This window comes from Vanessa cardui, chromosome 25 (assembly GCF_905220365.1).
Source record: "Vanessa cardui chromosome 25, ilVanCard2.1, whole genome shotgun sequence".
Taxonomy (NCBI): Eukaryota; Metazoa; Arthropoda; class Insecta; order Lepidoptera; family Nymphalidae; genus Vanessa; species Vanessa cardui.
In genome coordinates, this window is record NC_061147.1 from 4009957 (window position 1) to 4985947 (window position 975991).

Consider the following 975991-nt stretch of genomic DNA (forward strand, 5'->3'; position numbering starts at 1 on the left):
TTACATAATATTAATAATTGATGAACCATAAAACCCCTACAAAGTATCCAATCAGTTATTTAAATAGGATTCTGGGTAGTGATCTAAATCCGTTGTATTTACTTAACAAAACCATTCGAAAAGATCGTATAGATGCAATATTATGTCAAATCTCATAAACTGTCAATTCAAAGGAGGATCAAAGAGCATCGGCCTTGTCACGCACGACAGAAAAGAATAAATCAAACATCAAACTACCAGTAAATGTCACGTCAAAATTCGCGGATAGTCAAAATAAAAACGAAAAACTAAATCATGTGAGGGAAAACTGACATGATAAGTGTCAGAGGTTTCCTCGTGGTGATGTTGAGGAGCGCATTTGTCGTTGCTTTCCTCAGCATACCGAATCCGGTGGTCGCTTTCACGGGACTCAAGAACTGGTCCAGGAAAGCGTTGTACAATAAGATCGACCTCTGCACACAGTCCTGTTACAGTCAGATCATCCCTGGACTATATTTGAGCAATGCAAGGGCTGCAGGCGACAGAAATGTGCTCGAACATCTTAAGATCACCCATGTTCTCACAGTTGAGACACGCCGGTTACCAAAATCAACTTTTATTGATACCAACATCAGTACACTCTACATTAGGGCCTACGACACTCCTACCACCAATCTCATGCCCTACTTCCCAATGGCCAACGCTTTCATCGAGGAGGGCTTGCAGAAGGGCAATGTGCTCGTCCATTGCCATTTTGGAGTTTCCAGATCTGCTACCATCGTCATTGCCTTCATCATGGCGAAGTACAAGTTGACGTTTGAGCAGGCTTACGCATTTGTACGGCAGAGGAGGAGGTTCATCAACCCTAACCCCGGTTTTGTGAATCAATTGAAGCAGTATCATAGGATGAATTATGATGTGCGAGGTTACCAAAGGTTCGAAGCGTATATGAACGTAAACGCAAGGAAACACAAATATAAGATCGCATCCTTGGCTGCAGTTGTAGTTGGACTTATAGTACCAATCGCTGTTCTTGTTTGATACAATCGAATATTATAAGGCAACTGACCTATAAAATTGTACACAACATTTTTCTGTGAAATTATAAAAAATCATTTGAATATATCTTATATATACAATTTTTATTTTTCATTGAAAATCATATATGATTATATTTATTGTATAGACTTTTATGTAATTTTAAAAGGAATCAAATGGTATTTATTAACATAATAATTTATAACATTAAATGCTTATATAAAATAAAACTAGTTATTGTACAAATCTTGACCGCGTGGCATAGTGGCAAGAATGCTAGCAGCATTTCCCCGTTGAATCGCAATTCCGATCCTCTGGGCAAATAAAGAACCAGCACTCCTGTCGCCAGTGGAGGCAATGAGGCCAGCTGTTATACTTTCGATGAAGCTTTTTGCAACACTACTCCAAGGGCCAAGCGTTTCGACAGTAAATGGAACAAAAAAGTAATTTGATATAGACTGAATGGTTTCAGCCCATTTCTTGATTTTCTTGATAAATAGCATAATTGAATTAGAATTACGAATAACAATAATAAGACCAATTTAGATAGTAATATAATTTAAAATTATGGTTTTCATTAAAGTTACGCCAAGAACAATATAAGTGAAATCGTTAATACGTATGATGTTGAAAAAGCATCCTTAACCCGAAGTAGTATCATCTGGTATCCATAAATCATACAATGAGAGTTTCGATAATAGCTTTGGCACTCTACCCAGGAGTGATGGCAAATGGAAAATAATTATAGTTTACAAATATATATTTTTTGTAAAACATATATTTTTTCATTATTTCTTATTTAGAAAAAAAAATTAAGTTTCATTTAGTATCAGCTCCGTTGAAACAATTTGATTTATTTTTTGGTTATAATTAGAAGTATTTTGTAATTTTATTTTTATATTAACATATTATAAAGAACGCACGATGAAATGAATGCTACCGGTATTGTCCTGTGTATAAAAATAAACACTAAACTTTGAGTTTTGATAATAAAGTCAAAGAAATATTTAAGTAGACTCTTAAAAAGTAGTTCTCAATCTCCATTTAAACATACACTTGATCTACAGATTTAAAGCTGCCAATTACTAGGAATTTAGATTTTATCGAAAAATAAAAAAAATCCGAAAAGTACCGACAAAAAAAAATTGTTATTCTTGAAACATGGCTATGTAGCCACTTCCTTTTTTTGTTCGACACTAAAGGATCGACGATTTTTTGCAAAGTGGTAGTTCAAAAGTAAATGATACGTAAAAGTGAATTTGTTTATTTGTTATGATTTCATACACTGCTTAAACATTCACCATGGATTTTTGTTTACACACTGTCCGTGTTACAAAAATAACATAGGGTAACTAATATCTGATACCTGCAAACCTCTTTCCCAATCACGAAGTCAGAACTGCAGATAAAAACTTTTGGTATACAAGTACAATAAATTATTTTAAAACCAGATGCACAATTTGGGTCTACACACCGATGATAAAAAGCGGTTTGATTATATAGGTATATAGCTTATGTACGGTTTTTTTTTTCATATAATATTTGTAGCCAGACTGGCAAGGGGGACATCTGATGTCACCATGGCCCATAGACTTTAGTTTCATTAAAATATTAAGGATTTCTGATGTCACCAATGTAATTACATTAACTTACTCAACCTCCCAACCGAAACTCAACTATATACTAAATATTTCTGTTTACATATTACATACCCATACAGTCTTTTACTAAAACCTACCACCGAGTAAAGCTAAATAGAGACAGTTCTCTCGCAATATGCGCTCAGATGGCCCAGTGGTAAGAACACGTGCATCTTAACCGATGACTTCGGGTTCAAACTCAGGCAAGCACCACAATATATATGTATGTGCTTAATTGTGTTTATAATTCATCTCGTGCTCAGCGGTGAAGGAAAACATCGTGAGGAAACCTGCATGTGTCTAATTTCATCAAATTCTGCCACATGTGCATTCCACCAATCCGCATTGGAACAGCGTGGTGAAATATGTTCGAAACCCTCTCCTTAATGGTAGAGAAGGCGTTAACCCAGCCGTGGGAAATTTACATGCTGTTACTTTTACATTTTACTCTCGCAATATATTTATTTGTCGTTGATGTTTGTAAGGAAATTAGATAACTTGAACCAACTATCATCTTGGATACTCCTATTAAAATCAATTCTGTATGTAGTCTACTATATGTCTGCGCAATTATAACGCGTAATTTGTTTTACTAAAGATCTCAAATCGGTCGTGAAATCATAACACCCACTAATACTGCAAATACAATAAATATCAATACAACGTGATGTTTTGAATATTTAAAAAAAAGCATTATGTAACTGGTGCTAATAGTTGAGAAAAAAAAGTAATGTTCTTTTCATGACATTAATAACCTGAGATGAAATGTATATGAAATGTAAATGTGGTCCAATGATTTGTACTAATGTTATCGAACTGAAAATGGAAATCTAGGAGCTTTGGCTTTCCTTGGGAGAGGAGTAGAATTGGTCAATTGTTGGTTGATTGTTTGAAGAAACATCAATATCAACTATATTACCAGGCCTATAGTTGGTTCTAAGCTTAATGCACAAAAGTGACCAACCTCAAACAATCTCATATTATCTATAAATATATAAAACCTCCTTCAATTTTTTTTCGATTTCTTATATTTTATTAAATAGTAAAACAAGCCCATTTTCATAGACAATTTTCCTTTTTCAAATTTAATGAAAATATAAACAAGGAAGCTTAATCGCAGAAATAATTCCAAATCATAAATCATAAATATGTTCCAATGACGGTACTATATCATTAATTTACGAGCGTAATTTATTATTAATCGTGTATATGTTATTTGGGTAATTGTAAAATTATTGCTTTTCAAGTTAATCAAGAGACTAGGTACCTGTTGCGAAGGCATATCTACTACGAAACCATTTTTTTATGGAATAGGTTTGCGGACGAGCATATGGACCACCTGATGGTAAGTGGTCACCGTCACTCATAGACAATGACGCTGTAAAAAATATTAACTATTCCTTACATCGTCAATGCGCCACCAACCTTGGGAACTAAGATGCTATATCCCTTGTGCCTGTAGTTACACTGGCTCACTCACCCTTCAAACCAGAACACAATAATACTGCGTACTGTTTTTTAGCGGTAGAGTATCTGATGAGTGGGTGGTACCTACCCAGGCGGGCTTGCACAAAGCCCTACCACCAAGTGAAGTGATTTCCCTTGGGTACAAAATTCTAGAGCACTTTTAACCCTTACCGACATCGCACGTGTAAAATAGAGATTGACGCAGAGATTTTTTTGTTTCAAATCAAAATTCTAAAGAGGATTCACTCCAAAAGTTCTTGGAGACTAAAAATTAAAACTAAGAATTTGGAAGGAACATTAAAAGAAATAGATCCATACATATATTATGAATTAAATCTTTATCTATATATTAATTAAAATGCATTTTAGGATGTCGGTAACAGTGCATTCAGAATCATCCAGGTACCCTTTATCATAAGTCTTACTTTGACAGAAATACTTTTCCGACGTTGCTCTCGGTAAGTACTTTAACTTGATAACGTGATCAAAAGTCTCATTCTCCTCCTACAATTTAGTTCACCACATGGCACGGCACATCCTCCCTGACAGTGTGTGTGAAACGTGAGGCCCTCAACGGTGTTCCCTGGTGGTGATAGTCAGCAGAGATCATTCCCTACCTAGCATGGCGTTAAAAATACAGATTCTATAGAAAGTTTCAAATCAAGAATAAATTTCCCGCTCTGGAGAAAACCGGAAAAGAGTTGTCGACGCTACGCGCGACTGCCGTAAGCGTCGCTGTCGTACTATTTTAGTACTTCTGGGGGTCTTTTTTTATTTTCTCTCCGCTTAAAAGAAGAACAGTCACAAAGACATGGCGGAATATTAAAAATATTGAATGAAGACACAGATGAATGAGATGAGATGGCCCAGTGGTTAGAACGCGTGCATCTTAACCGATGATTGCGGGTTCAAACCCAGGCAAGCACCGCTGATTCATGTGCTTAATTTGTCTTTATAATTCAGCGGTGAAGGAAAACATCGTGAGGAAACCTGTATGTGACAAATTTCGTAGAAAGTCTGCCACATGTGTATTCCACCAACCCACATTGGAACAGCGTGGTGGAATATGTTCCAAACCTTCTCCTCAAAGGGAGAGGAGGCCTTTAGCCCAGCAGTGGGAATTTACAGGCTGTTGTTTTTGTAGTTGTTGAATGAAGACGCATTGAACTAACTTTGTTATACAGAACTCTCGACCGTTTCTCATGAAGAATCAAATAGAGCCACACTTTTTATTTTAAACAATCACCGAAGAGTCGTGATGGCCGTAATAGAACGGAGAATCTCAATCGAAAGCGCGGGTAAGAAACCGAACAAGCGACTGGTAGAATATATGAAAAAATTTTAATTTTAAGAGACTTTTCTTTTTGGTTATGACCAGCAGTAGAAAATTTAGAGTTAGGATGAAAGTACCAGGTCAATTTTTACTTTCATCCTTTCATCTTAACTACTGAAAGAAAGAAAGAAGAAAGAAGAAAAAAGAACCGCTAACACCTTATTCCGTCCTCTTCAAAAATCGGGCAAAGCCAACTAATAATTTTAGCAAACTACATTCTTAACGTACAACTTTATTGCACACCATATTTTATGTCTCGGTTTTCTTATGAAAGGAATAAACATGTACTCTTTTGTGTAAAGTTATTAAGCTTACAGGACTTAAATTTTACGTCAAACCTAACAAATAGGTTGTCGCTTAAGAAAACTTTTTCACACAATAATCTCTCGTCTGTGCCAAGTACGCTCATCACACAATCTCCGCGTTAAAAGCTTTCACGCGAAAATATATTTTATTGCTTCGATTTAAATGTCGAAATTCCTTGATGGTATATATTCAATGGCAGAGTGTATAGTGCATATATTTGTTCGTCCGCTATTAATTGGGCTGGTATTTTGGTTCGGCTAAATATATAACAGAGGTTACTACTCACAGGTGCTTTAAGTATGATGAAATACAGACGTATGACGTCGTAAACAATACGATATGATATTCAACTTGAGAAAATCAAGTCTAGGTAAAGGTCTTCTCTATCTTATCCGCATTAGATGATGTTTTAATAAATAATACAAGGGAAAAAGACAAACTCATGACTAATACTTATAAAATGTAAGCAAAAAAAAAATATATTTAATAATAAGGGGAAAAATGGCCTAGATATTGGAGCCTGTTAGATTTATGTATAAAAATTCCCTTAGTTTGTGTACTAGTCAGATAGCATCCAGAAATTAAATTACTTGAATTGATAGTTACAAACCATTATAAATATAAAAGAAAGCAATTGTTTTGTACCCTTAATGTTTTGAATGTTGAATCCTATTACTAACATTAACATTTTTAATGGATATATTTGAATTACCGAAAAGTGAATGGTTCATGAGGTAGATTTCGATCCATGCAGTTCCAACCCTTAAATACTTTCTTGTAAAAGGCCACCTGATCCCACATCCTGGTTTTTATTACATCTTTAAATATACTAAGTGCGTTCGTATTTAATTGCAAATGGTTTTTAACTTGCAGAACAAACATTAAACGTTAATAGATATTTTATGACGCTGTCGGATTATTTTTACGACTCTGAAGTTTTTGTGGATTTGTGTATCTGTTTGACAATCAACTATCTAACGATGATCTTCGTATTGCAAATTCTTGTATATATACAACAACAACAACAACAGCCTGTAAATTCCCACTGCTGGGATAAAGGCCTCCTCTCCCTTGAGGAGAAGGTTTGGAACATATTCCACCACGCTGTTCCAATGCGGGTTGGTGGAATACTATAATATTGGTGAAAATGGCAGAATTTCTATGAAATTTGTCACATGCAGGTTTCCTCACGATGTTTTCCTTCACCGCAGAGTACGAGATGAATTATAAAGACAAATTAAGCACATGAATCAGCGGTGCTTGCCTGGGTTTGAACCCGCAATCATCGGTTAAGATGCACGCGTTCTAACCACTGGGCCATCTCGACTGTATATATAGATTAGGTATTATTATTGAAGGCAATAGGGGAAACACTATCACCACCTGGCACAAGGTGCAGGAGAGGCAATAAAACGCTCTCACAGCCTTTTCGATCCACGTCAAATTCTTCTGTCACCTTTAAGTTTTTAAGGAGTAAGACAAAATGACCCAAGTCTAGAATATTTTTAAAATGAATTTCCTTTTCAGTTCTTTATTAAGGTTATATAATTAATACTTCAATGTCATTAAAAATTATTACAAATGCGCATTTTTCTACCTTGTATCATTGTAAATAAATTTATAAGAATCAAATCAAAATATAAGATAATTAGGTTTTACTAAGACTTGAATCACCATTATTTTCAAGACTATGTCTTATATAAAGCTACCATCGCCTTAGAATATGCCTTATTATAGATGATGGATAGATGTAGTGCCTAAGATAAAAACTTCATTTTCTAAAAGCACAATTTTGGCGCTTCAGCTCTTTTCTCTTACCTCTGTCGATATTATGTTCTAGTGAATAGAACCATATCAACTTTGTAGAAAAATTTTCACGCAATTCAATTATTAAGCTAACTTGGTGGTAAGGCCTTGGGCATATGTCTAGATAGGCATCACCCACTCGTCAGATAGTCTACCAGTAAACAATAATAATTAATAACATTGTGTTCCAGTTTTCTTGCCAATCAAAAAAAATGCCATCTTCTTTTGCAGGTCAGCGATTATTAAAGCAACTTTTATCTTATCTTTACTTCGGCTCAGATGCTTTTTGCCATTGATATATATGTATGTACATACATGGATTTTAACATATCTGTAACGGTATCGAACTCTATTAATATAAGAGTTCAATACTGTTCGATTTTACTATAAAAATTACAATGAGAAAAGTCTACATATGATACTAAGTTCATTTTGTATTTGAATGCTTCGAAAATCCATATTTTTATCTCTCAGTTATAATATCATAATGATATAATAACTAAAAGAAATCGTTTTCAATGTAGAATTATTGATGCGTTTTTTGTTTTCGTATTTTTATTCAAAGATCATAAAAATACTTCGCGGATAAAGAGATCTATGAATTTGGCAACAACACCGCATCCGGTCAACAATATTTCTAACATTCATTTTTGTATAATAAAGCAGAAAAAAATCCGTTCGAATAAAATACTCAACGCAGAACACAATATTGATATGTCAGGATATTAGTATCCATGGGATATAGACTATAAGATGTCTAAAAAATAGCATTTTTGTAAAATAAGTGTGAACTCGAAGGAAGGACTCCTTCGAGTTCACACTTATTTTACAATAATTTCATCAAATTTGTTTCATTGATTTAGTCGTGAAAGAACGACAGACAGACAGAGTTACTTTCACATTTATAATATTAGTATAGATTTAAAGGATAGACATTTCAGAATAGCGTCTCAATGTGACACATGACAACATGACCCAACTACACAGACCATATTAGCGTCTGAGACACAGGCTCGGCCTAGTTCAGGCGCTTGTAGTCATAGAATAATTGTGCGTTCAATTTGTAATTCTGTTCACAAGGTGTGATACATGCATTTTATGTCAAATTTATATTGTATATGTGTATCAAAATAATGTATTATGAATTATGAACGATAGAATACATACTTTTTACTGACAAAAAAGAAAAAAGCCTATATCGATCTACCTGTTATTATATATAGATATTTTTTCTTTTATCAAAATCGTATAGTCTATGAAAATATTAAAATTGTTAATCCTTAATGTGAGCATGTAATTGTAAATGTCATCGATTACAAATAAATAAATAAATATTATAGGCAGAGTTGTATACGTGAACACAGGTCCACTCAGGTCAAGTCACAGGTCTTTCTTTTAACCCTTTTTTTGTATCAATTCATTTTTTTTTGTTAATTTTTTTTATGTTTTTTCGTGTAAACGTAATTTAAGTTGTTTTTTTTCTTTGGTTAACTTTTTTTATTTTCTTTCTAATTTTGAAGTAACTTATATATATTTTCATAATTTTTGTACGGTCCCAAATAAAAGTGTTCTTTCTTTCTTTCACTCTCTAATTAAATTTGAGACGACTTATACATTATATATTCATTTATATTTATATGTGTAATTGTTCATTTATTTTATTAGTATATATATTTATGTATATATGTATGTATGTTTATTTATATATGTATTATTGTATATATAAGGCACCACCTACCTTTTCGCTGCACAATTTCCCCAAACAAAGGTTGTCTGGCAGAAATCGCTACTTAGCGATAAGACCGCCTTTTTGTACATTTTAATTTTTTTTTTTTGTTCCATGTAAAGTTTATTGTTTGTGGTGTACAATAAAGTATATTCTATCTATCTATCTATCTATCTCTCACAATCCTTCACTTATCCTCATAATGGAACGGGACGGACAATCTGATACAACTGGAAGTTACAAGCTTGGCAACAATGGCTTTCACATGCTTTTGTAGACATTATAGAGCGTTTGTTGCTGATAATTTTTCGACACTCAAGCCCGGAATCTGGAGTCTGTCACATACCTAATTAAAAGACCAATGAGGCAGTTACCACCAGTATCGACGTAAGTGAACTTTGAATAGGAGTGAGATAAAGAGAAGCTCTTGCATATGGTACCATGATTTTGACTTCTTCACCACATTGTCATGTTGGTTTTTATGTAATTCAAAGAAAATGATTTTAAAAATCAATTAAAGTAATCAATAAATACAGCTTCAAAATATCTATCTACGTTCGAGTTAAAGGGCGTTCGTTGGTTATCATGTGTCAGGCAAAAAAGTAGCCTGTATGTCCTTTCTTGGAGTTCAAGATTGCTTCAAATCAAATTTCATCAAATTCGAAGTGGAGTCGAGATGGCCCAGTGGTTAGAACGCGTGCATCTTAACCGATGATTGCGGGTTCAAACCCAGGCAAACACATCTGATTCATGTGCTTGTGACAAATTTCATAGAAATTCTGTCTCATGTGTATTCCACCAACCCGCATTGGAACAGCGTGGTGGAATATGTTCCAAACCTTCTCCTCAAAGGGAGAGGAGGCCTTTAGCCCAGCAGTGGGAATTTACAGGCTGTTGTTGTTGTTGTTTTGTTGTCGAAGTGAAAGAACTACAGACAGACAGATAGATAGACGAAGTTTCTTTCACATTTATAATATTAATATAGATCTGGATACCTTTCAGTTCTAATTATACATATTAGTAATTCTAAATAAATAGAGTAGCATTTAAAAATATTGTCTAATTGATAGAAGTCGTGACGTCACCATTGAGGAACGCTGAACAAAATCTGGCATAGTATTCTGTTTTCGTTCATCAGATGTCTTAGGTATTAGTAATTTTACCATTATTTTCTTTCTACAATGAACAATTAATAATTCTATTTTCGTTTTTTTTATGCAGAATTTGTATTTATGATCACGTGATCAGAGATGAAATACATTATTGTGGGTAGCTTGTGTTTATCGAGTGAAATCTTCGAACTGTGCGCTAACCCGATCCTCATATTTTTTAATGTCAAGTAAAGTTAAATTTCCCACAGCTGAGATAAGACCTCATCTTCCACTAAGGAGAGGGTTTTAGAACATATTCCACCACGCTGTTCCAATACGGGTTGGTGGAATGCACATGTGGCAGAATTTCGATGAAATTAGACACATGCAGGTTTCCTCATGATGTTTTCCTTCACCGCCGAGCACGAGATGAATTGATGAAACACAAATTAAACACATATATATAGTGATGCTTGCCTGGTTTTGAACCCAGGGATAACCACTGGCCATCTCAGCTCATCCTTTGATACTTATTATTCGATTAATATACAGTTTCTACTACATTCGTTCATGTTTGATATAAACTCTATTTTGTAAGTGATAAAAATCTTGAAGTTGGTATGACTTGGTAGTATAGCTTTAAGGACATCCGTCGGTACCACCACATTTTCTACCGCGAGACAATAATACTTTATAAATATAAAGGAATTATATCTATGGGCACTGGTGAAAACTTGCTTGAGTTAGCCCATTTAGCAGTCCGCTCAAATATTACAATTAAAAAATAAGTATTAATCTAGGAAGTGAAGAAAAAGGATGATGGTTTTCCTCGGTAGAATGTTTTTTTCGCTGTAAAGCGCTTTACGCGTTCCCCCACTTTCGCCGAAGGCACCGGAATACCCACTAAAAAACCAGCGGTATCCACTCCATCTCTACGGGGGGCATCACGAGATCGCTTGCGCATTCTACGGTGACAGAATAACAGTATATTCCGAACTTTACTTTAGAAATTACGTTTAATATACGAAATGATCCAAAATTTAAAAGGGCTGACTATTCTAAAGCATATTTTCATTTAATATGTTCGTAATGTCTGGAAGAGATTTGTCAAAGAACCATAAAACTATTTTATTCAACACCACCGTTTAAAAGTCCTCAGGATGTACTATATTGCAACTTTATAATATCTAAGTAAATTATAAATATTAATAAAGCTGTTGGTCTTGCGCGTGATCTATCAGTTTAAATGTGTTGTATTATCGTTCGAGTTTGAGAGAGGAAACAAACAGTACATATGTGTGTGTGTGCAAACACTTATGCACTTTAATATATGCTGCACAGTTACATATGACATAGATATCATAAGGCTTAATTCATTTACATGCATTAGCTAAATATCGGTGTGAAAATTTTCGCTAATACTTACGCGAAATCAGATTTTCCTAACGTTTTATTGATAGCGTCTGCTGGCAACATATTCCAAAATAATTATCTATTTTTGTGTTGCCGACGTAACTGGATGGAATGTACACGACAACAACCGTTATTTTCGTTATATCATCGTCTTTTGAGATGAAAAATTTAAATTGAAAACGATTACTTGATTAAACATTTTGATACTGGCAAAATTTATTTAGTTTTGTGTATCGATTAATCGTTGTTGTATCGAAATTGGATTCTTGAAAAAAATCTTGATCATTTTTCTTGATCTTGCTCGGACATATATTGCGCAATATTTGTTAATCGTATAAAATAAAATTATATTTGTTATTGCCTTAAATTTTAGTTACAATATTTAAGCTTTCCTTTTTGAAATATATGACTTTCAGAAAAATAATGAAATAAACTTTTCGAACAAAAAAGTGAACTACTTAATTGACAAATTATCAAAAATATTTTATTTCTTAACGTAAGTATTTAACTATGTTGTATGATATTGTTTAGTAGTATTTAATGTTACATAAGTTGTGAATGCACGTAAACCAAATATTATATATTATAAGTAGCCTGCGAAAATATAAGAATAATCAAATTTAGTAACTGCGCCATCTGTCGGTTGTAAAACTTTTGATGTTTTTGGCAATTGATCAAGATTTATTGTAAGTCATTTTGGTCAATAAATATAGTCCGTTAATAACTTAACTACCGTAACACCTATCGACTTTCTTTCAACCATCGTCTCGAGGTCAAATATGTATTACGAGAATATAAACTCGATCAAGTTGTTCAGAGGTTACCTAATCTCCAGCAGATCAACGATTACATTATTTATATTTATATAGGTGATTAAATCTATTTATATAATGATATAATAATGTCTGGTAATATATTGTACTTGCTTCTATTTTTACTATAATTGTTTGCGAAAATTGTCACACCGATATAAGTATTATTAAAAATTATAAATGATATAATAATGTCTGGTAATATAAACAGATACGAGTCCTTTGAACAAATATTCAATTGAAATAAAAAGAAATGGAATAGACGACTGCTGAACTTGATGGAGTATCCCATCAAAAACACTGCAACGTTGGTAGTTTTCTTATAAACTGACGCTTAAACGCCGATGTCCACTGTGTACCATAAAAAATTAGAAACTTCCCTCGAAACTTTATCGTAAAATTTTATTTAATTAAGGAGGATTTTTGGAAAATCTTTTAGTGCTACGTTCTATAAAGAATTCCTGTATTGAATTTCACTTCAATAGACCCAACGGTTTTGTATGTGTCCTGTATCAACAGTAGTTGTTTCACTGATTTGAAATAGTATGCTTGACTGTTTTCAAACTTTAAAAAATTGTATTAAGTACACTATTTGTTATAAAAGTGTCCATTCTATACTAAAATATGAGCGAAGTAACATTTTTAAAATTTATGAAAACGAGGTCGATCATGGTAATGAGAAGGTCAATTGGCAGAGAATAAATATAAATCAAGATTCTTTAAGTAATCATAATTTCTTAATTTAGGAAAGTTATGTTGAGATAAAAGGCGATTTCAAAATGTTTAAGAGTTATTTTTAGATCCGGACATAGGGGGGGGGACACATAAATATATACATAGGTTAGATCTTTCGGGCGTATGCTTTTTTGATTTTCGTAAATAAGATCTTATTTAACCCTGTAAATTTAACAATATTTCAGAAACAAATCAGCAGAAAACGAACATTCGTTTTTGATATATATTAATTGTATTTATTTCGTATTGTATATTGTGGGTTGGTTGTGAAAACAAAAATAATATTTATATTATAAGAAATTTATTCAATAGCTTCATTAAAATTAATATTGAAAAATGTTTACAGAGGTTTTTTTACAAACAATAATTTATTACAAAATACAGTACTTTCCATTCTATAACACTTTATTTGTGCGTTGTTCATTATTTATTTTAAATAATAATAACAATACCTTAATCTAGTAATCTCATATAAATCATTAATCTAGGAGATTCGTCGTCTTCGAAACACTGCTTAACATATTGCAATAATATAGATGAAAATAGTTCTACAATGTAATCCTTAAAGAGAAACTTACGTAAATTTTAACATTTGTAAAAATTCTAAAAAAAACAAATCTACTTTGTACAGTTAAGTTTATTTAATAATCTCAGTGGGAACTTATATTTACCTAAGTCTACTTATAATATAATAATATAACTCCCGAAAAAGGCACCAATGAAAATACATAAATCTTATTTTAAAATATAGAGGCACTTTTTGAAAATTCATCGTTAAATGTACATTTATTTAGGCACTTTAAAAATACTTAATCTTTATTAAGTTGCTATTGTACTTACGAAAGTTGGAAGACAATTTATTTGTAACAATTTTACATTATTTACAACAATTTCTTGTGCGTGTCTTTTTAAAGCTAGCACAGCGTTTCTTAATTCTAAGATAACTGAATTTGAATTATTAAATGATACAAAAAATCCGTGATCTGTAATCTAAACTAATCCGAAATGGGTTGGACTTAAATTAAATGACGCTATTCTAGCGAACGTTACAAAAGAGTTACAATTTAGAATTTAAAATTAATCAGTCTCTAGAGAATTAAAGAAAAAATCTGTTAACATAAAATTCAGGACCCGTTGTCGTTCAAGGCTATTCTATTGTATCATTTGCAAATATTGATTTTCTTCATAAAACGAAGATAATGAAGTTTGGAGATCATTCACAACCATGTTGTCGCCGCCTTGCAAGGGATGTGTGCTGCTTGAGACCATTTCAGAACTCTTCCAATTTTCACAATTCTCCACGTACTCCAATGTTCTCTGATAAGTTTCTTGACGCATCGTGTTCTGATTCTTCTTCCTTCCATTTGTAGCCTCTATTTGAGATTGCGATATGTCCCACACTTGAACATCGGCCTGATTGTTTTGACTCCTCAGACTGTTCATACTGCAATCAGTCTGCTGTTCCCCATTTTTGACTATCTGATTGCAGTTCATCGGTATTCTCGTACCGTTAATTGGTTTCTGACTGCCAGTGGACATATTAACTGAGTTTGGTATTGACTTTTGCATGTTGTGTTTATTGAACTGGTTACCCGGATAGTCCCATTGGTTGTAGGATCTCTGATGGCTGTAATATTGGTTGTTGTTCATCATTGCTTGGTTATATTGGTGGTTGTTCTTTGGGGGCGGCGGGCCCATTACGTTGGCTGCATTGGTCACGGAGTTATATGGGGGAGGTTGAGGATATTGCATGTTTTGATTGTATTGGGCGTTTTGTACTGGTTGACAGTGAGACTGTTGTTCACAATAACTGTTTAACGCGCCGCGACTCATGTTGCCGCTGTTGTCAACGCTCATCATAGACGATCGTGACATTTGCAACGCGTGCATCTGGTTGCTTTGGTTTGAATAGTTCATCGGCTGCGCATAGTTTAACATCTGGTTATTATACACTAAATTCTGGTTCGCCATAACAGGCACTTGCGTTTGATTTTGATTGTAATGCTGCATTATTTGGTACTGCTGCATATTCTGATTCCTCATATTAACGTTCACCTGATTTTGGACAGGATATGGTGGTGCTTGATTGTAGTTTTGGTTTTGGTATTGATTAGGAACATTATTGTAGTTTTTATTAGGGACTTTGTTATTACAATTCTGACGATTGTTATATGGCGGTGCTGTCATCAGCTGAGTTGAATTCATATTCATCATCATATTTTGGTTTTGGTTTTGAACTGGTTGAACATTCATTGTCATGTTGGAAATATTTTGTACCATTGGACTTGTAATGGGACTTTGTAAGCCCGGATGCATAGGACTCGGCATGCCATGGCTCATTGGACTAGCGATATTTTGAGCCATTGGACTCGCCATGTTCATCATGGGACTAGCAATATTTTGAGAGTTAGGACTTCCGATATTGTTATGTCTAGGACTCATCATCATTTGGTTAGGCATCTGAGGACTCAGAAGACTTTGCATGCTTTGAGGGCTCATAGCGTTATGTTGTGGAGACATCACACTCATGACACTTTGTGGACTCATAACGTTATATACACTAGGAGGACTCATAACGCCATGAGGCATATGCTGCGGACTTCTAACACTTTGAGGACTCATTGAACTATGTGGTAGACTCTGAGGACTAAGCATACTATGAGCTAAATTAGGACTCATGACAGTTTGTGGGGTCATAACAATAGTCTTAGGACTTATGGCGGGTTTTTGAGTAAGTGAATTGTTCATTCTCATCCTATTAGATTGTTCAGTTTGGTTTGCAGTCATCGTTTGTAGAGACTGCAAAGGATTATTTGTAGCAGCATTCGATTTCGGAGGTTTTGAATAATCTTGTTCACACTTTTCTGTCACCACTTCGGGTATAACTTGTTCTTGGAGAGGGGGGTTTTTGTCATCTGGAGATTTAGCAACTAAAAGAGAGCCACTGTTGCCAGACATACTAACGTCTAACGACCTTAAATCGACTTGGATATCACTTATATTGAGATCACTTCCTATGGCACCTAGATTTTTAAGAAGAGAATCGTCACTCGTTGCGACATCACTGATTTTGTCACTGGAATTGTTCGTGTTTTGCATTTCACTATTTATAGTGTCTTTGGTAGTTGTGTCTTTTTCTTCGCTTGTTCCTGCAGGTTCTGGGTTGGTGGAGTCCGTTTTTGCTGGTGCTCCCGACTCGGTTCCCAATATTGATTGGTTAAGATATTGCATCATTTCGTCTGGTATCACCAGCTTATTCTCCACCATTTCTCCCTCAGCCACCTTTAGAAAATAATTGATTATAACGATTTAAATAATAATAAAATTATATTAGATCATTGATGTTTCTATTTGTTTAAGATTTTTACCTGTTCAAGGTTAACTTCTTGATTTGGGTGATGAACTTGAGCTGTGGTGATGACCACTGTAGTGGTGGAGTTCGAACGAGACTCCTTGTAGTTTACTTCATGATCATCCTCCGTTTTGAATGGAAATGGTGCATCACCCTGTAGATAAAACAAAATAAGTTTTAACTCAAATAATACTTATAACTATTTTACAGATATTTTCACTCTTTAAAATTATTAACTCACCACATCATCATTATTACACGGGTAAGGTTGGTATCCCTGGGCTTGGTCACTGAGGTTAGACTGTTCTGAGAGCCTCCTGGCCTCCTCCTTTACTTGTACATTTGGATCTAGTTCCAAAGCTAGTTCTTCTGCTCTGACTTCTGAACATGTAACCCCTCGTAGTAAGACGGCCTATGGATAACAATATCAATATTAAAATTGTTCAAAGATGAGTTTATGTAAAAAACAATTTTCATTTATTACAATTTGAAAGAATATGAGTATAAAGGAAACATATGAGTACAATGCAGTTTTATTTTAACTAACATGATACATCTCTGTGCTGATTGAGGTGTTTACCTGATTGCCTTGCGATGTTCTCACAGCTTGAACAGCTGCCAACGCTGATGAAGGTGGTGGCGCGTAACCCACACATGATACTTGACTAGACCTAAAACATATTGACATTTATAATTCCAGTAAAATAACATTATATGTTACTTAAGCTATGATCCTACTGAGGAGACTAACAATATCAATGTGCTATATAAACCAAATTATTTTTACCAAAATTTACCAAATTAAATTAGTTTCTATGGTTGCCATTGATAGTTTAGCGACTTGTTAACATTATCTAAGGTGATATTTGACTTCCATTTGTCATCAGGTAGTTAATGTTAGTTCTCACCTTCGACTGCTATCTGGAGAAAGCTGGTCATACACGGTGGAATGGTGTGATAACAAGCGCTGCGGGCCGGCGATGCCAGTCGTCGTGGCGACCGCACCCGACACTACTGAGGCCTGACTGCTCTTGCGGGAGATGTCGGAGGATCTGGAAACAGGACAACAATATTTTTACACATTCGTTTATAACATTTAATATTCATATTCTATTGATATTACAATGTTGAAGATTTATTTATTTATTTGAACACATGAATCTTAGGACCTACTATTCCGTTTTCTAAAAATTACATTAATTTCAAAGTGTATTGTATTATTATAAGTTCGAATATTGGCACGTTATGATACTCAGGTCAACAGGTGATTAAAAGTGGTGGTGGTGGTGAAATGGTGTCATTGGCAGTAAATTAAGAGAAAATATATATATATGATAATCACCTAGCACTATACAAACTGCTGCCCGAAGAAATTCCAGAATCTCGCCTCGTGTTCGGATGACCATTCTTAAGTTCGACTGTCACGTTTGTACCGCCAAGTTCTGTTCTACCTGGCATAATACCTGAAAACAATATTGAAATAAAGTCTGATGTCTGAAGTCTGACGCCAGAAGTGACCATTAACGTAAGACAACGTGCATACACGTGACTGTAACGAAAACAATATTTGCAATTAAACAAATTAAATAGTTCAAGGAATGCCGCGTGTTTCCGTCTGAGTCGAACGAATCCAAAATGTCGTTCCGTGAGTATCGCTATTTGTTTTTAAGTCCATTCTTCAATTGAGCATGTAATCATCAACCATTATTAACCGTGGTTAACCGTCGTCGTTAGAATCAAGAAAGATGATTAATGCATGAGTTTATCTTACTTTAATTGAAACAAACTCCTCACCTCCACCAATGTCAGCGCCATGGATGGGCGGCATCAGTCTGCCGACGCCCATCTTGTTTCCGAAGCGCGGCGCGTGGTGGTGCGCGCGCGGCTCACCGATGGCGACCATCGCGCGCAGCATCAGCGGCAACTGACCCACTTCACCGACCACTTCCTGCTCGACCTACGTAATGAATGAATGTGATGTTACACTCAATAAACACCAATGAATTCCGTTAGGTCGAAAATGCTATTACTGTGTTCCGATATAAAATAAATTAATAAAATATAAATAAATAAATATGAGACAACATCACATACATTACTCTGATCCCAATGTAAGTAGCTGAAGCACTTGTGTTATGGAAATCAGAAGTAACGACGGTACAAACACCCAGACCCAAGACAACATAGAAAACTAATGGTAATCTACATCGACTCAGCCAGGAATCGAACCCGGGATCTCAGAGTGGCGTGCCCATGAAAACCGGTGTACACACCACTCGACCATGGAGGTCGTCAAATATAATTTGGCAAACTAATCATGAGTCAGACAGATAACACTTTTCCTATTGATAGTTTTGTCAATTGCTTTTATTACCCTTTTACGCCTAATATCTGCATAAAAGGTACAAAATCTGGAAAACTTAATGTTTTAAAAAGTTATGTATCTGTCTGTCACAAATGAAATATATTTTAACGCTGGAGAATGGTGGCATATTAAAAAGGAATTCGTAAACAATTTAGCTTAAAAGCAATAATTACTTCGCCATCAAGTCTGAAGTAAGGTGCACCGTTCTCGTCACTAAAACCACCAAGACCCGAACCACCAAAGTCGAGATCTCCTCCGCATTGTGCTGATAGCTGCAATAAAAAAAAAATAATGAGTCATCATCAACATTATATGGTAACAAAACGGTTGATAATTCATCTATATACTGAAGTTAAACTAGTTATAACGGATTTGAATCGCGTATATTAATAATTTTTGGCATCCCGACGTTTCGAGCACTTTACAGCGTTTTTGAATCGTGGTCACGGGTAGACTAAAGTATACCCGTGACCACGATTCAAATCCTTTATAACTAGTTTTACTTCAATGTGTAATCGCGAAAATTTAAGACAACATTAATCTATATACGTTTTTGGGACAAACTTTACAGGATATTGAAGAAATAATTGCAATTTTACCTGATGTGCCGGTGTGTGAAGTCCATGGGGTAAAGGAGACGCTGGACTCTCGCTCTTGACGGAGGCGGAAGACGTGTGTCCTCTGACCCCGATGGGCACGCCACCTTCCTCTGATCTTGGAGACGAGCCCGCACCGCCACCACCGGACTCTGCTGAATCATCACCGCGACTGCAACCTGGAAATTCACGTTATTTAATGATAAAGTTTTAAGGTACTAATTGTTTTCCGCGACTGTGTTCTTATTTTAGGGTTTGGTCTTCAGGTGTTAGTCTTAAAAAGTAGTTTTTTCGTCCTTAGGGGTCGAGCTTACTTTATACTAAATGTTAACAAATACGGTTCCATTGTTTGTCCGTGAAATACCAACAACCAGTGAATAGTTTGCTTATATAGAGATAACATTTATAATACAATAAATATGTATAATTAGGGACAAAAATGCCTCTTTTCAAATAAGAAATAGAATAACATTTACCTTTATGCTTCTTACTGGCATAGAACTCCGCTCCGTGAACAGTCTTCACATGCTTTCGAAGCGATGACGGGTCGGTATATCTTTTGGTACATCCGGGTGCTTTGCAAACGTACGGTTTCTGAAAAGGTATAACCAATGTTTAATATTAATCCAAGAATTATAATATATTTATAGAATAAGCATTTTTAATGACAAGCTTACACAAAACTAAGGGGAATTATGAAACAAATAAGAAACTGTTTTATCTCTTCGATTTTTTGGCACTAATAAATTACTCCAAGTACTTCAAATGCATACGGCAGAAGTTATAACGATTAGACGAATGGGGATTGGGGGTGATATGTTTTTAACACATATTGTTCCAATTTTTTCTTTAAGTAAAAAGTAATTATAATAACTTTAGATAAAGTATTACCTCGTTGCTATGCGTCCTGTTCTGATGCTTAGCTCGGTCGCTGGCGTTGGAAAATGCTTTCGCGCAACCGGGATATTCGCAAGTGTAAGGCTTCTCCCCGGTGTGACTTCGTAAATGTGTTTTCAGATTTTCCAACCGCGAGTACGCTTTACAGCAACCTTCGAACTGGAAGAACAAAACAGAAAATGTTGGTTTAGTTTACTTTGTCTATTTATGAAATGAAAATTATATGTAAAATGTAACAGCTTGTAAGCCCATTCCTAGGCTGGGGCCTCCTCTTCTGAAAGGTAAATTTGGAACATTTTAAAATTATTACCTACAATACCCTCGTTAAGCAAATGGCTCAGTGGTCAGAACGCGTGCATATTAACCGATGATTGCGGGTTTAAACACAGGCAAGAACCACTGAATATTCGTGTACTTAATTTTGCTTTATTATTCATCTCGTACTTAGCGGTGAAGAAAAACACAGTGAGAAAACCTGCATGGGTCTAACTTCAAAAAAATTCTGCCACATGTGTATTCCACCAATGAGTGAAATATGGTTTCAAAACCGCCGCTTGACGGAGAGGAGGCCTCCACCCAGAAGTGGAAAATTTACAGGTTGTTATTACATTATTGTAATTATAATAAACTCGTAATACTCACGGTACATTTATGAGGTTTTTCGCCAGTATGTCTCCGCATATGAACAACCAGCATATATTGAGCCTTGAATGGTTTCTCGTCCCTGGAACATCCGACCCAACGGCACACGAACGCCTTTTTACTGGCGTGGATGTGATCCGTATTTATGTGCTTGACCAGATCGTCTTGGGTTGGGAATTCTAATTTACAATCGACCTGAAAAATTAGATATATTTAAATTAAAATTATTGTTGATATTTTTAAGGCATACTTATTTAATGGCAAGATTTAAATGATGGATTTGTTTGATATGTTTGTGAAAAAAGCTTACCCAATGACAATTCGTTTCGATGAAGTCTCCAGGTTCGTCTTTCGAATCCAATCCATCGTGCACAGTACTCTCTGCTGCTGCTGATAAGGGTTTGTTGCTGTGCATGCTATCCCTATGTGACGTTAGGCCTGGAGGTGACTTGCGTTGGATCATAGCTGTCGATGCACTGTGTAGAAAATAATAACTACATAGAATTATTTATTTATTACTTATTTGAAAATCTTCAACGTTTAAGGAAATTTTAAATTTGGAACAAAAGCTAAACTGTCAGAAGGCATCTATTATACTACTATGAATATTTAAGTAAGACAGACAATCATCAACAACTAAATCACAAACGTAAAAATAGTATAAACATTGTAAGAAGGAATTATTTTTTCATGAAATAATAGCAGTGTAGTAATTTAAACAATAAGTCATTTAAAATTTGCACTATGGAAACAAAACATTTTCTAAACCATCCTCACAGACGATGTTTTAAACATGACAGCCTTTCTAGTAGGTTTAACAATTACCATTATTTCCTAATAATACAAAATTTTCTGAAACTAATAAAAAGACCATCATTTGACTAAAACTTATATTACTCTAAATACCGATTGAGCCTACACTCTTAGAGATTTGATAATTATAATTCAAACTGTCAATATGCCTTACCTATCAGCTTCCATCACGCTGGTGATCTCAGGTTGTTGCTGCGGTTGTTGCATGTGCTGGGGTGGTGTTCCCAATCCAGGTCTTACATCAACTGGGCCACCTATCAACAACTGCGTCGGCGAGGATATGTGAGATCTGTGAGATAAAATAATTCAATTTTTATTTAAATCAAGTTAAAGACTTAAGACTTTTTGGAAAATTCAAATATCTTTGGATATACCAAAAATATTTAAGTATTTAATTATATAATGCTTACCTATGAATCCCAGCAACGAGATGCGCATGAGCAGCGTGGTGTGCAGCAGCCGCCGCCGCTTGTTGGTGAGCAGGATCGAGCAAGACACCACCAGGTAGCACACCACTTCCGCCACGAGCCAAGAGTTGTTGCGCAAGTGATGCATGAGAAAGGGAGAGCGCGGGAGATATAGCACCTATGGGTATAAATATAATCTGTTTTAGCTTGGAAGCAAATAAGTAAAATGTACAGAATTTGTGAATGAGTGAATAACTTTTATTATAAACTTTGCAAGCAAATGCATGAACATGAAATTGGCATAATATAGAGTATTGAATTAAAAAACTACATACATACGTTTCGTCATAATCCTTGACATGCATGGAATAAAAGCTTGATTTTAATCTAAATTGGTCGATATCATCTACTTAATTAATGAAAAAAATCCATATTTTATTAAGACTTACCAGCACTGAGATGTCCATAGCTGCCAGTCGATGCTGCTGATGGTGCTCTGACCGCTAAGCTTGCTGGTGATGCTCTGATCACAGCTGCCAGGTCTAAAGACTCAGCCGAGTATGGACTCCAGGATACAGCTCTTTTTCTGTTAGCAGAAGCACCTATAGCTCCTCCTGATAACCTAAGCCGATTTGGAGATGCTATCCTAGATCCTGAAAACATATCGAATAAATTCAATGTAAAATCCAAGATCATATTTGGGGATAATATTTTAATCCCTTTATTTACATTTAGTGTATATTACCTTCTAAGCTAAGCTGAAAATCTTGACTCGCTAGCGTACTTCCTGCGTGCAGTTCTGGGTGCAAGCTGCGAGCTGCGCTTAAATATTCTAAGCCTGTAACAAATAAAATAAATTTATGTAATTTTCGTATTAGGTTAACACAATGACACAACTAGAAAATGGATCAGAAACCTCTTTCATCCTTATTTAATCTAGAATCAATTACTAACATGTAAAACCTAAAACATCTAAAGTTGAATCTATGGAACAGATAATTAACAAAAATGAGATGTAAGTACTTGAATATTATTAATTAAAAAAATTGCCTTCCAAATTTGAAAATACCGACTAACAGAATCGTCTCAATGTGATCAGAAATAGCCTAAAAAAATCTATAACGATGCTAACACTTTCTATACAACTATAAGATATTTCTTTACAACGATTTCTTGATAATATATCTACCACAAAGACACAGACAGTATTTAAAATCCGTGAATAGATTAAACAGATAATAAAAAAAACCACCGCAAAAAACTATAACTGGTTAAAACCTCGATTGTTAAAATAGATATGTCATAGACAGTTCCTGCCGAAACCAAAGTCACGAACCGTTAATAATTTATAACCGTTTATCACTCAAATAAAGCTGTAACTCAATACACTATATTAATAAACCATAGATACAAATTCGCCGAATGCATGACAAAGTCTACTTCATTTAAATTCAGACACAAATCAAGTTACTTTAGTCATTCTAGACTCTAATATCAACAGATTGAGATGTCAACAGTGGTCGACTTTGAATATAAACTGTCCACTTAACGCTGTATGTGATTAATAAGTTACGGCTAGACGTTTACGAGCTATTTCACAAGATATCATTATATGTTTGCTAAATTAAGAGGATACCAAATGCGTCGGCTAATTTCTGACCCTTAGTTTGTTGTCCTCGACATTCTATTATGGATTTTATGATTCCTTATAAAACGGCTCGAATATTTTCTGCGATAGTGTGTATCGTTGATAAAATTTAAAGTTAATTTAATTACACTTTAGTTTTATAAAATTCTACGGAATTATTTTTATATCTGTTCATCGTCTACCTGGGATTAAAAGGTTATTAAATATTAAATCAAATATTTAACAGGTATTAAATTTTAACAACTTATTTGACGTATTTTTTGCTCGCAAGGTAAATACATTCACGTTGCAAAAAGTTATCGAGCAAAAAATTTTAGGAACAACCTCACATATTTTATGCAGCATAATTATAGCGCTAAGCAAAAACAATCTATTACTTCACCGTGATTATTTAGTTATTAATCAAACCTAATCAACTTAAAGCCTCGTCACGAACGTTATTGCTCGAGAATCCCCATTATAATTACATGCCTTATACCTTCAAAAACAAACACGTTTTTAAAGCGCAAAACGAACAAGACATCTTGATTTGTTGATCACGCTCTTTCGAGCCGAGGCGGGCGATTTGGACTGAAATAATAGGTTGATGCAAAAGGCGCGAGGGACCACCAATTTGACGGACACCCACACCAACAAGAAAACGACCGCGATTCCGAAAACCTCCCGAAATATCGCATGTCCGGGTCCGTTTGACGCGCCGCCCGACTACCAAAATTTTTATGTCTTCATCCTCTGTGAGAACCGGCAGAACATCGATATATCGGTATGATAAAAAAGCGATCATCGATCGAATCGAATAATCCAGTCCGTTCCGAATTCCACTCGCTGGCCGGTCGCGATGGTCACCCTAACGACATTCGTGTAACCGCGCGCAAAAACATTATTCGAATACTGACTTTATGTTCTTTTTTCGATCGGTTGAATATTGAACGATCGGGCGAATCGAGTTGGTCGCTTTTTGCTCGTAGGTTATCCGACTGTGGCCGAGTCGGTTTCGAACTGATGTATTAATTTTTATCGCTCTCGATTGGGCGTAAAATTAGTTGGGATGGATGACATCTAGTGTGGGTTTCGTGGTCACGTTTGGCGTTAAAATATGAATGTCAATAGCTTTGTTCGGCGGCGTCTTTATAGCCTGCGTAGCGACTTTGTAACGTCGTATACTAATGAGACTCGCTGTAAATTATGAGTTTAGTTATTTCACGAAACGCGGCGAGATGAAGGCGTTGCGATGTTAATTTCTGTTGCCTTAGACATTTTTATTTTACGTATTTAAAATATTTATTATCGTTAACAAAATACTTATAGTAAGCGTTTATATTGACTTCTTCCGTTTCCCGTTTTATTAAACAATAAATTTAGAGCAAAATACACATTTGTTTGAGACATTATGTTTACCTTTATATTTAACCATAAAATCGTTGAAACTAGTTACTATCTATTTTTACTTTGCTATCTTTGACATATAATATCGTAGAATAATTAAAAGTGTTTAATAACATCGCGAGGAAATCATGTGTTGGATAAACTTCAGGCATGTTAACAAAACTCCTTTAATGAGAAAGTTACAAACTGCTACTTCTAACGCTTTATAATGATCAACACGTTGTTAACAATCATTTCATTGGAATATTTAAAGGAACCCATTTTTTAATAGTTACACGTATTAGACCTTTATTGTACGAAGCTTAGTATTAAAAAGACGTAGAAATACTGTTTCCCAAATTTAATATATTTCCTCAGATTATAAAACAGTTCAAAAAGTTTTTGGTTTTGTATTTGCTTTTGTTGCCTCAATGTAACATCCCGAGGGCTCCTTGTTTATAATCCCAGTCTACAATAGATATAATCATTCTTAATTCAATCCGTAATTATTTAAAATAGTAATGCAACAGACTGAAAATGTCCTACTAATGGAGAGGCCATTTGAAGAATTATGGAGCTTATTCACATGCAGGTTTCCTTACGATGTATCCTTCACATTTGACAAACAAAAATTATGCACATGTATATTTTGTGACCACTGACCCCTATCAGCTGTAGTTGTTAAATCATTTTAAAGATATCAAATAAATATACAAATCGAAAGACAATCAAATCATCCTTGAAGTATCTTTGTATCCTAAAATATTCTTATTTCAAACATCACTTGTCATAAAACGATTAGCCCTGAGCCGGAGCCGCAAAAAAAGCCTTAACGAGGTTTTTATAATCAACAGTAACAGGTAGTGGTGAGATATAACGCAGGTGCTTCTTAGAATTTGATAAAAAATATTAAATTCTGAACGGGGTTGATGCCGCCGCATTAAAATTATGCTTCGTTTTTTTCGCTGCGCAGGCGCAAACTGTCAGACGCGTTAAGTTAACTTTATATACACCCGGTAAACGGTTATGCGTTTAAAATTTATATTTAATTTTTAGTTTGACAATCGCTAATGAGTTTTGTTGATATGTATATTTTTTATTATTGAGTTAACTGAAATTATCATTGGTGTTGATTTTGTTGTACATGCACTATCCTTTTCTTTTTATAGAGTTAAAATGAAATAGCGATATTTTCTGCAAAATTAGTTGAGCGATTATTAATTCTTACCTATTCAACCAAAACTAATCCTTTTAAGATATATTCGTGGCTAAGAGTAAGAAGTTAGCTTTAAGCTTATTTAATTAATACTATGTATAAAATACTGACAGATATTTTAAGTCTAGTAACACTGTACCAATAACAGTTCAACGAATAGTTGAGCTGTCTACTAGGCGTAATTCAGAAGCTATTTACTAGCTAAAAACTTGAAGTCGATATATAACGAACTAGTATTCGCCCGCAGCTTCGCTCGTTTATGATGTTGGTTGTCATGTGTCAAACAAAAAGTAGCCTATGTCCTTTCTTGGAGTTCAATTATGCTACACACCAAATTTCATCAAATTCGGTTCAGCGTTCTCATCGTGAAACAGCGACACACAGACATAGTTACTTTCACATTTATAATATGTAATATAGGAATACTGGTATTCCACTAATCTCTTTACAAAATGTGTACCAGGACTGCATAACTGTTCGAAGATATAATAATTGTGATTAACATTGACAATGCGAAAAATAAATTGTGAATTATTGTAATCAGTGTATATTATGAGTTTAAAAATGGTTATTTACTAACGAAAGTTGAAAATAATACTTAATTTATTCAAAAATGCATTTTTTCATACTTTTGTCACGTGACACAAAGTGCTCCTGATTAGCCGGGCTTATGATGAAGTCACTTTTTTGTACACTTTGCTTTTCTACTATTTGTACCACAGATTAAAATACAGGATAGTGACGTCACCGACCCCATTACAGCGCCATATTGTCCAAGAACGGTTTATGCGCGCTATTTAAATAAGGCAAATATGTACTAGAAATAAAAAACACAATTTTTACTGGGTTCCTTAACTTCTACTAAACAATATAAAATGGATTTTAAAAACCCGTCAAATAGCCTATTAAGTTAGTCAATGTTATTATATCTCTGATGCTGATAATATCTTAAGATACAAATAGCATATTTATAGTATGTAAATATCTCAATCATTCCAGAAGGTTCGAAAATAAAATCATAATATGACTTGCACCAACACGTAATTAAGTTGGACGACATAATTATAGGTCGACCCAGGTTATATACAGCCATCTCGTTCACACATAGGTAATCCTAGTATTTCTGTCTCTGTTCACCGTTCGCATGGTAATCGGCAATGATTTATTCCTAAATGATCCGTTTAAAATTCCTGGGTATTAATCCTGCTTCCAGGCTACTAGTTCTTAGGTGGTTAGGCATTAGAATTTATGGTGTTTTAAACATGTATCATGGTGTTCAAGTTAAGCTCTTTTTTAATTCGGAAAGGCTAATAGTGTACCATCTATGGTGACTTTTTACTCTAACAATTGAAGTCTAGTACTATTAACAATTCATACAGGCTTTTCTTACGCCATTGCGATCATCAAAGAAATGATGATGATATATCTTGCATCAATTACACTGACTAACTACCGAGGTAGCCAGAGAACGTCATTCTTAAACAAAGATGGCGCTTTAAAATCTCCGCAAGCAGCATTGAATTTTCATCTGCTTGATTTATATCTATTATTTTTCTTGTGCTCATCCGCATAGTAAAACATCATGAAAAATCCATAGACTCCTATACCAACGCGAATAATATATCCGTGGTGTGGTATCAGCTTATAACTGGACAAGCCAACTTTACTCAACTTAACTCCTAAATCGGAACGTAGCTATGCTAAGTATTTGTTGGTTAGTAGATTAACAATAACTACCCTACCCTACGCTTGCTCGGTCATATATATAGAGAAATATTTAGGAGTTTACTAATAAGATTTTCCTCGTAAGATCGCTAGACGAATAAAAAAATTTAACATCCAATTTTATGTCATAGAAAATTATTCTATCAAAATTGATCGAATCAGGTACACAACCCACTACTACACAACTCCAGACATGTCTGAAAAATGTAGATATTATCTATAAATATCGAGTCAATTCACGCTTTAATGGATGAATGGGTTTTTAATGAATTTTGGCATAAATATATTATGAGATAGGTCTTAAACCAGAGCATTACGTTCGCTTGAACCAAATGTAGATTGACACGCACAAGGTAAGTGCTAGATTTTAAATAGACTGCATTCACTGGCTCATAACTCGTGTATTTCAATAATAAAAGTACACACACAATCGAGGGTAATTCTACTAACTATTAGTAGTAAGCTCTCGATTTATTTTCCATATCACTTCGACTATAACTCACAAAAATAAGCTTCTCAGTCTCAGTTTAATTGAGAGGGGTGATTGTAGAATCACCCCTACTTATTTATATCCGTTTTATTATGACTATGAATTACAACTGAATCATCGTATAATTATAATAGGAAAAGGTTTAAATCGAAACGATTACGTATCGATTCGATTGCGATTGATTGACAATTTGTTAGTGGAATAACCCTGGTAGAACACTGTACTAGGACTTCTAAGTATTATCAATTGGCCGTAGAATATAGGGTGAGTGGGTACCTACTGAGAAGTACCTGCACAAAACCCTACCACCAAGTAAAGATCATATAATCCATAACATAAAAATACATTCACAGCATAAATCAAATCGATATTTTAAATTAAGAAATCAATATATTATTAAAGTATACCAAAGGAATGAACAGTTAATTATTTTTATTTGTATTGTGAAAACATTTATCTTTCTTAATTCTATCTTCAAAGGTTGTAAATCTTCACGCCGACCGTCATAGTTAACACCCTAAGGGTTCGAAAACAAACCAATACTATTCTGAAGGATAATTAAACAGACCCCTTGTGATTAGTCGCCGGAAGGACATGTGGGCGCAGCTTGTCGGTATTCGATTTCTTCCGATAATTACTATACCCGAAGTTTTAACGACTTCTAATATAACTATCTAGAAAGTTAGACGAACGTCTTCTTTACAGTTAAATGCTTACATTGCTTTTGATAATTAATCGTTTATACAGACATTTTTTCCTTGTAGTACAGGTAAATGATTAAGCGATGAAATTCTGTTGAACTTTGCAATGTAAAAAATACAAACCATCTTTAATTGCTTGCATTGCTTTGTATTGCTTTTGATAAGTAATCGTTTATATATTATTTATTTTATTTACTTTGTAATACAGGTTTTATAATTCAGCGGTTAGATGACATAGACAACAGACAACATTTACACTATCAAAATGTGACGCCGCCAAAAAAAATCCAATTCCAAAATTTCCAAATTTCTGGTTTCAAGTGCCAAGTTGAGCCGCTATAATGAACCGCTGTCCCATTTTATTTAGGGATTTATTCTCGTTTACTTTACTATCAATAACATTATTGTAACAATTTTAAGCTTTCATTAACTCCGATCAAAGTTTACTTGATTCAGGGTCACGTCAAGGCTCCAGGAAGAATTTTTGAATCATCATTTTGCAAATTTTTAAACTTCATTTCACTACGCACATTCTACGGGAAAAACCGAAAAGTAAATCATTGCAATTTCCCTCCTACTATAAGTCAATACATTGAAACATTATTTAAATTAAGAACAGTTTTATTTGAATAATTCCACGTTCAAGAAACCATAAAATAGACAGACTGTAATATCGCTAAGACGTGTTATTAACACAAATTGTCACCTAAATATATATCCATGCTATTTGTCAGTCTGTACGTCGGCTCGTCATAACATAAATCACAAGATGACATCTTATAAATCCGAGTGTATGTCAGCAAGTGGGCATTTCTGTACAATTAATGTTTGAACATATCTAATTTCTGATTTTATTGCTGTTTCTTTGGAGTTTGTTTGGAATTCTTGTTTAATAATAGTCTGAATTGAATTTGCTATGAGCAATATATGATGTTCTTTTAAAAATCGTTTTTAAGACCACTCATAAATCTACAAATATACAATACTAGTAGTTGTACGCGGCTTCACTAGCGTTTTGGGATATCAGTCGTTATGTGTTAGGCAAAAAAGTAGCCTATATCCTATCTTGGACTTCAAGTTTGCATTATGCCAAATTTCATCAAATTCGGTTCAGCGGTTTGGTCGTGAAAGAGCGACAGACGGTCAGAGTTACTTTCACATTTACACCTATTAATATAGAATGAGGCAGCATTTGTTTATATTCGTCTAACCATTTTTGTCATTGCGACTAAATACGCGCCAATTGCGTTGAAATAAAAAAATAATGGAAAAGTTCGCTTTCATAATCCAGTTAAATGAAAACCGTGCGAGGTGAGTAATCCAGCTAAAGATCAATGTTGTTATACTTTTCAAAATGATTTCAAAGGCCAGATTATTAATGAGAATAATTGTACAGAAAAACATTTTACTTTCCCGACCCTACGATTGAACTGAGGATCACAGCTCTAGACGCTAGACAGCATGAGTTAGAAGTCCGGAAACAAACAAATATAATAACTCAAATGCAATCCGAGCTGAAGACACAGGACCGTGTTTCTACTAAAATATTATTCGAAACCAAAACACATCGTCACCACATGTGAGAATTCGCATTTGCGCACAAAAACACGTGTTAACTTGATAATGAGCTTTCTCGGAACAGCGGAACGACAAAGCTCTTTACATGATTTATACTTCCCCAACACTTGAACAACAATTAAAGGATTACACCTCTAAACACAATTACAAGTTGCAATTAGATTATATTACAGATATATTTATTAGTATCTAAAGAACTTATACTGTTTGATTCGATAATATTTAAATTTAAATGTGTGTTGAATTATTGGGAACACTATAACAGAAATTATGCTTATCACTTTTTAGAGTACATCTGCTATAATATTGTTATATAAATGGAAAATAAAAGTCTAGATAGCGGATTTTCTAAAAATGCGCTCTAAAGGTGCACGACGAGCAAATATAGCTGACATTTTTTCTTCGCCAATATGTCGTCAAAATTTTAAGCTAAATCGTTTCTTATGTCTGTAGTTACACTGGCTCACTCGCCATTCCAACCAGTACGAGACAATACTGAGTTACTTTTTGGGGGTAAATATATTAAAATTAAGTTGTACATACCCTAATGGACTTGCAGAATGCCCCAAGTATAAAAGATCCTAGTACGAATCCCAGTAATTAATACAATATACGAAAATAGACCTCACATTAATATACAGAGGATTTTGCATTCGATGTAAGGGAAAACTCACCCTAATTTCATAACAATAAAAGTGATATTACAAGTACTTATAATGATTATTATGCCCCTTTAAACTGTCCGACCTCAAACACCACAGTAATATTGATTGGTGCAAAAAAATATCACAAAAAACCTTTGACGGAGCAGAATATATTATGATACATGTATATCACCATTCACAGTAAACCTACCGGGTAGATTAAACAACGTTTCATCAACAGTAGAAAATATATTCTGCCAAGAATTAAATTTAAAAAAAATTGCAGAAGGAAAAACCTATATCGTCCTTGTAGAACCTTACCAACGACATTTACTACAGATATACAAATATATATTAACTTGATTTATATGTTGTATCTTATTAAGATGTAAATGATAAGTTATATCAAAACCCGTGGCAGCAATAAGTTCATTATCAAACTAAATAAGACATTAGATCAAGAGATAAATTCTTAATGTACGTAAAAAATTTAATGTTTGTTAATGAAATATGTTACCGAATGTAATTTAAAAATAATGTCTGTTTTTATCTTCTATTCGGTAAATTTTAAGACTATATTTTTGTTGGTGGACGAACAATTTGGCCACTTGATGGTAAATGGTCACCATCGCCCACAGATAATGTATATGTTAGAAATATTAACCATTAACCATTCCTTACATCACCAATGCGCCACCAACTTTGGTAATTAAGATATTATGTCCCTTGTACCTGTAGTTACACTGGCTCACTCACCGTTCCAACCGGCATAAAACAATACTGAGTACTGTTAAAAATACATAGACATTATTGAAAATATAAATATTTTCAAATTAATGAAATCGACGTAACTTACTAAATATAGTGACCGCTTTCGAAGAATGATCCAGTCAAACGGCACTAAGACAAAAAAATATAATCTGTCGTATCTACAATTAATTTTGAATACGTCCAATCAAAAGCAAAAAAAAATACAATTAAAAATAGAGTTAACGCTCAATGACCCCAGTGATTACAAGTTATTACTTTAAATATCATCCTTAACAACATCTTAATGGACACCGTTGTAATCGATTTCCACACACAATAATCGATACTAGATATTATCATTGAATCGAATTAGGGTTGAATTCCATCAAATAAACAGAACCATGTTCAGCGAATATGTGCTAAGAATTTTCTATTTTCCACTTTGCAGGTGATTTTTTGTTGCCTTAATGGAACTTTCAAATTGTCTAATTACCAAATCAAAACACGAGTGGTCAAATAAATATTAAAGACAGAATACAATTAACAATCGTATCGCTAATTTAATAAAAAAAATGAATAATTATGACACATTTCCATAAAACATTATATTTTTTAACGAAACACGTAAACATTTAATTGCCATAAAACTTTTTATCCTCGAGTGGCGCCAAATAAGATGGAATGTCAGCTTTAAGTATTGGCGAAACGCCAATCGCATTAGGATTAACCCCTCGTACGCCTTACACATAAAGTAATTACGTTTTCTATCGAAGTGGGGCTTAAAAAACAGGAATCAATGTTTCTGGGAACAATTATGTGCGTGTGTCGTGGGCGGAACGGTGTGTTACAAGTCAAAAGAAGAAGAGGAATTACGTCATATGATATTTTCAATGACGTCACAATACTTTTAGCTGATCTATATAAATATAATAAATGTGAAAGTAATTTTGTCTGCTTTATTGTCTTTTACGACCAAACCGCTGAATCGCATTTGATGAAATTTGCTATGAAGGGAACTTTAACTCCAAGAAAGGGCATAGGCTAATTTTTTTGCCTAACACATGACAACCAACACCCTAATATGCGTGCGAAGCCGCGGGCGACTACTAGTTCTAAATATGTATTAAATTACTTACGAAACGATTTCTATAAATATTTTTGAATACGCCAAAGCGTAGGAATATGATCACAAATGTTACCAATTTAATTGCAATTTGATTCTTCGACAAAAATTAACAAACTTTATTTAGTTTGAGTTTCCGTATCTCTAATGACACTCGCATTATCTTTAATCATACATAAGCCATTGGAAATATCAATATTCCGAAGTAAATATATAATAAAAATAGTTAATATCGCATTAATATGCCGAAGTAAATATATAATAAAAATAGTTAACTTATTATCGCTGCCGCTTATGCAATGGACCGCTGTGAAGCTTACACCAATAAGATGAAACTTGTTTCAGAGATGTCTCAATCTCGATACAGACCGGATCAATCGTGCCGACGGGTTTTTTATCGGATATGATCAAACAGGTTCCTTGAAGAAATTGTTGATTATCGTTCAAAACATTTATAAGTATTATTTGTCTATCTCTTATATCAATCGAAATTTTTATACCGAATATTAAATTCCTACCATTATGACACTAATTAAGAAAAATGGTGATATCGCATTCATTATATTTTGAAAGATACGATCTTAATTAATACACGAGGATGATAAACGCCCAAAGCTATTGAGATAATATTTATAAATTAACTTATAATAAAGAAAAATAAAACAGTTACTGAGTAAGCGCAAATGTTCAACAATAAAACAGTCGATGGAGATGAAAAAGTAAATAAAAATGAAGATATGAAAGATGTTAATGCTGGCACGATAAACCACAAAGAAATTATCGCCATTAAAGTTGAGATAAAAGATATTTATTAAATTGTTTCACTTGCTACATGCGCAGCAGGTCAGCTATCCGATATGGACGTCGTCGATCACTTAGTAGGAGCCGAGTTGATAGTGGTTCTCAACACAACATTAAAAAAGAAAAACTTACTAGACCGATACTTATATCGATCATGGCCTTTCAACAAATATTTGATGAGAATTTGTAGATGTGGAATTTTAAATAGATTAAAATTAAAACACCAATATACATTTGAAATTTCATAAATCGATAAGATGAAAAGCCTCTTTGGGGTTAATGATTTCTTTGATTTTAACAAGAATACTTTTCAAATAATGCTATTCAATGAAAGTATTTCCAATGAGACAAAATCAAAGTAGGCGTCGTCATTTAATTAAAGCTACTTAAACAATACCTTGGAGAAATGTTTAAAATGTTGATTAAGCATAAGAATATAATACAAACAGTTTCTTGTACAAGAAATGACGCTCCACGGACCATTTCGGTGAATCGGAATAAAAAGTCATTCAATTAAAGGACCCGAGATCAGAATTAAGCCTTCCACGTTTAAAATGCATTAATCCGGTCACTTGTCATGCGCGGGCGCAATCTCTGCGTCTCTCTCTAAAACCCGTTCCGGTACACCTCTCGTTTCGTCTTGACAAAGATTAGGGTCCAGAAACATGCTTCTTTGACAAAGATAATTAAGTACATGGAAAGTCACCAAATACTGACACTTTTCACATTGTATTTTTTCACTCGGTGACCGTAATACCGACTAGTTTTATTAAACGTCCATTCTTACCTCAGTAATCACAATTAGCCCATTTATCTACGATTAATTTTTAGAGACATTTCTGAAACTGTCAATATCAGTATCTTGTCCATTCGTTTGACATCTGGTATCATTCTTTCTCTTTTTACAGCCACAGTGCTTAAGCCTTTTTGTTTTATTTTAATTTGGGAGTAACATGAACTCTCAATCTTTCGTTCACAGTTTTTACGCTCGGTTAACTCCGAGCTGGGCCTTAATTTATGATTATCGAAGGTCGAAGACGCATATCGACTCGGACTATACGAATAATAATATTTCGATATATTGACGTCTTTTACGATACGAACGCTTAACGATTTTATAATCTCACACTCGACGCATAAACACTTTATGACTTCGAAATGAATGCGAATCGGTACCACTCGATTGCAAATTCGAGAACTTTTTATATTAGTATCATGTTAATATTACGAGATCGTTTTCTGGATTCCGTATAATCGACGCCATTTTAATTCTTGTGCACGGAGGTTTATTAAATCGTTTCAAAAAATTATTCTCGTTGAACTGACAGGCAGATAAAGTAATTAAGGTTTGCCGAGAAAATTCTTTAGCACGTAATAAAGGGGGATCTGTGTAAACGAGTCCATTAAGGTAAATACGAAGACTTAATCAACTGAACATGACCGGATCTCCTTGAAGACCTAAAATAAAACGAAATCACAGCGCGACAACTTGCAGTGTTAGTAAACGTTAATACGGAAAATCTTTCACATGTAACACTTAAGTTTGCTCGACTTTTGCTGAAAAATCTTGTTAAGTTTTAATTTAAATATGACGATAATTCGATGCAAGTTCCCGTATTTCTCGTTGCGTTCAGAGAGTAATGTAAATGAATCAACATCTTTATTACAGTAGCTTTTAAGCCTGAGTTCCTTTGTTTTTTTTGTCTGTTTTGTCATCATTTATGCCATGAAACATTTGAGCATGTACAGTATTTTAAACTCTGTCAATACATGTTAAGGTATGATTCCCTGTGAGGTGCCGTGTCGTAGGAGTAGTTGTTTGTTTTAAAAGGACTTTATCGCTGCACGTAGGCTCGATTTGAATAAAAATACAATTTATATGTGTCGGAGAGTTCGGCAAGGCAGTGTTGGGTTACGGAGCCGGTCGGACGACTCGGCTCCCAATTTGCTGGTGCATTTCTGAGTAAGTTATTAAGTTTCGGCTTGTCACTTCGGTTGCGAAATTTCGCAGTCCACTGATGACGTTTAATATTTTACATAAAAACGCAGACCCATGCAGTTTCTGAGGTTTTCATTATAGATTTATTTGAGAATATCATCAAAGTATTCCTCAATTTTATATTCCTAATTACACACAGCCTCGTAAATCTTCGACTAAATTCGTCAAGTACAAAAAGTATTATTATTATAAATAATGATTAACAAATAAAAAAGTCTGCTTGAGTCATAAAAAGAACTCAGTTATAATATTATAAACATAAAAATAAGAAGTTTTCGAGATATTATATACGAAACTGGAAGCTTTGATATTACAATCCAAAGTGATTAATGATAAGTGTATTGAAAATACTTATATATAAATCAATTCAGCAAGTTTTTTTATGTATTAATAAATTGACTAACAGGAATCAATGACACAAATTTAATTAGATGTGATATGAATGAAAAAACAATTAATGATCAGTAGCGTAATTTACTAGTACGAAGATCTGAGAGCAAAAAATATAGCGAAGGCTAGACGAAGTAAGGTTAAAAGTTTAATACATTTATCAGCTATCGTTATAATCCATTCGACTGTAAGAAATCTGTCATTATGATTGTGAACACTCTGTATATAATTGTTTAAAATTCATGGCCGAATAATATTATATAATAATTATAAAACTTTATTACTTCCGACGTTACGTAAATGCTGTAGGTAACATTATCTAGACAATATTATTTAAGTTATTCAAAAATATGATATATATAATATGTATGCATATATATCATAGAACTGCTAAGTCGATTTAATTGTCTGTGTTAAATTTGGTTTAGAATGTCAAATGTAAATCTATATTAATAATATAAATGTGAATGTAACTGTGTGTAAGGTAACAAGTAGGTAAGGACATAGGCTAATTCATTTTTCTAACACATGACAATCAACCCCTAAAATACAAACGAAGCGAAGAATAATTTTACAAAATATTGATGTATTACGCCTAATATATTTAAAGTGGCTCGATACAATAGTTCGAAATTTAAAATACTGCGAAGACTTGGAAGTAAAATCAGTAGAAATTTTCAACCAATCAAATTACACAGATAAACGTTAAATTACATATAATAAAACCTCTTTGGTTTATTTGACAGATGTCAAAACGAAGCATTAACATTGCATCTGACCACAGATTATTATTGAGCGGTTTGATTACATGAATTATTAAAAAACCAATTAAACCCATTGTAAATTGAAAAGCTCAAAAACGAATAAAACATTTGAATATAATCGACGCAGTATTAACTAAATTGAATCGTAATAAACCCGCGTTGTTAGTTTTGCAAATTGCAATGAATATTCATAAGTCTATAATTATTTTTAATGTGGCAATCCCCATCTTCCAATATCGAAACATAAAACAAAAACGCACTGGTTTAAGGTATCAAAATTTTACCCGAATTTCGTACAAAGAAAGAAATAAACGAAAAACGAAATGCTTTAACACGAAAGTAACTTAACCCTTCACGGCCGAAGGTATTTTCTGCGTCGAATCGAATCTGTTTATGGTTAAAAGAAAAAATTGCAATCTATATCGGATTACAACGGCTGCCGAGGTCTCCTTACACGTCTTTAGATAACGGTCAATTAGGTGCGACTTTTTTCATAACGGATAGCTTTATGCGAAATATGACAGCAATATTAACGTGACGCACCAATCAAATCGTTACATGTTATTCTAAATTTAAAACTTGACAACTGTCAGGCAAAGAAAAAAATACGGTACTGGTTTTGTAATCAAAAAAATATTTAAATGACGTTCCATTTTTGAAAATAGTAAAAAGCCGAAAATTACTAACAACTAATTGTCGAAATAACTCTTATGAGTTTAAATTCTATTAGCCGAATAACTCAACTCCTTTGTCGTAATGACTTCATTGTAAATTGTTGTCATGTTTTTTGACTCATTTAAGTTATGACGGGAATCAACTTGCCCCACTGGTCCTTTTAATTGGTCCGAGTAAGTACACATTGGCATTTCAGACAAATTGTTCAAATTGATGATGTTAAAATTGCTTACATTTTTTTTTACATTTCATGACCAATTATGTAATTCCATTTACTTTAAACAATTAATGTTTTGGACGACTTATAATTTGACATTGAGTGTTTTTTTTTTTAATTTTACTTAAGCAATGGTCGTAAAAATATCTGCCAATGAATGTTTGTTTCTGGTCACTGTTCCTCTTTCTTCTCTCAATTCTGGACTCTTCTTTCAAAGATAAGGATCATCATAATCCACAATGTGGGCACATTGCACTAAGATAGTGCAGAATTGAGAGAAGAAAGAGGAACAGTGACAAGAAACAAACATTCATTGGCAGATACTTTTACTTTTACTTACTCGATACACTTATGCCAGAATGTCATCCATGAGTTGAATTTTCGTTATTTTAGGTAGCACATATAAAAAAAATGTATAAACTGTCCATTTTTAACGTTCGATAAGAGTAACTTTTGAGTATCATAACGTTTCTTCTATCTAAATTCCGAACTATTGTTAGTTTTCCTATAACACAATTCGGTGAAATGATTATTCAAAACTGCTTATAACAGTGAATATTTTGATTTATAAATAAAAATTTTTAAATGTTCGATATAAATGTCACGAGCTTTAGACTACTGCCGGATCATACTATCATAAAACTAAATAAAAACTACAGCTAAAATATAAATATATAATATAATACATAATACCGGTGTTATTAATATTATAAATATATAAAAATGTTACACCGCATACACTTAAGAATTCGTCGTAATAAACGTCTTGGCTACATCCTGCATTATAGTTAGTGTAATGAATTGTTTACCCAGTACTCAAGTGGTCGATTATTTTTAATCTGTGCCTCAGGTTTCCTGCACCGGATGGTGTATGCCCTATATACTACAGACCTACTGAACTACGCGTCTGTTACTCGTAAGGATTAAGACCTATTAGTTACGATGATATAGATTCCATTTCATTAACTTAATATATGTCATATTAAAAAAAACTGCGGCCAATTTTGACGAGGTATAACGAAATAATCATTTAAAGGATTAATTAGATTACTAATAATATATGTTAAGAAAGTTAAGATTAAATAAAGAATTTAGAAAAAAATATATAGGTAGCAGCAAATAATTCTAAATGATGATGGCCGACAACAAAACTCCTCAGAACTTAGAGATTCGTTGATTCATATTTAAAAAAGGAACACCGTATGTGTTCTTTTTTTAAAAATCTGTCCGAGTTTTAAAGCTATCACTTGATGAAAGGCTCGTGTATAAAACTATCAACAAGCAAACTTAATCGTATATTCAAACCAGCACTATTATCCACAGCGAATCGCTAATGTGTACTCGCGGCGCACAAAATGTGTACACCGTATATCTCATAAAATATTAGCTTAGGTCAGTAATAAAAGTTATAATCAAAGTTTATGAAGTACATTGAAGTACTTTTACATATGTGGCACTGTTATACTGTTTTTACATACATTTTATATGAAATTTCAAATAGGGAAATAAGGGAAAATTGGAGAACATCACATACATTACTCTGAACCCAATGTGAGTAGTTAAAGCACTTGTGCTATGGAAAATCAGACGTAACGATGGTATAAACACCAGACCTAAGACAACATAAAAAAGTAATGAGCTTTTTCTACATCGATTCGATCGGGAATCGAACCCGTTACCTTGCAGTTGCGTACATGAAAACCGGTGTACACGCTACTCGACCACGGAGGTCGTCAAATATATATTTTTTTAAAGTATTATGTGACATTATATCATAAACTGTAACTACCGTAGCATAACGTAGGGTATGTTCAATATTTTCTACATCCTTACATTGAATAAACAACGAAATATCAACAACGCATTGATTTACTTCTAAAATTTGATATTAATGATTTGATGACTCTATTTTATTTTATTACAAGAAAAACCGTTCAGACAACTAGTATGCCATACTAAAATAAACCTTTTATCCTCATTTAAATCGCCCTAAGTCAAAAAAATATTTAAAATAATTATACCGTAAATGGTAACGAGCTTAATCGTTAAAATGTCTTAATTGCAAGGTCGAAATCCCAACCCTTCGATACTAAAATGCATGCCAATTTTAACCCGTGACTTAAGTACCGTCTGTCCTTTAATAGCCTTTTTCGTATCTCAAATCGCAACGTTCATTAATTCATTTTGCGACTAAACATCAAGGAAATAAAGTTGACTTTGCATTGTACAGACTTAGGAAATAAATGGTAGCAGTCGTGAGTTCAAATCCTAATTAACACCTCCGTGTATAGATAAATTGCACCGATAGTGTACGGATGTGGCGTTTGCCAGGTTTTTGTGGTATATTTACGGTCCTTATTGAATTTTTGTGTATTTTATTGTACGATTGGTTTGTTTGACTCTGGAAATTGAAATATATTCTAAGCAATGTAGCTCTATATGGGTATGAAAACAAAACTTTTTCTGGTGCTAAAGCTTTATGCTCAACCAGGTACCATCTCATATTATCTACCACCAAGCAGCAATACTTAGTATTATTGTCCAAATTGAGGATGAGTAATAATAATAATAAATATGAGACAACATCACATACCAATGTAAGTAACTAAAGCACTTGTGTTATGGAAAATCAGAAGTAACGACGGTACCACAGACACCCAGATCCAAGACAACATAGAATACTAATTATAATCAACATCGACTCGGCCAGGAATCGAACCCGGGACCTCGGAGTGGCGTACCTATGAAAACCGGTGTACTCACCACTCGACCACGGAGGTCGTCAAAATGAGTGAGCCAGTGTAACTACAGGCACAAGGGACAACATTTTAGCTCCCAAGGTTGGTAACGTATTGTTTATGTGATTCCATTTCAATCGCTAACGTATATAGGCAGTGATAACAACTAACCATTAGATAGATTTGCCAGTTCAACACAGCATAAAGTATCAAAATCAATCAAGTCCAATAAGACAGTAAATCCAAAACAAATGCTTTAACTGAAATGTAAATATCTCCTTCTCTTTCCAATGGAGCATGAATACAAAATTCAATTGTTATCAGCGTTAAACCAGATATAGGAATAAAAGCAACACAGCGACATGAGAAATGCACAACAACAGACGCCATTATATTATGTTATCTTCATTCTGTATAATGTTACAGGCTTATCATTGTAACGTTACCATGTTGTTGGAACTGCATTTCAGTCTTGGATTCGATCGGAGTCACCTTTCATTGTTTCCTCGGGTGTGGGAGGAAAGGGCGAATGTCTGATAATGTATCAGCACGTATTATTTGTATGATTGTACTTTTTATTTGTAATCTTCCTCAGTTCTAAAAAGTAACTTTTAATTTCTTTCATGTTTATGTCTTAGAACATTCTGATATTAAGCATTGTTGTTGATACTAGTAATGCTTTGATATTTAATAATGAAATGTAATGAAATAACTTACCTCTTAAAGTATTAGCACCATATAGAGGATGGTCATAAGGCACGGGGCGGTAAGCAGGGTGGAGGGCGGCAAGGTAGCTCAATTCACTGGTAGCTCCAGCCGCCGCCGCCGCTGCTGCTGCCAATCTATGAACAAAATAAATATCATTGATTAATTTTTTGACACTCAAAATCATTTTAATATAGCAGGAGTAAGAAGACACCAAGACAACGATCATCATGTAAAAATTTCTAGAAGATCCTAATTCTCTATTAGTAATACAATAATTATTGAAGTTAATTATCCATAGAGATTTTTTCGATTGAAAATAAGATTATTGCATTTCGTATATAATATTATAGCTGAGTCCAACTCAATTATTAATCTCGCTTGCAATAAAAGCATCTCCTCCGATTTTGACGGCTCAATAAAGAAAAAATATTAAAACATTTGACAAATTTAACAAACATTTGTAATTCAATTCTTTGGCTTCTTAATTTTGGGCGTAACGACGTCTAATATATTCAACTGCCTTCATGTTTAATCATGAAAGATCGAAATCAATCGATAACCGTTGGATCTGGAATTCGATTTTGCATTTCGAAAGCAATTATACAAGCTCTGCCACCAATAGGAACAATCTGACAAGTCATAAAACTTCTACGACACAAAGGACACCAACTAAAAAAGCACCTGCCCTATTCAAAGTATTCAGACCATCGGTGCGGACCTCAAGGTCTAACAGTGGGGTTCCGAGCGAAAAAACTGGTGAAGCACGATTCGACCAACGAATGTGTTGTTCGAATATATTTCTGCGAATACAATTCTAGACCAAACTAAGAGTACAAAGGTAGAGTAATGGCTATTCTTTGTGTTTTCACTTCAAATAGAAAGTAAAGATTTTTTTACTTCGTCTAAATTTCAATAGTAATTTATGTCCTAAATAAAATTTCAAATTGCGAATTTTGTGCAGTCGTAAATTTTGAGGGAACCCTAAAAATTCGTCCGAAGGTATCTGTGATGTAAAATGTCTGGACATTTGATAGGGCAATAAGCGACGTCTGGGCGACATTTTTGGTGCAAATTAAGGGACAGATGAGGAAAAACGAAGGGAATTTTGCACATTTATTTGCACATAAGTAAATATTTTTGTTGATTGTTTCACTGACCAAAACAGACCTCTTGATAGACGAAGTATTTATATGGATTTAATTATCAAAGACTTAGATGTATCCAATTAATTGAAAGCACAGATTAAATATAAATATTTATAACGATAAGTGAAATTATAGATAGCATGTTGGCTATGAAATAGGCAAACAATATCAATACAGTACTCCATTCCCACGTTTATATAAAAAACAAATCGACCAAAGCGATTCGCTAGCGAATAAAAACACAATAGCGCACGCGCAATGCGCCCAGTAATAAAATTATTAAACAAATCAAACTCATAACATAATAATGCGGCAAGAAAATTGTCGGGTGGGCTCGGAATAAAGAAATTATCCAACTTACTGGCCAGACGATTGCGTCCCTCGAACAAAGACGTAGCATTGAGAAACGAAAGAAAAAGAAAAAAATATGGCGGCTAACAAAATAAATAAAACAAGTGCAAGAACACGCGCGCCTGCGCCCCGCGTGACGTCTTCATGTAGGCTGTCTTTATCGCACACGGGATTGCTCCTTTTAAACGCACAGGTGTGACAGGGACGGTATTAAGTAAACACTTCCTCTAAACGGGAAGAAAGTTTAAAAACAGTGCTGGATGTGAAACAAGTTTTACAGATTTCGCGCAGACGACCTCTTTTTGATTTTGATGTTTTATTTAGGGTCATTCTAAAAGTGTATGTTATTCGACATAATTGAACGTTGACAAGATGCCACAAAAAATTGTACGTTTTAAAGAATTCCGTTTAAATCCTTTTTTTGTTAAGCAAGTTTATAATTACTGCATAAATGGACATGTAATATTTTTGGGTATTTGTTGTTTTTTAAGCACTAATGCAATGTGTTTTTTACTGATTAGGAACGTCGATTATACCGAGAAGAACCAGCGAGAAACTCAGTTAACTATTGACCGAAAAATAAGTTTCATAGGTAATTAAATATAGTATTAAAATTAATTTAATTAGGTCTTTCAAATAACCATAAAATCGAATGCGATTTAAAAAATAATTATAGTTGCATCCAATTGTCGATAAATTAATAAGACGTAAATATGTACCCAGAAATATAATGAATAATTATTAAATTGTATTTAATTATCATAGAAAAGTAATTTAGTCAGATAAGTGTATCTATTGTGTATATGTTGTAGGTCAATCATTGAACTGGGCCGATCGAGATATGCCTGGTCACATTACGATATGCCGACATTTCTAGATTTGCCCAACGAGTCACATCAGATGTATGTATACATGTGTGTATAGCAGAGCTATTAGCAATTTGATTAATATGTAAATCACAGATTCTTTATCTGTACTTCTGCGATTAAAACGGACTTGGTTCCATTTAACATGAAGCAAATTAAAAAAAAGTGTTTTGCGAACCAAAAACGCAAAGTCTAATTTAATTTTATTGCAGAATCCGTCGGAACGCAAGGGTTTGTTTTACGACCAAAATTACAAGCTGTATACTTGATAATAGTCTGTCAGCGGATAATTTACTTTATTACAACACTAATAACGGCTGTAACTGCTTAAAATATAAAATAAACATTAATAGTTTATATGTGTGTCATTACGTACAAATTAAAATAGTAATGAAGGAAATTGTAGGATGAAATCTAATTCTTAGCTCTGTGCAAAACAAGATAAGGGACTATGTTCACATATATTATTATATTTTACTTGGTGGTAGGGCTTTATGCAGGCTCACCTGGATTAGTACTACCAACTTCTCACATATTCTACAGCCAAATAATAATTGTTATGTTTTGATTTGAAGAGTGACTTAACATAGTTTCAAAGGCTAAAATTGTCTTAAAAATCCTAGAATATAATCTGTTTCATTTTTTATATTGTTTAGAATAGGTAAGAAATCTGCCAAATTGGAGTATCCTTATATGGAGTGGTCTCCTGCTCATTGGTTGGACCAGACATTGGTTCTGTTAGAATATTATTGACGATAATTAGGAATGAAGCAATGATGGGCTTACCAGTTAGTTTTGTAAATTATTTAAAACACAAAAGTAGACACAAGGCCTCAATTAATGAATAAAATAAATTAAAAATAATAATTTAATATATTTATATATTACTTTTTTTATAAAAACAAAAAAATAATGATGTCCTTCAGCGTTACGAGAAACCACAGCCGATAACGAAATCAATTCTCAACAACAAATATTCCTTGTAAAAGCATCGAAAGCAAATTATAGCTTTAATATAGTTTCAAGCGGTTTTCATACCTATTTATATGGACGGACATGTCAGAGTCGCGTGTGGTCACCATATCAGATGGTAGGGTGTCATCAATAACATGATGGTAGATAGTGACAGTCGTCGCTTGTATGTTTCTTTACGGTGTATTGGTTGGATGACGAGACGACGGAAAGAGTTAATACAGATATTTATAAAATGAACTCCCTATATTCTTTTTCTACGAAGTCGTGGGAATTTATAGGGCATCAAATTTGATTAATTAGAAACAGCCTATATACATTCAGAATTGCCATTGATATAAGTCCTTTTCAAATTTATAATGTCGCGTCGAATTGTTGTTGTATAACATATAGTTATAGATATCATGTTACTATCAACCTATATAATTTTGTTATAAATACCTACTAACTACGCTACTATTAATATTTAGTCAAATCAATCCTATTTACGTCTTATATACAAATATTTATTATTTTTTAACGATATAGCACAGCCCTAAACCTGCGTTAATTACAACACATGTTTAAGACTTAAACATATTTTATTAAGCTTTATATAATTTAACTAAAATTATTTTAAAAGTCGAATGTTGTAAAAACAGCTTCACCAAATTACCAAAACCGTGCCAATATATTCCCGCGTTCGTATCATTGCTACACATTTTACACAGATTAACGAAAAATATATAAATTTTCACGTGTTAACGCAAGAAGGTTTTATGTCTCCATAACATTCACGCCTCATTTAAATACGGACAAGTATGCTCTCGTTTATAAAGATTCCCCTGACAAATAATACCGAAGCTTAATTCCCAAGTCCTTAACACGGCCAACGGTGATTTATGAAGGCTTTAAATGAAAAAATATATAAGCCTTCCATGTTGGTTGGGATTAGGCGCGGGGCACAAACAGCGTTCTAAAAATGATTCGTTTAGTAAGCTAGGGTTGCTAAAAATATAATAATTTATTTTTATCATATATTATTATTTATTTTATTTTTGATAATAGTAATGACCCTGTTGGTAGAAATGAGAACACTTTTGTATGTGTCGGATGAAAAGTCATCACATGTGCATGCATGATTAAATAAGCTCCATCTTATAAAAAAATATAAATGTGATCCTAAGATCTAATTCAGAATTAATATATTTATAATAACTTTATATGATGTAAAATGAATTGAAATTATCGATATTATTTATAAAATCGATTTTAACGATGACCGTCCAAGTACCGTCGACAAAAAAAATATTGATTCATCAACATACACATGCCTGAATACAATTATAGCTCCGAGCGTTTTAAAAACAGTTACAAAAATTCCACTATACCGGGTGATTTATTTTTGGAATTTAGTTTATGAACTAGGCGAATATTTAATTATTTTTAATTGCTTTCATTGCCAATGGCGCGTGTATAAATTATGTCTCAGATAATTTCCTTTCATCATCAAAGAGTATCTCTTGTTATACATTTAAATATTGTATAAGTTCATTTAATCTTGAAAATATTTTAAATTGTGATCAATATATAAAACTTAATTTAATGGTCGTTTTAAAAAGTTGCCGTAACAATGTTGATGTTTAATTTTCCATTATTATTTTTAATATCTAGAAAATAAACATACATAAACAGGTGAAAGAATTTTTTCGCTTATAAGTTCATAAATTTAAAATGTTATCGAAATGTTAAATCAAATATAAAAAAAAAAATTAAAATTTAAGCGCAATGCTAAATTTAAATTACCAGTATAATGACTCCATATACCAGGTACGAGACATCGACATATATTTATCGATAAATGATTTAATTATTTAAATAAATCGCTGATGACCAAATATAAGCGTGACCTCACGAGAGCATTTTACTAATGGCCAAACGTTCGATCCCCCGTAGTGTGGACACGGCCGTTTTGACGTTTTATTTTTCATTACCGCGAACCGACAGCTCAATTAAAATAAATGAAACTAAATGTGAATCATCCTGTGGTGTGAATTCTCTCTTCCGAGAAGGCGGACAGCGGGTGATCCGCTATTGTGAACGATACATAGCCTTTCTATAGTTTTACTTGATCTTTCAAGTGTTTTTAAGCAAATATCTCCCGTTGAGATTTGAAAATGACAAATTTCGAACAACGGTTTTTTTTTTTAATTCGAATATGGAACAGGCCAAAGACAAAGTTTCGAAATTCGAAATTGCATCGGCTGTTGTTACATGCACTTTAAATAAACATCTTATAGTTATTAATTAAAAAAAAAAAAAAAATTATTTATATACAAAACTGTTTATAAGGAATGGAACGCACCCAGCGTTTAATTATTGCTACGTGTCATAATTTCTTATTAAAAAATTTAATTATTTAAAAAACGTTTCAGCTATGATGAAAACAACTTACTTTTTGTTAAATTTATTTAAAGTAAGTTAAAAATAACATAATTATATCTAACTATGCGTCAGTTTTTTGAAATGACAAGCCTACGTTAATGATAATAATATATACATAATATATTTTTATGTATCTTTTACATAATTGGTGTATGTGTTTATTTCGTATGTTGGTCAGAGAGTTAAAATTTTACATAACAACAAAGTTTTTATGAATTTACATATACATATGATTTGCTAAAAAAAGCCTATTAATTAATTGCCCTTCGCTGGCCTAGTCCAATTAAATCAACAGTTTTCTGTTTTGTAGATCTATATATAGCATTAACGTAATACATGGTTTTAATTCTTCCATTTATTCCTGACTATCAACAGATTATTCATTGATTAAGGTATTTAAACAATACAATGCATCGATATTTATCACTACAATCATTGATAATACTAAGTCTTACTCAAACGGACTAACACAATGAACAAGTAAATTAACTACAAATGAGATATCCCAAGCAAATATAAGTAATTAATCTTCAATAACACATTATTTGCAATGATAAAACATTTTAATTATTCCGGACAAACAAACAGTAACTACACGACATAACTGATCGGGCAACATAAAGCAGCCAGAACAAGTTCTGTTACAACTCCATAACGTTTAAGTATAAAGCTAGACCGACGGTCTATAAGACTTTGACTTAGATAAGTAGGGTGTGTATCTATTTTAATATTCAAAGACTTTCATGTTTTTTAATAGTTAAGATAGATAATAAATAAATATTGGAAAAGATCACATATATTACCAATCCCAATGTAGCTAAAGCAATTGTGTTATGGAATATCAGAAGTAACGAAGGTACCACAAATACCAGACCCAAGACAACATGGAATGACTTTCTATATCGATTCGACCGGGAATCGAACCCGAAAAGAGTGGCGTACCCATGAAAATTGGTGAACACACTACTCAACCACGGAGGTCGTCGATGTTTTTTAAATCATGAGTATAAATTATTAGCCACAGGATCGGATTACTTACCTTTATAATACCCTTTGGACTATTGTAGTCCCCATTCATAACACAAGTGATAAGGTGATAAGAAGAAGTAAATAGAAATATTAGTTAGTACTTTGTTCATTTCGGGTTTTGCCAGTATTATTTAATATATAAGGATTGACTATATAACTTATTGGGTAGGTATGATCCATCATATGTTTTACAACCAAGCGGCAATAGTTTTGTTGTGTTCCAATTTGAAGGGTGATTAAGTGTAACTACAGGCACATGGGACATAACATCGTACCTATGTTTGGTGACGTGTTAACGTTATTAGGAATGGTTAAAATGTTTTTAAGTAGTAATTACTAATGAGAAGTCAATTCTTAAAGAATCTTACTGCAGTACTACATACTTGTTTTTATGAAAATATGGTCACACTAACCAGCCTCTCAAACAAGAGGTCGTTCGGAATCGACGGTAAACAGTCGTTTCTCTGTTGAGAAGCGAAATTGACTTGTCAGTTTGTAATATAAATAGCGATTTATTTGTTTATTTATTGTTCCGTTTTTATAGCTAACTTAACACTACTGCCATATACTAAACTCGGTTCGAGGAAAGTTATGCAGTTTATCTGTCAAGGAGTTCTTAGTAAATCTGGACGCTCTGTTTTAAATTTCGATTATACTTGCGATTATAATATGCTATCTTACCAATCGAAGTTATGTAAAAGTAAAGTAACAGCCCGTAAATTACCCACTGCTGGGCTAAATCCTTCTCTCCCATTAAGAAGAGGGTTTGGAAAATATTCCACCACGCTGTTCCAATGCGGGTTGATGCAATGCACATGTGGCAAATTTTCGACGAAATCAGACACATACAGGTTTCCTCACGATGTTAAGCACGAAATGAATTATAAACACAAATAAAGCACATATATATTGTGGTGATTGCCTGGGTTTGAACCCGAAATCATCGGTTAAGATGCACGCGTTTAAACCACTGAGCCATCTCAGCTAAGATGTTATGTATTCGAACTCCAAAAAAGCGGCATTCGCCATAATAAAAAAAAAATCCTATCCAAATTATCGAATTCCTTCGAATTATTCATGGAAACATTTTTATGCGTAATACAAACAGTGTTATATTTTTTGTTTTTTTAACCGAATTATCATTTGACCTAAATGGTTACATACAATTAAGATAAACGAGAGGTTACAGATCGTTCCTCCATTTAATAATCTATTTATTTGGTCTAAGTGTTAAATATTTCTTAATCTGCAATTAATTAATGAAACTTATTTGATAGTTATCGCATTATTAAGCTAAAATGTCCCAATAAAGTTCGTACTACTTACGTACGTAAATCTTAGGATATATCTAATTAATGGGTAATTTAGATTTGGAACTTAATTCATAGAAATTATTAGGTAATAAGCTTTACCTTGGTGGAAGGACTTTGACTTTTGAACAAGCAAGGTACCATACCAAGGTAGGTTGGAGGTCCATATCATCATATATTCTTTGCATTGTTGTATTCTGATTAGTTAGCATAATTAATAATCATATAATCTCATTTAAAAACTTAAAGTAAAGCAAAATTATATTTTGATAAACAATCGTTAAGATTTTGTTACCCTTACAATCAAGTATCACTTTATTTCTATGAACTGAAATTTTAGAAGTGTTACCATTTGTAATATAAAGCCAATGTAATATCAAAGTATTCGCTTTAATACCGAATTATATTTTATGACGAAAAAAAAATGTATGTTCAATACAGTAAATCTAGTTAAGCCATTAAAGTAAAACAAAACACATACAATTAAACAAGATAACAGGCGCCATTTTATTTACACACTCTGAACTAAACTTGTGAAGTAGTCATCAACTCAGACAATCAATCACTTGAACTAGGCGTCTCTCAGGGCACTAATTTAGGTACTCAACTTTACCTATTACATATCAAAGACTTTATTCATTTGGCAGACTCTTGTTCGACAACACTAATGGTCTGTAGAATGGGCTTAATTGGTCCATAAATTAGATAGAACACTATTTGTATGGGCACAGCTTTTGCAATAAATATGATATGATAATAATGCCTCTACTAATATAATTAGGTTGATAATGTTTAGAACTTGTTAACGTCTTCCTGGTACGTTTATAGATATTATAAATGTATTTGTAATAATCGGTATGTTTTGTATTGAATTGCACAAAGAAATATATTTAGAAAATGATTTTGATAGTGGATTTATTATACAACAAAATCCAATATATCAGGAATCGTGTCAAGTTCTGATACAGAAGTTTATATATGTTTTCGCTGAAGTTATTTGACAATTACATTAATGTACTAACTGCTTCTCGGGACTTCGTTCGGTTTGTTTGTATTGAGGTTTAATCAAGCTAATTCAGGGACCACAAAGACAATTCTCAAAATCGGTTAAACCGCCTTGGAGGATTTTATTTATATTATATACAAAAAGTCTAGAACAACAACAGCAACAACAATAGCTTGTCAATTTTTTACTGCTGGGCCAATACTTCCTCTCCCTTTAAGGAGGTTTGATACATATCCAACCACGCTGTTCCATAGAGGCTTGGTGGAACGCACATGTGGCTGAATTACTATGAAATTAGACACATTCAGGTTTCCTCACGATGTTTTCCTTCACCGCCGACAACGAGATTAATTATTAAGACAAATTAGGCACGTAAATATTGAACCCGCAATCATCAAATAAGATGCACGCGTTCTAACCACTGGGACATATCGGCTCTCGGCAAAAGGTCTACATATAAAGAAGATAAAGATAGTTATAGCGTCAGTTTCACTTCCTACCAACTTAACAACAGAAACCTACAAATGAAAATTACCCATAAAAATAACGTTGCTTGTATAAGAGAACTACTAAAAATAATAGATTTATTGCCCCGTATGGACACGTGTCGGTATTATTTTTTTTTATGTATATAGTTCGTGTTATGTTTACGACTTTGTCAGTTACGGTTAACGATTTCAAAATTTTTTTACGAGTCCAGTTTTCATCACACCTATCACTTTAATGGGATATTTGATATTTTACTAGCTGGATGAAATGGTGGCAGATGCACCAACTGTTTTTGTTAAGGATTTGTGCAATCGTTTGAGAACTTTCCACCGTTCAATACTTTGTCCTGCCATATTATGATCTTCATTTTATAAATAATTTATAAATAAATAAATATGAGACAACATCACATACATTACTCTGATCCCGATGTAAGTAGCTAAAGCACTTGTGTTATGGAAAATCATAAGTAACGACGGTACCACAAAGACCCAGACCCAAGAAGAATGAAAGAAGATTCTAATGTGATGTGCTAAAAGAACAAATTCTGCGGTATATTTAGTATCAGTGTTACACCCGTGTGAAGCCGAGGCAGATTGCTAGTCGATAAAATCCAAGATAATAATATGAAATTTTATAATCACAAATCTATGACTGAAAAAAGAACGTGTTCAAAATAAAACGTCTAATAAACGTCTCGAATGAAGTTCGGGAGCTTTTTAATCCATACGAAGATAAAATAAACAAACGCATATTGTAAACAATGGCTACACGTTCGTGATGAGCGGAGCGTGTGAAGAAACTTTATATTTTATATATTGAGTAATAAAATTCAATAATTTATGTACAATTGAGTACAAATAATAATTAAATAACCAAACAATTTTAATATAATCTATACAAATTGGTATTGTTGTCTGTCTGTCGGTGTGAAGAGTGAGCCAGTGTAACTACAGGCACAAGGGACATAGCATCTTAGTTCCCAAGGTTGGTGGCGCATTGGCGATGAAAGGAACTTTTTCTTACAGCGCCATTGTCTATGAGCGGTGGTAACCAATAACCATCAGGTGGAACATATGCTCGTCCGCTAACCAATAGCAAAAAAAAACGATGTTAATATAGATTATATTAAAATATTAAACATTCCTAACAATCATATAAACAAATATATAATGTATATTATGCCTCTGTAACACTTTCTTACTAATCATTCAAAACGGAACACAAGAATTATTGCTGTTTAACGGTAGAATATCTGAAGTGTGGTACCTACCCAGATGGTCTAGGAAAAAGCTCTGTCAGCAAGGGAACGTTTCGTCTTGCATAAATAAAAACAAATACTAAACCAATATACATAAAATTTATAGCAAAAGATCCAGCGCGTTTCGGGAGCTTCGCAGTTTATCTTACTTTAAATTGAAACTTTATTGATGAGGTGTGTGTGAATATAAAATTTGAGCCATTAATTTTATTTAGAAAAAATCTTTGAAACATTTTCCAAATTAATAAATTTTTAATCAGACTTTGAAATATTTACTAACCTTGTTTTATTAGAAGACTATAAATATAAAACATATTAGTTAAATTTTTCAATCACAAAAAAAATAATATATAAAATAATTCCATCTCCAAAAACACAATGTCCTGCGCGCACGCACATATTGCTCTCGCGCGTTGACGTGAGTCTGTTTACAAATAAATCATCTGGCATTATATGATTGCGCCTGCGCCTCGGTCCGGTGTACGCTTCCGGTGGGGTCATCGGACTCTGCACGTGAATTATGACGTTAGATGCTAAGATTCGAGCCTTTAGCTTTATACTAAAGCCTACCTGAGATGAAAATTACTATGTTTAAGTCGTAGTTTAAACGCTAGAAGGCATCTGGATTAAACCTATATAATTATATGGCTAAGTTAGATGAAAAATAAATATTATAATCGGAATTAGTTCAAGTTGTTTGAATTAAAAGTATCTGATGATTTGTGAGGAACAAATGATTTGTTATACTATACAGTACACATAACAAATATGATCTAATTTTGTTGGTCTTGATTGCAATTTACTAAACTAATTAATTTTAAAAAGCGAAAAATTTACTGGCCTGTTTGTGAGCGGTATAGGAAAAAAAGAAAAACGTAAATAAAATCAAAGTAAATTAATGACAGACTCAATTGTAACTGAACTAACTCTTTGACACTGAAAATTTCATTTAAAAAGTGTCAAAATTTTGGCGCCAAATGTGAATAGCAAGGAAGTCAAAACAAAACCTGTCATGGGTTTAGAAATTCGTCAAAAATCTTTTGAATAAACAAAAAACGTTCTAAATTTCTCAATCAAATTATGCAAAATATTTAAATCATTTTTATTCCATTTACATAATATGTAACTGAACATCCAAACAAACTCTTACACATCCAGAGCATAATTAAAAGTAAATTATAAGAGGTCTCTGTACTTCAAGTAATTATAGGTAAAGTAATCAATTTAAATGCAACAGGGTATCACGTCTGACCTCCGATATCATGTAATATTACAAATATTTTAGTGAAGAGAATTATAAAGAGTTTATTATTCATATTATAAGAAGAAATGATTCATAATATTATTAATGAAGTTATTTTAAACGTCGAATTTGAAACAGACGACGATATAATTAAAAAAAAAAACAATAATCATGCTTTCATGCTGAGTTTCTTTGGACGCTTCGTTGCCAGATAAATCTTGCTTTACGAAATGGAATTTAAAAATGTTGCCATCAATAAATAACTCTAATGATCCTATCGGTATATATATCAGACTTTATCAAATTCGGAACTATATTTTACTGTTTGTTACATAACGACTTAAGTAACGAAATCTGCAGTTACTTTGTGCCCTCGATATTGAGGATAAATTTATACTGTAAATCTGTGAAACAACCATTTGCCAAACATATATCGAGGCACATTTTAAAATGTCAGTATTCGATAATTATACTTCTTTTTATTAATATGATGAGTAAATAGTTATAGGCTTCATTATCTACATTTCTATTCCAATATTATGAATGCGATAATATATCTACAAAAACTAATTTGGTATAGCAAGCTGGTGCTCCAACGAAAGAAAAAGAAGATTTTTTTAAGCCTAGAATTGACGATAAACTCCTAAAAGGCAGAGAAGTCGCGAGCGATTGACTTATATTTCATAAACAACAAAATACCACTTACTATTATTACAACCCTTCAGCAGTAAGTAAATTTTTTAAAACATTACAATGAGTAAAAGTAAGTGAAATTTCTAAGAGTGCTTTTTTATAAATTTAAGTTTAGAACACGTTTATTTTAAACGTAACATTAAAATTAATGAAAATTTAAATTTAGAACATGATTATTCGAAAATTAAAACCACAAAACATTACAACTATGTTATTATATTAATATCATTACAATCAGCAACAGTAATTCTAATTTCTAAATCGTTTTTCAAAATTTAAATTTGGAACGTATTTGAAAATTGAAACTTCGAAACGGTAATCGTAATAGTATTCGTTAACAGGCATGACATAAGCGAATGCTGCATTACATTTGTCTTCGCTTAGATTCGATGTAAAGTGCATTCACCGCACATTAGTAATGTCCATCCATATTGATAGTTTCGCCCTTGTCCTGTCAACGTAGATATTAACCTCTCTTGTCCTCTGTACGCAAATGCTGTTTTAGATTGCGTTTACGACTCTCTGTGTAGATGTCGTCATTCTAGATATGAACTACTAAATAGTAGTTTGAACTGCACTTTCTTATTTTTAGCTCTCTTAATTGACCTTAACCCATCAAGAAAATTGATTAAATATTTCAGCTGTATTATATTTGGTACCACTCACTCATAAGTTATTTTAAACTCTTGGTGGTGGCTTTGTGCAAGCCAGTCTGGGTAGGTACCACCCACTCATTTGATATTCTACCGCCAAACAACAGTACTCAGTATTGTGTTCTGGTTTGTAGGGTGAGTAAGCCAGTGTAATTAAAGGCACAAGGGACATAACGTCTTAGTTCCGAAGGTTGGTCGCGCATTGTCTATGGGCGGTGGTGACTATTTACCATCAGATGGCTCATATGCCCGTTCACCAACATGGTACATCGGAAGGATTACATGATTGACGATGTCTATAGTCAGAGTTAGCTATTTACCCATAAAACCTCCAAGGTAACAGGACTATTTATTCAGAATTAAATCCACAGATTAACATAACATCAGTTTATGATTCAATAATACGATTTTGTTTATCAATCATAAGGAAGTGACCACATACCGGAGGCTGCGTCCGCGTCGAACGAACAATAAAACCTACCTAATTAGGTGCATGTATACAAACAAGCCAAGCTGCCCGGCCCTAAATTCCCTCAATTTTTATTTAGGTGTCAGACACGGGCACTGTTTAATAAAATATATATTTATATGTATAGACGTTATAAAACTCCAAATGAGTCGTAAAAGATCCGGTCGTTGCGCTAGGGTATTTTTTATTGAGATGCTGGGTTAACGACCGCAAGTCAGCCCTTGGCGGGGTTTTGACCTTTAATTGTAACAAATGAAGGGTAAAAACAAGTACCTTCCGAATTTCTTAAAGTTACCTTATCTTCACTACTAAATTATAAGTATTACTTAATTTACAAGTATTTGCAGTTTATGCTTGTCAAATTAATAGTCTAAATTTAAAAGCATTTAAATATCCATGGCGAAAATAATTATATGGTCATAACATATTCTTAAATTATCTCCGATTCGCGATATGCCTTCTGGTGTAAGTTTTATGTATATTGGTTTAGTACTTTTATTACTAAGGCAATACAAAGTCTTCCCGTTTTATATTATACTAGCGACCCGCCGCGGCTTCGCACGGGTTCAATACAATACTGATACTAAATATACTACAGAATTTGTTTATATACGACATCACATTAGAATTTTCTAAAATTAAAGGTTATTCTTTACAATATAGTCTATGTATTATACTCAAAAATCTTCCTCTTAAATCACTCTATCTATTAAAAAAAACCGCATCAAAATCCGTTGCGAAATTTTAAAGATCTAAGCATACATATGGACATACAGCGGTAAGCCATTTTGTTTTATACTATGTAATAATATACAAGCAATTATGTAAAACAAAAACATATGCATCCGTTTTGTTTTTATGTCATTTAAATTGTCGTTTTTATGACGATATAATATTTTTTATCATTTAAGTAATGTGCAGGTAGGTACGTTAAATCGCAATAACGTTTCAATAAATGTTTTCTTTTAAAAGTATATTCAAAAGTGCTGTAAAAGCTTACTTGTATAAAGTAGGTGCATTTTGATTTGATTTGTAACATATTATAATTAAATAGTTTAAAAGAAAATATTTATACATAGAAACGAATAATACTGTTATAGTAATGTGTGTAAAACGTTTTTGGTGCTAATGTTGTCTTTATAAACATGCAAGCAGGTGCCATGTTTCCGAACGGTCGCTTTGATAGCGTATTGTGTTACTGAGTTAGTTTTACATTTCTACAAGCTGGGATTTATTCCAATATAACAGTTATACATGTTTACTCAAAGGCAGAGGATGTTATCGAATTTAAAAAAGGAATGATATCAAAATTCATACATTTGAAAATAGAATTGTGTTGTCAAAATATCCAAGCGTTACTAAGGACTCAACCAATATCTATGGTAATAGTATTAATGCTGTTTGTTACGCTTTTACGGACAAACCGCTGATATAACCAAAACCCAATACTAAAAGTAATATAACGTATAAAATACTATGTATATTAAGCAATAAAATTTTCTCATAAGATACTTTGTTTAAATTTACTTTAAGGAGGCTTTTAGTCCATCTATGTCCACTATGATAAAGATCATAGGCATGTCATGTTGGACAAATATATTACAATCAATTTATATGAATTATGTGACGTTTATGTTATATTCAAAGTTTAATCGAATGTAATGTGATTCGAAATCTCGAACGTAGGATCGAAAACTTTTTACCTTACAAGTGACATAAGTACCTATTTGTTTGTAAAGAAGGTATATGAAGATTTAGATAAAAATTGTCCCTAATTCTTAGAAAAACAAATGAATGAACGTCAATTTTCCTAAATTTCGAATCACACGCACAAAAATAAACACGAATTCGCTGCGAAATGATTGCAGCATTAAGGTCGAATTCAATCTGAGTACAATTTCGTACCTAATAATCTCGAAAGCCGAATAAAAATCAAGAAGCGAGCAGCATCATGCAACGTTGCGTGCGCCTTGTGGACAGTAGCTAAACAATTGCGAGATGCTGGTCCATTATTCCTGTTCTCATTATAAAGGTGCGTGTTAAACTGCAGATCGATTTAATAGCTTCAGCATGCCATTTATTAGGATATTTATCAATTTCTAATAACATTAACAAACATTGGAGGTAACCCAGTTAAATGTTCGTTTAAATCTGAGGCAGTCTACTTGGAGGTAGGGCTTTGTGCCGTCTGAATAAATACCACCCACTTGTCAAATTCGCCAAACAACAGTACCTGGTATTGTGTTCTGGTTTGAAGGGTGAGTGAGCCAGTGTAACTACAGGCACAAGGGACATAACATCTTAGTTCCCAAGGTTGGTAGCGCATTGGTGATGAAAGGAATGGTTAATGTTACTTACAGTGCCATTGTCTATGGTCAGTGGTGACAACTTACCCACAGGTGGCCTATATTCGTCCGCTAACCAATAGCTTAAAAAAAATCGTGCTCAATGTTGGATGAAAGCATCGTATGTAATCTGGATATTTCGATTATTATGGTGAAGGAATATTACTCGTATAAGACACATCTACAACGTGTTGGATAGAATGCCGTTCTGATATACTTGGCGTCTCTTAAGATAACTTAGTTAGAACCCATAGTAATCCTAATGCCGTCGTTTTCTATGAAAAGACATAATAGAAATAGTACCATTTATAAGATAATATGGCTATTTTTGTTCGGTTTTTGATTTACAGACAGATAAGCGCATGAGTATGAATACCTGATGGCAATATCCACTAGAACCTACCAAGGAGTATATATTCCTAAAACTAGGCGTCCACGATCATGGTATGGCATGGCATCTAAGGTGTTATGACTTCTGGTCTGTTATCTTATATATATCCCAATAAACTGTCAAATAGGAGCACAGAATAATAAAGTATGATTTTTGGACAGTGGAATATCTTATTAATGGAACGATAATGCACAAAGCACATAAATGCCAGTCAAGAAAAAATTAAATCAACAATAAAAAGTTAATCATCATTAAAATTTGACTCTTGTTAAACTGTATGTAGTTTAGCTACTGCAATTTGAAATAATGAAAAAAGTACTTGTATTTATTTTTCATTTTAACCAATTTAATGGGATCCAGTATTGGTTCAGAACAATGACGTATAAAACGAAACAATTAATGTAGTAATGGTTGCTTGCTTTGCGCACAAACAGACGTATCATTAAGGAAACGCGTTGCTTGAGAAAAGAGGTTTTATTTATGTATTTGGTGACTTTTTTTATTCATAAAACTGCTTATTGTTTAAGTAGTTTATTAAAGGTAAATAGATGAAGAAATAATTAATCTGACAGTGAATCATCTATACACAAATTATAAAAAAAGAATAAAAAACGTCCACCGAGTTTCTTTCGCCGGGTTGTCTCAGGTCTGAGGAGTTTATTTCCGGACCAGTGGTTGAAGTGTGTGCAGACTTTTGACAGACAATTAAAATACAAAATAATTTCCAATATGTAAATGTACAAACTACTAATTATTTTCATATCTACGATTCCATGTTTTTTGTATCTATAGTTATAGTAATAATTTTTGATTGATAATAAGCAAATATAATATATGTTTTTGCTCTATATCCAATTAACCCACTCGCTTTTGTCTAGCAACTGTGTATTTTGAGGATTGGAATATGAAAAATCAAAACAGTACCGATCAAAAGTTAGATTAATCCCAAAAGTAAAGATCTACTTCTATTTCAACACCATTTTGGCTTGATAAATCATTACTAATATATAAATAGCAAGAGATCAAAAAAAGATTATCAGAATCCCTTATTAATACAAAGATTGAAAGCAAGTTTATTGAAAGAGTAACTTATGAAACAAGAAAATCCATCGCTCACATAAATTACATAATATGTCAAACAGTATTAGCGGTTCATTCTTTATCTATACGTAACGAAATGTAAGTTGTGTCTGTATATTGAATTTTGGTGTTCAGATTTATTGTTTTATACATAACTATCAAAAATATATATTAATATCTTTCAATTTTAAAGCCAAGACCACAGTATATAATGCCTAAAAAAAATATTTTATTTCGAAGATTTATTTATGTCATCAAACTCCATCTTTGATTCTAATATAAGTGAGATGGAATTGATTAGAAAACCATATGAAACACAAACTAACATACACAAAGAAAAATAGTAACAAAAATTTAAACAAATGTTGCCATTTGTTTAAATTTGAAAGTTAAACTAACTAAAATGTTAAAAATAATTGTTATTCAACGTTGTAATTGAAAACGAACGATGTCGCAAACCCAGCACTTACGAAACGTAATGTGTAACAAAAATAATATATAATCTGTGCTATATTTAGCTGAAGTGGGAGGTCAATGATGCGTAGTGATGATTTAAAGGTGATTAGCCCAAATATTATTTACGTCTTCCGACCAGTTGAGTAAAAACAAGTATTGCATATTGGATATTGAAATTACAAAATAGTTTTATTTATTTCAATTTGTATACAGCCAATAGTAAGGAACGATTTATTGATCAGTTGTTCTTGTATGTAATTCTTGATAAATTTGTCTATTTATTAATATTAAACGTTTTGATTTGATTGTTTTAAGAAGTATTATTTTTTACACACATACAGGTAGTAAGTGGCATGCAGATACGGATCTTTTTCTCTCCCTAAGATGTTAAAATTATGAAAGTAATCTTTCAATGATAAGGTACTACCTAATCGTTAGATCTGTACAATCTTTACTTGACTGTAATACATTTTTAGTGTAAGAGTGAAAATAAGCCGTTATATTCACTCTATCTTTTTTATATAAAACAGTTGCTCGAAGATAGGATACTTCGAGACCAAACACAGTTATTACTTGAAGAAAAAACAAAAAAAATTGTTCACGAAAAATAAATAATGATGTAAAGACAAAAAAAAAACATACCATACATGCCGATAACATTAAATATCCAGGATGGGATATTTCAAGCAATATAAAGACCAATAAAGTTACAATGTACCAAGCAATCTGCGCTCTAACTCATAGCTCTCCGGCGCATCTATTTATAAACGGTTATGACAATAGTCCACTGTAACAGGATGCAGCGAATGACCAATTTATGACCGGAACCAGTTTATGGGACGATTGACCGATTGGAAGTTTTTTAAGGGATGAGGGTCAGGAGCATGTTATAAACAATTCAGGAAGTGAAGCAATTCGAAGAACTATATCATTATCGTAGATTAACGTCACCAATTTTTTTCAAATCGGCTCTTTACCGATGCAAACTCTTCGGAAATTTATACATAAAGTCTGTCAATTAAGATGAACGTATTTTTTTCAGGGTTGCATTTTTGCGCAACCGGTAAGTAATTAATTTTTTGACATTTATGCTTACTTCTTTTCTCGTGACAAGCAGACGTGCCTTCAAGACAAACATATAAATCACTCAAGAGCGAACGTGCTAAGTTCAGTTCGAGAAGTTTTTGCATTTCTGAGAATAATAATTGGACAGACGACCAATGGGAACTGCAGTAAACTGAGTCTATTCATGTAACAGGAACTTTAGGAGTTTTGCGCACAACAACCAACAAAAGGGACCAACGATGGATTTTAAATAACGACTGGGTACTAAATCTTTGTGACAAAAAATGGAATTAGTTGACGTTCAATTCAACCTTTAATTGGACCTCAAAAGATTCAGAATTTCAACTAAACTTCGCTAACAGGAATCATTACTTTTTTTTTTTTGCATTATTACTAATTTTGTTTTATTTGTTTATTGTTTATTCCTAAGCTTTCTTTATTTTTATTTGTGGTGTACAATAAAATAAATTTCATTCATTAATGTCATTATTACAAAAAAAATATTTCATTACTTTGTAAATGATATCTATCTAAAATATTGTAATACCTTCAGCATGTCACATTTCTGCAAAAATGTAGATTGCCTTTTTGTTGATAATAATAATATTTAAATGTAGATCACTAAATGATGGCACAAATAATAATGGTTACCTATGAAAAAACTATACGATCCTCTTTGGATGTTTATGTAGGTAAAATGGTATTAAAAAGACTATAAAGCCACTTATGTGAACTTCCACCTAACACATGTCTCCACAAAGGTTTCCATGGCACAATGCACCATTCTCTCGCCCGCATCCCGATCTCATTGTACACGCTGTCTTCACAAATCATTTTGGAGAATATAAAATAGAACGCTAAAACAAAAGCATTATCATATTGTTCGACGTGTGTGGCAGTTTATTATTTAACATGTGTCAGAAATTAGATGCTTCATCGTTATCACAAACATCTATACTAGGAGTAATATAAATAATTTTTCGCAAACATTCAATTTCTTTTTTTTTAATTTCGATTTCGAATTTATCCTTTTTAGATACTAAATTACATAATTTATTAATCTAAAAAGGGAAATCACAAATCAATTCCCTTCAAGCAAACATCAACGTAAATAGTATATCCTCAATCAATGCGTAGAAGTTGACAAGTGAAAAAGATCATTGATGCGAAACTGAAAAGGCTCCAAGTATTAATAGGCGACAAGTTACAAGATGTCGAGAGATGTCGATCCATCAGTTCAAAGGTTTCCAGTTAATGAATTAAACGACAGCTGACTCGCAACACCTCCTTTATGGCTGGACAAAATTGACTTTGACGAAGCAAACGGAGCCAAAATAACTGATCGTGTCCAACCCATTGTGCGTGATAAAATTAGAACGCTTGGAAATAAACACGTGGTGGCAATTATCGCAGCAGCGGGTTAAATGAGGCACCGTGGAGTCGTTAATGGGTACACTCGCTCTCGCTTCCGGCGTCGGAATTCTTTCCGAACGAAAGAGACAGTGGACTTCAGAGAATACCAATTACCATTCATCATTTGTATGATCAATATACTTTGATTATATTACTTAACGTTATAATTAAAGTATAGTAAAAGTAGTTAGCTAAAAAGCGGATTTTGAATGTAATAAATTAAGTTAAGACGGATACAGTTTGACGTGATTGATTTAAAGTCCCTTTGGTTCTAGACTAGCAATTTGTTTTACGAACGAAGAGTCAATTGATTTTCGAGCTAATAATAATAAAGCATAGATTATTTGAAGGACATAGATACTTTAACGTCACATCAATCAGTTTCGCTGAAGTGCTTAGTAAATTTGAAAGTTTTATTTCTCAGAGCATTTGCAAGTTAAAGGCATCTAAAGCAGCGGGGACATTAATCATCTCAGTCGGCCGAACGAACTACGGTCTCTTCATACATCGCATATCCTTTGAGTGAAGCGAGTAACTCATTTGTTGAAAATCACCGGCCCGCTTTTATTAATGTCCGCCCTAATATTGTAAACGTCTCAATCCCTTTGATGGCTTCCTGTTCATCATTTCTTAGTGGTTCATTGATTTGTGGGTCCTTTTTTAGTTCACCATTATGTCCGGTTAGAGCCGATTAATATTGTCGATCTGATTGCGCATGTCCGTTGTTGCAATTTAAAAATATATACGAACAAACAAAAATAATAAAAGTATACAAACTTTATCGATTAACAATATTATTCTTAATTTAAATGTAAGATCAAGAAACCAATAAAGAAATATATATATTTTTTAATCATGTATCGTATCAGCTAGTTAATTGAAAAGGCAGAAAATAAATTCGAAGTTAATCGTCATTAAACACTAAGGATAAATGAATGTGCATTCAAAACGTACTCAGTGGTTGAATATAATTGGTACATGAAAAGGTAGCTGCAGTTATGCAATGAAATAAGCTCATGGCATGCAAAGGGACAAATGCTTAATGAACCACTCTATTTTATAGACTAGTCCTATAAACGAACTTGGCGTTTTGGAACGAGCCTAGTGCACGAAATGGTCGTAATACTAAAGGACACTTGACTCGCTGGCGTATATAATCAAATTATGCATATAGATGGATTCATTCGATACGAGAATACTTAGCCAATTTGATAATATTAACAGGAAATTATGACAGGAGCGGGGTACTTAAATAATTGTTAATGTATCGCTGATAATACTCATACAAATTAAAAAAGTAATGTTGACGGTAAGGAATGCTTTTATGCGGATATATTTTTTTATAACATTAAACTGTCAAAATTCAATGACAAAGTTATTATCATAAAACTTAGTACTTAAGTTAGTATTTTTATATCGGCAGGTGTTTAAGCGGCCACCTGAAAAACATATCGTTATAAGTATAAAAAAAAACTTACTGTGCGTGGTGATGATAATGCGTTGCGTGATGCATGGCTGTCGCTGGAGCACCGGGAGGCGTCGAAGCGTGGAAAGCTGCGAAAGCCGAGGGAAACTGTAGTGGTAGGAAACCACCGCTGCCAGCAGTCCCAGGACCCCCAACCGACTCCCGATCAGGCATTATTTAAAGTCCTAGAAATATGTCATCACCTAGTCCCACTACACTTAACACTTTATCAGTTTCATTATGAACATCACTAATTAGTTCAATCACGATTTCAAAAGCACCAATTAGATCTTTCGTCAAGTTAACTCGAATCTTAGTAACTCCATTTTCTTTTTGATAATCATTATATTGTTACAATCGATTTCTTTGTACATTATTGATTATATAATTTTCTTGATCTCTTCTCATTCTTCTGTTTTTATCTGAAACAAAGAGATGATTAAAAATTAATTGTTTTCCTTTTGAAATCGGTTGCGGTTTTAAAGTACATTTTAGTATCTTGTCTGTTTATTGTTAAATAAAAAGGTAAATACGAGCGATGTTTGTGTGACCCATTCTTGTTGAAATTGCTTCAATCATGTCTTTATTCATGATTGGCTATACACGAACTAGCGTCACTCTTTACTATTTTACTAGTTATACATTTAGATTGATTGATTATTTCTTTTATAGTTGACTATATTCATATCCTTTCAAGTTTCACATAATTAATTATAACACCTTGACCTCAAGTCGTTTTATTTACAAAAATTATTTAAACACACGAAAATATTCCCCGTTAATTACCAGCTCATATACGCATTCCCATTTGCGTACTCGAAACAAAATTGTTAACATCGGAATGAGTGTTAATTACTGTTAAATCTTAACAAGTCTCCGGAATGGCAAAACATCATGCTACTAATTTATCGAGTCGACTGGATCGCCATTATCACATACAGAAAGCTTGATTCGAATTTTGAACGATATATTTTTTTCACACATTTTCGGAAACAATTATGTGAATTAAAACACATCGTATATAAAACCTCCTTAGTTTAGATTAAATAAAATCAAAAACATCTAGATTCTATAGGAATGTAGTATCGTTTAGAGAAAGTAATTCATATATCATTCCTTAAAACAATTGAAAAAGTTTAATTTGTTTTAAATTTCCTTTGAATGCCTTATATGGTAGAATTATGAAATCATATCAAGATTACCAAGTAGCCCCGATCTGTAGATGGAGAACATTTAAATTCGACGGGTTTTTGTCGAGACAAGTACGTTTTTAACTCTTAACTTATACTACCATTTTAAGAAGAGCTATCACAGAAAAATTCCGGGCGTAATTAATGAAGATGTGATTGTTTCAAACTTACTTCGTACATTGTCCTCTTAATAAGGCGTAGTCTATAGACCCGTAAGAGAATCATCGGAGATGTCGATTATCGATATACTCGTAATGTCGATGAATAAGATTTACGATGTTTTCGTATGTGGAATTGGCACGATTCGAGTTTCAATTTTTATCGATCATTCTAGAACCGACTTCAATTGTTTTTTTTATAATTCTCATAAGCCGAAAGCCCAGTAAAGATTACTATATTACCGGTACAAACCCAGGCAATCACACAAACAGCAATGACTTTTTAAGGGGTTCAATTGTGTTTACAATTCATATCGTGCTTGATAGTGAAAGAAGAAGAGAAGAGAAGAAATTCTGTCACACATGAATAACCTCAAAAGAGAAGAAAACTAAGCTAATGGGTCATTTAAGACTGTAGATCTTTTTTATAATATGTTCAATCAGCTTCATCAGATATCAAGAGGTTTGTTCTCGTTACATCTTGCACAAGTTAAAGAGGAATTTCGAAAGTCACTTTTCATATAAACGATAAGGATCTTAACTCGAGAAACAAGTAAACATTGCATTTATAGCCACTTGCTTAATTTACATAAAATCCTGTATTGCATTATTCGTCTGCTTAGCGAAACATTTCTAACGTATAATTCAATACAAACAAACGATCATACTATCTATAGTAATATTATAATATGTGAAAGTAACTCTGTTTGTCTGCTCTTTCACGACCAAACCGCTGAACCGATTTTGATGAAATTTGGTATTAAGCAAACTTGAACTCGAAGTAAGGACATAGGTCTGTGTCTAACCTATGACAACCAACACTCTAAAATACAAGAGAAGGTGCAGGCGACTACTAGTTTAAAAAAAAAAAGAAAAAATAAATAAATCAAGATATCGATTATGGTATCATCACTACCCTCTAAAATGAGTTCCGTAAAGCGCTGGCGCATGCCGACTCTCTCAATACGGCCCTTAATTACGATTTAATTGTTTTTTAGTCGACGAATTGTTTTGTACCTTCTGAGAAGCCCTTTAGATCTTATGGTGTTACGAGATGATATTCAGTTATTCTAGATTTTTGGTTACCATTGATTTTTTTACAAACAAAAGTTCGATAAACTTAATAAAAATTTAACTGTACTTATAATTTTAAACATTCAATTTATTTAGGTTAAACATTTAAAAGAGTCGAGATGGTTTTTAAACGGACATCATTATTATAATTGCAAGTTGAAATTAAGCTGTTATGTAATTGCGATGGTTTGTAAAAATGGTTGATCAATCAATGGACTTGTCAGTAACTTTTTTTGGATTGATTTTACCGTAGCTGCAGATCTGGAGATTCTGGAGTTGAAAAAGTCAGGCTTGTGAATAATTATTGTATGAGGACTTTTTGGTAGTAGTCCGAAATTTTGTTGGCAGACAGACCTTTCTCTTAAAACAAGAAACGGCCTTTGCTTTAAGGCCTTGGAAAAGTCCTAAAGGACACTGGAAGGACAAATCCTTCCAGAGTCAGTCTTCCAGAGTTTTAATAATTTATAATTAACATAATTGTCTTTTATGTTGATTAAGTAACACCAGTAAATATCCTAAGCTAAGCTAAAGATCGTAAGACATTTTAGAGCGTATTCCACCACGCCGTTCCAATGCAACCGCATACATAAACACATGTGTCAGAATGTCATCTGACACGCTATCCAAAAGCGTTTTTCCTTCAACCGAGCACGAAATGAATTATTTAAATTAATTATTAAAACTTAGTGATGCTCAAACGGGTTTGAAACCGCAGTCTCCCGTTTTATGAATATAAGTTGTGCTCAGTACAATAAACTGATTAAAAATTATGCCATATAGATATAATCTTTATCTTAATCAATGTGAAAGGAGTTCTGTCTATCTGTCTATAGCTCTTTCGCGACACGAATTTGATGAAATTTGTATTAAGCAAACTTGAACTACAAGAGACATATGGTACTTTTTTGCCTGACACGTGACGATCAATTCCCATCACGCAAGTGAAGGCGCGGGGGAAAGCTAGTCGTTAAATATATTAGATCTGTCTTTATAACCACAATGTTATAAGGTAAACGACTTATATTAGGTCTCACAAAATGTCTATTGTAATGAACTCTATCAATGCTTAATAATTAGGTCTTAAATAATATTCCTCAGCTGTATAGTTTTTCTTCTGACATTTCTCAATTGCTTCTGAAATGTTCTCGAAAATGTAACACAGGAATTAAATTTTATCATTTTTATGGTTTTTGACAATAGCCTATCAAAATATAGCTGTGATCACCCGCATTGGAGCAGTGTGGTTCTGTATGCTCCAAACCTACTCCCCAAAGGAAGAAAAGCCTTAGTACTGCAGTGGGAAATTTATAGGCTGTTAATATTGTTGGCCCAGTGGTTAGAACGGGTGCATTTTAACCGATAATTGCAGGCTCAAGCCGAAGCAAGCACCGCTGATTCATGTGCTTAATTTGTCTTTATAATTCATCTCGTGCTCAGCGAAGAAGGAAAACATCGTGAGGAAACCTGCATGTGACAAATTTCATAGAAATTCTGCCACATGTGTATATCACTAACCCGCATTGGAACAGCGTGGTGGAATATGTTCCAAACCTTCTCGTCAAAGGGAGAGGAGGCCTTAGTCCATCTCCAGAAATTTACAGGCTATTAATTTTATTGATGTTATAATAATACCGTTTGTGTACAAATTAAAAAAATATACATACAATTCATTTAACAAATAATATTTAAAATTGCTACCGAAATATATTTCACAACAGCGAACTTAAAAGTGCACCATAATTGATATTCAATAACAAATCACTGTCAATTATGCGTATGACCACAGCCAAAGTTAGTTATAATCAGCCATTACTGTCTTCGATCACGGATTCATTCTCTAACACGACTTATACGTCAGGTGGACAATAGTGACACCAGGCCTCTAATTAGATATGGCCTCCACTCGAAGCTCTGTGATCTGAACACGAATTGTTTTATTATAGACGAACGTCTGACTTTTAATTTATTCGTCAGACACGTGTCGGTTTGGCGAGCGATTTTTTTTTTAATATAAATATATAAATATGAAACAACATCACATACATTATTCTGATCCCAATGTAAGTAGCGTAGCACTTGTGTTGTGGATAATCAGAAGTAACGAAGGTACCACAAACACTCTGACCCAAAACAACTTAGAAAACTAATCTACTACATCGACTCGGCCGGGAATCGAACCCGGGACCTCAGAGTGGCGTACCCACGAAAACCGGTGTATACACCACTCGACCACGGAGGTCGTCAATAATGTACAGTCCGGGTGAGAAATGTTCGTCACCTTAAGATCTATTTTCGTGTGTGATAATCTGTGTTACCGATCGAAATGACATATTGCATCACAATGATTTGATGTTTAGATTCAAAAGGTACTAAGAGTTTAAGACTTGATAAAGGAATTATAAAAACTGACGAAGGTTTTCTTACTCTGACTGTACCTACTTGAATTATTGTGATACGATTGGTGATTTGAAGTATCGTGATTGATTTATTTTTCTAATTATAATAAAGTTTAAATTTGTTTTAATGAGATGTGTTAATAATAATAATTTATTTATTTTTCAAATGTTAATAAGTAAAACTTAATAATTGTTTTTAACATTATTATTATTCACTAATTTTTTAAAGGAACATTAAAAATTTTAGGTAGTTTTGTTAAAATAATAATTTATATTCCTTATTTATACATCTTATTAATTACTAAAGTTATATAAAATCGTATCTTATTAATTGCTTAATTTGACTTAAAGATTTGTGTAATTACACATTCTTATTTAATAATGAGAAACAAATTAATTACTTAAGCATTTTCCGATAGAATACAATATAACTATATGAATGTCAACCAATGGGATATCATTGGAATGTCCCATCAGCAGAAGTGGGTTAACTGTCCTTACCATAACTAACCCAACACCTGACAAACCAATAGGCAATAACCCGGATAGTTTGAATAAATCATGTGGGGCACTTGAGACCGCGGCTAATCCTTTCAACTGGACTTAACATTGGCGGTAGTGAGCGTGTGGACATCCATAAATTACAATGAGTTTCAACGCTGCTTGCTTCGAATATGGCCCTTGATCCAAAAGAGGCGCATACGTGCGCGTCCGGCTGTTTTAACTATGTCGTGTAGTGGAAGATACGAGATAAGCTATAAAAACTTACTAAGTTATTGTAATCCGTTCCATTATTTCCATTTCCAAGATAGGATGTTTGATATACATACTAAGAAGAGTACCTAAAGCTTCTGGTCCATTATTCTCCGGAGAATCTACATTCCCATCCAGTTTCGTTCAAGAATATGTATCGATTTAAGAGTGCTTTTACGGTCTTACTTGAGTTAAGAATATTTTGATTTTAATTCGATATAATTACATTTTATAAGAAGTTGTCTCGACGCACTTACACAGAGTTCGATCTTGTGATTATTATTTGTGAATGTTATTGCTTGCTTGCTTGTGACGTATACTTTGACGTCACTACCAATGCACCTGCTTTTTGCACCGAAAATTGACAGAAAATGGACATGTAAATGGACCACTTGACAGTAAGTAGGCACCACTGGACAGAGGTAGGTCCTTCAACTGTTAGAATAGGGTATAAAATAACTCGTCTACTTTCTTATAGATTGTTATATCTTCATATGGTAAACAATCCTTAGAAATGTTTGTACGATTTGTCAGGCTGGTGAGTCTATTCACCATTTCGCGTTCCGGAGTTTTTATGTTACATCAGTTAGTTTACGCATACCGTCTCGTTAAAGAGTACATTTAGTAATATTAATAACTTATTAATTATAAATAATAATAATAATAAATTCTATAATAATTTAAGTATCGACTTGTAACCTTTTAAACGATAATCGAATCCTGATGACGTCACAACTATGATAATTTTTAACACGAACATTTTGTATTAATAAGACATAATGTTATAAATAATATACGCATAATTGGACTAAAAACATTACACGACTTAATGTAGTGAAGGTAACTTTTAGGTTAACGTTTCTAAGCTTACCTTATGCACTTATAGTTTATAATCATATAAAACTCCATAATGTTGTTTAAAATCGAAAACACCAACCCGCATTGGAGCAGGGTGGAATATGCTCCTAACCTTCTTCTCAAAGGTAGCGGAGGCCTTAGCCCAGCAGTGGTAAATAACAGGCTGTTACTGTTATATACGTACTGGTTCCAGCACCAATATTACCATCATATGACTAAGTATACAACGCCTGATTTCAAGGAATTACTAATATTTCTCATATATCCTCAAAAATGTAAGTCTCGTGGTAGTAATGTCATAAGTACCAAACAACCACATTGGGTACCATACTCATCAGAAAAAATCACTGTCGGAACATAATGAAAAGAGCTTCCAGATAATATGAGGCTTCAGTACATTACATTACAGTACATTTGGAGAGTGTTAATTAATTATAACAAAACACATATTATTTTTATTTATTCACGCCCATAATCATTAAGATTCATAGTAGTTTATCAATTTCCATTAAAACAAATAAAATTTAATATTATTTCGTGTAATAAAACACACATAAAATAGTCCTTAATAAATCAACGCGATCACATCGAATCACGTTTGGAAATAAGTAATCGTAATAAATAAATTTCAACTTAAACTTTTATTATCGAACCTTAAATTTCGGTTTGACATTTTATGGGTCACTTCCTCTAACCATGACGGGAATACTACAAATATGACAAAATAGACAAAAACGAAAAACCAAACGATATTAGACTCTATTACAAATAACATAGAGTCTATAAATACAATTAATGAAGCTAATATACATTTGTAACAAAGGCGTCAGGTTATTAAGTAGTCGACGCCGAAATGTTAATAAAAAAAAACATCAACTTGAATGGAGTTATAGTACGCATTTTTAATGGAGAGACTAAGTTTCGGCGCCGAAATAAACTTATTCAAATAACGATCAGTATTCTAAACGAAATTATAGTCTAGACTCAGGGTTGTCACCGACTAATTAACTCAGGACGCATCCTGATTTTTTCTATATGTATAGACTTTGAACCGAGATTGCCCAGTGGTTAGAACGCGTGCATCGTAACCGACGATTTCGGGTTCAAACCCTGACAAGCACCACTATATATATGCGCATAATTTGTGTTAATAAATCATCTCGTGCTCGGCGGTGAAGGAAAACATCGTGAGGAACCTGCATGTGTCTAATTTCATCGAAATTCTGCCACATGTGAATTCCACCAACCTGCTTTGGAACAGCGTGGTGGAATATGTTCCAAGCCTTCTCTTTAATGGGAGAGGAGGCCTTAACCCAGCAGTGGGATTTTTCCAGGCTGTTACTCTCATACACTTTGACATGTCAGTCCGATCACCATGAAATCGGACATGTATTCTTTCATGGGGAAAGTTTTTATGTCTTTGCATACCAACCTCTATACCGTCCAACGGATTGCAATGAAGATCAGTACACTTATACGTAGGCAGGACACCGACCGGCGGTTTAGCTAGTATTTTTATTTAAAATTAGATGCAAACTGCTTTGAATATAATAAAATATTTACTTTTCTCAATTTCTAATAACAAGGATAGATACCCTTCTCGATTTCACACGGATACATTAATATACAAATTTTGTTTTGAAGAAAGAAAGCTTCTTTTTATAGTAAAAGACATTAAATCCATTTCGTGGTTTAAAAGATCTAAGCGTACAGATAAAGGAAAGCTACTTTTCATTTAGTATATACAAGTTATCGTGTAATGCTTGTGGCTCGCTTGCGTTACAGGGATTGCTCGTCAGGCTCAAAAAAATACCTAATATCCTTTCTTTAAATTGAAGCTTGCGTCATGTACAATGTCATCAAATTCGGTTCAGTGATTTATCGTGAAAGAGCAACAAACAAACGAACAGAGATAATTAAGCATTGACACGGTAGCCATGTCTAGTCCGGACATAGCTTATTGCTTATGTATATATGTATATTAGCAATATACATACATGTTTAATATAAGCTAACATAAATAGTAGTGAATGTAATATTGTTTGGTAATTCTGTATTGAATTATTTCAACGTTTTAATGGTAAAATAATAAATACATTTAAGTACTAAAATTGTAAAGATACACACACATTAATTACTGTAACATTAATTCATTAATAATACTGGCGTTTGATTGAAATTTCTTTGATAATTTTCCTGATCTTCGTATCCTACAGCCACTCAACAATATCGGTATGTAATGTGCACCGCGTTTTATTTAAATGGATCTCAGCCAAACCGAGGTCGTAATTCAGATATATCCAAGTAATATTTATTTGTATCTTGACTTTATATTTATCGATATTGTAAATTTTTCTGCGCCTTCAATACAGAATGTTTTAGAATTGACGTTACACTATTTATGGGATGTTTTTTAGCATCTGGCAATTATTGTTTGTTCGCGATCTTTTTTAATGCAACAACAAATGTTATATGTGAATTTAGATTATTTTAAGTATATTCCATAGGTTATAGCGAAATCTGTATTGAAGTTAGATCTCTAGACACATTTTATGGCGAACGATACTTGTTTTAAGGCAACTCAATTTTTCTATCTTTAGTACTGAATAACTTTAATCAATTAATCAATGAATATAAAAAACCAATGATAATCTTTCAAAGTTTAATACTAACTTATAGAAATTGCAATTTTAAATGAAAAAGTTCAATGATCAATTCATATAATTGTCTTATAGGAAACTAGTAGACGCCTGCAGCTTCGCTCTTGTTTTGTGGTGTTGGTTGTCATGTGCTAGGAAAAGAAAGTAGTCTATGTCCTTTATTGAAGTTCAAGTTTGCTTCATACCAAATTTCATCAAATTCATTTCAGCGGTTTGGTCGTGAAAGAGCTACAGACAGACACCTACTTTCATAATCATAACATTAATCAACGGCATTCGTTATTGAGACTGCATACTACTATACAATTTTAAAAAAATAATCGTGTCATAACCTCATAAGTCATTTACAACAATGTAGTATAGTATAATTAATATTCGCATCACTACAAGCTCCCCTCCCTTGCCCACTTTCTACCAAGAACACGTTACAAATCTACCGACAACACACACGGAATAAAATGGTCCATAATCATGTAATTGTTATTAAGGCAGTGTCAGTTCGACGGTATTTAAAGAAGGAGGTGTAAATTACTCGAGCGTGAATGGAATATTAATTATTTTCCGTTTGACTGTTTGGTCTAGTGCCTATAAGGGTGATGATTTTTTTTATATGATAGCTGGCAAACGAGCATCAGGCTCACCTGATGGAAAGTGACTACCACCGCCCATGGAAATTTGCAACACCGGGAGGCTTGCAGGTGCGTTGCCGACCTTTAAGGAAAGTACGGTCTTTTCTTGAAGGTACCCAAGTAATAATGGTTCGGAAAAACCGCCGGCGCCGGTTTTACATATTGGTTGTGCAGAAAATGTTTTAAAAATCGCGCTGTTATGGATTTTTGGATTTTAAGTGGTGTGCCTAAAGTGGGTTCAAGATAAAAAGATATAGCCTGATGAATGAACGTTAATAACTTCCTAGAAATAGGATATGGGTTCACTCGAGTGCCTTGGGTCGAAAATACCGTCTCAATTTATAAGAGTGAGCAAAAATTGAGTTCGCTTCTGTTATCGAAGTCACTTGCTTTTTTAAGAATTACCTATAATATATTGATAATGAAAGCATGTGAGTTAGCAATCGTCGCGTTAAAACAAATCATTTTTAAATAGTAAAATATAGAGAGGTAATGTTTGTTTGTACGTAATTAATTTCCAGAACTAATGATCGGTATCAATATTTGTCCTCCATTATTCATGATAAAGTAAAGCATATGTCATCCTATGTATAATAAGAATGTGAGTTAAATTAAAACGTACGAAAACTAATACCTTCGAATTTTCATAAAAATAAATGATCCCACAAAAACATTCACAGCATTCCTCGTACAAAACCACGTAACACCATCAAGTTACTCGAACGCGTGCTAACATCTGCGGTTACAGTGTTGTCTACACGTTTTTTACGCCCTTTCAAAGTAACCGGTAAACTGTTGACCGCATCAATGCGGCGTACTGAAATAATCTACGCTAATACAAAAAACTTAAACGAACACTTTATATAGCCGTATTACTGAACACGTGATTTAAAAAAAACAGTGAAAGCCACTGAACGAAATCCTCTTTATAAAACAACTTGTTACTTATTCCACCACCCCAATGTTGTGGTATATATTTTATGTTTGCTTTCATGTACATTATATACAAAAATTAATTTCATGACACTACGTTCTATTTGTAATCGGCTCAACGGTTGACAAAATATTATTACCCCAAAATCTTAGACAAGAAATAATCCGATAGAATTTAAAATTTTCTAATACATAATGAAAAAATATTCTGTATCGTATTTATATCTTAGTGGTTATTCAAGCTACTCTTTAAGAGTATATATAATATATATAATAGTTTAACCTTTTTGTATAGTAATGCCAATAAAATCTAGAAGATGGTCGGCATCCATCATTTAGCACATTCGTTTAAACAACTTCTTCAAACGTCAGCTAAGAATAGTTTTAAAGATACACGACTAATAAAGCTAAATATTGGAAAACACTTAAATTACAATTCCCAAGGAATCCTTCAAAATTCATATACTCGTAGTACAGAACCCAAATAAACTTCCAAAAAATTACTATAAATAAAAAAATGGGAAAAATGTTGGTGCTAAAATTATGAATTATTGTGCTAAAATTAAATTATAATTAATGGTAAATAGTGTATACTTCAGTTTGAATTGTAATTTGTGAAATTTTACAAAACAATTTATTTTCGTTTCTACGCTATTTATTTTTTTCTTATACATCCATGGTACTGCTCTCACAGGTCAGTAACTTCGCTCTCTAAAAATAATTCTTTGCATAATTACAACAATTTATTAATATCCAATTAAGAACCCTCTATATTTCTGTACATCTATGGTTCTTCAAAATGAGAACATAACCGTTTTTCTATGTGCTAACGTCGCATAATCGCTGAGACAAAACTTGGTTTACGCTAACATATAAGAAGATTATATTATAAGTGTATCTTATTAAATAAACGATTACACGTCTTGATTGCTCTTCATAAACAATAAGTTCTTAAAACATTTATGGTACGCAATAACGGACAATTGAAAGTGATAATGGAATTAAAACTAACAATGATTATTCCAACATGCCTGCGTCTACTAACGAGTTTGGAACGGATGTCTTACAATTGCATTCAAATTTGCTATTAAGCTGAAACCATAGAGCGTTTTATTTTTCTAAGTTTTGATTTGTTTTTTTTTTTTAATGTCATATAATTTAATTGTAATATCTATTATCTATTCCAAACAAAAATAAATAAAGGTAAACAAACAACATTTAATATTGAATTAATGCAATATCATTGGATTGAATCTCTGACATAAATCATTTCATCTGATATAATCATCAGGATTTACAAAAAAATGTCGCTTTGAAACTGTAATCGGTAAAAAAATGGAACTTTCTGCTTCCTCCAGACGATCTTCTACTCCCTCTTTCTCTTTCTTTTATATACGGTTAGCATAACATATAATACTTTTTATTATTAATTTTATTTCTCATTTAAAAATTTTCTAACGTTGTCACTTTTTTCTCTCTCTCTCTCTCTAATCTCTTTATTCCATATTTAAACATGTCTATCTTATTGTTTAATATAATTATAAAAGTACCGTTAACATAAAAATGTGATTTCATAAATTAAAACGTTCGGTTAAAACACTTCTGTTTAACCCAATTAATTAAGTGCACACGACTCGCCTCAGTCATTTATACCGGTCAATAAATTTTATTGATGCGAAGCTTCTGTGGAAGTTGTACTGATAAATGCCTCTCATTAAACTTACATACCAGTCACAAGTCTTTGTAACATCAACGGATAACGATAATTACGGACTTAGGACAAGTAATACATTCATCCTAAAGGTCATACTTTTTAATGTACAATGTTTTTTTAAATAGCTGATGATAAATCAGGCACTGATTGTTTTGCTGTATTACTTAAAAGTTTGATACACGCGCAATGTAACTTTGCCGCCCTGATGTTTGATGAATTTGTAAATGATTACGATAATGCTATTTATGTTATTTTAACCAAGAAATATACTTATCTCTAGTCGATGTGACCTATCGTACCCTGGGCTTTTCTTCTTTAAAGTAAAGTATAACTGTGCAGCCACAGTAAGATTTCACTTCGTATCTCACTCGTGAAAAGTTGACAACTGACTTACAGTGAAACTCTTTTTATACGTGGATACTATATTCTCATTCTGTCATTTCACCCTCATAATCTGCGGTGAGATTCAAGGTTCTTTTTACAGAATAACCCTACAGATGGTTTTGTCTTGAATCACTATTGCACAAATACACATAGCTATCATTTTAGTCGTGTCGTTTACAACATGCAAGCTATAGTCACTTACATCCTTATTTACTTGAAAAATAATCCAATAACATACGATTCATGCCAGGAGAGCGACACATTCTACATTGTTTTCATTGTGTCCACGTAAACTGTTAAGGGGGAGTCGTAACATACTTTTATATCAATAATTATTATTTATATCGTCAACTACATTATGTAGGAAATAAAATTGAAGAAGTAATACTATTCTAACTATGATAATTCACTATAATATAAATAAATATAGGACAACATCACATCCATTACTCTGATCCTAATGCAAGTAACGACGGCACCACCAACACCTAGACCCACGACAACATAGGAAACTAACGAACTCTTTTCTAGAATGACTCGGTCGGGAATCGAGCCCGGGACCTCAGAGTGGCGTACCCATGAAAACCGGTGTACATACTACTCGATCACGATAATTGCAAATACCATCTGGTTGATGGTTAGAGGTCAACACCCCAAACATCGGCGCTGCAAGATTGGCAATGCGTCAAAAATCTTGGGAACTAACACGTCACGCCCCTTGTCCATGTTAGTGACATACTCGCCTGTCGGACCGGAAGACAGGAAACGAATATGAATTATTGGCGGTAGAATATATAATGAATAGGCGGTACCTACCCAGACGGTCTTGCTCAAAGAACTAACACTTATTATTTTTGATGTATTACTAGTTGACGTGGCATCGCTTGCGTTTATTGGTCTGGGATGTTAGGTACAAAAAAAGTAGCGAATATTCTTGCGGTCGTAGGTCTTAGGTACGAAAAAGTAACCAATGTTCTTCTTTTTTACAGCGCTAAAGACAGACAGTAACAATCGCATTTGTAATATCTGTATATATATAAGCAGCTATGTTTTTTCTAACTTATTAGGTAAATACCGATGTACCGGGTCCGATCGAAATTGATGATTCATAAATTTACTATCAATATTTTATTGAAACAAACTGTTAAGTACATATATAACAATAAATGTCGTTGCTAATAATTTAATGTCACATTGACACAGCGTCGCCTTAATCAGGTAGCGTACAAATCGGTATGCGCAGGCGCAGCGGTTTCTAAGAAATGAGATAAAAACCGCCGGCGACACTGCATTTATTGTGCTCGAGAATAATTTCCACCTTCTTTAGAGTTCTCTATGTGTTAATAGAAAGCCCTGAGTAATTTTAATAAAATTTATTCGTCATTTATAAAAAAGGTCACTTGTAATATTTTATTTGTTATTTTAAATGTACGGTGACCCTTCTGGGGGTTTGAACTTTTTTTAACAAATGAATGTGTCCGTAACTTTCTATTGTAGTTATGTATAAACAGATTTCAAATTATTTGAGAAATATGGAGATGCAATAACAAAGCCAAGCATCAGATTCGTTTCACAAAACGTTACAACTAAACTTTGCAAAAGTCAACCTTAATTTTTCAAAATAAATTTTATTTAAGAGGGCTTTTACAAGCAATTTTAAATCGTCATTTTACAATCAAGTGAAGCTACCAATGGTTCGAAAAGTAGATTCTACAGAGAAGAACCGTCAAAAAACTCAGTAGTTACTCTTTTTCATAATAAAACGAACTTTGTTTTTACTTATTCAAAATTGCAAGTTGCAAAATATGCAGAGATTCGCAATTTCGCTTAGTTGAATTCTATCAACTGATAATCCTAACAGCTACGTCATCTCGCTTCTATGCGAGCTTTAAAGCTCAGATGTTATCAGTCAGTCACGTCTCAATACAACTTACACTGAATTAACTTTAACTTGACTATGCATCGTACGGAGAAACGTCGAAAGCGAACACTTATACTTAAACTTAGCCAATGATTTACATTAATGTTACACTTGCTGTTCCGTAACTTATTATTCGAATACTTATCTAAGTAATAGAGATTTTGATTGAATCAAAAGAAAATTAATAGCCGAGATGGCTTAGTGGTTAAAACATGTACATCATGACCGATGATTGCGAGTTCAAACCCAGACAAGCACCACTGATTTTCATGTGCTTAATTAGCATTAATAATTCATCTCGTCCTTGGCGGTGAAGGAAAATATCATGGTGTAACTTGCATGTGACTAATTTCAATGAAATTCTGCCACGTGATTTCTTAACCTTCTCCTCATAGGTAAAGCCTTAGCCCAGCTATTGTAAAAGGAAATTAGTTAGCGTTTAATCATCGCTATACACAAACATTGAGTTAAATTATTTTAAATTAAGAATAAAAAGAAAGAGAAAGAAAGACATTGTATTTCATAAATTTTCCTCAACAAACACACAAAGGAGTGAAAACCATATATGTCGATATTTGCACAAACTAACAAACAATACTTACTTAAAAATGAAAAGTTCAATGACCTTGTATATAAAAATCCCGAGCATTAAAACAATAAGTGATATTAGCATAATTTTAACAAACAAAATACGAGTAACATTCGAGAGCTAACTGAAGCTGAGATTTTATTTACGAAAACGACAATAAAACCCGCAGTGCGTGACCAGTCGGTACGAATGCGCTCCTTAACATTTAACAATGTACAAATTTACACTTAACGGAGTCACAATAATTCAAAAATAAGCGAGCGAAACGCTGGATAAACAAACTTACAATGTTAACATTTACAATGCTATAATAAAATATTTACCAGCTTAATAAACTGAAATAGCAAATGCCCCCGGGGCTGTTTCTGAGATTTTTGTTCCAAGTATCGTTGATTTTACGAGACGTACTTTAAGTATATTAACTCATGTTCAAATAAAATCGTATTCGATTTATCTTTACCGGTCACCAAAGAAATTCTAAAGATCGTTGTTTAAAAAAAAGCTAGACACAATGTAAGTTGTCGAAAAAATTAACGGAGCATTCAATTTACAAGGAATTACTTAAAGTCAACATAAAACATAACACGTGTATTGGATGAGTTAAAAGTGATTACCAGCTTTATTATCTGCGCAAGCCTATTGGGTAAGTAACACATGTTCGTCAGATATTCCACCGCCCTACAGCAATACTTAGTGTGTTGAGTGAGCCAGTGTAACAACCACGAGGGACATAACACATAAACTCCATCATAGAGCATAAGTAACGTACTGAATGTTTCATATTTTTTACAATGTTTATTTAAGTTGTGACAACTTACCATCAGGGTGACCGTCCGTGCACCGTATTACACGAGATATATTTACAGATACCGTCTGTGTCCGTTATTTAATAGTTTTGCATTCTTAAAACTACAATAAAGTTGGTTTATTGTGTATTTTAGATACTTTTAATTCCTTAATATCAATATTCATAATCGAATCTCAAGACCTCTCCAGTACTATTAGATATAAACTTTGTATATGCATTAAATAATTATACGAATGATACAATTCGAAACACAAACGCAATGATACAAAAATTAAGGGTCAATGAACGTTAAATATGCACCATTTATTCCACATTTCAATTATAACACAACCTTGTCAAAACGCAATTATATACTTAAAACAAAAACGCAATTGATAACTTTTCCCTATTATTGCAAATTGCAGTGTGAAAAATAGCACCAATTAAGAATAATATATATATAAAACGCAGGGAGCAAAAACAATTATTATAAATAATCATCAAATTTTTAGAATACCGTTGGTGAATTGAAAAAACGTTTTATGGTCAGTTCCGACACCTGTCTTATTAATTAAACAATTCCATGTTAAACAATTTACCATTAAGTGTGAATGTATACAATTTTTATGACGGAAAAGATGTATTTACAAGTAATTAACGTATTTACAATTTATAGAAGCGGACATTATTTATTCTTGACAATAGCATTGATGTAAAGAACATCTTCATTTATGAATATATAAAATAATTTATTTATATATATAAAAAACGTAAAATCGGCTAGGCTTAGGTCTTATTTATTGGAGAAGCTCATTCCAGCAGTAATTGGAATGTGAATACTTTTTTATCCAACACATGAATACACATTCAGAATCGACAGTTTCACGGAATTATCGTAACAAGAAGTGATACGTCAAAAGCGTTTGTAAAATTACTTGAACGTTAACTTTTTTACGACGAACCTCACAGATTATTGTCAAAAACCAGTATCTCCAAATCGTCCGTACACGCGAGCGTAATTACAAGTACAGCTCATTTATAAATGTGAAAACAAACAATTGAATAATTAAAAAAATAAATATATATACAGAACCCTTATAAGCTGAAGTCACGTTCAACTTTAATGCTTAACTTATCTTGATTGGCAGGTGCTACCTTATAACTTTTTTTATTTATTACACTTCATTAAGCCCCGTCTTCAAGGAGAGTAATTTTTTTTAAATTAATGACGAAATTAATGTCCGCAGGACTAGCGCGTAATTGGTGATTTATACTCTATGTTAGGAATCATTTGCGCTACGATAAGAATTATGTTAATTTATGTAAGTTTGTATCACTTGAAGATAAGGGTTATTTTTTTTATTTAATGATAGTAATCGGACAAATGTCAGATACGATGACATTAGTAATTTTTCTGTTTTAATGATTTTTTTTATTTGTCCTTATGTTATAAGATCAATGCCTAAGAAAATTAAAAAAACATTGATGTCTCTAATAGTAATACTTCACAAGTATGTTATTGTTTATGTACAACAATATATTCGGATGCTTTAGAAGCGAAATAATAATAATTATTATTAAAAAGAGTATTAACTTCAACTCTTGATGTTGTATATCTAATCGTTCTTACGTCTCATTACCGACTTAACTCTTGCCGCCAAAAGTAAATTAAACTAAAACCACAGACTAAAAATCATAGTTGAGGAAATGTCAAATGTGACGTTCCATTTTTAAATTAATGTTATAAGATATTATGAAGGAATTCGATAACTGATTCTCGGATCTACATGTAAATTTCATATGTTATTAATCATGGCATCCTTTCCTCATATTAACATGTCATTTGAGCTGATTGAAAGTTGATGGAGTTGACTCAAATTATTACGTTAAAGTTGACAAAATCAAAAAAAAAGCCGAACTCACCATATTCACCGTTCACAGCTGCATCTGAAAACAAAATAATTTATTTTTAATTATCAATGAATGGCATTCATGATTTTTATATTTCGAGTTATTAAGCTACCGCGCACTTAACGACTGACCAGCTGGATTTTATTTTTTTCTAATTATTGAATTAATGTATGCAGGTAGGCTTTGTATAAGTCCATTTGAGTAAGTAGGTACCGTCCAATCATCAGATACACTACTAGACAATAATACTTATTATGGTTGTGTTCTAGATTGAAGCAGAGAGCCAGTGGAACTACAGGCGGAAGTGAAATACCATCTTGGCACACAGGTGTGATATAAAGAGTTTTTACTATTTCATACAGTGACAATGTTTATGTGTGGTGACTGGTGACCACTTACTATAAGTCCATTAGTCCATCTACCGAATATACATAAATAAATGTAGATACTCATTATAATAAATAAAAATTTTAACAAAAAGAAAAAAAAATTCAGACGAATTGATAAACTCCTCCTTTTTAAAGTCGGTTGAAAAATCGATTCGCTTACGTATTTTTTTATTAGGTATATAATAAATAGAAATATTATTAGGTATGTAATAATGAATAAGTTAAATTCTAACAAAATATAGTATTGATATAAAATCCTTAACATTTTAATGTAAAAATATGAACAATTACTATCGATATAACTCTGAACACTCTACGCTTAAGCAAAAAAGACAATACGACTTCATATATTCCGATATGTACATGGTACTTTAATTCCAAGAAGGATTTATTAATCATAGGATGTAGAATCAAGTGTCAGGACACCTACCATTCTTCTATTAAAGAGTGACAACGAATTAATTAAAAAAAGAAGCAACGGATTTAATACAATTTTTTTTATTATCTATGCAACTTCCCAAAATAAATAAATTCATATGAATCTACATAAAGTCATTTTCAAATCGCTCTATAATTCCGAAGTATCCTGTACAAAGTTCTAGAAGTAAATTTTCAATATGTAATTTTCATGTATTCTTTCACCGTTTACATATAGCGAGCCGCTATGCAATTTATTTTTTTATATAAGATTACTGTATATTAAATACGACTCGACGATTCAGATCAACGTGAGATTGAAATGAAAATTGACTTAAAAAAAAAATATTAATGACTACCGTTGATATAAAACAGTCATCAGACGCGGATTACTTGCTATGCATGTTATATATAGTTAAAATCAAAATGGCGATTACATCGATTACTCCCTGCCTTCTAGATGTTGTCATTGTAGGTATTCATGTTTTTTTTCCAACAATACCCATCATTAACGACGTTTTGACGAACTCCGTGGTCGAGTGGTATATACGCCACTCCGAGGTCCCGGGTTCGATTCCCGGCCGAGTCAATTTAGATTATCATTAGTTTTCTATGTGGTTTTGGGTCTGGGTGTTTGTGGTACCGTCGTGACGTCTGATTTTCCATAACACAAGTGCTTTAGCTACTCACATTGGGATCAGAGTAATGTATGTGATGTTGTCTCATATTTATTTATTGTATTATTATTAACAATGAATTTTATACAGGATTTAATAGTTACACTTTTAATTTCCATCAAAATCGTGCCCTAGAATCCTTAAAGACATCCTGTAAATAAAAAAAACAATAACTATGAAACTTCAGAGAGTCATTTCGAATTTGCTGCTAATTATACAAATGTAAACAAATTAATTTGCTGTTGACATTAGCAAAATTTGACATTTCAATAAACCCTCTTTTCTGCAAACGACTTTGACATCTGTCAGAATTATTTCCACAGAGAATATTTGGCGCGAAATGTAAGTTTCACGCCGGCCGGACGGAAGACAATAATTCAGTGGCATAATAAGAATCCAATTACAACAAAACACTAACGCCGAGACGGGCGACATTTTTACGAACAATCATTTGTTCCCGCTTTTTGTTTTTACTAATACGTTAACCAACAAACATTTCCATCAACCTAATTGCTTTACGAATAAGGTTCATAATTCAACACATTCTATCGCTCAAGAAAAATACATCCGATAAGTGTAGCAAACGAGAATGAACCATTTGATTTTATATATAGGGTTTAGATTCAAATGAATGTGTTATAATATAATGTAAAGGACTGTACGCATTGACCGCTGTCACGACAAAAAAGCTCTCACGCTTGCCTTCTCATCAAGTCTGGCTTTTCGATTATTCATGCGCTACGGTGTCGCGAGATGTTAGTGTATATATAGAGATGTTATTACCACCTTCGAATGAATTAAACGCATGTATGTAGAGTTGCATTATTTAATACCTAAAAGTGAGCCAGCTAACTTCATTTAAAAAAAAAATCAAATTTTCTTTATAACATCTTGAATAGACGTACATGTAATAGTATGGATCTTTATGTAAAAGAGAAGCCTAAGATTTTATTATTTTTTAAGATGGCTCCTTCTCAACTAAGATACAAGTTGTAACAGCTCTATATAAATCCTTGCTGCGTAATCGAGTGACGGCTGATAGAGTCGGTCGAGATAATGACATCTGCGGTAAAAACTCGGACAGTTCGTTATTTATCATCCTGGTCTCTTTAATTATCGACTCATGTGTGCCCGCCTTAACGCTAGTCTGGAGCCGCCTTTACTAGTAACATTGCACACCACCAACGACCATTGAGATATTTGAAATTAATTATGGAACACCTTATTTTTTGAATTTAGAATTTTATAAAACGGCGTTCGTTCCAATTTTAAACGACTCTATTAATTAAATGATCAACATTTATGAATATGGAGACGTTTTATGTAATGATTAACTTAAATTCTACTAAGTCAACATACATAAAATATAACATAGTAAATGCAACGTCTTTAGCATAAGGGTTTTCAGTATGTATGCGCTTTGGTTAGCAGTTACTTTACATACATGTACAACCTGTTAATTTCCCACTGCTGGGTAGAGGTCTTTTCTCCTTTTGAAAAGAAGATTCGAGCATATTCCACCACGCTGCTCCAATGCAGGTTGATGGATTAACACGTGACAGAATTCCATTGAAATTAAACCAATACAAGTTTCCTCACGATGTTTTCAGATGAATTATAAAAACAAATTGAGCAGATGAGTTTGAAATCCCAATCATCGGTTAAGGTGTACGCGTTCTAACCACTGGACCATCTTGGATTTAATTTAAACTATGAACGTAAATTTCATGCTCATAAAAAGTAAAGTAAAGTTTGGAACATATTCCACGACGCTGTTCCAATGCGGGTTGGTGGAATACACATGTGGCAGAATTACGATGAAATTAGACACATGCAGGATTCCTCACAATGTTTTCCTTCACCGCCGAGCACTAGATGAAATATAATATAGTAGTGCTTGCCTAGGTTTACACCCGAAATCATCGGTTAAGATGATTCATCTCTATACATAATACAATATGAAATGCTCTTAAAATATTCAATATATTTATAAAGCTAAAAAACTGTCTAAAAGAATATGATTGTGAGTAATTAACAAATAACTCTTCTAAATGCAGAAGATTCACAAGCAATAATTATGTCATAAAAATAAATATCACTTAGCATGCGCAGGCTCCATCTTATCGTACTCTATATTTATCGTATAGCATAATACCAACAGTTGTTTTTACTCAAAAGATCATTAAAATTCACTGTTAAAGTAATAAACATACGTCGTTTATAGAATTTTTAAATGTACTTCTGCGATTAGTGGAAATACCAGTTGGTATAATTTTGAAGGGAATACTAATCCAAGTTTGAGGTTCCTTGAGCTTCAATTTATTAATTATATTAATATGCGATAATTAGTGATTATATATCAAACTTAGTCAACAAAGCGATATCATGAAGTATGTATTTATTATCTGTTGGCTCTGGTTTGTAAGTAAAAAATATGTAATTTAAAATAACACCAGTTTCAGAAATACTTACTTAGACTTATAGTTGATCATATCTTTGTTGGCAACTGTTTTTGTTGCCAACACAGATGTTGATAATTTTCCTCTGCGAAGCTAGTTGATTTGAATAATGAATAAATATTTCTCTCAAAAATATTTTAAAATTAAAGACTTCTACGTCATAAAATATGTCGAATTTCAACTAATAAATGCAAAAGATTTAAAATCGATTTACTTAAAACGTAACAAACATAAATGGACATATATTTTAAAATTAAAAAAAAAGAATCGGTGTGTTACGCAAAAATCGATTAAACATCGCGAATAACGAACGTTAATCACCTATATTTCAATTAACCTCGATATGAAATCGATTTTCGAGTATCGAGTATATCAGGACAATGTGGCTGCAATAAATCTGGGAGGGTTAATTAACTGCCAGCACAATGCTTTATTAGTGTTTAAGATGGCGTATGGAATTTTCGATGGTGCAAGGATTAAGCGACAAAAAAAACTTTTAAAAAAATTTGAAGATAAAATTCACTCTATTCTGGAAAAGAAATATTCCAATCATACCAATACCAATATCAAAATTTAATATAAAGAGGAATTTAAAATTTGAGTTAAATTTATTTCAATAAAGCAGGATAGTTAGTTTTTAACTTAATGTATAAGTAGTTGTATTTCTATTTTAGTATATAGTAGTAAGTACATGATAGAACTAACAAATCTTTCTAAGATGATACAGCGTTTGATATGAAATAATAAAATATTCTCCATTTAGGCAAAGAATAATGTAGAAAAATTAATAAAATTATGAATTATGTAAGTCGAAGAACGATTTACAATTTTTACTTAATTATGTATTTCTAATTAAATTTTCGGAGATTGATAATTACTAAAAGAACTTTCATTACAGAAGAGAGTAAGAAACAGATTAATATAAAAGAAGTTCGTAGTAGGAGCATAAAATGTGGGGGTCCAGAAAAAGAAAGTTAGATATCAATGACTTTAGATTAAAAAAAACCAGGGCAATAATACCAAACAAAGGTATGAAATTATACTGCCCAAGCCGCCAAAAAGGATATAATGGACTGAAAAATTGAAAAATAAATATCATACTTGAAAATTAGTCATAAAATATCATTGAAATTAACAAAGATCGCCTGTAACTTACACCACGATCAAGAGACGCGCCAATACAACTTGCGATTAACATCTTAAACTTGATACTGTAACATTATCACCTATCTAGTAACATCGCGCCTAGGAGACAGGACTCGACTTTGAAAAAAAGTATATAAAATACTTTGGTACAATATTTGAATAGTTAACTTTGCTATCTTTGATCTGAGCACGGAGAGATTATGTTCCAATTAACATCTCGGAGTAATTTATGTAAGAGTAGATTTTTTAATTAGCACTTTTTATGTTATTCATTTCAATTAGCTCGGGTTTATTTTAGCTTAGCTTTATTAGAAAATCTTTACTAGTTAATGTGTTTAGGATTAGGTATGATACTGTTTATAAAAAATATTTTAATATGGCAATACTTTAACATTAATATGACATTCTTAATTAAGATAAACATAACTGATTGAAAGATTGAAATGTAAGAAGGATATACTGGTCCCAAGCAAGATAACACAAACCATTGATGTTTTAAGAACTGAGTTATATTGTTTGTGTAATTCATATATATTTATAAATAAATGGCCGGATTTAAACTTATCCTAGCTATGTTTTCTTTTATCAAATAAGAAAGTATAATAATAAGATTATTTCAATTTTAAAACAAAGTTCGGCACTATCATTACAATTGACAGTACTTAAAAATCAAACAATTATCATTGAAGCAAATATACATATATATAATATGTTGCATTAAAAGTAATTAAATTCTAATTTAAAGATTAACTAAAGTGATAGCAAGCTAATGGAATAATGGAACGATCATGATCATTTATAACGTGATACAGCAGATACGGATGAGTATATATGTATACATATGTATTCGAATCAAGCAAATTTAAATTGTGTTATTAAATAAAAAGCACATAATTAAGAGCTATAAACTAGTTGATGTTGCTGTAATAGCCCACTCTTTTCCAATGTCAATATACGGTGCGTTGAAAGATTGACGATCAAAATTTTCATGATGTTTTTTTCAAAGTGTTTGTGCACTTCTATAAAAATTATACACTTAGCTGGTAAATTTGTCACCGTCGAATTGTTAAGGCCATTAGTTTTCCGTAAATCTTAATAGTCTGACGATGAAATCTATCATTTATTGAATTTAAAATAATTCGTTTAAAATCTAATTAAGATATATTAATTAATTAAAAAATTTAAGTGTGTGTCTGTCTGTCGCATTTTCACGACCAAAGTGCTGAACCGATTTTGATGAAATTTAGTTTGAAGCAATCTTGAACTTCAAGATAGGACATAGGCTCCTTTTTGCCTGATTCATGACAACCAACACCCTATAACGCGAGTAACCGCGGGCGACCACTAGTTTTAAAATAAAACGATTTACATTTTGCATCTCTTAGGTTTGGTTAGAGTCTATGATTTAACTTAAATTGGATCATATTAAAAACTATTGCCGTTCATAATTTTTCGCCAATTTACAACTTGTCTAGATTTATTATAAGGTAAAGGTTTTTACACTACCACAGTGGTGAGTTATATGACCATAAGAGTATGTGACATATATGCCTATGAGCAGCGTATTGTGAACGCAGGGTTGGTACCACATCAAAAATCTTGATGACCATTTCTTAAGCTACCTACGTATCGAAACGGTGGTAATGTTTAATTATCGACGATTCAAAAATACTTAATTGTGAAGTCTACTTCATTTGATTTCATATACTATCTTCTGTTGATTAATGTTAATTATGCATACCTTAACTAAAAGCCAACCTGTACTAAGATTGCAACATTTTATTCGAAATGTTTTGCATTTAATTTTTTTAGGATGTTTTTTGTTCCAATTTCTTCATGTCTTGGAAATGCTCTATGCCTTGTCATTTAGGATGAGAACAGCGACGATAAGTAAATATTTAAATACTATGTTAAATTATACTAGAATAGTATAGTATTAGCTCTTCAAAATAATTTAGCTTCATCTCTTTCTGGTGTACTAAAGGAGAAAGAGAACGTGTATACGTTCAATCACGTTGCTCGTTTGTTTTGGTGCACATTACTAATGTTTAGAATGCCTTAAATAATAATTTAATTATCTCAAGTAATAAAATTGTATTGTAAATCAACTTAATAATCTTTAAATGTAATAAATCGTTATTTATTTACGATTCGAATGTATATTTAAATGATATAAGCGGTCTTGGATGCAGACGACAGTTATGGCATATATATTGTTGTCAGATTTATTTAATACCTAATTGGCCCGCCCGCCATTTTGTCTTGATTTTTATTTTAAAATGGCAACCCTAAAGTTTGTATTAACAAATTAGTCTACTTGGTAATTACAGTGTACTTATGGACTCACGCCCACTACCATTTTGGTTTTATTTGATATTATATACCGATGCATTAATTTTGCCAACACCGTCTGGCCGTGATTTCAAGGATCATTTTAATATAATTTCTTTGCCTATATTTTGACAGAAAACTTGACTTTTCGACGAACAATTTTAAGGTGCGTTACACACACGTAAACATATGTTAGTGTAGTAAATAAATGTGCAAGAACGTTACGGAGTTTTAAGAATATCCTTGAATAATAAAAATTGGTTTATTATAATGAGTAATTAATTAATTAATTTAATATAAGTATAACGAACATATCTTAAATAATTTCGGCTTTCGTAACCTAAAATTGGTTATTATTTAATGGCGACCACCACATAGGACAAATTAGCTTTTCTGAGCCTTCGAACTAACACAGAATTTATATCAAAAGGAAACTTAACAACTTTTTTATAGGTCCAACCAGTTTGAATTTAAGATCTCGTGCTGTGAAAAAGTAATGGAAGCACATAAATATATTTCTATATAAATATATAAAACAGACCGCCTAAATAGAACAGACCAGCTAAAAACTTCATCAGTTTTCCATTAAATATATTTTAACTATCATCCTTACATGCCTTACTTTACGCATGCGCTGAAGTGACATTGAAAAATGTATAACATATTAAAATTATTTCATAAAATAAACGTTCGCACAAAACAATGCGACTAGAAATAAAGGAAAAAAGTTATCGCACCATATCAAGAATTCCTTACCCATTGTAGATAGAAAAAAAAAATCCTGTCAATTAGCTTCGAACCGCCTTGATGTGTCGAGCGACACCCTGTTAAGGGCATGGCTAATGAACACAAGGGCTAATTACATCACCTCCAACTAGACGTACGTGTAGGCATTTTAGATATAATATTTTATCGCTGAATCTTTAATATTGGAAATACAAATTATTTTTCAACCATAGACAAAACAGTTCACTATCATTTTTTCTTTTATTTTTTTTAGTTTTGCGGTTTTTGACGAGGTTTTGGTTTCTCAAGTTAAATTCAAAATAAAAAATCAAATTAAAAATTTGGAGTTTATATGGCAGGGATTTGGATAAGAATCAGGTATTACGTACTTCTGAAATATCTTACCACCAAACAAGTGGTGAGTGAGCCAATAAAACTAAAGACGTTTCATTTTACATTTTCGACACTGGACCATTTATGGTCAATATTACGTGCAATCTATACCTATGAAGTAACAGACTGCCAAATAAAAAAAAACAAATATTCTTATTTGAAATTGGAACTACATATGTATATGAGCTGTATAAATCTCAAGATGTCAATAAAGATACGCGTTCAAGGTGGTGTTTTCATAAATAAAACTGTTCATAGGTACTTCAATTACAGAGCCGTAAATCAGGGTAGAACGCTAATAAAAACCCGACCATTAGTCCAGCTGTATACAATACTCGAAGGAGAAATTAACTTATAAATCGTGTTGTTTCGACATAATAAATATGGTCTTAAGTACGGTACACACTTGTAAAAATATGGTAAAGTTTTGTTTTTATATTGAAGTAATTCTTGCCATTATTTGAAAAGTCTGAAAAATATTCAGCAAAATCTGGCGATTTTTATGCTAACTTTATGTGTTTATGTATTTGTCAGCAGTGCCATCTAGCGCTGTAATAACTAGTATTATACAAAGCTTCTGCATGAAAAAAAGACACATATTATGCTTAATTTTTCATGTTATACGCTAATATGTGATACGTTATAATAACGATGACCATAAAAAACTTATTTTCTAAACTAGCCATATTATATCTAAAAAATAATTATTATAATTGACACTTTAAATATCGATTTTTAATACGAATAAAATATGTTCCTTGCGTATCTCTAACCTAAAAAAAGTTGCAAAAGAATAAAGTCGTATTCACACATCAAAATCGAAACATTCCAATTTTCGTAATCCACAACGATCTGATCCGAGCCTAACACGAGATAATCGCACATACGCTTTATCGATTCATCCGATCTTATAATCGCGACCACACGTAACGGCTATCGAATAAGAATCGATTGCACACACGTCTCGATTGTTTTTATACGTTGATAAATACAATGTACATTGGCAGATTAACTTATAAATCGCTTTACAAAGTAAACACAGTGTGAAGAATGGCAAGATAATAGATATGATTACGCTGCGACCACACTGGCGTGTTGTGTCTCTGATACATGTATCATATACTGGTTTTTAGCGAACTTAAACATTTTATACTGGTGTGCTTTTATAACACGAACTCTCGTGAATATTATCGTTCTTGTATAAATCGTTATGACAGATATGTATTGATTTATTTCAATCATCCCCGTGTATTTTAAGACTATGTTATGACCTTGTTATCTGTGGTATTGTTTAGTTCATTTATATAAATAGTAAATAAATAGTAAAGCATGCATATTGTTTGCTTGCTAACAAGAGTTATCTATAAAGACAAACAATTTTTTTACGAGAGTATTATGAATATTATAAACCGTCCACAAATAAAAGTTATAATATTTTCTGTTAGTAAAAGCAACCCTGCACATATGTATACAGAATACATATGTGCTTTACTATAATGTAATGCATTGATTTCCTCTTTTATCCTATAATATATTATATTTTTGTATGTGTCGGTTGAAACACGTCTGCATAACACGATTCAATTATCCGGTAACATACATTACGGCTTATAAGTTATGACCAAATAGTCTCCCTGCCCTATTAATTACAGTATATGTTACTTACAAACAGACACACACATATAGGTACAAAGACACACGCATTGTATGATTATAAGCTTAAATTTTAAATAAAGAATAGTTTTTATTTTTTATTTTAATAGCAATTCTTTCAGTGAAAAATAACATCTATCTTTAAAAGAACTTTATGAGTTTGACATCTTTTGTATCTAAACATATAATGAAATTGGAGTGTCTGTTTGTAATATTTGAATAATATGAAAATAGCCCTTTTTTATTCCATGCATATGTATGTATACACGGTAAATATACCACAATAACATTTTTTACAGTTTCTGTCTATCTGTTTGTACCGGCTAATCTCTGGAACGGCTGGACCAATTTTGACGGGACTTTCACTAACAGATAACTGATATAATAAGGAGTAATTAGGCTACAATAGTAATTTTGTGTTAAATTCAAACGCGTACAATGTCGCGGGAACAGCTGATTTTAAATATAAAAAGACATGTTATTTTAAACAATGTATCTTATGATCTAAGTTTTGCATGTGCATCAAAACTGTGGCAGGACGCGACCGGAATACGGCCGCGGTTTACATAGCATTGTATTCCTGCGAATATTATGCATTTTACTCAGAGAATGCATGTTCACGCATTTTAACATGTACTTACCTGAGTGAAATAAAAATCAAATTTAAAATACGATTGTGTTTTGTTCCGTTGTAAAAAGTAGCAACCGCTCTACAATGACTAAATGCATCTCTATGCATACTACGGACGGACTACGAAACACACTTATGCCTTTATAGCACTGATCGCGTCCCAGCTTCTCAAGGATGCAATATATTAACCAAGAAATATAATTTAAATCCTATATCATTCAGGAATAATGTAGCTTTTTATCAAGGCAATTATTTTTAGATTTGGATCATTACATACAACACAAAGAAATTTTGATCTCTTTTAATACTAAGATTAAAAATGTGAAAAGAACTTTGTCTGTCTGTCTCTAAGGAAGGATATAAGCTACTAAATTTGCCTAACACATGGCAAACAGCCCCTTAAAAACGCGACCGAAACCGCAGGCGACTACTAACATTTTAGTAGAAAGAATTAATTCGACAGTCTTAAATAAACTTACTTTCAATACATCCATTCCAAAATAAAAACATTCATTGTACAAATATAACAAGATATGTTAAAACTGTATTAGCAATAAAATATGAAACTTACAATAATAAATGTCTTCAGTAAAATTACATAAGTTAAACTACAACATTGAATAAAGTGCACACAATCACATTCCTCCTACAGAAATGATATAACCCGCCCACATAGCGTAATCACTACTTTTCAACCCTACGATTATTAAGCAGTGTATGTTTCAATTGCGCATCGTTTCACTGTATTTACAACGTATTACACGTTCAATGTTTGAATACAAACACATGTAACGACGATTAATTTTGCTTTTGTGTGCGTAAAGACGGCGGTCAATATTTCTAGGTTCTTTATGGGATAAAGATGATATCTACACTTAGAATGTAATAAAGGTTTTTAATATTGATTTAAATAATAATTGTGATTAATTATATATATTTTTTAATAATTATTGAATCGCGCTATCACGCAAAACAACTTAATTTTAATGAAACAATACAACAAAACATTCTACCTAAAGAATTCTCAAATTGAAGCTAGGAAGGAAGCTAGTATCTAATAAATATTTTAAATTATATATTATTTAAATAAATAATTCTAGTTTTCGCCCGCAGTTTCTCTCGAGTTGTAAGCGTTGATTGACATTTGTTAGTCTTTATTACTTGAAGCCAAATTTCATAAATATCTGATGAGAGATTTAGCCGTGAAAGAGTATATATATATTCGTTTAAGTAACTTTTAAACAAACAACGCCAATAATTTCGGTATAGTATATTCCGCGAAAATACGGAACACATCGGTTGTTAAGATGGTCCGTACATAATTACAAGGCAGAAAGTAAAATGGTCGCGCTTCTACCAGTTACTCAAATTAGTTTGGAGATAATTCTTCAACGAATTCGCGTGAAAACCTGTCATTATACGGGACCGTTCGCGGACCTCCGTGATTGAAAATCGGTAGTAAATTAGTGTTGTGACACGTAATTATCGATACATCTATCGAATTTTACTATTTAAAAATAAAGTTCTTGAAGTAGAACAACTCATACGAAGTTAGATAAATAAGGTTGTATATCATAATTACTATTTATTAAAAAATTGAGAAATCATCTTAAACAACAAAATTGCATCGCTAAAGTATGAGTTGTCTGAAAAATCACGACATAAATACATAATAACTCAAAAATGATTACCTTAAGCATTTTGACTGTGTTGCCATAATTTTTTTTTTAATATAAAACTTTACAGCTTTAAATTCTTTTCACATGATGAGTTTAGTGTTGCAACATTTATGAAAAAAAAAAAACATTTATATATTTTTTGATAAAATTTAATTAAAACATCTTCTAAAATTTCATAAGTAAATATTATTTGTACTAGCAACATTGAAACTTTGTTACCAATATAAAAATTTAAGCAATTTAATTTAAAGTCAAAACAGACGCCGTATGAATAAGTATCGTTTTATTTCGTAAAGGTGACCAGTTTCGCGGGCGGCCCCGAACTGCTTTCCGAGATTCCGAATGGTATAATGAAGCCATTACCCGAAGAACAAGCCCGGAGAGGGCAAGCACATCGGTATGAGAGGAAAAAAAATGCCCAAATCGCCCGAAGGAACTCTCGTTCGTCGACATGCTGTCTTGCTAACGTTGAAAAATAAAAAGATACTTCCAGTTCGTTAGGACTCGTTCCAGTTCTGACTGTTGGATTCTTTTGTTTAAAGTTATGCAGAGGTTAGACCACTATTTAAGAACTCAGGATGATATATTTATTATACTCATTATATGAATACAATAATAATCTCACTTTAAGATAGCCATACAATAATAAAACGTGTGTTTTAATACAACTCAAATATTACATTTAAATAAAAATTAATGACAATAAAATACATGATTAGGAACTCGAGAATATTATAATCCAAACATTGTCGGCCATTGAAATTATTACAAAAGCTCTCAAAATATTAATTAATTACTATCGTACAATGAAATAAGCAACTCACGTCATTAGTGCTTAAAACCCTACAGATATAGATAAAGAAATGTTACATGACGCGGCGTGTTTTGTATACGAAGCTTCTATAGATTATTATATCGTAAGTGTAATAGAATTTGTATATTCAAATGCATGCAATATATAACAAAAAAAATACATAAATACAATATAAATTGGTATTGCGTAAATAGTAAATAAAGCACTAACATTTTAAAAAGATTTATAGAAAATTATTCAAAATGTTAATTGCATTCTTCATCTTATCTATCTTTTTATAATTATGGCATGGCACACAGACTCAATAACTTAAAAATAAATTAACATTGAAACACGTGCACACAAATGATTGTATTCTAAATACAATCCAAAATTTTTCGTAGCGTCATCCACCGACACTAGCCGTCAGAACATGTTAATCCGAGATCATTAAGAACGATAAAGACATGCGGTGATTACCCTACAATGTGAGATAAAAAACCATAATCAATTCAAGAGGGCCGTAAGAAAGCGACAAACTTACGCCCACGATCCGGCTCGAAGGACCAGGAATAATAAGGTAATTTGTAAGAGAAAAAAAACCCAAGACATTTAATTAAGTCGATTGTTTTTATTTAAAATATAATTTCTATGCCCGTATGAATATAAATATATATATTAAATATTTAGTTTAGTAAATTATTAAATAAGATAAACGATCTGTAGTTCTAATGTCATGTAAAATAAAAATAGATTTTTTATTGTTTTAAAGTGTTCGTCCAATCCGATGTTATAAAAATGTATCAATGTCGTCCTCGTCTATTAATTAACGACTTAATCCTAGAAATTTAATATTTACGACGTGCTAAATGTCATTCTGTTATTTCGTTATGTTAATTTTAAACATAAAACTATGTTACCTTTATATACGAACTCATCAAACCTCATGATTATTAAGGCTTGTAAACACGAAATATCGTGCCATGAAAAAAAGTCACTCAACACTCTCCATATCAAAACCACATTAAGACATTCAAAAACCAACCGCATTAAGCCAGTACCGGCTTCGGTATCTTTCGAGGTACTTCTAATAACTCAATCCTTACTAAATTATATAGAGCCGAGAACTGGCCGTAACTATCATTAAAGCACATTCAGGGTAATGCGGTGCGCGTCTTTTCAAATCGACTTCGACACGATTCAAGTTATTAATGCTTAGGAAATGGTTTAACAAGCTCGAGAGCTATTCAAATGGGATGAAATTGTATCATCTTAACTCTATATTATAATATGAACGGCAATTTGTCAAGACCTCCATATTCAAAGATCGCTAAGAAAAATTCTTATTTAAAAACCAGCTATTTAAAATTAATCCTAGACAGCAATAATCATTGCTAAACCCGATAATCAAGTGCAGCTTTGCATAATTAAGAATAGCGTTCGAATGGGTGGATATTATAATAATAGTGTGGAGGAAATAATGAAGTATCGATGTATTTTTATGTGCAATCACTCGATCAATACCGGGAGTCGACGATATCGAATTTCGTTTACCAACACAGCTATTAATTTGCGCACACAGATCGTGCGTATTCATTGCACATATTCGTCACGTTGTAATAACAATATACCTGTTTGTGGTATGATCTTCGTTTTGTTCCAGCGCCACGCCCAGACCATTATTGTGGAAAGCGTACGACTGTTATCGAATATTGATACTCGGAGTTGATATTATTGTACTTTTGTTTCGTGTTAGCGATGTAATGAAGTGTTCTCGTTCGTGTTCAATTCATTCTTTAATATTGAATGCAATTGTATTTATTGTTTGACTAACAAAATTGTATTTTATTGTTCCACTTTTGTTAAAGAGTACATACCTTTTCTTATTATTAATAAGTTTTATTTTAACTAATGTACTGTTACACTTATTTGAAGCTTTACTTAGGTAGAGGTTTTTTTGATATTTAAGTTCATTATTTTAGCTTCAATATCTAAATATCCGATCATTCAGTTTTTGATTTATTAATACCGTGATATTCGCCTTATATCCTATAAATAGTCGGTATCAAAAATGATGTTTGGGACAAACCACAATCGAAAAAAGCGTCTAATTAAAATGTCAGACATTTAAAAACAACGATTAAAATATTCAACTATTCTAATATCAAGCTGTTGCTATATAAACGACGGCTACATAAAACACGATAATAAAATTGTAATAAAGTCAAATTATGCAGTAATAAAATATATTCAGTCTACAAATATTTTATTAGAACCATAACCAATAATATACATACATATATCATAAGCTCGTACGATTCACAATTTATTTATTTCACGGCACGCCTCTTTCTTGTCTATTTGTATTCGTTCAATATTAACTAGAACGGTGTATTTTAAACGTAGGCCATGAATATACAATTAATTTTTCGACAATAAATTTAGCATACTCATAAATATTAATCAGAGTGAATTTAATGCATGTTAAATGTGATTTAATGTTATCGATATCGATGTTTCGCTCATCACTAGCTGGGAGCGCGTTCTGCAACTTTATCACCTGAGGACTGAAACGTGCGTTCAGCGCTTACTTAAGTATTAGCTATAAGTATTTATTTCATTGCCCTTAGCCTTAGATTCTTGGACTATTCGGTAAGAAATTGTTCCGGTAAACTTCTCGGTACGCTATTATACATAAGTGAATATATGCAAATACGTTTTTAAGAAGTGGTTAATGAAATTGAGCAGAATGCAAAGATTCTTCATTGGACAAAAGCGTAATTATTGTAATAAATTTTAAACAAGCATTTATTAAACAGATTTGTTTACAGAATGAGTCGAGATGGCCCAGTGGTTAGAACGCGTGCATCTTAACCGATGATTGCGGGTTCAAATCCAGGCAAGCACCGCTGTTTCATGTGCTTAATTTGTCTTTATAATTCATCTCGTGCTCAGCGGTGAAGGAAAACGTCGTGAGGAAACCTGCATGTGACAAATATAATATAATTTCATAGAAATTCTGCCACATGTGTATTCCACCAACCGGCATTGGAACAGCGTGGTGGAATATGTTCCAAACCTTTTCCTCAAAGGGAGGGGAGGCCTTTAGCCCAGCAGTGGGAATTTACAGGCTGCTGTTGTATGCCAACTAAACCCTAAAATGCCCCAAAAGCCGCATACATCATCTAGTAAAAAATAAAAGTAATTACTCTCCCATAACGCAATGATAACTTAGAATCATGGCCGCTACTCGTAGATGACAAACAGTACGGCAAATGTTTGTGGAGGCAGTTTGCCGTGACGCCTCGCTGCAGCTTACTGCTCGCGTCAATATTTACCTGCGCGGGCGCATGTAGGGCTGACGCTTAATGTTTTATCAGGGTAGATAGCCAACTAATAAATTAAGCTTTCTAAATTTAAGGTTTTTACAAGATTTTTTTTATGTTTTAATTGTTGGTATGTATGCGGGGATGATAGATAAAATCAAAGAGTCAAACCAAAGAAATAGATAAAATAAACTCATTTCAATTGTGTTTTTACTATTAATAGTGTTACGTTAACGCTAATACAATAACTACATGAATACTTTTATTTATATAGGATGGGAAAGAGAAAAAATAAAACTTCGAAGTGACATCCCTAACCAAATTCGAATAAAGTCTGTGCTCTTATAGAGCAAACTTCGAGATATCTACTTTCCATTGCTCTTCTGAAATACGAGCACACACACATACCATACCCATCACAGATATGATAAGGAGGATAAATATGTCACTTAATAAAACAGAGATGTTCTATCTATTTGTTTAGGTGGCGAGCTATTTTTTATCTATATCTACTAATTTTTATATTGTTATCTTTAATTTTATTGTTGACTGAGAACATTAAAGTTGCATCGGTTTAAGGTTTAATTAAACTGTGCCTTTAAATTTACAAAATCTAACACAAACAGGAAATCAAGACAAATAGAATATACATGTGTTGTAGTGTGGTTAGATCAAACCTACCACCCTTGGCAATGCATTGTGATGGTATCTAACTGGTTGCTTCAAAGATTATCACAGTATCACACATATGTCAATAACATACATTAACTCTAGGTACGACTTGTTTGCTTCTAATGAAGTATCTGCTGTCTTCATTAAGACGTGTACCACAAACATCCCCCCACATTGAAACCGAACTAAATCCGTAACTTGACAGCGAAATGTTAAAAATCAATATTGACTCACGTGATCCAGAATCCATAATATCAATAAGCTACCGTTTGCCCCCCGGTCTCGCTCCGTCAATATTGATAATACTTAAAGCCTTTCCTGGTATTACATTTAGTGACCCTACGAATGAGTAAACTTTAATTTACTATTTGGAAAATGACTTTTATATTCAACACCATAAGGTTTTCAATTTGGACTTCTTGGACACTGTGATAAGTATAATGGTTCCGCAAAGGAAATTGTTCTCAATGGCTGAGAAACTAAGGTATATATTCAAGTATTAGTGAATTGATTGAACTTGATAGAGTTTTTCTTTCGATTCATGTATGTATAAAATATACTGTTAGATTCCGAAAATTCAAGAAGTTTACATTGTCAACGTAAATTTATACAGGAACTTGTATCATTGCACCAATATATTCCACGTAACTGTTAAATCTTTTTTGAATGTACACAAAAATAGTTGCATTACTAAAAGCATATTACATATCCAGATCCTGTGTTCAACAATATGATTGATTGAAAAAAATGACATTAAATCCTCAAGTTTCTGGGTACTTTAAAATCTCAGTTATAATATTCTCTAATCCCAATATGCTATTGTTAGCGTTTCATTTGTCATATTTGAGGAAAGGATCGGATAAATAGGACAGTCCACTTGTTCAAACAAATACGAGGATTTAACATAATAAAGTACTCTAACCCCTCTTCAAAACTGCAAATGAGATGAAAAGATCTATTGTTGAACACATCTAAATCAACTATTTAGTTAAGTATCTGGACAACACGTTTTAAGAAAAAAAGCTCCCTATTTATCTCTTTTGTAATTTCGGAATAAATTGTTATTTACAATTGATTTAATAAGTAGCCGTTTAGTCTCTATTTCTTCCTTTCTGTTTAAAATTTCTTGGTATTGCAACATATTCACTTAATGGTACTAATTTCTGCATCTATCTGTTAACCGTTTGAAAACAGTTATCCAAAGATCTTCTATATCTGTAATTGGTAATGAACAACCAAACAAAAATATTAACAAACCTTCAGCTTGTATTTTAAGTGGGTGTTTTAATCGCCTATGTTTTATACCTAAGGGTACCCATAAAACAATGGTTTTAATTAATGCTTCAGGCGCTTATTCGGGTTCAGTTATTATCCCATGGCTCAGATACATAATAAACTTGTACATACCTTTGTTTCTTTGTTCTTGAGAAGTAGTATTTAAACTTTATGAGTCTGGTTTTATATTTTATTCTACAATAACATTTAGTAAGTCTTTAGCTGTACTTAAAACTAATTGAAGACGAATTAGTTTATATTGCTATCCATAGTATCTTCTGTATTTAGGTTTATATTAGTTCGAATGCTTGCAAGCTTTATTACAGTTCATAAAATTGCTTGAAAAGATAATATAGTAGTAGTGATAGGGCTTTGAGCCAGCCCGTCTGGGTAGGTACCAGCTACTCGTCAGATATTTAGCCGCAAAACAATAGTACTGTTTTGTTCCGGTTTGAAGAGTGAGTGAGCCAGTGTAGCTACAGACACAAGGGACATGACATCTTAGTTCTTAAGGTTGATGGCGCATTGGCGATGTAAATAATGGTTAATATTTCTGGCAGCGCAATTGTCCATTGGTGTTAGTGATCACTTACCATTATTCGGTATAAAAAAAAAATATATTAGAAAGTATAACATCATACTGCGAAGACAATCTATATATCAGATGAGTTAAAATATGTTGATGCATTCACATAACAACTCAATTCAGGCATCATGATATCAGCTATGGTTTCAATAGAACATTTCTCTGTTGCATCACATTGGGTAGAAACATTTCTTGTACAAACAGTGGGGATCGGAACTCGCCCACTCGCATTCCAACTAAAACTGGTTCTGGTATAGAATTAACTATTAGTGCTTTGAGTTTTATAGCACGACCTAGGGTCGCACTGGGCTCAGATAATGGATCAACGTTATCAACTCTCTTTGATATTATCAATTCTTCTAAGCCATGTATTAAAGTTGTTATATATTCGTATGTATCAGAAAAGTATCACAATTATTTTAGAATGAAATTTTTTAATTACGAATTAATTGCTTCCACAGATACTTTCTAAATATCTAAAACATACCTCAGGCGTAATGATTTATGGAAACAGCTTAATAGATATCAGAACTATTATTATGAATGTAGAAGGTGAGATGTGTAGTTATAGCCTTATTTGAATAGTAGTGAGTATTAAAAGTTTGGAAATATGTAAGAAAAGTTTCCTTCCACACATAAAGCCCTAAGCACATAGAGCCAAACCAAACACATTACCCTAAGCCGAAGGTGATAATAACAGTTTGTCTTGTCACTTAGCGTGCTAGTGCGAGCTACTGAGGATCTCTTATATTTGGACATTATTATCTCCACGTTGATTTAGGCGTTTTAAGATATTTTGGAACTGAAACATTTGATCTTAGTTATACCAAATTCCACGAATGAAATATAGATAATATTACTTATATATCTTGAAAAATATTCTTTATAATATTTAATGACGTGTGTTCCGAATTTTCGTGCATAATTAAGGCCTCTGTGTAATTTTGATAAGGGTTGGGATACTGAAGGGCAGATAGTTATGAGTTATGAAAGTAATGTTACTTATCTGCAAAAAAAACATTTTATTGTAAAATTTTCTGTGAAGATTATGAAATTGTTATGGACGATTTACAGTATATTTAAAATTATTATAGTATATGTCCACTTATTTGGCTAGATATAAACAATTTCACTTCAAAAACGCTGATTACACTTATATATAGTAATAAACAAAGACCGTTTTCATACTTTAAGCTGTAAAAAGTCGAAATAAAATTCAATATAAAAAGTTCTATATAAATCAATTGATTTTTTTCATAACTCCGATAAAAAATAAACAAAATCTATCTACTTATACTGTTAGATTGATTTACCATTAAAAACCACTTCAATGAATCTTTTAACTAGAGGAACATTTTCAGTTTTTTTTATATTCTTAATACAACATTGTTTGGCGATGTTACATTTTAGCATACCAGTGTTTGCTTTATATCTTTCTCCATCAACTGGTTTAGTATGAGCTATGATTATACAGGAAATATTACAATCCGTGTCTAGTTAGGCAAAAAATAAATTATTGGACTATGGTTATGTTTTAATTAGAAAATTTTGATTATGTTATTAAAATTTTAATCAATAATTTGATATGATTTTACTAAAAAGCGTATCTTATTTGGTATTAATTTTATTAAAACGACTCGTTCATATAATGGTACAAGTCACTAATACATTCAAATTGTACACATAGTACATGACCTGTATCAGTTTCAAAACATGAAGCAATCATTCCATATAACAAGCGAGTTTGCTTCGGGATCTGTCCGTCACTCAGGAGCTAACACGGGCATCCTGTCTGTCTGTCTGTCTCAGATAAGGTTATACACTTGATTGTTTAATACCAACGCTTATATCATTTCCGGTGATATTAGAGATTGTTAACATCTTAAATCAGGAAGGGATACTTTTGAAACACGATTTCAAGTGTATTTATGGTTATGCTCCTGTATCTCGAAACAATATCTAGTTTAGTAAGCAATAGTTCTATCTAATAGACGTATAACACCAAAAAGCAATCACAAATGTGCCAAAACGTACACAATAAATCAGATAATTGGGCGTCTAATATTTGTTAGTCCAAAGATACTAAAGACACCTCTTAAGCATCTGATCTATCAGCAGTTACAATAAATTACACCCCACTTGACAGCTAAATGCGCCTTTCATATTGTTTCTCAAAACAGGTAAGTCGAAATGCCATAGATTTCGCAGAATGGCCGGCGAAATCGGCAAATTGTGACGAAAAAATCATTAAGGCGTTCCAACAAAGGAAATTGTTTTGTGTTCCCGAAACTAGTTTCACAGATATATACCGACAAAAAAGTGTATTTTGATGTCTAAATAGACTCGTCAAGTCAGGTAGAAGGGACCGTAACCGACACTTCGTCGGTGAAAGAGGAGTCATTAATTTAACCGATCGACTCAGGATCGCGATTTGTACTGAACATTTATTTAATAATTTATAAATTTCGATATCAGATCGAAGTTTTTTCGATGATCGAGATTAAAATGTGAAAAGGTTTTTATTTGAATCGATTTTTTATACCATTTAGACGGTTTAATATTCGTTTTCGATGATGATTCTCAGAAATGAAGATCACTTAAAATCGAAAGGATTAATGAGTTTTCAAAATAAGAATCGACGGTTTTATTTTTTTTCTTGATATCTGATAACTTTATTCGAAATTTGATTGGCATAACATTTGAAGTTACAAAAAATTTGTCAGTCAAATTTAAAGGCTGATTATGTCAAATCTAATTGTAGATCTTCCAAAGTTTTATCAAGAATGAAGTTGATAATTATCGTTGATTATTTTGAAATGCGCTAACAACCCACTTTTTTGTAGAGAATTGCGCTCACAGAAAGCTTGCATTCATTGAATTTATTACGTTGAAATCCTAAAGCATTACATCCTAATGGCAGTCAACAATAGGGAATTTATTCTACCTGCATGTCTGTTCTCTGGTCCATTGTTCGGCAACAAATTCGGCCACTCTTGGATTTTTTTTAAACCCTTGTTAGCAAGTCTTCGGATAGATCTCTTTTGTGTGGACAGCCTTACATATTTATAAGTGGGTACGCATGTAAAGGTAGTATCAACGCGTCCATCCTCTACAATCAAAGTATGCTCACAATTTACTGAAACAACTAAATTTATTTAAAAATCGAATATAAAAATGTAACACGAATAGAGAGTTTTGATACTTGAAAATTGTTTTTTCTGAAATCGAGTATTTTTGTTACATACATGATCGAATTGATCACAATGATGAAGCAGATATAGCCGTTCGGTTACAACACAGCGTGACTATTTATTAGAAATTTTACCAAAAGCAAATGCTCAAGCGGTCAAGTTATTTTTTGCTGTTAACTCACGTTCCCGCTTCGGTGGGTCTATCAAACAGCGTAGGAACACAACAAATAACTTTTTTAACTATAACCAACGAACACCAATTAGTTCTACCCTAGAAAGATGACTCTGTCGATGCTTTTCGGTTTTTTTTTTATATTATTTGGAGAGACCCGAATTTGACTCGCTTCTGTGTGTTTATTACTATGCTGACTGTACAAATATTTTGTGGTCGTATTTTCTGGTAATGTCACGCTCTCTGACGCAATTCCGACGAATTCTCTGTGTAATGTTTGATTTTTAAAAAGTCATTGATATTTTTGCTAAGAACAATGCGATCTGTGTTTGTTTAGTATTTTTTTATAAGTCAGTCTAAAGTCACAATAAGGTATAAGTTGAAATAAAAATCATCATAGTAATAAGTGGAAACCCATTGATAGCCTTTAAAGGCTTTAAAATGGACATACTTTTTACATATTCATAATTTTCCTTACACAATGATGATCAATTCTCCTCTCCAGAAATGAATTACATATTTTATAACGCAATCTGAGTATCAAATAATGCTAAAATTTGAACGAGCGTTTTTTATTATTATTCTAGTTTGCATAATCAAATATCTATGTAAATATTTACAGAAGATACTATATCTGTATACCTGTGTGTACTACATACTTAAAGCATTTTATATATTGTAATTCATCACTTTAATCTCTACAAATTCATCGTACGTTTTTTTTTTAAGTACAGGTATGTTTCCTTTAAGAAATCTCTTCAAAGGAACATTAGGCATGCTTTTTATCTTTAGATTACTTTTTCACATAATTGTATGCGTATACTATTTTGAATCCATGTTATCGATTGAAATTTAATCGAAGATTACGTGTTAAAATATGGGCAAGCACTATTAAGTTTTCTGTGTTGTGATTGGTCATTGAAATATGCACGTGTCATTTAGAGTTCTGCCAAATCTGTATCTACCAATCCGCATTACAAATAAAATAAGACTCCAGAATTCTCTTATTGATCTCTTATCGACTGTATACCACTATCCATATTCTCTATATTAATATGAAAATAACTCTGTCTGTCTGTTGGTCTGGCGCTCTTTCACGTCCAAACCGCTGAACCGAATTTGATGAAATTTGGTATGAAGTAATCTTGAGATTGAAGAAAGGACATAGGCTACTTTATTGCCTAATATATGACAAACAACCCCTAAAATGCGAGCGTATCCGCGGGCGACTACTAGTTAGAAAGCTAACCATAATAAAAGGATAATTATAGGCTGCGACACTACACACATAAAAAAGCAATCTATAAAAATCTCTCTAATTTAATTTAAAAAAATATCGAATGTCTTCCCACAATTACAAAATAATAAAGCCAGGTTTGATTAGCATGTGCTTTGTACAATTTTATACACAAATAGACTTTATAATAGTTACCACTGGTCTGTTAATTTGTCTATAGTGTATTAAAGGTACAAATTACGATGGCAACATTGAAGATAAAAATTAAAACTCTATTTGTAAAGTTTATTTGTTACTAGCAACTCGCCCCGGCTTCGCAAGGCAATACTGATACTAAATGTACTAAAAATTTGTTCATTTGACGCTTCTAAAATTATCAGTGTTTGTTCACTATATTGTTCATGTATTATATACAAAAATATTCCTCTCGAAATACTCTATCTATTAGAAAAAAATGTATAAATATTCGTTGCGTAATTTTAAAGATATATGCAAACGTAGAGACAGACAGCGGTAAGCAACTTTGTTTTATACTATTTAATGACAAGATAGGTCTATAAAATTTTAGGGTACTAAATTCATTAATTCTAAAGATGCGATCTGATTCTACAATTCGATATTAAGTTGAATCATTCAAATAATTTTTTAAGTTGAAGAAAATGTGATATTGTTTTTTTTTTATTTGACTTACATCTTAATTTATTCTTCGCAAATCATTCAGCCAATAGCATTTCCATTTAATACACAAGATAGAAAAGAATTACATTTTAAAAATGTTATTATTTTAAAATTTATTATTTCTCTGAATTTTGTGAAAAAAATTAAAATTGTATTTCCAAAAAAAGGATTTACTAATCCCGAGTATTCGATGTTAAAGCACCATTATCAAGTACTAATGCATCTGTACCGATGTCTTCATCTCGCCGTGACCGCGTTTGACCCTTTACGACCAGTTCCTACGCCAAATAACATAACTATACGTTAGCTTTAGGTAGAGATACAGTTCAATTAGCTATTATGTAAATATATTCACTTGAAACTTATAAAGAAACACACTTCACAATATTCCAAATATCAATTAAAAAGAAAGTATCAAAATTTTTACAAATAACAAGTTCAAGTATCAAAATCGCGCAAAATCTTCGTTACGGACGGTAAATTTAGATTATTCTCCACGAACCTAATTCGAAAAGCATTTGCTATAAAGGTTACGAAAGCATAAAGAAATATTACATTATCATCGTTCCACAGACAAAACAGATCTTTCACAAGTAGTGATGTCAAAAACCGGCACAACGATACAAAATACACAAAAATATCGAAATGAGAAACAAAATAAATATCGATATATTATTGACAAGAAAAAGCGACGTCATATGCTGTACCTTCTGATATAAGTTTTATGTATATCGATTCAGCAGCTTTTTTTAATTACGGTATACAATAAAAAACGTCTCCTTGTTGTAGATTTCAATCCCTAACATGTTTTATTTTAAAAATCGAAATAAATAGGAATAGCAATTTTGAATATAAAATTGCAACTGGCTTTATCAATAGTTACCTTTTTCTACCATAAATAAATATACGACTAATAAAGAACAAAATTCATGCATCATGTATGTACTATTGTACATTTGCTTGTTAGTACAAGCAAATAACTTATTTAAAAATATTATAATAATGTAATACAATATTTTTCAAACATAAATATTGGGTTCGTTTAATGTTTGATCCCATATCCAACTCTTTTTAAATTTTATTTTTATACAAGAAACGAAACATTTTTAACGAATCTTTAAATTACTTTTAAACTTGAATGAATTAAAGATATCCTTTTGATTTGAATGCATTTAATATAAAACGAGGAGGATAAATAAAATTAATGCTATTCAGATATTATCTACATCCGTATCCGATGGTACATCACTAGCGACGCCGGTCGGTCGTCGACATGCGCCCGCGCAGCCCGATCGCTCTATTGATGATCAATCGACTTGATTAAGCAATTACCGAAACCATACGTATCATTTAACTTTCTCATAGTTATGTTAATATATAAAAATGACTACTTACGAAGTTATTTTATAATTACACAATGATCAAATCTAGCTATATAATTTATTTTCTTTATTACAAAGAACGGTAATAAATTACATTTTGAAGATTTATTTTGTTTTTGAAATATATAAGTACACACAAGATAAAAATTTAATTTTCATGTTAAGATACTACATATATTATATATATATATATATATTAATATTACATTCAAAAATATTTTACATTGTATAATCCGTTCAAAGAATAATAAAAATCCTCTGTTTTGGTGTTATTATGGAACAAAATGAAAACACATAAAGCTTCCATTTACAATATTAATAGGTATAGATTATTGAGAACACACAAACAGTTAAACATATTAAGAATATACCATCCATAAAAGTTGTGTATAACAAAGTCATAAATAATTTAAATCTTTAACAAATTATAAAATAAACTTGATTCTTTTTTATGGAGTTAATAAGCTATTTATTTATATTAATGTTTTAAAACTTTCATAATCCTCTTTATAAGTATGAGGCAAAGATCTACTTTACCTATTTCCAAGTATCTTTAAGCTTTAAAGAAGACAAATATATAAATCTATACACTAATACAATTGCCAGAGAAAATGAGAAATGCCTAAGCGCCAAAGTTTTAGTTTTGAAAAATGAGATTTATAATAAAAATTGTAAACCTCAATTTCCGAAAGCACAATTTAGGCGCTTCAGCTCTTCTTCCGTTTACGCCGATATAATATTTTTATTATAGAACAGCCTCTCTGGACGATTTCATTCGCGTTAAATAATACTCTTCCGCCCCTGTGGATAGTATCGTGATGTTATACAATGTATTTTATGTGCCTTTTATGTATGTACCTTTCTCAATAAATGGGCTATCTAACACAAAACATTTTAATCGGACTATTAAATCTAAGATAACCGCGTTCAAATAAACAATCTTTCAGTTACAAACATATGTAAAGATTGAAATTAAAGGTTAAAATTTGAGAATGACGTTTTGTAATGAACTAGATCGAATTTAAATAGTTTAATAACTAATATAAATAAATTGTTATATCTTGAAACTATATAAAATTCAAGCTCAAATAATTATATAGCCCAAATGATGAAGAATATTTTTTTTAGTTTTAACAGAATAAAGATTAAATAAACAGTCTTTAAGATAAAAGCCCATGCATGTAACGCTTGATTACCTAGAATTCATTCATAAAATAATCATTATCTGTGCAAAGTTCAAACTTTTGTGTCACTAGATATGAATGAGATAAAATAATCTTTTCATTCAGACCAGTCTAAAACGACACAAGATTTATACAAATATTTGAATCTCAGTAATAAACGAATACAAATTTATAAAAATATTTGATACTAGTTGTTGCCCGCAACTTCGCTCGTGTTTAAGGGGTCGGTTGGCATGTGTTAGGCAAACAAAGTAACCTATATCCTTCCTTTAACTTCAACTTTGTTTCATACCAAATTTCATCAAATTCACTTCATTGCTTTGGTCGTGAAAGACAGAGTTACATTCAACAACAATAAATGTAAATTCCCACTGCTGGGCTTAAGGCCTCCTCTCCCTTTGGGGAGTAAGTTTGGAACATATTCACCACGCTGTTTCAATGCGGGTTGGTGGAATAAACATGTGGCAGAATTTTTATGAAATTTGTCACATGCAATTTTCCTCACGATGTTTTCCTTCACCGTATAACGAGATGAATTATAAAGACAAATTAAGCACATGAATCAGCGGTGCTTGCCTGGGTTTGAACCCGCAATCATCGGTTGAGATGCACGCTTTCTAACCACTGGGCCATCTCGACTCAGATTTACATTCACATTTATAATAAATATAGAAGTAAAACTTAGCTCAGTTGAGTAAGTTTTATGGTATTACTTTGTCGAACTGCTTGTATTCCGATCCTCAAAATAAATGCCGAGTCGAAAAGGCCGCGGGCATAAATAATAAATACAAATACAAGTATGTATGTCTGTGTTTTATAAAGTCTCCATTTCCGTGATCGAGAAATGTTCGTGATCACGGGTCGGAGCAGTTCGGGTCGTGATATCATATTTTCGCGATGTCGATGTTCCGGGTATAACTTACTAATAGACTACATACGTACGAACTACCGATAATATCACATAACTGTCTTAATTTCAGATATTACATATACAGGGTTATTGATAATTCGACGTACATATATCCGTTAGGAGGTGATAAGGGTGACTATTTGCAATAATTTTAACCCCTATATGCAAAAGTGAACCGTTTTTTAGCATTTTTCAAAATTTGTCAAAAATGCTACTTCAAAAATTTATTTAAAAAATAATATTGTATCAAATAAAATCATTTTTTCTTTTGTTTTATAAAAATGATTAAATACTGTTTATTTGTCAATATTTAAACTAAAAATTATTGCAAATAGTCACCCCTATCACCTCCTAACGGATGTACGTCGAATTACAAATAACCTGTATATAGTTTGTCCTACTAATATTATAAATGCGACAGTTTGTGATGTTTGTTACTCTTTCACGAAACTACTGAACAGATTTTGATGTAAATTGACAGTAATATTAGATTAGATTAGACGGTCTACAATTTATAAAGATTTTATGTAAATTTGTCTTTTTTTTAAATGTTGAAAAAGAGTAACTACTGAGTTTCTTGCCGGTTCTTCTCGGTAGAATCTACTTTCCGAACCGGTGGTAGCTTCACTTAATTGTTATATGACGATTCAAAAGTGGTTGAAAAAGCCCACTTGAATAAAGTATATTTTGATTTTGATTTTTTTTATTTTGATAATATAAAGACAAATATCGAGTCGTCCGAAGCCGTGACTGATCGTTAGTAGTCTATATCTAATAAATAAGGCTATTTGTGTTGCCTAATTGAAAGAACGACTAAACCAATATAGATAAAACTTATATTAAAAGTTGGAGCGCGTTTCAGACATTTCTGAATCGATTTAAGAAAGTACAAACTGCGTTTCATAGTTTCATCAGCTTCAACTTACAGGCTATTGACGTGTAAATAATTATAGAAAAAAAATTAAAGCTTATCAAAAAGCATTGATAATTCAGGCATATCACTAATTACAAAATAATATTTAAATGATAAAAAGCGTAATATAGTATTTTTTTATTTCTTTCAGGATATATGTGAATTAAATTGTACTTCACTGACATACTAATGAAAATAGTGGAAAAGAGTAACCACTGTGTTTCTTGTCGGTTCTTTCCGGGAGAATCTACTACGAAAATGGTGGCAGTTTTATATTTAATACAAAACGGTATTATGATTCGAAAGCGTTTTGTATAAAGGGTTACTTTTACTATGTATATAGACTGTGATCTATATTTTTAGATTAACTCGGCTATAAATTAAATTAATTGTTATATTTTTGTTACCCTTCTACTCTTAATTAACACTTTTGTATAATTTTAATATTGTATGAAGTAAAAAGCGAAGCCAGCAAATATCGACTAGATTGATTTGATCCACTGAGAATTCAGTCGATCTTCTTTTTAAAAGGGTTTGGAGATCGTTCCACCATGCAAGTTCGCCGCTGTTCACGTTTATCTATACTAAGTTACTTTATTTCCCTATCTGTTACTCATGATCAACCGATTTAATCAAATTTAATGAAATTTTCTATGAAGCTTGTTTGAAATCCCAAGAAAATATGTTAACCAAAAAACAGTATGTCATACAGTTTTATGCTTAACGTATCATAATCAACTTATAAAAGCATGAAATAGTCTGTGGTTTGAACCCGAAATCTTTGGTTCTTTGATTTATCTGAAGAATATATCCGTCTAATCAATGTCAAGAATTAAATTGTTACTTGATCCCGTGAAATTCTTTTTAATAATGAAATTGTATATAAATATTATTTATATACAGACAGACGAACAATTTATTCACCATTGTACATCACATCCCATGCCACACTTTTTTTCATTCATTTATCTTATAAATTATATTCAAATTATTATTCCAAAAAGTATTGCACATGGTAATTATGGAAAAGCATTAAGACTGTGTTACAAATAAATTTAACGAATAATACCGTAAACTTTATGTATGTTTAATAACTCTTGAATTGGGTAATGAAAATATTTGATATGTCAATTTTATATTTCAAATGGAAATAACTGTTTTTATGTATTTAACGAGGTGGAGGAAGATACCTTTTAAAAATAATTGAAATATAAATGTAAAAAATATTGAAATACCTAATTAAAAGTTATGGTTCTAAAAGTAGACCTGACAGCATCACTTAGCTGTTCCCGGGGGAGTCAGAGTACTAGGAGTCAATAAATACTAAAGAAATCGAATTATTTTATGAAAACAAAACGTAAATCATTCTTTAGTCGTGATCGAAATTTCTGAATCTGAATTCGGGTCGTGATATGTGATAAGAGTTGTATCGCTCGAATTCACTCGAAATATATGTAATATACTATACTAACTAATATCATATATAATTACTTGAATGTAAAAACTTTATGTTATATATGTAGCAATAGAATGTTCCATATGAAGCATGAAGAATGCGTTAAGAATAATTATATCATTTAAATGAAATGTATTCACACTTAAACAAACACACGGTAACACATTAATAAAAATGCAACGTCGACAAGGGGTTAGGTGATAAATAAAAAAATATTCCTGGCAATTCCCGGGAATGACTAAAAACGTGACCGAACTGCAACACCGGCCGGGCTCCCCGTCGTCGTTGGATTTCTTTGTTTTTAAAGTTACAAAAAGTATGGCCCTTCTCATTCTGGCCGAGGCAGGTACAAATGCTCTGGACCACATGTTGGAAACCTTTGCTAAAACGAAAACTTGTCACTTGAGTTAAAAGGACGAGTTTTAAGATCCGACGGGCGGAATTCCGAAAACGTTACGGTATAAATACGAATTATCGACAATTAATTAAAAATCTTTTACATATATTTTGAATATTATATTTATTTTTTAAGGCGACTTCACTTATCGAATGAAATGATCATTGAATATTTTTAAAACGAATTCAGCTATGTAACTTACTTGACTGATAAGTAAATGCCGGGTCACCTCGTGTCAAACTGTATTGTGGCGGCAGCAATCCATTCGCATAATAATAAATACAACACAAATCACATGCGCACTTGTCAAATTAATTAAATAAACTTAATTACACTAAAATTTCTCATCGAACATCCAATTATCCACTGTCACTCGAATCCCAAAAAGTCACTTTTTATTGATAAATAAAAATAAAAGCGTTTGTTTATTAAAAATATATCGAAAAGAAAAAAAGGGCAGTGACGACGTCCGTCGCCGGCGCGGCGCACACCAATATAGCAATAGGAGGACTCGGAAAGGCCGCTGCCGGCGATTTCATCTCAATCTCGCCCGTCGAAACGAGACAGTAACATGACAATAAGCGATTGTAAAACGTCAGGAGCGAAAGAGACGGCCGATTTCTCATTATGCGCGCGTCGAGACTGACATTTCAATCGCGGCGTCCCACTCGCACGCGAAGTTATTTCTGTACAAATTATATGCGGGCGTATTTGTGTTCCGTCCCTGTCTGGCGCGGATAGTGGTAACCAGATAATGTCTTAATCGCATTTTCTTAGCGCTATGCTGACTGATGCACTAACATAAACAATGATAATTCATGGATTTGCATGAACGATAAAATGTTTTTAATGAGTCAACTTCGATGGGTAAGTAAGTATATGCTTGATGGGTGGGCGGGGTAATAAATTAGTATTCATAGTTAAGATCGTTTTCATAATGGTATATTATTAACAAATCATTGACTATAGATGTGGTTTTTATGGTGCAGATCGATGCGATTTATTTTGTCATTGTGTAACGAATTATTAAAACAATTCAATGTGTTATATTATACATATCATATAAATGTCAGTGTATCAGTAGAATTTCCCTTTGAGATGTAGCAATAATAGATTTTTTCCACTATGACCCCGTGAGATGAATCCCTCAAAACGGATAAGATTTCTTTAGACAATTAACTTTGCCGAAATTCAAATCATTTGTAAAAAAAAATACATTGGTAAAGAAGGCATATTATTCAGTACAAGATTATGCAGCAGATAAAAAAGTATGGACTTAATACTTGTTGACTTCTAGGCAGGATATATTACAAACATATTTAATTGTATTTAACTAACATGATATAGTATTTTTAAATTTTGAAAAAGCGTAACTACTGTTTTTCTTGCCAGTTCTTCTCGGTGGAATCTACTATCCGAAGCGTTGGTAGCTTCACTTAATTTAATTGTTAAATGACGATTCCAAAATTCCTGTAAATAATCCTACTTGAATCAAGTATACGACTATTATATTACCATTTAATAACCAATAACTGCACAGTGGTTGAAATTCAGACACCGATCATAATTATTGAAAGTCTGACGATACTAATTAATTATGATATATCCTGCCTGAAAGTCAACAAGTATTAATTTAGGTATTATTTTTTTCTATCTAATCTTGCGTTGAATAATATGCCTCATTTATTAATGTTCCTTTTTTAGGTATATGAGACAATATTAAAAAAGGGAGTCATTATAGTGCCTTCACTGAATTTCACGTGCTTAATTTGAGTTTCTAATTGATGTTGTATTCGGCGGTGAAGAACAACAATGTAAGAAAACCTGCGGTTATCTAATTTCAATAAAATACTGCAACACTTGAATCCACAAAAATTGGAGCAGCTTGGTGGAATATGCTTCTAACCTTCTCATCAAAGGCAGCAAGGCAGCAAATTTAAAGGGTGTACATTGGTTGTACACTGTTAAGTTTTCCGTGTGGTGTGGTTTAAATAATTTGTTAACGATAAAAATACATTAAAGGATAACCAGAATATTACTGCCAAACACGCATACGTATAGTACGACACAACTTATGTGTATCATCAGCAAAATTCGTAAAACCGATCATATCCGAATTAAATACGCTGTCCCAAATTATCAATATTTATTTCTTATGTGAATATGAACTTTACACAAGCGTAATAACTTGTAATATCCTAAGACATAATAACAACCAATTTGACACGTCGATTTACATGCACTTGTTTTCGCGGGTTGAAGTGACGCGAGAGTCTGTAGCGACGAATAGCGTCGAATATCGCGATAGGGAGCTATTTGTATTGTTTGTATAAATCGACAGTAATAGGTTTTATTGAATTTGCCGATGCTACATCTAAGTTGTGTCGTGCTATACGAGTATATAGACTATATTAACTTGCAAGTGTCATGACATGCATGATGGTCATAACCTTACCTACTGATGACGACGCATTTGAAAGGAAAAGAACCACGTGGAAATATGCAAATTTCAGTTTAAATTCTGTCAGATACAGTTAAGCATTCTAGATGCGAAATGGGATAAGTTCCAATACTTCTCAAGGAGAGAGACATTTTTGCCAAATAAAAGTGTTATTTGACTTTTCACATCAACAAATCAAGTTTTCAAATATCACGTCTCATTGAAACTTTTCCAATCGCTTTACCATCCCATCATTAGCCGAATGCAGTAAGTAATTCAGGGGATGGACGCAATAATTACCTGTTTGTTAAGTGATGTGTAAATAATCGTCAGAGCTCGTGTTTGCCTCGGCGACTACAACACAAATGTTTACTCAGCGATGACATTGCTGGCTATTCAAGTATTACCAATTTTCTGGGAAGCTATACAAGAATTCCTTGTTTACACAAAACTTGAACTAGTTATGATTGGGCTTAGGTTATTTAAACTTCTTACGATTCATATCAATATTATATGAGAAAGTATTTCTGTGTGACTGTGGCGCTTTCACGGATAAACCACTGGACCGAATTTGACGAATTTTTTTGTGAAGAAAAGTTGAACCGTAAGGAATTATAACCCTCATAGCATATCTAGCACTCGATCCATTTTCCACCATAGGATACTAATTACTGTAAATAACAGCATTTTAAATCTGTTTATATGAAAAGAGCAACTATGCGAGTTTCTCTCCGTTTCTTCTCGCTGGAAGCAGCTTTCCGAAACAGTGGTAGTATTTAATTATTGACGATTCAAAAACGCTTCATTGTGAAGTTTACTTGAATAAAATTGATTTGATTTTAATGATCCCCAAGCAATCACATGGTACGTAGAACGAAGCAGCATTTGGAAACTAGTTCATAATAAAAGAAAAGACAATTAGGAAGAAACCTGTATTTGTTCTGGGAAAAACCTATTTTTAATGACAGTTTTTGGAGTTCGTCTCATAATGCTGTTTGAATTTAAGCTAGCAAATACACATGTATTTGAGTAAAGTTTTTGTAACCATTGAGATTATATACGATTGAAATGAATTTCAAATAAGTCAAACATAACAGAAATACTTATCCAGATACAAACACGCTATATCCGTTTAAGTTCCAAGCTTCATTGCATCAAACAATTATTGAGTAAAACTGATCTGATCTATACTAATTTATGGAAAATTTGTGAGCGTGCTTCTTAGTCATTACTCAGTAATTTGTATTTATTGATTTACTCCGATTATATGAGTGATAGCTTTTAGCGTCTTCCTTGATAATATATATTTTTTTCAGATCGAATTGATTACAATATTGATCAAACATTCAAAACATAATACATTCAAGATATTTAAAATACAGAGAAGAATGTTTATTGAATCTTCTATAGACCCTTTTTGGAATATTATATAGCAATTTAGTTAATAGTTAAATTTTGTATCGTTCAATATTAAGGTGAAAATATTTGTTTGTTTTTTTTCTGATTAATAAGGTGGATTTTATTTGATTTGTCCTTTTCATTAATGGGTTACCCATTTGTTGCGAAAAGTTGTTATTGTTGATTCTACACTACGCTATCTATGAGGGCGAAGTAGAATAAATACGGGATAACACTTACAAACAAATATATTATAACGTTACATTGTAGGAATACAATCTATTTGAAAATAAATCCAATATTAAATGAAACATACAACAATCCAACATCATAAAAGTATATTGACAGCGTCGAGATCTTAGAAATACAAACCCCACATGAACGCATACTGAAAATGTCAATGTGTTGCGTGAAATCACATCACTTGCTAAGGGCTTATGAATCATGCATGATCCAGCTCCGAAGACTGAGGTACAGAGCAATGTTGTGTATGTCTTAATGCACTACCAACAAAAAAAAATCACATCTCGCATCGATAGAACGTGACAATAACATCTTAACGAAAACACTCGAAGCAACCTAACTTTGTACAATCCTCATTCGCATTTTGATCTTTAACATCTTCGAATAGAGTTCACATTTCAATGGAGGAAATTGGATTTGAGTGGATTTCAAAATTGAACAGGTTTTCGTTACGAATGAAATGCTCCAAGAAAAGGGACGGGGCTACAAAAAGCAATCGCGGTAAAGCAACTAAACTCGAAAGCTCAAAGGACTTGTGCTGTATTTTGTTTTGTCTGAGCGAGATAACTTGATCATCCACTTCTAAAGGAAAACGTCATAAACGCTGAACAATAAAAATAACTTTCAACCTTATATTCAAACTCATGAGACTGAATTTAAATTTAATCATGAAGTGATATGCCGTTACAACCCGGGCGTGTCGTAAAAAGAACAATTTACAAGTTCGTCTGGTGCAAAGAAGGATGGATGATATTTTTGTATAACACAAGAAAGGGACAAAACACAGCCTCCGACCGGAGTAAAGGCTGTGTATTTTTTCTGAATTATTACGCCGGTTTTGATCTTAATTAAGACATTTTGTGCATTAATAATGAAATAACAATATAAGTCGACTTCACGGATACCAAAAATTGTGAAATATGCTCGTTAACATTTTGGTCCAGATACATTGATATGATGATAAGCTTTACATTTATATTTTAAATTTATTTTTCTCGAAGATTGAATAATTTATATTTCGTTGGATGTTATTTTTGAATTCCTTGTTTTTGGCACACCTGCGTATATTTTCAATGTTAATATATTTTAAGATATTTCTAGAAATGAATTACATAATCGTATTGTTTTCAGATAAATACAATTTACTTACAATTTACTACTCCAGAATTTCCCTGGCTTTCAATTATATGTCAAAACGTATTTTATAGATTATAGGCATGCCATATTAAAATCTGTTGCATAGTTTAAAAGATCCAAGCGTACATGTCTAAGAGAAGCGACCTTCGTTATTACTTTCGAATCTTAAGACGACAGGTCTATTTATTTGTAACAAAGTACAAATAATTAAAACAAAAAAAAACTAATTATTAATGTATTTTGGCAATTAAACTTCTTAGCAAAGTAACCGTACTGACCAGTTTACTTAGTATCCAAAATTTTTAAAAATGTCAACTAGAGATAACCATACCAAAAGAAATAATTTTATTAAAAATTAAATTATTGGTTTGGCAGAATACACTTATGCTCTTGATTCCTCAGCAGATTTCTGAAAAATGACCAACTTTTTTCAGTTCCAAGTTTAACCGATTATTTATGGCACTGAACTTTGGAGGAACCGCTTGCTGAAACCGAGGGAGCAATGGACCTTTTGAAGAGTGAGAAGTTTATACCGGTGCTGCATTTACAAACGCAACCTTCAAACAATTTAGTAATACCTTTAGTTATAGCCAATACTTGCATTTGGTAATTAATTGTGTTTTTCTTTAAACAGTGAAAAAGACCAATTCAGTTACATTAGGACATTTATTTGAAAGTTGAAGAAAAGGCGTTGTCGTGTAACTCTCTTGGTGGTGGGGCTCTGTATTATCTGGTTACGTATAACCTACGATCATAATTAAACAAATGGAAATACCTAGTATTGTTTTGTTCTGGATTTTAATGGGGAGTAAACCAGTATAACTTCAACTACAATTATGTATTGGTAAGCAAAGAAAGCACAAAATAAATGTTTATTTAAGGGATGGTTAAAAATATGCGATAATATTATTTATATACAAATAGGTATAACCCACTCATCAAACAATTCAGTCCACTCATTCTGCCGTCAAACAACATTGCTTGATGCTATTGTGTCCTACAAGCAAAAATAACATGAGTTCCTAATGCCCAGAATCGTTTGTATATGGTGATGAATAGCCATATATGTATTGCCTATTGCAATCTAAGTAGGAATAAAGATAAACAAATTATATATTTACGTATTTCATGCGATTTACTAATAACTCAGCTATATTTTGCACTACTAGGAGTTTATAATTAGTATATCTTTAATTATAACACTATTACTCTTAACTAGTTTTATCCACTTTTATTATATTCCAAATATTCCGATAATAGTTTCGACGCCGCGCCGTTCATAACGTGTTGTTTTCGCACATCCATTATGTCATAGATTAATCAATTCAATTCTTAGTTTATTGGCTTTAAGTTGTGATGCACAAAGCACAGATTATTTCGCCAAGGTCGAGGAGGATGGAGAAGACAAGAAAGAGGTTGATTGGTACGGTTGAAGAAACAAACTCAATTAAATTTTGAAGACTGGTATAGTAGTAGCAATTTCCTTGTTAGATTAATGAAGCTCTAGAATTATATCGCGTCAACTTGCTGTCAAATTATTTGGCATTATTGCTGTTACAATTACTACAATTGACGTACCATTGTCTATGGTTGGTGAGACCACTTACGATAAGGTGGCCAATTCATATTTAAAAATATAACAACAAGAACAACACCTGTAAATTTCCCACTGCCGGGTTAAGGCCTCCTCTCCCTTTGAGTAGAAGGTTTGGAATATATTCCACCACGCTGTTCCAATGCGGGTTGGTGGAATACACACGTGGCAGAATTTCTATGAAATTAGACACATCCAGATTTCCTCATCATACATCATCGAGCATAAATTGAATTACGTACACAAATTAAGCACATGACAGTCAGTGATGCATGACTGGGATTGAACCCGAAATCATCGGTTAAGTGCATGCGTTCGCACCCTTGGGCCATCTCGGCTCTTGCATCGGTGGTTCAGTGGTAGAATGCTTAAAATATAAATTAAATAAAAATGTGTGTAAGTTTAATTAGCTTAAATGTGTCCTTAAACATAATGTTTCATAAACCTTATGTATATTTCACGTAAATGAATGTAGCTAATATAAGAGCTTGAAATATTATCATTGCACGTGCAATCTTGCTGAGTGTGGCGTCGACATTGAGAATCGTGTGAATGTTTAATATAATATGCATTCACTTTACATATATTTTTAATTAGATTTAAGACCATTAAACAAACATTTAATGTTTTCAACCAAGAGTACTTCGTGTAAGCAATTTTGAATGACTTTAGAGGATTAAGCTAAGTATAACGCTACCACCGGTGAGCATTGTAGATTCTATCCAGAGTATAACGACAAGAATCTCAAATATTAGTCTTTTCAATGTATCTCTAATAGATATGTTAATTGAATATAATTTAATATACTCATATATGTTATATATCCTACATAAAATTAGAGAATATTTAATCCAATATTTTTTTATCATCTATTATATAAAAATATCTATTAAGAGAAAGCGATAATTTTTAAAGTTCTAATACCACTATTAACTTTCAAAATTTTTAATAAGGCTGACGAGTAAATTTTTTAATTAATAAAACAATAGAACTTTGCCTATTAAAACTAGAATTGTATACTACACTATAATACTCCACTTACAATGAAATCGAAAATGTTATAACTCCTGTCCTAACCTGTAACTGCACTGGTTCGATCACTATTAACATAGCAATACTAAGTATCTGTTCATATTTAACGGCAGAAGTTAGTTCATTAGCGTAGTATTCAAACTATATACTTAGACTAGCGACTCGCCACTTCGCAAGGTTGCAATGCTGTTACTAAATATACTAGAGAATTTTTCTTGCTTCAAAAGGCCAACTTGCAGATGTTATGGGTGATGATGTTCACCTGAGCTCAGCGAGCTTCTGTTTCTCCCCTCCTCCCCAAGGATACAGAAAATTAACCTAATCTGACAACTATCCTCCGTATCACGCGGCCGACAGCAGTTAGTGAAAATACATATACATGTATAGCACAAATTAAACTAATTCTTTATTAACGACACATTATTATAACGTGGAAATGAGTAGGCTTTTACACAGCTGAGGGTTTAATATTAGTCCACCGAAGCCGGATGGGCTAAGGGCGACACAACTTAAGAGGCGCCAAAATCCTTTTTGATTTAAATTAAACTTAACACATTTTCTACAATACACTTCCGTTATGATAACACATAAAATCTCAATGTCTATGGAGATGGTGACCACTGTTCCTGACCACCATCAGTGGTTCCATTTAATTATTTTAAATAGATATTGTCAGAAAAAAAATCCCTAATTCATATAAATTTAATGTATGAAAGATACTCAAAGATGGAAAGAGATTTGGTTTCCAAATAATCACTTACTATAAGTAATCCATATCTTAATCAGCATTCTAGTCTCGTCAATAATAATAAATCCATTGGATATTGGACAAATATTGTATCAAACCATCCAATAAGTTGGATCAAACAATCCGCCCGAGAATTGATACCACGCATTGACACTAATGTCGCCCAAGCCACGCTTTACTAACCTTTATTTCTTTTATTAGACAAACGGACAGGTGCCTCAACCTCTATATTAGATAGCAACCGATCTTCTGACGTTACAGTTTTTATACCCAAACTCAATTAACATAAATTCCATGGTTTTACTCGTGACGTGTCTTATCAAAATGTTTATTTTTTAAAGACATTTTACGCCGGCTCCTAATAAAATTGATCACTTACTTCGAGACCGGTTCAAGAGTTTTCGATGGTTAAAATTCAATAATATCACAACGAGGCACAGCAAACGTACGCAGGGAAAGAGAAACACAGAAAATAATCAGAGAACCACTTTTTCTTAAATAAAAATGGAAAATAATTACTATGTCGCTTAATGGTGATGATAGACGTTGGTACTATGAAATAATAAACCAGACTTCATCTGTGTTTTGTTATGCCTCTTGTGCCTGTAATTGCAGTGCCTCAAACCGAAGTTCTGGCCAAATTAGCTAAGTGATACCCAATTACAGAAACACCTTCTGTTGGTCGTCTTGATAGTGAAACGGAATTAACTACGGAACGGGTCAGTCCATATGAATTAAAAAAAGAAGAATGATAATACTAGCGATCTGCTCCGGCCTAATACGGGTTCAATTTACAAATAAATTAAATAATATGATATACATATATTTTAATCCCGATACCAATCTGGAAAAATCTAGTTTTTATTTTGAATTGGATCATTATTATCTGAAGATTACTCCCTGCATACAAACACAAAAAATAAATTTATTATTATATTACTGTAGATAAAGAATCATTCATCCCAGTCCTTAGTCACAGTCCCAAGACTGGGATGAATGATTATTAATTTAAAACTTCAAATTATTAAGATAGTATAAGAGGAAATCTATAATCTATATCGACATATAATAAATTGGAGAGTCTGTTTGTAATATTAAAATATTTGCGTTTTACGAAATGCATATGTATGTATTCTCGATACATATACCAACAATTCGAACCGCCTAGACCGATTTTAAAGGGACTTTCACTAACATATAGCTGATGCAATAAGGAGTCATTAAGGCTACAACAATAGCTTTTTTGTTAAATTCAAACTCGCGTATTACGCGTTAAATTCAAAGCTAGTTAAATAATAAATTTAATACTAATTTGTTTTGCAAAAGAATTCTCAGATGCTACATTTATAAAAAAATATCTGCGAAAGCTGCATATATAAAATTATTGTTTAGCATTACTTTTGACTAGCAATATGATATCAAGTAAGCCCATTATAGTTTTAACATGCACATGTTTAATTATTAATTGATTCTTTTAAAATACATGTCTGTCCGCTACACAAATGCAATTATTCCTGGTATTTAATTATCAAGTTCGTAACACCTGCGTGGGATCGTTTTACGTAATACTTAGTAATATCAGACGTGCTTACACAATATTTCGAAGAGTTTTATTTAACTTTGCTATTTTATTACAGTATATTTGCGTAATAGTATTTATTAATACGTTTGAACTGGTATTAAAACGTAAGTTTTAATTGTTTTTTTCCGAGTCATTGGTCTAGTTGACATCAAAGTATTCTTTGTTCAAGTAAGCTCATAAAAGCACTTTTGAATCATGTTAAATGTTAAGCTTTCACCTGGAAAAGAGATTTTTATTACAGATTATGTCAATAAAGTACAATTCAATTTATAGAACACTAAAACCAGAAATGAAAATCGAGCCGCCGTTTCGCTACCCTTTCTGGTAAACATTTTTGTTTTGGCATATGTTGGCGGACGAGCATATGGGCCACCTGATGGTAAGTGATCACCACCGACCATAGATAATGGCGCTGTAAGAAATATGACCCATTCCTTACGTCGCCAATATGCCACCAATCGTGGAAACTGAGATGCTATGTCGCTTGCACCTGTAGTTTGTCTAAGCAATACGTGATCAAGTAGTTAAGAGGCGAAACCACCTTAAATGTGGATATGAAGGATAGTCAACTTAAGTCTGTCCCGGCTAGCGCACCGGAGTTCAATGCTATGAACCAATCTTGATAGTCAAGTCGATTCTGGTTAATGGTCCAAGTACTGTCGAAGGGACTCTCGATGGAATATTCCATAATCACAGGGTCGTCTTTTAATTATAGGAGGCCCTGGGCATATTAGGACAATGGGCCAATATGACTTTGAAAGTGGTTAAATAAGGTTTTAGATTTATTCTTATTAACAATCACATGTTTATACTATACTTATTTATTTGATCTGAGGCCCTATCTGAGGCCCTATCGATCGATTGGCCCTGGGCACTTGCCCAAAGTGCCCAATCGGAAAGAGGGGTCTTCCTAACCAACCGTTTGATCAGAACCCTGATTGCAACATATAACAGATACGGAGACATAAAGTGTCTTGACGACTCATGAGATTTCCGCTACATGAGAAAACGTCTGCAGACACTATCCTCAGTTATCTTACTTATCTGCGAATTGTTTGATCCCAGCCAGCCTCCCTGGGGATGCGTGACAGCTCGCTCGAAGCCAAGATCTGTTCACAATTTTACTTCTGTAATAAATAAATTTATGTGTATATTTATTATTTTGTATTTGAGTTGTTTTTATGTAGTTTTTCTGTTGTACTTGTAGGCAAATATTTTGTTTTTTTTTTTACCTTCACAGATAGAATGGCAACATCAGCAATCTATAAGCTGGTAGCATCGAGTCTTAGGTGACACGGAATTTCATTGACAGAAATGTTTGGCGTAAAAATATAAAACATTATATAATCTGTGCCCTGCCGGCACAACTAAAAGCCATTAAACTAAGAATTGAATTGAATTGAATAAAACATTACTATTATTATTTTTAAATTTTATTCGACTTGGACCAATAGATCTTTAAGACGAACTTCAATTCGAAAAAATTTAATTTTTTTGGAGCTTCGTTTTTAAATTTTATCTTGCAATCTTTCACATCTATGAAGTACCGTGCGTCTGTTCAACGACAGACAGACAGTGGCTGACATTTTTAACTTCGTAAATTCAAATCATTTATAAAAAAATACATTGGTAAAAAAGGCATATCACTCGATACAAGATTTTGTAGATGATAAAAAAGCGTGGAATTAATACCCGTTGACTTCCACGCAGGATATATTAATTTAAATAATTGTATTAACTAACATTACTTTGTATTTTTTAAATGTTGAAAAAGAGTAACTACTGAGTTTCTTGCCGGTTCTTCTCGGTAGAATCTACTTTCCGGACCGGTGGTAGCTTCACTTAATTGTTAATTGACGATTCAAAAGTGCTTGTAAAAGCCCACTTGAATAAAGTTTATTTAGATTTTGACATAAACAAGCAATAGATGGAGGCAAGTAGTCACCACCACGCATAGATATAGACAGATAGAATGGCAGTGTCAGCAATATGAATCCCTTAAATCTCTAATGTGGGTTTATTAGTTGCGCTTAGTGGTAAAGGAAAATATCGTGAGGAAATCTGCTAGAGTCTAATTTCAATGTCCTCATAGGGAGAGAAGTCCTTAGCGATATAGACTGTTACGTATAAATTTATTGTTACTCTATGCTACAAAATTAATATACAATAATAAAAAAAAATAATTTAAACAATATATGGATAAAGAGTCTCTGTAGATTGAATGTCAGTATACAGGTTCGGTTACGATGAAGATAACATTGCATTCCAAATTTGAAAAAAACGTTTTTATTTTTAATATTATTAATCTATTCAAACACAAATTAAATTACAACAGATATACAACACAAATAAACCAACCAATAACAACCGTTCGTTATTCAAATTTATATTGCCACATCAGCTATGAAGCTTGACAAATTCAAATCCTATGCCCTTTCCTTGTAACTAAATCATATTAAAATTTAAAAAGTCCCACGACAATTCTCACAACTTAAACCCGATAGATTTGAAAAGGACAGCGCTATAAATAATGTTATGTGTGAAAGGGACAGCAGGATATAAAGTCATAAATATCGCACAGCTGGATTCTTCTTACCCGATACTTTTTTCTCCAAAAACGAAGATGCGTTTACGGGTAAAGAATGTTGGGAAGACAAGTGTTACATTTTATTTACTTTATTTTTTATGATATACATTGAAGATGATTAAATATTTCAATATAAGGTAATATATTAAACGAGATTTTACAATGAGTAATATTCTAATTATATAAACTTTATTTTTAGTATAGATTATTGTATTGTAACTACAGGCACAAGGGACATAACATCTTAGTTCCCAAGGTTGGTGGCACGTTGACGATGTAAGGAATAGTTAATATTTCTTACAGCGTCATTGTCTATTGGTGATGGTGACCACTTACCATCAGGTGGCCCATGTGCTCTTCCGCCAACCTATACCATTAAAAAAAAAGAGATAGGTAACCGATAGTGATATAATTTAGAAATAGCGCTAGAAAATGGCGCCGAAACAAATATTAATCATTCTTACGATCATCGATAATGCTCCACTAATCCTGTCTGTCAATGCGTGCAGGAACTCTGGCTCACTCACCCTTCAAACCGGAACACAATAATACTAAGTCCTGCGGCTTAGTGGTAGAATACATGATGAGTGAGAGGTACCTACAAACGCCCTACCACCAAATAATTATATATGCCTTCAGTTATGCGTATGTTAATATTTCACACATATCTCTTTGAAGATATGAGATAAGTCTAGTAAGCCGAAATCAATTGATAAAATTTTATTTATTAATGAACTAAGTACTGCGATTTGGTGGTAGAATACATGATGAGTTGATCGTCCCTACCCAGAGGTACCACCCAGTCATCATGTATTCTACCCTATTAATGACATGTAAGCGACACTCTGATTGGTTCCTTCATATAAACATCACCTATCACGGTTCGTCAAGTAAAATTACCTGAAGCAAATCCTTAATAATTGTACATCTTTGTTTAACAAATAGATAAGTCGCAGTACAAAAAAACATATCCAATTTTTTTATTTATTTAAAAAAAGAATACTTTTATTTTTTTATTTTAGACAAAAGTAGAAACCAAACGGTATCGAAAATTAAAAAAAAAATCAAAATCGTAAAAATATTCGTTGATAATTTTAACTTTTATACGCGACAGTACATAAAGAGCAAGCTAATAAATTCAAATAGGCTTTATTGGAAACCCTACAGAGGCATCCGACACCGGGCGGTATCAATATAGTGTGTTTTATTAAAACCCCTACGATTACTCACTGAGATATAGCGTCTTACACGGACCGGGCATTACTGATGAACCAGCCTCGTCTGAACATTTCAGAATTAAAATCATCCGTATAATAAAATGAGCTTAAAAAAAAGTTATGCCTTATTGAAGTACGCGCATATACGCGCACTTGAATCGTGTCGCTGTATTAAATCGAATGTAATATTATCATCGGTTCGGGATGAGATTATTATTGGAAAATACTTTTATTAAAAAGTATACCGAATAAATAAAAGCAACATTGCAAAAATGTGTTGTTATTGTATATAATTGGATATTCAAATTCGAAACTAACGGTGGTATTCTGAGAAAAACCGGCAAGAAATGCAGTACTCCCCCAAGAGATAAATAAGTATCTTATATGTATATTATTAGAGTAAGCCGATTTTGGTTCCAGTGTCTATGGTACTATAGCTGTATATATATAGAAAGATTATAGGTCTTATTTTTAAGAGCTTCAGCTTTAGAAGTGTAGAAAATTAATGAGGATTCTTGATTGCAATTTACTAAATTGTTATATACGATTAAATAACTAATTAGTTTTAGAGAGCGGAAAAAATGTATTGGCCGTGTAGAGAGCGCTATGGCTGTATTAAAGAAAAAAATATAGAAACATGCGAACAGGCCTCATCGATTAAATTAAATCGAAATAAAATCTGTCATAGGTTTCGAAATTTGTAAAAGCCTGTTAAATAAACGCGAAGAATTAAATACAATAAATATATTTACTGCATGAACATCAACTTATATTTTGTATCTATATATAAATAGTAGTTCTAAACATCGCTCGCGATTTCGTTTGAATCTCAATAGTTCATTTTCAGATATGAGATATAAAGAAAGCAAAGCTCTTAATGACTTCAAGCTTCTCTGCAAATTTCGTGAAAACTTTGTTCATTTGCTTGACCGTGAAAGCGAAACAGACAGGGTTACTTCCCCAAGGCTACTTAGCATGACATAACTTTTAAATTTGACCATGTAATTACTTGATACTGGACACGTTACAGAATACTTATATTAAAAATATACCTGTGGAACTCAGGGACCAATCAATGATGGTCAATGCTCTTATTTGATACAATAACTGGTTTCTTAATTGGTTATAAGTGAATTGGCATTGGGCAAACATATTTCAGTACTTGTAATTGGTTGTAGGGCTTGGTGCAACACCTTAGGTATCACCCTATTCTGCAGATATTATATTGAAAGGCGAGAGCGAATGTATCTACAGATACCAGGAATATAACATTTTGATTCCTGAGGTTGGCGTCGCCTTGGCGGAATGGCTAACATATCTTATAGAGAAAGATCCCAGTGCCCACAGACCTACGTCATTTTAGAAAATGCTGAAATTTTGAGGATTTCTAATCTACTATGTAGTTTAGACAGTTCGCGCTATCTGTGCAAGGGTATACGCATAATGTGTAGTAATGACGTAGGTCTGGGGGCACTGGGATCTTGGACTATTGGTGTCTAAGGGTGTTGTTGACTAGTTACTATCAGGTCCGTCCAGGTACTTATAAAAAGAAATTATAGAACGCCACAAAAATAGGTATAGCATCGGCAAAATTCGTAATACCGATCACATCCGAATTAACTACTGTATCCCAAATTATCAATATTATTTTCTTATGTGAATATGATCTTTACACAAATGTAATAACTTATAATATCCTATGACTTCATGTATTTGTCAATTTAACACGTCGATTTACACGCACTTGCTCTCTTGGGTTGAACTGACGCGGGAATCTATAGCGACGAATAGCGTCGAATGGCGCTACAGTGAGCTAATTCTATTCCTTGTATAAATCGGCAGTAATCGGTTTTATTGAATTTGTCGATGTTACATCTAAGTTGTGACGAACTATACTATGATTAAACATTAACACGTCATTTTTATTTCGATGCAGCTATACGACGTAGTACGGTAGTTTAAATTGGCACTCACTGGCTACCTTATAATGTATCTTGGGCTCTATACGGTCAGTAATTTAACATATAATTTAGATAGGTATTAAAAACTCATACTTGGTTAACCTCGCTTTCGCAAGTCAACCGCACAATATCAATCGGAGTTATAAAAATAATAATAAATAGTTTTAAAGTTATATTTAACTGTATAGCCGCCTAGCGATATAAAAAGTCGCAGGATCCAGACTCTGTGGACTATTGTCTTCATAACACAAGCGATAAGCTAAAAAGGAAAGGTAAATAAGAATAATACTTACTTCTTGTAAAGAAAAGTAAAGTAACAGCCTGTATATTTCCCACTGCTGGGCTAAGGCCTCCACCTCCATTAAGGAGAGGGTTTGGAACATATTCCACCACGCTGTTGCAACGCCGGTTGAATGCACAGGTGGCAGAATTTCGATGAAATTAGACACATGCAGGTTTCTTCACGATGTTTTCCTTCACCACTGAGAACGAGAAGAATTATAAACACAAATTAAGCACACATATGTCGCAGTGCTTGCCTGGATTTGAACCCGAAGTCATCTGTTAAGATGCACGCTTTCTAACCACTGGGCCATCTCAGCTCATGGGGAAATTGTTACTATTCTTAAAAAAATGTAGTACATATATATACGTACATTAGAAAGAGAGAGAAAGTCGCCTGGATATCCCCTTGTCATTATGAGTGACCCTCTTTGCCTCTGTTCTCTCTACTACAAGCCCCTTAAAAGAACTTCATTTCAATAATATCAATACGAAAAAAATCGTTTTGATTTGTACAATTTTAAATAATACACAAAAACAAAGTTACACATAAATACTAAGATATAAGTTATGATATTGAAAACATGAATATCATACATTTTTTAAACATGCGTGAATTGTAATTCAATTTAAAGTTGTTTGTTGTGATGTTTTCCATTATACGGTGAATAAATAATTTTGGATCCAAAGAAATATATATAACTTGGATCTCAGTCATTCTACTCATAAATACATATGAAATCAATGATATTCTAATAAAAAGATATGTCATATCTGTTTATTAGAATATCATCCCATACTAAACACCGTGACCGTTTATTTTACATTTCGTTATAAGTAAAAAGGATAGCTTGATAAAAACAATAAGTAAAAGGGACAATTAGATGTTTTAATTACGCAAAACGTATTATTACGTAATTATGATGTGTTATAACGTATTACTACGTAAAACGACTACAGGCAAACGTCCCAATTAGGACGTTTTCTAGTCTTCACTTTTTGTTCACTAGAACATCATTGTATGATTTGTATGAAATGGAAACTGTATTTTCAATATTTTTTTTAAATGTGTTTTTTTTAACTATTTATTTCCTTAACAAAATAAATAATTCTTGTTGTATTGTTGTTCTGTTATTTTGTAGAACCATTGTTCCTTCAATAAGTAAAAGTCCAAGTTACCTATTACATGTGGGTGTCTAATATCGTGTATAAGAAGTATAAGAATGCCTTAGTCCGTGACGCCGCATTGACTCCATATCCACTAATTATCACGTCTGAGCCGATAGATAGAGATATTTTCCTTTTTTCTTTTTTCTATTCATCCACTTAATAACATTCTTCACGCCGTGGAAACGAATGGAGTGGAGTCGGTAATGTAAACTAAAATTAAAACGCTGAGCTTAGACGTCACTACATTTCTTTTTTTTTTCTAAAATAATAACGCATGTGTATGATATGATAAGGAATGATACCATAGACAATTTAATAAAAACTTTCTGTCTTAAATCTTTTAAATAAAATTCGAATTTCGAACAATTAGGTACGTCACTAGTTTTAAAAAATATACTAGCTGACAACGTATTAATAGATAAAAAATGTGCTATAAATAACTTCTCAATGTCTTTCCAAGTACAATTCGCGCCTACGACCCAGCGGTCATTTCTAGCGGAAGTGAACGAAACCGTTCAGTTCTGGTTCCAGCCGTTTTTTTATCATTAACCTCCTCCCGAAAACTTTACGATCCCAAAAAGTTAAAAAAAAGTGTGATTGTAGGATAGGATTGTAGTTGTGATGGGAACTGCCCGTAGCGTTAAATAAACTTTGTTAAGGCTATAGATTTATTAGCACTTTACTCGGTCAGGTTTTCCATGTCAGTTTTAAAATAAAATAATAAATAAAAGGTATCCTTAGAGTTGAGTTACTTGGTAATATATTTTGATAATTAAAAGCAGGTAAACTACGGTAATAATTATATTCATATTAATGTTATAAATAAATATATACTATTTGATTTATAATAAAAATAACAAAAAATACCTAATCTGTAAGTTTTTATTTTAGTTTGTAACAATCTAAGTATAAAATCAATACGAAGATTATAATTAAACAAATAAGTTTATGCTAAAAGCGCCATCTCTTGAGTAGTGAGATTACTAGAAGGTATTCTTTCAAATTCATTTTAAATAAGTTCGAGTGTTGTCTAACAGATGTCATCCTATATTTGGATTTAACGAGTTCGAATTAGTTACCGTATCATCTAAAAGATGGCGCTAATATAATACGACCATAAAGAATGCTTTTATAAATGTAAGAAGTTCTAAGCATAGTAATGACATTTTTATTTAGTAGGGTAATATAAGAAATAATCTCGTAGCGCTGTAGTCAATACAGAACAAAGCGCGTGTCTATGGTCCGATTTGTTCAATTTCTGACAGTCAGTTACTGCTTCTATTGGAAGCGGTTTGTGTCGTTTGTGCGAAATACATTTCTCGTGTAGATGCTATTTGTTTTTTTAAATGTTGTGACTGACATTGATACAAAATTGTGGGTTTGTTTATCTCAAGTTTAAGTGAAGTGATTTAGGTGTTGTTAAGTTAACATTTTTGTGTTAAAAACATGCTGTAGTAGTCAAAAATCGTCTGTGTTAAGCCAAGTTTGCCGGCTGTCTTGTTATGGTGAGTACAATCGATATTTACCCCCTTTTATTCGGGATCGTGCAGCTTTTTGGTTTTTAACACGCTTCAGGACTTTTTGTTACATATTTTCGACCATATTTCATAACGACACATACCGTAAATAGCGTTTATTTCTTGTGTTATTAAGCGCATGATTACGTCCGATTTACATCGTTTACTGTCTTCAAACATTCAAGTTATTTCTTTCTATTGCATTATTAGTGGTTCTGGCCAATTAACTAACTAGTAGATTCGCAAGATCGATTGGAAGTATGCTAGAGAAGTTTTATTTTTTGTTTATCTTTACAGTTGTATTTCTTTTCTGTTGCCATAATGAATAATTAAAATAACTTTCTCATACTTAACTGTATGTCTTAATATGGTAAGATTTTATGACGTATAAACAAAGGAGATTGTTTACTTGATTATATTTTTAATTTATACTTTTGTAAGACAAGGTACCGGAAACATTTTATGACTAATTTTATTGTCAGATGAACAATTCATATAAGAATACAACTAGTTTTTAATTTCGGGATGTATAGTTTTTTTTTTGTTGCCTAATCTTTTTGAAAAAAAAAAAGTAAAACTCAAAGTGTAGTTCCATAAAATTTAAAAGTTAGTAAGCAACTAAGCAACAAGCATTTGACTACAAAATACTTTGAAGAGAAAAAGTAATACTTAACATAATTAAAACACATACATACCTATTAATTAAAATGATAAAAGTATTATAATTCTTCACATAGTTGCCACAATTAGTAAAAAAAATATATTTTATCTGTGGTAAATTATAAGTAATTAATTATAATGACATTTGTTTTATTGAATTGTCGATTGAAATGATTACCTCAAGTTAAGTTAATCATATTATTGTTTAATAACAATGTTAAACATAAGATACACTACTGACATAATTTATATTCAAAATTAGAATGTTATTAATTACTATTGATAATATTATACTGTTTATTTAAGGGTTAAAATAAATGCATTCAAAATAAGGTTGAAAAATTATCGATTTTAATCTAATTCATATTAAAGATATATGAAAAGTTCATTAACACAATAAAACTTGCAAGTAAATGCTATTAAACAAAAGTTATATTAATTAAGTGTTTTTATAAATAGAAATACATGATCAATTTAAATGATGTAACTCAATAGTAAAATAATTTAATTAATTCTCATTTAAAACTTTGCATTATAAATTGATTTATTGTTTAATATGAGTAACAATTGACTCTAAATGAGTCATAAGTGTTGAATATATTATAATAATTCACCACTTGATAGGCAAAATCACTTTTTATATTATTAAATAGACACATTTTGATTATGTTGTATCCAGTTTATGAAATAAAGTGACTGTACCGAATTCAAATAATATTATCTTTTTGTTAATTTAATGCTGTTTCTTTCTAGTGTACGGTGCTAAGAAAATTATAGGAAGTTTCTTTGGATCTGATATATTTTTTTAATTCAAATATTGTGCACAGCCAGTATTACTGTATAATGTTAATTATACAAAATAATGACACCCAAATTGTCTTTGACATAATTAAAAAAAAAAGATTGATAATGATTATAAAAAAAAAGTTATATTGTAAGTGTACTTTCATTATTGTTATATAGTATAAGGTATATCGTTTCACTTATGTTTTATGGCTACTGTGCTGTCGGCGATGTGATTACGATATACCCCTTCATGATAGGGATGCCTCATCTTTCCGATGCATGTCGACGTTCAACGATAAATAACATATGTGAAATCGATCGAACTACGTTTACGATATACTTAAACAATGAAAGTTTATTAATTAGTATTATTTTATTTAATAGTTAAATCTATCGATACTTTTTATAAAATTGCTTAACAATCAGAAATTGTAACGCGAAAGTAATATTAAGTAAATTAGACACTAAAGTTATACTTTGTTATTCGAAAAGTGTACATAGTTTATATAAAATTATTCCAATTCGTAGAAACAGACAATGTATAGAGTATTAAGTAAAATAAACTAGTGCAGTAAAAGACGGTTGACTGATTTACGATTTAGATATAGCACAGATAAAGAATCATTGTAACATGAATCCGTTGAGGCATTATAAATACGTACTTGTGCTTCTTGTTGTGAATAAAATGTTTACATAGATTATATTTATTCTATGCACAGTAAAAAAACAGACGACGATTAATGGCTGCCTTTAATATTCTCATTAAATGTATGTATATGTAAGTCACGTCCTAGAAATTAAACAGGTACTAATTTAATATTTTATTCTTTAACTAGCGACCCGCCCCGACTTCACACGGGTACAATACTGATACTAAATATACTAAAGAGTTTGTTTGTTTACATAGCATTAGAAACTTTTAAAATTATCAGTGTTTCTTTATATTGTTCAAGTATCATACATAAAAACCTTTCACACAAATCACTCTATTTATTGAAAAAAAAAAAAACATTAAAATCCGTTACGTAATTTTAAAGATACATACATAGGAACAACCAGCGGTAAGCGACTTTGTTTTATACTATGTAATGAAGATCTAAGGATGAAAAACACTCGTCAATGTTTCACAGTTAAAGATCTCGTCTCTTGTTTTAGAAAAAAGGTTTTATTACTATTGTCTTTCATATTTAATGTAACCTTCGCTATAATCAACTTCAAATTAATTTCACAGCAACTTTGTCTAGCTGTTTCACAAATAACCTTATAAAATTTTTAATCTTTCAAATATAATACAATGGATAAAATATAATCAAAGTTATATTTTCGAGCTCATTTACTGTAACTAATTACCGAGAAACTGGTGAATAAGAGAAAACAGCTCTCTAGATAAGTTTAAGAGATAATCTAAAATTAGTATTCCTTTAGCGTTCAGAGCAACGCCCTAAGCTTGTACTTTATTTTTTATCTGTCACACATGTGGCGAAACACTGTTTACATGTACACACACACATACACACACAAACACCACATATGGAATTGAACCATATCGTGACGTCACATGCCTCATTCATTCCCGTCTTTATAATAGAAGATCCAACGGCCGTAAGCTCTGTTAGGTGGTTTATCTTGATTTTTGATGTTATAACATCTTTTAGTATGTAGTAGTAGTCATGTTGAATTTTATTTTGACTAGAGTAGAGACTAATACTATTCTATTTATATAGTTAGTATGTAAAACTTATTCCATTTACTAGGTGGCGAGGCTTTGTGCAAGCCCGTCTAGGTAGATACTATACACTCATCACTACTACCTTCAAAGCTAAGCAGTACTTAGTATTGTTGTTTTCTGATTTAATGGATGAGTAAGTCAGTGTAGGCACAAGGGCCATAACATCTTGGTTTCCAAGACTCCGTAAGAATTTGTATATCGCCATTGACTACGAGCGGTTATAACAAACAACATTTGACATTAAATTATATTTTATCTATGATATTAATTATGGATTTGCGAAAAAAATTGTACACATCGACGAAGGCGATGTCGGAATTTTGGAAATAAAATTAAAGTTGAAATGTGTAGCTAAGTGTAATTAGATATGAGGATAAGATACAATATATTAATCAATAACTATAGTATAGTAGCGTACTATATAGTTGAGCTATTAGCATATTGCATGGAACACGTAAAATATAGGCCTGTTTATTTCTTTTTTATTTAATTAGGCTATAGTATTTGAGCATGTATGCATGTTGATGCAGTTATCTTAAATTTCTTAATATTGGAACGTGAACTTATCCCTCCCTTTTCATCGTTGAAATATTTTTATATTTTTAATTTCAATATACATTTAGATGTATGTATGTATGTAATGCCTAATTACTGTCTAAGTCCGCATCAAAATCCGTTACATAATTTTAATCTTAGACTTTTTTTTATACTATGTACTGATTATTAATTTCTCTGAGGAGGTCAAGTTCATAGTCAGAAAATTACAATTTAATATATTTTCAAGTGTAACGTTAACCCGGCAAAAGTGAAAATACCCTCATTTTCAAACGACGCGTCATGTTTGAATCGACTTCAGAATTGCGACAGTGTTTATTCCGAGACGTTGATCTCGAAGGAGAAAAGGACCACGATCTCGGTCATTGTCATTTACTTTAAGTGTACGTTTATAAAGCCGGTGACACACTTTATGATGTATGCACACGGTGACTTAAACTCTAAACACGCGCTTTTAAACGATATAACTTATACTTTTAATAGCGTTGCTATCTTTCTGTGACGTAACAATATCAAAGAAATATATACTTATCTAGTTATATAAATTAATATTTGATTCATCGAGTATATTTAAAATAATCCAACGTATTATTTACAATAAAAATAAATGCACAGGTTACGTCACACAACTACTAGTTTTTTATTATTAAGTATACTATTCTCTTATATATGTGTATGTGTATATAATGCTTACTAGTACTTACTATCTAAATGCCTTCGGTGCAATTATATATTGTGAGTCTAGGTTGTAAGACAAATGACGAAGTCCTACAATCGATAAATATTCTAATATTGGACTAAAGGAAGAAAGAGATGTAAGCATGTAAGTTGTTGAACTGCATCTGTAATGTCTCTTTCTCTTTCTTGACGCTTGCCAACACGTTGGCTTTGGATAGTACGGGAATAGAGGAAACACACCTATGTACACACTTGTCAATAATATTTTCCCGTGCACATGGGTAGTCCCGTTGAAACGGTCGCGTTAGTCGAATTTGGTCAGGGGTACCTCGAACCAATATGATTATCTTTTTATATTTCGACCCGCCCGTGCTTAGCACGAGTGCAATGCTGATACAAAATATGTCTGACTGTCTGACTGTAGTGTTCGAAGACTTTTACAATTATGTTATTTTGATCTATCTCGTAGGGTTTGCAATGTAAGCGCAAAAGATGTGTTTAATTACGACACCACTTTAGAAACCTGTAAAACTATCAGTGTTTCTCTACTATATTTTGTATGTATTATACATGTCAACTTTATTCTTAAATTAATCTATTAAAAAAAAAACGAATTAAAATCAGTTGTGTAATTTTAAAGATCTAAGCATACGTAGAGACGGACAGCGTTAAGCGACTTTGTTTTATTCTATTTAATAATACAGAGTATTGGGTAATTAAGTGTATTTCTTCGATTTCTATAAATTAATCAAATTAAATTCAACGCGTTATAAGCATGTGCAAATATCATACATCAATCATACCTAATTAGCTAACGGTGGTTTTCAGCAATACCTTGTTCTCTCTGTACCGTAACGGTATTGATAAAGAGTTGGCCAAAGTACGTTTTGTGAAATTGTTCGATTCGGAAATCATATTAATCATCGCAAAGGTTTTAGTAGATGAGATTTAGCATTACCGTTTTATTTGTGAGGTACTCTTTCATCAGATTCTACCGCCAAACAACACAGGCACAAGAGACATAACATCTTAGTTTCCAATGTCATTAGCGTATTGGTGCGATGTAAGGTTATTATTTCTTACATCGTCGATGTCCATGGGCGGTGGTGACCCCTTGTATAAGAAAGTACAGTTCCCAGTTCTTCTAAGATGTCCAGAGTTCTTAGATCTTTGCTTGAAAAAAAGGTTTTCCATGAATAGAGCTCATGTATCATGACCTACAATTCGGTTAAGCACCACTGGCTTTATAGTGCTTAATTTGTGTTTATAATCCATCTCTGCTCATCGGTTAAAAAACTACGTGAAAAAACTAACATGACGAATGAAAGTCGGTAACATATGTATGTATGCAACCCGAACTAGACCAGCGAGGTAGAACAGACTACAAACCTCTTTAAGCGAAGAGGTGCTTCTGATAATTCTTTATTCAATTAGGCTCATATAAGCACTTCTCAATCAATGTTAGTGTTGAATCCTAGTAATATTATAAATGCGAAAGTTTGTAAGTATGGATGTATGTAGCTTTGTTACACTTTAACGAAGGAACTACTAGTTTACATTTGAGAATAACACATAGACTACAATTTATAAAGATATTATGTAATTTGGTCATAATATCTAAAGATACATATCTAGTATCCGTGTGTGGCCGGGGCGGGTCGCTAGTTAAATATAAAGCTACCACCGGATACTACCGAACGAAGAACGGTCAAGAAACTCAGTAATTACTATTTATGCTGAGGGAAGTGAGTTAATAACTAGTATGAAAAATAACAAGTGTAGTGTATCTATAACTTTATTGTTTAACTCTTGTGTAAATGATACTTTAGTTAGACACGATCAGACCGGAACAGTTTCGATTTTGTTTGCAAATGACCTAGATATGAGCTCCTACAGTTCCTAAGTCAGCTTAGTCTGATATATAGTCTTTTAAATAAACTGTGCATTTTTTTTATTCATACGATTAGCTATTAATCATAAATTAATTTATACCAACATTAAATGAATGAAAAAGTAACTCTGTCTGTTACCTTTTCACGCTTAAACATCTAAAGCGTTTTAGATGGAATTTGCTATGGGGATAGTTTGAGTTCTGGGGAAGGAAGGCTTTTAGAAGTAGCGCGCACTGGTAACTTTTGTCTCGGTGACTGTTTCGTCACTCTTGTCAAGTCCGTGAATATGTACAGATGCAGACACAAATGTCACGTCGTAATGTGCGCGCACCTCCATACATATTCATGGACTCGACAGGAGTGACGAAACAGTCACCGTGACAAAAGTTACCAGTGCGCGCTAGTTCTTACGGAGGAGGTAAAAATAATAAATGAAAGTAAATAATGTTCGTACTAGTAAAGCATCAGGTTAATCTATTAATACATATAATTATATTTTGATAAGTAAATAAAAGCAAGATTCCATTTTTTATATTGTATATTGCGGTTTCATTGTTAGAAGTTCTCGCACAAACAATTGAGTATATTTATTTAATTTTGAACGAGCTCTAGAAAACCCTAGACGTAACAGGATAAATAGTCGCTTGTAATAAGTAAATAACCTTGACTCGTTATGAATAATAGGTATTTATTTATTAACTAGCTGTGCCCGCGACCTTGTACGTGTTTGAATTTAGTAAAATAATGATATTATTGTAGCCCAAGTTACTCCCTATTATATAAGTTATCTGACAGTGAAAATCCCGTCAAAATTGGTCCAGCTGTTCAAGAGGTTAGCCGGAACAAACAGACAGACAGATCGACAAAAATTGTAAAAAAATGTTAATTTGTAAATGTACCATGTGTAGATACGTATATATTACAAACAGACACTTCAATTTTATTACATGTATAAGTAGATATAGGTATTACCAATAAGTCACTTATAAATATATTTCGTCGTTAACCGACTTCAAAAAAGGTGCGTTCCTCATTGGCTGTTATATTATTATGCTAGTTGTAGTTGTATTGATTGGACCAGAGTTGTCTCAAGGTGTGCTGGGGCCATTAAACATCTATGAATTTGGGGCCCTTTTCGTACATACTACATGTACATATAATTTCCTGATGAGCATGTCTATAGCTTTCTAATTTTAATATCGATTATTATCGTCAGCCTACTAGTCTAATAGTGTCCTAAATAGGTGTACCGTTCAGCTTCCAAGCTGGTTTCCAAAACCACAACGCTGATTTTCAATAGTACCCTATGTATTTTGTCATCAATATATGTGTATTATACAAATGACATTCCTATATTTAATAACAGATTAAAACAAATAAGTACTGCTAACGGCTCGCCCCGGTTTCGCTCGTGTGGACATACGTTTTTTTTGACGTCGATCTGTAGATCTGTAAAAAAGTAATATTCAACCCATTGTTTTATTATATTGGGCTTGCCTATTTAGCTATTAGTGAAAACCGCATTAAAACCCGCTCAGTAATGTTGGAGTATATCGTGAACATACAGACATACATGCGGCCGGGGGACTTTGTTTTATAATATGTAGTGATTATAGATACAGATAAATAATAATTTATAAGCTTCTATTTTCAAATACCAAAAAATAAAATCCCGTTTACACGACATATCTACATTTTATAATTACATATAATTATAAATAAAGCTATTAAATTTATCCGCTGTAACATCACAGAGGTACTATTAAGGTTTATCGAGTAATATAACATATAATTTTAAAATATGGCGTATTAAAACATAATTGTATGAAGCGATCACCGCCCCCTATAAACCTAGCCTACCCGATGCACTAGCCCTGTGCGTTTGTTTTTCTTTTGCACTCTTTCGCACTATTTATAATAAATATAAAAAAGGTTTTATCATAGTTTTTGTATACGTATAATATAAGAACTAAACTGAACGTTAATAAAAAAAGATGTGGTGAAAACTAGAAACTATATATCGAATTGTAATAGTGTTATACATATACCTGTGTATATTTATATTTGTTTTATACTAGTGTGGTCTATTCTAAGATATATTGCCTGTTTTTTTTCATACTGTGTATCACCGCAGCCCCTCGTAGCTAATTTCATATCGGTCAACATATATTGCTCGTGAAGTATCTCTTTATATATAAAACGAAGTCGCTTCTCGAAGTGTGTACGCTAATATGTTTTAAACAATGTAACATATTTTAATGTGTTTTTCATCAATATTCAAGAAGTTAATAATACATGAATTAATTAGAATATAGCGAATACTTACCTAGCTGGAACAAAATATTGTTTTTTTAATGTGTGCTTTTCAATTTAAAAGTTGTTGTATTATACAGACCCCTAAAGTACCCGTGTCAAGTCGGGATTGATAGCTAGTTAATATTATAGACGCTTGAGAGCACGAACGACAGGACAGATTCTTATTAGTTTAGTATAATCGATTGAATCGTTTGTTTTGAAACATAAGTTTACGTCGACGTAGTATTTTAGATTGCATATATTTAGTTGGATTGATTAGTTACTTGACCTACAATTTTGTTCCGTTATTGAAAAGGCAACTACAGCTTAATTAGAAGTTCACCTAAGTTATTAACTACCTAAGTGGAACGATCTCTTAATATTCAGGAAGACTAGATGAAACAATTCCATCTTCAGAAGATGTAGTACGATAAGTTCAATGTCCACACTCAAACTATTATCTTAACCGAAAATATTTCTAATATGGCGCCGGTGCCTAATTCGGTAACAGCGTAAAAGGTATGGTTTTTGTTTACTACAACCATAGTTCCGTATATACGATGTGGTCATACCATTTTAGCATAGTTAAAACATAAGCTACAAAAGGAATACATTAAAAATGTTCACAACGTTAGTAAATGTTTTTGTCATTGTCAAATAATACAGAATTAAAAGGACGTTTGTAAACTTGAGTGCTAAAGACTATTAAACTTTATTCGAAATAGAAATGACATTTCGTTAATATTAGTTTTTAATAGTATTCGAATTTAATGAAACTGATCATAAGAAGGACTTGTATTCTTTGCTACCATGTACAATAAGTTATTTACATATATCGAGTTTATATATCAAATTAATGCGAAGTAATTCATGAGTCAAGAACCATCCTAACGAATATATAAAAACGGAAATAAAATACTTAACATGTTCATTTCCATTTATGTAACTGTTTTTCTCTTAATAAACATAAAAATTAACCACGTGGGTAAATTCATTATAATAGAATAGAATCGGTACGATCTTGATAATGTAACTAGTTTACAAAGCTTCTGCGAAAGAGGCCGAGCGCTGTTATGGTGCACTACGACCAAAACTACATGCACTTTGATGCTCTCTTAAGATATGACAACATCGGAATAAACATAAACGATTTTACAGCTCAAGGTAATCTGGTTCAGGTGCACAGTGCACCCAATTTGATGAGAGCCATGCGTTTCACAGAGCTAATTAAATCACGTCAGTCCTAAAGAGTTCAGCGTAGGCTGGTTTACTAAACAATGATAATACTGCAACTGTGATAATGACTGTTGCATCATTGGCTTATTCAATTGTGTGATGTTAGTTTAGTCTCTATTGTCATTGACATTCAATTATACTCTGTAATTTAACGGTTGTAACTCGATGGAAAGAAAATACTTACTTATTTATTTTATTAACTAAGTATCTAGTTATTTCGAGTAGGTTTGGATGTGTCTACTACAAATAGGATACCAATAAGGATAGTTAGGTTAGGGCTATATTTATTTATTAGTTAATCCAATAGCTTGTATCAAACTTTAAAACTGGAAAACAATAATATATCTTAATATGATATTGGGATAAGGGTCTGAGTATGACGTAGAAGGTATACCTTGTACGTCATACTCAGAATGACTCTAAATTTTCACGATAAACAGATCAATGTTTCAAAAACGCATAGAGGATAAAACTTACAAACATTAAATAAAGAAAGCATATAAAAATATACACAGGCGTATACATATGAATATGCAAACAAACATTTAACCCATTTAATCAAAAATTGAATTGAACAAGATGGAAAGATTATTGACAAATAGTCTGTTAACATTTACTAAAATGAGTCTTGCTATTTATGTTGAGGAAAAACTTCTGAGATATCTCGCACTTCTGAGTGTATCATATAAATCCACTAGCATAACATAACGCTTTAACAATTATAACTGACAGTATTGATTGATTCTTCATTAAGGGTCAATCAAAAAATTCCTAAGAAAGTCATTCAAGTATTTATCTTACCTTTTGTTATTTGGAAAGAACTATCTCGTTGATAGATTGACGTAATTGGAAAAGTTTTGATTGTTGTGGCTTTGAATACGTAGATAGAAATTGAGAGGATGTTGATTTTAGTTGTTGCTATGCTGTAAGTGATTCGATAGAATTATTTATCTATTATTTATTGCAATAAAATTGCATATGTTATGCCTAAAGAACTAGATATGAGTAAAAGAAACAAAAAACAACTATAAAAGACTACGGCATTCTTAATTCTTAATTGGCAAATGGATGTGCTAAAAAAAACTTCAATCGCGCCTAGTAGTCAAGAAAATTTGACAAGAAACTGTTTGCATGCCATAGTTTTAATGATTCGAGGCAACAAAACCATATTTACTTACTGAAATATTCACTATGAATTCTTAATCAAACCTAGCAATTTAAACTATATACACTGGAACATAGCAAAGGTCACTTTAATTCATAATGAAGAAACAGTTTTCAAAGAGTAGCAGACGTTGCAAAAGGTCGGTGACAAAACTCATCAAGACAATTTTCCAGTCCAGTAATAATTCATTAGGAGCGACGTTGTAAATCGGGGTCAGTAGTTGCCTATCTGTAAGGAGAATTGACTCGATCATCCGTGTTTATCTAAATATTTTGACGGTATCAATGGTTTCCAACACAATACCGAACATTTTGATAGTGGTCTGTTACAACGAAGCTTAAGAAATTTACCATGAAACTATAGGCTAATTATTACCCACTAAGAAAGTCTATATTACATAGTCAAACAGTAACACTCTGTTAAGCCCTATTTCAGATCGTGAGTAGCATGAAAAAAGAAGATTTCGTCTTAGATTCTATTGCTGGCAAAGACATGACGGATATAACTTGTAGCTCATACTTCCTAAAAGTGCCAGTTTATAGTTGTAGACTTATTAATATCAACAGACGAAAAGGGATAGAATAATAAGAAGAGTTGTCTAAAACCGCCAGGATTTTGTCGTAGCAGTTTGTTCTTGTATGAAAAAGTATAAATAGCAAAACATTTAAAAACAACATTGATAAATGTATGTAACCACGTAACAAGAATGTATCTAAAAGCAGAAATGATATTTAATACCCTTATGATGCTTCTACAGCCATCGCTCTTTTATATTTATTATGTGGCGACAAATTTGAAAGGAAAATTTCATTTTCTTACAACGTGGGTGTAAAAGGTTTCAAGATATGACACATTAAGTAATAAACAAGGGTACCAACCGTAGTGACGCAGTTGCGGGCGACCGACTTGTTTCACGATCCAATGGACAATTATTGCAATCTCTTTTCTTTTAATGCCTCCGTATTTTCCAACTGATGCATTTACGGCACATTATAAATAGATCGGTTTTCTCTTGAGAATTATTGTCTACGTCATCTTTATTTTATAATATTTATAAGAGTAATACTTGCTTGTGTTAGGAGTTTTATGTAAGTTTCTTTACTCACACAAATACATGCTCACACACATAGACTTATTACTCTGATTATGGTTTTTGAAGGAACCAGTGAAGCAGTGTTATTACACAGGGGACATCCTATCCTAACTTATCCAATAGTTTCTAAAGCGCTAATGTCTGTGGTCGTATGTGACCTCTCACCATTGAGCCCATTTTCTTCTTTGTCTTCATTATTAAATGATGTTAATGTACCAAAGATGTTATGAAAATGAAATTATTATATAACGAAGAAAGAAAGATAAATACGGAAAATTTAACGAAGCGTTTGATTAAAATCTTAACAAATAGTTCTCCTTAAGTCAATTTAAAATTCAAAGCGTAATGCTTTAACTTTCGCTAAAATTCAACTGTGAATTTTGTAGTTTTGAGAGAAATTTGTAATTCAACTAAAATGTTTTCGCCGCGAAAAGTTTTATTTTTGAACGTCTAGATGTTTATAAACTGTATTAATACTCGACGTATAAATAAAATATGAATTGTTGTACGTGCTTTATTATATATTTATTTGTCTCTTTTGGCCGAATATGTTCTTATGTTTTCCAAAATTTCCAAGAAGATGTACGTTTACTTCGGAGGAAGTAAATGAAAAAAAAGACGCCAATGCTGTTTTTAGTACACGAAGTAGTTGTTCCTATGGCTCAGAAGAAGGAAATAAAGCATTAGAAAAATATACTTGAAAATATCGACTTGTCTAAGGAGCACTCAGATAGTGTAATGGGCAAGGTCCAACAGTGTGAAGTGACCGCGAACACTTCACACTCCGACGCGTCATTATCACAATCGATTTACCTCGTATTTATATTTTAAATGGGACCTGGAGAAAGTATTTTAAGAAATATATTAACAGCTGCAAATTTAATATTAATTTATTAAACCGAGCAAAATATAATTTTCTGTAGAAACTGTGCGTGTAGTGTATTATAGCTAAATATTTATTGAATAGATAAATCATTCTGTGACTTAGATTTTTTTAATGTTTTTTATGCTGAACAAAACTGATGTAAAATTGACATATTCTTTGATTAAATTGTATTTCGTATCTTCGTTAAATTGTATTTCGTTTATAGGCTGTTGTTACAGACTATAAAAATAAACATAATCTCTATTTTTTAAGAATAGAAAGTATGTTATACTAAAAAGGTAGAGATTTCGAATTTACATAATTATTATGCAGGTAATGTTATCACTAACAAATAAATTCAAAAGATTCCACATCAATATAATCTTGATTCTTGGTTTATCAATTAATTACATCTAAGTTTAAATATAATTTTGTTATACGTTGTTTGTATTTAATTGACGTCAAACTCTCGTAAATATTTGTTTCTATCGAAGAAAGTATAATAGAAGTTCTTGGAAGTGAATCTTTAGGTTCTTCATCGTAGTGTTAGTCTTAGCTGAGCCCCAGTACCGAAGTAAAATAAGTAGAAACGAGGTTATTACAAAGTACGCTTTAGCTTATACAGGGTTCTGCGGACGGCGAGGATATGAGACGAGATCTCTTCATAAAGCACACTCAACAGTTCCGGACGCTGGGAACTTTTATGCAATCATCATTTAAGGGGCCAATAATTCCATGTAATACCAAGTACCGATATTATTAAATTTAACACTTGCGGTTTTTGAAATTAATTGTCATCGTTTAAAGTTGTTTGGGATGTATTTTATGCTTTGACAAGTTAGGTTACTTTCATGGTTGAATGGTAATCCTTATAAGAAATATACATTTCAGAGAAGTTTGATAAGTATATCTGCATTAGAAAACCTTTATTTTCGATTCTTAGGAAAAGTTTGTCAGTTCTGAGTTAACGGACAAAAGATTCGGTGGTTTTGTTATTGCTATTTTTAGAGTTTGCTGAATTTAAAATTCCAAATATATGTACATAGGTTGTTACAGAAGGTAACTTAAAATCTGAAATATATGGTCTGCGCCACTAAATTATACCCAGTCGGTTGTCCTGGCAACTATTGATGATAAAAATCATCTACTGAAATCTACCATCGGTAATTCTGAAAGAATATTATGGCATTATTATGTTTCAGTTCATAGAATTTTATATATAAACTATGTATTCCGTATCATAATAGAGGTTATTAAATAATAGTTAAAGTAATTGATGAGGTTAAAGTCGTCTCAACCGTTTACCGACGGGTATGGCGTGAAATTAAATTAACTCTGAAAATTTTAACTAACCGCGAATAATTGCTAAGTTGAATGGTTTCAGACAGTTAAATGCGTTTCAAGGTTTTATTTGAGGTCTTGATTTAATTTAACAGTCAATCGAAATGTAGGTATTAGTAATTAATTGAAGTCATATTGTAATATATGACTGTTCAACTGTCGAGAGAGAAATAAGATTAACTCTCATAACATGTACATAGATCTCTTTAAACGTTGTGATTTTATTTAAATTGCTTTTAACACTTAAAAAGTATAAAATACGCCAGTTTTATTAATATTATAATTTCGTCATAATTATTCTAAAATTTTAATTTATATACGATGTGATTGTATGTTTAATTAAGATTAAAAAAAACGTCTTAATTATAATTCGTGTTAAGAATCAGTTAACTTTGAAAACGAAAGGCAAAAACAATGTCTTATTGTGCGTTGTTTATTAATACAGTCTGATGGCATTGACCTCGATTTACATGATGTACTTCGCATGTATAACGATATCAATGAACTTCCTATCTTCTTCCTTAAATACTTCTCTTCCTCAGAATATTTGTTAAATTAATTATTTTAAATTATCCTTTATGATTAGATTATATATTTTTATTTTATTACCGCTATAGTTTGTCTTTTCTATTTGATCGTGTTGATAGGTCTTCTAATTTAGTAATGTAAACTAGCGATACGACCCGGCTTCGCATTGGTGCAATACTGATACTTAATACACTACTGAATTTGTTTCATTATATTTCATTAGAAACTTCTGAAATCATCAAAGTTTTTTTAAAAAAAAACGCATCAAAATCCATTGCGTAATTTTATAGAACTAAGTATACATACATACGGACAGACAGAGACAGAGATAATGATAAAAAAATGTTGTCTCTTTGTTAAGACTACAGTTATCTGTTAGTCTATTCAATAAGATTTAGGTAATAGTCTTCTAACATTGGAATATCGATAGCACCTAACGATTAGAATAAATAAATCATGAATCAGATCTGAAATTTAAATCAGGAACTAGTTATTTAGCATCGTCATCTCGCAAAATAATCAAATCCGAACTCCCCGTTGGTAAACCCATATTTAGAAGGATCGCTCCCGCTGCCGTCGAGAGCTGGGATCTTGTGAGTTTCGAATTCATCTGAAATAATATCTCGGAAAGTTTGGCAATTTAGAGGGATGTTGTTCTTGCGAATTCTAGTATTTTGATTTACTTTCGATGTTAGAGGAGAATAGTTTTATCTTATTCTAACAGATATATATCGAAAGATATAAGTTTAATTTATAAAGTTCTTGTAAGTAATTTAGATCGAAAATTGTGCCGTGACTGTGACCTCATTCTCGCAAAAAATGTCCTAATTACCAAAATTGAAGATTTGTCCAAGAGTTTACTTGTTCTATTTTCTGTTAAAAAGCCCTCTAAATATTCACAGTATAAACTATGAAACACTGGTGATTTTTTCAAAGATTTTTCAAGTGGCTTTTGGGCATTTCATTTTACGTATATCTATGTCATAATCTTTATCATAACAATCATTCAGCCACACGCTTTCCTTTGCTGCAAATGAAACACCATCAGCACCTAATCAGGTATCGATTTTTGCTTTTCATCCAATTGGTAAGATACCTTTTACATTGCTTTTACCAACACTCTAAAACTCGTTTACTTCAAACATCAATAATATGCAAATAAATACACTCTCTAATCTAAATAACAGCTACACTCTAATCCCATTATAGGTAATAAAATTTAACCGTACCGTTAAAAGATCTTAAACTTTAAATCTCAAATTGTATTCAATAACAACAGAGTATAACTTACCTCATCCAAAAATAAATCTCCACCGCCTAACATGTTATCGCGGTCTAATTCGATCGGCGCGCGCGCATCCAATGCACTTGACAGATGACTCACGGTCGCATACGGCCACTGCACCCGTATAACAGCTTTGTTATTACTGATTGATGTTATGTGATTAAAATATTATGATGTATGCCCTTTATCTGAATATGGAGCTAAGTGCGACATGAGCATGTTCTTTAATCGAGATTTGTTCTAAACCTTTGCGTCTCTTCCATTCATCTCTCTCTCTAATTATACTAGTGCACTTCTCCTGTGTACGTGTCTTCCAACATACAGTCATTAGTAAATTAGGTTTACATCTTACCATATAATTCATTTTCCGTCATACAAAACAATGTTCTTTTAGTAAACATATCGACACTGCCTTCCGGATTTAAGTGTCTTAAAGAATCCTCGGGTCAGATAATAAAAATTGGTTTAAAAGAATATCAGATAGGATTTCGTTATCAATTGGACTATGTTGTAGAAAATCGTCGGCAATAGTTTTATTTTTTAGGTTACTTTCCAAAATTATATGAAAAGTTTACTAAACATGACCCAAAATATTGTTACTCTTTTATTAACTTAAAAAAGAGGTCACAATATACTATATGTTACAGAGGAAAAAAAATTAGCTTCTTTGTAAATCCATTACAAAGAAAACTTATGTTTCCTGCTACTGTTGGATAAAGAGAAACTTACTTTGTTTCTATTCGCCACATAAAGAATTGTTGTGTAGTTCGGATTAGATGATGTCTTATATATCACATACGTATATACGTATATACTTATATATAACACTATTTCAAAGATCGTATTTATCTTTAAAATTTTAACTTCGAATGTTGTAAGAAGTAAAGATTTTTGAAGTGATACATTCAAAACAAAACTTCAAAAAAAGTATAGGAATTTTGTAGTTTTGAAATTGGAACTTCACTGGTGCATACGATATTTTGTAATAACAGAAAGTTTGTATTTAACTATATAAATACTCGATATTTTCGAATAAATTATATTTTCTGAAACTTATATGTATGTATATATTTTGTCGTTTGTAATCGCGTTAAAGGAAAAGAATTACAACAAACTCTTTATATTTATAATATCGTCTACGATATTTCAAATAAAAAATCGAACAACTAGATTTTTTGTGGACAGGATGTAGTCTATTTTATCCTATTTTTACAATTTCTCCAAATCGTTACAACGGAATACAGTACAAAGGGCTCAAATGGGATTGATTGGCATCCGTCACGCATGGACCGCAGTCAAAGATAACCGATAAATCAGTGCCAGTTAAATGCAATTATTGTCCAATGTAAAACAAAATACGTGGGGTCAAATGGACTATGGAGCGTCAAAATCGAAACATGCTTTGTACAAGTGGAATCTAACAAGTGCTTTCGAGTTATGATATGTCATTTAAAAATATATATTGAATTTAAAGCTACAATTAATTCGGTTGAAAAACCTCCATGACTTTGTTTTTACGGAACCAAAATTAAATGATGGTAGATTGTTTGTATGTCAAGTTAATCTTAGGTTAATTTAAGAATTATAAATAAATGTAAATATTGAACAACATCACATACATTTCTTGTCCCTCTGATCCCAATGTAAGTAGCTAAAGCACTTATGTTATGGAAAATCAAAAGTAACTACGGTACTACAAACACCCAGACCTAGGACCCCATAGAAAAGCAATCTCGGCGTGGCGTACCCATGAAAACCGGTGAAAAATGAAAGAATTTTAACACTTAAACATAATTAAGATTGAACACAACTAAATATATTAGCTACGATGATCAAATGGTTAAAATAATCTATATCTGTAACGGCAAAGCCCAGACTAGCACCAATTTGTATTTGTTTAGTGTGTGTTTATAATTCATTATACGTTGGTTGTAAATTAAATCATCGTGAGAGTCTGTGATACGTGTACATAAACTAGCGTGATGGAGTAAGGATCACAAGTTAGATTATATATTATCTAGATAGAGTCGCACTGCAACTAAAACAAATGAATCCAATTTATTATTTTGGTGTGCGTGACCTCTGCGCTATATACTCTGCTAAATGTTATACGACTTTATACTTTACTAGTGTGTGAGAATTTAGTCCAACAGGTGGACGCTATTTTTTTTTCGACGAAATCAAGTCCTACCGACCTAATCGAAGTCAGAGTTAGTCTGAACGCAGCCGTTGATAATTTACAGGCCGTTACATTAAATTGATTAGCAACATAAGTGTACGAGGAAAAAAGTAATAGAATACCAATAAATCTAAGTCAATAACGAAGCAACTAAGTATTTCTATGTATTATATAAATGGAAATGTGGAACAAACTAAGTGATATATCCAATAAAGGAAATTCTTGGTAACGTATCTTAAACGTGTTTAGACAATAAATTTCGTGGGTAATCTATTCGGACTATCTCTCCGATCTCGGCCAGTGTAATTTCCTTAACACAATTAATATTGTATTGGCAAGCGAAATACGTTAGTTGATTACAATTTGGTTTTCTAATTTACTCGTCTTAAAATATTCTATAACCTACGTTAATGATGGTTTTAGAATGTTCTGGTGTTTTTATTACTCATTTGTGTTGGTATATCATGTTTTTATGTGTGTGTGTTCATAATTATGTGTGTGTGTTTTTTATTGGTAGTAGCGGTAGTTAGACCGAGTAACCATTTTTTTTTCGCACGTATTAAAAAAATGTCCTGTATGTTCTGCTTTTCAGTACCTATGCTTTCCATTATTTTATTCATAACTTTACTGGTCTGTGGCATTTGACTTAAAAAAATCTTTAGATAACATCCTTATTTTATTTTTTTTAAGTTGAAAACTAGTATTCTTAGAAGCGTTGCGCATTTGTTTCTTATTTGTATATATGGAATTGATTTTGTTTCTTAATAAGACTGCTCCCTTGTAAAAAGTTTTAATGTCTCCTACACATGCAATGAAGGAATGACGTCATTCAAAAATATTGAAATCGTATGAAACAACACATGTTAGATATATTAAGTAGAGCGTGACGTGTACAAGAATGTGTACACATAGTAAAGAAAGAAGTTAAGTAAGAGTGTAATTTCGATCTGTTAGACAAGGCATCTTATCTTGCGGAGAAGGTTTGGAGCTTATTGCTGGTCCAGTGATGAGCAGCACATGTGAGGAAATTTGTTCCAACTTAGTAGGGCTTTTTGCAAGTCTATCTGGGTAAGTATTACCAATTTATCAAGTATTCTAGTTGATGGCGCATTGGGGATATATGGAATTTTTGAGATTTATTACGACGCTAATATCTACGGGTAGTGATGACTACTAACCATCAGATCGCCCCTTCTTTAGTCCGAAAAATTTGGGATTAATGGGCGATCCAACGGTCTTCGTGATATTTCCCTTTTTTCCTATCAAATTAAACATATGATAGGTCAGTGAAAATGAGCCCGAAAGTTGCACTCAAGACTCACGTCATCGAACCACTGAGCCATTGCAGCTGACATTCTAAATTAAGTGATCAATATCGCATCTGTTTCAGAATGAATTAAGTTTTAAGACGAATTAACTATGAAACTATATCCCGAATCATCTTCTACGGTTACGGATCTGCACAGAATTAAATAGGACACACCCATGTCTATGACATAACAAGAACTGGATAACATTTCGAACCGGTCCAACTTCCTTGTGTCTTTTTTGGGTTATGACTAATCAGAGAGACGAGCATGTTTGGTAAAATTTAAAACTCATGTTAATAAGATGTTTATATACATATTAAAGATCCATTCACTCAAGGCGCGCCCCTCCACGTTTAATTATTACCTGCCTGTATTAGTGTGGGTAAGTCGTAATTACAGGATGTCTCAGTGTGCGTGAGATGGCTGAAAGTACCTAAAGTATACAAATTAGATTATAGAGAAAGTTTTTGCAGTTTATTCGTCTGTACCAATGCGTGTTGGTATTTTTTTTTTGGCAACCGCTATTTGTTTTTGTTCGGTTTTTAAATGGCGTCACAGAATAACAAGTGTTTGCAATTGTCTGGCTCTAATTGGCGCATAACCCTATCGACCGCAAGCTCCTTTCTGATCTAATTGACTGTGAAACTTTTGTTTTCACTCTTAATGGCTATTAGCTCCTTTAGATAAATGTTTTCAACATAAAGTTCATTATGAAATGTTAATATTGTATAATGTTTATCGAAACTCAGGGACAAAGGTAGTAAGTAATAATTAATGAGTTAAAGAATTCCGTTGCAATATTCAATGGTTCTTTTCCATGAATGTTTGAAACGCTTTCTGGTCGTGGAAAACCACTATTGGTTTACGATAGCGTTTACGGCATTCGGTGACAGTGTATTTATTGAGTCATGCTTTATTACTTAAAAATGACAGATGTTCGTAACGTGCTTGTAATATACTTGGATATATACAAGCCATAATGTTCCTTAATGTCTATATCGAAAGTGCTATAATGATGTGCTTTTTATTCGAACTTAAGTACTAAAGAAGTCGACATTTCTACTGCGTCATACTGCTCTGCGGTGGCCGTTGCCCTCTTTTTCAGGAAATCAATACCAAGTTCATGGAAAGGTTCATAGCAAATCGAACAATGTTTATAACTTTATTAGTTAAGGCATTAACTGCCTTCGCGATAGCCGTTTAATGGATGAAAAATGTTCCAATAACGATTGCTATTATTTACGATTAATAGTGTGACTAGTAATTTTACCACTGCTGTGCTAAGGCCTGCATATTCCACCACGCTGCCCCAATGCTGGTTGGTGGAATCAAATGTGACAGAATTTCGTTGAAATTAAACACATGCAGATTTTGAATTTTAAAATTAGACGTCGTTGAACTCGAGAAATTAAATTATAAACACAAATTAGTATAGATAACATTACGCTTCGTTTAACACAGTTGATACGCGCTGTTTAATTTGTCAACTATATTTTTGTAGCGGAGAATATTTTTTTGTCCTTGTATTAATTTATTGCCATTATAATAAATAACTTAATATTTATTACTTTCTAGGATTAATATAATCATACATTTCCTCAGATAAATGTATTATTATCTCCATTATTAAAAATCGTTTGATATTATAATATAATTATATTATATTATATACGGTATAAGGTCAATGGTAGTTTAAAAATATTAATAAATCGGTTGTCCAAAATACAGTTAAATAATACGATGTCGAGTCTTGGGATTTGATGATTGAAGATAGCGAAATGCAAAATTTATGCCAAATGATACGGTTTCATGGTGATTTTAGAAGGTTTTTTTTTACCAATTTTAGTTTTTAGAATAAGACTAAGAATAAATAATCACAGTGAAAGGCAATTTAAAATAAATAGTAACTGCCGAAAATTACAATAATATATAAACAAACCCACACATTCAATCCTCAAATTAAAAGGGATAAATTATTATACATGATATAATTCCATTAAAAACCAATCATGGAAATCGGCTTATAACTATGGTGTAGGTGTGCCGTAAGCCAGTACGTACCTTCTATATTTGAAGTCATAATTACCAAACTATAATTAAAAATATGTATTTTTATTAATAATTATAGATACGCCATTATTATTATATTATAAGTCGAGACTAAACTACTAAATTTTGCGTCTAAATACACCGTACTATTGATCCAAACTGCAATTGCACTGACTCAAGTGATTTACTGTGAAGGGTCTTTTTGACCAAATTACCCTGACCCTTATTACAATGGCCATAAAGTGTATTGTGTAAATTTTAATGGGGACTGCACGGGCCCCCCGACCCACGTGTTCGCGTGTATTATTGCGTGATCTGTATGTTTTCTGTTGTAATATAACTAGTTTTAGAGGGGTTACTCCTGAGGGCTTTTTATGTGGCCCAAATTATTTGCTTATACTTACGCTGTATTAATTTTTTTTTTTTTATTATTGAATACGTCCAAGCGTTTCGATATTATTTCGAAATTCAAATTTTGTGTAAAAAGAGTTTCTATATCCTGGTTTGATGATTGAGTGATCAAATTTGCGCAAGTTCTTGATAATTTCGCGTACCAATAGTATGGTCTATCATCAATACTATTTACCATCAAGTAGTCCGTCTGATATTAAGCTAGAAAACTTTGTCCGTTTCAAAGTTAAAACAGTATATGCCTTATAAAGCTTCATCTAACATTTATAAAACTGTTTTTTTTTTCTATATTAGTTGAAGGTCCGTTGACTTCAGTGAAAAGTAAAGTAACATCTAAACAAAACCTCTTTCTTTTAATTTGATAATTAAAAATTGCAATTATATGTATAGAAATATTATACAGAAAAACAGGCAGAGGCAAGCATATTCCTAGCCTATTTCTCTCCGGAAATTTCTCTTTTTTCGTAGCGAATTTTGTTTTCGCGGAATGAACATTGTTATTTAATTACTTACAACGTAATATATTTTTTATCTATGGATATATTTTATCTTTTACATTTACTATTTCTCTAGTATTTTTATGGAAAATTAGCTTATCTTTTATATTGACTTCGATATCTAATACGTCCTATTTTATTACCGTTTTAGTAGGTATTGTAATCATAAATATTTATAATGGTAATCCTAAAAAGGTTATAAACAATTTCGACGTCGTTTCGAATTATACAGTCAGGAATCGAAACAACGTACCTTTGCAACACAATTAGTGAACTACGCTGATCTCCCTAGACAACAGCGATTGTTTAATGGAATATTTAGATATGAACCAACAAGAGTTTCAAATGTCAAATTTGTGTATCCAATTCATTTTATTCTATTCGAATATTTATGGAAGAACGGCATACATATGTATTTTATTATTCCAGAGCCTTGGTAAAAAATATATTCCATCCAGATTTAGCTAGTGTAACTACAGGCATAAGGGATATAACATTTTAGTACTTCAAGTTAGTGTCGTATTGCCACGTCACGGTAGCATGCGTAAGCGATCCCGTGGCGCCCGCCGAAAGACGGAGAGGGTACCGCTGGTTTTTTAGTGGGTAAACCCGGTGGTCCTGGGTGCACTCGGCGTCCAGGAAACTGGGGAGTCCCACACACCCCCCCCACTTCCATCACGTGGGGGAAGCGCGTAAAGCGTTTTTCCAGCGAAAAAAAAAAAAAAAAAAAAAAAAAAAAAAGTGTCGTATTGCCAGTGTCAATTGTCGGTGATGATCAGTGATGACGGACCAGGCGGATACTGACTTTCTTCTTCTTTACTTTCGCTTCATTTAATATAGTTTGTTAAATGACGATTCAAAATTGCTTGTCAAAATCTACTTGAATAAAGTATATTTGATTTTGATTTTCAGTCCATTTTACTGTGTATAAAAAATTATGATATAATAATTGTTATTATTGTAAGTATTATAAATTTATTGATAGAACCAACTACCTGTTTTTACTACATAAGAGAAGCCTTTTTTGAAGTAAAAATTGTATATACATACATCAGTTACAATGGAAATCTAGACGCGATTTCACTTCCACCACCGCCACCACTGGCACCAGTGGTACCAGATCAAAACGAACGGTCAACATAAACACGAAATATATTTTATTAAAGATTAGTTTATTTTATTGTTATATTATTATGCAGTAAGATTTTTCGATGGATCAGGTTTGAATGTATAATCAAACACTATTAAAATCCATTCAATTTCTTACGACGTGTCGACGTTAATTTTCCGAGATATTGAAACTTGGCAAATTGTGGAAATGGAAACCGACGTAAAATTGAAATCGTAGCGCATGAAAATATATCTGGGGATTTTTAAACGGTCTTTTTATTATTTGCGAAGGTTTCAATGTTACGTAACACGAAATAGAAAACTTAAGAATATCGCTCTTGTGAATTTTTGTAGGTATTTTAACGATAAAATATGCTTTTTTTATTTAATTTTTATCAGACCTATTAAGTATGACATTGAATTACGAAGTCGAATAACAAATGAAGTATCAAAAAATATCAATACGCGATGTCTCTTTATCAAGAAAGGATGTCAAGATAGTTTATCACGATTTAAATTTCGAATATTAGATAACGTGATAACAATTTCTAATCATCGTCATGCGAAACAGCAAAACGTATGAGGATGTTAAAAAGTTTTGCTAATAATGCAATTAATCTATCAAAATCAAAATAAACTTTATTCAAGTGGGCTTTTACAAGCACTTTTGAATCGTCAATTAACAATTAAGTGAAGCTACCACCGGTTCGGAAAGTAGATTCTATCGAGAAGAACCGGCAAGAAACTCAGTAGTTACTCTTTTTCAACATTTAAAAAATACAAAGTCATGTTAGTTAATACATTTATTCATATTAACATATCCTGCGTGGAAGTCAACAGGTATTTGACTTCCACGCAATAAATTTAAGTATATTTCTCTGTTGATTTATAAAGATAAGTTGTCGAGTGTAATGCAAGATTGCATTTAATTATTTAATATCATGAATGGAAATAATATTTACGTATTATTAGCTTCTCTCAGTCTATGGCCTGACTGATTCTCTTCAGCTGCGCCAAACGGGTTTAACGAAGTGCAACGGATATTTCCGAATATTTGCGAAGACTCGAGCTTCAGTATTAGCTTTGAAGTTGCTAACAAGTAGCAAATAAACCTATCAATTAAATTCTCTGATTTACACTTGTTAATTTTTTAAGTTTAGAAGAGGTTATAGTACGACACAACTTAGATGTAGCTTCGGTAAATTCAATAAAACCGATTACTGCCGATTTATGTAACCAATAGAAATAGCTCCCTATCAAGTCAACGCTATTCGTTGCTATAGATTCTCGCGTCAGTTCAGACGAGAAAAAAAGTGCATGTACCTAAATCGACGCGTCAAATTGACGAATACATTAGGTCATATGATATTACAAGTTATTAGATTTGTGTAAAGATCATATGCAAATAAATATTGATAATTTGCGTACTTAATTCGGATGTGGTCGGTTTTACGAATTTTGCCGATGCTACATCTAAGTTGTGTCGTTCTATAATTAAGTTGATGTGGCAAGAAATTCCTTCTAAGTCATCATAAACGTTGCAGGAGTCTTTATTTCAATGTGCAGCGGAAGCCCTGCTCCCATGAGTTGATGACCTGCTTAAAGAAGGTGTTGCTTTATTGCAACATATTGTGTTCCCGGTCCTTTGTAAATTTGTAAGGCGTGACTAAAAACCTATTGTTTTGCGAACGAGAGCGTCGACGTGACGTGACAAAATGTCAACTACCTGTATGACGTTCTAGTTTCTTAATTGATGTTCACTTTCTTCAGCTCGAGACATCAGATCTGGTCAATAACACATGTCAACGCTTCACATATTTTCGTTTAAAAGTATTTGTAATATTTATATATAATTAATAATGCTTGGCAAACCTTGTCCCTTTGAGGAGAAGGTTTGGAGCATATTCCACCATGCTGCTCCAAAGCGTGTTGTTGGATTCACATGTGTCAGAATTTCGTTGAAATTAGAAACATGCAGGTCTCGTCAGGATGTTTTCCTTCACCGACAAATTCGAGATGAATTATGAACATAAATTAAGCTAATGAAAATTAAGTGCTTGCTTTTGTAATATTAAATCTTCGGCACGTAATTGTTACATAATTAAATTTATATCAATTACAAATTTAGTTTTAAAATCTGTTATCCGCAAATGATTATAAAACGCATTGTGATTTCATTGTGATGTTGTTAGTGTAATTTTACTCGCTCCTGTGCTTCCCCCATGGGTGCTCGTATTAATAGAAGAAAGAAAGAAAGAAAGAACACTTTTATTTGGGACAACATGACACTTGGTACAAAATAACAAGTAAAAATAATAATAAATATACACAAAAAAAAAAGAAATAAAATGAACAATAAAAAAAAGTAACGATACAAAAACAAATATAAAGAAAAATAACAACTACAATATACGTGACGTGTCCCAAATAGGTATACCATTCAGCAATTCAAAGGTGTGGACACCTAATGCTGATTTTCAATGGTACCCTTTTTTTTTATATACCTACTGACGGGCGGTGACCCAATTAAAATACAAATACTAAAATTTAAAATAAAGACAATAGACATTACACATATAATTTATTTATAAGATAAATTGCATACATTAAATAATAATTTATTCATTCAATAAAACCACACGCAAATATATTTATATTTTGTATAAAGCAAAACCAGTTATGGAGAAATAGGATCACTAGGAATGTTATTATATTAATGATCCTATAAAAGCCATTCATCTGATTAAATGCATACAAATTTTCCATGATGATGAACCCCATGTTTGATCATTGTAAATGAGTTTGACTGACGCTTTCTTATTATAAGCGCGTATTACTATTAAGCGATATTTTTTATGTATTTTAAAACTATTTATAGATCGTTTTATAAATTTAATTCACGATTCACAAATTATCACTAAGTACAAATTATAAAACAAAGTCCGCCCGACCGCGTCTGTCTGTATGCTCGCGATATACTCCAAAACTACTGAACGGATTTTCATGCGGTTTTTACTTTTAGACAATGGGATTCATAACGAAGGTTTAGGCATATAATTTATTGAGGTTTTTGTGTAAATATATCTGTTACAATTGTTGATCATGTCGGAAAATAGCAACAAAAATAATTAAAACATATATGTCCACCCGTGCGAAACCGGGACGATAGTTCATATTAAAAGAATCTAATTTTAACCTGTAACCCATCGATACCTAAACACCTGTAGCGAATATTGACAATTTTACTTTCCGTGTCATTTCGATTATTCAAATGCTTTTTATGCATCGAGGGGACTTGAGGGTAGGTCGGGGTATTTGACAAATCGCTCGAAGGCCAGACAGGGGGTTTGAATGGGTACACGGCGTGTTGGTAATGTCGAGGGTGTGGCTACTATGTTAGTTGAATCGATAAAAAGAAGCATAAAGTTTATTCGGGGAAATGATGCGTTCGCAAATACGTTTCGAAAAAAATCAATATAGTGGTTATAAATATTACCTATAGATACAAAACATACAAAGCAAATGTGTTTGAAATGTAAGTTTATAACTTTGTAACATAGCACAACAAGCTTCAGAGTACTCTTCAATATTGTCTACCCGAATGTCACCATCGATTTATTTATGAGAAATTTAATCGTGCATGTACGGCAGTGTTTACATTATCGTTTAAGATAAAGAGTTTCTTGCTGATTCTTATCGGTATATTCTATATTTAAAGTTGTTGGTAGCCATTTTAATTTAGTCCTGTAACGTGACGATTCTAATATATGGCCCTAACTTGAAGAATAATTGGATTTTTGTTATTCTTAACTTAATATAGTACTAGTTACTATATATAATAAATTTAATATAGGTGTGGTTGAATTCGTAGAATGTGGATTCGTGGAATGAAAAATGTTTTTTATTTATTTTAGATTAAACTAAAAAAGTTAGTTCTAAAAATCTATGTGAGGTATATTTATACTATATATATTTATAAAGATAGAAAACACTTTCTGGTATTGAAAAGTTAAGCTTGGATACATCGTTTCAAGACTTATATAATATTTAAAAGCAAACAGGAAGTATTATACATAATACCAATTCAAATAGCTAATATCGACCTACATTTAAACATTTGGTTCGACGCAAATCCAGAATCTATTGAAGATTTAATGCGATTTTCTTATGATAAATTGTTTCATTCAATATTGATATTAATGGCGTTATCAGCCGATGCATATTTGCTTTCATGATATCGTATCATGATAAAAATATTGTTCCATTATGATGTTATATATTTTGTAATAGTTCCATGTAAAATCTTAGTTTTATTACTTTACAATATGATTGGTGTTGTTAAATATACTTTTCTAAAATATAAAGTTTTCATTATTATAAATGTTTTCCAAGAGTTCAGAATGTTTATATAATTTTCAGTATCTAAACAATAGCTCTTTCCAGACAGTATACAAATTTCTCTATACGGATAAACGAAGGGCGGCTTTTAAAGCTTAATACAAATATTGTTATAAAAATTCATAACTTTATATTATAATGTGAAAATTAGGTTGGTATTATGTTCCATAATTCTTTTAACGATCTTGAACATTATATACTCGTTATAACTATGTACTAGTAAATACGAATACCACATAAACGCATATTTATATATCTAAACGTAAACAAAGTCCTACCTTATGATTTTCACGTCTATTCTTGTGTCTATTCGAGTGAAATGGTCTTTCGGATCCCAAGCTCACTCCCCCATACTTAGACCCTAAGCCATTAAACCTAAACATCCATCTGATTTCTCTAACCAAACTTTGTTACCGCGTGTTAAAGTTAACTTTTCTTTACCAGCTATATTTAATCAGGAAAGCGCATCAAACAAAAGACTTTGAACTGTAATGACGTAGTTTTAGGTATAATAATTGAAATGAACAGAAAATCTCTTTAAACAGTACCTTCGGCCCCAGCTCGGGCGCCAGTTATAAGGTGTCACGGGACGATTTACGAATTTTAGCGTTTGTTAATAGTTTCTCCACGTATAAACCATACAATGTTTACTTTTAAAATGAATTATTTACTCTGTAATATGTTCAAGTATTAAAATCAGAAAATAATATTTTACACTCATATAAAAAAAATGTCGTTTACTTTGTAATAATGTTTAATTAATCTTAGATATTAATACATCAAATTAATATAATTCTTTCACATTTCATTCTGATCATAAATATGATTATACTATAGATCGGTTCAAAAAAAGGTGATATCACAGATATAGTGCGGATCTTATCAAAGAATGGTTTATATATGTGAAATACATAAGTCTTAGACTCTATCATATTTATATATTAATTTGTAAAAAAACTGACTTTATACCATTTACATATGATTTTTGTTCGATATTAGTAGAATAATTATAAAAAAATAAATGATTATAAAATGAATAATGAGCAAAAAAATTAAGCAATGAACAGTGGGAAAGCTAAATAATATGATGATATCATATAGGTAAATACACGTGTAAACAAAACCATTAGTAAATGAATATAATTGTATGCGTCCGGTGTTCAAGCAATAACTACCTCATTAATTTGTATATTTAGAACACTATTATTACATATCAAAAGTTACATACTACTGCATATATATTTCAATAGTAAATAGGTTTTAGCCTTAATCTGTTTTGTAACCTAAAGTTCGAAGGTTATTCCATCAAATTCAAGTATCGTAGACCCACATAGTCCATTTACTATGCCGTATCGGTATTTTATCTATAACTTGTCAATGCGACCAAAAATAGTAAGTATTAAATTGTATTGATTGTATAAGTTATATAATTTGCTTTTTGTCTATGACACGTTTTGAAAAAAAGTAATGAAAATCAGAAATGTTAAAATTAGTAAATCAAAGATCAAATGATAGCATCGAAATAAAAAATATTAAAGGTATTAAACATTTAGTCAGCTTAAAGCCTTAAAAATACTTAACAACTTAATGACAACGGAAGTAATTCGATTCTTTATAAAACAAAGTAAATTCCAGGTAGGTAAGTTATTTCAGATATTATTTGTCTAGTAAGAAAATGTTTTGCATTATAAAGGTTTTCGATATGAAGGTATATTTTAATTTCTGATTATTTTTATAATTTTACAGATAAGATGCCTCTTCATAGGGATTACGGTTTTATTTAATTGTATTCAAAGAACACTGAAACAGTTTGCATGAATTAAGTACCTACTTTATTAAATTGAAAATTGGCTTGCATGACTTGTCTCATCAGAGAATACTTCGTCTTCAGACAGTTCCTTTTCTGTTTTATCGATTGTAATGATGGAGATATACACCCAAACGAGTCCTTATGATCTTTCCCAGAGACAATTCAAGGACCTTGAAAATATTATCGTCCAAGTGTGCGTTAACACGCAGGACCTTTGACCCATACTCGTTTTCTGGGCCTACTAAAAAAAAGTGCCTACGGCCAAATTGCAAGGTGTGTTGTTTATGTGTGTTAAAATCATATGGAAGAAAAGTTTAGTAAATTCTTAATTCAAAACGGAAAAATAACCTTTGGAGTCAGCAGAAACTATCTCTATATCTAACGCTTAAATAATTGCCAAAAGAAAGGGTTTTTGACTCAGAGTAAAACCATCTAAGTATGAAGTCTCAATAGCTGTTTTTCTTTTGAATTAACAAATGGTCGAAATACCAAAAACATTTCACGGTTTTATAACTTTCGTGGCCACTTAAGACCACGGGTCAAACGGTTCTTTTGCTCAAATATCTTGTTTGTAAATCTCGTTTATTTTTATTATTACAGACCGTTTGAATAAAAGTAAGATACGTTATGTAATTATATGAACAATGAAAGTGGAAAGCCGTGCAGTATGAATGTATTACGATGACATTCTAATGTATGCAAAATAGACTGACGTTTTTCTCTTCGTTGAAAATAAGAAAAACCTATTATTTTTATATGACACGCTTGAAGTGGACTCGGTACTCGTCAAAGATATTTTTGCGTATTATATACGGTTGTTCCACGTCTCTACTTGCGTTAATATCCTCAAACTTAACATTATTAACAGAAGCAAAACTGTTCTATCTAAAGCTCCTTATCGTATTCGAATTTAAAAAAATCTGAAATAGGTTTCAATGAATGATTAGTAATTATTTCCTCACATCTTGGGGGAACCCCTAAAATGTATTTTTTTTATTCATTTTCAAATCTTGACGTACAGACAGACGGACAGATATAAAAGTAGAGATTGCTAATATTCATACTAACTTCAAAAAACTTATCATTTTTAAATCATAGACGGACAATTCCATTTTTATCTATATATGAAGATATACGTGTTATTGACTTTCTGTCAATATCGAAACACAATACATATGCCTGGCAAGTACGTTTTTGTATTCTTTAGTGATGCCTGTAATATTATTTTACGGGCATGACATATTTCAATATAGAAATGTTTTAAATCTCGCTTAAACTCGCTGACTCAGCTCGCTCCGAACATTAACTTTCCTTGTTTCTCGTGTTATATTTCACGAAAGTTTCAGACAGACGATGGGAAAGTAAGTTACAAACGATAAAAGTAGCCATAAAACGCTGAAGATATTTTTATTTCCACCGTATGGCGGGTTTCAATGCTGACTGCCCGATGACCTATATAAATTGTAGACATTGTGACTATGTATTGATTTTTGCCGTACACGTGTCATTTTTAATTAGCACTTGTATTATATATTCTGTTTATTATATATGAAAGATTTTTTTTTTATTTCAGCAGGTAGGCACAATCTCGAATGCTAAGTGGTGCATATTGTCGGAAAAACGTTGCAATATGTCACCAAGCTTGGTAACTAATATGTTATATCCCTTGAACCTGAAGTAACATTGGCTCACTCACCGTTTAAACCGGTACTACGTATTGTGTTCTATGGCGGCAGGAATGCAATGTTTCAAACTAACCAGACGATTTTGTACTACGTTCAACCAGTAGGCAAATTTATGAGCACGTGTTTTACTCATAAGTGTGATTGGTCTTTATTTAATAAAAATGTCGGTATTTTCTAAGACGATGTTTGCTCTTTTTAACGTAGACTTAATTAACGAAACGCAAAGCGTATAATGTTCATTTCATTTTACTACTTTCAAGGTTGACTTAAGTATTCCTTTAAAGGATTAAGTTAGTACGGTTGTTTAAACATCAAAACTGACCCTTGAAGATTTGAATCGCGTATGAACAACTACAATAATTACTCCGACTGCAGAGAACGTGTGAAGACGTCATTAGTATAGCGTACTCTAGTACACTTGCCCTCTTTATAATTTATCGCGTCATTCATTTTGCAATCTTCCTCTCGGCTCCTGAGAGATGGCTTGTGACAAGCGCATAGATGAGGCGACGGCGGACGATGAATGGATCGACTCTGAATGTGCAACATACTCAGACTTTCCTTCATGAATCACAAGTGTGGATATTAATAAGACGTCCGGGGAACCATTGTCGGCAAACTTCGGAAATAAGCAGAGCTCACGAATGTAATTAAGAGGGCTTAAGTGGTTGTCTAGTACTAAAAGTTATTTAAGATACTAAAAGTTGTTAATAGTAAAGTTTTAACAAGCAGCCAACGCGCATCTGTGTTCAAAATTATATAATATACGCGTGGAGCCGTTTATGTGCGTAATACACACTCATCATATATTCTGGCACTAAGCAATAATGCTTGAGTTGTTGTGTTTAAGTGCAATTAGACTTAAGAGACGTAACAACATACTAACTACTAAGTGCATTATAAAGGTATGGTTAATATTTCATGCAATGTTAGGAGTCAGGTAATGTGCAGAAATATTGTAGAATATTTTTTTTAATGGATCGTAATTAGCCGAAATAGTCCAGTGCCTCGAACGCGGGAAATTTGACCAAAGATTGCCAATTTAAACCAAGGCAAAATTCGTACCATGTTTTCGTGAGTTTCATTTGTGGTTTTAGTTTATATCGTGCTCGGTGATAAACGAAAACGTCATGAGAAAATTTGCATGCGTCGAATGAAAATATGCCATGTGTTTCCCTTTCCACTACCCACAAAACTGGGTAATGGAATAGTCCCCAAACTTCAACTGGAGAGAGGAATATTTACAATCTGTTACTGTAAATAAATAAAAAAAAAAACGTTCTAAAATTAAACGAGTTGATTCTCGTTGTTAATTCGATTTAACGACGAGATTACTGACATGACATAAGTTGAAAGCATAAATTCCGAATTAGTATGACCCCAAGCAATCATTCAATTAAAGAGGCACAGTTGCGTACGCATGCTACTCAATGACTCAATTCTGTTCGTGATGTTGTGATTGAATGCTCTTATTATGATCCTCGGATTCATTATTTTTTTTTCATATATCTTTATATAATAAAAATATTTTTATTTTGATTGTACCAAAGTGGAATATGTTCCAAACCTTCTCCTCAAAGGGAGAGGAGGCCTTTAGCCCAGCAGTGGGAATTTACAGGCTGTTGTTGTTGTACCAAAGTTCGTGAAGAAATAAAACATTGTCGTCTTTCGTTTTCGTATTGTTTTTTTACGGAAGTGATGTTGTGTTGTGTTTTGATTTGACTAACTACTACTACTTTAATCTAATGACATATAACTGTGGCATATTTATAGTCATACAATAGTTACGATATTTAACTTAGAACAGTTTTATATATATGCGTCTGGATAGTTTCGCGCAAATCGCTCAGGAAGTTTTATTGATAGTTTTGTTTATTTGAAAAAGGTAGATGCGCAGACTGCCTGTGCCACGTGGAGTGAAGTGACCGGGAATGTGCTTCAGGTCACTTGAATCACGATACTAAATGTTGCAGATGGTATATTAGAAGATAGGCCAGCACGAAACCCCGTTCATCAACAAACTCTGTGTATTTTATACTCCAACTTCCTATAATTTCATTCAGGTAAATTCTGCTGAAGTTCCATTATTATTGAATTATGAATAAAAACCAACTACATTACATTAAACAAAAGAATAAATTAAAAAAGATCAATACTAAAGAAAAATGTGCAAATTATAACAGCTCGAATGCTGGCAACATTTCTTGCAGGAATTTCCATTAAATTGAAATTCCGATTCTCTCTGTGGCAAAAGTGAGCCGGTCGTCTCTAGTGAATGTAATAAGGAAGTATGTTAAATCTTTTGAATAAAATAATTTATTTTCAAGGTCACTTAAAATAAATCATTGGCAATTGTTTATTTTCTGTCTTTTTAATAAACGAACTCATATAAAATGTTTTCCGAAAATAAACCTGAACGTAAAATCCATGACTACTCATAAAAGAAATGCGAAAGTAACTCTGTTACATCTTCAGTCCCATGTTTGAGTACCAGGGAAGAACATACGTTGTTTTTTATTCACCCTCTCGAGGAGGTTTAATGGGGAATGACGATTTGAGTCCTATACATAGTGAATATTTAAAAAAAATTGCGCTGGTAAAGCCCCAGCGTCAGCCAGTATATTTACATGGCGAAAAATTTATCTCTTTTGCAACTGATTAACAACTAAAGTGTAATTTAAGCTTCATATAAAATGTTTTATATGTAAATGAAAGATATAAAAACGTTAACTATTCAAAAATAATGTTTCTACGTTATAATGAATTATTTTAAAAGAAAATTGTAAGTTGTAGAGCAATGAAAGCACGTAGAGCTTGTAGAGCACTATCCGCACATTCTCGAGACGTGTCAACTTGATTGATTGGTTGATTGATTGATCTCGTCTCTACACTGTAAAAAGGTTGTGTCAACGTGTACAACACGTCAAGTGCTTAACAATGTATGTCTATATGTCATTCGATCTGTCATATTTCAAAACTTTCGTAACTGTCATGTATTGCTCGGTATGTTATAAGTTATATCGGCTTCTCAACTTGGATACTCTGAGAAACTTCTTAGAGATATAGCCATTAATCGCTGATCTATGGCTTAACAAATATATAGGTATATAACTACCGCTAGTAATGCTGAGAGAGCTTATACTTTACTTACTTCAACCAGTGAGAGAGAGGATAAAGCGAAGGGAAACTTCTTTTACGTAAAAGTAACTCTGTTACTCTGTCTTATGGGTCCACCTGACTGAATGTATGAAATTAGTTAGGCCGCTAACTTAAAATGCATAAAAGAATATAGGCTACTTATTATGCTTGTGTCAAGCATCCCCAAAAACAAGAGCTTAGCCGCGAGCGTCAATTATTTTATAAAAAAATATAAAATATCCTAAAATGATGCATGTCAATTATTTAGAAAAAATGTCTCTTGCCTATCTAAAGCACAATAAAACCTTATTTTTTATTTTTGAGCGATACTCTGTCTGATCAACTGAGTGCGTATCGCATAAAAAGCACTCGTCAAATTCAATTGAAAATCGGTGATATGATATCCCATATCCTGTTACATGTACTATATAATTGATTTAAAATAAAATTGGTGTACGTGGATTTTGTAAAACGAATGGACGCATCACGCGTAAAAAAACTGTATGAATTTACATGGTAACGTGATTTATTTTTTATGTCAAATAGCTGGTGACCACTTACCACCTGTTCACCCAGAACAGGTGGTAAGTGGTCACCATCACCTTTTCTCATAACTCCATTGCGGCTCTAACATCGTGAACTAAGATGTTACGTCCCTTGTGCCTGTAGTTACACTGCTCCACTGACCCTTCAAACTCAAAAATACGGAGTATTTCTGTTTAGCGGCTGTTTATGCGATGGGTGGGTGGTACCTAGGACACACAAGCTTTCAAATTGCTCTACCTACCTGTAAATGACAGATAACTATTAGTCGCCCGCTGCTTTGCTCGCGTTTTTGGATGTTGGTTGTCATGTGTTAGGCAAAGAAGTAGTTTATGTCCCTTCTTGGAGTCCAAGTTTGCTTCATACCAAATTTCATCAAATTTGTTTAAGCGGTTTTGTCGTGAAAGAGCGACAAACAGACAGACGGACAGAGTTACTTTCTCATTTATTATATTAATATAGATAAATCGATAAAAAGTCAAAGCACCTTTCCCGTACTCCTATACTCCTGCTCGATCAAGTGCCATATTGCATAATATGTTAATTAATCCTTTGTAGGATGATAATTTAAATATAGTAAGCGGGATTATCACGCCAATACACGAAGCGGTACTTCTGATCTTGACTACGTAATCAAAACACTGTGATCAAGCGCTCATTATAATAATGTAGTTTTTCATAAGCTAACATCAAGGTAAGCTTATGAATATTGACTGTCCTCTAGATTATATCTTTAAGCGGTGTTCGTATGTATACTTTCTCCTGTAATATGAAATTTATAAACCGGTTTAAACTGGTGAGATCAAGTCTTTAGTAATAAAAACATGATATTTTAAAATTCTTTATATGATATTATTAGTCTTTGGCAAAGTGTGAGTGTAAAAATATACGCGTGAGCGTGTGTGTGTGTGTGTGTGTGTATCACTAAATAATGTATTGAACATGCAAAATTATTTGATTACAATAAATAAGAATTTTCAATAATATTTAAGTGAAGTTAAGTTTCGTTATTTGTTAAAACTTACTACACAACCGATCATTAATTTTGCTTTCAAGGTCAGATAACAGAAAATGACATCGGGAAGCTAACACCTGCCCCCATCCTCAGCCGATGAGCAAAAACCTATCATACAAAAACGTTACTTATTTTGTTTACAAATATAAATTTCACAAACGATATTCCTTTCGTCACCTATTCCAATTGCGTTACTACACAGCCGCGTCATAGGCGCACGCGCACTTATCGGATGTGACGTCACACGATACGGGTAATCTCATTAGGGACCAGTGTTCCGCAACACGTGGACGCGGTTTACGTTCACTGAATAATAAAAACGTAGACCGAATGTTTTGTTTGTAAAACTTTCATTTAGATTTTTTGTTTCAACTTTGTTGGTGAGTCGAGATGGCCCAGTGGTTATTACGCGTGCATCTTAACCGATGATTCCGGGTTCAAACCCAGGCAAGCACCGCTGTTTCATGTGCTTAATTTGTCTTTATAAATCATCTCGTGCTCAGCGGTGAAGGAAAACATCGTGAGGAAACCTGCATGTGACAATTTTCATAGAAATTCTGCCACATGTGCATTCCACCAACCCGCATTGGAACAGCGTGGTGGAATATGTTCCAAACCTTCTCCTCAAAAGAGAGAGGAGGCCTTTAGCCCAGCAGTGGGAATTAACAGGCTGTTGTTGTGGTTTGTTGTATGTTGGTGAAGTGTCAACTGATCTGACTTTAAATTCATGATAATCTTATGGTTTTATAAAAGTTATTAATGAAGTGTTAATGAATGACTTAATTATGAAGGTGTCGTTCATTATTCGAGTCTACTATAAAACAGTTGCTTTTTAATATATAGAGTTGGAATTAACTGTAATAATAATAATCATCGTAAATAAATGAATATTTTGGGGGCGCTTAGATTAAAAATGCAGGCTGGATATATTTAAAATTTATATAGTTATAATTGATATTAAAAACATATGTTATTATTAATCGGCCAGAGTCTTGCAATCACATAATCGTGAACATCCTTGATGGAAAGATTTTTGTTATATACATACATTTATAATAATTTAAAAGAAAAAACTAATATCTATATCTTATATCCAAACGTTAGGAGTAGGGTTGGGATTCTTTGCCCAGTTGTGGGACAATTTCTGTTTCTTATTTAATTTAATTAAATATGTACTGCTAATGAAATTTAATTTCTAATATTTTTTATAACTGATTTTCTGTAAAATATATAATGAGTCAATAGTTTAGAATTATTAAATAAAGTAATTTAAGAATTATTAAAGAAGTATGAGCCTACTTGAATAAAGTAGAAATTGTAATTTGCAAGATTACGGACATGAAACGTGTCTTTTCGAAAGTATCTAAATCATCATCATTATATAGGATTTTAAATTAACATGGTTATTTTTATTATTAAAGTTATTAATTTCGGGATATTTACCATGTTTTTTTCTTTTTGTTCGGTGGTGCTCGATATTTCGACATTGGTACGGACACCTCTAACATTATCAGCATCTACCCGCACACTTCAGTCTCGTGAACAAGACATTCGTAGAAAATCCCGAAATTAATAACTTTAATCATCATCATTAGTTATTTTACACTTATAAATTGACTTTATAAATATGTTTTTTTTTTAAAGTAGGTTTTTGCGAACGGTACGAGATAATGTAAATGTTTATTTCAATGGCAGGAGAAGTAAACACAAATAAACAAATTTGACCTAGAATGATGACGTAACATAATCTATAGTATTCATTATGAATTTATGAAAAAATAGCGTTTATATTGTCGTTGGGCTTGGTATCGAAACTTCGGAAGTACAATCATTGTCTATAAGTGTATGTCTTAATAGTAAAGTGATTTATTTTAAAATACTAGTAGTCGCCCGAGGCTTCGTTAGTTTCAGAGTGTTGGTTGACATGTGTTTGGCAAAAAAGTAGCCTATGTCCTATCTTGGAGTTCAAGTTTGCTTCATAAAAAATTTCATCAAATTCGGTTCAGCGTGAAGCTGACAAACAGACAGACAGATTTACTATTACAATTACTATTATAATATTCTCTAATTATAAAATTTGGCAACTATTGTCGTCTTATTGCGTTTCTACGCAATTTCTTATTAAATTTAAAGAATATTTAAATATAAGATATGTCGATCCTCCTTCTGCCATTTGTATAGACAACGTATAAAAGCGATAGTATTTTCCTTGTATAAATGTGTTGACCTATCAAGTTTTTGTGTAGGACGGTATCGGTCACGGCTGGAAAGTAAACGCGAGCTCTTTTCGCCCACGCATTTTTTTTATATTCAATCATATTAATAAAGTTTCTCAATTCTTAAAGATGCCTGTTGTATAGCATGATGTTCCGATTCGTTTTTATTTTGAAATTGTAGTTAGTTTATTTGAAAAAATATATATCCTTCCACTCAGGTTTTCATCATAACCTATATTAATATTATAATTAATGTGAAAGTAACTTTGTCTGTCTGTCGCACTTTCACGACAAAAACGCTGAACCGAATTTGATGAAATTTGGTTTGAAGAAAACTTGAACTCCAAGAAAGGACATAGGCTACTTTTTTGTTTAATGCATGACAACCAACACCCTAATACTATATAAGCAAATACAATAAAATTACTGTTTCTTATTCAAAAATAATATATATGTCAAAAAAGTGTACATGTTAACTTATAATATGTGACAAAATTTTATATTTAAATGATGGAATTAAATAACAACCGAGTTTATCTCCCGACGACCTCCGTGTTCGAGTGTATACACCGGTTTTCACTGGTACGCCACTCCGAGGTCCTAGGTACGATTCCCGGCTGAGTCGATGTAGATTATCATTAGTTTTCTATGTTGTCTTGGGTGTTTGTGGTACCGTCGTTACTTATGATTTGCCATAACACAAGTGCTTTAGCTACTTACATTGGAATCTGAGTAATGTATGTGATGTTGTCTCATAATAATTGAATCAACGTCCTCGTGAGGGATATTATTATTATATAGGGATAGGCATATAGGGTCAGAAAAAGCGACTTTGTTTTATACTATGTAATGATTTAAAATGTTGCAAATGCAATTATATAAAGCATAGCTTACACGCAAGTTGAACTGTGACATATGAACTCCACACTTGAATTACTTAATCCATGCTCCGAGTAATACAATAAACTCAAGTCGTTATTCTGTAACGTTTCAACCTAATTGCTGTTTTTATGATTAAAATTTAAACTAGTATTAAATTGAAGGTCTGAACCATATCCAAATATTTAGTCTGTGTTAAAATATTTGAAATTAACAGTTAATTTTCTGTAATGAAAGAGTATATATCTTTACTAATATTTTAAATGTGAAAGCAACTCTGTCTCTCTTACTGTTGCTCGCAAATGAATTTGATTTGATGAAATTTGATATCAAGTTAGCTCAAACTCCAAGGGAAGACTACTTTTACGCCTAACACCTGACGATAACATTAAAACGCAAGCGAGGCCGCCGGTGACTACTAATCTGGACATTTAAAAAAATTGGAGTGTGATTTCGGGTTCAAACCCAGGCAAGCACCACTATATATATGGGCTTAATTTGTGTTTATAATTCATCTCGTGCTCGGCGGTGAAGGAAAACATCGTGAGGAAACCTGCATGTGTCTAATTTCATTGAAATTCTGCCACATGTGAATTCCACCAACCCGCATTGGAACAGCGTGGTGGAATATGATCCAAGCCCTCTCCTTAATGGGAGAGGAGGCCATTAGCCCAGTAGTAGGAAATTTATAGGCTGTTACTTTACTTTTTTTACTTTTAAATTCGAAAGCGAACGAAGTCACGGGCATAGCTAGAGTAAAGTGTAAGTTAAAATATACCTTGTATTAACTAATTGAGTTGGAATTGCACCACCTACATTGTTTGCACAGCTCGTAATAACTCTCCTATTTCTGATGTCTCCCACGCCGAAATCTCCACGGGCTACGATTTTGTTTACTCAGATTCGAACCTTTGACATTTTTGTTAAACATTTTTTTTATTAATTCAATAGAATGTTTCATTATTTGTAATTTATTGCTTTTTTATGTATTTGTATTTACCTTATTACATGTCTAATGTGTTTTTACATATTATATAGTATGTGGGTTGATGTGTGGGTTTACGTTAAAAGTTCAAATATTAATTGATAAATACGAATTTGTTATTTCGTAAATCTGTCGTGGTGGTTGAAATAAAGGCCAAAGATCCGGCTTAATGGCGTCATTTCGAAAAGGATTAAGTGTAGCAGTGGACGATCAGATTAAAGAGCTGGAAAATTTCCTTCTGGGCTATAGTCTCTTCTTGAACATAAGGTTTAAACTTATTCGAGAAACATGTGTCAATGAGCAAAATGACATTGAATTTTATTAGACCTATGGAGATTCCTACAAGGTTTTTTGCACTTCCAGGCATAAATTAAGCACAAATAAAACAGAGAAAACTCTAGTCTACATTTGTTCAGTGTGGTTTCACTTATTATTTAAAATAATGTAGGTGTTGTTAATTTTTTTTATATTCGGCTATCAAGGAACATTTCGTGACGTGGCACACATATTGACTAAACTGCAGTGGATCTTATTAACAAATAAACAGACCTTTTCAAAAACATGTTGCATTTACGTAGTGGTAACGTTAAATGAAGATACACCCACGATTGAATTACCTTGTTCTACAGAAATATAAATTGAAACATTTTTCTAAAAACAATACTCAACGACTTCGCGTCGTCTAGCAGTAATTCAATTGCAACCGCGACACAAGTGTCTATGCTCCGAGCAAATAGATTTCCACGATTCGTATCTCGGTTATAAAAACCAATTCGCTGACGGTAACGTCGTTTGAGGTTGAAATTTACTTTGTAGGAAGCGTCGTGGTGTGTACCGTCTCACCCCTGTTATGTCTCGAATGTTTCCGTAACTTTTATGGCAATTGTTTTCAATGATTAGATACATTTGAGAGTTTGTAAGGGATTGATTGAACCGAAAAATAAATTGTTTGTACTTAGCTAAATGGGTAGTCTTTTATTATAATACCAACGCGAAAAGAAATCCAAACGTACTTCATAGCGCGGCTGTAAATCAGCCTTATAACTGAATTGCGATATAATCCCAACAAACTGAAGCTTAGAAAATTTCATAAAATTATGCTATGAATACTTATACTAAATACACATATTAAAGTCATGCATGGAAATATATAGCACACACAAAAATATCTATTTTTGCATATACATATTATATGGTTGTAGTGCAAGCCCGCCTGGGTAGGTACAACTCTCATTTACTTCCAAATATAGAAAACAAATAAAATGATCAAAGAAAACACTGAATCATAATCATTTGGCCCTATAGAATGGTGAATATGTGCTTTGCATATCGTAAATATACAACACGTAAATTGTAAATAAATTATATACTTTTTTTTGAAGTATAGATCTAGTATGAATCCGGAAGAAAGATCCAGTAAGTCTACCGTATGCCAAAATAGTTATCAACTATTTGAGTACCATTTCCCCTCTCATTTACGAGTATAATTTAAACCTAACCTAAATAAAACGTGTTTGGATTATACGAGCAGATTCTTCCGAGAAAACGCCAAGATAGTAGTTGATCTTTTTTACAGATTAAAAAAGACACATTTCAAACAAAACCCCTACTCCAGAATTGGAAAGGTTCAATACGATCCAACGGTTAGTTACACTTTGCATACAAACTAAACTTTGTTAAATATATTAGTTAAACCGTGTTCGAATGTAAATTTTAAGCAATCAACTTCTTAATCGAAAGCGAATTTAAACGTCAAAATAAAATTTGAATTGAATTTGGTTCAACAAATATCTATTTGATAAAGTTTTTATGAAAGTCAGGTGCATTTTGTCGTTCAACATTGTAAATTTAATAGTCAAAATCTGTCTCATAGTATATAGCCAAGTCAATAGATATATTTCGGTTTTGGTAGTTTAAGATGATCATCAAAATCAATCATTAGTTCTAATCGAATGGTATTCTTTATCGCATGTAATGATTCAATCAAATACCGTTCACACTTGTCAACGACGTCTTAATGTTGATAAAACATTGAAGAAACTAACAGATTCACAGGTGTCTTCTGATTCATGGAATGGAAATTCCATAACCAAATAGATTAATCAACATTCACCTATTATTAACCGATTTCAGAAATATGAAGGTTCTCTGTTCTTGTATTGGCGTGATGGGTTAGAAATGACAAAAACTTTTTATGACATCTGTTATTTGGTAGTATATTTTACTTATAGATTGTTCTAGTAAATATAAAACAAGCAAAATCAGGTGTGAATGTTTTCATAATCATCATGTACAACCTGTAAATTTCTCGTTGCTGGGCTAAGTCCTCTCTCTCCTCTTCTCTTTGAGGAGAAGCTTAGGAGCATACTCTACCACGCTGCTTCATATGTGGCAGAATTTCGTGGAAATTAGATACATGCAGGTTTTCTCGTGATGTTTTCCGTTTCCGATTTAGCACATGAAAATTTTGTGATTCCGCAATCAGCGGTTAAAATGTACGCGTTGTAACCACTGGGCCATCTCTCTCTTTTTTCATAATCAGTTCAACGGTAAAAAAAGTTGATGTATCCACTACAGTGTCACCTAGCGGCAAGTTACAATAAAAATAGAAAGAATTGTATGCCCAATTTCATGGTAATCGGTCAAACGATGTCCAAGTCTATTAATCTCAATCAGATATGATTTCCGTTAAATTTTATTACCCGTCATTATATTAAATTTCAGTTCACAATTACGTACTTCATTTTAAAATGTAATATATCAATTAACAATAATCTGCCGGCTAATAATTAAATTTACAACGCTTCGATAACTCCAGGCGGATAGTGAGTTCGTCTATATCGTGTGCTGTTATGATTACATTCACAGTATCGGATATTGGATAAAATGCCTTGGTTAATTAAGTAGCCAATAGTATGTATTATTTAAAAACTAAATATATGCATTGCGTATGCAAATATTCAGCTTTAACTCAATAATTTGTCATTCATTCTTAGTCTTACCCTTTTTTTGATTTCGGAAAATTTGGAAATATTCTTTATAGATATTGGCCAGTAATTTTGTTGTAATTGTCTAGTATCCAAGTTTGTATGCAAATCTATTCATTCACACAATATTCCTTCGCTCTCATAATTTAATGATACCTTAAATTAAAATTTGACCTCCGTGGTCGAGTGGTGTGTACACCGGTTTTCATGGGTACGCCATTCCGAGGTCCTGGGTTCATTAGTTTTCTGTTGTCTTAGGTCTGGGTGTTTCTGATATCGTCGTTACTTCTGATTTTCCACAAGACGCATGTGTTGTTGTCTTATATTTATTTATTTAACTCTGATACAAACGTTCAGGCACAAATAGGAAATATAAACACACACATAGCCGTCTTCTCAAAGTCTAGGATACGATTGGAAATTTATATCTGTGTTACAGAACTATCGATAGTTGACCTCGAAAACTATCGATACTAAATACTATCGTTGGTATCGTATTGATCAATACTCGATAGTCTCGATATACTATCGATAGCTTAGTTTAAGAGTAATAGCTTTCGCAATATTATCGATAGACAATCGATATGCAACACTAGTTTACATTGACCTGACACTGATTTCTAACTCAAGAACTCTGCATCAGTATAAGCTAGCTAGATCAACCACCCATCTTATATATATATATATATATATATATATATATATATATATATATATATATATATATATATATATATATATATATATATATATAAAACAATTTACGTTCGTAGTAAAGTAATAAAAATCAATGCAATAAGTAACGTGGCAATTACGCGATTAGCTGAATGTACTTTGCCTTAAGCCGGCAATTAAGACTCAGGTGTTCGGAGACAATTTTGTATCCTACATTAGGATATCTAAGTGGTCGTAAATTTTACTCGGTAAGAGCAAATGTTTTGCTATAAATTTTACTAAACGTATGATAAAATTCGCTTAAACATTTGGTAAATATCTTACGTATCGTCGTATCTCCTGTTGTGCCGCTTTAATCGTTATTTAAATATATGTAAATTTCGATGTATGAGTATCGCATAAGTAAATCTGTAAACTTTTAAACTATAGAAGTAATGACAAAACTGTTTTTACAGTTCGTGCGTATTGAAATAATGTTTAAAACGGCGTAACAATCGAAAAATATAAAAAAACAGCGATTTTTGCAGGAGCAACGACGAATTATATAAATTGAAATTGAACAAATCTTCGATATTTATCTATTAAATGTTAGCTCAGATTTACAAATAAAAAGTAAAGTAATAAGAGATAAATATTTAAAGGGCACTTCGAACGAAATAAATTTTAATAAATTAGTAACAAGTGCTCCGAAGAGGCCATCTATATTTAACTTAAAAAGTTTCGTGCTTGTCCTATAATTATTTGAATTGTGTGTTATTTTATCTTCAACTTTGTGTTTTAGCTTGATTGAAAAACGAGACTTTAAGAACGGTTATTTTGGTATCTTGACATAATAATTAGTTTTCTTTTTAAAAAATTTACGGCCTTATAAACTTTGCTATGCGGGGGTTCTCTCAAACAAGAAGCTCTCTCTTTCTCTCTTATATTACCTAATATTCGAAAGAATAAGATAAGATTACTTAATTATTCACTCTTTAAAGTAAATAAAATATAATGTTCTATAAAATTATTACCATTTTTCTATGTTTATCAACAGGAAAAATGAAACAAATAATTGCAATTATAACTTTCTACCCGCTCCGGTTGGCGCGTCTCTTTATTAATAAGTGTTATTTTTTTGTTCTTTTTTATTATTTATTACTGTAATTATTTAACAATGTATTTTATTAATTACCCTTTTTTAGATTTAGTCCAATTAAGATACTCTTTGATATATTTCGTCTTGCAATCTTTGTGAATGATATGGTACAAAGGGACGGAAGTTTGTAACAGGAAGCCGGGAAAGCGCGCGCTATTTGATTTGACCAATGAGCGCGCGTCCTACTAGAGTTAGCCGTCAGAAGGCATCTAGGCATTTTTCATAAGGAGATTATGTTATTGTGGCTAATTATTTCAATAATATATCAGATATTATTTGCTAAAACTTATACTATATTCAAGTAAGCTTTTATAAGAACCATTGAATCGTCATTTTAAAAAACTGTATTCAACGTAAACTACTACTAGTTGGAAATGTAAGATTATATTGAATTGAAATTAACAGTTATACATAATATCATATAATAATCCGTGAATTTTGTCTTTCGTTTATATAACAATTTTATAGACTTTTTTAAAGACTGAAAAAACGACCATCCAAACAGAACACAGGCAGTTGTGGTAGCGACATGCAATAAATTACATGGAGTACATCAAATAAATTAAATGGAAATTAAAAACGTTCTCTAAAAACGCTAGACCAGCGGAAACCGGCTGACGTTGTCACGTCTGTAGATATGTATATATGTCACGGCAATCGGTTGGACTGTATAAACATGGATATGCCGCAGCGCTATCTGTCCAGTTACGACAAAGTAGGAAATATATACGTGTTAACTTTCATGGTGATCGATCGGACGATGTCCATTAATCTCAAGCAGATATCCCAATTACCACATATACGAATTTTATCATTATTATTATTACATAGTATAAAATAAAGTCGCTTACCGCTGTCTGTCCCTATGTAAACTTAGATCTTTAAAATTATTTAACGGATTTTGATGCGGTTTTTTTAATTGATAGAGTGATTGGAGAGGTAGGTTTTTGTGTGTAATAAATCTAATTTATAGTTAAAAACACTGTTAATTTAAGAAGTTTCTAATATGATATCGTAAATAAACTAATTCAGTAGTATATTTAGTATCAGTATTGCACACGTGCGAAGACGGGCGGGTCGCTAGCTAAACTATAAAATACGTATTGAGATTTATCCAGTAACAATGTAATTGTTTGCGAAACATTTTCGTGATTCTAGTGTTTTAATAATTGCTTCTTAAACTCATTGCATTATATGCTACTATATGAAACAGAGTATTTCGCTTTTAATTCACAACTGTTACCTTTAGACCATCAGTCCATCATTGATCAGCTTCCCATCCTTTGTCTGATTTCATACACATGATCACTCTGTAAAGGAAAGCTCTCTGAACATTTGTTTCCAACGTGTATTGTTGCACTTTATTTTGATTAAAACCTCATTTTGCATCAACCTACTTTATGGAAAGCATTGTACGATATCAAGTTTAGTAATTACTTTAATGAAAATGGTTTTAGAAGATAGAAAAATAGAGTATAATTTCACGTTTAATTTGCCTTTTAATTGGTACCTTTATTAATAATATATGTTAAGAAAAACATTAGTAAATTTTTAATATTAACATTCTAAAACCAAAATTCAATATTGAATTCGGACCCGAGGGTTGAATGCTCCGGATCTCTGGCCTTATATGACCCATGAGCTAGTCGAATGAATGAGTTGAAAATTTTCCACGCAGTCTGCATAAATATTCGAAAGGGTTTTTTTTTCGAACATAAACATTTTTAAGTTAGCCTGAAAGTTGAATGCGCTCAGAGTTCATACCCTGATCCAATTTCACCTGCATTCAAATGAACGATGCATGGAAAATCTCACATCAAAAGCAGGCACGGTTCAACATTTCATAGTAAGCCTTTGTATTTGTAAATCGGGTCACGATATACGATGAGACAAAAGCTATTTCATACACTGAAGCATATGACAGGTAATTCTCAAGTTGCGGTTCACTAATAGCAAAACGGTTACAACTTATAAAATAAAACAGCTAGGCTTCTAAAAATTGCCCCAACAAAACAACTTAAAATGGAATATATTGTAACAATAATGGTTTTACCTCGAGACTGAAAAGACTGTCCGTATGTTGTGTAATGTGGTTACAGAAATGAAATAGTGCCCATTATATTTGTTATTGGATTTGTGTGTAATGCAAAAGAGATGTGGTTTTCCTCAGAAGGCGATGATATTGCTTTTCATATCCATTAGATAAATTGTACTGTCTGTGTGTCTTCAACAGATTATGCATGTAGGTTTTACTTTTAACATTGAAATGATAATGTGGTTGAAGCTTTATTACAAACGACCTCCTTTGTTGTGTCGATAGTAGCATCTACTGATATAGTTTGCTTCGGTTGATACTGTCGTGAGACGTCAATTATTTATATTGGATTTTGTTTTTTAATTCATATCTCTTTCTGTTTCAGGTATGTTTGGTTACATTGTATCATCAAAATAGTAAGTTAATTATGTATAACATATATTAAAGCGAGGTTGCATTGCTGACGTGCTGTGACTACTGATAGAATATGATTAGAAAAGTCTGTGTATGATAGGAATAATAAAAGATAAAATACAGAGAAGTATCAACATCATGTCATATTACCTAAATGACATGATACTAGGAATGGTAGGAATGGTAACGTATAGCACCTGCCCTGTCCCTATCCATTAGTGTTGCCTAAATTCAGTCTTGGTCTTGCAGTCAAACTCAAACTCAAACTCAAATTCCTTTATTCAATATAAAAGCATTACACTTACTTATTGATTGTCAAATAAACACTACCACCGGTTCGGAAAAAGGAACACCCTGACCTGAGAAGAACCGGCGAAAGAAACTCAGCGGGTCTTTTTTTTCTGTTATTTTTTTTTGTCAAATTTATAAGGTACATAGTAGTATATGATTAGAAATAGCCAGGAGGCGATCGTTTCATTCCCAAGGTGTGCTATCAAACATAAACTCGCTAATTGTATAGTAACCTTTTGCACACAAGCGTTCCTTAACAATTTTTTTAAATTTGGCAACAGAAGCATTTTGGCAACGGAACGCTTTCTGGGATCCTGTTGTAGAAGCGTATACATTGCCCCACAAAAGAGTTACTGACTCTATGCAGTCGAGTAACAGGAGTAACAAGATTGTGTTTGTTCCTTGTACCAATGTTATGAGAATCACATTTTCTCATAAAAACATTAATATTTTTCCGTACATACAAAACATTACAAAATATGTATTGAGAAGCAACAGTCAATATCTTAATTTCTTTAAATCTATGCCTTAATGATTCCTTGGCTCCTAGGTTATAGATTGCGCGAATAGCCCTCTTCTGCAGCACAAATATAGTTTGGATAGCGGCTGCGTTACCCCAAAGCATAATATCGTAGGACATTATACTATGAAAGTAACTAAAATATACTAGTCGAGCCGTATCAACATCAGTAAGTAATCTAATTTTTTTGACCGCAAATGCCGCAGAACTCAGTCTACCCGCCAATCCGTTTATGTGGGGGAGCCACTGTAACTTGGCATCAAGAGTAAGGCCAAGAAATTCAGTTGTTTCAACTGGATCCATCGATTCCCCATTGATAAGTACATCGGGTTTTACATTTTGCACATTTGGTGTGCTAAATTTTACAATTTTAGTTTTTTTATTATTCAGTCTAAGATTATTTACGCTAAACCAATGTACTATATCGGACATAGCATTGTTTACATCGTCATACTGAACCTGTTTCCTATTAATTTTAAAAACCAAAGAGGTATCATCAGCAAACAATACTATATCATGTTTGTTTCCAACAAGAAAGGGCAAGTCATTTATGTATATGAAATGAGTCTTGGTCTTGTTCTTGCGTTTTTGCAAGACCAAGACCAAGAACAAGACCGCGTATTTTTTGCAAGACCAAGACCAAGACCAAGACTTACCGTGCAAGACTTGAGCAAGAACAAGACATGGCCTGCAAGACTCTTGCGTCTTGCAGCTAGGGCTTAACGCTATTTCACGGAGTAGTTAGGTGTAACAGTTCGGTGTATAGGTACGCTTAGGAATTCTATGAGACGCAAAAAACTGTATCAAAGAATATGAAAAACTGGACCTATGCTCATTACGACTAATACCATAATCATACCTACATAGCGAATATAACAATATCCATTAAAATCAAACTGAGTGCATGCATAGTTATGTTTTAATCATCGGCACTTTGATAATGCGGCATCAAAGGTTTTGTACTTACTTCTCAAAGAAATTTGCCGTTTTTCGGAAGTACATGGTTAGGATACACGTGCCGGCGGCTTCTTTTGTCATATACAACAATCGTTGCCGCCGCGCCGAAATCACAACATTTGACACTATTTTATGGCCGCCACAGGGCGTAGGTATACTCATGCAAAATAATTTCGAATTTTAAGAGTTCCTACAGGTGTTCTAAGGAATAAATAAGTTTCAGAGTGCTTAGAATGAAAATGAATACATTATAATGATCACGCAAGTAGTATTATGATTACGATAAAACGGTAAGGATAGGTAGTAGATGTCATAATAATTTATTCTAGTAAGTATATATTATAATATTGATTATATAGTTTTAAACTAATTAGTTAGGTACTATTATTGTACATTCATTTATTATATTTCTTAAGTTTTTACAAGAAAAAATAGCAAAAACGTGTTCAAATATCACCCGTTTGATATATATTGTAGCCACTTTTAAATATACCTGAAACGTGTAAAACAATACTAATAAAATAATATAAAAAGCGTAGATATTTACCTACTAATATAACATAAAGTCTGCGATAAGATTTTTGTATTGCTTACCAGCCCGAATATGTCTGAGAGAGATGATGAGAGTAAGTATTTACTAGCAGTGCCCGCGACTTTGTCCACGAGGAATAGTAACTTTGGAGGTATAGTGACGTTCAGGATTTATTTATTTAGGTCAGTTGATTTTTCAAATTTCTTATCAAATCATCAGTAATTTATTAATCTGCTTGATCTTTACTATGGCTATGTTAATTCAAGCTCACAATGTTTCAATTCTAATACGTTTTTCTAAGATTAAAAATAAACTTTAATAAATAATAATAGACTAATAGGTAATTGCAAGACTTGCAAGACTCTTGCTGCAAGACCAAGACCAAGACCAAGACTGGGAGCGCAAGACCAAGACCAAGACCAAGACTGGCTAAGTCTCGTCTTGTTCTTGCATTTGGGCAACACTACTATCCATTAATTCCCGTAAGGAATATTAACATTTCCTCATATTATCTATGCGCTACCAATTTCAGGAACTAAGATGTTATGTCCCTTGTGCCTGCGGTTACAATGGCTCACTTAAACCCGAAACACATCGATATGAAGCTGTTGTTTTATGCAAAATCTCAGACGGAATCCTTATAGTTCCGTATGGTAATGGCCTGTGAATGTCCCACAGCTGGGCAAATGTCTTCTTATTCAATCCATATGTGACAGGATGTGTCGGTACATGACATGCGACATGCATATATCATCAGGAGGTTTTCCGTCTCCTCCTATAGTGAAATTAATTATAAACACTAATTAAGCACCCGATAGTTCAATGCTCGCCCGGGTTTGAATCCTTATTCTTCGATATAGATTCCCTCGTTCTAGCCACTTAGCTCTTGCTGCCTATACATATAATAAAATTGGAGTGTCTTTTTGTAATATGAAAATAGCCCTTTTTTACTCAATGCATATATATGTATACACGGTACATATACCAAAATAACACTTTTTTAAATTTTCTCTGTCTGTCTATTTGTTCCGGCTAATCTCTGGAACGGCTGGACTCATTTTGACGGGACTTTGATTGGCAGATCTGATATAATAAAGAGTAACTTAGGCTACAATAATATATTTTTTTTGTTAAATTCAAATTTGTACAATGTTCCAAACTCAGCTAGTCTAACATATATCCTTTTTTCCGGATAGACAGACACTTATAGCCACGTCGCCATTAATATTCACTAATTAACACGACTCTTAGTCAAATTCAAAGCGAAGTTATATTTAAAAATCGCCAACGCTCGGTTGCATTAGAATTTATAAATAAACTCTGCGAAAAGGGTTCGGAAACATCAAAGCTGGAGTCCGGTGCGGGTTTTTTTCCTGTGACGTCATCGGCAGGACGCCCGGACGCTAATTACTATATCAAATATTCAAGAGGCGTTAAAAGTGAACGCTTTGGAGTCTTTGATTTTTATGGGCAAGTACTTTTTATTATAATGTTTAAAGTTAACAATGCTTCGTTACACTAGTAATTGTTCATATAGCAGTCTCAGTCTCAGTAATCAGGTCGTATCTACACTAATATTATAAAGAGGAAAACTTTGTTTGTTTGGTTGTAATGAATAGGCTCAAAAACTACTGGACCGATTTTAAAAATTCTTTCATCATTCGAAAGCTAAATTAATCCCGCATAACATAGGCTAAATTTTATTTTGAAAAAAATAGGGTTCCGTAAGAAATTTTGGGTTTTTCGGACAAAAAAGGAAAAAATCTACCAAAAAAGTTGATTTTTTGCGTATGATGCCTAAACTATAAAAGATAGAACTATAAAATGTTCTAACTCCGGTCCTTAGAGGGCATAATGGCCTCCGACCCTAAAAACCTCATCAGATTCGTGGCTGATGTTGGTCTGGCTGAGGTGTTGTGATCACGAATTTGAGGTTTATCACAATAGATCCAAGCGCCGGTTGCAGTAATTCTTCAAATGTGACCGTGCCTCAGCAGTAGGGATATTAGAAGACTGATTATGAACCGTTATCTACGCGGGCGAAGCCGCGGGCGACCGCTAGTTTGATATAAATTTAATTACGTTAGAATTTTATTTTACTGACAATGACGTGTATATTTTTTTATAAGGACTAGTACTACTTGGTGGTAGGGCTTTGTGCAAGCCCGTCTGGGTATCACCCACTCATCAAATATTCTACTACCTAACAATAGTGGTAGCGCATTGGCGATGAAAGGATTGTTTAATGTTTCTTAAAGCGCCATTGTTTATGAGCCGTGGTGATCACTTACCATTACGTCGTTCATATGCGTGTCCGAAAAAGGTTACGCTCCTTTTTTTACTACGAAAGGTGACGTCACTTTGACTACGTCACACAGTTCGTTCTACAATAATATTTAATTAAAGTACTATGCAGTCAAGTACCTCCATATATAAAAAAATGAGACCTGATTTCATTTGTTTCTTTAAATGAAGGTCATTTGAAAATGACAATTCAATTTAATTAGGTACTTAGCTTTAATTGAAACTTGCGATTGATTCAATATTGTTCTAATTATAGTAATAAATACTAAATTATGTCGTATATAGTTAGTAATTAGGAACCCATATTTCGGTAGTGCTTTGGTGACCCTGTGATTATAATACGTGAATGACTGATGATACCGACGCAATGATTGCAAAGTCCTCTGATTTTCATGTGATTTAATAGAGGAAAACATCGTGAGGAAACCTGCACGTGGCGGATGAAAATCAACCATCTCTAACCACTAATCCGCATTGGAGCAGCGTGGTAATATCCAAACTTTGGAATCAAAAAGGGGAGGAGTTCTAAGCTAAGCTGAAAATCGTTGAAAATAAATTATACAAATCACTTTATATGATGAAAGGAAAACTGCTTTTAAATGCAATTTCATAAGGTTGGAAATTATTTGTACAAACGTATTTAACGTTGCATATGATTTAATGGTCGTTATAGTAAGAATCTACTTACAGATTTATATAAATAAAGTTTAAAGTTCAATGCTAATTGGCTCACCTTTTATGCTATTGTACTTTCAAAGAACTGTAACACTACTCGATCAATCTGATTAGTTTAATCATAAAGTTATATTTTTTCACTTTAAAAAGTAGCCCCAAATTATGCTTATGGTTATATAATATTCGAGTTATCGTCAGCGCATCGAAGCGATTGTGGCTGCATCGACTGGCCCGGGCAAGGCTGAATGCATTCGCTCTCAGACTTGCGGTAGATGCAGACGCGTGCTACAACACGTATAGATTATTATAGTGGGACCTCCCGCGAATTTTGCGTTAATGTTTTTTTTTTTAAATTTCAGATCCTTTGTTTTGATTTCAATGTATGACGTAAACTGCATGTCATGGTATTTGGTGCCACAATTATAGAGAATCTTTTAAATTAAATTTTTAATATCAAATAGTATACATTAGTTCAGATAGAATTGAACGTTTTTCATTATTTTTCTTATAAAGCTGTAGCACCGCTCTCTAACCGGCCAGTGACTTTTTTCCACTCTCTAAAATTAATTCTTTGTTAAATCGTAACAATTTAGTAAATTGCAATCAGGAATCCTCTTCAATTTTCTGTATAGCTACGACTGGAGCTCTACAAAACGAGATCATATTTCGATTTTTTGTATGCAGCTACCGGGGACAAAAATCGTCTTACGATAATTATATATAAAGATATCTTATTTATTGTTTTCTAGCAAAAAAAAAACAAAGAACTGTACACAATAAGAGTTAGAATATAGATATGGTGAGAAATAATTTTATTATTATTAACAATCAGTTCATTAAGTGGCTTTTTATTTGTGAGTTTGCAGGTTCAATCATTAGTATAAATATTTCTTTTGTTTTTTTTTTTTGTGTTGGTAATGATTGTGTATCACATTGGGTATAATTGAATTGAATATTATTCTCAAATGATTGGTATCTGTTGATGACGTCATGTCCCGTATAACATGTCACTTGCAATAAGATATGGGAATCAGAGTGCCTTATCTTGTGAATTGAATTTAATCAAATGTATAATATAGAGTTTATTAAATATTTTTCAGGTTAAAGAACTTTATTACTCATAAAGAACCGTATAGTTAAATTTACAATGAGCAACTTATATATACGAAGTTTGTTTTAGTGGTAGAATCTGTGGTAGTAAACATCCAAATTGAGCCAAAAAAGATAATTAAAAAAATAAGATTTTTGATGATGATTAAATATTTTTTTGGAACTGAAGGCACTGGAAAACTAATTTCACTGTGTCTGAATGTTCGCTTCAAATTAAAAGTTGATATATTTTGGACCAATGAAATGAATACGCTGCTACGTTGCATTTATATTAAACCAAACGCAAAAGTCATATAATTGGAATGTACTAATCAATTAAGAAGCTTCACCTTTTCAAAGTTTGGAAACTAAGACAAGGTCTTTCATAACTTAGCAGCGTTATAAACGTTAAAAATATGGGGCTAAGAATAAAGTTGGAGGCTCTATTACGCTTTAAAAATGCACAAGGCAGATATATCCCACTCACCTGCTGTTTCCGTACCACTGAGCAACACTTGCGCAGTACATAGTTGTACTTTGTACCTTGCGGTTTTCATTTCTGTAGACGATTACGCATTATAATATTTCCAAAGCACGTGCAAATCCGTATTTTACATTGTAAAATTCATTTTACCTGTGGGTACGGTGTTATATTTTTCAAGTCTTTATCAGGATTAAGACTTGAAAAATATAACATATATATATGATATATATATTATATTAAATAATCACAGTTTTTTATGGTATAGTTTGGCGGACCAGCATATGGGTCACCTGATAGTAAGTGGTCAACATCACCCATAGACAATGACGCTGTAAGAAATATTAACTATTCCTTACATCGTCAATGCGCCACCAACTTTGGGAACTAAGATGTTATGTCCCTTGTGCCTGTAGTTACACTGGCTCACTCACCCTTCAAACTGGAACACAACAATACTGAGTACTGTTATTTGGCGGTAGAATAACTGATGAGTGGGTGGTACATACCCAACTTGCACAAAGCCCTACCACCAAGTAAAAAAAATTAAAATATATCTTGTGTGAAACAACAAATATTAACTCTAAGACTACTTTAACTATATTCATATAGTAAACGCGAAAGCAAGTCTGTATGTTCGTATGTGTCTGGTACGCATTCACGGCCAATCCACTTAACCGAATTTGATGACATTTAGTATGAAGCTTAAAATTCAAGGAACAACAGTTATTTGTACCTAAAACAAACATGACCCCCCCCCCTTACACAAAGCAAAATGGCGGACTCTAAGTATATAATCATATTTTTTTCTGTCCTATTTATAAATGAGCTGAGATGGCCCAGTAGTTAGAACGCGTGCATCTTAACCGATGATTGCAGGTACAAACCCAGCAAGCACCACTATATATATGTGCTTAATTTGTGTTTATAATTCATCTCGTGCTCGACGGCGAAGGAAAACATCGTGAAGAAACCTGCATGTGTCTAATTTCTTCGAAATTCTGCCAAATGTGCATTCCACCAACCCGCATTCGACCTGCGTGGTGTTCCAAACCCTCTCCTTAATGGAAGAAGAGGCCTTATCTCAGCAATGGGAAATGTACAGGCTGTTACTTTTACTTTACTTTTATAAATGTATTCTTCAATTTAACAACACCGTCAATGATCAACAGCCATGTGTGCCATCAGAACCGTCTGTTTGTCTGATCTGATGACAATGATATGTATGCTGCCTATAATCTTATATATGCTGATTTTTTGTTGTTTTTGTTAGTATTTAATATAGTCATGGCATCTGCTTCAATGGTGTGTGTGATATGTAGTACTATCAATGTATAATACATGCCGCGTATTTCTTATCTTGTAATTGCTTATAAATTACTTTAAATTGTGTGAGAAAGTAACGCATGCCTTAATTAACTCTAAAGAAATGGATTATTTGTATAAATATTTAATATGTTACCAGACAAGAATATTTTATTAGAATATTTTTTTTAAACGGTATCTTTTTATAGATTATGCAATAACTTATGTTTAAAGGGGGAATAAAATACTTCATGTAGGTACTGCAATTTATGCTCCATATCTATACATATAATAAAATTGGAGTGTCTGTTTGTAATATTAAAATTGGTCTTTTTTACTCAATGCATATGTATGTATACACGGTACATATACTAAAATAACATTTTTTACAATTTTTGTCTGTCTGTCTGTCTGTTTGCTTTGACTAATCTCTGTATCGGCTGGACCGATTTTGGCGGGACTTTCACTGGCAGATAACTGATATAAAAAGGAGTAACTTAGGCTACAATAATGTTTTTTTCTGTTAAATTCAAACGTGTATAAGGTCGCGGGCACAGCTCATAATGCTATTTATAACAAGCTGTGCCCGTGTTCCCTTTCGAATTAAGTACATATAATTATTGTATTAATTTTAATCATTTGATTTCCTTTAAAAAAGGAAGCCTTACAAGTTGAAAAAAAAAAAATAACATAAACAAGCTTATGTTAAATATTTTTAGCAGCTTTACAAACTGGTTGTAAAGAAATGTATATCTCGAAGACATAGCGCCAGGTGCGGAACCGCATCTGCCGGCTCTTAAAAGATGCACACTGGCACGTGGGCGCTGATATCGGACCAGATGTCGGTGTTTTAATCATTTGACAACAATTTATTTAAATTAATATACATTATGTGCTTTATTAGGATTTCACGGTTATTTAATTATCTACATCTGTATTTAATACGTAGAGCTAAGAGCCGAGATGGGCCAGTGGTTAGAACGCTGACGGTTAAACGGTTACTGAATTTTCATGTGCTTAATTTGTGTTTATGATTCATCTCGAGACTGTCGGTGAAGGAAAACGTAGTGAGGAAACGACGAAATCCTTTCACATGTGAATCCATCAAATCGCATTCGAGCAGCGTGGTGGAATACGCCGCTAACCTTCACCTCTATGGGAGAGAAGGCCTTGGCCCAACAGTGGGAAATTTTCAGGCTGCTGTTGTTGTTGTTCGATACGTTATTCTTTTTTGTATATATAACTAATGACTAATATAGTTAGCCAGCTTCGGTTGTGATTTAGGGTGTTGTTATTACCGTATCGTACAGATAAATCTGTATTTCTTGGAACTGATTAATTAAGAATATTTAAAAAATATACAAACCATTTCAATTGTCCGACATGATATTTCTCTCATGGCATTTAAGTCGAAATCAATAGGTGTCATTAGGTATCCTACGCCTATTTTCCAGTCTAGTGAATCGATACCATAACAAAAGAACAGGTCATCGCACTACGGATTACGATTTACGGAACTCTCGATAACAATGATGCGTTAATTGAATTACATTTCAACAGTCGTAAGACTGCAGTGCGAATTGAGTGTTCTTTATTTAAACGATAACCGAAATGAACGACGCGTTGTACTGGAAACTTTTGAAGTACCCACGTTTTGTTGATATCACATGCAAATTTACGTTTCGGTTCAAATCAAATCAAATCAAAATAAACTTTATTCAAGTAGGCTTTTACAAGCACTTTTGAATCGTCATTTTACAACCAAGTGAAGCTACCACCGGTTCGGAAAGTAGATTCTACCGAGAAGAACCGGCAAGAAACTCAGTAGTTTCTCTTTTTTAACATTTAAAAATACAAAGTCATGTAAGTATAGAAAGTCATGTTGATTCAATTTTAAGACTTATTTGTTATCTAGCTTAATAGGTGATTTTAATTTTGACTTTATATGTCCCCGTCGAAAACGAAGATTTCAAGATTTGAAATCGGTTGACAGGCTAAGAGTTATTCGCCCATATGGCGTCCAGATGCCATTGCAAATTTAAGGGTTCTCATGAATCTCCTAATCAGATCTTGAAAAAAATCATATGAGAACACCTCCAAGGCGTTTTGATGGTCCCCCCTTTAATAAGAATTTATTATACAAAGGTCAAAGAGCATTCTCTTTCAGTCACCTCTAAAAGAAAATGTGAGTATATTGTAGTTAAATAACAAAAGTAAGCAAACATATAAACTTAAATATAAAGCTGACCTTATTGAACACACAAATTAGTTATAGTAAAGAAAAATATGGAGTCGCCTCAAGGGGCAGACTAAATGAAGAAAAAATATACGAACATAGTTTTTATTATTTTGGGACGAGAAAAGATCTTTTAACGTTGTGATTAAATGACATTTTAGGATCTATAAAATCAAAGTCAATAAATACTTGAAAAGTTTTTTACAAGAATTTAAATCGTCATTTTTATTTTAATATTAATTTAAGTTACTACTGGTTCGGAATGTAGATTCTATCGAGAGGAACTGGCAAGAAACTCAGTAGCTCCACATTTATGTAATAATGTTTCACAATTAAGTCAATAATACATATTGAAAATCGTATGAATATTTTATTGGTAACGACGACGTTTCTTTATTGATTGGAATATTATACAGAGAAATTAATTAAATTAAAAAATATATCCAATTTAATCAAGTTAATTTCAGTAGTTTAAGATTACAATATAAAATTACGATGTAAAATAATTCTCTGACTTTTTACGGTGTAAATTTTTTCAAAGACTTCCAAAAATCTATTATTACTCGTGACAGTTCATTTAAAAAAAAAAGAAACTATATTTATGTAATTTTGCCAGTCTTTAAATAGTGGCAAATAAAATAGTATTCACTAAAGTTTAACAAATTATTAAACAACTAAGTACATAATAATGTCAAATAAATAGCTTAGATTATAATCATTATATGTAATAATGTGATATAATTAATTATGAAATCATATAACGTAACACCGTATTGGAAGGGCTAGGGCTATTCGCTATGACAAGCCATCTACATACAAAAACAATTAAAAAGCAATTCGACGATTATTTACATTTGTGTTTCGGTCTGTATATTCGTCCGTCCTTGAAGTATTATATTATCTTTTCTCAAATAAACATACAATCGTTGCCAAAAAATTGTAAATGGAAAGTCGATATTACATTTCTCTATTTGAATAGAATTGAAGTGTCTGTGACAATAAAATATATTTTAAAGTCAATGGCTATTTGTAAGTAAAAAAAAAATAAACATATACATTTTTTGAGTGCTTACTTCAGAAGCACAAATTACAATTGTATGTAAATTGATAGTATAACTTTTTGGAATGACAAATTCCATGTAATAAGACAAATTTAACGCGGAACTGCACACAGATAATCTCTACATATAAAATGTAAAGTAAAGTCGTGTCCTGCTTTCCGTTTTTCATTTATAAATAAGAGTCATTCAATAGGAATATTTATATGTATAATATATTCGTATTACAGCTAAGAAAAGAAAAGCATTTCAACTTTCTTAGCCGGAAGAAAATAAATACTTTTTTATTTTTAATCAATCTAAAAGTTATATGTTGACCCTTGTTGTGACCGTGTAAAGCCGGATCGGTTAGCAAGTAAGAAAAAAAGAATAAGCAATAAATCCAATAAGATAGTTTCTTCTTTGTCATATTTAAGACATATTGTCTTTTGTCAAACTTTCATACAAAATATTAGACAAATCACCACTTCGACAAACGATTTGATATATTTCTGTCATTTATCTGCCTATTGTCTACGACACTACGATTTCGACAAATGCTTTGTCGAAACCTAAAACAGAAACGATATAAGTGATAAACTATATGCTATCGTCCAAGCCTCCTGTTATACATGTTTGAATATTATGTTTCTTAACACTTTGAGTTTTTAAATTTATTTTTAATTATGTAACATTAAAATTAAAGATTTTTAAAATAGTGAGCGATGTAATATTGATCGAATTTTAATGCGACCAATCTCTACAGGGACCAGCCAAATACATAGAAAGTATATTATAACGAACAAGTCCTTGCTCAGATACAGATGCGCTATGTATTTCTGCATTCTCATATTCCAATGGGACAGCAAATGTGATACAAAATAAAGACTTGCGCGTGCATGACAAATGGCTTCTCCGTATCTTCTGAGACATCCAAATTCCATACTCCCAACTGTTACTGAAATTTGTTCGATACTCAATAACTTTTTATCAGACAAGGGTTTGAATTTTGAACTCAAAATTGGAACCTGCAGCTTTGCTGCCACTAAACTAGAAAGGTATTCAAAACAGTATAGCTTATTCCAAACAGAAGACTATAAGTCAAAAATACAAATTTGGCGTTGAATTGACGCGATGTTGGTCGTGATCTTGAAATAATTTATGGCATTCATTACGGATTCGCCAAAAAGTGCTGCTTGGAATTAAATTGTAGTATATAGTTAAATCAAAGATTGTTATATAGATCAAGAAATGATTAATGTACATAATACAGTTGAGCTATTACTAAATCGCATGGAATATTTAAAGCTAAGGTTAATCTATGTTTAATCCTTCTTCGGTTGTTTTAGTCTAGGAGTATTTTTTTTATTTTTTTGTAATGGGTTGGCAGACGAGCATATGGGCCGCCTGTTGATAAGTGATCACCATCACCCATAGACAATGGCGCTGTAAGAAATATTAACTATTTCTTACATCGTCAATGCGCCACCAACCTTGGGAACTAAGATGCTATGCCCCTTGTGCCTGTAGTTACTGTAACTAAATATTTTAAACTATATATCTCACAGTCTTTTGTTATTGTAAGTTCCAAAATGTTTTTACAGAAGCAAAAAATATTTGAAGCCAAATATGAATCAGTATATGCAGGAGATTATCAAAAATATCTGATTGCGTCATTGCTATCGAAACGAAAGAAATATCAATAAAAATGTCTGATAACGATATAGTTGTGATGCATGATAAGATAAATAAGGGAAAGCCGAAAGATGAAGATAAGTGTTACAAAAATCCAAATTATTTAAACATTAATGGTCATATTACAGGGTCAAAGATTATGCTGGTGGTTGGAGAAAATAGAATAATTTACTTGGTGATAGGACTTTGTGATAGATCGTCTGGATAGGTGGTACCTACTCATCAGATATTCTACTACCAATCAGTAATAGTCAGTATTGTTGTGTTCTTGTTTGAAGGATGTATCAGTGTAACTATTGGCACAATGGATCTTAGTTACCAAAGTTGGCACACTGGCGATGTAAGTAATGGTTAATATTTTTTACAGCGGTATTGTCTATGGGCGGTGGTGATCACTTACCCTTAAGTATATGGACGTACGTATGTATATGATACCTCATAGTATGTATATGTGGTCTTCCCTTTAGACATTACCTTCTATATTCTTCTAGCTCTAAAATATTCCTTATAACCTCAATGTGGTGAACATTGAATTATGTGCTTTACGGTCATATGTCGCCGGAGCCTGTAATTACACGATACAAAGTATTAATACTTAGTGGAAGTGTAAGTTATGAGTGGGTGGTACCTATCCGGACGCATGAACAAAGGTCTTATTACAAGCGTCAATGTGTGCGTGTTGTTTGTGTGTGTGCCTGAAAATTTATTACCAATTTAAAAGGTTAAAAGGATTAAGTATTATAACAAAGTGATCAAGCTAAGGACTGTATAAATTTCAAACTAATTTGCATATAATTTCGAAGCTTTTCCAATATTTGATCAATATTTGGAAATATTCCAAAAAGAGAAGATATAATGCTAGAGGGATTTAGCTGCGTCAAGTGAAAACGGTGGTATATTACAAGTTATCAGATTATGAGTAGGTACAAATTATTTTCCAAATTTTTAACTAAGTCGTTTTATGTATTACAAGCTAGTCTAGCTCCGGCTAAACTCGGATAGATTAAGAGCATAGAGAACGTATGTACTGAAGACAAACATACCCAAAAAAAAATGCTCATTTAGTTTCATCACAATGAATGGCTTAGTTTAGAGGAGAGACTCTTTTTTAAATTAAATATTGAAAATCATAACTAATCAATATCGAGAGTATGCTGCAGGTTGTATTTTCTTTCACTATATTACTTCCCTATTTAACGCTCGCTGCTCCACTTCAGAAGTTCGTCGTCAAGTGCTAGATAGAAAAATCATATGACCTTTAGGATTGAATATTGCTTTAAATTGTCCCAAATTTACGGAAATCCGCGGTTTGATCAGTGACAGCGTAACAAACAGAGATACTTTGCTCTTGACTCGCCTGACGTTATACTGGTAGTGGTCTAAAAACATTCATGCAAGTGTCGACATTACAATCTGTATAGTTTTAACTTCTCATATATGGTATAAGATAGCATATGACATATACAAAAAAATGAATCCTAATATAATAGAAAAAATCTCCGCATTGCTGTTCTGCCTTTATGGTGTTAGTTTGGGATAAATTATACATGGTGCCAAAGCCACGTATACCAGAGACGCGAAGGAGATTAATCGCTTTCGAGATAGTTTAATAATGATAGAAAAAATAAGGAAACTGTATCTTTCAATAATACTTATTGATTTATTTGTATCAGTTGTTGCCACACTTAAACAATAAAAATACATACATTCAAACTTAATATGCAGCGCGAAGACTCTTAAATGTATATTGTATATTAGGTACTATTTTTTTAAGAACTCCAAATATTAACTACGTCACTATGAAATTTGTAATGAACCATTAAATGGGAATTTAAACATCTAAAATAATAGAAAATTAAAATAAACGAGTGCATTGATTGCCTAAATTTTTTTTTACATAAGAATAATTAACACTAATTCTTTTATAGAAATAAGAATTTAAACTAGTTACTGTGTAAATCATGACCGCGTGGAATGGTGGCAAAGAATGTTATCAAAATTTCTCCGTCCAATCGCAAGTCTGAAAAATTTGCGATTGATGCCTCTGGGTAAAAAATGTACCATTATCTGGTTCATTTTAAACCAAAAAATTAAAAGAATACACTTAACTAAGAATTATTTAAATACTAAATATGTTGACTTTGGTTATCTAATTAGAATTGAATAGTCATTGGGCTAGAGAAGCTGTATCGATCGCGATTATCATCTCAGAGCGACCACCTGTGCGACTAATCTTGTTCGTATACTCTGTCGGTGCTATCTCACATGTGTGGCGCTTGCTTCACAAATGCGCGCGTCTCGAATGATTATTTTTATTTGTATGTTGCAACGATTTTTATTTCTATTCCTCGTATTATATTTTTGGCTTCTTTTTCACATATAGAAAGATTATTGAAAATGATTCATAATGGTCACATCTGTTTCATTTGAGTGATTGTGTTTTGCCTTAATTTTTGTATGGTATTGTCATGTGATTACGAATTATTTTCATCGTGTGTGGAGCTTGCTTTACCGCGTATCATTTTGTTTAGTTGTCTTGTATTATTGTTATATTTTTATATATGTTCGTCTCAACGCAAAGTGTGCTACAAGCTTTATTTTTTATGGTTATATTTTAATCTTCATTTGTTTATAGATTTCTTTATAGTCATAGAATGTTTATGTCCGGTATTATAACATAAAAAATATAATAATTTGTTCCTTTTTTAAATATATATTAATTCAATTTACAATAAAGCCTATTATGGCATTTAAATTGCTTCGTTACAGCTTTATAAGGCGTTATAATTTATATATTCGTATAGTTTAGGCGAGTCATCTTTCTTTAAGAGATATTTTATGAGATTTTATGATCGTTGAAAATTATAATTGTTAATGTGTTTAATATATTTTATTTTTCCTTAAGTTTTTTGTTTATTAAATAAGAGTATTATTGTTAATCATTTTTAAATCATTTACGTTATATCGTCATTAAAACTGATTAACTATAGTTTTAAAACGGTTGTTATATACTGAACCCTCCGAAACGCGCTTCATCTTCCAGTATAAGTTTTATGTGTTAAGTTTAGCAGTTTTTCAGTCTGAAATTGTAGATAAAACTTCTCACAGATTTTCGTATATACTATTATACATATTCATACTAGCTTTATCAAATTTACCAAAGAAACGCAGCTGATATTTTTTGTGTCAGAAATTTGTGTTAAATTATTTATTTTTGAATCGACCTCGAGGCGACCATTTCATTCCCAAGGCACCAACATTCATCATCTATGTCGCGTTAATAATAAAATAATAAATATAATATGAGTAGATATGGACCAGTGGTTAGAACGCGTGCATCTTAACCGATGATTACGGGTTCAACTCTGGTAATAACCGCGAAATTTTTAAATGCTTACATTTGTTTTTAAACTTAATCTAGTGCTCGGCTGTAAAAGAAATATCTTGGGGAAACCTGCGTGTGTCTTTTTGTAAAATTCTTCGATATAATTCTTGCGATGTTGAAGCGTGGTGTAGTAGGCTCCTAAGCTTCTCCTCAAAATGGAGAGGTGGTTTTAGCCTAGTAGCGGGAAACGTAAAGGCCGTTACTTTAATAAATATAATAAGGTATATTGCTTTTACTGAATGTAATGTCACTGAATGTAATGTCACAATCTAAATTAGTAATTTTATGTAATTTTAACACTTTCGTTTTTATTGGCTTTACTTATAAAAGCTATTACTGAATTGCTAAGTTATCAGTGAGGCAATATCAAGGTTGAATGGTAGGGTAACGATGAAAGTGAGTTTATATGGGATACTGACCTGCGCGCGGTTTCACCAGTGTTAATCTTCACTGATTACTGTCCTACATATTCTTTAACATTTCTCAATTAATGGGCTATTATTCTTTTTTTTCAATTTTAATAATATTTGTAGGTGGGCGAAAATTGATCTATTCCTTACGTCGCCAATGCGCCACCAAACGTGGGAGTTATGGTGTGGTCCCTTCTGCCTGTAGGTAAAATGTCTCAATCACTCTTAAAATCGGGCAACATTTTTTTTATTGTTTAATGGTTTAGTATGTAATAAATGGATGGTGAAAAGCTTACGTCCAAGTGTTAATTATATGTTCTTATAATCTTTCCTAATAAATGTTTTATGTTAAACATTACTTTTTTCAATACGTTTCGGTAGATCATGAGATACGATCGTATACTGCAGTGAGTTTCGATTTTATTCTTGTAGAATAGCTCTAAAGTGTATGTTTCATAACAAGATTAAGTGTGATAGTACCGTCAATACACAATGGAGCTATGAAGACATGAAATATGTTTTGGCACAAAGGGTTCTCGTTGCCTTATTCGGTATCTTTGATTAATCACTTATTCGCCTACTGGACACGTGCCCATCATACACAATAACACTATTATACAGCTAAATTCGAAATCACATCGTCTGTATTCATAAACATCTATTCGAACGACCAATCGATTTTTGTAGGTTTATCTATCGTTTAAATTGTAATAACAATAGAATACTTGCTAAAAGGGAATTCCTGTTCTGTTTTGGGTTCTATAATCTGTATTTATCACAGTTCTATCGAAGTGAATAAAGTCAATAAATGGTGTGAGCGAGACGGTGAATGTTAAGCCGTTTAAGTGTGAACGAGATGCATCATGGTCAACATAAATCACGGTACGTATGCCGCGAGCGTGCAGAGAGAAATTGCGCTGGAGCCGTATTAGGAATGCGAGTAAAAGTGTATCCCGATGCATCGATCGGTGATCCATATTTAATTACGTCAATAGGACAGTCCTTAAAACATAACATGTGTATTTTTTACACTACTTTGTCTCTTTCTTTAGAATAACAAATTACTGATGAAAGAGATATATGCCAGTAAGGCAGTTTGTTTAAAATAAAAGTAGGAGTAGATTAATGACACTGCTGAGTTAAGCTCTTTTATCAACTTTCTATTCATTATACTCTTTGAGACTATATTTATGCTCATTTTAAAACATATACAGAAAATATTAAATTTGTTGTAATTATACGTTGAAAAATTGTATTTAATACTCAGTAAACAATGCTAATAATTGTTTCATGGAACATTTTTATCGTAGAAGCAATAAAATTAGTTTAACATCGTTGAAACATTGTATGCCTTCATACAGTTTATGTATATGGGTGACTCACACATTCAATGTATGATACATCCTAATGTCACTACGTAAACTGACTCTTAGATTTGTTTTTCTGTATATAATAACAAACATACTTAATTTTTAAATAAATATAATCGAACCATGCATATTCTATTTATAATGAAGTTGCTGATTCTACCCCATTTGATGAATTCATTAAGGCCGTACTTATAAATATCAAAATATTTGTAATAAACACTAAAGGGTTATTACATTACTCACTTCATGGTTGTCTATGGAAAATAAGTAAACAGACAAATCTAACATTAACTTCTCGACTTTGTTCTTTACACTTAAAATATTATAAGCAGTAATTGAAAACACGGTTGTTCCATATAAATGAATAAGTACTCGACAATTCTTTATTACAAAAAGCATTTTTTATAATTTATTTTGTAGAAGACTTACGAAATTCTTAATAAACGGCGCCTTCACCTTTATACTATAACTAAAAATACAGTGTCACTTAAAAACATACAAACCATTCCTTACAGTGTAATTTACTTAATAATCATGCCATTTTTATGCCCCTTGTGTTTTTAATAAACTGGCTCGAAACTCTTTAAGCACATTTGATTTACATACACATAATATACATTTTAATATTTACCTAATATATGTTGTGTATGTACTCATGTTTAAATGGAAAATAAGGCTAAGTGATACTCATAATAGACCGTTTAGAGTTCGTGGAGGGATTAATGGTTTTATGTTTTTCAAATGATTGAAATAAAATAAAGAACTAGTTTTATTTAAAACGTTTTAGTGATTGTTAGTCACGTGTTAGGTAAAAAAGTAGCCTATGTTCATCAGAATTCAAATTTCCTTTATAACAAATTTCATCAAATTCGGTTCATCATTTTGGTAGTGAAAGAGCGATAGAAAGACAGACAGACACCTTCACATTTATAATATTAGTATAGATTGAATTAATTTTTTCGGTGTTTAGAATTAATTATACCACTGCGAATTGTGGTCACCCTACAATTAACAGTATTCACGAAGGATAACACTCGTTATTTTTGCTTTGTTTTCACTTCAGATTTGCGACACGATGGCCGTATGACGCCATCTTAAGAACGTAAACGTCGAGTTGATTTAAACCTTTAGTCGTAATGCTTACTGTTATAGTCATCGATTTACTGTTGATACGATTTTGTGTAATACCTTTATGCTTTCACATATCGTGTATTATGTTTAGAACTGAATACGAATAATGGAAAGATATTATGTGCAAAGATCGAGAGTCAAGATGGCCCAGTGATTAAAACGCGTGCATCTTAACCGATGATTGCGTGTTCAAACTCAGGCAAGCACCGCTGATTTATGTGCTTAATTTTGTCTTTATAATTCATCTCGTGCTCAGCGGTGAAGGAAACCATCGTGACGAAACCGTCAATTTTCATAGAAATGTCAGCCATGTGTGTATTCCACCAACCCGCATTAGAACAGCGTGGTGGAATATGTTCCAAACCTTCTCCTCAAAGGGAGAGGAGGCCTTTAGTCCAGCAGTGGGAATTTACAGGCTGTTGTTGTTGTTGTTACGTGCATAGGGGTTCTTTTTAATCATAGCGATCTATTACAAATAAATTTTTATGTTATGTTTGGTTTAATTAAGAAAAATCTATGGCAGCGATCGCAAACCTCAGTTTTTTATTAATTAGCCAAATGTCCCGGCTTCGCAGGGGTACTTGATATGTATTATATTATATTATGTTATGACTAAATTACACAAAATCATTATAAATTGTAGCCTATTTGTTATTCTAATTTTTTTACTATAGTAAAATTTCAGAAGTTTTTCGTGAAAGAATAACAATCATACATACATCCATCCTCATAATTTATAATATCAGTAGGATTTCTATAAGAATTATTTATATTAAGGACTTGAGTATATACGAATCGAAATTAAAAATAGCTACTGTACAAATCATGGCGTGGAATGGGGCCGAGAATCCTAGCAGCATTTCCCCGTTGCTTCGCAATTGCCATACTCTGCGAAAAATGCCCTCCATGACATAATATGTGCATTTCTCTGTTTTTTTTTTAATATAAAATTATACATACCACAACAACATGTAATAGTAATAGCCTGTAAATTTCTCACTGGGCTAAGGCCTCCTCTTCCTTTGAGAAGAATGTTAAGGGCATATTCCGCCACGCTGCTCCAATGTGGCTTGGTGGATTCACATGTGAATTTCGTTGAAATTAGACACGTTTTTTCACTTTTTTTTTCCTTCACCGCCAAGTAAAGTAAAGTAACAACCTGTAAATTTCCCACTGCTGGGATAAGGCCTCCTCTTCCATTAAGGAGAGGGTTTGGAACATATTCCACCACGCTGTTCCAAAGCGAGTTGTTGGAATGCACATGTGGCAGAATTTCGATGAAATTAGACACATGCACGTTTCCTCACGATGTTTTCCTTCAGCGCCGAGGACGAGATGATTTATAACACAAATTAAACACATACATATAGTGGTGCCTGCCTGGGTTTGAACTCGCATTCATCGGTTAAGATGCACGCTTTCTAACCACTGGACAATCCCAGCTCTTTGCTCTTCACCGCCGAACTCGACATGAATTACGAACACAAATTAGGCAAATAAAAGTTCAGTTGGGCTTACCTGGTTATTAACCCGCAATCATCGGTTGATATGTACGTCCTCTATTCACTGGGCTATCTAGGCTCTTAATAAATAAAAATTAAGGTTCTTTAAACAAACATTTATTATAATTATTAATATCACTTTTAATTATAGAGATACTAGTTAGTCCCATCTTTGCTCTACTTTCAGAAAAACCAAACTGCATCATATTATGTTCAATTATTTGGCTTTTAAAGAGCAATATAAAGCCAGTTTCACATTTAGAACAAATAAAGACATTAAATGAAAAAACAAGAGGAAATAATAATTGAAACGTATTTATTCCTTTAAAGTCAATAAAGCCTATTTCGGTATGAATAAAATACCCAGGGGAGACTTCAAAACCTCTACCCTTCCACATCCCGTATCCCACGTCCGAGGATAATAGAATAAAACGTTTGGGACATGCTTAAACAATTTATTTACTGTATAAATATAAACCGATTACATCAGAAGTACTGAATTTATTTCTTTATTAAAAATTACTAAACAAATGTGTACGTAGTACAAGTAGTATACAATATACAATAAACCATGTATCAATCAAGCTCCACGTCACGTCTATAATACATCTCGTGCTCGGCGCTGATGGAAAAAGTCGTGAGGAAACCTACATGACGGATATAATACTGCCACGTAATAAAAAAAAAATAAGATCTGAAACTTCTACTCGAAAAAAAAAAGATAACAGGTCTTAGCCTACATACCATAGTATGTATGTAGTTTATGTTCTTAAAAATAAATAAATCTTTATTCAATATATAAATATTTAACTTAATTTTAATTGTTAAATTAACCTCCCTTCTTTTTTCTACCATTAATGCCATCCTGTATAATAAGTACACAAGTAAAGCACAGAACCACATTTAGTGTTAAACTGAAATATTTATTTGACTATTTCAATGCCCCAAGGTTGTGTCCGAGATCGCTTCCTAGCGATAGGTAAGGTTGCCATTTGTGCCACATATTTTTTTTATTATTATTAACATATTTCCTGCCTGAAGAATTCTGAGGTCGTCGCAGTTTTGATAGATATAATAAGAAGTCTAAATATAGTTTATTGAAGAAGGCTCTTCCTTAAACTGAAGTTTGAAGCCTCAACTAATTATGAAACGTCATTATCAATTGAACTATAAAGTGTAGTTTAAAAGTATTCAAAGGAATTAGTGATTAGTTAAATCTTTACTAATTAACCTACTTATATTATTAATACTGTGCTTTCTTATCACCTAGTCTATATCAAAATGCTTATTCAACATGCATATTTAAATCGTCGTTACAAAAAATAAATAAATTTAAAAAATATCAACGCTTTGGTATATTATGCAGTGTCGGTAAAACTCACCATTCTTTCATCAGTCATAGTGTCGCATGAATAACTGGTCATTTACCAGCTTACATTCAAGCAAGCGCAGATGATTTTTCATGCCCTTTATAGTTAATTTCACGCATGTAATCTACCATATGTGTTTATTGAAGAAGCTTGGTGGAATACACTCCAAGTCACCTCAAATATTAGACGAGGTAGGGGTTTGTTGTGGGACTTTTACTACTGATATAACTATGTAATCATAATGTTTAAAACAAACACTCATTTAAATAGACTAACAGAATGACTTAACAAGTGGGTGGCCCTCGTTTAAAAATTTAAAGCTTAACTGACCCAATTAATTATTCCCGCTCGAACCCGCCACCATCGGCTTAGGGCTGTCGATTTTATAGGGTTTCCCATAAATCTCTCGTTAACACCACCAGACTATAAATACCATATGGTATTTACCGAATCTGACTGACCGCTAATAATGTAGATTTGAAATAAATATGTCCGTTACCGAATGTCACGCTAATGTTGATCAGCTAAATCCTCAAGTGGATGTATAAATTTGGATCAAAATAAAATAGTAACAAAACATAACAGTTTTGTTACTAAAAACAAATATTTCCTTATTAGTATATCATGTGTCAATAGCACATTGGTTTACAGGCTGCCCAGTTTTGTAAAAAAGTTGCAGGATTAAAAAGTGTATAAAGCATTTATTAGCGATAGATTATTATAACATTACGGACTGTTTTAAAGATATTTATTTATCTCTGGGACGGTTGAACCGATTTTGACACCTTCAATGGCAGAAAGCTAATGTAGGTAATATAGTAACGTACGCCACAACAATAAGATTTTTGTTAAATTTCGCGCCTAAAATCGCAAGCATATCTAGTATGAGAAATTTTGATGTTTAAGTTACAAAAACTATATTACTTACAAACTATTATTGGAAATCGCAAGTCTGATATATAATTTTTAATATAATATTCATCGTAGTAGTTGACCTTAGTACATTAATTTTAAGCCCATAAAGCTGGCCACCTAAATCATCAGTTTTGAAGCGTATTATTTGGCACGTCTCCAACGAAAGTGGAATACAAGAAAACTGGCCAATTCAGCGTAAATTATATCTTAAACGCCGTACTGGGTCACTTAATAAGCGTGCAATAATTACGCTGGTATACTATACAAGTAATGGCGTTAGATTTATATAAAGACTTTTTATATATCTTAGCTATTGATTCTAAATAGATCAAATTCAAAATATGGGTACTTTATTCAAATAGGTTTTTACAAGCACTTTTAATTCCTCATATAAACTCTATCTATCTGTTTATCTGTTGCTCTTTTACTACTAAACCAATTAACCGAATTTGATTAAATTCGTTATGAAGCAAACAAGACATAGGCTTGCCTAACACGTGACAACCGACCTCTGAAACATGAGCGAAGCTGCGAGCATAAACTAGTAAACTATAATAAGTGAAGCTACCACAGCTTCGAAATACACAGTCTACCGAGAAGAATGGCAACAAACTCAGTAATTGATCTTTTTTAACATTTAAAAGTACAAAGTCATGTTAGTTAAATACAATATATGTATATAATACATCCTACCTGGAAGTCAAAAAATAACTCCACGCTTTTTTAACATCTACATAATCTTGTATCGAATAATATGCCTTCTTTACAAAATGTTTTTTTTACAAATTATTTGAGTTTATGTTAAAACGAGAGTCTACATAATACGTTTATATGTTGTTATATAATACGTTGTTTACGCGACGCATATAAAGCTCTCAACATGTACTTCAACAATCATTGACATATTTAAAATGATTTACTAAAATGAGAAAGCTCATAGACCACCCCGTCCATTGAAAACTGCATGATAATACATTCATTAACAGCCTGTAATTTTTGCAGGGCTTAAGGGCTCTTATTGCTTTGAGAAGATTTGGAGCATATTCCACGACGCTGCTCCAATACGAGTTTGAGAATGCATAATATGTTTCCTCACGATGTTTTTCTTCACTATCCAGACAAGATTATATACACAAATTAGACACATGAAAATTGAGTGGTATTTGCCTGGGTTTGAACGCACAATCACTGGTTAAACGCGTTGTAACTACTGGACCATCTCGGCTCTTAAAACCGATTTTATCGATAATCCGTTTTGATAGTTTTTAATTTAACGCGCTTCAGGACTTTGTATTATAATTGGATTGTAGTTATTGAGAGATATAAGCAAACTAGCCGTCGACTGGCTTCGCTCGTTTTAGGGTTTGCTCGTTAGATGTTAGGCGTTAAAATGTAACCTATGTCCTAGGAGTTTGAGCTTTATTCATACGACGCACTTAGCTCCGTTGTTTTTAGAGTTGGTCGTTAGGTATCAGCCATTAAATACTAAACAATACTTTTTAGAAAAATCTTGGATTTATGGTCGGGATCCATCAAAGGACACATTATTGTAAAAATAAACAATGTAAATCTGTTTATTTGTAAATACGATGCGTTTCTTTCCGTTTCTTCTCGCTGGAGGCTGCTTTCCGAAGTGGTGGTATTATTTAAATATCGACGATTCGTGCCGATTAATTGTGAATTTTACTTAAATAACATTTATTTGTTTCGATTAAAAAGAGGAATCTTCCTGCCTATTCATACAAGATTTCACTAAAATCGCTTCAGTTGTTTTGCCAAGATCAACAGACAGACAGATCTACTTTTGCATTTATAATATCAGTACAGATATGAATCAAGCGAAGCAATCTATACGGTTATCTTATAATATAATAAATGTACGCCCCGGGTCTTATTTTCATGCGTTTATTCAAATATATTGTAATATTTGTAAAGCTTGTTCGAAAAAGTTTAAACGGCGCTTTTAATTTACGAAAAACGCTTAATAATCGTAACTGTTGTTTTTTTATGAGGATTTATTTATAATGGAAACAGATAAATTGGATTCATATAAAATATACATTAATGGTTTTAAACGATGGCTTCTTTCTCCAGATAGAGTTTAGGAATTATTATATTACTATAACGAAATAAGAACTAAATAACATACATTACTTGGTGGTAGAGCTTTGTGCAAGCCCGTCTGGGTAGGTACCACCCACTCATCAGTTATTCTACCGCCAAATAACAGTATTCAGTATTGTTGTGTTCCGGTCTGAAGGGTGAGTGAGCCAGTGTAACTACAGGCACAAGGGACATAACATCTTAGTTCCCAAGGTTGGTGGCACATTGACGATTTAAGGAATAGTTAATATTTCTTACAGCGTCATTGTCTATGGGCGATGGTGACCACTTACCATCAGGTGGCCCATATGCTCGTCCGCCAAAAAAAAAAAAAACATAAGGCATATTACTCAATACAATATTATATTATTGACTAGCTGTGCCCGCGACCTTGTACGCTTTTGAATTTAACAAAAACAAAATATTATTGTAACCTAAGTTTTTCTTTATTATATCAATGATCTGCCAGTAAAAGTCCTGTTAAAATCGACCCAGCCGTTCCAAACACCAGACAGACAAAAATAATTAATGAAAATACTTTGGTATATTTATCGTATATTGCGTACATATGCATTGAGTATAAATGACTATTTAAATAATACAAATATACACTTCAATTTTATTATATGTGTAGTTAAAAAGGCGTGGACCTAGTGTTAGCATGACTTAATTGTAAAAGCCTACTTGAATAAAGTTTATTTTGATTTTGTTCGTTGATTTCCAAGCAGGATATATATAAATTTAATTATAGGTACTTCATTAACTTTCATTAAATTAAGTTACTTACTAGTAGAATCTACTTTCCGTACCGGTTGTGATGGTTCTACATTTAATATACTATATTATACCTATATATAATAAACACTGCAATATGGCAATTCATTGCTTTTGTGAGCCAGCTTCGATAAAGAATGTTGATATATTGATTGAAAAATATATATAGCTTACGTATTTCTCAATGGAGATGAGTTATCGCATATTTGTTTATTAATACCGACAATTAAAAAATATATAGGTATGTATAATAATATTATGAATACGTAAATTTTTTTGTTAGTATGTTTGATATTTCCGACACTAATAATTGTAATAAAATTACTAGTATAAAGCTATTTTATTCCTGAAATATTTTTCCTAAGTACTATAAAGGATATTAATTATATTAAGGTCGATGATCTCATTATCTTTAACAATAAATTACACCCGTGCAAAAACAAGGCAGATTGCGCGTTATACATGAATATGTCTTGATACTTGATATAAATTAATCAAAACGTCTAACAAATTTTGATATTTATAAAAAAACGCTAAACCCTCACACGATGCCTTCTGTATACTTTCAATCTCGATAGTTCTATTTTTTTTCTATAACATAAACAATTCCCAGCGTCCTATTAATCCGTATAATTCAAAGAACCATAAAAATCTCGTTCCAGTATCCCAGATAGTTAAACATTGTTACGTATAGTGTGCTTCGGTTCGCCCTGCTTTAAATTTTTACCTATCTTACGTTCTATGAATGTTTCGATCGTTTTCACGTAAATATCGCACAAATTATCAGTTACGGTATTCAAGGAAAAAAGTAGCGGTCATTAGTTAGTTATAGTACGACACAACTTAGATATAGCATCGGAAAATGCAATGGAATGAAAATAAAACCGATTACTGCCGATTTACACAACCAATAGAAAGAGCTCCATATCGCGCCATTCGTCGCTATAGATTCCCGCGTCAGAGAAAGCAAGTGCATGTAAATCGACGCGTCAATTGACGAATATATTAGGTCATGATATTACAAGTTATTACGTTTGTGTAAAGATCATATTCCCATGAGAAATAGATATTGATAATTTGGGAGAGCGTACTCAATTCGGATGTGATCGGTTTTAAGAATTTTGCCGATGCGACATCTACGTTGTGTCGTACTATACGTTGCAGAAGTCGAGTAACGGATAGAAATATATGTATAAAGATAAGTGATACCTACATTTATTTAACAAGATTAAAACGCCAATTAGAAGACGGGTTAAACTTAATTAGTATTAACAAAAGACAATTTAGATGTGACTTACACGCGCGTCATTCATAATACTTTATCTACAGCTCAGAAATCGTCAGTCGTCACACCCCATTTCACCAATTTTACTCTCTCGAGGATTAAATCGGTAGTAGGCCTGTGTCTTTGCCGGGGAGTTAAACTATGTCTATACCAAATTTCATGGAATAGGCTAAGTGGTTTAAGCAAAAAAGAGGTAATTTTGCATTCATAATATTAGTATAGCTTCGAAATTAATACTTCATCATAATTGAATTTTTAGTTAGTATTAGTTACCTACTTAACATTTCTGTATGCCTTACATGTCCATTCCAAACTAAGTTACTAAATCAAGCGGTTCCCTCTACTATCTCTGCTTTTAGGCTTCTTCTAATAAACTCTTTTCTTGTTCCATCCAAGCATATAACTCCATAAATACGTCTCCATCATCTTTATCAGATACAATCTTTTATCGTTCTTCTCCTTCACAACCCGCCATTCAAATAATATTACGATATTACGCATGTTGATGATCCATACTTGAGATTTTATTTAAGTGGATCTTTCATATGTAACATTGCGTAATGACTCCTTATTTATGAATGTATCAAAAATCCACCAGTCAGGGTCTTAATAGTTCCCATCTAATGTTCTCGTAAGGATAAAATGAAACAAAAACTAATCAAGAAATATATCGTGAGGTAATCTGCAAATGTCGAAAGGAATTACCTATAATATCTATGATATGTTATCCGAGTGTATCGTTCTATCTCTTTCTCCTCAACACGAGAGGACTGATAAGCCGTTAAATGTTAACGGCTTTTTAATACTTTTTTCATTTACGAAATAAAAACATACTTTACTTGAATAGTCTTGATGGAATCGTCAATGCGCCCCTTACCATGGGAACTGAGATATTATGTACCTTGACTCTATAATTACACTGACTCACCCGCCATTAAAAACACATTGCAAAGGATTTCTTTTTTTACACTATTTAGTTCGGTTGTTAATATTTTATTCAATAATACCACAATATTAGTATTTCCGACTCCAGATAAGGTTCACGTTTTTTGTTGAAATAAAATTCATTGACCTCGAACTTTACGACCTCCATACAATTTACACGATAATAGTAAACTTTCCCACATTACGTCCGTAACAAAAGCCATCCGTATAAGATAGTTCCAGTGATGCCAACTTCTACTGATTGTCTCCCCTGGGATCAACATCAAGTTTCTTTAAATAATATTGTTTGTCAATTAAAACACCTCTAAAGTATTTATTCAAATGTAAGTTTGAACCATTGAAATTACATAAGAAAACTATTATGTATTTGTCTTTCTTACCTTAAATTTAGATTTTTTAACCCTTTTTGCATACATTATATATTTTAATCATATTAATTCTATTATATTGTAGCTTGTAGTTTTTTGAAGTTTTATTTTATTAATTTTTCCCCAAAAAACCTAAATCTGGAGAGAAAACCACACGTTGGTATCACTGAATAATTTTGATTCTGATAATCTAATGAGAACCTCCAGCGTGACTTTAGATACATATACAGTTCGTGTTTGAATCAATTTACCGACACATCCAATTAAAAACAATAAACAAAGTCTTTTTTATAGACTAGTAACGCCATCTATAATCATTAGGGAATAGTACATACACACGCGATTCGTGTCATAGATCGTTCACAGATGGCGCTGCCTGTTTATTTTTGTAGATCAGTGATTTTTTTGTTTATACTACATTAACATTAAATAATGTATTTATGTACCGAAATAAATATATTTTAAGTGAATTTTAATTAAAATTCAAGGACAAGGAATTAATTTGATTTTTTTTTGCTAGGTTTTAATACACATTATAAATAATAAATCGTAATGATAGGTATACTTCGTAAGGTAAGACATTTTATAATAATATATCTTATTTAATTAGGCATTGAGTTTTTACGTTCTTCAAATATATTTAAGACATTTGAAGCGGGTAAGATAAAGCAAACATCGTTAGAACTGAATCGTGGGTTACCAAAGCCTTATGAGGTTGATATCGTCGTTGACCTTGCTCGATTGGGCGTTACCGATAAATATGCGCGCATGTCCCTCATTTTCCGAGTGTTTGCTGAGAAAATTGTCAGAGGTCTGTTCAGAACAACGCATCGCCCAACATTGATTTATTATGCGAGAGATAACGTTACACATATACAGCAAAATTAAGCCAAAGGCTTCGTTAGCATAATCTTGGAATGGCAGGTTGTAGCATAGGACTTGCTAATTTATTTCTATATCTTCTAATAATTTTAAATTTAGATCCTTTTGTTCTAGGACTTTGTGCAAGCCCAAGCCCCATCCATCAAATTACATTCTCCTGTGATCATTATTGTTGTGTTCCCGTTTCAAAAAGAATGACCCAGTGTAACTATAAGCACAAGGGAAATAATGTCTTAGCTTCCATGACCGATGCGTTGGTGATGTGAGGTAAAATTTCTCACGGCGCCTATTTCCATGGGGGGTGATGACGTTTACCATCAGCTAGCGTATTTGCCCGCATTATATATAAAAACGACAGTAAATCGTGGAAAACTTTTTCGAATACGATTACCATTATTATTATAAAAAGGTTTTAATGCAAATCAAAGAAGCCTAAAGTATATCCAACTTAAAATAGAAAGAGCCCACGGAGCGTACTGAAATAGGTATATTAATGTTTTTCCATTATTTGTCTCGAAATAATAATACGATATAGATTTCCACAGGGAGCGGCTAATTGATAACCTCTCCGCGTTTTCCTGGAAATTTCATGTAACTAGAATAACGAAAGTGAATTAAAACACTCAACGTGTTTTCCTTTTGTAGCGAATTCGAATTTGCCAGTGAGAATTGGATTTACCTTACGTGCCAGGTTCTGGAACTTGTAATTAAGGAAACTTCGTCTTAAACTTACTGGATGAGTCATTCTGGTTGTTTGTGTGCAACTGTGTATCTACATATATATAGATATATACACTCATCAGATGTTCTCAGCCGTATACCCAATTTTTAACATCAAAATTAAAACTCTTCATTCAAGTAATCTCATTTACGCACTTGAATCGTCTTGTTCAGTGTTTAATTGAATGTAAAGATACCAGTTCGGAAAGTAGATTGGACCAAGAAGAATTCGTTATTCAATATACAAGCATAATACTTATTTATTGATAGTCAAATTGAAAACTACCACCGGTACACCGGAATCGGCGGAAGATCAATCAGCTGATCTTTTTTTTTGGCAAATTAACCAAACTCTTGTCAATCATTGTAGAGTATGTGATTAAAGTATAATTAATTTTATATATTTGTTTCAGACAGTATATATATCTTCCTTCAAATCAATCCATGCTGTTAACGCTTTTTTATCATAGTAATAAAATCTGTTTTGAGTAATATGCCTTATTTGTCAATGTTTATGGTATAGGTGTTGTAAGTGTGATTGAGTTGAGGTACCATAGTTAGCCGTGCATTGATTACGTAAGGTATGACTTACACGTGTATTGTGACATTATACTGACTACCAGTGCAGGTCTATCAAGTTTCATAACTGTCAGTCAGTTAGTCAATTTTATCTTGTCGGTATGGCAATCTTAACAAAATTATAACATGGTTTTCCAATATCCAACAATTTGAAAATATATGAAAGGAATGTACTGTAATATATGACCCAATGCAGTCATGATGTAGCCATGGACCGAACAGTGCAACCTTCCCCACCAACTGTCCCATTTGTCCCAAAATAATTCACTTACAACAATGTAAAAAAAGTAGAAATCTTGTAATATGTCCGAAGAAACTGTGCAAAGAAATGAAGATTTATCATTTTAATATAGATTCATAATTGGATTCTCTGAATGCGGAAAATTTTAAGATATCACTACCAATTCATCTCGAGATATGATATCTCGAGAGGAGATTCGAAGAAATTTCTAGATGACTTTCGGATAAAATATCCGACAGCAACACAAGTATCTACTCGGCGGTTAAGTTATGAAATTCTAGATTATTAACTTGAACATTTCAATTTTGAAGTTATTCAGTGATTCGAAAATATTTAGAATTTTCTCATTTTATATACGTTTACAATTTGAATTTTTATACTATTTTAATATAGTGATTGTAACCGCGGGTTCACTCGCATGGACTTCAAATCTTTCCTATTTGTAATGTTAGTAAAGAAGAATAGATAGAAGATTATAGGTATGGCTGTCTTTCTTGGCTTCGTATGGGTAGACAAGGATACCTCTCCTAATCATCCCATGAAAATGTCCAAACACATTTTCTTATACGTCTGATAGAAGTATGCTAAATTTCAAGTCCATCGGACTTAATAGTTTTGAGAAGTGGTGATGATTCAATTCTTTTTATTCAACAAAATGAAAATTTAAAGATTTAATCTCAGTTTTCAATTTCAATATTCTGCAAAAAAACATGTATTATTTTAGAAACTGGTTAGAAACCTATGTTCTTGGAGTTACATCATACCAAGAGCTGCTTTAGATTTTTTCTTTAAGTTAAGTACTGGAAACTAAAATTTGAATTAAAAAAAATTACTGGACAACATTACATACATTACTCTGATTCCATTGTAAATAGCTAAAGCATTTGTGTTATGGAAGATCAGAAGTAACGACAGTACCACCAACACCCAGACCCAAAACAAAATAGAAAAATAATGAATTTCCTCCTCCTCCACCTCACCGGTGCACACCGGTTTTCATTACGACCTTTCGACCACTTTCCACCACGGAGGTCGTCAAACTTATTGTGGACAAACGAGCAGGAAGCTCATATATATTATATATTATTATAGAAGTACAAATTTGTACGTTGTTAATACAATTAGTATCTCGCCAAGAGATCGTTTGTACCCAACCTACACAGGACGGTATATTTCACCGCAGGCCCCACGCATCTCTGTTCTCAGGCGGTCTGACAATCTTCGAAAGTACTGCTCCGTTAAACCCAATCAAATAAAGTATTTTACGTTTATTATCATAACAATAATTGAACTACTTTATGTAGGTATATATGCTTTAGCTGACTTTGAAGGAGGATTTGACATTTTATCAGTGTTGTTTGTTGGAAAGAAGAGCAGCTGAATAAATTAATGAAAGCGCTTTTAAACGAAGCATTGTTATCTTATACATGATCAAGCATATCAAAGTTTACTGACTGTGTTGTGTTGTCGGGCTCATCTCTGAAACATATGGACCGATTTTGATGGGACTTTTACTGGTAATAATGAGTAACTTGGCTACAAAAATAATGTTTTTGTTAAATACAAACGTACATAAAGACGCGGACACAGCAAGTCATTTATATAATATTACTATGAGTTATATAGGCCAGGTTAAAAATAACTGTGGAATCTTATTACACAGTTTATTTCAAAGAGATCTATATTATTCTTAATATACATATTATAATGGCTGAAAAACGGCTGAATATCTTGCCGGTTCTTCTCGGTAGAATCTACAATCCGAAACGGTGGTATCTTCACTTAATATAGTTGTTTAATTACGATTAAAACTTCTTGTAAAAGCCTACTTGAATAAATATACCTACTTCCTTAAAAGCGTTCCATAGGGTGGAGATATATAATTAATGTAAAAATGATAAATAAATACCTTGATAGTAAAATCAACCTTGTAAAATGATGATTCATAGGTTTAAAGGAGTCTACTTTTGTTAAGTACATTTTGATTATTGGAGAGAAAATATGGAAATTTCTAAGTCAATTAATAATTTCACAGTAATTGTTTAATCCAATTTTATTTATTATTACTATGATTACTACGCACATTGTAAGGATTTTTATATCAAAATCAGTTGAATTTAAAAGGCATTTATGATGGAATAAAGAAACTCACTTATACACAAACAATAAAGAACGTTTTCAGCATACCTAATATTATTAAAACACTCCTGTTTTGAGTAATCAAGTAAAAATAAAATAACTTTTCTTGAATTCTATAATGACAAAATAAAAATAATAAATTTTTGACGCATTTAAGATGCAATCTGTATAATTACTCGCCAGATATCTTCCGCTCGCTATTGTCTTTTAAAATAAGTTACGATTGCTCTGAAGATAACAAATAGTGTGACATGGAAAGGTTACTATGAAATCATAATCTGACTGACTTAATTGAAGTAACACTCCGTAAACATTATAGTTTGAAACAAACATTGTTCTGTATCTTGTAATTATAATAGTATATAATTTCGTCTTTACTTGGTGGTAGGGCTTTGTGCAAGCCCGTCTGGGTAGGTACCATCCACTCTTCAGATATTCTATCACAAAACAACAGTACTAGGTATTGTTGTGTTCCGGTTTAAAGGATGAGTGAGCCAATGTAACTACAGGCACATGAGACTTAAAATCTTAGTTCCCAAGGTTGGTGGCGTATTGGCGATGAAAGGAATGATTAATGTTTCTTATAGTGCCATTGTCTATGGGCAGAGATGACCACTTACTATCAGGTGGCCCATATGCATATGCCAACCAATAGCATAAAAATATTACTAACTATTCGACGCGGTTTCACACGAATTTAATATTATTTCTCCGCCCGTGTGGGTAAATCCTACTAATATTATAAATGTGAAAAATTGTGAGGATGGGTGTATGTATGTTTGTTACTTTTTCACGAAAAAACTACTGAACGGATTTGGATGAAATTTTACAGTAATATAAGTTATACATAAAAATGACATATAGGCTACAATTTATAATGATTTTATGGAATTTGGTCATAATATGACGATACATGTCGCTAGTATAAAGTATAGTACTTGTCTGTCTTTATCATATCAATAGTTATCGATTGAATGATACAAAAGTTCATGTGCATGTACATGTTAGTGATAGCATAGTGTTATAGTAAACACTCACCATGAAAAAAGCCAACATGGCCCAGTTGTTAGAACACGAGCATTTCAGCCGATGATTGCGGGTTCAAAGCCAGACAAGAGCCGCTGAATTTTTCATGTGCTTCATTTGTGATACCTTAATATCGTATATATATCAAATTTGTCCATATATGTCCATTTCTCCATATCATTACTTTACTTTAAGTAAATAACATTGTGCAAAAGAAAAGAAAGTTCGTGAAAAAATAAATTCCAATGGATAAAGGTCTATCGCCTCCGAATTGCCATACTCGTATTATGTAAGTTATGTGTATAACGTATTAATATCATCTTAATAAATCAGTCGCTTGATGTGACTCTATTTAGGTCAAGTAAAACAAACCATTAATATTGTAACAATGGAAGAATTTCTATGCTCCACAATGTTTGCGAGATCGTGGCCTCTCTATTTTCATAAAACGTATACAGCAAAACAATTTCAGTTATTCATGCTCTCAACATAGCTGACTCACTCACTCAATAGAGTAGTTTATGAACAGAATATTCCGAATTCTCTTACTGACTCTTTCAAACTCGCTAACCTAATGATTTATCGTTTCAGATGCCTGCAACGAAGGTAGCCGAATTGTTCGCGTAGTGCTGTGAAAAAGTGTCGATCGAACAATAGTGCGTTAAAAATTAATCGATGTTTAAAATGCGTGAACGTCATTGGTGTATTTTGAAATCGAATGAATGAGTGATGTGCTGTGTCGATAGCGGATATCGATAGCCGTTGCAATGGCGACCATGGATTTGACGAACGAGGTCGTCCGGCTGAGGGCCGAGCTCGAGAAGGTGTCGTCGGAGAGGGATGTTCTACTATGCGAGGTTTCCAACTTGAGAAGGGAGCTGGAGCTTAGTGAGCTGAAGAACATGCACGATGACAGGTTAGTAAATTTTTTTTTTTTTTGATATTTAAAATTCGAATTTGATACAAACTTTTTTGTGACAAATGGAATGTCAGACATTTAAAAGAAATATTTTTCACGTCGGTTTGTTTATTGTTTTCTTTTTTTAATCTTACATCGACGGTACTTTATTTTTTTTACTTTCAATACTGTATTCTCCGACACAAACATGTTGTTTTCCTGTTATTTCGCGAATCCTGATATCAGTCGAAGTTATGACGCCTCGTTATTTTCATTGACGCGGCAAGAATGTATTCCGGCGAACTTTGTTCGTGAGAAATCTTTTTTTGTATAATCTTGTCTTTTTATAGAAATATACTTACTTTGTGTTTAGTTTAATATACTTAATCGGCTTAAAAACTCTCGGAAGAGGACCGTTCGCGACCCCTATAATAGTTAACCGTCCCATTTCAGTAGACTTTGTTGTTTGTATAAAATATTTATACAAAAACTAGTTGTCCCAACTTTGTACGGTAATATTCATACAAAGTCACCACTCCTTTATCTATTAAATTTGAAATTTCCCGTTAATCCAGGATAAATTAGTAAGATACGTATATAATATTATGGATTCATCAAGCAGTTAGGCTGCTCTGTAACAAAAAACTTGAAAAAGATCTCAAAACACAAGCTTAAACTGTTAAAATGTAATATACGTCATATAATAAAAAAATTGAAGGATATATCGAAAAGGCGTATTACTAATAGCGCAATTAAGTTGTCAGTATATCACGAGTGAGATTCGAAGTGATTTACAGAATTACTCTACGGATTATTATATAATACAATGTATTATTTGCACACTTAACCCTTATATGTACAAATGTTCGATATTACATTAATATGTATTAATTTATCTTAAACGAAAAATATAGCTAGGAAACTAGAAAGATTTCAAGAGATAAGCCTTGTCCTTGACTAGCGATCCAGGAATATACTCCTGATATATATCACGAAAATATAATTGCGCCTAAATCATAAAAACTCCTCTCTACTTCAACTCTATATGAATTGCTACGCATATTTCATTTTCCTCTTTTCCCGTCGTAAATCTTAAACATAAGAGTTGAAATAACGCGGAAAATGTTTTCTCCTCGAGTTCCGCTGAAGGCTTGAAAAGTAGTCGAAATAAAACAATATCGTATACATGACGTGTATGTGCAGAGTAAAAACTATATCCGAACAAACAAAAGGGGTTCCTTCGTCTTGCGTCCTTTGTAAGGCTCGACTGTTCGTCAGAGCCTCTTACACCATGCTCAGTGCCATGGACAAGTAATAAGCAGCGATGGCAGATTATTACTCAGAAATGTGCACGAAAGTAAAATGAAATAGGCGATAAATTATCTATATTATATTATAAATATGAAAGTCTGGCTATCTGTCTCTCTGTCACTCTTTCACGACCAAACCGCTGAACCGAATTTGATGAAATTTGGTATTGAACAAACTTGAACTCCAAAAAAGGCCATAGGCTACTTTTTGGCCTAACACATGACAACCAATACCCTAATACACGAGTGAAGAGACTACTAGTTTTTAATAAAAACTGAATGTTCGCTTCAAATAAATTTGGAGAATGTATTATAAAATGACGTTACATATGATTTATTGATTTTAAGTCATATGAGCTGAATGTTCGAAACTTTTACTTTATCTAAAATTAATTATGGCTAATATTACTTAATTGGAATTTAAAACAATCTGTAATACATGCCCTGATGTCAAGTCTCAGTTTTCAACTATCAATAGTTTAAATAAGGTCGTTGTCGTTTATAGTAAGGTAAAATTTGGATAAAGTAATATCCGAAGCTTCAATGCATACATTCAGGGAGAATCACATCTTCCATCTATAGACGAGTTACGCTTCGATTGAGTGAATCAGTGTAACTACAGGTACAAGAGAAATAACGTCTTAGCTCCCTAGGTTCGTGACGTCCTGATTATGTAAAATTTCATACGAGGCCATGGTGGTAACTTACCATCAATCGGTCCATTTGCAGATCCGTCTAACGATGTCAATAATACTTCAAATCGTAGTAGTATATTCTAGACTATATAATATTTAATTTAAAGATATGAAGTCAAGTCAAGTCGGTAATAGTTTTTAAATGTTCATAGACATCGCGTTTTCTTGTGCCTTGTAACTGTCATACCCGCGTCCCTATTACCATTGTTCAGCGCTACTCTCCTGACGTCATTGCCGGCAGAGATCCCCTCGCAGCCTCTGACATGCCGCTAAGTGGAGTCTAACTATGAAGTTGTCAGAATTGTGGGTTTCAAAATGTTCTGACATTATTTTTTGGGTATTGTTAGTGAAGGGTTTCATTGAGACCTCTAGATGGTGTATTTCTTTGTCTCTAGTTTAGTTTGTCTGTTGGTTTAATTGCTTCGTTACACGATACACCTACATGGAATTCAAACTTGTGACTTCATTGATCTAAATTTAAAGTAGGTGCAACTGCAAAGCGTAAGTAGTTATTTAATAATATTATTATATACGCGCTGCATCTACTAATACTGATAACTAAAATATTTGACGTTAAATGGTTATCAAAGAAATAATATTTTTTTCTTACTGGTACTTCGTACTGGTTTATAAGGTTGATAAGTTTTATTTTTTGAGGAATTCTTAGCAGCAGCCCGTAGTATGGATGTCGGTAGTAGTCATTTCTTAAAGCACGTGATGCCAAGGTACTGCCCTTGAATTATTAAGGTCAAATTAGATTTTCTGTACCATTGGATTATGAGATATATAGAGTGTTTTTTTGCTTGTAAACCTGTGCAGTAAAATGTATATCCCACATAGATTGTAAGTCTATCTTGAAAATGGTCTACATGTTTGAAATTGGTCTAAAGAACATCAAACTATATTATTTTCCACAACTAGATCAAATCAAATCAATATATCCGTAATTAAAAGTCCAAGTAGGTTTTTACAATCACTTTTGAATTCATCATCGTCATTTAACAATTATTAAGTGAAGCTACCACCAGTTCCGAAAGTAGATTCTACCGAGAAGAACTATCAAGAAACTCAGTAGATGTCCGAAAATCTGCAAAAGTGCGATTTTTAAGACATTTTATGCCTTGCTCAACCACTCTGTGGAACTAGGTGGGTTATCCAAACCGATTCGACTTGCGAAACATCAAGAAAAGAGCATACTCATTTCTTAAAGGCTGGCAACGCACCTGTATGCACCCTGCTGTGGCAGATGTCTATGGGCGGTGGTAATCACTTATCATCAGGTGAGCTTAATGCTCCTGCTTTTGTTTAATTTTCCTTCTCTGTGTCTAAGTATATAGTAAAGTGTCTTTATCGTAAAATGTATTGTTTTATTACCATATTATTCATTAAACTAGCAGATTGCTTCGAATCCGGTTTACTTAAAGACCTTGATCGACAAAGTGAGCAATCAAGCCTTCTACTAATTTATTTTAATCAAGTGACATTAATCTCAATGCAATTTATAATTGAAATGTTTATCGTACTGTGTAGATTGTGATTGATAATGAATAAACTATATTTGATTTCTATTTTTTTGGTGAGTGAGCCAGTGTAAAAAAATTTGAGATCCAATATTTGTTTTTGGAAATTACATGTGACCTGGATGTTTGTCAATTGTTTATGAAAATAGTCTAGTCATTTCGTCAAACTGAAATTTGATGTCACCGTCGCAAAGTTAAAAAGTGTCTTATATTTGAGATAATGATTAGATGCTCTAATTGAATAGGATTATGCATCGAGTCATGTTAATGATAACATCAACTTTTAGACTGACAAAAAATCCAGTACATTGAATCGTTTTTTTGGATTTTTGATTAATACCTGTCTAGTAAAGTAGAATAGTCTAGTTATATTGATCTAAAAGATTTCTAATTCGACATCCTTGTTAATCGTTTAAAGGTTTTTAGTTCACTAATTGAAAAAATAATATTGGGATGTTCCTTGATAATAATAACTTACGGCTCTTAAGCCCTTTGGTAAAATATGATATCTAGAGACGATAGATTTACAGTCTGTAAATATCAAAGCTGGGTTAAGGGCAGGAATTTATCTGACAAATTGCTTAGCCCATAATTACCACAAAAATCTGCAATGCTGCTTGTCCGGGTTCGAACCCGCAATCTCCGGTTAAGACTGATCAATTTCAGAGCAGTATATGTCTATGTTTAGTATATACCTTTTAATGTTAAAACTGCTGTTTACATTTTTCGCATAAAAGATGATTAAAACAGTATTTTTATACAATATATATATTTTATCCCCCGGGACCTTTATATAGATGGAAGGTATAATATTTACTTTCAGCTTATTTCCGATGCTTTTCGTTCCGCCTTCATAACCGAAAATATATTGTTACGGCCACGAAGGTAGGTAGCTCCTGTTTACATTCTCCCGTTGCCCACTTCCCTGCTCACTGAACTTAAAGTAGGCTAATCGTAAAAGGGGTAGAAGATATGAAACGATATCCACTTTAAAAAAAGTATTTTCGTGTAATATTTTATAATATACAAACAAGGACAGCACTTAGACTTCAATATCTATATAATATAGTATATAATTAATTAGAATGCAAGGCGCGAGTTTGATTCTGAGCACTTAGCTTATACGGTTGTTACAATTAAATCATATTTTTGACTGGAGAATGGGCCTGACGAGCAAAAGACATATCGCTCACAGACATTAGAAATTTAATAATTTCTCTTAGGTGATAATGCTCTATTAACTTTGGAGCTAAGAATGTTATGTTCCTTGTTCATGTATTTACACTGGCTCACTCACTCTTCAAACGAGAACATAATGTTACTAAGTATTGATGTTTAGTGGTAGAATATATGACGAGAGGTCATTGTCTGTTGATAGGGGCTTGCACAAAACCCTACCACAAAATGGTATTAGAATACCATGGTAGAATAAACTCCGAATCTTCTTAAAAGGAAAGGAATCCCAGTAGTGGGATAAAGGCTATTTACATAAGTTATGCACTTCCTATCTGGCAATTTATTAACGCTTAATTTATGGGTGCATAATAATTAAAATAAAATTACTTATTATTTTTAAAACATGAATGTATTTAAATTTTATAATAATGACAAAGATGGAATATTATTTAAATCATTCGAACACACAACATAAATATATTCAAGGTAATTAATCATTGCATATTTTTAAGGAGCTTTTTTGTGCATTAACGGTAATCGATGTTAATATCGAGTAACATGGAAACTATATAACCAAAGAAACTTGTTGAACTACTTAAAAGAACCGGAGTCACATGTTTCAAAGCATCGACGAAAAGAGATTTTGATTAAAAAAAATTAAGGTAATAATTTTATTGAGTCCCGAACTGCGTTTGATGGATTATCTCGAATAGAATTTATAATGAAATGAGCCAAAGGATTTACGTATTTTAAAACACGTAATTAATATTACATTTTGAATATTTACAGTAACCAGTTCTAATTTCAAATTTCTGAGTAGTCATTATTGAATTAACCTGCTTACTGTACGTATAACTCTGTCGAATTAGATTAAAAACGTTGATGGCGAAAAAATTATAAGTAGCAATTTTCCTTGGGAAATTTTTGAGGAGGGTCGTATGACGCAACAGAGTTCGAATGTCATAGGTAAATATAAAACCTTATTTCCCAAGGTTGGTGGCGCATTGATAACACATATGAGGAATGGTTAACATTTCTTACAGTGCCAAGGTAGTAGCTCATCCGCAAAAAAGGGTGTTCGTTTTTTATAAACGATCATATTATTTATATTATGTCATAAAATTCTAAATTCAAAAATAAATAATCATCAGCATCCTCCTGCCCTTATCTCAATTCTACTTGGGATCAGTGCAGCATGTCTTCTCCTTCCATACCTCTCTGTTCGACGTCATCTCACAAGTAACATTCTTTCTAACGATATTTTCTTTCACACAATCCATCCATCGTTTCTTTGGTCGTCCTCTACCTCTATATCCATATAGATATATCAATAACAACAAACAACAACAGCCTGTAAATTCCCACTTCTGGGCTAAAGGCCTCGTCTCCCTTTGAGGAGAAGGTTTGGAACATATTCCACCACGCTGTTCCAATGCGGGTTGGTGGAATACACATGTGGCAGAATTTCTATGAAATTTGTCACATGCAGGTTCCCTCACTATGTTTTCCTTCACCGCTGAGCACGAAATGAATTATAAAGACAAATTAAGCACATAAATCAGCGGTGCTTGCCTGGGTTTGAACCCTTAATCATCGGTTAAGATGCATGCGTTCTAACCACTGGGCCATCTCGACTCTCGATGGGTATATGGATATATAAATAATATCAATGTATATAGGTATATGTGAGTAAGGAACCGCAAAGAAACAGTCTACACGTATAGGGTTACGCAATAATCCTTGAGCTATCGACCAAAACACGGGTTTAAGTGTAACGTTCACAGTTCAAACGCGGCTGACCATACTTGTCCTATTGTAACTCGATACCGTAACAAGTCTAGGCTCACTGACAAACGAACATGTAATAATACGCTTTGATTTCTATATGGTGTACGACTAGGTTCGGTTTTTTATTTATTAACAAACGGCTTTATCGGCAAACAGGGAAATTACTAAAGTCATATGTGGTGATAGATGTTAGTTGATAAATGAAATATTAAACACTATTTGTCGCCCGCGAAAAAAGTTCAAACTTGCTTCATACAAAATTTCATCAAAATCGATTCAGTGGTTTGAAAGACCAACAGGCAGAAAGACAGATTTACTTTCGCATTTATAATAGTAGTATATATATATTGATTACTATAGATTTTTATTTTGCGCGCCTTTGCGCCACTGGACTCGGGAACTAAGAATGTGTGTTGCATCGTTGTAATTACACTAACTAATTTTCTCTTCAAATCGAAACAGAACAATACTAAATTGAGTAAGAGGCTTAACGTATTAGTTACGTATATTGTAGTGTGCGGTGCAAATGGGCGCCAGGTCTAAGAGGGCGCCAAGCGCATTTTGCGACACATCCAAAGATGTGTTGTGTTGTGAGATGTGCCGTTGGCGGCCCGGGGTGCCCTTAAAGACACCGCGCCCGTACTACGATACCGTGCAAGCCATCACAGGCTGCGTCTTTACCTACTCAATATTACGACTTTGTCTTCATTGCTTCTCGATATCATTTATAATTGCATTATTTGCAATCGCATTTGCGTTTAAAAATAGAACTGTAAGTATTCCATTTTGACTTTGCTTCTACTATAGGGCGCCAGAGTGCTGGGTGCATACGAGCGCCACAAGAGCTAGAGCCGCTTCTAAATAGTGTCGCTTAGCGCTAAACATACAATGATACTTACCAGTTTGCACAAAGCTTGCCTTGTGTGTCAATTTTTTATCTTTTATAAAATAAACGCGTCAAAAGTTCCCGATATAATAATCGTGTGAATAGTACATTTTATCGTAAAATAATTTAATTATATTTACATACATGTGTAACAAGTTTGCGTGTCTTGGTTTATGTACTCGTGTGAGTCCCGTCATAATGAAGTTTCGAATAACTTAGTTAAACTTAGCCAGTGAGTGCAGTAGTTAGTTCGACTAGTTTTGTTATAATCCTGTTATTATCGCATTAGATAGATTTAAGAATTTAATTAAACCAATATACAGATAAATCTAGAAGGTATTATGTGGTAGTTTATATTTAATTTAATAGAATATGTATTTAAGTACATGATAGTATCGAATGTTATGCAAAAGGCATCACTAGTTACTCGTAATTTATCTTTGAAGTTACCGCTTTATGAATCCCAGGGACTTCTTAAATTTTAGACTAGTTGCAACAGATACAACATTATCAATCTCAGCTCGATTTATCTCGAAAATTCGAAATTAGAATGGAAATTGTAACAAATCTCGAAATGAAATTACGTTTTGAAGAGCAAATTCACCGCGCGTAATGAACCGTTCAATGCTTCCATTTTTATTCAAACGCAAACGCAAGGTGTAGACGATGTACGTTTTGCATATAAATTGAAAGCATATGACTGTAAATGAAACCGCGGTCTCGGGTACGTGCGTTTCATAACTAAAAAAATCTGATACACGCAGTCTTGTCGATTTCAATGGAAGAAGGTGTTGATTTGTATAAACAGATTTGACCTTGAATTGACACCGTTGAATCTATGGCGTTTTGAATATCATCGAAGTTGTTACCGGATCTTAGGAAGGTCTAGATGTGGACAGATCTGTTTAAAGTAGTCGGGGTAAGAAAAGATTCGTCACCTTAAGATCTATTTTCGTGTTCTCAGTATGAGCGATAATCTGCTTTACCGATCGAGAATGACATTTCGTCGCAACGATTTGATGTTTAGATTCAAAAGATACTAAGCGTTTAAGACTTGATAAAGGAATGAATTTGAAAACTTTTTGACGATGGTTTTCTAACTCTGACTGTACATAGTTCAGCTGAGCTATATAAAAATCGTATGCAATATATAAGTCGTAAGGTTTAGGTTTTCTTACTCCTCCTACCATTGAAATGTGCTGTATATTTGTATATATTATATATGCCCCTTTCAATTAACTCGTCATACGGCTTTTCTTATATAAAAGAGGACCACTAACGTTCAATAACCTTTGACATCTTTCATCCTGTTAGTGTAGTAGCTCACTTTACTTTAATACCTACATAATACTACCGGGTATTGATGGAGCTTTGTGGGTACCTTTTATTCACCGGCTATTCAATCGACAAATAACGGTTTCTATGGCATACTAGTAACTACATGAATAAGGGAAGTTACATTAGCGTCATAGGAGCTTAATTAATCGGTTTATATAATATTCACAATAATAGCATCAAAAGAGGCATGTGCTATCCATAAATGCTATAAATAAAGGATAATCTTATGTACGTTTATAGAGTTGGAATTGTCCAGTGAATCTTATGCGTAGATCTAGAGTAGAAGAAGGACACAGGTTAGTATCCAGGTAATCAAAAGCGTTACTAACTAAGCTCTTTGTATTTTTGGGATGTAGGTACTAGTACTATATTTGATAATTATTGTTTTACTTTTTACCGGTCATTTTTATTCATTCCTTGTTAAACTGCCTCCATATACCAATATCCATACTGATTAAACATAGTTATAAATCTCTGATCTTGTGGCCTATACACACGTAGTTATAATGATTTAAGGTTCATTTAAAATATATAATTTTAATGTTATATTATTTATTCAAGTAGGCACATATATGCACTTTTGAATTCGTCATTTTACAGTGTTGAATTTAATCTAAATCTTAAGCTACTCTTTAAGTCTTTACTCTAATCTAACTACTCTAGTCTAACTATTGAAGTCTTTACGGAAGGCGTGGTACACGTAAAAATATAATTTTTATTCCTGTAACAGTTACACATGGGACAGTAAAACAAATATATTGGCATTCAACGTCCACGCAAGCGAAATAGCGGTTGCGAACGCTGTAATATAATACCATCAGTCATCGGCGTGTCGCTACAAGCGCTGTTTTACTTTCTAAATTGCCTTTTTCGTTTTGCCTTCGCACACCGCGTCGGTAATTTGCATAGTAAAAATGTCATAATAGTGAGAGAAATTTCAACTGTTACAAAACATTCGTCACATTAGAGCTCTTGTGTTCAACTTCTCTCGATGTGAGTATGTCATTGTGACGCCTTACACCGTCAGCTGTGTTTGGTTACACATAACTAAAAGCGTTTGTCTGTCCTTACAAATAAACCTTTTTTTAACGTTAATATGTTTCTTTACCGAAACTAAAGCGGTTATCAGTAACTTAGTGATAAGGCCGTCTGGGTAGGTACCACACACTTGTCAGATATTATACCGACAAACAGCAGTATTCAGTATTGTAACTACAAACAGTAGTTATATAATTTTAGTTACCAGAGTTGGTAGCCCGATTGGCTATGTAAGGAATGGTAAATATTTCTTATAGCTTCACTGTCTCTGGGCAGTGGTGAATTACCATCATATGGCCCATCTATTCGTCCAACTATAGGATTTAAAAAAAAAAAAATATATCTTCTTGTTTATCTATATAGAATAATCTTCTGAGCATTTAAATGTTATATATAAAAATTTTACCCAGACAAACTGGAGCCGAGATACATAGCAAATAGATTAAGCATTTATTAAATATTAATGAATAGTACTGAACGTGACAATTCACAGATTACTATCTTCTAAGAAACCTTGGTCAAAAACCCAATCTCTATAAACCACGTTCACAAGAACGATTTCATTTTCATGGCTCATTTTAAATATGAATTCGAACGAAATACTCTTGCAATTTTGTTCATACATATAGCGGAATGATGGTGAAGATACGAAAGCACTCCAGTCGAAATTATAAATCAGCTGTTTCACGACAAACTTGATACGAACATACGTGTTTTTTTATTCACATATGTATGTATGAGTTGGGAAAAGTACGAAATAGTCCAATGAATAAAACGCGTTTGTCTAAACAGTCAAGCAAACCTGTGTTTTATGTGTTTGATTTGTGTTTATTTTTCATCTCGCTCTGTTCTTTGTATGTGAGCAGGAAAACATCATAAAACAACATAGATCGAATAAAAAAGGTAGGCTTTGTTTCATTTTTCGTCATTTTAGAAGATTAAGTGAATTCAGTAACGCCATTCGTTTAAACAACATAGTAAATATAAATAAATATTGGAAAACATCATATACATTACTCCAATCCCAATGTAGCTAAAGCATTTGTGTTAAGGAAAATCAGAAGTAACGACGTCACCATAAACACCCAGACCCAAGACAACATAGAAAACTGATAAATGTTTTCTACATCGACTCAGCCGGGAATCGTACCCGGGAAAACCTCGGAGTTACGTACTCGTAAAAACCGGTGTATTCGTTACTGGATCACTGAGGTTGTCAATAGCTATGCAAAACATTTTTTCAAAAAAAAAAATTCCAATAATGACGAACATACTATTCTTTTTAAAATTATCATCATCTATAGCTGCTTAATTCAAAACAAATATTAAAATATGGAATGAAAATAATATCGAGATTATTTAAAAGACCAAACGGGCCTTGTGCAAGCCCGTCCTGGTAGGACTCCCCACCCACTCATCAGTTATTCTACCGCCAAATAACAGTACTCAGTATTGTTGTGTTCCGGTTTGAAGGATGAATGAGCCAGTGTAACTACACATTGACGATGTAAGGAATAGTTAATATTTCTTACAGCGTCATTGTATATGGGTGATGTTGACCACTTACCATCAGGTGGCCCATATGCTCATCCCCCAACTTATACCATAAAAACAATAAAGATTAATGTTTTAGTATATTTTTTATGTTTGTAGGTTACTCGATATGGTTATTAGCAAAGCCGCCATTAAATGTAATCATCTAGCCGACTTCTTAAAATGTAATACCGAAAGCCCTCTTTAACCTAAATTAGGTTAATGTTTCCTTGAAAGCTCTCGACTGATCCCTCGGGTCTCTCGTTTTGATTACCGTTTGAGGTGGTGATGTTCTATCTTGTATCGCGATAGTAAGGTTCGATTTCAATTTGCTTGTGAGTGTTCATCCGTTTTGACGTTACCAATTAATACTTGTATTAAAATATATATCAATAACGAATTATTCTTAACACAAGATTATATACAAAAATGATAATACAAACGCTTGGTGGTAGAGCTTTGCGCAAGCCCGCCTAGGTAGGTACCACCCACTCATCAGATATTCTACCGCTTAACAACAGTACGCAGTGTTGTTGTGTTCTAGTTTGAAGGGTGAGTGATCTTAGTTCCCAAGGTTGGTGGCGCATTGGCTATGTAAGGAATAGTTAATATTTCTTACAGCGTCTATGGATGATGGTGACCACTTACCACCAGGTGGCCCATATGCTTGTCCGCCAACATATTCCATAAAAAAAACGATTCTAACTGCGGAATCCAAACCCAGTACAGTCGAATGGATGTCATAAAAAATAATTATCGTATATCTAGTTTACAACTTCACACGGGCAAGGTACGACCCTATTGCCACCATAAAAGTTGACTCAAGTAAATGATTTTTTTTTTCATAGAGAAGGTTTTCATATTATCCATTACGTTAAACATTTTAAGCACGTGTCCAAAACAGTTATACACAAGGCATGGTACTAAATACGAGATATAAATATATATAATAATATATTTATGATTTGGATGAGATGGATTTAGTACTTCTGGATTTCCAGGCAGGATATATGTACATGTACTTATTGACGTAATATGTAATTAACATAGTACAAAAGAGTAGAATTGTAGAATATAATTTCCGAGCCGCTGGTAGTTACATTGAACTCAATACTGTAACAAGACTGATTTTATGAGCATTTTCAAGTTAATAATATTTTGATATTGATTTTCTTTAATACTCATTATATTATATTATCTGATAGTCAAATAGATGTATGTATGCACAGAGTCTTTTCTATGCACGCTCTTCAACGTTTATCAAATTTTGCTCGTTTGCATATTACTTGAAACGTATTATAAAAGTTCGGACGAAGAAATAATGAAAATAGAGTTTCAAATATACTAGAGGTCACAGATTATTTTATAATATGGTATTATCATAACTGGTCTTTAAATTTGATGGCTATCAATAGTGTTGACGTAGATCACATAGAAACCATCGCTTACGTCATCCGTGACCTTGAAATCTGATCACTTTTGCTTTCGTCCACAAGTCGATACCTCTTTGGTGAGTTCGTTTCACTTTCCTTTGTTTACATTGTTTCGATGTTTTAGATCTGTCCTTTATTTTTGTAAAAACTAGTATATTTTATTTAAGACAGAAGCAGTGGTCCAGAGGCTAGAAATATGTTAATTTAAAACAAATGTAAGTAAAAATCTGAGTAGTCACTTCTAATGGTTTTATGTGCTTTGTGCTTATATTTCATCTAGTGCTCTGATGTAAAGAAAAATATCACGAAGAATCCATTTCGATTGATAAGTTAGTTACAAGTTATGCCACATTTCACCACCTGCTTGCTATTTGTATTGGAATGAACTCACATTCACTTAAAATAAAGAGTCCTTTGCCAAGGATAGGGCATAAATAATTGTGTTATGAAATTGTTGTTAAGTAAAGATATAATTTTCATTTAATTATTTATCAATTATTAGTTTTCAATCGTGTTTGGATTGTAACATATATATGTACATAGTGTAGATATAGCGTGAAGTTATCTTAGACTTTAATTTAGACTAATAGTTCTGTTGACGTGTTATTATAAAACAAACTCACTCTAGCTTAGTATTATTAGTATATATAGCTTCATATATGACACGCTCCGTCCGTGACATAGCGTAACCTATTTTTCTAAATGTTTACACTTTGCACACCTCAAAGGCTATACGACGTGTCAGTGCTCTATTACGGTCAGAAAATAAAAATTGTGATCTACTCAACTTGATTGCATTGTTTTTACTTTACTAATTAAAGGAAAACGAAACACTTTAAGATGTAAGTAAGTAAGTAAGTAAGTAAGTATTCTTTATTGTACACCAAAGAATAAATAAATTATACAGTAATTGCAAAACTTGATCTAAATGTACAATTGGCGGCCTTATCGCTAAGCAGCGATCTCTGCCAGGCAACCATGTTACGTAGGACATAGTACTTAATCAGTAATTAAACGTTTCAGGTGTACATATATAAGAGAAAAACATACTTATACGAAATTAAACATATACATAGTAAACGTATATATACTATATTCAATATATAATAAGCTATATGTATAATTTGTACTACACTTTAAATATGACTATAGGTAACATGAAATAATAAATTTAAAATGTAAAATATAAGCCAGATACATCGCAGAGTAGGAGTTTAGAATAAATAGAAAAATAAAAATAATAAATATTAAGGAAACAGGTAGACAAAATTTAAGGGGGATAGAAGTTTGCTTTTAATAGCCGTTTGAATGTTGCTAGGGATTGAGCACGCCTTATGGTAAGTGGTAAGGAATTCCAGAGCCGTACTGCTTCCACAGAAAAGGATTTAGAATAGAAGGTTGTATTGTGGGAGGGGATTTTTAAAATGAGGTTATCGTTAGAGCGAAGAGAGCGACAATGAGTGTCACTCAGGAATTCAAAGCGCTTTTTAAGGTATAAGGGAGAGGTAGGATTAAATAGGATATTGTATAATAGGGAAAGAATGTGAGTATTCCTGCGAAGGCGGATTGAGGGCCACTTGAGTTTTTCGCGAAATTCTGAAACATGGTCATATTTACGAAGTCCAAATATGAACCGTATACAAAGATTTTGGATGCGTTCAAGTTTATTAAGCAATTCCTCACTTAAATTGGGATAGATGTATGTACACTACACCGTCTCGTTATGTGGTAGACAGACAAATAATATTGTTCGTGATAAGTTGAGTCCACCAACTTCCTTTGGAGGAGGAATAACCCCCCATATGCTCTCAAAGGCTAAGATGTTTTCGGGACGATATTTTACTTTACTGTGTCACGGGCTGTGTACGTGGTGTAGTGGCTTCGGCAATCTTCGGCAACTATCGTTGACGCTTCGTGAAGGATTCGTTTTTTAAAACTGATAGAACGACAACTGTACAGATTTGAAATGCGGATGGTACACGGTTAGTACGGTCACCAAAACCGTTACACATGTATATGATAGCTTGATACTTTATAATGGATAATATAATAGTTCCTGTAATGCTTGTTTCCATATCTAATATTCATCATGGTCATATTATGAAACAGTGTAGTGAACAGGTTCCTTTATATTTTTGTTTCTTACAATTTAGTTGAGTAATTTTTTTGTTAACTGTACTTAAGTATTTGTTTCGAAGGTCATTTAATTATTTCTTGTTTTCATTATCTCGTCTGTTAATTCAAACACATCGGTTCGCGAATTATTAGTCAACGAGGTGTTGTAATATTTAGATATGTATAGAAGTGTGAACATTTATTCTGAGCGCACATTAAAGACTAATAATTTAAATAATTTCTTTTTTAATAAATTATTCTTGTTTACAACATGACTATTCTCTTCCTATCTTCATCATCATCATCATCATCAGCCCGTACCCGTCCACTGCTAGACATAGGCCTCTCCAAGTGCACGCCACTGTGGTCTTTCTCCGGCTACTCGCATCCAGCTCCTGCCTGCCGCCTTGCGTATATCGTCACTCCACCGTGCCTGAGGACGTCCTACACTACGTTTGCCGAGACGCGGTCTCCGGTCTATCTTCTATAACTTCCTATCTTACTTAAAGTATAATTTAGTGTTTATATTTTTAATATTTAAATATCGGTTTGGCTCATGATTTCGTCTGGTTAGTTAGGATCAATATAACGGCGATTTTGTGCTTGTATTGTATAATAACCGTGTTATTTTAGATTTTTTTTTTACTTTGATGTCAAATAAAACCAGATTTATCTTATAAATACGTTTTTAATATAAATGTTTTATTGATTTGAGTAATCATAAGTGGAGTTTTCGAACGACCGCTTTTCGAACTTGCGTCCGTCGATCGACACAATTTTACATAAACGGTTTAAATTACTTTTTTAACTATATTTTTCTAGTCTTAACTATTTTATCTCGTATAATAATTGATTTATTTTTAACGTAACATATATTGTCTATTAATATGAAGTCTACAATGTGCGTTATATGTTAACGCGCTTGACATTATGCTCGTCCGGTTACCAAATTGATGGCGAAACGGTCACATAAGGGTATTGGCCTTCACCTGATATGCAATCTTTAGACGAATTATATGTTGAATAATTAATGGTCGTATTAAGTACATTGTTCGTTAGGTATTGTGTTTTTGTAATAAGGGATAAAAAAGGGTATAATATATGATGGATGAACACTAACGAGCAATATATATATTTATCAACATAAGAATTAATAACATTTAATGCTTAAATATATACAAATATGAAATAAAACTAGTTACTATATAAATCTTGACTGCGTGGAATGGTGGTAAGAATGCTGGCAGCATTTGCCCCTTGAATCGCAATTCCGATCCTCTGGGCAAAAAACGAACCAGCCCTCCTGTCACCAGTGAAGGCAATGAGGCGAGGTGTTAACGAGCTACTAACAGAACCCTAATATCAGACGCAGATTTTAGGGAAGTTCTTTGAACCATTTTTTATAGGAAGTCAGCATTACAATATATATCCATGTAAACACATTGGCTCCGCGACTCTCTTTCTATCTTCGGAGGAATACAGTGCGTAATGCAAATAAATACATGCATCTACATGTATTTGAACCGCTTGTATAGTAGAAAACTTACGGCGCGGAGCTTAGTATCGCTAAGATGAAACAGAAGCCACAGTCATCGATTTTCGGTTAGTGATAACGAATGAGATTTTCCTATAAGATAGAAATCTCTTAAATTATGTCAACTGACAGTAAGACAGATACCGATGAAATTTATTGTCTTTATAATATGTGTAGTGCGCCACAAAATGGTAGGTGGTTACCCTCCCCTATAGATATTAGCACTGTAACAAATATGTAATTAATCATTCATGACATCGTCAGCGTGCCGATTCCGAAAGTAAGATGTTATGTCCCTTTTGCCTATATGATTACAACAATTATAGGTATTTCTGCTTCGAAAGAACTTGTGATAAGTATCCCAGAGAGAATTTCACTAAACTCTAGCACTAATTGAAAGCAGTTTATCTTAATAAAGACTAAGGACTTGTTTTTCTTCTTAACTTGACCGATACGTAAAGATAAGTCGTCCGAGCTAGAGACTCTCTTAGGGATGTTTTTAACAAAGTAGGACTCACTATTCGACATAGTATATTTACAAAAATATTATGTATATTCACAGAAACATTGATCACTTTGATAAAATCAGTGATAATCATTGTATGTGCACTAGAAGTAAGGATAAGCTTATAACGCCAAGTTTCCGACTCCGTAAAGTCAATAAATCCTTCTTGGGGTAGGGTATCCGTTTCTAAAATAAAATTCCACAGACATTTTTAACTTTGCCGTTTCGTAAATTCAAATCGTTTGTAAAAAATACTTTATATACAAAATATATACAAAAAAGCATATTATTCGATACAAGATTTTGTAGATGATAAAAAAGCGTGGAGTTAATACTTGTTGACTTCCAAGCAGGATATATTAATTGAAATAATTGTATTAACTAACATGACTTTGTATTTTTTAAATGTTAACAAAGAGTAACTACTGAGTTTCTTGCCGGTTCTTCTCGGTAGAATCTACTTTCCGAACCGGTGGTAGCTTCACTTAATTGTAAAATGACAATTCAAAAGTGCTTGTAAAAGCCTACTTGAATAAATTTTATTTTGATTTGATTTGAATATTAAAATTAAATTAAAGTGATTGCCTTTTTCCATTCCTCTATATCAATTAACGCACATAACATATAAGATATAACAATATGTGTTTGTCATAGCGACACGAACACGATGTTGATTAATTGAAGTTGAACATAATAAGGGCGAATCTCTCGAAATCATAATATAATGAAATATTTCCGTGCGTACCGACATTACGAAACAACGTTACCCAAATTCCAAGGATCTATGTTGATTTAAACTCCGCGTTAATAGTCCAGGATAGAGCCTTATATACTATATATATATACTAGCCTTATTTACATATTATATATTTCTGATGACTAAATATTAAATGTGTTAATATAGCTTTATTATTGAAATGAGTCCCTGGCGCTTTGATTTTTTCCGACATGTTTAACAATTCTCGTTCCATTTCAACTTCTTTACATAAAAACTTTAATAAATAATATACCTAAACCTTCCTCATTAATCACTCTGTCTATTAGTGAAAACCGCATGAAAATCCGTTCAGTAGTTTTGGAGTTTAAATATGTAATAAATCAATATTGGACAATACATACATTACTCTAATCCCAATGTAAGAAGCTAAAGCACTTGTGTTATGGAAAATCAGCAGTAACGACCATATAACGAACACTCACAACTAAGACAACATAGAAAACTAATGAATTTTCTAATTCGACTTGGCCGGAAATCGAACCCGGGACCTCGGAGTGGCCTACCATGTAAACCGGTGTACACACTACTCCACAATGGAGGCCGTCAAGTTAGTCGTCAGTTTATTATGAAAATACATATAGGCAGACATACGCGGCCGGTGGACTTTGTTTTATAATATGTAGTGATATGTACCAGTGATAGGTATAACGTTACGTTGGGAATCCCTCTATGTCGAAACATCCATGGTAGCCTCGCGTGATATAATGAAGTAATATAATTTTACCTTGTCAACCTGTTTTCGACTTCACCGACGTATGGGGTACGCGTGTATCTTCCCGCCTACGTTTTGCGTAGGTCTCGGCTTATTTCGCCCGTTTGAGGTCAAAGAAACAACCTCGGGGAATGTTTTTGATGAGCTTCACTCGAATCGTGATCCATAATGTTTTTATTAAATATTACGTAGAATGTATGGTGGGTTTAGATATTCTATATGTCGTTATACAAACGTTAATGTTATTTAAATATTATTATATGGACTTTTTTATACTTCTCCATATAAGGTGTGATATGTCTATACTACTTATTGTAATTTTTTTTTTTTTTTTTTCTAAATTTAAATATTCTATTGAAAGTAAAGGTGAGCCTCCTAATCCTATAATATAAATAAAAAATTAACGCCTTCTCCGTGTGAGTCGTGTTTCTTCTTACAGAATACAAATTTTATGTCCTATTAAAGAGAAGAGTTGAAGTATATTCCACTGTCACTTTAGTTTATTGGTGGATATACTCTTGCTGGTTTTGTTAAGATACTTTTCTTAACATACAAGCAATATATGAATTATAAATACCAATTAATCATGCGTTAACTGAATGACGCTTTGATTCGAACCTGTTATCTTCGTTTAGATTAGGTAGGATAGTTAGGATATGATTCATAACGCCATGATAACTTTTCTTAAATATAATAATCACTTTATTACATAAGAGGCTCTCGAGTATTATTTAATAAACACTTATAGTACACAATAAACACCTAGATAATTGTATCTAAGTGTAATACTACACTAACTGGTCGCGGCACTTCCTCTTAGAAATACATAACAAACTCAATCAAAATGCAAATAAACTTTATTCAAGTGGGCTTTTACAAGCACTTTTGAATTGTAATTTAACAATTAAGTGAAGCTATCACCGGTTCGGAAAGTAGATTCTACCGAGAAGAACCGGCAAGAAACTCAGTAGTTACTCTTTTTCAGCATATAAAAAATACAATCATGTTAGTTAAATACAATTATATATGTATGTAATGTATCCTGCAAGACAGACTGTAGGAAAACTTATAATTGGGACAGTCGCAAGCACAAGTTTACAAATAGCACAAATTAATATTGTTCTGTACAGTTTAACAGGGCTGATTGGTTTTGGAACGTACGTGCGTACGAATATAAATTTCATCTTAATTAAAAAACAAATGCAATCTTTCGTAACACACACAGCTCTGGTTATTTTTATTTCACACACGCACACATGAATCAACGCACGCGTTATCATCTGTATCCTTACATACTCTATATGGAGCTGGGAGTAAAACAAATAAACACCTGTAGTACGTACGACCTCAGAACAGATAACATTGGAAATGACGTCAAGTTGATTGATGAAAATATTGATAGTCTGTTTTAAGCCTTATGGCAATCGATGAGTGAACTCGGTGGATTTAATGTTTTTGACGTTTGATGTACCTGCTCATGTCACATATTTTTTTTTTTTATGGTATAGGTGGCAAACGAGCAGGAGGCTCACCTGATGGAAAGTGACTACCACCGCCCATGGACATCTGCAACACCAGGGGTCTTGCAGGTGCGTTGCCGGCCTTTCAAAAAGGAGTACGCTCTTTTCTTGAAGGTTCCCATGTCGTATCGGTTCGGAGAAACCGCCGGCGAAAGCTGGTTCCACAAAGTGGTTGTGCGAGGCAGAAAATGTCTGAGAAATCGCGCTGTTGTGGATTTTCGGACATCAAGATGGTGCGGGTGAAACTTAGAATTTTGACGAGATGTCCGAAGGTGAAATTCAGCAGCCGGGATTAATCCGAACAATTCCTCGGAACATTTCCCGTGAAAAATTCGGTAGAAGATGCAGAGTGATCCGACATCTCTACGCAAAGCCAAAGGATCAAGGAGATCGGAAAGGGCTTGATCGTCGATAACTCGAGCCGCTCTACGTTGGATGCGGTCAAATGGAAGGAGCTGGTATTGGGGAGCACCCGCCCAGAGGTGAGAGCAGTACTCCATGTGAGGCCGAATTTGCGCCTTGTAAAGTTTTAGGCGATGGGCCGACGTGAAATACTGTCTCGCCTTGCTGAGCACGCCCAGCTTTTTTGAAGCCAATTTGGCTTTGCCTTCCAATTGACCGCGGAACTGAACGAGGCTCGAAATATCAACGCCAAGCATTCCGATACTACCTGTAGCGGCTATCGGAATGTTCTCAAATCGTGGAGATACGACAAATGGTGTTTTTTTAGCGGTTAACGCGCAAACTTGCGTCTTTTTGGGGTTGAAATGGACTAGATTTAGCCGGCCCCAATTCGAGACTTCGTTTAATGAAGACTCGATTTCAGACACAAGTTTGTTCCGGTTCTCTTCGACGTTTTCCCGAGAAATATTAGCGAGGCCGGTGTATAAGGTGTCAACGGTACTGTCGTCTGCATAGCAATGAATGTTCCCGATTTGCAACAAATCATTGATATGCAGAAGAAACAGAGTGGGTGATAGAACGCAGCCTTGTGGAACACCAGCATTGACGAATTTTAAGTCAGAGCATGCACCGTCGACAACGACCTTGATGCTCCGATCTGCCAAAAAGCTGGTAATCCAATTGCATAATTTCCCGGGAAGCCCATAGTATTACTACTGGCAATGACGTCATTAGAAGTTATTCGAATTTTTCCCCTAAGTAATTCTAGTACTACAGTCCCTTGTCTCGAGAATTATGTACATTGTAGCTTCTGGTCCTGATTTTAAACTGGATATATTTTTGAAATGTCTACATAACACATATATTGGTCTAGTGGCTAGATATATGGCCACAGATCGGGATGTCCTGAGTTCAATCTGGAGTCGCGAGTTGCTAGTCTGTACATTCCCGAGCATCAGAAAGCACGTGCCTGACCTGTGCCTGAACTCTTTCTAGTCGTGTTGGATTTGAAATTACCTGTGGTTTCACACAAACTTTTGCACAATAATAGCGATTGCCTGCGTAGTTGGCTAGTTTTCCATGAGTTTGACATGATGCAGTCATAACAACACCATATCATTGTATATATAAATGAGAGCACAGACATAACAGCTGTGGCTGAAATTAGACATTGGATTGAATTGGGCGTATGGCGTATTGGAGGGCTATAGACTCGATACCAATGCCGATATCCGTGTCAACCACTTCTAAACTAATTCCATGTTCTGTGCTCACAGCACAGCATAGCGAACGAAATTAGAACACCTGACGTAATTATATATCTGTCAGCGCCAACAAACTTCCTTCCACTAAACTAGAACGCTTGCGAAGTATTGTAAATAATACATACTCGATATAGACTTGGATTCCGTGGGATATAAAGTTTGTATAATGGAATAAATATAAAGTGCGTGGCAGAAGTTTATCTTCGGAAGCGTTTTATTTTGAAACGATATATATTTTATAGTAACATTGCAGTCCAATAATTTAAAGGGAAATTTTAATATCATTGCGTCTAAAGAAGTTGTACTTCTCTATTAAAAAGTATTTATCTAATTAGGCAACTAAATAACCTTAATTAATAGAGATTTTTATTCTTTCTGTCCTCATGGATTATGTATTCGAAAGTGTGAGATAGAGCATTGTTTAACAAATCACTCCCAAAATAAAATTTTCAGGGAATGCCGATAGTCGATAGTCTGGACTGAAATAAATAAAGCAAGCAAACCAAAAAGGGTAAAGACAGATAACAGAATCTGCTAATATAGATGCCTAAAATAACATTATTCCATTTTTAAAAAATGGCTTCGAATTTAATCAATATTATTATATAGAATATTATATATTCATAGGTTAAATCTGAATGATGATGATTCTGAATTCAAATAAATAATATATACTTATTTGTGTAATGGACTCTGTTGATTTCCTTTTATTTACTTGCTGCGTCGTTATATAAAAGTTCGTACTCGAAGTTTTAGTTTTTAACGTAACTAATAATGTAACTCATCAGCTCTCAAAATTATCAGTATGTATAATACAAGCAAAACCTGGAATACCTACCGGCCTACCTATATTCCATCACGATCAGTTGAAAGTAAAAGTTATTAAGCTGCTACATACATCTAGTGACGAGTTTTAATAAAAACCTTATCCATGAAAAAATACATTGAAGTGCCAACTTTCATGGTGATCGGTCAAACGGTGTCGAGGTCTATTGATCTTTAGTAATATACCTATATACCTACATTATACATATGTTATTTATTTATAGGGAATAAAGCTTAGTAGAGTCGAGATGGCCCAGTGGTTAGAACGCGTGCATCTTAACCGATGATTGCGGGTTCAAACCCAGGCAAGCACAGCTGATTCATGTGCTTAATTTGTCTTTATAATTCATCTCGTGCTCAGCGATAAAGGGAAACATCGTGAGGAAACCTGCATGTGACAAATTTCATAGAAATTCTGCCACATGTGTATTCCACCAACCCTCATTGGAACAGCGTGTTGGAATATGTTCCAAACCTTCTCCTCAAAAGGAGAGGAGGCCTTTAGCCCAGCAGTGGGAATTTACAGGCTGTGTTTGTTGTTGAAAGCTTAGTTGTTTACTAAAAGCAATTTCGATTCAATACGAAAATTCAATAATGGTATTCCAAATTTGAAATATTTTCAACGTCACAATTCGGCCTTCAGCAATGAATAAATACTTAGGTCATTCGGTATGTTCTACATTGCACGCCGCGGTTCCCGCCCTTAATGCGGACAAACAGGAGTGGGATGGGTAGATATAGCTATAGTGCAACACACGTGGCCTCTCCAACGATCTCTGTATCTACCATGGCATAAACACGCCGTCGGTTTCCTTGATATGATCGCGTCCGAGTTATTTTATGAAGAAAGAGACGGCGATTTTTAAGCGATACACCCTCGTGCTCGTATTCATAGACTCGGGGACCGCAGTGGCGTCGTTGGGGCCGATATGTTTTGGCACTAAGCCTGTTTTGTGAGACGCGGTGTGCTGTGAATCGTGATCTAGCAGTGTTATAAAATGTGAGGAAGTGAGAGGATATAGTCTATATTTTTTAATAGGTTGTCATCCCGTTCTTGCCCGGATGGTAAGTGGTCACCACCCATAACCATTGCCATTGTAAGAATTAATATTGATATTAGCATCGTCAATGCGCCATCGACCTTGACCTAACTTGAAACCGGAACACAACAATGCCCATTGCCGTTTGGCGGTAGAAATTGTTATGAGTGGATGGTACCTACCTACATGGACTTTCACAAAACCCAAATCTTTTATTAAATAAGGTCCAAAACCAGTGGCTTATATAAACGTTTGCTAATGTTTTTTTTGCAGTTTCTAGAATATACCGTCTGTTTTATTTCTACATTCCGCTCTCGACAAAGGATCGTTTGTGAGGACATTGTCTTTGAGAATTCTTCAAGTGTCGGCTTTAATTAATTTTACTATCTCGTTTAATGCGACCATGAATAGTAGGTACTTGTGTTGTTCATTCTACGTGAATTAATTTTAAAATCCTGTTTTCTGAGCGATTCGACTTCAGACTTTATAACATTCTATTATTTGTTTTTTTCTTTTGTTTTAATTATTGGAAATACATTCATACTAATACGTCGAAAGTGTCTTTGTGATATATGGTTAAATAACGCCTCTTGATTTATATTAATGATGGTACATGAGTCTGTAACGAATATTTTGTTTAATATATTTGTTTTTCTGTCATTGTTTTAATGAAACACAGCTACTCGTGCTGTTTAAACATACTGGTTAAAATGTTTGAAAAATGAGTGTTTTTGTGTGTATAACGTACATGTTGTGTACATATTGTAACTAGTGATCGCCCGCGACTTCGCTTACGTTTTAGGGATGCCATGTGTTAGCCAAAAAAGTAACCTATGCCCTTCCTTGGAATTCCAGTTTGCTTCACACCAAATTTCATCGTATTCGGTTCAGTAGTTTGGTAGTGAAAGAGCGATAGATAGTAAGATTAACTTTCTCATTTATAATATTAGTATTGATAATAAATATGAAGAGTTAAATAATAAATTATTTTTACGCCAAAACTCTTTATTTTCAAACAAAGCATTGACGCGCCGTTATGACATCTGCGAAACGCCCCTTATTCCTAGTTACAAGTATCTGTTGTCGCAATTCGAAATGAAATAATCAACGCCCCTGTCCATACGTGAATTCATAAATCTGATTACACAATTGTTAAGCTCTCGCTACGATTTGTTGCATATATCACAATAATTAATATATTCGTAATACTTCCTATATCGTGTCAGCAGACGATGTCACAGAAATCATTTGAAATGGCAAAACATATGCACGTTTAAAATTTATTGAGGAAAGAGGTTGTCGACCTCTTTTAATCTCACATCTGTGATATCTGATAGCAATTCTTTAAAGATTAACTTTCTTAAATTGTACACTACAAAACTTGTAAGCCACTTACAGTTATGTCTTAAACACAACAAACGCATCAGAGCCAGCAGTGTTCTGTAAACCTCTCCATTCTCGAAAAAGGAAGTTTAATTTTTTTAAGATCTGGGCGGTTTACCTATGTCAGCAGACTAAACCATAATCTGCGAAGCAATGGATGATGAGTATGATATTGCAACTTATGAAACGTATTTGAACCAATCATTTCCGATAGTGACGGACATTTTCCGTGACTTGCATGTAATATAATAAAATTTTTTATTATATTACATGTTTTAAAGTTATTTTGACTAGCAGCAAATAAAGTATTAACTGAATAAACAAAGAGAATCCACCAGCCCTGGCACTTACCTATGTTCCTAAATTTCTCTGACTAACTGTGTAGCTCACCTCAAATATAAAAATGAAAACAGGGTCAATTTGGCGCTAAAATAAATAGCGATTAGCTGAGAAAGGTGGGGAGGCCTTGACTCTCAAACTGGACCTGCGACCAGTAAATGATAATTACAGTTTTTATTATGTGTCTAATTTATCTGGGTATGCATTTTTTGCCCTCGCAAAACTCGTTCATGATACTCGGCCTTACCTAGGTTGTATGTTAATGGTGACACTGGTTTTCGATTAGATGTGTATTCATTCTTTAGTTTTTAAATACCTATAGATATAATCATGTCAATCATGTTTTTTGTTGAAAACGCATTTGGCAAAATCGACATTGTAAATGAGCCTTAACTATCAGCGAGATAAACTCTTCGTTCATTCTCATATTGTCAGCATTCAACGATACTCTCAATTAACTTACCAGTTTGTTTAAAAACAACACTAATTGCTATTGGTTTAAATAGATTTCACTAGTAAAATATTTTATCTTCTCTGTGTAGGTATTTGTTATCTGCATAAATTGTACAAAGTAATCCGATGGTTTATTTAAAGTGGAACAATGCGTGTCTTGGCAATACAATCGGATCAATCTAGTCTTAAATACATTTGCGTCTGTGCTGAATGCGAATGTCCTTATAAGAGGTAAGTTAGCGATCATTATTTCACATTGACCTATTTCAATAAAAGGATATTGATAAGGCAAATATTTATTAAATTGATTACTAGCGACCCGCCCCAGCTTTGCACGGTCGTAATAGTAATACTAAATATACTGCAGAATTTGTTTATTTACGATATCACATTACAAACTTCTATAATTATTTCTTAATATATAATATTGTCCATGTATTATATACAAAAACCTTCCTCTCGTATTACTCTATCTAATAAAAAACCGCATCTAAATCACGTAGGAATATAGGGACAGAGAAAGCGACTTTGTTTTATACTATGTGTAAATGATATAATGATAAACAAAATCAATATCGTAAAACATTATTTTAAGTAATTTAAAAAACAATACCCATTATATCAAAACAAACTGGTATTATTAAACATAATAGGAGTGAAATTTACCGAACTGTACCGCCAAAGGCAATTTCATTTATAAATATTTGAACATGTTTGACAAGTAAAGCAGGAAATTGGCAAATGATGATATTGAGCAAATCCATAAGGTCGAAACCCGCTTCAGTGTTACTGCCAGCTGTAATGTATTCGAAATTACATAAACATCTCGTAATGTTTTCAAAAGCGATCACGCAAATCTTAGGACATTGAGAGCGACTTGAGAAATTTTGGATAAAATTACGATCTAGCGCCAGAAATGGCACCCAATGCTAATTCAAATTACATTATAAAGAAATCATAATGTTAGTCATCTCTCAAATCATAATATTACTAATTTATTATTCGTATCAGCTGCTGTGTGGGGTGTAAGGGGGCGCAAACTACACCTTAGTGCCCCAAGCCAACCTCACCTGCCCGTGGTGCATCCTGCCGACCAGCAAACGAGGCTCTGGCGACCGACTGATGGCGGTATAACCATCAACATAATAGGCGTAGCTAAATACCACAGGCCGGTGACGGGCAGCAGCGTCACCGGTGCGAGAAGCTACGCCCTGCGATCGCCAACCCGCCTGCCCAGCGTGGCGATTATGGGCACAACCTCCACATACAGCACACACGCAAGCCACGGCCCCCAGTTCCCGGCAGCCCCGCTATTCCTCGTCATGGTGGCGACGATGGTAACGGCGGGACGGGGGGTGCTAAGAATCACCGGGCTACGGGAGGCCACCACAACCGACTGACCCTTGCGACGTACAACGGACGCACGCTACGGCTTGACTCGCATCTAGCGCAACTTGAGGTAGAACTTGGGAAAATTAGGTGGCACATATTAGGGCTATGTGAAGTCCGTAGAGAGGGAGAGGACACCGTAACCCTCGAATCAGGCCACCTAATGTACTTCCGAGAGGGTGACCAACAATCCCAAGGTGGCGTTGGGTTTCTGGTAAATAAGTCCCTAGTTGACAACGTGGTGGAAATCTCCAGTGTGTCGAACAGGGTAGCGTACCTCATTATAAAGCTCACCGAGAGGTACAGCCTCAAGGTGGTGCAAGCGTACGCACCGACCTCGACACACCCGGACGATGAAGTGGAAGAATTATTCGATGACATATCGAGGGCCCTCCACTTCACCACGAAAACCCACTACAACGTTGTCATGGGGGACTTCAACGCTAAAGTGGGAGTACAGAACTGCAGCGAATCGGTAGTAGGACCCCATGGACTTGGAAGCAGGAATCATAGGGGGCAAATGCTTGTCAACTTCCTCGAACGGGAGGGGCTCTTCTTGATGAACTCCTTCTTCAAGAAGCAGCCGCAAAGGAAGTGGACGTGGCAAAGCCCCGACACTATGACGAAAAACGAGATCGACTTCATAATGACGGACAAGAGGCATATATTCAGAGACGTCTCAGTGATTAACAGGTTCAATACCGGTAGTGATCACCGACTCCTCCGAGGCTCTCTGAATATCAATTTTAAGGCCGAGCGCGCCCGTCTGATGAAGTCCACGCTCCGACCAAAGCTGCTCCAAACCATTGCGGGATCTGAAACATTCCAGTCAATCCTGGAGAACCGATTCGCTGCCGTGGAAACCACAACGGACGTAAACCAGAACCTCGAAAAATGTAGTTCGAATTCTCAGGGAAGAAGGCACGAGATATTGTGGCATGCAGCGTAAGGGCAGGAAGTCGAACCTTTCGGAAGAGACTTTGGGGCTCATGAAGAAACGACGTGAAAACCCACCTGTCACTTCGTCAGAGAAACGGCAATTAAACCAAGAGATCAGCAGGCGCGTACGACACGACCTCCGGTGCTCCAATACTCTTGCAATAAAAAGAGCTATTGAGCAGAATCGGGGGTCTAAGGTGTTCGTACAATCTCTTGGAAGGAGCCACCTGACGAAGTTGACCACAGCAAGTGGAGAAGTCGTTTCTTCTAAGCCGGCAGTACTTTCGGAAGTAGAGGACTTCTACGGCCGGTTATACGCATCGCATGCATCTCGACCTGATCCCGAAAATGAGGATCCTAGAGCTACATTAACACGCCATTTCTCCGAAGACCTGCCTGAAGTCAGTATTGGCGAAATCGAGACTGCTCTTGGACAGCTTAAAAATGGAAAAGCCCCTGGAGAGGACGGCGTTACCACAGAGCTATTAAAAGCGGGAGGTAAACCGGTACTTAGGGAACTTCAGACGCTTTTTAACTCTGTCCTCTTCGAAGGGAGAACTCCGGAGGCGTGGAGTAGGAGTGTGGTCGTCCTGTTCTTCAAAAAGGGAGACAAAACCCTGCTGAAGAACTATCGTCCCATATCCCTACTGAGCCATGTCTATAAGCTGTTTTCAAGAGTGATCACGAACCGTCTTGCGCGAAGATTCGACGAATTCCAACCCCCGGAGCAGGCCGGGTTTCGGACCGGATACGGCACCATAGACCACATCCATACAGTGCGGCAGATTATACAGAAGTCCCATGAGTATAATCGGCCCCTGTGTCTTGCATTCGTGGACTATGAGAAGGCCTTTGACTCGGTTGAAATCTGGGCTGTTCTGGAGTCCCTGCAGCGTTGCCAAGTTGATTGGCGATACATCCAAGTGATGAGATGTCTCTACGAAGCTGCCACCATGTCCGTCCGAGTACAAAATCAGCAAACAAATCCCATACCATTGCATCGAGGAGTGAGACAAGGGGACGTTATTTCCCCCAAATTGTTCACTAATGCAATGGAGGATATGTTCAAGACGCTGAACTGGAAAGGACGTGGCATTAACATCAATGGCGAATACATCTCTCACTTGAGATTCGCAGACGACATCGTCATCGTGGCAGAAACGCTGCAGGACCTACAACAAATGCTGAACGAGCTGGCTGCTTCTTCTATGCGTATCGGCCTACGGATGAACTTGGATAAAACCAAGGTCATGTTCAATGAACATGTTCTACCGGAACCGACTACGATACACGGTACCGTTCTCGAAGTTGTTCAAAAATATGTCTACCTCGGGCAGACTCTGCGATTAGGTAGAAACAACCTTGAGGACGAGGTGAATAGAAGAATTCAGCTGGGTTGGGCAGCGTTTGGGAAGTTACGTCGAATCCTAACATCGTCGATCCCACAGTGCCTTAAGACGAAAGTCTTCAATCAGTGCGTCCTACCCGTCATGACATACGGAGCCGAAACGTGGACACTCACGACAAGGCTGGTCCACCAACTTAAAGTCGCTCAGCGTGCTATGGAAAGGGCTATGCTCGGCGTTTCTTTGAGGGATCGCATCAGAAATGAGGTTATCCGTCAAAGAACCAAAGTCATCGACATAGCCCACCGGATTAGTAAGCTGAAGTGGCAGTGGGCTGGTCATATTTGTCGTAGAACCGACAACCGTTGGGGAAAACGTGTTCTAGAGTGGAGACCGCGTCTCGGCAAACGTAGTGTAGGACGTCCTCAGGCACGGTGGAGTGACGATATACGCAAGGCGGCAGGCAGGAGCTGGATGCGAGTAGCCGGAGAAAGACCACAGTGGCGTGCACTGGGAGAGGCCTATGTCCAACAGTGGACAAAAATAGGCTGTTGATGATGATGATGATCAGCTGCTATATAAAAAAGGATTAAATAACAATAATGTTTATTATTTAATAAAGTTTCCATTTGATGCAATTAACTCTGACGTTAATGGTTTGAAACAATTTTGCCTCCGAATCAATGATAATATTTGTCAACTTCGTAAGCCGATCCAGCAAATTGATATTAAATTTGTTCAGAGGAATTTATAACATACAAAGGCGACCCATTTCATTTCACTGGTTTACCAATATTACCTTCATCGTATTCTGTCAGGTAAGATGAGATAAAGATGTCCGTGTAAAATATAAATGGGACGGTTTTTGGAATAAATAACGCAAGGCTCGAGCGAAATGTCGGACTGTTTTCTGCCCTATCCTTCTAAATCTCTAAGGATTTCATAAAATCCTACAAAATAAAATATTACCTTTTTTTTTAGTAATAATTGTAATAACTCTTATTGGTTAATTCAGGAAATGAAAGTCAAGAAAATTGTACCAGTCGTCAAGTCTTACGGAATTACTTGATCATGCGCAGTTAATTACACAAATATGTCACTTGTAAATTGTAATACCTTTGATCTTATGTAAGTGTATAAAACCTGACGTTGGGTTGCAGGTTTTGCAATCTGATCGATTAATAACTTGTAATATATTGTGTCATAAAAATTAAGCCAGCCGTTACATTGTAACTATAAAGATTTTGTATGTGATTGTTCAAATTTAAACAATTTTGCATACAATGCTATCAAACTATACTTTTAAACTTTGTTGAATTTCCTTCAGGCGTTCTAAGTGGATTTAAAACTTTTAGTGGAATTTTTCTTCGTGCCAACCAATGGCATTTCAACCAGCTCACGAAGTAAATACATATGCAAGTATAAGATACGAAAATAATAATGTTGCAAGTCAACACGTGTATTGAATCGATATTCGTATCTTTCTTCGTAAATTTCGTAATGTATTTCGTTTGTAAGCCAATTTTTAACGAATATAATATACTTTCATCATGTAGACATAACACGAAACATGAGAAAACCTTGCTCCACTCGGTTTGTTATTTTTATTAAGCAAACACTGAGATTAGTCGGACCTCTCAAATGACTTGTTCGAAAATATTTATATTGGTTTTCTTTTTCTTTGCGTTCCGAGTAATTTCTATTATTATTTCGTACGTGCAACATATTTTCTGAGGAATTATAATTGACAGCAACCAGTAAGGAACCTCAACTGATGTTTGATGCATGATGACTTAATAAATACTCATTGAGAATTATCGTGCTCTCAATTTTTTGTGCAATGGAAATAACAGCTTCATTTCCAACCTGTATTGCTCCGATTTATTCAACAATAATACTGTTTCTTTCGTGTAAATCTGTATGTCGAGCACGTCCAACCGCTACTTGCTTTGCATCGATTCGTTTTATTTCCCTGATAGCGACTTCGAGTGCTTTCAAGACACAATATTTTTGTCTCCCTCTAATCATAACGATTTACATAAACGTGAAAGAGACGAATGATATTACCGTAGATAATTTTATGAAAGATATATTGATACGGAGCGCGTAACACGTTCACCTAGTTAACGCTATTACTTGTTATTGCAAATGGTCCGTTGTCCAAAACGCGTAACTGTTTTGAACAATTGTAACTAAGATTATGAATGTTGCAAAAATTACACCTCGCTGTTAGGACATGCGCAAATCTATTGACAAAACGTTAATATAAAAGCGTCCACTTAAAAAATACTTTTGAACATTGTTCTCTCTCCTTCCTAAATTATGCAGTTGATACTGATTGTTGTATTTTATCTGTTTTGTCATTTGAGTAATTTGCTTTAAGGAATCTTCATCAGTATGACATACATGTAATTAATATGCAAAGTTGTCAAACGGACAAGTTATCAGTGTAAGCGAATGGCAGTTTAAGGCTAGACGCCGGTTTCGGGTTATCGTAGCAGTGGGTCAACCGCAGACCGTTGCGACGCGGCGCCGCCGGCCTTGTGATCGCGCTTCTATTTTCAATTACATTTATTCATTCCACATTTCTTGGATAGCTTATTTTCCAATAATTTTATCTTAATAGAGATTCTCTAAGCTGATTTTATATTCGTGTCAATCTAGTTTCTGTACTTAAGTTAAGCTTATAAAATAACTAGTTACCGCTCACGACTACGTTCTCATGTCCTTGCTCGGAGTTCAAGTTTGCTTCATACAATATTTCATCGAAATTCAGTTCATTGGTTTCGTCGTGAAAGAGCGACAGACAGACAGAGTTACTTTCAAATTTATAATATTAGTTCATATTTAAAGTCATATTATTAAATGCGACAGAACTGCAGTGCGATTCTGCGATAAAAAATGACTGTGTGTCTCACTCGTGAAACGTTGACAACTGACTTAAAGTGATACGCTATTTTGATACGTGTATCTAATATACTTTATACTCAGTGTCACATTTAACATTCTGACATTCTAAAAACTCTGTTCGGCGGTGAGATTCGAATTTCTTGTTACAGAATAGTCCTACTGATAATCGTTTGTTTTGCATCAATAATGAAGACATTTTATCCATGACAACAGATAGTTACCCTGGTTTCAATCTGTCAAAATTCAATAAGAGCGGACTGCTCATATTAAATAATTTTGCAAGTTTTACTTAGCTTTATAAATCTTTTTACGCGTATGTATGTAATATTGGCAAATGTAGTATTGTTTTAAGTATTAAGACTGGGTGCTGGTTTTGTGTTTGGTCAATCGAGGACCGGTTTTAACGACCTTGCGCAGGCGCACGTTCACTTGCCGATCTAAGATGCTTTGAAATATTTGTCAATTGATTGTTTTTATTTTTAGTGTCTGTCAGCTGTGTTCTGTTGATAAGCTTTTGCAGCCTTTTGAATATTAATTACTGCGATTGATTTTTATTTAGAATCTTTGTAGTGAGAAAGTATAGTCAATACCCAAGATTTACTAACCCCAAATAAAATCTCCAAAAAATTAAAGAAACAATCTTCACGTTCTACTGCTGCTGTTTTTTGTGTGACTTTTGTCTTTATTAAAACTAAATCATTGTGGACAGCTATCATCGTTATTGTTAATATAATGGCATTGACCTTCAGCAGTATATCACCTTGAGCGAATCCTATTGTTGTCAAGCAACAGGTGTTTCACGCTATGCGCGATGTGACGCACTAAAACAAGCAGCACAACAGATGGTTTATACAACACGTAAGGTTTCACAGATTAGTGGCGATACGGGAAGAAGCATATGGGACTCGGCAGAGGATGTCAAGATTAATATCCTGCCAACAGTAAAAATTTACAAAAATTGGGTCCGTTTAATCATATATACAGATTAAATATCAACCTAGTTTTTACCTAATGATTACTACCAGGGAGTAGTACAAGTTAGGGTACCTAATATCGAAGAGAAGAAACTGACCATTATATAGAAAGCATTTCTTTTTTTTATATCTGCTAGCAAAACAGCGCTTGTTTTATTATGGCTCGAAGACTTTAATGTTATTATGCGCTAGAGCACGCTTTCCATTAAGCGACACGTCGCTGACTACGCATGCGTCAAGCCAGTCGCTCACGGCCGTTCGGTTGGGCCGCACGCGTTTCCTCTCGAATCTCTTGATCGATAAACAATTAAGATTTTATACGTCACCAAGTTTTAATTCGAACGTTGAAGTGAACAGTGCAAAAACAAATGTTCTGTGCTTAAACACTTGGACTTACCAAGGTTGAATGTGTTGAAGTGAAAAAAAAAAATTGGAGAATCGCGAATGTTTTGATACCGTCACGCTTGTTGATTGTTTTTTATCGGTACTTATGCATTATTATTTCCCCTATTAGTATATTTAAAGTGACTTCGAAATTCAAATCTTATTTTTATATTTTTGGTGTCTGGTATAATTTTGTCTCGTATGGAATAAATACTCCTTTCGAATATTATGCATAAAATGAATCATTTATATATATAAGGATACGAAAATTTGTGTGGGATTTTAGCCCACTTGACGCCTTATGTTTCCTTCAAGTATTGCAAGTAGATATCGTCGAAGGTGAAATCTTAGTTGAAAACGAATCTGAGATTCATCCGAACCGGCTATTGTGTTTTTCATCTTAGATAGAACAATAGAGAATTTGCGGTCTTTTTATAGACGAGATTTATATTTAAATTAATTCATTTTCGGAATATGAAATGCATTTTAGCTTATTAATTATTATATAATAATATTATAATTTGTCAATGTCGGTTAATGTAAACAGGAAATATCAGCGACAGAAAAATTTAAATAATGAACGCTTTATTTTTGTCACCTCCGTAATGGTCTCAATAACTTGGAAATTTCGTGAGAGTATATTTTATCAAATGATAACCCATAGCAATATATTTTCTCACGCATTCGTTATCAATCGAGATATATCGAGTGTGAAAATAAAGTTGGAGAGTTTGCGAAAAACTGTTGTAACTGTATCATTGAATTGAATAATTTTATTTATTATTCGAAGTGCATGTGAATTCAATTGAAAACTTTCGAGATCTTTTGGTCCAAATAAAATGTCGATAGTCTTCTAATTATTCTTGCTAAGTTCGTTTTTTTTTGCGATTGTTAGCATTTGACTTTTGACATCAAAAGTACAGATAAAATCATTTACAGACTTAATAAGATGTTCTTAAGTGTTAATAAGATGTTCGATGTCTAGTAAAGATCTCTTCATGTATTTGATCATTCCTTCCAAATACGCGAATAAGACAGTATTTGTAACCTTCTAAAAAAAGTCGTTATTCAAAAATAAAGATTTCGTAGAAGCCTTTGAGGCTATTTATCATTTAATTATATCATTGTTTGGAACCTTGTTTTGATAAAACAATTGGTGTATTGTTTGTCTCCTTGCAACCGAGATATCATATCTGAACAAGATAATCGTTACTTGCTCTTGGTCTCATCACCTTTACAACGAATACGGAGCAGTTTGCGACAGCTTTGTTTTCATTTATTATTACGTAGTCTAATTAAGCTCGAGTTTTATATTTATGCAAATTAATTTTCATTGCATTGTGCAACATTTCACTACGATATTTGATCTTTATATTATCTCTTTCTTATAAATTGTCTATTAAATGCAGGTTATTAGGTAATTCGGTTGCTTCATAATCTTTATTAGAAATTTAATTAGGACATAAAAGTGATTCCTCATCGTAAGATTTATCTTAATATACGTCTTTTATGAATCGTAACTTTTTTAAATGTTTTTATTCCGTATTAATGCTGGTGTCTATACAGTGGTTATAAAAAAATGAAAGCGTTAAAACAATATCTATGTTCAGAGCTGAATTAAGATCAGCTAGGCTTGTCTAGTTCCTGATTTTAGTAAAAAAATAATTACCGTTAAACTACAGCTTGAAATGTGAGTGAAACCATCAGATACAGTTGAAATAGACAATAAAAGATTAATTAGTACTTCCGCGGTGCAATAAAGTGTTAACAATGAATTACGAAAAGCTAGCTAGAGTGTTCTAGAGGAAGTTCGGGCCAAATATCTCGTTTCATAGCCGAGTCTCATTAAACATTAATTACAAAGCTATTAAACCGCGCTGATTTCTCATCGTATGTGTAAAGGTCGACCTTTTCCGGAAATATATTATGTTTAGCATCATTTCATCCATTTTCGTTCTAGATTTTATGTAATACATTTGTTTTTGCATTTCCGTCTATTGCATTCATTTGATAATTTATAGATTTCTCTTCTTGGATAATTTTTTTGATGATTATCAAACGATCTGCGGCAGTGCCACTAAAAACTGTTCAAGACGGACTTTTTTTTAATGGACTTCTTTTCCAAATAAACTATAGTAATCATTATGCTTTCTACGGTTGAAAGATTACGTCTGTACTGATATTATAAATACGAAAGTAACTCAGTATGTCTGTTGCTCTTTCATAACTGAAATGAACTGAATCTGATAAGATTTCGCATGAAGGAAGAAATCCTAGAAAGTATATAGGGTACTTTTTATACCAAATACCTGACAATAAAAATCCCCCAGAATTGGAGTGTCATCGCGGGTGACAACTAATTTCATATTTTCATATATTATATAATGTATTAAAAGTTGAGGGTCTGTTTATAAAATTAAAATAACCGCTTTATACCTAATGTATATTTATGAATGATACAATATACCAAATTAACATTGTTTACATTTTTGGCTCGGCTAATCTCTGGAACGGCTGGACCGATTTTGACGGGACCTTCAATGACTGAAAGCTGATTTAATAAGAAATAACTTTTAACTGTTGATTTAATAAAAAAATTAAATACGCACGAAGTCGCTGGCTCAAGTTTCATATAACAGGTATGATAACAAAAGTGTCACTGTACTATCATTTATCGTTTTCTTGATATAATCGTTATCAAATTACCTGCTATGTACAATGTTACTTGAATATCAATACTAATTGATAGAATTATCGCATGGCACGTCATTAAGACTTGCATTAGATATCGCTAAAGGCGTTGATGTTATAATTAATGATAATGTCAATTAAAAATGAATCATCGTAATTATTTAAGTTAATGAGAAAGTTTTTTTTGTGACTTTTTAACCCAATGGATGATAATATTTTTTTGACGTAAAAAAAATTATTTATTTATTATAGTGATGTTCTTTTAGGACAAAACCGCTGAATCGAATTTGATGAAATTTGGTATGAAGCAAATATGAACTTCAAGAATAGATATAGGCTTTTTTCCCACATGTCAACCAACACCCTAAAACACGAGCGAATCCGCAGGTGACTACTAGTATTATAATAAATATTAGATTATTGAATAAATATTAAGATATAATGATACACCAATAGTAGAGTAAGTAGTAACTGTACTGTGCAAGCCAATGGTCCATTATATCATACACGATATCAATAGTAGGAACTACAGCATTTATCATACAGATTTGAACTGCCCACCTACTCACACGAAACTCGCCCCTGAATAAATAAATTCGAGAAGGTGAACGTGTCGTTAGTTTGAATAAAAGGGCGTTGGATTTATGAGCTCACGTAGCCGTAATGCGTTCGCTTAGTCCGCATGGCAAGCAGGATCCATTTCGAGTTTCGAGACAATGTCACGTTTACTTCGCATGCAAATATTTTATAAATTTATAAATTAATCGCACAGCTTCCACGTCTGTAATGAAAACATCGCTCATAGCAGTAGAGTATTCAACCAAATCAAATCAAATCAAAATAAACTTTATTCAAGGCTTTTACAAGCACTTTTGAATCGTCATTTTACAATTAAGTGAAGCTGCTGAAGGGTTCGGAAAGTAGATTCTACCGAGAAGAACCCGCAAAAACCTCAGTAGTTACTCTTTTTTAAGTCTGTTTGAGATGTACCTGGTATATCTATCTTTTTTTTCAACTTTTTTCTGCCTGTTTGTTTGTTTGTTTCGGCTAATCTCTGGTACGACTGAACCGATTTCAACGGGACTGATTTCACTGGAAAATAGTTGATTACAAGTAGTAACATAGACTACAATATAGCTTTTTTTGTTAAATTCAAAACGCGTACAAAATCGCGGGAATAGCTTGTGTGCAAAACTAAGATGTCAGCATCAGTTAAACTGAAATAAATAATACATAATAATATTAAGTATTGTCTGGTAGTAGAATCTCTGAGACGCAGATGGTACTTACCCAAATAATTGCCTACTAAGTAAAAGTGCCAAAAAAAATGTTTTGTGTCCGTCACTTTCTTTAAAGTTATGTTATTGATAATGATATATGTATTATATTAATTTCCATTCTATTTCGTGTATGCTGCGTAATAATTTCATAAATATGAAAATCATTATATAAGGAATATAAATTCGCTTTAAAATATCAGGAAATGAGCGAAGCATCGCTTAAGACTTACGAGCTATTCATTTGAAGATGATTTATGGACGGTAATAGATATTCTTTGGTATCTTCCTGACAAGGAACTATTTTTCGTTCTTTTTGGTCATTAAATTTATCGTTTCCGAATGCATAAACACTAATAATAGTTTTACTTTACAGTTTAAATTTAAATGAACACACAATGTCGCTTAGTACATTTTTTAAATTACTCTTGTCAAGAAAATGTCTGTCATTGAAACATGATGTGCTCTTGTAGTGTGTGTGTGTGTTTGTGTGTTCAGTTACCTCTTGAACTCTTAACTTCTTCTTAAGATATGATCGTGCCGTTATTTTTGCGGTTGGATGGATTCGGTAATATTTGGGTCACAAAATTTTGGAGTGAATTTTCCCCTAGGCGTAATTGGCAGCTTATTGGAATTGTATTAACGATCACACGACGTGTTCGAATATTGAATTTCGGTTTTTTTTACCGAAGAGTCGATTTAAGTGCGTATCGAATTTAATAACGTAATTGCCATTTTGATATTCGCAATGAAACGGTTGCTGGTTGTTTTCGTGTCATACAAGTAGTCGCCTGCGGTTTCGCTCGTATTTTAGGATGTTGCTAGTCATGTAACCTATGGACTTACTTAGAGTTTAAATTTGCTTCTTACCAAATTTCATCAAATTCGGTTCAGCGGTTTTGGTCGTGAAAGAGCGACAGACAGAGTTACTTTCACATTTATAATATTAATACAGATTAATTGTAAATAACTAAGCATATTTATTCCGAACGAAATATATTTCTTGTTTATAACCGTGTTTATGAAGCAAATGAATAAACAATTGGGCTAATAATTAGCGGAATTGTTAAGTGATTACGTTCGTGTTTACTCAGCTGCTGTAGTTACGCTTGACTGAAATTGAATTGTGAACGCGACCTTTTCAAGTTTGAGGCTGATTCCCTTTTCCCATTTAAACTATTATATCGAATTCACGGTCGATATTGTTTTTCATGCGCCAAAATGACTCGACGATTAAGATGAATGTTGAAGTCGTTTTATTCATTTGTTTTTTTTTTGTGTAATGGTTGTCTTCATCTTCCTGTCTTGCTTATATTAGGAAGCAATGATAATAACAATGATAGTGAGCAGACCCAGTGGTTAGAACGCGTGCATTCTAATCGATGATAACGGATTCAAACCCAGACAAGCACTATTGAATACTCATGTGCTTAATTTGTATTTATAACTCATCTCGTTCTTGGCAGCACCGTGAGGAAATCTGCATATGCCTAATTTCATAGAAATTTTGCCATGTGTGTATTCCACCAACCCGCAGTGGAACAGCTTGGTGGAATATGTTCCAAACCTTCACTTCAAAAAGGAAAATAGGCTTTAGTCCAGCAGTGGGGAATTTACAGGCTGTTGTTGTTGGTATAGAACAAAATATTGGTACAAAATAACATTTCTCTTTACTTGTTATGATTATGTCACTTGTCAATCTGATGGATCAGATATTAGTATCACACGTCTTCCTGAACTCGTAACCAGCCTCTCGTAATTGACAATCTCTTTCCTTGATATCTTCTTACAACAGATAAATGAGGTTAAGGAAAGCATCAATGACATGATATGACGTGATTATAGATTACATCTAAGCCCTTTCACGGAATAAAACTGCCATACCGACACGAGAAAGGAGAAGTCTTAGTACGTTCCGATGTAAAGTATGAAAATTATATTTTATAAAATTTCAATTGTCATGCTACCTAGTAATAAAAATATGCAAGTTCATCAAAATAACAAAAGTCTAATTAATACACCAACGGCATGAAACACCTGTGGAGATGTGACAAGATAAACAAAAAAAAAAGATATTTCTGTCTTGCTAGTGTTAGTGAAGTTCTTTAAATCAATAAATGTATTGATATTTAAATCGAGTTTCGTAAATACCAATTTGTTGTTGTGTATGCTACGTCTCGTTTAATCCAGTTTTTATTTTGTATTTACTATCAGTTTGAAGTAGATCGTTCTTAAAAGCGTCTAAAGTGAATTGGATACATCACACTTGTATTCTTTAGCAGCATTTACCCTTTACTTGTTAAGTATTTTCGAAACGTACTCGAGATCTCTTTCTTAAGTTTCAAGATATATTTTTGCTACATTTTCAATTGAGTTCCATTTTTAAAATACGATGCTTTTATTTACTATTAAGTACCTAGAGGATAGCACTATTTTCTTATATAGAAAGAATATCCATCCATGTTATAGTTATGCTAAGATGAATTATACGGTAAAGTGTTATGCGTTTGTACGAGTATGAATATATCTTTGTATGTTTTCAAAAGGTTAACAGAGTGTGCAGAAAGCTGTACAGATTTAAGATCGTTATTTGCTTAGCGAAGCTGGTCACTGTTTCGTCTTGCCTGGGTCAACGTCCACGACTACACATCGACGCGACGATGTTAGTAGGTATTGCTCGCATCTCGAAAGGCACGGATTACGTACAAATGTAATTTATTTTCGTATACTAATAATCGCACTTATTTCAAAACGTTTCCTTGTACGTAAAACAGTGTAATTTCGAAATTTAAAATGTTTATAGAATCTATTTTATATAATATTATAAATGTGACTCGGTTAGTCTATTTGTCTGTCGCTCTTTCACGATCAAACTGCTGAAGCGATTTTAATGAAATTTGGTATTAAGCAAATTTGAACTTCAAGAAGAGACATAGGCTATTGTTTTGCCAGACACACGACGACCAACCCCCCTTAAACGTAAGGGCGGCCGCGGGTGACTTACTAGTTTAAAATAATTTTAAAAGTATGCAGATTTTTTTTGGAATAACAAATATATAATATGCCAAATTTAAGGAATGCAAAGATTCTTATGGCTTGAAGGTAAAAAAGAAAAAAAATGACATTCGAAATAAAATATGCAAATATTCATACCGGATGTTAACATATAGGTAATCAGATAAGTAAAATTTTATTACTTTGAAATTAAATAGAAAATTCAAACATGACATTCGATGTCGTTAAGTAACAAAATCGCTTGGCAAACTAGGTAACTTATGTCTATATTTAAAATGTAAACAGAACCTAGCGCTTGATTTAACCTGTACAGCTTTCTATCTGTTCTGTAAGTGGTACGTGCTTGAAGTGGTCAGACTTTTACACCATTTAAGAGCACTCGCATAAACTTGGTATGCAAATTAGAGTTGGATTTTTTTTTCAATTCTCGAATACGTTTGACAGTAATGTTCCTGTTTTCTTTGAGTTTTTATCGATAACGTTTACGTAACTACAATGAATAAAGATAGCACAGTATCTCATTTTGTAAAGTCGCCTCACACAAACAAACACATGTACTTCGTAATAATTATTAATTTTATTTATCTATCTATCTTTTTTTTCTCTTATATTTATTTGTATTTATTAAAATTTTGCTCAGTTCCTTATATAAAACATGGTGTTATGAATCAAAATGAAAATAAACTTTATTCAAGTGGGCTCATACAAGCACTTTTGAATCGTCAATTAACAATTAAGTGAAGCTACCACCAGGTCGGAAAGTAGATTCTACCGATTCTATGAAAGAGGAGATTCCCTCTGACAGAAGTATTTATTATACTCACTTGAGTATCTAACTTTAAATATGCTATGTCTAATGTGGTAAATGATAAACTTTTATCCATACTAATATTATAAATGCAAAATTAACTGTAATAATCATCTAATCTAAGTAAAACTATAATAATAATCTAGAGCCTACTAGGGTACAGGCTTTTTGGCACCTCTTTTGTATACCAATCATCAAATATTTTAAGTTAATTTGTAAATATTTATATTCATATTATATGCGAGAAATGCTGCCGGAAAAAGCTTGTATTTTATAAAATAAATTCGGTTCTCATTGCTGCAACTTTCGTCTCGTTACGTTACGTTATTTATTGTTATTTGTATCGCGTAAAATTTTCAGACGGTTCAAAGTACTTAAGTCGGAAGAATATAAAAAGCGGTACGAAACGTCGCTAGAATGTAAAACAGCTTGTCACAATTCATAATGTGCAATACTACGCGAAGTGCACTCGTTTTGAACCGATGCTGACTAAAGACTCGCTGACGGCTGTCATGACAGACAGAGCCGAAGTATCGCATTGTGTCCATTGTGTACGTTCTGAACACAGAAGTCATCTTGAACGTGTTACGAACACGTATTTTCCAGCTGATTTGTGTTAACTAAGTATAGTACCATCGGCAAAATTCGTAAAACCGATCACATCCGAATTAATATTTATTTCTTATGTGAATATGATCTTTACACAAACGTACCTAATAACTTGTAATATAACGCAAGAACTTACATGCACTTGATTTCCCGAGTTGAACTGACGCGAGAGTCTATAGCGACGAATAGCGTCGAATGGCGCGATAGGGAGCTATTTCTATTTGTTGTCTAATATAATCGGTTGTATTGAATTTGCCGATGCTACATCTAACTTGTGTCGTACTATAATTGTAGCTAGATTTTAGTCTATTCGCTTTCATTAGAATTTCTTACGATTAAATTGTTTCCAACGTTCGATTTCGTTACGTAATTATTCAATCATAGATCACAGATTGACTTTAGAGGAAAAAAACTTGATCATCTCGTCAAATTGGTCATTGACAAAAACCGCGACCAATCGTAATTTACCGACACATTTTTTGTTTAACAATGAATAACATTGAGTTATCTTGACGTCTTAAATATTTTTTGCTTGTTCACGCGACTTGCTAAGATCAGAAGGAAACTAGAATTAACAATATTAGGACTTTCTTTCCTTACATTACAACTGGCTATGTCGATATGTTTTAATGCCTACAGAACTCTATTTGATGCAAATTATCCAATACGATTTTTTACGTCTCGAAATTTGATTGAAAAATATGATCGTTTAAGCCAACGTCCTCAAACGATCCTAGAATCGAATGTAGCGTTACTAAGCCTGTGAACCAATGCGAAATGTCGAAACTTGTTGTCGCAACGTCGGACAATCGCCGATTCGCCACGTTACGTCACGGCCGATAGATGGCGCTCTCACTTTCACTGCACGTGATTATAAAGTCGAGAAAATGATATAATCGGTACTGTGCAGTACTGATTATTACTCTGTGAATTCCCACACACCCAAAATACCGTCATTTATAATATTCTTAATTCGTAGAATTATAGGTATTTATTTAATTATTACGGATTACCAAAATGACGGATGAATGGTATAGGTACTCATGAAGTGTTTAATTGCCATACTTTTATAAACCATGAGATGTAAAAGAAACACTAAGCTTTTCTTATATTGATTTACCTATATATAGACTTATCTTTTCATGAAAGCCATTCTCTTCTAGACAACCATAACGTGAATAGAACACACAAATATAATAGCGACATACATGATAGTCCATACTTACTAAAACCAGACGCAATAAAAAAAGTAAAACGGAACGAGTAAAGAAATTTTACAGTTTGTAGGTAATAAACAGAAGGTAACATCTAATTATGATTATGCCACGTCTAAAATAAAATTTTAATTTCGAAAACCATCTCGAGAATCGCAATTAATGTTAATCCCACAATTTCTCGAGAAGTTTAAATCAGAACTGTTAACCTTACATTCGAGTTGCGAAATGAATTTAAAACTTGTTCAACGCTCCTTGACATTTTCGAAGGTCAAAATTTTAGTACATTAAGTTAATTTATCGTCTTGGAGCTTTTTTTTAAATTGTAACCAATAAATTTACACGATTTAACGTTTAATAAATCTGCCCTGTTTTATTATTCCTCGCAAGGTCCATGTTTTCATAATGCGGCTCCATCCGTAAAGCTAGAACAATGTGTGTTTTATGTTTATCCACGCGAGCATGTCTTGCGAAAAGTATCCTTGAAAACATGTCGTCTTTATAAATCCAGCGTATAATAGATATATGAGATTCGTATCAACGTGTTTTAGCTCTAGTTTTTCGAATATAGAAATGTATACCACATGTATAGCTTAAATAAAAAATGGGTCCCAAAATACATTATTGACATTTTCTTCTATTTGTTGTGTTTAGTTAAGAACTTAATAAAATACAACTATAAAACAGAACACATAGTTGTTCTGTTAATCCTTCATGTCTGGATTGTTAATAGTAATATAGTGCGATTTCCCGGGCTCCGATGTCTTAAAAATTTACCAGCCTTAAAATTTTACGCTTGCTCAAGTCATAAATCGCAACTAAAATTTCAATTTCTATGCGAATATTTTATTCAGTATCTACTGTATATAATGTGGGAGTTGTTAAACGTTAATACCTCGATGTTTGTTTTTACTTTCGCTTTCACCATCGAATCGGTTTTTGCTAAAGCAATTGCCAAAATTTACTTTTATTGCATCTTTTAATTATCTTCAGTATTCTGCTTAAAATAAATCGTTTTTCTTTTATTTTATTCTAAAATTTACTTTCGCTATTAAATTAAAAAGAAATAAAATTACCATTAATGTTAAACAGTATTCTGAAATTGTAATGGTTACCTTAATCGCAAAACCTGTTTCCTCGATCAGTCATCCCGAGGTCGACACGGGTCATGCTGACAATGACCTTTTTAGGTCAGAGGAATACCAAGCGGCCTGACGGATATTGCATGCACTTCCTCACGTGTCTTATCTCTTTAATCATCCACATCACGAAGCCAGAGATGCGGAAAGGGCTTTAGCAATTTTGTATAAATGTCTTGCACAAAAATAAATTTTAATCAAGTTATTTAAAAGTAATCGACGTAAAACATTTAAGGAGTTAAATAACCCAAGGTAATGCACGTTTACTTTATTATAACCACGTCTTAAGCAACTTATCGCGGTACATTAATTGGCTTACCGAAATAAACACTTATCGTTTATCGAACTTGTAAATAGCTTTACTTCATAAGGCATTGAAATTCAAATGAGCAATTTAGAACGTGCTCAGATATCAGCGACCTCAGCGTTGTCCTTTTATGTATATCGTAAGGAACGATTTGAAGTCTGAAGGATGATTCATTCGGATTATCACAATCAAATGTGTGGGCTATTGTTTATAAGTATCTCTGGGTTGATCATGCAAAACAAAAATGCACATTTGCGAATCTAAATTCAATAGTCGAGGTGTACTAAAGATATAATTACATGACCCCTAATCAAAGTTTGCAGCTTACATGAAGTAATTAATGTTGTCTTTAAAACATTACGTAATATTCTGTTACGATTAAATACGCTACATAACAGCGCTTTTCACCAATAAGCCAAATTAAGACAAAATCCAGCTCCGGTTTTAATTATGTCAGTCATATATAAACTGTCAAATTTTTTTTAAGTATACATATGTAAACTTGTGTGAAAAAATGAAATTTCGCATATAGATAATTATGCTAATTATAACATGTACGTGTTCGCGTTGACAGACGCCGTTCAACACATTGTCTTATTTATGTGTTAATTCAACGTCTGCGCGTAAATAAGCTCGCATTATAGAGGCACGAACAGATTTAGGTTAATTAGTGACTATTTCTGTTCCGACGCCCGACTGGATACGATGTGTGATTTCTGTATGATTTGCTTCTATTGTTTCATTATTATTTGTCTTCGTTAATGATCCATTGTTAAAATTTTAAGCTGCAGGTAAATTCGCTACTGTCACATACATAGTAAGTCTTCTGTAGAAAGTAAAACTTTCGCCGGCTTGATTTTTCAAATTTTAAATTATTCGGTTCCGCGGAGACATTGTGATCTTATTGCGTTCAATTTTCATTTTTGTCGTCATCGTATATAACTTCCAGACACTTGCAATTTTTAAACTTTTATCAATATTATTGTTATATTAAATTTTGTACGGACCATTATTAAATATTAGATTTATAAATAATCTTGTACGTTTTATTATTGATTTGCTAATCTGATACGCTTCTTTACGAAGATACAGGAACTTACAGCTTTTGTCAGTGTCTAATTTATAGCGTTCCATTTTTATATTTAAAAAAAAAAACAAGTTTTTTTTTTTAATATAAAAATGCATACATAAAAAACAAGTTTTTTTTTTTTAATGTTGCCTATTTTCGTAATCCAATACAATACAATTCGTGAACTTAATGTACTGGTCAATACGCGTATTACGCGTTGACCAGAGCCTTTAGCAACTTCCCCGTTAACTGTTATGCAAAATTGACCAACTTGCATCATAACAATAGACAATTCGGTCTCTTTATGTGTAATACCTCGTTCTCAGTAACGTCAGCTTCACACGACTGTTACGTGTATTACAGTATGATGGTTTATGTGCCCCTGTATCGAGAGAAGACAATGGCGTCGTGGAAATGTATTGTGTGAAAGGGTCACTACGATAGCGATATCGACGATATCCATCAAAATTATTGTCATTTTCTCTAACCCTGTTATACTTTTAAAGGTCATTCCAAAAAGGATAACGGAGTTTAATGAAAATGTTAATTTCGTAACTTTGTCAAGTGAAAAGTTTTAAAACAACAGAATTTCGGAATTTTGATTATATTGAAAATAACAACGAAGTAACTTTTCCACTCCATCTAAACGTAAAGCTTGCGCTGGATTTGGGGTCAATAATAATTCAGAAGTTCGCATCGAAGCTGAACCGCATCTGTTAACTTTGGGTCTTCAATCTTGTACCGTTAAGCTTATGAGACATTTATCTGATCAAAAATTTATCTCACGAGCGTCTGGTTGCGTTATGTTGATGAATTTGAGACAGGGAATTGTCGGTAATTATCTAGTAAAGTAACAGCCTGTAAATTTCCCATTGCTGGGTTAAGGCCTCCTCTCCCATTGAGAAGAGGGTTTGGAACATATTCCACGCTGTTCCAGTGCGTGTTGGTGGAATGCACATGTGGTAGAATTTCGATGAAATTAGACACATGCAGGCTCACGATGTTTTCCTTCACCGCCGTGCACGAGATGAATTATAGACACAAATTAAGGACATGTATATAGTGGTGCTTGCCTGGGTTTACTTGAAATCATCGATTAAGATGCATGCTTTCTAACCACTGGGCCATTTAGGCTCTATTATCTAGACTTCTGTATAATTCGAGATCTCATACATTTCAGATTACGAAAAACCATATTGTAGCATGCTACAAAATTAGTAATTCATTGTTTAATTCAAATTACAAACGACATATTGATGTTGTATATTCATCAACTCGTGTTATGACAGTCATGGAGTTCCCCGAATCATTAATTCATTAGTAGTTCAATGTCATTCATCGTTGTACATGTTACTAATCGCTGTATTGTGTTAACTTATTAGTATGCTCATACTGTATCGGATGGCTGTGGTGCGTGTAGTTTTGGCTGAAGTTAATAGGTTTAATGCAATGAGAGGATGGGCACAGGCTTTGGTAATTAATCGGATAGGATTGGTGCCTTTGTTATTTTGGAAATATCCTCAATCTAGAATATTCCAGAATAGTTCGCTGGTTCTATAGGAATAGAATATTGAAATTGGTTCATGAATGTGTGTGCGATTTTTTTTTATGTTGCTTAGTACTATCTATGGTTAGTGCTTTCTTAAGGATAACACTGGTGAAAGTAAATAAGAAGTCAAGCAACAATTCATTACGAAATGTATGTAGTAAATGTTTGCCCTATACAGTATGCCCTTTGCTTTGAATGATTTTTAGAGATTTCAGACTTAGACGAATGAAAAGTCGCTTGACATAATTTATTATATCTTTTCGAAATTCGTCTTAATTGTATTGTTATTCGTGAATTGAAAGTAAAGTACTAAATCCGAATAAAGGCAATGATCGAATGAAACTAAATATTTTGCGAAATGTAATGCTTTGTAATTGTTCGTGTTTTATATAACGTGTTCGTTTTGAAACGAATTTGCTCCGTCATCGTTATTGAACTTAGCAAATACTGTGTTAATTTGTACCGTGTATATATCAATTATTTACTCATTTGTTTTATCGGTTGTTATGTTATTATATGTTTTTCCTATAATAATTTTTAAAACAACTGACTTAATAAAAGTTGATCCTGTAATATTTGGCCAAGGTTCAGCTAGTTTATCTGTTGATGGGAAATTTACAGGTTGTTGTTGTTAATAACCTGTAAATTTCCCACTGCTGGGCTAAGGCCTCCTCCACCTTTGAGGAGAAGGTGTGGATCGTAATCAATAACGCTGTTCTAATGCTGGTTGGTGGAAAACACATGTGGCAGAATTTCTATGTAATAAGACACATGCAGGTTTTGTGTTTGATGTTTTCCTTCACCGTCGAGCACGAGATGAATTATTATAAATACAAATTAAGCACATGAAAATTCAGTGGTGCTTACCTGGGTTTGATCCCGCAATCATCAGCTAAGATGCACGCGTTCTAACCACTGGGCCATCTCGGCTTTTCTTCGGTTTTCATCGTTAAATGTAAATTTATTGAGGCAACTACTAGATACATCCATGATGGGGAAGCAGGTGTGCCAGGCGACGGTTGACTGTTAATGTTATGAGGATCACCCTCTTGTTACTATTAACTATTATGCTATAAAAGATAAAATTATTTATGACTACGATACTAAAGCTGATTTACATGAAGCAATAAATAAGATTGATCTTTCCAAATAAAACATTCATTTGTTTGTTTGAAATAGCTTATTAAGGATCGAAATAATCAGATTTGAACTATTTGTCTTCGAGTTGGACATCCCCATATTAAAGATTTTTATAGACTACATAATGTCACATTACGAACCTCGTGAGTTTAAAACAGATAAATTATATGGAACAGCAAGAAAAGTATATAAGTTAGGTTAAGCTAGTAGTATATAGTAGATTGGCAAGAAATATATTTATCGTAAATGAATATACCAGGTGTTATAGTTCCTACTGTAATCGTATTTGCGATATTTACTTCTGTGTTATGGCATGTGTACGTGATATTAGCTAACTATTACATTGTTTCGTCCTCCACGTGTCGTAAAACGTTTAACACGTTCAATTACGGCACTTTTTTTTTCATTCGTCACTAATCTTTATTACCATGCAAATGGTCTATATTTACGCTAATATCCAGCACGTTTTCTCTGCGCGTGCGCAACACGATGCGTGTCGCGCGTAACATGCGTGGAACGATCTGCTCTGATTGTAGCTTTCTTATCCCCGGGGTAGGTGTATGGGTGACATTTAAATTAGGTCCGAACGTATATTCATAACGGGTATAGTAATTATGTTTGCTTATTTTCAATGGAAAATAAATAAATGTTTCGAAGTAATCATTCTTTGGTTGAGTGTAAAATTTCAAGGTGATTTGAGAGCAACGGGTCCTGTGTGTAACGATTATGTAACTCCTCGCGCGCAATAATATATTACTGTCAGCTATACTGAGTTATTATTCATTTCAAGTTAGTACGACACACATTAAAGGTAGGTAGTAGATTGTTTGTTTTAATTTAGTATATGAACCTAAAGGCTTAAAACAAGACAAATTTTTGATCGCAAAAGCATTTATGAAGATAAATTCCCAACATTTCTTTGTTCGTGATCGTTACGTTCTCTCCGTTCATTTATCATATATAATCAAGCTCTACATATAATTGAATTTAATTAATCCAATTGGTATCAACGTTCGCGTAATAACATAAAAAGCTGAATTCCCAACGACGCGTTCCGTATATAACAATTCGAAAGTGAACGGTACGCGTCCTATCGCCCTCATGCCGTCTGTATTCACCTGTCAGAAGCGATTGCCATCCTCTGCCTTTGTTATCACTGTACGTTTTGTAATACCTATTTCGCCTTTTCGAGACAGACCAAATGGTACTGATATGGGAAATGAAATGTGTAGAATTACTCTGTTATTATTGATTATGTGTCGTTACGCCCAAATGGTTGGAATAAGTGAAACTCAAACTCAAAATGCTTTATTCAATTTAGAAGCATTACACTTTCTTATTGATTGTCAAATTAAATACTACCACTGGTGCGGAGAAGAAAAAATGTAACAGCTTGTAAATTTCCCACTTTTGGGATCTTCTTCCATCTCCATCTCTTCTTCCATTAAGGAGAGGGCTTGGAACATATTCCACCACGCTGTTCCAATGCGAGTAGGTGGAATGCACATGTGACAGAATTTCGATGAAATTAGACACATGTAGGTTTCCTCACGATGTTTTTCTTCACCGCCGAGCACGAGATGAACTATAAACACAAATTAAGTACATATATAGTGTTGCTTGCCTGGGTTTGAACCCGCAATCATCGGTTAAGATGCACGCGTTCTAACCACTGGGCCATCTCAGAAAATACACTGAGAAAAAAACTCAGTGAGTTTTCGTGCGCCTATTTCGTGTTTATAATTCATGCTTCACAACTGTGAAGGAAAGCTTGAAGAATCCAACATGTGTCAGATGAAAATCTGCCTAAATAACTAATATTGGAGCATCGTGTAAACTCCAAATTCTCTCAGGGGAAAACGAGGCGTTTGCAAAACAGTGGAACATTTGTAATTATTTTGATTAATTTGTATTTAATTCAACTGCTAATTTACCAACGATACAATGAAAAGATTTAAGATTAATCTTAATGTGTCTAACAGGTGTTCGGCTCAGAGCGATCTCGATAGCGATAGTGTGAAACAATAGAATTATGTATGCTCGCCTCTAAGCCGCTCGAGTTCAACTGTCAGTTATCAGAATCAACACGATGTTGCCATAATAACTTGCTTGATTTAGAGATTCTCATATCTTGGTCATCAGAACATTGTCATCTTAAACGATCAATGAGCCGGTAAAATCTAGCCAGCTCACAAGACCTATAGATGATGTATCGTGCAGGAAACAAATAATTGTATGTGATTAAGGCATACATAATTACATGCCGTTTGTTCTTGAAGGACTTAGGAATTGAACAGGTGGTTTTAAAACGAATCTATCTAAAATTAGTAATGTGTTTATATTCGTAAGAGACTACTTGGGTATATTTTGATTTAGTTTTAACTTTTAATAGACAAGCTACTCTTTTCAAACAGAATTGCCATTTTTAGCATGAATATAGAGCGGAATTGGTATTTTATTTTCGAAATACATGTATTATCTACTAACGTTGCTTTGTTCGCTGTGGGGGGGGGGGTCGTGTCTATAAAGTCGTACATATATTAAGTCAGTCTATAAACTATGTCAACTCCCTTCTAATAGAGTCTAGTCGTTATTGTGTGATTTAGTAACGTTCAAACGTAAGAAGCATTCACATTTATTTAATACTAGTAGTAGACAGCGGCTTCGCTCGCTTTTTAGGATGTTGGTTGTCATATGCTAGGTAGCAAAAAATAGCTTTTTTTTTTTTTGGAGTTCAAGTTCAAAGAGTTTGCTTCATACAAAATTTCATGAAATACGGTTCAGCGCTTTGGCCGTGAAAGAGCGTCAGTCACACAGCATAGTTGCTTTAACATTTATAATATTAGTATACATTAATAGCATTCTTCAACTCAAAACATTGAGTAAATTTAATTATTATATTATTTCTGACTACTACATTTATTGAGATCATGGCCCAATGGTCCGAATCAAACGCGACCTTTGCGTGGGATCGAAAAAAAAATTGTGCATAATAATTTAAATAGGCCGATAGTGAAAAATATGTCAAGATACTAAGCAGGAAAGTCGTTATAAACATTAATTATTTATTGATGACGGTTACATTTAAGTTGATAGTGTTATCGACTTTTTTATTCTAAGTGTTATTTAATGTGGATAAACAGTCGTTTATTGCGATGTTACATTAATCAATTGTTTTGTAGTGTTCTGACTCGGAGTAGGTAATCGATGGAAATCTCTTGAGCAGTTCTATCTGTTAGCAAAACAAATTCTTTATGTCGTTGATAAAAATCACTTCGCACAGCGAAAATTTTGACTGAACGTCAAGATGGTTCGAAATTCAAAATTCGAAAATCGCGGGAAACTAAACGCCACGTCAAGAATGACATTGTTCGGTTAAATCACAGATTATGTCAATTGTTTAGTTTTTCAGTAAAGTTAATAATTTAAGAGAATTTATTTCAATGGATTTTGCTATTGTGATTTATATTCACACGAGAAACTTTAGTCCCACGTACAGCTTTGTGTTTATAAATCCTATATAATCCATATCGGGTTAGTTTATCACTTTGAGATTTAATATATATATCTCGTGTGACGTCACAAAACAAACGATACGACTTCGTTATCTTGGTGTGTGTGACAGCACCCTTTGATACTCGCCAAACGTCATACTATTGTACTAGTGTGCGTTAGTTATTGGCCAACTGCTGGCCACTATTACTTCGATGCATCCTCAGCCTGGCACTCTACCTAAACAAATAAATAATAAAAGTGAATTAGATTTTTGTAACTCTGTTATACCGCGAAACCGAGAGTCATGTTTTTTGTTTTGGAAATATGTAGGCCTTATAGTTTAGGCCTTAGTACAGGAGTTTTAAACAACAAAGTTTTTAAATTATTTTAATTTTCGAATACAAATATTGTCTCTAGAGATCGGCAATAACCTTTACGTGTAATTTTATTTATATTACGAAAATAACTTCATTAATTATTGTTTATTTTAAGTGTGTAACGTAAAATGTACTTTATTGATATTGGAATTATAAATCTTATTTCCCTGAGTGGATAAAATGAAAAGGTTATCCGTTATTCGGTTTTATGTTCTATTTATATGGTTATTAAGTTTACTTTTCCATGGCCTTGGTTAGTGTAAGGCAGCGACATCTCCGGCCAGTACTGGCGACTGGCGCGTTCGATTACGTTTGTTCCAAGATATAAACAAAACGCGTTTAACTGATAAGCTTGAATTTTTGTAAATAAAAAAGAGACTTAAAATTATTATAATATTTAACCTTTAGTATTGTGGAATAATTTTGATATTGCAGTTTATTGCTTAATTTCGTTATTACATTTCATACGGTAGTCTTTTTTAAGCACCTACATAATAATTAATGAAAATTACAATCTGAAATGAGCAATTTAACGACGATATAAATACTCAGGAATTGTAAATTTTTATGTTCGAATTGTCTTTTATTGTTTTTATTAAAATTGTGAAAACATTTAAGAGAGATATTTTTCCCTAAATGCAACTCTTATTTAAATGTTCACAATATATAGCTTATTTCAAATAAATCAATAATGGAGTTTGTATGTTTCTCTGCTTGTTACCTCATCGCGACTGAACTACTGATAACATTGAAATAGCGTGGGACCTACGGTTTACAGAATTTGCGGTCGGAATCGCAGAAAGCAGCTACTAAATTCAAAATAAACATAAAATATGAATAAAACCTACTGAAATTTTTCAAAGTAAAATCGAAAAAGCATATTTTTATCTGCTCATAACCAGTTGTATCCGGTTATAACTTAGACAGGATTTAGATAAAACCTTGGTTAATTGAGAAGGTCGTTTATAGACCTTTGGAATTGATCTTTGCTTGCAGAATACGCTTACTACGCGAATACACTTACTATTACTATAGTATTGTATATTTATAGAATCAGCGAAATTCTGTCCCCAAATTCCTCCTCTTATTAAAATCAAAATCTGTTTTTTTCAAGTAGGCTTATGCAAACATTTTTGAAACGTCATTTAACAAACTATATTAGGTAAGTAAAGTTACTCTCGGTTCGGAATGTAGTGTCCATCGAAAAGAAAGGGCAAGGAACTCAGTTGTTACTCGTTTTCATTTCATCTTGATTTTAATAGTGTTACGTAATAGGGATTTTTAGGTATATTTTTTCCTTCATTGCCGAGTACGAAATGAAACAATCTAATATTAAGCGCGGGAAAAGTCCTGTTCGAACACGCAGTAACAGGTCAAGACTCGCGTCTTCTAAGCGTCTGGACCAATAAATTGTAAAAGACATTTGAAGCATGTTCCTTTATTTTTTAACCGACTTCAAAAAAAGGAGGAGGTTCTCAATTCGTCGGGGCCTTTTTTTTTTTTTTTTGGTATTTTCGTGTTTATAGTTTATATAGGTATATTTAAACAATGTGTCAACGTGAATGAAATTTAAAAAAGGAACAATTATTTTAATGATTATGTACAGTCTTCTTCGCCTTGGTATTACATACTTCCCCCTTTTCACACATCGCAGGAACAATTAATTGTATAGTACATGAACTCTTTACTAAACGGTCGCTACTTACATAGATATTCAAAGAATTTCCATCTCTTTCTAATGAATGCTATCATTAAGGATAGCAAGTTTATATAGTCTTGTAAAATGTCAGTAGTTTGGTGTCTGCATTTGTGTATGATATTATCACCGTTAGTGTAAACCTTGCGGCCTTAAGTTGTAAATGCAAATATATGGTCAATTAACAGATCTACTGACCTATAACTTACATATCGATTGACGAATTTCGTTCGTAGAAAACTTTAAAATGTATAGAAGTGGCATATCTGTTTAAGACAAAAATTATAGACATCAGTTCGATTTGAATAAAATAGATAGTTTTTGGAACGTAGATTGTAAGAAATATTAACAATTCCTTACTAGTTTTGTCCTTTGTATCTGTAGTTACACTGACTCACTCACCCAATATACTGGAACACAATATTGTTATGTGGTGTCCACTCAGATGGAATTGGACAAAGCTATACCACCAAGTATTTTTTTCTATATGTTCATCTGTTTAATTTGCTTTATAACTGTTATATTGAAAAATATTGTGTGGAAACCTACATGTATTAGAAAAACCAGGTCTTGTGATCAGGACGTCTGTCACCAGTGACCAGAAGATCTAATTCAGCTTTGAAATATTTACAAGCATTGATATACAACATATCTTGGGATATATTCGAACTCTTTTTATCTCGATTGTATCAATTTTTGGTTGCAAGTTGTCAGTTTTATGTTTCCGTAACGACTACCGCATATCTCTTAATGTCAAGTTTCTAATTAATATTTACTTTTAAATGGTCCACAGATATTTAATACAAAGTAATCGAAACCGTCGTGTGAATGATGACATTGAAAGATTATCTCGCTGAGAAATATTACACCATTTATACTGTCCCAGAATTTTTATTAATGTCATCTGTGTCTGAAATGAATTCAGTTCTATGACGTTTCTTTTTTTTTTAACGTAGACGCTTTTGTCCGGCTTAGGTATAGTTCTTGTGAATCTGTGACACGAATGATTTTTTAATTAATTATTTTTTGTAATCTTGGAACAATCTCTGCCTTTTGTTGTTGTTGATCCAATATTGAGCCATATTTATGTTGTAAAGTAAAACGAATCAATAATAGTAAATATTATCTGCTTGAAAATATTAGTTATGCCTCCAAAATTTCAAAAAGTCCCGCCATTTTTCTGTCAAGAACTTATAGGGAAAATCTCTTTTAATGATGATAAAAGTCAATAACTTTTTGTTTTATACTATATGGATGTATGACAGCAATGACATCATTCGCTATATGCTCTAAGGTGACATAATAACGAAGTGGCTTGAACAAATATGGTGAGCGTTTATGCCTTAGAAATAAAGCTGTTCGTAAATCCATAATGGTTGGTCGTATAAGATTCGTAATCAGTGTCCCATAATAACATAAAATTTGCTACCGTTATTTATATTTGGAATAGGATGTGTTCTATAAGAATTATCTTTAAATTTTTGTGACTTGTGTTGATTGTTTACGTTGAAATAATAAATTTAATACATTTCTCCTAACTTCAATTAGCTTATGAGAGTTTTCGTTTTGAAAAATCAAAAATATATATCAACAAATTATTGTGTTATCCCAGCTTGATTTGACTTATGAAAATAATCTGTATATTTTCGTAAAAATGGATCCTTAATAAGACAAATCATCAGCATATATTATCACGTTAGTCTCGAAGCAAATGATTTGTAATCTCATTCAAATCTCGTCCCGTTTTCAGTTCAAGTATTGTTTTGCGGACTGACGTTGTCATAACAATGATCTTTGATTCCGCATATCGTTACCAAGTCGGTCAGTATATCCAACCAGTCACGGATATGTCATACAAATGATCTCGATGATTGATGGCTTCGCCTTCTTGATATCAGTATTTATATGGTAATGTAAATCTGATGTGTTCAGCTTAGCCATTGTACTTTCTTTCTCTATTATTGCTTGAATTACTTATAATAACATCGCTTTCATGTTTCATGTGATTGTTTTTCTTTGTAACTTTTGAATTATACTCTTTTCAAATATAACTTTTTAAATAGTGAACGATCTTGTTCTATTTTTTTTTTCTTATCGGACCTCTTTTGTTTCTCAACAGCGATCATCGATACTTGAAGTTTTCTTACGTCTTCTAAAGTTCAATAATGGTCTGAAATCAAATAATCGTTTGCTTTAATCTAGTTATCGGTGATTAATATAATCGCCGTGTTAACTCCCTTTGACATTACTCTATCAACAGTGTATTGGTCATTTATGTTAATTGCGTTACAGTAATATATATTATGACCTCGTCGCTAAGCATTCAGATAGATGGAAATCTGATCATTTGTATGTTTCTCAGTAAATGTGCTTTAAAATTAATTAAAACTACTTTTGGTTCTATAATTGCCGCTATTTGATTAAGAGCAAAGTCGTTTTGAATTATGCCTCAATTAATTTGCTCTTTCTAGTTCCGTAAACGCTATTGGACTTAAGTTTAATGTAATTGTGAAATGTGTACAGATAAAAAAAGTGTGCGGTTCAAATTTGAAAAATTAAGTGCCTTAAATTTACAATGATACATTACTGAATTTAAAAGAAGTGGAACAAATCGGTGGTTGAATTAATTATTAATAGTTCAAAGTGGCGAAGTCGGAGTCTCGTGTTGTGTTAGTGGGTGAAGGTGACAGCGATGGATGCTGTTGTCCTGGCATGAGGATCAGTGATATCGGTGGAGTTCTCCTTGAAGCTGCAAAGCTAACAAGGTCCTGGTTCTGTCAAAGGCCTGATTACGGGTAAGTGTGTTGATGTGATATGACATGCGCTTTGGTTTTCAATGTTGAATGTTTCCTATTTTAAATAAAGGCATATATTTATAATATAAATACATAATATATCATTTGTAAATGATTTTTTAGAATATTTAGTAATTTTTGATAAATATTCAAATTTTAATAACTAAGCAGTTTAGGTAATATTAAAAGATATAACGTAATCCAAGTAGGTTTTTTAAGAGCACTTGAGTCGTTATTTTACAAACTATATTAAGTGAAGCTATGACCAATTCGGAATATAGATTCTACCTAGAAGAAACTGAGTAGTTACAATTTGAAATACATTCATGTTAGTTAAATACACATATGTATGTATAAAATATATCCTGCGCGCAAAGTTAACAAGCATACAAGGTAACAAGTATATAAGGAAAGTTACCTACGTTTTGTGTTTCTTTTTTAACAAAAAAAAACAACGTAATAGCATTTTCATCGATTGTATTGTAACTGTTCGAACACTGAAATTGCCAACTTCGATTAAAACACACACAGTAACTCAATCTACGAAATCCGATTGAAAAAAATATACATCCAACAAAGTTGTAGGGAAGCAATTCGCTTTCATCCACTAGAATGAAATCGTTAAAAACGAAAGCCGCAACCCATTTCGAACCAGCCAATCTCACTCTCACAAACCTTGCCCATTTTAATAACCGACTATTTTTTCTACTGAAACTAGGTCGTTCCTGCACCGAGCGGGTGCATTCATCCGTATTAATCAAGTCTGTGCAACTGAATAGAGGCCCACCCCCACCATTAACAATGGAAGGGATGTCTCGCTCCATTTGACAAATAAACTGCACTCGCGATACTCAGCAAGTGCCCTAAATAGGTCGGAGTGATGAACTTTCGGAAAGTTTGTTGATCCTTACAGAATCACTAGCGAAATCTTTTTTAAAAGTACACGGTTGCATACATCGTTCCTTGTGCTATGCAGTATTCGTTACTTTAAAAAAAAAGTTGAGCAATAGCGTTTCGGTTTGTGTTTTCATTTTCGGCTGAGATCTCATTTCATTTAGAGAAATCTTTGACTATATTCCATCTAAAGGAATATTTCTCCTCATCGCTATCACCCAAATAATTTCAAGCACAAATTTCCGATAACATTAAAATGTTCTAACCATTGTGCAATCACGGGGGACTCTATAAAACTGATTTATATTTTTATTCGTGCAAGTTTTTAAGGTTTAAAATTTTAATGTTTCAGTATTTTAATGAAACATCCCCAACCTGACCTAAAATCGTTTTAATTGCGGCCGCCTCGTGGAAAAACCGAATTCAAATTTATATTTATATGCTAGGATATTCTAAGTTACAATTTACAGTTGTTAAGGCTTAACTGTTTTTGTTTCATTTGTAATTATATTTCTATATAGAATCTAAATAGTCTACAGATATAATACGATTAATTATTTATTACTTTTTTAATATGAATGAATGATTATTTTGTGTTCATCATTCTAGCAGGATTTAATTTAGCCAGACGAAAATCTAGCCCATGTGTATTACTAAAATGTTAGAAATATTCTTCTCTTAAAATGAGGATCTAAATATCACGTTTTTAAACCGTACTTAGTAACTAGAGCACTGTGTTTAACTACATTTACATTTCGTATGATCTATTATAAATGTTTTGCGCATTTTAAAGTTTTATTTACATGAGAATTATGAAAATTACGTCTTTTTTAAATATATTAAAAGATGATTAAATAATAGATAATTTATAAATCTTGACCGCGTCAAATGGTGGTAAGAATGCTAGCATCATTTTTAACTGATATAGCTTAATGTAAAATATTGTTAATGATCTATTGGATGTTAGTAAGAGTGTTAATAATATTTGGACTGTTTGGCGAAATTACTTATCCGAATTTTACAAGGCCCCTTTGAGTCCAACTCTCGTGCTAAAAATAATGCTGCAGAGCTTAACCGTAGCATCGAATTTTCAACGTTAGGCATACCGCAAGGTTCTATTTTGGCTCCTCTCCAACAAACATAAGTGTGTTACATATTAATTGGCAAGCTCTATAGCGAGGGCGAGTGAGTTGCAAAAAGTCATTGTTAACAGTGATTTTAATTTAACATTAGAGAACTAACAAGCCAATTGTGTAAAAGCGATTAGTCGAGCTCTCCGGTCGAGTACGGCGCGGTAATTAAGCATTTGATTGTAGATTAGATCTAATTGGTTAATATTTCTTACAGCGTCTTGTTTATGGACGGTGATTTCTTCAATTTTTTTGTACGTATAGTATGTTATATAGGAAAATTTGATGGGCCGCCTGACCTAAAAAAAGTGCTCTCATCTTGCCTGTAATTACACGAAGTATAATAATATTTGTGCCAATATTGGGGCTTCTTTACTTGTAAATACAGCTAGTGCATATAACGTATTGTCTAACAGTAATGCCACATCGAAAATAAATATATTTATTAATAATATAAATAACAACAATAAATCGCAAACAGTATTACATAATAAATTATACAACGAAAAATATAACACAATATGCTTCTATAATATTTATACTGTATAAATATTCTATCTTTAATAATAATTATGACGACGGAAGAGTTACTAAATATTATGCAAACAGCGAAATACACTAATAAAAGACAATTAACATAGAAACAAATGTATAATTTAAATCATATTAACGCCACATTATCATATAAAAGCTAATATATGCTGAACCGCATTCATTTGATCTTCTAAGTAAACGTAAATACCTAGTATGCAAATACAGATCGAAACGGTAAATGGGTATGAGGGAAATCTCTGTAACATTACCACGGATTATATCTGAGATTATTCGAAAGTTATACAGTTACCTCCCGTTTGATAAATAAACTCAATGCTTTCAACTCTGAGAACTGATTAAAGGAAGACTTATCGCCGTTTTAATCGAAAATCGTAAATGTTTCGAATGTCCTAGATAAACAATTCGGTTCGGTAAATATTTTTAATGATTTTATTCCAAAAATGTAATGATGTTAAATCAAAAATCTTTATTTAATATAAAACAATAACACATTATATGTCGAGATAGAAAACGAATTACCGGTTCCGAAAGACAATCCTAAGACACGAGAAGAACCGGCATATAAATACATATATAATTGTATTGAAAGGGAATAACTACTGACTTTCTTGCCGCTTCTTCTCGGTAGAATCTACTTTCTGAACTACTGGTAGCTTCACTTAATATAATTGTTTAATGACGATTGAAAAGTGGTCGTAAAAGCCTACTTGCATAAAGTTTATTTTGATTTTGGCGAAAGAAAGGATAGTCTAAATAAAAAATAAACAGCATAGTATATATAAGGCTATAGTCCCGAAGTGTTACGTTCAAACTTGGGGTCAGAACATTAAAAAGTGATTGTGTTTTTCAGTTTAGTGATTCCCAATATCAGCTCGAAGTTTCAAAGTTAGCGGTGTTTACGCTCCTACTGTTTACATCTGAATGAATATTTAATCGATCAAGCGAGTTCGTTGTAGTTTGTAAGGCTTCTTTTTTATTTATGTTTATAGAATAATTAGGTTTTACCGAAAAATATAACCATTGTTGAGTTAATGTGTATCCTACAATGGTCTATTAAAAAGACCATTAATGATGGTCCATTAAAATACCGTCTTAATCAAAACAAATATTAGAACTGCTAAACTTTGTCCATCTGTGTGTCCGTCTTTTGCTAGTTCACGAATCGAATTTGATGAAATTTAATTTAAATTTGACGAAATTGACTAAACTCTAAAAAGCGGGCGAAGCCACGGCTTACAACTAGTTTGAATAAAAATAATGCTTTCATGATGAATTGTTTGGAACATATTTTCGTTGAAACAAAGCGAAATCGGAAAACAACGAAATATTTCAACGCCATACTTTAGCAAATATTTTCATTGTAAATTCCCGCATGTATTTGATGTAAATTTTGTTGTGTCATTGAAATATAAATTTTACTTTGATTTATACATACGAATGACATGTGAATGTTGAAGATCCCAGTTTTTAATCGGACGAGTACCTCTGAATTATCATATTGTCAGTGGAAAGGAAGACAAGCTATAGCGCCAAAATGATACTTTTGGAAAATGAAATTTAAAGCTAAGTCAGTAAACATCATTTCCTTAAAGTACAATTTTGGCGCTTTAGCCTTTCTTCCTTTGTACTGTTGTGTTTATTGCGAATTTTATAATTCACCTCATGCTCGGTTAAAGAAAATATCGTAAGAAAAGTTGAAATTCTATCACATGTGTACCAAATATTATTAAAAAAGGTTCAAATATTTTCATTAAGATAGCTCTTTCACGATAACATCGCGTGAAAGAGCTATCTTAATGAAAATCTTAACTTAAATTTTGTCTAGTATATGTTGATTTTGTCCTTGACCTATATATATGTTACGTATATCATTGCTAACTGTTAAGGGGTGCCTGAAAGAGACAGTTATAATAGGTTTATGGGTTCACTTCGAACGAAAATCTTAGCGAATATTATAAAAGCGTAAGTGAATTGATTTATTTGTTTGTTTGTTACGTTTTTATGTCCAAACGACTCAACTCATAATCGTAAAACTTTTCATACATTTTTCAAAGGACTTAGTACCTTTCTTCTTTCCCTTTTTTAAAAAGCGAGTGTTATTAGTTCTACATCAGCTTTCATCGTAATTCAGTAATGCTTGATGTCTTTGAGATTTATGCCGCTAGATGTTGCCGTGCTCGTGTTTTAGGGATTGGTTTATAGGTTGGCGGACGAGCATATGGGCCACCTGATGGTAAGTGCAGTAAGTAAGTGAAATTACGCCATAAGTGAAGTAAGTAAGTGAAATTACGCCAAAGGATTTGATGCGTTTTTTTTAATAGATTGAGTGATTCGAGAGGTTTTGTATATAGTACATGGACAATAAGAGAGCGGAGATGGCCAGTGGTTCGAACACGTGCATCTTAACCGATGATTTCGGGTTCAAACTCGGGCAAGCACCACTATATATATATATGTGTGTTCTGAATTTGTGTTTATAATTCATCTCAACTCGGCGGTGAAGGAAAATATCGTGAGGAAACCTGCATGTGTCTAATTTCGCTGAAATCCTACCACATGTGCATTCCAACAACCCGCATTGGAACAGCGTGGTGTAATATGTTCCAAACACTCTCCTTAATGGGAGTGGAGGCCTTAGCCCAGCAGTGGGAAATTTTCAGGCTGTTACTTTACTACATGGACAATATAATAAAGAAGCATTGATAATTTAGACATTGTCTACTATATTTAGTATAATTAGCACCCGTGCGAAGCCGGGTCGGGTCGCTAGGTAATTAATAAGCCATTATGGATTAATTATATTTCGATTTTGTTTACGTTGTTAAACAAAGAAGAATCGAGTTCCTACAAAACATCGTAAAACTTTTCATACATTTTTCAAAGGACTTAGTACCTTTCTTCTTTCCCTTTTTTAAAAAGCGAGTGTTATTAGTTCTACATCAGCTTTCATCGTAATTCAGTAATGCTTGATGTCTTTGAGATTTATGCCGCTAGATGTTGCCGTGCTCGTGTTTTAGGGATTGGTTTATAGGTTGGCGGACGAGCATATGGGCCACCTGATGGTAAGTGGTCACCATCACACATAGGCAATGACGCTGTAAAAAAATACTAACTATTCCTTACATCGTCAATGTGCCACCAACCTTGGGAACTAAGATGTTATGTCCGTTGTGCCTGTAGTTACCCTGGCTCACTCACCCTTCAAACCAGAACACAAGAATACTGAGTACTGTTATTTGGCGGTAGAATAACTGATGAGTGGGTGGTACCTACCCAGAGGGGCTTGCACAAAGCCCTACCACTAAGTTGTCATGTGTTAGGCATAAAAAAAGCCTGATTCCTTCCTTGAAATTCGAGTTTGCTTGATAACAACATTTCACCAAATTCGGTTCATTGGTTTGGTTGCGGACAGACAGATCTATTTTCACATTTATAATATTGGTATGGAAGTATAGATTGTGTGTATGCTTCTTCTCACTATATGTCTCTATATGTACATGACATATATATATTAATGAACGTTACTGTAAATTCAATGCAATAGAATTCGCATTTAACTTGTATACCAATTCAGCTTTCCAGTTTTTGGTATGCTAGGTCGAACTTCACGTGGGCGGCCGTTGCACGTGTATTGGAAGGCCACCTACCTATATTCGGTGAACTATTTCATTATGACGGTTTGAATTCGTAACGTAACTGTAATTAACTGAACTGAAATTTCATAACGAGTTTACTGCTAATGCTCGGTCTAGACCTTTGCTGTTTTTTTAATAACATAACATTACTAAAATGGACCAGTGGTTAGAACGTGTGCATTTTAACCGATGATTGAGGGTTCAGACCCAGGCAAGCAACAATGAATAATTATGTGCTTCATTTGTGTTTATAATGCATCTCGTGCTCGGCGGTGAAGGAAAACATCGTGTGGAAAACTGCATGTGTCTAATTTCACAGAAATTCTGCCACAATATAATATGCTCTAACCCTGCTCCTCACAGGGAGAAGGCCTTATCCCAGCAGTGGGAAATTTACAGGCTGTTGATTGATTGATTGAACGTAACTAGAACATATATCTTTTTGTATCTTGAAGTGTAACTGTGGATCAGGCGTTCTAATCCGGGTGAGCACAACTGATATTACACGTGGAGATTAATCTTGTCTATCGGTTAGGGAAATCATCGCTGGGTCAGTTGATGTAATTCAGCATCAAGTCGGAGTGGATTTGCTTGGTAGATTAACCATTTCATTAACAAGGGAGGCGAATTTAACCTGACAGTGGTTTTGTGTTTCAAAAGTCACGTATGAGTCGCCACTCACACATATGTATGGTAGATATGATTTAGTATCATCATTACATAGTACAAAACAAAGTCTTTTAACTGACTTCAAAAAGGAGGAGGTTATCAATTCGTCTGTATTTTTTTTTTCCTATGTATGCTTAGATCTTTGAAATTACGCCATAGATTTTGATGCGTTTTTTTTAATAGATTGAGTGATTCGAGAGGTTTTGTATATAGTACATGGACAATAAGAGAGCGGAGATGGCCAGTGGTTTGAACCCGTGCATCTTAACCGATGATTTCGGGTTCAAACTCAGGCAAGCACCACTATATATATATATATATATATATATATGTGTTCTGAATTTGTGTTTATAATTCATCTCAACTCGGCGGTGAAGGAAAACATCGTGAGGAAACCTGCATGTGTCTAATTTCGTTAAAATCCTGCCACATGTGCTTTCCACCAACACGCATTGAAACAGCGTGGTGTAATATGTTCCAAACACTCTGCTTAATGGGAGAGGAGGCCTTAGCCCAGCAGTGGGAAATTTTCAGGCTGTTACTTTACTACATGGACAATATAGTAAAGAAGCATTGATAATTTAGACATTGTCTACTATATTTTGTATCATTAGCACCCGTGCGAAGCCGGGTCGGGTCGCTAGGTAATTAATAAGCCATTATGGATTAATTATATTTCGATTTTGTTTACGTTGTTAAACAAAGAAGAATCGAGTTCCTACTATAAATGAATTATACTTATCATTTTAAACGGTTTTTGGAATTAATTATCGATTCCTTCTTTGAAGTCTCTAGAATAAGTTGGGAGCTTATGTTCATGCAAATGAACAGGGTAATTTTTTAAATTTGAATTTCAAAGGCGTAAGAACAGTTTATTAAACCTTAATTACTTACTATACCTATACACATATAATAAAATTGGAGTGTATGTTTGTAATGTTACAATAACTGCTCTTTATTAAATGCATGGTACATTAAGAAAATAACATTTTTTGCTATTTTTGTCTTTCTGTCTGTTTGTTCGGGCTTTTGCTCTGAAACAGCTGGACCGATTTTGATCGGAATTGCACTGGCAGAAAGTTGATGTAATAAGGTTTAACAAAGGCTGCAACAATAACTTTTTTGTCAAACTGAAACGAGCACGAAGTTGCGGTCACAGCTAATTAATAATAAATAGAACATTGACCGATAACAAATTTGTTAATAATAAAAAACAGCTATGATTAACAATAATAATAAAATAGAAACTTACTAAATACCGTTAAGTAACGAGTAAAGAATTATATTTGTTTAAATTTAAACTAATCTCCGTCGGGTACAATTACTATTATAAATCTATTCCTGTCCCTATTTATTATTTTGATAGTAGATTGTCATGATACTCGGTAGTATTGTGCAAACCTGTCTGGGTAGGAACATTACATATACCATCAGCAGTAGCATTGTTGTGTTCCGGTTTTGAAGGATGAGGAAGCCACTGCAACAGCAAAAATAACCATTTCTAATTAAGCCGTGTCCATAACGGTGGTGACCATTTACCACCAGGTGGCCCATTTGTCTGAACTTAAAAATATTTCATAAAAAAATATCTCATTTATGTAATTCAGGATTTCGTTATTTTGTCTAATACGTGTAATGATGCTGGCAGTTCAATTACAATGCAAGATTGCCTGCCTAATTCTGAAGCGACGTTCCGTTCTATTTCACATCTAAACACTATTGTATCTCTTAGGAGATCAGGTATTATATTATTCAAATTGTAGTCTGCGGTGGTTTTCACGAACTTTCTATGAAGTCGTGACTATCGCTTGATAATCGCAATGCTAAATATTAGTACACGATACGACTGTGTTTTCTAGACACGTTTCGTAAATATTGCTTATGATATAGTTTCACTATTCTTCTCAAATAATCATTATCATTACGTAGTATATAACAAAACTAATTAATGATAAATTATTTTCGAGACGATTTTAAAGAATACAGCATTAATCTTTACTTACCTTAAATACATTGTGCATTTAATATCTACTAAGATCAATATGGCCCTTTGAGTTTGAAGCATGTTATTTTAATAAATATTTTCGAAGATATTACAGTTTTAAAATGCACGGATATAGTGTGTTGTCTAACGAATGAAAAAACTGTGAAAGTTGTAAAACATTCTGTAGTATATGTATTATGTAGTATCAATATTGCACCCGTGCGAAGCCGGGGCGGGTCAATAGTTTAAAATATTAGATAATAAAGAGTTTCATGTAGTTATTTAATGATTTCTAAATAAAAATCTGTGTACTTTGTAACATATACTTTTTATACAATCTTTGCAGGTTTTAATGTGCAATTAAAAAAAAAAAAAACTTGCTTCTTGTGACGCTGAGTGCAAGGTACAAACTTGTTACAGAACGTTTAGTTTAAACTTGTTGTTCGAAACTGCAAGGTGAGGTTTCAGCTAAGCTAGTAAACCCTACTTTAGAAATAGGCTTTATTAACCGTTACAGAGATTTCAGCCTTAAGGCGATTGACTTTAAGAGTATATTCGCTTGAATATTCCGTCTCCAACAATAAACCTCAAGTGATAATGCCTCTCCTTATGTTTCATTACTCCCTGGTGTCGTTATGTTAGTTGAGCCAGATAAAATATGTAAGGCTCTTTCTTATCTCACCTTATCGAGCTGCAGTGCGATTCTGTATGTATTCACTTCGTATCTCACCCGTGATAGACGATAACCCACATACGGTGATACAGAATTTTTATTATAGGCAATGTCGCTTATTACCTTTTGACATTTCGCAGTTGTGTTTTGCGGCGAGTTTCGAGTTTCTTATTACAGAATACTGTACTTCACTAGCGAGAATTTCGAAATGTGACTCACATTTCATATATCGAGATTATAGAACAGATAACCACGCATAGATCCAGATATCTCGGATTGTATTGAATTATAGAATTATAACAACAAGACCAGCCTGTAAATTTCCCACTGCTGAGTTGAGGCCTCCTTTCCCTTTGAGGAGAAGGTTTGGAACATATTCTACCACGCTGTTCTAATGCGGGTTGGTGGAATACACATGTGGCAGAATTTCTATGAAATTAGACACATGCAGTTTTCTTTACCGCCAAGCACGAGGTGAATTTTAAACACAAATTAAGCACATGAATATTCAGCTTGCCTGGGTATGAACCCGCAATCCTCGGTAAATATGCACGCGAATAAGAATTAACCGTCAAAACATGGGTAGGTGCCCAAAATGTCTAGAACCATAAAGTATTATTTCTTATTGTTGTAACTATAGGGTTACGAAGTAAACAAAAATTTCACAAGTCGGTCTGTTTGCTCCGTAACCGCTGAATAGAAACGACTTAAATTTCCTACGTCAAAACATGTTTTTCTTGACGTAACCTCAAATATTATACGTGTTTACAATGTTCCACCGTGTTCTCAAGTTAACTGTTTGTTTTATCAACAATAATAAACCATGATCATAAATGAAATACGTCGGGGTTTTCTTATGTACTATTTTTAATCATGGCAATTTATAAAAGGTTATAATCGAGTTTGTAAACTTAATTTTTACACATGGTAACATTCATATTCATCCATACCTCTTAAATTGTTCAAGAGCTAATCTGAATTAATTTTGATATGGTTTAAACGTTTAATTAATGCTGAAATATGACTATTTGCTAAATGACTGTGAAATGATTAATTTATATTATAACTTGTCGCCGCCCTCGGCTTCACTCGCGTTTAGGAGTGTTCGTTGTCATATGCTAGCCAAAAAAGAGCCTATGTCCTTTCTTGGAGTTCAAGTTTGCTTCATACCCAAATTTCATCAAATTGGGTCAGAGGTTTGGTCGTGAAGAGCTACAGACAGATAATCAGACAGACATTTACTTTCACATTCATAATATCAATATAGATTAATCTTTTAAAAGAATGTCTCATGATGATACCTTCCTGTATACGATTTTTAATAGCAAGATACAACCATTCCAAAACTGACAATTTGCTTCTGAAAGTGGTTTAAAAATGGAATAGAAACAGTCGCTGAGAACTATAATTTTCTTCCTAATACAGTTTAAACGGCTAAAAAAGGATGCTCGCTCGACCGCTCGTGGTCAGTGTCAAGGAAACGCAAAGTTCTGCGTCGGTGAACGCGAATGAATGAAATAACAATTGCATACCATATTCGGCCACAGGCAGGAGCCATTAGACTCGCGATCCGGTAGATAAATTTCATGTTGCCGGCCAGTTTGTTGGCAACCTGAGCGTTAGATTAACGGCAGACGATATATCAAGCGTGTTTTGAAAATCATTCTCTGGAGACAGTTGCGATTTCAAGCCTGATTAATCACTGTTTAATTTTCATGTGACTAATTTGTATTTTTTGATTGTGTAGTATTTTCCATGTACATGTACAGCACACACAAACAAACAACATTCATAGAGGATTAACTGATATTAAACCTTCTCCTCCTCTCACCTCTTGGACATTTAGAGGCATTAATTAAGAATTCCATAATATTTCTTGTGCACAATAAGTAAGGACGAGCTTCTAGCGCCAAGTTTCCGACTCGGTAAAGTCAATAAATCCTTCTTGGGGCAAGATATCCGTTTCTATAATAAAATTCCGCAGACATTTATAACTTTTTCGTTCCATAAATTCAAATCATTTGTAAAAAATACATTGGTGAAGAATGCATATTATTCAATACAAGATTATATGGATGATAAAAAAGCATGGAGCTAATATTGTTGACTTCCTTTCTTCTTGTTGTACTTATTTAACTAACGTGACTTTGCATTTTTCAATTTTGAAAAAGAGTTTTCTACATTCCGAACCGGTGGTAGCTTCACGATTCAAAAGCCTACTTGAATAAAGTAAGTTTTGATTTTGATTTACATAATTCAATACCCATATTTTAAAAAAAAATGATGAATATTTTAATGATAAATGATTCTGTGCAAGAAATGAAGTTTTAAATGTTATTGCATGTGATCGAGTAGAACTGTTCTTGCCTTACGGTAATTTTAGTACGCTCCGACGGACATCCTACTGACATATTATCATATGTACTGTTAGGTGATAATCGCTGGTAGCTCATTAACTTTCTTCACTATGCTATTGAATTCATTAGCTTCGTAAACAGGTTAGATATTACACATGGTAACCACACACGACTTCATTATTTAAGTTTTACGTTATTCGTACTAAGATATCTTTGGTTGTAGGCACTTGGGCCATATCTTTTTAAATTATTTTTTTTTTTTAATTTAATTGAAAGCCGCATTGGTAAATGGGTTACCTGATGGTAAAGGACCACCACCACCATCACCACCGCTCATTGACATAGGCGCCGTTTCTTACACCTACAATGCACAACCAATCCTGTCCTAGTAGTAGTTATGTATCCCTTGTGCCTGATGTATATATTAGCTTACTCAGTACTGATTAGCGGTATTATAAGTAATTAATGGTTGACACCTATACAAACATGCACATAACCTACCACTAAGATATTTCGCGTCATTGTTGACCCGTTTCGGTTGGGGCCTTGTATATATGGGTACCCACCAGCATTATTATGTCAGCAAACAGCAATAGTAAATTTACTGTGTTCCAGTTTGATTATAAAGCGGACCAGTATAATTACAGACTTGAGGAGACATAATAACATTATAGATTTCGTATAACCCGGCACATTGACGATGTAACGATATCATCACATAGACATAGACCCTATTTACGAGTAGCCTTCCGTAAATATAGGTATTTCATTCATTCGTTTCGAAACATGAGCTAGTCTAAATATTTTAGGGGATAACAAGAACATGTCGAGCAACAGATGTAAATGGGTTACCCTAAATTGATAAACCTACAGACGAGCGTTAAAGTGTCAGTGTGTCGGAGATGTAACGTCGTGTGTTACAAGCGAGATGCGTGCTACAAATTATAAGTTAAACAAAACATATAGGGATATATTTCGGTAACAAAATTATTTCGTGTAACATAAAGATGAGAATTATTGTCAGAATTTAGTATTTTTTTGTTTCATATTCTGAACAAAGTTTATTAATGCTTCTGTTAAATGGTATTTAGTGTTTAAAAATCATTTGACGACCTGCGCGGTCGAGTAGTGTGTACACCAGTTTTCATGGGTACGCCACTCCGATTACCGGCCGAGTCAATGGAGAAAAAAATCATTACTTTTCTGTTTCTTTGGTCTGGGTGTTTGTAGTGCCATATAATACTTAGTTACTTCTGATTTTCAATAACACAAGTGCTTTAAGTACTTACACTGGGATCATTCAGAGTAATGTATGTGATGTTGTCCAATATTTATTTATTTATTATAGTAGTTCGTGTACTTATTCGATGTTTAAATTATATTCGAATTTATTCATTACTTGATAGTACGAATTGTTTTTCTTAATCGTAAATTTACGTAAATACGTGTATTGTTTCATTTATTCTTGGATATAAAAAACCCGACTGTAACTGGTTTTCTGGTAGTCGTAATGAAGTTTCGTGTTTCAAATTGAAATTTTATTTTTCTTTATTCAAAATAGAAGCGTAACAACACGGAAAAGACTCCTTCAAAAAAAGCCGTTTCTTTCCGAAAATATTATAATAGTATCATAGATTAAAATGTCTTAAATTTAATTCTGAAAATTTGAATCGAAACCGTATGGTCAGAATAATAATGACTATTTTCCCATAAATGTCTTTCGTCGTAGATATCTATACAATTTACAAGGAAGGCACCCAACAATCATTACCTTAATTTGAATGTTTTCTATGCACACCGACCAAACATGGAAGTAATATTATTTTGATAATAATGTTCTAATATATGTATGTGAGGCCCCATATGCGACCTTTTCAAAGTAAACTCAAATGAAGTAATTAACGTAATACGCGTAATTTATGCCATTGTCGCAACAAACCGGTATTTCCTGCTCATATCTCCTAAAGTTACGTTTTCAAGATTATAAATTCCCGGAAATTAACTTAAAAGACAATTTACGCGACATTTATTAGACTGCTTAACTTTAAATGTTTGATAGAGGTTTTAAACTACACTGTACTTAAATAAGCCTCAGTACATACCTTTTTCAATATAGTATTTATGTACCCCAAATATTTTAGTTGAATATCTATAGGAAAATAATAGTTTGTCGTTCGGATTTGCCTTGGGTTTTTTAAACTCTGATCAAAGTCAAGGTAACTATATTTTGACGTGAATCGAAAGGTCATTGGTCGGCAACAGCAATACTCGACCAATGAGCGATCAGATTGTAGTGAATTTCATTAATCTTTGACTAACGTTTTAGAAACTGGATATTACAAAATTATATACAGATAAAGATGCATAATGATATATATAAATGAAAAGCGTATATTTTTGTATTAAAACAAATACCTTATTTAAACTATTTGTACGTTGTTGTGACTCATTTGATATGAAATCAAAATATAATCGATATAATAAAAATGACTCACCTTCAAATCTAAGATAGCATATCTAATGACATCGCGCGTTTTGACATTTCTCCGAACATTTTAAGATCTACAGATATTTTTTACAAAATATCTTACATTTTCAAAGCGATCGATTCTGTAGAGATGTATTCTGTAAGAAGAAACTCGAAACTCACCGAAGAACGAGCATACGAACGAGCGTGAAATGTCAGAAAATGACAATTGAAGATATGTGATGTCAAAATTGACTATAACAAATATAAAAATCGTATTTAAATAAAACTAATTATAACGGATGAATCGCGTATATTAATTATTTTTAAACATCCCGACGTTTCGAGCACTTTGCAGTGTTCGTGGTCACGGGTAGACTGTCTGTCTGACTGTCGTGACCACGAACATGTAATAATCGCGATAATTTAAGACAACATTATAAAAATCGTATAAATGGCGTTTCATAGTAGGTTAGGTTAGGTTAGGTGTTAGCTTCACTCAATTGTTAAATGACGATCCAAAAGTGCTTGTAAAAGCCCACATGATTAAAGTTTATTTTGATTTTGATTAATTTTAAGAGTGAAATACGTACATTTTTTACAGAATCGAATTTTGCCCTAGTATTCGATTGTATTGGATTTTCTGTACGACCTCGTTGACATAGTAGACTATAAAAGAATATTTAATATATAAATACTGCATTGTCGTCTCGCAACTGAAGTTCTATCGATTAATTTCAGATTTCATCCGCGAAAAATAAATATAACTACATCTTTATTTATACCAGCTACCTGCTTTGATTTTGCACTGGTGCTGTTTATTAAAATAATTGATACAAATATTTATAAACTAATTTCTTAGTTCTATGTTTTAGTTATTACAGAAGACTGTGTATCTTTAATTGGTATCATTTAGAACTCAGGAATAATGAAGGTTTTTACCAGTGACATTCGAACATTAGTTCCGGAGCTTATAATGTCATTTATGGATTTTTCATCTTATCTTAACACGAATAAATTATATTTTTACATAGAAAGGATTATGTTTGAAATTTAATTTTTGGGTATACAAAACTGACCTAGACTTAAACGCAAAACGTTGTATGTGAAATAGTAAAGTTGTCGCATTATGCTGAAGTCCATGTTTTGATATAAAAAGGCTCTTTTCATACAGTAATGGTATGATGTTCTTATTAAAACTGACTAACAGGCTGAAGACATCATTTAGGTCAAAGATTACGTGAGTAATCATTGCCGTGTCAGTTACGAACAAAAATACGTCAAATGGTATTCCATTTGAAAGCCAGTTGACCTAACCTACATACGAGAAACTTGACAGTTCTCGCAATCTGTACCGTCTTTTGATATGAAATTAATTAAAAAAAATATATCATGACTGACTTTTCGAACATTTGCCTGCATTTAACTTTTCGCCTTTCCGAGTTTATACAAACTTTTGCTATCGAAACTTCTCGAAAACGAACTAACGAACTCCAAATACGAAAATTCGTTGAATATTTTTTTTAAGTTCTTTGTTGATATATGTATGTATGCAGGGAAATGTCGGATTTTATTTTTTTTAATTTTTTCCTAAACTTTGTATCAAGCACATATTTAAATTTAATATTATTTATATTAGTAGCCGCACTGGAACAGCGTGGTGGAATATGTTCCAAACCTTCTCCTCGAAGGGAGAGGAGGCCTTTAGCCCAGCAGTGGGAATTTACAGGCTGTTGTTGTAGTAGTCGAAGTTTTTCAAGCTTGCTGAAATGAGAGTACCCTTAGTTACCCTTTTTCTAATAAACATGGGCGACTCATCTTCAAAATATAATCTGTGAAAAACTTAAGTAAAATTCCATTTGAGATCGGTAAAATAAACACAAAAATAAGAGGCCGAATTGGCAGACTCATATCTGTAGTCCGCTAAGAATGAGGTCGCAATTAAAATCATTATGAATATAATATTTTCTTGGCTGTCGTTCGTCGCTAAAAGCGGATTGCGGTAACGAGATCGCATACTACATTGTTAGTATTTATAGTTTTTATTTTATTTTATTTTCATTTCTGAAGTTTATTATAATTATAACTGATCTCTTTATTTTATAAAACATGTCGCTTCCCGCCGTCGAAACGCTTAGATATTTTAAACAACGCAACGGATTTTTAAGTGTCTTTCATCAATGAACAGAAGCATTAGGTGTCCACACCTATGAATTGCTGAATGGTATACCTATTTGGGACACGTCACGTATATTGTAGTTGTTCTTTTTCATTATTTTTGTTTTTGTATCGTTACTTTTTTTATTGTTCATTTTATTTCTTTTTTTGTGTAAATGATAAGTTATTAGTACTTAAGTTATTTTTTTTTATTGTTATTTTTACTTTTTATTTTGTACCAATTGTCATCTTGTCCCAAATAAAAGTGTTCTTTCGTTCTTTCTTTAAATCATGAGGAAGAATATTCAGAGGAAACAGAGGAACAGAAGGTCTTTCTTTTTATGTTTGTTCTTCTAGAAGTTGTATACGAGTTTATGTTCTTCTTACACCCAATAACTATTAAATTATGTAATAAACTTCTAGAAAAATTCATTTAAGCCGGTTCTTCTAAGAGTAACACTTCAGAAAACAATTACTTGTACTAAACGTATGGTTTTCTAGATATTACTAAAATATCTTCTCCTGCAAAATTTTTAAAAGTCATATTTCGGTATTATATTGAATCAGTATGTTTTGTTATTTTACCGTCTACTTTCTTGTATGTTGTAGATATAAAAAGTAGAATTAGAACAAAATTCATGTAGTGATTCCAAAATTTAGTCCGAACCGACCAGTGCAGGCGCGCTGGGACTTTGTTTTATAATATGTACTTGTTAGAATACATTTGAATGCAAATTCCCTTGAAAATACCAACGGAATGTTCGTGATGTAATATTTGTTTAAGGAAACCAAAACCGCATTAGCAATTCTATGAAGTATCTTGAAAACTGTCCAAATGCAAATTATCTTATGTGAGCAATGAGTTTTAATTGCGGTAAATGAGTCTGATTGTTCGATTGTGAATTGATTATACATTAAATCGTCTTACAGAGCTAATGCACTTCCTTACTTTTCCTGTCATTCGTTTATTTTATTGTCTAGACCAAGGAGTATTTTCTCTATCTGACTTATGTTGTCCTTAAAGATATTCTAAATTTAAAATTTTAGCTGAATTGCTAATGGGCTCTTTTATAATTAACACCATTAACCGGTGTGACGTGATAAATTGATGTTAATGAATTTATACTTAAATTAATTTTTCTTTTGTTTCCAGCTTCTCTCAAAAAGTCGACGAAGAGGAGGGTGGCGGCGGGGTGGCGTTACATCCACCGGACGGATTTTACTCTCACCAGCACAGCATACACAGCGGTCACCATGCTCACCAGTCGGAGCCTGACCGGGGCTACATGGAGGGCAATCGTTACGTCACCGCTGTCCACCGACCGTTACCTGGTAAGTGTCCTTCCTTTGCATATACGGTACATTCTTCTCGGAAAACATGTGTGATGTGGGTTTTGAACGCTTCTAGAATTTCTATGAAATGTCAGAATAAGCTAAAGTATTTAGTCAAGACTGGTCAAAGCCTTTTCTAGATTTAGGTTTTGAATTGTCGGAAATACATGAGATAGATAAAAATTGGGCAGAGTTTTCTTTTGTTTCTGAAGAAGTGATTTGCGATATTATTTTAAACCCATCCATATCAACGAATCGAAATGTTTTCTGTTTCATCAAATTCGGTTCAGACGTTCAACTGTGAAACAGTATACAGAGGAATTTTACATTTATAATATTAGTATAGAAATGTAGTTTATCAACAAGCCATTATGATTAATGTACATAAAAGTAAATAGTATAATAAAATTTAATGCAAAACGTCGAATTCTATATTTGGACTATCATGATTTATTATCAGATAAAACTAGTTTTATCTGGAATATTTACATAAGCCATGTAACAATTTGATATCATACTGTTTATTGTATAAATACATTAATGTTGTAGTTATGTGTGTGTTTGTTTTTTGTTACGGTTGACAAAAAAATAAAATTGTTACTCTATAATTATTAGCTATTGCATTGATTGATTATATGTATAATGATTCGAGAGATACACTGATAATTCGAGAGGTTTGTGGTGTAATAAAAAAATATATCTTTTTGCGTTTTCATTGCAAACGCTGGTTAAAACCTACCAGATAAGTCAAAATAATGTACTACAGTATTGTATATAAAAAAAAGTACTATATATTTAATATTATTATTACGGTAAAATAAATGACCTAAAAAACTCAATTCGTGCTTGATATTTTTTTTAATAAAGAATGTTATTTTATAGCTTTTCATAAATGAATATATTTCCTATAAAATGAAAATACTTTGTCATGATTAAAAATAATCAGACATACTGAGCGCTTTCTAATGCAAATAACAATTAATGTAATTTATAAACCATAGTACCGGAAAATGGCCTATTTTTTTATAAATTAAACCTAAAATTTTAACAGGTTCGTAGCTCGTATATATATTTTTATAAACGGCGAGAGCAACGGATTAATTAGGATTAAACTCGGTCGCAACTCACAGTTGTAACTCTCTAAACCTGCTTCAAAGTAAATTCCTCCCGAAATGCCACGAATATCAAAATTAATCCACGTTTAAGAGCAGGAGAATGTGATCGGGGCTTTTAGCAGTCGGGTCACTTTATAATGTTAATTGCGATATGAATATTTATCGTTAAGTCTGTTTTTTTGTTTATGTTTTAAATTACAGAGTTCTTAAGTTTGTCTCGATGTCAACGTTCAACGTTGTCTTTTTTATTCGAACGTCAAAACAATAATGATAGAAAGAGATGGCTCTATGTTTATCTAAACCAGTGGTTCCCAAACTTATTTTTCTTGTGGACCATTTTCAAAAATTTTACTGGTTTCGGTGGACTCCATGCTGCTACATTTCTACCACATTCTTCTTTTCTTTACTATACCTATGCTTACATTTTCGCTCTTTACTATCAAAAGCAGATAAATTTTAATGGGCCCCCATTAACATCTTATGGATCCCTTTTTTTTATTCACTCCTACGTTGACCCCCCATCATGTCTCCCGTAGACCTCTGGGGGTCTTCCAGGACCATTTTGGGAATCACTGATCTAAACAGTCGCTAAGCAGCGTTCATAAGGCCATTTATTTTTCGTATATATCCCGCGAGATTTCCTCGTAATTAATTGTTTATTATAATATGAAGAAGCCTTTATGTAGAATACTTTAAATATATATTTCTGTATATACACTATATTCTCAAATGTTCTGATTTCGCTTCCATTGTTCGTATCTTAACAGTCCTTGTGTTTTGGAGTGACTAAAGTCAACGTTAATAATAATCAATAGCTACGGATATTAATATTAACTTCATAAATTTTATTTATTTTACCAAAAAAAAATGTAAGGAATTACCATAGAAGAAAACGCTCGCATACAATAAAGGTATTATGTAACAGTTTAATATAAATTTTCTTTAATTGTGGTTAGGAAATTGAAATCATATTTAAAATGTTTCTATATTTAAATGGAGAATTAATGAATATGTTTCTGTTTCCAGCATTGAATCACTCCAACTCGTCATGCTCGTCGGCGTCCAACGCGTCGACGGGCGCGGGTCTGTGCGCGGGCGCAGCGGAACCAGCGCCGCCGCTTTACATCGCCGCGCCGCCAGAGGGCTTCGGGCTGGCTGTTCATACCAACAGGTAAAATGACAATACATGACATGGTGTAAACCCATATAAATGCAATACATGACAAAATATAAATCCATTGAAAATGTATATATAAATGGTTGGTTTGATTGTAAATAAAATAGTTTAAGCAGCTATTGGGTTTTCTTATGATTAATATATTGCAAAAAATGCGTGTAATCAGCAGGAATTACTCTAGACATTATTTCCCTAAAAAAGTGTAAATATCGTTTCTGCAGTAATTATGTATTTAAAAGGATTTTGTAATTTAATTTGTATATATAGTTAAATTAGTGTGTCTATTGTTAGTGATTTTTTTTTTGTATATAAATAGAAAAGTATACGTTAAATAATAACTTTTCGTATAATTCCCAAAGGTTTAGCAGACATTCATGATATAAGTCTGTGATTTATGGTAACTTATTAATTGAAAACACATGTTTGGTTCGCCAGTGAGAGAAACTCTTAACTGCGGTTAATGTTAGTAAATTGTTTTTGAACATAATTTACAATTAACGCTTGATTTACGATTCCATTAGCGTTATTTATAATTTTCTCGTTACGTGTCCACATGGCGAGGATCATAAAGGTCGTAACTGCCGAATCGGTTTGCGCAATTTTTATTTACAGGATAATATAGTCACTGACGATATTTTTCTAAATCTGCTTCCATAGACGGGGCACAGACGTTGGAATCATTGGCACAGCGGGAATAACGCAAAAAGATCCTAGTTTGCCACAAAAACGGGGCAAATTGACCCGAGGGTATGTCCCCTAACCTCAGGAATGCGTTTTCAACCTAAAATCCTTAACACACCACAAAAAAAAACTTACCCTTATCACTCGTCCGTTGACGATCACGATTATAGTCCACCTAATGATTTATTATAATTTTACAGTCCATTCGATTCTAAACCATATTTAGCATGATTATAAGGTCTACATTCGAAGTTACAACGCCCCTATTCATTTAATATTCAACTAATCCATCGGCATGTTTGATAACTGACGACTAACGCTTATTCTTTCGTACATAACATTTCAGTCTGCGTCTGGTATCAATGTAATATCAATCAGATTACTCATTAACGCAATACCTCACGGTAGTGTCTGTTAATCTTGAACGTAACCAACTTATTACTTTCGTTTTCGCATGAGCGTTATTGATATTGTCTATCGTAGTCATAATATCTTGTATAATAGATTCGTTATCACAATGAGTATTCGAATATCAATATCATCAATTTCAAGCTCTTTCATTATCTATTAGGTAAATTTATCTGTCACGAATACTACCTTCTTGATCTGGCCTCCTATTTAGTTTTTCCTACCGCCGTAGTTGATTACGTCACAAACTGCAACACTAAAAATAAATCGAATTATTATTTTTAGTTCTGTAGAAACATTTATAATTAATAGTGATTTGTTGAAAGATATATAATTGAGGATTTTATGTTTTCAGTCGCTATGAAATGTCCCAAGATCTACTGGACAAACAAGTCGAAATATTGGAAAGGCGATACGGAGGTCTCAGGGCTAGGAGAGCAGCGGTGACGATACAGAGAGCCTTCAGAAGGAGGCAACTTCTGAAGAAGTTCAGCGCTATCACAGCTATGGCGAAGGCTGCCGACTCGAACGCGAGGAGGCTTCAGGATGGCTCCGACCATCTACTCGTTAACGGTGATTACATTTTGTTAATTATATTATAGTACGACACAACTTAGATGTAGCATCGGCACCGATTACATCCGAATAAAGTACGCTATCCCAAATTAACAATATTTATTTCTTATGTGAATATGATCTTTACACAAATGTAATAATTTGTAGTATCATATGACCAAATATATTCGTCAATTTGACTAGTCGATTTACATGTACTTGCTTTCTCGGGTTGAACTGACGCGAGAATCTATAGCGACGAATGGTGTCGAATGGCGCGGTAGGGAGCTATTCCTATTGGTTGTATAAATCAGACTAAGAAACTATTTGCGTAATGTCAAATAATCCTCTCTGCGAACTTTTGTAATATTACTTAATAATAAATTGGATCAAGTTTTCTGACTGAGGAAAAGTTTATGTTTAATTTAGTTGAATAAATTACCCAATCAATTTTAGCTTCCATAATCCATTATCTATCCATAAAGCTTAGGAGTAGATAACAGTAACCGTTTCGTTATTCCATTTTCGATTTACTAACTTTTTTTTAAATGTTTTCAGGCAATGATATCTACGCGAATACGCTGATGCAGAAAAGTCCGGGCAGCGCTGAAAAAGTGCTCGCTCTATCGAGACCGATGCGTTCCATGTCCTTGCGCGAAAGGCATGATATTGACATGAGGTATTATTTAACTTTATATATGACTAGCGACCAGCCCCGGCTTCGCACGGGTGTAATACTGATACTAAATGTACTACAGAATTTCTTTACTTACGTCATCATATTAGAAACTTCTAAAATTATCAGTGTTTCTTTACTATATTGACCATATATTATATACAGAACATTCCTCTGGTTTTATCTATTACTAAAAAAAACCGCATCAAAATCCGTTGCGTAATTTTAAAGATCTAAGCATACATAGAGAAGTTCTTGCCTATTCTTCTCGATAATCTACGTTTCAATCCTTGGTACTTTATGTCTATGATTGAAGGTCACTAATCAATTCAATTGGTCTAATGGTTTGACGACCACCGTGGTCGAGTGGTGTGTACATCGCTTTTCATGGGTACGCCTCGGTTCGATTCCCGCCCGAGTCGATGTAGTAGATTAGTTTTCTATGTTGTCTTGGGTCTGGGTGTTTGTGGTACCGTCGTTACTTCTTATTTCCATAACACAAGTGCTTCAGCTACTTACATTGGGATCAGAGTAATGTATGTGATGTTGTCTCATATTTATTTATATATTTATTCAAGGTGCTGGTCAGACTTTCAAAATTGACCAAAAAGCTGTAATTACTAAACAGCTTAACTGTGATACGCAAATATACTAGTTTAATGTTATTTTTATTAGATATTAAACGAACTGTGTTAATGGAATGTTGTGTATGTTTCCAGCAATCACATGCCGCTGGATCCCCAAAGCGAGGTGGAGGCGATGGTAGCGCGCGTACAGCAGTCAGCGCACCAGATACACATGATCGCCTCCGAGATACCGCCGCACCACCGCGGTGACGCCGACAGCGGGGTAGGTTCTATTGAGATTAACAACTACCCCTTTTGAATTTAACGCTAAGTCTAAAATTATGTAACTCAATAAACACATTAAACTCTTTACTTGTTCTACTTAATTAGTTAAATTGAAGTTATATCTTTCACAAAATATCAAATCACTTTTTTATTATTTTTGTATCTAAATTAGTTAAAATTTACGCACATGAAAAATCTTTTTGTTTGTAATATTAAAATAACTATTTTTTTTTATTAAATGCATATTTATGTATACGCGATACATTTACCAAACAAACATGCTGATGTAATAAGGAGTAACTCCTTATTACATCAGCTGTTTGCTAATGAAAATTCCGTCAAGATCGGTCCAGCCGTTTTAGTGATTAGCGGGAACAAACATACAGACAGAAAATTGTAAAAATGTTTTTTTTGGTATATGTATCGTGTATACATTACATTTGCGTATTAAACGGTTGTTTTAATATTACAAGCAAAAATATTTTTATATGCAATATACTAATAAAAAAGCGATTTGATATTTTGTGAAACAAATAATCTCAATTTAACTAACTCAGCAGAACAATTAAGGAGTTTAATGTGTTTATTGAGTTACAATACGACACATGTGTGACCTTAAATTCACATTATATCTAAAATAAACTTTTTTTTGGACAAGCAAACGGACCATATGATGGTAAGTGGTCACCATCGTGCATAGACACTGTCGTCGTAAACATATAATTTATTCCTTACACCACTGAAGTCTAAGATGTTATGATTTTTGTGCCTGTGAAGTTACACTGACTCACTTACACAGCAATATTGAGTATGTAATTTGGTTGTAGAATATGTGATGGTGCCCACACGGGTACACACGAATCCATACTACCAAATGAATTCCCGTATACTAGCGCGCTCCCGGTGTTATGTACCGATGATGCCCACATTACCCCACACCCCACTTCACCTCTCACCTCTCTTCATGAGAGGATATCGTGTTTCCAGCGAGATAAAAAAGGCTTCGAGTAATAACTCAGAATCTAGTCTTCTCGCATCAACTAGCTGTTGGGCTTAGGTGTGAAATATTTTGATAATGAGTCACCTGCCAACATTAACAACCCAAATGATTAAGCTTATATTGTTTATTATCGCATTTAATTATCATTGTTGTTGCTGTTAGGCGCATTACATATATATGCGTTTTAAGTTAACGTTAAATAAATGATATAATTAGATGTATGACATATTACTTGTTTATATTATAATTACTGCAAGGATACATTTCTTCAAGACATAATCTAAATATTTGAGCATTTATTTATCGCGTACGACCGATATTCCGTACCGAGGCAATTTTAATAATACATCCACTCGAATCTAGTCTCTAATCACCTGTAATAGCAGTGATAATAGCTTGATAGTGTTTTAATTATTTTGATTATAATGATATGGACTTTGCAAACGTACGTAACAATTTTTATCAGTCATTCGCGTGACGATCACGCTAAATAACGTGCGGTGTTATATTTATTGCAAAATGGACTACAAGACGAGAAAAGTGTTAAAGAAAATATTAAGGAATAGTAATATAGTTATTATAAATAGAGTGACGAAAATACGTATGTGGAGGGGAGGCACTAAGATGAATTATGATGTGGGTATTTATTTTTCATTAAAACAAATGTTTAGAAATTAATTTTATCTGTGGTTTTAACATAATTCCTTTTTCAAATTTTAAATATTTTCACACATCACTAAAACCCTATCATTTTTAATTATTTTTTTTTATCTTTGTATGTCCTATTATGGTTAAAAAGTAACTACTTAAACACCGGTTGTGTTTATCTTGGTATATTATTATTATATATTATAAATTAATAATTATGCATTTTAGATATACTATGGAATAGGAGAAATGTTGTTTTGCTTAAATTTTAATATTGTTGTTTTTGAATATTTAATTATAATAAGTAAAACCCCGATACACTATTTGAATATATTCTTTTCTAATAAGAACTAAACTAGTATCTTCTATAGCACAATGGTTTACGGGCTATAATCGCCTAGCAATGTAGAAAATCATAGGATCGATCCTTATCCTTTGGGAAATTGTCGTCCCTACTCTGAACACAAATGATAAGCTTATATGGGAAATAAATAGGAATATTAGTAATTACTTAATTAATTTGTGCAATTGCTGCTATTCGTTATACAAAAAAATAATAAAATTATACTATTAGTACCAAGGTCCAACAAAGTGTTTCAAATGCAAACGGTACCAAGATATAATAACTCAATGTTTTGTCATAAAAATACAGTATTTATTTATTTCTTAGTGTACGATAAATGACTCATTGAACGAATTGATAAGATGTCGTTAAACAATTAGAGTCTGAATCAAATCTCCTATAGTTTTCTTAATTCTTTTCGTTGTATCCTTTTTATTTCGAAAGCAACCGCTCCAAATTCCAAGGATCTATATTTATTGAGCTGTATTTTGGACAAGACAAGTTTTATTCTCAAGGTCAGTTCTCCTTACAGTCAGGAGGATTTCCCACCAATTTCGATAGTAACTGTGAGGTAACTACATACCTTATCAGGAAGTATATTGCTTCAACTTTCTTATTACAAATGAACAAATATATGTGACCTTGAATTAATTTTATGTAGATAAATAGCAATGAATGATGACAAACACAGAATAACATTGTCTAATTTAATTTCGAATTTGCGAATGAAATAATTAAAAAACGTTATTATTTAATGTCTTATAAACATTATGATCTCTATTTAGACTTAGTAGTTCTCGAATCTTGTAGATTACGACAGAGTTTCTAAAGATTAAGTACAGATGTCGCTACTGTTGATTGTGTGAATGGTCTTTTTGAGGGATTTTTTATTAACTTTTTATCTTTTTGTATCAATATATGTAGGTTATTAGGGATTTGAAAAGATGATAATATTAAAATCATTTGCTGAATACCTATTACTATTTAATGTGCAACCTTATTTTAATGATATTTCCTTATTTACAATTTATTTAAGATAAAGTCATCTCGTTCCGGCTCTGCATTCGCGCGGCAATTGTCTTTTGATAAAATGTATTTGTTATCTAATTATGATGAGATAACATTTTGTGTATGAAGCTGGAACATCAATTTATCTTTATTCTTATTTACTTTAAAAAAATATATTTAAAAAAGACGCTGTTTTAATATGACGTCAGGGGTTTCTCGGGATTGAACTTGGATCAAGATCCAATAGCCACTTAACCAGGCCCCTCCCTACAATAAATTTATTTCTCATATATATATTTTTTTATTTAATCTGGAATTTCCACGGATATACTGTTCGTGCCTTTAGTTTATCTTTATTTTTATTTACTGTTCTAGTTTTTATTTTCGATTTCTAATTGGAATGGTATTCAGTCATTCTGTCCATGAGTATGTGTGTGTCTTTATGGATCATATTGATAATATTACTATATATGAGTACTACTGTAATATTAAAATAGCCCTTTTTACTCAATGCAATACAATACAATACATATACCAAAAAATCATTTTTTACAATATTTGTCTGTCTGTCTGTCTGTTGGGTCCGGCTAATCTCTGGACTGATTTTGACGGAACTTACACTGTCAGATAACAGATATAATGAGGTGTAACTCAGGCTACAATATTTTTTTTTGTTAAATTCAAATTATTGGAAATAAAAAAATAAATAAATTATAATTAATAGTGTTTAAGTTTGCTCATGTATTTATTTTCTATTACAGGTATGCAGCTGTTCAGTTAGCGGCTCCGTGACGAATATATCAACATCCTCATCCCACAATGAATCTCTACACAACCACCAACTGTTAAATAATTCAGGTGATTAACATTGATCGAATACATAGAAAAGATTGTTGCATATTTATAATATAATACTAGTAGTCGCTCGCGGCTTCGCTCACGTTTTTAAGTGTGTTCGTTGTCATATTAGGCAAAAAAGTAGCCCATGTCCTTCCTTGAAATTCAAGTTTGTTTCAAACCAAATTTCATCAAATTCGGTTCAGTGGTTTTTGTCGTGAAAGAGCGACAGGCCGACAGATAGAAAGAGTTACATTTTCAAATTTATAATATTAATATAGATTATACTAATTGGGCTTTAATTTTTATAAGAAAAGTTTACATATTTTTAGTAGAAATTTGTGTTAAAAAGGCAAAGACAAAGCCCTAAATAAGACAGATCTTAGTCTTACGTTATTTATTTAGGAAAATCCTGTATTTTGTAAACATGTTTTTGTTTGTTTTTTACGCAATTGAATATCTATTATTTTTATTAATGTAACTCTGTTAGTCGATGATTGCCTATAACAAATTGCATGCTGTAATTACCTGTAAGTAAAAGAACAATTGAAATGTACTACAAAAAAATGACTGCTGTACACGAATTATTGTATCTTTTGTTGGTAGTTCTAAATAAACAAATAAAATAAAAAATAAATTTAGAAATAAGGGGTTGTCCATTAATCACGTGAGGCTTGAAAGGGGGGGGAGGGGTTTGATAAAAATCACGAAAATAACACAAGGGGAAGGGGGGGGGGTTTTATGTGTAGTAAATTATCTCGTGTATTTATTTTTTCGTCTAATGCGCGATTTTTAAACAAATATGGTCCTTAATTTCAGAATAAAATATGATTATAGTTTATACCTGTATTTAAATTAAGATAATATTCAGAAAATTTTAAGATTCGTTGTAGGTACTAAAAATACACGTGATGTTGAGAAGGGGGAGGGGGTTGGTCTTAAACCTCACTACGTATCACCAATGGGGGAGGGGGGGTTAAAAAATGCTAAAAAAAGATCACGTGATTAATGGACAACCCCTAACTGTTTTAATTAATTATTATAATTTCCAGGTCCCATATACGGTAACCTGCTTTCGTCAGGCGGTAAGCCGCTGTCCTCACCCACCGCTCGTCAGCAGCAACAGCTTGCCGCAATACAAGCTGCCAACGCGAGGCGGCATCCGCCAGAAGTACCAAAGAGGACCAGCAGCATAACACTCAAGTATGTACTTTATGGTCTGAAACGTAAGGTTCAAAATAGCTCGATAGTATATCAAATATATGACCGATTTAAAATATGAGTTGCATAAAATAGACAGCAATAAATGTAAATATTAACACATTTTGATGATCTTAAGTTTATTAGGCTTCCGTACCATCAGTAAAAAACGGATTCTTAATCGGCCCCAGTCAGTCACCTATAGAAATGACACCTATTGAAAATGGAGTCAGGAATAATATACTTTATTATTATTACTTAGTATAAAACAAAGTCTCTTAACGCGGTATGTCATTACGTATGCTTCGATTTTTATAATTCCACAACGGATTTTGATGTAGTTTTTTTTAATAGATAGATTGATTCAAAAAGAAGTTTTTTAAAATGGAATGACATCCATTGGAAATGGAGTCAGGAATAATATACTTTATTATTATTACATAGTATAATACAAAGTCTCTTACCGCTGTCTGTCGTTACGTATGCTTCGATTTTTAAAATTACACAACGGATTTTGATGCAGTTTTTTTTAATAGATAGATTGATTCAAAAAGAAGTTTTTTATGCGCAATATAGCAGAGAATGACTGTAAAACTGTGAACATTGTAAGGTAGTCTACAGTATATTTAGTATGAGCCTTGCAATCGACGAGGCTTAATAGATAGATTGATTCAAAAGGGCACATGCACAATATAGTAGAGAATGACTGTAAAACTGTGAACATTGTAAGATAGTCTACAGTATATTTAGTATGAGCCTTGCAATCGTCGAGGCCGGGGCGGGTCGCTAGCGTAGGAGATAGGATGTGGTTACTGATGGTGCCGCACAATATAGTAAAGAATCACTGAAAAACTGTGAACATTGTAAGATAGTCTACAGTATATTTAGTATGAGCCTTGCAATCGAGGCCGGGGCGGGTCGCTAGCGTAGGAGATAGGATGTGGTTACTGATGGTGCCGCACAATATAGTAAAGAATCACTGAAAAACTGTGAACATTGTAAGATAGTCTACAGTATATTTAGTATGAGCCTTGCAATCGTCGAGGCCGGGGCGGGTCGCTAGCGTAGGAGATAGGATGTGGTTACTGATGGTGCCGCACAATATAGTAAAGAATCACTGAAAAACTGTGAACATTGTAAGATAGTCTACAGTATATTTAGTATGAGCCTTGCAATCGAGGCCGGGGCGGGTCGCTAGCGTAGGAGATAGGATGTGGTTACTGATGGTGCCGCACAATATAGTAAAGAATCACTGAAAAACTGTGAACATTGTAAGATAGTCTACAGTATATTTAGTATGAGCCTTGCAATCGTCGAGGCCGGGGCGGGTCGCTAGCGTAGGAGATAGGATGTGGTTACTGATGGTGCCGCACAATATAGTAAAGAATCACTGAAAAACTGTGAACATTGTAAGATAGTCTACAGTATATTTAGTATGAGCCTTGCAATCGAGGCCGGGGCGGGTCGCTAGCGTAGGAGATAGGATGTGGTTACTGATGGTGCCGCACAATATAGTAAAGAATCACTGAAAAACTGTGAACATTGTAAGATAGTCTACAGTATATTTATTATGAGCCTTGCAATCGTCGAGGCCGGGGCGGGTCGCTAGTGTGCTAGTTAGGAGTGGTGGGATGTGGTTACTGATGGTGCCGTGTGGCTTCCGCGAAGCCACGCCAGTGCGCTGTACGTGACGGCGTGTGCCCGCAGCGCGGAGAGCCCGGTGTCGCTGCGGCGCGCCGAGTGCGGAGGCGCCGTGGTGCGCGGCGGCTCCATGTCATCCGTGCAATCCTCATCTTCCTCCTCCTCGCAGGAGCACCGCCACCACTACCACCAGCCCTACCAGCCCAGGGCTCCGGTGAGTGACACTTGGAATATTTTTGCCACGTCTGATAACTTTGTGAGTGTATTGTTATATTATAAATGCAAAAGTAATTTTTGTCTGTTCGTTTGTTGGTCTATAACCGCGAAGTCATTGAACCGAATTTTCTTAAATTTGGTATGAGTAAAGTAAAGTAACAGCCTGTAAATTTCCCACTGCTGGGATAAGGCCTCCTCTGCCAATGCGGGTTGGTGGAATGCACATGTGGCAGAATTTCGATGAAATTAGACACATGCAGGTTTCCTCACGATGTTTTCCTTCACCGTCGAGCATGAGATGAATTATATACACAAATTAAGCACATATATATAGTGGTGCTTGCCTGGGTTTGAACCCGCAATCATCGGTTAAGATGCACGCGTTCAACCACTGGGCCATCTCAGCTCTCCCACTGGGCCATCTCAGCTCTCGAGCTTGAATTCCTAAAAAAAACAGTGTACTTTCTATGCCTCGTACATGACGCCGCGGGCGAAAAACTAGTAATGAACATAATATCATTAGATTAAATAATATTTCCATTTATACATTTGAATCGTATGTAAAAACAAGAAATATAAATTTTATGTTATGTTTTGATTTGATGAACTATCAGATAACAGCAAATATATTTGAGAAAAGCAATAAGTTGGTCCTTCGTTTCCAGGAGCCTCACATCCACATCCAGGAACAACAGTTCCAACAGCACGCGCGCACGGCGTCGGGCACGCTGTACGAGGGCGAGCGCTACGCGGTGTGGAAGAGGCAGGAGGCCCCGCCCTACTACGAGGCCCCTCCCCCCGCCGCCTGCTGCCGACCTCAGCACGACCACCACCCCCATACGCACCAGCAGCCTCTTAAAGTAAGCACTTCTCAATCTTGATCTATACTATACTTTTACTTGGTGGTAGTGGTTTGTGCAAGTCCGTCTGGGTAGATACCACCCACTCATCAGATATTATATCACCAAACAACAGTACGCAGTATTGTTGTGTTCCGGTTTGAAGGGTGAGTGAGCCAGTGTAATTGCGGGCACAAGGGACATAACATCTTAGTTCCCATGGTTGGTGGCGCATTGATGATGAAAGTAATGGTTAATGTTTCTTACAGCGTCATTGTTTATGGGCGGTGGTGACCACTTACCATCAGGTGGCCCATATGCTCGTCTGCCAATCCACAGCATAAAAAAACTTATCTACTAATTTTATAAATGTGAAAGTAATGTCTGGCGCTCTTTCACTATCAAATCAATTAACTGAATTTGATGAAATTTGATATGAAGCAAACTTGAACTCCAATGAAGGACATGGGCTAATTGTTTTGCCTAACAATTGACAACTACTACTACCAGACAGTTAAAAACGAGTGAAGCCGAGGGCCACAACTAGTTGAATATATATCTACGGCTGACTATCTTACTTGATCTTAGAAATGTTGCGATTTTTGTAGCATTTTATATGTGTGGTCCAATAGATTGCGATCAACAATTACTTAAACGCTGTTTTTATTAAATACTAACATGAAAAATGTAATTGTTTTCAGGTATCAGAGACTGTCCGTAAACGTCAGTATCGAGTCGGATTGAACTTGTTCAATAAGAAACCGGAGCGCGGCATAGCCTACCTGATCTCCCGCGGGTTCCTCGAGAACTCTCCCCGAGGAGTCGCCAGGTTCCTCATCACGAGGAAGGGTCTCAGCAAGCAGATGATCGGGGAGTACTTGGGAAATTTGCAGAGTCAGTTCAACATGGCTGTTTTAGAGTGAGTTGATACTGTCATCATTACATAGTATAAAACAAAGGCGCTGTCTATCCCTATGTATGCTTGGATCTTTAAAATTACGCAACGGATTTTGATGCGGATTTTTCATAGATAGAGACATTTCGTTGATTTCATAGATTCGACACAAAGATTTTTGTTTATAATACATGGAAAATGTTATAACATGAATCCGGGCGGGTCGCTAATTGGGTATAAATTAATAATAATTTTACTTGGTGGTAGGGCTTTGTGCAAGCCCGCCTGGTAAGGTACCACCCACTCATCAGATATTCTACCGCCAAACAACAGTACGCAGTATTATTGTGTTCCGGTTTGAAGGATGAGTGAGCCAGTGTAACTACAGGCACAAGGGACATAGCATCTTAGTAGAAAATTATATATTTTTTAATCATTATTATCTAGAACTTGAGTGATCGTATATATTTTGCTCGTATTCGTATACGTGTCACTGTTTATTTAGCTGATCGCGTTTTTTTTTTCAAAACAATATCAACAACAACAACAACCTGTTAATTCCCACTGCTGGGCTAAAGGCCTCTTCTCCCTTTGAGGAGAAGGTTTGGAACATATTCCACCACGCAGTTCCAATGCGGGTTGGTGGAATAGACGTGTGGCAGAATTTCTATGAAATTAGACTAATGCAGTTTTCTTCACCGCCAAGTACGAGATGAATTTTAAACACAAATTAAGCACATGAATCAGCGGTGCTTACCTGGGTTTGAACCCGCAATTATCGGTTAAGATGCACGCGTTCTTACCACTGGACCATCTCGGCTCTCGGGCCATCTCATCTCTCTATAAACAATATCAGTAATTTTCTATGGAGTTAATTGATATATATACTAATTTGTTTGTCTAGATGTTTCGTGAACGAGCTCGACTTGTCCGGCATGGCAGTCGACGTCGCTCTGCGCAGATACCAAGCGCACTTCCGCCTGCCGGGCGAGGCGCAGAAGATAGAACGACTCGTCGAGGCCTTCGCGAGGAGATACTGTGTGTGCAATACCGACTTTGTGCAGCGACTGCGCACACAGGATACGGTAATTATATTTTTGCCCACGAGAACTTATATTAGTTTTAAGGTTTACTATATGTATTGTAGAAGTTTTTTTTTTTTTTATATATACAGATATTGGACAACATCATATATATTACTCTGATCCCAATGTAAGTTCATAGCTAAAGCTTGTGTTATGGAAAATCAGAAGTAACCATGGTACCACAAACACCCAGACCCAAGACAATATAGAAAATTAATGAACTTTTTTTATAATCGGTATAGTAAATTAATGAACTTTTTCTACAATCGGTAAAGTAAATTAATGAACTTTTTCTACAATCGGTATAGTAAATTAATGAACTTTTTCTTCAATTCGGGTATCGAACCCGGGACAGATGAAGGGCATTTTTCTTACATGTTAAAGTCACTAGTCACTAAATTCAGAGTAATTTTTTCACGTGCTATAATAAAATTTCTCCCTCAGATATTCGTGCTAGCGTTCGCAATAATAATGCTCAACACGGACCTCCACACACCGAACCTCAAGCCCGAGGCGCGCATGTCTCTCGACGACTTCGTGCGGAACCTTCGCGGCATCGACGACTGCGGCGACATCGACCGCGAAATGCTGGCCGGGATATACGACCGCGTCAAGGCCAGCGAGTTCAGGCCGGGCAGCGACCATGTCACGCAGGTAATAAGGCTCAATATTAATTGGCAAAAACTAATGAACTAACTGATCGTAATCGTTTCGTGTTAACAATAATATTGAATAACCAGATAACGCTTACATTAGTACAGTGTGTGCGTATGTGTGCGTATGTGTGTGCGTATTCTTTTAGTACAGTGTGTAAGTATATACGCACGCACATCCACACACACATACACACACAAATATCTATACACAATTTTTTTAACGGTAATGGCGTACGTGATTGTATAAACGATTTCACAGGTACAGGAGTATTTCTCAATGAGAAATAAATATAAATTCGACGATTCAGTATACAGCGGTCAGATTTGCAGGTTCTCAGAACTGACAATCGTAGAAATAAATATAAATTCGACGATTCAGTATACAGCGGTCAGATTTGCAGGTTCTCAGAACTGACAATCGTAGCAGCGAGGTCGTTAAAAGCGAGTTTATATTTCATTGTGAATGTTCACTTAATTTTCTAAATCAACTTTGGAATCGAGATTAGAGATATCGAAATTCCAAAGTTGATTAACAACGTATTCGAAATAATATAAGCCAATCATTTACATATATTTGGTAAATTAGCCTTATGCCTTTAATTTATTGTTATTTATAGTATGAAATTAAATAAATGTATGCACTTTTCTAGGTGATGAAAGTACAAGCTACCATCGTTGGTAAGAAGCCTCACTTGGCTCTGCCGCATCGCCGACTAGTCTGCTACTGTCGACTCTACGAAATACCCGACATACATAAGAAGGAGCGCCCTGGAGTCCACCAGAGAGAGGTATCTATCTATATCTAATTATAGTACGACACATATTAGATGTAGCATCGGAAAATGAAATGGAATGATAATAAAACCGATCACAGCCGATTTACACAACCAATACAAATAGCTCCCTATCGCGCCATTCGACGCTATTGGTCGCTATAGATTCACGCGTCAGAGAAAGCAAGTGCATGTAAATCGACGCGTCAAATTAACGAATATATTAAGTCATATGATATTACAAGTTATTACGTTTGTGTAAAGATCATATTCGCATCAGAAATAAATTTTGATAATTTGGGATAGTGTACTTAATTCGGATGTGATCGGTATTACGAATTTTGCCGATGCGACATCTAAGTTGTGTCGTACTATACATAATAATTGAAACGTTTGTTTGGCTAAGATTTCATTAATTTTAATAAAAGTAACACACTTTGTTTATGTAATTAAAATTCATCTATACTAGTAAAGTAGAGCCATATTCCGATTGGCCAGATTTGATGTCTTAACTGGTTTTTAATTGACATTGCAAAAAAAACCCTAAAAAAATTTCTATCTATATCTAATTACATAATAATTCGTATAAAGGTAAAGAGTTTGTTAGTCTGCTTGTTTGAACGCACCAATTTCATGATCATGCAATTCTTATTATATATATACTAATATTATAAATGAGAAAGTAACTCTGTCTGTCAGTAGCTCTTCCATTGCCAAACCAATGAACAGATTTTGATGAAATTTGGTGTGAATCAATTTGAACTCTAAGGAAGGATAGGCTACTATTTGCCTCACACATAAAATTATATTCTAGTTTTTTTTTTGTGACTAAAAATTAAATAATCTACTCAATAGTTATATAAATATATATATATGCGTTAACTTATGTAACCCATTCTTTATTTGTCATCACTAAACAGTACTGTACAAAGTACTTAATACTAGTACTATAATGCATATTCTAGCCTTACTATATATTCTTGGTGGTAGGGCTTTGTGCAAGCCCGTCTGGGTAGGTACCACCCACTCATAACTTATTCTACCGCCAAATAGCAGTACTCAGTATCGTTGCGTTCCGGTTTGAAGGGTGAGTGAGCCAGTGTAACTACAGGCACAAGGGACGTAACATTTTAGTTCCCAAGGTTGGTGGCACATTGACGATGTAAGGAATATAATGTTGTCTTAAATTTTCGCGATTATTACTCATTTAAATAAAACTAGTTATTACGGATTTTAATCGCGTATATTAATTAGACAACCTACCCGTCTACCCGTGACCACGAACGCTGTAATGTGCTCGAAACGTCGGGATTTCCAAAATAATTAATATACGCGATTAAAATCCCTAATAACTAATTTTATTTAGATGTAAGGAATAGTTAATATTTCTTACAGCGTCATTGTGACCACTTACAATCAGGTGGCCCATATGCTCGTCCGCCAACCTATACCATAAAATATATATATATGTATATTAAATATATACTAATGTTTATATAATATCACAGGTGTTCCTCTTCAATGATCTACTTGTTATAACGAAGATCTTCAGCAAGAAGAAGTCATCTGTGACGTATACATTCAGGCAGTCTTTCCCGCTTTGCGGAATGCTCGTCAACCTTTTCTCTGTACCACGTGAGTACGATAACCGTATTACTGTGATTGTATATGTAATTTTATGTTATGATTATCGTGGTACGGGGGCTTTTGTATTGTCAATATACTTTGATAAGTCTCATAGTGTAAGATGTAAAAATTACGCCTGTAGATATTTTATTTGTTTTGTGTAAGAATGTCTGAGTAGGTAAACTTGGTGGCGCATTGGCGATTGCAGAAATGTTTTTTTGACTTACCTTTCATTAAATTGAATGAAAGTAACACACTTTGTTAATGTAACTAAAATTAATCTATACCATAAATGTAGAGCCATATTCCGATCAGTCACACTTACAACCTTCTAAAATTTGCAAAGATTATTTAACTATATATATAGCGACCTGCGTTGACGTTATAAAATCTGTAAATGAATTTTAGTAAAGAAATAATGTATTGTACAGATTATCCGTTCGGCATTCGCCTGTCGCGTCGCGTCGACGGGCGTCGCCTGGCGACGTTCAACGCTCGCAACGAGCACGACCGCTGCAAGTTCGCTGAGGACCTGCGCGAGAGCGTCGCCGAGATGGACGAGATGGAAGCCATGAGGATCGAGGCTGAGCTCAACCGCGGCAAGGGCAGGAACACGGGGAACGCCTCCAGGAACGGTGCGTGATCGTCATGTCATATATACATATGTATAAGTCATTTAAGACGACCTCCGTGGTCGAGTAGTGTGTACACCGGTTAAGTACGCCACTCCGACGTCCCACGTTCAATGCCCGGCCAAGGCGATGTAGAAAGAGATCATTAGTTTTTTACGTTGTCTTGGGTCTGGATGTTAGTGGTACCGTTCATAACACAAGTGCTTTAGCTACATTGGGATCAGAGTAATGTATGTGATTTTGTCCAACATAAAAAAAAGATCCAAACAAAAATGATGAAGTTTTGGGAAAATTGCTGGTAAAATAAGATGGATCTTAGCGATCATTAAATTTAAGGTGGTTATTGTGTCTTTATAATGCAATATCATTTTGGCAGATCCTATGACAAATCTCGATAAAATTTTGTCCAAATTACAGTCACTCGGGGTAACTTTAGCCCAGTCAGGACACTTTTTGTAGAAAATAATCGTTTTAATTTGTATACTGCTCTCCAAGTAATATAATATCAGTGGGATTGAACCATTGCTGTGTAAAATTTGCAACCGATTTTGATTTTAGTTAAATGCAGGCAAGGAAAATTTTGCGATTTTAGGCTGGGCCAAAGTTTTGCGGATACTTGGGTAACTTTGTACCATGTATGTCTGGATCTGGATTTCACTACGTATGTTTTAATTTCAGGATTATGGTTAACTTTAACCTCGTAATTTAGAGCTAGGAAGAAGCAAACTTACGCCATAGACAATAAAAACATAACAGAAAGGTTAGGGTTGCCATAAAATTAACTAAAAAATGTACATAAGTGTATTTTTTTACTGACCCTTGAGAAATAAGGTTTTTTAATAAAAAAAAAAAATTGTGCTTAAATCAACCTAAATCTAAAATTAGAAATACAATAACTTAGTAACAGGAGAAAACAAACACCTTAATCAACAGGAAATAACATAAGAAAGTAGTTGTGAAAGATGCTGAAACTTATAGGTTAATTTCCCCATTCCATGTATAAAAAGTCATCATGTATTTCGTAGTATCCCATTTTCACAACTATTTGCTCATGATCTAAATACTTCACAACATCTTTTTTGTTACAATTCAGAAAATCAGGTTTAGATGGCCATTTCCACCCATCTGAAGCTTTTTGCATTACGGAAATCTTTAGGTTCTGTCCCAGGCTCTTGATGACCTTACCAGGAAACAGACACTCTTCGTAACTCACAATACAAAAAGATTCATTGCCCTGTTGACCTGTTTGATTGGTTGTATCTTTGTGTGGGCCAATGTTTTACTGAAGGCCAAAGTTACCCAGACTGACATTACTCCAAAGACTTGTAATTAATGGAGATAGTTTTAAGTTTTATTTATATTATGTTTTGTCCTTTTATTGAATCCTCAACCAGGCATATTCGCGTATGCAAAAAAGTCCTTCTTTTTAGATAAAAAATGTCTTATGTATTCCGCACTAACTTAACTTTGCCATTTCGTAAATTCAAATCGTTTATAAAAAATACATTGGTAATTTTTTTACCAATGCTTATTATTCGATACAAGATTTTATAGAGGATAAAAATGCGTTGAGTTAATATCTGTTGACTTCCAAGTAGGATATATTAATTTAAATAATTGTATTTAGCTAACTTGACTCTGTATTTTTTAAATGTTGAAAAAGAGTAACTACTGAGTTTCTTGCCGGTCGAATCAACTTTCCGAACCGGTGGTAGCTTCACTTAATTGTAAAAGTGCTTGAATAAAGTTTATTTTGATTTTTATTTCTTTAATATGTTTAATTAAAAATGTTTTGCATATCCACAGTGATGGAGAATCGAGATAGCGGAGTAGCGGACGTCGAAATCGATCACCAACAGTGCATGGATCATGTGCATGTCCATGGGTAAATAATACTTATATATCCGTTGCTAAAATAAATAAAAATGTTAATAACAATTAGGTATAAATAGTAATTAAGAAGTCTATCATGGCTTTTTTATTCGATGCTATACTTTAAAATTACTTAAAGAAGTATCCACAAAGTTTTGTGTTCACTTAGAAGGAAAAAAATGAAAGACGTTAATTAAGATGTCGTTACAGCGTTGTGGTACCCCCACCACCATCTTGTCCAGCACCGTCGGCGCCATCACGACTGTCGCAGAACCCACCGCCGACGAGCATCATCAAGCGGAACGTACTTAGCAACTCGCTCGTCGACATCAATGATCCCGGTATGGCCATACATACATTATTCAAATTCTACCTCCGTGTGTTAACTACAGTAGCTGCATGTAAATATTCCATTGCTGGGCTAAGTGTTCCTCCATTTGAGGTTAACATACAGAACCCAGATAGCGAGAACGTAAAATTACGTAACGTAAATTTCTAATTTGGATAAAAATTACCCATTTGTTGCGTTTTTTCGTCTAGTTTTCGAGGATAGTTCGATTTGTTGCGTTTATTCCTCTAGTTCTCGAGAATAATAAATACATGTGCATTTTATGTATTTGCGCTATATTGTGAGTGCTCGTGCGCTATATTGAATCTCGCCCGCTTATTTATTTTCTTTTGAAAATGGCCCTCGATACCAAAAATGTCTTTGGAGATATTTAACGCTCCAATCGCCCATATAATCTGAAAAATATACATTAAGTTGTGTACTAACTCTTTACCGATGTAGCTTTCACTTTGCGCTAACTTCATACGAAACTCATACTAACCTAAGAATAAGACAAACAACAACAACAACAGCCTGTAAATTCCCACTGCTGGGCTAAAGGTCTCCTCTCCCTCAGAGGAGAAGGTTTGGAACATATTCCACCACGCTGTTCCAATGCGGGTTGGTTGTTCACATGTGGCAGAATTTCTATGAAATTTGTCACATGCAGGTTTCCTCAAGATGTTTTCCTTCACCGCCGAGCACGAGATGAATTATAAAGACAAACGCACATGAATCAGCGGTGCTCGCCTGGGTTTGAACCCGCAATCATCGGTTAAGATGCACGCGTTCTAACCACTGGGCCATCTCGACTCAATGATAAATTATGTCGTGTCCCCAGTGGCGTTGGCAGCGGAGCGTCTGCAGCGTCGCGGCTCCGTGGGGTCACTGGACAGCGGCATGTCGGTGTCGTTCCAGCAGGGCAGCCGCACGGCGCTGCACGCCACCTCGCCGCGACACCCGCCCGAGCAGCGCTCCCCCGGTCAGTACCGACAGCAGCGACACGATTATAATCCTGTAGCCTAAGTACCGACAGCAGCGACACGATTATAATCCTGTAGTCTAAGTACCGACAGCAGCGACACGATTATAATCCTGTAGCCTAAGTACCGACAGCAGCGACACGATTATAATCCTGTAGCCTAAGTACCGACAGCAGCGACACGATTATAATCCTGTAGTCTAAGTACCGACAGCAGCGACACGATTATAATCCTGTAGTCTAAGTACCGACAGCAGCGACACGATTATAATCCTGTAGTCTAAGTACCGACAGCAGCGACACGATTATAATCCTGTAGTCTAAGTACCGACAGCAGCGACACGATTATAATCCTGTAGTCTAAGTACCGACAGCAGCGACACGATTATAATCCTGTAGTCTAAGTACCGACAGCAGCGACACGATTATAATTGTAGTCTATTCCAACCGCAAGAACACAATTAATTGTATTTAACTAACATGACTTAGTATATTTAAATGTTAAAAAAGAGTAACTACTGAGTTGTTGCCAGTTCTTCTCGGTAGAATCTACTTTCCGAACCGATAAAGATTTAAAAAAAATAATTACTGCGTTTCTTGACGGTTCTTCTCTACTTTGGTTTAGTTAGAATTTACTTTCCGAACCGGTGGTAGCTTCACTTATTTGTAAAATGACGATTCAAAAGTGCCTGTAAAAGCCTTCTTGAATAAAGTTTTTTTTGGCTTGATTTGATTTGAATAAACAACATTTGACATTGAATTGATGCTCGAGAGCTTGAATAGACTGTAATGTTCATAATAGATTTAAAAAAAATGCTTTAAATCAACCAAACTGTTATTGGAGGTATGAAAATAAAATTTAATTGGAATGTTTTGTTAAGTGGTTAATTACAATCTTGATTGATTTATATGATAGTAGCGCACAATAAATATTCGAAATTGCATGGAATTTAAAAGTCTAGGGTTTGATTATATTTGTTCCTTTTTCAACTGGAATTGACTATATATACAGTGACATATGAGACGGTATTACTAGTCGTGCAAACATTTTATATGCTTAGCTTAGTTGTCTATATACAGTTATAGAATACTTAACTGTAATGGAATAATATTGACGCTAACTACGTTCGCAAAATTGTATCTTAAAAAAAAAACAAGCCATCAAAAGATTCAGTAAAATTAGAAGTAGACAGATAAAATGAAAGAATTACTTATTTTGTGTCTTTTAAATTAACATAATTTTCTTTCTTCTTTCAGGTCGATTGTTCGGAGGCATATTTCCTGGTCGTCAACGGAAATTGAGTGCATCAGGCGTCCCGGACACTAAGCAAGGACAAGTCGGAAAGAGCACAGAGGTTTAAAGATCAGGAATCGATTTAATATCGATTATTTACTAATTTCTTCTAAACCTTAAAATCCCTGAAGGATTTATTTAAAAAAAAAAAGCATACTTGCATTCAGGTTTAATTTTGGGAATATCTTTGAACTATTGTGAATTCAGAATGCTTTTTTCTAATCGATTATAATCGAGTAAGCGTTGCATATGATTGCTATCTGATTTTATATCTTGCTGTTTATATTGTAACAGGATAGACGTTTTTGATATTAGCTAGTTCAGGTTTTCTTAAGTGCCATCTTTTATGATAATTTCGAATCCCTTTGAAACGGGAGTAGATTTTATTTAAGTGCATTACATAAATCTTAATATTTGCAATTATTCGATATTATTAAGGGCGAATAATTGATGTGTAAATTATACGAAATGTGTTTCGTATAATCTAATCTCGATAATGGATTTTGGACATCTTTCGATACTCGAGGAAGGGTTATAGGAGTATTATAAGGTGGAAGTTGATAATTCAGGGTATAATATGGAGGCGGGAAACAGTTTATAAAATGTTTGAATTGTACTAGACGTGCCAATGATATATTACTATCATTCGACTTTACATTATTATAATTCATCGATGCATAATATTGACGTAATTCTCTTGAATTTTTTCATACGTAGACTCTTTCGTAATATAAGATTTATTTTTTTAAATATTGCGGAAAGAGGTTATTCGGATTTAACAACGAAATATAACGGATTATATAAGATTATGGGGCCACGTATTCGGGAAGGTTTTCTAGAAATTTAATTATTTTCTGAAAACTTTTGGACGGTAGATGTGGTTTAAGATATCGCTGAGACACAGGGTTATGTAAACGAGATTCGATACGATTGTTTTGCATTGAACTAATCACATTTTCGAGGACATAGTTTAGATAAAAGTATTTCGAAATTATATTCAGTGATTATTTAAATTTACGATCATTAAACGTATAATCCATTGCACGTTACCAGCCACGAAGTATTAAAGATTCGTTTGATGAAAAAAAAAGTTAAATATTAAATCAAAGAATTTTATCTTTTTTTAGAATAGTTGTAAATACGTTCAGAATATAGGATACCATAGATAATGTATAAACATCACATTATTCTTAATATTTCTTTCGGCACAAGGCATTTTATTATAACGCATAAATTATATTAAAATAAAAAATATATACGATTTATTGTTGAAAAGTTAGAGATATACATTCTTCAATAAAATATAAGCTTTTGGCGATTAAAGCCGTACAAATTCATTTCTATAGAGTTTTTAAAAACCTTTATTCTATCGAATCCTGATCGGGTTCTGTCCATAGAGTTATCCTACGCCAAATAAAATTTCTTGTCCATTTAGATAAAAGAAAATGTGTCCTATATTGATTATCTTTCTATTGACAATAATACACAATTCATTTATTCGAAGATTGTCTGTTTATTTGATATATAAATACATTATTTATATTAATATAAATATTCGCATAACCCAAAAAATCTCTATTCCTTGGTTCGAAATTAATTACTGTATTTATTGGAATATTAATTCCGCAATTAATTCCTCAATATTTCCTACTAAATAAATTTAAGTTGTGTTGTTACCAGACTTTCTCGTATTACCATTTTTAATTTAATAAGAATGTTTTATTTTTATTATACTATCCTTCGTTTTTCGAATATTTTTTACCAAATCCCTCTTAAAACTTTGCTTGTCTTTCTTGAGAACTACGGTTAGTTTAAATTGCTGTCCTGACGTAACCATATCTAGAACTAAGAGGATAGGAGAGAATAAAGCAAATTTGCTAACGTTTAATGTGAATTTGTCATCTATGAGATCGACTGAAAAAAATTTGTACTCCCACTTTTAAAGTTTTCTATATTAATTAGTTAATAATGTTGACTTTGTATCGATTACGTAGACTTGTTGTTTCTACTTATTGATACGTGGGTAGATAGACAAATAATTGACTTGTTGACTTGGATTTTGACTCTTATTTCGATGGTGTTAAGGTTCGGGTGATGAAGATGTTATGTGGAATGTACTTAGGATCTATGGTAAATTGTTTGAATGATAATATTGATAAAACTTAACTATTCCTAGAGACATGATTATTCGTATCGTTAAATTGATTTTCTTTTAAACTTTGTCCTATTTTCTTTCTTTTCGATTCGATTAATTAAATCTTTCACAATTAATGATTTTTGTTTAGTACCACTTTGGAATGCTACTATTTTTCTCCCATTGTGTTTATTTCTCCTCTCAGCTCGTTGTCTTTGTACAAAAGTACGATGACGTATACGTACCGTACAAATCTGAATGTTCTGTCCAATAAAATTATTGTACTGTTGAATCTCCATTATTAATCGTATATTGTAAGTCTTTTTATTTCAAATTTAATATTGTAAGAGGTTTAATTGGTCACAAGGATTTTGCAAAATATTTAAACCAATGAAATTTCTTTTAAATTTATGTTTATGCTAACAGTCTCTTGTATAAATTTGTTTTGTTGTCGTTTCGTATGGTTGACAGAAACTGATATATGTTTTTTTTTAATTTATTATAAATGATAAATTTTTGGGCCGATTGAATCTCGTATGAATAAAAAAATCCATGTTTGTGCTATTTCTAATCTTAGAGTAATGCATTAATATAAAAGGAATTGATCACTTGTTTTGTCGTTGGATTTTGAACTATATTGTAACGTAATAACTTTTAATATTGTGTGCGAGGTTTGTTTGTGATGACTTCGTGTACGTATTTCAAGCGAGATGCGTTTTATCTATTGAAGATAACTGAGTTTGTACGCCTTCTTGCGTTTTAAATACGAAACTGATTTTTTTTTCAATATGGCGTCAAAAGCGTCTATGAATCATATTACTTTTACATGGAATATCTAAATGTTTGAAAATATTTAAGACTGGTAACTTTTATTTTTTAAATGTCACGTAAATTGAAACACTTAAAAAGTTATGTCATTCGTATTTGGAACGCATCTAAAGTTTGTGTGGTATGGTCTTTGTATTGCTTTTGTAAATTTCGCTTGAAGCCAAAGATATATTTTTGATTGTGTTCACATAATATTCCAATGAACGTGTGTTTTTTTTTTTCGTTAAATTGTATATTTTTTTTCTAAAGTTGATTTGTTCGATGAATCGTAACGAGAAGTGAATTTATGTTATCTGTAATTTTATAAATTAGATCCATGTCACATTAAGCTGAACAATTATCGACTACATGGAAATTAATTATTAAAACAATACAGATTATATCAGAGAAATAGTGAATGTGACATGGGTTTAAATGATTAGTTTGAAAGTTTAATTTTCTGTAATATAAACCATACTAACTTATATAACTTGTATGTATATTTTAGAGTTTGTCTAATATATATTTTTAGTTGATAATTGTTATTATGTAGTATTAAGCAATAAACGCGTTCGGCGTCTCCCTGTACGTTTGAACGTTGTATCATAATGTTGTTGAGAGTTGCTACAACTAAGTCACTTACATTAGTTTTATTTAAAAAAAAACATGAAAATGTATTTATTTATTAAATATGAATTAACATTCATGAGGGTTTTTGTTGTTTTATTTTTATGACCTTTATTTAGTTATTGTTTAATAACTTAAGCTATGTTAGATGCTTTTAGTGAATTTGAAATTACATGTAGCCAGTGTAACTACAGACACAAGGGACATAACATCTTAGATCCCAAGGTTGGTGGCGCATTGACGATGTAAGGAATAGTTAATATTTCTTACAGCGTCATTGTCTATGGGTGATGGTGATTATTTTCCATCAGGTGGCCCATATGCTCGTCCGATAACATATACCATAAAAAAAATGCACAAATACATATATACTTTGTGGTTAAACCAACTGATGAGAGTTTGCATAAAAATAACGAATCTTTTATATCTTAAGAATACTTTTTTTTTTCATTTTAAATGCATTAATATAATGTCAATAATACCGAAAACGCTAATATTGATAAAATTAAAATCAAATAAGGTCAAATCAAATCAATATTTTTGTTTTGAATCCATAATATTGAAACTGTTTTTACTAGAAATAGAAAAATTGTAGTTTGAGACTAAGTATCGACCAATAAAGTAATAAAATTAAGAAATTTTCTTATGCATTACACTAAAATATATAAAGGCAGTGAAATTTATACATAGTGTAGCATACATACTTACTTTGCATACTTTTCTCATCACACATCACGTCACATGCTAAAACGCTAAACACTCATCCTGATCATCACACATCACGTCACATGTTAAAACGCTAAACACTCATCCTGTTCATCACACATCACGTCACATGCTAAAACGCTAAACACTCATCCTGATCATCACACATCACGTCACATGTTAAAACGCTAAACACTCATCCTGTTCATCACACATCACGTCACATGTTAAAACGCTAAACACTCATCCTGATCATCACACATCACGTCACATGTTAAAACGCTAAACACTCATCCTGTTCATCACACATCACGTCACATGCTAAAACGCTAAACACTCATCCTGATCATCACACATCACGTCACATGTTAAAACGCTAAACACTCATCCTGATCATCACACATAACGTCACATGTTAAAACGCTAAACACTCATCCTGTTCATCACACATCACGTCACATGTTAAAACGCTAAACACTCATCCTGATCATCACACATCACGTCACATGTTAAAACGCTAAACACTCATCCTGATCATCACACATCACGTCACATGTTAAAACGCTAAACACTCATCCTGTTCATCACACATCACATCATGTTATCATGTTAAAACGCTAAATTTCTTTTGTAGATTACGATTTGCGATGGACTTGATGAGATTTTTTTTATGGGCCACCTGATGGTACGTGGTCACCATCACCCATAGACAATGGCGCTGTAAAAAATATTAACTATTTCGTACATCGTCAATGTGCCACCAACCTTGGGAACTAAGATGTTATATCCCTTGTGCTTGTAGTTACACTGGCTCACTCACCATTCAAACCGGAACACAACAATACTGAGTACTGTTATTTTGGCGGAAGAATAACTGATGAGTGGGTGGTACCTACCTAGACAGGCTAGCACAAAGCCCTACCACCAAGCAATTTTAATTATTAGTTAATTAATTTTCGTCGTCGTGAGTCGAGATGGCCCAGTGGTCAGAACGCGTGCATCTTAACCGATGATTGCGGGTTCAAACCCAGGCAAGCACCGCTGATTCATGTGCTTAATTCGTCTTTATAATTCATCTCGTACTCAGCGGTGAAGGAAAACATCGTGAGGAAACCTGCATGTGACAAATTTCATAGAAATTCTGCCACATGTGAATTCCACCAACCCGCATTGGAACAGCGTGGTGGAATATGTTCCAAACCTTCTCGTCAAAGGGAGAGGAGGCCTTTAGCCCAGCAGTGGGAATTTACAGGGTGTTGTTGTTGTTGTAATTAATTTTTATTTTTTAATTTTTTTTTATTTAACAAATGAATAATTATTTGATCGGCTTTCTACTCAAAGTGATTCCTACCAAACATCGAATTGATCAAATCGACCCAAGTGGGTATACTCGCCAATACTCGCCGATCTTTCTTTGTCACGCATGTATATACTTAAACACAATATGCCTGTATAGGATCTGATTCTTTACGGTAGCGAAGCGGGCTCAAAATGCGCTCCTTCTGCTAAAACGCTATGTCGCAGATGGAGGCAGTGGAACGGAAACGGTAGGTAGATGGATACTGCTGCAGACCCGATCCGTCGAAGAAGACCGGGAAGAAGGATACGACTTTAACGTCGTATCCTCCTGCCCCGCCTCAATAGGCGCCGAAGGAGGGTTCTTTGTACCCCGGGAATCCACCCTTTGGGAATTGGAGGCCCGCATGGGCGGGCTCACCGTCAGGGCGTCACAGTAGCATACAAAAACGATCGTGTCGCGCCCACTAAAAAGACGGAGAGGGTACCGATGGTTATTTCAGTGGGTATTTAGGTGTGCGGGGTGCACTATAAAAAATATAAAAAAGGATCTGATTGTTTTACAGTATTTGCAATATTTCGGTAAGTTGGTCTAGCGCCTTTGCAGTAATGACGATATGATTAACAAATTGATGAGAAATGTACTCGTCGTTTATATTAACTCCATATGCAGTTCAGCCTTAAGGCGTTTTCCAACGCTCAACGAAATAGTATCCTCTTGTATATAGTTATAGAATCACTTTCCTCATATTCCTAGATTTGTCTACATATAGATATCTCGATAAATATTTTTCGCTTTTTTGGCATGCATATGACATTCTTTCTCATACATGGGCACTCTTTCTTTCTCATAAATATGGTTGATAATGATGTAGCTTTACCCAGCTAGTTTGATGTAATAGCTGGATTCCCCAAACTCCGTCAACCCTTGGGACCAATTTATATTCGTGGGTATATAAGTAGTATATCAGGGACGAGTTGGGTATGTAATAATTGTATAGTACCAGATCACGATTCTTCAGGTTGCTTTGGAGTTATGTTATTGGTTGATGGAATTAAGGAGGTTTAATAAAGTGCAGTTATAATTTCCAATGACTCACCAATCCTGGGAACCAAGACGCCATATCCCTTGTGCCTCTTTACTGTTTGTTAGTAGAATATCTGAAGGGTCAGTGGGACCTGGCCAGACTGGCTTGCACTAAGCCCTACTATCAAGTAAAATTGCAAGCATTGTGTTTTGTGCAACTTAATTTTTTTCGATTCTTTCATCGTCTGGAGTTTTATTGTTTGTCGGACTGGTCTAGAGCTCATTTTCTTCCAACGAAATTCATCGGGGGTACTAAATATGCCAGCGGTATGCACTTTGTCTTTCCGGGAGTCCACGAGATTGCTTGTATATTTGACCGAACCAGGCTGTTTCAGACCTGCCCTAAGTTAATTTTGGGTCTACTCTAGAAATAGTCGCTGCTAGGGACATACTGATTAACTAAACTTTTCTCTGATATATATCAGACCTGACGTGAACATATCTATTTTATTATATTCACTAAAATATATAATTTAATAGGGTGGTCTCCAATATAGAATTTGTCTACTCTAACGGACATTGGGCCTTCGATATAATAGTTTATTGTTCTGTGTCAGTATTCAATCTTTTCACGGATATCGTAATTTCTGATTTTATCCTTCAAAGATCGCAAACACAATTTTAAACCATTTAAACCATTTATTTTGCTACACACATACATTACATAGATTATACAGGAAGAAAAAAAAAATTCAATTTAAAGAACACAGTGTAGGTAGCAAGGGGTTCATCTCAGTATAAGCTGTGCTAATGCACAGCGCTGATTTTCAGATGGCCCCTGACTATTGGGTAAACATATACACATGCGCGCACACGAAAATAAATAAATGAAATTATAAGAACAAAAACTAAAAACTAAAAAGCCCTTATACTAAAAAAAAGAAACATATCACACAAAAAGAAAAACATCACAAGGAACTTAGGGATAAGATAGACAGACAGACAGACTTAGACATAAGACATTAAAATTGAATATGATTAATACTAAGTCTATGAGGTAGTATGACTAACACTATATTTGGAGTTTGTTACTCTGATTTTTGTTTATTTAAAAATAATACCGTCAAGTGTTTTTTCCAAGTCAATTCATACAATTACACAATTCATTATATAGAACTTCTATACACTGACTGGTAAGGTGCTGCAAGAGCAACCAAACCTTTATTTAATATAATCGTTGCGTGTTTCTAGGCTATAGATATACACTGAACGATAAAAACAATTTTTCAATTGTCAATCGTCGGTATAATAACACCAATAGAATCATCCCAACGTACGCTTAAAGCCGCAACACCGACAGCGATACACATCACTTGTACGGCATCACCGCCCGCCTCCCCCAGCTGAGCTTGGCTTAGCACCGAAACGTACGGTGCATATACTTATATAGGTTTCGTAATAGTAAACGTCACTGGTTTTCTAGGCAGGATAAAAAGACATGGAGCTGATTATGAGGTATTATATGTATAAATTTATTTTTAATATATCATTTAATTATAAATATTTTTAGTATATGCGAATACTTTTCTTAGCCAATACAAACCAGAAAATGGTTTAATGGCTTGTAAAATATATTAATGTGTATGTTTTATTATAAAAAGAAATAAATAAATAAATAAAAAATAAAAAAAGGTAAATATAATTTGGTTGAAATTACTTTATTAACAGCACACGATGTTCCAATCAGCATTTTCAGTTTTTACTACACATTGCGTTTATTTCTCTGCGTTTGCGCATCTTTCTTCCGATGAAGCTAAACTTTGTACGCTCGTTGTCATTTGCTCGATGACATTAAGCATAGTAGGAATCTTATTGCTTACAAAAAAAACAACCGGTGATCAATATGCGTAATTTACTTATTATTTCAGAATCATTCACAATTTCCTAACTCTCATAGTAGTATATAATCAGATGTGCAATGAGCATCAAATCAGGTGCAAAATAAATGATCCTTAGGAGTTTCAAAACGTCAAGTTTTACCTCCGAGTTGCTATTGAGAATGTGTTTCTTTATTAAATTCCATTAATTTATATAATAATAAACACTAGCTATAGTTCTAGAATCTATACCAATAATTATAATAGGATAATAGCAAATGTAAAATAAGTGTTCTGGAATTTAAACCAAAAAGAAATCAAATTAAGTTATTTCCAGTTAGGTTCGGTTTCCACCAAATGAAAATACCCTGATCCGTGTAGAACGAATGGAACTTAGCGAGTCTATTTTTTTGACTATTTATAAATAAAAAAATGTACAGATTCGGTATCAAAAATCACATTATAGTTAACATCTTGATTTCTTCAAATTTTTGATGATATTATTTCTGAAACTAAAATTGCCGCGAAGAAGGTCAAAATATCTTGGTGCTATTTCGGTCCATATTTTATATAGTATATATAGTTCTAATAAAAATAATATAATGCTAAATAGTATTATCATGAAAAAGTATTTGACTAAACCCGATTCAGTTATTTATTATTATAATTTGTTTAATATCGCTCTGGTTAATATAGTAAATTAAATGCATATACCAAAAAATGAAGTAGAATAAAATATCAATATTAATTTAAAAGTTAAATTTTGCTTAAAAAAACACTATTAAAAAATGAGAGCTGCTCCATTCATTTCTATAGTCCGATACTGTCAGTCGATCCTCTCTGTCCGCTTCAGTACAAGCGACCACGTGACAATAGTTGCTGCCTTCGACGCGATTTTTCATTTATCGAAAAGCATTTATAAAGCATGGAAACATATTTATAAGGGTGAGTTTTTAATTAAATTATATTATAAACTAATTAACAATATTTAATTATGTGTGATTAGTGTGCGCGCTTAGTTCCAAGAAAGTTTATTTTGAGCAGTTATACGATTTTGTAATTTTAGATATTTAATTGTTTTATTTTTTTATTTATTTATTGTTCGAACGATATATTTATTTGGTTATGCGCAATACTATGAAAATATGAATTATTCGTAATTATTCGTAATCCTATTGAAAATTAATTTTTATATTAAATATTATTACATATTTTTAATTACTTATATAAAAAACACATTTAAGTTAGTTTAGTAAATCACTCAAAGTTCACACATTTCGGTTTAGATAATTTGTAGTTTTACATAAAACTTATGTCTTATTGACTAATTTATCACATACATTTTTAATCACCGAAAATTATTTAATAAAATTAATAATAATTTATAACTAAAAACTTAAACATTTATACCACGACACTATATTTTTTACACCAAAATTAAAAAAAGTTTTTTAACTGTAGAACATAAAAAACCGCCATTTCGTTTATTATTGATGTCAAACAAGTGACAGATGTCAAACTTTTGGCGCGAAAAAGAGGAACGCGCGGCCGCGAACGCGCCAACAAAACTGTCTTCTAAGTTGCAAAGGGAAAACACAAATTATCCTCATTTAGTAGTAATTTAATAAACTTAACTAAATTATAGGCATTTAATTCAATTTAAGCATTGTCGGCGCGGCTCGGTTTGCATTATAACGGTCAATCACCTTCCGTGTTCATAGCTTCTAAACAAACAACATAATTGAACTTTACATTGATTTAATTATTTGTTTACAAACTTTAAAAAAAAATCTTGACTGATTTATTCTTATAGAATTAACAAAATAGTAACAATATTTTAACGATTTTTTTATATACTTGTCTAAAAGTTTTTTTACTGTTCGCCGAACGTTATTTCGAGTGTTAAATATTCGATTTTTAAATTTTCTTTTTCGAATTATTTTGAATTTCAAAATATTAGACGTAATTAATAAAATACCAATTATTTAGATATTCGAAGTTATATTTCGAAATTATTAATTGATGCATCGTTGTAAACTAAAAGAATATCTTATTTATTTCTGAACCAAGTTAAATAAAGTACAATCAATTTTAATAAGGCTTTTAATTTGATGCAAATAATTTTACAATTTTCATTGTGAGAACTATGATGGCTTCGTGGATAGCTGATGCTAATCTTAACCGATGATCGTGGGTTTAAATACGTACAATTTATTAATTTTGTATATGACTTAAACCTTTTTCCGAAAAACAATAACACACCGGTACGTCTTATAAAAATGTTACCAATAAATTATAATTAGCGTGATTAATTTACGATATGTATTGATTTGTATTTAATTTTACAATCATCCAATTACAATATTTATTATGTTTAAAGATATATGTAAGCGGGTGGTCAAACGGGTCGACTCATGGTAAATGGTCACCACTCACCACCGCCCATAGATATTGACGTAGAAATGTTAGCGATTCGCCAATGCGTTATTAAACTTGGGAACAAAGATGTTACCTCTATGTCCCTGACACTGGCTCACTCACAATTCAAACTGGAACACAACAATACTTAGTAGAGCTCTTTGGCGGTAAAATATTAAAAGATTGAGTATTACTTACACATATGGGCTTGCACAAAGGCCTACCATGATATAGTAACGCTTTAATGAGACATGGTGATGATCATTAGTCAGAAAAAATCTTTATATGTACATATGCATATTATGATAACAAATTAAAAAGCTGTTTTAATGAAAAGAAATTAAATAAAAGGCCTAACCTAACCTATCTACATTGTATGTATTATATTATAATTATAAACTAAATATAACATTACATTGGCGCATAGACTGTGTAAATAATGAAATTTATTGATAGCACGACATCATAACGCCAAACGCATAATACATCATTATTCAACGTCAGTCGGTTAAATTAATAGCTGGTGGTTATTTTAATAGAAATTTATATTTAATTTTTTATTTTGTTTATTTTATGGAATAGGTTGGCGGATGAACATATGGGCCACCTGATGGTAAGTGGTCACCATCACCCATAGACGATGACGCTGTAAGAAATATTAACTATTCCTTACATCGTCAATGCGCCACCAACGTTGGGAACTAAGATGCTATGTCCCTTGTGCCTGTAGTTAAACTGGCTCACTCACCCTTCAAACCGGAACACAACAGTACTGTTGTTTAGCGGTAAAATATCTGATGAGTGAGTGGTAGCTACCCAGGCGGGCTTGCAAAAGGCCTACCACCAAGAGAATTGTAACTATATTTCTTTTACTCATTTCTCAATTTTTTTTTCAACTAAACCAGTACTTATTGTATAATCAGAATTAAACGCCTTGTCATTTGTTTCTGTAACATACCAAATGTCGTCCAGCTTCAATCTAGCTTCATGTCGAATTTCATCAAATACGGTTTAGTGGTTTGACCGTGAAAGCGTAACGCACAGACAATCAGTACTTTTATATTTATAATATTAGGATATATGTTGGTTGTTTGTTTACGTTTTAGTATATTTCCGATTTCAAATCAAATCAATTCCAAATAAACTTTGTTCAAGTAGGCTTTTACAAGCACTTTTAAATCGTCATTTTACAATTAAGTAAAGCTACCACCGGTTCGGAAAGTAGATTCAACCGAGAAGAACCGGCAAGAAACTCAGTAGTTACTATTTTTCAACATTTAAAAAATACAAAGTCAAGTTAGTTAAATAGAATTTTTTAAATTAATATATCCTGCTTGGAAGACAACAGGTATTAATTCCACGCTTTTTTATCATCTATAAAATCTTGTATCGAATAATATGCCTTTTTTACCAATGTATTTTTTATAAGCGATTTAAATTTACGAAACGGCAAAGTTAAAAATGTCTGCGGAATTTATTATAGAAACGGCTACCTTGCTTACCTTTAAGATGACCACAGTGTTTAGAACACTTGAATGCTCTGGGTTCAAATTTGACCAAGAAAATACTTTTTGCAAGCTTAATATGTGTAAATGTGAGTAGCTTAAAATTCAGTCATATGGCATATCTATGACAAATATGACCCCACATTGAAGCAACGTGGTGGAATAACCTCCAAATCCTGTCTTCGCGAGGAGGACTTTTCCGAACATCGCACGTTGACACGTCGCCACTTTCAGTGACAAAAAGTATATATTAGATTATTTATAGAACTGTCATATATATATTTTATAATCATTCGCATAGAGTTGAAAATTGGTCAGCTGACACCTTTGACCTTTGTCCTTGAATAGTTTTTCAGTAAGTACAGTATATTTAAGAATTATTAATAATATCCATTATTATTTTCTAAATTAGATGAATTTAGTGGGTAAATACATTTAAATTTCGAAATTGTAATGCAATTTTCGTGTTGTTAATTAAAAAAATGAAAATATATTCTGTAAAAAACAATATGAAAAACTATTTTCTTTTACGAATTATTTCAAATGTTTGAGAAATATGTAGTAAGTACAGTTTTCAAAGTTCAAACCAAACGAAAAAACACTCCAAGAATAAAAGCTAGTGAAACGTTTCTTTTTTTTTCTAAATGTCGCCTGATTAATACGAAAGTTAAACTAAATACGTTCTGGCAAGCACGCGATAAGTTGTTTGAAGGAAAACATTGATTTTACAACGAATATGGCGTTTAGGTTACTTGTTTATTATGACGTCAGAACGTATTTTGGTAAAAATAATCGTTGATTTCTATATCAAGTCTCGTCCAATTCAAGTTTATTGATTAATTTTAATTTATTTATAAACCGATTCGATCACCAATTACATATTTGTTTAAGAGAAACTGCTCTATAAAATTGTATTGTAATACTACGATAGTGTAACTTAAGTCTTGTCGTAAACAAAATGAAAAGTCAAAAAAAAATTAAGTTAATATTGCTACGAAATTCAACTATTATTACAATAAAACTTTATGATTTTACAAAACACCTCACCGCTAAAGAGCGAAGTAGTTACAATAATATTATAATACTAAAATTCTGTCTATTTCTTCTTGGGATTATAACAATAGAACTTCTGAAAATATGTAAAACGCGATACATGTGCCTATAAAATTTGAGGCTTCCCATCGATTTCTCGAGGATCCCATCATGAGACCCTGATATCCGATATTCGAGGAGTATCTTCTATCTAACTAAAAAAAATAATCAAAATCGGTTCATAAATGGCGAAGTAATCGGCGAACAATCATAAAAAAAAATATACATTCGAATTGAGAACACTCCTTTTTTGAAGTCGCTTAAAAATTAGAAAGAATTAACAAAGTTACTTACAAAGTTATTCATAATATAGTACAACATAGAAAATAAGTTACTTATAAGATAATATTCAATAAAGAACATTGTACTAACAAAATATTAACTCATCTGTGAATTAAATAAACAAAAAATTAAAACACTATATTACATATCCAAAGGTTCTTAAGATTTTTAAAAATTAATCATATAGGACAACTGTCATAATTAGAAAATAACTTTCGAAAAAGAAGCGTTTGTAAGCATACCAAGGGTTTCTTTATATAGAATCTTTAGAATAAAATAAAGTTAGAAAGTACAAGAGCCGAGATGGCCTAGTGGTTAGAGCGCGTGCATCTTAACCGATGATTTCGGGTTCAAGCCCAAGCAAGCAGCACTATATATATGTATGTGCTTAATTTGTGTTTATAATTATCTCGTGCTCGGCGGTGAAGGAAAACATCGTGAGGAAACCTGCATGTTGTTAATTTCATTGAAATTCTGACACATGTGCATTCTACCAATCCGCAGTGGAACAGCCTGGTGGAATATGTCCAAGCCCTCTCCTTAATGGGACAGGAGGTCTTAGCCCAGCAGTCGGATATTTATCAGGCTGTTACTAGAAAGTACAACACGGTTTGGACTTTTTTGTGTATATATATTATGTATATGTATTATGAAGTAACAAAAATTTGTTACTTCATAATACATTTATAAACCGTTTTGGAAAATTTTATTTCAGTTTTGGAGGGAAAGCTCAGTCTTACACAATTATTTTATCCAGACTGTCTGTCAAATCCCCTGACTGTTCACGTCGAAACATCTTCAAGTATTTAAAATAATTATCTTCAAAATATGTCTCAAATGTCATTTCAGATGGAGGAGTCATTGGATCGTGAAGCGAACGCCAGCGCGTCCGGATTCGATTCGGCGGCCATTTTAAACGATGACGTATCACCCACCACTAGCTTCTGTTATAACATACCAAATCTCTTTAATGGGTAAGTTATATGACTGGTTCAAACCCGTGTACGTACCTTAGAAAGTGCTTAAGTTGTTTTAATAATCCATCTTCTATTTGGCAGGGAAGTAAAAAAACATGTTTTGACGTTTTATGTCAAAAAAATTGAAAGATTCTTTTAAATAAAGGCATACTTTTATTCCTGACATCATTAATAATAATCAATGGAACGAAAACAATTAAAAAACACTTTTGATATTATTATTGAATAAAATAAAATCCGTATATTTTTTAACTTCCAGTTTAGGTCCCGGATCAGTACTATGCGAGCGTCCTGACACAGAGGTCAATGACACGTACACTTCCAACCCAGAACCCTCAGAGGAGACTGGGGACAACCAGCAGTATGAAGAAGATGAAGAATACTCACCCAACAGTAAGAAAAAATAATGTGAAAATTAATTCAATTAACAAACAGTAAAATGAATTAAATAATTATTAATTTCAGGTTCGAAAAACGACATCCCAAAACGAAAACAACGGCGATACAGGTAAGAGACCAGACCAGAACAGATATTTAATGATATAAAACCTTTTTTTTACGGTTATTTATTTATGCTTTATTGTAAACTAGCTATTCGTTTCGCTGGGCTATCATTAAAAGGGGAAAGAGATCAATAATTACAGTACAAATAAGGCTGTCAAATTAAGAAGTCCTTGTTTTTGAATCCATCGCTTACTATTCATCAGTCTTTAAAACATAAAGAACAACATCATTTTATTTGATAACTATGGTAGAAACTTTTGTTTTAAACGTAATGTTTTTTTTCCAGGACGACATTCTCGAATGTCCAATTGGAGCAGCTGGAGGCAGCCTTCCACAAAACTCACTATCCCGATGTTTTCTTTCGAGAAGAACTCGCGATGAGAATAGATTTAACAGAAGCTAGAGTTCAAGTCAGTATGACACTTTTTTTCACTTATATTATTAAATTGCACCTTTAGAAAGACCTCTTGTTTCTTCTTGTTGCCTGGTGTATAAGCTTCTACATTCAGAATCGCAATGAAACTGGACTAGCCTATGGCGATTTTAATGGATATTGATCTGATTATATCTGATACGGGCTTTGTTAGGATATCTTCCTTAATTACCAAACACTACATGCAAATTTATAATATGGATAAAGTACGTAAAATTCAGCTGGTTCGAAATAAACTCTACGATTTCACGTTAAGATGTTCCGGATTAATTAAATCAGATTAGAATAATCATAAAAGTAATAAATAAAAAAAAATATTGTCGCCAGTAGAGAGAAGAAAAGCTCAAACAACAAACGGTTCATTTAGTATGAAATATGGTTTGAAGTGTTACCACTATTTTCAATAAAGATGGGTTATTTTTTTCGTACTATGTATGTATAATTGTAGGAAATTAATTTATGTGCTATAAAAATCAATAATAATGTTTAGATAGATTTTTTATTTGTAACTATATTTTAACCAGGTATGGTTTCAAAATCGGCGCGCAAAGTGGCGTAAGCAGCAAAAGGCTGGTTGTGAGCCGTACCCACCCCGATCTACGAGGTCTCCAGACCCCAGATCTCCATCAACCCTAGCACTAGAGATGAGAGACTTCATCACCATACCGGGTAAGAACCTCGTATAATTTTGGATATAAAAATATTATCATTCAACTTGAATTCTGTGGTAATGGTTTTCTTTTATGTTTTAGTGTCGTCATCACAAATAATAAATTTGGCTGAAACATCGAATCAAAACAGCTATATGTCAAAATCGAAGCAACAAGGACCAGCCATACACATATCAGCGCTTCCAACACGACAGAACAGCCAAGTTGACCTACCATCGTTTTCAATACCGCTTCAATACAATTTAGGATCTTTCAAGAAGTTAGAAGATGCACAGATAGATGTAGAAGCTTCAACCTCTGAACATCAATCCCAGAATCCGTGGGATACAAGGATGATGCCAAATTTTAACTTAATGAACATAAAACCGCTTTTAGAAAATCGAGAAAATTTAGAAATGACAGAGGTGAAATACGAAGTGAAAAACGAGAACGTTAGATCTTACAATGAAATATCGAATTCTATTCAAGCTTCATTAGAACCAGATGATATTCTAGGCAAAGAATCTGTGTTAGAAGGGCAGACAATATCACCAGATTTTGAAATTGAAAGATACCAAAATTATCACAATGAATCAGAGAAACGGTACAGAGACTCGAGTTTCGATGATTCCATGATAGAAGATGGTAGAAATGATTTCGTATGTGACAGTGATTTCCTTTGTAAGAACAATTATGAGAAAGTCGATGAGAAACGAAACGATTTCGAAGAATGTCATCTATTAGACACGGATAACAGCGTAGCTGTCAACATAAGTAATTTCGAAAGCAATCTATAGTTACCTAAATATTCAGTGTTAACTTGCAATAATTTTAAACACGTTATTTTTAAATATATTATTTTGTTAAGTCAATAAACTATTCTAGTCAAGATGATTCTTCTCATTTCAGTTAATATAGTATCTAAGACTTGAAGAAATCTTTGTCCCGATCCGAAGTTCTGAGATAATTACATAATTATTTTTATTTTACTTGGTGGTAGGGCTTTCTGCAAGCCCGTCTGGGTAGGTACCACCCACTCATCAGTTATTCTACCGCCAAATAACAGTACTCAGTATTGTTGTGTTCCGGTTTGAAGAGTGAGTAAGCCAGTGTAACTACAGGCACAAGGGACATAACATCTTAGTTCCCAAAGTTGGTGGCACATTGACGATGTAAGGAATATTTAATATTTCTTACAGCGTCATTGTGTATGGGTGATAGTGACCACTTTTCATCAGGTGGCCCATATGCTCGTCTGACAACATATACCATAAAAAAACATAGAATTACACAAATACATATATACTTTTTGGTTAAACCATATAAAAATAACGAATCTTGTATATCTTATGAATACATTTTATTACGTTCATTTTAAATGAATTAATATATATATATTATATATAATGTCAATGATACCGAAAACGCTACTATTGACTAATAAAATTAAAATCAAATAAGGTCAAATCAAATAAATAAAAAAATAAATAAAAAAAATATTTAATATTAATATTTAATAAAAAAAGTGATTTGCGTTTAATATTAAACATTTCAGAACATAAAAAAAAAAATTATAAAGTATTTATTTATAATGATCGAGGATCTTTGAGGAAACTCGCTTGTAACAGGAGCAATTATATATATGTACGATCTATCAGCTCGTAGGAGCGGCCTGGTGGAATAATCTTAACATGTAGTCAACGCCTCCGGGGAAAATTTACGTGATGTTATTGATATGTTGTTAGCAAAACGTAACCTTAGCATCTGTTACTACGTTATATATATAAACTAGCGGTCCGTACTGGCTTCGCACATTTCACACACCACTTTATTTTTACTTTTTATTTATATTTATCTTGTATTTATTTATTTCTTTCAATGTTTGTTGATTTTTCTGTCATGTTTAAAAATTATCGTATTATTCAAATTATTTATACAAAAAAAAAAAATTATACACCTAAACTTTCCCTATGAATGTCTTTGTCTATTAGTGAAAACCGCATGAAAATCCGTTCAGTAGTATATTGCGAACATACAAACAGACGCAGCCGGGGGACCTTCTTTTATAATATGTAGTGATGTATGGTATAGTATTATCAATAAACTTGCACTTGATCTATATATATATATATATATATATATAAATGAAAAAAGACAAATCACTTTTTTACATTTTCTTCTATTTTCTCTTCGATAGCTTCCAAAGAGTTTTACAGTTATCAATAAAGAAAAATAATCGTAACAACAACAACAACTACAACAGCCTGTAAATTCCCACTGCTAGGCTAAAGGCCTCCTTTCCCTTTTGAGGAGAAGGTTTGGAACATATTCCAACACGCTGTTCCAATGCGGGTTGGTGGAATACACATGTGGCAGAATTTCTATGAAATTTGTCACATGCTGGTTTCCTCACGATGTTTTCCTTCACCGCTGAGCATTCATCATCTCAATTCAATCAATTCATCTCGTGTCATTATAAAGACAAATTAAGCATATGAATCAGCGGTGCTTGCCTGGGTTTGAACCCGCAATCGTCGATTTAGATGATCTGACTCACCTATTGTCTAAAACTGGCAATATTGTTGGTGTACTAAGAGAATTCCGTACAAAAGTTTCTTTTTTTAAATTTTCAACTTAAAAACTATTTTCTACAAGCATTCTTAAAACTAGTGTTTTCCACACTTTAAAAGTATATTACCAAGACTGTGCAATCTTGGTCTATAAATCGACTATTAAACTTCGCGAAAGTCATTTATTTTTAATACTAACACATGTTGCCAGTCGAATAAGCTACTGGGTTGCACCTACGTTGTTACCGTAATGGTATTTTGTTGTTATCTCATTTCGTTTTAATACTGACATTATTTTTTAATAAACACTTGAACATTACTAAGATGTACTCGTGGAGAAAAAGTGTTAAAAGAAAACCTGCTTTTTTTTAATTTTGTGATTTAACACGTTTACTTGACGGTAGGGCTTTGTGCAAGCCCGTTTGGGTAGGTTAGGTTACGTATTCTACCGCCAAACAACAGTACTCAGTATTGTTGTGTTCCGGTTTGAAAGGTGAGTGAGCCAGTGTAACTACAGGCACAAGGGACATAACATCTTAGTTCCCAAGGTCGGTGGCGCATTGACAATGTAAGGAATAGTTAATATTTCTTACAGCGTTATTGTCTATGGGTGATGGTGACCACTTACCATCAGATGGCCCATATGCTCGTCCGCTAACCGACTGCTTCGTACTTGTCTCCCTTGCGATGCGGTCAAGATTTATATAGTAATATTTTAAATATATTACTAAAAAATATATTAATTTTGGTAAATGAAAAAATTTCATTAAAAGTATGATATAACACCTCTGTATATTGCCTTCACTGGTGACAGAAGTGGAGTGAAGTGGTTCGTTTTTGGCCAGAGTATCGGAATTGCGATTCAACTGGGAAATGCTGCGGGCATTCTTACCACTATTCCACGCAGTCAAAATGTATACGTATACATATAATTTATATAGTGACTATTTTTAAATTATAACTTATTGAAATATCAATGAAATATCCAATGAAAATGTTCCGAATGGCATTTTTTCGTAGCGTTAATCGAGGAATATTTCCCATTTTTCTATATTTTGAGAATGCTTACAGCGAATACTTTTTAAACTTGCCAATTTGAAGCCGATGTTTAGTTCATATTTGAATTCTCTAAAGTAACAGCCTGTAAATTTCCCACTGTTGGGCTAAGGCCTCCTCTCCCATTAAGGAGAGTGTTTGGAACATATTCCACTACGCTGTTCCAATGCGGGTTTGTGGAATAAAGATGTGGTAGAATTTCAACGAAATTAGACACATGCAGCTTTCCTCACGATGCTTTCCTTTACCGCCGAGAACGAGATGTATTATAAACACAAATTAAGCACATATATATAGTGGTGCTTGCCTGGGTTCGAACCCGAAATCATGGTTAAGATGCACGTGTTCAAACCTCTAGGCCATCTCCGCTCTTGAATTCCATAATATATATAATATTCCATATATACTTTTTGTGGCTATTATCATCATGTCTGTACTACTTAAAAATAATGCACAATAATCACCCCTTAAATCAAATGCCATTTATACAAAAATATGTTTTCAATGAAAATATTAAATTAAATTAAAAACTATTTGGCTGTTAGTATAAGTGTCTTCGCTTAATTCTAATTCATAGAAGAATTCTTCGATTTTTTAAACATTAGTTTGTTCTTTGTCGTTTTAAAAATAGAACGTCTGAAGTTTGACTTATAATAAGGCTGTTTTCTTTGTACGATCACGCTAAGTACAGGCGACTGTAAGAAATGAGCGGTTAAAGGCATTTTTAAAAGCTGATTAAAGTCGTAAAGGTTTGCTTCCACTGAGATTTTAAGCGATACGTAAAACAGTTTATATTGGTAAAAAATAGTGTCAGCTTATAAAAATGCCTCTGAGCATAAACCCCGTAAAGGAGATGTTTTGGAAAAGTTTGCTGGTTGATAAATCATCTGCTAGGTGGTGTAAACATACACCTGTCTAATTTTAACTCACTTTTGCCAGTTTGAAGTAGTGTGGTGGAATATGATCTAAACTTCTCCTCAAGTGGAGAGGAATCCTTAGCCCAGTAGTGGGGAATTGAAATGTAGATACATGACATCTCCATGGACAATAAATAAAACACGAGCTTAGAATCATAAATTACATTTAAATGTCATTTAAACAGTTTTCCCGCGTTCAGTAATTTTAATCTACTCTGTGTTTCGCACTCCTATGCACTTTTGAGAAATAAACAGTTCTAGATTATTACATGCTCTGTTGAAAGCGTTTAAGTAATATGACATTTATTTTATTTACGCTGTTTATTTCCGGTAAAGAAAATTCTTCTTTGATAGCATTGCGTTGTTTTTAGAATTAAAACTATTTGAACTGACTTAGGAGGTTGTCAGCTCGACATATATGTTGGTAACATTGTTAGAAATGAATTACATTTGCGTATATGATCCATTTAGGCTTCCAAGCATGTGTTAACTTCGTAAGTATATGTATGTTTGTTCATGAATTTCTCGAAACTTAAAAGTAGTATTGAGATGATAATTTTGAATTGGAGTTAGGTAAAGCGTGGGATTAATACCTGTTGACTTCCACGCAGGATATATTAATTTAAATAATTGTATTAACTAACATTACTTTGTATTTTTTAAATGTTGAAAAAGAGTAACTACTGAGTTTCGTGCCGGTTCTTCTCAGTAGAATCTACTTTCCGAAACGGTGGTAGCTTCACTTAATTGGTAACTGACTATTCAAAAGTGCTTGTAAAAGACTACTTGAATAAAGTTTATTTTGATTTGATTTGATTTAGGCTTCCAAGCATGTGCGCCTAATTCCGTAACTATGTTTGTATTTTTGTTTACAAATTCTTTAAACTTTAAACTTGTATTGGTATGACCTTTTTTTTAAGTAAGGTGCAGTTCAACTTAGGGAATAGTGTACGTTTCATTGAAATCGATCAAGTAGTTTCATTGACATATATATTTATTTTTCTATAGTTCACTAGCTGTTGCTACTTTTTTTTTCAATTATAAATAACAATATGTAAAATTAATTTGTGCCACAATTGTCTTTATTTACTCGTGTTGATTTCAACAATAAACCCCTTTTGGGAGTAAGGACAACGTACTCTAATAGAAAATAGATGGTAATCTTAAATTCGGGTCGAAATAGATGAATACGACCACTACACGGTTACATTCGTTATTGATTCGACATAATCCCTTTGCTTTTAATGCCTGGTAGGTTTTACGGATATATATAAAATGAAATGCTTGTTTACTGTGGTTTTACTTTATATATGTTTTCATTGAATCTCCATAGATTAAGTTGTTGCGCCTTATATTTATTTCTTAATTGCTGTTTCTTTTTGTAGCTATGTGTGTGTGCAGTGTGTGTACACTGAGATAATAAATGGTCGCTTGTTTTTGTTCTTTGTGGTACTTTTTTATGGTATACGTTGGCGGACGAGCATATGGGCCACCTGATGGTAAGTGGTCACCACCAACCATAGACAATGGCACTGTGAGAAATATTAACAATTCCTTACATCGGCAATGCGCCACCAACCTTGGTAACTAAGATGTTATGTCCTTTGTGCCTGTAGTTACACTGGCTCACTCACCCTTCAGACCGGAACACAACAATACTGAGTACTGTTATTTGGCGGTAGAATAACTGTAAATAAATTTTTCATAAATTTATATGTAAGAGCTATATAAGAGTTGAGATGGCCCAGTGAAGAGCTGAGATGGCCCAGTGGTTAGAACGCGTCCATTTTAACCGATGATTGCGGGTTCAAATCTAAAGAAGCACCACTATATATATGTGCTTAATTTGTGTTTATAATTCATCTCGTGCTCGGCGGTGAAGGAAAACATCGTGAGGAAACCTGTGAGGAATTCTGCCAGATGTGCATTCCACCAAACCGCATTGGAACAGCGTGGTGGAATATGTTGCAAACCCTCTCCTTAATGGCAGTGTGAACATTTACAGGCTGTTACTTTACTCATTTATATAAATAATTCAAACTTGTGAAATTTATGTTCAGATTTGGATTATGGAAGTGGAATTGTAAAGTTTCAAATGAAGATGATTATATTAGCGGTTATTGAACGATAAGACCCACAGAATATAAATTAAATATTGATTGCTTATTAAGTGATTCGATTTTCTAAAATTACTTTAAACGCAATCAATAATTTATATCCAGAAAGAAAATAAAATATATATGTGTGTGTGTGTATTTTTTGTGTATAGTACCTAAGCGTCATGCCGCATGTCGTGACGTCACACCTGTCAATTTTACTACCAATAGATGTTTCAGATAAAATTCGCTTGGTATTAGCAACCACTGGTCGTCGATCCTAAAGAATTTAGTTTTTTAACGCTTATTAAAGTCGTCTGTGACCGTCGGAACATTATTCGCATTGCCTTTGTCGCTGAAGAGGACTCGTTGTGAAAATTATATTAATCCTTGTACTTGTGTTTTGGATATTTCATTGTAATTGTGCAATTATTATATATTAATAATTCATGTTTAAATAACTGTGATAGATATACTTTATATATATGATTAGTCAAATTAAATAATAATATACTTTTTTATTACCTAAATAACGGGAAGACGAATACGCCTTATAAGACCCCCCCCCCCCTCTGTTGCAGATTTTCATGGAGGTGATAATCACTTTCCATTAGATGAGTCTTCCTTGAGTAGTTACTGAGTTTCTTGCCGCTTCTTCTCAGTAGAATTTACTTTCCGAACCGGTGGTAGCTTCACTTAATTGTAAAATGACGATTCAAAAGTGCTTGTTAAAGCCTACTTGAATAAAGTAAATTTTGATTACGTTTACCACGTGTGAAGGAGAGATTAGACTTTCCTCCTTGTCTCTCTATCACTGACATGTATAGAATATTTCATGATCACCTGTATAGTTAACAGGACCAAGTCTAATAAAAAAAAAACACTTTTGCATTAATGATGTTAGTATGTTTTGTCAAGCTTCTGTTTTTATTAGAATTTCAGGACTTTTTTACTTGCAGTCATAATATCTTGTCATTGAATCGGTAAAGGGTATCAGTGTGTGAGATTCGTGTTAAATTTTGTTTAAATTTAAAACCGACTGGTGAAATATATCTCGAACAGTGTCAGACATTCCCTATCGATCCGTCTGAATATAACTCAGTCTAGAAATAGTCTATACATATTATAAAACTGTCTGTCCATAAAATAATACAATTGAATTATTAATATTGATATAACAATAAGTATAGCTTCTTTGTGTAAATATCCTACACCTGGGCTAAGGTATATTCTCCCTTCGAGGAGAAGGTTTGGAGCATATTGGTTGGTGGATGAATTTCGTTGAAATTACTCCCATGCACGAGGTTTTTAATACATCATGCCAGATACCAATACATCACGCCAGATTAAGGGCAAATATTAATTATTAAGAAAGGCATTACTGAGTAATTAAATTAAAAATTCCTATATTTTTTAGTACAAAGTAAATATCGGCGAATATACATTTTTTAGTCGCTGGCAAGATTAGTAAACTATTATAATATAGTATTGTTAAAGTATTCTCGTATTATTTTTTGATCGATATACTGTAGGGTTTTCTTGGCTTACACGTGCATCAAATATAACAATAACTATAACTACGTTATATGATCGTAAATTGACTTTTAAGTAGTCTAATATTTTTCATTTCATTTTACTTAGAAGGTCTCTAAAAAATACGTTGAATACGCAATTATTTTATTACTTTTTAGTGCATATTTATTTGTTTTAAAATAGTGTTTTGTTGGAAGTCGGGTTTTTTTTTTTGTTAAAATTTTTATTTATTTACAAATGATATAAATTTATGAAACGGCAAAGTTGAAACTTTGCCGTTTCACACTATCAGATTGAATGAAAAATTTGACACCATCGGAAACAATTCAGACATGACTGCGCTCTCCGAGGCAGAAGCTAACAATAAACACTGGTTAAATATGTACAACATAGAATCAGTGCAATGAAATGTTATTACGCAAAACAAATACTGATGTCGTGTTAGATTGAAAAATCGATTCTAAAAACCCTTTCTGACCAATCGTTTGAATATATAATAAATTAAGTTGAATATTTAATCGAAGGTCATAATATAACATGTCATACATAGACAGTCGATTTTAAATTCGATTCGTATCGATTTTTAAGTTCGTTAACTTATTTCGATGTCAATAAAATAATTGTTGATCAGACGCTTCTATATTTAGCTTCTACATTTCGACGTATATTAGGAATGAAAGTTCGAATGTCTCATTGGTTTAATAGTTATAAGGCTGCAGATCTGTTGCGGGATGTGTTGGGTTCAAATCTCAAGTCGATAAAAAAATATTAAGTTATTATTTTTTGGTTTCTGCCTATGGAAGTTTGGAAGTGTTTTGCAATACGAAAGTATGTAATGCCTTTGGTTTTACACTGAAGTTCTTCCCGATTGTGAAGGATTTGCCGTTTCTGAATTATGAGAGTAACTGAATAGAGAAAGCATATGGGCATGTTATGTGGAGGAATGAGGAACATATTGTGAGGGAGATTTTGATGAACGTGGATGGATATAGAGAAAGGGGATGACCAAAGAAACTAAGGATGGATTATGTGAAAGATGATACGCGTGATGACGTTAAATAGGGAAGTATGGAAGAAAAAGAGACGCGCCGGCCCCAAGTAAATTGGAATAAGGACAGGAGGATGAGGATGATAACTTAATGGAGAGATCACTTGTGTACCATAATATCTCTTTTAGTTGACTGGTCTACCCTGTAATTAGCCACCATTTTTCAGATCGGTCAGAATGACATCAGCATCCTTATAACAAAGCGTGTCTATGTTTACGTTTCTAAATTTTAAATGTTCAAAAAGAGTAACTACTGAGTTTCTTGCCGTTCTTCTCGGTAGAATCTACATTCCGAACCGGTTGCTCCATATTTAATATAGTTTGTTAAATGAAGAAAGTGCTTGTAAAAGCTTTGTTGAATTAAGTATATTTTGATTTTGATTTTCTATTATAACCTACTCACTTCACACTTAATATAAGTATACATTATATATATTTATCGTATCATTTGTAATCAGTATTTTTAATTGTAAAGCAAAAATTTGCTGAGTACAAAACGAACGTACTCAAAAGGCTGGCCCATGCGTGTTCAACGCGGTCGCCACGTCACGAAATACTTAATTTAAATATATTTCCAACGCCGAATGCGATATTAGAACTTTATCAAGAAATACTGCAAAATTGCTTTAAAGAAAAAAGTGAACCCAAACTAACCAATACGTACGTTTTTTAAGTGTTTTTGTGTGTATTTTTTTATGACATAGGTGGCAAACGAGCAGGAGGCTCACCTGATGGAAAGTGACTACCACCGCCCATGGACATCTGCAAAACCAGGGCGATTGCAGGTGCGTTGCCGGCCTTTAAGGAAGGAAGGTGTATATGTTATAATTCTTTCAGAAACATAATGATTATTTCATTTAGGGCATATAAGGGTTTTTTTGCTTCAAGCTTAATTCTTTTGCATTGGCATATTAAAAAGATATCAGAATAGTGCAAATTATTATTACTATTTATACGTTGCAATTATGTAGTATGCAAGATTGGCATTTTTTTTAATTGAACTAGCTGTGCCTTTGATTTCGTGCGTTGAATAAAAGAAAGTTAGTATTCTAGCCTAAGTTACTTCTTACTATATCAGTTATCGGTTAGCGAAATTCCCGTCAAAATCGGTCCAGTCGTTCCAGAGACAAGCTCAAACACACAGACCAAAAAAAAGTTAAAAAAAAAAATTGATATTTAATGCATTGAGTTAAAAAGCGGTAATTTTAGTATTACAAACAGACACTCCCAATTTTATTATATGATTAACTGTTTGAATTTAGCGAATTATATCACTTTCTAAATTGTTTTTTAAAATATTAATTAACAAAATTCGAATTTATTATTAAATAGATTATTACATTAAAATTAGATAAAATGATGAAGTTTTGAGATTGATAGAACGTGGAAACTCGAAATGAAAATGTCAATATCGAATAAGACAAGGTCAGCCTCCGTATCGACTGAGGTCAAGGTTGCTCGAACAATGATAACGAGGCGAGGTCTTATATGACATATTGCATACTTGTTGTAACAACTAGGACTATTTTATTAGCTTGTACGCAGTATTTTTGTGTTCCAGTTTGAAGGGTGAGCCAGTGAAACTACAGGTACAAGGGTCATAGCATCTTAGTTCCCAAGGTTTGTGGCGCATTGACGATGTAAGGTATAGTTAATTTTTCTTACAGCGTCATTATTTATGGGTGATAGTGACCACTTACCATCAAGTGGCCCCATGTGCTCGTCCGCCAACCTATTCCATAAAAAGAAAAGCTTATAATCGGGTAAGCTGATGTTACTATGCCAGGAAATTGTAAGTGAAAAAAAAAGTAGTCTCAAAAATATTATGAGATTTATTTAAGTGCGAAAGTAATTATGTCCATCTCTTACTTGTCTGTCTGTCTGAATCTAACACCTGAAATACAATTTATTATATGTTTTTCGTAATGTCGATACAACAGCTTCTACTGGGTTTAAGCTATTGCTAATACTTCTCCAGGTGACTCCATAAGAACGAAGTATAAACATACTGTGGAATTTCGTATATAATTTTCATTATAACATTATATGCTTAAATATACACAAATATAAACTAAAAGTAGTTACTGGAAATGGTGGCAAGAATGCTAGCAGCATTTCCCCGTTGAATCGCAATTCCGATCCTCTGGGCAAAAAACGAACCAGCCCTCCTGTCCACCAGTGGAGGCAAGGAGGCGAGGTGATATACTTTTAAAGTCTTAACCGATGATTGCGGGTTCAAACCCAGGCAAGCAGTCTTTATAATTCATCTCGTGCTCAGCGGTGAAGGAAAACATCGTGAGGAAACCTGCATGTGGCAAATTGCATAGAAATTCTGCCACATGTGTATTCCACCAACCCTTCTCCTCAAAGGGATAGGAGGCCTTTAGCCCGGCAGTGGGAATTTACAGGCTGTTGTTGTTGTGGTTGTTGTTATACTTTTGATGAAGGTTTTTGCATCAGTACTCCAAGGGCCAAGCGTTTCGACAACAAATGGAACAAAATGGTAATTTGACAACTTTTATATTCATTGTACAAAAAATCAATCAACATATAGCTAATTGTTACTTTAACTCATGTATTCTATCCTATATAAACAGACGTATGGGTCGTACGCTAATCTTACCTAAACGGTATTTTAAAAATTTCTAATACTAAGAAAATTAAATTTTTCAATCTACTAAGCTACAAGGAATTATGCTGGCGTTTATAATTTCTTATTTATTTATTTCAGGGAAATCCTAATGCGACAATATAGTCTCATAATAACTCAAGACAAAGTGTTGGTTTTGCAAAATTCAGTCACAGAATAATTAACTATATTTAATATAATTTTTAAAAACCTGTCGCATCCGAATTAAGTACGCCATTCCAAGTTATCAATATTTATTTCTTATGTAAATATTATCTTTAAACCATCGTAATAACGTGCAATATCATATTACCTAGTATATTTGTCAATTTGACACGTCGATTTGCTTTCTCGATTTGAACTGAAGCGAGAATCTATAGCGACGAATAGCGTCGAATGGCGCGATATGGAGCTATTTCTATTGATTGTGTAAATCGGCAGAAATCGGTTTTACGAATTTTGCCGATGCTACATCTAAGTTGTATCGTACTATACATATATTTGTAGAAACTAGCTTTTGACGGTAGATTTGCTCGCGTGTAATGAAGAGTATATAAGCTATCTCTTTTGCGAATTTCTTCCAATTTTGTCCAGCCAATTTTGCATGATGGAGTACCAAATATATGGACACAGGAACTTATTAGCGGGATTCCATCGGCAACTAAGGGTAGGTGTGAAATTCTAGCTATTGGTATTTTGTTAAAGAAGTTAGTTTAACCCCTCGGTACTATAAATAACTGTTCACGTCTCTGAAGATATATGTCTGTGCACTTTCAAATGTATTCATTGGATATTTCAGTTTTTTTTGCAAACGTTCGACAAAAAACGAAATTATAATTTTGTGATTTATTATTTTTTTTATTATATTTTACGTCACTGGCTCGAAATAGAAGGATAAATTAAAAATGCTTGTTTATATGATACCTGATATTATTGTTACGGAGAAGTTTATCATTTCTTTCTGAGACCATATACTCATTTGAATAAATAAGAGATTATGTATATACGTATTATATATATTTTTATTTTTTTTTAACCCAAAGGCTCATAGTGGCCAGTGAATTTTTTAACTTTATGTTTTTATTTATTTCTGACGATTTTAAATTTTACTTATTGAATAAATATCAGCAAATCTTCGTCGAAATTGGTGCCGTACTTTTTAAATGACGTGGCTCACAATGACTTGACTGACTGACTTTTTTGTGTTGTAATATTTGTTATCCAAAACATGTATCATGAGGTCTTGATTTTTGTCTGTATTTTTGCATACTTATAGTTTGTTGATTGTTTAGTTGATAATTTCTTGTCCAATCAAAATTAATATATTCATAATAAGGTTTAAAAAAGCATAAATAGACTTTTCATGGAATAGGTTGGCGGACGAGCACATGGGCCACCTGATGGTAAGTGGTCACCATCACCCATAGACAATGACGCTGTAAGAAATATTAACTATTCCTTACATCGTCAATGCGCCACCAACCTTGGGAACTAAGATGTCCCTTGTGCCTGTAGTTACACTGATCACTCACCCTTCAAACCGGAACACAACAATACTGCGTACTGTTTAGCGGTAGAATATCCGATGTGTGGGTGGTACCTACCCAGGCGGGCTTGGACAAAGTCCTACCACCAAGTAAAGTAATCAAACTAAATATTTAACTATTTATTGTACAATACACTAAACACAATATTTAAATAACGAGCACTTCCAATTCTACTATCAATCCCATTAAACATATACAGTTTCACAAATATTAGAAAGAAAAAATAATTTTTAAACGATTCTTGTAATCAATACAGTGATACTAAATTGTACCTGTTTAGTTTATATATTTAAACAAAAGATTACTGGGTGAAGGTTTGATGGTCCCTACGTATAATCCTTTATTTGCAGGAAGCAAATTTAAGTTTAAATTTTGATCTTGGTTTTGGAAAGGTTCTTAGTATGTTTTTACCGTTGCCTATTAATGAAAAAAAAATCGAATCGAATTAATATTCGTATATTTTAATACAGATTATATAATAATTTAATTGTATTTATTTAATAATTATAATTATTGTTAAATTAATTTTGTATTATACTTCTTATTTCTAATTACTGCTAGTAATGTTTTTAATACATAGTGTGTTAGTGAATGTTGAAACTGTAAGTAGTAGAACTGCTGCCTAGATAATTTTTAAATGATTATTTTTTTTATTTTTATGTGATATTGTATATACTGTTGGTTGTCCTTATGAAAATTAAAATAAAACAAATTATATCTTTGTAAATTGATTTAAAAAAATGTAACATAGTTTCAGGGCGGTTCCTCTCGGAATCTAAATTACAAAATGATTATGATTACGATTCAAAAGTGTCCGTAGCTGTTGACATGACTAATTTCAAACTTTATAAACTTTTATAAATAATTGATTATACTTATAATATTTATTTATTCTTTAAAAGCTTATTTATTTAAACTCATTAAACATAACACTTTAGATTTTGATGTTGAGAAGTTTCCCAAATGTTAAAAAGATATATTAGTTGTCACGCTAATATATATATAGTGTACTGATCCTTCTATACGTAAAAGCTGACTGATTAATGCTATGACAATTTAACGCTTCATAAAATTGAAGAAAAAAAAGGTTTTACTCGACTGAAATATTTGAATAATATAATAAAAGATTCGAATACGACGAACGAATACTAAATCTTTTGTACAAATAATCTATATACGTTAAAAAAACAAAAAGAATTCTTTCGAAATTTAAAATACGACCACGCTGACACAAAAGCCGCGCCTTTTGAATTTCGAATGAAAAATGCATTCACTATTTTTAAACAATACTATACTAAATATCAGTGAACGATTCCGATACAGGTCGACCGTCTGGGTCAAAGGTATACACGCAATATTTTCAATTGCTTTTTATGGCTGTTCTTGTTATATGTATTTCTGATATTAACATCTGTCACAGAGAATGTTTTTTTTTTTTTGGCAAAGGTCGAATATAATTTGGATATAATTAAATTATTAACGATTCAAATTTTTGACTGTTAAAAATCAGTTCGTATTTTAAATGTCAGATGAGGACCGATAATTTTCCTAATTTTAATGTTCGTTTTGCTCGCATGAAACGTTTCTTCTGATTACTTGTTTTAAAATGTCGTGATAGCCATCTAATCTCGCTAACCCGATCTGACCTGCAACCTTTTTAGGTGTTCGAGTCACATATTCGATTAGAATAATATTCCCATTAACTTTAAATTAATTTTACATTAACGTTTTAGATGTTAAAATAAAATACACAAACCGCGACTTCTGCTAGTAGCGTAGTATTTGTTCTGTTTGAATATTGAACGAATGAAAATTCCAATGTATAAAAGATATCGTATGTTTTTAATCTGTTCTTATATATACATAGCAAAGTTCACCATCAGTGGTAACCTCAATCCGCAACAGGCAGGTAGGCCAGGTCCGATTTGAAGATTGAGTGAGCCAGTGTAACTATAGGCTAGGACATAATAACTTAGTTCAAAATGTCGGTGTTGCATTAGGCAAGCAAGGAATGATTCAAATATCCTAAGGCGCTTATGTTGACTATGGTGACTAATTGCCATCAGGTAGTTCATTGGCCCGGTAGCCTTCCTTTTTTATAATAATAATAATAATAAAAGCATTGGCAAAAAGCAAATTTTAAACTGCTTGAAAAAAAAATTTTTATTCCGCATTTTTTTTACTGTAGTAGCAGTGTTTGGTCGGGTTTGAACGCGTTATCTTCGGTTTCCGTATTCTAACTACCGAACCACTTCGAAATAATAAAACACATGCTAGTATTCGTATTTGGTGTACATTAAGGGGACTACAGGAGCTAATTGCCCTTGAGAATCACGCGCACACACTTACACTAACGACAAAAACGGCATGTCCCCGCGCGCACTACGCTTAGCGAGGCGGCGAGGTTACGCCTGAATATTCCAACAGATGGCGCCGAACCGCCGCGCGCCGCGCCGAGCGAAAGCGAAGCGAAGTCAATTCTATCAATCATAGATTTCATAAAAATAGACAGGACAACAGAATTATTTTAATTTTTTTGTGTCATTTAAAAAATTATGATAAAATTAAACTGAATTAATTAAACATAAATTATTATTATTTTATGTACAAAAAATAGTTAATTTAAACAATTTTTTTCTTTAATTTTTACTGTATCAATTCAATTAGTTGTAATACTAAATATTAAATCGTACCTATTTTTAAATTTTATAAGTTTGTTAAGCGATTTATTAAATAAAATTGGAACTGTTCGTAATTTGTACACTGGCAAAAAGCGTAGAGTTTGTTCATTTTACTAATATCGGTACACAAAGAAAAAAATTAAGTTAAAAAAGTCAGCATCAAAAAGTTACTATAAAAATAATATCGTCAAGTCGGTTTAGTAGAATTATTGGTTAACTCGGTCAATCACAGTGGGTTTAGTCATAAATCTCATAAAAATAGATTGGATATTAGAATTATTTGTATTGTTTTTGACTGATATTTGAAATAAAACTGATTCAATTAAATTCAAATATTTTTATTTATTTTTGGTTTAACAAAAAAACAAATAAATTTCGTTTCAATTTTTTTATTAAAATATTTTTTTTAATTATTCGTTCGTCGTCGTTCGTTATTAAAATATCTTGGATACTTGCAGTCAATATTTCACCCACTTTCACTGAAGCTACGAGCTAAAATTTCTACTATTCAATTGATACTATTTCCAATCTTTAAAAAATATTGAATTACGTATATGACACTTCTAAATATTTTAGTTCTTTGGTTCACAACAATTACATATTTCGAAATGGCCCAGTGGGTAGAACGCGCGCATCTTATTGCGGGTTCAAACCCAGGCAAGCACCACTAAATATTCATGTGATGTGCTAATTTGTATTTTTTTTTTTATTATTAAATTTCATCCATACATAACTATATTTCCTATTATAAACAAAATTGATAAAATTAAATTCTAACGTAATAGAAATAGCTTCCGTGTTATTTTTTTTCGATTTTCTTAATTCTGAAAAAATAAATGCATAGTTGTTAGCAATTAAATTTTAATAATTATAAAATATATATATATTTTTAAATATAGTCCTTTAAAAATAATAAAATTTTAGTTCAGAGTGCGGGGATCGAACCCGCACATTTTAGTTTGGTCAATACCAAATACTCCATGGTGACTGTAAGAAATATGTCGAAAAATCTGATTCTATGCGAACTAATTGCATTGTTTTTAATAAATGTTTCCAATAATCATTATTTATAAAATATATATATTTATATATATGTTTACTAATTAAATACTCATACCTTTTCATATTATCTTTCATATGTTCGGCTTTTTAATTTATATGAACGTTTTTTAGTTTTCTTCACAGATTGTACTTTATTTCCTATGTTTACAAAATTAAACTTTATAAAAAATAACTTAATAAAAAAATAAACGGCAAACTACAACTAGACTATTTTAACTTAATATATTTATTTACAAAAAAGAATAATATTCGACAATTAATTTACAATTAAAATTACACAAAAATAAAATCTACGAGATTTTATTCGCAACGATGCGGTGAAAAGAGCGACACGTCTGTATAGCAACAGGCCTCGGCCGGCAGTGTCTGTACGAGGCGCTCACGCACACATGCTTACGCATTTTGGTCGAAAATAAGAAAATCTGATTTAAAAAAAAAATCTATTGATTTTACTAAATAATTAAGATAATAAATTTTTAGTAAATTGTTTGTAGAATAATCTGACAAAAGACCAAAATTATTGAAGGTATATAAGTGTAGTTAAAAAACAAAAAAATACTTTTTTAGAGGTAACTTTGCGATTTTTTTCTATCGTACCAAATTAATTACATCATGTTTTCAACACAATTAATAACTAGCATCTATCCTGAAGATTAACATATATTTTTTTCATTTGGTTTATTGCATTGGATTATATACTTTTTGGCATTTTAAAACTTGCATTTAGCTCATGTAGTCCCCTTAAAATTACTTAATTTTTTTTATAAATAATATACACACACCCCCCATTCTATACTATATATACATACTAAACTATATTGTAGATGCACAATAAGGCGATCTTATCGCTAAGTGATCTTGTTCAGGCAATCTTAGGTTCGAGATAAAATCAAAGTCATTATTATAAGTATAATATTATACAATAATATTATTTAATTTTAACAGATATAATAATAATGAATTGTGCCATTAATAATAAACTTTATATAATTCTCTTTATGGCACTGAAAAATTTTACATGGTAATTTTACACATGAAATTTTGTTCACAATGGCGGGCTTATTTCTAAAAGAAATTTCTTCCAGCCAACCCACAGCTGTAATAGATAGTGTTATATAGCAGGTATAAATAGTGCAACATTAGATAATCTTAGTATTTTTCTGTAGTCGGTATTTTAATCTTTAGAGTTGAGTGCAAGCCCGTCTGGGTAGGTTACCACCCCTTCATCATAAAGCAATGCCAAGCAGCAATACTCGGTATTGCTTTTTCCGGTTTTTAATTACAGGTACAAGGAATGTAACATACAAGAACAACAAGAACAAGCATCAAGAACAGCCTGTAAATTCCCACTGCTGGGCTAAAGGTCTCCTCTCCCTTTGAGGAGAAGGTTTCGAACATATTCCACCACGCTGTTCCAATGCGCGTTGGTGGAATACACATGTGACAGAATTTCTATGAAATTTGGCACATGCAGGTTACCTCACGATGTTTTCCTTCACCACTGAGCACGAGATGAATTATAAAGACAAATTAAGCACATGAAACAGCGGTGCTTGCCTGGGTTTGAACCCGCAATCATCGGTTAAGATACGCGCGTTCTAACCACTGAGCCATCTCGACTCTAATGTAAACATGTAATGAATGTAACATATTAACTCCCAAAATTGGTAACACATTGGTGATCTAGGTAATGCTTAATATTTCTTACAGCGGTAATACATATATGTATAGGAGTTGCTGACTTACATCAGGAGGCCCATTATCCCGACTTTCAATCTATATGATATAAAAACGCTTATGAATCTTGGTACAACTGTTACAGGATCAAAATTGGTTAGACACCATTAAATCTCAATTAATCTCAATGTTTTGTTCTGTTATCTAACATTGTAATTATATTACCGAATAAGACTACTTATTATCAGATGAATAGTACAAACCCAATAGTAGTTCAATTGGTAGGGCTTTGTGTGAGGAGGTCTGGATAGGTATCACCCATTCAATATATTGTGTTACGGTTTCATGGACGAGTAAGCCAGTGTAACTACAGGCATAAGGCTTATAAAAGTTCCCATATTTAGTGTAACTTGTGTCATGTTTGCAAGTTTTTTTTTCCAATGTTTGATTGATGAACTTAATAAATAAATTAATATATTTATTTTTATATATTATACTTTGATGATTATTTTATTTTAAAAATTACATATATTTATTTCTAAAAGTTGCTGAACTTATTTTGTACTATCTATATTGAAAAGATTATAAAAAAATGTGGACAGATTTTTGTTTTTGAGTTTGGTAAATGATAACTTGCGCATTTTTCGAAAATATTGCATCCATTCGTCAAGAGGACTGCACATCTTACGATACTCATTTGACAAAATCTACGTCGACATTAATAAACGTCCCTCGGTGTTAAATTTCGATTTTTCTTATTATAAAACGATATTTAAAAAACGACTCTAAAACATACTTATAAAAGATCAAATTCAATTGGAATCTCATTCCGAGCTTAGTACTAGCTAATATGAACCGTGGAAAGCAAACAGTACATTCGAAAAACTGATGACCGATATACGAATATGACTCTTGTACGCATTAAGATAAGAGCTATTGTATTGCACGCTTCATAACAATTATAACGTAATCGAATTCGGACATTTGTGTTCGTTGCACACATTTGAAACCTTTTCTCAGTCATCCGACAGAAATTAATTGAAAGTAGATCATATTCCGTTAAATCAGAGATCAAAATTAAATATCAGGAACGTATAACTGAAACGGTGACTTGTGAGTCTGTCGGCGTGCATTCGCTTTTCCGGCACACATACTTACGTTTGGAAAATCAGATGAAGATCGTATTTAAAATGAGTCTTAATCGATTGGAATAGAGTTGTAATTCGTGTGCGTATGTTATATGATATAAGTTATTTTGTATATTGCCCAGTGGCCTGGGCAGAGGGCTTAAAGGGGTGTGAGGGGTGAGGGTTGGAGCGGGGGCAGCTGAAGCCTTTCCAGGTCTACTACGTTAGTAGCACCGCGTCCGTCGTGTCGCACGCACGCATGACGCGCTATGGAACGCGCGGGCGATTTTCGATTTTTTTTAAAGTAAATTACATTTTCCCTCCTTTTTTATATACTATCCTTCATGTGTAGTGGATGCATTAGCCATTGTTTGTGACTTGGACGTTGTTATCACTACTATATTGAGATTTATATTTTTAAACCGGGTTTATATGACCTAGTTATAGATGTTTAAACATAGTATATTATAACTTCTAAATATTGATAATATTGTGTATGGACTTACAGTTTGACTGTAGATCTCATCTATAGGTATGTGTTAACTTTAAGTTAGTAATGGATTCGGATTCTTATGTAACATGACGACGAAACACGTTTTAAATTTGAATTAGACAATTCCTCTTTAACATTGACAGTTATATGCACTTATTTCTACAATTAGTAATTAAATAAAAAAAACTATATACGAATATAAAATTTCTTAGCTATAAAAAATATTAAAAAAAAGTAACTGATTTATAAGTATTAAAATGTCAAACAATCACACGTAATTTTTTAATTATATAAAAGAGAATAGAGTTCGCGTGTAAAATTTTAAACATCGAATTCTAACGTGCAAAAAGCGCGGGAATGCACGGCGGGAACGATACAGACTACGTATTAAAATTTTATTAACAGCTTAAACTGGCTGTAATCTAAGGGCTCTTATATTATGAAGCGGATCGGAAATTAAAATATCAATTTATTTCATGAGATTGATTGAATTTGATTGGCACAGATAATATAATATTTTATCTTTATTTTTTTAAGATTATTGAAATTCTATAAGAGTAATTTGTTTTGATGTAATTTTTATCAATAATTAATTGACAGTTATATGTTTTTGAAATCGATCTTACAAATTATAACATGAAATAATCTCAATAAAATAACTTTACCAAATGTAAATTTTGTCGAAAGTTAAAATACTTACGTAGTTTTTTTTTCTAATAGTAAAATCAAATTGTCGAAGGTGATAAATTAAATATTTTAAATGTACATAATTTGTATTTAAAAATAAGACACAGAAATTTCTATAAGACATTTAAACTAAATATAATTTCAATGGCAATAGACAAACCGAGGAATATACCACATGGCATGTGAAGTTTTTAGGATACTTATAAAAAATACTGTTCTACTAATCCTGAAATGTCTATCCGACTGTCAGTAACATAGCTGTATTTTAAGAACCTTAATGCTGTAAACAATACAATGACAAAATATATTAAAAAGAAAAAAATAACAAGGCAAAAATTCGATTTTACATACCAGCTATACTTTTGGTCAATTTATAGTGTAATTATACAGAAAGTAATTTAAAAAAATCGTTATGCTATAAAAAAAGCTTAAATAACAATTGATAATACGATAAAACTGCTAACTTTAGACTACATTTTGTATTTTTAATACATTGCCAGTCTTAAAAATTAAAAAAAAGGTAAATGTAATGTAATATACCCATTATACATTTCTTTTTGCATTTTGTAGTTGTCGTAAATAAAAAAGTGATATATTAATAGCATAAAAGCAATCGAAAGACCGTTTTATTCGAATGATGCTGTAAAATTAACTTTCGAATATTACACAAATAATGTTAAAGGAAATCATGTTTTAATTGTTATATATATTTATATATTTATCTCATATATACCAATATTATATGACAGTTGTTTAATTATATTAAAGAACCATTGCCGGTGTAAGTAATGGTTTGTGTACTTATTGCTGCTCAAATATCTATCGGCAAAGATGACCAGTTACTATATATAGTAGTAGTATACAATATGATATGAAAATGTACAAATAATGAACGTAACTTACTAGCTAATTTAATTAACTCAGTAAATCTTAAAATAATTCTGTATTCTAAAAATGATATTATATAAGAACGGTTAAATAAAAACTTAACAATTCTTAATAGCAATAAAGTCAAGACATTTTCAACCCATTTCAAAAAAAGAATCAAAATCGTTTTAGAAACAAAATATAACGATAAACATACACGGAATTATATTAAAAACAATTTACAAACAACTCGAGAGCATTCTATTTATTTTAAGTCAGTTAGAAAACAATTATAACAAAAGCGGACCTAGAAACAATTACCTCTTTAAAAGAAAATATTCCTTATGTTTTCAACTTTAACGATTTATCAGAAAATCCTGAAAAAAGAAACCTCTGGCTTATGAAAAATGACGGTACATTGTGTGCCGCCTTTTCTTTGCAGGTTAAATTGCTCATCCAAGGTTACGGAATTTCGATATGTATACAGCATAACTTGATTTATGTGTTCGATAATTTATTCAACGTTTGTACGCGTTTATAAAGCTCAATTTATATATAAATATATAACACAAGAATCAAGCTAAGTATATTTATTTCGTATGTTTCGTAGATACTATTTTCTCTTTAAAAAAAATGTATTATTAAGTTTTTATAATGTGGATTGCATGAAAATTATCACAAAAGTCTGTGATGATACCTTAACCTGTTTTTCTTGATAGATTTAATAGTTGCCTTTTATAGGAAAATATTGCGTTTTTCGGAAAATTACATCATCAAGTTATGCATTCATACATAATACTTCTATAAAACTTGAAAGCGTTAATACCGCAATGGTTTCATGCTTGAACAGCGATGTAAAAAGTTGCAGATACGGTCTTGAGCCCTTGGGCTAGAGGCATTCCCCCACCTAGCACGAGCTTTAACCTTAATTGGAGGGGTAAATACAAATATAAGTAATTCCTAAGAATGGGGAATTGGTAATATTATTTAAAAAATGTTAAACTAGAGTTAGGTTTAGTGTACAGTCGGGGTAAGAAAAGGTTCGTCACCTTAAGATCTATTTTCGTGTGCTCAGTATGAGCGATAATCTGTATACCGATTGAAAATGACATATTGCGTCTCAATGATTTGATGCTTAGATTCAAAAGGTACTAAGTGTTTAAGACTTGATAAAGGAATTAATTTTAAAAAAATACTCTTTATGTACAAATATTTGTAAGTACATTATTCTTTTGGCTGCTCTTTAATCGAGTTGCACACTGCTTTATTGACTATCAGATGTCTTCTACTTAGCATATCCCCGGCATTGTGCCAAACTCCAACTTAATCGGCTAATCCAGATCTGAACGGTATACGGATCGATTGCCACCTGACCTCTGCAAATGTTACGGTAATAAATATCAAAATAATTAGCATAGAACCTTCACTGAGTGATGGCGACATACAGAAAAACGTCAAGCAACGTTTGTAGGTCATGTAATAATTTTGGATATGGACTGCTTAGCGTATTATTTAAATATTTTATTTATTTTTTCATAGTATGTGTGTACTAGATGGGTTCTTAGATACAGCCACATGACAAGTAACTCTTACACAAAGTTCGAGAACCTTTGTACTAAATTTTATACTCATCATTAAACAAAAAACGTCTTATCATCCATCTATAATACTAACGAAATTGACGTTATACTGATAACGTCTAACGTCACCTTGAATGAATACGTAAGTGGACTTATACATTATTAGGCTAATTATAAATATTTTCAATCATTATGTATTGAGTAAAACATATCATTTTCTATGATGATGATGTCTAGGTCTCTGAGTAGGGATATGGCGTCAATTTCTTTGAACATTTTCATAAAAAAATCGGGTATATAATTATATCGGGTAATAAAAATAGAATTTACATATTTCAAAATTTTAATGATGGAATTAATATGTTTTTCTTTTGTGAGTTAAATAACCATACATTCAAGTTTTTATTCGATTTTGCGGTGCCCTTCACACTTAATAGTTTTGTATTAAATACGATCATACATTTTGTTATTTAACAATTTCAATTTAATTAATATTAATAAGTGTAATGTATATAATAAATTATATTATTAATATGAATTTTAAATATAAATTTTGAGACATCAATAGATACGATAAAATAATGGTCATTTATTTAATTCAATATTCTTTTTTCAAATAACAAATATGAAAGTTTTTTTCACAATTTTTTACAAGGGAAAATAATGAAATATAATACAACTCCCGGTATCTTATCTTAATCTATACATTTTCCTCGTTTCTGTATCGAAGGCTTTCGGTGAATGTAATGCGGCAATAAAATTATAAGAAGCCATCTTATTTTACGTTATTACTATTCGGTACTTCAAACTATTAGCAAATTAGGTTGTACTGACTATGATAAGGTTTTACATAATAACGCCCTCTTCGAGCGATTTTTATCTGCAAAAGGTGCTTTAATATTTAGACTTTATCTTGCATGAAAGCTGTAGCAAGTCTACGAAATACCGTAGACGGCTACGACGTAGCGGATTGTATTCATTTTGTTTGTTTAAGTTAAACTAGAGCTGCTAGTGTAATAAGAATCGTTTTATTTTATCTATATGATGATGTATTTTTTTTTACAACAGTCTGACTCATTTTTTGTTTGTTTTGCAAACGATGTAACCCGCATGCAATCGAAAATAAAGCAGAAGTACTTTTAGTGGGGATTCTATTCCGTTTGTTGATGGAACAAATAAATCAGTGGGGCTAAACCTTTCTACCCACCCGTTTTTTATCAACATTTATGTTTCCAATATGTAGTAACAATCTATTCAGTATAAGACATGTTTCTACTGCAGCGTTGTTTTTATAATAATAGAAATATTTCTTTAACTTTATAGATAAAAGATATAGATAACTTTTGTAGTTATTATTTTTTTAATAATTATGTTAATCGACAGACAACTTATACATTTTACATATCCACGTATGTTTTTTTTATTTAAAATAGATAAGAAAATAGGCAAATGCTCAAGGTAAGTGGTCAACACTGCTTATAGCAGCTGAAAAAATATTAACTTTCCCTTAAATCAATGTGATATCAATCATGGAATCAGATTGTTATTTCAGTTGTGTTCTTTCTTATGGTATAGGTATGCTTAAACTGACTCACCCACCATAAATATTTATAGAACTATACCATTAGTTCTGGAGATTATTCCCTACGTACAAAGACACATATATTACCTCTTTATATTATAATATTTGTATAGTAAATCTGATACAATTAATAAACTGTAAATAAGTTACTTAATATTTGAATATAAATCGTATTAAGTAATGCATATTAAATTTGGACATAATCACATAATGATTTTATGTCAAGGCTACAAGAATATCATACGGTCTTTTAACTTTAATACCTTTTGGGAAGGCAGCCTGTCTCGCAAACTCCAGCTAAATGAAGGTAAACAGCTCATTAGCATGAAGGCATTGTTGGCCGTTTCTTTTAATGATTATAAAGGAAACTTCAAAATGTTCTGCATGTATAAGTTCTTTAAACGAATTGACATTTGTTAGAAGAATATGTCTTTGATTCGTTTATATATTCTTTTAATATATAATATATAGTATTATGTACAATCAAGTGAGAGTAAATTAAATATACTTTTTTCGGGTAGCCTTTTACAAGGAATTTTGAATCGTAATTAAACAGGACCGTACAAGTATTAAATGTAAGATTACCGATAGATAATAATGTGGTTTTTCAATAAAACCTCATAAGAAAATCAGTTAGTTAATTAATTCGATCAATTAAATACATAAAACATAACTGTATATTAAATGGTAATAATAAATGGTCCGGGTCAAAATGTATTGTATGAAAATCTCTTTAGTTTTCATCGTTTCAAATAGTTTATTAATAATTTCTTGCTTGAGAATAAAAACTCGCCTGTGTGCACTAGTAAACCGTGGTTCATTTTTCGTCCAGAGAATCGGAGTTACGATTCAACGGGGAAATACCGGTTAGCCATCCTGCCACCGTTCAAAAAATTAACTACACTATTTTTACATCAATTTTAAACAGAGAACGGTTATATAATAATTATAATCATATATAAGCTTATATTGCTTTGTTGTATATAAGATATTAGTCTGATATATGTCACTTAATTTATATATATTTCCATATTAATATTGATTAAGAAGAAATTTGCATTAACTCAATAAAAAAAAATTACCTAATGGCTTGAAAGTTAATTTCTTATTGAAGTGAGGACTAAATAAGAAAGGGGTAGTGCGTGCCTCGACCGGAAGTCGGCCATTTTTTATTTATAGTCCAGTGGCGGGAAAATAACCAGGGGCCTTTGGCGTTTATTGATTTTCTTTACAATGACTTGGAGATATTAAAACTAACCTCATTGTGATTAAGCAGTTTATACTGTTCGCTATGCTTATACAATATATTTGATATTTATAATAAATAAAGGAAGAACGCATATTACTTTTTAACAAATATAAAAGTTATGTTATATCTTGATCTTGGCGTATATTTTAACCATTCCTTACTTCACCAATGTGCCACCAACCTTGGGAACTGAACCTGTTATTTATTTTTACATATGCTATCATTGAAAGTATCATCAAATTCGGTCAAACGGTTCGACAAATTAACCGGAATAGACAGACAGAAAAAACAAAAATTATAAATAAATGTGTAAATGCATTTAGTAAAATGGTAAGACACTTCAATTATGTTATATGTATAGATAGATATCATAAATAAATCTGCGTCTGTTATTAAATATAAAAACGCTTAAGATGTAATAGAAAGAAAAGCGTAAGCACTAAGTACAGTTTATACGATCTAATTAAAAAGAAATACGCCGCTCAAATGTTTAACAGAGGTATTACGAAAAAGAATAAATGAGAAAACTCCATAATTGTATGCCTTTTAATGAAATTCTACTTAAATAGACGAAGTTTAAAAAAAAAAACAAAAGTAATACGCGTCGAGATTTCCACCAAAAAGTTAAATGGTATTACGAATTCAATTTATTTAATGCTTCGTATATTAATGTTGTATAGAGAATTAATTCATGTATTATATTAAGATGAGTTTGTCGTTAAATATAAAATTATTTGATTAAGATATGTCGAGTAGAATATGACTGATATCATTAAGAAGATTAACAGTTTTAATTGGTTAAAAATATAGCGTTTCCAATTTTCTTACAAAGCCTTAAAAGTTAAGAAAACTTTTTGAAGTATAATCTATGCTAAAATTATTAATGTGAAAGTAATTCTGTGAGATACTCTGTCTGTTGCTCTTTCACGACCAAATCGCTGAACCGAATTTGATGAAAATTGTTATGAAGCAAATTTGAACTCCAAAAAAGTCCAACACCCTGAAACACGAGAGAAGCCCCGGGCGATTACCAATATGATATGCGAAGTAATTGTGGAAAATACTTTTTAAATAATGATACATACAGAACCTTATATTAGTATCATTTTAATAACGAAATCCTTCTAAATTTAAATTTTGATTGTTAACTAAAATTTGAAACACTTTTACAATTAACGAATAATGCAATAATTTATTTTACTATTTAAATAGTCTAATTTCATTTAACGGAACTCAATATTTTACTAAAGTATTTTTATTGTGCAACGTCCAAGTCACGTATATTGTGTTTTAATTTATTTTTAATGCATATTATATAACAGTACGAGCATTATTTACAATATTAAACAATGAAATGTCATATGTTACGTTAAATTTATACATTTATTAACCAAATTATTTCATTAACTGATGCTATTTGCAATTCAAATATTTTTTCGGTTGGATAACTTCGTCATTACAATTGCAAATAATTTATATATAATTATGCTTAAAAGTATAATTAAAAGCGCAATCGATTTGATTTCATATTTCAAATGTATTTTATGTATTTCAACAATACGTAATCTAAGTTGATCGGTCCGAATTATTGTGGAATATTCCATACAAGTCATTAGAAAAGGACAGAGAACGTAACACTTACTAATCTTTTCTCGTATGATCAGTAGCGGTCTACGTACTAGTCTGTGGTACTAGTAACATTTACTTGACGGTAGGATTTTGTATGTGGTACACATGGTGGTGGGTAGCTTTCTATTGTTATGTTTCTGTTTGAAGGATGAGTGAGACTGTGTGACTGTAGATTAGGGACATACCATTGTGTTCTTGATGATGGTTACCACTTACCATCAGGTGGCGCAATAGTTCGTCCACGAATAAAAATCTTATTTTGAAGGATGAGTGAGACTGTGTAACTGTAGGTTAGGGACATACTATTGTGTTCTTGATGACGGTGACCACTTACCATCCTGTGCGCAATAGTTTGTCCACGAATGAAAATCTTATTTTGAAGGATGAATGAGACTGTGTAACCGTAGGTTAGGCACATACCATGGTGTTCTTGTTGATGGTGACCACTTACCATCAGGTGGCGCAAAAGTTCACGAATAAAAATCTTACTTTTATGTGTATACGATTAGACGATTGACGACGTTAATGGTTAATTATCTTAATTTGTGCTATACATGCAAAATTGATTCGCAGAGCCTAAGTTCCGACCGGCAAACTTAGATTGCGTGTGTTTTTATTTAAAAAATTTGTATTTCTTTACTTCTGTTTGTATGGTAGGAGAGTCATCTTGATCTTGATTAAAGGCATCTTGATAGTGTATATTGACAATAATGTATAAATTATTAAAAACACAACCAGACTAAGGAATACGGTCCACTAGATATCTGGTTTTGTTTTTGATCTCTCTCTGTGTGTGTGAGCGTTCGTGTGTGTGATCTGCTTTAGTAGAAGTAGAATTAAAAAATATGATATTAGAGCTTAGCATTATTGATCATAATTCTTTCGGAGTAGATTTAAATTGGTGATTCTCAATTAACAAATTGACAATGTGTATTGTATGAATATTTCTCATAGAATACAAAACGCGCGAGCCATGACTGATTACTTTAGGATAAAAGATTTCTCTTATAGCAATTCAAGATTCGATTTATAATTTTATCAGCAAGAATAATATTTCTACACTTTAAACTTTTAGAATTATTATCCATTTTATAAACTTTGTTCAAGCTACGGCGATAACATTTTAATAAGATCTTCTTCACCTTCTCGACAGACGAAATATCTTAACAGCGAATTGACTGACTTTTGTACAATAAACATTATGGAATTTTATCTTGCATTGTTATTAGATTGATCCATGGATGCTTGTATGATTCTAGTAATTTGATGAAGTATGCGTCAATAGCCCAATTGTTGAAAACTAGCAATGCAAAAAGTCGCAAGATTGAATAAGTATCAAGCTTAAATGGAGGTATCAATAGAAATGTTAGTAATTAAAAAAAATGAAATATTTATTATTTGTAAATCAAACGATTATATCTATTGTTTAAATACATTTATTATGATAAATAATAATTTATTATACGAGAGTACATTTTTTCTTTAATATTTAGAAAAACGTATTATTAATTTCTATCTTTATCTATATCTTGTAGTTCATAGTTTCAACATTTCGATCGTGTATATACTTACCAACAAGTTACCATATGTATATATACAATGACTAACTTTTAAACTATTCGCTTTTTAGCTGAGCATGTGAATTTTATTAAATTTTACATTCGACCTAACAGTTTTAAATGAAATCCATTGAATATACAAACCGAAGCGTTCCAAGCAATAACTAAGTCAATTATGTGCGAATATGTGTAAATAAAACTATTCATATCAAACTAGTGATAAAAATAATACAACAAAATAACACCCAAGAGTTATGTTAAACAGATGACTGTAAATAATAATAATGGATTCAAACTGTCACAAGCGGATAATTGTGTGCAGGGAGTGGGGTTGACAGGATTAAGGTTTAGAAACGTGTGGGTTATGTGTGGGCTGAGGGTCGGGTGTGTTGTGGGGGTTTTAATGTTGGGGTTTGTGGTTGTTGGAGCGAGTGAGTTCCCTGAAAGAGAATGCTGCGATCCGGTGTATCCGCCCAACACGGCGACGACGGCGGCAGCGCCGGTCACTCATCCGGTCAGCAAGGTGTCCGGACCAGGTCAGTGATATTTATTAATAATTAATTACTTATATTTATTAGTATACAGAATGTATTTTTTTGTATATAAGTTAGATTCGGACGTGGTTTATTGCTATCCATCTTTTTAAGGATTTTTTTTTCAAATATAATACATTCATTTTCAGCTGATAGTTTGTATATATTTATTTAAGTAGGAGACTTTATGAACAACTGTATAATAAAAATGTTTTAATATATGTTTGTTTATCACGTTGGAATATCTGAATGAATCTGGATGGTATTTGTGTTATACCTATATATGTATGTTATCTGGATATCGATTAGGTTGATTTTCATCTCGGAATGTGTAATCTATGAGCACCCCTTGAAAGTCGACGAAACTAGAATAGTATGACATAACTTAGATGTACCTATCATCGGCAAATTTAATAAAACCGATTACTGCCGATTTACATAACCAATAGCTCCCTATCGCACCATTCGCCACTATTCGTCGCTATAGATTCTCGCGTCAGTTCAACCCGCGAAAGCAAGTATATGTGTCGTCGTGTCAAATTGACGAATATATTAGGTCATATGATATTACAAGTTATTACGTTTGTGTAAAGATCATATACAAATAAATGTTAATAATTTGGGATACCGTACTTAATTCGAATGTGATCGGTTTTAAGAATTATGCCGATGCTACATCTAAGTTGTGTCGTACTATAATAGCTATAAATGATTACAAACGCCGTGTTACCACCGTGTCACAAGGTGTCACGTCAAATTAATGTCGTCTGACACTAATAGTTTTTACAACGATACCTTTTATTTTGCTACATTGAAACGAGTCATTTAATTTCATTAGTGGTATCTTTTATTCATATCATTTTATCCTCGGATTTACAGACACACACATAGAAACATTTAACGCAATAAAAAAACTGCAATCCTCCAAAAGTTTTGTGTGAAGAGAGGTGTCATAATTATCGATAGTAATACATGTTGGGATGGTCTAAATTTCGATAGTTTCATAATTTGAAACAACTGAAATAAATAAACATATAATGCCTTGAAGCGAAGCAGCGTAGCAGCCAGTACATATATACACTACACAATACAGTTATAATTACTAGAAGATTTAATACATAACATACTTTACATAAGAGCAGAGATGGTTCAGTTATTAGAACGCAAGCGCCTTAACCGAGCATTGCGAGTTCAAACCCAGGCAAGCACCGCTGATTCATGAGCTCAGCGTTGAAGGAACACATCGTGAGGAAACCTGCATGTGATAAATTTCATAGAAATTCTGCCACATGTGTATTCCACCAACCTGCATTAGAACAGCGTGGTGGAATATGTTCCAAACCATCTCCTCAAAGGGAGAGGAGGCCTTTAGCCCTGCAGTGGGAATTTACAGGCTGTTATTGTTGTTTGTTGTTGTTGAAAATAATACATCGCCAGGAAACTTGCATGTATCAAATTTTAGGGAAATTCTGCTACTTGTATATCTGGTTGGATTATCTCTAAATCTTCTCCCACTGCTGGACAATGATCTTGCTGTTTCTTATCGTAGATTAGTTGATCCGTCATATGTAAGTTTCTTACGGTGTTTTCTATGTTCTACATTTACAAACGTGAATAAAACACAAAGTAAATCGTGTTTGTCCAGATTAAGCTCGAAACCTCTGGTTAGAATTCACGTTTTGACGTTGGGCTATCTCAGCTTTGCTATTTTAACGTTCAATATTGAGAGGCAACATCATATCAATAATAGGCATTTGTTTGAAACACTCTATGAAATATATACTGGTATTCCCAATGGGTAAAATATAAGGTCTATACGTATCTTTAACCATTGGGAATTTCTTCACATTTCCAACTATACTATGTTTTGAGTTCCTGGGAAAAAAAACCATGGATTTCGCGGTTCCTACGGAATACCTTAGGATACATATAGGATTATACAACTTAATAAAGTAGTCGCCTTTTTTCCACAGATTAATATAAATTGTTTGTAAAGTTATGTTCCAAATTTAAAAGTTAGCCAATAAAAAAACATCTCATTTTAAGATTTTGTTTTACGATTGGCAGTACAGTTTAAATTTGTAATAATGTCGTGATTCTATCAGTATTGACATGCACTTATGTTCTTATATTTCCAAAAGTAAATGATCTTAAATTAGTTTTTTGTTTAGTAGCATGAAAAACTATAGTTAATAACAGGACATTTGTTTAATCTTGATCTCTTATCATGGTGTTTTAAATTCATTAGAATCGCCGTGTCATCAGTACGTAGCGTGACAAAGTATTCGTCTAATTAATCGTCACGGATAATAGTTCACGGCTAACACTGTTTTTCGCACGAATAAATTAACTAAAAGAACAAATTGTCATAAATGTGAAAACAATTATTTTAAATGATATTGTTATATGAAATGCTTATTACTTTTACCGTATCTATAAAATGTTTTTTGTTTATATATTTAAATAAAATAATAATAATAATTAATAATGAAAATAAGTCCTATTTCATGACTTTGAAAATAATAAATTCTATGACGTCATTAGAACTGCTGTTGAGCGTGATTGACGGAAATATATATAAATAACATACTTTAATATTAATTAAAGAAAACATTAATTTTGATATAAATGAATGAACTGACAACCTCCGTGGTCGAGTAGTGCATACATCGGTTTTCATGGGTACGCCAATCCGAGATCCCGGGTTCGATTCCCGGTTGAGTCGATGTAGATAAAGTTCATTATTATTCTATGTTGTTTTGGTCTGGGTGTTTGTAGTACCGTCGTTACTCCTAATTTACATAACACAAGTGCTTTACCTACTTACATTGGGATGAGAGTAATGTGTGTGTTGTCCATTATTTATTTATTTTACAACCTGCGGTTTCATCCGCTTGTAATTTGGGGCATATTTCATCCAGGTCCATCATCAGCTATGTTGATTTAAATTGAGTATTAAACAACAAAACAGTGAAACTTAAATATTTATAATATTAGTAGGATTTAAGAATTAAATGTTGATATTAAAAGTATGTTTTTGAAAGTGTAACTTCTTTTGCAAACCGTACCATTTGCTTCAAACATTTTTATATGAACAATGTTTTAAGTCGGTTTTACAGTCTGCATATAAATAGCTTATCATATAGACACATAGCTGATCCGACATAGTACCAATATCGTTATAAGTATCACATATTTTATCACGAATGGCAATAATACCAGCTTACGTAAACATGCATTGAAGTGACCTCATGTTGCCAAGGGTTGCCAACTTATCACTTTTTTTATTTAAAATATGTATACAATTTTAAATCATACTTTTTTATGTTAAACTTTTTTGAACACATTAAGGGTATTCCTCATATTCTAAATGATATTTATACATTCTTAAAACAATATTGAAAATATATTTTCGCCCATATTAATTAAAAGAAACTTTTTTAATTGTGATACTTTTATTTTATAACATTATAAGGCGGACTGCTTAATAGACCACCTGTTAGTTAGTGGGCTTCATATCTCATAAACATTGAAGTAATATTAACCGTTCCTTAAGTCTTTGGAACTGTGACGTCATATTATTCTGTACACTGGCTCACTGACCCTCCAAACCGAATCACAACAATATCGAGTATTGCCGTTAGTGGTAATCTAATGAGCAATGTACAGTCAGAGTAAGAAAACCTTCGTCAGTTTTCAAATTCCTTTATCAAGTCTTAAACTCTTAGTACCTTTTGAATCCAAATATCAAATCATTGCGACGCAATATGTCACACAAATGGATTTTAATGTAACGAACCTTTTCTTACCCCGACTGTACTCCTATACACAAAACACAAAATTCTGAATCTGAATCGATCGAACAGGTAGATTTTAGTATTCGAAATAATAATGAATAATAATTGCTGACTGTTTTAGTAATTGAACATCAATAAAATAATATGAATATATGACATTTTGAATAAAATTTACTTTGGCAGGAAATGGCGCTAAACAAAAAAAAAATATATACAAATATATATTTTGTAACTCCATACTTATTTAATATATATTTTTTTAATTATAAAATTGCATTGCACATGTAGTTGCCATCGGTGACGGCCATTTTTTTCTTAAAGACGAAAATAATACTTTTGTTTTTAAATAAATGGCAACCCTATCTGACTTTTGACATTTCAAAAACAGTGCGACTATAAATATAGCTTTAAAACAAAATGATATTAAAGCTATTGCTTCATTGTGTTTATTTAATGAAAGTGTTGAATGTATTTATACATATGTATATGCTTTCAAGTACTGGCTTTGTATATGAAGTTATATTTATTGAAAACATTCAAATATATATTTTAAATTAAATATTATATTAAATAAAATTGTAAAGATTTTAATGTCGATTGACTTTTTTTTTTTTAATATATTAAAAAAAAAGTCAATCGACATTAAAATCTTAATTATTATAAAGGCGAGGGTGATTTTGTCTGTTGCTCTTTCACGGTTAAACTACTGAGCCGATTTTGATGCAATTAGTACGAAGCAAGTTTGATCTCCATGACAGGATAAAGGCTACTCTCTATACATAGCACCCAACAACCAATCCCTAAAATGCAAGTGAAGTCGCGATTGACAACTTGTTCAATTAATTTTGCCAAAAACATTCCTGCCTTTAATTGAAAATTGCGTCTAACGCAATGACGCAACTGAGCCACTTTGAATTCAGAGCATCCGTTAAACTGTAACTTACTTACAAACTCTGTTTAGAAGTTGTTTCTTTAAACAATCATCTATCCCTTTCAGTCATCATTGATTTGACATTTGAAGGAAAGAGAGAAAGCATTTTTGAGAAATCAGCCTGTTAGTAAAATTTATATGTAAAGCCGTAAAAGTTTAAAATTTAATTTTTGAGTCATTGTGTCTGATTTAATGTTATTAATCCGAATATTTATATACAATTCCTGCGTTAAACGTGACTACGTGTATCGTTTAATTAATATAACGCGGTGATGATAGTTTTGATGTATTTATACTAGCTGGTGCCAGCGTCTCCGTTCGCGTGACTTCAAGACTCTAAAGTAGTTGTTAAATTTTTGGTTGCCTTGTTACATCTGTGTATCTTCTCGTCTGTCTGACATAGTCAATAGATGAACAGATTATGACTTTTTTTTGAGAGATGTCTTAGTGCATTTTGATTTGTTTGATTTTTATCAAGGTTGTCCTTGATAAAAATCAAACCATAAACAAGGAACATTTTTTTTAAATTACCATTTAACCTTTTAATATTAAAAAGTTATGATGTAATTGTCTAACTGCGTAATGTATAATAATAGAAGGAACCAAGAAGAAGAAAAGAAGAGGAAGAATATTTTTTTTTATCGCTGGAAAAACGCTTTACGCGCTTCCCCCACATGATGGAAAGTGGGGGGGACTCCCCGGTTTCCTGTCCACCGGGTTTATCCACTAAAAAACCAGCGGACCAAAAACCCTCTCCGTCTTTCGGCGGGAGCTACGGGATCACTTACGCATGCTACCGTGACTCCCTGACGGTCGGCCCGCCTATGCGGGCCTCCAACACCTAGGGGGGATTCCCGGTTTAGGAAGAAGATACCCCAAGTAATATTTTTTCTGAAATATGTTCCACGATTTCGATCAGTTACGATCCTATGTTATGATATATATATATATATATATATTGTGTATTTATATAATTATTATTGTGTATTTAAATAACTTATTTAGATCCGAATATGTTTCTTATTATTATATTGACATATATAATTATGTGACCGTGACATCTTAAGGAGTAGAAATTACGATATTTTCTCCAAGGCGCGTTAAAGACATTAAAAAATAAACAATTTAATATAGTTCATCAAATAATTTAAATGGAATGAATTCTTAAAGCATCTCATTCATCTTTCCATTTTTTGGAATAATCTAATCCATAAATCGGAATTGACACAAGCCATGACATATGTATTTAAACGGGGACCAATCGTCTTTCTTATTTCGTCATATGATTTCTGCTATTCTGAACGCATTCTAAATTTCGTATTTCGAATGTGTGCTGATTGGTCCGTGTTTGTTAATTCGATATTTGAATATTTCAGTTATGGATCATGATGTGTTAGTGCGGTTGAAGTGATACTTCGTTCATTTGATACTTATGCATGAAATTCGCGCTTATCATGTCATTAGTTAATATCTAAGGTTAGTTAAGCTGTCAAACGCTGTTATATATAACATATTGTCAGACAGTTTTTCGTATTATGAATAAAAAGCCTTTGTCTCTCCTTGAAGTTCAAGCTATTGCTATTTGGTATTGCAAATTTCATCAAATTCGGATTACTAGTTAGCGCATCAAAGAACAACAGACTAATAGTGCTACTTATTTTGAAATACGTTTTATCTTTTGTTATAAGTCAAAAAGTTTAATTAGGATTTTATTTATTTTACATGCTGGCAACACTGTATGATGTAGAAGAACACGTGACACCTGAAAAGTGTGATAGTTCAGGGAATATCGAAAAGAAACATTACGAACGTGAACGACTAAACTCATATTTCGAATATGATCATGTCAACGACTTCATTCTTGATCCCTTGATGTATCTTGCTGTCATTGTTTTTTTCAGTTAGGCGAAGATTTAATAGTTTCGTAGATTCATTAATTTGAATACAGTTATGTACAGACATAAAGGATATATCTTAATGGCATTTTTTTGGATGTTACATTTAATTATACTGATACTAGGAATGGAATATTATTATAAAAAAATATATAATTTATCATATATTTATATTTTATGTATTATATACTTATGGAAAAAAGAAAAAGTGTCAACGCAATTGAATAAATAAAAATACGTTCTAAGTTTTTATGTGATACGAACAAAGAAATATTAAAATTTTATATATATGTACTAATATTGGCGATTAAATTACTAATTACTTAAATATTTATATTGAATGCGCTTTTAGTGAAAAATGTAACCAATAGTTTGTATTCATTAATTGAATTACAAATTGGATTTGATTCGTGTCAATATTAACACTAAAATATTAAATTCGCGATCAAAATTATTTATATTTGATTAAATGTAATGTAATACTATATCCGGTTCGGAATGTAGATTCTAATGAGAATATTCAAGAAATTACACAAACTGAATTATGATGATGTTTGTTTATAGAATAAAACTATAAAAAAAGTAAAGTAACAGCCTGTAAATATCCCACTGCTGGGATAAGGCCTCCTCTTCCGTTAAGGAGAGGGTTTGGATCGTATTCCACCACGCTGTTCTAATGTGAATTGGTGGAATGCACATGTGGCAGAATTTCGATGAAATTAGACACATTCATGTTTCTTCCCAGTATTTTCCTTCACCCCGAGTACGAGATGAAATATAAGCACAAATTAAGCACATATATATAGTGGTACTTGCCTGGGTTTGAACCCGTAATCACCGGTTAAGATGCACTCGTTCTAACAACTAGGCCATCTCAGCTACGGAAAAATAATAAAACTATATAGCTTTACAAACTATGTCATTACATTGAAAAATAAAGAAATGCATTTTATCCTCTACCCCCTGTAGAGGATAAAATGGTTTTTTAGTGTGCTAGTCTATTGATTATTAAAAAAAATGATAGATATCATCTTAGTTTTTTCTTCTCTTGAAATAAGTAAAACTGAACACCAAAATAATTGAATTGTCAAGTTGTAGCTTCACTTAAAATAGTTGTTAAATGACGATTCAAAAGAACTTTGATTTGATTTGAACATTGTTTTTTTCAAAGACTAATATGCCTTATCGTTTTGTTTCATAGAAGTCAAATATTAAATTGTTAAAGATAAAAAATACCAATAACTCTATGGAGATTTCTAAGGAACTTTTATAGCCGTTTGATAAGATACAGTGACCAGACGGATATACAATTTATTATCAGTATTTTTATTACATAATATCTTCTTGAGTTTATTATTACATACAACAATACTATTTTTTATTATTTAGGAATAAACTCAAAGCTTCGATATGACTTAGTGGCTGAAATAGAACAATTTTACAGAAGAACTGAATTTTCATGTACTTTTGTGTTTATTTTCATTTCCTTGTCATTAGGACAACTAACAGTATATACAATATCAAATAAAAAAAATACGTTTCAACATTTTCTAGACAAGTGTTTGGAAAGTAGAATCTACCGAGAAGAACCGACAAGCAACTCAGTGGTTAGTAGTTAAAGTATGCTAGCAAAGACATTTACTTTCTGTATTTCTTCACTCTTATAATCAATGGGTCAGCAAATCCAACATGTCCGGAAAACTCAAAGGATTTACATGACATCCAAGGCACGGGAATGTACACACTTCAACTTATAGAGTCCGGATTGATATTAAAAAATTTTTGAAAGAAGAACACGATTATCTGCTCTTCCTATTGACTCAGGATCTGTGACCTAACACACTAGACTATAGAAGCAGTCAGTCTTGGTAGTCTTATGTTCGTAATTTATTTCGCCGTGGCTCATTATAAAAGTATGCGCACAAAGACAGCTGCATTCTCTATTTCCTCACTCTTATGATCCTTGGATCAGTAACTCCAACATGTTCGGAAAGAGCACAAAACTTTACATGACATCCAAGGCACAGGAATGTACACAGTTCAACTTCCAGAGTCTCGACTGTTACCAAGAAGAACAAATCATCTGGTCTTTTTGGTGACTCAGGATCTCGAATTCTGTGGTCTTATATTAGGACACTAGACCATCGAGGCGGTCAGTCGAGGTAGTTATATTAAGATGTGTTGTTTGCTTTAAATATCCTTCACCTACAAATAAAATTTAAACAATGAATAGATTTCTAAGAGGCGGCCGTATCGTTATGACAGCCATCCCTTTCAGGCGACCTTTAGGTTGAGAATACAAAGATAAGTACAGGTGTACATGACGTACTCGTTTAGTAAAACACTGTTATATAATAACAATAAATAAATACATTTTTATATTTAAATCTATGACGTAATATTATTTTTTCTAGTAGGCATTTTCGAGCATTTTGTATCTTAATGTTACACTGTTAAATTGAAATTGATAAGCAACCGCCGTTTTGATTTTTAAATTTAATCGACAAGCAGCTACACACTGTTTACTCTATATTAAGGTATGTTAAATAAATAAATATTAAATATTGGATAACATCACATACATTATTCTGATCCCAATGTAAGAAGCTAAAGTACTTGTGTTATGGAAAATCAGAAGTAACGACGGTACCACAAACACCCAGACCCATGACAACATAGAAAATTGATGAATTTTCTACATCGAATCGGCATCGAACCAGGGACCTCGGAGTGGCGTACCTATGTAAACCAGTCCACTCTACTCGACCACGGAAGTCGTCATATGTTGATTAAAAATAATTGAAAAATATTACTTATCCAATAAAGTCAGCTAATACAACTTTAAATAATCTCTAAATCTTTTCTTCCGAGTAACATCAGTAAGTTCGCTTTATCGTTTATTTTGAACACGTGATTTCAATTTATTGATAGGAAAATGTAAGGTTTATTTAGAAGAAGAGAAATCAATAAAAGTTATTTACAGAATTCAATTAAATAAATAGAGAATGTACGTAAATAATAAAGTTACTTTTACTATTTGGTTTTACTTAAAGTAATTTATAGAATGTACAATACTTTATTATAAATTCTACTTATAAAAACTGTTATTATATGTTGGAATGAAATGCAAGTTGTAAATGTAACTTCGACCTGAATATTTGGAGCCTCAGAGAGAACGCTGAAAAATTAGGTTATGAAAACTATGGAACGAATATATTTGTAAGAAACGAATTTGATCATTAATGTTCTACGATTTTTAAGTCAGGTTAAATAACTTGAACATGCTTAAATAATATATTTGTATAACTAAATAAATAACAATATTATTAGAAACCAGAAGAGCTTTTAATATTTTTAAAAGTACATTTTATTACCTTAACCTGAAATTTATAATTACTTAAACAATTATTTGAAATTAAATGTGACAAATTCTTTCAAAATCAAAAGAAATAAAAATTAAAAAATCTAATTGGCAATTCTAATCTAAATTTAAGTGGCTTCACTCATCCCTCTGGTATTGTAGCAGTTCCTAGGGCTATGCCCTATCTTCCATCGTCGTTGTTGGGGCCGGGTACTTCCGTAGAATTATCCTAGTGGCGTGTGCTGCAGACATATCTTGGTCCTCTATGCATTCTCAGAGCGATCAAGCGCACCGGATGAGACCCCAAATGGGTAAGTCCAGCTATGTGAATGTCTGCGCACGACAGACGTCGTAGTGCAGATGGAGGGTTCGGAGACTGAGGCGCTGATATTCAGCCGCTTATGTAGCAAGCGTCATCATAACCCCACTTTTAACTTAAGAAATCACCAACAATATGTTGTAAACACTTTTCATGACCATACCTTGTTTATTTATTCTAACCAATTAACGACTTAGTTTAATTATCATTAATATTATAAACATAACAATTATTATATAGGAATTAATAACATTAAGTGTACATACGTACATACAAATACGAATTAAAATAGTAATTGTAATAAGGAATTTAGTAGAAAAAAAAGAACATAATATCAATTAATGCTAAGCAACCCAAAATTAATGAATAATAATCTCCGCAGTAGGTAAACTAAATGACGCTACTAATATTTCTCGAAAGCGATATCATAGTTGTGTAGTATATGCAAAACCTGCTCCATAATTATTCAGCTTCGATAAATTATTTGCATATCCAATTTCGGCGAGCGAAAATTTTCTATGGAGAACATATTATACACAAGTAGTCTTTAAATTTTCTCAGTCTCAAATTATAATAGGAAGGCAAGTAAGGCTTTACGCGCTGTCCAAGTCACTGGAATGAGACCAGTGCTGACGCTGAGCTTGCGGACTATGCCTGAGAAAAATGTTCAAAAGTATTTTAGTATTTAAATACTTTTTTTCTTTTGGTTTTGAAATTATGACTTCGTGAAAACTATTATTAACTTGTCTAAATTTACTAGTTTCATCTACTGAGGATGGATTTTTCTAGCATTAAGACTATCTATTGTACCGTTATGTATTAAATACATAAGATACGAGAAAATAAACAAAATTGCTATATACATTCGTATAAGAACATCATTATCGCGTTCAAATATCCTTAAGTATGTCTTTGTCATATTCATGAATAAGAAATATTCCATCTTGTTATGAGTTACAACGGTATTTGTGTTGTATAAAAATCTTTCTGTTATTTTACTATAAAATATTTACTTTGACAAAGTTGCGTTTTTTTGATTAAATTTCAAGATAGACTTTGCAAAATATACAAGTAATTTTATATCGTTATTTTTTTTACTACTGATAGGAAAGGAAATAAAAGCATTTACTTTTCTATTCCTGAAATCGAATCATGGACTGATATGAAATTGTATCTTCTAGCCACTAATTCAGTGTGTCAAAGGATTTTCACGGGATCTACGCTTAAGATGAATAACGAACAGGAAAAGTGAAATCTATACTAATATTATAAATAAGAAGTATTTCTGTCGTTCTGTTACACATTCCCCATAAACGATAAGTAAAGCAAGTTTGAACTCCAAGGAAGACCATTGTTTTATACCGAAAATCTAAGGCCCCTCTATCAAGAGGGCGAAATCGCAGGCGGCAAATATAAATAATAAATTATGGGAAGACTTTTATTAATAATTGCAAACATATTATGTAATAATACCAATACTCTTACCATATTACAATGTTAAATAAAACGATATCTGTAAAAAGAAATCGGTTTCCGTTTTATTCACACGAGCTTATAATGTTATTGTCTGATACGCAATATTGACTGTTATGATCATAGCATTCAAGGGATACGTGCATCAAAATAGCGTATCGTAAATTGGTTTATAATATATTAATAATATACCCGAGAGCCGAGATGGCCTAGTGGTTAGAGCGCGTACATCTTAACAGATGATTACGGGTGCAAACCCAGGCAAGCACCACTGAATTTTCATGTGTTTATAAATCTCGTGCTCGGTGGTGCAGGAAAACAACTTGAGGAAACCTGTGTGTGTGTCTAATTTCAACGAAATTCTGCCGCGTGTGAATACAATAACCAGCATTGGAGCAGCCTGGTGGAGAGCTAACCTTCTCCTCAAAGGGTGCGGAGTCCTTATCCCAGTAGTAGGAAATTTACAGGCTGTTGTTGTTTTTACTATAACATTTTCTTTATTAATAAATTTGATCTGAGTAAAGCTGGGCGGTGTCAATAGTATATGATTACCGTGTTCTCGCACTAGTATCAATCAATTCATATACAACATATACATTATCTTGTATATTCTTTCAGTCTAACCCTTGTGACATTACGTGATGGATGTATGTGTGTGGAATAGGGGTGTGGTGATCCACGCGTTACTACGTATATAATGCTTTTAAGCGTGAATTGTGTGAATATACAAACATTACTTTATATCTAGTGCATTTAAAATTTAAATGATAGTCGCGTTAAGTCACACGTCGCTTTTAATTTAATTAAATAGCTCAGGATATAATTAAGTCCGCGTTATGTGCACGGAAAGATTAGGACAGTAATTCAATTCGCGTTTATGATACACATAACGACTATGTTTATAATTTTTAAACATCAATTTAGTTTCTACTATGTGTCAATAGATGTCGCTGTTCAATTTGTTCGATTTTCTGTAACACGCTATCGTTTGTCAAAAGAAAATATACAGACGAAATCAAATCAATTTCATCACCAACCGAAATCACCTCACCTACTACTTTCTAAGCCGTGGTACAATCTCATCCGATACACCCTCAGGACGAACGATAACCCCGAGCCCAGCGCTTAATTTCAGGGCTGAGTGTAGTAATCGCCCAAACGTCCGATGATGCTGTAAAGGTCAGTAGGGGCAACAGCACTACTTCACACATAAAAAAAAAACAATTTTATTCAAGTAAACTTCACAATGAAGCATTTTTGAATCGTCGATAATTAAGTACTAAGACTGGAAATTCATATTAATAAACTGCCTTTGACTTGGGAACGAGTCATAAAAGAAATAAAAGTATCATAATAAGTGTATGATATGCGCAGGCAAATTGACTCTGAAGGTCAAGTCTCGAGAGTTCTAACTAATGGGTCTATTTAAGCGCATTTGATTTTTGGTTCATATTGTAATTGACGAATAATATAGAACATTGTGCATTTGTATGCGGGGAGAAATTATTGTATAAGTGGTGGATTCAAACCACTTTTTTGTGGTACCAGCTTTCGCCGGCGGTTTTTCCAAACCGATACAACACAGGAACCTTCAAGAAAAGAGCGTACTCCTTCCTCAAATGCTGGCAACGCACCTGCTAGCCCCCTGGTGCTGCAGATGTCCATGGGCGGTGGTAGTCACTTTCCATCAGGTGAGCCTCCTACTGACACCACATAAAAAAAACAACTCTAACTACTCTCACCTGGATATTAATCTTTAGCAACCTGGGGTTAATTCTACTAATATATAACGGTTCCTGATAAAACTTCGAATGTATCTCACAAAAATAAACTCTAAAAAGTTAACTGAGGAACAATTCTATTTTTTTTTTATATTATGGAGATAAGTAAATGAACATATGGGCCATCAGATGAAAATCGACCACTGCCCATAGACGTAAGCGCTGTAAGATATATTAATCATTCCTTACATCGCTAATGTGCCGCTAACCTTAGATAAAGTTAGGTCACTTGTGTCTTTTAAATTGGCTTACTCGCCCTTCAAACACAACAATACTGAGTATTGCTATAGTAAAATATATGATGAGTGGGTGTCATCTACCCAGATGAGCTCGCACAAAGCCCCACAAGTATATTTTGTTTATATCGATATTGTTTCGAGTTACGATTATACATCGATTCAACTTCGAGCGAGTCACGATTGAATCGTGGATTACATTTTGATTTTAACACGTTGTCATATTATTTATGACAATTTGTTAGTAGAATTACGTCCTACATTTTTGAAGACAGCGGGTGTTTCTCTATGCCATTGACAAATGTTGTTTCTACGTCGGATTGCATCCTATTAAAAAACTGATTCTATCTCTTTCTGTCTCTTTCTCTGTCTCTCTTTAGTGTTTACTATAATATTATCTGCGTAGTCCGATATCATTCCGAAGACATCATAAATATTTAACATCATACAATGCAAGTCAATTATCACTGATGACTATCATTCATATGTAATTAATAGTATATTCAATTATTTTTTAATAAAAAATAGCCATCGGGCGACGCGATGGTCAGGCGATCAAAATGCAATTTTACTACACACAATGCGAAAATGCCGCGGTTATTAAAGGGTCATTTCCAGAACAAATCAGTTCATGAATAATGTGTGTGGCTCCATTGTAAGCGATTATAAAATTTTTTATATTTTTACTTTATAGTATTTCAATGTAAGATCCACCAGGAACCATAAATGAATCATAAAAAAACATGAATAATAAAAAACAATTGCTATAATAATATTTTTAGGCAAAAATCAATCAAAAATCAAAATAAACTTCATTCAAGCAGGCAGTTTTGAATGGTCATTTTACAATTAAGTGAAGCTACCGGTTCGGAAAGTAGATTCTACAGAGAAGAACCGGCAATGAACTCAGTAGTAACTCTTTTTCAACACCAAAAAAATATATATCAGTCGCTTTAAAAAATCTATGGGATTGCCGATTGCACTATATATATAATGGTACTGAAATACTTTCTAATACCAGTTTACTAATTCTCAACTGCTGCTAATATTTAATTGATAGAAAAAGACGACAACAAAAACATTATAATTATATGATTAGTTAGTGTATCATAGTAAGCGTCAATATGAAATATATATCTTACCTATTAAAATATTTAACGTATTTGTTTAGTCTTCATTACCGACACTATTAGGCAATATATTTTTTATATAACAACTAGCATTAATATAGGTATGAACAGGTATCGTTAATTCTTTACTTGTTATAATGTAACACAAGACGCCAATAAAATGTAGACTAAATAAATACCTGAGAGCAAATAAAAGAGTATCACGTTGCTAATAATGTCGTAGACCTCCTTACTGATTCGAACGTTCTCTCAATCAGAATATTATAATCTATTCAACATTATAAAAAATACACACCCTTTTTTGTAATATGAACTGCCTGATAATGCCTCAAGAGCTTTAGCTCAGTAAAGCCTCCTCTCCTCTTGAATACAAGGTTTTTGAAGTTATTTCACTATACTGCTCCCATGCGTGTTCATGGATTCACATGTGGCAGGAATAAGACACATGTAGGCTTCCTCACGATATTTTCCTTAACAACCATGAAAATTATTAGGTACTTGATCTCAATAGCTATGCCTTCTAACCCAGTTCATTTCGGCTCTGTAGCTTGAGTGTACTTACTATTAATTTAGATTTTTTAAACGGATATATTTTTACTAAATAAGAAAGTTAAGTCAAGTTAGTTAGTCAGTCAAGTTAAAATGCCGTATCATCGTAAATCAGTTTTCAATATTTAACGAGTGAGATGCAAATTAACTATCTGTGAATCGAACTATTGCGTATCATTTAAATCTTTGTGACATTTCAACGATTCCTTTTTTGAAATATTAAAAAAGTAAAATAAAAAAAAATGAATAAGAAAAGGAATACCGTACAAAGAAAACTCTTTCGACAGCAACGAAACACAATGTATCAAATGTTAGATTGTTTCCTACAGATCCACTTTATTTTCAGATCATATGGAATTGCACCGTTCTTGTATGACCTACATATCTGAGATACGAATGTCGAAATTCTTCAATATTATGTTAAGCATAATTCCGTCTGATTTTATTCTTCGACTCAACATTTCTAATAAATGTTACGTCTTTGAATTGTTAACAATTTCTCTTTTATTTCAAATATAGAATACAATTTTCATTTCATATATACATATTGTATCATTTGAGGATTTACTCGTACATCAAATAGTGTTTGAATAACAAATCGTATAAATCTTTTTGTTTCAAAATATATTTATAAATTTAATAAGACATAAAGAATTCGTGAAATATATTTTTTTTTAGTATACTTAAAGCGTTCCCGCTGTAACTGGCACTGAACCCGAATAGCTATCGGCTCAGACCATCGGCCCGTGTTTATGAATATAAATGGAACCAGCATATTAGGGTTCGTTTGCACTAGCAAGTTAAGATATTAATATTATGCAAAATATGCATTTTATATTTTAACACGATTTATATTTATCGATAACTTGGTTTATCTTACCTACCACCGCATGCTTTTTTTTATATGTAAAATTACCAAAGGTATAACAAAACTTAATTAATTTTTTTTGTAATTAATTTTGGATGTGTGTGGAATTATGCCACATATACATAACAAGCAGATTGGTGGAACATATTATTGTTTTGTATAACTAGCCTTATTTCTGTCATTTCAACGACGTATAATTGGGTAAAGTTAAAAATTTCATTATTTGAGTTGACAGTATAAAAAAATATATTTCTTGAATCATTCACTCGTATTTATTATATTATCAGATCCGAGGTCATAACCTCCATAAATCCTTAGTTTATTTAATTTACATTGATTTAAAAACCAATGAGGCTAATACTACACTGCGCTTTGTTGGTACAGCGGCCAAAGAAATACATAATTTGTGAAAAATTCAAATATCTTACTATTATGGTTCACAAGATACAGCCTGGTGACAGATGGACGGACGGAGTGTTAGTAGTAGGGTCTCGTTTTACCCTTTGCATACGGAACCCTAAATAGACTGGCATGTATCGCTAATTTTGATAAATGATTGTCAAAACTCTGTATGATTCCCAATTTAATGGGCTATTAGAATCTATATAAAGCTGACGTCGCCAAATTGTTAAACCTTTTAGTGTATGTCTGTTTTGTTTGTGATTGAATCTTTTATTTTTTTAGGCTATTAATCAAACCAAGCTGGCACAGTTGATTGAATAGATTTCAATTGAAGACCGTGACTTCAAGAAGCAGTTAGTTTGAGGTTTTGAGGCGTTTGAATTGACCTCTATCTATACATGTATACCCGAAATTTCGTATTGAAATGACATTGTGGAATGTTCTCGAAAATGATTTTACAAGAAGATACTGATTTAATGATGTCAGACATTTAGGCTAAGCTAACTTAAACCTTCTCCTCAAAGAGAGAGGAGTCTTTAGCCCAGTTGTGGGACAATTTACAGGCTGTTTTTGTTGTAGACATTTAGGCTCTGAAAGATAACTTATCGATAACTTTATTGGCTTATAAATTTGAATAAGAATATTTGTGTTTTTTGCAAATAATATTTGACATGAAAACTCAAATTTTTGGTTACAAACCTTTAAGTAATTCTTCTCGATTTCTACCAGAAAACCACGGTCTTGTAAAGATCATTTATTCGAACAATTTGTGAACTCAGAATGGAATGATAAACTTATTGAATTATGTTTCGTGTTTCAAAGAATTCGGAACACTAATTTCGCAATTGATTTTTCCTGACGTTCTAACCTTCACGTCAAAAGTCATTCCAACAAATGTTGGCATAACTAGTCTAGACTTTTGGAGTCAAAGGTCTTACGTATAGGCCTGGATAAATGCTCTATCTGTAATAAATCCCTATCAGTACTGTGTGGTAAGGCTTTGTTCAAGCCCGTCTGGATAGGTACCAAACAAGAGTACCTGGTATTGTTATGTTCCGGTTTGAAGGGTGAATGAGCCAGTATAGGCACAAGGGATGTAACATCTTAGTTCCCAGGTTGGTGGCCCATTGGCGATGAAAGGAATTGTTAATGTTTCTTACAGGGCCATTGTCTAAGGGGGGGGGGGGGTAAAAAAATACTAACCGTAACCGAGTAACGCCTTTGAAATAATTTACAATTTTGATATTGGAACGCTTTTGAGTAACGCTTTAAGAAATAACATTATCTGTTAGCAAAACTAATAGTTTTTGAATATAGAATGTTCGTTAAGACTTTTATATTCATTATATTTATTCTTCTATGTCCAGTTTCATTATATTTTTGATGTCGTCTGATCGATTTTGGTCCCGTGGTCAGTTCCGTGGAAGCCCTGCCAACGATGTAAGACGTATAGTGCACAAATGTGTGGGCAAGCATTTCACCTCTCTCCCTCTCATAATCCGATGAGACAATCCGTCACATCCGGAAAGAAGATAGGCTCATGACTAATAGTTTTGTGTTCTTTATGAGGCACGGAAAACTTCCAACTTCAAGACTTTAGGCTGTTACTGAGAAATTTTATAACATAAAACTCAACTCAACTCTATTTTGGCCCGACCTGGAGTTTAAACCCAAACCTTAGGACATGTGACCGTATATAAGTTGACTAGACCACCGAGCCAGTTATCTGTATGTTCAGATCTAGTATAGTATTACTACTACTTCTTTTGTGTGGTTTCGCTCGCTGGAATCAGCAGTGTAATGCTCATTTCTGCTCTACTTAATGCCCTACGTATTTCATTCACATACCCCTATTCGAAGTACTAATTTCGAACGAAGTGACACGACCGAGTGAAGTGAGTGCGGAAATATCAACGTAAGTGTGAGTTTTAAAACAAATATGTTCTCTTAAAAACTAAAATTCAATTCGTCTAATGCATTACATACATTAAAAAGTCCTACAAGTTTTAGTATGTTCGTGTTTTATTCATAACTCTCAAGTTCGTTGAAACATTATTTTTAACTAGAGAACGCTTTTAGTTTAATGTTTTCGTACTTATGATTGATGAATTATGTATCTCTTAAAACAAAAAGTAAAACTTGGTATTCATTTCTAACTTTTGAAAGAAAGTATTTTGATTTGTTTATAACTTGAATAAATTTATTCAGATTTATTTGAGATGATAATGTCAAAATGGCTATTAAAATGCCATTTTAAAATATATCAGCTCAATGTCAGACAATCCACAACAGCAAGATTCTTAAGGAATTTTGTGTCTCGCAGAACCAATCGCTGGGTACTTGTCGGTGTTTTACTCGATGTGATTAGACTTGTATTCTTTCTAGAAAAAAGCCTATAGTTTACCCGCAGTACAACTGCCAGCCATTCAGTATTGAAGATATCTGTGGACAGTGGAAGTAATTTTCCTCTAGAAGAGTCTCTTGGTCAGGCGGTCTTTTTGAGGCCCAAAAAGTTCGAGTAGATTTTATTTAAGCGATTTGTCAATTTTTGTGTAAATCATTTAAACCACAATAAATTACATTCGTTCGTACAATGATAGTCACAGATTCGATCTTGTTTCAAGACTTGGCTTAGCTTGGAAGAAATAAAAGAGAAATAATAATTAAATAGCAGATTAGTCAGCAATATGTTGCATAGAATTCAATAATTAATCTACGTAACAGTTAGAAAAGTAACTATTAAGTTTCTTGACGGTTCTTCTCGGTTGAGTCTACAATTCTAACGAGCTTCGAATTTAATGATGTAAAGTGATATATATGCTCGCAAGACCTACTTGTATAAACATTTGACTTTTGATTTTCAATAGCAGTTGATGGTTTAAGATTTCGGGAGTTATTATTTTCGGATTAATATGAGCTGAGATGGCCCACTGGTTAGAACAATCTTAACCGATGATTTCTGGTTCAAACCCAGGCAAGCACCACACTATATATGTGCTTAATTTGTGTTTATAATTCATCTCGTACTCGGCGGTGAAGGAAAAAATCGTGAGGAAACCTGATGTGTCTAATTTCATCGAAATTCTGCCACATGTGCATTTCACCAACTCGCATTGGAACAGCGTGGTGTTTATATTCCAAACCCTTTCCTTATTAGGAGAGGAGGCCTTAGCCCAGCAGTGGGAAATAAATCTAGAAGAGTTTTTGTAGCTTCTACTAATTGTATATTAAAACAGTATAAAGGTACTGTAATTGAGAGAGAAGCCTATTATTCAAACAATCGATAAGATTTATTATATACTATTTAAACATAATAATATAATATGTATAAAGTCGAGTGGTATGTACACCGGTTTTCATGGGTACGCTACTCTGAGGTCCCGGGTTCGATTCCCGGCCGAGTCGATGTAGATTACTATTAGTTTTCTATGTTGTCTTGGGTCTGGGTGTGTGTGGTACCGTCGTTACTTCTAATATCCATAAAACAAGTGCTTCAGCTACTTATTGATTCATTGGGATCAGAGTAATGTATGTGATGTTGTCTCATATTTATATTTATTATATTAAAAAAATAAATAAAATAAGAACACTTTGGATGGAATCAATAAATACGAATTCTAGGCTTTTATTGAATAATATACCTCTCTTAAAGTCTAATTGGCCTCTTATAGCTTAAACTTTAATTCGTAGAAGTTAAACTTTATCCTAAGGACTAATTTATTAAAAGGATCAAAATGTTTTTTAGATTTATCATACTACAAAAATAATAAATCATAACACTCAACCTTTACTCATAAAATTTGAAAGCAAAACTAAATTGTACTTAAACATTGATAGATATTTAGATAGTCATAGCAATAGCGATTGCAAGTAAATTATAATTAAAGATGCCATATCCATATTATATACATTGTTTTATTGTTTAGTTTGAATTAACCAAAAAAAAAACAAATTATTTTTTACAAGCACTTTTGAATCGCCATTTTACAATTAAGTGAAGCTACCACCGGTTCCGAAAGTAGATTCTACCGAGAAGAACCGGCAAGAACCTCAGTAGTTACCCTTTTTTAACATTTAATAAAACACAGTATCTTATCTTTAATTTGTATATTTTATAAGCTCGTCAACTTTTATTACAAGGCTGTCATCAGATATATTTATTTATTTATTTTATTTATTTAACAGTTTATTAAAATTTGCCAGATACAGTACAGATACAAATATATAAGTCTCAGGAAAGCAAAATTTAAAAGGTATGCTTATCCCTATAAGAGATTTCTTCCAGCATACCCAGAAGAGTGAGAATAGACAGAACAGTGAAAGGTAGACAGGCAAGAGTTTACAATTACAAAATAAAACTAAAACAAATACTAAACTAAAAATGAGAAATATATATATATATATATATATATATATATATAATACATTAAAGTTTACATATATAAATGCTTATAATATACATACATATCTATATTATATATTATATATATATTTTTTATCTATTTAAGGTTTTATGCAATACTTGTTATGGCCCGCGGCTTCGCTTGCGTTTTAGGGATGCCTAGTGAGCCTATGTCCTTCCTTCGAGTTCAAATTTCCTTCATACCAAATATCATCAAATTCGGTTCAGTTGTTTGGTTGTGAAAGACCGACAGACAGACAGAGGTACTTTCACATTAATAATATTAATATAGATAAATGTCTGTCAATATATCCTTTTTTGTTAAATATCATGTAAGTTTATATGGTTACGGATTTCAAACATTTTGCGTTAGAGATTTTATTTAATATTTATTAGGTACAAGCTATATAAATTCACGCTGGGACATCAAAGAGCCGATGATTAACCAATAATAAACTTCAACAAACGTGAAATATTGTAAACAAAACTGACATTTTAAAAGGCAGTTAAAACAGTGATATATCGTTAGTAATATTTAAAAGATATATAAGTTTTAGTTTCAAATAGAGACGGCAAGTGTTTGAAGAGAACTGCAACACGTGTAAACTCTTGAAATCATCTCGAGAAAGAGTGATACAAGAAAAGTTTGAATAAAATTGTTGATCTTTAAAAGAACTATACAGAAGGTTATGCAACTAATATATGGACTTTTTATTCGTACGTATAATATACTAGCGACCTGGCTTCGCACGATTGCAATGCTGATACTAAATATGCGACAGAATTTTTCTTGTTCTTTTACTATATTGTTCATTTATTATAAACAAAAACCTCTCGAATCACTCTATCTATTAAAATAACCGCATCAAAATCCGTTGCGTAATTTCAAAGATCTAAGGGTAAGCGACTTTATTTTATAATTTGTGATGATTTTGAAATCTTTTCCGAAGCGCAATTTAAGGGTAATATATATAATATAGGTTTAGAATTTACACTCTAACTGTGTATATTCGGTGTATCTCTCTGTACGTTATAGTGGTCTGTGCTCTACCTTATTTTTATTAATAATTTCCTGCAGGTCTAAAATAGACCCGATCGGAGTGTATCTAAAATTATAGATCGATAAAAATAATGAGTTTTTAATCGATAACATATATCTCCAAAATCGAGATATTTCGACATTAAATCCATGAAATTCAATGACATGACAGTTCAAACTGCCATGTTTGACGTTTACGGTTGCGTTTAGAGAATGCATTCAAAATACTAACTTTTTGTAGAAGTACGGTAGTTAGTATATTTATATATGTTTATTTATTTCACCCGATCGAAGCCGGGTTTTCACCTAGTTTATAATGGTTCGTATTATAATCGTACGACCAATATTCGAATCACAATTCTATATTTAAAAAGCTACGTTTATTCAAATGTAAAAGGTCCTAAGTTATTAATAAAAAAATTACTACATTTTATCTTATTACTATGTTGTGCTAAGAAAATCTTTACGCATGATACCTTAAAGCTTACCTTATTTATATCTATGCATTCACCTGTATCCCACCCTTCCCAGTAAGGGCTTAATTACTACACATCGGTCTATGTCAACGATTGTCCTGTGACGTCATCCTACGTGACCTAGTTCATTAAAGCTTAGGGCCTGATTATACTAAACAATGAATTGGACGACATTATTTTCGCATTATTTTTTGGGATTAAGAATATGATGTATCGCTTGCGTCTATTACACTGGTTCAATTGTTCTTCAAAAGGAAACACACCTTCTTTTTTTTCTTAATTAATGGCGAGTTGGTGGTAACTAGACAAGATATGCTTATACGAATCCCTACTACCAAGAAATCCTTATTGATTTAAGGTGTTTTTTTTATTATAATAGTTTTTTTCTTATTCAATTACTTCTAATTGAAAAGCCTATTTTATATTTCGTTTACTTTTTATAATAAATTTATAATTATATCAGGATAAAGCTTTTCAGTACTTGCACCTCAATTTAACAGATAAATTATTCAACCAACATAAACATATATTATATTATGTTGAAAAGCATACAACTCATTATTGTAAGATACAATAAACCATTAGGCAGCTAATTAGCTAACCTCCACTGCGAAGCTTTGCTTCTAATGACGATAATTGCTCCGTTAGTAGTCTGCTGTCAAGTTGAATATAATTAAGTTTCATTATGGAAACATTGATTTTGAAATATATTGATATATTATTTCGTGTTAAAACAACAGTGAAACGAGGTCCACGTGTATATTCTTGAGTCTTTGTTGAAAAACGTGACGAGGCGTGACCTTGAGATCAAACTTCTGCTATCTGGCAACAAATAAGATCGACTTAAAATAAACGATGAAAAAAAAATGCAAATAAAGAATGCTCTCGAATTATAGACTATATAATGATAAAATAACTTTTCTTATATACCTACATATACCTAGTAGTTTTATTAAAAGTAAAAATATCCGGTTAAACTTTATAGACTTCGTAGGAAATGCTTTAATCAAGCAGAACATATTACGGCTAAATTCTATTAAATGTCATCTTGTGACGTCATTACCGTTCTGAGCGAGCTTAGTTTATTAAAACTAAGGTCAACTTCACATTGAAGGTTTATATTTAAGACTTAATTTAAATAATTCTCATAATTTACTTTTTTGTTTTAATTTGATTTAACAATAATATCTACTATCAATTAAATATTAAAAAAAAAATCAATTTAATATCATTTAAGTTCCCCGTATTAGATTTGATTGTATTTTGAGTCCAATCAGCACAATAAAAGCAATATTATTATATAAAAGCAGATTAGATTCTGCTATGTATTTACATACTTAAGCCTTCTCTAAAATGCACGCATTTTTATTACATATCATAAAACATAGTCCTCTGCCGCGTATATCTGTCTGTATAATCACGATAAACTACAGAACAGATATTGATGCGGTTTTCGGTAATAGACGAATTGATTCATGAGGAAGGTTTAGGTATATAATTTATAAAGGTTTTTGTTAAAATAAGATGAAATAGAACGACAATTGTTAAACATATCGGAAGAAATCAAGTTTGGGAGTTTTCATTTCAACAATAAATTTATTTAATAAAACAATAAAAACATTAAAAAAAATCCTATGTCTACTCGTGCAAATGCGGGGCGAGCCCCTATATGATATAAGTATTATGAATATTGGCTTAGTAATTTCTCCTAATTTACTAATATAGATTTTTAAATCATGAATCATTTTTAATCAAATATAATAAACATCTGTCTGTCTGTCCGACCGTCTGTCAGACCCAAGATGAACTTAAAGCGTTGATTCATTTGCAAATGTTGTCCAGTGACGTCATCAGCGGTACGTGACCTGCTTGAGATATAGATCAAGATTGTAAGTGTATTAGTAATGTTGATTTGACTCAAGATTAAAGCCACAACTCGAATAATAAAGTAGTTGCTGATCAAATTCATTTCTATATAATATACTGTTATATATACCTATAACTATGAAATGAAAACAAACCAAATAGAAATCATATTAAAAAAGTATTTGAGAATTTTCTAAAATTAAAAAAAAATCTTTACTAACGACAAGAAAATGTTATTAATATAATATATACTGAGAAGCGGTCCACAATAATGGGCTTCCTTTCATTGAAAAAATTTAGAATTTGATCATTACTTCCGAAGATTACTCCCCACATTTTACCTGTTTATTATGAGTATAAATTAAAAAGAACTTTTTAATAGTAATTATACTGAATTTAATTGAACGTATTTGTGTTACTAGTAATATCAATTATTGAATTTATTTTACTAGTAACACATACATATACTGTACATGAGTACAATTAAATTTATGTAAATATATTTTTGTATAGTGTATTGAAGTTAATGTACCACTGCTGGGCTAAGGCTCTCCCTTTAAGGAGAAGGTTTGTAACTAAATCCACCACGCTGGTCTGATGCAGGTTGGTGGATTTATATGTGGGAAAAATTCAATGAAATTAAATGGATGCAGGTTTCCTTGCGGTGCTTTATTCACTGTGGAGCACGAGACGACTTATAAACACAAATGGAGTCTATAGATATTCAATGGTGCGTGTCTGGGTTTCAACCCACAATTATCGGTTGAAATGAACGCGTCCTAAGAACGTGGTCATCTTGGCTCTCGAAATAAGTCTATAATTTATTTTGAGATCGTTATTAATGATTTTCAACCGACTTCAAAAAGGAGGTTATCAATTCATCCGGCTCCAAATATAACAATAACTATAACTACATTATTTAATCGTAAATCGACTTTTAAGTAGTCTAATATTATTCATTTTATTTTACTTAGGGCTCTATAAAATATTATTACGCAATTATTTTTATTACTTTTTAGTGTTATTTATATTTATTTGTTTTAAAATAGTGTTTTGTTTGAAGTCGCTTTTCCTTTTTGTTAAAATTTTTATTTATAATATAATTTCTATCGACCTTTTCAAAAGTTTTTCTCGTAGGAGTGAAAACGACCCGGTCAAATGTAGGTTAACATAACATTTAAATATATTAATAGACGAAGTATAAATTATAAATATCAAAATCATATTGAGGAACGATACCTCGCCTCAGGTAGGTTGTGTTGACTTTGCGCAGTCGGAAACTTGGTGTTACAAGTTTACTTTGACTTCGTTTGTTTATACAATGATTGTCTGATTCTATCGAAATGATTTATATTATTTTAAACATACATAAATCAGTTTCCACCTGAGGCTTCGCTTGCGGCGCAAGACATGTTACATTACATGTTTGACGACCTCCATGGTCAAGTAGTGTGTACACCGGTTTTCATGGGTACGCCACTCTGAGGTCCCGGGTTCGATTCTCGGCCGAGTGGATGTAGATTACCATTAGTTTTCTATGTTGTCTTGGGTCTGGGTGTTTGTGGTACCGTCGTTACTTCTGACTTCCATAACACAAGTGCTTCAGCTACTTACTTTGGGATCAGAGTAATGTATGTGATGTTGTTTCATATTTATTTATTTATTTATCTATGTTACGTGGTTAATTTTCTCTGGGATAAAAAGGACTGTAGATGCTGTTACAGACTATAACCTATCCGAACCCAATTTCTTTATATAAGTTTAGCTGTTCTGGCGTAGTTGTATGTACATTGTACATGTATCTATCCAAAACCATGTGTAAAATTTAAATTATCACAATAATTTTGATGTGGGTAGCCTTTGAATTCAACTATGTGCTAGTAGTATGCTACTCGCTAACGATTTTCTTCTCAGTGAATTAGCTCAGCTGTACAGAAGGAATATGTTGGCAACCTTAATTTTTCTAGTTCACCTTAAGGCAACTTTTTTATTTATTTCAAATGTATATTATATCCTTTTAATAAATCTTTATCTATTTTAATTGTAGATTTTTAATGTAGTATAATATATAATTGTTGGTTGTTACAGAGATCAGTGTGTTAGAATTTCAATATTTAATTTTATGATATTATATTGTAAACATAAGAACCGAGATGACCCAGTGATTAGAAAGCGTGCATCTTAACCGATGATTGTGAATTCAAACCCAGGCAAGCACCACTTATTATTCATGTGCTTAATTTGTGTTTATAATTCATCTCGTGCTCGGTGGTGACGGAAACACCGTGAGGAAACCTGCATGTGTCTAATTTCATAGAAGTTCTGCTACATGTGTATTTCATCAAATCGCATTGGAACGTGGTGGATCATGTTTCAAACCTTCTCCTCAAAAAGAGAGGAAACCTTAGCCCAGAAGTAGGAAATTTACAGGCTGTTTTAGTTGATATTATATTTAATGTGAAATGCATGTTCATGTTATTTGTGTTGAATATATGTTAATGAGAGGGTACACATTATATCTTAATTACATTTTTTCTCGCAACCTACTTTGCTTCGTATATGTGACCTAGATTATTAAAACCTAGGTAAAGGTTATATTTGATCAATCTTTTTATGGACGAGGATGAGTAAATAAATTACACATAGTAAGAAAAATACTTATAAATACTGTTATTATCAATTATGTAATTAGTCGCTACTGATGTAGATTTAACAAAGAATTATAATATTTAAATAACTTTTTTTAAAAGTAAGTTGACGACCTCCGTGGTCGAGTGGTGTGTACACCACTTTTCATGGGTGCGCCACTCCGAGGTCTCGGGTTCGATTCCCGGCCTAGTCAATGTAGTCATTAGTTTTCTATGTTGTCTTGGGTCTGGGTGTTTGTGGTAGCATCGTTACTACTGATTTTCCCTAACACAAGTGCTTAAGCTACTTACATCGGGATCAGAGTAATGTACGTGATGTTGTCTAATATTTAAAAAAAAAAAAACGGTTTCTCAATGAAGGCTTTAAGGTGACTGTAATGCATATTTACTTAAATAATGCAATATATTTTTTAGGTCATAATATGCCTTATTTGCTAGAGGACATTATGACATATTTGTTTAATCAGTGGAAGACAAAAAAGTCGGTCAAGCTAGTATCAGTATGGACAAGACTTAGCCCTTGAGCTGAAAGCAATTTTATTAAAGAAATATATATAATCAGGCTTAGCTATGGAATATTGTGATAATACATATATTTTTTTATGTTAATAAAATAGTATTTATCTGTTTTGAATTGTTAGTGAGCCAGTGTAATGACAAGTTCATGGGATATCTGAAGTTGATAGATTGGTGGCACATTGCGGACATGGTGGTTATGTTTATGGATAATTAAACCATGCCTGGGTGATGGGTGGCCCATTTGCCAGTGTGTCTATTTAAACTAGTATAGTATATATATAAGTGATAAAGCCTCACACCAATATGCTCATTTTGCACCTTAAAACACAAACGCAACGTAAAGCTGTTACTAGCATTAGACGTAACTTTACTTTCTGTAAATAAAATTTAAATTTAAAAAATATAGTTACTTTTGTAAAGTTGAATAAAAATACTTATTTTACATATCAGAATAAAGTGTAAGACTTAACTAGTTTAATTTGAATCTGTTTAACATTTTGACCGAACAAAATAATTTTCTCATTCATATTATTAGAATAGGTCAAATTAAAATTAAAGTTTTTTCAACATGTACGATTGTACATCCCGTAAATATTCCAATGCTAGGCTATGGCTCCTCTCCATATATATCTCCTTCGCCTCTCAGAGGCGAAGGTTAAGTGCATATTCCACCACGTTACTCCAATGCGGGTTGGTTGAGAGAGACACATGTATTCTTCCACATCCATATGAAAATTCTGCGATGCTTGTCTGAGTTGAATCCGGTTGAATGGGTTGTTAAGATTTATTTATCATTTATTATTTAGTATATTTTAGGGAAACAAACAATAAGACAAACTTATGGCATATGAACATACAAAATTACATATATCAGCTAAGTTTCCACAGTTAATTAGACACGTGTTATTAAAATTAAAAAAAAAGACTAACATGTATAAAATCAAATATTATAAACGTATACTAACAAAAATCTTAAGCAATTATGAATAAAATCAAACATAAAAATAATTAAACGAAACAAAATTAAAACTGTTGTACGCATTCTAACTACTGGGACATCTCGGTTCAAGCTAGGCTCATTCATATATATTTTTTTGATTACTTAAACACTTGGTAAAAGATCAATTAAAGCCTGTTTGAATAATCATTTTGTACTGCCAAATCAATAATCGTTCAATATTAACGACCTTTGTAGTCAATGTAAAGAAATACTTTGATATTTGTAGTTCGAATGATAACTAACAATCGTAACTGAAAAGAACACACGAAATTTAATTCAACTACATTTCAATTTAACTCATAACAAATACATACATACATATATCGCTTAAGCATAGTTCTCTCGAACTGACACGCGAATTGAAAAAACCATTTACATTGATGGAGTTAGACCTATATCAAAGTTACTATCGACTGCCCCGCAAAAGTCAGGGGCAAAGAAATGGATTGCCCCAACCGGTAACTGCCTGGGGCACGCGACGCCACGCGACATTGAGCCCTCTGACAAATCACTTTGCTATTATGAAACCTGAAGGGTTATCTCAGCACTTATGGTCGATGAACGTACATTAAAATTCGCTTATAAAACAGACAATTTCGTGTTATTTTACATGTGTTAAAAAACCTGCATGTGTCTAATTTAGCGTGGTAGAACTAGTGATTAATTTTAAATTAATAACTTTAGAAGATTAGTATCTTCGTAAAAATAATCAAACATTTACTCTTTGTAACAGTATAAAAGATCTTTAATATATGCAAAGTAAAGGCGTATAATCAGGTCTAGCTTATTAATCTCATACAAATGCATTAACACCAAAACACAAAAATCATTACAAGAGAAGAAGGTGTGTAAATCAGCTTGAAATATTTGACAAATACTAACAATAAAACATTGCTATTTAAGTAAAATGTTCTAAAAAATAACCATTGTATATTATTATTTGTTAATATAACATTGATTAAACTCCATTAAGTGAACAAAACAGCTTTTTAATTTCTAAATTCTAGGCAAATATTTTCCTTCACTAAAAAGTATAAGTAAGATTCACGAATCAAGAGAACAAGATACAAGGTGACCGCCTTGAATGTGACAACGGAAAATAAAAATAAAATGTATTTATGATCAAAGTATTTTAGACGAAGATTTGTCTCGGCTGTAGTTTGCATATCTATACACAAATATATTTTTCTGAAAACATCAATTGAAATCTGAAATAGGTTAACATCAGATATTTATAGAACGAATAGGATTCCAAAAATCATGTCAAACTCCTGTCTGTGCCTTACAAAGAAAACTGTTTCTTTTAATGTAAGGTTTCCCGAAATAGAAATATATTTTAACGTACATTCGTTTATTTCAAGGTAGCTGTTTATATACACATAAGTATTGAGATCAAAATCTGTTTTCTGAAGATGATCAGTTTAAAAATGTCATCTTCCGTCAAATTTTCCGATTACAGTTGGCGTGTTAATGGCATTAATATTCATCTTTTTAAATAAAATCTGTATTTCTATATAAAATAAATTATTCGTTTATTCGAAGCCGCTTATTACGGAGACTTTTGTCACCGAGGCGTATTGATAACTGAAAAGAGCTATCCTCCTTTTACCGGAACACAGCTTCAGAATTTATTTTGCGTCATGCCATTCAAAGACAGCGCTATGAAAAATCATATTTATGAGGACGAGAATCTTTCTGACGTTTGTGATATTTACGTTCTGTTAATGATGTCGAATTATGTTTTACAGAATTTTCACTTGAGTTTCGAAAGTGCCCTTTTCAGAATCTGTTTAAAATTCGAACGAATCTTTTTAAATTTCGAACGCTGATTGGTAAGCGATTATCTCATCAGGTAGCATCGACAAATTGCCGTTCCGATTAAAGTCAAATTAGTTAATCTAACTTTGATCAGCGTTTCAAAAACTGAAGCTAAGTGCTATGAACATTTTAAATGATTTAGAATCATTTTCTTCGTTCAAAGCTGATGCATATTGTTTAAGAATCAAAATTGCTATGCAATGAGAATATTTTGCCAGCGGTCTAGTAGACATAATTTATACAGTAATTTCGAAAATTTCGCTTGCATTAAGGTAAGTGTTTTGTTAACTACACAATACGAAATTAACTTTAACAGCTTTATTGCTCTTATGTGCTTAAAAATATGATATATATTAATTTTCAAATTCTGATATAGCAGTCAAATAAAAACACCTAACCGAAACAAAAAAATGCTACGTCAGAAAAAAACAGGCCCCGACGAATTGAGAACCTCCTCCTTTTTTTGAAGTCGGTTAAAAAGTAATTTTAAATGTTAATACATAAATGTTCGTTTTATTACTTGGACTGGTCAGTTGATGGTAAGTAATCACCACAACTCATAGATATTTGAATTGTAAGAAATATTAATATTTGAATTTCGATCGTCTATGCATTCTCAATATTGTATGCCCTTGTGTTAGGAGTGACCTGGCACAGTCCCCTTTTAAACCGGAACACAAATATACGAATTGCCATTTGGCGGTGGAATATGTGTAAATCAATGGTACCTACGTAAACTTGCACGAAGTAACACTCTAAATATAATTTCAAAATCTTAAGATTATCGTGTAAAAAGATCCATTAACAAAAATTACTCCACATCACAATGTTGTAATGACAGCTCATGGTGACGTCAGCGATCTGTCAGGGAATTATTATTGTTCATTTGACAATTACTAATCGAATTGCTCACGTCCTTGGTTTGTCAAAGTGGTGATTTCAACCGAGATGGAATAGTTGTCAGCTGAGAGCACTCTGAGAGATGGTTATCGACTTCTGATTCTCGATTCTGCGTAGGTTAATTGGGACCTATTATTTGAGTTTTCATGTATGTATGTTAAGATGTATTCTTTATGTAATTATAATTGTTACGACTAAATGTAAACATTTATTATACTAAACTACGTGTAATTTGGTTTTCTTGGTGCTAATGCTTTGTCAAAGCCTGTTCGGGGTTTATATCTAATAAATTTTTAATATGTATCATAACACGCATTGGAACAGCATGGTGGAATATGCCCCTAATCTTTTTCTCAAAAGTAAATAGGCCTTAACCCAGCCATGGAATATTTACAAGCTGTTACTATTATTTGTTAATATATACATATATAGACCATAATGTTACCGTTATATTTCTAAAAACAAATTCCATTTATTTTTAAAAGGACAAAATTATTTTCCCATTTTAAGGAATTTTTAATATTTATTTTTACCTCTCCAAATGATATTAAAGCTTATTCAAGGAGTGCGGACAATTCTACGGACTCGTAACAATTGCGCTATTTACGTTTCCAATATATTAAAGACACTTTGGGGCCCATTATGAACTATTATGAAGTATTGATAACGGTTGCATTTACCTAGGGTAGAATGTCATACGATATTCCACATAACATATTCAATATCAGTATTATTAGTCCACAACTCCAAAGAGGATTTGTAAACACGAGTCAACATTTCCATTCAACGTGGAGCGCTAGATGACTTCGGAACAAAATCCAAGAACCCATGTTCTTCGTTCAAGATCCACACGTATTAACCACTGAGCTAACAGCTCCTAAGTTATAAAAGCATCCCGTGCAGTAATTGTTCAGAATACCCATAAACACTTCAAGTTATATCAAGTTCATAATACAAAGATTGTGTAAGTAAATATCTTGAAGGCATAAAATATACATTTCAGGAGCCATCTTACGAGGGCGTGCTTAACCAAGTTGCCTAACATGTTGAAACTTGAGGTTCAACAAGTTAGATTACATTACCCTTATGTATACGTGACCTAATTCTAGCATTCTAGACTTCTAGTCTACGTTATAATTTTCTTTCATATGATATTTAAGTTTTAATTAATGTTGGTTCGTTAAACTTTAATTATGTATGTATTATTGTTTACTTCTTACATCTGTATGATCCTCTATTGAAACATCATGAGTTTCAAAACTTCTGCTTAAAATGGGTGAACTTAGCCCACCAGTGGGAATCTTTTACAGGATGTTTCTTTACTTTGAAATCATTAATTTATAATTTATTATACGATTATAAAATATTCACCTATCATAAAGAGTTTTCTTCGTAGCAGGAGTTTGAGCAAATCCTTCGGGGTAGGTTACCACTTAACTGGACAATATTAAAAATGTGTTCCAGTTTGAGTGAGCCAGTGTAACTTTAGGCATAAATAATATAAAATGTTAATTCATAACGTTGAAGGGTACAGTAACTGCTTACCATCAGATGGCCTATTAGTTCGTTCGTTCTTTCACCTAAATATTAAATATTAAAAAAATATATAAACAAATTTATTAGTCTCAAAATAACGAAACGTTAAAAGAGATAATATATAAATATATTTTTTTAAATTAAGACATATTTTTCTGCAATTAGTTAAACTTTATTATGAAAACAATAATTACTGTATTAACAGTCTAATGTATTACTTCTCTTTGTAAGTATAACTCACACATTCATAAGCACTGACATCAAAAAATCTCCCAATAATTCCTTCGGAACGATGCTAAATATATAGATATGACGTGAATATTAAAACCACTTTTTAGTAAAATTTTAATAGAATACATTTTTAGATTATAACATTCTATTGAAATGATTTAACAACACATGTTATAACAATATTTCGTAGATTCAAACGAGCGAGCTTAAACCAAATTTGGTTAGGTTTAAACAGTAAAATTTTACGAATTCATATACGTGGAAGGTTAGTCTACGGCGTGTTATGTTGAAATGCGGTTAAAACCTATTCTGAATTAAATGGGATCCATGAATGATATGGGATTTCATACACCAAGTTGTTATAAGTTAAGTTACATTCAATTTAACTCTGCAAGGTTATAAAGCGTGAAGGTAACGGGATAAATTATTTATTTATTTATATTAAAATCATATTGGACACATACAATACTCTGATCCATATCTAAGTAGATAAAGCACTTGTCTTAAGGTAAATTTAGAATTAATCACGGTACTACAAATACCCAGACCCATGAAAACATCGAAAACTAATGAACTATATCTACATCGACTCGGCCGGGAATCAAAGTCGGTACCTCGGAATGGCGTACCAACGAAAACCGGCGTTACACACTACTCGACCACGGAGGTCGTCAATTTAATTAATATAATAGAAATTAGTGGGTATAAGAAACTATTGGTTTTATATAACTTTAGTACGGTAGCTTTTCTTTTAAATAAATACTGCAAATTTAAAAATTAAATACTGATTGTAAAATGCTTATGTAAATAATATGTTGATTTTTCATATATAACAAATGCGAAAGTGACTCTCCATATTGTATATGTATTATTTATGGATATAGTTTGAACACTGAAGAAGGACATAGGCTCCTTTTTTATAATACAAATAATATAAAATTATATACAATAAAATTGGGGTGACAGTTTGTGTGGTATATAGATTTTATGATTTTTACACTATATATTATCTATAAAAGTAAAGTAACTTTAATTCTTCTCTCCCTTTAAAGAGAAGGTTTGCATTTTGTTTCACCTCAAGGCTCTAATGCACACACACACACATGCAGAAATGCAGAATTCCTTTGAAAGTTTCTTAAGATAAATTATAAACTCAAACATGGATAATCAGAAGTTTTTGTCCATTTTTGGACACGAAATCGTCGCTTAAGAGCTTGCAAATCACGGACCATTCTCCTGCCGATACGACTTTTCTTTCGTACCCTGGGTACAAATTGGAACATTCCTTTGTGCCACGAGCTGGGGTATGCGTTTACGTCAGAGATGATATATGTTCTCGACGCCTCGGCAGCCTTGAAGGACAGGACCTATCGATTATCTGGCTGCGTGTAGACTGCGATGACCATCCGCGAATCTATGCGTGCCTTTATAGGTCCCATAGCGGTAATGTCGAAACCGACCGACTGGTTGAGCACGTCCAATTGGCTACAGATTCCGTGCTGCAGCAGATTCCATCCGCAGAGATCATTATTCTGGGCGACTTTAATGCCCATCACGCTGAATGGCTCGGCTCACGCACCACCGATCATGCGGGTAGATCTGTTCTGGACTTCGCTCTAGCATATGATCTGACACAACTGGTCAACTCGCCAACGCGAATACCGGATGTGGAGGATCATACACCTTCCCTGTTGGACCTTCTGCTGACTTCGCATCCGGATGGCTATCAGGTTACCGTCGATCCCCCTCTGGGCTCGTCGGACCACTGTCTCGTCCGGAGTACAGTGCCGGTTATGCGGTACTCAAGGCCTCGCTTTGTTGGGTGCCGCCGAGTATGGCACTACAAGTCAGCAGATTGGGATGGGATGCGGTCTTTTTTTGCATCTTACCCATGGGGGCAGATTTGTTTCTCGCCGGATGATCCGAACGCTGCTGCTGACGTTGTTGCCGATGTGGTGCTTCAGGGTATGGAACTATTCATTCCTTACTCTGCAGTACCCATCGGTGGCAAGTCCCAGCCTTGGTTTGGTCGCTTCTGCAAAACGGCATCACGCCGAAAGTGGGAACGCTATCAAACCTGGGCTAATGCATCTGCGTCTCGTGATGTAAATACCAGCGCATTCAAAAAGGAATATAACTCTGCCTCTAGGTCCCTCAAAAACGTGATTGCTAGGGCGAAGACGGAGTACATTGGCAGAATTGGCGAAAGACTGGTGCGCCTCCCTTCAGGAACACGTGCGTTCTGGTCTCTCGCTAAGGCTGTCTTAGGGAATTTCTGTCAGCCTTCGTTTCCATCTCTGCACAGGGACGGTGAGTCATTGGCCCATACCGCGAAAGAGAAAGCTGATCTTTTAGGCTCTCTCTTCGCGTCGAACTCGACTCTGGATGACCAAGGAAAGTCTCCACCGACAATTCCGCGGTGTGATACCACGATGCCGGAGGTTAAATTCCGGCAAAGTGCAGTTCGCAAAGCACTTCTTTCCTTGGATATTCATAAGTCGAGTGGACCTGATGGCATCCCTCCAATCGTGCTACGGACATGTGCTCCCGAGTTGGCACCGGTCTTAACGCGTCTTTTCCGGCAATCCTACACATTAGGCGTCGTCCCGAACTCATGGAAGACAGCTTTGGTGCACCCGATCCCTAAAAAAGGCAACCGCTCAGATCCGTCCAATTATAGGCCTATAGCCATCACCTCCTTGCTCTCCAAGGTAATGGAGTCCCTTATTAACTGCCAGCTCCTGCGGTACCTAGAGGAGAATCAGCTGATTAGTGACCGCCAGTACGGTTTCCGTCGGGGTCGCTCAGCCGGTGATCTTCTAGTTTACCTTACTCACAGGTGGGCTGAAGCAGTTGAGAGCAAGGGGGAGGCATTAGCAGCCAGCTTGGACATAGCGAAGGCCTTCGATCGTGTATGGCACAAAGCGCTTCTTTCGAAGCTTCCTTCCTATGGGCTTCCCGGGAAATTATGCAATTGGATTACCAGCTTTTTGGCAGATCGGAGCATCAAGGTCTGGAAGTAAATCGAATCCCAGTAACTACCGCCCCATTTCCGTACTTCCCGTTATTTCCAAAATCTTTGAAAAGGTTATCTACTCTAGATTAGAAAATCACCTAAATTCTATCGATTTCTTCTATAAACAGCAATACGGTTTTCGCAAACACTCAAACACGCTATCGGCAACCATTGATCTCATCACTAAAATTAAAAACAAAATAGATAAAAAGCAAATAGGTTTGGGTATATTCGTCGATTTAACTAAGGCATTTGATACGGTCAGTCATGAAATACTAATGAGAAAAATTTCTAATATTGGTGTGACGGGGAACGCGTTTAAAATATTAAAATCTTATTTACATAACCGTAAACAGATTGTTAAAATAGGGCAACACCAAAGTTCCACTAAATCTATTCAATATGGCGTCCCTCAAGGATCTATTCTGGGCCCATTGTTGTTCCTAATATACATAAATGATATTTCCCAAATTGGTCTTCATGGGGACATATCTCTATATGCAGATGATACAAGCCTTTTTTATTTTGGCAACTCTATTAACGCTATTTTGCCTAAAGTAAGAAATGATTTAAATACTTTAAGTGACTGGTTTCTAAACAATTTACTAACAATTAATATCTCAAAAACAAAATATGTTATATTTTCCGCGAAAAACAAAAATATTGACAGTAACTTTCAACTCATGATAAACGATGAAATTATTGAGAGAAAAACGCATGAACAATATTTGGGTCTAACTTTAGATAATCACCTGAATTGGAAACCGCACTTGCAAAAAATTAAGTCAAAATTAATCTCCCTCACAGGAGCTATCCGAAGTATAACGAAATGTTTACCGCGAAAAGTAAGATATATCATTTACAATTCCCTAATCAAGCCGCATATTGACTATTTGATAGAAATTTGGGGAACGGCAGCTAAGTCAAACTTAAATATAATACAAAAAACTCAAAATAAATTAATTAAAATATTATTTAACTATCGTTTTCGGACACCAACACAAAAGATTTACACGGGCACACAAATTATGAATATAAAACAAACATACAAATATTATACATGTATATTAGTACGAAAAATTTTAAACCGGGACATACACACTAAGATAACATTTACTAAAAAAACACAAGTGCAAAAAATTAAATTACGAAATGCTAACAATCTAATATTACGCCCATCTAGAACAAATTACGGTAAAAAGAACATTGAATATGAAGGTGCTCAGCTATATAACTCTTTACCAAAGGAAATAAAGGAGACTAAATCAATGTTAAGTTTCAAAAAACTACTCAAATTTCATATCTTAAAACAAAAAATATAACTTATTTACACTAAAATTTAATTTAATTTAAATTTAATTAATAAACATAATAAAAAAAAAAAAAAAAATAATATTAATAATTGCATGCACTTACACTATAAAACATACTAACATTTATACATATACACACATATACCGGCTTAGGTAATTTATTGCAACATTATAAACTTAACTTCCATATGAACAATATCCACCAATGCCACTTCTGGTACTTATTAATCTATGAAGTTAATAATTGAAACATGCATGTATACGGTGTTTATTTTTTAAGATCTGTCTACCCTCTTTTGTGTGATATTTTATTTTATCTTTACTTTGTTATCTCTGTACGCTTCTTTTATAATTGTTTTATTTTATATAGTTTCTCAGTAAGTGAAATATATGTATTTCTTTTGAGGAATTAATAAAGTTCTTAAACCATAAGGTCGTTGTCGACGGTGCATGCTCTGACTTAAAATTCGTCAATGCTGGTGTTCCACAAGGCTGCGTCCTATCACCCACTCTGTTTCTTCTGCATATCAATGATTTGTTGCAAATCGGGAACATTCATTGCTATGCAGACGACAGTACCGTTGACACCTTATACACCGGCCGCGCTAATATTTCTCGGGAAAACGTCGAAGAGAACCGGATCAAACTTGTATCTGAAATCGAATCTTCGTTAAACGAAGCCTCGAATTGGGGCCGACTAAATCTAGTCCATTTCAACCCCAGAAAGACGCAAGTTTGCGCGTTAACCGCTAAAAGAACACCATTTGTCGTATCTCCACAATTTGAGAACATTCCGATAGCCGCTACAGGTAGTATCGGAATACTTGGCGTTGATATTTCGAGCCTCGTTCAGTTCCGCGGTCAATTGGAAGGCAAAGCCAAATTGGCTTCAAAAAAGCTGGGTGTGCTCAGCAAGGCGAGACAGTATTTCACGTCGGCCCATCGCCTAAAACTTTACAAGGCGCAAATTCGGCCTCACATGGAGTACTGCTCTCACCTCTGGGCGGGTGCTCCCCAGTACCAGCTCCTTCCATTTGACCGCATTCAACGTAGAGCGGCCCGAGTTATCGACGATCAAGCCCTTTCCGATCTCCTTGATCCTTTGGCTTTGCGTAGAGATGTTGGATCACTCTGCATCTTCTACCGAATTTTTCACGGGGAATGTTCCGAGGAATTGTTCGGATTAATCCCGGCTGCTGAATTTCACCTTCGGACATCTCGCCAAAACTCTAAGTTTCACCCGCACCACCTTGGTGTCCGAAAATCCACAACAGCGCGATTTCTCAGACATTTTCTGCCTCGCACAACTACTTTGTGGAACCAGCTTTCGCCGGCGGTTTTTCCGAACCGATACGACATGGGAACCTTCAAGAAAAGAGCGTACTCCTTTCTTAAAGGCCGGCAACGCACCTGCAAGCCCCCTGGTGTTGCAGATGTCCATGGGCGGTGGTAGTCACTTTCCATCAGGTGAGCCTCCTGCTCGTTTGCCACCTATGCCATAAAAAAAAAAAAAAAAAAAAAAAACCATCTCGACTCTTATTGTCTTGCTTGTATCTGTGTCTTTTTGTTACGTCATAAGGGCATAACCGACAGTTTTGTACATAGACCTTAATGCAAGAATGGATACATATTAAATGCAATTTCAATTCGTTGGGTACGCTATGAACCAACCGACCCACAATTAAAATACGTCAAATTTAATATTGAAAATCACAAAATAGTGCATTAATTATATAATTAATACACATTAAATATTAAAAGCATTGTTTCATATAGAGAAGGATTAATAATGAGGAATATATCATTATATTTTTGATTGTATTGAGTAGATAGCGTGAAGAGTTTTTTAATTTCTATGAAACTAGTTTGGTCTAGTAATGGAATTAGTTATTGTTTGGTTTAAAAAAAAACGTTTGCCTACTATATATTACGTAATTCACGATTTTTTGAGGTGGTATTTTAAAATTTTATATTATTTGTTACATTGAAAAGGTTTATTATACAAATATATAATTAGAAATATATAAGATTATATCAAAATTATACCCCTTTAAAACTTTTATTATTTAGCAGTAATTAAAATTAAATTATATAAATTTTGAACTAGTAACTAGTTATTAGTATGTTTAAACATTTTTTTATATATACACTGTATATTTGAATTGTTTTCAAACTTGCCCTCTAAGGTCAAAAATAACCAGACAAATATTGTACCCAAAGGTCCGAAGACAATAATTTGATAACGATTTTTGGGCTATTTTCGAGTAAGCAAGTTGATAACTTACCTTGTGTTGATCACATTGGGGAATTGAGGAAAAACGATGCGGGAACTGCATTCTATTCTACGACTATTATTATGTTGTTTTTTTTCAACACTATATACCATCTTTGGAACATCTTCCACCACGCTGTTCCAATGCGGGTCGGTGGAATACACATGTATCAGAATTTCTATGTAATTAGACACATGCAGGTTTCCTCGCGATGTTTTCCTACACTGCTGAGCACGAGATGATTATAAACACAAATTAAGCACATGAATATTCTGTGGTGCTTGCCTGGGTTTGAACCCGAAATCATCGGTTAAGATGCACGCGTTCTACTCCTGGGCCAAAATATGGCGGGCTGGAATATGTGTCAAACCTTCTCCTCAAAAGGAGAGGAGGCCTTCGCCGTGAGTAAATTATAGCCTGTTGTTGTTGTTGTTGTATACCACCTTTGTCTATTGGTCTTGTTGATTTGCAATTTAGATTTCAACAATATCTGTGGATAAATTGGAAAGTCCTGTATTCACTTTTTTTCTGATTACGAAAACTCAAGTCCAGTTACAGATCTCAAGTGAAATGACTTTCGATTCGAAAGAGGAAAAACAAAAACTCCTCATTTACTTTTCACGATCCTTTTTAATCCTTTAGTACTTGAAATGTAAATTCTCTATTTCATTTCTATGACAAAATACTTCATTCAACTTGTTACTTGAGATTCATCTTCGTCGTTGTAGTTTTTTTTTTTCATTCATTCATTTCGTGTCAGCCTTTCAGTTTCAAGTCCTTTCAGGAACAAATTTCAGAGCTCATAGAAGATTTCATTTGATGCCTTTTGACGACCAGCATAGAATTTTTTTAAATGTATTATTGTCATTCATTACATTACAATTTGTTGGTAGGATGTGCAATTAAACCTAGCCTAACCTCACAATTTTCTTGGTGGTAGGGCTTTGTGCAAGCCTGTCTAGGTAGGTATCACCCACTCATCAGTTATTCTGCCGCCAAATAACAGTACTCAGTATTGTTGTGTTCCTGTTTGAAGGGTGAGTGAGCCAGTCTAACGACAGGCGCAAAGGACATCTTCGTTCCCAAGGTTGATGGCACATTGACGATGTAAGGAATAATTAATATTTCTTACAGCGTCATTGTCTTTGGGCGATGGCGACCACTCACTATCAGGTGGCCCATATGCTCGTCCGCCAACCTTTACCGTAAAAAAAACACAACATTCATACTTAGAAGTATTGTAAGGGTGCACGTAAAGGGTACATAAAGCCTTGGTCCCAATGTTGGCGGGGCTTTGGCGATGTAAATAATGATTAATATTCCTCATAGCAATGATGTTTGTGGGTGATTGTGTGACTGCTTATTATGGGGTGACCCATTTGCTTATAGATATGTACGTTTTTGGGTCCAATAAATAAATTACATATGCTAACTTTGCTTTAACTTTAGTAGCGCTTAGAATGTAATATCTATTTATATTCAAAAATGATTATGTGTAGTTTCCAGAAATATACCTTAAAAATACTTTATTCAAGTAGGCTTTTTCATTTTTAAAGAATAATTATAATTATAGTATTTGGCATACTTTTCATTAACTTATATATGTATAAGCATTTTAATAAAAGAGGCATTTTTTTGTATTGTAATTTTGAGAAAAGATATAAAATTATTATTCCTTGCACATATAGTAAATTTTATTAATAACTCATCCCATTTGTGTCTTAATCTCAGTCATAATTTCTTCTTTCATATTTAAATGTTCCGAACGACCAATCTTAAGGAACAATGCCCAATATTACTGTACATCTCTTAATGACAAAATAAATCAGCTGCGGGAAAGTGGCAGGCAATCGCGTCCCGCCCGGAGCCATGTCAGGTTTGTCTACAACCAATTTAGGGAGATCCCCTTGTATAACTAACATTTCTTCTAGATAATAGCTTTCGGTCAGATCATATAACTCTGGCTATTACTATATAATATTTTTTTTCGACTAAGTTGTATTTCGTTAGGTCGTATATTTATGGCGGTGGTGAAGAATTATCACCGGGTGGTCACTACATATTTTTTTAAATAGGTAGGCCAGTCTGCCTACATGTTTAAAATATACGACCTCCATGGTCGAGTGGTGTGTACACCGGTTTTCATGGGTACGCCACTCTGAGGTCCCGGGTTCGATTCCTGGCCGAGTCGATGTAGATTACCATTAGTTTTCTATGTTGTCTTGGGTCTGGGTGTTTGTGGTACCGTCGTTACTTCTGATTTCCATAACACAAGTGCTTCAGCTGCTTACATTGGGATCAGAGTAATGTACCTATGTGATGTTGTCTCATATTTATGTATATTTATATACATATAAACCTACAGTATACATTTCTAAACAAACAATACTTATTAGTTTATTAATTGGAATAGAACATTGAAAAAAATTAATACAAACGTATTGTGTATAATAGCAATGTATTTCACAAGACATATATATCGCTCTATTACCTAATAAATCGAGGGGAGCGGCAGGCTTAAGGTCGTAGGTTTTTTCCTTTCATTCTTGCGTAGCGCCGTTAAGCTTTTCCGAAGTTTCCTTACACCGCATTCCTGTGACATGTTCAGGAACATATAGATTTCTATGTAGTATTAAACTTATTTTCAACGAAAATATTGATTTATTCTCTCTCTTACTTACTTTTAAAATATAATGTAGCACGTAGTTCTACATTCTCGTAGCACTTCTACGAAAAAACGTTGGTTGAAATATTGTGTTATAAAATTATGTAATATAAATTTTTAATAAAATAGAAAATTTGATCAAAATTTATTTTCAAATTGTAACTAGACGATCACTTTGTTATTGTCATTTCTGAGACTAACCATCCACTTTGTGTCTCGGAATTTTCAATTATATGAATAAAATGGCGAAACTCAGTAATTACTATTCTAATACTCATTTCTGCAATAACAAATCAACCGAAAAATCCTATAAAATACATTTTTAATTGAAACATTCCCGAGAATTATTAAGTAAGGACGACATTACCGGGAGACTTTTCTTGCAAACTTTTAAATTACACTTTCCATCATAAAATTGAATATCTCGAACAAGACTCATTCGAACTCGATTTAAAGCAAGATTGTAAAATAAAATCGGCCATTACGCGAAACTTCGGGCGGCGATTTGTTACGTTTAAGCCGGTTAACCCTCTAACTCGAGTAATCTTAGTAAATACTAAGATAATAGAACATTATAATCTATGGAAGTAACGTAGCGTTTAAGAAACTAAAACGTGAATGTACGGTTAGCAGAAAAATCGATTTTTATTAATTTATTTTATTACAAAATTTATTACTTGGTGGTAGGGCTTTGTTCAAGCCCGCCAGGGTAGCTACCACCCAGGTATACTGCCGCTAAACAACAGTACGTAGTATTGTTGTGTTCCGGTTTGAAAGTTGAGTGAGCCAGTGTAACTACAGGCACAAGGGACATAACATCTTAGTTCCCAAGGTTGGTGGCACATTGATGTTTAATTGTAGAATATAATCGATGTAGTCGTTCCATATTTGAAAAAGTTGTATATTTTTTTATATAGGAGTCATTAATGCTTATAAATATTACTGCGGTAAGGAATAATGACTATTAATAACACCGCCAACGCGCTTCTAATTTTGGAAAGTACCTATTATACCTCGTGTAATTATACTGGCTTACTATTAAAACATTAATAAACTTACACAGTATCACAAAAGATTATTTAATTACTAGCTGTGTCTGCGACTTTGTATGCTTTCCAATTTACCAAAGAAGATATTGTTATAGCCTAAGTTACTCCTTATCACATTAGCTATCTACCAGTGAAAGAGATTAGCCAGAACAAACGATCATATAAAAAATTAAAAAAAAAAAGTTTTTTTGCTATATTTACTACGTGCATATATACAATTAGTGTAAAGCGGTTATTGTAATAATACAAACAGACATTCCAATTTTATTATATGTATAGATGAAGCATGAAATGATTAAATAGGTTTTATATGTATTTATATATCGTATTATAAGTATATTGTAATATCTGTGCGCGATACCATTTCCAGTTAGTCTGTTCTGAGCTATCCCAAGCGTCTATCAGATAAGACTTAGTGAAGGGTTAATTCAGTTTTATCGGTTATGGGTGTGATTAATATTGATTAAGACTAAAGGATTAACTCGGTAACTAGATTAAAATTTATGTAAATCACTAGGGAATCTCGTATTTGTTCTATGAACAAAATAAAATTGTACAAGAATGACAGTAATACATAATGTTCTTTATACAAACAGATCATTATAATTTTACTGACAATTTTATCACTTACATTGAAGTAACAATAAGTTCTCAGTTTGTGATTTCAATTTATTCATAATAAATGTATGATACTAAAGTAATTTGTTTATATAAAAACACTAGCGATATGCCCCGGCTTCTTATACTTCTAAAATTATCAGTGTTTCGTTACTATATTTCCCATGTATTATATTCAAAAACCTTCCTCTCGAATCACTCTATCTATTTAAAAATATTGCATCAAAATCTATTGCGTAGCTTTAGAGATTTAAACATACAAAGGGACATAGGGACAGAGAAAGCGACTATATTTTATAACTATGTAGTGATATTTACGAATTGTATTATATGTTATGCATTAATTTATGTTTTAAAAGTAAATATACTTCCAGAAAGTTAATACTGTTTGACAGAAATTATGAATGGTAACATCCCCATCTAAATAAGACACTTTTAATTTTATGAAATACGAGATTATATTGCTTTTAAAACTTTGCCAAACATTTTAACGAAATGTTCTGTTAACAGCTGTTTGATATCGAGACTAGTGATGTATAAATGTATATTTGTACATATTTAAATTTAAAATAGTTACTATCGAAGGCTTAAAAATATAACCCCGATACATGTCGATTAAGGTTAATGCTAAAAGTCATTAAAGTCAAAAATTTAAACAAACACCATGTATAACCAGCTACTAGAAGAAACTTTGTGTTATAACGGACCAGAACGGACGAACTATAATCTTCTACTTAACACTTAGCTTTACTTAACAGTGAGATAATTTCCACTCGTTCGGTATTAAGCAGTTTTCGTGTTTCTACAGAATACATAACATGAGATCAAAGTGATAATTTGGACAATTTCTGTACCAACAACAACAACAGTCTGTAAATTTTGTCCTATTGAGCTAAGGCCTCCTCTCTTTTCGAATAGAAGTTATTTTTTGTAGTCACGCTGCTCCAATGCGGGTTGGTGGTTCCACACGTGGCACACATGTTTCGTTGAAATTTATACATGCAGGTTTCCTCGCGTTGTTTTCCTTCCGCGTCGAGCTCGCGATGAATTATACACACAAATTAAGCTCACAAAAATTTGCCTGGGGCAAGCAACACTGAATTTGAACTTATACCCGCAATTATTCGGTCAAGATGTACGCGTTCTAACCACTGGGCCATCTCGGCTCTTATTTTTAAACGTCGTGAAAATTACGAAATAAAGAAAATAAAAATATACGACGTGTCGGTAGACTATATTGATTGAGCACACGGTGGCTCGTAAACTATGAAAAAGTCCGTCTAAAAAATTCTAACCAACCTTTCGAACTTTTTTAAGATCAAAAATTGGACGGAACGTAATAACTCGCAAAAAAAAACAACAATCGATGTCATTAACCTGACAACAATAGATCTCCCATCTCCCTCCCTCATACATGACACCGAACTCGTTACCAGTGAACTTAAGAGCCCTTGAATAAAAAGGTCCATTGGATCGTCTTATCCCTTTTTTTAAAACTCGCTCCGAGCATTATAACCTTTATTTGTAAAGTGCTAGAGATGGATATTGATTGCGGGCTCCTTTACATTGTTGTTTTGTAGAACTTTGCTAACAATAGCGACTTATAAAGGTCATTGGGTTATAATTTGTTCAGTTTTTGTTTTGTTGTATTAATGGTACTCATTTTTTTTGCGAATAATAGTTCTTGATCTTCTAGTAAAATCTGTATATAAAAAAAATCAGATAGATAATACATTTACTTGAACTCAAAAAACAGTGAAAACACTTTTTTTTCTTCAAAATATACTTTATTCAAATAGGCTTTTCAAGCAATTTAGAATTGTCATTTAACAACTATGTAAATATGTATATTAAGTAAAGATACCACCGGTTCGGAAAGTAGATTTCACCGAGATGAAACTTCAAGAAACTCAATACTTACTCTTTTCCACAAATATAATATAAAACATCAGCTTAAACATAATTAACCTTCAAAAATTCAGAAATACTGAAATAACTTATTTATCAATTTATCCAAAATTTTGTGAACAAAACGGATACACGCTCAGTTAAAGTTGAAATGACGATCCAAAGTGACTCTTCTCTACGACGACACCAATCAACCGCGCATGCGCGTACAAATTTTTCCTGTTTATACCTCACATAATAAAATCTATACTAATAATATAATATGGATGTTACTCCAAAGGTTCACGATTAAACCGCTGAACGATTTAGATAAAATTTGTGAGTTAGTTAGTTTGAGTTTCAGGGAAGAACATGAGTTACTATTTTATTCACCCCTTAAGGGTATGATAGGGAGTGACGGTTTGTGAGCTATAAATAATGTTTTATAGAGTTAGCGCGGGTTTAACTTGTAAAGCATATACACGCCGAGATGGCCCTGTGGTTAGAACATGTACATATTAACCGATCATTGCGGGTTCAAACCCAGGCAAGTACCAGTGAATTCTTGTGCTTAATTTGTGTTTATAATTCATCTCGTGCCCAGCGGTGAAAGAAAACATCGTTAAGAAACCTGCTTGTGTCTAATATTATAAAAAGATTGCCAGATATGTATTCTACCAGCCCGCATTGGAACATGTTCCAAACTTTCTCCTCAATGGGGAGGAGATTTTAACCCAGCAGGGAGAAATTTACAGGCTGTTGTTGTTGTTGTAACTGTCTTTGACAGGTGACACCTAAAACTAATAATTTCAACCTTCAAACTATCACGAAACAAGATAATTTGATTTGAAATAATAAATAATATTATTACATATTCACTGTTACTCACCACCTACGTTTATGTCAATGTTTTTCCTATAAATCCTGCGACTTATATACCTATTTACTTAACAACACAACAGACGCACTTACGAATCTACAATATTAGTAAAGACCTTCTATTATCATATAAAATCAAATAGCAATATTTAGTATTTTTGTATTATAGTTTATCAGGTGAGCCAGTGTAACTATTGATACAAGGAATATCTTAGTTCCTAAGGTTGACAGTTCATTGACTATATGAAGAATATCATATAATATTTCTGACAGCATCTACGTACCACTAGAATGCTCATTTGCCGTTTCGCTAACATACAAAACGTGATTATAAAGTCATGAAATCGACAACTATGTACATATATTAAGTAAAGCTACCACCGGTTTGGAAAGTAGATTCCATCAAGGAGAACCGGGTACAAACTTAGCAGTTACTCGTTTTTACAAATATAACATAAAACATTTGCTTATACATGACATACAAACGTGACTATGGAGTCATGAAAAAAGGACATGTTCTCTATAAATGAATTCTTGACTTGAATTAATTAGTCAAAACAACTTCATTACAATCTTGTAGAAACCAAAACATTAAGCGTTTATTATTTATCCTAAAATAAATAATAATAAATAAGTACGTAATTAAATACACTTTAAATGTTGAAAATATTAATAATAATTAAAAAAAAGTCATGGAATATCCCGAGTTTAACGCTTTGAATTTAACGCTAATAATTTATTTAAGCCATGTTACCTGTAAACTATAATCTTTTATAAAAAGGTTTACTGTTGTAAAAGACTTTAAGCATTCAGTTCGATTGGGGTCGCACCCTCTAACCTTTAAAAGCCTTTGCATGAATCATTAGCGGTTTTCCCATATTAATAGCTTGGTTCAAGAAAAAAATAGCCCATCTAATAATAATTATGGAGTAACTAGTGCGCTTGTAAGTTTTTTATGATCTTGAGTTGATTTTGTTGAATAAAATTGATAAGAAAATCTATAAACTATGATTTTAATAATGTTCTTAATGGTTTAGTCAGTGCCTTAATCATATAAGGTGAAGAGCGTTCCATCAAGAGAGAGGCAGGGAATGTGTATGTTATCACATAGCTTTTTTATGGTATAAGTTGGCGGACGAGCATATGGGCCACCTGGTGGAAAGTGGTCACCATCACCCATAGACAATGACGCTGTAAGAACTTGTATTCCTTACATCGTCAATGTGCCACCAACCTTGGGAACTAAGATGTTATGTCCCTTGTGCCTGTAGTTACAGTGTAACTACAGGCACAAGCGATATAACATCACTCACCCTTCAAACCGGATCACAACAATACTGAGTACTGTTATTTGGCGGTAGAATAACTGATGAGTCAGTGGTACCTAGATTTCTCTGTGTCTGAGGATGTTCATTGTAGAGTTATAGTTGGTTAAAATCTCACATATATATATTTCTTTACTTAAGGGTTCAGGTATTTATGGAAGAATATTTCTGCGTGAAAAAAATTGACAAAATACAAGGTATCATTTAGACCGTTGAAAGTTTAATTTACCAAAGATCATTTGATTAGAATTGGTGGGGCACTTGTTAGGGCAAGGTTCTTAGTTTTGCTATACTTTTTCAAAACTCGCAGTGAATATATTAAATAAGTACATTATAGTCTGTCATTTGTCTCCTGGCTAACTAAGTCCTGTCGAGATAACTTCAATAATATTTTCGTGTGTTATTGGGACATTTACAGGTTTCAAGTAACTGAAGCTAATTAAAATTATTCATGAGATTTTAGTGGTTTTATAACGAAACGCGTGTCCAGGTCAAAAGTCGAATATAATTAAATTAAATGTTTGTGTGTTATCTAAACATAAAATGCAATTGAACAAAAAGTGTTATTAAAATATTTGAGTTTCATTACATAATTATTAATATAATTTGATTAACTGAAAATAAAAAATACTGAAATAGAAAATTATCAATACGCGTGTTAGTTTATTTGAACAAATATACTAAAAATATTTTGTACTTGCAACCTTACGGCTCATTTGATTTTTTTTTAAATTCATATTTGAATAGTTTTTGAATTTATTACATTACTTTCACATCAAATTTATTAAGTATATAAAGTATAATTGTATGTGTTTTATTGAAAAAGAGTAACTACTGAGTTTCTTGCCGGTTCTTCTCTGTAGAATCTACTTTCCGAACAGGTGGTAGCTCCACTTAATTGTAAAATGACGATTCAAAAGTGCTTGTAAATGCCTACTTGAATAAAGTTTATTTTGATTAGATTTTATTTTAATTTATTATCAATATATAAATATAACGTAATATAGTGCTAGATTAAGGCCTTAATGCAACTTGGACTTCTATCACGTTGTTCCAATGTCGCTTGGTGGCTACGCAATAATATCTAAATATATACGCTTAAAATTAATTTAATATAAAACTTAATTTTAGCGTTATACATATGCAAGAAAGAATTTTATTCTATTGCATTTAATATATTTGAATATTTAATGCCTTTCTTCACCCATTTAGTTATATAGTAAACCAGTGGTGCTTACCTTTGCTATGACTACACTAATTATCTACTACTATAGATTGAAGCCTTGAACTAATTTCGTTCATTAATAAAACCAAATACAACTATCAAGCCTAAAATATCGTCTTAATTTGCGATGTCGTAAAAATCTATTGTCAATTTCATTGGAAAAAGTCCGGTCGCTAAACAAGTTATGGGGCACTATCTGTAATAAAATTTTATATCGGTTCTCTAGAAACAACGTTCTCGATATGTCTCTTCGTTGTGACGTCATTGCACAGTCATTAACTAATAAAAAAAGTTACTTTTTTAATCTTCATTAAAACCTTCTTGGACTATATTTATTGCAACAAGTGGCTATATAATTTAAATATTAGTAGTACATGCATTCTTCAAAAGCCAATCCGCTGATTCATTTGAATGATGTTTTCTTACTTAACAGTTCTACTACTGTTAAATGGTTTTGTACAATTGTTTCAGTATGATTTATGATTGAGCAAGAGCAATTACTGGCAAGACGGTACTTGAAACCAGGATTTGCAACCTTGTTAACCAGCTCGACCAACGACGCAACATTATAATAATGATAAAATCACAATTAAACGATCCGTTACGAGAGGTTAATTTGCCCGAAGTTAAATTGTTTCAAGTCATAAAAAGTTTAAACAAAAGCTCCCAGAAGATTAGATTATATGTTCATGAAAAGTAATGGGGTTATTTTCTTCCGTCCTTATTGTTTGCGGTGCAATAATGTTTAACCTAATAATTCATTTATAAAGTATTCACTTGGTGGTAGGGTATTGTGCTTTGAGCATTTGGGTTACCATCCACTGATTAGACATTGTCGCCAAGAAGTAATCCAATGAGTGAGCAGATGTAAGGTGTAACTACAATCACAAGGGACATAACAGGTTAGTTCCCAAGGTTGATAGCGCATTAGCGAAGTTAAAGATGACTAATACTTCTAACAGAACCAATGTCTGTGGGTATTGGTGACCACTTAACATCAGGTGGCACATTTGCTGGTCCACTTACATACTACGGTCTGTAAATCTCAAAGCTGGGCTAAGGACTTGATTCAAGACGAAGATTGAAAGTCTATTCCACTTCCACAAGAATTCTCTAATAAACTATTTATCGATATACATATAAGGTCATAGCTATTTTAAATAACAATAAAACCGAATAACTGTCAAATAATAAGAAATAGAATCGTTTTTGGGTGACAGGGTTTTTCAAGCCGGTATTGGTACCATTCAATTATTGCTTATTTCAATGCCAAACAGTTTGTAGAGTTATGTTCTAATCTGACTCACATATGTAGTCAGACATAGTATCTCAGTCCGCTGGTTTGATGAATTGTATTATTATTGTATTATTACTGTATGGAATGGTTAATATTTCAAATAGTGATGGTTGTCGGTGAATACTAACCATCGTGAGATCTATTTGTCTATATGTCTACCTAATAGACATAAAAAAACGATAGTGAGAAAATTTTTATTACCATTTTATTAATAAAATTTTGACCTACCCAGACGGGCTTTGTGCAATCCCGTCTGGGTAGGTACCACCCACTCATCAGTTATTCTACCGCCAAACAACAGTACTCGGTATTGTTGTGTTCCGGTTTGAAGGGTGAGTGAGCCAGTGTAACTACAGGCACAAGGGACATAATATCTTAGTCCCCAAGGTTGGTGGCGCATTGACGATTTAAGGAATACTTAATATTTCTTACAGCGTTAATGTCTATGGGTAATGGTGACCACTTACCATCAGGTGGCCCATATGCTCGTCCGTCAACCTATACCATAAAAAAAAAACCTAATATATCAATAATGTCAATATCGTCCAAGCGTAGTTGCGTGAAAAAGCAAGTTCAGTGAATATAGTCGTAATTGTCCAGACCGACCGTCGCCAGCGGCGAAGATTATCGATCATACTCGTAATTACAGGGTTGTCCTTCCAACTTAATGCTGTTTGACGGCGATGTTATAGAAATTCGTCGGTATATTTATTTATACCTACTCTATTACGACTTCCTCAGCGGTTTGTCGGGTATACAATGCTTTGAGGTTCACCGCTCATATTCCAGGGTTGGATTATTTATTTATTTTGGAAGCCAAAGTGATGTATAAAGTGTCTAATTCTACGTATAAATCTGGATAAATTCCTGATGATCCTGTAAATAATATTTGCACATCAATCGTACAGGTTAACTCATATGAGCTAAAAGAGTCTTAGTATTCCGATATTGAAAAAGTTTGTTTATGATTATTTTCGGCTCTTGCATTTTCAGAAAAATATGTTATTTATTATATTATATATCAAATCTCAAATTAATGCATGCGGTATTTATACTCTAGTTCTTCAGAAGCACTTAAATCTGTGGGTACTATACCCTAAATCTTCTTGGTCGAGTCAGATATCGGAGGGAATAGATTGTCTCTGTGTTAGCGCACTTGTGCACCTTTATATGTCACAAGCAGATAGCTAATCTCCCTTGAGAATAGATTCCGTGGGGGAAATAGGTCATGAAAACGTCGTTACAGCGATACACGCCTAGTAAAGCAATTTTCTTTTATCAACCAAAGCACTAACACTTCAATAATACTCATATTTAATGGAGATTATTTGCACTCTGGAAAACTAATAAACTATATATGTCCCACTGTTGGGATCTTTTTCCTCAAAGGATATGATTTGAAATATTGTTCCACCATATTTCACAACAGCGGATTGGTGGATTCACATGTGCACAGATTCTAAAAATAGATTATTGACTAAGATATTACACACAATAATCAAAATATTTATCTTTCATTGGAATATTTGATTTAAATTATACACTCTTTAATATTATTAGGTAGCATTATAACCTATTAATTTACACGTATTCGTCCAAGCGACTAAAAAGCAATAAACTTCGTATTGATTACTTGGATTCGAACACATGATATTGATTCAGATGCTTGAATTATTTTTATTGTAAATGTCTGTTAAGATTGTTGTTTTAAAACCTGTTTTATTCTTGAGGAATCGTTTTGGAAAATTCCATCACCCTATATAACTTACGTCCGATATACAACTTTCCTCACAATGTTTTCCTTAAACGCCGAGCACGAAAATAGTTCCAGGAACAAATTAAGCTTATAAAAAGTGTTTGAACCCAATCAGCGTTTAATAAATAAATATTGGACAACATCACATACACTCCGATCCCAATTTAAGTAGGTAAAGCAGTATGGATAATCAGAAGTAACGACGGTACCACAAACACCCACACCCAAGACAACATAGAGAACTAGTGAACTTTTTCTAGATCGACTCAGCCGGGAATCGAATCCGGGACATCGGAGCGGCTTACCCATGTAAACTGGTGTACACACTACTAGACCACGGAGGTCGTCATTAGAAATATTAACATGTTCCAATCATTGGTCAACAAACAAACACTTCTCAGTATTAATAATGATAAAACGCTATTAAACTCAAATTAAACGGCACTTTTAATTAGAATAACCAAACACTGAAATCAAAACCTTAACTTCCGTTAAAATTCTATTCAAATTCGTCTTCATTACATTCATTAAATTGAACTCCGGAACAAAGCGGGCCATTTAAAGATTTTATTATTACTATCCGACTAAAACAAATTTAACGAACGCGCTATAAACTGTAAGAACATTAAGCTCAGTTAGCGGACCAAAGGGGCAATCTGCTGGCTAATTTGATACGGACATACAAACGAGCGGATATTAGAGAGACGCGCAGAGTATAAGCGGGGGCGTTTTAACTAAACATTCGATCAGAAGCGATAGCGATTTGAAATAAGTTCACAATTTGAAATATTTTTTATTTTTACAAATTATTAAAATAACTTCTGATACCAGTGTAGAAAAAAAATCTTTGTTCTCAAAGATAGTGGCGTATTGGCGATGTAAAGAATAGTCAATATTTCTGACGATGTCTGTGGTCAGTAAAGTAATATATTAACCAAACATCCTTGACTAATATCCAGGAGATTTTAATACTAAGTACGTTTTAATTATATTTTAAATCAAGTATAATTTAAACTGTAAATCTACTAAAGTAAAGTACTTTATTTATTATTCCTTGAGGGAGAGGAGAAAAGAGTTTTATAATGATCGTTATTATAAAACGAAGGAGCAATAAGGTAGTTCGTATTAACTTAAGCATTTGATTTAGCATACTTCCTATCTATTGTTAAGATAAATGCATAAGTTTGTTTTTTTTTTTTTTTGTAAACGGGTAGGAAGGAGTCTTGAAGGAAATTGACTATTATAGGCAGCTGCAACACTAGGAGGCTTGCAGGTCTGTCCGGAATGTGTAGGGTCATTTCTTGTAGGTTTCCAAGTCATGTCGTTTCGGAAAAACTGCCGGCGATAGCTGATTCAATGGAAGTCATGCGATATAGTGTGTTCTGAACTATCGATAAGGTCTATCGAGATATCGACTGAGCAAAAGCGCCTTGAAGTCATCCAGTTGGAAAGATTTCGAGTTTATTCCACCACATTTCAACCCCGTTGGGAATATATAACTTTTTTTATTTCGATTATTTTTATACGCATAATAAAAAATTAGGGCCGGTTGCTTCTGTTTGAACCCATCATCATCATCATCTAATCAGGAAATATTGCTTCTATGATATGATATACCACATATAATACTATCCAAGTTAGCTTGAAAAGACTTATAGCAAATGAACGTTCAAAAATATACTTTTAAAAATTAAGCCCAAGGTATTATTTTCACCTTTTAATCTTAATAGTTACCGAGACGGCCCAACGATTACGAGTCGTCAAACTGAACCAAAGATTGCGAGATGAAATCTTAGTTGGAAGTTGCTTAATTTGTTTTTGTAAATTATTTGGAACTCTGTAAACAACGTGAGGAAATCACGTGTCGGTAGAAAAAACTGCTATAAATGTGCACTGCCGCGAATTCGCATTGGAGCAAGATGTTGGTATTATATGAATATAATATTCATTTAATGTACTGTGTTTACTGTTTTATGATATATTTAAGCGGACGAAAAAATCGGCTTCCTGATGGTAAGTGGTCACCACCGCCCTTAGACAATTGCGTTATAAGAAATAATACCCAATCCTTTCATACAACTACCTACCGGTTACACTGACTCACTCACCGTCTAAACCGGAACACAATAATACTGAGTACCGCTTTTTGGCGCTAGAATATGATAAGATGATTGGGTGGTACTTATCCAGATAGGCACCAAGCTTCTTTGAAACAAGTAATATATAGTAAAAAAAACTGTCTATAAATCAACATACAAGTGTATATACGTAACATTTTATGGGATTTTGTTGCTGCCCTTTCACGTAAAGTTTGGACAAGGAGATAAAGTTTGACTTCCTGTAGAACCTTTTTATTTCTCCATAAAAATACTACTATTTCTTGATTTAGAATGTAGCGAGTACTTTATAGTTTATTTTTTTATACAACACCCTTTTTAAAAATCACAACTTACATGTATATTATGAGGAATATATTTATCTATACTAATTTTATAATTCTGGAAGTAACTCTGTATATTTGTTTCTCTATAATGGTCAAATCACTGAACCGAATTTAATGAATTTTGATATGAAGCACTTGTACTTTAAGAAAGAATGAAGTAATGTTTCTTTACTTGATTCAGTTCACTCGAATTCACTCATATCCTGTTTTAGGCTAATTGTGTAACAAAAATATGTAACAACAAGCGTTTGCATTAACGCAATAATAGTAAAATCAAAAGTTAATCATTTATAAACAACATTTTAATACCACACATACACATACGAAAGATTCTTAGTTCCGTGGCTTAAGTGATTAACTGACTGATGTTTAATGTAATTTTTTGTAGTTATCTCTCTTTCTGGATACCTGATCATCTCTTTTCTAAGTAGAATCCTTGGAACTTTGGAAATTTGTTATGTTTACTCTCCTGTGAATCTGAAAATACATGAAGCAGTTACTGTGCTTGGACTATATCTATTTGTAGTGAACACATATGAAGATTATAGTATTTCTTGTGTGGTTAGTGGTCACAGAGACTAGATACCGATCATCACTCCAGTAATCATCACTAAACGCTTAAATCAAAAAAGTAAAGGCCCTCCTCAGCAGGACAATGTTTGGACCTTCTTACACTTCGATGCTCCAGTGTGAAATTTCTTTGAAATTACACCCATATGGGTCACAATATTTCATATCAAAATCATCAACTTTTCTATTCCTAACTTTACAATGACGCGTTTTTTAATCCTAAATGTTGTTGCGTTCCGGTCTGAAGGGTGAGTGAGCCAGTGTAACTACAGGCAAAAGTGACATAACATCTTAGTTCCCAAGGTTGGTGGCACATTGACGATGTAAGGAATAGTTAATATTTCTTACAGCGTCATTGTCTATGGGTGATGGTGACCACTTACCATCAGGTGGCCCATATGCTCGTCCGCCAACTTATACCATAAAAAAAATTATGATCTGCCAGTTTAGTCCACTGTGAGCCGCGTAAAAGTAGTCTTTGTTTGTTTTTTTATAGTTGATATCAAAATGATAATATACTTTTATTCCAGGCTCTTTGAATCATAATTATATATCAGTATACATTAAATGTAAAGTTACCAAAGATTTGGAATGAAAATTCTATAGAACTTTCAAGAAACTCATCAATCAATACTTCATCTGATATACATAATAATGATAAGAATCAATGAATACTATATTTGAGGTCTTTTATCATCTATATAATATTGTGCAGAAGAATATGTTTTATTTATTTATACCAATACTAAAAGTTATAGTAGTTTTTTAAAGTATTTATAATGGGACGATCTAATTAATGAGCCACGAAATGGTACGCGCACAACTGTTTATAAACATCGGCGTTGTATGAAATATGGATCATTCCCTCCGTATGGGAGTTGATTTTATGTCTCCATGCCTGTAAATACATATGCTCACACACCCTTGATACTGGAACACAAAGATATTCGGGATATCTGTTTCGTGATAGATTAGAACAGGTTAAGGATGGTACGAAGTTTCACCATCAAGTAAAAGCAATTATATAAATTAAACCATATTTTTTAAGAGTGTTGTATACCCTTTCTGTCAGTCGATATGTCTTAATCTCGAAGTATTGTTGCATATAAAATAATATAGTTATAATATATTTCTTGGATGACATACTTCATGTCTTGTGAAAAGAAAAGGTTGGATATCTAAGTATATTATGTACAAAGCCGTTGTCAAGTCGCCGAGCCTTTCTGTATTCTCTCTATATAAGGGTCGCCGCATACGAGCCACCGGCTACAACCACAAAACATTTTCATACATTTTATATGGACACTGTTGAGGCTGGTGAGTCCATAAAATGTGTGAAAACTACAGGAAAGCTGGTGACGTTTTGTGATTTGTACACGACAGTGGCTCGTGTGTCGCGACCCTTAGCGTACAGTTACTGAATTATCATGAAGTCTCAATATAAGATGAATCTTAAAAGGTACGTATTTTTCTCATAGCCTCTAAGTTTTTGCAGAAATTCGCTGAAGTTCGTCAGTAATGCGTGACCTATTTTTTCAGTTGGATATGTTATATCAGAGTTACAATAGACTTCTTTATAGTTTAAGTACATTTTTCTCTTAGTGCATATACATATAAGTAGAAAAGCATTTAAATATTAGGATACTTTCACTTTTATTTCAATATGAAAAACTCCGTGGTCGAGAGATATGTACACCGGTTTTCATGGCTCCGAGGACCCGGGTGCGATTCCCGGCCGAGTCGATAGATATTATCATTAGTTTTTTATGCTGTCTTGGTTCTGGGTTTTTGTGGTACCATCGTTATTTCTGATTTTCCGTAACACAAGTGCTTTAGCTACTTACATTTTGATCAGAGTAATGTATGTGATGTTGTCTCATATTTATTTATTTTAATATACCTAATCAAAACCATTAACGCGAATGTTCAAAATACATTTTTTTTTTGCGTTTGGCATACATGATTGATTTATTGTTAGTTTTATAAAAGTGTTATTGTTATTTAAAAGGAAGCTGTGTACAGTATGATAGAAATAAATACATTGCGTTTCTCACGCGTGTTCAAGAGAACACTGACAAGGCTGAAATTAAATATGTAACAGGAATAAAAATTATCTAACGACCATCTCAGACTCGACGAAGGCACGACATATTAGAATTTTATTTATTTGAAAGTAAATGGAAGCTAAGATGGCTCAGTGTTAACACGTGTAAATCCTCATTGCGGGTTCAAATTCAGGTAAGTACTATATGCATGTGCTTAATTTGAGGGCACACTTCATCTCGTGCTTGGCGGAGGAATTTTGAATGTGTCTAATTTCAACGAAATTCTGCCAGCGTTGGAGCAGTCTGGTGGAGTAAGCTTCCAACCTCAAACAGGAGAACTTTTAGAGGCTGTTACTAGGCTGGAAAACTATTTGTTTTTCGGAGGTGGTGTTTCTAAATATATATTTTAAAAAAACTATTTCTATGAGTCCTAAGTAAAACACGAAGAAATATCCGACGTCAAATTGTACTCCAAGAAAATAATTTATAAAAAAATCAGGCTCTTTCAAAACATGCCGTATTTCACCCTTAGGGGTGGTATTTTTATTACGAATTTATATGGGATCAAGCAGGAAGTATTTTCCTAAATCAGTTCATAAATGACGGAGTTTTGGTAACAAATGAAAGAATACAAACGAATCGTACATTTCCGTGTGTTGTCGTACGCACACTAGAATCACACACACACACACACACACACACACACACACAGCGTGGCATAATAAACTGCAAGCATTCTACAAAAACAAATAAATGGATAATTAAAAAAATTTAAATAATGGATGTTAATGATGTATGTTTCTAATATGTACGTTATGTTTTGCAAACTTCGATAAGATAAATTCGGTCATATTTATGAGGACAGTAATGTTTTGTATAAATATTTGTATATAATAATCCTATCTTACTAATATTATAAAGTCAAAAGTTTGTGAAGATTTATGTATGTATGTTTGTTACTCTTTTACGAAGAAACTACAGAACTGATTTGAATTTAATTTTGCAGTAATATGTATAGGTTATACATTAGACTATCACATTGGCTACAATTTGTAATGATTTTATGTAATTTGGTCATGTAAAAAGCCCGTGCAAAGCCAGGGCGGTTCGCTAGTCTGTTATAATTATTAATATGACTGACTACATTCTACAATTGAATTAAATGCTATCAAGTTGAAAAGTAGCAAACGATACAAGAGTACAAGACTAGAATTTTAAATGAATTTTCAATATATTGTACGTATAAAATAAAGTTCGGCGTACGTTCGTATCTTGATAATTTAAAAAACTCTTTGCTGAGTTCAAGACTTCTCGTGAACTTACTTAAATTATTGCTCGGAGCGTCTTGCGTTATCGAAAATCTTCGGGGATTCGCTATTGGATAGCCTCTACTCTGAAATGGGAGACCGATGGAAGTGGCGTTATTCGTTGATTTCCATGCGAGATAAATAATAATAATAAGTAAAGAGTAACTACTGATTGTGTGTACCGTTCTTCTCAGTAGCATTCCACATACAGGATGAAATTTGACATCTAATTCTGTATATGACATTAAGATTCAAGTTGTTTTATGAGCCTACTTAAAATATTAAAAGTTTGTCAAGCAGTCTTGGTTACCTGGTGGTAGGCTTTATCTGTCTGAGTTGGTACCACCTGATCCCATATTTTATCGCCACATGGCAATACTCGGTTTTGCTATATTCTGGTTTGAGAGTGAGTAGCATTCAAGGTTGGTGGACTCATTGGTATTGTAAAGAATGAACAATTCTTACATTGCAATTGTCAATGGGCGGGGATGATCAGTTACCATGAGGTGGCCCATAGGCTCGTCCGCCGGCATATATCATAAAAAAATCTTATTTACCACTCCAATGAGGCCTTAAGTTTAAGCTAGGAGTGGAGTAGATAATATCTCAATCACTCAGGAAGATAACAACAAATACAAACTGATACGATATGGGAACCTTCAAGAAACGAACTCCTTCCTTAAAGGCTGGCAAGGCACCTTCAAGCCCTCTCGTGTTGCAGATGTCCATGGGCGGTGATAGTCACTTTCCATCAGGTGAGCCTCCAGCTAGTTCTTCACTTATCACATAAAAAAATATGGTTAAATAAAAAAACCTTTTTGTGTTGTATTTTCATAACGACGTAACAACCACATATAAAATGAATAACAAAAAGTCCTTCTACAATTAACTTATATTGCTCGAAGTATCTCAACCGTTTGAATAATTCAAGGAAAATTCGAAAACGTCCTATGTCAATCACCAACTTAGACACGATCGTTACTAAAGTGTAACAGTCAGTGCCATTTCTATTATTCATTGCTCTAAGGCCTATCGTATTTGGCGTAAGCTCTATTTGCGGGCATGTACTTAAGTTGTAAAGTATATGTGAAGGCGGAATCGATAAATATATCACATAATGTATATTGTTATATTCTTGAAGCAGGTGTCATTTTTATCGTTGACTGGTGGTAGGTATGAGTTCTGACTATTTAGACTACCACGTTTCTGAGTAACTGCCTGTGGGAAACTTATATATAGTTATGTAACTTAGCACCATAATACCACCTTTATAAAACACTCTATTGAAATCTGACTATGCCTATAATATGTCTTATATCTGGCACATATAAAAGAAATAAAAAATATGTATATTAATTAAATTATAAGATTGTTCTAATAGTCTGTAGAAAAATCCATAGGGTTTTTTAACAAACAACAACAACCTGTAAATTTCCTACTGCTGGGCTAATGCCTCCTCTCCCTTTAAGGAGATGGTTTGGAACATATTCCACCAGGCAGTTTCAATGAGGGTTGGTGGAATACACATGTGTCAGAATTTCTATGTTTGATAAATTAGACACACGCAGATTTCCTCGCGATCGCCTTCACCGCCGAGCACGAGATGAATTATAAAAACAAATTAACGACATGAATATTCAGAAGGTTTGAACTCACAATCATCGGTTAAGATGCACGCGTTCTAACCACTGGGCCATCTCGGCTTGAGGGTTTACATTTTAATGAAATTAAAATACCTAGTCTTCGAGCAACTCAAAGACGTACTTTTGGATCGTCATATTCTGTAGTAAATTAAATGTTAAACTAACACCGTTTCGGATTATAGATTCAGCCGAGAGAAACTCGCAAGAAACTGAAAATACACTTTAACATTAATTTACATACAAATACAAATACTCTTTAATGTACTTGCGTTATAAAAAACAGTTTTAAGTAAACTTAGTGACGTTTTACAAAGACAGTACATAATTATTAATTAATCTTATATGTATACATTAACTTGTTAACTATTTACAAATAAGAATTAAAAATAATTACGATACAAATCAAGATCGCGTTGAATAGAATATTAGTAATTCTTATGTAAATAAAGCTTTGTTTTTTAATTATATATACCTTTGCAATTCCAATTTAAAAAATACAATTATGATGGCCCAGTGGTTAGAGCGCGTGCATCTTAACCGATGATTGCGGGTTCAAGTCCAGGCAAGCACCACTATATATATGTGATTAATTTGTGTTTATAACACAAGTCGACACGGTTTTTGAGTCTGAGTTTTGTGGTGCTGATTTTGTTTAATTATGTCTTACCAAACAACGAAAAAATAATTTTATCAAATAAAGTTTGCTTTTGTAGCAATTAGAACGAATTTAAAAATTTTAAGAACTTAAATTTTTTTTAATTCTTATAAATTAAGAATTAACAAATAGAACTTTAATTTATTTGTTAATAATATTTTTTAAAAGGAAAAATAAAGGTAAACCTCAAAACACATAAAAAAAATACAGAAACTATTTTAAAAATGAACATTTTTTGTTTTTCTTCAATGTAAGTAGGAATTTTCTCGTATTAAACTCCATATGTAGTCACCAATCCTTCTTGAGCAAATTTTACTCTTTAAGCCGGAAAGCTAATATTTCTGCTTTAAGTTTAGGTACAGTTCAGAAGATTCAGAAGATTATTTTTCATTAAAATCTTCTGAATTAATAAGATGTGGCTCAACAGACACTGGTTCGGGTAAGAATTCGCGGCATCCGCTACTTCTAGACATTTGTGACAGCGGCAGCTGTTCCTTTGATTTTAAACGAGAAGGCACAGGAAAATGTTATCAGTGGGGTACTGGAGCGGTTGTTGCCAGCCCTACGCTTGCGGTGATCAATTACACAAAAGTAGCAATCATTTATGTGATTAGTGGGCTCTATCCATATTCTCGGTACTGCGAATTTCATACCTTTTTTATCTCCTCAATACCATGGTGGAAAAAATAACATATATATATATATGTTGATACACACGCTGTTCAATGCATATCGTAATTTTTTTGCAATTAGTATACTTGAAAGTTGTGATTAACTCTCTTACCTTCTAATGTGGAACCCGGGAATTTGGGTGCCTATATTTTATCTTGACTTCGAATAGGAAGATTTAAATGAATTTTATATGCTTTACAAAGTCTTATATTTGACGAAAAACTATTTTTTCAGCCCTTATTTTAATGAATTCCCCAAAAATATAACAAAAAGAATTTAATGCAACACGAATGACGTCATTTCTCGGTAATGCTCATGCGCATACTGCTGAGACTACCCGCCGCTCCCCGTTACATACGCTGAAACCTCTTCTAACCCTATTACTGGTGTGTTAAATTCGTTTTTCCTTAATCATTCTGTCAAAACCTAAAAATTTATATTTTTCATTGTAAAATGTACAAAAGCAAACTTTATTTGTTATGAATTGAGCCTGTAATTACTTTTACTTGTAGACAATCAGAAAATATCAATTTAATAACAAACACAAAAAAACATTTTTTTTTTTGTCGACCTGTGTAATTCATCTCGTGCTCGATGGTAAAGGAAAACATCGTGAGGAAACCTGCATGTGTCTAATTTCATCGAAAGTCTGCCACATGTGCATTTCACCGGCCCGCATTGGAACAGCGTGGTGGAATACGTTCCAAACCCTCTCTTCAATGGAAGAGGAGTCCTTATCTCAGCATTGGGAAATGTACAGGCTGTTACTTTACTTTAAGAGCTGAGATGGCTCAGTGGTTAGAACGCGTGCGTCTTAAATATGTAAACAACATTTAAAAAAAAATCTTGGTACAATTTTGCTACTGTCATACATTTGTTAACATCAGTTTTATATTTTTCTTTTTCTAACCAATCGCTACCGTAAAACTTCCATTAAACGTTTTCGTCTATTTCGTTGGAATCAATTAAATCCCATTTTAATTATTTTTATGGAAATAGAGATATGAATAAAACATTTTATTTGAAATATCTAAATTTTTATTAAAATAAACTCAGACTATTAAAGTGTAGCATAATGATTCTACCCTGATAGAGAAATATTGCAAATTTATGTGAAATATAAAATTATATTCTTTATGTAAGTATAGAATATATCAATATGTAAAAACTAAATTTATATATTTGACCACATCAAATATATTGTTAAGTAAATAAAAATTACAACAACGTTAAAAATTTTCGGTTATATTTTGTTTTTATAAATTTAAGAACCAGACCATGTTAATTTGTTTATGAGCAATTAAGGTTTTAATGTTAATAATGCCTATGTAAATAAATATATTTTTGACAACAATTATTAAAAAACAAAACATATTCTTAATTAACGTTACAAAAATTAAAAAAAATGTAGTAATTAATAGACACACATATACCTACTGTTAAAATCATACAGTACGTTGATATATATTTATATATATCTCTAAGGACATATATATGTATATAGCCCGAAAATTTAAATAAAATCCGCATAATTTGATTATTGTAGTCGTCTCATGTAAAGTGAAAAGGCTTCTCCGGGTGGAAAGGGTGGTTGCGTACACTACCCTTCACACTTACCACCTAATTATCCTTTCGTGTGTTTAAGTGGGTATTTAATATTTTAGAGTGTAGAGCCTTTTTATTATTTTATTACTAGGTTGAAAGGTCCTATGTTACCTTACAATGGCAAATTTTATCATTAAATTTAAAAACTTAACGAGGTCGAAGCCTTCTTTTAAAAGAGTTTAATCCTTGTATTAAACGAGTACATATGTAATATTGTATATTCTACAGGTTTTATAAAATATTATTTCATTCTAAGCTGTAAGTCACTTATTTACATTTGGCGCCAAAATGATGAAACTTTTAAATGAAATTTTACTTGGTGGTAGGGCTTTGTGCAAACCCGTCTGGGTAGGTACCACCCACTCATCAGATATTCTACCGCCAAATAACAGTACTCAGTATTGTGTTCCGGTTCGAAGGGTGAGTGAGCCAGTGTAACTACAGGCACAAGGGACATAACATCTAAGTTCCCAAGGTTGGTGGCACATTGACGATGTGAGGAATAGTTAATATTTCTTACAGCTTCATTGTCTATGGGTGATAGTGACCATTTACCATCAGGTGGCCCATACGTCCACCAACCTGTACCATAAAAAATAGTAAATACATTCATTTAGAATTGGAATCTTTTTAACCAGCCAGTTACATTTTTTAAAAGAAATTTGTAGGTAATTAGTATCAATTTATTAAAACATCATCAAGAATCTTCTTTAAATTTTTGCATATGTATGGATCTATCTGGAACTTTTAAAAATGAGATATCTGAAATTAGTTTGGTTTGGGTGTGGTGTCATAAATCGTCAATCATTATCAATATCAAAGTCGCATTAGATTATTACTTGCTTGGTTCGTTGCAGTGCAACGTTTCTGGTCCAAAGGGCTTACATATACCCATTGTATAAGAAATTAGTAAGTGTAAACTCATTATTAACTATTTCAATTCTCGACTGGAAATTAGAGAATTACTTAATAGTTTTTTAGAAGCCAGGGTTGGTACCACATCATACATTCTGCCCCAAATAGCAATACTAGGTATCGTTGTGGTTCGGTTTGAAGGGTAAGTGAGCCAGTGTCACAAGCCTAACGGACAAATTCTGTTCCCAAGGTTAGTGATGCACTTTTGATGTACAGATACATTAGTGGCTTCACTTAATTTAATTTAAATGACAATTCAAAAGTGCCTGTAAAAGTCTCTTTGTGCAAAGTATATTGTAATTATAAAGCCCTACCACCAACTATGTCGTATGCATGGCTTACCTGCTCAAAATCAGCCTGTAAATTTCCCACTGCTGGCCTAAGATCTCCTCTCCCTTTGAGGAGAAGGTTTGGAACACATTCAAACACGCTGTTCCAATGCGGGTTGGTAACGGACACATGTAGCAGAATTTTTATGAAATTAGACACATGCTGATTTCCTCATTAATTATAAACGGAAATTAAGCATACGAACAGTCAGTGGGGCTTGCCTAGGTTTGAACTCGCAATGATTGGATAAGATGCACACGTTTTAACCGCTGGGCAATATCGGCTCAACTTACTCGTTTATCTTTAATGAATTAAAATTATAACAATATGAAAATTAAAAAAAAATTCTGTATCCAAAATTGTCATTTCCTGTCCCAACATAAAGACGCGTCATATCATTAAAACGTATACTTTAGGTGTCTTAGCCCACACAACGCGTATAAGTCAAAGTTTGCAAAATTTATAGCATTGTAAACTCCCCGTCCTGACCCCAGCCCGGATACAGGGTATAAAAGGCTTACTAAATTAATATTTGCATACAACTCTACTTGAGAATAACGTTTGAATTTTTTTTCGTGAAATAAACATGTTCCATTATTACTCAAAGCTTTTCTGAAACTATTATTTCTACATGACTGATAAAATTATACAGCGTGTTCTTTACTGGAAAACTTTTTATTACTGGATGTGCAATTTTCCATTGTTCGTAATCAAGGGTGTAAGCGACCGATGATATTGATTATAATAGCTAGTCCAAAATCCATCAATATAGTACGAGAAACACACTGAATGAACAAATGACGGCTTGTATGTATATATTTCGTTTCAGTATGAAACGCCATTAAGTATCCCGTATTTTAGTTACCTTTTCTAACTTAGTGTTGTACAGTCAGAGTAAGAAAACCATCGCTAGTTTTCAAATTCATTCCTTTATCAAGTCTTAAACTCTTAGTACCTTTTTAATCTAAACATCAAACGATTGCGACGAAATATGTCATTCTGGATCGGTAAAGCAGAGATTATCGCTCATACTGATCACACGAAAATAGATCTTAAGGTGACGAACCTTGTCTTATCGTGACTGTACTAAGTTTTTGTCTTTGAATAGACAATAGTGGACAAAAAATCTTCCTACTTTGTCTTTAGCTATGCTTTCTTGGGAAAAGTATTGGGAACCATCTTCTAGATTCGGCTTCATTGGCGCAATTGAATTAATACTATCGTAAGACTCGTTTGTCTAGTGGCTTCATAAAAGGTCACAGATTCAAAGGTTCTACGTTCAAATCCAAGTTCAGACCGATAACTATATAGGGGTTAGGGTCGGTCGAAAAATTCTCACCAACTGCTGTAGTCTGGAATTTGGAAAAATGTACACTTCCGTACCTGAGAAGACACCACTGGGTCTACGGACCCTGACCCATCGGGTCAAAACTAAATGACGCGGTAGCCAAGGCTACCGAAGAGGAAAAGCCCGGGTAGGGAGGGTTAACTCGAGACCCGTACCCAAGCCTAACCTAGGTCAGGCTGGAAGACCCGTCGTCGTAGTGGAAAAATGTACACTTCCGTACCTGAGAAAAAATATTAAATATATTGAATTAAGCGAATACAAACCTTAAAATGATTAAGATTAATTTTTACACTGACTTCCATAAATTTAATTTGTTTTGGTTCGAACTAAGACAGCAATGTATATCCAGTAATTGCAAAGATACCGTAATTGTAATTAAACTGGGTAAGCCGTTATAATGTAATTTTATACACAACTCAACCTACCAATTAGTATATAATATTCATTCTTATGCTTCACTGAAAATATAGATCCATTACATTAAATAAAATAAAAAATAAAATAAGGTGAATTATTATATTCATATATTAATAGGCGATTAATCTTATAACTCATTCATGCATATTGCGACTTATACCATCATCATCTTCACTATCATCACCCTATTGCTGTCCACTTCTGAACATAAACCTCCCCCAAAGCCTCTGCCTCCCCTGCCTCCCTCATCCAGCCACCGGCGATCCTGCGAATACGAATGACTTTTACTATGGAAACATACATTTTCACAAAACCAACCTAAAGTAAACTAATTCAACTAACTTTCATATAGAATATAATATCTCAATGCAAGCATAATTATCCTTCTTAAATCTTATATATATATTAGAATAAATGCTCTGGATAATGTTGCATATATATTATTCATGTACTTAAGTACAGTGTTGACGTCCCACAACTCGGCAACGGTTACTTTTACAGGAAAAGGTTTGTTTTCATCCGCCACGCACAGGCACAATAATTTCTTCCATCACAGAGAATGTGATGAATTATAAATATAAATTAAACTCATGAATTCAGTCTGAGTTTGAACTGAAAATCGTCGGTTAAAATTCACTTCGTCTAACCGCTTAGCCAACACGGTTCTTATAATTTATTATAATAGTTATTACATAATTCATTTTAGTTTCGTATTACACAGATTATTATCGTTATATTTATAAAAATAAAGAGGGTGAAAGATTTAAAATAATATCTTCTCAGAAACGCAGAGTTTAATTAAATAAGATTTTTTAATTTTTATTTTATCTTAATCAAAGATAGCAGGTACAAATACGGCAAGTGCTGCTGAATTTCATATGCTTACTGTGAATTTATGAATTATTTCGTTTTTGGAGAAAGAAATTATCACACCCCATATGTATTAAATTCTGAACCGGCACCATGAAGAAACAAGCCTCTAGCAAGAGGCTATAATACTGAAGCCTTCTAGGATGTTGATTATATTTAATAAATTAAGAATAATTAACATTATACTAATTAAGTACTACTAAACTAAACTTACTTATTAATCGATTCGATCGATCGAAATGAAAAAAACAACAAAACATATATAAATAAGAAGCAAAAAAAATCCTTATGTCCACACGTGCGAAGCTGGAACGAACCGCTAGTATTTTATAAAAATATCAGATTGGGATGTATTAGCAAACTTCAAGAGCCCTCTGCAGAACTTTATACAAAAGAGGTCGTATATTCGTCAAACATTTTGATTTTATTCACAGAATTATAATAAATTAAAAAGATAAAAGATTCCCCCTAACTAGACATCAATGCCTTTTAATTCGCCAAACGACGTTGTTATTTAAATGAGTCGAAAATATTTTTGTTTCTTTGAACTAACGACGTCGAAAAATATCTTATTTCGACTTTCGATAAATTATAACGAGACGTTAATTTGTTATTTCTTTTTTATTTAAATAAATATTATAATTTTAAATTGGTCCCTGGACTATTTTGAAAATGGGATAGATTTTTATATTGTGCAACGTATATACTGAGACATACGGGGACCCAGGATAAGTAGTTATAACGTTGACTTTAAATTCGCTTACTAATGTTGCTGTGCGTGTTATAAATAATATATTAATAAGCTGAGATGGCCCAATGGTTCGCACACGTTCATCTTAACCGATGATTGCGGGTTCAAACTCAGGCAAGCACCACTACATACATATATGTGATTAATTTATGTTTATAATTTATCTCGTGTTTGGCGGTGAAGGAAAACATCGTGAGGAAACCTGCATGTGTCTAATTTCATCAAAATTCTGCCACATGTGCACTCCACCAAACCACATTGGAACCGCGTGGTGGAATATGTTCCAAACCCTCGCCTTAATGTGAGAGGGGCCTTAACCCGGGATTTACGTCGATCATTATAATAATAACTATTTCTTTTTTATTGGTAGATTATTATTATTTTACTGTAATTAATATTTTTATTACACCAAGAATTTAACTTCTCACGCGAGTACATAGGTACACGCACCTTTTTATTACCATGACGCACCAAATTTATTAATCGTAACTGAAAGTATTATTACAAGCTTGTATGATTTTACTCCTCGATTCTGTATTAAACATCAAATAATCAACGCATATCTGAACACATCCATGTGTGTGTGTGTGTGTGTGTGTGTGTTTGTGTGTGTGTGTGTGTGTGTGTGTGTGTGTGTGTGTTGGTGGGTGGGTTTGACAGTTATTCTAAATGTTTGACGTGGTAGCCGGAGATATGATTAGTAAGTTGAAAAGATGTATAAGCCAATGTATGTGAAATATATATTAGATAACATATTGGAAAACATTACATACATTACTCTGATCCCACTGTAAGTAGCTAACGCACTTGGGTTATATAAAATCAGCAGTAACGACGGTACCAAAAACGCCCAGACCCAAGACTACATGGAAAACTTTTTCTAAATTGACTCGGCCCAGTATCGAACCCGGGACTTCGAAGTGGCGTAACCATGAAAACCGGTGTACACACTACATGATCACGGAGATCGTCGTGAACTAAAAATAACTAACGTCTATATTGTCTATTAGTAGTAAAACATCTTTTGAGTAGGTATTAACTTTTATTATTATTAAAACCTTTTTTTATAAATACCTTAATATCTAGACAGATATAGAACCTCTTTAAACAAAACCTTCGACTTTTATATAAAAAAAAAAAACAAAACAAAAATGTGCTTAAAAAATTAAAATATAACAGGAAGGCTGTCGCATATGTGTTAGTTATGCTTAGGATGTGACACGATCGCTAGAGTGCATTGTGTAACCGTGTTCCTTATAGTGTTGTAATGATATATTTATTAAGATTTTATTTGATATTTTTATTACTGTCAAATTTAACAATACTAATAATTAGTATAATCATTGTCAATGAAATTATAGTCGTTTTATATATCTAATACTTACTAAATATATTTCTATATATAGTGTATATAATATTTAAGTGCGTGTACTATAGTTAAAGTTGTTTCTTTTAAAGCTTAGAATATATGAATGAGGTCAAAAGGTCTTAAGTTTTTGCTACAAGTTTATCAAATTAAAAAAAGCGATAATACTAATAAGTATTGCAAATTTAAAGACACATGTAATTTAATACTTAAAATACGTTCGAATCCGGTCAAGCAAAATTACTTCATAATTGTTCATGTGCCGAAATCGTTTATAATTATTTATCATGGAATCAAAGTTAAAGATGAATAATAAATTCGCATAAAATTACGTGTACAGTGAATTTGAATGAGCTCTATAACCTTCCCAATAAATAGTAATAAGTCTTTTCATATAGTTGGCTGTTTATTTTTATATATTCAAGTATTTCAAACGTTTGTGATATTGTTTCTAATATTTAAAGCAAGTGGAATAAATTTGTCTCTGTTTTAAAAAGACGATGAAAATCGTATGTACGAGAAAATAAGATTAAAAGGACCACGACATGTAGGAGAATGTTTAAGTTTAGGTACGTTGGCTTCGCAAGAATGCATTGTGAGGCGACATAGTGCGGAAAATGTATCGATAAATTTCATAATATTTTTTATTATTTAATAAACTTAATATTACAAACATATTGGTGATATTTACAATAATTGAGCCACTATGTAACTATAATTTTAATCTAATTCAATATTAGCCGTTTTTAATTTCTTAAATTAATACCATAATACAGTAACGCTTTCGAGTTAAACACCATTTTTAAATTTGGTTCAATGTTACGTAAACTTACGTGATGTTAAACAATACTTTTACGTATATTTGTTTCCTATTTTTTTTTTGATTTAGAGATGATTTATTTCCCATTAAGAACAAACTTCACTTACATAGGAAACTTAATTTAGTTACATAATAATAAACATACATATAGTTAGTCACTATTTTTTACAAGTTAAAAATAACATACTATAAGAATGACATCAGTATTAAGACATTCCAAATCAGAAGTTATTTAAACGATATACTGTTTATCGAATCATTAAAGTCTTAGTATGAATTAACAACAATAACAATAAATAAATCACTTTATAAATTTCTATTAGACGTACAGGTTAATTATGTGACCAAAGAATTATGAACAAAATAAATTAAAAATTAAAAACAAATAACAAAATTAAAAATGTCCCAAGTCGACATTCTATATTTATTGATAATAGAACGTCACTAGCAGCCTAGCTTGGAGAGGCCTCAAGAGAGGTCGCGGCCTATGTACGTTTCATTTGTCTCAGCGTGCCTGAATCGTCTGAGCTCTCCTTGCTAGCCTAGAAAATATCTAGGCATTTTCCTGTACATATATATTTTTAAAGTACTTGCGTTTTGATAAGTTTTGCTTTTAAAACAATTCAGTTAGAGTTTGAAGTTCTTTATAGATTATATTAAAAGTACATTTTATTGTATTCACAATAAAAAAAAATTATAATAAAGTAAAGTACCAGCCTTTAAATTTCCTACTGTGGGGCTAATGGCCTACTCTCCCATTGAGGAGAGGGCTTGGAACATATTCCACCACGCTGTTCCAATGCGGATTGGTGGAATGCACATGTGGCAGAATTTCAGTGAAATTAGATACATGTAGGTTTCCTCACGACGTTTTCCTTCACCGCCGAGCACGAGATGAATTATAAACACAAATTAAGCACGTATATATGTATGTATAGTGGTGTATGCCTGCGTTTCAACCCGAAATCATCGGTTGAGATGTACATACGCGTTCTAACCACTGGGCCATCTCGGCTCCCATTTTATAATGCAAGAGATAAATATAGTAACAAAATATTATTTAATTGAGATTATAAACATTATTTATTTTTGAGAATTAGAAAAATTATTACAGAAAAGTTTTTGAGTTCATATGACGTTATATATTTTTCGATGTAATATTTTGCATTGCAGCTATAACCAAGTACGAAATGTTTTTAGTAATATTTATGCTATTATTTTAAGTAAAGTAAAAGTAAAGTAACAGCTTGTAAATTACCTACTGCTGGGCTAAGGCCTCTTCCATTAATTATTTTTAATAGCTATTGATTTAATATATGGTGAAAAATGGAGGCTTGTGTTGATGTCACATGAACTGGTTACATATAAAAACCAGTGATACATAACCAGAAAATATACTTAATAACCAAAAGTTTGGTAATGTCCCACTACTGAGTTATGTTTTTCTCTCATATGAACAATTGGTTCTTATTCCAACACGCATCTCCAATGCGTGTTACTTATTGCATATGTTTTACATCAATGTCGAACCAGAAATGAACTACAAACATCGATCAAACAAACAAAAATTTTAGTAATACTCGTTTATGCCAACGAATGTATGTGTGTATGTATTTACTTTAATCTTAATCTATAATTATATAGCAAATAAAAATATCACAGTGAAACTTGCCTTATTACATATATTGTTAAAGTTTGATTTCACGTGACAAATAATTACTGTTATTACTTTAAGAAATAAGATTCATATAATACGGTATAAGAGCATTAAAGATTATACGAACTCTTACAACTTTGAAAACGTTTTGCATTACAAAAAGCCTCTGTATTTCTGACTCAAAGCAGCTAACGAGGCAATTTTTTCTGACCTATCCTGACCTCTATTGACATAGCACGAATGCTAGGTCAGCGTTGCTACGTCATTACTCTTAAATCTATCTTTTTTTCACAATTAGCATTGTAGGCAAGTGACTAATTAATTTATATGTAATTAAAAATGTCGTTGCTTTTTTTACTATAACTTTGAATTTATTAACACAGATTTCTTACCTTTATTACGATGATTTATGATTGAAGGCAGTTGCTGTGGGATAATTATTGGTTTTCTGAACACGAGTTAAGTGGATCAATTTGTGGTATGTGATCTCCATCATTATAATATACGTTATCAACCTCAGATAAAAATCTTTGATGGTATGACAGTAAAGTTATGAAATCAAGACATGTAATATACTGCTGCATTTGAAAGACCAGACCTTTCTAATTCAGAGTTTTCTTTTTAATCGTTTCAATATCGCATTATAAGGAATTATTAATTTAATAATGTAAATATATTATATTCATTTGTTGGTAGTTTGTGCTAACTCATCTATGTAGGTACCGGGTAGTGGTATCATTCATCAGATCTTCTACGACCAAAAAGTACTCAGCATTGTTTTGTTGAGGTTTGAAGGTGGGGTGAGTCAGCATTACTACACGCATAAGGGACATAACATATTAGTTACCAAAAATTGGTAGCGCATCGGCGTTGTAAGAAATAGCAACGCCATTGTCTATGGCCGGTGATGACCATTTCCCATCCGGTGGCCTATATGCTCTTCCACCAACTAGACTATAAACGAAAATCTAATATAGCACTCCAATGAAAATGTGTTCTAGGAGTGGGGAAGATAATATCTTAAGGAGATCAGAATCGAATCTGCGACTGCTTACATCGGTATTTGGGCGTAAACCATTGCGCTATTGACGCTTACAGTTTCTCAGTTTGTACACCAAAAGCGTAGTGAGATTTTCTGTCAAGATAATTAGGTTTAATGGTGTAGCCGAAGTGATTGATAGGTTCCAGGTACCTAGTCATTTACGTATTTCAAATATTATTTGGATTTCCCGATAAATTATACCTGAATAAACTTCAAGAATTTATTAGTTTACTTAACAAGTTGGACGAACCTTTTCACTCAGATTTATATCAAGTACTTTGGTGTATTAAAACATTCGACGTTGAATAAATTATCACGGATCCCAAGGTCGAATTCGTCTTCATTTATTCGAAGGCCTATCAAAATTCCTGAATGGAATACATGAATAATATAAGTGTTCCGAGAATCGTAAATCAGAACGCTCTCTATAAGAGGCTGAAATACATCTAATTTCTCATGGGAGCTGTTTAAGAAGCATCGTGGTCAGTCAGGGGAGAATAGTGAAATATACCATCTTTATATTGAGACGAGCTGCGAGACACGCGAATATTCGATATATTTGTGGGTATTATTCCTTGGGGATTGTTCCGGTATATCGCCTAAACTGATACTATGTCAATTGCCATCGACGTTTCTTAAGGTTGTAGTGTCAAATTTATCTACACCACATCTACCGCCACGCTTCAATACTTAATATTGTTACCAGCTTTAGATATTTTGTTGATATAAATCACAAAACTATATTCTGCAAATATTTCCGTTTAGATAAAAATATTTATTTTAAATAATAATATGGTTTTTATTTTGACTCGAAATTGAAGTTTCATAAACAAGCCTTTCGTTTGCTACTGTGCAAGAAAGGTGTGCTGTCGAATTTGTAATATTAGATGTCTTCTCCATTTTACGTGATATTAGCGAAATAATCTGTGCCCTATCGGCGCAGCTAAAAGCCAATAGACTAAGAATTGAATCAAGAGAAGTATGTGCCATTAATTATAATTGAAATCATATCGTCGCCCCCAAAGTAAAGTGCAATAGTGAAGCACAAAGTCACTACAGTTGTGACAAAGATAATAAGAAAAGGCCGTAACAGTATGGTTGTGAGGATGAGTGACTCAGTCTAACCATAGGCAGAAGAGACATAACATATTAGTACTGAAATTTGTAGAGAAATAGTATTATTTTACCACCAAATGACCCATTTATACCAATACCAAAAACTGAAAACATGTACAAATATAATTAAGTATTCATAACTAAAATCAACGTATCTTAACTACGAGTATAAACAACAGACTCGTGTTTATGTGTAAATGTTCTAGCTTAGACATGTTTGTGCTTATTTGGGGCGGTCTCACGTGGTCTAGATCTTAATAAAGCCTTAGCTTTGCATTGATAATTGTTATATAGTATAAATTGGCTTATATTGAATCTTAGCGGTAAGTTCATTTATATTAAAATATATTTTTAGAACAGCCTGCAAATGACCCACTGTTGGACTGAGCTCTCTTACTTTAAGGAGAAAATTTGGAGCGTACTCCACCAATGCTATCACCACGATGTCTTTGAAATTAGAAACATGTAGTTTCCTTCACCACAGAGCATGTACACAACAACAACAACAGCTTGTAAATTCCCACTGCTGGGCTAAAGGCCTCCTCTCCCTTTGAGGAGATGGTTTGGAACATATTCCACCACGCTGTTTCAAGTGGGTTGGTGGAATACACATGTGGCAGAAATTCTATGAAATTTGTCACATGCAGGTTTTCTCACGATGTTTTCCTTCACCGTTGAGCACGAGATGAATTATAAAGACAAATTAAGCACATAAAGCAGCGGTGCTTGGGTATGAACCCGCAATCATCGGTTAAGATGCACGCGTTCTAAACACTGGGCCATCTTGACTCATACAGAGCATGTGATGATAAATATTCAGAAGTAATTGCCTGCTTTTGAACCCGCAATGATTGGTTAAGATTTTAAGAAGAACCATTGGGTCATCTCAGCTATGTATGAATGCGAACTAAATTTTTTTAATTAGTCTGATCTTATTCTCGTTAAATGCAATGCTATTATAATTATGAGTTATATATTTTACAAGATTTAAAATAGAGTACAGCAGTATAAGTATCGTTAAATTTTGATTTAATGTAAATTTTCGACTACTGGAAAGGAGAGTTTTCCTTTCCTCTAGAAAAGATTAAACATGTGAAAACTCAGTTGTTAAACTCACAGTACTCGGAAAAGACACATGGATTTATAAGAAATTGACATTTCACGTTTAACAATTGGAAAAATGCATGTAAAAAAATATAAGTGCCCTTTAAAATAACTTGCATTGTTTCATTTCAACTGCATCGTCGAATTGATATGAATTCAAACTGCCTGCTGTTGTTATCTTTATTTCCGATGTGACATTGAAACTTCGAACAATTTATTCAGAAACATGCTATTTATACACATGTTTATATTTACATGTGTTATTTTTATTTTACGCTTATATTTTTATATAAGTTAATCTGACTATTTTTGTTGGATACTGAATTTGGTTGGATCGAATAAAGGACTATTATAAGAGTACCAGTTCAAAGCCAGTATCAAAAGTACGATGCTTTTCTATAAACGATAATACATGTCATCAAACATATTAAATACCAAAAGTAAATTTACTTAAAATCGAAGATCTCATCTCATCTTAATCTTAACTAATAAAAGCCGACTCAATTATCCCAGCGTCGTGACGTAATCGATTCAAGCTATCCCGGGCTACGTAGTAAAACGTCCTATGTCGTAGAACGTGCTACGAATATAAGAATAAGTTAGGCTGTGACAAATTGTCCGTATTAACGTTATCCTACAAAGCTTTAGTAAATTGTTAGGGTATGTATTATGTTGGTTTAATTCGGGGAATTCTGATCTATTATATGAATTACTGGCAGAGCTGGTCCGTGGTCAACGCAGTGCGTTATGGCCATTACTCTATAGCTGTCACATAGAGTTAGTTTCATGTGATTAAATGAATACCACGACGAGTATCGTGATAGAAAATTCACATTTATCCTGACTTAACTTAGTAACATGGAAGGAAGCATGAGCGATCGCAGCTTTAGTCCCTCGGGGGGTGTTTATTAAATATGGGAGGAGGTCATATACATAGATTGTTCCTTATCTTTCACCTTGAGAATAGTTCTGAGCCGTCTTTAAGTGGGATAGTTATGGGCTGCTTTTTTATGGTATAGATTGGCGGACGAGCATAAGGGCCACTGATGGTAAGTGGTCACCATTACCTATAGACAATGACGCTGTGAGAAATATTAACTATTACATCGTCAATGCGCCACTAACCTTGGGAACCAAGATGCTATGTCCCTTGTGCCTGTAGTTACACTGGCTCACTCACCCTTCAAACCGGAACACAACAATACTGCGTACTGTTGTTTAGCGGTAGAATATCCGATGAGTGGGTGGTAGCTACCCAGGCGGGCTTGCACAAAGCCCTACCACCAAGTAAAAAGTTTTTATCTATATTTAAGTAAACGAAATATCAATTACTAATAAATCATGAAATTTCACTTGAAATTTGGATGGTAGGTTCCTTATGAGGTATAGATAAACGTTTAGAACGCAGCGTCGGTAGTTTCTATTTTATAAATTTCGCACAGGTAAAACCGCAGGTTCATATAGTATAGTATATATAGTACAGATTTGCTTGCTTCAATATATATCTTTCCATATTGGAAATGGACCATATTAGTCCATTGTTAGGGGGTTTAAACCCAGGCGATCATCACTGAATTATCGTGAGCTTAATTTGCATTTATAATTCAGCTCGTGCTCGGCGAAGGAAAACAGCTTGAGGAAACCTGCACGTGTCTAGTTTCAACGAAATTCAGCCACGCTGTTCCAATGTGAATCCTCATCCACATTGGAACAGCGTGTTGGAAAATGCTCCAAACCTTTGCCTCACAGGGAGAGGAGGCTTTAGCTAAGCATTGACAAATTTACCGTTAACGTTATAAGAACTTACGAGGAATTAATTTTGAAAGGATCTAATAAAGTGCTTTATTACTTGTACTGAAAGCTTTAATACAAGCGACAATTATGATTCGTGTACATAGCATACTGCCCCATCGCCGGACCGCAATACATACCACAACCGTGGCGCAGCCGCCTCTAATCCGCAAACTCTAATTGAATAGTAGTAGAAATCACAGTAGAACTTTAAATAGGCTGTGACTTTAACAATTATAATAGAATTATTTGAATATCTGTTGTAATATTATAAATGCGATCATACGAGAGGGCGCTCTGATTTAGTAAACATCGACTCCGCATATTATTTCGTTTTAAATTAAAATTTATTAGTTTTTAACAGTTTAAGTTGCATTACTTTTTTAATAACATCTCAAACTATGTGTGTTATCGTTATTATTCGTGACACTTCATTAATTTCGTTGTAAAAGAACATTTAAAGTGTATATAGTCGACAGTAAGATTATGTGGTAAATAAAGTTAAGTTAAACTTTAATTAAAGTGCTACGGATTTAAATGTGAACTGTGGATTTAATTATTATTACAAAGAATTATTAAAAGAACTCAGTTTTAGTGCATTACAGAAAATTAAATGTGTATCGAACTAAATTAATTAGTGAGTGAACATTTTATAAATGAGGGTGAACTTATTATTACATGGCCGGTAACTTAATAACAAAGTTATTTCGATTTCATCTATCGACAAATTGTTGAAACGTATCAGTAATTTGGAGTAAATCACTTAAGTAAAGATTGGTCTAATGGTACCTACGGCCGCCTCAAGCCATACTTAGACGACTGAACAGGGTTCTAATCCTTACCAAATCTGAACTGAATAAATTTTTATAAAATTTGTATCTTTCCTTGAATACATTAAAAGAAACTTCTTAACTTTAAAATAATGTCTTCTAAAATTAAATTTGAATGTTGTTTACGAAATCCCAATTCAGTAGAAATAGTCAAATGTCAGATATGTCTAAGGAATTATCATTATGCTTGTGTAAGTACCACTAAAACATCGTATGCTGAACTGACAGAGCATTCCAAAATCTCCTGGCTCTGTCCGACTTGCTCGAGACCAAAGAGCGATAATACAAATACGCCAGTGAGACAACATGCGAGCAATATCTCACCACAAGAATCTAATAATATTACGGTTAGGCGCAAACAAACAAGCAACGCTAGCAATGTATTAAGTGATGAGACATTAAATGAAGTACGAAGCATCTTTCGAGAAGAACTTAATTGTATAATCGATGCTTTTAAAGTAAATATTATGAATGAAATAAATGGAAAGATCAATGAGGTACTCGAAAACATGTCTAGCATAACATCGTCTATTACTTTCATGGAAAAAGAGTTTGAAGAAGTAAAGCAGGAAATGAACAGTAAAACACAAATTATTAAGTCTCTTGAGAATGAAAATAAGTTGTTACGTTCTGACATTTCAAATTTTCATTCTAGACTCGCATTACTTGAACAACAATCTAGGGCATATAATCTAGAAATACAATGCATCCCAGAATTCAGGTCAGAAAATCTTGTAACTACTGTAAAACAAATAGCTAACACCGTCAAATGTAACTTAAACGATAATGACATACAAACTTGTACGAGGATTATGAAAATCAATAAGGATAGCCCACGCCCAAGATCAGTTCTGGTGAAATTTAGTACAATAAGAACTAGAGATAGTTTTTTAGCGGCAGTCATATCATTTAATAAAAAAGCGGGCAATAATAAAGAAAAACTGAATACGAGTCACCTAGGAATTAGCGGGGACAAAAAACCTGTTTATGTATGTGAACATCTTCCTCCTGACATAAAAGCCCTGCATGCTGAAGCACGTTTAAAGTCAAAACAAATTGGATACCGCTATGTATGGGTGAAGAATGGACGAGTATATATGCGCAAAACTGAAAATACGGAATATGTTTATGTAAAAAATTTTGATATTCTTAAGAATTTATCTTAATATTAATTTTGTATGTTTTCTTAATTAAAAGAGTTGGTTATAATTTGTAAAATACGATTCGTTATTATGTTATTATCAGAATGTTAGGGGTATAAATACTACCTTGCAAGATGTAAATCGCGAAGTATTAAGTAATAATTATGATGTTATTATTTTAACCGAAACATGGCTTAACAGCAATGTCTCTGATAATGAAATATTTGATGATAGATATTTGATTTATAGGCGTGACAGAGAAACATGCAAGTACTCTCATAAGAAAACGGGTGGTGGTGTCCTTATAGCAATCTCAAAAAGCTTTCCATCGCGTCGGTGTTTTGAGCTGGAGACCGATTGTGAGGATCTCTGGGTCTCTATAGAAATCTATTCTGGGAATCATTTAACAAAAATACAATTATGTGCTGTGTATTTTCCTCCTCCCTTAAACCAAAGCTTTTTAGAAGCATTTATTGACAAGGTAAGTAATATAATAACTAATAATTATGGCAACCACAGAGCTACGGTAATTATTGGAGACTTTAATTTACCCGGATTAGCATGGAATGATCCAAATACTGTGCTGATCCCTGACACTCATTCAAATAACTCATCACTTAAAAATATATTTAAAGAATTTCTTGACTTTAACTCACTTTATCAGTTTAACAACGTAAAAAATATTAAACACAATTTGCTGGACTATGTCCTCTGTGACCGGGACATGATGAGTGTAAATGAGAGCTTATCTCCAATACGTAAAATCGATACATTCCATCCTCCTTTAGATGTAATTATAAAAATACCTTCGAAATCTCCCTCTTCAAAAAATAATTCAAAAAACAAATATCAATTCTTTAAAGCCGAGTATGACATCATATTGGCATCTCTTAACAATGTTGATTGGCTTCAAGAATTCAAGGATTGTCTCGATAATGTTAATGAAATGGTAAATAGGTTTTATATCATACTATATATAACTATTAATAAATACGTCCCGAAAAAACCTGTGTCACAAAAGTCTTATCCATCTTGGTTTACACCCACCTTAATAAAATGCCTAAAAAGAAAATATAAGCTCCATATTAAATTAAAACAGTATAGCAACCCATTGGATAAAATAGAATTTCAATACCTAAGAAAAGACTGTAACAAATTGATCAAACATTGTTATGACAATTACATAACGATGATTGAAAATGCAATCTCGAAGAATCCTCGGTATTTTTGGACGCATTTCAAAAACAAGCGTAAAAATTCTAGCGCCTACCCTTCATCGATGGTCTACGGAAATGTCGAAGCAAAGAATAAACAAGATGTTTCGAATCTTTTTGCAGCGTATTTTTCCTCCGTCTATGTAAATGACAACACATCAAACTACTGTGCACCTGATCCCAAAACTTACGTTGGTAATATATACCTATCACAAGGCGACATCGAAAAAAAATTAAAGAGGCTTGATCATAAGAAAGGCGCAGGACCAGATAACATATCTCCCTACTTCCTTTCAATGTGTGCGACTACTTTATCTTTTCCGTTGTATCTCATTTTTAATACATCTTTAAACACAGGAATATTTCCACAAGTTTGGAAGGAGGCGAGAATTGTACCTGTGTTTAAAAGCAATGATCCCGCTTCCGTCGAAAATTATCGTCCGATATCAATCTTGTCAACTGTGGCAAAGGTCTTCGAAAGTCTTGTACATTATAATTTAGCAGATTATCTTAAATCCCATATAAATAGTAATCAGCACGGATTCGTATCAGGAAGATCTACCAATACCAACCTTGTTACCTTTGTTACAGAAACAATTAGAGCTGTAGATGACGGTGAACAAATTGATGCAATTTATACAGATTTTTCGAAGGCTTTTGATACGGTTAATCACTCTATATTATTGGAGAGATTGAGATCGTTCGGTATAACTGACACCTTACTAAAGTGGTGCACCTCTTATATTAACGCACGCCCATCTACAGTAGTTATTGATGGATATCAGTCAGTTCCATACATTGCACATTCAGGAGTACCACAGGGATCAAATCTAGGTCCAATATTTTTTAATATATTTATAAACGATTTACCCCTAATATTTAAACACGTCAGAGCTTACTTTTATGCTGATGATTTAAAAATAACAAAAACTATTAAAACTCACAATGACGTGACTATAGTACAGGAAGATATTAATCGCCTTGAAAACTGGTGCAAATTACATAAAATGAAATTAAACATCAAGAAGTGCTACCATATTCGGTTTACACGAAAAAGAAATGCTATAGAAAGTGCGTACAATATATCTGGTATTACTATAAACAAGGTGCAAACTATTCGAGATTTAGGAGTTATTTTGGACTCGAAGCTTCAATTTAATACTCACGTCGAACACATTACAACATCCGCATTCAAGTCTTTGGGATTCATTCTGAGAAACTCTAAGGAGCTACATAAGTCATATACAATCATTCTGTGTTTGTTTTATATATATATATATATATATATATATATATATATATATATATATATATATATATATATATATATATATTTATATCGTGAATTTTGTTAAATACTTGTGAACAATTTTTTTACACCATTACTTTGTCACTTTGATTATTCAATGGAATTCTTATATAGTTTTATTAGCTTTTTTCCTTTTTTACATTTTTATGTTTTGCATAAATTAAAAAAAATCCTGTATTTTGTAAACATGTTTTTTTTTTTATGCAATTGAATCTATTATTTTTAGTAATGTAAGTCTGTTAGTCGATGATTACCTATAACAACTTGCATGCTGTAATTACCTGTAAGTAAAAGAACAATTGAAATGTATTACTAAAAATTACTGCTGTACACGAATTATTGTATCTTTTGTTGGTAGTTCTAAATAAATAAATAAATAAAATGCGAAAGCAAGTATGTTGTTCTTTCATGAACGAACTAAGGAACCGAATTGGATCAAATATGTTTTTTTTTTTTTTTCATTACAAGCAACAGATACAGTCACACATCGTAATAAAAGAAATACATTTCAAAATGATCATGACACAGATTTATATTACAAAGAGTCTCAGGCAATAACTACAGTTAAGAATTAAAATATATTTTTTAAATAATAAATATTAATCAATCAAACCTATAAGGTATAACATAAGATTAAAAATGAGCACAAATAGTTTCTTTTTATCTTTCAATTGAACTGGGAACGAATGTGTTTTGAAGCAAGATCATCAAAGCAAGTAAACAGCAAGTGAAAACATAGACTACTCATGCCCAACATCTGACGATAATACTCTAGAACTCGATCAAAACCGCGCGCTGCAGCAAGTAATTCTACTCTAGTATTATATATATACTATAGGACACGAAAATGAGTCTTAAGTGACCACCAACACGAATAGACATTGGACTTACATCGGCAATGCATTGTACATTGTAACACGCACTAGTACATAGCTACAATATTCTGTATGAAATTTTAAATAATATAAAAAAAATAATGAAACACACACAAACATACTTATATAAACACACACTCACACAAAGACTTTGCTATAAAACAATTAACGGTAACGCGTTGAAATTATTTGAGTTCCAATTGAGATTTACAATGATTCTTATGGATTTTCAAAATTCGAACGTAACCCAAACAGGAAGTTAGAAATACAACAGACTATTTGACAATGCGAAAAATAAATTGTAAATTATTGTAATCAGTGTATATTATGAGTTAAAAAATGGTTATTTACTAACGAAAGTTGAAAATAATACTTAATTTATTCAAAAATCCATAAATAAAAATGCATTTTTTCAAACGTTTGTCATGTCTTGACACAAAACGCTCCTGATTGGTCGGGCTTATGATAAAGTCACATTCTAGTAAACTTTACTTTTCTACTATATGTACCACAGATTAAAATACAGGAAAGTGACGTACGCACCCCATTGCAGCACCATATTGTCCAAGTAGCGTTTTTGCGCGCTATTTAAATATGGAATTTTCAATATGATATTTTTCGGCAAATTTGTACTAGAAATAGAAAACACAACTTTTACTGGGTTCCTTAACTTCTACTAAATAATATAAAATGGCTTTTAAAAAACAGTCAAATAGCCTATTAGTATGCCTGCATACATATTCATGAGATAATCAAAGTGTGTCTCTGTGTACAAATCCTTAAAACGATATCCTAGTTCTAAAAGCCCGTAATAAAAACGCAAGGATGCGGGACTCCTCTCCGACTAATTTCAAGAGGGTTATTCCCTTCTACAAAGATGTAAAATGTCACTCTAGATATGTCACGAGCACATTCTTCTATATTTTAAATTTCTAAATATAATCACAAAATAATTAGTAAAATAATTCGTTACGTGTTGCTTATGAGGGTTCCATGTGATTTTTTTTAAATAAAATGTGTCTACGTATAACGTTTCAAACAAGGGTATTTTATATAAAAATCCAAAACAAGCTTTTTTAAACATTAAGCCATTTTAGGATTTAGTAGGATAGGATTAAGTCTATTTTTTTCGAACTCATTTATAATATCTATGAATGTTCTATGTTTTCAGGAATAAAAAAGTTTTATCCCTTAAATTAGTTTAAATACTAAGATTTAATAAGCTCTAAGTTATCATTTCTGTCAATCCAAACTGTTTTTCAAATATTAAATTTTTTTTCTTTAAAATTTAAACAACACGTGTCGTATTGCATAAAATACACGTACCTAATTTTGAACATTTTTTACTTAAAGAAAACTATAATATTATTTGTAATGTAATGAACTGAATTTGAATTTTGTAAGCAGATTAAATTTTCATGTATCAAATTAAAATAATAAAAAAGAAGCATGTATCAAAATGGTATGTAGAACCAATTAAAAATAAGAAAACAAACAAGCGATAGATACAGATACCGACTTTGCATTACACTTGAAATATTCATTAAAAAAAAAACAACTACGCTCAACACAATGAAATATGAGCGCACAATTTTTTAGCATCGCGGTCTCTTCCATTGTCTTTATACAGCAGGCGTTCCTTTCATTCTTATGCCTCTCATGCCTTGTCGCCTTTTCATTCCTCTTTCCTTATTAGAGCCGTCATAATGCCTAGCTTTTATTTTTTAGTCACCAGTCACGTTTAGGTTAGAGGAAAATGGGTTTATTGAGTAGGTTTTGTAACGTTTTATGATTAGATATTATAGCCGCACGGCTTGATACATATCAATGTATTGGTATGGGCTATCAAAAACTATACTATATAATATTATAGGGGTCAAATGTGTGTGTTTGTTTGTAGTAATCTTCAATACTAATCGAATTCTAAAACAAAACCATTGTTCGAAAGCTAGATTACTATTGAGAGTTTTAGGTATTAATTACATTTATAGTCATATCATTTTATTTATTAATATAATAGCACCCGTATGAAGCCGGGGCGCATGACTAGTTTGATTAGTGTTGAACAGACAGACAGAGAATATAAGATTTTAATAAATCAATGCTTTATTCAAATTAGGATACAGTTATTTTTGTCATTAGTTTTGGAATACGTGAGGAAACTTGCATATGTCTAATTTCATCGAAATTCTGCCACATGTACATTCCACCAACCCGCATTGGAACATTTATTTCCTGAATAATTAACTCACATTAATGACCCAAAATGATCATTTACGAATGCCACTAAACAGTACTATTTAACAACAATATAATTTATTTGGGTTCATAGAGAAGATTTAGCGACGGACTCAGTTATATTATGGTTAAAAGGGCAAGCCCGTCTGCTAAATTATAATCCTTACAACAATGCGGAACCCACCATACTAAATTTCGCAATTACTAATGAGTAAATACGTTTTTTGGAGCTTTGAATTCGAAGGTGTCAAACTAGTACCTTTCTCTTTCTTCCGAATCGTGCCGTCTCATAGAGGATAAAGATATACTCTTTAGTATATCACCTGTGCACCAAGTATAAAACAAAGTCGCTTCCCGCTGTCTGTCCCTGTATGTTACGTCTTTAACACTACGCAAGGGTTTTTGACGTGTTTTTTTATATAGAGGGGAAAATAATATACAAATAATATTTATATGTATAACATAGCAGACAATATAAGATAACTTCACATACATTACTCTGATCCCAATGTAATTAGCTGAAGCGCTTGTGTTATGGAAATCAGAAGTAACGACGGTACCACAAACACCCAGACCCAAGACAACATAGAAACCAATGACAATCAACATCGACTAAGCCGGGAATCGAACCAAGGACCTCGGAGTGGTTACCCATGAAAACCGGTGTACATGTGTGTGGGTTATATCGAAAATACACACATTTTTTACTTACATTCACAAATGCTGGGCGAACTCTACAAGACACCGACAACACACACACTAAGACAGATAATACATTATGTATTATATGATCTATGTGTGTGTACCTATCAACTCAAACTCTCTTATGAGAAACAATGGCTTATTAATACAACAATTTTAAACAATACAACAATAAAATCTATCCAATTCAATGTCTTAAATACATTGTGCATTTAATATAGGTCAATATCTGTATAACATGTAATTTAAACGATTATATTCGAAGATAAAACGGATAATGCAGGAAACAGCGGTTTTTATTTTCGAATGAAAGGATGAATTATAAACACAAATGAAGCATATATATAGTGGTGTTACCTGGGTTTGAACCCGCAATCATCGGGTATGCACGCGTTCTAACCACTAGGCCATCTCAGCTCTTCGGGAAATCCGGGATGGCCATTAAAATTTATATAATTTAAAATGAAGTATTAAAACGTTATGGAAATGTTTTACTAAGTATCTTAACTAAGTTTTGACTAAACATGACTTAAAATTTCCTTAAAGGCATTAGGCGAAGATTTCGAGCGAATCCATCTTTCGAAGACATACTAACATTCTCGTGACAAGTAGTTTAATGTTTTGCAAACGTGCTAAGTATCTGAAACTTAATCGCCCCAGATACAAACTTCAGGCTGCGGCTCGTTTAGGCTGCTAACTAAATTACTAGGTTAAACACTCTTTATGCTAGTTCTAAGTTTAATACATAACCTAAATGATGTATTATGTATGTATTTATACGCTGAAAGTTATTAATGATTTAGGTCGTACGGTACTTATGTATATACTTGGGTAGTGATGGTATGAATATCAACTTTGTTAAAAGTGTAAGATACTCCTACATAGCTATACCATACTAGCCATGGGATTATAAGCTTGCAAAGGATTATAAAATGTTGTTATTTAGCGATGAATATTTGAGAATTTTTTTCTTCTATAAATAAACATAAATCTTCAAAACGAATCTTTCTTCAATCAATCATTCAGTATGTACACCGGCTTTCATAGGTACGCCATTCCGAGGTCCCGAATTCGATTCCCGGCTGAGTTGCTGTAGAAAAAGTTCATTAGATTTCTATGTTGTCTTGGGTCTAGGTGTATGTCGTACCGTCGTTACTTATGTTTTTCCATAACACAAGTGCTTTAGCTACTTACATTGAAATCAGAGTAATGTGTGCGATGTTGTACAATATTTATTGTGTATAATATTAATATATATATATAATAAATTTGATATCCGATTTGACATCTGTCGTCGTAAACTTCAATCATACCCTCCTTTAAATGTGCTAAACAAACATCTGTATAATCTAAATTCTAATAAATTCCGATTGACGGTTTGTAATTTATAAAAACGTTAATTATTAAAAATGATCTGTATTAATATTACGTTATAAATGTCAAAGTAACTCTGTCTGTCTGTCTGTCGTTCTTTCACGACCAAACCATTGAACCGAATTTGATGAAACTTGAAAGCAATTAACTACAGGCACGAGGGACATAACATCTTAGTTCCCAAGGTTGGTGGCACATTGACGATGTAAGGAATACAAGTTCTTACAGCGTCATTGTCTATGTGCGATGCTGACCACTTACCATCAGGTGGCCCATATGCTCGTCCGCCAACCTATACCATAAAAAAAGCAAACTTAAACTCCAAGAAAGGACATAGACCACTTTTTTGCCTAACACATGACAAGGAACACCATAAGACACGAGCGAAACCGCGGGTGATTACTTGTATTACCTATATATGATGATGATTAATAACAGCGTGTTAAATGAACAACTATCAAATAATCCGCAAACAACTAAATCAAAGTTAGCAAACATCTTAATTCCGTTATTTATAACTAACCAATAAAAAGATTCGAAAAGTCCGGGGTATAACGAAAAATCTTACAAGTTTTCTTCCGTAAGTCAACACCGGTTTCGAAGTTACGTTGGACAAATTTCATCCCACGGGATTACGGTCCCTGTACCATTAAACCGAGCTCAAAAGTTCGACGATTCAAATTAATTTTCCATCCATTGATGCTTTAGTGTGGAGAAATTTTCATAAACGTTATTGAAAAATGACATGTTCATGATATATTATTATGAACGTGTAAACTTTTTGCAGAGCTGGTGGAATAGTTTATTATGGTCAATATACATGGCGTTATATTCAGATTTAATTTAACTTGGGTCAAAAAGGTATTTAATGTAAATAAGAGGTTTTTTTATGGTCTCTTGGCTATATGGCACTTCATTGGAGAGCAAACTGGTTTATCTCGTGGTTGGCAAATTGACTCTAGTCGGCTCCGTATTTGACCATAATAATCATGTAAATCTATTAATAAATTAATGTATTTAATCGAATATAATTATCACTTGTGGAGCTAAAACTATTGCAATAGTAATTACAATAATTAATGCAAATTCAATAAACGTTCCATAATCACTAATTAACCTAATAATATGTTCATCGATCATTACAGTAATAAGATTAGACTAAATTACAAATTAATAAAAAATAAATTGAATAATATAGTGGAAATCAGTTACAAATAATATATAAGTATATTTAAATTTGGAACGCTAAATAAGGGTTACGATATAGATAATCTTGAAATTTGAATTCAGAACACACACAAAATATAAAAAACCAAAAATATGGTCGTCTGATTTAAAACATCAAATAATAGCATTCAAGTATTAATAATAAAAAAAATGAATGTGGTGTAAATCTATATTAATATTATAAATGTGAAATAACTATGTCTGCCTCTTTCACTGTTAAACCAATGAACCGAATTTGACGAAATTTGATATGAAGCAACCTTGAACTCCAATAAAGGACATACAACATACAAGGCTACAAATTTCGCCTCATACATGACAACCAATCCCTAAAACGAAGCGAAGCTGCGGGTGACAACTAGTAAATATATTGTTTTAAGTATACATAGGGAGTTGTAAGTATAGATAGAGTCGAGATGGCCCAGTGATTAGAACGCGTGCATCTTAACCGATGATCGCGGGTTCAAACCCAGGCAAGCACCGCTGTTTCATGTGCTTAATTTATCTTTATAATTCATCTCGTGCTCAGCGGTGAAGGAAAACATCGTGAGGAAACCTGCATGTGACAAATTTCATAGAAATTCTGCCACATGTGCATTCCACCAACCCGCATTGGAACAGCGTGGTGGAATATGTTCCAAACCTTCTCCTCAAAGGGAGAGGAGGCCTTTAGCCCAGCATTGGGAATTTACAGGCTGTTGTTGTTGTTGTATACATAGGGAATAGAGAACGACTAAGATGGGCTTAACCTCATCAATTTCTGTACACACTGATCATGATACACTCTCCCCCTTGTTACTTAAGTGTGTTATTAGGACGATACCGTTCTTGAACAAAAAAAAACATGTAAAATTAATAATCCGAATGTCCTTCAACGATCAACTTGAGGGTCCCAAATCATAATACGATATCGCAATCAACATGAGCACGCCATCGACTTTACTAGATCAAACGACTCAAATTCGTCCCCTGTAACCTAAATGTGTCAAATCGCCCCACAACATCACGCCACGAACGGTTATAATATTATTTTAATATGCTTTCGTGACCTAATAAAATTATGAAATGCTCGAAACAGCATATTACCCGTTTTCCAATTTTCTAATGCTGACTCGAAATGGGTCAGTCTTTAATTTTAAAACTGGCTTTTACGTCATAATTTTGGCTATCGCCATGCTTCGTAGACACTTTTAAAAGATTGAGGAGTTATTATTAAAATTCTGCTTCTATTACGACGTATAAACCATCATATCAGCATTTATGTATGAATATAAAACTCAATCTTATTGACATTTTTATAAGACTGATTATACTCTGCAATGTCTCTGTACTTTTTATCTATAATTATAAATGTGAATAAAATAAATAAAAAGAGAAATACTATTTCTAGATTTCACATATTAGCATCCCCTGGACTAGCTGTGCTCCTGAATAGCATAATCCTCTAACAATAACGGCCATTATCCATCAACTCATGATGATATTATAGCTAAAGTGTGCGGAAACACGTGTACTAGGTCTATTCCACTGACTCTCATAGCCCAAGGGAAAACGAAATCCACAACAGCGCGACTTTTAAGACATCTTCACTCCGCACAACCACTCTGTGGAAACAGATTTCGCCGGCGGTTTTTCCGAACCGATACGATTTGGGAACCTTAAAAAAAAGTGCATACTCCTTCGTTAAAGGCCGACAACGCACCTGCACCCGGTGTTACAGACGTCCATGGGCGGTGGTGATCACTTTCCATCAAGTGAGCCTCCTGCACTTTTGCCCCCTAAAATATAAAAAAAAATCGACACAATCGTATAAAGATCACACGTAGGTTTTACGAGGCAGGGAAGGGTAAACACTGCCGACTTACAACTTCTCGTTGCTGAGAATTAATCTACGTATATTAATACTATAAATGTGAAAGTACTTCTGTTTTTATGTCGCTCTTTCACGACGGAATATTATGAAATTTATACATAAAATATATATTAAACCCCCTTAAGGTTCAAATTCATCTGTATAACATGTAACAACATACGATAGTACTAACTACGTTAAATGGCATTTTATCTTCCATCAGTGTCCACCAGTAAAATTTCCATCAAAATAATTCCGTATTCACACCACAGTGCATTGATGTACTTCGAAGGGTTACTTGTATGAATTAAACACAAGTTCAGGACTCGTGTTAACAAAATTCCTAATGTTTTATTCAGATTTGTACCCAACTTCAGTGAAATGACAACTGGATAAGCAAATAGTACACAAGAAACACGTTTTAATTTTGATATGCAAAAGATTCCCTTTAAGTTCAAAAGCCCTTTGATTTAAGTTGCTGTTTATTTGTTTTTATTTAATTATGTTGCGATCAAAAGGTATATAATTATCCCCTTATGTCTTTAACTAAAAGATATAACTTGAAACGATTGGACGTTACTGGCTTTTGAATAATTCATGTTCAAATCAAATCAAAATATTTCTTTATTAAAGTAGGCTCATAAAAACACTTTTTTATCACCGTAACACCGGATTGGAAAGTAGATTCTACTGAGAAGAACCGACATAAAGATCAGTACTTACTCTTTGCCAACATTGAAAAGACAAAGTTCTGTTTTTTTTAAACACCATTGGCATAATCACAAATACAATGCAATCAAAAGTACACAGACCAAAGTAGTGTGATACACCACAGAAAAAAAATACGTAAGGCTTAATACAAACATAACAATTATAAACCTCTAAAAAAAGTAATCAAAATACAATTAAAACAATAGTAATGTTACTCACTTAGAGTGTATAACAATGACACCTCGACTTAGGTGGCAGTGTAAGTTTCATTAAAATCGGTCCAGTAGTTTCAGAGATATAGGTAAATTACTCGTAAGAAAGTATAGGTAGGTAGTCTAAATATAGATAGCCAGTGGTCATCGCCTATAGACACTGGCTGTTTTTTTTATTTTTAATACTGCTTAATTTTGTATAAATGATATTATTGACTGTTTTTGAATTTTGAATTGAATAATACGTCAGTAATGCAGTAACGAACGCTCACTGATTCAAACATGCTATTAGGATACTTCCCATCAACATTAAGGCATATTAAAAGTAAAACATTGTTAATGCTCTACAACTTAATTTGATTTTTAATTTTATAAATAACTATAAACTGAGAATCTATTAAAATTAAGTAGTTCATACTTTAATATTCCTTAAGTAAAATAACACTTTAGATGAAGACGAGACTGGATTTATGATCTTCTTAAGAATGTAACAAAAGTGTGTAGTTCTTGGAATTCATAATTAATTATTAATATACTGAGATATATAGCTGAGATGGCCCAGTGGTTAGAACGCGTGCATCTTAACCGATGATTGCGAGTTCAAACCCCGGCAAGCAGCACTATATATATATGTGTGTGTGCTTAAAAAGTAAAAAAAATGTGTGTGTGTGTGCTTAATTTGTGTTTATAATTCATCTCGTGCTCGGCAGTGAAGGAAAACATCGTGAGGAAACCTGCATGTGTCTAATTTCATCAAAATTCTGCCACATACGCATTCTACCAATCCAATTTTGAACAGTGTGGTGGAATATGTTCCGAACCGTCTTATTAATGGAAGAGGAGGCCTTATCCCAGCAGTGCGAAATTTACAGGCTTTGACTAAACTTTTTTTTATACTTTATCAAAATATTTAGTGAACTTAATCCATTTATTTTATATAAAATGTTAATTTGTAGTAACTACCAATAGTAAATTAACAGCCGTACTTAAGATATTTGGAATTAAATCAGGCAGAACTATGTATGGAGGTAAAATGTATACTAAATAGAAGTCGACCTGATCAGAGCTTACTATAATTAATTATTGTGATGATTAGCCGGGCAAATGCTTCCCGACCGTAAGTGGTGATCGCCCATAGAAATTTAATGATTCCTTACATATCCAATGCTTCACCAACATTTGGAACCAAGTTATTTTGACACATGTGCTTGTATTTACACTGGTTTATTCACCCTTCGAACTAAAACACAACTATACTAGAATAGGTGGTAGAATATATGATGATTAGGTGGTACCTACCTAGACGGTGCACAAAACCCTGCCACTAAGAATATTACACGGACTTACATTCTTGTCTCCTAGTCAGTGCAATTTCGACCTTTTGCCTTGTATCACATAATTGAGATTAAATAGTTTTCTTTAATGGTGCTTATTTATTTTTCATGTCAAACGTTTATTGAAAAACATTCTGACAGGAATCAGACACTTGAACTATGAACTTGAAGCAACACGCCTACAACAATTTATTCCAGTTCTAAGGATAACTATTTATAACTCCTAAAACAATCTGTTTAAATAACTTTTTATTTATTTATTATATATAACGGAGCAGCATGCCCAAGCCCGTTTTTAAAAAACATGACGTCAGTAAGCTGACGTCACGTCACTGTTAGGATTTCGATGGTTAACCATTCTCGGTGGTATGAAATTAAACTCAGGAAATAATCTTCTCTGATTTATTCCAATATGAGGCGGTCCGATCGCTCCGACGGTTCGACCAAGCCTGTCGATACCGACGGGCGCTTGATCTTTTATAACAAAAATAAGTGGGTAGACTCATTCACTCAACATAACAGCTGTTTACAAACACTAAAATATTTCAGACTAATTTAACATTTCACAATTCAATAAAAATTATTAATTTAACAATCAAACAGTTTTAAATTATTAAAATAATCATTTCTGGACACGTATTTTTCTTAAATTCGTGGTTTCGCGCCGACATATATTATATTTAGGCGAAAAATTGCCTTTTGACGGCAAGTGGTCACCACCGCAAATATTAGTGGTGTTTGAATTATCAACTATTTATTATAATAAATAGTTGATAATTCAAACACCACTAATATTCAACTTTCTCGATATATCGAGAAAGTTGAGATATCATATATTCCTTGTGCATGTATACTGGCTCGTTCACACTTCAAATCAGACCACAGTATGCCTAAGTTATTAGTAGTAAGTAAGTAGCAATACTTAGCGATAGAATATAAGAAATGGGTGGTACCTATTTAGAGGGGTTTGCACTAAACTTGACTGGGCTTAGTGCCAGCCAAGTAAATATAATCAATGCAGTATTTACCCTTTTTAAATTATATAAAAAAATATAAAGGTTTCCTTTCTCACGTCGATAGTCGAAATTGAAAGCGAGTGATACTGCAAAGCGTAACTACTTATATTACAATATCATATACTTATAACTTCTCCGAAATGCCCCGCATCTTATGGTATATTCATATCGATTCACGGGCACTTTTTAAATTTTTATTTGAGATAAATTAAATTTGAAGATTCCATCGTTTTGCACGTTGATTAGCGAAAAATGGTAATACATTGCTCGATTAAAATAACAATTTACATTCGAGTATCGTGTATACAAATCAATGAATACTAATTGTTTTATTATCTACTAGTAGTCATTCGCGCTTTCGATCACATATTAGTGGTAGTTATCAGGTGTTACGTAAACCCTATATCCTTCTTGATGTGAAGGCTTGCTTCCTACCTAAGTTCATCAAATTCGTTTGGCTGTAAAAGCGTGAAGCATATTTCACGTTTTATAATAATCGTGTAGATAATTGTAGGTCTTGTATAGTCAGAGCAAGAAAACCTTCGTCAGTTTTCAAATTAGTTCCTTTATCGAGTCTTAGTTTTTTTTTTATGGTATAGGTTGGCGGACGAGCATATGGGCCACCTGATGGTAAGTGGTTACCATCAACCATAGACAATGACGCTGTGAGAAATAGTAACTGTTCTTTACATCGTCAATGTGCCACCAACCTTGGGAACTAAGAACTAACTAAGTCCTTTGTGCCTGTAGTTACACTGGCTCACTCACCCTTCAAACCGGAACACAACAATACTGAGTACTGTTATTTGGCGGTAGAATAACTGATGAGTGGGTGGTACCTACCCAGACGGGCTAGCATGACGCCCTACCACCAAGTAAAACCTACCTTTAGAATCTAAACATAAAAGCATTGTGACGCAATGTAACGTCATTCTCGATCGGCAAAGCAGATTATCGCTCTTACTGAGTCCACGAAAATAGATCTTAAGGTGACGAACCTTTTCTTACCCCGACTGTACAATGTAATATATTTCTTCTAAATTTAATATTTTTCATTGATAATAAAAATAAATTGTTATATATCGTAAACATACATAATGTATTTGTGAATTTTTGAAACACATCAAAATCGTAAATCGCACTATAGAAAACATCTATTATACATTGTATTTAAATAAAATATTCTCAGACATTCGAAATTAATAAGAAACACGTTTCGTTTTAATTTGAATCCGAAACTTTCCCGAACTCCTTAAACATAATTATTCATGCTTTTCTGATGGAAAATTTGATACTTGGGTAGTTAATCCGGTCCCAATCTGTGCGAAAATTTGATAATGCAATTTTCTAATCCATTTAATTAGTTGCAAACAATTATATTCTTTATATACATACCATATACATATATTTATTATTACATATTTCTTTGTCGTTTAAAATAAATCTTGTTTCTAGTCTTTGATTTTTATATGGTTTCTATCAGTGACCATTTTTTATTTATAACTATTTATCTTAGTTTCCAAGATTTTATAAACAATGTCTATTTATAGGGGCCTTTGTCAACACTTATCATCAGCCAGTTAGGATAATGGGCTCCTGACTGGCTGAAAATAAACATCGATTTATGCAAACATAAAATGATATTTTTAATTTATTCTATTTTCAAATTATTCTTTTTTTTATTTGAACTTAGTCTGTTGTAATCCTTTTAAGTATGTATGCGGTACTTTAAACTAAAGCAAGGTGTGTCGAGGGAAATCTTAATATACGTATACCGCATTAAGAGCCCTTATTAAGGATAAAGGCAGGCCCAACCAACAGCGTATTCGATTAGAAAAATCGAAAAAAAAATACAACTTTAATAAATCTTCATAGATTCCAATGATATTCTAATAAACAGATATGTTATACCATACTAAACAGCAGAAAAAAGTGTGCCGCGCCGGGGACCGTTCATTTTAGTTTATTTTTACATTTCGTTAAAAGGAAAAAGGATAGCTTGATAAAAACAATAAGTAAAAGGGATAACTAGATGTTTTAATTACGCAAAACGTATTACTCGTGATTATGATGTATTATAACGTATTAAAACGTAAAACGACTAAAGGCAAACGTCTCTATTAGGACGTTTTCTAGTCTTCACTTTTTGTGCGTTAATAACATATCTGTTTAATACAACATCATTGATAGATTCATAATAAAATTCATAAATTATTTTTGGTTAAAAACTTAAATTCACTGGTAATAAGGCTGCCTGCATGCTCCCCGGTGTTGCAAATGTCCATGGGCGGTGGTAGTCACATTCCTTCAGGTGAGCGTTCCGTCGGCTATTATTTGCCCCACGCAACATAAAAAAAAAATATGTAGTATTATATTAACAAAAACACAAATTAAAAAAAAAGAAAAAAAAGACGACCAACCTCCTGTCTGAGAAGACAAATATAAATATATACAAAATATCAAAGATATATTGATGAATGAACTGATTATGAATAAATATTTTTACGCTACACCGTACATAATAATATATTTTTTCTCTATAAAAGAACGTATGTTTTTATTATAACAAAGAAGAAGTATGTACATTTTTATATAATATTAAACAAAAAAATATATTTAAGTAGATTCTTGCTAGTATTTTTAAATCGTTATTTAAGATTAAACACCAAAGCAACTTGTCTAGAATCTAGATCATATTATTAAAATTCAGAAGAAGTAGTTAGTTCAGCGGTAACTAAGAAATTATATTCCACTTTCTACTACATTATATAAAAATGTTTTAAAAAATATGTTTCATTGACAAAAGTCTTAATCTTTAATCTTCAACCGATTGTGATATTGTCAGTTATTTCATTGTGCATTCATCATATTATAATCTCAACAGACGGTAAAATCCTTTTTTCTTTATTAAGTTATACTTCTATATATTTATTTTTATACATATTTACTTAATTTTGATTAAGCAATTAGTCATATTTAATTATTTTTAAATTACCATGTTAATTTAAAAATATGATGTTCGATTGTTATAAATTCTGAATTTAATACATCTATGGTATAACTGTTATTTAAAAAAAAAAAAACAGAAATATTTAAGCAAAGTAGTCTGTTGAACGTGAGGAGCTTCGACGTTTGAAGTCAATTCTAAGTAGAATCTGGTTATAGATACCTAAAAAATTCATTTTCATCGGACCTGAACCAATAAGCAAAATATTAACTCCACGGACCTATCAAACCATTTTGCATTTGAAAGAGCTTGTAAATATAAATAAACATTAACTATTTATTAATATTCATTATAAATTTATTTATATTCATTTTACAAATACATATTTTAGTATAATTAATGTTCAGTAAATAAAACACTTTATTTCATTTTAAGCCTGTTTTTATAGTTCTGATAAATGTTTATAATTTAAGCATTAAGAATAGGAATAATGCAAACTACGTCTATTATTATTTAACTTTAGAATTTAAATATAGAATTATTTTAAATAATTCTCGATATATTCTTAAAATAAACTTTATTAATTCAAATCATTAAGAATTGTAATTGATAATACAATATTAATATAAAATCGCTTTCCGTTCGACGTACCTCATTGTAAAGTTTTCAAATATACTTCGAACGACATCTACAAGCTAATGAAGACATAAAAACTTCTTCAGAAAACTAAGTTCAGTTTAAATTTTCAAATTAATACGCGCACAATAATTTTATTCGTAATAAAATATATAAGTTTAAGTCATTATACGTACACGCCAATTAATTTTAAAAAACAAACTTTTGCCTTTTAGAATTTATGGTAGGGCTTTGTGTAAGTTCCACTGCCAACATATAAAAATAAAATAAAAGTATCTTTGAGTTGTCAAGGTCGATCAATGACATTGTAATGCTTAATAATTTTTACAGTTATCATGTCTACGAGCTCTAGTAATCACTTACCGTCAGGTCGTACGTTGGAAGTCTGCCAACTATATTCAATAAAAAATTACTAACTAATCATGCATTGCTTGTGAAATGCAATGTATCATACACGATCTCGTTTGTCATTTGTTTCACCTCTAGTGAGCAAATATTAAGCTAGTTATATATTAGCCGCACAACCGAACCCTTTCGCGCTACTTTTATTTATAATAATTGAATCAATTTTAATAGTGTATTTTTAATTTCTTTTGTTGAGTGATTTTTGACCTAATTAATAGACTAACATCTTAAATTAATTTGTTAATTACTTACCATCAAATATTGCCTTTGTCAACCACATATTTAAGAAAAATAAAATCGATCAAATTATATAAAAAAAAAATTAAAGGAATTCAAAAAAAGAATTAATAGTGCAAAATTTTTAAATTACAAAACCACAGCGCTTTTAAATTGAATTCGACTATCTTCCGCGACACATCTTTGAGACTTACTGAATATTGAATGAAACTTCCCAAAAAACCTACGCAGCCCCAACACAGATGTGACATTTATTAGACTAGAAAAAATATTGCATTGTCTTAAACCTTCACATTGGAATAATGTATGTTTAACTTAGAAGGGTTTTTATCCATTACATGGAGAATATAATGAGAATAATACAAGGGTGCTGTGTGCACTGACTCTCACTTTATATAGTTTGAGGAATAGAAAATGTAACATGACCGAATATACTTCAGTAGCAAAGTAAATGATTTAGTGTCTGGTATCTGTCAAAATGTGGGCTGTCAAATAATTTCTCGACTGAATAATACAATGATTATTAACAAGTCAATCTTATAATAAAAATCAAAGTAAACTTTATTCAAGTGGGCTTTTACAAGCGCTTTTGAATCGTCATTTAATAATTAAGTGAAGCTACCACCGTTTCGGAAAGTAGTAGATTCTACCGAGAAATTTTTAAATTAATTTTTAAATTAATATATCCTGCCTGTTGTATGTTTATCAAGTGACCTGTTATTTAAACTTTTACGTGGTGGTAGGACTTTGTGCAAGCCCGTCAGGGTAGGTACCACCCACTCATTAGTGACTCTACCGCCAAATAACAGTACTCAGTATTGTTGTGTACTGGTTTGAAGGGTGAGTGAGCCAGTGTAACTACAGGCACAAGGGACTTAACATCTTGATTCCCAAGGTTGGTGGCACATTGACGACGTAAGGAATAGTTAATATTTTTTACAGCTTCATTGTCTATGGGTGATGGTTACCACTTACCATCAGGTGGCCTTATGAGCTTACTAGACCAACACGACAGCAGAGACGTTTATAGAGTTTAATCCAGTAAACTATCATCGGCAATAAGAAAATAAACTACTTTGACATAACATTAATTTATTACGAAGATGATGTAAATAAATTATTAACTATTCAGAATATTATAGTAGTATTCGCCCAGCTCTTGTAGTGCATTGTAGCATTTTCTGTTATCCGGTGATGTACCGTCAACATGCGAACTTCATTAGAACGTTTCATTAACTAAACATCTTGTACCGTTAGCAGCGACAGCGAATAACTTGTTGTTTGTTTATTTTTTAATACTTCATTTGTTTATTGTTCCACGTTTACTCTGTTTGGTGTTTAAGGTGATGGCTCTTCGCCAAAACTAAGCGGAGCATAATAATTCAATAAATCGATTCTAACACCATGTACAGTCTATCGAAAAATTCACAATTTGACATATTTAGGTCATTGCCTTCTTTTGGATTATATTTATATAATTTGAAATTTGATAAATTAAAATCGAATACATTCGAAATTGCATTTCAAATCATCACGTTTCACATCAAACGAAAAATATACATTTAACGATATATTTCCACAGTGGTCTTAAATATATATTGTTGATGCTAATATATTAACGCTATTATATTTTATTCGTAATTAAAAATAATCTATATTTCTTTAAGTATATAATTTGAACTTACATGTTAGGACAGTCCAAAGCCTCGTAAATAGTAATGACTATGAAATGCTAGCAGCATCTAGACTCTCGTTTAAACTAGGTCAGTTAAAAGCACTAAGTGTTTACATTAAACCTGAAATTCAAATAACAGCTTTTTAAATTTGTTTTACATCGCCCACATATTTTATATTCGATTTTTAAATATTAAAAGGACTAGAAAATTGATGAAAATTATATTAATATATGGTTAATGAACATTTGATAGGTTCTTGGATAAAACTTTGTTTATTACACATGATTTTTTTTTAAGTATACATTTCGAGGACTATTGGACAATGTTGTACGCGCTATGATGAATAAACATTTTGCATAATTTCATACCAATACTTCTTGGGAACACTTTGGAAAGGTTGAACAGTTGATTAAGGGCCTTATGAAGGGATTATCTGATCGAAAGATAAAATAAATAATTTTCTAATAAATAATAATATTTTTTGAACTATTACTTTTGTTATTTTCTCTGAAAGTGATTGAAATGTAAATATTTTAAGAAAAAAAGTGTCTCTAACTGAAACATCCAAGAGTCTGTATAGTGTGCCTCTATCTTAAATGAATAAAATTATAATGTAAGCACAACAAATTAACACACTACTGAATTGAAAAGTCCGACGATAACAGCGAGGACGCACACATGACTTAACTTTTAAAAATAACATCGTTATAATGACATTTAAAAATACTAAATCATTTAAGAAGAGTCTCTTTGTTACACATATGGATGTTATTTGAAAAAAAAAAACTTTTTGTATTTAGAACACGTTGTTTGAGAGATACGTGTGCTCTCAGTCGCCTCACGCACACAAAGCCATCTTGTAAGCACGAGGGTTACCCACTAATGCACGCTGATAATAATTTAATGTGTAGGGGCGCGCGTTCGCTTGAGAATAGATCTATTCTGCAAGACATTTGAATAAAAGCGTATGAATATATTAAGTAAAATCAATATGAGTATAAGTATGGGATGATAACAAAATCTTTGTTTACATACTTATTTAATAGAGGGTAACAATCAGACTTCATATCAGATGGTTGGAATTGAAAAATATTAAAACTCCGAAATATAGTGTCAACGTGATCAAACTATACTAATATTATAAACGTGAAAGTAACTCTGTCCATCTGTCTGTCTACAACAACAACAACAACAACAACAACAACAACAGCCTGTAAATTCCCACTGCTGGACTCCTCTCCCTTTGAGGAGAAGTTTTGGAACATATTCCACCACGCTGTTCCAATGCGGGTTGGTGGAATGCACATGTGGCAGAATTTCTATAAAATTTGTCACATGCAGGTTTCCTCACGATGTTTTCCTTCACGGTTGAGTACGAGATGAATTATAAAGACAAATTAAGTAGATGAATCAGTGATTGCCTGGGTTTGAACCCGCATTCATCGGTTAAGATGCACGCGTTCTAACCGCTGGGCCATCTCGACTCCTAGATTCTGTCTGGCTGTCGGTCTTTAACTACCAAACCACTAAACCGAATTTAATGAAATTTGGTATGAAGCAAATTTGAACTCCAATGAAGAATATAAGCTTTTTTTGCTTAACATAACAAACCAAACCCCTCAAACATGAGCGAAGCCACGAGCAAAAACTAGTATCGTATAAGATCTCATATCATAATTGTTATCGATATTTGAAATTAATTAAAAGACACTCACGCCTATGCAAACCGCCTAGCATATGACCATTTGCTATTGGATAGTCTTCTGCCAATGTGGTTACATCACTAATTGGCTTTATTAGTGCTTGAACAATTCCAGGAATGCTGTACATAACATACAGTGTGAATTATGGGGACAATTAAAATGTATTGGGGTTTTTCTTTTGAGTAATTTGCAAAAGCAGTCAATAGTCCTGAATTGATAATGTTTATAGCACCATGTCTCGGAAAATACGTCAAGCCTTTAGGGCTGCGCTTGAACTTTTTCCATTCGTGATGGATTTGCCATTTCATCGCATTGTTTCTTTTATTTTCTTTTTTATGTTACCTACCCTAGTAACTGGTGGAATAAAGTCAGTGGGACTAATGAAGTTCAAGCCTTGGACCATCTGAATGACATTGTTGAAATCTATTTTTGCAGGGGATCCCCTAAGCCTTCCTTGCTATCGATTGCTTGTTGTGCTTTAAGACTTAACCTGTCGGCACGTAGGTCTTATTAATAATAATTAATTAATCATGTAATTATTATCATTAATTTAATTCGGTCTGCTTTTTATTTCCATATACCCTGCACTCTTGAAACTTAAACGAAAGTACTTTTGCTTTTTTTTATGTTACGCGAACTACTTTTTTTTCGCACTTAAAAAGGCTCACTCCTGTACATCCTAAGGACTTATAGAGAATGCTTCTAGCGTTAAGCCCGCTTATTTTTTTTTTGTTTTGCAAAAAGTTTTTATATAAAAAAACACGTATACGAAATAAATCTTTGAACATTGAAAATTATTTATTCAAAATTTGTAATAATGTAGGTCGAATAAATATTTTTTTTAGCTTTAAGATTTAATTATTGTCCATGCATGATTTTTTTGGGATAAAGAAAACTCATAAGTTACTTTCAAATGCCAGAGTATCAAGTAACAGAGCTATTACTGATATCTATTTTGGGGCTTATGCGTATTCCATTTATTTTTTTTTATTTTTCATTTATTTTAGTGTATTAGTAAACTGCATATGAGGCAGGTCTTCTTACATCTTAATAAGTAAATACAGTAAATAACTATATAGAATGTTCCAATAACTTTCTATTCAATGCGGAAACACATCCTAATTTGTGTATGTACAGGTAAGGTCAGAACATCAAACTAAAGTTCAATTTAAAAGCAAATACAACATGGACTGTCATATATTTATCTTATAACTTTTGCACATAATTGTACACGAAAACGCCGTATACAGCAATTTCATCCTTACATACATAAACAATAAATACAAATATAGCTTGCATGATTTCCTACAATGTCACCGAGTGTATAAGAATGTATGCAACATAAGCAAATATAAACTAAATTCCGTCTATTTAAGATTCAAAATACAACGTACACATGTTTGTCACGGGCATGCTATATCTACATCAAAGCTTGATACGGTGATCCACGAAAGAGGAAAATATTTTCGTTGCATTATAGTCCTTATAAGGGCGATAATAAGAACTATTGATATATAAATTTGTTTATAAAGCCCAGTATACATGTACGTATCAGGTAGCCGTCACCCGCGGATAAATATCTCAAGAGCCAGGCTGCGCGGTACGTGCCTACCTAGCTTTACTGCAGACGTAGGGGGATGTCCACAGGGACAAATTTTGAAAATAATGCGTCAAATATCGACATTTTTTTTAATTAATTTAAGCTTACACATTTTTTCTTTAATTTTTTTTTCAGACAATAATGGTACTCATATAATATACATCAAATCGTAATGCAATTTTATGGATCAGCGAAAACTATTTCAGTTAATATCTAATGAAGCAGAACTAATATCAACTCTACAAGTACATGAACTATGATAAAAAATAGGTATAAATGTCAATAGAAGATGTGACATTTGTTATAATGATGATAAAATATCACTAACTCGTCCGATAATTGTGTTAGAATCGTAAAAATATCATAAACTCAACAAAGGGTAGCCGCGGCTTAAGAATGTACGCATACGGCAGTGCTAACTGCGCATGTCCGGACCTCACTCATTCCGGACTATTTGTTTTGTCGTTACACTATCAAAAACCTTTGGATTGCTAGCAAAGTAACATCTATCCTACATAATTGCTGTGAATCCGTGTTCCAAATTATCCCTGGCTGTTGTCTTTTAAAAAAAGAACCGCGCTCGCCGCGATTGATGGGTATCAATCAACTATCTGTCAAGTGTTCGCGCCAATAGTTGACGTTTGACCGCGTGTTCGATATTTAAAAGTGTGAACGCCTATTATCTTGTGATTTATGGAAGTGTAAGGAGACTTTTATCGGGTATAGATTTACGGTTGATTTATCTGCAATACGGCAGAACGGCTGCAGATTCAGCCGCGTGGCAAATCTTCGGTATTGAGTGCTGTACTTTGACATATTTAGACTGACTGGATGTTAAAGTTGATTGAATAAGAAAACTGTGAATTGTGATTTAAATTTAGAACGTGTTCTAAATTATTAATATCGATTGCGAGTTTTCGGCGTTTAACAACATTCGACCCTACTAGGTCTTTTATAAAGTCAAGATGAATATAACTTCGACGACGGATGGTATGTATGAAAGTTTAATAGATTTCAAAAGCATCCGCAATCTGCAATGTGAAAGTACCTAATTGCTTGCATTCCATAGATTGTTGCGGATATTATCGCGCATTCAAAACTAACCTTTCAGGGTAAAACGCAAGAGTCAAATTTCGGTATCTCAAATGGTTGTTAGTTTCAACGTATTTTGAACTTAATGACACTTAATATACGGTTCATTTTCGTTTTCCTCTAACATTGTACGAACGCTTTAGTTCATAAATGAATGTAGCGTGTGCAGAATATGTCTTTTCATGTTTTTAGTTGTAAATTTCTTTAGTCAGGCAAAACTTAGTAACTTCTAAAACGTTTTGTTTTTCATTATACTTTAATTGAATTTTTGCGTGATCATATGTTGAAAAAAAAAACAAATATTATGACTGCAAAAATTATCACAGTTCAATGTTCCTTTGTCTTTAATTAATTAACAAATAAAAATAAACAATACAACTAATATCTACCCATAGTAGAGTATTCACTCATTGTGTGAATTCGTCTGAGTCATGAGTCTCTGAGTCATTATCAGCTATCAGAAAAAGATTAACTGCTGAATTTCACGCAGATTCTCAATTGAATCTAAATAATTAAGCTTAAATCGATTTTGTAAAATTATGATATGTCGATCACTTCAAACGGTATGTCATTTATATATAGGATAATGTTTACATTTGGATAATAGGAAATTTATTTTCTTTGTAATTATTTCTTGCATTAATAAATAAGGTTGCACTGTGGAATGTTTCACTTAAAATTTACTCTGTGGTAAATTTACACTCTGTGTCAGGTTAACAGCACGACCGCGTTAGGTTTACTCGAGTGACCTTTCATTAGCTCCCAGTTTAATGTCATTTATCATGAACCGTATACTACGAGCACGTTACTTGGTACACACTCGTACTCAACAAAGGGAATTACTTACGTTATGTAAATATTAGTTATTTCTACGAATGCTGGGTTCTTATTGGTGATCTAATTTTCGATAAGCTTGGAATAGAATTTTGTACCTTGATTCCATCTTAATAGGTTACAATTTACAATAAAGCTATATGCCTAAGCAAAAGAAACATATTTTTACATATATAAACAATGAAATTTTCTATAAACAAAAAAAAAAAAAGGAAAGGTAAATAGGAATATAGTAATTCTTTAAATAATTTGGCCTTGTTTTATACAAAATTTCATCAAAATCGGTTCTGTTTTTGGACGATGAAAGAACAACAGATACACAGAATTAATTTCGCAATAATGTTGTGGAACCAGCTTTCGCCAACGGTTTTTCCGAACTGATCCGACATGGGAACCTTCATGAAAAGAGCGTACTTCTTTAAAGGTCGGCAACGGACTTGCGACCGCAGCCCCCCCCCCCCCCCCCGGTGTTGCAGATGTCCATGGGCGGTGGTAGTCACTTTCCACTTTTGAATCAGTAAATATTATACAGTGAAAACTACAAACTGGTTGAAATCGCAAATAACTTGTCTGTAAGATTAAATTATTCAAATAAAGTAAGTTAAAATTTACACACGATCGTAACTCCGTATTTTTGTTACAATACGTTGGAGGTTGTGTTGTCATGTCGATATACTTACAGGACGAAAAGAAATTTACGATGTCGTTAAGCTACGCGTGCAATATCTATGTTTTATGGACTTTCCGTTGATTGTTTCAGACATGTATTATTTATAACTAGATCTAGAACTCTAGCGTTGAAAATAATGCTATGTCATGTTCTCCAGTGAAATAATTATGTAGCTGCTTAGTTTCATAGACAAACTGGAACTGTTTTGTTTTTGTAAAGGTAATGCCTAGGTATGTCTCCACTGACGTACTATTCCTACTACTGTAAGATACAATAATAGTAAGGATATTGCATTATCTTCCTTATTTCTTTAATAATATTGTTATAGAAGAGAACAGGTTCAGTGGAATTACACGAAACTAAATTGCTGTATACGCATAAAAAATACTTAGAACTGATTATTTTTGTGTCACATGGGACCCTTTTAATTCTAAACAGCAGGAGTTTCATCTGATGGAGAGTGATTACCACCGGTCATGGACATTTGCAACACCAGGGGGCTTGCAAGTACGGCCGCCTTTAAAGGAAGAAGTGCCCTCTTTTCTTGAAGGTTCCCAAATCGTATCGGTTGGGAAAAACTGCCGGCGAAAGCTGGTTCCAGAGAGTGGTTGTGCGAGGTAGATAACGTCTTCAAAATCGCGCTGTTGTGAATCATATATTACCTTCAGTTTTACCAAAAGACTATTTTAATAATGAAGTTTAACATTAAATCCGAGTTTATCAGAGCATTCATCAACGGTTTCCTCACGATGTTATGTTTATGATCAAATGACACATTTATTGATGCTATCCCGAGCTTAGACTTGCAATCATCCGTTGAGTAATGGGACTGGACTTCATGCCGTTGACATCAACTAAACAAGACACTAACTAAAATGCCTTTAACTGACATCTGATTGATTTCCAATTTCCAACTCTAGAGCGCATTTTTCGATATCTTGATTTGTTTTTGAAATAATGTTATGGTTTTATTATCGAGTAACTGTGTAACCGCGACCGAGTACGCGATTAAATTTAACAACAAAATTTTTAGCCTAAGTTACTCCCTGTTATATCAGTTATCTGCCAGTGAAGGTCCCGTCAAAATCGGTCCAGCCGTTCCAGAGATTAGCCGGATGAAACAGACAGAACAAAATTGTAAAAAATGTTATTTCGGTATATTACATATGTAATACATATGCATTGAGTAAAAAGGGCTATTTTAATATTACAAACAGACACTCCAATTTATATAATTATAAGTAAAGATGCATATCATTTTACATTTTTACCGCGTTTTTTGCTCATTGCATATAATTAAGTTTAGATATTATAACGGCATTATAGACTACTGCAGTATTATATATTTCACTATTTTCGTGTCGAATTGTCCTGAAATTGGAATTAAACTTTCCTTGGGGTTAGTTGCAGGGGCGCTGCGACAGATCCACCCACTATCCTTTAATTTGCAACCACTTTGAAGACGTTATCGTTGTCCGTATTGCGGTGTTTGAAACTTTAACAAGTAACAATCAAAGTCCTTGTCTCGTTAACTTGTCAGTCGAGTTACATGGAACTTCGTGTTAATTAAATAAAATTTTAGAGCGATAAGGTTTTAATTAAAAAGAAAACCTGTACAAACCCATTGTGTATATTTCAGTACCGTCCATTTTAGCACAATTTTTATACAATACCAAATAGTAAATTACAATTTTACTTATTAAATAAGTCAAGTTAATTGGGGACGCTTAAGTACTATGCGAATAACGTGACTTGGCGCGTTTTTACTACGTTAATAACTAATTGGAACTGTCTTAAACTTTCTACTTAAATTGATTATTGCTTTTTGTTATACCTAGTCGTGATTAAGAGGTCATAGGTTTGAATTCGTAACAGATTTCTCAGTTTGAGAAGAATAAAGAATAAAATAGCATGTCATTGAAAATCTCATGTGAATAAAATAAAAAATAAGCTTAGTATAATGTATATTGTTTTTGTAATTATTATTTTTTTAATTCTGTATGTATCTATTCTAGTCCTTATTACTTCCTGCTTCTAATTTGTATTACATGCCAGTCTTGATTGGTTTATGTATTATTTTATTGTTTTTTTCATATCACTGTTCTACCGTTTTATTATTATACCGTTTGTTTCCCGAGAATAAATGAATAGAATTAATTATATTAATATTGAACCGTCTATATTAGAAGTCAAGAGAAAAAGAGAAAGCGCATTCTCTTTCTCCTTTACTCAACTGTGGGATATTTTCATAGCTGATTGCTTTTCACGAAACTACTACCTGTTTATAACTAAATGAAGTAAAAACATTGAAAAAACATTTTTACTCGTTCACCTGTTATCAACATTGAGACTTCAATTTTGACAACAATGAATTTCAGTCAGCTGCAACTACAACAAGTCTATCGAAAAATCCGGTAAAATAAAAAAAATCACTTCTTACAACGAATAAATTTTCAACTACAGAAACATGAAATTCACGCTTGTCATTTTGTTAGTCTGAATTAAAAGCGGACGGAACTGAGAAATGCAGCCACTTAAATAATAAAATTATGTACTACCATTTAAAACACGCTGTATCTACTGGTATAAGGTTTAGTAGTTTTTAAAAATGGAATATTTATTATTATTATTCAGCCAACTGTTAATATACAAACTTGATATGACTTGGAAACCTTCAAGAAAAGAGCGTACTCTTTTCTGAAAGGTCGGCAACGCACCTGCAAGCATCCTGGTGTTGCAGATGTCCATGTGTGTTAGTCACTTTCCTTCAGATGAATCTCCTGTTTTTTTGCCACATAATATATATATATATATATATATATATATATATATACACAATTCGTAACATAATTCCAAAGTGTTTCTAAAAATTACTCGTAATGAAAATGTTTTTTTTTTTAAATTAATTATTTAAAATCTATGCACAATTATATAGTTAGTGTTAATTAAATAATAACAGATACTCAGATTAAGAGCTTACATAAACATATTTTATACATAACCCGCAACTCTAAATGGATGAAGACAGTTTGTTTATGCTGACCCATTTCCTGAACGTAAATATTTGATGGCTGATGCTCCTGTTAACTTCTTACGTCATAAGTGCGCCATAGAGGGCTAAATGATAAACCCGGCAAAGACTGAGCTTTAACACGTTACAGTTTGATAAATAAATTTTGGCTGATTTTATTCGTATTTTTGGGGTAGATCTATCACATCAAACTTTTTGATTGAATTTACAATAATTTGTCAAGATATAGTTTATAATCTAATAAAATTATAGACACTAACCCCGGATTCGTTAAATAGACTACAGAATGTCTTACAAAGTTCACAGTTTTTCAGTTTTTAGACAATACAAATCGCTATGTATTCGCTTTAAATCTGCAATATATTCGAAAATATTCATTTAAATTACATACTGTAAAGGGCAATATTGATTTTTATTGAATACTCAATGTATTTAAGGTAATTATTTGGAAAAGTATTTATGCTGCATTGCTTATGATTGCTAACTGATATTGATGATGATATAAGTTATTATCAGATCTAAGAATTATTTTGAGCATATCATTTACACAAGCGTGATCTAAAAATATTAATGACAAAATAATCATATATATTTATAATCCGCTTCCTCAATATGAGTAAATATTGTTTTTTTTTTTTTAATATTAATTTAAGTAGTGGCTTCTGCAGATCGCCATAGGTCGGGGTCTTTAAAAAGTCAACCAGTTGGAAACATTAATCAAGTTACGATATCAAATGTATGAGATCTTTATCCCTTTGTTACCCGAACAAATATGGCAGAAGTTACGCATTCGAATTTAAAAACAACCTCCCAAGGGTCCCATGAAATATTCGAGAGGTAGAAGATTGTCAAGTTCAGAAACTTCTCAATTAGGTGGGGTGTTTTAATTTCACCCTCGAAAGCACCGATACAACAATCTATAAATTATAGATAACAAGGCTCGTTCTGTTGCTTCACTCGTAAATTACAGTGATTTTATGTTTATAAGACTTTTGTTTCATTGTAAATAATTCGACTGTTATGTTTATAAATTCGGGAAATAAGTAACTTATTAATATTTTTATACCATCATCAATCTCAAAGGAGTTAATAATAATAACAAGCTGAAAAAGGAGGGGAAGCCTTAGCCCAACAGTGGGACATAAATGTATTGATCGTTCTATTTTATACCATTATTAGATGAATGAATTAAACAGAAATAGATACGGAAATCGTTCACCTTTCATGAGCCGAGATGGCCCAGTGGTTAGAACACGTGCATCTTAACCGATGATTTCCGGTTCAAACCCAAGCAAGGACCACTATATATATGTGCTTAACTTGTGTTTATAATTCACTTTATGCTCGGCCGCGAAGGGAAACATCGTGAGGAACCCTGCATGTGTCTAATTTCATTGAAATTCTGCCAAATGTACATTTCACCAACCCGCATTAGAATAGCCTGGTGGAATATGTTCCAAGCCCTCTCCTTAATGGGAGAGGAGTTCATTAGCCCAGCAGTGGGAAATTTACAGGCTTTTACTTTACTTTTTACTTTACTCACCTTTCATACAATTTTTGATATATTTTGTGATTATTAAACATCTTTATTGTGGTGAAAAGTGAAAACTAACAATAATCATTATTTACAAGTTTCTGAACGCACCCGTAAACGTCAAACATGGCGGCCCGTTGAAATGTCATGTCATTGAATTTCATGGATTTAACAACGAAATAGGCGTTACACCAAGAATGGAATTGAATTGAACATCGATTAATTGAACATCGAAATATCTCGATTATACGAATCTTGCAGATACACGTTGTCGACTTAAAATCTTTATTTTTTAACGATATTTAATTGTGGTTAGGTTTTAATCGGGCCTGTGGTAGACCTACATAAAGTTATTAATATAGGTATTAGGTATTCCATGTAGTAACAGTCTGTAAATTTCCCACTGCTGGCTAGGTATAATTATATATGAATACGATAGGGGGCCGATGGTTCGCCGTCCAATGGTTAGAGTGCGTATATCTTAACCAATGATCGCGGGTTCAACCCCAGGCAAGCTCGATTGAATTTTCATATACTCAATTCGTATTCAAATTCATCTCGTACTCAGCGTTGAAAGAAAACACTAAGGAAACCTGCATGTTTCTAATTTCAAAGCAATTCTGCCACATGTAAGTCCAGCAACGTGCATTTGATCAGCTTGGTAGAATAAGCGGCTAACCTTCTCCTCAAAGGGAGAGGACGCCTTAGCCCAGCAGTGGGAAAGGTGATGATGATGATGATGGATCTTTATATGGATAAATTTCTTATTCCGATGAGCGTGCGATCGGATCTTGTTTTTTATGTTATAGGTTGGCGGACGAGCACATGGGCCACCTGATGGTAAATGGTCACCATGGACAATGACGCTTTAAGAAATATTAACTATTCCTTACATCGTCAATGTGCCACCAACCTTGGGAACTAAGATACTATGTCCCTTGTGCCTGTAGTTACACTGGCTCACTCACCCTTCAAACTGGAACACAACAATAATGAGTACTGTTATTTGGCGGTATAATTGATGAGTGGGTGGTACCTACCCAGATGGGCTTGCACAAAGCCCTACCATCAAGTAAATATTATGAAAAAAATACCAAAAATAGTGTTCAATCTTAAATAACTTAAACGACTACATGCCAAATATGCATAAATGAAATACAATACGCCAATACCTTTAAAAATCAAATGAATATTTTATTGGAATGTTAAACAAGTGTAGGTTTAATAAAAGTTAAAATAAACACAAATGCTACAAAACAATAGTATACAATACAGTAATATTTTAAATTGTAAAAATGTGTTATTAATTAAATGTAGATAAAATATACAAAAGAGAAAAACATTTTAAATATACACGGAGGTCGTAATACGAAACTTTTTACAGTGAAAATGATTTTTAAAACAACGCATTATAAGAAAAATACTTACCAAATCACAGATTCAATAAGCGTAGGTATAAATATAAAGAAGCAAATAAGGTGACAAATTAGTACCTAGCCATTACTGGGCATTAGCACGGTAAAACACCGAGCATCGCCAATGCTCCGTCAACCTTGATTATTGAGATATGTATGTGTGTTTTTAGTTTCACTGGCTCACTGACCCTTGAAAATGCAAGACGTATCCAGAACGCATCAATATGAAGTATTAAGATTTAGTGTAGGATATAAAAACGGGTGCTTGATGTACTTAGATGGGGATTTACACAATACGTATGAAATATATAATATTAACAATTGTTAAACAAGCTACTCACAAAACATTTTACTATATTTCAATTTTTTTTATGATATAGGTTGTCGGACGAGCATATAGGCCACCTGATGGTAAGTGGTCACCATCACCCATAGATAATGACGCTGTAAGAAATATTAACTATTCCTTACATCGTCAATGTGCCACCAACCTTGGGAACTAAGTTGTTATGTCCCTTGTGCCTGTAGTTACACTGGCTCTCTCACCCTCCGAACCGGAACACAATAATACTGTGTACTGTTATTTTGCGGTAGCATAACTGATGAGTGGTTGGTACCTACCCAAGTAAATAAACATATTAATCAAATAATTTATTATATATCACTTGCTTAAAATATATTACTTTCTAAATTATTTCGCTTAAGTAATAAGATTTAAGATCGAAAACCGCAAGATAAACGTCTACGAAGTTAATCAGCTAATCTGTGATAGAAATTTGAAGTTAATTCAGTTTCGGTACCGCCATCGTAATTATTAAATCTGTAGGCGAAGTTACGAGGTTAATGTTTGCGAAGTTGTTGCTGATTAAACTATTATCTATCTTTATAAGATAATATATACATATAATAAAATTGGAGTGTCTGTTTGTAATACTAAAACAGCCCTTTTTTTCTCAATGCATATGTACGTATACACGCTACATATACCAAAATAACTTTTTTTACCATTTTTGTCAGTCTATCTATCTGTCTGTTCGTTCCAGCTAATCTCTGGAATGGCTGGATCGATTTTGACGGTACTTTCAATGGCAGATAACTGATATAATAAGGAGTAACTTAGACTACAATAATATATTTTTTTGTTAAATTCAAACGCGTACAAGGTCACGGTCACAGCTAGTATTTAATATAATAGGAATACATATGACATCTTATTATTAATGGTGCTAATTAAATATTGAACAAACTTTTTAATTAATATTTAATTATAAATATAAATATAAAGAATTCGATGATAGTTTCAGCACCAATATTTATTAAATAATTATTTGTGATGTAATGTTGTATTAATATTTGACTTAATGATTGCCGGAACAAATACTTAAAAAATCCATATTGTATGTGTGTATTTATTATAAGCAAGTTATTTTATATATTATTTATATATACTATGTTAATTCTCGTACAACTTACAACAACCAACGTTCTAGATATGAAGGTACTTCATCTCGCCACGGGTAATTAATTAAGCAATTTTGTGCCGTAATTCATACTTTCTTATATATTACTAGCTGCCTGCAATCTCACTCTTAGTTTGCAACCAGCCAACTACGAAGGGCAATGCACAAGGTTATACACAAACATAGGTGAAATCTCCATTGCCTGTTTCTATAACAAACAACAACAACAGCCTGTAAATTCCCACTGCTGGGCTAAAGGCCTCCTCTCTCTTTAAGGAGAAGGTGTGGAACATATTCCACCACGCTGTTCCAATGCGGGTTGGTAGAATACACATGTGGCAGAATTTCTATGAAATTTGTCACAAGCAGGTTTCCTCACGATGTTTTCCTTCACCGCTGAGCACGAGATGAATTATAAAGACAAATTAAGCACATGAATCAGCGGTGCTTGCCTGGGTTTGAACCCGCAATCATCGCTTAAGATGCACGCTTTCTAACCACTGGGCCATCTCGACTACAACTGGGCCATCTCGACTACAAGCTTTGACAACTACTGTGTCTATTAGCTTTAAGTTTAATTGACGAATCAGAGTGCTCATATGAGCCTATTAGGACCAATAGCACAACTGTAAGTTGTTCAGGACAGGACCAACGACTTTATAATTCTAGACACAGTAGTATATACACAGTTAAAATTTTAGGCTTTTAAACAGATTTTTCGCAGGAAAAACTCAATAAGTTTTATTCGCAAGACACGAGACAGTGGCTCCTTTGTCAGTTTATTTGAGACTAGCTGTGCCCGCGACCTTGTACGACTTTACATATAACAAAAAATATAATTATTGTAGCCTAAGTTACTCCCTATTATATTAGTTATCTACCAGTGAAAGTCCCATCAAAATTGGTCCAGCTGTTACAGTGATTAATCGGGACAAACAGACAGACCGACAAAATTGTAAAAATGTTATTGTGGTATATGTACCGCGTATAAATACATATGCATTGAGTAAAAAGGGAGTTCTATTTTAATGTTACAAACTGACACTCCAATAATTTTATTATATGTATAGATGAATAAGGAATTAGTGCGCCATTGAAATATCACTATTGAATCTCAACCTTCAAGAAAATCAATAACAAATAGTAAATTAATTATCTTCGAAGATTTTGTTATAGGAACAATTGTAATACTATTTCTGGAGGTTATATTTCCTATTTATATCCTGGTGTAATTTGCACCTTTTGTAAACCATAGTCCTTTCAAAAAAGTATCAAGATTATCTTGTCATCTTATCATATTGCTTACGAATATAAATGAAATACTAGTGATGCAGCTCTATAGATTTTATCTTATTGATCTTTGATTGTTGCTGATTTAAACACAAACGTTTTCAAAAACAACAAATAAATTATTTATTTACTTCCTGATTATGCTTTAACTTACCTATATCTTTAAATAAAAATTTACGAATCACCAGTAGCAATGAAATTGAAATAGCACTAGTACTTATTGCTACTAGGTACTTACTGGTACTCAAACTAGTTCTACTGAAGTACTATCTGAAGAATTATGAATAAATGACCTCCCATTTTTAAAACGTATTCACAAATATGAATGCACTAGACAAAAGTTTAATTTTAATTGAAGGAGTTTGCTTTATGTTTATAGGTCTCATGCATGATCCTAAACAAAGTATTTTCGAGATAAATACGTTGCAGATAGGATAGATAGTTATCTAGCCTATATTTTTGAAAGTTGTACAGACCACAGACTTTGGTACGAAACTTTCCGTTCCGGGGCGAACTGTGAACATCACTTTAGGAACTTGACATTCTTGTTACTTAAATGAGTATTTGGAATTCAAAGCTTATGTCAAGTTCTATTGTGAAACTTTCTAAAGATTATATACTTCTTCATAGATATAAGTATCTTCTAGTTGTGTTCCGTTTTGAAGAAAGAGTGAGCCAGTAGAACTACGAGCACAATGTATCTTGGTTACCAAGATTAGTGGCTCATTGGCGATATAAGGAGTGGTTAAAATTTCTTACAGTGCCACGATGTGCATAAAATCAGAAAAACCTGTCTACTAATATTAATGAATTTTCTTTAACTCTATTAATGTTTATATTTGACAATGCGAAAAATAGATTGTGAATTATTGTAATTAGTGTATATTATGAGTTTAAAAATGGTTATTTACTAACGAAAGTTGAAAATAATACCTACTTAATTTATTCAAAAATCCATAAATATAAATGCATATTTTGAATTTTTGTTACGTCACACAAAACGATTCTGATTGGCCGGGCTTATGATGAAGCCGTGATCACTTTCTTGTAAACTTTGTTTTTCTACTATATGTACCACCGATTAAAATACAGGAAAGTGACGCCAGAGACGCCATTGCAGCGCCATATTATCCAAGTAGCGTCTTTGCGCGCTATTTTTAATATGATATTTTTCGGCAAATATATACTAGAAATAAAAAACACAACTTTTACTGGGTTCCTTAACTTCTACTAAATAATATAAAATGGATTTTAAAAACCAGTCAAATAGCCTATTGAAGGGTACAGTACATTTAAGTTTATACAGTATAGTGTAGGTTACTTGAATAAATTGCATTTCGATTTGTGAGTCACAAGTTTCTTCTAAAACGGGCTACATTTTACATCGTAATGCTTTAAATTTGTCTGTCTATCTGCCATTCAGTAGAAGGATAATACCATACCATGAGACGCTATCTTTCAAAAATCAAATCAAAATTAAAACCAAAATACATGCACTTTATTCAAGTAGGCTTTTACAAGCACATTTGTATCGTCATTTAGCAAGTATATTAAGTGAAGTGAAGTGAACTTACGCTTTGATCTACTACGTCATCGACATTCCACATAATTGGAAACAGCATTTTACTTCCTTATTCCTGAAGTATCAACGCAAGGACTATCTTCCCTACGTCTTTATAACCTGAGTATTAAATCCAAAATATCCATAAGAGTGTAACCTAGACAACCACGTTCCATCTTAGACTGGTTCAGAATTTAACACTATCATATGACTAGCGCGCCGTCCCTGTTCCGCACGGGTGTATATAAGTTTTTTTTTATATTTTTTTCACCTTTTAATTATATAGTTTTTGTTTATTTTTTCCGACATTCCGGCCTAACAATTATAGTCCCATTTTAAGTTATTTACTATACTCTTATATATTACTATTTTATATATCCGAAACTTCCTTATAAATCTCTCTGTCTATTAGTAAAAACCGGACGTAAATCCGCTCTGTAGTTTTGGAATTTATTGCGAACATACAGACAGACCGAATTAAGGCTACAAATGGGATGACTGAAAGACAATTGCATGTTGCGGAGATGAGAATGCTGAGAGGAATGTGTGGTGTTACGCGAATGGATAGAGTAAGGAATGAGTACATAAGAGGAAGTTTGAAAGTGACACCGATAGCCGAAAAGTTATGTGGAAGGCGGCCATCATGGTATGGGAATTAAATAATGGAGGAAGGCCTTGAGCATTGATGTGGACGGATATAGGGGTAGAGGACGACCAAGGAAACGATGGATGGATTGTGTGAAAGAGGATATGGTTAGAAAGAATGTTACTGGTGAGATGACGTCTGACAGAGAAGTATGGAAGGAGAAGACATGCTGCGCCGACCTCAAATAATATTGGGATAAGGGCAGGAGGAGGATGATGATGATGACAGACAGACAGACGCGGGAACTTTGTTTTATAACATGTAGTGATGATTGTAAATAAATCAGTAACCGCATACTCCTAATCTCTAATTGAAAGGAATAGATATATATTTTCTTCTCAAGTTTGTAAATCGTAATGTAAGATCACACCAACTCCCTAGAGGTCGCCAGCGGTTAAACTTACTCTCGCTTCAGGTATATGAGGTTATTTTCATAAATTATTCCGATATTTTGAATTGATAAAACTGTGGTACATATTGAATATTAACAGATATATTGGTTATTAATAGTATTTAAATACTTTTATTATCCTTTATATTATTATAAATGGTTTAGTAACTCTGTCTGATACCTATTCAAGTTTAAATCGCTGTACAGTTTTTTTTCACGCACACCACACACCGTGGTGTGTGGTGTGCGTGGTGTGTGTGGTGTGTACACCGGTTTTCATGGGTACACCACTCCGAGGCCCCGGGTTCGAATCCCGACCGAGTCGATGTAGATTACCATTAGTAATCTATGTTGTCTTGGGTCTGGGTGTTTGTGCTACGTTCGTTACTTCTGATTTCCAAAACACAAGTGCTTTAGCTACTTACATTGGGATCAGAGTAATGTATGTGATGTTGTCTCATATTTATTTATTTATTATTCATTTATTTTATAACGACCTGCCCCGGCTTCGCACGGGTGAAATAATATGACATCACAGTAGAAACTTCTAAAATTATAAGTGTTTACTTTACGACTTTGTTTTATAATAACCTTCTCGAATCACTCTATCTATTAAAAAAACGCCTTAAAATCCATTGCGTAGTTTTAAAGATTTAAGCATACAACGGGATATAGGGACAGAAAAAGCGACTTTGTTTTTTTAGTGTGTAAAAATGTTAGCAATATTTTCGAATATTTTTTATTAAATATAGCTTGGATATTCTTATTTAGAGGCGTGTATTGTGTACCAAAAAATATCAATAAATATAAGTAAAAATTACAACGAAAGCCTCCACTAATTTTTACAAAATATTTCGTAATATTTTTGTATTTTTTTATTCAATTTATTAATTATAAATTCTTTTGTTTCCAGGTACGTACCGATGACTTATTTCAAATTGTGTTTTGGTAACGGTAAGTATGTAAATGCAATTTTTCGATGTTTTCTGATTCTCTGAATTCTGGGTTCATATTCAGGATTTAGAAATTTGTCCTTACTTTTTATGTCTTATACATTATATGTGGTTGTAGCGTATGTTAAACCTAACATATGTTTTTATTAATTTGAATTGTTCTGTGAACAGAACACACTCAGACTCGGAAGATAATACTCGATTATATTATATTGTTTTTTTTTTACATTTTAATAGTGCATTAATTTAATGACCTAAGTAAAACATTATTCTACACCCATTTATTTAATTATTCCCTATTTACTATTTTGTAAAAATAGAGCAATCTATGTACATATTATGCATATGATTTATATAACAATATTTTGGATTTTTTTTATTTTGTATAATTTTACAGTGCATCAACCTTTATACTTAGTTCAAAAATATATATTATAAGGTATGATTGTAAAAATAATAATAGACAAATAGTTTCATAGAAATCATAGTATGCTATATAAACATACATATAAACCTAAATATTTGTATTTCATTAATCAAAGCCGTTCTATATCATACGAAACGATTAATTATGATATATAGTAAATCGACGTTACGTAAAAATTCTGCTTCCAATTTAGATATCGAGATAAGTACGAATGATTATATTTATTATTCTTGAGAGTTATTTTTATATCTTATAATAAATATTGGACAACATCACATACATTAATTACTCTGATCCCAATACAAGTAGCTAAAGCACTTGTGTTATGGAAAATCAGAAGTAATGTCGGTACCACAAACACTCAGACCCAACAACATAGAAAATGAATGAACTTTTTCTACATCGACTCGGCCGGGAATTGAAACCGGAACCTCGGAGTGGCTTACCCATGAAAACCGGTGTACCCACTATTCGACCACGGAGGTCGTCATTAAAACTTCGTCTTATAGCCTTGGAATCAATACCTAATTTTTGACATATGTCCCTATTTACTAAAATTAGAAACTCAAATCAGGATTACACACAAAATAGTGCAAAATTCAATTTAAAAAAAAATTAAACTAGCCAACATTTTTTCTTTAACATTTATCTCTTCGCTTCTTTTGCTTAAATTCAAGACACATTACTGACGTCCAAGCAAGGTCATACATTACGTTCGCGTCGCAACCCCCTTTAATTGGCACATATGACATTTCATATACATACATACTCATATACGTACTTATATTGAAACAAGTTTATGTTAAATTAATTATTTATATATTATTTATATTAAATATTATATGATTCATTATTATCTGTGGAGTACAAACGAGTGTCTGTCACTTTGTATATTCAACTAGATATTTTTAATCTGTGAACATGACACTGACATGAAGTAACACTTCTCACATCACCAATGTGCTACCAACCTTGGCATCTAAATATTATGCCCCTTGTGCGTCTAGTTACACTGGCTCACTCACCCTTCAAAGAGGAAAACATCACTACTGAATTCGACTGTTTGGCGATAGAATCGCTGATGAGTACGTAACTAACCAAAACAAACTTGCACAATATTCTACCAAGTAAATTATAGTTATGTATGTAAAAATATTTAATTGACTTGTAATAAAAGAGTCGAGATGGCCCAGTGGTTAGAACGCGTGCATCTTAACCGATGATTGCGGGTTCAAACCCAGGCAAGCACCGCTGTTTCATGTGCTTAATTTGTCTTAATAATTCATCTCGTGCTCAGCGGTGAAGGAAAACATCGTGAGGAAACCTGCGTGTGACAAATTTAATAGAAATTCTGCCACATGTGCATTCCACCAACCCGCATTGGAACAGCGTGGTGGAATATGTTCCAAACCTTCTCCTCAAAGGGAGAGGAGGCCTTTAGCCCAGCAGTGGGAATTTACAGGCTGTTGTTGTTGTAATAAAAATAAAATGTTTTGATATTCTCTTTAAATCATTTGTATCACCTTTATATACTTTTGTAAATCCAGACTATTTTTATTTATATATCTATGTATATGTTGGGGATATTCATAAGAACTACTTGAAATCTTGTCACTTTGAACGTGAATTTTTAACAGCGTCTGAAACTATATTTCTCTATGAATTTTATAAAACCTACGACAAAGGTTAGAAATAAGTCCGAATAATTTTATATTTAATTATTATCTCATAATAAAGTGAGCTGTGATGGCCCAGTGGTTAAAACGAGTGCATCTTAACCGTTAATTGCGGGTTCAAACGCAGGCAATCACCACTGTGTATACATATGTGCTTAATTTCTGTTTATAATTCATCTCGTGGTCGGTGGTGAAGGAAAACATCATAAGGAAACCTGCATGTGTCTAATTCCATCGGAATTATGCCACATTCCACCAACCCGCATTGGAACAGTGGTGGAATATGCTCCAAGCCCTCTCCTTTATGGAAGAGGAGGCCTTATCTCAGCAGTGGGAAATGTACAGGCTGTTACTTTTTTACTTTACTTTTTTTATAATAAAGATTAAACTCGCTGCAACGAATCATTCAGTAAATTTATTTTAGAGATTTTTAAAGACGCTTTCTATGCTCGCCAAACGACGTAAGTGTATTGGAATTAGTTAATGTGAATAACATCGTCGTCATACATACATACGTCCTTTTTCTCTTATAAAGAATTTTGTATAAGTTTTTGAATTTTAAATTTATTGCGTTTATTTTTACAATTAAAAACAGATTAGCATTCAATTTGCAATCCTGTCAATCATATTTCTCAGTAGGACGTAATTACAAATGCAATCTGAAACTGCAAAAAATAGATTAACGTACACACGACTACTAGGAAAACGTATCCGTTCATAAAGGTTAAGCGTTTCTAAAAACTAATCAGCGACTCAACAGAAGTTAATTGAGTCACGGAAAACACGTACAGTCAAGTTACGATTAAGCTAAAATTGATATGGAAGAACCTAACCTTGAGCCGGCTAATGTTAATTTACTAGACGAAGATTATCTATCAGACTAGATATACCTCATAATACTGCTCGGAGCTTTTCCTGAGTGTGATCTTGATGGAGTGCTAGCAATGCTCCAAATTTATTAAGGAATCACTAATATATATAAGACAAAAAAAGTCTAAACTAACTTACGTCTAAACTGGGCTAAGGAGAGAAGAAGGCTTTCTCTTTGAGGAAAAGGTTTGGACCATATCCCAACATGTGGCTTAATGGATACACGTATTGCAGAATGTGATAGAAATTAGACACATGCAGGTTTCCTCACGATGTTTTCCTTTACCGACAACCTCTAAGAGAATTATAATTCTCCTCGAGGTTGTCACCACAAATCAAGCTCATGAAAATTCAGTGGTTCTTTTGAACCCGCATTCATCGGTTAAGATACATGCTTTCTAACCATTTTACCATCTCGGCTCTCTAATAGTTAAGCAGGCTTAATAAAATCTTTCCAAGCTCGTCACTTGTGTTAGGAGTGGGAACGATGATGATATACATCGCTGGCCGGCCCGGAAACGCTTAACGATATGTTGAATATTTAAGACGTGAAAAAGTTACGAACAAAGACATAAACAGACGTATACTCATATTTACAATACGATAAACTTTAAAAATTAAAAGGTAGTATCAACTCGTAATATTTTGTAGAAAATAGACCTTAATTTCATGGTAGGAAAGGTCATTTATTTAGAAACGTACACACGTTTCTATAGTATACTTATAGGTGCGTATATTTCATAATTGACTACCAAATATCTTTTAAATAAAACTAATTATAACGGATGAATCGCGTATATTAATTATTTTTAAAACATCCCGACGTTTCGAGCACTTTTCAGTGTTCGTGGTCACGGTTAGACTAAGATGACATTTGTCTATTTGAAGTACAAAGTAAATATTATTAACAACTACCGCCAACGATTTCTCAAATCGTGACCCGTTATAATTAGTTTTATTTAAATGTGTAATAATCGCGAAAATTTAAGACAACATTATACCAAATATCTTATTACATATCTTATGTTGTGAAACGGTTTGAAGGCTAAGTAACCCAGTGCAACTAGAAGGGCCATAAAACCTATGGTTTGTGACGCATTGACCATGTAAGGGATGATTAGTATTTCTTTCAACCCTAATGTCTATTTGGTGGTGATTACTTAATACCTTTATGCCAATCCACATTAATATTTTAATTTCTATGTGTTTAATAATAATATAATTTCAAAGCCGCATGTAACAATACAATACAAATATTCTTTATTGTGCACCAATGATCTCAAATATAAAATACAACTTCAACCTTTTGTACATATATCTTATGTGTACAAAAGGGTAATTGGTAAGACAGCGATCTCTTTTAGGCAGCCAGGTAAAAAGTAGAGAAAAATAAACAAAAGAATAAGTTGGGTTATACAGGACATAAATCACATCTATAATATACAAGTCAAAAATACAGTAGACAAAGAATAAATATATTTTTAAATTAAATAAAAACGCTAACTATATAAACAAACCGTACATATTAATCGTTATAATTCTTTTGAATTTCTTGTGAATATTAATCAATAAACACAGGTTCAAAACCAGATAAGCACCGCTATATTTTCAGATGCTTAATTTGTATTTATAATTCATATCACTAAACGAAAACATCCCAATTTCATATGTTGGATGAATCATAAATGTGCAACGTATGTAATCCACCTTGGAGATATTATCGATATGCTTGGTCTTCTAATCTACTGTCAATTATAGTACCTTGAAGAAGAAAGTTTTATGTTGCTGGTTCCGTGAAATGTGAGCGAGTAATTACATCATTACCGGTGCAAGGACATTCTACCGGGGTACTCGTTGTTAGCAGAGCATTATTACATTACATAGATGGTAACAGACTGTAAGTCTTCCTTAGCTAAGGCCTCATTCCCTCCTTTTGACGAGAAGTTTTGGAACTTATTCCACAACGCTGAACGAATACGGGTTAGACGTTGATAGTAGATTTGTTTAGTTTTTGATTATGTTGGTAATCGGACAATAAATGTGCCACCTGATGGTAAGTGGTCACCACCATCGATAGATATTGGTGTAAGAAATATCAATTACACATCGCCAGGCATCACCAATCTTGGGGACTAAGATATTATGTCCCTTGTGCTTGTATTAACATGGGCTCACTAATCCTTAAAATCTGAACTCAATAATACTCAGTACTGTTGCTTAGCAGAAGAATATTGGTTGAGGCCTGAAAGAACCAAGTAAGCTACAAATTTACTTACTTGAAAAATATTATATTATCAATGGAATATTATTCCTAAGTAACATTGTACACGCAAAATTTTGCACTCGATTTTTATTGATATTTGCTTTTTTTAAACGTAACAGTTACTCACGCGAGTCATACATAAAGGCATTATTCGTGATAACTTTGACCATCAACATTGAAAAAAACGGTGAAAACGAAACACTATCGACCTAGTTGATTTTTTATTCCTTTTCTGATCCCATGTTACATGTATTTGCAACCAGCCCACTATTACTGTACATTCTTTTTTCGGTAGAGCTTAACTGACTTAAGTTCGTTATAAAATACAAACGAAAATAAACTTTAATGATAGGTAGTATTTTAGCCTATAGCCGTTTGAACTTGATTTGTAATTATAATTGTTCTGTTAAGGTTTGAAGTATGAATGAGCTATTGTAACCTACAGGTATAAAAGGCCATAATAGTTTTGTAAAGGATGATTAATATTTTTTACAGTGACGATATCTAGGATCCGTGGTGACTATTTAACGTCCGATAGTGCATCTGTCATTCTAGAAGTATGAATACATATACATATATAGGTATGTATAGCTATTCTAGAAATATATATCACAATCCTGAAATGTCAAGACGTAATACGCATCATTGATATTAATAATTATAATATTCAGAGGATATACGAAACGAAATAGCATATCAGCCTGTGTCGAATTATGACCTTTTACGAATAAGTTACAAATGAATAACAGTTCAACTGTTTATAATATAGTAGTTATTATATACAATATCGCGTTCCACGATCGAATTCTGCGGTGACTTTCGAATTCGTTCCGACTGAATAGCAAATAAAATCATTGTAAACGAATAAATTCAAGTTTCCAAACTTAAAAACCAAATTCCATTGTTGTAATACACAAGAATCGCTCATACGCGCTTTGAATACATTACCGAATACCTTTATTTTCTCTCGTTTTTTCTTTGGCCTCAGTTTTAACTTTTTAAACGAATCGCATTCAAGCCGATTTATTACCTGTCGATAGAGCACGTGAACGATATAAAGAGATTAAGCAGCTTACACACAGCGCGATTTTCACTCTTTCGTATTTATTTTGTTACGTGAATTAAACTACTGGCCACTAAGTTACAGAGATTTGTTTTTCGTTAATGTTTATTGCTGTAAATGGTTTAACAAAATGTGTTTATAGAGATTGATGATATTCTAATCTTAAAGTGGACTTTGTACGTAATTAATCTGTTTACAATCTTAATTTATATGTAGCTTGTGGGAATTGTTTTAAATAATAATAAAATAAATAATCATGTCTGCTAGTGTACTATATGCTTTACGGGAGATTGTCAACTCCTGCGCCGTTGCTGTGTGTTGTTTATAGTCACCAATCTGGTGATCGGAGAGCGTACTGTCTATTTACTGTTTTACATAGTCCACTCAAAAAGGCAAAGGAAAATTAAATTTTAATACGTCATCGCTGTAATTATTACAAATATTTGAGTAAAACAGTCGGTTAACACCCACTGCTTTGCAAATCTCTGGGCCATCCCTTAAATATGTGGATAGTGTCATCTTTGTCCACCTCTAATTCGATACTGATAAATCGTACCTGTTCATTTTTTCAGAGACTCTTATCGGATTTAGTATACCTGCTATACCAAGGATATTTCTTCGGGTATGAATTAAAACCTTACGCTGGAATTACATTCGATTTATTGCTCTAATCTTCGTAACTTCCATGTGATCAATTCGTTAGATTTTGGACTTTTTATATTTTTACATATCACAACGATAACAGAAAAAAAACAGTAATTTTAACATCCTAGCAAAACGGATGATGTACAACACATCCAAATTATCCATAGCTCAACAAATATTGAAGCTAAAATATTATCGGTACCAGACAAACCATAGTATCAAAGAGGCCTATAAATTTCCTCAAACGTCAAATCCATTATAATGTTTTCCATGACGTCGCATAACAAACGCCCCGTCTGCAGCTGCCCTTACAGCTCATTAGCATGCTCTAGACAGCATCCCGGCACGCAGACGTTGGACATCTACTCGATATTTTGTAGATATCCTGATTTATCGTTCTAGATCTAACATTATGGTGAAAAATTAAGGATGTCATTCTAAGCTCAGTCATTCGTTTAAAGAGGATACTTAACTGTGCAACCTTATCATTTGATAATTATAAACAGACACAACATGCAATGACATATTTTAGCAAATATTATGCTACCTATTGTATTAGATCTAAAGCTACAAATTCCGAAAAAAGTCTAAAGTTCTTTATAATACGTAGACAAGTGGTTACCACCACGAATAGATGTTGGCGTTGCAAAAAAAATATTAACTGTTCCATCTCGAATGCGCCACCAAATTTTGGAAAGCAGATTTTAAATCCTTGGAGCCTATATACTGGCTGAATCACCCTTTTAACCGAAACACAATAACACTGAATATTGTTGTTTTGTAGTAGAATATGCGATGGGTAGTTCTACCCTCCCCTCTGGCCCACCAAGTTATAAGTAGAATCCTAATCAATAATCTATTTCACATCAACAGTTGTGCACTTTAAAATCTATATTATTATTAGAACATTTTCAAACATTTTATCAATGAAAATAAACTATTTAATATATTATTATTACAGAGAATAACCCGTGTCGCGAAACAGCGTTTCATTAAACATATTTATTAAACAAAATTGGTGTTTCTAAAATATGTTAAAGCGATGTAAAATCATCTATGCACATGTTCACGGGTAAAACATTCTATTCAATACGTGTCCACTGACATTTATTCAAGTAATTTAATTTCGCAACGAATTTCACATCGACCACGTCACTCACGCGGAATAAATAAAAAAAAACGGTACACATTCGTTTTGATAGTTTCATTTTTGATCACAGAAACTATCAAAATTATTTATTGGACTATATTTATTTAAATGCATCTATCAATCATAATATATGCCATACACATTTATAAGCACTTTTGAATCTAAAGTTTACAAGAAAAAAATCTCCTACATTATCTAAAACCTTGGAGCTTATTCCACAACACTCCTCGTTTGTGGGTTGGTGGAAAATTATTCCGAATAAATTTGACGAACTAGAAATTAAGTAATTATAATAAAAATTGTTATTTAACAGTTTTTAGAAGTTTTCTATAGATTGGAGCTGACAACACCTTTCAAATATATGATAGTACTATACATATGCTAACAGGCGTTGCTCTTTCATACCCACTGCTGGACTAAGGCCTCCTCTCCATTTAAGATAAAGATTTGTAGCTAATTTCACATGTGATAAAATTTTATTGAACTAAGATATGTGCAGGTTTCCTTACAATATTTTTCATCACAACCGAGCACTAAATTAGAACTAGGTTAGATCGCGTGCATCTTAACCGATGATTTGGGTTCAAACCCAGGCAAGCACCGCTGTTTCATGTGCTTAATTTGTCTTTATAATTCATCTCGTGCTCAGCGGTGAAGGAAAACATCGTGAGGAAACCTGCATGTGACAAATTTCACAGAAATTCTGCCACATGTGTATTCCACCAACCCGCATTGGAACAGCGTGGGGGAATATGTTCCAAACCTTCTCCTCAAAAAAAAAGGAGAGGAGGTCTTTAGTCCACTGCTGAGTAAGAATTTACAGGCTGTTGTTGTTGTTGTTTGTTGTATGTGCAGGTTTCCTTACAATATTTTTCATCACAACCGAGCACTAAATAAACTATAACCACCAATTAAGCACATAGGAGTTCAATGATGCTTACTTGGGTGTGAAGTAATCATTGAAAACTACGCATAATCTGAGCATATTTTATATTATATACAATAAAATCTTATATAAAACTATTTCATTCTGAAACGGACTTCTAACAAACAAATATGTATATTTTCATTCTCATAATTGTGTTGTCTAATCAGATGTTGCTATTTGTTGAATTTTTTGTCATGTTTTTATTTAGTAATTTTTTTAATTCTTTTTTTTTGTATATATATATGTTTGTGCCAATTTAATTTGTGCCATTTAAATTTGTTAAGAAATAAAGCAATGTCGCAATACACTATCGCAGGTATTAATAAATATAATAAATATTGAACAACATCACATACATTACTCTGATCCGAATGTAAGTAGCTAAAGCACTTGTGTTATGGAAAATCAGAAGTTACGAAGGTACCACAAACACCCACACCCAAGTCGACATAGAAAACTAATAAACCTTCTACATCGACGGGAATCGAACCCGGGACCTCAGAGTGACGTACCTACCCATGAAAACCGGTGTACACATGTGTATCGTTCACATCTTGTTAATGATGCAATATGATGCTTAAATATGTTATTATTATTAAATTATTAAAAAAAAAATACATATTCATTAATCTTGGTTATATTAAAACATTATAATCAAAGTAACATCATTAGCAAGTTACTAAATCTACTTTTTTAACTAATTAAAAGGATTTAAATACCAATAATAAACACAAACTATAGCGATTTAAAATGAGAACGGGTTTCCCATTTAAATGGGAATTCTGGTGTATTCAAAGATCAAATGAATAATTCGACTGTGAAATTCAAAGATAAATATAAATAAATTCAAATTAAAACTTATTAAAATATATTTTTACAAGGGTTCGACTAAAACGTTTTGTTTTAATTTTATATTTTCCAAACCTTATTATATACACTTATGAAATATTTACTTATATGAAACATAAACCAAACATCGCTCTAAAAAATAGATTAAATTAAAATGATCAAATATTTTTTTTTATTAATATATTAAACACATATTTTATAGAGCTTATCTGAGGAACTGATAAACCAATAAAATAAAACATATATAGAAGATAAAGCACGTTCAGATCAGACTATAGTACTACAATTAAAAGTGCGAAATTAACTCTTTAAGAGAGAGAAAAATGCAGACGATTTAATACCGTCTGTACGTATGAAATATAAAAAATAGTGTCTATCACTAAAATTTATTGAATTAAAGTTCGTTCACCTCACAAAACCACAGAGTAAAAAATATTGTACTTTACATAGATTAACTATTTGGTAGTCAATATTGGACGTATTTATAAAATCCTATACATCAACTTCAAGCGTACTTATGACGACAGTACTATTCCTTTAAACGTCTTTCAGATTAGATGGCATCTGCGACATATATATTGATTATATACAATTAAATTTATATATCCTAGTGGGATATCAACAAATGTTTTCCTGGGTGGTAGGGCTTTATGCTAGCCCGTCTGGGTAGGTACCACCCACTCATCAGTTATTCTACTGCCAAATTCAGTACTTAGTATTGTTGTTTGGCGTGTTTCAGTTTGAAGGATGAGTGAGCCAGTGTAACTACAGACACAAGGGACATAACATATTAGTTCCCAAGGTTGGTGGCACATTGACAATGTAAAGAATAGTTAATATTTCTTACAGCGTCATTGTCTATGGGTGGCCCATATGCTCGTCCGCCAACCTATACCATAAAAAAGTAAGATAGAGAGCATGAGTTCATCTATATATGATTCATTGTTTTCCTTTAAAGTCATGGGTTATACTTGGTAATAGACTATTTATATATGTAGAAACACTGTCAACCTCTGAGAACTTTTCCATGTACTGTATATAACCTTGTCCTCGAATCACTCTATCTATTAAAAAAACCGCATCAAAATCCGTTGCGTTGTTTTAAAGATTTAAGCATACATAAGGACATAGGGTCAAAAAAAGCGACTTTGATTTACACTATGTAATGAATACTGTGAAACGCTGAGAACTATATATAAAGTGGTCAACTAAACGCACGAACACTAATATAACATAATTAAGTTACAGTGTAAAGCGTAGCTTTTACGCACACATGGATAATAAAATTGGCCTGTTTGTTATAGATCGTTTGTGGACTGACACTCTATATATAAATAATATAAGATATAACCCATAACCCTTCTTTCAAGTAAATATATTTCATAACACGCTCGCGTTACAAAAAAGGAAATAATGAAGAAAAGATTATCCTTAGATAACGTTGGAAATCCGCCCAAGGTGAAAAATTACTTGCGTCCTCGTAAACCATTTGTTAGCTCTCTGCGAAAATTTAAATCCCCTTCAGTTTAGCGGGATCTATTCGAAATGGAAAATTTATGATTTTATGAGCGCTGGACTCGGATAAATCAAGCACTTTTCTTATATAAATATTCATGTTATGTACAAATATATTTAAAACATTTATACAGAAAAAGTTCTGCTACTAGACGAAGAGCACTGTGGAGTTGTGTAAAAAAAGTCGTAATTCGAAAAATGGTTTATATCAATGTCTTATATCAAATCAAATCAAAATACTCTTTATTGTACACTAGTAAATAAATCACATATACACGGTTAGATGAAAGATGTACAAGAGGCGGCCTTATCGCTAACACAGCGATCCCTTCCAGGCAACCTTAACGTAGAGAAAAACAGATATAGAAAAAGGTATGTGTATGTGTTATAATAGGTAGGCAGACTGTCAAACGTTCTATATGATTATGTGATACACCAACAGACATTGACATACAAATATTAATCATTCTTGACATAACTAATAAGCAACCAACCTTGAAAACTAAGATGCCCCTGTGTAACATCAACTCACCCTTTAAAACAAAACACAACAATTATATAAGTACCAGTAGCCGCCCGCGACTTCGCTCGCCTTGAAGGTTGTTGGTTGTCATGTGTCAGGCAAAAAAGTAGCCTATGTCCTTCACACCAAATTTCATCAAATTCGGTTCAGCAATTTGATCGAGAAAGAACTACATACAGACAGACAGGGTTAGTTCCACATTTATAATATTAATATAGATTAGGTTTTTTTTATGCTTACCAGCAACCAAACCAACCGAGGTAATTATTACAATATAAAGATAAGTATGTTTTAGAGAATAGCACTATTATTTCTTGAACCAAATAATTCATTTCTCAAGTTTTTATCTATATTAATATTACAAATGTAAAATTAACTCATATCTGTCCTTACCTTAATGAGATACGAAGTGAGTTTTAGAGAATTTTACTTGGTGGTAGAGCTTTGTGCAAGGCCGTCTGGGTAGGTACCAGCCACTCATCAGTTATTCTACCACCAAGTAACAGTACTCAGTATTGTTGTGTTCCAGTTTGAAGGGTGAGTGAGCCAGTGTAACTACAGGCACAAAGGACATAGCATCTTAGTTCCCAAGGTTAGTGGCACATTGACGATTTAAGGAATAGTTAATATTTCTTACAGCGTCATTGTCTATGGGTAATGGTGACCACTTACCATCAGGTGGCCCATATCCTCGTCCACCAACCTATACCATAAAAAAAGCATATCCAAGTCACTGAACCAAATTTGATAAAATGTATAATACAAAGTAATCTTGAACATTTGATAAAGGATAAAAGACCAACTTCAAAAATATTGACACATCTAATGTCAAATAACCATGTAACCTATTGCCCATTAGTAATCGAAAACAAAAAAGCCTATGTAACATATAATTTCTTATCAAAAATGAAATCAATAACCCAAGACATTATATTTATTCTTCGTATTCGATCGCGTGTACTCTCCGTAATGGTATTATGTAATTTCATAGTCTAATCTCCGCTCCCCCGCGACTTACAAATCAGATCCAGCTTTATCAAAGTAATGGCTTACATGTCTTATTGAAAGCATTAAAGGGACTACATATTATTCCTCTTAAAACAATAGGAAAACAAATAATGAATATAGCCGGAATTGGGCGTCCCGCGGACCTGAAACGTTGAACGAGTATGATTATTGAAATAAATCTGTACATGGTATAAAACAAAGTCACTTATCGCTGTTTGGTCCTGTGTATGCTTTGATCTGTAATATTACACAACGAATTTTGATGCTACTTTTTTATAGATAAAGTGATTCAAGGGGAAGATTTTTTGTACATAATACATAGTCAATACAGTAAAGAAACACTGATTATTTCAAAAGTTTCTAATGTTTTTTTTTTATGGTATAGGTTGGCGGACGAGCATATGGGCCACCTGATGGTAAGAGGTCACCATCACCCATAGACAATGACGCTGTAAGAAATATTAATTATCCCTTACATCGTTAATGTGCCACCAACCTTGGCAAATAAGATGTTATGTCCCTTGTGCCTGTAGTTACACTTGCTCACTCACCCTTCAAACCGCAACACAACAATACTGAGTACTGTTATTTGGGGATAGAATAACTGATGAGTGGGTGGTACCTACCCAGACGGGCTTGCACAAAGCCCTGCCACCAAGTAAATGTGATGTCGTATATAAATTAATTCTGTAGTATATTTAGTAGCAGCATTGCACCCGTGCGAAGCCAGGGCGGATCGCTAGTTCATATATAAACCAGTATACTGCACTACTTGTAAGTATTTCTACTATACATGAACTGACTCATACACATCGAACGTTTTTTTTTACAGCTACCCTCCGAAAAACGAATTGTTTTTGAAATTGTGATTTAATTAATAATTTAATGCAGCTAGCTTGTGATAAAGTATAAAAAAGTAATTTGAATAAATTACAGTAGACAATATGCTATGAAATTGCTTCAGACCAAAAATCAAAATGTAAAAATTGTACTCTCATTTTTAAACTTTCAACAAGAATTCTTAAACTTTAAAATTTTATTTCACATTTCGCTTTCTAAAGCCAAGCCAACCTTTAAATTAACATGGCTAGGGTTTTAAAGTGACAATAAACTTTGTTATTTTATTCAAATAAGTATTGAAATTGTACAAAAGCTTAAACAATTTTTACATAACATTTCACAGCGCAACCCCTACTATGTTTTTATAACTCACCGATAACTGAACAAATGAAACCATTTAAAATAATTTAGAATATAATTTTCAATGTTTTATTTTACATGAGATTACTAATGTAAGCAATAATTATCATAGCCGTGGTGTGTTTTAAAGATCTGTAACTCGGTGTGGTAAATGGTACTTAGATATTGGTGTTCATGGGATATTGGTTTTCCAAGAGACCGTAAGCCTTGAAAAACATTTCAATTAATACAGAATTAGAATAGAGCTACGTGATTCATACCCAAGCAAGCACCACTATTAATTTGTTAAATTTGTTTTTATAATTCATCATGTGCTCGGCGGTGAATGAAAACATCGTGAGGAAACTTGCATGTGTCAATCAAAATTCTGCCACATATGCATTCCACCAACCCGCATTGGAACAGCGTAGTGGAATATGTTCCAAACCCTCTCCTTAATGGAAGAGGAGGCCTTATCTCAGCAATGAGAAATTTACAGGCTGTTACTTACTTACTTTTTATAATGAAATTACAAAAAAAAAAACAATGTCAAAATCGCACCATTTCTACTCGTGAACTAAAAGGAAATCTTATTCAGAAGTATATAGGATAGTAATATTATTCAATCGACTCTTGTCACATATATCACTAAAACTCGAAGCAATATTTCGTAAGCAAATAGTAGGGCTTTTCTCTCACCTAGCAGGAATCGTTATTTATTGAAAGTCATGAATACAAAGCAGAGTCGATTTGTACTTTTTTTTTATTCTCTTTTGTTTTATTGTTTGTTTGTTTATGTTCTTCGCGAGGTGAAAGTTATTGAATGTATAGATGTTTCAGCTGTTTGTTTTCACTTTTAGGAATTAAAGAAATGTTTCTTTGCTCTGTGGGAAACATTTTTTGAATTTCCTCCGATACTTTAATTCTTTCAACACGTAATAAATGTAAGAAACTTGAACGTAACGGCTTTGTCTTCTTTTGTGCGATTCTCTAAGAATTCACTTGTGAAATTGTGACAATCGACTTACGCTGATTTGACACGTGTATCCTGAACAAAACATGATTATCGCAGCAACAACAACAACAACAACAGTCTGTAAACTTTAGGGCTCAGGCCTCTTCTCCTTTTAAGGAGAAGGTGATTATTATGCTGTTGCATATTTTGACAGAATTCACATTCGTGTTCGGAGGTGAGTTTCGAGTTTATTCTTACAGAAATAGATACACGTTCGTCAGTAGGGATACATCATAATCATAATTTCTCATATTTTATGAATTCAATATTGTGGTTTGTTAATTTATAAATTCAAAAGTAGATTCTATCGAGAAGAACCGGCAAGAAACTCAGTAGTTACTCTTTTTCAACATTTAAAAAATACACTCATATTAGTTAAATTCAATATATGTATGTCATATATCCTGCCTGGAAGTCAACAGGTATTAATTCCAAGCTTTTTTATCATCACAAAATCTTGTATCGAATAATATGCCTTTATACCAATGTATTTATTTATAAACGATTTGAATTCACGAAACGGCAAAGTTAAAAATGCCTGCGGAATTTTATTATAATTAAACTTTAAAATATCCATTATATAGGACACACATGTAATTTAATTGTTATGTATTGTCTGTGTAACCCACAGGGGATTACGAATCGTTACTAATCCCAAGATATCAAATCTAGGTTGGCATATGTCTTTCAAACTGGTCATTTGCATATATAAGTCATCTCAACCCATAATATACTACGAAAATCCATTTATAACCATATTAACTTGATGGTAGGGTTTGTCACTCATCAGATATTCTACCACCAAAGAGCAATTCTTAGTATTAGTGTATCAGGATGAGTAAGCCAGTGTAACTACAACTACAGGCATAAGAGACATAACATCTTGGTTCCGAAGTTGGATTTGTGATATAAGGAATGGTTACTATTTTTTAACAGCGTCAACACCATCACACATGGCCAATGGTAGTGCTGACCATTTACCACCAGGTGGTCCATTTGCACGTCCGCTGATACCATATAAAATCTATGATCCAATATCCGAAATGGAACGACTGCTTTAGATATCATCCAGGGCACTGGGGAGTCCCTTCCATCGCGTGGGTAAGCGCGTAACGCGTTGTAGTAACGAGAAAAAAAAACGGAGTAGGGGAGACAATAGGCCAATCAGAATCGATCCTGCGACGTTTACATCGCTAACCGACCTATAAACCACTGCGCTATTGACGCTTCTTATTGGCGATTATTTAATTCATACTGGCGGAATTATTAAACAATAGCAATTTTGGTCACTTATTTACGATAGCAGCGTGCGGTCAGGTTAATATACATAACGTTCATGGTTTAACATAACATATTGTGGTTGAAATATGTATTTCTGAAATTAAAAGTGATAACCTTATTTTAAGCAACATTTAATGTGTAATTAACTCTGTGGCCTAACATATTAGGAAGATCCAGACGAGCTTATTTTTAATCTCTGAACGAACCAATAAGTATCTGTCCGCTTCTTCTGATCGCTCTACCTTGTCGAATTGTCATACAGTAAAGTAAAGTAAAGTAACAGTCTGTACATTTCCCATTGCTGAGATAAGTCCTCTTCCATTAAGGAGAGGGTTTGGAACATATTCCACCACGCTGTTCCAGTGCGGGTTGGTGGAATGCACATGTGGCAGAATTTCGTCGAAATTAGACACATGCAGATTTCCTCACGATGTTTTCCTTCATCGCCGAGTACGAGATGAATTATGATCAAAAAATTAAGCATCCGTATATAGTGGTGCTTGCCAGGGTTTGAACCCGCAATCATCGGTTAGGATGCACGCGTTCTTACCACTGAGCCATCTAAGGGCCTGATACTATTTTTATTTATATTGATAATTTATTGTAACCACTTAATAACTTATTTATTACTATTAGATACAAGAAAGGCGTATAAGTACGTACGATATTACGATATAAGCGAATAAAATAACATTACTGTTAATTATTCAAAAATAATATATATGTCAAACAAGTGAGCTTAATAACTTATAATATATGACAAAATTTTGTATTTAAATGATGGAATGAAGTAACAACTGAATTTATTTTCCGTAAGCATTTTTTAAATCTACACTCCAAAATAGTAGTAGCTTTCTATTTTATTACAATTCTGTAAAAAGATTCTCAAATGAACCTTAAGAGCCTACCTGAATAATGAAATTTAGATACAAAAATCTAAATGTAAACAATGTTTTTCTGTACAAGAAATTACGGCAAATACTAAAAAAATTGTCCCGCAATATATACGTTTCATATACAATTAAAACTTACAGATCGGGAGCATTGACTCGTGTGATATAATATATTTCAATCAATAATAATGAATTTAAAAAAGTATTCAAAATATGAGTCATTCCTTGTAAGGAACGATGTGAGATGATGTATCATCAATGCACTATCCAACTTCGGAACCAAGATGTCATGTCTCTTATGCCTGTAGTTGTAGTTACACTGGCTCACTCATCCTGATACACTAATACTAAGAATTGCTCTTTGGTTAATATTAAATTGAAACATATTTAAAAAATATCGTAGTTATGTTCGGAAAACATGCTCACCAAACGAGATTCAACACAAAATACACATCCACAAAAACATTAAATATTTGTAGCTCTATTTTTATGAAGTAGATTCCATTTTCAATCGGAATAAACGAAAAAAACAACCACAAAACTATATTCTACGTCTCGGCTCCACGAAACTGTACCCACTGATTTATTTGGTATCTTTCTTATTGGTTCCAATAAACACCTCAGCGAGCGCCGTAATACCGATCCTTGTTACGATTGTAACTTCCTTATATAACATAGGATTTGCTTTCGAACGTTTTTAGTTTGAAAATCGAAGTTTGCATTCGAATTTTAAATGTATATTCGAATGTGTTCTTATTGTTCTAGAATATTTAGACGTTTGAACCTTCTAATAATAAAAGGTCTTAATTGAAAAGTGTTACATTTATGGGCTCTTTATTTTTTTTTACTTTTAAAATATAGGCAAATGTGTTATTTATTTTTTTTATTTCATAATTTGTTGGATATACTTTTTAATAGACTTCGTGCTGACTAGGTATTTGCTAGTCATCAGTATTCTACCAAGAATCAACATTGCCAGTGTAACTAAAGGCGCAAATGACATAACGTCTTAGAGTTCAAGCGCATGAGTGTTTCAACAAATGATTCATATTTGTTATACCTATGGCGCCAGTTGTCTATCAGCAATGTTGACCAGGAGATACAAAAAAGTTCCCAGCGGTGAATATAAAAGAATACCAATTTTTATTACCCTTTAATGTGTTAGAGTTCTTACAAAATCTTTGACACTCCATTTCATCCCTTCCCGATTGAATTATGAAAAATCCTTTGCCGAGAACGAGAGATAATAAATAGAATAATAATCTCGATTTTATTGGACCCCTTTATATTTAATCTGTGAAAAGTTTTCGATAAAATAATTGAACTGCACTTTTATAAGACGTTCGATTTTCAATTTTGTTTTTTCTTTTATGAGTGTCTGTTTGTAAAAATAAAATAACTGCTTTTTACTAAATGCATATGTTTGTAGGTACGGTACATATACAAACAAAATATTGCTTACAATTTCTGTCTGTCTGTTTATTTGTTCCGGCTAATCTCGGGAACGCCTGTACCGATTTTGGCGAGACTTTCTCTAGCAGATAGCTGATGTAATAAGAAGTAACTTAGGCTACAAAAATAACATTTCTGTTTGTCTTAATAGTAATATAAGACCTAGATAATGTCACTGACCCCACTGTTTGGATGATTGAGCTTGTCACGTTTGGCTTTTGTCCTTATATTTTTTATGCTTGATATTAAGCCGATTTACACATACTAACTTGCCTCGTTGGTCTTTAAGACTGTAGATCCCGAGGCTTCTTAAAAGTAGTGTCAGAACATTGTAATGACTACGACTTTCTCCCTCGCCATTTCTCAGTAGCATCCCGGAGTCGGAAAATTGGCAAACACATAAAGCCGTTTTTACAATTTATTGAACTCTTTCCAGTGATAGATTTGCTGTTTTATCGATGTGAGTGAAGAAATAGAGACTGCAGCTGTCTCGTGCAGACAAGAACACACGTGTAAGCCTATCAGGTACTACCCACACATCAGATATTCTGCCACCAAAAAGTAGTACTCAGTATTGTTATGTTTCGGTTTGAAGGTTGAGTGAGCTAGTGTAACTATAGGGCCATAACATCTTAGTTCTAGAGGTTCATGCTGCCTTGACGAAGTAAGACATCTTTAATATTTCTAAAAGTTTTAATGTCTATGGGCGGTGGTGAACACTTAACTATTTATTACATAAGAAAAATGCACCGTTCGCAAGTCTGTTTTGCAAATGGCTGCCGTAGCCTAAAACTAAACGAAGAGCTATAATTTGTGCAACAGCAAATGAATATATATCTTTACCTTTCATAAATCTATTTAATAATATTTTAATTAAAAACAGTTTCTAACTAAAACACGTTATCGTATAATTAAATTTAGGTTACTAATTGTTGAATGATACTCATAAAATCTTTAACTGATTTCTTTCTTTCGTTTTCATTTACATAACAAAAGCCCCAGGATGTTATGTTATAAAAGGCTGAGAATGAGATTTGACCTTTTAGGACTTGAAACTTATGATTTTCAACAAACAAATCGCTTTTGATCCCTTCAACAACAGCTATATTATAAAGGATTTTTGAAACCACGCTGCTGTAGTTGTGTTTTTTTAAAGGTAATTAATTACTGGTTATTATTATTGTTTTGAGCGGCAATACCACAATGGTTTAAGATCGCCTGGCGATGTAAAAAATCGCTGGATCAGATCAATCATCAGGCTATAGTCGTATTCAATGCTAACACAAGATTTTAGTTTAATTGATGGAGTATGAATATAAGTAATTCCTTGTAAGGTGGTATTTATGCCATTATTGAAGAAGAAAAAAAAAGAAAAAATATCTAATGTATCGTATAGTACCTAAATTAATACATATTAATTTTATAATTTAATAATAATGGAGGAAATTTTCGTATAGTAATGGTCGGATAATGTCGTACATATGTATGTTTCTACCAAGCTGCACATTTGAAACGTGATATTTCTTTCACTTTATTATTCATTAATTAAAACAATTGAAATGTAATTTCACTTTTTCTATATATCTCTTTTGAATAAAAAATATTATAAGTTTAAGAAAATATTATTATTTAATTTTCATTGGTAATGGAAGAAATATCACATATTGTAAATTTTATATTCAGCAGTAAAGGCTTAGTAAGGAAATTCTAAGTTATAATTAAATATGAAATGTCTACAGTTAGAAAAACAAGTAAACACTCACAATAATTGAATTAAAATGATCAGTGTAATGTTACACTCACCCCACGACAGGTAATTTCACTCAGCCTCATTAATTATAGTCTTAGTATCTCAAGCGATGTGTGGTACGTAATTACATCGTAAAACTAACGTCGTCTCGTAAACGCACTTGTTAACGTTATTGAGATTGGGAAGAAAATTCTGATACAAGACGTTCTGAGTTAAAAAACTTAATAAAAAAAAACAGTCGCTCCAGATTTGTATGGACAATTTTACAAACTCGTTTTTACATAAGATATATATATTTCACGGTAAAATTTTAAATACTGTTAGATTATAATATACTATTTACATTATAATACATTTTTAATTTAAGTTAATTTCAGTTAAATCTTAAAATTTTAACCTAACTGAAATTGTATGACTATCGAAATTGTTTATGTTCTATTGTAAGTTCAATAAACGCCCGCTATCTTTACTAAGATAGAATATAGTCGAACTAAATTTTACGATCATATACATACATATACACAAAACTACACTCAAGTTTGATTTCACGAAGTGCGCTCAATTTATATACGTAAGTTTCAGTGACACTTAATAATATATATATAATTCAAAAACCAAGTATAAGTTACATAACATATATGTAAATAATTAATAATATAATTTAATTTGGAAGCATTTGGTTATACCTTTAACAGCATTAATTTATAAGCTAAAGAAAAACATAGGCTACGTTTTATGTCTAACATATAAAGACTAATACTTAAAAAGTAAGCAAAGCAAGCCAACAAGTGCTTATATAATTTGATTATTTTTTACATATATTTACATTTCGAAATCCCTTCGTGGACATTTACCCAGACTCTAAAAAGGGGGGGTTAAAACTTCGCAGATTTGTCTTCAGCGGAGGATGAAAAGATGTCGCTAATGCGAATAGTTGCACTTGGATTCGAAGTAAAAAGTTTTTACAGCTTTTGTAAAGTAAGCTTCGAACGTCTTGTTTATTTCCTTGTTATTCTTAATTCTGATGTAAATTTGTATAATAAGGTTTTTAATTGTTCTATGAGCGCATAAAAATTCCATTTCCGATAAACTTACCGGTTTGAAGAGTGAGCGAGACGGAATGATAAAAACAGTATTCCATTTCTAAACCGTCAAGTTGTGATTTGTTTAGTTAAGACGTTGCAATGCCTTTACATTTGATAGGTAACTCGTCAGACATTCTTACGCCACATAACAGCTATGCGTAGTATATTTGTTTTACAGTTTGATGTGTGTGTGTGTGTGTGTGTGCGTGTAGCTATAGGTACAAGGTGCATTTGCAATGTAAGCATGCTTAATAATACTTACAAAATCTATGGGCGGTTGTGTGAGTAGCCCCAACTGCCCAACTTCATAAATTAATTATTTACTATGAAGCACATTCAAATCAGTGAGATGATGATGTTTTTTTTTAATTTTACCTCAGTTAATCATAACAAACTCTAATTAATTCGTATGAGATATATCGAAATTGGTTTTCTTTTTTTTTATTTTTTCTTTGGTATCGGTTGGCGGAGCATATGGGCCACCTGATGGTAAGTGGTCACCATCACCCATAGACAATGAAGCTGTAAGAAATATTAACTATTCCTTAAACCGTCAATGTGCCTCCAACCTTGGGAATTAAGATGTTATGTCCCTTGTGCCTGTAGTTACACTGGCTCACTCACCCTTCAAACCGGAACACAACAATACTGAGCACTGTTATTTGGCGGTAGAATAACTGATGAGTGAGTGGTACCTACACAGACGGGCTTGCACAAAGCCCTACCATCAAGTGGTGAGTGTGAAAAAGACAGCATGTCTCTATTAAATTTTTACCTCGGTTAAATGGTTGACTCATTAATGAATACTTAGTAGATATATGATATAATAAGTAATATACGATATTTTCTTAAATGACTATCAACGCACAAACAAAACTTGAGTCTGAAAACTGATAATACAGTTTTTACCACGTAAATAATGTAACATTATAAGCGCACGTAACGTAATAACGTAAGTAGCCATTATGAAAGCATTTTAATCATTTCGATCAAATACAAATATTTCCAGTATTTATATGAAACTAGTAGTCGCCCGTGACTTCACTGGCATTTTAGGATGTTGGTTGTCAAGTGTTAGGCAAAAAAGTACCCTGTGTCCTTTCTTAAAGTTCAAGGCATGAAGCAATTTATTTATTTATTTGAAACACCATCGGCATATTCACAATAACACTTATGTAATAAAAGTTCATGGATCAGTGCAGTGTGATACCCCACTACAGGCATTTACAGCACTGTTAAATTAAATAAAAAGTAATACACTCTTAAATAATATTAAAAACTTAAGCTAGAACAAACATAGACTAATATGGTTTAAGGCCATATAAATACAATACAGGCAATACCTAATTTGATCAAATTCCGTTAAGTGGATTGGCCGTGAAAGAACGATAAACAGACAGAGTTACTTTTACATTTATATTTTACATTATTACTAGTATAAACAATACAATACTACAATTCGTGATTAAATTATTAATATTTGAATAATAGAAAATCTATTTTTATTTTATTTTTTATTTTTATTTGATTTTATTTTAGGGAAACAAACAATAAGTTAAACTTATGGGATATGAATATACAAAATTACATATATCAGCTAAGTTTCCACTGGTAATTAGACACATATTATTAAAATTTAAAAAAGACTAACATACATAAAATGAAATATTAAAAACGTATACTGACGAAAATCTTCGGCAGTTATGACTAAAATCTAACATAAACATAATTAAACGAAACAAAATTAAAAAAGCAACAAAACACATTAAACAAAATTGAAGGCATTAATGGCTATATCGGTTAGTTAAATTACAGGCAAAATATTTATACACGTCAGAACAAACTATGAATTGATACATAAATTAATCTTATTAAATTTTTAAAACAATACATTTTGTCGAATAATATATTTCAGCTTTAATAATTTGCTTGTATTCCTTTCTAAAACGCAATAAATAAACTTACTTCCTGCACTAAGTTAAATGTATCTTCAACATATAGATACATACATCGGTTTATATATCTTTGAACTACGATCGTTCAATCTTAAAGTTTCCTGTGTAAGAATAGTCTTACGAGTACTTTGAACTTCCAGCTGCATCCGAGTTTGTTTTGTGTCCGTTTTTAAAAACTTTGAAATTAATGAAACATCTGTAATGTTTTTACACATATAACATATACGACGCTGGTGTTTGTGTAATAAAATAACTAAAGAAATGGATTTCATAAAATAAATGTACTCTGAACTTTTATGATTTTGAATGGCTAATTTTTTATTGATTTTAGGCAGTCAGACTAACAAATCAGTCATTTGGTGTATACTCATTAATGCTTTTAAATATTGGTACTGCAAGAAATATTAGCCTGCCAGTAGGTACACTATCAGGTTAGGGTACTATGATTTAAGCAAAATCTTGTATCGAATAATTATTCGATACAAGATTTTATAAATGATAAAAAAGCGTGGAGTTAATACCTGTTGACTTCCAACCAGGATATATTCATTTAAATAATTGTATTTAACTAACACGACTTTGTATTTTTTTAATGTTAAAAAAAGTAACTACTGAGTTTCTTGCCGGTTATTCTCGGTAGAATCTACTTTCCGAACCGGTGGTAGCTTCACTTGATTGTAAGATGACGATTCAAAAGTGCTTCTAAAAGCCGACTTGAATGAAGTGTATTTTGATTTGATTTGATTTGATTATGTCTTATAATCACACAAAGGCCATTCATCTATGTTCTACAATCGGCTGGTCTAACTCAGAAAATAGTTTTCCACAAAAATTAAAATTCAGAATTATTTTCAGATGAAAAAATATGTCTTACTGTAACTAAATCATAAATGAAAAATCAATGTTATCCTCATTCTTTATATATAAAATCATCAATCGTATTTCTGGAGTAAATCAGTTCCACGAAAATCCACCACCTTCAAAAGTAATCCAGCTACGTTTTACTATCTTCAAATCGCATGGAGTTTGGAATAAATCCAGATGGACAGAAACTGGGTGTGTTCATAACTCACATGCGCTTTATTGGGACATAGCCAATCGCGATAGTTACCATAAACGCTATTGGACTTTTGAAGAGTAATATTTTTCATAGAGTTTCCACTTTCAGGCACGTGATTTCACGTGACACACTCCCAACTTCCAGACTCTGAGCTGAACTTAGAATTTTTCGATAGAAAACCCCTAACAACTTTTTTACCCACTATGGGTTTGGACTATTATAACAAAACAGTGCTATTAACTAGAACTCCGTAATTATTAAGTTATTGCAAGTTTTTTATCTAACCGACTTCATATCAGTTACATAATTAAATAAACACGATGGGCTTTGAAACCATCAATATCAAGAAGTGAAAAAAGTGTACCCACCAACGCGCATTGGAGCAGCGTGGTGTAATATCCATCCTTTTCTATAACTGGAAGGAAAGTCAATTCACGCCTGAGGATAAACACTATGTTATGCAGTGCAATTTTCGTATTATCAATCATAATGGTTCAGATTTCAATCAAACTACGTAATATGTAATTTCACACATGAAATAAACTAAATTAACATTAAATTCGAACAAAGTCGTGTAATGAAGAATAAACTTTACCCAAGGCAGTTTTACAGCAAGCAGGCGTTTCATATTCAAACATTAGTACGAAGTTCATTATAAAGTTGTTATAATTGTGGAACTGTATAAATGAAATGTTTCTACAATTTTAGGCTTTAAAACGTCTTGCGTAAATACTCTATTCCTATATACATCTCAACGTGGTCTATGTTGAGCTGAATAATGAGAAAGTTTTGTGAAATAGATTTTATGTTAAACGTTTGTGAAAGAAATTTTAAAAGGTCCATTCGAATGCTGAGATAGTTTAATGTAACAATAATATCTGCAACCGAAGCAATTTATAAAGTTATTGAACTGTCGAATGGTAGTTGCAATTTAATTTGTGATTTTTTTTTTAATATGAGAATTTTTTTACAAAATAGGTTGGCGGACTAGCATATGGGCCATCTGATAGTAAGTGGTCTCCACCGCCCATAGACAATGACGCTGTAATAATTATTAACTATTCCTTACATCGTCAATGTGCCACCAACCTTGGGAACTAAGATGTTATGTCCCTTGTGCCTGTAGTTACACTGGTGCCTCACTCACCCTTCAAACCGGAACAAAAAAATACTGCTTATTTTTGTTTAGCAGTAGAATATGTAATTCGTTTAGAGATGCTTTGATATCTTGGTTATTGCATTCTATTTATAAAAATATGTTTTCATATAATTTTATCAATCGATCACTTTGATACCTTAAATGTTGCAAAGTATGATTTACGTTCGTATCTTGTACAGTTTGACACGAAATTAATTATTATATTCAGAAATATAATACGTATAAATAGTATTTCCTTTCTCTATAAAGTTTTCTAAATATAAGTGTAGGGTGGAGGCAGATGCTAGTTATTTTTTTTTTTATTATTTAAAATACAACATCCACAGGCTCGCAGATGCCCGTGCCTTTTTTTACATTTTATATTCAATTACATTTTGGCGTTTTATATTAATCCTAAACATCAGCAGATCTTCGCTGGAAATCATTTTTGTCGTCTTCTTGGGAGACGTGGCCCACACTGATTTTTTTTTTTATTTATTATTAAATAATATATACTAATGTATAATAAATAATATATAAACTATAATAAATAATATATAGCAGTATATGTGTTCGAATTACTAATACTAGTTACTCTATGTCCTATGTATTATTCCTGTAAATTAGTGTGTAAAATTTCAGCAACAACAACAGCCTGTAAATTTCCCACTGCTGGGCTAAAGCATCCTCTCCCTTCAAGGGGAAGGTTTAGATATACCACTACGCTGTTCCAATGCGGATTGTTGGAATACATATGCGGCAGATTTTCTATGAAATTAGACACAAGCAGGTTTCCTTACGATGTTTTCCTACACTACCGAGAACGGGATGAATTATAAACACAAATTAAGCACATTTATATAATGCTGCTTATCTGGGTTTGAACATGAAATCATCAGTCAGTCAATTGAATTTAACCTTAAAAAAAATATTCTTTTCTTGTACGTTAATTACAACATTATCAAAATTGCTTAAAAGCTTATTTATTTTCTAACATATTTTATTCAAATGACCCTACAATAAGACTATTAAAAAGTATTTTCACTGTGAAATAAAAATAATAATATCGATCATAACGTACCCGTCAATGACAATTCATACACCATTTATATTATCAAGTATTATTTATCTTATATAAAATATACATTATATTGTTTAAGTCTTATTCGAATAAGTCCAGCCAAGTTTCTTTTGAAATAGAAAGTTATATTCGAACAACTGATAAGTAAGTTTAAGCTGTACATAAAAGTTTTACTGTTTAAGGAAAAAAAATAATAATATCAAATTTATATACAAAATAATCGAAATCACATTACGCTATATACTTTATGAATTCAATACTATATAATATATACTATAGTTATTACTTGGAAAACTACAAAGGTAATTTCATTCGATACAAACGTCCGCTGTAGACACCTGCTACGTACACGTAGCACTGTCTACGATAAAACGTAGAACAGTTTTACGGAATAACCGTATTATTTTTACTAAATATAGTAAATATTTCCAAAATCATTAAGTTGTATGTAATAAATAGACTATTATTAAATTTAACAAATGTTATTAAATTTTAATTATAAATGGAATATTTACCTAATTACTCACATTTATTTGAATTAATATAAAACATTTATTTTATACTATGCACATTATTATTATATACATATAATAAAATTTGAGTGTCTGTTTGTAATATTAAAGTAGGCTATTTTTACTCAATGCATATGTATGTATACACGGTACATACATCAAAATAACATTTTTTACAATTTTGGTCTGTCTGTCTGTTTGTTCCTGCTAATCTCTGGAAAAGCTGGACAGATTTTGACGGGACTTTCGCTGGCAGATAACTGATATAATAAGGTAACTTAGGGTACAATAAATAAATATTCATATTGAAAAAACAGTGTATTAAACTTGGTAGCATTACTTAATTCAAGTTTTCGGATAATCAAGCGTATGTTGAACCCGATCGTAATCAGGCCAATAAATCAAATTGCGAGTAAATTACATTCGACATCATTAATATCGAAAAATGTTGAGGTGTTTAACTTTTTTTATATTTCGTTAATAGATGATATCACAAGGTATGATCTACGAAATGCCTGTATTAAGGTTGAGTGATTACTATTTGTTGTTAATGTATAGACAAACAAATAGCCCATACATATTGATTGGGATACTATTACCATACCATATATATTAAACGAAGGCTGGTTTAATTCTTTGCTATTATCTCTTAAGTTTTTGTATTGGATTTTGTGCTTGGAAGCGAAATCAGCTTGTGTCTAAGCAAATTCTGCTATATATTTTTACTAACGACACCCCCGGCTTCACACGAGTACTTGATACGGATAATTATATACCAAATTACATAAAATCTTTACAATTTGTAGCCTATATGCTATTCTAATGTATAACTTATATTACTGTAAAATGTCATCCAAATCCGTTCAGTAGTTTTTTCATGAAAGAGTAACAAACATACGAACATCCATTATCACTGTGTAATTTAAACTCAAATCATTTTCGTTCTTTAACAATATACTTGATAACTACATTTGATAACGTATAATCATATTTTAAAAAGAAGTTATTATGTTGTACTCGAGAAAGTATTTTGAAGTTACTTTATAGACATTTTATGTTTATAGAGCTCATTGTCGCCAATTGAGGTCACCAAACTAAGGGCGGCTATAAACATAGCGTTTCTTATAAGTGATAAATATATATTTTTCGTGCTTATTTTTACGTTTTATTAACGGTTCTTTTTTTTCAATGATGTGTATGAATAATAGTTTGTATATGTTTTTACTTACACCATAAACCAATACCATCACACTAAATATATAGTTTTACTATTAGTATATGCTTCTACGTTTAATATTGTTTTTAAAAATCAAAAAACTTTAAATGATAATAAAACACAAATTGTTATTCCTTTTTTAGATTTTATTTCAACGTGTGTAAAGTTCATATTTCATTAGCAATAACTTAACAAAGGTTGGCTTGGATTGGACAAATAATCCTTATCAAACGCCACGTTTATTTGCCGTTCGTTTGCAAAATGCCTTACTCCTTTACTCATATAAACAGAAATCACGCGATCGACTTAAAACATGCTTACTAGAATAACTTACGTTGATCGTTACGCCCACTTTTTCTGCGAAGGAAGTTTATAAATTACTATTATTTCTATTTTCGTTAAATTTTAACTTATGCTTATGAATAATAATACTTCCACTAATAAATTATTAAAGATGCTCTTTTTGTTATAATTACTATGCTATTATTATAACAGCAATATTTTAACGTGGTAACTACTTAGTTGTACATTGTACATGTCTCGGTAAGTATCACGTAGTTATCATATAGTCAATCACTAAGCAGCAATAGCTACTAAAAATTTTTGTGTTCCTGTTAGTTGTGTGAGCGAGCCAGTGTATCTAATTACAGAGATCATCTAAGGTACAAGAGATGTAACACCTTAATTTCCATGTTTAGTACATTGGTAATATGAGAAATTAGTCTTATTTTCTATAGAGGACAGTGATGGCTTTCAATGAAAAAAAACTTTGTCTGTCTGTCTCTCTGACAGAGTTTTTTTACGTTACGTTCACACTTATTATATTAATATAGATTGCAATTCATATCAGCTCGTATCAAAATAAATAAACGTATCATAAAATATAAAATCAACTTAAATCCGCTATGTAAATATCCTTTAAGAAATGCAAGGTACACGCCTAAGAGGTCGCTCCACACGGTACCGTGCGTGACTTAACAATTTTTCGAGGGTAAAGGTAAAGGTAAAGAGAACGTTACCTTTAAGAATGTGGCGTTAGCGCTGGTTATTGTTTACAAAAATCACTTCGACCGCAATGCGGTGTTATTACGCGTTTTGACAGCAAGCTTAATGGCTAAGGAGTTAGACCGGCTTATATCTTGATTGATATTAAAATTATATATAATTTTTCTAATAGGTCTAATACTCGTAATGCGTAGCGTTTAATGTGATTTAAACACCAGTTAAACTTATATTAATGTGTTTGGACAAGTTTGACTGATACATTATAATAACGTATATATATATTTTTTTCACATATAAACATTTTATAAATGCTTCAATTTATGTTATATTCTTTATGTTTTATTTTTTATTTTCTATTACATATATTTTGATGTTTTAACTTTTTAAATTATGTATACACAAGATTAATTGATGTATTTAATAATTACAATTTAGAAGACGTATTTTTTTGATTAATTAAAGTTGAGATTTTAAACTCGAGCCAGCAGTGCTGAAATATATTGTTCGAATTTTTTTCTATTTCATTCTTTTTTCCGTAAAATAATCCTTCATGTGTGGGATGAAAATCTGCCACAAGTTGTCTACCGACTAGTATTACGCCAACGTTATTCCTTAAAAGGAATAACCCTTAGCCCGAAGGACAATTACTTTACCGTAATTATAACCAATATAACTTGTCAATTAAATTGGTAACAACCTATAATATTGTTGTTAAGTTTATAATTATGCGTTAAACTGTGTGTAGTTAAAACTAATTCATAAATTATGGATAATTGTAGGTCAACGAACCTGTATTATTAGCATATTCATTTTCACATATACTATATTAAATGGGGCCTTTTTTAAGTTGTTATAAAGGTTTATACAACAAATATATTTTTATTATGTATTTTTCTGATGCAGTAAATTATTAATAATATTTTGTGTTAATAATTTAAAGTACTTTTGACTTCCGGATAACTTTCGATTTTATATAGCTATCGCTAGCGATCGAGAGTTCTATCGATAAAGCCTAACTTCATATGTAATGGCTCGCAAATTGGGCAACTTTTTAACCATCTCATCTCTCCAACCATTCTACCAACTACTGAAAATATACATTTTGCAGTACCGGTTATAATAATGTGAAATGGTGAGTGAATTCTGAGATATAAGACAGTTTAAATTTTATATATTCCTTATATCTGTTTATGGTAAGCTTTTTCCATCTGATAGGACAAGGAAGGACATAGACTACATTTTAATTCAACCCCTATGCTATCGAAGCCGCGGAAGAAAACTAATTCTTAATAATTTATTCATTTTATAAGTAATAACTTCGGCGCCATATCTGGCTTCTCTTTCTCTTACGCATACCGCAGCGGTCTCTTCTCACACACATCGTTTTTATATTATAACAACAACAACAGCCTGTTAATTCCCACTGCTGGGCTAAAGGCCTCCTCTCCCTTTGAGGAGAAGGTTTGGAACACATCCCACCACGTTGTTCCAATGCGGGTTGGTGGAATGCACATGTGGCAGAATTTCTATGAAAATTGTCACATGCAGGTTTCTTCACGATGTTTTCCTTCACCTCTGAGCACGAGATGAATTAAAAAGACAAATTAAGCACATGAAAAAGCGGTGCTTGTTTGGGTTTGAACCCGCAATCATCGGTTAAGATGCACGCGTTAAGACTCTATTATAAAGTATTTATTTTTATACCTTATACACACTTAATCGCCAATCAACAGTACAAGCTATTTTTATTAATTATTATTTCTCATTATTTTTCTTTGATATGAATGTTGACAAAAATGTTATTGATATTTTCGTTAAAGGTTATTGACCCTTGATCAAGTAATAACGTTTACAGTTGTAGACACATTATAGAGAGGACATTGACAAAAATATCTGCGACTAGTAGTACAATTTGTAATGTTAATCTTCTTAATTTATAAAAATCGTTATATCTATCAGTTTATTTTTAAACCACCCATAATGACCACTTTATTGAGTATTATCTGCGAAGGTAAAAGTTACTGGCACATTAAAAAATCTTATTATAATTTATAAGATAATGCCCTTAAAATAAATTTAACTTAGATCTTTAGTCTACCCGATAACTAGCTAGATAATACATTAATAAAATAGATTGACCAAATCATATCTACATATTTATACAATATGTCATTGACCCCTGGAATACTACTAACATAATGTTAACATATATAGTATAAATGTACACGAATAAATATAATGATTAAATAAAAGTAGTATTAAATTAATTAACATGCGTAATATTATTTGATTTTGATTTTTTTTTCATTAATGTGCAGTAATTCACGTATGAAATATAGCACTTAACAGAATCGTAAGAAGTATAAAATATGTATGAATTTCAATATGAAAACAAAGATATACCGTCGTGTCACTTTACATTTCTTCGAAATAAATTTCTTTTTCTTTTATATTATTTTTATTTTTTTCCTCGAATTTTTTTTAACATTTCAACGCGGAAGTTTTATATTGTATTATATTTACCCTGTGGTAGGGCTTTGTGCAAGTCCGTCTAGGTAGCTTAGATTAATTTAAGCACATCAGACGTTAATCCATACTCATATTATAAATACGGAAGTAACTGTCTATCTGTCTGTCTGTTTCACCTTCACGCCAAACCTACCGACTTAAATGAAATTTATTACACAAATAGTCAAGGGCCTGAGAAAGGATATAGGCTTTTTTAGAAACAAAGGTGTGAGACCTTTTTGAAGACCAATCATCAACGTATTTTTTTATTTAATTTGTAAATATATTCATACTAGTAGTTACACACGGCTTCACTCGCATTTTATGGTGCAAGAAACTAGCCTTATGCCCTTTCTTAGAGTTTAAATTACACATTTTTACTATATATTATTTATTGTAGATTATGTATATATTATTTTAAAATATTTAAAAAAAAGAAATTGTCAGTGTGGGCCACGTCTCCCAAGAAGACGACAATAATGAAATCCATCAAAGATCTGCTGATGTTTAGTAAAAAATGTAACATATAAAACGCCAAAATGCTTAATATAAAAAGTACAAAAAGGCACGGGTATCTGCGAGCCTGTGGATGTTGTAAATTAAATTAAAAAAAGAGCTTAAGTTTACTTCATACCAAATTTCATCAAATTCGGTTCAGCGGCTTGGTCGTGAATGTGTGTTGAAATGAATTCGAACGATCCCAATAGAAATACTATAATTACAGCCATGTGTTATGATATCTCCATAATCTGTATAGGTACATTTACAAATATATAAGATTTTAAATTAACATGGTTATTTTTATTATTACAGTTATTAATGACAGGATATTTACCATGTGTTTTATCTTTATCCGTTGGAGCTCGATATTTCGACATTATCTACAAATGTCTTGTTCACGAGACTCGTGATACAGATATGTTATTTAGATTATTATTATAATCTTTATATACATATATATTACTACCGTTGGTGACTTTGCTTGTATTTATTGGGTTGGACTTTCAGTAAAAAATAGTCAATTTTCTTCCATGAAGTACAAGTTTTAATACAAAATTACATCATTTTATTTAATGGTTTATGATAGAGCAACAAACAGGCAAAAGAACAGTGTTACTTTCGCATTTATAATATTAGTATAGGTATTACTTTCAATCCAAATGTCATTCACATGTAACAGATTTCTCATTTAAGAGATAGCTATAAACGTAGATATGGATATTTTTTGCCTTACATTTATTTATCTACATGGTAACCCTGATGTTATCCATCAAATCAAATTAAATCAAAATAAACTCTATTCAAGTACGCTTTTACAAGCACTTTTGAATCGTCATTTTACAATTAAGTGAAGCTACCACCGGTTCGGAAAGCAGATTCTACCGGCAAGAAACTGAGTCGTAACTCTTTTTTAACATTTAAAAAATATAAAGTCATGTTGGTTAAATACAATTATTTAAATTAATATTCGATGATGTGATGACATTAAAGTATTCAATAATTGTAAAAAGTTAAGAATTATTTGTAATTTAATAAACAAAATGTATAAACACCGTTTTTTTCGAAAAACGAACGCTTATTTTAATTTACTACAGCAAATAAACTGCACTAAACAAATTAGAATTGTCTCAAAGATCTGAACCACGCATACGAATAGAGTTGAACAAATGTTCGTTAAATATTAAATTTACTAGCTTTTGCCCGCGACTTCGTTCGCGTGGACTTCAGGTTCGTCCCGTCTAGTCTAGTAGTCGCTTAAAATCGCTTCGTAAATAAGCCATTTTTTCTCGTACAAAGTAAAGGATAAAAAATGGTTATTTTGGGTTATTCCTAAGAGATAAACATATACCATCACGGACTTTTTTGTAGACCTTTTTAAGTTGTACAATACTGTAGTACATTGTTTTCTTCTTGTTATTTCTGCAATATCTTGTAGGATTCAGTCAGCGTTTGCAATGTAAGCGCAAAAAATTTGTTTTTTTACGACCTCACATTAGAAACCTCAAAAATTGTAGCCTATGTGTTATTCTGATGTATAAGCTATATTGTGGTAAAGTTTCATTCAAATCCATTCAGTAGTTTTTACGTGAAAGAGTAACAAACATCCATACATCCATACATACAAACTTTCGCCTTTATAATAGTAGTAGGATTCGATGAAATAAAAAATAATCAAAGTACTAATGCAGTATTACTTTACCATTGTTAATTCTAGGAGGAAGTAAAATAATACATTGTTAATTAAACTAAAATATACTTAAGAACTGAATCAAATACGCTAGTTCTTAATCATAGAAAATGAATCAATTAATCTATACATATAATGAAGTTTGAGTGTCTGTAAGTTACACAACAATAACCGCTGTTTACTATATACTTAAATATGTTGTGCGTTTGGTATGGTACACATACGAATATAACAGTTTTTAAGTACAATTTTTGTTGATCTTTTTGTGTGTTCCGACTAATGTCTGGATTGGCTGGACCGATTTGGATGGAATTCTCATTGGCAGATAGCTGATGTAATAAGGATTAACACTAACTTTTTATTAAATTAAAACGAGCACGAAGTTGCAGGCACAGCTAGTATATTATAAATAAATATAAATATCTCCGAGGGTCAGAAAGCACGAAAAGCCTTTGGTCCTGCGACACAACTGTTTACGGCCGTATCATATTTGCTGTTCCATTGCATTATGAGAACTGGTGAATATTACGTCATGTGTGCCTCTGCCTTGAGATTAACCACTGAGGTCGAAATCTGTAAGTGCGACATCATCAATCAACGAACATTAAGCGCTAATTTAATACAGAGTGTAGTATAAAAAAAAAAACAATCTCACAATCATATGCCCATTTGTCTGTTCTTACACCGGCTCACTCACTCCTCAAAACCGGCTATACAAACGGGAAATACATACTAGGCTTTGTGCAAGCCCGTCTGGGTAGGTACAACCCACGCATCAGTTATTCTACCGCCAAATAACAGTACTCAGTATTGTTGTGTTCCGGTTTGAAGGGTGAGTGAGCCATTGTAACTACAGGCACAAGGGACATAACATCTTAGTTCCCAAGGTTGGTGGCACTGATGTTGTAAGGAATAGTTAATATTTCTTACAGCGTCATTGTGGCCCATATGACCGTCCGCCAACCTACACCATAAAAAAAATACCCAGACAGACACACAATATTTTGCAAGTACTTTCAAAAGTTCACACAAGTGCATACAGATAAATATGACGTAATCCCACGAATCCTTCAAACCAGACTAAGCAGCATACACTGTACTGAATCACAACAAGCGTAAATACACAGTCGTGTTTGACAAATTCTATCTCATATATCACAATTCCTTGCATTATATAAGATCTGCGCGAAAATGAATGAATAATGTTGAATTTAAACAACGGGATTGTCTCGTAACATCCAGAGCTTGCAACGCCCAGTAAATTGTGTCGCTTGTGACCAGTTCTAATATTATTCAGATTGAGATGTTTTAAATAACACGGTTATAAGATAAAAGAAATGGAATGTTTTGTCCGTATGGTTTAGGAGCCGTAGTGGTTGTAATCGGTTTTAATTGTGATTTAAATACTCTTATTTAGATTTCAAGAGTCAAACAGATACCAATGATGATATATTATTAAGAAGTTATATTTATAACTATTTTTTTTTAATATTTAAATCTAACGATCATTTAACTTTATTTAAATTGCTTACTTTACTATTGGTCAAATTTAATGCTTGAAATGGTAATGTATAGATATGTATACAAATTTCGATTCTTTGAACATTTAATATATACATTATACATGCTTCGACAATAACAAAAAATTTAATTAGGATTTATTTATTTTTTTATCGTACACTCTGGCAACATCAGTATGGCGTATAAGAAGACATGACAGCCGAAAAGTCATATTTGATGGAATATCGAAAAAAAGATATATTACGAACGCGAACGTCTAGACTAGATATTGCATATGTCTGATAGCGAGTTAATGCCTAACTCCTGGTTATATACATGTGATAACGTACGGATATATCTATCTCCAATTAATGGATGAGAACTGCATATAAAAATAAAAGTAAAGCAACAGACTGTAAATTTCCCACTGCTAGGCTAAGGCCTCCTCTTCCATTAAAAGGCTTTGGAACATATTCCAGCACGCTGTTCTAATGCGGGTTGGTGGAATGCACATGTGGTAGAATTTCGATGAAATTAGACACATGCAGGTTGTCTCACGATGTTTTTCTTCACCGACGAGCTCGAGATGAATTACAAACACAAATTAGGTACATATATATATATAGTGGTGCTTGCCTGGGTTTGAACCCGCTATCATCGGTTAAGATGCACGCGTTCTAACCACTGGGCCATCTCATCTCTAATGAACTGCATATGTAAGGCAAAATATATTTTTTCTTCTGCAGTTTAGCCACATGTCTTTTCACATGCACTTGTTAGAACAGTGTGATCGTATTATGTAAACTCGTAATATATGAGCTATTATGACTCATAAGGCCGTGCCCTGGCTACGTAGCAACCCAAACTGCGTCAGGCGATTTTTTTCCCGTGATTAAGGGACGACGGCTGCACATAGAAAATCGGAAATGGTCACATTTTGAAGATCTCTAGAAAGAGATGCGTCGAAAAATAAAGAGGATTCTTGATTATTAATGAATGATTTTATTGATGCGATTTGACAAATATTTAATATTAGAGAGCGAATAAATGTTTAAAAAGCGGAACTAAAAGAAAAATAAAGTGAAAAACAAAATAAAGAAAATTTATATCGAAACTCGCAATTGTAACTGAAGTAATGTTTATACTATTTGACATTTCGTTTAAAAAGGTTTTGATACTTTGATGCCAAGATGAGTGATTTGAAATTTACAATGAAATTAAACCATAACAAAACCTGTCATAGGGTTCGAAATTCTTAAAAATCTTTTGAATATATACGAAGTTTTGTGGGAGACTATTCATACTTTTTTTTAAAAACAAAAACACTGTCCCATAACGTTAATCCTACTTCAAAGCACTATAATATATTTAAACCGCAATAGCTAAATACATAAAAATAATCGTTAAAACAAATTTACAAGCAATAATCTAATTTTAATTTACATATTCAAAGACCGTGTTAAAGTTTTTATTCAGTAAAACAGAAAATGTAATCTATATACGAATGTGCCCTTAAGCTCTGCCCACAGCACCACTAATCCTTTTAATCTGAAACTGTGCAACTTGTGAGTGGTTTACACAGCGACAAAGCCTCGTCATAGTTTCGCTGCGCTGTTTCTAAGTTATCGAAGCGTATATGTTATGAAAGTTATTATAAACTTACTAAACGAGTCTGTCCACTACATGGAACATTTTGATCTCAGTTAATCGGTTCAAATTTCAATGTACAATATGTGTTTTCAGGGACTTCATTTGCGTTTGTAATAGTTGTCGATGAAGATGACCATCGTGAGGAAACCTGCATGTTTCTAATTTCATTCTTCTGCGTCTATTATTATTATTATTATATCCTTATTATATCCATACCTTCTCCTGAAAATTCAGAGGTGCTTGCCTGGGTTTGAACCTGCAATTATCAGTTAAGATGCGTTCTAACCACTGGGGTCATCTCGGCGTTCGTTTTTGAAAAATATCTTTCAATTTAAATTACACGTATTATAATCAAGTATCACGTAATCACGTAGTATTAAAGATTATAATATTAAAGAATTAATCGAATTGGTCCATACGTGTAATTTAAATTTACAGATATTTTTGATATTTAAAACATCATCATCCTACTGTTCTTAACGCAAAAAAAATATATTTGGGGTCGGCGCAGCATGTCTTCTCCTTCTAAACTTCTCTGTTTGACATCATCTTACAAGTGACATTCTCTTCTACATCTACAAATATTTTCGTCAGCTTTGTTCACGTCGAGATAAAAAATACCTTAAGTCGAACACACCAGCCTCAATTATACATACAGACCTAAGAGGACTTCCGTAATACTTCTGTTAACTAACCGCTAACTTTGTACGTTTCTTTGTTTCCTTTTCAAAACTTCACCGACCAAATAATTTAACAGTTCAGAAAGTTCCGTGAAAAACTATTCCTAATAGCGACTTTATGTAATGCAAACTTAACCCCCCACCCCTCAGCCCCTCCTCCAACAAATCAGGGAAATCTAGTGAACCCTGAAGTTCGAACAAACAACGAACAATCATCTGTCCGGGCTCGAGCAAATGTCGTTTTGCTATGTAAATGTATGTAAACTCCGTTGTTATAATATGAAATTTTAGTGTCGACGACAACGACACGATGTCGAAACGACAATTAGAAAAAAAACGATAATTTCTAGATTGTTTTAGCTTAAGCCTTTTTTTGTTTTTAATGGACTGATATGTATTCATCTGGTCTCCATCGTCCATAGACAAAGGCTCTGTAAGAAATTTTTATTCCGATGTTATCTCAATTGGGTAGTTATACTGCCTTAATTACCCTTCAAACCGGTATAACAGTGGAATATTCTACCGCTATTCTATAGTGGGATATATCATATGTGGGAACCTACCCAGCCGGGTTTGCACAAAGCCCTGAGGGTAGGTGGACGATATGAATATTAACTTTGTCGAACGACAAACTGTTTTCAGCTCTTCCAAAGTGTAGCTAAGTCTGACAATTCCAAAATAAAATCCGTGGATAAAAAATTGCCAATATCTTAGAAGTTCAAGACTGCTTGATAACAATTTCGATCAAATTCACTTCAGTATTTTGGCCGTAAAAGGTTTACAGAGTTACTTTTACAGTTATATTATTAATACAAACAAAGAAACGATTAAGATCGATCAATTTTAAAGAATTTAAAATGGGTTTTTAATGGTCAATTAAATTAAATAAAATATCTCATCATTCAAATCTGCCCATCCCTAGGTTGAGTCAATCTTTAACTGTTAAATCAACGACAACAACCTTTGAGGATAAGGTATGTAAAATATTCCACCACGCTGTTCCAATGCGAGCTGGTGGAATACACATGTGGGAGAATTTCTATGAATTTAGACACATGCAGGTTTCCTCGCGATGTTTTCTTTACCGGCGAGGTCGTGATGAATTATATACACAACTAAGCACATGAATATTCAGTGGTGCTTGCCTGGGTTTGAACACATAATCATCGTTTAAGATGCACGCATTCTAACCACTGGGCCGTCTCGGCTCTATTAACAGTCTATGTGTTATAAGGTAAAATGCAAACACAGAAAAAAAATTGTTTAAAGATTTATCGTGAATAACTGTTTTATTTATCCTAATAAAAAGTATATTAAATAAACTGAGTGGAAATGCCAAAACTCTTAATGGGTCTTCTTGAATTAGTAACAATATCAACACCAATATTTCTATACATACTGCACACTATGATAAAGCAACAAGCTTAATAGAGATAACGTCAACGATACAATTATATCAATCATATTCCAACCCGCATTGGAAAAGCGTGGTGGAATATGTTCCAAACCCTATCCTTAATGGGAGAGGAGGCCTTATCTCAGCAGTGGGAAATTTACAGACTGTTACTACTTACTTTACAACAATACAAGTTAACTGAACAGTATTTCTTCATTCTTAATATAGTCTGTAAGAAAGTTAAGCAAATAAAAGGCACCTGAAGATAAATCATTACGTATTAAATTAAGTCTTTCGAGAAAATTCTATTTAGTAGATTTTGCTTCGCGTTTGTAATGATTTAAATCTGCTAACTAGTTATCTTCATTCCAATTTTAATACAAATCCGTTCAGTAGTTTTTGGGTGAAAGAGAAACAAACATCCATCCTATCTTTTCTATTTTCATTTTTATACTTTCGCGTTTATAATCGTATATAATTAATACAGAGTAATCCGATTTTTGTCCCTGTTATTATATATTATTAGAAATAGAATTACGAAATGATATTTTTTAAATATTTCAATGGCGGCCAACAGACAATTTCATTCTATGACAGGCCAATCGCTAAATATTCTGACAGCTAAGCGAATGGACGATTATCGCCAACCAGTCGTCCTTATATATCCGTTCACAGTGTTGCTATTTGTGATTTTAATTTTCTTCTAATAATATATATAACGATAGGTGCACATAAGGAGTCGTTTACAGTCTAATTTTGAGGTCCAGCCGTAGATATGCAGAAAATAAAAAGGATTCTTGATTGCAATTTACTAAATCGTCACAATTTAACAGAGAATTAATTATAGAGAGTGGAAAAAGTTACTGGCCGGTTAGAGAACGGTACGATGGCTGTATAAGAAAAAAATGAAAATGGAAACAAAATTAATAATTCTGATTCTACTCCTAAAAATACTAATTCTAACTGAACGTAAACAATTTAATGTCATTAAAAATCATTAAAAAAAGGTTTCATTGTTTTCGCACCAAAATGAAGAGTAACTCGCAGTTTACAATAAAATGAAAACAAGATTGTCATAGTTTTCGAAATTGTTAAAAAATCTTTTGAATTGACGCGAAGCTTCGCTAGAGACCCACTAGTATGAAACAAATACCTAGCAGGATTTCAAATTTACAGACTAGTAAATTGTTTTTAAATAAAGAATCTTTGTTTTTCAAACTAAGAATGCAGATGAGAAATTTCGAGAAATTAACATTCTTTATTTAAAAATAATTTTCTAGTCAAAAATATATGTAAGTAAAATCGAACTTTATAACTGTATTTTCGCTACAAATAGCTACTATGTGAATGACAAATAGAACTAGAGTAAATTAATGCACACGACCGTACATTTGCGACTGAATTTTTAACTGTATTTGCAAAACTCTGTGAAAGTTAATTGGTATTTAAAAGCAATGTCAATTAATCTTTATTTGATATTAAATTTTACATTTTCTTTATTGATTGCCAGGATTTAGTTCTTGTAATATTAAAACAATACACTATCTATGTTTGTACTTTGAATATTTTCGTAATTTTATTTAAAGAATTTTACATTTTTTGGATTTGAATTTTATACAATTTGCAATACATATACATAGCGTTGTAACACATCATACTATAAATATGATTTATGCTTATCGTTGGGTAAGATCGACTCTTATACGATAAAAATAAGAAATATTTAAGGATATATCTAGTGAGTCACGACCAATCAGAGTCAAGGATAGCCCTTAAGCGGGGTCGAGCCGCCATCTTAACGTTTTGGCGGGAAATACGTAATGGTTATGTAATCTGTGACGGGAATTTGAGTAATGCGCAATAAACAAGATGGCGGAAAGCTGGATCGAGGTGGATCATTGTAAAAGTTATTTTTGTAACGAGAGTTTATTTTTTTTATTTAGTCTTAATAGTTATTCATTGTAAAAAGCCACAGATCTCGACGAAATATTTCCTGGAATACTAGACTCGCTTGAGATTTTTATAACTAAAATCGTTATACCTATATCTATAATAGAAACACGTATGTGTATATGTTTGTGCACTTATGTATATTATGTATATGTATATTTATGTATTATATATTATGTATAACATCGAAAGGTACTGTATTATTATTATGTATATTTATATGCATCTATTGCTATGTATATACTTTAATTTTTTCTTTAACTTCTGTGCACATCCTACTGACTACTCTCCTATACTATTCTGGGTTGGCTGGCAGAAAATGCTGTTATAGCGTTAAGTCCGCCCTTTGTACATGTTTTATTTGTGCAATAAAGAATAATAAAAAAAAAAACATACTCTGTAATTTACCCACTGCTGGGCTAAAGACCTTTGATGCTACTCCAATGCGATTTAGTGAATTCACATGGGGCAGAATTTCGTTGAAATTAGACACACAGATTTCCTCACGGTGTTTTCCTTCGTCGCCGAGCTCGAAATGATTATTATCACAAATTAAGCACATGAAAACGCAATCATCGGTTAAGATGTACGCGTTGTAACCACTAGATCATCTCAACTCTTTTTCAAACGAACTGAAATCGATGTCAGTAAGAACTAGCGCGCAATGGTAACTTTTGTCACGGTGACTGTTTCGTCACTCTTGCCGAGTCCATGAATATGTATGGAGGTGCGCGCACATTACGACGTGAAATTTGTGCCTGCATCTGTACATATTCACGGACTTGACAGGAGTGACGAAACAGTGACCGTGACAAAAGTTACCAGTGCGCGCTAGTTCTAAGATATCATCATTGTATTCTTAAATTAAATTTTCTTAATAACCTTTGTCGAGGTTTATTTATTTATTTATTTAAGATTCACCAGTGGTAAATACATCAACACGTACAAAGGTATACAATTTTAATACAACTTAAAACTAAATGCATTACCTATTAAGGTAAATACCACTTACAAAGATACAGTTGGAGATGACGAACTTACGAATAATTAATTGTTAGTAAATCAAGGTTAATTAAAAATGACAAGAATTAACAATAATAGTAAAATAATAACATACAAATATAAAAAAAATAACAATAAATTAGTTAGCCGACAATTTTGACAATATTTTTTTGTGAAACTTGTTTGATGAGTCTCCAAAAGGGTCTAAAACAGCACTGTGCTCATTCAAAATTTTACATAAGCGAGATACAGGTGAATTGCTTCCTAAAACAGTTTTGCGGAAAGGTCTTACTAATGGTGTTATTGGTTTACGTGGATATCTAATGGGAACATTCAATTTAATTTTTGATATAAATAACGAGTTATCATAGTTGTTGTTAAATGTTTTATATAGAAATTTTAAATCCAACAAATCCCTCCGATCACTTAGTGAAAGAATTTTGAAAAATTCCAATCTTTTTCGTTTCTGTATCCTCTCAAGTCTTAGGCAGTGTGTTGCATAATGTGGCCTCCAAACAACGCTTCCGTATTCCAGTATACTCCTGACTAAGCTATTAAATAAAATAATTTTAGTTCTAGGATTTCGAAATTATCTTCCATTTCTTATAACAAAAAACAACATTTTCGAGGCACGGCTAATTACACCATCAATATGAGGTATGAAAGGTTATGTATTAAATCATGTAATTCTTATATATAACATAAAGCAACGCTTCTAACGCAAATAGGTTTTGCTTTTGTTACGTGTTGAATAGAACGAGCTCAATTATTTTGCATACTTATTACTGTTAATTGCTATACTACGTCGTGGTCATAACGTTATCGTGTTTAAAAAAGTGATTAGACCTTACACTTTACTTGCAAATTATATATACTTAAGGTCGCTAATTGAAGATTAAAATGATTTCTATTCCTATAATCGCATAAGGGCCTTTAAGTACAGTCATAATTAAAATATACTTCTAATTATTGGACATTACACGTAAACTTATTTTTTAACTAGCTGTTCCCGCGACCATGTACGCTATTGGATATAACAAAAATATTGTAGCCTAAGTTACTCCCTATTATATCAGTTATCTGCCAGTGAAAGTCCCGTCAAAATCGGTCCATCCGTTCCAGAGATTAGCGGGAACAAAAAGACGGACCTTCAAAAATTGCAAAAATGTTGTTTTAGTATATAGCTATTTCAATAGTACAAACAGACACTCAAATTTTATTATTATATGTATAGATAGAAGATTGTCAAATAGGTCACCTATTGGCAAATTCCTACACAGCCCATGGACATTTGCGTTGGAAGACCAAACAACCTTGATAGCTAAGATGTTTCCTGTGGTTACACTAACCCTTCAAGCTGGAACACCACAATACTAAGTATTGCTGCTATGTAGCTGTTAAACCAAGCAAACCATATATTCCATATATTTTAGAGAAGGATCAAGAACCAAATTCAGTGCTATTTGAAGCACGTTTCTTACAACATTCTTGATCCTGCCTGGTAGAGATTTCTTTGGGTTGACATCTGAAACCGAGCCTTGTTATCTTTAGCTATATAAGCCAGATAGATCAACGTGTATTAATTTCAAGAATAAAACTCTATTAGACAATCTGTCAAATTGTCTCAAGTAAGTCTAGAAATATCTGGAAATAAGGTCGTCTAAGTATAACTCTATACAGCAACTTGGAGTCGGACGCTGTAACTTAAAATATCAAGTTAAATTCGGATATTATGCACTTAGTGCTAATAATCGGTATTAACTTTAAAATAAGTAAAAGTAAAGTAACAGCCAGTATATTTCCCACCGTTGATATAAGGCCTCCTCTTCCATTAAGGGAGGGTTCGGAATATGTTCCACCACGCTGTTCCGATGCGGGTTGGTGAAATGCACATGTGGCAGCCTTTCGATGAAATTAGACACATGCAGGTTTCTTCACGATATTTTCCTTCACCGCCGAGCTCGAGATGAATTATGAACACAAATTAAGCACATATATATAGTGGTACTTGCCTGGGTTTGAACCCGCAATCATCGGTTAAGATGCACGCGTTCTAACCACTGGGCTCAGCTCTTTTAAAATAAGTAAGTTTACGAAACTATAATTGTCTTGTTTCAATTCCTTGAAGGATATACATCCTGTATTAGTTACATAATCTATTTAAACTATTCTTATCGCTTTTTATATTTATGGCTGCTGTCAATAGGTTGACAATTCTGCTAGTGTCAGAATTGAAAAATACACGTTCGCACGTGACATTGGCGAAATAATCTGTGCCTTTTTGGAACAAATAAAAGCCACAAAAAAAGAATGGAAAACACACGTGATTACTTAAAATAGCACTTTTTCGTTCTGTAAAATAACCAATAGCACGATCTAAAACAAATAAGCAAAACTATTCTTTATTACAAACATTTCTTGTCACTCAAAACCACCATTGGAAGTAAACCTTGCCACCAGTTGTCACTTGTCAAAATTCAATGTTGCCAGTTTAGAAGCGCCTGATTTGTTTCACAGTATTTCGTGGTTTCTCTTGTATAGGCACTCCTTTATATGCGGATGATAAAAGGCAATTGACAAAACATTTTTGAGCGCATTTGTTTGTATCTAATGCATTGTATAGGGTACATTAAGTCACCAGCAGAAGCATTTCCAAAGATAAAGATTTTAAAGAAAAAGATTTCAAATATTAATGTCATTGATATAATATATTTATATTCAAGTTTGCAGTATAAAATCAGCCGCTTTTTAATAAATGATGTATGTAACTATGTATACGCGATACACATACCAAAAAAATATATCTAAACGGATTTGGTCGAGACTTTTCCTGGTAGAAAGCTAAATAAGGATGTAATAAGGAGTAACTCAGAGTACGTCAATAACTTTTTTGTCAAATTCGTGGAGTCGGAGGAGTCGCAGGCACATCTAGTCATTTCACTATAATTCATCGTGACGATCACGTTTTAGACAATTTCATCAGCCAATATATTTACAAGGAAAAGAGATAAAGAGTACAATCTCGTTATAGGTACTGAGAAAGACAGGGCTTGGACATTTATACTATACTAATTCCAAAAACAATAATTCTCTATAAATAAACTAAACTTAAAATAAAAAAGCAGGTTTTATTTTACAGTGATACTTGGCTCGTGTGTACTGTGGCTTACACGTGGGCTCGTAGTGTCTCTTCTAGAGAAAAGGATCCATCGCCCACGGCTACACGAAGGGCTATTGTCCTGTATTAATACATAAACCTTTATTTAAGGCACACACTATATTATTTATTTTATTTAATGTTTTATTTCCACGCGGTCATGATTTAACGACAGCTATTTTTACTTTATATTTAATTCAGGTCTATAAATATTTCTGTGGAAAAAAAATATCATTACAATTTTATTTTGACCCAAGATTTTATCATTCATTTTTAAATTTATTAACGAATTGAAAAATAAAATGTATTTGTAGATAAATATTGGTACATTAAAATTACATTTTTATTAAAATGCTCCGCCTATACAATGATGTCATGGTACGAGTAGTCGAGTAAAATCATAGTTACAAGAAACTAATGTTAGGAAAAATTACTAGCCAGTTAATTTATCAGGATACCTTGTTAAACATCCGGGCCTTACATGAATAGAAAAATAGTTAACATAAGAACTAGTGCGCACTGGTAACTTTTGTCACGGAGGTGCGCGCACTTTACGACGTGACAATTGGGTGACATTTGTGTCTTCATCTGTACATATTCAAGGATTTGACAAGGGTGACGAAACGGTCACCGTGACAAAAGTTGCCAGTCGCGCCAATGCTAAAACGTTTGTAACTATCATAAATCTATTATACACCTGAACCTTCCTCATAAAACATTCCGTCCACCGTTCGATTTTTCCGCCTAATTAATTAATTGAATGCTTTGAAGCACTTTGAAGTATCATAAAGCGACTATTAAATTTAATTGTCTAAAATAACACTAATTGATGTCATTACGTCGTAATAATGAACGCACGTGCATTCGACAGTGACACGAGCCAGCGGTCTGCGGTCACGGCTACATTTTAAAAGGCTTATTAAAAATCCTTTCACGAACAGAAATTAATATCGTTTTCGAGCTGACGTTTTCGAAACGTTCTAATTCATTTTGAATTGTGACGTCATTAATGTAAATATTTTATAAATAACGTTTGACCTAATTTGTGTTTATACCACGCGTTCAATTATTACACCGCCATTAATATTCTGTATTTCTATATTCCTGTTGGACATGGATATTTTAGATGCATTGATTGGCAATATTGACCATGTATGGCGTTGTTCCCTATTACAGGGTTGTTCCCTCCTTAGTACTAGTTGACCCTTGAAATTTAATTTGAAAAGGTTTTATTTGTCATTTTCCGAAAATAAAAGTCAAATAAATTGAGCGTCAAGCGACTTGAAAAACGAATGATTTGTTAAGAATATCGTAATGCTAAATGGAATGATACTCTTATGCTGTCATGCAAATTCAACGGTTTTTAATTGACTTAAAAATGCAGGAGAGTATTAATTTGTTTTTTTTTTAATGTTTTTTTTTTTGTGACCTTATATTTGCCCTTTATGAATCTATTTGTTTTGTTTTAGTTTGGAACAGTATAGTTCTCATATCTCAGTCTCATTTATATTTGGAGAAAAAATTTCATCCTTTTCAGGAGAGAAGTTTTTTCTTATAGCGAATGAAATTTTAAGCGGGGCCAAATTTTTATGTTTGTGCGTTTGCTGTTTGCCTACTTCGTTGCTTCGCCACTTCTATCGAAGTGACGAACACCACATGCGTCTTCAGCATTATATTAACAAAAACTCTTTTTTTATTTTGTTATATACTCATTGGTTATATTTCCATAAAGACAAATGTCGACGTGATGTTAGTAGCTACGTAATGGTAACATTTTATATACATATGGTTTTTCCCCCAATTCGTAAAATAGATACTAAAAAGAATAACTGTCAGGAGACCTCGTAATTAAAAATGTTGAATTATTATTTCCGTACACGTTTTCATTACAACCCTACTAATATTATAAATGCGAAAGTAAGTCTGTACCTCACGCTTAAAACATTGGACCGAATTAGATTAGATTTGGTATAGCGGTAGTTTGAGTCCCCGGCAAAGACATGGCCACTGTTTTTTATTTTAACTCTCGACTACATAAAACCCAGACAATGATTTTGTTTGGTATATGGGTATGAGTTTTATAAATTTCACTCAGTCAAATCCGCGGTTACATCTAGTGAATAATATATAACAGGCCTGTGATGGATATACGCGTATCGTGTATTTATATGCTCTAAACCTTTGTGTCGTTCATCGGAATGATTTTATGTATGTTCGTCGGTCGAATAGGTCCGTGAAATGCATTAGACTAATTAATCAGATAACAGTTGCTTTCACTCGGATTCGCGTGTACACCACCAGGGATTTCCGACATGTAAGCCTTTATTTAAACATGACATATCTCTCGAATTATACACTATACTGTAGCTGTTGATAATTTAGTTTTATATATTATATTAATACTAAAATAAAACGCTAAGTTTTTTTTCTTTGTCTCTTCTTAGTCAGGGTATTTTCTTATACGAACTCATTGTAGAGTAATTTTTAATTTGATACTGTCAAATTAAAAATTACTCTTTATTTTTTGATTTAATAATTCTAATTTATTTTAATAATTAAATTGGCAGTCTATATAAAAAGTTGTTTTTGAAGAATATGTATCATAAAATAAAAAAATAAAAACCGTTTTGAAGGGTTCACTCTCAATATCAGCAAAGTTTAGCATCACAATTTATTCGACAGTTTAAAAATTAGAACACACAAATATAATACAAACTCTCCTTTTGGAGTGATAACTTGTTATTGGGGGGTGAAACGCCTCGTTACGTAACGCGTTACGGCGCCAGTCTGTTTGACTTCCCTTTCTTTCTCGCATACGGCAGTGGTATCGCCTCTCTCACTCTAACCGTAAAGATACTTCTAATGCACACATAAATAAAATAGAAGTAATTGTCTGTCGTTTGAAATAACTGTTACAAATTTAGAAGACTATTCGAAGTATCAGAAAAACAGTTTCATTGTTTAATTTTGTACGCCTATTTCTTTGCCCAGGACAATCTTCAAAACGTTTAAAAATGACTGAACAATTAATACAAATATTCCAAGATACCGTTTAGTTTTATTTTCATAGATACCGTTAAATTTTTTAAAGCTGGTCACCCCATAGAGCACAACTAGTCCTTAATTAAAATAAATGGTTTTTAAACATAGTGTATATATACAGTATTGTCTGGATAAAATAAATATATTTTGATATGGATGTTAACCAGCAAAATCAAAATAAAAGATACAATTTGTCTTATTATGTAATGTTATTAATTTATGAGGAAAAAGTCCCCGAGAGTTATCCTAAACATGTTAAAAAATTACATAAAAGGGTTCATTCGTATAAGTAATTACATGACACGACCTCGTATGTCAGGTAAAAGAAAAAGACAGCTGCATATCAAAATATTACGTGTGTGAGAGGGATAACATACACACGTCAGATGCCGTATGAATTATTTTATTTACCTATGTTTTTAATTAAAGTAAAAAATTCCTTTAAGCAATTGGGTGAAAGAGGACTAGAAGAACTTTATTTTTATTAATAAATAATTATTTATTAGATATATTTTTAACATATAAATAAAAAACCTTTTTGCAAAACCAAGGAGGTAATAAATATCTTTTAAAAAATAAAATATAATTTTAAATATTTTGAAATAACAAAGAGAACGTTATTGAATATTCACATTTGTTTTAAGCCCATCTATCTGGTCGGTCGTGAACTCTGCGGTCGGTGTCTTGAAATCTTATATAAGTTAAAGATAATAATTGAAAAATGAGGGAAATTGTACACATACAAGCTGGACAGTGCGGCAATCAAATCGGCGCAAAGGTAATATATTGCCAGACAAATTCTAGAAAATCTAATTCAATAAAATACTAAACTTGTTACGTATAATGTAATAAAACAATTAAATATATAATAAGTAATTTAGACCCAAAAGTTACGTTCCTTTTGATACCATTTCTAAAAAAATATCAGTCCTAAACGTGGCGGAACAAATCCAAATAAAACTACACTAATACTGCTTGTATAACTATGCAGTAACATAAATCTTGCATTTCCAGTTCTGGGAGGTCATATCGGACGAGCATGGCATAGATCCAACTGGCACATACCACGGCGACTCCGACCTTCAATTGGAACGGATTAACGTGTACTACAACGAAGCGACTGGCGGTAAATATGTACCGCGAGCCATTTTGGTGGACCTCGAACCTGGAACCATGGACTCTGTCAGATCTGGACCCTTTGGACAGATATTTCGTCCAGATAATTTTGTTTTTGGTCAGTCAGGTGCAGGCAATAATTGGGCTAAGGGTCATTACACTGAAGGCGCTGAATTGGTTGATTCTGTACTTGATGTCGTGAGGAAAGAGGCGGAAGGTTGCGATTGCTTGCAAGGCTTCCAGTTGACACACTCACTAGGAGGTGGTACTGGAGCTGGCCTTGGAACACTTCTGATTTCGAAAATTCGAGAGGAATACCCTGATCGCATTATGAATACATTCAGCGTAGTCCCTTCCCCCAAGGTATCTGATACTGTTGTGGAACCTTATAACGCTACGTTGTCTGTTCATCAACTTGTAGAAAATACTGATGAATCTTATTGTATAGATAATGAGGCATTGTATGATATTTGCTTCCGAACACTGAAATTGACCACACCGACCTACGGCGACCTGAATCACCTTGTATCCGCCACAATGTCTGGAGTTACCACTTGTCTAAGATTCCCCGGTCAATTGAACGCTGATTTGAGAAAGTTGGCAGTAAATATGGTTCCCTTTCCTCGTCTTCATTTCTTTATTCCTGGCTTTGCACCCCTAACATCCCGAGGAAGTCAGCAGTACCGAGCGCTGACAGTACCAGAGTTGACTCAGCAGATGTTTGATGCGAAGAATATGATGGCTGCCTGTGATCCTCGGCATGGTCGCTACTTAACTGTGGCAGCTGTTTTCCGAGGCCGTATGTCAATGAAAGAAGTTGATGAGCAAATGATGAATATCCAGAACAAGAATTCATCATATTTTGTTGAATGGATTCCGAATAATGTCAAAACTGCCGTGTGTGATATTCCTCCGCGAGGTTTGAAGATGTCTGCTACTTTTATTGGCAATTCAACGGCCATCCAAGAGCTTTTTAAGCGGATTTCTGAGCAGTTTACAGCTATGTTCAGACGTAAGGCATTCTTGCACTGGTACACTGGTGAAGGGATGGATGAAATGGAATTCACTGAAGCTGAGAGCAACATGAATGACTTGGTGTCAGAGTACCAGCAATACCAAGATGCTACTGCTGAGGAAGAGGGTGAATTCGATGAAGAAGAGGAGGGTGGTGATGAAGGGGACTAGACTACTTCTTTAAGTTTTTTGTTATTGTATATTTTTAACTGTTTATTATATTTTAAATTTGAATTTGTTTCATTTTTATTTTATTTTTAAGTAACACAAAAGTAACCTTTACTAAACAAAATTGATACTAAAATTACTAACAATATATATAAATGTAATTTGTTTCTTGTACAGAAAAACTTATACTACATTAATTCCATGCTGACAATTTAAATTTCGTCTTCAGAAAGGTCTTGCATTAAGATTTATATTTCTCTTAAGCTTTAAGTCTCATCTTCAAATCAAACAGCTGTCTCGGATGACCATTCTTTGATGGATCAAGTTAGCTTAGAACAGTTTATTTTCAACGAGCGACCAGAAATCACTTAGCATCTTATCTGTATTAACAATTTCGTGCAAGTCTACAATAGACCCGATTGACACCTAGATTATTATATATTATCTTAAGTCGACAACATATATGCGAAAAATGAATATAATGGATATATTTCGATATTAAATCCACAAAATTCAATGACGTAAACTTCAAGGGGTGGCCATGTTTGACGTTTAAGTGTACGTTCAGTAATTTTGTTCCAAAACTTATCCACAATAAATCATTAATAAATAATAAACCGTATTTTTTACTTTCATTTATTTATTTAGTTATTTTTAATCATCATATAGTCTTCAATTTAGTTATTACAGTTATTATCTGCAAACTAATTTGTGTGGAATTAATTATGTGATTGAGATGTTAAGTAAAAGAATTGTCGTGACGTTTTGAAAGATTAAAGACAAAGTACAAGGGACAAAAATGAAAGGCCGATATTTTTTATAGGTTTTTTTTTATAAATATTGGACAACATCGCATAGATTGCTCTGATCCCAATGTAAGTAGCTAAAGCACCTGTGTTATGGAAAATCAAAAAGCAACGACGGTATCACAAATACCCACACCCAAGACAACAGAGAAAACTAATGAACTTTTTTTACATCGACTCGGCTGGGTATCGAAACCGGAACCTTGGAGTCGCGTACCCATGAAAACGGTCACAATACTCGACCACGGAGGTCGTAGTGCTAATAGTTTGTACTTTCCATACCATCAACTTTTAAATTAAAAATACAGTGTTCTATCAAATTCAGTACTGGATTTAGCCTTGAACCAATAAGACAGTGGTATTTGTAATATTAATACACATTAATAGTATCAAAACCTCGAATACAATTTAATATTTCGTACTCTGCATAAATATACAATCGTACAAAATATCTAACTAAATCCAAAACTACACTAAAAGCAAATTAATGTAGCGTACATTGGAAACCAGCTGAATAAGTATAATTGAGGCCGACGCCGTTGAAAATATCTTCGCTTTGAAAATAGCCGAGATTCGTATCGATCGTCAAATGAATGCACGGTTCGGCTTTTGAATATTCTACGAGGTTGCTATGCGCAGACTAAATTAAGACTGTCGCAACTATACAGTGTATTTTTATGATATTAATTTTACAAACTGTTTAAGAACATTTGTACCCTTTCCAATTGGACGCTATAGTTATTAGCTACTATTAGCTTGCGAATCATAATGCTTCAATTAATAAATGTACTGTAGTATATACTCCAACTGTACATATGTATATATAAATGTAAATATATGTACAGTCGGGGTAAGAAAAGGTTCGTCACCTTAAGATCTATTTTCGTGTGCTCAGTATAAGTGAGAGTCTTACGAGAATGACATATTGCGTCGATGATTTGATGTTTAAATTCAAAAGGTAACAAGAGTTTAAACCTTTATAAAGGAATAAATTTGAAAATTGACAAAGGTTTTCTTACACGGCAGACTAGTTTTCAATAATAAAAATGAATTAAACAATTTTACAATCCATAGGTTGTTTTTTTTAAAGATAATACTGAGATAAAATTAATTGCATTTACCTTAGTCTAAACCAAGGCATCAGGCAGATATTATAGAACCTTTATCGTTTCTGACAGAAGTGTATGCAAAACTTGATGATGATCGGTTAAGTAGTTAAGACGTGGAAACGTAACAAGGGAATGGAATCACTTTGAAATTTATTTTAGTTAAAACCGTCGAATGAATTTCCGACATAATAAAATGATACCAAAGGGCTTACCTAGTAACTTACATAAGCCTACATTCTCTGGAATCCATTATTACACCGCTAAACAGTAATACTTTGTATCGAACTTTTCATTTGATTGGTAAGTGACGTAATATGATTTCTGACACAAGGGATATATTATCTTAGACCTTATGGTTCGTGGAACATTGATGGATCAAATACAGATAATAGTTTTACACTATTTTAATGTCGAGAAGTTTTGGGCGGGAGTCATCATATCCTATATCATATACATTTGTTCCGGTTTCACAGGATTACAATGATAGTCTTCATAAAACTTATAAATATATAGAAGTACATAACTATACAGAACATATCCTAGGAACATATCCTAGCAACGCACAATAACATAGCTTTTGTTATGACAATCGGATTATAGAAAACATTTATTTTTTATTTTTAATTAAATATTATTAATTTAGTTTTAAATTTCCATTAAAAGACATTATTTATAAGATTATTAAAATAGTGGACTTTGGTCGGTGACGACAAAATTGTCTGACGTAAAAACTGCAGACACTTTAGTTGTAAGTGTGTAACATTGACGTTAGATTACCTTTCGGGCTGCTCATCGCAGTACGTATACAGTTTCAAATACGACCCATATAGTTAGATTTACCTAATATATAAAACTAGATGCTTGTCCCCCGAAGCATTTTCTCCTTTTGGGACAATTTTGGGCAGAAATTGCCAATCATCATACACCATTAGTTTTCCAGTAAGGAAAAAAATGTATCAAAATCCTTCCAGTGATTATTACATCGATAATGATCTCAATTAAAAGAATTAAAAACAGCAGCGATGCACTGGAATAATACAATGGTGAAGCACCTTGGGACCAATACACAGTACAGCTACTTCAATTGCTACTATTACAAGAACGGATTTCATATTCTAAATTTAAATATTTTGTTTTCCCTTGAGTTGAATTAAAACGAAATATTCAAAAGATTAGGTTTCCAGCTGTAACAAATTTACGATGTATTTTCTACAACATCTATGAAGATTCATGTATAGGTTTTGGGCGTATTGAGAATATTCGTACATCATCATCATCGCTTCAGCCGTAAGACGTCTGGCTCACAAAGACCTCCCCCAAAGATCTTCATCGTTACTTGCAGGGGACCTGCCTACACTGTGTTTTCTGTTTTCTGGCCTCAGCTCGAGAACATTTCTGTCCCAATGGCTGTCACTTCTAAGAGCTATGTGCCCCAGCATCTGCCCCTTTAGTTATGCTATTATTCGCAGTATGTCAAACTTCTGAGTCGTCTACGGAATTCGTCATTACCTTCATCAATAGGCAAAGGCTGTGAACAAATGTTACCACTTCTTAAAAAACTAATGTGATTTTAAAGAGTTATGATAAAACTAACTCGGAAGTAGATGAAAGGTTTGTTGTTCTGATGGTACATAACTCTTGTATCCTTAACAACAGTAATATCCTTTTTACTCATTGTATTTCAGTACTATTACTATGGAAGAAAATATTTCAAAAAAACGTTGATATTATATATTATTTTTAAAATTATTATAAGACACTTTGAAAATTACCAAAACTTTTTCATATAAACCCGATTGAATCGTTCTTTTCCAGATAAATTATTACATAAATATACATACAAATTAAATGTGTAATTTAATGAAGTTGTCTGTAACTCATAATGAGAAATTATTAGTCGATTATTTTTTAAAGCATCCAAAAGTACTCATAATCATATAATTTAGCGTAGACCAAATTAATTGTGAAATTGATCTGCTAATATTATCATCATTATAAAATAAAGATATAAAAATATTTTAAATACAAACTATACCTAAATGGCGTATTACGTAACGCGTTTTCAATAAGGTAATATTTTATTCCCAAGAAAAAAGAGCCATCATTAAAAAATAGCATAAAATATCCATAGTTATGGACTTATCAAATCACCGAAATAATGCTTTATTCACTTAAAAAAAAAGTAACAACCTGTAAATTTCCCACTGCTGGGCTAAGGCCTCCTCTCCCATTAATTCCAATGGGGGTTGATGGAATGCACATGTGGCAGAATTTCTATGAAATTAGACACATGCAGCTTTCCTCACGATGTTTTCCTTCACCGCCGAGCACGAGATTAATTATAAACACAAATTAAGCACATATATATATATATATATATGTATATAGTGGTGCTTGCCTGGGTTTGAACCCAAATTAATGAATAATATGCACGCGATCTAACCACTGGGCCATCTCAGGTATATTCACTAAAAAAGACACAAATAGTTTGTTTCATAATTTCAGTTACGAAGAATATTTAGACAGGACAAAATATCAAAAATATAAATATCGATTATTCGATGCCATTTCTAGAACCGCATTAATTGGCTGCTTACGATGATACAGTTACATCTGAAATTAAAAATATTATTATTAATAATCAAAACAAGACGATAGGTAAGATATTTTCGACTAACATAAAACAATTTGGTCTCTAATAAAGGCAGTAGCGTTGGAATAGCTGCGGGCGATGTATGAATAATTAAATAACTCGCTCGTTTACAGCAAAAACAATTTGATTTAAAAAAATATATAAAGAAATTCAATTATTTCAATTTAATACTTACAAAGTCAAGACGGCCTAGTGAATACGGTATGTGGATCTTAATCGAAAGATCGTGGTTCAAATTTTGGGAAGCACAGCTAAGTTCTCATTTGCGTTTATAATTCACTCGTACGATGATTCAGAGTGAAAACTGCTACGGAATCAGATTTAAAATTTTCTCTTTACGCGAGAAGTAGGCCTTTCCCTAACAGTGGTACATAATAGGTTGGGGAAAAAGTTTCTTCGTATTTTATATGAAAATTCAAAAAGTGTTTTTTATAGTTTATTTACATTTGACTAAAGTATGTAGGTGTCATTTTGTTCCATAACTTTTGACACTGCCTAAGGAATTCTGCAGAGACCGAAACAGATGAAAAGCTGAAGGTGCAAGGTCAGGACTATACGGCGGATGCATCAATACCTCCCAGCCAAACTCTCGTAATTTTTGTTGAGTGGCTAAAGATGTGTGAGGTCTAGCGTTGTCATGGTCAAAAACCACACCCCTTCTGTTGATCAATTCTGGCCGCTTTCTCTCAATTTCTTGCTTCAATCTCATCAATTGTTCGCAATACAGTTCTGAATCGACGGTCCTGCCGGGCGGTAACAGCTCATAATGAATGATGCCCTTCCAATCCCACCATACACACAGCATTACCTTGTTGCGAGTTAATCCGGGGTTTGCCACATTCTGTGAAGCTTGACCGGCCTTTGACCACGATCTTTTTCGCACGTTCTTGTCGTATGTGATCCACTTTTCATCACCAGTTATCAGCTTCTTCAAAAATGGTTCGGTTTCATTACGTCGTAATAAAGAATCACAAATGAGTACACGGTTAATGAACCGAAGAAACGAAAGAAAAAGAAACCTAATGAGGTTTCTTTCAGTGAGTTCATGAGGCACCCATATATCGAGCTTTTTTGTGTACCCAGCTTTATTCAAATGAGTCAAAACCGTTTTGTGGTCAATTGCCAGTTCTTCAGCTACATCGTAACTACTAATATGCCGATCTTGCTCCACTTTTTCAAAAATGGCATCAATTTTGTCCGTAACAGGGCGACCAGAGCGAGATGCATCTTTGCATATCAAAATTTCCGGCTTGAAAACGCTTAAACCAAACTTGCGCTACTCTCACAGATACTGCATTAGGTCCATAAACATCACAAATTTTTTTCGCGGCTTGAGTTGCATTTTTGCCTTTTTTATAGTAAAATTTTAAAATGTATCGAATTTCTTCTTTAGATTCACTCATTTTAACAACAAGAAAAACAAATGAAAATCACACAAATTCCTAATTTGAATTTGGAAGTGCCTTCTTTAAAATTAAAACTTTTTAATGATACCAAAACCAGCCATAATAAAATCTCTTTGGCTATACCATTTGTATTTTATTACAAGTTCATACATATTATACGCGAAAAGACTTTTTCCCCAACCTAATATACCGCCCTATTGTTACTTATTATATGATTTAGGATAGCAGACTAACAAATAGGCATGATGGTAAGTGGTCACCACCGTCCAACAATAGTGTTGTAAGAAAGATTAACCTTTCCTAGGCGATGTACCAATGCGCAACCAACCTTGGGAACTACCGAGTAAACCGAGTATACTGTTTGGCAGTAAAGGATCTGAAGAGTGGATGGTACCCACCCAGACAGGCTTGTACAGAGCTTTACCACCAAAAAACTTTTATTTATTGACTACCATTTATATAATATCAATATTTATTTTTTAAGTAATCCATGTAATCTTCTCTTAGCTCGTATAATGTGAAAAATTGACAATGGATTATTTTTACAGGGCCGGGGATAAAAGGCACTATGGCGATCTTGAACTGCCTGCTTGCGAGGCAACTCTGCTTCGAAGACGCTTCCTGCTCCGCCATATTAGAAATTATACCGCGCGTCTGTGGATCCGAGCTTGGTGAGTTAATCATTTATAAAGGCATCATTCTCCTGTCCTTATATAAATTTAAAGAGCAAGCATCGCAGTTCTCTTATAAATTGTAAGATTATTTGCAGATATTTATTACCTGAGCTGCCAGATCGTATAATTAGATACAAAATTTGTATATTAAATGTGTATTATATAGTGTTTTGTATATGTATGTATATTTATATAAGATACGATCGAATATAAACCTTCCTAGAACTGAAACTTATGAAGTACCTAAGACGAAGTCATCCATTATATACTATCAAAGAAACTTACATTTTTTAAATATTTTTGTATTATATGCAATGCTGCTTAACAGTTTTCAAATGTTGTATTCAAAGGTAAATCGAAATGGCCAAAAGTGGTCAAATAAATAAATGTCTATAACTGATGACAACACTGCATTTACATATGTGATTAGTCTGTATATTTTTTATGAATCAGGCCTATAAAAGAATTTGGCTTGATAGTAGCCCTTGGTAAGTAGCTATGATGTGTTTTGGTTCCTTGATAACGTATATGGTAAAGTTAGTGATCGGTACAGTAGTTTAGCCATAAAGGTTAGTAAACAACATAAACATGAAATATTTTTATACATGATTTACTCACGATTTTCTTATCAGTTCTCGATAGGATGTACTTTCCGAACCGGTGATGGATTGATATTTGATTCAATACTGTAATATGAATTTACGAGCCTATTTGAATATAGAATATTTTTATTTTGATTTTTGTTAAACGCCTTATTAAATTTGCAAATTATAGCCCAACAATGTTGCCCGTGTAATAAATCATTTTATATATAATAGGCCATTAATCGTTTACATAACGTAGAATATATCGCTATTAGAGTAGTTAGGACATCCGCCAAGACGACAGTTGTAATAGTTAATGCTATTAGGTCACCTGGAGATCAAAGGATTAGTATAAAGCTATTGATGACATATTTAGTAGTCTTTTAATTCGTTCCAAATTTGAAATGTTATTTTTTTTATTTAATTTACGTTACACAAAACATAAAAAGGTTACATATGACTACTGCCGAAAGTGTTTTCTCTTTTTATTTTACTTTTCAAATAATTTTGAATATAGTTATGTCTGTTTCTTTTATGACGCCTACTGAAAACCGAATACTATGGCGTACCTACTTTAAGACTGGGTCTCTTTAACCACTTTCAGACTGAAAAAATAAAATTTGATCGCATCACAGCATCACATGCGATCGATTTTTAGTTTCCTTAACCTTACGGGGTCTAATAAGCCCCGTACCAGTATTATGCTAGTTTTCATACGAGGTCTAAAATACCCCGTACCGCAGGAATAAAAGTAAATAAATAAATGCCGCAGCCTACGTGTTAACGAGGTATTGTCTTAATAAAATCTACGTACCTTTTATATATATCATGTCAAGCGTTTTGTGATTTAATTGACTAATACAGTAATGACGCTGCAATTAAATTAATTGATTACATTGATTAAGTAATGGTTATGTGTATGTCCTAATACACTCGACTTATTAATCTTGCCTGTAGTGTTAATGGTCGGATAATGCGTCAACTTGTTAATTCATAAAAGTCGAATTAATCATTTATGATGATTTACACTTATATTTATAAATAAGTAAAAATATTAGCTAGAAAGAAATTGTTAGTACAAATGAGCTGCTTTTTGATAAATCTGGTAGAATCTACATTTTGAACTGTTTCACCTTCAAAAATATTCAAGTGTTAGATACAGAAGAATCGTTTTAACGATTGTTTTGAATTTTACATAAATTTTACGATATGTGTGCTAAAGGATATTGCAACACTTAATGACTTTTTAGTTGATTGCACACCTTGGGAACGGAAGATCGCCTCCAGGCTGTTTCATACAACAAAAACACGTTTACTATTATTGTACATGTAAAGTGAAATAAAAATATATACCAACTGAGTTTCTTTCACCGATTCTTCTCAGGTCCAAGGTGCTAAATTCCGAAACGGTGGTAGATTTCTGACTTCGTTGGTTACCTTACATTTAATTGAGTACCTACTCACAACCATTAAATCAATTGATTAAATGCGTGGCATTAATTACAGGACCTTTTGTAAATCAGATCCGACTCACGCGGCAACTATTAAGATTTTATCTATACATACAAAAGAGAAATACCAGTTCTGATTAATCACGAAATCTCAGAAACAGAAACACGTATGAACATGAAATTTAGTAAGTAAGTTCCTAATAGGGTGTGTGTATCCGATAAGAACGGATTTTACGAAATTTTGAAGGACTTTGTAGTGTTATTCTGAATGTATCCCAAAGTGTTTACGTACTTGTCTAGCTTTTAGATCAAAATAAATTGACAAGGTAGCTGAGTCAGCCGTTACGGACGTTGATATCGTAACCAGCTTGACCTAGGCAGAATGAGGCCCCTGCTGCTGTCACACCTCAAAATGAAACACTAATAAGTAGCGCTGTTCTGCAGTACAATTATGAATGAAGGGTTCTTACCCAGACAGGCTTGCAAAGCCCTACCATCAAGTACATTGTCAATACAATTGTCGATCCGGGTGCAATACTGATTCTAAATTATTTACGATATCACAAATTAGAAACATCTGAAATTATCCGTATCTTTACTGTATTGTCCATGTATCATACACAAAAAAGATTCTTCTCGAATCATTCTATCTATTAAAATATACCGCATTATAATCCGTTACTTAATTTTAAAGATCTAAGCATACATAGGAACTAACAGCGACAAGAAACTTTGTTTCATACAATGTAATGATACTGGGCCAAATATAAGACGTAGACATGCGTTCACTCATTTCTATCTATTCAATTTTAACAAGACAAGCACATTGTAAGGATTGTAGGTTCAAGTATTCAAAACGAATGCAATTAAAAGTAGCGAGCATTGTACAAAGTTTCTCAGGCCCCGTTCGTTATGTAGGAAGCATTTCTTTTGTGAGGAAACCATTATGTATGAGATCTGGTTATAACAGTGACATTCCGGCCGGATTGACAAACTTAATCAAAATCTACAAATCTGTTTACAAATATTACAACTAAAAATGTATATATTAATTTTAATACCCCTAAAACTTTTACCCAACGGAACTACTAAAACATCCAGTTCCAATTTGATAAAAATATTTCTCATAGGATACGAGGCTATATATTCGATTTAATACTTATTTCCTTACGACCGTGTCAAGTTGGGCATTATTTAGCAAAAGAAGTCCTAGCAATTTCAAATTTCAAAACTGTAACCCTTACTCAAATATCAATAATAAAAAAAATCCCTAACATATTTCCGTAGTACAAATAAAACAAACATGCCCTTAGTAAAACCAGAAATCCCAAAGACTTAAAATCTACTCTAATTATGGACGAGAAGGTTTGGAGCTTAGCCCAAAAGTGCTTCAATCCCGAGGACTAATAAGAAAACTGCGTCATCTTTCAGCAATATTTAGGGTTTTAGTCGATTGCAAAAAAGTCACAATTTGTTAGAAGAACTGGCGCCCAGGTTGGTGGATACATAAGTGAAAGATTTTCCTTCGAAATAATATACTGGTCTTAAACAATGTTTTCCAATACACGAGAGTGATAGTTATTTCTCAAGAATATTTAAAAAAATAAGTAAATCACGTAAATGTTACTTAAATTGTTTATGGGAAAGCATCAACACATCTCAGTATAACATCAGTCATCAACAGATTCCACACTACTTCGCGCTCTTATTTTCATTTGGCTGAAAATGTCGGAAATTCATTGAATAACGTCAGAAAAATTGATTTGACGTTATCTTCTGGAAAAAATGATCAGGTACTTCTTGTTTGATTATTTTGAAATATAATTTTACATTTCTATATTAAGTCATTACTAAGCCTAATAACATCAGACAGGATGTCTTCGTTTGGAAAGACAAGCGCCCTTTGGCGGTAAAATTCCTTCCCATATTCCCTCAGCGTAATCCCTGTTTTGCGTGACTTTTATGATTTTTTGGTCCTTATGTCAAAATATCAAAGTTAAAGGACCTAAAATTGTAAAGAATGACCTAACAATGACCTGGTTTGACTAAAAAATAATCAATCAATATTATAATACCTTATTTGGTATAGCTTACCGAAATGTATGAACACACGAAATACGAATGAAAAAAAAATAAAACATCCCACAAAGACTGACCTCCATCAACATTATTTGAAATTCCAATTTTTTTATGAAATATTTGAATGAATAGGAGAACTAAACCTGGCTTCTTTAAGCAAGTTGAGTATCCACCGACCCAGTTTCAAATCCAACGTGAAAGCAATCTTGAAACTAAAACATAAAGGCTTTACGGACCGTTAATAAAAAAAAAGAACAGTCGATACCGAGACTTTTAAATTTCGAATTTAAAATCTGAAAGTTATTTTATAAAAAAACGTAACTAGTCCAGTTCCAGCTTTAGTTATAGATGGGAACTCAATCTATCCAAACGATAAATTATCATAAATTATCATATTATAGTTAGCTATTATGAGCGCATGACTTCGTGGTTAGAAGGCTTAACTGAAGATTATGAGTTCAGACCCTGACGATTAGATATTGATGTAGTGCTAGATGGTTTAGATCATCATTAGGAAGCGGAATTTGGGGGGTGAAATTTGCCACAGATGTATCCAAAACCTTATAGAATGAAATAAAGACAACATTCTCCTTAATGAGAAAGGCTGTTGCCTACCAATAAGACACATAAAAGTTAAAACAGGTAATTTAATTGTCTGGGATTTAATGATTCTTCTCCAGGCAAATTAACTTAACTTGGTAAACATTTGCTATTTGGCGGTAGAATGTATGATGACTAATAACAACCCACTATACTAATAACAACTGTTAAAAGTTTAAATCTTAATTGGATGAACGATGCATCAACACACTAAATGCTAGTGTTTGACACACTATTAAATTTAAACGGTTTAAAAAAAAGTAGTCATTTTAATTTAACTATTTTATTTACGTAATTTACAATTGCTAAATTATGATATGAATAATGTGGAAAGATCCGCTGAGTTTGTTTCAGTGATTCTGAATTTCGAAGTGTTTATTTCCGAACCGGTGGTCGATTTTTGAGAATCCATAAGAAAGATTACCGCTTCTATCGAATAAAATTTTTGACTATTATTTCTTTCTTTCTAGCGACGCGGCCCGTCTCTGCCCGTGTACAATACTGATACTAAATATACTACAGAATTTGTTTTATATGACATCACATTAGATACTTTTAAAATTACCAGTGTTTTTACTATATTGTCCATGTATTGGTATACAAAAACCTTCCTTTCGAATCATAAAAAAACCGCACCAAAATCCGTTGCGTAATTTTATAGATCTAAGCATAAATAGGGAACGACAGCGGTAAGCGACTTTGTTTTATAATAGGTAATGAAAAGAAATTCCACAAAATAAATATTAACATCGAACTGTTCAAACGTCTTTCAATGGATTAAAAAAGTAAATTGTGTATGTATGTATTAACGTATTATAGTGTGATATAGATAACAAAAGCTTTACAACAATGAGTAGCCAACCACAGGTATACAATCATTTTGAACTCTACCACCATGGTATACGGTTTAAAATATTATAATTATTTCAACAATAGAACAGAAGTAGGTCACGGGAGCAGCAAGTTTATTCACTCAAACTCCGAATCAAATATCGATTTTTAATTTATTATATGATAATGCTACAAATGTACCACTATTATGGTTTCAAAATATTATTCGAAATTCAAAATTGATAGTTTATTAAATAGAAATCATTCATTAATTCGTTCATTTTTTTTCGGTCTGTACCTCGTAAAACCAATCTTGTCATTTTTATATTCGTAAATAATATACATTCTGGCACACTTATTATATAATATAATGTCCAACGTCAAATTTTAATTAATTACGATCATTTTCATAGCTTAGTTACTTATAGTAAAATTGTAATGAAGTACAAAACAGACAGAGTTATTAACCCTTATATGTATATAATATTGTTATATTAAAAATAGCGTATGTAAAATGTTGCACAAGAAGCACCAATGAAATATCGTCACCAGTGAAACGTCGCGAGGAAATTTGTGTCCGCCATAAAGTATTGGAGTAGCTTGGTTTAATAATCTCCAAATCTCCTCAAAAGGAAAGGACGCCATAGTTCTGAGGGTGGTCATTTACCGATTGTCACTTAAAATTTACATTTTTTTAAAGCAAGTTTTCTCCAAGACCTCTAAGGGCTCCACGTCGTATTTCGCTCAATTATTTCATATATTATGATATATTATGATTTTAAAAGAAATGAAATAATAATTATTTTTAATACTTTTATGTAAGATTCTATTATTCCATTATCTGGTTCGCGAACTGAATCACCACAATCAAATCAAGTATCTGACCTTATTTTTATCCAACAATCTTTATAATACTCTAAGGGTTTCTGCGGCGAGTTTGAGGGTGCTCGACGTCGTGTCCTTACAAAAAGTACCCTTAAGCCGGATTTATCCACACAAAACGCGTGGGTCGATGTAGCCGTTTAGGCAATGGGGGAGTGATATCATTTGTATATTGGCGGCATTGCATTACCGTATAAATGGTTCGTTGTCATTAATTATATATGGATATATTATAAGGTCTTGAGTGTGAATGTGTATGGATATAGGGAAGGGGACGACCAATGAAACGATGGATGGTTTGTGTGAAAGATGATATGGCTGGAAAGAATGTTACTTGTGTGACGTCAGATAGGGAAGTATGAAAGAAGACATGCTGCGCCGACATTGACATAAGGGCAGGACAATGATGTACATAATTAATGACAACGAAGTATGAGACAAGAACAGTTGGGGTAAGAAAAGGTTCGTCACCTTAAGATCTATTTTCGTGGGCTCAGTATGAACGATAATCTGCCTTACCGAACGAGAATGACATATTTCTTCGCAATGATTTTATGTTTAGATTCAAAAAATACTAATAGTTTAAGATTTGATAAAGGAATTAATTTGAAAACTGACGAAGGTTTTCTTACCCTGACTGAACAATATGTAGTACGTGTATACTAGCTACCAGACCTGGCTTCGTAAGGTTACATTTCAAACAAAGTTCGTTTTCCAAGCAATTAGTTGCTGAGCTAGAAAACTTAAACCATTTCTAGGAATATATCTGTAATTAAGAAGATCTAAAAAAACTCCATTACCAGAGACCGACTGCTTTAATAAATTGTGAATAGTTTGCACCGTACGCTAACATTTTCCATTCGATTATGCTTAATTCGGAAAAGAAATAACTTGATCAAATTCCCTTTAAAAAGCTAACCTTTTAAAGCTAGACAACAATACTGCCAATATCCGTTATGTATACCACGTCTCGAAAATACTTGTTTCATGTTATCTATAACTGAATTAGGTATGCGATTATTCAATTTAGGAACTTCTTTAAATTTTGAATAGAAATGTATTACAATAAAGTGTTTCTTACGAATTTCAAAAATGTCTAACCCTGCTTTAGAATAAGAAAGTCCAATTTAACCTATCAACAGTATGAGTCATTTCGATCGTACGAATGTTCCTGACAAATATGACATTTTTACACACTGCTCGATGTATTGAGAAATATTCACTAAAAATTCACTTGCCTTTTAGCCCGTTGAATTCTTGAAAGAAAAAACCAATAACAGCAGGGTGATTCTGTAAGAATTTATTTCGTATCTCACTCCCGATGTGTTGTCAATCGTGTTCCATAGTATAGACTTTACATAGTCCATGTCACACATCACATTTTGACCCACCGTTCTTTAAACCAACGTTAATTGTGACTGTAGGTTCAACATAAGAATTAGTACAAAGTATTAAATTGTCTATGCCTAAATCTCATTGTCTTTAAGTAATATTTGACAGTATGCCCTAAAGACTGCTGCTAGAAGACTTAGAATAAAGATTAATGGTAGTTGAACATGGCAATAAACGAAAGTAAAACTGTGGTCAGGTGCTTTAAAAACAGATAGATCTACATGTACATAGGTATGGGTAAAGGTATAGAATGGTTTTGTAAAATAGTAATTTAATTTTCTTTATAACTTGTAGAATATTTTACTCTTTGTATGATCAAGTATGTTACTGCAAAATTTTCTATTTTCTTGATAAATGCAACAAACGAATACAAATGCAAGATATTGCTACAATTTATAAGACGAGCTAGAAGTTATGTACAAAGACTTAAAAGTCGAAGTTCATAACTTTTGTGTAAGTCGTTAGATATTTATTAAGAGTTTTGAAACATACATGCAATGCTTATATTTTTAACAATGTGCATTAAACTCTTATGTCATGTGAATAACAACAATGCATCACATTGCATTTAAACAAATTTGTATATACTTATTCAGAAATTAGAATGAGTACTTCAACGAAATGGTACATATCCGTTCTGTAAAAGCATTAAATTTCAACCTCCAATTTATTTATTTTTTTATGATATAGGTTGGCGGACGAGCATATGGGCCACCTGATGGTAAGTGGTCAAATCAGCCATAGACAATGAAGCTGTAAGAAATATTAACTATTCCTTACAACGTCAATATGACACCAACTTTGGGAACTAAGATGTTATAATATCCCCTGTGCCTGTAGTTACACTGGTTTACTCACCCTTCAAACCGGAAAACAATAATACTGAATACTGGTATTTGGCCGTAGAATAACTATCCAATAACTATCCAATGTTAATAATAAATAAATTGCAATATAATCGTTAGGTAACACTTATTAAATGACGCACAATTTGGCTACGGTCTCGACTCCCTTTGTGGAGAAGGTTTAGAACTTGTTTCACCATAGTGCTCCAATGCCGATCGGTTGATACTTATGTAGAATTTCGTTGAAATTAGACAGGTAGGTTTTCCTACGATGTTTTCCGCATTTTCTAAGTACAATCCTCGATTAAGACCCTTGAGTTTCAACCACTGGGCCATCGAAATTCTAAATATAATAGGAAAAAACGTATATGCTGTTGACCGTTGCTAAGTTTCTTCGTGTGGATCCAGTCTTGGTTATAGAATAGGTACGATCTAGTCGGTCTGAGTTTAGAAGAATCCTTGTCATAGGAAATTAATTAACCGCAAAATTCCAACTCAAAAGTAAAGAGTAAGTACTCAAAAGTAAGGTGACTTAATTAAGATTACTAAGATAATAACAAATATAGAAAGTTTTAGAAGTTTGTGACAAAATGTGTATTTTTTTACGTCAAAATAAGAATTTCCCTAACGGCTATTTAAATATTTATGTTTAACACTATAATATAATATATAACTTAAGAAATAAAATACTTTACTGTTTAATTACATCTTTGCCACAATCTTCTAAAAATGACTCAGACGTATTTAAAATATATATATATATATATATATATATATATATATATATATATATATATATATATATATATATATATATATATATATATATATATATATATATATATATATATATATATTATTTTATATTAATCATGACTTTCAATATTAACAACGAATATCTTAATTCATTTGATAAACAGAGAAATCTCATCTCATCTCTAGTAACAGTTCTGACTCGTCTTGACATTGATAAGTCGTAAAAGCGGCTAATTAAGATTAATGCTGAGACCATTGTTTCCAACACACAAAACTCAAAGAAATTTTGGGTAAAAACGACGTCGGTCGGCGGAAATTTTTGTGAGAATTAGCCGTGACAAAATGGCGTATCCTTCGTCAAGTCCCTCCTATTGTGGATGGTGACAGCGCTCACAATGCATTGGATAAGTGATCTTTAATGGTTAGGATATGATATTTAATACGGTGTTTGAAAATCGCTCTCTTTTGAGAAAAATGAATGATCTACAATAGTACACAGCTGTAGAACTTGTTTGAACATGTTAAAATCAATAGTTCCCAAACTTATTTTTCTCGTGGACCACTTACAAAATTTTACTGGTATCGGTGGACCCCTGCTGCTCAAAGTCGCCAAACAATAAAAATTGTGTCGCTTCTGAGTTCTGTCTACTATACTATACAGTAAAGTAAAAAAGGGACTATGCTTACATTTTTGGTCTTTACTATCAAAAGCAGATAAATTTTCGTGGACCCATTAACACCTTATGGTCCCCTATTTTTTATTCACTCCTACATAGACCCCCATCATGTCTCCCGTGGACCCCTGGGGGTCCACCTGGACCACTTTGGGAATCACTGATCTACAAACCGATACGAAAAAATAGTTTTGAATTAGATAACCAGTTTGAATAAGGATTTAGAGTATAAAACATCGCAATCGATCCACGATGATGATGCAGTAAAGTTTGGAATTATTAACACTTCATTTCCATAGCAAAACATAAATTTTACCACCAGTACGAAGTCTAGAGTTATTATTGAGTTACTTATCGTTGTTTCTCTGAGATGGAATTTACATATCGAACTCATAGCAATTTTAATTCCTACTGGAATTATTCCAAATCATTCCAATCCATAAGTGCTTAAAATAAAATTAAATATACTACTATTAGGATAAGTTCTTATTTATTTATATTTATTTATGAACAAGGAGCTTGGAACTGAAATAAAAATGCAAAGACAAATTAAGCCCATAAGAATTTAGGGAACCCAAGATATAACTTGCAATCATTGGTTATAAGGATTTACGTATTCAACTTGACAAAATTGCTTGGAACTGCTTAATAGAATTTATATTATGAAAAAAGATATGGGTTTTATTCATTTAATAACTTTAAAAAGCCAATTCTTTTGAAATGACAGACAGATGGCACACGTGCTCTAATTTTTTACACTCTTTTGCGTATGACAGTAGAACTCTTCAAACCGGTACACATAAATAAAAACGTTGTTACTATCCAATAGAACTATGCGGTTAATAGCAACCACAAAACGAAAAGCAATGACAGCTTGATTTGACTAAATCACGTAGTAACAACCTGTAAATTGCCCACTGCTGGGATAAGGCCTCCTCTTCCATTAAGGAGAGGGTTTGGAACATATTCTACAACGCTGTTCCAATGCGGGTTGGTAGAATGTGCATTCTACCGCACATGTGGCAGAATTTCGATGAAATTAGACACGTGCAGGTTTTCTCACGCTTTCCTTTGCCACCTAGCACGAGATGAATTATAAACACAAATTAAGCACATACATATATGTATATATAGTGGTGCTTGACTGGATTTGAACCGCAATCATCGGTTAAGATGCAGGAGTTCTAACCACTGGGTCATCTCAGCTCTTTTACCATCTTAGCTCTTTTGACTAAATGGCTTGATAGTGACAAAATTATGTGAATGGTACTAACCTGTGAAAGCCTCAAATAACCTGTATTTATAATAATGTATTTTCTGCATCGTAGACAAATAATAGAAACAATATAAAAATATGCTTTATTCAACCTAGTTTTTTCAAATATGTGATTCGTCATTTTGCAATATTATATTTAATATAAAGCAGCCACCGTTTCGTATTAAGCCAAAAAATATTAATATTGATATTAGTCATTAAAATAGTATCTTAAATTTTTATATTTATTAAATGTTTATTATTAAAGGAATTAAATATAGAGTCAAATCAAAATTATTTCGATAATAAAATAAATACATATATAGGTATTTTAAACATGTTCCAACATAGGCTGCTTAATAACGGGTCATGCCATTTGCCATCACGATTTAAGAATTGGTCTAATTCAAATAACACGTATATATATAGTACACTATAATTATATCATAAAAAGCAGACAGTGTTCCATGTTCCGCAACTTAAAAAACTAGTTACTAACGTCTATAGTTGCAAACGGCTTTTGTGTCTCGACACTCGCGCAACCCTGTACAGAAATAGTACCCTTTCAGACAGAGCACCAATACATGCACCCAATGTAAAAAAAACTCATATTTCAATCGGAAAAGGTAAATATGCTTCAATAACAAAAACAACGAGTATCCGTAACACTTACCTACGACTAAACTACGACTAGTTATTCCAGTAGTTCTGATGTAGTATGCAATGAAATACAAAAGAGCCTTTTGTATTTTTAAGATTCAAACGAGTGCAGTACAATGGAACTCTTTGTAATATTGCCCCATTGTCCCCAAGTTCAGGGACAGGGACGAATGATACGTTGGGTTTTCAGATTCTACTATTACGTCGGTGTAACAAATGATTTCATTTCAAACATATTTCGACCAATAGCTATTGTAGTTTTAAAATTGAATAGTCTGAAACGTTACAGCAATACTATTTTGTGACTCATTTATGTGTCACAATCATGAAAGGTGAAAACCGACTTAAGCTATTCTGTGCGTGTATGCGTTTAAATTTTGTTATTATTGCAGTCAAAAACCCGTATTACCTTATGACATTTGATGATCGCTTTTTGCTTCGCAGTTTGTTTTCAGATATTCTCTGGAAACAAATACTCTGCTGATATTCAAATTAAATCAATCTTTAGTTAAAATATACATATTCCATGATTTCATCCTCTGTGCGATCCCGCCCGCTCTTTTGTATACTTTCCGTCAAAATACCATGTTTTACCACCATCACCTAGATATCTACTAGCGTTATTTCACCGGCGGTTTTTTCGTACCAATACACCTTTCGAACATTAAAAAAAAGAGCGTATATATTTCTAAAAGGAAATGGCAATGGTAGTCAGTTTCATATTTTAAAAAACCTTCCAAAAATAAGAAGTATATTACGTATAAGCTTTCTCTATTCCAAGTTTCATTTAGATTTATTAACGGAGGGGTCATCCGATGGTTAAGTGGTCACCACAGTGCATACACACAAAATAAATTGAGATGTGATGTCTCCTGTGCTTGTAATTACACTGGCTCTCATTCTTCAAACCGAAATACAACTAGATTGTTGTATATACATATGTGTGCATGGTACTTGTCCAGTGCTTACATGAAGTTCTACCACCAAGCAAACAAAATTTCACATTTTTCTTTATCAATTTGATAATACATACGTCTTAATTACGTAAAATAATCAATAATAAGGAAAATAAACACAAAAGACATTTTAAGTACTAAATTCAAACGAAATTCGCCTGAATATAATTTATTTTTGTTTAATTTGTATTCGTCTGACACTAAAAATATTGTATTATTATTTTAACCAGATGGAAAAACAGCATTTCCAGTTCTCGTAATTTTGAAAGGCATCTCTGTTTCCATTAAAAATAGGTATTGATTTCTTGTAAGCAAAGAACGAGAAAGATGGATTGTTTGCTAATAGAAATTTCAGTGGAAACACAGTTCCTATAACTTCTCAATGACAAATTATTAAATACTTCCAAAAAGAAATCAATTAAAAATCTGACACTTTTGATTTTTTGATGAATTGGGAAATACGCTGCAAGCGCCGAGATTGCTATTTCAGTGAAAGCGCTCGATAGGATATTACGTTTTATGAATTGAGGTTTTTTTCATGGTCCAAACCTTGTATTGACATTTCGAGGCTTTTCGCAACTGTTATCTATAGGATTTTTCATCTTCCACGTAGTTGGTTCGCGTCAAGGACAAAATCGGAATTTAAACGCCAGTCACGTACTTTAATTTCAGGAATTGATGGAAAAAAATAATAATATTAAAAGAAATAAACAATATAATTCGAAGAATTTTCAAGAAACACCTTCAAGGTCAAGTCTGCCCTCCCTTAAATCGCTTGGACAAATATTGAAACACGGCCCACTCTTTGGAATCTACGTTGTACGATTTTTCAATGTTTACCAAAAATAAAACGAAAACGCTTCGTAGAATAAAGATACTATTATTTATTTTATTCATTAAATATCTCGTAATATAAGCCTTTAAATCTGATGAACTAAATATTTGAATAATTTTGAGGTTATGATAATAACGAGTTTGAGCCAGATAAGCCACTAGTGATAGACATCAAAGCACCTCTAATCAATGAATGTTTCTTGCCTGCATTTACACTGACTCACTCACCCTTCAAATACAATAATTGTGTTACGGTATAGCTTGAGAATAATTAGTGTATTTGTGGTAACCGTTTAGATATATCTTCACAAAGCATTGAAATAACATCTGATTGAAGATCGAATCAGCGAACAGTTTAGATAGAATTACTACTTAAGAATAAGAAAACATTTATGCAGGAAAGACAAACAATGCGAACATAAAGATAAGAAATTTCTCCAGCAAAAATCCTAAAAACAATACTCATTGCTTCAAGCCTAAAACGCGAAAAAATGTTATTAATTTGAATATTATATTATGACAGCCTCAAAAAGTCTTGGTTTGTATTGTGTAATATCTATTTCCCACTACTGGGATAAGGCCTCCTCTTCTGTTAAGGAGAGGATGCAACATATTCCGAGTGGTGGAATGGTGGTGTTCCAATGCGGGTTTGTGAAATGCACATGTGACATATGCAGGTTGCCTCACGATGTTTTCGCGAAGTATAAACACAAATTAAGCACATATATATAGTGGTGCTTGCCTGGGTTTGAACCCTCAATCTTCGGTTAAGATAGACGCGTTCTAACCACTGGGCTATCTCAGCTCATATTCTAAATTGTGTTCATTATAATACTGTCCTATATGAGAATTGTAATCTAATCTTATTGTCGACATACATCAGTGACACGATCTCCCAGTTCATTTTTCACTTAATGGAATCTGAGTTCCTTTCCGCCCTCTCTTGATTGATTTGTATACATTAAGTTCAAATGAAATCAAATCAAATATACTTTAAGCTTTTACAAGCACTTTTGAACGGTCCCTTAGTAACTTTATTAAGTAAAGCTACCGGTTTGTAAAGTAGATTTTACTGAGAAGTAAACGAAATGATAATAATAAATATGTTTTGTATTAAATCACATTAAACTAAAATAAAATTAATGCTAAATATGTTGGCATTTGCAGCAAAAAAACAAACACACACAATTAATGTTTCCTTGAAATGTAGTTGAAGTTGTGACAATGATGGTTCATTAGAAATCAAAAACTTTTGAAACTGTAGGGAAGGCGTTCATAATCCATTATATTTGAAATCCACAGTCTAGTCGTTTTTGATAATTGTTAATAATAGTCAATAACAGGATAACATTATTATACTAGTCAGAAAATCAGTTGTACTATTGTTTGATTATACAACAACAACAACAACAACAACAACAGCCTGTAAATTCCCACTGCTGGGCTAAAGGCCTCCTCTCCCTGTGAGGAGAAGGTTTGAAACATATTCCACCACGCTGTTCCATTGCGGGTTGGTGGAATACACATGTGGCAGATTTTTTATGAAATTTGTCACATGCAGGTTTCCTCACGATGTTTTCCTTCACCGCTGAGCACGAGATGAATTTTAAAGACAAATTAAGCACATGAATCAGCGGTGCTTGCCTGGGTTTGAACCCGCAATCATCGGTTAAGATGCACGCGTTCTAACCACTGGGCCATCTCTGTTTGATTATATCTTTTGAATATTCTTTTTTCAAAGAACCTCGATGGTTGTTCTCGAATCTGTTATATATTCAGAACTTATGATTTTATATTAAAATCTTCTTTCAGTCTTGTAAAAGCACGATTCAAAAGTAAGTCCACTTGAACAAAATATATGTTTAAAAAGAAGTGTACTGTATGTAGGTTAGAAGAAAGGAAATTCTTTGCGATACACTTCTTCTTGTAAGTATATTTGAATGAAAATCTTGTAAATATGACGATAAACGGATCCACCTCAAAAAGGTTCATTTTTCATATTAACAACAATAAACAAACAACAACAGCCCGTAGATTTCTCACTGCTGGGCTACGGTCTCCCTGTCTTTTTGAGGAGATGGTATGGAATATATTCCACCACTACTTCCACAGCTGTTCCAATGTGGATTTGATGGAATACACATGTGGCAGAATTTCTTATGAGATTAGACAAATGCAGGTTTAATGAATTATAAACACAAATCACATGAAAATTCAGTGGTGCTTGCCTGGGTTTGAACCCGCAATCATCGGTTAAAATGCACGCGTTCTAAACACTGGGCCATCTGTACTTGATTGGTTTATCTTTATTTATAAAACAACATTTATCTACCTAACTACTTATATCCATGTCAATCCATAGTGGATCAAATCGAAGATTGTAGTATTTAAGCTCTCGACCGATGATATAATTTCTAAGTTAAACTTTGTTTTTTATCTTCACTCCGATTGTGGTTGGAAAAGTGAAACTTCAATTTTTTGTAGCCTTTCTTTATTGCTTCAATATTTCCTAAAAATGTATAGCTTTTTATTTTCAACCGACTTCCAAAAGGAGGAGGTTATCAATTCGTCTGTATTATTTTTTATTTTTTTTATGTTTGTTACCTCATAACTTTTCACTGGGTGGACCGATTTTGAGAATTTTTTTTTTGTTTGAAAGGTAGTGCTTCCCGGGTCCAATTTTTTTTTATTTTTTTCCGATGATGGTATCCATATGAAAACGAAATAAGTCTTAAATTTGCATTATGTATATGCGCGACAAATAGGTGAATAACTGAAAATCACGTTAACCAATTTTGATAATTCTTTTTTTATTATAAAATATATACTTCAAGGGTAATTTGGTGAAAGTTTGGTAAGGTTCTGAGCACAGGATCCATGACAAAGTAACGGAACGGAAGGGAACGGAACAATTCTGAGGAGCACGTTAGCGATACTCAGTCGAATCTTTTATTTATAGGTTATTTGGATATTTGAGTCATCTTCCGTAATGTGGTTATGTTTATGTAATTATCATAGTCGAATATTATAATCAACTAGCTACCCACCCCGGCTTCGCACGGGTGCAATACTGATACTAAATATACTACAGAATTTGTTTATTTACGACATCACATCGCAAACTTCTAAAGTTATCAGTATTTCTTTACTATATTGTTCATGTATTATATACACAAACTTTCCCCTTGAATCACACTATATTTTAAAAATAACCGCATCAAAATCCGTTGCGTAGATTTAAATATATAGGGACAGAGAAAGCGACTTTGTTTTATACTATGTAGTGATGGAACTCCTATACGGCTCGCAGTTAGGGTGCGGTATGGGGCAGAATTTCTTACTATCTTTAATCAAATTTTGTGTATGTGATGTGATGTCATATGATGTACGAAATATAGTTGGTCTTTTTCAAAGTTTTTTTGCTGAGTTCGATTACAGCTCTTTCGAGGGATCTTTGTAGTTTACGCCGCGTGACGTATTAAATCCGCATTTTCGAAAGTCTATTTTTGCTTTATTCGCAAGTTTCCTTTGAAATTGTCCTCGAAGTAGTTTCTGACTCATATAAACGGAACGCTTAATCTATCCATATTAAAAAAAATTAGTTAGTCAACATCAGCTTCACTTAAAATCAAAAAATAAATAAAAATTTTAACAAAAAGAAAAACCGACTTCAAACAAAACACTATTTTAAAACAAATGAATATGCACGAAAAAGTAATAAAAATAATTGCGTATTCAACATATTTTTAGAGTCTTCCTAAGTTAAATGAAATGAAAAATATTAGACTACTTAAAAGTCGATTAACGATTATATCATGTAGTTATAATTATTGTTATATTTGGAGTCGGTGACTCATGTCGGTGAATTATATTATACAGTTTCTGTAAATTAAAGTAGTCATTAAACACAAACATCATAGTATTTTTATTTCTTGGGTATATTCAAAACATGCAGTCGGGGGAAAATAGGCAAAAGCAACCAAGTGTGCTTTATTAGAAAAGAAAGACATTTATATGGGAAATAGCGTGATTAACACCAAAGTGTAATGATATCTGACAAAATATAGGCAACATATACAATAGTTTATACTAAACACAACAATAAAGAGAAGAAATAAAATGGATTTCAAAAGCAATGACAGTAATTATGTCCACCAGCTTCCAAGTTGGATTCCAAAACCCAATATGGAAGTACAAAATGTTTCTGTTTTGATGTAAAATAAATAAATGCTAAATAGTTAATTTTAAAAACTAAAAATGTATAAAATTAATAAGATGATGCTCAATTACCTAGCAATATTATATGTTCAGCATATAATTAAAAAGCATTCACATAGTTATATATAACAAAAATAAATGTATATAAAATTTGAATGACCATTAGCCACATCACTTATAAAGCAATTTAATAAAACAATTAAAGGCAAGAAACTTAAATTATTTATTAGTTTTATTATTTTAAAATAAACTTGAGCTAAGGCTAAGTAAGACAACAAAAATATGCAGACCTTTATTAGAAATGTATTACTTAGTAATAAAAAATCTGGTTGCGTGCCAATAACAATATCTGAAAATTTTACATAACCAACTAATGTCATATTAAGCATCAATAAGGCAATGATTTATGGGCTGCATAACAATTTAAAGAGTTACAGGAACAATCCATTCTGGATTGAAATATAGTTGCCACTCTTAACACAGTAGTCAGTGATAAGCTTAAAAGGAGGGGCAAATAGGACTATTAGTAAGTAATTAATTTGAGGCATTCGTATTATTTTAAAAAAAAAAGAGTAAAAATGTCTGATTATTGCATCAATCATCAAATATATAAAGAATAAACATTATCCTTGAAAGTTATATGTTGGATACATTTGTATATTTAATTGTTAAATTAACAAATATATTCTAAAAGAATGTATCAGGTGGTGTTGGTTTTTAGTTTAGATATAAGGAAGAAATTTTAATGAAACATGGGAGATTTACTTGGTGGTAGGGCATTGTGCAAGCCTGACTGGGAAGGTACCACTCACTCCACAGTTATTCTACCGTCAAATAACATTACTCAGTATTGTTGTGTTCTGGTTTGAAGGGTGAGTGAGCCAGTGTAACTGCAGGCACAAGGGACATAACAACTTAGTTCCCAAGGTTAATGGCACATTGACGATGTAAGGAATAGTTAATAATTCTTACAGCGTCATGGTCTATGGGTGATGGTGACCACTTACCATCAGGTGGCCCATCTGCTCGTCCACCAACCTATACCATAAAAAAGAGATAGTGCACTTTGAACGCAGCCTGGAGAGGAAAGCCTGAGGAAATTCTTTCATTAGAAAAATAAAAAGCAGTGCAAAGAAGCACATAGCAGCAGCAGGTCAGTGGGCAAGCAGAACCACACAACAGCAAAGTGCAACAGTCAAACTCAACAAGAATAAGTTGTAAAAAATCAAAAAGAATGTATAAACCAATATACGAACTGTAGAGTGTATAATTTTCGTATATTGGATATACAAAATTTATTTGAATGGGTATTTACTTACTTTATGTCATCTGCTTAATTTATTATAATGTATTTAAGACGTTCGGGTACCCAAGCTAAGTAAAACAATTTGTACCCATATCGAGGCATTTTATCAGTGCTTTAAGTTTTCTTAAACACAATCTTCGTTTAATTTCTACAAATACTATTTTAAGTACCCAAGCTCCAAAATACTTAAAAAATCAATAGTATTTCATCGTTTCAATTAATATTTATTATCATACGTGACATGCATCGTAACTAAAAGTAACCAGCGCAGTGCACATGCACATTGCACTGCAGTTTGCACAATTCACAACTGTCAAGATGGCAGTTATGCATTGACAGTGATGTTGACAGAGTAAGTTACAAACTGCCACAGACAGAGTCATAAATTGCCCGCAGCAACAAAATGAACGTCAAACAACGCACTTTTAACATCTTATTTAAATAATCGATAAAAACTATGTTCCGATTAAAATTATTAAAAAAATATTATTTAATAACAATATAAGCATTATAAAAATAAAATTAACAGCTTTATAATATCAAACTAAAATATGTTTTATAATTTATTATATTATGCTCTTAAATGCACTTTTAAATTGACATTTTTGTCCCTAACTTAGAGCAATTATATTGACTCCTGTTCAATTCATTAATATCTATAAAAAATACACAGTCTATCATTATGCAACACAATCTAATCCAAAACATAGTTGGTGTAATGGATCCGGCAACGTTCTTTAATAAATTACAACTACTCTTAGATTAATACTTGAATTGAGACGATTGCTTGGCTCATTTGTCATTGGTAAAGCTACAATTCTGTTGTAGAGGTGTCCTCGAATCAGAGAGCCGATACTTATACTAATTTAGGTTTTAACAAAATTGAATACTTCATTCGCTACATAACGTTCCTCACTCAAAATAAATATTTGTTTACGTCAGTCGTGCAGCAAACCATACGTGCTAAGACAAGATCTTTGTATGAATCTGACTGATCTATTTGTTTGTGCTTTCATATACAATAAATAAACGATAACGATAATTTTATCCCTTTTTAAAAATTAATGAATAACAATTTTAAATTTTATGTACATAACAATTCCGGTAAAAGTAATTAATTTAATGTATACTGCGTGGAAATAAAATATTTTAATACCCAAGGGTGACATACTTTAACTACTGCACACATTGCCTTGTATAATTTTATTTATATATTTTTCTAGTGGTCGGCCGCTTCGCCGACATAAAAATTATATCGACATTTAATTTTAATTTAGACGAAGTACTGGTAGTAATATTAAAATAAAAAATTAAATATGTAATGTAAAATTTATTGCTTCTTTGTTTAATCTGTAGGCATACGTATACCATTTATTTGATTGAATTAAAACTTTATACAGGCTGTATGCAAATACCGTTTTAAATATATTTTTTCACTCTCATTTATTAAATTGTTAATAAATGTTTTAATTTAATTTATTAATATAGAAAAGGAAAGTAACAATCTCTTAATATCCGATAGGACTGGGCTATGGCCTAAATTTGAGGCTTCTCTTGCACATGTGAATGATTTTTGTCAGACACATACGTTATGATGTTTTCCTTCTCAGCCGAACATAAGATGAAAATTCTGTGGTACTAGTCGAAGGAACTGTAATCTTCGGTAAAGATTAACGTATTCCATAGCCTAACGTTTATTTAAGCGCGAAAAAAGTTCTAGTCAGACAAACGAAATTAATACAAATAAACGGTAAGTGCTTAAGCGTCGTATGAAAAATGACGCCATATTTTACCGGCTCCAAGCGAAAGACAAATTATTGATGTTCGGTGAATTTTAGAGCGTTTGTATTGATATCGATAAATTACCCTCGTCAAATTGACGTGATGTTTAGTGATGTCATAGTTTAACATTTGCAAGTTAAATAGTTAATTTATAAAACATGTAACGTTAATATTTTTTATTTTTTATTTGACCGTTATATGCAGTAAATAAAAAATAAAAAAAATAAATGCAGATTGTTCATTAAATACAAAATCCTGAGGATTTTGCGTGACACTAGAATTCAATCAGTAAATCAGTTCATTTCTTGAAGAGCGGTGGTCTTCCTGGAAGGTCTCTGGGTTCTAAGGCAGTCTTGAATGACGCGTTTATAAATATATTAAAATAATGTTCCACCATTCCATTTTTTTGAATTGTTGTATCCCAGGTCACTCCTGAGTCCCACAACGCATTGACGATGTAAGGAATGGTTAAAATGAGTGACAGTGCCAATGTCAATTGGCAATGGCAGCATTTACCGTCAGATGGCCTATTTGCCAGGCCGCCTACTTATGCTGTAAAATAAAGAAAAGATTCACACTAAAATAAAAAATGTGATAACTCAAAAATGGTTCATTTTTGCAACATGCATGTGGGGTTAAAATTATTGCAAATAGTCACCCCTATCACCTCCTAACGGGAATACGGCGAATTACCAATAACCCTGTATATATCTGTTAATTTAGTTTCCAATATTTCCCTTGTAATTCCTTGTTGTTACATCAACTTCAATACTGTAATTTTCAGATAGATCATAACGGTAATTGTTCTAACATCTGTAATCTTCTGTTCTGTTTAATCCACTTTTCAATGGAAACTTTTTCTCTTATTAGTTTTGTAATTTATCAGATCCTAGGTCTATCTATTCACTAATTTCTACGTATACCTATCTACTATACATAGAAATAAATTGATCAAAAGCGATGAATAATTGATCATTACTGTCCTAATTACTTTCAGTTACTCCATTCAGATAGGGAAAAAGTTAAAGTCATCTGGTTACTCTCTAATGACAAAAACTCCCCTAATGTTTCAGATAATCACATGTAGGGAGGATCGGCTAAGTCAGATTTGGCTCATTCAGAACATGCGAATAGAAATCTCGATTAATTACTGAAAGAGAGTTACCTAGAGTTAGTTAGAGTATGATTATGTTATATTAAGAAAAGGGCACAATAACAGTGACAGGTGGGGTGGGCTTTGTCCCGTCTGTGCAGTTACCAAAACATATTATTTTCTTCCGTCAAACTGCAATACTTAATATTCTTGTGTTTCAATTTGACGGCGTAGATTACTATGAGCGGTGGTGACCACTTACCATCAGCTGGTCTAAAGTCATGGTACCAAACTAAGATTTTTTTCAAGTTCCTTTTCTACTTGAAATAATTGATTTTCCAAGATTTCATAAATTTCGAGTTCAATTTTTTGAGCTTAATTTATATTTATAATTCATGTATTGCTCTTCTCTATACGAAAACGTTACAAGGAAACCTGTATCGCATGTAATTATGACACATGTGTATACGGAACAATGTGGAAAAAAAAGGCCACGCTAAATGTCCAATGGTAATTTCATATGTGTTACGTACTCTTTTAGAGAACTAATAATACCCATTCACTACACTTGATGATTCATATCGGTTAAATCTAAACATGCGAACATAACATATATAGATTCTATTTCCACCAAACCTACGTCACGCAAGCAAAGGCTAATTTTACAATGCTTATAAATAAAAGGGCATTACTTTATATGTATTAATACGATACGATATTCCACGGTTTTTGTTTTGCAGCATTATTCGTGCAAAATGTATGCCCAAAAGATTCAATTTAAAGAAATCAATGGACTCGCATCTCAAGTTATATTTGATAATGTTTTATACTTACTAATAAATATGAAGGATTTTCCAAACAAAAAGGTACAATGTTCAATCATGTTTGTTGGAAAACTATACTTACAAACCTCGCTGAGTTATTTTCGCCGGCTCTTCTCATGTCTGAGATATATATTTTCAAACCAGTGGTTGATTTATCAGTAAGCAAGTCTAATGTTTCTTTATTGAATATTGAATAATAATCATATTATAAAGAGAGCTTTGTTAGTGTTATAAAACTAAAAATAATCTCCAGAACTACTGTATAAAAAATCTTGTATTATGTGAAAGGTACATTATTCCAGATGGATATGGGTTATGTACTGTACATTACCTACATTCATGACAATTTTCGTCCACTTAGTCAAAAAAAATTGGGCGTCGTGTAAATTAAATACACTGCTTATACACGCAATTGTATATTTGTACAACTATACAGTTAAAATTACACGAAAATATTGTTTAGCTAAATCGAACCCTTATTTTATTCCTACGAAGTTGGGACGGGTATCTTATATTGCATAAAGATTTTGACTTTGAGTAAAAAAAAATATCCCGAAGTGAATATGCTTATTAAAAAAATGAGTCTATTTTAAACATCGGTTCATCCCTTAAATATAAAAAAGACTCTGGATCTGGTCATGCATACTAACCTTTGTCAATTTCTATTTGATCGTATTAACAGCGGAAGGAACTTCAGATTTTTACCTTTTGAAAAGGTCATGTGATTTAAAGTAACAAGCAAATTCGAACTTTATGTTTAAACAAATTCAGTTTACTTTTCTTTGTTAGAAAAGTTAGGAAATTTTCTTTTCTATCTCTAATACAATTTTATTATATCTTTAAGTGAAGGAAAAGTCTTTTATTACGCGACCGAGTCAAAGCGAAAGAGTGTATTGCATTTACTTAATTAGTATTTTATGTTTATGAAATAAATTTCAGCATCTGTTCGGACATCGATCCTGTTAGACCGATTATGATGAAATTTTTTTGTTGTATTCATTTTGTTGCGTCTTGCCATTTGATGTTCGGTCACTAGTCGCTATGATAATATACGTATACATCGGCTGGACAATATTTGTCGGATGTTGATTGCTTCGTAATTGTAATATATACGCTACAATAAGTATAAAATCTGTACTTCGTTGTATATTGCTAAGAAGCCAACACTAAAATGAATTTAAAGAATAAATGATTCGATAGGACCGATGAGTTACAGCCTATACTCTGACATTTTAAATGATTTGATTTTACATGGTGGATACGTCGTTCACCTTGCTTAAGTGGACGTTACCATTAAACACACGTCGCGCTGATCTCATGCTCCTGTGGTCTGTCCTCTATTTACAGAAAAAGTATTACAGGTATTTTTAACGTGACCTCTTGAGCTGTTTTAAGAGAAGAGATGGGTTAGACGCAAGTGACAAAAAATGTTCATTTTTATTTTATTTAGTAATTAAGGAATGCTGATTATGTAGTTTCATACAATCTTATCTCTTACAAAATATACCAAAGTTTCTAAAAATAATTGAAAATACAGTGATGATGCTTTTATCTAAAATTTATAATTGAATAAAATATGTTTTTGTTTCAGTGGCTTGCTCAACCGTTACGGTGACCAAGTGTCAAGCTGCTCTCCGTACCCTGCAAGCATTTCCGTTCTTCAAGCCGACCTGCCTCTGTCGGGAACCGAATGTGGATCCCGAGTGCAATTCCTTCCGCGACTTCTTGTTCGACCATCCCTGCGTGTTTGTAATGAAGAAAGGTAAGAAGGAAACTATTACTGAAATGTCATTATGTACTCCGATTTTGAGGATGAGTGAGCGAATGTAGCCACAGGCACAAGGGACGTAACATATTTGATCCCAAAGTTTACATTGTACGGAATAGTTAATGTTTCTTACAGTCCAAATATCTTTGAGCAGTTGGCATCAAATGGTCTATACCCCGCCGTAGCATACTTAATGTGTGATATTTATATTGTGTACCTACTTGGTCATCTATTAGCAACTTATTATTTACATTATCTATAACCTTTATGATATTCAAGACTTTGTATTTTAAACATCAAGTAAATATAAAAGTGTCAGCCTGTAAAGACTTTCCTTCTGAGAAAACTTGGAGTGTATTCTATCATGCTCACATACGTATTGCATTTGACATAATATTCTCATTGAACACCGATCATGAAAAAACAGTAAACACAAACTACACCCAATCACAAAACCTTATTCTATTACGATTATCTTAGTCTAATTATCTTAATCACTGAGGCAATACGGTTCTCATCTCGAACATATGTATAGTTTTATGATACATATAATCAGAAGATATGTGTGAAACTTTGTCAGGTAGAAAAAGGTAACAGCTAAAACACGAATATTTTAATAAATGAAATGGAAAATCAATACTATTCGTGATTAAAAATTCGTATGTGTATGTCAGTGTGATAAAAAGGAAATATGTGAAAAAAACAGTTGCATGAAATAAGCTAAATGGAAAGGTTAAAGGCTAACCAGTAGGCAATATACTTTTACGTAACACAGGTCTTATTTGGCATTGGTCCAGATATAAAGAACTACCTGCAAGAGGCCATGAATGTTATTATTAGAAGGTCTGTATCGATTTTTGTTACCCTACATTGGCTGAGTTATAATCGACTGCAGTTGAGCTAATGGCTAGCTTTTAAGGCCGCATATCCTAAGGTCGTCTGTTCAACTCCGACCATATAATAGTAATTGGTTTTTTCTGTCGAGAAATTCTCAATAGCAGCCCGGAATTACAAGAACTACAGTACCTCAAATGCACTTATAGCTATTGCTTATACATCTAAACTGTCTCCGGTCTTACTAGATTTACTACTTGCTATAATTAAATTGGTACTTAACTGTTACGTTTCATAAGAGAATGATGAAATAGAGAGTGCACTTGTATCTAATGAAAATCGAAGAAGAAAACATGAAACTCTATAATATGCACTGCGCCGTTGCCTAAATTCACTTGAGAATACAATGACTGTCAAATCTGTCAAGGGAACGTCATAATATAATTGTGACCAAAACAATGAAAAGATGCCCGTTAGCTAATCCCTAGTAATGTGCCACCACATTACTAGGGATTGGCCATCAGATTTGCGAATTAATCTATGTCCGGAGCCTAACGGAACAGGTATTCTGCTGGCGTTAAGTTATATTCTCAGACCCTCCTGTTTCAAAACCATGACTGTTTTCGACATCTTGCTCGATTTTTACCATAAAAAATACTCTAAAATTTAGAGTTTTTACCATAAAAAATACTCTAAAATTAGATTATGTAGTATGTGAAAGGATTTGGTGCTTCGTATAATATTAGACAAAAACCCTAAACCATTATCGATTATTTGAGACCCTTGTACCAAATTTAATGTATTTTTTTGACAGAAATTCTTACAAATTTTGCTTAATTTTCCAATATCAAATCAATGATCGATCGAACAATGATGAAGAAATCAATTCACTAAACAGTATTTATAAGCATAGCTGATGTCTATAAGGAAAACATAGGTATTACCAAAATAATCGATCGACTCAAAAACGAATGAGCTCCATTGACTATTCACGTGCTTAAATGTATTTGTAATTCTGTGGCCTTTTGATAAAAGAACCACTATCAATAACCCTTGCTTTTGGTAATCCGAACAATGAATTCATTGTTTTATACAACATATACCTACCATTTCATTGCTGGTAATAGTGATAATAAATTGTTTGGCAAATGACAGCATTGTATTTTACTCAAATGTAGGTACTTAGACTTTTTTTTAGCATCAGCACCATTCATCTCTCACTTGGTACTGATTAATCACATACGTAGCCGACGATAATTTTGAACTAGCATGATGAAATAAATATAAAACTTCCTTATGAAAATAAAAGCATGTTTACTGATCATTAATACTAACTTGAGGTCGATGATTCTAATTTTATTACGATCATATTATTTATTTACCTTGAAAATTAAGTTTATCGTTCATTTACCTACGTGGTAACGCGCGGACATTTTATTGGCTCAAAGTTCAATGACAGCGAATCGATACACTTTGAAGTAACGATAAGTTTAATTATTCAGTAACTTCACTACGATATGGCTAGAATTTAAACTGAAGTACGTGCGAGAGTAATTAAAATAGACGACAACAAGGAAGGAGTCCCTGATATGCTATATAATGATAATGCCTTTTGAGTTTGCCTTCGAGTATTCAAAATACCAAAAATTCTTAATTAGAATAGGCGTTTGAATCGAAAAGGATTTCTTATTAAATTGAAGATAAAGTTACCACCTACTGGGTATATAGCCTTTAGAAAGTAGAACCGATGAGGAAATCTGTTTAGTTTAATTCATTTCAAATTAAATTTACAACAAAATTAGTACGTTCAAAATTAAGATCGACGAACATAAAATACTCGCTTTTTACCAAATGAGGTTTTATTAGATCATAGGCTGCAAATGAATTAATAGGTAAAGTTATAAATACCGGTTCAAAGAAAGATTACCGATCTTGTGGTCCAATCTGCCTAACTGTCAACATACTTTTGACCCCACAGTCGAGGGAGATACGAATAAGAATATTCTTATACCAACCAACAAATCAAAACCAAGCATAGTCATAACATACAAATTTAATATTCAATTTATTATAAACTATAGAACGCAAAACGTATTTAATTAACCAGTAATTGTAAGAAAATATACATTCGATTCGTAATTGATTCAGAGAAATTAAAACATTATTCAGCGAATAAATTGTTATCACAAGAAATAAAACTTATATCTAAACGACGTGAGTCGTATGCCATAAGTTTTATCGGGCGTAATAGTAATTAGTCTGGGTAAAAATAATTTAATTGGTACTTGATATAATATTATTATTTCTTTTACTGAGACCACTAATTGGAAACCTAAGCCCAAGCTAATTGGGTAATATTTATGATTTGTCCAAAAATAAATGCGACTTATAACGGAATAGGCTTTAGCCATTGAGCCTTAAGACAAACTAAGAACAGTCATGTCAGCTGCCTTGTTAAATAGTTTCAGGAGTTGAGACAGGGTAATTAGTGTAACTATTTTCGTTAATTTCGGTTACACGACAGAAATGTTTAAACAGCATTAGGTTGACTACTTATGTTTTTCGTTTAAGAAAATTGGTAAAAAACAAATCAATAAGAGCCTACTTCATTTAGTGAAATATATTTTGATACGTGTTTTAATTAAATTTTTTTAATAGGAAGCGCTTTAGCTACTTGAATCTCAATCGTAATGACGAAAACATCCTCAGTTCCATATCCCTTAAAATTAATAACACCAATAATTCTTATTTAAACTATTCTTACAGAAAAAGATCCGTATCCAGTTGAGACTCTGCCGACTTGCACGTATGCCCTCAGTGTCTGCCACAATGAAAAGGCCTGCTCTGTGCTGTTTGAACGCTTTAAGAACGCCTGCAAAGCTCGTGATGGAGAATGCCGTATGGAAGACAGGTAATTCTGGGAATACTAATATCATCGCATCATTAAAAGATTCAGTGTCATATTAACCTTGAAAATTATAATTCCTATTGCCATCTATTTGCCATCAATATAAAATAATCTTCTAACATTATCCCTTAATTTAAATAGCTTTAAAATTATGTTACTGACTTGTCTATAAGAGAAGCGATGATAACGGAAATTATTATGAATTTGGTTTGAATATTAGTTGAGTAGAGCCATTGAATCACCAGCACTAAAAGCTATCTAATTGCTTTCAATCTTCGAATGTCTAGTCAATTTATTCAAAGAACAATTCATTTTGTTGCCGAACAGTAGTAATTTCAATGAAGCTATCGCTTAATTATAATATAACAAATGAGACGTCATTTCTGGTAAAGTAATGTATGGATTTATTATTATATCAAGGAAATATATAGACGTTAATGAAACAAATCGACTAGGTATACATCAGTCAGCAATAGGAATTGATTTTTCAATATTCTGGGCTCTAATCACGAAGATTTTATTGAGGTTTTTATCACTATGATAAGATTAATTATATTAAGATAATTGTTTTAAATCTGTAAGCGAATCTCAGTACCCAATTTCGAAATGACTAGCCTAGATTATACAGAGCAACGAGTTAAAATTAATTTTGTGGAGACGCGATCAATAGTCCAATTTTATCGGACACTTTTAACAAATTGGACTCCAAAACTTTAGGAAATTTGTCAGGGGGTGAACGATTCGACCTTTAGAAATTTAGTAAGCGTTGTGACTGTTCTTATTAGATAAAGATGAATTTGTAAGTTTATTATAAATTGTGACTGGGTTTGTATTTTAAAAACAAAATTTGTTGATTATTGAATTTATTCCGCAATTCCTCAAGACAATAATCAGATGATTGATGATAGATAATTCGGTTAAATATTAAAATAAATCAAACTAATTGCTACAGTCTGTTCCAATTTCGACAGGAACAAAGATGTAAATATTGATCTTGAATTGTCATGACATTATCAACTTCTAAAAAAATAGGTATCCATTGTAAATTCCTGAAAAATATTGCGGTTTGATGTCAGTGAAAGGGTTATGGAAAATATGGAAATTAAAATGAGTATAGATGTAAGTAGCTACATGGAATAGAGTCATATAATACAGAAAGGTACATTTATTAGAAACTCATTACAGTACATAATACAGCAGAACTACATGCAATACATAATTCTGAAGTTTGTGTATCTACTCCTGACATTGAAATAGGCTATACAATATATCCATATCTAAAAACACTCGACCGTAACTTTCATAATCGCTGTGTCATCTATGAATTATTGTGTACCATCAAACATGTCCCCTATCCAAAGTGGCAAATCCCTGAAGTAATTTTCTAATGGCTGTCCATTGTATGCTTTTAGGTCACCCAGTTTGAATAATTTGCAAATGCATATCTGTTATTATTTGTAGATGTTATAATTGTGGTAATATATATATGTACATTGTACATAAATGAGTAACTGATGATGTGTTCCACTGCTGAAATCTCATGGTAATAACCCAAGTCAGCTCAGGTTTCCTTACGATGTTTACTTGGTGGTAGGGCTTTGTGCAAGCCCGACTGATACCACCCACTTATCAGTTATTCTACCACCAAACAACAGTACACAGTATTGTTGTGTTCCGGTTTGAAGGGTGAGTGAGCCAGTGTAAACAAGCACAAGGGACATAACATCTTAGTTCCCAAGGTTGGTGGCACATTGACGATGTAAGAAATAGTTAACATTTCTTACAGCGTCTTCGTTCTTGCATTGTCTATGGGTGACGGTGATCACTTACCATCAGGTGGCCCATATGCTCACCCGACAAACTATTCAAAAAAAAAAAATCACAACAAAATTCATTGGTGCTTGACGGTATTTTTAACTAGCAATCTTCGTTTAAGATACACGTGTGATATTACAGGGCGATATTTAATATAAACATTAATTTTAAATTCGAATGCACAAACTTTTATTCGTGACAATAATACATTGTACAATACCAAGAAATTACCATGTAAGGTCGTTTTCAAAGGGTTTTTTTCGTAACCTATCTGACCTAGCTCACGTAAGCGTAATACTGATACACATCAATACATAGTTTACTTTTATGTAACAACAGTCCGGTTGACTTAACCATGTCGGGGCCCTAGGTAATATAGTTTATCTAGGTCTGCTGAATTGTATTCATAATTAAAATGATCTGAACTATATAAAAATATATCCTATCACTATCATATATCACTTGTATTCAATAACTTCTTGAACAATTAATTTTGTAAAACCTTGTTTCTTAGTATTTGGAACCCACAGGGTCCTAAACCAATCTGGGGCCCGTCCGTACAGCGTAATGGATAATCCAGCCCTGCCAATACTATAACAATATTTTTCATACATAATTAAAACATTATTTTCCATATATCGCTGATATCCTGAAAATGGAAATAAAATTAATATTCTTGAAGCATTTTAGAATTAAATTAAATTTTATCTGACTTGGACCTAAAACACCATTAATTTTAAAATGTTCTGATTACCATCTGACCTTTTGCACGTGAAGGACATTTGATTTGGCCGGCTTATGAGCTTTTATAGGCACGGAAGGGGGTAAATTTCAATGTCACAAGCAATTGGCATATAAAGCGATTAAAAACGTAAACATTTTCGAAAATACTGTAATATGGTTATTACGTACTATCAAGTTTTAAAGATCTGATAGAGATGGAAGGTTGGAAGTTTTTATAGCCGTTAATAATGGGCTATAAATTTAGACTATAAATAAATAACGTCATTAATAAAATAAGGACCTTATAGTTGTTATGCTTCATAAAATTTTCCTTAAAACTTAAAAGCAATACGTGTTATTATAAAAAAATACTTTTTCTTTTATATTTTGTAAGTGGATGAAATGAAAATCAAATACGATGTACAGAAACTATTATAATTAAATTGATTTAATCATGCATGCAATTAAATTAATGACTGGTCTTAACCATCTGAGTAGTTCCACACACTCAGTTATTCCAAACGTGGTTTGCGGTAAAGTTGGTCACTTACCATTCGAATGGTAAGTGATTTAGTGTAATTACAAGAGACATAACAACTTACCTATTGTTGCCCAGTATAGATAGTGCAAGGGATTATATTTACAGTCCCATTGTTTATGGAAGCTGTCAAAACTTTCCTTTGGTTTTCATTTATCTTGCTCTTACTTGGTAGTACGCTTTTTATGAGCCTATCTGGGGTCACTCGATCAACAGATATTTTACCGCCAAATCAATGGTCAATGTTGTTATATTCCGGTATAAAAGCTGAGAATTATGAGGCCCGTAGTCATGCTAGTTCAGCGTAACTACAGACACAAGGATATGTCCCTTCTTCATCATCTTAATTCCATGGTCCTTGCTAGTTACCAGATTCGTGGCGCATTAGCGTTGCAAGGATTGGTTAATATTTGAGTGCTAAAGTATGTGTTGGTTTATAACCACTCACATCTAGGCCATCTATTTGGCTTGCTGCCTAGCTATGCTATAAAAAAAATCATCATAATAATTTATTTAAATACTTTATTGACCATCATATATTAAATGGGACAAAAGGCGGACTTAATACATGAAGGCATTCTCTGCCATTAAACCTTTAGGTCAAACAGAAAACTATGAAGGCGGTAATTAGGAATTGACTTGAATTTAATTAAAACAATAAAGAAGATACAATTATAAACATATAGTAATGAAAAAAATTGTATATTCAAAATGTATTTACTTTTCTTATCTATACAGGGAAGCTTGCCGTGAAGCCTGGGCTGGTCTGCGTTTATCTCCATTGTTTGGTTGTATTTGTCCCAACACTCACATGAAGAAACGCTGCGACCGCATCTTCGCTGTAGTCAACCACAACCCGTGCGTCGGTGAGTAAGACATTCGCTAGATCTGTGTATCGATTTTGAGTGAGAAATTTCGTCAATTCATCATCGTTCAAAATTGAAATTTATAACAACGTTCTTTCATTAAAAGACTTTTTTAATACAAGGCAATAAATTCGATACAGTTTAAAAAATGGTTTCCGACATATTATTTACTTATATGAATATAGTAAAATCTTCAAGATTTTTTTTTTTTATTTGATGAAGGACTTGAAAGAGCTTCCTCAGTTTTAAAATGAATTAAACGGATACCCACTGACAATGTTCTGAAGGTGCGATCTCATAGGAGACACCCTCAGCACGAACGTCACGTCACGTTCGAAATGACGCAAAATTCAAGGCTGGGTCTAGTACTCGCCCTAACGTCCGGTAACGCTGTAAAAGCCGGCTACTGGCTCTTACATGTTTCAAAAAAAAATTAAACGGGTTCAAACACTATTATGAAATATACAAATAGAATTGTCTCTAAATTCCTTCCTCGAACTAATATAAGCCGTTCAAAAATAAACTCAAGACGTACTGCCATAATTGTCTAATTAATTAAGTTATCTGGAAATCCAATCGTATTCATAGACGCTGCAGGCAATTATCAGAATTTGAACAACATTACTATTAAGTATTATACATATGTCGTCTTAAAATATAACATTACAAAAAAAATAAGAACCAATATTTTAAAAGTACTATTTATAAAATACAATTACATAATTTCAAATGAAATATTTATAAGGAAAATTTTCTTTTACACCGATTCAACTTTTAAATTATATTAATGACATACATAATTAATATATCTTATCAAGTATCAGTCCACGTTCCTTCCAATAACCACTAAGTAACTAATATAATAGTCATAACTACGTAATATCGCATCCAATAAAGGAATATGATTCAATATACGTAGGAAAGTTTGATTCATTTCGCGTAATCCCCTCTGAGTTCTTATTGTTGAGTAGGGCTGCTCAAAAATTATATTTAAATATAGAATCGAAATTTCATAGAGATATATATATATATATACTTACACACAAGTATGTTAAACTACATACAAGACTCAAAAACAAATGTAATCATGTAATATGCATAGTATAAAACAAAGTCCCTTACTGTTGTCTGTCTCTATGTATGCTTAGATCTTTAAAATTGTGAAACGGATTTTGATGCGGTTTTTTTCAATAGATAGGGATTTCCGAGGGGAAAGTTTTGACATATAATACATGGACAATATATTAAAGTAATCAGTATTGCACCTATGCGAAGCCGAGTCGGATCGCTTATCTTTACTATAATGTTAAACGTTTAACACACACTAAAGCCCATTACACAATGAAAAAAATAAGATATTAGAGATAAGGAATAAAGAACAAGGAATAAGGAATAGCACAGCAACCAAAACACAATACACAATACAGCTGTTAGTTTTATGACACTCCGTTGAAAAAATGCCCCGCGATTGGCTGGCTATAAGAAATAAGAAACAAATTCCTATTTATTATATAATTATATTTCTTATTTATTATTCCTTATTTTTGAATTATGAATTGATTAACGGTGCTGCCATTGCTGGATTCCGCTTTTCCTTATTCCTTATCTCTTATATCTTATTTTATGTGTAGGGCTTAAGATATAAGACACGTTGATATTTTTACGTGGAGGGGCACATATTACCTTCTTCCAATGTCAAATCAATAAAGAAGATAAAAGCGTTCTTGTTTAATATAGATGCATTATATTACTTTCGAATAATAATAGTAAATGAAACATTATCATAATTAATAATAAAATATAAGATTTATACAATAATGGTTAATTTATAACACATATACTAGAATAAATGCGCTATTTTTATGATAATAAGAGTTTTAAGTTACACAGTTTTGTTAGAAATATTAAGAATAAAATAAAAATGGCTCCCAACTATAACTACATTATAAATACGTTTATATATATTTTGTGTAACTATATTTCTCTTTTACACAATATTTATCGATATATTTCGGGCGATTTGCCTTAAATAAAGCAATATGTTGTAAATGCCTGTTCCCGGAAAATAATGTATTGAAAAATATAACATATTTTGATAGTAGTGCTATCTGCATGCATTGAACAATTTTGGTATTTAACAAAACGTCGTGTGGTCAACGCATCTCCGGTTTCCGAGTGAACTTTTGACCACAAATTTAATATTTCACTCGCATGTTTCAACTTCATAGTATGTATTGGACCAATTAAAATTGTTTGCGTTAGCGTGACCGACGGGTATTTTTCTTATGTAACATGTAACTTAGCATGCTTCTATTTATTTCGTGTTAAATGCCTTAAGTGGATAAATTGCAACGTTTTAAAAGAAATGTTACATTATGAATTTTTACTAGTAATATTATATATAAGCATTTTTATATATAAAAAAAAATCTTTGTATTATTATGCTGAGATGGCCCAGTGGTTCGAACGCGTGCATCTTAACTGATGATTGCGTGTTTAAACAAAGGCAAGCACCACTATATATATGTGCTTAATTTGTGTTGATAATTCATCTCGTGCTCGGCGGTGAAGGAAAACGTGAGGAAACGTGCATGTGTCTAATTTCATCGAAATTCTGCCACTTGTGCATTCCACCAACGCATTGGAACAGCGTGGTGTAATATATTCCAAACCCTTTCCTTAATGAAAGAGGAGGCCTTATCCCAGCAGTGGGAAATTTACAAGCTGTTACTTTACTTTTTTTTTAAATGTAAGTATTTTTAAGGGTACAATTTCTAATGATGTCACTATTTGGTATCGATGAAGAAAAATATCTCGGGATAACTTTCATGTGTCATGTGAATTTCTCTGTCATGTGTACCTGTGACTTACAGAAATAATATACTATGTCATGTGTACCTGTGACTTACGGTAATAATATACTACAGTAATAATACATAAAAACTCAATAAAGTGTGTCCGGGTTGGGATTCGCAACTTTGAACTAAGATTTCTTTCTTTCTTTCTTTCTTTAAAACTAGATGTCGCCCACGGCTTAGCTTGCGTTTTAGAGGGCTGGTTATTACGTATTAAAAAAGTAGTCTATGCATGTCCTTCCTTAGAATTCTAGTTGCTTCACACCTAATTTCATCAAATTCGGTTAATTCGTTTGGTAGATACAGATAGCCAGAGTTAATTTTACATTTACAATATTAATATAGATTAATAAATAATAAATATTAAATATATTGGAAAGTGACAACCCTATAACGGTCTAATCCGCGGTCGAGATCTCCCAGCATCCTAGCTAAGACTTTAGTTCTGTAAATCAATCTTGACCTTTCTCTTTACGAGTAGCTTTGACTTTTATTAAACCCTTTAATACTTCATCTCTCTTAATTAATACCTATTGTTATACAATTTTTCACATATATGTATATATAGGTGGTGGTATGATATTGCGCCCTCTCAAGGTAATCAATTATTTTAGTAATAATTTAAACTTAGAATAATTAAAAAAAAAAGTATTTTGCCTATTTATTACATTTCATTATAATTTTATCTTATATAATTTTAAATTAAAATAAATTACTTAAATTTAATTTTTTATTTAACTGTCATCCAAACTAACGTGACATATGTCAGGGTTAGAAAAAACTTACTGAATAGTAAACCTCTTTCTTTTTATGAAGTCGTTTATAAATAACTATAAACTATTATTTTAATAAAACAATTTCATTTTAATTAAAATGATTATTGGTCCATTTTTGATACGAATTTGTCCAGCCCATTTCATTATCATGAAATAAACTTGGGATTTGTTATATGGGATTATGTTGATTATATGGGAATATAATTACGTCCAGAGTCTATATATATATCTCGTCAAATTAATTTAACATTTCGAAATTTAAATTAATTTAACGTCAAAAATATATCTGTCTCATTCTGACATCTACTATTGACTACTGACTATTTACTTGTATAATCTGTGGTTGAAATTTCAAAATACTACAAATAAAATATCCGAATTGAATACGGTTTATACGTAAACTATATATTTCCTCGAGACTTTCTTTAGTCGCGTTATAAAACGTCGCGAGTCCATTGTAGGTTAAGAGTCGTACGTTTAAGCGTTGTGTCGTGAACCTTAAAATGTGTTAACCGTACTTTGACAAGTAAAACTTTGCGTTGTGCTGAAACATACACGATAAAATACATATAAATCTTTAATAAAGTTGGTCAGTGGATATTATCGACTTTACGACGGCACATGGGGCAATTGCCCAAGGCCCCCATCCTGAGAGGGCCCCGAAGAACCAAGAGTTTCTGTCACACTTTGAATGCTATGTATATTTTTGAAATTTTCGTATTTGTACGATATAACTTAACAAAAGACTAGAGACGAATGTCAATATAAAAAGTTTTAAAAGTATAGACAGGCTCTTCATGATAGAAATAAGTATACCATAGCCATAAGATTGTACAACCAATCAGATTCCAAAGTATTTACGAAAATGACCGCACCGTTTATTTGAAACAATACTTAAGACCTCGCCTTAAGCAAATTATTGTACATGTTACTAAATATCTTCCAAAGGGCCCCAAATTCCCAGAAGAAGGGGCCCAGAATAGCTTGAGAAAGCTCTGTGAGTGGATAATTATGAGTCCATAGATCCCGAGATTGTGGTTTCAAACCGAGTAACAGACCAATAATAAGTTATTGACTTTTATGGGCTAAGTAGTCCAAAGTCAGGAAATCAGGAAGTTTGCGCTCCCGTACATCGATAAGACCGTAAGGCCGATGATCTTACGCCTGAACTTTCCAGTAGTATTTTCTATCCCATCGGATAATGAAAATGATCGGTTAATTTACATACTTACGTAATATAATATGCCTAGTTGCCTTGTCTCTCTCTCTGTTAAAAATGGCCGCGGTGAGTGTAGTCAGTGAAGAGAGGGTCGTATGTAACTAACAAACTTGTCACATGCAGGTTTCCTCACGATGTTTTCCTTCACCACTTGAGCATGAGATGAATTATAAAGACAAATTAAGCACACGAATCAGCGGTGCTTGCCTAGGTTCGAACCCGCAATCATCGGTTAAGATGCACGCGTTCTAACCACTGGGCCATCTCGACTCAACTAACAAACAAATAAATCAATTAAATTTAAATTAACATGGTTATTTTTATTATTATAGTTATTAATTTCGGGATATCTACCATGTTTTTTATTTTTGTTCGGTTTAGCTCGATATTTCGACATTATCTACGAATGTCTTGTTCACGAGACTTTCGTACATAATGTCGAAGTTTATTCTTATTTATAAACGATTGCATAAAAAGAAAGAAGTTTACCATTCGGTTTTTTCAAACTCTGACATACAACACGTAGCTTGGAATTTTGTAAATAATAAATAAAAAATGCTGCTAAATTATTCTTATTTTAAAATGTAAAGATAAGCTAAGCAAACATAGGAAAATGACTTGTTCAAAAAGCTTTCGTAGATAATGTCGAAATATAGAGCTACACCGAACAAAAATAAAAAACATGGTAAATATCCCGAAATTAATAACTTTAATAAATTAAAGAAAATCAAAGAAATAATAAACAGGCATTCATTTTTCACGAATCAGATTAACTTTACCAATTCTCGTGAAAATGTGACGTCATATGCCATATTTTATGTGATATCGTTCATTCAATAAATTAAAATAAAATAAAACGATACGCGGTAAAAATATAACGGCACTAATCTAATTTTATCACGCCAAACACGCGTATATGTTTTTTTTTTCCACCAAGGAAACCAATGTTGAGGATTCCTGTGTACAAAATATGGATCGTATTATACGCGATGGCGTTTGATACAGAACTCCGTGGTCGAGTGGACGCCATGCGAGGTCTCGGGTTCGATTCCCGGCTGATTATCTTTAGTTTTCTATGTTGCCTTGGGTCTGGGTGTTTGTGGTAGTTACTTCTGATTTTCCATAACACAAGCGCTTTAGCTACTTACATTGGGATCAGAGTAATGTATTTGATGTTGTTTCATATTTATTTGTTAACTCAGCAAGCTGGATTAACAACATTTTTACTATCTTTTTAAAATAGCAATGTAGGTTGAGTAAAGCATAATGGTTGGTTTAGAGGGAACGACAAAAGCTCAAGGTCAGAATCGTATATACCTCTTTCAATCAAAAGTGACACGTTTATCATTGAAAATGTACTACGAGATACTACTTTTTTAATTACCTGTGTAGTTTAAGTGAATAGCTTCTATCCGGTCTTATAAGTTACTAAATTCTACACATCTAACTAATTAATGTATTGTGTTATCGTATTCGAATCAAATCAAATCAAAACATTTTTGAATCGTCAATATTTAAATACCACCGTTTCAGAGCCTCCAGCGAAAAGGAACGGCAAGAAACTCGCATAGTTGCTCTTTTAAAAATAAACAATAATTAGTGTCCTGGGATGGAACCCTAGCCTAAATCTAGGCGTTCTTTCTAAAAAATAAGATGTGTTTATTTAATTAATAAACAGTCTTTAAACTGAACTTGTAATCAAGCTTATAATTCGATGAATTATGAATACTGGACCAGAATCTGCTCCTGTAGTTACAATTACATTAACGCGTCCACGTCACGAAGAACTCTTCTTTCTAACAGAACTCGTAACCCGTTGTGTGGTTTTAATCTGGTCTTAATTGTGATCATCCGCGCTTGTTTCGCGCAAAGTTTAAAGAAACAGTTGCTTTTGGTTAATCTAACGGACCTTTACAAACCAGCCTGCATCCATTTAAACGTCTTTGCATTGAAACCTCAAGCCAGTTCGTAAATATTCCAACTAAAAATGTCTGAACCGAGATGACCCAGTGGTTAAACCCGAAATCATCTTAACCGATGATTTCGGGTTCAAACCCAACCAAGCACCACTCTATATGTCCTTAATTTGTGTTTATAATTCATCTCGTGCTCGGCGGTGAAAGAAAATATATATATATAATAATAATACATCGAAATTTTGTGCATTCCACCAACCAGCATTGGAACAGCGTCGTGGAATATGTTCCAAACTCTCTCCTTAATGGGAGAGGAGGCCTTAATCTAGCAATGGGTACAGGCTGTCACTTTACTTTACTCTTACTTTTAAAAATGTCTCATCTAAATATCAAGACATAAGAAAGAAAAATAACACAAAAAAGCAAACAAAATATTTCTCGTTTAATATAAAATCCCCTAATCTTCCATAGAGGGTATGGAAGTCTTCGTAACGCCGAAGTTATTTTCATACATCTGAGGAAACATTTTATTCATATCTGTTATGTTAAATAGAAACACGAGGATTTAAAGATCAGCTTGGTTTAACAAACGTAAATTAAATCTGACTGTTGGAAATCTTTATTACATAAGAATATATAACGCACATATGAAATAAGGCTAAGTACACACTTGCTGTTTGTATGATAAAATACAGAATTGCTGTATGAGTGTTTTATAAATGAAATCGTAAGGGGAAAGAGCTTTAGGGTATAAAAATAAAATCAAAAATATGATTTATTCAAGTAGGCTTGTAAAAGCGCTTTTAAATCGTCGTGTTACACAGTATGATCGGTTTGGAAAGTAGATTCTACTAAAAAGAACCGGTAAGACACTCATCTACAAATAATCATCACAATAAAAAAAGGACTAAATAAATAACTTGATCCAAAAAGAAAAAATAACATTAACTCGTTAAAAAATCCAAAGCTGCATATATTTTGATACATTTTGATAACAATATCTTCCCTGATCTAAAAATTATAATGTTATCTGCAGAGATTTCATTTCTATTTGAATGTGCAAATGTTCAGCAAATATCAAAAGTAGTTACGTATTTTTACAGTATAATTTATTCCAAACGAAAAAATATATTCAATTTTAAAACAACCCTACTCATGTATTTGTTTCTCATAGTTTTCCTACGTATAGTGTACGAGATTGTCATCATATACAATAATGGAACATCAGAACATAGTCCAAATATCTACAAAAAATTTTGATTGTATTAATTGCTTCGAAAGTCGGGATTCAATTATTAAAGAAATTGCCAGTGTTAAAACATGACTAGAAACAAATGTATATGTTACTGTAGAAGTACGGACTACGGTAACTCCCAAGATTATCCAGTTCATCGTCACATTTACCAATTCTTAATGGTAAATGTTCAAAAGGGTTTGCGATTCCAATAACCTAACCTAACATATACTGAAATTGAATGGTAAAAGCCCGAAAAAACGTCTCATTTTCAGAAATTCTTACATTTACCAACTCATGTCGGTAAAAACCGGGACTTACTCTTGAAGCTTAAGATTAACCATGGTTCGAACTTTTACAGTAACATATATAATATAAATGTTGCATTTTATTATAATGGATCAGATCCCGTTTCTTAAGTTCGTCTGAAGTTTGAACATAAAGCGTTTTTGACAATTCTCTCGGAAATCTTGGGATGTAAATTTATAAAATATCTTCAATACCAAGAATATGATAGTAACAAAATTACACCTTTTCTTTGATATACACCCGTGCTTATAACTAAATAACACTGTATATAATTAAATAAAAAAATATCGATTCGTCCAAACTAAATGTCATATCTTCTAAACAATTATTAAAACAACTAAAAAGTCTACTAATAATAATAAGAAGAATATCTAATAGAAAATGAATATCTAGATCGTTTAACTGAAAATAAAATTTAAACGACTTTATTAAAGCACATATAAAACGTCACGTTGCATATTGAGCTACTTTTAGAGCTGTTTTTACTAGATTTGAACGCTTGAATCTAGATGTAATTCTACATATTATACACATACATATATGGACAAGGTAATCTTATTTATTATAACCATATCATATATATTTAAAAGTTAAGATGAAATATATTTCATTATCAATTTTTATTGAAGATCTCATTAAAGCGAGATTCAAGTAACGACCCTTGTGAAATTGTGACTTTCAAATTTTTGGAGCATGACGATGATATTTGACATTGAACTAAATATTATTTGTACAATTTTTTTATTCTCATCTTTTATACGTTTCGTATATTTATACAAAAGTTTGATCTATTTTGTTTTGATACAATTTAGTCATATACTTACTTGGTAATACAGCTTTGTGTAAGGCCGTCTGTGTAGGTACCACTTACTCATACCTGGTACGCCAGGTAGCAATACTTATTTTATGCTTTCGATTATAAGGCTTCTGTTATTACAGTGTAATAATAAGGCATAGGGCACATAGCATAGTACATACATTAGTTCCCATAGTTCGTGGCTTATTATCGATGTAAGGAGTGTGTAAAATGTCTGACGGCCCCAATTTCTATGGGCAGTGGTGATCAATTACATTAAGGTAAGGTTATCTTGCCTATTGCCAGTCCACCTAACTTATTCAGACTCACGTGACCCCTTGACTAATCTCTCATTAAGAGTAATTACAAATTACTTACAGACGTCTGAGAAACATATTTACTAGACTAGGCTAACTAGCGAATCTCTTGAGGGTTCCTCAAGGTAGAATTTTAATTCCACATTAGTATCTAGTATATGATTGTGGTGATATATTTGCAAATAGTTAATAAAATGGCTATTCAAATATGATTTCTATAGCCTATTTGTTTAAAGTTCATTATTACTTTGATGTAACCAGCAAAATATGAAAATATCATCATAGCAACTGTGAATGAATCGAAAGCAAAACAGTTTCCACGCGAGTAATTATCACAAGAAGTATTTAACCCTACATTAATTTACTTTCTTTCGAGCTGTCATTTGCAGAGTGAAAGCAGTCCCTTGCCTTAGGGCAGCCATTCTGCCGGTTAACCCGAATTTGACCTTGGAGGGAACGTTCAAAAAGGACCCTGGTCTCGTAGCAATAACAAAGTTTTAATGGAATGTTAATTATAATAATATAATACAATGCTGTTCGAACAATACAACAATATTGTCGACGAGTAGACATGGTCCTTTTGTATTGTAATGTAATCCGTATTAAAAAGACATCAAAGTAGAATATTATGTGGGCAATATAAAATTAATTTTTCGTATATAATTGAAATTGATCAAGATTCATTAGTCTTAGCGAGTATCTATAAAGAGATTACGACGAAAATAATCATTACTATAGATTAATACTACAAATGTGAAAATTATCTGTTTTTCTGCCTGTCTATTGTCCTTTGATGAAGACATAAGCAACCTTCAACTCCAAGGAAGGACTCGGACAAATATCTGAGGATTCACCAACACCCAAAACTCGAAAGAAGCCGCGGTTGGAAATTAGTACGATACAAAGCTTATCAATCAAATACAAATTATACTTATATTGAATATACCACACACATGTAAGTACATCTCTGAAATTGGACTTTTATAAATGGACCATTTTTTCTTATATATATGAATATATAAGAAAAAATGGTCCATCTATAAAACTTTTTTTTTTATAAACTAATTTCTGCGAAGATGCAGTATCGGGCTTTATCATTCATCATTTAATTAATAGACCTTAAAGCATACTGACAAATAGTATAAAAATTTGAGAATTATCATTGTTCTAAAATTAAAATATTGATATCCCTTATTTTTGCCTTCAACAATACTATTATACAATTTCTATTTATAAGCGTTTGTATGCTTTGACAGTCCACTCCAATTATTGTGCGATAAATATTTGGTATCTCGTCGAATTGACTATAATAATAAATTACATGTTTGGAGTATTTACATATAACATATAATGGAAACAATGTTTACTTTACTTGTGAAAATAAAGTATTATTTATCAAACTAGCAAAGTGTTCTTAAAATAATAATAATAAACTGGTTACAATGTTTATGGTTCTCTTTAATCATAATTTGAAAACATTTAGTTATTTTATTAAGGTGAATTGTTTTTGTGTGTCAATATAACAAGAAATTTAAGGTTTGATCGAAGTACTCACCAGTCAGTGTATATTGCACTTGGAACATAATATCATTGCTCTCGAGGATATATTTGCGATGTAAGAAATGGTTACAAATTTCTTACATCGCTAATGTATATGTGCCATAATAACTACTTAATATGAGATAGCTAAAACGCTTGAACTATATTTAAAAAAAGTCATTTGAAGTACTCTACTCATTTTTTAAAAAAATTCTGTATGAGCTCTCATTTTATATACGAGAGATAACTCTCTTTCTTTTTGTATGCTGAAGTGTGGAAGATAAAAAAATAGATTTTTGGACTACATTCTTTTGAATTTCCAATACCCCAAAAATATTTGATATTAATTTATTCAAAAGTCTGAAACTATCATTTGTTGATTACATCAATCACGCCATACTTCACTTAAAACCACTTAGTAATTACATGTGTTATCTATTGCTTTTAGCGCTAACAGATGATCTGATTAGAAAAATGGACCAATCACAGTCTGTTTAGCCACAGGATTAGAACTCGTATTTATGGACACTGGGCAAAATTACTTTTGACCAAACACAAATTCAATATCATTTTAATTACAGTAAGTTTATCCTATACTAGTCGTCTGTAAGTCTGCTCCATACCGAAGTTCGTCCAATGTCGATTTAAAGTCAGTGACGTATTCAGATAACACGTTTCGGTTACTTATTTTTAATAAAGAAGTCATTCTAATTTCTTGGTGGCAGGGCCTTGTGCAAGCCCGTCTCTGTAGGTACCACCCCCTCATCAGTTATTCTACCGCCAAATAACAGTACTCCGTATTGTTGTGTCCCGGTTTGAAGGGTGAGTGAGCCATTGTAACTACAGGCACAAATGACATAACATCTTAGTTCCCAAGGTTGGTGGCACATTGACGATGTAAGGAATAGTTAATATTTCTTACAGCGTCATTGTCTATGGGTGATGGTGACCACTTACCATCAGGTGGCCCATATGCTCGTCCGCCAAACTATACCATAAAAAAATAAAATTGTAATTTAAAATGTATATAATAATATACACTTGAAAATGCGTCATTTGTATTTTTTTTTTATTTTATTGTTTTAAAAAGAATATTATTTATTTACATTCTTATATTTCTGTTAATTTTAAATGTACGCTTAGAGATTGTTAATGTCTACCTATCAGCAAAATTTCTAGACGTTTTTTGTAGAATTGTTTAACATTAAAGTATAAAATATAAAAAAAACACCTTCAGCTAATCAAGTAAATGAACAAAAAAATCACAATTTCTATTCATGCCATACCAAACAAAGGTCATTCTCCCACCCCACCGAAAACATCAATCGAAGATTAATTTAGAAGTCAAGAGTCGATACAGTGGAGAAACAAAAGAAGGGAAATCCATTCAACGTTTTTTTTCCCTTTATATCGAGGGTGCTTTGTGGGTTTCTATACAAGGAAACCTTTATGAAGATTTCTTTTTTTGCCTTTGACACGGTTCTTTCGTTTACAATTTCCACGATTATATCAATGTTTTGCAACGCTATTTCGTAAATTTTTATATTATCAGCAAATTATTTCTTTGATGGTTGGTACGATTTACTGTTAGTACAATAATGAATGGTAACTTCACGTTGTTAAGGTTTTATAAGTAACTCTGTCTGTCTATGTGTCTGTCGCTCTTTTACAACCAAACCGCAAACAAAATTTGGTATGTAGCAAACTTGAACTCCAACAAAGGACAAAGGCTACTTTTTTTGTCTAACACATGACAATGAGCTGAGATGGCCCAGTGGTTAGAACGCGTGCATCTTAACCGATGATCGTGAGTTCAAATCCAGGCAAGCACCACTATATATATGTGCTTAATTTGTGTGTATAATTCATCTCGTGCTCGGCGGTGAAGAAAAACATCGTGAGGAAGCCTGCATGTGTCTAATTTCATCGCAATTCTGCCACATGTGCATTCCAAAAACCCGCATTGGAACAGCGTGGTGGAATTTGTTCCAAACCCTCTCCTTAACGGAAGAGGAGGCCTTTCTCAGCAGTGGGAAATTTACGGGCTGTTACTTTACTTTTAATTTTTTTACATGACAACCAACGCCCTAAAATGAACGAAGCCGCAGGCGAAAACCGGTAAAGAATATTTGAAATTTTATTTAGAATCCAGCTAAGGTTATATTATACATGTTATCGGATAAATGGAAGTACTGTTCGTTTGTTTGTAAATATTTGATAGTAAATTGTCGAAAAAATATAATCGTTGTATATTGTTTTCAATATAATCGCCCCATTTGTTTTGTATTGTTAACATACTAATCTAAAAGATAACTATCGATATTCCTTTATTGTAATTTGAACGCTGTCACAATTTACGATATTTAACAATCAGGCTACATTCATTAAACTAATGACCCTAAAAATTTTCGTGACTCATATATCGGATTTGAAAATTTTATTTCAACGACATATGATTTGTAAAACATCCACGCGTTGAAGATTTATACAGTAACTATTTTTTAATTTATATTTGTAAATGTTTAAGGACTTAATAAAGAATATAATAATGAAATTCATTTGTAAAAAATACATTGGTAAATAAGGCATACTATTCAATACAAGATTATACAGACGATAAAAAAGCGTGGAATGAATACTAGTCGACTTTCAGGCAGGATACATTACATACATATATAATTATATTGAGCTAATATGACTGTATTTTTAAATGTTGAAAAAGAGTAACTACTGGGCTATTGAGTAAACTCTACTTTAAGCACAGATTCACAAATGCTTGTAAAAGCCTACTGGAATAAAGTATATTTTTATTTTGATTAAATGTTAACAATTATTATGTTCGTAAAACATGTAACTGAATCATCTTACAATCTTACACATGAAAAAGAATCGCCATTTTTTTCTTTATGAATATGCCCTGTGTTTATTAATGTCAAATGAACAATAATTACATTAGTCACGATGATAAATCATAATGCTGAAATAATAACAATAAATTGTCCACTTTAATAGTTACAAATTTGAATAATGAATTCAATAATTTAAACAATACAAATAATTAAAAGTAAATTACTGACAAAAATCAAATGTGTTTGCTTTCGTTCTAATGACACTCAATAATCATTTTAATGATAAAATTATATTTTATGAACCCAAAAGTCCATTGTGCTCATTGATATACATACGAACGTATGTAGCTCACATTGACCAGTAATAGATAGTTTTGTAAGATATGGGATTTAAATAAAAACGTCATTTGTTAGAAGTAATATACTATTGTTATTTTTACTTTACTTTATTGTAACACACCACGGAGAAAATAAATAAATACACCATGGATCCAGCCTAAACGAAAGCGGTGTACTATTATGTTATATTATTCTCCTGAAGAAATACAAAAATATGAAAATAAAATTTAAAAAAAAAACACTAGGGCAAGCCAGGAGTTTGATATTTTTGGCGAAAATCATAGGATTCATTAGTAAGTATCTACGTCAGTGATACACTTAAAGATATATTATAGAAATAATTCCTACTCATATTCAGCTTTCAATCAAAAGCATACGTGGTGTTAATATTAAAGACAAATGCAATGTTGTATTCATTCGTTCACTAAACATGAAGTTATTTAATTTCCACGCCCGAAACATTAACAAAATAAATTATGTTGAAACTACAACAAGCCGTAGTAAACAGACCCGAGCGAGTCTACATTAGTTTTAACAAAGCAATAGAGAACATTGGGCACACAATGAATTTCGTTCAGGGTCGCTTTCAGTCGTGGGAAAATATACAACTGTTCAAACTTTCCTAACTTACAAGCGAAAAATATCGCATCCGTTGAAAAATACAATTTTAAACGCTACCTTTCGCTGAAAAATAACGGTTTTTCTGATGAATCGTCAATTAAAATGGAAATGAGACTCATCGCCTTTGAAAATGGAAGTAATTAACGCGAATATGTGTAAATATTTTCACGAACGTGTGAAAATCGTAAGTTTTATATTATTAAAAAAAAAAAAAAAACAATTTCTCACTCAAAATCAGATGGAAGAATGTAACGGATGTATTATTTAGCTTTAAGTGTTAACACTTAGGTACAAACGAGACATTATGTACACCAAATATTAAACAACAATGTGTATCAATCACAAATCTAAATCGTGCCTTGCGGGACACCATTTATACAAACACTTAGTCAATTAGAAATTTATTATTTATCGAACATTTAAATCAAACACTTCCTTTAAAATGAATATGACAAGGTCAGAGCTAAAAAGTTAAAAAAAAAAAAACAAAGTAACACCTCACCCTAAACCGCTTTTAAAGAGTACTAGACTCAACCAATAGTCGTCAACGTGTTCTGTTTCGTAATCTTTTATTTTTCATGTTCCTTTGTTATACGTGCCGTGCCTATTTTATTTGTACACCGATTAGATGCTAGGCCTTAGGATAACTTAGATCACTACTTAACCACACAAGGCTGTATACCTTTATGTTTCACGGACACAAAGCTTCTTTTTAGTGTACTCCTGACCTCACACACCGTACAAATGCCCGCAGTTACCTCAACTCTTGGCTTCACACCTTCGGCCTTCGGTGAATGGTCTGCGACTGCTACTGATAGATCATAGTCGGCGGCGAACAATACCTTAATTCTCACGTCTGTTTCGTCTTCAAGGGAATACTCTTAAGGGACTAGCATTTTGAACAGTACCAACAACACTTCTTGACACCAAAAGTACTTGCATTCACTCACGGTTGTTAATGGTTACTTTCAAGGTCGTCGTTTTCATATTCCAATGTGACAAGTCCGTTAAGTGTGTTCCGCAATTGCGGCTCGGCAAGGGGGCGGTTAGTGGTTTGTGGTAACGTGGTTGTGGGGCAGCGGCGGCGTGGGGCGAATGTCCGCCGGCGGTCCGAGCGCTGTTCGAGCCGCAACGGCCAGCTGCCCGGGCTCCCCCCCTCACGCGGTACGCTGCGCCCGATGGTACAATCCTGCTGCTCACCGAGAACGGGACGAGGCTGATGACACGCGCCGCAGCCGCCAGTCTTCTCCGCGCCGCCCTCCTCTCCCCGCGTCCCCCTCGGCCCCGCCATGGTGAGCCGCCGCCGCACCTCTCTCTCTCTCTCTCTATGTGTCTATCGGATTCCGTCGCCTTTCGCACTGCACGCTTCGCTATGCTTCGTAAGGTAGGAGCGTTCTCTAGACGAAAACAAACATAGTATTTAGGTGTCTATGCTAAGTATAACTTCGTTATTAGTTGAAGCAACATACACATCAAGTTTCAATAAGCGTTAGATGATTAAAATAAACATTAGGTGAAATTTAGTACCCATAATACCTTGATAATAGTGTCATGTATCGCTAAAGTACACTAGGGGATTTTCGTATGAATATTTAATACGTATCATTAAATCCATTTGTTATTTGACATTAATAGATAAGGCCATCGTTCATTTATTGTTTTCATCAACCCGAGTAATAATTCGCTCCTACTTTATGCCCGCATGCTTTAAAATCTGCTATTATCCTTTACTCCTTAATTTTGAACCATTCTAGACTTTCAACGGAGGGGAGTTCGGCGAATTAGTTCCAGTAACGCGTCCGCTTTGAAAGTCTAAAATGGATTTCCACTCTTGATTCGAGCATGACTGCATGTTTACTCTTTCTGCATCTACTATTTCTACGATCTCTATGGTTACTGCGCGGCATAGACTTGGCTTTGATGATAATTCGACGAAACCGCCATTCAGGAAGGCTTGCTAATATTATCAGAGGCCAAATTTGAAATTTTAACGCAATTTTACTTTTTGCCCGTTGTTTGTCGTAATTTTGTCGATATCGTTGTATTTTTTGTCGTTTTTTAACTTATTAGGGTTTTTATTATTATGCCGAACCGGCCCTGCGCGATCGCTCTTAAGTGAGGACCTTCGCGCTTTGGACCGGTAGTCGCTTCCCACAGCTAAGCGATACGGATGCAATTCCAGTAAAACTGATGTCCGACGGACGCATCGCGAATCGGAACGCATCGGGTGTGACGTCATGGATTGGCGGTATGTCGATAACGCAGGACGGCAACCTAATAGCGCCGGATAAAATAATGACCCACGTTCACCGTTACTCGAGCCCCCACTACAAGCCCCACGGGCACCATTACCACCGCTGGAATCACGAACCGGGGGGGAGTGAAGATCCTCTGTACGCGACCAAGACAGTCTACGGACAGGGATACATTGATGAAAACCGTACGTATACGTTTCCTAATCTCTAGACAAACATTAGCAGAAGGTAATTGTTAATAAAATTGAGAGATTAGTTGAGAAAGTGAAAGCAATACGTTTAAAGATAATACGAATAGGTACACAACCAACAGACAACCATAGATATCGTATTTGACACTCCAGCTTCAAAATTGTACATTCCTAGAGGTTCCCGTAATATATCATCGAATACACGGTGGTACCCTTTTCATAGCACTTTCCGTGAGTCCACTGTTCATTCATAACCTTCGTTTCTCTCATCAAAACCCCGTTTAAACTCTAGTAGATCTTTCACGATCGGATTTAGACAAGTAGATAATAAAATGCAGATGAAAGATATTAAAACTTGAAATAACTTAATAAAAGCTTTGCGTAGTGAAAACACTTAGAGAGGTTTAATTTAGAGCTTTAGAAATATTAAAATCTGCTTTCATCTTCCTGGTCCGAGATGAGATAGAGGAATTAGTTGAATAGAAACGATTTGTTAAAACGCTAAAACGCGTAAATCTTGGGGAAGCTTCGCAATTTAAGCTAAAAATTTAAAGATTTATCAGCCATGATTTATTGGATACCACTCTCGGATAGCGCGAGATCTTTATTGAAATCTTGCTCCACGGTAAGTCAATACAATCCTCAAGTCGTTAGTGTATACGTAAGTGAAAACATTTAAAACGATTGATATCTTAGCATGTACCTAAACTAATAACGCTTGATACTTGAATATTGAATTCATATACCATAACTCACTAGTTAATCTGAGTTTGAGGAGTTTTCGAATTTTAAATCACGTATTTCCACATTATATATACCTATACCGTTTTATATAACACAGTATTTTATATTTTTCTTCTTAAGCATGAGTATATTAAAGTATTTATCCTACACTTGTCTTGTATTTTATTTCCATCAACCAGTATTTTAGTTGTACTATTTTGTTTTTCGTTCATCTTTTTTTTTCTTACATAACATCCTTATTATGATTTGAATTATTCTTATAAAAATGTATTTAATTATTAAACGTATTTAAAAAAAAACTATATATAAACACTAAACAATATTCTATATAATTAACAGTATATCAAAAATAATTTAAAATATCGACGAACTATAAAATAGAATGTATTTATAAGTAATAAAATAATATATTAAATATATAATATATTAAAATATCTTCTAATAATTACTGTTAAACCTTATTATAATCTAACAATAAGTCACGTAACAATAAAACAAACGTGAAAACAAAAATTTATAATCTGTGTACATGTGTTATTCTCACACACACATACAAACGACCAATGGTGAAACAGAAAACAAAATTTAAACCAATGAAATAACATTCCATCATAACCACACACACATGACTAACACGAACCACCAACCAACAGAGAGGATTGCCAAAGAGAACGGTAAAGCAGGTGACGATAAAGTGGCGCTTCAGTCAACATGCCACGTGGCGCTGGACACTTGCATCAAGGACAGCGAGTGTGTGGCATCCCTAACGCCGGTGCTGCAGAAGTGCCATGCCACTGACTGCGACCGGGAAGGGTGCATGACAGCGCTGCGTGGGTTTTATAGGAAACCGGGAGTGCAGTGGAATACTGAAATCGCCTTCTGTCTTTGCAAGTTAGTAATTTTTTTTGTTTAAAAATAATAACAATATTTCAGAAATAGTCCTATATAATGATAAGAGTCCTATGCAACCTGCATACTATCGTTTGTCGCAGTGGCGTAGCTATCGTAGGGCCCGGAGGTGCAGTGCACCATGGCTTCGGAGTTCAGAGGGCCCTCTAAACTAAACTTCTGTAGCTAGAAAATCACGGCCCTGCCTACGATTTTTTCTTTGGTTACGTTACTTATAACTTTAAAGGGTAATTTTATTAGTTGGAGAGGGGTGGGAAAGAGGGGGTGAGGGCCCGATTCTTTTTCTATGCACGGGGGCACTTCCTCGTTTGGGTAAGATTTTTTATGAGTATAAGAAATCAAAAAGGTCTTCTATCGGTGAAATTTCTATTCGGTCCAAAAGCAATGGCAGTGTAATTAATTAATTAAATTATTATTTCGCCTATACACAATGACGCGTTATGCAGTAAAATCACAAGCTCAAAGAACATAACACCAGTAACTAACGGTGGCCTATTTACAGGTTCCATTTCCTATTATAATACTAGAAAAAAAATTATAAGCCGATTTTTCAATATATGAAAAATAGAAGAAAATAATTCAACAATAAATAAAACTACGAAGTCGTAATAAAGAGATATTGGAAGCATTCAAAGACATAACCAGCGGTTTAAATAGCTTAAACGTCAAAGGTACTTGCTCTCAATATAATAACGGTTACAGGAAAACTGACAATAAAGAAGATTCATGCATGAATGCTCAAGAGAGACTGCACCCGTCGTGCGCCCAGCGGCCGCCGGTCGGCTCACCCCTCCCCGCCTGCCATACCCTGGCGCACGCTTGCCGAGAAGACCCGGAGTGCAGGTAATTTATTTAAACCAAAAAGCTCCTTAAAGTATAACTTGATTCACTCTGCGCAAAGACTGAGGAAATATTTTCTATTTCTTACGATTATTGTAGAACATGTATGTATTATAACACTTTTATAACTTCAATATTGCGTTGGTTCAAATGCAAAATATCGTAAAACAAAATTTTTGGTCTGGTATTTTACTTGAAACTAGTCGTTGCCCGCAACTTCGCTTGCGCTTTAAGGGGATTAGTTTTCATGTATGAGGCAAAAAGCTAGCCTATGTCCTTAGAGTTCAAATTGGCTTTATACCAAAATTCATCAAATTCGGTTCATTGCTTTGTTAGTGAAAGAGCGACACACAGACGGACAGACAGTAACTTTCACATTTATTGTTATTATTATGATTTGATTTATCTTGAATTTTACTACACAGGATTATAATTGTTTAAGATTTTTATGCAAAATTTGATACGTCGGATTTAAATATTTTGCGAGATATGAAAGAGTGCCAAATAAAAAAATAATTGACAGTACTATAACATTTAATAATGCGAAACTTTTTCAAGCTAATTTGAGAAATCACTACATAGTATAAAACAAAGTCGCTTTCTCTGTCTCTATATCCCTATGTAAGCTTAAATCTTTAAAAGTACACAACGGATTGTGATGTGGTTTTTTTGATAGATAGAGTAATTCGAGAGTTAGTATATAATACATGGACAATATATCAAAGAAACACTGATAATGTTAGATGTTTCTAATCACAGTCATATCGATTCAAACAAATTCTAAAGTAAACTTAGTATTAGATCTGCACCGGAGCGAAGCCGGGGCGGGTCGCTAGTGTTATAAAGGGACAGAATGAATTATATATGCATTTAGCTAGAATACTGTTCAACTGCCTTAATCATCATTACATAGTATTAAACAAAGTCGCATCGTTAAAATTATGCAACGGATTTTGACGCGGTTTGTTTTAATAGATAGAGTGACTCGAGAGGAAGGTTTTTATATGTAAATAAAGAAGAAAAAAACACTGATAATTTTAGAAGTTTCTATTGTTGTAGATAACCACAATTACTTGGTGGTAAGGCTTTGTGCAAGCCCGTCTGGGTAGGTACCACCACCTCATCAGTTATTCTACCGTCAAACAACAGTACTCAGTATTGTTGTGTTCCGGTTGGAAGGGTGAGTGAGCCAGTGTAACTGTAACAGGCACAAGGGACATAATATCTTAGTTTCCAAGGTTAGTGGCGCATTGACGATTTAAGGAATACTTACTATTTCTTAAAGCGTCATTGTCTATGGGTAATGGTGACCACTTACCATCAGGTGGCCCAAACGCTCGTCCGCCAACCTATTCCATAAAAAAAAACATATTCTAGGTATATTTAGTATCAATTCCCGTGCGAAGTTGGGGCGGGTCGCTAGTTTCTTATAAAGAGAAGATACTTAGTATCATATAATTTAATTTCATTAAATCGTTATTGTACAAAGCTGAAGCAGCTACCTTTAAACTTCAACCTATATTTGTTTGTGTATTTAATCTGAATCTATTGATATTATTGTTAGAAATACTTCTTTATACTAATACATTTATATTATAATTATATATTTAATTAACTCATATTTACTTGGTGGTTGGGCTTTGTGCAAGCCCGTCTGGGTAGGTACCACACACTCATCACTTATTCTACCGCCAAATAACAGTACTCAGTATTGTTGTGTTTCGGTTTGAAGGGTGAGTGAGCCAGTGTAACTACAGTCACGAAGGACATAACATCTTAGATCCCAAGGTTGGTGGCACATAGACGATGTAAGGAATAGTTAACATTTCTTACAGCGTCATTGTCTATGGGTGATGCTGACCACTTACCATCAGGTGGCCCATATGCTCGTCCGCCTACCTATAACATAAAAAAAAATTCTTGGTGTATCCATTTTCGTAAAAATGTAATCGATTTTAGAAAGTCATTGGTATGGCTGTATAAAATAATACATGATGTTTTCCCGCACAAACGGATGAATGGAACGACATTTAAAAAAAAAACTTATTGTAAAATTCGATTTGTTAACTTCAGGGCAATAACAGTTTATAAAAATAAAACTAACAATAAATAAATACTATACATTCTACTTGCGTATTTATTATTATAAAACTAAAGAGTTTGTTTGAACGCACTAATCATATAAACTAGTAGATCAATTTATGTTGATGAAAATTTTCCGTGACAGTTATCGTTAGATAGTTTATTTAGTGAGGTTATGTGGACTATATTATTAAAACACGCACTTTCGATTGACGACTGACGATTTTTTTTTTATTTTGACCCATAACAGCATTATATCACAAATAGAAAGAAGGCGCTACTTGTCTTAAATAAATATTTTGATATATTATATATAACACTAGGGGTGTTGTAATTAACAAATATCAATATATATTCTGTAATGTTATGTATGTACGAAAAAATATTACTGATTTTATGAGAAAATGTGATATTCAAAGCATTGGTACAAGGAACAAACACAAACTTATTACTCCTGTTACTCGACTGCAGAGTCAGTAACTCCTTTGTGGGGCAATTTATACGGTTTTACATCAGGATCCCAGAAAGCGTTCAAAATGCCCCTGTTGCCAAATTAAAAAAAAAATATTAAGGAACGCTTGTGTGCAAAAGGTAATTATACAATTAATGAGTTTATGATTGATAGAACACCTTGGGAATTAAACGATAACCTCCTGGCTATTTCATTTCATTTAAATTGTTTATATAATACATGAGACAAAAAAAACCCGCTGAGTTTCTTTCGCCGGTTCTTCTCAGGTCAGTGTATTTTGTTTTCCGAACTGGTGGTACTGTTTCAATTGAGCATCAATAAGAAAGTGTAATACTTCTATATTGAATAAAGCAATTTGAGTTTGAGTTTCAAAATATTCCTAAAAAATAACTCAAGTAACAATTCATTGATTATATTTTAATTAGGAATAAGGACCTATCATTTCTAAATATTTATAATGCTTTGCTGATTATAAACCTTTGGTTAAGAGATCTATCTATAACATTATTATAACGTCAAACTATGTCGCATGCCACATGAAATACCTTGTGAAGCAATAAAAATTACATTTTAAACAAGTGATTTATAATATAGCTTATTTCTGTATGTTGATTGTGCCGTGAATTCAAAACAGTTGAAGAAAGAAGCTTTATGTTTGACCACTTGTCAAAGTATTCATTTGGTAGAAAATGCTTCAACTATTATCATGTACAATCAGAGTAAGAAAATCTTCGTCAGTTATCATATTCATTCTTTTGTCAAATCGTAAACTCTTAGCACCTTTTGAAACTAAAGCACTAATCAGCCAGCTGCTTTGTTTTTTTTTTTGTTTTTATGGAATAGATTGGCGGACGAGCATATGGGCCACCTGATGGTAAGTGGTCACCATCACCCATAGACAATGACGCTGTAAAAAAAAATATTAACTATTCCTTACATCGTCAAATTGCCACCAACCTTGGGAACTAAGAAGTTATGTCCCTTGTCCCTGTAGTTACACTGGCTCACTCACCCTTCAAACCGGAACACAACAATACTGAGTACTGTTATTTGGCGGTAGAATAACTGGTGAGTGGGTGGTACCTACCCAGACGGGTTTGCACAAAGCCCTACCACCAAGTAATATAATATAAAATTAAACTTATAGTACTCTTTGCTAGTCGTGACTGACATAATGACGTTGCGACGCAATATGTCATTCTCAATCGGTAAAGCAGAATATCGCTCGTATTGAGCACACGAAAACAGATCTTAAGCTGACGAACCTTTCATACCCTGACTGTACTTAAAGTGACACCTGGTAAATCAGAGTTTAAATGAAAACTTTATTAAAATATAAATTTAAATCTAAATAACACATATCTATATAGATACATAACACAGCAACAAAACAAATACTGTAATATAAAATATTGATCCGGTAACAACTTGATATTTAATTCAATACTGTGGCGTAATATGGTGACTCAAAGATGATTTTATAACTTCTATAAAGAATATGTTAATTTTCATTTCAACAATACATTTCCAATGAAAAATCGAAACAAATCTATTTGAGCAAACATTGATCAAAGATCAAATTAATTAGTGCTAAGTAAAGTAAGTAAATAAAAACGTCAATTGCAATCATATTTACGATCTCATAGTATTATCAGAGGAGTATTCGATGTAACAGCATCAGTAAAAAGTAACAACCTGTTAATTTCTCACAGCTGGGCTAAGGCCTCCTCTCCCATTAAGGAGAGAGTTTGGAACATATTCCGCCATGCTGTTCCAATGTGTGGGTGTCACACATGTGGCAGTAAAGTAAAGACACATGCAGATTTCCTCATGATGTTTTTCTTCACCGCCAAGCACGAGATGAATTATAAACAAAAATTAAGCATATGTACATATATAGCGGTGCTTGCTTGGGTTTGAACCCATAATCACCTAACCTAACCTAACCTAACCACTGGGCCATCTCATTCGATGTATCTACGAATGTGTTAGACATCACCCACACAAGACCTGGATACCGGTATTTTCCAGATAGATCTGGTTCAACTGGAGTGAAAATCTTGATAAAATGTTAAAATTCTACATCCAAGGTTATTATACAATTTAGATAAACATGTGAAATATTGCTCAGAGAAAATAGGAGATACATATAATATATTAACAAAAATATTCAGAATCATTTATGCAACTTATAAATAACACTAATTCATAGTCAAAGAGAAAGAAAAAGAGACCCTTACTTGAGAGATCCAAATCTTTAAATTTTAAGTATAAAGTATGTCTGTGTGACTGTAGTAGTATGTGTATTAATTTTTAACCAAATTTGCTTGGCAAGCTCCCAGACGTAACACGCTTTATACAACATATAAACTGGATAGTCTATGTACGAGATACGACAATACTTTCCCTTAGTGGTTACGATGACAAAGTTCTATATCAATCAAATTAGTACTTGCTCTGTGTCCTCTTTGATCGTAGCTAGCTTATAAAGCAGATCCGGACCAATAAAACTAATGGGATCGGTCAAAATTTTCTCAATAGCACTCCAGTGTGAAGCACGTTAAGCTGTTGAAGGCGTTTGATACTTTTTCAGTCCCATTTCATAACATCGGCGAATGCAGATTTAAAATCTGGAACTAAAAGACATCATCATCACTTAAAAAGTGAACTTGACGATATTATTGTAAAAAAAACAACAACAACAGCCTGTTAATTCCCACTGCTGAGCTAAAGGCTTCCTATCCCTTTGAGGAGAAGGTTTGGAACATATTCCACTACGCTGTTGGAACATGCGGGTTGGTAGAATACATTATATGAATTACATACATTATATTATACATATAATAATTATGAAATTTGTCACATGCAGGTTTCCTCACGATGTTTTCCTTCACCGCTGAGCACGAGATAAATTATAAAGACAAATTAAGCATGCCTGGGTTTGAACCCGCAATCATCGGCTAAGATGCGCGCGTTCTAACCACTGGGCCATCTCGACTCATTATTGTAATATAAGTGTATTATTAAATTTACTTAAAACTAGTCGCTCGTGGCTTTGCTCGTTGTCACGTGTTAGGCAAAAAAGTAGCCTATATCATTTCTTGAATTTTGAGTTTGCTTCATACCAAATTTCATCAAAATCGGTTCAGCGGTTTGATCGTGAAGAAGCGACAGTCACTTTCACATTTATAATTTTAATATAGATAGTAAAATTTAAGCTTACATCATTTTTTTAGTACTTCAAATTTAAAACTCAGTGAAACATTTCGTCAATCCTAGCCTTAAAAATACATTAAGAAAAACATTTGTAAACCAACCTTTATCTCATATTTAATTGATATTTTTAAACTGCATACACAATTAGAATTCTATAAAAAAACATTGTGGAACAAAAAAGCATGTTCATAAATTTGCACCATGCATCGACCCTTACTTACTCTTAGTCTATCGAATATTTCGAAAGCAAAATCGAGCAAGCCTAAATTGAATGGAGTCGATTGGAACGAATGACCGAATGCAGTGAGATTGTAAATATCGTTCACGAGAGTTGAAATAATAAGCCACTATAGCCAATTACTCTGTCTGGACCGTTTGTGTCATTGAAACTTTTATTTCGAGTTTCGAATGTAATAAAATAATCCGCTTTTATATATAAAACCGATAAAAGAGAATTAACTGGCTCTAGATGCGTTTTAACTTTCGGTTTTTTGTTAAAATCACGTTTCCGCTGATACTTATTGTATATTGTGAGCTGAGGTGGCCCAATGGTTAGAACACGTGCATCTTAACCGATGATTTCGGGTTCAAACCCAGGCAAGCACCACTATATATATATACGTGCTTAATTTGTGTTTATAATTCATCTCGTGCTCGGCGGTGAAGGAAAACATCGTGAGGAAACCTGCATGTGTCTAATTTCATCGAAATTCTGCCACATGTGCATTCCACCAACCCTGTCCGTAATGGAAGAAGAGGCCTTATCTCAGCAGTGGGAAATACAGTACAGGCTGTTACTTTACTTTACTTACCTTACTTTATGTATTGTTAATAAGTTTTCTTTCGTCGTTGCATTTGTAACATCTGTGTATTATGTTACATTAAATTACCGCTTTTTACTGAATGCCCATGTATGTATACCAAAATATAATATCATTGTACATGTATCAAAATAACATTTTTAAATTTTGTCTGGCCGTTATTTTGTTTCTGTATCTGTGGAACGGCTGGACCGATTTTGATGGAACTTTCACAGACAGATAGCTGATGTAATAACGATTAACATAGCAAACAATGATGACTTTTTTTGTTAAATTGGAACGCGTACGAAGTGGAAGAAACTTAAGGTGTCATGGGATACCCAATTGGAACAAAGTTTTATTTGATGTTTCCAGTCCGTACTGGTTCACATAATGTTGTCTTAGATTTTTGCGATTATTATATCGATAAAAATAATTAATATACGCGATTCAAATCCGTTAAAACTAGTTTTATTTCAAATGAACAAAGTTGTTTTCGCTATACATTATGTATTAAAAACAATTAAAATAAATGACCAATATTTGAGGATAATTAAATGATAATTACAAAGTTACAATGTAAAAAAAATGTTTGTAAAACCGTACACTAAACCAAGAAAGGGGGGTCTCCCGGGGGGGACATTGTGCACACGTGACGATTTGTGCCAGTTGACTCAACTGTAAGCTGCGTAAAAGATCTCCGTGTAAGTCTTGAGTTTTCTTTCTATTATTCTCGGGTTAGATTATTTTCCTTTCCAAACCAATGGCAGTTTGTACGATTTGTAGCTACCCCTTCCGGATTCGCGAAGCTAGAATAAAGGTACACATATATCGCCATACAATTCTCCTAGTTTAACGCACACCAATGAAGGTACTCGATATGATTTTTATGATAGGACATGACGTTTACCAATATCTAATATTGTCGTATTTCAGGCAATCATTACATAGTATAAAAAAAGTCGCTTTTTCTGCCCCTATATTCCCTATGTATGTTTTATACTACGCAACGGATTTTGATGCGGTTTTTCTAATAGATAGAGTGATTCGAGAAGAAGGTTTTTGTATATAATACATAGACCAATTCGTAAAGAAACACTGATAATTTTAGAAGTGTCTGCTGTGACGTCATATCATTGCACCCGTGCGACGCCGGGTAGTTCGCTAGTTTATACATAAATTCAATTTATTCTGCAGCTTAACATTCCTTATAAGACACTCCTATTACTTATTGCACTATGATTAAAACAAACATCAATGGTTCTGATTTTATCGGCACGGGGAACTTAATTTATATTAACATAATGTGTAGTTATTACTTGTATATTGAATGAAGGAATTTGACTATCAATAAAAATGTGTAATGCATTCTATGAATTAAGATTTAATATTTTTTTAATAAATAATAGAACTGAAATGACATTTATACTTTTTTCAAACATATTATTATAAAAAGCAAACGAGTTAAACACATTCGAATTTCAAAATTCAGGGTTCGAGATCAGATAATACGTTAAATGGCAAAGCGTAGGTAGAAGCAAATATGAAACAGCCTTGTTTTTCCTCGTCGCTACGAGACCTGTTTCCAAAAGTTCAATTAGGCAATGGCAATATTTATTTGTATCCAATAATGAACCTTGTTCGTTTGTAACAAGGTTCCAATTCGAATAAAGGGGTCACCATCAAATACATACATATGCAAAACAAATAATTAACGTAAGACCGAGTAATTTGAAATTTACAAAGCTTGCTTTAGGAGAAGGATTTTAAAAGGACTTCACATACAAAATTCCATTTGTTCACGTTTATATTTGTCAATGTGTGTGTAGGGATCTCAGTACGTCGCTTTGGGGTGCAGTGTTGTCATATCTGAAAATAAAAAAACTTGAATTATGTAAATTGGAATTGACTGAAATATAGCATGTAGGATACAAGTATTTTATTTATTTGTTTTTATCTGGTCACTCAATAGCATTTAGTTTTTTTATTGTTGATATTGTATCATTAGATTAATTAAATATCAAAATCAAAATATTCCTTTAACAAGTAGGCTCATAAAAGCACTTTTGAACTGCTATATAAGTGGTAATTTAAATGTAAAATTACTACTGATTCGAAAAATAAAACCGGCAAGAAACTCAGTAGTTACTCTTTTCTAACATTTTAATTACTAATTATGCCAAAAAATACAATTAAATCTAGCTTGCGTCTACTTTAATTATTAATATAATCTTGTTGAGTTATATGCCTTATTAATCAATGGTTTTTTGACGTGAACAAATTACCAATAAATTGAACTTTAGTAAAAACTACCAATAACACTATGAGACACATATTATATTATACAGATTGATAGGATCCATTAAATCGTCCTTTTCAATATCTTTTCTGCTATATCTACCAACTTATTTATCTATATTTTAATTATTATTAAAATGAATGAATTTTACCATGTGCAGAATAAAAAATAAATCTTATTGCTATTTCACTGCAATAATAGTTATATAATTAGATATCAAATGCCGTAATTATTAGAATTTATAATTAAACATTGAAAATTTTTAACTCTTAAATTAACATAAACATATATTATTTGAGCGCGTTCTAATCATTGGGCCATCTCAGGCCCAGTGATTAGAACGCGCTCATCTTAACCGATGATATCGGGTTCAAACCCAGGCAAGCACCACTTTATATATGTTCTTAATTTGTGTTTATAATTCATCTCGTGCTCGGCGGTGAAGGAAAAAATTGTGAGGAAACCTGCATGTGTCTTATTTCATCGAAATTCTGCCACATGTGCATTTCACACACCCGCATTGGAACAGCACAGTGGAATTTGTTCCAAACCCCCTCCTTAATTGAAGAGGAGGCCTTAGCCCAGCAGTGGGAAATTTACAGGCTGTTACTTTTCTTTTATATATTATTCCATCTCAATATTAATCAACAATAATATGATCCATTTGTTTCATAACATTGATTGTCAAAATTAATATTGAAGGATTGAATTTAATCGTTGCGAAGGCTGTTGTCGTCTGCCGAACCGTTGCAATCAACCACACTTGCATAATTGAAGGCATACTGAGGTCGTGCAGTTCAGCTTCTCGTTATCATAACTACGAGAAACTAAACCCAGGATTAAACTATTCCAGAAATAAATGCAATTGACAATTGCAGTAGATTTAAATCAGCTTAAGTTATGTATATTATTAAACTAATTTTTCGAAATACTTGTAACAAATTAGGTGTACTTTCTATTTTTTAAGCATTATTATAAATAAATAAATATTATTGCAATTCTATAACTTTTTTAAATCTTTATTTCAAAATCTATAGTTTACGCTAGCTTACTTTGTAGCTTTCACTGATATACATACTTATTTGTCACTAATAATGTTATTAATAAATAGATATCTCTATAATATTTTTACTAAGCGCACTTCTCATGTTTTTTATTATTATTCGTAAACTTTATAAATTAGAGCAAATTGCTAGTCCTAGAATAAAAGTAATAGCCTAAAATTTTTTCTTATTCACTTGCTTTTTGGAGTTTCTTAACAACACGCTCTTCTTAAACGTATGCATATGTGAAATATTTTCATGAAATATGTGTAAGTTTCCTCACAATGTGTTCACCATCGTGCTCGAACTCGAAGAATTATGAAAACATACATCAATCTTCAATAGTGGTTCACGTTTTGTAATCATTGTGTCACATCGGCTAAAAGTACGACACAACTTAGATGTCACATCGTCAAAATTCGTAAAACCGATCACATCCGAATTGAGTACGCTAGCCCAAAGTATCAATATTTATTTCTCATGCGAATATGATCTTTGCACAAACGTAATAACTTGTAATGTCATATGAACTAATATTCTGACGCGTGAATCTATAGCGACGAAAAGTGTCGAATGGCGCGATAGGGAGCTATTTCTATTGGTTGTGTAAATCGACAGTAATCGGTTTTTTTTTCATTCCATTGCATTTTCCGATGCTACATCTAATTTGTGTCGTACTATACATATGTATAACGAAATACCGTACCATTGACAGTCGATTTTTAACATTTCACGAGTGAGCTACGAAGTTAGTTAAGATTGATTACAATATCTACTTATATTATAAATGTAAAAGTAACTCTGTCTGTCTGTGTGTCCTTCGCTTTTCACGACCAAACCGTTGAACCAAATTTAATGAAATTTCATATGAAGAAAACTGGAGCTCCAAGAGAGGACAAAGGCTATTTATCTTTGCCGAACATGTAATACCCAAGTCCTAAAACCGGAGCAGCTAGCGACAACTAGTTATTAACAAGCCCTTATGCCCTTTTTGAAGTTATACTTCTTGAAAATGTTAACTTACTGAAAAATTTTGAGTTAATTTTTATGATGCGCGCGCAGGTGACATTAATAATACATGCTGAAGTTGCCCCCTTAACCGCCAATTAAGTATCAAGTCGCTCGAAATAGACAACTTCAGACCTTTTCTCATTTGACAATGATATCTTATTACTATAGTAGCGGCACGCTACGATGGCCGTTTTGACGTTTGCCCGCTAATGAAGTTTCGTATTTAATAAATAATTACAAATTGGAGCAAATTGTTGTTCTTTATTGTCAATAGTGACGTGCAGTTAGTCATAAATTTTATCGAATGTGATTTCTAAACTACAAATATTAGGGGTACCCTAATATTTGTGCGAAGTGTGCGAAGATAACTTTTTTTTTGCGTAAACGTGTACGTCACACTCTCACACTCGACCTCGTAGTTGGTGTTATATTTGCGTTGACAGTAAAAATTTTATCTATTTTATAAATTATTTATTTTATTTTTTTTTATTTATATATGTTTAATGTAGAAAATGATAATAGAAATAATATTAGTATTCAGAACAGGCAACAGAACGTACCTACATCATTACATGGGAAAGACGAAAGAGGATTTGACGAAAAAACAAAGATTTGAATATATTATATCGATAATAAATTTACATTTCACATCACTTTTTTAATGTGTCAAAACGGCCATCGTATCTTGCCGCTAGTATAAGTTGTGAAGCTTAAAAATTATGATTGAACTTTATTGTAGTGTTACGACAAAAATAAATTATTATTATCAAAATTTATATAAATTAATATTATTATGAACAAGAACATTCTTTTCCGTGGCTAATAGTAAACTTGTAGAACTGGTATTAATTGCCAAGTGAGGAAAAATGCCCTCTTCGGGAAATATCTCTATCTCTCTGCATCTTTCTATTAAATATGGTCTTTCTATTATATCATATTATAAAAAATAAAATTTTGTTAGTGTTATTATTCACATATTTTTTTTAAATAAATATTTTACATTTTTCCATTTAATTATTCCCAGACATTGAGTTATTTCATTGACTATAATTTAATGCATAATAGATTACAAACGACTCTTTCCTCTCTTTGTATTTCTTATTGTAATTGCAGGTAATTTGTATGTAGAACTCGCGTTGAAGAATATGCACCGTATTTAGTTCTTTATTTCAGTAATTTATATAAGCATGTGCACGCAATGTGCATTTACAACCACCAAAACAAATTCTCACAAAATAATACAGCAAAGATGGATTATGTAATTGAAATAGTTAAACCATACTAACATTTGCATTTATGTATGTATCTATGTATGTATGTATGTAACACCGGACCGCCGAACCGAGGGAATTTCCACTGTTAAAGCGGATTGACAGGCCGACCAATCAATTTACAGTTGACCGTAATGAGACTTGCCAGTGGTCTCTTGTTTCTAGTTTTCAATTTTCGTGTTCAATTTTTTCCTCTTTTACGTCGGAAATTTGACGGAAAATATTTACATTCAAGGTTTTTTGATCGGTTTATGATCGATAAATAGGCGATCGAATGGTAAGTACCATAGACAATGGCGATTTAAGAAATAATGACCATGTTTAGATCACCACTGCGCTACATACCATGGGAACTAAGATGTTATTTCCTTTTACTGTTACAATGGCTTTCATCCTTCAAACCGGTACACTACAATACAATACATGATTATTACTATTTGGCGGTAGAATATCTGATAAATGAGTACCTATCTAGAAGAACTTAATCCCTTCATTAAGCAATACCACCAAGTAGGACAATAATATCTGGAGCAAATCGTGTATAAAACTATGTTATATATAAAAATTCAAAGTAATATGATTATTGTATTAATTATTTCCTTCTTTTGGATGACGAAATAAAATTAAATATTTAACATTGAGGCTTTAACTATATACGAACATGAATTAAAATATTTAACGTAGTCTTAATTATTTAAAAAAATATCTATAATTATTAAAAACTCTTACAAACTCTTTTGAGTCTGTTGGTTCGGATTGTTAATTATATCGAAATGGAAGAACCATAAAGAAACTTGGTAGCTTATATTTGGATCTTTATGAATTAAATTTTCAAATATTTGCGGCTTAAGAATTTAATCTCAAAAAGACAAATCTGTTCTCATGTAAGTGTACATGAGCATAGTATAATAATTAAATTATTAATTAATAGCTGAAATAATATCTTATTATTGGAAGGAATACTTCGCAGGACATCAGACTGATGATTGACTCTCCGGAATCAAAATCTTGGTGTTATCAGTTCACCGTTACTTGTCGTGATTACATGATTATTCTAACTTATTATATCAATAATAGATGTTGCCCGTGATTAACTTTGTGTTTGAGAGGCCTGTCATAAAATATTAGGTATAAGAATTTGGTTCAGTTGTTTGGCCGTGAAAGAGTAAAAACACACAAACAACCATGGTTACTTTTGCCTTTGTATAACATTAGTACCCATAGATGATCTATATATTATAGAAGATTTTGTCACCATATACTGGTATATATAGGTATATATTTTAAATACTTATTGAACTATTTAATTGACTTGTTGACTAACATACTAAATGGAATTGTTACAGATATTTTAGCTTGATTGAGAAGAATTAAACCCAAATTTTTGACAGTCAGAAAAACAGTGGTGTCCAATAAAGAATGAAATAAAAATGACTTATTCAAATTCGCAGAATCCGTTTGGAGAACTACGAGCAATGGTGCGCCGTGGACGCCGTGACTCAAGGTTGCGCTGGATCTCCAGCTGCGTGCCGGGCCGCAGTGGTGGCTGTGCTTGGAACCCAGCTGAGGGCAGCGTGTGCTTGTAGAGGAACTGACTTCGCGCAACTTTACGATTGTCTCGGTTGGCAGAGGTTGCTGTGGCTGAATCCTTGTGTCGGTAAGAAATTCTAAATTATATAGGTAACCTATATTATATACTATATGTAATATTGATTTATAAAACTAATTTTGTGTACGTGAAGGAAAACATCGCAAGGTTACCTGTATATTCTCCTCATATGATGAGAATGCCTTAACCCAGAAGTGGGACATTTACGAAGTTACTTTTGCTTATTAATTTTCAAATATCTTCATAACGATTCTTAAAGGATTTTGGTTTTTCGTAAATGCACGACCGTGCGCGAGGTTGCTCCGAATTCTTTAATATATTATGTACAAATACCACAACGTGAGTGCTATATCAATGTATATTTTTTAATATCTCTATAAATTAATATTATTTTTTTAAGAATAATTATATTAGTGTATTATAGTATAGATAGAAGTTTTAAATGATTTTGATCGTTTAATTCGATTTAAAAGTCTACATAGCATTAACTTAATAACTTCAGAAAAACTAAGTTAATATTGCATTACGATTTTTTTTTGTGTATTAAAAAAATAGTAAAAAAAGTATTAATTAAATAATAACGTAATCTTAATCTCTTTTGCAGTTGAATCTCAAAGCGACTACCACGTTAAGACCTACGGATCCCTCCACACTACAACCCATTTCGACAATGGTATCAGATACATCACCTTACCCCCCGAGCCCCCAATCCACCATCGTACCACCACTCACCATCACCGCCATACAACCCAACATGGAACATCGCAAGTGAATGTGATGCAGGTAGGATTCCCATTTAGTGATTTTTGTTATTTGATAAATTTATATCATACATCTGAGCCCTTTGGGTTCCGGTCGCCAAATTAAAGAAAAATTATAACTTATGATAATGTCTGAAATATAAATCTATGGAATAGCTATTAAGTTAGACCTGTGCGAAATAAAATATGCACATAAGGTTGCTTTTCCAATTCTGTATAAAGTATACAGATTTAAAAAAATCCTTATTATTTTGCAATAACATAAATTCGTTACAATGATTACTTCGTCGAGATACATTATAGGGTACAAGTTTGTGCGTAAACACAGGTGAAGGAGGTCTGCAGCCTAACATCTAGTAGATCAAAGAAGCAGCTATTTAATCATAAAATAAGTGAATTAAATATGTATTATATTCTCATTATGTTTAATTTATAGGAAAATCGAGAGGAACTTAGCCCTATCACGACGATGTCAGAGCAAACGATAGGACCGAATGAGGTTGCCCAAATATCTGAACCAGTGATCGAAACTACAACGGCTACAACAACAATCGCCACAACAACCACTACCCAAACATCCACTACTACAACTTCAACTACGACAACGACAACACCGCGTCCGACAACAACCTTAGAACCGGCGAAGTATTGCATCGTGAAAAAGCCTGAGAGTGATGATCAAGCGCAGTATATTAAGATGGGGGAAACGAGACGAGTGAGTTTGTATCACTAGAAGAAAAATTATATTATTAATAGCATATTCAGTTTTTTGTAAAGCACTAGCTGTTGCCCGCAGCTTTGTTCGCGTAGAAGTTAAATGACTTAAAATAATGCGTTAATTTAAGCCCTTTTTATATATCTCTCTCACGTCACTGACATTGCTGAGTATTTCACTCCCTTAGAGGTAGGATGTCGAGAAATGCTAAAATAATAAATAAATATAAATTATACGCTCATTTTTATCAATAGCACAAAAAATTCATGTTCCTAACTTAAAAAATAATGGACTTCTATCAACCTTATTTCACCCCTTTAGGGGTATAATTTTCTAAATTCCTGTCTTAGTGAGTGTGTATAAAAAACGGTCTTATACCAAATTTCAAGGCGCGAGTATCGGATCGGATCGAGTATTGAATCAGTCAGTAAGAACATGTTATTTGATAGATGTATAGATTATAAAATGCGAAAGTTACTCTGTTTGTCTGTTGCTCTTTCGTGGTTAAAATTAGGTAGAAAACAAGCATAAGCCCCAAAAATAGTCACACTTATGCTGTTACGCTACTTTATATACCTAATCTATATAGACGACCAACATCTAAAACGCGAAATCATGGGCGATAAATAGAATAATATTAAACGAAAACTGTCTCGAGCAAAAACATTAGCCATCGTTATGGTTCTTAAAATATTTGATAAAAATATTATACTATAAAACAATGATATTCTAATAAACAGATATATCCATACTAAAGAACAGAAAAAAAAAGTAAAAAGGATTGCTTGATAAAAACAATATGTAAAAGGGATAACTAGATGTTTTAATAACGCAAAACGTATTACTACGTAATTATGATGTATTATAACGTAAAACAACTAAAGGCAAACGTCCCAATTAGGACGTTTTCTAGTCTTCACTTTCTGCGCGTAACACATCTGTTTACTACAACATCATTGCTATAAAACAACAAATCGTCGACTCTATAATTGTACTCGAAGATTATATACCTGATGGTGTGTCATCGCAGCTGTACCGCTCGGCGGAGCTGGCGGAGTGCACGGACCTGTGCGTGTGCGAGGCGTCGCTGCAGGTGTCGTGCAAGGTGGCGTGCGTGCCGCGCGCGCCCTGCTCGTCGCGCCTGGCGCACTACTCGCACGCCGCGCCCGCCTACCAGGCCTACCGCGGCCGCTGCTATTGCTACTCCGGCTCCTTCATCTGCATGCGACCCAACCCTGGTCAGTGCACGAAACACATCTCACTTCTGGTCTCACTATATTCCGATTACAATAAACATATCTAGTTACAAAGGTTTTTTTGTACCTATACGAAATAGTAAATCTGAAATAAAATAAATCGACTTCGATTTACAAAGTTAAACTGTAACAAGACTTCAAACCTACTTCAATCAGCAAACAGTTGTAGTTCATAGTGGGATTTAAGTTTTGATCGTATGGTCAAAGACCAAGAAGAAGAACACGATACTATAACGATACCATATGACCATATTAAACTTTCATTCTTTTAAGGAAGCAGTTATTTTTTTTAATTCTACAATATACAGTAACACTTTACCGTCTTCGATTTCAGGAGAATATAAGCTTCCCGAAGGAGTATATCTGTTGCTCGGGTTTAGTGCAGTAGATGAGGCGCTGCTACGACCGCACACCGGACTTGGTGCTGAGGATGCCGTTCGTCTACTTCAGCAATATCTCCACATTGTACATCACGGAGAAGTTAGTGAAATAAATTAGTTAGGTTTAGTGTAGGTTATTAAGAAGTTTTTTTCAGTACTAGTAAGACTGGCAAATTGGTAAGTGATCACCACGACTCATTAACATTGGTGCCGAAAGAAAATTCCCTAACTCAACCTATACTCCACCAACCTTGGGAACTAAAATATAATGTCCCTTATGCCTCGTACCCGTGGATATGACAATTATTTAATAAGAGACACATATCTTTCTTTATTCCTTCTATAAAAAGTGTTAATAACAGATTATTTCATTTTCAGACAAACTGCACTCTTACCCTGTTTAACATAAGCAACGAAAATGTAATAATATCTGCCAGCGTCCCGCAAAAAGAACAGGACGCGCTCCGAGAAGCTGGTGAAGGTCTTCTGGATAGAGAAAAGGTATGTTCACTTTTATACAACATTTATAAGTCATTTCATTTCACTCACGGTATTCGTTAATCTCAACCTAATGGTAAAGTAGTAAAGTAAAAAAGTAAAAGCCTGTACATTTCCCACCGCTGAGATAAGGCTTCCTCTTTCATTACGGAGAGGGTTTGGAACATATTCCACAGCGTGTTGGAATATGTTCCAAACCCTTCCAATGCGGGTTGGTGGGATGCACGTGTGGCATAATTTCGATGAAATTAGACACATGCAGGTTTCCTCACGATGTTTTCCTTCACCGCCGAGCATGAAATGAATTATAAACACTAATTAAGCGCATATATAAAGTGGTGCTTGCCTGGGTTTGACCCGCAATCCTTGGTTAAGATGCACGCATTCTAACCACTGGGCCATCTCGACTCTATCTCGCCTATCTATCTAGCCTAATGGAGTGAACGGAATAGAAAAGGCAGTTCCCAATTCGAAATGATATTTTAATTCAATTTAATTACTGAGTGACTTATTGTATGCTAAGCTCATAAATAATTGCCGATCGCAAGTAAAAAGTAGTGAAAGTGAACATCCCTAATTAAATAAATAAACCAACTCGTCCACTGATGTAGAGTTTAATCTTGTTATTAAAATATTTTAGGGATAACTAGAAATGACTGTATATTACTTTATGCAAATTACAATCTGGTAAGCTAATACGGTAAGATATTTTTTTTCTAGGAGGCATGCATCGACGTCTTAAAGATCGTCAAGTCTCACATCAACTCGCAACACGAAGACATCTCGTCTCATCTCCTCCTTTCCATTTTCAAAATCGCCGAAGTCGACGTCGTCTACCCCGCACCCCCTAGTTCTGCAATCAACTCCAACGGCCCCAACATTACCCTCTACATTATGATTACCATTCTCACCTTTATCTATAACTTACAACAATTAATCTCCTTCCTTAAAACGATCATCTTTTTCAAGAATATCGTCAATTGTTTAACGAATTTAATGAATATCAATAAGGTTAGCACGAAACGATACTCACCTTCAGATTCATTAGACGTTGTTCCTTTCTCAGAGAATTATATTATAAAAGATTTTTTATCTATTTTGGAATGTTATGAAGAATTTATAAAATACGATACAGTAGTTGTTGTAAATTGTATTGATACTTCGCACGATGCACTCGCTTTAGATAACGCACAAGTAAAACATATCACCGAAGATATCATAGTTGTAAGTGACATAGATGTAAATAAATTTAAGGAAACGAAACATATCATTAAAGCTGTGAGTATTACAATATCTACTAATTTAAATGAACTTGTTGCTAATGCAATTATACCTAAATATTTTTCTAGAGATGTGTATTATGAAATTGGATGTACTATTATAAATTCGGAGAAGCTTTTTGGTGAATTATGTTTTGAAAAAATCGCGTCCTCTTCTTATGGGATTGTAAAATCCGTTAGCTTAGGACTGACTCTAGTAGTAGTATGAAGACTGAGATGATAATTAAACATATCATAGTTAAGTGTATTTCGTTTATTTTCGACTTAGAACTGGTGCTTGTAGGTCGATCTTAAGGCTGGGTTTTGTAAATAAGTGTACTATGCCTTTTACACTGTTAGCGTTCTTTTCCATTACTTCTGTAATTCATGTTTTAGGTACTGTAGTAGCTATTGCAGCTTCTTGTTTCTCTTTTATAGTTTAATTAGTGTAATTATTACGTGTCACTTACTTTATTGATATTGATATTTTCGTGTTCAGTGTTTATTAAGGTGATATTCGATGTTTTATTGTTTAAATGTTTTTAATGTATTTAAAATTATATGCGGTGATTATGTTAATTGAAACGAAAATGTTGGATCTCTTAGATAGGAGTAGTCTGTTGTAGAAAATGCGCCTTTCTGTTAGGTAATTGTAAGTAGAGGTTATTGTCATCAATGTGAACGCACGTTTAGAACACACACGGGCAAAATGAGCAAGCGGGTTGTTGTCTATGACAGAACTGAGATCTTATGAAAAAGTTTAATGTTTGGAGTGTGTATATCAATCACACCTAATTTTGTTGAATGGAATAATTTTAAAGGATTTACCTTAATTGGTAATTAAGGTCGAATTATACACACAAAGGCTTGTCTGAAAACTATTTATTTTTTTCAAGTCGCACTTTTTACATCTAGCTTCGTATGACTTATATTTATGATAAATGTAAGAATACTTTATATTTTACTATGGTTTAAAAATCTAAATTATTTTAGACTAAAGATTCGGGATGCTAAGATTCTTACAATTTCTTGCTACAATAATCCCTTTATACTACGGTGTGACTGTTAAATATTTCGAACGAGTTTCACATGAACTATGGGGAAATTAAAATTTGGGAAAAAGACAGCAGACACAGCTAATTCTCGGATATTTAAAAACCTCATAATTCTCACAGACGAAGCCGATGATTGATTTAAATATGAAAATAAATCGTACAGATCTGAATTATTAGTTTCGAAAGGGCTAGTAGGCACAAAATGGGCTGCTTACCCTAATCTGGGCTACCTTCACATCTGACACCCTATATATCTTTTCTGCCTTTTCACTCGACGCCATTACCTGGGTAAGCCAATGTTACTTGTTGCAATTTAAGCTTAATGGTCAATAAAACTGATTGTTGCGAAGTTTTGCCCGTCGTTTAACTAAGTATATGTAGAAGACACTTAGAAAATTATATATCAGGTACATTACAAAGGGTAATGCGTTAAATTGGTAATAAGAGAAGCTTTAATTTGAGGTAGAATAGATTCTTGTGTTCGAAAGAGTTTTAAAGATATTAGATATGTTAGGACCTGTCTGAACTATTTGATGTACAAACACTTTGAGACCTTCTTGTTTTCACGTTATTTTTTTTTATAAACCGAGCCTTAGAATTTTTGTTCTTAACCAATGACTCTTGGATTCTTTTACGTAAGCATAATTATAGTTTAAACAACTAATGTACACTTAGATTATTTATATGTAACAAACGCGCCAACTTCAATATCTTTGTGTGCGTGGCCGCTACGCTTGACACAACACAAACGTCATATTACTATGCTAGTGTGCGTGTCCTTACTGAACAACTGTTAGTCACGGTTTAGGACGGGTCGATTTGATAGTCTATCTAGACATATAAATAATCAAAGAATATACAATGTATACATATATAAGTGCATTAACAGTCCTTGGTTTCAATTAAGGTCAAACATGCTATTTTATCGTATAAATAAATTGCAATTGTAATATTATCGTATATAGTTATAATATAATATAAATAATGCCTTAACTGCAATATTTATTTAATGAAGTAATATTTATTGGTTAAATAAAACGCACGTATCACACTTAGTCATTATTTATATAATATATAATATCAACGATACATATCATTGTTAAAGGCTGTATGGCATTTGCCTTAACCAAGAGAAAAGAATTTAATAATAAAAAAATATATATCAATTTATTTTTTAAAATAAGAAAATACAAATTAGTAGTACGTCCTTATATTGTAATTTATACTGTGAAAATGTCTTTGTCTAAAAAAGTTTTTAAGAAAACTGTATAATTTAGTGACAGTCTTTAAATGTCCCACTACTGGGCTAACCACTCCTCTTCCTGTAAGGAGGTTTTAAAGCTTATTCCACTACGCTGTTTCAATGCGGTGTGCTACATATATAATTCTGTCAGAATTTCACGCAAGCTGGTTTACTCATGATGGCTTCCATGAGCATATATGAATTAAAAACACCGTAACACGCCTGCGTTCTAACCACTGTCCTATATCAGGTCTTATAAACTATCATAACTTATATTATACAAATCAACGATTCATTAACAAAAGTTACTAAATGTTTCTAAAAAAAACCCTTAACTCCAATTACTGGATCAGGATAACTTCGGATTTGCAACATATTCCTATGTTAGAATTTGCAATATTGCTTAAAATAATTAATTAGTAGCAACAAACAAAAATCGTTAACTTTGAAAAATATGAATTTAAATTTAGACGACATGAAAAAATGTTTATCCTCCTGTACTCTACAATTGCTTCGCTAATTGTGAACCGATTTTGATAATTACTTTTTTCATTTACACATTTACCTCGAAAATAATAGTAGGTATAATTCGAGGTATATTATATAATTTGAAAAAAGAAATCCTTAATGAAATAAGCATAATAAGGGGATTTCAATTATATGTTGTTTTTATATTATTCGTTACGCAGATTATAAATTTATTTTAAAAAAGCTTATATTATTTAGATATGTAAATAGAGTATCTCTACAGATAAATAAAATAAACCAGTCAACTTTATTATCTCTGTGTGCGTCACAATACACATGAAACACACCAAACGTCATAGTGCTTTATAAGTGTGTGTAGTTGCCATTATTTCGACGCGTTCTCAACTTTGATAGTTTATCATGACGTATTAATAATCAAAGAATTATTTATTTTTAAATGATTCCATTTAAATTATAATAAATATACCACTCAGGTTATAAAACGGTGTGATTCATCACTTGTTTCTTTAAAGCGCTTTGGATTTGAGCGCTTTTAGAAGGCTACCAATATTTTATGTAAAAAATGTAAAAATCCTTACTAACATTGACTCCTTGCTAATTAAAAAAGAACATTTCGAAAATGCTTTTTTGGAATATTAATCATATCTAGATTTTTTTAACCAACTTAAAAATTACTATTTTTAATCTGTACTCTGATAGAATTAGTTTCAATTGAAAAACTTATACATCTATATCTTTAATTTATATATTTATTGTAATAAATTAATTATATTTAATATATATTAGTATAATTCTTTATTAATGGCTAAGTGTGGTTAGATTTAATGCTTATAATATCAACATATATACATATCAATATATATAACATTTTCGTGTATATACATGAGGGTATTTGTATCAATTTTTATGTAATTATTTTTTTAACTAATGCAACTAAAATTTTGCTGTTAACACGAACATTTCGCGAACTTGTTCTAACGAAACATATCAACAAGGCTCAATTTTATACTTATTCCTAGCGTTAGATGTTACAAGGCAAAGTGGCGTAACCTAGAAAATAGAAAAAAAACTAGATATTAATATAAAAATAGGTAAAATGTTTCTAAATTTCAACGTTTCTATATTTTCGTTCCTGTTTGTTTTCGTATATTAAATTAGACAAGTTATATTGATGTTAATAAAATTTTATATTGCAGAATCTTTTAAATATATAAATGATTTGCACGCCTCATGCCTTCCATGTAAATAATATATAAAAATGATATTTTACTGACACTTAAAAGAACTTCAAAATATTATTTAAATTTAAAAAAAAATGTTGAATTATTTACACAGAGCACTGCACAAGTAATGTTTTAAAAATTTAAGATGTTTATTGTAACAGTATTATATAAATATTTAACAAAATTGTACTAAAAATCACCGAATACTCTGTTATGTATTATTGTAAGGCATTGTCGACAAATATATTCAAAAAAAGATCATAAATTATTTATTGTACCACACTAAAATGGGGACAGGACATTTCGTTTTATTTTTAAACAAATTAATTGCTACATTTATACTTAGAAAATTCATTAAAATGTAAAATAAATTCTGAGTGGAGTTCTATTAATAAAATATCTCAAATAAATACATGTTTATGTATAGTCTTCGATTTAAAGCAACATGACATATATATTACAATTATAAATACTTCCAACATAAGCTACGATGAAACACATATATTGCACTATGTGCTCAACATGTAAAAATGTGAACAAAATTACAGAAAATTTAGTAAAAACAATTTCATCTTGATTGTGGTGTAGCCATTTGCAAAATATTTTTAATGTGTCAGTTTGTATAGCAATCAAATCCCTGATAAATATTACTTATTTAATTACAAAAATAATTTGTTTTTTTATATTATAAACTGACATAGCTTTTAAGCTGTCGTAAGATCAAAACGATTTGTATAATTTAGAGTATGTTGATGTATTATTTACAGTAATTTTTCACTAAAGCTAGATATAGTACCTCTTATAAAATTATAGGTATATTCCGACATTTTTTTTTTAATGAAATTAGTTCTCGAAAGTTTTTTTTTTTAATAAATCGATATCATTTTTGTTAATTAAAGTATAATCGATGATCTTTAACATGCATTAATTTTTTTTCTCGTACAAATATATAAATACGTTACATTTTTTTCTTAAGCTGTTTCAAAAACCTGTCATTATCAAAACTCAATGAAAAACTTAATGTGGTACAAGATACTCGTAACAAGTATGAATGTAGCAATTAATAACATATAGGTATATTATAACTTAACATAAATAAAATAAAATATCTTACATATCGCTCATACAGTACAGTACATTATAAGTTTACTAATTTTTTTACTGACATCTATGGTGTAAGAAATTATTGTAAGGTTTAATTTTATTTTTTTAATTTTTAATCTGTCGCTTTAAATTGTTGTGTGTTAGTTTCACTGATAGTTAATATTGATTTCACGATGTTTGTAACTTTACGTGGGATCTAAGAAAAAAACATAAAATTAAAAAAAAATTATCTCATTTATTTACGAAAATCGGGGAATCTATATAATTATCTATGATTAGTGCAAATTTGATGTGCAAGAACATGTAGACTCAATGTATAGCAATACGTTTTATTAATGTAGAAATGTTTAATATCGGCTTGGAAAACAATCGAAAAATTATTAAGATATTATTGACACGTAGATTTGAACTTTTATTGTATTCATTTCATTTTCTTTTACAGTATATAATTATGCCATGGCATTATTGTTATAAGTGGGTAACAATAAATTAAAAATATTGTAACGATAAAAAACTTACACATTTTATTGTATTCTAAAGTGTAACACAAATTCTTTAAAATTAATCCAATAAGGCTCTGTAACCAACAAAGCCGAGCGGCTATTTATGAGAAACAAAGAAATATGATTCTAGTCATTAAAATGTATTAAGATATCCTGTTACGAAACCTGCACGCTTTGGTGATACCAAAACCTGTCATATCTTAGCAAACAGACAAAAAATGTTCATTATTATGCAATAAAAACTCTTTCGTAATTTTTTTTTTTTATAATCAAAATGATTTATTGGTGTTATGCTACTTATGTAACTTTTATTCAGCCCTTGTGATTTTACGTAATGTATGACATGTTGTATATATTTTAAATATTTTTAATATTTATATATCCAAGGATTCAATTTTCAAGCCGATATTGATAAAAAAAAATACAGAGCACAGTAGTGATATGCGGTAACAGAGCTTCTAAAGTAAAAACTGTTTTATACACTATTACATACGTACATTGAAATCATATACTGTATTATTTATCCACTTACAAGGTTCTGTCATTTTGTTGTAGCTAATTAAAAGATTCGTATAAAATTATGAAGAGTTTTATTTAAATATACCCAAAAATTAAAATACAGTTCAGTTCATATAAAAGTATGGGAAGAAAACAGACAAATACACTTACAAAGTTAGCTAGGTATATTGTTTATTGTCACATAAACTATATTATATAGAATAAAAATGATTTGTGAATATAGTTTCAACAATTATACTGAACAATATATTAAACATTTCTTATATACCAATAAAATGAAACTACGATAAATTTTAGGTGAATTCAGATAAAACATTTCGTGAATCGTAAATATAAATATCAATCAAATTAAGAAAAACAACAGCGAATTAAACCAATTTGTAAAAAAAAATAGTGTGAAAATAAATGCAATTAAATAAAAACTAAAGTGTTTTTTTTTTAAACTAAATTACAATTATTAAATAAATGAAATATAGTGCTTTATAAAAAATAAAACCTAAGAATATACTAGATAATACTTATATTACTAATTTAAATTTAAAGCGGTGCAGGACTTGCCTCATATAATAACATATTGGAATTATGTAACAAAAAAACCTACTCCGAAAAAGTAAAAAAAAAAAAATTAAAAAAAAAAAAGGTTTTATTGAATAAATTCAATTCACATGAAAATTAAAAAACAAAAATCAGTCTTATGGCACTGCCTATCTTTGGAATACTTTCACATAACATTTCACTGAGGCTTCTCATTGGTTCCTTCGCTCTGATCCTTGATCTCCTTTCTGACTGGTCCAGTTTGTGCAATGGGAACCTTCCTCTCTCCCTTGATTGCTTCTGGAACTTTCTTGGGGGCTGTTATCGTCAACACGCCATCTGAAGACAGCCTGGATTCCACGGTCTCTGGTAATGTGCCTTCTGGGAGAGCATATCTCCTCACGAACTGCCGGGATACATAACCGTGCTGGTCCTGTTTCTCTTCATGCTTTCCTTCCACCACGATGAATCCATCAACGGTCTTTACTGAGATCTCCTCCGGTGCGAAGTGCTGGACATCCAAGTTGATCTGTATCTTGTCAGCGTCGGCTTTGATATTGGAACCGATGTCTCGTGTGGCAGCAGCCAGGTGTCGCCATGGTCGATAGTACTCCCTGGTAAGCAAGGGTCCAGCGGCAATCGTCAGCAGATCATCAGGCGTTATTCCCAAGCCGAAGTGCTGGTCCATGAGACGGCGTGGGCGAGCTACCGGGAAGTCGTCGAACAAGTACGGTAAAAGAGACATTTTTTAAATCCTTTGCAAATATGAATAAGTAGGAATGCACGTAGAAGTAGATAATGCGAGTTCTCGCTCAAAATGGCTCGAAGTTGAAACGCTTCGCGTAGTGTTCAATTCAAAACTGAAGAGCGTTAACGCGAACAGCAGTTTATATACTAACAGCGCCCTCTAGTATGGAGTAGATAATTCTAGACTTTAAATGTGTATGTGTCTGTGTGAGTAAATTGACAGGGGTGTTCAAGTAACTTGTTTATCAAAAATAGTACTTTGATTTTTATGAATATTCTATTATTTAAATTATTTTGCAAATTATATTATATTTCAATACTTTGAATGTGTATTAAGTAATCCATTAATTTCTAATATTGCGATTAATAAATAACAATTAAACACGCATATTTTATTGGTTTGATTTATTTTTTCTTAGTTTGATATATTATGATCCTTCTATATACTAATAATGTTATTTTGGTATATTTAGTATTAATTTTAAATATAATTATAAGTCTTTATTTACTTAATATTAATGTTTTTAGATTATAACTAAAATAATTCTTATATTCTAAAAACACAAAACAACAATATTAACAATTTGAACTCAAAATAAACACATCTAAAAAGAACATAACGTCACTTGATATATGTAAATATACTTCAAACAAGTAAGTTTATGCGAGCTCTTTTGGATCTTTATTTTTTGGATTATATTAAACTTAAAGCTATAACTACAGTTAAGCGACTTATATAAAACTAAAATTGAGATAATAATGTCACATTTTATTATTACAAAAAAAATCATGTCTAAAATTAATGTCAGCGGACCGCAATTGATCACCCCTGGTGCGGTGTCAGCGACCGGCTACGTCTAGAACATACGAAGCCCGAACGATGCAACGAGTAATTTCTCGAACGTTCGCGAGTTAATGCTCGTCTGCGTTGAGATAGGTCAGTATCAAGGTCATTACTATGCGTCTATTGATGATATAATAGTGTACATAATTATAAATTATAACGTACAAATATAATAATTAATATATGAAATATTATGCTCACATTAAGTTATGTAATACTTTTATACTTTTCCTCATAAATAAATTTATAAATGCCCTTTTTTTAACTATATTTTACGTACTTTTTCAGCATTCGTTGATTTTATCAAATTATTAGGTATAAGGTCGACCTTAATTTTCATTATGAGTATCTTTTGAATGAAGTAATAAATTTGACTTTAGCTATTTTATCATATACCAATTTTTATTTGGGGAAATAAATTTTTATTTCATAGTATATTAATAATTTTAATTGGATAAAAAAAATATTTCGGTAACTAGTCTTTTTGTCTAATTTTGAATTTAATTTGCTTTAAATTATAAATTAAATATCAAAATTCAAAATCATAAAAAAAAAAAAATATTTAATGCTAAATAAGTACCTTACCTAGTTGGTACCTATTTACCTTCGATTTCAACTTTAATATACATAAGTACTTTTATCGAGTTCTTAATTATTTAATTTCATTCATTAATAAGTTACATATATGATTTTTATTAAAAAAAAAATATCCTATGAGAAAAAAGTTTTTACAATTTTTGTTTTTTTTTTTTCTGGAAATTTCTTTTTTGTTTTTGTTGTTTATAGGCAACTGTATCAGTTTTGTCAGCCCAACGCGACGTAATCGATACATTACGCACGCATACATTCATAAATATTTACAAATGTAACGTACACATTCCACTCTTAGCGTTTGCTAAGCCTATTGTTTTTTTTTTTAATATCTGTAAATAATCTAGATATCTATAAACATATTTCTAGAAATCATGCTCAAAGTATAATTGATACAAGAATCGAAAATGATTTATTAAAATTATTTTATATATCAGCACATATTAATTCACTATATCTATACATATAATAAAATTGCAGTGTCTGTTTGTAATATTAAAATAGCCCTTTTTTACTCAATGCATATGTATGTATTATACTCGGACACACTGTACATATATCAAAATAATATTTTTTGAATTTTTGTTTTGTTTATCTGTCTGTTTGTTCCGGCTAATCTCTGGAACGGCTGGACCGATTTTGAAGAGACTTTCACTGGCAGATAAATGATATAATAAAGAGTAACTTAGGCTACAATGATATATTTTTTTTGGTAAATTCAAACGCGTACAAGGTCGCGGGCTTAGCTCATTTGTAAATACGACACAATTATGACTAGAAGATATTTATTGTAAGAAACATGGATGAACTTGTTTCATTTTGATATAATACTATATATATGCCCTCTCTAAATTCAATTAATTGTATATCTGTGTCTGCTGTCTGACACTCGACCCAGCAGCCACGAAATCAATACCCATGTTCCGGAACATTCTCGAATACTTTTAACGTATTTCACTCATAGATAACAATAGCTATCTTTATCTAAATTATCAATATAGAAAAGTCACTCTGGAAAAACATTTGATACAAATGAGTTATGATTTATTTTAATAAAAAAAAATTAGTAGGTATATAATATTTCTGAAGTATTGAGTTTTTGTTTTAAATTATTTCACAAATTTAATGTTATTAATTCTTAGGTTATGAAAAAAAAACAAAAATAAAATTAATGATACACTCAAAAAATGGTTGATGCAAGAAACTATGTTTACATAATTAGGATGTATTATGCAACGATTTAAATCTTTGGTATTATGCATCATTTTTACATTTTAATAGTTTATTGATTAAATACTTTTAACATTTAACAGTAATTGAGTTTAACTACATATGTACGAATTATATTTAAGTAGAAATTTTAATTTTATATATGGCTCAGGACTAAATAACAATACAAGAAATTGTATTGTCATTCATTGTTATTGAAAATAAAAATTAAAAAAAAAAAACTTTTTTTTTAATTCCAATTTTTGCTCCAGAAATATCAACTTAACCCAAATCATCAGCTGTGTCACCCGACGTAACCCAATCAATAGACGTACGAGCTCGGGAATATTCTCGAATATTTTTAACATATTCAGCTCATGGCAAAAACAAAAAGGTCTTTATCTAAATTGTCTACAATTACAGACTTATTTCTGGATAATAACTGTCAAAGAAACGTTTATACGGTAAATTATGGATCATAAAACTTGATGTATGTAGAACTTTACGTCAATATTTAGTAATGTTTTTGTGTGAAGTTATTTCATTTATTAAAAATATTTTTATAACAAAATACAATAACATAACAAAGGCATTTTGTATTTCGCGTAAATTAAATTTATTTACAAATTACGTAAGAAAGTAATGTAGATATGATATCATGACATACTAAAAGTAAATATTCTATTCAAATTTCAAACACAATGAGATTTAAAGATAAACAATTTTGCTATTTTTTACTAATATGATATATTCCTAACAGTTATTCTTATAAATTTCATAAATAAATTCGATGAAAATAAAACCGATATACTTTAATATACATATTGGTTCAGACATAGTAAATTGACAATGTCTAGGAGAGTCTGCTGTGTAGAATTTTCGGAAGAATGTGAATTTTACTGTGGGCATAGATTATATTATTTATTGAAAATTATATTATGTTGAAAATGTAATACAATATACAAATTATAGTTTGTATGTTTAATAAATGTTTGTATTTCATTATATTTTTGAAGCTAATTCAGACCACATTTATGAATGATTTTGCTTACTTATATTTCAAGGCCATCTTGTAGACAGACTGTCATGTAATAAGATATCATGTCATACAAAACACCGGTTAGTGTAAAATACGCGTCATGAAATACACGCCGTTACATGAGGAAGATTTAAACATGTGATGTCGTTTTAAGTCAATAAGAATATATTGAAGCATTTTGTTGTTATTATTAAGAGGTTAATTAAAAAGTGCATTAATTAATGCAAAGTGTCAAAAATGCTATTATATAGATGTATAATACAAACATTAAAACAATCATCAATGTATGTATGTTGTATATAAAGTCATAAAAACCATGGGTGTAATTGCAAATATATATTATATCATATATACTAATATTTTTGTCTAAATATCAAGTAATTTAATTATTTGAATACAACAGAAACTACTTCAAATATCAATAGTTTGATTTTATGTACTATAAATATAGATTATAAATATAAATTAAAATTGAAATAATACGTAAAACAAAACTGTAATGTATAAAATGCATTAACACTATAATGTATGATATAATATCAAAACACATAATTTCGTCTGGGTACAGTTCATTGAACTCGTTATAAATACAGTCAAACAAAGCTGCAAAACATTTGTGCTCAGGAAAGTCAAATTTAATTCAACAACCTTATCCTAAAACCAAAAAGAATCAAATTATAATTCATTTTTTAATCTGAGATAAACTAATAAACTCTTAACAAACGAATGTTCGAGTATTTAAAATTAGCGTCCTTTCTTTCTCGCCGATCAATAACATTTGTTGTTTACAAATTCGCCGGTCGCGCCGTTTCAAGAACATTCGTGAAACGATTATCAAAGTGGAACGAACGCCGACTGAGTCAATATTTCGAGATATTTCTATTCCCCACTAGATGGCGTGCGGAGGTATAAATAGTGAAGTGAAGCGCGCTCTGGCATAGTATTTGAATCAAGCATTCGAACCGCTAAGCATCTCAAAAAAGTCTCTGTGGATTTTATTCAAAGTGTTCAATAACTCAGAGTGTTCAATTGATTATATTTGAGTGTCATTAACAATACAAAAATGTCTCTCCTACCGTATATACTTAACAACTACTACAGACCAAATCGTCTTCTGGACCAAGATTTTGGCCTCGCGTTGACACCTGATGACATGTTGACCGTAGTCGCTGCACCCTTGATCTCCCAGGACTATTACAGGCCATGGCGTCAATTAGCACAAGCCGCTCGTGATGTCGGCTCCAGCATCAAGGCGGATAAGGATAAATTTCAAGTAAATTTGGACGTTCAACACTTTGCACCGGACGAAATTACCGTGAAAACCGCTGATGGTTTCATCATTGTGGAGGGGAAACATGAGGAGAAAAAGGATGAACATGGCTTCATTTCCCGTCAGTTTGTCAGGAAGTACGCGCTCCCCAAGGGTTGCAATCCGGACACAGTTGAATCTCGGCTCTCCTCGGACGGCGTACTTACCGTCGTAGCACCAAGACAAACCTCCGCTTCAAAGAACGAAAAGACTGTCCCTATCCAACAAACAGGCCCTGTTCGCAAGGAAATTAAAGATTCGTCTGAACAAGAAGATAAAAACTGAATTGTTTAATTTTTAAGTAAATTTAATGTAATGATTTTCCTTCCACCAGTATAATTTAGAGACTGATTTTATTTTTAATTTATTAAAATAAACTTTTTAAAATTATTCTGATTGTTTTAATTCTATCAACTGCTTGTCATAACTCTATTGAAATAAATCGTTCAGATTTTTAATGTAAATTTTGACACAGAATTACATTTTAAAGCATAATTTTAATTTCAAACTACCTATTGAAATTTTTGTAAAAAACCTCAATTTATTTTTTGTTTCTTCGTCAAAAATTCAGATATTATATACTTATCGGAAAAAAAATATAACGCTAATTATTTATGATTTCCATAGACACATAAATACAGACAGACAAATTTTATAGAGAGATTAAATTAGACGATGGATTTGCTCTTACGAGCTAATTAGGTATTATAAAAAAGTACAATTTAATATATTGTCTTAGCTAACGTTCTATTAAAGTAAACGCATTTCGTGTAACTTACATAACTTAAATAAGACAATATAGGCTGTAAACGTTATGGTAAGTCGTATTAATCTTTCAAAGAGAAGATTTCTAGATATAGAAGCTCACTTGAATAGAGAATATTTAGATTTAAAGAAATAAATATTATCTAATGTTACTCTTTGATACAATTTAAAGATTGTAGTTTTTTAAGATACTACTGAGGCAAGAATTTCCATCAACAGTATCTACATAAAACGATTTGTAACGATGAATCTATGAACTGTTAATCATATATGTTAATCATAATTATATTTTTTCTTTACCCGGTGAAATATTTACCAAAATGTAGGAAATAAGAGTTCAACAAATTGCAAGATTAACAAGAATGGAGTTAGAGAATATCAGCTGAAATAAACACTAAAACTTACCTTGGCATCAGGGCTGGCCTTAAACATCCTGGGCTATGCATGCATTCGGCACTCTTTTATATGACCAGAGTCGAGCTGGAAAGGTCAAAGACGATGGCCTTTCGAAAAAAAAACCTGGAACGACCTTTTTTTATTCTACATAGCGAACATAATTGTAGTGTACGGTGTGATCGAAGACCGACTCCAACAATAGCTATTGAGGATATAGATATAGGACGGGTGCACGAGACTCCAGGTCTCGGCGCCCCGCAAATTTGGCACCCTGCGCCGTCTCCCCATCGCACCCCTCCATAACTCCTGTACTGCTTGGCATTTACAAATTTGACTAAGACAATCGTCTTAAAATGGCGCTTATTGAAAGCAATTTTATTTTCTTGCTCTGTGAATACCAAGAGTTAGTATATTTCGAATTTTACTTTTTAGGTTCATACTCTCTGTTTGAAGATATAATCAATATATAAGTAAAGTAACAGCCTGTAAATTTCCCACTGCTGGGATAAGGCCTCCTCTTCCATTAAGGAGAGGGTTTGGAACCCATTCAACCACGCTATTCCAATGCTGGTGGTGGAATGCATATGTGGCACAATTTCGGTGAAATTAGACCCATGCAGGTTTCCTCGCGATGTTTTCCTTCACCGCCGAGCTTGAGATGAATTATAAACACAAATTAAGCATATACATAGTGCTTGCCTGGGTTTGAAACCGCGATCATCGGTTAAGATTCACGCGTTCTAACCCCTGCCATCTCAAATATATAAGTATATTTCTTTTTATCTCTACATTCGATAGAAAAATATCTCAAATGGACGGTAATCACCAACTACTCTACATTGCGATGATACATGATTGATTTCGTTAGGTGATTTTCAAATGGATAATTCCGTTTTTTTTTTCTTTTTAAGAACAATGTTCACTTTTCTAATTGCTAGCATATAAGGCTGTTCGTTAAATTCTCGTAGCAACCCAGAGTTTAGAATAGAACACTCTTGTGTTTTAGAAATACTCATTCTTTTAGAATGGTTTTCATGGGTGAATCTATTTGAACTTCATCACCTAGACAACGTAAGGGTATTAAGGAATTTAAATCTATCGTAATGGAATTCGAAATTCGAATTGTACATTCGAAAAGAGATCGTGGAATAATACGCTCATGCAAAATTTGATAAAATATAAATATGTACATATAATTATTTGTTTATCTAGGTATAACTAACTCTTATTCTATTTTCAAATTGACTGTTAGATAAGGTTGGTACAAAATATCACATAAAGTTAATTGCTGATAACTCTTGAGCCAGTTTTCAGTTTTAGTCTCTTTTAGGTTTTAGAAAGTGTAATTTTTATTTTCACGTAGGATTAACGTATGTTCATAAATGTATATTTTGTCACTCAAATCTTGAAAACAAATATTAATAACTAAAATATTACTTACGGTGGTGGTAAATCCACCATTGTAAATAATCTTAATAGGCTAAGTAGGCTGAAGCCTAGATCGGCAGATTTAGAGGGGCGGAAAATTTAGCCCAAATTTATTATCTTACAGAAATTAAAAAAATACTTATAATGATATATATACACATTACGGCCGTAATCCGTATACTCTTCACTACATAGCGGATTGGAAAAATAATCTAGTAACTGACAGAAATATCACCAATTATAATCATACTACATTACGGGAAAAAAAACCGATGTAACGAGGACGATAAGTACACCAGTCATAAATGTTGCAAAAAAACGTAGGGGCTGCAAAAATTTAAATGTTACTAGCGTCAGATTTGTAAATCCGCCTCTAATTAGATACTTGTACATAAAAATCTTGATATAAGAATATTTGTATTATCAATTACTTTTTCAAATTCGAATTTCGAATATTAGTTTATCATCGATTGAGCAACATGTTAATAATATAAAAATTTTAACTTCCAATAAAATTTGTATTATGCTTCCAATGACGTCCGAAGTCCCTTATGAGAGTACATCGATTCCTTTACCTCACCTGGTCGCTAGATGTCGCTACTTCCGCTACCTAAGTGCTCCTCCTACAGCGTCACCTACAGCGCCTCCTACCGTTTCCGCCTGCCTCTAGATCATCTTCTAACTACAAGCCGCCATCTTCGTCATTGTACTTCTCATAATGGTATATCACCAGGAAGACATTACTGGGACTTCGGACGTCATTGGAAGCATAATATAAATTTTATTGGAAGGTAAAATTTTTATATTATGCGTTCCGTTCGACGTCCAAAGTCCCTTATGAGAGAGTGTTTGTTATCTCCTGGTGGCTTGTAGTTTTTTGTTTACAATATTAAAATAAAAACGCAACAATGTGATTGAACATATAATGTAAATTTAAATGCACATTGATAAAGATACTAATTATAAATCAAATTACTTTAAGTATTATGAATCAGGTTGAAAATATTGTGATAGAGATTTTTCTGACCTAATTTCAATATTAGAATTATTGATCGGTTTCAGATAAAACTTTTTAAAAGTACATTCATTCTGCCAATTAGCCTTAGCTATGATATCATTAATATGGTAATTTTCAACCCAATTCAAAGATGATACTGCAGACCTACAGCTTCCAGCTGACGCCTGAATACCGGCATCACCTAAAAACCTCTTTATCCAACCACCAATCATAGCTGCAGTGGCTGGCCTTGTAGGATTTCTAGTTGCTAAGAATAGATTAGTAATATTTCCGCGGGTCCCTCGCGTCAAATTTACTAGGGTACGTAGCCAATATACTGCATCTATGCTTTTATCCGGTGCGGTCAAAAACGTCCAGCTGGATTGTTTATATGAGAATGAATCAGTTTTCGACCCAAAAGCTGGGTGCAAGGTAATAGAATCTGTGTTATCTACAAAATGTCGACTATCAATATGTAAAAGAGTAAGATCATGGACTCTGCGGCCCGAAGATAAAAGTAAAATGGCAGCTGTGTGTCTAGATACTTGATATAAACTATTTAAATTTATATTATAACTCTTTAAGAATCTAATCAAAATCCTTGCATCCCAAATCGGTAATCGAGAAGGAGCCGGTCTTGCCAAGGAAATAGCTTTTAGTATGTGTTTTACTATTGGATTCGCAGTAATTTTAACATCTGATATCGTTTCGCAAACTGATGCAATAACCGATTTATGCACAAGAATCGTTCTGTAAGAGAGACCATAATTCAAAAATAGATAACCGAGATACCTAGCTACATTGACTGGTTTCGGTAAACGAAAATTAAAGCTATTTTGTTGACAAAACTTCACCCATCTACTCCAAATAGGGGCATAAGTCTTTATTGTAGACTGCCTCCAACATGATGACAATAACTGTTTATCTTGTGGTGTACACTGTACTTGTATCCGTCAGGGCATCCCACCCGAAATGAGCCAGGCTTCCAGGTGTAACTTGCTGACTTGTGCTGGCGGTAGCATTGTCGCTGTGTCCACCAGCGTCTTCTCCAGATTTCTGATTTTCACGGGACGTTTCTGAGCACGATTCTTCAGGTCTGGCCTCCAAAAAGGCTTCGTCCACCTGGGTGCTACTAGAATGTACTGACCTGAGGCTAAATTTAGGTGATCCAGTACCCTGGGTATTAGGCTGGGCGGCGGGAACAGCCATGCAAGACGATAATGCTAGGATCTGCTGAAGGCGTCGTGAAAGTAAGCGTTCGAGTCTGATAAGTCTCGCGAAACATAGTTTGCTACGACCTGTGCTGTCCGTGACGCAAAGAGGTCTAGATCTGGCGTGCCCCACATGTCGAACAGTATCGATGTTTCCTCGCCTCTGAGATGCCACTCGGCCGGGGCGCGATCTCGTGAGAGGTGATCGGCTTCGGTGTTGCGCAAACCTGGTAGGTGGTGAGGCCGCAGCACAATGTTGAGGATCTACCAGTTCCATCAGCTGTTGGGTCAGATCTAGTAATGGACGTGATCTTGTTCAATCACTGTAGAATCCTGGAGCTCCATTGCTTTGGCTGATATAGCAGCTATGACAGCAAACATTTCCTTCAGATTGCAATGCCATTTTTCTTGGTGTTTCTCCCATTGACCTTTTATCGTATCGTTGTTGACCAGTGCTCCCCATTGAATGTCCGACGCGTCGGTAATGACGTGGTTCGTCGGCATTCTTTGGAGATGAATCGCTGACTTCTGACTGATTTTTTTATCCATCACCTTAGTTCTGTACGCACCTCTTCTGGATACTGAATCTGCATTCGTGGAAACTTCCTGAGTTTGTTGCTGTGTCGCTGCAGTAAACGGCAATGCAACCTTCCCCGGTGGGTGATGAAGGTTGCAAAGTTGAGATGACCTAATAGACGTTGCGCCTGTTTTAGGTTCCAACTGCCTGCTTCGAGTTGAACTCGCAAGAGATGACGAATTCGTTGTATCTTGTATGAGGGTAGGAACTTCGTATTGAATTTGGTGTCCCATGTGACTCCCAAAAAATCGATTAACCTCGTTGGTGTTGTTACCGATTTTTCCATATTGATACACCAACCCAGGCTGGTCAAAAACTGTATTGCAATTTCTATCTGTGCTGTTAGTGTATTTCTGTCTTGATGTATTATCAGGTAATCGTCTAAATAAACCACCAACCTCAGTCCTTTTTTGCGAAGTATTTCTGCGGTCCAGTTTGTTACGGTGGCGAAAATCCGTGGCGCTGCTGCTAGGCCGAACGGCAGACACGTCATCTGTAGAAGTTGACCTTGATAGCTGATTCGGAGAAACCTTCTGTGTCGATCCCATACTGGCAGGTGGCAATAAGCTTGACTTAAGTCCAGTTTCACCATCCAATCTCCGTGTTGTAGAAAATTTGGCACTTGATCATATATTGATTTAATGCCTTGAGGTTTAAAATAGTACGATTTTTTTCCGTTGGGTTTCGGAATTATGAATAGAGGCGATATAAAAGACGGTGTCAAAGGGGCAGGCTCTAACACTTTTAACTGAATCAAGTTTTGAATCTCGGTTGACATCAACCGTGAAGTTGGAGTTTGATACTTTATTAAAACATCTACTGTTGGGAGAACTAATGGCGGTATCTTGTTGAATGGTATTCTGAGACCTGTTATCAAATTCCATATTGATTTTGGTGGATTGAAAATAGTGTTTTGACAACGTCTCAGACAGCCGCCGGAAAAGCCTTTCCAGTCATTTATTTTTATATGACTATTTTCTACTCTCTGTTTTATATTTTCTCCCTCCCCCTCTCTTCTTGGCCAACGAGTTATTGTGAATGAGACGTTCGGAATTTTTGTTTTCAGCACGTTTGGGTTTATAATTGTTATTCGATTGACTTCGAAAGGACTTTGCGTTCGCAGAGGAGGTAAAGGCCTCTGGAGATTTAGCACAGGTGCGGGTAGAAGATGGGATCTGTTTTTGTAATCTATCTACTCCACCAACTTTTTGTAAATAAGTTGACAACTGACCGGGGTCAAACATGTACTCGCAAGACGGCGGAATTCTACTTAGATCCTCTCTCATATATTTATCTTTTAATTTTTTCACAATATCCCTACGGCGCAATTCTAAAACTTCAGCTCGTTTCCCGCAAATCATCTGTAGTATATCGTGAGATACAGTCTTATATTCAGAATCGTTACCAAATAACTGGCTTAACTTTTCGTAAATAGCGGACGCGTTAAGCTGAACATACTTAGAAGCCGACCATTTAACTAGGTTTTGTAAAGCAGAGTTTACGGCTTCATTTTGGGCCAAAAATGCATTGGATAATGCAGCAAAAGTACGTTCCATTTGGAACCAACGTAATGGGGCAAAAGGATCTTCCAGACGTCGCAGCTCCTCATTTACTCGTAATTCGGTAAAAGCCGGAAAAGCCGCGTACTTTTTCTGGACGTCTGTATACCGAACCGCGTTCCAATCGGATGATTCAAACCTTTGCATAAGCTTAATTTTTTCAACACGTCACTCATTTGCTTTTGGTACGGTTGGTTCTTTGACCGAAACGTCCAAGTTGACAATACTACCCGCATCTAATTTAGGTGCATTTAAAAACTGTTCATTGGAAATTGGATCTATCAGAACTGAAGTATGTGGCATGCTATTAGATAAGGGCATTTTCTCGATTGACAATGGTGCCTCCGTAGATGTAACGAACTTGGCCGTAATTATATTATTTAAATGACTCACCAATTGTTGAGACAGTATGTCAAACCTTTCTTCTAGATCCCGTGCACTGTCACGCCTTTGGCGTTTCCTTGGTGGCCCTTCTTGCTCCGATAAACAAACCGAAGAACTATCACTATCACTTGGATTAGGTCCGACAACCACTTTATCACTCATGATGTTTAAAGGTAACGGAAGACAAACTAATTAGATCAAAAACTAACTTTCTACTTAACTCTCGAAAGCTAATTATTACTATAAAATTTGCGACAAAATTATTCTATAATAAATGTAGATTTTTCGTAACGACCATGTGCTCGGTTCGAAAAACGACGCAACAATGACGAAGATGGCGGCTTGTAGTTAGAAGTTGGTCTAGAGGCGGGCGGAAACGGTAGGAGACGCTGTAGGTGACGCTGTAGGAGGAGCACTTAGGTAGCGGAAGTAGCGACATCTAGCGACCAGGTGAGGTAAAGGAATCGATGTACTCTCATAAGGGACTTCGGACGTCGAACGGAACGCATAATACGCTAATGAAGGTGAAACGAAAAATACTATTAAATATAAATATGTACATATAGTTATTTATTTATCAACGCATCATTTCTATCATGGCTTGAAAACGAATAGGTGTATAATAAATAGGTGTGTGAATAGTGGTGAATTTCAAATAATTTGAAATGAAAAAGAAACGTCACTCAAATCAATCACTCAGTTGACCCTAACTTTGAGTACCACCTAAATTTAAGTAGCAGTACTCTTAGGGTATGCGAAATTTTAATTTAACGACTTCTCAAATAGTTGAGTTGATCTTAAATAAATTTAAGTGACGTTTCAGTATTCAGCCGCAAGAGTATTAATTTTAATACAGTTATCACATTTATTTATTGAAATGTAGGATTAAATTGATATATATAACCTCTTTTGTATTTTACCGCATTACACTATATTTTTAACATTTGATTGACAACTTTGTCAATATGACAACATATTGCTAATCTTTATTAAAACGTTTAAAATCATTGAAATCAAATACTAAATAGCTCGTAAAAAGGAACGTTAAATAAGAAACATAATGATTCTATGTCCTCTGCTAAATCTAAATCTGCGTCCAAAACTATTTTCACTCATTAAACAAACAAGAAACATACGGCCGACCATAAAAATAGGCAAAGATAAGTTCCAGATATGCATAGACGTGCACCAGTTTACAAAGGACGAAATACGAGTGAAAGCGCGTTCAGAATACGTAATCATTGAAGGGAAACAGGAAAGGAAGACGAAAAAAGGTTGCATTGTCCGTCAGTTCGTCCGCAAGTTTAAACTTCCCGAAGGCTGCAATCCCCAGAAAGTCAAATCGGAATTATCTAAAGACGGTTTCTTAACAATAACAGCTCCAAGGAATCTCTGTGACATTAATTTACCATGTGAAACCGTTGTACCGATTTGTTACACGTCGGAAAATGCTGAACCGTCGAGTTTAATGGAAGACAAACCTGTTATCACCTCGCCGTCAGATAAGAAATGCCGTTAGTCATGCCATTACGAAATCATCCTATATACGTTCCAGAAAATGCTCAGTCTAAAATACATGATATTGAATCTCTGAATTAAGGTGGGCGATGCCAAAGTTTATTTTTATCTTGTTGACAAACAAACCCAAAGTAAGATAAAAATACACTTCTATTTATACCAATGATGAGTAATAAAAATATATTTCTTATTTATGGGGTGTTTCATTCGTAAACTAGTCATTTAAACAATTTATCTACAATTTCGATTGCACCTAGAATATTCCTGGGAACACGTACGCTAGTACAAGTACATATGGCGTCATTGCTTATATAAATAGATGTGCTTTGAGCAAACAGCTTCATATCGAATACGTTCGCGGTCAGTGCAACATATTGAGAAGTAGAAAAACCTAAAATGTCTTTTGCACCTTTCCTTTTCAACTACGACATGCCACGATGGCCCAGGCGTCTCCCAGATCAAAACTTCGGCCTCACATTGTCGCCAGAGGACCTCTTCACTGCGTCGACTCCGATTGTGCCTCGATACCCAGTTTGGTGGCCAAAGGACGCAGGTTCCTCGATCAAACTTGAAAAAGATAAATGGCAAATCAATGTCGACGTACAGCATTTTGCACCAAGTGAAATAACTGTGAAGACTGTCAATGGTTTTATAGTCGTGGAAGGAAAGCATGAAGAGAAACAAGATGAGCACGGATTTATTTCCAGGCAATTCGTAAGGCGTTTCAAGATTCCAGAGGATACGGATTCCGATGCGATCGAATCTAGACTGTCATCTGATGGTGTGTTGACTGTTTTGGCTTCAAGGAAGGATACCTTACAAGGTGAAAGGAATGTACCCATTACACACACTGGTCCGGTCCGGAAAGAAGCGAAAGACGATTCATTAAAAGAGCAAATTATCGAAAAGTGAAAATTTTAATGCGTCGATAGTTTTAGTGAATTTATTTATAAAATGACTGACTAATAAGACTGTGAATCAAGATTTTTAAATTATTGAAATTGTTGAAATTATTTTGTTATTATTGTTTATTTGTTCGGCCAATACTTTCATAATCCAAGTGATGTTAAATATATAATATAGTACAAGTATTATTTAAAGTATTTTTTTCTAGTTTATTTTCTATCTTATTTTTATTTGAGTTTTTAAACATTTTAGTTTTTGAGCCTGAGCGTTGTTTGATATTACTCTTCGTATTCCCATCATAATTTATGATTATTGTATATTGTATGTATTCCTAAAGTTTTAAGAGTAATATCGGCCATATTACATTAACTAGCTACGTATCCTGTTTCGCACGGGTGCTAATAATTATTAATGAATAAAACGATATGATTCAAATATAATTCAAATATTATGCAGCTTTTACCAGTTGAATTTATTTTAGATTAGTAGATACTACTATTATATACTAGATTAGAAGATTAGTTCCGGAGTTTGTCGCTCACATATAAACAAATAAATTGTACCTATTTATAATACTGTCATAGGTAACAAACGATAAAAAAAATTAAACAGTATAACAACAAACAATGAGAGATCAATCAAATTAATATATAACTGAATAGGTAGACTTTAAAAAGGGCATTAGAGAAACATTGATTCATACCTAATGAATGTTATATTCGATTAAAAATAGTGTTTGAGTTATTAATAGAAGTTTTATTTAAAGGTAGGTAAATCAGAATGTCTCTCAGCACTAGTACATTTTGTTGCATATAATTTAACTTAATGAGCGTTTATTTGTTAAATAAAACATAAATCTTAACAGATTGTATTTATTTCTTTAATCTACAATTATTATTAAACAATAGTATTATTATTTTTGTAAGCATCCTCTATATCTTGCAGCGTTCGGCCATTTGTTTCAGGTAAAAGAAAACACAATATAATAGTTGTTACAATTGTGATCCCCCCAAAACAAGCGTACATGTAAATTTCACCGTAAGTAGCTATGAAACCTGGAGACACTTTCACACAAACAAAAAGAAGTAAGAATGATATAGAAGCTGATAGTCCCGATCCTAATCCTCTTAAATTATTAGAAAACAATTCTGGTATAAACGTCCAAGCTAGAACCACAATGCTTGAACCGAAGACTGTATATAATATAATGAGTGTCACTGCTAACCACGAATATTCCGAAACGTCCATGAGAGATAGGAAAGCAACTAGACCAAATAACGAAATACAGCAACAGAAATTAACAGATAAAAATAAAATCTTACGTGGTATGAATTTGTTACAACAAAAAATCAGAATAAAAGTCAAAAGCCTGATCATATCGAACATTATCATCAATATAAATGGATCGATTTCACCATTAACAGTATTTCCAAGTATTTCCTTGGCGTAAAATGTAATTGAATTCACACCATTGAATTGTGTAACTATGGCTAATAGTATTGCTGTACAAAACGGCTTAATAAATGATACACTAAAAATATCCTTCATCAAATACTTGTCTGTTTTTTCATTCTGCCTTTGCAAAACTAATTTCAGTTCTGCCTCTTCTTCAGCACCTCTTCCTCTGAACCAAATGAATGATTTAATGCCTTTATCGATCTTTCCCTTCGATATCAACCACAAAGGAGTTTCTTTTAAGAAAAACAAAGAAATTAAACATAAAAAATTAATTGCGACATATATAAAACTGCTAGTTCTCCATGAGATAAATCCACCAATTATATGACTCAGAAGGATGCCCATTGAGAGTGAGAGTGATGGACATAATAAAGAAAAAGATCTGTATTTTGGTGACGTGATTTCACCAGTGTATACCAAAGTCACTGGTCTATTTGATCCAACGGCAAAACCAGAAACAAATCTTCCGATGAGTAAAAGAGTTATGTTGGTGGCAAATGCTATTATCAACCAACTAAATATTGATAGCGCACTGAGTATAATATGGCCAAATTTTCTTCCAAATCTGTCGATAAATGATCCCGCACAGACACAGCTGATGATCATTGATAGTGGAGTAATTGAAGCTGAAAAGAGAGATGAAGTTTAATTAGACTCTATATATATTGTATGATAAAGTCAAAGTAAGGAATCGACCTGTAAGTGTGCCACTGTGGGACAAAGGCTTCCTCTTAACTTTGCCGTTTCATAAATTTAAATGATTTGTAAAAAATACATTGGTAAATAAGGCAAATTATTCAGTTCAAGATAATGTAGACGATAAAAAAGCGTGGAATTAATACTTGTGGACTTCCAGGCAGGATAAATTACATACATATGTAATTGTAATTAACTAAAATGACTGCATTTTTAAATGTTGAAAAAGAGTTTCTTGTCGGTACTTCTCGGTAGAATCTACTTTCTGAACTGGTGGTAGCTTCACTTAAAATAGGTTTTAAATGACGATTTCAAAGTGCTAGTAAAAGGTTACTTGAATAAAGTGTATTCTGATTTGGATTTTCTTGTAGAGAGATTTCTTGGAACACGTTGGCCTGATGTAGTTTGGCCCATACTTAATAGATTACGTCCAATGCACGTAGACTCAGAATATTTTCCTTTACCGATTTCTTAATGTAAAACAGATGTCAATTCAGCTGTGCCTTCTTCGTTTGATCATGCGATTTTTATTTACACTTGATATGTTCTAAGTATTATACATGTATTAAATAGAATTTATAGTCAGGCATGTTCGTGTTTCTTACCCATCGCGGTACCACATTAGCATATCACAATTCAGCAATATTGTGTTTATGGTGTACCGGTATGTTTTTCCATTGCAAATGTAGGTTATCTCGTTATAATGCAGTTGTGTTATATTACTTATTAAAGTAATGGTTGATTTTAAAAGCTTTTCAATTTGTTAAAGTCTGTAGCTCAACAACAACAACAGTAACCTGTGCATTTCCCGCTGCAACTGTATATCGCGTTGAGCTATTCAAATCAATTAAAGTATAAAATACATAATATAATTAAATGTCATCAGATACGTCGTTGGGTGTATCATAAAAAGGAATGGGACCAATAGGGTGCGTTCTAGATTTTGTTTCAGTATAAGGAAATAAATGAATAGAAAAAGATATAAATATAGCGAAAACAAATACACAAATATAATTTAGCAGATTAATGAAAACTTAGAGAACTTTACTCACCTATCCAAGAAGCAAGATTATCATCATAAGGAAAACTTTCATCCTCCTTAAGGTCTGGGAGGAGGACTGCACTGAAGCCATAAGCGAAGCCAGCAGTTACTGAGAGCCATCCTGAAGCTGTGATGGCTGACAACTGAAATATAAACCTATTAAATTTGACCAAACTCTCGTAGTGTGGTGTCTTATATAACCTTACAATCCCACACGAATTGTAAGGTTATATAAGAGTAAATATTACTGAATGTCAATATTCAACTTTATTGGATCGGTTCACTTACAAATTAATTTATAATTTTTTTTTGCTTTTTTGTTTAGATGTTCCATTTTATGTGAAAAGAATTAGAAGTTAAATGACAAACAATTGTCAGACACAACTTAGACAACTCAGAAAAATGGTTTTAGGTTACATTTATTTAAAAAATAATTAAGGTACTCTTCTATCTTTAACGTGTGACCAAACCGTTTGGTCATCGAGGAGGGATAACGAGGCATGACATCTTAGTCACCACGGTTGGTGCCTTGGTGGCAAATCAGATTTATAAATTGAAAAAAAAAAAAAAAAAAAAAAACGTAAATTGATGACAATGTAAAACAAAAGCAAAGAAAAGTTAATACACAAGTCATTTTAAAAATTTAATGTTGCGTACATAAGTAGCAAAAAAAATTAATTAGTTTTAAATCCAAAACAAATATTCAATATTAATTACAATTATCTGTATACTCTTTCTTTGTCTTTTCATCAGCTCGTTCTTAAGAAAAAGGTTCTTAGCATATAAACAGACAGACAAACGGACAACGAAGTGATCTTATAAAAGTGTATTTTTCCTTTACAGGCTATATACTATATATACTTCCAAAGCCATCTATTACCGGTATAAAATAAATTTGTTGTTTCACTTGCGACAAAGACAATTAGAATATTTTCTCGTCCTATATTTCTCCTTTTATTGATTATTTTTATACACAATATACCGGTTTACGTTGTAATATCAATCTAGACGGAAAAAAACTTGTCAGACTCTCGGCTTTCTAAGCAAACTTTCCCACAACTATTACAAGATATATGGATAGAAATAAATGTACATAAATATATTAAGTAGTGGATAAATCTGAACTGATGAACTTAAAATAGCATAGAAAAATGTTTTTTTTTATGGTATAGGTTGGCAGACGAGCGTATGGGCCAGCTGATGGTAAGTGATCACCATCACTCATAGATAATGACGCTGTAAGAAATATTAACTATTCCTTACATCGTCAATATGCCACCAATCTTGGGTACCAAGATATTATGTCCCTTGTGCCTGTAGTTACACTGGTTCACTCACCTTTCAAACCGGAACACAACAATACTGAGAACTGTTATTTGGCGGTAGAATAACTGATGAGTGGGTGGTACATACCCAAACGGGCTTGCACAAGGTCCTGCCACCAAGTAAAATCTTTGAAAAAATCTTGTTCATATATGTAAGTTTACTGTCGAGGAATACTATTGCCTCGAACCAATTCCTGTATTGGGTCCAAAGGAAGGAATTACTCAACGATATCGAATCAGGATAAGTTTTTAATCGTTATAGTATTATCATCAGAACTGAACGAAATTATTAAGATCTAGATTTTTAGGATAATAAGAAATCCTTAAAGTTATTCATTTCAGGATATTTACCATGTTTTTTATTTTTGTTCGGTGGAGCTCGATATTTCGACATTATCTACGAATTTCTTGTTCACGAGTCTCGTGACTCGTAATAAAAAACATGGTAAATATCCCGAAATGAATAACTTTAATAATAGGAAATCATTCTAATATAGCTTGCAAGATTCAACTATCTGTAATCATTGCAAATTAAATAAAAGGTTTTACAAAAATATCGATGGGTAACTGGTCCTTACCGCCCATAGATAATTTTAATGTAAGACATATTAATCATAGCTTACGTCGCCGAAGTGCCAATTGCCCTTAGGCCAGATAACCATTATAACATTTTAATTCCTTATTCTAATTCCTTAGAATTAAAATGTTATATCCCTAGTGCATATACTGGTTATAGCATAATCAGCCAACAAAACATGGTATTATAATCTGACCAGTTTTTATCGCAAACGTCATTATTTATAAAAAACACACCAATACTTGTATTACTTTTTGACATGCTAAATAAAATAAGTAGGATTTCCCTCACAAAAATAAAATCTTATATGGAAACAGCGTAAGCTGATTTTTGCCCCAAATTATAGGTTAATAGTTGCACATTAAAAATCGGATTTGGTTATTGTAAAATAACGAATGAGTTAAAATAACATCTGCAGAAATATAAAGAGGATTCTTGATTGCAATTTCCTAACAAATTCATTTTAGAGAGCGGAAAAAAGCTACTGGCCGGCGAAAGAGCGTAACTACTGCTGTATATAAAAAATAAAAATAAAACATAAACAAAATTAAAGTAAATTACTAACGCAAAACTCCAATTACTACTGAACACATGTATATTATTTGACAATAAAAAAACATTTAAATAAAGTTTATTTTTGTTTTAAGACGAGTGACTTGCAGTTTACAATGAAATGAAACCAAAAGATTGCGAAACTATATTATTTAAGTCGGTTACAAAACAATCCAGCTTATATTACGATTGAACCGCAACTGGATAGGAAGTTGAATTGGAAAAGCTTGAACGGCAACGACACTATTTCGATTCGATTGCGATAGTATGACAAATGCTAGAAAAAGTTTTAGAGATTTCGTTTTTCGTATCGATAAATTAGTTTACAATTACTATTATTTTTTGAGAAGTAGCTTCTTAAGCCTCTTGTAGCTTTTGCCTATTAATATCATTCGTATTAAAACCGCATTAAACACCGGTATCACATAGAATACCACCTACTAACTATTTTTTCGCGGTCAGGAAGAATACACGGTTCTGTTGAAAAATCCTAAAAATATACAAGCGAAGCACATAAAGTTAGTTTTCACTAATCACTTGATAATCATTATATTTTGCATACCCCTTGTGGGGTAAACCCAACAAAGCATAGAGGACCTAATATGCGGGCATCAACTACTATTGGATAATTATAATTTCAAATATCACTACATAGTCAGCATATTTAACTTGCGAAGCCGGAACGGGTCGCTAGTAAGGTAGGTTGTATACAATACAATAAAATGTATAGAATTCTCTTTTTATTAATCCTGTTAGTGTAACATAAACTTAAAAGATGCGATATACGTCCAAAGCAAAATAAAAAATCACCTGTCTTAAGACGCAGGAATTAAAAATAGTTCTCATTTTCAAATAAAAAACACTTTGATATTTTACGAATAAAGTATACGTCGCATTTCACTGACGAATAAAGTACAACTGGTAAAATTTAAATAACTATCTTTTAAGTGAGAATTTTTAACATTTATCGCTATATAGGTTAGGTATAAATATATATATTAGGAGCGCTGAGACATTTAATGCGATTATTTTGTGTTTACATTTCAACTTCTGTTAGACTGACGGAGAAAGAATCCATCGATAATCATCAATCGGAAAAGTAACATTGTATTTTACGGAGAAGACGTGTAGTATATTTTATCCTTCGAGCTTTTTCCGCAAAATAAGAGGCGTTAGCCAGAAACGAATTAAATTACCTATTGTTATACTATTGAGCCGAGATGGCCCAGTGGTTAGAACACGTGAATCTTAACCGATGATTGCGAGTTCAAACCCACGCAAGCATCAATATAAATTAAATTATAAAATGAATTATAATTTATTTTATTTAATTCACGTGCTCGGCGGTGAAGGAAAACATCATGAGGAAACCTGCATGTGTTTAATTTCATAGAAATTCTACCACATCTGTATACCACCATCCCGCATTGGAACAGCGTGGTGGAATACGTTGCAAAACCTTCTCCTCCCACTGTTGAGTTAAGGCTAGGAGGTCTAAAATTTACCTAAAATTTACAGGCTATTGTTGTTGTTGTACCTATTATGGAAAGTAATACGACTAAAGTTTTACCGCGATTTCGGGTACAAACCAAACGGTTAAATATTAGTAATCGGATATGTCCGATGAGGTTGATCGGTATACTGTATAGATTTGCAGATTATATTGTAACATTTTGCCATGGTACGTAATATGACGTGGTCCTTACATTAATTTATTAACATAAGAATTAACAACATTAAATGCTTAAATATATACAAATATGAACTAAAACTATTTACTGTATGAATCTTGACCGCGTGGAATGGTGGCAAGAATGTAATATTATAATAATATATAATAGTCCTTACTAGTACTACTATTTCATTGTTATATTATAAATAAGATATTATAAATAGGTAGTATAAAACAAATGTTCTATTATTAAAAGTAATTGGTATTTAACCATTATTTAAATTAATTTTGTGATAAGGTTCCTACATACATAATTATTTTATTTGATAGGTAGGACTATTAGTAATTTGATGTTTTATAATCATAGGCAGGCCGTTATTCACTGCAGAGTGCACATGGAATGAACTGGATGCATCAAAAACAAAGTTCTCTTCCTTCCCATTATAATCACCCCCCCCCCCCCCCCAAACTGCACACTTATATTGCGGAATCGACTAAGGCGTTTTTCCAGCGAGAAAAAAAAGGCGAAGGAACCTGTTTTACTTTTTTACTTCTACTTTTTACTGTTTGGCTTTTGGCTCTTCGCTCCATTAAAAACGGAGATACCAAATTATTTTTCGGAGTATTTTCGTCAAACAATAGGTATTTAAAATCAAGTACTGTGTGTCCTTTACTTGATTTTAAATAATTTCACCCTAGTTGAAATGCGATTTTCATATGATTTATAGGAAATGATGGAATTTTTAATTGTTTTTCGTTAAAGTACTTTTAAATATGTAATAAGTAATACAAGGTGTCTATTTGATTCTGATATCAGTTTTTAGTATAGTAAAAAATCTAGATAGAACCACTCTTACCTATGAAGTATCAAATAGAAATAACAGCCAAGGTTATTTTTTTGAGCGACCTAAAGTTATAATCAGGTTACACAGACCTCATTTAGCGATAGAACATTGATTTATCGTAATAAACCATTTACAACAAATAGTAACAAATCGAAGCCAAAATAAGCTTTTCAACAAACTAATAACTAAAAAAGGGGTTATTGATTCGAAAGTTGGTTACCTCTGAACAAAGACATGAACCAAAATAGTTTATTTCTTTTTCCTGACTTTTAATCATTTAAATTTTAAAAATAAGATATGAAGTCTCATTATTTTAGAATTTTTTGATTATTTTTACCATCAAATATAATATGATGAAATATATTTTTATTGATTTTGTTTGAATCATTCTTTTTTTATGTCATAAGAGGCAAACGAGCAGAAGGCTCACCTCTTGGAAAGCGATGACCACCGCCCATGAACATCTGCAACGCTTCAGGTGTGTTGCCCGGCCTTAATTTTAAAAATATCGTTCAAATTTTACAAAATCTTTTTTTTTTCGAAATTTTAATGAGATGCTATGTACCTATTTTTAATTTGTATTGTTATGACGGGCCAAACAGGACTGTACAAAATTTAACTCTAGCATTTTCGGTGCCTATGTCCTTAATGACTCTTAATCACGATGTATTAAAATAAATTGAAAAATCTGACATTGTGGCAAAATGTTATGCAAAACTACATGATTATTCTGTTAAGCTTTGAAAGCAATAAATCTTTTCGAAAACAAAAATAATGAAACAATTTACACAATTCAACATTGTTAATATAAATTTTGAGCCTCGAAACTAAATTATTTGAACAAATTGAAAACACTTACCACTATGATTCATAAGAAACTGTTAGATAATAAATAAAAGCCATGAATTATACGAACACAAAACATTTTATTGAAATTAATCAGTCTTATAAGAACGTAACATGAGGAATGACTTAAAATAAAATACTGAAAAACGTAACTTTACTCGGCTTTGTCACCATTCGCCTGATCCTTTACTTCCTTCCGGACTGGACCAGTCTGCGTGATAGGTACCGAACGTTCACCCTGGATCGCTGGAGGCACCTTCCGTGGAGCCGTGATAGTTAGCACACCATCAGATGACAAACGCGATTCAACAGTCTCTGGAGTACAGCCCTCGGGAATGGCATACCGGCGTGTGAATTGGCGAGAAATAAAGCCATGCTGATCTTTCTTCTCCTCGTGTTTGCCTTCGACGACAATGTAACCATCCGCAGTCTTAACACTGATCTCTTCAGGGTTGAAATGTTGAACGTCGAGATTCACTTGAAATTTGTCTTTGTCGTTCTTAATACTGGATCCGACATCCCGTGCCGCTGCGGCGAGGTGACGCCAGGGTCTGTAATACTCACGATTGACCATAGGCCCGGCAACAACGCCCAGGAGGTCATCAGGAGTTAATCCCAACCCAAAGTGCTGGTCTATTAGGCGGCGAGGACGCTCAAGTTCGTAATCCAACAAAAATGGTAGTAGAGCCATTTCTAATAATTCAGGGTCTGCTTCAGATTAAATTGAAATATCGCGCCAAAATCGCTGTGCACAAGTCGAGAGATTCGTACGCTTGCTTGTTTACAAATGATACAGAGCAGCGCTTGAATCGCGTATTTAAACGCGCAGACGTGATTCTAGTCGTACGTAGAACGTTCGAGAGTCGAGCGTTCGAGAACGAGCTATTCAAAGTCAGGGCTTCTCAAATGGGGGCTGCATTTGATATATTTTTTATTCGGACTGAATTAACGGTGGCTTTAATTAATATTATTGTAATTATTACATTTAGTTATTATAGGCAAATAAGGTAAATTTTTAGTACAAAGTTCTTTTTTATTGAATTTTTTTAGTGGCGTTAAATATTTATTTATAAATAATACTAGGTCGATATTTATTATCCTTAAAAACAACAAATATACGTTTGATGCAATTGAAACTAAATATTTTCTTTGGTTAAATAATGATGTTTTCGTAATAATTAGTAGGTAATTGCTTTTTTATTATTATTATTCTAATAACTTTTATTTAAGTTTGTGTTCTCTTCTATTTATTGTATAATTAATTATATTCTTAGTTGCAGTTATTTGTATAGAGTATTACTAGCTATAATTAAATAAAATGTATTTTTATTTTTATGAATTTATATAATGATAATGAATATGCTACAATTCTTGAATCCAAAACAACCACTTGTGAACCGTTCGATAGTAATTTTTTTGATTATCAACATCAAATACGTCAAACGTCGCTACGTTTATAGAAATTTTGTTGTTTTGTTATAGTCTGCCCATGATCACTTCGTTGGACGCTAAATATTTTTAAGATAAGCCAATGTTTAACTAACCACCACAGTGAGAGTTATTTTTGGTGGATTTTCCGCTATTCTTTGAATATTGTCCGGTGAAAAGTTAACTCTTTGGCCGTTTTCTATATGTATGGCTAACTTCTCAACAGTAGGATGTCTATCATGTATAGGAAATTCCAATAATCTCCACACCGCTTTCAATGTACATGTCGTTTAAGTAACTTCATAATGAAAATAAATTACAAAAGTAAATAAATAAGTTATCAAATATTCACTAAGATTAACAATTTTCGGAATTGGTTTGAAGCGACCCTTTGTTAAAAATTATAAGAGACTTGGTACCTTAAACTTTCGAGATAATTCTAGAATTTCAATGCGACATCTGTTGTGCAGTAGTAAAACCATTTGGAATAATTAAATTACATTTGACTTATACTGCCATCTATCCATACAACTGTAAACTACTTTAATACATTTATTTGTAATACAATAATTTATAGTATAAAAAATAATTGAAGTATAAATTAAATATGTCTCTTAATGTTATAAATTTAATTTAATTTATTTATAATTTTATTTTACCAAATTGCCATTAGTAATAAAATATATTATTACTAATGGCAATTATCTTGTTCTATCGAAAAGCGAAGACTCAAGGTAGCCTAGGCTATCCATTGGTCGTTCATCGGCATCTACGTAGACTTGAGTTTCGTACTTTCGTAGTAAACGTATTACCGCAAGACACTGTAGACTGTGAAATTGTGATAAATTCTGTGCGTCTTTTTTTATAAATAATAAGGTGTGCTGTGATTTATATACCGTATTTTATACATACTTATTAATTTAAGACTAAAGTGATTTAACACTACTTTTATACACCTGCGGTACTTTACAGTAGATGTTGTGATTTTTGTTTTTGTGATATTAATTGTGCGACAATGGCAGACAATTCAAAATTGACCGACGAGGAGTTAGCCGACATAAGGGAACAGTTTTCACAGGTATGAATAGATTTTATTTCATGTTATTAGCCGGCATGGGCATGGCAGGCAAATGCGCAAGTTCAGTAGGGTGTTTATTCCTACTCTGAGATTATGGTACACATGCCGCCTCTTGCAATAATCGAGTTTGTTCGCCGTTTAAGGAGTCTACCAGAGAATTTTAGCTTGCTTAGGCTTGAGTCCGCGTGTGGTCGATATAAAGACGTTTTAAGGCGTGAATATAAAACACTAATATATTGAAAAAAAAAGTACCAATTTACTTTATATATGCTCTGAAATTCGAAAAGTAGTTAGTGAATACAATTATGTTTTTTTATTTAAAAGCTACATCTATTAATAACACTGAGAAAAATGTTTAATAAATAATTTTAAATAAATTTGCATTGTATAATTATGTTAATGTTTATTAAATACTAATCAGTAACGAAGATTTCGTCGTAAATTAATTTAATTATAATTGTATATATTATTGCGTTACTACATTTTAGTTATTATTTGATATAAATCCTATTTTCATTATAATGTAATGATAATAATATAACTTTTAACATACACTTATTTTTTACTTACTTAAAACAAATATTTATTAATGCTTTATCAAATTTTTCCAAATTTCGAAATAAATATTGTCTTGTTATAATATTTTAGCACAAATCTAAGTAGTGTCCTGAAATTTACTATCATATCTATATCATATTTATTATAATATAATTTTATTATATTTTTTACTGTTAGCAATTCATAATTTCAAAAAATTTAAATTACTTTTACTTTCATAAAAAAATATCAATCAAACGTCCTTCGGTAAATAATAACAGGCTATCAGTAGTTCATGACAAGATAGCAAACTAATGATAGTACTTATCTTAAATGGAGGTGTCGTTTCTAACATATTGATATAAGATTTAAAATGCCACTACATACTTATTCAAAATGCAAAAGGAATATTTGATAAAGTACTTACTTGTACAAATAATATTTATTATGATTTTTTTTTTTTATTATATCTGTAAACAGTTTTTTTTTAAACAAGACAGGTGGATTTGTTTATGTTTTAAAATTGCAGACAATCTTTTAACAAAAAAAAAGTTGCCCCGAATCCATTATTAAAATAAAAAATTCTCAATCCCATCCAATGTAATCGATCTATGAATTATCGTATGAATCGATGGATTTGTATTGATATCTATAAAGATTATAAGATAATTTGGGAACCTGTTATTTGTTAAAAGTTTAAAATGAACTCTAAAATGAATTTTATCAAATACTTTGGAACACTAAAAGCTTTATCGTCACTTTAAATGACAAGTAGGGATGCAAACACAGGTCGTGTAATGTAACAAATTCTCCACGTATGCGTCATACATTATACATTACCCATGAGGCAATTTTGCGTTACAACACTATTTAGTATTCTAAACTTGTAGACATCTTGCCTTGACACCGTATTGTCCAGTGTACAGGCAATAACCAAATTGTATCCTTATTGCATTGATTTTTTTTATGGGAATTATGCAAGAATACTTACTTGCATTGTATTGCTGAAAATATTTTTTTTCTATTTTTTGTCAATTACTATACAATGAGTATAGTTTACTGATTTATAAATTTTTTCCTGATTTGAGAAAAACATGTTAGATTTCTTTAGGAAAGACATATAAAGTGCCAAAAATATTAAAATAATGTTAAACTCAGTAATTTTATTTAATTGATTATCCTAATATTTATTAAATTGTTTATTAAAAAGATAATCAGCATTAAATATAAAATTATTATTACTTATGTAGAAAATTTAGTAAAGAAGTTTGAAAAAAAAAAAAATATTTTGGAATCATCTACACAAGGACTATGACGTCGACAATGAAAAAAATTGTATTTCTAAATTAAAAATTTTATTATGATTCAATACAAATATCAAGCTTGTGTAATCTTATTATTACGATTTTTAATTAACAGATAAAAAATGATGACAGCACTTCTTGTAAACACTTCTTTTTTTTTAAATTTTGTAATATTTTTTTCTAAATTGTTACGTGTAGAAATCTAAGTCTAGCAAGTAGAAACTAAGACTCGTCTCGCCCTAGACGTCTGTATTGTATTGATCGGCTCTATTCAGCAATACCACGTGGTTCTTATATACGAATATTAGTACGAAAAAATCTGCGAGAATGAACAGTGAAATTCAAGATGAAAAGTCATTTATGTTAATTATTATTTATATTTTTGGTTAAATAATATACAATACAATAAATTCGAAAACACCACGATAGAATTTTTAAGCTTAAGGTTAGTAGATCAACTATGTAATATGTATTGTATTGTTTTACTGCTTGTCGTAAGACTATTATATATTTATTGCATATAATAATATAATATTGTAATCTATAATTGTTTAATCTGTACGAACCAATCTATAGTGTAACAACACATGTTTTGAAACGTGAAAAAATGCCGATTTCTTTGTATAAACAAACTTTCTTGGTAACGTCAGCCATTAATGGTGTTTATGTTACCTCTTAGACTGAGGCTTTGAGTAGCTATTGCATTGTTTATATTCAATGTTTACTATCGTCGAAACGTCCAAACGCACGTTACAGATTAATAAACACCACAGACAATTGAACTTAGACTTTATATTTTCACAAAACTATAATAACTATAATACCTCTTGGGTGGATTTTAAGTCACATTTAAAAATCGAATTTGAGTTACGTTTCAAATAACATTGATCCGGTGCTCTAGTGAAAGCGTTATAATAATATACATAGCCAACAGATATTTTATACATTTTATTATATTCATATTTAATTGATCATCGCTTTAAAAAATGATAAATTCACTAAGAATGCGGTCACAATTTCGGCGTGACCCTTGTAGGCTAAAAGGTTTCCGGTATGAGTCATTACCTTGAACGGTACTGCTTATAAAGATTTTACGGAGTTAAAACAAGACCATGTAAGGAAATAACTTATTCAGAAAATATACTCGACGTTGTCATAATATATGGAAAGGTAATTTGTAAATTATAGACACTACTTTGATGTGTCGGTTTTCATATTGTACATAGCTTTTTTTTCTTTATTATGTATACGAGGTAAAATAGGTTACATGTTGGCTGTATGTATTACGTCCTTCGTGCTAGTTCATTTTGAATTTAAAAGACAATACTAAATATTGCTGTTTGTTGGTGGAATGTAGTATGTTCTGGACTTTCCAGAAAAAGCCCCACCAACATGAAACTTATGTATAATGGTAATGGTAAAGGTACCTTCATAAGTATATTTACATGATTAACTTGCTCAACCTCTTGGGTGGCTGGATAGATTATCTTGGAGAGATAATCTATGATTTCTGGTTCCATTTATATATTGTTTTATTATGTATAGATAATAAATTATTATTGTAAATGCGAAAGTTTGTGATTTTAGATGTTTGTTAATCCATATATAGATAGATATAGTCCATATTGTAAAACCTACATATTTTTAAATGCTTTTTTTTAAAAGGTTTATTAAGTACAAACTTTATTGACTTTACAATCTCTGTACGATAACTACGCAATCAAAGAGAGTATATTATATATGTATGTTAAGTGCATTCCATACATGTCGATGCAAACAATAAACTATTATTATTTATTATTGATAACTTACAAGTATGATGAAATGGATTAGATAGGCAATATTGATATTTAGACTTATTTCCCAAACGGTGACGTCATAAACCGGTCTGCCGTTTAGCTAGTGTTTATCTATGATGCGTCATAACGCCTTACCGAGTTTGACACATAATAATAATTTATGGTACATGAGTAATTAAAGACTATGACCATTAAGCAATCTTGGTTTAATTTACTGCTACCATTTTGTTGTTTAAGTTATTTAAAAAATATATATATTACCGAGAGGCTGTATTTATTTCAATACATATACTATTTACTCATATATGTTAGTAGGAAATAATATATATCTATGTCCGTTGTTTCGAGGGAGATGTTTGTATTATCTCAACAAAACATCAAGATCTCCTTTGTCTTGGTGTCCTAAATATTTGATTCTCTAAAATGATTGTGACGTAGCTTCCTGGGCAATTCTACTAACATATAAAGGTTGTAGTACGTTCCTGATTATATTCCAACTTCAACCACACCACAACTGAAGGGTTATTCTGTAAAAAGAAGCTCGAATCTCACCACAGAACACGAGTGTGAAATCTCGGAATGGATATGTGACATTGACTAAAATTAAATATATAGAGAATATACGTATCGTAACGTATCACTATAAGTCAAATGTCAACATTTCACGAGTGAGATCGTCGTATAAGTGACAATTTGATAATGGAAATTACACCCTGACTAATGATTTATCTTGAACCCAATCAAACGCCTTAGATTACTATCAAAATCCGTAAATCATCTTGTTACTTCACCATCTGCGTCAATTGCCGACTGATAACTTAACACATTGATAGGATCAATTGTACGGAGATAAAGATATTGCAGTGTCTTTGAATTTTTATTCTGTATCTACATCACGCAATGAAGATCCCGTTTAAATTTTAAGTCCTTATCTTATATATCTGTGACTCATACTAGAAGTTGCTATGTCGATTTGATAATACAGAATTGAAACAAAAGAATTTTGCGGAAATTTGAGACAATTCTCTGAATAAAGCTTAGTGTTCAAAAAGGGATCACAATAAGACCATAATCTTTCGTTTTTCTACTTTTGTTGCAATTTTTTTATATTGATAAAACATAAATCTATAAATAGTTTAAAATAATAAAAAAAAAGGTTTGATAAGCAAGACTGAAAGGTATACTGATCGTTTTGTCTTTGTCTATTTATATGAAGGTAATGAAGAAAAATAATAAGAGACAAATGCAATAATTGAATTGAAATGATTGTTATGTGTGCTTTGCTTTGTGACTTACTGTATAAAGTTTAAAAAAAAATAGTAACAAATAAAACATAAACAAATTAATATTCAAGACATTTTATTTACCATGTAGTTGTTTATAACGCCTTAAAATTTAATCTGTTTTGAAAAGCAAAATCGTCATAATCCAGCGCATTCATCACAAAGAAAAAAAAAGTTGAGAAGATTTCTATTAATCGCTTGACAGCGCTTAGCTGATCTAAAATTCACATATTTTAATTACAAGTTACAAGTTTATCCGCGGAGCGATGTGCATCGACCTTGGTTTGGAATGTGGTCACTCCAGCCTTTGTCCTACCTTATGACGCAACACAGTAGCTAGGACTTATAAAACAACCAATAAGAAATGTATTCGAACTACTTGAACATAATAATTCTTTTTCAATTATTTATACTGCGTTCTATATTGGTTCCACTTTTTTAATCTGTTGAGTCTTGAGTAATAACGTTCGATTTTCAAATTAAATGACTGGCATGGTGGTAGAGTCTGGGGTTGCAAGTTAAAATAAAAAAAAAGCTAATAATGCTAAATTAAAATAAAGTAAAGTATAATAATTGTGACAATTTCCGACGACTAATCGATTTCGGTACAGAAATTTTATTAGTCCTTCGAACGTTTTTGTTTTTTATTGATAAACTTTATGCCGAAAAGTCTTAGAAGTTTTGAGCTTGTTTTCAGCCCAGTATATTTTATCCATTACGGTTCAGAAATAAAATTATATTAAATACAATTATTAAAGGATATATTATGCTAATTTTATTTAATATTATTTTCGTTTCGTATTACATCTTAGATTAGACAGTAAAGTTGAGGTCTAAATGTAAAGCAATAGTCTTAAAATGTCCCATAATATAACTTGGATAAAGCCTTCTCAATTTTGAGCTTATCCCACCATGCCATTCCGATGCGAGTTGGTGGTTAACATATCAATATTTATCTTCACGTATGTATAATTACATATCAAGGACATCTAGAAATAATGATAGGACAAACAATCTCGTTAATAAATATATTCCTAGTATCAACTCTTATTTGTTATTCAAATTGAAAATATAGCACAATAAAACACTTGTGGTTTATTACGTAATGCAAACACAGTTTTACAAGGATTATCTTGTTGTTAGAAAAAAATATTCAAAACTACCAACTTACAAAAAACAATCAGTTATATATATAACTTTATTATATAGTATAACTTTATATTTTCATAAAACTTCTTAAAATGTAAACGTGTCACTTTGTCTTTGAAATTTTCTTCCTTAGTCATACGCAAAAGGACGGATAAGACGGAAGAAATGGAGAAGACTCTGTAGCATTAAAAACATGTTGCAATTTTATATATAGTCTAGAGAAGCGTGATCATTAACTCGATTACCTGCCGAGTGACATCGAATTCCGATCAATGTTGATTTAATCGAAGACGTATTCGCTTCTCCCCCTTTCAAATTGACAATTTATTTGGCACCAGTACAATTACTTTGTTTATACAAACAAAAAAATGCAGGCTAATGACAGATACGATATAAAACTGTCAATACAAGAAAGACATGGCTTGGTGCCACAATTTAAAGGAATATAGGATAGAACTAAACACGAGGCTGTATGGTGTAATACCTTTGCCAAGGGGAAAGAAAAGATAAACTGCCAATTACAAGTATCGTTTTTATTCTATTCTCAGAACGTTTATGTATACATCGTACAACTAAATTGAACACGTGGCCCTTGTTTAAATTTAAAAAAAAAGCACGCCAATGACAGCTGCCATGTACACGAGTCAAACTGACGAATTCTCAAGCATGTTCACAATAAGTTGTATTCGCACGTGTCATAAGTGACGTGAAGTTGCCATACACAAAAGACATAAAAAAATAAGCTATATGATTAAAGTAACGTCAGTTAATGCTCAATTACAAAACTTACTATTTGTCATATGTTTTTTTTAATGGCAACATTAAGGAAAGACAGAATTCATAAATTGTAATGAGTTAGGTTTTTTATTCTTTTACAAAAAATATTAAAATAATCATTTACTTTCTATTGAAAATAAACATATTTACTATGTAAGGTGAAGATGGTTACTATTTTTCACATACAAATTTCTGGGATGAATTCCTCATCATCCAGTCCCTAAACTATCTATTAAAAAAAAACGTCGATTGCTTGCTTCATTGAAAACACAACAGAATCAGAATCAACTAAAACACGCATTATTCTTTTAACACATGTACCGTTACGATCGATGAAATAAATCCGCGAGGCGTATCGCGTCACGAACTTTGCGAGTATACAATTTATTACTGATAAAAACACCTATATGTATACCATATATGTACTTAAAAACTTTTATGATCACTTTGTGGCTTGTGTGTGAGGAAAGTGACTTATAACACCTTGTATTTCTTTGCGTTAAATTAAATTACTTATATTAAAACCGACTTCAAAATTAACAGAGCATATGTATATTAAAATTTAAAAAAAGCTTTCATTAAACCTGCTGCTCTATAAATGTCAAAGCAGATAATATTTAGATATACTTTAGTATAATGTAATATTTTAATATTTGTACAAGATTGTATTGCACATAAAGTTACCAGTAAGAAAGAAAAAAACGCCACTATAATTAAACATACTAAGTAGTTACTCTTATCCGTCCAATAAATTAAAGAGATAATTAAAAACAATTCAATTATTATTGATCGTGCCATGTGGTGCAATGTTCCTCTATTAATTATAAAATGGCAGATGTCCATTAGCGGTGGTATTCTTTTTCCATCAGGTGAGCCTCTTGCTCGTTTGCCACCTATTTCATAAAAAAAAAGTATTAAATATCATACATTAGTTAAATAAGATGACTTCTAAAGACTTATATTTATATTAGGCGCCGATAGAACTAAAAACTTTTGTAATTATCAGTAGTACTAGCAGTGTCTCACGGCTTCGCTTTCATTTTAGGGGATGATCTTCAGGTTGCAGGCTTAAAAAATCATATGTTTTTTCGTTGGAGTTCAAGCTTCCTACGTACTTTCATTAAATCTTGTTCAGTATTTCGCCGTGTATGATACATTTATAATATTAGTAGATGTGTATTATGTTTTTTTTTAATTCATTGTACGTTAAATATATCGCAGTGTAAGGATAGCGGTGATAAGTTATTCGATATGACCTCAGTCTCGGCACAGTTTTGAATGCCAGTGACCGAAGCTGGTTTAGCGTTACAACTGTGTTGTAGATCTGATTTCTTGCGTTGACGCTTTGTATACGAAAACTTTATATAAAGCATCTTATGTTAAAGGTATTATGGTTCAATTCAAAGATACTTTGGAGCTGCGGCTTAACCCGCGCTAAATTTACCAAAAACTACCTTCATACAATTTTGAAATTTTGTGAACCATTTAGAGAAGTGAATTAAAAAAGCCTATGTCCCAGGACGAACACTATTTTCATATCAAATATCATCAACATCGATTCAGCTGTTTAAGCGTGAAGAGGTTAATGGATATAATTTTTTTATATAAGAGATATTTTCGCATTTATATTATTATAATGTATCTAATTGTAAACATTGAGGATCATTTTTTTAAAAATATTCACTCTGTATCATATTCAGTGTCTGTTTCGTTACAAGGATTTTGGATTTTGATTCAACTATGAATAACTGATACTGTTTCCATGTAATGTTGTAGTTATGAAATTAAATAGATTTCTCAAAACGGTTTTAAGAGATATTTTTATATTTTCCAATGAAAACAAATTGCCTCGGTCAATGAACTATTATTTGACTAGACTAATTTTGTTTATTTATATTCATATAAAAAAATAGATAGATGTTATGAATAGGATAACATGTGTATATGTTATATTAGTGGTTTATATTATAGTCGTCGTTGTCGTTTTTTTTTTACTAAAGATACTTCTGAGTTATGTCAACAGTAGCGTATCGGGATAGAAAGAGAGGCATATACTTCTCTCTCTCTCTAAACGTTGCGTGTTTTTATTAACCGAACAATATGAATCATCACTAGCTTTAAGATGTTCTCAGGTGGTCTCTATGTGTATGTTTAATTAAACAATACAACTTGTAAAAAAAAACAAGTGACTCAAGTTACTTGATACGGCGCGTGAGGCGTGACCTCTTGTCCGTACAGTTTGAAAGCCACTGACCGCTAGTGTTACCTTATGAATGTCACGGCATTGTTGTATTGGCGCTTTCTTGTCATGCCAGTGATGCTCGCTATATAAACATAAATATAACTGTGATAAGTAACTAAAGTTTATGTAAACTTCTGTCCTCACGAACGAAGCAAGGGTACAAAAAATAATTAACAAATTAATATAAAATCAATCGATGTTAAGTAAAGTAAAGCATACATTAGCGTACATTAATGAGAGGGTTTGGAACATATACCACCACGTTGTTCCAATGCGGGTTGGTGAAATGCACATGTGGCAGAATTTCGATGAATTTAGACACATGCAGGTTTCTTCACGATGTTTTCCTTCACCGCCGAGCACGAGATGAATTATAAACACAAATTAAGCACATTTATACAGTGGTGCTTGCCTGGGTTTGAACTCGCAATCATCGGTTAAGATGCTCGCGTTCTAGCCACTGGGCCATCTCAGCTCCTAGTCGATGTTATTTTATCTTCCAAAGATTTATTGTGTCATAAGAAACAATTGATGAAATATTATATATATTTTTAATCCATTTTCTATGTTATAACCATTTCATATATATTTACTAACCGAACACAAACACAAACTTCCAACCACAGTTTTACCCCCTTTAGGGGTAGAGTTTCGTAAAATCTTAGCTGATGTCTATCCTATTAGAAATCTACCTGCCAAATTTAAGTTTATAGATGTTATAGTTCCATATTTCACATGCTACCACCCAAATAACCCAAGTTTTTCACTTGCATATGTCTAGCACAGATATTGCACTTTTTCAAGCAGCCCGCATCAAGACGTATACATTGTTTACCAGGATTTAATCACGTTATTTCTCTATCCACTTGCATTCTCACAATAATTAATTATACACTTAATGTTTCCGCTGGTTTAATTGTGCGATACAAAGCATTAGTATTCTCTCGCTTTCTTTTATGAAATTTCATTGGTTTTGTAACCACGTTATAGGGTAAGATGAGCCAAAATGAGCCAAAGCTATGCTACGACAGTCTTGGAACTATGCGCCAAGCTCGCCTGTGACTATTGGTGACGTCACATCCGTTTACCCAGCGAGATCAATTGATTACCCGAATCATTCTCTTCGGATCAACTTTTCTTATATGGTGGTTAAAGGTTTTATTTAAAATTTTATTACGCTGTCTCGTAAACAATATCGATATTGAGTAGTTGTAAATCGATTCGTATTATCTGGCTGTTTTATTACTCGATACCGCAAACTTTCACAAGACCGACGACATTACTATTACTTTATTGTGGTTGTGAAGTAATGAATCATTCGTTTACATTTGATTTTGCTTGAAAGTTGACCGCAACCTACGTTTACATTTTACGTAATATTGTAATGGAAATTTAACATATGAGTCAGTTTATTTTAGTCATCATGGGCTATTTGCTTATAGACTAGCCTATTTCATATTGTCATCAAATGATTCTTATGCCATATTCATAGGTCTTAGTGTGATACCACGTAGGGTGTAATACGAACGGGTGTTTCTTGAAATAATTGTACTTTAATATTGGGATTGCATTAGAAATTCGCATCCCGAATTTAAGGTTGGGGAAGGGGTGGGGGGTAAGGGGGGGTGGTGTAGTACCTACACCACCACTCCCCCCGCGCGGAAATCATTAGTTTTTTTTTTTTAATTTTTAAATTTCAATACTAAAATCATCAAAATTCGTACTGTTAGTTAAATTTTGGAAGGGGAGAGATATAAAATTCCAATTATTGGTATACAATGTGATTTCTGGCGCTGCGCCGGCCGCTGCCGCGGCACGCTCGCTTCGCTCGCTCGGCTTGCGCAGCGTTTGGTCATAAAATCTAACCTAACCTAACCTATCCTTAGCTACTATAACTATCTACTATTTTTGTTGCCGGAGTGGCTTCGCCGCTCCTGTGCCCCTCACAGCTGTTAATTTTGGGTGAAAAATAGAAACAACAATAGGTATATTTTAGAAATTTATAAGAACCATTTATCTGTATATATACTTGACTAAATTTAATAATGCGATAAATGGATCTTTTTTATATTTTATGTTATATTGTATTCTATTATCATGTTCGTAAAATCTTCTGGGTGATTATTATTTTCTTTACAAAAGAATCGCTTCACTACAAAATTAAATTAAACTTTTACACGTTTTTTTTACTATAAATTAATATAGTATTTGTTAAATATAATACAGAAAAAAGCTAATAAACATAAAAATAATGATTTAAGGTTAATTATAATGTAAAAGATCGATCCGTTACACGTAACTTTAAACGCACATTAAAAAAAAACTATGGGTTTCCGCGGGTTGGGAGTGGTAAATTTCGAGAGAAGGGAACAACCCCTTTAAGAAACAACCCCTACTATCATCAAATTCAGGATGCGAATTTCTAATGCCGACCCTTAATATTTCTTGGGACAGTATCTTACATAGATATAGTGTGCTTGGTACTATTCATTAAGGTGTTAGACTTGAAAAAACATGATAATGACCTAATCAGAATAAATATTTAGATCAATGATACGATAAAAGTTATTTCATAAGAATATTCGAAGTATATTTTATTATTTTCAATTAAATTAAATTATTAGCTTCATTTAAAGATATGTTATTGGTTTAAGCAACAGGCAATAATTTAATAATTAAACATCACTTGTTCCCTCTCACAAGTTATCTCTATACAAATAATTTATAAATTAATTAAAGTAACTAATAATTTATTTTATTCCATACAAAAATAATCATAAACAGTTACATGGTTGAACTACGACAAAAGTCTCAATGTATTCTGACAGAGATCAGTAACTGTTTAGTTACATCTAAATAATATAAAATTTATAAGTGCGTATCAATGATTATATGAAATTCCAACATTGGAAGGAAATATTTAAAATTTAAAAATTATATCTGTTTGTTTCAGGTAACCACCAAATGAATCGATTTTGACGAGTCTTTCATCGATAGCTGATATATTAAGGAATAACTTAGAACACTTAAATAAAAATAGGGTTCCAACAGAAAAAATAACATATATTTGGACAGGTCAAAGTCTACCGGGCTCTGCAGTTTATTTGCCAGCAAATGGTCAACCAAAATCAAGGGCTTTTTATACATTAATCAGACTGTATATCCTGTGTATGACTATATAGCTGTGTAGTAAGCATTCCTATCAAAGGTCCTTTAAACATATAACGTATATTCGTCGCAGCTGGTGAATCAACATCGTTCTGATTTCGCTAATAATATTCAATTGGTGACGACACTGATTAGGTTCATACATATTCTTAGAACAATTGCCTGATAACATTAATAAACGCCGAGGCAAAATGTATGTTGAAGTTCTGATGGTGATCGTTTCATTTACAACATAAATACTTTTTGTGTGTTCATTGTTGGTTTTTGACATTATTTAAAAAAAAAAAAAACAATATAGATAACCAATGATCATTGTTACGTGAATAATAACATTCTTTGAGTTAAATACTAAACTATATGATCACCAATTTTCATTGTATATTTATTTTGAAGTCGCGAAAAATAATATAAAAAATATTAGCTATATTTTCCCTGTAAACAATTATTAAGTTTGTAGAGCAATTGTGAAGGACCCGGATCACACTCAAAACTTGACATACGCAGCCCGTACACCGCTATGTTTGAAATGATGATTAATAATGTACCAGCTTATTTTTATGGATTAAGTATATTAAAAAGGAAGCTAGGTTCCATTCTACCTACGTATCAAGTTTCATTCGTTCATTCAGCAGTTACGATGCGATTGAGTAATGTAAAAAAACGCAAACTCTTCCATTTTTAAAATACGTAAAATTTTACCTATTATGATTTAATAACATTCAATAACTATATTTTTATGTAACGTTATATTAGCAATCGATCGCTTTACATATATTGAAATTATATTTAATAAAAAATTCGGCTCATTTGAAAGACGTCACAGATAACATTGATAAGATTATAGCATACCTAATCAACGTTTGTCGAAACATTTTTTATGATAAGTAACAAATAATTTGAAACTAAAGCTGTAAAGTACTATTTTACCTATAAAATAGATAATATCAGATAAGATAAACTATAACAGTCATTAAAAACTTTAAACGTGCAATCGAAGTGACCATAGATAATTTTTTTTTTTTCGTAATAAAGGCAGCAATTTATACAGCCATAATGAATTAAATTTATATTAGTTCCCTTGATTATGTTTTCGTACTAAGTATACATTAATAAACTTCGTATACCTATTTACATATTCACACTACAGTCATGAGTCATAACGTAACTAGTTGTTACAACGCAATTGTTGCCAATCTGACCGGTTCCGTTGTCCATTTCAGAAAGGGTTCAAAAATCAATAGTTATTATGCATAGGGTTCGTACCCCTTTTCATTCAATATACGTGATATGACCGAAGTTTGTAGCAGTTTTTCATTATTTTTTTCAACCATTGATGATAATCGCGAATGTCCTCGGTTGAAGTATAATTTTATAAAATTGTGTGGCGTTAGTAAATAAATTTTGCCCTTATCGAATATTTTATATTATCTCTTAGGGTATGAGCGGAATTATCAACTTTATTACCTTCCTCGATCCGGGCTGAGTCAGAACTAATTATATTATTACTTTATTATTTATTACGAAACAGAGACTGAACTCAAAGAGAACTTTTTAATACACTTTTTAGCAATTTATTGAGTGTTTTACGTGAAGAGTTTTAGTGAATAATTCAATGACGGTTCGTCTAAATTAGCCGTAATGTAACGATTATTGTTGAAGTTGTCGAGAAAAATCTTGCCGACATAGAGCTTTAGTAACGTGCGCTGCGTAAATCAACATAAGATTATCAATATAGGTAAATGTATCAATATATAAACATTTATTCTTGTCAAGCAAAGCCAGGTTAGGTAATTTGTATATATAAAATAAGTAGTTATAATGTAACTTAAGTTAAACCCCTGAAGATATCTTCAATTGTAAGCTTTAGTAGTCAGGAATTTAACTCGAACCGACAAAGAAATTCCTTTACATAAGTACTCTTTTTCTCATCTAAGACACCCCATAACTAAACAGCATCTCGGTATCAAAGGATCCGTATAATTATTAAATCCTTTTAATCGCTGAGAGTTCAAAAGTACCAGGCTCGCATAACTCGATGGCGGTGTGTGCACAATCACAAAGAAGGTTTGTCCTTACGCTAACACACACAATCAAAACGTTTTATTCGCTCTGCTTAGGTCAACAGACGATGACTCACTACGTCGTATTGGCTGTAAGGTGAGCTTGAGGCTCGAATATGCTTCTCTCACATACTGTCTAAATATCTCTGCTAAAAGCAGTTATTGAAAATTTTAATGGACGAACATCGATGGTTTATCGAACATAAAAACTTACAGCAACTTTTTATTAATATGTAGTTTTCAATTTGCAAAGACGAATGGCATTTTTATGAAAGTAGTTGTTATATGTTTTGAATACTTAAAATAATAAGTATTTATTAATTAGTTCAGAAATCTAATCATAACATCACGAAACATTTTTTTTTTGTATAATATATGTTTAAGTTTATTAAAGACACAGAGACACGTGACATTCAACATTGTATAGTTAATTGAATTTTCATTGTTTGACGAAGAATTGAATTTGTGATTCATTTGGTTACAATGTTTTCAATTTCCTTACTTAGTATACATATTATAAGACCTTGATACAATCGACAATAGTATTTATAGTAATCTTACTTATTTAAATGATGTATCAAAATGTTACAAAATATTTAAAAAAATAAGAGCGTTCCACTTAGTACTGGTGAAAGAAGTCAAACTACTTTTTGGGTCAGAAACGTTACATATAAAAATATATCTTTCTTTAAGTAGCGCTAAAAGGCGCTTTTGAATCGTCATTTAATAAGAATAAAAAATGTAAACCAGACTAAGGATACAGTCTATACTAAATATATAGGTAGATATTAAATAATATATTAAACTATTTGAAAAAGACAATAATAATATATAAAAACTTCTTTCTTTGAAGTTGAACTTAAGTAAACCTTTTTTTTTTCTTTAAACATACTGGCAGTCCTTAGGAATCTCCTACTGAAACCATAATAAACTAATATATGTATATATATATTAAAGATCATGTACAAACTAACAACTGTATACGTGTAAAAATTGGTATTGACAAACTCGGGGCCTCGTCGATAGAGCACGTGAAACTTAATTGAAGGTCGAGATTTCATATTCGGCAAACACCTCTTAAGTTTTTACAATTCATCTCATGCTCGTTAAAGTATTGGACATACCTTAAACTTTTTTATAGCTTGGCTGACGAGCCACATGATGGTTCCATAGATATTGGCGCTGTGCACAGCCAATGCGTCACCAATATTGGGACCAAAGGCGTAATATGATTTTTTGGCGCTGTAAAAAATATTGCATCGCCGATGATTCACCAATATTGGGACCAAAGATGTTACTTGTCCCTTTAGCGCTGTAAGAAATATTGCATATCCAATGAATCACCAATATTGGGATCAAAGATGTTACATGTCCCTTTTACCTGTAACTACTTACTGCAAGCGTGTTGGCACACTCACACCCGGACAAATTTGTATTGATAGTTGTAAATATGTGTCACAATACTAAATAGTTATAGCTCTTACACCTTTACAACAATAATATCATGAAAAAGCGATAAAAATCTCTTTATTACTGGAACTTATTATTCTAATCTTATTTCCAAAACGCTTGTGCAAAGATTCGTTCACACAGATCGTTAAATAAATACATGATGAATATATTGTATCCACTTGGGTAATCATACCCACAAACCAGTCTCAGAGTCATGTATTATAACTTTATTCTACTATTCTCGTGTTTAATTTAGTAGTTGCTAATCACACCTCGGTACCTCCCACTAGTTTGCGTCTATACGTACAATAAAATTGGAGTGTCATATGTATGTATATTGTATACACGGTATACATGCCAAAGTATGTATATTTTCCAATTTTTTTTTCTGTCTATTTCGGTTAATTTCTGAAATGGCTGAAAGGATTTTGACTGGGCTTTTACTTTTAAAACTATATATAATAATGTCACGCTGCAAAGTCCAAATCCTGTCCAGTACAATGTCACTACCCCGCAGTCACGCATAATGCCTCCCTCCAACGACTTAATATCGCAAAAGATGCCTAATACAGAATTAATAAATTATAGCAAAATCTGGGAACTAAACAATAACGTTTTTGATAAATTAAAATAAGCACGAAGTCGCGGGAAATAGTAGTGAATAAATGTAAACTCAACGTTGAACGTGAAATATTTCGTTTGTGTTCCCATCAACGCACTTAAGCAAATTATATTGAACCGTACATCTCAATTAGGTACATAAACTAATGTGTAAAAATAAAGGACTTTTTTAATGACCTATTTTTATTATATTTTTAGCTACTTTTGGGATTTTAAAAGAGAATGAATTGTGTTCTACCATGTCGTTTAAATTACATATAGATTTAATTAAGTCAAACATTATTCAGCAGTTAAAAAGTAAAAGAAAAACCGTTACTTATTCATATTGTTATATGAGCGAATATAAATAAATAAAAGATAAATAACAATGAATAAAAAAAAAACAATTTTTCTTTTGTTTATTTGTTTAGATACATCGAGTTTATATTAATATGAAATTACTATTGACGGAATAAGATGCATACGTTCATTACACAACGTATAAGGTCGTAAGACTAAGAAAATCAAATCGAAACGATTGAAATTCTCCTCACCCTGAACGTTGCACGTGCGCAGGCTTCACTCCACAAATAGTAAGCTGGCCATACTTGTTTGTTTATTACGATTCCGTGTAACGGAACTGCTAATTGCTTTTCGAGCTAATTCTAACTTCGTTTTGGATGGTTGATGCTGGACGTTAACGATGGACTAAAGATTTATGTTTTGTAAAGATTTTTGAGATCAAACTCAGCTCAAAAATATAACAATGTCACGAAGATTTGTAACTTACTTCAAGTACAAGTAGCATCTATAAGATCACAAATCAAGTATTTCTAGTGTCTTTTGTATCCTTTTCGATCACTTTCCTTATACGTACGTGTGTTAAAAGGTTAAAATCGCATGATGGTAAGTTATAGCACATCATAGATGACACCGTGAAAAATTGTAACCATTACTAATATATTACGTGCCTGTAGTTACACTGGCTCACTCAGACGTTAAGCGGAAACTTGGCGATAGAATACATAATGGGTGGCTGGACACAGACGGGCTTGCACAAAGTCCTACCACGAGATGAAATTTGTAGTCACAAAAGAGCCAGTAAAGAGTCTTAGTGTGACAAGGTTTCAAACCTTTATTTGTTCTGTTAAAAGTTACCCCACTGTTCCAGTAAACAACGTGTATCGCCTTTCATTTTCAGGTATTCGATAGTTCGGGCTGATTTCAAAATACATCACGGTTATAACATTGAATGCAAGTTCTTAACTGAACACAATACAGTTAGGTCTTGTCGAGCTTACATTGAAATCGTGGCTTTCAATTAGGCAGCAAATCAGCTATGCATAATGACATAATTTCGCCTTAAGGCTTCAGCGCGGGAATTGTTATCATAAGTTAATGGGTTTGTAAGTCCGAAATGGGTCAAGACGAGAAAGAGTTTAGGCGCAGGATCAATGCATAGAAGTCATTATATATTTTTAAAATAAATGGAAATATAAAAGACACAAATTGAAGGTCAAATTGATGTGATGATGATGTCTCGTCAGTATCCAAAATGTGAGTACGGTATTACGTCGTAACAATCTAAACTTTGGTTAGTGACTTTGTCAAGTCCATCTGAGTAGACGCTACCCACTCATATCTACTATACATCATTCTACCGTCAAGAAGCAATATTATAATAAAAACAAAATACAAAAATAGTATTGTTTTATTGAATGTTCATGAGCTGAAATGGCCCAGCGGTTAGAACGCGTGCATATTAACCGATGATTGCGAGTTCAAACCCAGGCAAGCACACTATATATATGTGCTTAATTTGTTTTTACAATTTATCTCGTGCTCGTCGGTGAAGGAAAACATCGTGAGGAAACCTGAATGTGTCTTATTTCATCGAAATTCTGCCACATGTGCATTCCATCAACCCGCCTTGGAACATCGTGGTGGAATATGTTTCAAACCCTCTCCTTAATGGAAGAGGAGTTCTTATCCTAGCAGTGGGAAATTTACAGGCTGTTAGTTTACTTATTTATTGTTGTTATGGATGGTAAATGAGCCATTGTAACTTCAAACATAATGGATATCTCAATTCCAAATTTCGTGGCACATTGGTTATGTAAGAAATGTATATAATCAGTGGTGACACCGTAAGATGACGCACTTGTAAGTCTGCCTACCTATGTATAATGTATCTAAATCAAACAAACAAAAACATTTATCTCATATAAAAGAGACATTATACGCTCACGCACAAATAACATCAATCTATTATGATGTTAAAGATATGTCTCTTAAGATATGTTTCATAAAACGACATTAAAATAATACACGGCTGTTTTTATTCGTCTTCTAATCATATATGTCTCAAAAGTGCCACTTTCATCTGGCCACACGTACATAATTTATTAATAAGGCTCGCGTGTCTTGAACACATTAATTAAATTATGAACATAGCTATTGTCATTCGTTAAAATTAATATTCATTCAATATTGGACCTTATTTGTATGACTCTTAAGGCGAATGTAGGTTGTTTAATAGCATTTTACAAATGAAAACGAAAAGAAAACAACTCGTAAGATGTCAAAACTAAATAAAGATATAATTGTAATATAATTTGTTGGAACAGTTTTAATTGTATAATTATTATGAAAAAAGTGAAAATATTGACTGCATTTGTAGCTATGTTAATTGCAGATATAGACAATTAATTTAGACAAGGTTTTATATTCAAACCAAATTACTTATCCTAATTATTTGGCTATAGGACTTTGTGCAAGTTTCGGTACGTACCATCCACCAAACATGTGCCATAGCTAAGCAATACTTATTGTTATTATATTCCCGTTAGCAGAATGAGTGAGTTAGTATTAAAAAGGCACAAGATATCATCATATGGTACATCTTTTAAATAGTTTATATTTTCATAATAACATGTGTTGCCATTAGGATTCCGAAGAGGCTTGTAAGAGCCACATAGTCTAGATATTCTACTACAATTTTATAAAATTATTGTACTAATAATATTCTTTTAAAAGATTGACAGCGAACCATATACTGTAATTATATTGGCATATCATAATCTTCTTTTGTAGACTGACAACATGACATTTGTTGGTCTGGTCTGGTCACGTTTGCCTATATGAAACATATTTAACTATCAATGCGTAAAAGGTATGTCCTCTGAGTTTAAAATTCAATAACTCACTTTATAATCAATAGAACTCTATATGAAGGTTTTATTGCGTTAAACACAAGTTTAGTTAACTTTCAGGGTATCAGATGTTAGGAAGCTGCCCTATTGTTTTTAATGTACCCCAGTGTGTATACAAAATTTAACGATGGCAGCTTGAGTCACCACGTAACAAATAAAAAAACTTACTTTCCCTTCTATCATATTATATACTAGTTGTCCCACTCGCGTTTTAACGGTTGGTCATTAGGGGTTAGGAACAAATAGCCAAACATAGCCTATATCATTCCAAATTTCACCAAATTCGATTTAGTATATTAGAAGGATCAACAGACAGGCAGAGTTACTTTCGAATTTGCAATATCAGTATATATTAAGGTACCTTTCCCATACTGACTATGAACATCATAATTGTATTTAAGCAGATACATATAGTAATACAATAGTGCAGAAATGTGTCACGTATAGTTCTTTTAACGGATACTGATAACAATACCGAGAGTAAACGACGATGACTGGACCTCTGTTGTATTTGTTCTGTTCTAAATATAGTTTTATCGGGGGACAAACTGTGCAAACACGTATATGTTCAATTAAATACCCAATAGATGAGTAATCATAAATTGGACATTTTTTCATATATCTATTTAAACACAGTCTTTAAATGTCTCTTGATGAGATTTGTAGCTGATTCTAACATGCTGAATGGTGCTTTGAATGAGAATATACGTGTCACAAAAGTTCATTCGACATATGAAAATTTCATCAAGATAATCGCCTAGAACGAGATCAATGATAAATAGATAGTAGGCACATGAAAGTTCAATGGTTTATCAGTCGTGATTCAATTCGCCAACTTTGGTTTAGATACAATTAATTAAACTAATAGTTAAGTAAAAAAAAAACCTTTTTTTAATTTATGTCTCCCTAGTCTTCTTATCTTTGATTTGTATTTCTTTACTAACCAGTATCCAAACCGTACTTAAATATCATTAATTTAAATTTCAATGAAGTTCTGATGGTCCTATTTTCTCATAGAACAAAGCGTTCATTCACAATATGAAAATATCAAGTGGCACTAATTACCATGCTCATTCATTACAAGGGGTCGTTCAGGTCATTAGAGGCATGGTTTGACTTTAATTGCACTCTGATTCTCGTGCTTACAGTCGAATCTTCGAATAAATAGAAATGATAATATTGCTATTTAATTGCTTAATTTAAGGAGGTTAAATGTAAAGAGGTTTTATGTAATATCTGTTTTTAGGCGTTAGTTAAATCTTACTACCATTTTATCCAATTGATTCGTATACAATTTTACATATATTTTTGGTAATGTTTACTATGTAGTAGATTTTTTTTTATTATATGTAATGTATCGTTTATTGGTTCCATTCCCTTATATTTATATATTCAAACGCCACAGCAATACTCAGTGTTGATGAGATTTGGTTTGAAGTTTGAATGAACCAGTGTGACGCTTTGATGACACGAGGTATAAAAAAATATTTCTTACAGTACCAACAATATCTATGCATAATCCATAGATATTGTACTACGTACTTGCGGTAATTATTTTTAAATTGAAATTTATAGTCAGCTAGATGTTGTAATTGTCCGCTATTCATTCGATGTGATTATTTTGTTTTTTACTACTACACGATATATTCGAGTTATGCAAAAAATTCGCAGCGCAATCACTCGATCGTAATTCGATTCCATGCATACTTTCTGAATACTGCATTCGTGATTATTTCTAAAAGTGTGTACATTTTTTACACAACCATTTGTTCGGGTAATTTTAATATTTCCTGTTACGGAACAATTTATTTATAAAACGACTTGTTACGAAATATCCTACCGTATGAATTCTTAACAGACAATAATATAAAAAAAAATGGTCTTCTATTTCAAATTATGGCTTTTCCGTTTTCAGTTGAAACACTCGACTCGTTTAGTGACAAATACCTTTATTAACAATATATCACCCAGTCTTATTGCCTCTACTGGTAACAGGAGGGCTGCTACATACTTTACCGAGAGGATCGGAATTGCAATTCAACGCAGAAATGTCGCTAGCATCCTTTCCGTTATTTCAGAACGGAATGATTTGTACAGAAGCATTTTTTTCTTATTTTATGTCCATAAAATAAGGTTAAGGTTTTAATGTAAACATTTTGAATTTAAACGTAAAAATTTTAGCATATTTAATAATATTTGAAAGAACAGTAATAGGCTTCGTCAATTACTTTAGCAGTCATTTTCAAATATAATCAGTACAAATAGATGATTTAAACAGGTAAAACTCTCAAAGCGTCCAGTGATTTACATTGAAATGCAAATAGTATATTTAGTTCGAGAACATTCTCAAAACAAATCCGTGGCAACCGTCAGATTCCACATTAATTTAAATACCGTGCGAACCTTCCGTGCGCCGGCGCACTGCGCTCATACACCATACATAGGTTTACCGCTCGCTTCCCATGCTCTGTTTCTCAGCACATATTATTGAACGTTAATCATCGTGACCTGACCTTTGATGGATGTGCGCAGGCAACGTATTAAACGGAAAGAACAAAAATTAACGCAATCATTCGAATCCTGTCCTCCTAACAGATGTTTTGATCCATCACATATATGTATGCAGTGTTGGGCATTAATCAATAAATGGTCAATTATCTTATTAATTGACTAAAAAGTAATTGCAATTAAATTTTTTAGTTCTTGCAATTAAAATTAGCCCAACAATGTATGTATGTATGTATGTATGTATGTATCTATTAATATTTTTTGTAATCCCAATATTATATACTAGTTGTTAGAGGTTGTCTTATGTCATGTGTTAGAAAAGTGTAGTCTATATCCCTCCTTGGAGTTCAAGTTTGCTTCATAGCATATTTTATCAGATTCGGTCCTTTGGTTTTACAATTAAAGAGCGACAGACAGAGTTACCTTCACATCTATAATATTAGTATAAATGTATTGATAATCAATGAATCGTTTACAAACAGCTTAAAATAGTTTGAGTTCAAAGTTTAGGCAAACTTAAAAAACGACGTCCAGTAACTATTAACCTACGTTATTCTGTGGTCGTTTATTTAAAAATAAGTAAGGAGAATAATATTAAGTAGTAGAGAACATGCAACAGCTCTTTTGTCATATCAGTTTTAAGGATCAGAGCCGCTTTGTGTCACCTCGAGAGCACTTAAAGATAATTATCACCAACCTTCAGTCTCAGCCAGGCGACAATGGAGCGCGTCGTATAAATATTACTTTTGTTAATAAAACTTTTGCCGAGACTTCGCAATATATCAGATTAATATCTTGTGTTGAACATCGAATTGCTGTAAATCAATTCACGAAGAAGACTTATAAATACATTTATTTTTATTCAACTGTGGTTGTTGATTGATAAACGACGTAATCACTTCAAACGGTAGGTTTAATGTACATGGAAAAGTATTTCAAAGACTTCTTATTAAGTAAATGATCAACATTACAACATTAATCCTTCCCCTTTAAGGAGATGGTTACGAGCATATTCCACCACGCTGCTGTGGGCTTCTGGATACACATGAGGTTGAATTTCCTTGAAATTAGTCACATGCAGGTTTCCTCACGATGTTTTCCTTCGCTGCCGAGCACGTGATGAACTATAATATATGATAACTTAAACACAAACTAACCACATGAAATATCAGTGGTGCTTGCCTAGGTTTTAACGTGTAACTATCGTTTAAGATGCACGCGTTCTAACCACTGGGCCATCATGACTGTAAAATAGTAAATGATCTCTAATGACTAATACACAATATTTCAACAAATGCTATTAAGTACCTTCGGGAATATCCCTTTTTTATATTTGTAACAATGTTATCACTTTACTTCTTATAAATATGACTGAATACAATTTACACGAAACAAAACATTCCAATAACCGTTATAAAAATAGTTTTCTAAATACGAAAATATTTATGACGTCATTACTAAAAATGTCAATTGTTGTTATTTAGAGATAATTATGGGCTCATTCAGTCCCTGCGGGGCCAAGGTTCTAATGACTTTACTTATCACAAGATAACTTAAGATTCTGATGTTTAACTTCTCAGAACTCTTTAGACATACAGGCGACGAAACAGTTTCATGAATCATTTGCGATTGTACCGCGCATTTAAATGACTTAGATATTTTTTGCAATGAAACCTTTGTTCGTTTTTTTTTTTTGCTATTACGAATTGGGTGGATGGATCCGAATGAGTTTCAAATCCGATACCGTTAAATTTATCCGTCCGTACTCGCAACGGTTCGCGTTTATTGTTTTTGTAAATAACATTTTTCTGCTACGGCAATTAAGTTATACGTAAAAGCAAAAGGTGTTATTATGTACATCCAAAGTTATATAATTAAAACGTTCTGCGTTTTTTTAGTTTTATGACGACTTTATTATGCTAATAATAGATGCAAACAATGATCGAAAAGAATTAAGTTTTTCACACAACCACTCTGTGGAATCAGCCAGTGGAACCGTCAAGAAAAGAGCCTACTCATTGCTTAAAAGCCAGCAACGCACCAACAATTCCCCGGTGTTGTATTTTCCGTGGGCTTTGGTAGTCACTTTCCATCAGCCTCTTCGTTTATCATCTATAATAAATTGTTTATCAAAACAAACAATTAAATATAACTTCTCTGTATGCAGTAAAGACTCCGAAACGCGCTCAGTCTTCTGGTAAAGGTTTTTAAGTTTAACACTTTAATCACTCACTTAATGACGTATAACTCTTCGAATAAGTACTTAACTGTACTACCGCCTTACGATTCTTATAATTAAAGTTACCGTTAACCGATGACGTCATAATACATGTTAAAGGATGCTAATAATGGCCCTCGTGATCCACTTGCGAGCGTCCGGTAGCAGGTAACAAATGTCCGGCCATTTGTTCACCTATGACCTAATACCAGACATGATCTTTAAATTAGAAACTACATATATATTAATACTAGCTAGTACTCCCGGGTAGGAATTTAATACATATCTCTATCAGTTTAAACAAACCATAAAGAATTATACACGTCAATCAATCATGAATTGCTTTGCCGATTAGTGAAAACCGTACAAAAATCCGTTCCGGTTTCTGAAGTTATCGTACAGACAAAATTCAACCTCTGAAAGGTGTAGTTTCATTCAATCGATTGATAGGGAATAACTTTCTAAGATATTTTAAAATTGATAAGCATTAACGGAAGAAAGATATAAAGTACTCTTTAAATACCCGCTATCATAATATTTTAGAATACCACGATATGAAACCACGTTGAAACTATATAATACTATAACTATATATACGTAAGTAAATATAAATAACGGAGTCAATGCCGTTTTTAAAGTAAAGAAAAAAAATGGTTGACAAATCAATGAGGATCCAATCACCACAACTTCTTTAAAAATACTTTACTTAATAACATGGTCTGTATTTTTTTTAAAACAAGTCATTGACCTGTCTCTATTGGGACCATCGTATCTTTTCAATTATTCTACTCAAGTTTGTGCTATTGTGCTCCAATTTGGAGGGTGAGTGCATCAGCGTAATTAAAGGCACAAGGGATACAACATTTTTTTCCGATGTTGGTCTAATGAGTGGTTGAGCGAATCCCCAACGTACCATCCGCTGCCAAAAAAAACCACAAAATCCAATAAGACCTTTAGAATTGTTATTATACAGCATTTAATTAAATGTAATAGCTTTACACGAGGTATGATTTTAAAGATTCTGTCGAGAGTAAAATATATAAACACCAAACAATTCCGTAGAGAAACCTCCCTTTATAAAAATTAAATAATAGTCGTAAACGTGTTGTTATAGGTTTACTTTTTCTCGTGATCGTGCTATTGTCAAAAAGTATGTTATTGTAAATATAGACTTCAAAAACATTCCTCACAAATTACATAGAGTTTTATTGTTACATACTTAACAAAACACATCATACTTATTTCTATGCACTGTGCAAATTTTTTTTTTTTTTTTTACGGTATAGATTGGCGGACGAGCATATGGGCCACCTGATGGTAAGTGGTCTCCATCGCCCATAGACATTAACGCTGTAAGAATTATTAACTATTCCTTACATCGTCAATGTGCCACCAACCTTGGGAACTAAGATGTTATGTCCCTTGTGCCTGTAGTTACACTGGCTCACTCACCCTTCAGACCGGAACACAACAATACTGAGTACTGTTGTTTGGCGGTAGAATAACTGATGAGTGGGTGGTACCTACCCAGACGGGCTTGCACAAAGCCCTACCACCAAGTAAAGTAATAACGCGTTTGTTTCCTATCACCTCACTTTTACCAAAAGGATTATTTTGTTATAATTTAAAATTAGCAGGCGTAGTGAGCCACTTGTTACGTGGTCACCAGCTATAATGATAAGCACTGTTCGAAATATTTACAACCCATTGCGTCTTCAATGTGCAATCAACTTTGACATTATGTCACTTTTACACGCAATTATCCTTTAAACCGGAATATATCAGTAGGGACTACCATCAGATGAGTCATTTGACCGTCCACCTACCTATTTAAATTAAATAGATTTGGAACATTAACGTATTATTACTGTATTTCCCACTTTTTTTATTATTAATAAATAGTATCCATCAAAATCACATTACTGTAGAACGCCAATTATACAAATCGGTCGTAAGCGTAATATAAGTATTAAAACTGTGTTTGTTAAACTTAATAAAGTTTTCTAAGCGTCACAATTCGTTTTTCTTTATTAACCAGTCTATGTCCGATTTTTCGATTATACCAATCGACCCCGGGCCCAATTAATTCGTTGAACCTGCGTCGTACTAAATAATAATTATTATTATTGCGCTTCAGCGTGGAAATGCTGTTTCTTGCCACTATCCCTCACAGACACGATTTGTAATTATTTTAAATTTTTATTTATGTATAACTAAGGCTTTATAAATAAATATTTTAATACTTATTTATATAGTAACGAAGTTGATGCATAGCTTTTATTGTAAATAAACTGCAATGGTATTTCCATTAAAGCATAATATATTCAGTTTCTTGAATTAAGTATGTTCATTGCTGTACAATTTAATTGTATTATGAATGTAATTCAATAGTTCATATTTCATAACTAGACGTGACTGCGAGCGCATTTCATTATAACTCGTTAACCGCAAATGTTATTAGCTCGCACCCTATTATAAGGTTTCATAGATCCTTAGTGTCCCTATGTCGTTACGACGTAACTCACGATGACGTCATCAATTAATATTATGGAATTCATTTGAATTAGAATTTCATTTCATTACTTAGTATAGGGCGTTGTGCAAGTTCGTCTGAGTAGCTGCTCAGATATTCTACCGCCAAACATTAGATATCAGTATTGTTGTTCCGGTTTTAAGGGTGAGTGAGACAATGTTCCCAAGGTGGCTCATTGGTGATGTAATGAATGGTTAATATTTCTTACATTTGTTCGTCCGTCTATCTATATTATATAAAAAATATAAATTAGTTTAATCTTACTACCACCAACCCCTATGCGAATAATATTTGAACGTAGTAACAAGCATTAGCACCGATACAATTACTTAACTAATGCTTAATTAATTACTAATTATTCCTAGTGTTTGATCGAACAAAACTATACACGAGGCAGATGCTAGTTATTGCCATTTAGAAATATATCGAGTTTTTCTTTCAATAACGAGATGTCTTGAAAGCACATGAAAACTATGTGATCCTTGATTTATTTTTATACTAAAGGCTATATAGTTATGAGTATGACTGCCTCATTGGTATACGCTCGTGTTTGATATACGCCCACACATCTCAAGGTTCTCAGTTCAAATCCATTGCGATCTGGTAATTAAAAATGGCACATTAATACCAATTAAATACCTATAAGATACACCAAAGGCATCTCGTCTATTGAGATATAAATTCAAAAAATATAACACAAATTTCTTTAACAATACGTACCTAAAACTTTTGGTTTCATACGACGATTTCGTTATTCTAGCCTTACAACAAAACATACTGTTTACTCAGCTGTTTGGCTATAACAAGCAAAAATGAATTTTAATTCATCAGATATAAAGTTTAAAATTAAATAACGACAAATGATATTGATTCTTAGCTAAGACATTTGAAATTTCAATAGCATTTATCGGCGACCCATATCAACTATATGTAGTAGATAATTATTATTATATGATTTGGTTGCAATATTTAGTTTGAAAAGGTTATATGTACGCACTGATCAACATTCGCTGTGATAGTCGCTTATGAAAAGATTGCAATATGTAAAAAGGTTTTAATTACTTAATTCATACTGGTTATTCTTGTTTCTTTTTTTAAATTGATTAATTAATATTGATGATCACCACTATTATGTATTGTACCATGATATTAATTGAATGTAATATTTATATATAATATACATTTTATCATTTTATATAGTTCTTGAGGGTGAGGGACAGGTGTTAATTGAGTACATTTCTGTATAACTGACAATCGGAATGCAAAATTACATAATCATCGGTAAAGAATAACAAACAGACACACTTTCGCATATATAAAGATTCGAGAGAGAATGAGGTTTGGTTGGTCAAAAATAACCTTAATTCTTTTTAAATTATACTGCTAAGCTATTTTTCGATTAATATTATTTATAAACGAGCTTTAAAAAAAGTTATTCGTAATGTTGTTTTGAATTATCTTTTAGGACTTCTTGAGAATTTGAATTTGCTAAATCGCATTTTTTTTTTATTAAAGTTCGTAATGTTACTCTGTTCAAGCATTCTTATGGTCCTCATTAAATAAATATTAAAATGTATATATATAAATACTCTTTCGTTGTACAACACACACATATACGCAAAAGAAATACAAAAGTACTTATCATAATATAAACGCGTCTGTAAAAACGTGGCATTATCGTTTGATAGCGAATTCTTTATAATCGCGATTGGTACGGAGATAGCTTTATACTTTTTCATTATACCTATTTCTATTTATATATTTACTTCTCCTTAATTAATGTCATCAACTAGATACCTATTTCTCACACAGCGCGCTCTTTGGAGCAGAACGGATATTATGATCTCTGAAGCTTTCCGATTAAGGAGCATAGGTAATGGATGTTCGATCTATATGTGTTTCTACATATGAGTAAAGTTGATGATGACAATGTGCATTATGAACAAACAAAATTAAAAAAAAAACCTATTTGCCTAGATTATATAAACATTACAATGTTATTCGTTTGTTTATCGATAAAAACTTCAAAAAAATATACATAAAATCCAACACTTTATTGAGCTATAAATCTTGATATTTGTTACTGTTGAAATATTTTAAGTATCTAAACAATGGTTTCAACAAATCATTTCTGGTATTGGATAAGCATAAGTCAAAGCCATTGACGTAGTGGGTCAATGGTCTCTAATCGAATTAGCATCGGCTGGGGTCCTTGACCTGAAGCGCGATGCGACAGACAGTTAAAGGATACAAAAAAAGAATCTCGTGTATAATCTGTATTAAAATGCAATTTTCTTCTATAACAGCTTTTGGACTCCAATCTCATAAAATTGGGACCATCTCGCCTTTTAAAAGCTACAAAAATACCACAGAGATTGTCTATGGTACCTTTGTCCACTACGATTGATATACTTTTATCTGGAACGAACAAATCAACTTATTATTCTTAATAGGTCAATTTATACAAGTGACTCTAGTAATATGTGCGTCGTAATTTAAATCTTGACCCTTTGAGCTATTTATTGTCTTACCAGCTACTAGATAAATCATAAACATAGATTATACATATACTTACACGTATAATCTTTTCTGTTATATTAATAATTAATTGCTTTATGTTCGTATATGTACAATTGTACGTGTAAATATTATTCTTTTTTTAAATTTAATGAGTACAAAGTGTAATTTAAAGTAAATATATAAGTAAGTAATTAGCGCACCAGATAGTAAGATCAACCACTCATAGACATTAGCAACGCTTAAAGTTTAATCTCTCTCTAAATCTACAATGTGCAGCCAACCTAACAATATGTTATCTAATAATATGCCCCATGTTCATATGACTTATTCGTCCTTGAAAAATAAAATATGCCCTTAAAGTGTCAAACTAGTCTTGAAAAGAATACGTTTAGCTTATTTAGGATTGGCGGTAACTAGCAATAATAATTTTTATATTTATAGTAATAGGGTTGAAAATTATATAAACAATGACGAATAATATTGGTATTTCTGGTAGAGTATTTGATTAGTGGGTGGTGGTACCTACATAATCTGGCCTATATAGAAATCCTTAACAACTTTACATTGATATTAAATAATTATTAACTGTACAAAGGAGTTTGCAACACAACCTACCTTTTCGGTTTATTTAATAAAAACAATATATTTTTTTAAATAAACAGAAAAGTTCCAAATTCAAAGACGGACATAGATTATAAAGGCTCAAAATTGAATTTTTCGTTATCAAACGACAAACAAATTAATTAATGCTATTTCCATGTCGAGATTAGAAGTTCTCTTGTATTATAATAATCTCAGTGATAATATATTGTTTGTTATATCATAATCGTTATTATGCTCGTGACATTATCTACACATACATATATAACTTATCTACACACAAATAAGTATAAAATTTGAGTGTCTGTTTGCAACCTTCACTAACCGCGTTTTACTAAACGCATATGTATATACACTGTGCACATTTTTGTCTGTCTCTTTGTTCCGGCTAATCTCTAGAGCTGGACCGATTTTAACGGGACATTCACTGGCAGATAGCTGTGATGTAATTAGGAGTAACTTAGGCTACAAGAATAACTTTTTGTTAAATTCAAACGTACACAAACTCGCAGGCACAAATGGTATTTTTTATAAATATTAAATCACATCGATTTCTTAAGATGAACTATAGAAGAGATTTTTCTAGAAGGAATATTAGCTAGCAAGGGATCTTCATTCATCTTGAGGAGAATACTTGCACATAACACGCGGCTGCAATTATAGACACACTTATGGTCTCTCCCTTTGAGAAGAAAGGCAGGAGCATATTCCACCACGCTTTTGGTGATATCACATGTGCAGAATCATTTTAGGCCCATGCAGTTTTCCTTCCGAGCAATCCTGGATCTGAATCCGCAATCATCCAAACAATGAACCCACAACATTTGATTAAAATTCGAGTGTTCCAGTCACTGGGCCATCTCGGCTCACAGCTTGATATTTATTAAACTTATAAATAATTGTTCTATTATATTTTTGAAGCAAAAACTTCGAACTCACAATCTTAATTAGTGGTTCGAAATCATTCATGAATATTCCGAGCCGTATTTCACGCCTTCCGAAAACGAAACAAAAACGCTCATAACATGTTAAATACATAACACATTTATATTATGTAAACAAGATGTGTCCTCGAATGAATCACATATAAGATATGAGTCATTCGTTCTTATAATAGTGTAATTTTTATAAGACTATGAGGAATAACCGCATACTTCGTTGTAAATGGAACGGGAATTGTGTTTGTCCCTATTTGGGCTTATTTGGTTTGGTATTTCCTGTGTGTTGACAATTACTGGTCTAGTATTAGAATGTTGAATAAATTAGTAATTTATTATTTGTATTAATATACATTAAATGGTCACGTAGCTACCATACAATATGAAGATACTGCATGGTTGATTCGTTATTTGTTAGAAAGAGAACAAATGTCAAGAAGACAAGTATGAGAGAGAGATAGAAAGATTTTTAATAAGTACCTCAAAGAGAAGCCGGCAGTTGTCTTAAAAAGTTGGAATTTTCTTTTTTATTATTTAATTGAGTGCATCAAATAGAGTATTCGTTAATTACGTCTACTGTACCTGTAACGAATAAAAAGCAATTTTTTAGTCGATCTAGCTTAATGTATTTCTTGAATAATATTCAAGTTTGATAGATCGCCATCATTTTATCTAGATTTTAAAACAATGCCAACATCAAGCAACTTCGTCGAGACTTCATATGAAGCTCTTCCAGTTACTCAGCAACCTAGCACTACCTACTTTTTTGTCGTATTCCAGTTTAAACCAGTATAAGCTAGATTCATTATTTATAAGCTTAAGAAATTTTAGATCCTATTGTAGGCATTATAACATCATATTATAGTTTACACCTTTATAGCTCCAATCGAAAAGTAAATTTAATTTTGCAAAGATAGCTAAAAATCTACCAAAAATAAATAAAACTTTTAACATAACAAATTTTGGCCCGCGGCTTTGCTCATGTTTAGGGGGTCGGTGTGCTTGTCCTTGATATCCTTCTTTCAAGTATCCTTTTTTTTTCAAGCAAATTCCATCAAGTCCAGTGGCTTGGACTTGAAAAAGTAACAGTGAGACAGAAATACATATTAGTATAGATTAAGTAAACCAAGCAATGTTATAGGTAAATAATACTTATTACAGAATCAGGAAGATTACCTTATATGGTCAGAATTAAGTTACTTAAGTGTTATTAGTAATGAGTGATTTGTAAGTGCATGTTACGTTCTCGTGCCCTTATGATCTCTGTACGCAGCTGCCACTGGACTCCTGGTGCTTTGTTCGTGAGGGCTTAATCATGCGAAAATTGCGTCGTACTTAGCCTCTATTAACAAACTTCAAAGAGAAGCGTTTGCTTGTGTAAAACACGATGGCACGGTAAATACGACATGACTGGATGAGCTCAGGCGCAAAACCAACGGGTTTACTTGCTTTTCGAGCCACGAGAGTGTGAACTGCCAATATCCAAACACATGGAAGCTAATGCGAATCTCGACACCAAATTTTAGTGTTTTATAGGTCCGATCCGTATTTTCCTTAGCACCGCTAGATTTTACTTGGTGGCTGGTTGGTGGAGTTCTTGATAGACGGGCTAGCACAAAGTTCAGGAAGGTAGAACCCGTACATAAGATATTCTAAATAAAAACTACCAACACAGCTGTGTTTCTTTTTGGAGAGTTAGCGCAAGTGGTGATGCGTTGGCGTTGTAAAAAATGATTAATATTTCTTATAGTGCCTCTACTATGGTGGTGCTGCTCTCGGTGGTGCTCCTCATGGTAATCAGGACCATTTACTTATATAAAAAAAGATCTGCGTTATAAATCACTAAATTAACATTCAATCAAACCGTATCAGTAATAATTACAACAAACATTAATAAATTAGAAGTAAAATCCATAACAACACAATATAACTAAATATACATGGTAAACGAACATGTTGTCTATCTGATATTGACCTTAAAAGCTCAACGGTCTACGTCCGGCGGTTTTAATAGGTCAGCGTACTTTTAAATTACACTGATATCGGACGAAGGTTATCGTGGCTCCAATTATGGCAATGATAATGTTAATCTGTATGTTAGTTATTATCTTAGTACAGTTTAAATATAATACATTTATTAATTTACTTGGTGGTAGGGCTTTGTGCAAATCCGTCTGGGTAGGTACCACCCCCTCATCAGTTATTCTACCGCCAAATAACAATACTCAGTATTGTTGTGTCCCGGTTTGAAGGGTGAGTGAGCCAGTGTAACTACAGGTACAAAGGACATAACATCTTAGTTCCCAAGGTTGGTGGCACATTGACGATGTAAGGAATAGTTAATATTTCTTACAGCGTCATTGTCTACGGGTGATGGTGACCACTTACCATCAGGTGGCCCATATGCTCGTCCGCCAATCTAAGCCATAAATATAATACAGTATTCATTAATCATTCATTGAATGATGAACTTGGGCATGTTCATAGTTTTATTTACATTTAAGGGTAACCGAGATATACCAGTGGTTAGGATGCGTGCATCTTAACTGATGATTGTGCGTTCAACAAAGCAAGCACTACTGAATATTCTTGTACTTAATTTATTGAAAATAAATAAGTATAATCTATAAATATTGGAGTGCCTGTTTGTAATATTGAAATAACCTCTTCTTACTAAACGCTTATGTATATATACACGGTACATGTACCAAATGATATTCTTTACATAATCTGTCGCTCTGTTTGTCGGTCTGTTTGTACCGGTTATTCTCTACGCCTGAACCGTTTTTAATGGGACTATCAGGCAGATAGCTGACGTAATAAGGAGTAACGTAGTCTACATCAATAACTTTTTTGTTAAATTCAAACGCGCACGCAGGCGTAGCTATTTTATAAATATAATTACATATTTAAATATTAACATTATAATTCATTTCGTACCTACTCGATGATGAAGGGAATTATAGTAAAATTGCATGTGTGAAGCATCGTGGTGGAATAACGCCAAACTGTGTCCTCGAAGAGCCCTTAGCACAGTAGTGGTAAATATGCAGGCTGTTACTTTAAAGGAATAAATAGCATTTTAGTATTTTAATGAATGTTCTGTAACCACGCCTTGTTCATGAGTACCTGTCATGTGGTCGATGAGTTATGCGGGCACATACAATTAGACATGTGTATTTTAGTATTATCCTTGACACATTTTTTATAATTACAAATGAAAAGGTTTCATAGATATTTAAGATTATTACTTAATATTTAAATTATTTCTCTTTTTCCACTGATCTAATCGTTGCCCTAATATAAACTTTAAATATACACGTAAGTATTTGTAAAAATCGAATGTATCGATTAAATTAAATAATATTAGTTAAGTTGTCGGTCTCGTATTCGTACGGTAATATTTTATATTGATTTTTAGTAAAAAATATCTTTTAGGCGCTCTACACTCTCGCGAGAATGTCGGCAAGAATCTCCCTCGAGAACTTGTTCTGGGTACACACTCACAAGGTTCTCATTACAGCGTTCTAGGCTCCTTTGTCGCGCGCCAAAAAACCGGCAAAAATCGGAGAACAAGACGAGAACCATGCGAGAACCGCGAATCGGTTCCACATTCATGTTTCTCATGTATTTCTCACGTTCTCGCGAGATTCGCGCGAGAGTGTAGAGCGCCCATTTGATTGCAACCAATGAAATATAACCATTCCTTATATCGCCAATGCGCCACCAACCTCAGGAACTGGCGTTGAAAGATCCTCGTTGGCGGACGAGCATATGGGCCACCTGAGGGTAAGTGTTCACCATCACCCATGGACAATGACGCTGTAAGAAATATTAACTATTCCTTACATCGCCAATGCGCCACCTACCTCAGGAACTTAGATGTTATGTCCCTTGTGCCTGTAGTTACAAGAGCGCACTCATCCTACGAACTGGAACACAACAACACTGAGTTCTGTTGTTTGGCGGTAGAATATCTGTTGAGTGGGCGATAAGTACATAGACGAGCTTGCACAGAGCTCTACCACCAAGTAAACTCATAGCGATTTGGAATGAAATGAGTGAGGACTTCACTTAAATACACGTAAAAGAATAATACATATAAATATAATATTTATTTACAGGCTGTTAATGTATAACAGCCTGTAAATTTCGCATTGCTTATTCCACCACGCTGCTCCAATGCGGGTTGGTGGATACTCATGTAAAATTTCTTTAAAATTAGTAACATGCAGGTTTATCCACGATGATTTTCTTTACCGCCAAGCACGAGATGAAAATATATAAATACAATAATATCAAATAATTACATCAGTAGGGCTTGTATGAATGTATAAATATAATATATTTACCTATTAATTACTTTAAAGCAGCAAAGTTATATATAAATTAACGCCTACTTAAAGTGCTTAACGATGCTGCATTCGTTATTCAGTTATGCAACGTTATACACGTTAATGTAACAAGTGTATGTTGTGTGTCTGTTTAACTAGTTACAAATGGTCGACCTTGTTACCATATTTTGAAGCAAACGGAGCGTGGATTCTTTGGAAAAACGTTCGTCACATGCTATCGTACAATTTTTATAAAGAAATATAAACATATTCATTTATTGTATCTATTCTTAGTTATGATAATAAAATATTTCACTACAATATTCAATGTTATTTATATCCAAACTACTAGTCGCCCAAGGCTTCAAACGCGTTTTAGGATGTTGGTTGTAATGTGTTAGTCAAAAAGTAGTCTATGTCCTTTTTTGGAGTTCATGTTTGCGTCATATCAAATTTCATCAAATTCGGTTCACAGGTTTAGTCTTGAGAGAGCGATAGAAACATAGAATTACTTTCACATGTATAATATTGTTATATATTATACCTTTGTCCCATTTGAGGTTGAAACACCTGGATTTCATGGAGTGAAAGGAAGGCTGTATGTTTTTTGTTCAGATAATAGGAATTGCAATTCGACGGGGTATGCTGCTAACATTCTTGTTTTGACTAAATTAACTTATTACATATAATCTTTTTTTGCTGACTTTGATTATTCGACTCTCACATACACAAACACATCTTGAAAACACGAGAATAACCTTGTTTACTTTATTATATTATAATGTAAAGTGAATGTGTGTTTAAAAAAGTGAACAGATCTATTTGATAATAGATTAAAATTTAAATCCAATATTATCTGTCTAGCCGTTCACACAGACATATATTAATAAATGTCATCCAGAACATAATATATCTATGACATGTTGCTCCACTTTGAATAGCCATATTACAAAATATTAAATTAAATATAAGAATCAAAAATAATAATAAATAAATAAATAAATATTGGACAACATCACATACATTACTCTGATCCCAATGTAAGTAGCTAAAGCACTTGTGTTATGGAAAATCCGAAAAAACGACGGTACCACAAACACCTGAGTGTGTGGCATCCAAGATAAACTAGAAAAGTAATGAACTTTTACTCTTACTCTTACTTTTACTAAATCGACTCGGTCGGGAACCCGGGACCTCGGAGTGACGTACCCATGAAAACCAGTGTACACATTATGAGGTCTTCAAAATTTATTCGCACCTGTAGGAATCACACGTCCATAGACAATGTACGATTACTACACGTGTAACAGAGGTGAAATAACTACTATTAAATGTTATTAAGGCTATAACGAGCAAAGACTACCATCATTAGCGTAGCTTGGCTGGCCATGATACAGAGTAATAATATAGTTCTCCAGTTTTGTAAAATAACTCTTGTCTCCATACAACTATTTTTTTTGACGTATAATACGTATTGTAGTTAACATGCTCTATACTATGATGCCCAATGTTTAAATGTCGCCCTAGCTATCCATATATAGCTATAAATCATACGCAGTATCAACAAGATTTACGTGTTATCCAAGGCACGGAAGTTAAAATACTACGAATAATGATAATCTTCCAACAGCTAAACCCATTCAAATTAAATTTTATAGGTTAAACAATAACGTTTATTACTACCGTCACTTCCCTGTTTGACACACGGAGCTTCATTAGAAATAGCTTATTTAGAAAATATATTATTCATTGAGCGTATCGTATTCTAAAGCAAAAAAATGGATTCGGAGATGGCATTTGTCTGAAAATCAGACGATTATACGAGAAATTGTAATTTTTCCACCTTATAAATAATCTTCTATAAACCTCAAGAATACTAGTTAGTAAGAGTCACAAAATCATTTCTGACAAGTGTTTTTAAAATGCATTTATAAGTAAGTAACCATATCTTAATTTCAATTATACGCTGTTGGATGCACGAATTGTTTATATACCCAAATCGGTCATCAGCATCATAATCAATACTATAACTAACGTCATGATTGTATAACTCACAATTGATCGTACATTGATGATTAAATCACGTTACGCTGTTATATTATTAAATAAACATGTTATTGTTCAATTGTCACTCAGAATCAATGGATTTTTTTTATTACGTCTTCTTATATGAATGTTTGGATACACGAATGTTATAGATAAATTCTCGAATATTCTGTACATTAAAGTTTTGAGTGTTTAGGTTATGTAAGGTTTTATATTTTTGGTAATCCAGGTCGCTTAGCTTTGTGATAGCTTGTGGATAGATCCTGATCACAAGTTTAATATATAAAAGATTAAATTAGCAGTTATTATTGGTTTAGTACAATTTTTATTGCTTATAAAATGTGTAAAAAAAGGTTTTATTTAGATTAATGAAAAAAAAAAAAACTTATTATCTTGGTGTGTGTCTTGATACTCTCCAAGAATAAAACTATTTAACTAGTGTGCGTTAACTTCCTGGCAAACTGTTGGGTCATATTTTTTTCGATGTTTTCTTAGCATTGGCGATACATTGAGACATATAAATAATCCAAGATTTTAAAATGTTTTCCTCCTCAATGTGATGTTTTCCTGCAACGCCGAACACGAGATGAATTATAAACATAAGAACAAGATTAATCACGGCAATTTTAAAAACACCAATGTCAAATTTGCAATCAATATTATTAAAGAAAAAACTAGAAACGTCAGTATAGCTAACCTATCTAACCAGTGGCTCACTTGGCTCAATATAAATATATATATAGCAACTTATGACATAAGTATATGCCGTGTAATGTGGAATAGTACTAATTTTGGACGTAAATGTACCCAAAAGTAGGCGATCGCGAAATATATCGACCAATCATTGCTTATTACACGAACAAATGCGGTATTCTTGGATCTGCAGTACAGCCGTTCTATCCATATGTTGTATAAGACTCCCTTTTCAAAGGTCATTAACTTGTGTGATTTTTTTTATAATGCTAATTTTGTCAATGATCACCATTTATCCGTATTGCCTCATCAGTATTTTAAGTTAAAAAATAAAATATAATAATATGATTGTTTGCAATAAAACATTGAACACGCAACAATAGTCGTTTGCATGCAAACATAAATATAGTTTCCGAATATAGTGAAGTTTCCTTGATAAAAACGCTTAATGGCGCCAAAATAAAACTGCATCAGCGTTCTCATTACCATAAATATTAACAAGACTTGAACAAATACGGTATGACAAGGTCCGAAATGTTCCTTTCGATTTATATTCAGTCACGGCTAATATTTTTATTAATATATACCCGTTCTACAACGACTTCCGATTATATTGAAAGATAAACATACGGTTTTTTTTTTGTCTAGGAATCTCTGCAAAATTACGTCGAATTTCATTGAAATTGGTTTACCAAGGTTTCAACAATAGGATAAAGGTTTTACTTGAAATTTCAATAGTGAACTCAATATATAGTAAATTTTTAGTCGTATTACTAATATTATAAAAGTGAAATTTCTTGTATTTGAGCGTCAGAACGATTACAATCTTATTGATCCAGTGACGTATGAGACTGCAGAAGTTTCAAAGTGCTTGTGAGAATATTTCATCGAGGTACCTTTCATATAAAACTATAAGTAGTTGTCCGTGGTTTCTCTCGCGTTTTACGGTTGTTTATCGGATATTATAGCAGACATGAAAAATAGCCTATGTTCTTCCTTCGATTTCAAGTTTCATACTAAATTTTACAGATTCGCTTCAGCGGTTCTTGAAACAGAAGTTACTTTCACATCTTTTATACAACAGATTCAATTACATATTTATAATTCATTATGCTATTAATAAATCAATTATTTAAACATTATTCCTTACAATTTTATGCAATTATACGCGAATAATATCGAAGGTAAACATTTAACTGTAAATGTATTTATTTATACAACGAAAGATTTATTGACACTGCTGTCAAGTCAGCTGTTTGCTTAATTAAGTAAATGAACTGTAGTTGGTCCAATTCTATTGTAGATAATTCTAGGAATAAAAATTAATTACTTAGTTAATGTGTTATTTGCGTTGGTACGTATCAATATTTATTTTTAGATATATAAGCGCTATTGCATCGTATAATGTATTTTTTAAAAAGTGAATATCTCCTAGAATTGATCATGCTTTGCGGTTTTCCACAATAGAACAGTTTTATTATTGTTATTATGTTTATTTATTTTATTTTGGATTCGAAATAAGATTTCTACATTAATTATTTTAATCATGTTCATAATACCCAAGATTTTACCTTAGTTCATTTTTTTACCGCTTTTTGCGTCTGTGTCTAATCTTGCAGTTTAAGAACACTCACAGAAGCGATGTCAAATAAATGTAATTTACAAATGATATTGATATTTACAGTTGATATTGATATTGAAACTTATTCTCTAAATAGAAATTTAAACTATTTTTTTCTTATTCTATATGCCTACTCGTAGTCGTCCGTGGCTTCGCTCGCGTTTTAGGGTCTTGATTGTCATGTTAGGCAAAAATGTTAGGCTACATTTCATACATACATACATGTCCTTCGTCCCAAATTTCATCAAATTCGGTTCAGCGGTTTAGTCGTGAAAGAGCGACCGATAGACACATTTACTTCCACATTTATAATATTAATTTAGGTTAGAATTTTGTGCGACATTTGACAATACCGAAGTATAACGTCGCTATTAACATTAAAGGTAATATGGTATAATATTCAGTATGTTAATGTCAAAAGGTCAATGACATGGCAAAGGCTGTTCATATAATATAACGGCTATGTATATAGTTCAAATATGTTGTAGTATAAGCTCCCAAGAGATACTTCGGATGGAGGGTCCTTACATAGCAAATAGATTTTTTACGAGTTATTACACTTTTATGTATCATTGCGGTTTGTATGAAAGGTAATCCATTAAATAAATATTGGAATGTTCCCATCTCTTTCTTTTATATGAGGTTAAAAAGGATAGCACTGCATAATACTATGTGTTTCTTATATAGATATTAAAAATGACGAAGTTAACTCCGTTTTATTATTTTTATTGAATCGTTTTTTTTTTTAATAATACTTTTCGCATTTAAGGAAAGACTTACTGTATAAAGTTGATGGTTTCTTATGAACTTATAGGAATTCCACGAAATCCAATCTTCATATAACTTTATCGATTTACGAATCGCACGCTATCGAGACCCAGGGGCACGATATTATCATATTAGTGGTTTAAGTCTTCATACTTTCATAATTAATAAATATAATAGACTATATATGTAAACCTGTCGCAAAACAGTCTAACTGTTGGTGAAATTTGAATATTAATTTAATAAGAATTCCAAGAAATTAGACAAACGCACCGCCAAGCACGAGATGAATTATAAACATAAATTGAGCACATGAATATTCAGTGGTGCTTGCCTGGGTTTGAACCCGCAATCACTGGGCCATCTCAGCTCATAAATAGAATAAGCCTAGACTTCTTCAAAATAAGACCATAACATTCCATCTCACCTGATAGAAGTTTAGATGAAGACGAAGGTGGTACACGCCCATCCAAAAGAATCCTGTTCACTGTACTTTTAAAGGCTCCGGAGTTCAACTTATTAGGAAAAATAGAAGCGGGCAGGTCCAAATCTTAGCGACTCATAGCAAAAACGAGCTGACAAATCGTTTAATTCGACTTTTGGGTATGTCAAAAATGAATGGTTGAAACTCTTGTCTGCGCCTAGTAGCATAGTCTCATAATCACTAGGACAAATATTGGCTTACACTATTAATGTATAAGATTGTCTTTATAGTATTTTGATGAGCCATTACAAAGTAAAAAGAGTCATGTATTAATCATCATGTAATCCTTGAGGTTGTCTATAATAATAAAACTTACTCCTGTTACTCGACTACATAGAGTCAGTAACACCTTAGTGGGGCAATGCATACTGTTTTACAATAGGATCCCAGAAAGCGTTCAAAATGCCTCTGTTGCCAAATAAAAAAAAATATTAAGGAGCACTTGTGTGCAAAAGGTTATTATACAATTTATGAGTTTATAATCGATAGCACTCCTTGGGAATGAAACGATCGCCTCCTGGCTATTTCATTTCATATTAAATTGTTTAATATAATATATGAGACAATAAAAAAAAACGCTGAGTTTCTTTCGCCGGTTCTTCTCAGGTCAGGGTATTTTCTTTTCCGAACCGGTGGTACTGTTTCAATTCTATATTTAATAAAGTAGTTTAAGTTTAATATAGACGATAGTGCTTAATAGATTATGTGAGGTCACGTGTTAACAATTAATTTATCTCATTATAGCTCGACACAAGCGGCAACGGCAGCATCGACTTGAAGGAACTCAAAGATGCATTAGACAGCGTCGGATACAAAATACCACACTGGAAGGTGAGTCAAGATTATTTACCTATGGTTAAAAAACAAAGAACAATCGCAGTTAATGCGCTAAGTTTCATTAATATTCGAAAAATTGACAATGCAAGCATATGTACATTAGCATCAGTGATTTGAAAGTTGTGATTATGAATGTTGCTAGCTCTTTCGCACATTGGTCATGCGTTAAACCATCGCAGTAGGCGTTATTTTGCATAAATTTTGCATTTTTTTAATGAAAAAGCATAAAGAATTATAAAAACACAGGTACACTCTATATCCCCTTAACATCTTCTAAGCACGGATCCGTAACATTAGTACCTTAGTATTTAATTTTCTAGACTGAAACTCAAAAATTACAACTATTAAAATCACTAAACAATAGTAGTAGACCCATGAGGAAGAGATAATTTTTTTCAAATTTAATCGATGCCAATATTCCCAACTTTTCAACTCAGTCGTATTATAGAACTCTTTATTATTTATTTATTATTAAATAAACATATGGCTTTGTGCAAGCCTGTCTGGTTAGGTTATCCACTCATCAGTTATTCTACCGCCAAATAACAGTACTCAGTATTGTTGTGTTCCGGTTTGAAGGGTGAGTGAGCCAGTGTAACGACAGGCACAAGGGACATAACATCTTAGTTCCCAAAGTTGGTGGCACATTGACGATGTAAGGAATAGTTAATATTTCTTACAGCGTCATTGTCTATGGGTGATGGTGACCACTTACCATCAGGTGGCCCATATGCTCGTCCGCCAACCTATATCATAAAAAAAAATACATATAATAATTGCTATGTGTGCGAACTATAAATTATAAATCAATCTGTATCAATATGTCCTTTGTACACATGCCACATTTAAATGTCGTTACAATTTTGTAACTTAATATTACAATTGTTAGAATAGTTTTGTAACTTTGAAAAACTATTAAAAAGTATTTCAAAAATTGTTATGTAATAATAAGTAGATTAAATTTGAAGTGATGTCGGTTTAAATCCATATAATAATAAAATTGAAATAATTACGCATAGATAAGTAATAATCAAGACAATAAATTGATTCGATAAGAACGTATCGCCCCGAAATTCTTTCAGCGAATTGCGATAATTTTAAAAATAGATATTTTTTTTTATAAATCAAAATCGAGACGATACTTAAATGAATATCATTTATAAAAAGCCTAGATGGCCCAGTAGATAAAACGTTTAAATGTAACGCAGAATAGTATGTTCAAATTTTGAACCTGGGCAACACAAAATTTAAATGTGCTTAATTCACCTCGTTCTTATGACGGAAAACATCGTGAGGAAATCTGTCTTTGAAATATGAGAATCTTGTTTTTGTCTCCCGAAGCAAAAAATGCTTGGGCAGACAATAAAGCCTCTACATAACGAATTCCTGTATCCTACTTAGATACTCATAATGAATAATTATAATTATGTAATAATAACTCTTCTAAGCTCAGGTCCGCAATTCTTATTACAGGTTCGCTGTATGATCGAAGAGTATTACGATAATGGTGGCAAGAGTGGTCGTGGCGTCAACGGTAGCATGAACGGCGATGCGAGGAAGAATGGCATCTCTCTTACAGAATTCGAAGAACTATGTGCCAATCTCAAAGCACAGCAGGTAAAGTACCAACACACAAAAAACATACGCATACAAATGTTTTTTAGACATTAACATGTACCCATTTGCACTAATGGTTTTACCAGTCGGCTGAATAGGCTTAATCCTTGGTAAAAGAATTAAAAAACAAATTTAAAGAACAATTTAATTTTAAATTAAAATTGCGCGGGTGAGGCTATGCGAACATTAGGTACTATTGTCTTGTAGAAGGAAGACTAACGCTTTTTGACCATTTTCAAATCAATTTAATGGCCTTAACGTGGAAATAATGTAAATTCACCTTTGCTTTTACAAATTTTAATCGAAACAAAATCAGCAGAGGAAAGTATAACCGTTAATTATTTGTTTAATCTTTTTTAAGCGCGAGGTAATGCTTTTGACATTTGCTTTTTTAATACGGACATATTGAGCGACGTTTAGAAATATTTATTGCACATTAACGGCATAGTGTGACGAAATAGACTTATCCTAATAAATTATTTAGCAATATAAAGAAAAAGTACTAATAGTTTAGAGACTTCAAACATACGAACTAATCTAATTTTAAAATATTTACGATTTCTTTAAAGAGTCTTACGTTCAATTTTAATTATAATTTTTATAGAATAAGTGTTATCGTCCGTTACATCTTCAAGTATTTTTATTGTTTTTTATATATCAAAAAAGCCCGATGTTCGGGTCGGCATTAGAAATTCGCATCCCGAATTTGATGATAGTAGGGGTTGTTTCTTAAAGGGGTTGTTCCCCTCTCTCGAAATTTACCACTCCCAACCCGCGGAAACCCATAGTTTTTTTTTAATGTGCGTTTAAAGTTACGTGTAACGGATCGATATTTTACATTATAATTAACCTTAAATCATTATTTTTATGTTTATTAGCTTTTTTCTGTATTATATTTTAACAAATACTATATTAATTTATAGTAAAAAAAACGTGTAAAAGTTTAATTTAATTTTGTAGTGAAGCGATTCTTTTGTAAAGAAAATAATAATCACCCAGAAGATTTTACGAACATGATAATAGAATACAATATAACATAAAATATAAAAAAGATCCATTTATCGCATTATTAAATTTAGTCAAGTATATATACAGATAAATGGTTCTTATAAATTTCTAAAATATAGCTATTGTTGTTTCTATTTTTCACCCAAAATTAACAGCTGTGAGGGGCACAGGAGTGGCGAAGCCACACCGGCAACAAAAATAGTATATAGTTATAGTAGCTAAGGATAGGTTAGGTTAGGTTAGATTTTATGACCAAACGCTGCGCAAGCCGAGCGAGCGAAGCGAGCGAGCCGCGGTAGCGGCCGGCGCAGCGCCAGAAATCACATTGTATACCAATAATTGGAATTTTATATCTCTCCCCTTCCAAAATTTAACTGACAGTACGAATTTTGATGATTTTAGTATTGAAATTTAAAAATTGAAAAAAAAAAACTAATGATTTCCGCGCGGGGGGAGTGGTGGTGTAGGTACTACACCACCCCCCCTTAGCCCCCACCCCTTCCCCAACCTTAAATTCGGGATGCGAATTTCTAATGCAATCCCCGATGTTCTTTTAAAGATATACTTCAACGTATTAATACGTAATAAGTTTGTATTTTTATCGTAATATTTTATATAATATTACTGAAATATTATAAAAATATTTATTTATTTCGGACGTATATAAACTTACAGATGTATAAAGATAAATTAATTTTAAACTCGGTAACGGTAATAGTACGTCATAACATTCTAATATTAGATTTAACACAACCGTAAACAGACATTACAATCTTATATGTACATACCTATATAAAAAACGCGCCAGCTTAATAGGCTATTTGACAATGCGAAAAATAAATTGTGAATTAATGTAATCAGTGTATATTATGAGTTTAAAAATGGTTATTTACTAACGAATTTTGAAAATAATACTTATTTATTAAAAAATCCAAAAAAAATCATTGCATTTTTTCAAACGTTTGTCACGTGACACAAAACGCTCCTGATTGGCCAGGCTTATGATGAAGTCACTTTCTTGTTAACCTTGCTTTTCTACTATAGTGTGGTACATCCACAGATTAAAATACAGGAAAGTGTATCATATTGTCCAAGTAGCGTTTGTCACTGACCCCATTGCAGCGCCATATTGTCCAAGAAGTTATTGCGCGCTATTTAAATATGGAATTTTTAATATGATATTTTTCGGCAAATATGTACTAGAAATAAAAAAATCACCTTTTACTGGGTACCTTAACTTCTACTAAATAATATAAAATGGATTTTAAAAACCAGTCAAATAGCCTATTGTGATTGATACGTACAGACAGATAGAGAGTAATATGTTTTATTCTGTAGTAATATATTATCGTATTCAATAGTAACCGATTGAACACAATCTTAATCGTCTTAATGCGATGTGTCAATACGAAGCCGGAGAAGTCAATAGCGATAAATTGTTACAAAGGTCGCTTATGGGTTAACTAGATGTTACAACGTATTAAACGACCCTTTATTAGGGATTATTAATAAACCAATTATTTATAATATATCGAGTCGAGATGACCCAGTGGTTAGAACGCGTGCATCTTAACCGATGATTGCGGGTTCAAACCCAGGCAAGCACCGCTAATTCATGTGCTTAATTTATCTTTATAATTCATCTCGTGCTCAGCGGTGAAGGAAAACACCGTGAGAAAACCTGCATGTGACAAATATCATAGAAATTCTGCCACATGTGTATTCCACCAACCCGCATTGGAACAGCGTGGTCGAATATGTTCCAAACCTTCTCAAACGGGGAGGAGGTCTTTAGCCCAGCAGTGGGAATTTACAGGCTGTTGTCGTTGTTGTTGAAAAGAATATACATATAATAGAATAGAATTAAAGTATTAAATCCTCTTTAGTCGTAAAGAGTAATTATTTATATAATACTGTACACGTGTTGTGTAATACTTATTTATACTAATATTATAATAAGAGTATAACTCTGTCTGTGGGTCCGTCTGTCTAAGGCATTCACGATCCAATTACTGAACCGATTTAGATGAAACTTGGTATGAAATACGCTTGAGCACCAAGAAAGGTTATGGACCATTTTTGTACCAAATACTTGACTATCCAATCTAAACAACAATTGACAACTAATCTTCTATATATTATAATACCTTACATTAAAAAGCCTCATACAATCATATTTTCTTAATAATACTCGAATTATTATTATTTTCTTTTTACGTATATATAAATGTTAGGCACATAGAAATTCAACTCTATTTACAATGTGCTTAGAGTTCCATTTCTGTTGGTTTGTATCTCACTTAATACATACTAACTTTGTTTTTACAGGTCTCCAGTACATTCAAACAGGCGGTTAGTAAAAAGGAGAACCTTGAACACTTGGGGGGTATGAGTGAAGCGTCCAGCGATGGTAAGTAACACTCTACATTTTGAAAATGTCTTTTCACCTATAAATTCGTCTAATACAAAGATACCTCTAAGTTAACTCCAACTGTTGTATAGTTTACCAAAACAAAATATACAAGTCTATCTATCTTTATTTGCATAAACATCTAAGTCGCATATTTTTTAAAAATTCATTGATATTCTCCATTGCTTTGGACTATTGGGCCTGGCGCCAAAAAATGATAATAGATTATTTTATACACTAACTAATAGTCACCATTCATCGCCATTGAATTATTAAAAAAAAGCTTTGTGTCAAAGATTTTCATCACGTGCCACTTCTATTAAACACTGATCTATGTCAACATCTGTACAAAGAAGTGTCAACTCAATCGAAAGCATTCGATGCGTGACATTTAATACGTACAAAAACGAATTTGATGTGTAAATTATAAAGATTTACATTAAAGTATTTTCATGACGTGCCACTTCTACAAAACACTGGTCTATGGTTGCGACGGTGTTGATGCCCTACTAATAAGCGAGTTTATAGCATCAATAATTGATTCCGAATGAAAGCGATTAATCTTTCATGAACAGATGAATGTATTTGAACTGAAGCTAATTCATTTGGCTGAGAAGATTATTATTTAAGGCTTGTTTATTTTATAATTGTTTCCGTGGGATTCGCAAGACATAAAGTATTCTATACGTTTTCTGCGAATCTACTAACATGGATACTTAAAAAGACTTAACAATAAACTAATTAACTTTAATTTATATTTATAACGAAAATATATAATAGCGAGGTTACATAAAAAAGTTCCTACATTTTTTAAGTTGCGTGGACGATTTTTGAAATCCTGTACTAGGATTGTATGCCGCGGAAAAATAATTACTTACTACGGAATTAAGTAACTCTAGTAATACGTTATTGTTTGTGCCTTGTATGTTATTTGGTTGTAGCTTTGTGCAAACCCGATTGGGAACATACTCATCATATATTCTAACGCAAAACAGCAATATTTAATATTGTTATGTTCCTGTTCGAAGTGTGAGTGAGCCAGTGTAACTACAGGCACATATCTTATTTCCCAAGGTTGATCGCACACTGGTGATAGGAGGAATGAATATTTCTCACTAATCTATAGGCAGTGGTGACCACTTACCGTTAGGTCCATCGCCTCCATATTTAATTTAAAAAAATATATACCAACATCAATGGAGACTGGTGACCATTTCTCATTAGATGTCCATTTATCAAATATTAACTTTTAATATGATTAAAATATTACAACAACAGCCTGTAAATTCCCACTGCTGGGCTAAAGGCCTCCTCACCCTTTGAGGAGAAGGTTTGGAACATTTTCCACCACGCTGTTTCAATGCGGGTTGGTGGAATGCACATGTGGCAGAATTTCTATGAAATGTCACATGCAGATTTCCTCACAATGTTTTCCTTTACCGCTGAGCACGAGATGAATTATAAAGACAAATTAAGCACATGAATCAGCGGTGCAATCATCGGTTAAGATGCACGCGTTCTAACCACTGGGCCATATAATAGATGGCTAATTCCAAACATTTTTCAGGAACAACACACTCAGTACGTCTCGAAGAACAGATGGCGTTCTCTGGCTGGATAAACAGCAACCTGGAACACGATCCAGACTTGAAGCATTTACTGCCCATCGACCCTGAGGGCAAACAGCTCTACGAAAAGCTAAAAGATGGTCTTATTTTATGGTAAGTTCTCTTACACTTAGTGCACTGGTAACTTTTGTCACGGTGACTGTTTCGTCACTCTTGTCGAGTCCGTGAATATGTACAGATGCAGGCACAAATGTCACGTCGTAACGTGCGCGCACCCCCATAAATATTCATGGACTCGACAAGAGTGACGAAACAGTCACCGTGACAAAGTTACCAGTGCGCGCTAGCTCTTAGACTATTGTGTATGTCTTTAAATTCGCCTAATCTCATTTTCTATAATCATTTTTCTCTGTAAACTGTTTATATAAAGTATAGAAAATACTTGCAATTATATTATCTTATTAAGCATATAGTTATAACAATAATAGAATAGGTCAGGATCGAAGTCGTAAATTTGACAATTCCGATTTGATTCTGTGGTTCTGAGGTTATTTGTGTAAAGTTATAATATAGAGGCTAAGGAATAACTTATTTAGTAATAGTTATCTAAAAGACTGCTTTAAAATTTAATTTACAATATTAATTATGATATTGTTTTTATTGTTCGTTTTATTTTTCTGAAAGTTGATAAAAATTACATTATTTAAAAAAAATAAGCTTGTTTTCTATTTTTGTCTATTCCCAATAATTTACTAGAATTATGTTTTTGTTATTATAAAACTTTTAAAATTTACATTCTCAGTTTTAATGACGACCTCCGTAGTCGAGTGGTGTGTACACCGGTTTTCATGGGTCCGCCACTCCAAGGTCCCGGGTTCGATTCCCGGCCGAGTCGATGTAGATTACCATTAGTTTTCTATGTTGTCTTGGGTCTGGGTGTTTGTGGTACCTTCGTTACTTCTGATTTTCCAAAACACAAGTTCTTTAGCTACTTACATTGGGATCGGAGTAATGTATGTGATGTTGTCTCATATTTATTTATTTATTTATGTAGTTACAATATCTAGTATAATAATCTTTATATATAACCAAAGTAACATTAGTTTGGAAGATTTTAATAGAGTGTAATGTTTCCAGCAAAGTAATCAACCACTCCTGCCCCGACACAATCGACGAGAGGGCTATCAACAAGAAGAACCTTACCCTCTACACCAAGCACGAGAACCTCACTCTGGCGCTGGTCTCGTCCCAGGCTATTGGTTGCAATATTGTTAATATCGATGCCCACGACTTGGCTAAAGGTAAGGGAGGGGAAAAATTATAAAAAAAATAAAAATAAAAGATATAATTGTCTTAGCATTAAATATGTATTTCTATTCTATTATCAATGGGGCAGGAAAAAAGAGGAATAATTTGGTTAAATTAGTTCTAAAATATATTTGCCAAGCAGATGGTTATTTTGAGGATTCTTATGCAAAGTTAATTAAATATCTATGTCATTTGTGTATGTCAATAATTAAAAGCATTTTTCTGAAGAGGTGATTAAATATCCTTTTGAATGAAATGGAAAAATATTACAGCATATGTATAAAAAGCCATGTCTCTATTTACATTTTACAATTTAAACATTTTATTGTAATATTAAGTTCTATTTATAATTTGTAATTATGTTTATTATTATTTTTACAGGCAAACCTCATTTGGTGCTCGGTCTTTTATGGCAAATCATTCGTATTGGTCTCTTCAACCAGATCACACTGGAACACTGTCCTGGTCTCACAGAACTGCTCAATGACCAGGTAATAATGACTACTATAGTTAGGAGGCATCTTTTAATCGCTATCAAAACATTATATAGAGATCTTAATAATCTGTTTAAACTTATTCCATACTTAAAAAAAATTATGGTATATTTATTTATATTGGCAACACTGTGTTTCAGGAACGCATCGAAGATCTTCTCGCTCTGTCACCAGAAGCAATTCTTCTCCGCTGGGTCAACCACCAATTGCAGAGCGCTGGTGTGACGAGACGCTGTACCAACTTCCAACAGGACGTCGCTGACTCAGAGATATACTCGTACCTGCTTAAACAAATCGCACCTGATGATGCTGGAGTCACACTTGATGCTTTGCGGGTCAGTTGTAGTTTATGACATCATAATTATTAACTTAAAAAAAAAAGTTTAAGAAAGATATAGTACGATACAACTTAGATGTAGCATCGGCAAATTTAATAAAACCTTCTGCTGATTTATACAACCAATAGAAGAAGTTCTAGATCGCGCCATTCGATGCTATTTGTCGCTAGATTCTCGCGTCAGAAAAAGCAAGTGCATGTAAATCGACGCGTCAAATTGACGAATATATTAGGTCATATGATATTATAAGTTATATTGATAATTTGGGAAATTGTACTTAATTCGGACGTGATCGGTTTTACGAATTTTGCCGATGCTATCTTGCATCTAAGTTGTTTAGTACTATACATTAATCAAAAATAGTAATTTATTAACATAAGAATTAACAACATTAAATGCTTAAATATATATATATATACAAATATGAACTAAAACTAGTTACTGTATAAATCCTGACCGCATGGAATGGTGGCAAGAATGCTAGCAGCATTTCCCCGTTGAATCGCAATTCCGATCCTCTGGGCAAAAAACGAACCAAAAATCTGAACATTAATCATGGTTTATATTTAGAAAGAAAGAAAGAAAGAAAAAACATTTATTGACATACACACATATAAAGAAAAAATTGATATATAAAAAAAACATAAACAAAGAAAAAAATAAACAAAGAAAATTATATATTTCAAAATATATAATTTTTATCATCGGTTTTCCAGGAGACGGATCTTCTCCGTCGTGCGGAGGTGATGCTGCAGCAAGCTGCCAAACTGCGCTGTCGCGCTTTCGTGACAGCTGCTGATGTGGTGGGCGGAGTCTACAAGCTGAACTTGGCCTTTGTGGCCAATCTGTTCAACCAGCACCCTGGTCTGCAAAGACAGGCCGCAGACAACGACACCTACCATCAGCTCGATGAGACTAGAGAAGAAAAGAGTATGAATTACTTAATAATAATAAATATTTTAATAATACATTACTAGATAAAGGAAAAGTCGGTTACGTAAAAAAGTAACGTCGCTATTTGACAATGCGAAAAATAAATTGTAAATTATTGTAATCAGTGTAGATTATGAGTTTAAAAATGGTTATTTACTAAAGAAAGTTGAAAATAATACTTAATTTATTCAAAAATCAATAAATAAAAATGCATTTTTTCAAAAGTTTGTCACGTGACACAAAACGCTCCTGATTGGCCGGGCTTATGATGAAGTCACTTTCTTGTAAACCTTGCTTTTCTACTATATGTACCACAGATTAAAATACAGCAAAGTGACGTCACCGACCCCACTGCAGCGCCATATTGTCCAAGTAGCGTTTTCGCACGTTATTTAAATATGGAATTTTTAATATGATATTATTCGGCAAATATATACTAGATTTAAAAAAATCAACTTCTACTGGGTTCCTTAACCTCTACTAAATCATATAAAATGGATTTTAAAAACCAGTCAAATAGCCTATTATAATTAATCTTGTATTCTTAATGTTTCTTTTAATTTATAAGCTATTCTCATTGACGTGTTTTTGTTTCCAGCGTACCGTAACTGGATGAATTCGATGGGCGTGGCTCCGCACGTCAACTGGCTCTACTCCGACCTCACTGACGGTCTCGTCATCTTCCAGCTCTACGACATCATTAAACCCGGCATTGTCAATTGGAAGAAGGTTCGAAACATTCGTATATATAAACGGAACAAAACGGAAAATGGGAATAAAATACTATATTTATATTAAATAAATAAATAACAAAACATTTCTAAATGACCTTAGATTAATTTAAATTCGTATATGAAGTTTTGGTGATACAATGAATATGAATTGCAATTTCATAATTATATTTATTTGGTCTTTATTAAATTTGATTTGAAAACAAATATTTCATTGGCCATTTTAAGAATTACCATTTATTTTGATACAAATTATTTCGTAAAATATAATGCCATAGTTACCTGGAGTTAAACTGATTCATTAATTTCACATCTATCAAATTGAAACACAACGACAGTCAGTTATTTTATTTATTACAACATAATTAATTAATGTTTGTAAATACTATCCATGGTTACCCAGAAGAACTTTCTCAAGATTACGACAAAAATAACTACCATTCAATCTTAATTTGTTTATAATTAAATCATATAAATCTCCTTTCAGGTCCACCGTCAATTCTCCCTAAATCGGTGTATAATTAAATGATATAAATCTCATTTCAGGTACACCGTCAATTCTCCAAACTCCGCAAGTTCATGGAGCGACTTGAGAACTGCAACTACGCAGTGGAACTCGGCAGACAGCTTGGCTTCTCATTAGTGGGCATCGCTGGAGCTGACATCAACGAGGGGAACGCTACACTTACCCTTGGTAAATATCTATATAAATATCCTCTACACCGATACTGTAACTAGATTTAAATTATTCAAAAATTATTATCATGACTTTGTGTAATACACTACTGTGTTCTCCTATTGGAGAAGAAACTATTTAATATATTACAATTAATTACAATAGTAATTGTATTAGTTTTAAATATATTTGACGACCTCCATGGTTGAGTGGTGTGTACATCGGTTTTCATGGGTACGCCTCTGAGGTCCCGGGCGAGTCAATGTAGATTATCATTAGTTTTCTATGTTGTCTCGGGTCTGGGTGTTTGTGGTACCTTCGTTACTTCTGATTTCCATAACACAAGTGCTCTAGCTACTTACATTGGGATCAGAGTAATGTATGTGATGTTGTCTATTATATTAGATAAAATATTTATATTATTTAGATAAAAAACGTTCTTGGTGGTAGGGCTTTGTGCAAGCCCGTCTGGGTAGGTACCACCCACTCATCAGTTATTCTACCGCCAAATAACAGTACTCAGTATTGTTGTGTTCCGGTTTGAAGGGTGAGTGAGCCAGTGTAACTACAGGCACAAGGGACATGACATCTTAGTTACCAAGGTTGGTGGCACATTGACGATGTAAGGAATAGTTAATATTTCTTACAGCGTCATTGTCTATGGGTTATGGTGACTTACCATCACGTGGCCCATATGCTCGTCTGCCAACCTATACCATAAAATAAAAAAAATAAAAAATAATGTGTTGTATGATCAGCAATAATGTATATTTCCAGCGCTGATCTGGCAGCTGATGCGCGCGTACACGCTGTCAGTGCTGACGCGGCTCGCCAACACCGGCAACCCCATCATCGAGCGCGAGATCGTGCAGTGGGTCAACACCAAGCTCAGCTCCGCCGGGAAGACTTCCTCCATCAAGAGTTTCCAGGTCACCTACAATTTACCATACATCAACAACAACAGCCTGTAAATTCCCACTGCTGGGCTAAAGGCCTCCTCCCCCTTTGAGGAGAAAATTTGGAACATATTCCACGCTGTTCCAATGCGGGTTGGTGGAATACACATGTGGCAGGATTTCTATGAAATTTGTCACATGCAGGTTTCCTCACGATGTTTTCCTTCACCGCTGAGCACGAGTTGAATTATAAAGACAAATTAAGCACATGAATCAGCGGTGCTTGCCTGGGTTTGAACCCGCAATCATCGGTTAAGATGCACTTATATTTTACCATAACAATGCAAAATTAATTATTTTTTTGGTGACAGAATATTTCTTTGTGAGTTTTATTGAATAGAATTGTCATAGGCACATTTCTCAAAGTAATCTTATTATGATATGATTAAAAAATGTCTGGCAGTATATATTGGCATAGAAATGTGTTATAATCGATGGACTCGTTTGTAGAAAGATATATAATTTGACAATACCTTTAAAATATTTCAGGATGAAGTTTTAGCAGATGGCAAGGTAGTGCTGGACTTGATAGATGCCATCAAACCTGGTGCCATCAATTATGACCTGGTACTCCACGGTGGTACTGAAGAGGTAATATATTGAATATACATAGCTTGTGAATTATATTAAACTGTTGAAAGTTGACTTGAGGACTTAACCATCATAATATAGTAAATACAGCCTGTGAATTTCCCACTGTTGGGATAAGGCCTCCTCTTCCATCAAGAAGAGGGTTTGGAACATATTCCACCACGCTCCAATGTTCCAATTATATAATACATTTAAATTGAACTATATAATGTGTAGAGGTATATATGATTTGACGACCTCCGTGGTCGAGTGGTTTGTACACCGGTTTTCATGGGTACGCCACTGCCACTGGGTTCGATTCCCGGCTGAGTCGATGTAGATTATTATTAGTTTTCTATGTTGTCTTGGGTCTGGGTGTTTGTGGTACCATCGTTACTTCTGATTTTCCATAACACAAGTGCTTAAGCTTACATTGGGATCAGAGTAATGTATGTGATGTTGTCTCATATTTATTATAATTATCATATTTCAATGTATTCGTAAATGACTCAAGTAGTGCTTTTACGAGATGCGCAGTCATGTAAATTGACGTTTCATATTATTTATAAGCATCTTGTTTGAATGGGATGTACGGTCTCGATAAAGATTTCTTTTGAAGTTTATATCAAGAGGCAAAGTACTTCAGTGATATAGAGCTCCGTGTCGGATGTTTTTTTTTTTATGGTATAGGTTGGTGGACGAGCAGATGGGCCACCTGATGGTAAGTGGTCACCATCACCCATAGACAATGACACTGTAAGAAATATTAACTGTTCCTTACATCGTCAATGTGCCATCAACCTTGGGAACTAAGTTGTTATGACCCTTGTGCCTGTTACACTGGCTCACTCACTTCAAACCGGAACACAACAATACTGAGTACTGTTATTTGGCGGTAGAATAACTGATGAGTGGGTGGTACCTACCCAGGCGAGCTTGCACAAAGCCCTACCACCAAGTAAATTAATAAATGTATGTTATATTTAAACTGTACTATGATAATAACTTACATACAGATTAACATTATCATTGCAATAATTGGAGCCACGATAACCTTCGTCCGATATCAGTGTAATTGAAAAGTACGCTGACCTATTAAAACCGCCGGACGTAGACAACATGTTCGTTTACCATGTATATTTAGTTATATTGTGTTGTTATGGATTTTACATCTAATTAATTAATGTTTGTTGTAATGTTTATTACTGATACGGCTTGATTGAATGTTAATTTATATATTTGTGTTTTAAAGTCGTCACGTGTTTACAGGATAAGTTGGCGAATGCAAAGTACGCGATTTCGATGGCGCGTCGCTGTGGTGCGCGTGTGTACGCGCTGCCCGAAGACATAACGGAGCGGAAGCCCAAGATGATCATGACTGTGTTCGCCTGCCTCATGGCGCTCGACTACATCCCCGCCATGGACGCACCCGTGCTGCCGTAAGCCCGCCATGCCGCCAGCCATATATATCGAAACATCTCGTAGATACCGTCGGGTCGTGTAGTTTGGGAGTTCGGATGTCAATCATTATTTAAATATATGTCGGCTACATCCCCACCATAGACGCGCCCGTGCTGCCGTAAGCCCGCCCGCCGACAGTCATACGCATCGAAACTTCTCGTAGATACCGTCGGGTCGTGTAGTTTGGGAGTTCGGATGTCAATCATTATTTAAATATATGTCGGATCGACAGCAGAGATGGCCCAGTGGTTAGAACGCGTGCATCTTAACCGATGATTGCGGGTTCAAACCCAGGCGAGCACCGCTGATTCATGTGCTTAATTTGTCTTTATAATTCATCTCGTGCTCAGCGGTGAAGGAAAACATCGTGAGGAAACCTGCATGTGACAAATTTCATAGAAATTCTGCCACATGTGTATTCCACCAACCCGCATTGGAACAGCGTGGTGGAATATGTTCCATACCTTCTCCTCAAAGGGAGAGGAGGCCTTTAGCCCAGCAGTGGGAATTTACAGGCTGCTGTTGTTGGATCGACAGCGACATCAGTACGATCGACAGACATCATAGGGGCGTATTACTATGATCGAGCAAAGAGGAAACCGCGTATATAGGAACACGTTTATTCTACGTTTAAAGTACTTAATACACTAATTCAGTATCACACTGTATCACACTTGGCAACGAAGCGAATGACAGTTCCTAGGATGGAGGTACTGATCTTCACGAGAGCGGAATCGTAAGTGAGTCGTCTCTGAGCACCTCTACCGGGCAGGCTCCGTCGTAACACGAAGTTAGTCGCGTCGTGACGTCACGACAGTGCTGCCGCCTCGCGGGAATCGTGCCGCGCTTCGTTACGCTAAGGAATTCATGACCGTCTCCGACATATATATTGATTCATTATTGATTTTATTTCTCGTCTCCGGTACGTGAGATCGCGACTTAAGTTAATCTGAAAGCTCCCGGTCTCGTAATCGTATATCAATTTGAATAATTTACGAATAAATGACGCGACGGTATCTACGAGATTCAAACTTGGGCATGTTTAATGTGATCGTGGAAGCCATATATTATATATAATTATTCATTCCTGTGTTAAATTTATTCGAAACATGTCTGATCATTCCGTTTGAACGATAACTTCATATATTTATTTAAACATATACATTACCTATCCGTACACGCAGTACTAGAAACATATGAAACGGACAATAAACAAACGATGGTTGATCATTCATTGTTATATTATACATTTTGATTAGTCTTGTAAATAAGCATATCAGACCATTTATCAATTTTTTAAATAATTCTCTGGATAAGAAAATAAATCTTGATTTACAAGTCTTATCAAAAACGACGATGGGTATAAGCTTGGGATGTATTTAAAATGGGAAACAAATTTAAGGCCAAGAGTCATTTCGACTCGATATTTTGAACCCACCTAACACGTACAACGTAAGAATAAGCTGTGTATTCACTAACTGAAAGACATAACAAGAGATCATGACCTAAAGTAAGGTCCACTTAGAGACTGTCGTACATTCCGATGTTCCGAGTACCTTTATATACGAGTATGTATAGAATGTAAGCAGGTGACGGTCACAGTATATAAAGCAGCAGTCACCCGGAAGGCTTTACACGCTTTTAATCACAATATTTGCACATTAATCTCACCGCAGTTTTTACTCTGTGTAAACTGGCCATTTCCCTTTCGGCTGGTCTCCTGGCTTTATACTGTCGTCCGGTGATGGAATTGTTTGTGTTGTGATGTCCGATTTAATGTCGCTAGCCTGGCGGGAGGTAGTAATCTTAGACTTGGGCGTAGCTAGACAAGGGCAAGTGTTGTGTCCCTCCAGAAAATCCAGGTGACTACGAATTACTCAGGAATAAATAAGCCCTGTGACCATCCAAGAGAAAGCTAACGAGAACGCTAAGCTACGCCACTAAGTCTTAGTTAATGTTAAGATTGTAATAATTGTGTACGTAACATGCATATAATTAAGTATAACTTATTTGAGACGAACGAGTCTTGAAGATTAACAAGAATCCTAATATATTTCATATAAAAATCATGAAGGCTTATTATAGTACTTAGTATTAAAACGTGTCAATGATTTTATACATTTTTACAACGAATTCAAATTATGATGGTAAGGTTTTTAAACGACACATGCGGCTCTGACGCTGACGCGTGATGTCCATTTGACTCTCGCGTTTTAAGTAATTCAATTCCTAATATTGGTACTTAAATGTCATTAATTGGCGAAGACGCCTATCGCTATAATAGGCTGGCCTAAGAGCGCTAGTTAACTAGCTAAGTTTATACAATACGACCAAACGTATTTTAAATAAATAATGAGTCAATATTTGATAATGTCTTTTAACTTGCTATACAATTTCGTATAATAAATACGCTACAAGATTTAACCGGTAAAATAATTCGGATTAAGCGATTTTCATCTAACAATTTTAACAAATTTCAATGATACTACATTCCGACTTTTATTCCCGATTGGCATTTATTTATATAATTTTTAAAAATAATCTTTAAATTGTATATTTTTATTATACAAATAATTATATTATTTTGGAATATTTTCGTATAGATTTATTGATGTGACATTCCCACGGAATACAACGATTTATTTTATACCATATTTTGATTTTTTTAATGTAAATTTTTATTTTGTTAGACATTTTATGTTATTAAGTATTTTTTATTCGATTTTAGATAATTTTAAGTGATCGATTGATAGTGAATGCTAACTGAAGTATAATTTCGTAATAGCATAGATATATGAATCAAAATAATAGTTAAAGCTATTTTACCCTTTACTCTATACATATATAGCGATATGCTAGCTGTCATTAATGTTTAAAATAATATGTAAGCATATAAATAAATAAAATCGGAATTGAATATATTTTTTTCATTTCACCACTCCTTTAATGCCACTATTGTGCACTTTCTCTCTTCAAAACTATATATCTGAATCAATAATACTCTGTGTCGGGTTTTTGGGGCTTTGTGTTTTCTTGTTCCTTTGTTGGTGTGAGGTTGCTTTCTGCTCTTCCTGTTTAATTAAGACAAAGGTGTTAAATAATATCAATGTTGGTACTACAAGACCTCCAGTCCAGTCAACATATATTGGCACAGTATGAGTTTATTATATAATATATGTTCATTAATGAATGGTGTACTCGAGAGATTTTTTCAAGTAGAAGTAACAGGAAATCCAGTTTTGAGAATGGTCAAACCAAGTGAGAAGTGCTTTGAGGTATGTACGCGGAAAAAATGGAAAGTCGTCACTTTAGACACGAAGATAAAACTCCCAGGGAATAATCTAGTGCGTTCACTGCTAATTTATTTATTGAGATATTCTCGCCTTATGGATTCTACAAATGACCTGTAGTCTGGTAATGGTTTAAATAGAACAGAAGGATATCCCATTTATACGTGTGTGTGTACTATGCGCGCGCACACACGCCATCTCTATTTTGAAATTTATATTTCCTTAGCAAATATGTTTTGTCTCAAAATAAATGAATATATTTCTTTATTAAAGGTCCGGCGTACAAGTTGTTGAAAACAGTGAATTAGAGCAAGGAACATTTCTAGATAATAATTTGGAGCCCGTCGAAGTTGTCGACCACGCTGAAGACACTGATGACTCGGGATTGAGAGTTCAAATTGTCGAAAAGCCGACGTTACCACCGAAACCGGAAAATTTGTCGCCATTACCTCGATCCATTTCTGTTACCTCCGCCAAGGAGGAATAGAAAAACGAAATTTTATACGCAATTAACGAGAATCGAAGAATACATAGTTTATTTTTTTACGATTATTTATTGACAATATTATGAATTAGAGATATAAAGTTTATGTACATGGATGCTACTAAACTGAAGTCATCGAAATGCATTAACTGCATTTAAAAAAAGTTATTTATATGTTTTACATGAATAAAAGTTTTAATAATATTCTTTTATTTTTATTTTGACTTAGGAATGAGAAGCTTTTCTTAATATCACAGAATGCTCTTACGTTATCATTACGTCATAATTCAGTCATTCTTATAGCATTCGTTTTACTGACAGCCTTATTACCTTTTATATATAATTCTTAAGTGGTTTCTTTAATAGAAAGTTTTGTCAAAAGCATATTGTCATTTCAGGTCATTTCTTATTCTGAAAGTTATTTCTTAATTAAATACAAGTTATCCGTCATCTCGAAGTTAGTTTGTGTGTTTATTAAACTAGATATATTACTTATTAAATAAACGGTTATTTATTTTTGTAAAGCTTTATTAAACAATTCGTAAGGGTTTCGTAAAGTCGAGCCTGAAAATGACATAATTTTAAAGTAGATGTAAATAAAAGACAGTTTTGAATAAAATTGTGATGATTTAATTCAATCCGTAGCCGGCAAAGAAAATGAAATTGTTTACATATCAATACTAAATCAATATTGATAACAAAAGAAACACTTGGAATAATGAAATGGTACATTCGCAACAAAAATCTCCGTGAAAAATAAAATACACACATTTTACATATTGCTTTCTATACAAAACATTTTTACAGCATTGACAATACGATACACGAACTTGCCTATCGTTTACAGCATCGAACAGGAAATAAAAGTAGAGACGAAATGACTACAGCACAGAGTAAAAAAAACATATTTACATAATATACAGATTAACAAAATCAGAGATAGTATTTTTACATTAAGAAGGTGTAGGATAAAAACCGGGTATTAAGTCTAGTTCTAGAATAATTTAGGTTAATCCGATTAAACTATTCGATCAGTAATTAATTTGGAATGTTTACAAATATCAATATAATTAGAAAAGATTTTTCTAAATAGTAGTTTGAATATCAAAGCTAGAGTAATGATTTCATAGCGTATTTTGCTAAACTATACATTTTATTAACGTATAAAAATATTATGTACGAAAAATCTCACTATAAAACGATCAAAATTTAATTATTTATTTATTTTCGACGAAGCACAGGGGCGAATGTTGCAATAACAAAATATGTGAAATCATTAAACTCGTCACTCATTAAAATCGTTTCTCAACGCCGTAACATCACTAGAATTTTCACTGATTCTTAACATCAATAAAAGCAGTTGATACAAACACAACTTAAATCATCATATGAAAAGGAACAATACCAATTTATAATTTAACAATTTAAATTAAGTAATTCCCATTCTATAAAGGACCGAATATTCAAAATTCTAATTTACCTATTACAAATACAATTATTGAATTTTAAATTAAATAAATATTCATTTCATTACCAATTCACTCGCTTTACTAAAACTATTTTTCATTGAAAAAATATTTTTTACAATAATTATAAACAGCTACAACTCTAACGCAATGGCAACCGAGCAACAATTACATTATATAATACAAAAATTACATAATTGCAAATAAAAGAAACTCCATCACCTTATTTACTTGTCACATTTCGCTATTTTAAATCGATTCGAGTTTATTTTAACTAACATTTCGATCAGCCTTTACATAGAGGTACGTTTTTTTTTTAATAAAAAAAGCTAAACATCTATGAGTAAGAATCGTTATTAAAAATTTCGCTAATTTTAAAAGTCGGACATCTTTTAACTACTGATAGGATATGTCGCACTTTTAGAACGAAACAGACATTACACATTTTTTTATAAACGTTAGGCAGAGCGCCAACGAAATTAAAAAAGAAAAAAAGTTTGAAACATTTCAAATTCTAAATGTGCGATCATTTATTTCATCAATTTACCGAAGAACTGAAAATCCACATTAAAATAAATCACTAGTTATTTTGGGGATCCAGCCCGTCCTAAACATTGTTCATAAATTTTTAATTATTGCATTTGCAACATTGTTTAAACTAATAATAGGTACAAGGGGTACAATGATTCATAAAACTTTATATGAAAGATATTATTAGATTATTTAATAATATAACTAAGTCTAGACCGTTATTTTTCCATCCATCATAAAACATGTCTGTAAGGCAACTTCATAATTGTAAAAACTCATCTATGAAACAAGATAAATAAGAATATTTTTATGTTTTTATTATTCTAACGAAAATACTATTGTATTACAGAGACATTATAAAACATAATACATTATAATTAAAAATAAAATCACAGTCAGTATATTTATTTTCATCACATATATCTTAAATAAAATAAAAAAAAAAGTATGTTGCGTTTGTAAAGGAGTATATTTTAATAATTTCAACTCCGATATAATCACATATACGTTCAACAATACTTATTTATCTTGTCCCACGTAAAAGGTTAATATATATTTAAAACATTTAGTTCCGTAATCGATACCTTTATACTTTACTTAACGAATCAGGACAAAATTGCAATATCACCGAAACTCCGAAAAAACGCCGATACATTATCAACCACACAATGACTTGCATTCATACCTGAATTAAAAAAAGGAAAAAATTAAAATATAACATAAAAAAAAACAATTTTGAAATCACTCAGAAGTATTGTAAAATTTAGTGTCAGATATACATAGATCAAAAGTTTTAGGATAATTTTATTCAAAAACGAGATATATCTTTAGATTGAGATGTAGTAGATCAAAAAAGGATTTAGTAAATATATTTTTTTCGAGTAGGTCTTATTTACTATAATACTTTTGGTTTCTAAGAAGTTGCTCGGAAGCGAACTTTTACTCCAGTCTCCCAGCATCGCATAGAAAGCGATTAAATATTTTTCAAATGGTAATAAATTCAACATAATATGTTATTTCTCGAATCATTTTAGATTTAAGTCAAAATAGGGTGGTTTGAATGACATTAAATAGATAAATATAAATACATATACATATATGATAAAAAAGCAACTTAAAGCTAAAAACAGATTGAAAATAATGTTGCCATAACCAGAATGAATTTCGAACGTTTTAAAAAATGAATATAAATAATAAATATTGTTATTGCAATTGCGTCCGTTCACAAAATATTAACAACATAAATCGATGATGAGTTACTTTTAATTACATAATAATAATTCTCTTTACATAATAAATTACATATTCCACTTGATATGATAGCTATACATACATTGTACATTATAATTGTACATAACAAAGCGTGTTTCATATACATATACTTATTTTTATTAATTTAACGTTAAAATATAAGTTATTTATCGAACGGATGGTATTCAAAGAGTTTTTATATTCATTAAAAAAAATTGAATCTTTGTGACAAATAATTCTTTTTTTAAATAATGAAATTTAAAAATAGCAATAATGCAAAGAATACACAACTCCAACTGTATCATAAGGTTTTATTTCATTTGAGTTAATTTGAAATCTGAAACCTGCTTCGAAGTTTATAAGAAACATCAATAACTTGCTTAATGACTATTAATAAGCGTTAATAAAGACAGTTATTTTTTTATATAAACCGGACGACTAAATTTTAACTTTGAATACCATCCAACGTTTATTGCAATAATACATGTTAGTAGGTATACATACCATTTTAATAATTATATTAGGGGTGACTTGGGGTGAAATGAAACATTGAGCAGTAGTAATTATTTTAATGCAAACATTTTTTAACGCCCTAATAATATTTCTTTATAAGCATGACATAGCGAAATGAAGGCAATATCTTCATGAATAATCAATTATTTTGGTCCGAAATTTTATGGGATTAATGTAATTTTTTTTATTTATTTCTAGCAAAACTCGAATAATCATTAAATGTATATTAAAATAAAAATGGAGTCTATTTATTTAGAAGACTTGGACTATAATGTCTTAGATAATAATAATTGAATTAAGTTTAATGCTATTTTTGGGTAACCAGCAACCGTTTTTTGGTAAAGCTGGAAATTATTGGACATGAAAATCATTGATCTATTGAAGTTAGCGTAACGAAAACGGCGCCTCTACTCCCAGCAGTGGGTATATACAGAATGATGATTACTATTTTTTCTACTAATTAAATTACTTTTGTCAATATTGCATGAAAATACTGCCTTCATTTTGAGATCATTGGGTCTGCACTGGATAAGAGTATAAAGTTGCTTGCTTTTTATAGATCTCTTTTATGGATCATTTATTCCCAAATAAAAGATCAATATAAAAAAATAAAAATATAACAGATTACCAGGCAATAATAAAATACAGATACAGTACAAATATATAACAAAACACAGCTACGTAAATAATCCCAAATATTTATCTCTTAAAGAACTTTCGAATTTAGTTTGATGGCAACTTTACGTCATTTCCAGTCCAAACCCAGTCGGATTAAAAAGCAAATGTATCATTAACCATATCCACCGTAACATAGTAAAATAACCAGTGTTGCCAACACATATCATCGCCCGAACGAAACACAATAGTTGCCAGAACGCAAGGGCTAAACTAAACCTCGTACTATTACTGTCCAAACAAACAATTTCTTTCCCCTAAGCGTAACGTTAGTTATGGTGTGCATTACCTGTCGTGGTGCTTGTCTAGTAGGTACTCCTTGAGGCGTCGGACCAGGTGCTCTGATAGCTGGGTGACTTCGGGCCACTGCTTCAAGACCATAACACCGACCATTACGGCTAAACTCGTAGTAAGGACTCGCACCCTGAAATATATTAGATTATTTTTATATAACACTATTTCGATTAAAAATTCCAATCTGTCATAACATGTCAAAATTGTTTTAATTACCTAAAAGTTAATCATTGCCTAAATAAAGGAGTAAGTGAAGTAACAATCGGTAGAGGATCATACCCTTCTGTCCTTTGCTCCTTAAAGGAAGCTCGTAGCTTATTAGCTCATTATAGCCTTGGCAGTGTGGCAGAATTTTATCCAAGAGAGGTTAAAGATTTCCTCACTTGTTCAAATTTTGCTTAACTGCCAAGCACTGCACGAGATTGAAGAATCAGTGGTACTCATGTGTGATGGTTTTGAATGTATTGTGGCGCATGAGATCGAAGAATCAGTGGTACTCATGTGTGATGGTTTTGAATGTATTGTGGCGCATGAGATCGAAGAATCAGTGGTACTCATGTGTGATGGTTTTGAATGTATTGTGGCGCATGAGATTGAAGAATCAGTACTCATGTGTGATGGTTTTGAATGTATTGTGGCGCATGAGATCGAAGAATCAGTGGTACTCATGTGTGATGGTTTTGAATGTATTGTGGCGCATGAGATCGAAGAATCAGTGGTACTCATGTGTGATGGTTTTGAATGTATTGTGGCGCATGAGATCGAAGAATCAGTGGTACTCATGTGTGATGGTTTTGAATGTATTGTGGCGCATGAGATTGAAGAATCAGTACTCATGTGTGATGGTTTTGAATGTATTGTGGCGCATGAGATTGAAGAATCAGTACTCATGTGTGATGGTTTTGAATGTATTGTGGCGCATGAGATTGAAGAATCAGTGGTACTCATGTGTGATGGTTTTGAATGTATTGTGGCGCATGAGATCGAAGAATCAGTGGTACTCATGTGTGATGGTTTTGAATGTATTGTGGCGCATGAGATTGAAGAATCAGTACTCATGTGTGATGGTTTTGAATGTATTGTGGCGCATGAGATTGAAGAATCAGTACTCATGTGTGATGGTTTTGAATGTATTGTGGCGCATGAGATCGAAGAATCAGTGGTACTCATGTGTGATGGTTTTGAATGTATTGTGGCGCATGAGATCGAAGAATCAGTGGTACTCATGTGTGATGGTTTTGAATGTATTGTGGCGCATGAGATCGAAGAATCAGTGGTACTCATGTGTGATGGTTTTGAATGTATTGTGGCGCATGAGATCGAAGAATCAGTGGTACTCATGTGTGATGGTTTTGAATGTATTGTGGCGCATGAGATCGAAGAATCAGTGGTACTCATGTGTGATGGTTTTGAATGTATTGTGGCGCATGAGATCGAAGAATCAGTGGTACTCATGTGTGATGGTTTTGAATGTATTGTGGCGCATGAGATTGAAGAATCAGTACTCATGTGTGATGGTTTTGAATGTATTGTGGCGCATGAGATTGAAGAATCAGTACTCATGTGTGATGGTTTTGAATGTATTGTGGCGCATGAGATCGAAGAATCAGTGGTACTCATGTGTGATGGTTTTGAATGTATTGTGGCGCATGAGATTGAAGAATCAGTGGTACTCATGTGTGATGGTTTTGAATGTATTGTGGCGCATGAGATTGAAGAATCAGTACTCATGTGTGATGGTTTTGAATGTATTGTGGCGCATGAGATTGAAGAATCAGTACTCATGTGTGATGGTTTTGAATGTATTGTGGCGCATGAGATTGAAGAATCAGTGGTACTCATGTGTGATGGTTTTGAATGTATTGTGGCGCATGAGATTGAAGAATCAGTGGTACTCATGTGTGATGGTTTTGAATGTATTGTGGCGCATGAGATCGAAGAATCAGTGGTACTCATGTGTGATGGTTTTGAATGTATTGTGGCGCATGAGATTGAAGAATCAGTGGTACTCATGTGTGATGGTTTTGAATGTATTGTGGCGCATGAGATTGAAGAATCAGTGGTACTCATGTGTGATGGTTTTGAATGTATTGTGGCGCATGAGATTGAAGAATCAGTACTCATGTGTGATGGTTTTGAATGTATTGTGGCGCATGAGATTGAAGAATCAGTGGTACTCATGTGTGATGGTTTTGAATGTATTGTGGCGCATGAGATTGAAGAATCAGTACTCATGTGTGATGGTTTTGAATGTATTGTGGCGCATGAGATTGAAGAATCAGTGGTACTCATGTGTGATGGTTTTGAATGTATTGTGGCGCATGAGATTGAAGAATCAGTGGTACTCATGTGTGATGGTTTTGAATGTATTGTGGCGCATGAGATTGAAGAATCAGTACTCATGTGTGATGGTTTTGAATGTATTGTGGCGCATGAGATCGAAGAATCAGTGGTACTCATGTGTGATGGTTTTGAATGTATTGTGGCGCATGAGATTGAAGAATCAGTACTCATGTGTGATGGTTTTGAATGTATTGTGGCGCATGAGATCGAAGAATCAGTGGTACTCATGTGTGATGGTTTTGAATGTATTGTGGCGCATGAGATCGAAGAATAAGTGGTACTCATGTGTGATGGTTTTGAATGTATTGTGGCGCATGAGATTGAAGAATCAGTACTCATGTGTGATGGTTTTGAATGTATTGTGGCGCATGAGATTGAAGAATCAGTACTCATGTGTGATGGTTTTGAATGTATTGTGGCGCATGAGATTGAAGAATCAGTGGTACTCATGTGTGATGGTTTTGAATGTATTGTGGCGCATGAGATCGAAGAATCAGTGGTACTCATGTGTGATGGTTTTGAATGTATTGTGGCGCATGAGATTGAAGAATCAGTACTCATGTGTGATGGTTTTGAATGTATTGTGGCGCATGAGATTGAAGAATCAGTGGTACTCATGTGTGATGGTTTTGAATGTATTGTGGCGCATGAGATTGAAGAATCAGTACTCATGTGTGATGGTTTTGAATGTATTGTGGCGCATGAGATTGAAGAATCAGTGGTACTCATGTGTGATGGTTTTGAATGTATTGTGGCGCATGAGATTGAAGAATCAGTACTCATGTGTGATGGTTTTGAATGTATTGTGGCGCATGAGATTGAAGAATCAGTACTCATGTGTGATGGTTTTGAATGTATTGTGGCGCATGAGATTGAAGAATCAGTACTCATGTGTGATGGTTTTGAATGTATTGTGGCGCATGAGATTGAAGATTCAGTACTCATGTGTGATGGTTTTGAATGTATTGTGGCGCATGAGATTGAAGAATCAGTGGTACTCATGTGTGATGGTTTTGAATGTATTGTGGCGCATGAGATTGAAGAATCAGTACTCATGTGTGATGGTTTTGAATGTATTGTGGCGCATGAGATTGAAGAATCAGTGGTACTCATGTGTGATGGTTTTGAATGTATTGTGGCGCATGAGATTGAAGAATCAGTGGTACTCATGTGTGATGGTTTTGAATGTATTGTGGCGCATGAGATTGAAGAATCAGTACTCATGTGTGATGGTTTTGAATGTATTGTGGCGCATGAGATTGAAGAATCAGTACTCATGTGTGATGGTTTTGAATGTATTGTGGCGCATGAGATCGAAGAATCAGTACTCATGTGTGATGGTTTTGAATGTATTGTGGCGCATGAGATTGAAGAATCAGTACTCATGTGTGATGGTTTTGAATGTATTGTGGCGCATGAGATTGAAGAATCAGTACTCATGTGTGATGGTTTTGAATGTATTGTGGCGCATGAGATTGAAGAATCAGTACTCATGTGTGATGGTTTTGAATGTATTGTGGCGCATGAGATTGAAGAATCAGTACTCATGTGTGATGGTTTTGAATGTATTGTGGCGCATGAGATTGAAGAATCAGTGGTACTCATGTGTGATGGTTTTGAATGTATTGTGGCGCATGAGATCGAAGAATCAGTGGTACTCATGTGTGATGGTTTTGAATGTATTGTGGCGCATGAGATTGAAGAATCAGTACTCATGTGTGATGGTTTTGAATGTATTGTGGCGCATGAGATTGAAGAATCAGTACTCATGTGTGATGGTTTTGAATGTATTGTGGCGCATGAGATTGAAGAATCAGTACTCATGTGTGATGGTTTTGAATGTATTGTGGCGCATGAGATTGAAGAATCAGTGGTACTCATGTGTGATGGTTTTGAATGTATTGTGGCGCATGAGATTGAAGAATCAGTGGTACTCATGTGTGATGGTTTTGAATGTATTGTGGCGCATGAGATTGAAGAATCAGTGGTACTCATGTGTGATGGTTTTGAATGTATTGTGGCGCATGAGATCGAAGAATCAGTGGTACTCATGTGTGATGGTTTTGAATGTATTGTGGCGCATGAGATCGAAGAATCAGTGGTACTCATGTGTGATGGTTTTGAATGTATTGTGGCGCATGAGATTGAAGAATCAGTGGTACTCATGTGTGATGGTTTTGAATGTATTGTGGCGCATGAGATTGAAGAATCAGTACTCATGTGTGATGGTTTTGAATGTATTGTGGCGCATGAGATCGAAGAATCAGTGGTACTCATGTGTGATGGTTTTGAATGTATTGTGGCGCATGAGATCGAAGAATCAGTACTCATGTGTGATGGTTTTGAATGTATTGTGGCGCATGAGATTGAAGAATCAGTGGTACTCATGTGTGATGGTTTTGAATGTATTGTGGCGCATGAGATTGAAGAATCAGTGGTACTCATGTGTGATGGTTTTGAATGTATTGTGGCGCATGAGATCGAAGAATCAGTGGTACTCATGTGTGATGGTTTTGAATGTATTGTGGCGCATGAGATTGAAGAATCAGTGGTACTCATGTGTGATGGTTTTGAATGTATTGTGGCGCATGAGATCGAAGAATCAGTGGTACTCATGTGTGATGGTTTTGAATGTATTGTGGCGCATGAGATTGAAGAATCAGTACTCATGTGTGATGGTTTTGAATGTATTGTGGCGCATGAGATTGAAGAATCAGTACTCATGTGTGATGGTTTTGAATGTATTGTGGCGCATGAGATTGAAGAATCAGTGGTACTCATGTGTGATGGTTTTGAATGTATTGTGGCGCATGAGATTGAAGAATCAGTGGTACTCATGTGTGATGGTTTTGAATGTATTGTGGCGCATGAGATCGAAGAATCAGTGGTACTCATGTGTGATGGTTTTGAATGTATTGTGGCGCATGAGATCGAAGAATCAGTGGTACTCATGTGTGATGGTTTTGAATGTATTGTGGCGCATGAGATCGAAGAATCAGTGGTACTCATGTGTGATGGTTTTGAATGTATTGTGGCGCATGAGATTGAAGAATCAGTACTCATGTGTGATGGTTTTGAATGTATTGTGGCGCATGAGATTGAAGAATCAGTACTCATGTGTGATGGTTTTGAATGTATTGTGGCGCATGAGATTGAAGAATCAGTGGTACTCATGTGTGATGGTTTTGAATGTATTGTGGCGCATGAGATCGAAGAATCAGTGGTACTCATGTGTGATGGTTTTGAATGTATTGTGGCGCATGAGATCGAAGAATCAGTGGTACTCATGTGTGATGGTTTTGAATGTATTGTGGCGCATGAGATCGAAGAATCAGTGGTACTCATGTGTGATGGTTTTGAATGTATTGTGGCGCATGAGATCGAAGAATCAGTGGTACTCATGTGTGATGGTTTTGAATGTATTGTGGCGCATGAGATCGAAGAATCAGTGGTACTCATGTGTGATGGTTTTGAATGTATTGTGGCGCATGAGATTGAAGAATCAGTACTCATGTGTGATGGTTTTGAATGTATTGTGGCGCATGAGATTGAAGAATCAGTACTCATGTGTGATGGTTTTGAATGTATTGTGGCGCATGAGATCGAAGAATCAGTGGTACTCATGTGTGATGGTTTTGAATGTATTGTGGCGCATGAGATTGAAGAATCAGTACTCATGTGTGATGGTTTTGAATGTATTGTGGCGCATGAGATTGAAGAATCAGTGGTACTCATGTGTGATGGTTTTGAATGTATTGTGGCGCATGAGATTGAAGAATCAGTGGTACTCATGTGTGATGGTTTTGAATGTATTGTGGCGCATGAGATTAAAGAATCAGTACTCATGTGTGATGGTTTTGAATGTATTGTGGCGCATGAGATTGAAGAATCAGTGGTACTCATGTGTGATGGTTTTGAATGTATTGTGGCGCATGAGATTGAAGAATCAGTGGTACTCATGTGTGATGGTTTTGAATGTATTGTGGCGCATGAGATTGAAGAATCAGTGGTACTCATGTGTGATGGTTTTGAATGTATTGTGGCGCATGAGATTGAAGAATCAGTACTCATGTGTGATGGTTTTGAATGTATTGTGGCGCATGAGATTGAAGAATCAGTGGTACTCATGTGTGATGGTTTTGAATGTATTGTGGCGCATGAGATTGAAGAATCAGTGGTACTCATGTGTGATGGTTTTGAATGTATTGTGGCGCATGAGATCGAAGAATCAGTGGTACTCATGTGTGATGGTTTTGAATGTATTGTGGCGCATGAGATTGAAGAATCAGTGGTACTCATGTGTGATGGTTTTGAATGTATTGTGGCGCATGAGATTGAAGAATCAGTGGTACTCATGTGTGATGGTTTTGAATGTATTGTGGCGCATGAGATTGAAGAATCAGTACTCATGTGTGATGGTTTTGAATGTATTGTGGCGCATGAGATTGAAGAATCAGTGGTACTCATGTGTGATGGTTTTGAATGTATTGTGGCGCATGAGATTGAAGAATCAGTGGTACTCATGTGTGATGGTTTTGAATGTATTGTGGCGCATGAGATCGAAGAATCAGTGGTACTCATGTGTGATGGTTTTGAATGTATTGTGGCGCATGAGATCGAAGAATCAGTGGTACTCATGTGTGATGGTTTTGAATGTATTGTGGCGCATGAGATCGAAGAATCAGTGGTACTCATGTGTGATGGTTTTGAATGTATTGTGGCGCATGAGATCGAAGAATCAGTGGTACTCATGTGTGATGGTTTTGAATGTATTGTGGCGCATGAGATTGAAGAATCAGTGGTACTCATGTGTGATGGTTTTGAATGTATTGTGGCGCATGAGATCGAAGAATCAGTGGTACTCATGTGTGATGGTTTTGAATGTATTGTGGCGCATGAGATTGAAGAATCAGTGGTACTCATGTGTGATGGTTTTGAATGTATTGTGGCGCATGAGATTGAAGAATCAGTGGTACTCATGTGTGATGGTTTTGAATGTATTGTGGCGCATGAGATTGAAGAATCAGTACTCATGTGTGATGGTTTTGAATGTATTGTGGCGCATGAGATTGAAGAATCAGTGGTACTCATGTGTGATGGTTTTGAATGTATTGTGGCGCATGAGATTGAAGAATCAGTGGTACTCATGTGTGATGGTTTTGAATGTATTGTGGCGCATGAGATCGAAGAATCAGTGGTACTCATGTGTGATGGTTTTGAATGTATTGTGGCGCATGAGATCGAAGAATCAGTGGTACTCATGTGTGATGGTTTTGAATGTATTGTGGCGCATGAGATCGAAGAATCAGTGGTACTCATGTGTGATGGTTTTGAATGTATTGTGGCGCATGAGATTGAAGAATCAGTGGTACTCATGTGTGATGGTTTTGAATGTATTGTGGCGCATGAGATCGAAGAATCAGTGGTACTCATGTGTGATGGTTTTGAATGTATTGTGGCGCATGAGATCGAAGAATCAGTGGTACTCATGTGTGATGGTTTTGAATGTATTGTGGCGCATGAGATCGAAGAATCAGTGGTACTCATGTGTGATGGTTTTGAATGTATTGTGGCGCATGAGATTGAAGAATCAGTGGTACTCATGTGTGATGGTTTTGAATGTATTGTGGCGCATGAGATTGAAGAATCAGTGGTACTCATGTGTGATGGTTTTGAATGTATTGTGGCGCATGAGATCGAAGAATCAGTGGTACTCATGTGTGATGGTTTTGAATGTATTGTGGCGCATGAGATCGAAGAATCAGTGGTACTCATGTGTGATGGTTTTGAATGTATTGTGGCGCATGAGATTGAAGAATCAGTGGTACTCATGTGTGATGGTTTTGAATGTATTGTGGCGCATGAGATTGAAGAATCAGTACTCATGTGTGATGGTTTTGAATGTATTGTGGCGCATGAGATCGAAGAATCAGTGGTACTCATGTGTGATGGTTTTGAATGTATTGTGGCGCATGAGATTGAAGAATCAGTACTCATGTGTGATGGTTTTGAATGTATTGTGGCGCATGAGATTGAAGAATCAGTGGTACTCATGTGTGATGGTTTTGAATGTATTGTGGCGCATGAGATTGAAGAATCAGTGGTACTCATGTGTGATGGTTTTGAATGTATTGTGGCGCATGAGATCGAAGAATCAGTGGTACTCATGTGTGATGGTTTTGAATGTATTGTGGCGCATGAGATTGAAGAATCAGTGGTACTCATGTGTGATGGTTTTGAATGTATTGTGGCGCATGAGATCGAAGAATCAGTGGTACTCATGTGTGATGGTTTTGAATGTATTGTGGCGCATGAGATCGAAGAATCAGTGGTACTCATGTGTGATGGTTTTGAATGTATTGTGGCGCATGAGATTGAAGAATCAGTACTCATGTGTGATGGTTTTGAATGTATTGTGGCGCATGAGATTGAAGAATCAGTACTCATGTGTGATGGTTTTGAATGTATTGTGGCGCATGAGATCGAAGAATCAGTGGTACTCATGTGTGATGGTTTTGAATGTATTGTGGCGCATGAGATCGAAGAATCAGTGGTACTCATGTGTGATGGTTTTGAATGTATTGTGGCGCATGAGATCGAAGAATCAGTGGTACTCATGTGTGATGGTTTTGAATGTATTGTGGCGCATGAGATCGAAGAATCAGTGGTACTCATGTGTGATGGTTTTGAATGTATTGTGGCGCATGAGATTGAAGAATCAGTACTCATGTGTGATGGTTTTGAATGTATTGTGGCGCATGAGATTGAAGAATCAGTACTCATGTGTGATGGTTTTGAATGTATTGTGGCGCATGAGATTGAAGAATCAGTGGTACTCATGTGTGATGGTTTTGAATGTATTGTGGCGCATGAGATCGAAGAATCAGTGGTACTCATGTGTGATGGTTTTGAATGTATTGTGGCGCATGAGATCGAAGAATCAGTGGTACTCATGTGTGATGGTTTTGAATGTATTGTGGCGCATGAGATCGAAGAATCAGTGGTACTCATGTGTGATGGTTTTGAATGTATTGTGGCGCATGAGATCGAAGAATCAGTGGTACTCATGTGTGATGGTTTTGAATGTATTGTGGCGCATGAGATCGAAGAATCAGTGGTACTCATGTGTGATGGTTTTGAATGTATTGTGGCGCATGAGATTGAAGAATCAGTACTCATGTGTGATGGTTTTGAATGTATTGTGGCGCATGAGATTGAAGAATCAGTACTCATGTGTGATGGTTTTGAATGTATTGTGGCGCATGAGATCGAAGAATCAGTGGTACTCATGTGTGATGGTTTTGAATGTATTGTGGCGCATGAGATTGAAGAATCAGTACTCATGTGTGATGGTTTTGAATGTATTGTGGCGCATGAGATTGAAGAATCAGTGGTACTCATGTGTGATGGTTTTGAATGTATTGTGGCGCATGAGATTGAAGAATCAGTGGTACTCATGTGTGATGGTTTTGAATGTATTGTGGCGCATGAGATTAAAGAATCAGTACTCATGTGTGATGGTTTTGAATGTATTGTGGCGCATGAGATTGAAGAATCAGTGGTACTCATGTGTGATGGTTTTGAATGTATTGTGGCGCATGAGATTGAAGAATCAGTGGTACTCATGTGTGATGGTTTTGAATGTATTGTGGCGCATGAGATTGAAGAATCAGTGGTACTCATGTGTGATGGTTTTGAATGTATTGTGGCGCATGAGATTGAAGAATCAGTACTCATGTGTGATGGTTTTGAATGTATTGTGGCGCATGAGATTGAAGAATCAGTGGTACTCATGTGTGATGGTTTTGAATGTATTGTGGCGCATGAGATTGAAGAATCAGCGGTACTCATGTGTGATGGTTTTGAATGTATTGTGGCGCATGAGATCGAAGAATCAGTGGTACTCATGTGTGATGGTTTTGAATGTATTGTGGCGCATGAGATTGAAGAATCAGTGGTACTCATGTGTGATGGTTTTGAATGTATTGTGGCGCATGAGATTGAAGAATCAGTGGTACTCATGTGTGATGGTTTTGAATGTATTGTGGCGCATGAGATTGAAGAATCAGTACTCATGTGTGATGGTTTTGAATGTATTGTGGCGCATGAGATTGAAGAATCAGTGGTACTCATGTGTGATGGTTTTGAATGTATTGTGGCGCATGAGATCGAAGAATCAGTGGTACTCATGTGTGATGGTTTTGAATGTATTGTGGCGCATGAGATCGAAGAATCAGTGGTACTCATGTGTGATGGTTTTGAATGTATTGTGGCGCATGAGATCGAAGAATCAGTGGTACTCATGTGTGATGGTTTTGAATGTATTGTGGCGCATGAGATCGAAGAATCAGTGGTACTCATGTGTGATGGTTTTGAATGTATTGTGGCGCATGAGATTGAAGAATCAGTGGTACTCATGTGTGATGGTTTTGAATGTATTGTGGCGCATGAGATCGAAGAATCAGTGGTACTCATGTGTGATGGTTTTGAATGTATTGTGGCGCATGAGATTGAAGAATCAGTGGTACTCATGTGTGATGGTTTTGAATGTATTGTGGCGCATGAGATTGAAGAATCAGTGGTACTCATGTGTGATGGTTTTGAATGTATTGTGGCGCATGAGATTGAAGAATCAGTGCTCATGTGTGATGGTTTTGAATGTATTGTGGCGCATGAGATTGAAGAATCAGTGGTACTCATGTGTGATGGTTTTGAATGTATTGTGGCGCATGAGATTGAAGAATCAGTAGTACTCATGTGTGATGGTTTTGAATGTATTGTGGCGCATGAGATCGAAGAATCAGTGGTACTCATGTGTGATGGTTTTGAATGTATTGTGGCGCATGAGATCGAAGAATCAGTGGTACTCATGTGTGATGGTTTTGAATGTATTGTGGCGCATGAGATCGAAGAATCAGTGGTACTCATGTGTGATGGTTTTGAATGTATTGTGGCGCATGAGATTGAAGAATCAGTGGTACTCATGTGTGATGGTTTTGAATGTATTGTGGCGCATGAGATCGAAGAATCAGTGGTACTCATGTGTGATGGTTTTGAATGTATTGTGGCGCATGAGATCGAAGAATCAGTGGTACTCATGTGTGATGGTTTTGAATGTATTGTGGCGCATGAGATCGAAGAATCAGTGGTACTCATGTGTGATGGTTTTGAATGTATTGTGGCGCATGAGATTGAAGAATCAGTGGTACTCATGTGTGATGGTTTTGAATGTATTGTGGCGCATGAGATTGAAGAATCAGTGGTACTCATGTGTGATGGTTTTGAATGTATTGTGGCGCATGAGATCGAAGAATCAGTGGTACTCATGTGTGATGGTTTTGAATGTATTGTGGCGCATGAGATCGAAGAATCAGTGGTACTCATGTGTGATGGTTTTGAATGTATTGTGGCGCATGAGATTGAAGAATCAGTGGTACTCATGTGTGATGGTTTTGAATGTATTGTGGCGCATGAGATTGAAGAATCAGTACTCATGTGTGATGGTTTTGAATGTATTGTGGCGCATGAGATCGAAGAATCAGTGGTACTCATGTGTGATGGTTTTGAATGTATTGTGGCGCATGAGATTGAAGAATCAGTACTCATGTGTGATGGTTTTGAATGTATTGTGGCGCATGAGATTGAAGAATCAGTGGTACTCATGTGTGATGGTTTTGAATGTATTGTGGCGCATGAGATTGAAGAATCAGTGGTACTCATGTGTGATGGTTTTGAATGTATTGTGGCGCATGAGATCGAAGAATCAGTGGTACTCATGGGTGATGGTTTTGAATGTATTGTGGCGCATGAGATTGAAGAATCAGTGGTACTCATGTGTGATGGTTTTGAATGTATTGTGGCGCATGAGATCGAAGAATCAGTGGTACTCATGTGTGATGGTTTTGAATGTATTGTGGCGCATGAGATTGAAGAATCAGTACTCATGTGTGATGGTTTTGAATGTATTGTGGCGCATGAGATTGAAGAATCAGTACTCATGTGTGATGGTTTTGAATGTATTGTGGCGCATGAGATTGAAGAATCAGTGGTACTCATGTGTGATGGTTTTGAATGTATTGTGGCGCATGAGATTGAAGAATCAGTGGTACTCATGTGTGATGGTTTTGAATGTATTGTGGCGCATGAGATCGAAGAATCAGTGGTACTCATGTGTGATGGTTTTGAATGTATTGTGGCGCATGAGATCGAAGAATCAGTGGTACTCATGTGTGATGGTTTTGAATGTATTGTGGCGCATGAGATCGAAGAATCAGTGGTACTCATGTGTGATGGTTTTGAATGTATTGTGGCGCATGAGATTGAAGAATCAGTACTCATGTGTGATGGTTTTGAATGTATTGTGGCGCATGAGATTGAAGAATCAGTACTCATGTGTGATGGTTTTGAATGTATTGTGGCGCATGAGATTGAAGAATCAGTGGTACTCATGTGTGATGGTTTTGAATGTATTGTGGCGCATGAGATCGAAGAATCAGTGGTACTCATGTGTGATGGTTTTGAATGTATTGTGGCGCATGAGATCGAAGAATCAGTGGTACTCATGTGTGATGGTTTTGAATGTATTGTGGCGCATGAGATCGAAGAATCAGTGGTACTCATGTGTGATGGTTTTGAATGTATTGTGGCGCATGAGATCGAAGAATCAGTGGTACTCATGTGTGATGGTTTTGAATGTATTGTGGCGCATGAGATCGAAGAATCAGTGGTACTCATGTGTGATGGTTTTGAATGTATTGTGGCGCATGAGATTGAAGAATCAGTACTCATGTGTGATGGTTTTGAATGTATTGTGGCGCATGAGATTGAAGAATCAGTACTCATGTGTGATGGTTTTGAATGTATTGTGGCGCATGAGATCGAAGAATCAGTGGTACTCATGTGTGATGGTTTTGAATGTATTGTGGCGCATGAGATTGAAGAATCAGTACTCATGTGTGATGGTTTTGAATGTATTGTGGCGCATGAGATTGAAGAATCAGTGGTACTCATGTGTGATGGTTTTGAATGTATTGTGGCGCATGAGATTGAAGAATCAGTGGTACTCATGTGTGATGGTTTTGAATGTATTGTGGCGCATGAGATTAAAGAATCAGTACTCATGTGTGATGGTTTTGAATGTATTGTGGCGCATGAGATTGAAGAATCAGTGGTACTCATGTGTGATGGTTTTGAATGTATTGTGGCGCATGAGATTGAAGAATCAGTGGTACTCATGTGTGATGGTTTTGAATGTATTGTGGCGCATGAGATTGAAGAATCAGTGGTACTCATGTGTGATGGTTTTGAATGTATTGTGGCGCATGAGATTGAAGAATCAGTACTCATGTGTGATGGTTTTGAATGTATTGTGGCGCATGAGATTGAAGAATCAGTGGTACTCATGTGTGATGGTTTTGAATGTATTGTGGCGCATGAGATTGAAGAAGCAGTGGTACTCATGTGTGATGGTTTTGAATGTATTGTGGCGCATGAGATCGAAGAATCAGTGGTACTCATGTGTGATGGTTTTGAATGTATTGTGGCGCATGAGATTGAAGAATCAGTGGTACTCATGTGTGATGGTTTTGAATGTATTGTGGCGCATGAGATTGAAGAATCAGTGGTACTCATGTGTGATGGTTTTGAATGTATTGTGGCGCATGAGATTGAAGAATCAGTACTCATGTGTGATGGTTTTGAATGTATTGTGGCGCATGAGATTGAAGAATCAGTGGTACTCATGTGTGATGGTTTTGAATGTATTGTGGCGCATGAGATTGAAGAATCAGTGGTACTCATGTGTGATGGTTTTGAATGTATTGTGGCGCATGAGATCGAAGAATCAGTGGTACTCATGTGTGATGGTTTTGAATGTATTGTGGCGCATGAGATCGAAGAATCAGTGGTACTCATGTGTGATGGTTTTGAATGTATTGTGGCGCATGAGATCGAAGAATCAGTGGTACTCATGTGTGATGGTTTTGAATGTATTGTGGCGCATGAGATCGAAGAATCAGTGGTACTCATGTGTGATGGTTTTGAATGTATTGTGGCGCATGAGATTGAAGAATCAGTGGTACTCATGTGTGATGGTTTTGAATGTATTGTGGCGCATGAGATCGAAGAATCAGTGGTACTCATGTGTGATGGTTTTGAATGTATTGTGGCGCATGAGATTGAAGAATCAGTAGTACTCATGTGTGATGGTTTTGAATGTATTGTGGCGCATGAGATTGAAGAATCAGTGGTACTCATGTGTGATGGTTTTGAATGTATTGTGGCGCATGAGATTGAAGAATCAGTACTCATGTGTGATGGTTTTGAATGTATTGTGGCGCATGAGATTGAAGAATCAGTGGTACTCATGTGTGATGGTTTTGAATGTATTGTGGCGCATGAGATTGAAGAATCAGTGGTACTCATGTGTGATGGTTTTGAATGTATTGTGGCGCATGAGATCGAAGAATCAGTAGTACTCATGTGTGATGGTTTTGAATGTATTGTGGCGCATGAGATCGAAGAATCAGTGGTACTCATGTGTGATGGTTTTGAATGTATTGTGGCGCATGAGATCGAAGAATCAGTGGTACTCATGTGTGATGGTTTTGAATGTATTGTGGCGCATGAGATTGAAGAATCAGTGGTACTCATGTGTGATGGTTTTGAATGTATTGTGGCGCATGAGATCGAAGAATCAGTGGTACTCATGTGTGATGGTTTTGAATGTATTGTGGCGCATGAGATCGAAGAATCAGTGGTACTCATGTGTGATGGTTTTGAATGTATTGTGGCGCATGAGATCGAAGAATCAGTGGTACTCATGTGTGATGGTTTTGAATGTATTGTGGCGCATGAGATCGAAGAATCAGTGGTACTCATGTGTGATGGTTTTGAATGTATTGTGGCGCATGAGATTGAAGAATCAGTACTCATGTGTGATGGTTTTGAATGTATTGTGGCGCATGAGATTGAAGAATCAGTACTCATGTGTGATGGTTTTGAATGTATTGTGGCGCATGAGATTGAAGAATCAGTACTCATGTGTGATGGTTTTGAATGTATTGTGGCGCATGAGATCGAAGAATCAGTGGTACTCATGTGTGATGGTTTTGAATGTATTGTGGCGCATGAGATTGAAGAATCAGTGGTACTCATGTGTGATGGTTTTGAATGTATTGTGGCGCATGAGATCGAAGAATCAGTGGTACTCATGTGTGATGGTTTTGAATGTATTGTGGCGCATGAGATCGAAGAATCAGTGGTACTCATGTGTGATGGTTTTGAATGTATTGTGGCGCATGAGATTGAAGAATCAGTGGTACTCATGTGTGATGGTTTTGAATGTATTGTGGCGCATGAGATCGAAGAATCAGTGGTACTCATGTGTGATGGTTTTGAATGTATTGTGGCGCATGAGATCGAAGAATCAGTGGTACTCATGTGTGATGGTTTTGAATGTATTGTGGCGCATGAGATTGAAGAATCAGTACTCATGTGTGATGGTTTTGAATGTATTGTGGCGCATGAGATTGAAGAATCAGTACTCATGTGTGATGGTTTTGAATGTATTGTGGCGCATGAGATCGAAGAATCAGTGGTACTCATGTGTGATGGTTTTGAATGTATTGTGGCGCATGAGATTGAAGAATCAGTACTCATGTGTGATGGTTTTGAATGTATTGTGGCGCATGAGATTGAAGAATCAGTGGTACTCATGTGTGATGGTTTTGAATGTATTGTGGCGCATGAGATCGAAGAATCAGTGGTACTCATGTGTGATGGTTTTGAATGTATTGTGGCGCATGAGATCGAAGAATCAGTGGTACTCATGTGTGATGGTTTTGAAAGTATTGTGGCGCATGAGATTGAAGAATCAGTGGTACTCATGTGTGATGGTTTTGAATGTATTGTGGCGCATGAGATTGAAGAATCAATGGTAATTATATATGATGGTTTTGAATGTATGCATGATGGCTCGTACCTGGTGCGCAGGAATGGCATGGCGACGCCGGCGACGGTGGCGACGAGCAGCAGCGCGAGCTGCAGCAGCGTGATGGCGACGTTGAGCAGCTTGACGAGCAGCAGGCGCGGCGGCAGCGCGGCCGCCCCGCCCGCCTCGCCGCCCGCGCCGCCCGCGCCCCCCGCGCCGCCGCCGCCCGCCGCCCACTGCTCCAGCTTGCTGATCTGCGACACGACACACGTTAGACCAGACACCAGCGCCCAGACCCCACGAGCACAGGTCATGCCGTTCAGGGGTGTTCAAATTTAAATTTACGACAAGAGTTCATTGTATTATTATATTCTATAAATTCCCACTGCTGGGCTAAAGGCCTCCTCTCCCTTTGAGGAGAAGGTTTGGAACATATTCCACCACGCTGTTCCAATGCGGGTTGGTGGAATGCACATGTGGCAGAATTTCTATGAAATTTGTCACATGCAGGTTTCCTCACGATGTTTTCCTTCACCGCTGAGCACGAGATGAATTATAAAGACAAATTAAGCACATGAAACAGCGGTGCTTGCCTGGGTTTGAACCCGCAATCATCGGTTAAGATGCACGCGTTCCAACCACTGGGCCATCTCGACTCAATTAGTTTTAATTTAACTGAAATTTTATATATTTATAATACACATTATATTCCGGGTACTGTATACCTTCCAGTCCAAATGTACATAATTTGAACTTAATGTGATAACCCTGTCACAATGACAAAAGGCGGCGTTTTGCGAGACTTCTAAGGCAATGCCTAACTGGTAGTTAGACATTGCCTAGTTGTATAGTAATGAACCGATCGACACGATACACTATTCAAAGCTTACTTTAGTCTGGCACAGATCGAGCGCCTCGTGTATGTCTCGTATTCGTTCTTCACTCTGGTACTGTACTTTCTCCTCGACGTCCGTGAGTGCTTGTTTTAAATTTTCTACCTGAAAATAAACAATTCAAATAAAATAAAAAATGATATGATGATATTTTTATTACATAAACTTTGTAACAAGCCTAACCCGTGTATTGCGATGATATTGCTATTAATTTATTATACATTCGACCTTGGTGGTTACTGTGGTTTTGTCTATAAGAATATTACAGCTTCAGTAATAAAACATTGATTCTGTATGATAAAATTATATTCATACTTATGTTTCCATATTTTGTGAGTGCAATAATTTTTTTTATAGATAAAATAAATACTTTTTTTAAATACTTCCTTTGAGGACTTCTTTCTTACTTCCTATATACATACGGCTATATATTTTAATATGTATATCGGAAGTGACGAATTAGAATTGATTGTTAGTTATATAACACAAGTTATAGATAGATTATAATTGAAATAGTTTATATTTTTAATCTGTTGTTTATTTTTGTTTGAATATATTATTTCATCATTGACGGATAAAACTGTTTTTTTATTGTTTTGACTTTTTCTTTAATATAATCAACTGTAATTAGACAAAAAATTAAAAGGATAGTTAGTGGTTGATGTGTTCATATGTTTGTACCGTACCTCATTTTGGTGCAGTTCAGTGAGATCATTGATTTGTTCCTCCAGTCGCTCAGTCTTGAAGCGTTCCTCCTGTAACGCAGCCGACAAGAATGACACGTCCTGCGATAAATTCTGAAAACGAACATTTTTTTATTGAATAAAAAAATATTTAACATTATATATAAAGTCAAAAACCTTTATTCAAAATGGAAGTGTTTACACTTTCTTATTGAAATGGAAGTGTTTACACTTTCTTATTGATTGTCGAAAATCTACCACCGGTTCGGAATTTAATACCTCAGACCTGAGAAGAACCGGCGAAAGAAACTCAGCGGGATCTATTTTTTTTTTTTTTAATAATGTCCACTTACAATATATAATAATAAACATATTTTGTTATTTGAAAAAGTCTGGAAGCGATCATCGTCGTCAGTCGTGAAAAAGCGACAGTCAGATAGATGGTTACTTTCATATTTTTATGTATTTATGGATTGCAGGTAATTTAAAAAAAACACGAGTCGTAAAAACAAAATGTGTCGTAAACAGATTTAGGAATTAGAATTATGTGTCATAAATATACAAAGCGTCTTTCAGATTTCAATCAACTAGATTTTTAAATAAAACTAGTTACTAGCACTTTGCAAATTGCTCGAAACGTCGGGATGTCAAAAATAATTAATATACGCGATTCAAATCCGTTATAACTAGTTTTATTTAAACGTGTAATAATCGCGAAAATTTAAGACAACTAGATTTTTTATGATTAATCAGCTTTATTGTAGAGACAATTACAAATTGAAAGTAATATATGTCAACTTAATGCTTATTTATATTTACTTTTTAATTTGAATTAAAATCAATAAACAACGCACCTTTATGGAATCGATTTTTTCCGCTAACCGCTCGTAGTCCTCCCGCCGTTCCCGGAGCTCGTTCAGTATGGGCTTGATACTGAAGGTAGCCTCGGACATGTTATTCGAGCCAGGTTGCGTTGGGTACCTACAGCGATCGTTTCGTATCATTTAATCGTACTCTGTGGGATGGAGGTATCATCCACTCATCTATTTATTTATTTATTTATTCTTTATTGCACCCTATCTTAAAACTAAAAAATAACATTTTCGTTACATATCAGTTGCATGGGGTGCAACAGGCGGCCTTATCGCTAAGCAGCGATCTCTTCCAGGCAACCTTTAGGTAAAGTATCATAATGTTGATATAAATGGGAAGGGTACAGTAACTTACAGTAGCATCCACTCATCATGTATTTTTCCACCGGCAAGCAATAAATGAGTCGAGATGGCCCAGTGGCTAGAACGCGCGCATCTTACCCGATGATTGCGGGTTCAAACCCAGGCAAGCACCGCTGATTCATGTGCTTAATTTTTCTTTATAATTCATCTCGTGCTCAGCGATGAAGGAAAACATTGTGAAGAAAACCTGCATGTGACAAATTTCATAGAAATTCTGCCACATGTGTATTCTACCAACCCGCATTGGAACAGCGTGGTAGAATATGTTCCAAACCTTCTCCTCAAAGGGAGAGGAGGCTTTTAGTCCAGCAGTGGGAATTTACAGGCTGTTGTTATAAGCAATAAATACTATACTCAGTACCGCTGTGTTTCGATTTGAACGGTGAGTGAGCCAGTAGAAGTACAGGCACAAAAGAGATAATAAGTAATTTTTCAAGGTTGGATGCGCATTGGATTGGATTGGATGAGCATATCTGTCGGCGGGCGAGTATAGTATAGTCTAGTGTCGGGGGGGGGGGGGGGGGGTACCCACGGCGCGCCCTCGCTGGTGACGGACGAGGATGGCGAGGCGTCGGGCGAGTACTTGTGCGCGGGCGAGGCTGCGCTGGCCGTGGCGGCGCGCGGCAGCGTGGAGCCGCGCCCCTCCCCGCGCGCCTCGCCCGCCTCCGACGCGCGCGAGCCTTCCGACGACGCGTTCGCTGCGAGTTGCAGGACCTCAACGCGCGCATGCGCACACACGACCGCGCCTCGAGCGACGCAACTTACAGACGACGCTCGAGGCGCGGTACGGTACTTGTGAGGATACTCATGACATACTATTTAAACTGTATCCATTCAATGCAGGATTTTTGGATCACTTTGATCATTCGATACAATCTAACATATTAGTCATGACGACATACTATTTAAACTGTATCCATTCAAAGCAGGATATTTGGATCACTGATCATTCGATACAATCTAACATATTAACTTCTTTATTTTTAATTATATCAATAATACAAGAAAACTAATCGGTATCGTTTTCCATGCATGTTTAAATGTAAGCCTAACATGCGTCTAATATAGGTAACATTACAGCCATCGCTAAACATATTTACATTTTGACGTAATTCACAAAAAAATAAACATTTATTTGAGTCACATTCTATTTTTTTTTCTATTTAAGAACACCTATTTTTTTTATTTATTATATTAATATAAGTGCACACACATACGCTTGGACTACACGATACATATGAAATGTACAAGAAGCATCAAGCACTGTGAAACGATTGGAAGGAGCGAATTACGATGCATAAAATGCTAATACAGAGCGGAAATAAAAATATACTAAACGGAATTAGCCTACATAATACGTGTACAGGCAAGTCATACTTTGTATGGTGATATAATTTTATACTAAATTGAAAATTCTTAAACAAAAACTTCACTAATATAAAAAAACATTAGTAATCAAATATCTCTATTCTCAAACTCTATAGTTGAATGAGATTTCAGTCTTATACGATCGGAGTGAGATCGGAAACCGATGTGACAACTTTATTTGCTCTCCGGGGCAAAATTATTGATAATTTGATCTCCCATACCCCATCTCTCATGATTTAATGTTGTCAAACCAGTTAAACCCATGTCACAATAAAACAAATTATTTCACCACACTATGAAAAAGTTCTATAGTATAAATAGCATATAGAATAATATGTAAATAAATAAAAGAATACAATTCTTATTTACCTCTCAGTTCCGCGTGTTGTGGGGCTGGCGTGCAAGAATGAGACGAATGATAAGCACACATTTGGATGGAATTGATGATCACAGATAATTAGAGAATGTGAATGAGGATAGATTAAAAATGATATAAAATTATATATATATTTAGAATTAAAAAATAATATAGTTTAATTTAATTATTAAATAATATTTTTTTAATTATATGTTAAACTAGATAGTAATAATACTATTTTTGAATTAGTAAATATTTTAAGTAAATTAATTGAAAATCTAACGAATAAATATAAATAATTTAAAAATAGAACATTCCAATATCAAATATGTTCCAACGATTTTTTTATTAAAGTTAAATAAAAGTTTCATATTTAATTATTAAAAAATATCAAAGATAGCATATGTACTATTGGTATGAAAATAAATAATATATATTATGTTTTATTTAAGAGTTGCCGTTAATCATCATAATAGTCAATATCATTGACATAGAAAGACGGGAAAATATCAATTAAAACACAACAACAAAGTACCAACTGTATGCAATTATTAACTACTATGCGAAATGAGTCATAGAACAGAAAAAAAAAAATCCAAAAAAAAATTACATTTCCTCCGACATTTCCTGCACTTTTTAAAGAACATTTCACTCAATATCAGACTGTTACATTTTTATGTCATCATTTAAACCATTCACGCGTTTAAATGTATTACGAATAAGGACTTAATTCGCGCGCAGGCTACATGAATACGTCGTTACTAGACCGAAGGCTCCGCGGTACTGAGTCACAAGTTATAGATTTGTCTATGAACTTGGAACATCACAATTATCTTTGGTTTACATAATCTATAACATAACAGCGACCTTCGTATGTTGAGATAACGTATGAGTGTCAGTTAACAATAAAACATATTTGTATTTACATAATGTTTTGCTTAGATATATTGAGATATGTTCGTCAAATATCAATAAGTGTTTGTATGATCGATGATATATTTTTATTGAATGAAATCATTTTTATCAAATAGTATTTTATATTGTTTGGAAAGATTTTTAACTGTCGAAAGTATTAGTTTAAGTTGTCATTGGAACATATAATGTTTTGTGTTCATTACGCATAAAAAAAAAAGATTTTTTTTTGTATATAATAGTCGTAGTATATATAATATGACGGACAGGCAGACAGAGAATGTTTTTGCCAACGGTATTGCTTGTAATACATTACACTAATACTTGGTGATAGGGTTGTGCAAGCTCAACTAGGGATGTACTACGTTAGATGCTAGATATGCTACCTCGAAACAGCAAGGGTGAGTGAGCCAGTGTACATTTAGGCACGGAGGACATTACACCTTAGTTCTCAAGGTCAGTGGAGTATTGGTGATGAAAGAAATGGTTTCAAATCTGGGTTTTGGTATTTGTTAAATCTCATGCAGGATATATAAGTCTAATGGTATATCATTATTATAAATCATGATGTTATTTCAATTTTGGGAGTGGATGACTACTACTATGGGTTTCTTTCCGGTTCTATCGGAAGAATCTACATTCAGATCAAGTGCTACTAACTTTACATTAATTTTCTGTCAAATGACTATTCGAAGCTACTCGCTGTGACTACTTTAATCAAATATGTATATTTACATTTTAAATTAATAAATTATTCAATTTCATTTTACTTTTGGTATTTTAAAAGGTCTGAGTTATTCGTTTTTTAAATAGTATTTGAGTTAAAATTTATTAGTGAACATAATTTTTAACACAGATGGTTTATCTACGATGTGAACAAAAAATATTAAAAATGTAGGTGCAGAAGTTATTATATCTATGCGACATACTTACAAGGGCCCGTGTTCTCTGCGAGAGAAAATATGAACATATAAGTATCACATAGCAATATTTATGACATGGAAACTAGCTAGGTAAGGTAAATGACCATGTGTACGTACTTATTATATATCTTATAATAATATATGTATCAAATATGTTTTCTACTGTACGCTAAAGATATTATGAAAACATATGGTAACTATGATATCCTACTGAGTTCTGGCTGATTAGAAAGTTATAATTTATATTGTTATTATAAAGAGATCTAATTAAAATAATTTCAGTGCATAGAGAATATTGTAAAAAGTGTATTAATTATTATGTTAAAAGTTGAATAGTAATATTTGAAAATATAGTTTTAGCTATTAATATATATATAAAAATATTTTTAAGAAATATATTCAAAGATTTAAAGAGCATACAGGTGTTCGAATAATAATATGTTGATATCGAAAATGCATTCACATGTAGCTTTCGTGAAAGTGGTGGAATAGCTCCGGTGTACTGAACAAAGTATATCTGTGTTTTCGTGTACGAGTAAGAGAGAAAGAGACGAAAATATCTTAAAAAGCAGTGAAGCGGCGCGGTAAAGCAACAACCAATATAAGACATGGCTCATAGTGTCGGCGGCAGTGTGCGAGCGAGACGCGTATAGAGGGGGGGCGGGTGTGCGAGCGAGACGCGTATAGAGGGGGGGCGGGTGTGCGAGCGAGACGCGTATAGAGGGTGGGGCGGGTGTGCGAGCGAGACGCGTATAGAGGGGGGGCGGGTGTGCGAGCGAGAGGGCAGGCGGTACCGACCGGCGAGCTGCGCGATGTTGTCGGCCGAGCCGAAGCGGTTGGAGCGCGAGAAGAGGTGCGCGAACTCGCGCGGCGCCGACATGACGCTTCCGCCCAGCCCCGTGATGCCGTCGCGGATGTTGCCGCCCACGTTCCTGACGACACACACACCGTGCGTTAGTTATTAATGCAATAGGTAAGGTTGAGTCGAGATGGCCCAGTGGTTAGAACGCGTGCATCTTAACCGATGATTGCGGGTTCAAATCCAGGCAAGCACCGCTGATTCCTGTGCTTAATATGTCTTTATAATTCATCTCGTGCTCAGCGGTGAAGGAAAACATCGTGAGGAAACCTGCATGTGACAAATTTCATAGAAATTTAAATAAAACTATTTATAACGGATGAATCGCGTATATTAATTATTTTTAAACATCCCGACGTTTCGAGCACTTTGCAGTGTTCGTGGTCACGGGCAGACATCTGCCCGTGACCACGAACTGCATTCATCCGTTATAAATAGTTTTATTTAAATGTGTAATCATCGCGAAAATTTAAGACAACATTTCATAGAAATTCTGCCACATGTGTATTCCACCAACCCGCATTGGAACAGCGTGGTGGAATATGTTCCAAATCTTCTCCTCAAAGGGAGAGGAGGCCTTGAGCCCAGCAGTGGGAATTTACAGGCTGCTGTTGTTGTTGTTGCATAAGGTATAGTAAGACACTAATTAGATGTAGCATCATGATTACTGCCGATTTACACAACCAATAGAAACAGCTCCCTATCGCGCCATTCGACGCTATTCGTCGCTATAGATTCACGCGTCAGAGAAAGCAAGTGCATGTAAATCGACGCGTCAAATTGACGAATATATTAGGTCATATGATATTACAAGTTATTACGTTTGTGCAAAGATCATATTCGCGTGAGAAATAAATATTGATGATTTGGGATAGCGTAGTTAATTCGGATGTGATCGGTTTTACGAATTTTGCCGATGCGACATCTTAGTTGTGTCGTACTATACATTATTCAATACTGCAGGATACACAATGCAAATAATTATAGCACCCACTCAGCAGATATTTTACGACAAACAACAGTACTTAGTAGTGTTGTGTTCCGGTTTGAAGGGTGAGTGAGCCAATGTAACTACAGGCACAAGGGACATAACATCTCAGTTCCTAAGGTTAATGGCGCATTGGCGATGTAAGGAATAGTCAACTCTCAAATCATTCATCAATAATTCTTAAATCTTAGTACAGGAGTAAGATATAATCATAATATTATAACTAGTTACAACACCATATCAGAAAAACAACGACACTAACTTGAGTCCTTGTCCCATATCCCGTAAAACCTCACGAGGTTGCCTGTGTGTTTGTCCACTTGTTCCGTGTTGCTGAAATGAAGTAAAGAGAATTTTTTAATCCTAAATCACACATATCCAGATTTCAGTACACTATTGTTAAGGTGTGGTCAAGCGGTGAGTCACGTGCCATCAGGACACACTCGCTGGCGTGCCAAGCGTGGTCTCTGCCAAGCGAGCCACAGGCCGGCCCACTACTTCGTACCAACTAGCTCACATTTACTGTGTGTTTCACAAGCGTGGACACAAGCTGCACTCATGGCCGCCTTAAGGTTTGATCTGTGCCGTAATACCGACGAAACGTACCGACTTCGCCGAACCGATCTTCCGGGGCAGGCATCGTGGCTCCAGGTCGCGACAGTCAAAGTTCGCACGGCTCATAACATAGTCTTTATGCCATACCTCCCAGTTCTTGATCCTCTTGTTATAGCCGTCGAGCTTTTTCTGCAGCTGGACGATGCAAAGCGCGCTCTTCTGGTTCTTCTTCTCGAAAACCGCTTTGATGCGCTGCAGCTGCTGTTTGTCAGCGTTCGCTGCTAACTTCAGGTACTCGTTAACGTTGTCTGGAAATGATTGATGGGTTAATAATGTTAGAGACTCAATTCGACTCGATTTCATAGTTAGAATAATAGATAATACCGAGAAGAACCGGCCATTCACTTAGCAATTATTAAATTTCATCAAAGAAATCCTTTTAAGAAAATTTGGCACGCAAACTCTACTTTTTTCATATTATTTGTAATACTAACATGTTTCTTCAAATGTGTTAAGAGATAGTTTATCGCGAATACAGTACAATATAATGTTATGTTATAAAAATTTAAAATTTACGTATTCTTTATGATTTGCTAATTGTTCCTCTATTGTGCACTACAAACAGTTCTTGATTAACATATTATTATTTATAATAAAACACTATTTTACTTTACGACTTCAATTTAGCTTCAAAATGTCATTGTGTCGAAAATCTGGTGAATATCAGAGATTAATCAAGCTTTCGGCCAATGATATCGCGTCAAATCAATATCAATGTTATTTAATTGGCTTTTAGCTTGTATCTTGGTTTGGTAGACCAGGCCAGACCAGACCAGACCAGACCAGACCAGACCAGACCAGACCAGACCAGACCAGGCCAGACTAGACTAGACTAAAGATAATTAAGTTTCAAGTTAAACCAATGATTATATTCAGCATCTCACCATCTCTAATGGTCTGTTCGAGACGTATGAGGTCCTTGGTCCGTTCGATCTTACTGTTGAGGTGAGCGATCGCGGCTTGCGCCTTCGCTGACGTCACGTTCGCGCTGCCGTCCATTTCGTCGCCTGAAATAAATGTTTTTTTCTTTGTTTTATTAACAACACGAATGCATCACTACTACTGACAATCTCTATTTGTATTAACGCGTCATGCTTGCAATTCTAGTATATTGACATAGTAATACATAACTGTCAAATACAAAACTACAATTCGTTACAATACATTTGCAACTAACATTAAAGTTTCTCAGAGAGTATTTACTTTAAGAGCCCTGACAGATTATATAAAATGTAGGTACTTGTACTGACTGTATATAACTACTTAATTCAATGTATTTAAATCAAAAATACTTTATCAATAATGAACATTTAAAATATGAAAAAATGTAATTAATTTACAGGAAAAATCGTTCGTTTACACTTTAATTAATTATATTAATGAGGTACGTGTACTTGATTGAATATATTTACATGTTCAAATATTACTTTAAACAAATATATAGTTTTGTGTATTTATTCTAGTTTTATGGAAATTTCTAGAATTTATTTATTTCTAATTATGTTATAGAAATTTTGTGTACCTTGATTGATATAATCTCCATCTTGACCTGAGGACAGAAAAATAATATCTTTGTCAAAATTTACTCATTGACAAGTTTTATTAAGTAAAAAGTAACTGGCTGTTAAAGTCCCACTGATGGGCTAACGCCTCCCAACTTATTGAGTAGGGTTGGAGCTTATTCCATCACCATAATCCAATGCCGTTTGGTGGACATACATGTTGGGAAATATCGTTGAGATTAGACACATGTAGGTTTCCTTACGATGTTTTCATTCACAAAAAAGTAGGTAATTATAAATTAAAATTAAACACACGAATAATCAGAAGTGCTTGTCTGGGTTCGAACCCTCTGTCATCGGGCGAGAGGGACACATTCTAAACCAGGCAGGTTCTCTTACAGGGTGTAAGAGAGCCCTATCATCAAGTAAAACCTCATACTTGGACTCAGGTCCTCAATTGCCGGGCGATTTTTTTTTAATGACCAATTATATACGTTTTATATCTGAACCCTAGTGGTTAGAACGCGTGCATCTTAACCGATGATTGCGGGTTCAAACCCAGGCAAGCACCACTATATACATATATGTGCTTAATTTGAGTTAATAATTCATCTCATGCTCGGCGGTGAGTGAAGGAACATCATCGTGAGGGAACCTGCATGTGTCTAATTTCATCGAAATTCTGCCATATGTGCATTCCACCAATCCGCATTGGAACAGCGTGTTGGAATATGTTCCGAACCCTGTCCTTAATGGAAGAGGAGGCCTTATCTTACCAGTGGGAAATGTACAGGCAGATATCTGCAAGCAATTTCAAATAAAAAAAAAAAGACAATCTACGAATCGTCTTATCCGAAACGCGGATCATAAAATCAATAGTCATAAAACTAGACTACCATAACTTTAACTGCGAACGTTAGAGGTTATCGACAGTCGCGTTGCTCACCTCTATAGGCCGGCGAGCCGTATTCATCGGCTGACGACAACGCATACGAGACGTTCGGACTGCATACCGCATACGCGTAATCGCCGGGCGCGAGAATATTCGACATGTTCTTCTTTTGCGGCGAATCTTCTAAGCTGGAAATAAATTTAAATCGTCAAATAGGACCATCCATTTGTTACGTTAGACTATTTTCGGCAGTTTTTAACCCCCTACCCCCTACCGCCCCGGTATAATATTTATTACGTAAGAATCTAAAGGAAAAAATGAATACAAGTTTGGTTTATTATTCTTTTACAAAAATATTTTTTTGTTAATGTTGATTTGTTATACGTTCTAAAGGTAAGCATCCGAGTAAACCTTGGCAACCACACGGTTTCCCACGCTTCTTCAAATAATTTCAAATTTGCGAGTTTATTTTTTTTATCTTACGTAAGAACTGTTGAAACTCCTTCTTACCCCCTAAGAAAACCTAAGACATTGTCAAACACCCCCCCCCCATGTCTTATGTCATGAATTTATGGCCCCCTAACGCTATGGTATACGGACCACTTAACGATATAATAATTGCAAAATCTTTATACTTTATACTTAATTGGCAAAATAAATAATGATTACGCGTTGTATTGTTGATGTTCATTTATTGATTGGTGTATTATATCGTTCTTATAGTCCACTATACCAAATATATGCAGAATTTATTTATTTGAGACATCACATTAGAAACCGATTTAATAATTAAGCGCGATTCTTAATATACTTTAAATATCAATGACAATTTGTAAGCACACTCGGTCTGAGTGTTTACATGAATAAAATTAATGATCGATTTATTTTAATTAGCTAAAAAACGGTTGTAACATTAATTTCCTACGCCACACAACATTACAAAACAAATATAGTTTCATCACATTTATGTTATATATTATTATAAGAATAATAAATACTATTGTTGTTAATTTTCCTCATATATAATACTAGCGACCCACCTCGGCCTCGCTCGGGTGCAATGCTGCCACTAAATATACTACATTATGTTTATGTAAATGTTCATACAGCCTTCGCAATTTTTTAGCTTTAAGACAATACAAACCGCTATGTCTGCGTTTTAAATTAGTAATATCTTCGAAAATATTCATTTCAATTGCGTGTTGTACATGGTCATATTAATCTATAAGTATTATATGCACAATATATTTAAGGCAATTTAATTGGAAAATCATTAATGTATTGCTTAAAATCGCAGATTTTTAAAGTGTTCAATACTGTAGTACATTATTTTCATTTATCTCTTAGGTTTAACTAGCATTTGCAATGTAAGCTCAAGACATGTGTTTTATTTACGACATCACATTGGAAACCTCTAAATTTATCAGTATATCACTATTATATTAAGCATGTATTACACATAATATAAACCTCTCTTGAAATGCTTTATCTGTTAAAAGAAAAACAGCATCAAAATCCGTTTTTTTTTCAAGATCTCAGCATACAAAGGGACAGACATCGAAAAGCGACTTTCTTTTCTACTATGTAGAGATGACAATACAAAGGTGACAATACAGGCTTAAAATTGCTTAGAACATTAATCTGCTGCTGTTTAAATAATAATTCACTTACTCTCTAGAACTATTCGCCGTGGTGTTACTGGACAGCGGACTGCTACCGAGGTCTCTGGAATGGGACTTGACATGGTGCGCCCTGCTCTCCCCGTGACGCGATGACTCCTTGAATCAACACCATTGTAAATTATTGTATCACGTACTGTTAATAACAAACAAGATAAATAAATTCAAGATTAAATATAAGTATACGATAAAGGTATTAATATTCGTTGATTCATATTCATATTGGATACATATATCTATGTAATTATGTATGTGTTTAATTTAATAATGATATCGTAACAACTGAACCTGCGGCTTTATCTGAGCGGTATTGTTCTGTTGACAAATTAAAAAATATATATGTTTAAAAACGCTTATGTCCGTTAGGTTATTATAAAATTAGTGAGTTTATGGAGTCTTTTCTCAATAAAACCTTTGAATCCTATTCACTTTTCGATATTTAATATTTACAAACAATCAGAAATTAATAAAAAATCTGCATCGTTTTTTTTTTCAGTTCTTTTTAGGACAGGGTATTTGATTTTCCGGGTAGAGATGTTTAATCTGTTAATCAATAAGTACTTAAGTGTTTCTATAACCTGTATGGAATAAAGGTATTTGATTTGAATTTTTAATGAATTCAGGACTTCACTTTACTAACAGCACAAAAAGCGCCACCACAAATTTACCCCTCGATGAGTAAAATAAAACCCCTTGTCCTGTCTCCCTGGGACTCAAACTATATCCATTCCAAATCTAATCTAAATCGTTTTAGCGATTTAAGCTTGAAATTGTAACAGACAGTGTTACTATCGCATTTATAGTATTAGTTTAGATATAATTAAATCTACTGAATATCATAATCTACATTATGAATCATTGATAACTTTACGTATCATTCAATCTTATAATTGACCATTAATTGAACAAATTACTAATTGATTAAAATCACACACAAACAATCCAACTTGAATCTATACTAATATTATATATGTGAAAGTAATCTCTTCTTCTGTCTGTCCGTCCGTCGCTCTTTAGCTGCCAAAGCAATTTTTTTTATGGTATAGGTTGGCGGACGAGCATATGGGCCACCTGATGGTAAGTGATCACCATCACCCATAGAGAATGACGCTGTAAGAAATATTAACTATTCCTTACATCGTCAATATGCCAACGATCTTGGGAATTAAGATGTTATATCCCTTGTGCCTGTAGTTACACTGGCTTGATCAACCTTCAAACCGGAACACAACAATACTGAGTACTGTTAATTGGCGGTAGAATAACTGATGAGTGGGTGGTACCTACCCAGAAGGGCTTGCACAAAGCCCTACTACCAAGAAATTTGACGAAAATTGCTATGAAGCAAACTTGAAATCCAAGAAAGGACATATATAAAAGGCTAATATTTTTGCCTGATACACAACAAACACCCTAAAACGCGAGCGAAGACGCGGGCGACTACTAGTATATATGATAACTAAGATATATCTAATGTTGAAAAAGATTAACTACTGATTTTCTTGCCGGTTCTTCTCGGTAGAATCTACTTTCCGAAACGGTGATAGCTTCACTTAATTGTTAATTGACGATTCAAAAGGGCTTGTAAAAGCCGACTTGAATAAAGTTTATTTTGATTTTGCCTCATACCAGTTCACGATGAGTGAGTTAAGAATAACTAACGAATTCTTGGACCTTTGCTGGACTTTGCGTTTAGTTTATTATAAAAACATTTACAAACAGACATTACTAAATAATATAAAACAATTTGTATGTTTATGTAAATTGAACGGAATTTACTACATTATTGTAAATTGACGGCCTCGAGTATATATTATTGATATTGACTGCGTTTCCGGTAAGTATTGTGTGTTTGTTTTCCTATTTAAACAAAGAACAATGGAAGTTTTTTTATATTTACTTCTTTATTATTATTGTCAAATTCTTAATGAATTCAGCAAGTGGCTGAATTTCGACTATTACCTATATAATACTTACCATGGAAACCTTTTCTATTCTAATATGTAAATTTATAAAGTAAAGTAACAGCCTGTAAATTTCCCTGCTGGGATAAGGCCTCCTCTTCCATTAAGGAGAGGCTTTGGAACATATTCCACCACGCTGTTCCAATGCGGGTTGGTGGAATGCACATGTGGCAGAATTTCGAAGAAATTAGACACATGCAGGTTTCCTCACGAAGTTTTCCTTCACCGCCGAGTACGAGATGAATTATAAACACAAATTAAGCACATATATATATATATATATATATATATATATATATATATATATATAGTAGTCCTTGCCTGGATTTGAACTCGCAATCATCAAAAATAAATATTAAAAAAAAACAAATTAAAAGAGAAAATCTGAACTATTTTGTATTTGCTTATTAATTAAATCAATACATAAGTAAAATGAAATAACATAACGTCATTAATTATATGATTTTAAATTAGTAGTGCCGTTTGAGATTAATTATTTATCACTCACGGCAGTTGTTCCTAACTGTTTCGTCGGTCTAGTGAATAGTACATAAGTAAAATCCGAAGTCCAAAGTTTCTCAGTCGTGAAACGTCGAAAACCGGCTTACAATGATATGCCATTTTGATCCATATGTGTTTAAAATGTTATTATAATGACAGTCAATATCGCGTACCATTTACTGTCACTTATGATCTACCAATTCAACACTACAGTCATTCTTAACGCCGGGATGATAGTGATGAAACCAAAACAAAATGGGAGTAGGTAACTTAAGTTTTCTTCAAGTCTAGACCAGCGAGGCAGTTTACTTTAGACATAAACTAGTCTATAGGTTGAGTAGACGAATTGACCTAATTAGTTTAGATTAGACGTAACCCCCCCCCCCCTTCCTCCACAACCCGTACACAAACCTAAAACAGGCTTAAGCTTGGTTTATATTTAAAGCAATAGCCCCACGCGTTTTCGGCCGAGTTACATTTGGATTATACATGACTGCTTCAGTTCCTACGGCAGATTTCTTAGTCACGAATTTATTACTTAGGGTCCGAGCGTAAAATTTCGTCGCCATGATAAACTATACAACTCATAAACTATAATCAAATCAAAACAAAAAAGGACGTAACTTTTATATTTATACTTACGGCCTGTCCCGGCTTCGAACGGACTTAAGTGTATTTTATTTTTATTTTTACCCTTTATTTATATATTTCTTTTTCTATTTCAACTTATTTACACAAAATCCTTAGCAAATGAAATACCTAAACCATCCTTATGAATCCCCCTGTCTAATAATGAAAACCTCATGAAAATCCGTTCAGTAGTTTTGGAGTTTATCGCGCACATACAGACAGATAGACGTGGCCAGCTGACTTTGTTTTATAATATGCATTGATTGACGATGTAAAATTAAATAGAACATTTTTAAACGTAACCTTGAATAAACGGAAGTTTATTTCTATGATATATTATATATAATTATTGCATAAAACGTTTCAAAACTACGTTCGCCTCGTCCTTGCTGCCTGATAACGTTATCAGTTACTAAACTGAGCAAATTATTAAGATGCATGTCAAATGTTAAAGACCTCATATGTTTCTTTGAATTATTAAACATTTTAACGTATGTGATTATAGTAAGGAATTATTAATAATATATACAATAACTTTAAATATATGTATATAAATAAGACTACTCATATTCTCTCTTAATATAGCATTATAGCTGAAGATAATTTGAATAAAATTAAAAAAGAGGCTGTAACTTCTCCAATGCTGAACTAAGACCTTTTACCCTTTTCAGAAAAAGGTTAGGTACTAATTCAACCACGCTACTCCAACGTGGATTTATGGTTAAACATTTGGCACATTTATGACAGATGCAGGTTTTCTCGTGATCTTCACTGAACACGAGTTGTATTATAAACCAAAATTAAGGAAATTCAATAATGCTTGTCGGGATTTGTACACACAACCTCCGGTGAATTTTCACGTGCTTTAACCACAGGGACATCTCGACACTGTATTATAAATCATCACTTTGGTTTTAACTAATGGAAAACTGTATAAACGACTCTGAATTTTTTATATTTTCCAGACTTCTTGGTCACGACCGCGAATCTCAAGGACTATTTAACTGCATAGGACCTAACGGTGCACGAGTGTGCGCGCACAAATACACTTGCACTATTCTCTTTCAGAACTCTTATAATCCAATGAAATGGTAATCCGTCAAGATTCGAGAGTCATTAGACTTTATCTGTTCACCTTCAAATTCAATGAAATGGTAACCCGACAGGTTTCAAGAGACATCAGACGTTACTGGCTTTGCAAGACACGGAAGTGTATAATACTCTTACTACCGGTTCTGATTGTGGATTCAAGCAAAAGCCGACAAGTAACTCATTAGTTACTTTATGATTCAAAATACTTACCGTTTACATAGAACACAATATATTATTACACATATATATAATACATATATATCGTGCACAAAGTTTTTTTTTAAAACTACCAGCACTAATCCCTTCAAGAATCATTCCCAGGAAGGATTTGTCAACAGGCAGCCGACAAAGACACAATACTCTGACTCCCAAGCAACTAGATGACTATACGAACGACAATATTTTATAAACTTACATGGTGCGCTGTGGACGGCGACTGTACCCTTGAGCGGATGACGTCATCCGTCACCACCGCAGGGTCGCGTAGATCAGCCGCGGAGGGCGACTGGCTCCTACTCGAACCCTTGCTGTGCCCGTGCCCCACATGCAGCGTGTCCATCGCACCGTGCCACCGCGCCACCTTACCACCGAACGCCGCCACCGGATCACCTTACATGGACTTGTTACGAGGCGATCTGTGCCTTATTATTTTTTCATAAGTATTTTATTAATTTCGTTGACCCCATTCCTTCGAGATTTATCTGTAAAGAAAAAAAATATATAATTAAATTTAAGTTTACAATTAGAAAAATGTTATAACAATTACAGTTATGAGTTTTGTGTTTCTCATCAGAGGCCGCGATGTTACAGTGTGGTACCAATTATGAATACAATTCATTTATTATTATTTATAATAAAATTAACATAAAATTGTAGTTATTAGTTTAAGGACCGGATTATATGCTTTCGTATATTTAGTCCTTTGACAGCGATCATTATATACAACAACAACAACAGCCTGTAAATTCCCACTGCTAGGCTAAAGGCCTCCTCTCCCTTTGAGGAGAAGGTTTGGAACATATTCCACCACGCTGTTCCATTATATATTTCATCGTAATTCTAGTGATGATGCTTATTTTTTGGTACTCTATGTCGATAATTATTGTTAAAGACTATTTTTTAATTAAAAGACTATTATTGTTTTACTTTTTACGTTGTAATTATTTAAGCTATCATTGCTCATAACACACTACTAAAGGAAACTTCATTGGTGTTTATTTATTTGTATTTTCAATCTAAATATATGATTATTCCCTTATTGTTTATTTCCGTCGCAAATAAAACTAGACCGCTATTTTATTTTTTAAATATGATGGTTCCAATTTCAAAAAGAGAATCACAGGGTTTCATGTAATGAATACGTCCAATCAAACAGCTACATTTCACGTTTTAAAACGTAAGGAGCCATCCTGTACCTTCATTCGCAAAGTGCATTCAGAAACCCAATCTACGGTGAGGTAAGCAACTTTTGAATACCATCGTTTTATAATAATTGGTATAAAAATAATTGATAACACGTAACGAAAGTGTTTTCGCTATATATTATGCATATGTGTATTAAATAACATTTATGGATAAATTAACAAGGTTTGACAATACATATGTATATAAGAGAAATAAAACATTATTAAAAATCGCATATGAATTAAAACAAAAACAATAAGAAAAAGTTTAAATGTGATCAAAACTCTGTCTCTTTCTATTACATACTAATAGAAAGAGAAAAGGTTGGCTGTAGAGGCCATATCGTTTTACCCTTATGCCATGATTCCTGCCAGTTAACTCTACTGTGAGCCGCGTTAAAGAAGAGTTGCAAAAGATACATACATACAACTCTTAATATAACAATACAACAATGTTACCAGTATACATATTATTTTAATGTATAACATAATTTAATGTAGCTTTTGGCGCACATAATATAATTTATGTTTATCTATCACTATTGGCTTAGTGACAGAACTATTAATATTTGATTCAGACAAATGGTTTTTAAGGGATAGCGAGCAGTGGTACGATGAAGCGAAGCGAATAAGATATATTTAAAAAGTATATGTGCAGTCGAACGGTAGCTTTAACATGAGTCATAGTGACGAACGCGCGAGGGCGTTGAATCTTTTCCTGTCTTTATGAAGCTACTCCGGTTAAGGACTTAAACTTATGTAACTTCGCATTCACGAACGAAAATATATCGATTACGTTATATATTTAAATATAATAGTATTCGATTGCAAATAATCCAAGTTTATTTAAATATATCTTTATATAAATAATTTGGTTTCTATACCGCGAACAACAATATTTAATATTATCCATAGTTGTTCGGTTTCTTTTAAAAAAGAGCCCTAAAATAAATTAATATAATAATAATATTTCGTAAAGAAATATTAGTTGAAAACATTTTTAATTTGGAAGTATAATACCAATTTTAGCACCTACATAGTAAATTTCCCTTAAGATTGTATCTTACAAAATTGTTAACGTGAATTTAACGTATAACCGGCTGGCGGCTAATACATTGAAACTTTGCAAAAGCCTTAAGCTAATCTAATATGTACAAAGAACGGTAGGCAACCCTTATTCGACGCCATGTTGCAAACTGGTCTTCCACGTATGGCTCACAGCGTAAATCATTTGTCTGTCAATCACGATGGCGCATATTGCATACCAAAATAATATGCTAACTACATACATAGTACGTAATATACTTTCCCAATGTCAACTGCTGTAACAACTACGTAGGAAATGTGTTATAGATTAGTTCATGAAATGAAATAAAAAAAAATTTAAGGATTTTTTATGATTATGGTGATGGTAAGTGGTCACCATCATCCATAGACAATGAGGCTGTAAAAAATATTAACTATCCCTTACATCTTCAATGCGCCACCAACCTTGGGAACTAAGATGCTATGTCCCTTGTGCCTGTAGTTACACTGGCTCTCTCACCCTTCTAACCGGAATACAACAATATTGCGTACTGTTGTTTAGCGGCAGAATATCTGATGAGTGGGTGACCAGGCGGACTTGCACAAAGCCGTACCACCAAATAAGGAGAGATTTTTTATGAGAGATTTATTATAAGTAAATTCGAGCAACCTGTAAACATATTAAAACATATAACCCTTCTGGATGTGGTATTTGATTTAATTATATAAGTTTGAATAATTTAGGAATCATAATCAGATGTATTAAAAAGAGTTACATTTATAGTACATCTATCTGGATGTGACATTGGTGACGATTTTAGAAAGTTATCAAGAACATATGTAGTAATGTAGATAACATTAAAGACTACCGTTTATAGCGTATATAAGCGTCTTTAAGACTGATAATTATCTTTATCTTTCTGGTAAGAAAAATCGCTAATAGAATATACAATACCAAGATTATTTATGAATAAATTTGTACCGTATTAAGTAAATTCCTTTTTGTTCTAATTATCTTATTTTATAATAAGTATACTTTCTCCTATTTAACAATATAATTGACATACGTATGTATTGTAGACACAACTTAGATGTCGCTTCGACAAAATTAGTGAAACCGATCACATCCGAATTGATTACGCTATCCTAAATTATCAATATTTATTTCTGATGCGAATATGATCTTTGCACAAACGCAATAAGTTGTAATATCATATGACCTAATATATATGTCAATTTGACGCGTGAATTGCTAGCTTTCTCTGACACGTGAATCTATAGCGACGAATAGCGTCGAATGGCGCGATAGGGAGCTATTTCTATTGGTTATGTAAATTGGCAGTAATCGGTTTTATTTTCATTCCATTGCATTTTCCGATGCTACATCTAATTTGTGTCGTACTTATACATATGTATATATCAAACATAATTATTTTTCGTTTAAATGTTGATTTTGATTAGCACAGATCGCAACATACAAATTGTTATTACAAATAATCGACAGAATTACTACTGTCGCACCAGCTTAAGCTCTGTTCTTAGTTACCATCGTAAATAACTAAAATCAAATTATGTTTCAGTCAAGAAAAGTTCTTTAGCAGCGTCGAGTTACAAAGTGTTCAATGAAACTTCGCACGGGTGCAATGCTGGTACTGAATATACTACAAAATGTCTTTAAACCGCTTTTTCAGTCAGTTCAGGGTCATAATGACCTATATTAAAATCGTTTCGCTCAACAAGCCTTTACCACTGGTAAAGTGTAGAATAAATAATGATCATTATCTTGGGCTATCCCTAAGAGATATATAGCAACGTGGACTTTTTGTCACATTTATAAATTTTCCAATGCTGTAGTACATTATTTTAATCTATCCCTTAAGGTTTAGCCAACATTTGCAATGTAAGCGCATAATTGTTAACTTACAACATCACATTAGAAACCTCTAAGATTTCCATACTACATTCCCCAATTACAATTTCTATAAATCTTTATATAGAAACACTCTATCTATTTAAAAAAACGCATAAAAATAATTTGCGTACTTATAAAGATCTAAGCATACACAGGGGCTGACAGACAGCGGAAAGCGACTTTGTCTATGCAGTGCTTTAAACAACCATCGTGAGAAATATTCCCCAATTCCATTAAAATTTTGAGCTTCTTATAGAATAGTATTTGTTTGCATGAAATGCATGAATTTTACAGATAATGTTGACACTATTGACCTACATAATATATGGTAATTGGGATTAACTCGATACATAATCATGAAGACAATCTTGTCTTATCGACAATATATTAGTATCGCTCTTTAGGATAACGTTAACATACCTTATTTGGTTATCTATCAAGTCTATGTAAATATAAACACGTAGCTAATGAAACATGTCAACTAAATTTTATTTAATGTATAATCACTTTTATTGAATGTATAATGTATGTATATCATTTGCAACGCATTGTAAATATTAAAAAAAAAAAATGGTTCGCAGGCGAAACTTCGCATTTTTCCAACAGATTTTGAATTTCGAATCCTATGACAGCTTTGTTTTGATTTAATGTTACTGTAAACTGACGACGTCTGTTCGCGATAGTTACATTTGTTTTTTTTTTTTATTAAGCGATAGCTCTACATGGGCCAGTAACTTTATACCATTCTCTAAAATTAATTCTTTGTCAAAGCACAACAATTTAATAAATTGCAATCAATAATCCATATTATTTTTCTGCACATCTAAGGGCTCGAGCTCTTTAAATTGAGATCATAGCCGATGAACGTGCAGTTATAATTCCATTATAACTGGGACAAAAATCAGCTTACGCTCCTAATATACAAGATACTCTAAACGACAACCATAGCTACTTAATAACTAACTACTGCCTAAGATGTAATATGCTTAAAAAAAGTTTTTATATCAACGAATTATCAGTCGCAGCTTGGGGTTATGCAGTTGGCAATGTCACACGCTCATGCATCAGAAAGCACGTAAAGCTGTTGGCCCTGCGCCTGATCTCTCCCGGTCGTGACGGATTGCCATCCGATCGAACGATAATAGTTACATAGAGAGCTCCTTGGTTTGAAAACAGGCGAACACTAGCCCGGAATAGTCCTTAAGATTGAAAAACGTATCACCAATATTAGATTATAAATGATAATGCTACTCATCGATAGAGTGAATTGAGGATGAAGGCTTGTGTGCTATGAAGATTAATAAATTACGAAGGTTCGTCTCTTATAGATTGTATATACAATAATAAGAAATCCCACATATATTTGCATATAAGTAGGACTTTGTGCAACGCCGGGTAGGTTTCACTCATCACTTGTTATACCCCTATAGTTATATTCCTTAAGAGTGAGTGAGCTAGTGTAACTAAAGGCATACGAGACGTAACTTAGCACCAAAAGATAAGTCAACGTAAGAAATGATAAACATTTCCTAGCGTCAATATATTTGGGCGGTGGTCACTGACTGATTAGGTTTTCTACTAGTCAATTCACCTTACAATTATAAATAATAAAATAATATCCGAAACCACACGAAGAAGCTAATAAGAATAACAATACGTTTACTTAGCCAACAATAATATCAGTCGCTACAAATTACACGCGTAATAAACTATAGAGTAAATTTTTAAAACGCAACGAAAACTTTAAAATGGGCAATATTTTCTTCGGTATTGTTAGCTTAGCTGAGAATTGAGTTTGTTGTGATCTTGGCACTCGACCAGCATGTAGTATAAGTGACATAATTAAAACGAGCCTACTTGAATTGTGATTTACATAAACATGTTTTCGTGTATTGTAGTTGGGTTTAATGTAACTTTAACTATGGTTAAGATTTTATGTATGTTATAAAAGGATGATTGAGAACCGACGCATTACTTAAACAAAGAGACATAGAGAGGAAATTTGGAAGACTAATTACAGACGTTTTATCTGATGGAACTGCTTACTGGTTTTATTATGCTGTTGTAAACGTCATCTTTTTGGCGGAAAAATTAATCAGGTGTGTAAAAAACCTTTTTTTTATGACATGGGTGGCAAACGAGCTGGAGGCTCACCTGATGGAAAGTGACTACCACCGCCTATGGACATCTGCAACACCAGGGGACTTGCAGATGCGTTACCGGCCTTTAAGAAAGGAGTACGCTCTTTTCTTGAAGGTTCCCATGTCGTATCGGTACCTGCTATACCTGATCACTCTTTAACTCCCCAACTAAGTGCACCAGTAAGCGGGCAAAGGTGAGATGAAAATTGATATATCAAGATCGATAGGACACAGGAATTGAACCATCGCTTGACATTGACTTGGCTTATGACGTCGAGATGTAACATTGCTGACTAAATCCAAGATCCTACTGAGAAATTATTGACGGACAAGCCGAAAGAAAACTTTTTCTCCAATCCACAATTGGTACCCAGGGATTTACGATAGGTTGCTTTATATGGACAATGCTACTAAACCAATCGAGCACGTCCTTGATAGTAACGACCTTGTCAGCCGACATATTTTATATTTGCATATTGATTTTATTTATGTACGTCGAGAATAGTATTAATATGTTCTAATTCTATTGCAAAGAAGATTACATATATCGATGCATACACATTAAGTCGTACTCAAAGAGTAATTGGTTATGTATTTTAACTAGCTACCCGTCACGGCTTCGCACGGGGGCAATATAAAAAAAAGTAAATACAGCCACCGTTTGCAATGTGTGTTTTTACTTTCGACATTCCGTCTGAAACTTCTAAAATTATCAGTAAATCTTTACTATATTGTCCATGTACTATAAACAAAAACCTTCCTCTCGAATCACTCTATCTATTAAAGAAAACCGTATCAAAATCCGTTGTGTAATTTTAATAATCTAAGCATATATTGGGGCAGCCAGTGGTAAGCAACCAAAGGTTAGACTTTGTTTAATGACATGTAAAGATAATTATAATTAATGGTAATCCGTTTTACTGAAAAACAATTTGTGATATTTCTTTGCAAGAATCACGCGGAAATTACGAGAAGGATTTATATTACTCTTTATGGTGATTGCTTCAAGCGCAATAAAATGAAAATCCGAAATATCAAAAAACTACGATGTATTTCACATTGCGTGTCGTGCAATTAATAGTTGCTGTAAAGTTCGCAAGCAATCAAAAAAGTGTTATAAAAATGTAAGTAGAAAAATTATAGGTAACAACAACCTTATCCGATCCGTAGGCGCCCTAAGCACGTCTTAAGCGATACTTTCGACAGACGTACTGCTGACAATATCAATACTAAGACATCGAAAACAAAACACCCCGACCCTGACAGCGGGGTCGAGGTCCCTTATTCGTTACAAGTACACGTCACACAACCTCCCCGACATCCACTGCGCCCTAAGCCTAGGTCCGCCTAACACGAGGCACCCTTAGGTAGCGCGTACTTTGCCCTAAGCCCTAAGTGGGCTGCTAATGACTTAAGTGTTTGAACTCGCCGCCTCGCCAGTACCGATGTATAATCCATTAGGGCTAAAAGTAAAATATATTACCGAGTAAAAAAATGGGTAAGGCATTGTTCCTGAGAGCTAGTTTTCACTTATTATTATTCTTCTGATTACTTATGGTAGAGTTATGACGTTTTCAAATGTTTGATACGTCTCTTATTCAAAGTCCACACAAACAAAGCCAGGGAAAGTGTAGCGTTTATAAATATAAACGTTTATTTTCGCATTCATGACGTACACGAGACGTAACAGTGACGTATCTGTTATAAAATTCATTCAAATCTATTCTATCACTATCGAGATAATGTATGTTCTTAATTTAAAAAATCTGTTTTGATAAAAAATAGCACTATTTCGAGATCGCTCCAGTAAATAAGAATCAAATATTTCTGTAATGTCGTGAATGTGCCACTTGCAATGCTATTCACATTTATAGTTGGAACATAATCAAACTTCGAATCTGTTTTTATTTCCACTAGCTTTTAGTTTCGCTTTACACAAGACAAACTTGTATTATGTGATGACCGTCAGTCAAAGGTCAGCATGTAATCTAGGAAGCTATTAACCTACTTCTGTTTGTCGTAGCGATTGGAAACTTTGGAAATATGTGTATTCAAGTATTCGAGTGGGTCAAAGTGTATTGTCATCCGTTGACACAAGAATTTGTGACCATTTGATTTAATAACGAAGCTTCGTAGTGGACTTAGTCTTAGTTAGGGATTTCAGTCATTAGATTTATTTGGCGTATTTATTATATAACAGCCGGTAAATTTCCCCGCTGCCGGGCTAAGGTCATCTTTCTCTTTCCTCCTCCACGCTACACCAATGCGGTTTGGTTTGGACACACGTGACAGAATTTCGTTGAAATTAGACACATGCAAGTTTCCTCATGATGTTTTGTATCGCCGCCGAGCACGAAACGACATGTTTATAACGATAAATGAAAATTTAATTTGATCGAAAGTCACAGCTGGGACTTATCCCGAAGGGACGGTTTGAGGCTTATTCCAGCACACTGTTCCAATACGCATCAGCGGATATACATATGGCGTAATTCATTTAACACATACATGTTTCCCTACGATGTTTCTCGCCACCGCTCGCCGAGCCCGAGATGATTTATAAACACAAATGATTGAATGTACACTTTACAAATATCGACATTAAGACTATAAATAGCATACACATACCAATATAACATACGATATATTTGACGTTTCATGTTTTAAACGTATTTATTCTATTCAAAATATACATATACTTTTACATTGTGTGGTAACATTGAATGAACATTGAATCTTTGTAATAAGCCGATAACTTCCTAATTAACGTTATCAATGCGTCCATTAGCTTCAGTTGTTTCCGACATCGACGCAGGCGAGGTTAATGCGTCTATTATCAATACGAATCGAAGTGATTTCAACAGATTCAAACAAATTAGGAGTAATAAATCATTATAATATATATTAATATTATAAGTGTCAAAGTAACTCTGTCTGTCTGTCTGCCTGCCTGTCAATCTTTCACGACCGAACCGCTGAACCAGTAATGAAATTTGGTATGAAGCAAACATGAACTCCTAGAAATGATATAATTAAGGCTACTTTTTTGTCTAACACATGACAACCAACACCCTATAACGCGAGCGACTTCTAGTAATTAATAATTTTACATGAAAACTTCACATCTGACGAATAAATACTACGTTCAATCTGGGGTAGATTGTACTTCCGCAAACCGAGTCGAGATGGCCCAGTGGTTAGAACGTTTCACAATGATTCTTGGAGTTAGAGTGATAGAAGTAATGTCACACTGGAAAATCAATAACTATTGTTTTGATTTCTCTCAAATAATCAACTTCAAAAACACTCATTGCTCGATAAAATATAATGTTGTTATTTATACTTTCTCAATTATGGGGTATATTAAAACAGTTAATTAAAACTATGAACTCTTTTTCGTTTAATAAAAAAGCTTTATATATGTAGTATATATAATTATATTTTAGGAAAAATAAAACACAAATTATGGTAGTAATTATTAAGTATTTGTTTTCTATATATTAAACTTTATTTTCACAATGATTCTTGGACTTAAGAGTGATAGATGTAGCATCACACTGGAAAATCAATAACTATTGTTTTGATTTCTCTCATAAATAATCAACTTCAAAAACAATCATTGCTTAATAAAATAGAATATTGTTACTTATACTTCTTCAATTATGGGGTACATTAAAACAGTCAATTAAAACTATGAACTCTTTGTTGTTTAATGTAAATAAAAACCTTTATATATGTTATATACATAATTATATTTTAGGAAAAATAAAACACATATTATGGTAGTAATTATTAGGTATTTGTTTTCTATACATTAAACTTTATTTCCATAATGATTCTTGGAGTTAAGAGTGATAGATGTAGCATCACACTGGAAAATGCAGCACAGATGTATTTGTATTATCTAGGCTTGTATTTCTTCTTTGGAACTGTAATCACAAACAATATTTTTTATTGAAACATTCACAAACATATAAGATAGTCATGATCATGGAATTATTTTAATCTAAGTGAACCCTAATTGAAATATAATTAATAAGGTCCATAATACATAATGGCAATTAGACATGCATATTATTGTAATATATTGAAATAGTTTGTATTTCATTAGGATAATATCGAAATAACAAAATAATTTAAGCATAAGTTTGAATTGAGATGAAAGTCACTTCATTTTAAATTAAACTTTATAAAAAGGTAATAAAAACAATAATTTAAATATAGAATAAAAGTGTTCGCAAATTCATTTTACTTATTAATAGTTGTTCTAAATATGTATAAGTATATCGACGTAAAATTGTAAGGAGAATTCAATTAACAATATTTATAGGTTAGTTATAGCTTAACACAAATTCCTCTATATTAATAACAATATTCACTGTTTATATTTTTTTAAACGTTTAGTCTTTATTATAAACTTATGGTCCTTACAATTATTACGTATCGTTTTATTTGCTTAATGTAATAATAAATTTATGTTTACGTACCTCTTGATGTATTTTATAATATAATTAATCTTTCAAACAATGTTTCAGTGTAATTTCTTCTCTTTTCACTGCTATTAACACTTAAAAATTAAAGCATTCACAGTTTTATTTCTTATAGTAATGTAAACATTGTAAAATACGATAATATAACCTTTAAATTTTTAAAGACATTAGACAATACTTTGCGAGAAATGTCAAAATACAATAAAAATGACAAAATATTTTCTCTCACTCTTTTTAGCGCGTGTAAGTGAGATGGAAATATGAATTGTGTGGTAGTCTTTTTCGAGTAGCTCGATGGCTATCATGGTTTTAACGCAAACGAGTAATGTCAAACTTATACTATCGAATTCAAATACTTCGTAAACGTTTTCGAATAGACGATACGTTATTAACGCAAGAAGTATTGAAACTCGTACTAGGGGTACAGATAATATTGGTCACCAACGATATTGACGCCAAAGCGCCACCAACCTAGACATATTATGTCCCTTGTGCCTGTCGTTACATTGCGTCAATTACCCTCAGACCAAAATACAACAACACTAAGTATTGCTCTTTGGCGCTAAAGTACTGGATGGACTAGACAGGTTTACACAAAACAGTTACCACAGAGTAAAAGTAAGCTTCGGCCTTCAATATATCAGTTTTATGTTTGGAAGCGCCTGAACGAAATCGGATCAGTATATACATATATACTTCTTAAAATTTCAATGTGTGTTGGCAAACGTGCCCGCTCACAGCAGGTGGCCAATTCGCTCGGATTAAAAAAAAAAGTAAAGCTAAAACACACCGTGGTTATTGATCTACAGTGAACTTTAAAATGGATACTGGTTCTATAATCTAAAGTGATAAAACATCGAAACGTATTCAAATTGCCCACAGCTGTATTAAAATCAGACATTATTCGTAGCAATTACGAATTGATAAAAAATAAAATCAAAGAAACAAATTGGCTGTAATACGTTTGATATGATCAGTTTGTTCCTAATGGTTGAACTTTGACACGGTGGCTGGGTGAATGGGTGATACGAGCTATGTCAGACGTCTGGACCGTGAGTCATTGACCCCATAAGTTAATAATTTCCTGTGGATACCAATTAAATCATTCATACAAAGTCAAATATACTTTTGTCCCCTTCTTTCTTTACAAATCTGACAATTTAAAAAGAGGTAGATATTTGTGTGACGATACGGAAATATTAATAAGAAATATTTCAAAAAAGGTTTTATACAAAGTCAGAAACTGCATAAAGAACAGTGCTTTTTTATTTTTTTTTATTTTATTTATTTATTGTGACCATAAGACCAAGAAAAACGTTCTCATCCATTACGTTAGAAATAATAAACATAAATCAGTTTGTTGTAAAACAAATAAAAATGTGGGATTTGTTTTTATAAAATGTTTAAGAAAAATAAACTTAATGAGTTATAAACACACTTTAGTATATAAATAAACACAATCTTACCATCTCGTTTCATTTTTTTTTCAACCATATTTGTCATAATCTTTAAAACGGGTAAAATTTAAAAGTTTTTTTTTTTTTGTGGTACAAAATAAAGACGGACCTATACCATCTTTTATAAGTCCTTGCCCTACTAAGCGGTCCTATTTAAATACAAATAAAATGATATTGTCGGACAATTACGAACGACTTTCAGGATCATTTAGCGGCATCTTGTGCGGGTATGAGGGTAGAAATATGCGGGCTCGTAAACACCTCCCCTCGCGCTTGAGAGGTCGAGGGCTGACTAACCTTTGTCAAGTACCAATTCATGTTAGTAATCGAAAAATTCAAAGCGAATAAGCATACTAGCATACATATTTTATCACACTATATATATGGTACTATTTGCTAACCACGGTTAAATTGAGAAGTGTTATAATATGTACTAATTCATGTATATATACTAAGTGCACGCAACTTGGAGTGCGTTTGCCTTAAAATGAAATTTTATGTATGATCCTACAATAAAGTTACTTTGTATACAATAGCTATCTGCCAGTGAAAGTTCCTTCAAAATCGGTAAAGCCGTTCCAGAGGTTAGCTGGATCAAAGAGATAGTCCGTGACCACGAACGCTGTAAAGTGCTCGAAACGTCGGGATGTTAAAAAGAATTAATATACGCGATTCAAATCCGTTATAGCTAGTTTTATTTCAATGTGTAATCGCGAAAATTTAAGACAAAATTAAGAGATAGACAGACGTGCGAATTTAGTAAAAAAGGGTTATTTCAATATTACATAAAGGCAATATAATTTCATTAAATGTATAGATTTATTGTTGGATAAAAATGTGGCAATTATTTATCAATAATAAGTATGTAGGGTTGTCCAAATATTTAGTAATACTATTACAAAAGTCCGTTAAAATTCAAGTCAGTCTGAACTAAAAATAAATATATTGGCATGTCTATTCCAAGACATAATCGACTTATGTATATAAAAAACCCGCTCAGCCGTTTAAACTTGAATTTCAAGGACAAACATACATTCTCATTACCAATATAATATTAGTAAGATTATATCTCAGCTTTCAGATAACATATCCACTAATAATGGTCCACTTTTTTTACGATAACGGCAACACACATATACAAACAGTTAGCCCTATCTGTTGTTATAAGCACACACGCACATACATAATCAGAGCATAACACGTACAATATTGTTTTCTAAATGTTTGTATATTGTTTGGATGCACACATACAAAGAAAATATTTTTTCCACTTCCATTATATATACATTTAATAAAAGAGTGTCTGTTTGTAATATTACCGCTTTTAAATTAAAATTACCGCTTTTTACTAAATGCACACGTAAATATACACGGTACATACATAGATACCAAAACAACTTTGTAAAATGTCAATTTTGGTCTGTCTATCTGTTTGTTCCGTCTAATTCGTGGAACGGTTGTACAGATTTTGATGGCAATTTCACTTGCAGCTGATGTAATAAGGAGAAACTTAGGCTAGAACTGAGATGGCCCAGTGGTTAGAACGCGTGCATCTTAACCGATGATTGCGGGTTCAAACCCATGCAAGCACCGCTGATTCATGTGCTTAATTTGTCTTTATAATTCATCTCGTGCTCAGCGGTGAAGGAAAACATCGTGAGGAAACCTGCATGTGACAAATTTCATAGAAATTCTGCCACATGTGTATTCCACCAACCCGCATTGGAACAGCGTGGTGGAATATGTTCCAAACCATCTCCTTAAAGGGAGAGGAGGCCTTTAGCCCAGCAGTGGTAATTTACAGGCTGTTGTTGTTGTTGTAGGATAAGCGCCTGAAATCCTCGATCACAGCTAGTTTATAATATATTTTATGAATATTTATCAATGTTATTATATGTTTGTTATTTATAGCTCGTCGTTACAATTATTTTGTTGAAATTACAATGTATAAATTACACAATAATGTCTATTAATAAACATATGTATTGTACGTTAATCCATTGTCTCGCAAATACTGGTTTCGATGGAACATTTTCGATCTGACAAGGCATTTTTTCACAATAGGTATATATTTATAGACACGTACTTTACTCGTACAATGCTGAACACAAATAAAACAACGAAACATATTAAAACACACGGCTTAATTTTCAAACTTTGTTTAGCAGCTGTTTTACTTGACATTTGAAGGAATCAGACACAACATGATATATAGTCGCTCCCTATAGAAAACACGTAATTATACCCGAAGTACGTTTAACCTTATTTAACGAATAATCTGTTCGATGGATCATATTATGTTCAACGGGGCTCTATTCTTGTTTTCAATTACAAGCTTTCATTTAACTTGAAATGTTTGTGTTCAAATCAAATATTGCGAGCTAAATTCGAACCATTCCCTCTTATGCTATGGAGTTTAAATCTTACATGTTAGTTTAGTTTCGATGACATAACAGGGGGGACAATTCTACTAACGGTTAGGATACGTTCTCAATTTTATTCCAAATCAACTGCGATTATTTTTCACAATAAGAAACCTGTGCTGATTTTTTTATGGGAGCCAATTTTACTAATTTATAGAATACGATACGTAGCTGATTCTATTGCAATCCAACATCGACGGAAATGCAAATGGATCTTTATGCATTCTGCTAAAATCGGAAAACGGCCACACGGCACTTATTACGTTTCGATACGATGGCGATAAAGCGATTTTTTTATTAGTAGAATTGCCCTGATTGGCTCAAGACGAAGAAACTTCTCAACAATCAAGAGCATAGACAAAAAATTTAAAAGATAAAAATGTCAATTTATTTCATAGTATTGTATCAGACAGCACAGGAGGTACGTATCATTAAATCCTTAAGCCAACGACTAACACAGACAAGCAAGAAATCTGTTCAACTTAAACATATATTCCGTATTTCAATGTTAACGACTACAAAGTGCCAGAAGTGGGAAGTTTTGAGCATCGATATATATAATGTTATACGGAACGAAGTAGAAATGGCAATAAAGATTTGGCACGAGTATCCGTCATTTGACAAAATTTAATATTCATAGTCGCGCTCCGGACTCGTGAATAAAAAACACTACGCTACTATTCGAAGAAAGAATTCTCTGAAAATATATATCGTTTCATCGGTAACGAATCGTTTTATCCAGTCTTTAAATATTGCATTTATATCGATTTGGCAAACGATTATTATTTTAGTACGGACTTGAAATCGAACGAATAGGTCTAAATTATTATCCCAGTCCATCAGTCCAAAGAGTACTTAGCCTTACATTAAATCGGTATAAAATAACGATCGTTTTACCCTTAAACCTTTTAGTAACCTTGAGTGGTAATCGTCGTCTTTTTTATTTTTTTTTCAAAGTCAGATATATTATAGTTTACAGATATTATACACTAAAAATATTTTTAAGTAGGTTATGACATTCCCTATTTTTCATTAGTATATATCATTGAAGCATCACATTCGGCCTATGGACACAATTAAAATCCATTAGGGATGAAGGAAGATCTACAACGCGATTTAGACATCGTCACGTAAGGAAAACTTGTAAGATGTCCAAGCGGCCTCTTTTGGGAAAAAAAAGGATACAAAGTGATAGTTTCACGAAAAAACAAAATAATAAAAAAAATCAGTCAGTTATAATCTGTTTGTTTCACTGAATTGTGTGACAAGTTATGACATAGTAATTTAATCGGCTGTGACTAATGTCTGTATCAACTGATCACACAATGACCCACTGGTCGAATAGAATTATAAAAAAGCATTTAATTTAATCCCAATTGATTAACATTTTTATAAACATGCAGTTTCCACGATCAAAGATTACAAATTCATGAAGTCCGTCTAACAAGAATTCGTGATATATATTTTAAGAAAATACTAAAAATTAAAGGTAATATATATTTGGAATAGAAATATACAAATCTGATTACTATGAGTTCGGAGAGAAAGAGAAAAAAATGAAAAAAGAGAGAGAGAATTTAAAGTACTGAAAATCCCAAAATAGAAAAGTTTTCGTACAACGACGGTCAGAATAATTGAATTTTTTTTTATTGTTTTCGTTATGTATTATATTCTGGTCATTTTATTCATATTTCATGTCACAATACTGAAACTCCACGTAACACGTGTTATCATTAATCACACAATTACGGACAGCAAATTAAACCAGTTTGACATCGCATTAGCAATGTCAATTTGGTTTCATAAATAGGATTACAATTAGGGTTGCAAAATATAACTTATATTAACAAAATATATACTTAATATTTATATTTCCTTTATACGTCAATCAAGTGAAAACTAATGAACATTATAAGACTACTAACGGCCCGGACATAATTTTTTTTTATATTTGCACCTTTTATTTTTTTATTTTTTGGTACTCTTTCCGACTTGTTTAACAATTGTCGTTCTATTTCAACTTATTTACATAAAACCCTTAATTAATAATAAGACTAAATTATTACCTTATGAATCTCCCTCTATCTATTAGTGAAAACCGCATGAAAATCCGCTTAGTAGTTTTGGAGTTTATCGCGAACATACAGACAGACAGACGCGACCAAGGGACTTTACTTACTTTGTTTTATTATATGTAGTAATGATAATGGACGAGGAATCGTCTTAATCGTCTTTCTTTGGAATTCCTTTATTCCTTCTCTCCTCTTTTCACTTTTATTTTATTCTCTTAAAGCTTGATAACAACTAGATTTTTATAAGAGTACAATATCAAGGTCGAATTCAAATATAGAATTTCTATAATAAACTTTTGACTGAATATATTGAGATGGAAATGTTTCACTTCGATCACGTGTACAGTGTTACACGTGCTTTTTTATCTTCATACATAACATTTGCATTATACATTCGATAAACTGTAACAAGATTGCTCAGTACACGAGCATGGTGATCTTAAGGAAAGATTGTGGGTTCAATGTCGGGCAAGCATTACTCTTCTTGGGTTATTTTATATTCATGTTTTGTTATTACAGCAACTGACTGTTAATGTCGTGTTCGCGTATGGACTCCATCCATCCACTTCCAATTGGGTGGAGTAGAGTCATATCTACATATTGTATACAAAAAAAGGTTATTAAGAATAGCGGACTCGGCTGAATCTCTTTTATTTAATAGGTATCTTACTTCTACCGTTTAAGAGCTGGCAGTAGAAATATATCAGTGAAGTGTACCTACCCAGACGGGTTGGCTCGAGTCCTACCCCCAAATCCCTCTAACTTACCTAATACGCAAAATCAACAAACGACTTACATTGCAAACAAACAGTTAAAAATCAATACTATTCAATTTAATTACAAGTAAATTTACTGAACACACAATAAAAATTCAAATGATTCCACCTAATGGCTTTTAAATTTCTTTTTTATTTATACATATGTACATATTACTTGTTTTATTGCTTGTAAAATTGAAACGAAATGTTTAAAGCGAGGTTATTAGCTTTTACGATAAGCTGAATTCACGCAATTAGGTAAATAGTCGTAGTCAAATTTAATTAGATCATCGAGATAACTTGTCGCACGTCATAGTTTTGAGAGTTCTAAGTTTAAATATTATACTTAATCTATAGCCGAGATATCCCAGTGGTTAGAACGCGTGCATCTTAATCGATGATTTCGGGTTCAAACCCAGGCAAGCACCACTATAAATATGTTCTTAATTTGTGTTTATAATTCATCTCGTGCTCGGCGCTGAAGGAAAACATCGAGAGGAAACCTGCATGTGGCTAATTTCATCCAAATTCTGTCACATGTGCATTCCACGAATCCGCATTGGAACAGCGTTGTGGAATCAAAAATCAAAATAAACTTTATTCAAGTGGGCTTTTACAAGCACTTTTGAATCGTCATTTAACAATTAAGTGAAGCTACCACCGGTTCGTAAAGTAGATTCTACCGCGAAGAACCGGCAAGAAACTCAGTAGTTACTCTTTTTCAACATTTAAAAAATACAGTCATGTTAGTTAATACAATTATTTATATTAATATATCCTGCCTAGAAGTCAACAGGTATTAATTCCACGCCTTTTTATCATCTACAAAATCTTGTATCGAATAATACGCTTTTTTTACCTGGGAGAGGAGGCCTTAGCCCAGCAGTGGGTAATTTACAGGCTCTTACTTTACTTTACTACTTAATCTATCCATACATTATAAATTTGAAAGTAACTCTTGTCTGTCCATCGCTTTTTGACAAAATTTGGTATGAAGCAATTTTGAAATTCAAGAAATGACATCCGGCTACTTTCTTTGCGCCTAACACATGACAACCAAAGCAAGTAATTACAATTATCATGTTTCTTAAATATTATGAATTGTATCTTTGAAATATTACTGTTTTCTATCTATGTTGGTCATTATAAATATATAATAAACATTTTTTGTAATGTATTTTAACTAATTACATATCTAGTAACAACAAATGCAAATAAATACTATAAAATACAAACGTACTTTTGAATATTTAAATGTAAACATCACTTGTTCCTTAAATGTAAATAATTAATTATTACAGTATTACTGTATCACGTATTTACAAATGACGACGAAAAACTGATATACTCTATAAACTTCTATCAAATGCTTGAAGTTTTCCAATCGGCAATGACGTACACACAAACACTTATGCCTTACATACGTAACAATACTAAATTATTCTAAAAATATGAATGTTCTGAATAACCGACTTATTTAAAAAGTCTACGTATATATCAAATCTAGTTTCGAACAATTCTCAAAGTCTTGTAAGATCAAAGCCTTTGTCTATCGTCAGTTTATATGCGACCTCGTAACAGTAGTATTTAAAGCACTGTATGTAACGCTAGGTATCACTTAGTGCATTCAATCTAGCTAAGTCACGCAAATTAATGGTCTAACATTGCGCTATTCAACCGACCCAGGTGGCTTATACCTCTTTACTATTAACAAACAAAACTTGCGTATATATTACTATATAAACACTTTATACATAATATGATCAATAATTACATGTCGACTTTCACTAAAGATATTGAAGTTTCTAAAATGATTTATTATGTGTCATTTTTAGAACAAAGGCTGAAACAAAATTATAATAAAGTTGTTTAATTAATTTACGAAAAACAACAACATATCGTATAGGATTTCGCAAAGTCAAGCGTCTGCTATCGTACAAAGCCGTAGGTTGTATTTAACAAAACATAATACGAGGCATTAATTACAATATTAATAGTCTTGTATTGTATGTACAAGTCAACGGTCTCGTGCGTCAAGTTTGCATTGTCTATTTGGAGCTTCGTTGTTGCACTAATTGTACTTTTCCTGCGCACGACTTCCGGTCTAAAAATTATAATTTCGAAAGCGACGCGCAATTTAGATTTATCTCGTGCAGAATCAGTCAGCACATGTCCGTATTATTTTTATTGCACATCACTTTCGAACGATAGGAATTGTTTTATATTTTATCGAAACGGAATATATTGAACAAGATTCGACAAGAGGTATGTGGTGATGTTGGCAGTATATCTGGGTTAGCGGGAATCTTGATTGTAAAATTTCATTCAAACCCGACAGCCGATTTCGTCTGATTCAATAACTACCCTCCAAATTGAACATATTATTATTATTAATATAATAGTATAAAGATATATATATAGTATAAAGATATAATATTAAAAAGTTTTAAGCGTATATAAGCGAACAAAGACATTTTAAGTGAGACACAATCTCAACGTAACGGGATCTAATATTTGTGTACTCGTTATGGCTTGGACTTTGGTAAGATTATTTTGATACCTATATAAGTTTATAATAGGTTGGGGAAAAAGTTTCTTCGTATTTTATATGAAAATTCAAAAAGTTTTTTTTTATAGTTTATTTACATTTGACTAAAGTATGTAGGTGCCATTTTGTTCCATAACTTTTTGCCATCTTGTTGGTAGTGACATGATCCCATTGCTGTAAAAATTTTGGGGCTTCTGATCGAAAAACTGCGACAAGTGGTTTAGGCAGTCCTCTCGTGATCTTAACCTGACACTGCCTAAGGAATTCTGCAGAGACCGAAACAGATGAAAATCTGAAGGTGCAAGGTCAGGACTATACGGCGGATGCATTAATACCTCCCAGCCAAACTCTCGTAATTTTTGTTGAGCGGCTAAAGATGTGTGAGGTCTAGCGTTGTCATGGTGAAAAACCACACCCCTTCTGTTGATCAATTCTGGCCGCTTTCTCTCAATTTCTTGCTTCAATCTCATCAATTGTTCGCAATACAGTTCTGAATCGATGGTCCTGCCGGGCGGTAACAGCTAATAATGAATGATGCCCTTCCAATCCCACCATACACACAGCATTACCTTGTTGCGAGTTAATCCGGGTTTTGCCACAGTCTGTGAAGCTTGACCGGCCTTTGACCACGATCTTTTTCGCACGTTCTTGTCGTATGTGATCCACTTTTCATCACCAGTTATCAGCTTCTTCAAAAATGGTTCGGTTTCATTACGTCGTAATAAAGAATCACAAATGAGTACACGGTTCATTAGGTTTCTTTCAGTGAGTTCATGAGGCACCCATATATCGAGCTTTTTTGTGTACCCAGCTTTATTCAAATGAGTCAAAACCGTTTTGTGGTCAATTGCCAGTTCTTCAGCTACATCGTAACTACTAATATGCCGATCTTGCTCCACTTTTTCAAAAATGGCATCAATTTTGTCCGTAATAGGGCGACCAGAGCGAGATGCATCTTTGATATCAAAATTTCCGGATTTAAAACGCTTAAACCAAACTTGCGCTACTCTCACAGATACTGCATTAGGTCCATAAACACCCCATTTTTTTTTCGCGGCTTGAGTTGCATTTTTACCTTTTTTAGAGTAAAATTTTAAAATGTATCGAATTTCTTCTTTACATTCACTCATTTTAATAACAACAAAAACAAATGAAAATCACACAAATTCCTAATTTGAATTTGGAAGTGCCTTCTTTAAAATTAAAACTTTTTAATGATACCAAAACCAGCCAGATACAAATGGTATAGCCAAAGAGATTTTATTACAAGTTCATACATACTATATGCGAAAAGACTTTTTCCCCAACCTAATATAATATAGAGTTAACTTCAAACAATATACACTTATATTGAAAGCAATAAGCGTAAATGTCTTAAAAATATATTTCAATTTGAGCGCAATTTTTAATTAATCCCACAACATTGTCTTTCAATGGAATCTTGATTGAGTTTTGTTTCTTCAATATATTATATTTTTTGAGTATTAGTAATTAGCAACTTAATTGCCTGTAACTCAAATATGTAAGGGAATACATAAATGTGCTTATATTTTAAATGTCAATATGCAACTGGAAATCGACAATAATAATTTCCAATCAATATCATAAGGAAGATAAAGCTTATTTTTTATGATATAGGTTATACGTAGAGAAATTGGACCATCTGATGGTACCTGGTCACACCCGCCCATGAACTATTGTGCTGTAAGGAATATTGACCATTTCTTACATCGCTAATGCGTCATCGAGTTTGGGAGCTAAGATGTTATGTCTTCTGTGCCTGTAGTTACGCTGGCTCACCCACACTGCAAATAGGAACACAACAATTCTGAGTACCGCTGTTTGGCTGTAGAATACTGAAGAACGGGAACGAGAACGGTAAACAGACGGGCCAACACACAGCCCTACCACTAAGTCAGGTTTAACGGCCTAATGTGATTTAAAAACAAAAATTGCTTTCAACAGCCGATTTATTTAGAAAGATTACTGACTGTTTAATGTCAACACTGCACTAATTTACTGATCACACACTATGAATGACTTCCATTCTCTTGAAAAAACATTTTTGATCAATTTCAATATCAGTGCGATTTACAAGACTAGTAATTCCATCTATACAATTATATGAGAAATAAAACTGAAAATTGATACCAATAATACAAACTATTTTAAACATTCAAATTATTTTTTTATTCAATGTCACGTGGGTGAAATCGCACGGCGCGTCTAGTTATGATCAATTTAAGATCAACGTTTTACAGATAGAATATTAGATAAAATGAGTATGATACAATCTAATTAAATTCGAGGTCCACTTAATTGACTAGCGATCCACCCCAGGTGCAATTTATACCGTACTGTCGTATCCCATTATAGCAGGATTAATGTAGCTTTATACCAATAAAAAACATATATAATTAAATCATTAGTTGCGGATATTACACCCTACATAGAAACAAATTTGAGCTCTTTATAATAAGATATTTAAAGTGATCATTTTATATATTTATGATTAAATATCATCACTTATTTTCCTTACTTATTATATAAAAAGAGTTTTTATTGCGTAACGTAAAATTAATACAATTTTTATCGATTCGTTTCGTGATATAAGTAACGTTACGTGCTGTAACGATTAATTAATGTTAAGCGTGATAAATATAAAACACGCTCCGGAAGAAAAAGTAAAGTGGAAATATAATATCTATACAAAATTCTATCATCATTATAATTTCTATTCAGTACCAGGGAGCTATTCTGTAACAAGAAACTCGAATCTCACCGTAGAATATGCGTGCATCTAGCGTGAAGTGACAGAATGTGATATGTGACATTGAGTAAAATTATTTAATAGGTTATACGTATCAAAATGGCGTATCACTCGTAAGCAGATTGTCAACATTTCACGAGTGAGATACGAAGTGAATTCTTAAAGAATTACACTGCAGTAGACATGTATGCTCTATGGGTTCTCGTCTATAGCATTTATTTACTTTGGAAGTTTTGTGCAAGTTTCTTTGTATAAATAACCATCTCTCTCATTACATATTCTGCTGTACACCAATACTTAGTATTTATGTTTCGATTATTGATTATTCTATGTAAGGTCGATGTGCCAGTGTAAGGAACAAGAGACATCATATCTTAGTTATAACTCACCAATCTTGTTTATATAGATTGCGTCAATTATAATGGACAGGGAAAAAAATATCAATAGACAATCATCTGTACTTCTACATACATTATGTATTTCTGTGTTTTTGTTTCTCAAACAGCCAATCTGCTGAACCGACTTTGTTAAAATTTGGTATAAAGTAAGCTTGAACCCAAAGAACGACCCGACTTTATACCAAACATCTGACGTCCAAGCCTTAAAATGTGAGCGTAGCCGCGGGCGATATACAGTAGTACATATATAGTTATTATACAGAAAGCTGGTTCAGTATTTGTGGACTACCTCTTGCAATTGGATGACGATAACTTTACACAGCTGAAGCGCTTCGGATGCTGCATTAACTTTTCTAAGTGCATCTTAGAAAAATTCAATTGGTAGAATAGAGAAACTATTGAGCATCTTACCTATTATTTCCTGTAGCTGAATAATGTTCTTAAACGTAACGTACTTACACGAATCTACTTGAATTATGAATATTTCGTTTCGATTTGAATTTTGATCGCAAAAGATACAGCTTTCAAAGTGACTTAGAATTTTCAAGAATTCAGAGTCGACACAATAGACTTTCATTAACTGTTTCGATCAGCTGAATAGAAAATGAGAGCTTAAGTTACATAATATCTTTTGTTAAATGCTCGCTTATTGTGGAAAATCGATACACAAACCTACGTCACACAATTGATTTGAAGATTTTGTATTTGTTACTAGCGAACGCCTCGGCTTCGCTCAGGTTCAATATTGATGAAGAAATTCTAAACTGCTCTTAAGCGAAACAATATTTGTAAGTAAACATTGATCAAATTTTGGACGGATCGCTAGATTCAATTACTTTGATAAAGATTATTGAATAATGTGTTATAATACCAATATTTTTATTCGTATAATGATTAAAAGTAAAGTAAAGTAAAGTAACAGCCTGTAAATTTCACACTGCTGGCCTCCTCTTCCATTAAGGAGAGGGTTTGGAACATATTCCACTACGCTGTTCAGGTTCATGTGGCAGAATTTCGATAAAATTAGACACATATAGGTTTCCTCACAATGTTTTCCTTCACCACCGAGCACGAGATTAATTATAAACACAAATTAAGCACACATATATAGTGGTGCTTACCCCGTTTGAACCCGCTATCATCGGTTAAGACGCACGCGTTCTCACTGAGCCATCTCAGCTCTTGATTAAAAGTAAACACTATAAAAACAACAGTATTTACGATCGTGCTGTTTTAGAGAAGAATTGCAGAAAGATTCCTGGATAAAAATCTCCTAGTTACAAAAATATTCATACATAAGATTTGATTGTAATCACAAGTGAGTTATATTTGTAAATATTCCGTTTCGTCTCGAGTATAAATAAAGACACTTCAAATCTATCTCGACTTTAATATGATGTCAACAAACGTTACTATCATATTGATATGACACTGTAAGAATTATTAACTATTCCTTACATCGTCAATGCGCCACCAACCTTGGGAACTAAGATGCTATGCCCCTTGTGCCTGTAGTTACACTGGCTCATTCACCCTTCAAACCGAAACACAACAATACTGCGTACTGTTGTTTAGCGATAGAATATCTGATGAGTGGGTGGTACCTACCCAGGCGGACTTGCACAATGCCCTACCACCAAAACATTTCGTCATATTAGCAGACGTTTTATAATTCATAGACTAGAACTCAAAACGTGCATCACGTATTCACGTTTCATAGTCTTAACTGAGCAAATGTTATTTATACTCTCTCTTAACTATATCGGATTATACTTCAATGTAAATGGATAAAACTCAAAGTAAGTTCAATTTTATTGAATACTTATTAATGTCATGATGTATTTTTAATAGGGTTGATGTACTAATTTATGATACGTGTTCCTTGTGCCTGAATAATTGGCACTTTGAGGCATATACAATTCTTAACATCACGAATATACCGTGGAATCGGTGATGTTATATCTCTGACGACTATAATTACACTTGATTAATGATCGGTCAAACCAAAACCAAGTATTAAAGGTGCGATGTATGGTTGTTTGATTGAGATTACGGATAAAGTAACGAAATATTAAATAGTACTTAATTGAGTCGACATGGCCCAGTGGTTAGAACGCGTGCATCTTAACCGATGATTGCAGGTTCAAACCCAGGCAAGCACCGCTGATTCATGTGCTTAATTTGTCTTTATAATTCATCTCGTGCTCAGCAGTAAAAGAAAACATCGTGAAGAAACCTGCATGTGACAAATTTCATAGAAATTCTGCCACATGTGAATTCCACCAACCCGCATTGGAACAGTGTGGTGGAATATGTTCCAAACCTTCTCCTCAAAAGGAGAGAAGGCCTTTGGCCCCGCAGTGGCAATTTACAGGCCGTTGTTGTTGTCACGAAATAGTGTTACCTAACTATTGAATTCGGCTGCATTTAAATATATCATACAAGCATCCGCTCCGATCCAAATATCATGAAAATCCATCGAATTACATTATGCTTGATAGTATAAAAATAGTTGCAAGAATGATACAAACGTACAGCATTCACATTTCTAACACTAGTAGGATTTAATGAATATTATCCTACTTATATGACGTCATTCGAGATAAAATACATAAAAGGTAAGAATCAACTAACCAGCTACCTGCTGTGAGACCTAAGCCGTCCATGAACTGATCTGATTAAAGGTTGAATTTATTGAACCCTCCATATCTGTAACAGCGCGTAAACGTTTCAATTCAGGGCGAAGGTCTCATTTCCTGTTACGTAGAATGATCTAGGTATAATCCCAGTCTAAGCCATACGGATTTGAATATTATGTTCAGAAATGTGTCTAATTGATGCTTACTTTAAGATTACCTAACTATAGTATAACGTAATTTTTTACACTCAATACTGTATTAGAAAATACTGCCATACATAAGTGAATTACTTTAAAAAAGCGAGATGCAAAGATTTCGTGAAAAAAAATATACTTTTTATTTTCACGAATAGCACAGATTAAAAAACACCGAAAGCCCGAAAAGGCTGACATCGTAAATGGTTTTTGGTAACCCCAGCTACTTAAATAACAAAATTTAATTAACTAGTCTCCAATATGGCTTCCAGTATCATTATATTATTTATAAAAAAAAAAAAACATCGTCTCTTACAAACGTGTTAATCTCTTAAATTACTTCCTTCTAACGGACAAATGTTTAAATATATTATTCATAAAACATTATTTTAATTCATGACGTCAGACAAACCGTCAAGATTGAATTTGATTTGTAAACTCAAATGACGTGGGAAAAAAATATTGTAATTATGCTTTTAAAAAAAAACAATTGTTTTTTTTTTACTACAATGAACTTAATCTAAGTGTTTAATACATAATTTAACAATTGTATCAGAAACACTATTCCAAAAACTGATAAAGTCGTATCATATCTTATCAAACAATAACAATACGAACGCTATTCGAAGAATTTTTAAAGGCGGCAACCCTGTCATGAATTAATTACCGCGTCATGAAACGTCCATTAATATGAAACTGTAATTAATATCAATTGACAACTCTAGACTGGACAGATCTTACAGTCTTTTATTATGTTTGTTTTCTTGTTACCGTAACCTAGTTAACCAATATATACAAATGCATTGAGCGATCTTTATTACTTAATTTACTTTCAAAATTAAATGATTAACCTAAAAAATTGCTAAAGAGAAAATGTAAATGTCTTCAAGATATATTATCATAACAAATGGTCCGTTAAGCAGTTTTAAAGTGTAAATATAAATTATGTTCTTTAATATTATCAAATTGTGTACATATATGAAATAAAAATTGTTAGATTGGTTACTATCTATTACAGAATAATCTTCGATATTTTAAGTAACATTCCTATAAGAAAAACGAAAGCTAGGAAGAAAGATTAACAAGACAATTTACATCTCCATGTGCTCGAAGGGAAATATATATTTGGAGCGATACAATTTAAAATTCACTTTAATTTCAATAAAAACAAAACAAGTTATCAATAAAAAATATAATAATAAGCTATAAATAAATTGGTGTTATGATATATTATAATTTTGGAAAAGATACTCTAGCAATCTCGCTAAATATAACAACCCCTATCAATTATTAAAGGATCATATTAAATAGATATTCAAAAACCCTAGCTAATATTGAATTAATAATAAGGCCAACTAATGAACACATACAGTAACTTTTATGAAAATTATGTGACCACTTCAGTCAATTTTAATAGTATATTTGCACAGATATAAAGCCTTAATAAAGAAGGCATAGAATATGATAAGATCATTGTAAGTTTGCAAAGTTAAATTTGTATTAAACATAGTGGAAATATGTTGTAAACAACGATTGTAAGCCATGAAACACACAGGCCTAGGTTTTATTATAATAATGAGTTACATTCTGTTAATGTTAATTAGTGTCATTGACACTGTAATAAAATAACCTTACATTTTGTTAACATGTAATGTAGATATAATGATAATAAATATTTATGGAGTAAGTGATCTGGAAATGAATTATACCACATACTAATGTAAATATTTAAGAAATATTATGAGTTATAAGAAAAAAAAGAATTCATCTTATATAAAAAATTAAAAGCTTAAGATTTTTAAGTTCAAGAGTCTTAATTTAAATCGAGATATAAATTATATTCGAAAACCACTATTCAACTAAATTATTATGAGTTCAGAACTATAATCATGTTTATATTTTTCTCAAACAAATTCACCATTTTCGGTAAGAACAAGTAACTAAATTGCCACATAAAGAATCTTTAACATGCCCCACAACTTCATAGACATTTATATATTTCTTTGTTTATTGAAATAAGAACATAAACCATTTGTCTATAGAAATAAAAATAATCAAATCTGTAGCTGTAAGTGTGACTGTAAATTTAAAATAATATTTACTCACAGACAACTTGTTTAAACACTTGGGTGAGTGTATTATCACATTTCCAAGAGACATGGAACTTTTTTAATTTAAGTAAATATGACATCAATTAAATGTGCATTTCTTTCTAATATTATATTTAAACATTCATATAGTTATAGTGTATGGTGTCTTTATTCATAATTCAATGCTCATGCTATATTTAAAATCAAATTGTAAATACTTTCACCAAATTCACATATGACATAAATTGAACCAGTTATGTTTTTTATTAGTTTACTTTTAACATTATATGTTTACTATCTATAGTATGATTGTTTATTATGAATTCTCTATTTAAATAACCCTACATTAGAGAAAAATTTAATGATCACTCTACATTAGATACTTGTTTATATAAAGACATCTATATTATATTTTAATAATATATGATATTGTTTAATCACACAGTATTGATAGTTGTAAATGTTTGTTAAATATTTTTAGCTACTAGATCAAGATTAACTGCACAACACAACCATGTACTAAGAATAGAGTAAGGATGTTTATAATCACTCCATAATAGTTTATATACTGCTCATAAAACGTGTTTGCTTATGTAACCTTAAGTTACTCTCATGATGACTAATTTGAAGCACTTATTTTTATAGCCCTTACTGCTGAATGAGTCAGAGTTATATGGTAAACAAAAGAAGAAAGCTTTTTGTTGAATTTAAAATATAATCACAAGCAAATACCGTGTTGATTTGTATTGGTGCACTGGCTTACGTCCAAAACATTGGAATAATATATATAAATGCGCCTTTGAGTCTTATGATGACGGGAATTTATAACAGCACTGCATACCATATCAGTGCCTATAATTACCTTGAAGAGTTCACGTACTTGCATCCTGGGCTGTATCGTTCCAAGTACTAATCAATATAATTTATGATGAATCGAAATAAGTGGTTAATATATCGCGAACTATGGTCACCAAACTTTTTTTTTTATCAACCTATGTATGTTTTAATACACCAAATCTTATCGTTGAACTCACAATGGGAATTTAATTGTGTCGTCTTCGAAATATCAAGATTAAATATAGCAGACGAACATAAGCAGTTAGAATACGACAAAAAAGAAATCAGTCAAAGATTAATCATTAATAATATGAGGTACACTTACATATATTAAACAACACAACTTTAACGTCTTCTGTTTTCTAACACTGATTTGTTACACAATAGTCTCTGTACATATTTTTTCTTTACAATAAAAATAAAATTACCACATAGTTACGATTGTATAAATGACAGAAAACAACGGAGTGAAAAAAGACGTCTAGATTGGATGGAAGGTGCACTATTCTTTGGTTTAGAAGTTTCCAACAGATGGCGACACTATCGCTTAAATCATAGACAATTTTTGTCGTCTTGTAGAAAGACCTAATTTTGAAGTAACTTTTAAAAATTGTAAATAATATTAATCTTGTTTTAACCAAATTAATATATTCTTACACTCTTACCTTACCAACTTGGTAGCAATTAAAAGATAAAATCTCGAGAAAGCAGCCCAAAACAAAATTAAAAATTACTATTTTTCAAACTTTTTAAAAGAGTTGTGTTTGAAACGTACAATATATTGTATTACATTTTCTTAAAACATAAATATATTTAAGATTTTAAATTACCATGGCTATTTTTATTATTACAGATATTAAATAGGGGATATTTATCGTGTTTTTCATGTTTATTCGGTGGACCTCGATATTTCGACATTATCTACGAATGGTGGTCCGAAAAACATGGTAAATATCCCGTATCTAATAGCTTTAATAAATATATTTTACTGGATATTATGTCACTTTTGCATTTGAATAATTTTTGTTATTTTTTTCATTTAAATAAAATGAGAAGTTTTAAAAAAAAGCCGCTGCAATATTAACGTATTTTTTAAAAATGTTTTAGGAATACATGAAATAAAAGTAATAATAAAAATAAAATTATGCTAATGTCAATTTTTATACCATTCTTGACGGAAATTCTTTTTTTTTTGTTGAATAAAATCTAAACAATTCGGGATACCTGCTAAGTTTTTTGGTGTAAAATGTTTACTTATGATATGTATTAAAAACAGTTTCTGTACTATTCATGACCACGTGGAATTTTATCATTTTCCTTTATTTTTATTTGAATATAGTTAAGGCGTTAATATTAATTTATTGATGTAAATAAATGCTTTATTCATAATAAAAATAATCTGATAGCAACACTGACTGTTGTCTTCACAATTTTATTGGGTCTTTCACAATAATCCACATTTCAAATGATAAAACTTACAGCGCCCTCTAGGAACAGACAATAAAATCAGAGAAACGTATCCCTTCTCACTCGCACTCGTGTGTTCTTCGCAGTCGAACGGTTCAATGACTTTGGCGACCAGTTTCTATTTTCTCTCTGGTTCTGTCGTCGGGTCGACCCGCAAGGAAGGGGGTCTTTGTTTGCGTTTCACGTTCGCGTCGCACGGTATCATCTGTGACGGTTCTATCGCATCGTGTCCGAGACGGAATGTGTCCGCATAAGTGGAAGCGTGGTTTTCTCTCGTCGCGGTCTATGTGAAATGTCGTGCAGTGCCCCAGGGTGGCTCCATCTAACAGTGCAAGTGCAGTGAGGTGCAGTGGTGTGTACGAGCGAGCGTGGGTCGGTTCGGCCACGGCGAGCGAGGTGCGCGGAGGTGGCGGCGGCCGTTCGGCCATGACCGGCGACATGCCTCTAGGGAGCGCGCACGCGTTCGGGCGCGCGTTGCTCCGGGACGGGGCGCTGCCGCCGCTGGAGCCCGGTCCACCCGCTCCACCGGCGGCCAACGCGCAGCCGCCTGACAAGCGCCCACCGGCTGCGGCCGCCAGCCCTGAGCAGGTCATGAAGCTCTATATGAACAAACTTACCCCATATGAACATCGTGAGATATTAAACTACCCCCAAGTGTACTTCATAGGCGCGAATGCTAAGAAACGTCCCGGTCTCGTCGGGTTTCCGAACAATTGCGAGTACGACAACGAGCAGGGTTCCTACATTCACATACCACACGACCACATAGCGTACCGATACGAGGTACTTAAGGTTATAGGGAAGGGCAGTTTTGGCCAAGTGGTCAAAGCCTACGATCATAAAAAGCGCGAGAACGTCGCTCTGAAGATGGTACGGAACGAAAAGCGTTTCCACCGTCAGGCGCAGGAGGAGATTCGCATCCTCGAACACCTCCGCGAACAAGACCAGGACAACACGATGAACGTGATCCACATGTTCGATTCCTTCACGTTCAGGAATCACACATGCATCACCTTCGAACTTCTTTCTATCAACCTGTACGAGCTGATAAAGAAGAATAAGTTCCACGGGTTCTCCTTGCAGCTGGTACGCAAGTTCTCGCACAGCCTTCTCCAGTGCCTACACGCACTCAACAAGAACCGGATCATTCATTGCGACATGAAACCCGAAAATGTACTGCTGAAGCAACAGGGACGCTCTGGAATCAAGGTACGTAAATAATTTGCCGTCTAAACTCAAACATAACCTAAAATTACAAACTATGCGAAACAGATCGTCTATATTTTGTACAGTTATTAGGTTACCGAATTTCTAAACACCTGTTCACGTACGAGATGGGCCGCGGGCGGGTAAAATCGATAACAGTTGTTGTGAACAGCTGCCCCAGTGCGTGCCTTGCGATCAGCTGGCCACACCCGCCTCTCGCAACTCCAAACCTGACCTGATGAAAAATATACATTTATCATACACGAATCTTTGACACATCTGTCTGGCAGCGCTCTGCGATACACGATCTTTTATTATGTTTCTCATTGCATGAACGTTATGATAAACGTTATCTGAACGAGTTACAAAGTCGCCCAGAACCGGCCACGCATCCAGTTCTATTTTAAAGCTTCCCGATACATTTAGTAACTCGCTATGCTCTCTTGTGATTTAGACGGTTATTTACGTCAGAACGCATCCGTGAGATTTCAAAACAAGACTGAAGATTCGCAATTAAAAATATTCAAGTCAATGTCATTCGTTCCAAACAAATGATTATATTATTTATGAGCGAATAATAAACCTTCAACCATTCACTCGTCTGTGAACGAGGTATGACCTACAAGTTGATGATTTGGTGATGGCTGAGTGAAGTTCGACAACTTTATCCAATTTTATGTCGTCAACTAAACTTGAAGGCTTAAAATTAATGCTTCACGCTCGATATTCCGATTTTTTTCTACTTTCTTTGAAGGTTAATAGCATCTAGAATAAAAATAAATGTTAGACTATTATTATTCATTATATATTGAGAGCATGTTTAATAATTTATTATGAGTATGAAAACATGTGTAACTTAATTGCATGTAATACATTTCCGCGAAATTACATAAATTGAACAATTCAAATAGGGACACTAGGAATTTGTACAAGTGCAGTACTTTTTGTTTGTTCAGGTGAGTCCTACTTAGATGTTAGGCGCCAGATTATGAATGTCTACGATAAGATAATTATATAAATGTTTTGTTTATAACCCGATTGTATCATACTTTTTTTTTCTTGATTACGTTATCGTGAAAATACGGTTACAAAAATGTATTTGCTGCAAAATTTATTGACACCTCGCGTTAACAGTACTATCTATATTATCTATAATAATGGGCCAGATTGTCAGCTTATTTCAGAGATTTATCAGACGATATTGTATTTTTGCAGACGATCCTATCATCCAAAAGTAAACTGTAGTTACCAAAACTTGGGTTGAAAAGGATTATATTTGACGTACTGTTTCGATATGTAGGCTATTGAGAAGAACTGGTAAGAAAGTTCAAAAGAAAGAGAAAACAAAGTTTTTTTCTAAATAGAATAATTATTAATTTAACTAATAAAGATTTAAAATAAAAAAAAAATTTAGCAATTTTTAATGAAATCAATAGTCTTTTTGTTTACTATGTTGGTAGCCTCTCTCGTGACGACGGCACCTAGCGGTAGTTTCTGTTGCGAACCGGTTCGAAGTCAATAATTTGGAATTATTGACTTTTACAGGCTTTAATTACTATATTCTGTTATTAATTAATATTCATATTATGAAAATATAGTTTTAATAATTGGAAATGAATTAAAACGATATGTAAGAAGGATTTTTTTTTTATTTGTTTGGGCCCTTAACAAACACCTATATATTTTCAGTATATGATACAGTTTTATTACCGATGTTATCTGTCGCGGGAGTTGATCTCGAGTTCTACGTACGGCGCGGCGTACTGCATTTTTTCGACTTTTCTCCGAAATGTTTGTGAATTTTCAAAGCGACCGATCTCTTTTTTCATCCAGAATGCGAATTCAGCCAGTGTCGGTTCGCTTTATCCCAACCGAAAACTATTCCAAGCTCTTTCCTTAACGTCTACCGATGCAACGACGTCAGTCACGCAGCAATTTAAAACGGAACCAATCATCCCATTCGACCACTAAATGACAAGCTAGCGAGCGTGTCTGTCTGCAACTTTCTTTATGTCAAGTTTGTCAATTGAAAAACTTTCGCTCAGTTGGAGAAAATATAATTTACTTAACGATAATGTTAGAACTACGAATGAAGCACATTTCGTTACTTTTATTGATGAAAAAGGTTCTATTTTCAAATAGTTTTTTTTGTTTTTCGTTGAATATAATAATGTAATGCAATCGAATGCAATTGAAGGATGCTCGAAAACATTTACGCTTGCCGTCAAATATTTACCGTTCGAGTGTGCTCTCCCGCATTGCCGCAATGAAATTAAACTGCCGGGAGCAAATTATTTTGTCAATAACGAAACTTCTGTTTCCAAAAATTCACTATTAATTTCAAAAAAATTAAAATTACATACAGAAAGTGGGACCCTAAAAATTGACCTGCTAACAAAAAACGCAAGATGACTGGAGTATACACAATACCCGATACACTTGTATGAAGCCAGGTAGCTTTATATATCTAACTTGAAACAGGTTTGTCACACAAAGCAAACGGACGGCCGGGATGGGGTGTGCGAAATAGACTTTATCGTCCCGTAATAAGGAACTAAAAATAATTATAATCGCTTGGAGTTCCACAGTCAAAATAAATCAGTACAACAAGAAGGCTCGGCAAATTCTATTTATGACTGCCCTTCATAATGCGATGTAGGAAAAATATCAAGGTTACTGACCCCTATATTAAAAACTCAATGAACTCATAAAACATATATTTGGATTAATAATCGAGTTTGATTAAGAACACGCGATTTTCGATTAAAGGAAACCGTTTTATGAATTAATAAGAAATAGTTGTTTTCGATATTACCGAAATTAAAAATAAACTTTATCGCTAAATATTTTACTGATATTCTAACAGTTTCTCTACCGGGAAACATCTTTTGTGTTGCTTTTTGGCATAAAATTGAGAGGATCACTTTGAATATTCAGTTAGCTAGTGTATGTATTTATCGATAACTTGCATAATATCTTAGATTGAGAATATTTGGTTCCAAGTTGGTTGGTTGATAAGTTAATATTTCCTACGGCACTTATATCGTTGGGTCGTGACCTGACCATACATTTTCATTTGTCCAAAAAACAGTAATAAAGATTACTTTAAACGCTACTAGCTATTAAGTTTGTACCGTAAACACTCCGATGTTACCAGTTTAATACTTTATTTTATCTTGTCAACGTGAAATGTGCCGGTTGCATATTAAAAACCGGAATACTTTAAGTAAGATTATACACGCAAATAATGAATATCGTAAAACGTTTTAACATTTTATTTGTCTATATTAATTAAGCATATTTATTTTGTGTTTATTACACATAATGTGTTTAAGCTTTATTTTACATTAAGGTAAGTCATATCTTAAAGGCACGAAAGAAAAAAATTGAAAAGAAGAAATTATATAAAATATATAGTACATTCGTTAAAATAATCAAATCTAAGGTTTATCTAAGAAAATGAATTAATAATTTATAATATACATAATTCTTAAGAAGTATAGTATATATAGTAGTATAGTAACTCAACGAGAAAATTTCTTTATTGTTTGCGAAGATTACTTATTTATTAAAATACCTGTATCAATATAGATTGGCCCCAATCTTTTCAAAATGACATATAATTTTACGTCATGATAGTTTATAGTTCGTTCGTGTTTCGGATCACCTATAAATTTATAAGTAATTGAGATGTCTATTCAATTCATCAGATTAATGTCGCAGATACACACGATGACTCGCTGATCCGATTGAAAAGGAATTCGATATAACGGGAGAGAAATCATACGCAGGACGAATGACTTTATATGTTTACCAAGATGTACCTATGTAACAGTTAATTTTTGCATTACAGAATAATTATGATCTTGTGAGAAAAATTTACTTTATTTCACAAGATCGAGTCGAGATGGCCCAGTGGTTAGAACGCGTGCATCTTAACCGATGATTGCGGGTTCAAACCCAGGCAGGCACTGCTGATTCATGTGCTTAATTTATCTTTATAATTCATCTCGTGCTCAGCGGTGAAGGAAAACATCGTGAGGAAACCTGCATGTGACAAATTTCATAGAAATTCTGCCACATGTGTATTCCACCAACCCGCATTGGATCAGCGTGGTGGAATATGTTCCAAACCTTGTCCTCAAACAGAGAGGAGGCCTTTAGCCCAGCAGTGGGAATTTACAGGCTGTTGTTGTTGTTGTTGAGAAAATTTTAATCATCCCATTATGCCAATCTCAGGAGAGAAAGAGCTTAAGATCTTTCGTCAATCATTGCGGCGACTGAATTGAAAATACATTGATGTAATAGCCAAAGTTGATAGGCTGGAATTAGTATGTTATAGTCGTTTATAAAATGAGAGACTGTATCCAAGTGAAAAGTTTAAGTCGAAATACGTTGATACAGTAAAGTATAAAAAGAGCCCGTGAGTACGAAACGACAACAATACGAGACGCATATCGTATTTGATCTAATGACCCGTTGCCGAAATCCGCTTTCGAGATAGGATGACATTCGCAGTCCTTGTGAGATAAATTGGGTCATACGGTCGCGACGGCTTCTATCGATTTTACCATCTTACGCAAATCGTGACTGAAGCGATAAGTGACTGGCGTAAAGCGATTTGTTTATTGTTTAATAAAATACTATGTAAGTTTTATTTTTTAAATGATTATTATTTGTTGCGTAAATATTGGAGATAAATACATTTTTTTACTATCTTCACATCTTATATATATAGATATATTATGAAAATAATAAGTAAAATAATAGATTATAGAAATTAAGAGACAAAAAAATTATAGACAATTTTCAATCATAGTTTTTTTTTTGGTGATAATAATATAAAATACCACACCTCTTCTCTTTGTTTTATTATTCCCAGCAAAATCATGTCTTTAGTCTGTTGTGATTCCAAAACCCTTAATCAAATGCAATTTGTTTTGTTTTTTTAGACTTTGAACAGTGTAAGGGTTCAATGACACAAAATTTTATCATCAATACTGCATTACAATTGATTTATTTTATTTGATGTGTAACTACTATCAATTAATCAATCAATCAGCAGCCCATGTTCACCCACTGCTGGACATAGGTCTCTCCGATTACATGCCACTGTGATCGTTCTTCGGCTACTTGCATCCAGCTCCTGCCAGCCGTCTTGCATGAATCGTGGAATTGACGTAAAATACTTGTAAAAGCCCTCGATTTTAGACGCCGAATAGTCAAAGAACGGCGGTATTTATTGTCGTTGAAAGTAAACACGTCTTGTAAATTATTTACCCGTCAGTAGCTTATCAATTAAACCGTCGTTCATAAACAATCGGCGTGAGACATGCTTTGTGGAAACGTAGACTGCTTTCAAGGCATGACGTCTGGCACGTGCACTATTTGTAACAACCGCTTTGCCAATTATATTGAGACAAACCTAATATTATAATAATATTGAAAGTTAACAAAAGTTATAAAAATGACGGTAGTTTTAATAATTTTAATAAATAAATTATCCTTTATTACTTACGGTTAGTATTGTCTGAATTACTTAAGTAATTTTGAAATGAATTCAATGTTAAACATAATATAATAATACCCTAAACAAAATCGAAAAGGAAAAGCATTTTGTGTGTTTTACTAATTAATGTGCTCATTATATGTATTTACAATAATTTTAATTATTCATCGTCGTTAACCGCCAATTACTATCCACTGCTGGACATAGGGTTCTCTCGACATGTATCAACGCTTCCGGTTTTCCGACTTATAGTTCCCAGTCGGATCTAGGTTCAGTACCTTTAGGTCACGAATAATATTTTACCAGTAGTGAAAAATTTTGATAAAAAATCTTTTGGGTGCAATTATATGTACAAGATATTTAAGAAAATACTTATAAAATTCAAGCTTACATATACAAAGTGTAGGTATTAGTAAAAGGTTCTGATCTGAAATCGGAACGGTTCACTGCGACACGTGGGCATTTTACCGGTAATAAGGTCATAGTATAAGCTGCTATCGAGTCGCAGCAAAGTCTGACAGGCCACCTAATTATACTAACGAGCTTTGAAAATAGACCCGCTAAAAGATACCTATTGATGGATTAGATAATGCGTGTATTTTTCTAAGATTAGTTGGCTAACGATGAACAAAACAAGCTCTGATATTTACCAAATTATGAATATTTATATTCATAAATATTTAGTTTTACCTTTTTTCTAGTTTATGTTAACATTATTAAAAAGTAAGTCTCGGAATCTAAAAATAACTCAAGTGTTATTCTCTCGAGATATTTTTATACAGTAGACCCGAAGGCTTTGTTGCTATGCGCTCTCAAATGCAACGAAGAGTTTAGGTTAAAGAAGTCGCAACTAGCTCCATCTAGTTGGGAGACTTTTAAAGTGGACTTCACTGAAGTCGCCCTGGGCTTACTAGTTTTAGTCCTATGCTTTAACGCTTTGAAATCTCAATCACTTTTCTATTTTGAAAATTTCTCAGTCAGCGCGTTAAATTTTTAACATTGTTTCTCAAGATTGTAACGTTATTTAGCCATTGCATTTGTTTTTTTTTTTATTATTTTACATCATCTGTGAAATGAGCTCTTAACTTTCAGCTCATAATACATTGATGTTTTTAATTTCGATTTATTATTGTTGAAGCAACCTTGATTACAATTGGCATTACGCAATTTTACTATGTCAATAATATCTTCCATTCTCTACCAGCCTTGTTTGCTGTTCACTATTCATTACATTAGCTCATTTTATTTATATAAACAGCACAAAGAGTTAATGAAAATGTATAATTTATTGTAAATATGTTAGTCACTTAATAGAATTTCATAATGTTGCTGATAGGATAATGATCGGACAAATTGATTTTGTTACTAAGCAAATATCAAAGCAGCCATAACACCTAATAGATCTGAGCAGTAATATTTAATCAGATATTGAAATTGTAATCATTTGTAACAGCCAGCTGTTAGATGTTGTATTGACCACTTTAACTTAAAATAAGTTGTGTTTGATGGCAATGAAATGCCTCAAAGGGAAGATATTTTGTTGACAGCAATCATTTTAAATCCGGAAATGGCAACAATTCTAATGGAACGTGGAATTTTTACGAATACAATGATAATGTATTGTTTGAAGTACCGAACAATCGTACACGACTTGCCTCGAAGGTCTTTGCCTTCGACTTTTTTAATGTCAAGACAGAAGTTCTCGGCCAATGATTACATTGCCCGCGTGACGCATCGTCGAACGTGATAGTTATTCTTAAAATTCACTAAACGTCTTTGTCCTACTATCGGACAATAGTAGGCAATCATTTTTAATTTGAATCACATTGGCGCCACATCAAAATGCTTTTAAATTTCGACTGCGTACAAAAAGCCAACGATCTGATGATCGTAAATTAAAAACAAACAGCGTAGTGCAACAACCTCACGGTATCTTATTGCGTGGTTTCATCGATCCCGCTCCCATCAGGCGATGACCTACTTAACTCAGGTACGCAGAATGGTAACCTCTGTGCGCAGTCATAGAGAAATTGTTACAATTCGGGATCTTCTTAAAATCTAATCCAATAAACTATTCATAATAAAGATCACTCATTTTTTTTACGTTCTCTTTTGGGTATGTTATTGATCTGCGTAATGTAACCTCTGTTAAATTTTGTATCAGGCAATTTCGTACAATTTAATTTTAATGCATGTTAGATAGTTCACCCTTTTCAATGTAAGTGAATCACTTATTCAGGATAATCAGCAAGGTCTGAGGATTCCAACAGCTCACAAGAGCCGGCTCAAAGCTAAGTGCGTATCATTAAGTCTATTGTGCATATACCTCATAGTTATGTAGAATATTCGATAGCTAGCTACATCGTACACAGGAGCTATTAATTAACTCATCGAGAAATTCCCTGGCGTTCCCTTATGAAGTTGTGATTATGATGTAAAATTTGAAATCGAGCAAGATTATGTAAGCTTTGAGCTTATAAACTGTATATTTCAGCAAATGAGGCTGCTTTATGCAGTAATTAATTTAATTAGAAAATTTTAGCTCTTACGTATGAAAAAGATCTGAAAATAAGTACGTTTGAACGGTCATATACCTTTCTACTTTGGCATTTACTTATTAAAGGTTATTGAACTGAATTATTATATTTTCATGAGTTGATTTAGATCACCTTTAATATAGATAATATATTTATTTAACTTGTGCGCATTTCTTGTTATCATAGCAAACACACTTATCAGCGAAACTTGATAACCTATATTCGTTATGCGAAGTTCGAAATCGTCGCCTTCTTCAAATATTTGGCGTTCAGTTTACGTTTCGGTAGGGAAAGATCCAATTATTGTAAGTGGTTCTTGAAATTGATCGAAACCCCTTTTATCACCTTAAATGATTAGAGTCTATTTTACCTTAGCTAGTTTATTAATTTGTATTGGTAATTGATTTAGTTTCATCTTTATCAATTTTGTTTATTAAGTTTTATTTATTTTTACAGTTACTATATTACTATATTAGTCTTAGCCCAACAGCGGGATATTGGGCTGTTACTGGGAACATTTTTTTGCATCATCACTATTTTCGTAATCAAAAAATTCTTTCGTCAAGCTCTATAATGTCATCTGAACGCTTCATTCAAAATTATTTGAAAGAGATCAAATTGGGTAGAAGCGTTACTTTGAATGGAGATTTGATTACTCATGATTGTATGAAATTATAAAAGTGTAGCTTGCGAAATAAAATTATTCACGGTACGTTTTAATTTTTAGTATTTTTAAAAAGTAGAACATCCACGAGACGAGGTAAAAATGTACAATAAAAATTACTCACTTATTATTTGCTTTATTCATAAAAATATCGATAAGAATAGGTATTGATAAAAATGAAACAGAATAGGGGTATTTTCAACACTTTCTTATTTATTAACTTTTTTATTACTTTCAAACAACAGCTAGTAGATATTTTTTTCAAAATTAGTTAAAAACTCCATTCGAATGAGTTCAATAATGTCAAACGAAACATGCTTTTTAGTCGCCTTTACGTAATCAACTCAAATTCGTAAGGATATACGTATCGCATTGGTTGTATGTTTGCACGCGACAATAATGCGATTCGCTATTATAGACTCTACCACAATAGAATAGAGGTGAAAATATCGGTCTCTTTGAAGCGTGGTCTTTCATGACACGAAGAATGTTAGAGCTAGTTGAATTCATTAAATGTTTTAATGCCATTGATGTTGTTTTCACTGAAAATTCAGGTCGGTTAATTTTACCTACTTTGAATGTTTAGCTACCGTAAGTTCTTTTGATCTCTCTGATTGATGAATGAAAATAGTAGAAACGTTCATTATTGATGCTTTTACCGCTACACGTAATTTTATAAGTAAACATTATCTTAGTTCTCTATACGCTATCTGAGATAGTGAATTATTACTTTCAATTCTGTAATAAGGAACCGTAGTCTTTTATATTACTGTAAATTTCTTACGGCATTGATGTATTTTTCCGTTGTTTCCATAGTATACTTGATCTTCATGTTTTTAAAGCTTAGAATATTTGTAAATAGGTAATGATATCTACAGCTTTAATGGTACGTTAAATTGTCCTAAAACTGTGACTTCGTGAATCTCAATACATCAGCCATACACAGCTAAATCTGTGTCAATCTAGACAAGAATTTAGGACATCTGCACACTGCATTTCCCACCCACGCGTAAAATTACTGTTATTAGTCACCGTCAATCGCGTTTAGTTAATTCAATGCCGTACTTATAGCTATGTGAACCTGGCACCCAACTTTAGAAAATCAAATTTTTGTTAACGCATTCTTGAAGTGTTTGGTATGTAGTTGATTGTAGTGAGAAAATGTTTGTTTGTAGTTTGACCAAAAAACCAATTTGGGTCACCCAAGAATGGCCATCCCCCGGATTTCGAAAAAATCAATTTTAACGGTTGATTTGTATAGGAAATCGTTAGTAGTTGATTGTAGTGAACGAATTTTCGTTTGTAGTTATTTGTTGAATTTTTTTTTTATTTATATTTTTTTTTTACTTATATATTTTTTTTTTATTTATAATTTTTTTTTCTTTAAAGTTAATCGTTATTGAACCTTTTACCTAAATTGTGCTTCGAAGTAAAAGAATTTTCGATTGTGGTAAAACAGCAGTTGATAAGGAGCAATCAACTTGAGTCAAACTCGCTTCGAAGTGATGAAGATTGAATTACTCCGGTTGTGAACACTAGACGACTACTACAAACGTCAAAAACGATTCAAAGATACTCGTTGAGGTTTGTAGCAAAGGAATTGTTGATTGTAGTAGAACGGAAGTTCATAAAAAGCGACCAATTTGAGTCTAACTCGCTTTGGAGTGATTCCGAGTGAATTACTCCGATTGTGAAGATTAGACGACTACTACAAACGTCAAAAACGACTCAAAGATACTCGTTGAGGTTTGTAGTAAAGGAATTGTTGATTGTAGTAGAACGGAAGTTCATAAAAAGCGACCAATTTGAGTCTAACTCGCTTTGGAGTTATTCCGAGTGAATTACTCCGATTGTGAAGATTAGACGACTACTACAAACGTCAAAAACGACTCAAAGATACTCGTTGAGGTTTGTAGTAAAGGAATTGTTGATTGTAGTAGAACGGAAGTTCATAAAAAGCGACCAATTTGAGTCTAACTCGCTTTGGAGTGATTCCGAGTGAATTACTCCGATTGTGAAGATTAGACGACTACTACAAACGTCAAAAACGACTCAAAGATACTCGTTGAGGTTTGTAGTAAAGGAATTGTTGATTGTAGTAGAACGGAAGTTCATAAAAAGCGACCAATTTGAGTCTAACTCGCTTTGGAGTGATTCCGAGTGAATTACTCCGATTGTGAAGATTAGACGACTACTACAAACGTCAAAAACGACTCAAAGATACTCGTTGAGGTTTGTAGTAAAGGAATTGTTGATTGTAGTAGAACGGAAGTTCATAAAAAGCGACCAATTTGAGTCTAACTCGCTTTGGAGTGATTCCGAGTGAATTACTCCGATTGTGAAGATTAGACGACTACTACAAACGTCAAAAACGACTCAAAGATACTCGTTGAGGTTTGTAGTAAAGGAATTGTTGATTGTAGTAGAACGGAAGTTCATAAATAGCGACCAATTTGAGTCAAACTCGCTTTGTAGTGATTCCGAGTGAATTACTCCGATTGTGAAGATTAGACGACTACTACAAACGTCAAAAACGACTCAAAGATACTCGTTGAGGTTTGTAGTAAAGGCATTGTTGATTGTAGTAGAACGGAAGTTCATAAATAGCGACCAATTTGAGTCTAACTCGCTTTGGAGTGATTTCGAGTGAATTTCTCCGATTGTGAAGATTAGACGACTACTACAAACGTCAAAAACGACTCAAAGATACTCGTTGAGGTTTGTAGTAAAGGAATTGTTGATTGTAGTAGAACGGAAGTTCATAAAAAGCGACCAATTTGAGTCTAACTCGCTTTGGAGTGATTCCGAGTGAATTACTCCGATTGTGAAGATTAGACGACTACTACAAACGTCAAAAACGACTCAAAGATACTCGTTGAGGTTTGTAGTAAAGGAATTGTTGATTGTAGTAGAACGGAAGTTCATAAAAAGCGACCAATTTGAGTCTAACTCGCGCTTTGGAGTGATTCCGAGTGAATTACTCCGATTGTGAAGATTAGACGACTACTACAAACGTCAAAAACGACTCAAAGATACTCGTTGAGGTTTGTAGTAAAGGAATTGTTGATTGTAGTAGAACGGAAGTTCATAAAAAGCGACCAATTTGAGTCTAACTCGCTTTGGAGTGATTCCGAGTGAATTACTCCGATTGTGAAGATTAGACGACTACTACAAACGTCAAAAACGACTCAAAGATACTCGTTGAGGTTTGTAGTAAAGGAATTGTTGATTGTAGTAGAACGGAAGTTCATAAAAAGCGACCAATTTGAGTCTAACTCGCTTTGGAGTGATTCCGAGTGAATTACTCCGATTGTGAAGATGAGACGACTACTACAAATGTTGAAATAGATTCGAAAAGGCTCGTAGATATTTGTAGTGCAGGAATTTTTAATTGTAGTAGAACAAAAGTTAATTTAGAAGCTATCAAGATGACAGGGAACTGATTTTGGAGTGATTTCGACCGAATTGCTCCGGTTGTGAAAATTGGACGACTACTATAAATGTCAAAAATGACTCGAATATGCTCGTTGAGGTTTGTAGTGGAGAAATTTTCAATTGTAGTTGAATGGAAGTTGATGAGAAGTGATCACTTTGAGACACACTCGCTCTGGTGTGATTCCAAGTGAAGTACTCCGGTTGTGAAGACTAGATGACTACTACGAACGTCTAATATCACGCGACGATACTGGCAGAGGTTTGTAGTGGAGGATTTTTCGATTGTAGTGGAGGAAAACCTGAGTAGAAGGCATCAAGTTCAGAGAAAACTCAGTTTGGAGTAATTGCCACTGAATTATTCCGGTTATAAAGATAAGACGACTACTACAAACGTCAAAATAGACTCGAATATGCTCGTTGAGGTTTGTAGTGGAGGAATTTTTAATTGCAGTAGAAGGGAAGTGGATGAGAAGCGATCAACTCAAGTCGAACTCGTCTAAACTTCACAACTGAAGTAATTCAGTCGAAATCACTCCAAAATCAGTTTTCTGTCATCTTGATAGCTCCTAAGTTAATTTATGTTCTACTACAATTGAAAATTCGTCCACTACAAACCTTAACGAGTATCTTTGAGTCGTTTTTGACGTTTGTAGTAGTCGTCTAATCTGCACAATCGGAGTAATTCACTCGGAATCACTCCAAAGCGAGTTAGACTCAAATTGGTCGCTTTTTATGAACTTCCGTTCTACTACAATCAACAATTCCTTTACTACAAACCTCAACGAGTATCTTTGAGTCGTTTTTGACGTTTGTAGTAGTCGTCTAATCTTCACAATCGGAGTAATTCACTCGGAATCACTCCAAAGCGAGTTAGACTCAAATTGGTCGCTTTTTATGAACTTCCGTTCTACTACAATCAACAATTCCTTTACTACAAACCTCAACGAGTATCTTTGAGTCGTTTTTGACGTTTGTAGTAGTCGTCTAATCTTCACAATCGGAGTAATTCACTCGGAATCACTCCAAAGCGAGTTAGACTCAAATTGGTCGCTTTTTATGAACTTCCGTTCTACTACAATCAACAATTCCTTTACTACAAACCTCAACGAGTATCTTTGAGTCGTTTTTGACGTTTGTAGTAGTCGTCTCATCTTCACAATCGGAGAAATTCACTCGGAATCACTCCAAAGCGAGTTAGACTCAAATTGGTCGCTTTTTATGAACTTCCGTTCTACTACAATCAACAATTCCTTTACTACAAACCTCAACGAGTATCTTTGAGTCGTTTTTGACGTTTGTAGTAGTCGTCTAATCTTCACAATCGGAGTAATTCACTCGGAATCACTCCAAAGCGAGTTAGACTTAAATTGGTCGCTATTTATGAACTTCCGTTCTACTACAATCAACAATTCCTTTACTACAAACCTCAACGAGTATCTTTGAGTCGTTTTTGACGTTGTAGTAGTCGTCTAATCTTCACAATCGGAGTAATTAATTCACTCGGAATCACTCCAAAGCGAGTTAGACTCAAATTGGTCGCTTTTTATGAACTTCCGTTCTACTACAATCAACAATTCCTTTACTACAAACCTCAACGAGTATCTTTGAGTCGTTTTTGACGTTTGTAGTAGTCGTCTAATCTTCACAATCGGAGTAATTCACTCGGAATCACTCCAAAGCGAGTTAGACTCAAATTGGTCGCTTTTTATGAACTTCCGTTCTACTACAATCAACAATTCCTTTACTACAAACCTCAACGAGTATCTTTGAGTCGTTTTTGACGTTTGTAGTAGTCGTCTAGTGTTCACAACCAGAGTAATTCAATCTTGTTGATTGCTCCTTATCAACTGCTGTTTTACCACAATCGAAAATTCTTTTACTTCGAAGCACAATTTAGGCAAAAGGTTCAATAACGATTAACTTTAAAGAAAAAAAAAGTATAAATAAAAAAAAAAAAAATTATAAATAAAAAAAAAAAATTCAACAAATAACTACAAACGAAAATTCGTTCACTACAATCAACTACTAACGATTTCCTATACAAATCAACCGTTAAAATTGATTTTTTCGAAATCCGGGGGATGGCCATTCTTGGGTGACCCAAATTGGTTTTTTGGTCAAACTACAAACAAACATTTTCTCACTACAATCAACTACATACCAAACACTTCAAGAATGCATTAACAAAAATTTGATTTTCTAAAGTTGGGTGCCAGGTTCACATAGGTCGTACTTATTCTTAACCGTTGATCGTTGCGTATACGTAGTGCAAACAAACGTTGGCGTTTTTTTTTTCTAATCATATCTTTAAAATTGCCTCCCACGGGTTTTTGAAAGTGGGTTAATGTCAAACCCACACGACCTGTGCCACTCGGTTGATTGACATACGACTTGGGTCTATTTTTATTTTTTTATCCTGCTTAATGTTTTTTTTATCGAATGAGGAAGGGAAATGTTTCATAATATGTTCCGATTGGTGGAAGTTATCGGGTATATGTTAACATATATGTTGACACCCGTTTTTCCCGTAAAAGTACCAAATATTTCCTCCAATTGTTCGATAAAATATCAGATGATTGATTGGTACAAAGTAAGAGCACCACATACGATCGAAGTTGTATCATTCGTAAACCTTGAAGGTTTATTAAAGACAAAAAAGAATTTATAACAGAAAAAAATAGTTCATTCATTAAAAAAAAAATACAATTAATAATTTACTTGAATGGATTTGAAAATTGAAATGGCGATTCATCACGAATATGTTCGTTTCGTTTTTTATTAAATTAATTGAAAAAAAAAACTTGCATACCCAAAAAAGAGTTGTTGTGACCTTTTAATATTACGTAAAAGAATCTAAAAAAGCTCTTTTGGAGTTGAAAACTGTGTCACTTGTTCGTAATTGAAAAGATAAAAAATCATATATTATTGCGTACCTTAACCTTACTTAATGGTGTACATTGCATTATTTGTATCCGATACGTTCCATTTCGCTTGCTTTGTAGGTCACTTCGCGTTATCGTCACCGATGACATTATTTCAAGAAACCACTAAGATTTATAGTAGAGATAGTTGTTTTCACGTCTCCCTTTGTTTAAAGTTAAATCAAAAGGAATCGAGACTCTTGGGAAATAACAGCTATAGATCGAGGACGCATTTTTTTGTCGTAAATGTCCGAACTTCTAAAATAATGATTACAAAGAAAAAAAATTGAAGCAATAAGTGGAAATTGTGGCAATTTTGAGGTTACCAGCAGAATTATTAAAAAATAGCCTTTTATTGATGTGAAAGATTACTGGGATATAGTTTTTCAAGATATCAAATGTTGCAACCTATATTTAAAAATGACGAAGGCAAATGGCTCGAACCGATAATATTTTATAGTCAGATTTTATACTGACGAGTTGGATAAAAAAAATTAACAAAGGGTTAAAAGAAATTTTAGAAACTCGTGTATGTTTTCCTCAAATTTCGTGTACCAGACAAAATAAAATAAAACAGGTGTTTTAGTAAGTAAGCATGAAAGATACATATATGTTGGTTTTGAAAATAACTTTTTTTGAGTTACTTTTACTACACGTTGTAACAAAACTCCAGGTACAGTTTTATTAACGATAGTTTAGTACTAAGAAATAGGTGTTATAAATAAAACACAAACTTTAATATCATAAATCAATTAGTATTATTTAACCCAGTTAAGAAGGTATTATATAGCGTCTCTATTGATAATAATAACTCTAAGTTTTTTAAGCCCGTTTACTCGACCCGGTTACATCGTATTGTAGGCGTATTGTATCGATGTATCTCAATCATACAAAGCACATACGAAGGAGAATCCGTTAATTGGCCTGATCTCGTTCACAATTCGACGCGTACTAGTTTTTTTTTGGATCATACGTCGTTTTTTTTGCTTCGTATTCAACTCTTTGATTTATGTATTTTTCCTTTTAATATGCTGGTTATTCCACCAACCCGCATTGGAACAGCGTGGTGGAATATGTTCCAAACCTTCTCCTCAAAAGGGAGAGGAGGCCTTTAGCCCAGCAGTGGGAATTTACAGGCTGTTGTTGTTGTTGTTGTATGCTGGTTTTTCTTTCATCTTTGTTTTACTTATTTCATGCAGTAGTAATAGCCTATAAATGGACCATTGCTAGGCTGAGGCATCCTGCCTGGAGATAATTCCACGCTGCTCCAATACTAGATGGCGGAACACACGTGGCTGAATTTTATTGAAATTAAACGTATGCAGGATTTCTCACGTAGTTTTCCCACACTGCCGAGCACGAGATGAATTTTAAATACAAATTAAACTTGAGAATTCAGTGGTAGTTTGAACTCCCAACAATCGACTAAGATGCAAGCGTTCTAATCACTAGTTTATTTATTATATCGATGTATTGGCAATGGACATAATTTACAATTAATCATTGAACTAAAAAGTATATATTATGAAGGCTTAGTTGAGAATTGCAAACAGGAACAAGCGCCATACCACATATTAACACGATCATGAGCACTAGACATGCGAAGGCAATAATAATTACAATATGCAGCCTTGACACCGGTAAATATTGTACGAAATTATTTAACAACAATAGATGCAACATGTTGTTGTATTTAGCATTTAAAGGTTACGAAAATAATGGCTTCAACATTGTTTATGTTTCATACGACGACTATGTCAGCAGTTTTTAATCTTATATAATGTTCTGCTGTTGTTCTAAAATCTCACCTTCTCGCAATATCTTGATACATTTTAGTAACTTCTTAAATTAAGAGTTTTGTTGGTATTAATGCATTTTGATGTTGAAGAGGTCTCTGTAAATAATAATATTGTTTCATTATTCCTTAACTGCCTCGTTGATTGAATGGCTATCACATAAGAAAGCAGATCTTGAGATACATTAAAAGCTCCAATTCTAGTACCAAGCAGTATTTTTGACAAGAAGTTCTCAATAGAAGCCCAAAGTAAGGAAGTTAGCAATTTTAAGCCGAGTCTCTGCTAATGCATAAAGCCGTTGGATCTTGCTCCGATTTTCATTCGATTTTAAAGTAAGGAAAAAGTTTATTTGTGTACCAAGTAGAGGACAGTTCGCTATTCTTGTTTTAAAAATAGCCGCAATGACCAAAATTGGTCAGAGGGATATTATTTTAAATCAAGTATTCATCGCACCAATATAAATGTTTGTATTTCCGTAGTTCGATTTGACTGATGTTTGAACTTTATGCTTAGCTTTTCATGTGGTCGCGAATCATTAGCGGTAAGTATTCTAAACTTTGATAGTGTTTCTTGTATATTCTCACGAATTTTAAGCATTTTGGTATGGCCCAAGAGCCCAACGTTAACGTTACGTTATTAGTTAATATTTCTGACTCACCAAATGACCATGGCTACAACAACAACAATAATAAGTCAAATGGACTTTAAACAGTATTTGAAAATAAATAAATGAAGACGTTTTAAATTGTATATATTTATAGGTATTATTAAAGAATAATAGATTAAAATTGCATCCAAGGCTGAATAATTGAAAACCACTATTTTAATGGGCATAACGTTTATTTCATCCGTTCAGTCACGAATGTAGTCACAATCCGTAGTCCTAATGAAATCTAACCAGATGTATCATTATTTATACATTGTCTTGCCATAACAAAAAAAAGGAAACTAAGGCAAAAAAATCCATAGCGTATTCTAATTTTAAATTTTGTGCTATAAATTAAAATTCTAATAATTTTTTATCAAAAATTTGCGCATACTAAGAAATCGTGATAAAATACTGTTAGCTCGAAAAGTTTAATAAGGTAAGTCTGAATATAAAAATAATATACGCGCAAGTTTTTAATTATAATAAATTTGTTCGCGGTACAAAATTTCACTTGCGTCAGCTGGTGTGAATAAATTAATATAAAATTTTTAAATTTACCAAATCTTTTTTTTGTTATATTAATTTTTCTCTGTTATTAATTAATCAGGATACATTAGAAATATATAAATTATAATTTTTTTATAATTATATTACCGTATCCCATCAAATATCCTCAAGCGTTAGCATTTAATGTACATCAAGAATATCTCGAGAGAAGATATAACGTACACTTTATGTTAATATAAAATACGTTCGCTCACGTTTTTAGAATACATTAAGGTATTTATAGTGCATCGTATTGTTCGTTTTACGTTACCAGCTCAACCTCGGACTGAGGAGTGTTTTAGAAGTGGCAGATGCACGTTTGTGTTGAAATTATATTTCTTATCATCTGTGTTCCCGCCTTAACCCGCGTTTGGATTCATTTCTATGAGGGTTTAATATTGCCAAAATAAAATACAACCTTATTTGGTGACTTCCTTGGTCGAGTAATGTGTACACCGCTTTTCATGGAAACACTATTCTGAGGTCCCTAGTAGAAAAAAAATCATTAGTTTTCTATGTTGTCTTGGGTCTGGGTGTTTGTAGTAACGTAGCTTCTTCTGATTTTTCATAACACAAGTGCTTTAGCTTCTTACATTGGGATCAGAGTAATGTATGAGATGTTGTCAATTTTTTTTTTATTATTTATTTAAATCTGAATAAAGTAGCGTTGTAATAGTGATAGAATTATTACAATCTGTTCTGTAATTTTAGATGATTCGATTCGATGACGAATGAATATATATTTTCCTCTTTATAATGTTAGTATAGATTGTAATATGATGTCAATTTTATCTCCAGATATGAATAAGATATACTTATAAAGAATTATGCGATTTTAATAAGAATTCGATAATAATTATGCGTGAACTGTAGTCATATTTATATTTGGTTTAGTTTAATATCTAATGGATGTTTTTGTTTGTTTGAATAAATAGTTTTGCGTTACATAGGATTTGTTTTTAGAATTATTATAGAATATTTTATATGATAACGCTACGTTTATTACGGATAAAACCACAAAAGCAAATATGTTTATGAAATAGTAGCCGCTCGTGGCTTCGGTAGGTTATTTGGTATAAAAAATAGTCTATGCTTTTTAATGGAGTTCAAACTTGCTTTATACCAGATTTCATCAAAATCTATTCAATGGTTTACTTGCGACAAAGCAACAGACAGTTGAGTGAGTTACTTTCGAATTTATAGTATTACTATAGACATACCTGGTTATATGGTTGCCAAATTTGACTGAATCCATGTTGTATTTATTTTCTCTGTGTGGTGTACAGTAAAGTAGATATTGTCTTTGTGCAAAATCTACTATGTTGTTTCATGCCAATAGTTTTCAAGACACACACACATACGCGTATCAATTCACACGACTTAAATCAATTTATTTCATAACCTTTATTAATTCTACTTATATGATAAGTTCGTTGCCATTTCTATTGAAACCGTTGTTCTCCGTGTTCCTTACTGAAACGGTCAAATGGTGCTCCCACCAATTGATTGTTGCTATCTGTCACTTCACATCAGCCTGTATTCATAAAGTACCATTAATTTATTCATCTAAGAAATCTCGTCTTTAAATAGTTGATCTTAAGGGCCATTTCATTGTTCGTACGTCTCGATATGATTGCGCATGCCTTTATTTATTTGACCGTAATATGGCTGTACTAACCTCGCTTATGACTGACGTTTAAAGTTATATGGCATTTATTATTTTATTTGTATTAGCAAAGTGGTTAGAGTTCGTGGATGTTGACAGATAGCGGTTTTGAATCCAGGATCTGATTTGCCGTTTTTTTTTAGTTTCGGTAGTGAAGGATCGTCGTGATGGAGGTGTGATAGTTATGACTCATGTTATACGATATATCAATAGTTATTACGATGCATGTTTAATTATTTCAATAGCTCATAGTAGAGCTGAGTTGTGGAATAAATTTGAGATATCCAGACCATCTTTTTGATAACAGAGGTTTTGTACACAGTGGGGCTTATTATTACACTGCATAGGCTGTTACTGTATTATTTTTTATTGTCACATACTACTTTTTGGTAGCTGGTCTCAAAGCTCATCATAAAGAAAAAAATGTGAGAATTTTTTCTTGTGAATAATTTTTATGCCATATGTGTATTCGCCAACCCGTATTGGAACACCCTGGTAGAGTCCAAACCTCCTCAAAAGAGAGAGGAGGTCTTAGTCCAGCTGTGGGATATTTACAGACTGTTACTATCCAGTGAGACGATCCTCAAGTCCCAAACGGAAATGATGCCATCATTCTGCAAACTGACAAAAACTATATTTAGATTATTTAAACAATATATTTAAAAAAAAAAACTTTTAATTAACGGAAATCAGTCTATTTACAAAGAAAGTCTGTTAAATGTTTATACACATAAGAGCTTTTTCCTTCCATTGTTCGGTCCGGTTGAAAACAATTGCCGGAATCGTTATATTTAAATCGCTTTTGTTTAGACGATTTATGTCTAACTGACATTATTTATATGCATTGAAGCATATATTCTAGAAAAAAGATAAGATTTGCTTTTTAGCTTTCTTGCCTAGACAATAGCAGTTGAATTTATATAAAACAATGTGTTGATAGTTTTTATACCACTGAGTGTTTAAATTTTATTATAAATAAATGAATCAAAATAAAAAAAGTCCTTTCTTAAAGGCCGGCAATGCAAGCAAGCCCCCTGGTGTTGCAGATGTCCATGGGCGGTGGTAGTCACTTTGCATCAGGTGAGCCTCCTGCTCGTTTGTCACCTATGCCATAAAAAAAAAAAACTAGGAAGAAATAGTATGTAAGTACTTACAGAAGTAACTGAAGAAAACTTTAAAACAAATGTATGGTCATACTTACACATATATCCCCCCGCCGTTTGCAGATTGTTACTACTAAACAGTAGTCGCCTTATTCTGCGACGCATTCAGTCCATGCAACACTACTTTTGAAACCTATTCAAGTTTAGAATCTAATCGATTGTCTTTTTTTTAGTATTATTACTCATTGATTTTTTATTAGATAATACTTTTTGATAACAGAGGTTTATCTAATAAAAAATCAATGAGTAATAATACTAAAAAAAAGACAATCGATTAGATTCTAAACTTGAATAGGTTTCAAAAGTAGTGTTGCATGGAATCTTAAATGTTTGCTATTGCAAGATAAATTGAATCTAAACGCACTACCGGCCTGCAATGTTGATTATACTGATAACAACTACCAAGAAATCATTCTAATACATTACATTTGGTTAAAGTAAATATCTATACTAATATTATGCCAAAGATATCTGCCTGTATAAGGTTTAAAGCGAGTTTTAGTTGCGGGAAGAAGATAGGGTATTTTCTTTCAGCACCTTAACAGTTTGTTTGTGGGTAGTTTTACAAATTTCACGCAAGTAAACCTGGAGGTTCGACTAGTTTTTCAAATATTTACAAGTAACGTAACGACGATATTAATACACATGCGTCATATGTGATCGGAAACGGATATCATGTCCCTCCGTAGCCCGGTCGGTATCAATCAGACGTTGATCGATTGTTTGTTTACGGAGAGCTCCGCGTATCCAAATATAGCGATCTTTTGTACTCGCAAGTGTAGACACGACTTTATAACGCTAGCGTGAAGAGGATAGAAATAGCTTACGTTTATATATATTAAGCTACAGATAAGAGGCGAGCTGGTTTAGTTTAAAACGTGATCTTAAATATCATCTGTGTCTTCTGAATTTCCATGTGTTTAATTATGCATTCTGTATATATATACAAATGAACGTATAGTCAGATGAGAACATGTGTTTATGTCATATGTGTATATACCAACCCGCATCGGAGCAGTGTTGTGGAATAATCTCCAAACTAACTCTTCAAAAGGGGAGGACGCTGTATTTCCCATTGCATTTACAAGCTGTTACGTTACTTTAACATACGAGTGTATATCAAAAGTGGAGTTAACATTGGTTCAAACTGGATTTATCCGTGAAAAACCGGCTAGAACTGGTTACGTAGATGTTTTATTATATATAGTTTCAATTTATTCGTTACAAAAGTGAAATTCATAGTATGACGTTTAAATTGAGATTAAACGAAATCTCTTCTTTTCAATTCGACGTAAAGATCTTTTAAATACGTATTACGTAATAGAAAGCGGATGTCCTATTGCTTCAAAGAAAAAAAAACGAATAATTAATGTCTTGGACTTTCCAATCTATTAAAAAGTATTTTAATTGCAAGGAAAGTGCTCAATTATCTATTGAGAATTGTACGTACTCGTACATTTGTAGATATGTGTATTTGAATAAGGAAGAAATTAGCTTACCTTTTTGAATTATAATGTAGAAATGTGAATTCCGAATTACGCAATGCAAGAGATTTTTGATTGATCGTTTGACTTTCAAGATTTCTAAATTGTTTAACGTGTATTTTGGAAAAGTTAACCGTTATTTAATCGATGTCTGTCCACTAGTTCGTTCCGCACGATCTCCTATCGCGGCTGCGTTTGCTTCAGTCTCCGATCTACCAACGCTATGTAAAATGTAGTTGTTAAATAAATTACTTATTTTCGAATATATGTTTTGTTTTTGGAATGTAGTTTTTTACAGTAAAGTACTCTCTCTCTTACTCTATCTATCTCTTTGTGTTTTTTTAATTTACAATCGAATTTTAATATCGAATATATAGATTTTTAGGAGCATTTCTGAATTGTCATATTAAATGTAAAGCTACATCCGGTTTGGAATATACATATATGGAAGATAAAACGTCAACTAAATTACGTTCTTACGATTAGGTACATCGAGCCATTTTATTTTACTACATGTATTTCTACCAAATTATATCTTAAATGAAAGCTCTCGAAATGTTACAAAATGATGAAATTAATTTTGTACGGATGTACGGACGACAATTTTACCATCGAATTGTATTAAATTTACCTCCTTGGTTTTTTTTTATTTATCTATATGTATGATAATTAGGTAAATGTTTTTGTTAAGCTATTCATAAATCGGAATACCGAAGTAATTATGGTTCTCTTCGAAATCTAACGTGCAAAAAATTGTTATGAACACAAAGGAAAACTTAATAATGAAATATACTTCTTACTTTACTCTGTGTTTGGTGCTAATTTTTGTGAGGATTAGTCGAAGTTGGGTCGAATTAGCAGCTGTTGATCTTGAACCAATTCGTAGCTAAATATAGCTAAGATTAAAAAAAAGGCACTAAATCAGTTCTTGCGTTTTTGTTTCAAATCTCTGGCACACCAAACCAAATCCATAATTAATTTAACCTTAGGTGATATTATGTTGCAAATTACATTGAGATTATTTTTATCTGAATTTTAAATCTGAACCACGTCTCGATATATTATTTATTTTATTAATAATTATAGAAACCTTGGCGGGACGCTCGTCAGAATGTAATCGTATATTGTGTCTCTGTCTACGCAAGTTCTTTTTTTAAATTGAAATAGACTAAATTGAATGATAAGATTTTTTTTTTAAATTTATATTTATTTGTTCTGTTTCAGGTAAATATTTGTCTGCTCAGCATCTATTTAAGTATTGTGACGGGGATTATGTGAGTTATACAAGTAATGTAAAATTAATTTAATAATTACAAAGTAAGTTTGTGTTTCTTCATTGTGTCTCTTTTTTAAATTTGAAATGATAACATGTTCCATATTTAGATGGGATGATATAAGTATTTTCAAAAAATTTTTTTAGTTCTAGCCTGGGTAAATTAACTGATGATTAGTGGTTACCACCGCCCATAGACATTTACGAAGTAAGCTATTTTAATTCCTTACATCGCAAATGCAACGACCAACATTGGGGACTAAACTAACACTGGCTTACTCCCTCTTCAAAATACTAATATACCAAGTACCTATTGTTATTTAGCGGTAGAATATCTGATAAATACGTGATACCTACCCAGACATTCTAGCTCAAAGCCCAAGCATTATAAAGTACTATCAGATATTATTCTATAAAGTAAAAAAAATACAGAAAAGACTATACAAAAACTTTATGTACTATAAAGAATTAAGTCAAGATAACAAATCGTTTTAAAAAACCAAAGATCAGTGGGACACTTTCTATACGAGTACGACTGAACTTAGTATAATGTCCCATCTCGACCAGAGATCGTTTGAGTCTAGACCGTCGGGTACACTTTGTCTAGAACAAACGAAGTTATCTCGTAACGCGGTCGATCTGATCTTATCTCAAGCCGGTCCAAATTTTAACCGATTAGAAATCACCGTCTTTGTTATTTCAAACGATTTTTTTTATATCATGTACGACTAGTTTAATGATCTTGATATATGATTTATTTATTTAATAATGTGTAATATATTAAATATGGCTTAATCTATACCCTATACTAATATTATAAATGTGAAAGTAACTATGTCTGTTTGTCTCTTTCTACCGATTTTGATGAAATTTATAATGAAACGAAGTCCAAGAAAGAACATAGGCTATTTTTTTTTGCCTAACACATGACAACAAACCAACTTAAAACGCCAGCGAAGCCGTGGGTGATATCTAATCAGACAAAATGTTGCATCAACAAAACATCAGTTTATAATTTAAACTCTTTGTAATTGTTAAATGTACTAAAAACTTTTCAAAATCGACTGGCTGACATTACGTTTATCCTAAATATACGTATTGTTAGTTAGCACTATAAAGGATTTTTGAATCACAGAAGTGATTACGTAGTAGATGAAATTACATATGGAAGTTTATTTCTTAGTTATTACAGGCCGATGGTTTTTATATGAAAAAGTATAATTAAAAATGAATTTAAAAAAAATATGCGAATCACCTAATCTTATATGTTTTATAAATAGCAAACATAATATGTAAAAGTTACACAACTTTCGCGGGAATCCTGCTCGCATAGAATTTTTATTTTCATTGTTATTAAACCTTATTAATTCTAACAGATTCATACAAGACAATTGTTTAAAGATAAGATTGCATCTCTCTAATTAATCTTAATTTTTGTAACGAGTCCCACTTTCATAGTGTCGTAAGCGACATGCGTTTGCGCAACCGTTGCATGACATTTTGACGGACAGAAATAGTAGTAACGGCCTAATTCTACGCCCCTTGAATAAACTATACAGTATTTTACAACACATTTTGCGTTGTATAACATTTGATAAACGTAAAATTTATAATATTTACATGGTAATCACCTATTCATGGTAAAAAATACTTCTTGTCTATGCTATTGACTGAGAAGTTCCGCAGTCTTTAGCCAATCTAGGGTTTAGAATCAAGAAATGAGCCAACTTGAAAAACTTCAAATTCACTGTATAAGGAAGGAAGTGGCTTATTTTGCTCATTACATATGATCGAAATATTTAAAATAAATAGAAAAATATTATATAAATTAAAAGGTAACACTCACTACGAAAGGACAGTTGATGTTAACGATCATAGTTAATATTTAGAAATTAAATATGTATCAGCAACGTTTGTTTTATTTATTCCTTTATTTACGTCACAGTACTTTCGTTAACATTATATACTGTCAAATATCGATACTTTTTTCTAAAAAGGGCATTATATGAAATGACAAAAAAACGCAACTTTTTGTGCATTGTGACCGTTCTACCTGGCACCCAAAGCGACCATATCCCATATCCTCGTTCTCATATTCCCTTATAGAAAAAAAAACTAATTGACTCTACAAAGTTGTTGTGTGTATAAATAATAAATGTGCCCATATCACGCAAAACCAATACGGAAAATGCCTTTACAAATATTTGTCACGGCCTGAAATTGAACGCGTCCTATTGAACGTAAAAATCAGATGTTGTGAACACTACCCTTATAAGTTGTTATTTTTTTTCATAACACTTTTAGAAGTAGAAATTTTCCTTTTTAAGAGAAGGATGAGAATCTATTTCACTAAGTTGTTTGAAGTTGGTGAATGAACATCTGACCACTGGGCCATCTCGGCTCAATGTATTGAAACAGATATGATAATCATTTCAAATTAACCTATTTATAGTGCGGACAGTATACTCTATGGTTGAAAATGTTTTGAAAATATCTCGTTCATTTAACCGTAACAAGTTCAGTAATCTGTTTTAAACGATGCATTCAATATGATCTGCGCATCTCTAATGAGGCTTAAATCTTTACTATTTTTATCTCGGGCCTTGTTTTTAATGACATTTTCGTGGCCTTTTGTTCATCGGTCGTCGACATTCACATTATTTAAGGATTATTCAACAGTTTTGTCCCCAAACATATAAATACTCCTCCGTAGTCTATTGGTACACCGATTTTCATGGTTACGCTACTCCGAGGTCCCGGTTTCAATTCCCGGCCGAGTCGATGTAGATTACTTTTAGTTTTCTATGTTGTCTTGGGTCTGGGTGTTTGTGGTACCGTCGTTACTTCTGGTTTTCCATGGCACAAGTGCTTTAGCTACTTATATTGGGATCAGAGTAATGTATGTGATGTTGTCTCATATTTATTATTATTATTATTTATTAACGACTGTTATTTAACTATGTTGATATACTGCGGTCTGCCGATATCTACCTATGTGAACCTGGCACCCTAATTAAGAAAATCGCATTTTTTTTAACGCATTATCAAAGAGCTTGGTATGTAGTTGATTGTAGTGAAAAAAAAAATGTTTGTAGTTTGACCGAAAAAAAAATATGGGTCATCCAAAAATAGCCATCCCCCGGATATGCAAAAAATAACTTCTAATGGTTGATTCCTATAGGAAATCGTTAGTAGTTGATTGTAGTGAACGAATTTTCGTTTGTAGTTATTTGTTGAATTTTTTTTTTTTTAGTAATTTTTTTTTTTTTTTTTTTTCTTTAAAGTTAATCGTTATTGAAGCTTTTGCCTAAATTGTGCTTTAAAGTAAAAGAATTTTCGATTGTGGTAAAACAGCAGTTGATAAAGAGCAATCAACTTGAGTCAAACTCGCTTCGAAGTGATGAAGATTGAATTACTCCGGTTGTGAACACTAGACGACTACTACAAACGTCGAAAATGACTCAAAGATGCTTGTTGTGGTTTGTAGTAAAGGAATTGTTGATTGTAGTAGAACGGAAGTTCATAAAAAGCGACCAATTTGAGTCTAACTCGCTTTGGAGTGACTCCGAGTGAATTACTCCGAGTGTGAAGATTAGGCGACTACTACAAACGTCAAAAACGACTCAAAGATACTCGTTGAGGTTTGTAGTAAAGGAATTGTTGATTGTAGTTGAACGGAAGTTCATAAAAAGCGACCAATTTGAGTCTAACTCGCTTTGGAGTGATTCCGGGTGAATTACTCCGGCTGTGAAGATTAGACGACTACTACAAACGTCAAAAACGGCTCAAAGATACTCGTTGAGGTTTGTGGTAAAGGAATTGTTGATTGTAGTTGAACGGAAGTTCATAAAAAGCGACCAATTTGAGTCTAACTCGCTTTGGAGTGACTCCGAGTGAATTACTCCGAGTGTGAAGATTAGGCGACTACTACAAACGTCAAAAACGACTCAAAGATACTCGTTGAGGTTTGTAGTAAAGGAATTGTTGATTGTAGTTGAACGGAAGTTCATAAAAAGCGACCAATTTGAGTCTAACTCGCTTTGGAGTGACTCCGAGTGAATTACTCCGAGTGTGAAGATTAGGCGACTACTACAAACGTCAAAAACGGCTCAAAGATACTCGTTGAGGTTTGTAGTAAAGGAATTGTTGATTGTATTTGAACGGAAGTTCATAAAAAGCGACCAATTTGAGTCTAACTCGCTTTGGAGTGATTCCGGGTGAATTACTCCGGCTGTGAAGATTAGACGACTACTACAAACGTCAAAAACGACTCAAAGATACTCGTTGAGGTTTATAGTAAAGGAATTGTTGATTGTAGTAGAACGGAAGTTCATAAAAAGCGACCAATTTGAGTCTAACTCGCTTTGGAGTGACTCTGAGTGAATTACTCCGAGTGTGAAGATTAGGCGACTACTACAAACGTCAAAAACGACTCAAAGATACTCGTTGAGGTTTGTAGTAAAGGAATTGTTGATTGTAGTAGAACGGAAGTTCATAAAAAGCGACCAATTTGAGTCTAACTCTCTTTGGAGTGATTCCGAGTGAATTACTCCGATTGTGAAGATTAGAAGACTACTACAAACGTCAAAAACGACTCAAAGATACTCGTTGAGGTTTGTAGTAAAGGAATTGTTGATTGTAGTTGAACGGAAGTTCATAAAAAGCGACCAATTTGAGTCTAACTCGCTTTGGAGTGACTCCGAGTGAATAACTCCGGCTGTGAAGATTAGACGACTACTACAAACGTCAAAAACGACTCAAAGATACTCGTTGAGGTTTGTAGTAAAGGAATTGTTGATTGTAGTAGAACGGAAGTTCATAAAAAGCGACCAATTTGAGTCTAACTCGCTTTGGAGTGACTCTGAGTGAATTACTCCGAGTGTGAAGATTAGGCGACTACTACAAACGTCAAAAACGACTCAAAGATACTCGTTGAGGTTTGTAGTAAAGGAATTGTTGATTGTAGTAGAACGGAAGTTCATAAAAAGCGACCAATTTGAGTCTAACTCGCTTTGGAGTGACTCTGAGTGAATTACTCCGAGTGTGAAGATTAGGCGACTACTACAAACGTCAAAAACGACTCAAAGATACTCGTTGAGGTTTGTAGTAAAGGAATTGTTGATTGTAGTTGAACGGAAGTTCATAAAAAGCGACTAATTTGAGTCAAACTCGCTTTGGAGTAATGCCTACGGATCTAGTGATTACGTACGACATTGGTTCAACTCAACCACGTTATGAACTTCCGTTCTACTACAATCAACAATTCCTTTACTACAAACCACAACAATCATCTTTGAGTCATTTTCGACGTTCGTAGTAGTCGTCTAATTTTCACAATCGGAGTAATTCACTCGGAGTCACTCCAAAGCGAGTTAGACTCAAATTGGTCGCTTTTTATGAACTTCCGTTCTACTACAATCAACAATTCCTTTACTACAAACCTCAACGAGTATCTTTGAGCCGTTTTTGACGTTTGTAGTAGTCTTCTAATCTTCACAATCGGAGTAATTCACTCGGAATCACTCCAAAGAGAGTTAGACTCAAATTGGTCGCTTTTTATGAACTTCCGTTCTACTACAATCAACAATTCCTTTACTACAAACCACAACAATCATCTTTGAGTCATTTTCGACGTTCGTAGTAGTCGTCTAATTTTCACAATCGGAGTAATTCACTCGGAGTCACTCCAAAGCGAGTTAGACTCAAATTGGTCGCTTTTTATGAACTTCCGTTCTACTACAATCAACAATTCCTTTACTACAAACCTCAACGAGTATCTTTGAGCCGTTTTTGACGTTTGTAGTAGTCTTCTAATCTTCACAATCGGAGTAATTCACTCGGAATCACTCCAAAGAGAGTTAGACTCAAATTGGTCGCTTTTTATGAACTTCCGTTCTACTACAATCAACAATTCCTTTACTACAAACCACAACAATCATCTTTGAGTCATTTTCGACGTTCGTAGTAGTCGTCTAATTTTCACAATCGGAGTAATTCACTCGGAGTCACTCCAAAGCGAGTTAGACTCAAATTGGTCGCTTTTTATGAACTTCCGTTCTACTACAATCAACAATTCCTTTACTACAAACCTCAACGAGTATCTTTGAGCCGTTTTTGACGTTTGTAGTAGTCTTCTAATCTTCACAATCGGAGTAATTCACTCGGAATCACTCCAAAGAGAGTTAGACTCAAATTGGTCGCTTTTTATGAACTTCCGTTCAACTACAATCTACAATTCCTTTACTACAAACCTCAACGAGTATCTTTGAGTCGTTTTTGACGTTTGTAGTAGTCGTCTAATCTTCACAGCCGGAGTAATTCACCCGGAATCACTCCAAAGCGAGTTAGACTCAAATTGGTCGCTTTTTATGAACTTCCGTTCAACTACAATCAACAATTCCTTTACTACAAACCTCAACGAGTATCTTTGAGCCGTTTTTGACGTTTGTAGTAGTCGCCTAATCTTCACACTCGGAGTAATTCACTCGGAGTCACTCCAAAGCGAGTTAGACTCAAATTGGTCGCTTTTTATGAACTTCCGTTCTACTACAATCAACAATTCCTTTACTACAAACCTCAACGAGTATCTTTGAGCCGTTTTTGACGTTTGTAGTAGTCTTCTAATCTTCACAATCGGAGTAATTCACTCGGAATCACTCCAAAGAGAGTTAGACTCAAATTGGTCGCTTTTTATGAACTTCCGTTCAACTACAATCTACAATTCCTTTACTACAAACCTCAACGAGTATCTTTGAGTCGTTTTTGACGTTTGTAGTAGTCGTCTAATCTTCACAGCCGGAGTAATTCACCCGGAATCACTCCAAAGCGAGTTAGACTCAAATTGGTCGCTTTTTATGAACTTCCGTTCAACTACAATCAACAATTCCTTTACTACAAACCTCAACGAGTATCTTTGAGTCGTTTTTGACGTTTGTAGTAGTCGTCTAATCTTCACAATCGGAGTAATTCACCCGGAATCACTCCAAAGCGAGTTAGACTCAAATTGGTCGCTTTTTATGAACTTCCGATCTACTACAATCAACAATTCCTTTACTACAAACCTCAACGAGTATCTTTGAGTCGTTTTTGACGTTTGTAGTAGTCGTCTAATCTTCACAATCGGAGTAATTCACCCGGAATCACTCCAAAGCGAGTTAGACTCAAATTGGTCGCTTTTTAAGAACTTCCGTTCTACTACAATCAACAATTCCTTTACTACAAACCTCAACGAGTATCTTTGAGTCGTTTTTGACGTTTGTAGTAGTCGTCTAATCTTCACAATCGGAGTAATTCACCCGGAATCACTCCAAAGCGAGTTAGACTCAAATTGGTCGCTTTTTATGAACTTCCGTTCTACTACAATCAACAATTCCTTTACTACAAACCACAACAAGCATCTTTGAGTCATTTTCGACGTTTGTAGTAGTCGTCTAGTGTTCACAACCGGAGTAATTCAATCTTCATCACTTCGAAGCGAGTTTGACTCAAGTTGATTGCTCTTTATCAACTGCTGTTTTACCACAATCGAAAATTCTTTTACTTTGAAGCACAATTTAGGAAAAAGCTTCAATAACGATTAACTTTAAAGAAAAAAAAATTCAACAAATAACTACAAACGAAAATTCGTTCACTACAATCAACTACTAACGATTTCCTATAGGAATCAACCGTTAGAAGTTATTTTTTGCATATCCGGGGGATGGCTATTTTTGGATGACCCATATTTTTTTTTCGGTCAAACTACAAACAATTTTTTTTTCACTACAATCAACTACATACCAAGCTCTTTGATAATGCGTTAAAAAAAATGCGATTTTCTTAATTAGGGTGCCAGGTTCACATAGGTCCGATATCTTGATATTTCATATGACACATGTAGATTTTGTTGCGATTGTCGATTTTCCCTCGGATAACGTGTTGAATAACACGAAACTCGTGGAAATCATTGATGCTCAATTGGTACCTGATTTTGGATAAGTTAAACTATTCATATTTATAAAATGTATCATGCCTTTCAAAGTATCCAAAATAAAATAAAAAAACATTTTTGGATTATTATGCTATAGCTATAAAATATGTGTTTTAAAAAAACACACTTTTTATGATCCTACTTTTATATAATTATATTGAAAGATATTTGATTGATGATTTTATTGGGCTTAATCAAAGCCACATATAAAAAAAATATTCGGAGCAATTCTATAACGTTAGTATATCTATGTGTACAATATATTTTGAACCTTACCAGCTGCGTGCGGTAGTGTGACAAACACACAAACTTTCACATTTATAATATCAGTGAGATTAATCTTGAGTGACATTGATACTATTGTCTCTGTACCTTATGTACACACCAGGCAGTACACATATCTATTTACAAGCATACATAAAACACGTTCCGTATTATATATGAAACGGAATACCCTCTATTGTTTAATTAAGCAAATAACATTATACTAAAAGTATTATAATAAGTAACCGCTATGCTAAAACTTAATATAATAATAAGATACAATTTTGTAATATTTCTCATATTTTTAATAAAATATACTTATTGTTATTTATCAATTTTGGCACTCATGTTAGGATACGTGGTAGTGTTCTATCTATAAAAAGCCTTTGTTATTCATGTTTACTTTAAACCAAATTTTATCAAATATAGTTCAGTGGTTTTAGTTCATGAAAGCGTAAACGAAAGTAAGAGAGAGAGAGAGATAGAAATATAAGTGTAAATTGTTTTCATAATTGTTTTAATTTTATAAAATACAATAAACATTTAATATCATACAGACACTAGAAATCTTGCGGCCAGGGTTTTATTTCTACATTATTCTAGACTTTCACAAGACCACAAGTTCCGTTGATTTTCTAAAACAATAGTCGTTGAACACCTTGCGTTGTATTCACCATTAAAACAATTTATTTTAAACAGAGATTGTCTTATTTATTAAAATATCAACTAAAGTTTTATTTCCTTGGTAGAACAGGCAAGATTTTTTTATTTAATATAAAGCTGATTGGCAAATAACGCACGTGATAGTAAGTGGTCACTACCGGGTTGGCCATGAAAGAAAAATTGACCATCCCTTACATCATCGAAATGCGTCAATGCGCCACATGTCACCTTGGATATATATCTCTTGTGCCTGTAGTTACACTGATGCATACTCACCCTACAAACCATAACAAAACAATCTTAAGTAATGCTTGGGACTAACACTCTGAGCTTAAAGATTAAATAGGTACTTTAATGTTGTTAACACCTTTAAAGACGTATAAACGTTACCTATTTATGTTTTAAGTGCTTAGTGATAAGTTGATGGTGTAAATTTTTATTTCACGAAAACAGCATATAATACAAAATATAAACATTAAGAATACAATAAAGACAATAGAGCCAATTATTGTTTTTCAATGAATTTTGCAAACTTTATATTAGTTGACAGAAGTCGCAACAAACAGTGTTAATAGATAACACTTTCCAAAGAATAAATAATAAAAAAACGACAAAAAATAATGTATAATGAATCGGCTAGCTCTGCTATTAAAATAAGTTCCAATCTTATTTTATTTCTTGAAGATCTTAAAATTAAATGAACTCTACCGAGAAGGACCGACAAGAAACTCTGCAGTAATTATTTCAATAGTTGTTTAAGAGTGGGTTTTCTTTCGAAGTTTTATAAATTTTCATACCAATATACGAAAATATGATAGCAAAAAATTGTAATGAAAATTTTCTCGTTAGTCCAATCATTTCGAATATCATCGCAATTATAAATGCGTCATGTGGATAAATTATTTATTTATAGTAATAAGCGAAATTGCATTTATTTATATCATTAATGCGCGATGAGGGAATTATATTTTGACGAACTTTACTCTACTACTACTTACTATGTCTGATATAATACTGAATATATAAAGAATAGTTTTAAACGACTTTCTTAAGATAAGAGAGTAAATGGGCCATTTGATACTAAGTGGTCACCACCGCTCATAAACAAAGGCACTTTAATAAATATTAACCATTCCTTACAACTACAATGCGCTATCAACTTTGGGAACTATGATGTCATCTCATCCCTTATGCCTTCAAACCACAAGAGCGACCACCAAGAAAGATTGTTTGGTATATAAATGTTGAATGACAGAGCTCGCCTGGGATGTTTTTTATAAAATTTAAATTCATATAGATACCAAAGACAAACTCAATAAAATTGTTTCTATAGAAACAGCGACAAAGTTGCCGTTACAAGTATCTATTTACGTACACACAACATTGTAATTGTATTTCATTGTAAATGCTTCATAATTAGCATTTGAGTTGTTATGTCGCTTGTGTCAGTAATTGCTTCAATCGCTGTGATAGTAAACCACAGTAATACATAGAATTGTTTGTAAATTAACTGATAAAGGCGTGGTAAATACATGATTTACATTTTCTCTTCCAGCAAACAGTTTAGTTGAACCGTGTATTTATTTCCTTATATTTTTCATACGTAGTCCTAAATTATGCAACAAAATTTATTTATTATCTAAGTGTATTTGAATCACTCAAACTAGCTTTGTCTTTACTAGTGCACCTATACGAATATTATCATTATTATTGTGGAACTTCTGTCCGTATGTATGTACTTCTACGACTGAACCACTAAACAGATTTTAATGAAATTTAGTATCAAATAAGCTTGAACTCCAAGGAACGTTTTATACTTAAAATCCACGACATTTTTCCCAACACACGGACAAACATTAATAAATTATAAATACGAAGTGTTACTAAATTTTTTGGTTGAAAAAATGACGGATATTATTTTCAAGTAGTCTATGGACTGAAAATTTAGACAAGATTCTTCAACGAAGGTCGCAGTTTAAAAGATCTAGACAGTTGAATGTGTGTGTGTGTATATGAATATTAAAGCAATTTTGAGTACAAATAAGCAATTGAAACGTGTATTATAAACTCGTTGCCTAATCTTTTAGTTTTTGTTAGCTCTATGTTAGATTTTTTTTATCTGTAATATCGAAGTCAGTAACCGGCAGCTAGAATTGGAATATAATGACTTGCAAAGCTTCAAATCCTTAAGAGTTTTAATAAATGTTCCTCGTGTATAATGTTATTACTTTGTCTCCTGTCAGTGGTTATACGTCCAGTTACGGAAGTACTGGCTTGAAATCTCGATATGTGTTAAGAAAACACGATTTTTCTCCCATGCCTCGGAAAGCACATAAAATGTTGGATTGTGCAGTGTTGCCGTTGTCCCATCGTATGATGAAAGCGAGAGAACGGAAAGCGGATTGTGTTTGTGCACGAGCTCATGTTTTTCCTAGTCAGCCCTTGAAATCTGTAGCCGAAATCCGGTAAAGCGTAGGCATTTATTTATTTTATATAAAAACTTTTTTGATAAAATTGAATAAAATAAGTCGTACCATGTACGATATTTTACATTGTTTAAAATTAACGAAAAAAAAGGATATAACAAAAAGTTTTTTTTTTAAAAAAGATGTATTAAAAAATATTAATTGTTGTCCACCTTGAGAAATAGGCCGAGATAAAAAAATTACGACATTTAAACATATTTTAAATATTATTGTATGTTTTATTACAGAAATTATAAATAAAGTTCATTAGTGTTCGTTTCTGTGATATATATATCGATAACGGTTCCACGGTTAGTTGTTAATTAAAAATTAACTATGAAATGCATAATTACACTGAACAAAAGCCCTGAGGTCAAGACAAACATGACTGGATAGATTTATTGATTATAGAATAACAAATAATTAAAACATTTCGTTCATAGATAATATACTCATAAATATTATGTTATATTTATTTGTTTAAATGAGGCTTTCTCGAGTTTTAATATAACTTTTACATTTTATTCTGGATCTTAATTAAGTCAATAGTTTTAGTGATACTAAAGATATATAAAACTGTTTTAAAGTTCAATGTCATTTAATATAAAGAATGATTAGTAAAGTCTTTGAATAGTCCAAATATGTGGTTATTTTTCGGTTAATAAGAGTCTTTTGAAGTCTTATCGTACGTATTATCTTAAGGAAAATCTTTAAAGCTTCGCTTTCGCGATGTCAAAGTCTAAAAAAAGATACGAATTTCTCGCCCTTGGCGTCACTCGCGGAAGGTCGCCTTATAAATATGGAGCTTGAAAATATCGCACGAGTAAAAACAAAGACGTAAAAATTTATCGTCCGATTACTGAATAATCACTATGGCACGTTTATGTCTGTATTACAATGAAATCGTTTTTTATTATGTGTCTTGTTGTAAAAACTTAGCGATAGGTCTGAAGTCTCGCCAAACGATAACTATAAAACACTTACAAGCGTCGCGACATTTCACATAATGTCGGAATAGTCTCAGCTTTTTCGTCTGTTTTCATTGCTTACCTGTATTTTGAAACGAGTCTTAATTATTATGAATTCAAATTTCAGGTTTTTCAGTTATAGTTATGTCTACCTATAGTTATTTTACCCCAACCGAGATATAGTCTAATGTCTAAATTGTAACCTAATAGTATAAAAATGTAACATTATTACCTTAAAATTTGCTCTTTCAGTATCATTATAGTAACGACTCAAGTGTAGCGCTGCCTTAGTAGCAAAGAGAACATACTGACATGACTAGATCCATTAATTAAAAGTGTATGCGTAATTGTTTTTTTTTTTCATAAAAATCAATAATTACTAAGAGCCTGATTAAAGGTGATGGTATTAGAAATATTTTTTATAATGAACACCTGATTCGCATTTGCATAACTCGTAGTTAGACTCATCATCTCATCTCATTCTATCTCTATTTGGCTTGAAGTAATTACTTCGTAATATAAGAAAAAAAGTATACGCAGAATAAATTGTCTCTAATGATACCTCTTTTAGAAACTTTCAGTATATAAGGATGTATTGTAAGTTCTTATGATCGTAAAAATTAATCAACCACGTCAAATGGATAATATGGTAGATTTTATACAAGCATTACATAGTATAAAACGAAATCGCTTAGTGCTGTCCGCCTCTGTTTATGCTTAGATCTTTAAAATTACGCAACTGATTTTGATGCGGTATTTTTGTTAATAGATTGATTGATAGAGGGAGGAAGGTTTTTGTATATAATACATGGACTATATAGAAAAGAAACACTGCTCATTTTAGAACTTCTAATGTGACGTAAATAAACAATTTTTGTAGTATATTTAGTATTAGTTTTGCACCCGTGCGAAGCCGGAGCGCGTCGCTAGTTTATATATATACGAGGAAGTAAAACATCCTCTATGTGTTGATACAACGTTGGACCAGCCATGAAAATTTATTTATAACATTAAATATTTAAATACAGTAGTCTACGAAATAAGTTCATCTAATTTGAACGTTACGACGTCGTGATAAGATTTAAAATTTGGTAGTCAATAAGGCGTTTTATTCAAGTTCAAGGGTACAAGATATGCGTAGGCGCCTAAAGTGGGTATAAGCTATTTTCTTAAGAATTAAGTAGGTATTCCTAGACAAATAGTCTAATATGCCGCGGCGTATTTTTTTCTAAATACATTACGATTATAATTCTATATTAAGTATCATGTTCCATTACGTATCTTAAGTCCACGAAACACTGTATTAAATTGATTTCGAGTTATAGCTATTAAAGCCTTCCAGCTTAATAGAGAAACTGAAGGCTAAAGAAACCATTGATAATAATAATATTACGAAATAAATAATTAGCTTGTTAATTGAAAGGTATAAAGCGGTTAGCAATATTTGTCTTTACAGGATAATTTTTGTGAAATAAAATTTCGTTGGATGTAATGAAAGTGATATCGAATTTGTATGAAATATTTGTATTAAATAAAGGTTCATGTACAATACTCAGTACATAGTACTTTATTTTATGTTTTATTTATTAGCTTCCATATATTATATTCAGTATTTAATAATGAATATTTTCTCCAAGTTCTAAATTCAAGCGGACGAAGTCACGAGGGCATTTGGTGTATAATATGAACTTTAAAAGAATTATTTTCATGGAACAGTTGCTTAAAACAATAAAACAATTTGTATGCGCGTACGCAGCTTAATGAATTCGTTGACTTTTGAGTTGCAGCTGCTATTAGAACAATCGTACATGACCGATTGTTTGGTTCTGTGGTTTATTACATACAGGGCTATTGATGGTCATAGCTGTGTATTATATGATTTAACGTATCGTATGTTTATTTTTTAAATGTATGTTATGTTTGTATGGAACAACATTTAGGGAAATGAAATAAAGCAAATTAAATTTATCGCTGTATCAGCATATACATAGAGGTTGTTTATTTACTCGTATATACACATATAATATATAAATTGTATAAAATCTACTTTATTATCTTGAAAGATATGCTTTTAACACTTTGTAACGGATTTAATGACATGTAATTTGGTGTAAATAAGCCAGGAAGTAAATAGTGAAACTCAATAGGTATTTAAAGATACCTATAGTTTTGGACCCCTCGTTTCGTCGTGACAACACAACACTCTCAAACATTTATTATATATTATTTTATTTAAAATATTTCTTAACTATGTAATAATTATACTCAGCCTCTCATACTCCTCAATTGTAATAATCAAAATAAACCGTATGTAAAGTGGTCTCTGAAGGACACTTAAATCGCCTTTTTATTAGTACGTCAATTAAACGTGAAACTACCAGCTGTTCGTAATTGTAATGTCAAATTTATTTATTAAATAATGACTGTTCATACAGGTGTATTTTTGGTTTCCATATAATAATAACGGGTTTACCGTTTGTATGGCATTGAGTCGCGATGGCCCAATGGTTAGAACGTACGCAAGATGCACATCTTAACCCATGATTGCGGGTTCAAACCCAGGCAAGCACCGCTGTTTCATGTGCTTAATTTGTCTTTATAATTCATCTCGTGCTCAGCGGTGAAGGAAAACATCGTGAGGAATCCTGCAAGTGACAAATTTCATAGAAATTCTGCCACATGTGTATTCCACCAACCCGCATTGGAACAGTGTGGTGGAATATGTTCCAAACCTTCTCATCAAAGAGAGAGGAGGCCTTTAGCCCAGCAGTGGGAATTTACAGGCTGTTGTTGTATGGCATTGTTAGTGGTTTAATGGAATTAGTTTTTTGATTATCTTCTATAAATGATATGTGATATTGATGCAAGATAAAAGTTTCAACTTTAATACGAACTTGAAAAACTAGGATAGCTTTATAGCAATATACAAATTGTAATTACTTAAACGGTATCGAAGTTGATGTGCTGAAGCGCCATCTGGTGATAATTTACAACAAAGTAATTAGTTTAAAGACATCTTTTAAAGTATACATTTGTTTGGTAATTAGTTTAACGATGTCGAAGTATATTAATCTAAATCAAATATACCACACACATATATAGGCATATAATATCTTGAAAGAAACATATTTAATTATCTTATCACGTTATTTGGTTTACATCGTGTTACATTGATCGAGATGATGGTAAATTATAAACTTCTCTGGGTGCACGGGCCTTGTACACAGGAAGTCGTAATTGTTGACACGTCGAGAACCAGTTTGAACCAGTTCGAACTAAACGCTCTTCGGATATTTAATTGACACTGTTTCGTGATTTTGAGTTGTTTCTGTTTATAATAGGACCCGCGGGATATTTTCCTTTTAAAGGAAATTAAATAACAACGTGTGTGTTTTAAAAGAGCACCATGTTTAATGGCTGTTCTTCTTCGTGGCATCTTTATTCCGAACCTTGATTTTCCGAAACTTTTAATTAATTCATTAAATTTATAGTGTGCTTGTATGTGTGCCTACAATTTCAGTTATGTATGGTTTTTTTTTTTCGAAATTTTCTGCTTTCATTCAATCACCGAATAGTTTCAAAATACAAAGAATGATTTTGATTTGTTAAACATTATTCAAGTACTTTTACTTTTTTTTTTAAATGATGAATAAAATTTTAATTCATTCATGTCCATACAATATAAATGGTCCATAGATCCGCAATAAATCTATCATTAGATAAATACAGTTTCAAACATTACGGTGCAATATCGCGGTACTTTCAAAAAACGAGCGCGCGCGCACAGAACGTATCCGGTTTGCGCAAACGCACATCGCGAGATGATCCGCGCATTGTGATATAGAAAGTGGGTGGGTTAGCCTTTCCTTTTTTTTTATACCTTTCGACTATCTGATCCGATAATGATTTGACGCGTCTGACGTCTTTGATTAGTCTGTGTCGCAAGTCTGGTTGCATAAATTTTGTACACTCGTGTACAATGTATCTTTACGTCTGAGAGTGAGATAATTTTTACCTTTAAGTTTGTGTTTCTATGTACACATTAAATGGCGAGTAATGTGAGGCGAGAAAGTCATATGTCGATCTTAAATTGGTTGTTGTCTAACAATGTAATATGTATCGAAATGGGTAATAAATAAAAGTAACATGTTTGTTCTAAGTGGTTGTTTTGTTTCATATTATATTATTTCATACTTAATCACAATCAGCCTGTATTAGTCCCCAAGATCTTTGGCCCTTGTCATCCACTTCCTATCAGACACACACCGTCTACAAACACTACTCTTCTATTCGCGGTCTCCAGTCTAGTACTTACTAGTCTCCTCGCCTTTTCTGTCAAATCAGTTGGTTAATCCTCTAAGCTACATAGACCACCTTCATACATAAATGGTATCAGCCTATAAACATAGGCTTTCAGGAATAATCACCATTCCTTACAATGCCAATGCGTCATTAACCGTTGTAAGAAGTTATGTTAATTGTTCCTGTAATTAAACTAGCTCATTCACCCTTCAAATCGGAACAGAACAATATTAAGTAGATTTGTTTAACAGTACAATATGTATACATACAATTTCTCGATGTTAATATACGAATACACATTATAAGATAAAGATACCTATATATTATTGGTGTCCGTCCGCTTCGCTCGTTAGTTAAATATAACCGCGTTAAAAAGTAACCTGTGTGCTATTTTATACTCGGAATATAATCTCTGTGCCAAATTTCATTCAGATCCGTGCAGCGGTTTCGTGATTGAGCAACTGACATCCGTCCGAACTTTACATTTATAATATTAGCAAGAAGTGTTTCGTGTTGCCTGAGCCAAACGACACTGGTGGTAGGGCTTTGTGCAAGCCCGTCTGGGTAGGTACCACCCACTCATCAGTTATTCTACCGCCAAATAACAGTACTCAGTATTGTTGTGTTCCGGTTTGAAGGGTGAGCCAGTGTAACTACAGGTACAAGGGACATAACATCTTAGTTCCCAAGGTTGATGGCACATTGACGATGTAAGGAATAGTTAATATTTCTTACAGCGTCATTGTCTATGGGTGATGGTGACCACTTACCATCAGGTGGCCCATATGCTCGTCCGCTAACCTATAACATAAAAAAACACAGCTCCGTCTGACAGACGTACAGTGACGTCACATAACCGTTGTCGATAATTAGGACAATCTAACGCAAAAGTTTAACTCAAATTAGACTAGTATGTCTTGAGATAATAGAGATGATCGTTCAATCATGACTCCATTTACAAATCAATTCAAATTACTTTATTCAGTGGAGAAGCAATTGCACTTACTTACTGATTGACAAATCAAACTCTACCACCGGTTCGGAAAGAGAATGCCCTGACCTAAGAAGAAGCGGCAAAATAAACTAATTTCATCAAACGCTGATTACAGTTTATATATACTTTCGCTGTACTGCGAACTCAACAATTGATGTTTGATAATTATATAATATATATGTATGTTAGCGTATATATTTCGCAATTTAAATTCTATTCTTATTTCTTTTTTTAATTTTTTTAATTTAAAAAGTTAATTCTTAACAAATAACAGAATTTTTGAATTTAAATCCAATTGTATCGTCACTTGTTAGCTGAATTAATATTATAAAGAGGTAGAGCATTCATTGGTTTCTATGTAAGGGTAAAGTCTTAAATAAAACTGGTAGATCGCTACATTATTCCTGAGTGCAATAGGGTATAAGGTTTCTATAATATCTTTTTATTTATTAATAAGTTAGTCGTCAGTAGTAAATAAACAGAATTTTATCAATATACTTCGTAATCGATATTGATTTAACGGTAAACAATACACTATTTCCTACGTCATCAGAGTACTCGTCATATTTTGATCTGATAAGGAAGTTATCGATAATTCGGAGAAGAAAATGTATATCGACATATTAATTCCATACCTAGAATGGGATTAACTTCGCTTACAACCAGATTAATTAGTTGAATAATAACCTTATGAATCTTAAGCGTAAAGTCTAAATTGTATTGATGATGTTACGTTCCGTACCGATAAAATAAGTAGACGTCGTGCAACGGAACGACGCATCGGCTTTTCATGTATATACATTTGACTTTAAACCGTAATAATATAGGAATAAATGCTATAATACAGCTTGTTTACTCTGATGGCGAGAATTATGATTTCATCTTAGTGGGGGAAAGCTGATTGCTTTAATAATACTCGACTCTGACCTGGAAGTCTGGGCTAGAGTTAAGTGCAAACTAAGTTTTCTTAATTAAAACCAGGTTATGGTTTAAGTTATAATCCACACGTATTAATTATATTTCAATCAAGGCATGTACTTGTTTACTATCGAGATATATAATATACTCGTTGTCGCCCGCAATATTAGGCATTTTTTGATGAGCCTATAACGTTCCTTGGGTTTTAATCTTACTTCATACCAATTTTCGCCGTTACTTATGCCGTCAAAGAGCAACAGACAAGACAACAGACAGACAAAGTTACTTTGGCATTTATAATATTAATATAGTAGCTAAATTGTACAGTTGCCAGGGCAAATTATATTCTAAGTTCAAATCATGGGTCAGTCAAATAAGTTAGTCAATGAGTTGCCTTTTTGTATCAAGGTATTGGCTTGGACCCTGCAGCTGTTCTTTTCCCGGATATGTCGGTTTTTTAACCATAAATGGGCTAGCGTTTGACCGTTGCGTTGTCTGATGTTAAGTATCTATACGGTCTACCATGTAATACAATTTCCTGTAAATGATTTTTGCTTTAGCTTTTCTCCATTAAAGTATGGCAGTAATGGAATTAAAAGAGCCTGAGTTATAGTTTAGTTAATATATCTTGCGAAACTGGAGGACGTCATCATTATTGCAGTCAAGTCAGATTTACAAAAGCAGTTGGTTAATCTATAACTTCAAATGCAAATTAATAATAATAATAATTAGTATATCACGTGACCTGATTTTCTTTCTATCATATAAGCCTGGACACATTTAGATACAATTTTTAGAACGATTCTATTTTATACCTCCTAATACATTTTGTAGTTTTAATATTATGTGATAAATTAATAAAATGTTTCCGCTATAATTATTTTATTTAACAAGGGTGGCTAACGATACAATTAACAGTAATTTAACATCCGCCGAGAGCGGTATCCTAGTTATTTTATAAAACAAGTAACGAGGTACGTGCATGAATAATTTAGATAATAATTAAAATAAACTTCGCCTCAAGTTAAGGTACTGATGTATTGTGCAATTATTCAAATGTTCTTAATTGCCTTCTCGGTTTGTTAATAAATTAATCTGCTAATAAGTTGTTGAGACAAGCAAAGTATATTATAATTAGTTAATAGTCATTACTACATTGCCTCTACGCAATTTGCCCGAAGTGGTCCACGCGCTTAACAAATTCACGCATTCTCAAAGTTAATTTAAAATACTATATTATCATTTAATTTTCGAATATTCAATATCATTAAATAGTTCACTTTATGTTTTATCTTATTGTAAAAGTCTGCCAAACAATATACATTTTAGAAATAAAGTTTCACTTAAAATAACTACGGCATATTTATTCGGTTCAAAATTGCAGAGATAATTAAATAATAAATAAAAATATTTCTTAGTGTGTGTCCATGGGCTACAAAGATACGGTCCACTCTCTATCCTTACAAAAAAATATTAACCAAAAAGTTACTGGTAAAGTTTATAATATGACGCCAATAGCTGGTTGTTAGTGACCGATCCACGAAAGCTCTCTCAGTTGTAAGTCATATGGGGATATGTGACGTCATCCTTAATGTATCAAATAGCGCCATTTTGAAAAGTGTCGTGCGAAATTATGCTGTCATCTAAATTTTTCATTTATCTATGAGTTTTTACGTATTAAATGTTTAAAATAAAGTCGAACAAAAACGAATAACAAACCGAGACAGCGCGCGGCCATATCGTTGTTATAAATTTAAGTTTTCACAGACAACAATTACCGAACCGTGACAGCAAAAGCTATTAAAAAGGCTTTTTATACCGGCCCGAAGCACGTAGCCACTCAAAATCATATACTATTCGAAATGCGTTTGTTATATTCAAAGATGTTTATATTGTATTTTATGGTATTTGTGCAGTTCTAGATGGGTGTAAAACAATCATTAGTTAACTTATCATAGTCAGGAGTTGACCAAAACCGTGGTCGCAGGTGCTGACATATAAAATTATCTCACTAACACTAAATTATCCGAAGTCTAAGGGGCACGGGTGTAATTAACGACTTTATTGGAATAACATTTGCTAATACTAAATACTAATGTAATTGCAACAAATGTATTTTGAAATTTATATTACATATATAAACAGGAAATTCTGCTAATATTATATAAGTTACTTCATTATATACTTGTTCGAAATTGAAGTGTGAACTTGCCAGCATATACAGATAGGATATTTTTTACGCCGAAGTAGTATAAGGGAATTAAAAGGAAAATAAAACTAGGGAAGGCTTTTCCACCGCTCAAAACTACATTCTTGATTATATATAATCAGTAATGAATATCTAGACCGCGCGATTAAAAAAAAAGTGACAATTAGATACAGCGCCATCTATCGCTACCGGATTGTAGCATACGCTAATCGCATATGCACAGGTGATTAAAATGTTAAATTGATAACAGCGATGACTTAAATATGACTCCAAAGGAGTTACCGACTATTGTTTGTATCATTATTATTAAAGACAAGCTGTGCCCGCGACCTTATACGCGTTTGAATTTAACAAAAAACAATATTGTAGCCTAAGTTACTCCTTATTATATCAATTATCTGCCAGTAAAAGTCCTGTCAAAATCGGTCCAGCTGTTCCAGAGACAGACAGACAAAAATTGAAAAAAATGTTATTTTGGTATATGTACCGTGTGTACAGATGTAAGCATTGAGTAAAAAAGGGCGTTTTTAATATTACAAACAGACACTCCAATTTTTATATGTTATAAGTATAGATTGTTTTTCAATAATGATCAATAGTAATTTACCCTCAGATGACTCATTAGCCAGTGTGTCAACCTAATTTAAATTAAAAAAATGTAATTATGATTATATTTCCAAGTAAAATTGATAAGCATAAAAATAGTGGCATTAAAAGTGTATGTTATTAAACAATATAAATTTAACTCCATACAAGACAGTTATAGTAGAAATTAAATAAGATTCGGTTACGGCATATTATTATTATTAGAGATATGTAACTAGATATGATATATATCTTATCTCAGACGTCTGACCTCAATACACTGAGCAAACAATTGTTATATACGTTTTGTTATTATGAATTTCTCTATAACAGTTAATAATGTTGTGTGTTATTTGGTATCAGTGTAAACATCTAGTGAGTAAATGTAAATCTAGTGTAAATAGACACATGTTACACGTTAGTTAGAACCCGTTGGTATAATATTGACTTTATTTGCGAAAATCAATAGCAAAGAAAAGTTAAAGATAAAACGGGTTAGTGGCTTTTATGACTTCGAGCCAGTATAAAATGATCTTCCAGAATATCATATTCCCGATCAAATTAATTCTGATTTTCATTTAAGTTAAGTAATTAAAGTTACAGTCTGTAAATGTCCAACTGCTTAGTTCAAGACACGTCTCTTTGAAAGGTGGATGTAATTGTATTTTGTCAGCAATCTTCGTTTGAGAGTCATCCTGGTTCTCTATTCATCATCATCTTATAATGAAACATTTATAGTTTAACGCGTACTTTAATTGTTATACGTGTACTTTTGTTATTGGATCTTCCGAAAAATTCTCAGTAATAAAGTTCTGAGGTTGGAAATGTGTACAATCCTGTGCCTCGAAATCACTTAAAGTCGCTGTGCCTGAACTATTTCCGGTCGCATCCAAATTAGTTCTCCTATCGGATTATGAGAGTGAAAGGATGTGGATATAGATGTGTGTTCGCAAATCCTTGTACCCTATAATATGTCCAGCTTAGTTCGCTGGTCTCTTAATTTTGTCTAAAGTGGCCAAAAATGGTTTGGACGACATTGTAAACAAAAGTTTTGGATTTTGATTCGAATAAGCAAAAAAATGTATAATTTTTTTCTATTTCATACTTTATTACATGCATTGTGTATAAAAATCGCCGCTGCAGACACTTTGATGCATATCTTAAATGGCAGATCACCTTGGACGCCAATTTAAGTCATTGTGTCTCAATATTTAATATTATCTTAGAATTTAAATTACACTCTTGACATTGCCAATATTCATGATTCAAGGTGACCTCTACCAGAGCTGGTGGACTTTATATTGGAAGTGGATCTTCATATTCAGAAAAGTACTATGATAAGCAAAAAGATTTGCAGTCTTAGCTTTGAATACTTATTGTCTTAAAAACATTTGCAGAACTAACTTAAAAGCAAAATTATTTAAACTCTAATACTTTTTATAGTTATAAAATAAATTAGCAAGTAAAATCTATCGATACAAGTTTTGAAATCTAGAAGTACGAATAAATTTATTTAGACGTAATTATTCTTAAATAAATCTGCATATTCTAAAACCAGAAAACATTTTATCTGAAATATTTCAAAATATTTATCTCGCGTTACGGATCGGGTTTCAAAGAAGCGATAACGCGATTCGATGATTGTACAGTTCTGTAGATAAAACACGTGCAGACGGATCGATATGCATTGCCTCATCGAACTTGGAAGATGAATCACTATGACCGACTAATGCTTGATTATGCTTTCGAACTTCCGGAATGTATGTAGCACTTTGCAGCTGCAGGTCTCTGATCCCTCACCTTCGTGTTAAGTCATTATGCTTAACGGCCTACATGGCCATCATTGTCAAGGTCAATTAAATATTGATATTTTTTATTATGATGTCCTGACCGATTTATGTACCTACTAGCCAAAATTATTTGGTAGTATGGACTCTGTCCAAGCACGCCTCAATAGTTACCATTCACTCATTATATTTTCTACTGCCAAATAACAATGCTTAGTTTTCCCGATTATAGTGTGCGTCAGTCTATAAAACTTTAGGCATAAGGGGCATAATATCTTAGTTCCCAAGGTTGGTGGCACATTGATGATATGATGATCGATTGATGTTTCTTACAGTACCGATGACCAAGGGTCGATTAGTCAGTCCCAATATTGGTAGACCCAGTGACTTAAAACAAACGTTTAAGCAGAAACTAACCAATTGTGCAGGAGCTGTTGTAGTGCACAAGCATATGCGCAAACAGAGGTGCTTTAATTTATAATCAGATGGAAACCAATTCGAAAGAGAGAAATTTTGAACAAAACTGTAAATGTGTTTAAGTTCCAAACTATGGTCTACTGTTAGGGATTTATTGTCAGAAATACGCTGTGACTTTTTAATGGCATGATCCAAAATTGGAACCCCAATCACCTACTACTGTTCTCAAATTCTGTATTAACAGATCTTTATAGCTACTTAATAAATATGTATATTTTCCACACACCCTTTAATTTAAATTTATTATACGAATGCTTATAAATACACGAATTGAATTTTTTCCAATCAAGTGTAGTTAAAGGAAGCAGTCAGATAGAACAAGTAAAGGGCTTAATTGGAGAAAAACTTGTTAGGAAACCGTTGATCTAGAACAAAAGTACATAGTATTACTCATATTATCTTAATATATTCTTGTAAGTCATTAAAATGACAATTACCTCTGTTAATGTGACTGCACGGAAATGATTCGTTTTAAATAACTGGTCTGTGAAGCCATATGAATCAATGATCGAGGCAAGCACCAGTAATAGTCGTTAATGCTTTTATTTCAAGTGTCTTTTCACTTTGTAGATCAATTCACGACACAATGACACATGTCTCATACTTGTTCTATATATAAATGGTGGTTGATATGGTCTTTTAAAAATTAATACCTCAGAAGTAATCATTAAGGAACTGATAAGAGGGCTGGTTGAAATTTCGTCCGAGTAATTGGAATTGGTTAATGGTATTGTTTATAATCTTGATGTATACAGTAATTCTATTTTATTTGTATTGATTTATGTTTTCAATGTGAGTTAATTTTAATTTTAAGACGAGTATATTTATTTATTAGCTGAGACAGCTTTATATGATAATAAATAATTATCTGAATACCTTCATTCCAAACTGATGGTAATTTTAAATTAAAATTACCATTCCAAAGTACTCATTTCAATAAATATAGTATGAACTATTTGTCGTTCGCGTCTTCGCGTGTAAGGAGTTGGTCATAAAAAACATCAAAATCTATTTTAGCAATTTGGCCGTCAAAGTATACAGACAGAGATATGTTCGCCTTATAATATTAGTAAAGATGTTTTTGCATTGTATGCAAAACAGTTAAAATTCATTTTCGTTTTGTCTTAAGCTTAAAGCATATATTACAAGTTGAGTATATTGTATTGCACATCTCGAGGCGATACCGTTATCCATTTAAACTGTACATAACATTACTGGTATATTTAAACAGGAAATTATTACAGTTATGTTTAACTAATTACGTTTAATTTATGATGTGTGACTAATAACCTATATGGATCCTTTCGCATTGAAGATTTGTTGTTCAGAATTTTTTGCTTCAAATTTTATATATTTTAAATCCTTGCTCCGTTGAAGCGTTATTTATTCATTCCATTTTATTAATATGTGGTATGTTTTAACTAGATGAATTTGCGGCTTTGTCTATGCGAATTTTAACCTATAGCACACAAATACCAACCCCCCCCCCATTTTACACCTTCAAGGGACGTATTATATAACCTATGAGCCTATGACCTTCCACGGGAGCTAAACCATCTACATGATAAATTTTAGCTAAATCGGTTCAGCGCTTTAAGTGAGAAGTGATAACAGACAGATTTAGTTTTGCGTTTATAATATCATATTTTTTGTACAATATTAGTGTATCAATGAACTATTGGCAGAGTGTCAAAGATCAACTACAAGTAATGGTATGAGAAATAGAAATGAATTATTTCACCCGTGAATTCGCTAATAGGAAGGACTTAACGTACTATTCCTCTTATGCCTGAAATTACGCTGAATATTTTATATAGTACGGTTTAGCAGGAGAATAATTGATGTTTAAATCGTACCTACGCAGATCTGTATAGACAACGAACACTACTTATTATGTGTGTATATACTCTCATGATATCTACATATCTTGATTGTTCTAACTGCCGGATTCTGGTATTGGGTTGAAAACCTAGATCAAGTTAGTATTAGGTCAAACGAATGTACAAATAGTTAGATCTAGACATGCTCATAAGCAGCTCGATGTTAAAACGTTGACAGTGTTGAATCTTCCGTGCCTAGGAATGTTTGTAAAACAGTTGATACGTCATCTGAAGTCTGCCCACTGACTGACCACTGAAGCCCTTACGTCATAATGGATCTGGACCTTGATTAGTTAACAAGTGAATATGATAGTTTCTTTCGAGAAAAAATGTCCATTTTCCACCAATAAATCTTTTCTGAATAACAAAATCAACAACTGTTATGAGATCAGGATATCCTACTTTGTGTATTAAACTCGACAGGACGGAAAGTTTCTGCGGCGTGATATTAAATCTTTATTGACATAATATCCTCCATCGTCGTTTTCTTTCAACTGTTATATGAATTCAAGTTATCTACTTGATATGCTTGTTATAAAATTAACATAAAATGATTAAAACTGAACTTAACATAAACTTAACATAAATATGTATGAACTGCAGCATTAATAAAGGAACGTTTATTGTTAAGAACGCGCCAATCTCACTAAAACAGGAGATTCAAATCCGGACCAGCACCAACATTTTATCAACCTGCATTTTGGAAATAAACTTCAAACCTTCTCGGCCTTAAATCAGCTATGGGACAATTACACGGAAAAATGAATTCATGATTTATTTTTTATATTAGGATGACTAACAATTCTTCTTGTTTCATTACATGAATTAATCATCACGAATTTAATTCAATGAATTTTGGTAAAGATAAAAAACAAATAATCTAGGTCGAAGCAACGGTCTTGATCATTACTGCCTTCCTTCGAATCATTAACCCGCACACCCACTTACAAACAACTGTCCTCATTACAAACATTGGCCCAATCAATTCGTCATTATAATCGCAACTTCGTGCGAATAAAAAGTGACACCCACATGCCGTCGCCAAACTTGGTGAGAAAAAAAAACAAAAAACAATGGCCGCCATAACGGCGCGTGCATTGTCGTTTGGCGGGAAACAAAATATATGTCAGTGTTCGCTGTTGGACAATGTCATCTGGTTTATTGTGATGTACAACGGTTATGTGTTACGGATTTTTTTATTGTCATAAGCTAGTTTTAATTGTGATATATTTTGTTCTTTGAGTCACGGTTCGTTTTGGGTTTTTTATTTGTTTCGGTTTGGGTAAATTTTACGATCCGATTTCCGTTTCCTTTTTTTAATCAATTAATTTGAAATAAAAAGGCCAGCTCAGTTTCGTTTACCGGTTCTTCTCAGGTCAGGATGTTTCTTATTCCGAACACGTGGTAGTGTTTCATTTGACCATCAATAAGCAAGTGTAACGCTTTTATATCGAATAAAGAAAATTGAGTTTGAGTTGTGTTTAAGTCTTTTATATATTGGAAGACAAGATAAAATGTTTAAAACAAAAGACCGATATGTTTTCTTTTTTTTAATTCTACCGAGGTTTTTTTATTAAGTAATAACCACAAAGTTAAGGTTGTTTGTAGGTTTCCTTAAATTTCTACGTCAAGTGACCGAGGGTTATGCTTTAGATTTTCTAGCGAGTTCTCGTATCGTCTGTATAGCAACATTGTATAAAGTAAGATCACAGTAAACAGTACGCGTCATGCGTTTACGTCTAATGGTATATTTGAAATGCGTATCGCATCGCAAACGGAGACTTCATTACTTTACACAGAACAGGGAATCTGATAAATATATCAACAGATTACGCTTCAATTAATTTATATTTCTTTCTTTGATTGCTAGTATTATGATTATCATAATCTCCATATTATATTGAACATCTATTCGTCTTCACTTATAGAACATAGGAAACTATTGTTGTTAATACAACATTTACATTTTTCATTTCATTTAAGATAGTACTGAAATTGTTTGCAAGGTGACTTCCACGCAGGGTATAACCATCTCAATTCAAACGTCAGCATAAGTTTAAACATAATTCTTTCCTTCGACTCCATTCGATTCTTTGTTCTCAGGTTATACGACACCAGGTTATACTATTACACTTATTGAGTTCAATCATATTCAACAATCTTGTAGTTTACATTTGAAATGTAATACGTTATGAATCTGCGTTGCTTATTTTGCCCTCATTTCTTTGTCTAGATGTATCTTGTGATCTTTTTGCATCTGCAAAAGCAAAAGTATATATGGTATATGCCTAATTTACCTGTAGAGTTATAAAGCTATCAAATAAAAAGCTACTAATGTAATAGCAAATAGATATAAAAAATATGTGAATATATATTTTTAAAGGAAATTTTCTACTAAGTCGTTCATTTTTACCAGAGTGGTCTTGATTACCAGTCACAGTCTTTTGATGCGGCTCATGCGGTCTTCCTCCAGTGGCTTCTATTCAAGAGGATGCGGGAACAGTCCGTAATTGATGAGCTCGTAGCAAATCTGATTACGTCAGTCCATCTTTTTGGAGATTAACCAATTGAGCGTGTTCCATCCACTCGATTTTGTAACACTAGGACATTTAATTAAATAAAGAGAAAATAAATTAAAAAACAAAATCACCTTAAGAACTTCTACATTATTTAATTAACTCAAACGCATAAAATTTATACAACCGAACATAATCTAGATTGAGAAAATATATTTTTAAAAGTGAAAATACATGACAACTTATTTAAGTGCAAGAACCCAACGCGTCTTTCTAAACCAGTTTCTGTAGGGAAGCTGAGGTTAATTTATTTAATTACTCCAAGAACTCAAAGAATATATAAACTTATGTTTTAGTACATTTCAATAATACCACAACATACTGTAATTTCACAGCTATGTCGCCAAGCGACTAACTGCCTACTAATAGTAGTAGCATTAGTGTTTAATTATTATATATCATTACGTACATATGTGTGTGTTCATCTTAGTAGATATTTCTTTTTTTCTTTCAATATTATAACTTAGAGATAGTTTTGCTATCCGCTTTTCTATTTCTTTATGTAACAATATTTCTCTTCTCAGAAATTGCTTTAGTAATAAGACTTCCTATTAATATAACTATTTGAAGATTGCATATTATGTAACATTATTTTTCTTTTTTTTTTTGTGTACCATAAAGATACATTTTAAGTCCAAGTGTGCCAAACTATTTATATCACAAAAAAGTTTTTATATAATTTGTTTATTGTTTTTCAGGTAAATATTAATTACAGTAATCATATAATATGCATCACGTAACATATACATAGACTCGTATGTATATCACTTCCTGCGTTGCCTATCGTGAATTTTAAATCGTTACGTCTTTTATTCGTGTAATGAGTTACATTGGCGGATTCACAGTTATACCGAAATGTAACAACACGAAACAGTGTTTTTTGGATGTATTACAATTTGTAGTATTTTAATGAAGAAGGTTAATCAAATTCATTCATCTTCAACAAGAAAACATTTCAACAAGAGTTGATAAAAATTGAGAATGATGAAAAGTCCGTATTGCATTAGTAGTTTTTTTTTTCAATATTTAAACGAATGTCGACATGGATGGAGCCCAAAAATAGTGATTTATTTTCGAACTGGAATAGAATTATGACAGTCAATAAGCAATTTTATTGCTTTGATATCGACTAATTTACAATGTTAATAAGAATTCATTGTATTCCAATCGTATAATAAACTGTAACTAGTTTAACTAATTCGTATTCCAAGTCTAGTATCCGATCGGAACTCAACAATCGAAGCTTAACATTGCTGGTGTACTTGTACTGAAACCTACAACCAGAAACGTAGAACGCAAGTATGTACGTGTCATAGTACGATACAACTTAGATGTAGCATCGGAAAAATCAATAAAACTGATTACTGCCCATTTATGGAACCAATGGAAATAGGTCCCTATCGCGCCATTCGACGCTATTCGTCGCTATAGATATTTGCGTCGATCAACGTGAGGAAGCAAGTGCATGTATATAGATCGGTTATATGATATTACAAGTTATTACGTATTCACATCAGAAATAAATATCGATAATTTGGTATATCGTACTTAATTCGGATGTTATCGGTTTTACGAATTTTTGCCGATGCTACATCTTAGTTGTGTCCTATACCTACCAAACGAGTAGATACTGTGTAGGGCTGTAAATGAATTGCGATAATCAAGAAATGATAAAACGGAGATGATCTGTAATATTGTAAGTCCCACGCCAATTAAGGCGCACGCGCAGTTATCTTGTGATAAGTATGAATATTTAAACGGTATTGATGATGAGTTCATAACAGTGCGTTGACTGTAAAACTAGATATTACACCCGATGCTGTTCGTCAGTTCTGTTACATGAACTTGGCTTGACACGCTACTGCGGGTCCAGATTTGTACGTCATTTTTTTATAGAATCATAGCGACGATTGCAAAGATGTGGATAACTGTTTCAACCTTATATTTATCTATATTCTATAGGCACCTTTTTTGGTAGGGCTTTGTGTAAGTCCAATTGGGTATGTACCAGCCATTCTACCGCCAAACAACAGTACTCAGTATTGTTGTACTCCGTTTTGAACTTGTGAAAGGATAAGTGAGCCTGTGTTGTTACAGACACAAGTGACATAACGTCTTAGTTTCTAAAGTTGGTGGCGCATTGAGATGCTTAATATCTTACAGCGCCATTTTTTATCAGTCGATGACCACTTACCATCAAGTGATATAGCTGTTAAATGGTAATAGTATTTTTCGTTCTAGAATGTAATACTTTGTTACATTTTCCAAGTGTTTTAATACAAATAAAACATTGGTGACAACAAAGATAAACCAAATAGTCCTTAAGACATTAGCGTGTAAAGTCTGAACTGAAGCCGTTATACACGAAAATTCGCTTCCGAGAAGACGTACCCGTATGCCGTAACGGTACATGTCACTGTACGAATGCAAAATGAGCTGTCCGCTTGCACCACGATTTATTTGAGATTAACGCGTCTTAAAACTCTGAACAATGGTGAGCTTTTGCCATTTTTGGTCGTCGAGACCTATCTAAATGCTAATGTGCGGTTTACGATTCTTGATACTTTTTCAAAGCTAAAATAATAATAGTTCAAATCAAGTAAGATAGAACGCAACTGATGTAACAACAACAACAACAGTCTGTGAATTCCCACTGCTGGGCTAAATGCCTCCTCCCCCTCTGAGGAGAAGGTTTGGAACATATTCCACCACGCTGTTCCAATGCGGGTTGGTGGAAAACACATGTGGCAGAATTTCTATGAAATTTATCACATGCAGGTTTCCTCACGATGTTTTCCTTCACCGCTGAGAACGAGATGAATTATAAAGAAAAATTAAGCACATGAATCAGCGGTGCTTGCCTGGGTTTTTGAACCCGCAATCATCAGTTAAGATGCACGCGTTCTAACCACTGGGCCATCTCGACTCAACTGATGTAAGTCTTCATTTAAATATATCAATTAAATAAGTAACAATTATGTTAGTTTATCATTACATATTACAGAACAAATTAACCCGGTAGCGTCTGTCTGTATGTTCGTGATAAACTCCAAAACTTTTTAATGGATTGTCATGCGGTAGGTAGACAAACAGATTTATAAGGAAGGTACGGAAATGAAACAACAATAAATATGTGTATCCTCACGAGGCCGGGCCGCTAGTTTATTAAAATTAAAATTTAATAAAATTTTATTTAATAATGCGTGCCCGAACGTGTAATACAAAATAAATTTCTGGTTCACACTGGACACGCGCAGGAGTTGCACAACACTGCGATTCTCGGGGGTCAACGCACCGGGCATATAAAATGCCACATCGATATGAGTGCAAATACTTTTGTTTATTTTGGCATCGATCCGAGCCTCTTACAAAGCCCTGTCGTCTGAATTCCTGTCATAAATAATGTATACTTGTCAGTGGAATTAGTCAATCGTGATTAAATATTTACTTATTCCGTTTAGTCACGTACTTAGTCATTAATTAAATTAAAATAATAATATATTAGCAAACCGTCTTAGCGTAGTACGAGTAAAATATGCGTTTTATCTCTTGTTTTTTTAATACAATTTCAAGAGGCAACCTGTTCATTCCTCTCTTTTACAACATCTTAAAATGACTGTTATCAATTTGCTATTTATAATTCTATAAATTCTACAAAGATTTCTTGTATTTATTGTATTTTATTAATAGATAGATAACTTTTGCCTTAAAAGCGTAGTGTACCAACATATTTTTCTACGACAACTTGGACGTAATAAGCTATACAATAACTATGATCCATCACAATGTGAAAGTTTCATATAAATCGAATTAGTAATTTGTTAACAAAACTTATCTTTCAAATAATATTAGTATGATATAATAGTATATTGTGTCTATAACTATCAAATATAAATAATAGTATTAATATTTACTAGTTACTGTACGCGGTTTTGCTCACGTTTAATAGTCTAATGCTAAGTACCGTTTTCTTTTATCAGGATCGTGTATGCAAAATACAACGATAAATTAAGTCGTAAAAGTGTAACAAACAAACAAACAAATTTTCGCGTTATAATATTAGTTAGGATTAATACATTTTAGTACCCCCAAAAGTTCAATTCACGGCCGTTCGTTAACACAAAACATCTAAATTTGTCGAACAAAGGTCAAGAAACGAAAAACACACTCGTTATACGAACACGCGACGTAATCCTTCGTATTGCCGCACATATGTCACAAATACACTTTATATTGAAAAAACAAAAAAAAACTTTTGAAAATGTTTTGGTGCTAATTGAAAATTTAAAAAAATAAAATAAAGACAAACGAGGTAATAGAGCTCTTTCTAATTTTTCTCATTCGCATAACATTTATATTCTCGAGTTTTTTTTTTTTATAAGTAGAACGACATTAAAAATATCTCGCGTGAATAATAAGCCATACAAATTAAGGAGTACAGACACGACTACCCGACATATCATCAGGTTATATATCATCAGGTTACAACTTAGCTTAGTCGTATAACTGAAATCCTAAGGTTGATATGATTTTGCATTGCTGTTATGCTTCGATATCGAATATTAAACATTTTTATCCCTAAGGAGTTATCTATTCGTCTCTATTTATTTATCGTTCGATTTTTAAACATGCATGTTGAAATATTTTCGGTTTATATGTGTGCGTTACTAACACGCCAACTGTATTGGTAATTAAATTATACAAAAAAGAGGTAGACTTGGATACATTTTTACTAACAGTATAATAGCTCTTCAACATTGCTATTTCTGTATTATTTTAAAAGCAAATTTTTGTGTTGTATTGGATACAATGGATGAAGTCAATACGTAACTAATATATGGGATAGCGTGACCGTATGACCTAGATTAAACCTGAAAACGTAGATAGGAAAGATAAAATACCTTATCTTTTTACGAGTTTGAAATATATTTTTATAGTGCAACACTCAACTGCACATTCATTGGCGTGGAAATTAGCATAAATAGCTTTATTTTTGCTATTTTTTATCTGTGGGTGGGTAAACATTTAAGAAGTTAAATTTTGTAATTACTTATACATATGTAGTTAGTTACGTAATGAATGTGAAAGTATGAAGTATAAAGCCCAAAAGAGAGGATACTTTATATACTTACAAGTGCCCCTCCCCACCACACAACACACACGCAAATCAAGTATATAACAATTGTATGTTGAGTTTTCCTATATATTTTGTAATGTGTTTTGTGGTTTTTATATATGTATTTCAAAAATATTGATTTAGAAATCATTTCTTCCATTTTTTCTTTTTGTAAAATAATTTAAGAGATTCGATATACGTATGTATTTCATGTATGTGTATAGTATATTTTATGCATAGTCGATAAGATGTTCCTATGTGTGTGGCCCGCTGTATTTTAGAAAGGCCATGTGTGTCCGGTGACAGTAAAATATTTATGAGCCCAGCGGGAGTCTTCTTTCTTCACGTCCTGGCAAACGACTTGTAATGACTTAGGAGGACGTTTTAAGTTTCACGGTAATGACTGTGGCGTTTCTTGACGGTAATGATTTTGCGACGTTTATAATATTATTGATTGGAATTACGTGTTGAAAGCTTACATTGATCTATCCTATCTAATAAAAGCCTACCTATATTCGTTCAATAAAAATATATATTATTTTTATTTTAAGTAATATATTTTTTTATGTGTGATTTCAATATGGAAAGATATTAATTTTTTACGCAATAGGCTATTTGACAATGTGAAAAATAAATTGTGAATTATTGTAATCAGTGTATATTATGAGTTTAAAAATGCTTATTTACGAACGAAACTTGAAAATAATACTTAATTTATTTAAAAATCAATAAATAAAAATATATTTTTTCAAACGTTTGTCACGTGACACAAAACGCTCCTGATTGGCTGGGCTTATGATAAAGTCACTTTCTTGTAAACCTTGCTTTTCTACTATATGTACCACAGATTAAAATACAGCGATGTGACGTCACCGACCCCATTGCAACGCCATATTATTGTCCAAGTATCGTTTTCGCGCGTTATTTAAATATGGAATTTTTAATATGATATTTTTTGGCAAATATGTACTAGAAATAGAAAAACTTCAACTTCTACTGGGTTCCTTAACCTCTACTAAATAATATAAAATGGATTTTAAAAACCAGTCAAATAGCCTATTTTAAATTTCATTTCGTAACAAATATGAATATTCGTTGTGATAATTTTGGATTTCAACATTTTGAAGTGAATCTTCTGTATGCTCGTTGAGAGTAGACAAGGTCGGTTTAGAGTGCAACGTGTTTATCGCGAACATGTTTCACTTTTGTAACGTTTATGATTTATTCGTTTATCCAAGAGTAAGATTTTCGAAAACCGAATGGATAGCCTCGCGCTAAATCGAAAATGCATTATAAGTTGATAGATATTAAAACTTTTCGCTCTGAATGTAAAGCGTGTTGCTATTATTATAATTAATGCTTTGGTTCGTATAAATACAAGCGCGCCTTGCAAGCCGTTATCAACATCGGTATTACGAAATGACTAATCAATGGCTCGTGTTCGGTTTCCGTCATGCGGATGAAATATAAATCTATGTATTCTTGACTTCTATACTTGTCAATTATTATATGGAGTTTAGTTTAACATTGAATGTTTGTCGAGATTTATTATGATTAAGTTTGTATGTTATTATGTTTGACATACTCGAATGAGTTGATTCTAATCTATATTAATATTATAAATGTGAAAGTGACTCTGTCTGTCTGTCTGACCAAACCGCTGAACCGAATTTGATGAAATTTGTTTTGAGACAAGCTTGAACTCCAATAATGGACGTAGGCCACTTTTTTGGTTGGAACGAAGCCGCGGGCAACCACTAAGTGTACCTAAGTGTGTAAGTGTATAAGTCGATTATGACGTTTAGTGTTATAGGACTTTTGAAAGTAAAATTTCAAGGATAATTTTAATGCAACATTTCTATATTATATAAATTTTAAACTTATTAGAAGGTACAGTACATATATAACGAGTGCAAAATTAAATGTAATAAAAAATCGGTAAAATTACTAGAACTCTAACCAACTTCAATTTTTGTTTTTATACAATTTCTTTGTACAATGAAATAATTCCCAAAAGAATTTCAGACGGTTAAATAAATTTGATAACAAGTCTGTGAAGGTTTCCAATAGTTTGTTTTGCTACGAATTCTTTGATTTGATAAAGTTGAGAAATACCGAGTCTTTAAATTAATGTTAATCTCGGTAGACTTGTCTGGGTAACGCCCACTCGTCGGGAATACTATCGACAAATAGCAATTGTTTATCACGCTATGTTTCGATACGAACTGCAAATGAGCCAATATTATATTGACTTGGTTTCAAGAAAATAAGTTTGTAATAGTACTTTGTATGTAAAAAAAATCATTAAAATAATACCATATTAGCTAGGTTTGTATGGGATTTTTTTTTAATATATGTATACAATGCGTGTTTGAATTTCGAAATTGAACTATTAATTTTGATAAGACTTAGCTTTTACATGTCACTATAAAACTTTAGGGACCACACAAATCGAATGAAAATATTCTTTATTCAAGTAGGCTCCTTAAATGCTTGTTAGTCGTCGTTCGTTTTTAATGTCACAGTGTTGAAATAAATGTAAAGCTATCACCGGTTCGGAAAGTAGAGTTATTGGTAGAGTTCTACCGAGTACTCTTTCCCTCTATTTTAATTTCACAGTATGTCAGTGAACTGTAATTATATTTTTATATCCTGCCTAGAAATCGTAAAGACAACTCTACGTTTTTTTATCTTTAATATCATATTGTAATAAGTAAATTGCTTATGAACTTGATAAATCTTTTTTTTTTTCATGAATATTAATAGTATAATATACAGTTTAATAGTATAGCTAAGTTTAAAATAATTCACACTTTGTAAAATGTCTTAAGGCTGTGGTCTGTCCACAGTACGATTCGTCAGTAAAGCATTCGTTTTTGATACTTTATAATATTTTATATTACTAACCTAACATTATTATTTTTTTATGATTTATTATAACTTAAATTCGCTCATTACGATAAATACAATACAGATCCTACATCATTTTTCCACAGCTTATGTCTTGATTTGATTTATTATTTAAAGCAACGTTTCATACAATAATCCGATGACTATATATAAGGTGTATCCTTAAATATGTTCGAATGTTCATATATATCATAGTACAATAATTTTAAAAGAAAATTTATTTCCACTGTCCAAATGTAAACGCACATCTAACTTGATACGAATGAAAAATTACTTTCATAAAATCCTCACATATCTTTGAACACTTTCCTTGAGTGTATTGGCTGATGATGTAGTGCAGTCGTCCGTCATTGGATAATATAACTTCCGCGTTTACACACCAATTGGTTAATATAATAGATAGCTTACAGTAAAAATACCGTACGGCTCGCAAATAAATCACTTTAATGTAATTTTGGTTGTGAATTTGTAAAGAGTAATGCTGGGAAAAATTCTTAAATCCCCTGGGTTGTAAAAATTGTTGTTGTAAAAAAAGATTTTTATTTTTTGAGCCTATTTGTTAGAACGCGTATATCGTAACCAATGATTGCAGGTTCAAACCCAGGCAAGCACCACTGAATATTCATTTGCTGAAATTGTGTTTAAAATTCAAACATGCATGTGTCTAATTTCATTGAAATTCTATCAAATGTATAACCCACCAAACCGCAATGCAACAGTGTGCTGAATTTTGTTCCAAAGCTTTTCCTTAATGGGTGAGGAAGCCTTAGCCCAGCAGTGGGAAATTTACAGGCTGTAAATGTGTATTAATGTGTTTATTTTTTTACGCGTTTTGTAAGTACTTTAATGACCAACCATTTTTATGCTTATTAATAATACATGGGATGAAACAGTATCTACATAGGGAATTTAACTCGGAATTAAACAGTTTGTAATATTAACGAAATATATTTGATAACAAAGACGAATGGTTTGGGTTTGGTAAAATAACACACGCACAGTTTAAGGTCAACGGCAGCAGGAAGCAACATTGTATGAAAAACGTGTCTAGAATTTGTTTTGTAACAATTGCAATAATAATAGTTTTTGAACGTAGACCAGTGATTATTAAAAATATATATACTTTTTCTGTATCTCTTAAATTTAATATGAGGTAGTTATGATCATAATTTTTATACGAAGGATTCTTTATTGTATATTTTTTACTAAAAATTCCATTTGATTAATCTGATTGTTTAATAAAATATCACGTTGACAGTATTTGATAGACGTATATATATATCGTTTATATAAGCAGCGTAATATATAAACATATATCTAGTTCCTGGAACGCAAAGCAAATTCAGATCAACCAGTTTTATTTTCTCTGAAATCGAATTTGTCCATGGTTATCGCTGAGTTTTTATGTGATTATTATATTTCTCGTGTTCGGTTGTGGAACAGAACATCTTGAGGAAACCTGCATGTGTCGAATTTCAATGGAATTCAGCTACATGTGTAGACCAAACCGTATTGGAGCACTGGGTTGGAATAAGCTTCAAACCTAAGAACGAAGAGGAGGCCTAACCCAACTGTATAACATTGACATACAGTTACTAAACTTTTTTGAAAGTCACACCACAGTTTTATAATTCAGAACCTCCCTTAGCTGTGTAGTCGGCTAATAATAAACACTTAACAATTATGTACGAGTGCCCGACGCTTAGCGTATTCAATAGGTTAGCAGCTGACGATTTTATTGTTTTGATAATGCGTCCATTAAAGATTTCAAACATTTAAATTTATATAATTAAAAAGTTATTGATAATTTTATGTATTTTTTTACAATTGTTTCAATCTGAGGTCGAATTTAATTTGTATGTTTTTTTTTTGTTTCAGGTATTTTTATTACTTTAACATACAAGGAAGGCAGCACATTTGAACCTCAATGTAGTTTCTTAGGAGTGGTATAGTATAATTTTTTTAAAGTAAATTGTATGTAATTTAATGATTATATTAAATCAACTTCCGCGATTCAATGAAAATTCAAATAAAATACACATTTATTTGTAACAAGCTTTGATACTTGATATCGTAGAACAACGTATTGTTAATTTGGAAACAACAATTTATATATAATTGTGTGATGTTAAAATGGGTTTTTGGAAGTTTTAAATATCCGTTTTTTGATTATCTAGAATTCGATGGTGTAATTTTAAAGCGTATTCGTGTTTGCGTACATGCGAACGTTTTTGTGTAGTGACGCGCGGCTTCCGCGCCTTTTTGTATGTGTTTTCGTATGTCTAATTTAATTTAACCCGGACAATAATTGCTTCCCGAACACCTGATGTTAAAGTTAATTATTTATTCAGCACTTTATTTGCTTAAATTAAATGCAACCATTGTCGAAATTGTCATTATGTGTAGTTGATTGAATTCAAACGATTGTTACAACGTTGTGATACCAAAAAAGATTAATAGTAACAACTTTTAAATTTCCCGCTGCTGGGCTAAGAGGCTTCTTCTCCCCTCGAGGAAGGTTAAGAGCATTTTCCACCGCCAGGCTCCAATGCTAATCATATGTGGTAAAATTTCGTTCAAACTAGACACATGTTTGTTTCCTCACAAATTTTTCCTTCACCGACGAAGTCGATGTGAATTATAAACACAAATTAAGTGCACGAACATTTAATGGTTCCTGCCTGGGTATGCGCCCACAATCATCGGTTAAGATGTATGCGTCCTAACCACTGGGCAATCACGACTCAGCAAAAAAGATAACTGAATCGATAAGCCAGTAACATGTAATGTAAATGGTGTACAGCTAGTGTAATGTATACTTCATGCGATATTCACAAGTACACACACCGCAGGGGGCAATCACAAAAATCAACGGAACCGTTACACGATGAATGATATTTGTTCAATGCTTGATTTAATATGAATCGGGGGCAGGTTTTCACGTGAGATAGAGGTTTTATGCATAGGCGGACGCGGATTAATTAATTATGAAGAACGCAAATGAGTCAAACCCTTACTCATATTTAGAGATTAAGAGATTCTAACTCATTGCGACAAATACTGGTAACAGTATGTGTAACTATGTACTTCTTTTTATAATACACGTATTAAGCATTCATTACCCAGATAAATATAGTGCATTATAAACCCTGTGCATCGTGTAAACTAAACGTGTATATATCGACATACTTAAAAAGGGTACAGCTGCTATACCATTTTTATGCTGTACTATAACATCTTTACTTGTACTAATAATAATAATTCTTTCTAATAATTTTAATTTTGAAATAATTATTATATACATGTTGTTGTTATTATTATACACTTAAGAAGTTGTTTTGTTTTTATATTGAACCTCTTCTGAATGGTATATTTCTTTAAATATATCTAATATATAATCTTAAGGGACACGCTTATACACAGCTTTAAACACAATATACCTAAGCTACTACTACTAATACTATTTATCGCTCGCGGCGTCGTCCGCTAATTAGAAGGGCTGTGTACTTCCTTGGGGGTTCAAGTTGCTTAATACGAAATTTAATTGAAATCTGTGTAGCAATTTAGTCATTAAGAATAACAAACAGCCAGACATATAGATTTACTTTCGCATTTATAATATTAGTGTCGGTAATGAAATCCGGTTGCAGTTAAAATGTATATCTAAATCACTTAGCTATGACAAACTAATATGTATTCGAAATTCTATTACAAAGAATGCTTGCTATTTTTATCGTTACTGAGATAAATATATTGTAGTCAGATATTTTAATTGAATGTTTTAGTTTTATGGAAACTTGAACTATGGGAAAATTTGTAATCACAAATCAATAACTGAATCATGTTATAAATATTACACTTTGTCATATTTTAGTTATATTACTTAAGGATAATGAATATCAAACAAACAATAAGAAGAAAACAAAGACCTTACTACCCAAATCCGTTACCTATTTTTTATTTGAAATAAAAGATGATATATTTTTTATCTATCTATCTTTATTAATAAAATATATAACTCGTTGATTTTTTATCCTATGAAAGTTCGTATTTTAATTCTTTCTTTTCAAATTGAATTTTTCATGTATTGTTTTAAACCGCTGTCACGAGCAATAAATCCTAAGCCCAGAATCGCATACGCGCGATCTCTATGTCAATTGACTACCGTTAGTGTAGCTGAAAAACCATACAATGGGATTACCATATCCATTGTGAGCAGACACCACAGTATGCTCTACATTTGTTACATGTTACTGAGCCTGGACTTGTTTTAGTAGCAAAATTGTATAGGTAATGAAAAATATGCTCTACTTTAAATGTTATATAAATGTGCTCTGTTTAAGTATGTTCTAAAAGACAATTTGAATTAATATCGTAATAAGTATAAAAGGAACGATGTATTATTATTCCAATTTTGGCCTGGGCGTCGATCTATTAACGATTTGGATTATAATATGAATTTTGTCAGAATTGGTATTATAGTCAAGGATTTTTGGGATGTTTTCCTGTATATACATCCCAGATATACATATAAACGTATGTATACCTAACAATAACATATTAGTGTAAATCCAATTGCTTCAATGTTTGATCCTAAGTTTATAAATATAAAATATACCGTATACCTTGTCCATTACATAAAAAATATATTTGTTTAGGTACGATGGGCGTGTACACCGTGACGTCATGACCTATATCCCCCCCCCCTCTACGTACAACATAGTTGAGCGTACCGTGTCGAGCGACTGACGGACAATTAGGTACCAAGTTGTTAATGAAGCAGAATTATACACTAATTAGACTTTTAGGTTTCATATTTTGTACCATTTTTAGTCAAATGCTCGTCTATTTTTATACATGTGAAACTGAAATAGGTCTTGTTTAATGTATAATTACTTTAGTCTGTTAATTTCACAGTGATATTGGACGGTGTATCCTACTATCAGGTTTAAGAGAATGTTTGTCCTAGTTTTGGTTCAGGATAATTTTAATTACACTCTTTTCTGTTCTTTCTACATAACACACTCCAAGGTATATCATGTAGAGTATTAATTCCGAAACATTTAATATATCACATAATTTGTAGTCTTTATATGTGTATATTAGTCTGAAAGTGGTACCGACGAGAATTTATGTGGAAGCCTGATGTCATCGTATGGGCATGTTATGCGGAGAAATGTGGACCATTTTGTGAGGAAGGTGTTGAGTATGGACGTGGATGGATTGTGTGAGCGACGATATGTCTGGAATAAATGTTACTTCTGAGGTGACGTGTGACAGAGAAGTATGGTAGAAGACAAATTCAACCGACTCCAAATAAAATTGAGATAAGGCCAGGAGGGGGATGATGATGTATGTTCTTAATATTGTGTCTTTATATATCGATCAATATATTTCAAACAATTCATCCAAATACTAGGGTTATTTTAAGTCAACTTATGGGTGTCAAATATAATCCTATATTTGCTTTTATTGAAACGCTGAAATCAATAGTGTTTTTTTTATATATTCACGTACCCGTACTGAAAAAAAGGAAATTCTATGAGCATATAATATTATAAATTCTAAATTTAAAATGGTCGAGAACACAGTCGCGGCTACAAATTGTATTGTTGCGAATATAGTTGACTTAAGTTTCGGTTGTAAAGCCGTCCGTCGGATGAACAATTAGGCACAAAGTTGTTAAATGAAGCGAATTATTATCCGACTAGGATTCCAGCTTCATTACTTCGACCTACATAAATTTTAGGCTGTTTAACTCAAAATTCTAGGTCATCAGGGAGTCATTTTTAAACACATATATATATATTCATTTGCATATAAAATAGGAAGTAGTAAGCGTAGTTATACATATAAAGCTATACTGTCGTTGATGATTGATATCGCAATGTATATTACTGGCCTCAGTAGTATATTTTATAGGCGTCCAGATGATTTTGTTGGAGCGAAGTTCTTTACAGGAGGCATGTACTAAAGTGAACTGACAGAAATCTGTTTATGGCTCCCTCTTCGCTACCTTTCCCTCTCTCTTTCATTTTCTCCATCTCTCTTTTTATAATATACGGTTTTTATAATATTATTTACTTTAAATATTTAGTATTATTAAATATTTATTTTAGTCTGGAGTTCATGCTTCCATCATACCAAATTCCATCAAAGTCGGTCCAATAATTTGACCGTAAAAAAGCGACGGATAGACGGTTAGTAGAATAAAATACTGTCGATACTAAAGTCTAAAAGGGAGCTCGGGAAATAAACTATGCAAATAGATTTAAATGTAATGATTAATTACTGATTGTATTCGTATAATTCATGTTGTTTACTCGTTACACTGATTGACCCCATGTTTTCTTGAGTCTTTTTTCGTCGTGACTAATATTTATTATACTATTTTTATTTATATATGTTAGTTAGGCGGACTGGCAAAGGGTATGGTACACGTGATGGTAAGAAATGTTAACCATTCCTTAAATCAAAAAGGCGTCGTCAACTAAGATGTTATGTCTCTTGAGTCTGTAGTTATGCTGGATCTCACACTTCGAACCGGAATACAACAAGTATTTGTGTTCTGCAGAATATTGTATATAATGAGTGGGTATCTACACAGATACAGAAAGACAACACTCTAAGCAGTTAAATTTTAAATCAAGTATGAAACTGTCAATCTATCTTTCGGTTTGGAACGTGTTAGTTATGCAAAATCGATTCTCACTTGAATGCAGTATCACAATATCGGAATCTTGATGGTTTATAAGACGACCTTGATACTTTATAATATCAGAGTAAGTTGGACAGTAGTTTACATATTGTAGATTCACCTAGTGATCACGTATTATTTGTTTAGATCAGAAGTATCCAATGTTGTCAATTTCCTTGTTCTGTGAGGATTTAATCCCATTGTCTTCGGATTAAACTTGAGTCGGGTCAATAAATACTTATTGATTTTGCGTAAACACATGATGTCCTCATATAATATGTCCCGCCTAGTACCGTAGGATCATCCGCATAACATTACCAAATGTGATTTTTTTTTCATCTAGCTTTCAAATACCAAATTGTCTCGAAGGTATTTGTGAACTCTCACAATGACCGTCACGTAAAGGAAAACAAGATTGTTCTTTTTTTAAATCTAGTAAAGAATAATAACAGACGCAAAAAAAATAGTTGCAATAAATTCTAACAAAAGACACGAATGAGAAAATCAGTCTTATTTCATGTAACGTGAGGTCTTATTCATTGTAATTCTCATGTTTATATCTTTGTGGTGTGATCGTGAATCAGGCTACCTGCTGTATACGACTGAATTATGTTTTCTCGAGATAAACTTCAAGACTTTATTACACTGCGTTATATTTCTCATTGCTTTGGCGACGTAAAAATCACAGCAGTCAAGCCGTGTTCGTTGAGTGATGGAAAGGTCGAACTGGATAAATAGAGATTCTGAAAATAATGTAATAATATTTCTTATATTAACAATGTTTATGGACGTTAGTGATCACTCGTGATCAGATAACCTATTAGCGAGTATACCTATATGAAATATATATCGTCATGTGAATACAAAGACGAGGTAATTGAAAAAGGACTTGAAGCAAATACTATTGACCTCTTATTTAAAGGTATCATTTTGGCACTGCAGATCTTCTTCTATTCCATTACCGATAAGTAATTGTTTTGAGATAAAATAAAGTTCTTTAGCGACTTGTAAACGTTACGGTGCTGAGTTAAGGCCTCTCTTATAAATAGGTGTGATGGTTTTTACCTCGTGGTAGGGCAATGTGCTCGCTCGTATGGGCAGGTTATCTTATATTCTGACGACAAATAGCAATTCATATTATTGTATTCCGGCTCAATGATGTGCAAGTCAGTGTAGCTACAGGCACAAGAGAATTAACATTTTACTTCTCAAGTTTGAATTTGATAAGCCTATTGATATATTTTAGCGGGGACCACTTACCATCAAGTTTATTCTTATATTATTTTAGTATTTTTAAAGGTATTTAAGTTTAATTCAAACGAAGATCTGTCTTTAAATCATAATAAAGACATCGTTTAAACAGAGTATTTCCTTTATGAAACAAATACCGGGCATATTTAGTGTAAACTGCGTTTTTCGTATATTGGCTATAATTACAGAGTTCTTTTGATCAGTCGCGGCTGCGTGTGAATGACTGGAATGGGAACGTTTTTAATTTGCGGAAACTTACAGATCAAAAGGAAACGTAACGTTGGAGATGTAATTAGTCGTGTCCATCTTTTATTTGGTTTAAAGAATAATTCTTTGAAAAAAAAAATGGAGCATTGAAATCTTTTTTGTTTCTAAAGATGAAAGATATCCACAATGAATTTACCTGTGGTCAGACATAGTCACATAGTTGTAGATGAAAATGGTATGCGTATACGATTTATTAAGTGATCAACAATAGAATGATTCAAGATAAGATCGAATTAAGATCGATATCGCTAAAACAATTGTCGCCTTACTATCACGCCGACCTGTTCTATATTCTCTAGTTGTTTGAACATTTGTTATAAACAAAGAACATTTGATATGACGTTATTATTATATATGAAGATCACTTAGTTCATTAAATTCCTAGGCGTAATCAAGAACGTTGATGAATTACGTATAGACTATGTCACATGGAAGTAATAAAACTATATTGCCTTAAGCGTTTGTACCGTTTACATTATGTCTTATCGGCTATTGTAAAATCAAATATATTTATTTAATATTGCAACCTTACCCTTAATAATAGTCAATTAAATATTCTCCTAACCATTTTATAACATGTCGTTTGCACTCTTATTAAGATGTTCATGACATCGAATTAAATGTCGAGTTTTAAGATCAGGTTTCATAGTATTTTTTAAATTCGGAAATCATCGGAATGTATCCAATTTATCTCATATATATAAAATGTTTAAAAATCTCTTTTCTGAATAATTTGAGTTCGATTTTTAAAAAAATATTTTGAAAAAGGAATGGTTTAAGCTTATATGTAAAAATTTCATTAATAATACTTTAACTAAAACGTACTCTAAATAAAACGTTATTAATAAATTTGATTACCTACACATAATTTTATTTGCCTTCGTCTTTAAAGTCTTGGAATACCTCACTGACGTTTTTAACTTATGATTTTAAATACATTTTAATAATTTCTACGGATAGGTAAAATATAAAATGAAATGACTAACGCTGTATAAAAAGCTTAACAATATTCTTTATTGGAGAATATCCAACTGCCTGTCATAATGTAAATAATTTCTTAAAACCAACGATCCGTGTAATGAGTTAGTCTACGAAAGATGTGTCATTGTCCTTTTAAAATTCTGCCTTAGCCGAACTGTGTCAGTAACGATAAATATTTGCGTTAATAAAAAAAAAAAAGTTTCGCATTAATATTTCTTTCTTCACGTCAATAGAAATAAACTATTTTTTTATTTTATTTTTGTTTTAATATCATTTAGTTTTGGAGAAAGTGTCGTTGAAAAAAAAGGTCCTAAGTGTTTTGCCTACAACCTTAAACAATGACTTTTTCTAAGGTAAGGTTGTTTCCTAATAGTTTATAAATGTGTGCTATAAAGTTGCGTCACTTTAACGGCCGAATAGTCAGATCGGGTCGTTATCCAGTCAACGCAGGCAATGCATATTTTATAGCCTAGCATCCTTTATCCAGGAAGTTGAGTCATCATTTGTGGTATGTGTCACAATGAATATTTTAAAATGGAATCATTTAAAAAAAATCTAATTGTTCCGTTCAGTAAATAACCGTTTCGTTTGAATGTAAACGGTACAAAGTTAATGAGTATAAGTCAACACTAGACACGATAGGTCAGTGTCCTGTGGTTTATCGTACTGACATGACTGACCTAGCGTTGCCCACGCGTTCTCTTGGTACGTCACACACGGATCACGGACTGAGGTGAACTGACGTGTGATTGATAAACACTGCCTGTGTATGTATGTGTGAAAATATTAATATTTGCACTCATATTATCTAGAGTTTCCTTATTACACTCAATGTGTGAAATTCAATTAAGTAAAGAAAAATCTTGTATATATCCTGATCCCACCAGTATCAGTCATTGAAGAATGTTTAGAATTTATATTGATCTATTTCGTATTTGTTTGTAGGATTTCATCCGAAAAATGGTTTCTCATGTTTCCTTACAAATAAATTGCATGAATTCGTTTTAAGAATGGGTATATGTATATAACAATTTATTTTAATTCAAGCTTTCTTAAGTAATAAATTTAATTATTCATTAAGTGTTTGAGTCATTACGGAACTGCATAAATATATATATTTCTTTGTTAGTCCTATATGTGCTTGTATTATATGTTAACTTTGTCGTTTCCACTTGTGACAATGTTTCTTATATAGTACCAACAAGTGCATTAGCTGACGTGCTAGTCCTATCAAATTATTGTAATGTATGAAGGTGGCTGAACCTTCGGATTTACTTACAATAGTCAAACTATCACCCCACGTTTTACCCTCTGGAGAAGTGAAATAAAATGGATGACAATGTTCTTCTTCGGGGCGCAAACTATATCCATACCAAGTTTCATGTAAATCGGTGGTAAGAGACTGAATTACTTTTCCATTTAAAATATTAATATAGATTAGTAGTATATATACTATATAGTACTATACATACTATATATATAGTACTATATTAAAACACAGCCAATTAATTGTCATAGTTATAAATATTGCTCTACTAAAAAACTAAACGGCACTTAAAGTTTCCATATAATATTTTACTAGTCATTAAAATTGTAAAGTATTTTATATACATAGAAATAAATTAATACTCACTAGAAAGAGATATCGTAATTATATTACATACTTATAATTGCAGTTTTAAACATTGTTATTAATTCCAGCATATAATTTCGGATATACATAAATTAGAAACTAAAATATAATCATTTCTGAAACAGTTAATGTAATGGATTCGTTATATAATTAACACTCATAAATCGTTTAAAAATATGAGTAAGAACTTTAGTATTTCATTCAAATGAACTATTCTTACTGTTATATATATTTCCATATATGTTTCTTTTTGCTAGTTTTCTAACTATACTAAATATACTAAAATTGTAAATATGAAAGTAACTCTGGCTGTCTGTCTGTCTGTCTGTCTGTCTGTCGCTCTTTCACTGCCAAACCAATTAACCGTTTTTGATGAAATTTAGTATGTATATGTACAAATCCCTAAAACGCAGTCGAAGCTGCGGGCGATAACTAGTCGATATATAAAAATGAATTGCTCCATAAGTGATAATATATTAAATAGTCTAGTTCCAAATTTAAAAAATATAAAATAAAAAAATATTGATATCAAATTACTGCCTTCAATAGCACAGAAACCCTTCAGCGATTTGTATGATTTTTTTTTCCTAAAGCAATCTAAAGTCTGGCGTCTATTTCACCTTAGTTTAGAATTCCTGTCCATTATAGTATAAAATAAGATTCCGCGTAATAGCTAGGTCGTAAAACGAGTTCGTCGGCCACGAGATGTTCTAGTCTAGACCGGGCGTTGGACCTTAATTGTAGATATTGTTATGATCTCCCTGATTGATTCATCGCCATAACCCTTTGTTGTAAGTCAGAGTGCGTTTGCGTTGGTGGTATTCATTTAAGTTCATCGTCACTTATAAGTTGCCACGCGTTCGTTCACGCATTTGTCAATTATTAAGATTATTTTGTTATGTACAGTCAGACAAATATATTACACAAAGAATAGTAATTGTACTCCGTAGTTTGTAGAGTTTAATAACAATACTTAATGGCACATAACTATTATACTAAAAAAGATACCGGATTAATATTATTATAGAGTATTTAGGTAGTTTAAACTGTCGTGTGAATACGTGAATACGTGTGTAGACGTTTTAATATTACCCTAAAATGATGTCGGTAAGAGTAAATTTTCGTATAATTTGCTTGTTTTTATCTTTCGAATTTTACGTTACAGACGCTAAACGTTTCTAATTGTATAAATCAATACTGTGCGCGTAAATTAACCGTATTTATAACTAATAATTGTTTTTACGATTGGCAACACTATAAATTATATATACCAGTATCTGAATACATGTACCTTTATCGATTTAATGTTACATAGTCGTTACTTTGTATTCGAAGGTTTATTTCCGATCTCCTGGCAATTGTTCTTGCTTAAGCTCGTGTATTTGAAGAGGATTAAGAAAAAAATGTACATCAACTCGGGTATTGTACGATTCTTTACGAGCACATTTTTAATGTGTACATTTTTAGATGTTAAATATATACATGCCATGCGATTATAAAAACAAACACATAAACACATTATTGAATTGAAATAGTATAAATCATAAAAGTATTATTAGTACTATTAATTAGTATATACCTATGACAAATTCAAAAATATTTTCGTTAAATTTTTATTTTTTATTTTTTTCCTTACTGTCGTCGTTGAAAGAAACTGACATCACGGTAATGAAAATTGATGAGAAAAGACGGTTATAATTACCTTCATAATAGTTGTCGCCCGCGGTTTCGTTCTGCGGGGTAGATGTTACCCCTAAAACGGGAGCGAAGGCGTAAAAAAAGGAGTATATGTCCTACCAAGGAGTTCAAGCTAGCTTTATACCAAGCTTCATCAAACTCGGCTTAGCAGTTTGGCCGTGAAAAAAAAAAAACAGACATACCGAGTTACTTTCCCATTTACAATATATGATATTACAAAAATGACACAAGCTATCAACCTTTTAACGTGTCAATGATTATTATACGATTCACAATGTATTCAAGATTGTTATAGTGTGTCTGATTGCTTGAGTACTTTTATATAAGCAAAGCCTTTATGCGTAAACGAGGCTTAATATGATATATTGTTATGAGTGTTCAAGATTTTAACAGTATTATTAATGTCGCTTTGTTAAACAATACCAATGAGATTTGAATTAACTTAATATCGTTTGCAAATGGCGATGATATGATGAGGTTAAATCGTGTTAATGTACAGTCATAAGGGCTTTACGTAGCGCTTATTATTCGATTATAGTGCTGTTACTAAATTTAAGTTCGATAGTAGCAATGTCGAGATGGCCCAGTGGTTAGAACCGATGATTGCGGGTTCAAACCCAGGTAAGCACCGCTGATTCATGATCTTAATTTGTCTTTATAATTCATCTCGTGTTCAGCGGTGAAGGAAAACATCGTGAGAAAACCTGCAAGTGACAAATTTCACAGAAATCCTACCACACGTGTATTCCACCAACCCGAATAAGAACAGCTTGGTGGAATATGTTCCAAACCTTCTCCTCAAAGGGAGAGGAGGCCTGCAGCCCAGCAGTGGGAATTTACAGGCTGTTGTTGTTTGTTGTTGTTGAGTAGCAATAGTCTGTCTTGTTAATACAAATATATACTATTATTAATACAAATATATATACATATATATATATATATATATATATATATATATATATATATATATATATATATATATATATATATATATATATATTACTAATGTAATCACATAATGTATATTTACAATTAAAATGTATAAAATAGTGTTTGAAAATTTAATAAATGATTCTCTTTTTTTATTTTTAAGAAGTAACAATGAAACAAAAATGCACAGTAAAATAAACCTGACTAGAGGTGCCTAGACTACACGTAGGTATTTGGCGCGAGTTTTTGCAGTCTTCACTGGAACCGGCGCCGATTTGATTTCCGCTCGTGACAAATATTTCAAGTTATCAGTTGTATTTGAGAACGTTTGCAAACATACTATATATCTATATATGTATATAAAAGCGAAATACCACTCCATGATTAATTACGAAATCTCAAAAACAATTATACCTTCAAACTTGATAGGTTCCTTTAAGGTGTAGTTGCTTACTAATGGATATAACGAAAATATCCCCTAAGGGTGTAAAGAGGGGGGGGGGCACGTTGGAGGTTTGTGTTTTATAAATTTCGCGCCCATGTAAAGCCGTATGTTCAGCTGGTTTGGAATAAAATAATAAGACATTATATAAAAATAGAAAATAGTATTGGTTTATTATGTGGAAATTCCAATTAATTTAATTTTACCTGTTACCTGTTAGTAGTTAACTTAATAATCGAGCTAAGGCACAAATTAAAAATAATTATAAATTATGTAAAAAATGGTCAATTAAACAAAATTATATTTAAATTAAATAATAGTTTAAAAACATTTTACACTGAACCAAAACTGTATGAAACAGCTTGAAGTATCGTGTTTCTTAGTAATTTTATGTAGTAATTGTAGAGAAATATTTTAAACGATTTAAGCGACGGCTAGAATGGAGTAAGCGACTTTGGGGTCATAAACAATATCTTAACTGATTATAATTAAAAAAAAAAGCAAATTTTATTTATCATGTATGATTCATCAAAAATTATATCTTTAAAGAAAAATCAAAACTATTAATCCAGTGGTATTATTAATTTTTGAAGGCTGTTTAATTTATACCTTCAACATACGGGTTTCGGAAATAGAATTGTATCGTGAACATTTAAACTATTATAGACCCATTTTCTATGTTAAATATGGGTTATAATCGCGTGTAATAACATTGTTTTATTACTATATTTTTTACCGGTCATTCTCACTGTGTTACATGTTTTAACAATGTTTTTATTTTTTGTTACAGGTAATTGACCCTTTTGCTCTGGCATTGAGAAGATAATGAATTGTTTCGTGGTAATGCTATTATTTATAACAATAACTTATGTCTACATACTAAATGATAATCTCATAAAATTACGATCGTATCTTATAGTTTCTTCCATTACATGCATAAAAGTGGGTACGTGTTAAGTGAGGCTTCATAACACTACAATAGCAAGTAAATTAAGGTACGATACAATACGATGAATTTTAAAAAGTTTAACCAAAAAGGTTGAATATGAAATCCGTTTTGTTGATACAGTGATTTGTTTTTTTTTTTTTTAAATAAAACTGTTTCTTATAATTGTTACGTAAAGGGCTTTTCAATTCACAACAAATGAGCTCTAACTCCAAGTTAATAACTTTAACGATGTTAATTCTTACTATTTGTAGTTATTGAAGATTTTATGGATTGACGATATCCATTTCGTGTAATGTAATATGTCAATGTCATTTTAATAATATATCATTACTAAGTTCCAAATCGATACGACAACTTAGAAATAGGTTTAAATTGACTGTCTTATTAATAAATAACTTCACAAGTAAAGTCACAATAATCAGAAGATTCATATAATTACTATTTTGTTGAATGCATTCATCCACCAATCAGTAATAATTAGTATTGTTGTGTTCTGATTTGAAGGGTGAGTGAGCCAGTGTAACTAATCTAATTTAATTAGTCTACGGGCGGTGGTGGCCATTTTTCAGCCCATAATTCGTCCGCTTAATTATATCATAAAAATACTAATATATTTGAATATATGTTACGTTATCGATTGAAATAGCTCGATAATTAGACGGTAGCTAAAAACAAAACGAGTTGCATGCGAGGGGACTCGGCACATTAAATTTACACTTGACCGAGTTTTTTTTTAACCACGCATTCTAGTTCAATTGTATTTGAAATTCTATTGTATTTAATTTTCATAATTCATTGAGTGTTTTCATACGTTATTTTTTATTTTTTTATCTGTATCGTTGTCGGATATCGAATATCGATTTTGTATGCAACAACAACAACAGCCTGTAAATTCCCACTGCTGGGCTAAAGGCCTCCCTTTGAGGAGAAGGTTTTGGAACACATTCCACCACGCTGTTCCAATGCGGGTTAGTCAAATACACATGTGGCAGAATTTCTATGAAATTTGTCACATGCAGGTTTCCTCACGATGTTTTCCTTCACCGCTGAGTACGAGATGAATTATAAAGACAAATTAAGCACATGTATCAGCTGTGCTTGACTGGGTTTGAACCCGCAATCATTGGTCAAGATGCACGCGTTCTAACCACTGGGCCATCTCGACTCGGTTTTGTATACAATTCGAAATTTAAAATGTTTCTTTAACAAGAAAACCTTTTCTCCCCTAAATCCCATCGTGAACGTACTTCAAATTCGATGAGGTGTTCCTTAACAATAGACGTTTTTGAATAAGCGATTTGAGACTAACTCAATCTTTGGAAAATCTTAACGTGTTCTGCGGAGGGAAAGTCTCGCGGAACCATTGTTCGTCACTCTCGACACTTCATATTTTGTGAATTATTCGAAAGTGAATGATGTATGTCATTGTGTTATATTAGTGATGGGCATTTAATGTGATCGAAAGTAAAAGTGGCCGGTTTCTTTGTGTATAATGAAGTAAAAAACTTCGTAAATGTCCCAGCTAGGTTAAGGCCAGGCCACTTTCGAAAATGTTTGGTTTATACATTTTTAGTTACACTGTTCCAAAGCGTTTTTTTATATGCAGGAAAGGCGTGAATGGTGATTCTCTAATTATCAAGTACTAGTTTGTTACTGTTGAAATGTACACACGTTACTATAGATTATTATAAAAATAAGAGCGGTGAACTAATGATGGGGCGTAGAAATTATGGTCCATAGCCATTATTAGACATTCCTTATTTCAATATGACACCTACACTGGGAAGTAAGATATTATGTCCCCTGATACACTGGCTTATCTCGGAACAGAAAAATACGATGTATTACTGTTTGGCGGTAGAATATGTGACAATTAGACGATACATACTATAACAATCAGGGAGAAAACCGATACAGATGTCTGGCATATCGAGCTCATACGAAACTGTGCGATTATGGAGGCTGTAAATAAATACAAGTATTTCTAGAGATGGCCTAGTGGTTAGAACGCGTGCATCTTAACCGATGAATGCGGGTTCAAACCCAGGCAAACACCACTATATATATATATATATATATATATATATATATATATATATATATATATATATATGTGCTTAATTTGTTTTTAAAATTCATCTCGTGCTCGGCGGTGAAGGAAAACATCGTGAGGAAACCTGCATGTGTCTAATTTCATCGAAATTCTGCCACATGTGCATTCCACCAACCCGCATTGGAACAGCGTGGTGGAATATGTTCCAAACCCTCTCCTTAATGGCAGAGGAGGCCTTATCCCAGCAGTGGGAAATTTACAGGCTGTTACTTTACTAGACATGTTGATTTTTATCATTTTTTATTGAAGTTTTGACAGCAAATGGATTGTTCGCTTGTATCGAATACAATTTTGACAGTATCGTTTAAGAGTTAACCTGGGAGTGACACTATCTAAAAGATCTAACCTATATGTTGAGCTATGATTAGAGGTACGACTAGATAATAGATGGAATAATAAAAAAAATACACTCAGTTTCTTCTATCGGTAATACATTATTCTTAAGTTTTATATAAATGATGTAAAAATTACAGTTGCTAATTGCTTTTTGAATAATCAAACACTAACAATTCATTTAAAATAAAATGTTTATTTGTAATGTAATTCAATTATGTGATTTTCTAAACACCTATTTCAATTAAGGAAATATAGGTAATATATCTTGCTTTTATTTAAGTAGCTAAATATAAAAGTAAAATTAAAGTGTTAATCTGTATACCAATTTTGTTGAGGATACGTTTCGGATGTTAATTCGACACACAACAATTTCAAAATGTTGCATTAAAAAATCCAACTCGAAACACAAGCTCACGTATCTAGTGTTAAATTTCATTCCAGTTTTAGAACTTAAATTATTAAAACTGTCCGTACTGTTCATGACTTCGTCGGTTGAAATTTCATAAAGCTCACATGTATTTAGCATTCAGTCCGTCGGAAATGTTAAAAGTTACCACGATTAACCTCAAACCGTGGCCTTTTAAACTCATCCCGTAAGTTTGCTCCCGAGTGAAACGATTCCGACGAACCGGACATGTGCGGTCTGATAAAATTCAAACTTCGAGTAGTCTGAAGTCACTGGTTTTCAAAAGAAGTCTTTTAAAAGACTGTAATATTGGGAGCCGATTTTGTAATGCCTAAATAAAATGAATATCAAAACAATATCTATAGAAGTTATACGTGAAGATGCAGTGGATTTTGTAGAATGTTGTAGTATTTGCGCTTCGCAATTTCACTCGCTTTAAGTTTACTATAAACGTGATAGGCGTAATTTATTAGTATATTGTTTAACGTACGCCTTAGTTTAGATACCCTGAACAAAAGATATTATGTTCAGAGAAAGAAATATCAGAGATTATGAAATCCAATAAATTTATTCGTACTCATAACTTATACATATAAAATGACAGGCTATCCTACCAGTTTGTAAAAAAATGAGGAAAGACATCTGACGGGCGCTTCGTTTCAACTTCTGCGACGTATTAAACGATCGATAGATATGCCATGATATCGTCTGAGCTCAAAATAGCCACGGGTCCGGACGACGCCCTACAATGTCCTGTTCTCCTGGTACAAAGTTGAACTTGTTCTCTTATAATTTATGTTTACCTAGTATCAAAAGGGTATCTATTACATATAATGAGATATTAAAAGTACCTTTTTATTTATTTGTTTGTGTTGGTAGTGACTGAGCCAGGGTTTAGATAAATAAACATCACATTATAAAATCAATTTCACATTTGGCTGTTTAATATTTTTTAATATATTACAATAATTATAAATCAATTGCATTATGATCAGACATTATGGTCAAACATTGCATTAATGGTGGCGGTAGGCAAGTGAAATCGTTCGGTATTAAGTAAGTACGCGGTTTCAAACTTTATCTGAATATTTTAGTAAAAACATCGCAAAAATCTGCTCAAATCCGTGTATGAAAATAGCCGCTCAGTTAGTTTCGACGTAACGTGTAGTGTGTTATTAGTAACATCAAATATTTATTGCTCAGAACTGTTAGCCTTGCCAAATAACTGCTCGTATATTATAACATCAAATAATCGAATAAAATTCTGGTATACCTAAAGAAAAGTACGTCTGAACACGAGCCAGTTTTGACGTTAACTGACGCTATATTTAAATTTAGGGATTTCAAATTTCGAATGTATTTGTCGATATTCCATTATGTAACAAAGATTGTTATGGTCATAATGATCAATAATTTGAATGAGTATATCGATTTTAAAATACGATAACAATATATACCCACTCGAAAATAAATCTTTATTATTTTAGTTAGTCATAAGTTTTAGTTTTTACATCATATAACTAAATAATAGGTAAGTTAGTGGTTGGGTTTAATATGTCCGGCAAAAAAGTAGCCTATGTCCTTTCTTCGAGCTCAAGTTTGCTCGATAGCAAATTTCATCAAATTCGGTTCAGTAGTGTGGTAGTGAAAGAGAGACAGACAGACAGAGTTACTTTCACGTTTATAATTTTAAATATAATATAGATATAGATTGTGGGACCAGCTCGCACAAAGCAAGTTGCAAGTCAACCTCAATAAGAGTACCAACACTATTTACACTAACATTTATATAATTCACAAAATAACTGGGATTGCCTTTCAATCTTAGTTAGAGTAGTCGTCTAAATTAACATTGACATCGCTTTATCCACCTGCCTTAATAAGGATAACATCAATAATAAATAATGTCTCAACATCGATGAAAATCTTATCAAAACAACACTAAATCATTTCCCACCAATGGCAAGCCCTGTTGCGCCCGCGCAGTTACAGTGTATAAATAGAGCGCGTAAAAATCACATGTTTCCGTCGTAACACGCCACTGGCCCAGTCTCGCACGTGACTTGAACGAGGGTAAACGCATGCTTCCATATCAAGAAAATACCATTATTTTAACCTAGAAATAATTTTTAGGACTAAATAGTTAAACGATGCTGTCTTCTTTTTTTTTTAATGTTAAATCTATAAGAGAAAGAGAGAGATCAATATGTAACTAAGCATCTGCGATATTTATAAGTATGGCCATAAATCTCGATAAAATATATATTGCTAATGATAATTTTGCATCGGAATTATGCAAGTAGAAAACTACTTGGCCGATATTCGTTGCCAAATTATGCATTGTACAGCTGTCATCGTTCAAAATCACAAGTAAATTAATTTTTTTGAGGTCAATCACCTTCTCAAGAGATACGAACAATGCTGCTGGAATACCAACATTGACCTTAAGCAATGTATCGTGTGTTACTCCCATCTCACATTAACAATGCAATGCAACAATATCTTGTGTTGCATTGCATTATTACATGGAAGTAATATTACATATAAAGTAAGGCTTTTTCAATAAAATATTCAATGCTGTCGTTATGGTAGTGATATTTTGTTAGCTTGTAGTAATTAAGGGTTTAATAGAAAACATTAAATTAACAGTTGAATTGAGATATTTTTTTTGGAGTTAGTTAATAAGAGTAGCCGTGTACAAATATACTACTTCTGGATTAAAACACCAACTTGCAACCGATCCATGCGGCTTACCTCACCACTGTTGAACATGAAATCTCTACTAATATTATAAAGACGAAAACTTTGTTTAACTACTGAACCGATTTAAAAAAAATCTTTCACTATTCGAATGCTACATTATCAAAAAAGGATATATTTTTTGGTAGAAAAGATAGGGAATCCTTACTGAAACTTAAGTAACGTAACCCAAGGTTGTAAAAAAACTTATGTCCACCCGTGCAAAGCTGGGACGGGCCGCTAGTGAATTATAAACACAATAATAACAACAATCGTTAATCATTGCTAAGAATCCAACTCTTGACATTGTCGCAAACATTCAACGTTATCTGCCATTGTATCAATCAGAAATCAAGCTATCTCGTTTGAGGTCATATTAAAATGAACGCCGTGAAAGTCGATGTAAAATCAAAATACACTTTACTCGAATAGGCTCTTACAAACTCTTTGGGGTCGCCATATAACAAGGCTTATTATAATATCAAGTTGATTGTACCAAGAAGAAAGTTTAACTGAAGAAACAATTAAATAAAAAAAATATAAACGAACTAAAAACAATTCTAAGCACTACTAGCTTGAATAAATTAGTGGTAAAATCAATACCACCCTCCTAAACTAAGCCCCATCATCAATACCAGATGGGGTGCTTGATCATACCTAACTAGGGTGACCGCTGTCTAGAACTGAAGGGTCTTAATTGAACTTTATCGATTTGAAGCCCCGTTGCAAAGTATGCCCTAAGTGTGAGGGGCACTTGATGATCTAAGTATTTTTTTAAGCTTACTACAATTTTATTCGTAATTTATTTTCATACCTATATATCAATTTTTATACGACCGTTGAACGCTCTAGAAGTCTTAAGTGATCTGAAGTACCACCTAGGGACGAGTTACCATAAAAAAAACCTGTATAAAACATACACACAACTATCCTTTTTACGGTATATGATTGATTACAAACAGATATGCTGAAATTCTTTTATACATAAGGAAACACACAAAATATAAATTATATTGTAAATTTAATAATTCTGAAGATTTAATTATAAAATTATGCCTGACTTTATGAATAAAAGCTTTTGTAAAGGTTTCGCTAGAAGTTATCATTAATTTAAGGCAGAATAATCGTTTAAGATTCCACTTTTATTAAGTGACTTCATTCATAAAATTTTAAACTCCTGGCGTCATTCCCTTGAAGTCTAATTGCCTCAACGAGACAAACTAACGATGGGTCGAGATAACAGAATGTTTTTATCGGGAACGCTTTACAACAAAGTACCATTCACGGTTAAAAATAACACGTCCACCGTGCTCCAAATTGTTTTTAAACTTTTTACCCAAAGCAATCCTTACAAAAGCTTCTCGTTTTTATACGGCATCTTTCGGGGCACAGTACTGAAGCCAAATCTCGTTACCATTCTTTCTCCCCCAGGATCTTATATAGCATTATCTCTTTCTCCAATCTAATTTCATGTTATGGAGCTGCACAAATCGATTTGTCTCGCCTTCACACTCTCATTTTATACTCTTGAAGGTATGTCTGTCTCGTTCTTTTAAAACCTGTCCTTGTAGTGCCGGATTAAATTCGCCTTTTTTTTGCTACGGAGAAATGTGGCAACGTTGAGACAATGAGACCTGTTTTAGACGAAGTTAATATTGCGCTGGTTGCAACGGAAATATTTATGCGCATTTCACGTGAGCCACCAGATGTCGGATCTAAATGTGTCTAGCGTATTGTGAGATATATGCTCTTTTTTGTTATGTTGCATACACTATCCATTCAAAGATACATACTGTGCATCATTAATTTTAACAGTTTGATGAACAAGTCTAAGTCATTTTAAGATACATTTCTGTGCCTTACATTGTTATTATTAGCGAGTCTATGAGGTTTTAAATAAAATCTATATTATCCAAAGTTAATGTCAAATCGCAAACGTTGAAGTTTCATTCTTAACGTTGTCCAGTTTGTAAGCGAAACGTCGTGTTCGGAGTTAGTGATGTGTATAATGCATTTGCACAGACTCGACTCTTCAGAATAATACCTAAGTATTATCATATAGATTGAAAGAACCCGCATTTACTGAACTATTTGTTTCATCATCGCTATGTGAGATAGCACTTTGTAAGTAATTTATTAAAAGTAACTAAACGCGTACAATAAAGCTGCAACGTGATCGTAACGGTGATTTTTTTTAGAATTCCGTTAGGTTATTTATAAATGTTGCATACAGAAAATAAATGACAGATTTTTTATAAATGTGAGGTGGAATGGCCCTGTGGTCAGAACGCGTCTATCTTAACTTGACTGTGAGCTCAAACCCAGGCAAGCACCACTGAATTTCCATGTGATTAATTCGTGTTTATAATTCATCTCGTTCTCGGCGGTGAAAGAATACATCCTGAGGAAACTTGCATGTGCCAAATTTCATAAAAATTCTGTCACATGTGTATTCCAACAACTAGCATTGGAAGCTTCTTTCTCCTCAAAGGGAGAGGAGGCTTTATCCCAGCTGTGGGAAATTTACAGGCCATTGTTGTTGTTGACGTAATATGTAACGCCTATATCCAATGATGAATAAAGATATAATGTATCTAAAAAGTATATAAGTTAAGTTCGATTTTTTTTATATATCAACGATGTATTTTAAACGGAGCTGTAGCGCTGTCTTAAAGCTCGTTAGAGATCGTTTATTGCTCATTAAGCATCAAAGAAATGAAATACACAGCGAAGCTATCAGCCGAGGACTCGCTTTCTACGTCTCTTTTTTTTATGATATATTTATTTTTAGTTATTACATCTAAGACTTCATTTTGAATTATCTTAATTGTCAGAGGTTTTATTATGATTTCGCTTTCGTGAATACGTTACGCGAAGTCGTTTGTGGGCTTTTTAATTCGAGAAAGTCTTATTTATGTAACTAGTTTACGAGAGTCTGAGGTGAAATTAAAATTATGTGTAATTATATGTTTATGTATCTACTCATTGCTTTAGTTGAATTCAAAGCGCTCGAGATAGTAAAATCATTAATATTTATTTTTAACGAAGAAATATTTCGTTTTTCATTGCATTCATTATCTTTATATACATATATTTTCTGTACTTGTTACAGAAATCCGACTAAAGGAATGGCCCAATGATAATAATTTAATAATAAGTTAATTTTGATATTTTTCGTTTACATTTAAGTGGGTTTCTAGATGGATTGCATTGGAGTCAGTAGGAGGTGTTGTGTTTAGGCCGCTGATAAAAAATGAAACGTGTTTTATATGTGTCAATATCAAAAGTTATGCGTTTTTATTATAATTTAATCTAAATCACAATGTCAGTCTGTTGCTGCGAGTTAACGGCCTTCGATGCCTATTTTTTACACCTTATCCGGTGAAATAATTATACTCGATTAGCATGTTTGTTTCCTCAATGTGTAAGACCATGTTATTAAGTTAAGTATGTATTTCTCTTTCCCGGAACCGCACACAGGCGTACCGTCATCATCAGACGATCGTCGTGTTCATTCTGTGCGCTGAAGCGCATCGTCGCGTGGCGTCCCTAGTCTCGCTTCCGTTCAAAGAAGATACCTGAATAGCTTATCAGTCTAGACTCATTTGAATCTTGTGTTTAAGTGAACCTTTGTGTAATATAAATATAATTTGATATACATACTAATAACACTAAACCGTATTTGAGCGCGTGCATCTTAACCGATGATTGTTCGAGTTCAAACCCAGACAAGCACCACTATATATGCCTATAATTCATGTTGTGCTCGCCGATGAAGGAAAACACCGTGAGGAAACCTGCATGTGTCTAATTTCATCGAAATTCTGCCACATGTGCATTCCACCAACCAGCATTGGAACAGCGTGGTGGAATATTTTCCAAGCCTTCTCCTTAACGGGAGAGGAGGCCTTAGCCCAGCAGTGGGAAATTTCCAGGCTGTACTTAAACCGTATTTAATTTTCGTATGAAGATAGTTTGTCCTTTTTTATACGTCTAATAATCGACCATTAATTAATCTTAAACGCGACTCACAACTAGTTTTATATATATCATTTTCCTTTTATAACAATCCTTCCATTAGTCAATTATTTATCTATTAATTGCAGTGTTGTCGCTTCGATGCCATTCATTTAAAACTAATTAGTCATTAATTTAGCTAGTTGGAACACATAAACAAAGTAGTAAATACGATTGACCCGTACCTTTATCAAAATTATTTTTATACAGTTTTTTTTTTATAAAATATTCGACATTTAAAGAGGTTTTAATAATTTAATGAGAAACGTGAATTTAATTGGCTATTCTATTGGTTGAAATCAAGGCGCTCCAAATGTGTTCAGGCTTAATTGGAAAAACTCTCCTATCGATCGTTCGGTGTAATTAAGAGGTCAATTATAAATTCCTAATAAGGTTAACGAACGTATTCAAAGAAATAGTAGGAAAGAGGAAGAATTGACCCATTATCATTATTCATGTAAAGTGCTGTAGCGGTAAAACCACCATGCGCGTTGCACTGATTGTAGGTCAAAGGCCAAATATAGTTGAAGGACATATGCTCTATAATATCGGACTTGGACTTAATTTACCTTGAAGTTTAAAAAAAATGTAATTTGGTTTAAATTTAGAATAACTTCTGCTATGCATATAAAGGACTTCCATATTAATCAAGTACTTTGTAACCATCATAGTAAATGTATGTATTAAAAGTGAACCTCGCGGTTTACCGATTTAATAACATCGATCATGAAGAAATTTTATATATATTTTTGAAATAATTCTTCATCTTCGTGATCTTTAATTATTTTAATTTATAACATTGTGCACAATTTCATACATTACTCGATCAGTTTTATATTTTATATATTAAGTTGTTATATTTTCCTTGTTATTTAAACGGTATTTATTCATGCAACAATAGATTTCCCAGAAATCCATGTAATTAGTACAAGTTAACATCATTATTCCGGTTGACTGTAACGTCTATAAAGTACAAAGTGCTTTTACGAAGTTCTGAAAGGCGAACAGCCTATAAGTGTTCTAGAGTAAAGGCTTCCTTTAGAATCGGAACTTGTCCTTACATTGCCTCACTGTGACTTGGATTCTAATTATCCTCGCCTTATTGAATTTCTTCAGAGATTTGGAAAACTCTCTTAGATAACTACAACGGTTTTTATAAGTTGAATATTAGCAGCTTATAAAGATTTAATAGATATATTGGTTGATGTGAAAATGTTTTCTCAAATAAATGTTGGATTTACAAATGAGTTTTTATATGATTTGTTCGTTTAAATTTTTGTTGCCGATGTCCTCCTAATTAGTTTCGGACAAACCGTGGGCGCAAATAGTCTTTCTCTGTATACTCACTCTCATAATCCGATGAGACGAGAAATCAGACACAAATAGGGATCATGCGGAGGACCAATGGCTTTTTGTGCTCTCCGTGGTAGGAGAATGTAGTCACAAAGTCCAGATTACAATTTGCTACTGTCAATTTTTTTTAACTCTATCTTGCCCCTCTCATCATAAAAACCTGATAAATTTTGAAATCGTCGAGGTTTGCGGTCTTATAAAATGGCCACTAGACGAAACGAGATTCTCTAAATACTTATGGGAATAGTGTCTGTATATAAATGTTCAAGAGTCTAATATATTATCTTCACTTGTGTATGCTTCGAACGTTCGTCACATTTATGTACAATCTGTGCATGCGGGATAGGTGCTCTATTCGGTACTTTGAATCGTCAGATCAAATCTTTATTTATTTTTTTTTATACGTCGGCGTTCGACTTTTATATTACGTGACAAAAATTTCGGTCTAACAGCACCAAATATAGTTGGATAGAGTTTTGTTGTTCAGAATTTTTATTACCAATATACGTATATATGTATACATGCGTTAAAGGGGTCAAAGGGGACTATAAAGCAGGTAAATTCGATTATGATTTGAAATAAGGAAAGGGTTTATTTTTTTTAAATATTTAGCGTTTCTTAACCGAATAAGTAGTCTCCGTTTACGTAAAATATAATCACTCGTAATTCGATGTAATTATATGAACACAATTATTTGTAATATACAAATAATAATCGCAGTAGCCGGTCATGATAACGCACCTTGCGCAAATTAGTAGTTCATAAATTTCAATCCTAAAGAAACAAATACGAAAACCATTAAAATCGATGCGAAACACCAAACTATTAATATTCTATTAGTTTTTTATCGATTTCATGACATATTTAAATATTTGCTTAAAATCGATATATAAAATGAACAGCTGATAGTTCAATGACCTTTCGATGTCGATGACATCCATTAATGGTGCCGCTTAATTAATCTATAAACTATAAGTCCGTTGGTGGGAACGAATTCGAGTCCGTGTCGAATTGTAAATGTCAGGACGGATATGGTATACGTCTAAAACTAATTAAAATGTAAATATTTATATTATTTATATTTGAAAGTGGTTGCTTGGTGGTAGAGATTTGTGCAAGCCTGTCCGGACATGTGCCACCCACTCTTGACATGTTTTATCGCCAATAAGTTACTTTAAAGTACAGTACTACAACGTTTGTACTGTCGATTGGAATGGTAAGTGAGCTAGTGCAACAATCACAAAGGATGTAACATCTTAGTTCCTAAAGTTGGTGGCATATTAGTGTTGAAATGGATTTTATTTCTTACGTCGCTAATGTGCGGTGGTGACCACGTACCAACAAGTGGTCGATTTGACAGTCTACCTTTTTTAATATAATAAAGTTGGTTTGTTTGTGTGCAACACGTTGGAACAGCTGTATGGATTTTATTGAAATTGTACGGAGTAACTGCTTATGCCCTTATGTGATTGAGGATACAAAATGTTCAATTAAAAGAAAATCGAGTTTAAGTGACTTTTTGGAAATAACAATGTTATTGACGCATAAAGGTTTTACTTCTGTCACATGTAGATGCCGGGTGTACTTAAATTTTCGTTTAACTTTTTTTTTTTAATTAAAATTAAACACGTATATATGTAAAACTCGTTTTAAAAGCTGTCACGTAAAACGGCTTTTCGACCTTAATAACAATTATAAGTGTAACTCGTATGTTGGGATATTGTGATGCTTTGACTTTTGCGTCATAGAATCAATAAAGTACTAACTACACTGTTAAAATGATATGAAATCTGACTTTTTGTAAGTTAGTGAGTACTAAGCAGTTGGAAATTCGTTAAATTCCCTAATAACCATACTATTCATAGAAATGATATTAATTCACTATCTTATAATCTTTATAAATCTAGTTCATCCTTAATGTTTAATTATTCTCTAAAAACGGTCCGTCCCGAATACAATATATATTATCGTTACGTGCATGTAAAGGCATTTTCTCTTAACATTTTATATAAAAGTATTTCTATGATAATTGCGCCATCTATTACCATATTTAAGATACAGCAGTGTGCCAGACAGACGTAGATTAATATGGTTTCCTTTAGTTAAAGAATCTTAAAAACCAATAAACATATCTCTATGTGAAATCGAATCTTTGACTATGAGCACTAAAGGCAACGATTGCTCTAACGGTTGTAAAAGAACAGACTATTTCTCGTGTGAACGTAATTAAAACGAATCGAATATAATTGGTTACAATACTTACAATGTAAGTTAGCATATTGCTACACATTATCAGGGATTCCACACACCGCTACTGATGCAACATCTCTACAACTGTATTTAATGAAAAACGTAAAAACCGCCGAATATGGTTTAATTAAAGATGTCTCTATTATATTGGAATGCGTTCACTGTGAGAAACTTAGACAGGATATTAATCAGCATATCAAAACTACCCAAACTAATGTGCAATATATAAGTTTCCTGGCATTTCCTGACAGTAATGAAACGAAATTATTGTACAGATTAACTAATACTTTTTTCTCTGCCGTTTGCTAGGAAATAAAGGTGTAGTGCTACTCAGTAGAGAGAAAAATATTTGTGTTAAAAGAAGCATTGTTCCATTCTTAGTAAAGTATTCTAGTCTCTACATAGGTACAAAACTGTCGCATGTATTAGTATAGTATAGTGACAACTTGTAAATTTCCCACTGCTGGTCTAAGGCCTCCCCTCTTTTTGAGGAGAAAGTTAGGAGCATATTCCATCACGCTGCTCCAATGGTGGTTTTAGAACTTCGTTGAAATTAGACACATGCAGGTTTCCTCATGATGTTTCCCTTCACCGACGTACTCGAGATAAATTATAAACACATAATAAGCACCTGAAAATTCAGTGTTAATTGGCTGGGTTTGAACTCGCTATCATCGGCCAAGATGAACACATTGTCACCAGTGGGCCATCTCGGCTTTCAGAACTTTTAAACTAAGTAACGAATTTCAATGCGATTTCTATCAAAAACAGAGCGAAGAGGAAGGTTTATGTTTGTTTTACATAGTACAGGTATTATACATAAGAAAACTTACGAATGTGAAACATATTATATATGTATATATGTATATACATATGTTATTGTAATATGTACAAATTGATTATACACATAATACATCCGTGAATGTGTTGTTACTCTTATTAAGATAAAAAGTATTATACAAACAATGTGTTAAATCAAATTCAATAGAATCGCACCTACAGACAGACTCGTATACGAGATGTGGGTTTGGTTCGGTTTTGTATCGCTAGGAAGGCATTAGCCCAGTTCGATCTCCCATTGCCCCACTCCCCCACTCGGCGTTATCTGATGAAAATTGTTGGGTAATTGCTTGTTAGTTACCATCCTCATATAGGTAATGTGATGTTCTTACTTGTGCTAAATTGTTTATTAGTGGAATTCATTCCGAGAACTTCAATAAGAGCCGAGTTATACCAGTGCATAAAAGATTAATCCAAATTAAACGACTGTCCCGACTTTAATATATTTTTTATAATTTTATTTTTTTAAGGAAACATACACGAACATACAATAAAATGATATAAGTTTAATGACTTTTAGTGGAGCATACTTCTACTCATCTCTGTGGAAGGTTGACAAGATGTATTTGTTTAATATTTTTTTAGAAAAACAGGTTGGTAGCGTCTCACAAAAAAGCTAAGAAAAGAGGAAATGTAAGAGTAACGAAATCATACTTACTATTGTCAAAAAAAAAAAAAAGCGAATCGGGATTATATATACATAATGTATGACTTTCAAATCTTAAGACGGCACGTGTAGTTTTGCATACAGCCTTGAAACTTAATGTTTTAAAGTGAGTTTCTTAGATACACTATGTATCTTGTAATGTATAGAATCAATAAATAAAAAAAAATATCAGCCTCAGTACAATAGTAGTTTAAAAATCGTGTCTAGCCGTGATTAATGCTAAGTCGTGATCGTTTATCTCGATCCTGGCTATAATCTAGCTTAGAGTTGATCTATTGTTCTCATGCCCAATTACTACAGGGCATTGACCCGGTTTATTTTGCTGTCCGTACTATAATCATATCGGGTAACACTGTTGACCGTACCTGATAATCGTTTGAAATTGATCTTTAACACTTGTGAATAAAGTATGAATTACATTCATTCGCGTTCAAGGAATTTGTTGACCGTACTTGAAATATTTTCTTTTTAAATTGGAACGAAAGGTAGCATACAACGGTGTATTGCTTAACATATAGGTTTGTAATGAAACAATTACAGGAGTACTTAGTAGCTTAGCTTAAAATGATTTGAAATGAAGTAGAGGTGAATGATATACGTATAATAATAATTATATGGTCGTCGCTTCATACGATGATTTAACTCACAGGTATTATCCGCACGTTTAGAGAATCGATTTATAATCGACCTCCTATTCTTTTTTTAAATTGCTAATTTCATGTTGTACTGTCACTTGTCACTTCTTTATTTTTAATTTAACCACTTGTAATGCGCCAAGTAATCTTAAACTTCTCGCAAGCCAATTATTCTATACGTTTTTCAAACGCGTCAAAGTATCATTCGAATTATTTATATTTTAAATCGATACGACATACTAACAGTATAGGCTTTTCTACAAAAATATATGCGAAATCTTGAACGTAAAGTGTGAATAACAAATATTTTACGAACAACATTTGATATAAACATGATAATTAAATTATGTAAAAATGTATATAGCGCCATCGAGTCGATACTTAAATTTCACTTTCGAAATCCATGTCGAGTTTCTAGTCTGATCTTACTTTACCTAAACCTGAGTCTTCACGAAAGGAAAGTTGATAACAGAATTCATTTTAGTTGTCAAATATTGATAATCTTTGTATTTTTTGTCATAAATACCAAATGAATAAGCGTTTTCTTCGTATACGCCGACTGTTGATTTATTTTCAATTCGTAGTACAAACAAAAGATGGTTTTCTGAAAAATTGCCAACTGTTCCAGTGAAAATGCACCTTTACAAAGAACAAATGAGAAGAATATTTAAGACCTTGAAAGCAAAAAATACGAGTGAGAATGAAAAAGGCAGAGAAAGGAACTTCGCTAATTCGCCAACGAGACAACAAAGACAGTTAAATCGAATTATACGTTTGACCTCTTAGACGACAATGTAGATACGTTTAATCATAATCGTGATTGTCATCATGATTATAATCGCTTGTTAATGATTTCGGTACAGAAGAATGTGCATTGCTCTTGTTCGCAGCAATGGAATATCAAATAATGATTGCTCTCAATTTGTGTATCAGATTTAAATGGTACATGATATACATAATACTATGTATAATACTTTTTCATACTAATACGGGCGGACATACTGAACTAATAACAATAATGATTATTTCTCTTGCTTTATGTACTATGATATCAAGACAGTTTTATAAAGTTAAGAGTTCTCACAATCTCAACTAGCATTCACTTCGTCTTATTAGTAAATCCTTTGAACTTATTTATTTGAAATATGTAGGTATAGTAGAAGTTACCTATGTTATAATAAATTATGATAGTGATAATTGAAGCTTACTAGGTGTTAATTTTATATCAACTATTTGTTAAACAGTATCGTATTTCGATACGAATTATATAATGTAGAAATGGATTTCACGTTCAAAAAATAATCTTTTTATTTACTGTAGTAGTTGTAAAATAGTACAAAAAATATGAGTCGAGATGGCACAGTGGTTAGAATGCGTGCATCTTAACCCATGATTGCGGGTTCATACCCAGGCAAGCACCGCTGATTCATGTGCTTAATTTGTCTTTATAATTCATCTCGTGCTCAGCGGTAAAGGAAAACATCGTGAGGAAACCTGCATGTGACAAATTTCATAGAAATTCTGCCACATGTGTATTCCACCAACCCGAACAGCGTGGTGGAATATGTTCCAAACCTTCTCCTCAAAGGGAGAGGAGGCCTTTAGCCCAGCAGTGGGAATTTACAGGTTGTTGTTGCTGTTGTTGTTGTAAGAAAAAATATATAATTTTTGTACATTATTCAATGTTTATATTAATTTGTTTCAAATATAAATGCAATAAAGGTACAGGAATTTATTTTGCATATTTAATGGAATATGACATAAATATTGCTACCGAGGCCAAACGAGGCATACAGCTGGTAGATTGAATTTGTTGATTTATCAATAAGAGGGGGCACATCCCACACCCTAATGGTTATTGGATTAGTCGAAATGATATACTGTACCAATTTTAATATATTCCATAACTATTCCATAGCATTTGTATGTGTGTACATTGTGTATTGATATGTAATTAGTTTCTGCCCACGACTTCGCACGCATTTTACCATGATTGTATTGTTAAATGTTTTTTTTATTGCAGTTGAAAATTTTAACTCTGTACGATAATAAGAAGTGGTTCTAAAACAATTTTCAATATACGTATTAAAGAAAAACACACATGTGTCTATATATTATATATGTGTGTGTGGTTTTTCTTTTTAACAAAAGCTTTTGAACATATTTAAAAACAAAGGTGAAGGTGTATGAAACGGTTTATTATATTCGTCATCAATGTCTACCGATGGGCTATCGACGCATAAACTGGTTTTCGTACACAAACTAATCCCTAAAATGCGAAACGATATTTAATATGTCAGCAACAAGGCTAAGGCCTCTTCTCCCTTTGAGGAGAAGATTAGGAACATATTTCACCACGCTGTCCCAGTGTGGGTTGGTGGAATACCTTTGCCTGGACTTGAATCCGCAATCATCGGTTGAGATGCACGCGCTCTAACGACTGCGCCACCCACAGGTTTATATCATTTTCTTTCGGAAACAGAGATTTAAGAGTAGACATACTATTAATTTTGACCGTTAATCATCCTCCATAATCAACTCCTGTACTTGAGCAAATTAGTTTTTTAGTTTTAAAAGCGTTCAGGTGAATTTATTTTAATTTTTGCTTTAGTCAGTTTAACAACACGTAGATTAAAAACTTAAGCCGTTCTGTTATACAAGTTGGAAGTAAAATGTGGAAATGTGTTTTAAGTTTATCGAAATAAAGTCTGTTTTACAATGAAAGTTTTAAATGAGTTTGCTCATGCGCAGACATCGAGTTTTCGTAGAATCGTCTGATCCTTTGTTTTTAAAGGATGCGAAGGGTCGACGGAAAACTATACATAATTATTATGTACACGATTTAATAATAAAATGTGTTCATGATAATAACATATAATTGTGTCAAATGATTTTATATTCACATGCATTTATCCATCAGTTCGAATCCATACAGATTTTTCGAATTTTGAAAGGATTTTAATAAAATATATCATTTTTGTAGAGGTCGCCTATTCTATTCTGTTTTTAGACGATTTATTGCGTGTCTTGTTTGGTTGTATTTTATCAGTAATTATCAATTATTTTGTACAAGTAATTTATAGCACACATTTAAAAAAAATTTGAAATATGTATGTTTATCAATTTTTGGATCCGTTTTTAATAATAATTGATTCGTATGTCCAAAAAAATCCATAATTTTATTCCGAAAGTTGTTCAAGTTAAATGATTATAATTTTAAAACGTTTTTCTCCAAAATAAATTTCAAGATGCATTATCAAGATGTCTACGAGTGATGTAACGCCTTTAGGGAATTGAGATAAAATCTTCCAGTTTCACCCAAAGTTAGTGTTATTGCAACATTTTCATACCGCCTCTTTTAACATATACCATCTTTGTTTGAGGTAAACTTTAACCAACTGATTATTAAGAGAGGTTTCGAAAATGTGAAGGTTTCGAAATCGATGCTCTAAGATAGTAAAGGCTTAATCGAAACCAAATCAATTTAGTGATTGCCACATGATTGATTGGTTGATAGAAATCAATTCCTCATGGTTTTTTTCACAATAATGTGGTGCATTTACAATAATAATAATAATAACATTTTAATTTGTAGTAGCGCCCTTTTGTGTAGGTACCTTCTCCTCTTTATATATTATATTGTTATGACACTAAGTATTGGTGTGTTTCGGTATGTATGAGCTAGTGTAACTACCGGCACAACGGATATAACATCGTAGTACCCAATGTAGGCGATGCATTGACGATGTAAGGAATAGTTACAATTTCTTCTTACAAGTGTTTGGGGATGAAAATTAGCCTATGTTCTAATCCGGAATATATTTCATCACTGTGCCAAATTTCAGGAACAAACATCCGTCTGTCCATTTAAATTTTCGCATTTATTATTTTTAATGCAAGTGAGATAAAGCACACAGTATCAGATAAGGTTGATATGAGTTGTGTTGATACCGTAATGGTTGTAATTATTTAAATGGTAGAGCGACATGCTTCAATCGGGGAGGTCGAGTTTCTCCAGCGCCTTGAACTAACCTTGATCTACACAAACTGGTCGAAGGAACGCCTTGAACCAAAGTTTCGACGAAAGGTTTCCAATAAAAACTGGCTCAGGTGCCGTTATCACCGCTTTTTTATGTTAATGTTATTATTTAAACTGTTTGTATGTTTTCAATTCAATTTGGCTTCATTAAAACCTCATGTTGAGTTTGGAAATTGGTATAAACAAATTGAAATGGATAACAAATATGCTTTGATATATTTATTTATTGTATTTACTAATAAGATTTTGGTAGTAAAACCTTGTTAAGTGAACTCGTATCGTCATCTATGAGAAACCATTTTTTTTGTAGGTTTTGATCAAGAAGATATTATAATGTTGCATAGTCTAAGTCTTTGTTACAAAGTACGTTTTGTTCCGTTTAAAAATTGAATCGTTCAAACAATAATAATATAACGCAATGAAAACCGCATATTATCGTCTGATATAATAATATCCCTTTGTGTTCCCGCCACGTTACAAGACCACGTGACTTGAACGGTATAATGCACTTAATGCGTTTCTGAGTGAATCATAAAAGTTAGTCGATATGCAGGAAGTGAACATTATCATATGCGTCGCAATTAATGGAATCCTACGTAGTAGTTAAACGCATTATGTTACACTGGGCGTTATAAAAACGATAATTTAATAGTTATAAGACGCTTGTACTACTAAATCTGCGACCAGGATCTGGAATATTAATCACGGTCAGGTGGTCTAATGCTTTATATACGATTTCTGTATTATTTCTTTGACCTCTTACAAATTGAAACATATTAAAATTTTATTCTAAACTCTTAGAACGCTTAAATATTCGATGTTTACTTAAATTGTAAATAGTTTCAAGCAAGGTAATACCAGCTATTAAAGCCAAAATGCCAAGAAATACGGTGCTGAAAAGGCATCACGTCTGGAAGGGCCCTTAGTGTAATTGCTTGGCAGGCAGACGATCTGTGCTGGCACTTTGGCAGGCTCCGCAGGCAATATCTTATATGAGACGCTTTTGTCTTTACTGTCTACTTTATTGCGCATCTATTTTATGTAAGCTTTCAAATTATAACCGACATAACTCATAGCGTGTGAAAAATAATTTAATAGTAGGTATTTAAATTTGAATAGATACTTTTTAGCTGTACTTATGTAATGCAAAGAATGATAAACGATGAATTACTTAATTTACTACACTTCACAATACACTAGTAAACTACCCACATAAAACGTCAACTTAAATGAGTGTGAAACGCAATTTATGAGTAACGAGCCCATTCTATCGTAAGTAATTGGGGCGGGGAGGGCAGCCATCCCATTAAAATGTGTCAGAAATACGAAGAGAGATGGAACATGACGCTCTTTTCCCACGGGACGGAAAAAAATTAAATAACGCCATGATTCTATGAAAAAAATGGAAGCGTCGTGTTTATATTTTGTGCTTCTAACTTTAATATACATGTGGAATGCATGTGATGGCTTCGTTGAGATTTTTTTATTTTCCCAAATTGTATAAATTACTTACTGTTAAAGTGTTAATTACCACAAAACACTACAATATATCTGTATATGAAAAACTGACGATTTATATATTAGTATTTTTATATTAATTCGTTGCATTATATTGAAGTAAAATTGCATCAGCAAAAGAATTAATGAACGATACGGAAAAAGTATTTCAAGTTTAGTTAAGCACGGATATCTAATCCTCAATGTTAGCATAATTTTTGTAAAACCTTGATCTTGAAATGTTGTTGATACCAATAATAGCTACTTTATAATAAATAACGTTTTAAAAATAGTATTACAGAAATTAAATATATAAAAGACGATTAAAGGTATTAAGAAACAGCAACGATTATTAAGTACCCGTTTGATGACGTGTTCATGTTCTAAATGATCTTGGCACACATCCAAGGGACCGCACATCGTGCCTTTGTCTGTCTGTCTGCCTCTTTGTCTACTTAGGTATACTGCCATAACAACCACGCAGTGTTGGGCAAATTTTAATTGCAATTAAAATTAAAGATTAACAATTAATTAATTGTTAATTGTTACTACTACAGTTAACAATTAATCAATTGTAATTGTGGAAAATCACAACTAACAATTATTTAATTGTTAACTGTATTAGTAACAATTAACAATTAATTAATTTTTAATTGTTTTGTTAATTTTAATTAAAAATAACAATTAAAAATACTGCTGTAAAATATAAAGACTTGAGCGAAAACGACGACTTGAAATGTTTTTGTTTTATACCTACGCTGAAGAAATATTTATTAATGCAACTTTATATTATATAATATAAAAATAAACACTTTTTTTCTGTGGAAAGAGACATTTAGAAAAAATAAGCTTAAAACTTAGAGTCTTTGACCACATTTTTATTCGTCTGAAGTCTAATACTTATAGCTTAATTTTCCTAAAAATTTACTAATTACATTTTGATGTATAAAGTTAATTGTTAGTTTTAATTGTTTTATAAAACAACTAAAAAAGTTAATTGCAATTATTTTAATTGTAAGTTGCAATTGACATACGTTAATCAAATTAATTTAATTGCAAGGTGCAATTAAAAGTTCAATTGCGATTAATTTAATTGCAATTGATTTAATTGCAATTAATTTTTTAGTCAATTAACAAGATAATTGACAATTGATTAATTGGTGCCCAACACTGCAACCACGGCTTTGTCTCGCTACAAGGGCATACTATGGATTATTTATGAACGCACTTTTAGATCACATACCAGCGTGTAGTGTTTCTTGATGACCTGTTGTATTGTATTCAGAATTGTGTGTTATCCTCGAACCGAATATGCCTCAATAGAACTTCGAGAAATGTGAACATTATGTCCTGCACAGTCGTCTATACTATCGTATTTCTTTCTATTTTGAATCAAATGCGTCGTTTAATGGAATACGATACAAACGTGAAAGCCATTGCATTTCGACTTTGTATAGACGAAACGTTTTAGGATAAAAGCTATAAACATGCGGCTCAAATATATTGCAGGAAATCGCAGGGCACTATTAAACCACCCTCGCGCTTTCGGACAATGGGGAATATAATCTGTCCACTTCCCCTCCATAAGGAACGATAGCCCTCTGTGGGGGGTGCTATTGTTCGTTCATTATGGTTTGTTTGTATTGGACGCACTGAATTGATAACTGTCATATAATGGTTATGAGGGCAGATACAGGAGTGGCGCCTACGCATAAATCTATAATGGATTGTATCGCTTAATTTCCCATACAATATTTGGAAATTCTGACCGTCGCTACATTGCTTTCTTTTCTATTTAAAATGTTATCAATTTTTTAACTTAAGTGTTTTGTTAAATAGTATATATTGTTATATTTTATATGGTTTATAAATTGAAATATTTTGCTTTACTAAAATAACTACACAACACACATGTTGAAATTAACCAAATCTGCAATGCACATGTATGTGAAGTTGACTATTACACGAACAATACTTTTTTTTCATCTTGAAAGCTTTCACGATGCCTTTACGTTTGGCGAAATGAGCCTGCATTTTTTACATTGATTTTCCACGCAACAAGTTACACTAAAGGGCTCAAAGCAAGTGGTCCACCAATAGCTCTAGTGGTATGTTCTTCCATCTATGGATTTGAATAGCTAGCCGGTTCAAATGCACCCTCGTCCTGAGGGTACATGAGCACAAAGCGTTCAGTATTCCGGTAAGCACAATATAGGTTGTACTGAAATTACGAAGTATTACCTTTGTCATGATAATGTCTCACTAATCTGCCTGTTCGATGGAAGTGTCGTAACCACCTGTTGCTTTGGGTCGCTTTAGAATATTTACGCTCGTAACCTAATTTTACGCTTAACGCCTTCAAAATATTCATGCCGAAATTAGAATATTCAGTGCTTAGTCGTTTAATGGATATTTATACTGAAATTGTAAGTAGTACAGGGCTTAATAGAATGAACTCATGACTTTAATTCAAAAAATCCATTAGCGGATATGTTTATCGATTTTCCGGGTGAGCTGAGAACATTAGTCACTGACTCCAGACAGTCAGGATACGGGCATTGGAATACTGATCACTTGTTGCCAGACTAGATATTTAGTAGTCTAGACTACGGACGGCATAATCTTCAAAGGATGAACTTTCACTTGGCCATATTGCAAATGGATTTTCTTTAGATTACGTCGGATTTAAAAGAGCAAATTTGATAAAATACGAGACCGTGCAATTCGTAAGAACCTTTCATGTGTTCTTAAATTCATCTTTTAAAATATATAAAACTTTATAAATTTTATAAATTTAAGAAAGTAATATCGTTTTGTGAAGTTATCTTTGTATTTAAGGATATAGTCTTATAACAGCGTTTGGTAAATGATTTTAATAATAGTAAAACAACTGGTTCGGATTTGAGATTTTACCAAAAAGGTTATAGTTGTTAGGTTATCAAGAAATCTTTCAAAGTCTGCTATAACATTTAATCTACCTCCGAAACTGTTTCGTGTCCCTAAATGAATATGACAAAGTATCACAATGTAACCTTCAAATTCGTCGGTGACACTTTAAACACGGTCTATTCGCTTCCAGATTCTATTATATAAGTGCTACCTTATTCTTTATTGCCGCTATAAATTATTCTTCTATTCTATAGCTGCAAGGTCAGGGTCGAAGTCACGCGACAATACAACTGAACTAAGGTCTATCACTCTGACTTGGTTCGTAAAGCGTTTTTATCAGGATTTCACTATTTTTAGCTCATATAAGGTGAAATGTAGCTCTGAGTACTATTTACTGCTAACTATTTTATTGTATTTCATATTTGGGAATAGAATATCTTAAATATAATATATAACCTGTACGATCTATCAATCCTAATACAAAACTTACAAATAAAGGTATATTTATATAAATGTCTTTATATGTATATACAAAGACAATCCTTGGATTTTATTATATTAAATATTTATATAATTAATTCATAAGGCATAAAAAGCGATTACTTAAATGATTTGCTTCAATCGTCGTTATATTTATATATCATCTTGTAATATATGTTTAAATTAATCATTAAATTATATTTTTTATAATACCGAAATCTCATTTACATATTGGCTGTATCGATTATGATAATCAGCAGCAATATTATTATTTTATTATAAAGAAACGTGTGAACTACTGGTTTTACATCATGACATATATAATCACTATATTTTTAATGTAAATATAACTGTAACATTGTTTCGTCTAAAAATAACAGTTCGAAATATAGTATGACAGTGCCGGATGTCTGACGAAACCTAAAGAATATAGTGGGTAGTAGGTACTCTGCAATTCCTGCCTATTAGTTTTGTAGTCACGGCTTTTTTTATTTAACTAGTTCAGACGACCAAATATACACTTGATTTTAAACGGATACCATTTTTGTTTTAAAAAAAAAAATCACAGAGATCTCCTCGTTGAAGTTAGTGTTGGTAGTTAGCTAATATGGCTGCAGATTCCAAGTCCTTGAATTAAAATTTAGTTGATTAAGTTATTGATGTATTTAATATTCAAACGTGGCCTGGATTTAGTATACATAAAACTGAGAGTTTTGCTGAGCGGTTGACTGGTCTTTGAAAATGAGCAATTTTTTCTAACTTACTAATATTTATTTTTTTGTTCACAGGTAATTTACATAAAGTACCTATTTCGCCCTGTATAATCAACTGATTCTAGTGCGTGAGTATGTTCTATTTTTTATCCCGTAAAATAATAAACTGATGTTCTTAATAAAACATTGATAATTCAATGAGCAATGTCAGCTTAATTTATGAATAAATAGAATCTAATTTTATGAATGCAAGGTGCAAGTTTGGTGCATAGTGGTGGAGGAAAATCTTCATTTGTAAGTTCAATTGCTACCACATATACTTATGTAGGTATCTCCAATAACTTCAGTAGAGCAGAGTGATGGGCGAAATAAACTACAAACTTTGTCTTTAAGAGGAGAGAGCTATTATTCAGCGATGAAACTTTTTTGGGATTGTACGTACACACTGTGTTTCATTACGATTGTGACACTCTAAACGAAAAAGGTAAATCTCTCACAGTCCCTGAATACACGTTTACAAACTTTGATGTATTATAAAGAAATAATCAATAGAACTGAGAGGCGTTATAAGAATCACAGTATGAAAGTAACTCGCTTTATTTTTAGTTCAAGTCAATTGAAAGTTTTCGTTACCAAGACACCAGACATTGTTATTAAAGTATTTAGTTCTAAACTATTCGAGTAAATCAGACTGACTTTAATTGCTTGATTGACGCGTATATTGATTGGATAATCGTACATTTGATCGCTTAATTTTTTTAACGAGCTGAATTACGTAGTTTCACCATAAAGGATTTCTTTTTCGCATAGTTGGTAAATAATGTCTTAGTCTCATATTATTTGTATGGAGATATAAGATTTATACAGTTCTTTTTTTTCATTTTATATTTCATTTTTTCTTAGATATTCGTGAAATCTTTTCCAGAGGAAGTTCATAATCTTGGACACAAAAAGATCAATGAACCGCCCTTTTTCATATTAATCATTTAGATCTCCCAAATATGTACTTCGAAAGGTGCGTTGTGTTTATTTTTGATTAATAATATATATTTTATTTATTATTTTTGTTTAATTGACCAATGAGAAACTACAAATTTTATCAAATGAAGTAACGGTAAATTAGCATTTTTCTTAGAATTTTATGTGATGGTCATAGAAGGCTGATTTTAAAACTTAATGGATTGCCTTGATTTTATGTTTTGTTTTATGACGATTTGTATAATTCATTATAGATCGCTCTTTTTGATGTGTATAGTTAATCTTATATTTGGCTTTTAAAGAAATCATCTTCTGATTAATTATTAACTTTTTTTTATACTTTTTATTGCTTTCCGGCTTATATGGTGATTAGAATGAATTCGAATTTTAAATCAGTTCAGTCATATATTTTTTATTGTTTTGTTTTTTTGTCCGTTTCAAAAAAGGTGATATTTAATTATTTTATGATTATGATAAATTGACCAAGACTTGTAATTTTATGCGAGGGCGGAGAAATGATGTAAAAAGCAAATGCTGCTTGAAAATCTTGAATAAACAATCTGTGTTTATTCAAGTAGAAATCTTAGTACTCCTGCTTTATGTCATCTGCTTTTATTTTGGAAAAGCTGATATCTAGTGCTAAGATTTCATAGATATTGGTAATTAAAGTATTAACCTCGGTTATCACTTGAGTAGTCAAAACGTCTCATGGCAGTGAATCGAGGATGTCCATTGTGTTTCTAATTACATTGACTTCGTCGCAATTAAAATTTCAAACCAGAACACATCGGTAAAAAAAATTAACCCAATTGTTAACGATAGCTGGTAGCGGTAGACGAGAGTGCCAGTTGTATATGTTTCGTTTAAATATTATCTGTAAAATAAGCTTGTGAATGTTTTACTTAAACTTAGACGTTGTTCTACCATGTTGCGTCAATGAGGTTTGGTAGTAATGAGACAGCTGATTTTAGATATCGAATAATGACAACTTTTTAACCGGCAATCTCGGCAAAGTATTAGAATTTTTGATGATTATAAAATTTTATCTGAAAATACTTCTTCTGACTCATTGTTTATTTCCACTAAAAGTTTTTATCGGTTATACTTTTTAACAGTCAGTACGAGGCCATCCAATGACCTTTTTTGTCAAACTAATCAACCGAATAATTGCTTCTGACAATTAAACCTACGACTTTCAATTTTTCATTTTTAGAATTTTGTGTTTAATTTTACGTGGATATGTAATCAGTACCCGATCAAGCTTATTTCTTTGCGTGTTATTTTTTTGTGTCATGTAAATAGTGATGCGTTTCACTGTCAATGAAGTTTTCCTTTAAATCATATAGTTTATTAAAATTAGATATCCACAGTTTTGGATTAGCGCTAAAAGGTATTTTATTCCATACCCATTTTAAATCAAGAAACCTTTAAGTGATGTAGCGGGTGTTTAGTTGTATACTTTTTCTCTCTTTCTGTCGTCATTCATTTATCATTTGAAAGAAGAACCCACAACATTATTTAACAGATCAGCCTCTAAAATTTTACAGATTAAACCTTGAAAATTCGTACACGTGCGTTGCTTTTAAATAATGAATAATTTGTGTTAGGAGGATAAGCGTCGGGTGTTGTTATTCCAAACTAAATCCGAGCGCTGAAAACGATTTGGCACTCGTACAATCGGGAACACTCGGGAAAGCTTACATCGATCCCTGATCAAATAATTTATAGAAATCCCGCTAGATGGCGGTATACCGAAATAGAAGAAGAAATTTAATGTTATACTTTTTTCAATTACGTAACTATTTATACTAATTTTGTTGAGAGATAAATATATTTAATTTAATAGCTTATAACAGTTATAAGAATATTTAATAATTCAAACGTATCGTAAGACGTTTAATACTTTCTATTTCCGGTAGATGGCGTATAATGCATGTTTAAATTTCTCCTATCGTGTGATTTAATTTATAAGATAATTAACTTCACTACCTATTATGTTTAATGTTTATTTTATATAGCGTTCATTGTTAAATTAAGTGTTATTTAAGTACACTTTCTACTGGTGTCTAGTTATTGTAGTGTTAAATTGCCTTATGTGATACACACAAAGATTATTTAAACTTTGATTGAGATTTTTATATTAATTTGAGTGTGGAATTCAATTTTATAATTAGCAAAACTAGATATATATGTACTGTTATTTTTTTTTTTGGTAATCAGCTTATTTATTTAATACACATTATTCTGTCAGTATCTTAAATCAAATTTTCGATTGAAATTGGTTTGGAATAAAATGTTCTTAAAAACAAATAGAATTTGTACAAATACGATTTTACTGAGTATTATTTAAGTAAAGAATAGTCGGAATTAAATCGATAATGTATCGTAATTGCATAAATAGTGGAATTGGCATTGTGTTGTGTAATATTCATTTGTGTTTATAATTCAGTGATAAAGGAAAACATTGTGCAGGATTTCTCACATCGTTTTTCGCCACGTGCCTTAGACTAGCGTCATAGAATAAGCTCCAAATTTCCTTTCCGAGAAAGTATGCCTTTGTCCAACTGAGGGTGTAAGCTTTACGTAAGTAACATATAAGATTTAACGTTGAATCCGTATTACTGTCATACTATGTTATTGTTCTTGATATTTTTTTTTCCTTGATATTATATATCCAATCGGGAATTTAAGTAAACGTTTTTGACATTGAAAATCGTGAGTCCAATTCGCCTTTCCCTAAAATTAATATTCATTGGGAGGAAACGATTGTGTATTTATTTTCGAATCGGTACACGTGGTCGGTGCTGTGTTTTGTTTTATTTGTAGTATAGCGGATATTTGTAATATTCAGCCTCGTATTTTTCATTTCGTTTTTTATTTAGGGTCGGCATTAGAAATTCGCATCCCGAATTTGATGATAGTAAGGGTTGTTTCTTAAAGGGGTTGTTCCCCTCTCTCGAAATTTACCACTCCCAACCCGCGGAAACCCATAGTTTTTTTTTAATGTGCGTTTTCAAGTTACGTGTAACGGATCGATATTTACATTATAATTAACCTTAAATCATTATTTTTATGTTTATTAGCTTTTTTCTGTATTATATTTTAACAAATACTATATTAATTTTTAGTAAAAAAACGTGTAATAATTTAATTTAATTTTGTAGTGTAGTGATTCTTTTGTAAAGAAAATAATAATCACCCAGAAGATTTTACAAACATGATAATAGAATACAATAGGTATAACATAAAATATAAAAAAGATCCATTTATCGCATTATCAAATGTAGTCAAGTATATATACAGATAAATGGTTCTTATAAATTTCTAAAATATACCTATTGTTGTTTCTATTTTTCACCCAAAATTAACAGCTGTGAGGGGCACAGGAGTGGCGAAGCCACTCCGGTAACAAAAATAGTAGATAGTTATAGTAGCTAAGGATAGGTTAGGTTAGGTTAGATTTTATGACCAAACGCTGCGCAAGCCGAGCGAGCGAAGCGAGCGTGCCGCGGCAGCGGCCGGCGCAGCGCCAGAAATCACATTGTATACCAATAATTGGAATTTTATATCTCTCCCCTTCTAAAATTTAACTAACAGTACGAATTTTGATGATTTTAGTATTGAAATTTAAAAACTAATGATTTCCGCGCTGGGGGAGTGGTGGTGTAGGTACTACACCACCCCCCCTTACCCCCCCACCCCTTCCCCAACCTTAAATTCGGGATGCGAATTTCTAATGCAATCCCTTTATTTATATTTTCAAATATAAACATTCAAAGTTAAATCACAGAAAAAAGAATTTGTTTGAATAGCTGTATATTTTAAAGATACAGTTATGTCATTGTTTAAGATTTTTTCCAAACTTACAATTAAGAATCGATTTTGATTGTATGAAATAGTTTTTTTTTTTTTTTTAATTTAGGTAGTAGGTTTGATAAATGATCCATCTGAAATGGTCTAGGTCCTGCTAGTTTATTCATAAGAATAGAGGAATATTTTGATATATGCGTTTCAATTTTGTCAATTTCATATTGAAATTTTGGACAGAAGTTTAAAGTCATTCAGAATAAATCATTTTTAAAGTCCGATTGTAGGGTAAAGTTCTTGCCTGTTGAGGTATCCGAACGGTTTTATGAAGTACAGACGTATTAAAACTCTTTGAGTAATCTTCGAATACTAGACTAATTAAAAAGCGAATACAGTTTTGTTTTAAAAATTTCCCAATTGTTTCAAACAAACAATTATATAAATAACAGTTAAGAGATTGGTAACCGTGACGAAAGATTAGTTCTGCTTCTGCGTCAGAGGTCGAGTTCAAGAATATTTTTCAACCTTGTGCCTGTAAGCCAAAAGTAATAGATTTATTTCAATACATTCTGAACAAATCTAGTGTTAAGAGCGGTTATTTAGAATATCAACTCAAGTTTAGAACATTTTCAAATATTTCAACTGTTCTCAAGTATTATAGTTTGATTGATGAACTGTGTCAAAGACAATATAGCTAGATGAATGTTACTTGTGAGATGACGTCAGACAGAAGTATGGAAGAAGACATGCTTCACCGATCCCAACTACAATTTGGGTAAGGGCAGGAGGATGAATATGTTTGATGAGATTAAAAAACACGAAAAACATTTTAAGATGCAGTGATTAGAGAATTGTAATTTCAGCTTAAGTTGTGTGTAAAATAATCTTGGAATCAGTGGTAGAGAAAAACATTATGAGTGTATTGTTTTAATGTCTAGTGAAATTCTTTTAAAAGTGAAGGCTTTTGCCGAGCAGTAAGACATGTTTGGGCTATTATTATATTATAATTTTTACTTACTTTTATGTTTCTTTTAAATTCTATTGAGGTGACTTGTTTGTAAAGAACTTTTTTACTATAGTTTTGGAGTAGGGAGTAAAATGATAAATTAATTCAACTGAAAAGATTAGCAAGAATGCATTAGTGGAATTATCTAATTCAGTTAGAGCTAAAGTCACTTATTGGCTATTAACTGCCGTATTATATGTCTGACGTCATAAGAATAGCACTTGGAGAAATCTAACGTCTTATATACTTAGATTGTATTGTTACAAGAAAACACACTAATGGTAAACATCGGAAGTGTTTTAATATAATCGTCTTTCATTGTATTGTTCTATACTATATATCGTGCATAAATAATATATAATACTAACACTTGTTCTGAAATTCATACAAAGTTACGATAATATCTTATCTTCAGGAGCGTCTACGTTTCAAGTAGGGAGGAAGAAGCAGAAGTTATAATACCAATTTCAAGTCAATCGGACCTATAGTAATTGAGCGTAGTATTGCTCTCGCTAATATATATTTACTGGGGAATTTCTACCACCTTTTTATAGTCACTTATGAAATTAATGAAGCAAAAGTATCTTTTTTTGAAAGATACGTTCGTTTTCAAGGATAATCAACAATGTATTCGTATACATGGATTAAATTTAAATTAAAGCGGCTCATCGTTCAAAAGCTATTTCTCTAACATAAGTTCCGTTATTCAGAAGCCTTAAATTGATCTAAAAATATTCTCAAGCAAAACATCGATTTGGTAACCGTTAGCCCAAGCCGTGCTCTTTGATAGATTATCTGCGAGTTCAAGGATTGACCTTTGAGAACGTATTTCCGAAAATGGAATACACATTATTTTCATAGGTATTTTTTTCCTACGTGTGTCACCTCTGTTGAAAAAAAACTTGTTGCTCTATTCAATAGGGGTGATGGTCGAAGGTCTTTTAAGCCTGAATTTATGTTCAAATTTCTAAGTTAAGTGAAACCGTCAATGCAAAACACGACGAGACACCATTCCATCAGCATCAGTTTTCCCTATTTAGTTTTAAGTAAGGCAGGCCGTAAAAACTACCAATTATCAGTCTTAGCAAACTTACCATAATTCGACCATAGGTGTTGATAACTTAGTCTGGGAATCTAGCGTTTCATAAATGTCATAATAAAACCAATATGGCGGATAGAACTTGCTTAATACGTCAAAATGAAAATCAAATGAATTTAAAGTAGATACAAAACGTATTTATTTACATTGTTGAGAAGTAAGCTGAGATCAACTCGATTCACATTTAACGCCATTTTGTAACTTCACCGCATAATCGATACTAAGCCCACATTATGTATGCTCTTCGTAGATATTTATATAGCAAGGTCGATTTACAATGATTATACAGCGCTTAAAAAGAAGCGACGTAAAATAATACCTGCTGTATATAACTTTGTCTGTCACAGTGAAATAAATTAACGAAATAATGATTGATTATCAAAAGCTTGCATATAAAATATTATAAGGAACATTCTTAAAACATCCCAATGCTGGGCATTTGACTTTGTTTGGAGATAATTCCACCATATCACTTGCTCTTCTTCCTGGCTTGAGATGTTTTGTTAATATAAACTCAGCACTTCAAAGTGGTGTCTTCCCGGATTTTGAAAAAAATAATATCCTTTTAATATAGTATATAAATACTGATACTTGAAAGAGGTGAAAATTGTTTGTGTATATGTAAAAAATCCGCGGACCATTAGGATCGAATTCTTTTTTTTTTACTTATAGAACCATACATTTCCTTAATGAATTATTATATATCACGCCATTTTATTTTTCTTAATAAATTGCACCCGTGCGTAGCCTCGTCGGGTTGCTAGTTTATATCACAGATTTCTTGTTTTGGCCGTTGTTACGCCGTCGTTCATCTTTGACCTTGGACTGACTGATGCCCGCTGACTATCTTAATGCATCTTAGCTTTCTAATATTCAAGATAACATTTTAGAAGTGTAAACAGGACTTTCCTTTTACAAGAGATCTCTGTCAGATACTATAAAATACGTGAAAATTATAAATAAATAAATATTGGATAACATCACATACATTACTCTGATCCCATTGTAAGTAGCTCAAGCACTTGTGTTATGGAAAATCAGAAGTAGCAGCGGTACCACAAACATCCAGGCCCAAGACAACATAGAAAACTAATGAACTTTTTCTCCATCGACTCGGTCGGGAATCGAACCCGGGCCCCGGAATGGCGTACGAATGAAAACCGGTGTAAACGCTACTCGACCACGGAGGTCGTCAAGGAGCTTAGGTTATAGCTAAATTATGGACACAAAACTTTTTGTTAATTTAATAACAACGCATGACATTAACCAACTTAGATCAAACGTTTATTTACGCAAATAGCTAACACAGCGTAGTATATAAATAGTTTGTATAGGTTTATAAAAGGTGTAGGTACAGTCTGTTTCCCTTGACCGTGAAGCGTGAACTTCCCACGATTGGCACCAGGTACGGAAAACGACACACGTGCCGTGCTATGGGGTCCGTTTGTATTCCATGAACATGTGTTTAATATAACTACGTGAGTGCTTTAAGCGATTAACGCTTGATTGGGTAATACTTCATGTACACAGACAAAGATCTAATCAAATAATGCAAGCCGTACACGTATGACAAAGATATATGAATTCATTAAATTAAAGCATATTTTTCCAGCAGCTTAAATTAATTAAATCATATATACTAAATTTCAGTCTAGTCGATTAAATGGAATTATTCAAAACTAGTAGTCGCCCGCGGCTTCGCGTTTTAGGGTTTTGTTTGTTATGTGCCAGGCAAAAAAGTACCTTATGTCCTTTTTTGTAGGTCATGTTTGCTTCGTACCAAATTTCATTAAATTCGGTTCAGCGATTTTCCCGTGAAAGACAGACAGAGTTACTTTGATGTTTATAATATTAATATAGGTATGATCAAAGTTTGTCATATAACTCTTAAAGAATAGCATTAACGTAAAACTACAATCACTGTAAAATACATACTATACTCTACGTATTGTACTAGTAAGTGTAATGGTATATACGAATTCTAATGGCCTAATAGGATTACATTATAATGTTTTAATTATTAAGTAGGTATTTAATAAATTATTCATTATGCAATGCAAGTCTGACGTCTGCTTGTTCGATTCAAGGTGAAGTCATATTAATATAGACAAGACAAGCAGAAACTGCGACTAAAGTATAACTCGTAAGTACATCCACTACATAGCATAAAACAGAAACCCAGTATACAAGTCGCTTGCCGCTGTTTGTCCCTATGTATGCTTAGATCTTAAAAATTACGCTACGGATTTCGACGCGCTTTTTTGTAGATAGAGCAATTCACGGGGAAGGGTTTTGTATGTTATGCATGGATAATGTAGTAAAGAAACACTGATAATTTTAGAAGTTTGTAATGTGATGCTTGAATAAACAAATTCTGTAGCATGTTTTGTATCAGCATTGCAGCCATACGAAGCCGTGGTCAGTCGTTAGTATAATATAAACATCGAATCCACGACCGTTACCGCAGACTTCAATTTTTTGCACACAGTAGAAAGGCAGACCAGTTAACGAGCCACTTGAACAGCTGACCACATACCGGTCGCCTCTTAATAGGCATTTTTAGTATAATATACCTATAGTATGTATATATGTCAAGTTGCTCGTCATATCATGTTATGCCGTTTTTGATTGTATTGACGGCAAGTCTGCGTTTATCATTGCATTTATGGAGTCTTAAGGAACCGAAAACACTTACTCAGTGATCTTCTATAAATGATAGATGAAATTTGGTTCTAGATGGAAGTTCGTATGTGTGTATAGAATTGTCATGAATATTAGATTTATATGGGATTCGAAGTATATTGAATGAAATTGGGATTTTCCGTTGCGTTAACGCTTTATTTTTCACCGTAAAATTCGAACAGAGACAAGGATACAGATAACGTAAAATAGAGATAATACAACATTAAATTCTTGTAAGTGCTGTCCTCTGTACATCATCAACTGAATCTTATTTTATTACCTTATATCTAATATATTTTCCCCCGTTGCACTCTTTAAAAGTGATGTAAGTCTCTGCCATCGAACATCATCGTTATTGAGCATATCATCAGACACGGATCACCCTCGACCTCATCTTAGCAGAACAAGTACTGTCCGGGTACAAGCAATGTTGTAGTGATTATAGCCTTTAAAAGTTTTCAAAGAACCGACTTCGATTATTTTTGGCCACTCTTTCTAAGAACGAAAGAAGTTGGTGCAGCGATAATTGCTAGGTTCACTTAACCATCATGTACTGCACAAGACTCAAAAGTAATCAGCTATGAATTTATACCAACATTGTCAAGGATTATACGTATAAAAAATAACAATCAAATATTTAAATTTTGCAAACGTACACAATTTTCCCGAATTGATATCGAAGCTAAAGAATCTTTATGTCTACTTTTAAAATGAACAAATTAACTTTTATCATTTCGAGAGCTCTTATTAAAAATTCCATTTTCTTCTTGCATTTATAAATTTATTTTCTCTCGCATAAACGCTTCCTTTGCTCGCTCTATACAGGCTTTTTCTCAAACTAGCATTCGTTTATGTATTCCATGTTTTTTTATTTATTCTTTTTCATTATTTTGTACGACACGTGTAGGTAGGTATGTGTCTTTGTATATAAACAGTAGATATAAGTTAACACACACATTGTCAAATCTGATCTATGTATATTATTGATTAACAATAAAATATGACATTTCAGCTGTTTTAAGTTGTAAATTGTAAATGTCTATAGTTCCATCGCTTAATATTACCTAATTGTCATTTGAATTGCAAAAAAATTCTATATAAACAGCATTATATACCTTTACCTATGCAATTAAATATTTGACATCTATTCGTAAGGATGTATGAACAAATATATCATTATACAGATTATCGATATTAAATAATTTCATGTATTTATTGCCTATAATATGTCATGACCCATATAACCAACCCTTCTATGAATAAATATTACTCTTTTACCCTTCAACCCTTCGCATTTCAAAGTTAAAATAAGAATGCGGTCAGGTCTGGGCAAAAAGGCTTACCCTAAGTATTTAATTTCATTAAATAAAAATAATATTAAAAACTATAACTCTAGAGTATATTATACATAAATTAAAGAAATATACTGCACATAATTAATAAATAACCCAATATCTAGTCCACATACTGTAGTCTAATAGTATGTGAAGTTTAAGCTGAATATCAATCACGGTTTTATGAACGCAATGACCGATTTGCCCTTATTATTTTATAGCTCGAATTAAACCTTCAATATGTTTCAGTGAGCGTCAGAGTTATTTTAGAATACGCGTTCTATAATGTTTTTACAAATCGACGATTTTCTATATAAATATTGAAAACGATTCGGAATTTATCTTTGTAAATGTAATGTTGTACTCGTTACGCTATTATTTCTTTTGTAATTGCAAACAATTTAATGTTTATAGAATAAAAACTGTAAGGAATGTCTGTGATTTAATCGAATTCGAAAAAAATAACAAGATATTCGAAAAAGAAATACGATAATAATTGTAAATTTCATATTTAAAATAATATCGATTGAAGATTTTGTATTTGAGGACTAAATAAAAATATTTATCCATCTAGTAGGACCTTTACATTTTGTAAGCTAAATTAAAAGCAATTTACATCAAACGTGCGATGCGTTTTTATTAATTATTATATAATAATAATACATGTATACCTCTTAAAAGTATTTTAAATAAAACACATTTTTTTCAGTACAATTATTATTAAATATTTATTGATATGAAACTAGATTAAAAAATAATTGATAATAATATAATTGAATTATTCTAATTCATAAAGATAAATGACTATTATTGCATTCAAGCGTTACAAAATGACTCTTTATAAACTGTTCATATTATATTAAAATACTAAATCTTATATATTAAGGAATGAGTATTACAAAATTATAATAGCAATGATTATAATTGCTTATATATTTAATGATTAAATATAAAGAATTATATTTTGTACATTATACATTATGGTGTTAATTATAGTGAAATAATATGATCTTCTTATTTTTAAAACAAATGGACTTTAAATAGCAAATATTTTAACAATGTGATTTTTAATTTTTACTATAAAAATTTAAATGACAATTATTATTTTTTATTCAATGAAATAATTAAAATATACGTTTCAAACCAAATTACATATCAGAGACTCATACATTAGTCTAGTAGTTTCTATAAATATATTACTAATTTTATGTTACATTTTGCTATTAATGTAAAGATCGACTTGCAAAAGATATAAGTATGACCTTATATATTCGAAGTCGCTTAAGACTAATATATCACAACACACAGAAATATCACAAAAAAACTTATAACATACGTAATTATGTTTAAAGAGCAGAGTTATGGACAAACTAATTCTTGTATGTATGTATTAATTATACAAAAGCATCTAAGTATTTAAGCTCGATGGTCTTAGCTTAATGAAAAACACTAGTTCGATCCTCACTTTTGGAGTAATAGACTGCAAAGGATAATAGGAATCTTAGTAATTCCAAAAAACAGGTTTTACTAGATTTTTTTTTTAAATAATTGGTCTTCCAGTAAAAGTTTTGTTAATAAGGTGATCTGATACAGATTAAATTATTGTATTTACAAAAATTTAACCAATTTAATTTTGTGTAATGTTTCAAGGAAGACGTTGACAGGTTTCACTAACCCAGCCAGAACTTGTTCTTAATAACTACTTTCTATTCTTAATTAAATGAGATATCAAGCACATCGGACCACCGTAACCACAACATTCTTAACTATGGTTTCATTTTACTTAACCTAAGGAAAATGCATTAAATTGAGCAACTATTCTCCTAATAACTAAAATAATATCCTTAATTCTTGGACGAGAATAAGCTGACTAATTTCGTCTTGATGTTAAGGAACGTTGTGATGGACCTCTTCACCTTTTTCTTAGGCGTTCTCTCGGGCCTCAGAAATGGTTCTGAGTAAGATTTCTGAAGGTTTGTGATCGTTGACATTTCAGGTTCCTTGGCCGGTTGGTATTTGTATTCCTTTACAACCTTTTCCTCGTTCGGGTCGTATCTATACAATACGGAATATGTACGTTTGACCTTTTTGAGAACACGAGGAGCGTTTGCTGTTCTCTCGCTCTTACAACGTTTGACTTCGTTCCTCCCGTAATAATCTTCATAACTATCAGCGTCGACGTACACGACACGTTTTCCTAAGGCCTGTTCTCGTTCCTTCTTTAGACTTTTCCAGGAAGCGATGACGGACTCTCGACGGAACGTCTTGTTAGGATTGTGGCGACTGATCAGATAAGGTTGCTCCTCCTGGATATTGGTTGTTTCCTTCAGAGGTGATCCTCTTGGACTTGGACTGTAGTCGATCTCGTAGTCATCTCTCGAGATCTGAAAAATAACAAAAATTTTCCATCAGAAATGAGACGAGAAGTAATATTATTGTAGAATAAATAACAACAGATTGGTCGATCTTTAATCGCTGTCACATAAAATACGTCGGATCAGAGATCTTGGGGATTATTTAAAGTATTAATATATTAATGTCGTACGTGACTTCGAACATAATACGGAACGGTACTAGGGCCGTATCGCTGTCCCTTTCAGATATTTTAAATAATGTCATCTATCTTTTTCTGCTTCGTCATTCGAGCCCTTCGCTCGTTGCCCACATGTCTGATAGCACCTGTCGACTTATACATATGCCCTGATGCTGGAACTAATGCCAATATGTTATGTAGATTGTAAACTAACTCGGCAGTGAACTGTCAAGGAAGTTTACAGAAAATAAAAGACTGATCGTTCCCGATATATAACTTTATCCGTTCGTAGCTCGTCGTTAATAAAACGAAGCTGATGTATCGAATATAAATAGTTGATGTTGAGAAATTCGAATGGAGCTATGAACGCCCTTCAAAATTATGTCGTTTTGTTTATCTCGTTCGAAAGCATCTGATGAACTAAAAGCAGTCGTCTATAACAGTTCACAGTTTCGTAATTTTTAAATGTTTCATAAATTATTCTCTTTTATTTTTTATGTGCTATTGTGCAATGTTGTTTATTGCTTTTCTTCAAATTCTATAATGTTATGGAGCAAGCGTTGGTCAAAGAATGGGTCAGTTATATATAGATTTTACAATCGGTATTTACAAGAAAATGTCGAACCGTGAATACACGATTTGTTTAAAATTCAATCTTGGGAACTAAGTCTAAAGAGTATGTTATGTCCCCTGTCGACTGGCTCACTCGCCCTTCGAACCGGAACACACCAATTATGAGTATTGCTGTTTGGTGATTTGGTATACTTTTAATTAAGTTTTATTTATTCCAAGATTTTTTATTTAATTTCTATTTTTACAAGGTAAGAAGAACCAGGTTAAATTCGCCATTGATAAATCGTCTTGATCCTATTCAGCAATTTAAATACAAGGTGTAGGATATTATGTCAACGTCAGACATTCCTGCCGCGACAAATGTTACACAGTCTTTGTTTGACACGTCGTATTTTGTAACATTTTTTTAACGGTCACATATTAAAAGTTACACTCGCGAATTTGGGTCGCAAAGAAAAATGGGTCACGTAAAAATACCAGATCTATTATCGATGTTAATTAACACGGCCCAATTAAAACATTACGTTATTACATTTACGTTTTCTGTGTATTACATCATTTTAAACGAACTATGTTAAAGTCTGTGCGAAAGGATTGAATTACATAGTGTTTACAAAGTTTTAAATTAAAGTATTCTTTATTCAATTAGGCCTATTATATTAACTTGTTATATATTCTATGGCTGGAAAGGAGTTGTTAGTTATCCATAACTCTACCTGTATATCAACGCTCTAACTATCCTGGTGTTTATTCGACGAATGCAGGTGTGCTCGCAATGTTTTTCTCCACAGCCAAGCATAATATGACATACAAATTAGACGTATGAAAATTGAGTGGCGCTTGCCCGGATTTGATGCGCCAATATTCTTGTACATGAATAAACTATTTCACTTTTATCGAATGTTTTAATATTTATGTATTTTTTTTCTTTCAGGTAAATATTTGGAGACTAATGTAATGTATCGGTGAGTCGTATTCCCACGTTATACCCGCGTCCCATATCTTTCGTATAAACGCTATGTGCGTGTAGTATTTCTGTCTCGATGTGCATAGTTCGTGATATTTGTGGACGTTATTAATATACGAAGGTGATACTAATAGGCACGGATATATTTGTCACGAGCTATTTTAGACAATACTTGAAAGTGTTCAATGCAATTCAAGGGTCGATGGTTTCGTTTTATATTTAAACTAACGGCTCGCTCGCTTTACGTTTTGACGTAACTCGGTTTTAAGTTTTGTTTTTTATGATTCCTTTTTTTAAAATTATAATTTACAATATCAGTACCTTGCGTTCAGAAATATGACTTAGAAGTACGTAAGTTAAACGATTTCAATTTTTTTTTTAATTAGCATGATTATATTCATGATGATATGTGAAAGTCTATTACGGCAACAATAGAATTCTCAAGTAATAGTTGTAAGTTTCTAAGTATCTAAGCCAAATTACATCTTATTATGTTCATATGTAAAGTTTTAAACGGATCTTATTTGGACTTAAGTCCATTTACTTTTATATAAAGTTTTAATAACTACTGTAGAACTTTTCTTTAAATGAAACGAAATCAATATTAAAAAGTACCCCATAATTGGATTATACAGACAACGATGAAAGGTGCTTTTTTGTGTCATCTGTATTTAAAGTTAAATCGCATCAACTTACTTTATACTTAAGAATGTATTAAAAGGAAACGCGTCCATATATGTGTGAGTGGGTCAGTATATCGTGAATAAGACGAACGGACAACTCGTTAATTGATATTCAATACCGTAATGTACGACGATACTCACGAAAAAAAAAAACGACGTAGTGTTTTCGGTTAAACAAGCGTACTTACATATGACTTGTAAGATACCGTTAGCCGTGTGCGAAATCGCAAAAACATTGCGCTCCGATGATGTTTTTTCATTTAATTTACAGCTACAAACACATACATACACATTTACATGTGTGGGTTCTTATTTAGCGATGCGTGAGATTCGGAATTTATAATGCAAGACCGTTTGGATTTTAACGGCTTATTTTCAATTTGATGTGGTTTTGTTCGATTTTTAAACGAATTCAAAAATGGAACGTTACTGAAGTACTCTTCGTATTTTAAATTGATTTTATTTAAACAGAAGCCGTTCGAACCGTTTTATAAACTAGTGAATAGGATTATAGAATTCGTTCTTTATTTAAATTAAGCAAAGATTAATTAGTATACAATTTCAATTTCAAGGGTATTATAGAAGACTTTAATACCCCGTTATGTATGAATGGATTCTGATGCCAGCGACTTATTGGATAATATACTATTAATTATTCTATTCTTGTTATTTCAAGTACATTATATAAATAGATACAAAGTTAAACTCGAAGGTTAATAACCGATACAAAAATTTCGTGTGACAATTGAAAATAGTTATGAGTAAACTGACTGACTAAATCTTTAACGCCCACGCACGATTTTCCAGTGACTTTTCGATGAGTAATATTTTTTTTAGACATATTACAACATTTTTTTTTATTATGTGTTAACTGCCTTGTTAATACTGAAGTTGATTGAAACTTTTTGGAGGTCTTGTTAAACTAGAAAAAGATTCCATTGTGAAATAGATATTGAAAGTGTTATTTATCTGTGGCATATTTTTTTGAAAAATTATTAAAATCATAAAAATAAGCTTAATCAAAATAGGTACTGCAATTATTATTTAATGGAATTTTCAAGGTAAAATTGTACAGTACTTGTAATGTTACAGTTCGGAATGTTGATTTTGAATTCTAAAGAACCGGTAAGAAACTGTAATAAGTAACTTATAAAGTAAAATATGTTACTTTCTATTTTATTATGTTATGCCATGTTTTATATAGGCAAGGTAGTTCGATCACTTTTTCCATGTTATTTTCCTGTCAAAAGAAGTTTCAGAAATTCGATCGATCGATTATACTTGCTTGCTTGGTTAAGCTTCCCAAAACGACACTCTATTTAATAAATAAATTCATTTAGTAATATTTAGTGATAACTAATTATTTATTAATAGGTTAATTGTAAATAATTAAGCATACTATTATTTATTTTAAAAATAATAAGTTGTTTTAGGTATCTTCGTAAACGCGCTGCAACGATTCTAATAAATTGATCTTTATTTTTAGTTTATTATAAAATTGTTAATTTGTTTTTTTTTTATACTATTATTTCTTTTTTAATTTCAACTTGTTGGTACGTTAAACACTTTCGAATTTAGAAACCGGAATATGAATAACATAGAAAGATCAGACGCTGGTTTCCGAACGTGACATTACGCGTTTAAACGACCAAGGTGATATATATTTTTTTTTATATAATGGAACACTGATTCCTACGAGATATCCAACGTTCGTACGTGAAGGTTTGGGAGGTCAGATGCCTATCTGGGATACAGTTATATGTAGATACTGACTGACATTTGGCCGTCAGGAATATTTTCTTTGAAGAAGAGATAATTAAGTATTATTGTGTTCAATAAATGTCGTTGATATCGAATTCGAAATTTAAAATATATTTTTTTTCTTTTTTTTTTTAACATACGCCACTTCTCCTACAGCATTCATCTCTCGATGTCAAGTTTAATTTTAGCGGTGAAAGTATAAATTCGTGACAACTAAACTTCGAACACAAAAACTGGATAATTTTACAATCGGCAATTTTGACAGCGAATGTAAATTGTACGCTTTCTAAACAGTAATACTGATAAAATATCTATAAAAAAAATTTTTAATGTTACGTAAAATGTTTCGAATTCGGTAATTTGAATAATATCTCGTAATTAATGTAAATATTTTTGACACGTAATTATGAAATGTAATATTTATTTTAAATTAATAATCTGTATTGGAAAAAGCTTCTTATAAATTAATCTCAGCTTTAATAAACGAGTAAATCTAAATCGTCGAACTTGACTTCCAGAACAGTTAACCACTTAAGCTGATGACTTCTCAAACTTGTTTTCGAGTTTTCATCAATATGAAATAAATTAACTTTACGACAGACCCAATCTATATGAAAAATGTAATCGCTCGTAAGAGAACCGCTTTCAACTTTGATTAATAACATTCGAACATCGAAGCAGCTAATTCCGAATCGGTAACCGTGAAACCAGGGCAATGTCAAGATCTTAACCACAAAAAGAACTAATTCCATATTCAAACATCAGACACGTACGAGCCGAGGTTCATTGACAGCGACCATAGACAAGCCAGTTGCCTTTTAAGCGCATTAAACTCGCCATGCAGTTTGCGTAACTCGGAGAGACAACAGACGATACCATAATGAAAAATACGTGGGACTCGAGGACGCGTCTCTTAAAGGCTTTTATTGCGTATATGGAAATTTTTAATATGGAACTTACCACGCTCTCCCAACTACCGCCTAGGATGGACTTGTCCAACATATTGTCCACAGAGTTACGTTCACAATCCAAAACACAAGTCAATTTTTTTATTATTTTATAACACGTTCGAATTACGAAACGATATTGAGCAATAGACCAAAATTGTGGTGTACGAGTTTCGTATCACGTTGTCACTCGGGAATATCGGGTTTTGGCACGCTGTATACACTTCGCGCTTTCCTTTGCGACTGAAGCGAAACAGTTTCAGCATCATATTTATAGGTCGGCAAGACGGGAGAGGGCGGGATTCAGGAAGACGATGCGTTAGTATCTTCCACTTAACACGTAGTCACGCCTTCGTATTTTAGACGCAAGTAATATAAGTTCGGGGAAGCCCGTCTAAATGTGTTACACAGGTATACCTCATTCCCGATACCGGGATGAAGTTCTAGAGACATTTTTTTTCCGTTAAGAGCGTTTCTGTGTCACTGTGGCGATGTTTTTAGGGCATTGACCTCTGTCGAATTGTGTCATATTGAGTCATGAGTTTAGCCTTGATAGATCGTTTCTTTGTTTTTGTTATGTAGCTTAGCTGTTGATATCATATCTCCGTCGGTATCATTTATGATATATTCACAGAAAATCTTCAACCTTCATATATATCTAAATTGGTTTACCTATATTTGTGTTTTATATACATGGTTTTGATTTAAAGTAAATTCGTTTTTGATTTAATATTACCCTAGTTCGAGACAGTTAGACGCTTTACGAGTAAACTAATAAATTCATATTTTTGATATCTCATATTATATAAACCTTGGAACAAATTACGTAACACATCCGAATGTTTATAAACAGATTTAAATAAACATACATTTTTATTTATACGCCTAAACATATTACAGCGGACCGGAAGATATCTTTCTTTATACGAATACAAAACAAGGGATACGATATTGTTCGCGAGTGTCTTGATGAGTCACAAAAACCTTTATCGCTACGAAAGTACCGAAAATGAAGAAAAGGTTCGGACTATTTTCGCTCCCCCAACGTCCAAAGTCCAATATACTAAATGAGATGTAACCAGACGTGTTGTGTGAGGGTTTTGCTCGATTGCTCAAATTCATTATGGACTACATTAGCTTACAATGGTTTGTTTCAAACAAAAACTGTCTGTAGTATACATTTTTTCAACGTTTCTAGTATCAATCCGGTGCCACTGTGGAGTTGTAAGAAGAGGTTATTTCCAAGAACATATCCTTCTTTTACAACACAAGTGTATAAATACCCAATATCGTATATGATAGCAATGCCACATCGGAATAGAGTAACTGTCACTGCAGGTGTAAGGGACACAACATCTTAGTTCCCTAAAGTTGGCTACGCATTGGCGATCTAAGGAATCGTTAATAATTCTTACAGAACCAACGTATATATGAGCTGTGGCCACCAAATTCCATTAGGTAGTCAATTTGTCCACTATCTACCTATTTTAAGTAGAACAAAAGATTGTTAAGATCATTATTATGATTTAAGTATAAATAACTAGTGAACTGAAAACGTCTATGTTAACCAAACTGTAGTAGCTAATAAGTGCTTTTATTCGTGAGGAAATATTATATCGTGAGGAAACCTACATGTGTCCGATGATATTCTATAGCGAGAACACAAAAACTGTGTGTATTTATATTGCAGTTATAATTCCTCTCGTTTAAGACATGTTGATCTTTAAAAATTATTAGAGCTTGAAGCATAGCGTCTCGACCCTCTTTCTTTTATTTCATTTTATTTTCAAATGTGTTTCGGTTATTTATGTCTTGAAATTCAATAGAAGCACTATAATGTTCTGAGTTTTATATTTTAATTAGAATCGTAAATTATAATTAGAAAACTTATATTCTCCTGAAATTTTAATGGGGTCTTTTAATTTTGACTCGTACTGCTTTTCACTTTTGGTCTAACTAGAAATACTCGTGACTTGTTTAAGTGTTACAAGACTAATTAAACGTTTTTTTTCTTAATTCAAATCAGCTGATTAGTCTTGCAAATGCGCAATTTTTGTGACCAGTATGATTTTTAACGAAATTATAAATTTCGTTTTCATTTTGCTAATGTTAAATTAAGCTTATTTATGTTAATAATTACATCTTCTGAACAATGATAGTGAAACGAACTGTTTCGTTTCGTTTAAAATGCCAAAGAGTTTGTATTTTGAGTAACTTTCTCAATGACACGAATTTAAGAATTTTATAAATAATAATAAAAATGAAATTTCAAAATAATGATAATTCAGTAATTCAATAATGGTTCTAATATTGTGTGTAGTTTTATTTTGATACATAGGTTCGAAGTTAGTTCGAAGGAATTCCAACATCGCACCATTGAAGATAAACCTTCCTGAGTAACGGTGCTAAACCCACGTAGGCAGTCGTAGTTAACGCTTGCAATGTACATATACATTGCTTTTTTTAAATAGTTTCTGAACAAATAGCAATTAAGTTAAACAATAGCAAAATTAAAGAATACCGTCCTATAGAGCGGCGTAGTGGAGTAAGCTTACATCCTCTTTAACAGGATAGGCCATTGCCAAAATGTAGGAAATAAACGCGTGCGATAGTGTGCGTTATTTCTGTTTCCACTAACTATTACAAGAATACTACGTTCAAACATTTAAACAAAAGATTCTTTGAATCGTAAATGTAATTTGGATCCGATTATAGTGAGATCTGTGAGGATATTTTATTGAACTGATCATTTCGTTAAATTTTTTTATGGAATCTAAATACAGACAAAAAGGAATAAATTGTAGCAGATAAATCATAATCTTATTATTTAACAATATAATAAAGGTGGAAGTTGTAATAAACGTGTAACGCAAAAAGGTTTTTTTTTAATCAATCAAAAATATAAACAAGTATTTCCGTTCGTTGATTTGAAAGGTTATTTAATTTGAATGTTTCCATTTTAGAGATGAATTATTTATTAAACATAGTCGCACTAACAATAACAGTCAAATCAAAGCAATCCCAAATTAAAGAGTACTGATACAATGTGACTTGTATCGTCTATTTGTAATTCTTCGGAGCTCAACTAACGTTCGCTTTCTCCTTTAAATAATTGGTCACCAGATAATCAGGGATTTCTCAAAGATCCTGTAACTGCACAAAATACATATCAATCCCAGACTCTCGTACTTGTTATGATAATCTCACCTATAGAATCCAATTACAGACACTAGTTTTTATGGGTATGTTACCCCGAGGTTCCGAGGTCGATTCCCGGCCGAGTAGATGTAGTTCATTAGTTTTCTATGTTGTCATGGGGTTCGGTGTATGTGGTATGTATCGTCGTTACTTCTGACTTTTCATGACACAAGTGCTTTAGCTACTTACAATTGGGATCAGAGTAATGTATGTGATGTTGTCCGATATTTATTTATTAATGGATTTGTTGGTTATTTCAAGTGGTTGGTTGGAGACATGGTACAAAGAAATACTACCAGTAAAATGTGACAATGAGTATTAATTGCACCGGAAAATATAATTTTCGGAAAAAGTTTCCTATAGTGCTGATCAGCACGGAGATTCTATGTGTTAGATAAAAGACAATATCGTGAAACCTCCATCTATTTACCAACCCACCATCAATCAGCTTAGAGGAATAAGGTCCAAACCTTCTCCTTTTGAATAGAGGACGGTATTGCCTTAGGCTTTTACTGTACTACCATCAAATTATTTTTATAGCTAGTCTGTTATTGTTGATTCTTTGTTTTATTTTTAGGTTAACGATACTAAGTATAGGTAGTTAAATTTGTTTACATTTAGAACGATTTTAACGTTTTACAACTTGCTTTAGGCTCAGTTCAATTTTAGATGCAACTCGAGTGCATCGCATTTACGTCATTGCAATTGCCAATTTGAATCTGTACGGTGGTCAACCTAGGCGATTGTATTTTAACCCTTATGGTTTAATAAATAAGGACTACGTGCGGGCTGTGTCGTAGGGTGTACAGTCAATGACATCATATAAATTTGGGGTCGCCGGCTTATGACGTTCCATGGTTCGCTAACAAACCATTTTGATGGACGGATGTTATATTGATTCGATAACAGTGTACTGTGTCTGTACTAAAGTTACTATTTTTATTTTAAAAAGGTTAAGAACCTCCAATGGATAATATTTTTTCAAATGGCCGTAATATTTCAAGAAACACGCTTACATTTTTTTTGACGTATTTTAATTGGCGTTAAATCAAAAAATATATGACAATTAAATCAAATGTCAATTTATGACTGTGTACGAGGATATTATATCCTCTCTATCTATTTCGTATGTGACGGAGCTTTGCAGTAGAGAACGCATTAAGTAATACCTTCTCAGTCCGCGGAGGGGCTTGCAACTATCTCACGAATTTCATTTCTATTTCTGATAATTAAATAATTGTAAATATAGTAATAATATCCTTATCTGGTTAGCTCTCTTTTACTCAGTAACCAGATAATATTGGGCTATTTTTACATAGATAGAAAAGTTAAACATTAGATATTAATTAAGAACACAGATACACAGCACAGATTTTTGTTTATAGTGTAAAACATTAGTTTTACACTATAAACAAAAATCAGTGCAAAATTTCACTATCAAAACTCTAAGACATGGAATCGTATCAAACATCGTATCGTACAAAACATTATCACGTCCAGATTTATAATATGACATGGGATAATGATAACAGCAACAAAAATAATTACATGAAGAACGAAAATTCTTTGAAGCTCATATTCTTCTTTATCCGACGATAATCCAATATTTTCCAATTCTTCTTACAGATCAGATAAAAGTATTGGCGATTTTATCTTGCAATTCCTATTCATGTAGATTACGATAAAGCCAGATAAACCGAAGGATAGATCCTTTAGAAAATTCTACGTCACTAATTATTCTGCATCACTAAACCTTTAGTTCGGGCAACTCTTACAGAATAATCAATAATGGTTCAGAACAAAAGTAATAAAGCTAAAATGTTTCCGAGTTCGCTCAATAACTCCGCTTAAAAGGGAACCGCTCGCTTAATTCGCTTAAATTAAGCCACGTTTCCAGCTATCTAGACGTCTGACAAGGGTTTACGACTACAAAGGGGAAAGGGGATCAAACGTGTCCCTTGTAATGCTGAATGCGACAGTAATGTTGATTGTTTTCTCATTAGTGTTAAAGTGTTGTATGTTGAGCTCGCTAAGGTTTACTGCTATGCTGAAAATGTGACCAATTCCTTTATAGACAGCATAAAGTTTCACGCTGGTACGTAATAGGAATTAATTTGGAAGGTAGTCGTATGTTTACGAGAAGCGTCACAGACTTGCGACAGTATTTACATTCTTTATAGATATACTGTTCGCCAAGTGTAGTTTAGTATTTAAGATTTCGAAAACTTATTTAGTTGATGACTGATTTTTCTATCCTATATTTTTAATAAGGCTTTCATTAAATTATAAAGTATCTAGATTACGTATTCAACAGTCAAAATTGATATATTTACTTTGTTTTTTACTATCTCACATCGTATCAGAGAACATAGGTGATAGCAACATGGTATTCCTTTTGAAGGTCATTGACACTATAGTTTAATGTGATATTTATCTGAAACTTATATTAATTACTTAGAGAATTCAAGTTGAACCTGAAATTATTTAATTATTAATTTTAAATTCCATTCCAAAAATTTCAATTGTCAAAATATTTGGCCGTAACTCTTTTGCGTTTGATAGTTTGATTTGTGTATGAAACATAAAGCACTATAATATTTTTATTGTTCCAATGTTCCATTTCAACAACGGGGACGAAATCAATTAAAACGACCGCAACTACTATAAACCGTATTACGATTGTGTAAATTAGGTACAATAAAATTTCGTACAAATGATTTACAAGCTCATTAAATGATTTCATCTTTGTCCCGAAAAACGGCTGGATTACATCCAATAACGGTTAATATTATGTAATTTCGTTACTCCGAATTATTACAGATTATATTATAGGGTTTTTGGCAAAGATGATCCGTTTGTTTACTTTGTTCCAAATTCAAACTGAAACTGAATAGTGTTGTGAAATAGACATAAAATATACATGAATTTGTGAGAATTTGCGATGAAAGAAAAATGGATCTATAGTGTCGGAATTACGTTCAAAGACGCAAGAGTTTTTTTTTTTGTAGTAGTTTTAAACTGGTGAATGAATGGACGGTACGTTGCTATGCTTCGATGGAATACAAATAAAATATAATCAAGTAGTTTGATAAAAGCACTTTTGAATTGTTTTATACATTTAAATGTGAAGTTACTGGTTCAGAAAGTAGATTCTACCGAGAAGAACTGTCAAAAATATCGGTAGTAGAAGAAGCAACAACTTTGTAATAATGAACAATTAAATTTGTATGTCATGTCTAGAAAGCAAAAATACTATGTCCATGTCTTGATTTTTTATCATTAATATAATTTTGTTTGGAGTTATATGCCTTATTTATCAAACTTACATACCCTACATAATATTCACCAACATTTATATACAATATAACGTACCTGCTCGACTAATATTATAAATGCGAAAGTGAGTTTGTTTGTGACGCTTTCACGACTTAAGTACTCAACCGATCGTCATGAAATTTCGCATACACGTCAGATGCAAAAATAATGACAGGATACATCTGACAATACGGATGATGCCGCAGTTACATTCTAGTGAAGAACAAGAGTCTTCAAACATTCGATTGACGTACTAGTTTAAATAATAAATCAATATGAGACAACATCACATACATTACTCTGATCCCAATGTAAGTAGCTAAAGCACTTGTGTTATGGAAATCAGGAGTAACGACGGTACCACAAACACCCAGACCCAAGACAACATAGAAAACTAATGGTAATCTACATCGACTCGGCCAGGAATCGACCCCGGGACCTCAGAGTGGCGTACCCATGAAAACCGGTGTACACACCACTCGACCATGGAGATCGTTTATATGTTTATGAAAAGTTGTTTATTCATATCTGTGAAAGCAAAGGAAACAAAGAATTTCTTGGTATGAAGAAAAAAGTAGTGATAAAACGATACGTTAAAATGTCGGCTCCTCGTCACGGTTCTTTCAACGAGTTCATAATTAATATGATTCTAATGTTTGCATAAAACCAGCCGTTAGCATGAAACGCAACTCACAATGAATCCCGGGAAAACGAGGCTAGTTGACGGACGCATGCAGTTTGTATACCGCGTCGAATTGGAAAATACATTTCAACTTGTGATGATTGAGCTTATTCATCCGTTACACTGGATTTCTCTTTATCTACATACAATAAACTTTGATTGAACCCTGTCTGTACGTAAAATGTTTTTGGAAAATTTAAAGGAATTACGACGGAACCATGTTAAGTTAAAAGGCTTGATAACCTTTAAAAACTCTATCAACGATGACAGTATCTAGAGTCATTATTTTCATGGTGATAGTGATTGGTAATCACCCGCTCATCGAATATTTAGCGCCAAACTGCAAGATGTAGTATTATTGTTCCAAGTGAACCAGTGTAACTATAGGAATAAGGGACTTAACATTATAACAAGGTATTACCTACAGTCCTAATAATTTTTTTTTAAATAAACATGAGACAACATCACATACATTACTCTGATCCCAATGTAAGTAGCTAAAGCACGTATTTTATGGAAAATCAGAAGTAACGATGGTACCACAAACACCCAGACCCAAGACAACATAGAAAACTAATGATAATCTATATTGACTCGGTCGGGAACCCAGGACCTCGGAGTGGCGTACCCATGAAAACCGGTGTACACACCACTTGACCACGGAGGTCGTCGAATATGTATGGGGAGTGGTAACCATGTACCATCAGCATGTATATTGTGTTGTTTTTAATCCATGTTAAAATTCAATGTCAAGATCGCTTACATCGTTTTAAAATAATAATTATTTTTAATATATTCACATGATGAGGTTAAAATAAATTTAACGGCTTTTAACTCGGTTAAGTGGTAATTTTAGTGAAAGTTGGGCAAAATTTTTGCGAACATATAATGCTTAGTCATCGTATTAAATGGCGATGAAGTTTCACGTGCGTTTTTGGTAAGTATTTCAACGGATAAATATAATATCCTTTCAATGTATTGATTTAAATACGTTACGTTCAACGGAAGTCTAACTAATGACCTTTGACAATAGTTAAAAAAAAAGACAATTCTGTATGGAAAAATACTCCTATAATTATTACTTCACTTTCTAACTCTTTGATTATGGGGTTGTTATCGTTCCATTGAAACAAAATAAATAAAAAGAGTCCTATACACTACAACATTATTAATTACTTTAACGAGGTCTCTAGTTTGAGGTTTTGGTTAAATGACAGGTTGTGTATTATTAAAAATGATTCTATTGATTGACTTTGTTTAGGTCTGAATAACTTTTAAAGGATTATTCTGAAGCTGTGCAAGAACTATATTGAAATATATTTACTGTTTATGTATGGTATTATTTAAACGGTAATTTTCGTATGGCTTTTCAAAGTTATACATGTATCTTACAATTTGGTATAAAAAAGTTAACACCCTGTGTGATATGTTGATAAAGGAGCGAGGGTTTCCTTTCCTCTCGAGCTAATTCCTCGAATGAGAGTTGACAGATAGCTGATATTCCATTACAGTTTCTTCGTGACTTTTTTCTTCACCGCCGAACACGAAATTAGCTGTAAACAATTACATTGTGATATAGATTAAATATATGCGTATACGATGTAGATTATAAACACAAGTATTATTTTGAAATTGCTATTAATATATTTCGCACCGATTCGATTTACTTCCAAGATACGCCCCTTATTTCCTCCTGTGACGATATCGAATTATTAATAGTTTCTGAGTAATGACTGGGGAGTATCTTGTCGCTGCTAAATGTTTGTAGGTCGTGATAGCTGTCAGTGGTAGACTGGCCTTTATCAGTAAACAATTATTGTATTAATATATGTTTAATATGATCGTAGCTTTGAAGAAAGTTAAATGCTAACTAATATTGTAAACGTGATCTTTAGTTTGGTAGTCGTCTTAACTTTTTAATTGATCATGATATTTTGAATCACGTTTACAGCGGTATAAATACGAGGCTAAATCTTATGACACGTCTTTCCACCATTACTAGTTAACGCGTGCTTCGTTTCTTTGGCCATGTGGCTAGGCAGGAGGACAGCCTGGAATATTTATAATGGTTAGCCACGTGGAGGGGAAGAGAGGTAGAGGAAGAGCGCCGTCCCGGGGGATAGACACGGTAAAGATAGCCACAGGATCCTGTGTCCAGGCTTGCCTACAAATGGCACAGAATAGGAATGCCTGGAGGAAGGTAGTGCGAAGTGTTCAGGAGAATCACACGCATGGTGGTCACGACCCTCAGTAATGAGGGAACGACTAGGAGGAAGCTAAAACCTGCTATACAAGACCCTTTCCAAACATAAGGGTGGACTCATTTATATACTTAATTGCGAAGGATAATTAAATTTTACAAAAAGGTGAGCTTAACGTTACTGCATTCTCTACTGACTGAAACGAGAAGTAAAAATATATGTATGTTTGTATGTGTAACACACACGTTCACCTTAAATATCTAGAGAAGTAAATTGAGCTTACATTACTTTAAGTCTATAATATTTTTTTCTTAGTCAATATCTTTATTCGCTATGAAATCAATCAAATTATCACTATAATTATTTTTTATTCAAATCTACGTTTGTGTTTGTGAGTTGTGTAATAATAATTACTAAGCAATAAAACCGAAACAAATCTAGTAATAACGGTACAAGTATAGTGTTTCAGTGAAGCCACAAGCCAGGTGTTGCGCACACCTGCGCCTGCGCAGCCGCTATTAACCAATAATTTAATATATGCAAATTATATTATACTCTTGTGTTGCTTGTTTATTTATACTTTTTTTAACAACATACATCTGAAGTCTTACTAATGAACAATAACGATAAAAGGTACAAGCCACAAATAAAAAAGTTAATATACGTGAAATTCCATTTTGATTCAAAAACATTCGACTCAAACTTTACATAGGGAAACATTAAAGCGTCAATTTATACATTTAAAAAGTTTAAGTTTAAAACCAGGCATTCACAGTTCGATAGCAAAAGTCACGTCAATACATTCGCATATGTAATAAGTATGATTTAATTTAATCGTTTGTTTAATAGTCCATATAACTATTTCAGTGATTACGATACTATAATGTTATTCACAATTCAATTCAGTAGCGTACGTAATACGTACTATTGTTTTCTGAATAATGTGCACCGTGTAATGAGTTTAAGGGTTGCCAGTTTGTATAAGCACTTTTCAAACTTTCTTTTTTTTCTGATTTTTTTATTTGTTAATGGTTATTTTCTGTTACACTATTATAACTAATGATTACATTATTTCAATACTATTTCATCCATAGCCAATAAATGTGTGCGTGTTTATAAAAAAAAATAGTGACCGACAATTATTTTAATTAATATATGGACTTGTTAACTTCTGGTAGTAATATTTGCAGGAGAGATCTCTACCTAAGACTTTGGAAGGGTAATTAATAAGTATAACACTATGGATAAATTTATAAAACAAATGAAAGCCTCCAACGCGTATACGTATAAAACTAGTTGAGTTTTTTGATTTGCTACATGTGAGATCAACTCTGGATAAAACGCTTACTTCTCAGCTAAATTTTTGACGTCTTAAAAAATTGGTGAAATTAGGTAAGTACAGCTAAGGTGGCCCAGTGGTTAGAACGCGTGCATTTTAACCGATGATTTCGGGTTCAAGCCCAGGCAAGCACCACTATATATATGTGCTTAATTTGTGTTTATAAATCATCTCGTGCTCGGCGGTGAAGGAAAACATCGTGAGGAAACCTGCATGTGTCTAATTTCGTCGAAATTCTGCCACATGTGCATTCCACCAACCCGCATTAGAACAGCGTGTTGGAATATGTTCCAAACCCTCTCTTAATGGAAGGGGAGGCCTTAGCCCAGAAGTGGGTTATTTACAGGCTGTTACTTTTTTACTTTAGGTAAGTACGGTTAGGTAACTTACGATTGTTACAGGAATCGGTTGAGTTTAATAGCTGTCTTATTTAGCCCGACGTATCAGCCCTAGTTATCTTTAGTTTACATCAATACGTGAATATCGTAACATGTCTGACATTTATAAACACATGAGCGTATCTCCCAATCCGCATTGGATCAGCGCGGTGGAATGAGCTCTTATAATAGAAAATCTTCATAACCAGAATCTTGGTGCAGTATTGGGATCCCTACAGATTATTAATTTCTTGCTAAGGTATGGATTGTCCGTAGGGTTGGTAGCCCTGAGTGTACCGTGTTTCGTACACACGTGCGCTTCGACTTTGTTTACTGGCGGCACCCAAGATTGTCTGCTGACGTACAAACTATAAATAATGTATTGACCTACTTATATTCTCTGGCTGAGATGTAGGAAGATCGAAATTGTATATCTCTTAATTGTTTCTTAAAGACGAAAATTTGTTGCATCATTGTTAAAGGAAATTCGAGTTTATTTTCATTTTGATAATCCGCTAACCCGTATTGGTTTGAGAAATAAACTCAGAAACGTTCGTTTTAACAACCTTAGCGCGGATGTGGGATGATGTACATAAAAATACGCACAGTATAAGTTTGAGTACATAAATTATATCCTTAAAAACATATATGTTATTCTTAATAGTTTAAATGAAAATTATAATGTGTTTTTTAGTTTTTGCTTTGATCAGTTTCGGAAGTAATAAATTTGTGTCCTTTTTTTTTGTATTGTCATAAATATAATTTTCGTATATGTAATAGTGTTAATGTAATCCGGCCGCTAAGTACCTCTATTTCTCATAACATCGCTTCTGTGAAGTCAACTCGTTTTGGAGCAAGTGTCACGTCGGATGAGCTGCGGGGCTGTGACCTAAATCGTTATAATCACTGAACTTTCTTACGTTTTCACATGCATATAATATTAACATGTAAATAAATGTTAAAAATAAAAACTTTACTTTATGATTATGGATTACTACATATATTACTTGATCTAAGACTATGAAGACGATCAAAACGTTAATTAGTGTAAAAATATAATAGGTCCCGGTTTTCTTGGTAGATTAATATGGCCTGAAGTAGAAGTCTAGTGGTAATTATTGTAGCGTTCAATTTAATTCTGTAAAATAGCCCGAACACACTTGAATATACCAATATTTGTAAAATAGAAGGGATGATTAACGACATTAAAAACGAGAAGATGTTCTTACGGTTTGGTAGATTACACTCTCATACCGATAAGTTTAGTAGATTTGTAGATTGACGCATAAATTCGAAAAACAAACTCGTCATATATACATGGATATAATTACATTTGATTTTTTTTAATTAAACACATTTAATGTAAAGACTACAATATGAAAGAGTCTGCTCCTACAAATATTATTAATAGATACTTTGATATATTTTTTTAATAGTATTATAATATATTCTATAAGTATATCGAATCTTTTCAGCTAAACATATAAAGAGGCGAGTCTGTGATTTACAACACACGTAATCATCGCTATACGTTCTTAGAATCTCCATCTTACAGATGAGTGTGAACATTTAAAATATTAATTTAAATTTAGAACTGAGACAGCCTAGTGGGTAATCTTAACTAAATGACGGGTTCTAGTCCGGACATAATATATTCTTAAAAGGTTACTATTATTTGAAAGCTTTAATTCATGATGTCAAAAATCTTCACCACCCATGTTCGACCGTCAAATAATGCAAGAGAGCCAGTGTATTACGGGTACAAGAGAGATAACATTTTAGTACCAAAGATTGTTGACAATGTTAGAGATGTTCTGTTATGTTATGTAATGTTATGTAATGCTTGTATGCTGTCAGCTGTTTTTCCTTCAATGCCAATGTTTATATAATCATAGTCGTGTCCCCTTTTCATTAGGTGGCAGACATGTCAGTCTGCTTATCTTTATCATTAATTATAAAAAATATTAGGTGTATACGAAGCCTAATGAACCTGCGACTATACCCTTTTTTATTGAATAGGTTGGCGGACGAGGACCATCACCCATAGACAATGACGCTGTAAGAAATATTAACTATTCCTTACATCGTCAATGTGCCACCAACCTTGGGAACTAAGATGCTATGTCCCTTGTGCCTGTAGTTACACTGACTCACTCACCTTTCAAACCGGAACACAACAATACTGCGTACTGTTGTTTAGCGGTAGAATATCTGATGAGTGGGTGGTACCTACCCAGGCGGGTTTGCACAAAGCCTTACCACCAAGTAAATTTATAACCGCACGAAATGTATAAAATACAAACTTCGAAGCTGGATATATATATAAGGAATCTACCTGAGATTTCGTAATTAATATTTATATTTGAAGGCAACCCAATACCTCGGAATCTATAGCCGTGCGAGTTAATTACTAGTCTAACGGGCCAGTTGAACGATGAAATTATTGATATAATATATTCTAATAGTATATATACTTTGAATCAATCAAGACGCAATGCATTCCAATTTCACATTAACATAAACCAAACCTGTAAGTAATCCAAGGGATTACTTCTGAAAGCAATTACGTTACGCTACTCAAGGTGGCGCGAGTATCGAGTGAAATACTGCGTTGCGATGTAACCTGGACGCGCGCGTTACTTGATTACGATAGAGGTGAAGGGTTATGTATTAATTTAATATGTATTCAGATACTATAGTTACTAGAAATCGCGGCGGTTTCGTTCGCGTTTTAGAGTACTGGTTGTCATGTCTTAGGCAAAAAACTTACTTTACTTGGTGGTAGGGCTTTGTGCAAGCCCGTGTGGGTATGTACCACCCACTCATTAATTATTCTACCGCTAAATAACAGTACTCAGTCAGCCAGTGTAACTACAGGCACAAGGGACATAACATCTTAGTTCCAAAGATTGTTGGCATGTTAGGCCCATATGCTCGTCCGCCAACCTATACCATATAAAAAAAGTAGTCTATTTCATTTCGTGGAATTCAAGTCTGCTTCATATCAAATTTCATCAAATTCGGTTCAGCGGTTTGGTCATGAAAGAGCAACAGACGGACAAATACTACAGAGTTACTTTCACATTTATAATATTAATATAGTTAGTAGGTATACCTAATAACTTAGTTTCCTAAACGTTTTTTATGACATCAAGTTATAAGATTCCACTTGAATTAAGGGCTTCGCTGTCGTTATATTCATGCTATTGCTATACGTATTTATCTCCTACAGTTACATAGCTAATTTAGATAAGTTACATTGTATAATAAAGCGCTTCAGCGATTACAAACTTAAACTGTTAGTAATTTGATATGAACGATACGTACTATATGCTCGTACATAACAAACATAACTCGGCTGTCGTTTTTCTGAATGTGTATTTATGTATTCCAACTGTCATGGCGACCAATGGTCCAATATTAAAGCCATTTTATTGCAACTCCATGTAACGACGATTTACAACTAAGTACATTGTATGTTATTTATACAAAATCTCAGGGTAAGCTTAACAGTATTTAAATATTATATTTTCATATATAATATTATTATATAAGTATTAGACAACATCAAGTTGTTTACTCTGATCCCAATATAAGTAGCAAAAGCATTTGTGTTATGGAAAATAAGAAGTAACAACGGTATTACAAACTCCCAGACCCAAGATATTATATAAAACTAATGACTTTTTTCTACATCGAATCGGCCAAGAATCGAACTGGGGACCTCGGTGTCGTACCCAACGAAAATTATACTTCAGTTTTTAAGTCATCTGCTAAACTAATTGATTATACTCTATTGTGTGACTTTTTAACGAGAATATGCTATTTAATTGCATGTCATGAACGAGCTCAAATCCGGGACCGTTAACACAGAAACCATTCACGTTAACCATTGCTCCAATACATATTTCATATGAAAAAACAAATGTTATTTACGATAGTAATAAAAAGGAGTCGTTTTAAAAACTTTAGGTATATTTTAACCGAGCGCATTATTTGTCCCGCCGTCAGCCCGGACTTTCAGTGTCGGGCCATTGTCACGCTCTCTTCCCGCCGGGCTACAATTAACGTGTTTAATGGTTATGGTGAACCGCACTACAGACTGTATGCTCTTTCTCTTTGGTAATATAATGTTAAATATATATTATTTATCGTTACTCTTTGTGCTAAAATCGTTGTGTAATTATGTGCTTTATAGAGGAGCGTGCAAATTTATCTTTTATCTATATAAATAAAGCTGTGTGTTGTTTGTATGCGCTTCTATACCTTTCAACCGATTCTGATAACTTTGGAGGGTTCATTTTTACGTAAGGCCACGAACGTTCCCAGATAAAACAAGATTTGTTTTCCTTGCATATTTGTTCTTTAATGTAAACGTTTCATAACTTTATCGTCATCATCGTCAACTTTTTTGAGGACTTTTCAAATAAAATCGATTTAAATTCCTTTATTCAATATTAAACTTACTTATTGATTGTCAAATTAAAAACTACCACCGGTTCGGAGATGTAAATGCCTTATTCTTTTTGTCAATTTTATTACTACTTTATAGCCGGTCGGCAGTTAATAATGTTACAAATTTCAGGGTCCTTAGTTCACGTGGCAGGTGAGGATAATAAAAAGTTTTTAGTTCTGGCTATTAAAAATATTCCAACAGCATTGTGTTGTTTGGAAGTATGGTAATGTATACTTCAGGATTATCATTATCATTACATAGTATAAAACAAAGTCGCCTACCGCTATCTGTCCCTATGTATACTTAGATCTTTAAATTTACGCAACGGATTTTGATGCGGTTTTTTTAATAGATAGAGTGATTCGTGAGGAAGTTTTTTTATATAAAATACATGGACAATATAGTGTATCTTACACTGGTAATCTTAAAAGTTTCTAGTGTGATGTTTTAAATAAACAAATTCTGTAGTATATTCAGTATCAGCATTGCACCCGTGCGAAGTAATGGATAAAAGCATTCATATACACGTGTGATCATACATCCTGTACAGTTACCTTACCGTTGAAAATGGCCGACGTGAAATCGCTTAAGAGAACGTCATCACCATAAAGTTTCTGCGTATTTCAGAGGAAAACTTTATAAACATAATAAAAGTCTTAAAGCGAAATGGCAAATACCGGTGATTGTTGCTAATCGGCTTACGTAGCTATGATGCACTGAGCTGGTTGTGACCTGGAGCAATGAATACATGAACTTGGAAATCGGAATCGCATTCCATCATAATTGACGATTATTTTTGTGGCTTCATAGCGACGGATTTGCAGCGAGGTGTAAACGCTCCAGTTTTGAGCTCTGTAAACGAGTCTTTATGTATTGTACTATGACACGAATGGGATAACACATGTCTTACTTAAAGGAATCGTTGCTAAATGAGACGTGTATTTATATGTTTTGATATAATTATATCTGTTTTAGTCACGAACCGAGCTGATCAAAGCCCTCTATTTAATAAGGTCTGGACCACACGAATCTGCTGCGTTTTATTTGATATTAATGTCATTCTCGAGGTATGTTATATTCCACATTGACTAGAAAATGATTCGTCTGAAGTGAAGTGATTATCACCGCCACTGTAAAAGAATCCATCTCATGAATGGCTATCACCGCCCATATTGGTAACATTGTAACTACATGCCTGTAGTTACAATGGCTCACTCACCCTTCTAACCATAACACGATAATACTAAGTATTACTATGTAGCTTTATATACAAGGCCCTAGGTAGAGATGCATTATAAATAAAACTTTGTCCAAATTTGAACCTGTAATTTATTTCATCCAAAGAGTATTTACTGGTTTTTACTGCATATAACCAGTTTAAACAATCCATGTATTCCATAATATTGAAAACAATAAAATATACAATTAAAATTTTTAATTAAAACGTCAATTCAATACGCCGTATCAATAATAATGTTTTATATTGTATAGCGTCATCCAGATATTCATGAAATTCCTCTTACATATTGTACGTTATAAAAATTAAAATCAATGAATATTGTTATCTCGTCTATATCGGCGGTGTATCCTATTTCCAACGCTGAAATGTATTTGAGTACATATATAGGATATACAATTATACATATAAATAGTTATAGGTCTACGTTGATTAGTGTTTTTGGATTTTTATTATATTTTATTTATATTTTAATTCGTTAGTACGAAATGGAACGATATTAGAAATGTAATTAATTTTTTTTAATGTATTATTTAGATTTTCTTCTTGTCTATTATTTATAATACAGATTTCGGTCTGCAATTAACATCCCAGTGCTGGGCAAATGCCTCCTCTTCCCCTTTCCTTTTTCTAATCGTATTTGATTCCAATGGTCGATACACGCGGTAAGCTCTCGTCTACTACGTTCAGCTTTCCTCACGATGTTTTTAGCACGAAATATATTGTAAAAACAAAATTGATAAACGAATTCAGTGGTTTGAACTCAGAACCATTTTTACTTGTACCAAATCGATGCTCATCTTCATAATATGTTGTTTGGTCGAAAATGTCACCTTGTTGAGTATCAATGGATTTGAATATATTCTCCGTTCGAATTCTCAAAAAAAAAACAAAAATTGTTTTTTTTTTTACGCTATATTTTATATTAGGATCTTGGAAGCACTAGTCTCACTTGAATGCAGGTTGATAAAAATTCAATAGCAATCTATACCCACTGGCCTCGCGAATTATACTCCATAAAAAAGCTATGTATTTTTATTAAAGTTTCGTAGTCAGAATTACATACGAAAAATCGAAAAGGCATAAAAAAGTAAAATATTTACATGACAAAATATGTATTTTTTTTTATAAAATTTCAATTTCGCTTTACACCTGCCTGGGAGCAAACATCCAGATAACAACATGATCGTCAAATAAAATCCAATATTGATGCTATTGACATTTCATTTGCATTTTTATTTACAAACCAAACTGGACTGAATCAGATGTGGGGTGAGACACGTTACGAACTTAACGCGACGTACGTGAGTCGCTTTAACGCTAACCATTCGTCACCGGTTTGAGTCAATGTTTTGTGATTTAATTTAGATCAGAAGCGTCGTCTCGTCTAATAATTAATTGAATCTTCTTATTACTTCCGACGTGTTACGCTTTAACGTCAGGTATGAATAATATATCTATTCTTTACACGTTGATTGTCATATCCAGATAAGTAATTTGTATTAATATTATGAATGTCAAATGTAACAATTGTCTGTCTATTTGATGCTCTTTCACAACCAAACCGCTGAAGCGAATTTGATGAAATTTGGTATGAAGCAAACTTGAACTTTATAGTAGGACATAGTCAAGCGCAGTCGAGGGTGACTGCTAGTACTCTATAGCTAAAATGGTCAAAAAGATTAAAGAGTTTCTTACGGTTCTACATAGTAATATGCTCTTAACCGGTGGTAGTTTTAACTATGTAACATGATAACACACAAGTGCTTGTATGAGCCTACTTGAATCAAGAACATTTTGAGTGAATACTTTATATTATTACACAAGAAATATTGACAACTGAGAAATTGTCTCTGATAATGGTTCATTTGTTTCATATTGTATATTGAACTAAAAATTTCAAAACGTATTTAAATTTGACCTTTCGAAATTGTCAATATTATCTTTAGTGTGTTACATCGCATGCAATATACGAGACAAAATTACGAATATACTGATACGACTAGTATGTCCCACCACTTCATTACAACCAATTTCGTGCGGCTTTATCAGATAACACCCCAGGCACAACATAATTACGTCCAAAATTATACGACCCAATATAAACGTTATCGTGTATATTTAAATATCAATTTCGCGTGCAAGTATTTGTTATATTATTAAGCTTAAGTGAGGTCGTCCAAACCTTTGTGATATCATATTGGGCTCATGTATACGATGCTATTGTATGCTCTGACCGGATGAGCCATATACTCTTCATATGAACCCTATCTAAATTACTTTCGACCATTTTAAACCATGATACAAAAATAGACTAAGTGCAGGGATGCCAATACTTTGATCTTCGAGAATTTGGTTGAAAATGTTTAAAACAATTATTTATGACTATAAAATTTAGACATTTATTTGGTATTAACTATAATGGATATATTTACAGAACGTTGCTCAGATTTTTGAGATTATTTTCATACGAAAACCTGCCTCAAAAATTTAAATTTGGAACGTGAAAATAGATTATAAATAATTCTGAGTAATTTTTTTTATTGTTACACTATCTTTGCGAATTTAGTAAAACGCATTAAACATTCACTCTAAATGATTACGCAACATAAATGTTTAAAGATTACTAGCAAAATCATTGAATATGTTAAAATGGACTCTGTTTGAGGCTTGTCATTTGTACAATATGACCAGCTACAAACAGTTTTGTCGACGTTCCAAGTGCCATTTCTTCGCAAATCCATAGCGAATATCACAGATTAATCAAGCTCTCGACCAATCATAAATTTGCTGTCAAATGTTGTTAATTTCCCTTTAAACACTCATGATTGGAAGATTTATAAATATATCATTTACTACTCTTTCAACTCATGTTACATTTAACGTAATAGTCCAAAGGTGATATTATGGACGTCTATATCTCATAACATGCATAATAAAACAGCTATTTGCCAATTCGAATTCTATGAGGTAAATTCAACTGAATCGGTAACCTTATTCCTTTACCGCAACTTGATACAGAATCTGAGGAACGCTTGTCCTCATTCAATCACAACACATCGCTCGTAACGACAAACACTTCGTTAAACCGTATTATTCCATGTTTTTATTAACGTAACGCAACGCTTTCCATTCTGAGATTGCATTTTTTTATGATGGATGGTTTTGATTTTTTTTTTATGGAACAGGTTGGCGGACGAGCATATGGGCCACCTGATGGTAAGTGGTCAACATCACCCATAGACAATGACGCTGTAAGAAATATTAACTATTCCTTATTCCTTTAGCATATTGACGATATGCTATGTCCCTTGCCTGTAGTTACACTGGGTCACTCACGCTTCAAACCGGAATACAACAATATTGCGTACTGTTGTTTAGTGGTAGAATATCTGATGAGTGGTTGGTACCTACCCAGGCGGGCTTGCACAAATATCATTGTTTACTGTTAAAATTTTAAATAATTACACTTTATTATATACTTCATATAGGATTGTCGCGTCAGTTATTATAAATATAGGCACAATAGATATAACCTTTTAGGCTTCCCGATTGATGTCATATTATATAAGTAATGGATAATATTTCGTACAGCGCTAATGTATTTTTCCGCTGATAAGTATTAACATAAAATTTATCATCTGTTCATCTTATATCTAAAACAACAATTGCAATTGAATTTGGCGGTACCTATCCGAACAAGCAAGAACTACAAAGACTATAAGTTATAAAATTTTCTAAAACAACCTTTAATATATTATAGAAATTGTATTAATAAGATTAGTTGATAATTTAAATAAAATTAATAATCCAAATAAGGTACGTACAGTCAAACGGCATTTTTGGTGACGTAATTGACCTTTATCTCAAAGATTTATAAATATTTTTTCAAGTGTTTTTTTTAAATGATACAAAAGTATATTACGTTTTGCTTTGTCGTGTTTGCTGTTTGTATTCCCCTCTTCGTACCATTGAAACTCGAGATTTCGTCTTTGAGGCTAAGTGCTTCTTATTTTTCTTCATTATTTACCGTTGTTTATTTTCCTTCATGTTCGTTTACATTGACCCCATTTCTTTCGCTAAGTTCAGCAGTTCCGATTTACGGAAGAGAATCATTCCAAGAACTAACGTTACGTATTCACACTACACAGTGATTTTCTTTTTTTAATTATTCGTAAAAATGTATTCCTTTATCTGAATGATTTATGTTTGAGGTATTTTTAAATTATTTCGTCTCCGACAGCTTTATGTTCAATTATCAACATTTTAATATTGACATTTTTATCTTTAAATCTTGCACACTTTCTCGTCCCGGTGTCACTGGCACAGTTAAAGTGGTTAATTAAGAAATATTAACATCGAGTCGATTTTTAAGAAAATCAATAAACCTTAATATCGGGACGCGTAAAATATGAACATAATATTTTTTATGTTAGTAAACTTTAAATGGTTTGAAGATGCGGTGTTTCGAGGAAAAGTTTTATTGACAAAAACGAGGTTTTATGTATTAAACGTGAAAAAAAATGAGACCACTTGTTTATTTACATTTTTATTGGTGAAGGTTACTGTTGGTGAGTCACTTAATGTTCCAGAGATCGAATGTGATAGAAGAATCTTAGTAGCTAGGTGAAAGGTGCTCTAGAAAATCGTAATATTTGTATGGTAATCATAATATCATATCCAAATCTTGACCTGTAAGCATTTGTCCGTTTTCCTAGTCTTTGTCACAATTTCGTCTTTCAATTCTCTATCTTCAGTATTTCTTGGTGAGCTTTTCATTTCGTGTCATTTGAGTATTTTAACAATCAATAATACTAATATAGTTACACATTTAATAAGGAAATTCAAATTTGGAACGTGAAAATAGATTATAAATAATTCTGAGTAATTTTTTTGATTGTTACACTATCTTTGCGAATTTAATAAAACGCAAGGTAAACAGATCGTGCTTTTGATTTCACACAAACAAAGCCGATTCCCTTGAATTTGAACGATTTATATTGTATAGAATACATATTGAATACGCGAATACATTTTCGATTATCGTGTGCACATCGATGTTTTAAAATTTATCTTGGAAGTAGTTATTGAATGTTTTCGTTTAGTTGTAGAAGTTTAGCGAAATATATGATTACGAGGTAACTGTTTTCCTCACTGGTACACAATTAACGTCGGTGTTTACAAGCTTTTATATGGGGAACTAATAATGTACCGAGTTATGTTTACTCGACAACGGCGGAACTGTGAAGGATAATGTATTTACATTGTATATTTTGCGTTGTAAAGTCGAATTGGCTTAACGGTTTAGAGAAATGCAAATCAAATAACTGGGATTTAAATCTGAATACTAGTTTTGTAGAACCTTGCGTTTGGTGGTGGAATTTACGTGATTTATTCTGTATGTTTCGAAAGCAATATTTTGTCAAGTTTTTGTGTCAAGCCTTAATGAAGCGGTGTAGTTGAATATGATCCTAACTTTCGTTTCAACGATAGTCTTTTCAGCATTGACTGTTACAGTCTTGAGTAGAATTGACAAATAATTTTACCATTTAAAGCTGTGATTTTGACGTTGTCCATGTAGTAGGTACTACATTAGGCTGATCTATACCTGAAATAGATACCATTTTGTGATTTATTTATTGGTACTATTAGTTATAATTTTCGATCCATATCTAATGATTATATTGTCTATCTTTCATGTTGTCTTATTATTGATATTTTTATTATTCTTATATTTATATAATTTCAAGTAAGTTTTCTAAATATTATGTTATAATGGCTAAGTTTTTGTTAGGTATACTTGTACAAGTGAGTCGAGCATGTCATGAATCATTGACTTTTGCGACAATCTTGTTGCGCATGCGCACGTGCGCCTTATCGTTTCCAATACGAAAACAAATATAATGGAACCATGTTTATAATTATTAATTAAGTTTATTTGTAGCGTAAATGTTATTTGCAAAGACTGGCGTGAACGTTGATTTGATGAATAACAGAATTATAGCCATTTATGTTTAACAGATTTCATTATAACGCTATAGGTACTTCAAAAGGCTAGGATTCATGGAAATATAAGAGAAATAAACTGATCTTATTAAAAAAAATTGTAAACATCAAATCGATTATATCCTTAAGAAAAATCTCAACTAGATAAAGCTTCATATTTTTATCGTTTACTGCAACCATTTTAAAATTAGGCTTTCTGTTATTAATTATGTTCTTAACATTGAGACATTTGGTGTCCAAAATATATATGTCGGAGATTGGAAAACGGAACGTCAAATCCTAATCGATTTGGGCGTATTCGGACACAATGGTGGACAACACTGAGATGGTTGACAGCTGACGGTTGCCAAGGGTTGTTTATATAGAAAAAGCAAAGAATTGAGGAACGTCCGACTTCGCCGCGTTTCTTAATGTACATGATGGAAGAAGATCGCCCACAATCTCCAACGTTCCCTTCGTTATCAGAAGCGGGAAGTAACCGAGCAGAAAATCGACGCGAAGCACGTGGTACCGGAGATACAAAATGGCACCTACTTATGGAGCAGCAAAACCGCAATTTTATGGCGTTGATCGAGGCAATGAAAGTACCATCTACTAGTAAGGATATCCAGCTACCCGAATTCAAACCAGATCAAGACAATGTGGATGCTCGTGCATGGATTACAACCGCGGATCGCATATTACATGCGAACCGCATCACGGACCCAAACTTGCAAGGCGCTTCACTTATGATGGCTTTGAGTAGTGCGCTTAAAGGACAGTCTTCGGCCTGGCTATCGCAAGTGTCTTTTAATGGAATGACCTGGAGCAACTTCAAGGATTTATTTATTGCCAGGTCACTATGCGAAAAACTGTTCACGGAGGGGCAACAAGGAGGGTAGTACCAGCAGTATGGCCGGACCTTCCCAAGAGAAGCGAGTCAATGGGTGCGTCGTCAACTCGCCTGACGGGCAGCTTCGACATGTTGTGATGTAGAAGATGTCGAGTCCAATGACTGAATGATGAGTTAAATTAAGTGGTGCTTTCTTTCTGGTTAGTGAACAGTAATTGGTATCATTAGTAAACTGGTAATGGAACATATCGCTCGTTTTAGGTGATGTGTTTGTTATATTGGTTGTTGAAGGCAGTATGTAAGAGTCATTCGAGGGAGATGACATGGTTATCGTCACTCGATGGAGGTGGCATGGTTATCGTCACTCGATGGAGGTGGCATGGTTATCGTCACTCGATGGAGGTGGCAAGGTTATCGTCACTCGATAGAGGTGGCAAGGTTATCGTCACTCGATGGAGGTGGCAAGGTTATCGTCACTCGATAGAGGTGGCAAGGTTATCGTCACTCGATGGAGGTGGCAAGGTTATCGTCACTTGATGGAGGTGGCATGAGTTGCTATCGCTCGATATAGGTGATAGCAACGACATTTTGTTTTTTTTTTTTACATTTGTGATATTATTTTCTGCTATGATGTTATTTACTACTTTTTATGATACTGTTCACTAATGAGCGAGTTGCCATCATTATAATATGATGTAATGTAACTATATGATGTAATTGAAATAAACTTGATGTTAAACGGTGGTTTATTACATAACAAATCCTATTCTTTGACTAAATGATGATCAGGATGGGCCGAGCTTGAGATATTGCAGAATGTTTTCCCTTTTGCAGCACCATCACACAGGGACGTGTGACGTGTCATGATGGCCGTGTCGGAGATTGGAAAACGGAACGTCAAATCCTAATCGATTTGGGCGTATTCGGACACAATGGTGGACAACACTGAGATGGTTGACAGCTGACGGTTGCCAAGGGTTGTTTATATAGAAAAAGCAAAGAATTGAGGAACGTCCGACTTCGCCGCGTTTCTTAATGTACATGATGGAAGAAGATCGCCCACAATCTCCAACGTTCCCTTCGTTATATATTTTAATTATTTAGATTTCATAACAACAATAGTTATACAACAAACGACAACAACAACAGCCTGTAAATTCCCACTGCTGGGCTAAAGGCCTCCTCTCCCTTTAAGGAGAAGGTTTGGAACATATTCCACCACGCTGTTCCAATGCGGGTTGATGGAATGCACATGTGGCAGAATTTCTATGAAATTTGTGACATGCAGGTTTCCTCATGATGTTTTCCTTCACCGCTGAGCACAAGATGAATTATAAAGACAAATTAAGCACATGAAACAGCGGTGCTTGCCTGGGTTTGAACCCGCAATCATCGGTTAAGATGCACGCGTTCTAACCACTGGGCCATCTCGACAATAGTTATATTACAACTTTAAACAGAATGCGGCATTATCAAATGGAAAAGTACGACGAACGTAAATAACCACTTTAGATACTATTTAAAAAGTAACACATAACTGCGTTATATTACCAAACATATGTCATTCTAATTCTCTAGGAATTTTGAAAAAAAAATTGCTCTACTAGATTTTTCGAAATATTTTATATTCGGAGAGAAGACTAATCGCCCTTTCGTAGTAATTAAAACCGGGTCGGACGGAACGAATATTTCACTACATTTTTTTTTTAAAAAAAAAACATGATCCTCAAAACATTCTTGGAATATCAAAAGTGTTATTCATACGTTCGAAAATGTATCATTTCGTATGTATTATTCTTAAATCTAATGACACGGATCTCATGCCGTCTTAATTACAAAACGTATCGTTACAGCTTCGTAACGGGGTCGCAGCCCACATCCGTCGCTGACATTACCGACACAATATTACGTATAAAAAAATTACGTTACACTTTAAACAAAATCAGACACTATTGTCTAATCGTGTCCTAGTGTACGAAGTGTTATTCGATTGTACGATTTTTCCGCGATCGTTTTTCATTGAAGGTTACATAGTGTTTGCCGTTTCGGTTTTGATTTTCGTGACCTAGTTCTAAGTGTAAATAAGATCGCGACGGTCGAATTAGCGCCGGGAATCCGTGGAGAGACAGCGCTGTGGGAAATGAACGACATTGTCTATCGTTTGTTTTGTTCAATCGCAAAACAGCTGTGACGTGACGACACGGTTAAGATAAACACGGCGCTGTCAATTAACAAGAGTTTATATCGTGCGATTGATACAGATTGTTCCTGCAACGCATATTTTTTATCACGTCCTATTTGAGATAGAATTTATGGAATTTTCAAAAGAAAAGAAGGATTGAAAATTCGGCTGCTTATGTATGTTATTACAGTACTAACGCGTCTGGATCGTTAGGCAATTTATTAAAACAATTGTACATTTTATGACATATACTTACTCGACTGCTTTATCAAACTTAACTGAATTGAAACAACTTGAATTCCAAAGGAACGCTATACTACCTACCTAGTTATAATCCGCACCTGCGCTCACATTTTTGGTGTTTGAATACTTTGCAATATATATTATAACTTAGTCAATGATGTACTCCATTATACTTTTATGTATATTTAGCATCGTAGCTTTAATTCTAAAAGGGAGAGAGAAAATTAATTATTCGTAACAATTTAGTTAAAATTTTTACAATTTAAAAATCCTGAAATATTTTACGTAGTGATCAAATTACCATAATAATAACTAAGTCTTTTCGTCGTTAGCTTGCGTTTATCGCGGAGTTAATTAATTCATATTCAGATTAGCATAACAATCGAGTCGGATGAATAATAAATTTCGCTGTTGAAAGTAATAGCTAAAATCACTTTGTTATTAATTAATAACAAGCCGCGACGGAACTGCGGATGGATTATTTAACTAGAAAACGTCTAAGTACACATTAGGAACACACCTCTACATTACGACACTAATGAGGTATACTAAAAAGCAAAATATTGATAACTAGCGGCCCGTCCCGGCTTCACACCATTTATAATTTTCTGTTGCTTTTCTCCGACATGTTTAACAATTGTCGTTCTATTGTAACTTATTTACACAAAAACCTGAATAAATTATATATAATTTAAGTATATTTAAACCTTCCTTATGAATACTTCTGTCTATTATTGAAAACCGCATGAAAATCCGTTCAGTAGTTTTGAAGTTTAGCGCGAACATGCTGACAGACAGTCTGGGCGACTTTGTTTATTATAGTTCTTTATCCGCGAATATAAAAAAATTTGCTCTTCAGTTTTAATTTTCATAGATTGGATATTTAACCTATAGGATTTTTTGATATATCAAAAGTAATTTTCTATGAATAAATTAATCAAATACAATCTCCGTTTAACATATAACGGACAAAAAAATCAGCGATTTAAAATTAATTAAGTTCCGAAATGATTATTCGATTTTCGAAATTTGAATAACGTGTCTTGATTGGTTAAAGTATTGTCAATCATATTGACTGTTAATTGTTCCGAGAATTATAATGTTATTTAGTATAACGATGTTTTGTTTAATATCCGTCCTGTCTTCGTGACATTGACGAAATAATTTCTTCTCTTCAACCACTATAACAACCTCAAAGAGAAGAGATTGCCTCTTTATAAAAGGGGAGGATATTATAAAAACCTAGACGCAATTCCTTGACGTAAGTAACATAATCGTAAAAAAGTAAGTCGTGTTATGTATCAGGCGACTGTATTTTGTTACTTTACTAATTATAAGTAAATGAATTGTCTAACAATTTAACATGTTTCTGCTAAGGAGTTCTCTCACATTTGTTACCTGAAAATCAGGTATAACCCAAGCGAATAAAAAATGAAGATCGATCTCGTGCTATCTCGTTCGCACACTGTTTGCATCTTTGTTGTAACTTCGCGTTTGAAAATTCGACGAACATGTGTTAATTACTCTTAGTTTGCATTTCAAGCTCGTTAATTGCTGTCGTTACTGTTAAATGATTTAACGTGAAAGGGTTAAATTTTGCAAAGTGACGAAAGATAAATTAATAAAATTATCTGAGAGAAACATTTGATCTGGTAGACGAACAAAAAGTTATAATGAACTTATTTTATTATCTTCCATAACCTTATTTATGATATATGAATTTTTTTTTGCTGACCGTACTTACATTTCTAAATCTTTTCTCTTAGATATGCGTTATGTATACCAACATCCTAAGCTGATATCTGTATAAGAATACGCGAAGATTAAAACAAGGACTTGCTTTTCAAGATGAAAAAAGAACCATGATTAAATGGAAGTTGAATGAAATTCTGCCATCGGTATTATTGAAATTGCATTATGGATTAAGCTCCAAACCTTATCTTTCAAAAGGAGTGGCGTTAGCCCAGCCGTGGGACTTTTAACAGGCTATCATTTTGCTAAAATAAAACTAAACACAGAGTTTATATTTTTAAGAAACGTAATAATGTCATGTCTTATTTAACATTAAAATGTCATGGATTATAAATTCGCGAAATTAAAACGTTAGCAATTTATTAAATTCGCTCCGGATTCCGAGCGGGATATCGCGTAAGGTGTTTCGGAAAACTTTAATGTATATTACGCGCCTACGCGAAACACATCTGTTTGTGTTGTAACAAGATCATGTTCCACTGAATTATGCTTAATAAAATCAATAGGTATTATAGATAATAAATGGTTTGATTGTTAATCTATAGTAATTGAAATACGAATGTAACTGTTGTGTGTTCTCTTTAAGCTTAAATCGCTCAACCGATTTTGATGGAATTTGACATGGAGCTAGTTTGAGTCCCGTGGAAGGACATGGGCTAACTTAGTAAATTTACTCATTGAGGGGTATAATTGGTGTGCTACGGTAACGTTTTACAAATTCGTGCAGTTAAAGCCGCAGGTTTAGCTAGTAATTAGAGAAAATTGTATTGATCATAAAAGTTATTGATTTTTCTTCTCAGTATAATCACTATTATATGTAAGGTGTTCCTTGCCAAATATCTAAAGTTTATTATTACAGGTATAATATTATTTTCAATCGCACGAGTATCGCATAGCATTCAGTGTACGATGAAAACGTGTCAACGAATCATCAAGGAAAATTTTACTTTTCTTTAATACAATTCGCAAGAGATTGATTTTCTTCGAATTTAATTTACACACATGAGTGCTGATATGGACCAGTTGATAGATAACGTGTATTTTTATCAAAGATTAAGTGTTCCAATAAGATTTATTACTAGTAAACATTGTAATACAGATGTGTCATATAAAATTATCTAAATATTATGATTATCTATGCTCATATAATAAAGATGTATAATTTATTTGTATGTATGCAGCTATCATTCTCCGGAATTACAGATCCAGTTCTATTTTTTTTTAATCTGATAAGAATACATTGTTTATGAGAGTTATAGTATACATCATATAAACATAATTTATGTTAAATTATAAATTAACGTAGTCGTAGTTTTATCTGAAAACTCGAAAATAAATACCTCTTAAAACAGTACTTTAAAAGAGTATACTGATTTCAAAGTATGTACAATTATTTATTTTATTTTATGGTAACAAACAATGAGATGACAATTATGGCATAATCATATACAATATTACATACATATTCTCGAATTCTTATACAATTTAGATTAACAGATTTCATCCATTCTTAAAAAACAAAAGGTAATATGTTTTATACTAAATATATGTACGCTAGATCGTAACATCAAAGAGAAGGCAAGTTCGCCACTTGCGTTTTAAAAACATTTTAAAAGATAATTTATGAAATACATATTAAATAGGTTATTATATCCAGTAGTTTATTCGAACGACGTCATGATCATAAAGCCAGTAGATTACTAAGGCTCTTATCCTATAGGAATAATCGCTCTTAATAGTTATTTTACTGGTAATTAAATAGCTTAGAAGTGACTTACGCATTATTAAAAATAATAATATCGATAATTATTATATTACACTAGCGACCCGCCCCGGCTTCGCACGGTTGCAATTCTGATACTAAATATACCACAGAATTTGTTTATTTGCAACATAAAATTATAAACTTCTAAAATTATCAGTGTTTTTACTACATTGTCCATGTATTTATACAAAAACCTTCCTCTTGAATCACTCTATCTATTAAAAAAATTGCATCAATATCCGTTGTGTAGTTTTAAAGATTTAACCATACAAAGGGACATAGGGACAGAGACAGCGACTTTGTTTTATACTTTGTAGTGTATATGTTCCAAGATTATGTTTAGGATGTCTCGGAATTTCTCCAAGGCTTACATTAGGGATTTTCATATTCAGTTCTAATTGTGGTGAAATTTATGGGTCCCGCCGTAAAACGCCGTATTCATTGTTTTGTGTGAAGTGTGTTACGCTATTCCAAAAATTAAATGATTTATTTCACCGTTTACACGTAAAGCTATATATTATTTTCCTGAACATACATATATAGCTAATTGATTTTATTCTGTTATAACAATACAACCGCTTTCAATAACCCATCTATCTTTAGTTAGATAGAAGATAGAGTTTTATCCGTTATCTTAGATGGTTAAATGTTATGAATTTTTCATACTTATGAGACACTTTTAGTTTTCGTTAATTTCACATTAAAATTATTTAAATTTAATTGTGAACAATTTAATCAATAAAAAAGTGTAACTTCTCATGTTATTGTTGGTTGATTGGTTCAGAACAATCAAAATGTTTTGGAATGTTTTACATTCCGATATTTTCTTTGGATTCTAAGAAAATAAAAATGAATTGAATAATACTTGCTATTATTTCAATTGCGATCTTTGAGATTCATCTCGGTTTTCATCTTTATTCGTGGGAGACCAATTCCTAATACATTTAGTAATCTGTAATTGTATTTGGAAGTAATTGCCTCATTACCTTAAGTTTTTTTTTTTATACGCTGACACAATAGATCTGTCGAAATGTACTCGGTCTATAAGTTCTGAGAAGCGAGACGTCAATCATTCGGATAAGTTTTTACACACCTTGCCAAGTATAAGAGATCACACGAACGCATGTTTCCTGGTACCTGATTCATAAAAAAATGCTTGTTTCATATCCACATACATTGGATATGATTTTTTCCTTGTTTGATAAAACAAAATTCGTTAATGAGATATATATAGTATATTGAGTTCCAGGTAGCTTTTATATATGTTCTGTATCTCTTTCTAATTTAATACATTAACAGCCTGTAAATTCCCACTGCTGGGCTTAAGGCCTCCACTCCTTTTGAGGAGAAGGTTTGTAACATATTCCACCACGCTGTTCCAATGCGGGTTGGTGGAATACACATGTGGCAGAATTTCTATGAAATGCACAAAATCACATGCAGGTTTCCTCACGATGTTTACCTTCACCGCTGAGCACGAGATGAATTATAAAGACAAATTAAGCACATGAATCAGCGGTGCTTGCCTGGGATTGAACCCGCAATCATCGGTTAAGATGCACGCGTTCTAACCACTGGGCCATCTTGCCATTTCTAATTTAATGTTGTATTATATTGAATAGGTTTGAAGAATGATTTATCTTTAAAAAATATGATATATAGACTAGAACATACGAATTTGTCTTTAGAATTACGTTATAAAAGTTTCGTCGGTAAACGTAAGTGGGCAATTATTCATTTTTATTTTATTTACTTCATCGAAAGTATATTCGTTAGAATTTTCGTGTTCTAGAATGTATACAATATTTTGTATATAATTTACGATAACCTTGGGAGCTAGGATGTTATGTCTGTTGTGCCTGGTACACTGGCTCAATCACACAACAATACTGAGTAGGCATGGTGGTAGAATATATGGTGAGTGGTATTTATTTGGACGAGCTCGTACAAAGCCCTACCACCAAGTAATAACGCTTCAGTTTTCTAAGATTATAAAAAACATTAATAGCACGTCGTACATGTATTGTCTACGATCACCCTTGGCCCCGTGCCAGACCTGGCGCTTCTCAGAAAACGCGAATTCGGAACATATTATATATTAATGTCGCTAACAATTTTCTAAGGAACTTGCAGTCGTTCCTGGGTTCGAATAATTATATGTCACAGTTCGTTGACTCGTATACAAAATTTTGGTTGTTTTCACGGTTCAGTAAGTTTCTAGTTTAGTTCCGTTCTAGAATTCTAGAATTTATGGCCTGGATTCCAGACGTCGATCACTTGTAACGTTAATTGATTTTTCTTATCGTTGCCACTTATTTGTGTACTTTATTGTCTTCAAAAAGATTCAATAAAAAGGAGGTCTTATAGCCATTAGGATTGCACTGTCGGTATTTTTTAGTACGATTTGTTAGTATAGTGTATCGATAAAGGCAGATGTCGAGGTACTAGGTGCTAACACCAGGTAGGATGCAAGGTAGACTTACGTGCCTCAGAGGGTACTTAAATCCGTTGGTCCTGCATCTGGACTATTTTTAGTCATAACCGATTTGCTGTCCTTCAGTTTTGCAACTGTTTGTGTGTACGCACAAACTTGTGCACTGTATATATGTTCTAAGTATTTGGTTGGTCTTCCTTAACATTGGCTGCCATTGTCGAAATCAGTCAGGCTCTCATCATCATCTGTATTACTGAATATAACCCTAAAAATTAAACGTTTGTTTTGTTTGGATGGATGGATCGTCAAGCTCAAGCTTGGATTAAAGAGTGAAGCTCTAGATATTGTAACTTGGTGGTAAGTCACTTGGTGGTAGGAATTTCTGTAAGCCCACCTAGCTATTAAACTTCTTACAGCACCCTTAGTATATCGGTGGTGGTGACCACTTACCATACGTGACTCATTTGCGCGTCTGTCTATCAATACCATCAAATTTATTATGATTTACAGATTTTTTGCCTCACGGATGATATATTCACAATAACTCACGTGTTTATCTTGAAATCTTGGCATTGGGAAGCGTGATATAGTTTGTTATCGCTATTTCTACGTCGACGTTAATTTGACGAGTGATTTGTTCTATTGGAGTCTTATTTATGTTTATCATTTCCATTAACCGGAACTATACGTACAAGGTTCCTGTATTGTTTTGAAATTTGGCGCTATTCCAAGATGTAAATTATGTTTTATTTTTCTAATACGGATAAAAAAGTTATGTATATTCTTTTTTCAAAATGACGTGAGACAGCCGAGATGGCTCAGTTGTTAGAACGTATTAATCCGAATCGATGATTGCGGGTTCAAACCCTGGAGAATACTTTTCACGTGCTGAATGTATTATTAGGAAACCTGCCTCATTGCATTGAATACAGAGTATATTTATCAACGCGTATTCAAATAGGCCTGAACCGTGATACTTTTACAGACTGTTCCTTAACTTACTACATTAAAGGAAATAATATTTATTATTAATGAACAAGACTAAAAGAAGTTTCATACTTCAAGGTGATTCCTTAAATAGCCTTGCTCTATAACTATGATGTTATAAGTATTAATCTATGCGTATGACATCCACGGCCATAAATTATGGCTAACTATAGTACTAACAGCAATACCGTTTAAGATTAACAAGCAAGCACAATAGGCTATAATAAACGCCTCGTGCCACCGTGCGTCAATAGGCGCATGCGCATGTTACGTTGTTTAATCGGAAACTGTTATGCTTAACTGATTCCAAGACCTGGTAATTGGTTTACCATTGTTGCCGTAACAGAAATCTAAAGCTTCGAGGATTTGATCGAATTATAATTGATTTGGATATATTATTTTAAGGGAGGGGGGGATTTCTTTTTAAGTTAGTGGTTTTAGCTCTTTTGTAGATATGATATATATCTACAAAGAAGACGATGTGGGCAAAATATAATGATTGATAAGTATTTACTTGGTGACAGGGCTTGGTGCAAGCCCGACTGGGTAGGTACCACCCACTCATCAGATATTCTACCGCTAAACAACAATACGCAGTATTGTTGTGTTCCGGTTTGAAGGGTGAGTGAGCCAGTGTAACTACAGGCACAAGGGACATAGCATCTTAGTTCCCAAGGTTGGTGACGCATTGATGATGTAAGGAATATTTCTTACAGTGTCATTGTCTATGGGCGATGATGACCACTTACCATCAGATGGCTCCTATGCTCGTCCGCCAACCTATTCCATAAAATAAAAAATAAAAATAAATAAATAAAGAATAGTTAAAATGTGAGAACGTAAGAAACGAACGAACATACTGTACAATTAATAATATTAGTTATATTGTAGCAACAAAATATCCTATTAATCCTACTAATATTATACATAAAGGCGAATGTTTGAGAGGATGGATAAAAGTATATTTGTTACTCTTTCACGAAAAAACTACTGAACTGATTTGGATGAAAGTTTACAGTAATATAGGTTATACCTACATCAGAATAACACATAGAATACAATTGGACGACCTCCATGGTCGAGTGGTGTGTACACCGGTTTTCATGGGTACGCCACTCTGAGGTCCCGGGTTCGATTCCCGGCCGAGTCGACGTAGATTACCATTAGTTTTCTATGTTGTCTTGGGTCTGGGTGTTTGTGGTACCATCGTTACTTCTGATTTTCCATAACACAAGTGCTTCAGCTACTTACATTGGGATCAGAGTAATGTATGTAATGTTGTCTCATATTTGTAAAAAAAAATATATGTAATGATTATAATTATGTAATTTAGTCATAATATATCGATACATACCAAGTAGCCGAAGCCGGGGTGGTTCTTTATATAAATACGTTTTATTTGAATTCAATGAAATAAATTCAAGTATTTTATGCAAAGTCTCGTTGTTTATTATAATTGCAACTAAGTTTTGGCGAACGTGCCTTCTGTCGTTTTAGTATTTCTGGTTACGATACATACATACTTTGGTCTTTCAAAACCGCAACAAAACAAGTTTAATTGAAAACAAAACGTTCTAAATCGGGTAACATCGATGTAAATAATATCCAAGAAATCAGCCAACGAAAATATAACGATCCAAAACGGATCGCGCATTGCATATTTAAACATCTTCAGAAAGTTTTCTTCGGAATTGACTATTATCATACATTTTTCTCCGTAATTGATTGTATCGAAATGCATTTTGATTTGCTTTTGAAATGTTTGTTTTCTATAATAAAATTCCACAGAATTTTTTAACTTGGTCGTCTCATAAATTTGAATCGTTGGTAAAGTAGGCATATTATTCAATATATGATTATGCAAACGATAAAAAATCGTGCTTTTAAAACTCTTTGACATCGATACAGGATAAATTACATACATATATAATTGTAATTAACTATCATGACTATATTTTTAAATTTTAAAATGGCTTACTACTGAGTGTCTTGCCGATTCTTCTCGGTAGAATCTACTTTCCGAACCGGTGGTAGCTTCACTTAATATAGTTGTTAAATGACCATTTAAAAGCCTACTTGGATAAGGTATATTTTGATTTTGATTGTATCCAAAACGGATATTAACCATCCTTAAACATGACAATACTTCATAAATATTGGGAATTAAGATGCTATGTAACTAGTAGCTGTCTCAATTTTTGACGGTGAAATATTCTCGTCTATGTCTAGGTAGACAGGCCTTACCACAAAGTTTTACATAGACTTCTCTATATTTAATGCAAGCATTCCAAACATAATATTTCAACATAGACTTAGTTAATTATACAGTTAGTTAGCATACACAAAGTTAACGAGTTGTGTTTCCTTTTGTAATTATACACTGTTTTCACCATTGATGTGTATATGTCGGTTTTGTTGGACACATTTTATTTATTAAAGAGTCGAAAGATCTTAATTTATTTGGCTTATATTTTTATTTTCAAATAAAGGTCTTTCAAATAGCGATGGAATCCACATCCTCATATTATCATTGAGGATTCTTGGTAGGAGGTTGATTGCCTATTTTTTTTTCGACGATTAGGTAGGCAATCCTTTTTACCGAGTATCCAATATTTTTAAAACCTTTCAAACTAATCAATTTATATAACAAAATTTAGTTAAAGCCTCCGCTCACATTGCCATCAGCTATTCAATTTTTCAAAAAAATTCAGATATTGATGAATATCTAAAATGTGGATTGAGTTCAAATATATGTTCCATATTAATATGTTTCCGTTTATATTCTTCCAGGTGATTGATTTCGGCAGTTCATGCTACGAACACCAGCGTGTCTACACATACATACAGTCGAGGTTCTACCGCGCTCCCGAGGTCATGATGGGCGCTAAGTACGGCATGCCAATCGACATGTGGTCGCTTGGGTGTATATTGGCGGAACTACTCACAGGTTCGTTGAATGAGAAATAAAACTAAATTATACTTGAAATACTTCGTTAATTATTATATTTTTACCAATTTTGTAAATTTTTGTTAATAATTATAATACTATGCTGAAATTCTTCAAGCAACTATCAAAAACAATCAAATAAATGTACACAAAGTAATATTTATTTAATGTCCTAAGCCCAGATAACGCGGTTATTATCGTATGTTAACCAAGAGCCAGAGGTTTTATTCTAAATCTGATGGCCATTGAGGCTCTACATGAATAATGTTTTTGTACTAACATTATACTGTAAATTAACCAGTTTCGAAATATATTCTGTCAAATTTACAATTTAAAATAAAAGTAATTACAAGTCATCATGTAACATCTTACGTTTCCACTTTCCAGGAAAACCATTTTTACAGTATGCATGTCTTTCTGCGGTTGTCACCACCAAACATGGAGTTGTTACTTTATCACCCAAAAATCTTTCAGCCCTGATAATACCTGATGTATAATCAGAAACTCGTATATGTTTCCAGGTTTCCCCTTATTGCCCGGCGAGGATGAGGCCGATCAAATGGCGTGCATCATAGAATTACTCGGAATGCCTCCCCAGAGGCTCATAGAACAGGGCAAACGCTCGAAAAACTTCATAAGTAGCAAAGGACTGCCGCGGTACTGTACGGCGTCCACGCTCGCCGACGGAACTACGGTCCTCAGTGGTGGTGAGTTGGAATTATTGGATATAAATCATACACATAGATTATTGAAATTGTTAAAATTGCCTTGAATAAAGAAATCAATCAATAGTATTAATTATTGAATCAATTGATTTTCTTTGTGTTAGGGCTTTGTGTGAGCCGGTCTTCGTAAACACCCATTAATCATTCTACCACCAAGCAGTTATGCTTTGTATTGTTGTGTTTCGGTTTGAAGGTTGAGAGACAGTGTTACTTCAGGCATAAGAGACATAACATCTTAGATAAAATCTCGTACGGCGCCAATGTCCAATAACCATATTTTCGAAGATTACGTGTTCAAACCTCGATAAGTACTACTGCCTTTTTATAGAATATTGAATTTGCAATTAACATCTGTTCTATATTTCACAAATTCAACCATTTTATATTGATGGTAGGGCTTTGTGCAAGCCCGCCTGGGTAGGTAGCACGCACTTATCAGATATTCTATCGCTAAACAACAGTACGCAGTATTGTTGTGTTCCGGTTTGAAGGGTGTGAGAGCCAGTGTAACTACAGGCACAAGGGAAATAGCATCATAGTTCCCAAGGTTGGTGGCGCATTGACGATGTAGGGAATAGTTAATATTTCTTACAGCGTCATTGTCTATGGGTAATGGTGACCACCATCAGGTGGCCCATATGCTTGTCCGCCAACCTATTCCACAAAAAAAAAATTAAAATAAATAATGCGGTGGAATAAACTTCGAATCTTTTCGGTAAATGTAGTGGAGACCTATGCAGACCAATGGGATCACGTAGCTTAACTTGTTATTTGTAGATAAAAGAGTAAATAACATAACCCAAATGGTACACGATGATTTATTGTATACGGTTACGGAAATCAGCTTTGATCTTACGTTTCATTATAACTGAAATATTAATAGAATGCGTCAGGGATAGGTTCTACAACTTTTAATCATGGACTTGAAATATTAACACCTCGTCACGTCTAATCACGTCTATTTATATCTGAACTGTCACGCTGTGATTTCTTCAGCTTGTATACAAAATCCAAGATTGCAACGGGCAAATCGAATGAGTCACGAATACCAAACCCACGGCGAAATTATTGAAGAGTTTTCTTTAAATTCCAAATGTTTTACTAACTATCGTCATTTTAAATAATAACAGTGACTGTGAGTGCCGTGTCTGTCCAATGCATGACTCATGCTTTTATCAGACGGAAAGGAATTTATACAGCGTGTTTTTTTTGTGTAGGAAAGGGTTGCGAGTCCCGTCGGTACTTCATTTCTTACCCCCTGTCTTGTTTGCGCTGCAGTCGCCCTAAAACATGTAACGTAATGGAGAGTACAATAATCAATTTCGCAATGTTACGAAGGGGCTGTGATTCGATAACAATTCGTGTAATATCGTGTAATATCGTGTAAACGTGAAACGTCACGTCGAATAGATTAAATTTTGTTTATGATTGTTAGTTTACCGTAAATTTGAATCTATTTTCAGTTTACTGAATCATTTATAGTGCACTTTTCAAATATTGTTACGTCTTTAAGTTATTACGTCACGAATTTATAACGCGTTTAACGCCTTCAAGACGATATATAAATCAAAAAACTATACTTGAATATAGTTACCGGATAATAGATATTTACTTTCAATATGTTATGGAATAAGTTTGCTTGTCTTTTAAAAAGATTTCTCTTGGCACGCCAAAGAAAGATAAAATAATTGAGACGGATAATTAAGAGTTAGACATGTCAACTTTAGTTGATGATCTGTAAGGAGATATTTAGTATAGTTACTTAAAATCAATTTTCATGATAGGTTATTTGATGACTGTAGAATTTGATGATCGATTTTATAGCATCTTAACGAATTCTGCTAATTATTTATGTCTTCAATACCAGACGTTATGTGGGCGAGCTCGGAAAACACCATGTAATTGATCACAATTTGGAACAAATCCAATTGTACCGGTTTTTGTCTTCTTACGCTGTTTTTATTGAGGATATCATAACAAACACTTATTTAATTTATAAGATATTCTCAAATTACGTTTCTGTATATTTCAAGTCTGGTATATCTGTTTTTTCTTAACTCTACATCAGATTGCGTAACTGATTGGACACATGTAATTCGGTTTTTAAACAATTATTATATACTACATTTTAAAATCGATTTTAGGGATAAAATAATTTTTTTTTTTTCTTAAAGCATTTGTAACACTTATAGCATCCAACCCGTGTATTCTCCGAATTTAAAACGTCATTTATATTTGGTTAAGCGCCAACGAATATGTAATGCTTTGAATAATCACAACATGTAATACTATTGAGTTTCTTCGAGGGCTTGTTTTTTGAAGATTAATCGATTTAATTCGGAGGTGTCCGATTACTTTAAGATGTTAGTACTTTCGGTCGTTTTCAATTACGCTGCGTTTGAACATTTACAGACGGTTTGAGATCAAGAAAATATTTTTAAAACTTCGAACCGTATTCATAATATTTACCAAAGCGAGGATATAGTATGTGTCATTGTGTGCATGTACCCGGCTATTGGTTACCATGTATACTTAGCTGTTTTAATTTTTTTCTCACTCCTGGTAATTTAGTATTAATTCCAAAATTAATTTAATAAACCAAGTAGGGTAACAAAACTGTTTTTTTTTTTTATGAATTTATTATATAAAGGATATCTTATTATTGTAGTTTATCGTGTATCGAATCGTATTGGTTTTTTTATTAAAAATGATTTTAATATTTTTCAGGCATGTCGAGAAGAGGCAAGCCACGAGGTCTCCCGGGCTCCAAGAGCTTCGTAACGGCACTCAAGGGCTGCCAGGACAAATACTTCATCGACTTTATAAGACGGTGAGCCGAATGATACTCTACATCAATTGTTGCTAATTTATTGTTGAATCGTATTATTCAATTTGATATTGTTGGCTCGGCATGACAACGACACGACATTTATTCTCTTACCTTGTATACCTGAAAATGTGTCACTTAGCGTTTCATTATTAATTGTGATTTATTTATTTTTAATACTAAATAGTTTTTCTCTTTTGAGGGGGATAAAACACGGGCCACAGCCAAGCGCTAAGGAGTGTTTAAATTAAAAACGTGGACGATAAATTTGATATGATATATATTTTCGAGTGATATGGCCGGTGTGAAGAATTATGGCTTTCTGGAGCATGTGGCGTTTAAGTGTTGGCATTTGTAAGGTGCTCAGACTGTTTGCCAGAGATTTAGGTACGATAGCTGTCGGTGAAAGGATTATTAGGACCATGTGCACTGTTTGTGCTTTCCATTGAGTTTTTTTATTATGTATTATTATGGATTGCATCTGAATATAACTCACTCCATTTCAATTTGTAATACATTTTAATAGTGAATGTACTAATATTGCTACTGTAATGTTTACTTTTATTTTCAAATTTAAAATTTAATATTATTGTTCAATTTAATTGCATGAATTGATAACAATAGTATAAAAGAGAGTCGCAGTTATAATATATTTTTTTACTATATATGAAATCGTCGCATAATTCCAGATGCCTGGAGTGGGAGCCCGAGAAGCGGCTGACGCCGGTGCAGGCGCTGCGGCACGCGTGGCTGCGCCGGCGCCTGCCGCGGCCGCCGCACGACGAGGAGCCCGCGCCCGCGCCCCCCGCCCCCGCCAACGTTAGTATCGCGCACCACGTCAAACGCCTCGCGCAGACCAAGTGCAATGACAAATAGGTTTGTTTGAGTTCGCTTCTTACCGCGTGATGCTTGTGGTCATACTCGCTGCTATTCTGACAGGCAGTGGCGTAGCTATCGTAGGGCCAAATGCAGTGCACCAGGGCCCCGGAGTTCAGGGGGCCCTCTAAATTAAACCTTAAGCTTCTGAAGCTAGAAAATCACTACACTGCGCACAAGATTTCTTATTTGGTATCTATATTTTTAAAGGGTAATTATTAGTTAAAGAGTGATGGGAAAGAAGGGGTGAGGGCCCGATTCTCTTTCTATGCACCGGGGCCCTTCCTCATCTAGCTACGCCACTGCTGACAGGTAGACTACCTATAGTTGACGGAGGGTGTGCTTGTAGGTTCGGTTTGACTTGCAAGCGGTTTTGCATTCTAAAGACTTGATGATCAGTTTCCGTATATTAACGCACTTTTGCTTATCTAACAGAAGTTTACTTTTATATATACTCAATATGCTTTTAGCGATTTGATTTTAGTCTTGTCAGATTAAAAATAATTCGCTTTTAAAACGAACGTATATTACAATATTCAATTATAAGTAAATCAACTATCGGATTGCAAATCTATTGAATCATGAGGCGGATGTATATAAATATATTATCAAGTAGAAATATGTATATACATAACTTATTCAAAGTAAATGGCCAGTTCCTTAAATGGTTATATATGGCTTGATATTTATATTAATTAGTAATGTATATAATATATAAAATGTATTGGCACTGTCAGAAATTGGTTTCTGTTTCAAATTAGTCGAATGGAAGTTTTCTTCGCTTCTAGAATTTCGTTATAAAATTATATTTTAGTAATCTAGTATTATAAATCCAAAAATGCGGACTGTGACGTTTTCGCGACCAAATATTATGAAATTTTGCAAGCTTTAACCCCAAGGTTATACACAAGATACTTTTTATGCCTAACACTTGATAACCAATCCCTTAATCGCGAACGAAGTTAGTCCAACCAATCATGAAAAAGGTACACGTAGTTTGGATTACAGTTAAGAATATATTCATAACCTAAGCTAACATTTGACCCTCTAACATATAAAATAAACCAAATTCGAATATGGTTCAATAGCGTGCCATAGGAGAGTTTTGTGTCCAGCAGTAGAGGATAATGCGCTGATAATAAATTATGCTTAAAAATTATACTAATATGTCTATTTTTATTCAGATCTTACACATTCGTTTTATAATATACTTTTTTTTAATTATGCGGTTTAATTAATTGAATAAAGTCTTTCTTATATAAAGTATCAAATTAAAACCACAAGCATCACCAATTATTATTTATTTTTTTAAGTTATTTTATTTTATTATTATTAATTTGCAAATTATTATTATGTTTCTTATTTATGTAAGTGTTACTTAATTATTTTTAAGGAATTTATTTATTTAAAACGTAAGATTAATATGTAATATCAATGAATATTATTAGGTTATCTTAGCTCGTATGAAGTAAGTATTATTAGATCTTTTGTTGATACACAATAAACGGCATCATAATGTGTCCAGACAGATTTAGACATTTATATTTGTGTGTGAGTGTGAGAGTGGTTTGAGAATGTTAGTTGTAAAGAAAAGATGTGGCTTGATTAAATTTATATATTATATTTATTTACTTACAAAATCGGTATGGGCACATATTTGGTATTAGTTCTTAATTTTGATTTACATGTATTTTAATTGTAATATATTTTATGCAAAAGTATTCTCTCTCTCGTGCTTGGAGAAACATAGAACATGGTCTAAATTCTGCTCCATTTGCTACGAGGGCTATATACTCGTGTGTTGCAAGTATTGTTTTTATATTATACATTGGTATTGTAGAAGTAGTTGTATGTATAGCTAGCGTAGAATACATAATAAAGCCAACGCAACGCAGCAATGATTGTCGTTAGATCCGACAAACTGAAATGCCTTTGTGAAGCAAATCCATTAGATTAATTCGCACTCAATTCGCAGTCTACTTTATTATCTTGGTGTGCGTGACACTCGCCGAACGTCATACAACGTCATACTTTACAAGTGTGCGTGTTCTTGTTGACACACTATTGGACACTTCATTTTTTCGTTGCTTTCTCAGCTTTGAAAGTAGATCTAGTCATCAAAAGGTCACATGTATCGATCTCTCATATTGTCGGAAAACCAACCACTAACCAAAGCGTTTCCAAGGAGGGAATGGATTTGTGAAAAACGAAATAGGAGAATTCATAGGTATACATAAAATGCACACAAGTATACTTTCTCTCATCCCTATCTCATAAAATCGGATCCATACTCCGTGATCCAAAATATATGAGGCGTGCGACGTGAGTAGTACTGGAGTAGGTTTACGTTTAGTACACTTAGGTCCGATTTCACCAATATGAAATTAACTCGAGAGTAGGTATCCCGGTATAAAACTAATATATATATGGTATAAAAATAATTAATCTATGGGTAACTTGTATTACGTTTCACCACGTTACTCTATGTATAAGATACTCTCGCACAGTTACTCTGTGCAGTTGAACGAATGAAATGAATGAAACTATTAGCCACCCAAGTGTAATTGTCAGTTTGTGTCATTCGTACGTAATAGCGCTGTGTGATTCTTAATTTGCGTGGGTAATAGTTTGCTTGACGTACACGTCCTTGGAGCAAATAAAGAAACTTAACCTCCAAATGACAATACTAATCTCCGAATTACTCGTTTACTCGGCGATAAATGGCGGTATAAGGAATTTACTCTAGGATAGTGAAATATTCTTGGGATAAACGTTGGTAAAATTTAAAACACATTTACTCTAGATTAAACACCAATTTAGTATGGGATTAAGACTTATTCTTTGTTGGTGAAATCGGACCTTAGAATAGTATAGTGTAGTGAGGGTTGTGGTGAGCGGTGTGTGACGGTGTGCGGCGTTGCAGGCGAGCGGGGCGTGCGGGGCGCGGGGCGGCTCGCTGCGCACGCCGCTGGCGCGCACTCCCGTCACCTTCAACTCGTCGCAAGTCGCCAGTGAGTACCTAGCGACCTCTCTGCTCTCGATAAGCGATATCTTGCATTGATAATATAATTAATATATAGTTTTTTTATAAATTGATAGGGTGAACCTGTTGGTAAGTGATCACCACCACCCATAGACATCCCTACATGGCTAATGTACCAACCTTGATAATTAAGGCATTGTGTCCCTTGTGCTTGCACTGGCTCACACACCTTCCAAACCGAAACACAATAGCTCTGAGTATTAACTGCTTGGCGGTAAAATACCTGATGGCTCAAATTATTGCATGGTCCAATTATTATATTATAAACAATTTAATTCAATTATTTGGAAAATATTATTAATTGAAAAATTTACAATTCAGAACAACCGTTAGCATCACTAACAGTTGAATGAAAGTAGGCAATGTCGTTCAGTCGTATGACATTAGTTTCAGTATAATTATATTAACTTCCTAGAAGCAAAATTACAAGCCGCACTATCCGAGGACAGCAGCGGCATGAGTGGGTCGGTGGGAGGCGTGGGGGGGCGCTACTGGACGGCCGGCAAGTTGCCGCACCTCCCGGCGCCTTCCTAGCGCCCGCCCTCCGTGCGTCGCCTTGCCAAGGTGAGACGCTTGCACACTATCTGACAACCAGTTGTTCCCTTAGTGCCTTATCCATTTAGCTTTACGGCTCTTTCAAGAGTTGAATCTATTACTAGTGAGTCACTAACAAATTGAGTAAACAAATGCTACGTAGCTTTGGAATTTGATCGTTATAGACCACATTCGCACTACTACTACGACAAAGTACGCTAAGTGATAGATGTATATGATAATAGTGTATAGTACGACACAACTTAGATGTCGCATCGGCAAAATTCGAAAAACCGATCACATCCGAATTGAGTACGCCATACCAAATTATCGATATTTATTTCTCATGCGAATATGATCTTTGTACAAACGTAATAACTTGTAATATCATATGACCTAATATATTCGTCAATTTGACGCGTGGATTTACATGCACTTGCTTTCTCTGACGCGTGAATCTATAGCGACGAATAGCGCGATAGGGAGCTATTTCTATTGTTTGTGTAAATCGGCAGTAATCGGTTTTATTTTCATTCCATTGCATTTTCCGATGCTACATCTAATTTGTGTCCTACTATAGTATTATGATTAGAATAATAACAGCATTATGGTTTCGTCGGGCAGGTCTCATCCCTGGAGGCTCCTCGGCGAGCTGGCGTCGTCGGCGCGCGCCTCGAGCTCGAGCGACGCAGCCTCGACCTCGAGCGCGAGCTGCGCGCCGACCGCGACTCCGACGCCTCGCTCGACGACCGCGACCACCTCGTCTGATCGCGCCCCGCGCTGGAGCGAGGTCACCTACCGCTGCGGACACACCGCCCGACTGCGCCTCGCGCCGCGCGAGACCGCCCGCCCCGCCCGAACGCGCCTCTCTTCCAGCTTCAAGGCCGGCCAGCGCGAGGCTGTCGGCCGGGCGCACGACTACCGCGCCGCAGACGCGCACGCCGCAGAATACGTTAATGTTAGGAGTTTCGCCAAACTCCGCGCGAATACGTCCGATTTGTCGTCGTCCGATAGCAGAAGTGCCATGAGTGCCAGAAGGTACAGCCTCAATCTCAGTGATATCAGCTCCGACGTGGCTGAGCCGTACCGAAGGAGCGACGGGCGTTCCTCCTGTTGGAGTCTTTCGAATCTGAGTGCATGCTCCTGTCACGACCAACGCGCTGATGTACAATCTGGCACGCACAGACCAATTAAATCAGCTGACAATATTCGAAAGCTACAAAAGGATAGCAGTCTGTCTTCTAGAGGCACGCCCCAAGCTTCCACTTGTAACTCTCACCGTCTGGGAAGTCTAAACAGTGTTATTTGCTGTCAGCCTCGAGAGAGTAAAGATCAATTCACAGCTGAAAATACCAGTATCGACGCAAGCGAGGACGACTCAAACTCAATTAGAAATAGTGTACATTGGACCAACTCTGTGGAAAATCGTGTCTGCTGTTCTGAAACATTTTTACACGGCACTGTCTTTGGTCTCAAATGCTTAAAGTAGCGCGAATATAGTGAAATATGATGCAGTCTGTGGCGGTGTGGCGATGTATCGGACGGTGTCGGGCCCGGTGTCGGGCCCGGTATCGGACTAAAGTGGTAACAGTAATGTGTAGTGTGGCAACCATCCCCGCTATTGCCTTATAAAGCGTCCTTAGTCTTTCAGTGTCGACGATGCTTTGTACAGATTAAATATACCCTACACTGCCTAGCGCCTATGACTTCGAAAAAGTTTTAGATATCGTAGACTTTATTACTTACGCTTTAAGATCGAATATTGCATTTAAAAATTTTATATTAAACGTCGTAACATTTAGTGTAAATTATTATCGGAATATGTAATGATGCAATAAGCTTTATACATCGAATGATTGGAAGTGTAATCTACAGTTATATTATAAAAGTTTCGATTCTCTGCAATCGACACAGCGCAAGAATAGACCAATCTGTGTCGTTTGAACAGAATCATGTAATTTACGTTCATAAAGGCTCATGTTCCTAAGTGTTTAATCAATATTTTGACGTTTATAACGCAATAGCGGGGCAATAAAGAACAATTTCGCTTGGCGGCGAGCGTCCAAATGAATCTAGTGCATAGAGGCAAAATTGATCTCAATAAATAAATAAAGACTACAAAACGTATATTATATACGGACATCTAGTGGAATTGTGCGAGTAACGTGTTTTACTGTTTTCTATGTATTATACATGTAACGTAAGGACGTCTGTGAGTCGATCGTGTCGATGTTAGTGCCTGCTAAGTCTTGTTTAGTGTTAGGAAACCTCGACCACTGTTTAAGGGAACTCTTTGAACATTTTACCGAAAAACGACTTGTAATTTCGAGAGTTGAATTTTTGTTCGCAGCTCAGTCACGCTTCACTTCGAACGTGCGTTGTGTGAATTCGTAGAATCTTGTCGCGTTTAACACAAGATTTTAACTGAATTTGGTTCGTTGCGTCGGAGCCACGGAGCGTTAGTGATTATAATATTTCTTTTTGAAAATTCTCTCTCGAAAACCGTAGTTTAAGCTATTATGTGTGTGACTAAATAACGATTTTCTACAACAATTATGATTTTTTCGTTTTCTAATTTTAATTTTACGATTTGACTTAAGTCTCTAATAAGTTAATCTCTCAAGTGATATAGTGTCGGTGACCTTATATTCGGAGTTCTTAAACGATCTAAGGTTAGTTAGTCGCAAGGCCTTTTTTTATGTAGTTGAGGAAACTGCGATTGATTTGGTGGATAATAGTATAAAGGATGTGATGGGTTGAAATGATTTATACAGTGGATAGAAGCGCTTAAATTCGCACACAGCTGTTACATGAAATTAAACTTTATTGCATAATATTAAAGTACATAATCACTCGGTTCATTATTAAACATATGGTTCCTTTATTGTTATTATCATCCCATTTTGCATGCACAGGATAGATGTAACTGAATGTATTGATAGCAACGTGCAATCCAATTTAGCAGCGTAACATCCCTCGGAACATCTCAGTGCAATAATTTCGACTCGTTATACGTCTCGTTTTTTTGTCTTCCTGTATTTGTAATTTTTACAAAGGCCTATATTATCTGTATAATCGACTAATGCATTTTATTTTTCACATAGTCTATAGTTTTATTATGTATGTATTTACATAAATTATATTAATTTCAATGAAATGCACATTATGAGTTTATGCGTTCGGTAATCGCGCAACTCGTGGTAAACATGGTTTATAATAATATTTTTTTAGTTATAAAAAGAAATTTGTTCACAGAATCAAATAGTGACTAAGATGAAAGGATAATAAATACTTTATTTAGTTGTAAAGAATAAATAAATTGTTTTTATTTCAATGATTATGCGCGTACCGTTTGATTTGGTAAAAAGTCGAATATATATAGAGAATTGTTTTAAATTTAATAGTTGAATGATCATTGAATTTTATTTCATTCACTGTGAACTATACTCGACAAAGCATTTTTTTTGGCTACTTGTATTAAGTTGACTGCCCTGCGTTTATTATGCTCAATAGTTTTATATCATAGCTAACACAGCCGTTTGGTGTTATTAGTTTATTTTTTTTATCCGAATAGCGGTTTAAGGTATTTAGTCAATTATTGTAAAGCTTATTTTACGATCGCTTCGTCTGGGAGGCAATCCACTACTGATCTTTTCACATGTGAAATGATATATGTGAAAGTACAGTCAGCATCGAAAGTTAATTGCATAGTTATGTGTACTTTTGTTGTATATTTTTTTTTCTGTTTGAACAGTGACATTAATATTTTTATTGACATTTTTGATGACATGTTTATTTGTAAAAGAAATGTCAATCGATATGATATGATGATTAAGTTGAATGTAATAAACAGTTAATTATATTGGTTGTTTAAAGTGTTATATATTTGAAGCTGACTGTACAGTAATTATGTAATGTGGAATTCGATATGGAATTAAAAATGTGATAGCTTATGATAATTATTGCGTTTATATCTCATTGAATAAGCTGTGAGGTTATTGTTAAATTAATTAATTATCGGTATTATAAGCGATGTGTTTGTGAAGTAACGCACAAGTGGTATGAGAATACAGGTTTGTGTATACTAATAGCTTATAGCACCTTTATCTACAGGGTGTTCACTAAAGTAAATCATTCTATCGACGCCTCACAGCCTCATAAGCTATCTGCTTGGCAATGATCAGTATTAAATCATTCACCAAGTCTCATTCAACTGCCAAGTACGTTTAATTATAAGTATAATTTGCTATATCCCAAGGTTATGTATAGCGGACCCCTAGTTACTATTATAGCTTTCGTTGAATGCTGCATTTCTCTTTATACTTAGTTTATTTGTGAAACATTGTGTTCTCATTTTGTATGTAAAGCTGGTGTTTCACGTCTTGAAACTCGTAGCGACAATGTGAATACTATACAATTTAAATAAATGAATTATATAAATATGGTAATTTGTTTTATTGTGACTAGACAACGAGCTTATAGCTGCGTCTTCGTACATTTGGAGTGAAAATGTATTATTTATGGCACAGGCCATATATCGTGCGCGTGCATCTTAACCGATGATTGCGGGTTCAAACCCAGGCAAGCACCGCTGATTCATGTGCTTAATTTGTCTTTATAATTCATCTCGTGCTCAGCGGTAAAGGAAAATATCGTGAGGAAACCTGCATGTGACAAATTTCATAGAAATTCTGCCACATGTGTATTCCACCAACCCGCATTGGAACATCGTGGTGAAATGTTCCAAAAACCTTCTCCTCAAAGGGAGAGGAGGCTTTTAACCCAGCAGTGGGAATTAACAGGCTGTTGTTGTTGTTGTATGGCACAGGCAGGACGAATGAGCCATCTGATGGAAGTGGCCAGTTCACCCAGTGGACATTGGAGCTGTAAATTAAATATTCCTTCCATCGTCAACGCGCTATCATCGGTTGAACTGATGAATGGTTGGTACCCACAATTATGGGATTGCTCAAAACCTTACCGTTAAGTACACTTTAAAATAGAGATTTTCATTTGTTGCAATTACTTACCACGAAAATGTAAACGTTTATAATAAATGACAATTTTAAACCCCTGAATGTCGTTTTCTATTCGGTTTGTAAAAACTAAAGGTGTTGACGGCAGTAGCTTTTCTTTTATATCCTTAATATTATGATAAATTGCTGACATTTATTTACTTGCACTTATTTAGTTTACTATGTAATTTTATATTTTTATTTTGTTGTGCTTGTTCCATATTTATTTAAATAACTTATAGTCATTGTTATGTACGCTAATAATACAATATTAAAATAAGTTAGAGGGCAATAATTTGTATCTAACTCTCAACAACTTAATTTACAAATAAAATTACCTTAATACGATATACAAAAAATTAAATTTCCCCTGCACACAAAGCACTGCAAAGTTGTATAGAGTAAATGAAGACTTAAATTAAATTGAAGAAATAACCAACGGATTATATTTTGTTTATTCAAATATAATGGTGTAGGGTGACCTTCATCAAAGACATCGTGGTCAGCAAATATATAGCTTGGGCATTTAAAAAAAATGTCAAAATAATGTTAAATATGAAATTAATTATCTAATAATCAGTTAATACTACATAGGAAGTTACTGCTTATAAGGCGCGCTGGAGACAATCCGTTTTTTTACTAAAACTACATCAATAATGAGTACCTCACTAGTCGCCACCATAGAGCGCTTCTCTGATAGAGTGCCGGTAACAGGTTACTCTTTCCATAAATACATCATCCTCCTGCCCTTATCCCAACATTATTTGGGGTCGGCGCAGCATGTCTTCTCCTTCCATACTTCTCTGTCAGACGTCATCTCACAAGTAGCATTCTTTCTAACCATATCCTCTTTCACACAATCCATCGTCGTCCCCTACCTCTATATCCGTCCACATCCATGCTCAAGGAAATACGCTAAATAGAATATAATATGTTTAACGGCAAACCTCGAAAATAAATGGTAGTAACGATAAGGCTCATTGATCAAACTTTGTATTTCCTGTATAGGCGTTCATTATTTTACCCGCAGGGAATAAAATGATTTTAAAGTTGAATTTTCAATTAAGTCTTTTTTTGTGTTACGAGGCGAATTTGATTCTGCGACCTTCACAACAGAAGCTGTTTCGTTTCCTTTAATGACTCAGATCAGTTTTTTTTATTTTAAAACATAAATAATTAAGCGTTCTTTTTATATCTACGTATTTTTTTATATTTTATCGCCAAACTAAAGTAGCCAGTAAGTGTATTTATCTATTCTGTTAGAAATATATAAATTTTGTAATTGTTATTAAAGCTTTAAGTGAAATATTTGAGTATATGATTATATAAAACAGTATCGAAGTAATTGTGATTAGGGCTTGTGCAAGCCAAGCAAGTGGTAACATCTTATCAGCAAACAGCAAGAAGATAGATCAGACGCAATACGAAAATTTCAACGAAATATTTAAAAGCATATGGGATTTGAAGATCCAGGACATCAGGATCGGCAGTCTTATCCAGTCACTGAATAATGACGTCAGTGACTGGGTGCGAAGGCTTCCGTTGCAGTCAACTTATATAAAAAAGAACTGCAGTATTGTCATAGTCAAATGTATAAGATTCTTTACCCAACATGTACTTTTAAATTGTAAATGAAATTATTGGGGCGCGCATACCAGTAATATAATATAAACAGCTGTGCAGAATTTACGGTAATAAATTGAGAGTTATTTTTGGCGACGAACGGCTAGACATAAATTATGTAAATAACACCATTGACAACTAAATGCTATTTTAAAGAAATTACTAATTAGTTTCGATTTCAGAATATTTGCATGAACTATACACTATAATTGTTATAAATAAAAAAAAAATAGTACTGCCAGTATGCCTAAACCCTTGAAATAAAACGATAACGTTTCCTAGTACGCCGAGATGGCGCAATGGTTAGAGCACACGACTCTTAATGGAGTATTGCGAGTTAAACTCTGAGCAGCAGTCAGGTTTTATAGGCGTAATTTGTTTTTACAATTCAAATCATGTTCAGCTTTTGAGAAATACATAGCGTTGAAAATCGGCATGTTACTGATAAAATTATTCCAGATAATATGTATTCATCCTCTCAAAACGGAGCAGCGTGGTGGAATAAGGTTAAAGCCCTACATTAAAAGATGCTTCTTCGCTCCGTAAATGTCCTACACAGTTGGTGCTATAACCAATTAGGTCTGGATAATGATATTCTAATAAACAGATATGTTATACCCATACTAAACAACAGAAAAAAGTGTGCCGCGCCGGGGACCGTTTATTTTACATTTCGTTACAAGTAAAAAGGATAGCTTGATAAAAACAATACGTAAAAGGGATAGTTCTAGATGTTTTAATTAGGCAAAAGGTACATCATAATTATGATGTATTATAACGTATTACTGGCATAATTATGATGAAAACGACTAAAGGCAAACGTCCCAATTAGGACGTTTTCTAGTCTTCACTTTTTGCGCGTTAATGACATATCTGTTTACTAGAACATCATTGGGTCTGGATTAATCCTGCGATAACATTATTTGGTATTTAGGTACTAGATACTTTGGTACTAGGCTGTTCATTTGCTGCCATTGGAACAAAAATGATTGAAAAAAAAATCAATCTATTATATTATAATTATGACACTTAAATTTATCATTCCAAAAAAAATAAGCGTAGAATGTGGAATTATTCTATCCTTATTTCGATCATTATCGTAGAAAAAGCTTTAAGGAAAGTAAACTTTAATTTTTTTACCTAAAATTAAAATTATATGTAGTAGGGATAAATATTAATATTAAAAACAAAATAAATTAAACTCGTAATATTCATACAATCAAAATGTATAATATCCTTGTATTCTATAGCGTTTTTTATTTCATCAAAATTTAACTTCAAATACATTTTACACTATCTACAAATGAAACATAATAATTAACGTTTGACTAAAGAAATTTTGCTTACACAATTATTATTTAAAACGTTTATCTTTTGGTTGCAACAGTCCTCAATCCTCCGTCCTCTCACTTAATACTTCGTGAGCGAGGAGCTTCACACTTCAGTCACGCGTCATACGCCATAGAGCGTACTGTATAACGTTTGAAATTCGAACGATTTTAGCGCAAGTTTTTTTTTTTAATTCTTTACAGTTACTGATAAAGGAAAGAATGTTGTATTTGTGAAGTGTGTGTTGCAATAGTGAAATAGTTAATTAGATAAGAAGATTATCAGTAAGTTTTTATTTATTTAAAAATAAAATAACATTTAAACTTAGATTAATAAAATACTTTACATGTTTATTTAATTTATATCGTCGTTTATATAATTTTCAAAGTTATATGTATTTAAAGAGAACACTTTATCTTAGTTTTTTATTAAATTTTAAATTTACGTTTAAATTGAAACCAAATTTTTAATCATATTCTCCAGCGTATACTTTGAACTTACATTATCCTAAAAAATAAAACCCCTTTTCAAATATTGAGTCTGGCGTTAAAAAATAAAATAATAACAAAGTTACATTATTGTCATAATATAAAAAAAAAACTTTTGGTAACTTATTATTTTGAACCATTAAAAATATTAAATTACCTGTGACTCAATTAAGGACTACGTTGTAATTACAAAAATCAATTGTTTTAATTTATGAAGAAAATTTCTTTGATTAGTTTTTTAAGCTAGCAATATCCTAAAGGCCCTATCCGGTAATCGCAAGTCCCTAATCACTTATTATTTTCCATCACGTAACTCAATAGTTCATAACATAAATTATCATTAATACATAATTATGTCTGTATTTCTGACTTAGTTTACACAGTAAAATCTTAAAATATCCTATTTTACTGAATTTTTATAGTTATATTTAACTTCTAAATTTAACCACTTATAATCAAATCTATTTGTCAAAAAAGTGAATAAATGTGTTGGTCAGTTCCTATCATACAGATTTTATACACAGTCTGTGACCTTAAATCAAGTAATTTGATATATTAGGTGGGTTGACATTGACTTTTATACAAATTCAGTTAAAACACAACTAAAACCAGTTACTTAATACCTTAAAGTCAATCCATCCAATCGAGATGTAAATAAAGATAACCAAAGTATACATTTGTTATTTATATTTAGTATTTCATATGATTTGTTAAGAACTTTGAGCTATTAAGTAGGCCATAATATTGTGCACTACTTAGATTTTATAATTTAAATGTTTTTGTATAAGATTTTAAATTAACATGGTTATTTTTATTATTAAAGTTATATATATTATGTTTTTCATTTTTGTTCGGTGGAGCTCGATATTTCGACATTATCTACGAATGTCTTGTTCACGAGAATGGATAGAATATCGAGGTTAATATTCCGAAATTAATAACTTTAATAATTAAATGTTTTTGTTTATAATACAGCACTATTACACTAAACGACTGATCCACTTTAATTTTACTTCCAAAATTCCGATAACAGTTTCGTTGACATTTATTTTGTAAAACCATAGTGAATATCATAGATTAATCAAGCGCTCGACCAATCATGTAGCGTCATTTTGGAATCAGAGGTTCTTTATTTGGATTTTCTCCACCATTGCTTGGAATTGAGCATCAAAATGAGGTCGCAGGAGTATTAAATAAAGGTATATAATTCATATGGAAAAAAGGAAGTTATTTACAATTATTATTCTCTTTATTCACAACAACATTACAATTTTATTTCTTATAAATTAAGTGTTATGTTTATTATTGAGGTTATAAAACTCTTTAGCTGTTTGAGTCGCAGTCAGATGATATATTTGAGTGTCAGTCTTTTATTGTCATTGCAGGCGTTTACCGTTATACCTAAGACATTGTTAATACCATCTTCATCATAAATATATTTGAATCACTGATTGCGACTTTTTTATACATAGGTATATTTGTCGGCAGCTGCTGTGCTCGCGTTTTAGGGGTTGGTTCAATCTTGCTTTATATCTAATTCAGACTAATAGATAGATAATATTTCATTCATAATATTATTAAATATAAGTATAAAAGGCTGATAAACATTTTAATTATAAGATTTGGGTTGCTGCTGATTTCATAACTTATTTTAATTTACATATCGTAAAAAAAGATGCATCAATACGTCATTTTTTCACAGCTTTAATTTATAATAACTGTATGTTTTGACTTAAGGCTAATGTCTATGGTCGCCGGGAGGAAGATGCAAGCAGGTGAAAGGGGTGCCATGAGAGACAAAATACCGATTTCTTTTTAAATTATTAGATTAACTATTTGAATAAAAACTTAAAATAATAACTCAGGTGAATTTTAACGTCAAAATATTATACATAAGTATATTCAAATTATTAAACTTTTTCTTTATTTGTATTATTTATCCACGGTCAATTAGTTTTCAATGACCACACTGTCCTTTATACTTTACCGGTTGTTAGCACACAGGCCGCTAAGAAACGTGTTTTCAGTCATTGACCGATTGGATTTGACGTTTATTTTATAGGTACCTATCTAATTAATTAAAGATGCTAAGAGCATACTTAGATACAGACGCATCTTTTGGAAAATTAAGTGCAAGCTCTTCGTCATCTTATTATTATTTAAAAAAAAAAATCTTTTAGTTAAGTCTTAGTTCGCAATAATATTATGCTGTATTAAGTTTGTCTTTTGCTTGATAAATAAAAAAAGAAAATATTCTGAATTCAAATAAAGAACGTAGTCCACAATAAAATAGTAATTTAAAAAAAAATAATTACGTTTCGAAAATGACTGATTGCTTAAAGAAAGAAAATTATTAATCATTATCCCAAAGCAATAAAACGCACGTTATATGTTGTTATGTAAACACATACTCAACGTGTTCTGTTCCGTTGAACTGGTGTTACAAATATTTTGCATATTTATTTTTCTTAATAGTAACTGTTATTTATTTTTAAATTTACACCTAGTAGCGAAGTCTTTATTTATTGAAAAGAAAACTCTTGGACCTCACTCTTAAATGTAGAAAACTGATACATTTTATAATCATATACTAACATCTTCTATACATATAATAAATTTGCAGTGTCTGTTTGTAATATCAAAATAGCCGCATTTCACTAAATGCATATATATACACGGTATATACCAAAACAACAATTTTTACAATTTTTGTATGTCTCTCTGTTTGTTCCGGCTAATCACCGGAACGGCTGGACCGATTTTGACAGGATTTTCAAATTGAAACGTGTACATAGTCGCGGGTACAGCTTGTTATTATTAAAGTCAATATCTCATATAACTTTGCGACAGTTCACGGTCGTGTTCTGCGGTGAATTTCGAGTTTCTTCTTACATAATAAATCTGTTTTGCATTACAACAAAACAGTTATTATGTGTGTGAGAAAACACACAGCATTGGTTGAAGAAGCATCCATAAATCTTACCATAAACAATTATAGAATAGAAGTTCATCTTACCTTTCTTTCCATCTTTTGTTACCTTTCTCTTTCACTCACAGCAGAGCGCGCCATCTTGTTTCAAATTTGCGCGCCACTGACCTTGTTATATCATAGTCTTCATCAACCACCAGCAAGCACCTTGCTACAATGCTGTGTGTTTTCTCACACACATAATAACTGTTTTGTTGTAATGCAAAACAGATTTATTATATGTGTATCTAAAACACACAGCATTGGTTGAAGACCTGTTTGATATCTGCTGGTGTAAGAATACAAACGCTATGTGAATTATAATCAATTAAATCCATCAAAATGTTTAATATATCCTGTTTATTCAACTGGCTTTCTGAACCTTATAACTTACTATACTTGTCATGTCACTACAAATTATATTTCAAAATAAATTTTATATCCATCTTATTATTATTGAAATTATATAAAAAATATCTCAGGAACTAATAAATTAGAGACAAATCTAAAAATAATCATTAATTCTACCGCTAGGTGAATTAAGTCTCTTTATCGATTGACATTATCTATCTGCAAAAATATACTAAATTTATAGTTTATATTTTTCTATGTCCTTCCAAGTTAGCAGTTGACATTAAATTAAAATAATAACAGTATTCTTTTAAAATATCCGAAAATATTTTCATTAGTAAATTCTACTTATAAAAATAGAAGTATCTTCATTTTTGTCTACAACTCAACAATAATACCATTAAAAGTCTGGGAACTTCTCCAATTACTTCTGCTTAAAATCTCATCTATAGGTCTATTTTCCAACCAGTTTCCAGATACTACATGCTGATCTAGCATTATCTGGTGTTGCATCCATGCCCTATTACTTAAATAATATCATTGTCTGTATCAATTTTATCCAGCCTGCTACCATAGTTAGTGTAGCTGGTGTAATCACATGTAATTGATAGAATAATTTATTTAAATCTCCTCTCCAAACAAAAAGTGTTGGTAACCCTAATTAATTCTTTGATGTGTCTGAACAAAAGTATTCTTCGGTTTGTTGTTTCAATAATCAACTAGGTTCTCTATTATTGATATCATCTATCTTTGAGCCAACCCTGGGCTATAATTTAATTACTCCCTTAACTTTAAGCTCTATGATGTATATTCAGATACATCATAAAGGGTGAAATTCTGAATTCTACTTCCAGAAGCTAAAAGAAGAATTATTTGCTGCTCTTCAAACTGTCAAAGACTGTATTAACCTTTGGCATGTCACTAAGCCAATTGAATAATAATGACGTGTCTTTCTTTCTTGAGGTCTTTCTGAAGATATAGCTTTTGTAATTCTAACTACAAAAAAATATATATATATAGTTATAAGTATTATTAAGGGCACAATAAGTAGATACTGCGGTCCTATGTAAAAGTACAGTTTGTTAAGCTAACCCTTACAATAAATTTTGGCTAAAAATGTTGCAACATCTATAGCTTGAGGCATCTGGGATCTACTTTGTGTAATTTGCACCATACAATCCATCTCTGTATAGAGACCTTGGAATTAGTCTTAGTTGCTTCATGCAAACAATGCGCTCTTTTATTACCCCCAACTAGTAGCTCTAACTTTTCTAGTTGTGGTGGGTTCAGATTATTAAATAACGCAGTAGGTTTGGTAATATCAATGGTTCTGCTAGACTGCGTACTCGTAAGTCTGTCGACCAAAATACACTATGTAGGTACACTGTCAAGCTATTATTATATATGTCCCCTCGCCGTGTTTAGGTGACGCAACACCATTGGGGTGGCATTGGACTTGGTGGTGGAAACAGCCATACCCACTAATATTCCCACTGTCGACTGAATGCCTCGAAGCATAAGGCGTAACCCTCTCTGCAGGTCACATACCGTCTTAAGACGAGGCTGCCTTTGAAAGCCAATAAGACGACTTCGGGGACGCCCCATATATTGAATACGGCTTCCGAAGCCGGGGGCAACAAGTGCCATTCCGGCACTGGTCGTTTCATTGAAAGGCGGTCGGCTATGCCGCTGTACCTCCCCGAGAGGTATGCCGCCGAGATTTTTATGTGTAGGCCCCATACTCTAATTACGGCCTCCGAGGCCGGGGGCAACAAGTGCCATTCCGGCACTGGTCGGTTCATTGAAAGGCGGTCGGCTATGCCGCTGTACCTCCCCGAGAGGTACGCCGCCGAGATTTTTATGTGTAGGCCCCATACTCTAATTACGGCCTCCGAGGCCGGGGGCAACAAGCGCCATTCCGGCACTGGTCGGTTCATTGAAAGGCGGTCGGCTATGCCGCTGTAACTCTCCGAGAGGTACACCGCCGGAAATTTTATATGTAGCCGCTCGGCCAACTTCATTAGCTTCAGTGTCAACTCTAATAAGGATAGAGAGCGCGTACCTCCTTTGTTCTTTATATGCACCACTGGATAGTACACAGGACCTGGACACAGGACTGCCTGTTATATGTCTGAACTAAAATGTGCGCTCGTCTTAAATTAAGCTGTGAATTTATCACAGAGTACACTGTAATATCTCTGTGACGCTTGAATACAAAGACTTCTGGTGTCGCAACCATTTCCCTAACAACACACGAACCTCGTTAAATTGAGTACCCCAGCCGGCATTCAATGCATTTGTGATCAAGAAGTGTGTGGTCTCCCTCTGGTTTAGATCCACGCAACTGTGGCCTATGGCTCCGAGCCACCAGGTTAACTCTTGCTTCACAAGAGGCAGAATATTTATTTTTTGTCATTTAAACATTTATCTTAAGAAGCCTCTGCATTCGCCAACGGTATAGGCGCCCAGGTGTAATTATCATGTTTGCAAAGCATAACAGAGCTAAGCAGACTTTGTGTCCTTCGGAGGGTTCAATCTCTTAGAACCCTATAGATGGTAACTTTGTCACCTATACCTGAGGTAGGGCCACTGTAAGTGTTCCATAAAATTCCTAGGTATTCCGATTGATGGAATGGTGCCATCAGGGATTAAATGAAAATTTATGTGCCACACTAGAATTTCAAGAATGGTTATGATCTCTCTAACTTGGTTCACCAATAAGCTTCTGTCTTGGTTGGCCAAAAGAAAATTGTTTAGATAGACCATTAGTCGGGAACCTTTTGTATGCAGGATCTGCCATTCCAGCTTGATTAGGCGTCAAATGGTAGAGTCATGCTGTAGGATTTTATTGTTCTAGTAAAGACACAGTAGTCATCGCTGTGATTCTTCAATTGGTAGGTGGAAATAGGCTTGTAATAAATCTTAACTATCCAGTTGTTCCTTGTAACAAATCTATAATATTTATGAGATACTAAGTGAAAACACTTTGTTACAACATATGTCTTAGATCAAATGTTGGATGGCCACCACCCTATTTTCTTTGAACTATTGTAACCCTATTTGTGAATATTTATGTAAGTTAAATTTCCTTAATAATTTGACTGTTTGATACTGAAGAGGTGGTTTTAATTTGAATTTATGTGGACTCTAATAAATAATTACATTTACAATAAGTCTATTACAGTCCACAATAAGTTTTGGAAGCAAACTAGTCAGTTTGCCTCCAAAACTTTGAACTATTTGTTTTAACATCCTCTGAATCCTCTTTATGTTCTTTCCTAAAGTTGGTAGAAATTTGTTTCTTATTGTTTTGAAAGTCAGTATATTTCATAAACAAACAAAAAAAAAAAAATCATTTTTATTGTTTAACTACTTACTAGTCTTAAAATACTTATTTGAATTTTATATCTATGATCTTTTATGTTATATTTTTAACTAGCTGATGAACAATCATTTGATGTTGTTTTTTCTTTCAATTTGCTAGGCATATTTAGCTATGTTTGTGGATCACTCAAGGACTGAATTAAGGATTGTAAGGCTTCCCTGTTTAAGAAATGTTGTGAGCTCAGTGGAACATTTCTTTTAAAATTTCTTACTTTTTCTTTCATTCACTCACCTTGTCTACAACAAACACTCTGCATAATCCTTTTGGAGCATCTATATAAGGATGACCTCGATCAAAGAGAGTTAATACTTTATCAAAGAGCAATGATCCATTTAAATCTTTGGATTTGAAACAGCCCAAATAACAATATTTATTTTTATTTATTTATTTAATAATCTAAATATCTTGTAAGCTATTTTTAAAATTTCTCTCTATTGCAGCTATGCATTGTCTTAGCCTTCTAATATATTTTCAGATGAGGCTAAAAAATCCTTAGTCTGTTAAGATGACAAGGTTCCATATTAACTTTCAATGTAACAAAACCTTGGGCAGCAGCAAAAGATTGTAATGTTGATTTATATACAGGGTTACAGGTTAAGTCGACCGAAATCCTTTAAGAGAGGATAGATGCCATCACTCCTAACCGATTTGACTATGGAACCCCATATCCTAAACCTAACCCTTCTCAAGTTATTGGCCTTTGAATTTATTTTATAAAAATTACAGATTTTTTGTCGATTGCTCCTTTATTTTTGTTTTGTGTCCCATTTTTGTATTATTTTTGCTACTTTTGAGTAGAAGATTAGTTGCTTTACTATTTTAAGCTATAAAACTGCTAGTAACTATACCAAATGAGTCGTAGTAGACAATCAATTGTTAAAAAAATAATAACATTTAAAAACATTATTTTTTTATTTGTAAGATATCTTTAAAAAAGTCTATGACAGATGAACTGCAGATATGCTAAAAAATGTCTACGGCTCTTCAGCTTTCCGATGAGGTATAATAACATAGGGTATTATCAGAATTTTTGGAAAAAAACTTTAAACAAAGACGCCCGAGTAACAAACGTTAAGCCGCTCGCAGCGCCTGTTGTCCTGCAATGAGTGCGAGCGGGACATTTTTCAATGTAAATAGCTACGAGAGGTATAGGTAAAAACTATTTTGTTGTTATTGTGTGTGCTTTTTGGTAAATCCTTAATTCCTTATTCAGTCTGCTTACGCGATTCGTCCGTGGTAGATGCGATACATAGTGCTCTTGGTCCTCTACTCGATTTTGCTTGTTTTCTGGACTGTTTCTTCCTATTCGTGATTGTGCTTGTTAATTGGACCTTCATTTGGAACTGTTGAAAATGACGACCTTTACAAATGAAGAATATGATGATATTCTGATTTGTTATGTGTACTGCAACTGTGTATCTTCACGAGCCCGTGAAGAATACGTTAAGAATACGTTATCCTGGCCGACGTATACCGGATATTAGTGTCTTTGACGGAGTTTATCGGTGAATTAGAGAGACTAGCTCTATTTCAAGACGACGAACAGACGTAGGTAGACCACGAATTCATGACGACGACGAAGAGCAAGGTAATGACAATTCGACGATTTCGACAGGATCCCACAATGTCAACTAATGTTGTTTGCTCGAGAACTTGGACTCTCACAGTGGAAAGTGTGGTTTACAGTGCATACTGCTACTGGTCTCTACCCCTATCACTACACGCCAGTACATATCATCGAAGAAGGAGATCCTGCGAGGAGACTAGACTTCTGTAGATTTATGCACAACGCAGATTTAGAAGATCCGTTGTTATTTAGAAGAATCTTGTGGACTGATGAGTCAAAATTCGACCAAGACGGGATAACTAATTATCATAACAGACATTATTAAGGTCCAGTTAACAAGCACAGTCACGAATAGGAAGAAACAGTCCAGAAAACAAGCAAAATCGAATAAAGAACCAAGAGCACTATGTATCGCATCTACCACGGACGAATCGCATAAGCAGACTGAATAAGGAATTAAGGATTTACCAAAAAGCACACACAATAACAACAAAATAGTTTTTACCTATACCTCTCGTAGCTATTTACATTGAAAAATGTCCCGCTCGCACTCTTTGCAGGACAACAGGCGCTGCGAGCGGCTTAACGTTTGTTACTCGGGCGTCTTTGTTTAAAGTTTTTTTCCAAAAATTCTGATAATACCCTATGTTATTATACCTCATCGGAAAGCTGAAGAGCCGTAGATATTTTTTAGCATATCTGCAGTTCATCTGTCATAGACTTTTTTAAAGATATCTTACAAATAAAAAATAATGTTTTTAAATGTTATTATTTTTTTAACAATTGACTGTCTACTACGACTGATTTGGTATAGTTACTAGCAGTTTTATAGCTTAAAATAATAAAGCAACTAATCTTCTACTCAAAAATAGCAAAAAGAATACAAAATTAGGACACAAAACAAAAATAAAGGGGCAATCGACAAAAAATCTGTAATTTTTATAAAATAAATTTAAAGGCCAATAACTTGAGAAGGGTTAGGTTTAGGATATGGGGTTCCGTAGTCAAATCGGTTAGGAATGATGGAATCTATCCTCTCTTAAAGGATTTCGGTCGACTTAACCTGTAACCCTGTATATATTCCCTTCTAAACCTGTGTCAAAATGTTGTAAATGGGTAACTTCATCTAAACATTCCTTAATAGCTACAGAAACAATCTTCTACTCATTACACTATCTGTTTATATCCCATATCTGCAACTTAGTATTAACAGGACAATAGTGTACAAAAAATTCACTTGTAAGGCACCTCAATTTTATCCACACACTGAAATCCACATTATTATTTACTTGTGAATTTTGAGTTAGTGCCATAATATAATAAGGGCAACTGAGTAAGTTAGCCTGCCATGTAATCTACCTGATTAACTAGTGAATTAATTCGCGGGTCCGACCCACTTTGTTAATACTTACATAGGTACGTCGCTTATTAGGTGGAGTTGACGTCAAGCCTTCCTCATCTTCCGAAGATGTAAAAGAATCTTTCTTATCACTGGACACCCCTGATACATGTCGAGACGACCGCTATTCATCCGAAGTTCGAACCAACGGCATTCGACATATACTTATTCTTACCTTAACCGTTTACGATACTCATTCGTAAACAGTTTAATTTATGCAATGAAAGCACTTTTAAGGTTTAAAAACAAAAAATCCACCTAAAAATCACTATATTATGTAATTTTTGAACTTTTAAAAGTCAATAGAAAATTTTAAATGTTTACGCGGCGAGATTTACAAACGCTATGATATAACAAGGTCAGTGGCGCGCAAATTTGAAACAAGATGGCGCGCTCTGCTGTGAGTGAAAGAGAAAGGTAACAAAAGATGGAAAGAAAGGTAAGATGAACTTCTATTCTATAATTGTTTATGGTAAGATTTATGGATGCTTCTTCAACCAATGCTGTGTGTTTTAGATACACATATAATACCGCTACAGCTAATAATAGTGTTGTTTTGTATTATCGATGAAGTTGAAGTTGCGATGTCCCTCTGACGATTACAGTCACGCTGCCATCCTTAAAGATAAAGTGTGTGCACACGCTACAGCTAATAATAGTGTTGTTTTGTATTATCGATGAAGTTGAAGTCGCGATGTTCCTCTGACGATTACGGCCACGCTGCCATCCTTAAAGATAAAGTGTGTGCACAAATTATATTTCTTACTTTAATACCCGTTGGCACTGACAATTTATTGTATATTAGGTACCTTAATTGACACCAACTGCCTCAGAAACAACCTTTACGTCAGTCCTTAGACCAACGAGGCACTTAATATGAGCTAATATTGCAGCACAAAGATTCAAATAGTGTTTAAATAAAAACAATATTAAATGTTTTGCTGTGGTGTTTCTCATATTTTGCGCGTTTAAAAAAAAACTGAATCCGCTATTAATAACATTAATAAGATATGTATATGTTTACATAATTCGCTCGACGAATACCTGGTCTTAATTATTTTAATCGACTTAAATAAACAACATGCCTTCAGTTTCCGTTTTAAATTTATATTTTACTGGTATTTTGGTCGTCGCTTATTCACGATATATCAATATTTACATTTTTAATTTTAGTATGAATATATGTATATATTTTATTTACATTATTTCTCATTATCTTAAACAACAATTTTGCAAGTGACGCATTATACAGTAAAGAGCTATAAAGTTTAAATTCTGACGCGATTAGATTCACAAGGTGAATCACTATAATTATATCGTCGAGATATTTACATGAGTCTATTTAAATTATTTAATATTTTTAATGATTTATTTACAAAAAACAAAAACTTAAATCTTATATTTTTAATCGATAAGCGTAGGTATATAACTTTGTATTATGGTAATTTTGTGATTTTGTAAGGCTTGCATCGAAAAGGAAAGTTTTCCGAACGAAATCGTTATGTAAGATAGTACGACGACTATAGTCATCTCTCCAAAACATTTCTACAAAACACATTCCTGTTTTATATGGCAATACACTTTTTTTTTTAATTTTTTAAGCGACACCTGTACAAGGCGAAGCGTTGTACAGCCTCATTATAAAACAATAATATTATTTATCTGAAATGACAATTCTTTATATAATAAAAAAATTCAATGCTCATGTTTGATTAAGCAAGCAATACGCTTACGTCTATGTGACACCCATTCTATTGTTATCCTTAAACGGATCACCTGCGTTATTTATAGTTCAAAAGTTAATTATGACGAACCAAGTTGATTCTCTGAAAATATGATTTTTGTCTATGATTGTATTCTATTGCTACTTTGTCTGTGACAATAATTAAGCAACAAGTTTCTATATTACATAGAAATTTTGACTCTGAATAAAATAATTTTGAAAGTATTTGCCTTCTATCAAAACGAATGAAAAATACCTATATTAATAATATTAAAAATCTTAATGAAAATCAACAATCGTTTTTGCATTTTAATATATAGCAAAACTCAACTGAATACTAACACCTCATAAATAAATATGCATTTGGAGTGCTCGGATCATTATAATGAAGCTTCAAAACCGAATACAAGAGCGTATACAAATTCCAATATCTATACGCATTTATTAATAATGTACTAAAACGTCAGTAATGATTAAGTAAAGTGACAGCACTTTTGAAGTTTTAACAAAGAGTCTTTCGCAATACTGTTAATTTGCATTCGCTTTTGATTTTGTAATTAAGTGGTCTTGTATCATTTATCTATACTAATATTATACATACGAAATTAACCCATTCTGTCTGAATGTTACCTTTTACCTTTTCCTTTTACCACTGAACCGAATTTGTTGAAATTGGGTATGAAGCTTCTACCCCAAGGAAGTACATCAGTTGTCGCCAGACTTACCTCTAAAAAGTGAGTGAAACCGCGAACTCTAATAAACAACAACAACAAACAACAACAGCCTGTAAATTCCCGCTGCAGGGCTAAAGGCCTCCTCTCCCTTTGAGGAGAAGGTTTGGAACATATTCCACCACGCTGTTCCAATGCGGGTTGGTGGAATACACATGTGGCAGAATTTCTATAAAATTTGTCACATGCAGGTTTCCTCACGATGTTTTCCTTCACCGCTGAGCACGAGATGAATTATAAAGACAAATTAAGCACATGAATTGGTGCTTGCCTGGGTTTGAACCCGCAATCATAGGTTAAGATGTATGCGTTCTAACCACTGGGCCATCTCGACTCCAATAAGCATTTATATATAAATCATAAATACTCCTTTTTTAATAAATATAATCCATATATGTAAAAGCGACACACCACTCGCTGACTTACGAAATCTCAGAAACTATAACCTACGAATTTGAAATTTAGCAGGTAGGTTCCTTATAGGGTGATAACATCTGCTAAGTATAGGTTTTACGTAACGACGAAACTACTGAGGCGGTAAAACAGGGGTGGCAGTTTGATTTTTAAATATATTTTGTATAAATTTTTTAATTATATAAATTAATTTAATACACGTTATTTCATGACAAGCGACTGAAAGTCAACTGCAACGATCGTCACGACTCACGATGTATTGTAATCCTCAGTATAATGATGTATTATTATCAGTATTAAGTTGTGAGCCTTGTTACACTACTTAATATATATTCACATGCATGAATTATCACAGAGTGAAGCAGTATAAAGCCTGCTTTTATCTAGCCTTCTGGTGTATTGTCAAATATAACAGATACAATTTAAGGAAAATTAGATTTTGCCATAGACAATTTTACTATTTTATATTATAATGATTTGACATTTGCCGTTTGACGTCTGTGACAAGAAGGCACAGATTATTTCACCAATGTCACGTGATATCTACTCTGTGTATACAATAAATCTCTCGTCTTGTATATCTTTATATTAATTACTATGAGGGTGTCCCGTACAGAAGCTATATATGGCCTTCTGATGTACTGTCAAAGTATATTAGGTTGGGGAAAAAGTCTTTTCGCATATAGTATGTATGAACTTGTAATAAAATCTCTTTGGCTATACCATTTGTATCTGGCTGGTTTTGGTATCATTAAAAAGTTTTAATTTTAAAGAAGGCACTTCCAAATTCAAATTAGGAATTTGTGTAATTTTCATTTGTTTTTGTTGTTGTTAAAATGAGTGAATCTAAAGAAGAAATTCGATACATTTTAAAATTTTACTATAAAAAAGGTAAAAATGCAACTCAAGCCGCGAAAAAAATTTGTGATGTTTATGGACCTAATGCAGTATCTGTGAGAGTAGCGCAAGATTGGTTTAAGCGTTTTCAAGCCGGAAATTTTGATATCAAAGATGCATCTCGCTCTGGTCGTCGGTGTTACGAACAAAATTGATGATATTTTTGAAAAAGTGGAGCAAGATCGGCATATTAGTAGTTACGATGTAGCTGAAGAACTGGCAATTGACCACAAAACGGTTTTGACTCATTTGAATAAAGCTGGGTACACAAAAAAGCTCGATATATGGGTGCCTCATGAACTCACTGAAAGAAACCTAATGAACCGTGTACTCATTTGTGATTCTTTATTACGACGTAATGAAACCGAACCATTTTTGAAGAAGCTGATAACTGGTGATGAAAATTGGATCACATACGACAAGAACGTGCGAAAAAGATCGTGGTCAAAGGCCGGTCAAGCTTCACAGACTGTGGCAAAACCCGGATTAACTCGCAACAAGGTAATGCTGTGTGTATGGTGGGATTGGAAGGGCATCATTCATTATGAGCTGTTACCGCCCGGCAGGACCATCGATTCAGAACTGTATTGCGAACAATTGATGAGATTGAAGCAAGAAATTGAGAGAAAGCGGCCAGAATTGATCAACAGAAGGGGTGTGGTTTTTCACCATGACAACGCTAGACCTCACACATCTTTAGCCCCTCAACAAAAATTACGAGAGTTTGGCTGGGAGGTATTAATGCATCCGCCGTATAGTCCTGACCTTGTACCTTCAGATTTTCATCTGTTTCGGTCTCTGCAGAATTCCTTAGGCAGTGTCAGGTTAACATCACGAGAGGACTGCCAAAACCACTTGTCGCAGTTTTTCGATCAGAAGCCCCAAAATTTTTACAGCAATGGGATCATGTCACTACCAACAAGATGGCAAAAAGTTATGGAGCAAAATGGCACCTACATACTTTAGTCAAATGTAAATAAACTATAAAAAAAACTTTTTGAATTTTCATATAAAATACGAAGAAACTTTTTCCCCAACCTATTACATTAACTAGCGACCCGTCCGGATTCGCTTGGGTGCAATGCTTGTATTAATATACTACAGATTTTTTTTGTTTCTTTATTATATTGTCCATTGTATTAAACCCAAACCCCTCCTCTTTGAATCACTCTATTTATTAAAAAATTCGTTGCGTATTTTGAAATATCTAAGCATACATAGGGCAGACAGTGACTTTGTTTTATACTTTATAATGATTTATTAGTACCTCTTAATAAAAGATTAATAGAATCTGAGGTTAGGGCAACTAAAATAACGCTTACAAGTCGTATTAAATTTTAAAAATAACCATCCTCACCGGATAATAATAGTTGAGTGAGATAGCCGGGACCATCGTCGTACACGTACTAGGGTACGGAAGATCTGTGTCAAGTTCACAGTTTGAATGGGTCGAGGACCCCCTATATTGAAGGTCACTTTGGTCCCCAGTTTATAAAAACTCAATAATTATTATAAGTAAAAAACTAAGCATGACTAATTTGGTTTCGTTTATCACTACATATAATAACACAAAGTCCACCGACGGCGTCTGTCCGTCTTTCTATTCGCGATAAACTCCAAAACTACTCAACGGATTTTCATGCGGTTTCCACTAATAAATAGAGGGTTTAGATATAGAATTTATTGAGGTTTTTGTGTAAATAAGTTGAAATAGCAATCAATTGAACACGTCGGAAAAAAGCAACGAAAAAACTTATGTCCATGCGAAGCCGTAACGGGCCAACTATTCCTCTATATTGTTTATAGAATGACGAGTAAAGTAACTACCGGTAAAAAAGGAGCATCACACGATACTGAATCTGAATCTGATTCGGTTTTAGCACAATTGACACCTTCAAGATGATTGTGTATAGTCATGTTGTTTATTTTACTATATTAAACATTTAATTTTGATTCCTAAAAACTTCTAGTATTCCGTTCGGATCAAATTCGTTGTTTGTTAATATGACTCCATTTAAAATAAAACTAGCTATAATGGATTTGAATCGCGTATATTAATTATTTTTAACATCCCGACGTTTCGAGCACTTTACAGCGATCGTGGTCACGGGTAGACTACCCGTGACCACGAACGCTACCCGATTCAAATCCGTTATAGCTAGTTTTATTTCAACGTGTAATCGCGAAAATTTAAGACAACATTATGACTCCATTTACCCGAATATATATATTCATACTCATACGTATGTTTCTCTATTTTTAATATCTTCAATTATCGGCTGGAATTTTAATTATATATGTGCCATTATTTTTTTGTTACATTTTTGTGCCATTAATAATAAAATTAATAAGTACTCTGTTGGAGGGTTCAAGGCTAGGCTATCGTTTACGGAGAGGAGGTAAAGTAATATCCCACCTACTTTACATGGATGACTTAAAGCTCTTTGCACCTTCAGGTTCACAACTAGTGGAGTTACTAAAGGTAACAGAAACTTTTAGTAAGTAATTCTATTAGAATGGAATTTGGAGTTGACAAATGCGCGGTTATGCATGTAAAACGAGGAGAGATTATGGAATCTGACGGATTACAAATTTCAGATTCCATAAACTTTATATCACTGTCCGCAAACGAATCATACAAATACTTGGGTATGTCGGAAGCGTTAGGCATCAATGTGACCGACATGAAACAATCATTGCAGGAGCGTTTCTTTGGTCGCCTGAAAAAAGTACTCAAAAGTCTTTTATCAGGTGGCAATAAGGTTCGCACCTTCAATGGTTGGGTCATGCCGGTCTTGATGTACTCTTTCGGCATACTCAAGTGGACTCAAAAAGAACTAGACGCCTTGGAGGAGAGTCCGTGTCCTGCTGACTGCATATCGAATGCATTATCCTCGGTCTTCGGTGATGAGATTGTATATCCCACGGAGATATGGTGGCCGTGGCTTTTTAAATGCCAAGACCCTACATAACCGTGAGGTATACAAACTCAGGGAGTATTTCCTCCACACTGACTTGGATATGCACCGAGATGTAGTTACAATAGACAAGGGGCTAACTCCGCTCTCCTTAGGCAAAGAGAACTGGCGCAAGCCTGTAGTACTAAGTACTGAGAACCGCAAGGAGGTATGGAAGAGGAAGGAGTTACACGGACGCTTCTATCGGGCCCTTCATGGACCCGATGTGGACTTTATGGCGTCCGTATCTTGGCTACGGCTCGATAACCTATTTGGTGAAACCGAAGGTTTTGTCTGTGCGATTGTGGACGAAGTTATCATGACGAACAATTACCGGAAGTATATTGTGAGGGATGGCACGGTGCACATATGTCGGGCGAGTCCCTTAGACATATTATTTCCGGTTGTTCTCGTCTTGCTAACGGAGAGTATTTGTACAGACATAATCAAGTGGCCAAGATTATCCATCAACAACTTGCACTTCGATACGGTCTTGTGGTATCAGAGGTACCATACTACAGGTATGTGCCCGACCCAGTTCTCGAGAATGGTCATATCACACTGTACTGGGACCGATCTATAATCACTGACAGGACTGTTGTCGCCAACAAGCCTGATATAGTGGTGATAGATCGGTCAGAGCGACGCACGATAATTGTTGACATCCCCATCCCTCATGACGAGAATCTCGTGAAGGCTGAGAAAGATAAACAAATAAAATATCTTGACTTAGCTCACGAGGTTGTCGACATGTGGGATGTGGATACAGCAGTTATTGTGCCGATAGTTGTTTCAGCGAATGGCCTAATGGCCAAGAGCCTCGACCAACACCTTAAGAGGCTCTCGTTAGGTAGCTGGGTCAAGGGCCTGATGCAGAAGGCAGTACTCCTCGGCACGGCTCGTATTGTGAGGAAGTTCCTCTCTCTGGAGCCCTGACCACCGGTGGCTTGGACCCTGTTCCCGCCACTGGTTGGCTTCTGTATTTTATATTTTTAAATATATTTTATATGTTTGTATTTTATATTTAAAAATGTAATATTATATGAGTGAAAATAAATAAAAAAAATTAATAAAAATTAAATTATATGTCTTCGCTTTGGCTATTTATTGGTCATTTTTATTTTACTTAAATGAATAGCATGCTGTATTCCGTATCATGTTTAAAATAACGCTCATATTTTTCAAAAATGTTTGTATTTCCTTTATTCATAAGTATTCAGACTCCAATAACTAATTCAAATCGTTATAGAGCAACAGTGGGAGTGTAATGAAAATAAATACTTATTAATTTTTATTAACTTATTTATTCATTGACGACTAAATTAAAAAATACAAGTGCGTCTCGAGACTTTCGATAGAAGTGACAACTTAGAAAACAAAACGTATGTCTGGAATACGGCTACCGGTGCCGTATACGTAGGAGAAACAGAAGCTAGACACATCGGTGCCGTAACGCGTTACGTAACGAATCGATTCACCCTCCCATAAGAAGCTGTCACTTAAAATATTTATATTATTTTTTACCTTTTTATATTTGACTCCTGCCCTTTAGAACAATATGAAGAGTTTCGTTCTCAGACAAGAAAAGTGAAAGTTTTTATGCGAAGCGTTACATGTTCTCAAAAGAGATTGATTACGAAATTATAAATTCAATGCCTTAAAAGTTTACGTCATCGCTTTATGTTATTGTTTGTAAATTGTTTTGTTTATGTTGAAGCCATATGTTAAAATCAAAGAAAGGTTTTTATCTTTGAATTTAAGTAGGCTCAAAAAACGAATGTTAAAATCATAGAAATTTTGGACCTGTACACACAATAAACCACAATATGTACACAAAAAAAAATCATTCGAATTTTGACATACGTACTCAATTGATAATTATAAATAAACCTTAGCTTTATATATTCTCTGTGATTAGCTAATAGCTCAGCTATTTTGTGCACTTATAAGAATTCTTGATTAATATCTGAACTTATTTTCATTTTGTTTAGTTTAGATTTGTTAAATAGTTTTCGATAAATTATTTTATTTCATTGTTTTGTAATTATTAGCTTTTTTTTCTTTTATTTTTATTTCTTATGTTTTCTTTTAGAGTTCAATACTTTATAAGTGCATGTTGTGTTCTCCTATAATTGGAGGTACATTTAATATTTTATTGTCTAAACTTGTATTTCTTGTATAACATATGTACCTGTGTTGGAGTCCCATATTAAATAAATAAATATATGTTTATTGATAAAACAACACTATTCCACATAACCACGTATATCAATTTTTATTTTACTTTTTATGTTAATAGCTTCGTCGACGTTCAAAATGCAAATTTATCGCAAATCATAGTCCATTCAATTCGATTTCAATTGTTATTTACTTGACTTTTGTTTCTCTTGTAGTTAAATTATACACACGAAGATGAGTGTGTACGATCATCAAGAGATGTATAAGATTGCGTGAAACGAATAAAAATAAAGAGAGCAAATAAATACAAATTAGATTACATTTGTTATGTTTATTTTATTGAAGACGTAATAATTTAACATGGAGCCTTCATAATATATCAATAGTATGTTTATTTACACGACGTTTTTGTTCATCGTGAAAACTCGTTTTCCTTTAACATATGATAACCCAATGAAAACCAGACATAATATATCGTGCTGTTAGTTTTTTGTACTTATTCTATTCTGAGCTAACTCAGCTCAGTATAGAGTAAGTAAAATGCACGAGTTCTAACCACTGGGCTATCTGGTACCATTATTAATTCGAACATTGCACACGTATTAAGTACCAATGATAAATGACAATGCAATTAGCGTTTTTTTTTTAGTCTTTTTAAACTATTATTTTGTCTTTATTTGCGCAGAATTGACTATAATTATGTAAGATTGCTGCAAGCGTAAAGAAAATTGCTGTATTTTAGGGTTAGAGATAAGCGATTACAAACATTGTTTTATAATGGTGATGTTTGTATACTGACGCAATTCATGTAAAGAAGTTAATCACATCTATTCTTGTCGTCACAGCTTTGTTTCCTTTGAAAATTAATATATGTACTTATTTAAACAATTCTAATATATCAAGTTTGTTTTCCCTATTTAGTAAAATAAAGTTCACTAGTTTTGTTAAACTTCTTTTTCGATACAAGATTTTGTAGTTGATAAAAAGGCGTGGAATTAATACCTGTTGGCTTCCAGGCAGGATATATTAATTTAAAAAATTGTATTAACTAAAATGACTGTATTTTTTTAAATGTTGAAAAAGATTAACTACTGATTTTCTTGAAGGTTCTTCTCGGTAGAATCTACTTTTCGAACCGGTGGTAGCTTCACTTAATTGTTAAATGACGATTCAAATGTTCTTGTAAAAGCCCACTCGAATAACGTTTATTTTGATTTTGATTAGCATCACAAGCAAACGTTCAATAAATGCAAACCGTTTAAAAAAATGCACGTGTCTTACACGCGGGTATGGATAATCGAATTTCTCTGTTGAGTACCTTTTCTCCGGGCGATAAGTAGCGCGATCGGAAATGAGTTTTAAAAACTAACATATAGGATTGAAAACAAAATCGCCTTATGACTAACTAAAGAGTGACAAAAGAAAAACGTTGTTAAATTACATGCACTGGCGTAAAAATATAGCCTTAATACGTAGGTCTGGCGTTAACGAATTCTTAACCAACAGATAATTATTTATATCTGAGGTCTGGTCACTTTAAAACAGGCTGTCTATTTATTTTGTCACACTTTCCGGCTTAGAAATATTAGTTCCAAGTCGGCAATTTCAATTTGCAATTTGATGCTAAATGCAAGTGCAAACACAAAGTGGTTTTTGCGCTTAAATCCAGGCAGTAAACAACTACTAAACCAGAATCGTTTTTATATCGAGTGCTAAGAAACTCACAAACCTGTGATATTTGTTATCTAGATGCTCTAACGTTCAATCAAAATATTATTGAATTTTATATTTAATATTGCAGTGACATATAAACTCTTATTTTATAATGAAAATAAAAATGAGTAACTAGGTATCATATCACTACCTACTCTCACTCTTAGTCTCTTCTTTAACTACTAATTGCATAATAGGTAAGTTGCCATTTTTACCATAATATATACTTATTTATTTATGAGAATCAATATTAAGTAAAGCCTTAATAATATACAAACAAAATTTGAAATAAGTTGGTGTATAAATTATGACCACGTGGAATCGTGGCAAGAATGCTGGCTGCATTCCCCTGTTACATTGCAATTCTGATCTTTTGGGAAAAAAGAATTAGGCCTATGTTGGAGGCAATAAGGTGAGGCGTTATAGTTTTTTTTAGATATACGTAATTATTTTGACAGAGTTATTCATAATTCAATTCTTAGTTTAATGGCTTTTAGTTATGCCGGCAGGGCACAGATTATTTCGCCAATGTCACGTAGGATGGAGAAGACACGAATGAGATTGATCGGTAGAGTTATTCATAAACCCTACTCTAAATAGACCCCTGACGTACTGTCAAAAATAATAGATAAGAGAAAATGAGATTTTTCCATAGACAATTTTACTACTTTTTACTAATTGTTATTATCATATCTCACTGTCAGATTATGGCCTCCTCTCAACATTTTAAAATTCGAATACTTAGGTAAACGCTTTATAAATTTAATACATTAAACATATTGGGAACAATTTTCCTAACGAACTTTATATCTGCATAAGTTTACTGGCACCAAAATACGTATTAACTCTTTACTCATACACATATATTTTATGATTATAATAAGTATATAAATGTTGTGTAGGGCATTGAACCTGTATTCAGCACATATGTAGACACTGCATCGACCGGTCATCTTAAGACCTTTACACACACACACACCTACAAATAAATTGATATGTTACTCATTGCGCTCAAAGAAGTTTTCACTTCAAAAACATGCCCGAAGGCTGTAATTCTGCTAACAAATACAACAATTTATTGCAAACGTTGTTTATAATCGACTTCATGACGGTATGCAATCATAATTATTTAATATTGCACTTAAATTAAGATTCAGCTAAGTTTTATTTTTGTGACGAATATAGTACTTAGATCTTAATAGAATCATACCTTTTCCATCATAAATGAGTTGAATTGCCCAGGCCAGCTCTCATAAAGGGAAAGGCAAATTATATCTTACTTACTTTAAGATTACCGTAAGGTTTAATGAGATTTGAATATGACAGATTGAGGACACACTGACTTACGGTGATTCTGAATGAAATGCAGTGAACTGAGAACGGCGAATGAAAAAATACACCAAGGCGAATGTAACATTGGTATTGAATTGTAATATATATAAAGTAGTAAGACACATATTTTTGATACTTAAATACTTATTTTTAAATAATTATGTCATTCATGCAAATATCACGTCTATAGTCATTTGTTATGCATATTTTATGTTTGCTACATTAAAATTTTGGACAAATTTTAAATAATAATTTGTATATCTATTTTACTTTTCGTGTTATTTGTTACTGGTTACTTAAAAATTGGCCATCTAAGGGCCAGATTTTGGGGCGGACAAAAAGGGAAGTTGTCTAGGGCCCCACATGAGAGGAACCCCCATAACAGAGATTCCGACGAGTAAACAAATATCAAAACAAATTATAATCATGCGGCCCCAGGGCCTACAAACTTTTAAAACCTATTTTGAGCCGTCGTCTGAAAAAGGACTAGCCTTATGGATATTGGTAGCCTATAAGGTAGGGAACCTATTGTTCCTTTATGTACTGGGTTACTCCTGGTAATTCAAAAGTGTTTGTAATTAAATGGGTGCAAGGCAACAATTAGGTTCTTTATTCTGTTCCTTTTTCCGAACCGGCGCGGTGGCAGTGTTTAATTGGACCATCAATAAGTAAGTGTAATGCTTCTATGTTGAATAAAGGAATTTGAGTTGGAGTTTGAGTATGCCAATTCTTATACAATAATCGTATGAGTACATATAGAGGATGGATTCTGTGCTACCATTGTGTTAACTTTATTTCCGATTGTTGTCAATATTATAAACAAAAATGAACATTGCAGAAATAGTATAAGAATGGTGTAAACAAAAATAATGTACAATTTATTACCGTGTGGAATAGACGTGAATGATTCCAGTTGAATACTATTTCGTTTTTCAAGGCAAGCATTAAAATCGCTCTGCTATTAGCAATAGAGACAATGGGACGAGGTCAATAACTTTGTCAAAGTAGTCTATGGCGAATAATATAAAATTTCAATGTGCAAAACAACACAGTGTTTGCACAACAGCTAAATATAACTTTAGTGACGATTTGCTCAGTGATAAATTTTTGGAGATACCTTTTAAATAAAGACTGATCTCTGATCTGACCAAGGAACATTATAGTGCAAACGCAAGTAAATTATCTCTAAAATAAACGTCAAACAAACAACAAAGTACACATGTTTATATCAAAAGGAAAATCATTTATTATGACTAACTGTCTGAAATCATAAGGTACTTAACCAAAACGGGACTTACCTTGGTTATTAGAAAAATATATCTACAAGAGTTTTACTCGAGAAATTTATCTATTCTTTATGTAATATGTAGACGGACGGGCAAATATGTGGTATTTTTTTATAGGTATTGGTTTGCGGACGAGCAAATAGGCCTTAAATGGTAAGTGGTCACCACCGCCCATATACAATGTTGCTGTAACAAACATTAACCTTACCTTCGGTCATGCGTCACCAACTTTAGGAACTAAGATGTTATTTTTATTTATGGCCTAGGTTGGCGGACGAGCAAATAGGCCTTAAAAGTAAGTGTTCACCACCGCCCATATACAATGTTGCTGTAACAAACATTAACCTTACCTTCGGTCATGCGTCACCAACTTTAGGAACTAAGATGTTATTTTTATTTATGGCATAGGTTGGCGGACGAGCATATGGGCCACCTGATTGTAAGTGGTCATCATCACGCATAGACAATGACGCTGTAAGAAATATCAACTATTCTTTACATCGTCAATGTGCGACCAACCTTGGGAACTAAGATGTTATCTCCCTTGTGCCTGTAGTTACACTGACTCACCCTTCAAAACGGAACACAACAATACTAAATATTGTTATTTGGCGGTAGAAAATCTGATGAGTGGGTGGTACCTATCCAGGCGGGCTCGTACAAAGCCCTACCACCATATATATATAACATCTATTAGGTATATGAATATTATTGTTGTTTTGTGGTATATTAACTGATAAGTGGGATTGCATAGAGCTAACAAGAAAAAGTAGGCGTCGCCAATGCACATCAAACCGGAACACAACTATGTTGTTTGGGAGTAGAATATCTGACGAATAGCCTTACCAAGTGTTAGTTAGATAAAATTGTACGCTGTATTAAAATTTAAAATCAAGAACTAATTTCTGTCCGCGGCTTCAGTTGCGTTGAAGAGTTTCGTCGTCAAGTGGCTAAAAAGTAGCCTACATCCTTCATTAGAGTTCGAGTTTGTACCATATGAAATTTCGCCAAAATCGTTTGATCCGTGAACCCTTTGACAAGCATCACAGATATCCATTACTTAATGTTTATATTTCATTAGATCCTCAGCCATGAAGTAAAAAATTGCGAGAAGTCACGAGAGTCCCAAGTGCCAAATAAATTATTCCACAGATTTTCTTAGTAGAAGAGATGTTTTTGCCCAGCCGTGGGATATTTTACGTATCGTTTTGTTATGAAAATTCTTAGAAATATGCCTCTTTAAATCTGTATGTAAATTCAACTAACGCTGACTATTCTCTAAAATAATGATAAATGATAATATTAATAATTTTATACACTACTTTAGGAGATACATTTGAATTGATGTGCTGCAGCATCAAGAAGAGTATAAAACTGTATAGGTACATAAGAAAAATATGTAAGTAGCAACTTTCATGCAATTTAGTCAGTGTCGAAGTTCATTGGTCTTTTGGTCTTAAGCGTGTAATTATTGTGGTTTTCTATATAAGTCTGTATCTACCTTCTAAACCATACGACGGTTTTCACTATATATGTATATATATAAATATTTTGTTCAAGAGGTGATCTATGTTCTATGGCAATGGATTATAAGGCCAACGCTAAATAAACTGTTTAAGGTAAATGAAAACAATTTACTACAATATTGTAGATCTTAAAAAGGAATAACGAATCTTCTAAAATACAATCGTCATAACTATTTTTATCTATTGCAAATTAAAGATAAAAACCTTCTTTTAAGCGTGCAAATTATAAAACGTGTTCAAGTATTTATGTAAACCACGTACAAAGTCGCGCGAGTCGTTAGTCTGCAATAAAACAACCAATCATTGCACACAATTTGTTGCATTTACTGCGTTATATGTTCTTTTGTAACGCCAGTTTAGTTACGGTTTCAGTGTTCTATGAATTCCTTTGTTCTAAAACAAATTACTGTTACGCTCGACACATTAAATGAGAAAAACTAACGCTTGTCGGCCATGATGTTTCACTTACGACGTTGTAAACAAAATGCTGCATTTACACAATAAGATACAATGATAATTAATCACGACTTTTAATTGTTTTGTACCTTTTTACTGAACTCGAAATATCTAATTGTTTGTTTGAGGGTTCTTGACTTGTGCTCTTTTGATATTATAAGAATAAAGATAGGTCATATTTTTTGTATACTTTATATCCGAATGATGATGCAGTTATTGATCAAAGTGAGTTCAGATTCCTAATTTAAAACGACCCAAACTAGGAAAAGACGGATTAGGATTTGAAAACCATTCTATCTACCGAATGCTTAAGATTTGTAAATTTGATGACATAAATCCAATCTTTTCCGAACCAAATCCTATAAACCGTCGATTTATTTGTCACTCAGTAAGTACCTACTTAATTATTTATAGTAGGTTTCTGCGATTGAAATATGTATTAGTAGTGATTACGAATTACAGGATTTCCATTGATATCTTCTACACCTCCCCAACTCTACCCGTGGGTATCGTAAGAGGCGACTAAGGGTTTATATTAGGACCCAGTGCCAAAATCACCTGCACGTTGGGCTACCTGCATAGTAGCGGGTAAACCACTACGATAGCATTCCCAAGGAGGATTAGTAGTAGTAAGCCGAAACATTAGCTGTATAGACAACGAAAACCATAGGAATGATAGGGCTGGGGCGTACCCCACAGGCGACGGCAGCACCCAGCTCCTGTGGGAAATGGACAAGGGTTGTCGCACCAAAACGGGTGCGACGTAAGAAGCGAGCTTGAAGTGTGAGAGAGGTAAAATTGAGGTGTTCGAGATGGAATGTAAGAACGATGTCTGGAAGTGGAAGAGAACTAGTAAATATATAAAAAAAGTCACGGATAAACGCAGCGTGTCTGCAAGAGACAAAGTGAAAGTGTGCAAGGGCTAGGGAAATAGGAGAAAGATATAAGTTATTATATTGTGGAAGTAATGGCAAGAGAAATGGTGTGGGTATAGTTTTAGTGGTAGTAGTAGATAGTGGGTTGAAAGAATGTGTGGTGGATGTAAAAAGAGTGAATGATAGACTGATAGCGATTAAATTAATTGTGGACGGATTGACACTGAATTTATTATGTGTACGCGCCACAGTCAGACTTTGAGGAGAGCATGAAAGAAAAGTTCTGGGAGGAAAAGTTCTTTCCTAGTGCGGCGTAGGAGTCTATGCTGTGTCAAAAACTGTAAAGTGCTGCCAGGCGAAGCACGTCACCCAACAATGTTAGAGAATGATGAATGTGTAAGTAGATTCAGGAACCAAATTGTGGAGAAAATGATAGAAATGAATGATTTGAAAGAGACATTAACGAATGAATGATGTATGAGATGATGAGATGTATGAGATGGCCAGGTACATAAGGAAGATCGCAAAATATGTGTTTGGAGAGTCGAAAGGAAAAGGTTTAGTACATAAGGATACGCGGTGGTGGAATGACAAAGTGCAAAATGTACCGAAAGTGAAGAAAGTGGCCTTTAAATAATGCCAGGTTATAAAAAAATGTGAATGCAAGTTTGAAAGATGAAAAAAAGGAAATTTATAGGGAATTAAAGAGGAGAGTAAAGAAGTCGGTTGCGGTTGCCAGAGCCAAGGTACAGGAGAGTTTATATAAATCACTGAATAGCCCTAGTGACCAGAAGGAACTCTACCGAATTACGAAAGAGAGAGGAAAAGATGATCGAGACTTATAACATACATAATTATATCAAATGCATGAAGGATGAGGTTGGTAAAGTTTTATGTAAAGATGAGGAGATAAAAGAACGTCGGAAGCTTATGAATGAAGAGATTACTGATATGATGTGCTTCGAGAGGCGCAAGTAAATAAGGGATTAGTAAGAGAAATAAGCATGGATGACGTAATGACAGCAGTCAAAAGCATGAAAACTGTGAAGGATTGGGTCCAGATGATTTACCACTTGAAGTATGGAAGATGTTAAAGAGTGAAGGATGTATGTGGTTGACTTTATTCTTCAATAAGTTGTTGCATGAAGAAACCATTCTACAAGAATGGTGCAGTAATTCACTAGTGCCCATTTTCAAAAATAAAGGGGATGTACAGGATTGCAGCAATAGAGGGAATAAGCTCATATCACATACTATGAAAGTATGGGAGAAGGTAATAGAGAGACGATTGCGAGAAGAGAGTGAAATTACCGAAAATCAGTTTGGGTTTATGCCAGGTCGAGGGATAATGAACTTTGCACTCCGCCAGTTGTGCGAGAAGTACAGACGTACTCACAAAAACCTGCACATGATGTTCATTGATCTCGAGAAAGCCTATGATAGGGTGCATGTGAAATGTTATAGTGGGCATTGAAAGAGAAAGGTTTGCCTGGGAAGAATGTGGAGTAAGTCCGTACTATGTACAAGGGATCTTGTACCTACGTCCGATCGTCTGCCGGTAACACCGACCGGTTTAATGTGGCTGTAGATTTGCACTAAGGGTCGGCTCTAAGTACTTACCTCTTTCTGCTGGTTATGGACGCGCTAACGGCGGACATACAGGAGGAGGCACCCTGGTGCATGCTTTTTGCCGACGACATTTTACTGGTTGGTGAAGATGGACCTGAGATCCAGAGCAAATTGGAGGATTGGCAACGGAAACTGGAGAATGTTGGCCTGAAAATCAGTAGAACGAAGACTGAATACGTGTTCTGTGATTTCGGCGGCCTCTCCGGTCCTAAAGCCGAGAAGTTATGTGGAAGGCGGCTATCATGGTGTGGGCATGTAATGCGGAGGAATGAGGAACATATTGTGAGGAAGGCCTTGAGCATGGATGTTAATAAATAAAGAGGCAGACGACCAAGGAAACGATGGATGCATTGTGTGAAAGATGATATAGTTAGGAATAATGTTACTTGTGAGATAACGTCTGACAGAAAAGTATGGAAGGAGAAGACATGCTGCGCCGCCCCAAATAAAATTGGGGTAAGGGCAGGAGGATGATCACCTTCTACATGCGAAGAGAAGTCACATTTATTTTCATTTAAGTTGACTACTGAGTAAAAATCTCCTAAGTTCGCTTTAGTATGGATTGGGTTTAGAATGCAACAGTGCTTCCGCCAATTACCACTTCTTAAAAATAATTACTAGGAAAAAATGTAAAGACTTGGTTTCAAGCACTATCATTCCCAAAGAGAGAAGATAACACAGTTGTCTATTTACCATCACTTCTTAGAGAAAACTAAAGATATATATTATCTCTACAGGTTATACAATAAGTTTATCTATAACCAAAATATATATGTATATAGCACAATTAAAATAGGTAACACTGTTTATATTTCGAACGATTAAAAAAAATCATAGAAAACGGTTTGGTTTCCAAATTGCAAGACAATTACAATTGTTTGATTCAAAATAAAAACATTTGGAACGTGAAAAAGAAAACTAGACAATGACTCAATCGGAGCCATGCAACGGCTATTATTTAACTATAGAATAATTACAACTGATAGATGAAACGACTTGTTCTAGAAATATATTTGTAAAAATTTAGTATCGTTGAGAATCATTTAATATTAGGTTATTTGCAAGAGAAAAACTGTTTATGGATCATAATTATTACTGTTCGTTCTAACATTTAATAAATAAAATTTTAACAAAAAGAAAAACCGACTTCAAACAAAACACTATTTTAAAACAAATAAAAATGCTCTAAAAAGCAATAAAAATAATTGCATTTTTAACATATTTTTTAGTGTCCTCCTAAGTAAAATGAAATGACAAATTTTAGACTATTTAAAAGTCGGTTTACGATTATATAACGATTATATATTTAAAAAAAAAAAAAAAATACAGACGAATTGATAACCTCTTCCTTTTTGAAGTCGGTTGAAAATAATTTAATTTAAAAACATACATTAAGATATATAGGTATTTAAAAGAGAAAATTATAGAAGTACTTTGAATTACTTTAATGACTGAAAATATAAAATCCATTATTTATGCTTTACTTTTTTAAAATGTCTTGATTATTTTTTCTTAACTTTGAGAAATATTTATACTCGATGCTCATTTTTAATAAATATTTTAAATGGGTCTCCTTATACTATGAACTTATTCGCTTGATCGTATTTCGATTTAAGCATTTAGAGTCGAGCATTTTTATCTTCCTTCTCTTCTCTAGTCTCCTCATTCTCTAATCTCTTCAACAAACAACAACAACAACAACAGCCTGTAAATTCCCACTGCTGGGCTAAAGGCCTCCTCTCCTTTTGAGGAGAAGGTTTGGAACATATTCCACCACGCTGTTCCAATGCGGGTTGGTGGGATGAACATGTGGCATAATTTCTAAGAAATTTGTCACATGCAGGTTTCCTCACGATGTTTTCCTTCACGGCTGAGCACGAGATGAATTATATAAAGACAAATTAAGCACATGAAACAGCGGTGCTTGCCTGGGTTTGAACCCGCAATCATCGGTTAAGATGCACGCGTTCTAACCACTGGGCCATCTCGACTCAACTGGGCCATCTCGACTCAAAATCTCTTCATAGTTAATTAATATGTAGGACTAGCCTGTAAATTTCTCACTGTTAGGCTAAGGTCTCCTCTCCCTTTGTGGAGAAAGCTAGAAGCATATTCCACGAATAGTGGACTCACATGTGGCAGAATTTCACTGAAATTTGACACATGAAGGTTTCCTCACGATGTTTTCCTTCACCGCCAAGCACGAGATGTAGAGACACAAATTAAGCACATAAAAATTCTGCTAGTGCTTACCTGGGCTTGAATCCACAATCATCGGTTAAGATGTAGCTGTAACCACTGGGCCATCTCGGCTCGCAGTTAATTTATAGCCACTCACAAAGGACATTAGTGTTTGTCTTTTATCAGATTCGAACAAGATTGTCTATCAGCGTTAGAGACTTAAATCCCGCAATGTATGTATGAAAATATTTCTGTGTCGGTTTAGTAATAAGATTTAATACTTATTTGAAATTTTAATGAGTACTTTTGCCCGCTTGGCATTTGTCGCTTGACCCGTCGGACGTCGGTGCTGTATCTACATTATACTTTCCATGTACCTAGTTTCATTTCACAAAATAACACGCAATTATCAGTTCTATTATAAACTAATCATTGTTTAAGAAAAGTAAGATAAACATATAATGAAAACAGATGTATGCTCTGATCACGGTTATTTTGAATTACATAACGCAACTTTTTTTTAATATTTTTGGTTATCTTAAAAGAGTAACTCTACTGAATTTCTTGTCGGTTCTACACGGTAGAATTTAAATTTCGAAACGGTGCCGGTGGTAGCTTATCATTAACACTGCAAAATAACGAATCAAAACTTTTTTCATAAACCTATTTTAATCATCATTACATAGTATAGAACGAAGTCGCTTACCGCTGTCTGTCCATATGTATCTTTAAAATTGCACACCGAATTTGAAGCGGCATTTTTTAATGGATGCATGTACAATATAGAGAATGATTGAAAATTTGTGAACATTGTAAGACATTCCGCTGTATATTTAGTATCAGCATTGCAACCGTGCGAAGCCGGTTCGTTTCGCTAGTAAAGAATTTTTTTTTTAATTTTTAATTAGTCTATGAAATTTAGCCAAGATTTAGAGAACAAACCTGTCTTAATCTACTTAAAAATTGATTTCAATCTTGAATAGAACGAATAGCTCGTAATATTACTGAAAGACACCCACTCCGGTGTACGCCGTACGGATTCATAATAACTGCACTTTGCAAAATTATTTTCTTCCTTCTACATAGCGGATTTCCTCAAAGTAACGGGGTATTAGTTTAAAAATACTCTAACAGCGGAAAGTCTTATTCTTTGCATGAGATAACGCGATAATAATATGACAAGTTTACTTCTGCAGTTCCAATATGTTTTATATAATATCCAAAGACAAACAGGTTTTTTTTTTTAAATTAACAAATGTCCAAGGACCTGTTCTGATCTGCTGATTGCTGATTTTTTCATTATCACATTCTAAATTTTATATTTACAATATTGTCTTGTAACATTTCTTTGGGTGTTATTTTTTATTTACGACTACTTATTCAACACGGAAATTTGTATAAAAGTTTCGTCTAAAGGACGCAAAGTTGAACCATAAATCAGTTTGAATATAAATATTCATTCTACATAAATTTTGATTTTAATTGCAAAAACCCATATTTATCTTAATTATTTTGAAAGAAAAAAAGTAATTTAAGCCTTTTTACTGTAATATACCAGTTAATAGCCAGGTTTAATATGTGGGTCGAATCTTGCGACTGTAACTTCAAAACAATTGCACCCAAACGAGTCAGCTAAAATTCACATAGTTTTTAGTTATATTACAAAATATAATGCTGGATGCTAAACTACATTACCGTCAATTAGTTCAATTATTTTAATTAAAAAAAAAAGAAAAAGCAAATAAAAAGGTTGTATATAAAAGATCGTTGGATTGGTTCACTTTTTTATGTTATGAACTGGATAGATGCTATATTTCCACGATCCCAGTCTCATGCCAGACGGCTAAATTGGCGAGGGATCACAGCTAGACCTTGCACGCCCTCTTGACTGTTTGGATGTGATTTATTGCCCATTTATTGTTACTACCTGTCGCTTATTTAAAGCAGATCGTTTACATTTTGACCTCTTTTAAAACTTTCAAACAAATATCAAAGTATTTCTTTATATATACATACTTATAATTATCTGTTTAGGAATTTCAATGCTCTTGGAAATCGTCACATTTAAACGCCTTTTAGTAAAAAAAGCTTGGCTCTATGTACTACAGCTAAATATATATTATTTATCTACTTCAAATTATAAAATATAAATACCTTAGTATCAATGAATGAATGAATGAAGTAAACCTAAATAACTAAAGCCACAATGGACATGGTGGCGCTTTGGTGGTAGTGACCACTTACCAGCATTTATCACATTTGCCAGACCAATCAAGCTACTAAAATGATAAAAGTAAAGATTAATTCTTATGTATTAAATAATAAAGTATCTTATATATTAAAAATATTTAGGTGACGTATTCGTCAAAGCGGCTTGTCCCGTAATATTAATCCAAATTTCATTAATTTTTGATTCGTTATCCTTGATTGTTTTTAAAGGCAGGTAGCCTATAAAAACAATATGCTATACATTGATTTAGTTCACCTTACATTGTCACACACAAGTTGAATGGTACCATTCAGCATGAGTGTGACAATGTAAGGTACACCTATTTAGGACACAGTAAGTCTCATTACTTTGTTTTGTTTTTTTGTACATCACGTAATTATGATCTTTATTGTTTTTTTTTATGTATACTTATTTATATTTGTGCTAGAAATAACAAACATTTAACACACGAACGAAAATTCAAAGGAAAAGTATCATTGTATCTTTACAAAGTATTAAGTACTAGTTAGTATTATCTTTTTAGGTTATTTATTAAAAAGTCGTTACCATCGAGATAGTCGAAAAAAGTATGCCGGCTATTGTACGTTATAGTTATTGTGAAATTTACTTATCTATCTGTACTTATGAAAATACTATCAAAAGTTATCGTCAAGTATCCTATTTACATTACTAAACTTCTAAAAATGGCCGACGAATGAATCTAACGATATTTATTATGTTATCTGCTTGTCAGTTGTCAAAAATTAACAGAACCGATCGTTATTACTTGGTAGGGCTTGAGTAGATGCCTGGATCATACCGCCCAGAGAATATTCTGCGGCTAAGGATTAGTCAGCCAGCGTACAGACAAGGGATAACTTGCGTTACTGGAGCTGGCTGAATGCAAGAAATGATCAATATTTCTGACCAGCACCGGTCTATAAATAGTGATCTCTTATCAAATAAAAAAAATATAAATAAGCCTACTGTTTGGAAAAATTAGGGATCAATGTTATTAATAAACCTGTCACGGTGTGCGTTATGTGAGTTCGCATTATCTAGTTTTTATTTTAAAGTAAAAATAGACGAGTTAATCATGTTTTTTTTTTTTCCATTCGAAAGACATTTCAAAATATGAACGTATGTTTTCCATACACATTTTAACTAGAAATTCCTGGCAGTTTCAAATATTATTTATAATTTTTCTGTCACAGATTGTAAAGAATAAATTACAGAACCGATTAGAAAGTACGAAATTTAAATATTCAATTTTTTCTGATTAAAATATTCTATAGTTAGACGTTATCTAACCGTATAATTACAAATAGTAGTCATGCCTATTTATGTAATGAACTCATTATAATGAAGTTGATACGCATCACCATTGCCTATTAATTGCGTAATGTCTATTGATTGATACATTTTATTCGTTTAAACTGAATATTAGGAACTCCAGGTTTTACATTTGGAGCTGTCAAACTGACAGTTGACATTATGTGTCATTGGATAAGCAAATGAAAATTAAATTACCTCTGTACTCTAAACTGATTCTTGATTAATTTATAACGCAACAGCATTCCAATTAAATATCAATATCCACATATAATTTACTCTTACATGTAAAATAAATGCGATGTGAAAATGCCATTCAAGATTTCAATCAATGATATGACGTTACTAAATATCATCGGTATAATCCTGCCCACTTTATACAAGTCTTGACCGGAATTCGTTCGGGACTAAAATATTGGAGCTTTTCCTTTTTTTTAAATTAAAAAAAAAAAGAAATAACTATTTATATTGATTAATAAATTGGCAACGCTGTAATTATATTTATAACCGACGATGATGTCATTCCGTTACTCGGAAAAATCAAAAAATGTTTTTAAAATTAATTACTGGAGCAAAAAATATACTTACCATTGGTAGGTAATAATTGACTCGATTGACCCTATGAGTTAACGACAAACTCGTAGTTAGTATTTACTGGACAGTATTTGGACAATGCAGCGTGACTTTATTATTTTTAGCCTAAGTTACTCCGTATTACACGAGCTATCTGCCAATGAAAATCCCATCAAAATCGGTCCAGCCGTTCATATGCATTAAATATAGCGCTTATTATAATATTATGAACAGACACTCTAATTTTATGATATGTATAGACAATGAGCTGAAACTGCTTTATTGAAAATATTCTTAATAAGTATTAGGTTTTCAAATTTTGAAAAGTAAAACGACTTCTAGTAAGCATTCATTCGTCACATTCGTACCTTTGACCCTTTGACCCCAAATAAATTTTTATAGCTTAATATTCACTACCCCTAGTATAGGTAATATAAGACAGGTTCTGACACACGTATTTTTCCTATTATCTGTGTATAACTTTAATCTGTAGTAATAATTTGCAATTTTGCCAATTTTCTAACAAAACATTTGCATAATAATTCAACATCATATAATTGCAGATTCCAGTTAACGCAAGAACTTAAACATTTTCAATGGATAATAAAATATTTATAGTGTTATAAAATTTAATAACCTTTATAGTATAAAGTTTAATATGCAGTTAAATCCAAATATACATTCGAAAACCTGCTTTTATAGGCAAATGTTTTTCGTTTCGAAATTATGACTGCATACACAAGTATTTTTGTCTATATCCAACATAAAATCTATCGGTATTATTTTCAATTAAGCTATTTTGTTTTAATTCAAATTTTAAGCGCTACGAACGATTTAAAAACAAGTCCTATTAAAATTACATCAACTAGGTCGAGGGTAGGTAAACCTTATTACAGAAAAAGATATTTTGCTATGCCCTTAGTCATATCTTAGTATTAAATATTATAATTATTACAAAGGGAAATAAAAATGTCATTGGGAACATTTGTCCAAATGGTTACATACGCGCATTGTTAGTATTTTTATTTCCAAATAGTGTCTCCGAAATACGGCTCAAGGGTTCGTTCCGGTGACTACTCCTATTCATTGTAAACGTCCTTCAAACTTTTATAATCTGTATGTTTTGTTGGCCGCTGAGGCGTGGTAACTGTTGTTGTTAACTGTGGAATTAAACTGCGATGTAATTTGTGGTTTAGCTTTAACAATGATCATACTAAACTGTAGTACCTATGTTTAAGCATTACGAAGTACTGAAGCTGTTAATTTAAGAACTGAGATGGACTATTGGTTAGAACACGTGCATCTTAACCAATGATTGCGGGTTCAAATCCCGGCAAGCACCACTATATATATGTGCTTAATTTGTGTTTATAATTAATCTCGTGCTTGGCGGTGAAGGAAAACATCGTGAAGAAATCTGCATGTGCGTAATTTCTACGTTATACTGCCACATGTGAATTCCACCAACCCGCATTGGAATAGGGTGGTGGAATATGTTCCAAACCCTCTCCTTAATGGAAGAGGAGGTCTTATACCAGCAGTGGGAAATTTACAGGCAGTTACTTTTTTTTTTAGGCTGTTTTTTTATAAACTTAAGTTTACAGTACAGTTACAACTTATTAAAGCAAACTGCTATGATATAGGTTAGTGGATAAACATGGCGGAAATATAGTCATTCAACACAAGTAAGAGAAAATATAACCACATGAATATTTAGAGGTCCCGGGCAGAGTCCGCAATTTTCGATGTAAATTAACATGTTTTGGAATATCTCAGCTACATTGCATTTTGTCTATATCCTGTCAAGTAAATAAGGACTAAATTACGTCGCCAATATTTTGTCTCTTACTTCGTTTTGGTTACCGATATTGTTTGTTGTGAATGCTTGGGATCTTCGAGTAAAACACCAATATGTATCTTATCGCAATTTAAGACTTAGATATCTCCTTGAAACTGTTTATAACTAATTAATATTTATCAGTAAGAAGATCTCATTCATTTAATGTTAATATTTTGCTTTGTTTTTAAAGTTTAGTAAAGACGAACGAATAATTGTAAACATTACGACTCAAGTATATACTGATTAATGTGTTTGAAAATTTACCAAAAGGTTGTACGCGAGCTAAGCAGACGTATCCGGTGTACGAGTGGTTGAATCGTCTTATCGAACGATCGATCGATCGATAACCATTGAAAAAATTCAATGAAAATTACGTACTAACAAATAGTTACTATAATGACGAAACGTATTATACAAGATACGTTATTGTAGAGTCAAGATGGCCCAGTGGTTAGAACGCGTGCATCTTAACCGATGATTGCGGGTTCAAACCCAGGCAAGCACCCCTGATTCATGTGCTTAATTTGTCTTTATAATTCATCTCGTACTCAGCGGTGAAGAAAAACATCTTGAGGAAACCTGCATGTGACAAATCACATTCAAAGAAATTCTGCCACATGTGTATTCCAACAACCCGCATTGGAACAGCGTGGTGGACTATGTTCCAAACCTTCTCCTCAAAGGGAGAGGAGGCCTTTAGCCCAGCAGTGGGAATTTACAGGCTGTTTTTTTTTGTTGACGTTCTTGTTGGAGAATGGGTAGGTGTACTGACAAATAAGCCACCTGGTAGCAAGTGGTCATCATCTGCATCATCCGTTACTGTTTTTTGTTTGATACTTGCTAACTCACCCTTTAAACAGGAACACACAGCAGATGGTTAGTATAAACTTAGCAGCAGTAGCATGATAGTATTGGATTTAGATTATATCTATATTTTTGTTTGTACAGTCCCCTAAAATCATATGTTAAATTCTGAATATAACGACTTTTATTTACCTACATTTAAGACTAGTCCCAAGCCTTAGTCATATCAATTTTATGAAGAACGCCTCGTTCTAGCATCAAATATCACGTTAGCAGGCTAACCTATCCGAATCAAGGATACCTCAAGCATTAGGGTCATAAGATACAATTAAACCTAATCAATTACTGTTAGTAAACTATGTTTTGTTTATAAGAATTTGTCCTTAATATACCGGAAGCATCATAAAGGTATTGACTTATTAAGTATCAATGGATTGAATTACGAATACAAGTTTTTTACTTTAAATAATATGAAGTTCTGTATACATAATTAATCTCGCGATTATTTATACTAATACATAAATGCGATGGTAAATGTCTGTTTGTTGTTCTTTTCTGGCCAAACCACACAAGGAAATTTTATGAAAATTATTATGAAGCAAGTTTGAACTACCAAGAAGGTTGCAAGACTAACAACACCTGAAATACAGCACCTAGTTTTATATAATTTTAAATTTGTATTAACTTATAGTATTATCGATACTTAACATAGACATTCAATATTTTGTTTTGTAATGTTTACGTTTTGCTATATGCGGATATTTATGATTTTTGAAACATAACTTGTTCTATGATGCTATTCATTTTTAATTTGACTTATAAAAACATACATATTTACGAACTAGTTTTTGTCCGCGGCTTCTCTCACGTTTTAAAGGTTCTTTGCCAAGTTTTAGGCAAAAAAGTAGTATATGTCCTTCCCTGGAGTTCAAGTTTGTTCATAACGATTTTTATCAAATTCGGTTCATTGGTTTGGTATTGAAAAAGACAGACAGACAGAGTTACTTTTACATTTATAATATTACTATAGAAGTATAGATTTCAATGTAGTATTGCAGTTCTGTGTTAATAAGCCGAGCAGATTTTTGAAAATGCTATCAAGATATAATAAAGGAAAAACAACATTCAATTAATTAATAACAACGAAAACCCTGCGGGTCCTTAAAATTTTCAATCAAATAGTGCTTCATTTTACGTACAATTGTCTTATGTACAGAATAACCATTAACATAGCAGTTTCAAACAAGTTTGTGTAGCACAATGTCAGAACAATAATAAATTTAAAAAAACGAGGACGGTAAGTTACTGAATAAAATATTCATCAAATTCTTAATTCTTAGAGTTCTATTATTGTAGTCAACGATTTTATTCGATACATTTAGTTCACCGTCTGTCTAGCGCAACATGGGGTCAATAGGTCTTCGTTAAACGGCATCATAAAATTTTAACGGTATTTTGGTTGTGAACATACATAGTTACAAAAGCACAAGCTCAAACTTTATATGAATGTATGTATATGTATAGAAGTATATTTATAATAACAAAAGGAAATGTAGCTTTTGGGCCAAGACCTCATGTCAAAGATTTCATCGGAAAAAGTGAAAAAATAAACTTATAAAAATATGAATTGAGTGATCGTCAGCGTCTTCAAAGTAAAATATTGAAAAATATTAACATATGCAATTTTAAATGATCAGAGGATTATTCCATTGTTTTTATTTATTTAAAATTCTAAAGATCAACACAAGGTGAGAATGAAGTGACGGCCATATCGTGTAACAGGTAAAATGTCACAAGGTAATCCGTTAACTTATCATCGTTCATCCAATACTATATTATATTAGCACACTTTGTTTGCATCGGTTTTCAACCAGGCTTGTAACTGTAGTTCTCAAGGGCACTGACGCTTTGTTTGTGATGATTTAATGAAAATATATTTAAAAAAAGATTTTCGTTGTTCCCAATTAACCCTTGTTACCAAAAGGTTATTTAATCATCAAATTATGATGAAACCATG

General features: G+C 33.1%; 15 protein-coding genes across 29 annotated transcripts; 9 read left to right on the forward strand and 6 right to left on the reverse strand.

Moving 5' to 3' along the window:
- The first annotated feature begins 256 nt into the window (after positions 1-256).
- On the forward strand, positions 257-1110 carry LOC124540562 (dual specificity protein phosphatase MPK-4-like). Its single transcript, XM_047118238.1, has one exon. The coding sequence runs from the start codon at positions 313-315 to the stop codon at positions 1018-1020; it is 708 nt and encodes a 235-aa protein (XP_046974194.1). The 5' UTR covers positions 257-312; the 3' UTR covers positions 1021-1110.
- A 12553-nt stretch (positions 1111-13663) lies between these two features.
- On the reverse strand, positions 13664-113198 carry LOC124540459 (transcriptional activator cubitus interruptus). 2 transcript variants are annotated; one of them, XM_047118058.1, is made up of 21 exons: positions 112909-113198; positions 82046-82069; positions 64090-64498; positions 41960-42084; positions 23164-23256; positions 22868-23071; positions 22422-22596; positions 22166-22300; positions 21509-21674; positions 21199-21393; positions 20551-20715; positions 20136-20253; positions 19663-19838; positions 19237-19335; positions 18493-18655; positions 18041-18161; positions 17607-17750; positions 17279-17369; positions 16940-17110; positions 16715-16852; positions 13664-16628 (listed from the first exon to the last, which is right to left on the reverse strand). In XM_047118058.1, exons 3-21 carry the CDS (start codon positions 64248-64250, stop codon positions 14499-14501), a joined length of 4770 nt encoding a protein of 1589 aa, XP_046974014.1. In that variant the 5' UTR covers positions 64251-64498; positions 82046-82069; positions 112909-113198; the 3' UTR covers positions 13664-14498. The 2 variants fall into 2 exon arrangements, with proteins under 2 accessions (XP_046974014.1, XP_046974013.1); XM_047118057.1 differs by having other exon boundaries at positions 21509-21692.
- Positions 113199-131349: 18151 nt separating this feature from the next.
- Positions 131350-315918, forward strand: LOC124540529 (IQ motif and SEC7 domain-containing protein 1). 8 transcript variants are annotated; one of them, XM_047118171.1, is made up of 22 exons: positions 131350-131602; positions 214055-214379; positions 288747-288925; positions 291067-291211; positions 291875-291964; positions 292662-292879; positions 293420-293540; positions 294257-294386; positions 298149-298245; positions 299277-299427; positions 301093-301279; positions 301947-302141; positions 302822-303039; positions 303920-304100; positions 304545-304754; positions 305407-305544; positions 307038-307164; positions 307587-307790; positions 309594-309672; positions 309870-310000; positions 310829-310969; positions 312227-315918. In XM_047118171.1, the coding sequence occupies exons 2-22, from the start codon at positions 214231-214233 to the stop codon at positions 312328-312330; spliced, it is 3195 nt and encodes a 1064-aa protein (XP_046974127.1). In that variant the 5' UTR covers positions 131350-131602; positions 214055-214230; the 3' UTR covers positions 312331-315918. The 8 variants fall into 8 exon arrangements, with proteins under 8 accessions (XP_046974127.1, XP_046974128.1, XP_046974133.1 ...); XM_047118172.1 differs by having other exon boundaries at positions 301132-301279; XM_047118174.1 differs by lacking the exons at positions 131350-131602; positions 214055-214379 and adding exons at positions 247741-247991; positions 270749-271072.
- Positions 315919-321483: 5565 nt separating this feature from the next.
- On the forward strand, positions 321484-329471 carry LOC124540523. The gene is made up of 7 exons (XM_047118162.1): positions 321484-321681; positions 326883-327007; positions 327270-327403; positions 327476-327518; positions 327801-327924; positions 328472-328616; positions 328700-329471. Exons 2-7 carry the CDS (start codon positions 326883-326885, stop codon positions 329392-329394), a joined length of 1266 nt encoding a protein of 421 aa, XP_046974118.1. The 5' UTR covers positions 321484-321681; the 3' UTR covers positions 329395-329471.
- A 28792-nt stretch (positions 329472-358263) lies between these two features.
- On the forward strand, positions 358264-606446 carry LOC124540537. The gene is made up of 15 exons (XM_047118193.1): positions 358264-358722; positions 533216-533338; positions 557955-558125; positions 561732-561876; positions 565688-565815; positions 582768-583025; positions 584429-584666; positions 585387-585527; positions 599170-599375; positions 599932-600110; positions 600525-600803; positions 601834-602041; positions 602394-602539; positions 602818-602940; positions 603658-606446. The coding sequence occupies exons 1-15, from the start codon at positions 358452-358454 to the stop codon at positions 604423-604425; spliced, it is 3384 nt and encodes a 1127-aa protein (XP_046974149.1). The 5' UTR covers positions 358264-358451; the 3' UTR covers positions 604426-606446.
- On the forward strand, positions 525023-526759 carry LOC124540536 (tubulin beta chain). Its single transcript, XM_047118192.1, has 2 exons — positions 525023-525173; positions 525410-526759. Exons 1-2 carry the CDS (start codon positions 525117-525119, stop codon positions 526694-526696), a joined length of 1344 nt encoding a protein of 447 aa, XP_046974148.1. The 5' UTR covers positions 525023-525116; the 3' UTR covers positions 526697-526759.
- Positions 606447-610960: 4514 nt separating the features above from the next.
- LOC124540549 (protein lethal(2)essential for life-like) lies at positions 610961-611727 on the reverse strand. Its single transcript, XM_047118213.1, has one exon. It carries the CDS (start codon positions 611609-611611, stop codon positions 611066-611068), a length of 546 nt encoding a protein of 181 aa, XP_046974169.1. The 5' UTR covers positions 611612-611727; the 3' UTR covers positions 610961-611065.
- Positions 611728-616233: 4506 nt separating this feature from the next.
- Positions 616234-616997, forward strand: LOC124540577 (protein lethal(2)essential for life-like). Its single transcript, XM_047118260.1, has one exon. The coding sequence runs from the start codon at positions 616360-616362 to the stop codon at positions 616888-616890; it is 531 nt and encodes a 176-aa protein (XP_046974216.1). The 5' UTR covers positions 616234-616359; the 3' UTR covers positions 616891-616997.
- Positions 616998-625771: 8774 nt separating this feature from the next.
- Positions 625772-626543, forward strand: LOC124540531 (protein lethal(2)essential for life-like). Its single transcript, XM_047118180.1, has one exon. The coding sequence runs from the start codon at positions 625837-625839 to the stop codon at positions 626350-626352; it is 516 nt and encodes a 171-aa protein (XP_046974136.1). The 5' UTR covers positions 625772-625836; the 3' UTR covers positions 626353-626543.
- A 355-nt stretch (positions 626544-626898) lies between these two features.
- LOC124540530 (facilitated trehalose transporter Tret1-like) lies at positions 626899-628425 on the reverse strand. Its single transcript, XM_047118179.1, has one exon. The coding sequence runs from the start codon at positions 628408-628410 to the stop codon at positions 627244-627246; it is 1167 nt and encodes a 388-aa protein (XP_046974135.1). The 5' UTR covers positions 628411-628425; the 3' UTR covers positions 626899-627243.
- Positions 628426-635419: 6994 nt separating this feature from the next.
- LOC124540551 (protein lethal(2)essential for life-like) lies at positions 635420-636166 on the reverse strand. Its single transcript, XM_047118215.1, has one exon. It carries the CDS (start codon positions 636048-636050, stop codon positions 635514-635516), a length of 537 nt encoding a protein of 178 aa, XP_046974171.1. The 5' UTR covers positions 636051-636166; the 3' UTR covers positions 635420-635513.
- Positions 636167-637520: 1354 nt separating this feature from the next.
- Positions 637521-697451, forward strand: LOC124540403 (plastin-2). Its single transcript, XM_047117917.1, has 15 exons — positions 637521-637865; positions 679453-679539; positions 681019-681162; positions 684499-684580; positions 686148-686301; positions 687286-687449; positions 687838-687947; positions 688091-688285; positions 689005-689218; positions 689820-689950; positions 690499-690646; positions 691406-691557; positions 692074-692175; positions 693424-693593; positions 697179-697451. Exons 1-15 carry the CDS (start codon positions 637803-637805, stop codon positions 697390-697392), a joined length of 2130 nt encoding a protein of 709 aa, XP_046973873.1. The 5' UTR covers positions 637521-637802; the 3' UTR covers positions 697393-697451.
- A 545-nt stretch (positions 697452-697996) lies between these two features.
- On the reverse strand, positions 697997-765156 carry LOC124540405 (transmembrane and coiled-coil domains protein 2). Of its 6 annotated transcripts, XM_047117918.1 has the most exons (18): positions 764970-765156; positions 735902-736187; positions 731292-731398; positions 729675-729808; positions 728749-728775; positions 728111-728233; positions 727314-727474; positions 726874-726944; positions 725563-725696; positions 724775-724789; positions 722941-722964; positions 721736-721901; positions 720823-720949; positions 719972-720082; positions 719283-719390; positions 718444-718646; positions 702115-702249; positions 697997-700071 (listed from the first exon to the last, which is right to left on the reverse strand). In XM_047117918.1, the coding sequence occupies exons 2-18, from the start codon at positions 736043-736045 to the stop codon at positions 700044-700046; spliced, it is 1818 nt and encodes a 605-aa protein (XP_046973874.1). In that variant the 5' UTR covers positions 736046-736187; positions 764970-765156; the 3' UTR covers positions 697997-700043. The 6 variants fall into 6 exon arrangements, with proteins under 6 accessions (XP_046973874.1, XP_046973875.1, XP_046973878.1 ...); XM_047117919.1 differs by lacking the exon at positions 724775-724789; XM_047117922.1 differs by lacking the exon at positions 722941-722964 and having other exon boundaries at positions 721736-721883.
- A 1001-nt stretch (positions 765157-766157) lies between these two features.
- On the forward strand, positions 766158-930063 carry LOC124540574 (dual specificity tyrosine-phosphorylation-regulated kinase 2). 2 transcript variants are annotated; one of them, XM_047118258.1, is made up of 8 exons: positions 766158-767320; positions 921032-921188; positions 921710-921895; positions 924641-924743; positions 925430-925559; positions 928540-928627; positions 929075-929223; positions 929818-930063. In XM_047118258.1, the coding sequence occupies exons 1-7, from the start codon at positions 766538-766540 to the stop codon at positions 929191-929193; spliced, it is 1566 nt and encodes a 521-aa protein (XP_046974214.1). In that variant the 5' UTR covers positions 766158-766537; the 3' UTR covers positions 929194-929223; positions 929818-930063. The 2 variants fall into 2 exon arrangements, 1 of the variants encoding a protein (XP_046974214.1); XR_006967147.1 differs by lacking the exon at positions 929818-930063 and having other exon boundaries at positions 766160-767320; positions 925430-925616; positions 929075-929123.
- LOC124540576 lies at positions 878602-885492 on the reverse strand. The gene is made up of 2 exons (XM_047118259.1): positions 885249-885492; positions 878602-880155 (listed from the first exon to the last, which is right to left on the reverse strand). The coding sequence occupies exons 1-2, from the start codon at positions 885288-885290 to the stop codon at positions 879616-879618; spliced, it is 582 nt and encodes a 193-aa protein (XP_046974215.1). The 5' UTR covers positions 885291-885492; the 3' UTR covers positions 878602-879615.
- Positions 930064-975991: the final 45928 nt, after the last annotated feature.

Coding starts and splice junctions, on each gene's coding strand:
- LOC124540562 (XM_047118238.1), top strand. CDS start 313: ATGATAAGTGTCAGAGGTTTCCTCGTGGTGATGTTGAGGAGCGCATTT.
- LOC124540459 (XM_047118057.1), bottom strand. CDS start 64,250: ATGCCTGATCGGGAGTCGGTTGGGGGTCCTGGGACTGCTGGCAGCGGT. Junction 17,751..18,040: donor AGCAGTTTGTATAGTGCTAG/GTGATTATCATA, acceptor TCCTGTTTCCAG/ATCCTCCGACATCTCCCGCA. Junction 17,370..17,606: donor TCTCCAGATAGCAGTCGAAG/GTGAGAACTAAC, acceptor AATATGTTTTAG/GTCTAGTCAAGTATCATGTG.
- LOC124540529 (XM_047118171.1), top strand. CDS start 214,231: ATGGCGACCATGGATTTGACGAACGAGGTCGTCCGGCTGAGGGCCGAG. Junction 288,926..291,066: donor TGTCCACCGACCGTTACCTG/GTAAGTGTCCTT, acceptor TTCTGTTTCCAG/CATTGAATCACTCCAACTCG. Junction 299,428..301,092: donor ACCAGCAGCATAACACTCAA/GTATGTACTTTA, acceptor GCTTCCGCGAAG/CCACGCCAGTGCGCTGTACG.
- LOC124540523 (XM_047118162.1), top strand. CDS start 326,883: ATGGAGGAGTCATTGGATCGTGAAGCGAACGCCAGCGCGTCCGGATTC. Junction 327,008..327,269: donor ATACCAAATCTCTTTAATGG/GTAAGTTATATG, acceptor TTTAACTTCCAG/TTTAGGTCCCGGATCAGTAC. Junction 327,925..328,471: donor TAACAGAAGCTAGAGTTCAA/GTCAGTATGACA, acceptor TATTTTAACCAG/GTATGGTTTCAAAATCGGCG.
- LOC124540537 (XM_047118193.1), top strand. CDS start 358,452: ATGACTGTAAATAATAATAATGGATTCAAACTGTCACAAGCGGATAAT. Junction 358,723..533,215: donor CAGCAAGGTGTCCGGACCAG/GTCAGTGATATT, acceptor TTATTTTTACAG/GGCCGGGGATAAAAGGCACT. Junction 602,042..602,393: donor CTGCATGCGACCCAACCCTG/GTCAGTGCACGA, acceptor CTTCGATTTCAG/GAGAATATAAGCTTCCCGAA.
- LOC124540536 (XM_047118192.1), top strand. CDS start 525,117: ATGAGGGAAATTGTACACATACAAGCTGGACAGTGCGGCAATCAAATC. Junction 525,174..525,409: donor GCAATCAAATCGGCGCAAAG/GTAATATATTGC, acceptor TTGCATTTCCAG/TTCTGGGAGGTCATATCGGA.
- LOC124540549 (XM_047118213.1), bottom strand. CDS start 611,611: ATGTCTCTTTTACCGTACTTGTTCGACGACTTCCCGGTAGCTCGCCCA.
- LOC124540577 (XM_047118260.1), top strand. CDS start 616,360: ATGTCTCTCCTACCGTATATACTTAACAACTACTACAGACCAAATCGT.
- LOC124540531 (XM_047118180.1), top strand. CDS start 625,837: ATGTCTTTTGCACCTTTCCTTTTCAACTACGACATGCCACGATGGCCC.
- LOC124540530 (XM_047118179.1), bottom strand. CDS start 628,410: ATGATCATCAGCTGTGTCTGTGCGGGATCATTTATCGACAGATTTGGA.
- LOC124540551 (XM_047118215.1), bottom strand. CDS start 636,050: ATGGCTCTACTACCATTTTTGTTGGATTACGAACTTGAGCGTCCTCGC.
- LOC124540403 (XM_047117917.1), top strand. CDS start 637,803: ATGGCAGACAATTCAAAATTGACCGACGAGGAGTTAGCCGACATAAGG. Junction 684,581..686,147: donor GAGTGAAGCGTCCAGCGATG/GTAAGTAACACT, acceptor AACATTTTTCAG/GAACAACACACTCAGTACGT. Junction 692,176..693,423: donor TCCACGGTGGTACTGAAGAG/GTAATATATTGA, acceptor ACGTGTTTACAG/GATAAGTTGGCGAATGCAAA.
- LOC124540405 (XM_047117918.1), bottom strand. CDS start 736,045: ATGGACACGCTGCATGTGGGGCACGGGCACAGCAAGGGTTCGAGTAGG. Junction 726,945..727,313: donor AGAGGATCAAGAACTGGGAG/GTATGGCATAAA, acceptor ACTTCATTTCAG/CAACACGGAACAAGTGGACA. Junction 700,072..702,114: donor CTAGACAAGCACCACGACAG/GTAATGCACACC, acceptor TTTTTAATTCAG/GTATGAATGCAAGTCATTGT.
- LOC124540574 (XM_047118258.1), top strand. CDS start 766,538: ATGACCGGCGACATGCCTCTAGGGAGCGCGCACGCGTTCGGGCGCGCG. Junction 924,744..925,429: donor TTCATCGACTTTATAAGACG/GTGAGCCGAATG, acceptor GCATAATTCCAG/ATGCCTGGAGTGGGAGCCCG. Junction 925,560..928,539: donor CGCCCCCCGCCCCCGCCAAC/GTTAGTATCGCG, acceptor GCGGCGTTGCAG/GCGAGCGGGGCGTGCGGGGC.
- LOC124540576 (XM_047118259.1), bottom strand. CDS start 885,290: ATGTTGGACAAGTCCATCCTAGGCGGTAGTTGGGAGAGCGTG. Junction 880,156..885,248: donor GCGGTAGTTGGGAGAGCGTG/GTAAGTTCCATA, acceptor GTTATTTTTCAG/ATCTCGAGAGATGACTACGA.